The sequence below is a fragment of the Pongo pygmaeus genome, chromosome 9, assembly GCF_028885625.2.
Source record: "Pongo pygmaeus isolate AG05252 chromosome 9, NHGRI_mPonPyg2-v2.0_pri, whole genome shotgun sequence".
Lineage (NCBI taxonomy): Eukaryota > Metazoa > Chordata > Mammalia > Primates > Hominidae > Pongo > Pongo pygmaeus.
In genome coordinates this window covers 48809040-49962472 of record NC_072382.2, presented here as the reverse complement: position 1 = coordinate 49962472, position 1153433 = coordinate 48809040, and positions in this window count along the sequence as shown.

Below are 1153433 nucleotides of genomic sequence, written 5' to 3'. Positions count from 1 at the left end.
GAGTGAAGAGGAATAGAAAGGAGTGGAGAGTAATGGAGTGGAGTGGAGTGGAATAGAGTGGAGTGGAGTGGAGTGGAATGGAGTGGAGTGGAGTGGAATGGAGTGGAGTGGAATGGAATGGAGTGGAGTGGAATGGAATGGAGCAGAGTGGAAAGCAGTGGAGCTGACTGGAATGGAATGGAGTGCAGTGGGATGGAGTAGAGTGGAGTGGAATGGAATGGAGAGGAGTGGAATGCTATGGAATGGGATGGAGTGGAGTGCAATGGAATGAAGAGGAGTTTAATGGAATGGAATGGAGTAGAGTTGAAAGGAATGGTATGGAGTGGAATGGAATGGAGTGGAGTGGAGTTGATTGGAGTGCAGTGGAGTGGAGTGGAATGGAATAGAGTGGAACGGAATGGAGCGGAAAGGACTGGAATGGAATGGAGTGGAGTGGAGTGCAGTGGAATGAAGCAGAGTGGAACAGAATGGAGTGGATTGTAAAGTAATGGATTGGAGTGGAGTGGAATGGAATGGATTGGTGTGGAATGGATTGGAATGGAGATGATTGGAATGGAAGGGAGTGGAGGGGAATGGAATAGAGTGGTTGGGAAAGCAATGTAACGGAGTGGAGTGGAATGGATTGGAATGGAGTGGAGTGTATTGGATTGGAGAGGAGTGGAATGGAATGGAGTGGCACGGCGTGGAGTGGATTGGAATGTAGTGAAATGGAGTGGAGTGGAGTGAAGTGAAATGGACTTTAATGTGAGTGGAATGGAGTGGAAGAGAATGAAGTGGAATGGAATGCAATGGAGTGGAGTGGAATGTATTGGAGTGGGGTAGAATGGAATGGAATGGAGTGGAGTGGAATGGAGTGGAGTGGAGTGGAATGGAATGGAGTGGAATAGAATGGAGTGGAATGGAGTGGAATGGAGTGAAGTGGAATGAAATGGAATAGAGTGGACTACAGTGGAATGGTATGGAGTGGATTGGAATGGAATGGAGTGAAATTGACAAGAATGGAATGGAGTGGAGTGGAGCGGAGTGGAGTGGAATGGAGTGGAGGGGAATGGAGTGGAATAAAGTGGTATGGAATGGAATGGATTGGAGTGTAATTGAGTGGAATGGAATGGAATGGATAGGAATGGCATGGAGTGGAGTGGATGGGAGTGGAGTGCAGTGGAGTGGAGTGGAGATGAGTGGAGTGGAGTGGAGTGGAATGGAATGGAATGGAATGGAGTACAGTGCAATGCAATGGAATGAAACGGTATGAAATGGAGTGGAATAATGAAATGTGAGCTGACATTGTGCCATTGCACTCCAGGCTTGTTGACAGAGTGGGATACTCTTGTAGGAAAGGAATCGAATGGAATGCAGTGCAATGGAATGGAATGGAATGGAATGGAGTGCAGTGAAGTGAAGTGGAGTGTAGTAGAATGGAGAGGATTGGAAAGGAACGAGATGGAGTGGAATGAAGTGGAATATAGTGCGGTTTAGTTGAGTGCAGTGGAATGGAGAAGAATGGAATGTGATGGAATGTAATGTAGAGGAGTGAAGCGAAGTGGAGTGGACAGGAGTGGAAAGGAGTGGAATAGATTCAGATCTAATGGAATGTACTGTAGTGGACTGCAGTGGAGTGTAACGGAACGGAATGGAATGGAACAGAACGGAACAGAAAGGAACGGAAAGGAGAAATGTGTGCTGAGATTGTGCCACTGCACTACAACCTGTGTGACACAGGGAGATCCTCTTGAAAGAAAGGAGTGTAATGGAATGGAGTGGAATGGAATGGAATGTAGAAGAGAGGAGTGGAATGGAGTGGAATGGAATGGAATGGAATGGAATGGAATGCAATGGAATGCAAGGGAATAGAATGCAATGCAATGGAAAGTTTGCATGTAATGTGAGCTGAGATTGTGTCACTGAACTCCAGCTTGGGTGACAGTGATATCCTGTCGAAAGAAAGGAATGGAATGCAATGGAGTGAAATGGAATGGAATGTTATACAATGGAGTGGAGGGGAGTGACATAAAATGGAGTGGGAAGGAATGGAGTGTAGGGGAACGGAGTGGAGTGGAATGCAATGGAATGGAGGGGAGTGAAGTGGAGTGGAGTGGAATGGAGTGGAGAGGAGTGGAATGGCGTGTAATGTAATGGAATGGAGTTGAGTGCAGTGGAATGCAATGGAGTGGAGTACAACTGAAAGTGAGAAGTGGAGTGAAGTGGAGTGGAATGGAATGGAGAGCAATGGGATGGAATGGAATCAGTGGAGTGAAGTGGAGTGGAATGCAATGGAGTGGAGTGGAGTGCAGTAGAGTGGAGTGGAGTGGATTGGAATGGAGTCTAATGGAATGGAGTGGAATGGAATGGAGTGGAATGGAGTTGAGGGGAATGGGGTGGAGTGGAGTGTAATGGAATGGCATGGAGTGGATTGGAGTGGAATGGAATGACTAGGAGTGGAATGGAAGAGACTGGAATGGAATGGAGAGGAGTGGTATGGAATTGAAAGGAATGGAGTGGAATGGATTGGAGTGGATTGGAATGGAATGGAGTTAAGTGGAGTGCAGTGTAATCGAGGTGAGCGGAAGGGAGTGGAGTGGAGGGGATTGGACTGGAGTGGAAAGGAGGCGAGTGAAATGGAGTGGAGTGGAGTGGATTTTAGTGAAATGGAATGGAATGGAATGCAATAGAGTGGAATGGAGTGGAGTGGAATAGAGTGGAGTCGAGAGGAATGGAATGGAATGAAGTGGAATGGAGTAGAATGGAATAGAGTGGAGTGGAATGGAATGGATTGGAATGGAATGGAATGGAGTAGAGTGGAGTGCAGTGGAATGGAATGGAGTTTAGTGGAATGGATACGAATGGAGTGGAATGGGATGGAATGGAGAATAATGGATTGGAGAGGAGTGGAACAGAATGGAATGGAGTGGAATGTAATGGAGTGGAGTGGAATAGCGTGGAGCGGAGTAAAGTGGAGTGGAATGGAGTGGAATGGAGTGGAATGGAATGCAGTAGAATGGAGTGGAGTGGAATGGCGTGGAGTGGAGTCGAAAGGAATAGAATGGAGAGGAAAGGAGTGGAGTGGAATGAAGTGGAGTGGGATGAAATAGAATGGAATGAAATGGAGAGGAGTGGAATGGAATGGAATGAAATGGAGTGGAATGATGTGGAGTGGAAAGGAATGGAATGGAATGGAATGGGGTGAAGTGGATTGGAGTGGAGTGGATTCGAGTGGAGTGGAATGGAGTGTAGTGGTATGGAGTGGAATGGAGTGGAGTTGAATGGAATGGAATGGAGTGGAAACGTGTGGAGTGGAATGGATTGGAATGTAATGGAGTCGAGTGGAGTGGAGTGGAATAAAGTAGAGTGGAACGGAATGGAATGGTGTGGAGTGGAATGGAATGGAGAGGAGTGGAATGGAATGTAAGGGAAGGGAGTGGAGTGGAATGGAATGGAGAGGAGTGGAATGAGATGGAGTGAAATGGAACGTAGTGGAATGGAATGTGGTGGGCTGGAATGGAGTGGAGTAGAGTGGAGTTGAGTGGAATGGAATGAAGTGGAATGGAATGGAGTGGAATGGAGTGGAGTGGAGTGGAATGGAATGGGTTCGAATGGAGTGGAGTGGAATACACTGGCGTGGAGTGGAATGGAAAGGAATGGAATGGGGTAGGATGGAGTGGAATGTAATAGACTGCATGGGAATGGAAAGGAATGCAATGGAATGGGGTGGAGTAGAGTGGTGTGGAGAGGAGGGGAGTGGAATGGAGTGCAGTGGAGAGGAGTGGAGTGGATTGGAATGGAATGGGTTTGAATAGAATGGAGTGGAATGCAGTGGAGTGGAGTGGAGTGAAATGAAATGGAATGCAGTGAAATGCAGAACAATGGAAGGGAGTGGAGTGTAATGGAATGGAGTCGAATGGAATGGAACAGAGTGGAGTGGAATGGAAAGTTCTGGAGTGAAATGGAATGGATTTGTGTTTAAAGGAGTGGAGAGGAGTGGAATGGAATGCAGTACAGTGGAGTGGAGTGGAATGGAGTGGAAGAGAATGGAGTGTAGTGGAATGTATTGGAGTTGATTGGAAGGATTTGGAATGCAGTGGAACGGAACGGAGTGAAGTGGAACCTAACGGAGTGGAATGGAATGGTTTGGAATGGAGTGTAGTGGAATGGAATGGAGTGGAATGGAATGGAGTGGAGTGGAAAAGAGTGGAGTGGAATGGAATGCAATGCAGTGGAGTGGAATGGTATGGAATGGAGTAGAATGGGGTGTAATGGAGTGGAGTGGAGTGAAGTGGAATGAAATGGATCAGAATCGAATGGATTGGACTGGAATGGAGTGGAGTGGAGTGAAACGGAGTGAAGTGGAGTGGAGAGGAGTGGAACGGAGTGGAGTGGAAAGGGGTGGAGTGGAATGGAGTGGAGTGGAGTGGAACGGAGTGGAGTGGAGAGGAACGGAGTGGGGTGGCTAGGAACGTAATTAAGTGGAGTGGAACGTAATGGAGAGGAGTGGAATGGAATGGAAAGGAGTGGAATGGAATGAAATGGAATGCAATGGAAGGTAATGGAAAGGAATGGAACGCAATGGAATGGAATGCAATGGAATGGAATGGAATGGAATAAAGTATTGTGAGCTGAAATTGTGCAACTGCGCTCCAGGCTGGGTGTCAGAGTGAGATACTCTCGAAACTACGGAATGGAATGGAATGCAGTGGAATGAAATGGAATGGAATGGAATGGAGTGGACTGGAGTGAAGTAGAGTGAAGTGGAATGGAGTGGAATGCCGAGGAAAGAAATGGGATGGAATGGAATGGAATGAAGTAGAGTGGATTTAGGTGGAGTGGACTGCAGTGAAATGGTGAGGAATGGAATAGGATGGAGTGAAGTGGAGTGGTGTGGAGTGGAGAGGAGTGTTATGGAGAAGAATGGAATTGGATGTAATGGAATGTAGTGGAGTGGAGTGGAATGGAACGGAACGGAACGAGACAGAAAGCCATGGAATGGGACGGAATGGAGAAATGTGTGCTGAGATTGTGCCACTGAGCTACAGGTTGTATGACATGGGGTGTTCCTGTCGAAAGAAACAAGTGGAATGGAATGGATTGGAAAGTAGTGGAGTGGAATTGAGTGGAATGGAATGGAATGGAATGGAAGGGAATGGAGTGGATTGGAGGAGAGCGGATCAGAAAGGAATGGAACGTTATGTAACGGGATGGAATGTGAGATGAGATTTTGCCACTCTGCTACACACTTGGTGACAGAGTGAGATACTCTCGAAAAAAAGGAATGGAATGGAATGCAGTGGAAAGGAATGGAATATAATGGAGTGGAGTGTAGTGGAGGGGAGTGAAATGGAGTGGAATGGAGAGGAATGGAATGGGATGGAATGTAATCGAATGAAGTGGAGTGGAGTGGGTTGGAGTGGAGTGGAATAGAATCGGATGTAATGGAGTGGAGTGGAGTGGAGTGGAGTGGAGTGGAACGGAGTGGATTGGAATGGAATGGAATACAATGGATTGGAATGCAATGGAATGCAATGGAATGGATAGAATGCAATGAAACGTTGTCATGTAATGTGAGCTGAAATTGGGCCACTGTACTCCAGCCCAGGTCTCACAGTGATAGCCTGTTGAAATAAAGGAATGGAATGCAATGGAATGAAATGGAATGGAATGGAATGCAATGGAGTGGAGTGGAGTGGAATGGAGTGGAATGGATTGCGATGGAGTGGAATGGAATGCAGTATAGTGGAGTGGAGTGGAGTGAAATAGAATGGAATGGAATGGGATGGAATGGTTGCAATAGAATGGTGAAAAGAAATGTGGGCTGAGTTTGTACCACTGCAGTACGGACTTTGTGACAGAGTGAGATCCTGTGAAAAGAAAGGAATGGAAAGGAATCGAGTGGAATGGAATGGAATGGAGTGGAGTGGTGTTGAGTGGAGTGATATTGAATGGAGTGGAGAAGGGTGGAAAGGAGTGGAGAGGAGTGGATTGGAGTGGAGTGGAATGGACTGGAGTGGAGTGGAATGGAATGGAGTGGAATGGATTGGAAAGGAATGGAATGGAGAGTAGTGCAGTGGAATGGAATGGAGTGGAGTGGAATGGAATGGAGTGAAGTGGAAAGGAATGGAATGGAGAAGAGTGTAATGAAATAGAATGGAATGGAGTGGATTGGAATGGAGTGGAGTGGATTGGAATGCAGTGGAGCAGAATTGAAAAGAGTGAATAGTGGTGGAGTGGATTGGGCAGGAGTGGAATGGAGTGGAGTGGATTGGATTGGAATGGAATGGAGTAAAATGGAGTGCAATCGAATAGAGTGGAGTGGAATGGAATGGAGTGGAATGGACGGGAATGGAATGGAATGGAGTGGAGTGGAGTGGAATGGAATGGAGTGAAGTGGAAAGGAATGGAATGAAGTAAAGTGGAATGGAATGCAATGCAGTGGAGCTGTATGGAATGGAGTGGAGTGGAGTGTAAAGGAGTGGAGTGGAGTGCAACATAATGGAATTGAATGAAACGGAATCAAGAAATGTGTGCTGAGATTGTGTCACTGCTCTTCATCCTGTGTGACAGAGGGAGATCCTGTCGAAAGAAAGGAGTGGAATGGAAGGGTTTGGAATGGAATATCATGGAATGGATTCGATTGGAATGGAATGGAATTGAGTGGATTGGATTGGAGTGCAATGGAATGGAATGGAATGGAATGGTGAAATGAAAAGTGAGCTGAGATTGTGCCAATGCACACCAGGATGGGTGACAGAGTGAGATCCTGTCAAAAGAAAGGAATGCAATGGAAGGGAGTGGAATGGAATGACAGGGATTGGAGTGGAGTGGAGTGGAGTGCAAAGGAGTGGAGTTGAATGGAATGGAGGGGAGTGGAATGGAATGGACTGCAGTGGAGTGGAACAGAGAGGATTGGAATGGATTTGAGTGTAGTGGAGTGCAATGGAATGGAGTGGAGTGGAATGGAATGGAGTGCAGTGTAATTGAATGGAATGGGATGGAATGGAAAGGACTGGAGTGGACTGGAATGGAGTGGAGTTGAGGGAGTGGAATTGATTGGAGTGGAGTGGAGTGGAATGGAATAGAATGGAAGGGAATGGTGTGGATTGGAGTGGAGTGGAATGGAGTGGAAAGGAGTGGAAAGGAATTTAGTGGAATGGAATGGAATGGAGTGGAGAGGAATGGAATGGAGTGCAGTGGAATGGAGTGCAGTGGAATGGAGTGGATTGGAGTGGAATTGAGTAGAGTGGAATGGAACGGAGTGGAGTAGAATGGAATGGAGTGGAATGGAATGGAGTAGTGTGGAGTGGAATGCAATGGAGTGGAATGGAATGGAATGAAGTGGAATGGAATGGAGTGGAGTGGAATGGAATGGAGTGAATTGCAGTAGAGTGGAATGGAATGGAGTGGAGTGTGGTGGAGTGGAATTCAGTGGAACGGAGTGGAATCGAATGGACGGGAGTGGAATGGAATGGAGTGGAGAGGAGGGGAATGGAATGGAGTTTGGTGGAATGGAATGGAATGGAGTGGAAAGGAGTGGAGTGGAATGGAATGGAGCAGTATGGAACGGATTGGAGTGGAGTGAAATGGAATTTAGTGGTGTGGTGTGGAGTGGAGTGGAGTGGAGTGGAACAGAATGGAATGGAATGGAATGAAGAAATGTGGGCTGAGATTGTGACACTTCTCTTGAGCCTGTGTGACAGAGGGAGATTCTGTCGAAAGAAAGGTGTTGAATGGAAGGGATTGGAATGGAATAGCATGCAATGGATTGGAGAGGAGTGGAGTGGAATTGAGTGGAATGGAGTGGAGTGAAGTGGAATGGAATGGAATGCAATGGAATGGAATGGAATGTTGAAATGAAACCTGAGCTGAGATTGTGCCACTGCACACCAGGAGGGGTATCAGAGTGTGATCCTGTCAGAAAATGGAATGGAATGGAATGGAATGGAGTCGAACAGAGTGAAATGGAGTGGAGTGGAGTAGAGTGGAGTGCAAAGGAGTGGAGTTGAAAAGAATAGACTGGAGTGCAATGGAATGGACTGGAGTGGAGTGGAAAGGAAAGGATGGAATGGAGTCTAGTGGAGTGGATTACAATGGAATTGAGTGGAGTGTAATGGAATGCAGTGGATTGGAATGGAATAGAGTGGAGTGGAATGCAATGGAATGGGATGAATGGAAAGGAGTGGCGTGTACAGGAATGGAGTGGAGTAGAGGGAGTGGAATTGATTGTAGTGGAGTGGAGTGGATTGTAGTGGAGTGGAATGGAATGGAATGGAATGAAGTAGACTGGAGTGGATTGGAGAGGAGTTAAATGGTGGGCAATGGAATGGAGTGTAACGGAATGGAATGTTGTGGAGTGGAATGGAAAGGATTGGAGTGGAGTGAAGTGGAGTGGAATGGAATGGAGTGGAGTGGAATGGAATGGGTGTTGTGGAATTGAATGGAGTGGAGTGGAATGGAGTGGGTGGGGTCGAGTAGAATTTAGTGGAGTGGAATAGAGTGGAATGAAGTGGAATGGAGTGCAGTGGAATGGAATGGAGTGGAATGGAATCGAGTGTAGTGGAATGGAATGGAGTGGAATGGAATGCAATCGTCTGGAGTGGAATGGAATGGAGTGGAAATGAATGGAATGGAGTGGAGTGGAGTGGAATGGAATGGAGTGGAGTGGAATGGAGTGGAGTGGAGTGGAATGGAGTGGAGTGGAGTGGAATGGAATGGAGTGGAGGGGAATGGAATGGAGTGGAGTGGAATGAATTGGAGTGGAGCTGAATGGAGTGGAGTGGAGCGGAATGGAGTGGAGTGGAGTGGAATGGAGTGGAGAGTAGCGGAATGGAGTGGAGTGGAATGGAGTGGAGTGGAGTGGATTGGAATTCAATTGCGTGGAATGGAATGGAATGGAGTGGAGTGGAATGGAAAGATATGGAGTGGAATGGAATGGAGTGGAGTGGAATGGAGTGGAGCGGAGTGGAATTCAGAGGAATGGAATGGATTGGAATTATATAGAGTGGAGTGGAGTGGAGTTAAATGAAGTGGAATTGAGGGGAATGGAGTGGAATAATGAAATGTGAGCTGAGATTGTGCCACTGTACTCCAGGCTGGGTGAAAGAGTGAGACACTCTCAAAAGAAAAGAATGGAATGGAATGCAGTAGAATGGAATGGAATGGAATGGAGTGGACTGCAGTGGAGTGGAGTGGAGTGAAGGGGAATGGAGTGGAAAGGAGAGGAATGGAATGGAATGCAATGGAAGGGAATGAAGTGGAGTAGAGTGGGGTGGGGTGGAGTGCAGTGGAATGGAGCGGAATGGAATGGTATGGAGTTGTATTGAGTGCAGTGGAGTTCAGTGGAGTCTAGAGGAATGGAATGGAGTGGAGTGGAATCAGATGTAATGGAATGCATTTTAGTGGACTTGTATGGAGCACAACGGAATGGAACGGAATCGAACGGAATGGAACAGAACGGAAAGGAATGGAATGGAATGGCGAAATATGTGTGCAGATTGTGGCACTGCACTATAAGCTGTGTGACAGAAGGAGATCCTGTCGAAAGAAAAGAGAGGATTGGAATGGAATGCATTGGTGTGGAGTGAAGTGAAATTCAGTGGAATGGAATGGAATGGAACGGAATGGAAAGGAGTGGAATGGAATGGAATGGAAAGGAATGGAATGGAGAGGATTGGAGGGGAGTGGACTGAAGCAGAATGGAATGGAACGGAATGGAATGTGAGCTAAGATTGTGCCACTGTGCTCCAGGCTGTGTGACAGAGTAAGATACTCTCCAAGGAAAGGAATGGAATGGAATGTAGTGGAATGGAATGGAATAGAATGGAGTGGACTGGTGTTGAGTGGACTGAAGTGAAGTAGAGTAGAGTGGAGTGGAGAGGAATGGAATGGGATGGATTGGAATGGAATGAAGTGAAGTTGAGTGGGGTGCAGTGGAGTGCCGTGTAATGGAGTGTAATGGAATGGGTTGGAGTTGAATGGAGAGGAGTGGAGTGCGGTGGAGTCTGGAGGAGTGGAATGGAGTGGAGTGGAATCGGATGTAATGAAATATAGTGCAGTGGAGGGGAGTGGAGTGGAACGGAATGGGTTTCAACGGAATGGAACCGAATGAAATATAATGGAATAGAACGGAGTGGAATGGAATGGAATGAAATGTAATTTGTTGGAATGAAATGCAATGGCTGGCAATAGAATACAATGCAATGCAATGGAAAGTTGACATCCAATGTTAGCTGAGATTGTGCCACTAAACTCCAGCCTGGGTGACACAATGATATCCTGTTGAAAGAAAGGAATGGAATGCAATGGAGTGAAATGGAACGGAATGGAATGGATTGCAGTGGAGTGGAGTGGAGTTGAGTAGAGTGGAGTGGAGTGGAGTGGGATGGAGTGGAATGGAGTCGAATGGAATGCAATGGGGTGGAATGGAATGGAGTGAAGTGGAGTGAAGTGGAGTGAAATAGAATGGAATGGAATGGTACGGAATGGAATGCAATGGAATGGTGAAAAGAATTGTGAGCTGAGATTGTGACACTGCACTCCAGCCATTGTTAACAGAGTGAGATGCTGTGCAAAAAAGGAATGGAAAGGAATGGATTGGAATGGAATGGAACGAAGTGGAGTGGAGTAGAGTGGAATGAAGTGAGTGGAGTGGAATTGAGGGGAGTGGAACGGAGTGGAGTGGAAAGGACTGGAGTGGAATGGAAAGGAATGGAGTGGATTGGAATGCAATGGAGTGGAGTGGAATGGAATGGAGTGGAATGGAATGGAATGGGGTGGAGTGGAATGCAATGGCGTGGAATGGAATGGAGTGAAGTGGAACGCAGTGGAGTTGAGTGAAATGCAGTGGAGGGAGTGGAATGGAATGGAATGGAGTGGAATGGAATAAAGTGGAGTGGGATGGAGTGTAGTGGAGTGTATGGAGTGGAAAGGAGTTGAGTGGAATGGAATGCAGTGCGGTGGAAAGGAGAGGAGTGGAATGGAATGGAGTGGAGTGGAATCGAACGGATTGGAAAGGAATGGAATGGAGTGGAATGGAATGGAATGGAGTGGAATGGACTGTAGTGGAGTAGAATGGAATGGGTTGGAGTGGAATGGAATGGAGTGGAGAGGTATGGACGGGAGTGGAGTGGATTGGAATGGGTTGGAGTGGAATGGAATGGAGTGGAGTGTAATGGAGGGGAGTGGAGTTAAATGGAATGGAGTGCAATGGAATGGAGTGGAGATCTATGGAGTGGAGTGGAGTGGAATGGAATGGATTGGAGTGGAATGTAATGGAGTGGAATGGATTGGAATGGAATGGAGTGGAGTGGGATGGAGTGTAGTGCAATAGACTGGAATAGAATGGAATGGAATGTAGTGGATTGGAATGGAATGGAGTGAACTTCAATGAAATGGAGTGGAGAGGAAAGGAATGGAATGGAGTGGTGTGGAATGGAATGTAACGGAAGAGAGCAGAATTGAATGGAGTGGAGTGGAGTGGAAGGAAATGGAGTGGAGTGGGATGAAAGGGAATGGAGTGCAGTCGAGTGGAATGGAGAGGAAGGGAATGGAATAGAGTGGAGTGGAATGGAATGCACTAGAGTGGAGTGGAATGGTATGCACTAGAGTGGAGTGGAATGAAATGGAGTGGAATGGAGTGGAGTGGAGAGGAGTGGAGTGGAGTAGAGAGAAGTGGAGTGGAATCGAGTGGAGTGGAATGGAATGGAGTGTAGTGGAGTGGAGTGGAGAGTAGTGAAATGGAATGGTATGGCGTGGAATGGATAGGAGTGGACTGGAAGGGAATGGAGTGGAGTGGAAAGGAATGGATTGGGCTGGAAAGGAAAGGAATGGGTTGGAGAGGGGTGGAGTGGAGTGCAGTGGAGTGGAAAGGAATGGAATGGAGTGGTGTGGAACAGAATGGTATGGAATGGAGCAGAATGGAATGGAGTGGATTTTAGTGGAATGGAGTGGAGTGGAATGGAACGGAATATAGTGGAATGGAGTTCATTGGAATGGAGTGGAGTGGAATGGATTTGAGTGGAGTGGAATGGAATGTAGTCAAATGAAGTGGAATGGAATGGAGTGGAGAGGAATGGATTGGAGTGAAATGGACTGCAGTAGAATGGAATGGAGTGGAGTGGAAGGGAATGGAGTAGAGTGGAAAGGAATGGAATGGAGAGGTGTGGAATGGATTGGAATGGAATGGAGTGGAACGGAATGCAGTGGAGTGGAGTGAACTGGAATGAATTGAAGCAGAAAGAAATGAAGTGGAGTGGAGTGGAAAAGAGTGGAGTGGAATGGAATAGAGTGGAGTGGAATTGAGTGGAATGGATTGGAGTGGAGTGGAGTGGAGTGAAATGGAATTGAATGGAATGGAATGAAGAAATGTGTGCTTAGATTTTTCCACTGCGCTGTAGCTTGTGTGACAGATGGAGATCCTATTGAAAGAAAGGAGTGGAATAGAAGTGATTGGAAAAGCATGGCAAAAAATGGATAGGAGTGGAGTGGAGAGGCGTGCAACGGAATAAAATGGAATGGAATGGAATGGAATGGAAAGGAATGGAATAGAATGGAATGGTGAAAAGAAATGTGACCTGAGATTCTGCCACTTCACACAATCCTGGGTGAAAGAGGGAGATCCTGTAGAAAGTACGGAATGGAATGGAATGTATTGGAATGGATTGAAATGGAGTGGAGTGGAGTGGAGTGGAGTGGAAAAGAGTGGAGTGGAATAGAATGGAGTGGAGTGGAACGGAATGGACAGGAGTGGAGTGCAATGGAATGGAGTGGAATGGAGTGGAGTGGAATGAAATTGACTGGAGTGGAAAAGAATGAAGTGGAGTGGAATGAAATGTAATGGAGTGGAGGGTAGTGGGGTGGAGTGGAATGGAGTGGAGTGGAGGGGAATGGAGTGGAGTGGAGTAGTGTGGAATTGATTGGCGTGGAGTGGAAAAGAGTGGAGTGAAGTGGAACGGAATGAGATGGAATGGAAAGGAGTGGAGTGGACTGGAATGGAGTGGAGAAGACTGAAATGGTTTGGAATGGAGTTCAATGGAATGGAGTGGAGTGGAAAGGAATGGAATGGAGTCTAGTGGAATGGAATGAAGTGCAGTGGAATGGAGTGGAGTTGAGTGGGGTGGAGTGGAATGGAATGGAGTGCAATGGAATGGAGTGGAATGAAGTGGAGTGGAGTGGATTGGAGTGGAGTGCAGTGGAATGGAATGTAACAGAGTGGAATGGAATGGAACTGGGTGGAATAGAGTGGAATGGAATGAAGTGGAATGGAATGCAGTACAGTGGAATGGAATGGAGTGAAATGGATAGGAATAGAATGGAATGAATTGGGGTGGATTGGAGTGGAGTGAATTGGAGTGAACTGGAATGGAGTCGAATGGAATGGGATGGAGTGGAATGGAATGGAGTGGAGTGGAGTGGAGTGCAATAGAATGGAATACAATGGTATGGAATGGAATGCAATGGAATGGTGAAAAGAAATGAGAGCTGAGACGGTTTCATTGCATTCCAGCATTTGTGACAGAGTGAGATCCTGTGGAAAGAAAGTAGTGAACTGCAATAGAGAGGAATGCAATGAAATGGAGTAGAATCGAATGAAATGGAGTGGAATGGAGTGGAGTTGAGTGCAATGGAATGGAATGAAGTGGAGAGGAGTGGAGAGGAGTGGAGTGGAGTAAAATTGAGTGGAGTGGAGTGGAAAAGATTGGAGTGAAATGGAATGGAATCAGATGGAATAGAAAGGAGTGGAGTGGACTGGAACGGAATGGAGTGCAGTGAAATGGATTGGAATGGAGTTCAGTGGAATGGAGTGTTGTGGAAAGGAATGGAATGGAATCTAGTGGAATGGAATGGAGTGGAGTGGAATGGAGTGAAGTTGAGTGGGGTTGAGAGGAATGGAACGCAGTGCAATGGAATGGAGTGGAGTGGATTGGAGTAGAGTTCAGTAGAATGGAATGGAACAGAGTGGAATAGAGTGGAATGCAATGGAACGGAGTGGAATAGTGTGGAATGGAATGGAGTGGAATGGAATGCAATAGAGTGGAATGGAATGGAGTGGAATGGATAGGAATGGAATGGAATGAATTGGAGTGGATAGGATTGGAGTGAATTGGAATAAAGTAAAATGGAGTCGAATGGAATGGGATGGAGTGGAATGGAATGGAGTGGAGTGTAGTGGAGTGAAATAGAATGGAATGGAATGGGATTGAATGGAATGCAATGGAATGGTGAAAAGAAATGTGAGCTGAGACTGTATCACTGCACTCAAGCATTTGTGACACAGTGGGATCCTGTGGAAAGAAAGTAATGAACTGGAATGGAGTGGAATGCAATGGAATGGAGTAGAATCAAATGGAGTGGAGTGGAATGGAGTGGAGTTGAGTGCAATGGAATGGAGTGGAGTTGAATGGAGTGGAGTGGAATGGATTGGAGTGGAGTCGAATGGAGAGGATTGGAGTGGAATGGAATGGAGTGGAGTGGAACGGAATGGAGTGGAGTTGAATGGAGTGGACTTGAGTGGAATGGGAAGGAGTGGAGTGGATTGGAGTGGAGTGGCGTGGAATGGAGTGGAATGGAGTGGAGGGGAAAGGAATGGAGTGGAATGGAATGGAGTGGAGTAGAATGGATTGGAGTGGAGTGGAATGGAATGGAGATGAGTATAATGGGATGGAATGGAATGGAATAGAGTGGAATGGAATGGAGAGGAATGGAATGGCATGGAATGGAATGGAATGGAGTGGAATGGAATGGAGTGGAGTGGAGTACAGTGGAGTGGAGGTGAGGGGAATGTAGTGGAAAGGAATCGAATGTAATGGAATATAGTGCAGTGGAGTAGAGTGGAGTGGAATGGAGTGGAATGGAACAGAAGAGAAAGGAACAGAATGGAATGGAATGGAACGGAGAAATGTGTGTTGTTATTGTGCTACTGCGCTACAGCCCTGTGACAGAGGGAGATACTGGGGAAAGAAACGAGTGGAATGGAATGCAAAGGAATGGAATGGAATGGATTGGTGTGGAGAGGAGTGGGATTGAGTGGGATGGAATGGAATGAAATGGAATAGAATGGAATTGAATAGAGTGGAGTGGAAAGGAATGGTGTAGAGTGGAATGGAATGGAATGGAATGTAGTGGAATGGAATGGAGTGGAGTGGAAATGAGTGGAGTGGAGTGGAATGGAGTAGAGTGGAGTGGAATGGAGTAGAGTGGATTGGAGTGGAATGGAATGGAGCAGATTGGAATGGAAAGGAGTGAAATTTAGTGGATTGGAATGAAATGGTGAGGAGTGGAATGGAATGGAATGGAATGGAGTGGAATGCAATTGAGCGGAGTGGAGTGGATTGGAATGGAGTGGAGTGGAGTGGAATGGAGTGGATTGAAAAGGAGTGGAGTGGAGTTGAGTGGAGTGGAATAGAATGGAGTGGAATGGAATGGAGAGGAATGAAGTTGAGTGGAATGGAGTCGAGTGGAGTGGAGTGGAATGGAATGGAATGGAGTGGAGTGGAAGGGGTGGAGTAGAATGGAAAGGAGTGGAATGGATTGGTAAGGAATGGAATGGAGTGGAGTGGAGTTGAATGGAATGGAGTGGAGTGGAATGGAATTGAGTGGAGTGGAATGGAATGGAGTTTAGTGGAATGTAATGCAATGGAGTGGAGTGAAATGCAGTGGAGTGGAATGGAATGGAGTGAAGTGGAGAGGAGTGGATTGGGCTGAAGTGGAATGGAGTGAAGTGGGCTGGAATGGAGTGGAATGGAATGGAAAGGAGTGGAATGGAGTGGAATGTAATGGAGTGGAATAGACTGCAATGGAATGGAATGGAATGGAGTGGAGGGAATGGAATGGAATGCAGTGGAAAGGAATGGAATGGAGTGGATTGTAATGGAATGGAATGGGGCTTTATGGAAAGGAGTGGAGTGGAGTGGAATGGAATGCAGTGTATTGGAATGGAATGGAGTGGAATGGACTGGAATGGAATGGAATGGAGAGGAGTGGAGTGCAATGGAATGCAGTGGAGTTGAAAGGAACGGAATGGAGTGGAGTGGAGTGGAATGGAACGGAGTGGAGTGGAAGGGAATGGAGGGGAGTGGAGTGGAGTGGAATGGAATGGAATGCAGTGGAGTTGAAAGGAATTGAATGGAGTGGAGTGGAGTGGAATTGAACGGAGTGGAGTGGAATGGATAGGAGTGGAGTGGAATGGAATGGAGTGAAGTGGAGTGGAGTGGAATGGAATGGAAAGGAATAAAGTGAAGTGGAGTGTAATGGAGTCGAGTGGAATGGAATGGTGTGGAGTTGGGTTGAGTGTAGTGGATTAGAATGGAATGGAATGGAATGGAATGGAATGGAATGAAGAAATGTGTGCTGAGATTTTGACACTGCTTTTTCAGCCTTTGTGACAGAGGAAGATCCTGTTGAAAGAAAGGAGTCGAATGGAAGGGATTAAAATGGAATGGCATGGAATGGATGAGTGTGGAGTGGATTGGAATTGAGTGGATTGGAGTGGTTTGCAGTGGAATGGAATCGAATAGAATGGAATGGAATGAAATGGTGAAATGAAATGTAAGCTGAGATTGTGCCACTGCACACCAGGATTGGTTACAGAATGAGATCCTGTCCAAAGAGAGGAATGGAACGCAATGGAGTGGAATGGAATGAATTGGAGAGGAGTAGAGTGGAGTGCAAAGGAGTGGAGTTGCATTGTTTGGACTGCAGTGGAATGAAATGGACTGGAGTGGAGTGGAATGGAAAGGTGTAGAATGGAGTGGAGTGAAGTGGAGTTGAATGGAATGGAGGGGAGTGGAGTGGAATGGAGTGGAGTGGAATGGAATGGAATGGAATGGAGTGGAGTGGAATGGAATTGAGTGGAGTAGAGTGGAATGGAGTGGAGTGGAGTGGAGTGGAATGGAAAGGAGTGCAGTAGAATGGAATGGAGTGGAAAGTAATGGAGTGGAGAGGAATGGAATGGAATGGAGTGGAATGGAATTCAATGGATTGGAACGGAATGGAATGGAGTGGAATTTAATGGAGTGGAGTGAAATAGAATGGAATGGAATGGGATGGAATGGATTGCAATGGAATGGTGAAAAGAAATGTGGGATGAGATTGTGCTACTGCACTGCTGCCTTTGTGCCAGAATGAGATCCTGTGCAAAGAAAGGAATGGAATGGAATGGGGTGGAATGGAATGGAAAGGATTGAAGTGGAGTGGAGAGGAGTGGAGCGGAGTGGGAAGGAAGGGAGTAGAATAGAATGGAATGGAGCCGACTGGATTAGAATGGAATGGAGTAGAGTGAAATGGAAAAGACTGGAATGGATTGGAATGGAATGGAATTGAGTGGAGTGGAGTGGAATGGAATTGAGCAGAGTGGAAAGGAATGGAGTGTAGTGGAATGGAATGGAGTGGAGTGGAGTGAAATGCAGGGGAGTGGAATGGAATGGAGTGAAGTGGAGTGGAGTGGATTGGACTGAAGTGGAATGGAGCGGAGTGGGCTGGAGTGGAGTGGAATGGAATGGAATGGAGTGGAATGGAGTGGAATGGAATGGAGTGGACTGGAATGGAATGGAGTGGAATGGACTGGAATGGAATGGAATGGAGTGGAGTGGAGGGAATGGAATGGAGTGCAATGGAAAGGAATGGAATGAAGTGGAGTGGAATGGAATGGAATGGAACTTTATGGAAAGGAGTGGAGTGGAGTGGAATGGAATGGAGCATAATGAAATGGAATGGAGTGCAGTAGAGTGGAGTAGAATGAAATAGAGTGGAATTGAGTGGAGTGAAGTGGAATTGAGTGGAGTGGAGTGGAGAGGAGTGAAGTGGAATGGAATGGAATGGAATGGAATGCAATGGAATGAAGAAATGTTTGCTGATATTGTGCCACTGCTCTACAGCCTGTGTGACAGAGGGAGATGATGTAGAAAGAATGGAGTGGAATGGAAGGGATTTGGAATGGAATGGCATGGAATGGAGTTGGGTGGAATGGAATTCAGTGGATTGGAGTGGAGTGCAGTGCAATGGAATGGAATGGAATGGTATGGTGAAATGGAATGTGAACTGAGATTGTGCCAATGCACACCAGTATGGGTGACAGAGTGAGACCATGTCTAAAGAAAGGAATGGGATGGAATGGAGTGGAATGGATTGAAATGGAGTGGACTGGAGTGGAGTGGTGTGCAAAGAAGTGGAGTTGAATGGAATGGAGTGGAGTGGAATGGAATGGAATGGAGTGGAGTAGAATGGAGTCGAGTGTAGTGGAATGGAATGGAATGAAGAGGAGTGGATTGGAATGCAGTGGCGTGGAATGGAATGGAGTTACTCAGAGTGGAGTGGATTGGACAGGAGTGGTATGTAGTGGAGTAGAGAGGAGTGGAGTGCAATGGAATGGAATGGAGTGGAATGAAATGGAGTGGAGTGGAATGGAAAGGAATGCAATGGAATAGAGTGGAATGGAATTGAGTGGATTGGAGTGGAGTGGAGTGGAATGGAGTGGAGTGGAGTGCCATGGAGTGGAGTGGAGTGGAGTGGAGAGGAAAGGAACAGAGTGGAATGGAATGGATTAGAATGTAGTAGAATGGAGTGGAGAGGAATGGAATGAAATGGAATGGAGTGGAATGGAATGTAGTGGAGTGGAATGGAGTGGAGTGGACTGCAATGGAATGGAATGGAGTGGATTGGACTGGAATGTAGTGGAGTGGAATGGAATGGAGTTAAGTGGAGTGGAGTGCATTGGACTGGAGCGGTATGTAGTGGAGTGGATTGGACTGGATTGGGTGGAGTGCAATGCAATGGAATGGAGTGTAATGGAGTGTTGAGGAATGGAGTGGAGTTGAGTGGAATGGAATTGAGTGGAGTGAAGTGGTATGGAATGGAGTGGAATAGAGTGGAGTGGAGTAGAGTGGAGTGCAAATGAGTGGCGTGGAATGGAATGGAGTGGAATGGACTGGAATGGAGTGGAGTGGAATGGAATGGAGTGCAGAGGAATTGAGTGGAATGGAGAGGAATTGAATGGATTGGTGAGGAATGAAATGGAGTGGAGTGGAATGGAGTGGAGTGGAGTGGAATGGAATGGAGTAGAGAGGTGTGGAATGGAGTGGAGTGGAGAAGAGTGCAGTGGATTGCAATGGAATGGAGTGTACTCAAATGGAATGGAGTGGAGAGGAATGTAATGGAGTGGAGTTGAATGGAGTGTAGTGGATTGGAAATGAGTGGAATTGAATGGAGTGGAATGGAATGGAATATAATGGAGTGGAATGGAGTGGAGTGGAGTGGAATGGAGTGGAGTGGAGAGGAGTGGAATGGAGTGGAGTGGAGTGGAATGGAGTGGAATGGGGTGTAGGTGAGTGGAATGGAAAGAAGTGGAGTGGAATGGAATGGAATGGAGTGGAATGCAATGGAGTGGAGTGGAGTGGAGATGAGTGGAGTGGAGATGAGTGGAGTGGAAATAAGTGGAATGGATTCGAATGGAGTGGAATGGAATAGAGTGGAGTGGAATGGAATGGAGTGGAGTGGAGTAGAGGGGAATGGAGTGAAGTGGAGTGGATTGGAATGCAGTGGAGTGGAATGGAATGGAATGGAGGGAAGAGGAATTGAATGGAATGGAATGGAATAGAATGGAATGGAATGGAATTGACTGGATTGAAGTACAGTGGAGTGGATTGGAGTGGAGTGGGGTTTAATGGAGTGGAAAGGAGCGGAGTGGAAAGGAATGGAATAGAGTGAAGTGAAGTGTAATGGGATGGAATCGAACGGTATGGTTTGTAGTGGGGTGGAGTGGAAAGTGATAGAGTGGAGTGGAATGGAATGGAGTGGAATGGAGTGCAATGGAGTTCAGTGGAATGGACTGGAGTGGACTGGAATGGAGTGGAGTGAAGTGGAAGGAAATGGAATGGAGTCTAATTGAAAGAAGAAATGTGTGCTGAGATTGTGCTACCACGCTTACACCTGTATGACAGAATGAGATCCTGTAGAAAGAAAAGAGTGGAATGGAAGAGATTGGAATGGAATGGAATGGAACAGATTGGAGAGGAGTGGAGTGGAATTGAATGGAGTGGAGAGGAGTGCAGTGGAATGAAATGGAATGGAATGGAATGGTGAAATGAAATGTGAGCTGAGATTGTGCCACTGCACACCAGGATGGGTGACAGAGAGAGATCCTGTCAAAAGAAAGGAATGCAATGGAATGGAGTGGCATGGAATGGAATGGAGTGACATGGAATGAAATGGAGTGGAGTAAGGTGGAGTGGAAAGGAGTGGAATGGAATTGAATTTAGAGGAGTGAGAAGGAACGGACTGGAATGTAGTGGAATGGAATGGAGTGGAATGGAGTGTAGTGTAGTGGAATGAAATGGAGTGCAGTGGAATGCAATGCAGTGGAGTGGAATTTAATGGAATGCGATGCAATGGAAAAGGGTGGAGTGGACTGGAATGGAGTGGAGTAGAGGGAGTGAAATTGAATGAAGTGGAGTGGAGTGGAATGGAATGGAATGGAATGGGACCGAGTGGAGTGGAGTGGACTGGAATGGAATGGAAAAGAGTGGAATGGAAAGAAATGGAGTGGAGTGGAATGGAATGTAGAGGAGTGGCATGGAGTGGAGTTGAGTGTAACGGATTTGAGTAGTGAGGAATGGAGTGGAGTGGAAAGGAATGTAGTGGAGTGGAGTGGAATGGAGTGGAGTGGAGTGGAGTGGAATGGAGTGGAGTGGAGTGGAATGAAGTGGAAAGGATCTGAATGGAGTGGAATAATGAAATGCGAGCTTTAATTGTGCCACTGCACTCCAGGCTGGGTGACAGTGAGACACTCTAGAAAGAAAGGTTTGGAATGGAATGCAGTGGAATGCAATGAAACGGAGTGGACTGGAGTGTAGTGGAGTGAAGTGCAGTGGAGTGGAATGGAGAGGAATGGAATGCTATGGAATTGGATGGCCTGAAATGGAATGAAGTGGAGTAGAGTGGGGCAGAGTGGCATGCAGTGGAATGGAGCAGAATGGAATGGGATAGAGTGGAATTGAGTGGAGTGGAGTGCAGTGGAGTGGAGAGGAGTTGAATGTAGATAAACGGAATCGGATGTTATGGAATGAAGTGAGTGGAGTGGAGTGGAGTGGAACACAGAGGAACGGAATGGAATGAAAAAGAATTGAACGGAATGGACCAGAACGAAATGGAGAAATCTGCTTTGGGATTTTGCCACTGAGCTACAGCCTGTGTGACAGAAGGAGATCCTGTCGAAAGAAACGAGTGGAATGGAATGGAATGGATTGTACTGGAACGAAGTGGTATTCAGTGGAATGAAATGGAATGGAAAAGAATGGAATGGAGCGGATGGAGCAGAGTGGAGTGGAGTGGAATGGAACGGAATGGAATGTGAGATGAGATTGTGATACTGCACTCCAGGCTGGGTGACAGAGTGAGATACTCTCGAAAGAAAGGAATGGAATGGAATGCAGTGAAATGGAATGGATTGGAGTGGAGTGGAGTGGATTGGAATGGAATGGAGTGGAGTGGAATGGATTGGAGTGGAGTGGAGTGGAGTGGATTGGAATGGAATGGAGTGGAGTGGAATGGAGTGGAATGGAATGGAATGGAGTGGTATCGAATGGAAAGGAGTGGAATGAAATGGAGTGGATTGGAATGGAATGCATCGGAATGGAATGGAATGAAGTGGAATGGAGTGGAATGGAATAGCATGGAGTGGAATGGAGTGGAATGGAATTTAGTGGAATGGAGTGGAGTGGAGTGGAATGGATTAGACTGGATTGGAATGGATTGGATTGGATTGGAATGGAAAGGAGTGGAGTGGAATTGAGTGGAGTGAAATGGAATGGAGTGGAGTGGAATGGAGTGGAGAGTAGTGGAATGGAATGGAGTGGAGTGGATTGGAGTGGAGTGAAATGGAATGGAGTGAAGTGGAATGGAATGGAATGGAGTGGAGTGGAATGGAATGGAGTGGATTGGAGTGGAGTGCAATGGAATGGATTGGAATGGAGAGGACTGGAGTGTCATGGAGTGGAGTGGAGTGGACTTGAGTGGAGTTGAGTGGAGTGGAACGAAATGGAATGGAATGGAAGGAAGAAATTTGTGCTGAGATTGTGCCACTGTGCTTCAGCCTGTGTGACAGAGGGAGATCTTGTCAAAGAAAGGAGTGTAATGGGAGAGACTGGAAAGGTATGGGATGGAATGGATTGGAGTGGAGTAGAGTGGAATTCAGTGGAGTGGAGAGGAGTGCAGTGGAATGGAATGAAATGGAATGGTGAAATGAAATGTGAGCTGAGATTGTGTAACTCCACACCAGCATGGGTGACAGAGTGAGATCCTGTCAAAAGAAAGTAATGGAACGGAATGGAGTGGAATGGAATGAAATGCAGTGGAGTGTAGTGGAGATGACTGGAGGGGAGTGGAATGGAGTGGATTGGAATGGAAAGGAATGGAGTGGCATGGAATGGAAAGGAGTGGAGTGGAATGGAATGGAGTGGGGTGGTATGCAGAGAAGTGGAAACGACTGGAGTGGAGTGGAATGAAATGGAGTGGAGTGGAATTGAATGGAGTGGAGTGGAATGGTATGGAAAGGAGTGGAAAGGAGTGGGGTGGATTGGAGTGGAGTGGTGTGGAGTGGAAAGCAGTGGAGCGGAATAGAACGCAGTGGAGTGGCATTGAGTGGAGTGGAATGGAAAGGAGTGGAGTGGAATGGAGTGGAGAAGAATAAAGGGAAGTTGAGTGGAATGGGACGGGGTCAAGAGGAATGGTGTGGAATGGAGTGGAATTGAGTGGAGTGGAGTAGAGTGGACTGGAAAGGAGTGGAGTGAAATGGAATGGAATGGAGTGGAGTGGAACGGATTGGAGCGGAATGGAATGCAGTAGAATGGAATGGAGTGGATTGGAATGGAATGGAGTGGAGTGTAATGAAGTGGAGAGGAGTGGAATGGAAGTGGAGTGGAGTGGAATGGAATATGATGGAATGGAATGGAATGGAGTGGAGTGGAATGGAGTGGAATCGAGTGGACTGGAATAGAATGGAGTGGAATGGAATAGAATGGAGTGGAATGGAGTTGAGTGGAGTGCAGTGGAATGGAGCTGTATGGAATGGAGTGGAGTAGAATGGAATGGATTGTAGTGGAATGGAGTGGAGTGGAACAGAGTGGATTGGAGTGGAATGGAGTGGAGTGGAATGGAATGGAGTGGAGTGGAATGGAATGGAGTGGAGGGGCCTGGAATGGAGTTGAGTGTAATGTAATGGAGTGGAGTGGAATGCTATGGAATGGAGGGGAATGAAGTGGAGTGGAGTGGAATGGAATGGAGTTGAATAAAATGTAGTGAAATTTATTGGAATGGAATGGAGTGGAGTGGAATGGAATGGAGTGCAGTGGAATGGAGTGGAGTGCAGTGGAATTGAGTGGCATCGAATGGACTGGATTGGAATGGAGTGGAGAGGAATGGAATGGAATAGAATGGAGTGGAATGGAGTGTAGTGGAATGGAAAGGAATGGAATAGAATGGAACAGAGTTGAGTGCGGTGGAGACGAGTAGATTGGAGTGGAATGGATTGGAGTGGAATGGAATGGAGTTAAGTGGAATGGAGTGGACTGGAGTGGAGAGGATTGGTATGAATTGGAGTGTGGTGGCGTGGGGTGGAGTGGAATGGAATGAAGAAGAGTGGAATGGAATTGAGTAGATTGGAGTGGAATGGAGTGGAGTTGAATGGAGTGGAGTGGAGTGGAATGGAATAGAATGGAGTGGAATAGAGCGGAGTGGAATGGAATGGACAGGAGTGGAATGGAGTGGAGTGGAGTTGAATTGACTGGAATGGAACGAAGTGGAGTCGGATGGAGTGGAGTGGAGTGGAATGGAAGAGAATGGAGTGGAATGGAGTGGAGTGGAGTGGAATGGAGTGGAGTGGAGTGGAATGGAGTGGAGTGGAGTGGAATGGAATGGATTGGTGTGGAATGGAATGAAATGGAGTGGAATACAATGGAGTGCAGAAAAGTTGAGTGGAGTGGAACGGAATATAATGAAATGGAGTGGAATGGAGTGGAATGTTATGGAGTAGAGTGGAATGAATTGTAGTGGAGCAGAATAGAGTGGAGTGGAGGAGAATGGAGTAGTGTGAAGTGTAGTGGAACGGAGTGTAGAGGAATGGAATTGAATGGAGTGGAAAGGAGTGGAGTGGAATGAAATGGAATGGAATGGAGCAGAGTGGAGTGGAGTGGAGTGGAGTGGAGCCGCATGGAATGGAGTGCAGTGGAGTTTAATGGAATGGAGTGGAGTGTAATGGAATGGATTGGACTGGAATGGAGTGAAATGGAATGGAGTGAAGTGGAGTGGAATTGAGTGTAATGGAATGGAGTTGAGTGGAGTGGAGTGGAGTGGAGTGAAATGAAATGAAATGGAGTGGAGTGGAATGGAGTGTATTGGAAAGGGTCGGAGTTTAATGGAATGGAGTGGAGTGGAGTAGAGTGGAGTGGGAAGGAATGCACTGGAATGTAGTGGAATAGTAGAGTGAATAAGAGTGGAGTGGAGAATATTGGTGCAAAAATTTGCAAAACACCTAGCAAACTGAATTAAACAATACATAAATAGGTAATTCATAATGACCAAGTGGGATTTATCCCAAGGATGCAAGGATAGTTCAACATGCAAATCAATGAATGTGATAGATCACATAAAGAGAATGAAGGGGCCAGGAACAGTGGTTCACACCTGTAATCTCAGCAATTTGGGAAGCCGAGGTGGATGGATCACCTGAGGTCAGGAGTTTGAAACCAGTCTAGCCAACTTGGCGAAGCTACATCTGTACTAAAAATACAAAAATTAGCCAGGCATGGTGGTGAGCAGCTGTAATCCCAGCTACTCAGGAGGCTGAAGAAGGAGAATCACTTGAACCCGGGAGGCAGAGGTTGCATTGAGCTGAGATCATGCCATTACACTCCAGCCTGGGTGACAGAGGGAGACTACATCTCAAAAAAACAAAACAAAACAAAACAAAAAAACAAGGACAAAATCCATATAATCATTACAATTATGCTAAAAAGTTTTGATAAAATTTAATATTCTTTAATAATAAAAAGCCCTTTGAAAACTGGGTATAGAATGAACATACCTCAACATAATAAAGTCATATATGACAGACCCACAGCTAGTATCACACTAAGTGGGGAAAAACTAAAAGCCTTTTCTCTAAAATCTGGAAGATGACAAGAATGACCACTTTTACCACTGTTATTCAACATAATGCTGAAAGTCCTATCTGGAGCAATCAGACAGGAGAAAGCAATAAAACGCATCCCAACTGGAAAAGAAGTCAAATTACCTTTTTTTTTTTTTTTTGCCAATGTTATAATGTTATATTGGAAAAGGCATAAATACTCCTCTGATAGGATTTGAATGTGTATTCCCTCCCAAATCTCATATTTAAATGTAATTCTCAATGTTGGAGATGGGCCTGTTGAAAGGTGATTTAACCATTGGGGTGGATTACTTTAAATGGCTTAGCACCATCCCATTTGGTGCTATCCTCATGATAGTGAGTGAGTTCCCATAAAATCTGGTTATTTAAAACTGTGCAAAAACTCGCCCCTCTGTTTTTGGCTTCTGCTTTTTGCCCTATGATGTGCAAGATTCTGCTTCAACTTCTGCCATGACTGTAAACTTCCAGAGACCTCCCCAGAAGCATATTCCAGTACTATGTTTTCTCTACAGCCTGTAGAATCATAAGCCACTTAAACCTACTTTGTAAAAAACAAATTATCCAGTCCTACTGTCATAGTGTTGCAAAAGCATATTCCAGTACTATGTTTTCTCAACAGCCTGTAGAATCATAAGCCACTTAAACCTACTTTGTAAAAAATTAATTATCCAGTCCCACTCTCATAGTGTTGCAAAAATAGCTTAATACAAAAATTGGCACCAAGGAATGGAAAATAGTTATAAGAATACCCCACAATGTGGAATCAGCTTTGTAATTGGGTAAACAGGCAGAAGTTGGAAGAATTTGTGGGATTCAGAAGACAGAAAAATGAGGGAAAGTTGAGATTTTCTTAGAGACTGGTTGAATGTCTGTGACCAAAATGCTGATAGTGATCTGGACAGTGAAGGCCGGGCTGAGAAGCTGTCAGATGAAAACTAGAAACTTATTGGGAGTGAAACAAAGGTCATGCATGTCGTCTTAGCAAAGTGGTTGGCTGAATTTCTGTCATGCACTAGGGATATAAAAAAGTTTGAATTTGAAATTGATGATTTAGGGTTTCTGTTGGAAAAATGTCTAAGCAGCAAAGCATTTGTGATGTGACCTGGCTGCCTCTAACAACCTATGCTCACATGTTCTAGCAAATAAAAAATAAAATAAAATAAGTAGTAACTATACTTACAAAAGAAGCATAGTGTAAAAGCTTGAAAACTTTGCAGCCTAGTCATGTGGCTGAAATATAAAAAGCTTTTATAAGAGAGGAACTCAAGCAGCATATGGGTCAACCACTTGTTAGAGATATTTGTATAACCTAAAAAAAAGCAAGTGTTGATAGCCAAGACAATGGGAAAGAGGAACTGAAGGCATTTTAGAAATCTGAAAGGCAGCAACCCATCACAGGCCCTGAGGCATAAAAGAAGAGAATAGTTTCTGGGATCAGGTCTAGGACCTGCTGCCTTGGGTAGCTTTGGAACAAGGCTCACTGCATCCTTGCCACTGCTTCAGCTCCAGGTGTAGCTCATATTGACCCAGTTACAACTCCAGTCACTGCTTCAGAGGGTGCAAGCCATAATCTTGGTAGCTTCCATGTGGTGTTAGGACTGTGGGTTTACCAAATGCGAGTAGTTGAGACTTTGGAGCCTCCACCTTTATTTCAAAGGATGTATGAAAAAGAGAGGGTGTGCAGGCAGAAGCATGTTGCAGGTGTGGAGCCCTGATGGAGATCCTCTACTAAAACAATGGAGAAAAGAAATATGGGGTGAGAGTCCCCAGGAAGGCTCCCCACTGGGTCATGGCCTAGTAGATACGTGAGGAGAGGATCATTGTCCTCCAGACCTCAGACCCCAGAATGGTAGATCTAGCTACAGCCTGCTCCTTGCACCTTGAAAAGCCAGAGGCACAGTATGCCAGCCCATGAGAGAAGCTGTGGGGGCTGAACCATGCAAAGTCACAAGGTAGAACCTTCCCAAGGCATTAGCATGCCCTGGAAATGGGACACAGAGTCAAAAATAATTATTTGGGAGCCTTACAATTCAATAACTGCCCTTCTGGGTTTCAGACTATCATAGATCCTGTGACCGCTTTCTTTTGGCTGATTTCTTCCTTTTAGAATAGGAGTATTTACCCAATGCCTCAGCCTCATTTGTATCTTGGAAGAACCTAATTTGTTTCTTTATGTTACAGGCTTATAGGAGGAAGAAATTAGCTTTGTCTTAGATGAGACTTTTGCCTTTTGAGTTAAGGCTGAAATTAGTTAAGACTTTGGGGATTATTGGGAAGTCATGATTGTATTTTGAAATATGAGAAGGATTTGAGATTTGGAACGGCCAGGGGCAAAATGATACAGTTTGGATGTGTATTCCCACCAAAATCTTATATTGAAATATAATCCTCAATGTTGGAAGTGGGCCTAGAGGGGAGGTGATTGAATCATGAGGGCAAGATTTCCAGGGAGAGTTTGGCATCATTTCCTTTGGTGCCATTCCCACAATAGTAAGTTTTTATCAGAGCTGGTTATCTATAAGTGTGTGTAACACTTCCCCCCTGCCCTCGCACTTACCATGTGATGTGAAAGCACTGGATTTATTTTTCACCTTGTCAGTTGTCAGAGGCTTCCCCAGAAGCAGAAGCCAGTGCTATGCTTTCTGTACAGCCTGTAGAAACATGAACCAATGAAACCTATTTTCTTTATAAATTAACCTGTCACTGATTACTTTTTATAGCAATATGAGAATGGCCTAATACATCCACCAAAATATATTAGAGGTAATAACTTGAGTAAATTTGCAGAATACGAAATCAACACATACAAATCAGTAAGGTTTCTATACGCCAACAGTCAACAAACTGAAAAAGAATTCAAAAATGTAATACTATTTGCAGTAGCCACAAATAAAAAAATATGTGGGAATTTACCAAAGAAATAAAAGTTCTCAACAATTAAAACTGTAAAACACTGATAAAAGAAATGAAAAAGGACTCAAAAATTGGAAAGATATTTTTATGTTCACAGATTGGAAGAATCAGCATTTTTAAAAAAATGTCCGTATGATCCATAGCAATCTATACACTTCATGCCATCTCTATCAAAATAACAGGCCAGGGGCAGTGGCTCATGCCTGTAATCCCAGCACTTTGGGAGGCTGAAGTTGGTGGATCATGAGGTCAGGAGTTCAAGACCAGCCTGGCCAACTTGGTGAAACCCCACCTCTACTAATAATACAAAAAATTAGCCAGGTATGGTGGTGGGTGCCTGTAATCCCAGCTATTCAGGAGGCTGAGGCAAAGAATTGCTTGGACCCAGGAGGTGGAGGTGGCATTGTGCCCAGATCACATCACTGCACTCCAGTCTAGGTGACAGAGCAAGATGCCACCAAAAAAAAAAAAAAAAAAGAAAAAAAAAAAAAAGAAAAAGAAGAAGACATTCCTCACAGATATAGAAAAAAAATTCTGAAATTTATATGGAAACATCAGAAAACACCATAATAGTCAAAGCTATGCTGAGTATATAAAACAAAACTGGAGGAATTCCATTACCTGGTTTTAAATTATACTACTAAGTTGTAGTAATTAAAACAACATGACACTAGCATAAAAATAGACATAAAGACAGATGGAACGAAATAGAGACCTGAGAAACAAACTCATACAGCTAAATTAATTTTCAACAAAAGTGCCAAGAACATACAATAAAAAATAAGACAGTTTTTGTAATAAATATGGCTGGTAAAACTGGCATTCTGTGTGAGGGACAAACATTCAGACGCTCATAGCAGTGTTCTGGAATCCTATGTGAGGGACAAACATTCAGACCACAGCAGGAGTGTTCTGGAATCCCCTGTGAGGAACAAACATTCAGACCCTCGTAGCAGTGTTCTGGAATCTTATGTGATAAACGTTTGGAACCCAGCAGCAGTGTTCTGGAACCTATGCGAGGGACAAACATTCAGACCCTCATAGCAGTGTTCTGAAATCCTATGGGAGGGGCAGCTAAATTAATTTTCAACAAAAGTGCCAAGAACATACAATAAAAAATGAGACAGCTTTTGTAATAAATAGGGCTGGGAAAACTGGCAAGCCATAGGCAGAAGAATAAAACTAGAACCCTATTTCTTGCCACTTACAAAAATCAAATTAAAATGAATTAAAGACTTAAACCTAACGCCTCAAACCATCAAACTTTTACAAGAAAACATTGGGGAAACTCTTTAGGGCATTGGTTTGGGCAAAAACTCCTTAAATAATGCCCCAGAAGCACAGACAACTAAAACAAACATGGACAAATCGGATTACAGAAAGTCAGAAAGCCTTTTTAAAGTGAAAGAAACAAGAAACAAAGTGAAGAGAAAATCCACAGAATGGGAGAAAATATTTGTAAATTATCCATCTGAAAAGCAATTAATAGCTACATGATATGGTTAGGATTTGTGTCCCCACCCAAATCTCATATTGAATTGTAATCCCCAGATGTTGAGGGAGAGATTGGTAGAAGGTGATTGGATCATGGGGGTGGCTTTCCCCATGCTGTTCTTCTGATAGTGAGTGATTTCTCATGAAATCTGATGGTTTTATAAGGGACTTTTCCCCCTTTGCTTCACATACATGCTCTCTCTCCTGCTGTCATGTAAGAGGTGCCTGCTTCCCCATCTGCCATTATTGGAAGTTTCCTGAGTCCTCCCCGGCCATGTGGAACTGTGAGTCAATTAAACCCATTTCCTTTATAAATTACCCAGTCTTGCCAGGTGCCATGGCTCATGCCTGTAATCTCACCACTTTGGGAGGCTGAGGAGGGTGGATCACGAGGTCAGGAGTTCAAGACCAGCCTGGCCAAGATGGTGAAACCCTGTCTCCAATAAAAATACAAACATTAGCCAGGCATGGTGGCAGGTGCCAGTAATCCCAGCTATTCAGGAGCTGAGTCAGAGAATTGCTTGAATCAGAAGGTGCAGGTTGCAGTGAGCCGAGATTGCACCACTGCATTTCAGTCGGGGCAACAGATCAAGACTACATCTCAGTAAATAAATAGATAACACAGTCTCAGGTATTTTTTTATAGCAGTGCAGGAACAGACTAATACACTACAATATATTGAGTTCAAAAAAGTCCATAGAAAAAATTAATAACCCAAATAAAGAGTGGACAAAAAATTTAAATAGACATTTATGAAAAGAAGACATACAAATGTGAAACAGACAAATGAAAAGGTGCTCCAGATTACTGATCATCATGGAAATGCAAATCAAACCCAAAATGAGATATCATTTCACCCCAGTTAAGGTGGCTTTTATCCAGAAGTCAGTAAAAAACAAATGCTGGTGAGTATGTCGAGTGAAGGGAACCCTTGTACACTGCCGTTGGGAGCACATTTAAGGACAGTTTGGATATTCCCGATATAACTAAAAATAGAGCTTCTATATGGTCCAGCAATCCCACTGCTCATTATATGCCTACAAGAAAAAAAATTAGTGAATCAAAGACCTATTGGCACTCTCATGTTTGCTACAGCAAGGTTTATAATAGCCAAGATTTGGAAGGAACCTAAATGTCCATCAACAGATGACTGGATAGAGAAAATGTGGTACATATACACAATGGAGTACTATTCAGCTGTAAGAAAGAATGAGAGCCTTCCATTTGCAATAACAAAAATGGAACTGAAAGTCTTTATGGTAAGTGAAATGTCAGGCACAGAAAGACAAATGTCACATGTTCTCACTATTTGTGGGTGCTAAAATTCAAAACAATTGGTGTCATAGAGGTAGAGAGTACAAGGACGGTTACCAGAGGCTGGGAAGGGCAGGGAGGGAACAAGGGGATAGTGGGGATGCTAAATGGGTAAAAAAAAATTGTTAGAAAGAATGAATAAGACAGCATTTGATAGCACAACACGGTGATTTTAGTAAAAAATAATTTAATTCCACATTTAAAAAAACTAAAAGAGTATAATTGGATTGTTTATAACACAAGCTATAAATGCTTGAGGGGACAGATACCCCATTTTTTATTATGTATTACTCATTGCATGACTGCATCAAAGTGTGTCATGTACCCCCATGAATATATACACCAACTATGTACCCACAAAAATAAATTAAAAATTGAAATTGAAATTAAAATTAAAACAAAAGGGAGGAGAGTATAATGAGGCATGTGTGACCCATGGCTTGGACTAGCTTTTCAGGTTAACTTTGGAAAGTCCTTATCCAAGAAGAGAGGTCCATTTAATCAACAGGGGATTAGAAATTTATTTTTAGTTTATAAATGGAAAAAAGAAGGATTTTAAATCTTGAGCCACTATTCTCAGTCAATCAATCATTGCAGGGAACTCTGTTCTTTACTCTGGAGATAAACACTAGTTTTCTTTTCCATGGAATAACATCGCATTTCAAAATGTGGGGAAACATCTTGCAACTAAGAGGTGTGGCCTTATTAAATTTGATTTGGTTTCCATTGTAATTAATTTAATCACATGTGTTCTAGAGTTTGTCCTCAGTCTTCCCCTAGTATAGGCCCATGATCTGTTGAATTTGCTCAGCTCCCTGCTCAACAGCAGGAAATCAGAATTATTTAAAAACCTCAATGTGGCTGGGAATGGTGGCTCTCGCCTGTAATCCCAGCTATTTGGGAGGCCAAGGTGGGCAGATCGCTTGTTGTCAGGGGTTTGAGACCAGCCTGGCCAACAGAGGGAAACCCCATCTCTACTAAAGATACAAATATTAACTGGGTGTAGTGATTCATGCCTGTAATCCCAGCTACTTGGGAGGCTGAGGCAGAAGAATTGCTTGAACCAGGGAGGCACAGGTTTCAGTGAGCCAAGATAGTGCAGTGCATTGCAGCCTGGGCAACAGAGCAAGACTCTGTCTCAAAATAATTAATAATAATAATAATAATAATAAATAAGTAACAATAAAAATCTCATTTTGTTTCAAACAAAATTTATTTTGAATATCAACTGTATCAACTTGCATATTAACTATAATCATTTTGTTTATTTGATATCCAATCTTGAGAAATCTTTGAGGAGTAATTTCACTCTTTTCTGCCATTTTGGTAAACATACCAAATGCCATTAAACAAAATGCACAAAATTCCTGAGAAATACATTTTCTCCTTGAGGAGTAGACTTGCTGTGTTAGAGGAACTCATGGTTACCTAGCTTCTAGTTTAATAAACATGACTAGAATATTCTATCTTAATATGAGTAGCTAGGTACTCACAGGGCATCTAGAAGATTAATGTTCATGGTCTGAAAATAGTCACATTTTTTAACTGGCCACAAATTACAATTGCAGAATATTTGTGATCATACAAGACATCTTCCACCAAGTCTGAAAAATATATAAATGTCCTAGGAGTGCAGCATTTTTTGTAAGGATATTATTAATGAGCTAGCTTAGGTCAATGGGTTAATGGTTATTGTTAAAACGAATAGCCACGACTTTAGTGACTACATCTGCACCTTCCAAGTTTAATTATAACGCTTTATCTTTATAGTTACTTCTAAGTAGAGACACTAACAAAAGACAATGCATTCCTGCTCTTGTTTTCTGAGGATGTCCAACTCTGTAATGGAGTAATTTCTAATAAACATGCTTCTTTCACTGTGCTCTCTAACTCACCTCAAATTTTTTCCTGCAGAAGATCTAGGAATCCTACTTTGTGGTCTGTATCAGGACCCTCATTTCCAGCAACATCTTTCAGCAACACCATGAACGGACAACAAGACAAGACCCCCACTCCAAGGAAAACAATCCACACGGAATCAATCAGCTGACACCTGGCAAGTGGGCTGTCTTTTAGAGTCGTGAAGCCATTCTGGTGGGCAAGAATGATTATCCACTATTATCATACTCAGATTAGAGGCCAAGCCCACAGGGTTAGAGGCCCTGGGGAATATTGAGAAGAATGGATTTGGCTAAACAAGATGTTTGCCACTTTCTCTTTTTGGACTGTCCACCTTGTACTTTTGGTCCCTCAACTGAGTGCTCCACATCTTGTCACCTTTCTGCTCATCACCTCTGTTTTGCAGTAGGCTGGAGGCTGCCCCAGGACAGAGGTCCCAAACAGTTTAGCTTTTACTTTCCTCAGCGATCCTCTGACTCTGAACTGACTGCTTGTTTAATTTGCCACTTGTCCAAGTAACACTGAAAAAAAGAATTGTCTTGGAACCTAGAATTTTTTTACCTTAATTTTCAGAAAAGATCAGCAGTAACCTCGCCATCATGACTGAAGTTGAAATGTGGTATTTAAGAGCTCTACATGATAAGATCAGATATGCCCGTTTAGTGACAGCCTCTTTTATGACAACCCTTTGCAAACAATTACCCTCAAGATGGAGAACATGAGACATTTTCTTAACACTTTTCTCTCATTTCTTAACCATAACACCATCTTTGATGAGCTGGTATAGGGCAGCTGGACCCTGTTTTCTTAACCCAGCAGGTCACTTTTTCCTGAGAGAGTTTTGTCAGATTTGTTGTAGCAGTGTGAAAATGGACTAATACCATCAGAGTGAAAAGGTAACCTACAAAATGGGAGAAAATTTTCGCAACCTAGTCATCTGACAAATGGCTAATATCCAGAATCTACAATGAACTCAAACAAGTTTACAAGAAAAAAAAAAACAACCCCATCAAAAACTGGGCAAAGGATATGAACAGACCCTTCATAAAAGAAGACATTTATGCAGCCAAAAGACACATGAAAAAATTCTCATCATCACTGGCCATCAGAGAAATGCAAATCAAAACCACAATGAGATACCATCTCACACCAGTTAGAATGGAGATCATTAAAAAGTCAGGAGACAACAGGTGCTGGAGAGGATGTGGAGAAATAGGAACACTTTTACACTGTTGGTGGGACTGTAAACTAGTTCAACCATGGTGGAAGTCAGTGTGGAGATTCCTCAGGGATCTAGAACTAGAAATACCATTTGACCCAGCCATCCCATTACTGGGTATATACCCAAAGGATTATAAATCATGCTGCTTTAAAGACAGATGCACTTGTGTGTTTATTGTGGCACTATTCACAATAGCAAAGACTTGGAACCAAACCAAATGTCCAACAATGATAGACTGGATTAAGAAAATGTGGCACATATACACCATGGAATACTATGCAGCCATAAAAAATGATGAGTTCATGTTCTTTGTAGAGACATGGATGAAATTGGAAATCATCATTCTCAGTAAACTATCGCAAGGACAAAAAACCAAACACTGCATGTTCTCACTCATAGCTGGGAATTGAACAATGAGAACACATGGACACAGGAAGGGGAACATCACACTCTGGGGACTGTTGTGGGGTGGGTCTGGGGGGAGGGATAGCATTAGGAGATATACCTAATGCTAAATGACGAGTTAATGGGTGCAGCACACCAGCATGGCACATGTATACGTATGTAACTAACCTGTACATTGTGCACATGTACCCTAAAACTTAAAGTATATATATATATATAAAAGAAAATGGACTAATATATTACAATATACAAGTTACAGCCTTCCTATTTCTCTTGTTTGATCTGACTCCTATTTTGCAGCTTCATTTGTTTTATAGAAGAGAAACTAAGAGGGAGGAAGTACATTATATACAGGCTTCTCTGATGCTTGGTCAGGATAAAAATTAAAATGGGCTTCTATATGTTTGATGGAGGAAAAGACAAAACAGGGATGGCACATAATTGATTACCCTTTTAATACAAGTTACTCTTAATATTAGGCTTTTCTTAGCTGGGGCTGAACTCCCCCTGCCAATCAAGTAGGAGGCACAGCAGTGCCTGACTAGGACCCAAAAGAACTAGAATCTAGAAAAAACTAATGAATTAGGAAGAAAGTAGGATATATAGAGAAAAAATTATGATTGACTCCGTGAAGGAATAAAAAGTGTGATACAGCTTTTTAATTTTATAAATTCTGGAAAATTACTCAGGGAAAAGATGAAAACCTAGCCTTATTACAAGGGTGGATAATTTAGACCTTGAGGAAATACACTAACACTGACCCTGACTCCAAAAAGGGACAGTCATTTCTAGGAGTTTAATTTATAGCACTGTCTCCTTCTTATATCTGCAGGAAGCTGCCAAAAGCAACCTTAGGCTTCCAGACTCCCATGGATCAGATTTTAGACTTGGATTTTGCAGTTTTCCATCACAGGAATTGAGCAGAGAAAACATAAAATAAAGCAAATCTTCCAAGAGGCCCAGCTTCTAGCTGCAGCCTTGTGCTCTCTACCACTTCAGAGGCAGCCCCTTAACCCCTGGCCCTCACAGAGGAAGTGAGAAGGTGAAAATCGCAGTATGTGCCTCTGGGCCACTGCGCCTTGGGTATAAATCTGTGTGCCTTCTGTAGGAAGGTAAGCCTCTGCCAAAGGAAATGCACTGTGCTTCCAAGGGAGCCATCATCAGAGCCCAGCAGACTCAAAAGTGGCGGGGCCTGATATTTCCTACCTCCACTCCCATTGGACTACTAGCTATCGAGAGATGAAGGAGCCTCAGGTGACTCTTGAAGTAGCAGGTAGGGGTATTAACTTCGTATTAGGTGTGGGAGCAGATTACTCTGTCCTGATTTAATACAATGTTCTCCTGTCTTCTCATGATGGACAAGCCCCAAAACACTCCTTTTTGTATCTTCTAAATTGTCCTCCAGAGTCTCTAGGTTTCTCGCCTGCCTTTTTAGTACTGTCTGATTGCCTGAACTCTTACTGGGGAGAGGTTTATTGACTGAGGAGACCAAGTCATGGTCACCTTCACAGATCATAAAGCATAGAAACTGTTACTTTTGTTCCTGACCCATCAGGGGAAAAAAGAAGTTAAGAATGAGCTGTCACATTTACCACCTGAGGTGTTGTCTTAAGTAAATCTTGAGGTTTGGGCCACACAGGCTCTGGGAAATGCACTAAACACCTCCCCCATTGAAATCCAACTTCAGCCTAGTACTCCTCGACCTCAGAAGAGACAATATATTTTAAGGCAAGAAGCATGATGGGAAATTCAACCCCTTATTGCCAAATTCTTGCCATATGAGTTATTAAGCCCATGAGAGTCTCCTTACAATACTCGCATGTTACCAGATAAAAAGCCTAATGGCAAGTACAGATTTGTCAGAACCCTTAGAGCATTAAGAAATGCCGTTGTCCCCATACACTTCATTGTCCCCAATACTTACCAAGTTCCAGAAGATGCAAGCTGGTTTACATTCTTAAATCTGAAAGATGCACTTTTCAGGATCGCAATGCATCCAGATTCATAATATGTTTGCCTTTGAGTGGACTGATCCAGATATGCATTCAGCCTCAAAACTAACCTGGACAGTAATCTCTGAAGGGTTCTGAGATAGCCCCCACTTATTTGAAAATGCTCTAGCTAAGGACTTAAAAATCTACAATTGGAAAGGGACACAATTATTCAGTATGTAGGTGACTTGCTCATTGCTAGCCCAACTAAAGAAGACTCATAATAATAATGTTAATTTGGTAAATTTCCTGGGAACTTGCAGATATAGGGCATCACCACACAGAGCTCAGATTTTGATTGAAAGACTTAAATATTTGGAATCTGTCTTAACCTCTGGAACTGATCAAAATCCCTAGAAGATAAAAAAGTTATTTTAGTCACCCAAGAGTCCCTGTCCAAAAAATGACTGTGGGCTTTTTTAGGAGACTGCTGAGTACTGCTGCTTATGGGTGCCCAGATTTGGGCATGTAGCCAAGCCTTTATATGATACACTAAAGGGAAAGATTTAGAGCTCCTAGAATGTAATGAGAACTACAAGCAAACCTTCAATACTCTCAAGGAGAAATTGGGCTCTGCTGCAGCCATGGGAGTCCCCAAGTTGGATGAACCATGTGTTCTTTATGTGACCAAAAAGCAAGGCATAGGCCTTCGGTAATCTTGTCCCAAAACTGGGGGACATTCCAAGGACAGTAGCCTAATTTTCTAAGAAGATAGACCAGGTGGACTCAGGGTGGTCTTGATGTCTTAGAGCTATTGCTGCTACCACTTTTCTAGCAGGCAAAGCTAATAAAGTAACATTAGAACAGCACCTACAGGTTTTTGACTCCACACCAAGGGAAGGTGGTCCTAGAAGCTAAAGGGCAGCAGTGGATAATAAGAGAACGTTTACGAAAGTATCAGGCCTTATTGCTAGACATTCCAGACATAACCCTTAAAGCCTGCCAAACCATAAACCCAGCTACTTATCTGCCAGAGTCCACAGGTGCTTCTAGCCTTTCTGGCATACAGGTTGTATTAGTCTGTTGTCATGCTGCTAATAAAGACATATCTGAGGCTGAGTAATTTATAAAGAAAAGAGGTTTAATTGACTTACAGTTCCACATGGTCAGGGAAGCCTCACACTCATGGCAGAAGGCAAATGAGGAGCAATGTCACATCTCTTACATGGCAGCAAACAAAAGGGCTTGTGTAGGGAAACTCCCCTTTATAAAACCAAGAGCTGTAATCCCAGCATTTTGGGAGGCCAATGCAGGGGATGATCTGAAGTGAGGAGATCGAGGCTAGCCTGGCAAACATGGTGAAACCCCGTCTATACTAAAAGTACAAAAATTAGACAAGTATGGTGGTAGTCGCCTTTAATCCCAGCTACTCGGGAGGCTGAGGCAGGAGAATCGCTTGAACCCAGGAGTCAGAGGTTGCAGTGAGCCAAGGTCATGATAATGCACTCCAGCTGAGCAACAGAGCAAGACTATGTCTAAAAAATAAATAAATAAACCATCAGATCTCATGAGGCTTATTCACTGTCACGAGAACAGCATGGGAAAGACCCATCCCCCGATGCGATTACCTCCCACTAGGTCCCTCCCATGATATATAGGAATTATGGGAGCTACAAATCAAGATAAGATTTGACTGGAGACACAGCCAAAGCATGTCACAGGTTATGAAACAAACTTATTCTAGCAGGCCAGACTTAAGAAGGATGAGCCCCTAGACCATCCCAAGGAAGATTGGTTAACAGATGTAAGTTGTTTTATGCATCAGGAAAACGGGAGGGGTAGATATGCTATTAGTAGTAGGCACAAGCCTTGCTGGCCTCGACCTCAGCTCAAAAAGCTGAGTTAATTGAACTTACTCAGCCCCTGCAGTTGGGAAAGGATTTAAAAGTTATCATTTACACTGATTCCAAGTATGACTTTTTAGTGCTTCATGCTTATGGTGCAATTTGGAATGGGTAGGGACTCCTGACCCCCAAGGGCTTTTCCATACAACATCATTCAAATTTTGAGCTTGTTAGAATGCTGCTTTTCTTCCAAAAAGTGACTATAATTAATTGCAGAGGACATCAAAAGAGAGACTGACCATGTAAAAGGAAATGCCCTTGTAGATGCCACAGCCAAGGCCCCTGCACTGAAAGGGCCACTGAAGCTTATGGGCGTGCTAGACAGCATACATAGAACTGGGCCAGAACACTCTGAAGAAGAACAAAAATGGGCCAGGGTTTGCACTTCAGTCCAGGGCCCCTCTGGCTGGCTGAATGGTGGTAATAAATTGCTAATGCCAAGTACCAATCATAGGAATATAATTCAGCACTTTCATGATTATTTTCACCCTCGAAGGGATTCTTGGTTTCTGTTAATGTCTCATTTGTTTATAGGTGTAAATCTTTTCAAGACACCAAAACAGGTGACTCAGCCCTGTGATCTCTGTGCCTGACATGACCCAAATGGCCAGCAATTTTCTCCTTCTCCAGGGAAACCTGTGCAAAATTGAGGAACCTATTCAGGTAAGAACTGGCAACTCTAATTTACTCAGATACCTTTCTGCAGGAGATTCAAATATTTGCTAATGCTTACTGATAACTTCACTGGTTAGATCGAGGCATTCCCCACCCCATCTGAAAAATGTTTTCCAGAAGAAATAACTCCTCAGTTTGGGTAATCTAAAAGCCTGCAAAGTGGCAATGGCCTGTCTTTCACAGCAGGTGTATCCCAACACCTATCCTCAGCTTTAAGAATCCAATATTACCTTCACTCTGTGTGCAGAATGCAGTCCTCTGAAAAGGTGAGAGGGCTAATGCTACTCTAAAGAAGACTCCAGCTAAATCAGGCGCCTGACTATCTCTAACACCCATAGCTTACTGCGGGTTTGGACTGCTCCAAAGTAAAACTTATAATTAAATCCTGTTGAGTTAACATTCGGAAGACCTTTCCTAAGCATAGATCTCCTAATAGATGAAAAGACTCATCAATTACAACAATATGTCATCAATCTACGACAGGTGCAAAGGCACTCTGTGAATATGGAAACAAGAGTCTTCTCCTCCCACATGGGAGGAAAATTCAGTTTCAGCTCAGCTAGGGATTTAGTCTTACTAAAGATGTGGGAGGAAGTTCTCCAGCTGACCTGCATTCCCCAACGTGGAAAGGACCACAGCAGGACACCTGAGCTCTCCAACAGACGTTCATAGCCAAGGGATTCACAGGGGGGTACACCTGTGTGGAAGTAAAGCTGTTGCTTATTCTGGGAGCCAAATCCGAGGCTGAGGGAGGTGGGAGCGGGGCTATTTCAGCGTTGATGGAGGGCGGGCTGGGTAGCTGTGCGTCTGCTCCACCTTCTCGTGTTTCTCCTGCCGCTCTAATCCCGCCTTGGCCATGAGGGAAATCATGCTCACGCAGGCCGGGCAGTACGGGAACCAGATCGGCGCCAAGGTTGTATTTGACTCCATAAAAATTAAAATTTTGTATGAGAGAAAACTGCCTCAAAGTCAAAAGTCAACAGACTGGGAAAATAGATCTGCAACGTACATGACAGACAAAAAGCTAATTTGGGATATGTATATATATACATATAAATATATATACATATAAATATATAGATAGATAGATGTAAATATCCGTTTTTAACACTATTTAAAAAAGTATCGTCCTTTCCCCATTGAACAGTGTTGACACCCTTGTTAAAATTCATGACTATATATTTTTTCTTTATTTCTATTGCATTCGTCCTTGTGTCCGTCTCTATGCTTGTACAGCATTGTTTTGCTTACTGAAGTTTGAAACCAGGAGGTGTTAGTCCTCTAACTTTGTTAGTTTCTAAGATTGATTTGGCCGCTTGGGGTTTTTCGAGATTTCATCTGAATTTTAGAATAGGTTTTTCTATTTTTACAAATATTGGAATTTTTGTAGTGATTTTATTGAATCTGTAGAAGACTATAGATAACAATGGCACCTTGACAAGATTTTGTCTTCCAGTCCATAAACACATGATGTCTTTTCATTTATTTGTGTCATCTTTAATACTTTCATGCCATGTTTATAGTTTTTGTTGTACAGGTTTTTCATTTCCTTGGTTAAATGGGTTTCTAAGTATTTTATTCTTTTGATGCTATCATACAGGATACTGTTGTCTTGATTTCTTCTTCAGATAGTTTATTGTTATTGTAGAAATATAACTGATTTTTGTGTATTATTTTGTATCATGCAGCTTTGCTGAATTTTATTTATTGCATCTGAAAGTTTATTTCACAGAAACTAAAAGATTTTTAATATATAAAGTTATGTCATCTGCAAACAGATAATTTTACTTTCTAAAAAAATTGGAATATCTTTATTTATTTTACTCACCTTACTGTTTTAACTAACCAGAACCTTCAGTACTATATTAAATAGAAGTAGTAAAAGCAGGCATCCTTGTTTTTGCTCTTAGGGTAAAAGCTTTCAGTCTTTCACCATGTTAGCTGTGTTTTTTTTGTTTTGTTTCGTTTTTTGTATAGCATTATGTTAAGGTGTTTTCTTTCTTTTTATAGTTTATATTTTATCATGAATGTGGGTTAAATTTTGACAAATGATATTTCTTCTTTGATTAAGATGATGACATGAGGGTTTTTTCCTTCTTTATGTTAATGTGATATTATGCTGATTTTCATGTGTTGAAACATACTTTTATTTCAGGAGTCAATTATACCCATTCATAGTGTATAATCCTTTTAATGTACTGCTAAGTTTGAGTTGCTGGTATTTCGTTGAGGATTTTTGCATCAGCATTTATAAGGGATGTTTGTTTGTAGTTTTCTTATGGTGCCTTTGTCTGGCTTGGTGTCAGGGTAATACTGGACTCATAGAATAAGTTAGAAAAAATTATCTCCTCTTCAAAGTTCTGAAAAAGTGGTGTTAATTCTGCTTTAAACATTGGGTAGAATTCAACAGTGAAGCCCTCTGCTCCAGGCTTTTCTTTGTTGCTGGGTTTTTGATTACTGATGCAATCTTCCTGCTGAATCTCCTTGCTGAATACGTTTAGGTTTATTCAACTTTTCTGATTCAGTCTTAGTAGGTTTTTTGTTTCTAGGAATTTGTTCATTTTATTTAGACTATTCAATTTTTTAATGTATAGTTCCTTGTGGTACTCTCCTACATCCCTTTTTTACTCCAAAAATTTGTTAGTAATGTACCCATTTTATTTTTGAGTTTAGTAATTTGAATATTGCCTTTTTTTCTTAGTCAATCTAGATAAAATTTTGTCAATTTTGATCTTTTTCAGAGAACAAACTAGGTTTTGTTGAGTTTTGATATTGTTTTTCTATTCTCTATTTCACTTATTTCCACTGTTATCTTTATCATTTTTTAAATTTTGCTAGCTTTTAGTTGTCCCTCTTTAATAGTCCCTCTTTTTCCCTCTGTTTTTAGTTCCTTAAGAGTAAAGTTGTTGATTCGGTATCTTATTTTTTATAATCACTTATAGCTACAAATTTTTCCCTTATGGTACTGTTTTTGATGTATTTCTTAACTTTTGGGATTTCATGTTTTTAATTGTCTCTAGATATTTTCTATTTTCTCTTGTGATTTCTTCTTTTATCCATCCTTGAGTGTTTCATACCTATATTTTTAGACATAAAATGTGTAACCTACAAAATTTTCTTGATTTGTTAGTTTTATTTGTTGTAAGTTTTTATTTCAGAATTAAGTGTGTGTATCAACATTTGTTATGTTCTCATAAACTTTGTAATACCTGGAGATTCCTGGTCCACATATGTAAGTCTCTACATGAATATTATTTTGAAGAATTTAACCTTCTGTTTTAATATTTCAAAGGTCTAAATGAAATTGAGATTTTGGTTTCTGAGATGAAATCATGGTAGGTGACTGAGAAATGCTTAAAAATTAGCCAGAACTTAAAATTAAGTTGAAGTTTACCTTCAACATTCAACCTGAATAAGTCACCCTGTATTGCTGGAATAAAGAATTTGTCTTTAATGGTATAAAAGGAAACTTCAAAGAATGTTTTTCTTTCCCCAGTTGACATATAAATTAAAAGATGTAAAAAATTTTTATGGCCTCATGCATTTTTTGCTTTAGAATTCCAACTTTTTCTGGTTAAAATTTTTCCAAACATATTCCTGTGTATTTGAAAGACAATTTTTTAGTTGAAATGCTTAAGCAGTTAAATAAGGCCATGAAAGTTTCTTGAACTTGTGAGAATCCATGAGAAAATCTGACATTATGTTCTATTCTCTTGGAAGGTAGAAATATCGTTTGACTTCTGTTTTGCTGACAAGAAATGTCCTGAGCAAGACTACCTGGGACAATGATCTCACACATGGAAAACGTTGGAACTCATCTGCTTCCAATCTGCTTTTTTCCAAAAATTAGGGAAGTTCAGTTTTCCCTTCGATACTCTCTGTTACTACAAATCCCAATGCCAGGGCTGTCCTGCTACTACAAGTGACAATGACAAATATAGGCCTGAAGAAAGATGAACTGATGGCATTCCCAGCTTATTACCTCTCCTTGGGGGCCTTATCTCACGTACATGGATTCAACTCATAGACTCAGCTGGGTGAGGATCTATTATTCAGCTACATTAGAAGTGACTGCTTAAGACTCAGGTTTGTGGTGAAATGAGGCAGAATTTTCTCAATGAAGAGTAAGAATAATTTTCTCTTCAGAATTACCATCTTACTATCACCAAATCATAGCTAAAATGGGGAAATTATTCAAGAAGAAATAGAAATGTAACCTTATGAGGACATAAATTTAGAGATTTCTTGAGAGCACTTCATAATTTTATGGTGTTCTCTTTGAGCTGAGATTATTGTTGACTTTTCATTATAATGTATTAGCTGTTCTAGACTTTATGTATTTATGTAAAGTTTTCTTTGTTGTACTTTATGTTCTGTGATACATGGGCAGACCATGCAGTTTTGTTACATAGTTATACAAGTGCCATGGTGGTTTGCTGCTCCTATCAACCCGTCATCTACATAGGTATTTCTCTTAACGCTATTCCTCCTCTAGCCTCCCACCCCACGACAGGCCCCAGTGTGTGATGTTCCCCTCCCTGTGTCCATGTGTCCTCATTTTTCAACTCCCATTTATGAGTGGGAAAATACAGTGTTTGGTTTTCTTTTCTTTTTTCTTTTTCTTTCTCTCTCTCTCTTTTTTGAGACAATGTTTCAAGCTTGTTGCCCAGGTTGGAGTGTAATGGCATGATCTCGGCTCAACCCAGCCTCTGCATCCTGGGTTCAAGCGATTCTCCTGCCTCAGCCTCCCAAGTAGCTATGATTACAGTTATGTGCCAACATGCCTGGCTAATTGTTTGTATTTTTAGTAGAGACGGGGTTTCTCCATGTTGGTCAGGCTGATCTCAAACTCACTTCCTCAGCCTCCCAAAGTTCGGAGACTACAGGCATGAGTCACTCCTCCTGGCCTGGTTTTCTTTTCTTGTGTTAGTTTGCTGAGAATGATGGTTTCCAGCTTCATCCATGTCCCTGGAAAAGACATAAATGCATAGTATTCCATGGTGTATATGTGCCACATTTTCTTTATCCAGTTTATCATTAATGGGCATTTGGGTTGGTTCCAAGTCTTTGCTATTGTGAATAGCGCTGAAATAAACATGCAGTGCTGAAATAAACATAAAGTGCATGTGTCTTTATAGTATAATAATTTATAATGCTTTGGGTATATACCCTATAATGGGATTGCTGGGTCAAATGGTATTTATGGTTCTACATCTTTGAGGAATTTTCACACTGTCTTCCACAATGACTGAACTAATTTACACTCCTACCAACAGTGTAAAAGCATTCCTATTTCTCCACAGCCTCATTAGCATCTGCTGTTTCCTGACTTTAACAATCGCCATTATAACTGGCGTGAGATGGTATCTCATTGTGGTTTTGATTTGCATTCATCTAATGACCAGTGATGATGAGCTTTTTTTCATGTTTGTTGGCCGCATAAATGTCTTCTTTTGAGAAGTGTCTGCTGGTTTCCTTTGGCCACTTTTTGATGGGGCTTTTTTTTCCTTGTAAATTTGTTTAAGTTCTTTGTAGATTCTGGATATTAGCCCTTTGTCAGACAGATAGATTGCAAAAATATTCTCCCAATCTGTAGGTCGTCTGTTCACTCTGATGACAGTTTATTTTGCTGTGCAAAAGCTCTTTAGTTTAATTAGATCTCATTTGTCAATTTGGGTTTTGTTGCCATTGCTTTTGGTGTTTTAGTCACAAAGTCTTTGCCCATGCCTATGTCCTGAATGGTATTGCCTAGGTTTTCTTCAATGGTTTTTATGGTTTTAGGTCTTATGTTTAAGTCTTTATTCCATCTTGAGTTATTTTTTGTGTAAGGTATAAGGAAGAAGTCCAGTTTCAGTTTCTGCATATGGCTAGTCAGTTTTCCCAACATGATTTATTAAATAAGGAATCATTTCCCCATTGCTTGTGTTTGTCAGATTTTCAAAGATCAGATAGTTGTATGTGTATGGTCTTGTTTCAGAGTTCTCTATTCTGTTTCATTGGTTGTTTTTGTACCAGTAACATGCTGTTTTGGTTACTGTAGCATTATAGTGTAGTTTGAAGTTGGGTAGTGTAATGCTTCCAGCTTTGTTCTTTTTGCTTAGAATTGCTTTGGCTATTTGGGGTCTTCTTTGGTTCATGAGAATTTAAAAATACTTTCTTCTAATTCTGTGAAGAATTTCATTGGTAGTTTAATGGGAATAGCATTGAATTCTTTTATAAATTACTTTGGGCAGTATGGATATTTTCAGGAATGAATTCTTCCCTATCTATGATCATGGAATGATTCTCCATTTGTTTGTGTCCTATCTGACTTCTCTGAGCAGTGGTTTGTAGTCCTCCTTGAAGAGGTTCTTCACTTCTCTTGTTAGCTGTATTCCTATGTGTTTTATTCTTTTTGTAGCAATTGTGAATGAATTTCATTCACGATTTGGCTCTCTACTTGCCTGTTGTTTGTTTGTAGGAACACTAGCAATTTTTGCACACTGATTTTGTATCCTGAGATTCTGTTGATGTGGTTTATCAGCTTAAGAAGCTCTTGGGCTGAGATGATCGGGTTTTCTAGATATAGGATCATGCCATCTGCAAACAAAGATAATTTGACTTCATCTCTTCCTATTTAAATACCTTTATTTCTTTCTCCTGCCTGATTGCCCTGGCCAGAAATTCCAGTACTACGTTGAATAGGAGTGGTGAGAGAGGCCATCCTTTTCTTGTGTCAGTTTTCAAGGGGAACGTTTCCAGCTTTTGCTCACTCAGTATGATATTGGCTGTGGGTCTGTCATATATGGCTCTTATTATTTTGAGTAGTGATCTTTCAATACCTAGCTTATTGAGAGTTTTTAACATGAAGGGATGTTGAATTTTACTGAAGGCCTTTCCTGCATCTATTGAGATAACCGTGTTGTTTTTGTGTTTAGTTCTGTTTATGGGATGAATTACATTTATAGATTTGCCTGTGTTGAACCGACTTTGTATCCCAGGGATGAAGCCGTCTTGATCATGGTGGGTCAAGGTACCCTTATCAGTCTTAAGTTCAGTCTGTTTACATAATCTCATATTTCTTGAAGGTTTTGTTGTTCTTTCTTTTTTATTCTTCTTTCTCTATTCTTCTCTTCCTGTCTTATATCAGACAGATAGTTTTGAAGCTCTGAGATTCTTTCCTCCACTTGGCCTATTCTGTGAGTGATAGTTGTGGTTGTGTTGTGAAGTTCTCATGTTGTGTTTTTCAGCTCCATCATGTCAGTTATGTTCCTCTCTAAACTGAATATTCTGGTTATCAGCTACTGTGTTCTTTTATGATTTTTAGTTACATGCATTAAGTTAGAACGTGCTCCCTCAGCTCAGAGAAATTTGTTATTACCCACTTCCTAAAGCCTACTTTTGTCAATTCAGCCATCTCAGCCTCGGGTCAGTTCTGTGCCCTTGCTTGGTAGGTGTTGTTGTCATTTAGAGGAGAAGAGGCATTCTGCCTTTTTGAGTTTTCAGCGTTTTTGTGTTGATGCTTTCTCATCTTTGTGGGCTTATCTACCTTTGATCTTTGACGTTGCTGACTTTGTACAGAGTTTTTCATGGGGTCGTTTTGTTGATGTTGTTGTTGTTGTTTTCTGTTTGTTTTTAACAGTCAGACCTCTCTTCCCTAGGGCTAGGGCTCCTGTGGTTTTTGGGGGTCCACTGTGTACCCTAGTCACATCAGTCTCTCCTGCACCTGGTGGTATCACCAGTGAAGGCTGTAAAACAGCAAAGATGGCAACCTGTTCCTTCCTCTGGGAGCACCAGTCCAAGGGATTACTGACTTCATGCCAGCTGGAACCCTCCTGTAGGAGGTGTCTGGAGACCCCGGTTGGGAGGTCTCACCGAGTCAGGAGGAACAGGATCAGGGACTGCTTAAAGAAGCAGTCTGGCTGACCTTTGGCAGAGGAGGTGTGTTGTTCTGACCCCCAGGACTCTCCAGAGCCAGCAGGCTGAAAAAGTTCAGTTGGCTGAACTGGAGAGACAGCAGCTACCCCTCTCCCTGTGGACTTCATCCCAGGGAAAAATTAGAGTTCTGTCCATAGAACTCTGGCTGGAGTTGCTAAAATTCTATGGGGAGGCCCTGTCCAGTGAGGAGGGATGGATTTTGGTCTCACTTAAAGAAGCAGCCTGGCCACGATCAGTCACAACAGCTGTACTATGTTATAGGGGACTCTTCCTGTTCCCTGGTGCCAGCAGGCTAGAGTGGTCAACTCAAACCAAAGATAGAGCAGCTGCCTCTCTCCCTGCAAACTCGGTCCTCCTCTGGCTTTCTCCAGCCTGCTGCGACTGGCCAGCTGGAATTCCAAGCCAATGGGTATTGTGAGGTGCTGTGGGAGTGGGGCCTCAGAATGATGTCACCTGGCTCCCTGGATTCAGCCCCCTTCCTAAGGGAATGCAGAGATGTATCTCCCGCTTTGCTGGAATTCTCGGGGCAGAGTATGCAAAATTCCTGGGTTTCCATGCATGCCCCAGTAAGCCGGCAAGCACTCTGCTGAGACTCCACACAGCTCTTTGCTTCAGACCCAAGGCCGTGGTGGCTGAGCTCATGAAGGGACTTCCTGATTTGCAGGTTACAAAGATCCATTGCAGAAGCATGGTTTCCCGGGCAGAGTCACACAATTACTCATAGCCTCCCTTGCCTGCGAGTGAGGGCTCAGCTAGCTCCGTGCCACACCTGGGTGGATCATTGACTCACTTGCTTTTCCTGACTCTCTGTGGGTCGAGCTGTCTGCCTAGTCAGTCCTAATGCAAGAATCTGAATACCTCAATTGAAGGTGCTGAATTCACTCACAGTTTTCATTGCTCTCTGTGAAAGCCACGGGCCACAGCTGCTTCTAATCGGCCAGCTTGGCCCCATCTAAAGTATGATTTTGCAATACATGGGATGTTTTAAGTACGTAACAATAATGATATTTATTACAAATGTATTTTGTCTCAATGTGATACACAAATTGCTAATAAATCAATTCTTTTTTGGTTACTACAAAGCTATCTGGAAATGTAACGTCTGCCATTTATAAAATTTTTGTAGAGTTAATAGAACTTTACTTGAAGGAAGGCTGGCAATATGCATCAAGACTTCAAGCACTGGCAGTGAATTTGTGGAGTTTGAAGTGTTACTCCCATCTTGTTACTGGGATTATAAATTAGTACAAACTATATCAATTGTGATTAAACAATATATACCAAAATTATAAATGGAAATACCCTCTGATTCAGCAAATTCGTTTCCAGAAACTTACCCTACAGACATACTCATGATGCCTGGAATTATGTATGAATGGGAGAAAGTATTATACCATCTTTTTAATTAACAAAAGTCTAGAAATCACCTTAATGTTTATCAATCACATTAATGATTATCACCTTACTGTTTATTGAAATTATGGTTATTCATATGATAGAATACTATGTAGCTATTTGAAAAAATAAATTTTAAAAGGATGCTCAAAAATGATGTCCAAGATATGTTACAAAGTAATAATTCTGGGTGCAGAGGCAATTGTCTGATATGCCTCCATTCCTATAAAATCAGAATGTATATAAATTCATAGAGTATCTCTATTAACTTGTAACTGTTACAAAATTCAAAGTTAATGCAAGCAAGGCCTTTCTTTTTTAATGCTAAGACTCCAAGGAACTGCACAACATTTGAGAATTTCCAACACATGTCAATCTACCTTTGATCCTACAGATTTTAGGAAATGAAGCTCTTGAAAAATCAAGCATTAATATTCCTAGCTACAGTTGTTTGGGACATCATAATTAGAATGATCCATTCTTTGAAAGTCTGTAAAGTTTGCTCATACAATCATCTGGGCCTTGTCCTTCCTTTGTGAAAGATTTTATTTTACTAGAGGTTTTATGTTCTTCATGTTATAGTACTTCTTAGGTTTTCTATTTCTTCTTGATTTTTGAGTCAATTTTGGTACCACTTACTACCCCACAGGGTGCTTGGGCTCAGAACACATCAGTCAAAGAAAGAGAGAAGAAAGGAAGGCAGGAAGGAGGAAGGAAAAAAGGAAGGAAAGAAGGGGGCAAAGAAGGAAAGAGAGAAGGAAGGATGGAGGGAGAGAAAGATGGAGAGAGAGAGAAAGAAAGAGAGAGGGAAATGAGAGAGAAAGAAGGAAGGAGGGAGAGAAACAGGGAAACGTAAAGAAGGAAAGAAACAAGGAAGCAGGGAGGGAGAGAAAGAAGAAGGCAGAGGAAGGAAGAAAGGAAGGAATGAGGGACGGAAGGAAGGGAGAGAGAGAGGGAGGGAGGGAAAGAAAGAGAGAAAGGTGAAAGGTGGAGATGGGAAGAGAAGAGGAGCCAGCCACAGGCTACAGGCTGTTTGTTCACTCTTTTAGTTGACCCAGGCAGTTCTGCTTTTTAAATATTCCACCTTCTGCCATGAGTTACACTGTTCAATATTCATTCCTCAGAGCACTCAAAGGTCTATGTGTGCCCTGCCATGATGGAGCATGGCTTCAGCTCCCAAACACAACTCTCAGCCAAAATATTCATGACTGGTCCCTCCCATATACTCATCAATCCCCCATGTACGGTCTGCATTTGTCCCCCAGAGCTCAATTGTTGGAAACTTAATCCTCTATGTGACAGTGTTGAGATGTGGGGCCTAATAAGAGTGATTGGTTTATGAGATTCTGTCCCCATGCATGGATTAATGTCACTATCTCAGGAATAGGTTAGTTATCCTGGAGGTAGGTTACTTACCTTGGGAGTGGGCTTGTATAAAAAGCAAGTTCAGTCCCTTTTGCTCTCTTTCTTTTTCCAAGTCTTGCTCAGCTGCCTTCAGCCATGAGATAACACAGCAAGAAGGCCCTCACCAGATGCAGAGCCCTCATCCTTGGGTTTCCTAGCCTCCAGAACTCTAAGAAATAAATTCCTTTTCTTTATAGATTCTCTAGTCTATGGTATTCTGTTATAGCAGCACAAAATCGGTTAAGATGTCCCATTACAGGGAGAGTGCTGTATCCACAGGGTTGAGATCATTGACTTAGGAATTGGAGTCTTATACAACATTCCTATGGGAGTTGGCCTCCATATTCCCTAACTTCCAGGAATCTCAAATGGTTATCTCAGAACAAAATATAGCCCAGATATTTTGCATTTGGCAATATTGCCCACTTTTCCACAACTTTATCATGGCAGCTTTGATGTGATCACTTCTATGATCCCTGAAAGGATATGAGTCCAAGATACTGCAAGGTTACAATCCAAGGATAGAAGAGCCCAGAAAAGGGTCCCATCACCTAGGTGATCAGTGCAGAGATATGTCACAAAGCCCCCGTAGGCAGAGCCTAGACAAGAGTTACATCACCTGGGTGACAGGCAAACAACAATGGCAACTTATTTTCATCCCCACTTCAGTCTTTGAGGTTAGACAGACCTGGATTCAAATCCAAGCTCCACCCCTCGCTGTGTGACCTTGCTCATGCTCCTAACCTCTCTGAGACTTGACTCTTCATTTGTGAAATGAGGATGAAGCCCCTTCTCTCAGGGGCTGTGGCAAGGATGAAATGAGTCATGCATTCATCAGGACAGGTGATGCAGTGTGACAAAAAAGCCACGAAACCTCAGTGGCTTCAACAGCAAAGTTGACTTCTTTTCTTTTTTTTTTTTTTCAGGGGGTGGGGTGCGGTGGATGGAATCTCGCTGTGTCGACCATGCTGGAGTTCAGTGGTGCAATCTCAGCTCACTTCAACCTCCACCTCCTGAGTTCAAGAGATTCTCCTGCCTCAGCCTCCTGAGTAGCTGGGGCTACAGGCGCCTGCCACCACACCTGGCTATTTTTTTTGTATTTTTAGTAGAGACTGGATTTCACCATCTTAGTCAAGATGGTCTTGATTACCTGACCTTATGATCTGCCCACCTCAGCCTCTCAAGGTGCTGGGATTACAGGTGTGAGCCACCGCACCCGGCCTTGACTTCTCAATTAATTTCACATCCATCATGGGTCAACAAGGGGGCTCTGGTGGTCGTAGTCATTCAGAAACTCAAACAGATAGACCTTATCCCAGAAGATGCTCCCACAGTTCCAGAAACAGTGCAAAGAAAACACAATCAGCCATGAACCACTTCTTAAATCCCATGCCCGGAAGGGATACTCATTTCGTCTGTCACAGCTGTTGCCCAAAATGTCTCAGATGGCCGGGTACACTGGCTCACATCTGTAATCTCAGCCTTTTGGGAGGCATAGGCGGGCAGATATCCTGATGTCAGGAGTTGAAGACCAGTCTGACCAACATGGAGAAACCCTATCTCTACCAATAATACGAAAGTTTGCCGGTCATTGTGGTGGGTGCCTGTTAGCCCCAGCTACTCTGGAAGCTGAGGCAGAAGAATCACTTGGACCTGGGAGGCAGAGATTTCAATGAGCTGAGACCAGGCCACTGCACCCCAGCCTGAGTGACAGAGTGAGACTTCATCTCAAAAAAAAAAAAAAAAAGTCTCAGGCTGTGTCTGAACTAGGAAGGTAGAAAGAATAGTCATTTCAGTTGCCCCAAACCATCGAAACAAAGATGCAGATCGTTGATGTAAAATTACAGTTAGTTCCTACCCACTCCTTTTCAGCTTCTCTTCGTTGCTATGAGCGAGCGTCTCCAGTGTCAGTTTTCAGTCTGTTGCCTCCCAGCTCCTAGTGCACGTTTCAATAAGTGCACTGTGATAAACTGGGAAACACCGTTCAATATACCCTCTGGAAATGAACATTCTGCGGGCATCTAGGTAGAGGATGGAGAGACTGCAGGGGTCAGGAGCTCTCTGGCTGGGCCTTGATCATGTTCAAGCCCCAACCACAGACCTAGGCATGGTCCCTCAGCCACCTTGTAGCCTTGGCTTGCAATATCTTGGCATGGAAACCAAAACGCAGCAGGGACCATGTGATCAGAAAGTTCCTGAAATTTTCCCAGACCCCCTCTAGTACCCCTTGTGCAATCTGCACATAGTGACCTGTATTCTAGAGGATGCACACAGAACTGCCATTTCTTCTGTCAGACCCTGCGGGACTCACGCATTCTGGAGGCTTCCTTCCCTACAAAGGTAGCCAGACTCCCGCCATGCATCCCTGCACCAGCGATTCACGGCCAGCTCCCTCAACTGCACTCCAGTGGCTCGTGGCCAACTCCCTCACCTGCCACAACGCCTCATGGCCTGCTCCCTCCCCTGCACAACAGCGGTTCATGGCCAGCTCCCTCCCCTGCATTCCAGCAGCTCACGGCTGGCTCCCTCACCTGCACCAGTGGCTGACAGCAGGCTCCCTCACCTGCACTCCAGTGGGTGGCCTAGTGCTTGTGCAAAAGCTGCTGACGAGCTCCAGCCTGCCCAAATCCACAAACGTCTCATATGTGGTGGCTGAACCATATTTTATGACGTCCGAACACCTTTCAAATCTGTACTTCCTTGGGTACCTCCCTCTGCACTAGGACACAAGGCAGAGTTGCTTTATGTCTTACAGTGACTCTTTTATCATAGTTGCAATCCTTTATACTACACTTCCCCTTTAGACACACTATGTGGTTTCTATCTCTTGATGGAACCCAGGCTGCTACACAACTTAACCCATGCATTTGCACTTCATTGGTTCTTCAACATTGGCCCAAGATCATGCTCCACCACCCCTCTCTGCCCCCTGGCTTTCTTTCCTTAAGTGAAATCCCTAAACGCCCTCTTTGTGCTCAAAGCTTACCTGCTCTTCCTTCCCTATATTCTTGTCCAGACACAAAAATCTGATGCTCTGGCAAATGCAGAAATGGGGAGAAGGCAGGGGAATCATTTATCCTCCTTTAGGTAAGCACTGAGGGTTATGTCATTCCATTGTGTGAGGAATAAATAAATGAGGCATAGAGAGCTGCCATGATTTGCCTAGACCAATGAAGTTGTCATGGCTGAAGTGGAACAAAGGTTTAGGTGTCCCGAATATCAGTCCAGCTCCTATGCCTTCAGAACATGCCATGGAGGGAGGCACCAAGGGACCCCACTTATGCTGAGCACTCAGGGGTACCCAGGTGCTGAGAGTGGGGACGTGACAGGCTGAGTTGTCTCAGTCCAGTCCTCCTACACCAAATAAGGATGGAAACCCTCACATAATAGAGAGGGAACAAAGCCAGGAACTATTAAGAGGCTGATGCCTGGAAGGCCTGGGAAGAATGACAGGGAGATTGGAGCAGAACAGAGGCCCTAAATGGGGACAAGGGGAAGGAAGTGGCCTCAGTGGCCAAATGGCACCTGCCCACTGCACAGAGGCTGGAGACTTGAGTTCCATCTAGTCCTTATCAACTACAATCATTCTGCCCTATGGCTCAACTAGTCCTGGAGAAAATGTGTTTTCTGCAGTCTGGGGAGGTGAGAATAAAACAATTCAGCCTTAAGAAGTTGAAAGCCCAGGAAATCATAGCACGTGGAGATGGGATTCATATGTAAACTTCCTGCCCTTGACTTCTGGTTTGGCCACGTGACTCACTTTGGCCAGTGGATGTGGTAAAGTGGTAGTCCGCCCATTCTCAGCCTGGGTGGTGAGCTAAGAGCCCTTCACATTTCCCTTTGTTCTTTGCACTCCTGCCATTGCCATGAGAAGAAGGCACCCTGGCAGGCCCCAAACCCAGGAGGATCAGAGACACTTGGAGCAGATCCAGCTCAGCCACCACAGTTCGAGCTGAAACCTCCCAAGAAACCCATGCCCATGAGTGAGAAATGGTGACCTATGGTCGTAGGCCTCTGAGTTGTGGGGTTATTTCTTACAAAACGAGAGTTAACTAATAGAGATTTCTACCTCATATCCCTATGAATCAAAGAACAAAGGAAATAAAACAAAACGTGAAAAGCAGATTTCCAATTTTTAGAAGAAAACAGAGGACAGATTTTATGACACTAAGCAGAGAAAAGCTTTTTTTAATATGACACAAAACACAGACACCATAAAAGAAATTACTGATAAATTCAATCGTATTAAATGTAGAAGCTTTGATGTGACAAAAGAGGCAATGAATAAAGTTAAAAGACAAAGACAGTGCATGATATGGTTTGGCTGTGTGTCCCCACCCAAATCTCATCTTGAATTGTCCTCCCATCATTCTCCTGTGTCGTGTGAGGGACCTGGTGGGAGATAATTGGAATCATGGGGGCGGCTCCCCCATACTGTTCTCCTGGTAGTGAATAAGTCTCATGAGAACTGACAGTTTTATCAGGGGGTTCCACTTTTGCATCGTCTTCATTTTTCTCTGGCCACCGCCATGTGAGAAGTGCCTTTCACCTCCCACCATGATTCTGAGGCCTCTTCAGTCATGTGGAACTGTAAGTCCAATTAAACCTCTTTTTCTTCCCAGTCTGGGGTATCTCTTTATTGGCAGTGTGAAAATGGACTAATATAGTGCACCAAAAGGGAAAACATATTTGTAAGGTATTTGGCCGAAAAAGCGTTGATATCCAGATCATTAAAATCAAAATTGGCCAGACGTGGTGAGTCATGCCTGTAATCCCAGCACTTTGGGAAGCTGAGGTGGGTGGATCACCTGAGGTCGGGAGTTCGAGACCAGTCTGACCAACGTGGAGAAACCCTGTCTCTACTAAAAATACAAAATTAGCCAGGCGTGGTGGCACTTACCTGTAATCCCAGCTACTCAGTAGGCTGAGGCAGGAGAATCGCTTGAACCCAGGAGGCAGAAGTCGTGGTGAGTTGCAATCATGCCATTGCACTCCCACCTAGGCATCAAGTGCAAAACACCATCTAAAAAAAAAACAAAAAAAGCACTTACAAGTCAGCAAGGAGAAGCCAAAGACCCAACAGACATATGGGACAGGAGCAATTCACAGAGGAGGAGACCCGAAAGGCTGGGAAAATCAAGGCAGGCATTCAGCTGCACAGCAAAATCCACAAACAATATCAGAAAGTGCGATAACAAATATTGACGAAGATGAGTGAAGATGGATGTGCACACTGCTGGCGAGGGGCATAGTGAGGTATCCAGCCCCAATGTCATCTGGCTGTGCTTCCTAGGAAGGAAGGGCTGACAACAGACCTGTCCCAAGACTCCAAGCCTCACCAGGTTGTGTGCAGGCCTTGGACCAGAACATCAGCATCACCTTGAGGTGGGGGTTGCAGGGGGGGGTTGCTCGTCCTCTCCTCACCAGAAATGCAGAATTCTAGATTCATCTGGAAGACATAGTTGGAGGGAAAAGCAACTTTCAGGAGAGTATGTACGGACTGATATTTGTATAAAATTGTAAAAACAGACCAAAGAGCACTATCTATTCTTCATGGACAGGCACACTAGGTATTAATCATGGATGTAAAGACACACATTGACTTCAGAATAGTGGGGAAGGAGGCGGTAACTGGCCTAGAAAAGGGACATATAACTCGAGAGTCAGCATAAACAAGGCTGAATCCGTAGTTTTCTTCCCTTAAACTCTGGAGCAAATGCATCCAAAATCTGCCACGTTTGAATTTTAACTGGGAGGTACATGAAAGTTTGATGTCATTATCCTCTACATAGTCCTGTGTATTTGTAATATTGAGCCATATTTTTTAAACAATTGACACAGCATGAAAGGAAGCTTGCCTACATGGTAACAATGGTTATCTTTAGGTAGCAGAATTCAAGACTGCTTATTTTTCTTTTTTTCCTACTTGTATATTATCTCTATTTCCCTGTGTGAGGATTTAAGACTGTTGTGATGAAAAGGCTAGTATCCTAACTCCATGCATCATAAGCACACACCGTGCCCTGGCTGGCAGGACGGGGAGGAGGGAGCATGTCTGTTCACCTGGCCAGCCCTGGGAAACTCTGCAGAGAAAGACACAGACACTTTCTCTCTGCAGCCAAAGAGTTAAGAAGGCTTGATGTGAAATGAATTATTCCAGGGGAGCTAAATCCCAGCCTTATCTAATTCTGTATCCTGAGGCTGATTAATTTCAACTCTAAAATAAAATAAACATCATCTTTAAATAGGGATTAAATACTCAGCTGGGTCCTTATTTGAACAAACTGACATATATTTTATGGTATGGATTCATGGGGCCTGTGGTGGGGCGAGGGGTATCTGTGGGGATGCTCTCTGAGCTAAGTTGAGAAAATCGCCAGTGCTCCTGGATTCCGGAGTGCATTCACCTTTAGCTTCTTGTCTGGATGCCTGCAGAAAACCAAAGAGCCACCCTGTGGCAGGATCTTCACACAGGAAGTGGGCTTGTGCCCTGTGTCCCTGAGGGAGAAGGGATTAGTGGAGGGAGTAGGTGAAGATTTTAGAGGAAGCCCCTGATGTTCTTAGAAAACAGTAGGAAAGAGATTCCCTTGCCTTGGCATTGTTCCCAAATAGGAGACAAGAGCATCAACTAAAAACAGAGACTCCCAGCTCCCTCCATGGTCCCTGAGTTCAGAAGGGAACCCATGGAGGTGGGGCAACTAAAAAATTGAGTGTGCTATCTGACATGTGCCTGGAGGGACCCACGAACCTGAATCAGGCATGAGAGTGGGCAGCTGGTGGATTCTGCCAGGCTGGCAGCACAAAGCCAGGCCGAAGTCCCAAGAACAAGCCATGTCTGCAGAGGCCTCTACTGCATCCCTGCCTCATGGGCACAATGTCACAGGACAGAATTACATCATGTGGGAGACCATGGGCAGTGTAGGTGTCATAATGGAGCTGGACCCAGAAGGTCCCAGACCCAGGTACATCTATGTCTTTTCTATAGTCAATGTTTTTGTGCCCCTAAAATCCGTGGTTGAAACCTAACCCCTGATAGGTTAGGTTTGAATTAGGAGGCAAAGACTTTAGGAAGTGATTTAATCATGAAAGCAAAGACCCCATGAATGGGATAAGTGGCCTTGTAAAAGGGAACCAAGGGAGCTTGTTCTCTCCTTCCACCATGTGAGGACACAGCTAGGAGGTGCCCTCCATAAGGAACAGGCCCTCAACAGACACCCAATCTGCCACTACCTTGACCTTCCACTTGCCAGCATCCAGACCTATGAGACATACATTTCTGCTGCTTATAAGCCCCCTAGGCTAAGGTATTTTGTTATGGTAGCCCAAATGGAATAAGAGAGCCTCTGACCATCTTGAGCAACTCACTTATCTGCTGAACTCTCCACAGATTTAACTGTGATGAAATCCCTTCAATAGATGTATATTGAATACTTACTTTGTATAAGGACACACTGTGTTATTAGATAGGGTGTAAAACAATTCACAGTTCCCCAGGGGTAGGTACTGACATAACTGAAGAGCAAGCCCAAGTTGCTGTGGCCAATGGGGGAAGGGGTGGGTGTCAGAGAAGAAGAGAACATGCTAGAGTCCCTGTCTGCAGCAATATTGGAACGTCTAATGGATGGTTCCCAAAGTGGTGACTTCTCATCTTCTTACAAAAACTCATAGTTGTCCCTGTGTAAAGTCTTCCAGAAATGCAGAACAGCTGAGAATATGCAGATCAGAAAAGAGAAGAGGACAGAGAGAGCACATTCTTCACATCAGCAACCACGGACTTCTTGCAGGAAGGAAAGCATTTCTCCTGGATCCCTGGGTAGCAGATAAACGTACAGAAATACATTTGTTGGGTATTTGGTTCATGGACATTGAACATTTGCAGACTGGAAGGCTGAGAATCTTCTCCAACTAGATGGTGTGGGGCGTGGAAGTACAGGAAGGGATCAAAGTAGGAGGAAAACAGAGCAATGAGAAGGGAGCTCTCAGCATGACCAATACAGAGACCTGTGTCTCTCCTACCAACATTACGAGCTAATGTATAATGATTGCAGGTCTGCAAAAGGCATGGTTTCCATATCACATGTGGCAAGTTCTGTTGACTACCCTGTGTGACAGGTATTGTTGTCAGAGGTAGAGAGTTGCTAAATAACCACACGCAACTGGTGGAATGCCGGAGAGTTTGTTTTAATTGGTCATCTTCCTGTTTGCTTTCTATTTGTCCCATATGTAGTTTGTTGTCCTTTTCCTCTTTCTCTGACTTCTTTTGAATTTGTTGAGTATTTTTATTTCATTTAATCTTCTTTGTTGGCCTTTTACATATAACTATTTTTGCTTGGTTTGGTTTTGAGTTTTAATCATTACTCTATGGTTTATGGTATATCATATGGTTTGGATCTGTGTCCCTACCCAAATCTCTTGTGGAAATCTAATCCCCAATGCCAAACGTGGGGACTGCAGGGATGTGATTGCATCATGGAGCCAGTTTCTCATGGTTTAACACCATCCCCGCTTGGTATCACATAGCAAGTGAGTTCTCACAAGATCTGGTTTTTTAATAGTGTGTGGCAACTCCTCCTCTCTCTCTTCCTCCTGCTCCAGTCACATAAGATGCGCCCGCTTCCCCTTTGCCTTCTGTCATGATTGTAAGCTCCCTGAGGCCTCCCCAGAAGCCAAGCAGATGACAGAATCACGTTTCCTGTACAGCCTGCAGAACTGTGAGCCAATTAAACCTCTTTTCATCATAAATTCCCCAGTCTCAGACATTTTTTTTTTTTTTTGAGACATAGTCTCACTCTGTCGCCCAGGCTGCAGTGCAGTGGTGCGATCTTGGCTCACTGCAACCTCTGCCTCCCTGGTTCAAGTGATTCTGCTGCCTCAGCCTCCAAAGTGGCTTAGCTGGAACTACAGGCATATGCCACCAAGCCCACCTAATATTTTTTGTATTTTTAGTAGAGACAGGGTTTCACCATGTTGGCCAGGATGGTCTCAATCTCTTGAACTCATAATACACCTGCCTCAGCCTCCCAAAGTGCTGGGATTACAGGTGTAAACCACCATGCCCAGCCCCAGTCTCAGACATTTCTTTTTTTTTTAGTTTATTTATCATTTTTTAAAATTATTATTATACTTTAAGTTTTAGGTTACATGTGCACAATGTGCAAGTTTGTTACATATGAATACATGTGTCATGTTGGTCTGCTGCACCCATTAACTCGTCATTTAGCATTAGGTATGTTTCCTAATGCCATTACTCCCCCCTTCCCCCAACCCACAACAGTACCCGGTGTGTGATGTCCCCCTTCCTGTGTCCATGTGTTCTCATTGTTCAATTCCTACCTATGAGTGAGAACGTGGAGTTTCGTTTTTTATCCTTGTGATAGTTTGCTCAGAATGATGGTTTCCAGCTTTATCCATGTCTCTACAAAAGACATGAACTCAACATTTTTTATGGCTGCATAGTATTCCATGGTGTATATGTGCCACATTTTCTTAATCCAGTCTATCATTGTTGGACATTTGTGTTGACTCCAAGTCTTTGCTATTGGGAATAGCGTGGCAATAAACATAAGTGTGCATGTGTCTTTATAGCAGCATGATTTATAATCCTTTGAGTATACACCCAGTAATGGGATGGCTGGGTCAAATGGTATTTCTAGAAGAATTGCCACCCTGACTTCCACAATGGTTGAGCTAGTTTACAGTCCCACCAACAGTGTAAAAGTGTTCCTATTTCTCCGCATCCTCTCCAGCGCCTGTTGTTTCCTGACTTTTTAATGATCTCCATTCTAACTGGTGTGAGATGGTATCTCATTGTGGTTTTGATTTGCATTTCTCTGATGGCCAGTGATGATATTGTGGTTTTGATTCACATTTCTCTGATGGCCAGTGATGATGAGCATTTTTCCATGTGTTTTTTTGCTGCATAAATGTCTTATTTTCAGAAGTGTCAGACATTTCTTTATAACAGTTCAAGAACAGACTAATACAGTATATGTTTTAAACTTAGCATTGGCTGCCATCTACATTATACCACTTCACATAGTGGATAAGAACCTTAAAACAGTGCCCATTCATTTCCCTCCTTTTGGGTTTTGTGTTATTGTTTTCATGCATTTTACTTCTATTTGTGCTGTAAACTCACATTAATTTGTTATCATTTTTTGCCTTAGACAGTCAATTATCTTTTAAAAAAGCTTTTTATTTTTTATTTTATTTATTTATTTTTTGAACAGACAACCTACAAAACAGGAGAAAATTTTTGCAACCTACTCATCTGACAAAGGGCTAATATCCAGAATCTACAATGAACCCCAACAAATTTACAAGAAAAAAACAAACAACCCCATCAAAAAGTGGGCGAAGGACATGAACAGACACTTCTCAAAAGAAGACATTTATGCAGCCAAAAAACACATGAAAAAATGCTCACCATCACTGGCCATCAGAGAAATGCAAATCAAAACCACAATGAGATACCATCTCACACCAGTTAGAATGGCAATGATTAAAAAGTCAGGAAACAACAGGTGCTGGAGAGGATGTGGAGAAATAGGAACACTTTTACACTGTTGGTGGGACTGTAAACTAGTTCAACCCTTGTGGAAGTCAGTGTGGCGATTCCTCAAGGACCTAGAACTAGAAATTCCATTTGACCCAGCAATCCCATTACTGGGTATATACCCAAAGGACTATAAATCATTCTCCTATAAAGACACATGCACACGTATGTTTATTGCGGCATTATTCACAATAGCAAAGACTAGGAACCAACCCAAATGTCCAACAATGATAGTCTGGATTAAGAAAATGTGGCACATATACACCATGGAATACTATGCAGCCATAAAAAAGGATGAGTTCATGTCCTTTGTAGGGACATGGATGAAATTGGAAATCATCATTCTCAGTAAACTATCGCAAGAACAAAAAACCAAACACCGCATATTCTCACTCATAGGTGGGAATTGAACAATGAGAACACATGGTCACTGGAAGGGGAACATCACACTTCGGGGACTGTTGTGGGGTGGGGGGAGGGGGGAGGGATAGCATTGGGAGATATACCTAATGCTAGATGACGAGTTGGTGGGTGCAGCGCACCAGCATGGCACATGTATACATATGTAACTTACCTGCACGTTGCGCACATGTACCATAGAGCCTAAAGTATAATAATAATAAGAAGAAGAATAATAATAAAAAGAAAAAAATGCTTTTTAATGTTGTATTTTTGCTCAAACATTTGCCATCTCAGGTGCTCTACATTCTTTGGTGTACATCTAGACTTCTATCTGGTTTCACTTTCCCTCTGCCTGAAGGATTTCCTTTAATATTCCTTGCAGTGAGGACTTGCTGGTAATGTATTCTTCAAGCTTTTCAATGTCTGAAAGTCTTTACTGCACTATCATCTTTGAAAGATATTTTTGCTGGGTGTAGAATTCTATACTGACAATCGTTTTATCCTTAAGTATTTTATAGAAGTCACTCTACAATCCTTTGGTTTGCATTGTTTCTGTTTTTTTTTTATTTTTTTTTTTTGAGACAGGGTCTCACTCTGTCACCCAGGCTGCAGTGCAGTGGCATGATTTCAGCTTACTGAAACTTTTACTTCCTGGTTTCAAGCAATCCTCTCGCCCCAGCCTCCCAAGTAGCTGGGACTACAGGCATGCGCCACCACAGCCAGCTAATTTTTGCATTTTATGTAGAGGCCAGGTTTTGCCATATTGCCCAGGCTGGTCTAGAACTCCTGGGCTCAAGTGATCATCCTGCCTTGGCCTCCCAAATTGCTGGGATAACAGGCATGCACCAACACATCTGGCATTGCGTTGTTTCTAACCAGAATCTGCCATCTTTTTTTTTTTTTTTTTTTCTTTTGAGACAGAATCTCGCTCTGTTGCCCAGGCTGGAGTGCAATGGCACCATCTCAGCTCACTGCAACCTCTGCCTCACAGGGTCAAGCGATTCTCGCTGCCTCAGCCTCCTGAGTAGCTGAGGTTACAGATGAATGTCACCATGCCCTGCTAATTTTTGTGTGTTTAATAGAGACGGGGTTTTCCCATGTTGCCCAGGCTGGTCTTGAACTCCTGGGCTAAAGTGATCATCCTGCCTCAGCCTCCCAAAGTGCTGGGATTACAGGTGTGAGCCACCACGCTCAGTCCATTTTCATCCTTGTTCCTCTCTGTATAATGTCCTTTTCCCTTTGGTAACTTTTCAGATTTTCTCTTTGTCACTGGTTTGGGGCAATTTGATTATGATGTGCTTCAGTGTGTCATCCTCATGTCTCTTGTGCTAAGGGCTCATTGGTTCTTACATCTCTGGGATTACAGTTTTTCTCAAATTTAAAATTTTTCAGCCACAGTTTTTTCAAATATTTTTTCTCCTACTCCGCCCCACCTTCTTCAGGAACTGCAATTACAAATATATTAGTCCTGTTGGTGCTGATTTTCTGTTCAATTTTTTCCATTATTTTCTCCATGTTCCATTTTTGATAGTTTCTACTGCTACATCTTCCAGTTGACTAATCCTTTTTTGTATAACATCTATTCTATTTTAAATGCCATTTAGTATATTTTTCATCTCAGACATTGTATTTTTCATCTCTAGAAGTTCAAGCTGGGTCTTCCATGTCTCTACTTCCATGTTGTAGCTTCCCTTTACTTTCTTATTGTGGAATGTTATCATTACAATAACTGTTTTAATATCGTTGCCTACTAATTCCATCTTATTTGCAATTTCTGCATCTATTGATCATGTTTTCTTCTCATTATTGAGACATTTCCTTTTTCTACACATGCCTGGTAATTTTCAGCTGGATGGCAGACAACATGAAATATATCTTATTGTGTGTTGGATATTGTTGGGTTCCTATAAATATTATTGAGCTATGTTCTAAGATGCAGTTAAATTATCTGGAAAGATTTTGGTTCTTTGAGGGTTTTCTTTTAGGTCTTGTTATTTAGGACCTTAGCAGCCTCGGCCTAGATCTAATCTTTCACACTGCTGAGGCAATTCTTTTCTGAGTGTTCCATCCAATCGTCCGGGAAGTATAAGATTTGTCCACTGTTGCTGGTGGGAACACCAAATATGCCTGGTTGCGTGGGAGGTTCAAGCATTGTTCTTTCTGTTTCCTTCAGGTATTTTTTCCCCCAGACTTGTAGTTTACACACATACATGTGCTGATCAGTATCTAACTGAAGACTCTGGAGCGTTTTCATTTTGTGACTTTGTCCTTTTCATGCCCTGAATACTCTGCCCTGCAGAGTTTATCTGAGCTTCTTTGGTCTCCCTGGACTCCGAGGTTATCTCCTCAACTCAGGACCATCACCAGGCTCAGCCTGGGTTCTCCCTTCCTGAGCTGTGGCCAAGAAATGGACTCCACTCCCTGATTCCCTTCTGTTCACCGCACCTGGGCAGTCCAGAGTCACAAGAAACTCTAGGCCATGTGGCAGAATGCCCACTATCCCCACTTCACCACACTGTACTCTCTCCATCCAGTGCTAGCTGCTGCCATGCTGTCTCACAGTCCAGAATGCTAGCCAGAGACCAGGCTTTCTGCAGTGCCTTGGCTGGGGCCCACAGATAAGGATGGCCAAGCAGTGCTCCCAGAAACCATCAGATACCATCAATCGGTTTTACATCCGCCAGGCACTGAGAATCTCTGGACACCAGAAGTGTCCTCTGTTGCCAGAGCTGAACTCTCAGGTGAAGACTCCAGAAGGTCCTGAAATGTGGGCAGGCTCCCATCATTGTCTATCTGTGGCCACAAGGATAAAGACTCTTTCCAGGGCTGGTGAGATGTCCAGCACAAGTGGGACTCTGGAAAGCCCCTTTTCAACTTTAGGCCTTAGCTGGGCTCTCAATTTACCTCATGCCAGGCAGTGCACATTATGGGGGACACCACTGGGTGCTGGGAGGAGAATGGCAGTTGGCATGTGAGCTAGGATTGAGAGCCCACTGCTGTCTTCCCCCACCTGGCAGTGGGCCTGTTACCATCTCTGGCTTCTGTCCCCTTATCAGCCTCCTCTGCTACAATTGCATTTCTGGCAGGCAGTGGATCAGGGAAGCACTGGCAGTTGAGGACCATGTGGAGAACCTCTACTGGCCAAGCATTCCCAACCTGACATCAGAACAGGAGTACAGCAGTGCTGAGGTGAACCTGACAGGGAACTTTGAGACCATGAAGGCAGCCAACACTTCCAACTTACCACAACCTGCCTCTCCCATAGATTTATTGTAGACCATCTCAACCATCTCCATGTCAACAAGAAATGGTCCTCACTCTAAGCCATCACCCTTGGATTTAGATCATGGGGCTGTCATCTCTTTAGTATGGAAATGAAAAGCTTCAATTTCCACAAAAATGTAAGGTTTTGGGCTACAGCCTTATTAAAACAAAGAAATATGAGCATAGTGGTCTACAGATGGAATATCTGCGGCTCTACACAAACTGCTACTTCAAAGTATGATCACTGTCTTTTTGTCTGTTTCTTTAGCGTGGTAGGAAAATATCAGAAATTTCCTTGGTCATAGGGAATATAAACCATAGTTTGAACAAAAGCAGCAATAAAGCTACAAACTATTTTTTGGTGAATTTGCTTAAGTATAAGATAGCTGATTGGGGCTTTATCATGTAAGGCTAGTTTGCTTAGTTTTCATTAAGTTTGTTAAACTTGAATTGTGAATAAATATATGGCTGATTCATATTGTAATTAAACTGCACATTGACATAAACTATACATTAAAAGTTGCTGCACATTGTCATCCAAAATAATACTTAGTTAAAACCAAAAATACTATGAACCAATGTCAATGAACCTACCCTAAAATAAAAATACAATTAACATGGAATTGCAAAACTAGAATGGGAGAAATATTTACCCATAAAATCTTGTTTGGAACATTGGTATAACACTAGAAAATATTTTTTCTAAATAACTACAATGTTCAACTGTGACTGTGCATCTGTGAAGACCAGGCATTTTGAATCATTGCCCTGTAGTGTGTGGCAGTACAATTTTACAGAAATACACTACAATAATTAATGAAATTCTCTAATGGGAAGATTTTAATGAATAAGTAGTTACACTATAAATATTTATAATATTGGTGCTATTATTTCACAAAATAAAAAAGCTGTATTACAGCCTTTAAAAGCAAATAATAGCCTTACATTTCTAAATAAAGAAAAAATATAAATTTTATGAAATATTGTTAAAAGTAATTGATAAAATAAAAATTGGGGCACAAATTACATTATAGTTTGGATAGAGGTTGAAAAAAGTGAATGAAAGTTTTAAGGAGCCCTTTTTGCCTGCACTAAACTTAATCTTATAGAGAACATTATAATATATATAGGGTTCCTACTGGCTATCTAATTTACTTTTCACACAATGTATAAGTCCTAGCCTATTGGTCTTAATATTTGAACCTAAAATAACACAAAAACATACAAGAGAACAAAATTAGGAAGAAATGTATGGAGACAGTGACATTATCAAGGTGGTGGAATAGGAGGTCCCTACTTTTGTATTCTCCTGCAGCAATAAAAACTAGTCAGCCATCCATCAACCAAAGTAACTTTATGAGAGATCCAGGCACAGTGGCTCATGACAGTAATCTCCTCCATTCAGGAGTCTGAGGTGGGAGGACTGCCAGACCAGGAGTTCAAGAACAGCCTGGGCAATATAGTGAGCTTTGGGATAAAGGGCATTATGAAACCTTGCTAAAACCCAAGATCGCAAAGTGTCATTTTGAGAAGGCAGGCCCTTTGGTTAATAAGGTGTCATATTATCCAAAGCAATCTGTAAGTTAACTCAAATCCTTATCAAAATCCCTGTCCCACTTTTTATAGTAATAGAAAATGTAAGCCTACAATGTAGGCTGAATGGCCAAGCCAATCATGAGGAATAAGAAAAAAGCTGGGGACGTCATACTCGTGACTCACACAAAACAGTTCAAAAATCACTGTTTGTAGATAAACTGGGGAAACCGTTCTAAGTACTCAGTGGGAGCCACACTCACCCACACATCTGCAATTAGGCCCAGCATATAGCAGAACCTGCCCTAGTGCCTGCTCCACAGAACAAAGCCCTGAAGACAATCCAGCCTGCCCAAAAACATGACAGAACTCACAACTACACGTTCTCCTGGCAACAAACCCACTAAAAGTAAAACTCACTTCAGATTCGGCAGCCACCTTGTGACGCAGCTACAAGACTTTTTACTGCAAACCCAGTACAGATCTCATCAGCCTTGAGACCCAACAGATGAAGATCTTTACCTACTAAAAGCAGTTTATAAAAATGAAAAGAGGTGGCTGGGCACTGTGGCCGAAACCTGTAATCCCAGCATTTTGGGAGGCCGAGGTCAGGCGTTCAAGACCAGCCTGGACAAGATGGCGAAACACTGTCCCTACTAAAAATACAAAAATTAGCCAGGCATGGTGGTTGGCGCCTGTAATCCCAGCTACTCGGGATGCTGAGGCAGAGAATTGCTTGAACCCAGGAGGTGAAGATTGCAGTGAGCCAAGATCGTGCCACAGCACTCCAGCCTGGGTGACAAAGCGAGACTCCATCTGAAAAACAAAATAACAACAACAAAAAAATGAAAAGAGGTGTTTGCTAATTCAAATGCACAAACACCAATGCAAGTCTATATTATGACCATTCTAACGGTTCTATTTTAACATAGAACTGGAAGTCCAACATAGACTAATTAAGTCCTACGTCAAAAAATTAAGCCAGAAAAGCTAAAAGATCCAAATTGAAAAGAAGAAATAACGTCACTGTTTGTAGATGACATAATATTATATATAAAAAACATAAATAATACATTTAAATAGTGCATTTAGCGCATCTGTATATAAATAGTGCATCTAATAAATGCACTCACTAAAGAAGCAGAGTATACAATTAACATACAGATATCAGTTTTGTTTCTATATGCTAGCAACAAACCAATAAAAAAGAAAAAAAATCTCATTTACAATAGCAACAAAATAATAGATTTCTCAGCAGTAAATTTAACCAGTGTGGTGAAAGATCTTTACAATAAAAAATAAAATATATTGATGAAAAAATTAAAAAAACACAAATAAATGTAAATATATTGCATGTTTATGGATTAGAAGAATATTGTCTAAGAGCCATATTATCCAAAGCAATCTGTAGATTAATTCAACTTCCTATCAAAATTCCTGTGCCACTTTTTACAGTAATAGAAAATAAATTCTGCAATGTATATAAAACTATAAGAAATATTGAAAGGCCAAAGCAATCATGAGGAATAAAACGAAAACTGGGGACATTATACTTTATTATTTAAAACTACATTTCAAGACTACAGTAAACATAATAGAATGGCATGTTTATAGGAACCCACACAAAAACCAATGGAACAGAATACAGAGCCCAGAAGTAAAACTATGCATCTAAAGTTAATCTTTGACAAGGGCCCTATGAATAAGCAATACAAAAAGTGTAGCCTTTTCAATACTTAGTGCTGGGAAAACTGGATACTCACAAGCACAATGATAAAACTTGATCATATTTCTTACGCCAGACACAAAAATTGACTTAAATTTAATACATAAATCCTTAAAAGAAAATCTTTAAAAAAGCATATGAAAAGCCTCCATGATACCGGCCTTGGCAATTTTTTTAAATATGATATCAAAAGTATAGCAATAAAACCAGACATAAAGCTGCAGTGTATTAAACAATTGTGAAAAGCAAAAAATAAGAAAACATTTAAGATGGGATAAAATATTTGCAAACCATATATGATAAGAGGATAGTATTCAAAATACAGCAGAAACTCATACAAATCAGAAACTAAACAATAATATTTATAATACCCAACTAAAAAATAGGCAAAAGACTAAACATTATTTTTTAATATTATTATACTTTAACTTTTAGGGTACATGTGCACAACGTGCAAGTTTGTTACATATGTATACATGTGCCATGTTGTTGTGCTGCACCCATTAACTCGTCATTTAGCATTAGGAATATCTCCTAATGCCATCCCTCCCCCCTCCCACCACCCCACAACAGTCCCCAGTGTGTGATGTTCCCCTTCCTCTGTCCATGTGTTCTCATTGTTCAATTCCCACCTATGAGTGAGAACATGCGGTGTTTGGTTTTTTGTCCTTGAGATAGTTTGCTGAGAATGATGGTTTCCAGATTCATCCATGTCCCTACAAAGGACATGAACTCATCGTTTTTCATGTCTGCCTAGTACTCCATGGTGTATATGTGCCACATTTTCTTAACCCACTGTATCATTGTTGGACATTCTGTTGGTTCCAAGTCTTTGCTATTGTGAATAGTGCTGCAATAAACATACGTGTGCATGTGTCTTTATAGCAGCATGATTTACAATCCTTTGAGTATATACCCAGTAATGGGATTGCTGGGTCAAAAGGTATTTCTAGTTCTAGATCCCTGAGGAAACGCCACACTGCCTTCCACAATGGTTGAACTAGTTTACAGTCTCACCAGCAGTGTGAAAGTGTTCCTATTTCTCCACATCCTCTCCAGCACCTGTTGTTTCCTAACTTTTTAATGATCGCCATTCTAACTGACGTGAGATGGTATCTCATTGTGGTTTTAATTTGCATTTCTCTGATGGCCAGTGATGATGACCATTTTTTCATCTGTTTTTTGGATGCATACACATCTTCTTTTGAGAAGTGTCTGTTCATATCCTTCGCCCAATTTTTGATGGGTTGTTTGTTTTTTTCTTGTAAATTTGTTTGAGTTCGTTGTAGATTCTGGATATTAGCCCTTTGTCAGATGAGTAGATTGCAAAAATTTTCTCCCATTCTGTAGGTTGCCTGTTCACTCTGATGGTGGTTTCTTTTGCTCTACAGAAGCTCTTTGGTTTAATTAGATCCTGTTTGCCAATTTTGGCCTCTGTTGTCATTCATTTTGGTGTTTTAGACATGAGGTCCTTGCCCATGCCTATGTCCTGAATGGTATTGCCTAGGTTTTCCCCTAGTGTTATTATGGTTTTAAGTCTAACATGTAAGTCTTTAATCCATCTTGAATTAATTTTTGTATAAGGTGTAAGGAAGGGATCAAGTTTCAGCTTTCTATATATGTCTAGCTAGTTTTCCCAGCACCATTTGTTAAATAGGGAATCCTTTCCCCATTGCTTGTTTTTCTCAGGTTTGTCAAAGATCAGATAGTTGTAGATATGCGGCATTATGAGGGCTCTATTCTGTTCCATTGGTCTATATCTCTGTTTTGGTACCAGTACCATGCTGTTTTGGTGACTGTAGACTTGTAGTATGGTTTGAAGTCAGGCAGTGTAATGCCTCCAGCTTTGTTCTTTTGGCTTAGGATTGACTTGGTGATGCGGGCTCTTTTTTGGTTCCATATGGCCTTTAAAGTAGTTTTTTCTAATACTGTGAAGAAAGTCACTATTAGCTTGATGGGGATGGCATTGAATCTATAAATTACCTTGGGCAGTATGGCAATTTTCACAATATTTATTCTTCCTACCCATGAGCATGGAATGTTCTTCCATTCTTTGTATCCTATTTTATTTCATTGAGCAGTGGTTTGTAGTTCCCCTTGAAGAGGTCCTTCCTATCCCTTGTAAGTTGGATTCCTAGGTATTTTATTCTCTTTGAATCAATTGTGAATGGGAGTTCACTCATGATTTGGCTCTCTGTTTGTCTGTTATTGGTGTATAAGAATGCTTGTGATTTTTGCACATCGATTTTGTATCCTGAGACTTTGCTGAAGTTGCTTATCAGCTTAAGGAGATTTTGGGCTGAGATGATGGGTTTTTCTGGATATACAATCATGTCATCTGAAAACAGGGACTGTGTGACTTCCTCTTTTCCTAATTGAATGCCTTTTATTCCCTTCTTCTGCCTGATTGCCCTGGCCAGAACTTCCAACTCTATGTTGAATAGGAGTGGTGAGAGAGGGCATCCCTGTCTTGCGCCAGTTTTCAAAGGGAATGCTTCCAGTTTTTGTCCATTCAGTATGATATTGGCTGTGGGTTTGTCATAGACAGCTCTTGTTATTTTGAGAAAAGTCCCATCAATACCTAATTTATTGAGAGTTCCTAGCATGAAATGTTGAATTTTTTCAAAGGTCTTTTCTGCATCTATTGAGATAATCAAGTGGTTTTTGTCTTTCGTTCTGTTTATATGCTAGATTTCGTTTATTGATTTTCGTATGTTGAACCAGCCTTGTATCCCCAAGGATGAAGCCAACTTGATCATGGTAGATAAGGTTTTTGACATGTTGCTGGATTTGGTTTGCCAGTATTTTATTGAGGATTTTTGCATCAATGTTCATCAAGGGTATTGGTCTAAAATTCTCTTTTTTGGTTGTGTCTCTGCCCGGCTTTGGTAACAGGATGATGCTGGCCTCATAAAATGAGTTAGGGAGGATTCCCTCTTTTTTATTGATTGGAATCATTTCTGAAGGAATGGTAAAAGCTCCTCCTTTTACCTCTGGTAGAATTCGGCTCTGAATCCATCTGGTCCTGGACTTTTTTTGGTTGGTAAGCTATTAATTATTGCCTCAATTTCAGAGCCTGTTATTGGTGTATTCAGAGATTCCACTTCTTCATGGTTTAGTCTTGGGAGGGTGTATGTGTCCAGGAATTTATCCATTTCCTCTAGATTTTCTAGTTTATTTATGTGGAGGTGTTTATAGTATTCTCTGATGCTAGTTTGTATTTCTGTGGGATCCGTGGTGATATCCCCTTTGTCTTTTTTTTTTTTTGCGTCTATTTGATTCTTCTCTCTTTTCTTCTTTATTAGTCTTGCTAGTGGTATATCAATTTTGTTGATCTTTTCAAAAAAACAGCTCCTGGATTCATTAATTTTTTGAAGGGTTTTTTGTGTCTCTATTTCCGTCAGTTCTGCTCTGATTTTAGTTACTTCTTGCCTTCCACCAGCTTTTGAATGTGTTTACTCTTGCTTCTCTAGTTCTTTCAATTGTGATGTTAGGGTGTCAATTTTAGATCTTTCCTGCTTTCTCTTGTGGGCATTTAGTGCTATAAATTTCCCTCTACACACTGCTTTGAAGGTGTCCCAGAGATTCTGGTATGTTGTGTCTTGGTTCTCATTGGTTTCCAAGAACATCTTTATTTCTGCCTTCATTTAGTTAAGTACCCAGTAGTCATTCAGGAGCAGGTTATTCAGTTTTCATGTAGTTGAGCTGTTTTGAGTGAGTTTCTTAATCCTGAGTTCTAGATTGATTGCACTGTGGTCTGAGAGACAGTTTGTTATGATTTCTGTTCTTTTACATTTGCTGAGGAGTGCTTTACTTCCAACTATGTGGTCAATTTTGGAATAGGTGTGGTGTGGTGCTGAAAATAATGTATATTCTGTTGATTTGGGGTGGAGAGTTCTGTAGTTGCCTATTAGGTCCGCTTGGTGCAGAGCTGATTTCAATTCCTAGGTATCCTTGTTGACTTTCTGTCTCGTTGATCTGTCTAATGTTGACAATGGGTGTTAAAATCTCCCATTATTATTGTGTGGGTGTGTAAGTCCCTTTGTAGGTCACTAAGGACTTGCTTTATGAATCTGGGTGCTCCTGTATTGGGTGCATATATATTTAGGATAGTTAGCTCTTCTTTTTGAATTGATCTCTTTACCATTATGTAATGGCCTTCTTTGTCTCTTTTGATCTTTGTTGGTTTAAAGTCTGTTTTATCAGAGACTGGGATTGCAATCCCTGCCTTTTTTGTTTTCCATTTGTTTGGTAGATCTTCCTCCATCCCTTTATTTTGAGCCTATGTGTGTCTCTGCACGTGAGATGGGTTTCCTGAATACAGCACACTGATGGGTCTTCACTCTTTTCCAATTTGCCAGTCTGTTCCTTTTAATTCAAGAATTTAGCCCATTTACATTTAAGGTTAGTATTGTTAAGTGTGAACTTGATCCTATCATTATGATATTAGCTGGTTATTTTGCTCGTTAGTTGATGCAGTTTCTTCCTAGCCTGGATGGTCTTTACAATTTGGCATATTTTTGCAGTGACTGTTACCGGTTGTTCCTTTCCATGTTTAGTGCTTCCTTCAGGAGCTCTTTTACGGCATTTCTGGTGCTGACAAAATCTCTCAGCATTTGCTTGTCTGTAAAGGATTTTATTTCTCCTTCACTTCTGAAGCTTAGTTTGGCTGGATATGACATTCTGGGTCCAAATTCTTTTCTTTAAGAATGTTGACCATTGGCCTCCACTCTCTTCTTTCTTGTAGAGTTTCTGCTACCAGATCTGCTGTTAGTCTGATATGCTTCCCTTTGTGGGTAATCCGACCTTTCTGGCTGCCCTTAACATTTTTTCCTTCATTTCAACTTTGGTGAATCTGATAATGTTGTGTCTTAAAGTTCACTTCTCGAGGAGTATCTTTGTGGTGTTCTCTGTATTTCCTGAATTTGAATGTTGGCCTGCCTTGCTTGATTTGGGAATTTTTCCTGTATAATATCCTGCTGATTGTTTTGCAACTTGTTTCAATTCTCCCCGTCACCTTCAGGTCCACCAACTAGACGTAGATTTGGTCTTTACACATAGTCCCATATTTCTTGGAGGCTTTGTTCGTTTCTTTTTATTCTTTTTTCTCTACACTTCTCTTCACGCTTCATTCCATTCATTTCAACTTCTATCGCTGATACCATTTCTTCCAGTTGATCGCGTTGGTTACGGAGGCTTGTTTATTCATCACGTAGTTCTGGTGTCATGGTTTTCAGCTCCATCAGGTCCTTTAAGGACTTCTCTGCATTGGTTATTCTAGTTATCCATTTGTCTAATTTTTTTTCAAAGTTTTTATCTTCTTTGCCATTGGTTTAAACTTCCTCCTTTAGCTTGGAGTAGTTTGATCTTCTGAAGTCTTCCTCTCTCAACTCATCAAAGTCATTCTCTATCCAGCTACGTTCCATTGCTGGTGAAGAGCTGCGTTCCTTTGAAGGAGGAGAGGTGCTATGATTTTTAGAGTTTCCAGTTTTTCTGGTCTTTTTTTCCTCATCTTTGTGGTTTTATCTACCTTTGGTCTTTGATGATGGTGATGTACAGATGGGCTTTTGGTGTGGATGTCCTTTCTGTTTGTTAGTTTTCCTTCTTACAGTCAGGACCCTCAGTTGCAGGTCTGTTGGAGTTAACTGGAGGTCTACCCCAGACGCTGTTTGCCTTGGTATTGGCAGTGGTAGTTGCAGAAAAACGGATATTGTTGAACCAAAAATGCTGTTGCCTGATCTTTCCCCTGGAAGTTTTGTCTCAGAGGAGTACCTGGCCGTGTGAGGTGTCAGTCCAACCCTACTGGGGGGTACCTCCCAATTAGGCTACTCAGGGGTCTCGGACCCACTTGAAGAGGCAATCTTCCCATTCTCAGATCTTAAGCTGCGTGCTAGAAGAATGACTACTCTCTTCAAAGCTGTGGGACAGGGACATTAATATCTGCAGAGGTTATTGCTGTCTTTTGTTTGTCTGTGCCCTGCCTCCAGAGGGGGAGCCTACAGAGACAGGCAGACCTCCTTGAGCTGTGGTGGGCTCCACCCAGTTCGAGATTCCCAGCCACTTTGTTTACCTACTCAAGCTTGAGCAATGGCAGGCACACCTCCCACAGCCTCACTGCCACCTTGCAGTTTGATCTCAGACTGCTGTGCTAGCAATGAGCGAGGTTCTGTGGGCATAGGAACCTCTGAGCCAGGTGCAGGATATAATCTCCTGGTGTGATATTTGTGAAGCCCATTGGAAAAGTGCAGTATTAGGGTGGGAATGACCCAATTTTCCAGGTGCCATCTGTCTCCCCTTTCTTTGACTAGGAAAGGGAATTCCCTGACCCCTTGCAGTTCCCAGGTGACACGATGCCTCACCCTGCTTTGGTTTATGTGTGGCGCACTGTACCCACTGTCCAGTACCCACTGACCAGCACTCCCCAGTGAGATGAGCCTTGTACCTTAGTTGGAAATGCAGAAATCACCCATCTTCTGCGTCACTCAAGCTGGGATCTGTAGACTGGAGCTGTTCCTATTTAGCCATCTTGGCTCCACCGACCAAGACTAAATATTTTTTACAAACATATTCAAATGTCCAACAGGTGTGTAGAAATATGCTAAACATTACCATTCATGAGAAAATTGCAAATCAAAAGATATCACTTTACAGCAGTAGGAATGGCAAATATCAAAAAAAAGAAATACGACAAGTGTTAACAAGGATGTGACAAAATATTTCTGTACAGTCTTAATGAGTTGTAAACTGGAAGAGTCATTATGAAAATTAGTATGCAGGTTATTTTAAAAAATTGAACTATCATACAATCCCGAAATTCCACTTCTGTCTATAAACAAAATAAAATCAGCATCTCAAAAATAATCTGCACCCCTGTATTCAATGAAGCGTTATTCACAACTGTCAAGGGTAGTTTTTTTTTAAAAAAATGACTTATCTGTAGATGATGAATGGATAAGGAAAATGTGGTATAAATAGACAACCACATATTATTCACCCTTAAAAAAGAATGAAATTCTGCTATTTCAACAACATGAATGGACCTGAGTACATTATGCTACACAAAATAGGTTGGGCACAGAAAAACAAACAGTGTATGTTCTCACTTAAATTGAGAATTTAAAAAGCCTGAACTCACAGAAGCTGAGAGTACAATGGTAAAGAACAGGCCTGGAGGTAGAAAAAATGATAAGGTGTTCAAAGAGTACAAACTTTCAGTTATAAGATAAATAAGTTTTGGTGGTCTAATGTATAGCTTTAAAATGTAGTTAATAACAGTGTTTTTTATGCTTAGAATTTGCTACAACAGTAGGAGACCTCAAATGCTCTCACTGCAAAATCATAACCATGTGAGGTGACATAACTTTTCATCAACTTAATTGTATTAAACATTTTACAATATATATACCTATCAAATTATTATAATTTAGTCAAAACATAATTATGCAATTTTTATTGGTCAAAAAATTAATGTTATGTGCACATGCATATATTCACATAAGTGTGTATATACACATATATAAAACATATACATATATATCAATTACATAAGTTGTTATGTATATACTTGTGTGTGTTTATATATATATATATACACACATACATATCAATGACAAAATCTTAGTAAGCTTCAAACTAAACAAGAGAAAATTATAAAATGATAACTATTTAAAAATCAGGAAACAAATGGGTATTTAATACATGCTCAGCAATATTCTAAGTTACTCAATGGCAAAGTACATGTTTTAAATGTAGAAAGTAGATACATTAAACCATATTACAGTTTAGGAATTATGGCACAGAGTGTTTACAGTTTTAGCCTCAATACATACCAAAAACTTAAAATTTTGAAGTAAAATAACATTAGGTTTTATTATATGGGGCAGATGCTTAGTGTTCTGATAAAATTATTGAGTATGAATTTCCGTAGAATCACATTTGAAACCTTCACAGGATATGAAATTATAAAGCAGAAAACATATGACACCTGGATGTGGTGTCTTTGCAATTTTTAAACCAAATCCCAATATCTCCACTACTCTTACACATTTTAGACAAGATTCAAAATGGAAATTAGAATATGTTTAACATAGAGTTCCTTAAAAATCACAGATGGTCCCATGTCCTCAAAAGCAATAAAAGAGCAAGCAGTCAGGTCCTCCAGTCACTTGCAAGCCATGCAAAGGGTTTGATTTTCTTTGTAACTTAGATGAATGATCATTGAAGTGAAAGTCCACTCCTAGAAAATTGAAGAGCATGGGGCAGAAGATGTTTGTCTCTAATGAAAGTAAGAGAAAGAAATCAGGGCTTCTCAGAAAAGATTTCCATTGGAGCATAACTTCGCAAACCACACTTTAAGATCTGGCTTTCTCCTTGACCTTTGGACATCTCATCCGTGTCATCTGCCTTATTCACTCCCACCTCTTTGGATGTTTGGCTACTATCTCCTGTCTCCTCACACTCTGGGGCTTTTTCTTTTTCTCAATGTAGGTGATCAGGTTTAGCTTAGAGAACAGCGAAGGACTCTGTATTAGAAAAAGTAATATGACTTATGCTGTGATTTTCCAATTACTACTTAGTCCTGTGCTCAGTGGAAAAAAACAGAACATTATAAAAGAGTCTAAAAATGTAATACCAAATACAATTTCCTCACAGAAAAATTATGATATTTAAAAACTTTTCTAAATTTGTGGGTCCTTAGCTCCACGACCCAGTGCTGCTGAATCAAAACTTGTTGGTGGTTGTCTGGCCATGGGGACCCACACCTCTGATCCCAGCACTTTGAGAAGCCAAGGCAGGCATATCACTTAAGCCTAGGAGTTTGAGGCCAGCCTGGGCAACATGGCGAGACCTAGTCTATGGGTTGAGGGTGGTGAGGAGGGGGAAAGGTGATGGTAATGCGAGGTGGTAATGCGATTATAAGGTGTGGGCAATCATATTTTGTGCCTCTAAATTTGTGCAGTTACCACTAATCTAAAATTAAGGATACATATCAGCTGAAGAAAGAAAAATATTTATGTCGGGATGAAACCTCCTCGTGGGGATCCGCAGCTGCAATACCGCCAGGGGGCAGCATCCCACCTCTTCCGCCTGGCTACAGCCCCACCAGGAGCCCGGCTCCAGCCGGGGCGCTGTGGCAGGTACTAGACCCTGAAGGCACAGGCTAGGGTTTACTGCCCTCTGGGTTGTCTTCCCACTCCCCGGACCCCAGGCAATTCAATTCATCGATCAAGCGCCACTGCAACCATCCAAGCTGGGGCAGCAGGTCCCACAGTCGCTAGCCAAGACCTCCGCTCCAGAACACGTGGGCTGCTTTCCCCGAGGGAAGGACATTGTCTTTAACAGCCACGAAGAAATCCGTCCCTGTGCACCCTATTTCCCATTGCCACCGACTTTGTGTAAACTCTAGTCCTCAGGACACGAGAGAGACCCAGGCCTGACCACATGGACATGCTCAGTGCCACTGCTTCCACCAGATGGACGGGTGCACTCTACAAATCTCAGGGACCACCACACCAAGGAGACAGAAGGACCCTACGAAATGCATCCCCAAAGCAACCAACAAATCCAAGGAAAAAAAAAAAAAACACGTCTCAGGGCTCCGTTGGTTTTCCCGCTTGGGCAGTCCTGACCCCCTGTTCTAGCTTGGCCCAAGCACCCTCCACCTCACCCCGGCCTGCTCAAAGGTGCCCTGTCTGCCTGAGCAGAGCCTCCCTCTCCAAGGCTCTGTCTCTCTTGCTCTACAACTCCCTCACCATCTCCCTTTCTCTATTTCCCCCTCCACCTCTCACTCTTCTGTCACCTTCTGTCTCTCTCCTCCTCCAACTTTCTCTCTCTCCCCACATTCCTATCTCTCCATCCCAGTCTCCCTAGCTCTCTTTCAAGCTGTGTCTGTGTCTTTGTCTGTATGTCCTTGTGTGTGTGTCCGAGTGTGTGCATGTGTGCCTGTGCACGTGCACCTGTGTGTATCTGTGTGTGTGTCGCGGTGGGTTTGCTCGTGCTGTTGATGTGGTGTGTCTGGGTATACGTCAGCCCCTCTTTCCCGGGATCAGACTGCTGGGGCTCTAGTGCCACCTGGCGCAAAGCAGGGCCTTCTAGTCCCGTTGGCCACAGGCGGGTCCTCTTCGGGACAAGCGATGATGGTGTGGGCATTGTGAGAAAAACGGCTGAGCAGACTGTTCAACCCTGGGCAGCCCTGGCGGCTCTGGGTGTGTGGGGCAAGAGCGAGCCTTGCAGGAGGGGCAGCGAGGTATCCAAAACAATTTTTCCGCGGTAAGGCAGAGGACCAGAGGGGATCCCAGGACTGTGGGCCTTGAGCCCTAACGCCTCCAAATACACCCTCTCCTGAGCCGGACCCATGTGTTGTAATCTTGGGACCTCGTGAGCCAGTGGAAGGCCTGGAGTGTCAGTGAAAGGGAGGCCGCCTGGTGGGCCTGGAGCCAGGACAGGGGACTGTGGCATCACAGCCTGACGACGGATTCCTGTTTCCTGCAACATGGGGAGTCTCCAAAATGGCCTGTTTGGAAACTGGAAAGGAGAGCAAAGACACGATGCCACTTTTCCACGCTTCGCTGGAGGTTTCTGTGTGCCCGCAGAGCTCGGGAAACAAACAGTCAACATGGTCATGCTTTCGGGGGCCAGAGGCCAGTGAGCAACAGACCACTTTGCAGAGGGCAAAGGAACGTGGAATCCGGAATCATGGTTCACTCGGCTTGAGTGTGACTCCTGTGTGGATAGGAGTATCTGCCTCGCACTCTGTTGCAGGCTTAGCGTGGGGATATGTCATCTGTGAACCATGTGGATGAAAAACATACAACCATTCGAGTCTCAGCTCTGCTCTTTCAGGAATTCACTCATTCCTTGGGAGGCAGAATTCGTCTGAATCGCTCCCAGTTAATGTAACCCAGGCTGGTAATCCTGAGGGCCGGTGAGGGCACTGTCGGCCTACGCGGCCTTTGGCCGAGCACTCAGCCTGCACTGGGCACCCAACATTTTCCCGGAGTTCGAGGTCCTGCTGGTCCTGGAGGCAGAAGACAGCTTTTCTCTTTGCCTTCCTTTCTCTGTTTCTTGCTTCTTTTCTCCCTCTGTCCATCCTTCCCTTTATTCTTCCTTCTCTCCCTCTCTCCCTCCCTCCCTCTGTTCTTCTCTCCTTCCCTCTCTCCCTCCATCCATACCTCCCTTTCTCCCTCCTTCCCTCCCTCCCTTTTTCTCTTTTACTTTCCTTCCCTCCCTCCATCCCTTCCAAGGTCCCTCCGTTCATCCGCCCTTTCCTCCCTCTGTCACTCCCACTCACTTTGTCTCCATTCCTTTCCCCATCTCTGGCTGGCTTCCCTCCCGCCTAGAAAGGGCAGAACCACAGGTTGTGAGAGATCTCGGGGTCTACATTTAGTTGCCAGGCACTCCACGTGATGCCGGGGAAGATGGCAGGGCACGGGTGGGTGAGTGATGGTGGAGCAGGGAAGCTGTGGAGTTGAGCCGCGGAAAGGAGAGCAGGCCTGGCCGCTGCCCCGGCCGGTGTTTCCCAGGGTGGAGATCTCCGCCTACACAACAGAAGAACGCGGGGGCGGGGGGAGTATACGGTGTGGGGGGGCTGGGGAAGGGAGGAGAGCCCTGCCTGGGCTGGTGCCAAACCCTAGCTGGCTGCCTGTGGACCCATGCATGCACAGTAGACGGCCCATCTCTGAGTACCTGTGCTGGCTCTGAAACATCTGAGATGCTCAGGAAAGAATGACAGCCCTCCTTTCTGTGGAGTCTCTCGCTGGACCTGGACTCATTTATCCTAGACAAGTCAGCTGGAAGGTAAGACACAGGTCTCCATACCAAGCCAGAGATTCACCGCAAAAGAAGGGCCAGCCCCCTGCCCCCATCCTGTCCCAACCCCGCGTCCTAAAGCTCCTCCAGCTGAGCCCAGTGTTCTTCCTGGCTGACGAGTGGTTACAGAAAAGTGGGCTCTTCCACGTCCTTCAACTCCCCCAGCGGCTCTGTTGCTAGGAAAGGATGTGCCTTTTGCTGAAATTCTGGGGTCGACAGGACCTCATATAACAGGGTGGATGTGAGTGCAGATGAATGCTTCAGCTCCTGTAGTGGTTGGGAGGGTGCCTGGATGGCTTACATCTGCTTCTGACATGCAGAGGCCTCCATGGGCGTCAGCTGCGGAGGTAGATGTGCCTCGGCTTCGCGTCCCCAAGCGCCCTGGCGACCTGGAGACCCTGGCCCCAGCCCCAATATGGACTCACTTGGGACGTGTGCGGTACAAGCACACCTTGCTCCTGTGACTCAGCCTGAGTAGCTCAAGTTGTCCCACTGAGCAGGCACCCAGAAGGCCGCCTTGCTGTGGGTCCTGGTACCCCTGCCATCTGTTTGACTCAACGTGAGCAGCCCAAGCTGTCCCATTGAGCACACACCCAGAAAGCCACAGTAGTGCGGATCCTGGTCCCCCTGCCATCAGTTTGGGTGCGGAGGTCACCCAGGTGTCTGAGGGTGGGACAGCGCCACTTCTGAAGAAGGCAGGGCAGCAAACCCAAAATCTCCGTGTGCCACGGCAGGTTGGGAGATTCCTTCTGCATGCGAAGCCTCACTGGGCTGCAGCAGAGGGGCGAGCCTTGCTGTCTGGCTCAAGAAAGCCCCCTGTTCCCCACGCCGTGGTGGGGGTGAATTGACAAAGGAGGGAGGGTGGCACCTTGGTGGGCCATGTTGCACAGGCTGCCTGCATGCACGGGTTCCCAGCCACCCTGGCCTGGATGCCTGAACTTTCGATTCTGACACGAAAACTGAATCCTGGACTCTAAAAGGCAGGTCTCTCTGGCCAGTTCGGGTAAGGGTTCTGCTCAAAGCATGCTGGCAGGGCATCTTTTTGTTCAGGTTACAAACGAGTCTCCTTTGCTGTCCTCGTCCTCAGGCTTCCGGAGGGAAGGGGCTGTCAGAAGGTGTCGGGAGAGCCATCGTGAGGGCACCTGGCCAGAATGTCATGGACAGACATGGGCAGAGAGTGGCTGGCGGCTCCCACGTGCCTCTGTTGTTCTTTGTGCTGCACACAGGCCAGTCAGGAGTCCAACCCCGCCAATGGCCCTTATAAAGACCCACCAGCTTCACCCCTTCACGAATATGCATGAGCACCTAAGGGCCCTGGGTAACCCGCCCTCTGAAGCCAGAAACCACAGACCAGGGCCTTGTGTGGTAGGTGAAGCTGGGGCCAGATCAGCTGGGAAAGGGGGTCTTCCGGGGCTGGCTCTCTGAGTTCTCCAGAATTCTACAGAAACTGGAAGTTTCTCTCTTGGCTCACACACGATTTCAGGGAGAAACCACCTTGGAAGGGTGGCGTGTAGAACTGAACCTCCATGATAGTCTTGAGTTTTCCATGCCCACTCCATGAAGGCAGCAATGCCTGTGGGTGTCGCTGTTGCCGTGATAGTCTCACACAGGCAGGTGTGTGGATCTCATTCATTTTCGTTTTTTTAAATTTTCATTTTTTATTTCTACCTCTTAAAGTCAACAATAAAGTCACAAGTGCAAAATGAATGCATTTAAACATATAAAAATACATTTCAGTTACAAGAAGTATGCAATGATCATGAAAATCTACTGTACACTTTGCCAAAGTCAAAGAATGAAATACAATACGGAAAAGCCTATCTTCAAATATATTCTTAACAAAAACTCTCTCCTACATAGTAAAAGCATCATCTAAACAGCAGTTCCAACCGAGAAAAAAAAAAAAAAAAAAAGCAGGGTAGATGGGACAGACAACTTTCCCCAGGTTTTCCAGATAAAAACGTGTGGTCATCAGGAATTCAAGGTAACTTCAAAAGCCACATTTAATTCAGAATAAAGTGAACATTTCTGACAGATGACAACAGTATGATACTGATTTTTTTCTTTCCTAGATACAAATGATATGGGACATTTCTTAACAGTTTACTAATCATCTAAGAATAACTGTAGAAATAACCCCAATTCCACCATCCTAGCCACTGGTATAAAACAAATAACCTTCTATTGATACTGTCTTTCACATAACTAAAGTATCCTCAATTACTTGGAACAATTTCATGTTTACACATGATCACAAACACTTGTTTTCAGATGTTGTGGAATTACTGGGGCTGAGATTTTTGAAACTGTATCTGAATCTTAGCAGAGAGATAATAATCCTTTCACTATACATTGATTGGGCTTCCTTAACCTGATCTGAGCAACTACTGTAATAATAATCCTGGTGGTAATCCATGATACTCCCAAATTTTTCCCTTTAAGAAATATATAATCCATGTAACTCTAGCAAATATATTACATTGCACACTTTGTTAATAAGGAATGGCTGTTTTCAGGCCTTATTAGGAAAACAAACAAACAAACAATGGCAGTTACTACCTGTTTTTTATCACTGATAAGCTACAATAAAGCTCAAATTTGGACAGTTTAATTGTGTGATATTAAGTAAAAAATGAAAACCATTATAGTTTTACCAAAAGAAACATAAAAATTATGGGAAGAAGTCAAATGAGAATGGCATGAGTCCCAAAGATTACATTATGATTCTGAACAGGACTTTCCAAAAAAAAAAAAAAAAGCTATCTACATACAATTTATGTGAATATTTCTTGTACTAGAAAGATCCAAAGCAAATGTAGGCTTAGCCCTACCTTGTCAAGGATGAATATTCAGGGAAACTAGAAGTTCCATCTGCTAAAGTGCATCTGCTGACCAGGTCTACCATGGCCCTTCTACTTACAGACATCTAAGAAAGTGGCCTCACTCATGCTCATTCACTCGTTCTGTGGCCTATCAAGAGTCACACATAACGATGATTTTGCTTTTCTAAAAGAAACAAATACTTTATACAGTGAACTATAGAAAAAACATTTCTAAATATAATTTTAAAATTCTAGAGAGTGGGGGCAGCCAACATGGAGGAATAGGTACAGCTGAGGTCTACAGCTCCCAGTGTGAGTGACACAGAAGATGGGTGATTTCTGAATTTCCATCTGAGGTACCAGTTTCATCTCACTAGGGAGTGCCAGACAGTGGGCACAGGACAGTGGGTACAGTGCACCGTGTGTGAGCCGAAGCAGGGCTAGGCATTGCCTCATATGGGAAGTGCAAGGGGTCAGGGAGTTCCCTTTCCTAGTCAAAGGAAGGAGTGACAGACAGCACCTGGAAAATAGGTTCACTCCCACCCTAATACTGCACTTTTCTGACAGGCTTAAAAAACGGCACACCAGGAGATTATATCCCGCACCTGGCTCAGAGGGTCCTACACCCATGGAGTCTCGATGATTTCTAGCACAGCAGTCTGAGATCAAACTGCAAGGCAGCAGTGAGGCTGGGGGAGGGGTGCCGCCATTGCCCAGGATCGCTTACATAAACAAAGCAGCCGGGAAACTCGAACTGGGTTGAGACAACCACAGCTCAAGGAGGTCTGCCTGCCTCTGTAGGCTCCACCTCTGGGGGCAGGGCACAGACAAACAAAAAGACAGCAGTAACCTCTGCAGACTTAAATATCCCTGTCTGACAGCTTTGAAAAGAGCAATGGTTCTCCCAGCATGCAGATGGAGATCTGAGAACGGGCAGACGGCCTCCTTAAGTGGGTCTCTGATCCCTGACCTCCAAGCAGCCTAAGGGGGAGGCACCCCACAGTAGGGGCAGACTGACACCTCACACGGCCGGGTACTCCTCTGAGACAAAACTTCCAGAGGAACGATCAGACAGCAGCTTTCGCGGTTCATGAAAATCCGCTGTTCTGCAGCCACTGTTGTTGTTATAAAGACAAACAGGGTCTGGAGTGGACCTCTAGCAAACTCCAACAGACCTGCAGCTGAGGGTCCCGTCTGATAGAAGGAAAACTAACAAACAGAAAGGACATCCACACCAAAAACCCATCTGTACATCACCATCATCAAAGACCAAAAGTAGATAAAACCAAAAAGATGGGGAAAAAACAGAGCAGAAAAGCTGAAAATTCTAAAAAGCAGAGTGCCTCTCCTCCTCCAGAGGAACACAGTTCCTCACCAGCAATGGAAAAAAGCTGGACGGAGAATGATTTTGATGAGTTGAGAGAAGAAGTCTTCATATGATCAAACTACTCCGAGCTACAGGACGAAATTCAAACCAAAGGCAAATAAGTTAAAAAACTATGAAAAAAAATTAGACGAATGTATAACTAGAATAAACAATACAGAGAAGTTCTTAAAGGAGCTGATGGAGCTGAAATCCAGGCTCAAGAACTAGGTGAAGAATGCAGAAGTCCCAGGAGCCGATGCAATCAACTGGAAGAAAGGGTATCAGTGATGGAAGATGAAATGAATGAAATGAAGCGAGAATGGAAGTTTAGAGAAAAAATAATAAAAAGAAACAAACAAACACTCCAAGAAATATGGGACTATGTGGAAAGACCAAATCTACGTCTGATTGGTGTACCTGAAAGTGACGAGGAGAATGGAACCAAGTTGGAAAACACTCTGCAGGATATTATCCAAGAGAACTTCCCCAATCTATCAAGGCAGGCCAACATTCAGATTCAGGAAATACAGATAATGCTGCAAAGATACTCCTCGAGAAGAGCAACTCCAACACACATAATTTTCAGTTTCACCAAAGTTGAAATGAAGGAAAAAATGTTAAGGGCAGCCAGAGAGAAAGGTCGGGTTATGCACAAAGGGAATTCCATCAGACTAACAGTAGATCTGTCAGCATAAACTCCACAAGCCAGAAGAGAGTGGGGGCCAATATTCCTCATTCTTAAAGAAAAGAATTTTCAACCCAGAATGTCATATCCAGCCAAACTAAGCTTCGTAAGTGAAGGAGAAATAAAATACTTTACAGAGAAGAAATGCTGAGGGATTTTTGTCACCACCAGACCTGCCCTAAAAGAGCTCCTGAACGAAGCACTAAACATGGAAAGGAACAACCAGTACCAGCAACTGCAATATCATGCCAAATTTTAAAGACCATCGAGGCTAGGAAGACACTGCATCAACTAACGAGCAAAATAACCAGCTAACATCATAATGACAGGAACAAATTCACACATAACAGTATAACTTTCAATGTAAATGGACTAAATGCTCCAATTAAAAGACAGAGACTGGCAAATTGGATAAAGAGTGATGACACATCAGGGTGTTGTATTCAGGAAACCTATGTCACGTGCAGAGACACACATAAGCTCAAAATAAAAGGATGGAGGAAGATCTACCAAGCAGATGGAAAACAAGAAAAGGCAGGGGTTGCAATCCTACTCTCTGATAAAACAGACTTTAAAACAACAAAGATCAAAAGAGACAAAGAAGGTCGTTACATAATGGTAAAGGGATCAATTCAAAAAGGAGAGCTAACTATCCTAAATATATATGCACCCAATACAGGAGCACTCAGATTCATAAAGCAAGTCCTGATTTACTTACAAAGAGACTTAGATTCCCACACAATAATAATGGGAGACTTTAACACTCCACTGTCAACATTAGACAGATCAACGAGACAGAAAGTCAACAAGGATACCTAGGAATTGAAATCAGCTCTGCACCAAGCGGACCTAATAGACATCTACAGAACTCTCCACCCCAAATCAGCAGAATATACATTATTTTCAGCACCACACCACACATATTCTAAAATTGACCACATAGTTGGAAGTAAAGCTCTCCTCAGCAAATGTAAAAAAGAGAAATCATAACAAACTGTCTCTCAGACCACAGTGCAATTAAACTAGAACTCAGGATTAAGAAACTCACTCAAAACCACTCAACTACGTGGAAACTGAACAACCTGCTCCTGAATGACTACTGGGTACATAACGAAATGAAGGCAGAAATGAAGATGTTCTTTGAAACCAATGACAACAAAGACACAACATACCAGAATCTCTGGGACACATTCAAAGCAGTGTGTAGAGGGAAATTTATAGCACTAAATGCCCACAGGAGAAAGCAGAAAAGATCCAAAATTGACACCCTAACATCAAGAATAAAAGAACTAGAAAAGCAAGAGCAAACACATTCAAAAGCTAGCAGAAGGCAAGAAATAAGTAAAATCAGAGCAGAACTGAAGGAAATAGAGAAACAAAAATCCTTCAAAAAATCAATGAATCCAGGAGCTGGTTTTTTGAAAACATCAATAAAATTGATAGACCGCTAGCAAGACTAATAAAGAAGAAAATAGAGAAGAATCAAAAAGACGCAATAAAAAATGGTAAAGGGGTTATCATCTCCGATCCCACAGAAATACAAACTACCATCAGAGAACACTACAAACACCTCTATGCAAATACACTAGAAAATCTATTAGAAATGGATAAATTCCTCGACACATACACCCTCCCAAGACTAAACCAGGAAGAAGTTGAATCTCTGAATAGACCAATAATAGGCTCTGAAATTGAGGAAAAATCAATAGCTTACCAACCAGAAAGAGTTCAGGACCAGATGGATTCACAGCCGAATTCTACCAGAGGTACAAGGAGGAACTGGTACCATTCCTTCTGAAACTATTCCAATCAATAGAAAAAGAGGGAATCCTACCAAACTCATTTTATGAGGCCTGCATCATCGTGATACCAAAGCTGGGCAGAGACACAATCAAAAAAGAGAATTTTAGACCAATATCCTTGATGAACATTTATGCAAAAGTCCTCAATATAATACTGGCAAATCAAATATAGCAGCACATCAAAAAGCTTATCCACCATGATCAAGTGGGCTTCATCCCTGGAATGCAAGCCTGGTTCAATATACACAAATGAATAAATGTAATCCAGCTTATAAACACAACGAAAGACAAAAACCACATGATTATCTCAATAGATGCAGAAAAGGCCTTTGACAAAATTCAACAACCCTCCATGATAAAAATTCTCAATAAATTAGGTATTGTTGGGGCATATCTCAAAATAATAAGAGCTATCAATGACAAACCCACAGCCAATATCCTACTGAATGGACAAAAACTGGAAGCATTCCCTTTGAAAACTAACAGAAGACTGGGATGCCCTCTCTCACCACTCCTATTCAACATAGTGTTGGAAGTTCTGGCCAGGGCAATGAGGCAGGAGAAGGAAATAAAGGGTATTCAATTAGGAAAAGAGGAAGTCAAACTGTCCCTGTTTGCAGATGACACGATTGTATATCTAGAAATCCCCACTTTCTCAGTCCAAAATCTCCTTAAGCTGATAAGCAAATTCAGCAAATTCTCAGGATACAAAATCAATGTACAAAAATCACAAGCATTCTTATACACCAATAAAAGACAAACAGAGAGCCAAATCACGAGTGAACTCCCATTCACAATTGCTTCAAAGAGAATAAAATACCTAGGAATCCAACTTACAAGGGATGTGATGGACCTCTTCAAGGAGAACTATAAACCACAGCTCAATGAAATAAAAGAGGACACAAACAAATGGAGGAACATTCCAAGCTCATGGTTAGGAAGAATAAATGTGGTGAAAATTGCCATACTGCCCAAGGTAATTTATAGATTCAATGCCATCCCCATCAAGCTAAAAATGACTTTATTCACGGAATTGGAAAATCTAGTTTACAGTTCATATGGAACCAAAAAAGAGCCCACATCGCCAAGTCAATCCTAAGCCAAAAGAGCAAAGCTGGAGGCATCACGCTACCTGACTTCAAACTATACTACAAGGCTACAGTAACCAAAACAGCATGGTACTGGTACCAAAACAGAGATGCAGATCAATGGAACAGAACAGAGACCTCAGAAATAACACCGCATATCTACAACTATCTGATCTTTGACAAACCTGAGGAAAACAAGCAATGGGGAAAGGATTCCCTATTTAATAAATGGTTCTGGGAAAACTGGCTAACCACATGTAGAAAGCTGAATCTGGATCCCTTCATTACACCTTATACAAAAAATAATTCAAGATGGATTAAAGACTTAAACTTTAGACCTAAAACCATAAAAACCCTAGAAGAAAACCTAGGCATTACCATTCAGGACACAGGCATGAGCAAGGACTTCATGTCTAAAACACCAAAAGCAATGGCAACAAAAGCCAAAATTGACAAATGGGATCTAATTAAACTCAAGAGCTTCTTCACAGAAAAAGAAACTACCATCAGAGTGAGCAAGCAACCTACAAAATGGGAGAAAATGTTCGCAACCTACTCATCTGACAAAGAGCTAATATCCAGAATCTACAATGAACTCAAACAAATTTACAAGAAAAAAACAAACAATCCCATCAAAAAGTGGGTGAAAGACATGAACAGATACTTCTCAAAAGAAGACATTCATGCAACCAAAAAGCACATGAAAAAATGCTCACCATCACTGGCCATCAGAGAAATGCAAATCAAAAACACAATGAGATACCATCTCACACCAGTTAAAATGGCGATCATTAAAAAGTCAGGAAACAACAGGTGCTGGAGAGGATGTGGAGAAATAGGACCACTTTCACACTGTTGGTGGGACTGTAAACTAGTTCAACCATTGTGGAAGACAGTGTGGCGATTCCTCAGGGATCTAGAACTAGAAATACTATTTGAGCCAGCCATCCCATTACTGGGTATATACCCAAAGGACTATAAATCATGCTGCTATAAAGACACATGCACACATATGTTTATTGCGGCACTATTCACAATAGCAAAGACTAGGAACCAACCCAAATGTCCAACAATCATATACTGGATTAAGCAAATGTGGCACATATACACCATGGAATACAATGCAGTCATAAAAAATGGTGAGTTCATGTCCTTTTTAGGGACATGGATGAAATTGGAAATCATCATTCTCAGTAAGCTATTGCAAGGACAAAAATCCAAACACCACATGTTCTCACTCATAAGTGGGAACTGAACAATGAGAACACACGGACACAGGAAGGTGAACATCACACTCTGGGGACTGTCGTAGGGTGGGCGGAGGGTGGAGGAATAACTTTAGAAGATTTACCTACTTGTAAATGACGAGTTAATGAGTACAGCACACCAGCATGACAAATGTATACATATGTAACTAACCTGCACATTGTGCACATGTACGCTAAAACTTAGAGTATAATAATAATAAAAAAAATTCTAGAGAGTTAAGATAACCTCATTTTTAAAAATACTGAAATTGTAAAGGGTCCATATAAAAAGCTGCATTAAGTACATACTTCCTATTATAATAATTCACTTGCTTTGTTCTTAAAATCTGTGTGAGAGAAGTCAATATTTTACTCATGTCTTTTGGAAAGAGATTCAAAAGCAAAAGTAGCAGTGCTGTAAAATTTCATGAAGTTTTTGGGACTTTTAAAATCTAAATTATTCAATATTTTGTATTTTTATTACACTCATATATTGCCCAGAATATATATACAGCAACACAGCAACAGTGATTGCAACAAAAGTAAGGTAAATAGGTCTACAATCATTTGATTTCCTTATTAGATAAATGAAGTATTCATAGAGGAAATGCAAATTCAGATCAGGTTACATAAGCTTAACTATTATTTAACCCTTATATAAAATTAAATCTAACACTCACCACTACAAATCTGTAAGGAATCACTGTCAGGAATCTATAGGACTTGGCTTGTGTTTACATTTGACCCACACTTAGAAATTTCATAAATGATGAGATGCAGGCCAAAGGGATTCCTCAAAGGGCTCCACCCAAAAGGAAAAGAAATAGTTAAACAGAGAATTACCACTTATGTATTTGTGGGTAATCAGCTTATTCTTCAGCCTCTAGACAGTGAGGAGGATGAAAAAATGGAAGAAGATAGCAAAGAAGAGGAAGAAAAAGATCACAGTGAAGCGATGAAGCTAGAGGAGCCACCTCAAAATTTTCTGAGTGAAAAAAATCATGAAACTGCCCCTCCCTGAATCTTTAAAAGCTTACTTGACATATTTTAGAGACAAATAACTTAGATCAAGAAGAAAGAATGCCTACTGATAATTCCTTTAGTCCTGAAAATGTAGCATTTGTGAGGAGTTAAAAGAATTATTTCTTTCATCAGAGCAAATTATAGTGGAAAAAATATCACTTGTTACTCTCAGTAACTTAAATTATGTATTGAGTGAATAAAAGAATCCCTTTTATAAAATCTATTTTTCTTTAAATCTTGGAAAACTGTTGTTTTAGCTCAAAGTGATTTCAAAGTGTAATGCAACAGTAGTCAAGACTTGTGTACCACAAATTCTTTTCTGTTTCCTTACGAATCTCGTTCATTTTCATGTAGAAAACGAGAGCGAAACTACAGAGAAAAGAAACGCCCGGTGCATCACGGCCTGACGATGGTTTCCTGTTTCGTAAGAAATGGGGAGTCTCCACTATGACCTGTTTCCAAAGAGGAAACTGGAAAGGAGAGCGAAAACACCATGCTGCTTTTCCACTATTCTCTGGAGGTTTCTGTGTCCCCACAGAGCTCGGGAAACAAACAGTCAAAATGGTCACGCTTTCGGGGGCTAGAGACACATGAGCAACAGGTCCCCTTGCAGAAGACAAAGGAACGTGGAACCCGAAACCATGCTTCAGTCGGCCTGAGTGTGACTCCTGTGTGGGCGGGACTATCCACCTCACGCTCCGTTGCAGGCTCAACGTGGGGCTATCTCATCTGTGAACCATGTGGATGAAAAATGGACAATCACCCGAGTCTCGGCTCATTGCTCTCTGGGTAATTCGCTTATTCCTTTGGAGACGAAATTCGTCTGAATCGCTCCCAGATGAAGTAACCCAGGCTGGCGATCCAGAGGGCCGGTGAGAGCCCCGCAGGCCGACGCGGCTGTGGGCCCAGCACTTAGCCTGCCCTGGGCACCCAACATTTTCCCGGAGTGCAAGATCCTGCTGGTCCTGGAGGAAGAAGACCGCTTTTCTCTCTGCCTTCCCCTCTTTGTTTCTTGCTCCCACCCTCCCTCCCTCTTTCCCTCCGTCCCTCCCTCAGTTCCTCCCTTCCTCCCTCCCTCCCTCCTTCCCTCTCTCCCTCCTATCCTTCCAAACCTTCCAAGGTCCCTGGGTCCATCCGTTCTTTTCTCCCTCCATAGCTCCCTCCCTCTCTGTCTCCGTTCCTCTCCCCATCTCTGCCTGAGTTCCCTCCCGCGTATAAAGGGCAGCACCCGGTTTGCGCGGGGTCTCGGGTCTGCATTTAGCTATCAGGTACTCCACGGTGATGCCAAGGAAGCTGGCTGGGCAAGGGTAGGCGAGTGACGGTGGGGCGGGGAGACAGAGGTGGCGAGACGCGGAAAGAAGAGTAGGCTTGGCACCTGCCCAGGCCAGTGTTTCCCGGGATGGAGGTCTCCGCCCGCCCCACTGAAGAACGCGGCGGGGGCACAAGAGGGAAGGGATGAGAGCTCCGCCTGAGCTGGTTAGAAAACGTAGGCTGCTGCCTGCTCACCCGCGCATGAGCAGTAGACACTCCACCTCCCGGTACCTGGACGGGCCCTGGGATCCCCGGGATGCTCAGGAAAGAATGACAGCCCTCCTCTGAGTGGAGTCTCTCATGGGACCTGGAACTCAGAGATCCTAGGCAGGTCAGCTGGAAGGGAAGACACGCCTCTCCATACCGAGTCAGAGGTTCACCGCGAAAGAGAGGCGGCCGCCCTGCCCCCACCCCGCCCCCACCCCGCGTCCTAAAGCTTCTCCAGCAGAGCCCGGTGTTCTTCCTGGCTGAGGAGTGGTTCCAGCAGAACGGGCTCTTCCACTTCCTTCAGCTTCCCCAGTGGCGCCGGGCCTAGGAAAGGTTGTGCCTTTTGCTGAAACTCTGGGGTTGACAGGAGCTCATCTAACAGGCTGCAGGTGAGTGTAGAGGAGCGCCCCGGCTCCCGGAGCGGTTGAGAGGTGCCTGGATGGCTTGCATCTGTGCTTGATGCGGAGGAGTCCAGGGTCGCTAGCTTCGGAGGTGGAGGTGCCCCGTCTTTGGTTTCCCACCCCGCCCTGGCGACCTGGGGCTCCAGACCCACCGCGGACTCCGGTTGGACGTGGGTGGTGCAAACACACCTTGCCCCTGTGACTCAGCTTGAGGGGGCCCAAGCTGTCCCACTGAGCACGCGCCCAGCAGGCTGCCGTGCTGTGGATCCTCGTCCTCCTTGCATTTGTTGGGGTGTGGAGGCCACCGAGGTGTCTGAGGGTGAGAAAGTCCTACTTCCAGAGGAGCCAGGGCAGCGAACACAAAAATTCCCACGTGCAATGGCAGGTTGAGAGATTCCTTCTGCCTGCACAGCCTGGCTGGGCTGGAGTGGGGGGACGGCCCTTGCTCCCTGGCTCACGAAAGCCCCCTGTGAGAGAGCCCCAGGCATGCAGGGCGTGTGTGGTGCAGAAAGCCCCGTTCCCCACGCAGAGATGTGGGTGAACTCGATTGAGGAGGGAGGAGGATGACACCCACTGGGGGTGTTAATTAGTAACCACAGTGGCCTCAAAGAGCTCAAATGGAAGGAAGAATTGCACGTCTCTCACTTTAAGTAAAGAGCTAGAAATGATTAAGCTTACTGAAGATGTAAAATTTTCATTGCTAGAGAGACGTCAACACTTGGCTTCAAAACTTCAAAGGATGGGCTGACTGTCTTTGAGGACCACTGCAGTTGGTGGCTTTAAGTTACAGCCAATGCTCGTTGACCACTCTGAAAATCTCAGGGCTCTTAAGAATTATTCAAAATCTATTCTTTCTGTGCTCTAGAAATGGAATATCACAGTCTGAGTGACAACACAACTGTTAACAGTATGGTTTACTGAATATTTTAATCCCACTATTGAGACCTATGGCTCAGAAAAAAAAAAAAAAAAAAAAAAACGAGTCCTTTAAAGGGATTGCTGCTTGGCCTTGTGCAGTGGCTAACACCTATAATCCCTGCATTTTGGGAGGCTGAGGTGGTTGGATCGCCTGAGGTCAGAAGGTGGAGACCAGCCTGGCGAAAATTATGAAACCCCATGTCTAATAAAAATACAAAAAAATTAGCTGGGCATGGTGGTGGTACTTGTAATTTCAGCTACTTGGGAGGCTGACACAGAAGAATGGCTTGGACCCTGGAGGCGGAAGTTGCAGTGAGCCAAGACCACGCCAATGCCCTCCATCCTGGGCAACAAGAGGGAAACTATATAAAGGAGAAAAAAAAGGAAAGAAAAGAAAAAAGGAAAAAAGATTGCTGCTTATTAATAATTCTCCTAGCTACCCAGAAGCTTAGATGGAGATGTACTTGGAAATTAATGTTATGTTCATGGCTGCTAATACAATATCTATCCTTCAGCCTGTGGATCAAAGAGTGGTTTTGACTTTCAAGTGTTTTTATTAAATAATAAATGCGTTTTGTAAAGGTATAGCTGTCATAGATAGTAATTTCTTTGATGAGTCTGGATAAACTGAATTGAAAACCTTTTGGAAAGGTTTCACCATTAATCCCTTCATGATATTTCAAACTCCTCCCGTGAATCACAAATGTCCTTAATAGCAAATGCCATTAAGGACATTTGTGTTTGATGGGAGGAAGTTGAAATATCAACATTAAAAGGAGTTTGGAAGAAGTTGATTCCAGCCCTCATGGATGACTTTGAGGGCTCAGGATGTCAGTGGAAGAAGTCCCTACAGATGTGGTAGAAATTGCACGACAATCAGAATTAGAATTAGGGCCTTAAGATGAGATTAAATTGCTGTAAACTCGTAATGAAACTTGAACAAGTGGCGAGTTGCTTGTTATGGATGAGCAAAGAAAATATTTTCTTGAGATGGAATCTACTCCAGGTGGAGATGCTATGAACATTGTTGAAATAACAACAAAGGATTTAGAATATTCCATAAACCTAGTGGATAAAGCAGCAGCAGGGTTTGAGAGGGTTTACTCCAATTTTGAAGGAAGTTCTACTGTGGATAAAATGTTATCAAACAGCATCACGTGCTATAGGGAAATCTTTTGTGAAAGGAACAAACTTCATTGTTTTAAGAAATTGACACAGGTACCCAAACTTCAGCAGCCCCCATACTGATCAGTCAGCAGCCATCAACATAGAGGCAAGACCCTCACTGTAGAGAAAAGAAAGAGAGATCAGACTGTTACTGTGTCTATATAGAAAGAAAAGACATAAGAGACTCCATTTTGAAAAAGACTTGTACTTTAAACAATTGCTTTGGTGAAATGTTGTTAATTTGTAGCTTTGCCCCAGCCACTTTGCCCCAGCCACTCAGACCCAACCTGGAGCTCACAAAAACATGCGTTGTATGAAATCAAGGTTTAAGGGATCTAGGGCTGTGCAGGACGTGCCTTGTTAACAAAATGTTTACAAGCAGTATACTTGGTAAAAGTCATCGCCATTCTCTAATCTTAATAAACAAGGGGCAAAATGCACTGCAGAAAGCCGCAGGGACCTCTGCCCTTGAAAGCGGGATATTGTCCAAGGTTTCTTCCCTTGTGAAATTCTGAAATATGACCTCATGGGATGAGAAAGACGTGACTGTCCCCCAGCCCAACACCCGTTAAGGGTCTGTGCTGAGGTGGATTAGTAAAAGCGGAAAGCCTCTTGCAGTTGAGATAGAGGAAGGCCACTGTCTCCTGGTTGCCCCTGGGAACTGAATGTCTCAGTATAAAACCCGATTTTCCCTTTGTTCAATTCTGAGATAGGAGAAAATCCGCCCTATGATGGGAGGGCAGACATGTTTGCAGTAATGCTGCTTTGTTATTCTTTACTCCACTGAGATGTTTGGGTGGAGAGAAACATAAATCTGGCTTACGTGCCCGTCCAGTCATAGTACCTTCCCTTGAACTTAATTGACATAGATTATTTTGCTCACATGTTTTTTGCTGACCTTCTCCTTATTATCACCCTGCTCTCCTACTACATTCCTTTTTGCTGAAATAATGAAAATAATAAGCAATAAAAACTTCTCCTTATTATCACCCTGCTCTCCTACTACATTCCTTTTTGCTCAAATAATGGAAATAATAAGCAATAAAAACTGAGGGAACTCAGAGGCCGGTGCCTGTGCAGGTCCTTTGTATGCTGAGTGCTGGTCCCCTGGGCCTACTAGTGCTTCTCTATACTTTGTCTCTGTGTCTTAATTATTTTCTCAGTCTCTCGTCCCACTTGACTAGAAATACCCACAAGTGTGGAGGAGCAGGCTGCCCCTTCACTCACCAGCAAAAAGATTATGACTTGGTAAGGTTCAGATATTCATTAGTATTTTTCAGCAATGAGGTATTTTAAGTTAAGGTATGTACATGGATTTTTAGACATAATGTGATCACTAATTAATTAATTAATAATTATTAAGTACTCATTAGACTACAACACAGTTTAAGCACAACTTTTATAAGTACTGGGAAACAAAATGTTTATGTGACTAATTTGATTGTAACATTTGCCTTATTGTGGTTGTCTGGAACCAAACCTACACTATCTCTGAGTATTCTTGAAAGTTTTTGGTTGTTCTTTGTTTTGAGAAGGGGTTTCTCTCTGTCACCCAGGCCAGAGTGCAGTGGTATGATCATAGCTCACTGCAGCCTCAAACTGCTGGGTGAAGTGATTGTTCTACCACAGCCTCCTGAGTAGCTGGGACTACAGGCATGCAGCACTATGCTTGGATATATATATATATTTTTTGAGATGGAGTCTCGCTCTTTAGCCCAGGCCAGAGTGTAGTGGCTCTATCTTGGCTCACTGCAAGTTGTGCTTCCGGGGTTCATACCATCCTCCTGCCTCAGCCTCCCGAGTAGCTGGGACTACAGGCGCCCACACCAGGCCCAGCTAATTTTCTGTATTTTTAGTAGAGATGGGGTTTCACCGTGTTAGCCAGGATGGTCTCGATCTCCTGACCTCGTGATCCACCCGCCTCAGCCTCCCAAAGTGCTGGGATGACAGGAATGAGCCACCGCGCCCGGCCTGTCTTTTCTTTCTAGTGGCACAAGCCCCATGGAGTGTGGTGCGTCTGATCTACGATGCTTTTGAACAGTGTAGAAAGTGTTGCTGTCTGTATTTAATTTTTTCCTACATGTATGGCCACGATCGGTCACAAGATCAATAAGCCCTTCTCCGTATTCTACTTCCCTTTCTAGCAATGGAGAACTTTGATTGGATTTTTCCTGCCTACAGGCAGGAATGAGTCTGCTGTTTTCTTTTTTAAACCCGAGGGGACTGAGCCTGAGGGCTTGGAGCGCGGCCACCCTCCCCCAACCCCCAACTGGTGATTGTGGTGGTGGTTGTGGTGGTTTTGTGTTCCAGCTCCTGTTCTGTTGTTGTTGTTTCTGCTGCTGCTGCTGGTGCTGTCGTCGTTGTTTTGGTATTTTACAGACTTAGGGGGTGTACCTGCTTGTTTGTTAGATCAGCATACTACTGCCTCCGGATGTAGAAGTGGACCTCCAGTGTATGCGATACCCACGTGGCAAACGTTGTCTCTGACGGGCGATTTATTCATCCCTCATCCCCCTGTTGTTCTCCTCCTCCCTTTTGGAGTGTCTTTTATTTCCATCTTGATGACCTTGTGCGTACCCACTGTTTACCTCCCACTTTTAAGCAGAAGGCAGTTCACTGGGTACATACTTGCTTCCAGCTCTATCCATGTTGTGGGAAAAGACGTGAAATCACTCTTTTTTGTGCCTACACCATTAGAGAATTTTAACTTTCTTGGTGATTGTTTTTCTTTTTTCTTTTCTTTTCTTCCCTCCTCCTCCCCCTTTTTTTTCATTTTTTTCAGCTGGGCTCTCCTACTTGTGTTGCTCAGTTGATCAGGTTGGTCTCCTGGCCTTGACACTTCTCCCGTCACATCCACCGCCGGGTTGTTGAAATGAGCATCTCTTGTAAAATGGAAAAAAAAAAAAAAAAAAGAGGAAGACAAAAAGTATGGGGTGAACGTTTCTCTTGCTGCCTCCCAGGGTGTACCTTGGAACCGATAGGAGGGAGGGGGCTTGCCTGGGTGGGTTTTCTGTGCTAAATCCTCCCGGGGGCCTCTTTCCCTCTCCCCCTTGTCCCTGCTTCTCCCCCAGCCAAGGCTCCCACCGCCGCTGTGGGATTTTCCGTGGGAGAGGTATGGGAGAGGACTGATGCACCTTCCAGATCTATATCCTGCCAGACGTCTCTGGCTCAGCGTCCCCCACCGGCTGCCTGCCACCTTCCAGCGAGCTCTGAGGCTGATGCCCCGCCCCCCTTCATGTTCCACCACCCTCCCCTGGCTGGCCGTTGCCTGGTGACCCCAAGGGAACTGCGATGACGCTTTCTTTTTTCTTTTTTTAAAATTTTATTATTATTATACTTTAAGTTTTAGGGTACATGTGCACAACGTACAGGTTTTTTACATATGTATACGTGTGCCATGTTGTTGTGCTGCACCCATTAACTCGTCGTTTAGAATTAGGTATATCTCCTAATGCTGTCCTTCCCCCCTTCCCCCACCTCACAACAGTCCCTGGTGTGTGATGTTCCCCTTCCTGTGTCCATGTGTTCTCATTGTTCAATTCCCACCTATGAGTGAGAACATGCGGTGTTTGGTTTTGTGTCCTTGCGATAGTTTGCTGAGAATGATGGTTCCAGTTTCATCCATGTCCCTACAAATGACTTTAACTCATCATTTTTTATGACTGCATAGTATTCCATGGTGTCGAATCCTCCAGTGAAGACTTCCACCAGATGCCCTGGGTGGGCCGGATGGGATGAGACTGGACCACCCCGGACCATGCTGTTCTTGGGGGTATGTTGACATACAGGGTGGACTGGCAGCCCCAGCATTGTAAAAGGTGTCCAGGTATGGAAATGTCACATAGGATGTCCTCCGTCCCGTCAGCCTGCCTTCAGCTTGTCAGGCATGAAGACAACTTCCCATCAGAACCTCTTTTCTTTCCTTTCTCCACCACACACATGAGACGCATGAGAGGGAGAAACAGCTCAATAGATACTGCTGACCTTCATTTGTGGAATCTTCAGTCATCTACATACAGACAGGTGAATAGACAGGTACCCAAATCAAACACCATTTCCGCGTCCTCATGGTGGGATTGGTCTCTCTCTCTCTCTCACACACACACACACAATTTCCACATCTAGCTCACAAACTACACTAATTTACTGTTTTCACAGTACGCAGTGTGAGTAAAACCCACCCCACCCTCCACCCGGCGGTTGACAAAACTCCTTCTCTACAATTTATAAAAAGGATCATCTGGGCTGGGCACAGTGGCTCACGCCTGTCATTCCAGCACTTTGGGAGGCCAAGGTGGGTTGATCACTTGAGGCCAGGAATTCAAGACCAGGCTGGCCAACATAGTGAAACCCCATCTCTATGAAAAATAGAACAATTACCAGTTCTGGTGGCATAGGCTTGTAATCACAACTACTCAGGAGACTGAGGCAGGCGAGTTGCTTGAGTTAGGGAGGCCAAGGTTGCAGTGAGCTGAGATCCTGCCATGGCAATTATTGAGAATGAGCGAGACTCTGTCTCAATAATAATTATAATATTATTATAAGATTAGTTTTGCGTGGTAATACCTGCATGTAGTCACAGCTACTTGGGAGGCTGAGATAAGGAGAAGAACACTTGAGGCCCCACAGGTCGAGGCTTCAGTCAGCTGTATCCTGAGCAGTCACCAGTCAAGGAGATATGCCCCTCCCCGTTTTTTTTCTTTTCTTTTCTTTTTCTTCTCTTTTCTTCTCTCTTCTTCTCCCTCCCTCCCTCCCTCTCTCCCTCTCTTTCTTTCTTTCTTTCTTTCTTCCTTCCTTCCTTCCTTCCTTTCCTGCCTGACTGCCCTCCTGCCTTTCTTCTTTCCTCCCTTCCTCCCTTTCTTCTTTCCTCCTGCCTCAGCCTCCCAAAGTGCCAGGATTACTGGCATGAGGCACCATGCCTGCTTGGCCTAAAGAGACACCCTTTGAAAGTAAGACACAGACAGCGCCTTCCAGTGATCTGATTGATTGATTGACTGATTTAGAGGCAGCGTCTCACTCTGTCACCCTGGCAGTGGTGCCATCATAACTCACTCACTGCAGCATGGACACTCCTGGACTCAAGCGATCCTTCCACCTCAGCCTCCAGAGTAGAGTACCTGGGACCACAGGCATGCGCCACTGTGCCCAGATAATTTTTATTTACTTATTTATTTTATTTCCCGAGACACAGTTTCTCTCTGGTTGCCCAGACTGGAGTGCAATGGCTTGATCTTGGCCCACCACAACATCTGCCTCCTGGGTTCAAGCGATTCCCCTGCGTCAGCCTCCCCAGCAGGTGGGACTGCAGGCATGCGCCACCACGTCTGGCTGATTTTGTATTTTTAGTGCAGACGGGGCTTCTCCATGTTGGTCAGGCTGGTCTTGAACTCCCGACCTCAGGTGATCCGCCCTCCCCGGCCTCCCGAAGTGCTGGGATGGCAGGCATGAGACACCGAGCCTGGCCTTCATTTTTCAATGTTTTTCCACAGATAGGTTCTCATCATTTTGTTGCAACCCTCCTGACCCAGTGCCTCAAAGTGCTGGCGTGACAGGCGTGAGCCACTGCGCCAGGACTCCGGGGAATGATTCACGACCATGACCACTGTACTGATTCTTTCTTTCTTTTTCTTTCTTTTTTCTTTCTTTCTTTCTTTCTTTCTTTCTTTCTTTCTTTCTTTCTTTCTTTCTTTCTTTCTTTGTTTCTTTCTTTCTTTCTTTTTTTTCTTTCTTTCTTTCTTTCATTGATGATTTTTTTATTATTGGTTGATTGATTGATTGATTTTGAGACGGAGTCTCACTCTGGGCGAGGTGAGGCAAGGCGAGGTGCAATGCTTTGGAAGCCGCAGCACCGCCTTCTAAAGCCCCATTCAAATGCACAAAGCCCGATTCACTTCCTGGACTTGGATCTGATGCCTTCCATTGCCTGGGGTTTCTCTCCATTCAGAAGCTTTTACAGGCACAACCCCACCCAGAGGCTGGCTACGGCTGAGGATTACGGGATGTGGTGGGGCTGGAAACTCTTTCCCCCATTGTTGCAAGCTCAGCCAAGATATCTCCTGACCCCCATCGCTTGCTCACCCTTTGAGATCCCCTCCCTCCACCACATTGGAGGCTGACCTCTTACTTTAATTTCTGTCTTTCTTCATTTCCTACGTTTGAGGAGTGTGTGCAGGAATTAGGGTGTGTAGGGGGAGGGGGTGTGGGGTGGGGACAGAGGGGAACGTCCTAAGGGTCGATTTAGTGTCATGCCTCTTTCACCGCCACCACCGAAGATGAAAGCAACAATCAGTTAAATACCGCGTGTTCTCATCCATAAGTGGGAACTTATAGATGAAAGTTCTGCTTGGGCAGAACGAGGGACACGAGAGACGCGGGAGCCTACTTGAGGGAGGAGGGGTGGAAAGAGAGACAGCTTCAGGAGAAACCAAAACAAAATGAAACATGAAAACTGTCGAGTACTGCGCTCAGTGTCTGGCTCATGAAATCATCTGCACACTGAAACTCACATCAGAAGCTTACCTACGAAACAATCTTGCACGTGTATGCTTGAACAAGAAATGAAAGTTAGAGGAGAAAGAGAGAGAGAGGGAGAGAAGGAAAGAGAGAGAGAGAGAAGTGAAACGAAACACCACCTCCTTGACCTGAGTCGGGGGTTTCCAGCCTTTTGGGGGAACATTCAGCGACAATGTAGTATTTGGGCCTGTTCTTTTTTTCTTCGTTTCTTTTTTTTGGACTGAGTCTCTCTCACTCTGTCACCCAGGCTGCGGTGCAGTGGCGCTCTCTTGGCTCACTGAAACCTCTGCTTTCCGGGTTCCAGTGATTCTTCTTCGGTAGCTGGGATTACAGACGCCCACCATGACATACAGCTAATTTTTCTATTTTTAGTGGAGATGGTGTTTCTCCATGTTGGCCGCATTGGTATTGAACTCCTGACCTGAAGTGATTTGCCCTCCTGGGCCTCCCAAAGTGCTGGGACGACAGTTCTGAGCCTCAGGGATTTCAGCCTTTAAAAGTGCCGGCCCTGCCACCTTTCGCTGCGGCCCTTACACTCAGAATGACGTGTCCTCTCTGCCATGGGTTGACTCTTTGAGTCCCCTATGCCATTGCACTCTAGCCTGGGCAGCAAGAGCGAAACTCCGTCCCCCCACCTTCCCGTGCAAAAAATAAATAAGTAAATAAATAAATAAATAAAATATCTACACATGACCTATAAGTGCGTGTTCCCATGAGTGATTTCTAATAAATGGCACTGTACACTGAAAGTAGTGGCTCACGTCTGTCATCCCAGCACTTTGGGAGGCCGAGTTGGGTGGGTCACGAGGTCAGGAGTTGAAGACCAGCCTAGCCAACATGGTGAAACCCCCTCTGTACTGAAAATACGAAACTGAGTCGGGCGCGGTGGGGCAGGCACCCGTAATCCCAGCTACTCGAGAGGTTGAGGCAGGATAATCACTTGAACCTGGCAGGCGGAGGTTGCAGTGACCCGGGATGGCGCCACTGCCCTACAGCCTGGACGACAGAGTGAGATTTGGTCTCTAAATAAATAAATAGAAAGAAAGAAAGAAAAGAAAAGAAAGAAAAGAAAAGAGAAGAGAAGAAAACAAAAAAAGAAAAGAAAAGAAAAGAAAACCAGAAAAGAAAGAGAAAATGAAAGAAAAGGCACTATATCACTACTCGGCCAGGACCTTCTCTGTTTCTGTGTTTCTCTCTGTCTCTCTCTGTCTGTCTTTGTCTTTCTCTATCTGTCTCTTTCTCTGTCTCTTTCTTTCTCTCTATCTCTGTCTATCTCTCTCTGCCTGTCTCACTGTGTCTGTCTTCTGTCCAACTCTCTTTCTCTGCCTGTCTATCTCTCTCTGTCTCCCTCCCTGTCTGTTTCTCTCTCTCTCTCTGTCTCTCTCTTTCTGTCTGTTTCTCTCTGTCTCTGTCTGTCTCTGTTTCTCTCTGTCTCTCTCTGTCTGTCTCTGTTTTTCTCTGTCTATCTCTCTCTTTCTTTTTCTGAGTCTCTCTGTCTGTCTCTCTCTTTCTTTTTCTGAGTCTCTCTGTCTGTCTCTCTCACTCTCTCTCTCTCTGTGCCTATCTTGTCTTACTGTCTTTCTCTACCCGTCTGTCTCTCTTTCTGTCTGTCCCTCTTCCTCCCTTTCTGTCTCTCTCCCTCTCTCTCTCACTCTCTGTCTGTCAGTCTCTCTTTCTGTCTGTTTCTGTCTCTCTGTCTCATCTCTGTCAGTCTCTCTTTCTGTCTGTCTCTGTCTGTCTCTCTCTGCCTGTCTCTCTCACTGTGTCTGTCTTCTGTCTTGCTCTCTTTCTCTGCCTGTCTGTCTCTCTCTCTGCCTGCCTTTCTGTTCTCTCTCGCTCTTTCTCTCTTTCTGTCTGTTTCTCTCTGTCTGTCTCTGCCTGTCTCTTTCTCTGTCTGTCTGTCTCTCTCTCTTTTTTTTTCACATGGAGTCTCACTGTGTCGCCAACGCTAGAGTGCAGTGGCACCATCTCGGCTCACTGCACACTCCACCTCCCAAGTTCACGCCATTCTCCTGCCTCAGCCTCCCGAGTAATTGGGACTATAGGCACCTGCCACCAAGCCCGACTAATTTTTTGTATTTTTAGTAAAGACGGGATTTCACCGAGTTAGCCAGTATGGTCTCGATCTCCTGACCTCGTGATCCACCCTCCTCAGCCTCCCAAAGTGCTGGGATGACAGGAATGAGCCACCACACACGGCCTGTCTCTCTCTTTCTTTCTTTCGTCTCTCTCTCTCTCTCTGTGCCTATCTTCTGTCTTACTCTCTTCTCTGCCTGTCGGTCTCTCTCTCTCTGTCTGTCTCTCTCCCTCCCTGTCTGTTTCTCTCTGTCTCTCTCACTCTCGCTCTCTCTGTCTCTCTCTCTTGCTGTTTCTCTCTATCCATCTCTGTCTGTCTCTTTCTCTGTCTGTCTCTCTCTTTCTTTCTCTCTGTCTCTGTCTCTCTCTCCCTCTGCCTGTCTCTCTCACTGTGTCTCTCTTCTGTCTTACTCTCTTTCTCTGCCTGCCTGTCCCTCTCTCCCCCCTCTTTCTGTTTCTCTCTATATATCTCTCATTCTCTCCCTCTCTCTCTGTCTGTTTCTCTCTGTCTCTGTCTTTCTCTCTCTGTCTCTGTCTCTCTTCCTCCCTGTCTGTCTGTTTCTGTCTCTTTCTCTATCTCTGTCTCTCTCTTTCTGTTTCTCTCTGTCCATCTCTGTCTTTCTCTGTCTGTCTCTTTCTCTGTCTGTCCCTCTCTTTCTCTCTGTCTCTTTCTCTCTCTCTGCCTGTCTCTCTCACTGTGTCTGTCTTCTGTCTTACTCTCTTTCTCTGCCTGTCTGTCTGTCTCTCTCTCCCTCCCTTTCTGTCTCTCTCTGTCTCTCTCTTTCTCTTTCTCTCTGTCTGTCTCTGTGTGTCTGTCTGTTTCTCTCTTTCTCTGTCTCTCTCTCTGTTTCCTCTCCGTCTGTTTCTGTCTGTCTCTCTCTCTGTCTCTCTCCCTCCCTGTCTGTTTCTCTCTGTCTCTGTCTCTGTCTCTTTCTCTTTCTGTCTGTTTCTCTCTGTCTCTCTCTGTCCATCTCTGTCTTTCTATGTCTGTCTCTTTCTCTGTCAGTCTGTCAGACCCCTCATGAAGGAGAGGGCCCTGCCCCTTCCATGAAAGTGAGAAGGGCCTGCTTAGAGAGGCTGAGAGGAATCCAGACAGACGGGCCTTGCTATGCTTCACCACTCGGTGTACGACTTTGGGAGGTCGAGGCCGGGTCCCCACTTGGATGGAAGGGGCATTTTCAGTCTTTTCTCTCCATCACGTGTGGCGTCCCTACTTCTCGTATTTCTGTGATAAGCTCCTCGACTCAAAAATACCTGGTTAAGGCCGGGCGTGGTGGCTCACGTCTGTCATCCCAGAACTTCCGGAGGCCGAGTCGGGGGATCACTTGAGGTTGGGAGTTCCAGACCAGCCTTGCCACCACGGTAAAACCCCGTCTCTACAAGAAATACTAAACTGAGTCGGGCATGGTGGGGTATGCCCCTGTAATGCCAACTACTCGGGAGGCTGAGGTGGGAGAATCACTTGAACCTGGGAGGCGGAGACTGCAGTGAGCCGAGATCATGCCACTGCACTACAGCCCGGGCTGTAGAGTGAGTAGGACTCTGTCTCTAAACAAATAAACAAATAAATAAATAAATAAATAAATAAATAAATAAATAAATGCATTCTTTTCCATGCATCGGTTGTCTTCGGGCGTCATCTAGCGGCCACTGTTATTGAAAGTCTAGGTGATATGGAGGGAGGTCTTGCTTACTTCACTAAGCCTGGGCAACGGGTTTCTCTCTCTCCCTTCTGGAGGTCCCTCCCTCTCTCCCTGGTTGCCTAGGGAACCTCCGCCCTGGCGGGGGCCCTATTGTTCTTTTATCAGCGCTTTAGTTTTCTTTGTGTGTTGGTTTCTTTCATGCACATAGACTCTTCTACTTGGGTTTTAGGAGGGGTCACTTTAATTTTCAAGTTGCCCCCCGGCTCCCCCCACTACCCACGTCCCTTTACCTTCATTTAGTGAGTCAGTTAGGCGGGTTCCCCCCAAACCCCCCCACCCCCCGCCTCCCAACACCCTGCTTGGAAACCTTCCTGAGCCTCGCTGGTGTGCCTCCCTCTTCTCTCCCCTTACCCCACCCGTTACCGGCAATCTCATTCTTGCCAGGCTGACATTTGCAACGGTGGTCATCAGGCCTCACTCAGTGGCCACCGTTTTTGAAGATGGGGGTGGCACGGTCCCACTTTCCTGGAGGGAGCTCAGACCGATAGCATATCCCTTGACCCGTGTGGGCAAGCGGGCGGGCCTGCTGTTGTGGGGTTTTTCCCCCCACCTCCCTCCTCAGGCCTCCCTCCCTAGGAAAGCTTCACCCTGGCTGGGTCTCCATCACCTTTTAACATGATGTTTTAGTTTCTCCGCCCTCCAGCCAGTATAGTTTCACAATGGGAATGGCGTCACAGCTCTAGTCTGGGCATTCTTAGTATTTGCCCATAATAGAAACGTTTTCTGAAAACTAATACTTTGCTCACTTAAGATTTCCAGGGATGGTGCCTTGGCCCGTGTTTGTTGTTTTGTTTTGTTTTGTTCTTGTTTTTCCTTTTTCGTATGTATTTCTTTTCAGGTGAAGTAGAAATCCCTAATTTTCAGGAAGACGTATCTTTTCCCCAAGACATGTTAGCTGCTGTTTTCTCCTGTTGTTAACTAGCGCTTTTGTGAATCTCTCAACGTGTAGTGAGAGCCGGTTGATGTTGACTTCAGAACATCTTATTTTCTAGAAATCCATAAGCGAATGCTGCTGCTGCTCCTGCTGCTGCTGCTGCTGCTCTTGTTGCTGTTGTTGTTGTTTTCAAAGCACACTCCGGCCACCCTTTACGGAATCAAAAGCGTTATAAAATATGTGTAATTATTTCCTGACCACGTCATTCCTCCTCCTCTCTCTGTCTCTCTGTCTCTCTTTCTCTGTCTCTCTCTCTCTCTGCCTGTCTGTCTATTTTTCTCTCTCTCTCTTTGCCTGTCTCTCTCACTGTGTCTGTCTTCTGTCTTACTCCCTTTCTTTGCCTTTCTGTCTCTCTCTCTCTGCCTGTCTGTCTCTCTCTCTCCCTGTCTGTCTGTTTCTCTCTGTCCGTCTCTGTTTTTATCTCTGTCTGTCTCTTTCTTTCTCTCTGTCTCTCTGTCTCTGTGTGTCTCTCTCTCTGCCTGTCTCTCTCATGGTGTCTGTCTTCTTTCTTTCTTTCTTTCTCTGCCTGCCTCTCTCTCTCTCTCTTTCTCTCTCTCTGTCTCTCTCTGTCCATCTCGCCTTTCTCTGTCTGTCTCTTTGTCTGTCTGTCTGTATCTCTTTCTTTCTTTGTCTCACTGTCTCTGTCTCTCTCTCTGTCTCTCTCACTTTGTCTGTCTTCTGTCTTATTCTCTTTCTCTGCCTGTCTGTCAGTATCTCTCTCTCTCTCTCCCTGTCTGTCTCTCTCTCTCCCTGTCTGTCTGTTTTTTTTTCTCTCTTTGCCTGTCTGTCTCTCTGTCTCTGTCTCTCTGTCTCTCTCTCTCTGTGTCTGTCTTCTGTCTTACTGTCTTTCTCTTCCTGTCTGTCTGTCTCTCTCTCCTTGTCTGTTTCTCTCTGTCTCTGTCTCTGTCTGTCTCTCTCTGTCTGTTTTTGTCTCTCCCTCTGTCTGTCTCTTTCTCTCTCTGTCTCTTTCCCTCTGTCTCTCTCTTTCTTTCTCTCTGTCTCTCCAACTGTCTCTGTCTCTGTGTGTGTGTGTGTCTGCTTTCTGTCTTACTCTCTTTCTCTGCCTGTCTGGCTGCCTCTCGGTCTGTCTCTCTCTCTGTCTATCTCTATCTCTTTCTGTCTCTGTCTGTCTTTCAGTTTCTTTCTGTCTCTTTCCATCTGTGTCTTTCTCTGTGTCTTTATCTCTCTGTCTCTCTCTGTCTTTCTCTTTTTGTGTATCTTTGTGTCTCTCTGTCTGTCTCTCCGTCTCTGTCTCTGTGTCTGTCTCTCTCTCTTGCTCGCTCACTCTCTGGCTCTCTCTATCTCCCGCCCTCTCTTTCTTGGCAAAATAAGTTCAAGTACATCTAATTTAATCCATTACCACAGCCTGAATTCTTAACTTTAGACATCCCAAATTTGATCTCCCTACAAAATGCTGTACAGAACTGGAGAGTTGATTTCTGGACTTTGATACCTCATAGATACTACATATTAATAAAGATCCAACCCTAAAATCTGAGGTTGCATCTAGCTCAACTGTCTAAAAAAATCATACCTCTGTTCACCTAGGATGCTGGGAGGGTTTTCTCAATGTGCATCTGCTCATGTCCTTCACGACCTATGACCAAGCCCTGTCCGTTCTGTCTGAAATATGTATCTACAAACACTTCTCTCCATTTCCACAACTACCCATGGCCCATTGTGGAACCACTGGCTCTTTGAAAAAAAATCCCAGAAGTTGCTTTGGCTTTTTGGCTAGGAGGTCTAAACCTGCTGAGAACTTTCCTGCCCAGGATTCTGTGGGAACAAAAGTGCTTCTGCTGGGAGCTGGGATCCTCGGGACCATGCTTGCTAGCACTGGATGAGTCTCTGGAAGGAAGCACGGGACTCCACAAAGCTGACCTGTCCCACTGAGGTCAAATGGATACCTCTGCATTGGCCCGAGGCCTCCAACTTACATCACTGTCACCAACAGTTACCTTCAGCATCCTTGTGAGCCTGCCCAAGGCCCCAACTGCGGGGAGACTCTTGGCAGCCCGGCTTTCCTCGGCTAAAGTCCAAAGGGATGGTGACTTCCACCCACAAGATCCCCACTGAACTGCAGAGATGTGGAGCATAGGTCAGAAAGGGAACCAGGAGGGGAGATGTCCTGACAGGCAATGAGATCCCTAGGCTCTGGCCACCCCACCCACGTCCCACGTACTGGGCACCCATGGGACACCACCACTTTTTCCCCTCCTCTGTCCACAGCCGCCCCAACCCCACCCCACAACCCAGGCACACACGCTGGAGGTTACAAAACCACACGGCCTGAATAGAGCCTGATGGAGTGAGAGCTCATTTCACGAAGCAGGGGCGTGGGTTGGGGGGGTGGGTTGGGGGTTGGGGGTCTGTAGAGAGCCTGATTCTCCCTCGTGTGTGGCTATAGGATACAAATGAATATCGCTTCTTGGGCGGAGCAGCTTCTTTAGGCCGTCACGTTTGTGGGACTGTCTCTCAAACCCTTCCTTAAGGCCACAAAATAGATTCCATCCCACCCATCAACGTTTCCCTGGGTGCTGGATGTATCCTGTCAAGAGACCTGAGCCTGATACGTTGAGTTAAACAACTTTATCGGCTTTCTGTGTTTGTTTGCTTCTGAGCGGGAGTCTTGCTCTGTCCCTCCATGGCTGGAGTACAGTGGTGTGATCACAGCTCACTGCAACCTCTGTCTCCTGGGTTAGAGTGATTCTCCTGCCTCAGCACCACCACACCTGGCTCTTTTTTTATTTTTAGTAGACACGGGATTTGACCCTGTTTCATTGGTTTTCACTGGAGATTCTAGATTTGAGTCACACCTCATTGTGTGCCATATAATGACTTATTTTTTTTTAAAGCACAATATATCTGCTTTATTTGAGTGGCTTTGTATATCGTTATAATTGTGTTATAGATGAAGAAAAGGTATTAAATGATAGTTAAAGTGAAAAGAAAAGAAAGGCTATCTATTTTGTAGATAGAATAAAGTTGCTCAGTATTTAGAGTTACCTAAATATGTCAGCATTTAAACTCTTCCTACTAAAAGCATGCCAGTCTGAATAATCCTCCTTTAAACACAATTTTTGATATGATTAAGGTTTTTAAGAATATGACTCCTGCAGAATAGCTGGACAGACAATACACATTTAAAAAAGAACAGCACAAGAATCCACCAGACTTGGGAAAGAATCAAAAACAACACAAGCCTTATGAAGAACTGAGTTCTTAAAATATTATGGAGAACATAGCTATTGGAAGAGATGGCAATATTGGCAAGTTGATTGTTACATTGGTCAGCAATAGCTAGCACTATTTTTTTGGCAATCTTTCAGGCACTGCAACTACTACTGCAAAATGATATATAATCCATTAAACAACATAATCACAAATCAAAAGATATTTTAGTAATATAATGCTTCAGATTTAGAAGCAAATCAAGTGTTAAAACCCAACTGCTATAATAACTAACCCCAAAGTTAACCGTATCTGACAAAAAAGCTTCCGCAGAATTACTACTTCAGAATTATACTTTCTCTTGATATTTATTTTATTTTATTTTATTTTTATTTTATTTTTTTCTTGAGACAGCGTCTCACTTTGTCACCCAGGCTGGAGTGCAATAGCATAATCTTGGCTCACTGCAACCTCCGCTTCCCGGGTTCAAGTGATTATCCTTCCTCAGCCTCCTGAGTAGCTGGGACTACAGGCACCTGCCACCATGCCCAGCTAATTTTTGTACTTTTAATATAGGCGGTGTTTCACCATAAGGTCTCGATCTCTTGACGTTGTGATCTGCCCGACTTGGCCTCCCAAATTTCTGGGATGACAGGCATGAGCCACCATGCCTGGCCTTCTCTTGATATTTAAACTTTTAAGTCAGTCCAGAGAAGTACAATAAATGTCAACAGTAAGTATGGTGTTGAGGCAGAAGTAGGACCAAACTTTTTCATATGTTATTCGGTTGATAACAATATGACCTGGGTAGTAATTTCCTATGTGTCTACTTATACACAAATACAAAAAAGTAAAACAGAGATACTGCTAAATAAAGGATACATTAAGTTCTTAATAGTGACTCAATAAACTGGAACATTGTCAAAAAGCAACTAGTGAACTTTTTCAGTGTTTTTTTCTATTATCCAATAAGTGAATTATGCTATTCCTTTCCAATTTCCCAAGCACTTTTTGTCCCAATCAGCAATTTTGTGTTCGAAGAAAAAGTAACAAATCAAGTAACAAAACTAAACAAGCAAACAAACAAAACACAACTACAGTATCTGCAAAAGTTTTGTAGAAGACTGAAACTGTTGAGTAGAAGCATCACGTATTATATTATCATTAGTTAACTGAAGAGTTTGTTAAAGACATACATTTCATAAAAAAAGTTAGTTTGAAGTTATTGACCAGTATGTACCATTCCTAAGTATTAGTAACAAAATTCATGACAATAAAAAGCTATCTAACAAGAAAAATCAGTGACTACCAGCACCATCAACAAGACTTTGTCTTTACAATTCATTACCACTTACCATGCATTGTAATGTCTAGGATTGACTCTAATAGCATTTCGAAAACAAGCTAACACTTTGTCCATTTCTTTAGTTAAGACAAACTCTCGCCCTAATAAAGTATAGGCATAAGCATAATTTGGATCCACTTGGATAGCTCTCTGGAAGAATTTAATTGCAATATCGTGTTCCTGTTGCAGACTGAAACAGTTCCCTGCAGCACACCAGGCCTCTGGCTAATTTTTATCCATGTCTGTTAAGTCTTTTGACAGAAATGAAAGAGCGACATCTTTTTGAAGATGCCAAAGTGTTGTAGAGTGGATTTCCATGCCTTTGACTCTATAATTCTCAATCCTTCTAACCTCTGAGAATATTCTTTCAGCTTGCATGTACTCTGAAATTTCAAAATAGGACCTTCCAATTTGGCATAGTACCCAACCAGTATTGTAGTGGTGAGAAGGTAGATGGCTCAAAATATTTATAGCTTCTTTGCAGTGGTATGAACATAAAGATAAATAACCTTTCCCCCTTTCATGAAGAAGGCTCATCAAGCCTTCTGCTGCTGCTTTTTGTAGATTAAAAGCCTGAATCTGGGTGTGATTGTGGATATTTCCTCTTCTGAATTGATGGAAGAGTCCAATTTTGTAATTTTCAGGTTGTCATTTATATTAGATTGAGTTATTCCTCCTTTATTAGTTTTACTTTTTGTTTTTCTGTTTAGGATTTTAGGTGGAAACTTCATTTTTAATTTATTCCTATTATCCTTGGTTGTGGAACTGTCACTAGTAAAGAGTCATGAACTTCTTCGATGCAGTGCATTTGGGGGAGATGTCATAGTGGGGCTCATTACCTGAGGTGTTGTAGTTATTTATGGACCAGAACTTTCTGTTAGTGAAAGAATTGGAGTTACCTCTCGGCTATTTCCACTCTGCGAGAAGACAGACTTTGCTCCAGTTTGGCCAATTCTGGCAACAGACTTTTTTGAAGGGGCTCTGGTGGATGGCACATCAATCACAGAAGGTGTATTAGTGTAGTTTTGTAAATAAGATCCATCTCCAGGACTTGGGGTTTCTAATGGCAAAATCCCAAAACGTGGGGTAAATGGACTAAGAGCTGCTGGTCCTGTTAATAAACTTCGACCAGTTTTTTGTTTATTTTGAACCTGTTTATATAATATGGAAGTTCCTGTTCCCAGTGGGACAGTTTCAGGTGAAATTACAGCTGAATCAATAAAAGACACTGGGGAATCTGTATTCAAGGATACTTTGAATTGGAAGATTCCAAATTGACTCTGTTTAACTCAGTTGTGTCCTGGGGTGTTTCCATAAGAATGGTCTCAGGTTGTCTGTGACATAAACTGTGATTAGGTACTTGTGCTGTGCAAGAGTTGGGCAGACAGTTGCTAAAGTTCTGTAAAGATGTGAATTTAAATGTTTGGTCAGGATCTGGCTTTTCACCTATTTCACATAATGATTCAAAGGGATACCAGAGGAAAGGATTTAAACTAAGCCTCTTTTGGTAATATTCTTATCCTTTAGCAAGCCGATCTGTCTTGCAATATACACGTCCCAACAATGGAAGGGGAAAGCAAACTGAATCACCAAACTCAGTAACAATATCATCATGGCTTTTCTGCTTAATAAACACTCTACCAGATAAGATTTGTTCCCAGTCTGCAAGCTTACTGAGATCAACACAACATTTTGCAAGCAGGTATTTGCATTGTGGTGTAGGACTACTGTGTCTTTTCAAGAGTCTATATGCTTTATAGGCCTTTCCTGGGAGGTAAGAACAGGTCGCCATTAAAAACAAGGCTTCTTCTGAGTGTACTTCTGCATAAAGGCGTTCTGTGAGGAAAACCCCATCTTGGTAAGCATAGTGGTTTAGTGCTTGCCATATAGCAGCCTGGACGGGTTCCTGCAGCACTGTCATCCTCGAGGCAAAGGCCCAATTTCTGCAGTGCCTTAGGAAACCCCCACCCCACCCATCCCCCTCCCCCCGTAGCGGCTCTGGCCCGGCCAGCCTCGGCTCATTTAAATTCACCAGTTACCGGGGGATGGGGGTGGCCGAGCCAGAATGACTTCTTTATCCTGCTGCCTCTGGAAAGCCTGACCCCTTGTGATCCATTGCAAAGCGAAAGTCACCTTATATTTGGGAAACAGATCCACTCCCATGTTCAGTGGAGGGATGTGGCATGTAGGACGAAGGACTCTCTTCCTTCTGATTTGGTCTGCACAGCGGAGCCTAGGGCTGGTGTCCTCTCTGTGAGGACCGCTGACTCCCTCTACCTTGGGTTCCATTGGCCCCACCCTGGGACATAGGCCTTGGCAGATTCTGGACCTTCCTGGACATTAAGTTGCTGTCAGAAACCCCATCTCGTGTTCTGATGCCCCGAATAACTGTGGCTCATGCCTCTCTGGAAACATTGGAAATCTTTCCTCTTCACATGGTCACCTAAAACCCTAGGAGCTCGGGACACACGTCTGCCATCCACCTCACTGCTTTCGGGAGAGAATGCTGAGAGTCTCTTGCCAACTCTCTCTTGAGTTGAGTTCTTCATGGGTGTGTGGTTAAGACGTAGTGAGATCAGATGTATTAACTCAGGCCGGGTGCTGGTAGCTCACGCCTGTAACCCCAACACTTTGGGAGGCCGAGGCTGTAGGATCCCTTGAGGAATCGCCTAACCCTGGGGAGGTTGAGGCTGCAGTGTGTGAGCCATAATGTTGTAATTTGGATCCAGCAGTTTTCTAAACAGTCATTTTGTAGAATCTGCAAAGAGATATTTCTGAGCCCATTGAGGCCTATGGTTAAAAGGGAAATATTTTCAAATAAAAAGAAAACAGAAGCTTTCTGAGAAACTTCTTTTTGATGTGTGTATTCATCTCACAGTGTTGAAACTTTTTTTTATTGAGCAGTTTGGAAACAGTCTTTTTGTAAAATCTGCAAAGGGATATTTCTTAGCCATTTGAGACCTAAGGTGAAAAAGAGATATCTTCACATAAAAACTAGACAGAAGCATTCTGAGAAAGTTCTTTCTGATGTGTGCATTCCTCTCACAGATTTGAAGCTTTCTTTTCTTTGAGCAGTTTGGAAACAGTCTTTTTTTAAAATATGCAAATGGATATTTGTGAGCCCTTCACATCCTATTATGAAACAGGAAATACCTTGACATAAAAAATAGACAGAATATTTCTGAGAAAATGCTTTGCAATGTGTGCTTTCATCTCACAGAGTTGAACTTTTCTTTTGATTGAGCAGTTTCAAAACAGTCTTTTTGTAGAATCCACAAATGGATATTTGCAGCTCTTTTAGGCCTATGGTGAAAACGGAAATATTTTCCCAAAACACAAAAAGAAGCTTTCTGAGAATCTTCTTTGTGATGCCTGGATTCATATCACAGAGCAGAACCTTTCTTTTGATTGAGCAGATTGGAAACAGTATTTTTGTACAATCTGCAAATGGATATTTCTGAGCCGTTTGATGCCTGTAGTGAAAAAGAATTATCTTCACGTAAAAACTAGACAGAATCATTCCGAGAAACTTCTTCCTTATGTGTGCATTCATCTCACAGAGTTGAACCTTTCTTTTCATGGAGCAGTTTGGAAACAGTCTTTTTGTAGTATCTGCAGAGGGATATTTGTGAATGTTTTAAGGACTATGGTGAAAAAGGAAATATCTTCACATAAAAACTAGACAGAAGCATTCTGAGAAACTTCTTTTTTATGTGTGCATTCACCTCACAGGGTTGAAACTTTCATTTCATTGAGAAGTTCAGAAACACTCTTTTTGTAGAATCTGAAAGGGATATTTTTGAGTCCATTGAGGCCTGTGTTGAAATAGGAAATATCGGTACATAAAAACTAGACAGAAGCTTTGTGAGAAACTACTTTGTGATGTGTGCTTTCATCTAACAGAGTTGAACCTTTGTTTTGATAGAGCAGCTTGGAAACAGTATTTTTGTGGAATCTGCAAATGGATGTTTGGAGTGCTTTGAGGCCTATGGTGAAAAAAGGAAATATCTTCACATTAAAACTAGACAGAAGCATTCTGAGAAACTTATTTGTGATGCATGCATTCATCTCACGTTGTTGAGCCTATCTTTTGATTTAGCAGATTGGAAACAGTCCTTTTGTTGTATCTGCAGAGGGATATTTATGAACGGTTTGAGGCCTACGGTGAAAAAGGAAATACCTTCACATACAAAGTAGACAGAAGCATTCTGGGAAACTTCTCTGTGATGTGTGCATTCAACTCACAGAGGTGAACCTTTCTTTAGATTGAGCAGTTTGGAAACAGTTCTTTTTTAGAATCTGCAAAGGGATATTTCTGAGCCCATTGAGGCCTAGGATGAAAAAGAAATATCTTCACATAAAACTGGATAGATGCATTCTGCAAAACTTCTTTGTGATGTGTCCATTCATCTCACAGATTGAACCTTTCTTTGGATTGGGCAGTTTGGAAACAGTCTTTTTGAAGAATCTGCAAAAAAATATTTGTGAGCTCTTTATGGCCTACGGTGAAATAGGTAATATCTTCACATAAAAACTAGACAGAAGCTTTCCGAGAAACTACTTTGTGATGTGTGCTTTCATCTCACAGAGTTGAACCTTTCTTTTGAATGAGCAGTTTGGAAACACTCTTTTTGTAGAGTCTGTAAATGGATATTTGGAGCACTTTGAGGCCCATGGTGAAAAAGGAAATATCTTCACATAAAAACCAGACAGGAGCATTCTGAGAAACTTCTTTGTGATGGGTGTATTCAACTCAGAGAGTTGAACATTTCTTTGGATGCAGCAGTTTGGAAACAGTCTTTTTGTAGTATCTGCAGAGGGATACTCATGAGCAGTTTATGACCTATGGTTGAAAAGGTTGTATCTTCACAAAAAAAACTCGACAGATCCGTTATGAGAAACTTCTATGAGATGTATGCATTCAACTCACAGAGTTGAACATTTCTTTGGATTAAGCAGTTTTCTAAACAGTCCTTTTATAGAATCTGCAAAGGGATATTTCTGAGCCCATTGAAGCCTATGGTGAAAAAGGATATATCTTCACATGAATGCTAAACAGAAGCTTTCTGAGAAACTTCTTTCTGATGTGTGCATTCATCTCACAGTGTTGAAACTTTCTTTTGATTGAGCAGTTTGGAAACAGTCTTTTTGTACAAGCTGCAAAGTGATATTTCTGAGCCATTTGAGGCCTGTGGTGAAAGAGAAATATCTTCACATAAAAACTAGACAAAAACATTCTGAGAAATTTCTTTGTGATGTGTGCATTCATCACACATATTTGAACCTCTCTTTTGATTGAGTAGTTTGGAAACAGTCCTTTTTTAGAATATGCAAAAGGATATTTGTGAGCCTTTTCAGGCCTATGGTGAAATAGGGAAAATCTTCAAATAAAAACTGGACAGAAGCTTTCTGAGAAACTTATTTGTCATGTGTGCCTTCATCTCACAGAGTTGAACTTTTCTTTTGATTGAGCAGGTTGGAAACAGTCTTTTTGTAGAATCTGCAAATGGATATTTGCAACGTTTTATGCCTATGATGAACAGGAAATATTTTCACATAAAAACTAGACAGAAGCATTCTGAGAAACTTCTTTGTGATGTGTGCATTCATGTCACAGGGTTGAAACTTTCCTTGGATTCAGCAGTTTGGAAAGAGTCCTTTTGAAGAATCTTCAAAGGGATATTTGTGAGCCCATTGAGGCCTATGGTGAAATAGGAAATATCTTCACATAAAAACTAGACAAAAGCTTTCTGAAAATCTTCTTTGTACTGTGTGCTTTCATCTCAAAGAGTTGAACCTCTCTTTTGATTGAGCAGTTTGGAAACACTCTTTTTGTAGAATCTGCAAAGGGATATTTGGAGTGCTTTGAGGCCTATGGTGAAAAAGGAAATATCTGCACATAAAAACTAGACAGAAACTTCTGAGAAACTTCTTTGTGATGCGTGCTTTCATCTCAGATTTGGACCTTCCTTTTCATTGAGCAGTTTGGCAACAAGTCATTTTGTAGAATCTGCAAAGGGATATTTGTGAGCAGTATGAGGCCTATGGTGAGAAAGTAAATATCTTCACATAATACCTAAACAGAAGTATTTTGAGAAAACTCTTTGTGATGTTTGCATTCATCTCACTGAGTTGAAACTTTCTGTTCATTGAGCAGTGTGGAAACATACTTTTTGTGCAATCTGCAAAGGAATATCTGTTTGCAGTTTGAGACCTATGGTGAAAAAGTAATATCTTCACATAAAAACAAGACAGAAGCATTCTGAGAAACTAATTTTTTATGTGTGCATTCATCTCACAGAATTGAACCTTTCCTTTGATGAAGCAGTTCAGAAAGAGTTTTTTGTAGAATCTGAAAAGGGATAGTTGTGATCCCTTTGAGGACTAAGGTGAAATAGGAAATATCTTCACATAAAAACTAGACAGAAACTTTCTGAGAAACTTCTTTGTGACGTGGGCTTTCATCTCAAAGATTTGAACCTTTATTTTGATTGAGCAGTTTGGAAAGACTCTTTTTCTAGTATCTGCAGAGGGCTATTAATGAGCAGACTGAGGCCTATAGTGAAAAAGGAAATGGCTTCTCAAAAAAACTAGACAGAAACATTATGAGAGACTTCTATGTAATGTGTGCATTCATCTCACCAAGTTAAATATTTCTTTTGATAGAGCTGTTTGGAAACACTCTTTTTTTGTAGCTTCTGCAAAGGTATACTTCTGAGCCCTTTGAGGCCTATTTTGAAATATGAAATATCTTCACATATAAACTAGACAGAAGGTTTCTAAGAAACTTCTTTGTGATGTGTGCTTTCACCTCACAGAGTTGAACCTTTCTTTTGATTGAGCAGCTTGGAAACACTCTTTTTGTAGAATCTGAAGTGGATATTTGGAGTGCTTTGAGGCCCATGGTGAAAAAGGAAATGTCTTCACAAAAAACTAAATGGAAGTTTTCTGAGAAACTTCTTTGGGATGTGTGCATTCATCCCACACATTTGAACCATTCTTTTGATTGCTATGGTGAAAAAGGAAACTTCTTCACACAAAACTATACAAAAGCATTCTGAGAAAATTCTTTGTGATGTGTGCTTTCATCTCACAGAGTTTAACCTTTCTTTTCATTGTGCAGTTTGGAAACAGTCTTTTTGTAGAATCTGCAAAGGGATGTTTGTGAGCAGTTTGAGGCCTATGGTGAAAAAGGAAATACCTTCACATAAAAACCAGACAGAAGCTTTTTGAGAAACTTTTTGTGATGTTTGCATTCATCTCCCAGAGTTGAATCTTCCTTTTCATTGAGCTGTTTAGAAACAGTCTTTTTGCACAATTTGTAAAGGGATATTTCTGAGTGGTTTGAGGCCTATGGTGAAAAAGAAATATCTTCCCATAAAAATCAGACAGAAGCATTCCGGGAAACTTCTCTGTGATGTGTGCATTCATCCCACAGATTTGAAACTTTCATTTCATTCAGTAGTTTGGAAAGAGTCTTTTCATAGAATCTGCAAAGGGATATTTCTGAGCCCTTTGAGACCTATGGTGAAATAGGAAATATCTTCACATAAAAACTAGACAGAAGATTTCTGAGAAACTTCTTTGTGATGCTTGCAAACCTTCTTTTTGATTGAGCAGTTTGGAAACAGTCCTTTTGTAGAATCTGCAAAGGGATATTTCTGAGCCCTTTGAGTCCTATAGTGAAATAGAAAATATCTTCACATTATAACTAGACAGAAGCATTCTGAGAAACTTCTTTGTGATGTGCGCTTTCATTTCACAGAGTTGAACGTTTCCTTTGATTGAGCAGTTTGGAAACACTCTTTTTGTAGAATTGGTAAATGGATATTTGGAGCGCTTTGAGGCATAAGGTGAAAAAGGAAGTATCTGTACCTAAAAACTAGACAGAAACTTTCTGAGAAACTTCTTTGTGATGTGTGCTTTCATCTCACAGATTTGAACATTTCTTTTCATTGAGCACTTTGGGAACAAGTCATTGTATAGAATCTGCAAATGTATATTTGTGAGCGGTTTGATGCCTATGCTGAAAAACTAAATATTCACGTAAAAACCTGACAGAAGCTTTTAGAGATAACTTTTTGTGATGTTTGCATTCATATCAAAGAGTTGAACGTTTCTGTTCTTTGAAGAGTTTGGAAACATTCTTCTTGTGCAATCTCCAAAGGAATATTTCTGAGTGGTTTCAGGCCTGTGGTGAAAAAGAAATATATTCACATAAAAACTAGACAGAAGCATTCTGAGAAACTTCTTTTTTATCTGTGCATTCACCTCACAGAGTTGATCCTTTCTTCTCATTGAGCAGTTTGGAAACAGTCTTCTTGTAGTATCTGCAAAGGGATATTTGTGATCCCCTTTAGGCCTATGGAGAAATAGGAAATATCTTCACATAAATACTAGATAGAATCTTTCTGAGAAACTTCTTTGTGATGTGTGCATTCATCCTACACAGTTGAACCTTTCTTTTGATTGATCACTTTGGAAACAGTCTTTTTGAAGAGTCTACAAATGGATATTTGGAGAGCTTTGAGGCCTAAGGTCAAAAAGGAAATATATTCACATAAAAACTAGACAGAATCATTTTGAGAAACTTCTTTGTGATGTGAGCTTTCATTTCAGAGAGTTGAATCTTTCTTTTGATTTAGCAGTTTGGAACATGTATTTTCTTAGAATCTGCAAATGGATATTTGTGAGCCCCATATGGCCTATGTTGAAATAAGAAATATCTTCACATAAAAACTAGATAGAAGCTTTCTGAGAAACTTCTTTGTGATGTGCACTTTCCTCTCACAGAGTTGAACCATTCTTTTTATGGGGTGGTTTGGAAACAGTCTTTTTGTAGAATCTGCAAATGGATATTTGGAGCGTTTTGAGGCCTATAGAGGAAAAGGAAATATCTTCACATAAAAACTAGACAGTAGCTTTTTGAGAAAACTATTTGTGACATTTCCATTCATCTCTAATAGTTGGCCATTTCTTTTCATTGAGCAGTTTGGAAACAGTCTTTTTGTACAAACTGCAAAGGGATATTTCAGAGTGGTTTGAGGCCAATGGTGAGAAATAAATATCTTCACATGAAAACTAGACAGAAGCATTTTGAGAAACTTCTTTGTGATGTGTGCATTCATCTCACAAATTTGAACGTTTCTTTTGATTTAGCAATTTGGAGAAAGTCTCTTGGAAGTATAAGCGGAGTTATATTTGTGAGCAGTTTAAGGCCTATTGTGCAAAAGGAAATACCTTCATATAAAAAGTAAACAGAAGCTTTTTGAGAAACTTCTTTGTGATGTGTGCTTTCGTCTCACAAAGTTTCACCTTTCTTTTGATTGAGAAGTATGGAAACATTCTTTTTGTAGAATCTGCAAATGGATATTTGGAACAATTTGAGTCCTATGGTGAAAAAGGGAATATGTTCACATAAAACTAGACAGAAGAATTCTGAGAAACTTCTTTGTGATGAGTCCATTCATCTCACAGAGTTGAAACTTTCTTTGATGGACCAGTTTGGAAATAGTCTTTTTGTAGTATCTGCAGAGGGATATTTTTGAGTGGTTAAAGACTATGGTGAAAAAGGAAACATCTTCACATAATAACTAGACAAAAGTATTCTGAGAAACTTCTTTGTGATGTGTGCATTCATCTCACAGAGTTGAACCTTTCTTTTGATTGAGCACTTTGGAAATAGTCTTTTTGTAGAACCTTCAAAGGAATATTTCTGAGCCTTTTATGGCCTCAGGTGAAATGGAAATATCTTCACATACAAACTAGAGAAAAGCTGTCTGAGTAACTTCTTTGTTATGTGTGCTGTCATCTCAGAGAGTTAAAAATTAGTTTTGATTGATCAGTTTGGAAACAGTCTTTTTGTAGGATCTGCAAATTGATATTTGGATCACGTTGAGGCCTATGTTGAGAAAGGAAATATCTTCACATAAAAACACGACAGAAGATTTCTGAGAAACTTCTTTGTTATATGTGCATTCATCTCACAGGGTTGAACCTTTCTTTTGATTGAGCAGTTTGGAAGCAGTCTTCTTGTAGAATCTACAAAGGGATATTTCTGAACGGTTTTATGCCTATGGTGAAAAAGAAATATCTTCACATAAAAGCTAGACAGAAGCATTATGAGAAATTAATTTATTATTTGTGCATTCATCTCACAGAGTTGAAACTTTTTTTTCATGGAGCAATTCAAAAACTGTCTTTTTTGTAGAGTCTGCAAAGGGATATTTGTGAGCCCTTTGAGGCTTATATTGAAATAGAAAATATCTTCACAAAACAAGTAGATAGAAGCATTATGGGAAACTTCTTTGTGATGTGTGCTTTCATCTCTCAGATTTGAATCTATCTTTTCATTGAACAGTTTGGAAACTCTCTTTTTGTAGATTCTGCAAAAGGATATTTGGAGGGATTTGAGGCCTATGGTGAAAAAGGAAATATTTTCACTTAAATACTAAACAGAAGCTTTCTGAAAAACTTCTTTGTGATGTGCGTATTCATGTCACAGAGCTGAACCTTTCTTTTCATTGAGCAGTTTGGAAACCATCTTTTCGTACAATCTGCAAAGGGATATTTCTGAGTGGTTTGAGGTCTATGGTGAAAAAAGAAATATCTTAGCATAAAAACTACACAGAGGCATTCTGAGAAACTTCTTTTTCATGTGTGCATTCATCTCCCAGAGTTGAACATTTCTTTTCATTGAGAAGTTCAGAAACAGTCTTTCTGTAGAATCTGCGAAAGGATATATGTGAACCCATTGACGGCCATGGTGAAATAGGAAATATCTTCACAGAAAACTAGACAGAAGCATTCTGAGAAACTTCTTTGTGATGTTTGCATTCATCTCACAGAGTTGAAACTTTCTTTTGATTGATCCGTTTGGAAACAGTCTTTTTGAAGAATCTGCAAATGGATATTTGGAGTGCTTTGTGGCTTGTGGTGAAAAACTAAATATCTTCACATAAAATCTAGTGAAAAACTTTCTGAAGAACGTCTTTGTGATGTGTGCTTTTATCCCACAGAGTTGAACTTTCTTTTCATTGAGCAGTTTGGAAGCAGTCTTTTTGTATTATATGCAGAGGGATATTTGGGAGTGGTTTAAGGCCTATGGTGAAAAAGTAAATATCTTCACATAAAAACTAGACAGAAGCATTCTGAGAAAGTTCTTTGTGATGTGTACATTCATCACACAGAGTTGAAAATTTCTTTTGATTGAGAAGTTTGGAAACAGTCTTTATGTCCAATCTGCAAAGGGATAATTCTTAGATGTTTGAGGCCTATGGTGAAAAAGAAATATCTTCACATAAAAACTAGACAGAAGCTTTCTGAGAAACTGCTTTGTGATGCATCCATTAATCTCATACAGTTGAAATTTTCTTTTGGTGGAGCAGTTTGGAAAGAGTCTTTTTGTAGATTCTGTAAAGGGATATTTGTTATCCCTTTATGGCCTAAGGTGAAATAGGAAATATTTTCCCATGAAAACTAGACAGAAGCTTTCTGAGAAACTTATTTGTGATGTGTGATTTCGCCTCACAGAGTTGAAACTTTCCTTTGTTAGAGCAGTTTGGAAAGAGGCCTTTTGTAGGATCTGCAAAGAGATATTTTTGAGCCCACTGAAGCGTATGGTGAAAAAGGAAATATCTTCATATTAAAAATAGAAAGAAAGCATCTGAGAAACTTGTTTGTGATGTGCACTTTCATTTCACATGTTGAACGTTTCCTTTGATTGAGCAGTTTGGAAAGAGTCTCTTTGGACAATCTGCAAAGGCATATTTCTAAGCCCATTGAGGCCTTTGTTGAAATATGAAATATCTTCACATAAAAACTAGACAGAAGCTTTCTGAGAAACTTCTTTTTGATGAGTGCTTTCATCTTGCAGAGTTGAACCTTTCTTTTGATTGAGCAGTTTGGAAACAGTCTTTTTGTAGTATCTGCAGAGGGATATTTGTGAGCAGTTTAAGGCCCATGATAAAAGGAAATATCTTCACATAAAAATTAGACAGAAGCATTCTGAGAAACTGCTTTGTGATGTTTGCATTCATCTCACAGAGTTTAAACTTTCTTTTGATTGAGCAGTTTGGAAACACTCTTTTTGCAGAATCTGCAAATGGATATTTGGAGTCCTTTGAGGTCTATGGTGAAAAAGGAAATATCTTCACATAAAAACTAAACAGAAGCGTTCTGAGACACGTCTTTGTGATGTGTGCATTCATCTCAGTGTTGAACCTTTGTTTTGACTGAGCAGTTTGGAAACTGTCTTTTTGTACAATCTGCAACGGGATATTTCTGAGTGGTTTGAGGACTACGGTGAAAAAGAAATGTCTTCACATAATAACTAAACAGATGAACTTTGAGAAACTTCTTTGTGATGTGTCCATTCCTTGCAGAGAGTTGAACCTTTCTTTTCATTGATCAGTTTGGAAACTGTCTTACTGTAGAATCTGCAAAGGGATATTTGTCAGCCCTTTGAGGCCTAAGTTGAAATAGGAAATATCTTCACATAAAAACTAGACAGAACATTCTGAGAAACTTTCTTATGATGTGTGCTTTCTTCTAACAGAGTAGAAGCTTTCTTTTCATTGGACAGATTGGAAACCGTCTTTTTGTAGTATCTGCAGTGGGATATATCTGAGCGTTTTGAGGCTTATGGAGATAAAGAAATATCTTCACATAAAAAATAGACAGAAGCATTCTGAGAAACTTATTTCTGACGTGTGTATTAATCTCACAGAGTAGAACCTTATGAATGCACAATTCAGAAACAGTCTTTTTGTACTATCTGCAGAGGGATATTTGTGTGTGGTTTGCAGAATATGGTGAAAAAGTAAATATCTTCACAGAAAACTAGACAGAAGCATTCTGAGAAACTTCCTTATGACGTGTGCTTTCTTCTCACAGAGTAGAAGCTTTCTTTTGATTGATCAGTTTGGAAGCAGTCTTTTTGTAGAATGTGCAAAGGGATATTATTGAGCCCTTTGAGGCATATGGTGTAATAGGAAGTATCCTCATATGAAAACCAGACAGAAACTTTTTGAGAAACTTCTTTGTGATTTTTTCCATTCATCTGATAGAGTTGAACCTTACTATTCATAGAGCAGTTTGGAAATGGTATTTTTGTGGAATCTGAAAAGGGATAGTTTTGATCCCTTTGAGGACTATGGTGAAATAGGGAATAACTTCACATAAAAACTATACAGAAATATTCCTAGAAAGTTTTTTGTGATGTGTGCATTTATCCCAAAGAGCTTAACCTTTCTTTTGATTGAGCAATTGGAAACAGTATTTTTTTGGAATCTGCAAAGGGATATTTGTGAGCCCTTTGAGGCCTACGGTGGAATAGGAAATATCTTCACATAAAAACTAGACATAAGTTTTATGTGAAACAACTTTGTGATGTGTGCTTTCATCACACAGAGTTGAACTTTTCTTTTGATTGAGCAGTTGGGAGACAGTCTGTTTGTAGAATCTGCCAAGGGATTTTTTTTTCTTATTTTTTATTTATTTTTATATGTATTTTTATTTTATTATTATTATAATTAATGTTTTAGGGTACATGTGCACAATGTGCAGGTTAGCTACATATGTATACATTTGCCATGCTGAGGTGTTGCACCCATTAACTTTTCATTTAGCATTAGGTATATCTCCTAATGCTATCCCTCATCCCTCCCCACATCCCACAACAGTCCCCAGAGTGTGATGTTCCCTTTCCTGTGTCCAAGTGTTCTCATTGTTCAATTCCCACCTATGAGTGAGAATATGTGGTGTTTGGTTTTTTGTTCTTGCGATATTATACTGAGAAAGATGATTTCCAATTTCATCCATGTCCCTACAAAGACATGAACTCATCATTTTTTATGGCTGCATAGCTTCAAGGAGAATAAAATACCTAGGAATCTAACTTACAAGGGACGTGAAGGACCTCTTCAAGGAGAAATACAAACCACTGCTCAATGAAATAAAAAAGGATACAAAGAAATGTAAGAACATTCCTTGCTTATGGGTAGGAAGAATCAATATCATGAAAATGGCCATACTGCCCAAGGTAATTTATAGATTCAATGCTATCCCCATCAAGCTACCAATGACTTTCTACACAGAATTTTAAAGGGATATTTGAGAGCGCTTTGAGGCCTATGGTGAAACAGGAAATATCTTCATATAAAACCTAGACAGAGGCTTTCTGAGAAACTCCTTTGTGATGTGTTCTTTCATTTCAGAGAGTTGAACCATTCTTTGGATTGAGCAGTTTGGAAACAGTCTTTTCGTATAATCTGCAAATGGATATTTCATGGGATTTGAGGCCTATGGTGAAAAAGGAAATATCTTCACATGAAAACTAGACAGACGCTTTCTGAGAAACTTTTTTGTGATGTTTGCATTCACCTCACAGAGTTGAAACTTTCTTTTCATTGAGTAGTTAGGAAATAGTGTTTTTGTTAAATATGCAAAGGGATATTTCTGAGCGGTTTGAGCACTAAGGTGAAAAAGAAATATCTTCACATGAAACCTAGATAGAAGCATTCTGAGAAACGTGTTTGTGATGTGTTCATTTATCTCACAGTGTTGAAACTTTCTTTAGACAGAGGAGCTTGGAAAAAGTCTTTTTATAAAATCTGAAAAGGGGTATATGCGAGCACTTTGAGGCCTACAGTAAAATAGGAAATATCTTCACATAAAAACTAGACAGAAGCATTCTCATAAACTTCTTTGTGATGTGTGTGCTCATCTCATGGAGTTAAAACTTTCTTTTGACTGAGCAGTTTGGAAACAGTCTTTTTTTAGAATATGCATAGGGATATTTGTGAACCCATTGAGGCTTATGGTGAAATAGGAAATATCTTCACATAAAAACTAGATAGAAGCTTTGTGAGAAACTTCTTTGGGATGTGTGGTTTCCTCTCACAGAGTTGAACCTTTCTTTTGATTGAGCAGTTGGGAAACAGTTTTTTGTAGAATCCGGAAAAGGATATTTGTGAGCCCTTTGAGGTTTATGGTGAAACAGGACATATCTTCACATAAAAACTAGACAGAATCTTTCTGAGAAACTTCTTTGTGATGTGTGCATTCATCTCACACAGTTGAACTTTCCTTTGATTTAGCAGCTTAGAAGCAGTATTTTTGTAGAATCTGCAAGTGGATATTTGCAGTGCTTTGAGGCCTATGGTGAAAAAGAAATATCTTCCCATAAAAATTAGACAAAAGATTTCTAAGAAAATTCTTTGTGATGTGTGCATTCATATCACGGAGTTGAACCTTTGTTTTGATTTTGAGAAGTTTGGAAACAGTCTATTCATAGAATATGCAAATGGATATTTGTAGCACTTTGAGGCAAGTGGAGAAAAAATTCCTCTCACAGAGTTTAACCTTTCTTTTGATTGAGCAGTTTTGAAACAGTCTATTTGTAGAATCTGCAAGGGCAATTCTGAGCACTTTGAGGCCTTTTCTGACAAAGGAAATATCTACACATAAAATTTGACAAAAGCTTTCTAAGAAATTTTTGTGATTTGTGCTTTCATATCACAGAATTGAGACTTTCTTTTGATTGAGCAGTTTGGAAACAATCTTTTTGTGGAATCTGCAAATGGATATTTGGAAGGATTTGAGGCCTATGGAGAAAAAGGAAATATCGTCACATAAAAACAAGACCGAAACATTCTGAGAAACTTCTAGGGATGTGTGCTTTCGTCTCACACAGTTGAAGGTTTCTTTTCATTGAGCAGTTTGCAAACAGTCTTTTTGTAGAATCTGCAAAGGGATATTTGTGAGCAGTTTGAGGCCTATGGTGAAAAAGGTAATATCTTCACATAAAAACTAGACCAAGGCATTCTGAGAAACTTCTTTGAAATGTTTTCATTCACGTCACAGAATTGAAGTTTCTTTCTATTGAGCAGTTTGGAAACAGTCTCTTTGTGCGATCTGCAAAGGGATATTTCTGAGTGGTTTGAAGCCTATGCTGAAAAAGAAATATCTTCACATAAAAACCAGACTGAAGCATTCTGAGAGTCTCCTTTGTGATGTGTGCATTAATCTTACAGATTTAAACATTTCTTTTGATTGAGGAGTTTGGAAAAAGTATTTTTGTATAATCTGCAAAGGGATGTTTGTGAGCCCTTTGAGGCCTATGGTGAAAAAGGAACTATCTTCACATAAAAACTAGACACATATTTCTGAGAAACTTCTTTGTGATGTGCACTTTCATCTCACAGAGTTGAAACTTTCTTTTGATTGAGCAGTTTGGAAAAAGTCTTTTAGTAGAATGTGCAATTGAATATTTGGAGCGCTTTGAGGCCTATGTTGAACAAGGAAATATCTTCACATAAAAACTAGACAGAATCTTTCTGAGAACCTTGTTTATGATGTGTGCATTCATCACACAGAGCTGAATGTTTCTTTTGATTGAGCAGTTTGTAAACAGTCTTTTTAAAGATTCTGCCAAAGGATATTTGTGAGCCCTTTCAGGCTTATGGTGAAAAAGGAAATATCCACTAATAAAATCTGGACAGAATCTTTCTGTGACACTTCTTTGTGATGTGCACATTCAACTCACAGAGTTTAACCATTATTTTCACTGAGCAGTTTGGAAACAGTCTTTTTGTAGAATCTTCAAAGGGATATTTTTAAATGATTTATGGCTTAAAGTGAAAAAGGGAATATCAACAAATAAAATCTAGACAGAAGCTTACTGAGACACTTTTTTGTGATGTGAGCATTCATCTCACAGAGTTGAAACTTTCTTTTGATTGAGCAGTTTGTAAATTGTCTTTCTGTAGAATCTGCAAAGGGATAATTTTAAGCAGTTTATGGCTTATAGTGAAAAAGGAAATATCCACAAATAAAATCTAGACAGAAGATTTCTGAGACACTTTTTTTGATGTGAGCATTCATATCACAGTGTTGAAACTTTCTTTTGATTGAGCAGTTTGTAAAGTGTCTTTTGGAAAATCTGCAAAGGGATATTTCTGAGCGGTTTGAGGCCAAAAGTGAGAAAGTAAATATATTCAGGTAAAAACTAGACAGAATCTTTCTGAGAAACTTCTTTGTGATGTCAGCATGTATCTCACAGTTTGGAACTGATCTTTTGATTGAGCAGTTAGGAAACAGTCTTTTTGTAAAATCTGCAAAGGGACATTTGTGAAAGCTTTGAGGCTAATGGTGAAAAAGCAAATACATTCACATAAAAACAAGACAGAAGCTTTCTGAGAAACCTCTATTTGATGTGTGCATTCATCTCAAGAGTTGAACCTTTCTTTTAATTGAGCTGTTTGGAAAGAGTCTTTTGTAGATCTATAAATGGATATTTGTGAGCGGTTTGAGCCCTATGGTGAGAAGTGAAATGTCTACAAATACATACTAGAAAGAATCTTCCTGAGAAACTTCTTTGTGATGTCTGCATTCATCTCACGGAGTTGAACCTTTCTTTTGATTGAGCAGTTTGGAAACAGTCTTTTTGTAGAATCTTCAAAATGATATTTGTGAACGATTTGAGGCTTATGTTGAAAAAGGAAATATCTTCACATAAAAAATAGACAGAAACTTTCTGAGAAGCTTTTTTGTGATGTGTGCATTCATCTCACAGATTTCAACCTTGCTGTTGATTGAGCAGTTTGGAAACTGTCTTTTTGTAGATTCTGTAAAGGGATATTTGTGAGCAGTTTGAGGCTTATGGTGAAAAAGGAAATATCTACAAATAAAATCTACACAGAAGCTTTCTGAGAAACCTCTTTGCCATGTGTGCATTCATTTCACAGAGTTGAACTTTTCTTTTGATTGAACAGTTTGGAAACCATCATTTTGGAGCATCTCCAAAGGGATATTTGTGAGTGTTTTAAGGCATATGGTGAGAAAGTAAATATATTCACATAAAAACTAGACAGAATATTTCTGAGAAACTTCTTTGTTGTGTGTGCCTTCGTGTCACAGAGTTGAACCATTCTCTTGATTGAGCAGTTTGGAAACAGTCTTTTTGTAGAATCTACAAAGGGATATTTGTGAGTGATAGGAAGCTTATGGTGACAAAGGAAATATCTTCACATAAAAACCAGACAGAAGATTTCTGAGAAACCTCTTTGTGATGTATGCATTCATCTCTCAGAGTTGAATCTTTCTATTCATTGAGCAGTTTGGAAACACACTTTTTGTAGAATCTGAAAACTGATATTTCTGAAGGCTTTGAAGCTTATGGTGAAAAAGCAAATATCATCCCATAACAACTAGACAGAAGCTTTCTGAGAAACTTCTTTGTGATGTGTGCATTTACCTCAAAGATATAAACCTGCCTTTTGATTGAGAATTTTGGAAACCGTCTTCTTGTAGAATCTGCAAAGAGACATTTGAGAGAGCTTTGAGGACTATGGTGAAAAAGGAAATATCTTCACTTAAAAACTAGATAGAAGATTTCTGAGAAACTTTTTTGTGATGTGTTCATTCTTCTCACCGAGTTGAACCTTCTTTTGATAGAACAGTTTGGAAACAATCTTTTTGTAGAATCTGCAAGTGGATATTTGGAGCGCTTTGGGGCCTATGGTGGAAAAGGAAATATCTTCATATAAAAACTAGAGAGAAGCTGTCTGAGAAACTTCTTTGTGATGTGTGCATTCAATTCACAGAGTTGAACCTTTCTTTTGATTGAGCAATTTAGAAACAGTCTATTTGTAGAATCTGCAAAGTGATATTTGTGAACACTTTGATACGGTGAAAAATGAAATATCTTCAAATAAAAAATAGACAGAAGTTTCTGATAAACTTCTTGGTGATATATGCCTTCATCAAACAGAGTTTTACCTTTCTTTTGATTGAGCAGTTTGTAAACAGTCTTTTTGAAATATCTGCAAAAGTATATTTGTGGGCAGTTTGAGGCCCATGGTGAGAAAAGAAATAAATTCACAGAAAAGTTGACAGAAGCTTTCTGACGAACTTCTTTGAGATGTGTACATTTGTCTCACAGAGTTGAACCCTTCTTTTGATTGAGAAGTTTTGAATCAATCTTTTTGTAGGATCTGCAAAGGGATATTTGCAATCCATTTTTGGCCTACAGTGAAAAAGGAAATGTCTTCACATAAAAACTAGACAAAAGTATTCTAAGAAACTTCTTTGTAATGTGTGCATTCATCTCACAGAGTGGAACCTTTCTTCTGATTGAGCAGTTTGGAAGCAGGCTTTTTGAATAATCTGCAGAGGTATATATGTAAGAGGTTTGACATCTATGGTGAAAAATGAAATATCTTCACATAAAAATTAGACAGGATCTTTCTGAGAATCTTCTTTGTGATGTGTGTGTTCATCACACAGAGTTGAAACTTTCTTTTGATTGAGCAGTTTGTAAACAGTCTTTTTGTAGATTCTGCCAAAGGATTTTTGTGAGCCCTTTCAGGCTTATTGTGAAAAAGGAAATATCCACTAATAAAATCTGGACAGAATCTTTCTGTGAAACTTCTTTGTGATGTGTGCATTCATCTCATGGGTTTGAACCTTTCTTTTGATTGAGCATTTTGGAAACAGTCTTTTCATAGAATCTGCAAAGAGATATTTCTGGGCGCTTTGACGCATATGGTGAAAAAGGAAATATATGCACATGAAAACTAAACAGAATCTTTCTGAGAAACTTCTTTGGTGTGTATGCATTCATCTCACAGATTTGAAGGTTCCTTTTGATTCAGAATTTTGGGAGCAGTCTTTTTATAGAATCTGCATAGGGATATTTGTGAAAATGTTGGGGCATATGGTGAAAAAGGTAATGTATTCACAAAAAAACTATAGAGAAGCATTCTGAGAAACTTCTTTGTGATGTGTGCATTCATCTCACAGAGTTGAAACTGTCTTTTGATTGAGCTGTTTGGAAACGTCTCTTTGGAGAATCTGCAAAAATATATTTGTGAGCAGTTTGAGGCATAAGGTGAAAAAGGAAATATCCACAAATAAAAGATAGAAAGAAGCTTTCTCTGAAACGTCTTTGTGCTGTGTGCATTCATCCCACAGGGTTGAACCTTTGTTTTGATTGAGCAGTTTGAGAGCTTTTTGTATAATCTGCAAAGTGGTATTTGTGAACAATTTGAGGTTTATGTTGAAAAAAGAAACATCTTCACAAAAAAACTAGACAGAAATTTTCTGAGAAATTTCTTTGTGATGTGTGCATTCATCTCACAGAGTTGAAGCTTCCTTTTGATTGATCCATTTGGAAGCATTCTTTTTGTAGAATCTGCATAGTGATATTTGTGAAACCTTTGAGGCCTATGGTGAAAAAGGAAATATCTTCATACATAAACTAGACAGAAGCATGCTGAGAAACTTCGTTGTGTTGTGTGCTTTCGTCTCACCGAGTTGAACCTTTCCTTTCATTGAGCAGTTTGAAAACAGTCTTTATGTAGAATCTGCATAGGGACATTTGTGAGCAATTTGAGGCCTATGGTGAAAAAGGAAATATCTTCACATAAAAACTAGACAGAAGCATTCTGAGAAACTTCTTTGGGATGTGTGCATTCAGCTCACAGTGTTGAACCCCTCTTTAGATTGAGCAGGTTGGAAACAGTTTCTATAGAATCTGCAAAGGGATATCTGTGAGCCCTTTGAGGCCTATGGTGAAAAAGGAAATAGCCACAAATAATAGCTAGACAGAAGCTCTCTGAGAAACTTCTTTGTGATGTGTGCATTCATCTCACAGAGTTAAATCTTCCTTTTGATTGAGTAGTTTGGAAACAGTCTTTTGTAGAATCTGCATAGGGATATTTGTGAGCCCATTGAGGCCTATGTTGAAAAAGGAATTATCTTCACATGAAAACTAGACAGAAGCTTTTTCAGAAACTTCTTTGTGATATGTGTGTTCATCTCACAGAGTTGAACCTCTCTTTTGATTGAGTAGTTTGGAAAAAGTCTTTTTTAGAAACTACAAGGAATATTTTTGAGCAATTTGAAAGCTATGGTGAAAAAGGAATTATCTACAAATAAAATCTAAACAGAAGCTTTCTGAGAAACTTCTTTGTGATATGTGCATTCATCTCACATAGTTGACCTTTTGTTTTGATTGAGAAGTTTTTAAATAGTCTTTTTGTACAATCTGCAAAGAGATATCTGTGAATGATTTCAGGCTTATGGTGGAAAAGGAAATATCCTCACCTAAACCTATAAAAAAGTTTCTGAGAAACTTCTTTAGGATGTGTGCATTCATCTCACAGAGTTGAACATTTATTTTGATTCACCAGTTCAAAAACAGTATTTTTGTAGAATCTGTAAGGAGACATTTTTGAGCCCTTTGAGGCCTATCGTGTAAAAGGAAATATCTTTACATAAAAACTACGCAGAAGCTTTCAAAGAAACTTCTCTGAGATGTGTGCATTCATATCACAGAGTTGAACCTTTGTTTTGATTGAGCAGTTTGGGAAGAGTCTTTTTGTATAATCTGTAAAGGGATATTTGAAGGTGTTTTGAGGCATATGGTGAAAAAGGAAATACCTGCACATAAAAAGTAGACAGAAGCTATCTGAGAAACTTCCTTGTGATGTATGCATTCATCTCACAGAGTTGAAACTTTCTTTTGACTTATCAGGTTGGAAACAGTCTTTTTTTAGAATGTGCAGAGGGATATTTATGAGTGGTTTGAGGTCTGCAGTGAAAAAGGAAATACTTCCACATAAAACCAAGAGAGAAGCATTCTGAGAAACTTCTTCATGATGTGCGCATTGCTCTCAGAGTTGAACCTTTCTTTTCATTGGGCAGTTTGGAAACTGTCTTTTTGTAGAATCTGCAAAGTGATATGTTTCAGTGGTTTGAGTCCTATGGTGAAAACGGAAATATCGAAAAATGAAACGTAGACAGCAGCTTTCCAAAAAACTTCTTTGTGATGTGTGCATTCCTCTCACAGGGTTGAAACTTTCTTTTGATTGAGCAGTTTGGAAACAGTCTTTTCATAGAACCTGCAAAGTGATATTTGTGAAGGCTTTGAGGCTTATGGTGAAAAAGGAAATATCTTCACATAAAAACTAGACTCATGTTTTCTGGGAAACTTCTTTGTGATGGGTGTATGCATCTCAAAGAGTTGAATCTTTCTTTTGATTGAGCAGTTTGGAAACAGTCTTTTTGGAGAATCTGCAAAGGGATGTTTTTGAGTGGTTTGAGGCATGTGGTGAAAAAGGAAATATCTTCATATAAAAACTAGACAGAAGTATTCTGAGAAACCACTTTGTGATGTGTGCATTCATCTCACAGAGTTGAATTTTCTTTCACTGAGTAGTTTGGAAGCAGTCTTTTTGTAGAATACACAAAGATATTTGTGAGCTTTTTGAGGCCTGTTGTGAAAAAGGAAATATCCACAAATAAAATCTAGACAGAAGCCTTCTGAGAAAATTCTTTGTGGTGTGTGCATTCATCACACAGAGTTGAACCTTTCTTTTGATTGAGCAGTTTGGAAACAGTCCTTTTGTAGAATCTACAAAGGGTTTTTTTTATGAGCAGTTTGAGGCCTATGGTGAAAAAAGAAGTATCGACAAACAAGAACTAGATAGAAACTTTCTGAGAAACTTCTCTGTGATGTGTGCATTCATCTCACAGAGTAGAAAGCTTTCTTTGATTGAGCAGTTTGGAAACAATCTTTTTGTAGAATCTGCAAAGGGACGTATGTAGGTGATTTCAGGTCTATGGTGAAAATGGAAATATCCTCACATAAAAACTAGACAGAAACTTTCTGAGAAAATTCTTTGTGATGTGCTCATTCATTTCACAGATTTGAAGTGTTCTTTCATTGACCAGTTTGGATAGAGTCTTTTTGTAGAACATGCTTTGTGATATTTGTGAGCTCTTTGAAGCCTATGGTGAAAAAGGAAATATCTTCACACAAAAACTAGACAGAAGCTTTCTGAGATACTTCGTTGTAATGTGTGCATTCATTCCGAAGAGTTGAAATTGTCTTTGGATTGAGCAGTTTTGAAACAGTCCTTTTGTAGAATGTACAAAGGGATATTTGGGATCCCTTTTTGGCCTATGGTGAAAAAGGAAATGTCTACACATAAAAAATAGACAGAAGCATTCCATGAAACTTCTTTTTGATGTGTGTTTTCTTCTCACAGCTTTGAACCTTTCTTTAGATAGTGCAGGTTGGAAAATGTTTTTGTAGAATCTGCAAAGTGATAATTTGAATGCTTTGAGACTTATGGTGAAAAAGGAAATACCTTCAAATAAAAACTGGACAGAAGCTTCCTGAGAAACTTCTTTGTGATGTGTGCATTCATCTCAAAGAGTTGAAGCTTTTTTTTTGGTTGAGCAGTTTGGGAACAGTCTTTTTGTAAATTCTGTAAAGGGAAACTTGTGAGCACTTTGAGGCCTATATTGAGAAAGGAAATATCATCAAATAAAAACTAGACAGAAGCTTTCTGAGAAACTTCTTTGTGATGTGTGCATTCACCTCACAGAGTTGAACCTTTCTTTTGATTGAATAGTTTGGAAACAGTCTTTTTGTAGAATCTGCAAACGGTTATTTATGAGTGGTTTGAGGCCTATGGTGAAAAAGGGAGTATCAACAAATAAAAAGTAGACAGAAACTTTCTGAGAAACTTCTCTGTGATGTGTGCATTCATCTTGCAGTGTGGAAACTTTCTTTGAGCCATTTGGAAACAGTCTTTTTGTAGAATCTGCAAAGGGATATATATAGGCAGTTTGAGGTCTATGGTGAAAAGGGAAACATCTTCACATAAAAACTAACTGCTCAATGGGAGGAAACTTTTACTTCTGTGTGATGAATGCACATGTCAGAAAGGAGTTACTCAGAAAATTTCTTTATACTATTTATGTGAAGATATTCCTTTTTCACCATATGCCTCAACGTGCTCCCAGATATCCCTTTGCAAATTCTATGAAAAGAATGTTTCCAAACTGCTCAATAAACAGAGTGGTTCAACACCATGAGACGAATGTGCACATCACAAAGAAGTTTCTCAGAAAACCTTCTTCTCGTTTTTATGTGAAGATATTCCCTTTTTGAACATAGTCCTCAATGCGCTCCCAAATATACCTTTGCAGAATCTAAAAAAAGACTTTCCAAACTGCTCAATCAAAAGAAAGTTTCAACTCTGTTAGATGAATGCACACATCAGAAAGTAGTTTCTCAGCAAGCTTCTCACTAGTTTTTATGTGAAGATAGTCCCTTTTTCAATGTGGGCCTCAAAGCACTCAAAAATATCCCTTTGTAGACTCTAGAATAACAGATTTTACAAACTGCTCAATGAAAATAAATGTTTACCTCTGTGAGATGAATACACATATCTTAAAGCAGCTTCTCAGAATGCTTCTTTCTAGTTTTTATGTGAAGATAATTCTTTTTTCACCATAGGCCTCAATGCGCTCCTAAATATCCCTTTGCAGTTTGTACAAAAAGACTGTTTTCAAACTGCTCAATCTGAAGAATGTTTCAACTCTGTGAGATGAATGCACACATCATGAAGAAGTTTCTCTGAAACTTTCTTTATAGTTTTTCTGTGAAGATATTTCCTTTTTCACCATAGGCCTCACCTCAAAGCCCTCACAAATGTCCCTTTGCAGATTCTGCAAAAAGACTGTTTCCAAACTGCTGAATAAAAAGAATTACTGAACACTGTGAGATGAATGCACACATCTCAAAGAAGTTTCTCAGAAACCTTCAGTCTAGTTTTTATGTGAATATATTTCCTTTTTCACCATAGGCCTCAAAACGCTCAAAATATCCATTTGCAGATTCTACAAAAAGACTGTTTCCAAACTGCTCAACCAAAGCAAAGGTTTAACTCTGTGTGATGAATGCACACAACACAAGGAAGTTTCTCAGAATGCTTCTGTCTAGATTTTAAGTGAAGATACTTGCTTTTTCACCATTGGCCTCAAAGTACTCACAAATATCCCTTTACAGATTCTACAAAAATTCTTTTACCAAATTGCTCAATCAAAAGAAAGGTTCAACACTGCGAGATGTATGCACACCACAAAGAGGTTTCTCAGAAAGCTTCTCTCTATGGCCTCAAAAGGTTCTCTCTATAGGCCTCAAAAGGTTCACAAATATCCCTTTGCAGATTCTACAAAAAGACTCTTCACACACTGCTCAATCAAAAGAATGTTTCAAGTCTGTGAGATGAATGCTCACATCACCAGAATGTTTCTCAGAAAGCTTCTGTGTAGTTTTTATGTGAAGATATTTCCTTTTTCACCATATGCTTCAAAGGGCTCATAAATATCCCTTTGGAGATTTTACAAGAAAAGAGTTTCAAATCTTCTCAATGAAAAGAAACAGAAACAACTGGGAGATGAGTGCACATATCACAAAGCAGTTTCTCAGAAACATTCTATCTAGTTTTCATGTGAAGGTATTTCCTTTTTCACCACTGGATGCAAAGTGCTCAAAATTGTTCCTTTGCAGATTCTACAAAAAGTCTGTTTCCACACTGCTCATCAAAAGAAAGTTTCAACTCTGTGAGATGAATGCACATGTCAAAAATAAGTTTCTCAGAAAGCTTCTATTAAGTTTTTATGTGAATATTTCCTTTTTAACCATAGGCCTCAATGCCCTCACAAATATCTCTTTGCAGATTCTGCAAAAAGACTGTTTCCAAACTGCTAAATAAAAATAATTATTGAAATTTCTGAGACGAATGCACACACCTCAAAAATTTCTCAGAAACCTTCAGTCTAGTTTTTATGTGAATATATTTCCTTTTTCACCTTAGGCCTCAAAGTGCTCCAAATAGCCTTTTGCAGGTTCTACAAAAAGACTGTTTCCAAACGGCTCAAAGAAAAGAAAGTTTCAAATCTATGAGATGAATGCACACATCACTAAGAAGTTTTGCAGGAGGCTTCTGTCTAATTTTTATATGAAGACATTTCCTTTTTCGCCATAGGCCTCCATCTGCTCACAAATATCCCTTAGCAGATTTTACAAGAACAGAATTTCCAGACTGATCAAAGAAAACAAATGTTTTCCTCTGTGAGTTGAATGCACACATCACAAAACTCTTTCTCAGAAACCTTCTTTATACTTTTAATGTGATGATATTTCTTTTTTCTCCCTAGGACTCAAAGCGCTCAAAAATATCCCTTTGCAGATTCTACAAAAAGATTGTTTCCAAACTGCTCAATCAAAAAAATAGTTCAACTCCATGAGATGAATGCATACATCACAAAGAATTTTATCAGAAACCTTCTTTATAGTTTTTATGTGAAGGTATTTCCTTTTTCACCATAAGCCTCAAAGTGCTCAGCAATATCCCTTTGCAGATTCTGCAAAAAGACGTCTTCCCAACTGCTCAACCAAATAAATGTTTGAACTCTGTGAGATGGATGCACACATCACAAAGAGGTTTCTCAGAAATCTTCTGTCCATTGTTTATGTGAAGATATTTCCTTTTTCACCATAGCACTCAAAGTCCTGAAAAATATACCTCTCAGATTCTACAAAAAGGCAGTTTCCAGACTCCTCAATCAAAATAAAGGTTGAACTCTGTGAAATGATTGCACACATCACAAAGAAGCCACTAAGAACGCTTCCGTCTGGTTTTTCTGTGAAGATATTTTCTTTTTCACCATAGGCCTCAAAGCACTCACAAATATCCCTTTGCAGATTCTACAAGAACAGAGTTTCCAGACTAATCAGAGAAAATAAATATTTACCTCTGTGAGATCAATGCACACATCACAAAGCTGTTTCTAAGAAACCTTCTTTATACCTTTTATATGAATACATTTCCTTTTTTACCATTGACCTCAAAATGCTCATAAATATCCCTTTGCAGATTCCACAAACAGATAGTTTCCATACTGCTCAATCAAAAGTAAGTTTCATCTTTTTGAGATGAATTCCCACATCACAAAGACGTTTCTCAGAAAGCCTCTCTCTAATTTTTATGTGAAGATATTTCTTTTTTCACCATAGGCCTCAAAGGACTCATAAATATCCCTTTGCCGACTCTACAATAACAGTTTCCAGACTGACCAGAGAAAAGAAAAGTTTACCTCTGTGAGATGAATGCTTACATCACAAAGCTGTTCCTGAGAAACCTTGTTTATACTTTTTATGTGAATATATTTCCTTTTTCACCATAGTCCTCAAAGCACTCATAAATATCCCTTTGCAGATTCTACAAAAAGACTGTTTTCAAAGTCTTCAATCAAAAGAATGGTTGAGCTCTATGAAATGAAAGCACACATCACAAAGAAGTTTCTTGGGAAGCTTCTGTCTAGTTTTTATGTGAAGATATTTGATATTTCATCATAAGCCTCAAAGCTCTCAAAAATATGCCTTTACAGATTCTACAAAAATACTGTATCCAAATTGCTCAATCCAATGAAAGGTTCAAATCTGTGAGATGAATGTGCACATCACAAGGAGGTTTTTCAGAAAGCCTCTCTGTAATTTTTATGGGAAGATATTTCTTTTTTCACCATAGGCCTCAAAGGACTCATATATATCCCTTTGCCGACTCTACAAGAACAGTTTCCAGACTGACCAGAGAAAAGAAAATTTTACCTCTGTGAGATGAATGCTTACATCACTAAGCTGTTTCTGAGAATCCTTGTTTATACTTTTTTTGTGAATATATTTCCTTTTTCACCGTAGGCCTCAATGCACTCATAAATATCCCTTTGCGGATTCTACAAAAAGACTTTTTCCAAACTGTTCAATCAAAAGAATGGTTGAGCTCTATGAGATGAATGCACACATCACAAAGAAGTTTCTTGGGAAGCTTCTGTCTAGTTTTTATGTGAAGATATTTCCTATTTCATCATAAGCCTCAAAGCTCTCAAAAATATGCCTTTACAGATTCTGCAAAAATACTGTATCCAAATTGCTCAATCGAATGAAAGGTTCAAATCTGTGAGATGAATGCACACGTCACAAGGAGGTTTCTCAGAAAACTTCTCTCTAGTTTTCATGTGAAAATATTTCCTTTTTCACCATAGGCATCAAAACATCACAAATATCCCTTTGCAGATTCTACCAAAATACTGTTTACAAACTGCTCAATCAAAAGGTTGTTTCAATTCTGTGAGATGAATTCTCGCATCTCCAAGATGTTTCACAGAAAGCTTCTGTCCAGTTTTTACATGAAGATAATTCCTTTTTCACCATAGGCCTCAAAGCGCTGACAAATATCCCTTTGCAGATTTTACAAGAACAGAATTTCCAATCTGCTCAATGAAGAGAAATGGTTAACTCTGTGGGATGAAATCACGCATCACAAAGCAGTTTCTCTGAAATATTCTGTCTAGTATTTATGTAAAGATAATTCCTTTTTCAACATAGGACACAAAGTGCTAACTAATAACCATTTGGAAATTCTACAAAATACTGTTTCCAAACTTCTCATCAAAAGAAAGGTTCACCTCTCTGGGATGAATACATATATCAAAAAGATGTTTCTCAGAAAGCTTCTATCTTGTTTTTATGTGAATGTGTTTCCTTTTTCACCACAGGCCTCAAAGTCCACAAAAGTATCCCTTTGCAGATCCTAAAAAAAGACTGTTTCCAAACTGCTGAGTCAAAGGAATTGTTCAACTCTGTGAGATGAATGCACACATCACAAAGAGGTTGTTCACAAACCTTCTTTATAGTTTTTATGTGAAGACATTTCCTTTTAACCATAGACCTCAAAGCGCTCACAAATATACCTTTGCAGATTCTACAAACAGATGGTTTCCCAACTGCTCAATCAAAAGAATTGTTGAAATCTGTGAGATGAATGCATACATCACAAGGCAGTTTCTCAGAATTCTTTAGTCTAGTTTTTATGTGGACATATTTTCTCTTTCACCATAGGCCTCAAAGTGCTCAGAAATATCCCTTTACAGATTCCGCAAAGAGATGTTTCCAAACTGTTCAATCAAAAGAAAGTTTCAATTCTGTGAGATGAATGCACACATCACTAAGAAGTTTCTCAGTAGGCTTCTGTCTAGTTTTTATGTGAAGACAATTCCTTTTTCACCATAAGGCTCTATGCACTCACAAATATCCCTTAGCAGATTCTAAAAAAACAGAGTTTCCCAACTGATCAAAGAAAAGAATCATTTACCTCTGTGAGATGAATGAAGACATCACCAAACAGTTTCTCAGAAACCTTCTTTATAGTTTTCTTTGAAGATGCTTCTTTTTCTGCATAGGCCTCAAAGTGCTCAAAAATATCCATTTGCAGATTCTGTAAAAATACCATTTCCAAACTGCTCAATCAAAAGAGAGGTTCAACTCTGTGAGATGAATGCACATATCTCAAAGAAGTATCTGAGAAACTTTCTTTTTACTTTGTATGTGAAGATATTTCCTTTGTCAACATAGGCCTCAAATTGCTCAAAAATACCCCTTTTCAGATTGTACAAGAACAGATTTTCCAGACTGAACAGAGAAAATAAACCCTTACCTCTGTGAGATGAATGCACACATCACAAGGCTGTTTTTAGGAAACCTGCTTTACAGTTCTTATGTGAAGATATGTCCTTTTCCACCATAGGCCTCACAGCACTCCAAATATCCACTTGCAGATTCTACAAAAAGAGTGTTTCAAAAATGTTCAATCAAAGGAAAGGTTCAACTCTGTGAGATGAATGCAAACAACAGAAAGAAGTTTCTCAGAATCCTTCTTTCTAATTTCTATGTTAAGGTATTTCCTTTTCCACCATAGGCATCAAAGTGCTCTAAATATCCATATGCAGATACTACAAAAAGTCTGTTTCCAAACTGCTCAATCAAAAGTGTGGTTTAACTCTGTGAGATGAATACACACATCACTAAGGAGTTTCTCAGAATACTTCGGTCTAGTTTTTATATGAAGATATTTCCTTTTTCAAAAAAGGCCTCTAATAACAACAAATATCCACTTACAGATTCAACAAAAAGAGTATTTCAAAACTGGCCAATAAAAAGAAAGTTTGAACTCGGTGAGATGAATGCACACATCCAAAGCAGTTTCTCAGAATGCTTCTGTCGAGTTTTTATGTGAAGATATTTCCTTTTCCACTGGAATCTGCAAAGCGCTCGAAATATCCAATTTCACACACCACAAAAAGAGTGTTTCAAAACTGCTAAATCAAAAGAAATGTTCAAATCTGTAAGAGAAATGCACACATCACAAAGAAATTTCTCAGAATGCTTTTCTCCAATTTTTACGTGAAGATATTTCCTTTTCCACCACAGGCCTTAAAGCACTCCAAATATCGATTTGCAGATACTACAAAATGACTATTTCCAAACTGCTCTAACAAAACAGTTGTTCAACTCTGTGTGTTGAATGAGCACATCAGAAAGAAGTTTCTCAGAATGCTTCTGTCTAGTTTTTATGTGAAGATATTTCCTTTTCCATCGTAGGCCACCAATCGCTCCAAATATCCACTTGCAGATTCTACAAAAAGAATGTTTCCAAACTGCTTTATCAAAAGAAAGGTTCAACTCTGTGAGATGAATGCAAACATCACAAAGAAGTTTCTCAGAATGCTTCTGTCTAACTTTTATGTTAAGGTACCTCCTTTTCGACCGTAGGCCTCAAAGCACTCCAAATGTCCACCTGCAGATTCTACAAAAAGAGTGTTTCAAAACTACTCAATCAAAAGAATGCTTCAAGTCTGTGAGAAAAATGTATCCATCACAATGAAGTTTCTCAGAATGCTTCTGTCTAGTTTTTACGTGAAGATATTTCCTTTTGAATGCAGGCCTTAAAGCGCTACAAAATCCAATTGCAGATTCTACAAAAAGAGTGTTTCAAAATTGCTGAATCAAAAGAAACGTTCACCTTGGCGAGATGAATGCACCCATGAAAAAGAAGGTTCTCAGAATATTTCTGTCTAATTTTTATGTGAAGATATTTCCTTTTCCAGAAGAGGCTGCAAAGCTCTCCAAATATCCACTTGAAGATTCTACAGAAAGAGTGTTTTTAAACTGTTCAATGAAAAGAAAGTTCCAACTCTGTGGGATGAATGCACACATCACTCAGAAGTTTCTCAGAATGCTTCAGTCTAGCTTTTGTGTGAAGATATTTCCTTTTCCACCATTGGCCACAAAGCGCTCCAAATATCCACATGCAGATACTACAAAAAGATTGTTTCCAAACTGCTCAATGAAAAGAGTCTTTCAACTCCCACAGATGAATGCACACATCACTAAGAAGTTTCTCAGAATGCTTCTGTCTAGTTTTTATGTGAAGATACTTCCTTTTCAAATATAGTCTTCTAAGCGTTCCAAACATACTTTTGTAGATACTACAAAAAGAAAGTTTCCAACTGCTCAATCAAAAGATAGGTTCAACTCTGTGAGTTGAATGCACACACCTCAAAGAGGTTTCTCAGAATGCTTCTCTCTAGTTTTTATGTAAAGATATTTCCTTTTCCACCAGAGACCGCAAAGCACTCCAAATATCCATTTGCCAATTCTGCAAAAAACTGTTTCCAAACTGCTCAATCAAAAGTAAGTTTCAGCTCTGTAAGAAGAAGGCACACATTGCAAAGAAATTTCTCAGAAAGTTTCTGTCTATTTTTTATGTGAAATTATGTTCGGTTTCCCTAGAGTCCACAAAGGGCTCCAAAATATCCCTTTGCAGATTCTGGAAAACGACTTATTTGAAACTTTTCAAAATAAAGAAAGGCTCAGCTCTGTGAGATGAATGCACACATCACAAAGAAGTTTATCTGAATGCTTCTGTCTAGTTTTTACGTGAAGATATTTCCTTTTCAACTATAAGCTGCAAAGCACTCCAACTATCCACTTGCAGATTCTATAAAAAGAGTGTTTCGAAACTTCTCAATCAAAAGAAAGTTTCAACTCTGTGAGATAAACACACAACACAAGGAGGTTTCTCAGAAAGTTTCTGGCTAGTTTTTATGTGAAGATATTTCCTATTGTCCCAGAGGCCTCAATAGGTTCACAAAAGTCCCTTTGCAGATTGTACAAAACGACTGTTTCCAAACTGCTCCATCAAAAGAAAGGTTTACCTCTGTGATATGAATGCACACATCACAAAGAAGTTTCTCAGAATGCTTCTAGTTTTAATGTGATGATATTTCCCTTTCCACTGTAGTCTGCAAAGCCCTCCAAATATCCACTTGCAAATTCTACAAAAGGAACGTTTCCAAACTGCTCAATCAAAAGAAAGATTCAATTCTGTGAGATGAACACACAAGTCACAGGAAGTTACTCAGAATGCTTCTGTCTAGTTTTTACGTGAAGTTATTTCTTTTCCACTATAGGCTACAAAGCGCTCCAAATATACACGTGCAGATTCTATTAAAAGAGGGTTTCCAAACTGCTCAATCAAAAAAAAAAGGTTGAACTCGGTGAGATTAATGCAAAAATCACAGAGAAGTTTCTCAGAATGCTTCTGTCTAGGTTTTAGGTGAAGATATATCCTTTCCTCTATAGGTCCCAAATACTACAAATATCCACTTGTAGATACTACAAGAAGAGTGTTTCAAAACTACTCAATCAAAAGAAAGGTTCAGCACTGTGAAGTGAATGCACACATAAAAAAGAAGTTCCTCAGAATGCTTCTGTCAAGTTTTTATGTGAATATATTTCCTTTTTCAACGTATGCCTCAAAGCATTCCAAATATCCATTTGCAGATAGTACAGAAAGTTTCCAAACTGCTCAATCAAAAGAAAGGTTCAAATCTGTGAGATGAATGCACACATCAGAAGGTCGTTTCTCAGAATGTTTCTGTCTAGTTCTTATCTGAAGATATTTCCTATTTCCCCAGAGGCTTCAGTGGTCTGACAAATATGCCTCTACAGAGTCTACAAAACGACTGTTTCCAAACTGCTCAATCAATACAAAGGTTCAAGTCTGTTAAATGAATGCACACTTCAAAAATAAGTTTCTCAGAATGCTTCTGTCTATTTTTTATGTGAAGATATTTCTTTTTCACCATAGGTCTCAAAGCGCTCCAAATATCCACTTGCAGATTCTACGAAAAGACTGATTCCAAAGTGCCCAATCAAAAGAAAGTTTCAACACTGTGAGATTAAAGCACACATCAGAAATAATTTTCTCAGAAATTTTCTGTTTAGTTTTCATGTGAAGATATTTCCTATTACCCCATAGGCCTCAAAGGGCTCACAAATACCCCTTTGCAGATTCTACAAAACGACTGGTTCCAAACAGTTCAATCAAAGAAAGTTCAACTCTGTGAGATGAATGCACACATCACAAAGAAGTTTCTTAGAATGCTTCTCTCTAGTTTCTATGTGAAGATATCACCTTTTTGACTATAGATCACAAAGCACTCCAAATATCCACTTGCAGATTCTACAAAAAGAGTTTTTCAAAGCTGCTCAATCCAAAGAAAGGTTCAACTCTGTGAGATGAATGCACACATCACAAAGAAGTTTCTCAGAATCCTTCTTTCTAGTTTTTATGTGAAGATATTTCCTTTTCCACCGTAAGAAGCAAAGGGCTCCAAATACCCACTTACAGATTCTACAAAAACAGTATATCCAAACTTCTCAATTGACAGTAAGGTTCAACTCTGAGATATGAATGCACACATCACAAAGTAGTTTCTCAGAATGCTTCTGTCTAGTTTTTATGTAAAGATATATTCCTTTCCACCACAGGTGGCAAAGCACTCAAAATATCCACTTGCAGAATCTACAAAAAGAGTGTTTCAAAACTGCTCTGTCAAAAGAAAGCTTCAACTCTGTTAGTAGAATGCAGACATCAAAAAGAAGTTTCTCAGAATGCTTCTGTGTAGTTTTTATGGGAAAATATTTCCTTTTCCTCCATAGGCCTCAAAGCACTCTAAAAATCCCCTTGCAGATTTTACAAAAAGAGTGTTGCAAAGGTGTTCAATAAAAAGAAAGGTTCAACTCTTTGAGATGACTGCACACATCACAAAGAAGTTTCTCAGAATGCTTCTTTCTAGTTTTTATGTGAATATATTTCTTTTCCACCATAAGCCGCAAAGCACTCCAAATATCCACTTGCACATTCTACAAAAAGAGTGTTACAAAACTGATCAATCAAAAGATAAATTCAACTCTGTGAGATGAATGCACACATCACAAAGAAGTTTGTCAGAATTCTTCTCTTTTTTATGTGAAGATATTACCTTTTTCAACATAGGTCTCAAAGTATTCTATCCAATTGCAATTTCTACAAAAACAGTGTTTCACAACTGCTCAATCAAAAGAAAGGTTCAACACTGTGAGGTGAATGCACACATCACAAAGAAGTTTCTTAGAGTGCTTCTGTGTACTTCGTATGTGAAGATATGTCTTTTCCACCATAGGCCTCAAAGCGCTCCAAGTATTCACTTGCAGATTGTACAAAAAGAGTGTTTCAACAATGGCCAATTAAAAGAAAGATTCAACTCTGTGATATGAATGCAAACATCACAAAGAAGTTTCTCAGAATGCTCCTGCTTAGTTTTTATGTGAAGATATTTCCTTTTCCACCATAGGCCCCATGGCTCACCAAACATCCCCTTGCAGATCCTACAAAAGGACTGTTTCAAAACTGCTCAATCAAAAGAAGGGTTCAGCTCTGTGACATGAATGCACACATCAAAAAGAAGTTTCTCAGAATGCTTCTGTCAAGTTTTTATATGAAGATACTTCCTTTTCCACCATAGGTCTCAAAGCGCTCCAAATATCCATCTGCAGATTCTACAAGAAGAGTGCTTCAAAACTGCTTAATCAAAAGATAGTTTCAACCCTGTGAGTTAAATACACACATCACAAATAAGTTTCTCAGAATGCTTCTTTCTGGTATTTATGTGAAGATATGTTGTTTTCCACTATACGCCTCAATCTCCTCCAAATACCCGTTGGCAGATACCACAAAAAGAGTGTTTCAAAACTCCTCAATCAAAAGAAATGTTCAACTCTGTGAATTGAATGCACACATCAAAAGGGAGTTTTTCAGAATGCTTCTGTTTAGTTTTTCTGAAGATATTTCCTTTTCCACCATAGGCCCCAAAGATCTGCAAACACAAACAGGCAGATTCTGCAAAAGTGTGTTTCAAAACTGCTCAATCAAAAGAAAGTTTTAACTCTGTGAGTTGAATACACTCATCACAAATAAGTTTCTCAGAATGCTTCTGTCTAGTTTTTATGTGAAGATAATTGCTTTTCCTCCATGGGCCAGAAACGCTCCAAATATCCAATTGCAGATTCTACAAAAAGAGTGTTTTAAAACTGCTCAATCAAAAGAAAGGTTCAACACTGTGAGATCAATGCACACATCACAAAGAAGTTTCTCAGAATGCTTCTGTCTTGTTTTTATGTGAAGATATTTCCTTTTCCACTGCAGGACTCAAAGCGATCCATATATGCACTTTCAGATTCTACAAAAAGAGTGTTTCAAAACTGTTCAATCAAAAGAAAGTTACAACTCTGTGAGAAGAATGTACACATCACAAAGAACTTTGTCAGAATGCTTTTGTCTAGTTTTTACGTGAAGATATTTCCTTTTGCAACATAGGCCTCAAAGTGCTCCAATCACCACTTGCAGATTCTACAAAAAGAGTGCTTCAAAACTGCTTAATTAATAGAAAGGTTCAACTGTGTGAGATGAATGCACACATCACAAATTAGATTCTCTGAATGCTCCTGTCAAGTATTTATGTGAAGATATTTCCTTTTCCAGTAAATGTTGCATATCATGCAAAATATCCACTTGCAGATTCAACAAAAACTGTGTTTTAAAACTGCTCAATCAAAATAAAGGTTCAACCTTGTGGGTTGAATGCACACATCCCAAAGAACTTTCTTAGAAAGCTTCAGTCTAGTTTTCACGTGAAGACATTTGCTTTTCCACCATAGACCTCAAAGCACTCCAAATATCCACTTGCAGATTGTAGAAAAAGAGTGTTTCAACACTGCTCAATTAAAAAAAAGATTCAACACTGAGAGATGAATGCAAATATCACAAAGAAGTTTCTCAGAATTCTCATGTTTAGTTTTTATGGGAAGATATTTCCTTTTTCACCATAGGCCCTAAGGCACTCCAAACATCCACTTGTGGATTGTACAAAAGGACTGTTTCAAAACTGCTCAAGCAAAAGAAGGGTTCAGCTCTGTGACATGAATGCACACATCAAAAAGAAGTTTCTCAGAATGCTTCTGTCAAGTTTTTATATGAAGATACTTCCTTTTCCACCATAGGTCTCAAAGCGCTCCAAATATCCATCTGCAGATTCTACAAGAAGAGTGCTTCAAAACTGCTTAATCAAAAGATAGTTTTAACCTTGTGAGTTAAATACACACATCACAAATAAGTTTCTCAGAATGCTTCTTTCTGGTATTTATGTGAAGATATGTTGTTTTCCACTATACGCCTCAATCTCCTCCAAATACCCGTTGGCAGATACCACAAAAAGAGTGTTTCAAAACTCCTCAATCAAAAGAAATGTTCAACTCTGTGAATTGAATGCACACATCAAAAGGGAGTTTTTCAGAATGCTTCTGTTTAGTTTTTCTGAAGATATTTCCTTTTCCACCATAGGCCCCAAAGATCTGCAAACACAAACAGGCAGATTCTGCAAAAGTGTGTTTCAAAACTGCTCAATCAAAAGAAAGTTTTAACTCTGTGAGTTGAATACACTCATCACAAATAAGTTTCTCAGAATGCTTCTGTCTAGTTTTTATGTGAAGATAATTGCTTTTCCTCCATGGGCCAGAAACGCTCCAAATATCCAATTGCAGATTCTACAAAAAGAGTGTTTTAAAACTGCTCAATCAAAAGAAAGGTTCAACACTGTGAGATCAATGCACACATCACAAAGAAGTTTCTCAGAATGCTTCTGTCTTGTTTTTATGTGAAGATATTTCCTTTTCCACTGCAGGACCCAAAGCGATCCATATATGCACTTTCAGATTCTACAAAAAGAGTGTTTCAAAACTGCTCAATCAAAAGAAAGTTACAACTCTGTGAGAAGAATGTACACATCACAAAGAACTTTGTCAGAATGCTTTTGTCTAGTTTTTACGTGAAGATATTTCCTTTTGCAACATAGGCCTCAAAGTGCTCCAATCACCACTTGCAGATTCTACAAAAAGAGTGCTTCAAAACTGCTTAATTAATAGAAAGGTTCAACTGTGTGAGATGAATGCACACATCACAAATTAGATTCTCTGAATGCTCCTGTCAAGTATTTATGTGAAGATATTTCCTTTTCCAGTAAATGTTGCATATCATGCAAAATATCCACTTGCAGATTCAACAAAAACTGTGTTTTAAAACTGCTCAATCAAAATAAAGGTTCAACCTTGTGGGTTGAATGCACACATCCCAAAGAACTTTCTCAGAAAGCTTCAGTCTAGTTTTCACGTGAAGACATTTGCTTTTCCACCATAGACCTCAAAGCACTCCAAATATCCACTTGCAGATTGTAGAAAAAGAGTGTTTCAACACTGCTCAATTAAAAAAAAGATTCAACACTGAGAGATGAATGCAAATATCACAAAGAAGTTTCTCAGAATTCTCATGTTTAGTTTTTATGGGAAGATATTTCCTTTTTCACCATAGGCCCTAAGGCACTCCAAACATCCACTTGTGGATTGTACAAAAGGACTGTTTCAAAACTGCTCAAGCAAAAGAAGGTTTCAACTCTGTGAGATGAATGCACACATCACAAAAAAGTTTCTCAGAATGCTTCTGTCAAGTTTTTACGTGAAAATATTTCCTTTTCCACCATAGGCCTCAATCTACTCCAAATATCCATTTGCAGATACTACAAAAAGACTGTTTCAAAACTGCTCAATCAAAAGAAAGTTTCAACTCTGTGAGTTGAATGTGAACAGCACAAAGAAGTTTCTCAGATTACTACTGTGTAGTTTTTATTTGAAGATGTTTCCTTTTCCTCCATAGGCCCCAATGCGCTCCAAACATCCACCTGCAGATTCTACAAAAAGAGTGTTTCAAAACTGCTCTATCAGAAGAAAGGTTCAACTCTGTGAGATGAATGCAAACATCACAAAGAAGTTTCTCAGAATGCTTCTGTCTAATTTTTATGTGAAGATATTTCCTTTTCCACCAAAGAGCTCAAAGTGCTCCAAATATCCACTTGCAGACTCTAAAAAAACAGTGTTTCAAAACTGCTCAATAAATAGAAATGGTCAACTCTTTGGGATGAATGCATACAAGAAAAAGAAGTTTCCCAGACTGCTTCTGTCTGATCTTTATATGAAGATATTTCCTTTTTCAGCATTGACCTCAGAGATCTTCAAATATCCACTTGCAGATTCTTCAAATAGATAGTTTAAAAACTGCTCAATCAAAAGAAAGGTTCGACTCTGTGAGATTAAGGCAAATATCACATAGATGTTTGTCCGAATGCTTTTGTCTAGTTTTCATGTGAAGATATTTCCGTTTCCAACATACGTCTGAAAGCTCTCCAAATATCCACTTGCAGATTGTACAAAAAGAATGTTTCAAAAATGCTGAACAAAAAGAAATTTTCAAGTCGGTGAGATGAATGCACACATCAAAAAGAAGTTTCTCAGAATGCTTCTGTCCAGTTTTTAGGTGAAGATATTTCTTTTTCCACCTTAGGCCACAAAGTGCTCCTCATATCCACTTGCAGAGTCTACAAAAAATGTGTTTCAAAACTGCTCAAACAAAATAAAGTTTCAAATCTGTGAGTTGAAACCAGACATCACAAAGTGGTTTCTCAGAATGTTTCTGTCTTGTTTTTATGAGAAGATTTTTCCTTTTCCACAATAGTCCGTAAAGTGCTCCAAATATCCACTTGCAGATTCTACAAAAGGAGTGATTCAAAACTGCTCAATCAAAAGAAAGATTCAACTCTGAGAGATGAATGCACACATGGCAAAGTAGTTTCTCAGAATGATTCTGTCTAGTTTATTGGGAAGATAATTCCTTTTCCACCATAGGCCCCAAGGGGCTAAAAATATCCAATTGCAGATTCTACAAAAAATGTGTTTCAAAACTGCTCAATCAAAAGAAAGGTTGAACTCTGTGAGATGAATGCACACATCACAAAGAAGCTACTCAGAATGCTTCTGTCTAGCTTTTATGTGACGGTATTTCCTTTTCCACCAGAGGCCTGAAATCACTCAAAATATCTGCTTACAGGTACTACAAAAAGAGTGTTTCAAAACTGCTCAAACAAAAGAAAGGTTCAACTCTCTGAGATGAATGCACACATCGCAAAGAAATTTGTCAGAATGCTTCTCTCTAATTTTTATGTGAAATTATTTTCTTCTCCACCATAGGCCTCAATGCGCTCCAAATATCCACTTGCAGATTCAACAAAAAGAGTGTTTGAAAACTTCTCAATCAAAAGAGAGGTTGAAATCTGTGAGATGAATGCATACATCACAAAGAAGTTTCACAGTGTGCTTCTGTCTACCTTTTATTTGAAGAAATTTCCTTTTCCAACATAGGCCACAAAACGCTCCAAATATACAGTTGCAGACTCTAAAGAAAGAGTGGTTCAAGCTCCTCAATCTAAAGAAAGGTTCAACTCTGTGAGTTGAATGCACTCATCAGAAAGATATTTCTTATAATGCTTCTGTGTCATTTTTAAGTGAAGATATTTCCTTTTCTACCATAGGCCTCAAAGCACTCTAAATATCCACTTGCAGATTCTACAAAAAGAGGTTTCAAAACTGCTCAATCAAAAGAAAAGTTCAACACTGTAAGATGAATGCACACATCACAAAGGAGTATCTCAGAATGCTTCTGTGTAGTTTTTATGTGAATACATTTCCTTTTCCACCATAGGACTCAAAGAACTCTAAGTCGCCAATTGCAGATTCTACAAATAGAGTGTTTAAAAGCTGCTCAATCAAAAGAAAGTTTGAACTGTGTGAGATGAAAGTGCACATCATGGAGAAGTTTCTCAGATTCTTCTGTGAAGTTTTTATGTGAAGATATTTCTTTTCCACCATAGTCCTCAAAGCGCTCCAAATATCCATTTAAAGATTCCACAAAAAGAGTGTTTCAAAACTGTTCAATGAAAAGAGAGGTTCAATTCTGTGAGATGAAGGCACACATCACAAAGAGGTTTTTCAGAATGCTTCTGCCTAGTTTTTATGTGAAGATAGTTCCTTTTCCACAATAGTCTACAAAGCGCTCCAAATACACATTTGCAGATTCTGCAAAGAGTTTTTCAAAACCGCTCAATCAAAAGAAAGGTTCACCTCTGTGAGATGAATGCACACATCACAAAGAAGTTTCTCAGAAAGCTTCTGTGTAGTTTTTATGTGAAGATATTTCATTTTCCAACATTGGCCCCAAAGCGTTCCAAATATCCCCAGCAGATTCTATAAAGAGTGTTTCAAAACTGCTCAGTCAAAAGAAATCTTCAACTCTGTGAGATGAACACACACATCACAGAGCAGATTCTCAGAATGTTTCTAATTTTTATGTGAAGATATTTCCTTTTCCACCATAGGTCTCAATGCCCTCAAAGTATCCACTTGCAAATTCTACAAAAAGAGTATTTCAAAACTGCTCAATCAAAAGAAAGGCTCAACTCCATGAGATGAATGAACATATCACAAAGAAGTTTCTCAGAATGCTTCTGTCTAGCTTTTATTTGAAGATATTCCCTTTTCCACCAAAGACCTCAGAGTACTCCAATTATCAACTTGCAGATTCCACAAAAAGAGTGTTTCAAAACTGCTCAATCAAAAGAATGGTTTAAATCTGTGAGATGAATGCACACATCACAAAGAAGTTTCTCAGAATGCTTCTGTCTAATTATCATGTGAAGATGTTTCCCTTTCCACTAGAGGCCACAAAGAACTCGAAATATCCACTTGCAGGTTCTACAAAAAGAGTGTTTCAAATCTGCTCAATCAAAATAAAGGTTCAGCCCAGTGAGATGAATGCACACATCACAAAGTTGTGTCTCAGAATGCTTCTGTCTGGTGTTTATGTGAAGATATTTCTTTTGCACCTTAGGCCCCTATCTACTTGCAGATTCTACAAAAAGAGTGTTTCAAAACTGCTGTATCTAAAGCAGTGTTCAACGTTGTGAGATGAATGCACACATCACAAAGAAATTTCTCAGAATGCCTCTGTCTTGTTTTTAAGTGAAGATGTTTCCTTTTCCATCGTAGGCCTCAAATCGATCCAAATATCCACTTGCAGACTCTCCAAAAAGAGTGTTTGAAAACCGCTCTATCAAAAGAAAGTTTCAACTCTGTGAGATGAAGGCACACATCACAATGAAGTTTCTCAGAATGCTTCTGTTTAGCTTTTAAATGAAGATATTTCCTTTTCCACCAAAGACCTCAAAGCACTTGAAATATCCACTTGCAGATTCTACAAAGGAGTGTTTCAAAACTATTGAATCAAAAGAAAATTTCAACTCTGTGAGATGAATGCACACATTATAAAGAGGTTTCTCAGAATGCTTCTGTCTAGTTTTTATGTTAAAATATTTCCTTTTTCACCATAGGCTGCAAATCTCTCCAAATATCCACTTGCAGTTTCTACAAAAAGAGTGTTTCTAAACTGCTCAATCAAAAGAAAGGTTCAACTCTGTGAGTTGAATGCACATATCATGAAGAAGTTTCTCAGAACAATTTTGTCTAGTTTCTGTGTGAAGTTATTTCCTTTTCCACCATACGCCACAAATCGCTAAAAATATCAAGTTGCAGATTCTACAAAAAGAGTGTTTCAAAACTGCTCAATCAAAAGTAAGGTTCAACTCTGTGAGATGAATGCAAACATCACAAAGAAGTCTCTCAGAATGCTTCTGTCTAGTTTTTATGTAAAGATATTTCCTTTTTCACCATGGGCTGCAAAGCGCCCCAAATACCCACATGCAGAATCCATAAAAAGAGGGTTTCAAAACTGCTCAATATATAGAAAGGTTCTATCTACTCTGTGAGATGAATGCACACATCACTAAGATGTTTCTCAGAATACTTCTATCTAGTTTTTATGTGAAGATATTACCTCTTCCACCTTAGGCCTCAAAACGCTCCAAATATCCACTTGCAGATTCTACAAAAATAGTGTTACAAAACTGCTCAATCAAAAGTAAGGTTCCACTCTGTGCGATGAATGCACACATCACAAACAAGGTTCTGTGAATGCTTCTGTCTAGTTTTTATGTTAAGATATTTATTTTCCACCTTAGCACTCAAAGCACTGCAAATATGCTCTTTCAGACTCTACAAAAGGAGTGTTTCAAAACTGCTCAATCAAAAGAAAGGTTCAACTCTGTGAGATGAATGTGCCCATCACAAAGAAGTTTCTCAGAAAGCTTCTTTGTAGTATTTATGTGAAGATATTTTGTTTTCCACTAGAGGCCACAAAGTGCTCCAAATATCCACTTGCAGATTATACAAAAAGAGTGTTTCAAAACTGCTCAACCTAAAGAAAGCTTCAACTCTATGAATTGAATGCACACTTCACAAAGAAGTTTCTCCGAATGCTTCTGTCTAGTTTTTATGTGAAGATATTTCCTTTTCCACCATAGGCCTCAAAGCGCTCCAAGTATCCAGTTTCAGAAACTACCAAAAGATTGTCTCCATACTGCTCAATCAAAATAATGGTTCAACTGTGTCAGCTGAATACACACATCACAAGGAAATTTCTCAGAATGCTTCTGTCTTGTTTTTATGTGAGGATATTTCCTTTTCCACCATAGACCTCAAAGCCCTCCAAGTATCCACCTGCAGATTCTATAAAAAGAGTGTTTCAATACTGCTTAAACAAAAGAAAAGTTCAACTGTGTGAGATGAATGTATACATTAAAACCAACTTCTCAGAAAGCCTCTGTCAAGTTTTTATATGAAGGTATTTCCCTTTCCACTGTAGGCCTCAAATCGTCCCAAATATCCACTTGCAGATTCTACAGAAAGTGTGCTTCAAAACTGCTCAATAAAAAGAAAGTTTCAACTCTGTGAGTTGAATGCACACATCAGAAAGAAGTTTCTCAGATTACTTCTGTGTAGTTTTTATGTGAAGATGTTTCCTTTTCCACCATAGGCCCCAATGCGCTCCAAACATCCACGTGCAGATTTTACAAAAAGAGTGTTTCAAAACTGCTCAATCAAAAAAAAAGGTTCAACTCTGTGAGATGAATGCAAACATCACAAAGAAATTTCTCAGAATGATTCTGTCTAATTTTTATGTGAAGATATTTCCTTTTCCACCAAAGGGCTCAAAGAGCACCAAATATCCACTTGCAGTATCTGTGAAAAAGGATTTCAAAACTGCTCAATCAAAAGAAAGTTTCATCTCTGCGAATTGAATGCACGCATCACAAAGAAGTTTCTCAGAATTCTTCTGTCTAGTTTTTATGTGAAGATATTTCATTTTCCTCTATAGGCCTCAAAGCACCGCAAATAACCATTTGCATATACTACAAAAATACTGTTTCCAAACTGCTAAATCAAAAGAAAGGTTCAACCCTGTGAGTGAATGCACACATCACGAAGAAGTTTCTCAGATTTCTTCTGTCTAGTTTTTATGTGAAGATATTTCTTTTTCCACCATAGGTTTCAAAGCTCTCCAAGTATCCAATTGTGGATTCTACAAAAAGAGTGTTTCAAAAGTCCTCAAACCAAAGAAATTTTGAATTCTTTCACAGGAATGCAGACATCACATGGTATTTTCTCAGAATGCTTCTGTCTAGTGTTTATGTGATGTTATTTCCTTTTCCACCATGGGCCTCAAACTGCTCCAAATAACCTCTTGCGGATTCGACCAAAAGAGTGTTTCAAAACTGCTCTGTCAAAAGAAAGGTTTACCTCTGTGAGATGAATGCTCACATCACAGAGAAGTTTCTCAGAATGCCTCTATCTAGTTTTTATTTGAAGATATTTCCTTTCCCACCATAGGCCTCAAAGCTCTCCAAATATCCATTTGCAGATACTACAAAAGACTGTTTCCAAATTGTGCAATCAAAGGAAACGTTCAACTCTGTGAGTTGAATGCACACATCACAACGAAGTTTCTCAGAATGCTTCTGTCTAGTTTTTATGTGAAGATATTTCCTTTTCCACTATAGGCTTCAAAGCGCTCCAAATATACAATTGCAGATACTAACAAAAGACGGTTTCCAAACTGCTCAATCAAAAGAAATGTTCAACTCTGTGAGATGAATGCACACGTCACAAAGAAGTTTTTCAGAATGCTTGTGTCTAGTTTTTAAGTGAAGATATTTCCTTTTCCATCCTAGGCCTCAATGCGCTCCAAATATCCGTTGGCAGAATCCACAAAAAGAGTGCTTCAAAACTGCTGAATCAAAAGAAAGTCTCAACTCCGTGAGATGAATGCACATATCACAAAGAAGTTGCACTGAATACTTCTGTGTAGTTTTTATGTGAAGATATTTCCTTTTCCACTATAGGTCGCAAAGCTGTCCAAATATCCACTTGCAGATTCTACAAAATCAGTGTCTAAACTGCTCAATAAAAGGAAAGTTTCAAATCTGTGAGATGAATGCACACATCACAAAGAAGCTTCTCTGAATCCTTCTGTCTAGTTTTTATGTGAAGATATTTCCTTTTAAACTGTAGGCCTCAAAGCACTCCAAATATCCATTTGCAGATACTACAAAAAGACTGTTTTCAAACTGCTCAATAAAAGGAAAGGTTCAACTCTGTGAGTTGAATGCTTACATCAGAAAGAAGTTTCTCTGAATGCTTCTGTGTAGTTTTAATGTGAAGATGTTTCCTTTTCCACTATAGGCTGCAAAGTACTCCAAATAGCAACTTGCAGATTCTAGAAGAGTATATCAAAACTGCTCAATCAAATGAAAGGTTCAACTCTGTGCGTTGAATGCGCACATCATGAAGAAGTTTCTCAGAATGCTTGTGTCTAGTTTTTATGCGAAGATATTTCCTTTTCCACCATAGGCCTCATAGTGCTCCAAATATCCAATTGCAGATTCTGCAAAAGGAGTTGTTCAAAACTGCTCAATCAAAAGAAAGTTTCAGCTGTGTGAGATGAATGCAAACATCACAAGGAAGTTTCTCAGAAGGCTTCTGTCTAGTTTTTATGTGAAGATATTTCCTTCTCCACCATAGGCCTCAAAGTGCTCCAAATATCAAGTTGCAGATTCTACAAAAAGAGTGTTTCAAAACTGCTCAATCAAAAGAAAAGTTCAACACAGTGATTTGAATGCACACATCAAAAAGTAGTTTCTATAGTTTTAGGTCTAATGTTTAAGTCTTTAATCCATCTTGAATTAATTTTTGTATAAGGTGTAAGGAAGGGATCCATTTTCAGCTTTCTACATATGGCTAGCCAGTTTTCCCAGCACCATTTATTAGGTAGGCAATCCTTTCAGCTTTGCTTGTTTTTCTCAGATTTGTCAATGATCAGATATTTGTAGATATGCAGTGTTATTTCTGAGGACTCTGTTCTGTTCCATTGATCTATATCTCTGTTTTAGTACCAGTACCATGCTGTTTTGGTTACTGTAGCCTTGTAGTATGAAGTCAGGTAGCATGATGCCTCCAGTTTTGTTCTTTTGGCTTAGGATTGACTTGGCGATTCAGGATCTTTTTTGATTCCATGTGAACTTTAAAGTAGATTTCTCCAATTCTGTAGAGAAAGTCATTGGTAGCTTGATGGGGATGGCATTGAATTTATAAATTTCCTTGGGCAATATGGCCATTTTCACGATATTGATTCTTCCTACCAATGAGCATGGAATGATATTCCATTTGTTTGTTTCCTCTTTTATTTCATTAAGCAGTGGTTTGTAGTTCTCCTTGAAGAACTACTCTCCTTCACGTCCCTTTTAAGTTGGATTCCTATGTATTTTATTCTGTTTTAAGCAATTGTGAATGGGAATTCACTCATGATTTGGCCCTCTGTTGGTCTGTTATTTGTGTATAAGAATGCTTGTGATTTTTGTACATTGATTTTGTATCCTGAGACTTTGCTGAATTTGCTTGTCAGCTTAAGGAGATTTTGGGCTGTGAGAATGGGGTTTTCTAGATATACAATCACGTCATCTGCAAACAGGGTAATTTGACTTCCTCTTTTCCTAATTGAATACCCTTTATTTCCTTCTCCTGCCTAATTGCCCTGGCCAGAACTTCCAACACTATGTTGAATAGGAGTGGTGAGAGAGGGCATCCATGTCTTGTGCCAGTATTCAAAGAGAATGCTTCCAGTTTTTGCCCATTCAGTATGATATTGGCTGTGGGTTTGTCATAGATAGCTCTTATTATTTTGAGATACGTCCCATCAATACCTAATTTATTGAAAGTTTTTACCATGAAGGGTTGTTAAATTTTGTCAAAGGCCTTTTCTGCATTTATTGAGATAATCATGTGGTTTTTGTCTTTGGTTCTGTTTATATGCTGAAGTACATTTATTGATTTGTGTATATTGAACCAGGCTTGCATCCCAGGGATGAAGCCCACTTGATCATGGTGGATAAGCTTTTTGATGTGTTGCTGGATTCTGTTTGCCAGTATTTTATTGAGGATTTCTGCATCAATGTTCATCAAGGATATTGGTCTAAAATTCTCTTTTTTTGTTCTGTCTCTGCCAAGCTTTGGTATTAGGATGATGCTGGCCTCATAAAATGAGTTAGGGAGGATTTCTTCTTTTTCTATTGAATGGAATAGGTTCAGAAGGAATGGTACCAGTTCCTCCTTGTACCTCTGGTAGAATTCGGCTGTGAATCCAAACCATAAAAACCCTAGATGATAACTTGGCATTACCATTCAGGATATAGGCATGGGCAGGGACTTCATGTCTAAAACACCAAAAGCAATGGCAACAAATGTCAAAATTGACAAATGGGATCTAACTAAACTAAATAGCTTCTACAGAGCAAAAGAAACTACCATCACAGTGAACTGGCAACCTCCAAAATGGGAGATAATTTTCACAACATGCTCATCTGAGAAAGGGCTAATATCCAGAATCAACAATGAACTAAAACAAATTTACAAGATAAAAAGAAACAACCACATCAAAAAGTGGTCAAAGGACATGAACAGACATTTCTCAAAAGAAGACATTTACGCAGTCAAAAAACGTGAAAAAATGCTCACCATCACTGGCCATCAGAGAAATGCAAATCAAAAACACAATGAGATAACATCTCACACCAGTTAGAATGGCATTCATTAAAAGGTCAGGAAACAACAGGTGCTGGAGAGGATGTGGAGAAATAGGAACACTTTTACACTGTTGGTGGGACTGTAAATGAATTCAACAATTGTGGAAGTCATTGTGACTATTCCTCAGGGATCTAGAACTAGAAATACCATTTGACCCAGCCATCCCATTACTGGGTATATATGCAAACGAATATAAATCATGCTGCTATAAAGACACATGCACACATATATGTTTATTGTGGAACTATTCACAATAGCAAAGACTTGTGACCAACTGAAATGTCCAACAGTAATAGACTGGATTAAGAAAATGTGGCATATATACACCATGGAATACTATGTAGCCATAAAAAATGACGAGTTCATGCCCTTTGCAGGGACATGGATGAAATTGGAAATCATAATTCTCAGTAAACTATTGAAAGGACAAAAAACCAAACACCGCATGTTCTCACTTATAAGTGGAAATTGAACAAGGAGAATACAAGGACACAGGAAGGGGAACATCACACTCTGGGGACCGCCTTGCAGTGGAAGGAGGGTGGAGGGGTAGCATTAGGAGATATACCTAATGCTGAATGAGGACTTAATGCGGGCAGCACACCAGCATGGCACATGTATACATAAGTAACTAATCTGGACATTGTGCACGTCTACCATAAATATTAAAGTACAATAAAAAAAGAAGTTTCTCAGAATGCATCTGTCTACTTTTTATGTGAAGACATTTCCTATTCCACCCAAGGCCTCAAAGCACTCCAAATATCCACATGCAGATCATAGAAAAAGAGTGTTTAAAAACTGCTCAATCAAAATAAAAGTTCAAATCTATGAGATGAATGCAAACATCACAAAGAAGTTTCTCAGGATGCTTCTGTCTAGTTTTTATGAGAAGATATCCCCTTTTCCACTATAGGCCTCAAAGCGCTCCAAATATCCATTTGCAGATACTACAAAAAGATTGTTTCCAAACTGCTGAATGAAAAGAAATGCTCAACTCTGTGAGTTGAGTGCACATATACAAAGCAGTTTCTCAGAATGCTTCTGTCTAGTTTTTATGTGAAGATATTTCCTAGCCCAACAAAGATCTCATAGCATTCAAAATATCCACTTGAAGATTCTACAAAAAGAGTGTTTCAAAACTGCTCATTCAAAAGAAAGGTTCAACTCTGGAAGATGTATGCACACATCACAAAGAAGTTTCTCCAAATGGTTCTGTCTAGTTTTTATGTGAAGATACTTCCTTTTCCACCATAGGCCACAAAGTGCTCTGAATATCCACTTGCAGTTTCCACAAAAAAAAGTGTTTCCATACTGCTCAATCAAAAGAAAATTTAAACTCCACAAGATTAAGGCACACATCACAAAGAAGTTTTTCAGAAAGCTTCTGTGTAGTTTTTATGTGAAGATATTTCCTTTTCCACAATAGGCCTCAAAGCACTTCAATTGTCCACTTGCGGATTCTACAAAAAAGTTTTTCAAAACTACTCAATCAAAAGAACGGTTCAACTCTGTGGGATGAATGAATACATCACAAAGAAGTTTCTCTGAATGCTTCTGTGTAATTTTTATGTGAAGATATTTCCCTTTCCACCATAGGCCTCAAAGCGCTCAAAATATCCACTTGGAAGTTCTACAAAAAGAGTGTTTCAAAACTGTTTAATCAAATGAAAGTTACAACTCTGTGAGATGAATGCACACAACACAAGAAGTTTCTCAGAATGATTTTGTGTAGTTTTTATTTGAAGACAAATCCTTTTCCACAGTATACCTCCAAGCGCTCCAAATATCCACTTGGGGATTCTACAAAAAGAGCGTTTAAAAACTGCTCCACAAAAAGAAAGTTTCAACTCTGTGAGATGAATGCACACATCAAAAAGAAGTTTCTCAGAAAGCTTCTGTGTAGTTTTTATGTGAAGATATTTCCTTTTCCACCGTAGGCTGCAAATGGCTCAAATATCCACTTGTAGATTTTGCAAAAAAAAGAGTTTCAAAACTACACTATCAAAAGTTAGTTTCAACCTGTGAGTTGAATGCTCACATTACAAAGAAGATTCTCAGAATTCTTGCGTGTAGTTTTTTGTGAAGATATATCCTTTTTCCACAATAGGCCTCAATGTGCTCCAAATATTGACTCACAGATTCTACAAAAAGAGTGTTTCAAAGCTGCTCAATCAAAAGAAAAGTTCCACTCTGTGAGATGAATACACACATCACAAAGGAATTTCTTATAATGCTTCTGTGTAGTTTTCATGTGAAGATATTTCCTCTTCCACAATGGGCCTCAAAGAGCTCCAAATATCCACTTCTGGATTCTGCAAAATAATGTTTCAAAACTGCTCAATCAAATGAAAGGCTGAACTCCGTGAGATGAATGCCCACATCACAAAGATGTTTTTCAGAATGTTTCTGTAGAGTTTTCATTGGAAGATATTTCCTTTTCCACCATAGGCTGCAAAGGGTTCCAAATATCCACTTGCAGATTGTACAAAAAGAGAGTTTCAAAACTGCTCTGTCAAAAGATAAATGCAACTCTGTGAGTTGAATGCACACATCTCAAAACTGTTTCTCAGTATGCTTCTTTGTAGTTATTCTGTGAAGATATTTCCTTATCCACCATAAGCCTCAAAGCGCACCAAATATCCACTTGCAGATTCTACAGAAAGAGTGTTTCAAAACTGCTCAATCAAAAGAAAAGTTCAACTCTGTGAGATGAATGCACACATCACAAAGATGTCTCTCAGAATGCTTCTGTGTAATTTTATGTGAATATATTTCCTTTTCCACAACAGTTATTTAATCATTCCAAATATTCACTTGCAGATTCTACAAAAAGAGTGTTTATAAACTGCCCAATCAAAAGAAAAATTCAACTCTTGAAGATAAATGCACATATAAAGAGGAGTTTCTCAGAATGCTTCTGTGTTGCTTTTATGTAAAGAAATTTCCTTTTCCACCATAGGCCTCTAAGTGCTCCAAATATCCACTTGCAGATTCTACAAAAAGAGTGTTTCAAAACTGCTTAATCAAAAGAAAAGTTCAACTCTGTGAAATGAATGCACACATCACAAAGAAGTTACTCAGAATGTTTCTTTGTAGTTTTTATGTGAACATATTTATTGTTCCACAATATTACTCAAAGCGCTTCAAATATCCACTTGCAGATACTAAAAAAAGAGTGTTTCAAAACTGCTCCATGAAAAGAAAAGATCAACTCTGTGAGAAGAATACACACATCATAAAGAAGTTTCTCAGAATGCTTCTGTGTAGTTTTTATGTGAAGATATTTCTGTTTCCACCATAGGCCTCAAAGTGCTCCAAATATCTACTTGCAGATTATACAAAAACAGTGTTTCAAAACTGATCAATCAAAAGAAAACTTCAACTCTGTGGATGAATGCACACCTCACATGGAAGTTTCTCAGAATGCTTCTGTGTAGTTTTTATGTGAAGATATTTCCTTTTCCACAGTAGGCCTCAAAGCCCTTCAAATATCCACTTGCAGATTCTATAAAAAGGATGTTTCAAAACTGCTCAATCAAAATAAAGTTTCAACTCTGTGAGATGAATGCACATATCACAAAGAATTTTCTCAGAATGGCTCTCTGTAGTTTTTATTTGAAGATATTTCCTTTTCCACAATAGAACTCAAAGAACTCCAAATATCCTATTGCGGATCCTACATAAAGAGGGTCTCCAAATTCCTCAATCAAAGGAAACGTTCAACTCTGTGAGATGAATGCTGATATCATGAAGAAGTTTCTCAGAATGCTTCTGTGTAGTTTTTATGTGAAGATATTACCTTTTCCCGTTAGCCCTCAAACTGCTCCAAATATCCTCTTGCAGATTCTACAAAGAGAGTGTTTCAAAACTTCTCAGTCAAAGGAAATGTTCAACCCTGTTAGATGAAGGCACATATCACACAGAAGTTTCTCAGAATGCTTCTGTGTAATTTTTATCTGAATATATTTCCTTTTCCCTATAGGCCTCAAATCCCTCCAAATATCCACTTGCACACTCTACATAGAGTGTTTCCAAAATGGTCAATCAAAAGGAAGGTTTAACTCTGTGAGATGAATGCACACATCACAAAGAAGTTTCTCAGCATGCTTCTGTGTAGTTTTTATGGAAAATAATTCCCTTCCAAAATAAGCTGCAAGGGCTCTAGTTATCCTCTTGCAGATTCTACAAAAAGAGAGATTCAAAGCTGTTCAATCAAAAGAAAGTTTCAGTTCTGTGTGATGAAGGCACACATCACAACAAGTTTCTCAGAATGCTTCTGTGTAGTTTTTATGAGTAGATAATTCCTTTTCTACAATAGGTTTCAAAGCACTCCAAATATCCACTTGCAAACCCTACAAAAAGATTGTTTCAAAACTGCTCAATCAAAAGAAAGTTTTAACTCTGTGAGGCGAATGCACACATCACAAAGAAGTTTCTGAGAATGCTTCCACGTAGCTTTTATGGGAAGATATTTCCTTTTCCACTGTAGGCCTCAAATTGCTTAAAATATCCCCTTCCAGATTGTATAAAAGGAGTGCTTCAAAACTGCTCAATCAAAAGAAAATTTCAACCCTCTGAGATGAATGTACACATCACAAAGGAGTTTCTCAGAATGCTTCTGTGTGGTTTTTATGTGAAGATATTTCAATTTCCGAAATAGTCCGCATAGGGCTCCAAATATCCTCTTGCAGATTCTACAAAAAGAGAGATTCAAAACTGCTTAATCAAAAGATAGGTTCAACAATGTGAGTTGATTGCACACATCACAAAGAAGTTTCTCAGAATCATTCTGTGTAGTTTCCGTGTGAAGATATTTCCTTTTAGACAATAGGCATCAAAGTGCTCTAAGTATCCAGTTGCACATTCTACAAAAAGAGTGTTTCCAAACTGCTGAATCAAAAGAAAGGCTCAACTCTGTGAGATGAATGCACACATCACAAAGAAGTTTCTCAGAATGCTTCTGTGTAGTATTTATTTAGAGATATTTCCTTTTCCACAATAGGCCTCAAAGAGCTCCAAATATCTACTTGCAGATTCTGTAAAATAGTGTTTCCAAACTGCTTAATCGAAAGAAAGGTTCAACTCAGTGAGATGAATGCACACACAACAAAGAAGTTTCTCAGAATGCTTCTGTGCAGTTTTTATAGGAAGATATTTCCTTTTCGGTAATAGGCCTCAAAGGGCTGCAAATATCCACTGGCAGATTCTACAAAAAGAGAGTTTGAAAACTGCTCATCAAAAGAAAATTAGAACTCTGTGAGATGAAGGCATAGATCACAAAGGTGTTTCTCAGAATGCTTCTGTGTAGTTTTTATATGAAGATATTTCCTTTTTCACCATAGGTCACAAAGGTCTCCAAATATCCTCTTGCAGATTATACAAAAAACAGAGTTTCAAAACTGTTCATTCAAAATATAGGTTCAACTCCATCAATTGAATGTGCCCATCACAAAGAAGTTTCTCAGAATGCTTCTGTGTAGCTTTTGTGTGAAGATATTTCCTTTTCCAACATAGGCCTCAAAGCGCTCCAAATATCCACGTGCATATTCTCCAAAAAGAGTGTTTCCAAACTGCTCAATCAAAAGAAAGTTTCAATTCTGTGAGATTAGTGCACACATTGAAAAGAAGTTTCTCAGAATGCTTCTGTACAGTTTTTATGTGAAAATATTTCCTTTTCCACAACAGGCACCAAAGCGCTCCAAAAATTCACTTGCAGATTCTGCAAGAAGGGTGTTTCAAAACTGCTCAAACACAAGAAAGATTGAACTCTGTGAGATGAATCCACACATCATAAAGTAGTTTTTATGTAGTTTCTGTGTAGTTTTTATGTGACGATATTTCCTTTTCCACCTTAGGCTGCAGAGCGCTCCAAATATCCAATTACAGATTCTACAAAAAGAGAGTTTCAAATCTGCTCTACGAAAAGATAGGTTCAACCCTGTGAGTTGAATTTACACATCACAAAGAAGTTTCTCAGTATGCTTCTGTGTAGTTTTTTGGTGAACTTATTTCTTTTTCCACAATAGGCTAGAAAGGGCTCCAAATATTCCCTTGCAATTCTTCAAAAAGAGAGTTTCAAAACTGCTCTATCAAAAGATAGGTTCAACTCTGAGAGTTGAATGCACTCATCAAAAAGAAGTTTCTGAGAATGCTTCTGTGTAGTTTTTATGTGAAGATATTTCTTTTTCCAACATGGGCCTGATAGTACTCCAAATGTCCACTTGCAGATTCTACAAAAAGAGTGTTTCAAAACTGCTCAATCAAAAGAAATGTTCAACTCTGTGAGATGAATGGACACATCAAAAAGAAGTTTCTCAGAATGCTTCTGTGTAGTTTTTATGTGAAGATATTTCCTTTTCCATAATAGGCCTCCAAGCCCACCAAATATACAGGTGAAAGTTTTCCAAAAATATTGTTTCAAAACAGCTCAGTTTAAAAAGTTCAACACTGTGAGATTAATGCACACATCATGAAGAAGTTTCTGAGAGTGCTTCTGTATCGCTTTTAAGTAAAGATATTACCTTTTCAACCATAATCCTCAAAGTGCTTCAAATATCCACTTGCAGATACTATAAAAATAGTGTTTCCAAACTGCTTATTCAAAAGAAGGTTTAACTCTGTGATATGAATGCACACGCCACAAAGAAGTTTCTCAGAATGCTTCTGTGTATTTTCTTTGTGAAAATATTTCCTTTTCCAAAATAGGCTGCAAAGGGCTCCAAATATCCACCTGCAGATTCTACAAAAAGAGAGATTCAAAACAGCTGAATCAAAAGGTAGGTTCATCTCCGTGATATGAATGCATACATCACAAAATTGTTTCTAAGCATGCTTCTGTGTAGTGTTTATGTGAATATATTTCTTTTTTCATCATAGGCCACAAAGCGTTCCAAATATGCACTTGTAGATTCTACAACAAGAGTGTTTCAAAGGTGCTCAATCAAAAGAAAGGTTCAACTGTGTGAGATGAATGCACAGATCACAAAGAAGTTTCTCAGAATGCTTCTGTGTAGTTTTTATATGAAGATATTTCCTTTTCCACAATAGGTCTAAAAGCACTCCAAATATGCACATGCACATTCTACAAAAAGAATGTTTCAAAACTGCTGAGTCAAAAGAAAGGTTCAACTCTGTGAGATGAATGCACACATCACAAAGAAGTTTCTCAGAATGCTTCTGTGTAGTTTTTATGTAAAGATATATCCCTTTCCAAAATAGGCTGCAAAGGACACCAAATATCTGCTTGCAGATTCTACAAAAAGAGTGATTCAAAACTGCTCAATTGAAAGATAGTTTCAACTCTTTGAGTTGAATGCAAACATCACAAAGAAGTTTCTGAGAATGCTACTGTGTAGTTTTTATGTGAAGACATTTCCGTTTCTACTATAGGACTCAAAGCACTTCATATATCCACTTGTAGATACTACAGAAAGAGTGTTTCCAAACTGCTCAATCAAAAGAAAGGTTCAACTCTGAAAGATGAATGCACACATCACAAAGAAGTTTCTCAGAATGCTTCTGTGTAGTTTTTATGTAAAGATATTTCCTTTTCCACAATAGGCCACAAAGGGCTCCAAATATCCACATGCAGATTCTACAAAAAGACGGTTTCAAAACTGCTCAATCAGAAGAAAGTTTCAAAAAGAAGTTTCTCAGAATATTTCTGTGATGTTTTCATTTAAAGATATTTCCTTTTCCACCATAGGCTGCAAAGGGCTTCAAATATCCACATACAGACCCTGCAAAAAGAGAGATTCAAAACTGCTCTATCAAAAGATAGGTTCAACTCCTTGAGTTGAATGCAAATATACCAAAGAAGTTTCTCAGAATGCTTCTGTGTAGTTTTTATATGAGGATATTTGCTTTTCCACAGTAGTCCTCAAAGGGCTCAAAATATCCACATGTAGATTCTGCAAAAAGAGAGATTCAAAACAGCTCAATCAAAAGATAGGATCAACTCTGTGAGATGAATGCACACATCACAAAGAAGTTTCTCAGAATGTTTCTGTGTAGTTCTTCTTTGAAGGTATTTCCTTTTCCACCATAGGTCAAAAGGGGCTCCAAATATCCATATGCACATTCTGCAAAAAGAGAGATTCAAAACTGCTCAATCAAAAGATATGTTCGGCTCTGTGAGTTGAATGCACACATCACAAAGAAGTTTCTCAGAATACTTCTGTGTAGTTTTTATGTGAATGTATTTGATTTTCCACATTAGGCATCATAGCACTCCAAATATCCACTTTCAGATTATACAAAGAGAGAGATTCAAAACTGCTCAATGAGAAGATAAGTTCAACTCTGAGAGTTGAATGCACACTTCACAAAAAGTTTCCCAGAATGCTTCAGTGTAGTTTTTACGTGAAGATATTTCCTTTTCCACAATAGGCCTCAAATCTCTCCAAACATCCACTTGCAGATTCTGAAAAAAGAGAGATTCAATACTGTTCAACTGCTCAATCAAAAGATAGGTTCAACTCTGTGAGTTCAGTGCACACATCCCAAAGTATTTTCTCAGAATGTTTCTGTGTAGATTTCATGAGAACATAATTGATTTTCCCCAATAGGCTTCACAGCACTCCAAATATCCACTTGCAAAGTCTACAAAAACAGAGATTCTAAACAGCAAAATCAAAAGATAGGTTCAACTGTGTGACTTGAATGTATACATCACGAAGATGTTGCTGAGAATGCTTCTGGGTAGTTTTTATGTGAAGATATGTCCTTTTACACCATAGGGTGCAAAGGGCTCCAAATATCCACTTGCAGATTGCATAAAAAGAGTGTTTCAAAACTGCTCAATGAAAAGACAAGTTCAACTCTGTGAGTTGAATGTAGACATCAAAGGAGATTCTCATAATGATTCTGTATAGTTTTTATGTGAACACATTTAATTTTCCACAGTAGGCCTCACAGCACTCCAAATATCCACTTGCAGATTCTAAAAAAGAGAGATTCTAAACTGCTCAATCAAAAGATAGGTTCAACCCTTTGAGTTGAATGCACACATCATAAAGAAGTTTCTCAGAATGCTTCTGTGTAGTCGTTAGGTGAACATATTTGATTTTCCACAGTAGACCTCACAGCGCTCCAAATATCCCCTTGCAGATACTACAAAAAGAGAGATTAAAAACTGCTCCATCAAAAGATAGGTTCAACACGGTGAGTTGAATGCACACATCACGAAGAAGTTTCTGAGAATGCTTCTGTGTAGTTTTTATTTGAAGATATTTCCTTTTCCAACATAGGCCGCAAAGGGCTCCAAATATCCACTTGCAGATTCTCCAAAAACAGAGATTCAAAACTGCTCATTCAAAAGATAGGTTCAACTCTTTTAGTTGAAAGCATACATCACAAAGAAGTTTCCCTTAATGCTTCTGTGTAGTTTTTATTTGAAGATATTTCCTTTTCCACCATAGGGCGTAAAGGGCTCCAAATATCCACTTGCAGATTCTACAAAAAGAGAAATCCAAAACTGCTCAACGAGAAGACAATTTCAATTCCGTGAGTTGAATGCACACGTCACAAAGAAGTTTCTCAGAATCTTTCTGTGTAGTTTTTGTGTGAAGATATTTCCTTTTCCACAACAGGCCTCAAAGCTCTCCAAGCATCCACTTGAAGATTCTGAAAATGAGAGATTCAAAACTGCTCAATCAAAAGATAGGTTCAACTCTGTGAGTTGAATGCATACATCACAAAAAAATTTCTCTGAATGCTTCTGTGTAGTTTTTATTTGAAGATATTTCCTTTTGCACAATAGGGTGTAAGGGTTCCAAATATCCACTTGCAGACCCTACAAAAAGGGAGATTCTAAACTGCTCAAACAAAAGATAGGTTCAACTCTGTGAGTTGAATGCGCACATCACAGAGAAGTTTCTCAGAATGCATCTGAGTAGTTTTTATATGAAACTATTTTTTTTAAATAGGCCTCAAAGGGCCCCAATTATCCACTTACAGATTCTACAAAAAGAGTGTTTCGAAACTAGTCAATCAAAAGAAAGATTCAACTCTGTTGGATGAATGCACAGATCACAAAGAAGTTTCTCAGAATCCTTCAGTGTAGTTTTTATGATGATATTTCCTTTTCCACAATAGGCCTCAAAGTGTTCCAAATATAAATTTGCAGATTCTAAAAAAACAGAGTTTCAAAACTGCTCCATCAAAAGTAACGTTCAACTCTGTGAGGTGAATGAACACATCACAAAGAAGTTTCTTAGAATGCTTTTGTGTATTTTTAATCTGAAGGTATTTGCTCTTCCACGGTAGGCCTCAAAGTGTTGCAAATATTCACTTGCAGATTCTACAAAAAGAGATATTCAAAACTGCCCAATCATAAGATAGGTTCAACCCTGTGAGATGAATACACATCACAAAGAAGTTTCTCAGAATGCTTCTGAGTAGTTTTTATTTGAAGATATCTCCTTTTCCACAATAGGCCTCAAAGGGCTCCAATTATCCACTTTCAGATTCTACAAAAAGAGTGTTTCAAAACTGCTCAATCATAAAATAGGTTCAAACCTGTGAGATGAATGCACACATCACAAATAAGTTTCTCAGAATGCTTCTGTGTAGTTTTTATGTGATGATATTTCCTTTTCATCAATAGGCCACAAAGGGCTCCAAATATGCACATGCAGATTCTACCAAAAGACTGTTTCAAAATTGCTCAATCAAAAGAAAGTTTCAACACTGTGAGATGAATCAACACATCAAAAAGAAGTTCTCAGAATGTTTCTGGGTTGTTTTTGTTTGAAGATATTTCCTTTTCCACCACAGGCTGCAAAGGGCTCCAAATATCCACATGCAGATTCTGCAAAAAGAGAGATTCAAAACTGCACAATCAAAAGATCGGTTCAACACTATGAGTTGAATACACACATCATGAAGAAGTTTCTTGGAATGTTTTGTGTAGTTTTTATGTGAAGATATTTGCTTTTCCACAGTAGGCCTCAAAGGGTTCAAAATATCCACCTGTATATTCTGCAAAAAGAGAGATTCAAAACAGCTCAATCAAAAGATAGGTTCAACTCTGTAAGATGAATGCACACATTGCAAAGAAGTTTCTCAAAATGTTTCTGTGTAGTTCTTATTTGAAGATATTTCCTTTTCCACCATAGGCCAAAAGGGGCTCCAAATATCCATTTGCACATTCTGCAAAAAGAGAGATTCAAAACTGCTCAATCAAAAGATAGGTTCAGCTCTGAGTTGAATGCACACATCACAATGAAGTTTCTCATAACTCCCCTGTGTAATTTTTATATGAACATATTTGATTTTCCACATTAGGCCTGACAATGCTCCCAACATCCACCTGCAGATCTACAAAAAGAGAGATTCAAAACTGCTCAATCAAAAGATGGATTCAACTCTGTGAGTTGAATGCACACATCACAGAGATGTTTTTCAGAAAGGTTCTGTGTAGTTTTTATTTGAAGATATTTCCTTTTCCACCACAGGGCAAAAAGCACTCCAAATATCCACTTGCAGATTCTAGAAAAAGACTGTTTCAAAACTGCTCAATCATAAGATAGGTTCAACCCTGTAAGATGAATGCATGCATCGTAAAGGAGTTTCTGAGAATGGTTCTGTGTAGTTTTTATCTGAAGATATTTGCTTTTCCACGGTAGGCCTCACAGCGCTCCAAATATCCAATTGTAAATTCTTTAAAAAGAGTGTTTCGAAACTGCTCAATGTTAAGATAAGTTCAACCCTGTGAGATGACTACACACATCACAAAGAAGTTTCTCAGAATGTTTCTGTGTAGTTTTTATTTGAAGATATTTCCTTTTCCACCATAGGCTGCAAGGTGTTCCAAATATCCACATACAGATTCTGCAAAAAGAGAGATTCAATACTACCCAATCAAAGGATAGGTTCAACCCTGTGACATGAATGCACACATCACAAAGAAGTTTCTGAGACTTATTCTGTGTAGTTTTTAGGTGAAGATATTTGCTTTTCCACAGTAGGCCACAAAGGGCTCCAAATATCCACCTGCAGATTCTGCAAAAAGAGAGATTCAAAACTGCTCAATCAAAAGACAGATTCAATCCTGTGAGTTGAATGCACACATCACAAGGAAGTTTCTGAGAATGCTTCTATGTAGTTTTTATTTGAAGATATTTCCTTTTCCACCATAGGGTGCAAAGTGCTCCAAATATCCACTTGCAGATTCTACAAAAGAGATATTCAAAACTGCTCAATGAGAAGATAAGTTCAACTCTGTGAGTTGAATTCACACTTCACAAAGAAATTTCTACAAATGTTTCTGTCTAATTTTTAGGTGAAGTTATTTCCCTTTCCAAAATAGGCCTCAAAGGGCTCCAAATATCCTCTTGCAGATTCTACAAAAAGAGTATTTCCAAGTTGCTCAATGAAAAGAAAGTTTCAAACCTGTGAGATGAATGCACGCATCACAAAGAAGTTTCTCAGAATTTTTTCTGTAGTTTTAATTGGAAGATATTTCATTTTCCACTATAGGCTGCAGAGGGTGCCAAATATTCACTTGCAGATTCTGCAAAAAGAGAGATTCAAAATTGCTCAATCAAAAGATAGGTTCAGCTCTGTGAGTTCAATGCACAGCTCACAAATAAGTTTCTCAGAATGCTTCTGTGTAGTTTTTATTTGAAGATATTCCATTTTCCACAATAGGCCTCCTAGATCTCTGAACATCCACTTGTAATTTCTACAAAAAGAGAGACTCAGAACTGCTCAATCAAAAGATTGGTTCATCTCTGTGTGTTCAATGCACACATCACAAAGAAGTTTGTCAGAATGCTTCTGTGTAGTTTTTATGTGAACATATTTGATTTTCCAGTTAGCTTCACAGTGCTCCAAATATCCACTTGTAGATTCTACAAAAAGAGAGACTCAAAACTGCTCAATCAAAAGATAGATTCAACACTCTTTGTTGAATGCACACATAATGAAGAAGTTTTTGAGAATCCTTCTGTTAATTTTGTTACTTGAAGATATTTCTTTTTCCACCATGGGCAAAAAGCACACAAAATACCACTTGCAGGTTCTATAAAAAGTGTGAACTGAAGATGGCCGAATAGGAAAAGCTCCAGTCTACAGCTCCCAGCATGAGCTATGCAAAACACAGGTGATTTCTGCATTTCCAACTGAGGTACCAGGTTCATCTCACTAGAGAGTTCCAGACAGTGGGTGCAGGTTAGTGGATGCACGCACCGTGCATGAACTGAAGAAGGGCGAGGCATTGCCACATTCGGGAAGCACAAGGGGTCAGGGAGTTCCCTTTCCTACTCAAAGAAAGGGGTGACAGACGCACCTGGAAAATCGGGTCACTCCTACCTGACTACTGTGCTTTTCTGAAGGGCTTAAAAAACTGCACACCAGGAGATTGTATCCCGCACCTGGCTCAGAGGGTCCTATGCCCGTGGAGTCTCACTGATTGCTAGCACAGCAGTCTGAGATCAAACTGCAAGGCGTCAGCGAGGCTGGGGGAGGGGCGCCCGCCATTGCCCAGGCTTGCTTAGGTAAACAAAGCAGCTGAGAAGCTCTAACTGGGTGGAGCCCACCACAGCTCAAGGAGGCCTGCCTGCCTCTGTAGGCTCCACCTCTGGGGGCAGGGCACAGACAAACAAAAAGACAGCAGTAACCTCTGCAGACTTACATGTCCCTGTCTGACTGCTTTGAAGAGAGCAGTTGTTCTCCCAGCACGCAGCTGGACATCTGAGAATGGGAAGACTGCCTCCTCAAGTGGGTTCCTGACCCCTGACCCCCCAGCAGCCTAAGTGGGAGGCACACCCCAGTAGGGGCAGACTGACACCTCACACGGCCGGCCGGGTACTCCAACAGACCTGCAGCTGAGGGTCCTGTCAGTTAGTAGGAAAACTAACAAACAGAAAGGACATCCACACCAAAAACCCATCTGTACATCACCATCATCAAAGACCAAAAGATGATAAAACCACAAAGATGCGGAAAAGCAGAGCAGAAAAACTGGAAACTCTAAAAAGCAGAGCACCTCTCCTCCTCCAAAGGAACGCAGTTCCTCACCAGCAATGGATCAAAGCTGGATGAAGAATGACCTTGACGAGCTGAGAGAAGTCTTCAGACTATCAAATTACTCTGAGCTATGGGAGGATATTCAAACCAAAGGCAAAGAAGTTGAAAACTGAAAAAAATTTAGGAGAATGCATAACTAGAATAAACAATACAGAGAAGTGCTTAAAGGAGCTGATGGAGCTGAAAACCAAGGCTCGAGAACTACGTGAAGAATGCAGTAGCCTCAGGAACTGATGTGATCAAATGGAAGAAAGGATATCAGTGATGGAAGATGAAATGAATGAAATGAAGTGAGAAGGGAAGTTTAGAGAAAAAAGAATAAAAAGAAACGAGCAAAGCCTCCAAGGAATGTGGCACTATGTGAAAAGAACTAATGTATGTCTGATTGGTGTACCTGAAAGTGATGGGGAGAATGGAATCAAGTTGGAAAACACTCTGCAGGATATTATCCAGGAGAACTTCCCCAATCTAGCAAGGCAGGCCAACATTCAGATTCAGGAAATACAGAGAAGGCCACAAAGATAATCCTCAAGAAGAGCAACTTCAATACACATAACTGACAGATTCACCGAAGTTGAAATGAAGGAAAAAATGTTAAGGGCAGCCAGAGAGAAAGGTCGGGTTACTCACAAACGGAAGCCCATCAGACTAACAGTGGATCTCTCAGCAGAAACTCTACAAGCCAGAAGAGAGTGGGGGCCAATATTCAACATTCTTAAAGAAAAGAATTTTCAACCCAGAATATAATATCAAGCCAAACTAAGCTTCATAAGTGAAGGAGAAATAAAATACTTTACAGACAAGCAAATGCTGAGAGATTTTGTCACCACCAGGCCTGTCCTAAAAGAGCTCCTGAAGGAAGCACTAAATATGGAAAGGCACAACTGGCACCAGCCACTGCAAAATCATGCCAAAATGTAAAGACCATCGAGACTAGGAAGAGACTGCATCAACTATCATGCAAAATAACCAGCTAACATCATAATGACAAGAACAAATTCATACATAACAATCTTAACTTTAAATGTAAATGGACTAAATACTCCAATTAAAAGACACAGACTGGCAAATTGGATAAAGAGTCAAGACTCATCAGTGTGCTGTATTCAGGAAACCCATCTCACGTGCAGAGACACACATAGCCACAACATAAAAGGATGCAGGAAGATCTACCAAGCAAATGGAAAACAAAAAAAGGCATGGGTTACAATCCTAGTCTCTGATAAAGCAGACTTTAAACCAACAAAGATTAAAAGAGACAAAGAAGGCCATTACATAATGGTAAAGTGATCAATTCAACAAGAAGAGCTAACTATCCTAAATATATATGCACCCAATACAGGAGCACCCAGAATCATAAAGCAAGTCCTGAGTGACCTACAAAGAGACTTAGACTCCCACACATTAATAAAGGGAGACTTTAACACTCCACTGTCAAAATTAGACTGGTCAACGAGACAGAAAGTCAATAAGTACACCCAGGAATTGAACTCAGCTCTGTACCAAGCGGACCTAATAGACATCTACAGAACTCTCCACCCCAAATCAACAGAATATACATTATTTTCAGCACCACACCACACCAATTTCAAAATTGACAACATAGTTGGAAGTAAAGCTCTCCTCAGTAAATGTAAAAGAACAGAAATTATAACAAACTATCTCTCAGATCACAGTGCAATCAAGCTAGAACTCAGGATTAAGAATCTCACTCAAAACTGCTCAACTACATGGAAACTGAACAATCTGCTCCTGAATGACTACTGGATACATAACGAAATGAAGGCAGAAATAAAGATGTTCTTTGAAAACAACGAGAACAAAGACACAACATACCAGAATCTCTGGGATACATACAAAGCAGTGTATAGAGGGAAATTTATAGCACTAAATGCCCACAACAGAAAGCAGGAAAGATCCAAAATTGACACCCTAACATCATAATTAAAAGAACTAGAAAAGCAAGAGCAAACACATTCAAAAACTAGCAGAAGGCAAGAAATAACTAAAATCTGAGCAGAACTGAAGGTAATAGAGACACAAAAAACCCTTCAAAAAATTAATGAATCCAGGAGCTGGTTTCTTGAAAGGATCAACAAAATTGAAAGACCACTAGAAAGATTAATAAAGAAAAAAAGAGAGAAGAATCAAACAGATGCAATAAAAAATGATAAAAGGGATATCACCACTGATTCCTCAGAAATACAAACTACCATCAGAGAATACTACAAACACCTCTATGCAAATAAACTAGAAAATCTAGAAGAAATGGATAAATTCCATGACACATACACTCTCCCAAGACTAAACCAGGAAGAAGTTGAATCTCTAAATAGACCAATAACAGGAGCTGAAATTGTGGCAATAATCAATAGCTTACCAACCAAAAAAAGTCCAGGACCAGACGGATTCACAGCCGATTTCTACCAGAGGTACAAGGAAGAGCTGGTACTATTCCTTCTGAAACTATTCCAATCAATAGTAAAAGAAGGAATCCACCCTAACTCATTGTATGAGGCCAGCATCATCCAATATCAAAGAAGGATATCAAAGCCGGGCAGAGACACAACCATAAAAGAGAATTTTAGACCAATATCCTGGATGAACATTGACGCAAAAATACTCAGTAAAATAGTGGCAAACCGAATCCAGCAGCACATCAAAAAGCTATCCACCATGATTAAGTGGACTTCATCACTGGGATGCAGGGCTGGTTCAATATACACAAATCAATAAATGTAACCCAGAATATAAACAGAACCAAAGACAAAAACCACATGATTATCTCAATAGATGCAGAAAATGCCTTTGACAAAATTCAGCAATGCTTCATGCTAAAAACTCTCAATAAATTAGGTATTGTTGGGGCATATCTCAAAATAATAAGAGATATCTATGAAAAACCCACAACCAATATCATACTGAATGGGCAAAAACTGGAAGCATTCTCTTTGAAAACTGGCACAAGACAGGGATGCCCTCTCTCACCACTACTATTCAACATAGTGTTGGAAGTTCTGGCCAGGGCAATTAGGCAGGAGAAGGAAATAAAGGGTATTCAATTAGGAAAAGAGGAAGTCAAATTGTCCCTGTTTGCAGACGACATGATTGTATATCTAGAAAACCCCATTGTCTCAGCCCAAAATATCCTTAAGCTGATAAGCAACTTCAGTAAAGTCTCAGGATACAAAATCAATGTACAAAAATCACAAGCATTCTTACACACCAACAACGGACAAACAGAGAGGCAAATCATGAGTGAACTCCCATTCACAACTGCTTCAAAGGGAATAAAATACCTAGGAATCCATCTTACAAGGGACGTGAAGGACCTCTTCAAGGAGAACTACAAACCACTACTCAAGGAAATAAAAGAGGATACAAACAAATGGAAGAACATTCCATGCTCATGGGTGGGAAGAATCAATACCGTGAAAATGTCCATACTGCCCAAGGTAATTTACAGATTCAATGCCATCCCCATCAAGCTACCAATGACTTTCTTCACAGAATTGGAAAAAACTACTTCAAAGTTCATATGGAACCAAAAAAGAGCCACATCGCCAAGTCAATCCTAAGCCAAAAGAACAAAGCTGGAGGCATCACACTACCTGACTTCAAACTATACTACAAGTCTACAGTTACCAAAAGAGCATGGTACTGGTACAAAAACAGAGATATAGATCATTGGAACAGAACAGAGCCCTCAGAAATAACACCACATATCTACAACTATCTGATTTTTCAAACCTGAAAAAAACAAGCAATGGGGAAAGATTCCCTATTTAATAAATGGTGCTGGGAAACTGGCTAGCCATATGTAGAAAGCTGAAACTGGATCCCTTCCTTACACTTTATACAAAAATCAATTCAAGATGGATTAAAGACTTAAATGTTAAACCTAAAACCATAAAAACCCTAGAAGAAAACCTAGGCATTACCAATCAGGACATAGGCATGGGCAAGGGCTTCATATCTAAAACACCAAAAGCAATGGCAACAAAAGCCAAAATTGACAAATTTGATCTAATTAAACTAAAGAGCTTCTGCACAGCAAAAGAAACTACCATCAGAGTGAACAGGCAACCTACAAAATGGGAGAAAATTTTCGCAACCTACTCATCTGACAAAGGGCTAATATCCAGAATCTACAATGAACTCAAACAAATTTACAAGAAAAAAACAAACAACCCCATCAAAAAGTGGGCGAAGGACATGAACAGACACTTCTCAAAAGAAGACATTTATGCAGCCAAAAAACACATGAAAAAATGCTCACCATCACTGGCCATCAGAGAAATGCAAATCAAAATCACAATGAGATACCATCTCACACCAGTTAGAATGGCAATCCTTAAAAAGTCAGGAAACAACAGGTGCTGGAGAGGATGTGGAGAAATAGGAACACTTTTACACTGTTGGTGGGACTCTAAACTAGTTCAACCATTGTGGAAGTCAGTGTGGCAATTCCTCAGGGTTCGAGAACTAGAAATTCCATTTGACCCAGCCATCCCATTACTTGGTATATACCCAAAGGACTATATATCATGCTACTATAAAGACACATGCACACGTAAGCAACCCTAATCTCCAACAATGATAGACTGGATTAAGAAAATGTGGCACATATACACCATGGAATCCTATACAGCCATATAAAATGATGAGTTCATGTCCTTTGTAGGATCATGGATGAAATTGGAAATCATCATTCTCAGTAAACTATCGCAAGAACCAAAAACCAAACACTGCATATTCTCACGCATAGGTGGGAATTGAACAATGAGAACACACGGATACAGCAAGGGGATCATCACACTCTGGGGACTGTTGTGGGGTGGGGGGAGGGTAGAGGGACAGCATTGGGAGATATACCTAATGCTAGGTGAGGAGTTAATGGGTGCAGCGCACCAGCATGGCACATGTATACATATTTAACTAACCTGCACATTGTGCACATGTACACTAAAACCTAAAGTATAATAATAATAAATAAATTAATTAAAAAAAGTGTGAACTGCTGAATCATAAGATAGCTTCAAACTCGTGAGATGAATGCACGCATCACAAAGAACTTTCTCACAATGTTTCTGTGTAGTTTTTTTTTTTGAAGATATTTCCTTTTCCACCGTAGGCCACAATGGACTCCCAATATCCACTTGCAGATTCTGCAAAAAGAGAGACTCAAAACTGCTCAATCAAAAGATAGGTTCAACACTGTGAGTTGAATTCACACATCCCAAAGAAGTTTCTCAGAATTCTTCTGTGTAATTTTTATGCGAAGGTATTTGGTTTTCCACAGTTGGCCTCAAAGGGCTCCAAATATCCACCTGCAGATTCTACAAAAAGAGAGATTCAAAACTGCTCAATCACAAGATATTTTCAACCCTTTGAGTTGAATGCATACATCACAAAGAAGTTTCTCTGAATGCTTCTATGTTGCTTTTATTGGAAGATATAATTTTTCTATCCACTTGCAGATTCCAAAAAAAGGGAGATTCGAATCAGCTCAATGAGAAGATAAGTTCAACACTGTGTTTTGAATTCACACCTCACAAAGAAGTTTCTCAGAATACTTCTGTTTAGTATTTAAGTGAAGATATTTCCTTTTCCACAATAGGCCTCGAAGCTCTCCAAACATCCACTTGCTGATTCTGCAAAAAGAGATTGAAAACTGTTCAATGAAACGGTAGGTTCAATTTAGTGAGTTTAATGCAAACATCACAAAGGAGTTTTTCAGAATGCTTCTGTGTACTTTTTCTGTGAACTTATTTGATTTTCCTCAGAAGGCCTCACAGCACTCCAAATATCCGCTTGTAGATTCTACAAAAAGAGAGATTCAAAACAACTTAATCAAAAATTAGGTTCAACTCTGTGAGTTGAATGCACACATCACAAAAACTTTCTCAGAAGTCTTCTAAGTAGTTTTTATGTGAAGATATTGCCTTTTCCACAATAGGCCTCAAAGGGCTGCAATTATCTACTTGCAGATTCTACAAAAAGGATGTTTCCATACTGCTCAATCCAAAGAAACTTTCAACTCTGTGAGATGAATGTATACATCACAGAGTAGTTTCTCAGAATGCTTCTATCTGGTTTTTATGGGAAGATATTTCCTTTTCCACAAGAGGCCTCAGAAAGCTGCAAACATCCACTTGCAGTTTCTACAAAAAGAGAGTTTGAAAACTGCTCAATCAGAAGATAGGTTCAGCTCTGTGAGATGAATGCACACATCACAAAGAAGTTTCTCAAAATGATTCTGTGTAGTTTTTATCTGAAGATATTTGCTTTTCCACAGTAGACCTCAAAGTGCTCCAAATATCCACTTGCAGATTATACAAAAAGATTGTTTCAAAACTGCTCAATCAGAAGATAGGTTCAACCCTGTGAGATGATGGCACACATCCCAAAGAAGTTTCTCAAAATGTTTCTGTGTAGTTTTTATTTGAAAATATTTCCCTTTCAACCACAGGCCGCAATGGGCTCCAAATATCCACTTGCAGATTCTGCAAAAAGAGAGATTCAAAACTACTCAATCAAAAGATAAGTTGAACCCTATGAGGTGAATGCACACATGCCAAAGAAATTTCTCAGAATTCTTCTGTGTAGTTTTTATGTGAAGATATTTGGTTTTCCACAGTAGGCCTCAAAGGGCTCCAAATATCCACCTGCAGATTCTGCAAAAAGAGTTTCTAAACTGCTCAATCAAAAGAAAGGTTCAACTCTGTGAGTTGAATGCACACATCAGAAAGAAGTTTCTCAGAATGCTTCTGTCTACTTTTTATGTGAAGATATTTCCTTTTCCACAATAGGTCAAAAATGGCTCTAATTATCCACTTGCAGATTCTACAAAAAGAGTGTATCAAAACTGCTCAATCAAAAGAAAAGTTCAACTCTGAGATGAATGCACACATCACAAAGGAGTTTCTCAGAATGCTTCTGTGTAGTTTTTATCTGAAGATACTGGCTTTTCCATGGTAGGCCTCAAAGTGCTCCAAATATCCCCTTGCAGATACTACAAAAAGAGTGTTTGAAAACTGATCAATCATAAGATATGTTCAATCCTGTGAGATGAATGCACATATCAGGAAGTAGTTTCTCAGAATGTTTCTGTGTAGTTTTTATTTGAAGATATTTGCTTTTCCACCATTGGGTGCAAAGGGCTCCAAATATCCACTTGCAGATTCTGCAAAAAGAGAGATTCAAAACTGCTCCATGAAAGAAAGTTTCAAATCTGGGAGTTGAATGCACACATCTCAAAATAGTTTCTCAGAATGCTTCTGTGTAGTATTCATGTGAAGATGTTTGCTTTTCCACCATTGGCCTCAAAGTGCTCCAAATATCCAACTGCAAATTCTGCAAAAAGAGAGATTCAAAACTCATCAATCAAAAGATAAGTTCACTTCTGTGAGATGAATGCGTACATCACAAAGAAGTTTCTCTGAATACTTCTGTGTCGATTTTATCTGAAGATATTACCTTTTCCACCATAGGGCGCAAAGGGCTCCAAATATCCACTTGTAGATTCTACAAAAAGAGAGATTCGAAACTGCTCAATGAGAAGATAAGTTCAACTCTGTGAGCTGAATGGACACATCACAAAGAGCTTTCTCAGAATGCTTCTGTATGGTTTTTATGTGAAGATATAGCTTTTTCCACAATAGGCCTCATAGCTCTCCAATCATCCACTTGCAGATTCTGCAAAAAGAGAGATTCAAAACTGCTCAATCAAAAGAAAGTTTCAACTCTGTGAGTTGAATGCACACATCACAAACAGGTTTCTCAGAATGCTTCTGTGTAGTTTTTATGAGAGCATATTTGATTTTCTACAGTAGGCCTCACAACGCTCCAAATATCCACTTGCAGATTCTACAAAAAGAGAGATTCAAAACTGCTCAATCAAAACATAGGTTCAACTCTGTGAGTTGAATCTACACATCACAAAGAAGTTTCTCAGAATGCTTCTGAGTAGTTTTTATACGAAGATATTTCCTTTTCTGCAATAGGCTTCAAAGGTCTCCAATTATCCACTTGCAGATTCTACAAAAAGACTGTTTCAAAACTGCTAAATCAAAAGAAAGGTTCAACTCTGTGAAACGAAAGCACACATCACAAGGAAGTTTCTCCGTATGCTTCTATGTAGCTTTTATTTGAAGATATTTCCTTTTCCACCACAGGGTGCAAAGGGCTCCAAATATCCACTTGCATATTCCACAAAAAGAGAGACTCAGAACTGCTCAATGAGAAGATAAGTTTAACTCTGTGAGTTGAATGGACACCTCACAAAGGAGTTTCTCAGAATGCTTCCATGTAGTTTTTTTGTGAAGGTATTTCCTTTTACACAATAGGCCTCAAAGATCCCCAAACATCCACTTGCAGATTCTGCAAAAGGAGAGATTCAAAACTGCTCAATCAAACATAGGTTCAACACTTTGAGATGAATGAACACATCAGAAAAGGTTTCTCAGAATGCTTCTGTGTAGTTTTTCTGTGAACATGTTTGATTTTCCAAAGCAGGCCTCACAACGCTCCAAATATCCACCTGTAGATTCTACAAATAGAGCGATTTGAAACTGCTCAATGTGAAGATAAGTTCAACTCTGTGAGTTGAATGCACACCTCACAAAGAAGTTTCTTAGAATGCTTCTTTTTAGTTTGTATGTGAAGATATTTCCTTTTCAACAATTGGCCTCAAAGCTCTCCATACATCCACTTGCAGATTCTGCAAAAAGAGAGATTCAAAACTGCTCAATCAAAAGATAGGTTCGACTCTGTGAGTTGAATGCACACATCACAAAGAAGTTTCTCAGAATGCTTCTGTGTAATTTTTATGTGAACATATTTGATTTTCCCTAGAAGCCCTCACAGCACTCCAAATATCCACTTGCAGACTCCACAAAAAGAATGTTTCAAAACTGCTCAATCATAAGATAGGTTCAACCTTGTGAGATGAATACACATCACAAAGAAGTTTCTCAGAATGCTTCTGAGTAGTTTTTATTTGAAGAAATTTCCTGTTCCACCATAGGCCGCAAAGGGCTCCAAATATCCACATGCAGATCCTGCAAAAAGAGAGATTCAAAACTGCTCAATCAAAAGATAAGTTCAACTCTGTGAGTTGAGTGCTCACATCCCAAAGAAGTTTCTAAGAATGCTTCTGTGTAGTTTTTATGTGAAGATATTTCCATTTCCACAATAGGCCTCAAAACTCTCCAAACATCCATTGTAGATTTTGCAAAAAGAGAGACTCAAAACAGATCATTCAAAAGAGAGGTTCAAATATGTGAATTGAACGCACACAACACAGAGAAGTTTCTCAGAATGCTTCTGTGTAGTTTTTAGCTGAACATATTTGCCTTTCCATGGTAGGCCTGAAAGCGATCCAAATATCCACTTGCAGATTCCACAAAAAGAGTGTTTCAAAACTGCTCAATCATGAAATAGGTTCAACCTTGTGAGATGAATGCACACATCACAAATAAGTTTCTCTGACTGCTTCTGTGTAGTTTTTATGTGAAGATATTTCCTTTCCCACAATAGGCCTCAAAGGGCTCCAAATATCCACTTGCAGATTCTAAAAAAAGAGTGATTCAAAACTGCTCAATCAAAAGATATGTTGAACTCTGTCAGTGGAATGCGTACATCACAAATAAGTTTCTCAGAACGCTTCTGAGTAGTTTTTATGGTAAGATATTTCCTTTTCCACAATAGGACTCAAAGGGCTCCAATTAGCCACTTGCAAATACTAGAAAAAGAGTGTTTAAAAACGGCTCAATAAAAAGAAAGTTTCAACTCTCTGAGATGAATGCGCACATCAATGAGAAGTTTCTCAGAATGCTTCTGTGTAGTTTTTATCTGAAGATATTTGCTTTTCCACAGTAAACCTCAAAGCGCTCTGAATATCAACTTGCAGATTTTACAAAAAGAGTGTTTCAAAACTGCTCAATCGTAAGATAGGTTCAACACTGTGAAATGAATGCACACATCACAAAGAAGTTTCTGAGACTATTTCTGTGTAGTTTTTGTTTGAAGATATTTCCTTTTCCACCATAGGCTGCAAAGGGCTCCAAATATCCACTAACAGATTCTGCAAAAAGCGAGATTAAAAACTGCTCAATCAAAGCATAGATTCAACTCTGTGATTTGAATGCAGGCATCCTAAAGAAGATTCTCAGAATGTTTCCGGTTAGTTTTAATTTGAAATATTTGCTTTTCCACAGTAAAGCTCAAAGGGCTCAAATTATCCACTTGCAGATACTACAAAAAGAGTGTTTCAAAACTGCTCAATCAAAATAAATTCTCAGCTCTGTGAGAAGAGTGCACACATCACAAAGAAGTTTCTCAGAATTCTTCTGTGTAGTTTTTATGTGAAGATATTTTCTTTTCCATAATAGGCCTCAAAGCTCTGCAAACATCCACTTGCAGATTCTTCAGATTCTTCAAAAAGAGAGATTCAAAACTGCTCAATCAAAAGATGGCTCAATCCTGTAAGTTGAATGCAGACATCACAAAGAAGTTTATCAGAATGCTTCTGTGAAGTTTCTATGTGAACATATTTGATTTTCCACCGTAGGCCTCACAGAGGTCCAAATATCCACTTGCAGTTTCTACAATAAGAGAGATTCAAAACTGGTCAATCAAAAGATAGGTTCAACTCTGTGAGTTGATTTCACACATCAAGAAAAACTTTCTGAAAATGCTTCTGTGTACTTTTTATTTGAAGATATTTCCTTTCCCACCATAGGGCACAAAGGAATCCAAATACACTCTTGCAGATTCTACAAAAAGTGAGATTCAAAACTGTTCAATCAAAAGATAGGTTCAACTCTGTGAGTTGAATGCACACATCACGAAAAAGTTTCTGGGTTTATTTGGAGATATTTCCTTTTCCACCATAGGGCACAAAGGGCTCCAATTATCCACTTTTAGATTCTACAAAAAGAGTGTTTCAAAACAGCTGAATCAAAAGGAATGTTCAACTCTGTGAGATGAATTCACACATCACAAATAAGTTTCTCTGACTGCTTCTGTGTAGTTTTTATGTGAAGATATTTCCTTTTCCACAATAGACCTCAAAGGGCTCCAAATATCCCCTTGCAGATTCTACAAAAATAGTGTTTCAAAACTCCTCAATCAAAAGAAAAGTTCAACATTGTGAGATGAATGCACACATCACAAAGAAGTTTCTCAGAATGCTTCTGTGTAGTTTTTATCTGAAGATATTTGCTTTTCCAAGGTAGGCTTGAAAGCGCACCAAATATCCACTCGCAGATTCTGTAAAAGGAGTGTTTCAAAACTCCTCAATCATAAGATAGGTTGAACCCTATCAGATGAATGCACACATCACAAAGAAGGTTCTCTGAATGTTTCTGTGTAGTTTTTAATTGAAGATATTTTCTTTTCCACCATGGGACCCAATGGACTCCAAATATCCTCTTCTAGATTCTGCAAATAGAGAGATTCAAAACTGCTCAATCAAAAGATAGGTTCAACTCTGTGAGTTGAATGCACACGTCCCAAAGTAGTTTCTCAGAATGCTTCTGTGTAGTTTTTATGTGAAGAGATTTGCTTTTCCACTGTAGGCCTCAAAAGGCTCCAAATATCCACCTGCATATTCTGCAAAAGGAGAGATTCAAAACTGCTCTATCAAAAGATAGGTTCAACTCTGAGAGTTGATTGCATACATCACAAAGAAGTTTCTCTAAATAGTACTATGTAGTTTTTATTTGAAGATATTTCCTTTTCCACTATGGGGCACCAAGGTCTCCAAAAATCCACTTGCCGATTCTACAAAAAGAGAGATTCAAAACTGCTCAATGAAAAGATGGGTTCAGCCCTGTTAGTTGAATGCCAACATAACAAAGAAGTTTCTCTGAATTCTTCTGTGTAGTTTTTATTTGAACATATTTCCTTTTCCACCTTAGGTCACAATGGGCTCCAAATATCCACATGCAGATTCTACAAAAAGAGAGATGCAAAACTGCTCAATTAGAAGATAAGTTCAACCTTGTGAGTTGAATGCACACCTCACGAGGAAGTTTCTCGGAATGCTTCTGTGTACTTTTTATGTGAAGATATTTCCTTTTCCACCACAATCCTCAAAGCTCTCGAAACATCCACTTGCAGATTCTGCAAAAAGAGACATTCAAAACTGCTCCATCAAAAGATAGGTTCAACTCTGTGAGTTGAATGCACACATGACACAGAAGTTTCTCAGAGTGCTACTGTGTAATTTTTATCTGAAGATATTTGCTTTTCCACGGTTGGCCTCAAAGCCCTCCAAATATCCATTTGCAGATTCCACAAAAAGAGTGTTTCAAAGCTGCTCAATCATCAGATAGGTTCAACCCTGTGAGATGAATGCACACATCACAAAGAACTTTCTTAGAATGTCTCTGTGTAGTTTTTATATGAAGATATTTCCTTTTCCACCATAGGGCGCATAGGGCTCCAAATATCCACTTGCAGATTCTGCAAAAAGGGAGATTCAAAACTGCTCAATCAAAAGAAAGTTTCAACTCTGTGAGTTGAATGCATACATCCCAAAGAAGTTTCTCAGAAGGCTTCAGTATAGTTTTTATGTGAAGATATTTTCTTTTCCACAGTAGACCTCAAAGGGTGCCAAACATCCACCTACAGATTCTGCAAATAGAGAGGTTCACAACTGCTCAAACAAAAGATAGGTTCAACACTGTGAGTTGAATGCATACCTCACAAATAAGTTTCTCTGAATGCTTCTGTGTAGTTTTTATTTGAAGATATTTCCTTTTCCAGCATAGGGCTCAAAGTGCTCAATATATCCACTTGCAGATTTTACAAGATAGATTCAAAACTGCTCAATGAGAAGATAAGTTCAACTCTGTGAGTTGAATGCACACCTCACAAAGAAGTTTCTCAGAATTATTCAGTGTAGTTTTCATGTGAAGATATTTCCTTTTCCACAACAGGCCTCGGAGCTCTCCAAACATCCACTTGCAGATTCTGCAAAAAGAGAAATTCAAAGCTGCTCAATCAAAACGTAGTTTCAGCTCTTTGAGTTGAATGCACACATCACAAAGAAGTTTCTCAGAATGCTTGTGTGTAGTTTTTATGTGAGCATATTTGTTTTTCCAAAGTAGACGTCACAGCACTCAAAATATCCACTTGCAGATTCTACAAAAAGAGAGATTCAAAACTGCTCAATCAAAAGATAGGTTCAACTATGTGTGTTGAATGCACCCATCCCACAGAAGTTTCCCAGAATCCTTCTGTGTAGTTTTTTTGTGAAGATATTTTTTCCACAGTACACCTCAAAGGACTCCAATTATCCATTTGCAGATTCTACAAAAAGAGTGAATCAAAACTGCTCTAACAAAAGAAAGGTTCAACTATGTGAGATGACTGCACACATCACAAAGAAGTTTCTCAGAATGCTTCTGTGTAGTTTTTATGTGAATATATTTACTTTTCCACAATAGGCCTCAAAGGGCACAAAATATCCACTTGCAGATTCTGCATAAAAAGAGATTCAAAACTACTCTATCAAAAGACAGTTTCAACTCTGTGAGTTGAATGCACACATCCCAAAGAATTTCTCAAAATGTTTCTGTGTAGTTCTTATATGAAGATATTTGATTTTCCACACTAGGCCTTAAAGGGCTCCAAATAGCCACCTGCAGATTCTGCAAAAAGAGAGATTCAAAACTGCTCAATGAGAAGATAAGTTCAACAGTGTGAGTTGAATGCACACCTCACAAAAAAGTTTCTCAGAATGTTTCTGTGTAGTTTTTATGTGAAGATATTTCCTTTTCCACAATAGTCCTCAAAGCCCTCCAAACATCCACCTGCAGATTGTGCAAAAAGAGAGTTTCAAAACTGCTCAATCAAAAGATAGGTTCAGTTCTGTAAGTTGAATGCATACATCACAAAGAAGTTTCTCTGCATGCTTCTGTGTAACGTTTATTTAAAGATATTTCCTTTTCCACCATAGGGTCCAAAGGGCTCCAAATATCCACGTGCAGATTCTACAGAAAGAGAGATTCTAAAATGCTCAATCAAAAGATAGGTTCAACTCTGTGAGTTAAATGCACACATCACAAAGAAGTTTCTTAGAATGCTTCTGAGTAGTTTTTATCTGAAGATATTTCCTTTTCCACAATAGGCCTCATAGGGCTCAAATTATCCACTTGCAGATTCTAGGAAAAGATTGTTTCAAAACTGCTCAATCAAAACAAAGTTTCAACTCAGTGAGATGAATGTACACATCACAAAGAGGTTTTTCAGAATGCTTCTGTGTAGTTTTTATCTGACGATATTTGGTTTTCCACGGTACACCTCAAAGGGCTCCAAATATTCACTTGCAGATTCTACAAAAAGAGTGTTTCAAAACTTCTCAATGATAAGATCAGTTCAACCCTGTGAGATGAGTGCACTCCTCAAAAAGATTCTCAGAATGTTTCTGTGCAGTTTTTATTTGAAGATATATCCATTTCCACCATAGGCCACAAAGGGCTCCTAATATCCTCTTGCAGATTCTGCAAAAGAGAGATTCAAAACTGCTCAATCAAAAGAAAGGTTCAACTCTGTGAGTTGATTGCACACATCTCAAAGACGTTTTTCTGAATGCTTCTGTGTAGTTTTTATGAGAAGATATTTGCTTTTCCACAATAGGCCTCAAATGTCTCCAAATATCCACCTGCAGATTCTGCAAAAAGAGTGATTCAAAATGCCTAAATCAAAAGACAGGTTCAGCTCTATGAGTTCAATGCATACATCACAAGGAACTTTCTCTGAATGATTTTCTGTACTTTTTATTTGAAGATATTTCCTTTTCCACCATACGGCAAAAATGGCTCCAAATATCCACTTGCAGATTCTCCAAAAAGAGAGATTCAAAACTTATCAATGGGAAGACAAGATCAACTGTGTGATTTGAATGTACACCTTGTAAAGAAGTTTCTCAGAATGTTTCTGTGTAGCTTTTATGTGAATATATTTCCTTTTCCACAAAGCCTCAAAGCTCTCCAAACATCCACTTGCAGATTCTCCAAAAAGAGAGATTCAATACTTCTCAATCAAAAGACTGGTTCAACTCTCTGAGTTGAATGCACACATCATAAAGAAGTTTGTCAGAATGCTTCTGTGTGGTTTTATTGGAAAGTATTTTATTTTCCACAGTAGGAGTCACAGCGCTCCAAATATCCACTTGCAGATTCTATGAACAGAGAAATCCAAACGGCTCAATAGAAAGGTAGGTACAACTCATTGAGTTGAATGCACACATCACGAAAAGTTTCTTAGAATGCTTCTGAGTAATTTTCATTTGAAGCTATTTCCTTTTCCACAATAGGTCAAAAAGGGCTCCAAATATCCACTTGTACATCCTTCAAAAAGAGAGATTCAAAACTGCTCAATGAGAAGATAAGTTCAACTCTGTGAATTGAATGCACACATTTCAAAGAAGTTTCTGAGAATGCTTCTGTGTAGTTTTTATTTGAAGTTATTTCCTTTTCCATCACAGGGCACAAAGTGCTCTAAATATCCACTTGCAGATTCTACAAAAAGAGAGACTCTAAACTGCTCCATCAAAAGATAGATTCAACTCTGTGAGTTGAATGCAAACATCACAAAGAAGTTTCTCAAAATGCGTCTGAGTAGTTTTTATGTGAAGATATTTCCTATTCCACAGCAGGGCTCAAAGTGATTCAATTATCCACTTGCAGATTCTACGAAAAGAGTGTGTCAAAACTGCTTAATCAAAAGAAAGTTTCAATTCTGTGAGATGAATGCACACATCACAAAGAAGTTTCTCATAATGCTTCTGTGCAGTTTTCATGTGAAGAGATTTCCTTTTCCACCATAGGCAACAAAGGACTGCAAATATTCACTTGCAGCTTCTACAAAAAGAGTGTTCCAAAACTGCTCAATCAAAAGAAAGTTTCAACTCTGTGAGATGAATGCACGCATCCCAAGAAGTTTCTCAGAATTCTTCTGTGTAGTTTTTGTCTGAAGATATTTTTTTTCCATGGTGGGCCTCATAGCGCTCTAAATATCCACTTGCAGACTGTACAAAAAGACTGTTTCAAAACTGCTCAAGCATAAGTTAGCTTCAACCCTGTGAGATGAATGCACATATCACAATGAAGTTTCTCCGAAAGTTTCTGTGTAGTTTTATTTGAAGATATTTCCTTTTCCACCATAGGCCACAAAGGGCTAAAAATATCCACTTGCAGATTCTGGAAGAGACAGATTAAAAACTGCTCAATCTAAAGATGGGTTCAACTCTGGGAGTTGAATGCACACATCACAAAGAAGTTTCTCAGAATCATTCTGTGTAGTTTTTATATGAAGATATTTGCTTTTCCACTATAAGCCTCAAAGGGCTCCAAATATCCACCTGCAGATTCTGCAAAAAGAGAGATTCAAAACTACTCAATCAAAAGACAGGTTCAACACTGTGAGCTGAATGCACACATCACAAAGTAGTTTCTCTGATTGTTTCTATATAGTTTTTATTTGAAGATATTTCCTTTTCCACCATATTAGGCAAAGGGCTCCAAATATCCACTTGCAGATTCTACAAAATGAGAGATTCAAAACTTCTCAATGAGAAGATAAGTTCAACTCTATGAGTTGGACGCACAGCTCACGAAGAAGTTTACAGAATGCTTCTGTGTAGTATTTATGTGAAGATATTTCCTTTTCCACAGTAAGATTCAGAGCTCTCCAAACAACCACTTGCAGATTCTGCAAAAAGGGAGATTCAAAACTGCTCAATAAAAAGATAGGCTCAATTCTTTGAGTTGAATGCACACATCCCAAAGAAGTTTCTCAAAATACTTCTGTGTTGTTTTTATGTGAAGATATTTCCTTTTCTATCATAGAGGTCAAAGAGCAGCAAATATCCACTTGCAATTTCTACAAAAAGAGTGTTTCAAAACTGCTCCATTAAAAGAAAGTTACAACTCTGTGAGTTGAATGCGCACATCACAAAGCAGTTACTGAGAATTCTTCTGACCAGATTTTATGTGAAGATATTTCCCTTTCCACGAAGGCCTCAAAGGGCTTCAAAAGTCCACTTGCATATTCTACAAAAGGAGTGTTTCAAAACTGCTCAATGAAAAGTTATGTTCAACTCTGTGAGTTGAAAGCACATATCACAAAGAATTTTCTGAGAATGCTTCTGTTTAGTTTTATGTGAAGATAATCCCATATCCAATGAAGGACTCAAAGCAGTCCAAATATCCACTTGCAGATCCTACAAAAAGAGTGTTTCACAACTTCTCTATGAATAGGTATGTTCAACTTTGTGAGTTGAATGCAAACATAACAGATAAGTTTCTGAGAATGCTTCTGTCTAGTTTTTATAAGAAGATATTACCTTTTCCACCATAGCCCTCAAAGCACTACAAATGTACATTTGCAGATTCTACAAAAAGAGTGTTTAAAAAGTGCTCTATCAAAAGAAATGTTCAACTCTCTGAGTTGAATGCACACATCACAAAGTAGTTTCTAACAATGCTTCTGTCTAGTTTTTATTCCAAGATATTTCCGTTTCCAATGAGGGTTTCAAAGGGCTTCAAATTTCCGCTTGCAGATTCCACAAAAACAGAATTTCAAAACTGCTCTATGAAAAGTTATGTTCAACTCTGTGAGTTGAATGCACACAACAGAAATAAGTTTCTGAGAATGCTTCTGTCTAGATTTTATGTGAAGATATTTCCTTTTCAACCGAAGTCCTGAAAGTGCTCGAAATGTCAACTTGGAGATTCTACAAAAAGTTTATTTCAAAACTGCTCTATCAAAAGGAAGTTTCAAATCTGTGAGTTCACTGCAATCAAAACAAAGAAGTTTCTGAGAATGCTTCTGTCTAGTTTATATGTGAAGATATTCCCGTTTCCAACAAAGGCTTCAAAGCAACCCATGTAATCAATTGCAGATTTTACAAAAAGAGTGTTTCAAAACTGCTCTATCAAAAGGAAGGTTCAAGTATGTGAGTTGAATGCACACATCACAAAGAAGTTTCTGAGAATTCTTCTGTATAGTTTTTATATGAAGATATATCCTTTTCCATGGAAGACCTCAAAGACCTACAAATGTCCACTTGCAGATTCTACAAAAAGAGGGTTTCAAAACTGCTCTATCAAAGGGAAGGTTCAACTCTGCGAGTTGAATCTGCATATCACAAAGAAATTTCAGAGAATGCTTCTCTGTAGTTTTTACATGAAGATATTCCCCTTTCCAACGAAGGCCTCAAAACGGTGCAAATATCCACTTGCACATCCTACAAAAAGAGTGTTTCAAAACTGCTCTATCAAAAGGAAAGTTGAACTCCGTTAGTTGAATTTACGCATCACAAAGAAGTTTCTGAGAATGATTCTGTCTAGTTTTTATGTGAGGATATTCCCAATGATGGCTTCAAAGCAGTCCAATTATTCACTTGCAGATTTTACAAAAAGAGTTTTTCAAAAGGCTCTATCAAACAGAAGGTTCAACTCTGTAATTTGAATGCACACATCACAAAGAAGTTTCTGAAAATGCTTCTGTCTAATTTTTATTTGAAGATATTCCCATTTACAATGAAGGGTCTCAAAGTGGTCCAAATATCCACTTGCAGGTTCTAAAAAGCGTGTTTTAAAACTGCTCTATCAAAAGGAAAGTTCAACTCTGTCAGTTGAATGCACACATCGCAAAGAAGTTTCTGAGAATGCTTCTGTCTAGTTTTTATTCGAAGATATTCCCATTTCCAATGAAGGCCTCAAAAGGGTCCAAATATCCACTTGCAGTTTCTTCTAAAAGGGTGTTTCACGACTGCTCTATGAAGAGGTATGTTCAACGCTGTGAGTTGCGTGCAAACATCAAAATGAAGTTTCTGAGAATGCTTCTCCCTAGTTTTTATTTCAAGATATTTCCTTATGCACCAAAGCCCTCAAAGGGCTACAAATGTCCACTTGCAGAATCTACAAAGGAGTGTTTCAAAACTGCTCTATCAAAAGGAAGGTTCAACTTTGTGAGTTGAATGCACACATCCCAAAGAAGTTTCTGAGAATGCTTCTGTCTAGTTTTTAGATGAAGATATTCCGATTTCCAACGAAGACCACAAATCCGGTCCAAATATCCACTTGCAGGTTCTTCAAAAAGCGTATTTCACAACTGCTCTATGAAAACGTATGTTCAACTTTGTGAGTTGAATTCACACATGACAAAGGAGTTTCTGAGAATGTTTCTGTTTAGATTTTATGTGAAGATATTCCCGTTTCCAACGAGGGCCTCAAATCCGTCCAAATATACCCTTGTAGTTCCTTCAAGAAGAGTGTTTCACAAATGCTCTATGAAAAGGAATTTCAACTCTGTCAGTTTAATGCACACATTACAAAGAAGTTTCTGAGAATGCTGCTATCTAGTTTTCATTTGATAATATTTCCTTTCCCACCATAGCCCTCAAAGTGCTATAAATGTCCACATGCAGATTCTGAAAAAAAAGTGTTTCAAAACTGCTCTATCAAAAGAAAGGTTCAACTCTGTGAGTTGAATGTACACATCACAAAGTAGTTTCTGAGAATGCTTCTCTCTAGTTTTTACTTGAAGATATTCCCGTTTTCAATGAAGTCTTCAAAGTGCTCCAAATATTCACTTGCAGATTCTACAAAGAGAGTGTTTCAAAGCTGCTCTATCAAAAGGAAAGTTCAACCCTCTGAGTTGAATGCACACATCACAAAGAAGTTTCTGAGAACACTTCCGTCTAGTTTTTATTTGAAGACATTTCCTTTTCAATCATAGGTCTCAAAGTGATCCAAATATCCACTTGCAGATTCTACAAAAAGAGTGTTGCAACAATGCTCTATCAAAGAGAAAGGCTCAAATCTGTGAGTTGAATGCACACATCACAAAAAATTTTCTGAGAATGGGTCTGTCTAGTTTTTATGTGAAAATATTCCAGTTTCCAACGAAGGACTCAAAGCGGCCTAACTTTCCAATTCCATATCCTACAAACAGGGTGGTGAAAAACTGCTCTATGAAAAGTTACGTTCAAATCTGGGAGTTGAATGCACACATCACAAAGAAATTACTGAGAATCCTTCTGTCTAATTTTTATGTTAAGATGTTCCCGTTTCCAATGAGGGCCTCAAATCGGTCCAAATATCCACTTGCAAGTTCTTCTAAAAGATTGTTTCACAACTGTTCTATGAAAAGGAATGTTCGACTCTGTGAGCTGAATGCACACATCACAAAGAAGTTTCTGAGAAAGCTTCTGTCTCTTTTTTATTTGAAGATATTTCCTTTTCCACCATAGCCCTCAAAGTGCTACAAATGTACACATGCATATTCTACAAAAAGAGTGTTTCAAAACTGCACTATCAAACTAAATGTTCAACTCTGTGAGTTCAATGCACACATCACAAAGTAGTTTCTGAGAATACTTCTGTCTAGTTTTTATTTGAAGATATTCCCGTTTTCTACAAAGGCATATAAGCGCTCCAAATATACCATTGCAGATCCTACAAAAATAGTGTTTCAAAACTGCTCTATGAAAAGTTATGTTCCACTCTGTGAGTAGAATGCACACATCACAGAGAAGTTTCTGAGAATGCTTCTGTCTAGTTTTTATGTGAAGATATACACGTTTCCAATGAAGGCCTAAAAATGGTGCAAACATCACTTTGCAGATTCTACAAAAAGAGTGTTTCATAACTGCTCTATCAAAAGGAAGTTTCAACTCTGTGAGATGAACGCACACATCACAATGTAGTTTCTGAGAATGCTTCTGTCAAGTTTTTATGTGACAATATTCCCGTTTCCAAAAAAGTCTTCAAAGCACTCCAAATATCCACTTGCACACTGTACAAATGGGGTTTTCAAAACTGCTCTATCAAAAGGAAGGTTGAACTCTGTGAGTTGAATGCACACAACAAAAAGAAGTTTCTAACAATGCTTCTGTCTATTTTTTATGAGAGGAAACTCCTGCTTCAAACGAAGGCCTCAAAGCGGTTCAAATATGCACTTGCAGATTCAACAAAAAGAGTGCTTCAAAACAACTCTAGGAAAAGGTGTGCTCAACTCCTTGAGTTGAATGCACACATCACAGACATTTTTCGGAGAATGTTTCTGTCTAGTTTTATGTGAAGATATTTCTGTTTCCAACCTAGGCCCCAAATTGGTCCAAATATCCACTTCTACGTTCTTCAAAAAGAGTGTTTCACAACTGCTCTAAGAAAAGGTATGTTCAATTCTGTGAGTTGAATGCAAACATCACAAAGAAGTTTCTGAGAATGCTTCTGTCTAGGTTTTATGTGAAGGTATTTCCTTTTCTACCATAGGTCTCAAAGTGATCCAAATATCCACTTGCAGATTCCACAAAAGGAGTTTTCAAAACTGCTCTATCAAAAGGAAGGCTCAATTCTGTGAGTTGAATGCACACATCACAAAGTACTTTTTGAGAATGCTTCTGTCTAGTTCTTATTTGAAGATATTCCCGTTTCCAATGAAGGCTTCAAAGCACTCCAAATATCCACTTGCAGATTCTACAAAAAGAGTATTTCAAAACTGCTCTATCAAAAGGAAGGTTCAACCTGGTGAGTTGAATGCCCACATCACAAAGAAGTTTCTGAGAATGCTTCTGTCTAGTTTTTTTGTTAGGATATTTCCTTTCCTACCATAGTCCTCAAAGTACTGCAAATATCCACCTGCATATACTACAAAAAGAGTGTTTCAAAACTAGTCTATCAAATGGAAAGTTTAACTCTCTGAGTTGAATGCGCACATCACAAAGAAGTTTCTGAGAATGCTTCTGTCTAGTTTTTATTTGAAGATATTCCCGTTTCCAATGAAGGATTCAAAGTGCTCCAAATATCCACTTGCCGATTCTTCAAAAGGACGGTTTCAAAACTGCTCTATCAAAAGGAAGCTTCAACTGTGTGAGTTGAATGTACACATCACTAAGTAGTTTTTGAGAATGCTTCTGTCTAGTTTTTATGGGAAGATATTCCTGTTTCCAATGAGGGCCTCAATACGGTCCAAATATCCCCTTTCAGATACTGCAAATAGAGTTTTTCAAATCTCCTCTATAAAAAGTTATGTTCAACTCTGTGAGTTGAATACACACATCACAAACTTGTTTCTGAGAATGCTTCTGTCTAGTTTTTATTTGAAGATATTCCCGTTTCCAACGAAGTCTTCAAAACACTCCAAATATACACTTGCAGATACTACAGAAGGAGTGTTTCAAACCTGCTCCATCAAAAGAAAGTTTAAACTCTGTGAGTTGAATACACACATCACAAAGAAGTTTCAGATAATGCTTCTCTCTAGATTTTATTTGAAGTTATTTACTTTTCCACCATAGCCCTCAAAGCGTTAAAATGTCTATAAGCAGATTCTACAAAAAGAGTGTTTCAAAACTTCCCTGTCAAAAGAAATATTCAACACTGTGAGTTGAATGCACACAACACAAAACAGTTTCTGAGAATGCTTCTGTCGAGTTTTTATTTGAAGAAATTCCCGTTTCCAATGAAGGCTTCAAAGCGCTCAAAATATCCATTTGCAGATTGTACAAAAAAAGTGTTTCAAAACTGCTCTACCAAAAGGAAGGTTCAACTCTGTGAGTTGAATGCACACATCACAAAGGAGTTTCTGAGACTTCTTCTGAGTAGTTTTTATGTGAAGAGATTTCCTTTACCACTGAGGGCCTCAAAGCCCTCCAAATGTCCACTGGCAGATTCTAAAAAAAAAGTGTTTCAAAGCTGCTCTATCAAAAGGAAGGTTCAACTCTGTGAGTTGAATGTCCACATAACAAATAAGTTTCTGAGAATCCTTCTATCTACTTTTTATATGAAGATGTTTCCTTTTCCACCAATGGTCACAAACCACTCCAAATGTCCACTTGCAGATTCTGCAAAAAAAGTGTTTCAAACGTGCTGTGTCAAAAGAAATGTTCAACTCTATAAGTTGAAGGCATACATCACAAAACTGCTTCTGAGACTGCTTCTGTCTAGTTTGTATGTGAAGGTATTCCCTTTTCTACCATAGGCCCCAAAGCAGTCCAAATATCCTTTTGCAGATTCTACAAAAAGAGTTTTCAAAACTGCTCTATCAAAAGAAAGGCTCAACTTCATGAATTGAATGCTTACATCTCGAAGGAGTTTTGGAGAATGCTTCTGTCTAGTTTTTATTTGAAGATATTCCCGTTTCCAATGAAGGATTCAAAGTGCTCCAAATATCCACTTGGAGATTCTACAATAAGAGTCTTTCAAAGCTGCTCTATCAAAAGGAAGGCTCATCACTGTGAGTTTGAATGCACACATCACAAAAAAGTTCCTGACAGTGCTTCTGTCTAGTATTTATGTGAAGATATTTCCTTTTCTACCAAAGGTCTCAAAGGGTTCAAAATGTCCTCTTGCAGATTCTACCAAAAATGTGTTACAAAATTGCTCTATCAAAACAAAGGTTCAACTCTGTGAGTTGAATACACACATCACAAAGATGTTTCTAAGAATGCTTCTCTCTAGTTTTTATGTGAAGGTATTCCCGTTTAAATAGAAAGCCTCAAAATGGTCAAAATATCCCCTTGCAGATTCGACAAAAAGAGTGTTTCAAAACTGCTCTATCAAAAGGAAGCTTCAACCCTGTGAGTTGAATGCACTCATCACAAAGAAGTTTCTGAGAATGCTTCTGTCAAGTTTTTATCTGCAGATATTCCCTTTTCCAACGAAGGCCTCAAAGTCGTCTAAATATCCACTTGTAGATTCTACAAAAAGAGTGTATCAAAACTGCTCTATGAAAAGTTATGTACAACAATGTGAATTGAATTCACACATCACAAAGAAGTTTCTGAGAATGGTTCAGTCTAGTTTTTATGTGAAGACATTCCCATTTCCAATGAAGGCCTCAAATCGGTCCTAATATCCACTTGCAGGTCCTTCAGAAAGAGGGTTTCACAACTGCTCTATGAAAAGGTGTGTTCAACTCTGTGAGTAGAATGTGCACATAACAAAGAAATTTCTGAGAATACTTCTGTGTAGTTTTTATTTGAAGATAATTCCTTTTCCACCACAGCTCTCAAAGCGCTACAAGCAACCATTTGAAGATGCCGCAAAAAGAGTGTTTCAAAACTGATCTATCAAAAGAAAGGTTCAACTCTGTGAGTTGAATGTACACATCACAAAACAGTTTCTGGGAATGCTTCGGTCTCTTCTTTATTTGAAGTAATTCCTGTTTCCAACGAAGGCTTCAAATCTCTCCAAATAGCCAATTGCAGATTCTACAAAAAGTGTGTTTCAAAACTGCTCTATAAAAAGGAAGGTTCAACACTGTGAGTTAAATGTACACATCACAAAGAAGTTCCTGAGAATGCATCTCTCTAGATTTTATGTGAAGATATTTCCTTTTCTAATGTAGACCTCAAAGCACTCCAAATATCCACTGGCAGATTCTACAAAAAGTGGGATTCAAAACTGCTCTATCAAAATAAACGCTCAATTTGGTGAGTTGAAAGCACACATTACAAGGTAGTTTCTGAGAATGCTTCTGTCTAGTTTTTATTTAAAGATATTACCGTTTCCAACGAAGGCTTCAAACCACTCCAAATAACCACTTGCAGATTCTATAAAAAGAGTGTTTCAAAACTGCTCTATAAAAAGGAAGTTTATACCATGTCAGTTGAATGCACACATCACAAAGAAGTTTCTGAGAAAGCTTCTGTGTAGTTTTTATATGAAAATGTTTCCTTTTCTACCTTAGGCCTCAAAGCACTACAAATGTCCACTTGCAAATTCTACAAAAAGAGAGTTTCAAAACTGCTACATGAAAGTGAACGTTCAACCCCATGAGTTGAATGCACGCATCATAAATAAATTTCTGAGAATGCTACTCTGTAGTTTTTATGTAAAGATATTTCCTTTTCCACCTAAGGCATCAATGCACTCAAAATGTCCACTTGAAGATTCTACAAAAGGAGTGATTCAAAACTGTTCTATGAAACGTTAAGTTCAACTCAGTGAGTTGAATGCACACATCACAAAGAAGTTTCTGAGAATGCTTCTGTCTAGTTTTTATGTGAGTATATTTCCTTTTCTATCATAGGACTCAAAGTGCTCTAAGAATCCACTTGCAGATTCTACCAAAATTGTGTTTCAACACTGCTTTATCAAAAGTAAGATTCAACTCTGTGAGTCGAGTGAACACATCAGAAAGAAGTTTCTGAGAACCCTTCTGTCCAGTTTTTATGTGAAGATATTTCTTTTTCCAGGAAAGGCCTCAAAGCCTGCCAAATATCCACTTGCAGATTTTACAAAAAGAGTGTTTCAAAACTACCCTATCTAAAGGAAAGTTCAACTCTGTAAGTTGAATGCACACATCACAAATAAGTTTCTGAGAACACTTCTGTCTAGTTTTTATGTGAAGATATTTCCTTTTCTAGCATAGGCCACAAAGCTCTCCAAATATCCACTTTCAGATTCTACAAACAGAGTGTTTCAAAACTGCTCTATCAAAAGGAAGGTTCAACTCTGTGAGTTGAATGCACACATCACAAACCAGTTTCTGAAAATGCTTCTGTCTAGTTTTTCTGTGAGGATATTTCCTTTTCCAGCATAGGACTCAAAGCCCTCCAAATATCCACTTGCAGATTCTACAATAACAGTGTTTCAGAACAGCTCTATCTATAGGAAGGTTCAACTCTGTCAGTTGAATGCCCACAACACAAAGAAGTTTCTGTGACTGCTTCAGTCTAGTTTTTATGTGAAGATATTTCCTTTTCCACTGAAGGCCTCAAAGTGATCAAATGTACACTTGCAGATTCTACAAAAAATGGTTTCAAAACTTCTCTATGAAAAGTTATGTTCAACTCTGTGAGCTGAATGCACATATCACAAAGAAGTTTCTGAGAATACTACCGTTTAATTTCCTTTGAAGATATTTCATTTTCCACCGCAGCCCACGAAGTGCTACAAATGTCCATTTGCAGATTTGACAAAAAGAGTGTATCAAAACTGATCTATGAAAGGTAACGTTCAGCTATGTAAGTTGAATGAACACATCAAAAAGCAGTTTTTGAGAATAGTTGTCTTGTTTTTAGTGGAAGATATTCTCGTTTCCAATGAAGGTTTCAAAGTGCTGAAAATGTCCAATTGCAGATTCTACAAAAAGAAAGTTTCAAAGCTGTTCTATCAAAAGGAAGATTCAACTCTGTGAGTTCAATGCACACATCACAAAGAAGTTTCTGAGAATGCTATTGTCTAGTTTTTATGTGGAAATATTTCCTTTTCCACCAAATGTTCTAAGCGCTGCAAACATCCACTAGTAGATTCTACACAAAAAGTGTTTCAAAACTGCTCTATAAAATGGAAGGTTCAATTCTGTGAGTTGAATGCACACATCACAAAGAGGTTTCTGAGAATGCTTCTGTCTAGTTCTTATGTGAAGATATTCCCCTTTCCAACAAATGCCTCAAAACGGTCCAAATATCCCCTTGCAGATTCTACAAAAAGAGTGTTTCAATCTGCTCTATCAAAAGTAAGGTTGAACTGTGTGAATTGAATGCACACACCACAAAGAAGTTTCTGAGAATGTGTCTCTCTAGTTTTTATGTGCAGATATTCCAGTCTCCAATGAAGGCCTCAAAGTAGTGCAAATATCCACTTGCAGATTCTACAAAAAGAGTGTTTCAAAACTGCTTTATGAAAACCTATGTTCAACTCTGTGAGTTGAATGCACACATCACAAAGAAGTTTCTGAGAATGCTTTTGGGGAATTTTTAGGTGAAGATATTTCCGTTTCCAATGAAAACCTCAAATCGGTCCAAATATCCACTTGCAGGTCCTTCAAAAACAGTGTTTCACAAATGTTCTATGAAAAGTTATATTCAACCCTGTGAGTTGAATGCACACATCTCAACGAACTTTCTGAGAATGTTTCTGTCTAGTTTTTATGTGAAGTTATTTCCTTTACTAACATAGGCCTCAAAGCACTCCAAATATCCACTTGTTGATTCTACAAAAACATTGTTTCAAAACTGCTCTATCAAAAGAATAGCTCAACTCTGTAAGTTGAATGTACAAACCACAAAGGGCTTTCTGAGAATGCTTCTGTCTAGTTTTTATTTGAAGATATTCACAATACCAAAGAAGGCTTCAAACCGCTCCAATTGTCCACTTGCAGATTGTACAAAAAGAGTGTTTCAAAACTGCTGTATCAAAAGGAATGTTCAACTCTGTGAGTTGAATGCACACATCAAAGGTAGTTTCAAAGAATGCTTCTGTCTAATTTTTATATGAAGATATTTCTTTTTCCACTGAAGTCCTCAAAGCACTCCAAATGTCCACTGGCAGGTTCTACAAAAAATTGTTTCAAAACTGCTCTATGAAAAGGAAGGTTCAAATCTGTGAGTTGAATGAGGTCATCAGAAAGAAGTTTCTGAGAATATTTCTGTCCAGTTTTTATGTGCAGATATTCCCGTTTTCAACGAAGGGCTCAAATCGGTTCAAATATCCCCTTGCAGATTCTACAAAAAGAGTGTTTAAAAACTGCTTTATCAAATGGAAGTTTCAACTCTGTGAGTTGAATGCACATATCACAAAGAAGTTTCTCAGAATGCTTCTGTCTAGTTTTTATGTGAAGATATACCCGTTTTCAACGAAGTCCTCAGATTGGCCCAAATATCCACTTGCAGGTTCTTCAAAAAGCATGTTTCACAACTGCTCTACGAAAGGTATTCTCAATTCTGTGAGTTGAATGCACACATCACAAAGGAGTTTGTGAGAATGTTTCTGCTTAGATTTTTATGAAGATATTCCCCTTTCCAACGAAGGAATGCAACCGGTCCAAATATCACTTTGCAGATTCTACAAAAACAGTGTCTCAAAACTGCTTTATCAAAAGGAAGGTTCAACTCTGTGAGTTGAATGCACACATCACAAAGACATTTCTGAGAATGCTTCTGTCTAGTATTTGTGTGAAGATATTCCCGTTTCCAATGAGGGACTCAAATTGGCCCAAATATCCACTTTCAGGTTCTTCAAAAAGCGTGTTTCACAACTGCTCCACGAAAAGGTATTCTCAACTCTGTGAGTTGAATGCACACATCACAAAGGAGTTTGTGACAATGTTTCTGCTTAGATTTTTGTGAAGATATTCCCCTTTCCAATGAAGGAATGCAATCGGTCCAAATATCACTTTGCAGATTCTACAAAAACAGTGTCTCAAAACTGCTCTATCAAAAGGCAGGTTCAACTCTGTGAGTTGAATGCACACATCACAAAGACATTTCTGAGAATGCTTCTGTCTAGTTTTTATGTGAAGATATTCCCATTTCCAATGAAGGCCTCAAATTGGTCCAAGTATACAGTTGCAGGTTCTTCAAAAACAGTGTTTCACAACTGCTCTATGAAGAGGAATGTTCAACTCTGTGAGTTCAATGCAAAAATCACAAAGAAGTTTCTTAGAATATTTCTGTCTACTTTTAATTTGAAGATATTTCCTATCCCAACATAGCCCTGAAAGTACTACAATTATCCACATGCAGATTCTGTAAAAAGAGTTTTTCGAAACTGCTCTATCAAAAGAAAGGTTCAACTCTGTGAGTTGAATGCACACATCACAAAGTAGTTTATGAGAATGCTTCTGTCTATTTTTTATTTGAAGATATTCTGGATTCCAACGAAGGAACCATAGTGTTCAAAATATCCACTTGCAGATTCTACAAAAAGGGGGTTTCAAAACTGCTCTATCAAAAGGAAGGTAAAAGTCTGTGAGTAGAATGCACATTTCACAAAGCAGTTTCTGAGAATGCTTCCCTCAATTTTTTATGTGAAGAAATCCTCGTTACCAAAAAAGGCCTCAAATCGGTCCACATATCCCCTTGCGGACTCTACAAAAAGAGTGTTTCAAAACTGCTCTATGAAAAGGTATGTTGAACTCTGTGAGCAGAATGCGCACATCACAAATAAGTTTCTGAGAATGCTTCTGTCTAGTTTTTATGTGAAGATATTTCCTTTTCCACAGAAGGCCTCAAAGCGCTCCAAATGTCCACTTGCAGATTCTACAAACGAAGTGTTTTGAAACTGCTCAATCAAAAGGAATGTTAAAATCTGTGAGTTGAATGTGCACATCCCAAAGAAGTTTCTGAGAATGCTTCTGTCTAGTTTTTATGTGAATGTATATGCTTTTTGAATGAAGGTCTCAAAATGGTGCAAACATCATCCTGCAGTTTATACAAAAAGAGTGTTTCATAACTGCTCTTTCAAAAGGAAAGTTTAACTCTGTGAGAAGAATGCACACATCACAATGCAGTTTTTGAGAATGCTTCTGTCTAGTTTATATTTGAAGATATTCCCGTTTCCAAGGAAGGATTCAAAGTGCTCCAAATATCCACTTGCAGATTCTACAAAAAAGAGATTTTCAAGCCTGCTCTATCAAAAGGAAGTTTCAGCTCAGTAAATTGAATGCACACATCACAAAGAAGTTTCTGAGAATGCTTCTGTCTAGTGTTTATGTGAAGATATTTCCTGTTCCACTGAACGCCTCAAAGTGCTCCAAATGTCCACTTGCAGATTCTACAAAAAGAGTGTTTCCAAGCTACTCTATTAAAAATTATGTTGAACTCTGTGAGTTAAATGCACACATCACAAAGAAGTTTCTGATAATGCTTCGGTCTACTTTTTATGTGGATATTTCTTATTCCACCGAATTCCTAAAAGTGCTCCAATTGTCCACTTGCAGATTCCACAAAAAGAGTGTTTCAAAACTGCTCTATGAAAAGTTATGTTCAAACCTACGAGTTGAATGCACACATCACAAAGCAGTTTCTGAGAATGCTTCTGTCTAGTTTTTATGTGAAGATCTACTCGTTTCCAAGGAAGGCCTCAAATAGGTCTAAATATCCCCTTGCAGAATCTACGAAAAGAGTTTTTCAAAACTGCTGTATCTAAAGGAAAGTTCAACACTGTGAGTTGAATGCACACAACACAAAGAAGTTTCTGAGAACGCTTCTGTCTTGTTTTTATTTGAAGATATTTACTTTTCCACCATAATCCTTGAAACTCTCCTAATATCCACTTGTAAATTCCACAAAAAGATTGCTTAAAACTGTCCTATCAAAAAGAAGGCTGTACACTGTGAGTTGAATGCACACATCACAAAGTAGTTTCTGAAAATGAATCTGTCTAGTTTTTATTTGAAAATACTCACGATTCCAAAGAATGCTTCAAAGCACTCCAAATATCCACTTGCAGATTCTACAAAAAGAGTGATTTAAAAGTGTTCTATCAGAAGGAAGGTTCAACTCTGTGAGTAGAATGCACACATCAAGAAGAAGTTCCTGAGAATGCTGTTGTGTAGTTTTTAAGTGAAGTTATTTCCTTTTCTACCACAGGCCTCAAAGCGCTCCAAATATCCACTTGCAGATTATACAAAAAGAGTGTTTCAAAACTGTTCTATCAAAAGGAAGGTTCAACTCTGTGAGTTGAATGCACACATCAAAAAGAAGTTTCTGAGAATGCTTCCATCTAGTTTTTATGAGAAGATATTTCCTTTTCTTCCATAGGCCTCAAAGAACTCCAAATATCCACTTGCAGATTCTAGAAAAGGAGTGTTCCAAAACTGCTCTTGAAACATTATGTTCAATTCTGTGAGTGGAATGCACACATCTCAAAGATGTTTATGAGAATGCTTCTGTCTAGTTTTTATGTGAAAATATACCGGTTTCCAAAGAAGGCCTCAATTCGGTCCAAATATCCACTTGCAGGCTCTTAGAAAGCATGTTTCACAACTGCTCTAAGAAAAGATTTGTTCACCTCTGTGAGTTCAATGCAAACATCACAAAGAAGTTTCTGAGAATGCTTTGTCTAGTTTTTATGTGAAGATATTTCCTTTTCTACCATACGCCTCAAAGGACTGCAAATATCCACTTGCCGATTCTACAAAAAGAGTGTTTCAAAACTGCTCTATCAAAAGGAAGGCTCAACTCCGTGAGTTGAATGCACACACCAAAAATTAGTTTCTGAAAATTCTTCTATCTAGATTTTATTTCAAGATATACCCGTTTCCAATGAAAGCTTCAAAGCGCTCCACATATCCACTTGCAGATTGTACAAAAAGAGTGTTTCAAAACTGCTCGATGAATCGTTATGTTCAACTCTGTGAGTTGAATGCACACATCACAGAGAAGTTTCTTAGGATACTTCTGTCTAGTTTTCATATGAAGATATTTCCTTTTGAACTGAAGGCCTCAAAGCGCTCCAAATGTCCTCTTGCAGATTCTGCAAAAAAAGTTTTTCAAAACTGTTCTATGAAAAGGAAGATTCAACTCGGTGAGTTGAATGCTCACGTAACAAAATAGTTTCTGAGAATACTTCTGTGTACTTTTATGTGAAGATACTCCTGTTTCTGATTAAGGCCTCAAAACGGTCCAAATATCCCATTGCAGATTCTAGGAAAAGAGTGTTTCAAAAGTGTTCTATCAAGAAGAAGGTTCAACTCTGTGAGTTGAAAACACACATCACAAAGAAGTCTCTGAGAATGCTTCTGTCTAATTTTTATGTGAAGATATTCCCGTTTCCAACAAAGGCCCCAAAGCGGACCAAATTTCCACTTGCAGATTCTACAAAAAGAGTGTTTCAAAACTGCTCTATGAAAAGGAAGGTTCACCTCTGTGAGTTGAATGCACACATCACAAAATCGTTTCTCAGAAGGCTTCTGTCTAGTTTTTATGTGAAGCTATTCCGGATTCCAATGAAGGCCTCAAATCGATCTATCCCCTTGCAGAATCTACAAAAACAGTGTCTCAAAACTCCTCTATCAAAAGGAAGGATCAACTCTGTCAGTTGAATGCATACATCACAAAAAATTTCTGAGAATTCTTCTTTCTTGTTTTTATGTGCAGGTACTCCCGTTGCCAAAGAAGGCCACAAAGCGATCCAAGTATTCACTTGCAGATTCCACAAAAAGACAGTTTCAAAACTGCTCTATGAAAAGATATGTACAATTCTATGAGTTGAACGCACACATCACAAAGAAGTTTCTGAGTATGCTTCTGTGTAGTTTTTATTTGATGATATTTCCCTTTCCACCATAGCCCAAAATCGCTAAAAGTGTCCATTTGCAGATTCTAAAAAAGAGTGTTTCAAAAATGCTCTTTAAAAAGATAGTTCAACTCCTTGAGCTGAATGCACACATCACAAAGAAGTTTCTGAGAATGCTTCTGTCTACTTTTTATGTGAAGAAATCCCCGTTTCAAACGAAGGCCTCAAATCGTTCCAAAATTCCACTTGCAGAAGCTAGAAAAAGAGTGTTTCAAAACAGCTCTATGAAAAGTTATGTTCAACTCTGTGAGTTGAATTCAAACATCACAAAGAAGTTTATGAGAATGCATCTGTCTAGTTATTATGTGAAGACATTTCCTTTTGTACCATAGGCCACAATGTGCTCCAAATATCCAACCGTAGATACTTCAAAACGAGTGTTTCAAAACTATTATATCAAAAGGAAGGCTCAACTCTGTGAGATGAATGCACACATCACAAAGTAGTTTCTGAGAATGCTTCTGTCTAGTTTTCATTTGAAGATATTCCCGTTCCCAATGAAGGCTTCAAAGCGCTCCAAATATCCACTTGCAGATTCTACAAAAAGACTGTTTTAAAACTGCTGTATCAAAAGGAAAGTTCAACCCTGTTAGTTGAAAGCACTCATCACAAAGGAGTTTCTGAGATTGTTTCTGTCTAGTTTTTAAGTGAAGATATTTCCTTTTCTACCATAGGCCTCAAAACGGTCCAATTGTCCCCTTACAGATTGTAGAAAAAGAGTGCTTCATAACTGCTCTATCAAAGGGAAGGTTTGACTCTGTGAGTTGAATGCACACATCTTCAAGAATTTTCTGAGAATGCTTCTGTCTAGTTTTTATGTGAAGAAATTCCCGTTTCGAATGAAAGCCTCAAATCGTTGAAATATACCCTTGCAGATTCTACAAAAAGAGTGTTTCAAAACTGCTCTATCAAAAGGAATGTTGAACTCTGTGAGATGAATGCACAGATCACAAAGTAGTTTCTGAGAATGCTTCTGTCTATTTTTTATGTGCAGATATTCCTGTTTCCAATGAAGGCCTAAAAGCGTTCCAATTATCCACTTGCAGATTCTAAAAACAGACGGTTTCAAAACTGTTCTATGAAAAGTTATGTTCAACTCTCTGAGTTGAATACACATGTCACAAAGAAGTTTCTGAGAATGATTCTCTCTAGTTTTTATGTGAAGATATTTCCCTTTCCACCAAAGGCCTGAAATCGCTCCAAATGTCCACTTGTACATTCCAAAAAAAAAAAAGGTTTCATGGCTACTCTAGCAAAAGGAAGGTTCAACTGTTTAAGTTGAATGCACACATCAAAAAATAGTTGCTGACAATGCTTCTGTCTAGTTTTTATGTGGAGATATTCCTGTTTCCAACGAAGGCCTCAAATTGGTCCAAATATCCCCTTGCAGATTCTACAAAAAGAGTGTTTCAAAACTGCTCTATGAAAAGGTATGTTCAATTCTGTGAGTTGAATGCACACATCACAAAGAAGTTTCTGGGAATGCTTCTGTCTAATGTTTATGGGAAAATATTCCCATTTCCAATGAATGAATCAAACCGTCCAAATATCCACTTGCAGATTCTACAGAAAGAGTGTTTCAAAACTGTCCTATGAAAACTTATGTTCTACTCTGTGAGTTGAATGCACACATCACAAAGAAAGTTTCTGAGAATGTTTCTTTCTAGTTTTTATGTGAAGATTTTCCCGATTACAACGAAGGCCTCAAATTGGTAAAATTATCCACTTGCAGGATTTCAAAAAGAGTGTTTCACAACTGCTCTATGAAAAAACATGTTCAACTCTGTGAGGTGAATGCAAATATCACGAAGAAGTTTCTGTGAATGCTTCCGTCTAGTTTTTATTTGAAGATATTTCAATTTCCACCATAGCCCTAAAGCGATACAAATGTCCATTTGCAGATTCTACAAAAAGAGTGTTTCAAAGCTGCTCTATCAAAGGAAATGTTCATCTCTGTGAGTTGAATGCACACATCACAAAGTAGTTTCTGAGAATGCTTCCGATTTTATTTGAACACATTCCCGTTTCCAATGAAGGCTTCAAAGCTCTCCAAGTATCCAATTGCAGATACTACAAAAATAGTGTTTCAAAACTGCTCTATCAAAAGGAAGATTCAACTCTGGGAGCTGAATGCACACAACACAAAGAGGTTTCTGATAATGCTTCTGTCTAGTTTTTATGTGAAGAGATTTCCTTTTCCAATGAAGTCCTCTAAGCACTCCAATTGCCTACTTCCAGATTCTACAAAAAATGTGTTTCAAAACTGCTCTATGAAAAGGATGGTTCAACTCTGTGAGTTGAATGTACAGATAACAGAGAAGTTTCTGAGATTGCTTCTGTCTAGTTTTATGTGAAGATGTTGCCTTTTCCACCAAAGACCTCAAAGCACTCCAAATGTCCACTTGCAAATTCCATAAAAAAAGGTTTCAAACTGCTCTATCAAAAGGAAGTTTCAGCTCTGTGAGCTGAATGCACACATCACAAAGAAGTTTCTGACAGTGCTCAGGTCTTGTTTTTATCTGAAGATATTCCCATTTGCAACGAAAGCCTCCAATCGGTCCAAATATCCCCTTTCAGATTCTACAAAAAGACTGTTTCAAAACTGCTCTATGAAAAGTTATGTTCCACTCTGTGAGTCGAATGCACACATCACAAAGTAGTTTCTGAGAACGCTTCTGTCTAGATTTTATGTGAAGATATTCCCGTTTCCAATGAAGGCTTCACACTGTCCAAATATGCTCTCGCAGATTCTACAAAAAGAGTGTTTCAAAACTGCTCTATGAATAGTTATGTTCAATTCCATGAGTTGAATGCATACATTACAAAGTAGTTTCTGAGAATCCTTCTGTCTAGTGTATATGTTAAGATGTTCCCGTTTTCAATGAAGGCCTCAAATCATTCCAAATATCCACTTGCAGGTCCTTCAAAAAGAGTGTTCAACAACTGCACTAAGAAAATGTATGTTCAACTCCGTGAGTTGAATGCAAACATTCCAAAGTTGTTTCTGAGAATTTTTCTGTGTAGTTTTTGGTTGAAGATATTTCCTTTTCCACGATAGCCCTCAAGGTGCTACAAATGTCCTCTTTCAGATTCTACAAAAAAGAGAGTTTCTAAACTGCTCTATCAAAAGAAAGGTTCAACTCTGTGAGTTGAATGGCCATATCACAAAGTTGTTTCTGAGAGTGCTTCGGTCTAGTATTTATTTGAAGATATTCCCGTTTCAAACGAAGGCTTCAAAGCCCTCTAAATATTCGCTTGCAGATTCTACAAAAAATTGCTTCAAAACTACTCTATCAAAAGGAAGATTCAACTCGGTGAGTTGAATTCACACTTCACAAAGAAGTTTCCGAGAATGCTTCTGTCTAGTTTTCATGTGAAGATATTTCCTTTTCCACTGGAGGACTCAAAGTGATCCAAATGTCCACTTTCAGATACCACAAAAAAACTGTATCTAAACGGCTCTATCAAAAGGAAGGTTCAACTCTGTAAGTTGAACGCACACAAAAGAAAGAACTTTCTGAGAATGCTCAGTCTAGTTTTTATGTGAAGATATTTCCTTTTCCACTGAAGGCCTCAAAGCGCTCCAATTGTCCACATTCACATTCCACAAAAAAAGGTTTCAAAACTGCTCTATCAAAATGAAGGTTTAACTCTTTGAGTTGAATGCACACATCACAAAGAAGTTTCTGACAATGCTTTTTTCTAGTTTTTATGTGACGATATTCAAGTTTCCAACGAAGGCCTCAAATCCATCCAAATATCCCCTTACAGATTCTACAAAAAGACTGTTTCAAAACTGCTCTATGAAAAGTTATGTTCAAATCTGTGAGTTGAATGCACCTATTACAAAGAAGTTTCTGAGAATGCTTTGGTGTAGTTTTTATGGGAAGATAATTCCGTTTCTAATGAAGCCCTGAAATGGTCCAAATATCCAATTGTGGATTATACAAAAAGAGTGTTTCAAAACTGCTCCATGAAAACTTATGTTCTGCTCCATGAATTGAAAGCATACATCACAAAGAAATTACTGATAACGCTTCTGTCCAGTTTTTATGTGAAGATATTCCTGTTTTTAAGAAGGCCCCAAATCTGTCCAAATATCCACTTGCAGGTTCTTCAAAAAGAGTGTTTCCCTACTGATCTATCAAAAGGAATGTTCAACTCTGTGAGTTGAATGCAAACATCTCAAAGAAGTTTCTGATAATGCTTCTGTCTGGTTTTTATTGGAAGATATTTCCTTTTCCACCACAGCCCTCAAAGTCCTACAAATTGTCCTCTTTCAGATCCTACAAAAAGAGTGTTTCAAAACTGCTCTATGAAAAGAAAGATACAACTCTGTGAGTTAAATGCATACGTCACCAAAAGGTTTCTAAGAATTCTTCAGTCAAGTATTTATGTGAAGATATTTCCCTTTCCACCGAAGGCCTCAAATCTCTCAAACTGTCCAATTGCAGATTCTACACAAAATGTTTCAAAACTGCTCTATCAAAAGGAAGTTTCAAATCTGTCAGTTGAAGTCACACATGAAAAAGAAGTCTCTGAGAATGCTTCTGTCTAGTTTTTATGTGAAGATATTCCCGTTTCCAACGAAGGCGTCAGAGAGGTCTAAATATCCACTTGCAGATTCCACAGAAAGAGTGTTTCAAAACTGCTCTATGAAAAGTTACGTTGACCTCTGTGAGGGGAATGCACACATCTGAAAGAAGTTTTTGAGAATGCTTCTGTCTAGTTTTTCTGTGAAGATATTCGTGTTTCCAATGAAGGCCTCAAATCTGTCCAAATAACCACTTGCAGGTTCTTAAAAAAGAGTGTTTCACTACTGTTCTATAAAAAGATATGTTCAACTCTGTGCGTTGCATGAAAACATCACAAAGAAATTTCTGAGAATGATTCTGTCTAGTTTTTATGTGAAGATATTTCTTTTTACACCAGAGCACTCAAAAAGCTCCAAATTGTCCGCTTGCAGATTCTACAAAAAGAGCGTTTCAAAACTACTCTATCATAAGAAGGGTTCAACTCTGTGAGCTGAATATACATATCACAAATTGGTTTCTGAGAATGCTTCTGTCTTGTTTTTATTTGAAGATATTCCCGTTTCCAATGAAGGATTCAAAGAGCTCCAAATATCCACTTGCAGATTCTGCAAAAAGAGTGTTTCAAAACTGCTCTATCAAAAGGAAGACTCAAATCATTGAGTTGAATGCACACATCACAGAGATGTTTCTGATAATGTTTCTGTCTAGTTTGTATGTGAAGATATTTCCTTTTCCGCCAAAGGCCTTAAAGCGCTCCAAATGTCCTCTTGCAGAATCTACAGAGAGTGGGTTTCAAAACTGATATAGCAAAAGGAAGGTTCAACTCTGTGAGTTGAGTGCACATAACACAAAGAAATTTCTAAGAATGCTTCTGTCCAGCTTTTATGTGAAGATATTCCAGTTTCCAAAGAAGGCCTCAAATATGCTCAAATATCCCCTTGCAGATCCTACAAAAACATTGTTTCAAAACTGCTCTATCAAAAGAAAAGTTCAACTCAGTGAATAGAATGAACACATCACAAAGACGTTTATGAGAATGCTTCTGTCTAGTTTTTATGTGAAGATATTCCGTTTCCAACAAAGGCCTGAAATCATTTCAAATTTCCACTTGCAGGTATCTAAAAAAGAGTGTTTCACAACTCCTCTATTAAAAGGTATGTTCAACTCTGTCAGTTGAATGCAAACATCACAAGGATATTTCTGAGAATGCTTCTGTCTAGTTTTTATTTGAAGATATTTCATTTTCCAACATAGCCCTCAAAGTACTACAAATGTCCATTGCAGATCCTAGAAAAACAGTGTTTTATATCTGCTCTATCAAAAGGAAAGTTCAACTCTGTGAGTTGAATGTGCACATAACAAAGAAGTTTCTGGGAATGCTTCAGTCTTGTTTTTATTTTAAGATATTTCCTTTTCTAATGAAGGAATCAAAGTGTTCCAAATATCCACTTGCAGATTTTACAAAAAGAGTGTTTCAAAACTGCTGATCAACAGGAAATTTCATATCAGTGAATTGAATGCACACATCACAAACCAGTTTCTGAAAATTCTTCTGTCTAGTTTTTATGTGAAGACATTTCCTTTTCCTTAGAAGGCCTCAAAGTGCTCCCAATGTCCACTTGCATATTCTACAAAAAGTGTATTTCAAAACTGCTTTATCAAAAGGAAGGTTCAACTCGGTGAGTTGATTGCACACATCACAAAGAAGTTTCTGAGAAGGCTTCTGTCTAGTTTTAAGTGAAGATATTCCCGTTTCCAACGAATGCCTCAAATCAGTCCGAATATCCCCTTGCAGATTCTACAAAAAGAGTGTTTCAAAACTAATCTATCAAAAAGAAACTTCAATTCTGTGAAGAAAGTCATTGGTAACCAGATGGGGATGGCATTGAATCTGTAAATTACCTTGGGGAGGATGGCCATTTTCATGATATTGATTCTTCCTACCCATGAGCATGGAATGTTCTTCCATTTGTTTGTATCCTCATTTATTTCCTTGAGCAGTGTTTTGTAGTTCTCCTTGAAGAGGTCCTTCACATCCCTTGTAAGTTGGATTCCTAGGTATTTTATTCTCTTTGAAGCAATTGTGAATGGGAGTTCACTCATGATTTGGCTCTCTGTTTGTCTGTTATTGATGTATAAGAATGCTTGTGATTTTTGTACATTGATTTTGTATCCTGAGACATTGCTGAAGTTGCTTATCAACTTAAGGAGATTTTGGGCTGAGACAATGGGGTTTTCTAGATATACAATCATGTCACCTGGAAACAGGGACAATTTGAATTCCTCTTTTCCTAATTGAATACCCTTGATTTCCTTCTCTTGCCTAATTGCCCTGGCCAGAACTTCCAACACTATGTTGAATAGGAGTCGTGATAGAGGGCATCCATGTCTTGTGCCAGTATTCAATGGGAATGCTTCCAGTTTTTGCCCATTCAGTATGATATTGGCTGTGGGTTTGTCATAAAAACCTCTTATTATTTTGAGATACGTCCCATCAATACCTAATTTATTGAGAGTTTTTAGCATGAAGGGTTGTTGAATTTTGTCAAAGGCCTTTTCTGCATCTATTGAGATAATCATGTGGTTTTTGACTTTGGTTCTGTTTATATGCTGGATTACATTTATTGATTTGTGTATATTGAACCAGCCTTGCATCCCAGAGATGAAGCCCACTTGATCATCGTCGATAAGCTTTTTGATGTGCTGCTGGATTCTGTTTGCCAGTATTTTATGGAGGATTTTTGCATCAATGTTCATCAAGGATATTGGTCTAAAATTCTCTTTTTTTGTTGTGTCTCTGCCAGGCTTTGGTATCAGGATGATGCTGACCTCATAAAATGAGTTAGGGAGGATTCCCTCTTTTTCTATTGATTGGAATAGTTTCAGAAGGAATGGTACCAGCTCCTCCTTGTACCTCTGGTAGAATTCGGCTGTGAACCCATCTGGTCCTGGACTTTTTTTGGTTGGTAAGCTATTGATTATTGCCACAATTTCAGCTCCTGTTATTGGTCTATTCAGAGATTCAACTTCATCCTGGTTTAGTCTTGGGAGGGTGTATGTGTTGAGGAATTTATCCATTTCTTCTAGATTTTCTAGTTTATTTGCATAGAGGTGTTTGTAATATTCTCTGATGGTAGTTTGTATTTCTGTGGGATCAGTGGTGATATCCCCTTTATCATTTTTTATTGCATCTATTTGATTCTTCTCTCTTTTTTTCTTTATTAATCTTGCTAGTGGTCTATCAATTTTGTTGATCTTTTCAAAAAACCAGCTCCTGGATTCCCTTATTTTTTGAAGGGTTGTTTGTGTGTCTATTTCCGTCAGTTCTGCTCTGATTTTAGTTATTTCTTGCCTCCTGCTAGCTTTTGAATGTGTTTGCTCTTGCTTTTCTAGTTCTTTTAATTGTGATGTTAGGGTGTCAATTTTCATCACCAAGTCAATCCTAAGCCAAAAGAACAAAGCTGGAGGCATCACACTACCTGACTTCAAACTATACTACAAGGCTAGAGTAACCAAAACGGCATGGTACTGGTACCAAAACAGAGATATAGATCAATGGAACAGAACAGAGCCCTCAGAAATAATGCCACATATCTACAACTATCTGATCTTTGACAAACCTGACAAAAACAAGAAATGGGGAAAGGATTCCCTATTTAATAAATGGTGCTGGGAAAACTGGCTAGCCATACGTAGAAAGCTGAAACTGGATCCCTTCCTTACACCTTATACAAAAATCAATTCAAGATGGATTAAAGACTTAAATGTTAGACCTAAAACCATAAAAACCCTAGAAGAAAACCTAGGCAATACCATTCAGGACATAGGCATGGGCAAGGACTTCATGTCTAAAACACCAAAAGCAATGGCAACAAAAGCCAAAATTGACAAATGGGATCTAATTAAACTAAAGAGCTTCTGCACAGCAAAGGAAACAACCATCAGAGTGAACAGGCAACCTACAAAATGGGAGAAAATTTTCGCAACCTACTCATCTGACAAAGGGCTAATATCCAGAATCTACAATGAACACAAACAAATTTACAAGAAAAAAAGAAACAACCCCATCAAAAAGTGGGCGAAGGACATGAACAGACAGTTCTCAAAAGAAGACATTTATGCAGCCAAAAAACACATGAAAAAATGCTCGCCATCACTGGCCATCAGAGAAATGCAAATCAAAACCACAATGAGATACCATCTCACACCAGTTAGAATGGCAATCATTAAAAAGTCAGGAAACAACAGGTGCTGGAGACGATGTGGAGAAATAGGAACACTTTTACACTGTTGGTGGGACTGTAAACTAGTTCAAACCTTGTGGAAGTCAGTGTGGCAATTCCTCAGGGATCTAGAACTTATAATTCCATTTGACCCAGCCATCCCATTACTGGGTATATACCCAAAGGACTATAAATCATGCTGCTAAAAGGACACATGCACACGTATGTTTATTGCGGCATTATTCACAATAGCAAAGACTTGGAACAAACCCATATGTCCAACAATGATAGACTGGATTAACAAAATGTGGCACATATACACCATGGAATAGTATGCAGCCAAAAAAAATGATGAGTTCACGTCCTTTGTAGGGACATGGATGAAACTGGAAATCATCATTCTCAGTAAACTATCACAAGAACAAAAAAACCAACACCACATATTCTCACTCATAGTTGGGAATTGAACAATGAGAACACATGGACACAGGAAGGGGAACATCACTCTTCGGGGACTGTTGTGGGGTGGGAGGAGGGTGGAGGGATAGCATTGGGTGATACACCTAATGCTAGAGGACGAGTTGGTGGGTGCAGCGCACCAGCATGGCACATGTATACATATGTAACTTACCTGCACATTGCGCACATGTACCATAGAGCCTAAAGTATAATAATAATAAGAAGAAGAAGAAGAAGAAGAAGAAGAAGAAAAAAAAAGAAGCTTCAACTCTGTGAGTTTAATGCACAGATCATAAAGATGTTTCTGACAATGCTTCTGTCTAGTTTTTATTTGATGATATTTACTTTTGGAGCACTGGCCTCAAAGCACTCCAAATATTCACCTGCAGATTCAATAAAAAGAGTGTTTCAAAACTGCTCTATCAAAAAAAGTTCAAATTTGTTAGTTGAATGCACTCATCAAAAATAAGTTTCTTAGAATGCCTCTCTCTAGTTTTTAGGTGAAGATATTTACTGTTAGAGCATTGGCCTCAAAGCGCTCCAAATATTCACTTGCAGATTCTACAAAAATAGTGTTTCAAAACTGCTCTATCAAAAGGAAGGTTCAACTCTGTGAATTCAATGCAGACGTCACAAAGAAATTTCTAAGAATGCTTCTGTCTAGTTTTTAAGTGAAGATATTTCCTTTTCCAGCATAGGCCTCAAAGTGCTCCAAATATCCACTTGCAGATTCTAGAAAAAGAGTGTTTCACAACTGCTCTAGCAAAAGGAATGTTCAGCATTGTGAATTGAATGGACTCATCACAAAGAAGTTTCTGAGAATGCTTCTCTATTGTTTTTATGTGAGGATATTCCTTTTTCCAGGTTAGGCCTCAAAGTGCTCTAAGTATTCACACACAAATACTACAAAAAGAGTGTTTCAAAGCTGCTGTATCAAAAGGACGATTTAACTCTATATGTTGAACGCACACGTCACAAATAAATTTTTGAGAAGGTTTCTATCTTGTTTTTATGTGAAGATATTTCCTTTTCCCACATAGTCTTCAAAGCACTCCATATATACATGTGCAGATCCTCTAAAAACAGTGTTTCAAAACTTCTCTATCAAAAGAAAAGTTCATCTCTGGGAGTTGAATGCACCCATCACAAAGAAGTCTGAGAAAACGCTTCTCTCTAGTTTTTAAGTGAAGATATTTCCTTTTCCAGCATAGGCCTCAAAGCGCTGCAAACAATCAATTGAAAATTCTACCAAAAAGGTGTTTCAAAACTGCTCTATAAAACAGAAGGTACAAGTCTGTGAGTTGAAAATACACGCCAAAAATTAGTTTCTGAGAAGGCTTCCATCTAGTTTCTATATGAAGATATTTCCTTTTCCACCAGACGCACAATCGCTCCAAATATCCACTTGCAGATTCTACAAAAAGAGTGTTTCAAAACTGCTCTATAAAAAGGAAGGTTCAACTCTATAACTTGAATGTAGACATCAGAAAGAAGTTTCTGAGAATGCTTCTGTCTAGTTTTTATATGAAGATGTTTCCTTTTCCAGCATGGGCCTCCAAGCGCTCCCAATATTGACTTGGAGAATCTGCAAAAAGATTGTTTCAAAACTGCTCTAGCAAAAGGAAGATTCAACTCTGCATGTTGAATGCACACAGAACAAAGAAGTTTGTGAGAATGCTGCTGTCTAGTTTTTATGTGAATATAATTCCTTTTCCAGCATTGGCCCCAAAACACTCCAAATATCCACTTGCAGATTCTACAAAAAGAGTGTTTCAAAACTGCTCTATAAAAACAAAGGTTTAACTTTGTTAGTTGAATGCACACATCAAAAAGAAGTTTCTTAGAATGCTTCGGTCTAGTTTTTAGGTGAAGATATTCCCTTTTCCAGCATAGGCCTCAAAGCGCTCCAAATATTCACTTGCAGATTCTACAAAAAGAGTATTTCTAAATTGCTCTATCAAAAGGAAGGTTCAACTCTGTGAATTGAATGGAGTCATCACAAAGAAATTTCTCAGAATTCTTCTGTATAGTTTTTAAGTGAAGATATTTCCTTTTCCAGCGTAGGCCACGAAGTGCTCCAAATATCCACCTGCAGATTCTAGAAAAAGAGTGTTTCAAAACTACTCTATCAAAAGGAATGTTCAGCACTGTGAATTGAATGCACACATCACAAAAAAGTTTCTGAGAATGCTTCTGTCTTGTTTGTATGTGAGAATATTCCCTTTTCCAGCTTAGGCCTCAAAGAGCTCCAAATATCCACTTGCAGATTCTGCAAAAAGAGTTTCAAAACTGCTGTATCAATAGGGTGGTTCAGCTCTGTGAGCTGAACGCGTACATCACAAAGAAGTTTCTGAAAATGCAGCTCTCTAGTTTTTATGTGAAGATATTTCCTTTTCCAGCTTAGGCCTCAAAGTGCTCTAAGTATTCACATACAACTTCTTAAAAAAGAGTGTTTCAAAGCTGCTGTATCAAAAGGACGGTTTAACTCTATAAGTTGAATGCACATGTCACCAAGAAATTTTTGAGAATGCTTCTGTCTTGTTTTTATGTGAAGATATTTCCTTTTCCAGCATAGTCCTCAAAGCGCTCCATATATACACTTCCAGATCCTCTAAAATCAGTGTTGCAAAACTGCTCTATCAAAAGAAAAGTTCAATTCTGGGAGTTGAATGCACACAACACAAAGAAGTTTGTGAAAATATTTCCCTCTTGTTTTTATATGAAGATATTTCCTTTTCCAGCATAGACCTCAAAGCGCTGTAAATAACCAATTGAAAATTCTACAAAAAAGGTGTTTCAAAACTGCTTTACAAAACAGAAGGTGCAAGTCTGTGAGTTGAAAGCACACACCACAAATTAGTTTCTGAGACGTCTTCCATCTAGTTTCTATATGAAGATATTTCCTTTTCCACCAGAGGCCACAATTGCTCCAAATATCCACTTACAGATTCTACAAAAAGAGTGTTTGAAAACTGCTCTATCAAAAGGAAGGTTCAACTCTATGAATTGACTGCACATATCACAAAGAAGTTTCTGAGAATACTTCTGTCTAGTTTTTTATGTGAAGATGTTTCCTTTTACAGCATAGGCCTTAAAGGGCTTCAAATATTCATTTGCCGATTCTACAAAAAGAGGGTTTCAAAACTGTTCTATCAAAAGGAAGGTTCAACTATGTGAGTTGAATGCACACATAAAAAACAAGTTATTGACAATGCTTCTCTCTACTTTTTATGGGAAGTTATTTCCTTTTCCAGCATAGGTCTCAAAGCGCTCCACATATATATGTGCAAATTCTGCAAAATGAGTGTTTCAAAACTGCTCTATCAAAAGGAAGGTTCAACTCGGTGAGTTGAATGTGCGCATCACAAAGAAGTTTCTGAGAATGCTTCTGTCTATTTTTTATGTGAAGATATTTCCTTTTCCATCATAGGCATCAAAGCGCTCCAAGTATCCACTTCCACAATCTACAAAGAGAGAGTTTCAAAACTGTTCTATCAAAAGGAAGGTTCAACACTATCAGTTGAATGCACTCATCACAGAGAAGCTGCTGAGAATGCTTCTGTCTTATTTATAAGTGAAGATATTTCCTTTTCCATCATAGTCCTGAAATCGCTCCAAATATCCACTTGCAGATTCTACAAAAATAGTGTTTCAAAACTGTTCTATCAACAGGAAGGTTCAACTGTGTGAGTTGAATGCACTCACCACTAAGAAGTCTCTGAGAATTCTTCTGTCTAGTTTTTATGGGAAGATATTTCCTTTTCCAGCACAGCGCTCAAACGCCCCAAATATCAAATTGCAGATACTACAAAAAGAGTGTTTCAAACCTGAACTATCAAAAGGAATGTTCAAGACTGCGAGTTGAATTCATAAAGCACAGGGAAGTTTCTGACAATGCTTCTGTCTAATTATTATGGGAAAATATCTCCTTTTCCAGCATAGACCTCAAGCGCTCCAAATATCCACCTGCCGATACTACAGAATGGGTGTTTCAAAACTGCTCTATCAAAAGGAAGGTTCCACACGGTGAGTTGAATGCATACATCACAAAGAAGTTTCTGAGAATGCTTCTGTCTACTTTTTATGTGAAGATATTTCCTTTTCCAGCATAGGCCTCAAATTGTTCCAAACATCCACTTGCAGATTCTACAAAAAGAGTGTTTCAAAATTGCTCAATCAAAAGATGGTTCAAGTGTTTGAGTTGAATGCACTCATCACAAAGATGTTTCTGAAATTGCTTCTGTCTAGTTTTTCTGTGAAGATATTTCCTTTTCCAGCATAGCGCTCAAGGCACCCCAAATATCAACTTGCAGACACTACAAAAAGAGTTTTTCAAACCTGAGCTATCAAAAGGAATGTTCAAGTCTGTGAGTTGAATTCATAAAGCACAGGGAAGTTTCTGATAATGCTTCAGTCTAATTTTTATGTGAAGATATTTCCTTTTCCAGCATAGGCCTCAAGCGCTCCAAATATCCACTTGCAGATTCTACAGAAAGGGTGTTTCAAAACTTCTCTATCAAAAGGAAGGTTCAACTCTGATAGTTGAATGCATACATCACAATGAAGTTTCTGAGAATGCTTCTGTCTACTTTTTATGTGAAGATATTTCCTTTTCCAGCATAGGCCTCAAGCGCTCCAAATATCCACTTGCAGATTCTACAGAAAGGGTGTTTCAAAACTTCTCTATCAAAAGGAAGGTTCAACTCTGATAGTTGAATGCATACATCACAATGAAGTTTCTGAGAATTCTTCTGTCTACTTTTTATGTGGATATATTTCCTTTTCCAACATAGGCCTCATATTGCTCCAAACATCCACTTGCAGATTCCACAAAAAAGTGTTTCAAAATTGCTCTATCAAAAGAAGGTTCAAGTCTTTGAGTTGAATGCACTCATCACAAAGAATTTTCTGAGATTGTTTCTGTCTACTTTTTATGTGAAGATATTTCCTTTTCCAGCATAGGCCTCAAAGCCCTCAAAACATCCACTTGAAGATTCTATAAAAAGAATGTTTCACAACTGTTCTATCAAAAGGAAGGTTCAATTCTGTGAGTTGAATGCATTCATCACAAAGAAGTTTGTGAGAGTGCTTCTGTCTAGTTTTTATGTGAAGATATTTCCTTTTCCAGTGTAGGCCTCATAGCGCTCCAAATATCCACTTGCAGATTCTACAAAAGGAGTGTTCCAAAACTGCTCTATCAAAAGGAAGTTTCAAGTCTGTGAGTTGAAGACACTCATCACGGATATTCCCTTTTCCACTGTAGGCCTCAAAGTGCTCCAAATATCCACTTGCAGATTCTATAAAAAGAGTGTTTCAAAAGTGTTCTGTCAAATGGAAGTTTCAACTCTGTGATTTGAATGCACTCATCACCAAGAAGTTTCTGAGAATGCTTCTGTCTAGTTTCTACGTGATGATATTTCCTTTTTCAGCATAGACCACAAAGCGGTCCAAATATCCACTTGCAGATTCTACAATAACAGTATTTCAAAACTGCTCTATCAAAAGGAAGGTTCAAGTCTGTGAGTTGAATGCATAAATCACAGGGAAGTTTCTGTGAATGCTTCTTTAATATTTTTATGTGAAGATTTTCCCTTTTCCAGCATAGTCCTCAAATATCTCCAAATATCCACTGGTAGATTCTACAAAAAGTGTGTTTCCAAACTGCTCTATCAAAACGAATGTTCAACTCAGTGAGTTGAACGCACACATTACAAAGAAGTTTCTGAGAATGCTTCTGTCTGGTTTTTATGTGAGGATATTCCATTTTACAGCGTGGGTCTAAAAGGACTCCAAATATCCCCTTGCAGATTCTACAAAGAGAGTTTTTCAAAACTCTTCTATCAAAGGGAAGGTTCATCTCTGTGAGTTCAATGCACTCATCACAAAGTACTGTCTGAGAATGCTTTTGTCTATTTTTTATGTGAAGATATTTCCCTTTCCAGCATAGGCCTCAAAGCGCCCCGAATATCCAATTGCAGATTCCACAAAAGGAGTGTTTCAAAACAAGTCTATCAAAAGGAAAGTTCAAGTCCGTCAGTTGAATGCACTCATCATGAAGAAGTTTCTGAGAATGCTTCAGCTTAATTTTTATGTGAAGATATTATCTTTTCCAGCATAGGCCTCAAATCGCTCCAAATATCCAATTGCAGATACTACAAAACGAGTGTTTGAAAACTGCTCTATCAAAAGGAAGGTTCAAGTCTGTGAGTTGAATGCACTCATCTCAAAGAAATTTCTGAGAATGCTTCTGCTTATCTGTTATGTGAAGATGTTTCCTTTTCCTGCATAGACCTCTAAGCGCTCCAAATATCCACTTGCAGATTGTACAAAAAGAGTGTTTCAAAACTGTTTTATAAAAGGGAAAGTTCAACTCTGTGAGTTGAATGCTCTCATCACAGAGAAATTTCTGAGAATGCTTCTGTCTAGTTTTTATATGAAGATATTTCCTTTTCCATCATAGGTCTCAAAACTCTCCAAATATCCATTTGCAGATTCTACAAAAAGAGTGTTGAAAACTGTTCTATCAAAAGTAATGTTCAACTCTGTGAGATGAATGCACTCATCATAAAGAAGTTTCTGAGAATGCTTCTATCTAGTTTTTATGTGAAGATATCCCCTTTTTCAGCATAGGCCTCAAATCTCTCCAAATATCCACTTGCAGATTCTACAAAAAGGGTGTTTCAAAACTGCACTATCAAAAGGAAAGTTCTACTCTGTTTTTTGAATGCACACATCACAAAGAGGTTTTGGATAATGTTTCTGTCTAGTTTTTACGTGAAGATATTTCCTTTTGCTGCTTAGGCCTCAAAGCATACAAAATATCCACCTGCAGATTCTATAAAAAGAGTGTTTCAAAACTGCTCTTTCAAAAGGAAAGTTAAAGTCTGTAAGTTAAATGCACTCATCACAAAGAAGTTTCTGAGAATGCTTCTCTCTATTTTTTATGGGAAGATATTTCCTTTTCCAGTGTTGGCCCCTAACACCCCAAATATCCACTTGCACATTCTAGAAAAAGAGGGTTTCAAAACTGCTCTACCAAAAGGAAGGTTCAATTCGGTGAGTTGAATGTGCACATCAGAAAAAGTTTCTGAGAATGCTTCTGTCTAGTTTTTATGTGAAGATAATTCGTTTTCCAGCATAGGCCTCAAAGCGCTCCAAATAAACACTTGCAGAATCTCCAAAAAGAGTGTTTCAAAACTGTTCTGCAAAAGGAAGGTTCAACTCTGTGAGTAGAATGCACTCATCACAAAGAAGTTTCTGAGAATGCTTCAGTCTAGTTTTTATGGGAAGAAATTTCCTTTTCCAACATAGGCATCAAAGTGCTCAAATATCCACTTGCAGATTCTACAAAAAGAGTGTTTCAAAAGTGTTCTATCAAAGGAAGGTCCAACTCTGTGAGTAGAATGCACTCATCACAAAGAAGTTTCTGAAAAGGCTTCAGTCTAGTTTTTATGGGAAGATATTTCCTTTTCCAACATAGGAATCAAAGCGCTTCAAATAAACACTTGCAGATTCTTCAAAAAGAGTGTTTCTAAACTGTTCTATCAAAAAGAAAGTTCAACTCTGTGAGTACAATACAATGGAATGGAATGGATTAGAATCTCCAATCCACTCAACACACTTTTTGTAGAATCTGCAAGTGTTTATTTAGAGCTCTTTGAGGCCTATGTTGGAAAAGGAGTGTTTCAAAACTGCGCTATCAAAAGGAAGGTTCCTCTCTGTGACTTGAATGCATAAAGCACAGGGAAGTTTCTGAGAATGCTTCCGTCTAGCTTTTATGTGAATATATTTCCTTTTCCAGTGTTGGCCTCTTAACACTCCATATATCCACTTGCAGATCCTACTGAAAGAGTGTTTCAAAACAGCTATAATAAAAGAAAGCTTCAACTCTGTCAGTTGAATGTGCACATCACAAGGAAGTTTCTGAGAATGCCTCTGCCTAGTTTTCAGGTGAAGATATTTCATTTCCCAGAAAAGGCGTCAAAACACTCAAAATATCCACTTGCAGATTCTACAAAAAGAATGTTTTCAAAACAGCTATTTCAAGAGGAAACTTAAAGTCTGTGAGTTGAACGCACTCATCACAAATAAGTTTCTGAGAATGCTTCTGTCTAATTTTTATGGGAAGATATTTCGTTTTCCAGCATAGGCCTCAAATCCCTTGAAACATCCACTAGCAAATACTAGAAAGAGTGTTTCAAAACTGCGCTTTCAAAAGGAAGGTTCCTCTCTGTGACTTGAATGCATAAAGCACAGGGAAGTTTCTGAGAATGCTTCTATCCAGTTTTTATGTGAAGATATTTCCTTTTCCAGCATAGGCCTCAAGCATTCCAAATATCGACTTGCAGATTCTACGAAAAGAGACTTTCAAAACTGTTCTATCAAAAGGAATGTTCAACTATGGGGGTTGAATGCAGAAAGCACAGGGAAGTTTCTGAGAATGCTTCTGTCTAGTTTTTATGTGAAGACATTTCCTTTTCCAACATAGGCCTCAAAGCGCTCCAAATAAACAGCTGCAGATACTACAAAAGGAGTGTTTCAAAACTGTTCTATCAAAAGGAACGTTCAAGTCTGTGAGTTGAATGCACTCATCATGAATAAGTTTCTGAGAATGCTTCTGCCTAGTTTTTATGTGATAATATTTAGTTTTCCAGCATTTGCATAAAAGCCCTCCAAATATCCACTTACAGATGCTACTAAAAGAGTGTTTCAAAACTGCTCTATCAAAAGGAAAGTTCAAGTGTGTGAGATGAATGCACTCATCACACAGAAGTTTCTAAGAATGCTTCTGTCTTGTTTTTATGGGAAGATATTTCCTTTTCCATCATAGGCCTCAAAGCGCTCCAAATAAACACTTGTAGATCCTACAAAAGGGGTGTTTCAAAACTGCTCTATCAAAAGGAAGGTTCTACTCCGTGAGTAGAATGCACTCATGACACAGGAGTTGCTAAGAATGCTTCTTTCTAGGTTTTCTGTGAAGATATTTCCTTTTGCAGCATAGGCCTCAAATCGCTCCAATTATCCACTTGCAGATTTTACAAAAAGGCTGTTTCCAAACTGCTCTATCAAAAGGCAGGTTCAACTCTGTGAGTTGAACGCACACATCACAAAGAAGTTTCTGAGAATGCTTCTGTGTAGTTTTCAGGGGAAGATATTTCATTTCCCAGCAAAGGCCTCCAAACACTCAAAATATCCACTTGCAGATTCTACAAAAAGAGTGTTTCAAAACTGCTCTTTCAAAATGAAGGTTCAAGTCTGTGAGTTGATTGCACTCATCACAAAGAAGTTTCTGAGAATCCTTCTGTCTAGTTTTTATGGGAAGATATTTCGTTTTCCAGCATAGGCCTCAAATCGCTCCAAACATCCACTAGCAAATTCTACAAAAAGAGTGTTTCAAAACTGTGCTTTCAAAAGGAAGGTTCCTCTCTGTGACTTGAATGCATAAAGCAAAGGGAAGTTTCTGAGAATGCTTCCGCCTAGTTTTTATGTGAAGATATTTCCTTTTCCAGTTTTGGCCTCTTAACACTCCAAATATCCACTTGAAGATTCTACTAAAAGAGTGTTTCAAAACAGCTACATCAAAAGGAAGCTTCAACTCTGTGAGTTGAATGAGCACATCACAAAGAAGTTTCTGAGAATGCTTCTATCTAGTTTTTAGGTGAAGACATTTCCTTTTCCAGCATAGGTCTCAAAGCTTTCCAAATGTCGACTTGCAGATTCTAGGAAAAGAGATTTTCAAAACTGTTCTGTCAAAAGGAACGTTCAGCTATGTGAGTTGAATGCAGAAACACAGGGAAGTTTCCGAGAATGCTTCTGTCTAGTTTTTATGTGAAGATATTTCCTTTTCCAACATAGGCCTCAAAGCCCTCCAAATAAACACCTGCAGATCCTACAAAAGAAGTCTCTCAAAACTGTTCTATCAAATGGAACGTTCAACTGTGTGAGTTGAATGCACTCATCATGAAGAAGTTTCCGAGAATGCTTCTGCCTAGATTTTATGTGATGATATTTCGTTTTCCAGCATTGGCATATAAGCCCTCCAAATATCCACTTACAGATGCTTCTAAAAGAGTGTTTCAAAACTGCTCTATCAAAAGGAAAGTTCAAGTGTGTGAGTTGAATGCACTCATCACACAGAAGTTTCTGAGAATACTTCTGTCTCGTTTTTATGTGAAGATATTTCCTTTTCCATCATAGGCCTCAAAGCGCTCCAAATAAACACTTGCAGATTCTACAAAAGGAGTGTTTCAAAACTGTTCTATCAAAAGGAAGGTTCAAGTCCGTGAGTTGAATGCACCCATCACACATAAGTTCCTGAGACTGTCTAGGGTTTCTGTGAAGATATTTCCTTTTGCAGCATAGGCCTCAGATCACTCCAAATATCCACTTGCAGATTTTACAAAAAGGCTGTTTCCAAACTGCTATATCAAAAGGCAGATTCAACTCTGTGAGTTGAATACACACATCACAAAGAAGTTTCTGAGAATGCTTCTGTGTAGTTTTCTGGTGAAGATATTTCATTTCCCAGCAAAGGCCTCAAAACCCTCAAAATATCTACTTGCATATTCTACAAAAAGAGTGTTTCAAAACTGCTCTTTCAAAATGAATGTTCAAGTCTGTGAGTTGAATGCACTCATCACAAAGAAGTTTCTGATAACGCTTCTGTCCAGTTTTTATGGGAAGATATTTCGTTTTCCAGCATAGGCCTCAAATCGCTCCAAACATCCACTAGCAAATTCTACAAAAAGAAGGTTTCAAAACTGCGCTTTCAAAAGGAAGGTTCCTCTCTATGACTTGAATGCATAAAGCACAGGGAAGTTTCTGAGAATGCTTCCATCTAGTTTTTATGTGAAGATATTTCCTTTTCCAGTGTTGGCCTCTTAACACTCCAAATATCCACTTGCAGATTCTACTGAAAGAGTGTTTCAAAACAGCTATATCAAAAGGAAGCTTCAACTCTGTGAGTTGAATGCGCACATCTCAAAGAAGTTTCTGAGAATGCTTCTATCTAATTTTAATGTGAAGATGTTTCCTTTTCCACCATAGGCTTCAAAGCGCTCCAAATATCCATTTGCAGACTCCACAAAAAGTGAGTTTCAAAACTGTCCTATGAAAAGGAAGGTTCAACTCTGTGACTATAATGCACACACCACAAAGAAGTTTCTCAGAACGGTTCTATCTAGTTTTTATCTGAATGCATTTCCTTTTCCACTAGATGCCACAATCACACCAAATATCCACTTGCAGTTTCCACAACGAGAGTGTTGCAGAACTGCTCTATGAAAAGGAAGGTTCAATTCTGTGAGTTCAATCCCCAAATGACAAAGAAGTTTCTGAGAATGTTTCTGTCTGGAAAATATCTTCACAAAAAAACTTCTTTGGGATAAGTGCATTCCACATTCCATTCCATTCCATTCCAGTCCACATTGCATTCAATTCCACATACCATTTCACATTCCATTCCACATTCCATTCCACGTTCCAGTCCACGTTCCATTCCACGTTCCATTCCATTCCATTCCGCAATCCATTCCATTCCATTCCCCATTCCTTTCCACTTTCCATTCCATTATATTCCATTCCATATTCCATTCCATTCCATTCCACATTCCATTCCACATTCCATTCCATTCCATTCCACATTCCATTCCACATTCCAATCCATTCCATTCCATTCAATGGCACGTTGCATTCCACATTCCCTTCCATTTCACATTCCATTCCGTTCCATTCCATTCCACATTAAATTCCACAATCCATTTCTTTCAATTTGACATTCCTTTCCATTTCATTTAACATTCCATTCCGCATTCCTTTCCATTCCATTCCACATTCCATTCCACATCCCATTCCATTCCACATTCCATTCCATTGCATTCCACGTTCCATTCTACTTCATTCCACGTTCCATTCCACGTTCCATTCCACGTTCCATTCCGCGTTCTATTCCACATGCCATTCCATTCCATTCCACGTTCCATTACACATTCCATTCCATTCCATTCCAAATTTAATTCTATTCCCTTCCATTCCATTCTACATTCCATTCCACATTCCGTCCATTCCATTCCATTCCACATTCCATTCTATTCCATTCCATTCCACATTCCATTCCATTCCATTTCACATACCATAACATTTCATTCCATTCCACATTCTATTCCATTCCACATTCAATTCCATTCCATTGCATATTCCATTCCAATCCATTCCATTCCATTCCATTCCATACTGCACTCCATTCCATTGCATTCCACATTCTATTCCATTCCACGTTCCATTCCATTACTTTCCACATTCTATTCCATTCCATTCTATTCCACTCGACATTCCACTCCATTCCATGCTACATTCCATTCCATTTCATTCCATTCCACATTCTATTCCACTTCATATTCTATTCCATTCCATTCCACATTCCATTCCATTCCATTACACATTGCTCTCTACATTCCATTCCACATTCATTTCTACATTCCATTTCACTTTCCATTCCACATTCCATTCCACATTCCATAACATTCCATTCCACATTGCAGTCCACATTCCATTAGACAATCCAGTCCATATTCCATTTCTTTCCATTCCATTCCATTCCATATTATATTCCATTCCACATTCCCTTCCATTCCATTACACATTCCTTTCCATTCCACATTACATTGCATTCTATTCCACATTCCATTCCATTCCTTTCTACATTCCATTCCATTTATTTCCACTTTTCATAGCATGCCATTCCATTCCATTCCACATTCCATTTCATATCCCATTGCACTGCATTCCATATTGCATTCCACATTCCATTCCATTCCATTCCATTCCACATTCCATTCCATTCCATTCCATACTGCATTATATTCCATTCCAATCCACATTCCATTCCACATTCCAATCCATTCCAATCCATTCCATGTTCCATTCCATTCCATTCCTCATTCTATTCCACATTCCACTCTTTTCCATTCCACATTGCATTCCACGTTCCATTCCATTCCATTCCATTGCACATTCCATTCCACATTCCCTTCCATTACATTTCACATTCCATTCCATTCTATTCCATACCATTCCACATTCCATTCCACAATGCATTTCTTTCCATTTGACATTCCTTTCCATTACATTCCACAATCCATTCCACATTCCATTCCATTCCATTCCACATTCCAATCCACATTCCATTCCATTGCATTCCACATTCCATTCTAATCCATTCCACTTTCCATTCCATGTTCTCTTCCATGTTCCATTCCACGTTCTATTCCACATGCCATTGCATTCCATTCCAAGTTCCATTACACATTCCATTCCATTCCACATTCCATTCCTTTCCATTCCACACTGCAGTGCACATTCCATTATACATTCCAGTCCACATTCCCTTCCATTCCATTCCACATTTAATTCCATTCCATTCGATTCCATTCCATATTCCGTTCCACATTCCCTTCCATTCCATTCCATTCTACATTTCATTCCATTCCATCCCACATTCCATTCAATTCCATCTCACATACCATATCGTTTCATTCCATTCCACATTCTATTCCATTCCACCTTGATTCGATTCCATTCCACATTCCATTCTAATCCATTCCATTCCACTTTCCATTCCATTCCATTTCATTCCACAACCTATTCCATCCCTCATTCCATTCCATTCCATTCCACATTCCATTCCATTCCATTCCCCTCAACATTCCATTCCATTCCATTCTACATTTCTTTCCATTTCATTCCATTCCACATTCCATTCCTTTCCATTCCATTGCACATTCCATTCCACATCCCTTTCCATTCCATTTCACATTTCATTCCATTCTATTGCATTCCATTCCACATTCCATTCCGCAATGCATTTCTTTCCATTTGACATTCCTTTCCATTCCATTCCACAATCCATTCCGCATTCCATTCCATTCCGTTCCGTTCCACATTCCATTCCACATTCCATTGCATTCCATTCCGCGTTCCATTACATTGCATTCCACGTTCCATTCTAATCCATTTCACGTTCCATTCCATGTTCCATTCCACGTTCCATTCCACATTCTATTCCACATGCCATTCCATTGCATTCCAAATTCCTTTACACATTCCATTCCATTCCACATTCCATTCCTTTCCATTCCACACTGCAGTGCACATTCCATTATACATTCCAGTCCACATTCCTTTTCATTCCATTACACATTTAATTCCATTCCATTCCACTCCATTCCACATTCCATTCCACATTCCTTTCCATTCCGTTCCATTCCAAATTTCATTCGATTCCATTCCATTCCACACTAAATTCCACATTCCCTTACATTCCATTCCATTCCACATTTCATTCCATTCTATTCCAAATTCCATTCAATTCCATTTCACAAACCATATCATTTCATTTCATTCCACATTCTATTCCATTCCACATTCCATTCGATTCCATTCCACATTCCATTCAAGTCCATTCCATTCCATTCCATTCCACTTTCAATTCCATTCCATTGCATTCCACAATCTATTCCATTCCTCATTCCATTCCATACCATTCCACATTCCATTCCATTCCATTCCATTCCACTCGACATTCCATTCCATACCATTCTTCATTTCCTTCCATTTCATTCCATTCCACATTCTATTCCATTCCACATTTCATTCCACATTCCATTCCATTCCTTTCCATTCCATTCCATTCCATTCCATTGCATTCCATTCCATTCCATTCCATTCCATTCATTTCATTCCATTCCATTCATTTCATTCCATTCCATTCCATTCCATTCCATTCCATTCCTTTTCATTCCATTCCATTCCATTCCATTTCATTCCATTCCACACACCATTCTCATTCCATTCCATTCCATTCCACTCCACATTCCATTCCAATGCATTCTATACCATTCCCTTCCACATTCCATTCCTTTCCATTCAATTCCACATTCCTTTCCATTCCATTCCACATTCAATTCCATTCATTTCCACATTCCTTTCCATTCCATTCCACATTCAATTCCATTCCATTCATTTCCACATTTCATTGCATTCCATTCCATTCCATTCCATATAGCATTCCATTGCCAGTTTCTTTCAACATTCCATTCCACGTTCCATTTCACATTCTATTTAATTTCATTTCACATTCTAGTCCTTTCAACTCCACATTCCATTCCACATTCCATTCCATTCCTTTCCACATTCCATTCCATTCCATTCTGCATTCCATTCCACACTTGATTCCATTACATTCCACACTCCATTCCACATTCGATTCAATTCCATTCCATTACATATTCCATTCCACATTCCATTCCACATTCGATACCACATTCAATTCCATTCCATTCCACATTCCATTCCACATGCCATTCCTTTCCATTCCGCATGCCATTCCTTTCCATTCCACATTCCATTCCACATTACATTCCATTCCCTTCTATTCCACATTCCATTCCACATTCCATTCCGTCAATTCCACATTCCATTCCACATTCCATTCCATTCCTTTCCATTCCACATTATATTCCACAAACTATTGCACTTTGCATTCCGTTCAATCCCATTCCACATTCCATTCCATTCCATTTTACATTCGATTCCATCTATTCCACATTCCATTTCACATTCCATTCCGCATTCCATTCCATTTCATTCCACATTCCATTCCACATTCCATTCCATTCCATTCCTCATTCCATTCCACATTCCATTCCATTCCATTCCAAATTACAATCCATTCCATTCAACATTCCATTCAATTTCATTCCACGTTCCTTTCCATTTGATTCCACATTCCATTCCATAGCATTCCACATTCCAATACACATTCCTTTCCACATTCCATTCCATATTCCATTCCATTCCATTACACATACATTTCCATTCCATTTTATTCCACATTCTAATCCATTCCGCATTCCATTCCATTCCATTCCACATTCCAATGCATTCCATCACATTCCATTGCACATTCTATTACATTCCTATCCACATTCCATTGCATTCCATTCCACAATCTACTCCATTCCACATTCCATTACACATTCCATTCCACATTCCATTAGACTTTCCATTCCACGTTCCAGTCACATTCCTTTCCACGTTGTATTCCACTTTCCATTCCACATTTCATTCCACGTTCCATTCCACGATCGATTCCACGTTCCATTCCATTCCACTCCACCTTCCTATCCTTTCCATTACACATTCCATTATACATTCCATTCCATTCCATTCAACATTCCATTCCACATTGCATTTGATTCCAATCCACATTCCATTCCATTCCATTGAACATTCCATTCCACATTCCATTCCATTCCATTGAACATTCCAGTCCACATTCCATTCCATTCCACAATCCATTCCATTCCATTTCACGTTCCATTCGATTCCATTCCACATTCCATTCCACATTTCATTCCATTCCATTCCACATTCCATTCCACATGCTATTCCATTCCACATTCCATTCCCCATTCCATTCCACATTCTGTTCCATTCCATTCCACATTCTATTCCATTCAATTCCATTCCCCTTTCCATTCCACATTCCATTCCATTACACATTCCATTCCACATTCTATTCCACATTCCTTTCCATTCCATTCAATTCCACATTCCATTCGGCATTCCATAGCTTTCCACATTCCATTCCGCATTCCATTCTCTTCCACATTCCATTCCACATTCCATTCCATTCCATTCCACATTCCATTCCAATGCATGCCACGTTCCATTCTATTCCATTCCAAGTTCCATTCCGCGTTCCATTCCACATTCTATTCCACATGCCATTCCATTCCATTCCACGTTCCATTAACCATTCCTTTCCAACCCATTCCACATTGCAGTCCACATTCCACTCCACATTCCAGTTCACATTCCATTCCATTCCATTCCACATGCCATTGCATTCCATTCCACATTGCATTCCATTACATTCCATTCCACATTCCTTTCCATTCCATTCTAGATTCCATTCCATTTCACTCCATTCCACATTATTATCGGTTCCACAATCCATTTCATTCCACATTCCATTCCACATTCCATTCCACTTTCCATTACATTCCATTCCACATTCCACTCCATTCTACATTCCATTTCATTCCATTAAACATTCCCCTCCTAATTCCACTCCATTCCATTCCACATTCCATTCCATTCCATTCCACATTCCTTTGCACATTCCATTCCATTCCATTGAACGTTCCATTCCACGATCCATTCAGCATTCCATTGCAAGTTGCATTCAAAGATCTGTTCCACATTCCATTCCATGCCATTCCATGTTCCATTCTGCGTTCCATTCCTTTCCACTCCACGTTCCATTCCACATTCCATTCCACTTTCCATTCCACATTCCATTCCACGTTCCTTTCCACGTTACATTCCAAGTTCTTTTCCATGTTCCATTCCATTCTATTCCACATTCCATTCCATTCCTTTCCACATTCCATTCCACATTCCAATCCATTTCTTTCCATTTCACATTCGATTCCACATTCCATTCCATTCCCTTCCATTGCACATACCATTCCACTTTCCCTTCCATTCCATTTCACATTCCGTTCCATTCTATTCTATTCTATTCCATTCCACATTCCATTCCACAATGCATTTCTTTCCATTTGACATTCCTTTCCATTCCATTCCACAATCCATTCAGCATTCCATTCCATTCCATTCCACATTTCATTCCATTCCATTCCACATTCCATTTCACATTTCATTCCATTCCATTCCTCATTCCATTCCATTGCATTCAACGTTCCATTCTAACCCATTCCACGTTCCATTCCATGTCCCATTCCATGTTCCATTCCAAGTTCTATTCCAAATGCCATTCCATTCCATTCCAAGTTCTATTACACATTCCATTCCATTCCAGATTCCATTCCTTTCCATTCAACACTGCAGTACACATTCCATTATACATTCCAGTCCACATTCCCTTGCATTCCATTCCACATTTAATTCCATTCCATTCCATTACATTCCATATTCCCTTCCATTCCATTCCATTCCACATTTCATTCAATCCCATTTCACAAACCATAGCGTTTCATTCCATTCCACATTCTATTCCATTCCACATTCAATTCTATTCCATTCCACATTCCATTTCAATCCATTTCATTCCAATCAAATCTACTTTCCATTCCATTTCATTGCATTCCACAATCTATTCCATTCCTCATTCCATTCCATTCCATTCCACATTGCATTCCATTCCATTTCACTCAACATTCCATTCCATTCCATTCTAATATTTCTTTCCATTTAATTCCATTCCACATTCTATTCCATTCCACATTCCATTCCATTCCATTCCACATTTCATTCCATTCAAGTGCATTCAATTCCACATTCCATTCCATTCCATTCCATTCCATTTCATCCTACATTACATTCCAATCTATTCCACATTCCATTGCATTCCATTCCACATTCCATTCCATTCCATTCCACATTCCATTCCATTCTATTCCATATTCCATTCCATTCCATTCCATTCCATTCCGCATTCCATTCCATTCTATTCCACATTTCATTCCATTCCATTACATTCCATTCCACATTCCATTCCATTCCATTCCATTCTACATTACATTCCAATCTATTCCACATTCCATTGCATTCCATTCCACATTCCATTCCATTCCATTCCACATTCCATTCCATTCTATTCCATATTCCATTCCATTCCATTCCATTCCGCATTCCATTCCATTCCATTCCACATTTCATTCCATTCCATTTCATTCCATTCCACATTCCATTCCATTCCATTCCATTCTACATTACATTCCAATCTATTCCACATTCCATTGCATTCGATTCCACATTCCATTCCATTCCATTCCACATTCTATTCCATTCTATTCCATATTCCATTCCATTCCATTCCACATTCCATTCCATTCCATTCCACTTTCCATATCATTCCATTTCCATTCCATTCCATTCCATTGCACATTTCATTCAATTTCATTCCACTTTCCATTCCATTCCAATCCACATTCCAATCCATTGCATTCCACATTCCATTCCATTGCATTCCACTTACCTTTCCATTCCATTTAACATTCCATTCCTTTCCATTCCTCATTCCATTACACATTCCATTCCACATTCCATTCCTCATTCCATTACACATTCCATTCCACTTTCCATTCCATTCCATTCCACATTCCATTGCACATTCCATTCCACATTCCATACGATACCACATTCCATTCCACATTACATTCCATTCTATTCCACAATCCATTTCACATTCCACAATTCATTCTATTCCATTCCGCATTCAATTCCACATTCCATTCCATTTCATTCCACATTCCATTCCACATTCTATTCCATTCCTTTCCATTACACATTCGATTCCACATTCCATTCCTTTTCTTTCCAAATTCCATTAGACATTCCATTCCATTCGGCTCCACATTCCACTCCATTCAATTCAACATTCCATTCCATTCCATTCAATACCAAATTCCATTCCATTCCATTCCACATTCCATTCCATTTCTCTCCACATTCCATTCCACATTCCATTCCACTTTCCATTCCACTTTCCATCCCACTTTCCATTCCACGTTGAATTCCACGTTCCATTCTACGTTCCATTCCTTTCCACTCCATTTTCCATTCCACATTCCTTTCCAAATTCCATTCCACATCCCATTCCAAATTCCATTCCATTCCATTCAACTTTCCATTCCATATTCTTTCCATTCCATTCCACATTCCATTACATTCCGTTCCACATTCCATTCCACATTCCATTCCACATTCCATTCCACATATTATTACATTTCATTCCACATTACTTTCCTTTCCTTTCCATATTCCATTTCATTCCATTCCACATTCCACTCCACATTCCATTCCATTCCACTCCACATTCCATTCCATTCCATTTCACATTCCATTCCATTCCATTCTATTCCGTTACATTCCACTCCACATTCCATTCAATTCCATTCCCTTTCATATTCCATTTCATTCCATTACATTCCACATTCAATTCGATTACATTCCACATTCCATTCTATTGCATTCAATTCCATATTCAATTTCATTCCATTCCGCATTCCATTCCTTTGCATTTCATTCCATTCCATTAAACTCCACCTTCCATTCCATGTTCCACTCCATGTTCCATTCCACATTTCATTCCACGTTCCATTCCACTTTACGCTCCACTTTCCATTCCTTTCCATTCCATTCCATTACACCTTCCCTTCCATTTCTTTCCACGTTCCATTCCATTCCATTCCACATTTCATTCCATTCCACATTCCATTCCACATGCCATTCCATTCCATTCTATTCCTTTCCGTTCCATTCTACATTCCATTCCATTCCATTCCAACATCACTTCCATTCCATTGCATTCCATTACACATTCCATTCCTCATTCCATTCCACGTTCCCTTCCACGTTCCATTCCACCTTCCCTACCATTCCATTCCATTCCATTCCATTCCATTCCACATTCCATTCCACACTCCATTCCATTCCATTCCATTCTCTTCCACATTGCATTCTACATTCCATTCCATTCCAGTCCACCTTCCTTTCTATACCATTCTGCATTCCATTCAATTCCATTCTATTCCATTCCACAGTCCCGTCCACATTCCATTCCACATTCCATTCCATTTTCAATTCCACATTCCTTTCCACATTCCTTTCCATTCCAATCCATTCCATTCCATTCCATTCCAATCCATTCCACATTCCATTCCATTACATTCAACTTTCAATTCCATTCCATTCCATAACTTTCCATTTCATTCCATTCCATTCCACATTCCATTGCACATTCCATTCTATTCAATTTCACTTTCCATTCCTATCCATTCCATTCCGTTCCACATTCCTTTCCATTCTATTCCGCCTTCCATTCCATTCCATTCCATTCCATTCCACATTCCATTCAAAATTCCATTCCATATTCCATTTCATTCCATTCCACATTCCATTCCATTCGTTTCCACATTGCATTCCACATTCCATTCCATTCCATTCCACATTCCATTCCACATTCCATTCCATTCCATTCGATACCACTTTGCATTCCACATTCCATTTCATTCCATAGCACATTCCATTCCACATTCCATTCCATTCCTTTCCATTTTACATTGCATTCCACATTCCATTCCACATTCCATTCCTTTACTTTCCAAATCCCATGCCACATTCCGTTACATTTGCTTACACATTCTACTCCATTCCATTCCACATTCCAATAGACTTCATTCAATTCAAAATTCCATTCCATTCCATTCCACATTCCATTCCATTTCTCTCTACATTCCGTTCCACATTCCATTCCACATTCCATTCCACCTTCCATCACACTTTCCATTCCACATTCAATTCCATGGTCCATTCTATATTCCATTGGATTCCATTCCACTTTCAATTCCACATTCTATTCCGCATTCCATTCCACATCCCATTCCAAATTCCATTCCCTTCCATTCAACATTCCATTCCACATTCCTCTCCATTCCATTCCACATTCCATTCCATTACAGTCAACATTCCATTCTTTTTCATTCCACATGCCATTCCACATTTCATTCCACATTCCTTTCTACAAACCATTCCATTCCATGCCACATTCCATTCCATTTCATTCCGTATTCCATTTCACACCATTCTGCATTCCACTCCACATTCCATTCCATTCCATTCCACATTCCATTCCATTCTATCCATTCCATTCCACATTCCATACAATTCCATTACGTTGCACATTCCATTTCAATCCATTCCATTCCACATTCACTTCCATTCCATTCCACATTCCAAACCATTGCATTCCATTCCACATTCCTTTCCATACCCTTCCACATTCCATACCATTCCGTTTGACATTCCATACCATTCCATTCCACATTCCATTCCATTCCATTCCAAATTCCATTCCATTCCATTCCATGTTCGTTTCCACGTTCCACTCCACGTTCCATTCCACATTCCATTCCATGTTCCATTCCACTTTCTTTTCCACCTTCCATTCCATTCCATTCCATTCCACATTCCATTCCATTCCATTCCACATTCCATTCCATTCCATTCCACATTCCATTCCATTCCTTTCCACATTCCATTCCATTCCATTCAACATTCCATTCCAATCCATTCCACCTTACCTTCCATTCCACTGCATTCCATTCCACATTCCATTTTGCATTCCATTCCATGTTCACTTTCACGTTCCATTCCACGTTGCATTCCATTGCATTCCATTCCATTCCGTTCCATTCCACATTCCATTCCATTCCATTCCATTCCACCTTCCTTTCTATTCCATTCCACATTTCATTCCATTCCATTCTATTCCATTGCACATTCCATTCCACGTTGCATTCCTCATTGCATTCCAATTTCCACTCCACATTCGATTCCACATTCCATTTCCTTCCATTCCATTCCATTCCATTCCATATTCCATTCCACATTCCATTCCATTTTTCATTCCACATTCCATTCCACATTTCTTTCCATTCCATTACACATTCCAATCCACATTCCATTCCATTTTTCATTCCACATTCCATTCTACATTCCATTCCATTCCATTCCATTTCATTCCTTTCCATATTCCCTTCCACATTCCATTCCATTCATTTTCACATTCCATTCCATTTCATTCCATTCGATTCCACATTCCAATTCACATTGCATTCCACATTCCATTTCACATTCCATTCCATTCAATTCCTTTCCATTTCATGCCACATTCCATTCCACATTCCATTCAACATTCCATTTCACATTCCATTCCATTCCATTCCAATTTTCCATTCCACTTTCCATTCCATTCCATTACTCATTCTGTTCCATTCCACTTCACATTCCATTCCATTCCACATTCCATTCCATTCCATTCGTTTCCACAATCCATTCCATTCCATTCCATTTCACATTGCATTCCATTCCATTCCTCAACCCATTCCAAATTCCATTCTATATTCCATTCCATTCCATTCCACATTCCATTCGGCGTTCCGTTCAATTCCACATTCCATTCCACATTCTATTCCATACCATTCCACATTCCATTCCTTTGCATTCCACGTTGCATTCTAATCCATTCCACGTTCCATTCCACGTTCCATTCCACATTCTATTCAAGGTTCTATTTCACATGCCATTCCATTCCTTTCCATGTTCCATTACACATTCAATTCCAATCCACTACACATTGCATTCCACATTCCATTCCACATTCCAGTGTACATTCCATTCCATTCCACATGCCATTCCATTCCATTCCATTTTCCATTCCATTCCATTTCACATACCATTCCATTTCATTACATTCCACTTTCTATTCCATTCCACATTCCATTCCATTCTATACCACATTCCAATCCAATCCATTCGAATCCATTCCATTTCACATTCCTTTCCATTCCATTTCATTCCAATTTCTGTTCCATTCCACATTCCGTTCCATTCTATTCACATTACATTCCTTTCCATTCCATTCCATTACTCATTCCATTCCATTCCATTCTTCATCGCATTCCATTTAACTCCATTCCTCATTCTATTCCATTCCACAACCCATTTGATTGCACATTCCATTCCACATTCCATTCCACATTCCATTACATTCCATTCAACATTCCATTCCCTTCCATTCCACATTCCATTTCATTCCATTCCACAAATATTCCATTCCATTCCATTCCACATTCCATTTCATTGGATTAAACATTCCACTCCACATTCCATTCCATTCCATTCCACATTCCATTGCACATTCTATTCCCTTCCATTCCACGATCCATTACACATTCCGTTGCACATTCCATTCCACGTTCAGTTCCGTGTACCATTCCACGTTCAATTCCATTCCATTCTACATTCTATTCCACATTACATAACATCCGGTACCACATTCCATACTATTCCATTCAATTCCACTCCACAATCCATTCCATTCCATTCCACATTCCATTACACTTACCATTCCATTCCATTTCACTTTCCATTCCATTCCATTCCACATTCCATTCCCCATTCCATTACATTCCATTTCACATTGCTTTCCACATTCCATTTCATTCCATTCGACATTGCTTTCCACATTTCATTCCATTCAATTCCACATTCCATTCCATTGAATTTCACATTCCATTCCATTTCACTTTCCATTCCGCATTGGATTCCACTCCATTCCACGTTCCATTCCACTTTCAATTCCACATTCCATTCAGCTTTCCATTCCTTTTCATTCCTCCTTCCATTCCACGTTCCATTAGACGTTCCATTCAATGTTCCATTCCATGATCCATTCCATTACATTCCACGTTCCATTCCATATTCCATTCCATTCCTTTCCACATTCCATTCCATTCCATTCCACATTCCATTCCACAATCCATTGCATTCCATTCCACATTCCATTTCATATTTCATTCCACATTCCATTCCATTCCATTCCGCATGCCCCTTCACATTCCATTCCATATTCCATTCCATGTTCCATTCCAGGTTCCATTCTACGTTCCATTCCACTCCATTCCACCTTCCATTCCATTCCATTCTACGTTTCATTTAATTCCATTCCACAATACATTCCACACTCCATTTCACATTCCAGTCCACATTCCATTTTACATTCCATTCAATTCCATTCCATTTCACCTTCCATTCCATTCCATTCCACATTCCATTCCATTCCATTCCACATTCCATTCCATTCCATTCCATTCCACATTCCATTCCATTCCATTCCATTCCACATTCTCTTCCACATTCTATTCCACATTTCATTCCATTCCATTCTATTCCACATTCCATTCATTCCGTTCCACTTTGCTTTATATTCCATCCCACATTCCATTGGACATTCCATTCCACATTCCATTCCATATTCCATTCCGCATTCCATTCCACATTCCATACCATTCCATTACACTTTCCATTCCATTACATTCCACATACCATTGTACATTCGAATCCACTCCATTCCATTCCAGATTCCATTCCGCATTCCATTCCATTGCATTCCACATTCCATTCCACATTCCATTCCATATTCAATTCCACATACCATTGTATGATCCATTCCACATTCCATTCTACATACCATTCCAAGTTCCAATACACGTTCCATTCCTCGTTCCATAACATTCCATCCCACTTTCCATTCCATTGCATTCCACGTTCCATTCCACATTGCACTTCACATTCCATTCCAACTTCCATTCCTTTCCATTCCACATTCATTTCATGATTCCATTCCATTCCTTTCCACTTCCCATTCCTTTCAATTCCAGATTCCATTCCATTCGATTACATTCTATTCCACATTCCATTCCATTCCATTCTGCATTCAATTCCATTCCACATTCCATTAAGTTCCATTCCACATTCCATTCCATTCCATCACAGATTCCATTACATTCCATTCCATACCTCATTCCATACCATTCCATTCAATTCCACATTCTATTCCATTCCATTCCACATTCCACTCCATTCCAATGCATTCCATTCCATTCCACATTCCATTCCACATTCCATTCCCTTCCACATTCCATTCCACATTCCATTCCCTTCCATTACACATTCCATTACATTACATTCTATATTCAATTCCACGTTCCATTCCACATTCCATTCCACGTTCCATTCGAATCCATTCCACATTCCACACAATTCCATTCCATTTCATTCCGGAATCCATTCCATTCCATTCCACATTCTATCCCACATACGTTTCCCTTCCATTCTATATTCCATTCCATTCATTTCCACATTCCATTCCTTTCCAATCCACATTGTATTCCACATATCATTCCGTGTTCCATTCCACATTCCATTCCACTTTCCATTCCACATTCCTTTCCATTTCATTCCACGTTACATTCCACGATCCATTCCACGTTCCTATCCATTCCATTCCACGTTCCATTCCACTTTCCATTCCACATAGCATTACACGTTCCATTCCATTCCATTCCACGTTCTGTTCCACATTCCAATACATTCCATTCCATGTTCCGTTCCACATTCCATTTCACATTACCTTCCACTCTTCGTTCCTCATTCCATTACACGTTCCATTCCACGTTCTATTCTACATTTCATTGCCAATTCCATTCAACATTCCATTCCACATTCCATTCCACGTTCCATTCCACGTTCCATTCCACGTTCCATTCCATTCTATTCCCCCTTCCATTCCAATTTCCATTCCACATTTCACTCCATGTTCCGTTGCATTCCACTCCCCATTCCATTCCACATTCTATTCCATTTCATTCCACTTTCCATTCCACGTTGCGTTCCATTCCATTCCACATTCCAAACCATTCCATTCCATTCCATTCCACAATCCCTTCCATTCCTTTAAACATTCCATTCCACATTGCATTACATTCCATTCCACATTCCATTCCATTCAATTCCACCTTCCATTCCACAATACATTCCACATTCCATTCCTCGTTCCATTCCATGTTCTATTCCTTTGCATTCCACATTCCATTCCACATTCCATTCCATGTTCCATTCCACATCTCTTTCGACGTTCCATGCTTTTCCATTCCACATTCCATTCCATTACATTCCATTCCACATTCCATTCCATTCCATTCCATTCCACATTCCATTCCATTCCACATTACATTCCATTTTCCATTCCATTTCATTCCATGTTCAATTCCACCTTACATTACACATTCCATTCCACATTCCAATCCAAGTTCCATTCCATTCATTCCAAGTTCCATTCCACTTTCCATTACATTCCATTCCACATTCCATTCCAAATTCCATTCCTTTACATTCCACATTACATTGAACATTCCATTCCGCAATCCCTTCCACATTCCATTCCGTTTCACATTCCATTCCACATTCCATTCCTTTCCATTCCACATTACATTCCACAATCCATTTCTCACTCCCTTCCACATTCCATTCCACTCCATTGCACATTCCATTCCACATTCCATTCCACGTTACATTCCACTCCATTCCACTTTCCATTCCACCTTCCATTCCACGTTCCATTCCATGTTCCATTCCATGTTCCATTCCATGTTCCATTCCGTTCCATTACACATTTCATTGCATTCCATTCCATTCCAGTGCACAATCCATTCCATGCCATTCCACATTGCATTGTATTCCATTCCACGTTACATTCCACGTACCATTCCACATTCCAGTACATTCCTATCCATGTTCCATTCTAATCCATTCCACGTTCCATTTCGTTCCATTCCACGTTCCATTTTATTCCATTTCAAATTCCATTCCGCATTCCATTTCACATTCCATTTCATTCAATTCCATTGCTTTCCACATTACATTCCATTCCATTCCACAATCCATTCCATTCCATTCCACTTTCCGTTCCATTTCACATTCCATTCCACATTACATTCCATTAAATTCTATTCCACATTCCATTCCAATTCATTCCACATTTCATTCCACATTTCATTCCGCATACCATTCCATTTCATTCCATATTCCTTTCCCCATTCCATTCCACATTCGATTCGATTCCCTTCTGCCTTCCATTCCATCGCACATTCCATTCCTTTCCATTCCACATTCCATTCCACATTCCAATCCGAGTTAAATTCCATTCATTCCAAGTTCCATTCCACTTTCCATTCCATTCCATTCCACATTCCATTCCACATTCCAAAACTTTCCATTCCACATTCCATTCCACCTTCCATTCCATTCCATTCTGTTGCACATTCCATTCCATTCCATTGTATTCCACATTCCATTCCATAACGTTACACATTCCATTCCATTCCATTCCCCATTCCATTCCATGTTCCAATCGTGGATCCATTGCAATCCATTCCAGATTCCATTCCATTCCGTTCCACATTCCATTCCATATTCCATTCCAATCCATTCGACATTCCTTTCCATTCCATTCCACATTCCATTCCACATTCCATTCCAATACACATTCCATTCCACATTCCATTCCATTCCATTCCACATTCCATTTCAATTTCCATTCCACTCCTTTCCTCGTTACATTTCATTCCATTCCATATTCCACATTCCATTCCATTTTCCATTCCACTCCTTTCCTCGTTACATTTCATTCCATTCCATATTCCACATTCCATTCCATTTTCCATTCCACTTTGCATTCCATTCAATTCCGCATTCCATTCCACATTCCATTCCATTCCATTTCACGTTCCATTCCACATTCCATCCACATTCCATTCCACATTTGATTCATCATTCCATTCCTCATTCCATTCCATATTCCATTTCTTTCCATTCCTCATTCCATTCCACATTGCATTCCATTCCACATTCCATTCCATTCCATTCAAGGTTCCATTGAACATTCCATTCCATTCCTTTCCATTCCATATTCCATTCCACGTTCCATTCCATTCCACATTCCATTCCATTCCATTCCACATTCTATTCCATTCCACTCCATATTCCATTCCATTCCACATTCCATTCCATTCCATACCAAATTCCATTCCATTCTTTTCCATTCAGTTGCCAATTCCATCCCATATTCCATTGCATTCAAATGCACACTCCATTCCACATTCCATTCCATTCCATTCCACATTCCATTCCATTCCACATTCCATTCCACACCATTCAACTTCCCATTCCATTTATTTCCACATTCCATTCCGTTGCATTACATTCCATTCCAAATTCCATTCCATACCATTCCACGTTCCATTCCATTTCATACCATTCCACATTCAATTCCATTCAATTCCACATTCCATTCAATTCCATTCCACATTACATTCCATTCCATTCCTTTTCATTCCACTTTCTGTAACATACCATTCCATTCTACATTGCATTCCTTTCCATTCCACATTCCATTCCATTCCATTACACATTCCACTACACATTCCATTCCACAATCCATTCCATTCCATTCCACATTCCTTTCCACCTTCCATTCCACTTTCCATTCCATGTTCGATTCTATTTCATTCTATGATCCATTCCACATTCCATTCCATTCTATTCTGCTTTCCATTCCACATTCCTTTCCACATACCATTCCACATTCAATTCCATTCCATTCCACATTCCATTCCACATTCCATTCCACATTCCAATCCATTCCATTCCACATTCCATTCCACATTCCCTTCTACATTCCACTCCACATTCCTTTCTTCATTCCTTTCCATTACATTGCATTCCATTCCACATTGCCTTCCATTCCATTCCATTCCACATTCCATTCCTTTCCATTCCACATTCCATTCCACATTCCATTCCATTGCATTCCTGTCCATTCCACACTAAATTCCACATTCCACATTCCATTTCACTTTCCATTCCATGTTCCATTCCATTCCATTCCACATTACATTCCATTCCATTCCACTCCACATTGCAAACCATTCCTTTCCATTCCATTCTGCATTCCATTACCTTCCATTCCATATTCTATTACAGATTCCATTCCATTCCACTCCACATTCAATTCCATATTCCATTCCATTCCATTCCACATTCCATTCCACTCCATTCCATTCCGCATTGCATTCCATTGCAGTCCACTTTCTATACCTCATTCCATTCCATTCCATTCCACATTCAATTCCACATTCCATTCTGTTCCATTCCACATTCCATTCCACTCCATTGAACTTTCCATTCATTTCTTTCCACATTCCATTCCACATTCCATTCCACTTTGCATTCCACATTCCATTCCACTTTCAATTCCACTTTCCATTCCGTTCCATTCCACCTTAAATTCCACGTTCCATTCAAGATTCCCTTCCACATTCCATTCCATGCTCCATTCCATTCCATTCCATATTCCTTACCATTTCATTGAATCCTTTTCGCATTCCATTCCATTTCATTCCACATTCTACTCCACATTCCATTCCATTTCCTTCCAAATTCCATGCCACATTCCATTCCATTCCATTCCACATTCCATTTCACATTCCATTCCACATTCCATCCCATTACATTCCACATTCCTTTTCACCTTCCATTCCACATTCCATTCAGTTCTATTCAACATTGCATTCCACAATCCATTCCACATTCCATTCCACATTCCATTCCACATTCAATTCTGCATTCCATTCCATTACATTCCATTCCATTTCACTTTGCATTCCATTCCATTCCACTCCACATTCCATTCCACATTCCATTCCACATTCCATGCCATTCCATTCCACGTTCCATTCCACATTCCTTTCCACATTCAATTCCACGTTCTTTTCCATTCCATTCCACGTTCCTTTATATTCCATTCCACGTTCCATCGCACTCTCCATTCCATTCCATTCCACTTACCATTCCACATTCCATTGCACATTCCATTCCACGTTCAATTGCACATTTCATTCCACGTTCCATCCCACATTCCATTCCACGTTTCATTCCATTCCATTCCACGTTCTATTCCGCATTCCAGTGCATTCCATTCCACAATCATTTCCACATTCCTTTACACATTGCATTCAGTTCCATAACACGTTCATTTCCACAGTCCATTCCACGTTCTATTCCACATTACAGTCCACATTCCATTCCATTCCATTCCACATTCCATTCCACATTCCATTCCATTCCATTCCACCTTCTATTCCACATTACATTCCACATTCCATCCCACTTTCCCATCCCCATTCCATTCCATTCCACATTCCATTCAATGTTCCATTCCATTCAATTCCACATTCTATTCCACATTGTATTCCACATTCCATTCCATCACATTCCACATTCCATTCCACATTCCATTCCATTCCATTCAACTTTACAATGCACATTCCATTTAAACATTCCCTTCCACAATCCGTTCCATACATTTTCACATTCCATTCCACATTCCAATCCATTCCATTGCACATTCCATTCCAAATGCGATTACATTCCTTTCCACATTCCATTCCACATTCCATTCCACTTTCCATTTCACCTTCTATTCCATGATCCATTCCACGTTCCTTTCTAACTTCCATTCCATTCCATTCCACGTTCCATTCCAACTTCCACTCCACATTCCATTCCGTTCAATACCATTCCTGTCCACATTGCATTCCATTCCATTCCCCATTTCATTCCATTCGTTTCCACATTCCATTCCGTTCCATTCAACATTCCATTCCACATTCCATTCCACTTTCTATTCCACATTCCTTTCCACATTCAAATCCACGTTCCATTCCATTGCAGTCTACTTTCAATTCCATGATCCATTCCACATTCCATTCCCTGTTATATTCCAATACATTCCATATTCCATTCCAATTCCATTCCATTCCATTCCACACTGCATTCCACAATCCTTTCCAAATTCCATTCCATTCCATTCCACATTCCATTCCACATTCCATTCCACGTTCCACCCCACTTTGCATTCCACATTCCATTCCACATTGCATTCCACATTACATTCCGTTCCATTCCACATTCCATTCCATTCCACTGCACATTTCATTCCACATTCCCTTCCATTCCATTCCACATTCAATTCCAATTTCCATTTCCATCAATTCCACGCTGCATTCCACGTTTCATTACACAATCCCTTCCACATTCCATTCCACATTCCATTCCACATTCCAATCCATTCCATTGCACATTACACTCCACATTCCCTCCATTCCATTCCACATACCATTCTCATTCCATTGCATTCCATTCTACATTCCATTCCATTCCATTCCACATTCCATTCCACATTCCATTAATCTTTCCATTCCATGACCCATTCCGCGTTCCATTACACATTCCATTCCATTCTATTCCACGATCCATTCCTTTCCATTCCACATTCCATTTCATTCCATTCCACATTCCATTCCATATGCCATTTCACATTCCGTTTCACTTTCTATTTCCCTTTCCATTCCATTCCATTCCTTTCCATTACACATTCCATTCCATTCCATTGCACATTCCATTCCTTTCGATTCCACTATCCTTTCCACATTTCATTCCACATTCCATTCCATTCCATTCTATTGCTCATTCCTTTCCATTCCATTAAACAATCCATTCCACATTCCATTCCACATCCCATTTCACTTTCCATTCCATTCCATTCCACATTCTGATCCATTCCATTGCACATTCCATTTTATTCAATTACACATTCCATTCCATTCCAATCTATTCCATTCCATTCCATTCCACATTCCATTCCATTGCATTCCGCATTGCATTCCATTCAATTTCATTCCATTCCAAATTCCACTTCATTCCATTTCATTCCACATTCCATTCCATTCCATTCCACATTCCATTCCATTCCATTCCACACTAAATTCCATTGCATTCCACATTCCATTCCATGTTCCATTCCACGTTAAGTTCCATGTTCCATTCCACATCCCATTCCATCTTCCATTCTTTTCCATTCCACATTAAATACCATTCCAATCCACATTCCATTCCACTCAGTTCCACATTCCATTCCAGCTTACATTCCATTCCATTCAACTTTCCATTCCATGTTCCATTCAACATTCCATTCCACATTCCATTCCACATTGCATTTCACCTTCCATTCCATATTCCTTTCCACTTTCCATTCCATTCCATTCCACTTTCATTTCCACATTCCCTTCCACATTCCATTCCATTCCATTCCACATTACATCCACAATCCATTCCATTCCATTCCACAATCCATTCCATTCCATTCCACACTAGATTCCATTACATTCCACTTTCCATTCCACATTCCACATTACATTCCTTTCCATTCCACATTCCATTCCATTCCATTCCACAATCCTTTCCACTTTCCATTCCACGTTCCATTACACGATCCAGTCCATTCCATTCCATATTCCATACCATTCCATTCCCTTCCATTCTGGATTCCATTCCATTCCATTCCACATTCTATTCCACATCCCATTCCATTCCATTCCACATCCCATTCCATTCCATTCCACATTCCATTCGTTTCCATTCCACATTTCATTCCACATTCCACTCCACGTTCCATTCCACATTCCATTCCACGTTCCATTCAATATTCCATTCCACATTCCATTCCACATTCCCTTCCACATTCCATTCCATTCCGTTCCACATTCCACATTCAATTCCACAATACATTGCACTTTCCACTCCACATTCCATTCCATTCCATTCCATTGCTTTCCACATTACTTTCCACATTCCATTCCACATTCTATTCTACGTTCTATTCCACATTCCTTTACATGTTCCATTCCACGTTTCATTCCACGTTCCCTTTCATTCCATTCCACGTTTAATTCAACGTCCCATTCCATTCCATTCAACTTTCCATTCCATATTCCATTACAAATCCGATTTCACGTTCCATTCCATGTTCCATTCCATGTTCCATTCCACGTTGCATTCCACGTTCCATTCCTCGTTCCATTCCACATTCCATTCCATTCCGTTCCTCTTTACATTCCACATACCATTCCACATTCCACTGCACATTCCATTCGGTTCCATTCCACATTCCATTGCACATTCCATTCCACATTCTAAAAAATTCCATTCCTCATTCAATTCCACATTCCATTCCACATTCCATTCCACATTCCATTTCATTCAATTCCACTTTCCATTCCACATTCCATTCCACATTCCATTCCTTTCCTTTCCACATTCCAATCCACATTCCATTCTCATTCCATTGCATTTCATTCCACATTCCATTCCACATTCCATTTCATTCCAATTCACATGCCATTCGACCTTATATTCCAAGTTACACTCCATTATAATCCACATTCCATTCCACAGTCCATTGCATTCCATTCCACATTCCATTCCTTTCCATTCCATTCCACGATCCATTCCACATTCCATTAAATTTTATTACATATTCCATTCCACATTCCATTCCATACCATTTCACATTCCAGTCCATACCATTCCACATTCGATTCCATTCCAATCCACATTTCATTCCACGTTTCATTCCATTGCATTCCACATTCCATTCCACATTCCATTCCATATTCAATTCCACATACCATTGTATGATCCATTCCACATTCCATTCTACATACCATTCCAAGTTCCAATACACGTTCCATTCCTCGTTCCATAACATTCCATCCCACTTTCCATTCCATTGCATTCCACGTTCCATTCCACATTGCACTTCACATTCCATTCCAACTTCCATTCCTTTCCATTCCACATTCATTTCATGATTCCATTCCATTCCTTTCCACTTCCCATTCCTTTCAATTCCAGATTCCATTCCATTCGATTACATTCTATTCCACATTCCATTCCATTCCATTCTGCATTCAATTCCATTCCACATTCCATTAAGTTCCATTCCACATTCCATTCCATTCCATCACAGATTCCATTACATTCCATTCCATACCTCATTCCATACCATTCCATTCAATTCCACATTCTATTCCATTCCATTCCACATTCCACTCCATTCCAATGCATTCCATTCCATTCCACATTCCATTCCACATTCCATTCCCTTCCACATTCCATTCCACATTCCATTCCCTTCCATTACACATTCCATTACATTACATTCTATATTCAATTCCACGTTCCATTCCACATTCCATTCCACGTTCCATTCGAATCCATTCCACATTCCACACAATTCCATTCCATTTCATTCCGGAATCCATTCCATTCCATTCCACATTCTATCCCACATACGTTTCCCTTCCATTCTATATTCCATTCCATTCATTTCCACATTCCATTCCTTTCCAATCCACATTGTATTCCACATATCATTCCGTGTTCCATTCCACATTCCATTCCACTTTCCATTCCACATTCCTTTCCATTTCATTCCACGTTACATTCCACGATCCATTCCACGTTCCTATCCATTCCATTCCACGTTCCATTCCACTTTCCATTCCACATAGCATTACACGTTCCATTCCATTCCATTCCACGTTCTGTTCCACATTCCAATACATTCCATTCCATGTTCCGTTCCACATTCCATTTCACATTACCTTCCACTCTTCGTTCCTCATTCCATTACACGTTCCATTCCACGTTCTATTCTACATTTCATTGCCAATTCCATTCAACATTCCATTCCACATTCCATTCCACGTTCCATTCCACGTTCCATTCCACGTTCCATTCCATTCTATTCCCCCTTCCATTCCAATTTCCATTCCACATTTCACTCCATGTTCCGTTGCATTCCACTCCCCATTCCATTCCACATTCTATTCCATTTCATTCCACTTTCCATTCCACGTTGCGTTCCATTCCATTCCACATTCCAAACCATTCCATTCCATTCCATTCCACAATCCCTTCCATTCCTTTAAACATTCCATTCCACATTGCATTACATTCCATTCCACATTCCATTCCATTCAATTCCACCTTCCATTCCACAATACATTCCACATTCCATTCCTCGTTCCATTCCATGTTCTATTCCTTTGCATTCCACATTCCATTCCACATTCCATTCCATGTTCCATTCCACATCTCTTTCGACGTTCCATGCTTTTCCATTCCACATTCCATTCCATTACATTCCATTCCACATTCCATTCCATTCCATTCCATTCCACATTCCATTCCATTCCACATTACATTCCATTTTCCATTCCATTTCATTCCATGTTCAATTCCACCTTACATTACACATTCCATTCCACATTCCAATCCAAGTTCCATTCCATTCATTCCAAGTTCCATTCCACTTTCCATTACATTCCATTCCACATTCCATTCCAAATTCCATTCCTTTACATTCCACATTACATTGAACATTCCATTCCGCAATCCCTTCCACATTCCATTCCGTTTCACATTCCATTCCACATTCCATTCCTTTCCATTCCACATTACATTCCACAATCCATTTCTCACTCCCTTCCACATTCCATTCCACTCCATTGCACATTCCATTCCACATTCCATTCCACGTTACATTCCACTCCATTCCACTTTCCATTCCACCTTCCATTCCACGTTCCATTCCATGTTCCATTCCATGTTCCATTCCATGTTCCATTCCGTTCCATTACACATTTCATTGCATTCCATTCCATTCCAGTGCACAATCCATTCCATGCCATTCCACATTGCATTGTATTCCATTCCACGTTACATTCCACGTACCATTCCACATTCCAGTACATTCCTATCCATGTTCCATTCTAATCCATTCCACGTTCCATTTCGTTCCATTCCACGTTCCATTTTATTCCATTTCAAATTCCATTCCGCATTCCATTTCACATTCCATTTCATTCAATTCCATTGCTTTCCACATTACATTCCATTCCATTCCACAATCCATTCCATTCCATTCCACTTTCCGTTCCATTTCACATTCCATTCCACATTACATTCCATTAAATTCTATTCCACATTCCATTCCAATTCATTCCACATTTCATTCCACATTTCATTCCGCATACCATTCCATTTCATTCCATATTCCTTTCCCCATTCCATTCCACATTCGATTCGATTCCCTTCTGCCTTCCATTCCATCGCACATTCCATTCCTTTCCATTCCACATTCCATTCCACATTCCAATCCGAGTTAAATTCCATTCATTCCAAGTTCCATTCCACTTTCCATTCCATTCCATTCCACATTCCATTCCACATTCCAAAACTTTCCATTCCACATTCCATTCCACCTTCCATTCCATTCCATTCTGTTGCACATTCCATTCCATTCCATTGTATTCCACATTCCATTCCATAACGTTACACATTCCATTCCATTCCATTCCCCATTCCATTCCATGTTCCAATCGTGGATCCATTGCAATCCATTCCAGATTCCATTCCATTCCGTTCCACATTCCATTCCATATTCCATTCCAATCCATTCGACATTCCTTTCCATTCCATTCCACATTCCATTCCACATTCCATTCCAATACACATTCCATTCCACATTCCATTCCATTCCATTCCACATTCCATTTCAATTTCCATTCCACTCCTTTCCTCGTTACATTTCATTCCATTCCATATTCCACATTCCATTCCATTTTCCATTCCACTCCTTTCCTCGTTACATTTCATTCCATTCCATATTCCACATTCCATTCCATTTTCCATTCCACTTTGCATTCCATTCAATTCCGCATTCCATTCCACATTCCATTCCATTCCATTTCACGTTCCATTCCACATTCCATCCACATTCCATTCCACATTTGATTCATCATTCCATTCCTCATTCCATTCCATATTCCATTTCTTTCCATTCCTCATTCCATTCCACATTGCATTCCATTCCACATTCCATTCCATTCCATTCAAGGTTCCATTGAACATTCCATTCCATTCCTTTCCATTCCATATTCCATTCCACGTTCCATTCCATTCCACATTCCATTCCATTCCATTCCACATTCTATTCCATTCCACTCCATATTCCATTCCATTCCACATTCCATTCCATTCCATACCAAATTCCATTCCATTCTTTTCCATTCAGTTGCCAATTCCATCCCATATTCCATTGCATTCAAATGCACACTCCATTCCACATTCCATTCCATTCCATTCCACATTCCATTCCATTCCACATTCCATTCCACACCATTCAACTTCCCATTCCATTTATTTCCACATTCCATTCCGTTGCATTACATTCCATTCCAAATTCCATTCCATACCATTCCACGTTCCATTCCATTTCATACCATTCCACATTCAATTCCATTCAATTCCACATTCCATTCAATTCCATTCCACATTACATTCCATTCCATTCCTTTTCATTCCACTTTCTGTAACATACCATTCCATTCTACATTGCATTCCTTTCCATTCCACATTCCATTCCATTCCATTACACATTCCACTACACATTCCATTCCACAATCCATTCCATTCCATTCCACATTCCTTTCCACCTTCCATTCCACTTTCCATTCCATGTTCGATTCTATTTCATTCTATGATCCATTCCACATTCCATTCCATTCTATTCTGCTTTCCATTCCACATTCCTTTCCACATACCATTCCACATTCAATTCCATTCCATTCCACATTCCATTCCACATTCCATTCCACATTCCAATCCATTCCATTCCACATTCCATTCCACATTCCCTTCTACATTCCACTCCACATTCCTTTCTTCATTCCTTTCCATTACATTGCATTCCATTCCACATTGCCTTCCATTCCATTCCATTCCACATTCCATTCCTTTCCATTCCACATTCCATTCCACATTCCATTCCATTGCATTCCTGTCCATTCCACACTAAATTCCACATTCCACATTCCATTTCACTTTCCATTCCATGTTCCATTCCATTCCATTCCACATTACATTCCATTCCATTCCACTCCACATTGCAAACCATTCCTTTCCATTCCATTCTGCATTCCATTACCTTCCATTCCATATTCTATTACAGATTCCATTCCATTCCACTCCACATTCAATTCCATATTCCATTCCATTCCATTCCACATTCCATTCCACTCCATTCCATTCCGCATTGCATTCCATTGCAGTCCACTTTCTATACCTCATTCCATTCCATTCCATTCCACATTCAATTCCACATTCCATTCTGTTCCATTCCACATTCCATTCCACTCCATTGAACTTTCCATTCATTTCTTTCCACATTCCATTCCACATTCCATTCCACTTTGCATTCCACATTCCATTCCACTTTCAATTCCACTTTCCATTCCGTTCCATTCCACCTTAAATTCCACGTTCCATTCAAGATTCCCTTCCACATTCCATTCCATGCTCCATTCCATTCCATTCCATATTCCTTACCATTTCATTGAATCCTTTTCGCATTCCATTCCATTTCATTCCACATTCTACTCCACATTCCATTCCATTTCCTTCCAAATTCCATGCCACATTCCATTCCATTCCATTCCACATTCCATTTCACATTCCATTCCACATTCCATCCCATTACATTCCACATTCCTTTTCACCTTCCATTCCACATTCCATTCAGTTCTATTCAACATTGCATTCCACAATCCATTCCACATTCCATTCCACATTCCATTCCACATTCAATTCTGCATTCCATTCCATTACATTCCATTCCATTTCACTTTGCATTCCATTCCATTCCACTCCACATTCCATTCCACATTCCATTCCACATTCCATGCCATTCCATTCCACGTTCCATTCCACATTCCTTTCCACATTCAATTCCACGTTCTTTTCCATTCCATTCCACGTTCCTTTATATTCCATTCCACGTTCCATCGCACTCTCCATTCCATTCCATTCCACTTACCATTCCACATTCCATTGCACATTCCATTCCACGTTCAATTGCACATTTCATTCCACGTTCCATCCCACATTCCATTCCACGTTTCATTCCATTCCATTCCACGTTCTATTCCGCATTCCAGTGCATTCCATTCCACAATCATTTCCACATTCCTTTACACATTGCATTCAGTTCCATAACACGTTCATTTCCACAGTCCATTCCACGTTCTATTCCACATTACAGTCCACATTCCATTCCATTCCATTCCACATTCCATTCCACATTCCATTCCATTCCATTCCACCTTCTATTCCACATTACATTCCACATTCCATCCCACTTTCCCATCCCCATTCCATTCCATTCCACATTCCATTCAATGTTCCATTCCATTCAATTCCACATTCTATTCCACATTGTATTCCACATTCCATTCCATCACATTCCACATTCCATTCCACATTCCATTCCATTCCATTCAACTTTACAATGCACATTCCATTTAAACATTCCCTTCCACAATCCGTTCCATACATTTTCACATTCCATTCCACATTCCAATCCATTCCATTGCACATTCCATTCCAAATGCGATTACATTCCTTTCCACATTCCATTCCACATTCCATTCCACTTTCCATTTCACCTTCTATTCCATGATCCATTCCACGTTCCTTTCTAACTTCCATTCCATTCCATTCCACGTTCCATTCCAACTTCCACTCCACATTCCATTCCGTTCAATACCATTCCTGTCCACATTGCATTCCATTCCATTCCCCATTTCATTCCATTCGTTTCCACATTCCATTCCGTTCCATTCAACATTCCATTCCACATTCCATTCCACTTTCTATTCCACATTCCTTTCCACATTCAAATCCACGTTCCATTCCATTGCAGTCTACTTTCAATTCCATGATCCATTCCACATTCCATTCCCTGTTATATTCCAATACATTCCATATTCCATTCCAATTCCATTCCATTCCATTCCACACTGCATTCCACAATCCTTTCCAAATTCCATTCCATTCCATTCCACATTCCATTCCACATTCCATTCCACGTTCCACCCCACTTTGCATTCCACATTCCATTCCACATTGCATTCCACATTACATTCCGTTCCATTCCACATTCCATTCCATTCCACTGCACATTTCATTCCACATTCCCTTCCATTCCATTCCACATTCAATTCCAATTTCCATTTCCATCAATTCCACGCTGCATTCCACGTTTCATTACACAATCCCTTCCACATTCCATTCCACATTCCATTCCACATTCCAATCCATTCCATTGCACATTACACTCCACATTCCCTCCATTCCATTCCACATACCATTCTCATTCCATTGCATTCCATTCTACATTCCATTCCATTCCATTCCACATTCCATTCCACATTCCATTAATCTTTCCATTCCATGACCCATTCCGCGTTCCATTACACATTCCATTCCATTCTATTCCACGATCCATTCCTTTCCATTCCACATTCCATTTCATTCCATTCCACATTCCATTCCATATGCCATTTCACATTCCGTTTCACTTTCTATTTCCCTTTCCATTCCATTCCATTCCTTTCCATTACACATTCCATTCCATTCCATTGCACATTCCATTCCTTTCGATTCCACTATCCTTTCCACATTTCATTCCACATTCCATTCCATTCCATTCTATTGCTCATTCCTTTCCATTCCATTAAACAATCCATTCCACATTCCATTCCACATCCCATTTCACTTTCCATTCCATTCCATTCCACATTCTGATCCATTCCATTGCACATTCCATTTTATTCAATTACACATTCCATTCCATTCCAATCTATTCCATTCCATTCCATTCCACATTCCATTCCATTGCATTCCGCATTGCATTCCATTCAATTTCATTCCATTCCAAATTCCACTTCATTCCATTTCATTCCACATTCCATTCCATTCCATTCCACATTCCATTCCATTCCATTCCACACTAAATTCCATTGCATTCCACATTCCATTCCATGTTCCATTCCACGTTAAGTTCCATGTTCCATTCCACATCCCATTCCATCTTCCATTCTTTTCCATTCCACATTAAATACCATTCCAATCCACATTCCATTCCACTCAGTTCCACATTCCATTCCAGCTTACATTCCATTCCATTCAACTTTCCATTCCATGTTCCATTCAACATTCCATTCCACATTCCATTCCACATTGCATTTCACCTTCCATTCCATATTCCTTTCCACTTTCCATTCCATTCCATTCCACTTTCATTTCCACATTCCCTTCCACATTCCATTCCATTCCATTCCACATTACATCCACAATCCATTCCATTCCATTCCACAATCCATTCCATTCCATTCCACACTAGATTCCATTACATTCCACTTTCCATTCCACATTCCACATTACATTCCTTTCCATTCCACATTCCATTCCATTCCATTCCACAATCCTTTCCACTTTCCATTCCACGTTCCATTACACGATCCAGTCCATTCCATTCCATATTCCATACCATTCCATTCCCTTCCATTCTGGATTCCATTCCATTCCATTCCACATTCTATTCCACATCCCATTCCATTCCATTCCACATCCCATTCCATTCCATTCCACATTCCATTCGTTTCCATTCCACATTTCATTCCACATTCCACTCCACGTTCCATTCCACATTCCATTCCACGTTCCATTCAATATTCCATTCCACATTCCATTCCACATTCCCTTCCACATTCCATTCCATTCCGTTCCACATTCCACATTCAATTCCACAATACATTGCACTTTCCACTCCACATTCCATTCCATTCCATTCCATTGCTTTCCACATTACTTTCCACATTCCATTCCACATTCTATTCTACGTTCTATTCCACATTCCTTTACATGTTCCATTCCACGTTTCATTCCACGTTCCCTTTCATTCCATTCCACGTTTAATTCAACGTCCCATTCCATTCCATTCAACTTTCCATTCCATATTCCATTACAAATCCGATTTCACGTTCCATTCCATGTTCCATTCCATGTTCCATTCCACGTTGCATTCCACGTTCCATTCCTCGTTCCATTCCACATTCCATTCCATTCCGTTCCTCTTTACATTCCACATACCATTCCACATTCCACTGCACATTCCATTCGGTTCCATTCCACATTCCATTGCACATTCCATTCCACATTCTAAAAAATTCCATTCCTCATTCAATTCCACATTCCATTCCACATTCCATTCCACATTCCATTTCATTCAATTCCACTTTCCATTCCACATTCCATTCCACATTCCATTCCTTTCCTTTCCACATTCCAATCCACATTCCATTCTCATTCCATTGCATTTCATTCCACATTCCATTCCACATTCCATTTCATTCCAATTCACATGCCATTCGACCTTATATTCCAAGTTACACTCCATTATAATCCACATTCCATTCCACAGTCCATTGCATTCCATTCCACATTCCATTCCTTTCCATTCCATTCCACGATCCATTCCACATTCCATTAAATTTTATTACATATTCCATTCCACATTCCATTCCATACCATTTCACATTCCAGTCCATACCATTCCACATTCGATTCCATTCCAATCCACATTTCATTCCACGTTTCATTCCATTGCATTCCACAATACATTCCACATTCCATTCCACGTTCCCATCCACATTATATTCCATACCATTCCACAATACATTCCACATTCCATTCCACGTTCCCATCCACATTATATTCCATACCATTCCACATTCCATTCCACATTCCATTCCATTCCATTCCACTTTCCATTCCATTCCACATTCCATTCCATTCCATTTAACTTTCAATTCCACGTTCCATTCCACATTCCATTACATTCCATTCCACGTTCCATTCCACACTCAATTCCACATTCCATTCCAAATACAATTCCATTCCATTCCACATTCCATTCCACATTACATGCAGCGTTCAATTCCACATTCCTTTCCACGTTCCATTCCATTCCACTTCACGTTCCATTCCACAGTCCATTCCATTCCTTTCCACATTCTTTTCCACATCCCATTCTATGTTCCATTCCATTCCAATCCACGATACATTCCACGTTCCCTTCCATGTTCTATCCCATTTCATTCCACGTTCCATTACACCTTCCATTTCATTCAATTTCATTTGCATTCTACATTCCATTCAACATTCCATTCCGTTCCATCACACATTCCATTCCACACTCCATTCCACATTCCAATCCACATTCCATTCCATTCCATTACACATTCCATTCAACATCCCATTCCACATTCCATTCCACATTCCATTCCGTTCCATTTCACGTTACATTTCACATTCCATTCCACATTCCATTCCATTCCATTCCACATTCCTTTCCACACTCCATTCCACATTTCATTCCACATTGCATTCCGTTCCATTCCACATTCTATTCCACTTTCCATTCCACATTGCATTAAACATTCCATTCCATTCCATTTCACATTCCATTCCCCTTTCCAATCCATTTCTTTCCATTGCATTCCACATTCCATTCCACTTTCCACTTTACATTCCATTCCACATTCCATTTCACATTCCATTGCTTTGCATTCCACATTCCATTCCATTCCATTCCATTCCACATTCGGTTCCACATTCCATTCCTTTGCTTTCCAAATTCCATTCCACATTCCATTCCACGTTCCATTCCACATTCCATAACACGTTCCATTCCATGTTCCATTGCATTGCATTCCACATTCCATTCCACATTGCATTTCATTACTGTCCACATTCCATTCCACATTGCATTCCATTACATGGAGACATTCCATTCCATTCAATTCCACATTCCATTTTATTTCACACTCCATTCCACATTCCATTCCACTCCAGATTGCATTCCACATTCCATTCCATTACATTCCACATTCCATTCCACATTCCATTCCATTCCAATACAAGTTCCTTTTCACGTTCAATTATACATTCCATTCCACCTACCATTCCTCAATTCATTCCATTCCATTCCACTTTCCATTTCACATTCCATTCCATCGCATTCCACATTCCATTACAGATTCCATTCCACATTCCATTCCACATTCCATTCCATTCCATTCCACGTTCCATTCCACGTTCCATTCCACAATCTATTCCATGTTCCATTCCACATTCCATTCTATTCCATTGCACGTTCCATTCCACATCCCATTGAACATTCCATTCCATGTTCCATTGCACATTCCTTTCCACGTTCATTTCCTTGTACCATTCCACGTTCCATTCCATTCCCTTCCACGTTCCATTCCAAATTCCATTACTTTCCATTCCACATTGCATTCCACATTCCATTCCACATTGCATTCCTCACTCCATTCCATTCCATTCCATAATCCATTCCACATACCTTTCCATTCCTTTACACATTCCATTCCACATTCCTTTCCATTCCATTTCAGATTCCATTCCATTCCATTCCACATTCCATTCCACATTCCATTCAACATTACATTCCATTCCATTTCACGTTACATTTCACATTCCATTCGACATTCCATTCTATTCCATTCCACATTCCATTACACATTCCATTCCACATTCCATTCCATTCCAATCCACATTCCATTCGACATTCCATTCCAAATTCCAATCCATTCCATTCCACATTCTACTGCACATTTCATTGCATTCATTCCACATTCCATTCCATTCCATTCCACATTCCATTGCACATTTCATTCCATTCCATTCCAAACTCCATTACACATTCCTTTCCACATTCCATTCCGTTGCATTCCACACTCTGTTCCACTTTCCATTCCACATTGCATTCCACATTCCATTCCATTCCATTTCACATTCCATTCCACATTCCATTCCATTCCATTCCATTCCACTTTCCATTCCACATTCCAATTAACATTCCATTCCACATTCCATTTCACATTCCATTACATTGCATTCCACATTCCATTCCATTCCATTCCACATTCCGTTCCACATTCCATTCCTTTGCTTTCCACATTCCATTCCATATTCCATTCCATGTTCCATTCCACTTTCCATTCCACGTTTCTTTCCACGTTCCATTGCATTGCATTCCACATTCCATTCCACATTGCATTTCATTCCAGTCCACATTCCATTCCACATTCCATTTCATTAAATTTAGACATTCCATTTCATTACATTTAGACATTCCATTCCATTCAATTCCACATTCCATTCAATTTCACACTCCATTCCAAATTCCATTCCACTCCTGATTCCATTCCACACTCCATTCCATTACATTCCACATTCCATTCCACTTTCATTCCATTCCATTACATTTTCCATTCAACTTTCCATTCCATTCCTTTCCACACTTCATTCAATATTCCATTCCATTCCATTCCTTTACATATTATATTCCATTCCTTTCTGCATTCCATTCCATTTCATTCCACATTATGTTCTATTCCATTCCCTATTTCATTTCATTCCATTCCATTCAATTTCACATTCCATTCCACATTCTATTCCAATCCATTCCACAATATTTTCAACATTTCACTCAATTTTTTTCCATATTCCGTTCCATTCCATTCCAATCCATTCCATTCCATTCCATTCCACTCCACATTCCATTGCACATTTCATTCCATTCCATTCCAAACTCCATTACACATTCCTTTCCACATTCCATTCCGTTGCATTCCACATTCTTTTCCACTTTCCATTCCACATGGCATTCCACAATCCATTCTGTTCCATTTCACATTCTATTCCACATTCAATTCCATTCCATTCCATTCCATTCCATTCCACTTTCCATTCCACATTCCAATTAATATTCCATTCCACATTCCATTTCACATTCCATTACATTGCATTCCACATTCCATTCCGTTCCATTCCACATTCCGTTCCACATTCCATTCCGTTACTTTCCACATTCCACTCCACATTCCATTCCACGGTCCATTCCACTTTCCATTCCACGTTTCTTTCCACGTTCCATTGCATTGCATTCCACATTCCATTCCACATTGCATTTCATTCCAGTCCACATTCCATTCCACATTCCTTTTCATTACATTTAGACATTCCTTTCCATTCAATTCCACATTCCATTCAATTTCACACTCCATTCCACATTCCATTCAACTCCAGATTCCATTCCACATTCCATTCCACATTCCATTCCAGTTTCCATTCCACTTTCCATTCCATTCCATTACACGTTCCATTCCACATTCCATTCCATTACATTCCACATTTCTTAGCACATTCCATTCCATTCCATTCTGCATTCCATTCCACATTCCTTTCCAATTTTCATTCCATGTTCCATTCCACGTTCCATTCCAAGTTCCATTTTATTCTATTCCACGTTCCATTCCATTCCATTCTACGTTCCACTTCATTCCGTTCCACATTCCATTCAACATTCCATTTCACATTCCATTCCACATTCTATTTCACTTTCCATTCTATTCCATTCCATTCAATTCCATTTCACATTCCATTCCATTCCATTCAACATTCCCTTCCAATCCATTCTATTCCACATTCCATTCCATTCCATTACACAATCCATTCCACATTCCATTCCACGTTCCATTCCATTCTTTTCCACATTCCAATCCATTTCCTTCCACATTCCATTCCAAGTTCCATTCCATTCCATTCCGCATTCCATTCCGTTGCATTACACGTTCCATTCAACGTTCCATTCCACATTCCATTCCACATTCCAATACACGTTTCATTCCATTCTTGCCAAATTCCCTTTCACTTTCCATTCTATTCCATTCCACGTTCCGTTCCACATTCCATTGCCCATTCCATTCCACATTCCATTCGTTGTTCCAATCCATATTCAATTCCACCTTGCATTCCAAAGTCCAATCCATTCCATTCCATTTCACGTTCCATTCCGCATTAAATTCCATTCCATTCCAATTTCCTTTCCAGACTCACTTCCACATTAAATTCCAGTGCATTATACATTCCATTCCACATTCCATTCCACGTTCCATTCCACATTCCATTCCACTTTCCATTCCACTTTACTTTCCACATTCCATTCCACATTCTATTCCACATTACTTTCGTTCCATTACACAGTCCATTACACATTCCATTCCTCGTTCCATTCCACATTCCATTTGACTTTCCCTTCCACTCCATTCCACGTTCCATTCCACATTCCATTCCATTCCGTTCCACTTTCCCTCCACATTCCATTCCACATTCCATTCCACATCACTTCGTTTCATTACACATTCCATTCCACATTCCATTCCACAGTCCCTTCCACATTCCATTCCATTCCATTCCACATTCCACTCCACATTTCAATCCATTCCATTCCACATTCCATTCCACATTCCATTCAACATTCTATTCCATTCCATTCCACTTTCCATTGCTCCTTCCATTCCATTGTATTCCACATTCCATTCCGCCTTCTAGTCCACGTACCATTCCACAATCCATTACATATTCCATTCCATTCCATTCGACATTCCATACCATTCCATTCCGTTTCACAATCCATTCCATTCCATTCCACAAACCATTCCACATGCCACTCCACATTCCATTCCGTTTCTTTCCACATTCCATACCACCTCCCATTCCATTCAAATCCACGTTCCATTAAACGTTCCATTAGACGTTCCATTCCATGTTCCATTTCTGTCCATTCCAAGTTCCATTCCATATTCCATTCCATTCCACGTTCCATTCCATTCCACTCCACTTTCCATTCCATTCCATTCCATATTCCTTTCCATTCCATTCCACGTTCCATTCCACGTTCCATTTCATTCCATTCCACGTACCATTCCATTACATTCCGTGTTCCATTCCATTCCATTCCACATTGCATTCCACATTCCATTTCACATTCCATTCCCCCTTCCATTCCATTCCATTCCATTGCATTCCATTCCACATTCCATTCCATTCCATTCCACTTCCCATTCCTTTCAATCCCACATTCATTTCCATAAAAATACATTCCATTCCATATTCCATTCCATACCATTCCGCACTCCATTCCATTCCATTCCATTGCACATTCCATTCCATTCCATTACACGTTCCATTCCATTCCATTCCATTCCACATTCCATTCATTTCCATTCCACATTCCATTACATTCTATTCCTTTCCATTCAACATTCCATTACATTATATTCCACATTCCACTCCATTCCATTCACCATTCCTTTCCATTCACATTTCATTCCATTCCACATTCCATACCACCTCCCATTCCATTCAAATCCATGTTACGTTCCACGTTCCATTAGACGTTCCATTCCATGTTCCATTTCTTTCCATTCCAAGTTCCATTCCATATTCCATTCCATTCCATTCCAAGTTCCATTCCATTCCACTCCACTTTCCATTCCATTCCATTCCATTTTCCATTCCATTCCATTCCACATTCCATTCCACGTTCCATTTCATTCCATTCCACGTACCATTCCATTCCATTCCATGTTCCACTCCATTCCATTCCACATTGCATTCCACATTCCATTTCACATTCCATTCCACCTTCCATTCCATTCCATTGCATTGCATTCCATTCCACATTCCATTCCATTCCATTCCACTTCCCATTCCATTCCATTCCACATTCATTTCCATAACAATACATTCCATTCCATATTCCATTCCATACCATTCCGCACTCCATTCCATTCCATTCCATTGCACATTCAATTACATTCAATTCCACTTTCCATTCCATTCCATTGCATTCCACATTCCATTCATTTCCATTCCACATTCCATTCATTTCCATTCCACATTCCTTTCCGTTGTATTCCACATTCCATTCATTTCCTTTCCATTCCACATTCCATTCCTCTCCATTCCACATTCCATTCCATTCCATTCCAAATTGCATTCAAAATTCCATTTCACGTTCCATTCCACGTTCGGTTCCATTTCATTCCAAATTCCATAGAATTCCATTCCATTCCTTTCCGGATTCCGTTCCTTTCCACTCCACATTCTATTGCATATTACATTCCATTCCATTCCTCATTACATTCCATTCCATTCCACATTCTATTCCCTTCCATTCCACATTAGATTCCTCTCCATTCCACATTACATTCCAAATTCCATTCCACGTTCCATTCCACATTCCATTCCACGTTCCATTCCACGTTCCATTCCACGTTCCATTCCACGTTCCGTTCCATTCCATTCCACGTTCTATTCCACGTTCCTTTCCACATTCCATTCGACGTTCCATTCGATGCTATTCCATATTCCTTTCCCCATTCCATTCCACACTCCATTCCACATTCAATTCCACGTTCCATTCCACGTTCCATTCAAAGTTCCATTCCTCGTTCCATTCCACGTTCCATTCCATTCCATTCCCCATTTCATTCCACATTCCATTCCATTCCACTTTCCACTCCACGTTCCATTCGACATTCCATTCCCAATTCCATTCCCCATTCAATTCCATTCCATATTCCATTCCACTTTCCATTCCATTCCATTCCACATTTCTTACCACATTCCATTCCATTCCATTCTACATTCCATTCCATTTCACATTCCAATCCACTTTCCATTCCATTCCACATTCCATTCCATTTCATTCAACATTCCATTCCACATTCCATTCAATTCCATTCCATCTTCCATTCCACGTTCCATTCCACATTCCATTGCACATACCATTCCTCATTGTATTGCATTCCAATCCACATTGCATTCCACATTCCATTCCATTCCATTCCACATTCCATTCCACATTCCATTCAATTGCATTCCACATTCCATTCCACATTCCATTCCATTCCACATTCCATTCCATTCCTTTCGAAATCGCCTTGCACTTTCCATTCCGTTCCATTCCACGCTCCATTCCACAATCCATTCCATTCCATTCCATGTTCCATTCCACGTTCCATTCCACATTCCTTTCTACATTACATTCCATTCTATTCCACCTTCCATTACACGTTCCATTCCATTACATTCGACGTTCAATTCCAGTTTCCATTCCACATTCGATTCCATTCCTTTGCATTCCATTCCACATTCCATTCCACATTGCATTCCATTCCGTTCCACATACCATTCCACATTGAATTCCACATTCTCTTCCACATTCCATTTCATTCCATTCCACATTACATTCCACATACCATTCCATTCCATTCTACATTACATTCCACATCCCATTCCACATTCCCTTCCACATTGCATTCCATTTCATTCCACATTCAATTCCACATTCCAATCCATTCCATTCCACATATCATTCCACATTCGATTACATTCTTTTCCACATTCCATTCCACTCCACATTCCATTCCACATTCTATTCCATTCCATTCCACGTTTCATTCCGTCTTACATTCCACGTTCCATTCCACATTCCATTCCATTACAGTCCACATTACATTACACATTCCAATCCATTTCACATTCCATTTCACATTCCATTCCACATTCCATTCCACTCCACATTCCATTCCATTCCATTCCAAATTGCATTGCATATTCCAGTCCATTCCATTCCCCTTTCCATTCCATTCCATTCCAAATTGCATTATGCATTCCATTCCACGTTCCATTCCACGATCCATTCCACGTTCCATTCCACGTTCCATTCCATTCGATTCCTCATTCCATACCATTCGATTCCATTCCATATTGGATTCCATTCTATTCCATTCCATTCCACATTCTATTAGTCATACCATTCCATTCCATTTCACATTCCATTCCACATTCCATTGCATTCGATTCCACATTCCATTCCATTCGATTCCCCATTCCATTCCAGTCCATTCCACCTTCCATTCCTGTCCATTCCACATTCCATTGCACATTCAATTCCACGTTCCATTCCACATTCCTTTCCACATTCCATTTCAAGTTCCATTCCATTACATTCCACGTTCCATTCCACGTTCCATTCCATTCCATTCCACGCTCCATTCCACATTCCATTCCACGTTCCATTCCACATTCTATTCCAAGTCCCATTCCACGTTCCATTCCATTTCATTGCACGATCCATTCCACATTGCATTCCATTCCATTCCACTTTCCATTCCACAATGCATTCCATTCCATTCCACTTTCCATTCCACAATGCATTCCACATTGCATTCCACATTCCATTCTGTTCCATTCCACATTTCATTCCACATTCTCTTCCACTATCCATTACATTCCTTTCCACATTCCATTCCATTCCATTCCATATTCCATTCCACATTGCATTCCATTCCAGTCAACATTCCATTTCACGTTCCATTCCATGACATTCCTCATTCCATTCCATTCTATTGCACATTTCAGTGCACATTCCTTTCCACATTCCACTCCATTCCATTCCACATTCTATTCCATTCTATTCCACATTCGATTCCACTCTCCATTCTATTCCATTCCACATTGAATTCCATTCCTTTTCACATTCCATTGCACGTTCCATACCACGTTCCATTCCAGTATTCAATGCGCTTTCCATTCCATTCCATTCCACATTCCATTCCACATTCCATTCTACATTCCTTTCCATATTCCATTCCATTACGTTCCACTTTCCATTCCTCATTCCATTTTATTGCATTCCACATTCCATTCCATTCCACTCCACATTCCTTTCCATATTCCATTCCATTCCATTCCACATTCCGTTCCAAATTACATTCCACATTGCATTCCATTCCCTTCCACATTCCCTTCCAGGTTCCATTCCATTCCACTCCACGTTCCATTCCACATTCCATTCTACATTCCATTCCACATTCCATTCCTTTCTATTCCATATTCCATCCCAAATTCCATTCCACATGCCGTTGCACATTCCGTTCCATTGCATTCCTTATTCCATTCCACATTCCATTCCATTCCATTCCACATTCCATTACACGTTCCATTTCACGTTCCATTCAACATTCCATTTGACCTTCCATTCCATTCCATTCCTGATTCCATTCCATACTCCACTCCATTATATTCCACTTTCCTTTCCACATTCCATTCCACATTCCATTCCAAATTACATTCCGTTCCATTCCACATTCCGTTGCACATTCAACGGAATTACATTCAACGGAATTACATTCCGTTCCATTCCACATTCTATTACACATTCCAGTCCACATTCCATTCCATTCAATTCCACATTCCATTCCATTCCATTGGACATTCTATTCCACATTCCATTCCACATTCTCTTCCACATTCCATTCCATTCCACATTTCATTCAAAATCCCATTCTATATAATTCAACATTCCATTCCATTGCATTCCACATTCCATTCCATTCCAATCCAAATTTCATTCCGTTCCATTGCAATTTCCATTCCATTCCACATTCCATTCCATTCCATTTCACATTCCATTTCATTCCATTCCACATTCCATTCCACCTTCCATTCCATTAAATTCTATTCCACATTCCATTTCACTCCATTCCACATTCCATTCCACAGTCAATTCCACATTTCATTCCATTGCATTCCACATTCCATTCCACATTCCATTCCATTAGATTCCACATTTGATTCTATTCTATTCTAAGGACCATTCCATTCCATTTTCCATTTCATTCCTTTACACATCCCATTCCATTCCATTCCATATTCCAAAACATTCCATTCCACATTCCATTCCACCTTCCATTCCATTCCATTCTATTCCACATTCCATTCCATTCCATTCTATTACACATTCCTTTCCATTCCATTACACATTCAATTCCATTCCGTTCCACATTCCATTCCACTTTCCATTCCACGTTGCACTCCATGATCCATTGCATTCCTTTCCACATTCCATTCCATTCTAATCCACATTCTATTCCATATTCCATTCCATTCCATTCGACATTGCTTTCCATTCCATTCCACATTCCATACCACATTCCAATCCACATTCCATTCTGCATTCCATTCCATTCCACATTCAATTCCTTTCCATTCCTTATTCCATTCCACTTTCCATTCCATTCCATTCCTCGATCCATTCCATTACATTCCACTTTCCCCGTTCCATTCCATGTTCCATTCCACATTCCATTCCATTTATTTCAACGTTCCATTCCACATTCCATTCCATTTTATTTCACGTTCCATTCCACATTCCATTACACATTCCATTCATCTTTCCATTCCTCCTTCCATTCCATATTCCATTTCGTTCCATTCCACATTCCATTCCACATTCCATTCCATTCCACATTTCATTCCACATTCCATTGCACATTCCATTCCATTCCACATTCCACTCCATTCCATTCCATTCCATATTCCATTCCACCTCCATTCTATTCCAAATTCCATTCCATTCTATTCCACCTTCCATTCCATTCCATTCCGCATTCAATTCCATTTCAATCCATTTTCCATTCCATTCCACAATCTATTCCATTCCATTCCACATTCCATTCCATTCCATTCGATTCAGTTGCACATTCCATTCCACATTCCATTCCCTTCCATTCCACCTTCCATTCCACGTTCCATTCGACATTCCATTCCACATTCCATTCCGTTCCATTTCACGTTACATTTCACATTCCATTCCACATTCCATTCCATTCCATTCCACATTCCTTTCCACACTCCATTCCACATTTCATTCCACATTGCATTCCGTTCCAGTCCACATTCTATTCCTCTTTCCATTCCACATTGCAATAAACATTCCATTCCATTCCATTTCACATTCCATTCCCCTTTCCTATCCATTTCTTTCCATTGCATTCCACATTCCATTCCACTTTCCACTTTACATTCCATTCCACATTCCATTTCACATTCCATTACATTGCATTCCACATTCCATTCCTTCCATTCCACATTTGGTTCCACATTCCATTCCTTTGCTTTCCACATTCCGTTCCACATTCCATTCCACGTTCCATTCCACATTCCATAACACGTTCCATTCCACGTTCCATTGCATTGCATTCCACATTCCATTCCACATTGCATTTCATTACTCTCCACATTCCATTCCACATTGCATTCCATTACATGGAGACATTACATTCCATTCAATTCCACATTCCATTTTATTTCACACTCCATTCCACATTCCATTCCACTCCAGATTCCATTCCACATTCCATTCCATTACATTCCACATTCCATTCCACATTCCATTCCATTCCAATACAAGTTCCTTTCCACGTTCAATTATACATTCCATTCCACCTACCATTCCACAATTCATTCCATTCCATTCCACTTTCCATTTCACATTCCATTCCATCGCATTCCACATTCCATTCCAGATTCCGTTCCACATTCCATTCCACATTCCATTCTATTCCGTTCCACGTTCCATTCCACGTTCCATTCCACAATCTATTCCATGTTCCATTCCACATTCCATTCTATTCCATTGCACGTTCCATTCCACATCCCATTGAACATTCCATTCCATGTTCCATTGCACATTCCTTTCCACGTTCATTTACTCGTACCATTCCACGTTCCATTCCATTCCCTTCCACGTTCCATTCCACATTCCATTACTTTCCATTCCACATTGCATTCCACATTCCATTCCACATTGCATTCCTCACTCCATTCCATTCCATTCCATAATCCATTCCACATACCTTTCCATACCTTTACACATTCCATTCCACATTCCTTTCCATTCCATTTCAGATTCCATTCCATTCCATTACACATTCCATTCCACATTCCATTCAACATTCCATTCCATTCCATTTCACGTTACATTTCACATTCCATTCGACATTCCATTCTATTCCATTCCACATTCCATTACACATTCCATTCCACATTCCATTCCATTCCAATCCACATTCCATTCGACATTCCTTTCCACATTCCAATCCATTCCATTCCACATTCTACTGCACATTTCATTGCATTCCATTCCACATTCCATTCCATTCCATTCCACATTCCATTGCACATTTCATTCCATTCCATTCCAAACTCCATTACACATTCCTTTCCACATTCCATTCCGTTGCATTCCACATTCTGTTCCACTTTCCATTCCACATTGCATTCCACATTCCATTCCATTCCATTTCACATTCCATTCCACTTTCAATTCCATTCCATTCCATTCCATTCCACTTTCCATTCCACATTCCAATTAACATTCCATTCCACATTCCATTTCACATTCCATTACATTGCATTCCACATTCCATTCCATTCCATTCCACATTCCGTTCCACATTCCATTCCTTTGCTTTCCACATTCCATTCCATATTCCATTCCACGTTCCATTCCACTTTCCATTCCCCGTTTCTTTCCACGTTCCATTGCATTGCATTCCACATTCCATTCCACATTGCCTTTCATTCCAGTCCACATTCCACTCCTCATTCCATTTCATTACATTTAGACATTCCATTCCATTCAATTCCACATTCCATTCAATTTCACACTCCATTCCAAATTCCATTCCACTCCAGATTCCATTCCACACTCCATTCCTTTACATTCCACATTCCATTCCACTTTCATTCCATTCCATTACATTTTCCATTCAACTTTCCATTCCATTCCATTCCACACTTCATTCAATATTCCATTCCATTCCATTCCATATTATATTCCATTCCTTTCCACATTCCATTCCATTCCATTCCACATTCCTTTGCCCATTCCATTCCATTCCCCATTGCATTCCACATTCCGTTCCATTCCATTCCATATTGCATTCCATTCCAGAATCCATTCTATTCCATTCAACATTCTGTTCCTTTCCATTCCACATACCATTCAATTCCATTTCTTTCAATTGCACATTCCATTCCATTCAATGGCATAATAATTCCACATTCCATACACTTCCATTCCACATTCCATTCCATGACAATCCATTGCATACCGCTTTCCATTCCATTCCACTCCATTGCACATTCCTTTCCTTTCCATTCTATTCCACATTCCATTCGTTTCCATTCCATTCCACATTACATCCACAATCTATTCCATTCCATTCCAGTTTCCGTACCACATTATATTCCATTCCATTCCCCATTGCATTCCACATTCCACATTCCATTCCTTTCCATTCCACATTCCATTCCACTTTCCATTCCACTTCCATTCCACGATTCAGTCCATTCCATTCCACCTTCCATACCATTCCATTCCATTGCATTCTGGATTCCATTCCATTCCATTGCACATTCTATTCCCCATTCCATTCAATTCCATTGCACATTCCATTGCATTCCATTCCACATTCCATTCGATTCCAATCCAATTTCATTTCACATTCCATTCCACGTTCAATTTCACATTCCATTCCACATTCCATTCCACATTCCATTCCACGTTCCATTCCACATTCCATTCCTCATTCTATTCCACATTCCCTTCCACATTCCATTCCATTCCATTCCACTTTCGAGAACACATTCCATTCCATTCCATTCCACATTCCATTACATTCCATTCCAGATTCCATTCCACATTCCATTCCCTTTTCCATTCCATTCCATTCCACGTTCAGTTCCACTTTCCTTTGGAAGTTCCATTCTACTTTCTATTCCCAGTACCATTTCATTCCATTCCACATTTCTTTCTACATTCAGTTCCATTGCATTCCATTGCATTCCATTCCATTGCATTTCATTCCATTCCAATACAATTAACCTTCCATTCCACGTTCCATTCCATGTTCCATTCCATTCCATTCCACTTTCCATTCCATTCCATTCCACGTTCGTTTTCATTCCGTTCCTCGTTCCCTTCCACATTTCATTTCCCATTCCATTCCACCTTCTATTCCATTCCATTCCTATCCATTCCACATTCCATTCCCTTGCAATCCACTCCCCATTCCATTCAATTCCACATTGCATAATATTCCTTTACATTCCTTTCCTCTACTTTAAATTCCATATTCCATTCCATACTATTCTGCATTCCATTCCATTACATTACATTCCATATTCCATTCCATTCCATTCAATTCCACGTTCCATTCCATTCCATTCCACATTCCATTCCATTACATTACATTCCCCATTCCATTCCATTACATTTCACATTCCATTCCACATTCCATTCTATTTCATATTCCATTCCATTCCATTGTATTCCACATTCCACTCTACTCCATTCCATTCCTCTTCAAATTCAATTCTGCATTCCATTCAATTCTATTAAACATTCCATTCCATTTGATTCAACATTCCATTCCATTCTATTCCACATTCCATTACATTCCATTGCACATTCCATTCCACTCCGTTGCACATTCCATTCCATTCCATTCCACATTCCATTGCATTAAATTCCACACTCCTTTCCATTCCATTACATTACATTTCACATTCATTCCATATTCTATTTCACTTTCCATTCCATTCCATTCCATTCCATTACACATTCCATTCCATTCCATTGCACATTCCATTCCATTCCATTCCACGGTCCTTTCCACATTCCATTACACATCCCATTCCACGTTCCATTCCATTCCATTCCACATTCCGATCCATTCCATTCCACATTCCATTAAATTCAATTCCACATTCCTTTCCATTCCATTGCACATTCCACTTCATCCCATTCCATTCCACATTGCATTCCATTCCATTCTAAATTCCATTCAATTCCATTCCACATTCCATTCCACGTCCCATTCCATTCCATTCAATGTTCCTTTCCACTCCATTCAACGTTCCATTCCACGTTCCATTCCACATTCCTTTCCACACTGCATTCCAAGTTCCGTTCCATTCCATTCCACATTCCATTCTAAGTTCCATACCATTCCATTCTACGTTCCATTCCACGTTCCATTCCTTTCCATTCCACATTCCAATCCATTCCATTCCACATTAAATTCTATTGCATTCCACATTCCATTTCACTTTCCTTTCCACGTTGCATTCTATGTTCCATTCCACGTCCGATTCCATGTTCCATTCCTTTATATTCCATATTCCATTCCATTCCATTCCACATTCCTTTCCATTCCATTCCACATTCCTTTCCATTCCATTCCACATTCCATTCTACTTTCCATTCTATTTCATTCCACGTTCAATTCCACCTTCCATTCCACATTCCATTCCACATTGCATTCCTAGTTCCCTTCCATTGCTTTCCACATTCCACTCCATTCCATTCCACGTTCCATTCAACTTTCCATTCCAAATTCCATTCCAAATTCCAATCCAAGATCCATTCCATTCTTTCCAAGTTCCTTTCCACTTTCCATTCTATTCCGTTCCACGTTGCAGTCCACATTCCATTGCCCATTCCTTTCCACATTACTATCCTCATTCCATTACATTTTCAATTTCACATTCCATTCTTCATTCCACTCTATTCCATTCCACTTTCCAATCTACATTCCATTCGATTCCACTTTCCAATCCACATTCCATTCCATTCCATTCCACTTTCCTTTCCAGATTCCATTCCATAATGCATTCCATTACATTCCACATTGAATTCCACATTCCATTTTCATTCCATTGCTTTCCATTCCACATTCCTTTCCACATTCAGTTGCATTCCAATTCACATTCCATTCCACATTCCATTGCGTTCTATTCCACATTCCATTCCATTCCATTCCACATTCCATGCCACATTCCATTCCACAATTCCATTCCGCAGTCCATTCCACATTCCATTCCACATTCCATTCTCATTGCATTGCATTTCGTTGCATATTCCATTCCACATTCCATTGCATTCCAATTCACATGCCATTCGGCATTGTATTCTAAGTTACATTCCATTATAATCCGCATTCCATTCCACATTCCATTCCATTCCAATCAACATTCCATTCCACATTTCTTTCCATTCCATTCCACATTCCATTCCACATTTCATTCCATTCCATTCCACATTCCATTCCATTCCATTCCATTCCATTCCACGTTCCATTCCACTTTCCATTAAATTCTATTACACATTTCATTTCACATTCCAGTCCATACCATTCCACATTCCGTTACATTACAATCCACCTTTCATTCCACATTTCATTCCATTCCATTGCTCATTACATTCCACATTCCATTCCACATTCACTTCCACATTCCATTCCATTCCATTCCACATTACATTCCACATTCCATTCCATTCTATTCCACATTCCATTCCACATTCAATTCCATTCCATTCCATTTCACCTTCCATTCCACATTCCATTTCATTCAATTCCAAGTTCCATTCCACGTTCCTTTCCACCTTCCATTACATTCCATTCCACGTTCCATTCCACACTCAATTCCACATTCCATTCCACATTCCATTCCGTTCAATTCCACATTCCATTCCACATTCCATGCAGCATTCAATTCCACATTCCATTCCATATTCCATTAAATGTTATATTTCACGTTCCATTCCATTCCGTTTCACGTTCCATTCCGCATTTCTTTCCACCTTTCATTCCATGTTCCATTCCATTCCAAACCACGATCCATTACACGTTCCCTTCCATGTTCCATCCCATTGCATTCCACGTTCCATTCCACATTCCATTCCATTCCATTTCACTTTGCATTCTACATTCCATTCAACATTCCATTCGGTTCCATTCCACCTTCCATTCCACACTCCATTCCACATTACATCCCGTTCCATTCCATCTTCCATTCCACTCTGGATTGCCCATTCCATTGCACATTAATTCCTCATTGCTTTCCTTTCCATTCCACATTCCTTTCCAGATTTCATTCTATTGCATTACACTTTTCATTCCACATTCCATTACATTGCATTCCACATTCCATTCCACTTTCCATTCCATTCCGCATTCCATTCCATTCTGTTGCTAATTGCATTGCACACTCCATTCCATTCCATTCCACACTCCATTCCACATTTGATTCCACTACATTCCATGTTCCATTCCACGTTCCATTCCACATTTCATTCCACATTCTATTCCACATTCCATCCCACATTACATTCCATTCCATTCCACTTTCCATTCCACATTCCATTCTACAATGCATTCCGCATTCCATTCCACATTCCATTCCGTTCCATTCAATGCTCCACTCCACATTCCATTCCACATTCCAGTGCATTGCATTCCACATTCCTTTGAGCATTCCATTCCATGTTCCATTGCATTCCATTCCACATTCCATTCCACAGTGCATTCCATTCCAGTCTACATACCATTCCTCATTCCATTCCATTTAAACATTCCATTCCTTTCCATTCCACTTGCCATTCCGCATTCCTTTCCACATTCCATTCTGCATTCCATTCCATTCCGTTCCACATTCCATTCCATTCCATTCCACTTTCAATTCCTCATTCCATGCCACATTCCAAGTCTCATTCCATTCCATTGCATTCCACATTCCATTCCTCATACCATTAAATGGTATTCCGCATTCCATTCCACATTCAATTCCACATTCCATTCCACATTCCATTCCCTTCCGTTCCACGTTGCATTCCAAGTTCCATTCCACGTTCCATTCCACGTTCCACTCCACGTTCCATTCCATTCCATTTCACGTTACTTTCAAAGCTCCATTCCTTTCCATTCCACATTCCATTCCATTCCATTCCACTTTCCATTCCATATTCCATTTCACATTCCATTCCATTCCGTTCCACGTTGCATTCCACATTCCATTTCACATTCCATTCCATTCCATTCAATTCCATTCATCCTTCCATTCCACTCCATTCCATTCCACATTCTTTTCCATTCCATTATACATTCCATTCCACTTTCCATTCCACGTTCTATTCAACATTCCTTTCAACGTTCCATTCCATTCCATTCCATGTTCCATTCCCCTCCATTCCAACATCCATTTCATTCCTTTCCACGTTCCCTTCCACTTTCCATTTCACATTCCACTCCAACTTCAATTCCATTCAATTCCATTCCATTCCATATTCCATTCCATCGTATTTCACTTCCCATTCCATTCAGTTCCGCATTCCATTCCATTCCTTTACATTACATTCCACATTCCATTCGATTACATTCCATTCCATTCCATTCCAATATGTTCCATTCCTCATTCCATTACATACCATTCTGGATTCCATTCCATTCCACATTCCTTTCCAGTTCATTCCACATTCCATTCCATTCCATTCCACATTCCATAAAATTCCATTCTATTATACATTCCATTCATTTCCATTCCACATTTCATTCCATTTCATTCAACATTCTCTTCCCTTCCATTCCATTCCATTCTATTCCACATTCCATTACATATTCCTTTCCCTTCCATTCCACATTCCATTGCATTCCATTCCACATTCCATTTTACGTTCCATTCCACGTTCCATTCCATGTTCCATTCCATTCCATTCCACAATCCATACCTTTCCATTCCAGATTCCATTCCGTTCCAATCCACATTCTGTTCCACATTCCATTCCTTTCCATTCCACATTTCGTTCCACATCCCATTCCATGTTCCATTCCACATTCCATTCCAAGTTCCATTCCACATTCCATTCCACATTCCGTTCCACGTTCCATTCCATTCCATTCCACGTTCCATTCCATTCCATTCCACGTTCCATTCCACCTTCCATTCCATTCCATCACTCGTTCCATTCCACATTACATTCCACCTTGCATTCCACGCTCCACTCCACATTCCATTCCACGTTCCTTTCCACGTTCCTTTGCAAGTTCCATTTTACTTTCCATTCCATTTCATTCTTCGTGCCATTTGACATTCCATTCCATTTTCCATTCCACATTCCATTCCAGATTCCATTCCACATTCCATTCCGTTCCATTCCACTTTCCATTTGACATTCCATTCCATTCCATTCCATTTTCCATTCCACATTCCATTCGACATTCCATTCCGTTCCATTCTACATTCCATTCCACATTCCATTCCACATTCCATTCTACTTTCCATTATATTTCTTTCCACATTCGATTTCGTTCCATTCCACATTGTGTTCCACATTCCATTCCATTAAATTCCACATTCCATTCCACATTGCATTCCATTCCATTCCACATCGCATTTCACATTCCATTCCATTCCATTCCACATTCCATTCCATTCCATTCTGTTACACATTCCATTCCACATTTCTTTCCACATCCCATTCCATTCCATTCCACATCCATTCCACATTCCATTCCGTTCCATTCCACATTCCATTCCACGTTCCATTCCACGTTCCATTCCACTTTATATTCCATTCCGTTCCACGCTCCATTCCCTTAAATTACTCGTTCCATTCCACATTCCATTCCATTACATTCCACTTTCCTTTTCACATTCCATTCCTCATTCCATTCCACATTGCATTCTGTTCCATTCCACATTGCATTCCACTTTCCATTCCACATTCTATTCCCTTCCATTACATTACTTTCCAGGTAACATTCCGCTTTCCATTCCATTCCATTCCTCGTTGCATTCCACTTTCAATTGCCCATTCCATTCCACGTTCCATTCCACATTCCATTCCACGTTCTGTTCCTTTTCATTATACTTTCCATTCTACGTTCCATTCCATTCAATTCCACTTTCCATTCCACATTCCATTCCATTCCATTCCACTTTCTTTTGTGCATTCCATTCCACATTCTATTCAAGATTGCATTCTGTTTCATTCCACATTCCATTCCACATTCCATTTCATTCCATTCCATTCCACATTCCATTCCACACAATTCCAATTTCCATTAGATTCCATTCCATTCCATTCCATTCCACATTCCGTTTCATTCCATTCCATTCCATTTCACATTTCTTTCCATTGCATTCTGCATTCCATTCCATTCCATTCCCTTCAATTCCATATTCCACTCCATTCCATTCCATTTCACATCCCGTTCCATTCCATTCCACTTTCCATTCCATTCCATTTCACATTCCATTCCACGTTCCATTCCACGTTGCATACCACGTTCCATTCCATGTTCCATTCCTAGTTCCATTCCTTTCCATTCCACATTCCATTCCATTCCATTCCACATTCCGTTCCATTCTACTCCACTTTCCATTCTACGTTCCATTCCATTCCATTCCACTTTCCATTCTAAATTCCATTCCACATTCCATTCCATTCCATTCCACATCCATTCCACTTTCCGTTCCGTTCCATTGCACATTCCGTTCCACATTCCATTCCACATTACATTACATTCCATTCCACATTCCTTTCCACATTCCATTGAATGTTCCATTCCACATTGCATTCCATTCCATTCCACATTCCATTCTGCATAGCATTCTATTCCAGTCCACATTCCATTCCACATTCCATTCCATTCTATTTAAACCTTCCATTCCATTCCACATTCCATTCCAGATTCTATTTCATTCCACATTCCATTCCACGTTCCATTCCACATTCCATTCCCTTCCATTACATTACTTTCCAGGTAACATTCCGCTTTCCATTCCATTCCCTTCCACGTTCCATTCCACTTTCAATTGCCCATTCCATTCCACGTTCCATTCCACATTCCATTCCACGTTCTGTTCCTTTCCATTACAGTTTCCTTTCTACGTTCCATTCCATTCAATTCCACGTTCCATTCCACATTCCATTCCATTCCATTCCACTTTCCTTTGTGCATTCCATTCCACATTCTATTCCAGATTGCATTCTGTTTCATTCCACGTTCCAATCCACATTCCATTTCATTCCATTCCACATTCCATGCCATACAATTCCAATTTACATCAGATTCCATTCCATTCCATTCCACATTCCATTTCATTCCATTCCATTCCATTTCACATTTCTTTCCATTGCATTCTGCATTCCATTCCATTCCATTCCCTTCAATTCCATATTCCACTCCATTCCATTCCATTTCACATCCCAGTCCATTCCATTCCACTTTCCATTCCATTCCATTTCACATTCCATTCCACGTTTCATTCCACGTTCTATTGCATGTTCCATTCCTAGTTCCATTCCTTTCTATTCCACATTCCATTCCATTCCATTCCACATTCCATTCCATTCTACTCCACTTTCCCTTCTATGTTGCATTCCATTCCATTCCACTTTCCATTCCACGTTCCATTCCACGTTCCATTCCACATTCCATTCCATTCCATTCCATTCCACATCCATTCCACTTTGCGTTTCGTTCTGTTGCACGTTTTGTTCCACATTCCATTCCACATTCCATTACATTCCATTCCACATTCCATTCCACATTCCATTCCACATTCCATTGAACGTTCCATTCCACATTCCATTCCATTGCATTCCACATTCCATTCCGCATAGCATTCTATTCCTTTCCACATCCCATTCCACATTCCATTCCATTATATTTAATCCTTCCATTCCATTCCACATTCCATTCCAGATTCCATTTCATTCCAAATTCCAATCGATTCCATTCCACATTCCAATCCATTCCATTCCACCTTTCATTCCACATTCCATTCCATTCCATTCCATCTTCCATTCCACCTTTCATTCCACATTCCATTCCATTCCATTCCATCTTCCATTCCATGTTCCTTTCCAGATTCCATTCCATATTTCATTCCTCATTGCATTTCATTCAATTCCATATTCCATTCCAAATTCCATTCCATTGCATTCTGCATTTCATTCCACGTTCCATTCTATTGCTTTCCACATTCCATTCCATTCTATTCCACATTCCATTGCACATTCCATTCCATTGCATTCCAAATTCCATTCCACATTCCATTCCATTCCATTCCAGTCTTTTCCATATTCCATTCCATTCCATTCCACATTCCATTCCACGTTGCATTCCACAGTCCCTTCCACATTCCATTCCATTCCTTTCCACATTCCATTCCTGATTCCATTCCACTTTCCCTTCCACATTCCATTCATTTCCATTCAATATTGCATTCCACATTCCATTCCATTCCATTCTACATTACATTTCACCTTCCATTCAACATTCCCTTCCACATTCCATTCCATTTCTTTGCACATTCCATTCCCCATTGCAATCCATTCCATTCCACTTTCCATTCCACATTTGATTACATACTTTTACAAATTCCTTTCCATTCAATTCCACATTCCATTCCATGTTCTATTCCATTCTGTTCCATGTTTCACTCCACCTTCCATTCCACCTTCCATTCCACACTCCATTCCACACCATTCCACATTCCATTCCACATTCCATTCCTTTCCATTCCTTTCCATTCAATTCAGTTGCATTCCGTTCCATTCCACAATCCATTCCCTATTCCATTCCCATCCATTCCACATTCCATTCAATTCCACTCCACATTCCATTCCAGGTTCCATTCCACGTTTCATTCGATTCCATTCCACACTCTATGCCATTCCATTCTATTTGATTTCGGATTCCATTCCTTTCCATTTCACATTCTCTTCCACATTACATTCCTTTCGATTCTACATTATATTTAACATTCCCTCGCACGTACCTTTAAACATTCCATTCCACATTCCATTCCACTTTCTTTTCCATTGCATTCCACTTTCCATTAAACGTTCCATTCCACATGCCGTTCCACATTCCATTCCACGTTCCACTCCATTCCATTCCACATTCCATTCCACTTTCCATTCCATTCCATCCCAAATTCATTCCAAGTTCTATTCCATTTCATTGCACAATCCATTCAACGTTCCATTCCATTCCACGTACCATTCCACTTTCCATTTCACGTTCCATTCCACATTCCATTCCGCATTCCATTCTGCATTCGATTCCATTCCATTCCACTTTCCATTGCACTTTCCATTCCACGTTCCATTCCACACTCCATTCCACATGCCATTACATTCCATTCTACGTTCCTTTCCACATTCCATTCCATTCCATTCCACATTCCATTCCATTCCACTTTTCAGTATACATTCCATTCCACATTCCAATACACAATCCATTAGATTCCATTCCACATTCCATTCCATTCCATTCCGTATTCAATTCCACATTCCATTCCATTCCATTTCATTCCTCATCGCATTCCTTTCCATTACACGTTCATTTCCATTCCATTCCATTTTCCATTCCATTTTGTTCCATTCCAAATTCTATTCCATTCCATCTTGCATTCCATTCCATTGTACATTCCATTCCATTCCATTCCACATTCCATTCCATTCCATTCCGCATTCCATACCACATTCCATTACACATTCCCTTCCATTGCATTCCACATTACATTCCACGTTCCACTCCTTTGCATTCCACATTCCAATCTACATTCCATTCTATTGTATTCCACATTCCTTTCCATTCCATTCCACTTTCCATTCCATTGCATTGAATTCGACATTTCATTTCATTCCATTCCGCATTCCATTCCTTCCATTCCATTTCATTCCACATTCCATTCCATTCCATTCCAGATTGCATTTCATTCCATTCCACATTCTATTCCATTCCTTTCCAAATTGCATTCCATTCCATTCCACATCCCATTTCATTCCATTCCGTTCCATTCCACACTCCATAATATTCCATTCGTTTCCACTTTCTATTACTTTCCGTTTGGCATTCCTTTCCATTGCATTCCACATTCCATTCCACATCCCTTTCCGTTCCATTCCACATTCCATTCCACGTTCCATTCCACTATCCTTTCCAATTTTTATTCTGTGTTTCATTCCACATTCCATTCCACATTGCATTCCATTCCTTTCCACAGTCCATACCATTCCATTGTATTCCATTCCACATTCCACTCCATTACATTCCACATTCTATTCCATATTCCATTCCAATCCATTCCACATTCCATTCCAAATTCCATTCCATTCCATTCCACATTCCATTCCACACTCCATTCCATTCCATTCCACATTCCATTCCACATTCCATTCCATTCCAATCCACATTTCATTCCGTACCATCCCATCTTCCATTCCATTCCATTTTCCATTATATTCCATTCCACATTCCATTCCATTTGATTCCACATTCCATTCCATTCCATTCCACATTCTATTCCACGTTCCAATCCATTTCGTTACACATTCCATTCCATTCCATTCCACATTCCATTCCAAGTTCTATTCCATTTCATTACACATTCCATTCCATTCCATTCCATTCCACATTCCATTCCATTCCATTCCACATTCCATTCCATTCAATTGCTTACTTCATTCCATTCGATTGCATTCCACCTTCCATTCCAGTCAATTCCAATTCCATTCCATTCCATTCCACATTCCATTCCATTCCATTCCACATTCCATTCAACATTCTATTCCACGTTACATTCCATTTCATACCACATTCATTCCATTCCATTCCACATGCCATTCCATTCGATTCCACATGCCATTCCTTTCGATTCCACATGCCATTCCATTCGATTCTACATTCCTTACCACATTCCATTAAACATAACTTTCCAAATTCCATTCCATTCCTTTCAACGGTCCATTCCACATTCCATTCCATTCCATTCCACTTTCATTTCCACATTACATTCCACAATACCTTCCTTTCCATTCCACCTTCCATTCCACATTCCAAACCACATTCCATTACATTCTATTCCACATTCCATGCCACAGTCCATTCCAGGCCATTCCACACTCCATTCCACATTCCATTCCGTTCCATTCCACATTCCATTCCACATTCCATTCTGTTCCATTCCTCATTCCATTGCATTCCATTCCATTCCATTCCATTCCACTTAGATTTCCACATTCCATTCCACATTCCATTTCACATTCCATTCCGTTCCTTTCCACATTCCCTTCCACATTCCATTCCATTCCATTCCCCATTCCATTTCACATTCCATTCCATTCCATTCCACATTCCATTCCACATTATATTCCATTCAATTCCACATTCCATTAAATTCCATTCCACATTCCATTCCGCATTCCATTCCACATTCCATTCCATTCGATTCTATTCCACATTCCTTTCCATTCCATTCCACATTCCATTCCATTCCACTTTCCTTTCCACATACCATTTTACATTCCATTGCATTCCATTCCCCATTGCAATCCACGTTCTATACCATTCAATTCCAGATTCCATTCCATTCTATTCCTTATTTCATTTCATTCCCGTGCATTCCACATTCCATTCAATTCCTTTTCCTTTCCATTCCATTCCATTCCATTCTATTCCACATTCCATTCCATTCGATTGCACATTCCTTTCCTTACCATTCCACGTTCCATTACACATTCCGGTCCACATTCAATTCCACGTTCCATTCCATATCATTCCACATTCCTTTCCACTCCATTCCACATGCCATTTCATTCCATTCCACATTCCATTGCACATACAATTCCACATTCCATTCCGCATTCCATTCCTCATTCTATTCCACACCATTCCACATTGCATTCCATATTCCATTCCATTCCATTCCACATTCCATTCCTCATTCCATTCCATTCCATTCCAATTCCATTCCACATACCATTCCACCTTTACTTTCCATTCCATTCAACATTCCATTCCACATTCCACTCCTTTCCAGTCCATTCCATATTCCATTGCATTCCATTCCACATTCCATTCCGCATTCCTTTCCATTTCATTCTATTCCACGTTCCAATCCATTCCATTCCACTTTCCGTTCCATACGATTCCACATTCCATTCCACATTCCATTCGACATTCCATTCTGTTCTATGCCACTTTCCATTCCATACTCCTTTCCTCGTTCCCTTCCACAATCCTTTTCTTTCCATTCCTCATACTTTTCCACATTCCATTCCACATTCCATTTCACATTCCATTCCGTACCATTCCCTATTCCTTTCCACATTCCATTCCACATTCCATTCCATTCCATTCCACATTTCATTCCACATTCCACTGCATTCCATTCCACATTCCATTCCAAATTCCCTTCCCCATTCCATTCCACATTCCATTCCATTTCCTTCCTCATTCTGTCCCACATTCCATTCCACATAACATTCATTTCCATTCCACATTCAATTCCATTCCATTGCACTTTCCATTACAGGTTCCATTCCATTTCGTTCCACGTTCCATTCCACGATCCATTCCACATTCCATTCCGCGTTCCACTCCACAATCCATTTCACATTCCATTCCATTCCATTTCACTTTCCATTCAATTACTTTACAGATTCCATTCCACATTTCTTTCCACTATCCATTCCATTTCTTCCAACTTTCCACTGCACTTTCCATTCCATTCCCTTGAACGTGGCATTCCACTTTCCATTCCTCGTTCCATTCCACATTCCATTCCATGTTCCATTCCATATTCCATTCATTCCGTTTCACTTTCCATTCCATTCCATTCCATTGCATTCCACAATCCATTCCATTCCATTCCACATTGCATTCCACATTCCATTCTACATTTCATTCCGTTCCATTCCACATTCCATTCCACATTCCATTCCGTTCCATTCCACATTCGATTGCATTCCATTCCACATTCCTTTCTACTTTCCATTCCCTTTCATTCCACTTTCCGTTCCTTTCCATTCCATGTTCCCTACCATATTCCATTGTATTCTATTCCACATTCCTTTCCACTTTCCATTCCCTTCCATTACACTTTCCATTGCATTCCATTCCATATTCCCTTCCACATTCCATTCCACATTCGATTCCACATTGCATTCCATTCCTTTCCATATTCCATTCCACTTTCCATTTCACATTCCATTCCACATTCCATTCCATTCTATTCCACTTTCCATTCCATTCCATTCCACATTTCATTCCACGTTCCATTAAAGGTTACATTCCATGTTCCATTCCTTTATATTACACGTTCCATTCCATTACATTACACGTTCCATTCCACTTTCCTTTCCATTCTATTGCACTTTCTGTTGCACTTTCCATTCCACATTCCATCCCACATTACCTTCCTTTCGATTAAACATTCCATTCCACATTCCATTCCACACTCCTTTCCATTCCATTCCACATTCCTTTTCATTCCGCTCCACTTTCCTTTCCACATTCCATTCCATTCCACAACAAATTCCATTGCAGATTTCATTCCATATTCCATTCCATTCCATTCCACATTCATTTCCACATTCCATTCCACGTTCCATTCCACATTCCTTTCCACATTCCATTCCACATTCTCTTCCATTCCATTCCACTTTGAATTCAAATTTCCATTCCACATTCCATTCCATGTTGCATTCCTCGTTCCATTCTATTCCATTCCAAGTTCCATTCCATTCCTTTCAACCTTTCTTTTCACTCCATTGCATATTCCAGTACGCATTCGATTCCACATTCCATTTCACATCCCTATCCACATTCAACTTCACTTTCCATCCCTTTCCATTTTCCATTCCATTCCAATCCACATTCCTTTCCATTCCACTCCAAGTTCCATTGCATTCCATTCCACATTCCATTCCACATTGCATTCCACATTCTGTTCCATTCCACATTCCATTCCACATTCCATTCCATTCCATTCTATTCCACATTCCATTCCGTTCTATTCCGCATTCCATTCCATTCGATTCCACATTCCATTCCACATTCCATTCCACATTCCTTTCCACGATCCTTTCCATTCCACATTCCATTCAATTAAATTCCACATTTCATTGCGTTGTATTGCATTCCCCATTCCACTCCATTCCATTCCAAATTCCATTGCATTCCATTCCATTCTATTCCACATTCCATTCCATTTCATTCCACATTCCATTCCATTCCATTCCACATTCCATTCCATTCCATTCCACATTCCATTCGACATTCTATTCCACATTACATTCCATATTCTATTCCACATTTCATTCCATTTCATTCCACATTCTATTACATTCCATTTGACTTGCCATTCTATGTTCAATTCCATTCCGTATTCCATTCCATTCCATTCAACATTCCTTTCCATTCAATTCCTCATTTCTTACATTCTATCGCTTTCCACATTCCATTCCTTTCCATTCCCATTCCATTGAATTCCATTCCATTCTATTCCACATTCCAATCGATTCCATTCCACATTCGATTCCATTCCATTCCACATTCCATTCCATATTCTTTTCCATGTTTCGTTCCATTCCATTCCACATTCCATTCCATATTCTTTTCCATGTTTCGTTCCATTTCATTCCACATTCCATTCCATTTTATTCCATTCAGCATCCCATTCCATTCAATTCCACTTTCCATTTCACATTCCATTCCAATGCATTCTACATTCCATTCCACATTCCATTCCATTCAATTCCACATTCCTTTCCTTTCCATTCTACGTTGCATTCCACATTCCATTCCACTCAATTCTACATTCCATTCCGCATTCCTTTCCGCATTCCATTCCACAATCGATTCCATTCCATTCCAGATTCCATTCCAGATTCCATTGCATTGCTGTCCACATTCCATTCCAAATTTCATTCCACATTCCATTCCTTTCCATTCCACATTCCATTCCACATTCCTTTGCATTTCATTCCACATCCGATTCCTTGTTCCATTCCATTCCATTCCACATTTCATTCCATTCCAAACCACATTCCATTCCACATTCCATTCGACGTTCCGTTCCACATTCCATTCCTTTCCACATTCCATTCCACTTTCCTTTCCATTCAATTCCACGTTCCATGCCACGTTCCATTCCACGTTCCATTCCACTTTCCATTCCATATTCCATTCCGCATTCCAATCCGGTCCATTCCACTTCCGATTCCACATTTCATTCCACATACCATTCCGTTCCATTCCACATTCCATTCGAAATTCCATTCCACATTCCATTCCGTTCCATTCCACATCCATTGCATTCCATTCCACTTTCCTTTCCACTTTCCATTCCATTCCATTCCACATTCCTTTCCATTGAATTCCACATTCCTTACCACATTCTATTCCACAAGCCATTCCACATTCCATTCCACTCCATTCCACATTTCATTCCATTCCACTCCTCTTTCGATTCCACATTCTATTGTACATTTTCTCCACATTCCATTCCATTCCACATTTCATTCCACATTCCATTCCACATTCCATTCCTCCCCATTCAACATAGCATTCCCTTTTATTTCACATTCCATTACACGTTCAATGCCACGTTCAATTCCATGTTCCGTTACACATTCCATTCCACGTTCCATTCAACATTCAATTCCACACTTCATTCCATTCCATTCCACATTCCATTGCATTACATTAAACATTTCATTTCGTGTTCCTTTCCCTTCCATTCCACGTTCCATTCCACATTCCTTTTCACATTCCATTCCACATTGCATTCCATTCCATTCCACATTCCATTCCATTACCTTCCACATTCCATTCCACTTTCCATTAAATTTTACATTCCATATTCCATTGCATGTTGCATTCCATTGCATTCCACGTTCCATTCCACAATACTTTCCATTCCATTCTACTTTCCATTGCACTTTCCATTACACATTTCATTCCACATTTCTTTCCTTTCCATTCCCCTTTCCATTCCATATTCCATTCCACATTCCATTCCGTTCTACTCCACATTCAATTCCACATTCCTTTCCACATTCCATTCCATTCCATTCCACGTTCCATTCAACATTCCATTCCACATTTCATTCCATTCCATTCCACATTCCATTGCATTCCATTAAACATTTCATTTCACATTTCATTCCATCCCATTCCACATTCCATTCCACATTCCCTTTCATATTCCATTCCACTTTCCATTCCATTCTATTCCACATTCCATTCCTTTATATTCCACTTTCCATTGCACATTCCATTAAACGTTACATTCCACGTTCCATTCCACTTTCCAATCCACGTTGCATTCCACATTCCATTCCATGGTCCATTCCACTTTCCATTCCACATTCCATTCTACTTTCCATTCCACGTTTCATTCCACTTTCCATTCCATTACATTCCACTTTCCATTCCACACTCCTTTCTATTCCATTCCACTTTCCATTGCACTTTCCATTCCACATTCCTTTCCACATTACTTTCCTTTCCATTCCACATTCCATTCCACATTCCATTCCGTTCTATTCCACATTCCATTCCACATTCCTTTCCACATTCCATTCCACATTCCATTCCACATTCCATTCCACTCCATTCCACGTTCCATTCCACATTCCCTTCCTCATACCATTCCACATTCCTTTGTATTACATTCCATTCCACTTTCCATTCCACATTCCATTCCACATTCCATTCCACGTTCCTTTACGTTCCATTCCATGCCCCATTCCCATTTCCATTCCATTCCATCCCACGTTCTGTTCCACAGTCCATTGCACCTTCCATTCCACGTTCCATTCCACATTTAATTCCACTTTCCATTCCATGTTCCATTCCACTTTAAATTCCTTTCCATTACACGTTGCATTCCACATTCCATTCCATTCCACGATCCATTCCACATTCCATTGCACATTCTATTTCACATTCCATTCTGTTATATAACACGTTCCATTCCACATTCCATTCCACTTTCCATTCCATGTTCCATTCCACTTTAATGTCCTTTCCATTACACGTTCCATTCCTCATTCCATTCCATTCCATTCTACGATCCATTCCTCATTCCATTCCACATTCCATTCCATATTCCATTCCTTTCCATAACACGTTCCATTCCACATTCCAATCCATATTCCATTCAGTTCTAACCCAAATGCCACTCTACTTACTATTCCACATTCCATTCCACATTCCATTCCACTTTCCATTCCACATTCCATTCTGTTCTATTCCACATTCCATTCCACATTCCTTTCCACTTTCCATTCCACATTCCATTCCACATTCCATTCCATTCCATTCCACGTTCCATTCCACATTCCATTCCACATTCCATTTCACATTCCATTGTATTATATTCCATTTCACGTTCCATTCCACATTACAATCGACATTCCGTTCCACGTTCCTTTACATTCCATTCCGTGCTCCATTCCACTTTCCATTCCTTTCCATCCCACGTTCCGTTCCACAATCCATTGCACCTTCCATTCCGCGTTCCATTCCACATGTAATTCCACTTTCCATTCCATGTTCCATTCCGCTTTAAATTCCTTTCCATTACACGTTCCATTCCACATTCCATTCCATTCCATTCCAAAATCCATTCCACATTCCATTACACATTCTATTCCACATTCCATTCCGTCCCATAACACGTTCCATTCCACATTCCTTTCCACATTCCATTCCACTTTGCATTCCATGTTCCATTCCACTTTAAATTCCTTTCCATTACATGTTCCATTCCACATTTCATTCCATTCCATTCCATGATCCATTCCTTGTTCCATTCCACATTCCGTTCCATTTTCCATTCCTTTCCATAACACGTTCCATTCCACAATCCATTCCATATTCCATTCAGGTCTAACCCTCATGCCACTCCACTTTCCATTCCACATTCCATTCCACATTCCATTCCGTTCTTTTCCACATTCCATTCCACATTCCTTTCCACATTCCATTCCACATTCCATTCCACATTCCATTCCACTCCATTCCACGTTCCATTCCACATTCCATTCCTCATACCATTCCACGTTCCTTTGTATTACATTCCATTCCACGTTCCATTCCACATTCCATTCCACGTTCCTTTACGTTCCATTCCATGCCCCTTTCCCATTTCCATTCCATTCCAACCCACGTTCTGTTCCACAGTCCATTGCACCTTCCATTCCACGTTCCATTCCACATTTAATTCCACTTTGCATTCCGTGTTCCATTCCACTTTAAATTCCTTTCCATTACACCTTCCATTCCACATTCCATTCCATTCCATTCCACGTTCCATTCCACATTCCATTGCACAACCTATTCCACATTCCATTCTGTTCCATAACACGTTCCATTCCACATTCCATTCCGCATTCCATTCCACTTTCCATTCCATGTTCCATTCCACTTTAAATTCCTTTCCATTACACGTTCCATTCCACATTCCTTTCCATTCCAATCCACGATCCATTCCTCATTCCATTCCACATTCCATTCCATATTCCATTCCTTTCCATAGCACGTTCCATTCCACATTCCAATCCATATTCCATTCAGTTCTAACCCAAATGCCACTCCACTTACTATTCCACATTCCATTCCACTTTCCATTCCACATTCCATTCTGTTCTATTCCACATTCCATTCCAGATTCCATTCCACATTCCGTTCCATTCCATTCCACGTTCCATTCCACATTCCATTCCACATTCCATTTCACATTCCTTTGTATTACATTCCATTTCACGTTCCATTCCACATTAGTATCGACATTCCATTCCACGTTCCTTTACATTCCATTCCATGCTCCATTCCACTTTCCATTCCTTTCCATCCCTTTCCTTCCCACGTTCCTTTCCACAATCCATTGCACCTTCCATTCCGCGTTCCATTCCACATTTAATTCCACTTTCCATTCCATGTTCCATTCCACTTTATACTCCTTTCCATTACACGTTCCATTCCACATTCCATTCCATTCCATTTCAAAATCCATTCCACATTCCATTCCCTTCCATTCCAAAATCCATTCCACATTCCATTACACATTATTTTTTTTCTTTTTTTTTTCTTTTATTATTATTATTATTATTATCATTATTATACTTTAGGTTTTATGGTACATGTGCACAATGTGCAGGTAAGTTACATATGTATACATGTGCCATGCTGGTGCGCTGCACCCACCAACTTGTCATCTAGCATTAGGTATATCTCCCAATGCTATCCCTACCCCCTGCCCCCACCCCACAACAGTCCCCGAAGTGTGATGTTCCCCTTCCTGTGTCCATGTGTTCTCATTGTTCAATTCCCACCTATGAGTGAGAATATGCGGTGTTTGGTTTTTTGTTCTTGCGATAGTTTACTAAGAATGATGATTTCCAGTTTCATCCATGTCCCTACAAAGGACGTGAACTCATCATTTTTTATGGCTGCATAGTATTCCATGGTGTATATGTGCCACATTTTCTTCATCCAGTCTATCATTGTTGGACATTTGGTTTGGTTCCAAGTCTTTGCTATTGTGAATAATGCAGCAATAAACATACGTGTGCATGTGTCTTTATAGCAGCATGATTTATAGTCCTTTGGGTATATACCCAGTAATGGGATGGCTGGGTCGAATGGAATTTCTAGTTCTAGATCCCTGAGGAATTGCCACACTGACTTCCACAAGGGTTGAACTAGTTTACAGTCCCACCAACAGTGTAAAAGTGTTCCTATTTCTCCACATCCTCTCCAGCACCTGTTGTTTCCTGACTTTTTAATCATTGCCATTCTAACTGGTGTGAGATGGTATCTCATTGTGGTTTTGATTTGCATTTCTCTGATGGCCAGTGATGGTGAGCATTTTTTCATGTGTTTTTTGGCTGCATAAATGTCTTCTTTTGAGAAGTGTCTGTTCATGTCCTTCGCCCACTTTTTGATGGGGTTGTTTGTTTTTTTCTTGTAAATTTGTTTGAGTTCATTGTAGATTCTGGATATTAGCCCTTTGTCAGATGAGTAGGTTGCGAAAATTTTCTCCCATTTTGTAGGTTGCCTGTTCACTCTGATGGTAGTTTCCTTTGCTGTGCAGAAGCTCTTGAGTTTAATTAGATCCCATTTGTCAATTTTGGCTTTTGTTGCCATTGCTTTTGGTGTTTTAGACATGAAGTCCTTGCCCATGCCTATGTCCTGAATGGTAATGCCTAGGTTTTCTTCTAGGGTTTTTATGGTTTTAGGTCTAACATTTAAGTCTTTAATCCATCTTGAATTGATTTTTGTATAAGGTGTAAGGAAGGGATCCAGTTTCAGCTTTCTACATATGGCTAGCCAGTTTTCCCAGCACCATTTATTAAATAGGGAATCCTTTCCCCATTTCTTGTTTTTGTCAGGTTTGTCAAAGATCAGATAGTTGTAGATATGTGGCATTATTTCTGAATGCTCTGTTCTGTTCCATTGATCTATATCTCTGTTTTGGTACCAGTACCATGCTGTTTTGGTTACTGTAGCCTTGTAGTATAGTTTGAAGTCAGGTAGTGTGATGCCTCCAGCTTTGTTCTTTTGGCTTAGGATTGACTTGGCGATGCGGGCTCTTTTTTGGTTCCATATGAACTTTAAAGTAGTTTTTTCCAATTCTGTGAAGAAAGTCATTGGTAGCTTGATGGGGATGGCATTGAATCTGTAAATTACCTTGGGCAGTATGGCCATTTTCATGATATTGATTCTTCCTACCCATGAGCATGGAATGTTCTTCCATTTGTTTGTATCCTCTTTTATTTCCTTGAGCAGTGGTTTGTAGTTCTCCTTGAAGAGGTCTTTCACATCCCTTGTAAGTTGGATTCCTAGGTATTTTATTCTCTTTGAAGCAATTGTGAATGGGAGTTCACTCATGATTTGGCTCTCTGTTTGTCTGTTATTGATGTATAAGAATGCTTGTGATTTTTGCACATTGATTTTGTATCCTGAGACTTTGCTGAAGTTGCTTATCAGCTTAAGGAGATTTTGGGCTGAGACAATTGGGTTTTCTAGATATAGTATCATGTCATCTGCAAACAAGGACAATTTGACTTCCTCTTTTCCTAATTGAATACCCTTGATTTCCTTCTCCTGCCTAATTGCCCTGGCCAGAACTTCCAACACTATGTTGAATAGAAGTGGCGAGAGAGGGCATCCCTGTCTTGTGCCAGTTTTCAAAGGGAATGCTTCCAGTTTTTGCCCATTCAGTACGATATTGGCTGTGGGTTTGTCATAAATAGCTCTTATTATTTTGAGATACGTCCCATCAATTCCTAATTTATTGAGAGTTTTTAGCATGAAGGGTTGTTGAATTTTGTCAAAGGCCTTTTCTGCATCTATTGAGATAATCATGTGGTTTTTGTCTTTGGTTCTGTTTATATGCTGGATTACATTTCCATTCCGTCCCATAACACGTTCCATTCCACATTCAATTCCACATTCCATTCCACTTTCCATTCCATGTTCCATTCCACTTTAAATTCCTTTCCATTACACGTTCCATTCCACATTTCATTCCATTCCATTCCTTGATCCATTCCTCATTCCATTCCACATTGCATTCCATATTCCATTCCTTTCCATAACACGTTCCATTCCACATTCCATTCCATATTCCATTCAGTTTTAACCCACATGCCACTCCACTTTCCATTCCACTTTCCATTCCACATTCCATTCCACATTCCATTCCACATTCCATTCCAAATTCCATTCCGTTCTATTCCACATTCCATTCCACATTCCTGTCCACATTCCATTCCACATTCCATTCCCTTCCATTCCACGTTCCTTTCCACATTCCATTCCACATTCCTTTGTATTACATTCAATTCCACGTTCAATTCCACATTACATTCCACATTCCATTCCACGTTCCTTTACATTCCATTCCATGCTCCATTCCACTTTCTATTCCATTCCATCACATGTTCCATTCCACAATCCATTGCACCTTCCATTCCACGTACCATTCCACATTTAATTCCACTTTCCATTCCATGTTCCATTCCACTTTAAATTCCTTTCCATTACATGTTCCATTCCACATTCAATTCCATACCATTCCACGATCCATTCCACATTCCATTCCACATTCTATTCCACATTCCATTCCGTTCTATAGCACGTTCCATTCCACATTCCATTCCACATTCCATTCCACTTTCCATTCCATGTTCCATTCCACTTTAAATTCCTTTCCATTACACGTTCCATTCCACATTCCATTCCATTACATTCCATGATCCATTCCACATTCTATTCCACATTCCATTCCACATTCCATTCCTTTCCATAACATGTTCCGTTCCACAATCCATTCCACATTCCATTCAGTTCTAACCCACATGCCACTCCACTTTCCATTCCACATTCCATTTCACATTCTGTTCCACATTCCAGTCAGCATTTCATTCCATTCTATCCCACATGCCACTGCACTTTCCATTCCACATTCCATTCCACAGTCTGTTCCACATTCCAGTCCATATTCTGTTCCATTCCATTCCACATTCCATTCCACATTCCATTCCATTCCATTCCACATTGAATTCCCCTTTGCATTCTACATTCAATTCCACATTGCATTGCACATTCCCTTGCACATTCCTTTCCAATCCATTACACATTCCATTCAAATTTCCATTCCATTCAATTCCACATTCTTTTCCACATTGCATTCCACAATCCATTTCATTCCATTCCACATTCCATTAGACATTACATTCCATTCCATTCCACATTCCATTCCTCATTCCATTCCATTCCACTCCACATTCCATTCCATTCCATTCCACATTCAATTCCACGTTCCATTCCACATTCCACTCCATTCCATTCCACAATACATTTCACATTCCATTCCTCATTCCCTTCCACATTCCATTGCATTCCATTCCACATTCCATTCCATTCCATTCCACATTCCCTTCCACATTACATTGCATTCCATTCCACAATCCATTCCACATTCCATTCCATTCCTTTCAACATTCCATTCCTCATTCCCTTCCACATCCCCTTCCACATTCCATTCCATTCCACATTCCATTACACATTACACATTGCATTCCATTCCTTTCCACATTCCATTCCATATTCCATTGCACATTCTATTGCACATTCCATTCCATTCCATTCCACATTCTATTCCACATTCCATTCCATTCCATTTCACATTCTATTCCACATTCCATTCCATTCCATTCGACCTTATATTCCACATTCCATTCCTCATTCCCTTCCACATTCCATTCCATTCCTTTGCACATTGCATTCCACATTCACTTCCACATTGCATTCCATTCCATTCAACATTCCATTCCACAATCCATTACATTTCATTTCACATTGCATTCCACATTCCATTCCTCATTCCCTACCACATTCCATTACACTCCATTCCACATTCCATTCCGCAACCTAATCTATTCCATTCCCATTGCATTCCACATTCGATTAGATTCATTTCCACATTCCATTCCATTCCACATTGCATTACACATTCCAATACACATTTCCTTCTACGTTCCATTACATTCCATTTCACATTGCACTCCTCATTTCATTCCATTCCATTCTACATTTCATTCCGCATTCCATTCTTCATTCCGTTCCAAATTCCTTTCCATTACATTCCACATTCCATTCCACGTTCCATTCCATTCTATTCCACATTGCTTTCCACATTCCATTCCTCCTTCCCTTCCACATTCCGTTGCATTCCATTCCACATTCCGTTCCACATTCCAGTCCATTACATTCCACATTCCATTGCACGTTCCATTCCATTCTATTCCACATTGCTTTCCACATTCCATTCCTCCTTCCCTTCCACATTCCGTTGCATTCCATTCCACATTCCGTTCCACATTCCAGTCCATTCCATTCCACATTCCATTCCATATTTGGTTACTGTCCTTTCCACATTCCATTCCCTTCCATTCCACATTCCATTCCATTCCATTCCACATTCCATTCCATTCCACAATCCATTCCACATTCCATTCCACATTACATTCCAATCTATTCCATTCCAGTACAGTCCGCATTCCATTCCATGCCATTTCACATTCCATTCTATTCCATTCCACGTTACATTCCACGTACCATTCCACATTCCATTACATTCCTATTCACGTTCCATTCATTTCCATTCCACATTCCATATCATTCCGTTCCACATTCCATTCCATTGCAGTCTACTTTCCATTCCGCATACCGTTGAAATCTAATCAACAAACCATTCCAAATCCCATTCCATTCCATTCTGCATTGCATTATATTCCATTCCACATTCCATTTCTTTCCATTCCACATTGTATTACACATTCCCTTCCACATTCCATTCAATTGCATTGCACATTCCATTCCACATTCCATTCCATTACATTCCCCGTTCCATTCCAACTTCCATTCCACATTCCATTCCACATTCCAACCCATTCCATTCCAGGTTAAATTCCACTTTCGATTCCACATTCCATTCCACATTCCATTCCACGTTCAATTCCATTCCATTCCAAGTTCCATTCCACATTCCATTTCACATTCCATTCCGCGTTCCATTCCATATTCCATACCACTTTCCATTCCACATTAAATTCCATGTTCCATTCCATTCTGTTCCGCGTTCCAATGCACATTCCATTCCATTCCATTCTATTCCATTGCATTCCATTCCACATTCCATTTCATTCCATTCCATTCCATTCCATTCCATTCCACTTTGCATTCTATTCAATTCCACTTTCCATACCATTCCATTGCACATTGCATTCCATTCCATTCCATTCAACATTCCAAACCATTTAATTACATTCCGCATTCCATTCCTATCCACTAAGTATTCCATTCCTTTCCATTCCACGTTCCATTCCATCCCATTTCACTTTCCATTCTATTCCATTCCACATTCCATTCCATTCCGCATTCCATTCCACATCCCATTCCACGTTCCATTGCAGGTTAAATTCCACATTCCATTCTGTGATCCTTTCCACGTTCCATTCCATTCCATTCCACATTCCATTCCATGCCATTCCAACTTCCATTATAGTTTCCCCTCCACATTCAATTCCACGTTCCATTCCTTTCCATTCCACCTTTCTTCCACATTCCACTCCGTTCCATTCCATTTGACATTCCATTCGATTCCATTTCACAATCCATTCCACATTCCATTCCATACCATTCCACATTCAATTCCACATTACATTCAATTCCATTCCACTTACCATTCCATTCCTTTTAACATTCCGTTCCATGCCATTCCATTCCATTCCATTCCATTCCATTCCACATTCCATTCCACATTCCATTCCACATTACATTCCAATCTACTCCATTCCAGTGCAGTCCGCATTCAATTCCATGCCATTTCACATTCCATTCTATTCCATTCAACGTTACATTCCACGTACCATTCCACATTCCATTACTTTCCTATTCACGTTCCATTCAATTCCATTCTACGTTCCATTTCATTCCATTCCACGTTCCATTTCATTCCATTTCAAATTCCACTCCGCATTCCATTTCACATTCCATTCCATTGCATTCCATTGCATTCCACATTCCATTCCATTCCATTCCATATTCCATTCCATTCCATTCCACATTCCATTCATACTTCCATTCCATTAAATTCTTTTCCACATTCCATTGCAGTCCATTTCACATTCCTTTCCACATTCCATTCCATTGCATTCCACATTACACTCCACATTCCATTCCAATCCATTCCACATTTGTTTCCATTCCATTCTACGTTCCATTCCATTCCACATTTCTTTCCATTCCATTCCACATTCCATTCCATTGCATTCCTCATTCCAAAACATTCCATTCCACATTCCATTCCTCCTTCCATTCCATTCAATTCTATTCCACATTCCATTCCATTTCATTCTATTTCACATTCCATTCCATTCCATTACACAATCCATTCCATTCCACTCGACATTCCTTTCAATACCTTTCCACATTCCATTCCACAATCCATTCCACATTCCATTCCACATTCCATTCCATTCCACATTCCATTCTATTCCATTTCACTTCCCATTTCATTCAATTCCACATTCCATTCCATTACAATACATTCCATTCCACATTCCATTCCATACCATTCCGCATTCCATTCCATTCCATTCCCTTCCACATTCCATTCCGTTGCCTTCCATTCCACATTCCATTCTTTTCCATTCCACATTCCATTTCATTATATTCCACCTTCCATTTCATTCCTTTCCATTCCACTTTCCATTCCCCTCCATTCCACATTCCATTCCATTCCATTCCAAATTCCATTCAACATTCCATTCCGTGTTCCGTTCCATGTTCCGTTCCAATCCATTCCAAATTCCATACCATTCAAATGCATTCCATTCCGCATTCCGTTCCTTTCCACTCCACATTCTATTGCACATTCCATTCCATTCCATTACACATTGCATTCCATTCCATTCCATTCCATTCCACATTCCATTCCCTTCCATTCTACATTAGATACCTGTCCATTCCACATTCCATTCCACGTTCCATTCCGCATTCCGTTCCATTCCATTCCACGTTTCTTTCCACATTCCATTCTACATTCCATTCCACGTTCCATTCCTTTCCATTCCACATTCCATTCTACGTTCCAGTCAATTCTATTCCACGTTCCATTCTATGTTCCATTCGATTCTATTCCACATTCCATTCCCCATTCCATTCCATGCTCTATTCCACACTCAATTCCACCTGCCATTCCACGTTCCATTCAAAGTTCCATTCCTCATTCCATTCCACGTTCCATTCCATTCCACTCCACCTTTCATTCCACATTCCATTCCTTTCCATTCCACTTTCCACTCCACATTCCATTCCACAATCCTTTCCACAATCCAGTACTTTCCATTACGCTTTCCATTCCACAGTCCATTTCACATTCCATTCCCCATTCCATTCCATTCCATTCCATATTCTATTCCACTTTCCATTCCATTCCTTTTGGCATTTCTTACCACATTCCATTCCATTCTATTCTACATTACATTCCACATTCCATTCCACTTTTCATTCCATGTTCCATTCCACATTCCATTCCATTCTATTCCACATTCCATTCCATTCCATTCTACGTTCCATTTCATTCTGTTCCACATTCCATTCAACATTCCATCTCACATTCCATTCCACATTCCATTCCACATTCTATTTCCCTTTCCATTCTATTCCATTCCATTCAATTCCATTTCACATTCCATTACATTCCATTCAACATTCCCTTCCATTCCATTCTTTTCCACATTCCATTCCATTCCATGACACAATCCATTCCACATTCCATTGCATATTCCATTCCATTCCTTTCCACATTCCAATCCATTTCATTCCGCATTCCTTTACAAGTTCCATTCCATTCCAATCCACATTCCATTCCATTGCATTACACGTTCCATTCAACATTCTATTCCACATTCCATTCCACTTTCCAATCAACGTTTCATTCCATGCTTGCCAAATTCCATTCCGCTTTCCATTACATTCCATTCCACTTTCCATTGCACTTTCTATTCCATTCCATTCCACTTTCCACTCCACATTCCATTCCACAATCCATACCTTAATCCAGTACTTTCCATCACACTTTCCATTCCACATTCCATTCCACATTCCATTCCACATTCCATTCCATATTCCATTCCACGTTCCATTCCATTCCACTCCACATCTCTTACTACCTTCCATTCCATTTCATTCTACATTCCATTCTGCATTCCATTCTAGTTTTCATTCCATGTTCCGTTCCACGTTCCATTCCACGTTTCATTCCATTCTATTCCACGTTTCATTCCATTCCATTCTACGTTCCATTTCATTCCGTTCCACATTGCATTCAACATTCCTTTTCACATTCCGTTCCACATTCTATTTCACTTTCCATTCTATTCCATTCCATTCAATTCCATTTCACATTCCATTCCATTCCATTCAACATTCCCTTCCGTTCCATCATATTCCACATTCCATTCCATTCCATTACACAATCCATTCCACATTCCATTCCACTTTCCATTCCATTCCATTCTACATTCCATTCGACATTCCTTTCTGCAATCCAAGCCACATTCAATTCCATTCCATTCCACATTCCATTCTATTCCATTCGACAGTCCATTCCACATTCCATTCCAGGTTATGTTCCATTCCATTCCACATCCCATTCCTCATTTCATTCCAAATTGCATTCCACTTTCCATTCCATTCTATGCCATGTTCCTTTCGATTCCATTCCACGTTCCATTCCACTTTCCATTCCACATTCCATTCCATGTTGCGTTCCATTCCATTCCACGTTCCACTCCACATTCCATTCCATTCCATTCCACGTTCAATTCCATCTTCCATACCATTCCACCCCACGTTCCATTCCACATTCCTTTCCACCTTCCATTACACGCTCCATTCCACATTACATTCCACGTTCCATTCCACGTTCCATTGTAAGTTGCATTCCAAGTTCCATTCCAAGTTGCATTCCACCTTCCATTCCATTTCTTTCCACATTCCATTCGACATTCCATTCCATTCCATTACACTTTCCATTCCACATTCCATTCCATTCCATTCCACGTTCCATTCGACATTCCATTCCATTTCATTACAATTTCAATTCCACATTCCATTCCACATTCCATTCCATATTCCATTCCGTTCCATTCCACATTCCATTGCACATTCCATTCCACATTCCATTCTACATTCCATTACATGCCTTTCAACATTCAATTCCCTTCCATTCCACATTCCGTTCCACATTCCATTCCATTCCTTTCCACATTCCATCCCACAATCCATTCCATTCCATTCCACATCCCATTCCACATTCCATTCCATTTCTTTCCACATTCCATTCCATTCCATTACACATTTCATTAAACATTTCATTCCACATCCCATTCCATACCATTCCACATCTATTCCACATTCCATTCCGTTTCATTCCACGTTCCATTACATATTCCATTCCACATTCCATTGCAGATTAACCTTCATGTACCATTCCTTTCCATTCCATGTTCCATTTTACTTTCCATTCCTTTACATTCCACGTTACATTCCACATTCCATTGCCCTTTCAATTCCACTTTCCATTGCACATTCCATTCCACGTTCTATTACACGTTACATTCCATTCCTTTCCACGTTCGATTCCACGTTACGTTCCATTACATTCCATGTTCCATTGCACATTCCATTGCACATTCCATTCCATATTCCTTTCCGTTCCATTGCACTTTCCATTCCACATTCCATTCCTCATTACATTTCTCGTTCCATTCCACGTTCCATTCCACGTTCCATTGCAGGTTCCATTCCATTCAGTTCCACGTTCCATTCCATATTCCATTCCTTTCCATTCCACTTTCCTTTGTACATTCCATTCCACATTAAATTCCACATTGCATTCTGCTCCATTCCACATTCCATTCCACATTCCATTCCACATTCCATTCCATTCCATTCCACATTCAAATACATTCAATTCCAATTTCCTTTAGATTCCATTCCATTACATTCTACATTAAATTCCATTCCATTCAATTCAATTCCACATTTCATTCCATTGGATTACGCATTCCATTCCATTCCATTCCATTCCATTCCACATTCCACTCAATTCCATTCCATTCCACGTTCCATTCCATTCCATTCCATTCCATTTCACATTCCTTTCCACGTTCCATTCCATGTTGCTTTCCACGTTCTATTCTATGTTTCATTCCTCGTTCCATTCCTTACCATTCCACTTTCCATTCCATTCCATTCCACGTTGCATTCCATTCCAGTCCACATTCCATTCTACGTTCCATTCAATTCCATTTCAATTTCCATTCCACGTTCCAGTCCACACTCCATTCCATTCCACATTAATTTCTACTTTCCATTCCGTTCCATTCCGCTTTCCATTCAACATTCCATTCCCTGTTCCTTTCCACATTCCATTCCATATTCCATTCAACATTCCATTATTTTCCATTCCACGTTCCATTCCACATTCCATTACATTCCATTCCACATTCTATTCCATGTTCCATTGAACATTCCATTCAACTTTCCATTCCATTCCATTACACAATATATTCCATATAGCATTCCATTCCAGTCCACATTCCATTGCACATTCCATTCAATTCTATTTAAACATTCCATTCCATATTCCATTACACATTCTATTCTATTCCACATTCCATTCCATTCCATTGCACCTTCCATTCCACATTCCATTCCATTCTGTTCCATCTTCCATTCCACGCTCCATTTCACATTCTATTCCTCATTGCATTCCATTCCATTCCACATTCCATTCAACATTCCATTCAACATTCCATTAAATTCCATTCCACTTTCCATTACGCCTTCCACATTCCTTTCAGCGTTCTATTCCATTCCATTCCACATTTCATGCCATTCCATTCCTCATTCCTTTCCACATTCCCTTCCTTTCCATTCCAAATTTCATTCCACGTTCCATTCCATATTCCATTCCTCATTCCATTCCACATTCCACATTCCATTTCACATTCCCTTCCACTTTCCTTTCCACATTCCATTCCACATTCCATTCCATTCCATTCCTCATTCCATTCCATTCCATTCCACCTTCCATTCCACATTCAAATCCACCCCTCCCTCCATTCCACATTCCATTCCACATTCCATTACATTACATTCCACATTCCATTCCACATTCCACCCCATTCCATTCCACATTCCATTCCACATTACATTACATTTCATTCTACATTCCATTCCACATTCCGCTCCATTCCATTCCACTTTCCATTAAATTCCACACACATCCCATTCCATTCCATTCCCCATCATATTCCAAATTCCATTCCATTGCATTCCACATTCCATGCCACATTCCATTCCACTTTCCATTCCACATAGCATTCAATTGCATTCCACATTCCAGTCCGCATTTCATTCAATTCCATTCCACATTTCATTAGATTCTGTTCAATTGCATTCCAAATTCCACATTCCACTCCATTCCATTCCACTTTCCATTAAATTCCATTCACATCCAATTCTATTCCCCTCCACATTATATTCCAAATTCCATTCCATTTCATTCCATTCCACATTCCATTCCACTTTCCATTCCACATTCCATTCCACATTCCATTCAATTTCATTCCACATTCCATTCTGCATTCCATTCAATTCCATTCCACATTTCATTAGATTCTGTTCAATTGCATTCCAAATTCGAAACCATTCCATTCCATTGAATTTCATTCCACATTCCAAACCATTCCATTCCACATTCCATTCCTTTCCATTTCACATTCTCTTCCATTCCATTCCACATTCCGTTCCATTTTGATTATACATTCCATTCCATTCCTTTACACATTCCATTCCACATTCCATTTCATGCAATCCACATTCCATTCCATTCCACATTCCATTCCATTCCGTTCCACATTCCTTTCCATTCCAGTACATTGCATTCCATATTCCATTCCACATTCCATTCCATTCCGTTCCACATTCCTTTCCATTCCAGTACATTGCATTCCATATTCCATTCCATTCCATTCCATTCCAGATTCCATTCCACATTCCATCCCTTTAAATTGCAGGCTCCATTCCATGTTCCATTCCATTCCATTCCACATTCCATTCCACATTCCTTTCCATTCCATTCCACATTGCAATCCATTCCACATTTCATTCCTCATTCCATCCCATTGTTTTCCAATTTCCATGCCACATTGCATCCCTATCCATTCCATATTACATTCCACATTCCATTACATTCAATTTCACATTCCATTCCATGCCATTCCATTCCATTCCATTCCACATTGCATTCCATTGCATTCCATTCCGCTTTCCATTGCACTTTGCATTCCATTCCATTCCACATCCCATTGCATTCCATTCCATTCCATTACTTTCCACATTCCATTCCATTGCATTCCATTCCATTCCATTCGACATTCCATTCCAATCCATTCCATTCCACACTCCATTCCATTCCATTCCATTCCACATTCCATTCCTTTCCATTCCACATGCCATTCCATTCCACTTTACATTTCACATTTCATTGCATTCCACATTCCCTTCCACAATGCATCCCATTCCATTCCATATTCCATTCCACATTCCATTCCATTCCATTCCATTCCTTTCCACATTACATTCCTCATTCTCATCCATTCCATTCCACTTTTCATTCCACTTTCCATTACATATTCCATTCAATTCCATTCCATATTCCATTGCATTCCATTCAATTTCATTGCACATTACTTTCCTTTCCATTCCATATCGTATTGCATCCCATTCCACATTCCATTCAGTTCCACTCCACACTCCATTGCAATCCATTCCACTTTCCTTTCAATTCCATTCCACATTCCATTCCACATTTCAGCCCATTCCATTCCACATTCCATTCCACTTTTCATTCCATTCCATTCCACATTCCATTCCACATTCCATCCCATTCCATTCCACATTCTATTCCACATTCCAATATATTCCATTCCACCTTCCATTCCACATTCAATTCCGTTCTTCTCCACATTCCGTTCCACATTCAATTCCACATTCCATTCCATTTCATTCGACTTTCAATTCCATATTTCATTCCATTCCATTCCACATTCCATACCATTTCATTCCATTCCAAATTCCATTCCATTCCATTCCATTCCACATTCCATCACATTCCATTCCACATTCCATTCCACATTCCATTCCATTCTGTTCCACATTGCATTGCATTCTATTCCATTTCATTCCATTCCACTTTCCATTCCAATCAATTCTATTCCATTCCACATTCGATTCCGTTGAGTTCCACATTCCATTCCATTCCATATTCCATTTCAATTTCCTTTCCATTCTATTGAACATTTAATTCAACTATCCGTCCCATTCTCTTCCATATTCCTATCCACAATCCATTCCATTCCGCATTCCTTTCGATGCCATTCCATTCCGTTCAATTCCACATTCCATTGTTTTCCATTGAATTCCACTTTCCGTTCCATTCCATTCCACATTCCAATCCATTGCATTCCATTCCACCTTCCATTCCATTCCATTGCAATCCAGTGCACATTCCATTCCACATTCCATTTCATTCCATTCCACATTACATTCCATTCCATTGAATTGCACATTCCATTCCATTCCACATTCCATTCCACATTCCAATCCAGTCATTTCCACATTCCATTCCACATTCCGTTCCATTCCATTCTTTCAACATTGCATTCCTCTCGATTCCACATTCCATTCCATTCCATTACACATTCCATTCCGCTCGATTCCGGATTCCCTTCCATTCCTTTACACATTCCATTCCGTTCCATTACACATTCCATTCCATTCCACATTCCATTCCACAATCTATTCCACATTCCATTCCATTACACATTCCATTGCATTCCATTCCATTCCATTCCATTCAGCATTCCATTCCATTCCATTCCATTTCATTCAGCATTCCATTCCATTCCATTAAATATTCAATTCCATCCCATTAAATTCCACATTCCATTCCATTTCATTCCACATTCCAAGACATTCCATTCCATTCTACATTCCATTCAATTCCATTCCACATTATACTACACTCCATTCCATTCGACATTTCATTCCATTCCTTTGCAACCGAGTACACATTCTTTTCCCCATTGCATTCCATTCCATTCAATTTCACACTCCATTCCACATTCCATTCCATTCCATTCCACATTCCATTCCACGTTCCGATCCATTCCTTTCCACATTCCATTCCACATACCATTCCATTTCTTTCTTTCCACATTGCATTCCTCTCGATTCCACATTCCATCCCATTCCATTACACATTCCATTCCACTCGATTCCACATTCCCTTCCATTCCTTCACACATTCCATTCCGTTCCATTACATATGCCATTCCATTCCACATTCCATTCCACAATCTATTACACATTCTATTCCGTTCCGTTTCACATGCCATTCCATTTCACATTCCATTCCATTTCACATTCCATTGCATTCCATTCCATTCCCTTCCCTTCCGTTCAGCATTCCATTCCATTCCATTAAATATTCAATTCCATTCCATTAAATTCCATATTCCATTCTATTTCATTTAACATTCCAACACATTCCATTCCATTCTACATTCCATTCAATTCCATTCCACATTATATTCCATTCCATTCCATTCCACATTTCATTCCATCCCATTGCATTCCACTTTCCAATCCACATTCCTTTCCATTCCAATCCACATTCCATTCTACATTCCGTTCCATTCCATTCTTTCCACATTGCATTCCTCTCGATTCCACATTCCTTTCCATTCCATTATGCATTCCATTCCATTCCATTACACATTCCATTCCATTCCACATTCCATTCCACAATATATTCCGCATTCCATTGCATTGCATTTCACATTCCATTCCATTCCATATTCCATTGCATTCCATTAAGTATTCAATTCCATTGCATTCAATTCCACATTCCATTCCATTCCATTCCACTTTCCATTCCATTCCATTCCGCATTCCAACACTTTCCATTCAATTCTACCTTTCATTCCATTCCATTCCACATTCCATTCCATTCTATTCCAAATTCCATTCCATTCCATTCCACATTCCGTTCCATATTCCATTCCACATTGCATTCCGCATTCCTGTCCTTCCCATTCCACATTCCATTCCATTCCATTCCACTTTCCATACCATTCCATTCCACGTTCCATTGCATTCCATTCCACTTTCCATTCCGCATTCCATTCCGCATTCCATTCAACTTTCCATTCCACATTCCATTCCACATTCCATTCCCTTCCATTCCACATTGCATTCAATTCCTTTACTCATTCCATTCCACATTCAATTCCATTCCACATTCCTTTAAACATTCCATTCCACATTCCATTCCACTTTTTATTCCACCTTCCCTTCCAATCCATTCCATGATCCATTCCACTTTCCATTCCACCTTGCCTTCCACATTCTATTCAACTTTCCATTCCATTCCATTACAATCCATTCCATACTCGATTGCATTCGATTCCATTCCATAATCCATTCGATTCCACATTCCATTCCATTCCATTCCATTTCTTATTCCATTGCATTCCATTCCTTTAAATTCCACTTTCTATTCCACATTCCATTACATTCCAAATTCCATTCCATTCCACATTCCATTCCATTCCATTTCACATTCCGTTCCACAATCCATTCCTTTCAATTCCACATTCCTTTCCATCCCATTCCGTTCCACATTTCATTCCGTTGCATTCCACATTCCCTTTAATTCTATTCCACGTTATATTCCATTTTCCATTCCAAGTATCCTTCCACTCCATTCCACGTTCCATTGCATTCCATTCCACTTTTCATTTCATTCCATTCCACATTTCATTCCAAATTCCATTTCACATTGCATTCCACGTTCCATTCCATCTTCTATTCCTTTCCATTCCATTCCAGATTCCATTCCATATTCCATTCCTCTTTCCATTCCACATTCCATTCCACGTTCCTTTCCACGTTGCATTACATGTTCCATTCCATGTTCCATTACACGTTCCATTCCACGTTTCATTCCACATTCCATTCCACGTTCCATTCGGCATTCTATTCCAAATTCCATTCCACATTCCATTCCATTCCGTTCTACATTCCATTTCTCATTCCATTCCATTCCATATTCCATTCCACATTCCATTCCATTCGATTCCACATTCCATTCCGCATTGCACTCCACATTCCATTCCATTCCATGCCATTCCAATTTCCATTCCACTTTCCTTTCAACATTCAGTTCCACATGCCATTCCTTTCCATTCCACATTACCTTCCGCGCTCCATTCCATTCCGTTCCACTTTTGATTCCACATTCCATTCCACATTCCATTCCATTTCTCATTCCATTCCAAATTCCATTGCATTACTGTCCACATTCCATTCCACTCTCCATTCCATTCCATTCAACATTCCACTCCATTCCATTTCACATTCCATTCCACATTCCATTCGATTCCATTGCACATTCCATTAATCTTTCCATTACATTCAATTCCACATTCAATTCCACATTCCATTCCATTCCATTCCACTTTCCATTCCATGACAAATTCCAAATTCCATTCCACGTTCCATTCCGTTCCATTCCACGTTCCATTCAGCATTCCATTACACCTTCCATTCCACCTTCCATTCCACCTTCCGTTCCAAGTCCCATTTCATTCCATTGCATGTTCCATTGCATTCCATTCCACGTTCCATTTCATTCAATTCCACATTGCTTTCTACATTCCATTTCACATTCCATTCCACATTCCACTTCACATTCCATTCCATTCCATTCCATTACTTTCCACATTCCATTCCATTCCAATACATATTCCCTTCCATTACATTCCACATTCCATTCCCCGAATCATTCCCCATTCCATTCCACTTTCCATTCCACTTTCCATTTCACGTTCCATTCCATTCCATTCCACATTCTACTCCACATTCAATTCCATTCCATTCCACATTCCATGCAAACCAATTCCATTCCATTCCACATTCGATTACATTCTATTCCACTTCCCATTCCACATGCTAATCCATTCCATTCCACATTGCTTTCCACATTCCATTCCACATTCCATTGCATTCCACTTTCCTTTACACATTCCATTCCATTCCATCCCACATTGCATTCCACATTCCATTCCATTCCATTCTACTTTCCATTCCACATTCCATTGCATTCCATTCCACTTTCCAGTTCACATTCCATTGCATTCCATTCCACATTCCATTCCATTCCTTTCCACGTTCCATTCTACGTTCCATTCCACGTTTCATTCCACGTTCCATTCCACATTCCATTCCATTCACTTCCACGTTCCATTCCATATCATTTCACCTTCCATTTCATTCAATTCCAAATTCTACTCCACATTCCATTTCACATTCCATTCCACATTCCATTTCACATGCCATTTCATTTCATTCTATTCCATTCCACGTTCCATTCAATTTCATTCCACATTTCATTCCACATACCGTACAATTCCATTCCACATTCCATTCCATTACATTCCACATTCCCTTCCATTTCATTCCAAATTCCATTCCATTCCATACCATTCCATTCCACATTCCATTCCATTCCATTCCTTTCTATTCCACTTTGCATTCCATTACATTTCACATTCCATTCCATTCCATTCCACATTCCATCCCACATACAATTCCATTCCATACAACATTCCATACCACATTGCACTCCACGTTCCATTCCACTTTCCATTCCACGTTTCATTCCATTCCATTCTACGTTCCATTCCCTTCCATTCCATTCCACATTGCATTCATTTGCATTCCCCATTCCATTTCATTATATTCCACATTCCATTCCATTCCATTATATTCCACCTTCCATTCCATTCCATTCCATTCCACATTCCGTACAATTCCATTCCATTCCGTTCCACATTTGGTTCCATTCCATTCCACATTCCATTCCACATTAAAGTTGACATTCCTTTCCACATTCCATTCCACATTTCATTCCACATTCCATTCCACTTTCCATTCCCTAACACTTCACATTCCATTCCACATTGAAGTAGACAATCCATTCCACATTCCATTCCACATTGCATTTCACATTCCATTCCACATTCCATTGCATTCCATTCCACGTTCCATCCCACATTCCATTCCATGTTCCATTCCACCTTCCATTACATTCAATTCCACATTCCATTCCACTTTCCATTCCATTCCATTCGACATTCCATTCCACATTCCATTCAATTCTATTCCACATTTCATTCCATTCCATTCAATTGCATTCCACATTCCATTCCATTCCATTCCACATTCCGTTCCTTTTCTTTCCACGTTCCATTCCGTTCCATTCCACATTCCATTCCATTTCATTCCACATTCCATTCCACATTGTATTCCATGCCATTGCACATTCCGTTACATTCCACATTCCATGACATTGCATTCCACATTCCATTCCGTTACATTACATTCCGTTCTATATTCCATTCCATTCCATTCCTTTCCAGATTCCATTCCACATTCCATCCCATTCCATTCCACATTCCGTTCCACTTTCCATTCCATTACATTCCACATTCCACTCCACGATCCATTCTGTTCCATATTCTATTCCATTTCATTCCATTCCTTTCCACATTCCATTCCATTCCATTCCAGTACATTCTGTTCCATTCAACGTTCCATTCCATTCCATTAATCATTGCATTCCATTCCATTCCATTCCACATTCCATTCCATTGCATTCCACATTCCATTGCATTCCATTCCACATTGCATTCCATTCCACATTGCATTCCATTCCATTCCATTCCACATTTCATTCCATTCCATTCCATTCCACATTCCATTCCACATTCCATTCCATTCTATTCCACATTCCATTCCGTTCAATTCCAAATTCCATTCCATGGCATTCCACATTCCATTCTATTCCATTCCAGATTGCACTCCATTCTATTCCATTCCACATTTCATTCCATTCCATTCCATTCCACATTCCATTGCATTCCATTCAACGTTGCATTCTCTTCCATAGCAAATTTAGTTCCATTCCATTCCATTGCATTCCAGATTCAATTCCATTCAATTCAACATTCCATTCCATTCCATTCCATTCCATTCCACATTTTATGCCATTCCATTCCATTCCATTCTACATTCCATTGCTTTCCATTCCACATTCAATTCCATTCCATTCCACATTGTAGAGCATTCCATTTTATTCCACATTGCATTCCATTCCACTCCATTCCACATTCCTTTCAATACCCTTCCACATTCCATTACATTCCCTTCCACTTTGCATTCCATTCCATTACATTCCACATTCCATTCCACTTTCCATTTCACGTTCCATTCCACTTTCCATTTCACGTTCCATTCCACGTTCCATTACACGTTCCTTTCCATTCCCTTCCACGTTCCATTCCACATTCCTTTCCATTCCCTTCCACGTTCCATTCCACTTTCCATTCCACATTCCATTCCACATTCCTTTCCGCAGTCCATTTCCTTCTCCATTCCATTCTATTACACATTCCAGTGCATTCCATTCCACATTCCATTCCATTCTATTCCACATTCCATTCCACCTTTCATTCCATTCCATTCTATTCCACATTCCATTCCATTCCATTCCTTTGCACATTCCATTCCACATTCCATTCCACTTTCCATTCCATGTTCTATTCCATTTCTTTCCACATTCCATTCCTTTCCTTTCCACATTCCATTCCATTCAATTTCACATTCCATTATATTACGTTGCATTCCACATTCCATTACATTACGTTCGGAATTCCATTCCATTCCATGCCTAATTCCTTTCCATTCCATTCCGAATTCCATTCCTTTCCATCCCATTCTATTCCACATTCCATTCCATTCCATTCTATTCCACATTCCATTCCATTCCTTTCCATTCCATATTCCATTCTGTTCCATTCCACATTCCATTCCGTTCCATTCCACATTCCTTTCCACATTCCATTCAACATTAAGTTCCGTTCCATTACATTCTAATCCACATTCCATGCAATTCCATTCCACATTCCATTCCACATTGCATTCCATTCCAATTCACATTCCATTTCACATTCCATTCCACATTACTTTCCACATAGCATTTCACATTCCATTCCACATTGCTTTCCTTTCCCTTACATATTCCATTGCACTTTCCATTACATTCCTTTCTACATTCCATTCCATTCCATTCGACTTTGCATTCCACTTTCCATTCCACATTCCATTCGGCGTCCCTATCAGCTTTCCATTCCATTCCATTCCATTCCACATTCCATTCCGTTCCATTTCACTTTCCATTGCACATTCCATTATATTCCATTAAATTCCAATTTCTATTCCATTACTTTCCACATTCCAATCTTTTCCACATTCCATTCCATGTTCCATTCCACATTGCATTCCATTCCATTTAAAGTTCCATTCCACATTCCATTCCATATTCCATTCCACTTTCTATTCCTTTCCATTCTACATTCCGTTCCACACTCCACTGCACATTCCATTGCACATTCCATTCCGTTCCACTCCACATTCCATTCCACATTCCATTCCACGTTTCATTCCACATTCCAGTTCATTCCATTCCACATTCCATGCCATATTCCATGCCATTTCATACCACTTTTGATTCCATTCCATTTCACATCCCATTGCATTCCACATTCCATGCCTTATTCCATGCCATTTCATACCACTTTTGATTCCGTTCCATTTCACATTCCATTCCATTCCATTCCACATTCCATCCCACTTTCCATTCTACATTCTACTGCAAGTTCCTTTCAATATCATTCCACGTTTCATTCCACATTCCATGGAATTTCATTCCACTTTCCATTCCATTCTATTCCACATTTCATTCCATTCTATTGCATTCCACTTTCCCTACGTTTCCATGCCATTCCACATTCCATTCATTTCCATTACACATTGCAATACATTGCATTCCACATTCCATTCCATTCCATTCCCTTCCATTCCACATTCCATTACATTCCATCATACATTTCATTCCATGTTTCATTCTACGTTCCATTCCATGTTCCATTCCACATTCAATGCCACGTTCCATTCCATGTTCCATTGAATTCCATTTCACAATCCATTCCACATTCCAATCCGCATTACATTAAATTACACATTCCATACCATTAAATTCCATTCCATTCCACATTCCATTCCATTCCATTCCACATTCCATTCCACATTCCATTCCGCATTTCATTCCACATTCCATTCCGCATTTCATTCCATTCCATTCCGCATTCCATTCCATTCCATTCCGCATCCCATAACTTTCCATTCCACAATCCACTCCACATTCCATTCCACATTATATTCCACTCCATTCTATTCCACTTTCCATTCCATATTCCATTCCACTCCATTCTATTCCACTTTCCATTCCATTCCATTCCACATTCCATTCAATTCCATTCATTACCATTCCACATTCCATATCATTCCATTCCACATTCCATTCCATTGCAGTCCACTTTCCATTCCGCATCCCGTTGAAATCCAATCAACATACCATTCCAAATCCCATTCCATTCCATTCTACATTCCATTATATTCCATTTCACATTACATTTCATTCCATTCCACATTGTATTACACATTCCCTTCCACATTCCATTCCATTGCATTGCACATTCCATTCCACATTCCATTCCATTACATTCCCCGTTCCATTCCACCTTCCATTCCACATTCCATTCCACATTCCAACTCATTCCATTCCAGGTTAAATTCCACTTTCCATTCCACATTCCATTCCACATTCCATTCCAAGTTCAATTCCATTCCATTCCACGTTCCATTCAACATTCCACTCCATTCCACATTCCATTCCAGATTCCATTTCGTCATCCATTTCATTCTCCATTCCATTCCATTCCATTCCATTACACATTCCATTGCATTCCATTTCACATTGCATTTCATTCTATTCCACATTCCATTCCAAATTTCATTCCATTCCATTCTATTCCACATTCCATTCCATTCCATACCTTTGCACATTCAATTCCACATTCCATTCCACTTTCGATTCCACGTTCTATTCCATTTCTTTCCACATTCCGTTCCATTCCTTTCCACATTCCATTCCATTCAACTTCACATTCCATTCCATTACATTGCATTCCACTTTCCATTACATTACGTTCGGAATTCCGTTCCATTTCATTCCTAATTGCTTTCCATTCCATTCCGAATTCCATTCCTTTCCATTCCATTCTATTCCACGTTACATTCCATTCCATTCTATTCCACATTCCATTCCATTCCACATTCCATTCTGTTCCATTCCACATTCCATTCCATTCCATTCCACATTCCTTTCCACATTCCATTCTACATTAAGTTCCATTCCATTACATTCTAATCCACATTGCATGCAATTCCATTCCACATTGCATTCCATTCCAATTCACATTCGATTTCACATTCCATTCCACATTACTTTCCACATAGCATTTCACATTCCATTCCACATTTCATTCCTTTCCCTTCCAAATTCCGTTGCCCATTCCATTACATTCCTTTCTACATTCCCTTCCATTCCATTCGACTTTGCATTCCACTTTCCATTCCACATTCCATTCGGCGTTCCAATCAACTTTCCATTCCATTCCATTCTACATTCCATTCCGTTCCATTTCACTTTCCATTGCACATTCCATTATATTCCATTAAATTCCAATTTCCATTCCATTACTTTCCACATTCCAATCCTTTCCACATTCCATTCCATGTTCCATTCCACATTGCATTCCATTCCATTTAAAGTTCCATTCCACATTCCATTCCATATTCCATTCCACTTTCTATTCCTTTCCATTCCACATTCCGTTCCACACTCCACTCCACATTCCGTTCCACACTCCACTCCACATTCCATTCCACATTCCATTCCATTCCACTCCACATTCCATTCCACGTTTCATTCCACATTCCAGTTCATTCCATTCCACATTCCATTTCACATTCCATGCCCTATTCCATGCCATTTCATATCACTTTTGATTCCATTCCATTTCACATTCCATTCCATTCCATTACACATTCCATCCCACTTTCCATTCTACATTCTATTGCAAGTTCCTTTCAATATCATTCCACGTTTCATTCCACATTCCATTGAATTTCATTCCACTTTCCATTCCATTCTATTCCACATTCCATTACATTCCATTTCACATTTCATTCCATTCTATTGCATTCCACCTTCCCTACGTTTTCATTCCATTCCACATTCCATTCCTTTCCATTACACATTCCAATACATTGCATTCCACATTCCATTCCATTCCATTCCTTTCCATTCCACATTTCATTACATTCCATCATACATTTCATTCCATGTTTCATTCTACGTTCCATTCCATGTTCCATTCCACGTTCAATTCCACGTTCCATTCCACGTTCCATTGAATTCCATTCCACATTCCATTCCACATTCCATTCTGCATTACATTAAATTAAACATTCCATACCATTAAATTCCATTCCATTCCACATTCCATTCCATTCCATTCCACATTCCATTCCACATTCCGTTGCATTTCATTCCACATTCCATTCCGCATTTCATTCCATTCCATTCTGCATTCCATTCCAATTCATTCCGCATCGCATAACTTTCCATTCCACTTTCCCCTCCACATTCCATTCTATGTTACATTCCACTCCATTCTATTCCACTTTCCATTCCACATTCCATTCCACTCCATTCTATTCAACTTTCCATTCCACATTCCATTCCATTCCATTCATTTCCTTTCCACATTCCATATCATTCCGTTCCACATTCCATTTCATTGCAGTCCACTTTCGATTCCGCATCCCGTTGAAATCTAATCAACATACCTTTCCAAATCCCATTCCATTCCATTGTACATTCCATTATATTCCATTCCACATTCCATTTCATTCCATTCCACATTGTATTACACATTCCCTTCCACATTCCATTCAATTGCATTGCACATTCCATTCCACCTTCCATTCCATTACATTCCCCGTTCCATTCCACCTTCCATTCCACATTCCATTCCACATTCAAACCCATTCCATTCCAGGTTAAATTCCACTTTCCATTCCACATTCCATACCACGTTCAATTCCATTCCATTCCACGTTCCATTCCACATTCCATTTCACATTCCATTCCGCGTTCCATTCCATATTCCATACCACTTTCCATTCCACATTAAATTCCATGTTCCATTCCATTCTGTTTGACGTTCCAATGCATATTCCATTCCATTGCATTCTATTCCATTGCATTCCATTCCACCTTCCATTTCATTCCATTCCATTCCATTCCATTCGACTTTGCATTCTATTCAATTCCACTTTTCATACCATTCCATTGCACATTGCATTCCATTCCATTCCATTCCACATTCCAAACCATTTAATTGCATTCCGCGTTCCATTCCTGTCCACTAAGTATTCCATTCCTTTCCATTCCACGTTGCATTCCATCCCATTTCACTTTCCATTCTATTCCATTCCACATTCCATTCCATTCCTCATTCCATTCCACATCCCATTCCACGTTCCATTGCATGTTAAATTCCACATTCCATTCCGCGATCCTTTCCACGTTCCATTCCATTCCATTCCACATTCCATACCATTATATTCCACATTCCATTACATTCCTTTCCACATTCAATCCCACCTTCCATTGCATTCCATTCCACATACTATTCCACATTCCATTCCATTCCATTCCACATTCTATTCCACATTGCTGTCCACATTCCATTCCATTCCATTCCACATTCCATTCCACGTTGCATTCCATTCCATTCCAGATTCTATTCCACATTCCATTCCACATTCCATTCCATTCCATTCCGCATTCCATTCCCTTGTTTTCCACATTCCATTCCATTCCTTTCCACATTCAATTTCACATTCCATTCCATTCCATTCCTCATTCCGTTCCACATTCAATGGCATTCCATTCCACTTTCCATTCCACATTCCATTCCATCCTATTCCACATTCCAGCCCACATTCCATTTCACATTCCCTTCCTCATTCCATTCCATCCCATTCCATATTAGAATTCATATTCCATTCCATTCCATTCCACATTCTATTCGACATTCCATTCCACATTCCATTCTATTCTATTCCCATTCCATTCCATTGCATACCACATTCCATTGCATTCCATTCCACATTTCATTCCACATTCCATTCCACATTGCATTCCACATTCCCTTCCACATTCCTTTCCATTCCATTGCACATTCAACTCCAGATTCCATTCCATTGCATTCCACATTCTATTCCACATTCCATTCCACTTTCTCTTCTGTATTCCATTGCATTTCCTTCCACATTCCATTCCACATTCCATTCCATTCAATTCCCCTTTACTTTGTACCTTCCATTCCTAATTCCCTTCCACATTCCATTCCATTCCCTTCCACATTCCATTAAACATTCCAATCCATTTTGTTCCCCATTCCATTCCACATTTGATTAAATTCCTTTCCACGTTCAATTCCCTTTCATTCCATATTCCATTTCACATTCCATTCCACGTTCCTTTGCATTCCATTCCCTCTTCCATTCCACCTTCCATTCCACCTTCCTTTCCACGTTCTATTCCACTTTCCATTCCATTCCATTCCACGTTCCATTCCACCTTCCATTCCACATTCCATTCCGCAGTATATTCCACATTCCATTCCACGAACCACTCGAGATTCCTTTCCTTTCCATTCCACCTTCCATTCCGTTGAATTCCTTTCGACATTCCAACCCATTCCACATTCCAACCCCAATGCCATTCCATTCCATTCCATTCCACATTCCTTTCAATTCCATTCCACGTTCCATTCCATTCCATTCCACGTTCCATTCCACATGACATTCCACATTCCTTTCCATTCCATTCCTCGTTCCATTCCATTCCTTTCCAGTTTCCATTCTACATTCCATTCCACATTCCATTCCACGTTCTTGTCCACATTCCATTCCACAATCCATTCCACATTCTATTCCATTCCATTCCGCATTTCAAACCACATTGCATTCCATTCCATATTACATTCTATTCCACGTTCCCTTCCATTCCATTCTACATTCCATTCCTTTCCTTTCGACATTCCATTCCACATTCCATTCAATTGCATTCCATTCCATTCGAACTTCAAGTCCACATTCCATTCCATTCCAACTTCCAGTCCACATTCCATTCCATTCCATTCCACATTCCATTCCATTCCATTTCATTTCATTCCAAATTCCATTCCATTCCATTCCACATTCCATTCCATTCCATTCCACATTCCATTCCTTTGCATTCCACATTCCATTCCATTCCATTCCATTGCATTCTATATTCCATTGCATTCCATTCGAAATTCCATTCCATTCCATTCCATTGTATTCCACATTCCATTCCACAATCCATTCCATTCCATTCCACATTCCATTCAACATTCCATTCCACCTCCCATACCCATAACATTCCATTCCATATTCCATTCCATTACATTCCTTTCCATCTTCCATTCCATTCCACTTTCAATTCTTCTTTACAGTCCATTCGATTCCACTTTACATTCTACATTCCATTCCATTCCATTCCACATTCCATTCCATTCCACATTCCACTGCACTTTTCATTCCATTTCATTCCACAGTCCATTGCACGGTCCATTCCATTCCATTCCACGTTCCATTTCCCATTCCATTCCATTACATTCCACATTCCATTCTGCGTTCCATTCCATTCCATTCCACATTCCATTCCACATTCCATCCCATCCCATTCCACGTTCCATTCCACGTTCCATTCCAGATTCCATTCCACTTTCCATTCCACATTCCATTCCAGGCTCCATTCCACATTCCATTCCATTTCATTTCACATTCCATTGAATTCCATTCCACATTCCATTCCATTCCATTCCAGTTTGAACGCCACATTCTATTAAATTGCATTCCACATTCCATTATATTCCATTCCACATTGCATTCCTTTCCATTTCACATTCCATTCCACATTCCATTCCATAGCGTTCCACATTCCATTGCACGTTCCATTCCATTTCATTCCACATTCCATTACATTCCTTTCCTCTTTCCATTCCATTTCACATTCCATTCCATTACACTTTCCATTCAATGGGCTGCAATGTGGAATGGAAAGGAAGGGAAAGTGGAATGGAATTTGGAATGTAATGGAATGGAATGAGGAATGGAATGTGGAATTGAATGGAATGGAAAGTGGAATGGAATGTTAAATGGAATGGAAAGGATTGTGAAATGAAATGTGGAATGGAATGGAATCGAATGTGGAATGGAATGGAATGGAATGGAACTGAACATGGAATTGAAGGGAATGGAATGTGGAATGGAATGGAATGGAACGTGTACTGGAATGGATTGGAAAGGAATGGAATGTGAAATGGTAGGCATTTGAATGTGGAATGAAATTTGGAATGGCATGGAATGGAAAGTGGAAAGGAATAGAATATGGAAAGGAATGCGGGGTAATGTGGAATGCAATGGAATGGAATGGAATATGGAATGAAACGGAAGGGATTGTGGAATGGAAAGGAATGGAATGTGGAATGAAATGGAAGGGATTGTTGAATGGAATGGGATGGAATGTGGAATGGAATGGAATGGAATGGAATGTGGAATGGAATGGAATGGAATGGAATGTGGACTAGAATGCAATGGAATGGAGTGGAATGCGGAATGGAATGGCATGGAATGGAATGTGGACTAGAATGCAAAGGAATGAAGTGGAATGTGGAATGGAATGGCATGTACAGTGGAATGGAATGTGGAATGCAATGAAATGGAATGGAATGGAATGTGGAATGGAATCGGCAATTGAATTTAATGGAAAGTGGAATTAAATGAGAAATTGAATGGAATAGGATGTGGAAAGCAATGTGAAATGGAAAGAAATGGAATGTGGAAAGGAATGATATGTGAAATTGAATGAGGAATGGAATGGAATAGAATGAAATGGAACGTGGAATGTAATGGAATGGAATGTGGAATGGAATGGAATGTAATGCAGAAAGGAAATTGGAATGGAATGGAATGGAATGTGGGATGGAAAGTGGAATGGATTGGAAAGGAATGGAATGGAATGGAATGGAATGAATAACGGAATGGAATGGAATGGAATCGAACGTGGAATGGAATGGAATCGAATTTGGAAAGGAACTTGCAATGGAATTAGGAATGGAAACTGGAATTGAACGTGGAATGGAATGTGGAATGTGGAATGGAATGTAATGGAATATGGAAAGGAATGGAATAGAATGGAAGGGAATGTGGAATGGATTTGAATGGAATGTGGAATGGAATATGGAATGGAGTGGAATGGAATGTGGAATGGAATGGAATGGAAAGGATTGGGGACTGGAATGCAGTGAAATGGAATGGAATATGGAATGGAAAGGAATGGAAAGTGGAATGGAATGTCGAATGTAATTGAACGGAATGGAATGTGGAATGGAATGTGGAATTGAATGGAATGGAGAGTGGAATGTAATGTTAAATGGAATGGAATGGAATGTGGAACGGAATGTGGAATGGAATGGAATCGAATGTGGAATGGAATGGAATGAAACGGAATATGGAAAGAAATGGAATTTGGAATGAAATGGAATGTAGAAAGGAATGGAACTGAACATGGAATAGAGGGAATGAAATGTGGAATGGAATGGAATGGAATGTGGAATGGCTTGGAATGGAATGTGGAATGGAAAGGATAGTGGAATGGAATGAAATGGAATGTGGAACGGAAGGGAATGGAAGGTGGAATTGAACCTGGAAAGGAACGGAATTGAACGTGGAATGCAACGGGCAGTGGAATGAAATGGCATGGAATGTGGAAAGCAATGGAATGGAATGTGGGAAGGAATGAGGGACGGAATGGAATGGAATGTGGAATGGAATGGAATGGAATGGAATGGAATGGATTGTGGAATGGAATGGAATTAAATGGAATGGAATGTGGAAAGGAATGGAATGGATTGTGGAATGGAATGGAACGCGTAATGGGATGTTGAATGGAATAGAATGTGGAATGGAATGTGGAATGGAATGGAATAGAATGTGGAATGGAATGTGTAATTGAAGGAAATGGAATGTGGAAGGGAATGGAATGGAATGTGCATTGAAATGGAAACGAATGTGGAATGGAATGGAATGGAATGGAATGCGGACTGGAATGGATTGGAATGGAATGGAATGTGAAAAGGAATGTATTGGAAAGTGGAATGATATGTGGAATGGCATGGAATGGAATGTGGAATGGAATGGAATGCAATGTTGAATTGAATGGAATGGAATGTGGAATGTAATGGAATGGTTTGAGAAATGGAATGGAATGGAAAGTGGAATGGAATGGAATGGAATGGAACGTGGAAAGGAATGGAATGGAAACTGGAATGGAATGTGGAATGGAATGTGGAATCGAATGTGGAAATGAATGGAATGGAAACTGGAATGAAATGCAGAATGCAGTGGAATGGAACGTGGAATGCAAAGTGGAATGGAAAGGAATGGAATGTGGAATGCAGTGGATTGAAATGTGGAATGGGACGTGGGATGGAATGGACTGGAACGTTTAATGGAATGGAATGGAAAGTGGAATGGAATGGAATGGAACTTTGAATGGAATGCAATGGAGTATAATGTGGAATTGAATGCAACATGTAATGAACTGGAATGTGGAATGGAATGGAATGGAATGTGGAATGGTTTGGAATGGAATGTGGAATGGAATGGCATGCAATGGAATGAGTAATGGAAAGAAAATTCGAATGAAATGTAAAGGAATGTGGAACGGAATGGAAAGGAAGGTAGAATCGAACGTGGAATGGAATGGAACTTAGAAGGCAAAGTGGAATGGAATGTGGAATTAAATGAAATGGAATGGAATGTGGAATGGAATGTGGAATGGAATGTGGAATGGAATAGAATAGAAAGTGGAATGGAATGTGGAATGGAAATGAATGGAATGTGGTATGGAATGTGGAATGGAAGGGAACGGAATGTGGAATGGAATGGAATGGAATGGTATGTGGATGCGAATGGAATGGAACGTGGAATGGAATGTAATGCAAAGGAACCTGTAATGGGATGTAGAATGGAAGTGAATGTGGAATGGAATGGGAAATGGAATGGAATGGAATATGGAATGCAATGTGGAATTGAAGGGAATGGAATGTGGAATGGAATGAAATGGAATGTGGAATGGAATGGAATGTGGAATGGAAACGAATGGAATGTTGAATGGAATGTGGAGTAGAATGGAATGGAACGTGGAATGGAATAGAATGGATTGCCAAATGGAATGTCATGGAATGTCTAATGGAATGTGGAAAGGAATCGAATGGAAAGGGGAAATAAATGTGGAACGGAAAGCAATGGAATGTGGATTCGAATGCAATGGAAACTGGAATGCAATGTAATGGAATGTTGAATGGAATGGAATGGAAACTGCAATGCAACGGAAAAGAATGTGGAATGGAATGGAATGGAATGGAACGTGGACTGGAATTGATTGGAATGGAAGGGAATGTGGAATGGTATGCAATGGAATGTGGAATGAAATGTGGAATGGCATGGAATGGAATGTGGAAAGTAATGGAATATGAAATGGAATGTGGGGGAATGTGGAATGCAATGGAATGTAATGTGTAATTAAATGGAAGGGATTGTGGAATGGAATGGAATGGAATGTGGAAAGGAACTTGCAATGGAATTAGAAATGGATCCTGGAATGGAACGTGCAATGGAATGTGTAATGTGGAATGCAATGGAATGGAATGTGGAATTGAATGGAATAGAATGAGGAATGGAATGGAAGAGAATATGGAATGGATTGGAATAGAATGGGAAATAGAATGAAATAGAATGAGGAATCGAATGAGGAATGGAATGGAATGTGGAATCGAATGTGGAATGGAATGGAATGGAATGTGGAATGAAATGGAATGGAATGTGGAATGGAATGGAATGCAATGTGGAATGCAATGTGCAATAGAATGTGGAATGGAATGGAGTGGAACGTGGAATGAAATGTGGATGTCAATGGAATGGAATGGAATGGAAAGGGATATGGAACTGAATGGAATGGAATGTGGAGTGGAATGGAATGGAATGGAACTTGGAATGGAATGTGGAATGGAGTGGAATGGATTGGAATGGAAGGTGGAAGGGAATGGAATGTGGAAGGGAATTTTATCGAATGTAGAATGGAGTGTGCAATGTAATGGAATGTGGAATTCAATGGAATGTAATGTGGAATGGAAATTGGAATGGAATGGAATGGAATGTGGAATGGAATGTGGAATGGAATTAAATGGAATGGAAGGTGTAATGGAATGTGTAATGGAATGGAATGGAATGGAATGTGGAATGGAATGGAATGGAATGTGGAAAGGAACTTGCAATGGAATTAGGAAAGGAACCTGGAATTGACCGTGGAATGGAATGTGTAATGTGGAATGAAATGAAATGGAATGGAATGTGCGTTGCAATGTGGAATGGAATGTTTAATGGAATGTGGAATAGAATGGAATGTAAAGGGAAATGGAATGTGGAATGGAATGGAATGCAATGTGCAATGGAGAGTGCAACGGAATGTTTAATGGAATTTTGAAAGGAATGTGGAATTGAATGTGGAATAGAATGGGAAAAGGAATGGAATGGAATGGAAGGTGGAATGAAAGGGAATGGAATGTGGAATGGAATGGAATGGAATGTGGAATAGAATGAAATGGAATGTGGAATGAAATGGAATGGAATGTGGAATGGAATGGAATGGAATGGAATGTAGAATGGAATGCAGAATGGAACGTAATGCAATGCAGAAAGGAATTTGGAATGTAAGGCAATGTGGAATGGATTGGAGTGGAATGGAAAGTAGAATGGAATGAAAAGGAATGTGGAATGGAATGGAATATGGGATGGAATGGAATGGAACGTAATGCAGCCTGCAATAGAATAGAATGGAATGTGGAATGGAATGTGGAATGAAATGGAAGGGAATTTGGAATGAAATGTATAAAGGAATGGGATGAAATGTGTAATGGAATGGAACTGAATGTGGAATGGAATGTGGAATGGAATGGAATAGACAGAGGAATGGAATGGAATAGAATGTGGAATGGAATGGAATGGAATGTGGAATGGAAAGCGGAATGGACCGTGGAATGTAACGAGAAACAGAAAATGGAATGGAACATGGAATTGAATGGATTGCAAAGGAGTATGGAACGGAATGTAATGTAATGGAATGGCCCATGGAATTTAATGGCAGGGAATGTGGAATTGACTATAATGGAATATGGAATGAAATGGAATGGAATGTGAAATGGAATGTAATGGAATTGAATGGAAAGTGGAATATAATGAAATGGAATAAGGAATGGAATGGGATGGACTGTAGACTGGAATGGAATGGAATGTGGAATGGAATGGAATGGAATGGAAAGTGGAATGGAATGCAATCAAATGGAATGGAAAGTGGAATGCAATGAAATGGAATGAAGAACGCAATGGAATGGACTGTAGACTGGAATGGAACGTGGAATGGAACATGGAATGGAATGTACATGGGAATGTAATGGAATGTGGAAAGGAATAGATTGGAAACTGCAATGGAATGTGGAATGGAATGGAATGGAACGTGGAATCGAACGTGGAATGGAACGTGGAATTGAACGTGGAATGGAAAGTAAAATGGAATGGAATGGAGTGGAATGTGGAATTTAATGGAATGGAATGGTATGTAGAATGGAATGGACTGGAATGGAAAGTGGAATTGAATGGAATGGAATGTGGAATGGAATGGAATCAAATGTATAATTTAAAGGAATGCAATGTTGAATGGAATGGAATGTGGAAAGGAATGGAATGGAATTGAAATTGGAATGGAATGCAATGTGTAATACAAAGGAATGGAATGTAGAATGGAAAGGAAAGGAATGTGCAGTGGAAAGGAATGGAATATGGAATGGAATGGAATATGGAATGGAACGGAATGGAATGTGTAATGGAATTGAATGAAATGTGGAATGGAATCGAATGGAATGCGGAGAGGAATGGAATGGAATGGAATGGAATGTGGAATGGGATGTAAAGGAATGGAATGGAATGTGAAAATGAATGGATTGGAATATACAGTGTAATGTGGAATGGAATGGAATGTGGAATGGCATGGAATGGAGTGGAATGGAATGTGGAATGGAATGGAATGGAAATTGATATGCAATGGAAAGCAATGTGGAATGCAACGGAATAGAATGATGAATGGAATGGAATGGAAAGTGGAATGGAAAGGAGTGGAATTGAATGGAATGTGAAATTGAATGGAATGAAATGTGGAATGGAATGTGGAAGGGAATGGAATGGAATGAAATGTGGAATGGAATGTGGAAGGGAATGGAATGGAATGTGAAATGAAATGGAAAGGAATGTGCAATGGAATATGGAATGGAATGGGCTGGAATGGAAAGTCAAATGGAATGTTGAATGGAAGGGAATGGAATGGAATGTGGAATGCAATGTGGAATGGAATGGAGTGCGATGTGGAATGGAATGTGGAATGGAATTTGGAATGGAATTTGGAATGTAATGGAATGGAACGTGGAAAGGTACATGGAGTGGTACGTGGAATGTAAGGTGGAATGGAAAGTGGAATGGAATGGAATGGAATGTCTAAGGGAATGTTACAGAATGGAATGTGGAATGGAAAGGAATGGAATGTGGAAAGGAATGGAATGGAATGGAATTGAAGTTGAAAGGGAATGGAATATGGAATGGAATGGAATGGAATGCAATGGAATTTGGAATGGAATGCAATGGAATGTAGAATACAATGGAATGGAATATGTAATTGAATTGAATGGAAAGTGGAATGGAATGGAAAGGAATTTAATGTAGAATGGAATGGAATGGAATGGAATGTGGCATGAAATATGAATTGGGATGGAATGGAATTTGAAATGGAATGGAACGGAATTTGGAATGGAATGGAATGGAATGAGTACTGGAATGGAATGGAATGTGGAAAGGAATGGAAAGGACTGTGGAATGGAATTTAATAGAAGTGGGAATGGAATGTGGAATTTAATAGAATGGAACGTGGAATGCAATGGAGTGGAATGGAATGTGGAATGGAATGGAATGGAATTTACTTTGGAATGTAATGGAAAGGGGAATGGAATGGAATGAAATGGATGTGGAATGGAATGGAAGGGTATGTGCAGTGGAATGGAATGCAACGTAGAATAGAACGTATAATGCAAGTTGGAATGGAAAGTGGAAAGGAACGTGGAACGGAATGTGAAATGAAAGGTGGAATGGAATGTGAAATGTGATGTAATGGAATGTGGAAGGGAATGGAATGGAAAGTGGAATTCAATGTGGAAAGGAATGGAATGTGGAATGGAATGTGGAATGGAATTCAATGGAAATTGGAATGGATTGGAATCAACGTGGAATGGAATGTGGAATGGAATGGAATGGAATGTGGAATGAAATGGAATGGAAAGTTGAATGCAATATGGAATGGAATGGAAAGTAATGTGGAATGGAATGTGGAATAGAATGCAATGGAAAGTGGAATGGAATGGAATGGAATGTGGAATTGGATGGAAGGGAATGGAATGTGGAATGGAAATTGGAATGGAATGGAATGGAATGTGGAATGGAATGGAATGCAATGGAATGTGGAATGGAATGTGGAATGGAATGGCATGGAATGTGGATTGGAATGGAATGTGGAATACAACGTGGAATGGAATGGAATGGAATTGAATGAGGAATGGAATGAAATGGAATGTGGAATGGAATGGAATGGAGAGGAATCTGCAATGGAATGGATGAAATTTGGAATGGAATGTGGAATGGAATGTGTAATGGAATGGAGTGGAATGTGGAATGGAAAGGGGAATGGAATGGAATGGAATGAGAAATGGAAAGGAGTGGAATGTGGAATGGAATGGAATGCAGGGAATATGGAATGGAATGGAATGGATTTTGGAAAGGAACAGAATGGAATGGAATGTGGAATGGAATGGAAAGGAATGGATTGGAATATTTTATGGAATGGAATGGAATGTGTAATGGAATGAAATGGAATGGGGAATGGAATGGAATGGAACGGAATGCGGAGTAAATTGGAGTGGAAACCAATGGAATGTGGAATGCAATGGAAGGGAATGTGGAATGTAACGTGGAAGTGAATGGAATGGAATTTGGAATGGAATGGAATGGAATTTGGAATGGAATGGAATGGAATAGAATGTGGAGTCAAACTCAATGGAAACAATGCAGAATGGAATGGAATGGAATGGAATGTGGAATGAAATGGAATGGAAAGTTGAATGAAATATGGAACGGAATGGAAAGTAATGTGGAATGGAATGTGGAATAGAATGCAATGGAAAGTGGAATGGAATGGAATGGAATTTGGAATGGGATGGAATGGAATGGAATGTGGAATGGAAATTGGAATGAAATGGAATGGAATGTGGAATGGAATGGAATGCAATGGAATGTGGAATGGAATGTGGAATGGAATGGCATGGAATGTGGATTGGAATGGAATGAGGAATACAATGTGGAATGGAATGGAATGGAATTGAATGAGGAATGGAAAGAAATGGAATGTGGAATGGAATGGAATGGAGTGGAAATTATTATGGAATGGATGGAATTTGGAATGGAACGTGGAATGGAATGTGTAATGGAATGGAGAGGAATGTGGAATGGAAAGTGGAATGGAATGGAATGGAATGTGAAAAGGAATGGAGTGCAATGTGCAATGGAATGGAATGCAGTGGAATGTGGAATGGATTTTGGAAAGGAACAGAATGGAATGATATGTGGAATGGAATGGAAAGGAATGGATAGGAATATTTTATGGAATGGAATGGAATGTGTAATGGAATGAAATGGAATGGGGAATGGAATGGAACGGAATGTGGAGTAAATTGGAGTGGATACCATTGGAATGTCGAATGGAATGGAAGGGAATATGGAATGTAACGTGGAAGTGAATGGAATGGAATGTGGAATGGAATGGAATGGAATTTGGAATGGAATGGAATGGAATGGAATGTGGAATCAAACTCAATGTAAACAATGCAGAATGGAATGGAATGGAATGGAATGGAATAAGGAATGGAATGTGGAACGGAATGGAATGGAATGTGAAATGGATTGGAATGGAATGTGAAATGGAATGGAATGGAATGTGGAATGGAATGGAATGGAATTGAATGTGGAATGGAATGGAATGGAATGGAATTGAATGGAATTTGGCAATGCAATGTGGAATGGAATGGAATGGAATGTGAAATGGAATGGATTGGAACGTGGAATGGAATGGAATGGAATGTGGAATGGAATGGAATGGAATATGGTATGGAATGGAATGAAGTGCAAGATGGAATCCAATGGAGTGCAAAGTGGAGTGGAATGTGGAGTGGAATGGAATGGAATGGAATGGATTGTGGAATAGAAAGGAATGGAATGGAATAAGATTTGGAATGGAATGGAATGGAATGTGTCATGGAATGGAACGGAATGTGGAATGGAATGGAATGTGGAATGCAATGGAATGCGGAATGCAATGAGGAATGGAAAGGAATGGAATGTGGAATGGAAAGTGGAATGGAATGGACTGGAATGTGGAATAGAATGCAATGGAATGGAATGGAATCGAATGTGTAATGGAATGTGTAATGGAATGTGCAATGGAATGGATTGGAACGTGGAATGGAACGTGGAAAGATACGTGGAATAGAACGTGGAATGGAACGTGGAATGCAAGGGAATGGAATATGGAATGCAATGTTATGGAATGGAATGTGGAATGGAATGGAATGGAATGGAATTTGAAATGGAATGGAATGAAATGTGGAATGGAATGAAATGTGGAATGGAATGGAATTTAATGTGCAATGGAGTGGATTGGAATTTGGAATGGAAAGTGCAATGGAATGGAAAGGAATGGAAAGGAGTGTAGAATGCAATGTGGAATGGAATGGAATGGAGTCTGCAATGGAATGGAATGGAATGTGGAAGGCAATGGAATGGAATGCGGATCAGAATGAAATGTAGAGGAATGTGGAAAGGAATGGAATGGAATGTGGAATGGATTGTTTAATGGAATGTGGAATTCAATGGAGAGGAATATGGAATTTAATGTGGAAGGGAAGGGAGTGGATTGTGGAATGGAATGGTATGGAAGGTGGAATGGAATGTAACGGAATGTGGAATGGATTATGGAATGTTATGCAAAGGAATGTGGCAGGAAATGTGGAATGGAATGGAATGGAAAGTGGAATGCAATATGAAATGGAATGGAATGTAATGGAATGTGGAGTGGAAGGTAAAGTAATGTGGAATTGAATGTGGAACGGAATGTAATGGAATGGACTATGGAACGGAATGTGGAATGGAGTTGAATGGAATGTTTAATGGAAAGAGCAATGGAATGGAAGGGAATGTGGAATGGAATGGAACGTAATATGGAATGGAAAGGAGTGGAATGGAATGGAATGTGGAATGGAATGGAATTGAATGTGGAATGGAATGTGGAATGGATTGGAATGGAATGTGAAATGGAATGGAATGGAATGTGGAATGGAATGGAATGTAATGAAATGTGGAGAGGAAGGGAATGAAATGGAACTGAATAGAAGGTGGAATGGAATGGAATGAAATGTGGAATGGAATGTGGAATGGAATGTGGAATGGAATGGAATGGAATGTGGAATGGAATGTGATATGTAAAGGAATGGAATGTGGAATGGAATGGAATGGAATGTGGAATGAAATGTGAAATGGAATGGAATGGAATGGAATGGAATGTGGAATGGAATGGAAAGGACTGGAATGTGGATTGGAGTGGAGTGGAATATGGAAGGGAATCGAATGGAAAGTGGCATGGAATCGAATGGAATGTGGAATGCTAAGGAATGGAATGTGGAATGGGATGTGGATTGGAATGTGGAATGGAATGTACTGGAATAGAATGTGAAATTGATGGAATGGAATGGAAAGGAATGTGGAATGGAATTTGAAAGGGAATGGAATGGAATGTGTAACGGAATGCAATGGAATGTGGAATTCAATGGAAAGGAAAGGAATGTGGAATTGAATGGAATGGAATGGAATGTGGAATGGAATGTGAGATGGAATGGAATGAAATTTGAAACGGAATGGAATGGAATGTGGAATGGAATTGAATTTTTAATGGAATGGAATGGAATGTGGAAAGGAATGGATAGGAATGTGGAATGGAATGGAATGCGGAATGGAATTTAGAATGGAATGGAATGGAATGGAACGTGCAATGGAATGGAATGGAATGTGGAATGGAATGGAATGGATTTTGGATGGAATGTAATGGAATGTGGAATGGAATGGAATGGAGTGGATGTGGAATTAAATGGAATGGAATGTGGAACGGAAAGTGGAATGAAATTGAATGGTATGTGGAATGGAATGTGGAATGGAATGGAATGGAATGTGGAAAGGAATTGGATGGAATGCAGAATGGAAAGCAATGGAATCTGAAATGGAATGCAATGGACTGTGAAATGGAATGTGAAATGGAATGGAATGGAATGGATGTGGAATGGAATGGAATGGAACGTGGAAGGGAATGTGGAATGGAATGGAATGGAATGTGGATTGGAATGTGGATAGGAATATGGAATGGAAGGGAATGGAAAGCGGAATGGGAGGGAAGGAATGGGATGCAATCTGGAATGGAAAGGAATGGAATGTGGAATGGAATGTAAAATGGAATGGAAAAGACTGTGGAATGGAATGGGATGGAATATGGAATGGAATGTGGAATGGAATGGAACGGAATGTAGAATGGAATGTAGAATGGAATTTAATGGAACATGGAATGGAATGCATTAAAATGTGGAATGGAACGTGGAATGGAATGGAATGGAACATGCTATGGAATGGAATGGAATGTGAAACGGAATGTGGAATGGAATGGAATTGAACATGGAATGGAATGGAATGCAACGTGAAATGGAATGGAAAGGAACTTGGATTGGAATGGCACGGAACATGGAATGGAATGGAATGGAATTTGGAATGTAATGGAATTGATAGTGGAATGCAATGGAACGGAATGTGGAATGGAATGGAAAGGAATGGAATGTGGAATGGAATGTAGAATGGAATGGAAAAGACTGTGGAATGGAATGGGATGGAATATGGAATGGAATGTGGAATGGAATGGAACGGAATGTAGAATGGAATGTAGAATGGAATTTAATGGAACATGGAATGGAATGCAATAAAATGTGGAATGGAACGTGGAATGGAATGGAATGGAACATGCTATGGAATGGAATGGAATGTGAAACGGAATGTGGAATGGAATGGAATTGAACATGGAATGGAATGGAATGCAACGTGAAATGGAATGGAAAGGAACTTGGATTGGAATGGCACGGAACATGGAATGGAATGGAATGGAATTTGGAATGTAATGGAATTGATAGTGGAATGCAATGGAACGGAATGTGGAATGGAATGGAAAGGAATGGAATGTGGAATGGAATGTAGAATGGAATTTAATGGAACGTGGAATGGAAAGCAAAGAAATATGGAATGGAACATTGAATGGAATGTAATGGAACATGGTATGGAATGGAATGGAATGTGAAAAGGAACGTGGAATGGAATGGAATGGAACACGGAATGGAATGCAACGTGAAATGGAATGGAAAGGAACTTGGATTGGAGTGGCACGGAACATGGAATGGAATGGAATGGAATTAGGAATGTAATGGAATTGATAGTGGAATGCAATGGAACGGAATGTGGAATGGAATGGAAAGGAATGGAATGTGGAATGGAATGTAGAATGGAATTTAATGGAACGTGGAATGGAATGCAATGAAAAGTGGAATGGAACTTTGAAAGGAATGGAATGGAACAAGATATGGAATGCAATGGAATGTGAAACGGAACGTGGAATGGAATGGAATGGAACATGGAATGGAATGGAATGCAACGTGAAATGGAATGGAAAGGAACTTGAGTTGGAATGGCACGGAAAGTGGAATGGAATGGAATGGAATTTGGAATGTAATGGAATTGAATGTGGAATGCAATGGAATGGAATGTGGAAAGGAATGGAATGGAATTGAATGTGGAATGGAATGGAGTGGAACGTGGAAAGGAAAGTCGAATGGAATGGAATGGAATGTGGATGGAATGGAATGGAATGTGGGATGGAATGTGGAATGGAATGAAATGGAATGTGAAATGGAATGGAATGGAGTGTGGAATGGAATGTGTAATGGCATGGAATGGAATTTTGAACGGAATGTGGAATGCAATGGATTGGAATGCTGAATGGAGTGTTTTGGAATGTGAAATGGAATGTGGAATGGATTGGAATGGAAAGTGGAATGGAATGTTGAATGGGATGGAATAGAATATGAAATGGAATCTGTGACAGAATGGAATGGCAAGTGGAATAGAATGGAATGGAACGTGGAATGTGGAATGGAATGTAATGGAATGGAAAGTGGAATAGAATGGAATGGAATGTGGGATGGAATGTGGAACGGAGTGGAATGGAATGTGGAATGCAATGTGGACTGGAGTGAAATGGAATGTGGAATGGAATGTGGAATGGAATGGAATGGAATGTGGAATGGAATGGAATGGAATGTGGAATGCAATGTAGAATGGAAATGAATGGAATCTGGAATGGAATACAATGGATCGTGGAGTGGAACATTTAATGGAATGTGGAATGGAATGTGGAATGCAACGTGAAATGGAATATGAAATGGAATGTTTAATGGAACGTGGAATGGAATGGAATGGAAAGTGGAACGGAACGTGGAATGGAATGGTATGGAACGTGAAATGAAACGTGGTATGGAAAGTGGGAGGAAACGTGGTATGGAAAGTTTAATGGAACAGAATGGAATGCGAAATGGAATGTTTAATGGAATGTGGAATGGAAAGTTTAATGAAATGTGGAATACAATCGAATGGAATGTGGAATGGAATGTGGAACGGAAAGCTGAATGGAATGTGGAATGCAATCGAACGGAATGTGTAATGGAATGTGGAATGGAATGGTAAGGAATGGAATGGATTGTGGAATGCAATCTGGAATTGTATGTGCAATGGAAAGAGGAATGGAACGTGCAATGGAAAGGAATGGAATGTGGAATGGAACGTGGAAAGTTATGGAATGCTTTGTGGAATGGAATGTGGAAGGGAATGGAAGGTGGAATGGAATGTGGAATGGATTGGAATGGAATGGAATTTGGAATGGAATGCGGAATGGAATGTGGAATGGAATGTGGAAAGGAACGTGGAATGCAATGTGCAATGGAAGGTGGAATGGAACGTGGAATTGAATGGAATTGAGAGTGGAATGGAAGGTGGAATAGAATGTGGATTGGAATGTGGAATGGAATGTAATGGAATGGAATGTGGAATGCAATGTTGAATGAAATGGAAAGGAAAGAGGAAAGGAATGTGGAATGAAATGTGAAAAAGAATGTCAAATGGAATGGAATGTGGAATGAATGGAATGGAACATGGAAAGGAACGTGGAATGGAGCGTGGAATGCAACATGGATTGGAATGGAATGGAATTTTGAATTAAATCGAATGGAATGTGGAATGGAATCTAATGGAAAATGGAATGTAGCGTGGAATGGAATGAAACGGAACGTGAAATTGACCCACTAATAGAATGTAGAATGGAACGTGGAATGGAATGGAATAGAACGCCTAATGGAAAGTAGAATAGAACGTGGAATGGAATACAATGAAACGTGGAATGGAACGTGGAATGGAATGTGGAATGGAAGGGAATGGAATGTGGTATGGAATGTGTAAAGGAATGGAATGGAATGGAATGTGGAATGCAATGTGGTATGGGATGTGGAATGGAATGGATTGGATATGCAATGGAATGTGGAATGGAATGGAAAGGAATTTGAAAGGGGATGTGGAATGCAATCTGGAATGAAATGTTTAATGGAATGTAGAATGAAATTTAATGGTATGTGGAATCGAATGTGTAATGGAATGAAATGGAAAGTGGAAATGAATGTGGAATGGAATGGAATGGAATGTGGAATGGAATGTGGAATGGAATGCAATGTGGAATGGAATGCAAAGGAATGTGCAATGGAATGTGGAATGGAATGGAATGGAAAGTGGAATTGAATGGAATGGAATGTGGAATGGAATGGAATGGAATGCAGTGTGGAATGGAATGTGGAATGGAATGCAATGGAATGTGGAATGGAACGTGGAAAGGAATGGAATGGAATGTGGAAAGGAATGGAATGGAATGTGGAAAGCAATGTGGAATGGAATTGAATGCAATGTGGAAAGGAATGTAATGGAATGTGGAAAGGAATGTGGATTGGATTGGTATGGAATTTGGAAAGGAATGGAATGGAATGTGGAATGGAATGCAATGGAATGTGGAAAGGAATGTGGAATGGAATGGAATGGAATGTGGAATGGAATGTGGAATAGAATGTGGATTGGAAGGTGGAATGGAATGGAATGGAATAGAATGGAATGGAATGTGGAATAAAATGGAATGCAGAATGGAAAGGAATGTGCAATGGAATGCAGAATGGAATGGAATGGAATGTGGAAAGGAATGTGGAATGGAATGTGGAAATGAACGTGAAATGGAATGGAATGTAATTTGGAAAGGAAAGTGGAATGGAATGGAATGGAATGTGGAATGGAACGTGGAATGGAATGGAATGTGGAATGGAAGGTGCAATGCAACGTGGAATGGAATGCAATGGATTGGAATGTGCAATGGAAAGGAATGTGGAATGGAATGGAAAGGGAAGCGGAATGGAATGGAATGTGGAATGGAATGGAATGTGAAATGGAATGCAGTGGAAAGATATATGGAATTGAATGTGGAATGGAAAGTGTAACGGAATTTAATGGATTGTGGAATGGAATGTGGTATGCAATGGTATGGAAGGTGGAATGGAATGTGGAATGGAATGTAATGTAATGTGGAATGTAATGGCATGTGGAACGGAATGAGGAATGGAATGGAATGGAATGTGGAATGGAACGTGGAATTCTATGGAATGGAAAGTGGAACGGAATATGGAATGAAACGTGCAATAGAACATGGAATGAATTGTGGAATAGGAAGTGGAATGCAATGTGCAATGGAATGTGGAATGGAAAGTGGAACGGAATGGAATGGTATGTGGAATGGAACGTGGAATGGATTGTGGAGTGGAATGTGGAATGGAATGTGCAGTGGAATGTGGAATGGAAAGTGGAATGGAATGGAATGGAACGTGGAATGGAAAGTGGTACGGAATGGAATGGAATTGAACGTGGAATGCAACGTTTAAAGGAATGTGGAATGGAATGTGAAATGCAAAGTGGAATGGAATGGAATGGAATGTGGAATGCAGTATGGAATGGAATGTGGAATGGAATGGAATGGAATTTGGAACGGACTGTTATGGAATGTGGAATGGAATGGAATGGAATGGGAAGTGGAATGGAATATGGTATGGAATGTGGAATAGAATGTGTAATCGAATGGAATGGAGTGGAATGGAAGGTGAAAAGGAAAGTGGAATGGAATGTGAAATGGAATGTGGAATGGAATGTGGAACGGAAAGAAATGGTACGTGGAATGGAATGGAATGGAAGGTGGAAAGGTATGGAATGGAATGAGGAATGGAATGTGGAATGGAATGGAATGGAATGTGGAATGGAATGGAATGTGGAATGGAATGGAATGTGGAATGGAATGGAATGGCCTGTGGTACGGAAAGTGGAATGGAATGGAATGCATTGTGGAAGGAATGTGGAATGGAATGGAAAGGAATGTGGAAGGGAATGAAGAATGGAATGTAGAATGGAATGGAATGTGGAAAGGAATGTGGAATGGAATGAAATGGAATGTTGAATGGAATGTGGAAAGGAATGGAATGGAATGTGGAATGGAATGTGGAATATAATGGAAAGGAATGGAATGTGGAGTGGAATGGAATGGAATGGAATGTGAAAGGGAATGTTGAATGTAATATGGAATGAAATGTGGAATGGAATCTGGAATGAAATGGAATGGAATGTGGATTCGAATGTGGAATGGAATGAAATGAAAAGTGGAAAGGAATGTGGAATGGAATGGAATGCAATATTGAATGGAATGAGGAATGGAATGTGGAATGGAATGTGGAATGTATTGTGGAATGGAACGTCGAATGGAATGGAAAGGAATGTGGAATGGAACGTGGAATGGAATGGAATGGAAGATGGAATGGAACGTGGAATGAAACGTGGAATGGAATGTGGAATGGAAAGTGGAATGGAATGTGCAGTGGAATGTGGAATGGAACGTGGAATGGAATGGAAAGTGGAATGGAACGTCGAATGGAATGGTATGGAACATTGAATGGAACGTGGAATGGAATGAGGAGTAGAAGGTGGAAAAGAACCTTGGGAGAAATGGAATGGAATTTGGAATGGAATCGTATGGAATGGAATGGATTGTTTAATGGAATGTCTAATTGAATGTGGAAAGGAAAGTGGAATGGAATGTGCAATGGAATGGAATGGAATGTGTAATCCTAGGGATTGGACTCTGGAATGGAATGTAGAATGGAATGTGGAATGGAATGGAAGTTGGAATGGCATGTGGAATGGATTGGAATGGAATGGAATGTGGAATGGAGTGTGGAATAGAATGCGAAATTAAATGTGGAATGGAATGTGGAATGAAATGTGGAATGGAAAGTGGAATGTTTGGAATGTGGAATGGGGAATGGAAAGTGGAAAGGAATGGAATGGGAAGTCGAATGGAAGGTGGAATGGAATGGAAAGGAACGTGGAATGGAATGTGGAATAGAATGTGGAACCGAACCTGTAAGAGAATGGAAAGGAACGTGGAATGGAATGTGGAATGGAATGTGGAATAGAATGGAATGGAATGTGGAACGGAAGGTGGAATGGAAAATAGAATGGAATGTAATGGAACGTGGAATGGAATGTGAAATGGAATGTGGAATGGAATGGAAAGGAATGGAATGGAATGTGGAAGGCAATGTGGAACGGAATGGAATGCAATGTGGAAAGCAATGGAATGGAATGTGGAAAGCAATGGAATGGAATGTGGAAAGGAATGTGGAATGGAATGGTATGGAATGTGGAAAGGAATGGAATGGAAGGCGGAAAGGAATGTGGAAAGGAATGGAATGGAATGGAATGTGGAATGGAATGTGGAATAGAATGTGGATTGGAATGTGGAATGGAATGGAATTTGATGGAATGGAAAGTTTAATGGAATGTGGAATGAAATTGAATGGAATGAGGAAGGGAATGTGGAATGAAATGTGGAATGGAATGTGGAATGTAGTGGAATGTTATGGAATGTGGAATGAAATGGAATGGAATGTGGAATGGAATGGAATTGGATGTGAAATGGAATGTAGAATGGAAAGGATTGGAAAGTGGAATGGAATGTGGAATGGAATGGCATGGAACGTGTAATGGAATGGAAAGGAATGGTGAATGGAATGTGGATTGATAAGGAATGAAATGTGGCATGGAATGTTAAATGGAATGGTATGCAATGTGGAATGGAAAGTGGAATGGAACGTGGAACGGAATGGAATGGAACGTGTAATAGAATGAGCAATGGAATGTGAAATGTAACGTGGCATAGAATGGAATGGAAAGTGGAATGGAACGTGGAATGGAATGGAATGGAAAATGAAATGGAATGTGGAATGGAATGTGGAATGGAACGGGGAATGCAACGTGGAATGGAATGGAATGGAATGTGGAAAGGAATTGAATGGAATGTGGAAAGGAATTTGTAATGGAATGGAAAGCAATGTGGAATGGAATGAGGAATGGAATGGAATGGAATGAGGAATCAAATCAGGAATGGATTGTGGAATGGAACGTGGAGTGCAATGTAATGGAACATGGAATGGAATGTGGAATTGAATGTGGAATGGAAGGGAATAGAATGGGATGTATAGTGGAATGGAACGTGGAATGGAATGGAATGGAACGCAGAATGGAATGTGGAACGGAATGTGGAATGGAATGGAATGGAACATGTAATGGAATGGAATGGAGTGCCGAATGGAAGGTGGAATGGAATGCCGAATGGAAGGTGGATTGGAGTGGAATGAAATGTGGAATGGAATGTTAAAAAGAAAGGTATGGAATGTGGAATGGAAAGTGGAATGGAATGTGGAATGGAAAGTGTTGGAACGTGGAATGGAACATGGAATGGAACGTGGAATGGAAATTGGAATGGAATAGAATGAAATATGGAATATAATGGAATATAACGTGGAATGGAACGTGGAATGGAATGGAATGAAACGAGGAATGCAAAGTGGAATGGAACGTCCAATGTAAAGTGGAAAGGAACGTGGAATGAAATGAAATGGAATGTGGAATGGAATGTGGAATGGAATGGAATGGAATATGGAATGCAATGGAATGGAATGTGGAATGGAATGGAATGGAATGTGAATGGAATATCTAATGGAATCTGGAATGGAATGAAATGGAATTGTATGGAATGTGGAATGGAATGGAATGGTTCGTGGAATGCAACATGGAATGGAAAGTGGAATGGATTGTGGAATGGAATCGAATGGAATGTTGAATGTGGAATGGAATGTGGAATGGAATGGAATGGAATGTGGTATGGAATGTGGAATGGAATTGAATGGATTGTGGAAGGGATGTGGATTGGAATGGAATGGAATGTGGAAGAAATGTGCAATTGAATGAAATAGAGAGAGGACTGGAATGTGGAGTGGAATGTGGTATGGAATTGAATGGAATGTGGAATGGAATGTTGAATTGAATGGAAAGGAATGGAATGTGGAATGGAATGGAATGGAATGGAATCTGCAATGGAATGAAATGGAATGGAATGGAAGGGAATGTGGAATGGAATGGAATGGAATGTGGAAATTTATGGAATAGAATGGAATGTGGTATGGAATGGATTGGAATGGAATGGAATGTGGAATGGAAGAAATGGAATGTGGAATTCAATGTGCAATTGAATGGAATGGAATGTGGAATGGAATGTGCAGTTGAATGGAATGGAATGGAATGGAACATGGAATGGAATGGAATGGAATGTGGAAAGGAATGGAATGAATTGTGGAATGGAATGGAATGTGGAGTGGAATGGAATGGAATGTGGAATGGAATGGCATGGAAAGTGGAATGGACTGGAATGGAAATTGGAATGTAATGGAATGCGCAATGGAATGGAATGTGCAATGGAATGTGGAATGGAATGGAAAAGAAAGTGGAATGGAATGTGGAATGGAACGTGAAATGGAATGGAATGGAATGTGGAATGGAACATGGAATGGAATGGAATGGAATGTGCAATGGAATGTGGAATGGAATGTGGAATGTGGAATGGAATGGAATAGATTGTGGAATGGAATGGATTGTGGAATGGAATGGAATGGTATGTTGAATGGAATGTGCAATGGAATGTGGAATGGAATGTGGAACGGAATGGGTTGGAATGTGGAATGGAATGTTGAATGGAATGTGGAATGGAATGGAATGGAATGTCGAATGGAAAGGAATGGAATGTGGAATGGAATGTGGAATGAAATGGAATGGAGAGTGGAATGGAATGCAATGGATCGTGGATTGGAACATTTAATGGAATGTGGAATGGAATGCGGATTGGAATGGAATAGGAAGTATAAAGGAATGGAATGGAATGTGTAGTAGAATCGAATGGAATTGAATATGGAATACAATGGAATGGAATGGAAGTTGGAATGGAATGTGGTATGGAATGAACTGGAAAGTGGAATGGAATGGAATGGAATGCGGAATGGTTTGGAATGGAATGTGGGACGGACTGAAAAGTGGAATGGAATGGAATGGAGTGTGGACTGGATTGGAATGGAATGTGGAGTCGATTTGAATAGAATTTGGAATGGAATGGAACATGGAATGGAACGTGGAATGCAACGTGGAATGGAATGGAATGGAAAGTTGAATGGAATGGAATGGAATGTGGAATGGAATGGAATGGAATGTGGAATGGAATGTGAAATGGAATGTGGCATGGAACGTGGAATGGCATGGGTAATGGAATATGGAATGGAATGTGTAATGTAATGCAAAGGAAAGTGGAAGGGAGTGAGGAATGGAATGGAATGGAACGTGGAATGGAATGTGGAATGGATTGGGGAATTGAACATGGAATGGAAAGTGGAACACAATGGAATGGAATGTGGAATGCAATGGAAAGGAAAGTGGAATGGAATGTGGAATGGATTGTGGAATGGAATGGAATGGAATTTGGAATTGAATGGAATGGAATGTGGAATGGAAGGTGGAAAGGTATTTGGAATGTAACGTGGAATGTAAAGTAATGGAATATGGAATGGAATAGAGTGGAATGAGGAATTTAGTGGAATGAAATGTGGAATGGAATGTGGAATGGAATGGAATGGAATGTGGAATAGAATGTGGAATGGAATGGAAAGGAATCCAGAATGGAATGGAATGGAATGGAATGGAATGCTAATTGGAAAGTGGATTGGAACATGGAATAGAATGTGATGTGGAATGGAAAAGAATTTGGAAAGGAAGGTAACGGATTGTGGAATGGAATGGAATGAATGTGGAATGGAATGGAAAAGAATGTGTAATGAAAGTCATATGATGTGGAATGGAATGCAGAATGGAATGGCACGGAATGGAATGGAATGTGGATGGTTATGGAATGAAAAGTCGAATGGAACGTTGAATGGAATGGAATGTAACGTGGAATGGAACGTGGAATGGAACATGGAATGGAAAGTGGAATGGAATGGAGTGGAACATAGAAAGGAACGTGGAATGTAATATGGAATGGAAAGTGGAATGTAAAGTGGAAAGTTATGTGGAATGGAAAGGAATGGAATGTGCAATGGAATGGAATGCAATGTGGAATGGAATGGAACGGAATGTGGAATGGAATGGAATGCGGAATGGAATGGAATGGAATGGAATGTGGAATGGAATGGAATGGAATGCGAATATAATGTGGAATGGAATGGAAAATAAAACAGAATGGAATTGAATATGCAATGCAATTGAATGGAATGCGAATATATTGTGGAATGGAATGGAAAGGAATCCAGAATGGAATGCAATGGAATATAATGGAATGGAACGTGGAAGGGAATGTGGAATTGATTGGAATGGAATGTGGAATGGAGTTGAATGTAATGTGAGATGTAAAGGAATGGAATGGAAGGTGGAATGGAAGTTGAAATTGAATGTGGAATGGAACGTGAAATGGAATGAAAAGGAAAGTGAAATGGAATGGAATGGAATGAGCAATGGAATGGACTGGAACGTGGAATGGAACGTGGAATGGAAAGTGGAATGGAACGTGTAATGGAATGGAATGGAATGTTGAAATGAATGGAATGGAATGTGGAATGGAATGGAATGGAATATGGAATGTAACTTGGAATGCAATGGAACGTGGAATGGAAGGCGAAATGGAAATTCTAATGGAATGTAGAACGGAACGTGGAATGGAATGGAATGGAACGTCTAATGGAAAGTAGAAGGGAACGTGTAATGGAATGGAATGGAATGTGGAAAGGAATGGAATGGTGCATGGAATGGAATGTGGAATGGAATGTGGAATGTAATGGAATGTAACCTGGAATGGAATGGAATGGAATGTGGTATGGAATGTGGAATGGAATGGAATGGAATGTGGAATCCAATGTGCTATGGGATGTGGAATGGAAGGTGAAAGGCAAAGTGGAATGCAATGTGGAATGGAATATGGAATGGAATGTGGAATGAAATGGAATGGAAAGTGGAATAGAAGGTGGAATGGATTGGAAAGGAGTTTCTAATGGAAGGTGGAATGGATTGGAAAGGAATTTGGAATGGAAGGTGGAAAGGAATGGAATGGAAAGCGGAATGTTATCTGGAATGGAATGGAATGGAATGTGGAATGTTATGTGGAATGGAATGGAATGGAATGAGGAATGGAATGTGGAATGGAATGGAATGTGGAATGGAATGAAGAATGGAAAGGAATGGAATGGAATGTGGAATGAAATGTGTAATGGAATGTGGAATGGAATGTGGAATGCAACCTGGAATGAGAGTGGAATGGAATGTGGAATCTAACGTGGAATTGAATGGAATGGAACATGGAATGGAATGTGGAGTGTAACGTGGAATGGAATTTGGAATGGAACGTGGAAAGTAATGTGCAATGCAATGTGGAATGGAAAGTGGAATGGAATGTGGAGTGGAATGTGCAATGGAACGTGGAACAGAATGGAATAGAATGTGAAACGGAACTTCAATGTAATGGAATATGGAATGGAACGTAGAATGGAACATGGAATGGAACGTGGAATGGAATGTGGAATGGAAATTGGAATGGAATGTACAACGGAATGTGGAATGGAACGTGGAATGGAATGGAATGGAAAGTTGAATGGAACGTGGAATGGAATGGAATGAAACGTGGAATGGAACGTGGAACGGAATCTGGAATGTAACGTGGAATGGAAAGTGGAATGGAATTGAATGGAATGTGGAAAGGAATGAAATGGAATGTGTAATGGAATGGAAAGGAATGTGGAATGGAACGTGGAACGGAATGGAATGGAACGTGGAATGGAATGTGGAATGGAATGTGGAATGGAAAGTGGAATGGAATGTGGAATGGAATGGAATGGATTGTGGAATGGAATGTTTAATGGAATGTGCAATGAATTGTGGAGTGGAACGTGGAATGGAACGTGGCATGGATTGGAATTGAACGTGGAATTGAACGTGTAATGTAAGGTCGAATGGAGCGTTCAATTTAATGGAATGGAACGTGGAATGGAATGTGGAATAGAATGTGGAATGGTATGTAATGGATTGTGGAATGGAATGGATTGGAATGTGGAATGGAATGTGGAATGGAATGGAATTGAATGCGGAATGGAATGTGGAATGGAATGGAATGGAATGTGGAACGGAATGGAATGTAATGTGGAATGGAATGAAATGGAACGTGGAATGGAATGGAATGGAACGTGCAATGGAATGGAATGGAACATGGAATGGAACGTGGAATGGAACATGGAATGGAACGTGGAATGGAATGTGGAATGGAATGTGCAGTGCAATGGAATGGAATATGGTATGAAATGTAGAATTGAATGGAATGCAATGTGAAATGGAATGTGGAATGGAATGCAATGAAATGAGAATGGAATGTGGAATGGAATGGAATGGAATGTGGAATGGAAAGTTGAATGGAACAGAATGGAATGTGGAATGAAATGTGGAATGTAATGTGGAATGGAAAGAGGAATGGAATGGAATGGAATATGGAATTGAATATGGAATGATATGAAACAGAACGTGGGATGGAACTTGGAATGGAATGCGGAATGGAATGTGGAATGGAACGTGCAACAGAATGGAATGGAACGTGGAATGGAATGGAATGGAAAGTGGAATGGGGAGTGGATTGGAATGCAATGGAACATGGAATGGAATCTGGAATGGAATGTGGAATGGAACGTTGAAAGGAACATGGAATGGAATGGAATGGAATGTGGAATGGAATGTGGAATGGAATGGAATGGAACGTGGAATGGAATGTGGCATTGAATGTGGAAAGGAGGAATATGCAATGTTTAATAGAATGTGGAATGGAATTTGCAAAGAAAGTGGAATGCAATGGGATTCATTGTGGAATGGAACGTGGAATTGAAAGGAATGGAACGTGGAATGGAACATGAAACGGAACGTGAAATGGAACGAGAAATGGAATGTGGAATTGATTGTGGAATGGAATGTGGAATGGAACGGAATGGAATGTGCAATGGAATGTGGGATGGAATGTGGAATGCAATGTGGAATGGAACGTGGAACGTAATGGAATGGAATGTGGAATGGAATGTAGAATGGAAGGTGGAATGGAATGGGCAATGGAATGGGGAATGTAATGTGGAATGAAATGGAATGGAAAGTGGAATGGAACGTGGAAAGGAATGGAATGGAACGTGGAATGGAATTTGGAATGGAATGCGGACTGCAACCTGGAATACAACGTGGAATGGAAAGGAATGGAATGTGGAATGTAATGGAATGGGATGTGGAGTGAAATGTGGAATGGAAAGTGTAATGAATGGAATGGAATGTGGAATGGGAGGTGGACTGGAAAGGAATGCAAAGTGGAATGGAATGTGGAATGTAATGGAATGGAATGTGGAATGGAACGGAATGGAATGTGGAAGGAATGTAATGGGATGTAGAATGGAATATGGAATGGAATGTGGAATGGAACGTGGAATGGAACGGAACGGAATGTGGAATGGAATGTGGAATGTTATGTGGAATGGAAAGCAGAAGGCAATGGAATAGAATGTCGAATGGAAAGTGTAATGGAACGGAATGGAATGTGGAATGGAATGTGGATTTGAAAGTGGAATGGAATGGAATGGAATGTCGAATGGAACTTGGAATGGAAAATGGAACGGAACGTGAAATGGAATGTAGAATGGAGCATGGAATGGAATGAGAAATGGAATGCGGAATGGAATGTGGAATGGAATGGAATGTGGAATGGAATGGAAAGTGGAATGGAATGGATCGTGGAATGAAATGGAATGGAATGTGGATGGGAATGGAATGGGATGTGGAATGCAAGTTAATGGAATGGAATGGATTGTGAAATGGAAGGTGGAATGGAATTTCAAATGGAATAAAATGGAAGGTGGAATGGAGTGAAATGGAACGTGGCATGGAATGGAATGCAACGTGGATTTTAATGGTATGGAACATGGAATGGAACATGGAACGTAACGTGGAATGGAATGGAATGGAATGTGGAATGGATTGTAATGGAATATGGAATGGAATCTGGAATGGAATGGATTTGAAAGTGGAATAGAATGGAATGGAATGTGGAATGGAATGGAATGGAATGTGGAATGGAAGGGAATGGAATCTGGAATGGAATGTGGAATGGAATGGTATTTTATGGAACGTGGAATAGAATGGAGTGGAATGGAATGTAATGTGGAATGGAAGGTAATGGAATGGAATGCGGAATGGTATGGAATAGGATGTGGAATGTAATGTAACGGAATGGAATGGAATGTGGAAGGGAATGTAATGGATTGGAATGGAATGTGGAATGGAAAGTAATAGAATGGAATGGAATGTGGAATTCAATGGAATGGGAAGTGGAATGGAGTGGAATGTAATGTGGAATGGTATGGAATGGAATGATATGGAAGGTGGAATGGCACGTGAAATGGAATGTGGAATGGAACGTGGAACGGAATGAAATGGATCGAGTAATGGAGAGGGATTGAACGTGGAATGGAACGTATAATGGAATGGAATGGAATGTGGAATGGAATGGAATGGAGTGAGGAATGGAATGGAAGGGAATGTGGAATGGAGTGGGATTGAACGGGGAAAGGAACGTATAATGGAATGGAATGGAATGGAACGGAATATGGAATGGAATGTGGAATGGAACATGTAATGGAATGGAAAGGAACGTGGGATGGAATGTGTAAAGGAATGTGGAATGTAATTTAATGGAATGTGGAATGGAATGGAATGGAATGTGGAATGGAATTGAATGAAATGTGGAATATAATGGACTGGAATGGAAGGTAGAATGGAATGTGGAATGGAATGGAATGTGTAATGGAATGTAATGGAAAGTGGAATGGAATGGATTGTGGAATGGAATGGAATGGAATGTGGATTGGAATGGAATGGGATGTGGAATGCAATGGAATGGAATGGAATGCAATGTGAAATGGAATGTGGAATGGAATGTGAAATGGAAAAAAATGGAAGGTGGAATGGAAAGAAACGGTACGTGGCATGGAATGGAATGCAACGTGGAATAGAATGGAATGGAACGTGGAATGGAACGTGGAACGAAACGTGGAACGTTATGGAATGGAATGTAGAATGGAATGTAATGGAATGTGGAATGGAATCTGGAATGGAATGGATTGGAAAGTGGATTGTAATGTGGAATGGAATGGAATGGAATGTGGAATGGAATGTGGAATGGAATGGAATGGAATTTGTAAAGAAATGTGGAATGGAACGTGGAATTGAACGGAATGGAACGTGGAATGGAATGGAAAGGAACATGGAATGGAACGTGGAATGGACTGGATTGGAACGTGGAGTGGAACGTGGAATGGAATGTGGAATGGAACGTGGAATGGAACATGGAATGGAAAGTGGAATGGAAAGGAATGGAATGTGGAATGGAAACTGGAATGCAATTTAATGGAATGTGGAATGGAATGTGGAATGCAATGGAATGGAATGAGAAATGGAATGTGGAATGGAATGTGGAATGGTATGTAATGGATTGTGGAATGGAATGGAATGTGGAATGAAATGTGGAATGGAATGGAATGGAAAGTGGAATCGATTGTGGAATGGAATGTGGAATGGAATGGAATGTGGAATTCAATGTGGAATGAAATGGAATGTTTAAATGGAATGGAATGGAATGTGGAATTTAATGGATTAGGAAGTGGAATGCAATGCAATGGAACTTGGAATGGAATGGAATGGAAAGGAATGGAAGGTGGAATGGAAGGTGGAATGGAATGTGAAATGGAATGGAAAGGAATGGAAGGCTGAATGGAAGGTGGAATGGAATGTGAAATGGAATGTGGAATGGAACGTGGAGTGGAACGCCTAATGGAAAGTGGAAAGGAACGTGCATTGGAATGGGGTGCAACATGGGATGGAATGTGGAATGGAATGGAGTGGAATGTGGAATGCAATGTGGAATGGAATGTGGCATGGAACGGAATGGAAAGGAATGTGGAATGGAATGTAATGGAATTGAATGGAATGTGGAATGGAATGGAATGTGGAATGGAATAGAATGTCGATGGGAATGAAATGGAATGGAAAGTGGAATGGAGTGGAATGGAATGTGGAATGGAATGGAATGGAATGTGGAGTCGAATGCAATGCAATTGAATGTGGAATGGAATGCAGAATGCAATGGAATGGATTGTGGAATGGAATGTGGAATGGAATGGAATGGAAAGTGGAATGCAATGAGGAATGGAAAGGAATGGAATGTGAAATGGAATGGAATGGAATGTGGAATGGAATGGAATGGAATGAGGAAAGTTATGTGAAATTGAATGGAATGGCAATTGGAATGGAATGGAATGGAATGAGGTATGGAATGTGGAATGGAATGGAATGCTATGTGGAATGGAATGGAATGGGAAGTGGAATGAAATTTAATGGAAAGTGGAATAGAATGTGGAATGGAATGTGGAATGGAACGTGGAATGGAATGGAGTTGAATGGAAAGTGGAATGGATTGGAATGTAATGTGTTTTGGAATGTAATGGAATTTGGAATAGAATGGATTGGAATGGGATGAAATGTGGAATGCAAAGAAATGGATTGAAATGAGGAATTGAATTCAATGCAATATGGAATGGAATGGAATTGAATGTGGAATAGAATGGAATATAATGTGAACTGGAATATGGAATGGACTGGAATGGGATGTGGAATGAAATGGAATGGAAGTTGGAATAGAATGTGGAATGGAATGTGGAATGGAATGTGGAATGGAATGGAATGGAAAGTGGAATTGTATGGAATGGAATGTGGAATGGAATGGAATGTAAAGGAATGGAATGTGGAATGGAATGAAATGGAATGTGGATTGCAATGGAATGGAAAGAAAAATAGAACTGAATGGAATGAAATGTGCAATGGAAAGGAATAGAATGTGGAATGCAATGGAATGGAACGTGGAATGGAATGTGGAATGCAATGTACAGTGGTATGTGGAATGGAATGTGGAATTGAATACAATGGAATGTTGAATGGAGTGGAATGTAATGTGGAAAGGAATGTGGAATGGAATGGACTGGAACTTGGAATGGAATGGAATGGAATGGAATGGAATGTGGAATGGAATGGAATGGAACGTGGAATAGAATGTGGAATGGAAAGTGGAATGGAATGTGTAATGGAATGGAATGGAATGTGGAATAGAATGGAATGGAATGGAATGGAATGTGGAATGGATTGGAATGGAATGTGGAATAGAATGGAATGGAGTGGAATGTGGAATGGAATGTCTAATGGAATGCGGAATGGAATTGATTGTAAAGTGGAAAGGAATGGAATGGAAAGTGAAATGGAATGGAATTTGGAATGTAATGTAATGTGAAATTGAATGGAAATTGGAATGGAATGGAATGGAATGTTGATTGGAAAGGAATGGAATATGAAATGGAATGGAATGGAATGGAAAGGAATGGAATGGAAAGTGAAATGGAATTTGGAATTGAATGTGGAATGGAATAAAATGGAATCTCGAATGGAATGGAATGGAAAGTGGAATGGAATGTGGAATGAAATGGAATGTCGATTGGAATGTGTAATGGAAAGTGGAATGGAATGTCCAATGGAATGTGGAATGAAATTTGGAATAGAAAGTGGAATGGAAACTAATGGAATGTGAAATGGAATGGAAGGTGTGATGGAATGGAATCGAATGTGGCATGCAATGATGAATAGAATGTGGAATGGAATGGAATGGAATGCGGAATGAAACGTGGAATGGAATGGAATGGAACGTGGAATGGAACGTGGAATGTAACTTGTAATTGAACGTGGAATGGAATGTGGAATGGAAAGTGGAATGAAATTTGCAATGGAACGTGGAATGCAACGTGGAATGGAAAGGAATGGACGTGGAAAGGCAAGTCGAATTGAATGGAATGGAACGAGGAATGGAACGTGGAATAGAATGTGAAATGGAATGTGGAATGGAAAGTAGAATGGAATGGAATGGAACGTGGAATGGAACATTGAATGGAAAGGAATGCAACGTGGAATGTAATGTGGAATGGAATGTTTAATTGAAACTGGAATGGAACGTGCAATGGAAACCAAAGGGACGTGGAATAGAATGGAATAGAACGTGGAATGCAACTTGGAACGGAATGTGGAATGGGACGTGGAATGGCTTGTAAAGCAAACTGGTATCGAATGTGGAAAGGAATGTCGAATGGAATGGAATGGAATGTGGAATGGAATGTAATTTTGAATGGAAAGGAATGTGCAATGGAATGGAATGGATTGAGGAATGGAATGTGTAATGGAAACCAAAGCAATGTGGAATGGAATGCAGAATGGAAAGGAATGGAATGTGGATTGAATGTGGAATGGAATGTGGACTGGAATGTGGAGAGGAATGCAATGGAGTGTGGATTGGAATGTGGAATGGAGTGGAATGGAATGTGGAATGAATTGTGGTAAGGATTGTGGAATGGAATATGGAAAGGAATAGAATGGAAGGTGGAATGCAATGTAGAATGGAAAGGCATGGAATGAGGAACGGAATGGAATGGAATGTGGAATGGAATGTGTAATGGAAAGTAATGGCTTGTAGAGTGGAATGAAATGGAATGTGGATTGAAATGGAGTAGAAGGTGGAATAGAATGAGGAATGAAATGGGGAATGTAATGTGGAGTGGAATGGAAAGGAATGTTGAATGGAATGGAATGGAATGTGGAATAGAATGGAATGAAATTGAGTGCAATGGGAATGGAAAGGAATGGAATGTGGAATGCAATGGAATGTAAAGAAATGAGGAATTGATAGGAAAGGAATGTGGAATGGAAAGGAATGGAACGGAGAATGGAATGTCGAATGGAATTTAATAGAATGCGGAATGAAAGGGAATGGAATGTGAAATGGATTGTGGAATGGAATGTGGAATGGAATGTAATGGAATGTGGAATGGAATGTAATGGAATGTTTAATAGAATGGAATGGAATGGAATGGAATGTGGAATGGAATGGAGTGGAATGTGGAATACAATGCAATGGAATGAAATGTGGAATTGAATGGAATGGAATGTGGAATGGAATGGAATGGAATGTGGAATGCAATGGAACTTGGAATGGAATGTGGAATGGAATGTGGAATGGAATAGAATGGAATGTGGAATGGAGTGGAAAGGAATCTGGAATAGAATGGAACAGAATGGAATGTGGAATGGAATGTGGAATGGAATGGATTGTGGAATGCAATTTGGAATGGAATGTGTAATGGAATGGAATGGAACGGAATGTGGATTGGAATGGAACGGAAAGTTGAATGGAATGGAAAGTGAAGTGGAATGTGGACAGGAATGTGAAAAGTAATGTGGAATGGAAAGTGGACTGGAATGTGGAATGGAGTGTAATGAAACAGGGAAAGGAATGGAATGGAACGTGGATTGAAATGGAATGCAACGTGGAATGGAATAGAATGGAACGCGGAATGGAACGTGGAAAGTAACGTGGAATGGAAGTGGAATTTAATGTGGAATGGAATGGAATGTGGAATGGAATTTGGAATGGAATGTGGAATGGAACGTGGAATTGAAGTGGAAATTAATGTGGAATGGAATGGAAAAGAATGTGGAATGGAATGTGCAATGGAACATTTTATGGAATGGAATGGAATGTGGAATGCAATGCGGAATGGAAAGACATGGAATATGGAATGGAATGCAAGGCAATATGGAATGGAATGTGGAATGGAATGGAATGGAATGTGGAATGGAATGGAATGGAATGTGGACTGGAATGTGGAATGGAATTTGGAATGGAATGTGAAATGCAAAGGAATGGAATGTGGAATGGAATGTGGAATGGAATGTGGAAGGAAACATGGAATGGAACGGAATGGAATGTGGAATGGAAGTGAATGGAAAGTGGAAAGTAATGTAGAAAGTAATGCAATGGAATGTAGAATGGAATGGAATGCAATGTCGAATGGAATGTGGAAAGGAAGGGAAAGGAATGTTGAATGGAATGTGGAATATAAAGTGGAATAGAATGGAATGGAATGTGGAATGGAATAGAGTGCATTGTGTAATAGAACGTGAAATGGAATGTGGAATGGAATGTGGAATGGAATAGAATGGAATGTGGAACGGAATGGAATGGAATGTAGAATGGAATGTGGAATGGAATGTGCAAGGTAACATGGAATGGAATGGAATGGATTATGGAATGGAATGGAATGGAATGGTATGGAATGTGGAATGAAATGAAATGGAATTTGGAATGGAATGTGTAATGCAAAGTGGAATGGAGCGTGGAATGGAATGTAGAATGGAAAGTGGGAAAGAATGTAATGGAATGTGGAATGGAATGGAATGGAATGTGGAATGGAATGGAATGGAATGTTGAATGGAAAGTGGAATGGAATGCATTGGAATGCGGAATGCAAAGAGGAATGGAATGGAACGGAATGTGGAAAGGAATGTAATGGAGTGTGGAAGGCAATGTGGGATGGAATGGAATGGAATGTGGAATGGAAACTGGGATGCAATGGAATGTGGAATGGAATGTGCAATGCAATGTGGAATGGAATGGATTGGAAGTTGGAATAGATTGTGGAATGGAATGTACTGGAATGTGGAACGGAAAGGAATTGAATTCTATGGAATGTGGAATGGAAAGGAATTGAATGTGGAATGGAAAGTGGAATGGAATGGAATGGAACGTGAAATAAAACGTGGAATGGAACGTGAGAAGGAATGCGGAATGGATCGTGGAATGGAATGGGATGGAATGTGGATTGGAAGGGAATGGAGCGAGGAATGGAATGTGTAATGGAATGGAATGGAATGGAATGGAATGTGGACTGGAATGTAATGGAATGTGGAATGGAAAGAATGGAACGTGGAACGGAATGCTATGAAATGTGGAATGGAATGGAATTTAAAGGAATGTTGAATGGAATGGAGTGGAATGTGGAATGGAAAGGAATGGAATGAGGTGTGGAAGGGAATGGAATTTCGAATGGCATTTAATGCAGTGGAATGTGGAATGGAAAGGGACGGAACGGAATGGAATGTGGAATGGAATGGAAAGCCATGTGGAACGGGACGAAATGGAATTGTATGTGGAATGGAATGGATTGGAACGCGGAATGGAATATGGAAAGGAAACTGGAATGGAATGTGGAATTTAATGTATTGGAATGGGGAATAGAATGGAATGGAATGGAATGTGGAATGAAATGTGGAATGGAACGTAAAATGGAATGCAGAATGGAATGTGAATGGAATGAAATGGAACGTGGAATGGAATGGAATGGAACGTGGAATGGAATGGAATGGAACGTGGAATGGAATGAAATGGGACATGGAATGCAAGGTGTAATGCAACGTAGAATGGAATGCGCAACGGAATGCAGAATGGAATGTGGAATGGAATGGAATGGAACGTGGAATGGATCGTGCAATGAAATGGAATGGGACGTGTAATGGATTGTAGAATGGAATGTGGAAGGAAACGTTGAAAGGAACGTGGAATGGAATGGAATGGAATGTGGAATTGAATGTGGAATGGAATGGAATGGAATGCGGAATGGAATATGTAAAGGAATCGAATGGAATATGGAATGGAATGTGGATTGGAATGGATTGGAATGTGGAATGGAATGCAATGGATTGTGGAATGGAATGTGGACTGGAATGCAATGGAATGAGGAATGGAATGGAATGTGGAATGGAATGTGGAATTGAAAGTAGAATAGAATAGAATGGAATCTGGAATGGAATGTGGAATGGAACAGAATGCTACGTGGAATAGAATGTGGAATGGAAAGTGGAATGGAAATTGGAATGGAATGGAATGGAATGTGGAATGCAATGTTTAATGGAATGGTATAGAATGTGAAATGGAATGGAATGTGGAAAGGAATGTTGAATGGAATGTTGAATGAAATGGAATGGAATGTGGAATGAAATGTGGAATGGAATGTGGAATGGAACGCAATGTAATGTGGAATGGAATATGGAATGGAGTGTGAAATAGAAAGTGCAATAGAAGGGAACGGAATGTGGAATGCAACGCGGAATGGAACATGGAATGGAACGTGGAATAGAAGGAGGAATGGAGTGGAATGGAAGGTGGAATTAAATGGAATGGAATGTTAAATGGAATTTGGAATGGATTGGAATGTGGAATGGAATGTGAAACGGGATGTTGAATCGAATGAGGAATGGAATGGAATGTGGAATGGAATGTAGAATGGAATGGAATGCAATGGAATGGAATGTGGAATGGAATGGAATGGAATGGAATGTGGAATGGAATGGATTGGAATGTAGAAAGGATGTGGAATGAAACGCAATGGAATGTGGAATGGAACGGAATGGAATGTGGAATTGAATGTGGAATGGAGCGTGGAATGGAATGGAATGGACTGTGGAACGGTATGGAATGGAATGGTATGGAATGTCGAATGGAAAGGAATGGAATATGGAATAGATCATGGAATGCTATGTGGAATGGAACGTGGAATGGAACGTGAAATGGAATGGAATGGAACATGGAATTGAATGTGGGATGGATTGGAATGGATAGTGGAATGGAAAGGAATGGAATGTGGAATGGAATGTGCAAGGTAACATGGAATGGAATGGAATGGATTATGGAATGGAATGGAATGGAATGGTATGGAATGTGGAATGAAATGAAATGGAATTTGGAATGGAATGTGTAATGCAAAGTGGAATGGAGCGTGGAATGGAATGTAGAATGGAAAGTGGGAAAGAATGTAATGGAATGTGGAATGGAATGGAATGGAATGTGGAATGGAATGGAATGGAATGTTGAATGGAAAGTGGAATGGAATGCATTGGAATGCGGAATGCAAAGAGGAATGGAATGGAACGGAATGTGGAAAGGAATGTAATGGAGTGTGGAAGGCAATGTGGGATGGAATGGAATGGAATGTGGAATGGAAACTGGGATGCAATGGAATGTGGAATGGAATGTGCAATGCAATGTGGAATGGAATGGATTGGAAGTTGGAATAGATTGTGGAATGGAATGTACTGGAATGTGGAACGGAAAGGAATTGAATTCTATGGAATGTGGAATGGAAAGGAATTGAATGTGGAATGGAAAGTGGAATGGAATGGAATGGAACGTGAAATAAAACGTGGAATGGAACGTGAGAAGGAATGCGGAATGGATCGTGGAATGGAATGGGATGGAATGTGGATTGGAAGGGAATGGAGCGAGGAATGGAATGTGTAATGGAATGGAATGGAATGGAATGGAATGTGGACTGGAATGTAATGGAATGTGGAATGGAAAGAATGGAACGTGGAACGGAATGCTATGAAATGTGGAATGGAATGGAATTTAAAGGAATGTTGAATGGAATGGAGTGGAATGTGGAATGGAAAGGAATGGAATGAGGTGTGGAAGGGAATGGAATTTCGAATGGCATTTAATGCAGTGGAATGTGGAATGGAAAGGGACGGAACGGAATGGAATGTGGAATGGAATGGAAAGCCATGTGGAACGGGACGAAATGGAATTGTATGTGGAATGGAATGGATTGGAACGCGGAATGGAATATGGAAAGGAAACTGGAATGGAATGTGGAATTTAATGTATTGGAATGGGGAATAGAATGGAATGGAATGGAATGTGGAATGAAATGTGGAATGGAACGTAAAATGGAATGCAGAATGGAATGTGAATGGAATGAAATGGAACGTGGAATGGAATGGAATGGAACGTGGAATGGAATGGAATGGAACGTGGAATGGAATGAAATGGGACATGGAATGCAAGGTGTAATGCAACGTAGAATGGAATGCGCAACGGAATGCAGAATGGAACGTGGAATGGAATGGAATGGAACGTGGAATTGAATGGGATTGAATGTGGAATGAAATGGATTGGAATGTGGAATGGAATGGAATGGAACGTGGAAAGGAATGTGGAATGGATTGTATAATGGAATGGAATGGAAAGTCTAATAGAATGGAATGGAATGGAATGTGGAAAGGAATGGAATGGAATGTGGATTGGAATGGAACGGAATGTGTAATGGAATGGATTGTAATTTAATGGAAAGTGAAATAGAACGTGGAACGGAATGTGAAATGGAATGTGGAATGGAATGTGGAAAGGAATGAAATGGAACGTGGAATGGAATGGAATGGAACGGTGAATAGAATGGAATGGAATGTGGAATGGAACGTGGAATGTAACATGGAATGAAAAGTGGAAAGGAATGTAGAATGGACTGTAGAATAGAAAGGAATGGGATGTGGTATGAAATTTGGAATGAAATGGAATGGAATGTCGAATGGAATATGGAATGGAATGGAAAGGAATGTGGAATGGAATGTGTAATGGAATATGGAATGGAATGGAATGGAATATGGAATGGAATGTGGAATGGAGAGTGGAAAGGAAAGTGTAATGGAAAGGACTGGATTGTGGAACGGATTGTGGAATGGAATGTGGAATGGAAAGTGGAATAGAATGGAATGGAATGTGGAATGCAACGTGGAATGGAATGGAATGGAACGTGGAATGTAACATGGAATGGAACTTTGAATGGAACATGGATTGGAAAGTGGAATTGAATGTGGAATGGAGCATGGAATGGATTGGGGAATGGAAAGTGGAGAAGGATCAAATGGAAAGTAGAATGGAACGTGGAATGGAATGGGATGGAACTTGGAAAGGAATGTGGAGTGGAATGTGTAAAGAAACGTGGAATGGAATGTGGAATGGAATGGAACGGAATGTGGAATGGATCGTGGAATGGAATGTGCAATGGAACGTGGAATTGAATGTGGAATGTAATGTCGAAAGGTCAGGAATCTACTGTGGAGTGGAAGGGAATGCAATGTGTAGTGGAATGTAATGGAATGTGGAATGGAATGGAATGGAATGTGCAATGGAATGTGGAGTTAAACGGATCGGAATCCGGCATGGAAAGGAATGGAATGCTATGGAATGTGAAATGGAATGGAATGGAACGTGGAATAGAAATTGAAATGGAACTTTGAATGGAATTAGGAATGAAATGGAATGGAATGTGGAATGGAGGGGAATGGAATGTGGAATAGAATGTAATGGAATGGAAGGTGGAATACAATGGAATGAAATGTGGTATGGAAATGCATGGAATGTGCAATGAAATGCAAGGGTATTGAATATGTAATGGAATGCAGAATGGAATTGAATTTTATGGAATGTGGAATGGAATGGAATGAATCTAACGGAAGGAGGATTGGAATGGAAAGGAATATGGAATGGAATGGAATGCAATGTAACGCAGAATGGCATGGAACGGAAAGTGGAATGGAATATCATGGAAAGGAATGGAATGTGGAATGGAAGGTAATGGAATAGAATGGAATGTGGACTGGAATGTAATGAAATGGAGTGGAATGTGGAATTGAATGGAATGGAAAGTGGAATGGAATGGAATTGAATGAGGAATGGAACGGAATGGAAAGGAAGGTGCAATGGAATGTGAAACAGAATGCGGAATGGAACATGGAACGGAATGAAATGGATCGTGGAATGGAGTGGCATGGAACGTGGAATGGAATGGAAAGGAACGTTGAATGGAAGGTGGAATGGAACGTGGAATGGAATGTCTAATGGAACGTCGAATGGAACTCGGAATGGAATAGAATGGAACGTGGGATGGCATGCGGAATTGAATGTGGAATATAATGGAATGCAATGTGTAATGGAATGGAATGTGATGTGGAATAGTTTGGAATGGAATGTAAGGTGAAATGGAATGTGGAATGGAATGTGTAATGGAATGGAATGGAATGAGTAATGGAATGAAATGGAATGTGGAATGGAATGGAATGGAATGTGAAATGGAATGGAATGGAATTTGGAATGGAATGGATCGTGCAATGGAATGGAATGGCATTTGGAATGCAATGGAATGGAGTGGAATGGAATGTGAAATGGAATGTAGAATTGAATGTAAAATGGAATAAAACGGAACGTGGAATGGAATGAAATGGAAAGTGGAATGGAAAGGAATGGAACGTGGATTGGAATGGAAAGGAACGTGGAAAGGAACGTGGAATGCAATGTGGAAAGGAATGAAATGGAATGTGTAATGCAATGTAATGGAATGTGGAATGGAATGTGGAATGGAATGTAATGGAATGTGGAATGCAATGTGGAATGGAATCAATTGGAATGTGGAATGGAATGGAATGGAATGGAATGTGGAAGGGAATGTGGAAGGGAATGTGGAATGGAATGGAATGGAATTTGCAATGGAATGTGGAAGGTAATGGAATGGATCGTGGAATGTATCGTGAAATGGAATGCAATGGAACGTGGAGTGGTATGTGGAATGCATTGTGGAATGGAAAATGGAATGGACCGTGGAATGTAATGGAATGGAATGTGGAATGGAAAGAGAATGGAATGGAAAAGAATGTCGAATGGAATGGAAAGGAATATGGAATGGAATGTGGAATGGAATGCAATGGATCATCCAGTGGAACGTTGAATCGAAGGTGGAATGGAATGTGGAATGGAATGAAATTGAATCTTGAATGGAATGGAAATTAGAATGGAATGGAATTGAATGAGGAATGGAATGGAAAGGAATGTGGAATGGAATGTGGAATGAAATGGAATGGAATGCGGAATGTAATGTGGAATGAAGTGGAATGGAATGTGGAATAGAATTTAATGGAATGGAAGGTGGAATGAAATGTGGGATGCAATGGAATGGATTGTGGAATGGAATGGAATGGAATGTGAAATGGAAAGGAATGCAACGTGGAATGGAACGTGGAATGGAATGCAGAAAGGAATAGAATGGGGAATGCAATGGAATGGAATGTAATGTGGAATGGAATGGAATAGAATGGATTGGAATGGAATGTGGAATGGAATGGAAAGGAATGTGGAATGGAAAGGAATGTGGAATGGAATAGAATGTGGAATGGAACGAAATGTTATGGTATGTGAAATGGAATGGAATGGAATGTGGAATGGAATGGAATGGAATGTGCAATGGAATGGAATGGAAGAAATGTGGAATGGAATGAGGAATGGATTGGAATGGAAAGGAATGGAATGGAATTAAATGTGGAATGGAATGGAAAGGAATGTGGAATGGAACCTGGAATGGAATGGAATGGAATGTGGAATAGAACGTGGAATGGAACATGGAAGGGAACGTGGAATGGAAAGTGGAATGGATTGGAATGGAACGTGGAAAGGAATGTGGAATGGATTGTGTAATGGAATGGAATGATGAATGGAATGTGGAATGGAATGGAATGGAATGTGGAATGGAATGTGGAATGAAATGGAAAAGAATGTCAAATGGAAGGAAATGGATTGTGTAATTTAATGTGGAATGGAATGGAATGTGAAATGGAATGGAAGGGAATGCGGAATGGAATGTGCAATGGAATGGAATTTAATGTGGAATGGAATGGGGAATGGAATGGAATGAAATGTGTAATGGAATGTGGAATGGAATGGAATGGAATGTGGAATGGAATGGAATGGAACGTGGAATGGAACGTGGAAAGAAATGTGGAATGGAACGTGGTATGGAACGTGGAATGGAATGGAATGTGGAATGGAACGTGGAAAGGAATGTGGAATGGAACATGGAATGGAACGTGGAATGTAATGTGGAATGGAATGTGGAATGGGGAATGGAATGGAATGTGGACTGGAATGGATTGGAATGGAATATGGAATGGAATGGAATAGAATGGAATGGAATGAATTGGAATGGAATGGAATGTGGAATACACTCATCCCAAAGAATTATTTTTGTGAAGATATTTTCCAGAGAGAAGCATTCTCAGAAACTTCTTTGTCATTTGGAGATTGAACTCCCAGAGTTGAACCTTTCTTTTCATGCAGCAGTTCTGCAACACTCTTGTTATAGAAACTGCAAGTGGATATTTGGTGCGATTGCGTCTTCTAGTGGAAAAGTAAATATATTCAGATAAATGTAGATGGAACCGTTCTGAGAAACTTCTTTGTGATGTGTGCATTCTACTCACAGAGTTGAACTTTCCTTTTGATAGAACAGTTTTGAAACACTCTTTTTGCGGAGTTTGCTAGTGGATATTTGGAGCGCTTTGAAGCCTATGCTGAAAAAAGTAACATCTTCACATAAAAACTAGACAGAAGCATTCTCAGAAACTTCTTTGTGATGTGCGCATTCAACTCACAGAGTTGTAGCTTCCTTTTGATACAGGTGTTTTGAAAAACTCTTTCAGTAGAATCTGCAAGTGGATATTTGGAGTGTTAAGAGGACAACACTAGAAAAGGAAATATCTTCACATAAAAACTAGATGGAAGCATTCTCAGAAACTCCCTGTGCTTTATGCATTCATGTCACAGAGAGGTACCTTCCTTTTGAAAGCGCAGTTTTGAAATCCTCTTTTTGTAGAATTTGCTAGTGGATGTTTGGAGCGATTAGAGGCCTACGCTGGAAATCGAAATATCTTCCCATAAAAACTAGACAGAAGCATACTCAGAACCTTCTTTGTGGTGAGTGCAATCAACTCACAGACTTGAACCTTCATTTTGAAAGAGCAGTTTTAAAACACTCTTTTTGTAGAATCTGCAAGTGGATATTTTGAGCGTTTTGAGGCCTTTGCTGGGAAATGAAATATCTTCACCTGAAAACTACACAGAATCATTCTCAGAAACTTCTTTGTGTTGCGTGCATTCAACTCACAGAGTTGAACCTGCCTTTTGATAGAGCAGTTTGGAAACAGCCTTTTTGTAAAATCTGGAAGTGGATAAATGGATCGATTTGTGGCCTATGCTGCAAAAGGAAACATCTTCACAGAAACCCTAGAAAGAAGCATTCTCAGGAACTTCTGTGTGTTGTCTGCATTCAACTCACGGACTTGAACCTTCCTTTTGATAGAGCAGTTTTGAAACACTCCATTTGTAGAATCTGCAAGTGTTTATTTGGAGCGCATTGAGGCCTACGATGGAAAAGGAAATATCTTCACAAAAAAACGAGACAGAAGCATTCTCAGAAACTTCTGTGTGATGAGTGCATTCAACTCACACACTTGAACTTTCCTTTTGAGAGAGCAGTTTTGAAACACTCTTTTAGTAGCATATGTAAGTGGATGTTTGGAGCGTTTTTATGCCAATGATGGAAAACGAAATATCGTCACATAAAAACTAGGCAGAAGTATTCTCAGAAACTTCTTCATACTGAGTGCATTCAACTCACAGAGTTGAACGTTCCTTTTGATAGAACGGTTTTGAAACAATCCTTTTGTAGGATCTGCAACTGTTTAGTTGGAGCGCTTTGATGTCTATGTTGGAAAAGGAAATATTTTCACATAAAAACTAGACAGAAGCATTCTCAGAAACTTCCCTGTGCTTTCTACATTCAATGAACATAGCTGAACCTTCCTTTTGATAGAACAGTTTTGAAAATCTCTTTTCGTAGAATCTGCAAGTCGACATTTGGAACGCTTCGAGGCCTATGCTGGAAAAGGAAATATCTTCACATAAAAACTAGATAGAAGCATTCGCAGAAACTTCTTTGTGATGTGCACATTCAACTCACAGAGTTGAAGATTCTTTTTGATATAGCTGTTTTGAAACACCCTTTTAGTAGAATCTTCAAGTGGATATTTGGAGTGTTAAGAGGCCAACACTGGAAAAGGAAATATCGTCACATAAAAACTAGATGGAAGCATTCTGAGAAACTTCCCTGTGCTTTATGCATTCAAGACACAGAGAGGAACCTTCCTTATGAAAGCGCAGTTGTGAAACACTCTTTTTGTAGAATTTGCTAGTGGATGTTTGGAGCGATTTGAGGCCTATGCTGGAAAACGAAATATCTTCCCATAAAAACAAGACAGTAACATTCTCAGAAACTTCTCTGTGCTGTGTGCATTCAACTCACAGATTTGAACCTGCCTTTTGATAGAGTAGTTTGGAGACAGCCTTTTTGTAAATCTGCAAGCGGATATTTGGAGCGATTTGAGACCTATGCTGCACAAAGAAATATCTCCACATAAACCCTAGAGAGAAGCATCCTCAGAAACTCATTTGTCATTTGGGGATCGAACTCACAGAGTTGAACCTTCCTTTTCATAGAGCGGTTTTGCAACACTCTTGTTGTGGAAACTGCAAGTGGATATTTGGTGCGATTGCTGCATCTAGTGGAAAAGCAAATACATTCAGATGAAAACTAGATAGAACCGTTCTCAGAAACTTCTTTGTGATGTGTGCATTCTACTCAGAGGGTTGAAGTTTCCTTTTGATATAGCCGTTTTGAGACACACTTTCAGTAGAATATGCAAGTGGATATTTGGAGTGCTAACAGGCCAACACTGGAAAAAGAAATATCTTCACATAAAAAGTAGACGGAAGCATTCTCAGAAACTTCCCTGTGCTTTATGCATTCAAGTCACAGACAGGAACCTTCATTTTGAAAGCGCAGTTTTGAAACACTCTTTTTGTAGAATTTGCTAGTGGATGTTTGGAGCTATTTGAGGCCTATGCTGGAAAACGAAATAGCTTCCCATAAAAACTAGAAAGAAGCATTCTCAGAACCTTCTTTGTGATGAGTGCATTCAACTCACAGACTTGAGCCTTCATTTTGAAAGAGCAGTTTTGAAACACTCTTTTTGTAGAATCTGCAAGTGGATATTTTGAGCGTTTTGAGGGCTATGCTGGGAAATGAAATATCTTCACCTGAAAACTACACAGAAACATTCTCAGAAACTTCTTTGTGATGTGTGCATTCAATGCACAGAGTTGAACCTGCCTTTTGATAGAGCAGTTTGGAAACAGCCTTTTTGTAAAATCTGCAAGTGGATATTGGGAGCGATTTGAGAACTACGCTGCAAAAAGCAATGTCTCCAAATAAAACCTAGACAGAAGCATTCTCAGAAACTTCTTTCTCATTTGGGGATTGAACTCACAGAGTTGACCCTTTCTTTTCATAGACCAGCTCAGCAATACTCTTGTTGTGGAAACTGCAAGTGGATATTTGGTGCGATTGCGGCATCTAGTGGAAAAGGAAACACATTCAGATGAAAACTAGATAGAAACATTCTCGGAAACTTCTTTGTGATGTGTGCATTCTACTCACAGGGTTGAACCTTCCTTTTGATAGATCAGTTTTGAAACACTCTTTTCGTGGATTCTGCAAGTGGACATTTGGAGGGCTTTGAAGCCTATGCTGGAAAGGGAAATATCTTCACATAAAAACTAGATAGAAGCATTCTCAGAACCTTCTCTGTGATGTACCGATTGAACTCACAGAGTTGAAGCTTCCTTGTGATATAGCTGTTTTGAAACACTCTTTTAGTAGAATCTTCAAGTGGATATTTGGAGTGGTAAGAGGCCAACACTGGAAAAGGAAATATCTTCACATAAAAACTAGGCAGAAGCATTCTCAGAAACTTCTTCGTGATGAGTGCATTCAACTCACAGAGTTGAACGTTCATTTCGATAGAACAGTTTGAAACACTCCTTTTGTAGGATCTGCAACTGTTTATTTGGAGCACTTTGAGGCCTATGTTGGAAAAGGAAATATCTTCACATAAAATTAGACAGAAGCATTCTCAGAGACTTCCCTGTGGTTTCTGCATTTAACTCACACAGTTGAACCTTCCTCTTGATAGAACAGTTTTGAAAAACTCTTTTCGTAGAATCTGCAAGTCGACATTTGGAACGCTTTGTGGCCTATGCTGGAAAAGGAAATATCTTCACATAAAAACTAGATAGAAGCATTCTCAGAAACTACTTTGTGATTTGCGCATTCTACTCAGAGAGTTAAACCTTCCTTTTGATAGATCAGTTTTGAAACACTCTTTTCGTGGATTCTGCAAGTGGACATTTGGAGGGCTTTGAAGCCTATGCTGGAAAGGGAAATATCTTCACATAACAACTAGACGGAAGCATTCTCAGAAACTTCTCTGTGATGTACCGATTGAACTCACAGAGTTGAAGCTTCCTTGTGATATAGCTGTTTTGAAACACTCTTTTAGTAGAATTTTCAAGTGGCTATTTGGAGTGCTAAGAGGCCAACACTGGAAAAGGAAATATCTTCACATAAAAACTAGAAGGAAGCATTCTCAGAAACTTCCCTGTGCTTTATGCATTCAAGTCACAGAGCGGATCCTTCCCTTTGAAAGCGCAGTTTTGAAACACTCTTTTTGTAGAATTTGCTAGAGGATGTTTGGAGTCATTTGAGGCCTATGCTGGAAAACGAAATAGCTTCCCATAAAAACTAGACAGAAGCATTCTCAGAAACTTCTTTCTGCTGTGTGCATTCAACTCACAGACTTGAACCTTCATTTTGAAAAAGCAGTTTTGAAACACTCTTTTTGTAGAATCTGCAAGTGGATATTTCGAGTGTTTTGAGACCTTTGCTGGGAAATGAAATATCTTCACGTGAAAATTACACAGAAGCATTCTCAGAAACTTCTTTCTGATGTGTGCATTCAACTCACAGAGTTGAACCTGCCTTTTGATAGAGCAGTTTGGAAACAGCCTTTTTGTAAAATCTGCAAGTGGATATTGGAGCGATTTGAGGCCTATTCTGCAAAAGGAAATATCTTCACAGAAACCCTGGACAGAAGCATTCTCAAGAACTTCTGTTTGATGAGTGCTTTCAACTCACGGACTTGAACCTTCCTTTTCATAGAACAGTTTTGAAACACTCCTTTTGTAGAATCTGCAAGTGTTTATATGGAGCGCTTTGAGGCCTATGATGGAAAAGGAAATATCTTCACATTAAAACGTGACAGAAGCATTCTCAGAAACTTCTGGGTGATGACTGCATTCAACTCACACACTTGAACTTTCCTTTTGATAGAGCAGTTTTGAAACACTCTTTTAGTAGCATCTGTAAATGGATATTTGAAGGGCTTTTATGCCAGTGCTGGAAAACAAAATATCATCACAAAAACTAGGCAGAAGCATTCTCAGAAACTTCTTCCTGATGAGTGCATTCAACTCACAGACTTGAACGTTCCTTTTGATAGAACAGTTTTGAAGCACTCCTTTTGCAGGATTTGCAACTGTTTATTTGGAGCGCTTTGAGGCCTATGTTGGAAAAGGAAATATCTTCACATAAAAACTAGACAGAAGCATTCTCAGAAACTTCTTTGTGATGAGTGCATTCAACTCACAGACTTTAACATTCCTTTTGAAAGAGCAGTTTTGAAAACACTCTTTTTGTAGAATCTGCAAGTGGATATTTTGAGCGTTTTGAGGCCTTTGCTGGGAAATGAAATATCGTCACCTGAAAAGTAGATAGAAGCATTCTCAGAAACTTCTTTGTGATGTGCGCATTCAACTCACAGAGTTGTAGCTTTCTTTTGATAAAGCTGTTTTGAAACACACTTTCAGTAGAATCTGCAAGTGGACATTTGGAGTGTTAAGAGACCAACACTGGAAAAGGAAATATCTTCACATGAAAACTAGACGGAAGCATTCTCAGAAACTCCCTGTGCTTTATGCATTCATGTCACAGAGAGGTACCTTCCTTTTGGAAGCGCAGTTTTGAAATCCTCTTTTTGTAGAATTTGCTAGTGGATGTTTGGAGCGATTTGAGGCCTATGCTGGAAATCGAAATATCTTCCCATAAAAACTAGACAGAAGCATTCTCATAAACTTCTTTGTGATGAGTGTAATCAACTCACAGACTTGAACCTTCATTTTGAAAGAGCTGTTTTGAAACACTCTTTTTGTAGTATCTGCAAGTGGATATTTGGAACATTTTGAGGCCTTTGCTGGGAAATGAAATATCTTCACCTGAAAACTACACAGAAGCATTCTCAGAGACTTCTTTGTGATGTGTGCATTCAACTCACAGAGTTGAACCTGACTTTTGATAGAGCAGTTTTGAAACAGCCTTTTTGTAAATCTGCAAGTGGATATTTGGAGCGATTTCAGGCCTATGCTGCAAAAAGAAATATCTTCACAGAAACCCTAGACAGAAGCATTCTCAAGAACTTCTGTTTGATGAGTGCTTTCAACTCATGGACTTGAACCTTCCTTTTGATAGAATAGCTTTGAAACACTCCTTTTGTAGAATCTGCAAGTGTTTATTTGGAGCGCTTTGAGGCCTAGGATGGAAAAGCAAATATCTTCACATTAAAAACTGGACAGAAGCATTCTCAGAAACTTCTGTGTGATGAGTGCATTCAACTCACACACTTGAAATTTCCTTTTGATAGAGCAGTTTTGAAAGACTCTTTTAGTAACACCTGTAAGTGGATATTTGGAGGGCATTTATGCCAATGCTGGAAAACGAAATATCATCACAGAAAAACTAGGCAGAAGCATTCTCAGAAACTTCTTCATGATGAGTGCATTCAACTCACAGAGTTGAACCTTCCTTTTGATAGAAGAGTTTTGAAACACTCCTTTTGTAGGATCTGCAACTGTTTCTTTGGAGCGCTTTGAGGCCTATGTTGGAAAAGGAAATATCTTCGCATAAAAACTAGAGAGAAGCATTCTCAGAAACTTCCCTGTGCGTTCTGCATTCAGCTCACATAGCTGAACCTTCCTTTTGATAGAACAGTTTTGAAAAACCCTTTTCGTAGAATCTGCAAGTTGACATTTGGAACTCTTTGAGTCCTCAGCTGGAAAAGGAAATATCTTCACATAAAAGCTGGATAGAAGCATTCTCAGAAACTTCTTTGTGATGAGTGCATTCAACTCACAGACTTTAACATTCGTTTTGAAAGAGCAGTTTTGAAAACTCTCCTTTTGTAGAATCTGCAAGTGGATATTTTGAGAGTTCTGAGGCCTTTGCTGGGAAATGAAATATCTTCACATGAAAACTAGACAGAAGCATTCTCAGAAACTTCTTTGTGATGTGCGCATTCAACTCACAGAGTTGTAGCTTCCTTTTGATACAGCTGTTTTGAAAAACTCTTTCAGTAGGATCTGCAAGTGGATATTTGGAGTGTTAAGAGGACAACAGTGGAAAAGGAAATATCTTCACATAAAAACTAGATGGAAGCATTCTCAGAAACTCCCTGTGCTTTATGCATTCATGTCACAGAGAGGTACCTTCCTTTTGAAAGCGCAGTTTTGAAATCCTCTTTTTGTAGGATTTGCTAGTGGATGTTTGGAGCGATTAGAGGCCTGTGCTGGAAATCGAAATATCTTCCCATAAAAACTAGACAGAAGCATACTCAGAACCTTCTTTGTGGTGAGTGCAATCAACTCACAGACTTGAACCTTCATTTTGAAAGAGCAGTTTTAAAACACTCTTTTTGTAGAATCTGCAAGTGGATATTTTGAGCGTTTTGAGGCCTTTGCTGGGAAATGAAATACCTTCACCTGAAAACTACACAGAAGCATTCTCAGAAACTTCTTTGTGTTGCGTGCATTCAACTCACAGAGTTGAACCTGCATTTTGATAGAGCAGTTTGGAAACAGCCTTTTTGTAAAATCTGGAAGTGGATAAATGGATCGATTTGTGGCCTATGCTGCAAAAGGAAATATCTTCACAGAAACCCTAGAAAGAAGCATTCTCAGGAACTTCTGTGTGATGTCTGCATTCAACTCACGGACTTGAACCTTCCTTTTGATAGAGCAGTTTTGAAACACTCCATTTGTAGAATCTGCAAGTGTTTATTTGGAGCGCTATGAGGCCTATGATGGAAAAGGAAATATCTTCACATAAAAACGAGACAGAAGCATTCTCAGAAACTTCTGTGTGATGAGTGCATTCAACTCACACACTTGAACTTTCCTTTTGATAGAGCAGTTTTGAAACACTCTTTTAGTAGCATCTGTAAGTGGATGTTTGGAGGGTTTTTATGCCAATGATGGAAAACGAAATATCGTCACATAAAAACTAGGCAGAAGCATTCTCAGAAACTTCTTCATACTGAGTGCATTCAACTCACAGAGTTGAACGTTCCTTTTGATAGAACGGTTTTGAAACACTCCTTTTGTAGGATCTGCAACTGTTTAGTTGGAGCGCTTTGATGTCTATGTTGGAAAAGGAAATATTTTCACATAAAAACTAGACAGAAGCATTCTCAGAAACTTCCCTGTGCTTTCTACATTCAATGAACATAGCTGAACCTTCCTTTTGATAGAACAGTTTTGAAAATCTCTTTTCGTAGAATCTGCAAGTCGACATTTGGAACGCTTCGAGGCCTATGCTGGAAAAGGAAATATCTTCACATAAAAACTAGATAGAAGCATTCGCAGAAACTTCTTTGTGATGTGCACATTCAACTCACAGAGTTGAAGATTCTTTTTGATATAGCTGTTTTGAAACACCCTTTTAGTAGAATCTTCAAGTGGATATTTGGAGTGTTAAGAGGCCAACACTGGAAAAGGAAATATCGTCACATAAAAACTAGATGGAAGCATTCTGAGAAACTTCCCTGTGCTTTATGCATTCAAGACACAGAGAGGAACCTTCCTTATGAAAGCGCAGTTGTGAAACGCTCTTTTTGTAGAATTTGCTAGTGGATGTTTGGAGCGATTTGAGGCCTATGCTGGAAAACGAAATATCTTCCCATAAAAACAAGACAGAAACATTCTCAGAAACTTCTCTGTGCTGTGTGCATTCAACTCACAGAGTTGAACCTGCCTTTTGATAGAGTAGTTTGGAGACAGCCTTTTTGTAAAATCTGCAAGCAGATATTTGGAGCGATTTGAGACCTATGCTGCACAAAGAAATATCTCCACATAAATCCTAGAGAGAAGCATCCTCAGAAACTCATTTGTCATTTGGGGATCGAACTCACAGAGTTGAACCTTCCTTTTCATAGAGCAGTTCTGCAACACTCTTGTTGTGGAAACTGCAAGTGAATATTTGGTGCGATTGCTGTATCTAGTGGAAAAGCAAATACATTCAGATGAAAACTAGATAGAACCGTTCTCAGAAACTTCTTTGTGATGTGTGCATTCTACTCAGAGAGTTGAAGTTTCCTTTTGATATAGTTGTTTTGAGACACTCTTTCAGTAGAATATGCAAGTGGATATTTGGAGTGCTAACAGGCCAACACTGGAAAAAGAAATATCTTCACATAAAAAGTAGACGGAAGCATTCTCAGAAACTTCCCTGTGCTTTATGCATTCAAGTCACAGACAGGAACCTTCATTTTGAAAGTGCAGTTTTGAAACACTCTTTTTGTAGAATTTGCTAGTGGATGTTTGGAGCGATTTGAGGCCTATGCTGGAAAACGAAATAGCTTCCCATAAAAACTAGACAGAAGAATTCTCAGAACCTTCTTAGTGATGAGTGCATTCAACTCACAGACTTGAGCCTTCATTTTGAAAGAGCAGTTTTGAAACACTCTTTTTGTAGAATCTGCAAGTGGATATTTTGAGCGTTTTGAGGGCTATGCTGGGAAATGAAATATCTTCACCTGAAAACTACACAGAAACATTCTCAGAAACTTCTTTGTGATGTGTGCATTCAATGCACAGAGTTGAACCTGCCTTTTGATAGAGCAGTTTGGAAACAGCCTTTTTGTAAAATCTGCAAGTGGATATTGGGAGCGATTTGAGAACTATGCTGCAAAAAGCAATGTCTCCAAATAAAACCTAGACAGAAGCATTCTCAGAAACTTCTTTCTCATTTGGGGATTGAACTCACAGAGTTGACCCTTTCTTTTCATAGACCAGCTCTGCAATACTCTTGTTGTGGAAACTGCGAGTGGATATTTGGGGCGATTGCGGCATCTAGTGGAAAAGGAAACACATTCAGATGAAAACTAGATAGAAACATTCTCAGAAACTTCTTTGTGATGTGTGCATTCTACTCACAGAGTTGAACCTTCCTTTTGATAGATCAGTTTTGAAACACTCTTTTCGTGGATTCTGCAAGTGGACATTTGGAGGGCTTTGAAGCCTATGCTGGAAAGGGAAATATCTTCACATAAAACTAGATAGAAGCATTCTCAGAACCTTCTCTGTGATGTACCGATTGAACTCACAGAGTTGAAGCTTCCTTGTGATACAGCTGTTTTGAAACACTCTTTTAGTAGAATCTTCAAGTGGATATTTGGAGTGCTAAGAGGCCAACACTGGAAAAGGAAATATCTTCACATAAAAACTAGGCAGAAGCATTCTCAGAAACTTCTTCGTGATGAGTGCATTCACCTCACAGAGTTGAACGTTCCTTTCGATAGAATAGTTTGAAACACTCCTTTTGTAGGATCTGCAACTGTTTATTTGGAGCACTTTGAGGCCTATGTTGGAAAAGGAAATATCTTCACATAAAATTAGACAGAAGCATTCTCAGAGACTTCCCTGTGGTTTCTGCATTCAACTCACACAGTTGAACCTTCCTCTTGATAGAACAGTTTTGAAAAACTCTTTTCGTAGAATCTGCAAGTCGACATTTGGAACGCTTTGAGGCATATGCTGGAAGAGGAAATATCTTCACATAAAAACTAGATAGAAGCATTCTCAGAAACTTCTTTGTGATGTGTGCATTCTACTCAGAGAGTTGAACCTTCCTTTTGATAGATCAGTTTTGATACACTCTTTTCGTGGATTCTGCAAGTGGACATTTGGAGGGCTTTGAAGCCTATGCTGGAAAGGGAAATATCTTCACATAAAAACTAGAAGGAAGCATTCTCAGAAACTTCCCTGTGCTTTATGCATTCAAGTCACAGACAGGAACCTTCATTTTGAAAGCGCAGTTTTGAAACACTCGTTTTGTAGAATTTGCTAGTGGATGTTTGGAGCGATTTGAGGCCTATGCTGGAAAACGAATTAGCTTCCCATAAAAACTAGACAGAAGCATTCTCAGAAACTTCTTTCTGCTGTGTGCATTCAACTCACAGACTTGAACCTTCATTTTGAAAAAGCAGTTTTGAAACACTCTTTTTGTAGAATCTGCAAGTGGATATTTGGAGTGTTTTGAGACCTTTGCTGGGAAATGAAATATCTTCACGTGAAAATTACACAGAAGCATTCTTAGAAACTTCTTTGTGATGTGTGCATTCAACTCACAGAGTTGAACCTGCCTTTTGATAGAGCAGTTTGGAAACAGCCTTTTTGTAAAATCTGCAAGTGGATATTGGAGCGATTTGAGGCCTATTCTGCCAAAGGAAATATCTTCACAGAAACCCGCGACAAAAGCATTCTCAGGAACATCTGTGTGATGAGTGCATTCAACTCACGGACTTGAACCTTCCTTTTGATAGAACAGTTTTGAAACACTCCTTTTGTAGAATCTGCAAGTGTTTATATGGAGCGCTTTGAGGCCTATGATGGAAAAGGAAATATCTTCACATTAAAACGTGACAGAAGCATTCTCAGAAACTTCTGGGTGATGACTGCATTCAACTCACACACTTGAACGTTCCTTTTGATAGAGCAGTTTTGAAACACTCTTTTAATAGCATCTGTAAATGGATATTTGAAGGGCTTTTATGCCAGTGCTGGAAAACAAAATATCATCACAAAAACTAGGCAGAAGCATTCTCAGAAACTTCTTCCTGATGAGTGCATTCAACTCACAGACTTGAACGTTCCTTTTGATAGAATAGTTTTGAAACACTCCTTTTGCAGGATTTGCAACTGTTTATTTGGAGCGCTTTGAGGCCTATGTTGGAAAAGGATATATCTTCACATAAAAACTAGACAGAAGCATTCTCAGAAACTTCTTTGTGATGAGTGCATTCAACTCACAGACTTTAACATTCCTTTTGAAAGAGCAGTTTTGAAAACACTCTTTTTGTAGAATCTGCAAGTGGATATTTTGAGCGTTTTGAGGCCTTTGCTGGGAAATGAAGTATCGTCACCTGAAAAGTAGATAGAAGCATTCTCAGAAACTTCTTTGTGATGTGCGCATTCAACTCACAGAGTTGTAGCTTCCTTTTGATAAAGCTGTTTTGAAACACACTTTCAGTAGAATCTGCAAGTGGACATTTGGAGTGTTAAGAGGCCAACACTGGAAAAGGAAATATCTTCACATGAAAACTAGACGGAAGCATTCTCAGAAACTCCCTGTGCTTTATGCATTCATGTCACAGAGAGGTACCTTGCTTTTGGAAGCGCAGTTTTGAAATCCTCTTTTTGTAAAATTTGCTAGTGGATGTTTGGAGCGATTTGAGGCCTATGCTGGAAATCGAAATATCTTCCCATAAAAACTAGACAGAAGCATTCTCATAAACTTCTTTGTGATGAGTGTAATCAACTCACAGACTTGAACCTTCATTTTGAAAGAGCAATTTTGAAACACTCTTTTTGTAGAATCTGCAAGTGGATATTTGGAACATTTTGAGGCCTTTGCTGGGAAATGAAATATCTTCACCTGAAAACTACACAGAAGCATTCTCAGAGACTTCTTTGTGATGTGTGCATTCAACTCACAGAGTTGAACCTGACTTTTGATAGAGCAGTTTTGAAACAGCCTTTTTGTAAATCTGCAAGTGGATATTTGGAGCGATTTCAGGCCTATGCTGCAAAAAGAAATATCTTCACAGAAACCCTAGACAGAAGCATTCTCAAGAACTTCTGTTTGATGAGTGCTTTCAACTCATGGACTTGAACCTTCCTTTTGATAGAATAGCTTTGAAACACTCCTTTTGTAGAATCTGCAAGTGTTTATTTGGAGCGCTTTGAGGCCTAGGATGGAAAAGCAAATATCTTCACATTAAAAACTGGACAGAAGCATTCTCAGAAACTTCTGTGTGATGAGTGCATTCAACTCACACACTTGAACTTTCCTTTTGATAGAGCAGTTTTGAAAGACTCTTTTAGTAACACCTGTAAGTGGATATTTGGAGGGCATTTATGCCAATGCTGGAAAACGAAATATCATCACAGAAAAACTAGGCAGAAGCATTCTCAGAAACTTCTTCATGATGAGTGCATTCAACTCACAGAGTTGAACCTTCCTTTTGATAGAAGAGTTTGGAAACACTCCTTTTGTAGGATCTGCAACTGTTTCTTTGGAGCGCTTTGAGGCCTATGTTGGAAAAGGAAATATCTTCGCATAAAAACTAGAGAGAAGCATTCTCAGAAACTTCCCTGTGCGTTCTGCATTCAGCTCACATAGCTGAACCTTCCTTTTGATAGAACAGTTTTGAAAAACCCTTTTCATAGAATCTGCAAGTTGACATTTGGAACGCTTTGAGTCCTCAGCTGGAAAAGGAAATATCTTCACATAAAAGCTGGATAGAAGCATTCTCAGAAACTTCTTTGTGATGAGTGCATTCAACTCACAGACTTTAACATTCGTTTTGAAAGAGCAGTTTTGAAAACTCTCCTTTTGTAGAATCTGCAAGTGGATATTTTGAGAGTTCTGAGGCCTTTGCTGGGAAATGAAATATCTTCACATGAAAACTAGACAGAAGCATTCTCAGAAACTTCTTTGTGATGTGCGCATTCAACTCACAGAGTTGTAGCTTCCTTTTGATACAGCTGTTTTGAAAAACTCTTTCAGTAGGATCTGCAAGTGGATATTTGGAGTGTTAAGAGGACAACAGTGGAAAAGGAAATATCTTCACATAAAAACTAGATGGAAGCATTCTCAGAAACTCCCTGTGCTTTATGCATTCATGTCACAGAGAGGTACCTTCCTTTTGAAAGCGCAGTTTTGAAATCCTCTTTTTGTAGGATTTGCTAGTGGATGTTTGGAGCGATTAGAGGCCTGTGCTGGAAATCGAAATATCTTCCCATAAAAACTAGACAGAAGCATACTCAGAACCTTCTTTGTGGTGAGTGCAATCAACTCACAGACTTGAACCTTCATTTTGAAAGAGCAGTTTTAAAACACTCTTTTTGTAGAATCTGCAAGTGGATATTTTGAGCGTTTTGAGGCCTTTGCTGGGAAATGAAATACCTTCACCTGAAAACTACACAGAAGCATTCTCAGAAACTTCTTTGTGTTGCGTGCATTCAACTCACAGAGTTGAACCTGCATTTTGATAGAGCAGTTTGGAAACAGCCTTTTTGTAAAATCTGGAAGTGGATAAATGGATCGATTTGTGGCCTATGCTGCAAAAGGAAATATCTTCACAGAAACCCTAGAAAGAAGCATTCTCAGGAACTTCTGTGTGATGTCTGCATTCAACTCACGGACTTGAACCTTCCTTTTGATAGAGCAGTTTTGAAACACTCCATTTGTAGAATCTGCAAGTGTTTATTTGGAGCGCTTTGAGGCCTATGATGGAAAAGGAAATATCTTCACATAAAAACGAGACAGAAGCATTCTCAGAAACTTCTGTGTGATGAGTGCATTCAACTCACACACTTGAACTTTCCTTTTGATAGAGCAGTTTTGAAACACTCTTTTAGTAGCATCTGTAAGTGGATGTTTGGAGGGTTTTTATGCCAATGATGGAAAACGAAATATCGTCACATAAAAACTAGGCAGAAGCATTCTCAGAAACTTCTTCATACTGAGTGCATTCAACTCACAGAGTTGAACGTTCCTTTTGATAGAACGGTTTTGAAACACTCCTTTTGTAGGATCTGCAACTGTTTAGTTGGAGCGCTTTGATGTCTATGTTGGAAAAGGAAATATTTTCACATAAAAACTAGACAGAAGCATTCTCAGAAACTTCCCTGTGCTTTCTACATTCAATGAACATAGCTGAACCTTCCTTTTGATAGAACAGTTTTGAAAATCTCTTTTCGTAGAATCTGCAAGTCGACATTTGGAACGCTTCGAGGCCTATGCTGGAAAAGGAAATATCTTCACATAAAAACTAGATAGAAGCATTCGCAGAAACTTCTTTGTGATGTGCACATTCAACTCACAGAGTTGAAGATTCTTTTTGATATAGCTGTTTTGAAATACCCTTTTAGTAGAATCTTCAAGTGGATATTTGGAGTGTTAAGAGGCCAACACTGGAAAAGGAAATATCGTCACATAAAAACTAGATGGAAGCATTCTGAGAAACTTCCCTGTGCTTTATGCATTCAAGACACAGAGAGGAACCTTCCTTATGAAAGCGCAGTTGTGAAACGCTCTTTTTGTAGAATTTGCTAGTGGATGTTTGGAGCGATTTGAGGCCTATGCTGGAAAACGAAATATCTTCCCATAAAAACAAGACAGAAACATTCTCAGAAACTTCTCTGTGCTGTGTGCATTCAACTCACAGAGTTGAACCTGCCTTTTGATAGAGTAGTTTGGAGACAGCCTTTTTGTAAAATCTGCAAGCGGATATTTGGAGCGATTTGAGACCTATGCTGCACAAAGAAATATCTCCACATAAACCCTAGAGAGAAGCATCCTCAGAAACTCATTTGTCATTTGGGGATCGAACTCACAGAGTTGAACCTTCCTTTTCATAGAGCAGTTCTGCAACACTCTTGTTGTGGAAACTGCAAGTGGATATTTGGTGCGATTGCTGTACCTAGTGGAAAAGCAAATACATTCAGATGAAAACTAGATAGAACCGTTCTCAGAAACTTCTTTGTGATGTGTGCATTCTACTCAGAGAGTTGAAGTTTCCTTTTGATATAGTTGTTTTGAGACACTCTTTCAGTAGAATATGCAAGTGGATATTTGGAGTGCTAACAGGCCAACACTGGAAAAAGAAATATCTTCACATAAAAAGTAGACGGAAGCATTCTCAGAAACTTCCCTGTGCTTTATGCATTCAAGTCACAGACAGGAACCTTCATTTTGAAAGCGCAGTTTTGAAACACTCTTTTTGTAGAATTTGCTAGTGGATGTTTGGAGCGATTTGAGGCCTATGCTGGAAAACGAAATAGCTTCCCATAAAAACTAGACAGAAGCATTCTCAGAACCTTCTTAGTGATGAGTGCATTCAACTCACAGACTTGAGCCTTCATTTTGAAAGAGCAGTTTTGAAACACTCTTTTTGTAGAATCTGCAAGTGGATATTTTGAGCGTTTTGAGGGCTATGCTGGGAAATGAAATATCTTCACCTGAAAACTACACAGAAACATTCTCAGAAACTTCTTTGTGATGTGTGCATTCAATGCACAGAGTTGAACCTGCCTTTTGATAGAGCAGTTTGGAAACAGCCTTTTTGTAAAATCTGCAAGTGGATATTGGGAGCGATTTGAGAACTATGCTGCAAAAAGCAATGTCTCCAAATAAAACCTAGACAGAAGCATTCTCAGAAACTTCTTTCTCATTTGGGGATTGAACTCACAGAGTTGACCCTTTCTTTTCATAGACCAGCTCTGCAATACTCTTGTTGTGGAAACTGCGAGTGGATATTTGGTGCGATTGCGGCATCTAGTGGAAAAGGAAACACATTCAGATGAAAACTAGATAGAAACATTCTCAGAAACTTCTTTGTGATGTGTGCATTCTACTCACAGAGTTGAACCTTCCTTTTGATAGATCAGTTTTGAAACACTCTTTTCGTGGATTCTGCAAGTGGACATTTGGAGGGCTTTGAAGCCTATGCTGGAAAGGGAAATATCTTCACATAAAAACTAGATAGAAGCATTCTCAGAACCTTCTCTGTGATGTACCGATTGAACTCACAGAGTTGAAGCTTCCTTGTGATATAGCTGTTTTGAAACACTCTTTTAGTAGAATCTTCAAGTGGATATTTGGAGTGCTAAGAGGCCCACACTGGAAAAGGAAATATCTTCACATAAAAACTAGGCAGAAGCATTCTCAGAAACTTCTTTGTGATGAGTGCATTCAACTCACAGACTTTAACATTCCTTTTGAAAGAGCAGTTTTGAAAACACTCTTTTTGTAGAATCTGCAAGTGGATATTTTGAGCGTTTTGAGGCCTTTGCTGGGAAATGAAATATCTTCACCTGAAAAGTAGATAGAAGCATTCTCAGAAACTTCTTTGTGATGTGCGCATTCAACTCACAGAGTTGTAGCTTCCTTTTGATGAAGCTGTTTTGAAACACACTTTCAGTAGAATCTGCAAGTGGACATTTGGAGTGTTAAGAGGCCAACACTGGAAAAGGAAATATCTTCACATGAAAACTAGACGGAAGCATTCTCAGAAACTCCCTGTGCTTTATGCATTCATGTCACAGAGAGGTACCTTCCTTTTGGAAGCGCAGTTTTGAAATCCTCTTTTTGTAAAATTTGCTAGTGGATGTTTGGAGCGATTTGAGGCCTATGCTGGAAATCGAAATATCTTCCCATAAAAACTAGACAGAAGCATTCTCATAAACTTCTTTGTGATGAGTGTAATCAACTCACAGACTTGAACCTTCATTTTGAAAGAGCAATTTTGAAACACTCTTTTTGTAGAATCTGCAAGTGGATATTTCGAACATTTTGAGGCCTTTGCTGGGAAATGAAATATCTTCACCTGAAAACAACACAGAAGCATTCTCAGAGACTTCTTTGTGATGTGTGCATTCAACTCACAGAGTTGAACCTGACTTTTGATAGAGCAGTTTTGAAACAGCCTTTTTGTAAATCTGCAAGTGGATATTTGGAGCGATTTCAGGCCTATGCTGCAAAAAGAAATATCTTCACAGAAACCCTAGACAGAAGCATTCTCAAGAACTTCTGTTTGATGAGTGCTTTCAACTCATGGACTTGAACCTTCCTTTTGATAGAATAGCTTTGAAACACTCCTTTTGTAGAATCTGCAAGTGTTTATTTGGAGCGCTTTGAGGCCTAGGATGGAAAAGCAAATATCTTCACATTAAAAACTGGACAGAAGCATTCTCAGAAACTTCTGTGTGATGAGTGCATTCAACTCACACACTTGAACTTTCCTTTTGATAGAGCAGTTTTGAAAGACTCTTTTAGTAACTCCTGTAAGTGGATATTTGGAGGGCATTTATGCCAATGCTGGAAAACGAAATATCATCACAGAAAAACTAGGCAGAAGCATTCTCAGAAACTTCTTCATGATGAGTGCATTCAACTCACAGAGTTGAACCTTCCTTTTGATAGAAGAGTTTTGAAACACTCCTTTTGTAGGATCTGCAACTGTTTTTTGGAGCGCTTTGAGGCCTATGTTGGAAAAGGAAATATCTTCGCATAAAAACTAGAGAGAAGCATTCTCAGAAACTTCCCTGTGCGTTCTGCATTCAGCTCACATAGCTGAACCTTCCTTTTGATAGAACAGTTTTGAAAAACCCTTTTCATAGAATCTGCAAGTTGACATTTGGAACGCTTTGAGTCCTCAGCTGGAAAAGGAAATATCTTCACATAAAAGCTGGATAGAAGCATTCTCAGAAACTTCTTTGTGATGAGTGCATTCAACTCACAGACTTTAACATTCGTTTTGAAAGAGCAGTTTTGAAAACTCTCCTTTTGTAGAATCTGCAAGTGGATATTTTGAGAGTTCTGAGGCCTTTGCTGGGAAATGAAATATCTTCACATGAAAACTAGACAGAAGCATTCTCAGAAACTTCTTTGTGATGTGCGCATTCAACTCACAGAGTTGTAGCTTCCTTTTGATACAGCTGTTTTGAAAAACTCTTTCAGTAGGATCTGCAAGTGGATATTTGGAGTGTTAAGAGGACAACAGTGGAAAAGGAAATATCTTCACATAAAAACTAGATGGAAGCATTCTCAGAAACTCCCTGTGCTTTATGCATTCATGTCACAGAGAGGTACCTTCCTTTTGAAAGCGCAGTTTTGAAATCCTCTTTTTGTAGAATTTGCTAGTGGATGTTTGGAGCGATTAGAGGCCTGTGCTGGAAATCGAAATATCTTCCCATAAAAACTAGACAGAAGCATACTCAGAACCTTCTTTGTGGTGAGTGCAATCAACTCACAGACTTGAACCTTCATTTTGAAAGAGCAGTTTTAAAACACTCTTTTTGTAGAATCTGCAAGTGGATATTTTGAGCGTTTTGAGGCCTTTGCTGGGAAATGAAATACCTTCACCTGAAAACTACACAGAAGCATTCTCAGAAACTTCTTTGTGTTGCGTGCATTCAACTCACAGAGTTGAACCTGCATTTTGATAGAGCAGTTTGGAAACAGCCTTTTTGTAAAATCTGGAAGTGGATAAATGGATCGATTTGTGGCCTATGCTGCAAAAGGAAATATCTTCACAGAAACCCTAGAAAGAAGCATTCTCAGGAACTTCTGTGTGATGTCTGCATTCAACTCACGGACTTGAACCTTCCTTTTGATAGAGCAGTTTTGAAACACTCCATTTGTAGAATCTGCAAGTGTTTATTTGGAGCGCTTTGAGGCCTATGATGGAAAAGGAAATATCTTCACATAAAAACGAGACAGAAGCATTCTCAGAAACTTCTGTGTGATGAGTGCATTCAACTCACACACTTGAACTTTCCTTTTGATAGAGCAGTTTTGAAACGCTCTTTTAGTAGCATCTGTAAGTGGATGTTTGGAGGGTTTTTATGCCAATGATGGAAAACGAAATATCGTCACATAAAAACTAGGCAGAAGCATTCTCAGAAACTTCTTCATACTGAGTGCATTCAACTCACAGAGTTGAACGTTCCTTTTGATAGAACGGTTTTGAAACACTCCTTTTGTAGGATCTGCAACTGTTTAGTTGGAGCGCTTTGATGTCTATGTTGGAAAAGGAAATATTTTCACATAAAAACTAGACAGAAGCATTCTCAGAAACTTCCCTGTGCTTTCTACATTCAATGAACATAGCTGAACCTTCCTTTTGATAGAACAGTTTTGAAAATCTCTTTTCGTAGAATCTGCAAGTCGACATTTGGAACGCTTCGAGGCCTATGCTGGAAAAGGAAATATCTTCACATAAAAACTAGATAGAAGCATTCGCAGAAACTTCTTTGTGATGTGCACATTCAACTCACAGAGTTGAAGATTCTTTTTGATATAGCTGTTTTGAAACACCCTTTTAGTAGAATCTTCAAGTGGATATTTGGAGTGTTAAGAGGCCAACACTGGAAAAGGAAATATCGTCACATAAAAACTAGATGGAAGCATTCTGAGAAACTTCCCTGTGCTTTATGCATTCAAGACACAGAGAGGAACCTTCCTTATGAAAGCGCAGTTGTGAAACACTCTTTTTGTAGAATTTGCTAGTGGATGTTTGGAGCGATTTGAGGCCTATGCTGGAAAACGAAATATCTTCCCATAAAAACAAGACAGAAATATTCTCAGAAACTTCTCTGTGCTGTGTGCATTCAACTCACAGAGTTGAACCTGCCTTTTGATAGAGTAGTTTGGAGACAGCCTTTTTGTAATATCTGCAAGCGGATATTTGGAGCGATTTGAGACCTATGCTGCACAAAGAAATATCTCCACATAAACCCTAGAGAGAAGCATCCTCAGAAACTCATTTGTCATTTGGGGATCGAACTCACAGAGTTGAACCTTCCTTTTCATAGAGCAGTTCTGCAACACTCTTGTTGAGGAAACTGCAAGTGGATATTTGGTGCGATTGCTGTATCTAGTGGAAAAGCAAATACATTCAGATGAAAACTAGATAGAACCGTTCTCAGAAACTTCTTTGTGATGTGTGCATTCTACTCAGGGAGTTGAAGTTTCCTTTTGATATAGTTGTTTTGAGACACTCTTTCAGTAGAATATGCAAGTGGATATTTGGAGTGCTAACAGGCCAACACTGGAAAAAGAAATATCTTCACATAAAAAGTAGACGGAAGCATTCTCAGAAACTTCCCTGTGCTTTATGCATTCAAGTCACAGAGCGGATCCTTCCCTTTGAAAGCACAGTTTTGAAACACTCTTCTTGTAGAATTTGCTAGAGGATGTTTGGAGCGATTTGAGGCCTATGCTGGAAAACGAAATAGCTTCCCATAAAAACTAGACAGAAGCATTCTCAGAAACTTCTTTGTGCTGTGTGCATTCAACTCACAGACTTGAGCTTTCATTTTGAAAGAGCAGTTTTGAAACACTCTTTTTGTAGAATCTGCAAGTGGATATTTTGAGCGTTTTGAGGGCTATGCTGGGAAATGAAATATCTTCACCTGAAAACTACACAGAAACATTCTCAGAAACTTCTTTGTGATGTGTGCATTCAATGCACAGAGTTGAACCTGCCTTTTGATAGAGCAGTTTGGAAACAGCCTTTTTGTAAAATCTGCAAGTGGATATTGGGAGCGATTTGAGAACTATGTTGCAAAAAGCAATGTCTCCAAATAAAACCTAGACAGAAGCATTCTCAGAAACTTCTTTCTCATTTGGGGATTGAACTCACAGAGTTGACCCTTTCTTTTAATAGACCAGCTCTGCAATACTCTTGTTGTGGAAACTGCAAGTGGATATTTGGTGCGATTGCGGCATCTAGTGGAAAAGGAAACACATTCAGATGAAAACTAGATAGAAACATTCTCAGAAACTTCTTTGTGATGTGTGCATTCTACTCACGGGGTTGAACCTTCCTTTTGATAGATCAGTTTTGAAACACTCTTTTCGTGGATTCTGCAAGTGGACATTTGGAGGGCTTTGAAGCCTATGCTGGAAAGGGAAATATCTTCACATTAAAACTAGATAGAAGCATTCTCAGAAACTTCTCTGTGATGTACCGATTGAACTCACAGAGTTGAAGCTTCCTTTTGATATAGCTGTTTTGAAACACTCTTTTAGTAGAATCTTCAAGTGGCTATGTGGAATGCTAAGAGGCCAACACTGGAAAAGGAAATATCTTCACATAAAAACAAGAAGGAAGCATTCTCAGAAACTTCCCTGTGCTCTATGCATTCAAGTCACAGAGCGGATCCTTCCCTTTGAAAGCACAGTTTTGAAACACTCTTCTTGTAGAATTTGCTAGAGGACGTTTGGAGCGATTTGAGGCCTATGCTGGAAAACGAAATAGCTTCCCATAAAAACTAGACAGAAGCATTCTCAGAAACTTCTTTCTGCTGTGTGCATTCAACTCACAGACTTGAGCCTTCATTTTGAAAGAGCAGTTTTGAAACACTCTTTTTGTAGAATCTGCAAGTGGATATTTTGAGCGTTTTGAGGCCTATGCTGGGAAATGAAATATCTTCACCTGAAAACTACACAGAAACATTATCAGAAACTTCTTTGTGATGTGTGCATTCAATGCACAGAGTTGAACCTGCCTTTTGATAGAGCAGTTTGGAAACAGCCTTTTTGTAAAATCTGCAAGTGGATATTGGGAGCGATTTGAGAACTATGCTGCAAAAAGCAATGTCTCCAAATAAAACCTAGACAGAAGCATTCTCAGAAACTTCTTTCTCATTTGGGGATTGAACTCACAGAGTTGACCCTTTCTTTTCATAGACCAGCTCTGCAATACTCTTGTTGTGGAAACTGCAAGTGGATATTTGGTGCGATTGCGGCATCTAGTGGAAAAGGAAACACATTGAGATGAAAACTAGATAGAAACATTCTCAGAAACTTCTTTGTGATGTGTGCATTCTACTCAGAGAGTTGAACCTTCCTTTTGATAGATCAGTTTTGAAACACTCTTTTCGTGGATTCTGCAAGTGGACATTTGGAGGGCTTTGAAGCCTATGCTGGAAAGGGAAATATCTTCACATAAAAACTAGATAGAAGCATTCTCAGAACCTTCTCTGTGATGTACCGATTGAACTCACAGAGTTCAAGCTTCCTTGTGATATAGCTGTTTTGAAACACTCTTTTAGTAGAATCTTCAAGTGGATATTTGGAGTGCTAAGAGGCCAACACTGGAAAAGGAAATATCTTCACATAAAAACTAGGCAGAAGCATTCTCAGAAACTTCTTCGTGATGAGTGCATTCAACTCACAGAGTTGAACGTTCCTTTCGATAGAACAGTTTGAAACACTCCTTTTGTAGGATCTGCAACTGTTTATTTGGAGCACTTTGAGGCCTATGTTGGAAAAGGAAATATCTTCACATAAAATTAGACAGAAGCATTCTCAGAGACTTCCCTGTGGTTTCTGCATTCAACTCACACAGTTGAACCTTCCTCTTGATAGAACAGTTTTGAAAAACTCTTTTCGTAGAATCTGCAAGTCGACATTTGGAACGCTTTGAGGCCTATGCTGGAAAAGGAAATATCTTCACATAAAAACTAGATAGAAGCATTCTCAGAAACTTCTTTGTGATGTGTGCATTCTACTCAGAGGGTTGAACCTTCCTTTTGATAGATCAGTTTTGAAACACTCTTTTCGTGGATTCTGCAAGTGGACATTTGGAGGGCTTTGAAGCCTATGCTGGAAAGGGAAATATCTTCACATAACAACTAGACAGAAGCATTCTCAGAAACTTCTCTGTGATGTACCGATTGAACTCACAGAGTTGAAGCTTCCTTGTGATATAGCTGTTTTGAAACACTCTTTTAGTAGAATCTTCAAGTGGCTATTTGGAGTGCTAAGAGGCCAACACTGGAAAAGGAAATATCTTCACATAAAAACTAGAAGGAAGCATTCTCAGAAACTTCCCTGTGCTTTATGCATTCAAGTCACAGAGCGGATCCTTCCCTTTGAAAGCGCAGTTTTGAAACACTGTTTTTGTAGAATTTGCTAGAGGATGTTTGGAGTGATTTGAGGCCTATGCTGGAAAACGAAATAGCTTCCCATAAAAACTAGACAGAAGCATTCTCAGAAACTTCTTTCTGCTGTGTGCATTCAACTCACAGACTTGAACCTTCATTTTGAAAAAGCAGTTTTGAAACACTCTTTTTGTAGAATCTGCAAGTGGATATTTGGAGTGTTTTGAGACCTTTGCTGGGAAATGAAATATCTTCACGTGAAAATTACACAGAAGCATTCTCAGAAACTTCTTTGTGATGTGTGCATTCAACTCACAGAGTTGAACCTGCCTTTTGATAGAGCAGTTTGGAAACAGCCTTTTTGTAAAATCTGTAAGTGGATATTGGAGCGATTTGAGGCCTATTCTGCCAAAGGAAATATCTTCACAGAAACCCGCGACAAAAGCATTCTCAGGAACATCTGTGTGATGAGTGCATTCAACTCACGGACTTGAACCTTCCTTTTGATAGAACAGTTTTGAAACACTCCTTTTGTAGAATCTGCAAGTGTTTATATGGAGCGCTTTGAGGCCTATGATGGAAAAGGAAATATCTTCACATTAAAACGTGACAGAAGCATTCTCAGAAACTTCTGGGTGATGACTGCATTCAACTCACACACTTGAACGTTCCTTTTGATAGAGCAGTTTTGAAACACTCTTTTAGTAGCATCTGTAAATGGATATTTGAAGGGCTTTTATGCCAGTGCTGGAAAACAAAATATCATCACAAAAACTAGGCAGAAGCATTCTCAGAAACTTCTTCCTGATGAGTGCATTCAACTCACAGACTTGAACGTTCCTTTTGATAGAACAGTTTTGAAACACTCCTTTTGCAGGATTTGCAACTGTTTATTTGGAGCGCTTTGAGGCCTATGTTGGAAAAGGATATATCTTCACATAAAAACTAGACAGAAGCATTCTCAGAAACTTCTTTGTGATGAGTGCATTCAACTCACAGACTTTAACATTCCTTTTGAAAGAGCAGTTTTGAAAACACTCTTTTTGTAGAATCTGCAAGTGGATATTTTGAGCGTTTTGAGGCCTTTGCTGGGAAATGAAGTATCGTCACCTGAAAAGTAGATAGAAGCATTCTCAGAAACTTCTTTGTGATGTGCGCATTCAACTCACAGAGTTGTAGCTTCCTTTTGATAAAGCTGTTTTGAAACACACTTTCAGTAGAATCTGCAAGTGGACATTTGGAGTGTTAAGAGGCCAACACTGGAAAAGGAAATATCTTCACATGAAAACTAGACGGAAGCATTCTCAGAAACTCCCTGTGCTTTGTGCATTCATGTCACGGAGAGGTACCTTCCTTTTGAAAGCGCAGTTTTGAAATCCTCTTTTTGTAGAATTTGCTAGTGGATGTTTGGAGCGATTTGAGGCCTATGCTGGAAATCGAAATATCTTCCCATAAAAACTAGACAGAAGCATTCTCATAAACTTCTTTGTGATGAGTGTAATCAACTCACAGACTTGAACCTTCATTTTGAAAGAGCAATTTTGAAACACTCTTTTTGTAGAATCTGCAAGTGGATATTTGGAACATTTTGAGGCCTTTGCTGGGAAATGAAATATCTTCACCTGAAAACTACACAGAAGCATTCTCAGAGACTTCTTTGTGATGTGTGCATTCAACTCACAGAGTTGAACCTGACTTTTGATAGAGCAGTTTTGAAACAGCCTTTTTGTAAATCTGCAAGTGGATATTTGGAGCGATTTCAGGCCTATGCTGCAAAAAGAAATATCTTCACAGAAACCCTAGACAGAAGCATTCTCAAGAACTTCTGTTTGATGAGTGCTTTCAACTCATGGACTTGAACCTTCCTTTTGATAGAATAGCTTTGAAACACTCCTTTTGTAGAATCTGCAAGTGTTTATTTGGAGCGCTTTGAGGCCTAGGATGGAAAAGCAAATATCTTCACATTAAAAACTGGACAGAAGCATTCTCAGAAACTTCTGTGTGATGAGTGCATTCAACTCACACACTTGAACTTTCCTTTTGATAGAGCAGTTTTGAAAGACTCTTTTAGTAACACCTGTAAGTGGATATTTGGAGGGCATTTATGCCAATGCTGGAAAACGAAATATCATCACAGAAAAACTAGGCAGAAGCATTCTCAGAAACTTCTTCATGATGAGTGCATTCAACTCACAGAGTTGAACCTTCCTTTTGATAGAAGAGTTTGGAAACACTCCTTTTGTAGGATCTGCAACTGTTTCTTTGGAGCGCTTTGAGGCCTATGTTGGAAAAGGAAATATCTTCGCATAAAAACTAGAGAGAAGCATTCTCAGAAACTTCCCTGTGCGTTCTGCATTCAGCTCACATAGCTGAACCTTCCTTTTGATAGAACAGTTTTGAAAAACCCTTTTCATAGAATCTGCAAGTTGACATTTGGAACGCTTTGAGTCCTCAGCTGGAAAAGGAAATATCTTCACATAAAAGCTGGATAGAAGCATTCTCAGAAACTTCTTTGTGATGAGTGCATTCAACTCACAGACTTTAACATTCGTTTTGAAAGAGCAGTTTTGAAAACTCTCCTTTTGTAGAATCTGCAAGTGGATATTTTGAGAGTTCTGAGGCCTTTGCTGGGAAATGAAATATCTTCACATGAAAACTAGACAGAAGCATTCTCAGAAACTTCTTTGTGATGTGCGCATTCAACTCACAGAGTTGTAGCTTCCTTTTGATACAGCTGTTTTGAAAAACTCTTTCAGTAGGATCTGCAAGTGGATATTTGGAGTGTTAAGAGGACAACAGTGGAAAAGGAAATATCTTCACATAAAAACTAGATGGAAGCATTCTCAGAAACTCCCTGTGCTTTATGCATTCATGTCACAGAGAGGTACCTTCCTTTTGAAAGCGCAGTTTTGAAATCCTCTTTTTGTAGGATTTGCTAGTGGATGTTTGGAGCGATTAGAGGCCTATGCTGGAAATCGAAATATCTTCCCATAAAAACTAGACAGAAGCATACTCAGAACCTTCTTTGTGGTGAGTGCAATCAACTCACAGACTTGAACCTTCATTTTGAAAGAGCAGTTTTAAAACACTCTTTTTGTAGAATCTGCAAGTGGATATTTTGAGCGTTTTGAGGCCTTTGCTGGGAAATGAAATACCTTCACCTGAAAACTACACAGAAGCATTCTCAGAAACTTCTTTGTGTTGCGTGCATTCAACTCACAGAGTTGAACCTGCATTTTGATAGAGCAGTTTGGAAACAGCCTTTTTGTAAAATCTGGAAGTGGATAAATGGATCGATTTGTGGCCTATGCTGCAAAAGGAAATATCTTCACAGAAACCCTAGAAAGAAGCATTCTCAGGAACTTCTGTGTGATGTCTGCATTCAACTCACGGACTTGAACCTTCCTTTTGATAGAGCAGTTTTGAAACACTCCATTTGTAGAATCTGCAAGTGTTTATTTGGAGCGCTTTGAGGCCTATGATGGAAAAGGAAATATCTTCACATAAAAACGAGACAGAAGCATTCTCAGAAACTTCTGTGTGATGAGTGCATTCAACTCACACACTTGAACTTTCCTTTTGATAGAGCAGTTTTGAAACACTCTTTTAGTAGCATCTGTAAGTGGATGTTTGGAGGGTTTTTATGCCAATGATGGAAAACGAAATATCGTCACATAAAAACTAGGCAGAAGCATTCTCAGAAACTTCTTCATACTGAGTGCATTCAACTCACAGAGTTGAACGTTCCTTTTGATAGAACGGTTTTGAAACACTCCTTTTGTAGGATCTGCAACTGTTTAGTTGGAGCGCTTTGATGTCTATGTTGGAAAAGGAAATATTTTCACATAAAAACTAGACAGAAGCATTCTCAGAAACTTCCCTGTGCTTTCTACATTCAATGAACATAGCTGAACCTTCCTTTTGATAGAACAGTTTTGAAAATCTCTTTTCGTAGAATCTGCAAGTCGACATTTGGAACGCTTCGAGGCCTATGCTGGAAAAGGAAATATCTTCACATAAAAACTAGATAGAAGCATTCGCAGAAACTTCTTTGTGATGTGCACATTCAACTCACAGAGTTGAAGATTCTTTTTGATATAGCTGTTTTGAAACACCCTTTTAGTAGAATCTTCAAGTGGATATTTGGAGTGTTAAGAGGCCAACACTGGAAAAGGAAATATCGTCACATAAAAACTAGATGGAAGCATTCTGAGAAACTTCCCTGTGCTTTATGCATTCAAGACACAGAGAGGAACCTTCCTTATGAAAGCGCAGTTGTGAAACACTCTTTGTGTAGAATTTGCTAGTGGATGTTTGGAGCGATTTGAGGCCTATGCTGGAAAACGAAATATCTTCCCATAAAAACAAGACAGAAACATTCTCAGAAACTTCTCTGTGCTGTGTGCATTCAACTCACAGAGTTGAACCTGCCTTTTGATAGAGTAGTTTGGAGACAGCCTTTTTGTAAAATCTGCAAGCGGATATTTGGAGCGATTTGAGACCTATGCTGCACAAAGAAATATCTCCACATAAACCCTAGAGAGAAGCATCCTCAGAAACTCATTTGTCATTTGGGGATCGAACTCACAGAGTTGAACCTTCCTTTTCATAGAGCAGTTCTGCAACACTCTTGTTGTGGAAACTGCAAGTGGATATTTGGTGCGATTGCTGTATCTAGTGGAAAAGCAAATACATTCAGATGAAAACTAGATAGAACCGTTCTCAGAAACTTCTTTGTGATGTGTGCATTCTACTCAGAGAGTTGAAGTTTCCTTTTGATATAGTTGTTTTGAGACACTCTTTCAGTAGAATATGCAAGTGGATATTTGGAGTGCTAACAGGCCAACACTGGAAAAAGAAATATCTTCACATAAAAAGTAGACGGAAGCATTCTCAGAAACTTCCCTGTGCTTTATGCATTCAAGTCACAGAGCGGATCCCTCCCTTTGAAAGCGCAGTTTTGAAACACTCTTTTTGTAGAATTTGCTAGAGGATGTTTGGAGTGATTTGAGGCCTATGCTGGAAAACGAAATAGCTTCCCATAAAAACTAGACAGAAGCATTCTCAGAAACTTCTTTCTGCTGTGTGCATTCAACTCACAGACTTGAACCTTCATTTTGAAAAAGCAGTTTTGAAACACTCTTTTTGTAGAATCTGCAAGTGGATATTTTGAGCGTTTTGAGACCTTTGCTGGGAAATGAAATATCTTCACGTGAAAATTACACAGAAGCATTCTCAGAAACTTCTTTTTGATGTGTGCATTCAACTCACAGAGTTGAACCTGCCTTTTGATAGAGCAGTTTGGAAACAGCCTTTTTGTAAAATCTGCAAGTGGATATTGGGAGCGATTTGAGAACTATGCTGCAAAAAGCAATGTCTCCAAATAAAACCTAGACAGAAGCATTCTCAGAAACTTCTTTCTCATTTGGGGATTGAACTCACAGAGTTGACCCTTTCTTTTCATAGACCAGCTCTGCAATACTCTTGTTGTGGAAACTGCAAGTGGATATTTGGTGCGATTGCGGCATCTAGTGGAAAAGGAAACACATTCAGATGAAAACTAGATAGAAACATTCTCAGAAACTTCTTTGTGATGTGTGCATTCTACTCACAGAGTTGAACCTTCCTTTTGATAGATCAGTTTTGAAACACTCTTTTCGTGGATTCTGCAAGTGGACATTTGGAGGGCTTTGAAGCCTACGCTGGAAAGGGAAATATCTTCACATAAAAACTAGATAGAAGCATTCTCAGAACCTTCTCTGTGATGTACCGATTGAACTCACAGAGTTGAAGCTTCCTTGTGATATAGCTGTTTTGAAACACTCTTTTAGTAGAATCTTCAAGTGGATATTTGGAGTGCTAAGAGGCCAACACTGGAAAAGGAAATATCTTCACATAAAAACTAGGCAGAAGCATTCTCAGAAACTTCTTCGTGATGAGTGCATTCAACTCACAGAGTTGAACGTTCCTTTCCATAGAACAGTTTGAAACACTCCTTTTGTAGGATCTGCAACTGTTTATTTGGAGCACTTTGAGGCCTATGTTGGAAAAGGAAATATCTTCACATAAAATTAGACAGAAGCATTCTCAGAGACTTCCCTGTGGTTTCTGCATTCAACTCACACAGTTGAACCTTCCTCTTGATAGAACAGTTTTGAAAAACTCTTTTCGTAGAATCTGCAAGTCGACATTTGGAACGCTTTGAGGCCTATGCTGGAAAAGGAAATATCTTCACATAAAAACTAGATAGAAGCATTCTCAGAAACTTCTTTGTGATGTGTGCATTCTACTCAGAGAGTTGAACCTTCCTTTTGATAGATCAGTTTTGAAACACTCTTTTCGTGGATTCTGCAAGTGGACATTTGGAGGGCTTTGAAGCCTATGCTGGAAAGGGAAATATCTTCACATAACAACTAGACAGAAGCATTCTCAGAAACTACTCTGTGATGTACCGATTGAACTCACAGAGTTGAAGCTTCCTTGTGATATAGCTGTTTTGAAACACTCTTTTAGTAGAATCTTCAAGTGGCTATTTGGAGTGCTAAGAGGCCAACACTGGAAAAGGAAATATCTTCACATAAAAACTAGAAGGAAGCATTCTCAGAAACTTCCCTGTGCTTTATGCATTCAAGTCACAGAGCGGATCCTTCCCTTTGAAAGCGCAGTTTTGAAACACTCTTTTTGTAGAATTTGCTAGAGGATGTTTGGAGTGATTTGAGGCCTATGCTGGAAAACGAAATAGCTTCCCATAAAAACTAGACAGAAGCATTCTCAGAAACTTCTTTCTGCTGTGTGCATTCAACTCACAGACTTGAACCTTCATTTTGAAAAAGCAGTTTTGAAACACTCTTTTTGTAGAATCTGCAAGTGGATATTTGGAGTGTTTTGAGACCTTTGCTGGGAAATGAAATATCTTCACGTGAAAATTACACAGAAGCATTCTCAGAAACTTCTTTGTGATGTGTGCATTCAACTCACAGAGTTGAACCTGCCTTTTGATAGAGCAGTTTGGAAACAGCCTTTTTGTAAAATCTGTAAGTGGATATTGGAGCGATTTGAGGCCTATTCTGCCAAAGGAAATATCTTCACAGAAACCCGCGACAAAAGCATTCTCAGGAACATCTGTGTGATGAGTGCATTCAACTCACGGACTTGAACCTTCCTTTTGATAGAACAGTTTTGAAACACTCCTTTTGTAGAATCTGCAAGTGTTTATATGGAGCGCTTTGAGGCCTATGATGGAAAAGGAAATATCTTCACATTAAAACGTGACAGAAGCATTCTCAGAAACTTCTGGGTGATGACTGCATTCAACTCACACACTTGAACGTTCCTTTTGATAGAGCAGTTTTGAAACACTCTTTTAGTAGCATCTGTAAATGGATATTTGAAGGGCTTTTATGCCAGTGCTGGAAAACAAAATATCATCACAAAAACTAGGCAGAAGCATTCTCAGAAACTTCTTCCTGATGAGTGCATTCAACTCACAGACTTGAACGTTCCTTTTGATAGAACAGTTTTGAAACACTCCTTTTGCAGGATTTGCAACTGTTTATTTGGAGCGCTTTGAGGCCTATGTTGGAAAAGGATATATCTTCACATAAAAACTAGACAGAAGCATTCTCAGAAACTTCTTTGTGATGAGTGCATTCAACTCACAGACTTTAACATTCCTTTTGAAAGAGCAGTTTTGAAAACACTCTTTTTGTAGAATCTGCAAGTGGATATTTTGAGCGTTTTGAGGCCTTTGCTGGGAAATGAAGTATCGTCACCTGAAAAGTAGATAGAAGCATTCTCAGAAACTTCTTTGTGATGTGCGCATTCAACTCACAGAGTTGTAGCTTCCTTTTGATAAAGCTGTTTTGAAACACACTTTCAGTAGAATCTGCAAGTGGACATTTGGAGTGTTAAGAGGCCAACACTGGAAAAGGAAATATCTTCACATGAAAACTAGACGGAAGCATTCTCAGAAACTCCCTGTGCTTTGTGCATTCATGTCACGGAGAGGTACCTTCCTTTTGAAAGCGCAGTTTTGAAATCCTCTTTTTGTAGAATTTGCTAGTGGATGTTTGGAGCGATTTGAGGCCTATGCTGGAAATCGAAATATCTTCCCATAAAAACTAGACAGAAGCATTCTCATAAACTTCTTTGTGATGAGTGTAATCAACTCACAGACTTGAACCTTCATTTTGAAAGAGCAATTTTGAAACACTCTTTTTGTAGAATCTGCAAGTGGATATTTGGAACATTTTGAGGCCTTTGCTGGGAAATGAAATATCTTCACCTGAAAACTACACAGAAGCATTCTCAGAGACTTCTTTGTGATGTGTGCATTCAACTCACAGAGTTGAACCTGACTTTTGATAGAGCAGTTTTGAAACAGCCTTTTTGTAAATCTGCAAGTGGATATTTGGAGCGATTTCAGGCCTATGCTGCAAAAAGAAATATCTTCACAGAAACCCTAGACAGAAGCATTCTCAAGAACTTCTGTTTGATGAGTGCTTTCAACTCATGGACTTGAACCTTCCTTTTGATAGAATAGCTTTGAAACACTCCTTTTGTAGAATCTGCAAGTGTTTATTTGGAGCGCTTTGAGGCCTAGGATGGAAAAGCAAATATCTTCACATTAAAAACTGGACAGAAGCATTCTCAGAAACTTCTGTGTGATGAGTGCATTCAACTCACACACTTGAACTTTCCTTTTGATAGAGCAGTTTTGAAAGACTCTTTTAGTAACACCTGTAAGTGGATATTTGGAGGGCATTTATGCCAATGCTGGAAAACGAAATATCATCACAGAAAAACTAGGCAGAAGCATTCTCAGAAACTTCTTCATGATGAGTGCATTCAACTCACAGAGTTGAACCTTCCTTTTGATAGAAGAGTTTTGAAACACTCCTTTTGTAGGATCTGCAACTGTTTCTTTGGAGCGCTTTGAGGCCTATGTTGGAAAAGGAAATATCTTCGCATAAAAACTAGAGAGAAGCATTCTCAGAAACTTCCCTGTGCGTTCTGCATTCAGCTCACATAGCTGAACCTTCCTTTTGATAGAACAGTTTTGAAAAACCCTTTTCATAGAATCTGCAAGTTGACATTTGGAACGCTTTGAGTCCTCAGCTGGAAAAGGAAATATCTTCACATAAAAGCTGGATAGAAGCATTCTCAGAAACTTCTTTGTGATGAGTGCATTCAACTCACAGACTTTAACATTCGTTTTGAAAGAGCAGTTTTGAAAACTCTCCTTTTGTAGAATCTGCAAGTGGATATTTTGAGAGTTCTGAGGCCTTTGCTGGGAAATGAAATATCTTCACATGAAAACTAGACAGAAGCATTCTCAGAAACTTCTTTGTGATGTGCGCATTCAACTCACAGAGTTGTAGCTTCCTTTTGATACAGCTGTTTTGAAAAACTCTTTCAGTAGGATCTGCAAGTGGATATTTGGAGTGTTAAGAGGACAACAGTGGAAAAGGAAATATCTTCACATAAAAACTAGATGGAAGCATTCTCAGAAACTCCCTGTGCTTTATGCATTCATGTCACAGAGAGGTACCTTCCTTTTGAAAGCGCAGTTTTGAAATCCTCTTTTTGTAGGATTTGCTAGTGGATGTTTGGAGCGATTAGAGGCCTATGCTGGAAATCGAAATATCTTCCCATAAAAACTAGACAGAAGCATACTCAGAACCTTCTTTGTGGTGAGTGCAATCAACTCACAGACTTGAACCTTCATTTTGAAAGAGCAGTTTTAAAACACTCTTTTTGTAGAATCTGCAAGTGGATATTTTGAGCGTTTTGAGGCCTTTGCTGGGAAATGAAATACCTTCACCTGAAAACTACACAGAAGCATTCTCAGAAACTTCTTTGTGTTGCGTGCATTCAACTCACAGAGTTGAACCTGCATTTTGATAGAGCAGTTTGGAAACAGCCTTTTTGTAAAATCTGGAAGTGGATAAATGGATCGATTTGTGGCCTATGCTGCAAAAGGAAATATCTTCACAGAAACCCTAGAAAGAAGCATTCTCAGGAACTTCTGTGTGATGTCTGCATTCAACTCACGGACTTGAACCTTCCTTTTGATAGAGCAGTTTTGAAACACTCCATTTGTAGAATCTGCAAGTGTTTATTTGGAGCGCTTTGAGGCCTATGATGGAAAAGGAAATATCTTCACATAAAAACGAGACAGAAGCATTCTCAGAAACTTCTGTGTGATGAGTGCATTCAACTCACACACTTGAACTTTCCTTTTGATAGAGCAGTTTTGAAACACTCTTTTAGTAGCATCTGTAAGTGGATGTTTGGAGGGTTTTTATGCCAATGATGGAAAACGAAATATCGTCACATAAAAACTAGGCAGAAGCATTCTCAGAAACTTCTTCATACTGAGTGCATTCAACTCACAGAGTTGAACGTTCCTTTTGATAGAACGGTTTTGAAACACTCCTTTTGTAGGATCTGCAACTGTTTAGTTGGAGCGCTTTGATGTCTATGTTGGAAAAGGAAATATTTTCACATAAAAACTAGACAGAAGCATTCTCAGAAACTTCCCTGTGCTTTCTACATTCAATGAACATAGCTGAACCTTCCTTTTGATAGAACAGTTTTGAAAATCTCTTTTCGTAGAATCTGCAAGTCGACATTTGGAACGCTTCGAGGCCTATGCTGGAAAAGGAAATATCTTCACATAAAAACTAGATAGAAGCATTCGCAGAAACTTCTTTGTGATGTGCACATTCAACTCAGAGAGTTGAAGATTCTTTTTGATATAGCTGTTTTGAAACACCCTTTTAGTAGAATCTTCAAGTGGATATTTGGAGTGCTAACAGGCCAACACTGGAAAAAGAAATATCTTCACATAAAAAGTAGACGGAAGCATTCTCAGAAACTTCCCTGTGCTTTATGCATTCAAGTCACAGAGCGGATCCTTCCCTTTGAAAGCGCAGTTTTGAAACACTCTTTTTGTAGAATTTGCTAGAGGATGTTTGGAGTGATTTGAGGCCTATGCTGGAAAACGAAATAGCTTCCCATAAAAACTAGACAGAAGCATTCTCAGAAACTTCTTTCTGCTGTGTGCATTCAACTCACAGACTTGAACCTTCATTTTGAAAAAGCAGTTTTGAAACACTCTTTTTGTAGAATCTGCAAGTGGATATTTTGAGCGTTTTGAGACCTTTGCTGGGAAATGAAATATCTTCACGTGAAAATTACACAGAAGCATTCTCAGAAACTTCTTTGTGATGTGTGCATTCAACTCACAGAGTTGAACCTGCCTTTTGATAGAGCAGTTTGGAAACAGCCTTTTTGTAAAATCTGCAAGTGGATATTGGGAGCGATTTGAGAACTATGCTGCAAAAAGCAATGTCTCCAAATAAAACCTAGACAGAAGCATTCTCAGAAACTTCTTTCTCATTTGGGGATTGAACTCACAGAGTTGACCCTTTCTTTTCATAGACTAGCTCTGCAATACTCTTGTTGTGGAAACTGCAAGTGGATATTTGGTGCGATTGCGGCATCTAGTGGAAAAGGAAACACATTCAGATGAAAACTAGATAGAAACATTCTCAGAAACTTCTTTGTGATGTGTGCATTCTACTCACAGAGTTGAACCTTCCTTTTGATAGATCAGTTTTGAAACACTCTTTTCGTGGATTCTGCAAGTGGACATTTGGAGGACTTTGAAGCCTACGCTGGAAAGGGAAATATCTTCACATAAAAACTAGATAGAAGCATTCTCAGAACCTTCTCTGTGATGTACCGATTGAACTCACAGAGTTGAAGCTTCCTTGTGATATAGCTGTTTTGAAACACTCTTTTAGTAGAATCTTCAAGTGGATATTTGGAGTGCTAAGAGGCCAACACTGGAAAAGGAAATATCTTCACATAAAAACTAGGCAGAAGCATTCTCAGAAACTTCTTCGTGATGAGTGCATTCAACTCACAGAGTTGAACGTTCCTTTCGATAGAACAGTTTGAAACACTCCTTTTGTAGGATCTGCAACTGTTTATTTGGAGCACTTTGAGGCCTATGTTGGAAAAGGAAATATCTTCACATAAAATTAGACAGAAGCATTCTCAGAGACTTCCCTGTGGTTTCTGCATTCAACTCACACAGTTGAACCTTCCTCTTGATAGAACAGTTTTGAAAAACTCTTTTCGTAGAATCTGCAAGTCGACATTTGGAACGCTTTGAGGCCTATGCTGGAAAAGGAAATATCTTCACATAAAAACTAGATAGAAGCATTCTCAGAAACTTCTTTGTGATGTGTGCATTCTACTCAGAGAGTTGAACCTTCCTTTTGATAGATCAGTTTTGAAACACTCTTTTCGTGGATTCTGCAAGTGGACATTTGGAGGGCTTTGAAGCCTATGCTGGAAAGGGAAATATCTTCACATAACAACTAGACAGAAGCATTCTCAGAAACTTCTCTGTGATGTACCGATTGAACTCACAGAGTTGAAGCTTCCTTGTGATATAGCTGTTTTGAAACACTCTTTTAGTAGAATCTTCAAGTGGCTATTTGGAGTGCTAAGAGGCCAACACTGGAAAAGGAAATATCTTCACATAAAAACTAGAAGGAAGCATTCTCAGAAACTTCCCTGTGCTTTATGCATTCAAGTCACAGAGCGGATCCTTCCCTTTGAAAGCGCAGTTTTGAAACACTCTTTTTGTAGAATTTGCTAGAGGATGTTTGGAGTGATTTGAGGCCTATGCTGGAAAACGAAATAGCTTCCCATAAAAACTAGACAGAAGCATTCTCAGAAACTTCTTTCTGCTGTGTGCATTCAACTCACAGACTTGAACCTTCATTTTGAAAAAGCAGTTTTGAAACACTCTTTTTGTAGAATCTGCAAGTGGATATTTGGAGTGTTTTGAGACCTTTGCTGGGAAATGAAATATCTTCACGTGAAAATTGCACAGAAGCATTCTCAGAAACTTCTTTGTGATGTGTGCATTCAACTCACAGAGTTGAACCTGCCTTTTGATAGAGCAGTTTGGAAACAGCCTTTTTGTAAAATCTGCAAGTGGATATTGGAGCGATTTGAGGCCTATTCTGCCAAAGGAAATATCTTCACAGAAACCCGCGACAAAAGCATTCTCAGGAACATCTGTGTGATGAGTGCATTCAACTCACGGACTTGAACCTTCCTTTTGATAGAACAGTTTTGAAACACTCCTTTTGTAGAATCTGCAAGTGTTTATATGGAGCGCTTTGAGGCCTATGATGGAAAAGGAAATATCTTCACATTAAAACGTGACAGAAGCATTCTCAGAAACTTCTGGGTGATGACTGCATTCAACTCACACACTTGAACGTTCCTTTTGATAGAGCAGTTTTGAAACACTCTTTTAATAGCATCTGTAAATGGATATTTGAAGGGCTTTTATGCCAGTGCTGGAAAACAAAATATCATCACAAAAACTAGGCAGAAGCATTCTCAGAAACTTCTTCCTGATGAGTGCATTCAACTCACAGACTTGAACGTTCCTTTTGATAGAACAGTTTTGAAACACTCCTTTTGCAGGATTTGCAACTGTTTATTTGGAGCGCTTTGAGGCCTATGTTGGAAAAGGATATATCTTCACATAAAAACTAGACAGAAGCATTCTCAGAAACTTCTTTGTGATGAGTGCATTCAACTCACAGACTTTAACATTCCTTTTGAAAGAGCAGTTTTGAAAACACTCTTTTTGTAGAATCTGCAAGTGGATATTTTGAGCGTTTTGAGGCCTTTGCTGGGAAATGAAGTATCGTCACCTGAAAAGTAGATAGAAGCATTCTCAGAAACTTCTTTGTGATGTGCGCATTCAACTCACAGAGTTGTAGCTTCCTTTTGATAAAGCTGTTTTGAAACACACTTTCAGTAGAATCTGCAAGTGGACATTTGGAGTGTTAAGAGGCCAACACTGGAAAAGGAAATATCTTCACATGAAAACTAGACGGAAGCATTCTCAGAAACTCCCTGTGCTTTATGCATTCATGTCACGGAGAGGTACCTTCCTTTTGAAAGCGCAGTTTTGAAATCCTCTTTTTGTAGAATTTGCTAGTGGATGTTTGGAGCGATTTGAGGCCTATGCTGGAAATCGAAATATCTTCCCATAAAAACTAGACAGAAGCATTCTCATAAACTTCTTTGTGATGAGTGTAATCAACTCACAGACTTGAACCTTCATTTTGAAAGAGCAATTTTGAAACACTCTTTTTGTAGAATCTGCAAGTGGATATTTGGAACATTTTGAGGCCTTTGCTGGGAAATGAAATATCTTCACCTGAAAACTACACAGAAGCATTCTCAGAGACTTCTTTGTGATGTGTGCATTCAACTCACAGAGTTGAACCTGACTTTTGATAGAGCAGTTTTGAAACAGCCTTTTTGTAAATCTGCAAGTGGATATTTGGAGCGATTTCAGGCCTATGCTGCAAAAAGAAATATCTTCACAGAAACCCTAGACAGAAGCATTCTCAAGAACTTCTGTTTGATGAGTGCTTTCAACTCATGGACTTGAACCTTCCTTTTGATAGAATAGCTTTGAAACACTCCTTTTGTAGAATCTGCAAGTGTTTATTTGGAGCGCTTTGAGGCCTAGGATGGAAAAGCAAATATCTTCACATTAAAAACTGGACAGAAGCATTCTCAGAAACTTCTGTGTGATGAGTGCATTCAACTCACACACTTGAACTTTCCTTTTGATAGAGCAGTTTTGAAAGACTCTTTTAGTAACACCTGTAAGTGGATATTTGGAGGGCATTTATGCCAATGCTGGAAAACGAAATATCATCACAGAAAAACTAGGCAGAAGCATTCTCAGAAACTTCTTCATGATGAGTGCATTCAACTCACAGAGTTGAACCTTCCTTTTGATAGAAGAGTTTTGAAACACTCCTTTTGTAGGATCTGCAACTGTTTCTTTGGAGCGCTTTGAGGCCTATGTTGGAAAAGGAAATATCTTCGCATAAAAACTAGAGAGAAGCATTTTCAGAAACTTCCCTGTGCGTTCTGCATTCAGCTCACATAGCTGAACCTTCCTTTTGATAGAACAGTTTTGAAAAACCCTTTTCATAGAATCTGCCAGTTGGCATTTGGAACGCTTTGAGTCCTCAGCTGGAAAAGGAAATATCTTCACATAAAAGCTGGATAGAAGCATTCTCAGAAACTTCTTTGTGATGAGTGCATTCAACTCACAGACTTTAACATTCGTTTTGAAAGAGCAGTTTTGAAAACTCTCCTTTTGTAGAATCTGCAAGTGGATATTTTGAGAGTTCTGAGGCCTTTGCTGGGAAATGAAATATCTTCACATGAAAACTAGACAGAAGCATTCTCAGAAACTTCTTTGTGATGTGCGCATTCAACTCACAGAGTTGTAGCTTCCTTTTGATACAGCTGTTTTGAAAAACTCTTTCAGTAGGATCTGCAAGTGGATATTTGGAGTGTTAAGAGGACAACAGTGGAAAAGGAAATATCTTCACATAAAAACTAGATGGAAGCATTCTCAGAAACTCCCTGTGCTTTATGCATTCATGTCACAGAGAGGTACCTTCCTTTTGAAAGCGCAGTTTTGAAATCCTCTTTTTGTAGGATTTGCTAGTGGATGTTTGGAGCGATTAGAGGCCTATGCTGGAAATCGAAATATCTTCCCATAAAAACTAGACAGAAGCATACTCAGAACCTTCTTTGTGGTGAGTGCAATCAACTCACAGACTTGAACCTTCATTTTGAAAGAGCAGTTTTAAAACACTCTTTTTGTAGAATCTGCAAGTGGATATTTTGAGCGTTTTGAGGCCTTTGCTGGGAAATGAAATACCTTCACCTGAAAACTACACAGAAGCATTCTCAGAAACTTCTTTGTGTTGCGTGCATTCAACTCACAGAGTTGAACCTGCATTTTGATAGAGCAGTTTGGAAACAGCCTTTTTGTAAAATCTGGAAGTGGATAAATGGATCGATTTGTGGCCTATGCTGCAAAAGGAAATATCTTCACAGAAACCCTAGAAAGAAGCATTCTCAGGAACTTCTGTGTGATGTCTGCATTCAACTCACGGACTTGAACCTTCCTTTTGATAGAGCAGTTTTGAAACACTCCATTTGTAGAATCTGCAAGTGTTTATTTGGAGCGCTTTGAGGCCTATGATGGAAAAGGAAATATCTTCACATAAAAACGAGACAGAAGCATTCTCAGAAACTTCTGTGTGATGAGTGCATTCAACTCACACACTTGAACTTTCCTTTTGATAGAGCAGTTTTGAAACACTCTTTTAGTAGCATCTGTAAGTGGATGTTTGGAGGGTTTTTATGCCAATGATGGAAAACGAAATATCGTCACATAAAAACTAGGCAGAAGCATTCTCAGAAACTTCTTCATACTGAGTGCATTCAACTCACAGAGTTGAACGTTCCTTTTGATAGAACGGTTTTGAAACACTCCTTTTGTAGGATCTGCAACTGTTTAGTTGGAGCGCTTTGATGTCTATGTTGGAAAAGGAAATATTTTCACATAAAAACTAGACAGAAGCATTCTCAGAAACTTCCCTGTGCTTTCTACATTCAATGAACATAGCTGAACCTTCCTTTTGATAGAACAGTTTTGAAAATCTCTTTTCGTAGAATCTGCAAGTCGACATTTGGAACGCTTCGAGGCCTATGCTGGAAAAGGAAATATCTTCACATAAAAACTAGATAGAAGCATTCGCAGAAACTTCTTTGTGATGTGCACATTCAACTCACAGAGTTGAAGATTCTTTTTGATATAGCTGTTTTGAAACACCCTTTTAGTAGAATCTTCAAGTGGATATTTGGAGTGTTAAGAGGCCAACACTGGAAAAGGAAATATCGTCACATAAAAACTAGATGGAAGCATTCTGAGAAACTTCCCTGTGCTTTATGCATTCAAGACACAGAGAGGAACCTTCCTTATGAAAGCGCAGTTGTGAAACACTCTTTGTGTAGAATTTGCTAGTGGATGTTTGGAGCGATTTGAGGCCTATGCTGGAAAACGAAATATCTTCCCATAAAAACAAGACAGAAACATTCTCAGAAACTTCTCTGTGCTGTGTGCATTCAACTCACAGAGTTGAACCTGCCTTTTGATAGAGTAGTTTGGAGACAGCCTTTTTGTAAAATCTGCAAGCGGATATTTGGAGCGATTTGAGACCTATGCTGCACAAAGAAATATCTCCACATAAACCCTAGAGAGAAGCATCCTCAGAAACTCATTTGTCATTTGGGGATCGAACTCACAGAGTTGAACCTTCCTTTTCATAGAGCAGTTCTGCAACACTCTTGTTGTGGAAACTGCAAGTGGATATTTGGTGCGATTGCTGTATCTAGTGGAAAAGCAAATACATTCAGATGAAAACTAGATAGAACCGTTCTCAGAAACTTCTTTGTGATGTGTGCATTCTACTCAGAGAGTTGAAGTTTCCTTTTGATATAGTTGTTTTGAGACACTCTTTCAGTAGAATATGCAAGTGGATATTTGGAGTGCTAACAGGCCAACACTGGAAAAAGAAATATCTTCACATAAAAAGTAGACGGAAGCATTCTCAGAAACTTCCCTGTGCTTTATGCATTCAAGTCACAGAGCGGATCCCTCCCTTTGAAAGCGCAGTTTTGAAACACTCTTTTTGTAGAATTTGCTAGAGGATGTTTGGAGTGATTTGAGGCCTATGCTGGAAAACGAAATAGCTTCCCATAAAAACTAGACAGAAGCATTCTCAGAAACTTCTTTCTGCTGTGTGCATTCAACTCACAGACTTGAACCTTCATTTTGAAAAAGCAGTTTTGAAACACTCTTTTTGTAGAATCTGCAAGTGGATATTTTGAGCGTTTTGAGACCTTTGCTGGGAAATGAAATATCTTCACGTGAAAATTACACAGAAGCATTCTCAGAAACTTCTTTGTGATGTGTGCATTCAACTCACAGAGTTGAACCTGCCTTTTGATAGAGCAGTTTGGAAACAGCCTTTTTGTAAAATCTGCAAGTGGATATTGGGAGCGATTTGAGAACTATGCTGCAAAAAGCAATGTCTCCAAATAAAACCTAGACAGAAGCATTCTCAGAAACTTCTTTCTCATTTGGGGATTGAACTCACAGAGTTGACCCTTTCTTTTCATAGACCAGCTCTGCAATACTCTTGTTGTGGAAACTGCAAGTGGATATTTGGTGCGATTGCGGCATCTAGTGGAAAAGGAAACACATTGAGATGAAAACTAGATAGAAACATTCTCAGAAACTTCTTTGTGATGTGTGCATTCTACTCAGAGAGTTGAACCTTCCTTTTGATAGATCAGTTTTGAAACACTCTTTTCGTGGATTCTGCAAGTGGACATTTGGAGGGCTTTGAAGCCTACGCTGGAAAGGGAAATATCTTCACATAAAAACTAGATAGAAGCATTCTCAGAACCTTCTCTGTGATGTACCGATTGAACTCACAGAGTTGAAGCTTCCTTGTGATATAGCTGTTTTGAAACACTCTTTTAGTAGAATCTTCAAGTGGATATTTGGAGTGCTAAGAGGCCAACACTGGAAAAGGAAATATCTTCACATAAAAACTAGGCAGAAGCATTCTCAGAAACTTCTTCGTGATGAGTGCATTCAACTCACAGAGTTGAACGTTCCTTTCGATAGAACAGTTTGAAACACTCCTTTTGTAGGATCTGCAACTGTTTATTTGGAGCACTTTGAGGCCTATGTTGGAAAAGGAAATATCTTCACATAAAATTAGACAGAAGCATTCTCAGAGACTTCCCTGTGGTTTCTGCATTCAACTCACACAGTTGAACCTTCCTCTTGATAGAACAGTTTTGAAAAACTCTTTTCGTAGAATCTGCAAGTCGACATTTGGAACGCTTTGAGGCCTATGCTGGAAAAGGAAATATCTTCACATAAAAACTAGATAGAAGCATTCTCAGAAACTTCTTTGTGATGTGTGCATTCTACTCAGAGAGTTGAACCTTCCTTTTGATAGATCAGTTTTGAAACACTCTTTTCGTGGATTCTGCAAGTGGACATTTGGAGGGCTTTGAAGCCTATGCTGGAAAGGGAAATATCTTCACATAACAACTAGACAGAAGCATTCTCAGAAACTTCTCTGTGATGTACCGATTGAACTCACAGAGTTGAAGCTTCCTTGTGATATAGCTGTTTTGAAACACTCTTTTAGTAGAATCTTCAAGTGGCTATTTGGAGTGCTAAGAGGCCAACACTGGAAAAGGAAATATCTTCACATAAAAACTAGAAGGAAGCATTCTCAGAAACTTCCCTGTGCTTTATGCATTCAAGTCACAGAGCGGATCCTTCCCTTTGAAAGCGCAGTTTTGAAACACTCTTTTTGTAGAATTTGCTAGAGGATGTTTGGAGTGATTTGAGGCCTATGCTGGAAAACGAAATAGCTTCCCATAAAAACTAGACAGAAGCATTCTCAGAAACTTCTTTCTGCTGTGTGCATTCAACTCACAGACTTGAACCTTCATTTTGAAAAAGCAGTTTTGAAACACTCTTTTTGTAGAATCTGCAAGTGGATATTTCGAGTGTTTTGAGACCTTTGCTGGGAAATGAAATATCTTCACGTGAAAATTACACAGAAGCATTCTCAGAAACTTCTTTGTGATGTGTGCATTCAACTCACAGAGTTGAACCTGCCTTTTGATAGAGCAGTTTGGAAACAGCCTTTTTGTAAAATCTGCAAGTGGATATTGGAGCGATTTGAGGCCTATTCTGCAAAAGGAAATATCTTCACAGAAACCCGCGACAAAAGCATTCTCAGGAACATCTGTGTGATGAGTGCATTCAACTCACGGACTTGAACCTTCCTTTTGATAGAACAGTTTTGAAACACTCCTTTTGTAGAATCTGCAAGTGTTTATATGGAGCGCTTTGAGGCCTATGATGGAAAAGGAAATATCTTCACATTAAAACGTGACAGAAGCATTCTCAGAAACTTCTGGGTGATGACTGCATTCAACTCACACACTTGAACGTTCCTTTTGATAGAGCAGTTTTGAAACACTCTTTTAATAGCATCTGTAAATGGATATTTGAAGGGCTTTTATGCCAGTGCTGGAAAACAAAATATCATCACAAAAACTAGGCAGAAGCATTCTCAGAAACTTCTTCCTGATGAGTGCATTCAACTCACAGACTTGAACGTTCCTTTTGATAGAACAGTTTTGAAACACTCCTTTTGCAGGATTTGCAACTGTTTATTTGGAGCGCTTTGAGGCCTATGTTGGAAAAGGAAATATCTTCACATAAAAACTAGACAGAAGCATTCTCAGAAACTTCTTTGTGATGAGTGCATTCAACTCACAGACTTTAACATTCCTTTTGAAAGAGCAGTTTTGAAAACACTCTTTTTGTAGAATCTGCAAGTGGATATTTTGAGGGTTTTGAGGCCTTTGCTGGGAAATGAAGTATCGTCACCTGAAAAGTAGATAGAAGCATTCTCAGAAACTTCTTTGTGATGTGCGCATTCAACTCACAGAGTTGTAGCTTCCTTTTGATAAAGCTGTTTTGAAACACACTTTCAGTAGAATCTGCAAGTGGACATTTGGAGTGTTAAGAGGCCAACACTGGAAAAGGAAATATCTTCACATGAAAACTAGACGGAAGCATTCTCAGAAACTCCCTGTGCTTTATGCATTCATGTCACGGAGAGGTACCTTCCTTTTGAAAGCGCAGTTTTGAAATCCTCTTTTTGTAGAATTTGCTAGTGGATGTTTGGAGCGATTTGAGGCCTATGCTGGAAATCGAAATATCTTCCCATAAAAACTAGACAGAAGCATTCTCATAAACTTCTTTGTGATGAGTGTAATCAACTCACAGACTTGAACCTTCATTTTGAAAGAGCAATTTTGAAACACTCTTTTTGTAGAATCTGCAAGTGGATATTTGGAACATTTTGAGGCCTTTGCTGGGAAATGAAATATCTTCACCTGAAAACTACACAGAAGCATTCTCAGAGACTTCTTTGTGATGTGTGCATTCAACTCACAGAGTTGAACCTGACTTTTGATAGAGCAGTTTTGAAACAGCCTTTTTGTAAATCTGCAAGTGGATATTTGGAGCGATTTCAGGCCTATGCTGCAAAAAGAAATATCTTCACAGAAACCCTAGACAGAAGCATTCTCAAGAACTTCTGTTTGATGAGTGCTTTCAACTCATGGACTTGAACCTTCCTTTTGATAGAATAGCTTTGAAACACTCCTTTTGTAGAATCTGCAAGTGTTTATTTGGAGCGCTTTGAGGCCTAGGATGGAAAAGCAAATATCTTCACATTAAAAACTGGACAGAAGCATTCTCAGAAACTTCTGTGTGATGAGTGCATTCAACTCACACACTTGAACTTTCCTTTTGATAGAGCAGTTTTGAAAGACTCTTTTAGTAACACCTGTAAGTGGATATTTGGAGGGCATTTATGCCAATGCTGGAAAACGAAATATCATCACAGAAAAACTAGGCAGAAGCATTCTCAGAAACTTCTTCATGATGAGTGCATTCAACTCACAGAGTTGAACCTTCCTTTTGATAGAAGAGTTTGGAAACACTCCTTTTGTAGGATCTGCAACTGTTTATTTGGAGCGCTTTGAGGCCTATGTTGGAAAAGGAAATATCTTCGCATAAAAACTAGAGAGAAGCATTCTCAGAAACTTCCCTGTGCGTTCTGCATTCAGCTCACATAGCTGAACCTTCCTTTTGATAGAACAGTTTTGAAAAACCCTTTTCATAGAATCTGCAAGTTGGCATTTGGAACGCTTTGAGTCCTCAGCTGGAAAAGGAAATATCTTCACATAAAAGCTGGATAGAAGCATTCTCAGAAACTTCTTTGTGATGAGTGCATTCAACTCACAGACTTTAACATTCGTTTTGAAAGAGCAGTTTTGAAAACTCTCCTTTTGTAGAATCTGCAAGTGGATATTTTGAGAGTTCTGAGGCCTTTGCTGGGAAATGAAATATCTTCACATGAAAACTAGACAGAAGCATTCTCAGAAACTTCTTTGCGATGTGCGCATTCAACTCACAGAGTTGTAGCTTCCTTTTGATACAGCTGTTTTGAAAAACTCTTTCAGTAGGATCTGCAAGTGGATATTTGGAGTGTTAAGAGGACAACAGTGGAAAAGGAAATATCTTCACATAAAAACTAGATGGAAGCATTCTCAGAAACTCCCTGTGCTTTATGCATTCATGTCACAGAGAGGTACCTTCCTTTTGAAAGCGCAGTTTTGAAATCCTCTTTTTGTAGGATTTGCTAGTGGATGTTTGGAGCGATTAGAGGCCTATGCTGGAAATCGAAATATCTTCCCATAAAAACTAGACAGAAGCATACTCAGAACCTTCTTTGTGGTGAGTGCAATCAACTCACAGACTTGAACCTTCATTTTGAAAGAGCAGTTTTAAAACACTCTTTTTGTAGAATCTGCAAGTGGATATTTTGAGCGTTTTGAGGCCTTTGCTGGGAAATGAAATACCTTCACCTGAAAACTACACAGAAGCATTCTCAGAAACTTCTTTGTGTTGCGTGCATTCAACTCACAGAGTTGAACCTGCATTTTGATAGAGCAGTTTGGAAACAGCCTTTTTGTAAAATCTGGAAGTGGATAAATGGATCGATTTGTGGCCTATGCTGCAAAAGGAAATATCTTCACAGAAACCCTAGAAAGAAGCATTCTCAGGAACTTCTGTGTGATGTCTGCATTCAACTCACGGACTTGAACCTTCCTTTTGATAGAGCAGTTTTGAAACACTCCATTTGTAGAATCTGCAAGTGTTTATTTGGAGCGCTTTGAGGCCTATGATGGAAAAGGAAATATCTTCACATAAAAACGAGACAGAAGCATTCTCAGAAACTTCTGTGTGATGAGTGCATTCAACTCACACACTTGAACTTTCCTTTTGATAGAGCAGTTTTGAAACACTCTTTTAGTAGCATCTGTAAGTGGATGTTTGGAGGGTTTTTATGCCAATGATGGAAAACGAAATATCGTCACATAAAAACTAGGCAGAAGCATTCTCAGAAACTTCTTCATACTGAGTGCATTCAACTCACAGAGTTGAACGTTCCTTTTGATAGAACGGTTTTGAAACACTCCTTTTGTAGGATCTGCAACTGTTTAGTTGGAGCGCTTTGATGTCTATGTTGGAAAAGGAAATATTTTCACATAAAAACTAGACAGAAGCATTCTCAGAAACTTCCCTGTGCTTTCTACATTCAATGAACATAGCTGAACCTTCCTTTTGATAGAACAGTTTTGAAAATCTCTTTTCGTAGAATCTGCAAGTCGACATTTGGAACGCTTCGAGGCCTATGCTGGAAAAGGAAATATCTTCACATAAAAACTAGATAGAAGCATTCGCAGAAACTTCTTTGTGATGTGCACATTCAACTCACAGAGTTGAAGATTCTTTTTGATATAGCTGTTTTGAAACACCCTTTTAGTAGAATCTTCAAGTGGATATTTGGAGTGTTAAGAGGCCAACACTGGAAAAGGAAATATCGTCACATAAAAACTAGATGGAAGCATTCTGAGAAACTTCCCTGTGCTTTATGCATTCAAGACACAGAGAGGAACCTTCCTTATGAAAGCGCAGTTGTGAAACACTCTTTGTGTAGAATTTGCTAGTGGATGTTTGGAGCGATTTGAGGCCTATGCTGGAAAACGAAATATCTTCCCATAAAAACAAGACAGAAACATTCTCAGAAACTTCTCTGTGCTGTGTGCATTCAACTCACAGAGTTGAACCTGCCTTTTGATAGAGTAGTTTGGAGACAGCCTTTTTGTAAAATCTGCAAGCGGATATTTGGAGCGATTTGAGACCTATGCTGCACAAAGAAATATCTCCACATAAACCCTAGAGAGAAGCATCCTCAGAAACTCATTTGTCATTTGGGGATCGAACTCACAGAGTTGAACCTTCCTTTTCATAGAGCAGTTCTGCAACACTCTTGTTGTGGAAACTGCAAGTGGATATTTGGTGCGATTGCTGTATCTAGTGGAAAAGCAAATACATTCAGATGAAAACTAGATAGAACCGTTCTCAGAAACTTCTTTGTGATGTGTGCATTCTACTCAGAGAGTTGAAGTTTCCTTTTGATATAGTTGTTTTGAGACACTCTTTCAGTAGAATATGCAAGTGGATATTTGGAGTGCTAACAGGCCAACACTGGAAAAAGAAATATCTTCACATAAAAAGTAGACGGAAGCATTCTCAGAAACTTCCCTGTGCTTTATGCATTCAAGTCACAGAGCGGATCCTTCCCTTTGAAAGCGCAGTTTTGAAACACTCTTTTTGTAGAATTTGCTAGAGGATGTTTGGAGTGATTTGAGGCCTATGCTGGAAAACGAAATAGCTTCCCATAAAAACTAGACAGAAGCATTCTCAGAAACTTCTTTCTGCTGTGTGCATTCAACTCACAGACTTGAACCTTCATTTTGAAAAAGCAGTTTTGAAACACTCTTTTTGTAGAATCTGCAAGTGGATATTTTGAGCGTTTTGAGACCTTTGCTGGGAAATGAAATATCTTCACGTGAAAATTACACAGAAGCATTCTCAGAAACTTCTTTGTGATGTGTGCATTCAACTCACAGAGTTGAACCTGCCTTTTGATAGAGCAGTTTGGAAACAGCCTTTTTGTAAAATCTGCAAGTGGATATTGGGAGCGATTTGAGAACTATGCTGCAAAAAGCAATGTCTCCAAATAAAACCTAGACAGAAGCATTCTCAGAAACTTCTTTCTCATTTGGGGATTGAACTCACAGAGTTGACCCTTTCTTTTCATAGACCAGCTCTGCAATACTCTTGTTGTGGAAACTGCAAGTGGATATTTGGTGCGATTGCGGCATCTAGTGGAAAAGGAAACACATTCAGATGAAAACTAGATAGAAACATTCTCAGAAACTTCTTTGTGATGTGTGCATTCTACTCACAGAGTTGAACCTTCCTTTTGATAGATCAGTTTTGAAACACTCTTTTCGTGGATTCTGCAAGTGGACATTTGGAGGACTTTGAAGCCTACGCTGGAAAGGGAAATATCTTCACATAAAAACTAGATAGAAGCATTCTCAGAACCTTCTCTGTGATGTACCGATTGAACTCACAGAGTTGAAGCTTCCTTGTGATATAGCTGTTTTGAAACACTCTTTTAGTAGAATCTTCAAGTGGATATTTGGAGTGCTAAGAGGCCAACACTGGAAAAGGAAATATCTTCACATAAAAACTAGGCAGAAGCATTCTCAGAAACTTCTTCGTGATGAGTGCATTCAACTCACAGAGTTGAACGTTCCTTTCGATAGAACAGTTTGAAACACTCCTTTTGTAGGATCTGCAACTGTTTATTTGGAGCACTTTGAGGCCTATGTTGGAAAAGGAAATATCTTCACATAAAATTAGACAGAAGCATTCTCAGAGACTTCCCTGTGGTTTCTGCATTCAACTCACACAGTTGAACCTTCCTCTTGATAGAACAGTTTTGAAAAACTCTTTTCGTAGAATCTGCAAGTCGACATTTGGAACGCTTTGAGGCCTATGCTGGAAAAGGAAATATCTTCACATAAAAACTAGATAGAAGCATTCTCAGAAACTTCTTTGTGATGTGTGCATTCTACTCAGAGAGTTGAACCTTCCTTTTGATAGATCAGTTTTGAAACACTCTTTTCGTGGATTCTGCAAGTGGACATTTGGAGGGCTTTGAAGCCTATGCTGGAAAGGGAAATATCTTCACATAACAACTAGACAGAAGCATTCTCAGAAACTTCTCTGTGATGTACCGATTGAACTCACAGAGTTGAAGCTTCCTTGTGATATAGCTGTTTTGAAACACTCTTTTAGTAGAATCTTCAAGTGGCTATTTGGAGTGCTAAGAGGCCAACACTGGAAAAGGAAATATCTTCACATAAAAACTAGAAGGAAGCATTCTCAGAAACTTCCCTGTGCTTTATGCATTCAAGTCACAGAGCGGATCCTTCCCTTTGAAAGCGCAGTTTTGAAACACTCTTTTTGTAGAATTTGCTAGAGGATGTTTGGAGTGATTTGAGGCCTATGCTGGAAAACGAAATAGCTTCCCATAAAAACTAGACAGAAGCATTCTCAGAAACTTCTTTCTGCTGTGTGCATTCAACTCACAGACTTGAACCTTCATTTTGAAAAAGCAGTTTTGAAACACTCTTTTTGTAGAATCTGCAAGTGGATATTTGGAGTGTTTTGAGACCTTTGCTGGGAAATGAAATATCTTCACGTGAAAATTGCACAGAAGCATTCTCAGAAACTTCTTTGTGATGTGTGCATTCAACTCACAGAGTTGAACCTGCCTTTTGATAGAGCAGTTTGGAAACAGCCTTTTTGTAAAATCTGCAAGTGGATATTGGAGCGATTTGAGGCCTATTCTGCCAAAGGAAATATCTTCACAGAAACCCGCGACAAAAGCATTCTCAGGAACATCTGTGTGATGAGTGCATTCAACTCACGGACTTGAACCTTCCTTTTGATAGAACAGTTTTGAAACACTCCTTTTGTAGAATCTGCAAGTGTTTATATGGAGCGCTTTGAGGCCTATGATGGAAAAGGAAATATCTTCACATTAAAACGTGACAGAAGCATTCTCAGAAACTTCTGGGTGATGACTGCATTCAACTCACACACTTGAACGTTCCTTTTGATAGAGCAGTTTTGCAACACTCTTTTAGTAGCATCTGTAAATGGATATTTGAAGGGCTTTTATGCCAGTGCTGGAAAACAAAATATCATCACAAAAACTAGGCAGAAGCATTCTCAGAAACTTCTTCCTGATGAGTGCATTCAACTCACAGACTTGAACGTTCCTTTTGATAGAACAGTTTTGAAACACTCCTTTTGCAGGATTTGCAACTGTTTATTTGGAGCGCTTTGAGGCCTATGTTGGAAAAGGATATATCTTCCCATAAAAACTAGACAGAAGCATTCTCAGAAACTTCTTTGTGATGAGTGCATTCAACTCACAGACTTTAACATTCCTTTTGAAAGAGCAGTTTTGAAAACACTCTTTTTGTAGAATCTGCAAGTGGATATTTTGAGCGTTTTGAGGCCTTTGCTGGGAAATGAAGTATCGTCACCTGAAAAGTAGATAGAAGCATTCTCAGAAACTTCTTTGTGATGTGCGCATTCAACTCACAGAGTTGTAGCTTCCTTTTGATAAAGCTGTTTTGAAACACACTTTCAGTAGAATCTGCAAGTGGACATTTGGAGTGTTAAGAGGCCAACACTGGAAAAGGAAATATCTTCACATGAAAACTAGACGGAAGCATTCTCAGAAACTCCCTGTGCTTTATGCATTCATGTCACGGAGAGGTACCTTCCTTTTGAAAGCGCAGTTTTGAAATCCTCTTTTTGTAGAATTTGCTAGTGGATGTTTGGAGCGATTTGAGGCCTATGCTGGAAATCGAAATATCTTCCCATAAAAACTAGACAGAAGCATTCTCATAAACTTCTTTGTGATGAGTGTAATCAACTCACAGACTTGAACCTTCATTTTGAAAGAGCAATTTTGAAACACTCTTTTTGTAGAATCTGCAAGTGGATATTTGGAACATTTTGAGGCCTTTGCTGGGAAATGAAATATCTTCACCTGAAAACTACACAGAAGCATTCTCAGAGACTTCTTTGTGATGTGTGCATTCAACTCACAGAGTTGAACCTGACTTTTGATAGAGCAGTTTTGAAACAGCCTTTTTGTAAATCTGCAAGTGGATATTTGGAGCGATTTCAGGCCTATGCTGCAAAAAGAAATATCTTCACAGAAACCCTAGACAGAAGCATTCTCAAGAACTTCTGTTTGATGAGTGCTTTCAACTCATGGACTTGAACCTTCCTTTTGATAGAATAGCTTTGAAACACTCCTTTTGTAGAATCTGCAAGTGTTTATTTGGAGCGCTTTGAGGCCTAGGATGGAAAAGCAAATATCTTCACATTAAAAACTGGACAGAAGCATTCTCAGAAACTTCTGTGTGATGAGTGCATTCAACTCACACACTTGAACTTTCCTTTTGATAGAGCAGTTTTGAAAGACTCTTTTAGTAACACCTGTAAGTGGATATTTGGAGGGCATTTATGCCAATGCTGGAAAACGAAATATCATCACAGAAAAACTAGGCAGAAGCATTCTCAGAAACTTCTTCATGATGAGTGCATTCAACTCACAGAGTTGAACCTTCCTTTTGATAGAAGAGTTTTGAAACACTCCTTTTGTAGGATCTGCAACTGTTTCTTTGGAGCGCTTTGAGGCCTATGTTGGAAAAGGAAATATCTTCGCATAAAAACTAGAGAGAAGCATTTTCAGAAACTTCCCTGTGCGTTCTGCATTCAGCTCACATAGCTGAACCTTCCTTTTGATAGAACAGTTTTGAAAAACCCTTTTCATAGAATCTGCCAGTTGGCATTTGGAACGCTTTGAGTCCTCAGCTGGAAAAGGAAATATCTTCACATAAAAGCTGGATAGAAGCATTCTCAGAAACTTCTTTGTGATGAGTGCATTCAACTCACAGACTTTAACATTCGTTTTGAAAGAGCAGTTTTGAAAACTCTCCTTTTGTAGAATCTGCAAGTGGATATTTTGAGAGTTCTGAGGCCTTTGCTGGGAAATGAAATATCTTCACATGAAAACTAGACAGAAGCATTCTCAGAAACTTCTTTGTGATGTGCGCATTCAACTCACAGAGCTGTAGCTTCCTTTTGATACAGCTGTTTTGAAAAACTCTTTCAGTAGGATCTGCAAGTGGATATTTGGAGTGTTAAGAGGACAACAGTGGAAAAGGAAATATCTTCACATAAAAACTAGATGGAAGCATTCTCAGAAACTCCCTGTGCTTTATGCATTCATGTCACAGAGAGGTACCTTCCTTTTGAAAGCGCAGTTTTGAAATCCTCTTTTTGTAGGATTTGCTAGTGGATGTTTGGAGCGATTAGAGGCCTATGCTGGAAATCGAAATATCTTCCCATAAAAACTAGACAGAAGCATACTCAGAACCTTCTTTGTGGTGAGTGCAATCAACTCACAGACTTGAACCTTCATTTTGAAAGAGCAGTTTTAAAACACTCTTTTTGTAGAATCTGCAAGTGGATATTTTGAGCGTTTTGAGGCCTTTGCTGGGAAATGAAATACCTTCACCTGAAAACTACACAGAAGCATTCTCAGAAACTTCTTTGTGTTGCGTGCATTCAACTCACAGAGTTGAACCTGCATTTTGATAGAGCAGTTTGGAAACAGCCTTTTTGTAAAATCTGGAAGTGGATAAATGGATCGATTTGTGGCCTATGCTGCAAAAGGAAATATCTTCACAGAAACCCTAGAAAGAAGCATTCTCAGGAACTTCTGTGTGATGTCTGCATTCAACTCACGGACTTGAACCTTCCTTTTGATAGAGCAGTTTTGAAACACTCCATTTGTAGAATCTGCAAGTGTTTATTTGGAGCGCTTTGAGGCCTATGATGGAAAAGGAAATATCTTCACATAAAAACGAGACAGAAGCATTCTCAGAAACTTCTGTGTGATGAGTGCATTCAACTCACACACTTGAACTTTCCTTTTGATAGAGCAGTTTTGAAACACTCTTTTAGTAGCATCTGTAAGTGGATGTTTGGAGGGTTTTTATGCCAATGATGGAAAACGAAATATCGTCACATAAAAACTAGGCAGAAGCATTCTCAGAAACTTCTTCATACTGAGTGCATTCAACTCACAGAGTTGAACGTTCCTTTTGATAGAACGGTTTTGAAACACTCCTTTTGTAGGATCTGCAACTGTTTAGTTGGAGCGCTTTGATGTCTATGTTGGAAAAGGAAATATTTTCACATAAAAACTAGACAGAAGCATTCTCAGAAACTTCCCTGTGCTTTCTACATTCAATGAACATAGCTGAACCTTCCTTTTGATAGAACAGTTTTGAAAATCTCTTTTCGTAGAATCTGCAAGTCGACATTTGGAACGCTTCGAGGCCTATGCTGGAAAAGGAAATATCTTCACATAAAAACTAGATAGAAGCATTCGCAGAAACTTCTTTGTGATGTGCACATTCAACTCACAGAGTTGAAGATTCTTTTTGATATAGCTGTTTTGAAACACCCTTTTAGTAGAATCTTCAAGTGGATATTTGGAGTGTTAAGAGGCCAACACTGGAAAAGGAAATATCGTCACATAAAAACTAGATGGAAGCATTCTGAGAAACTTCCCTGTGCTTTATGCATTCAAGACACAGAGAGGAACCTTCCTTATGAAAGCGCAGTTGTGAAACACTCTTTGTGTAGAATTTGCTAGTGGATGTTTGGAGCGATTTGAGGCCTATGCTGGAAAGCGAAATATCTTCCCATAAAAACAAGACAGAAACATTCTCAGAAACTTCTCTGTGCTGTGTGCATTCAACTCACAGAGTTGAACCTGCCTTTTGATAGAGTAGTTTGGAGACAGCCTTTTTGTAAAATCTGCAAGCGGATATTTGGAGCGATTTGAGACCTATGCTGCACAAAGAAATATCTCCACATAAACCCTAGAGAGAAGCATCCTCAGAAACTCATTTGTCATTTGGGGATCGAACTCACAGAGTTGAACCTTCCTTTTCATAGAGCAGTTCTGCAACACTCTTGTTGTGGAAACTGCAAGTGGATATTTGGTGCGATTGCTGTATCTAGTGGAAAAGCAAATACATTCAGATGAAAACTAGATAGAACCGTTCTCAGAAACTTCTTTGTGATGTGTGCATTCTACTCAGAGAGTTGAAGTTTCCTTTTGATATAGTTGTTTTGAGACACTCTTTCAGTAGAATATGCAAGTGGATATTTGGAGTGCTAACAGGCCAACACTGGAAAAAGAAATATCTTCACATAAAAAGTAGACGGAAGCATTCTCAGAAACTTCCCTGTGCTTTATGCATTCAAGTCACAGAGCGGATCCCTCCCTTTGAAAGCGCAGTTTTGAAACACTCTTTTTGTAGAATTTGCTAGAGGATGTTTGGAGTGATTTGAGGCCTATGCTGGAAAACGAAATAGCTTCCCATAAAAACTAGACAGAAGCATTCTCAGAAACTTCTTTCTGCTGTGTGCATTCAACTCACAGACTTGAACCTTCATTTTGAAAAAGCAGTTTTGAAACACTCTTTTTGTAGAATCTGCAAGTGGATATTTTGAGCGTTTTGAGACCTTTGCTGGGAAATGAAATATCTTCACGTGAAAATTACACAGAAGCATTCTCAGAAACTTCTTTGTGATGTGTGCATTCAACTCACAGAGTTGAACCTGCCTTTTGATAGAGCAGTTTGGAAACAGCCTTTTTGTAAAATCTGCAAGTGGATATTGGGAGCGATTTGAGAACTATGCTGCAAAAAGCAATGTCTCCAAATAAAACCTAGACAGAAGCATTCTCAGAAACTTCTTTCTCATTTGGGGATTGAACTCACAGAGTTGACCCTTTCTTTTCATAGACCAGCTCTGCAATACTCTTGTTGTGGAAACTGCAAGTGGATATTTGGTGCGATTGCGGCATCTAGTGGAAAAGGAAACACATTGAGATGAAAACTAGATAGAAACATTCTCAGAAACTTCTTTGTGATGTGTGCATTCTACTCAGAGAGTTGAACCTTCCTTTTGATAGATCAGTTTTGAAACACTCTTTTCGTGGATTCTGCAAGTGGACATTTGGAGGGCTTTGAAGCCTACGCTGGAAAGGGAAATATCTTCACATAAAAACTAGATAGAAGCATTCTCAGAACCTTCTCTGTGATGTACCGATTGAACTCACAGAGTTGAAGCTTCCTTGTGATATAGCTGTTTTGAAACACTCTTTTAGTAGAATCTTCAAGTGGATATTTGGAGTGCTAAGAGGCCAACACTGGAAAAGGAAATATCTTCACATAAAAACTAGGCAGAAGCATTCTCAGAAACTTCTTCGTGATGAGTGCATTCAACTCACAGAGTTGAACGTTCCTTTCGATAGAACAGTTTGAAACACTCCTTTTGTAGGATCTGCAACTGTTTATTTGGAGCACTTTGAGGCCTATGTTGGAAAAGGAAATATCTTCACATAAAATTAGACAGAAGCATTCTCAGAGACTTCCCTGTGGTTTCTGCATTCAACTCACACAGTTGAACCTTCCTCTTGATAGAACAGTTTTGAAAAACTCTTTTCGTAGAATCTGCAAGTCGACATTTGGAACGCTTTGAGGCCTATGCTGGAAAAGGAAATATCTTCACATAAAAACTAGATAGAAGCATTCTCAGAAACTTCTTTGTGATGTGTGCATTCTACTCAGAGAGTTGAACCTTCCTTTTGATAGATCAGTTTTGAAACACTCTTTTCGTGGATTCTGCAAGTGGACATTTGGAGGGCTTTGAAGCCTATGCTGGAAAGGGAAATATCTTCACATAACAACTAGACAGAAGCATTCTCAGAAACTTCTCTGTGATGTACCGATTGAACTCACAGAGTTGAAGCTTCCTTGTGATATAGCTGTTTTGAAACACTCTTTTAGTAGAATCTTCAAGTGGCTATTTGGAGTGCTAAGAGGCCAACACTGGAAAAGGAAATATCTTCACATAAAAACTAGAAGGAAGCATTCTCAGAAACTTCCCTGTGCTTTATGCATTCAAGTCACAGAGCGGATCCTTCCCTTTGAAAGCGCAGTTTTGAAACACTCTTTTTGTAGAATTTGCTAGAGGATGTTTGGAGTGATTTGAGGCCTATGCTGGAAAACGAAATAGCTTCCCATAAAAACTAGACAGAAGCATTCTCAGAAACTTCTTTCTGCTGTGTGCATTCAACTCACAGACTTGAACCTTCATTTTGAAAAAGCAGTTTTGAAACACTCTTTTTGTAGAATCTGCAAGTGGATATTTCGAGTGTTTTGAGACCTTTGCTGGGAAATGAAATATCTTCACGTGAAAATTACACAGAAGCATTCTCAGAAACTTCTTTGTGATGTGTGCATTCAACTCACAGAGTTGAACCTGCCTTTTGATAGAGCAGTTTGGAAACAGCCTTTTTGTAAAATCTGCAAGTGGATATTGGAGCGATTTGAGGCCTATTCTGCAAAAGGAAATATCTTCACAGAAACCCGCGACAAAAGCATTCTCAGGAACATCTGTGTGATGAGTGCATTCAACTCACGGACTTGAACCTTCCTTTTGATAGAACAGTTTTGAAACACTCCTTTTGTAGAATCTGCAAGTGTTTATATGGAGCGCTTTGAGGCCTATGATGGAAAAGGAAATATCTTCACATTAAAACGTGACAGAAGCATTCTCAGAAACTTCTGGGTGATGACTGCATTCAACTCACACACTTGAACGTTCCTTTTGATAGAGCAGTTTTGAAACACTCTTTTAATAGCATCTGTAAATGGATATTTGAAGGGCTTTTATGCCAGTGCTGGAAAACAAAATATCATCACAAAAACTAGGCAGAAGCATTCTCAGAAACTTCTTCCTGATGAGTGCATTCAACTCACAGACTTGAACGTTCCTTTTGATAGAACAGTTTTGAAACACTCCTTTTGCAGGATTTGCAACTGTTTATTTGGAGCGCTTTGAGGCCTATGTTGGAAAAGGAAATATCTTCACATAAAAACTAGACAGAAGCATTCTCAGAAACTTCTTTGTGATGAGTGCATTCAACTCACAGACTTTAACATTCCTTTTGAAAGAGCAGTTTTGAAAACACTCTTTTTGTAGAATCTGCAAGTGGATATTTTGAGGGTTTTGAGGCCTTTGCTGGGAAATGAAGTATCGTCACCTGAAAAGTAGATAGAAGCATTCTCAGAAACTTCTTTGTGATGTGCGCATTCAACTCACAGAGTTGTAGCTTCCTTTTGATAAAGCTGTTTTGAAACACACTTTCAGTAGAATCTGCAAGTGGACATTTGGAGTGTTAAGAGGCCAACACTGGAAAAGGAAATATCTTCACATGAAAACTAGACGGAAGCATTCTCAGAAACTCCCTGTGCTTTATGCATTCATGTCACGGAGAGGTACCTTCCTTTTGAAAGCGCAGTTTTGAAATCCTCTTTTTGTAGAATTTGCTAGTGGATGTTTGGAGCGATTTGAGGCCTATGCTGGAAATCGAAATATCTTCCCATAAAAACTAGACAGAAGCATTCTCATAAACTTCTTTGTGATGAGTGTAATCAACTCACAGACTTGAACCTTCATTTTGAAAGAGCAATTTTGAAACACTCTTTTTGTAGAATCTGCAAGTGGATATTTGGAACATTTTGAGGCCTTTGCTGGGAAATGAAATATCTTCACCTGAAAACTACACAGAAGCATTCTCAGAGACTTCTTTGTGATGTGTGCATTCAACCCACAGAGTTGAACCTGACTTTTGATAGAGCAGTTTTGAAACAGCCTTTTTGTAAATCTGCAAGTGGATATTTGGAGCGATTTCAGGCCTATGCTGCAAAAAGAAATATCTTCACAGAAACCCTAGACAGAAGCATTCTCAAGAACTTCTGTTTGATGAGTGCTTTCAACTCATGGACTTGAACCTTCCTTTTGATAGAATAGCTTTGAAACACTCCTTTTGTAGAATCTGCAAGTGTTTATTTGGAGCGCTTTGAGGCCTAGGATGGAAAAGCAAATATCTTCACATTAAAAACTGGACAGAAGCATTCTCAGAAACTTCTGTGTGATGAGTGCATTCAACTCACACACTTGAACTTTCCTTTTGATAGAGCAGTTTTGAAAGACTCTTTTAGTAACACCTGTAAGTGGATATTTGGAGGGCATTTATGCCAATGCTGGAAAACGAAATATCATCACAGAAAAACTAGGCAGAAGCATTCTCAGAAACTTCTTCATGATGAGTGCATTCAACTCACAGAGTTGAACCTTCCTTTTGATAGAAGAGTTTGGAAACACTCCTTTTGTAGGATCTGCAACTGTTTATTTGGAGCGCTTTGAGGCCTATGTTGGAAAAGGAAATATCTTCGCATAAAAACTAGAGAGAAGCATTCTCAGAAACTTCCCTGTGCGTTCTGCATTCAGCTCACATAGCTGAACCTTCCTTTTGATAGAACAGTTTTGAAAAACCCTTTTCATAGAATCTGCAAGTTGGCATTTGGAACGCTTTGAGTCCTCAGCTGGAAAAGGAAATATCTTCACATAAAAGCTGGATAGAAGCATTCTCAGAAACTTCTTTGTGATGAGTGCATTCAACTCACAGACTTTAACATTCGTTTTGAAAGAGCAGTTTTGAAAACTCTCCTTTTGTAGAATCTGCAAGTGGATATTTTGAGAGTTCTGAGGCCTTTGCTGGGAAATGAAATATCTTCACATGAAAACTAGACAGAAGCATTCTCAGAAACTTCTTTGCGATGTGCGCATTCAACTCACAGAGTTGTAGCTTCCTTTTGATACAGCTGTTTTGAAAAACTCTTTCAGTAGGATCTGCAAGTGGATATTTGGAGTGTTAAGAGGACAACAGTGGAAAAGGAAATATCTTCACATAAAAACTAGATGGAAGCATTCTCAGAAACTCCCTGTGCTTTATGCATTCATGTCACAGAGAGGTACCTTCCTTTTGAAAGCGCAGTTTTGAAATCCTCTTTTTGTAGGATTTGCTAGTGGATGTTTGGAGCGATTAGAGGCCTATGCTGGAAATCGAAATATCTTCCCATAAAAACTAGACAGAAGCATACTCAGAACCTTCTTTGTGGTGAGTGCAATCAACTCACAGACTTGAACCTTCATTTTGAAAGAGCAGTTTTAAAACACTCTTTTTGTAGAATCTGCAAGTGGATATTTTGAGCGTTTTGAGGCCTTTGCTGGGAAATGAAATACCTTCACCTGAAAACTACACAGAAGCATTCTCAGAAACTTCTTTGTGTTGCGTGCATTCAACTCACAGAGTTGAACCTGCATTTTGATAGAGCAGTTTGGAAACAGCCTTTTTGTAAAATCTGGAAGTGGATAAATGGATCGATTTGTGGCCTATGCTGCAAAAGGAAATATCTTCACAGAAACCCTAGAAAGAAGCATTCTCAGGAACTTCTGTGTGATGTCTGCATTCAACTCACGGACTTGAACCTTCCTTTTGATAGAGCAGTTTTGAAACACTCCATTTGTAGAATCTGCAAGTGTTTATTTGGAGCGCTTTGAGGCCTATGATGGAAAAGGAAATATCTTCACATAAAAACGAGACAGAAGCATTCTCAGAAACTTCTGTGTGATGAGTGCATTCAACTCACACACTTGAACTTTCCTTTTGATAGAGCAGTTTTGAAACACTCTTTTAGTAGCATCTGTAAGTGGATGTTTGGAGGGTTTTTATGCCAATGATGGAAAACGAAATATCGTCACATAAAAACTAGGCAGAAGCATTCTCAGAAACTTCTTCATACTGAGTGCATTCAACTCACAGAGTTGAACGTTCCTTTTGATAGAACGGTTTTGAAACACTCCTTTTGTAGGATCTGCAACTGTTTAGTTGGAGCGCTTTGATGTCTATGTTGGAAAAGGAAATATTTTCACATAAAAACTAGACAGAAGCATTCTCAGAAACTTCCCTGTGCTTTCTACATTCAATGAACATAGCTGAACCTTCCTTTTGATAGAACAGTTTTGAAAATCTCTTTTCGTAGAATCTGCAAGTCGACATTTGGAACGCTTCGAGGCCTATGCTGGAAAAGGAAATATCTTCACATAAAAACTAGATAGAAGCATTCGCAGAAACTTCTTTGTGATGTGCACATTCAACTCACAGAGTTGAAGATTCTTTTTGATATAGCTGTTTTGAAACACCCTTTTAGTAGAATCTTCAAGTGGATATTTGGAGTGTTAAGAGGCCAACACTGGAAAAGGAAATATCGTCACATAAAAACTAGATGGAAGCATTCTGAGAAACTTCCCTGTGCTTTATGCATTCAAGACACAGAGAGGAACCTTCCTTATGAAAGCGCAGTTGTGAAACACTCTTTGTGTAGAATTTGCTAGTGGATGTTTGGAGCGATTTGAGGCCTATGCTGGAAAACGAAATATCTTCCCATAAAAACAAGACAGAAACATTCTCAGAAACTTCTCTGTGCTGTGTGCATTCAACTCACAGAGTTGAACCTGCCTTTTGATAGAGTAGTTTGGAGACAGCCTTTTTGTAAAATCTGCAAGCGGATATTTGGAGCGATTTGAGACCTATGCTGCACAAAGAAATATCTCCACATAAACCCTAGAGAGAAGCATCCTCAGAAACTCATTTGTCATTTGGGGATCGAACTCACAGAGTTGAACCTTCCTTTTCATAGAGCAGTTCTGCAACACTCTTGTTGTGGAAACTGCAAGTGGATATTTGGTGCGATTGCTGTATCTAGTGGAAAAGCAAATACATTCAGATGAAAACTAGATAGAACCGTTCTCAGAAACTTCTTTGTGATGTGTGCATTCTACTCAGAGAGTTGAAGTTTCCTTTTGATATAGTTGTTTTGAGACACTCTTTCAGTAGAATATGCAAGTGGATATTTGGAGTGCTAACAGGCCAACACTGGAAAAAGAAATATCTTCACATAAAAAGTAGACGGAAGCATTCTCAGAAACTTCCCTGTGCTTTATGCATTCAAGTCACAGAGCGGATCCTTCCCTTTGAAAGCGCAGTTTTGAAACACTCTTTTTGTAGAATTTGCTAGAGGATGTTTGGAGTGATTTGAGGCCTATGCTGGAAAACGAAATAGCTTCCCATAAAAACTAGACAGAAGCATTCTCAGAAACTTCTTTCTGCTGTGTGCATTCAACTCACAGACTTGAACCTTCATTTTGAAAAAGCAGTTTTGAAACACTCTTTTTGTAGAATCTGCAAGTGGATATTTTGAGCGTTTTGAGACCTTTGCTGGGAAATGAAATATCTTCACGTGAAAATTACACAGAAGCATTCTCAGAAACTTCTTTGTGATGTGTGCATTCAACTCACAGAGTTGAACCTGCCTTTTGATAGAGCAGTTTGGAAACAGCCTTTTTGTAAAATCTGCAAGTGGATATTGGGAGCGATTTGAGAACTATGCTGCAAAAAGCAATGTCTCCAAATAAAACCTAGACAGAAGCATTCTCAGAAACTTCTTTCTCATTTGGGGATTGAACTCACAGAGTTGACCCTTTCTTTTCATAGACCAGCTCTGCAATACTCTTGTTGTGGAAACTGCAAGTGGATATTTGGTGCGATTGCGGCATCTAGTGGAAAAGGAAACACATTCAGATGAAAACTAGATAGAAACATTCTCAGAAACTTCTTTGTGATGTGTGCATTCTACTCACAGAGTTGAACCTTCCTTTTGATAGATCAGTTTTGAAACACTCTTTTCGTGGATTCTGCAAGTGGACATTTGGAGGGCTTTGAAGCCTACGCTGGAAAGGGAAATATCTTCACATAAAAACTAGATAGAAGCATTCTCAGAACCTTCTCTGTGATGTACCGATTGAACTCACAGAGTTGAAGCTTCCTTGTGATATAGCTGTTTTGAAACACTCTTTTAGTAGAATCTTCAAGTGGATATTTGGAGTGCTAAGAGGCCAACACTGGAAAAGGAAATATCTTCACATAAAAACTAGGCAGAAGCATTCTCAGAAACTTCTTCGTGATGAGTGCATTCAACTCACAGAGTTGAACGTTCCTTTCGATAGAACAGTTTGAAACACTCCTTTTGTAGGATCTGCAACTGTTTATTTGGAGCACTTTGAGGCCTATGTTGGAAAAGGAAATATCTTCACATAAAATTAGACAGAAGCATTCTCAGAGACTTCCCTGTGGTTTCTGCATTCAACTCACACAGTTGAACCTTCCTCTTGATAGAACAGTTTTGAAAAACTCTTTTCGTAGAATCTGCAAGTCGACATTTGGAACGCTTTGAGGCCTATGCTGGAAAAGGAAATATCTTCACATAAAAACTAGATAGAAGCATTCTCAGAAACTTCTTTGTGATGTGTGCATTCTACTCAGAGAGTTGAACCTTCCTTTTGATAGATCAGTTTTGAAACACTCTTTTCGTGGATTCTGCAAGTGGACATTTGGAGGGCTTTGAAGCCTATGCTGGAAAGGGAAATATCTTCACATAACAACTAGACAGAAGCATTCTCAGAAACTTCTCTGTGATGTACCGATTGAACTCACAGAGTTGAAGCTTCCTTGTGATATAGCTGTTTTGAAACACTCTTTTAGTAGAATCTTCAAGTGGCTATTTGGAGTGCTAAGAGGCCAACACTGGAAAAGGAAATATCTTCACATAAAAACTAGAAGGAAGCATTCTCAGAAACTTCCCTGTGCTTTATGCATTCAAGTCACAGAGCGGATCCTTCCCTTTGAAAGCGCAGTTTTGAAACACTCTTTTTGTAGAATTTGCTAGAGGATGTTTGGAGTGATTTGAGGCCTATGCTGGAAAACGAAATAGCTTCCCATAAAAACTAGACAGAAGCATTCTCAGAAACTTCTTTCTGCTGTGTGCATTCAACTCACAGACTTGAACCTTCATTTTGAAAAAGCAGTTTTGAAACACTCTTTTTGTAGAATCTGCAAGTGGATATTTGGAGTGTTTTGAGACCTTTGCTGGGAAATGAAATATCTTCACGTGAAAATTACACAGAAGCATTCTCAGAAACTTCTTTGTGATGTGTGCATTCAACTCACAGAGTTGAACCTGCCTTTTGATAGAGCAGTTTGGAAACAGCCTTTTTGTAAAATCTGCAAGTGGATATTGGAGCGATTTGAGGCCTATTCTGCCAAAGGAAATATCTTCACAGAAACCCGCGACAAAAGCATTCTCAGGAACATCTGTGTGATGAGTGCATTCAACTCACGGACTTGAACCTTCCTTTTGATAGAACAGTTTTGAAACACTCCTTTTGTAGAATCTGCAAGTGTTTATATGGAGCGCTTTGAGGCCTATGATGGAAAAGGAAATATCTTCACATTAAAACGTGACAGAAGCATTCTCAGAAACTTCTGGGTGATGACTGCATTCAACTCACACACTTGAACGTTCCTTTTGATAGAGCAGTTTTGCAACACTCTTTTAGTAGCATCTGTAAATGGATATTTGAAGGGCTTTTATGCCAGTGCTGGAAAACAAAATATCATCACAAAAACTAGGCAGAAGCATTCTCAGAAACTTCTTCCTGATGAGTGCATTCAACTCACAGACTTGAACGTTCCTTTTGATAGAACAGTTTTGAAACACTCCTTTTGCAGGATTTGCAACTGTTTATTTGGAGCGCTTTGAGGCCTATGTTGGAAAAGGATATATCTTCCCATAAAAACTAGACAGAAGCATTCTCAGAAACTTCTTTGTGATGAGTGCATTCAACTCACAGACTTTAACATTCCTTTTGAAAGAGCAGTTTTGAAAACACTCTTTTTGTAGAATCTGCAAGTGGATATTTTGAGCGTTTTGAGGCCTTTGCTGGGAAATGAAGTATCGTCACCTGAAAAGTAGATAGAAGCATTCTCAGAAACTTCTTTGTGATGTGCGCATTCAACTCACAGAGTTGTAGCTTCCTTTTGATAAAGCTGTTTTGAAACACACTTTCAGTAGAATCTGCAAGTGGACATTTGGAGTGTTAAGAGGCCAACACTGGAAAAGGAAATATCTTCACATGAAAACTAGACGGAAGCATTCTCAGAAACTCCCTGTGCTTTATGCATTCATGTCACGGAGAGGTACCTTCCTTTTGAAAGCGCAGTTTTGAAATCCTCTTTTTGTAGAATTTGCTAGTGGATGTTTGGAGCGATTTGAGGCCTATGCTGGAAATCGAAATATCTTCCCATAAAAACTAGACAGAAGCATTCTCATAAACTTCTTTGTGATGAGTGTAATCAACTCACAGACTTGAACCTTCATTTTGAAAGAGCAATTTTGAAACACTCTTTTTGTAGAATCTGCAAGTGGATATTTGGAACATTTTGAGGCCTTTGCTGGGAAATGAAATATCTTCACCTGAAAACTACACAGAAGCATTCTCAGAGACTTCTTTGTGATGTGTGCATTCAACTCACAGAGTTGAACCTGACTTTTGATAGAGCAGTTTTGAAACAGCCTTTTTGTAAATCTGCAAGTGGATATTTGGAGCGATTTCAGGCCTATGCTGCAAAAAGAAATATCTTCACAGAAACCCTAGACAGAAGCATTCTCAAGAACTTCTGTTTGATGAGTGCTTTCAACTCATGGACTTGAACCTTCCTTTTGATAGAATAGCTTTGAAACACTCCTTTTGTAGAATCTGCAAGTGTTTATTTGGAGCGCTTTGAGGCCTAGGATGGAAAAGCAAATATCTTCACATTAAAAACTGGACAGAAGCATTCTCAGAAACTTCTGTGTGATGAGTGCATTCAACTCACACACTTGAACTTTCCTTTTGATAGAGCAGTTTTGAAAGACTCTTTTAGTAACACCTGTAAGTGGATATTTGGAGGGCATTTATGCCAATGCTGGAAAACGAAATATCATCACAGAAAAACTAGGCAGAAGCATTCTCAGAAACTTCTTCATGATGAGTGCATTCAACTCACAGAGTTGAACCTTCCTTTTGATAGAAGAGTTTTGAAACACTCCTTTTGTAGGATCTGCAACTGTTTCTTTGGAGCGCTTTGAGGCCTATGTTGGAAAAGGAAATATCTTCGCATAAAAACTAGAGAGAAGCATTTTCAGAAACTTCCCTGTGCGTTCTGCATTCAGCTCACATAGCTGAACCTTCCTTTTGATAGAACAGTTTTGAAAAACCCTTTTCATAGAATCTGCCAGTTGGCATTTGGAACGCTTTGAGTCCTCAGCTGGAAAAGGAAATATCTTCACATAAAAGCTGGATAGAAGCATTCTCAGAAACTTCTTTGTGATGAGTGCATTCAACTCACAGACTTTAACATTCGTTTTGAAAGAGCAGTTTTGAAAACTCTCCTTTTGTAGAATCTGCAAGTGGATATTTTGAGAGTTCTGAGGCCTTTGCTGGGAAATGAAATATCTTCACATGAAAACTAGACAGAAGCATTCTCAGAAACTTCTTTGTGATGTGCGCATTCAACTCACAGAGTTGTAGCTTCCTTTTGATACAGCTGTTTTGAAAAACTCTTTCAGTAGGATCTGCAAGTGGATATTTGGAGTGTTAAGAGGACAACAGTGGAAAAGGAAATATCTTCACATAAAAACTAGATGGAAGCATTCTCAGAAACTCCCTGTGCTTTATGCATTCATGTCACAGAGAGGTACCTTCCTTTTGAAAGCGCAGTTTTGAAATCCTCTTTTTGTAGGATTTGCTAGTGGATGTTTGGAGCGATTAGAGGCCTATGCTGGAAATCGAAATATCTTCCCATAAAAACTAGACAGAAGCATACTCAGAACCTTCTTTGTGGTGAGTGCAATCAACTCACAGACTTGAACCTTCATTTTGAAAGAGCAGTTTTAAAACACTCTTTTTGTAGAATCTGCAAGTGGATATTTTGAGCGTTTTGAGGCCTTTGCTGGGAAATGAAATACCTTCACCTGAAAACTACACAGAAGCATTCTCAGAAACTTCTTTGTGTTGCGTGCATTCAACTCACAGAGTTGAACCTGCATTTTGATAGAGCAGTTTGGAAACAGCCTTTTTGTAAAATCTGGAAGTGGATAAATGGATCGATTTGTGGCCTATGCTGCAAAAGGAAATATCTTCACAGAAACCCTAGAAAGAAGCATTCTCAGGAACTTCTGTGTGATGTCTGCATTCAACTCACGGACTTGAACCTTCCTTTTGATAGAGCAGTTTTGAAACACTCCATTTGTAGAATCTGCAAGTGTTTATTTGGAGCGCTTTGAGGCCTATGATGGAAAAGGAAATATCTTCACATAAAAACGAGACAGAAGCATTCTCAGAAACTTCTGTGTGATGAGTGCATTCAACTCACACACTTGAACTTTCCTTTTGATAGAGCAGTTTTGAAACACTCTTTTAGTAGCATCTGTAAGTGGATGTTTGGAGGGTTTTTATGCCAATGATGGAAAACGAAATATCGTCACATAAAAACTAGGCAGAAGCATTCTCAGAAACTTCTTCATACTGAGTGCATTCAACTCACAGAGTTGAACGTTCCTTTTGATAGAACGGTTTTGAAACACTCCTTTTGTAGGATCTGCAACTGTTTAGTTGGAGCGCTTTGATGTCTATGTTGGAAAAGGAAATATTTTCACATAAAAACTAGACAGAAGCATTCTCAGAAACTTCCCTGTGCTTTCTACATTCAATGAACATAGCTGAACCTTCCTTTTGATAGAACAGTTTTGAAAATCTCTTTTCGTAGAATCTGCAAGTCGACATTTGGAACGCTTCGAGGCCTATGCTGGAAAAGGAAATATCTTCACATAAAAACTAGATAGAAGCATTCGCAGAAACTTCTTTGTGATGTGCACATTCAACTCACAGAGTTGAAGATTCTTTTTGATATAGCTGTTTTGAAACACCCTTTTAGTAGAATCTTCAAGTGGATATTTGGAGTGTTAAGAGGCCAACACTGGAAAAGGAAATATCGTCACATAAAAACTAGATGGAAGCATTCTGAGAAACTTCCCTGTGCTTTATGCATTCAAGACACAGAGAGGAACCTTCCTTATGAAAGCGCAGTTGTGAAACACTCTTTGTGTAGAATTTGCTAGTGGATGTTTGGAGCGATTTGAGGCCTATGCTGGAAAACGAAATATCTTCCCATAAAAACAAGACAGAAACATTCTCAGAAACTTCTCTGTGCTGTGTGCATTCAACTCACAGAGTTGAACCTGCCTTTTGATAGAGTAGTTTGGAGACAGCCTTTTTGTAAAATCTGCAAGCGGATATTTGGAGCGATTTGAGACCTATGCTGCACAAAGAAATATCTCCACATAAACCCTAGAGAGAAGCATCCTCAGAAACTCATTTGTCATTTGGGGATCGAACTCACAGAGTTGAACCTTCCTTTTCATAGAGCAGTTCTGCAACACTCTTGTTGTGGAAACTGCAAGTGGATATTTGGTGCGATTGCTGTATCTAGTGGAAAAGCAAATACATTCAGATGAAAACTAGATAGAACCGTTCTCAGAAACTTCTTTGTGATGTGTGCATTCTACTCAGAGAGTTGAAGTTTCCTTTTGATATAGTTGTTTTGAGACACTCTTTCAGTAGAATATGCAAGTGGATATTTGGAGTGCTAACAGGCCAACACTGGAAAAAGAAATATCTTCACATAAAAAGTAGACGGAAGCATTCTCAGAAACTTCCCTGTGCTTTATGCATTCAAGTCACAGAGCGGATCCCTCCCTTTGAAAGCGCAGTTTTGAAACACTCTTTTTGTAGAATTTGCTAGAGGATGTTTGGAGTGATTTGAGGCCTATGCTGGAAAACGAAATAGCTTCCCATAAAAACTAGACAGAAGCATTCTCAGAAACTTCTTTCTGCTGTGTGCATTCAACTCACAGACTTGAACCTTCATTTTGAAAAAGCAGTTTTGAAACACTCTTTTTGTAGAATCTGCAAGTGGATATTTTGAGCGTTTTGAGACCTTTGCTGGGAAATGAAATATCTTCACGTGAAAATTACACAGAAGCATTCTCAGAAACTTCTTTGTGATGTGTGCATTCAACTCACAGAGTTGAACCTGCCTTTTGATAGAGCAGTTTGGAAACAGCCTTTTTGTAAAATCTGCAAGTGGATATTGGGAGCGATTTGAGAACTATGCTGCAAAAAGCAATGTCTCCAAATAAAACCTAGACAGAAGCATTCTCAGAAACTTCTTTCTCATTTGGGGATTGAACTCACAGAGTTGACCCTTTCTTTTCATAGACCAGCTCTGCAATACTCTTGTTGTGGAAACTGCAAGTGGATATTTGGTGCGATTGCGGCATCTAGTGGAAAAGGAAACACATTGAGATGAAAACTAGATAGAAACATTCTCAGAAACTTCTTTGTGATGTGTGCATTCTACTCAGAGAGTTGAACCTTCCTTTTGATAGATCAGTTTTGAAACACTCTTTTCGTGGATTCTGCAAGTGGACATTTGGAGGGCTTTGAAGCCTACGCTGGAAAGGGAAATATCTTCACATAAAAACTAGATAGAAGCATTCTCAGAACCTTCTCTGTGATGTACCGATTGAACTCACAGAGTTGAAGCTTCCTTGTGATATAGCTGTTTTGAAACACTCTTTTAGTAGAATCTTCAAGTGGATATTTGGAGTGCTAAGAGGCCAACACTGGAAAAGGAAATATCTTCACATAAAAACTAGGCAGAAGCATTCTCAGAAACTTCTTCGTGATGAGTGCATTCAACTCACAGAGTTGAACGTTCCTTTCGATAGAACAGTTTGAAACACTCCTTTTGTAGGATCTGCAACTGTTTATTTGGAGCACTTTGAGGCCTATGTTGGAAAAGGAAATATCTTCACATAAAATTAGACAGAAGCATTCTCAGAGACTTCCCTGTGGTTTCTGCATTCAACTCACACAGTTGAACCTTCCTCTTGATAGAACAGTTTTGAAAAACTCTTTTCGTAGAATCTGCAAGTCGACATTTGGAACGCTTTGAGGCCTATGCTGGAAAAGGAAATATCTTCACATAAAAACTAGATAGAAGCATTCTCAGAAACTTCTTTGTGATGTGTGCATTCTACTCAGAGAGTTGAACCTTCCTTTTGATAGATCAGTTTTGAAACACTCTTTTCGTGGATTCTGCAAGTGGACATTTGGAGGGCTTTGAAGCCTATGCTGGAAAGGGAAATATCTTCACATAACAACTAGACAGAAGCATTCTCAGAAACTTCTCTGTGATGTACCGATTGAACTCACAGAGTTGAAGCTTCCTTGTGATATAGCTGTTTTGAAACACTCTTTTAGTAGAATCTTCAAGTGGCTATTTGGAGTGCTAAGAGGCCAACACTGGAAAAGGAAATATCTTCACATAAAAACTAGAAGGAAGCATTCTCAGAAACTTCCCTGTGCTTTATGCATTCAAGTCACAGAGCGGATCCTTCCCTTTGAAAGCGCAGTTTTGAAACACTCTTTTTGTAGAATTTGCTAGAGGATGTTTGGAGTGATTTGAGGCCTATGCTGGAAAACGAAATAGCTTCCCATAAAAACTAGACAGAAGCATTCTCAGAAACTTCTTTCTGCTGTGTGCATTCAACTCACAGACTTGAACCTTCATTTTGAAAAAGCAGTTTTGAAACACTCTTTTTGTAGAATCTGCAAGTGGATATTTGGAGTGTTTTGAGACCTTTGCTGGGAAATGAAATATCTTCACGTGAAAATTACACAGAAGCATTCTCAGAAACTTCTTTGTGATGTGTGCATTCAACTCACAGAGTTGAACCTGCCTTTTGATAGAGCAGTTTGGAAACAGCCTTTTTGTAAAATCTGCAAGTGGATATTGGAGCGATTTGAGGCCTATTCTGCAAAAGGAAATATCTTCACAGAAACCCGCGACAAAAGCATTCTCAGGAACATCTGTGTGATGAGTGCATTCAACTCACGGACTTGAACCTTCCTTTTGATAGAACAGTTTTGAAACACTCCTTTTGTAGAATCTGCAAGTGTTTATATGGAGCGCTTTGAGGCCTATGATGGAAAAGGAAATATCTTCACATTAAAACGTGACAGAAGCATTCTCAGAAACTTCTGGGTGATGACTGCATTCAACTCACACACTTGAACGTTCCTTTTGATAGAGCAGTTTTGCAACACTCTTTTAGTAGCATCTGTAAATGGATATTTGAAGGGCTTTTATGCCAGTGCTGGAAAACAAAATATCATCACAAAAACTAGGCAGAAGCATTCTCAGAAACTTCTTTCTGATGAGTGCATTCAACTCACAGACTTGAACGTTCCTTTTGATAGAACAGTTTTGAAACACTCCTTTTGCAGGATTTGCAACTGTTTATTTGGAGCGCTTTGAGGCCTATGTTGGAAAAGGATATATCTTCACATAAAAACTAGACAGAAGCATTCTCAGAAACTTCTTTGTGATGAGTGCATTCAACTCACAGACTTTAACATTCCTTTTGAAAGAGCAGTTTTGAAAACACTCTTTTTGTAGAATCTGCAAGTGGATATTTTGAGCGTTTTGAGGCCTTTGCTGGGAAATGAAGTATCGTCACCTGAAAAGTAGATAGAAGCATTCTCAGAAACTTCTTTGTGATGTGCGCATTCAACTCACAGAGTTGTAGCTTCCTTTTGATAAAGCTGTTTTGAAACACACTTTCAGTAGAATCTGCAAGTGGACATTTGGAGTGTTAAGAGGCCAACACTGGAAAAGGAAATATCTTCACATGAAAACTAGACGGAAGCATTCTCAGAAACTCCCTGTGCTTTATGCATTCATGTCACGGAGAGGTACCTTCCTTTTGAAAGCGCAGTTTTGAAATCCTCTTTTTGTAGAATTTGCTAGTGGATGTTTGGAGCGATTTGAGGCCTATGCTGGAAATCGAAATATCTTCCCATAAAAACTAGACAGAAGCATTCTCATAAACTTCTTTGTGATGAGTGTAATCAACTCACAGACTTGAACCTTCATTTTGAAAGAGCAATTTTGAAACACTCTTTTTGTAGAATCTGCAAGTGGATATTTGGAACATTTTGAGGCCTTTGCTGGGAAATGAAATATCTTCACCTGAAAACTACACAGAAGCATTCTCAGAGACTTCTTCGTGATGTGTGCATTCAACTCACAGAGTTGAACCTGACTTTTGATAGAGCAGTTTTGAAACAGCCTTTTTGTAAATCTGCAAGTGGATATTTGGAGCGATTTCAGGCCTATGCTGCAAAAAGAAATATCTTCACAGAAACCCTAGACAGAAGCATTCTCAAGAACTTCTGTTTGATGAGTGCTTTCAACTCATGGACTTGAACCTTCCTTTTGATAGAATAGCTTTGAAACACTCCTTTTGTAGAATCTGCAAGTGTTTATTTGGAGCGCTTTGAGGCCTAGGATGGAAAAGCAAATATCTTCACATTAAAAACTGGACAGAAGCATTCTCAGAAACTTCTGTGTGATGAGTGCATTCAACTCACACACTTGAACTTTCCTTTTGATAGAGCAGTTTTGAAAGACTCTTTTAGTAACACCTGTAAGTGGATATTTGGAGGGCATTTATGCCAATGCTGGAAAACGAAATATCATCACAGAAAAACTAGGCAGAAGCATTCTCAGAAACTTCTTCATGATGAGTGCATTCAACTCACAGAGTTGAACCTTCCTTTTGATAGAAGAGTTTTGAAACACTCCTTTTGTAGGATCTGCAACTGTTTCTTTGGAGCGCTTTGAGGCCTATGTTGGAAAAGGAAATATCTTCGCATAAAAACTAGAGAGAAGCATTTTCAGAAACTTCCCTGTGCGTTCTGCATTCAGCTCACATAGCTGAACCTTCCTTTTGATAGAACAGTTTTGAAAAACCCTTTTCATAGAATCTGCCAGTTGGCATTTGGAACGCTTTGAGTCCTCAGCTGGAAAAGGAAATATCTTCACATAAAAGCTGGATAGAAGCATTCTCAGAAACTTCTTTGTGATGAGTGCATTCAACTCACAGACTTTAACATTCGTTTTGAAAGAGCAGTTTTGAAAACTCTCCTTTTGTAGAATCTGCAAGTGGATATTTTGAGAGTTCTGAGGCCTTTGCTGGGAAATGAAATATCTTCACATGAAAACTAGACAGAAGCATTCTCAGAAACTTCTTTGTGATGTGCGCATTCAACTCACAGAGTTGTAGCTTCCTTTTGATACAGCTGTTTTGAAAAACTCTTTCAGTAGGATCTGCAAGTGGATATTTGGAGTGTTAAGAGGACAACAGTGGAAAAGGAAATATCTTCACATAAAAACTAGATGGAAGCATTCTCAGAAACTCCCTGTGCTTTATGCATTCATGTCACAGAGAGGTACCTTCCTTTTGAAAGCGCAGTTTTGAAATCCTCTTTTTGTAGGATTTGCTAGTGGATGTTTGGAGCGATTAGAGGCCTATGCTGGAAATCGAAATATCTTCCCATAAAAACTAGACAGAAGCATACTCAGAACCTTCTTTGTGGTGAGTGCAATCAACTCACAGACTTGAACCTTCATTTTGAAAGAGCAGTTTTAAAACACTCTTTTTGTAGAATCTGCAAGTGGATATTTTGAGCGTTTTGAGGCCTTTGCTGGGAAATGAAATACCTTCACCTGAAAACTACACAGAAGCATTCTCAGAAACTTCTTTGTGTTGCGTGCATTCAACTCACAGAGTTGAACCTGCATTTTGATAGAGCAGTTTGGAAACAGCCTTTTTGTAAAATCTGGAAGTGGATAAATGGATCGATTTGTGGCCTATGCTGCAAAAGGAAATATCTTCACAGAAACCCTAGAAAGAAGCATTCTCAGGAACTTCTGTGTGATGTCTGCATTCAACTCACGGACTTGAACCTTCCTTTTGATAGAGCAGTTTTGAAACACTCCATTTGTAGAATCTGCAAGTGTTTATTTGGAGCGCTTTGAGGCCTATGATGGAAAAGGAAATATCTTCACATAAAAACGAGACAGAAGCATTCTCAGAAACTTCTGTGTGATGAGTGCATTCAACTCACACACTTGAACTTTCCTTTTGATAGAGCAGTTTTGAAACACTCTTTTAGTAGCATCTGTAAGTGGATGTTTGGAGGGTTTTTATGCCAATGATGGAAAACGAAATATCGTCACATAAAAACTAGGCAGAAGCATTCTCAGAAACTTCTTCATACTGAGTGCATTCAACTCACAGAGTTGAACGTTCCTTTTGATAGAACGGTTTTGAAACACTCCTTTTGTAGGATCTGCAACTGTTTAGTTGGAGCGCTTTGATGTCTATGTTGGAAAAGGAAATATTTTCACATAAAAACTAGACAGAAGCATTCTCAGAAACTTCCCTGTGCTTTCTACATTCAATGAACATAGCTGAACCTTCCTTTTGATAGAACAGTTTTGAAAATCTCTTTTCGTAGAATCTGCAAGTCGACATTTGGAACGCTTCGAGGCCTATGCTGGAAAAGGAAATATCTTCACATAAAAACTAGATAGAAGCATTCGCAGAAACTTCTTTGTGATGTGCACATTCAACTCACAGAGTTGAAGATTCTTTTTGATATAGCTGTTTTGAAACACCCTTTTAGTAGAATCTTCAAGTGGATATTTGGAGTGTTAAGAGGCCAACACTGGAAAAGGAAATATCGTCACATAAAAACTAGATGGAAGCATTCTGAGAAACTTCCCTGTGCTTTATGCATTCAAGACACAGAGAGGAACCTTCCTTATGAAAGCGCAGTTGTGAAACACTCTTTGTGTAGAATTTGCTAGTGGATGTTTGGAGCGATTTGAGGCCTATGCTGGAAAACGAAATATCTTCCCATAAAAACAAGACAGAAACATTCTCAGAAACTTCTCTGTGCTGTGTGCATTCAACTCACAGAGTTGAACCTGCCTTTTGATAGAGTAGTTTGGAGACAGCCTTTTTGTAAAATCTGCAAGCGGATATTTGGAGCGATTTGAGACCTATGCTGCACAAAGAAATATCTCCACATAAACCCTAGAGAGAAGCATCCTCAGAAACTCATTTGTCATTTGGGGATCGAACTCACAGAGTTGAACCTTCCTTTTCATAGAGCAGTTCTGCAACACTCTTGTTGTGGAAACTGCAAGTGGATATTTGGTGCGATTGCTGTATCTAGTGGAAAAGCAAATACATTCAGATGAAAACTAGATAGAACCGTTCTCAGAAACTTCTTTGTGATGTGTGCATTCTACTCAGAGAGTTGAAGTTTCCTTTTGATATAGTTGTTTTGAGACACTCTTTCAGTAGAATATGCAAGTGGATATTTGGAGTGCTAACAGGCCAACACTGGAAAAAGAAATATCTTCACATAAAAAGTAGACGGAAGCATTCTCAGAAACTTCCCTGTGCTTTATGCATTCAAGTCACAGAGCGGATCCCTCCCTTTGAAAGCGCAGTTTTGAAACACTCTTTTTGTAGAATTTGCTAGAGGATGTTTGGAGTGATTTGAGGCCTATGCTGGAAAACGAAATAGCTTCCCATAAAAACTAGACAGAAGCATTCTCAGAAACTTCTTTCTGCTGTGTGCATTCAACTCACAGACTTGAACCTTCATTTTGAAAAAGCAGTTTTGAAACACTCTTTTTGTAGAATCTGCAAGTGGATATTTTGAGCGTTTTGAGACCTTTGCTGGGAAATGAAATATCTTCACGTGAAAATTACACAGAAGCATTCTCAGAAACTTCTTTGTGATGTGTGCATTCAACTCACAGAGTTGAACCTGCCTTTTGATAGAGCAGTTTGGAAACAGCCTTTTTGTAAAATCTGCAAGTGGATATTGGGAGCGATTTGAGAACTATGCTGCAAAAAGCAATGTCTCCAAATAAAACCTAGACAGAAGCATTCTCAGAAACTTCTTTCTCATTTGGGGATTGAACTCACAGAGTTGACCCTTTCTTTTCATAGACCAGCTCTGCAATACTCTTGTTGTGGAAACTGCAAGTGGATATTTGGTGCGATTGCGGCATCTAGTGGAAAAGGAAACACATTGAGATGAAAACTAGATAGAAACATTCTCAGAAACTTCTTTGTGATGTGTGCATTCTACTCAGAGAGTTGAACCTTCCTTTTGATAGATCAGTTTTGAAACACTCTTTTCGTGGATTCTGCAAGTGGACATTTGGAGGGCTTTGAAGCCTACGCTGGAAAGGGAAATATCTTCACATAAAAACTAGATAGAAGCATTCTCAGAACCTTCTCTGTGATGTACCGATTGAACTCACAGAGTTGAAGCTTCCTTGTGATATAGCTGTTTTGAAACACTCTTTTAGTAGAATCTTCAAGTGGATATTTGGAGTGCTAAGAGGCCAACACTGGAAAAGGAAATATCTTCACATAAAAACTAGGCAGAAGCATTCTCAGAAACTTCTTCGTGATGAGTGCATTCAACTCACAGAGTTGAACGTTCCTTTCGATAGAACAGTTTGAAACACTCCTTTTGTAGGATCTGCAACTGTTTATTTGGAGCACTTTGAGGCCTATGTTGGAAAAGGAAATATCTTCACATAAAATTAGACAGAAGCATTCTCAGAGACTTCCCTGTGGTTTCTGCATTCAACTCACACAGTTGAACCTTCCTCTTGATAGAACAGTTTTGAAAAACTCTTTTCGTAGAATCTGCAAGTCGACATTTGGAACGCTTTGAGGCCTATGCTGGAAAAGGAAATATCTTCACATAAAAACTAGATAGAAGCATTCTCAGAAACTTCTTTGTGATGTGTGCATTCTACTCAGAGAGTTGAACCTTCCTTTTGATAGATCAGTTTTGAAACACTCTTTTCGTGGATTCTGCAAGTGGACATTTGGAGGGCTTTGAAGCCTATGCTGGAAAGGGAAATATCTTCACATAACAACTAGACAGAAGCATTCTCAGAAACTTCTCTGTGATGTACCGATTGAACTCACAGAGTTGAAGCTTCCTTGTGATATAGCTGTTTTGAAACACTCTTTTAGTAGAATCTTCAAGTGGCTATTTGGAGTGCTAAGAGGCCAACACTGGAAAAGGAAATATCTTCACATAAAAACTAGAAGGAAGCATTCTCAGAAACTTCCCTGTGCTTTATGCATTCAAGTCACAGAGCGGATCCTTCCCTTTGAAAGCGCAGTTTTGAAACACTCTTTTTGTAGAATTTGCTAGAGGATGTTTGGAGTGATTTGAGGCCTATGCTGGAAAACGAAATAGCTTCCCATAAAAACTAGACAGAAGCATTCTCAGAAACTTCTTTCTGCTGTGTGCATTCAACTCACAGACTTGAACCTTCATTTTGAAAAAGCAGTTTTGAAACACTCTTTTTGTAGAATCTGCAAGTGGATATTTGGAGTGTTTTGAGACCTTTGCTGGGAAATGAAATATCTTCACGTGAAAATTACACAGAAGCATTCTCAGAAACTTCTTTGTGATGTGTGCATTCAACTCACAGAGTTGAACCTGCCTTTTGATAGAGCAGTTTGGAAACAGCCTTTTTGTAAAATCTGCAAGTGGATATTGGAGCGATTTGAGGCCTATTCTGCAAAAGGAAATATCTTCACAGAAACCCGCGACAAAAGCATTCTCAGGAACATCTGTGTGATGAGTGCATTCAACTCACGGACTTGAACCTTCCTTTTGATAGAACAGTTTTGAAACACTCCTTTTGTAGAATCTGCAAGTGTTTATATGGAGCGCTTTGAGGCCTATGATGGAAAAGGAAATATCTTCACATTAAAACGTGACAGAAGCATTCTCAGAAACTTCTGGGTGATGACTGCATTCAACTCACACACTTGAACGTTCCTTTTGATAGAGCAGTTTTGCAACACTCTTTTAGTAGCATCTGTAAATGGATATTTGAAGGGCTTTTATGCCAGTGCTGGAAAACAAAATATCATCACAAAAACTAGGCAGAAGCATTCTCAGAAACTTCTTCCTGATGAGTGCATTCAACTCACAGACTTGAACGTTCCTTTTGATAGAACAGTTTTGAAACACTCCTTTTGCAGGATTTGCAACTGTTTATTTGGAGCGCTTTGAGGCCTATGTTGGAAAAGGATATATCTTCCCATAAAAACTAGACAGAAGCATTCTCAGAAACTTCTTTGTGATGAGTGCATTCAACTCACAGACTTTAACATTCCTTTTGAAAGAGCAGTTTTGAAAACACTCTTTTTGTAGAATCTGCAAGTGGATATTTTGAGCGTTTTGAGGCCTTTGCTGGGAAATGAAGTATCGTCACCTGAAAAGTAGATAGAAGCATTCTCAGAAACTTCTTTGTGATGTGCGCATTCAACTCACAGAGTTGTAGCTTCCTTTTGATAAAGCTGTTTTGAAACACACTTTCAGTAGAATCTGCAAGTGGACATTTGGAGTGTTAAGAGGCCAACACTGGAAAAGGAAATATCTTCACATGAAAACTAGACGGAAGCATTCTCAGAAACTCCCTGTGCTTTATGCATTCATGTCACGGAGAGGTACCTTCCTTTTGAAAGCGCAGTTTTGAAATCCTCTTTTTGTAGAATTTGCTAGTGGATGTTTGGAGCGATTTGAGGCCTATGCTGGAAATCGAAATATCTTCCCATAAAAACTAGACAGAAGCATTCTCATAAACTTCTTTGTGATGAGTGTAATCAACTCACAGACTTGAACCTTCATTTTGAAAGAGCAATTTTGAAACACTCTTTTTGTAGAATCTGCAAGTGGATATTTGGAACATTTTGAGGCCTTTGCTGGGAAATGAAATATCTTCACCTGAAAACTACACAGAAGCATTCTCAGAGACTTCTTTGTGATGTGTGCATTCAACTCACAGAGTTGAACCTGACTTTTGATAGAGCAGTTTTGAAACAGCCTTTTTGTAAATCTGCAAGTGGATATTTGGAGCGATTTCAGGCCTATGCTGCAAAAAGAAATATCTTCACAGAAACCCTAGACAGAAGCATTCTCAAGAACTTCTGTTTGATGAGTGCTTTCAACTCATGGACTTGAACCTTCCTTTTGATAGAATAGCTTTGAAACACTCCTTTTGTAGAATCTGCAAGTGTTTATTTGGAGCGCTTTGAGGCCTAGGATGGAAAAGCAAATATCTTCACATTAAAAACTGGACAGAAGCATTCTCAGAAACTTCTGTGTGATGAGTGCATTCAACTCACACACTTGAACTTTCCTTTTGATAGAGCAGTTTTGAAAGACTCTTTTAGTAACACCTGTAAGTGGATATTTGGAGGGCATTTATGCCAATGCTGGAAAACGAAATATCATCACAGAAAAACTAGGCAGAAGCATTCTCAGAAACTTCTTCATGATGAGTGCATTCAACTCACAGAGTTGAACCTTCCTTTTGATAGAAGAGTTTTGAAACACTCCTTTTGTAGGATCTGCAACTGTTTCTTTGGAGCGCTTTGAGGCCTATGTTGGAAAAGGAAATATCTTCGCATAAAAACTAGAGAGAAGCATTTTCAGAAACTTCCCTGTGCGTTCTGCATTCAGCTCACATAGCTGAACCTTCCTTTTGATAGAACAGTTTTGAAAAACCCTTTTCATAGAATCTGCCAGTTGGCATTTGGAACGCTTTGAGTCCTCAGCTGGAAAAGGAAATATCTTCACATAAAAGCTGGATAGAAGCATTCTCAGAAACTTCTTTGTGATGAGTGCATTCAACTCACAGACTTTAACATTCGTTTTGAAAGAGCAGTTTTGAAAACTCTCCTTTTGTAGAATCTGCAAGTGGATATTTTGAGAGTTCTGAGGCCTTTGCTGGGAAATGAAATATCTTCACATGAAAACTAGACAGAAGCATTCTCAGAAACTTCTTTGTGATGTGCGCATTCAACTCACAGAGTTGTAGCTTCCTTTTGATACAGCTGTTTTGAAAAACTCTTTCAGTAGGATCTGCAAGTGGATATTTGGAGTGTTAAGAGGACAACAGTGGAAAAGGAAATATCTTCACATAAAAACTAGATGGAAGCATTCTCAGAAACTCCCTGTGCTTTATGCATTCATGTCACAGAGAGGTACCTTCCTTTTGAAAGCGCAGTTTTGAAATCCTCTTTTTGTAGGATTTGCTAGTGGATGTTTGGAGCGATTAGAGGCCTATGCTGGAAATCGAAATATCTTCCCATAAAAACTAGACAGAAGCATACTCAGAACCTTCTTTGTGGTGAGTGCAATCAACTCACAGACTTGAACCTTCATTTTGAAAGAGCAGTTTTAAAACACTCTTTTTGTAGAATCTGCAAGTGGATATTTTGAGCGTTTTGAGGCCTTTGCTGGGAAATGAAATACCTTCACCTGAAAACTACACAGAAGCATTCTCAGAAACTTCTTTGTGTTGCGTGCATTCAACTCACAGAGTTGAACCTGCATTTTGATAGAGCAGTTTGGAAACAGCCTTTTTGTAAAATCTGGAAGTGGATAAATGGATCGATTTGTGGCCTATGCTGCAAAAGGAAATATCTTCACAGAAACCCTAGAAAGAAGCATTCTCAGGAACTTCTGTGTGATGTCTGCATTCAACTCACGGACTTGAACCTTCCTTTTGATAGAGCAGTTTTGAAACACTCCATTTGTAGAATCTGCAAGTGTTTATTTGGAGCGCTTTGAGGCCTATGATGGAAAAGGAAATATCTTCACATAAAAACGAGACAGAAGCATTCTCAGAAACTTCTGTGTGATGAGTGCATTCAACTCACACACTTGAACTTTCCTTTTGATAGAGCAGTTTTGAAACACTCTTTTAGTAGCATCTGTAAGTGGATGTTTGGAGGGTTTTTATGCCAATGATGGAAAACGAAATATCGTCACATAAAAACTAGGCAGAAGCATTCTCAGAAACTTCTTCATACTGAGTGCATTCAACTCACAGAGTTGAACGTTCCTTTTGATAGAACGGTTTTGAAACACTCCTTTTGTAGGATCTGCAACTGTTTAGTTGGAGCGCTTTGATGTCTATGTTGGAAAAGGAAATATTTTCACATAAAAACTAGACAGAAGCATTCTCAGAAACTTCCCTGTGCTTTCTACATTCAATGAACATAGCTGAACCTTCCTTTTGATAGAACAGTTTTGAAAATCTCTTTTCGTAGAATCTGCAAGTCGACATTTGGAACGCTTCGAGGCCTATGCTGGAAAAGGAAATATCTTCACATAAAAACTAGATAGAAGCATTCGCAGAAACTTCTTTGTGATGTGCACATTCAACTCACAGAGTTGAAGATTCTTTTTGATATAGCTGTTTTGAAACACCCTTTTAGTAGAATCTTCAAGTGGATATTTGGAGTGTTAAGAGGCCAACACTGGAAAAGGAAATATCGTCACATAAAAACTAGATGGAAGCATTCTGAGAAACTTCCCTGTGCTTTATGCATTCAAGACACAGAGAGGAACCTTCCTTATGAAAGCGCAGTTGTGAAACACTCTTTGTGTAGAATTTGCTAGTGGATGTTTGGAGCGATTTGAGGCCTATGCTGGAAAACGAAATATCTTCCCATAAAAACAAGACAGAAACATTCTCAGAAACTTCTCTGTGCTGTGTGCATTCAACTCACAGAGTTGAACCTGCCTTTTGATAGAGTAGTTTGGAGACAGCCTTTTTGTAAAATCTGCAAGCGGATATTTGGAGCGATTTGAGACCTATGCTGCACAAAGAAATATCTCCACATAAACCCTAGAGAGAAGCATCCTCAGAAACTCATTTGTCATTTGGGGATCGAACTCACAGAGTTGAACCTTCCTTTTCATAGAGCAGTTCTGCAACACTCTTGTTGTGGAAACTGCAAGTGGATATTTGGTGCGATTGCTGTATCTAGTGGAAAAGCAAATACATTCAGATGAAAACTAGATAGAACCGTTCTCAGAAACTTCTTTGTGATGTGTGCATTCTACTCAGAGAGTTGAAGTTTCCTTTTGATATAGTTGTTTTGAGACACTCTTTCAGTAGAATATGCAAGTGGATATTTGGAGTGCTAACAGGCCAACACTGGAAAAAGAAATATCTTCACATAAAAAGTAGACGGAAGCATTCTCAGAAACTTCCCTGTGCTTTATGCATTCAAGTCACAGAGCGGATCCCTCCCTTTGAAAGCGCAGTTTTGAAACACTCTTTTTGTAGAATTTGCTAGAGGATGTTTGGAGTGATTTGAGGCCTATGCTGGAAAACGAAATAGCTTCCCATAAAAACTAGACAGAAGCATTCTCAGAAACTTCTTTCTGCTGTGTGCATTCAACTCACAGACTTGAACCTTCATTTTGAAAAAGCAGTTTTGAAACACTCTTTTTGTAGAATCTGCAAGTGGATATTTTGAGCGTTTTGAGACCTTTGCTGGGAAATGAAATATCTTCACGTGAAAATTACACAGAAGCATTCTCAGAAACTTCTTTGTGATGTGTGCATTCAACTCACAGAGTTGAACCTGCCTTTTGATAGAGCAGTTTGGAAACAGCCTTTTTGTAAAATCTGCAAGTGGATATTGGGAGCGATTTGAGAACTATGCTGCAAAAAGCAATGTCTCCAAATAAAACCTAGACAGAAGCATTCTCAGAAACTTCTTTCTCATTTGGGGATTGAACTCACAGAGTTGACCCTTTCTTTTCATAGACCAGCTCTGCAATACTCTTGTTGTGGAAACTGCAAGTGGATATTTGGTGCGATTGCGGCATCTAGTGGAAAAGGAAACACATTGAGATGAAAACTAGATAGAAACATTCTCAGAAACTTCTTTGTGATGTGTGCATTCTACTCAGAGAGTTGAACCTTCCTTTTGATAGATCAGTTTTGAAACACTCTTTTCGTGGATTCTGCAAGTGGACATTTGGAGGGCTTTGAAGCCTACGCTGGAAAGGGAAATATCTTCACATAAAAACTAGATAGAAGCATTCTCAGAACCTTCTCTGTGATGTACCGATTGAACTCACAGAGTTGAAGCTTCCTTGTGATATAGCTGTTTTGAAACACTCTTTTAGTAGAATCTTCAAGTGGATATTTGGAGTGCTAAGAGGCCAACACTGGAAAAGGAAATATCTTCACATAAAAACTAGGCAGAAGCATTCTCAGAAACTTCTTCGTGATGAGTGCATTCAACTCACAGAGTTGAACGTTCCTTTCGATAGAACAGTTTGAAACACTCCTTTTGTAGGATCTGCAACTGTTTATTTGGAGCACTTTGAGGCCTATGTTGGAAAAGGAAATATCTTCACATAAAATTAGACAGAAGCATTCTCAGAGACTTCCCTGTGGTTTCTGCATTCAACTCACACAGTTGAACCTTCCTCTTGATAGAACAGTTTTGAAAAACTCTTTTCGTAGAATCTGCAAGTCGACATTTGGAACGCTTTGAGGCCTATGCTGGAAAAGGAAATATCTTCACATAAAAACTAGATAGAAGCATTCTCAGAAACTTCTTTGTGATGTGTGCATTCTACTCAGAGAGTTGAACCTTCCTTTTGATAGATCAGTTTTGAAACACTCTTTTCGTGGATTCTGCAAGTGGACATTTGGAGGGCTTTGAAGCCTATGCTGGAAAGGGAAATATCTTCACATAACAACTAGACAGAAGCATTCTCAGAAACTTCTCTGTGATGTACCGATTGAACTCACAGAGTTGAAGCTTCCTTGTGATATAGCTGTTTTGAAACACTCTTTTAGTAGAATCTTCAAGTGGCTATTTGGAGTGCTAAGAGGCCAACACTGGAAAAGGAAATATCTTCACATAAAAACTAGAAGGAAGCATTCTCAGAAACTTCCCTGTGCTTTATGCATTCAAGTCACAGAGCGGATCCTTCCCTTTGAAAGCGCAGTTTTGAAACACTCTTTTTGTAGAATTTGCTAGAGGATGTTTGGAGTGATTTGAGGCCTATGCTGGAAAACGAAATAGCTTCCCATAAAAACTAGACAGAAGCATTCTCAGAAACTTCTTTCTGCTGTGTGCATTCAACTCACAGACTTGAACCTTCATTTTGAAAAAGCAGTTTTGAAACACTCTTTTTGTAGAATCTGCAAGTGGATATTTGGAGTGTTTTGAGACCTTTGCTGGGAAATGAAATATCTTCACGTGAAAATTACACAGAAGCATTCTCAGAAACTTCTTTGTGATGTGTGCATTCAACTCACAGAGTTGAACCTGCCTTTTGATAGAGCAGTTTGGAAACAGCCTTTTTGTAAAATCTGCAAGTGGATATTGGAGCGATTTGAGGCCTATTCTGCCAAAGGAAATATCTTCACAGAAACCCGCGACAAAAGCATTCTCAGGAACATCTGTGTGATGAGTGCATTCAACTCACGGACTTGAACCTTCCTTTTGATAGAACAGTTTTGAAACACTCCTTTTGTAGAATCTGCAAGTGTTTATATGGAGCGCTTTGAGGCCTATGATGGAAAAGGAAATATCTTCACATTAAAACGTGACAGAAGCATTCTCAGAAACTTCTGGGTGATGACTGCATTCAACTCACACACTTGAACGTTCCTTTTGATAGAGCAGTTTTGCAACACTCTTTTAGTAGCATCTGTAAATGGATATTTGAAGGGCTTTTATGCCAGTGCTGGAAAACAAAATATCATCACAAAAACTAGGCAGAAGCATTCTCAGAAACTTCTTCCTGATGAGTGCATTCAACTCACAGACTTGAACGTTCCTTTTGATAGAACAGTTTTGAAACACTCCTTTTGCAGGATTTGCAACTGTTTATTTGGAGCGCTTTGAGGCCTATGTTGGAAAAGGATATATCTTCCCATAAAAACTAGACAGAAGCATTCTCAGAAACTTCTTTGTGATGAGTGCATTCAACTCACAGACTTTAACATTCCTTTTGAAAGAGCAGTTTTGAAAACACTCTTTTTGTAGAATCTGCAAGTGGATATTTTGAGCGTTTTGAGGCCTTTGCTGGGAAATGAAGTATCGTCACCTGAAAAGTAGATAGAAGCATTCTCAGAAACTTCTTTGTGATGTGCGCATTCAACTCACAGAGTTGTAGCTTCCTTTTGATAAAGCTGTTTTGAAACACACTTTCAGTAGAATCTGCAAGTGGACATTTGGAGTGTTAAGAGGCCAACACTGGAAAAGGAAATATCTTCACATGAAAACTAGACGGAAGCATTCTCAGAAACTCCCTGTGCTTTATGCATTCATGTCACGGAGAGGTACCTTCCTTTTGAAAGCGCAGTTTTGAAATCCTCTTTTTGTAGAATTTGCTAGTGGATGTTTGGAGCGATTTGAGGCCTATGCTGGAAATCGAAATATCTTCCCATAAAAACTAGACAGAAGCATTCTCATAAACTTCTTTGTGATGAGTGTAATCAACTCACAGACTTGAACCTTCATTTTGAAAGAGCAATTTTGAAACACTCTTTTTGTAGAATCTGCAAGTGGATATTTGGAACATTTTGAGGCCTTTGCTGGGAAATGAAATATCTTCACCTGAAAACTACACAGAAGCATTCTCAGAGACTTCTTTGTGATGTGTGCATTCAACTCACAGAGTTGAACCTGACTTTTGATAGAGCAGTTTTGAAACAGCCTTTTTGTAAATCTGCAAGTGGATATTTGGAGCGATTTCAGGCCTATGCTGCAAAAAGAAATATCTTCACAGAAACCCTAGACAGAAGCATTCTCAAGAACTTCTGTTTGATGAGTGCTTTCAACTCATGGACTTGAACCTTCCTTTTGATAGAATAGCTTTGAAACACTCCTTTTGTAGAATCTGCAAGTGTTTATTTGGAGCGCTTTGAGGCCTAGGATGGAAAAGCAAATATCTTCACATTAAAAACTGGACAGAAGCATTCTCAGAAACTTCTGTGTGATGAGTGCATTCAACTCACACACTTGAACTTTCCTTTTGATAGAGCAGTTTTGAAAGACTCTTTTAGTAACACCTGTAAGTGGATATTTGGAGGGCATTTATGCCAATGCTGGAAAACGAAATATCATCACAGAAAAACTAGGCAGAAGCATTCTCAGAAACTTCTTCATGATGAGTGCATTCAACTCACAGAGTTGAACCTTCCTTTTGATAGAAGAGTTTGGAAACACTCCTTTTGTAGGATCTGCAACTGTTTCTTTGGAGCGCTTTGAGGCCTATGTTGGAAAAGGAAATATCTTCGCATAAAAACTAGAGAGAAGCATTCTCAGAAACTTCCCTGTGCGTTCTGCATTCAGCTCACATAGCTGAACCTTCCTTTTGATAGAACAGTTTTGAAAAACCCTTTTCATAGAATCTGCCAGTTGGCATTTGGAACGCTTTGAGTCCTCAGCTGGAAAAGGAAATATCTTCACATAAAAGCTGGATAGAAGCATTCTCAGAAACTTCTTTGTGATGAGTGCATTCAACTCACAGACTTTAACATTCGTTTTGAAAGAGCAGTTTTGAAAACTCTCCTTTTGTAGAATCTGCAAGTGGATATTTTGAGAGTTCTGAGGCCTTTGCTGGGAAATGAAATATCTTCACATGAAAACTAGACAGAAGCATTCTCAGAAACTTCTTTGCGATGTGCGCATTCAACTCACAGAGTTGTAGCTTCCTTTTGATACAGCTGTTTTGAAAAACTCTTTCAGTAGGATCTGCAAGTGGATATTTGGAGTGTTAAGAGGACAACAGTGGAAAAGGAAATATCTTCACATAAAAACTAGATGGAAGCATTCTCAGAAACTCCCTGTGCTTTATGCATTCATGTCACAGAGAGGTACCTTCCTTTTGAAAGCGCAGTTTTGAAATCCTCTTTTTGTAGGATTTGCTAGTGGATGTTTGGAGCGATTAGAGGCCTATGCTGGAAATCGAAATATCTTCCCATAAAAACTAGACAGAAGCATACTCAGAACCTTCTTTGTGGTGAGTGCAATCAACTCACAGACTTGAACCTTCATTTTGAAAGAGCAGTTTTAAAACACTCTTTTTGTAGAATCTGCAAGTGGATATTTTGAGCGTTTTGAGGCCTTTGCTGGGAAATGAAATACCTTCACCTGAAAACTACACAGAAGCATTCTCAGAAACTTCTTTGTGTTGCGTGCATTCAACTCACAGAGTTGAACCTGCATTTTGATAGAGCAGTTTGGAAACAGCCTTTTTGTAAAATCTGGAAGTGGATAAATGGATCGATTTGTGGCCTATGCTGCAAAAGGAAATATCTTCACAGAAACCCTAGAAAGAAGCATTCTCAGGAACTTCTGTGTGATGTCTGCATTCAACTCACGGACTTGAACCTTCCTTTTGATAGAGCAGTTTTGAAACACTCCATTTGTAGAATCTGCAAGTGTTTATTTGGAGCGCTTTGAGGCCTATGATGGAAAAGGAAATATCTTCACATAAAAACGAGACAGAAGCATTCTCAGAAACTTCTGTGTGATGAGTGCATTCAACTCACACACTTGAACTTTCCTTTTGATAGAGCAGTTTTGAAACACTCTTTTAGTAGCATCTGTAAGTGGATGTTTGGAGGGTTTTTATGCCAATGATGGAAAACGAAATATCGTCACATAAAAACTAGGCAGAAGCATTCTCAGAAACTTCTTCATACTGAGTGCATTCAACTCACAGAGTTGAACGTTCCTTTTGATAGAACGGTTTTGAAACACTCCTTTTGTAGGATCTGCAACTGTTTAGTTGGAGCGCTTTGATGTCTATGTTGGAAAAGGAAATATTTTCACATAAAAACTAGACAGAAGCATTCTCAGAAACTTCCCTGTGCTTTCTACATTCAATGAACATAGCTGAACCTTCCTTTTGATAGAACAGTTTTGAAAATCTCTTTTCGTAGAATCTGCAAGTCGACATTTGGAACGCTTCGAGGCCTATGCTGGAAAAGGAAATATCTTCACATAAAAACTAGATAGAAGCATTCGCAGAAACTTCTTTGTGATGTGCACATTCAACTCACAGAGTTGAAGATTCTTTTTGATATAGCTGTTTTGAAACACCCTTTTAGTAGAATCTTCAAGTGGATATTTGGAGTGTTAAGAGGCCAACACTGGAAAAGGAAATATCGTCACATAAAAACTAGATGGAAGCATTCTGAGAAACTTCCCTGTGCTTTATGCATTCAAGACACAGAGAGGAACCTTCCTTATGAAAGCGCAGTTGTGAAACACTCTTTGTGTAGAATTTGCTAGTGGATGTTTGGAGCGATTTGAGGCCTATGCTGGAAAACGAAATATCTTCCCATAAAAACAAGACAGAAACATTCTCAGAAACTTCTCTGTGCTGTGTGCATTCAACTCACAGAGTTGAACCTGCCTTTTGATAGAGTAGTTTGGAGACAGCCTTTTTGTAAAATCTGCAAGCGGATATTTGGAGCGATTTGAGACCTATGCTGCACAAAGAAATATCTCCACATAAACCCTAGAGAGAAGCATCCTCAGAAACTCATTTGTCATTTGGGGATCGAACTCACAGAGTTGAACCTTCCTTTTCATAGAGCAGTTCTGCAACACTCTTGTTGTGGAAACTGCAAGTGGATATTTGGTGCGATTGCTGTATCTAGTGGAAAAGCAAATACATTCAGATGAAAACTAGATAGAACCGTTCTCAGAAACTTCTTTGTGATGTGTGCATTCTACTCAGAGAGTTGAAGTTTCCTTTTGATATAGTTGTTTTGAGACACTCTTTCAGTAGAATATGCAAGTGGATATTTGGAGTGCTAACAGGCCAACACTGGAAAAAGAAATATCTTCACATAAAAAGTAGACGGAAGCATTCTCAGAAACTTCCCTGTGCTTTATGCATTCAAGTCACAGAGCGGATCCCTCCCTTTGAAAGCGCAGTTTTGAAACACTCTTTTTGTAGAATTTGCTAGAGGATGTTTGGAGTGATTTGAGGCCTATGCTGGAAAACGAAATAGCTTCCCATAAAAACTAGACAGAAGCATTCTCAGAAACTTCTTTCTGCTGTGTGCATTCAACTCACAGACTTGAACCTTCATTTTGAAAAAGCAGTTTTGAAACACTCTTTTTGTAGAATCTGCAAGTGGATATTTTGAGCGTTTTGAGACCTTTGCTGGGAAATGAAATATCTTCACGTGAAAATTACACAGAAGCATTCTCAGAAACTTCTTTGTGATGTGTGCATTCAACTCACAGAGTTGAACCTGCCTTTTGATAGAGCAGTTTGGAAACAGCCTTTTTGTAAAATCTGCAAGTGGATATTGGGAGCGATTTGAGAACTATGCTGCAAAAAGCAATGTCTCCAAATAAAACCTAGACAGAAGCATTCTCAGAAACTTCTTTCTCATTTGGGGATTGAACTCACAGAGTTGACCCTTTCTTTTCATAGACCAGCTCTGCAATACTCTTGTTGTGGAAACTGCAAGTGGATATTTGGTGCGATTGCGGCATCTAGTGGAAAAGGAAACACATTGAGATGAAAACTAGATAGAAACATTCTCAGAAACTTCTTTGTGATGTGTGCATTCTACTCACAGAGTTGAACCTTCCTTTTGATAGATCAGTTTTGAAACACTCTTTTCGTGGATTCTGCAAGTGGACATTTGGAGGGCTTTGAAGCCTACGCTGGAAAGGGAAATATCTTCACATAAAAACTAGATAGAAGCATTCTCAGAACCTTCTCTGTGATGTACCGATTGAACTCACAGAGTTGAAGCTTCCTTGTGATATAGCTGTTTTGAAACACTCTTTTAGTAGAATCTTCAAGTGGATATTTGGAGTGCTAAGAGGCCAACACTGGAAAAGGAAATATCTTCACATAAAAACTAGGCAGAAGCATTCTCAGAAACTTCTTCGTGATGAGTGCATTCAACTCACAGAGTTGAACGTTCCTTTCGATAGAACAGTTTGAAACACTCCTTTTGTAGGATCTGCAACTGTTTATTTGGAGCACTTTGAGGCCTATGTTGGAAAAGGAAATATCTTCACATAAAATTAGACAGAAGCATTCTCAGAGACTTCCCTGTGGTTTCTGCATTCAACTCACACAGTTGAACCTTCCTCTTGATAGAACAGTTTTGAAAAACTCTTTTCGTAGAATCTGCAAGTCGACATTTGGAACGCTTTGAGGCCTATGCTGGAAAAGGAAATATCTTCACATAAAAACTAGATAGAAGCATTCTCAGAAACTTCTTTGTGATGTGTGCATTCTACTCAGAGAGTTGAACCTTCCTTTTGATAGATCAGTTTTGAAACACTCTTTTCGTGGATTCTGCAAGTGGACATTTGGAGGGCTTTGAAGCCTATGCTGGAAAGGGAAATATCTTCACATAACAACTAGACAGAAGCATTCTCAGAAACTTCTCTGTGATGTACCGATTGAACTCACAGAGTTGAAGCTTCCTTGTGATATAGCTGTTTTGAAACACTCTTTTAGTAGAATCTTCAAGTGGCTATTTGGAGTGCTAAGAGGCCAACACTGGAAAAGGAAATATCTTCACATAAAAACTAGAAGGAAGCATTCTCAGAAACTTCCCTGTGCTTTATGCATTCAAGTCACAGAGCGGATCCTTCCCTTTGAAAGCGCAGTTTTGAAACACTCTTTTTGTAGAATTTGCTAGAGGATGTTTGGAGTGATTTGAGGCCTATGCTGGAAAACGAAATAGCTTCCCATAAAAACTAGACAGAAGCATTCTCAGAAACTTCTTTCTGCTGTGTGCATTCAACTCACAGACTTGAACCTTCATTTTGAAAAAGCAGTTTTGAAACACTCTTTTTGTAGAATCTGCAAGTGGATATTTGGAGTGTTTTGAGACCTTTGCTGGGAAATGAAATATCTTCACGTGAAAATTACACAGAAGCATTCTCAGAAACTTCTTTGTGATGTGTGCATTCAACTCACAGAGTTGAACCTGCCTTTTGATAGAGCAGTTTGGAAACAGCCTTTTTGTAAAATCTGCAAGTGGATATTGGAGCGATTTGAGGCCTATTCTGCCAAAGGAAATATCTTCACAGAAACCCGCGACAAAAGCATTCTCAGGAACATCTGTGTGATGAGTGCATTCAACTCACGGACTTGAACCTTCCTTTTGATAGAACAGTTTTGAAACACTCCTTTTGTAGAATCTGCAAGTGTTTATATGGAGCGCTTTGAGGCCTATGATGGAAAAGGAAATATCTTCACATTAAAACGTGACAGAAGCATTCTCAGAAACTTCTGGGTGATGACTGCATTCAACTCACACACTTGAACGTTCCTTTTGATAGAGCAGTTTTGCAACACTCTTTTAGTAGCATCTGTAAATGGATATTTGAAGGGCTTTTATGCCAGTGCTGGAAAACAAAATATCATCACAAAAACTAGGCAGAAGCATTCTCAGAAACTTCTTCCTGATGAGTGCATTCAACTCACAGACTTGAACGTTCCTTTTGATAGAACAGTTTTGAAACACTCCTTTTGCAGGATTTGCAACTGTTTATTTGGAGCGCTTTGAGGCCTATGTTGGAAAAGGATATATCTTCACATAAAAACTAGACAGAAGCATTCTCAGAAACTTCTTTGTGATGAGTGCATTCAACTCACAGACTTTAACATTCCTTTTAAAAGAGCAGTTTTGAAAACACTCTTTTTGTAGAATCTGCAAGTGGATATTTTGAGCGTTTTGAGGCCTTTGCTGGGAAATGAAGTATCGTCACCTGAAAAGTAGATAGAAGCATTCTCAGAAACTTCTTTGTGATGTGCGCATTCAACTCACAGAGTTGTAGCTTCCTTTTGATAAAGCTGTTTTGAAACACACTTTCAGTAGAATCTGCAAGTGGACATTTGGAGTGTTAAGAGGCCAACACTGGAAAAGGAAATATCTTCACATGAAAACTAGACGGAAGCATTCTCAGAAACTCCCTGTGCTTTATGCATTCATGTCACGGAGAGGTACCTTCCTTTTGAAAGCGCAGTTTTGAAATCCTCTTTTTGTAGAATTTGCTAGTGGATGTTTGGAGCGATTTGAGGCCTATGCTGGAAATCGAAATATCTTCCCATAAAAACTAGACAGAAGCATTCTCATAAACTTCTTTGTGATGAGTGTAATCAACTCACAGACTTGAACCTTCATTTTGAAAGAGCAATTTTGAAACACTCTTTTTGTAGAATCTGCAAGTGGATATTTGGAACATTTTGAGGCCTTTGCTGGGAAATGAAATATCTTCACCTGAAAACTACACAGAAGCATTCTCAGAGACTTCTTTGTGATGTGTGCATTCAACTCACAGAGTTGAACCTGACTTTTGATAGAGCAGTTTTGAAACAGCCTTTTTGTAAATCTGCAAGTGGATATTTGGAGCGATTTCAGGCCTATGCTGCAAAAAGAAATATCTTCACAGAAACCCTAGACAGAAGCATTCTCAAGAACTTCTGTTTGATGAGTGCTTTCAACTCATGGACTTGAACCTTCCTTTTGATAGAATAGCTTTGAAACACTCCTTTTGTAGAATCTGCAAGTGTTTATTTGGAGCGCTTTGAGGCCTAGGATGGAAAAGCAAATATCTTCACATTAAAAACTGGACAGAAGCATTCTCAGAAACTTCTGTGTGATGAGTGCATTCAACTCACACACTTGAACTTTCCTTTTGATAGAGCAGTTTTGAAAGACTCTTTTAGTAACACCTGTAAGTGGATATTTGGAGGGCATTTATGCCAATGCTGGAAAACGAAATATCATCACAGAAAAACTAGGCAGAAGCATTCTCAGAAACTTCTTCATGATGAGTGCATTCAACTCACAGAGTTGAACCTTCCTTTTGATAGAAGAGTTTGGAAACACTCCTTTTGTAGGATCTGCAACTGTTTCTTTGGAGCGCTTTGAGGCCTATGTTGGAAAAGGAAATACCTTCGCATAAAAACTAGAGAGAAGCATTCTCAGAAACTTCCCTGTGCGTTCTGCATTCAGCTCACATAGCTGAACCTTCCTTTTGATAGAACAGTTTTGAAAAACCCTTTTCATAGAATCTGCAAGTTGACATTTGGAACGCTTTGAGTCCTCAGCTGGAAAAGGAAATATCTTCACATAAAAGCTGGATAGAAGCATTCTCAGAAACTTCTTTGTGATGAGTGCATTCAACTCACAGACTTTAACATTCGTTTTGAAAGAGCAGTTTTGAAAACTCTCCTTTTGTAGAATCTGCAAGTGGATATTTTGAGAGTTCTGAGGCCTTTGCTGGGAAATGAAATATCTTCACATGAAAACTAGACAGAAGCATTCTCAGAAACTTCTTTGTGATGTGCGCATTCAACTCACAGAGTTGTAGCTTCCTTTTGATACAGCTGTTTTGAAAAACTCTTTCAGTAGGATCTGCAAGTGGATATTTGGAGTGTTAAGAGGACAACAGTGGAAAAGGAAATATCTTCACATAAAAACTAGATGGAAGCATTCTCAGAAACTCCCTGTGCTTTATGCATTCATGTCACAGAGAGGTACCTTCCTTTTGAAAGCGCAGTTTTGAAATCCTCTTTTTGTAGGATTTGCTAGTGGATGTTTGGAGCGATTAGAGGCCTATGCTGGAAATCGAAATATCTTCCCATAAAAACTAGACAGAAGCATACTCAGAACCTTCTTTGTGGTGAGTGCAATCAACTCACAGACTTGAACCTTCATTTTGAAAGAGCAGTTTTAAAACACTCTTTTTGTAGAATCTGCAAGTGGATATTTTGAGCGTTTTGAGGCCTTTGCTGGGAAATGAAATACCTTCACCTGAAAACTACACAGAAGCATTCTCAGAAACTTCTTTGTGTTGCGTGCATTCAACTCACAGAGTTGAACCTGCATTTTGATAGAGCAGTTTGGAAACAGCCTTTTTGTAAAATCTGGAAGTGGATAAATGGATCGATTTGTGGCCTATGCTGCAAAAGGAAATATCTTCACAGAAACCCTAGAAAGAAGCATTCTCAGGAACTTCTGTGTGATGTCTGCATTCAACTCACGGACTTGAACCTTCCTTTTGATAGAGCAGTTTTGAAACACTCCATTTGTAGAATCTGCAAGTGTTTATTTGGAGCGCTTTGAGGCCTATGATGGAAAAGGAAATATCTTCACATAAAAACGAGACAGAAGCATTCTCAGAAACTTCTGTGTGATGAGTGCATTCAACTCACACACTTGAACTTTCCTTTTGATAGAGCAGTTTTGAAACACTCTTTTAGTAGCATCTGTAAGTGGATGTTTGGAGGGTTTTTATGCCAATGATGGAAAACGAAATATCGTCACATAAAAACTAGGCAGAAGCATTCTCAGAAACTTCTTCATACTGAGTGCATTCAACTCACAGAGTTGAACGTTCCTTTTGATAGAACGGTTTTGAAACACTCCTTTTGTAGGATCTGCAACTGTTTAGTTGGAGCGCTTTGATGTCTATGTTGGAAAAGGAAATATTTTCACATAAAAACTAGACAGAAGCATTCTCAGAAACTTCCCTGTGCTTTCTACATTCAATGAACATAGCTGAACCTTCCTTTTGATAGAACAGTTTTGAAAATCTCTTTTCGTAGAATCTGCAAGTCGACATTTGGAACGCTTCGAGGCCTATGCTGGAAAAGGAAATATCTTCACATAAAAACTAGATAGAAGCATTCGCAGAAACTTCTTTGTGATGTGCACATTCAACTCACAGAGTTGAAGATTCTTTTTGATATAGCTGTTTTGAAACACCCTTTTAGTAGAATCTTCAAGTGGATATTTGGAGTGTTAAGAGGCCAACACTGGAAAAGGAAATATCGTCACATAAAAACTAGATGGAAGCATTCTGAGAAACTTCCCTGTGCTTTATGCATTCAAGACACAGAGAGGAACCTTCCTTATGAAAGCGCAGTTGTGAAACACTCTTTTTGTAGAATTTGCTAGTGGATGTTTGGAGCGATTTGAGGCCTATGCTGGAAAACGAAATATCTTCCCATAAAAACAAGACAGAAACATTCTCAGAAACTTCTCTGTGCTGTGTGCATTCAACTCACAGAGTTGAACCTGCCTTTTGATAGAGTAGTTTGGAGACAGCCTTTTTGTAAAATCTGCAAGCGGATATTTGGAGCGATTTGAGACCTATGCTGCACAAAGAAATATCTCCACATAAACCCTAGAGAGAAGCATCCTCAGAAACTCATTTGTCATTTGGGGATCGAACTCACAGAGTTGAACCTTCCTTTTCATAGAGCAGTTCTGCAACACTCTTGTTGTGGAAACTGCAAGTGGATATTTGGTGCGATTGCTGTATCTAGTGGAAAAGCAAATACATTCAGATGAAAACTAGATAGAACCGTTCTCAGAAACTTCTTTGTGATGTGTGCATTCTACTCAGAGAGTTGAAGTTTCCTTTTGATATAGTTGTTTTGAGACACTCTTTCAGTAGAATATGCAAGTGGATATTTGGAGTGCTAACAGGCCAACACTGGAAAAAGAAATATCTTCACATAAAAAGTAGACGGAAGCATTCTCAGAAACTTCCCTGTGCTTTATGCATTCAAGTCACAGAGCGGATCCTTCCCTTTGAAAGCGCAGTTTTGAAACACTCTTTTTGTAGAATTTGCTAGAGGATGTTTGGAGTGATTTGAGGCCTATGCTGGAAAACGAAATAGCTTCCCATAAAAACTAGACAGAAGCATTCTCAGAAACTTCTTTCTGCTGTGTGCATTCAACTCACAGACTTGAACCTTCATTTTGAAAAAGCAGTTTTGAAACACTCTTTTTGTAGAATCTGCAAGTGGATATTTTGAGCGTTTTGAGACCTTTGCTGGGAAATGAAATATCTTCACGTGAAAATTACACAGAAGCATTCTCAGAAACTTCTTTGTGATGTGTGCATTCAACTCACAGAGTTGAACCTGCCTTTTGATAGAGCAGTTTGGAAACAGCCTTTTTGTAAAATCTGCAAGTGGATATTGGGAGCGATTTGAGAACTATGCTGCAAAAAGCAATGTCTCCAAATAAAACCTAGACAGAAGCATTCTCAGAAACTTCTTTCTCATTTGGGGATTGAACTCACAGAGTTGACCCTTTCTTTTCATAGACCAGCTCTGCAATACTCTTGTTGTGGAAACTGCAAGTGGATATTTGGTGCGATTGCGGCATCTAGTGGAAAAGGAAACACATTCAGATGAAAACTAGATAGAAACATTCTCAGAAACTTCTTTGTGATGTGTGCATTCTACTCACAGAGTTGAACCTTCCTTTTGATAGATCAGTTTTGAAACACTCTTTTCGTGGATTCTGCAAGTGGACATTTGGAGGACTTTGAAGCCTACGCTGGAAAGGGAAATATCCTCACATAAAAACTAGATAGAAGCATTCTCAGAACCTTCTCTGTGATGTACCGATTGAACTCACAGAGTTGAAGCTTCCTTGTGATATAGCTGTTTTGAAACACTCTTTTAGTAGAATCTTCAAGTGGATATTTGGAGTGCTAAGAGGCCAACACTGGAAAAGGAAATATCTTCACATAAAAACTAGGCAGAAGCATTCTCAGAAACTTCTTCGTGATGAGTGCATTCAACTCACAGAGTTGAACGTTCCTTTCCATAGAACAGTTTGAAACACTCCTTTTGTAGGATCTGCAACTGTTTATTTGGAGCACTTTGAGGCCTATGTTGGAAAAGGAAATATCTTCACATAAAATTAGACAGAAGCATTCTCAGAGACTTCCCTGTGGTTTCTGCATTCAACTCACACAGTTGAACCTTCCTCTTGATAGAACAGTTTTGAAAAACTCTTTTCGTAGAATCTGCAAGTCGACATTTGGAACGCTTTGAGGCCTATGCTGGAAAAGGAAATATCTTCACATAAAAACTAGATAGAAGCATTCTCAGAAACTTCTTTGTGATGTGTGCATTCTACTCAGAGAGTTGAACCTTCCTTTTGATAGATCAGTTTTGAAACACTCTTTTCGTGGATTCTGCAAGTGGACATTTGGAGGGCTTTGAAGCCTATGCTGGAAAGGGAAATATCTTCACATAACAACTAGACAGAAGCATTCTCAGAAACTTCTCTGTGATGTACCGATTGAACTCACAGAGTTGAAGCTTCCTTGTGATATAGCTGTTTTGAAACACTCTTTTAGTAGAATCTTCAAGTGGCTATTTGGAGTGCTAAGAGGCCAACACTGGAAAAGGAAATATCTTCACATAAAAACTAGAAGGAAGCATTCTCAGAAACTTCCCTGTGCTTTATGCATTCAAGTCACAGAGCGGATCCTTCCCTTTGAAAGCGCAGTTTTGAAACACTCTTTTTGTAGAATTTGCTAGAGGATGTTTGGAGTGATTTGAGGCCTATGCTGGAAAACGAAATAGCTTCCCATAAAAACTAGACAGAAGCATTCTCAGAAACTTCTTTCTGCTGTGTGCATTCAACTCACAGACTTGAACCTTCATTTTGAAAAAGCAGTTTTGAAACACTCTTTTTGTAGAATCGGCAAGTGGATATTTGGAGTGTTTTGAGACCTTTGCTGGGAAATGAAATATCTTCACGTGAAAATTACACAGAAGCATTCTCAGAAACTTCTTTGTGATGTGTGCATTCAACTCACAGAGTTGAACCTGCCTTTTGATAGAGCAGTTTGGAAACAGCCTTTTTGTAAAATCTGCAAGTGGATATTGGAGCGATTTGAGGCCTATTCTGCCAAAGGAAATATCTTCACAGAAACCCGCGACAAAAGCATTCTCAGGAACATCTGTGTGATGAGTGCATTCAACTCACGGACTTGAACCTTCCTTTTGATAGAACAGTTTTGAAACACTCCTTTTGTAGAATCTGCAAGTGTTTATATGGAGCGCTTTGAGGCCTATGATGGAAAAGGAAATATCTTCACATTAAAACGTGACAGAAGCATTCTCAGAAACTTCTGGGTGATGACTGCATTCAACTCACACACTTGAACGTTCCTTTTGATAGAGCAGTTTTGAAACACTCTTTTAGTAGCATCTGTAAATGGATATTTGAAGGGCTTTTATGCCAGTGCTGGAAAACAATATATCATCACAAAAACTAGGCAGAAGCATTCTCAGAAACTTCTTCCTGATGAGTGCATTCAACTCACAGACTTGAACGTTCCTTTTGATAGAACAGTTTTGAAACACTCCTTTTGCAGGATTTGCAACTGTTTATTTGGAGCGCTTTGAGGCCTATGTTGGAAAAGGATATATCTTCCCATAAAAACTAGACAGAAGCATTCTCAGAAACTTCTTTGTGATGAGTGCATTCAACTCACAGACTTTAACATTCCTTTTGAAAGAGCAGTTTTGAAAACACTCTTTTTGTAGAATCTGCAAGTGGATATTTTGAGCGTTTTGAGGCCTTTGCTGGGAAATGAAGTATCGTCACCTGAAAAGTAGATAGAAGCATTCTCAGAAACTTCTTTGTGATGTGCGCATTCAACTCACAGAGTTGTAGCTTCCTTTTGATAAAGCTGTTTTGAAACACACTTTCAGTAGAATCTGCAAGTGGACATTTGGAGTGTTAAGAGGCCAACACTGGAAAAGGAAATATCTTCACATGAAAACTAGACGGAAGCATTCTCAGAAACTCCCTGTGCTTTATGCATTCATGTCACGGAGAGGTACCTTCCTTTTGAAAGCGCAGTTTTGAAATCCTCTTTTTGTAGAATTTGCTAGTGGATGTTTGGAGCGATTTGAGGCCTATGCTGGAAATCGAAATATCTTCCCATAAAAACTAGACAGAAGCATTCTCATAAACTTCTTTGTGATGAGTGTAATCAACTCACAGACTTGAACCTTCATTTTGAAAGAGCAATTTTGAAACACTCTTTTTGTAGAATCTGCAAGTGGATATTTGGAACATTTTGAGGCCTTTGCTGGGAAATGAAATATCTTCACCTGAAAACTACACAGAAGCATTCTCAGAGACTTCTTTGTGATGTGTGCATTCAACTCACAGAGTTGAACCTGACTTTTGATAGAGCAGTTTTGAAACAGCCTTTTTGTAAATCTGCAAGTGGATATTTGGAGCGATTTCAGGCCTATGCTGCAAAAAGAAATATCTTCACAGAAACCCTAGACAGAAGCATTCTCAAGAACTTCTGTTTGATGAGTGCTTTCAACTCATGGACTTGAACCTTCCTTTTGATAGAATAGCTTTGAAACACTCCTTTTGTAGAATCTGCAAGTGTTTATTTGGAGCGCTTTGAGGCCTAGGATGGAAAAGCAAATATCTTCACATTAAAAACTGGACAGAAGCATTCTCAGAAACTTCTGTGTGATGAGTGCATTCAACTCACACACTTGAACTTTCCTTTTGATAGAGCAGTTTTGAAAGACTCTTTTAGTAACACCTGTAAGTGGATATTTGGAGGGCATTTATGCCAATGCTGGAAAACGAAATATCATCACAGAAAAACTAGGCAGAAGCATTCTCAGAAACTTCTTCATGATGAGTGCATTCAACTCACAGAGTTGAACCTTCCTTTTGATAGAAGAGTTTGGAAACACTCCTTTTGTAGGATCTGCAACTGTTTATTTGGAGCGCTTTGAGGCCTATGTTGGAAAAGGAAATACCTTCGCATAAAAACTAGAGAGAAGCATTCTCAGAAACTTCCCTGTGCGTTCTGCATTCAGCTCACATAGGTGAACCTTCCTTTTGATAGAACAGTTTTGAAAAACCCTTTTCATAGAATCTGCAAGTTGACATTTGGAACGCTTTGAGTCCTCAGCTGGAAAAGGAAATATCTTCACATAAAAGCTGGATAGAAGCATTCTCAGAAACTTCTTTGTGATGAGTGCATTCAACTCACAGACTTTAACATTCGTTTTGAAAGAGCAGTTTTGAAAACTCTCCTTTTGTAGAATCTGCAAGTGGATATTTTGAGAGTTCTGAGGCCTTTGCTGGGAAATGAAATATCTTCACATGAAAACTAGACAGAAGCATTCTCAGAAACTTCTTTGTGATGTGCGCATTCAACTCACAGAGTTGTAGCTTCCTTTTGATACAGCTGTTTTGAAAAACTCTTTCAGTAGGATCTGCAAGTGGATATTTGGAGTGTTAAGAGGACAACAGTGGAAAAGGAAATATCTTCACATAAAAACTAGATGGAAGCATTCTCAGAAACTCCCTGTGCTTTATGCATTCATGTCACAGAGAGGTACCTTCCTTTTGAAAGCGCAGTTTTGAAATCCTCTTTTTGTAGGATTTGCTAGTGGATGTTTGGAGCGATTAGAGGCCTATGCTGGAAATCGAAATATCTTCCCATAAAAACTAGACAGAAGCATACTCAGAACCTTCTTTGTGGTGAGTGCAATCAACTCACAGACTTGAACCTTCATTTTGAAAGAGCAGTTTTAAAACACTCTTTTTGTAGAATCTGCAAGTGGATATTTTGAGCGTTTTGAGGCCTTTGCTGGGAAATGAAATACCTTCACCTGAAAACTACACAGAAGCATTCTCAGAAACTTCTTTGTGTTGCGTGCATTCAACTCACAGAGTTGAACCTGCATTTTGATAGAGCAGTTTGGAAACAGCCTTTTTGTAAAATCTGGAAGTGGATAAATGGATCGATTTGTGGCCTATGCTGCAAAAGGAAATATCTTCACAGAAACCCTAGAAAGAAGCATTCTCAGGAACTTCTGTGTGATGTCTGCATTCAACTCACGGACTTGAACCTTCCTTTTGATAGAGCAGTTTTGAAACACTCCATTTGTAGAATCTGCAAGTGTTTATTTGGAGCGCTTTGAGGCCTATGATGGAAAAGGAAATATCTTCACATAAAAACGAGACAGAAGCATTCTCAGAAACTTCTGTGTGATGAGTGCATTCAACTCACACACTTGAACTTTCCTTTTGATAGAGCAGTTTTGAAACACTCTTTTAGTAGCATCTGTAAGTGGATGTTTGGAGGGTTTTTATGCCAATGATGGAAAACGAAATATCGTCACATAAAAACTAGGCAGAAGCATTCTCAGAAACTTCTTCATACTGAGTGCATTCAACTCACAGAGTTGAACGTTCCTTTTGATAGAACGGTTTTGAAACACTCCTTTTGTAGGATCTGCAACTGTTTAGTTGGAGCGCTTTGATGTCTATGTTGGAAAAGGAAATATTTTCACATAAAAACTAGACAGAAGCATTCTCAGAAACTTCCCTGTGCTTTCTACATTCAATGAACATAGCTGAACCTTCCTTTTGATAGAACAGTTTTGAAAATCTCTTTTCGTAGAATCTGCAAGTCGACATTTGGAACGCTTCGAGGCCTATGCTGGAAAAGGAAATATCTTCACATAGAAACTAGATAGAAGCATTCGCAGAAACTTCTTTGTGATGTGCACATTCAACTCACAGAGTTGAAGATTCTTTTTGATATAGCTGTTTTGAAACACCCTTTTAGTAGAATCTTCAAGTGGATATTTGGAGTGTTAAGAGGCCAACACTGGAAAAGGAAATATCGTCACATAAAAACTAGATGGAAGCATTCTGAGAAACTTCCCTGTGCTTTATGCATTCAAGACACAGAGAGGAACCTTCCTTATGAAAGCGCAGTTGTGAAACACTCTTTGTGTAGTATTTGCTAGTGGATGTTTGGAGCGATTTGAGGCCTATGCTGGAAAACGAAATATCTTCCCATAAAAACAAGACAGAAACATTCTCAGAAACTTCTCTGTGCTGTGTGCATTCAACTCACAGAGTTGAACCTGCCTTTTGATAGAGTAGTTTGGAGACAGCCTTTTTGTAAAATCTGCAAGCGGATATTTGGAGCGATTTGAGACCTATGCTGCACAAAGAAATATCTCCACATAAACCCTAGAGAGAAGCATCCTCAGAAACTCATTTGTCATTTGGGGGTCGAACTCACAGAGTTGAACCTTCCTTTTCATAGAGCAGTTCTGCAACACTCTTGTTGTGGAAACTGCAAGTGGATATTTGGTGCGATTGCTGTATCTAGTGGAAAAGCAAATACATTCAGATGAAAACTAGATAGAACCGTTCTCAGAAACTTCTTTGTGATGTGTGCATTCTACTCAGAGAGTTGAAGTTTCCTTTTGATATAGTTGTTTTGAGACACTCTTTCAGTAGAATATGCAAGTGGATATTTGGAGTGCTAACAGGCCAACACTGGAAAAAGAAATATCTTCACATAAAAAGTAGACGGAAGCATTCTCAGAAACTTCCCTGTGCTTTATGCATTCAAGTCACAGACAGGAACCTTCATTTTGAAAGCGCAGTTTTGAAACACTCTTTTTGTAGAATTTGCTAGTGGATGTTTGGAGCGATTTGAGGCCTATGCTGGAAAACGAAATATCTTCCCATAAAAACTAGACAGAAGCATTCTCAGAACCTACTTAGTGATGAGTGCATTCAACTCACAGACTTGAGCCTTCATTTTGAAAGAGCAGTTTTGAAACACTCTTTGTAGAATCTGCAAGTGGATATTTTGAGCGTTTTGAGGGCTATGCTGGGAAATGAAATATCTTCACCTGAAAACTACACAGAAACATTCTCAGAAACTTCTTTGTGATGTGTGCATTCTACTCACAGAGTTGAACCTTCCTTTTGATAGATCAGTTTTGAAACACTCTTTTCGTGGATTCTGCAAGTGGACATTTGGAGGGCTTTGAAGCCTATGCTGGAAAGGGAAATATCTTCACATAAAAACTAGATAGAAGCATTCTCAGAACCTTCTCTGTGATGTACCGATTGAACTCACAGAGTTGAAGCTTCCTTGTGATATAGCTGTTTTGAAACACTCTTTTAGTAGAATCTTCAATTGGATATTTGGAGTGCTAAGAGGCCAACACTGGAAAAGGAAATATCTTCACATAAAAACTAGGCAGAAGCATTCTCAGAAACTTCTTCGTGATGAGTGCATTCAACTCACAGAGTTGAACGTTCCTTTCGATAGAACAGTTTGAAACACTCCTTTTGTAGGATCTGCAACTGTTTATTTGGAGCACTTTGAGGCCTATGTTGGAAAAGGAAATATCTTCACATAAAATTAGACAGAAGCATTCTCAGAGACTTCCCTGTGGTTTCTGCATTCAACTCACACAGTTGAACCTTCCTCTTGATAGAACAGTTTTGAAAAACTCTTTTCGTAGAATCTGCAAGTCGACATTTGGAACGCTTTGAGGCCTATGCTGGAAAAGGAAATATCTTCACATAAAAACTAGATAGAAGCATTCTCAGAAACTTCTTTGTGATGTGTGCATTCTACTCAGAGAGTTGAACCTTCCTTTTGATAGATCAGTTTTGAAACACTCTTTTCGTGGATTCTGCAAGTGGACATTTGGAGGGCTTTGAAGCCTATGCTGGAAAGGGAAATATCTTCACATAACAACTAGACAGAAGCATTCTCAGAAACTTCTCTGTGATGTACCGATTGAACTCACAGAGTTGAAGCTTCCTTGTGATATAGCTGTTTTGAAACACTCTTTTAGTAGAATCTTCAAGTGGCTATTTGGAGTGCTAAGAGGCCAACACTGGAAAAGGAAATATCTTCACATAAAAACTAGAAGGAAGCATTCTCAGAAACTTCCCTGTGCTTTATGCATTCAAGTCACAGAGCGGATCCTTCCCTTTGAAAGCGCAGTTTTGAAACACTCTTTTTGTAGAATTTGCTAGAGGATGTTTGGAGTGATTTGAGGCCTATGCTGGAAAACGAAATAGCTTCCCATAAAAACTAGACAGAAGCATTCTCAGAAACTTCTTTCTGCTGTGTGCATTCAACTCACAGACTTGAACCTTCATTTTGAAAAAGCAGTTTTGAAACACTCTTTTTGTAGAATCGGCAAGTGGATATTTGGAGTGTTTTGAGACCTTTGCTGGGAAATGAAATATCTTCACGTGAAAATTACACAGAAGCATTCTCAGAAACTTCTTTGTGATGTGTGCATTCAACTCACAGAGTTGAACCTGCCTTTTGATAGAGCAGTTTGGAAACAGCCTTTTTGTAAAATCTGCAAGTGGATATTGGAGCGATTTGAGGCCTATTCTGCCAAAGGAAATATCTTCACAGAAACCCGCGACAAAAGCATTCTCAGGAACATCTGTGTGATGAGTGCATTCAACTCACGGACTTGAACCTTCCTTTTGATAGAACAGTTTTGAAACACTCCTTTTGTAGAATCTGCAAGTGTTTATATGGAGCGCTTTGAGGCCTATGATGGAAAAGGAAATATCTTCACATTAAAACGTGACAGAAGCATTCTCAGAAACTTCTGGGTGATGACTGCATTCAACACACACACTTGAACGTTCCTTTTGATAGAGCAGTTTTGAAACACTCTTTTAATAGCATCTGTAAATGGATATTTGAAGGGCTTTTATGCCAGTGCTGGAAAACAAAATATCATCACAAAAACTAGGCAGAAGCATTCTCAGAAACTTCTTCCTGATGAGTGCATTCAACTCACAGACTTGAACGTTCCTTTTGATAGAACAGTTTTGAAACACTCCTTTTGCAGGATTTGCAACTGTTTATTTGGAGCGCTTTGAGGCCTATGTTGGAAAAGGATATATCTTCACATAAAAACTAGACAGAAGCATTCTCAGAAACTTCTTTGTGATGAGTGCATTCAACTCACAGACTTTAACATTCCTTTTGAAAGAGCAGTTTTGAAAACACTCTTTTTGTAGAATCTGCAAGTGGATATTTTGAGGGTTTTGAGGCCTTTGCTGGGAAATGAAGTATCGTCACCTGAAAAGTAGATAGAAGCATTCTCAGAAACTTCTTTGTGATGTTCGCATTCAACTCACAGAGTTGTAGCTTCCTTTTGATAAAGCTGTTTTGAAACACACTTTCAGTAGAATCTGCAAGTGGACATTTGGAGTGTTAAGAGGCCAACACTGGAAAAGGAAATATCTTCACATGAAAACTAGACGGAAGCATTCTCAGAAACTCCCTGTGCTTTATGCATTCATGTCACGGAGAGGTACCTTCCTTTTGAAAGCGCAGTTTTGAAATCCTCTTTTTGTAGAATTTGCTAGTGGATGTTTGGAGCGATTTGAGGCCTATGCTGGAAATCGAAATATCTTCCCATAAAAACTAGACAGAAGCATTCTCATAAACTTCTTTGTGATGAGTGTAATCAACTCACAGACTTGAACCTTCATTTTGAAAGAGCAATTTTGAAACACTCTTTTTGTAGAATCTGCAAGTGGATATTTGGAACATTTTGAGGCCTTTGCTGGGAAATGAAATATCTTCACCTGAAAACTACACAGAAGCATTCTCAGAGACTTCTTTGTGATGTGTGCATTCAACTCACAGAGTTGAACCTGACTTTTGATAGAGCAGTTTTGAAACAGCCTTTTTGTAAATCTGCAAGTGGATATTTGGAGCGATTTCAGGCCTATGCTGCAAAAAGAAATATCTTCACAGAAACCCTAGACAGAAGCATTCTCAAGAACTTCTGTTTGATGAGTGCTTTCAACTCATGGACTTGAACCTTCCTTTTGATAGAATAGCTTTGAAACACTCCTTTTGTAGAATCTGCAAGTGTTTATTTGGAGCGCTTTGAGGCCTAGGATGGAAAAGCAAATATCTTCACATTAAAAACTGGACAGAAGCATTCTCAGAAACTTCTGTGTGATGAGTGCATTCAACTCACACACTTGAACTTTCCTTTTGATAGAGCAGTTTTGAAAGACTCTTTTAGTAACACCTGTAAGTGGATATTTGGAGGGCATTTATGCCAATGCTGGAAAACGAAATATCATCACAGAAAAACTAGGCAGAAGCATTCTCAGAAACTTCTTCATGATGAGTGCATTCAACTCACAGAGTTGAACCTTCCTTTTGATAGAAGAGTTTGGAAACACTCCTTTTGTAGGATCTGCAACTGTTTCTTTGGAGCGCTTTGAGGCCTATGTTGGAAAAGGAAATATCTTCGCATAAAAACTAGAGAGAAGCATTCTCAGAAACTTCCCTGTGCGTTCTGCATTCAGCTCACATAGCTGAACCTTCCTTTTGATAGAACAGTTTTGAAAAACCCTTTTCATAGAATCTGCCAGTTGGCATTTGGAACGCTTTGAGTCCTCAGCTGGAAAAGGAAATATCTTCACATAAAAGCTGGATAGAAGCATTCTCAGAAACTTCTTTGTGATGAGTGCATTCAACTCACAGACTTTAACATTCGTTTTGAAAGAGCAGTTTTGAAAACTCTCCTTTTGTAGAATCTGCAAGTGGATATTTTGAGAGTTCTGAGGCCTTTGCTGGGAAATGAAATATCTTCACATGAAAACTAGACAGAAGCATTCTCAGAAACTTCTTTGTGATGTGCGCATTCAACTCACAGAGTTGTAGCTTCCTTTTGATACAGCTGTTTTGAAAAACTCTTTCAGTAGGATCTGCAAGTGGATATTTGGAGTGTTAAGAGGACAACAGTGGAAAAGGAAATATCTTCACATAAAAACTAGATGGAAGCATTCTCAGAAACTCCCTGTGCTTTATGCATTCATGTCACAGAGAGGTACCTTCCTTTTGAAAGCGCAGTTTTGAAATCCTCTTTTTGTAGGATTTGCTAGTGGATGTTTGGAGCGATTAGAGGCCTATGCTGGAAATCGAAATATCTTCCCATAAAAACTAGACAGAAGCATACTCAGAACCTTCTTTGTGGTGAGTGCAATCAACTCACAGACTTGAACCTTCATTTTGAAAGAGCAGTTTTAAAACACTCTTTTTGTAGAATCTGCAAGTGGATATTTTGAGCGTTTTGAGGCCTTTGCTGGGAAATGAAATACCTTCACCTGAAAACTACACAGAAGCATTCTCAGAAACTTCTTTGTGTTGCGTGCATTCAACTCACAGAGTTGAACCTGCATTTTGATAGAGCAGTTTGGAAACAGCCTTTTTGTAAAATCTGGAAGTGGATAAATGGATCGATTTGTGGCCTATGCTGCAAAAGGAAATATCTTCACAGAAACCCTAGAAAGAAGCATTCTCAGGAACTTCTGTGTGATGTCTGCATTCAACTCACGGACTTGAACCTTCCTTTTGATAGAGCAGTTTTGAAACACTCCATTTGTAGAATCTGCAAGTGTTTATTTGGAGCGCTTTGAGGCCTATGATGGAAAAGGAAATATCTTCACATAAAAACGAGACAGAAGCATTCTCAGAAACTTCTGTGTGATGAGTGCATTCAACTCACACACTTGAACTTTCCTTTTGATAGAGCAGTTTTGAAACACTCTTTTAGTAGCATCTGTAAGTGGATGTTTGGAGGGTTTTTATGCCAATGATGGAAAACGAAATATCGTCACATAAAAACTAGGCAGAAGCATTCTCAGAAACTTCTTCATACTGAGTGCATTCAACTCACAGAGTTGAACGTTCCTTTTGATAGAACGGTTTTGAAACACTCCTTTTGTAGGATCTGCAACTGTTTAGTTGGAGCGCTTTGATGTCTATGTTGGAAAAGGAAATATTTTCACATAAAAACTAGACAGAAGCATTCTCAGAAACTTCCCTGTGCTTTCTACATTCAATGAACATAGCTGAACCTTCCTTTTGATAAAACAGTTTTGAAAATCTCTTTTCGTAGAATCTGCAAGTCGACATTTGGAACGCTTCGAGGCCTATGCTGGAAAAGGAAATATCTTCACATAAAAACTAGATAGAAGCATTCGCAGAAACTTCTTTGTGATGTGCACATTCAACTCACAGAGTTGAAGATTCTTTTTGATATAGCTGTTTTGAAACACCCTTTTAGTAGAATCTTCAAGTGGATATTTGGAGTGTTAAGAGGCCAACACTGGAAAAGGAAATATCGTCACATAAAAACTAGATGGAAGCATTCTGAGAAACTTCCCTGTGCTTTATGCATTCAAGACACAGAGAGGAACCTTCCTTATGAAAGCGCAGTTGTGAAACACTCTTTTTGTAGAATTTGCTAGTGGATGTTTGGAGCGATTTGAGGCCTATGCTGGAAAACGAAATATCTTCCCATAAAAACAAGACAGAAACATTCTCAGAAACTTCTCTGTGCTGTGTGCATTCAACTCACAGAGTTGAACCTGCCTTTTGATAGAGTAGTTTGGAGACAGCCTTTTGTAAAATCTGCAAGCGGATATTTGGAGCGATTTGAGACCTATGCTGCACAAAGAAATATCTCCACATAAACCCTAGAGAGAAGCATCCTCAGAAACTCATTTGTCATTTGGGGATCGAACTCACAGAGTTGAACCTTCCTTTTCATAGAGCAGTTCTGCAACACTCTTGTTGTGGAAACTGCAAGTGGATATTTGGTGCGATTGCTGTATCTAGTGGAAAATCAAATACATTCAGATGAAAACTAGATAGAACCATTCTCAGAAACTTCTTTGTGATGTGTGCATTCTACTCAGAGAGTTGAAGTTTCCTTTTGATATAGTTGTTTTGAGACACTCTTTCAGTAGAATATGCAAGTGGATATTTGGAGTGCTAACAGGCCAACACTGGAAAAAGAAATATCTTCACATAAAAAGTAGACGGAAGCATTCTCAGAAACTTCCCTGTGCTTTATGCATTCAAGTCACAGACAGGAATCTTCATTTTGAAAGCGCAGTTTTGAAACACTCTTTTTGTAGAATTTGCTAGTGGATGTTTGGAGGGATTTGAGGCCTATGCTGGAAAACGAAATAGCTTCCCATAAAAACTAGACAGAAGCATTCTCAGAACCTTCTTAGTGATGAGTGCATTCAACTCACAAACTTGAGCCTTCATTTTGAAAGAGCAGTTGTGAAACACTCTTTTTGTAGAATCTGCAAGTGGATATTTTGAGCGTTTTGAGGGCTATGCTGGGAAATGAAATATCTTCACCTGAAAACTACACAGAAACATTCTCGGAAACTTCTTTGTGATGTGTGCATTCAATGCAAAGAGTTGAACCTGCCTTTTGATAGAGCAGTTTGGAAACAGCCTTTTTGTAAAACCTGAAAGTGGATATTGGGAGCGATTTGAGAACTATGCTGCAAAAAGCAATGTCTCCAAATAAAACCTAGACAGAAGCATTCTCAGAAACTTCTTTCTCATTTGGGGATTGAACTCACAGAGTTGACCCTTTCTTTTCATAGACCAGCTCTGCAATACTCTTGTTGTGGAAACTGCAAGTGGATATTTGGTGCGATTGCGGCATCTAGTGAAAAAGGAAACACATTCAGATGAAAACTAGATAGAAACATTCTCAGAAACTTCTCTGTGATGTGTGCATTCTACTCACAGAGTTGAACCTTCCTTTTGATAGATCAGTTTTGAAACACTCTTTTCGTGGATTCTGCAAGTGGACATTTGGAGGGCTTTGAAGCCTATGCTGGAAAGGGAAATATCTTCACATAACAACTAGACAGAAGCATTCTCAGAAACTTCTCTGTGATGTACCGATTGAACTCACAGAGTTGAAGCTTCCTTGTGATATAGCTGTTTTGAAACACTCTTTCAGTAGAATCTTCAAGTGGCTATTTGGAGTGCTAAGAGGCCAACACTGGAAAAGGAAATATCTTCACATAAAAACTAGAAGGAAGCATTCTCAGAAACTTCCCTGTGCTTTATGCATTCAAGTCACAGAGTGGATCCCTCCCTTTGAAAGCGCAGTTTTGAAAAACTCTTTTTGTAGAATTTGCTAGAGGATGTTTGGAGTGATTTGAGGCCTATGCTGGAAAACGAAATAGCTTCCCATAAAAACTAGACAGAAGCATTCTCAGAAACTTCTTTCTGCTGTGTGCATTCAACTCACAGACTTGAACCTTCATTTTGAAAAAGCAGTTTTGAAACACTCTTTTTGTAGAATCTGCAAGTGGATATTTGGAGTGTTTTGAGACCTTTGCTGGGAAATGAAATATCTTCACGTGAAAATTACACAGAAGCATTCTCAGAAACTTCTTTGTGATGTGTGCATTCAACTCACAGAGTTGAACCGGCCTTTTGATAGAGCAGTTTGGAAACAGCATTTTTGTAAAATCTGCAAGTGGATATTGGAGCGATTTGAGGCCTATTCTGCAAAAGGAAATATCTTCACAGAAACCCTGGACAGAAGCATTCTCAAGAACTTCTGTTTGATGAGTGCTTTCAACTCATGGACTTGAACCTTCCTTTTGATAGAATAGCTTTGAAACACTCCTTTTGTAGAATCTGCATGTGTTTATTTGGAGCGCTTTGAGGCCTAGGATGGAAAAGCAAATATCTTCACATTAAAAACTGGACAGAAGCATTCTCAGAAACTTCTGTGTGATGAGTGCATTCAACTCACACACTTGAACTTTCCTTTTGATAGAGCAGTTTTGAAAGACTCTTTTAGTAACACCTGTAAGTGGATATTTGGAGGGCATTTATGCCAATGCTGGAAAACGAAATATCATCACAGAAAAACTAGGCAGAAGCATTCTCAGAAACTTCTTCATGATGAGTGCATTCAACTCACAGAGTTCAACCTTCCTTTTGATAGAAGAGTTTTGAAACACTGCTTTTGTAGGATCTGCAACTGTTTCTTTGGAGCGCTTTGAGGCCTATGTTGGAAAAGGAAATATCTTCGCATAAAAACTAGAGAGAAGCATTCTCAGAAACTTCCCTGTGCGTTCTGCATTCAGCTCACATAGCTGAACCTTCCTTTTGATAGAACAGTTTTGAAAAACCCTTTTCATAGAATCTGCAAGTTGACATTTGGAACGCTTTGAGTCCTAAGCTGGAAAAGGATATATCTTCACATAAAAGCTGGATAGAAGCATTCTCAGAAACTTCTTTGTGACGTGTGCATTCAACTCACAGAGTTGAAGCTTCCCTTTGATATAACTGTTTTGAAACACTCTTTTAGTAGGATCTTCAAGTGGATATTTGGAGTGATATGAGGCCAACGCTGGAAAAGGAAATATCTTCACATAAAAACTAGATGGAAGCATTCTCAGAAACTTCCCTGCGCTTTTTGCATTCAAGTCTCAGAGAGGAAACTTCCTTTTGAAAGCCCAGATTTGAAACACCTTTTGTACAATTTGCTAGGGGATGCTTGGAGCGATTTGAGGCCTATGCTGGAAAACGAAATATCTTCCCATAAAAATTAGACAGAAGCATTCTCAGAAACTTCTTTGTGCTGTGTGCATTCAACTTACAGAGTTGAAACTGCCTTTTGAGAGAGAAGCTTGGAAACAGCCTTTATGTAAAATCTGCAAGTGGATAATTTGAGCGATTTGAGACCTATGCTGCAAAAAGAAATGTCTCCAACTAAACCCTAGACAGAAGCATTCTGAGAAACTTCTTTGTCATTTGTGGATTGAACTCACAGAGTTGAACTTTCCTTTTCATAGAGCAGTTCTGCAATACTCTTGTTGTGGGAACGGCAAGTGGATATTTTGTGCGAATGCTTCATCTAGTGAAAACGGAAATACATTCAGATGAAAACTAGATAGAACCATTCTCAGAAACTTCTTTGTGATGTGTGCATTCTACTCATGGAGTTGTACCTTCCTTTTGACAGAAGAGTTTTGAAACCCTCTTTTTGTGGAGTCTGCAAGAGGATATTTGGAGGGCTTTGTAGCCTATGCTGGAAAGGGAAACATCTTCACATAAAAACTAGATAGAAGCATTCTCAGAAACTTCTTTGTGATGTGCGCATTCAACTCACAGGGTTGAAGCTTCCTTTTGATATAGCTGTTTTGAAACACTCTTTCAGTAGTATCTGCAACTGGATATTGGGAGTGCTAAGAGGCCAACACTGGAAAAGGAAATATCTTCACATAAAAACGAGACAAAAACATTCTCAGAAACTTCTGTGTGATGAGTGCATTCAACTCCCACACTTGAACTTTCCTTTTGATGAAGCAGTTTTGAAACACTCTTTTAGTAGCATCTGTAAGTCGATATTTGGAGGGCTTTTATGCCAATGATGGAAAACGAAATATCATCACAGAAAAACTAGGCAGAAGCATTCTCAGAAACTTCTTCGTGATGAGTGCATTCTACTCACAGAGTTGAACGTTCCTTTTGATAGAACAGTTTTGAAGCACTCCTTTTGTAGGGTCTGAAACTGTTTATTAGGAGTGCTTTGAGGCCTATGTTGGAAAAGGAAATATCTTCACATAAAAACTAGACAGAAGCATTCTCAGAGACTTCCCTGTGCTTTCTGCATTCAACCCACATAGTTGAACTTCTTTTTGATAGAACAGTTTTGAAAATCTCTTTTCGTAGAATCTGCAAGTCAACATTTGGAACGCTTCGAGGCCTATGCTGGAAAAGGAAATATCTTCCCATAAAAACTAGATAGAAGCATTCTCAGAAACTCCTTTGTGATGTGCGGATTCAACTCACAGAGCTGAAGCTTCCTTTTGAGATAGCTGTTTGGAAACACTCTTTTAGTAGAATCTTCAAGTGGATATTTGGAGTGTTAAGGGGCCAACATTGGAAAAGGAAATATCTTCACATAAAAACTAGACGGAAGCATTCTCAGAAACTTCCCTGTGCGTTATGCATTCAAGTCACAGAGAGGAACCTTCCTTTTGAAAATGCAGTTTTGAAACACTCTTTTTGTAGAATTTGCTAGGGGATGTTTTGAGAGATTTGAGGCCTATGCTGGAAAACGAAATAACTTCCCATAAAATCTAGACAGAGGCATTCTCAGAAAATCCTTTGTGCTGTGTGCATTTAACTCAGAGGGTTGAACCTGCGTTTTGATAGAGTAGTTTGGAGACAGCCATTTTGTAAAATCTGCAAATGGATATTTGGAGCGATTTGAGACCTATGCTGCAAAAAGAATTATCTCCACATAAACCCTAGACAGAAGCATTCTCAGAATCTAGTTTGTCATTTGGGGATTGAACTCACAGAGTTGAACCTTCCTTTCCATAGAGCTGTTCTGCAACACTCTTGTTGCGGAGACTGCATGTGGATATTTGGTGCCATTGTGGCATCTAGTGGAAAAGGAAATACATTCAGATGAAAACTAGATAGAATCGTTCTGAGAAACTTCTTTGTGATGTGTGCATTCTACTCACAGAGTTGAACCTTCCTTTTGATAGAACGGTTTTGAAACACTCTTTTTGTGGAGTCTGCAAGTGGATATTTGGAGCGCTTTGAAGCCTATGAAGGAAAAGGAAACATCTTCACCTAAGAACTAGACAGAAGCATTTTCAGAAACTTCTTTGTGATGTGCGCATTCAACTCACAGAGTTGAAGCTTTCTTTTGATATAGCTGTTTTGAAACACTGTTTCTGTAGAATCTGCACGTGGATACTTGGAGTGCTAGGAGGCCAACACTGGAAAAGGAAATATCTTCACATAAAAACTAGACAGAAGCATTCACAGAAACTTCCCTGTGCTTTCTGCATTCAACCCACATAGTTGAACCTTCCTTTTGATAGAACAGTTTTGAAAATCTCTTTTCGTAGAATCTGCAAGTTGACATTTGGAACGCTTTGAGGCCTATCCTGGAAAAGGAAATATCTTCACATAAAAACTAGACAGAAGCATTCTCAGAAACTTCTTTGTGATGTGCGCATTCAACTCACCGAGTTGATATAACTGTTTTGAAACACTCTTTTAGTAGAATCTTCAAGTGGATATTTGGAGTGTTAAGAGGCCAACACTAGAAAAGGAAATATCTTCACATAAAAACTAGAGGGAAGCATTCTCAGAAAGTTCCCTGTGCGTTATGCATTCAAGTCACAGGGAGGAATCTTCCTTTTGAAAGCGCTATTTTGAAACACTCTTTTTGTAGAATTTGCTAGGGGATGTTTGGAGAGATTTGAGGCCTATGCTGGAAAACGAAATCTCTTCCCCTAAAAACTAGACAGAAGCATTCTCAGAAACTTCTTTGTGCTGTGTGCATTCAACTCACAGAGTTGAACCTGCCTTTTGATAGAGTAGTTTGGAGACAGCCTTTTTGTAAAATCTGCAAGTGGATATTTGGAGCGATTTGAGAACTATGCTGCAAAAAGAAATATCTCCACATAAACCCTAGACAGCAGCATTCTCAGAAACTTCTTTGTCATTTGCGGATTGAACTCACAGAGTTGAAACTTCCTTTTCATAGAGCAGTTCTGCAACACTCTTATTGTGGAAACTGCAAGTGGATATTTTATGCGATTGCGGCATCTAGTGGAAAAGGAAATACATTCAGATGAAAACTAGATAGAACCGTTCTCAGAAAGTTCTTTGTGCTGTGTGCATTCGGCTCACAGACTAACTATTCTTTTGAAAGACTAGTTTTGAAAACACTCTTTTTGTAGAATCGGCAAGTGGATATTTTGAGCGTTTTGAGGCCTTTTTTGGGAAATGAAATATCTTCACCTGAAAACTACACAGACGCATTCTCAGAAATTTCTTTGTGATATGCGCATCCTACTCACAGTGTTGAACCTTCCTCTTGATAGATCAGTTTTGAAACACTCTTTTTGTGGAGTCTGCAAGTGGATATTTGGAGCGATTTGTAGCCTCTGCTGGAAAAGGAAACATCTCCACATAAAAACTAGATAGAAGCATTCTCAGAAACTTCTTTGTGATGTGCGCATTCAACTCAGAGAGTTCAAGCTTCCTTTTGATATAGCAGTTTTGAAACACTCTTTCAGTAGAATATGCAAGTGGATATTTGGAGGGCTAAGAGGCCAACAATGGAAAAGGAAATATCTTCACATAAAAACTAGATGGAAGCTTTCTCAGAAACTTCCCTGTGCTTTATGCATTCAAGCCACAGAGAGGAACCTTCCTTTTGAAAGCGCAATTTTGAAACACTCTTTTTGTAGAATTTGCTAGTGTGTGTTTGGAGCGATTTGAGGCCTATGCTGGAAAACGAAATATCTTCCCATAAAAACTAGAGAGAAGCATTCTCAGAAACTTCCTTGGATGAGCGCATTCAACTCACACACATGAACCTTCATTTTGAAAGAGCAGTTTTGAAACACTCTTTTTGTAGAATCTGCAAGTGGATATTTTGAGCGTTTTGAGGTCTTTGCTGGGAAATGAAATATCTTCACCTGAAAACTGCACAGAAGCATTCTCAGAAACTTCTTTGTGATGTGTGCATTCAACTCACAGAGTTGAGCCTGTCTTTTGATAGAGCAGTTTGGAAACAGCGTTTTGTAAAATCTGCAAGTGGATATTTGGAGCGACTTGAGGCCTATTCTGCAAAAGGAAATATCTTCACAGAAACCCTAGATAGAAGCATTCTCAGGAACTACTGTGTGATGAGTGCATTCAACTTACGGACATGAACCTTCCTTTTGATAGAACAGTTTTGAAACACTCCTTTTGTAGGATTTGCAAGTGTTTATTTGGAGCGCTTTGAGTCCTATGATGGAAAAGGAAATATCTTCCCCTAAAAACGAGATAGAAGCATTCTCAGAACCTTCTCTGTGATGAGCGCATTCAACTCACACACTTGAACTTTCCTTTTGATAGAGCAGTTTTGCAACACTCTTTTAGTAGCATCTGTAAGTCGATATTCGGAGGGCTTTTATGCCAAGGCTGGAAAACAAAATATCATCACATAAAAACTAGGCAGAAGCATTCTCAGAAACTTCTTCGTGATGAGTGCATTCAACTCACAGAGTTGAACGTTCCTTTCGATAGAACAGTTTGAAACACTCCTTTTGTAGGATCTGCAACTGTTTATTTGGAGCGCTTTGTGGCCTATGTTGGAAAAGGAAATATCTTCACATACAATTAGACAGAAGCATTCTCAGAGACTTCCCTGTGGTTTCTGCATTCAACTCACAGAGTTGAACCTTCCTTTTGATAGAACAGTTTTGAAAAACTCTTTTCGTAGAATCTGCAAGTCGACATTTGGAACGCTTTGAGGCCTATGGTGGAAAAGGAAATATCTTCACATAAAAACTAGATAGAAGCATTCTCAGAAACTTCTTTGTGATGTGTGCATTCTACTCACAGGGTTGAACCTTCCTTTTGATAGATCAGTTTTGAAACACTCTTTTCGTGGATTCTGCAAGTGGACATTTGGAGGGCTTTGAAGCCTATGCTGGAAAGGGAAATATCTTCACATTAAAACTAGATAGAAGTATTCTCAGAAACTTCTCTGTGATGTACCGATTGAACTCACAGAGTTGAAGCTTCCTTTTGATATAGCTGTTTTGAAACACTCTTTTAGTAGAATCTTCAAGTGGCTATTTGGAGTGCTAAGAGGCCAACACTGGAAAAGGAAATATCTTCACATAAAAACAAGAAGGAAGCATTCTCAGAAACTTCCCTGTGCTTTATGCATTCAAGTCACAGAGCGGATCCTTCCCTTTGAAAGCACAGTTTTGAAACACTCTTTTTGTAGAATTTGCTAGAGGATGTTTGGAGTGACTTGAGGCCTATGCTGGAAAACGAAATAGCTTCCCATAGAAACTAGACAGAAGCATTCTCAGAAACTTCTTTGTGCTGAGTGCATTCAACTCACAGACTTGAACCTTCATTTTGAAAGAGCAGTTTGAAACACTCTTTTTGTAGAATCTGCAAGTGGACATTTTGAGCGTTTTGAGGGCTATGCTGGGAAATGAAATATCTTCATCTGAAAACTACACAGAAACATTCTCAGAAACTTCTTTGTGATGTGTGCATTCAATGCACAGAGTTGAACCTGCCTTTTGATAGAGCAGTTTGGAAACAGCCTTTTTGTAAAATCTGCAAGTGGATATTGGGAGCGATTTGAGAACTATGCTGCAAAAAGCAATGTCTCCAAATAAAACCTAGACAGAAGCATTCTCAGAAACTTCTTTCTCATTTGGGGATTGAACTCACAGAGTTGACACTTTCTTTTCATAGACCAGCTCTGCAATACTCTTGTTGTGGAAACTGCAAGTGGATATTTGGTGCGATTGCGGCATCTAGTGGAAAAGGAAACACATTCAGATGAAAACTAGATAGAAACATTCTCAGAAACTTCTTTGTGATGTGTGCATTCTACTCACAGAGTTGAACCTTCCTTTTGATAGATCAGTTTTGAAACACTCTTTTCGTGGATTCTGCAAGTGGACATTTGGAGGGCTTTGAAGCCTATGCTGGAAAGGGAAATATCTTCACATAAAAACTAGATAGAAGCATTCTCAGAACCTTCTCTGTGATGTACCGATTGAACTCACAGAGTTGAAGCTTCCTTGTGATATAGCTGTTTTGAAACACTCTGTTAGTAGAATCTTCAAGTGGATATTTGGAGTGCTAAGAGGCCAACACTGGAAAAGGAAATATCTTCACATAAAAACTAGGCAGAAGCATTCTCAGAAACTTCTTCGTGATGAGTGCATTCAACTCACAGAGTTGAACGTTCCTTTCGATAGAACAGTTTGAAACACTCCTTTTGTAGGATCTGCAACTGTTTATTTGGAGCACTTTGAGGCCTATGCTGGAAAAGGAAATATCTTCACATAAAAACTAGATAGAAGCATTCTCAGAAACTTCTTTGTGATGTGTGCATTCTACTCAGAGAGTTGAACCTTCCTTTTGATAGATCAGTTTTGAAACACTCTTTTCGTGGATTCTGCAAGTGGACATTTGGAGGGCTTTGAAGCCTATGCTGGAAAGGGAAATATCTTCACATAACAACTAGACAGAAGCATTCTCAGAAACTTCTCTGTGATGTACCGATTGAACTCACAGAGTTGAAGCTTCCTTGTGATATAGCTGTTTTGAAACACTCTTTTAGTAGAATCTTCAAGTGGCTATTTGGAGTGCTAAGAGGCCAACACTGGAAAAGGAAATATCTTCACATAAAAACTAGAAGGAAGCATTCTCAGAAACTTCCCTGTGCTTTATGCATTCAAGTCACAGAGCGGATCCTTCCCTTTGAAAGCGCAGTTTTGAAAGACTCTTTTTGTAGAATTTGCTAGAGGATGTTTGGAGTGATTTGAGGCCTATGCTGGAAAACGAAATAGCTTCCCATAAAAACTAGACAGAAGCATTCTCAGAAACTTCTTTCTGCTGTGTGCATTCAACTCACAGACTTGAACCTTCATTTTGAAAAAGCAGTTTTGAAACACTCTTTTTGTAGAATCTGCAAGTGGATATTTGGAGTGTTTTGAGACCTTTGCTGGGAAATGAAATATCTTCACGTGAAAATTACACAGAAGCATTCTCAGAAACTTCTTTGTGATGTGTGCATTCAACTCACAGAATTGAACCTGCCTTTTGATAGAGCAGTTTGGAAACAGCCTTTTTGTAAAATCTGCAAGTGGATATTGGAGCGATTTGAGGCCTATTCTGCAAAAGGAAATATCTTCACAGAAACCCTGGACAGAAGCATTCTCAAGAACTTCTGTTTGATGAGTGCTTTCAACTCATGGACTTGAACCTTCCTTTTGATAGAATAGCTTTGAAACACTCCTTTTGTAGAATCTGCAAGTGTTTATTTGGAGCGCTTTGAGGCCTAGGATGGAAAAGCAAATATCTTCACATTAAAAACTGGACAGAAGCATTCTCAGAAACTTCTGTGTGATGAGTGCATTCAACTCACACACTTGAACTTTCCTTTTGATAGAGCAGTTTTGAAAGACTCTTTTAGTAACACCTGTAAGTGGATATTTGGAGGGCATTTATGCCAATGCTGGAAAACGAAATATCATCACAGAAAAACTAGGCAGAAGCATTCTCAGAAACTTCTTCATGATGAGTGCATTCAACTCACAGAGTTCAACCTTCCTTTTGATAGAAGAGTTTGGAAACACTCCTTTTGTAGGATCTGCAACTGTTTCTTTGGAGCGCTTTGAGGCCTATGTTGGAAAAGGAAATATCTTCGCATAAAAACTAGAGAGAAGCATTCTCAGAAACTTCCCTGTGCGTTCTGCATTCAGCTCACATAGCTGAACCTTCCTTTTGATAGAACAGTTTTGAAAAACCCTTTTCATAGAATCTGCATGTTGACATTTGGAACGCTTTGAGTCCTAAGCTGGAAAAGGATATATCTTCACATAAAAGCTGGATAGAAGCATTCTCAGAAACTTCTTTGTGACGTGCGCATTCAACTTACAGAGTTGAAACTGCCTTTTGAGAGAGAAGCTTGGAAACAGCCTTTATGTAAAATCTGCAAGTGGATATTTGGAGCGATTTGAGACCTATGCTGCAAAAAGAAATGTCTCCAACTAAACCCTAGACAGAAGCATTCTGAGAAACTTCTTTGTCATTTGTGGATTGAACTCACAGAGTTGAACTTTCCTTTTCATAGAGCAGTTCTGCAATACTCTTGTTGTGGGAACGGCAAGTGGATATTTGGTGCGATTGCTTCATCTACTGAAAAAGGAAATACATTCAGATGAAAACCAGATAGAACCATTCTCAGAAACTTCTTTGTGATGTGTGCATTCTACTCATGGAGTTGAACCTTCCTTTTGACAGAAGAGTTTTGAAACCCTCTTTTTGTGGAGTCTGCAAGAGGATATTTGGAGGGCTTTGTAGCCTATGCTGGAAAGGGAAACATCTTCACATAAAAACTAGATAGAAGCATTCTCAGAAACTTCTTTGTGATGTGCGCATTCAACTCACAGGGTTGAAGCTTCCTTTTGATATAGCTGTTTTGAAACACTCTTTCAGTAGTATCTGCAACTGGATATTGGGAGTGCTAAGAGGCCAACACTGGAAAAGGAAATATCTTCACATAAAAACGAGACAAAAACATTCTCAGAAACTTCTGTGTGATGAGTGCATTCAACTCCCACACTTGAACTTTCCTTTTGATGAAGCAGTTTTGAAACACTCTTTTAGTAGCATCTGTAAGTCGATATTTGGAGGGCTTTTATGCCAATGCTGGAAAACGAAATATCATCACAGAAAAACTAGGCAGAAGCATTCTCAGAAACTTCTTCGTGATGAGTGCATTCTACTCACAGAGTTGAACGTTCCTTTTGATAGAACAGTTTTGAAGCACTCCTTTTGTAGGGTCTGAAACTGTTTATTAGGAGTGCTTTGAGGCCTATGTTGGAAAAGGAAATATCTTCACATAAAAACTAGACAGAAGCATTCTCAGAGACTTCCCTGTGCTTTCTGCATTCAACCCACATAGTTGAACTTCTTTTTGATAGAACAGTTTTGAAAATCTCTTTTCGTAGAATCTGCAAGTCAACATTTGGAACGCTTCGAGGCCTATGCTGGAAAAGGAAATATCTTCCCATAAAAACTAGATAGAAGCATTCTCAGAAACTCCTTTGTGATGTGCGGATTCAACTCACAGAGCTGAAGCTTCCTTTTGAGATAGCTGTTTGGAAACACTCTTTTAGTAGAATCTTCAAGTGGATATTTGGAGTGTTAAGGGGCCAACATTGGAAAAGGAAATATCTTCACATAAAAACTAGACGGAAGCATTCTCAGAAACTTCCCTGTGCGTTATGCATTCAAGTCACAGAGAGGAACCTTCCTTTTGAAAATGCAGTTTTGAAACACTCTTTTTGTAGAATTTGCTAGGGGATGTTTTGAGAGATTTGAGGCCTATGCTGGAAAACGAAATAACTTCCCATAAAACCTAGACAGAGGCATTCTCAGAAAATCCTTTGTGCTGTGTGCATTCAACTCAGAGGGTTGAACCTGCCTTTTGATAGAGTAGTTTGGAGACAGCCATTTTGTAAAATCTGCAAATGGATATTTGGAGCGATTTGAGACCTATGCTGCAAAAAGAATTATCTCCACATAAACCCTAGACAGAAGCATTCTCAGAATCTAGTTTTCATTTGGGGATTGAACTCACAGAGTTGAACCTTCCTTTCCATAGAGCAGTTCTGCAACACTCTTGTTGCGGAGACTGCATGTGGATATTTGGTGCCATTGTGGCATCTAGTGGAAAAGGAAATACATTCAGATGAAAACTAGATAGAATCGTTCTGAGAAACTTCTTTGTGATGTGTGCATTCTACTCACAGAGTTGAACCTTCCTTTTGATAGAACGGTTTTGAAACACTCTTTTTGTGGAGTCTGCAAGTGGATATTTGGAGCGCTTTGAAGCCTATGAAGGAAAAGGAAACATCTTCACCTAAGAACTAGACAGAAGCATTTTCAGAAACTTCTTTGTGATGTGCGCATTCAACTCACAGAGTTGAAGCTTTCTTTTGATATAGCTGTTTTGAAACACTGTTTCTGTAGAATCTGCACGTGGATACTTGGAGTGCTAGGAGGCCAACACTGGAAAAGGAAATATCTTCACATAAAAACTAGACAGAAGCATTCACAGAAACTTCCCTGTGCTTTCTGCATTCAACCCACATAGTTGAACCTTCCTTTTGATAGAACAGTTTTGAAAATCTCTTTTCGTAGAATCTGCAAGTTGACATTTGGAACGCTTTGAGGCCTATCCTGGAAAAGGAAATATCTTCACATAAAAACTAGACAGAAGCATTCTCAGAAACTTCTTTGTGATGTGCGCATTCAACTCACCGAGTTGATATAACTGTTTTGAAACACTCTTTTAGTAGAATCTTCAAGTGGATATTTGGAGTGTTAAGAGGCCAACACTAGAAAAGGAAATATCTTCACATAAAAACTAGAGGGAAGCATTCTCAGAAAGTTCCCTGTGCGTTATGCATTCAAGTCACAGGGAGGAATCTTCCTTTTGAAAGCGCTATTTTGAAACACTCTTTTTGTAGAATTTGCTAGGGGATGTTTGGAGAGATTTGAGGCCTATGCTGGAAAACGAAATCTCTTCCCCTAAAAACTAGACAGAAGCATTCTCAGAAACTTCTTTGTGCTGTGTGCATTCAACTCACAGAGTTGAACCTGCCTTTTGATAGAGTAGTTTGGAGACAGCCTTTTTGTAAAATCTGCAAGTGGATATTTGGAGCGATTTGAGAACTATGCTGCAAAAAGAAATATCTCCACATAAACCCTAGACAGCAGCATTCTCAGAAACTTCTTTGTCATTTGCGGATTGAACTCACAGAGTTGAAACTTCCTTTTCATAGAGCAGTTCTGCAACACTCTTATTGTGGAAACTGCAAGTGGATATTTTATGCGATTGCGGCATCTAGTGGAAAAGGAAATACATTCAGATGAAAACTAGATAGAACCGTTCTCAGAAAGTTCTTTGTGCTGTGTGCATTCGGCTCACAGACTAACTATTCTTTTGAAAGACTAGTTTTGAAAACACTCTTTTTGTAGAATCGGCAAGTGGATATTTTGAGCGTTTTGAGGCCTTTTTTGGGAAATGAAATATCTTCACCTGAAAACTACACAGACGCATTCTCAGAAATTTCTTTGTGATATGCGCATCCTACTCACAGTGTTGAACCTTCCTCTTGATAGATCAGTTTTGAAACACTCTTTTTGTGGAGTCTGCAAGTGGATATTTGGAGCGATTTGTAGCCTCTGCTGGAAAAGGAAACATCTCCACATAAAAACTAGATAGAAGCATTCTCAGAAACTTCTTTGTGATGTGCGCATTCAACTCAGAGAGTTCAAGCTTCCTTTTGATATAGCAGTTTTGAAACACTCTTTCAGTAGAATATGCAAGTGGATATTTGGAGGGCTAAGAGGCCAACAATGGAAAAGGAAATATCTTCACATAAAAACTAGATGGAAGCTTTCTCAGAAACTTCCCTGTGCTTTATGCATTCAAGTCACAGAGAGGAACCTTCCTTTTGAAAGCGCAATTTTGAAACGCTCTTTTTGTAGAATTTGCTAGTGTGTGTTTGGAGCGATTTGAGGCCTATGCTGGAAAACGAAATATCTTCCCATAAAAACTAGAGAGAAGCATTCTCAGAAACTTCCTTGGATGAGCGCATTCAACTCACACACATGAACCTTCATTTTGAAAGAGCAGTTTTGAAACACTCTTTTTGTAGAATCTGCAAGTGGATATTTTGAGCGTTTTGAGGTCTTTGCTGGGAAATGAAATATCTTCACCTGAAAACTGCACAGAAGCATTCTCAGAAACTTCTTTGTGATGTGTGCATTCAACTCACAGAGTTGAGCCTGTCTTTTGATAGAGCAGTTTGGAAACAGCGTTTTGTAAAATCTGCAAGTGGATATTGGGAGCGATTTGAGAACTATGCTGCAAAAAGCAATGTCTCCAAATAAAACCTAGACAGAAGCATTCTCAGAAACTTCTTTCTCATTTGGGGATTGAACTCACAGAGTTGACCCTTTCTTTTCATAGACCAGCTCTGCAATACTCTTGTTGTGGAAACTGCAAGTGGATATTTGGTGCGATTGCGGCATCTAGTGGAAAAGGAAACACATTCAGATGAAAACTAGATAGAAACATTCTCAGAAACTTCTTTGTGATGTGTGCATTCTACTCACAGAGTTGAACCTTCCTTTTGATAGATCAGTTTTGAAACACTCTTTTCGTGGATTCTGCAAGTGGACATTTGGAGGGCTTTGAAGCCTATGCTGGAAAGGGAAATATCTTCACATAAAAACTAGATAGAAGCATTCTCAGAACCTTCTCTGTGATGTACCGATTGAACTCACAGAGTTGAAGCTTCCTTGTGATATAGCTGTTTTGAAACACTCTTTTAGTAGAATCTTCAAGTGGATATTTGGAGTGCTAAGAGGCCAACACTGGAAAAGGAAATATCTTCACATAAAAACTAGGCAGAAGCATTCTCAGAAACTTCTTCGTGATGAGTGCATTCAACTCACAGAGTTGAACGTTCCTTTCGATAGAACAGTTTGAAACACTCCTTTTGTAGGATCTGCAACTGTTTATTTGGAGCACTTTGAGGCCTATGTTGGAAAAGGAAATATCTTCACATAAAATTAGACAGAAGCATTCTCAGAGACTTCCCTGTGGTTTCTGCATTCAACTCACACAGTTGAACCTTCCTCTTGATAGAACAGTTTTGAAAAACTCTTTTCGTAGAATCTGCAAGTCGACATTTGGAACGCTTTGAGGCCTATGCTGGAAAAGGAAATATCTTCACATAAAAACTAGATAGAAGCATTCTCAGAAACTTCTTTGTGATGTGTGCATTCCACTCAGAGAGTTGAACCTTCCTTTTGATAGATCAGTTTTGAAACACTCTTTTCGTGGATTCTGCAAGTGGACATTTGGAGGGCTTTGAAGCCTATGCTGGAAAGGGAAATATCTTCACATAACAACTAGACAGAAGCATTCTCAGAAACTTCTCTGTGATGTACCGATTGAACTCACAGAGTTGAAGCTTCCTTGTGATATAGCTGTTTTGAAACACTCTTTTAGTAGAATCTTCAAGTGGCTATTTGGAGTGCTAAGAGGCCAACACTGGAAAAGGAAATATCTTCACATAAAAACTAGAAGGAAGCATTCTCAGAAACTTCCCTGTGCTTTATGCATTCAAGTCACAGAGCGGATCCTTCCCTTTGAAAGCGCAGTTTTGAAACACTCTTTTTGTAGAATTTGCTAGAGGATGTTTGGAGTGATTTGAGGCCTATGCTGGAAAACGAAATAGCTTCCCATAAAAACTAGACAGAAGCATTCTCAGAAACTTCTTTCTGCTGTGTGCATTCAACTCACAGACTTGAACCTTCATTTTGAAAAAGCAGTTTTGAAACACTCTTTTTGTAGAATCTGCAAGTGGATATTTGGAGTGTTTTGAGACCTTTGCTGGGAAATGAAATATCTTCACGTGAAAATTACACAGAAGCATTCTCAGAAACTTCTTTGTGATGTGTGCATTCAACTCACAGAGTTGAACCTGCCTTTTGATAGAGCAGTTTGGAAACAGCCTTTTTGTAAAATCTGCAAGTGGATATTGGAGCGATTTGAGGCCTATTCTGCCAAAGGAAATATCTTCACAGAAACCCGCGACAAAAGCATTCTCAGGAACATCTGTGTGATGAGTGCATTCAACTCACGGACTTGAACCTTCCTTTTGATAGAACAGTTTTGAAACACTCCTTTTGTAGAATCTGCAAGTGTTTATATGGAGCGCTTTGAGGCCTATGATGGAAAAGGAAATATCTTCACATTAAAACGTGACAGAAGCATTCTCAGAAACTTCTGGGTGACGACTGCATTCAACTCACACACTTGAACGTTCCTTTTGATAGAGCAGTTTTGAAACACTCTTTTAATAGCATCTGTAAATGGATATTTGAAGGGCTTTTATGCCAGTGCTGGAAAACAAAATATCATCACAAAAACTAGGCAGAAGCATTCTCAGAAACTTCTTCCTGATGAGTGCATTCAACTCACAGACTTGAACGTTCCTTTTGATAGAACAGTTTTGAAACACTCCTTTTGCAGGATTTGCAACTGTTTATTTGGAGCGCTTTGAGGCCTATGTTGGAAAAGGATATATCTTCACATAAAAACTAGACAGAAGCATTCTCAGAAACTTCTTTGTGATGAGTGCATTCAACTCACAGACTTTAACATTCCTTTTGAAAGAGCAGTTTTGAAAACACTCTTTTTGTAGAATCTGCAAGTGGATATTTTGAGCGTTTTGAGGCCTTTGCTGGGAAATGAAGTATCGTCACCTGAAAAGTAGATAGAAGCATTCTCAGAAACTTCTTTGTGATGTGCGCATTCAACTCACAGAGTTGTAGCTTCCTTTTGATAAAGCTGTTTTGAAACACACTTTCAGTAGAATCTGCAAGTGGACATTTGGAGTGTTAAGAGGCCAACACTGGAAAAGGAAATATCTTCACATGAAAACTAGACGGAAGCATTCTCAGAAACTCCCTGTGCTTTATGCATTCATGTCACGGAGAGGTACCTTCCTTTTGAAAGCGCAGTTTTGAAATCCTCTTTTTGTAGAATTTGCTAGTGGATGTTTGGAGCGATTTGAGGCCTATGCTGGAAATCGAAATATCTTCCCATAAAAACTAGACAGAAGCATTCTCATAAACTTCTTTGTGATGAGTGTAATCAACTCACAGACTTGAACCTTCATTTTGAAAGAGCAATTTTGAAACACTCTTTTTGTAGAATCTGCAAGTGGATATTTGGAACATTTTGAGGCCTTTGCTGGGAAATGAAATATCTTCACCTGAAAACTACACAGAAGCATTCTCAGAGACTTCTTTGTGATGTGTGCATTCAACTCACAGAGTTGAACCTGACTTTTGATAGAGCAGTTTTGAAACAGCCTTTTTGTAAATCTGCAAGTGGATATTTGGAGCGATTTCAGGCCTATGCTGCAAAAAGAAATATCTTCACAGAAACCCTAGACAGAAGCATTCTCAAGAACTTCTGTTTGATGAGTGCTTTCAACTCATGGACTTGAACCTTCCTTTTGATAGAATAGCTTTGAAACACTCCTTTTGTAGAATCTGCAAGTGTTTATTTGGAGCGCTTTGAGGCCTAGGATGGAAAAGCAAATATCTTCACATTAAAAACTGGACAGAAGCATTCTCAGAAACTTCTGTGTGATGAGTGCATTCAACTCACACACTTGAACTTTCCTTTTGATAGAGCAGTTTTGAAAGACTCTTTTAGTAACACCTGTAAGTGGATATTTGGAGGGCATTTATGCCAATGCTGGAAAACGAAATATCATCACAGAAAAACTAGGCAGAAGCATTCTCAGAAACTTCTTCATGATGAGTGCATTCAACTCACAGAGTTGAACCTTCCTTTTGATAGAAGAGTTTTGAAACACTCCTTTTGTAGGATCTGCAACTGTTTATTTGGAGCGCTTTGAGGCCTATGTTGGAAAAGGAAATATCTTCGCATAAAAACTAGAGAGAAGCATTCTCAGAAACTTCCCTGTGCGTTCTGCATTCAGCTCACATAGCTGAACCTTTCTTTTGATAGAACAGTTTTGAAAAACCCTTTTCATAGAATCTGCAAGTTGACATTTGGAACGCTTTGAGTCCTCAGCTGGAAAAGGAAATATCTTCACATAAAAGCTGGATAGAAGCATTCTCAGAAACTTCTTTGTGATGAGTGCATTCAACTCACAGACTTTAACATTCGTTTTGAAAGAGCAGTTTTGAAAACTCTCCTTTTGTAGAATCTGCAAGTGGATATTTTGAGAGTTCTGAGGCCTTTGCTGGGAAATGAAATATCTTCACATGAAAACTAGACAGAAGCATTCTCAGAAACTTCTTTGTGATGTGCGCATTCAACTCACAGAGTTGTAGCTTCCTTTTGATACAGCTGTTTTGAAAAACTCTTTCAGTAGGATCTGCAAGTGGATATTTGGAGTGTTAAGAGGACAACAGTGGAAAAGGAAATATCTTCACATAAAAACTAAATGGAAGCATTCTCAGAAACTCCCTGTGCTTTATGCATTCATGTCACAGAGAGGTACCTTCCTTTTGAAAGCGCAGTTTTGAAATCCTCTTTTTGTAGAATTTGCTAGTGGATGTTTGGAGCGATTAGAGGCCTGTGCTGGAAATCGAAATATCTTCCCATAAAAACTAGACAGAAGCATACTCAGAACCTTCTTTGTGGTGAGTGCAATCAACTCACAGACTTGAACCTTCATTTTGAAAGAGCAGTTTTAAAACACTCTTTTTGTAGAATCTGCAAGTGGATATTTTGAGCGTTTTGAGGCCTTTGCTGGGAAATGAAATACCTTCACCTGAAAACTACACAGAAGCATTCTCAGAAACTTCTTTGTGTTGCGTGCATTCAACTCACAGAGTTGAACCTGCATTTTGATAGAGCAGTTTGGAAACAGCCTTTTTGTAAAATCTGGAAGTGGATAAATGGATCGATTTGTGGCCTATGCTGCAAAAGGAAATATCTTCACAGAAACCCTAGAAAGAAGCATTCTCAGGAACTTCTGTGTGATGTCTGCATTCAACTCACGGACTTGAACCTTCCTTTTGATAGAGCAGTTTTGAAACACTCCATTTGTAGAATCTGCAATTGTTTATTTGGAGCGCTTTGAGGCCTATGATGGAAAAGGAAATATCTTCACATAAAAACGAGACAGAAGCATTCTCAGAAACTTCTGTGTGATGAGTGCATTCAACTCACACACTTGAACTTTCCTTTTGATAGAGCAGTTTTGAAACACTCTTTTAGTAGCATCTGTAAGTGGATGTTTGGAGGGTTTTTATGCCAATGATGGAAAACGAAATATCGTCACATAAAAACTAGGCAGAAGCATTCTCAGAAACTTCTTCATACTGAGTGCATTCAACTCACAGAGTTGAACGTTCCTTTTGATAGAACGGTTTTGAAACACTCCTTTTGTAGGATCTGCAACTGTTTAGTTGGAGCGCTTTGATGTCTATGTTGGAAAAGGAAATATTTTCACATAAAAACTAGACAGAAGCATTCTCAGAAACTTCCCTGTGCTTTCTACATTCAATGAACATAGCTGAACCTTCCTTTTGATAGAACAGTTTTGAAAATCTCTTTTCGTGGAATCTGCAAGTCGACATTTGGAACGCTTCGAGGCCTATGCTGGAAAAGGAAATATCTTCACATAAAAACTAGATAGAAGCATTCGCAGAAACTTCTTTGTGATGTGCACATTCAACTCACAGAGTTGAAGATTCTTTTTGATATAGCTGTTTTGAAACACCCTTTTAGTAGAATCTTCAAGTGGATATTTGGAGTGTTAAGAGGCCAACACTGGAAAAGGAAATATCGTCACATAAAAACTAGATGGAAGCATTCTGAGAAACTTCCCTGTGCTTTATGCATTCAAGACACAGAGAGGAACCTTCCTTATGAAAGCGCAGTTGTGAAACACTCTTTTTGTAGAATTTGCTAGTGGATGTTTGGAGCGATTTGAGGCCTATGCTGGATAACGAAATATCTTCCCATAAAAACAAGACAGAAACATTCTCAGAAACTTCTCTGTGCTGTGTGCATTCAACTCACAGAGTTGAACCTGCCTTTTGATAGAGTAGTTTGGAGACAGCCTTTTTGTAAAATCTGCAAGCGGATATTTGGAGCGATTTGAGACCTATGCTGCACAAAGAAATATCTCCACATAAACCCTAGAGAGAAGCATCCTCAGAAACTCATTTGTCATTTGGGGATCGAACTCACAGAGTTGAACCTTCCTTTTCATAGAGCAGTTCTGCAACACTCTTGTTGTGGAAACTGCAAGTGGATATTTGGTGCGATTGCTGTATCTAGTGGAAAAGCAAATACATTCAGATGAAAACTAGATAGAACCGTTCTCAGAAAATTCTTTGTGATGTGTGCATTCTACTCAGAGAGTTGAAGTTTCCTTTTGATATAGTTGTTTTGAGACACTCTTTCAGTAGAATATGCAAGTGGATATTTGGAGTGCTAACAGGCCAACACTGGAAAAAGAAATATCTTCACATAAAAAGTAGACGGAAGCATTCTCAGAAACTTCCCTGTGCTTTATGCATTCAAGTCACAGACAGGAACCTTCATTTTGAAAGCGCAGTTTTGAAACACTCTTTTTGTAGAATTTGCTAGTGGATGTTTGGAGCGATTTGAGGCCTATGCTGGAAAACGAAATAGCTTCCCATAAAAACTAGACAGAAGCATTCTCAGAACCTTCTTAGTGATGAGTGCATTCAACTCACAAACTTGAGCCTTCATTTTGAAAGAGCAGTTTTGAAACACTCTTTTTGTAGAATCTGCAAGTGGATATTTTGAGCGTTTTGAGGGCTATGCTGGGAAATGAAATATCTTCACCTGAAAACTACACAGAAACATTCTCAGAAACTTCTTTGTGATGTGTACATTCAATGCAAAGAGTTGAACCTGCCTTTTGATAGAGTAGTTTGGAAACAGCCTTTTTGTAAAACCTGCAAGTGGATATTGGGAGCGATTTGAGAACTATGCTGCAAAAAGCAATGTCTCCAAATAAAACCTAGACAGAAGCATTCTGAGAAACTTCTTTCTCATTTGGGGATTGAACTCACAGAGTTGACCCTTTCTTTTCATAGACCAGCTCTGCAATACTCTTGTTGTGGAAACTGCAAGTGGATATTTGGTGCGATTGCGGCATCTAGTGAAAAAGGAAACACATTCAGATGAAAACTAGATAGAAACATTCTCAGAAACTTCTTTGTGATGTGTGCATTCTACTCACAGAGTTGAACCTTCCTTTTGATAGATCAGTTTTGAAACACTCTTTTCGTGGATTCTGCAAGTGGACATTTGGAGGGCTTTGAAGCCTATGCTGGAAAGGGAAATATCTTCACATAACAACTAGACAGAAGCATTCTCAGAAACTTCTCTGTGATGTACCGATTGAACTCACAGAGTTGAAGCTTCCTTGTGATATAGCTGTTTTGAAACACTCTTTTAGTAGAATCTTCAAGTGGCTATTTGGAGTGCTAAGAGGCCAACACTGGAAAAGGAAATATCTTCACATAAAAACTAGGCAGAAGCATTCTCAGAAACTTCTTCGTGATGAGTGCATTCAACTCACAGAGTTGAACGTTCCTTTCGATAGAACAGTTTGAAACACTCCTTTTGTAGGATCTGCAACTGTTTATTTGGAGCACTTTGAGGCCTATGTTGGAAAAGGAAATATCTTCACATAAAATTAGACAGAAGCATTCTCAGAGACTTCCCTGTGGTTTCTGCATTCAACTCACACAGTTGAACCTTCCTCTTGATAGAACAGTTTTGAAAAACTCTTTTCGTAGAATCTGCAAGTCGACATTTGGAACGCTTTGAGGCCTATGCTGGAAAAGGAAATATCTTCACATAAAAACTAGATAGAAGCATTCTCAGAAACTTCTTTGTGATGTGTGCATTCTACTCAGAGAGTTGAACCTTCCTTTTGATAGATCAGTTTTGAAACACTCTTTTCGTGGATTCTGCAAGTGGACATTTGGAGGGCTTTGAAGCCTATGCTGGAAAGGGAAATATCTTCACATAACAACTAGACAGAAGCATTCTCAGAAACTTCTCTGTGATGTACCGATTGAACTCACAGAGTTGAAGCTTCCTTGTGATATAGCTGTTTTGAAACACTCTTTTAGTAGAATCTTCAAGTGGCTATTTGGAGTGCTAAGAGGCCAACACTGGAAAAGGAAATATCTTCACATAAAAACTAGAAGGAAGCATTCTCAGAAACTTCCCTGTGCTTTATGCATTCAAGTCACAGAGTGGATCCCTCCCTTTGAAAGCGCAGTTTTGAAAAACTCTTTTTGTAGAATTTGCTAGAGGATGTTTGGAGTGATTTGAGGCCTATGCTGGAAAACGAAATAGCTTCCCATAAAAACTAGACAGAAGCATTCTCAGAAACTTCTTTCTGCTGTGTGCATTCAACTCACAGACTTGAACCTTCATTTTGAAAAAGCAGTTTTGAAACACTCTTTTTGTAGAATCTGCAAGTGGATATTTGGAGTGTTTTGAGACCTTTGCTGGGAAATGAAATATCTTCACGTGAAAATTACACAGAAGCATTCTCAGAAACTTCTTTGTGATGTGTGCATTCAACTCACAGAGTTGAACCGGCCTTTTGATAGAGCAGTTTGGAAACAGCATTTTTGTAAAATCTGCAAGTGGATATTGGAGCGATTTGAGGCCTATTCTGCAAAAGGAAATATCTTCACAGAAACCCTGGACAGAAGCATTCTCAAGAACTTCTGTTTGATGAGTGCTTTCAACTCATGGACTTGAACCTTCCTTTTGATAGAATAGCTTTGAAACACTCCTTTTGTAGAATCTGCATGTGTTTATTTGGAGCGCTTTGAGGCCTAGGATGGAAAAGCAAATATCTTCACATTAAAAACTGGACAGAAGCATTCTCAGAAACTTCTGTGTGATGAGTGCATTCAACTCACACACTTGAACTTTCCTTTTGATAGAGCAGTTTTGAAAGACTCTTTTATTAACACCTGTAAGTGGATATTTGGAGGGCATTTATGCCAATGCTGGAAAACGAAATATCATCACGGAAAAACTAGGCAGAAGCATTCTCAGAAACTTCTTCATGATAAGTGCATTCAACTCACAGAGTTCAACCTTCCTTTTGATAGAAGAGTTTTGAAACACTCCTTTTGTAGGATCTGCAACTGTTTCTTTGGAGCGCTTTGAGGCCTATGTTGGAAAAGGAAATATCTTCGCATAAAAACTAGAGAGAAGCATTCTCAGAAACTTCCCTGTGCGTTCTGCATTCAGCTCACATAGCTGAACCTTCCTTTTGATAGAACAGTTTTGAAAAACCCTTTTCATAGAATCTGCAAGTTGACATTTGGAACGCTTTGAGTCCTAAGCTGGAAAAGGATATATCTTCACATAAAAGCTGGATAGAAGCATTCTCAGAAACTTCTTTGTGACGTGTGCATTCAACTCACAGAGTTGAAGCTTCCCTTTGATATAACTGTTTTGAAACACTCTTTTAGTAGGATCTTCAAGTGGATATTTGGAGTGATATGAGGCCAACGCTGGAAAAGGAAATATCTTCACATAAAAACTAGATGGAAGCATTCTCAGAAACTTCCCTGCGCTTTTTGCATTCAAGTCTCAGAGAGGAAACTTCCTTTTGAAAGCCCAGATTTGAAACACCTTTTGTACAATTTGCTAGGGGATGCTTGGAGCGATTTGAGGCCTATGCTGGAAAACGAAATATCTTCCCATAAAAATTAGACAGAAGCATTCTCAGAAACTTCTTTGTGCTGTGTGCATTCAACTTACAGAGTTGAAACTGCCTTTTGAGAGAGAAGCTTGGAAACAGCCTTTATGTAAAATCTGCAAGTGGATATTTGGAGCGATTTGAGACCTATGCTGCAAAAAGAAATGTCTCCAACTAAACCCTAGACAGAAGCATTCTGAGAAACTTCTTTGTCATTTGTGGATTGAACTCACAGAGTTGAACTTTCCTTTTCATAGAGCAGTTCTGCAATACTCTTGTTGTGGGAACGGCAAGTGGATATTTTGTGCGAATGCTTCATCTAGTGAAAACGGAAATACATTCAGATGAAAACTAGATAGAACCATTCTCAGAAACTTCTTTGTGATGTGTGCATTCTACTCATGGAGTTGTACCTTCCTTTTGACAGAAGAGTTTTGAAACCCTCTTTTTGTGGAGTCTGCAAGAGGATATTTGGAGGGCTTTGTAGCCTATGCTGGAAAGGGAAACATCTTCACATAAAAACTAGATAGAAGCATTCTCAGAAACTTCTTTGTGATGTGCGCATTCAACTCACAGGGTTGAAGCTTCCTTTTGATATAGCTGTTTTGAAACACTCTTTCAGTAGTATCTGCAACTGGATATTGGGAGTGCTAAGAGGCCAACACTGGAAAAGGAAATATCTTCACATAAAAACGAGACAAAAACATTCTCAGAAACTTCTGTGTGATGAGTGCATTCAACTCCCACACTTGAACTTTCCTTTTGATGAAGCAGTTTTGAAACACTCTTTTAGTAGCATCTGTAAGTCGATATTTGGAGGGCTTTTATGCCAATGATGGAAAACGAAATATCATCACAGAAAAACTAGGCAGAAGCATTCTCAGAAACTTCTTCGTGATGAGTGCATTCTACTCACAGAGTTGAACGTTCCTTTTGATAGAACAGTTTTGAAGCACTCCTTTTGTAGGGTCTGAAACTGTTTATTAGGAGTGCTTTGAGGCCTATGTTGGAAAAGGAAATATCTTCACATAAAAACTAGACAGAAGCATTCTCAGAGACTTCCCTGTGCTTTCTGCATTCAACCCACATAGTTGAACTTCTTTTTGATAGAACAGTTTTGAAAATCTCTTTTCGTAGAATCTGCAAGTCAACATTTGGAACGCTTCGAGGCCTATGCTGGAAAAGGAAATATCTTCCCATAAAAACTAGATAGAAGCATTCTCAGAAACTCCTTTGTGATGTGCGGATTCAACTCACAGAGCTGAAGCTTCCTTTTGAGATAGCTGTTTGGAAACACTCTTTTAGTAGAATCTTCAAGTGGATATTTGGAGTGTTAAGGGGCCAACATTGGAAAAGGAAATATCTTCACATAAAAACTAGACGGAAGCATTCTCAGAAACTTCCCTGTGCGTTATGCATTCAAGTCACAGAGAGGAACCTTCCTTTTGAAAATGCAGTTTTGAAACACTCTTTTTGTAGAATTTGCTAGGGGATGTTTTGAGAGATTTGAGGCCTATGCTGGAAAACGAAATAACTTCCCATAAAATCTAGACAGAGGCATTCTCAGAAAATCATTTGTGCTGTGTGCATTTAACTCAGAGGGTTGAACCTGCCTTTTGATAGAGTAGTTTGGAGACAGCCATTTTGTAAAATCTGCAAATGGATATTTGGAGCGATTTGAGACCTATGCTGCAAAAAGAATTATCTCCACATAAACCCTAGACAGAAGCATTCTCAGAATCTAGTTTGTCATTTGGGGATTGAACTCACAGAGTTGAACCTTCCTTTCCATAGAGCAGTTCTGCAACACTCTTGTTGCGGAGACTGCATGTGGATATTTGGTGCCATTGTGGCATCTAGTGGAAAAGGAAATACATTCAGATGAAAACTAGATAGAATCGTTCTGAGAAACTTCTTTGTGATGTGTGCATTCTACTCACAGAGTTGAACCTTCCTTTTGATAGAACGGTTTTGAAACACTCTTTTTGTGGAGTCTGCAAGTGGATATTTGGAGCGCTTTGAAGCCTATGAAGGAAAAGGAAACATCTTCACCTAAGAACTAGACAGAAGCATTTTCAGAAACTTCTTTGTGATGTGCGCATTCAACTCACAGAGTTGAAGCTTTCTTTTGATATAGCTGTTTTGAAACACTGTTTCTGTAGAATCTGCACGTGGATACTTGGAGTGCTAGGAGGCCAACACTGGAAAAGGAAATATCTTCACATAAAAACTAGACAGAAGCATTCACAGAAACTTCCCTGTGCTTTCTGCATTCAACCCACATAGTTGAACCTTCCTTTTGATAGAACAGTTTTGAAAATCTCTTTTCGTAGAATCTGCAAGTTGACATTTGGAACGCTTTGAGGCCTATCCTGGAAAAGGAAATATCTTCACATAAAAACTAGACAGAAGCATTCTCAGAAACTTCTTTGTGATGTGCGCATTCAACTCACAGAGTTGATATAACTGTTTTGAAACACTCTTTTAGTAGAATCTTCAAGTGGATATTTGGAGTGTTAAGAGGCCAACACTAGAAAAGGAAATATCTTCACATAAAAACTAGAGGGAAGCATTCTCAGAAAGTTCCCTGTGCGTTATGCATTCAAGTCACAGGGAGGAATCTTCCTTTTGAAAGCGCTATTTTGAAACACTCTTTTTGTAGAATTTGCTAGGGGATGTTTGGAGAGATTTGAGGCCTATGCTGGAAAACGAAATCTCTTCCCCTAAAAACTAGACAGAAGCATTCTCAGAAACTTCTTTGTGCTGTGTGCATTCAACTCACAGAGTTGAACCTGCCTTTTGATAGAGTAGTTTGGAGACAGCCTTTTTGTAAAATCTGCAAGTGGATATTTGGAGCGATTTGAGAACTATGCTGCAAAAAGAAATATCTCCACATAAACCCTAGACAGCAGCATTCTCAGAAACTTCTTTGTCATTTGCGGATTGAACTCACAGAGTTGAAACTTCCTTTTCATAGAGCAGTTCTGCAACACTCTTATTGTGGAAACTGCAAGTGGATATTTTATGCGATTGCGGCATCTAGTGGAAAAGGAAATACATTCAGATGAAAACTAGATAGAACCGTTCTCAGAAAGTTCTTTGTGCTGTGTGCATTCGGCTCACAGACTAACTATTCTTTTGAAAGACTAGTTTTGAAAACACTCTTTTTGTAGAATCGGCAAGTGGATATTTTGAGCGTTTTGAGGCCTTTTTTGGGAAATGAAATATCTTCACCTGAAAACTACACAGACGCATTCTCAGAAATTTCTTTGTGATATGCGCATCCTACTCACAGTGTTGAACCTTCCTCTTGATAGATCAGTTTTGAAACACTCTTTTTGTGGAGTCTGCAAGTGGATATTTGGAGCGATTTGTAGCCTCTGCTGGAAAAGGAAACATCTCCACATAAAAACTAGATAGAAGCATTCTCAGAAACTTCTTTGTGATGTGCGCATTCAACTCAGAGAGTTCAAGCTTCCTTTTGATATAGCAGTTTTGAAACACTCTTTCAGTAGAATATGCAAGTGGATATTTGGAGGGCTAAGAGGCCAACAATGGAAAAGGAAATATCTTCACATAAAAACTAGATGGAAGCTTTCTCAGAAACTTCCCTGTGCTTTATGCATTCAAGTCACAGAGAGGAACCTTCCTTTTGAAAGCGCAATTTTGAAACGCTCTTTTTGTAGAATTTGCTAGTGTGTGTTTGGAGCGATTTGAGGCCTATGCTGGAAAACGAAATATCTTCCCATAAAAACTAGAGAGAAGCATTCTCAGAAACTTCCTTGGATGAGCGCATTCAACTCACACACATGAACCTTCATTTTGAAAGAGCAGTTTTGAAACACTCTTTTTGTAGAATCTGCAAGTGGATATTTTGAGCGTTTTGAGGTCTTTGCTGGGAAATGAAATATCTTCACCTGAAAACTGCACAGAAGCATTCTCAGAAACTTCTTTGTGATGTGTGCATTCAACTCACAGAGTTGAGCCTGTCTTTTGATAGAGCAGTTTGGAAACAGCGTTTTGTAAAATCTGCAAGTGGATATTTGGAGCGACTTGAGGCCTATTCTGCAAAAGGAAATATCTTCACAGAAACCCTAGATAGAAGCATTCTCAGGAACTACTGTGTGATGAGTGCATTCAACTTACGGACATGAACCTTCCTTTTGATAGAACAGTTTTGAAACACTCCTTTTGTAGGATTTGCAAGTGTTTATTTGGAGCGCTTTGAGTCCTATGATGGAAAAGGAAATATCTTCCCCTAAAAACGAGATAGAAGCATTCTCAGAACCTTCTCTGTGATGAGTGCATTCAACTCACACACTTGAACTTTCCTTTTGATAGAGCAGTTTTGCAACACTCTTTTAGTAGCATCTGTAAGTCGATATTTGGAGGGCTTTTATGCCAAGGCTGGAAAACAAAATATCATCACATAAAAACTAGGCAGAAGCATTCTCAGAAACTTCTTCGTGATGAGTGCATTCAACTCACAGAGTTGAACGTTCCTTTCGATAGAACAGTTTGAAACACTCCTTTTGTAGGATCTGCAACTGTTTATTTGGAGCGCTTTGTGGCCTATGTTGGAAAAGGAAATATCTTCACATACAATTAGACAGAAGCATTCTCAGAGACTTCCCTGTGGTTTCTGCATTCAACTCACAGAGTTGAACCTTCCTTTTGATAGAACAGTTTTGAAAAACTCTTTTCGTAGAATCTGCAAGTCGACATTTGGAACGCTTTGAGGCCTATGGTGGAAAAGGAAATATCTTCACATAAAAACTAGATAGAAGCATTCTCAGAAACTTCTTTGTGATGTGTGCATTCTACTCACAGGGTTGAACCTTCCTTTTGATAGATCAGTTTTGAAACACTCTTTTCGTGGATTCTGCAAGTGGACATTTGGAGGGCTTTGAAGCCTATGCTGGAAAGGGAAATATCTTCACATTAAAACTAGATAGAAGTATTCTCAGAAACTTCTCTGTGATGTACCGATTGAACTCACAGAGTTGAAGCTTCCTTTTGATATAGCTGTTTTGAAACACTCTTTTAGTAGAATCTTCAAGTGGCTATTTGGAGTGCTAAGAGGCCAACACTGGAAAAGGAAATATCTTCACATAAAAACAAGAAGGAAGCATTCTCAGAAACTTCCCTGTGCTTTATGCATTCAAGTCACAGAGCGGATCCTTCCCTTTGAAAGCACAGTTTTGAAACACTCTTTTTGTAGAATTTGCTAGTGGATGTTTGGAGTGATTTGAGGCCTATGCTGGAAAACGAAATAGCTTCCCATAGAAACTAGACAGAAGCATTCTCAGAAACTTCTTTGTGCTGAGTGCATTCAACTCACAGACTTGAACCTTCATTTTCAAAGAGCAGTTTGAAACACTCTTTTTGTAGAATCTGCAAGTGGACATTTTGAGCGTTTTGAGGGCTATGCTGGGAAATGAAATATCTTCATCTGAAAACTACACAGAAACATTCTCAGAAACTTCTTTGTGATGTGTGCATTCAATGCACAGAGTTGAACCTGCCTTTTGATAGAGCAGTTTGGAAACAGCCTTTTTGTAAAATCTGCAAGTGGATATTGGGAGCGATTTGAGAACTATGCTGCAAAAAGCAATGTCTCCAAATAAAACCTAGACAGAAGCATTCTCAGAAACTTCTTTCTCATTTGGGGATTGAACTCACAGAGTTGACACTTTCTTTTCATAGACCAGCTCTGCAATACTCTTGTTGTGGAAACTGCAAGTGGATATTTGGTGCGATTGCGGCATCTAGTGGAAAAGGAAACACATTCAGATGAAAACTAGATAGAAACATTCTCAGAAACTTCTTTGTGATGTGTGCATTCTACTCACAGAGTTGAACCTTCCTTTTGATAGATCAGTTTTGAAACACTCTTTTCGTGGATTCTGCAAGTGGACATTTGGAGGGCTTTGAAGCCTATGCTGGAAAGGGAAATATCTTCACATAAAAACTAGATAGAAGCATTCTCAGAACCTTCTCTGTGATGTACCGATTGAACTCACAGAGTTGAAGCTTCCTTGTGATATAGCTGTTTTGAAACACTCTGTTAGTAGAATCTTCAAGTGGATATTTGGAGTGCTAAGAGGCCAACACTGGAAAAGCAAATATCTTCACATAAAAACTAGGCAGAAGCATTCTCAGAAACTTCTTCGTGATGAGTGCATTCAACTCACAGAGTTGAACGTTCCTTTCGATAGAACAGTTTGAAACACTCCTTTTGTAGGATCTGCAACTGTTTATTTGGAGCACTTTGAGGCCTATGCTGGAAAAGGAAATATCTTCACATAAAAACTAGATAGAAGCATTCTCAGAAACTTCTTTGTGATGTGTGCATTCTACTCAGAGAGTTGAACCTTCCTTTTGATAGATCAGTTTTGAAACACTCTTTTCGTGGATTCTGCAAGTGGACATTTGGAGGACTTTGAAGCCTATGCTGGAAAGGGAAATATCTTCACATAACAACTAGACAGAAGCATTCTCAGAAACTTCTCTGTGATGTACCGATTGAACTCACAGAGTTGAAGCTTCCTTGTGATATAGCTGTTTTGAAACACTCTTTTAGTAGAATCTTCAAGTGGCTATTTGGAGTGCTAAGAGGCCAACACTGGAAAAGGAAATATCTTCACATAAAAACTAGAAGGAAGCATTCTCAGAAACTTCCCTGTGCTTTATGCATTCAAGTCACAGAGCGGATCCTTCCCTTTGAAAGCGCAGTTTTGAAACACTCTTTTTGTAGAATTTGCTAGAGGATGTTTGGAGTGATTTGAGGCCTATGCTGGAAAACGAAATAGCTTCCCATAAAAACTAGACAGAAGCATTCTCAGAAACTTCTTTCTGCTGTGTGCATTCAACTCACAGACTTGAACCTTCATTTTGAAAAAGCAGTTTTGAAACACTCTTTTTGTAGAATCTGCAAGTGGATATTTGGAGTGTTTTGAGACCTTTGCTGGGAAATGAAATATCTTCACGTGAAAATTACACAGAAGCATTCTCAGAAACTTCTTTGTGATGTGTGCATTCAACTCACAGAGTTGAACCTGCCTTTTGATAGAGCAGTTTGGAAACAGCCTTTTTGTAAAATCTGCAAGTGGATATTGGAGCGATTTGAGGCCTATTCTGCAAAAGGAAATATCTTCACAGAAACCCTGGACAGAAGCATTCTCAAGAACTTCTGTTTGATGAGTGCTTTCAACTCATGGACTTGAACCTTCCTTTTGATAGAATAGCTTTGAAACACTCCTTTTGTAGAATCTGCAAGTGTTTATTTGGAGCGCTTTGAGGCCTAGGATGGAAAAGCAAATATCTTCACATTAAAAACTGGACAGAAGCATTCTCAGAAACTTCTGTGTGATGAGTGCATTCAACTCACACACTTGAACTTTCCTTTTGATAGAGCAGTTTTGAAAGACTCTTTTAGTAACACCTGTAAGTGGATATTTGGAGGGCATTTATGCCAATGCTGGAAAACGAAATATCATCACAGAAAAACTAGGCAGAAGCATTCTCAGAAACTTCTTCATGATGAGTGCATTCAACTCACAGAGTTGAACCTTCCTTTTGATAGAAGAGTTTGGAAACACTCCTTTTGTAGGATCTGCAACTGTTTCTTTGGAGCGCTTTGAGGCCTATGTTGGAAAAGGAAATATCTTCGCATAAAAACTAGAGAGAATCATTCTCAGAAACTTCCCTGTGAGTTCTACATTCAGCTCACATAGCTGAACCTTCCTTTTGATAGAACAGTTTTGAAAAACCCTTTTCATAGAATCTGCAAGTTGACATTTGGAACGCTTTGAGTCCTAAGCTGGAAAAGGATATATCTTCACATAAAAGCTGGATAGAAGCATTCTCAGAAACTTCTTTGTGACGTGCGCATTCAACTCACAGAGTTGAAGCTTCCCTTTGATATAACTGTTTTGAAACACTCTTTTAGTAGGATCTTCAAGTGGATATTTGGAGTGATATGAGGCCAACGCTGGAAAAGGAAATATCTTCACATAAAAACTAGATGGAAGCATTCTCAGAAACTTCCCTGCGCTTTTTGCATTCAAGTCTCAGAGAGGAAACTTCCTTTTGAAAGCCCAGATTTGAAACACTTTTTGTACAATTTGCTAGGGGATGCTTGGAGCGATTTGAGGCCTATGCTGGAAAACGAAATATCTTCCCATAAAAATTAGACAGAAGCATTCTCAGAAACTTCTTTGTGCTGTGTGCATTCAACTTACAGAGTTGAAACTGCCTTTTGAGAGAGAAGCTTGGAAACAGCCTTTATGTAAAATCTGCAAGTGGATATTTGGAGCGATTTGAGACCTATGCTGCAAAAAGAAATGTCTCCAACTAAACCCTAGACAGAAGCATTCTGAGAAACTTCTTTGTCATTTCCGGATAGAACTCACAGAGTTGAACTTTCCTTTTCATAGAGCAGTTCTGCAATACTCTTGTTGTGGGAACGGCAAGTGGATATTTGGTGCGATTGCTTCATCTACTGAAAAAGGAAATACATTCAGATGAAAACCAGATAGAACCATTCTCAGAAACTTCTTTGTGATGTGTGCATTCTACTCATGGAGTTGAACCTTCCTTTTGACAGAAGAGTTTTGAAACCCTCTTTTTGTGGAGTCTGCAAGAGGATATTTGGAGGGCTTTGTAGCCTATGCTGGAAAGGGAAACATCTTCACATAAAAACTAGATAGAAGCATTCTCAGAAACTTCTTTGTGATGTGCGCATTCAACTCACAGGGTTGAAGCTTCCTTTTGATATAGCTGTTTTGAAACACTCTTTCAGTAGTATCTGCAACTGGATATTGGGAGTGCTAAGAGGCCAACACTGGAAAAGGAAATATCTTCACATAAAAACGAGACAAAAACATTCTCAGAAACTTCTGTGTGATGAGTGCATTCAACTCCCACACTTGAACGTTCCTTTTGATGAAGCAGTTTTGAAACACTCTTTTAGTAGCATCTGTAAGTCGATATTTGGAGGGCTTTTATGCCAATGCTGGAAAACGAAATATCATCACAGAAAAACTAGGCAGAAGCATTCTCAGAAACTTCTTCGTGATGAGTGCATTCTACTCACAGAGTTGAACGTTCCTTTTGATAGAACAGTTTTGAAGCACTCCTTTTGTAGGGTCTGAAACTGTTTATTAGGAGTGCTTTGAGGCCTATGTTGGAAAAGGAAATATCTTCACATAAAAACTAGACAGAAGCATTCTCAGAGTCTTCCCTGTGCTTTCTGCATTCAACCCACATAGTTGAACTTCTTTTTGATAGAACAGTTTTGAAAATCTCTTTTCGTAGAATCTGCAAGTCAACATTTGGAACGCTTCGAGGCCTATGCTGGAAAAGGAAATATCTTCCCATAAAAACTAGATAGAAGCATTCTCAGAAACTCCTTTGTGATGTGCGGATTCAACTCACAGAGCTGAAGCTTCCTTTTGAGATAGCTGTTTGGAAACACTCTTTTAGTAGAATCTTCAAGTGGATATTTGGAGTGTTAAGGGGCCAACATTGGAAAAGGAAATATCTTCACATAAAAACTAGACGGAAGCATTCTCAGAAACTTCCCTGTGCGTTATGCATTCAAGTCACAGAGAGGAACCTTCCTTTTGAAAATGCAGTTTTGAAACACTCTTTTTGTAGAATTTGCTAGGGGATGTTTTGAGAGATTTGAGGCCTATGCTGGAAAACGAAATAACTTCCCATAAAACCTAGACAGAGGCATTCTCAGAAAATCCTTTGTGCTGTGTGCATTCAACTCAGAGGGTTGAACCTGCCTTTTGATAGAGTAGTTTGGAGACAGCCATTTTGTAAAATCTGCAAATGGATATTTGGAGCGATTTGAGACCTATGCTGCAAAAAGAATTATCTCCACATAAACCCTAGACAGAAGCATTCTCAGAATCTAGTTTGTCATTTGGGGATTGAACTCACAGAGTTGAACCTTCCTTTCCATAGAGCAGTTCTGCAACACTCTTGTTGCGGAGACTGCATGTGGATATTTGGTGCCATTGTGGCATCTAGTGGAAAAGGAAATACATTCAGATGAAAACTAGATAGAATCGTTCTGAGAAACTTCTTTGTGATGTGTGCATTCTACTCACAGAGTTGAACCTTCCTTTTGATAGAACGGTTTTGAAACACTCTTTTTGTGGAGTCTGCAAGTGGATATTTGGAGCGCTTTGAAGCCTATGAAGGAAAAGGAAACATCTTCACCTAAGAACTAGACAGAAGCATTTTCAGAAACTTCTTTGTGATGTGCGCATTCAACTCACAGAGTTGAAGCTTTCTTTTGATATAGCTGTTTTGAAACACTGTTTCTGTAGAATCTGCACGTGGATACTTGGAGTGCTAGGAGGCCAACACTGGAAAAGGAAATATCTTCACATAAAAACTAGACAGAAGCATTCACAGAAACTTCCCTGTGCTTTCTGCATTCAACCCACATAGTTGAACCTTCCTTTTGATAGAACAGTTTTGAAAATCTCTTTTCGTAGAATCTGCAAGTTGACATTTGGAACGCTTTGAGGCCTATCCTGGAAAAGGAAATATCTTCACATAAAAACTAGATAGAAGCATTCTCAGAAACTTCTTTGTGATGTGCGCATTCAACTCACAGAGTTGATATAACTGTTTTGAAACACTCTTTTAGTAGAATCTTCAAGTGGATATTTGGAGTGTTAAGAGGCCAACACTAGAAAAGGAAATATCTTCACATAAAAACTAGAGGGAAGCATTCTCAGAGAGTTCCCTGTGCGTTATGCATTCAAGTCACAGGGAGGAATCTTCCTTTTGAAAGCGCTATTTTGAAACACTCTTTTTGTAGAATTTGCTAGGGGATGTTTGGAGAGATTTGAGGCCTATGCTGGAAAACGAAATCTCTTCCCCTAAAAACTAGACAGAAGCATTCTCAGAAACTTCTTTGTGCTGTGTGCATTCAACTCACAGAGTTGAACCTGCCTTTTGATAGAGTAGTTTGGAGACAGCCTTTTTGTAAAATCTGCAAGTGGATATTTGGAGCGATTTGAGACTTATGCTGCAAAAAGAAATATCTCCACATAAACCCTAGACAGCAGCATTCTCAGAAACTTCTTTGTCATTTGCGGATTGAACTCACAGAGTTGAAACTTCCTTTTCATAGAGCAGTTCTGCAACACTCTTATTGTGGAAACTGCAAGTGGATATTTTATGCGATTGCGGCATCTAGTGGAAAAGGAAATACATTCAGATGAAAACTAGATAGAACCGTTCTCAGAAAGTTCTTTGTGCTGTGTGCATTCGGCTCACAGACTAACTATTCTTTTGAAAGACTAGTTTTGAAAACACTCTTTTTGTAGAATCGGCAAGTGGATATTTTGAGCGTTTTGAGGCCTTTTTTGGGAAATGAAATATCTTCACCTGAAAACTACACAGACGCATTCTCAGAAATTTCTTTGTGATATGCGCATCCTACTCACAGTGTTGAACCTTCCTCTTGATAGATCAGTTTTGAAACACTCTTTTTGTGGAGTCTGCAAGTGGATATTTGGAGCGATTTGGAGCCTCTGCTGGAAAAGGAAACATCTCCACATAAAAACTAGATAGAAGCATTCTCAGAAACTTCTTTGTGATGTGCGCATTCAACTCAGAGAGTTCAAGCTTCCTTTTGATATAGCAGTTTTGAAACACTCTTTCAGTAGAATATGCAAGTGGATATTTGGAGGGCTAAGAGGCCAACAATGGAAAAGGAAATATCTTCACATAAAAACTAGATGGAAGCTTTCTCAGAAACTTCCCTGTGCTTTATGCATTCAAGTCACAGAGAGGAACCTTCCTTTTGAAAGCGCAATTTTGAAACACTCTTTTTGTAGAATTTGCTAGTGTGTGTTTGGAGCGATTTGAGGCCTATGCTGGAAAACGAAATATCTTCCCATAAAAACTAGAGAGAAGCATTCTCAGAAACTTCCTTGGATGAGCGCATTCAACTCACACACATGAACCTTCATTTTGAAAGAGCAGTTTTGAAACACTCTTTTTGTAGAATCTGCAAGTGGATATTTTGAGCGTTTTGAGGTCTTTGCTGGGAAATGAAATATCTTCACCTGAAAACTGCACAGAAGCATTCTCAGAAACTTCTTTGTGATGTGTGCATTCAACTCACAGAGTTGAGCCTGTCTTTTGATAGAGCAGTTTGGAAACAGCGTTTTGTAAAATCTGCAAGTGGATATTTGGAGCGACTTGAGGCCTATTCTGCAAAAGGAAATATCTTCACAGAAACCCTAGATAGAAGCATTCTCAGGAACTACTGTGTGATGAGTGCATTCAACTTACGGACTTGAACCTTCCTTTTGATAGAACAGTTTTGAAACACTCCTTTTGTAGGATTTGCAAGTGTTTATTTGGAGCGCTTTGAGTCCTATGATGGAAAAGGAAATATCTTCCCCTAAAAACGAGATAGAAGCATTCTCAGAACCTTCTCTGTGATGAGTGCATTCAACTCACACACTTGAACTTTCCTTTTGATAGAGCAGTTTTGCAACACTCTTTTAGTAACACCTGTAAGTGGATATTTGGAGGGCATTTATGCCAATGCTGGAAAACGAAATATCATCACAGAAAAACTAGGCAGAAGCATTCTCAGAAACTTCTTCATGATGAGTGCATTCAACTCACAGAGTTCAACCTTCCTTTTGATAGAAGAGTTTTGAAACACTCCTTTTGTAGGATCTGCAACTGTTTGTTTGGAGCGCTTTGGGGCCTATGTTGGAAAAGGAAATATCTTCGCATAAAAACTAGAGAGAAGCATTCTCAGAAACTTCCCTGTGCGTTCTGCATTCAGCTCACATAGCTGAACCTTCCTTTTGATAGAACAGTTTTGAAAAACCCTTTTCATAGAATCTGCAAGTTGACATTTGGAACGCTTTGAGTCCTAAGCTGGAAAAGGATATATCTTCACATAAAAGCTGGATAGAAGCATTCTCAGAAACTTCTTTGTGACGTGTGCATTCAACTCACAGAGTTGAAGCTTCCCTTTGATATAACTGTTTTGAAACACTCTTTTAGTAGGATCTTCAAGTGGATATTTGGAGTGATATGAGGCCAACGCTGGAAAAGGAAATATCTTCACATAAAAACTAGATGGAAGCATTCTCAGAAACTTCCCTGCGCTTTTTGCATTCAAGTCTCAGAGAGGAAACTTCCTTTTGAAAGCCCAGATTTGAAGCACCTTTTGTACAATTTGCTAGGGGATGCTTGGAGCGATTTGAGGCCTATGCTGGAAAACGAAATATCTTCCCATAAAAATTAGACAGAAGCATTCTCAGAAACTTCTTTGTGCTGTGTGCATTCAACTTACAGAGTTGAAACTGCCTTTTGAGAGAGAAGCTTGGAAACAGCCTTTATGTAAAATCTGCAAGTGGATATTTGGAGCGATTTGAGACTTATGCTGCAAAAAGAAATGTCTCCAACTAAACCCTAGACAGAAGCATTCTGAGAAACTTCTTTGTCATTTGCGGATTGAACTCACAGAGTTGAACTTTCCTTTTCATAGAGCAGTTCTGCAATACTCTTGTTGTGGGAACGGCAAGTGGATATTTGGTGCGATTGCTTCATCTAGTGAAAACGGAAATACATTCAGATGAAAACCAGATAGAACCATTCTCAGAAACTTCTTTGTGATGTGTGCATTCTACTCATGGAGTTGTACCTTCCTTTTGACAGAACAGTTTTGAAACCCTCTTTTTGTGGAGTCTGCAAGAGGATATTTGGAGGGCTTTGTAGCCTATGCTGGAAAGGGAAACATCTTCACATAAAAACTAGATAGAAGCATTCTCAGAAACTTCTTTGTGATGTGCGCATTCAACTCACAGGGTTGAAGCTTCCTTTTGATATAGCTGTTTTGAAACACTCTTTCAGTAGGATCTGCAACTGGATATTGGGAGTGCTAAGAGGCCAACACTGGAAAAGGAAATATCTTCACATAAAAACGAGACAAAAACATTCTCAGAAACTTCTGTGTGATGAGTGCATTCAACTCCCACACTTGAACTTTCCTTTTGATGAAGCAGTTTTGAAACACTCTTTTAGTAGCATCTGTAAGTCGATATTTGGAGGGCTTTTATGCCAATGCTGGAAAACGAAATATCATCACAGAAAAACTAGGCAGAAGCATTCTCAGAAACTTCTTCGTGATGAGTGCATTCTACTCACAGAGTTGAACGTTCCTTTTGATAGAACAGTTTTGAAGCACTCCTTTTGTAGGGTCTGAAACTGTTTATTAGGAGTGCTTTGAGGCCTATGTTGGAAAAGGAAATATCTTCACATAAAAACTAGACAGAAGCATTCTCAGAGACTTCCCTGTGCTTTCTGCATTCAACCCACATAGTTGAACTTCTTTTTGATAGAACAGTTTTGAAAATCTCTTTTCGTAGAATCTGCAAGTCAACATTTGGAACGCTTCGAGGCCTATGCTGGAAAAGGAAATATCTTCCCATAAAAACTAGATAGAAGCATTCTCAGAAACTCCTTTGTGATGTGCGGATTCAACTCACAGAGCTGAAGCTTCCTTTTGAGATAGCTGTTTGGAAACACTCTTTTAGTAGAATCTTCAAGTGGATATTTGGAGTGTTAAGGGGCCAACATTGGAAAAGGAAATATCTTCACATAAAAACTAGACGGAAGCATTCTCAGAAACTTCCCTGTGCGTTATGCATTCAAGTCACAGAGAGGAACCTTCCTTTTGAAAATGCAGTTTTGAAACACTCTTTTTGTAGAATTTGCTAGGGGATGTTTTGAGAGATTTGAGGCCTATGCTGGAAAACGAAATAACTTCCCATAAAACCTAGACAGAGGCATTCTCAGAAAATCCTTTGTGCTGTGTGCATTCAACTCAGAGGGTTGAACCTGCCTTTTGATAGAGTAGTTTGGAGACAGCCATTTTGTAAAATCTGCAAATGGATATTTGGAGCGATTTGAGACCTATGCTGCAAAAAGAATTATCTCCACATAAACCCTAGACAGAAGCATTCTCAGAATCTAGTTTGTCATTTGGGGATTGAACTCACAGAGTTGAACCTTCCTTTCCATAGAGCAGTTCTGCAACACTCTTGTTGCGGAGACTGCATGTGGATATTTGGTGCCATTGTGGCATCTAGTGGAAAAGGAAATACATTCAGATGAAAACTAGATAGAATCGTTCTGAGAAACTTCTTTGTGATGTGTGCATTCTACTCACAGAGTTGAACCTTCCTTTTGATAGAACGGTTTTGAAACACTCTTTTTGTGGAGTCTGCAAGTGGATATTTGGAGCGCTTTGAAGCCTATGAAGGAAAAGGAAACATCTTCACCTAAGAACTAGACAGAAGCATTTTCAGAAACTTCTTTGTGATGTGCGCATTCAACTCACAGAGTTGAAGCTTTCTTTTGATATAGCTGTTTTGAAACACTGTTTCTGTAGAATCTGCAAGTGGATACTTGGAGTGCTAGGAGGCCAACACTGGAAAAGGAAATATCTTCACATAAAAACTAGACAGAAGCATTCACAGAAACTTCCCTGTGCTTTCTGCATTCAACCCACATAGTTGAACCTTCCTTTTGATAGAACAGTTTTGAAAATCTCTTTTCGTAGAATCTGCAAGTTGACATTTGGAACGCTTTGAGGCCTATCCTGGAAAAGGAAATATCTTCACATAAAAACTAGATAGAAGCATTCTCAGAAACTTCTTTGTGATGTGCGCATTCAACTCACAGAGTTGATATAACTGTTTTGAAACACTCTTTTAGTAGAATCTTCAAGTGGATATTTGGAGTGTTAAGAGGCCAACACTAGAAAAGGAAATATCTTCACATAAAAACTAGAGGGAAGCATTCTCAGAAAGTTCCCTGTGCGTTATGCATTCAAGTCACAGGGAGGAATCTTCCTTTTGAAAGCGCTATTTTGAAACACTCTTTTTGTAGAATTTGCTAGGGGATGTTTGGAGAGATTTGAGGCCTATGCTGGAAAACGAAATCTCTTCCCCTAAAAACTAGACAGAAGCATTCTCAGAAACTTCTTTGTGCTGTGTGCATTCAACTCACAGAGTTGAACCTGCCTTTTGATAGAGTAGTTTGGAGACAGCCTTTTTGTAAAATCTGCAAGTGGATATTTGGAGCGATTTGAGAACTATGCTGCAAAAAGAAATATCTCCACATAAACCCTAGACAGCAGCATTCTCAGAAACTTCTTTGTCATTTGCGGATTGAACTCACAGAGTTGAAACTTCCTTTTCATAGAGCAGTTCTGCAACACTCTTATTGTGGAAACTGCAAGTGGATATTTTATGCGATTGCGGCATCTAGTGGAAAAGGAAATACATTCAGATGAAAACTAGATAGAACCGTTCTCAGAAAGTTCTTTGTGCTGTGTGCATTCGGCTCACAGACTAACTATTCTTTTGAAAGACTAGTTTTGAAAACACTCTTTTTGTAGAATCGGCAAGTGGATATTTTGAGCGTTTTGAGGCCTTTTTTGGGAAATGAAATATCTTCACCTGAAAACTACACAGACGCATTCTCAGAAATTTCTTTGTGATATGCGCATCCTACTCACAGTGTTGAACCTTCCTCTTGATAGATCAGTTTTGAAACACTCTTTTTGTGGAGTCTGCAAGTGGATATTTGGAGCGATTTGGAGCCTCTGCTGGAAAAGGAAACATCTCCACATAAAAACTAGATAGAAGCATTCTCAGAAACTTCTTTGTGATGTGCGCATTCAACTCAGAGAGTTCAAGCTTCCTTTTGATATAGCAGTTTTGAAACACTCTTTCAGTAGAATATGCAAGTGGATATTTGGAGGGCTAAGAGGCCAACAATGGAAAAGGAAATATCTTCACATAAAAACTAGATGGAAGCTTTCTCAGAAACTTCCCTGTGCTTTATGCATTCAAGTCACAGAGAGGAACCTTCCTTTTGAAAGCGCAATTTTGAAACACTCTTTTTGTAGAATTTGCTAGTGTGTGTTTGGAGCGATTTGAGGCCTATGCTGGAAAACGAAATATCTTCCCATAAAAACTAGAGAGAAGCATTCTCAGAAACTTCCTTGGATGAGCGCATTCAACTCACACACATGAACCTTCATTTTGAAAGAGCAGTTTTGAAACACTCTTTTTGTAGAATCTGCAAGTGGATATTTTGAGCGTTTTGAGGTCTTTGCTGGGAAATGAAATATCTTCACCTGAAAACTGCACAGAAGCATTCTCAGAAACTTCTTTGTGATGTGTGCATTCAACTCACAGAGTTGAGCCTGTCTTTTGATAGAGCAGTTTGGAAACAGCGTTTTGTAAAATCTGCAAGTGGATATTTGGAGCGACTTGAGGCCTATTCTGCAAAAGGAAATATCTTCACAGAAACCCTAGATAGAAGCATTCTCAGGAACTACTGCGTGATGAGTGGATTCAACTTACGGACTTGAACCTTCCTTTTGATAGAACAGTTTTGAAACACTCCTTTTGTAGGATTTGCAAGTGTTTATTTGGAGCGCTTTGAGTCCTATGATGGAAAAGGAAATATCTTCCCCTAAAAACGAGATAGAAGCATTCTCAGAACCTTCTCTGTGATGAGTGCATTCAACTCACACACTTGAACTTTCCTTTTGATAGAGCAGTTTTGCAACACTCTTTTAGTAGCATCTGTAAGTCGATATTTGGAGGGCTTTTATGCCAAGGCTGGAAAACAAAATATCATCACATAAAAACTAGGCAGAAGCATTCTCAGAAACTTCTTCGTGATGAGTGCATTCAACTCACAGAGTTGAACGTTCCTTTCGATAGAACAGTTTGAAACTCTCCTTTTGTAGGATCTGCAACTGTTTATTTGGAGCGCTTTGTGGCCTATGTTGGAAAAGGAAATATCTTCACATACAATTAGACAGAAGCATTCTCAGAGACTTCCCTGTGGTTTCTGCATTCAACTCACAGAGTTGAACCTTCCTCTTGATAGAACAGTTTTGAAAAACTCTTTTCGTAGAATCTGCAAGTCGACATTTGGAACGCTTTGAGGCCTATGGTGGAAAAGGAAATATCTTCACATAAAAACTAGATAGAAGCATTCTCAGAAACTTCTTTGTGATGTGTGCATTCTACTCACAGGGTTGAACCTTCCTTTTGATAGATCAGTTTTGAAACACTCTTTTCGTGGATTCTGCAAGTGGACATTTGGAGGGCTTTGAAGCCTATGCTGGAAAGGGAAATATCTTCACATTAAAACTAGATAGAAGTATTCTCAGAAACTTCTCTGTGATGTACCGATTGAACTCACAGAGTTGAAGCTTCCTTTTGATATAGCTGATTTGAAACACTCTTTTAGTAGATTCTTCAAGTGGCTATTTGGAGTGCTAAGAGGCCAACACTGGAAAAGGAAATATCTTCACATAAAAACAAGAAGGAAGCATTCTCAGAAACTTCCCTGTGCTTTATGCATTCAAGTCACAGAGCGGATCCTTCCCTTTGAAAGCACAGTTTTGAAACACTCTTTTTGTAGAATTTGCTAGAGGATGTTTGGAGTGATTTGAGGCCTATGCTGGAAAACGAAATAGCTTCCCATGGAAACTAGACAGAAGCATTCTCAGAAACTTCTTTGTGCTGAGTGCATTCAACTCACAGACTTGAACCTTCATTTTGAAAGAGCAGTTTGAAACACTCTTTTTGTAGAATCTGCAAGTGGACATTTTGAGCGTTTTGAGGGCTATGCTGGGAAATGAAATATCTTCATCTGAAAACTACACAGAAACATTCTCAGAAACTTCTTTGTGATGTGTGCATTCAATGCACAGAGTTGAACCTGCCTTTTGATAGAGCAGTTTGGAAACAGCCTTTTTGTAAAATCTGCAAGTGGATATTGGGAGCGATTTGAGAACTATGCTGCAAAAAGCAATGTCTCCAAATAAAACCTAGACAGAAGCATTCTCAGAAACTTCTTTCTCATTTGGGGATTGAACTCACAGAGTTGACCCTTTCTTTTCATAGACCAGCTCTGCAATACTCTTGTTGTGGAAACTGCAAGTGGATATTTGGTGCGATTGCGGCATCTAGTGGAAACGGAAACACATTCAGATGAAAACTAGATAGAAACATTCTCAGAAACTTCTTTGTGATGTGTGCATTCTACTCACAGAGTTGAACCTTCCTTTTGATAGATCAGTTTTGAAACACTCTTTTCGTGGATTCTGCAAGTGGACATTTGGAGGGCTTTGAAGCCTATGCTGGAAAGGGAAATATCTTCACATAAAAACTAGATAGAAGCATTCTCAGAACCTTCTCTGTGATGTACCGATTGAACTCACAGAGTTGAAGCTTCCTTGTGATATAGCTGTTTTGAAACACTCTTTTAGTAGAATCTTCAAGTGGATATTTGGAGTGCTAAGAGGCCAACACTGGAAAAGGAAATATCTTCACATAAAAACTAGGCAGAAGCATTCTCAGAAACTTCTTCGTGATGAGTGCATTCAACTCACAGAGTTGAACGTTCCTTTCGATAGAACAGTTTGAAACACTCCTTTTGTAGGATCTGCAACTGTTTATTTGGAGCACTTTGAGGCCTATGCTGGAAAAGGAAATATCTTCACATAAAAACTAGATAGAAGCATTCTCAGAAACTTCTTTGTGATGTGTGCATTCTACTCAGAGAGTTGAACCTTCCTTTTGATAGATCAGTTTTGAAACACTCTTTTCGTGGATTCTGCAAGTGGACATTTGGAGGGCTTTGAAGCCTATGCTGGAAAGGGAAATATCTTCACATAACAACTAGACAGAAGCATTCTCAGAAACTTCTCTGTGATGTACCGATTGAACTCACAGAGTTGAAGCTTCCTTGTGATATAGCTGTTTTGAAACACTCTTTTAGTAGAATCTTCAAGTGGCTATTTGGAGTGCTAAGAGGCCAACACTGGAAAAGGAAATATCTTCACATAAAAACTAGAAGGAAGCATTCTCAGAAACTTCCCTGTGCTTTATGCATTCAAGTCACAGAGCGGATCCTTCCCTTTGAAAGCGCAGTTTTGAAACACTCTTTTTGTAGAATTTGCTAGAGGATGTTTGGAGTGATTTGAGGCCTATGCTGGAAAACGAAATAGCTTCCCATAAAAACTAGACAGAAGCATTCTCAGAAACTTCTTTCTGCTGTGTGCATTCAACTCACAGACTTGAACCTTCATTTTGAAAAAGCAGTTTTGAAACACTCTTTTTGTAGAATCTGCAAGTGGATATTTGGAGTGTTTTGAGACCTTTGCTGGGAAATGAAATATCTTCACGTGAAAATTACACAGAAGCATTCTCAGAAACTTCTTTGTGATGTGTGCATTCAACTCACAGAGTTGAACCTGCCTTTTGATAGAGCAGTTTGGAAACAGCATTTTTGTAAAATCTGCAAGTGGATATTGGAGCGATTTGAGGCCTATTCTGCAAAAGGAAATATCTTCACAGAAACCCTGGACAGAAGCATTCTCAAGAACTTCTGTTTGATGAGTGCTTTCAACTCATGGACTTGAACCTTCCTTTTGATAGAATAGCTTTGAAACACTCCTTTTGTAGAATCTGCAAGTGTTTATTTGGAGCGCTTTGAGGCCTAGGATGGAAAAGCAAATATCTTCACATTAAAAACTGGACAGAAGCATTCTCAGAAACTTCTGTGTGATGAGTGCATTCAACTCACACACTTGAACTTTCCTTTTGATAGAGCAGTTTTGAAAGACTCTTTTAGTAACACCTGTAAGTGGATATTTGGAGGGCATTTCTGCCAATGCTGGAAAACGAAATATCATCACAGAAAAACTAGGCAGAAGCATTCTCAGAAACTTCTTCATGATGAGTGCATTCAACTCACAGAGTTGAACCTTCCTTTTGATAGAAGAGTTTGGAAACACTCCTTTTTTAGGATCTGCAACTGTTTATTTGGAGCGCTTTGAGGCCTATGTTGGAAAAGGAAATATCTTCGCATAAAAACTAGAGAGAAGCATTCTCAGAAACTTCCCTGTGCGTTTTGCATTCAGCTCACATAGCTGAACATTCCTTTTGATAGAACAGTTTTGAAAAACCCTTTTCATAGAATCTGCAAGTTGACATTTGGAACGCTTTGAGTCCTAAGCTGGAAAAGGATATATCTTCACATAAAAGCTGGATAGAAGCATTCTCAGAAACTTCTTTGTGACGTGCGCATTCAACTCACAGAGTTGAAGCTTCCCTTTGATATAACTGTTTTGAAACACTCTTTTAGTAGGATCTTCAAGTGGATATTTGGAGTGATATGAGGCCAACGCTGGAAAAGGAAATATCTTCACATAAAAACTAGATGGAAGCATTCTCAGAAACTTCCCTGCGCTTTTTGCATTCAAGTCTCAGAGAGGAAACTTCCTTTTGAAAGCCCAGATTTGAAACACTTTTTGTACAATTTGCTAGGGGATGCTTGGAGCGATTTGAGGCCTATGCTGGAAAACGAAATATCTTCCCATAAAAATTAGACAGAAGCATTCTCAGAAACTTCTTTGTGCTGTGTGCATTCAACTTACAGAGTTGAAACTGCCTTTTGAGAGAGAAGCTTGGAAACAGCCTTTATGTAAAATCTGCAAGTGGATATTTGGAGCGATTTGAGACCTATGCTGCAAAAAGAAATGTCTCCAACTAAACCCTAGACAGAAGCATTCTGAGAAACTTCTTTGTCATTTGCGGATAGAACTCACAGAGTTGAACTTTCCTTTTCATAGAGCAGTTCTGCAATACTCTTGTTGTGGGAACGGCAAGTGGATATTTGGTGCGATTGCTTCATCTACTGAAAAAGGAAATACATTCAGATGAAAACCAGATAGAACCATTCTCAGAAACTTCTTTGTGATGTGTGCATTCTACTCATGGAGTTGAACCTTCCTTTTGACAGAACAGTTTTGAAACCCTCTTTTTGTGGAGTCTGCAAGAGGATATTTGGAGGGCTTTGTAGCCTATGCTGGAAAGGGAAACATCTTCACATAAAAACTAGATAGAAGCATTCTCAGAAACTTCTTTGTGATGTGCGCATTCAACTCACAGGGATGAAGCTTCCTTTTGATATAGCTGTTTTGAAACACTCTTTCAGTAGGATCTGCAACTGGATATTGGGAGTGCTAAGAGGCCAACACTGGAAAAGGAAATATCTTCACATAAAAACGAGACAAAAACATTCTCAGAAACTTCTGTGTGATGAGTGCATTCAACTCCCACACTTGAACTTTCCTTTTGATGAAGCAGTTTTGAAACACTCTTTTAGTAGCATCTGTAAGTCGATATTTGGAGGGCTTTTATGCCAATGCTGGAAAACGAAATATCATCACAGAAAAACTAGGCAGAAGCATTCTCAGAAACTTCTTCGTGATGAGTGCATTCTACTCACAGAGTTGAACGTTCCTTTTGATAGAACAGTTTTGAAGCACTCCTTTTGTAGGGTCTGAAACTGTTTATTAGGAGTGCTTTGAGGCCTATGTTGGAAAAGGAAATATCTTCACATAAAAACTAGACAGAAGCATTCTCAGAGACTTCCCTGTGCTTTCTGCATTCAACCCACATAGTTGAACTTCTTTTTGATAGAACAGTTTTGAAAATCTCTTTTCGTAGAATCTGCAAGTCAACATTTGGAACGCTTCGAGGCCTATGCTGGAAAAGGAAATATCTTCCCATAAAAACTAGATAGAAGCATTCTCAGAAACTCCTTTGTGATGTGCGGATTCAACTCACAGAGCTGAAGCTTCCTTTTGAGATAGCTGTTTGGAAACACTCTTTTAGTAGAATCTTCAAGTGGATATTTGGAGTGTTAAGGGGCCAACATTGGAAAAGGAAATATCTTCACATAAAAACTAGACGGAAGCATTCTCAGAAACTTCCCTGTGCGTTATGCATTCAAGTCACAGAGAGGAACCTTCCTTTTGAAAATGCAGTTTTGAAACACTCTTTTTGTAGAATTTGCTAGGGGATGTTTTGAGAGATTTGAGGCCTATGCTGGAAAACGAAATAACTTCCCATAAAACCTAGACAGAGGCATTCTCAGAAAATCCTTTGTGCTGTGTGCATTCAACTCAGAGGGTTGAACCTGCCTTTTGATAGAGTAGTTTGGAGACAGCCATTTTGTAAAATCTGCAAATGGATATTTGGAGCGATTTGAGACCTATGCTGCAAAAAGAATTATCTCCACATAAACCCTAGACAGAAGCATTCTCAGAATCTAGTTTGTCATTTGGGGATTGAACTCACAGAGTTGAACCTTCCTTTCCATAGAGCAGTTCTGCAACACTCTTGTTGCGGAGACTGCATGTGGATATTTGGTGCCATTGTGGCATCTAGTGGAAAAGGAAATACATTCAGATGAAAACTAGATAGAATCGTTCTGAGAAACTTCTTTGTGATGTGTGCATTCTACTCACAGAGTTGAACCTTCCTTTTGATAGAACGGTTTTGAAACACTCTTTTTGTGGAGTCTGCAAGTGGATATTTGGAGCGCTTTGAAGCCTATGAAGGAAAAGGAAACATCTTCACCTAAGAACTAGACAGAAGCATTTTCAGAAACTTCTTTGTGATGTGCGCATTCAACTCACAGAGTTGAAGCTTTCTTTTGATATAGCTGTTTTGAAACACTGTTTCTGTAGAATCTGCAAGTGGATACTTGGAGTGCTAGGAGGCCAACACTGGAAAAGGAAATATCTTCACATAAAAACTAGACAGAAGCATTCACAGAAACTTCCCTGTGCTTTCTGCATTCAACCCACATAGTTGAACCTTCCTTTTGATAGAACAGTTTTGAAAATCTCTTTTCGTAGAATCTGCAAGTTGACATTTGGAACGCTTTGAGGCCTATCCTGGAAAAGGAAATATCTTCACATAAAAACTAGATAGAAGCATTCTCAGAAACTTCTTTGTGATGTGCGCATTCAACTCACAGAGTTGATATAACTGTTTTGAAACACTCTTTTAGTAGAATCTTCAAGTGGATATTTGGAGTGTTAAGAGGCCAACACTAGAAAAGGAAATATCTTCACATAAAAACTAGAGGGAAGCATTCTCAGAAAGTTCCCTGTGCGTTATGCATTCAAGTCACAGGGAGGAATCTTCCTTTTGAAAGCGCTATTTTGAAACACTCTTTTTGTAGAATTTGCTAGGGGATGTTTGGAGAGATTTGAGGCCTATGCTGGAAAACGAAATCTCTTCCCCTAAAAACTAGACAGAAGCATTCTCAGAAACTTCTTTGTGCTGTGTGCATTCAACTCACAGAGTTGAACCTGCCTTTTGATAGAGTAGTTTGGAGACAGCCTTTTTGTAAAATCTGCAAGTGGATATTTGGAGCGATTTGAGAACTATGCTGCAAAAAGAAATATCTCCACATAAACCCTAGACAGCAGCATTCTCAGAAACTTCTTTGTCATTTGCGGATTGAACTCACAGAGTTGAAACTTCCTTTTCATAGAGCAGTTCTGCAACACTCTTATTGTGGAAACTGCAAGTGGATATTTTATGCGATTGCGGCATCTAGTGGAAAAGGAAATACATTCAGATGAAAACTAGATAGAACCGTTCTCAGAAAGTTCTTTGTGCTGTGTGCATTCGGCTCACAGACTAACTATTCTTTTGAAAGACTAGTTTTGAAAACACTCTTTTTGTAGAATCGGCAAGTGGATATTTTGAGCGTTTTGAGGCCTTTTTTGGGAAATGAAATATCTTCACCTGAAAACTACACAGACGCATTCTCAGAAATTTCTTTGTGATATGCGCATCCTACTCACAGTGTTGAACCTTCCTCTTGATAGATCAGTTTTGAAACACTCTTTTTGTGGAGTCTGCAAGTGGATATTTGGAGCGATTTGTAGCCTCTGCTGGAAAAGGAAACATCTCCACATAAAAACTAGATAGAAGCATTCTCAGAAACTTCTTTGTGATGTGCGCATTCAACTCAGAGAGTTCAAGCTTCCTTTTGATATAGCAGTTTTGAAACACTCTTTCAGTAGAATATGCAAGTGGATATTTGGAGGGCTAAGAGGCCAACAATGGAAAAGGAAATATCTTCACATAAAAACTAGATGGAAGCTTTCTCAGAAACTTCCCTGTGCTTTATGCATTCAAGTCACAGAGAGGAACCTTCCTTTTGAAAGCGCAATTTTGAAACACTCTTTTTGTAGAATTTGCTAGTGTGTGTTTGGAGCGATTTGAGGCCTATGCTGGAAAACGAAATATCTTCCCATAAAAACTAGAGAGAAGCATTCTCAGAAACTTCCTTGGATGAGCGCATTCAACTCACACACATGAACCTTCATTTTGAAAGAGCAGTTTTGAAACACTCTTTTTGTGGAGTCTGCAAGTGGATATTTGGAGCGCTTTGAAGCCTATGAAGGAAAAGGAAACATCTTCACCTAAGAACTAGACAGAAGCATTTTCAGAAACTTCTTTGTGATGTGCGCATTCAACTCACAGAGTTGAAGCTTTCTTTTGATATAGCTGTTTTGAAACACTGTTTCTGTAGAATCTGCAAGTGGATACTTGGAGTGCTAGGAGGCCAACACTGGAAAAGGAAATATCTTCACATAAAAACTAGACAGAAGCATTCACAGAAACTTCCCTGTGCTTTCTGCATTCAACCCACATAGTTGAACCTTCCTTTTGATAGAACAGTTTTGAAAATCTCTTTTCGTAGAATCTGCAAGTTGACATTTGGAACGCTTTGAGGCCTATCCTGGAAAAGGAAATATCTTCACATAAAAACTAGATAGAAGCATTCTCAGAAACTTCTTTGTGATGTGCGCATTCAACTCACAGAGTTGATATAACTGTTTTGAAACACTCTTTTAGTAGAATCTTCAAGTGGATATTTGGAGTGTTAAGAGGCCAACACTAGAAAAGGAAATATCTTCACATAAAAACTAGAGGGAAGCATTCTCAGAAAGTTCCCTGTGCGTTATGCATTCAAGTCACAGGGAGGAATCTTCCTTTTGAAAGCGCTATTTTGAAACACTCTTTTTGTAGAATTTGCTAGGGGATGTTTGGAGAGATTTGAGGCCTATGCTGGAAAACGAAATCTCTTCCCCTAAAAACTAGACAGAAGCATTCTCAGAAACTTCTTTGTGCTGTGTGCATTCAACTCACAGAGTTGAACCTGCCTTTTGATAGAGTAGTTTGGAGACAGCCTTTTTGTAAAATCTGCAAGTGGATATTTGGAGCGATTTGAGAACTATGCTGCAAAAAGAAATATCTCCACATAAACCCTAGACAGCAGCATTCTCAGAAACTTCTTTGTCATTTGCGGATTGAACTCACAGAGTTGAAACTTCCTTTTCATAGAGCAGTTCTGCAACACTCTTATTGTGGAAACTGCAAGTGGATATTTTATGCGATTGCGGCATCTAGTGGAAAAGGAAATACATTCAGATGAAAACTAGATAGAACCGTTCTCAGAAAGTTCTTTGTGCTGTGTGCATTCGGCTCACAGACTAACTATTCTTTTGAAAGACTAGTTTTGAAAACACTCTTTTTGTAGAATCGGCAAGTGGATATTTTGAGCGTTTTGAGGCCTTTTTTGGGAAATGAAATATCTTCACCTGAAAACTACACAGACGCATTCTCAGAAATTTCTTTGTGATATGCGCATCCTACTCACAGTGTTGAACCTTCCTCTTGATAGATCAGTTTTGAAACACTCTTTTTGTGGAGTCTGCAAGTGGATATTTGGAGCGATTTGTAGCCTCTGCTGGAAAAGGAAACATCTCCACATAAAAACTAGATAGAAGCATTCTCAGAAACTTCTTTGTGATGTGCGCATTCAACTCAGAGAGTTCAAGCTTCCTTTTGATATAGCAGTTTTGAAACACTCTTTCAGTAGAATATGCAAGTGGATATTTGGAGGGCTAAGAGGCCAACAATGGAAAAGGAAATATCTTCACATAAAAACTAGATGGAAGCTTTCTCAGAAACTTCCCTGTGCTTTATGCATTCAAGTCACAGAGAGGAACCTTCCTTTTGAAAGCGCAATTTTGAAACACTCTTTTTGTAGAATTTGCTAGTGTGTGTTTGGAGCGATTTGAGGCCTATGCTGGAAAACGAAATATCTTCCCATAAAAACTAGAGAGAAGCATTCTCAGAAACTTCCTTGGATGAGCGCATTCAACTCACACACATGAACCTTCATTTTGAAAGAGCAGTTTTGAAACACTCTTTTTGTAGAATCTGCAAGTGGATATTTTGAGCGTTTTGAGGTCTTTGCTGGGAAATGAAATATCTTCACCTGAAAACTGCACAGAAGCATTCTCAGAAACTTCTTTGTGATGTGTGCATTCAACTCACAGAGTTGAGCCTGTCTTTTGATAGAGCAGTTTGGAAACAGCGTTTTGTAAAATCTGCAAGTGGATATTTGGAGCGACTTGAGGCCTATTCTGCAAAAGGAAATATCTTCACAGAAACCCTAGATAGAAGCATGCTCAGGAACTACTGTGTGATGAGTGCATTCAACTTACGGACTTGAACCTTCCTTTTGATAGAACAGTTTTGAAACACTCCTTTTGTAGGATTTGCAAGTGTTTATTTGGAGCGCTTTGAGTCCTATGATGGAAAAGGAAATATCTTCCCCTAAAAACGAGATAGAAGCATTCTCAGAACCTTCTCTGTGATGAGTGCATTCAACTCACACACTTGAACTTTCCTTTTGATAGAGCAGTTTTGCAACACTCTTTTAGTAACACCTGTAAGTGGATATTTGGAGGGCATTTATGCCAATGCTGGAAAACGAAATATCATCACAGAAAAACTAGGCAGAAGCATTCTCAGAAACTTCTTCGTGATGAGTGCATTCAACTCACAGAGTTCAACCTTCCTTTTGATAGAAGAGTTTTGAAACACTCCTTTTGTAGGATCTGCAACTGTTTCTTTGGAGCGCTTTGGGGCCTATGTTGGAAAAGGAAATATCTTCGCATAAAAACTAGAGAGAAGCATTCTCAGAAACTTCCCTGTGCGTTCTGCATTCAGCTCACATAGCTGAACCTTCCTTTTGATAGAACAGTTTTGAAAAACCCTTTTCATAGAATCTGCAAGTTGACATTTGGAACGCTTTGAGTCCTAAGCTGGAAAAGGATATATCTTCACATAAAAGCTGGATAGAAGCATTCTCAGAAACTTCTTTGTGACGTGTGCATTCAACTCACAGAGTTGAAGCTTCCCTTTGATATAACTGTTTTGAAACACTCTTTTAGTAGGATCTTCAAGTGGATATTTGGAGTGATATGAGGCCAACGCTGGAAAAGGAAATATCTTCACATAAAAACTAGATGGAAGCATTCTCAGAAACTTCCCTGCGCTTTTTGCATTCAAGTCTCAGAGAGGAAACTTCCTTTTAAAAGCCCAGATTTGAAGCACCTTTTGTACAATTTGCTAGGGGATGCTTGGAGCGATTTGAGGCCTATGCTGGAAAACGAAATATCTTCCCATAAAAATTAGACAGAAGCATTCTCAGAAACTTCTTTGTGCTGTGTGCATTCAACTTACAGAGTTGAAACTGCCTTTTGAGAGAGAAGCTTGGAAACAGCCTTTATGTAAAATCTGCAAGTGGATATTTGGAGCGATTTGAGACCTATGCTGCAAAAAGAAATGTCTCCAACTAAACCCTAGACAGAAGCATTCTGAGAAACTTCTTTGTCATTTGCGGATTGAACTCACAGAGTTGAACTTTCCTTTTCATAGAGCAGTTCTGCAATACTCTTGTTGTGGGAACGGCAAGTGGATATTTGGTGCGATTGCTTCATCTAGTGAAAACGGAAATACATTCAGATGAAAACCAGATAGAACCATTCTCAGAAACTTCTTTGTGATGTGTGCATTCTACTCATGGAGTTGTACCTTCCTTTTGACAGAACAGTTTTGAAACCCTCTTTTTGTGGAGTCTGCAAGAGGATATTTGGAGGGCTTTGTAGCCTATGCTGGAAAGGGAAACATCTTCACATAAAAACTAGATAGAAGCATTCTCAGAAACTTCTTTGTGATGTGCGCATTCAACTCACAGGGTTGAAGCTTCCTTTTGATATAGCTGTTTTGAAACACTCTTTCAGTAGGATCTGCAACTGGATATTGGGAGTGCTAAGAGGCCAACACTGGAAAAGGAAATATCTTCACATAAAAACGAGACAAAAACATTCTCAGAAACTTCTGTGTGATGAGTGCATTCAACTCCCACACTTGAACTTTCCTTTTGATGAAGCAGTTTTGAAACACTCTTTTAGTAGCATCTGTAAGTCGATATTTGGAGGGCTTTTATGCCAATGCTGGAAAACGAAATATCATCACAGAAAAACTAGGCAGAAGCATTCTCAGAAACTTCTTCGTGATGAGTGCATTCTACTCACAGAGTTGAACGTTCCTTTTGATAGAACAGTTTTGAAGCACTCCTTTTGTAGGGTCTGAAACTGTTTATTAGGAGTGCTTTGAGGCCTATGTTGGAAAAGGAAATATCTTCACATAAAAACTAGACAGAAGCATTCTCAGAGACTTCCCTGTGCTTTCTGCATTCAACCCACATAGTTGAACTTCTTTTTGATAGAACAGTTTTGAAAATCTCTTTTCGTAGAATCTGCAAGTCAACATTTGGAACGCTTCGAGGCCTATGCTGGAAAAGGAAATATCTTCCCATAAAAACTAGATAGAAGCATTCTCAGAAACTCCTTTGTGATGTGCGGATTCAACTCACAGAGCTGAAGCTTCCTTTTGAGATAGCTGTTTGGAAACACTCTTTTAGTAGAATCTTCAAGTGGATATTTGGAGTGTTAAGGGGCCAACATTGGAAAAGGAAATATCTTCACATAAAAACTAGACGGAAGCATTCTCAGAAACTTCCCTGTGCGTTATGCATTCAAGTCACAGAGAGGAACCTTCCTTTTGAAAATGCAGTTTTGAAACACTCTTTTTGTAGAATTTGCTAGGGGATGTTTTGAGAGATTTGAGGCCTATGCTGGAAAACGAAATAACTTCCCATAAAACCTAGACAGAGGCATTCTCAGAAAATCCTTTGTGCTGTGTGCATTCAACTCAGAGGGTTGAACCTGCCTTTTGATAGAGTAGTTTGGAGACAGCCATTTTGTAAAATCTGCAAATGGATATTTGGAGCGATTTGAGACCTATGCTGCAAAAAGAATTATCTCCACATAAACCCTAGACAGAAGCATTCTCAGAATCTAGTTTGTCATTTGGGGATTGAACTCACAGAGTTGAACCTTCCTTTCCATAGAGCAGTTCTGCAACACTCTTGTTGCGGAGACTGCATGTGGATATTTGGTGCCATTGTGGCATCTAGTGGAAAAGGAAATACATTCAGATGAAAACTAGATAGAATCGTTCTGAGAAACTTCTTTGTGATGTGTGCATTCTACTCACAGAGTTGAACCTTCCTTTTGATAGAACGGTTTTGAAACACTCTTTTTGTGGAGTCTGCAAGTGGATATTTGGAGCGCTTTGAAGCCTATGAAGGAAAAGGAAACATCTTCACCTAAGAACTAGACAGAAGCATTTTCAGAAACTTCTTTGTGATGTGCGCATTCAACTCACAGAGTTGAAGCTTTCTTTTGATATAGCTGTTTTGAAACACTGTTTCTGTAGAATCTGCACGTGGATACTTGGAGTGCTAGGAGGCCAACACTGGAAAAGGAAATATCTTCACATAAAAACTAGACAGAAGCATTCACAGAAACTTCCCTGTGCTTTCTGCATTCAACCCACATAGTTGAACCTTCCTTTTGATAGAACAGTTTTGAAAATCTCTTTTCGTAGAATCTGCAAGTTGACATTTGGAACGCTTTGAGGCCTATCCTGGAAAAGGAAATATCTTCACATAAAAACTAGATAGAAGCATTCTCAGAAACTTCTTTGTGATGTGCGCATTCAACTCACAGAGTTGATATAACTGTTTTGAAACACTCTTTTAGTAGAATCTTCAAGTGGATATTTGGAGTGTTAAGAGGCCAACACTAGAAAAGGAAATATCTTCACATAAAAACTAGAGGGAAGCATTCTCAGAAAGTTCCCTGTGCGTTATGCATTCAAGTCACAGGGAGGAATCTTCCTTTTGAAAGCGCTATTTTGAAACACTCTTTTTGTAGAATTTGCTAGGGGATGTTTGGAGAGATTTGAGGCCTATGCTGGAAAACGAAATCTCTTCCCCTAAAAACTAGACAGAAGCATTCTCAGAAACTTCTTTGTGCTGTGTGCATTCAACTCACAGAGTTGAACCTGCCTTTTGATAGAGTAGTTTGGAGACAGCCTTTTTGTAAAATCTGCAAGTGGATATTTGGAGCGATTTGAGAACTATGCTGCAAAAAGAAATATCTCCACATAAACCCTAGACAGCAGCATTCTCAGAAACTTCTTTGTCATTTGCGGATTGAACTCACAGAGTTGAAACTTCCTTTTCATAGAGCAGTTCTGCAACACTCTTATTGTGGAAACTGCAAGTGGATATTTTATGCGATTGCGGCATCTAGTGGAAAAGGAAATACATTCAGATGAAAACTAGATAGAACCGTTCTCAGAAAGTTCTTTGTGCTGTGTGCATTCGGCTCACAGACTAACTATTCTTTTGAAAGACTAGTTTTGAAAACACTCTTTTTGTAGAATCGGCAAGTGGATATTTTGAGCGTTTTGAGGCCTTTTTTGGGAAATGAAATATCTTCACCTGAAAACTACACAGACGCATTCTCAGAAATTTCTTTGTGATATGCGCATCCTACTCACAGTGTTGAACCTTCCTCTTGATAGATCAGTTTTGAAACACTCTTTTTGTGGAGTCTGCAAGTGGATATTTGGAGCGATTTGTAGCCTCTGCTGGAAAAGGAAACATCTCCACATAAAAACTAGATAGAAGCATTCTCAGAAACTTCTTTGTGATGTGCGCATTCAACTCAGAGAGTTCAAGCTTCCTTTTGATATAGCAGTTTTGAAACACTCTTTCAGTAGAATATGCAAGTGGATATTTGGAGGGCTAAGAGGCCAACAATGGAAAAGGAAATATCTTCACATAAAAACTAGATGGAAGCTTTCTCAGAAACTTCCCTGTGCTTTATGCATTCAAGTCACAGAGAGGAACCTTCCTTTTGAAAGCGCAATTTTGAAACACTCTTTTTGTAGAATTTGCTAGTGTGTGTTTGGAGCGATTTGAGGCCTATGCTGGAAAACGAAATATCTTCCCATAAAAACTAGAGAGAAGCATTCTCAGAAACTTCCTTGGATGAGCGCATTCAACTCACACACATGAACCTTCATTTTGAAAGAGCAGTTTTGAAACACTCTTTTTGTAGAATCTGCAAGTGGATATTTTGAGCGTTTTGAGGTCTTTGCTGGGAAATGAAATATCTTCACCTGAAAACTGCACAGAAGCATTCTCAGAAACTTCTTTGTGATGTGTGCATTCAACTCACAGAGTTGAGCCTGTCTTTTGATAGAGCAGTTTGGAAACAGCGTTTTGTAAAATCTGCAAGTGGATATTTGGAGCGACTTGAGGCCTATTCTGCAAAAGGAAATATCTTCACAGAAACCCTAGATAGAAGCATGCTCAGGAACTACTGTGTGATGAGTGCATTCAACTTACGGACATGAACCTTCCTTTTGATAGAACAGTTTTGAAACACTCCTTTTGTAGGATTTGCAAGTGTTTATTTGGAGCGCTTTGAGTCCTATGATGGAAAAGGAAATATCTTCCCCTAAAAACGAGATAGAAGCATTCTCAGAACCTTCTCTGTGATGAGTGCATTCAACTCACACACTTGAACTTTCCTTTTGATAGAGCAGTTTTGCAACACTCTTTTAGTAACACCTGTAAGTGGATATTTGGAGGGCATTTATGCCAATGCTGGAAAACGAAATATCATCACAGAAAAACTAGGCAGAAGCATTCTCAGAAACTTCTTCGTGATGAGTGCATTCAACTCACAGAGTTCAACCTTCCTTTTGATAGAAGAGTTTTGAAACACTCCTTTTGTAGGATCTGCAACTGTTTGTTTGGAGCGCTTTGGGGCCTATGTTGGAAAAGGAAATATCTTCGCATAAAAACTAGAGAGAAGCATTCTCAGAAACTTCCCTGTGCGTTCTGCATTCAGCTCACATAGCTGAACCTTCCTTTTGATAGAACAGTTTTGAAAAACCCTTTTCATAGAATCTGCAAGTTGACATTTGGAACGCTTTGAGTCCTAAGCTGGAAAAGGATATATCTTCACATAAAAGCTGGATAGAAGCATTCTCAGAAACTTCTTTGTGACGTGTGCATTCAACTCACAGAGTTGAAGCTTCCCTTTGATATAACTGTTTTGAAACACTCTTTTAGTAGGATCTTCAAGTGGATATTTGGAGTGATATGAGGCCAACGCTGGAAAAGGAAATATCTTCACATAAAAACTAGATGGAAGCATTCTCAGAAACTTCCCTGCGCTTTTTGCATTCAAGTCTCAGAGAGGAAACTTCCTTTTAAAAGCCCAGATTTGAAGCACCTTTTGTACAATTTGCTAGGGGATGCTTGGAGCGATTTGAGGCCTATGCTGGAAAACGACATATCTTCCCATAAAAATTAGACAGAAGCATTCTCAGAAACTTCTTTGTGCTGTGTGCATTCAACTTACAGAGTTGAAACTGCCTTTTGAGAGAGAAGCTTGGAAACAGCCTTTATGTAAAATCTGCAAGTGGATATTTGGAGCGATTTGAGACCTATGCTGCAAAAAGAAATGTCTCCAACTAAACCCTAGACAGAAGCATTCTGAGAAACTTCTTTGTCATTTGTGGATTGAACTCACAGAGTTGAACTTTCCTTTTCATAGAGCAGTTCTGCAATACTCTTGTTGTGGGAACGGCAAGTGGATATTTGGTGCGATTGCTTCATCTAGTGAAAACGGAAATACATTCAGATGAAAACCAGATAGAACCATTCTCAGAAACTTCTTTGTGATGTGTGCATTCTACTCATGGAGTTGTACCTTCCTTTTGACAGAACAGTTTTGAAACCCTCTTTTTGTGGAGTCTGCAAGAGGATATTTGGAGGGCTTTGTAGCCTATGCTGGAAAGGGAAACATCTTCACATAAAAACTAGATAGAAGCATTCTCAGAAACTTCTTTGTGATGTGCGCATTCAACTCACAGGGTTGAAGCTTCCTTTTGATATAGCTGTTTTGAAACACTCTTTCAGTAGGATCTGCAACTGGATATTGGGAGTGCTAAGAGGCCAACACTGGAAAAGGAAATATCTTCACATAAAAACGAGACAAAAACATTCTCAGAAACTTCTGTGTGATGAGTGCATTCAACTCCCACACTTGAACTTTCCTTTTGATGAAGCAGTTTTGAAACACTCTTTTAGTAGCATCTGTAAGTCGATATTTGGAGGGCTTTTATGCCAATGCTGGAAAACGAAATATCATCACAGAAAAACTAGGCAGAAGCATTCTCAGAAACTTCTTCGTGATGAGTGCATTCTACTCACAGAGTTGAACGTTCCTTTTGATAGAACAGTTTTGAAGCACTCCTTTTGTAGGGTCTGAAACTGTTTATTAGGAGTGCTTTGAGGCCTATGTTGGAAAAGGAAATATCTTCACATAAAAACTAGACAGAAGCATTCTCAGAGACTTCCCTGTGCTTTCTGCATTCAACCCACATAGTTGAACTTCTTTTTGATAGAACAGTTTTGAAAATCTCTTTTCGTAGAATCTGCAAGTCAACATTTGGAACGCTTCGAGGCCTATGCTGGAAAAGGAAATATCTTCCCATAAAAACTAGATAGAAGCATTCTCAGAAACTCCTTTGTGATGTGCGGATTCAACTCACAGAGCTGAAGCTTCCTTTTGAGATAGCTGTTTGGAAACACTCTTTTAGTAGAATCTTCAAGTGGATATTTGGAGTGTTAAGGGGCCAACATTGGAAAAGGAAATATCTTCACATAAAAACTAGACGGAAGCATTCTCAGAAACTTCCCTGTGCGTTATGCATTCAAGTCACAGAGAGGAACCTTCCTTTTGAAAATGCAGTTTTGAAACACTCTTTTTGTAGAATTTGCTAGGGGATGTTTTGAGAGATTTGAGGCCTATGCTGGAAAACGAAATAACTTCCCATAAAACCTAGACAGAGGCATTCTCAGAAAATCCTTTGTGCTGTGTGCATTCAACTCAGAGGGTTGAACCTGCCTTTTGATAGAGTAGTTTGGAGACAGCCATTTTGTAAAATCTGCAAATGGATATTTGGAGCGATTTGAGACCTATGCTGCAAAAAGAATTATCTCCACATAAACCCTAGACAGAAGCATTCTCAGAATCTAGTTTGTCATTTGGGGATTGAACTCACAGAGTTGAACCTTCCTTTCCATAGAGCAGTTCTGCAACACTCTTGTTGCGGAGACTGCATGTGGATATTTGGTGCCATTGTGGCATCTAGTGGAAAAGGAAATACATTCAGATGAAAACTAGATAGAATCGTTCTGAGAAACTTCTTTGTGATGTGTGCATTCTACTCACAGAGTTGAACCTTCCTTTTGATAGAACGGTTTTGAAACACTCTTTTTGTGGAGTCTGCAAGTGGATATTTGGAGCGCTTTGAAGCCTATGAAGGAAAAGGAAACATCTTCACCTAAGAACTAGACAGAAGCATTTTCAGAAACTTCTTTGTGATGTGCGCATTCAACTCACAGAGTTGAAGCTTTCTTTTGATATAGCTGTTTTGAAACACTGTTTCTGTAGAATCTGCAAGTGGATACTTGGAGTGCTAGGAGGCCAACACTGGAAAAGGAAATATCTTCACATAAAAACTAGACAGAAGCATTCACAGAAACTTCCCTGTGCTTTCTGCATTCAACCCACATAGTTGAACCTTCCTTTTGATAGAACAGTTTTGAAAATCTCTTTTCGTAGAATCTGCAAGTTGACATTTGGAACGCTTTGAGGCCTATCCTGGAAAAGGAAATATCTTCACATAAAAACTAGATAGAAGCATTCTCAGAAACTTCTTTGTGATGTGCGCATTCAACTCACAGAGTTGATATAACTGTTTTGAAACACTCTTTTAGTAGAATCTTCAAGTGGATATTTGGAGTGTTAAGAGGCCAACACTAGAAAAGGAAATATCTTCACATAAAAACTAGAGGGAAGCATTCTCAGAAAGTTCCCTGTGCGTTATGCATTCAAGTCACAGGGAGGAATCTTCCTTTTGAAAGCGCTATTTTGAAACACTCTTTTTGTAGAATTTGCTAGGGGATGTTTGGAGAGATTTGAGGCCTATGCTGGAAAACGAAATCTCTTCCCCTAAAAACTAGACAGAAGCATTCTCAGAAACTTCTTTGTGCTGTGTGCATTCAACTCACAGAGTTGAACCTGCCTTTTGATAGAGTAGTTTGGAGACAGCCTTTTTGTAAAATCTGCAAGTGGATATTTGGAGCGATTTGAGAACTATGCTGCAAAAAGAAATATCTCCACATAAACCCTAGACAGCAGCATTCTCAGAAACTTCTTTGTCATTTGCGGATTGAACTCACAGAGTTGAAACTTCCTTTTCATAGAGCAGTTCTGCAACACTCTTATTGTGGAAACTGCAAGTGGATATTTTATGCGATTGCGGCATCTAGTGGAAAAGGAAATACATTCAGATGAAAACTAGATAGAACCGTTCTCAGAAAGTTCTTTGTGCTGTGTGCATTCGGCTCACAGACTAACTATTCTTTTGAAAGACTAGTTTTGAAAACACTCTTTTTGTAGAATCGGCAAGTGGATATTTTGAGCGTTTTGAGGCCTTTTTTGGGAAATGAAATATCTTCACCTGAAAACTACACAGACGCATTCTCAGAAATTTCTTTGTGATATGCGCATCCTACTCACAGTGTTGAACCTTCCTCTTGATAGATCAGTTTTGAAACACTCTTTTTGTGGAGTCTGCAAGTGGATATTTGGAGCGATTTGTAGCCTCTGCTGGAAAAGGAAACATCTCCACATAAAAACTAGATAGAAGCATTCTCAGAAACTTCTTTGTGATGTGCGCATTCAACTCAGAGAGTTCAAGCTTCCTTTTGATATAGCAGTTTTGAAACACTCTTTCAGTAGAATATGCAAGTGGATATTTGGAGGGCTAAGAGGCCAACAATGGAAAAGGAAATATCTTCACATAAAAACTAGATGGAAGCTTTCTCAGAAACTTCCCTGTGCTTTATGCATTCAAGTCACAGAGAGGAACCTTCCTTTTGAAAGCGCAATTTTGAAACACTCTTTTTGTAGAATTTGCTAGTGTGTGTTTGGAGCGATTTGAGGCCTATGCTGGAAAACGAAATATCTTCCCATAAAAACTAGAGAGAAGCATTCTCAGAAACTTCCTTGGATGAGCGCATTCAACTCACACACATGAACCTTCATTTTGAAAGAGCAGTTTTGAAACACTCTTTTTGTAGAATCTGCAAGTGGATATTTTGAGCGTTTTGAGGTCTTTGCTGGGAAATGAAATATCTTCACCTGAAAACTGCACAGAAGCATTCTCAGAAACTTCTTTGTGATGTGTGCATTCAACTCACAGAGTTGAGCCTGTCTTTTGATAGAGCAGTTTGGAAACAGCGTTTTGTAAAATCTGCAAGTGGATATTTGGAGCGACTTGAGGCCTATTCTGCAAAAGGAAATATCTTCACAGAAACCCTAGATAGAAGCATGCTCAGGAACTACTGTGTGATGAGTGCATTCAACTTACGGACATGAACCTTCCTTTTGATAGAACAGTTTTGAAACACTCCTTTTGTAGGATTTGCAAGTGTTTATTTGGAGCGCTTTGAGTCCTATGATGGAAAAGGAAATATCTTCCCCTAAAAACGAGATAGAAGCATTCTCAGAACCTTCTCTGTGATGAGTGCATTCAACTCACACACTTGAACTTTCCTTTTGATAGAGCAGTTTTGCAACACTCTTTTAGTAACACCTGTAAGTGGATATTTGGAGGGCATTTATGCCAATGCTGGAAAACGAAATATCATCACAGAAAAACTAGGCAGAAGCATTCTCAGAAACTTCTTCGTGATGAGTGCATTCAACTCACAGAGTTCAACCTTCCTTTTGATAGAAGAGTTTTGAAACACTCCTTTTGTAGGATCTGCAACTGTTTGTTTGGAGCGCTTTGGGGCCTATGTTGGAAAAGGAAATATCTTCGCATAAAAACTAGAGAGAAGCATTCTCAGAAACTTCCCTGTGCGTTCTGCATTCAGCTCACATAGCTGAACCTTCCTTTTGATAGAACAGTTTTGAAAAACCCTTTTCATAGAATCTGCAAGTTGACATTTGGAACGCTTTGAGTCCTAAGCTGGAAAAGGATATATCTTCACATAAAAGCTGGATAGAAGCATTCTCAGAAACTTCTTTGTGACGTGTGCATTCAACTCACAGAGTTGAAGCTTCCCTTTGATATAACTGTTTTGAAACACTCTTTTAGTAGGATCTTCAAGTGGATATTTGGAGTGATATGAGGCCAACGCTGGAAAAGGAAATATCTTCACATAAAAACTAGATGGAAGCATTCTCAGAAACTTCCCTGCGCTTTTTGCATTCAAGTCTCAGAGAGGAAACTTCCTTTTAAAAGCCCAGATTTGAAGCACCTTTTGTACAATTTGCTAGGGGATGCTTGGAGCGATTTGAGGCCTATGCTGGAAAACGACATATCTTCCCATAAAAATTAGACAGAAGCATTCTCAGAAACTTCTTTGTGCTGTGTGCATTCAACTTACAGAGTTGAAACTGCCTTTTGAGAGAGAAGCTTGGAAACAGCCTTTATGTAAAATCTGCAAGTGGATATTTGGAGCGATTTGAGACCTATGCTGCAAAAAGAAATGTCTCCAACTAAACCCTAGACAGAAGCATTCTGAGAAACTTCTTTGTCATTTGTGGATTGAACTCACAGAGTTGAACTTTCCTTTTCATAGAGCAGTTCTGCAATACTCTTGTTGTGGGAACGGCAAGTGGATATTTGGTGCGATTGCTTCATCTAGTGAAAACGGAAATACATTCAGATGAAAACCAGATAGAACCATTCTCAGAAACTTCTTTGTGATGTGTGCATTCTACTCATGGAGTTGTACCTTCCTTTTGACAGAACAGTTTTGAAACCCTCTTTTTGTGGAGTCTGCAAGAGGATATTTGGAGGGCTTTGTAGCCTATGCTGGAAAGGGAAACATCTTCACATAAAAACTAGATAGAAGCATTCTCAGAAACTTCTTTGTGATGTACGCATTCAACTCACAGGGTTGAAGCTTCCTTTTGATATAGCTGTTTTGAAACACTCTTTCAGTAGGATCTGCAACTGGATATTGGGAGTGCTAAGAGGCCAACACTGGAAAAGGAAATATCTTCACATAAAAACGAGACAAAAACATTCTCAGAAACTTCTGTGTGATGAGTGCATTCAACTCCCACACTTGAACTTTCCTTTTGATGAAGCAGTTTTGAAACACTCTTTTAGTAGCATCTGTAAGTCGATATTTGGAGGGCTTTTATGCCAATGCTGGAAAACGAAATATCATCACAGAAAAACTAGGCAGAAGCATTCTCAGAAACTTCTTCGTGATGAGTGCATTCTACTCACAGAGTTGAACGTTCCTTTTGATAGAACAGTTTTGAAGCACTCCTTTTGTAGGGTCTGAAACTGTTTATTAGGAGTGCTTTGAGGCCTATGTTGGAAAAGGAAATATCTTCACATAAAAACTAGACAGAAGCATTCTCAGAGACTTCCCTGTGCTTTCTGCATTCAACCCACATAGTTGAACTTCTTTTTGATAGAACAGTTTTGAAAATCTCTTTTCGTAGAATCTGCAAGTCAACATTTGGAACGCTTCGAGGCCTATGCTGGAAAAGGAAATATCTTCCCATAAAAACTAGATAGAAGCATTCTCAGAAACTCCTTTGTGATGTGCGGATTCAACTCACAGAGCTGAAGCTTCCTTTTGAGATAGCTGTTTGGAAACACTCTTTTAGTAGAATCTTCAAGTGGATATTTGGAGTGTTAAGGGGCCAACATTGGAAAAGGAAATATCTTCACATAAAAACTAGACGGAAGCATTCTCAGAAACTTCCCTGTGCGTTATGCATTCAAGTCACAGAGAGGAACCTTCCTTTTGAAAATGCAGTTTTGAAACACTCTTTTTGTAGAATTTGCTAGGGGATGTTTTGAGAGATTTGAGGCCTATGCTGGAAAACGAAATAACTTCCCATAAAATCTAGACAGAGGCATTCTCAGAAAATCCTTTGTGCTGTGTGCATTCAACTCAGAGGGTTGAACCTGCCTTTTGATAGAGTAGTTTGGAGACAGCCATTTTGTAAAATCTGCAAATGGATATTTGGAGCGATTTGAGACCTATGCTGCAAAAAGAATTATCTCCACATAAACCCTAGACAGAAGCATTCTCAGAATCTAGTTTGTCATTTGGGGATTGAACTCACAGAGTTGAACCTTCCTTTCCATAGAGCAGTTCTGCAACACTCTTGTTGCGGAGACTGCATGTGGATATTTGGTGCCATTGTGGCATCTAGTGGAAAAGGAAATACATTCAGATGAAAACTAGATAGAATCGTTCTGAGAAACTTCTTTGTGATGTGTGCATTCTACTCACAGAGTTGAACCTTCCTTTTGATAGAACGGTTTTGAAACACTCTTTTTGTGGAGTCTGCAAGTGGATATTTGGAGCGCTTTGAAGCCTATGAAGGAAAAGGAAACATCTTCACCTAAGAACTAGACAGAAGCATTTTCAGAAACTTCTTTGTGATGTGCGCATTCAACTCACAGAGTTGAAGCTTTCTTTTGATATAGCTGTTTTGAAACACTGTTTCTGTAGAATCTGCAAGTGGATACTTGGAGTGCTAGGAGGCCAACACTGGAAAAGGAAATATCTTCACATAAAAACTAGACAGAAGCATTCACAGAAACTTCCCTGTGCTTTCTGCATTCAACCCACATAGTTGAACCTTCCTTTTGATAGAACAGTTTTGAAAATCTCTTTTCGTAGAATCTGCAAGTTGACATTTGGAACGCTTTGAGGCCTATCCTGGAAAAGGAAATATCTTCACATAAAAACTAGATAGAAGCATTCTCAGAAACTTCTTTGTGATGTGCGCATTCAACTCACAGAGTTGATATAACTGTTTTGAAACACTCTTTTAGTAGAATCTTCAAGTGGATATTTGGAGTGTTAAGAGGCCAACACTAGAAAAGGAAATATCTTCACATAAAAACTAGAGGGAAGCATTCTCAGAAAGTTCCCTGTGCGTTATGCATTCAAGTCACAGGGAGGAATCTTCCTTTTGAAAGCGCTATTTTGAAACACTCTTTTTGTAGAATTTGCTAGGGGATGTTTGGAGAGATTTGAGGCCTATGCTGGAAAACGAAATCTCTTCCCCTAAAAACTAGACAGAAGCATTCTCAGAAACTTCTTTGTGCTGTGTGCATTCAACTCACAGAGTTGAACCTGCCTTTTGATAGAGTAGTTTGGAGACAGCCTTTTTGTAAAATCTGCAAGTGGATATTTGGAGCGATTTGAGAACTATGCTGCAAAAAGAAATATCTCCACATAAACCCTAGACAGCAGCATTCTCAGAAACTTCTTTGTCATTTGCGGATTGAACTCACAGAGTTGAAACTTCCTTTTCATAGAGCAGTTCTGCAACACTCTTATTGTGGAAACTGCAAGTGGATATTTTATGCGATTGCGGCATCTAGTGGAAAAGGAAATACATTCAGATGAAAACTAGATAGAACCGTTCTCAGAAAGTTCTTTGTGCTGTGTGCATTCGGCTCACAGACTAACTATTCTTTTGAAAGACTAGTTTTGAAAACACTCTTTTTGTAGAATCGGCAAGTGGATATTTTGAGCGTTTTGAGGCCTTTTTTGGGAAATGAAATATCTTCACCTGAAAACTACACAGACGCATTCTCAGAAATTTCTTTGTGATATGCGCATCCTACTCACAGTGTTGAACCTTCCTCTTGATAGATCAGTTTTGAAACACTCTTTTTGTGGAGTCTGCAAGTGGATATTTGGAGCGATTTGTAGCCTCTGCTGGAAAAGGAAACATCTCCACATAAAAACTAGATAGAAGCATTCTCAGAAACTTCTTTGTGATGTGCGCATTCAACTCAGAGAGTTCAAGCTTCCTTTTGATATAGCAGTTTTGAAACACTCTTTCAGTAGAATATGCAAGTGGATATTTGGAGGGCTAAGAGGCCAACAATGGAAAAGGAAATATCTTCACATAAAAACTAGATGGAAGCTTTCTCAGAAACTTCCCTGTGCTTTATGCATTCAAGTCACAGAGAGGAACCTTCCTTTTGAAAGCGCAATTTTGAAACACTCTTTTTGTAGAATTTGCTAGTGTGTGTTTGGAGCGATTTGAGGCCTATGCTGGAAAACGAAATATCTTCCCATAAAAACTAGAGAGAAGCATTCTCAGAAACTTCCTTGGATGAGCGCATTCAACTCACACACATGAACCTTCATTTTGAAAGAGCAGTTTTGAAACACTCTTTTTGTAGAATCTGCAAGTGGATATTTTGAGCGTTTTGAGGTCTTTGCTGGGAAATGAAATATCTTCACCTGAAAACTGCACAGAAGCATTCTCAGAAACTTCTTTGTGATGTGTGCATTCAACTCACAGAGTTGAGCCTGTCTTTTGATAGAGCAGTTTGGAAACAGCGTTTTGTAAAATCTGCAAGTGGATATTTGGAGCGACTTGAGGCCTATTCTGCAAAAGGAAATATCTTCACAGAAACCCTAGATAGAAGCATGCTCAGGAACTACTGTGTGATGAGTGCATTCAACTTACGGACATGAACCTTCCTTTTGATAGAACAGTTTTGAAACACTCCTTTTGTAGGATTTGCAAGTGTTTATTTGGAGCGCTTTGAGTCCTATGATGGAAAAGGAAATATCTTCCCCTAAAAACGAGATAGAAGCATTCTCAGAACCTTCTCTGTGATGAGTGCATTCAACTCACACACTTGAACTTTCCTTTTGATAGAGCAGTTTTGCAACACTCTTTTAGTAACACCTGTAAGTGGATATTTGGAGGGCATTTATGCCAATGCTGGAAAACGAAATATCATCACAGAAAAACTAGGCAGAAGCATTCTCAGAAACTTCTTCGTGATGAGTGCATTCAACTCACAGAGTTCAACCTTCCTTTTGATAGAAGAGTTTTGAAACACTCCTTTTGTAGGATCTGCAACTGTTTGTTTGGAGCGCTTTGGGGCCTATGTTGGAAAAGGAAATATCTTCGCATAAAAACTAGAGAGAAGCATTCTCAGAAACTTCCCTGTGCGTTCTGCATTCAGCTCACATAGCTGAACCTTCCTTTTGATAGAACAGTTTTGAAAAACCCTTTTCATAGAATCTGCAAGTTGACATTTGGAACGCTTTGAGTCCTAAGCTGGAAAAGGATATATCTTCACATAAAAGCTGGATAGAAGCATTCTCAGAAACTTCTTTGTGACGTGTGCATTCAACTCACAGAGTTGAAGCTTCCCTTTGATATAACTGTTTTGAAACACTCTTTTAGTAGGATCTTCAAGTGGATATTTGGAGTGATATGAGGCCAACGCTGGAAAAGGAAATATCTTCACATAAAAACTAGATGGAAGCATTCTCAGAAACTTCCCTGCGCTTTTTGCATTCAAGTCTCAGAGAGGAAACTTCCTTTTAAAAGCCCAGATTTGAAGCACCTTTTGTACAATTTGCTAGGGGATGCTTGGAGCGATTTGAGGCCTATGCTGGAAAACGACATATCTTCCCATAAAAATTAGACAGAAGCATTCTCAGAAACTTCTTTGTGCTGTGTGCATTCAACTTACAGAGTTGAAACTGCCTTTTGAGAGAGAAGCTTGGAAACAGCCTTTATGTAAAATCTGCAAGTGGATATTTGGAGCGATTTGAGACCTATGCTGCAAAAAGAAATGTCTCCAACTAAACCCTAGACAGAAGCATTCTGAGAAACTTCTTTGTCATTTGTGGATTGAACTCACAGAGTTGAACTTTCCTTTTCATAGAGCAGTTCTGCAATACTCTTGTTGTGGGAACGGCAAGTGGATATTTGGTGCGATTGCTTCATCTAGTGAAAACGGAAATACATTCAGATGAAAACCAGATAGAACCATTCTCAGAAACTTCTTTGTGATGTGTGCATTCTACTCATGGAGTTGTACCTTCCTTTTGACAGAACAGTTTTGAAACCCTCTTTTTGTGGAGTCTGCAAGAGGATATTTGGAGGGCTTTGTAGCCTATGCTGGAAAGGGAAACATCTTCACATAAAAACTAGATAGAAGCATTCTCAGAAACTTCTTTGTGATGTGCGCATTCAACTCACAGGGTTGAAGCTTCCTTTTGATATAGCTGTTTTGAAACACTCTTTCAGTAGGATCTGCAACTGGATATTGGGAGTGCTAAGAGGCCAACACTGGAAAAGGAAATATCTTCACATAAAAACGAGACAAAAACATTCTCAGAAACTTCTGTGTGATGAGTGCATTCAACTCCCACACTTGAACTTTCCTTTTGATGAAGCAGTTTTGAAACACTCTTTTAGTAGCATCTGTAAGTCGATATTTGGAGGGCTTTTATGCCAATGCTGGAAAACGAAATATCATCACAGAAAAACTAGGCAGAAGCATTCTCAGAAACTTCTTCGTGATGAGTGCATTCTACTCACAGAGTTGAACGTTCCTTTTGATAGAACAGTTTTGAAGCACTCCTTTTGTAGGGTCTGAAACTGTTTATTAGGAGTGCTTTGAGGCCTATGTTGGAAAAGGAAATATCTTCACATAAAAACTAGACAGAAGCATTCTCAGAGACTTCCCTGTGCTTTCTGCATTCAACCCACATAGTTGAACTTCTTTTTGATAGAACAGTTTTGAAAATCTCTTTTCGTAGAATCTGCAAGTCAACATTTGGAACGCTTCGAGGCCTATGCTGGAAAAGGAAATATCTTCCCATAAAAACTAGATAGAAGCATTCTCAGAAACTCCTTTGTGATGTGCGGATTCAACTCACAGAGCTGAAGCTTCCTTTTGAGATAGCTGTTTGGAAACACTCTTTTAGTAGAATCTTCAAGTGGATATTTGGAGTGTTAAGGGGCCAACATTGGAAAAGGAAATATCTTCACATAAAAACTAGACGGAAGCATTCTCAGAAACTTCCCTGTGCGTTATGCATTCAAGTCACAGAGAGGAACCTTCCTTTTGAAAATGCAGTTTTGAAACACTCTTTTTGTAGAATTTGCTAGGGGATGTTTTGAGAGATTTGAGGCCTATGCTGGAAAACGAAATAACTTCCCATAAAACCTAGACAGAGGCATTCTCAGAAAATCCTTTGTGCTGTGTGCATTCAACTCAGAGGGTTGAACCTGCCTTTTGATAGAGTAGTTTGGAGACAGCCATTTTGTAAAATCTGCAAATGGATATTTGGAGCGATTTGAGACCTATGCTGCAAAAAGAATTATCTCCACATAAACCCTAGACAGAAGCATTCTCAGAATCTAGTTTGTCATTTGGGGATTGAACTCACAGAGTTGAACCTTCCTTTCCATAGAGCAGTTCTGCAACACTCTTGTTGCGGAGACTGCATGTGGATATTTGGTGCCATTGTGGCATCTAGTGGAAAAGGAAATACATTCAGATGAAAACTAGATAGAATCGTTCTGAGAAACTTCTTTGTGATGTGTGCATTCTACTCACAGAGTTGAACCTTCCTTTTGATAGAACGGTTTTGAAACACTCTTTTTGTGGAGTCTGCAAGTGGATATTTGGAGCGCTTTGAAGCCTATGAAGGAAAAGGAAACATCTTCACCTAAGAACTAGACAGAAGCATTTTCAGAAACTTCTTTGTGATGTGCGCATTCAACTCACAGAGTTGAAGCTTTCTTTTGATATAGCTGTTTTGAAACACTGTTTCTGTAGAATCTGCAAGTGGATACTTGGAGTGCTAGGAGGCCAACACTGGAAAAGGAAATATCTTCACATAAAAACTAGACAGAAGCATTCACAGAAACTTCCCTGTGCTTTCTGCATTCAACCCACATAGTTGAACCTTCCTTTTGATAGAACAGTTTTGAAAATCTCTTTTCGTAGAATCTGCAAGTTGACATTTGGAACGCTTTGAGGCCTATCCTGGAAAAGGAAATATCTTCACATAAAAACTAGATAGAAGCATTCTCAGAAACTTCTTTGTGATGTGCGCATTCAACTCACAGAGTTGATATAACTGTTTTGAAACACTCTTTTAGTAGAATCTTCAAGTGGATATTTGGAGTGTTAAGAGGCCAACACTAGAAAAGGAAATATCTTCACATAAAAACTAGAGGGAAGCATTCTCAGAAAGTTCCCTGTGCGTTATGCATTCAAGTCACAGGGAGGAATCTTCCTTTTGAAAGCGCTATTTTGAAACACTCTTTTTGTAGAATTTGCTAGGGGATGTTTGGAGAGATTTGAGGCCTATGCTGGAAAACGAAATCTCTTCCCCTAAAAACTAGACAGAAGCATTCTCAGAAACTTCTTTGTGCTGTGTGCATTCAACTCACAGAGTTGAACCTGCCTTTTGATAGAGTAGTTTGGAGACAGCCTTTTTGTAAAATCTGCAAGTGGATATTTGGAGCGATTTGAGAACTATGCTGCAAAAAGAAATATCTCCACATAAACCCTAGACAGCAGCATTCTCAGAAACTTCTTTGTCATTTGCGGATTGAACTCACAGAGTTGAAACTTCCTTTTCATAGAGCAGTTCTGCAACACTCTTATTGTGGAAACTGCAAGTGGATATTTTATGCGATTGCGGCATCTAGTGGAAAAGGAAATACATTCAGATGAAAACTAGATAGAACCGTTCTCAGAAAGTTCTTTGTGCTGTGTGCATTCGGCTCACAGACTAACTATTCTTTTGAAAGACTAGTTTTGAAAACACTCTTTTTGTAGAATCGGCAAGTGGATATTTTGAGCGTTTTGAGGCCTTTTTTGGGAAATGAAATATCTTCACCTGAAAACTACACAGACGCATTCTCAGAAATTTCTTTGTGATATGCGCATCCTACTCACAGTGTTGAACCTTCCTCTTGATAGATCAGTTTTGAAACACTCTTTTTGAGGAGTCTGCAAGTGGATATTTGGAGCGATTTGTAGCCTCTGCTGGAAAAGGAAACATCTCCACATAAAAACTAGATAGAAGCATTCTCAGAAACTTCTTTGTGATGTGCGCATTCAACTCAGAGAGTTCAAGCTTCCTTTTGATATAGCAGTTTTGAAACACTCTTTCAGTAGAATATGCAAGTGGATATTTGGAGGGCTAAGAGGCCAACAATGGAAAAGGAAATATCTTCACATAAAAACTAGATGGAAGCTTTCTCAGAAACTTCCCTGTGCTTTATGCATTCAAGTCACAGAGAGGAACCTTCCTTTTGAAAGCGCAATTTTGAAACACTCTTTTTGTAGAATTTGCTAGTGTGTGTTTGGAGCGATTTGAGGCCTATGCTGGAAAACGAAATATCTTCCCATAAAAACTAGAGAGAAGCATTCTCAGAAACTTCCTTGGATGAGCGCATTCAACTCACACACATGAACCTTCATTTTGAAAGAGCAGTTTTGAAACACTCTTTTTGTAGAATCTGCAAGTGGATATTTTGAGCGTTTTGAGGTCTTTGCTGGGAAATGAAATATCTTCACCTGAAAACTGCACAGAAGCATTCTCAGAAACTTCTTTGTGATGTGTGCATTCAACTCACAGAGTTGAGCCTGTCTTTTGATAGAGCAGTTTGGAAACAGCGTTTTGTAAAATCTGCAAGTGGATATTTGGAGCGACTTGAGGCCTATTCTGCAAAAGGAAATATCTTCACAGAAACCCTAGATAGAAGCATGCTCAGGAACTACTGTGTGATGAGTGCATTCAACTTACGGACATGAACCTTCCTTTTGATAGAACAGTTTTGAAACACTCCTTTTGTAGGATTTGCAAGTGTTTATTTGGAGCGCTTTGAGTCCTATGATGGAAAAGGAAATATCTTCCCCTAAAAACGAGATAGAAGCATTCTCAGAACCTTCTCTGTGATGAGTGCATTCAACTCACACACTTGAACTTTCCTTTTGATAGAGCAGTTTTGCAACACTCTTTTAGTAACACCTGTAAGTGGATATTTGGAGGGCATTTATGCCAATGCTGGAAAACGAAATATCATCACAGAAAAACTAGGCAGAAGCATTCTCAGAAACTTCTTCGTGATGAGTGCATTCAACTCACAGAGTTCAACCTTCCTTTTGATAGAAGAGTTTTGAAACACTCCTTTTGTAGGATCTGCAACTGTTTGTTTGGAGCGCTTTGGGGCCTATGTTGGAAAAGGAAATATCTTCGCATAAAAACTAGAGAGAAGCATTCTCAGAAACTTCCCTGTGCGTTCTGCATTCAGCTCACATAGCTGAACCTTCCTTTTGATAGAACAGTTTTGAAAAACCCTTTTCATAGAATCTGCAAGTTGACATTTGGAACGCTTTGAGTCCTAAGCTGGAAAAGGATATATCTTCACATAAAAGCTGGATAGAAGCATTCTCAGAAACTTCTTTGTGACGTGTGCATTCAACTCACAGAGTTGAAGCTTCCCTTTGATATAACTGTTTTGAAACACTCTTTTAGTAGGATCTTCAAGTGGATATTTGGAGTGATATGAGGCCAACGCTGGAAAAGGAAATATCTTCACATAAAAACTAGATGGAAGCATTCTCAGAAACTTCCCTGCGCTTTTTGCATTCAAGTCTCAGAGAGGAAACTTCCTTTTAAAAGCCCAGATTTGAAGCACCTTTTGTACAATTTGCTAGGGGATGCTTGGAGCGATTTGAGGCCTATGCTGGAAAACGACATATCTTCCCATAAAAATTAGACAGAAGCATTCTCAGAAACTTCTTTGTGCTGTGTGCATTCAACTTACAGAGTTGAAACTGCCTTTTGAGAGAGAAGCTTGGAAACAGCCTTTATGTAAAATCTGCAAGTGGATATTTGGAGCGATTTGAGACCTATGCTGCAAAAAGAAATGTCTCCAACTAAACCCTAGACAGAAGCATTCTGAGAAACTTCTTTGTCATTTGTGGATTGAACTCACAGAGTTGAACTTTCCTTTTCATAGAGCAGTTCTGCAATACTCTTGTTGTGGGAACGGCAAGTGGATATTTGGTGCGATTGCTTCATCTAGTGAAAACGGAAATACATTCAGATGAAAACCAGATAGAACCATTCTCAGAAACTTCTTTGTGATGTGTGCATTCTACTCATGGAGTTGTACCTTCCTTTTGACAGAACAGTTTTGAAACCCTCTTTTTGTGGAGTCTGCAAGAGGATATTTGGAGGGCTTTGTAGCCTATGCTGGAAAGGGAAACATCTTCACATAAAAACTAGATAGAAGCATTCTCAGAAACTTCTTTGTGATGTGCGCATTCAACTCACAGGGTTGAAGCTTCCTTTTGATATAGCTGTTTTGAAACACTCTTTCAGTAGGATCTGCAACTGGATATTGGGAGTGCTAAGAGGCCAACACTGGAAAAGGAAATATCTTCACATAAAAACGAGACAAAAACATTCTCAGAAACTTCTGTGTGATGAGTGCATTCAACTCCCACACTTGAACTTTCCTTTTGATGAAGCAGTTTTGAAACACTCTTTTAGTAGCATCTGTAAGTCGATATTTGGAGGGCTTTTATGCCAATGCTGGAAAACGAAATATCATCACAGAAAAACTAGGCAGAAGCATTCTCAGAAACTTCTTCGTGATGAGTGCATTCTACTCACAGAGTTGAACGTTCCTTTTGATAGAACAGTTTTGAAGCACTCCTTTTGTAGGGTCTGAAACTGTTTATTAGGAGTGCTTTGAGGCCTATGTTGGAAAAGGAAATATCTTCACATAAAAACTAGACAGAAGCATTCTCAGAGACTTCCCTGTGCTTTCTGCATTCAACCCACATAGTTGAACTTCTTTTTGATAGAACAGTTTTGAAAATCTCTTTTCGTAGAATCTGCAAGTCAACATTTGGAACGCTTCGAGGCCTATGCTGGAAAAGGAAATATCTTCCCATAAAAACTAGATAGAAGCATTCTCAGAAACTCCTTTGTGATGTGCGGATTCAACTCACAGAGCTGAAGCTTCCTTTTGAGATAGCTGTTTGGAAACACTCTTTTAGTAGAATCTTCAAGTGGATATTTGGAGTGTTAAGGGGCCAACATTGGAAAAGGAAATATCTTCACATAAAAACTAGACGGAAGCATTCTCAGAAACTTCCCTGTGCGTTATGCATTCAAGTCACAGAGAGGAACCTTCCTTTTGAAAATGCAGTTTTGAAACACTCTTTTTGTAGAATTTGCTAGGGGATGTTTTGAGAGATTTGAGGCCTATGCTGGAAAACGAAATAACTTCCCATAAAACCTAGACAGAGGCATTCTCAGAAAATCCTTTGTGCTGTGTGCATTCAACTCAGAGGGTTGAACCTGCCTTTTGATAGAGTAGTTTGGAGACAGCCATTTTGTAAAATCTGCAAATGGATATTTGGAGCGATTTGAGACCTATGCTGCAAAAAGAATTATCTCCACATAAACCCTAGACAGAAGCATTCTCAGAATCTAGTTTGTCATTTGGGGATTGAACTCACAGAGTTGAACCTTCCTTTCCATAGAGCAGTTCTGCAACACTCTTGTTGCGGAGACTGCATGTGGATATTTGGTGCCATTGTGGCATCTAGTGGAAAAGGAAATACATTCAGATGAAAACTAGATAGAATCGTTCTGAGAAACTTCTTTGTGATGTGTGCATTCTACTCACAGAGTTGAACCTTCCTTTTGATAGAACGGTTTTGAAACACTCTTTTTGTGGAGTCTGCAAGTGGATATTTGGAGCGCTTTGAAGCCTATGAAGGAAAAGGAAACATCTTCACCTAAGAACTAGACAGAAGCATTTTCAGAAACTTCTTTGTGATGTGCGCATTCAACTCACAGAGTTGAAGCTTTCTTTTGATATAGCTGTTTTGAAACACTGTTTCTGTAGAATCTGCAAGTGGATACTTGGAGTGCTAGGAGGCCAACACTGGAAAAGGAAATATCTTCACATAAAAACTAGACAGAAGCATTCACAGAAACTTCCCTGTGCTTTCTGCATTCAACCCACATAGTTGAACCTTCCTTTTGATAGAACAGTTTTGAAAATCTCTTTTCGTAGAATCTGCAAGTTGACATTTGGAACGCTTTGAGGCCTATCCTGGAAAAGGAAATATCTTCACATAAAAACTAGATAGAAGCATTCTCAGAAACTTCTTTGTGATGTGCGCATTCAACTCACAGAGTTGATATAACTGTTTTGAAACACTCTTTTAGTAGAATCTTCAAGTGGATATTTGGAGTGTTAAGAGGCCAACACTAGAAAAGGAAATATCTTCACATAAAAACTAGAGGGAAGCATTCTCAGAAAGTTCCCTGTGCGTTATGCATTCAAGTCACAGGGAGGAATCTTCCTTTTGAAAGCGCTATTTTGAAACACTCTTTTTGTAGAATTTGCTAGGGGATGTTTGGAGAGATTTGAGGCCTATGCTGGAAAACGAAATCTCTTCCCCTAAAAACTAGACAGAAGCATTCTCAGAAACTTCTTTGTGCTGTGTGCATTCAACTCACAGAGTTGAACCTGCCTTTTGATAGAGTAGTTTGGAGACAGCCTTTTTGTAAAATCTGCAAGTGGATATTTGGAGCGATTTGAGAACTATGCTGCAAAAAGAAATATCTCCACATAAACCCTAGACAGCAGCATTCTCAGAAACTTCTTTGTCATTTGCGGATTGAACTCACAGAGTTGAAACTTCCTTTTCATAGAGCAGTTCTGCAACACTCTTATTGTGGAAACTGCAAGTGGATATTTTATGCGATTGCGGCATCTAGTGGAAAAGGAAATACATTCAGATGAAAACTAGATAGAACCGTTCTCAGAAAGTTCTTTGTGCTGTGTGCATTCGGCTCACAGACTAACTATTCTTTTGAAAGACTAGTTTTGAAAACACTCTTTTTGTAGAATCGGCAAGTGGATATTTTGAGCGTTTTGAGGCCTTTTTTGGGAAATGAAATATCTTCACCTGAAAACTACACAGACGCATTCTCAGAAATTTCTTTGTGATATGCGCATCCTACTCACAGTGTTGAACCTTCCTCTTGATAGATCAGTTTTGAAACACTCTTTTTGTGGAGTCTGCAAGTGGATATTTGGAGCGATTTGTAGCCTCTGCTGGAAAAGGAAACATCTCCACATAAAAACTAGATAGAAGCATTCTCAGAAACTTCTTTGTGATGTGCGCATTCAACTCAGAGAGTTCAAGCTTCCTTTTGATATAGCAGTTTTGAAACACTCTTTCAGTAGAATATGCAAGTGGATATTTGGAGGGCTAAGAGGCCAACAATGGAAAAGGAAATATCTTCACATAAAAACTAGATGGAAGCTTTCTCAGAAACTTCCCTGTGCTTTATGCATTCAAGTCACAGAGAGGAACCTTCCTTTTGAAAGCGCAATTTTGAAACACTCTTTTTGTAGAATTTGCTAGTGTGTGTTTGGAGCGATTTGAGGCCTATGCTGGAAAACGAAATATCTTCCCATAAAAACTAGAGAGAAGCATTCTCAGAAACTTCCTTGGATGAGCGCATTCAACTCACACACATGAACCTTCATTTTGAAAGAGCAGTTTTGAAACACTCTTTTTGTAGAATCTGCAAGTGGATATTTTGAGCGTTTTGAGGTCTTTGCTGGGAAATGAAATATCTTCACCTGAAAACTGCACAGAAGCATTCTCAGAAACTTCTTTGTGATGTGTGCATTCAACTCACAGAGTTGAGCCTGTCTTTTGATAGAGCAGTTTGGAAACAGCGTTTTGTAAAATCTGCAAGTGGATATTTGGAGCGACTTGAGGCCTATTCTGCAAAAGGAAATATCTTCACAGAAACCCTAGATAGAAGCATTCTCAGGAACTACTGTGTGATGAGTGCATTCAACTTACGGACTTGAACCTTCCTTTTGATAGAACAGTTTTGAAACACTCCTTTTGTAGGATTTGCAAGTGTTTATTTGGAGCGCTTTGAGTCCTATGATGGAAAAGGAAATATCTTCCCCTAAAAACGAGATAGAAGCATTCTCAGAACCTTCTCTGTGATGAGTGCATTCAACTCACACACTTGAACTTTCCTTTTGATAGAGCAGTTTTGCAACACTCTTTTAGTAACACCTGTAAGTGGATATTTGGAGGGCATTTATGCCAATGCTGGAAAACGAAATATCATCACAGAAAAACTAGGCAGAAGCATTCTCAGGAACTTCTTCATGATGAGTGCATTCAACTCACAGAGTTCAACCTTCCTTTTGATAGAAGAGTTTTGAAACACTCCTTTTGTAGGATCTGCAACTGTTTGTTTGGAGCGCTTTGGGGCCTATGTTGGAAAAGGAAATATCTTCGCATAAAAACTAGAGAGAAGCATTCTCAGAAACTTCCCTGTGCGTTCTGCATTCAGCTCACATAGCTGAACCTTCCTTTTGATAGAACAGTTTTGAAAAACCCTTTTCATAGAATCTGCAAGTTGACATTTGGAACGCTTTGAGTCCTAAGCTGGAAAAGGATATATCTTCACATAAAAGCTGGATAGAAGCATTCTCAGAAACTTCTTTGTGACGTGTGCATTCAACTCACAGAGTTGAAACTTCCCTTTGATATAACTGTTTTGAAACACTCTTTTAGTAGGATCTTCAAGTGGATATTTGGAGTGATATGAGGCCAAGGCTGGAAAAGGAAATATCTTCACATAAAAACTAGATGGAAGCATTCTCAGAAACTTCCCTGCGCTTTTTGCATCCAAGTCTCAGAGAGGAAACTTCCTTTTGAAAGCCCAGATTTGAAACACCTTTTGTACAATTTGCTAGGGGATGCTTGGAGCGATTTGAGGCCTATGCTGGAAAACGAAATATCTTCCCATAAAAATTAGACAAAAGCATTCTCAGAAACTTCTTTGTGCTGTGTGCATTCAACTTACAGAGTTGAAACTGCCTTTTGAGAGAGAAGCTTGGAAACAGCCTTTATGTAAAATCTGCAAGTGGATATTTGGAGCGATTTGAGACCTATGCTGCAAAAAGAAATGTCTCCAACTAAACCCTAGACAGAAGCATTCTGAGAAACTTCTTTGTCATTTGTGGATTGAACTCACAGAGTTGAACTTTCCTTTTCATAGAGCAGTTCTGCAATACTCTTGTTGTGGGAACGGCAAGTGGATATTTGGTGCGATTGCTTCATCTAGTGAAAACGGAAATACATTCAGATGAAAACCAGATAGAACCATTCTCAGAAACTTCTTTGTGATGTGTGCATTCTACTCATGGAGTTGTACCTTCCTTTTGACAGAACAGTTTTGAAACCCTCTTTTTGTGGAGTCTGCAAGAGGATATTTGGAGGGCTTTGTAGCCTATGCTGGAAAGGGAAACATCTTCACATAAAAACTAGATAGAAGCATTCTCAGAAACTTCTTTGTGATGTGCGCATTCAACTCACAGGGTTGAAGCTTCCTTTTGATATAGCTGTTTTGAAACACTCTTTCAGTAGGATCTGCAACTGGATATTGGGAGTGCTAAGAGGCCAACACTGGAAAAGGAAATATCTTCACATAAAAACGAGACAAAAACATTCTCAGAAACTTCTGTGTGATGAGTGCATTCAACTCCCACACTTGAACTTTCCTTTTGATGAAGCAGTTTTGAAACACTCTTTTAGTAGCATCTGTAAGTCGATATTTGGAGGGCTTTTATGCCAATGCTGGAAAACGAAATATCATCACAGAAAAACTAGGCAGAAGCATTCTCAGAAACTTCTTCGTGATGAGTGCATTCTACTCACAGAGTTGAACGTTCCTTTTGATAGAACAGTTTTGAAGCACTCCTTTTGTAGGGTCTGAAACTGTTTATTAGGAGTGCTTTGAGGCCTATGTTGGAAAAGGAAATATCTTCACATAAAAACTAGACAGAAGCATTCTCAGAGACTTCCCTGTGCTTTCTGCATTCAACCCACATAGTTGAACTTCTTTTTGATAGAACAGTTTTGAAAATCTCTTTCGGTAGAATCTGCAAGTCAACATTTGGAACGCTTCGAGGCCTATGCTGGAAAAGGAAATATCTTCCCATAAAAACTAGATAGAAGCATTCTCAGAAACTCCTTTGTGATGTGCGGATTCAACTCACAGAGCTGAAGCTTCCTTTTGAGATAGCTGTTTGGAAACACTCTTTTAGTAGAATCTTCAAGTGGATATTTGGAGTGTTAAGGGGCCAACATTGGAAAAGGAAATATCTTCACATAAAAACTAGACGGAAGCATTCTCAGAAACTTCCCTGTGCGTTATGCATTCAAGTCACAGAGAGGAACCTTCCTTTTGAAAATGCAGTTTTGAAACACTCTTTTTGTAGAATTTGCTAGGGGATGTTTTGAGAGATTTGAGGCCTATGCTGGAAAACGAAATAACTTCCCATAAAACCTAGACAGAGGCATTCTCAGAAAATCCTTTGTGCTGTGTGCATTCAACTCAGAGGGTTGAACCTGCCTTTTGATAGAGTAGTTTGGAGACAGCCATTTTGTAAAATCTGCAAATGGATATTTGGAGCGATTTGAGACCTATGCTGCAAAAAGAATTATCTCCACATAAACCCTAGACAGAAGCATTCTCAGAATCTAGTTTGTCATTTGGGGATTGAACTCACAGAGTTGAACCTTCCTTTCCATAGAGCAGTTCTGCAACACTCTTGTTGCGGAGACTGCATGTGGATATTTGGTGCCATTGTGGCATCTAGTGGAAAAGGAAATACATTCAGATGAAAACTAGATAGAATCGTTCTGAGAAACTTCTTTGTGATGTGTGCATTCTACTCACAGAGTTGAACCTTCCTTTTGATAGAACGGTTTTGAAACACTCTTTTTGTGGAGTCTGCAAGTGGATATTTGGAGCGCTTTGAAGCCTATGAAGGAAAAGGAAACATCTTCACCTAAGAACTAGACAGAAGCATTTTCAGAAACTTCTTTGTGATGTGCGCATTCAACTCACAGAGTTGAAGCTTTCTTTTGATATAGCTGTTTTGAAACACTGTTTCTGTAGAATCTGCAAGTGGATACTTGGAGTGCTAGGAGGCCAACACTGGAAAAGGAAATATCTTCACATAAAAACTAGACAGAAGCATTCACAGAAACTTCCCTGTGCTTTCTGCATTCAACCCACATAGTTGAACCTTCCTTTTGATAGAACAGTTTTGAAAATCTCTTTTCGTAGAATCTGCAAGTTGACATTTGGAACGCTTTGAGGCCTATCCTGGAAAAGGAAATATCTTCACATAAAAACTAGATAGAAGCATTCTCAGAAACTTCTTTGTGATGTGCGCATTCAACTCACAGAGTTGATATAACTGTTTTGAAACACTCTTTTAGTAGAATCTTCAAGTGGATATTTGGAGTGTTAAGAGGCCAACACTAGAAAAGGAAATATCTTCACATAAAAACTAGAGGGAAGCATTCTCAGAAAGTTCCCTGTGCGTTATGCATTCAAGTCACAGGGAGGAATCTTCCTTTTGAAAGCGCTATTTTGAAACACTCTTTTTGTAGAATTTGCTAGGGGATGTTTGGAGAGATTTGAGGCCTATGCTGGAAAACGAAATCTCTTCCCCTAAAAACTAGACAGAAGCATTCTCAGAAACTTCTTTGTGCTGTGTGCATTCAACTCACAGAGTTGAACCTGCCTTTTGATAGAGTAGTTTGGAGACAGCCTTTTTGTAAAATCTGCAAGTGGATATTTGGAGCGATTTGAGAACTATGCTGCAAAAAGAAATATCTCCACATAAACCCTAGACAGCAGCATTCTCAGAAACTTCTTTGTCATTTGCGGATTGAACTCACAGAGTTGAAACTTCCTTTTCATAGAGCAGTTCTGCAACACTCTTATTGTGGAAACTGCAAGTGGATATTTTATGCGATTGCGGCATCTAGTGGAAAAGGAAATACATTCAGATGAAAACTAGATAGAACCGTTCTCAGAAAGTTCTTTGTGCTGTGTGCATTCGGCTCACAGACTAACTATTCTTTTGAAAGACTAGTTTTGAAAACACTCTTTTTGTAGAATCGGCAAGTGGATATTTTGAGCGTTTTGAGGCCTTTTTTGGGAAATGAAATATCTTCACCTGAAAACTACACAGACGCATTCTCAGAAATTTCTTTGTGATATGCGCATCCTACTCACAGTGTTGAACCTTCCTCTTGATAGATCAGTTTTGAAACACTCTTTTTGTGGAGTCTGCAAGTGGATATTTGGAGCGATTTGTAGCCTCTGCTGGAAAAGGAAACATCTCCACATTAAAACTAGATAGAAGCATTCTCAGAAACTTCTTTGTGATGTGCGCATTCAACTCAGAGAGTTCAAGCTTCCTTTTGATATAGCAGTTTTGAAACACTCTTTCAGTAGAATATGCAAGTGGATATTTGGAGGGCTAAGAGGCCAACAATGGAAAAGGAAATATCTTCACATAAAAACTAGATGGAAGCTTTCTCAGAAACTTCCCTGTGCTTTATGCATTCAAGTCACAGAGAGGAACCTTCCTTTTGAAAGCGCAATTTTGAAACACTCTTTTTGTAGAATTTGCTAGTGTGTGTTTGGAGCGATTTGAGGCCTATGCTGGAAAACGAAATATCTTCCCATAAAAACTAGAGAGAAGCATTCTCAGAAACTTCCTTGGATGAGCGCATTCAACTCACACACATGAACCTTCATTTTGAAAGAGCAGTTTTGAAACACTCTTTTTGTAGAATCTGCAAGTGGATATTTTGAGCGTTTTGAGGTCTTTGCTGGGAAATGAAATATCTTCACCTGAAAACTGCACAGAAGCATTCTCAGAAACTTCTTTGTGATGTGTGCATTCAACTCACAGAGTTGAGCCTGTCTTTTGATAGAGCAGTTTGGAAACAGCGTTTTGTAAAATCTGCAAGTGGATATTTGGAGCGACTTGAGGCCTATTCTGCAAAAGGAAATATCTTCACAGAAACCCTAGATAGAAGCATTCTCAGGAACTACTGTGTGATGAGTGCATTCAACTTACGGACTTGAACCTTCCTTTTGATAGAACAGTTTTGAAACACTCCTTTTGTAGGATTTGCAAGTGTTTATTTGGAGCGCTTTGAGTCCTATGATGGAAAAGGAAATATCTTCCCCTAAAAACGAGATAGAAGCATTCTCAGAACCTTCTCTGTGATGAGTGCATTCAACTCACACACTTGAACTTTCCTTTTGATAGAGCAGTTTTGCAACACTCTTTTAGTAACACCTGTAAGTGGATATTTGGAGGGCATTTATGCCAATGCTGGAAAACGAAATATCATCACAGAAAAACTAGGCAGAAGCATTCTCAGAAACTTCTTCATGATGAGTGCATTCAACTCACAGAGTTCAACCTTCCTTTTGATAGAAGAGTTTTGAAACACTCCTTTTGTAGGATCTGCAACTGTTTGTTTGGAGCGCTTTGGGGCCTATGTTGGAAAAGGAAATATCTTCGCATAAAAACTAGAGAGAAGCATTCTCAGAAACTTCCCTGTGCGTTCTGCATTCAGCTCACATAGCTGAACCTTCCTTTTGATAGAACAGTTTTGAAAAACCCTTTTCATAGAATCTGCAAGTTGACATTTGGAACGCTTTGCGTCCTAAGCTGGAAAAGGATATATCTTCACATAAAAGCTGGATAGAAGCATTCTCAGAAACTTCTTTGTGACGTGTGCATTCAACTCACAGAGTTGAAGCTTCCCTTTGATATAACTGTTTTGAAACACTCTTTTAGTAGGATCTTCAAGTGGATATTTGGAGTGATATGAGGCCAACGCTGGAAAAGGAAATATCTTCACATAAAAACTAGATGGAAGCATTCTCAGAAACTTCCCTGCGCTTTTTGCATCCAAGTCTCAGAGAGGAAACTTCCTTTTGAAAGCCCAGATTTGAAACACCTTTTGTACAATTTGCTAGGGGATGCTTGGAGCGATTTGAGGCCTATGCTGGAAAACGAAATATCTTCCCATAAAAATTAGACAAAAGCATTCTCAGAAACTTCTTTGTGCTGTGTGCATTCAACTTACAGAGTTGAAACTGCCTTTTGAGAGAGAAGCTTGGAAACAGCCTTTATGTAAAATCTGCAAGTGGATATTTGGAGCGATTTGAGACCTATGCTGCAAAAAGAAATGTCTCCAACTAAACCCTAGACAGAAGCATTCTGAGAAACTTCTTTGTCATTTGTGGATTGAACTCACAGAGTTGAACTTTCCTTTTCATAGAGCAGTTCTGCAATACTCTTGTTGTGGGAACGGCAAGTGGATATTTGGTGCGATTGCTTCATCTAGTGAAAACGGAAATACATTCAGATGAAAACCAGATAGAACCATTCTCAGAAACTTCTTTGTGATGTGTGCATTCTACTCATGGAGTTGTACCTTCCTTTTGACAGAACAGTTTTGAAACCCTCTTTTTGTGGAGTCTGCAAGAGGATATTTGGAGGGCTTTGTAGCCTATGCTGGAAAGGGAAACATCTTCACATAAAAACTAGATAGAAGCATTCTCAGAAACTTCTTTGTGATGTGCGCATTCAACTCACAGGGTTGAAGCTTCCTTTTGATATAGCTGTTTTGAAACACTCTTTCAGTAGGATCTGCAACTGGATATTGGGAGTGCTAAGAGGCCAACACTGGAAAAGGAAATATCTTCACATAAAAACGAGACAAAAACATTCTCAGAAACTTCTGTGTGATGAGTGCATTCAACTCCCACACTTGAACTTTCCTTTTGATGAAGCAGTTTTGAAACACTCTTTTAGTAGCATCTGTAAGTCGATATTTGGAGGGCTTTTATGCCAATGCTGGAAAACGAAATATCATCACAGAAAAACTAGGCAGAAGCATTCTCAGAAACTTCTTCGTGATGAGTGCATTCTACTCACAGAGTTGAACGTTCCTTTTGATAGAACAGTTTTGAAGCACTCCTTTTGTAGGGTCTGAAACTGTTTATTAGGAGTGCTTTGAGGCCTATGTTGGAAAAGGAAATATCTTCACATAAAAACTAGACAGAAGCATTCTCAGAGACTTCCCTGTGCTTTCTGCATTCAACCCACATAGTTGAACTTCTTTTTGATAGAACAGTTTTGAAAATCTCTTTCGGTAGAATCTGCAAGTCAACATTTGGAACGCTTCGAGGCCTATGCTGGAAAAGGAAATATCTTCCCATAAAAACTAGATAGAAGCATTCTCAGAAACTCCTTTGTGATGTGCGGATTCAACTCACAGAGCTGAAGCTTCCTTTTGAGATAGCTGTTTGGAAACACTCTTTTAGTAGAATCTTCAAGTGGATATTTGGAGTGTTAAGGGGCCAACATTGGAAAAGGAAATATCTTCACATAAAAACTAGACGGAAGCATTCTCAGAAACTTCCCTGTGCGTTATGCATTCAAGTCACAGAGAGGAACCTTCCTTTTGAAAATGCAGTTTTGAAACACTCTTTTTGTAGAATTTGCTAGGGGATGTTTTGAGAGATTTGAGGCCTATGCTGGAAAACGAAATAACTTCCCATAAAACCTAGACAGAGGCATTCTCAGAAAATCCTTTGTGCTGTGTGCATTCAACTCAGAGGGTTGAACCTGCCTTTTGATAGAGTAGTTTGGAGACAGCCATTTTGTAAAATCTGCAAATGGATATTTGGAGCGATTTGAGACCTATGCTGCAAAAAGAATTATCTCCACATAAACCCTAGACAGAAGCATTCTCAGAATCTAGTTTGTCATTTGGGGATTGAACTCACAGAGTTGAACCTTCCTTTCCATAGAGCAGTTCTGCAACACTCTTGTTGCGGAGACTGCATGTGGATATTTGGTGCCATTGTGGCATCTAGTGGAAAAGGAAATACATTCAGATGAAAACTAGATAGAATCGTTCTGAGAAACTTCTTTGTGATGTGTGCATTCTACTCACAGAGTTGAACCTTCCTTTTGATAGAACGGTTTTGAAACACTCTTTTTGTGGAGTCTGCAAGTGGATATTTGGAGCGCTTTGAAGCCTATGAAGGAAAAGGAAACATCTTCACCTAAGAACTAGACAGAAGCATTTTCAGAAACTTCTTTGTGATGTGCGCATTCAACTCACAGAGTTGAAGCTTTCTTTTGATATAGCTGTTTTGAAACACTGTTTCTGTAGAATCTGCAAGTGGATACTTGGAGTGCTAGGAGGCCAACACTGGAAAAGGAAATATCTTCACATAAAAACTAGACAGAAGCATTCACAGAAACTTCCCTGTGCTTTCTGCATTCAACCCACATAGTTGAACCTTCCTTTTGATAGAACAGTTTTGAAAATCTCTTTTCGTAGAATCTGCAAGTTGACATTTGGAACGCTTTGAGGCCTATCCTGGAAAAGGAAATATCTTCACATAAAAACTAGATAGAAGCATTCTCAGAAACTTCTTTGTGATGTGCGCATTCAACTCACAGAGTTGATATAACTGTTTTGAAACACTCTTTTAGTAGAATCTTCAAGTGGATATTTGGAGTGTTAAGAGGCCAACACTAGAAAAGGAAATATCTTCACATAAAAACTAGAGGGAAGCATTCTCAGAAAGTTCCCTGTGCGTTATGCATTCAAGTCACAGGGAGGAATCTTCCTTTTGAAAGCGCTATTTTGAAACACTCTTTTTGTAGAATTTGCTAGGGGATGTTTGGAGAGATTTGAGGCCTATGCTGGAAAACGAAATCTCTTCCCCTAAAAACTAGACAGAAGCATTCTCAGAAACTTCTTTGTGCTGTGTGCATTCAACTCACAGAGTTGAACCTGCCTTTTGATAGAGTAGTTTGGAGACAGCCTTTTTGTAAAATCTGCAAGTGGATATTTGGAGCGATTTGAGAACTATGCTGCAAAAAGAAATATCTCCACATAAACCCTAGACAGCAGCATTCTCAGAAACTTCTTTGTCATTTGCGGATTGAACTCACAGAGTTGAAACTTCCTTTTCATAGAGCAGTTCTGCAACACTCTTATTGTGGAAACTGCAAGTGGATATTTTATGCGATTGCGGCATCTAGTGGAAAAGGAAATACATTCAGATGAAAACTAGATAGAACCGTTCTCAGAAAGTTCTTTGTGCTGTGTGCATTCGGCTCACAGACTAACTATTCTTTTGAAAGACTAGTTTTGAAAACACTCTTTTTGTAGAATCGGCAAGTGGATATTTTGAGCGTTTTGAGGCCTTTTTTGGGAAATGAAATATCTTCACCTGAAAACTACACAGACGCATTCTCAGAAATTTCTTTGTGATATGCGCATCCTACTCACAGTGTTGAACCTTCCTCTTGATAGATCAGTTTTGAAACACTCTTTTTGTGGAGTCTGCAAGTGGATATTTGGAGCGATTTGTAGCCTCTGCTGGAAAAGGAAACATCTCCACATAAAAACTAGATAGAAGCATTCTCAGAAACTTCTTTGTGATGTGCGCATTCAACTCAGAGAGTTCAAGCTTCCTTTTGATATAGCAGTTTTGAAACACTCTTTCAGTAGAATATGCAAGTGGATATTTGGAGGGCTAAGAGGCCAACAATGGAAAAGGAAATATCTTCACATAAAAACTAGATGGAAGCTTTCTCAGAAACTTCCCTGTGCTTTATGCATTCAAGTCACAGAGAGGAACCTTCCTTTTGAAAGCGCAATTTTGAAACACTCTTTTTGTAGAATTTGCTAGTGTGTGTTTGGAGCGATTTGAGGCCTATGCTGGAAAACGAAATATCTTCCCATAAAAACTAGAGAGAAGCATTCTCAGAAACTTCCTTGGATGAGCGCATTCAACTCACACACATGAACCTTCATTTTGAAAGAGCAGTTTTGAAACACTCTTTTTGTAGAATCTGCAAGTGGATATTTTGAGCGTTTTGAGGTCTTTGCTGGGAAATGAAATATCTTCACCTGAAAACTGCACAGAAGCATTCTCAGAAACTTCTTTGTGATGTGTGCATTCAACTCACAGAGTTGAGCCTGTCTTTTGATAGAGCAGTTTGGAAACAGCGTTTTGTAAAATCTGCAAGTGGATATTTGGAGCGACTTGAGGCCTATTCTGCAAAAGGAAATATCTTCACAGAAACCCTAGATAGAAGCATTCTCAGGAACTACTGTGTGATGAGTGCATTCAACTTACGGACTTGAACCTTCCTTTTGATAGAACAGTTTTGAAACACTCCTTTTGTAGGATTTGCAAGTGTTTATTTGGAGCGCTTTGAGTCCTATGATGGAAAAGGAAATATCTTCCCCTAAAAACGAGATAGAAGCATTCTCAGAACCTTCTCTGTGATGAGTGCATTCAACTCACACACTTGAACTTTCCTTTTGATAGAGCAGTTTTGCAACACTCTTTTAGTAACACCTGTAAGTGGATATTTGGAGGGCATTTATGCCAATGCTGGAAAACGAAATATCATCACAGAAAAACTAGGCAGAAGCATTCTCAGGAACTTCTTCATGATGAGTGCATTCAACTCACAGAGTTCAACCTTCCTTTTGATAGAAGAGTTTTGAAACACTCCTTTTGTAGGATCTGCAACTGTTTGTTTGGAGCGCTTTGGGGCCTATGTTGGAAAAGGAAATATCTTCGCATAAAAACTAGAGAGAAGCATTCTCAGAAACTTCCCTGTGCGTTCTGCATTCAGCTCACATAGCTGAACCTTCCTTTTGATAGAACAGTTTTGAAAAACCCTTTTCATAGAATCTGCAAGTTGACATTTGGAACGCTTTGAGTCCTAAGCTGGAAAAGGATATATCTTCACATAAAAGCTGGATAGAAGCATTCTCAGAAACTTCTTTGTGACGTGTGCATTCAACTCACAGAGTTGAAGCTTCCCTTTGATATAACTGTTTTGAAACACTCTTTTAGTAGGATCTTCAAGTGGATATTTGGAGTGATATGAGGCCAAGGCTGGAAAAGGAAATATCTTCACATAAAAACTAGATGGAAGCATTCTCAGAAACTTCCCTGCGCTTTTTGCATCCAAGTCTCAGAGAGGAAACTTCCTTTTGAAAGCCCAGATTTGAAACACCTTTTGTACAATTTGCTAGGGGATGCTTGGAGCGATTTGAGGCCTATGCTGGAAAACGAAATATCTTCCCATAAAAATTAGACAAAAGCATTCTCAGAAACTTCTTTGTGCTGTGTGCATTCAACTTACAGAGTTGAAACTGCCTTTTGAGAGAGAAGCTTGGAAACAGCCTTTATGTAAAATCTGCAAGTGGATATTTGGAGCGATTTGAGACCTATGCTGCAAAAAGAAATGTCTCCAACTAAACCCTAGACAGAAGCATTCTGAGAAACTTCTTTGTCATTTGTGGATTGAACTCACAGAGTTGAACTTTCCTTTTCATAGAGCAGTTCTGCAATACTCTTGTTGTGGGAACGGCAAGTGGATATTTGGTGCGATTGCTTCATCTAGTGAAAACGGAAATACATTCAGATGAAAACCAGATAGAACCATTCTCAGAAACTTCTTTGTGATGTGTGCATTCTACTCATGGAGTTGTACCTTCCTTTTGACAGAACAGTTTTGAAACCCTCTTTTTGTGGAGTCTGCAAGAGGATATTTGGAGGGCTTTGTAGCCTATGCTGGAAAGGGAAACATCTTCACATAAAAACTAGATAGAAGCATTCTCAGAAACTTCTTTGTGATGTGCGCATTCAACTCACAGGGTTGAAGCTTCCTTTTGATATAGCTGTTTTGAAACACTCTTTCAGTAGGATCTGCAACTGGATATTGGGAGTGCTAAGAGGCCAACACTGGAAAAGGAAATATCTTCACATAAAAACGAGACAAAAACATTCTCAGAAACTTCTGTGTGATGAGTGCATTCAACTCCCACACTTGAACTTTCCTTTTGATGAAGCAGTTTTGAAACACTCTTTTAGTAGCATCTGTAAGTCGATATTTGGAGGGCTTTTATGCCAATGCTGGAAAACGAAATATCATCACAGAAAAACTAGGCAGAAGCATTCTCAGAAACTTCTTCGTGATGAGTGCATTCTACTCACAGAGTTGAACGTTCCTTTTGATAGAACAGTTTTGAAGCACTCCTTTTGTAGGGTCTGAAACTGTTTATTAGGAGTGCTTTGAGGCCTATGTTGGAAAAGGAAATATCTTCACATAAAAACTAGACAGAAGCATTCTCAGAGACTTCCCTGTGCTTTCTGCATTCAACCCACATAGTTGAACTTCTTTTTGATAGAACAGTTTTGAAAATCTCTTTTCGTAGAATCTGCAAGTCAACATTTGGAACGCTTCGAGGCCTATGCTGGAAAAGGAAATATCTTCCCATAAAAACTAGATAGAAGCATTCTCAGAAACTCCTTTGTGATGTGCGGATTCAACTCACAGAGCTGAAGCTTCCTTTTGAGATAGCTGTTTGGAAACACTCTTTTAGTAGAATCTTCAAGTGGATATTTGGAGTGTTAAGGGGCCAACATTGGAAAAGGAAATATCTTCACATAAAAACTAGACGGAAGCATTCTCAGAAACTTCCCTGTGCGTTATGCATTCAAGTCACAGAGAGGAACCTTCCTTTTGAAAATGCAGTTTTGAAACACTCTTTTTGTAGAATTTGCTAGGGGATGTTTTGAGAGATTTGAGGCCTATGCTGGAAAACGAAATAACTTCCCATAAAACCTAGACAGAGGCATTCTCAGAAAATCCTTTGTGCTGTGTGCATTCAACTCAGAGGGTTGAACCTGCCTTTTGATAGAGTAGTTTGGAGACAGCCATTTTGTAAAATCTGCAAATGGATATTTGGAGCGATTTGAGACCTATGCTGCAAAAAGAATTATCTCCACATAAACCCTAGACAGAAGCATTCTCAGAATCTAGTTTGTCATTTGGGGATTGAACTCACAGAGTTGAACCTTCCTTTCCATAGAGCAGTTCTGCAACACTCTTGTTGCGGAGACTGCATGTGGATATTTGGTGCCATTGTGGCATCTAGTGGAAAAGGAAATACATTCAGATGAAAACTAGATAGAATCGTTCTGAGAAACTTCTTTGTGATGTGTGCATTCTACTCACAGAGTTGAACCTTCCTTTTGATAGAACGGTTTTGAAACACTCTTTTTGTGGAGTCTGCAAGTGGATATTTGGAGCGCTTTGAAGCCTATGAAGGAAAAGGAAACATCTTCACCTAAGAACTAGACAGAAGCATTTTCAGAAACTTCTTTGTGATGTGCGCATTCAACTCACAGAGTTGAAGCTTTCTTTTGATATAGCTGTTTTGAAACACTGTTTCTGTAGAATCTGCACGTGGATACTTGGAGTGCTAGGAGGCCAACACTGGAAAAGGAAATATCTTCACATAAAAACTAGACAGAAGCATTCACAGAAACTTCCCTGTGCTTTCTGCATTCAACCCACATAGTTGAACCTTCCTTTTGATAGAACAGTTTTGAAAATCTCTTTTCGTAGAATCTGCAAGTTGACATTTGGAACGCTTTGAGGCCTATCCTGGAAAAGGAAATATCTTCACATAAAAACTAGACAGAAGCATTCTCAGAAACTTCTTTGTGATGTGCGCATTCAACTCACCGAGTTGATATAACTGTTTTGAAACACTCTTTTAGTAGAATCTTCAAGTGGATATTTGGAGTGTTAAGAGGCCAACACTAGAAAAGGAAATATCTTCACATAAAAACTAGAGGGAAGCATTCTCAGAAAGTTCCCTGTGCGTTATGCATTCAAGTCACAGGGAGGAATCTTCCTTTTGAAAGCGCTATTTTGAAACACTCTTTTTGTAGAATTTGCTAGGGGATGTTTGGAGAGATTTGAGGCCTATGCTGGAAAACGAAATCTCTTCCCCTAAAAACTAGACAGAAGCATTCTCAGAAACTTCTTTGTGCTGTGTGCATTCAACTCACAGAGTTGAACCTGCCTTTTGATAGAGTAGTTTGGAGACAGCCTTTTTGTAAAATCTGCAAGTGGATATTTGGAGCGATTTGAGAACTATGCTGCAAAAAGAAATATCTCCACATAAACCCTAGACAGCAGCATTCTCAGAAACTTCTTTGTCATTTGCGGATTGAACTCACAGAGTTGAAACTTCCTTTTCATAGAGCAGTTCTGCAACACTCTTATTGTGGAAACTGCAAGTGGATATTTTATGCGATTGCGGCATCTAGTGGAAAAGGAAATACATTCAGATGAAAACTAGATAGAACCGTTCTCAGAAAGTTCTTTGTGCTGTGTGCATTCGGCTCACAGACTAACTATTCTTTTGAAAGACTAGTTTTGAAAACACTCTTTTTGTAGAATCGGCAAGTGGATATTTTGAGCGTTTTGAGGCCTTTTTTGGGAAATGAAATATCTTCACCTGAAAACTACACAGACGCATTCTCAGAAATTTCTTTGTGATATGCGCATCCTACTCACAGTGTTGAACCTTCCTCTTGATAGATCAGTTTTGAAACACTCTTTTTGTGGAGTCTGCAAGTGGATATTTGGAGCGATTTGTAGCCTCTGCTGGAAAAGGAAACATCTCCACATAAAAACTAGATAGAAGCATTCTCAGAAACTTCTTTGTGATGTGCGCATTCAACTCAGAGAGTTCAAGCTTCCTTTTGATATAGCAGTTTTGAAACACTCTTTCAGTAGAATATGCAAGTGGATATTTGGAGGGCTAAGAGGCCAACAATGGAAAAGGAAATATCTTCACATAAAAACTAGATGGAAGCTTTCTCAGAAACTTCCCTGTGCTTTATGCATTCAAGTCACAGAGAGGAACCTTCCTTTTGAAAGCGCAATTTTGAAACACTCTTTTTGTAGAATTTGCTAGTGTGTGTTTGGAGCGATTTGAGGCCTATGCTGGAAAACGAAATATCTTCCCATAAAAACTAGAGAGAAGCATTCTCAGAAACTTCCTTGGATGAGCGCATTCAACTCACACACATGAACCTTCATTTTGAAAGAGCAGTTTTGAAACACTCTTTTTGTAGAATCTGCAAGTGGATATTTTGAGCGTTTTGAGGTCTTTGCTGGGAAATGAAATATCTTCACCTGAAAACTGCACAGAAGCATTCTCAGAAACTTCTTTGTGATGTGTGCATTCAACTCACAGAGTTGAGCCTGTCTTTTGATAGAGCAGTTTGGAAACAGCGTTTTGTAAAATCTGCAAGTGGATATTTGGAGCGACTTGAGGCCTATTCTGCAAAAGGAAATATCTTCACAGAAACCCTAGATAGAAGCATTCTCAGGAACTACTGTGTGATGAGTGCATTCAACTTACGGACTTGAACCTTCCTTTTGATAGAACAGTTTTGAAACACTCCTTTTGTAGGATTTGCAAGTGTTTATTTGGAGCGCTTTGAGTCCTATGATGGAAAAGGAAATATCTTCCCCTAAAAACGAGATAGAAGCATTCTCAGAACCTTCTCTGTGATGAGTGCATTCAACTCACACACTTGAACTTTCCTTTTGATAGAGCAGTTTTGCAACACTCTTTTAGTAACACCTGTAAGTGGATATTTGGAGGGCATTTATGCCAATGCTGGAAAACGAAATATCATCACAGAAAAACTAGGCAGAAGCATTCTCAGAAACTTCTTCATGATGAGTGCATTCAACTCACAGAGTTCAACCTTCCTTTTGATAGAAGAGTTTTGAAACACTCCTTTTGTAGGATCTGCAACTGTTTGTTTGGAGCGCTTTGGGGCCTATGTTGGAAAAGGAAATATCTTCGCATAAAAACTAGAGAGAAGCATTCTCAGAAACTTCCCTGTGCGTTCTGCATTCAGCTCACATAGCTGAACCTTCCTTTTGATAGAACAGTTTTGAAAAACCCTTTTCATAGAATCTGCAAGTTGACATTTGGAACGCTTTGCGTCCTAAGCTGGAAAAGGATATATCTTCACATAAAAGCTGGATAGAAGCATTCTCAGAAACTTCTTTGTGACGTGTGCATTCAACTCACAGAGTTGAAGCTTCCCTTTGATATAACTGTTTTGAAACACTCTTTTAGTAGGATCTTCAAGTGGATATTTGGAGTGATATGAGGCCAACGCTGGAAAAGGAAATATCTTCACATAAAAACTAGATGGAAGCATTCTCAGAAACTTCCCTGCGCTTTTTGCATCCAAGTCTCAGAGAGGAAACTTCCTTTTGAAAGCCCAGATTTGAAACACCTTTTGTACAATTTGCTAGGGGATGCTTGGAGCGATTTGAGGCCTATGCTGGAAAACGAAATATCTTCCCATAAAAATTAGACAAAAGCATTCTCAGAAACTTCTTTGTGCTGTGTGCATTCAACTTACAGAGTTGAAACTGCCTTTTGAGAGAGAAGCTTGGAAACAGCCTTTATGTAAAATCTGCAAGTGGATATTTGGAGCGATTTGAGACCTATGCTGCAAAAAGAAATGTCTCCAACTAAACCCTAGACAGAAGCATTCTGAGAAACTTCTTTGTCATTTGTGGATTGAACTCACAGAGTTGAACTTTCCTTTTCATAGAGCAGTTCTGCAATACTCTTGTTGTGGGAACGGCAAGTGGATATTTGGTGCGATTGCTTCATCTAGTGAAAACGGAAATACATTCAGATGAAAACCAGATAGAACCATTCTCAGAAACTTCTTTGTGATGTGTGCATTCTACTCATGGAGTTGTACCTTCCTTTTGACAGAACAGTTTTGAAACCCTCTTTTTGTGGAGTCTGCAAGAGGATATTTGGAGGGCTTTGTAGCCTATGCTGGAAAGGGAAACATCTTCACATAAAAACTAGATAGAAGCATTCTCAGAAACTTCTTTGTGATGTGCGCATTCAACTCACAGGGTTGAAGCTTCCTTTTGATATAGCTGTTTTGAAACACTCTTTCAGTAGGATCTGCAACTGGATATTGGGAGTGCTAAGAGGCCAACACTGGAAAAGGAAATATCTTCACATAAAAACGAGACAAAAACATTCTCAGAAACTTCTGTGTGATGAGTGCATTCAACTCCCACACTTGAACTTTCCTTTTGATGAAGCAGTTTTGAAACACTCTTTTAGTAGCATCTGTAAGTCGATATTTGGAGGGCTTTTATGCCAATGCTGGAAAACGAAATATCATCACAGAAAAACTAGGCAGAAGCATTCTCAGAAACTTCTTCGTGATGAGTGCATTCTACTCACAGAGTTGAACGTTCCTTTTGATAGAACAGTTTTGAAGCACTCCTTTTGTAGGGTCTGAAACTGTTTATTAGGAGTGCTTTGAGGCCTATGTTGGAAAAGGAAATATCTTCACATAAAAACTAGACAGAAGCATTCTCAGAGACTTCCCTGTGCTTTCTGCATTCAACCCACATAGTTGAACTTCTTTTTGATAGAACAGTTTTGAAAATCTCTTTTCGTAGAATCTGCAAGTCAACATTTGGAACGCTTCGAGGCCTATGCTGGAAAAGGAAATATCTTCCCATAAAAACTAGATAGAAGCATTCTCAGAAACTCCTTTGTGATGTGCGGATTCAACTCACAGAGCTGAAGCTTCCTTTTGAGATAGCTGTTTGGAAACACTCTTTTAGTAGAATCTTCAAGTGGATATTTGGAGTGTTAAGGGGCCAACATTGGAAAAGGAAATATCTTCACATAAAAACTAGACGGAAGCATTCTCAGAAACTTCCCTGTGCGTTATGCATTCAAGTCACAGAGAGGAACCTTCCTTTTGAAAATGCAGTTTTGAAACACTCTTTTTGTAGAATTTGCTAGGGGATGTTTTGAGAGATTTGAGGCCTATGCTGGAAAACGAAATAACTTCCCATAAAACCTAGACAGAGGCATTCTCAGAAAATCCTTTGTGCTGTGTGCATTCAACTCAGAGGGTTGAACCTGCCTTTTGATAGAGTAGTTTGGAGACAGCCATTTTGTAAAATCTGCAAATGGATATTTGGAGCGATTTGAGACCTATGCTGCAAAAAGAATTATCTCCACATAAACCCTAGACAGAAGCATTCTCAGAATCTAGTTTGTCATTTGGGGATTGAACTCACAGAGTTGAACCTTCCTTTCCATAGAGCAGTTCTGCAACACTCTTGTTGCGGAGACTGCATGTGGATATTTGGTGCCATTGTGGCATCTAGTGGAAAAGGAAATACATTCAGATGAAAACTAGATAGAATCGTTCTGAGAAACTTCTTTGTGATGTGTGCATTCTACTCACAGAGTTGAACCTTCCTTTTGATAGAACGGTTTTGAAACACTCTTTTTGTGGAGTCTGCAAGTGGATATTTGGAGCGCTTTGAAGCCTATGAAGGAAAAGGAAACATCTTCACCTAAGAACTAGACAGAAGCATTTTCAGAAACTTCTTTGTGATGTGCGCATTCAACTCACAGAGTTGAAGCTTTCTTTTGATATAGCTGTTTTGAAACACTGTTTCTGTAGAATCTGCACGTGGATACTTGGAGTGCTAGGAGGCCAACACTGGAAAAGGAAATATCTTCACATAAAAACTAGACAGAAGCATTCACAGAAACTTCCCTGTGCTTTCTGCATTCAACCCACATAGTTGAACCTTCCTTTTGATAGAACAGTTTTGAAAATCTCTTTTCGTAGAATCTGCAAGTTGACATTTGGAACGCTTTGAGGCCTATCCTGGAAAAGGAAATATCTTCACATAAAAACTAGACAGAAGCATTCTCAGAAACTTCTTTGTGATGTGCGCATTCAACTCACCGAGTTGATATAACTGTTTTGAAACACTCTTTTAGTAGAATCTTCAAGTGGATATTTGGAGTGTTAAGAGGCCAACACTAGAAAAGGAAATATCTTCACATAAAAACTAGAGGGAAGCATTCTCAGAAAGTTCCCTGTGCGTTATGCATTCAAGTCACAGGGAGGAATCTTCCTTTTGAAAGCGCTATTTTGAAACACTCTTTTTGTAGAATTTGCTAGGGGATGTTTGGAGAGATTTGAGGCCTATGCTGGAAAACGAAATCTCTTCCCCTAAAAACTAGACAGAAGCATTCTCAGAAACTTCTTTGTGCTGTGTGCATTCAACTCACAGAGTTGAACCTGCCTTTTGATAGAGTAGTTTGGAGACAGCCTTTTTGTAAAATCTGCAAGTGGATATTTGGAGCGATTTGAGAACTATGCTGCAAAAAGAAATATCTCCACATAAACCCTAGACAGCAGCATTCTCAGAAACTTCTTTGTCATTTGCGGATTGAACTCACAGAGTTGAAACTTCCTTTTCATAGAGCAGTTCTGCAACACTCTTATTGTGGAAACTGCAAGTGGATATTTTATGCGATTGCGGCATCTAGTGGAAAAGGAAATACATTCAGATGAAAACTAGATAGAACCGTTCTCAGAAAGTTCTTTGTGCTGTGTGCATTCGGCTCACAGACTAACTATTCTTTTGAAAGACTAGTTTTGAAAACACTCTTTTTGTAGAATCGGCAAGTGGATATTTTGAGCGTTTTGAGGCCTTTTTTGGGAAATGAAATATCTTCACCTGAAAACTACACAGACGCATTCTCAGAAATTTCTTTGTGATATGCGCATCCTACTCACAGTGTTGAACCTTCCTCTTGACAGATCAGTTTTGAAACACTCTTTTTGTGGAGTCTGCAAGTGGATATTTGGAGCGATTTGTAGCCTCTGCTGGAAAAGGAAACATCTCCACATAAAAACTAGATAGAAGCATTCTCAGAAACTTCTTTGTGATGTGCGCATTCAACTCAGAGAGTTCAAGCTTCCTTTTGATATAGCAGTTTTGAAACACTCTTTCAGTAGAATATGCAAGTGGATATTTGGAGGGCTAAGAGGCCAACAATGGAAAAGGAAATATCTTCACATAAAAACTAGATGGAAGCTTTCTCAGAAACTTCCCTGTGCTTTATGCATTCAAGTCACAGAGAGGAACCTTCCTTTTGAAAGCGCAATTTTGAAACACTCTTTTTGTAGAATTTGCTAGTGTGTGTTTGGAGCGATTTGAGGCCTATGCTGGAAAACGAAATATCTTCCCATAAAAACTAGAGAGAAGCATTCTCAGAAACTTCCTTGGATGAGCGCATTCAACTCACACACATGAACCTTCATTTTGAAAGAGCAGTTTTGAAACACTCTTTTTGTAGAATCTGCAAGTGGATATTTTGAGCGTTTTGAGGTCTTTGCTGGGAAATGAAATATCTTCACCTGAAAACTGCACAGAAGCATTCTCAGAAACTTCTTTGTGATGTGTGCATTCAACTCACAGAGTTGAGCCTGTCTTTTGATAGAGCAGTTTGGAAACAGCGTTTTGTAAAATCTGCAAGTGGATATTTGGAGCGACTTGAGGCCTATTCTGCAAAAGGAAATATCTTCACAGAAACCCTAGATAGAAGCATTCTCAGGAACTACTGTGTGATGAGTGCATTCAACTTACGGACTTGAACCTTCCTTTTGATAGAACAGTTTTGAAACACTCCTTTTGTAGGATTTGCAAGTGTTTATTTGGAGCGCTTTGAGTCCTATGATGGAAAAGGAAATATCTTCCCCTAAAAACGAGATAGAAGCATTCTCAGAACCTTCTCTGTGATGAGTGCATTCAACTCACACACTTGAACTTTCCTTTTGATAGAGCAGTTTTGCAACACTCTTTTAGTAACACCTGTAAGTGGATATTTGGAGGGCATTTATGCCAATGCTGGAAAACGAAATATCATCACAGAAAAACTAGGCAGAAGCATTCTCAGAAACTTCTTCATGATGAGTGCATTCAACTCACAGAGTTCAACCTTCCTTTTGATAGAAGAGTTTTGAAACACTCCTTTTGTAGGATCTGCAACTGTTTGTTTGGAGCGCTTTGGGGCCTATGTTGGAAAAGGAAATATCTTCGCATAAAAACTAGAGAGAAGCATTCTCAGAAACTTCCCTGTGCGTTCTGCATTCAGCTCACATAGCTGAACCTTCCTTTTGATAGAACAGTTTTGAAAAACCCTTTTCATAGAATCTGCAAGTTGACATTTGGAACGCTTTGCGTCCTAAGCTGGAAAAGGATATATCTTCACATAAAAGCTGGATAGAAGCATTCTCAGAAACTTCTTTGTGACGTGTGCATTCAACTCACAGAGTTGAAGCTTCCCTTTGATATAACTGTTTTGAAACACTCTTTTAGTAGGATCTTCAAGTGGATATTTGGAGTGATATGAGGCCAACGCTGGAAAAGGAAATATCTTCACATAAAAACTAGATGGAAGCATTCTCAGAAACTTCCCTGCGCTTTTTGCATCCAAGTCTCAGAGAGGAAACTTCCTTTTGAAAGCCCAGATTTGAAACACCTTTTGTACAATTTGCTAGGGGATGCTTGGAGCGATTTGAGGCCTATGCTGGAAAACGAAATATCTTCCCATAAAAATTAGACAAAAGCATTCTCAGAAACTTCTTTGTGCTGTGTGCATTCAACTTACAGAGTTGAAACTGCCTTTTGAGAGAGAAGCTTGGAAACAGCCTTTATGTAAAATCTGCAAGTGGATATTTGGAGCGATTTGAGACCTATGCTGCAAAAAGAAATGTCTCCAACTAAACCCTAGACAGAAGCATTCTGAGAAACTTCTTTGTCATTTGTGGATTGAACTCACAGAGTTGAACTTTCCTTTTCATAGAGCAGTTCTGCAATACTCTTGTTGTGGGAACGGCAAGTGGATATTTGGTGCGATTGCTTCATCTAGTGAAAACGGAAATACATTCAGATGAAAACCAGATAGAACCATTCTCAGAAACTTCTTTGTGATGTGTGCATTCTACTCATGGAGTTGTACCTTCCTTTTGACAGAACAGTTTTGAAACCCTCTTTTTGTGGAGTCTGCAAGAGGATATTTGGAGGGCTTTGTAGCCTATGCTGGAAAGGGAAACATCTTCACATAAAAACTAGATAGAAGCATTCTCAGAAACTTCTTTGTGATGTGCGCATTCAACTCACAGGGTTGAAGCTTCCTTTTGATATAGCTGTTTTGAAACACTCTTTCAGTAGGATCTGCAACTGGATATTGGGAGTGCTAAGAGGCCAACACTGGAAAAGGAAATATCTTCACATAAAAACGAGACAAAAACATTCTCAGAAACTTCTGTGTGATGAGTGCATTCAACTCCCACACTTGAACTTTCCTTTTGATGAAGCAGTTTTGAAACACTCTTTTAGTAGCATCTGTAAGTCGATATTTGGAGGGCTTTTATGCCAATGCTGGAAAACGAAATATCATCACAGAAAAACTAGGCAGAAGCATTCTCAGAAACTTCTTCGTGATGAGTGCATTCTACTCACAGAGTTGAACGTTCCTTTTGATAGAACAGTTTTGAAGCACTCCTTTTGTAGGGTCTGAAACTGTTTATTAGGAGTGCTTTGAGGCCTATGTTGGAAAAGGAAATATCTTCACATAAAAACTAGACAGAAGCATTCTCAGAGACTTCCCTGTGCTTTCTGCATTCAACCCACATAGTTGAACTTCTTTTTGATAGAACAGTTTTGAAAATCTCTTTTCGTAGAATCTGCAAGTCAACATTTGGAACGCTTCGAGGCCTATGCTGGAAAAGGAAATATCTTCCCATAAAAACTAGATAGAAGCATTCTCAGAAACTCCTTTGTGATGTGCGGATTCAACTCACAGAGCTGAAGCTTCCTTTTGAGATAGCTGTTTGGAAACACTCTTTTAGTAGAATCTTCAAGTGGATATTTGGAGTGTTAAGGGGCCAACATTGGAAAAGGAAATATCTTCACATAAAAACTAGACGGAAGCATTCTCAGAAACTTCCCTGTGCGTTATGCATTCAAGTCACAGAGAGGAACCTTCCTTTTGAAAATGCAGTTTTGAAACACTCTTTTTGTAGAATTTGCTAGGGGATGTTTTGAGAGATTTGAGGCCTATGCTGGAAAACGAAATAACTTCCCATAAAACCTAGACAGAGGCATTCTCAGAAAATCCTTTGTGCTGTGTGCATTCAACTCAGAGGGTTGAACCTGCCTTTTGATAGAGTAGTTTGGAGACAGCCATTTTGTAAAATCTGCAAATGGATATTTGGAGCGATTTGAGACCTATGCTGCAAAAAGAATTATCTCCACATAAACCCTAGACAGAAGCATTCTCAGAATCTAGTTTGTCATTTGGGGATTGAACTCACAGAGTTGAACCTTCCTTTCCATAGAGCAGTTCTGCAACACTCTTGTTGCGGAGACTGCATGTGGATATTTGGTGCCATTGTGGCATCTAGTGGAAAAGGAAATACATTCAGATGAAAACTAGATAGAATCGTTCTGAGAAACTTCTTTGTGATGTGTGCATTCTACTCACAGAGTTGAACCTTCCTTTTGATAGAACGGTTTTGAAACACTCTTTTTGTGGAGTCTGCAAGTGGATATTTGGAGCGCTTTGAAGCCTATGAAGGAAAAGGAAACATCTTCACCTAAGAACTAGACAGAAGCATTTTCAGAAACTTCTTTGTGATGTGCGCATTCAACTCACAGAGTTGAAGCTTTCTTTTGATATAGCTGTTTTGAAACACTGTTTCTGTAGAATCTGCACGTGGATACTTGGAGTGCTAGGAGGCCAACACTGGAAAAGGAAATATCTTCACATAAAAACTAGACAGAAGCATTCACAGAAACTTCCCTGTGCTTTCTGCATTCAACCCACATAGTTGAACCTTCCTTTTGATAGAACAGTTTTGAAAATCTCTTTTCGTAGAATCTGCAAGTTGACATTTGGAACGCTTTGAGGCCTATCCTGGAAAAGGAAATATCTTCACATAAAAACTAGACAGAAGCATTCTCAGAAACTTCTTTGTGATGTGCGCATTCAACTCACCGAGTTGATATAACTGTTTTGAAACACTCTTTTAGTAGAATCTTCAAGTGGATATTTGGAGTGTTAAGAGGCCAACACTAGAAAAGGAAATATCTTCACATAAAAACTAGAGGGAAGCATTCTCAGAAAGTTCCCTGTGCGTTATGCATTCAAGTCACAGGGAGGAATCTTCCTTTTGAAAGCGCTATTTTGAAACACTCTTTTTGTAGAATTTGCTAGGGGATGTTTGGAGAGATTTGAGGCCTATGCTGGAAAACGAAATCTCTTCCCCTAAAAACTAGACAGAAGCATTCTCAGAAACTTCTTTGTGCTGTGTGCATTCAACTCACAGAGTTGAACCTGCCTTTTGATAGAGTAGTTTGGAGACAGCCTTTTTGTAAAATCTGCAAGTGGATATTTGGAGCGATTTGAGAACTATGCTGCAAAAAGAAATATCTCCACATAAACCCTAGACAGCAGCATTCTCAGAAACTTCTTTGTCATTTGCGGATTGAACTCACAGAGTTGAAACTTCCTTTTCATAGAGCAGTTCTGCAACACTCTTATTGTGGAAACTGCAAGTGGATATTTTATGCGATTGCGGCATCTAGTGGAAAAGGAAATACATTCAGATGAAAACTAGATAGAACCGTTCTCAGAAAGTTCTTTGTGCTGTGTGCATTCGGCTCACAGACTAACTATTCTTTTGAAAGACTAGTTTTGAAAACACTCTTTTTGTAGAATCGGCAAGTGGATATTTTGAGCGTTTTGAGGCCTTTTTTGGGAAATGAAATATCTTCACCTGAAAACTACACAGACGCATTCTCAGAAATTTCTTTGTGATATGCGCATCCTACTCACAGTGTTGAACCTTCCTCTTGACAGATCAGTTTTGAAACACTCTTTTTGTGGAGTCTGCAAGTGGATATTTGGAGCGATTTGTAGCCTCTGCTGGAAAAGGAAACATCTCCACATAAAAACTAGATAGAAGCATTCTCAGAAACTTCTTTGTGATGTGCGCATTCAACTCAGAGAGTTCAAGCTTCCTTTTGATATAGCAGTTTTGAAACACTCTTTCAGTAGAATATGCAAGTGGATATTTGGAGGGCTAAGAGGCCAACAATGGAAAAGGAAATATCTTCACATAAAAACTAGATGGAAGCTTTCTCAGAAACTTCCCTGTGCTTTATGCATTCAAGTCACAGAGAGGAACCTTCCTTTTGAAAGCGCAATTTTGAAACACTCTTTTTGTAGAATTTGCTAGTGTGTGTTTGGAGCGATTTGAGGCCTATGCTGGAAAACGAAATATCTTCCCATAAAAACTAGAGAGAAGCATTCTCAGAAACTTCCTTGGATGAGCGCATTCAACTCACACACATGAACCTTCATTTTGAAAGAGCAGTTTTGAAACACTCTTTTTGTAGAATCTGCAAGTGGATATTTTGAGCGTTTTGAGGTCTTTGCTGGGAAATGAAATATCTTCACCTGAAAACTGCACAGAAGCATTCTCAGAAACTTCTTTGTGATGTGTGCATTCAACTCACAGAGTTGAGCCTGTCTTTTGATAGAGCAGTTTGGAAACAGCGTTTTGTAAAATCTGCAAGTGGATATTTGGAGCGACTTGAGGCCTATTCTGCAAAAGGAAATATCTTCACAGAAACCCTAGATAGAAGCATTCTCAGGAACTACTGTGTGATGAGTGCATTCAACTTACGGACTTGAACCTTCCTTTTGATAGAACAGTTTTGAAACACTCCTTTTGTAGGATTTGCAAGTGTTTATTTGGAGCGCTTTGAGTCCTATGATGGAAAAGGAAATATCTTCCCCTAAAAACGAGATAGAAGCATTCTCAGAACCTTCTCTGTGATGAGTGCATTCAACTCACACACTTGAACTTTCCTTTTGATAGAGCAGTTTTGCAACACTCTTTTAGTAACACCTGTAAGTGGATATTTGGAGGGCATTTATGCCAATGCTGGAAAACGAAATATCATCACAGAAAAACTAGGCAGAAGCATTCTCAGAAACTTCTTCATGATGAGTGCATTCAACTCACAGAGTTCAACCTTCCTTTTGATAGAAGAGTTTTGAAACACTCCTTTTGTAGGATCTGCAACTGTTTGTTTGGAGCGCTTTGGGGCCTATGTTGGAAAAGGAAATATCTTCGCATAAAAACTAGAGAGAAGCATTCTCAGAAACTTCCCTGTGCGTTCTGCATTCAGCTCACATAGCTGAACCTTCCTTTTGATAGAACAGTTTTGAAAAACCCTTTTCATAGAATCTGCAAGTTGACATTTGGAACGCTTTGCGTCCTAAGCTGGAAAAGGATATATCTTCACATAAAAGCTGGATAGAAGCATTCTCAGAAACTTCTTTGTGACGTGTGCATTCAACTCACAGAGTTGAAGCTTCCCTTTGATATAACTGTTTTGAAACACTCTTTTAGTAGGATCTTCAAGTGGATATTTGGAGTGATATGAGGCCAACGCTGGAAAAGGAAATATCTTCACATAAAAACTAGATGGAAGCATTCTCAGAAACTTCCCTGCGCTTTTTGCATCCAAGTCTCAGAGAGGAAACTTCCTTTTGAAAGCCCAGATTTGAAACACCTTTTGTACAATTTGCTAGGGGATGCTTGGAGCGATTTGAGGCCTATGCTGGAAAACGAAATATCTTCCCATAAAAATTAGACAAAAGCATTCTCAGAAACTTCTTTGTGCTGTGTGCATTCAACTTACAGAGTTGAAACTGCCTTTTGAGAGAGAAGCTTGGAAACAGCCTTTATGTAAAATCTGCAAGTGGATATTTGGAGCGATTTGAGACCTATGCTGCAAAAAGAAATGTCTCCAACTAAACCCTAGACAGAAGCATTCTGAGAAACTTCTTTGTCATTTGTGGATTGAACTCACAGAGTTGAACTTTCCTTTTCATAGAGCAGTTCTGCAATACTCTTGTTGTGGGAACGGCAAGTGGATATTTGGTGCGATTGCTTCATCTAGTGAAAACGGAAATACATTCAGATGAAAACCAGATAGAACCATTCTCAGAAACTTCTTTGTGATGTGTGCATTCTACTCATGGAGTTGTACCTTCCTTTTGACAGAACAGTTTTGAAACCCTCTTTTTGTGGAGTCTGCAAGAGGATATTTGGAGGGCTTTGTAGCCTATGCTGGAAAGGGAAACATCTTCACATAAAAACTAGATAGAAGCATTCTCAGAAACTTCTTTGTGATGTGCGCATTCAACTCACAGGGTTGAAGCTTCCTTTTGATATAGCTGTTTTGAAACACTCTTTCAGTAGGATCTGCAACTGGATATTGGGAGTGCTAAGAGGCCAACACTGGAAAAGGAAATATCTTCACATAAAAACGAGACAAAAACATTCTCAGAAACTTCTGTGTGATGAGTGCATTCAACTCCCACACTTGAACTTTCCTTTTGATGAAGCAGTTTTGAAACACTCTTTTAGTAGCATCTGTAAGTCGATATTTGGAGGGCTTTTATGCCAATGCTGGAAAACGAAATATCATCACAGAAAAACTAGGCAGAAGCATTCTCAGAAACTTCTTCGTGATGAGTGCATTCTACTCACAGAGTTGAACGTTCCTTTTGATAGAACAGTTTTGAAGCACTCCTTTTGTAGGGTCTGAAACTGTTTATTAGGAGTGCTTTGAGGCCTATGTTGGAAAAGGAAATATCTTCACATAAAAACTAGACAGAAGCATTCTCAGAGACTTCCCTGTGCTTTCTGCATTCAACCCACATAGTTGAACTTCTTTTTGATAGAACAGTTTTGAAAATCTCTTTTCGTAGAATCTGCAAGTCAACATTTGGAACGCTTCGAGGCCTATGCTGGAAAAGGAAATATCTTCCCATAAAAACTAGATAGAAGCATTCTCAGAAACTCCTTTGTGATGTGCGGATTCAACTCACAGAGCTGAAGCTTCCTTTTGAGATAGCTGTTTGGAAACACTCTTTTAGTAGAATCTTCAAGTGGATATTTGGAGTGTTAAGGGGCCAACATTGGAAAAGGAAATATCTTCACATAAAAACTAGACGGAAGCATTCTCAGAAACTTCCCTGTGCGTTATGCATTCAAGTCACAGAGAGGAACCTTCCTTTTGAAAATGCAGTTTTGAAACACTCTTTTTGTAGAATTTGCTAGGGGATGTTTTGAGAGATTTGAGGCCTATGCTGGAAAACGAAATAACTTCCCATAAAACCTAGACAGAGGCATTCTCAGAAAATCCTTTGTGCTGTGTGCATTCAACTCAGAGGGTTGAACCTGCCTTTTGATAGAGTAGTTTGGAGACAGCCATTTTGTAAAATCTGCAAATGGATATTTGGAGCGATTTGAGACCTATGCTGCAAAAAGAATTATCTCCACATAAACCCTAGACAGAAGCATTCTCAGAATCTAGTTTGTCATTTGGGGATTGAACTCACAGAGTTGAACCTTCCTTTCCATAGAGCAGTTCTGCAACACTCTTGTTGCGGAGACTGCATGTGGATATTTGGTGCCATTGTGGCATCTAGTGGAAAAGGAAATACATTCAGATGAAAACTAGATAGAATCGTTCTGAGAAACTTCTTTGTGATGTGTGCATTCTACTCACAGAGTTGAACCTTCCTTTTGATAGAACGGTTTTGAAACACTCTTTTTGTGGAGTCTGCAAGTGGATATTTGGAGCGCTTTGAAGCCTATGAAGGAAAAGGAAACATCTTCACCTAAGAACTAGACAGAAGCATTTTCAGAAACTTCTTTGTGATGTGCGCATTCAACTCACAGAGTTGAAGCTTTCTTTTGATATAGCTGTTTTGAAACACTGTTTCTGTAGAATCTGCAAGTGGATACTTGGAGTGCTAGGAGGCCAACACTGGAAAAGGAAATATCTTCACATAAAAACTAGACAGAAGCATTCACAGAAACTTCCCTGTGCTTTCTGCATTCAACCCACATAGTTGAACCTTCCTTTTGATAGAACAGTTTTGAAAATCTCTTTTCGTAGAATCTGCAAGTTGACATTTGGAACGCTTTGAGGCCTATCCTGGAAAAGGAAATATCTTCACATAAAAACTAGATAGAAGCATTCTCAGAAACTTCTTTGTGATGTGCGCATTCAACTCACAGAGTTGATATAACTGTTTTGAAACACTCTTTTAGTAGAATCTTCAAGTGGATATTTGGAGTGTTAAGAGGCCAACACTAGAAAAGGAAATATCTTCACATAAAAACTAGAGGGAAGCATTCTCAGAAAGTTCCCTGTGCGTTATGCATTCAAGTCACAGGGAGGAATCTTCCTTTTGAAAGCGCTATTTTGAAACACTCTTTTTGTAGAATTTGCTAGGGGATGTTTGGAGAGATTTGAGGCCTATGCTGGAAAACGAAATCTCTTCCCCTAAAAACTAGACAGAAGCATTCTCAGAAACTTCTTTGTGCTGTGTGCATTCAACTCACAGAGTTGAACCTGCCTTTTGATAGAGTAGTTTGGAGACAGCCTTTTTGTAAAATCTGCAAGTGGATATTTGGAGCGATTTGAGAACTATGCTGCAAAAAGAAATATCTCCACATAAACCCTAGACAGCAGCATTCTCAGAAACTTCTTTGTCATTTGCGGATTGAACTCACAGAGTTGAAACTTCCTTTTCATAGAGCAGTTCTGCAACACTCTTATTGTGGAAACTGCAAGTGGATATTTTATGCGATTGCGGCATCTAGTGGAAAAGGAAATACATTCAGATGAAAACTAGATAGAACCGTTCTCAGAAAGTTCTTTGTGCTGTGTGCATTCGGCTCACAGACTAACTATTCTTTTGAAAGACTAGTTTTGAAAACACTCTTTTTGTAGAATCGGCAAGTGGATATTTTGAGCGTTTTGAGGCCTTTTTTGGGAAATGAAATATCTTCACCTGAAAACTACACAGACGCATTCTCAGAAATTTCTTTGTGATATGCGCATCCTACTCACAGTGTTGAACCTTCCTCTTGATAGATCAGTTTTGAAACACTCTTTTTGTGGAGTCTGCAAGTGGATATTTGGAGCGATTTGTAGCCTCTGCTGGAAAAGGAAACATCTCCACATAAAAACTAGATAGAAGCATTCTCAGAAACTTCTTTGTGATGTGCGCATTCAACTCAGAGAGTTCAAGCTTCCTTTTGATATAGCAGTTTTGAAACACTCTTTCAGTAGAATATGCAAGTGGATATTTGGAGGGCTAAGAGGCCAACAATGGAAAAGGAAATATCTTCACATAAAAACTAGATGGAAGCTTTCTCAGAAACTTCCCTGTGCTTTATGCATTCAAGTCACAGAGAGGAACCTTCCTTTTGAAAGCGCAATTTTGAAACACTCTTTTTGTAGAATTTGCTAGTGTGTGTTTGGAGCGATTTGAGGCCTATGCTGGAAAACGAAATATCTTCCCATAAAAACTAGAGAGAAGCATTCTCAGAAACTTCCTTGGATGAGCGCATTCAACTCACACACATGAACCTTCATTTTGAAAGAGCAGTTTTGAAACACTCTTTTTGTAGAATCTGCAAGTGGATATTTTGAGCGTTTTGAGGTCTTTGCTGGGAAATGAAATATCTTCACCTGAAAACTGCACAGAAGCATTCTCAGAAACTTCTTTGTGATGTGTGCATTCAACTCACAGAGTTGAGCCTGTCTTTTGATAGAGCAGTTTGGAAACAGCGTTTTGTAAAATCTGCAAGTGGATATTTGGAGCGACTTGAGGCCTATTCTGCAAAAGGAAATATCTTCACAGAAACCCTAGATAGAAGCATGCTCAGGAACTACTGTGTGATGAGTGCATTCAACTTACGGACTTGAACCTTCCTTTTGATAGAACAGTTTTGAAACACTCCTTTTGTAGGATTTGCAAGTGTTTATTTGGAGCGCTTTGAGTCCTATGATGGAAAAGGAAATATCTTCCCCTAAAAACGAGATAGAAGCATTCTCAGAACCTTCTCTGTGATGAGTGCATTCAACTCACACACTTGAACTTTCCTTTTGATAGAGCAGTTTTGCAACACTCTTTTAGTAACACCTGTAAGTGGATATTTGGAGGGCATTTATGCCAATGCTGGAAAACGAAATATCATCACAGAAAAACTAGGCAGAAGCATTCTCAGAAACTTCTTCATGATGAGTGCATTCAACTCACAGAGTTCAACCTTCCTTTTGATAGAAGAGTTTTGAAACACTCCTTTTGTAGGATCTGCAACTGTTTGTTTGGAGCGCTTTGGGGCCTATGTTGGAAAAGGAAATATCTTCGCATAAAAACTAGAGAGAAGCATTCTCAGAAACTTCCCTGTGCGTTCTGCATTCAGCTCACATAGCTGAACCTTCCTTTTGATAGAACAGTTTTGAAAAACCCTTTTCATAGAATCTGCAAGTTGACATTTGGAACGCTTTGAGTCCTAAGCTGGAAAAGGATATATCTTCACATAAAAGCTGGATAGAAGCATTCTCAGAAACTTCTTTGTGACGTGTGCATTCAACTCACAGAGTTGAAGCTTCCCTTTGATATAACTGTTTTGAAACACTCTTTTAGTAGGATCTTCAAGTGGATATTTGGAGTGATATGAGGCCAACGCTGGAAAAGGAAATATCTTCACATAAAAACTAGATGGAAGCATTCTCAGAAACTTCCCTGCGCTTTTTGCATCCAAGTCTCAGAGAGGAAACTTCCTTTTGAAAGCCCAGATTTGAAACACCTTTTGTACAATTTGCTAGGGGATGCTTGGAGCGATTTGAGGCCTATGCTGGAAAACGAAATATCTTCCCATAAAAATTAGACAAAAGCATTCTCAGAAACTTCTTTGTGCTGTGTGCATTCAACTTACAGAGTTGAAACTGCCTTTTGAGAGAGAAGCTTGGAAACAGCCTTTATGTAAAATCTGCAAGTGGATATTTGGAGCGATTTGAGACCTATGCTGCAAAAAGAAATGTCTCCAACTAAACCCTAGACAGAAGCATTCTGAGAAACTTCTTTGTCATTTGTGGATTGAACTCACAGAGTTGAACTTTCCTTTTCATAGAGCAGTTCTGCAATACTCTTGTTGTGGGAACGGCAAGTGGATATTTGGTGCGATTGCTTCATCTAGTGAAAACGGAAATACATTCAGATGAAAACCAGATAGAACCATTCTCAGAAACTTCTTTGTGATGTGTGCATTCTACTCATGGAGTTGTACCTTCCTTTTGACAGAACAGTTTTGAAACCCTCTTTTTGTGGAGTCTGCAAGAGGATATTTGGAGGGCTTTGTAGCCTATGCTGGAAAGGGAAACATCTTCACATAAAAACTAGATAGAAGCATTCTCAGAAACTTCTTTGTGATGTGCGCATTCAACTCACAGGGTTGAAGCTTCCTTTTGATATAGCTGTTTTGAAACACTCTTTCAGTAGGATCTGCAACTGGATATTGGGAGTGCTAAGAGGCCAACACTGGAAAAGGAAATATCTTCACATAAAAACGAGACAAAAACATTCTCAGAAACTTCTGTGTGATGAGTGCATTCAACTCCCACACTTGAACTTTCCTTTTGATGAAGCAGTTTTGAAACACTCTTTTAGTAGCATCTGTAAGTCGATATTTGGAGGGCTTTTATGCCAATGCTGGAAAACGAAATATCATCACAGAAAAACTAGGCAGAAGCATTCTCAGAAACTTCTTCGTGATGAGTGCATTCTACTCACAGAGTTGAACGTTCCTTTTGATAGAACAGTTTTGAAGCACTCCTTTTGTAGGGTCTGAAACTGTTTATTAGGAGTGCTTTGAGGCCTATGTTGGAAAAGGAAATATCTTCACATAAAAACTAGACAGAAGCATTCTCAGAGACTTCCCTGTGCTTTCTGCATTCAACCCACATAGTTGAACTTCTTTTTGATAGAACAGTTTTGAAAATCTCTTTTCGTAGAATCTGCAAGTCAACATTTGGAACGCTTCGAGGCCTATGCTGGAAAAGGAAATATCTTCCCATAAAAACTAGATAGAAGCATTCTCAGAAACTCCTTTGTGATGTGCGGATTCAACTCACAGAGCTGAAGCTTCCTTTTGAGATAGCTGTTTGGAAACACTCTTTTAGTAGAATCTTCAAGTGGATATTTGGAGTGTTAAGGGGCCAACATTGGAAAAGGAAATATCTTCACATAAAAACTAGACGGAAGCATTCTCAGAAACTTCCCTGTGCGTTATGCATTCAAGTCACAGAGAGGAACCTTCCTTTTGAAAATGCAGTTTTGAAACACTCTTTTTGTAGAATTTGCTAGGGGATGTTTTGAGAGATTTGAGGCCTATGCTGGAAAACGAAATAACTTCCCATAAAACCTAGACAGAGGCATTCTCAGAAAATCCTTTGTGCTGTGTGCATTCAACTCAGAGGGTTGAACCTGCCTTTTGATAGAGTAGTTTGGAGACAGCCATTTTGTAAAATCTGCAAATGGATATTTGGAGCGATTTGAGACCTATGCTGCAAAAAGAATTATCTCCACATAAACCCTAGACAGAAGCATTCTCAGAATCTAGTTTGTCATTTGGGGATTGAACTCACAGAGTTGAACCTTCCTTTCCATAGAGCAGTTCTGCAACACTCTTGTTGCGGAGACTGCATGTGGATATTTGGTGCCATTGTGGCATCTAGTGGAAAAGGAAATACATTCAGATGAAAACTAGATAGAATCGTTCTGAGAAACTTCTTTGTGATGTGTGCATTCTACTCACAGAGTTGAACCTTCCTTTTGATAGAACGGTTTTGAAACACTCTTTTTGTGGAGTCTGCAAGTGGATATTTGGAGCGCTTTGAAGCCTATGAAGGAAAAGGAAACATCTTCACCTAAGAACTAGACAGAAGCATTTTCAGAAACTTCTTTGTGATGTGCGCATTCAACTCACAGAGTTGAAGCTTTCTTTTGATATAGCTGTTTTGAAACACTGTTTCTGTAGAATCTGCACGTGGATACTTGGAGTGCTAGGAGGCCAACACTGGAAAAGGAAATATCTTCACATAAAAACTAGACAGAAGCATTCACAGAAACTTCCCTGTGCTTTCTGCATTCAACCCACATAGTTGAACCTTCCTTTTGATAGAACAGTTTTGAAAATCTCTTTTCGTAGAATCTGCAAGTTGACATTTGGAACGCTTTGAGGCCTATCCTGGAAAAGGAAATATCTTCACATAAAAACTAGACAGAAGCATTCTCAGAAACTTCTTTGTGATGTGCGCATTCAACTCACCGAGTTGATATAACTGTTTTGAAACACTCTTTTAGTAGAATCTTCAAGTGGATATTTGGAGTGTTAAGAGGCCAACACTAGAAAAGGAAATATCTTCACATAAAAACTAGAGGGAAGCATTCTCAGAAAGTTCCCTGTGCGTTATGCATTCAAGTCACAGGGAGGAATCTTCCTTTTGAAAGCGCTATTTTGAAACACTCTTTTTGTAGAATTTGCTAGGGGATGTTTGGAGAGATTTGAGGCCTATGCTGGAAAACGAAATCTCTTCCCCTAAAAACTAGACAGAAGCATTCTCAGAAACTTCTTTGTGCTGTGTGCATTCAACTCACAGAGTTGAACCTGCCTTTTGATAGAGTAGTTTGGAGACAGCCTTTTTGTAAAATCTGCAAGTGGATATTTGGAGCGATTTGAGAACTATGCTGCAAAAAGAAATATCTCCACATAAACCCTAGACAGCAGCATTCTCAGAAACTTCTTTGTCATTTGCGGATTGAACTCACAGAGTTGAAACTTCCTTTTCATAGAGCAGTTCTGCAACACTCTTATTGTGGAAACTGCAAGTGGATATTTTATGCGATTGCGGCATCTAGTGGAAAAGGAAATACATTCAGATGAAAACTAGATAGAACCGTTCTCAGAAAGTTCTTTGTGCTGTGTGCATTCGGCTCACAGACTAACTATTCTTTTGAAAGACTAGTTTTGAAAACACTCTTTTTGTAGAATCGGCAAGTGGATATTTTGAGCGTTTTGAGGCCTTTTTTGGGAAATGAAATATCTTCACCTGAAAACTACACAGACGCATTCTCAGAAATTTCTTTGTGATATGCGCATCCTACTCACAGTGTTGAACCTTCCTCTTGATAGATCAGTTTTGAAACACTCTTTTTGTGGAGTCTGCAAGTGGATATTTGGAGCGATTTGTAGCCTCTGCTGGAAAAGGAAACATCTCCACATAAAAACTAGATAGAAGCATTCTCAGAAACTTCTTTGTGATGTGCGCATTCAACTCAGAGAGTTCAAGCTTCCTTTTGATATAGCAGTTTTGAAACACTCTTTCAGTAGAATATGCAAGTGGATATTTGGAGGGCTAAGAGGCCAACAATGGAAAAGGAAATATCTTCACATAAAAACTAGATGGAAGCTTTCTCAGAAACTTCCCTGTGCTTTATGCATTCAAGTCACAGAGAGGAACCTTCCTTTTGAAAGCGCAATTTTGAAACACTCTTTTTGTAGAATTTGCTAGTGTGTGTTTGGAGCGATTTGAGGCCTATGCTGGAAAACGAAATATCTTCCCATAAAAACTAGAGAGAAGCATTCTCAGAAACTTCCTTGGATGAGCGCATTCAACTCACACACATGAACCTTCATTTTGAAAGAGCAGTTTTGAAACACTCTTTTTGTAGAATCTGCAAGTGGATATTTTGAGCGTTTTGAGGTCTTTGCTGGGAAATGAAATATCTTCACCTGAAAACTGCACAGAAGCATTCTCAGAAACTTCTTTGTGATGTGTGCATTCAACTCACAGAGTTGAGCCTGTCTTTTGATAGAGCAGTTTGGAAACAGCGTTTTGTAAAATCTGCAAGTGGATATTTGGAGCGACTTGAGGCCTATTCTGCAAAAGGAAATATCTTCACAGAAACCCTAGATAGAAGCATTCTCAGGAACTACTGTGTGATGAGTGCATTCAACTTACGGACTTGAACCTTCCTTTTGATAGAACAGTTTTGAAACACTCCTTTTGTAGGATTTGCAAGTGTTTATTTGGAGCGCTTTGAGTCCTATGATGGAAAAGGAAATATCTTCCCCTAAAAACGAGATAGAAGCATTCTCAGAACCTTCTCTGTGATGAGTGCATTCAACTCACACACTTGAACTTTCCTTTTGATAGAGCAGTTTTGCAACACTCTTTTAGTAACACCTGTAAGTGGATATTTGGAGGGCATTTATGCCAATGCTGGAAAACGAAATATCATCACAGAAAAACTAGGCAGAAGCATTCTCAGAAACTTCTTCATGATGAGTGCATTCAACTCACAGAGTTCAACCTTCCTTTTGATAGAAGAGTTTTGAAACACTCCTTTTGTAGGATCTGCAACTGTTTGTTTGGAGCGCTTTGGGGCCTATGTTGGAAAAGGAAATATCTTCGCATAAAAACTAGAGAGAAGCATTCTCAGAAACTTCCCTGTGCGTTCTGCATTCAGCTCACATAGCTGAACATTCCTTTTGATAGAACAGTTTTGAAAAACCCTTTTCATAGAATCTGCAAGTTGACATTTGGAACGCTTTGCGTCCTAAGCTGGAAAAGGATATATCTTCACATAAAAGCTGGATAGAAGCATTCTCAGAAACTTCTTTGTGACGTGTGCATTCAACTCACAGAGTTGAAGCTTCCCTTTGATATAACTGTTTTGAAACACTCTTTTAGTAGGATCTTCAAGTGGATATTTGGAGTGATATGAGGCCAACGCTGGAAAAGGAAATATCTTCACATAAAAACTAGATGGAAGCATTCTCAGAAACTTCCCTGCGCTTTTTGCATCCAAGTCTCAGAGAGGAAACTTCCTTTTGAAAGCCCAGATTTGAAACACCTTTTGTACAATTTGCTAGGGGATGCTTGGAGCGATTTGAGGCCTATGCTGGAAAACGAAATATCTTCCCATAAAAATTAGACAAAAGCATTCTCAGAAACTTCTTTGTGCTGTGTGCATTCAACTTACAGAGTTGAAACTGCCTTTTGAGAGAGAAGCTTGGAAACAGCCTTTATGTAAAATCTGCAAGTGGATATTTGGAGCGATTTGAGACCTATGCTGCAAAAAGAAATGTCTCCAACTAAACCCTAGACAGAAGCATTCTGAGAAACTTCTTTGTCATTTGTGGATTGAACTCACAGAGTTGAACTTTCCTTTTCATAGAGCAGTTCTGCAATACTCTTGTTGTGGGAACGGCAAGTGGATATTTGGTGCGATTGCTTCATCTAGTGAAAACGGAAATACATTCAGATGAAAACCAGATAGAACCATTCTCAGAAACTTCTTTGTGATGTGTGCATTCTACTCATGGAGTTGTACCTTCCTTTTGACAGAACAGTTTTGAAACCCTCTTTTTGTGGAGTCTGCAAGAGGATATTTGGAGGGCTTTGTAGCCTATGCTGGAAAGGGAAACATCTTCACATAAAAACTAGATAGAAGCATTCTCAGAAACTTCTTTGTGATGTGCGCATTCAACTCACAGGGTTGAAGCTTCCTTTTGATATAGCTGTTTTGAAACACTCTTTCAGTAGGATCTGCAACTGGATATTGGGAGTGCTAAGAGGCCAACACTGGAAAAGGAAATATCTTCACATAAAAACGAGACAAAAACATTCTCAGAAACTTCTGTGTGATGAGTGCATTCAACTCCCACACTTGAACTTTCCTTTTGATGAAGCAGTTTTGAAACACTCTTTTAGTAGCATCTGTAAGTCGATATTTGGAGGGCTTTTATGCCAATGCTGGAAAACGAAATATCATCACAGAAAAACTAGGCAGAAGCATTCTCAGAAACTTCTTCGTGATGAGTGCATTCTACTCACAGAGTTGAACGTTCCTTTTGATAGAACAGTTTTGAAGCACTCCTTTTGTAGGGTCTGAAACTGTTTATTAGGAGTGCTTTGAGGCCTATGTTGGAAAAGGAAATATCTTCACATAAAAACTAGACAGAAGCATTCTCAGAGACTTCCCTGTGCTTTCTGCATTCAACCCACATAGTTGAACTTCTTTTTGATAGAACAGTTTTGAAAATCTCTTTTCGTAGAATCTGCAAGTCAACATTTGGAACGCTTCGAGGCCTATGCTGGAAAAGGAAATATCTTCCCATAAAAACTAGATAGAAGCATTCTCAGAAACTCCTTTGTGATGTGCGGATTCAACTCACAGAGCTGAAGCTTCCTTTTGAGATAGCTGTTTGGAAACACTCTTTTAGTAGAATCTTCAAGTGGATATTTGGAGTGTTAAGGGGCCAACATTGGAAAAGGAAATATCTTCACATAAAAACTAGACGGAAGCATTCTCAGAAACTTCCCTGTGCGTTATGCATTCAAGTCACAGAGAGGAACCTTCCTTTTGAAAATGCAGTTTTGAAACACTCTTTTTGTAGAATTTGCTAGGGGATGTTTTGAGAGATTTGAGGCCTATGCTGGAAAACGAAATAACTTCCCATAAAACCTAGACAGAGGCATTCTCAGAAAATCCTTTGTGCTGTGTGCATTCAACTCAGAGGGTTGAACCTGCCTTTTGATAGAGTAGTTTGGAGACAGCCATTTTGTAAAATCTGCAAATGGATATTTGGAGCGATTTGAGACCTATGCTGCAAAAAGAATTATCTCCACATAAACCCTAGACAGAAGCATTCTCAGAATCTAGTTTGTCATTTGGGGATTGAACTCACAGAGTTGAACCTTCCTTTCCATAGAGCAGTTCTGCAACACTCTTGTTGCGGAGACTGCATGTGGATATTTGGTGCCATTGTGGCATCTAGTGGAAAAGGAAATACATTCAGATGAAAACTAGATAGAATCGTTCTGAGAAACTTCTTTGTGATGTGTGCATTCTACTCACAGAGTTGAACCTTCCTTTTGATAGAACGGTTTTGAAACACTCTTTTTGTGGAGTCTGCAAGTGGATATTTGGAGCGCTTTGAAGCCTATGAAGGAAAAGGAAACATCTTCACCTAAGAACTAGACAGAAGCATTTTCAGAAACTTCTTTGTGATGTGCGCATTCAACTCACAGAGTTGAAGCTTTCTTTTGATATAGCTGTTTTGAAACACTGTTTCTGTAGAATCTGCAAGTGGATACTTGGAGTGCTAGGAGGCCAACACTGGAAAAGGAAATATCTTCACATAAAAACTAGACAGAAGCATTCACAGAAACTTCCCTGTGCTTTCTGCATTCAACCCACATAGTTGAACCTTCCTTTTGATAGAACAGTTTTGAAAATCTCTTTTCGTAGAATCTGCAAGTTGACATTTGGAACGCTTTGAGGCCTATCCTGGAAAAGGAAATATCTTCACATAAAAACTAGATAGAAGCATTCTCAGAAACTTCTTTGTGATGTGCGCATTCAACTCACAGAGTTGATATAACTGTTTTGAAACACTCTTTTAGTAGAATCTTCAAGTGGATATTTGGAGTGTTAAGAGGCCAACACTAGAAAAGGAAATATCTTCACATAAAAACTAGAGGGAAGCATTCTCAGAAAGTTCCCTGTGCGTTATGCATTCAAGTCACAGGGAGGAATCTTCCTTTTGAAAGCGCTATTTTGAAACACTCTTTTTGTAGAATTTGCTAGGGGATGTTTGGAGAGATTTGAGGCCTATGCTGGAAAACGAAATCTCTTCCCCTAAAAACTAGACAGAAGCATTCTCAGAAACTTCTTTGTGCTGTGTGCATTCAACTCACAGAGTTGAACCTGCCTTTTGATAGAGTAGTTTGGAGACAGCCTTTTTGTAAAATCTGCAAGTGGATATTTGGAGCGATTTGAGAACTATGCTGCAAAAAGAAATATCTCCACATAAACCCTAGACAGCAGCATTCTCAGAAACTTCTTTGTCATTTGCGGATTGAACTCACAGAGTTGAAACTTCCTTTTCATAGAGCAGTTCTGCAACACTCTTATTGTGGAAACTGCAAGTGGATATTTTATGCGATTGCGGCATCTAGTGGAAAAGGAAATACATTCAGATGAAAACTAGATAGAACCGTTCTCAGAAAGTTCTTTGTGCTGTGTGCATTCGGCTCACAGACTAACTATTCTTTTGAAAGACTAGTTTTGAAAACACTCTTTTTGTAGAATCGGCAAGTGGATATTTTGAGCGTTTTGAGGCCTTTTTTGGGAAATGAAATATCTTCACCTGAAAACTACACAGACGCATTCTCAGAAATTTCTTTGTGATATGCGCATCCTACTCACAGTGTTGAACCTTCCTCTTGATAGATCAGTTTTGAAACACTCTTTTTGTGGAGTCTGCAAGTGGATATTTGGAGCGATTTGTAGCCTCTGCTGGAAAAGGAAACATCTCCACATAAAAACTAGATAGAAGCATTCTCAGAAACTTCTTTGTGATGTGCGCATTCAACTCAGAGAGTTCAAGCTTCCTTTTGATATAGCAGTTTTGAAACACTCTTTCAGTAGAATATGCAAGTGGATATTTGGAGGGCTAAGAGGCCAACAATGGAAAAGGAAATATCTTCACATAAAAACTAGATGGAAGCTTTCTCAGAAACTTCCCTGTGCTTTATGCATTCAAGTCACAGAGAGGAACCTTCCTTTTGAAAGCGCAATTTTGAAACACTCTTTTTGTAGAATTTGCTAGTGTGTGTTTGGAGCGATTTGAGGCCTATGCTGGAAAACGAAATATCTTCCCATAAAAACTAGAGAGAAGCATTCTCAGAAACTTCCTTGGATGAGCGCATTCAACTCACACACATGAACCTTCATTTTGAAAGAGCAGTTTTGAAACACTCTTTTTGTAGAATCTGCAAGTGGATATTTTGAGCGTTTTGAGGTCTTTGCTGGGAAATGAAATATCTTCACCTGAAAACTGCACAGAAGCATTCTCAGAAACTTCTTTGTGATGTGTGCATTCAACTCACAGAGTTGAGCCTGTCTTTTGATAGAGCAGTTTGGAAACAGCGTTTTGTAAAATCTGCAAGTGGATATTTGGAGCGACTTGAGGCCTATTCTGCAAAAGGAAATATCTTCACAGAAACCCTAGATAGAAGCATGCTCAGGAACTACTGTGTGATGAGTGCATTCAACTTACGGACTTGAACCTTCCTTTTGATAGAACAGTTTTGAAACACTCCTTTTGTAGGATTTGCAAGTGTTTATTTGGAGCGCTTTGAGTCCTATGATGGAAAAGGAAATATCTTCCCCTAAAAACGAGATAGAAGCATTCTCAGAACCTTCTCTGTGATGAGTGCATTCAACTCACACACTTGAACTTTCCTTTTGATAGAGCAGTTTTGCAACACTCTTTTAGTAACACCTGTAAGTGGATATTTGGAGGGCATTTATGCCAATGCTGGAAAACGAAATATCATCACAGAAAAACTAGGCAGAAGCATTCTCAGAAACTTCTTCATGATGAGTGCATTCAACTCACAGAGTTCAACCTTCCTTTTGATAGAAGAGTTTTGAAACACTCCTTTTGTAGGATCTGCAACTGTTTGTTTGGAGCGCTTTGGGGCCTATGTTGGAAAAGGAAATATCTTCGCATAAAAACTAGAGAGAAGCATTCTCAGAAACTTCCCTGTGCGTTCTGCATTCAGCTCACATAGCTGAACCTTCCTTTTGATAGAACAGTTTTGAAAAACCCTTTTCATAGAATCTGCAAGTTGACATTTGGAACGCTTTGAGTCCTAAGCTGGAAAAGGATATATCTTCACATAAAAGCTGGATAGAAGCATTCTCAGAAACTTCTTTGTGACGTGTGCATTCAACTCACAGAGTTGAAGCTTCCCTTTGATATAACTGTTTTGAAACACTCTTTTAGTAGGATCTTCAAGTGGATATTTGGAGTGATATGAGGCCAACGCTGGAAAAGGAAATATCTTCACATAAAAACTAGATGGAAGCATTCTCAGAAACTTCCCTGCGCTTTTTGCATCCAAGTCTCAGAGAGGAAACTTCCTTTTGAAAGCCCAGATTTGAAACACCTTTTGTACAATTTGCTAGGGGATGCTTGGAGCGATTTGAGGCCTATGCTGGAAAACGAAATATCTTCCCATAAAAATTAGACAAAAGCATTCTCAGAAACTTCTTTGTGCTGTGTGCATTCAACTTACAGAGTTGAAACTGCCTTTTGAGAGAGAAGCTTGGAAACAGCCTTTATGTAAAATCTGCAAGTGGATATTTGGAGCGATTTGAGACCTATGCTGCAAAAAGAAATGTCTCCAACTAAACCCTAGACAGAAGAATTCTGAGAAACTTCTTTGTCATTTGTGGATTGAACTCACAGAGTTGAACTTTCCTTTTCATAGAGCAGTTCTGCAATACTCTTGTTGTGGGAACGGCAAGTGGATATTTGGTGCGATTGCTTCATCTAGTGAAAACGGAAATACATTCAGATGAAAACCAGATAGAACCATTCTCAGAAACTTCTTTGTGATGTGTGCATTCTACTCATGGAGTTGTACCTTCCTTTTGACAGAACAGTTTTGAAACCCTCTTTTTGTGGAGTCTGCAAGAGGATATTTGGAGGGCTTTGTAGCCTATGCTGGAAAGGGAAACATCTTCACATAAAAACTAGATAGAAGCATTCTCAGAAACTTCTTTGTGATGTGCGCATTCAACTCACAGGGTTGAAGCTTCCTTTTGATATAGCTGTTTTGAAACACTCTTTCAGTAGGATCTGCAACTGGATATTGGGAGTGCTAAGAGGCCAACACTGGAAAAGGAAATATCTTCACATAAAAACGAGACAAAAACATTCTCAGAAACTTCTGTGTGATGAGTGCATTCAACTCCCACACTTGAACTTTCCTTTTGATGAAGCAGTTTTGAAACACTCTTTTAGTAGCATCTGTAAGTCGATATTTGGAGGGCTTTTATGCCAATGCTGGAAAACGAAATATCATCACAGAAAAACTAGGCAGAAGCATTCTCAGAAACTTCTTCGTGATGAGTGCATTCTACTCACAGAGTTGAACGTTCCTTTTGATAGAACAGTTTTGAAGCACTCCTTTTGTAGGGTCTGAAACTGTTTATTAGGAGTGCTTTGAGGCCTATGTTGGAAAAGGAAATATCTTCACATAAAAACTAGACAGAAGCATTCTCAGAGACTTCCCTGTGCTTTCTGCATTCAACCCACATAGTTGAACTTCTTTTTGATAGAACAGTTTTGAAAATCTCTTTTCGTAGAATCTGCAAGTCAACATTTGGAACGCTTCGAGGCCTATGCTGGAAAAGGAAATATCTTCCCATAAAAACTAGATAGAAGCATTCTCAGAAACTCCTTTGTGATGTGCGGATTCAACTCACAGAGCTGAAGCTTCCTTTTGAGATAGCTGTTTTGAAACACTCTTTTAGTAGAATCTTCAAGTGGATATTTGGAGTGTTAAGGGGCCAACATTGGAAAAGGAAATATCTTCACATAAAAACTAGACGGAAGCATTCTCAGAAACTTCCCTGTGCGTTATGCATTCAAGTCACAGAGAGGAACCTTCCTTTTGAAAATGCAGTTTTGAAACACTCTTTTTGTAGAATTTGCTAGGGGATGTTTTGAGAGATTTGAGGCCTATGCTGGAAAACGAAATAACTTCCCATAAAACCTAGACAGAGGCATTCTCAGAAAATCCTTTGTGCTGTGTGCATTCAACTCAGAGGGTTGAACCTGCCTTTTGATAGAGTAGTTTGGAGACAGCCATTTTGTAAAATCTGCAAATGGATATTTGGAGCGATTTGAGACCTATGCTGCAAAAAGAATTATCTCCACATAAACCCTAGACAGAAGCATTCTCAGAATCTAGTTTGTCATTTGGGGATTGAACTCACAGAGTTGAACCTTCCTTTCCATAGAGCAGTTCTGCAACACTCTTGTTGCGGAGACTGCATGTGGATATTTGGTGCCATTGTGGCATCTAGTGGAAAAGGAAATACATTCAGATGAAAACTAGATAGAATCGTTCTGAGAAACTTCTTTGTGATGTGTGCATTCTACTCACAGAGTTGAACCTTCCTTTTGATAGAACGGTTTTGAAACACTCTTTTTGTGGAGTCTGCAAGTGGATATTTGGAGCGCTTTGAAGCCTATGAAGGAAAAGGAAACATCTTCACCTAAGAACTAGACAGAAGCATTTTCAGAAACTTCTTTGTGATGTGCGCATTCAACTCACAGAGTTGAAGCTTTCTTTTGATATAGCTGTTTTGAAACACTGTTTCTGTAGAATCTGCACGTGGATACTTGGAGTGCTAGGAGGCCAACACTGGAAAAGGAAATATCTTCACATAAAAACTAGACAGAAGCATTCACAGAAACTTCCCTGTGCTTTCTGCATTCAACCCACATAGTTGAACCTTCCTTTTGATAGAACAGTTTTGAAAATCTCTTTTCGTAGAATCTGCAAGTTGACATTTGGAACGCTTTGAGGCCTATCCTGGAAAAGGAAATATCTTCACATAAAAACTAGACAGAAGCATTCTCAGAAACTTCTTTGTGATGTGCGCATTCAACTCACCGAGTTGATATAACTGTTTTGAAACACTCTTTTAGTAGAATCTTCAAGTGGATATTTGGAGTGTTAAGAGGCCAACACTAGAAAAGGAAATATCTTCACATAAAAACTAGAGGGAAGCATTCTCAGAAAGTTCCCTGTGCGTTATGCATTCAAGTCACAGGGAGGAATCTTCCTTTTGAAAGCGCTATTTTGAAACACTCTTTTTGTAGAATTTGCTAGGGGATGTTTGGAGAGATTTGAGGCCTATGCTGGAAAACGAAATCTCTTCCCCTAAAAACTAGACAGAAGCATTCTCAGAAACTTCTTTGTGCTGTGTGCATTCAACTCACAGAGTTGAACCTGCCTTTTGATAGAGTAGTTTGGAGACAGCCTTTTTGTAAAATCTGCAAGTGGATATTTGGAGCGATTTGAGAACTATGCTGCAAAAAGAAATATCTCCACATAAACCCTAGACAGCAGCATTCTCAGAAACTTCTTTGTCATTTGCGGATTGAACTCACAGAGTTGAAACTTCCTTTTCATAGAGCAGTTCTGCAACACTCTTATTGTGGAAACTGCAAGTGGATATTTTATGCGATTGCGGCATCTAGTGGAAAAGGAAATACATTCAGATGAAAACTAGATAGAACCGTTCTCAGAAAGTTCTTTGTGCTGTGTGCATTCGGCTCACAGACTAACTATTCTTTTGAAAGACTAGTTTTGAAAACACTCTTTTTGTAGAATCGGCAAGTGGATATTTTGAGCGTTTTGAGGCCTTTTTTGGGAAATGAAATATCTTCACCTGAAAACTACACAGACGCATTCTCAGAAATTTCTTTGTGATATGCGCATCCTACTCACAGTGTTGAACCTTCCTCTTGATAGATCAGTTTTGAAACACTCTTTTTGTGGAGTCTGCAAGTGGATATTTGGAGCGATTTGTAGCCTCTGCTGGAAAAGGAAACATCTCCACATAAAAACTAGATAGAAGCATTCTCAGAAACTTCTTTGTGATGTGCGCATTCAACTCAGAGAGTTCAAGCTTCCTTTTGATATAGCAGTTTTGAAACACTCTTTCAGTAGAATATGCAAGTGGATATTTGGAGGGCTAAGAGGCCAACAATGGAAAAGGAAATATCTTCACATAAAAACTAGATGGAAGCTTTCTCAGAAACTTCCCTGTGCTTTATGCATTCAAGTCACAGAGAGGAACCTTCCTTTTGAAAGCGCAATTTTGAAACACTCTTTTTGTAGAATTTGCTAGTGTGTGTTTGGAGCGATTTGAGGCCTATGCTGGAAAACGAAATATCTTCCCATAAAAACTAGAGAGAAGCATTCTCAGAAACTTCCTTGGATGAGCGCATTCAACTCACACACATGAACCTTCATTTTGAAAGAGCAGTTTTGAAACACTCTTTTTGTAGAATCTGCAAGTGGATATTTTGAGCGTTTTGAGGTCTTTGCTGGGAAATGAAATATCTTCACCTGAAAACTGCACAGAAGCATTCTCAGAAACTTCTTTGTGATGTGTGCATTCAACTCACAGAGTTGAGCCTGTCTTTTGATAGAGCAGTTTGGAAACAGCGTTTTGTAAAATCTGCAAGTGGATATTTGGAGCGACTTGAGGCCTATTCTGCAAAAGGAAATATCTTCACAGAAACCCTAGATAGAAGCATGCTCAGGAACTACTGTGTGATGAGTGCATTCAACTTACGGACTTGAACCTTCCTTTTGATAGAACAGTTTTGAAACACTCCTTTTGTAGGATTTGCAAGTGTTTATTTGGAGCGCTTTGAGTCCTATGATGGAAAAGGAAATATCTTCCCCTAAAAACGAGATAGAAGCATTCTCAGAACCTTCTCTGTGATGAGTGCATTCAACTCACACACTTGAACTTTCCTTTTGATAGAGCAGTTTTGCAACACTCTTTTAGTAACACCTGTAAGTGGATATTTGGAGGGCATTTATGCCAATGCTGGAAAACGAAATATCATCACAGAAAAACTAGGCAGAAGCATTCTCAGAAACTTCTTCATGATGAGTGCATTCAACTCACAGAGTTCAACCTTCCTTTTGATAGAAGAGTTTTGAAACACTCCTTTTGTAGGATCTGCAACTGTTTGTTTGGAGCGCTTTGGGGCCTATGTTGGAAAAGGAAATATCTTCGCATAAAAACTAGAGAGAAGCATTCTCAGAAACTTCCCTGTGCGTTCTGCATTCAGCTCACATAGCTGAACCTTCCTTTTGATAGAACAGTTTTGAAAAACCCTTTTCATAGAATCTGCAAGTTGACATTTGGAACGCTTTGAGTCCTAAGCTGGAAAAGGATATATCTTCACATAAAAGCTGGATAGAAGCATTCTCAGAAACTTCTTTGTGACGTGTGCATTCAACTCACAGAGTTGAAGCTTCCCTTTGATATAACTGTTTTGAAACACTCTTTTAGTAGGATCTTCAAGTGGATATTTGGAGTGATATGAGGCCAACGCTGGAAAAGGAAATATCTTCACATAAAAACTAGATGGAAGCATTCTCAGAAACTTCCCTGCGCTTTTTGCATCCAAGTCTCAGAGAGGAAACTTCCTTTTGAAAGCCCAGATTTGAAACACCTTTTGTACAATTTGCTAGGGGATGCTTGGAGCGATTTGAGGCCTATGCTGGAAAACGAAATATCTTCCCATAAAAATTAGACAAAAGCATTCTCAGAAACTTCTTTGTGCTGTGTGCATTCAACTTACAGAGTTGAAACTGCCTTTTGAGAGAGAAGCTTGGAAACAGCCTTTATGTAAAATCTGCAAGTGGATATTTGGAGCGATTTGAGACCTATGCTGCAAAAAGAAATGTCTCCAACTAAACCCTAGACAGAAGCATTCTGAGAAACTTCTTTGTCATTTGTGGATTGAACTCACAGAGTTGAACTTTCCTTTTCATAGAGCAGTTCTGCAATACTCTTGTTGTGGGAACGGCAAGTGGATATTTGGTGCGATTGCTTCATCTAGTGAAAACGGAAATACATTCAGATGAAAACCAGATAGAACCATTCTCAGAAACTTCTTTGTGATGTGTGCATTCTACTCATGGAGTTGTACCTTCCTTTTGACAGAACAGTTTTGAAACCCTCTTTTTGTGGAGTCTGCAAGAGGATATTTGGAGGGCTTTGTAGCCTATGCTGGAAAGGGAAACATCTTCACATAAAAACTAGATAGAAGCATTCTCAGAAACTTCTTTGTGATGTGCGCATTCAACTCACAGGGTTGAAGCTTCCTTTTGATATAGCTGTTTTGAAACACTCTTTCAGTAGGATCTGCAACTGGATATTGGGAGTGCTAAGAGGCCAACACTGGAAAAGGAAATATCTTCACATAAAAACGAGACAAAAACATTCTCAGAAACTTCTGTGTGATGAGTGCATTCAACTCCCACACTTGAACTTTCCTTTTGATGAAGCAGTTTTGAAACACTCTTTTAGTAGCATCTGTAAGTCGATATTTGGAGGGCTTTTATGCCAATGCTGGAAAAAGAAATATCATCACAGAAAAACTAGGCAGAAGCATTCTCAGAAACTTCTTCGTGATGAGTGCATTCTACTCACAGAGTTGAACGTTCCTTTTGATAGAACAGTTTTGAAGCACTCCTTTTGTAGGGTCTGAAACTGTTTATTAGGAGTGCTTTGAGGCCTATGTTGGAAAAGGAAATATCTTCACATAAAAACTAGACAGAAGCATTCTCAGAGACTTCCCTGTGCTTTCTGCATTCAACCCACATAGTTGAACTTCTTTTTGATAGAACAGTTTTGAAAATCTCTTTTCGTAGAATCTGCAAGTCAACATTTGGAACGCTTCGAGGCCTATGCTGGAAAAGGAAATATCTTCCCATAAAAACTAGATAGAAGCATTCTCAGAAACTCCTTTGTGATGTGCGGATTCAACTCACAGAGCTGAAGCTTCCTTTTGAGATAGCTGTTTGGAAACACTCTTTTAGTAGAATCTTCAAGTGGATATTTGGAGTGTTAAGGGGCCAACATTGGAAAAGGAAATATCTTCACATAAAAACTAGACGGAAGCATTCTCAGAAACTTCCCTGTGCGTTATGCATTCAAGTCACAGAGAGGAACCTTCCTTTTGAAAATGCAGTTTTGAAACACTCTTTTTGTAGAATTTGCTAGGGGATGTTTTGAGAGATTTGAGGCCTATGCTGGAAAACGAAATAACTTCCCATAAAACCTAGACAGAGGCATTCTCAGAAAATCCTTTGTGCTGTGTGCATTCAACTCAGAGGGTTGAACCTGCCTTTTGATAGAGTAGTTTGGAGACAGCCATTTTGTAAAATCTGCAAATGGATATTTGGAGCGATTTGAGACCTATGCTGCAAAAAGAATTATCTCCACATAAACCCTAGACAGAAGCATTCTCAGAATCTAGTTTGTCATTTGGGGATTGAACTCACAGAGTTGAACCTTCCTTTCCATAGAGCAGTTCTGCAACACTCTTGTTGCGGAGACTGCATGTGGATATTTGGTGCCATTGTGGCATCTAGTGGAAAAGGAAATACATTCAGATGAAAACTAGATAGAATCGTTCTGAGAAACTTCTTTGTGATGTGTGCATTCTACTCACAGAGTTGAACCTTCCTTTTGATAGAACGGTTTTGAAACACTCTTTTTGTGGAGTCTGCAAGTGGATATTTGGAGCGCTTTGAAGCCTATGAAGGAAAAGGAAACATCTTCACCTAAGAACTAGACAGAAGCATTTTCAGAAACTTCTTTGTGATGTGCGCATTCAACTCACAGAGTTGAAGCTTTCTTTTGATATAGCTGTTTTGAAACACTGTTTCTGTAGAATCTGCAAGTGGATACTTGGAGTGCTAGGAGGCCAACACTGGAAAAGGAAATATCTTCACATAAAAACTAGACAGAAGCATTCACAGAAACTTCCCTGTGCTTTCTGCATTCAACCCACATAGTTGAACCTTCCTTTTGATAGAACAGTTTTGAAAATCTCTTTTCGTAGAATCTGCAAGTTGACATTTGGAACGCTTTGAGGCCTATCCTGGAAAAGGAAATATCTTCACATAAAAACTAGATAGAAGCATTCTCAGAAACTTCTTTGTGATGTGCGCATTCAACTCACAGAGTTGATATAACTGTTTTGAAACACTCTTTTAGTAGAATCTTCAAGTGGATATTTGGAGTGTTAAGAGGCCAACACTAGAAAAGGAAATATCTTCACATAAAAACTAGAGGGAAGCATTCTCAGAAAGTTCCCTGTGCGTTATGCATTCAAGTCACAGGGAGGAATCTTCCTTTTGAAAGCGCTATTTTGAAACACTCTTTTTGTAGAATTTGCTAGGGGATGTTTGGAGAGATTTGAGGCCTATGCTGGAAAACGAAATCTCTTCCCCTAAAAACTAGACAGAAGCATTCTCAGAAACTTCTTTGTGCTGTGTGCATTCAACTCACAGAGTTGAACCTGCCTTTTGATAGAGTAGTTTGGAGACAGCCTTTTTGTAAAATCTGCAAGTGGATATTTGGAGCGATTTGAGAACTATGCTGCAAAAAGAAATATCTCCACATAAACCCTAGACAGCAGCATTCTCAGAAACTTCTTTGTCATTTGCGGATTGAACTCACAGAGTTGAAACTTCCTTTTCATAGAGCAGTTCTGCAACACTCTTATTGTGGAAACTGCAAGTGGATATTTTATGCGATTGCGGCATCTAGTGGAAAAGGAAATACATTCAGATGAAAACTAGATAGAACCGTTCTCAGAAAGTTCTTTGTGCTGTGTGCATTCGGCTCACAGACTAACTATTCTTTTGAAAGACTAGTTTTGAAAACACTCTTTTTGTAGAATCGGCAAGTGGATATTTTGAGCGTTTTGAGGCCTTTTTTGGGAAATGAAATATCTTCACCTGAAAACTACACAGACGCATTCTCAGAAATTTCTTTGTGATATGCGCATCCTACTCACAGTGTTGAACCTTCCTCTTGATAGATCAGTTTTGAAACACTCTTTTTGTGGAGTCTGCAAGTGGATATTTGGAGCGATTTGTAGCCTCTGCTGGAAAAGGAAACATCTCCACATAAAAACTAGATAGAAGCATTCTCAGAAACTTCTTTGTGATGTGCGCATTCAACTCAGAGAGTTCAAGCTTCCTTTTGATATAGCAGTTTTGAAACACTCTTTCAGTAGAATATGCAAGTGGATATTTGGAGGGCTAAGAGGCCAACAATGGAAAAGGAAATATCTTCACATAAAAACTAGATGGAAGCTTTCTCAGAAACTTCCCTGTGCTTTATGCATTCAAGTCACAGAGAGGAACCTTCCTTTTGAAAGCGCAATTTTGAAACACTCTTTTTGTAGAATTTGCTAGTGTGTGTTTGGAGCGATTTGAGGCCTATGCTGGAAAACGAAATATCTTCCCATAAAAACTAGAGAGAAGCATTCTCAGAAACTTCCTTGGATGAGCGCATTCAACTCACACACATGAACCTTCATTTTGAAAGAGCAGTTTTGAAACACTCTTTTTGTAGAATCTGCAAGTGGATATTTTGAGCGTTTTGAGGTCTTTGCTGGGAAATGAAATATCTTCACCTGAAAACTGCACAGAAGCATTCTCAGAAACTTCTTTGTGATGTGTGCATTCAACTCACAGAGTTGAGCCTGTCTTTTGATAGAGCAGTTTGGAAACAGCGTTTTGTAAAATCTGCAAGTGGATATTTGGAGCGACTTGAGGCCTATTCTGCAAAAGGAAATATCTTCACAGAAACCCTAGATAGAAGCATGCTCAGGAACTACTGTGTGATGAGTGCATTCAACTTACGGACTTGAACCTTCCTTTTGATAGAACAGTTTTGAAACACTCCTTTTGTAGGATTTGCAAGTGTTTATTTGGAGCGCTTTGAGTCCTATGATGGAAAAGGAAATATCTTCCCCTAAAAACGAGATAGAAGCATTCTCAGAACCTTCTCTGTGATGAGTGCATTCAACTCACACACTTGAACTTTCCTTTTGATAGAGCAGTTTTGCAACACTCTTTTAGTAACACCTGTAAGTGGATATTTGGAGGGCATTTATGCCAATGCTGGAAAACGAAATATCATCACAGAAAAACTAGGCAGAAGCATTCTCAGAAACTTCTTCATGATGAGTGCATTCAACTCACAGAGTTCAACCTTCCTTTTGATAGAAGAGTTTTGAAACACTCCTTTTGTAGGATCTGCAACTGTTTGTTTGGAGCGCTTTGGGGCCTATGTTGGAAAAGGAAATATCTTCGCATAAAAACTAGAGAGAAGCATTCTCAGAAACTTCCCTGTGCGTTCTGCATTCAGCTCACATAGCTGAACCTTCCTTTTGATAGAACAGTTTTGAAAAACCCTTTTCATAGAATCTGCAAGTTGACATTTGGAACGCTTTGAGTCCTAAGCTGGAAAAGGATATATCTTCACATAAAAGCTGGATAGAAGCATTCTCAGAAACTTCTTTGTGACGTGTGCATTCAACTCACAGAGTTGAAGCTTCCCTTTGATATAACTGTTTTGAAACACTCTTTTAGTAGGATCTTCAAGTGGATATTTGGAGTGATATGAGGCCAACGCTGGAAAAGGAAATATCTTCACATAAAAACTAGATGGAAGCATTCTCAGAAACTTCCCTGCGCTTTTTGCATCCAAGTCTCAGAGAGGAAACTTCCTTTTGAAAGCCCAGATTTGAAACACCTTTTGTACAATTTGCTAGGGGATGCTTGGAGCGATTTGAGGCCTATGCTGGAAAACGAAATATCTTCCCATAAAAATTAGACAAAAGCATTCTCAGAAACTTCTTTGTGCTGTGTGCATTCAACTTACAGAGTTGAAACTGCCTTTTGAGAGAGAAGCTTGGAAACAGCCTTTATGTAAAATCTGCAAGTGGATATTTGGAGCGATTTGAGACCTATGCTGCAAAAAGAAATGTCTCCAACTAAACCCTAGACAGAAGCATTCTGAGAAACTTCTTTGTCATTTGTGGATTGAACTCACAGAGTTGAACTTTCCTTTTCATAGAGCAGTTCTGCAATACTCTTGTTGTGGGAACGGCAAGTGGATATTTGGTGCGATTGCTTCATCTAGTGAAAACGGAAATACATTCAGATGAAAACCAGATAGAACCATTCTCAGAAACTTCTTTGTGATGTGTGCATTCTACTCATGGAGTTGTACCTTCCTTTTGACAGAACAGTTTTGAAACCCTCTTTTTGTGGAGTCTGCAAGAGGATATTTGGAGGGCTTTGTAGCCTATGCTGGAAAGGGAAACATCTTCACATAAAAACTAGATAGAAGCATTCTCAGAAACTTCTTTGTGATGTGCGCATTCAACTCACAGGGTTGAAGCTTCCTTTTGATATAGCTGTTTGGAAACACTCTTTCAGTAGGATCTGCAACTGGATATTGGGAGTGCTAAGAGGCCAACACTGGAAAAGGAAATATCTTCACATAAAAACGAGACAAAAACATTCTCAGAAACTTCTGTGTGATGAGTGCATTCAACTCCCACACTTGAACTTTCCTTTTGATGAAGCAGTTTTGAAACACTCTTTTAGTAGCATCTGTAAGTCGATATTTGGAGGGCTTTTATGCCAATGCTGGAAAACGAAATATCATCACAGAAAAACTAGGCAGAAGCATTCTCAGAAACTTCTTCGTGATGAGTGCATTCTACTCACAGAGTTCAACGTTCCTTTTGATAGAACAGTTTTGAAGCACTCCTTTTGTAGGGTCTGAAACTGTTTATTAGGAGTGCTTTGAGGCCTATGTTGGAAAAGGAAATATCTTCACATAAAAACTAGACAGAAGCATTCTCAGAGACTTCCCTGTGCTTTCTGCATTCAACCCACATAGTTGAACTTCTTTTTGATAGAACAGTTTTGAAAATCTCTTTCGGTAGAATCTGCAAGTCAACATTTGGAACGCTTCAAGGCCTATGCTGGAAAAGGAAATATCTTCCCATAAAAACTAGATAGAAGCATTCTCAGAAACTCCTTTGTGATGTGCGGATTCAACTCACAGAGCTGAAGCTTCCTTTTGAGATAGCTGTTTTGAAACACTCTTTTAGTAGAATCTTCAAGTGGATATTTGGAGTGTTAAGGGGCCAACATTGGAAAAGGAAATATCTTCACATAAAAACTAGACGGAAGCATTCTCAGAAACTTCCCTGTGCGTTATGCATTCAAGTCACAGAGAGGAACCTTCCTTTTGAAAATGCAGTTTTGAAACACTCTTTTTGTAGAATTTGCTAGGGGATGTTTTGAGAGATTTGAGGCCTATGCTGGAAAACGAAATAACTTCCCATAAAATCTAGACAGAGGCATTCTCAGAAAATCCTTTGTGCTGTGTGCATTTAACTCAGAGGTTTGAACCTGCCTTTTGATAGAGTAGTTTGGAGACAGCCATTTTGTAAAATCTGCAAATGGATATTTGGAGCGATTTGAGACCTATGCTGCAAAAAGAATTATCTCCACATAAACCCTAGACAGAAGCATTCTCAGAATCTAGTTTGTCATTTGGGGATTGAACTCACAGAGTTGAACCTTCCTTTCCATAGAGCAGTTCTGCAACACTCTTGTTGCGGAGACTGCATGTGGATATTTGGTGCCATTGTGGCATCTAGTGGAAAAGGAAATACATTCAGATGAAAACTAGATAGAATCGTTCTGAGAAACTTCTTTGTGATGTGTGCATTCTACTCACAGAGTTGAACCTTCCTTTTGATAGAACGGTTTTGAAACACTCTTTTTGTGGAGTCTGCAAGTGGATATTTGGAGCGCTTTGAAGCCTATGAAGGAAAAGGAAACATCTTCACCTAAGAACTAGACAGAAGCATTTTCAGAAACTTCTTTGTGATGTGCGCATTCAACTCACAGAGTTGAAGCTTTCTTTTGATATAGCTGTTTTGAAACACTGTTTCTGTAGAATCTGCAAGTGGATACTTGGAGTGCTAGGAGGCCAACACTGGAAAAGGAAATATCTTCACATAAAAACTAGACAGAAGCATTCACAGAAACTTCCCTGTGCTTTCTGCATTCAACCCACATAGTTGAACCTTCCTTTTGATAGAACAGTTTTGAAAATCTCTTTTCGTAGAATCTGCAAGTTGACATTTGGAACGCTTTGAGGCCTATCCTGGAAAAGGAAATATCTTCACATAAAAACTAGATAGAAGCATTCTCAGAAACTTCTTTGTGATGTGCGCATTCAACTCACAGAGTTGATATAACTGTTTTGAAACACTCTTTTAGTAGAATCTTCAAGTGGATATTTGGAGTGTTAAGAGGCCAACACTAGAAAAGGAAATATCTTCACATAAAAACTAGAGGGAAGCATTCTCAGAAAGTTCCCTGTGCGTTATGCATTCAAGTCACAGGGAGGAATCTTCCTTTTGAAAGCGCTATTTTGAAACACTCTTTTTGTAGAATTTGCTAGGGGATGTTTGGAGAGATTTGAGGCCTATGCTGGAAAACGAAATCTCTTCCCCTAAAAACTAGACAGAAGCATTCTCAGAAACTTCTTTGTGCTGTGTGCATTCAACTCACAGAGTTGAACCTGCCTTTTGATAGAGTAGTTTGGAGACAGCCTTTTTGTAAAATCTGCAAGTGGATATTTGGAGCGATTTGAGAACTATGCTGCAAAAAGAAATATCTCCACATAAACCCTAGACAGCAGCATTCTCAGAAACTTCTTTGTCATTTGCGGATTGAACTCACAGAGTTGAAACTTCCTTTTCATAGAGCAGTTCTGCAACACTCTTATTGTGGAAACTGCAAGTGGATATTTTATGCGATTGCGGCATCTAGTGGAAAAGGAAATACATTCAGATGAAAACTAGATAGAACCGTTCTCAGAAAGTTCTTTGTGCTGTGTGCATTCGGCTCACAGACTAACTATTCTTTTGAAAGACTAGTTTTGAAAACACTCTTTTTGTAGAATCGGCAAGTGGATATTTTGAGCGTTTTGAGGCCTTTTTTGGGAAATGAAATATCTTCACCTGAAAACTACACAGACGCATTCTCAGAAATTTCTTTGTGATATGCGCATCCTACTCACAGTGTTGAACCTTCCTCTTGATAGATCAGTTTTGAAACACTCTTTTTGTGGAGTCTGCAAGTGGATATTTGGAGCGATTTGTAGCCTCTGCCGGAAAAGGAAACATCTCCACATAAAAACTAGATAGAAGCATTCTCAGAAACTTCTTTGTGATGTGCGCATTCAACTCAGAGAGTTCAAGCTTCCTTTTGATATAGCAGTTTTGAAACACTCTTTCAGTAGAATATGCAAGTGGATATTTGGAGGGCTAAGAGGCCAACAATGGAAAAGGAAATATCTTCACATAAAAACTAGATGGAAGCTTTCTCAGAAACTTCCCTGTGCTTTATGCATTCAAGTCACAGAGAGGAACCTTCCTTTTGAAAGCGCAATTTTGAAACACTCTTTTTGTAGAATTTGCTAGTGTGTGTTTGGAGCGATTTGAGGCCTATGCTGGAAAACGAAATATCTTCCCATAAAAACTAGAGAGAAGCATTCTCAGAAACTTCCTTGGATGAGCGCATTCAACTCACACACATGAACCTTCATTTTGAAAGAGCAGTTTTGAAACACTCTTTTTGTAGAATCTGCAAGTGGATATTTTGAGCGTTTTGAGGTCTTTGCTGGGAAATGAAATATCTTCACCTGAAAACTGCACAGAAGCATTCTCAGAAACTTCTTTGTGATGTGTGCATTCAACTCACAGAGTTGAGCCTGTCTTTTGATAGAGCAGTTTGGAAACAGCGTTTTGTAAAATCTGCAAGTGGATATTTGGAGCGACTTGAGGCCTATTCTGCAAAAGGAAATATCTTCACAGAAACCCTAGATAGAAGCATTCTCAGGAACTACTGTGTGATGAGTGCATTCAACTTACGGACTTGAACCTTCCTTGTGATAGAACAGTTTTGAAACACTCCTTTTGTAGGATTTGCAAGTGTTTATTTGGAGCGCTTTGAGGCCTAGGATGGAAAAGGAAATATCTTCCCCTAAAAACGAGATAGAAGCATTCTCAGAACCTTCTCTGTGATGAGTGCATTCAACTCACACACTTGAACTTTCCTTTTGATAGAGCAGTTTTGCAACACTCTTTTAGTAGCATCTGTAAGTCGATATTTGGAGGGCTTTTATGCCAAGGCTGGAAAACAAAATATCATCACATAAAAACTAGGCAGAAGCATTCTCAGAAACTTCTTCGTGATGAGTGCATTCAACTCACAGAGTTGAACGTTCCTTTCGATAGAACAGTTTGAAACACTCCTTTTGTAGGATCTGCAACTGTTTATTTGGAGCGCTTTGTGGCCTATGTTGGAAAAGGAAATATCTTCACATACAATTAGACAGAAGCATTCTCAGAGACTTCCCTGTGGTTTCTGCATTCAACTCACAGAGTTGAACCTTCCTTTTGATAGAACAGTTTTGAAAAACTCTTTTCGTAGAATCTGCAAGTCGACATTTGGAACGCTTTGAGGCCTATGGTGGAAAAGGAAATATCTTCACATAAAAACTAGATAGAAGCATTCTCAGAAATTTCTTTGTGATGTGTGCATTCTACTCACAGGGTTGAACCTTCCTTTTGATAGATCAGTTTTGAAACACTCTTTTCGTGGATTCTGCAAGTGGACATTTGGAGGGCTTTGAAGCCTATGCTGGAAAGGGAAATATCTTCACATTAAAACTAGACAGAAGCATTCTCAGAAACTTCTCTGTGATGTACCGATTGAACTCACAGAGTTGAAGCTTCCTTTTGATATAGCTGTTTTGAAACACTCTTTTAGTAGAATCTTCAAGTGGCTATTTGGAGTGCTAAGAGGCCAACACTGGAAAAGGAAATATCTTCACATATAAACAAGAAGGAAGCATTCTCAGAAACTTCCCTGTGCTTTATGCATTCAAGTCACAGAGCGGATCCTTCCCTTTGAAAGCACAGTTTTGAAACACTCTTTTTGTAGAATTTGCTAGAGGATGTTTGGAGTGATTTGAGGCCTATGCTGGAAAACGAAATAGCTTCCCATAGAAACTAGACAGAAGCATTCTCAGAAACTTCTTTGTGCTGAGTGCATTCAACTCACAGACTTGAACCTTCATTTTGAAAGAGCAGTTTTGAAACACTCTTTTTGTAGAATCTGCAAGTAGACATTTTGAGCGTTTTGAGGGCTATGCTGGGAAATGAAATATCTTCATCTGAAAACTACACAGAAACATTCTCAGAAACTTCTTTGTGATGTGTGCATTCAATGCACAGAGTTGAACCTGCCTTTTGATAGAGCAGTTTGGAAACAGCCTTTTTGTAAAATCTGCAAGTGAATATTGGGAGCGATTTGAGAACTATGCTGCAAAAAGCAATGTCTCCAAATAAAACCTAGACAGAATCATTCTCAGAAACTTCTTTCTCATTTGGGGATTGAACTCACAGAGTTGACCCTTTCTTTTCATAGACCAGCTCTGCAATACTCTTGTTGTGGAAACTGCAAGTGGATATTTGGTGCGATTGCGGCATCTAGTGGAAAAGGAAACACATTCAGATGAAAACTAGATAGAAACATTCCCAGAAACTTCTTTGTGATGTGTGCATTCTACTCACAGAGTTGAACCTTCCTTTTGATAGATCAGTTTTGAAACACTCTTTTCGTGGATTCTGCAAGTGGACATTTGGAGGGCTTTGAAGCCTATGCTGGAAAGGGAAATATCTTCACATAAAAACTAGATAGAAGCATTCTCAGAACCTTCTCTGTGATGTACCGATTGAACTCACAGAGTTGAAGCTTCCTTGTGATATAGCTGTTTTGAAACACTCTTTTAGTAGAATCTTCAAGTGGATATTTGGAGTGCTAAGAGGCCAACACTGGAAAAGGAAATATCTTCACATAAAAACTAGGCAGAAGCATTCTCAGAAACTTCTTCGTGATGAGTGCATTCAACTCACAGAGTTGAACGTTCCTTTCGATAAAACAGTTTGAAACACTCCTTTTGTAGGATCCGCAACTGTTTATTTGGAGCACTTTGAGGCCTATGCTGGAAAAGGAAATATCTTGACATAAAAACTAGATAGAAGCATTCTCAGAAACTTCTTTGTGATGTGTGCATTCTACTCAGAGAGTTGAACCTTCCTTTTGATAGATCAGTTTTGAAACACTCTTTTCGTGGATTCTGCAAGTGGACATTTGGAGGGCTTTGAAGCCTATGCTGGAAAGGGAAATATCTTCACATAACAACTAGACAGAAGCATTCTCAGAAACTTCCCTGTGCTTTATGCATTCAAGTCACAGAGTGGATCCCTCCCTTTGAAAGCGCAGTTTTGAAAAACTCTTTTTGTAGAATTTGCTAGAGGATGTTTGGAGTGATTTGAGGCCTATGCTGGAAAACGAAATAGCTTCCGATAAAAACTAGACAGAAGCATTCTCAGAAACTTCTTTCTGCTGTGTGCATTCAACTCACAGACTTGAACCTTCATTTTGAAAAAGCAGTTTTGAAACACTCTTTTTGTAGAATCTGCAAGTGGATATTTTGAGCGTTTTGAGACCTTTGCTGGGAAATGAAATATCTTCACGTGAAAATTACACAGAAGCATTCTCAGAAACTTCTTTGTGATGTGTGCATTCAACTCACAGTGTTGAACCTGCCTTTTGATAGAGCAGTTTGGAAACAGCCTTTTTGTAAAATCTGCAAGTGGATATTGGGAGCGATTTGAGAACTATGCTGCAAAAAGCAATGTCTCCAAATAAAACCTAGACAGAAGCATTCTCAGAAACTTCTTTCTCATTTGGGGATTGAACTCACAGAGTTGACCCTTTCTTTTCATAGACCAGCTCTGCAATACTCTTGTTGTGGAAACTGCAAGTGGATATTTGGTGCGATTGCGGCATCTAGTGGAAAAGGAAACACATTCAGATGAAAACTAGATAGAAACATTCTCAGAAACTTCTTTGTGATGTGTGCATTCTACTCACAGAGTTGAACCTTCCTTTTGATAGATCAGTTTTGAAACACTCTTTTCGTGGATTCTGCAAGTGGACATTTGGAGGGCTTTGAAGCCTATGCTGGAAAGGGAAATATCTTCACATAAAAACTAGATAGAAGCATTCTCAGAACCTTCTCTGTGATGTACCGATTGAACTCACAGAGTTGAAGCTTTCTTGTGATATAGCTGTTTTGAAACACTCTCTTAGTAGAATCTTCAAGTGGATATTTGGAGTGCTAAGAGGCCAACACTGGAAAAGGAAATATCTTCACATAAAAACTAGACAGAAGCATTCTCTGAAACTTCTTCGTGATGAGTGCATTCAACTCACAGAGTTGAACGTTCCTTTCGATAGAACAGTTTGAAACACTCCTTTTGTAGGATCTGCAACTGTTTATTTGGAGCACTTTGAGGCCTATGTTGGAAAAGGAAATATCTTCACATAAAATTAGACAGAAACATTCTCAGAGACTTCCCTGTGGTTTCTGCATTCAACTCACACAGTTGAACCTTCCTCTTGATAGAACAGTTTTGAAAAACTCTTTTCGTAGAATCTGCAAGTCGACATTTGGAACGCTTTGAGGCCTATGCTGGAAAAGGAAATATCTTCACATAAAAACTAGATAGAAGCATTCTCAGAAACTTCTTTGTGATGTGTGCATTCTACTCAGAGAGTTGAACCTTCCTTTTGATAGATCAGTTTTGAAACACTCTTTTCGTGGATTCTGCAAGTGGACATTTGGAGGGCTTTGAAGCCTATGCTGGAAAGGGAAATATCTTCACATAACAACTAGACAGAAGCATTCTCAGAAACTTCTCTGTGATGTACCGATTGAACTCACAGAGTTGAAGCTTCCTTGTGATATAGCTGTTTTGAAACACTCTTTTAGTAGAATCTTCAAGTGGCTATTTGGAGTGCTAAGAAGGCCAACACTGGAAAAGGAAATATCTTCACATAAAAACTAGAAGGAAGCATTCTCAGAAACTTCCCTGTGCTTTATGCATTCAAGTCACAGAGCGGATCCTTCCCTTTGAAAGCGCAGTTTTGAAACACTCTTTTTGTAGAATTTGCTAGAGGATGTTTGGAGTGATTTGAGGCCTATGCTGGAAAAAGAAATAGCTTCCCATAAAAACTAGACAGAAGCATTCTCAGAAACTTCTTTGTGCTGTGTGCATTCAACTCACAGACTTGAACCTTCATTTTGAAAAAGCAGTTTTGAAACACTCTTTTTGTAGAATCTGCAAGTGGATATTTGGAGTGTTTTGAGACCTTTGCTGGGAAATGAAATATCTTCACGTGAAAATTACACAGAAGCATTCTCAGAAACTTCTTTGTGATGTGTGCATTCAACTCACAGAGTTGAACCTGCCTTTTGATAGAGCAGTTTGGAAACAGCCTTTTTGTAAAATCTGCAAGTGGATATTGGAGCGATTTGAGGCCTATTCTGCCAAAGGAAATATCTTCACAGAAACCCGTGACAAAAGCATTCTCAGGAACATCTGTGTGATGAGTGCATTCAACTCACGGACTTGAACCTTCCTTTTGATAGAACAGTTTTGAAACACTCCTTTTGTAGAATCTGCAAGTGTTTATATGGAGCGCTTTGAGGCCTATGATGGAAAAGGAAATATCTTCACATTAAAACGTGACAGAAGCATTCTCAGAAACTTCTGGGTGATGAGTGCATTCAACTCACACACTTGAACGTTCCTTTTGATAGAGCAGTTTTGAAACACTCTTTTAGTAGCATCTGTAAATGGATATTTGAAGGGCTTTTATGCCAGTGCTGGAAAACAAAATATCATCACAAAAACTAGGCAGAAGCATTCTCAGAAACTTCTTCCTGATGAGTGCATTCAACTCACAGACTTGAACGTTCCTTTTGATAGAACAGTTTTGAAACACTCCTTTTGCAGGATTTGCAACTGTTTATTTGTAGCGCTTTGAGGCCTATGTTGGAAAAGGAAATATCTTCACATAAAAACTAGACAGAAGCATTCTCAGAAACTTCTTTGTGATGAGTGCATTCAACTCACAGACTTTAACATTCCTTTTGAAAGAGCAGTTTTGAAAACACTCTTTTTGTAGAATCTGCAAGTGGATATTTTGAGGGTTTTGAGGCCTTTGCTGGGAAATGAAGTATCGTCACCTGAAAAGTAGATAGAAGCATTCTCAGAAACTTCTTTGTGATGTGCGCATTCAACTCACAGAGTTGTAGCTTCCTTTTGATAAAGCTGTTTTGAAACACACTTTCAGTAGAATCTGCAAGTGGACATTTGGAGTGTTAAGAGGCCAACACTGGAAAAGGAAATATCTTCACATGAAAACTAGACGGAAGCATTCTCAGAAACTCCCTGTGCTTTATGCATTCATGTCACGGAGAGGTACCTTCCTTTTGAAAGCGCAGTTTTGAAATCCTCTTTTTGTAGAATTTGCTAGTGGATGTTTGGAGCGATTTGAGGCCTATGCTGGAAATCGAAATATCTTCCCATAAAAACTAGACAGAAGCATTCTCATAAACTTCTTTGTGATGAGTGTAATCAACTCACAGACTTGAACCTTCATTTTGAAAGAGCAATTTTGAAACACTCTTTTTGTAGAATCTGCAAGTGGATATTTGGAACATTTTGAGGCCTTTGCTGGGAAATGAAATATCTTCACCTGAAAACTACACAGAAGCATTCTCAGAGACTTCTTTGTGATGTGTGCATTCAACTCACAGAGTTGAACCTGACTTTTGATAGAGCAGTTTTGAAACAGCCTTTTTGTAAATCTGCAAGTGGATATTTGGAGCGATTTCAGGCCTACGCTACAAAAAGAAATATCTTCACAGAAACCCTAGACAGAAGCATTCTCAAGAACTTCTGTTTGATGAGTGCTTTCAACTCATGGACTTGAACCTTCCTTTTGATAGAATAGCTTTGAAACACTCCTTTTGTAGAATCTGCAAGTGTTTATTTGGAGCGCTTTGAGGCCTAGGATGGAAAAGCAAATATCTTCACATTAAAAACTGGACAGAAGCATTCTCAGAAACTTCTGTGTGATGAGTGCATTCAACTCACACACTTGAACTTTCCTTTTGATAGAGCAGTTTTGAAAGACTCTTTTAGTAACACCTGTAAGTGGATATTTGGAGGGCATTTATGCCAATGCTGGAAAACGAAATATCATCACAGAAAAACTAGGCAGAAGCATTCTCAGAAACTTCTTCATGATGAGTGCATTCAACTCACAGAGTTGAACCTTCCTTTTGATAGAAGAGTTTTGAAACACTCCTTTTGTAGGATCTGCAACTGTTTCTTTGGAGCGCTTTGAGGCCTATGTTGGAAAAGGAAATATCTTCGCATAAAAACTAGAGAGAAGCATTCTCAGAAACTTCCCTGTGCGTTCTGCATTCAGCTCACATAGCTGAACCTTCCTTTTGATAGAACAGTTTTGAAAAACCCTTTTCATAGAATCTGCAAGTTGACATTTGGAACGATTTGAGTCCTCAGCTGGAAAAGGAAATATCTTCACATAAAAGCTGGATAGAAGCATTCTCAGAAACTTCTTTGTGATGAGTGCATTCAACTCACAGACTTTAACATTCGTTTTGAAAGAGCAGTTTTGAAAACTCTCCTTTTGTAGAATCTGCAAGTGGATATTTTGAGAGTTCTGAGGCCTTTGCTGGGAAATGAAATATCTTCACATGAAAACTAGACAGAAGCATTCTCAGAAACTTCTTTGTGATGTGCGCATTCAACTCACAGAGTTGTAGCTTCCTTTTGATACAGATGTTTGGAAAAACTCTTTCAGTAGGATCTGCAAGTGGACATTTGGAGTGTTAAGAGGACAACAGTGGAAAAGGAAATATCTTCGCATAAAAACTAGAGAGAAGCATTCTCAGAAACTTCCCTGTGCGTTCTGCATTCAGCTCACATAGCTGAACCTTCCTTTTGATAGAACAGTTTTGAAAAACCCTTTTCATAGAATCTGCAAGTTGACATTTGGAACGCTTTGAGTCCTAAGCTGGAAAAGGATATATCTTCACATAAAAGCTGGATAGAAGCATTCTCAGAAACTTCTTTGTGACGTGTGCATTCAACTCACAGAGTTGAAGCTTCCCTTTGATATAACTGTTTTGAAACACTCTTTTAGTAGGATCTTCAAGTGGATATTTGGAGTGATATGAGGCCAACGCTGGAAAAGGAAATATCTTCACATAAAAACTAGATGGAAGCATTCTCAGAAACTTCCCTGCGCTTTTTGCATTCAAGTCTCAGAGAGGAAACTTCCTTTTAAAAGCCCAGATTTGAAGCACCTTTTGTACAATTTGCTAGGGGATGCTTGGAGCGATTTGAGGCCTATGCTGGAAAACGACATATCTTCCCATAAAAATTAGACAGAAGCATTCTCAGAAACTTCTTTGTGCTGTGTGCATTCAACTTACAGAGTTGAAACTGCCTTTTGAGAGAGAAGCTTGGAAACAGCCTTTATGTAAAATCTGCAAGTGGATATTTGGAGCGATTTGAGACCTATGCTGCAAAAAGAAATGTCTCCAACTAAACCCTAGACAGAAGCATTCTGAGAAACTTCTTTGTCATTTGCGGATTGAACTCACAGAGTTGAACTTTCCTTTTCATAGAGCAGTTCTGCAATACTCTTGTTGTGGGAACGGCAAGTGGATATTTGGTGCGATTGCTTCATCTAGTGAAAACGGAAATACATTCAGATGAAAACTAGATAGAACCATTCTCAGAAACTTCTTTGTGATGTGTGCATTCTACTCATGGAGTTGTACCTTCCTTTTGACAGAACAGTTTTGAAACCCTCTTTTTGTGGAGTCTGCAAGAGGATATTTGGAGGGCTTTGTAGCCTATGCTGGAAAGGGAAACATCTTCACATAAAAACTAGATAGAAGCATTCTCAGAAACTTCTTTGTGATGTGCGCATTCAACTCACAGGGTTGAAGCTTCCTTTTGATATAGCTGTTTTGAAACACTCTTTCAGTAGGATCTGCAACTGGATATTGGGAGTGCTAAGAGGCCAACACTGGAAAAGGAAATATCTTCACATAAAAACGAGACAAAAACATTCTCAGAAACTTCTGTGTGATGAGTGCATTCAACTCCCACACTTGAACTTTCCTTTTGATGAAGCAGTTTTGAAACACTCTTTTAGTAGCATCTGTAAGTCGATATTTGGAGGGCTTTTATGCCAATGCTGGAAAACGAAATATCATCACAGAAAAACTAGGCAGAAGCATTCTCAGAAACTTCTTCGTGATGAGTGCATTCTACTCACAGAGTTGAACGTTCCTTTTGATAGAACAGTTTTGAAGCACTCCTTTTGTAGGGTCTGAAACTGTTTATTAGGAGTGCTTTGAGGCCTATGTTGGAAAAGGAAATATCTTCACATAAAAACTAGACAGAAGCATTCTCAGAGACTTCCCTGTGCTTTCTGCATTCAACCCACATAGTTGAACTTCTTTTTGATAGAACAGTTTTGAAAATCTCTTTTCGTAGAATCTGCAAGTCAACATTTGGAACGCTTCGAGGCCTATGCTGGAAAAGGAAATATCTTCCCATAAAAACTAGATAGAAGCATTCTCAGAAACTCCTTTGTGATGTGCGGATTCAACTCACAGAGCTGAAGCTTCCTTTTGAGATAGCTGTTTGGAAACACTCTTTTAGTAGAATCTTCAAGTGGATATTTGGAGTGTTAAGGGGCCAACATTGGAAAAGGAAATATCTTCACATAAAAACTAGACGGAAGCATTCTCAGAAACTTCCCTGTGCGTTATGCATTCAAGTCACAGAGAGGAACCTTCCTTTTGAAAATGCAGTTTTGAAACACTCTTTTTGTAGAATTTGCTAGGGGATGTTTTGAGAGATTTGAGGCCTATGCTGGAAAACGAAATAACTTCCCATAAAACCTAGACAGAGGCATTCTCAGAAAATCCTTTGTGCTGTGTGCATTCAACTCAGAGGGTTGAACCTGCCTTTTGATAGAGTAGTTTGGAGACAGCCATTTTGTAAAATCTGCAAATGGATATTTGGAGCGATTTGAGACCTATGCTGCAAAAAGAATTATCTCCACATAAACCCTAGACAGAAGCATTCTCAGAATCTAGTTTGTCATTTGGGGATTGAACTCACAGAGTTGAACCTTCCTTTCCATAGAGCAGTTCTGCAACACTCTTGTTGCGGAGACTGCATGTGGATATTTGGTGCCATTGTGGCATCTAGTGGAAAAGGAAATACATTCAGATGAAAACTAGATAGAATCGTTCTGAGAAACTTCTTTGTGATGTGTGCATTCTACTCACAGAGTTGAACCTTCCTTTTGATAGAACGGTTTTGAAACACTCTTTTTGTGGAGTCTGCAAGTGGATATTTGGAGCGCTTTGAAGCCTATGAAGGAAAAGGAAACATCTTCACCTAAGAACTAGACAGAAGCATTTTCAGAAACTTCTTTGTGATGTGCGCATTCAACTCACAGAGTTGAAGCTTTCTTTTGATATAGCTGTTTTGAAACACTGTTTCTGTAGAATCTGCAAGTGGATACTTGGAGTGCTAGGAGGCCAACACTGGAAAAGGAAATATCTTCACATAAAAACTAGACAGAAGCATTCACAGAAACTTCCCTGTGCTTTCTGCATTCAACCCACATAGTTGAACCTTCCTTTTGATAGAACAGTTTTGAAAATCTCTTTTCGTAGAATCTGCAAGTTGACATTTGGAACGCTTTGAGGCCTATCCTGGAAAAGGAAATATCTTCACATAAAAACTAGATAGAAGCATTCTCAGAAACTTCTTTGTGATGTGCGCATTCAACTCACAGAGTTGATATAACTGTTTTGAAACACTCTTTTAGTAGAATCTTCAAGTGGATATTTGGAGTGTTAAGAGGCCAACACTAGAAAAGGAAATATCTTCACATAAAAACTAGAGGGAAGCATTCTCAGAAAGTTCCCTGTGCGTTATGCATTCAAGTCACAGGGAGGAATCTTCCTTTTGAAAGCGCTATTTTGAAACACTCTTTTTGTAGAATTTGCTAGGGGATGTTTGGAGAGATTTGAGGCCTATGCTGGAAAACGAAATCTCTTCCCCTAAAAACTAGACAGAAGCATTCTCAGAAACTTCTTTGTGCTGTGTGCATTCAACTCACAGAGTTGAACCTGCCTTTTGATAGAGTAGTTTGGAGACAGCCTTTTTGTAAAATCTGCAAGTGGATATTTGGAGCGATTTGAGAACTATGCTGCAAAAAGAAATATCTCCACATAAACCCTAGACAGCAGCATTCTCAGAAACTTCTTTGTCATTTGCGGATTGAACTCACAGAGTTGAAACTTCCTTTTCATAGAGCAGTTCTGCAACACTCTTATTGTGGAAACTGCAAGTGGATATTTTATGCGATTGCGGCATCTAGTGGAAAAGGAAATACATTCAGATGAAAACTAGATAGAACCGTTCTCAGAAAGTTCTTTGTGCTGTGTGCATTCGGCTCACAGACTAACTATTCTTTTGAAAGACTAGTTTTGAAAACACTCTTTTTGTAGAATCGGCAAGTGGATATTTTGAGCGTTTTGAGGCCTTTTTTGGGAAATGAAATATCTTCACCTGAAAACTACACAGACGCATTCTCAGAAATTTCTTTGTGATATGCGCATCCTACTCACAGTGTTGAACCTTCCTCTTGATAGATCAGTTTTGAAACACTCTTTTTGTGGAGTCTGCAAGTGGATATTTGGAGCGATTTGTAGCCTCTGCTGGAAAAGGAAACATCTCCACATAAAAACTAGATAGAAGCATTCTCAGAAACTTCTTTGTGATGTGCGCATTCAACTCAGAGAGTTCAAGCTTCCTTTTGATATAGCAGTTTTGAAACACTCTTTCAGTAGAATATGCAAGTGGATATTTGGAGGGCTAAGAGGCCAACAATGGAAAAGGAAATATCTTCACATAAAAACTAGATGGAAGCTTTCTCAGAAACTTCCCTGTGCTTTATGCATTCAAGTCACAGAGAGGAACCTTCCTTTTGAAAGCGCAATTTTGAAACACTCTTTTTGTAGAATTTGCTAGTGTGTGTTTGGAGCGATTTGAGGCCTATGCTGGAAAACGAAATATCTTCCCATAAAAACTAGAGAGAAGCATTCTCAGAAACTTCCTTGGATGAGCGCATTCAACTCACACACATGAATCTTCATTTTGAAAGAGCAGTTTTGAAACACTCTTTTTGTAGAATCTGCAAGTGGATATTTTGAGCGTTTTGAGGTCTTTGCTGGGAAATGAAATATCTTCACCTGAAAACTGCACAGAAGCATTCTCAGAAACTTCTTTGTGATGTGTGCATTCAACTCACAGAGTTGAGCCTGTCTTTTGATAGAGCAGTTTGGAAACAGCGTTTTGTAAAATCTGCAAGTGGATATTTGGAGCGACTTGAGGCCTATTCTGCAAAAGGAAATATCTTCACAGAAACCCTAGATAGAAGCATTCTCAGGAACTACTGTGTGATGAGTGCATTCAACTTACGGACTTGAACCTTCCTTTTGATAGAACAGTTTTGAAACACTCCTTTTGTAGGATTTGCAAGTGTTTATTTGGAGCGCTTTGAGTCCTATGATGGAAAAGGAAATATCTTCCCCTAAAAACGAGATAGAAGCATTCTCAGAACCTTCTCTGTGATGAGTGCATTCAACTCACACACTTGAACTTTCCTTTTGATAGAGCAGTTTTGCAACACTCTTTTAGTAGCATCTGTAAGTCGATATTTGGAGGGCTTTTATGCCAAGGCTGGAAAACAAAATATCATCACATAAAAACTAGGCAGAAGCATTCTCAGAAACTTCTTCGTGATGAGTGCATTCAACTCACAGAGTTGAACGTTCCTTTCGATAGAACAGTTTGAAACACTCCTTTTGTAGGATCTGCAACTGTTTATTTGGAGCGCTTTGTGGCCTATGTTGGAAAAGGAAATATCTTCACATACAATTAGACAGAAGCATTCTCAGAGACTTCCCTGTGGTTTCTGCATTCAACTCACAGAGTTGAACCTTCCTTTTGATAGAACAGTTTTGAAAAACTCTTTTCGTAGAATCTGCAAGTCGACATTTGGAACGCTTTGAGGCCTATGGTGGAAAAGGAAATATCTTCACATAAAAACTAGATAGAAGCATTCTCAGAAATTTCTTTGTGATGTGTGCATTCTACTCACAGGGTTGAACCTTCCTTTTGATAGATCAGTTTTGAAACACTCTTTTCGTGGATTCTGCAAGTGGACATTTGGAGGGCTTTGAAGCCTATGCTGGAAAGGGAAATATCTTCACATTAAAACTAGACAGAAGCATTCTCAGAAACTTCTCTGTGATGTACCGATTGAACTCACAGAGTTGAAGCTTCCTTTTGATATAGCTGTTTTGAAACACTCTTTTAGTAGAATCTTCAAGTGGCTATTTGGAGTGCTAAGAGGCCAACACTGGAAAAGGAAATATCTTCACATATAAACAAGAAGGAAGCATTCTCAGAAACTTCCCTGTGCTTTATGCATTCAAGTCACAGAGCGGATCCTTCCCTTTGAAAGCACAGTTTTGAAACACTCTTTTTGTAGAATTTGCTAGAGGATGTTTGGAGTGATTTGAGGCCTATGCTGGAAAACGAAATAGCTTCCCATAGAAACTAGACAGAAGCATTCTCAGAAACTTCTTTGTGCTGAGTGCATTCAACTCACAGACTTGAACCTTCATTTTGAAAGAGCAGTTTTGAAACACTCTTTTTGTAGAATCTGCAAGTAGACATTTTGAGCGTTTTGAGGGCTATGCTGGGAAATGAAATATCTTCATCTGAAAACTACACAGAAACATTCTCAGAAACTTCTTTGTGATGTGTGCATTCAATGCACAGAGTTGAACCTGCCTTTTGATAGAGCAGTTTGGAAACAGCCTTTTTGTAAAATCTGCAAGTGAATATTGGGAGCGATTTGAGAACTATGCTGCAAAAAGCAATGTCTCCAAATAAAACCTAGACAGAATCATTCTCAGAAACTTCTTTCTCATTTGGGGATTGAACTCACAGAGTTGACCCTTTCTTTTCATAGACCAGCTCTGCAATACTCTTGTTGTGGAAACTGCAAGTGGATATTTGGTGCGATTGCGGCATCTAGTGGAAAAGGAAACACATTCAGATGAAAACTAGATAGAAACATTCCCAGAAACTTCTTTGTGATGTGTGCATTCTACTCACAGAGTTGAACCTTCCTTTTGATAGATCAGTTTTGAAACACTCTTTTCGTGGATTCTGCAAGTGGACATTTGGAGGGCTTTGAAGCCTATGCTGGAAAGGGAAATATCTTCACATAAAAACTAGATAGAAGCATTCTCAGAACCTTCTCTGTGATGTACCGATTGAACTCACAGAGTTGAAGCTTCCTTGTGATATAGCTGTTTTGAAACACTCTTTTAGTAGAATCTTCAAGTGGATATTTGGAGTGCTAAGAGGCCAACACTGGAAAAGGAAATATCTTCACATAAAAACTAGGCAGAAGCATTCTCAGAAACTTCTTCGTGATGAGTGCATTCAACTCACAGAGTTGAACGTTCCTTTCGATAAAACAGTTTGAAACACTCCTTTTGTAGGATCCGCAACTGTTTATTTGGAGCACTTTGAGGCCTATGCTGGAAAAGGAAATATCTTCACATAAAAACTAGATAGAAGCATTCTCAGAAACTTCTTTGTGATGTGTGCATTCTACTCAGAGAGTTGAACCTTCCTTTTGATAGATCAGTTTTGAAACACTCTTTTCGTGGATTCTGCAAGTGGACATTTGGAGGGCTTTGAAGCCTATGCTGGAAAGGGAAATATCTTCACATAACAACTAGACAGAAGCATTCTCAGAAACTTCCCTGTGCTTTATGCATTCAAGTCACAGAGTGGATCCCTCCCTTTGAAAGCGCAGTTTTGAAAAACTCTTTTTGTAGAATTTGCTAGAGGATGTTTGGAGTGATTTGAGGCCTATGCTGGAAAACGAAATAGCTTCCCATAAAAACTAGACAGAAGCATTCTCAGAAACTTCTTTCTGCTGTGTGCATTCAACTCACAGACTTGAACCTTCATTTTGAAAAAGCAGTTTTGAAACACTCTTTTTGTAGAATCTGCAAGTGGATATTTTGAGCGTTTTGAGACCTTTGCTGGGAAATGAAATATCTTCACGTGAAAATTACACAGAAGCATTCTCAGAAACTTCTTTGTGATGTGTGCATTCAACTCACAGAGTTGAACCTGCCTTTTGATAGAGCAGTTTGGAAACAGCCTTTTTGTAAAATCTGCAAGTGGATATTGGGAGCGATTTGAGAACTATGCTGCAAAAAGCAATGTCTCCAAATAAAACCTAGACAGAAGCATTCTCAGAAACTTCTTTCTCATTTGGGGATTGAACTCACAGAGTTGACCCTTTCTTTTCATAGACCAGCTCTGCAATACTCTTGTTGTGGAAACTGCAAGTGGATATTTGGTGCGATTGCGGCATCTAGTGGAAAAGGAAACACATTCAGATGAAAACTAGATAGAAACATTCTCAGAAACTTCTTTGTGATGTGTGCATTCTACTCACAGAGTTGAACCTTCCTTTTGATAGATCAGTTTTGAAACACTCTTTTCGTGGATTCTGCAAGTGGACATTTGGAGGGCTTTGAAGCCTATGCTGGAAAGGGAAATATCTTCACATAAAAACTAGATAGAAGCATTCTCAGAACCTTCTCTGTGATGTACCGATTGAACTCACAGAGTTGAAGCTTTCTTGTGATATAGCTGTTTTGAAACACTCTCTTAGTAGAATCTTCAAGTGGATATTTGGAGTGCTAAGAGGCCAACACTGGAAAAGGAAATATCTTCACATAAAAACTAGACAGAAGCATTCTCTGAAACTTCTTCGTGATGAGTGCATTCAACTCACAGAGTTGAACGTTCCTTTCGATAGAACAGTTTGAAACACTCCTTTTGTAGGATCTGCAACTGTTTATTTGGAGCACTTTGAGGCCTATGTTGGAAAAGGAAATATCTTCACATAAAATTAGACAGAAACATTCTCAGAGACTTCCCTGTGGTTTCTGCATTCAACTCACACAGTTGAACCTTCCTCTTGATAGAACAGTTTTGAAAAACTCTTTTCGTAGAATCTGCAAGTCGACATTTGGAACGCTTTGAGGCCTATGCTGGAAAAGGAAATATCTTCACATAAAAACTAGATAGAAGCATTCTCAGAAACTTCTTTGTGATGTGTGCATTCTACTCAGAGAGTTGAACCTTCCTTTTGATAGATCAGTTTTGAAACACTCTTTTCGTGGATTCTGCAAGTGGACATTTGGAGGGCTTTGAAGCCTATGCTGGAAAGGGAAATATCTTCACATAACAACTAGACAGAAGCATTCTCAGAAACTTCTCTGTGATGTACCGATTGAACTCACAGAGTTGAAGCTTCCTTGTGATATAGCTGTTTTGAAACACTCTTTTAGTAGAATCTTCAAGTGGCTATTTGGAGTGCTAAGAAGGCCAACACTGGAAAAGGAAATATCTTCACATAAAAACTAGAAGGAAGCATTCTCAGAAACTTCCCTGTGCTTTATGCATTCAAGTCACAGAGCGGATCCTTCCCTTTGAAAGCGCAGTTTTGAAACACTCTTTTTGTAGAATTTGCTAGAGGATGTTTGGAGTGATTTGAGGCCTATGCTGGAAAAAGAAATAGCTTCCCATAAAAACTAGACAGAAGCATTCTCAGAAACTTCTTTGTGCTGTGTGCATTCAACTCACAGACTTGAACCTTCATTTTGAAAAAGCAGTTTTGAAACACTCTTTTTGTAGAATCTGCAAGTGGATATTTGGAGTGTTTTGAGACCTTTGCTGGGAAATGAAATATCTTCACGTGAAAATTACACAGAAGCATTCTCAGAAACTTCTTTGTGATGTGTGCATTCAACTCACAGAGTTGAACCTGCCTTTTGATAGAGCAGTTTGGAAACAGCCTTTTTGTAAAATCTGCAAGTGGATATTGGAGCGATTTGAGGCCTATTCTGCCAAAGGAAATATCTTCACAGAAACCCGTGACAAAAGCATTCTCAGGAACATCTGTGTGATGAGTGCATTCAACTCACGGACTTGAACCTTCCTTTTGATAGAACAGTTTTGAAACACTCCTTTTGTAGAATCTGCAAGTGTTTATATGGAGCGCTTTGAGGCCTATGATGGAAAAGGAAATATCTTCACATTAAAACGTGACAGAAGCATTCTCAGAAACTTCTGGGTGATGAGTGCATTCAACTCACACACTTGAACGTTCCTTTTGATAGAGCAGTTTTGAAACACTCTTTTAGTAGCATCTGTAAATGGATATTTGAAGGGCTTTTATGCCAGTGCTGGAAAACAAAATATCATCACAAAAACTAGGCAGAAGCATTCTCAGAAACTTCTTCCTGATGAGTGCATTCAACTCACAGACTTGAACGTTCCTTTTGATAGAACAGTTTTGAAACACTCCTTTTGCAGGATTTGCAACTGTTTATTTGTAGCGCTTTGAGGCCTATGTTGGAAAAGGAAATATCTTCACATAAAAACTAGACAGAAGCATTCTCAGAAACTTCTTTGTGATGAGTGCATTCAACTCACAGACTTTAACATTCCTTTTGAAAGAGCAGTTTTGAAAACACTCTTTTTGTAGAATCTGCAAGTGGATATTTTGAGGGTTTTGAGGCCTTTGCTGGGAAATGAAGTATCGTCACCTGAAAAGTAGATAGAAGCATTCTCAGAAACTTCTTTGTGATGTGCGCATTCAACTCACAGAGTTGTAGCTTCCTTTTGATAAAGCTGTTTTGAAACACACTTTCAGTAGAATCTGCAAGTGGACATTTGGAGTGTTAAGAGGCCAACACTGGAAAAGGAAATATCTTCACATGAAAACTAGACGGAAGCATTCTCAGAAACTCCCTGTGCTTTATGCATTCATGTCACGGAGAGGTACCTTCCTTTTGAAAGCGCAGTTTTGAAATCCTCTTTTTGTAGAATTTGCTAGTGGATGTTTGGAGCGATTTGAGGCCTATGCTGGAAATCGAAATATCTTCCCATAAAAACTAGACAGAAGCATTCTCATAAACTTCTTTGTGATGAGTGTAATCAACTCACAGACTTGAACCTTCATTTTGAAAGAGCAATTTTGAAACACTCTTTTTGTAGAATCTGCAAGTGGATATTTGGAACATTTTGAGGCCTTTGCTGGGAAATGAAATATCTTCACCTGAAAACTACACAGAAGCATTCTCAGAGACTTCTTTGTGATGTGTGCATTCAACTCACAGAGTTGAACCTGACTTTTGATAGAGCAGTTTTGAAACAGCCTTTTTGTAAATCTGCAAGTGGATATTTGGAGCGATTTCAGGCCTATGCTACAAAAAGAAATATCTTCACAGAAACCCTAGACAGAAGCATTCTCAAGAACTTCTGTTTGATGAGTGCTTTCAACTCATGGACTTGAACCTTCCTTTTGATAGAATAGCTTTGAAACACTCCTTTTGTAGAATCTGCAAGTGTTTATTTGGAGCGCTTTGAGGCCTAGGATGGAAAAGCAAATATCTTCACATTAAAAACTGGACAGAAGCATTCTCAGAAACTTCTGTGTGATGAGTGCATTCAACTCACACACTTGAACTTTCCTTTTGATAGAGCAGTTTTGAAAGACTCTTTTAGTAACACCTGTAAGTGGATATTTGGAGGGCATTTATGCCAATGCTGGAAAACGAAATATCATCACAGAAAAACTAGGCAGAAGCATTCTCAGAAACTTCTTCATGATGAGTGCATTCAACTCACAGAGTTGAACCTTCCTTTTGATAGAAGAGTTTTGAAACACTCCTTTTGTAGGATCTGCAACTGTTTCTTTGGAGCGCTTTGAGGCCTATGTTGGAAAAGGAAATATCTTCGCATAAAAACTAGAGAGAAGCATTCTCAGAAACTTCCCTGTGCGTTCTGCATTCAGCTCACATAGCTGAACCTTCCTTTTGATAGAACAGTTTTGAAAAACCCTTTTCATAGAATCTGCAAGTTGACATTTGGAACGATTTGAGTCCTCAGCTGGAAAAGGAAATATCTTCACATAAAAGCTGGATAGAAGCATTCTCAGAAACTTCTTTGTGATGAGTGCATTCAACTCACAGACTTAAACATTCGTTTTGAAAGAGCAGTTTTGAAAACTCTCCTTTTGTAGAATCTGCAAGTGGATATTTTGAGAGTTCTGAGGCCTTTGCTGGGAAATGAAATATCTTCACATGAAAACTAGACAGAAGCATTCTCAGAAACTTCTTTGTGATGTGCGCATTCAACTCACAGAGTTGTAGCTTCCTTTTGATACAGATGTTTGGAAAAACTCTTTCAGTAGGATCTGCAAGTGGACATTTGGAGTGTTAAGAGGACAACAGTGGAAAAGGAAATATCTTCGCATAAAAACTAGAGAGAAGCATTCTCAGAAACTTCCCTGTGCGTTCTGCATTCAGCTCACATAGCTGAACCTTCCTTTTGATAGATCAGTTTTGAAAAACCCTTTTCATAGAATCTGCAAGTTGACATTTGTAACGCTTTGAGTCCTAAGCTGGAAAAGGATATATCTTCACATAAAAGCTGGATAGAAGCATTCTCAGAAACTTCTTTGTGACGTGTGCATTCAACTCACAGAGTTGAAGCTTCCCTTTGATATAACTGTTTTGAAACACTCTTTTAGTAGGATCTTCAAGTGGATATTTGGAGTGATATGAGGCCAACGCTGGAAAAGGAAATATCTTCACATAAAAACTAGATGGAAGCATTCTCAGAAACTTCCCTGCGCTTTTTGCATTCAAGTCTCAGAGAGGAAACTTCCTTTTAAAAGCCCAGATTTGAAGCACCTTTTGTACAATTTGCTAGGGGATGCTTGGAGCGATTTGAGGCCTATGCTGGAAAACGACATATCTTCCCATAAAAATTAGACAGAAGCATTCTCAGAAACTTCTTTGTGCTGTGTGCATTCAACTTACAGAGTTGAAACTGCCTTTTGAGAGAGAAGCTTGGAAACAGCCTTTATGTAAAATCTGCAAGTGGATATTTGGAGCGATTTGAGACCTATGCTGCAAAAAGAAATGTCTCCAACTAAACCCTAGACAGAAGCATTCTGAGAAACTTCTTTGTCATTTGCGGATTGAACTCACAGAGTTGAACTTTCCTTTTCATAGAGCAGTTCTGCAATACTCTTGTTGTGGGAACGGCAAGTGGATATTTGGTGCGATTGCTTCATCTAGTGAAAACGGAAATACATTCAGATGAAAACTAGATAGAACCATTCTCAGAAACTTCTTTGTGATGTGTGCATTCTACTCATGGAGTTGTACCTTCCTTTTGACAGAACAGTTTTGAAACCCTCTTTTTGTGGAGTCTGCAAGAGGATATTTGGAGGGCTTTGTAGCCTATGCTGGAAAGGGAAACATCTTCACATAAAAACTAGATAGAAGCATTCTCAGAAACTTCTTTGTGATGTGCGCATTCAACTCACAGGGTTGAAGCTTCCTTTTGATATAGCTGTTTTGAAACACTCTTTCAGTAGGATCTGCAACTGGATATTGGGAGTGCTAAGAGGCCAACACTGGAAAAGGAAATATCTTCACATAAAAACGAGACAAAAACATTCTCAGAAACTTCTGTGTGATGAGTGCATTCAACTCCCACACTTGAACTTTCCTTTTGATGAAGCAGTTTTGAAACACTCTTTTAGTAGCATCTGTAAGTCGATATTTGGAGGGCTTTTATGCCAATGATGGAAAACGAAATATCATCACAGAAAAACTAGGCAGAAGCATTCTCAGAAACTTCTTCGTGATGAGTGCATTCTACTCACAGAGTTGAACGTTCCTTTTGATAGAACAGTTTTGAAGCACTCCTTTTGTAGGTTCTGAAACTGTTTATTAGGAGTGCTTTGAGGCCTATGTTGGAAAAGGAAATATCTTCACATAAAAACTAGACAGAAGCATTCTCAGAGACTTCCCTGTGCTTTCTGCATTCAACCCACATAGTTGAACTTCTTTTTGATAGAACAGTTTTGAAAATCTCTTTTCGTAGAATCTGCAAGTCAACATTTGGAACGCTTCAAGGCCTATGCTGGAAAAGGAAATATCTTCCCATAAAAACTAGATAGAAGCATTCTCAGAAACTCCTTTGTGATGTGCGGATTCAACTCACAGAGCTGAAGCTTCCTTTTGAGATAGCTGTTTGGAAACACTCTTTTAGTAGAATCTTCAAGTGGATATTTGGAGTGTTAAGGGGCCAACATTGGAAAAGGAAATATCTTCACATAAAAACTAGACGGAAGCATTCTCAGAAACTTCCCTGTGCGTTATGCATTCAAGTCACAGAGAGGAACCTTCCTTTTGAAAATGCAGTTTTGAAACACTCTTTTTGTAGAATTTGCTAGGGGATGTTTTGAGAGATTTGAGGCCTATGCTGGAAAACGAAATAACTTCCCATAAAATCTAGACAGAGGCATTCTCAGAAAATCCTTTGTGCTGTGTGCATTTAACTCAGAGGGTTGAACCTGCCTTTTGATAGAGTAGTTTGGAGACAGCCATTTTGTAAAATCTGCAAATGGATATTTGGAGCGATTTGAGACCTATGCTGCAAAAAGAATTATCTCCACATAAACCCTAGACAGAAGCATTCTCAGAATCTAGTTTGTCATTTGGGGATTGAACTCACAGAGTTGAACCTTCCTTTCCATAGAGCAGTTCTGCAACACTCTTGTTGCGGAGACTGCATGTGGATATTTGGTGCCATTGTGGCATCTAGTGGAAAAGGAAATACATTCAGATGAAAACTAGATAGAATCGTTCTGAGAAACTTCTTTGTGATGTGTGCATTCTACTCACAGAGTTGAACCTTCCTTTTGATAGAACGGTTTTGAAACACTCTTTTTGTGGAGTCTGCAAGTGGATATTTGGAGCGCTTTGAAGCCTATGAAGGAAAAGGAAACATCTTCACCTAAGAACTAGACAGAAGCATTTTCAGAAACTTCTTTGTGATGTGCGCATTCAACTCACAGAGTTGAAGCTTTCTTTTGATATAGCTGTTTTGAAACACTGTTTCTGTAGAATCTGCAAGTGGATACTTGGAGTGCTAGGAGGCCAACACTGGAAAAGGAAATATCTTCACATAAAAACTAGACAGAAGCATTCACAGAAACTTCCCTGTGCTTTCTGCATTCAACCCACATAGTTGAACCTTCCTTTTGATAGAACAGTTTTGAAAATCTCTTTTCGTAGAATCTGCAAGTTGACATTTGGAACGCTTTGAGGCCTATCCTGGAAAAGGAAATATCTTCACATAAAAACTAGATAGAAGCATTCTCAGAAACTTCTTTGTGATGTGCGCATTCAACTCACAGAGTTGATATAACTGTTTTGAAACACTCTTTTAGTAGAATCTTCAAGTGGATATTTGGAGTGTTAAGAGGCCAACACTAGAAAAGGAAATATCTTCACATAAAAACTAGAGGGAAGCATTCTCAGAAAGTTCCCTGTGCGTTATGCATTCAAGTCACAGGGAGGAATCTTCCTTTTGAAAGCGCTATTTTGAAACACTCTTTTTGTAGAATTTGCTAGGGGATGTTTGGAGAGATTTGAGGCCTATGCTGGAAAACGAAATCTCTTCCCCTAAAAACTAGACAGAAGCATTCTCAGAAACTTCTTTGTGCTGTGTGCATTCAACTCACAGAGTTGAACCTGCCTTTTGATAGAGTAGTTTGGAGACAGCCTTTTTGTAAAATCTGCAAGTGGATATTTGGAGCGATTTGAGAACTATGCTGCAAAAAGAAATATCTCCACATAAACCCTAGACAGCAGCATTCTCAGAAACTTCTTTGTCATTTGCGGATTGAACTCACAGAGTTGAAACTTCCTTTTCATAGAGCAGTTCTGCAACACTCTTATTGTGGAAACTGCAAGTGGATATTTTATGCGATTGCGGCATCTAGTGGAAAAGGAAATACATTCAGATGAAAACTAGATAGAACCGTTCTTTGAAAGTTCTTTGTGCTGTGTGCATTCGGCTCACAGACTAACTATTCTTTTGAAAGACTAGTTTTGAAAACACTCTTTTTGTAGAATCGGCAAGTGGATATTTTGAGCGTTTTGAGGCCTTTTTTGGGAAATGAAATATCTTCACCTGAAAACTACACAGACGCATTCTCAGAAATTTCTTTGTGATATGCGCATCCTACTCACAGTGTTGAACCTTCCTCTTGATAGATCAGTTTTGAAACACTCTTTTTGTGGAGTCTGCAAGTGGATATTTGGAGCGATTTGTAGCCTCTGCTGGAAAAGGAAACATCTCCACATAAAAACTAGATAGAAGCATTCTCAGAAACTTCTTTGTGATGTGCGCATTCAACTCAGAGAGTTCAAGCTTCCTTTTGATATAGCAGTTTTGAAACACTCTTTCAGTAGAATATGCAAGTGGATATTTGGAGGGCTAAGAGGCCAACAATGGAAAAGGAAATATCTTCACATAAAAACTAGATGGAAGCTTTCTCAGAAACTTCCCTGTGCTTTATGCATTCAAGTCACAGAGAGGAACCTTCCTTTTGAAAGCGCAATTTTGAAACACTCTTTTTGTAGAATTTGCTAGTGTGTGTTTGGAGCGATTTGAGGCCTATGCTGGAAAACGAAATATCTTCCCATAAAAACTAGAGAGAAGCATTCTCAGAAACTTCCTTGGATGAGCGCATTCAACTCACACACATGAACCTTCATTTTGAAAGAGCAGTTTTGAAACACTCTTTTTGTAGAATCTGCAAGTGGATATTTTGAGCGTTTTGAGGTCTTTGCTGGGAAATGAAATATCTTCACCTGAAAACTGCACAGAAGCATTCTCAGAAACTTCTTTGTGATGTGTGCATTCAACTCACAGAGTTGAGCCTGTCTTTTGATAGAGCAGTTTGGAAACAGCGTTTTGTAAAATCTGCAAGTGGATATTTGGAGCGACTTGAGGCCTATTCTGCAAAAGGAAATATCTTCACAGAAACCCTAGATAGAAGCATTCTCAGGAACTACTGTGTGATGAGTGCATTCAACTTACGGACTTGAACCTTCCTTGTGATAGAACAGTTTTGAAACACTCCTTTTGTAGGATTTGCAAGTGTTTATTTGGAGCGCTTTGAGTCCTATGATGGAAAAGGAAATATCTTCCCCTAAAAACGAGATAGAAGCATTCTCAGAACCTTCTCTGTGATGAGTGCATTCAACTCACACACTTGAACTTTCCTTTTGATAGAGCAGTTTTGCAACACTCTTTTAGTAACACCTGTAAGTGGATATTTGGAGGGCATTTATGCCAATGCTGGAAAACGAAATATCATCACAGAAAAACTAGGCAGAAGCATTCTCAGAAACTTCTTCATGATGAGTGCATTCAACTCACAGAGTTCAACCTTCCTTTTGATAGAAGAGTTTTGAAACACTCCTTTTGTAGGATCTGCAACTGTTTGTTTGGAGCGCTTTGGGGCCTATGTTGGAAAAGGAAATATCTTCGCATAAAAACTAGAGAGAAGCATTCTCAGAAACTTCCCTGTGCGTTCTGCATTCAGCTCACATAGCTGAACCTTCCTTTTGATAGAACAGTTTTGAAAAACCCTTTTCATAGAATCTGCAAGTTGACATTTGGAACGCTTTGAGTCCTAAGCTGGAAAAGGATATATCTTCACATAAAAGCTGGATAGAAGTATTCTCAGAAACTTCTTTGTGACGTGTGCATTCAACTCACAGAGTTGAAGCTTCCCTTTGATATAACTGTTTTGAAACACTCTTTTAGTAGGATCTTCAAGTGGATATTTGGAGTGATATGAGGCCAACGCTGGAAAAGGAAATATCTTCACATAAAAACTAGATGGAAGCATTCTCAGAAACTTCCCTGCGCTTTTTGCATTCAAGTCTCAGAGAGGAAACTTCCTTTTAAAAGCCCAGATTTGAAGCACCTTTTGTACAATTTGCTAGGGGATGCTTGGAGCGATTTGAGGCCTATGCTGGAAAACGACATATCTTCCCATAAAAATTAGACAGAAGCATTCTCAGAAACTTCTTTGTGCTGTGTGCATTCAACTTACAGAGTTGAAACTGCCTTTTGAGAGAGAAGCTTGGAAACAGCCTTTATGTAAAATCTGCAAGTGGATATTTGGAGCGATTTGAGACCTATGCTGCAAAAAGAAATGTCTCCAACTAAACCCTAGACAGAAGCATTCTGAGAAACTTCTTTGTCATTTGCGGATTGAACTCACAGAGTTGAACTTTCCTTTTCATAGAGCAGTTCTGCAATACTCTTGTTGTGGGAACGGCAAGTGGATATTTGGTGCGATTGCTTCATCTAGTGAAAACGGAAATACATTCAGATGAAAACTAGATAGAACCATTCTCAGAAACTTCTTTGTGATGTGTGCATTCTACTCATGGAGTTGTACCTTCCTTTTGACAGAACAGTTTTGAAACCCTCTTTTTGTGGAGTCTGCAAGAGGATATTTGGAGGGCTTTGTAGCCTATGCTGGAAAGGGAAACATCTTCACATAAAAACTAGATAGAAGCATTCTCAGAAACTTCTTTGTGATGTGCGCATTCAACTCACAGGGTTGAAGCTTCCTTTTGATATAGCTGTTTTGAAACACTCTTTCAGTAGGATCTGCAACTGGATATTGGGAGTGCTAAGAGGCCAACACTGGAAAAGGAAATATCTTCACATAAAAACGAGACAAAAACATTCTCAGAAACTTCTGTGTGATGAGTGCATTCAACTCCCACACTTGAACTTTCCTTTTGATGAAGCAGTTTTGAAACACTCTTTTAGTAGCATCTGTAAGTCGATATTTGGAGGGCTTTTATGCCAATGCTGGAAAACGAAATATCATCACAGAAAAACTAGGCAGAAGCATTCTCAGAAACTTCTTCGTGATGAGTGCATTCTACTCACAGAGTTCAACGTTCCTTTTGATAGAACAGTTTTGAAGCACTCCTTTTGTAGGTTCTGAAACTGTTTATTAGGAGTGCTTTGAGGCCTATGTTGGAAAAGGAAATATCTTCACATAAAAACTAGACAGAAGCATTCTCAGAGACTTCCCTGTGCTTTCTGCATTCAACCCACATAGTTGAACTTCTTTTTGATAGAACAGTTTTGAAAATCTCTTTTCGTAGAATCTGCAAGTCAACATTTGGAACGCTTCAAGGCCTATGCTGGAAAAGGAAATATCTTCCCATAAAAACTAGATAGAAGCATTCTCAGAAACTCCTTTGTGATGTGCGGATTCAACTCACAGAGCTGAAGCTTCCTTTTGAGATAGCTGTTTGGAAACACTCTTTTAGTAGAATCTTCAAGTGGATATTTGGAGTGTTAAGGGGCCAACATTGGAAAAGGAAATATCTTCACATAAAAACTAGACGGAAGCATTCTCAGAAACTTCCCTGTGCGTTATGCATTCAAGTCACAGAGAGGAACCTTCCTTTTGAAAATGCAGTTTTGAAACACTCTTTTTGTAGAATTTGCTAGGGGATGTTTTGAGAGATTTGAGGCCTATGCTGGAAAACGAAATAACTTCCCATAAAATCTAGACAGAGGCATTCTCAGAAAATCCTTTGTGCTGTGTGCATTTAACTCAGAGGGTTGAACCTGCCTTTTGATAGAGTAGTTTGGAGACAGCCATTTTGTAAAATCTGCAAATGGATATTTGGAGCGATTTGAGACCTATGCTGCAAAAAGAATTATCTCCACATAAACCCTAGACAGAAGCATTCTCAGAATCTAGTTTGTCATTTGGGGATTGAACTCACAGAGTTGAACCTTCCTTTCCATAGAGCAGTTCTGCAACACTCTTGTTGCGGAGACTGCATGTGGATATTTGGTGCCATTGTGGCATCTAGTGGAAAAGGAAATACATTCAGATGAAAACTAGATAGAATCGTTCTGAGAAACTTCTTTGTGATGTGTGCATTCTACTCACAGAGTTGAACCTTCCTTTTGATAGAACGGTTTTGAAACACTCTTTTTGTGGAGTCTGCAAGTGGATATTTGGAGCGCTTTGAAGCCTATGAAGGAAAAGGAAACATCTTCACCTAAGAACTAGACAGAAGCATTTTCAGAAACTTCTTTGTGATGTGCGCATTCAACTCACAGAGTTGAAGCTTTCTTTTGATATAGCTGTTTTGAAACACTGTTTCTGTAGAATCTGCAAGTGGATACTTGGAGTGCTAGGAGGCCAACACTGGAAAAGGAAATATCTTCACATAAAAACTAGACAGAAGCATTCACAGAAACTTCCCTGTGCTTTCTGCATTCAACCCACATAGTTGAACCTTCCTTTTGATAGAACAGTTTTGAAAATCTCTTTTCGTAGAATCTGCAAGTTGACATTTGGAACGCTTTGAGGCCTATCCTGGAAAAGGAAATATCTTCACATAAAAACTAGATAGAAGCATTCTCAGAAACTTCTTTGTGATGTGCGCATTCAACTCACAGAGTTGATATAACTGTTTTGAAACACTCTTTTAGTAGAATCTTCAAGTGGATATTTGGAGTGTTAAGAGGCCAACACTAGAAAAGGAAATATCTTCACATAAAAACTAGAGGGAAGCATTCTCAGAAAGCTCCCTGTGCGTTATGCATTCAAGTCACAGGGAGGAATCTTCCTTTTGAAAGCGCTATTTTGAAACACTCTTTTTGTAGAATTTGCTAGGGGATGTTTGGAGAGATTTGAGGCCTATGCTGGAAAACGAAATCTCTTCCCCTAAAAACTAGACAGAAGCATTCTCAGAAACTTCTTTGTGCTGTGTGCATTCAACTCACAGAGTTGAACCTGCCTTTTGATAGAGTAGTTTGGAGACAGCCTTTTTGTAAAATCTGCAAGTGGATATTTGGAGCGATTTGAGAACTATGCTGCAAAAAGAAATATCTCCACATAAACCCTAGACAGCAGCATTCTCAGAAACTTCTTTGTCATTTGCGGATTGAACTCACAGAGTTGAAACTTCCTTTTCATAGAGCAGTTCTGCAACACTCTTATTGTGGAAACTGCAAGTGGATATTTTATGCGATTGCGGCATCTAGTGGAAAAGGAAATACATTCAGATGAAAACTAGATAGAACCGTTCTCAGAAAGTTCTTTGTGCTGTGTGCATTCGGCTCACAGACTAACTATTCTTTTGAAAGACTAGTTTTGAAAACACTCTTTTTGTAGAATCGGCAAGTGGATATTTTGAGCGTTTTGAGGCCTTTTTTGGGAAATGAAATATCTTCACCTGAAAACTACACAGACGCATTCTCAGAAATTTCTTTGTGATATGCGCATCCTACTCACAGTGTTGAACCTTCCTCTTGATAGATCAGTTTTGAAACACTCTTTTTGTGGAGTCTGCAAGTGGATATTTGGAGCGATTTGGAGCCTCTGCTGGAAAAGGAAACATCTCCACATAAAAACTAGATAGAAGCATTCTCAGAAACTTCTTTGTGATGTGCGCATTCAACTCAGAGAGTTCAAGCTTCCTTTTGATATAGCAGTTTTGAAACACTCTTTCAGTAGAATATGCAAGTGGATATTTGGAGGGCTAAGAGGCCAACAATGGAAAAGGAAATATCTTCACATAAAAACTAGATGGAAGCTTTCTCAGAAACTTCCCTGTGCTTTATGCATTCAAGTCACAGAGAGGAACCTTCCTTTTGAAAGCGCAATTTTGAAACACTCTTTTTGTAGAATTTGCTAGTGTGTGTTTGGAGCGATTTGAGGCCTATGCTGGAAAACGAAATATCTTCCCATAAAAACTAGAGAGAAGCATTCTCAGAAACTTCCTTGGATGAGCGCATTCAACTCACACACATGAACCTTCATTTTGAAAGAGCAGTTTTGAAACACTCTTTTTGTAGAATCTGCAAGTGGATATTTTGAGCGTTTTGAGGTCTTTGCTGGGAAATGAAATATCTTCACCTGAAAACTGCACAGAAGCATTCTCAGAAACTTCTTTGTGATGTGTGCATTCAACTCACAGAGTTGAGCCTGTCTTTTGATAGAGCAGTTTGGAAACAGCGTTTTGTAAAATCTGCAAGTGGATATTTGGAGCGACTTGAGGCCTATTCTGCAAAAGGAAATATCTTCACAGAAACCCTAGATAGAAGCATTCTCAGGAACTACTGTGTGATGAGTGCATTCAACTTACGGACTTGAACCTTCCTTTTGATAGAACAGTTTTGAAACACTCCTTTTGTAGGATTTGCAAGTGTTTATTTGGAGCGCTTTGAGTCCTATGATGGAAAAGGAAATATCTTCCCCTAAAAACGAGATAGAAGCATTCTCAGAACCTTCTCTGTGATGAGTGCATTCAACTCACACACTTGAACTTTCCTTTTGATAGAGCAGTTTTGCAACACTCTTTTAGTAGCATCTGTAAGTCGATATTTGGAGGGCTTTTATGCCAAGGCTGGAAAACAAAATATCATCACATAAAAACTAGGCAGAAGCATTCTCAGAAACTTCTTCGTGATGAGTGCATTCAACTCACAGAGTTGAACGTTCCTTTCGATAGAACAGTTTGAAACACTCCTTTTGTAGGATCTGCAACTGTTTATTTGGAGCGCTTTGTGGCCTATGTTGGAAAAGGAAATATCTTCACATACAATTAGACAGAAGCATTCTCAGAGACTTCCCTGTGGTTTCTGCATTCAACTCACAGAGTTGAACCTTCCTTTTGATAGAACAGTTTTGAAAAACTCTTTTCGTAGAATCTGCAAGTCGACATTTGGAACGCTTTGAGGCCTATGGTGGAAAAGGAAATATCTTCACATAAAAACTAGATAGAAGCATTCTCAGAAATTTCTTTGTGATGTGTGCATTCTACTCACAGGGTTGAACCTTCCTTTTGATAGATCAGTTTTGAAACACTCTTTTCGTGGATTCTGCAAGTGGACATTTGGAGGGCTTTGAAGCCTATGCTGGAAAGGGAAATATCTTCACATTAAAACTAGACAGAAGCATTCTCAGAAACTTCTCTGTGATGTACCGATTGAACTCACAGAGTTGAAGCTTCCTTTTGATATAGCTGTTTTGAAACACTCTTTTAGTAGAATCTTCAAGTGGCTATTTGGAGTGCTAAGAGGCCAACACTGGAAAAGGAAATATCTTCACATATAAACAAGAAGGAAGCATTCTCAGAAACTTCCCTGTGCTTTATGCATTCAAGTCACAGAGCGGATCCTTCCCTTTGAAAGCACAGTTTTGAAACACTCTTTTTGTAGAATTTGCTAGAGGATGTTTGGAGTGATTTGAGGCCTATGCTGGAAAACGAAATAGCTTCCCATAGAAACTAGACAGAAGCATTCTCAGAAACTTCTTTGTGCTGAGTGCATTCAACTCACAGACTTGAACCTTCATTTTGAAAGAGCAGTTTTGAAACACTCTTTTTGTAGAATCTGCAAGTAGACATTTTGAGCGTTTTGAGGGCTATGCTGGGAAATGAAATATCTTCATCTGAAAACTACACAGAAACATTCTCAGAAACTTCTTTGTGATGTGTGCATTCAATGCACAGAGTTGAACCTGCCTTTTGATAGAGCAGTTTGGAAACAGCCTTTTTGTAAAATCTGCAAGTGAATATTGGGAGCGATTTGAGAACTATGCTGCAAAAAGCAATGTCTCCAAATAAAACCTAGACAGAATCATTCTCAGAAACTTCTTTCTCATTTGGGGATTGAACTCACAGAGTTGACCCTTTCTTTTCATAGACCAGCTCTGCAATACTCTTGTTGTGGAAACTGCAAGTGGATATTTGGTGCGATTGCGGCATCTAGTGGAAAAGGAAACACATTCAGATGAAAACTAGATAGAAACATTCCCAGAAACTTCTTTGTGATGTGTGCATTCTACTCAGAGAGTTGAACCTTCCTTTTGATAGATCAGTTTTGAAACACTCTTTTCGTGGATTCTGCAAGTGGACATTTGGAGGGCTTTGAAGCCTATGCTGTAAAGGGAAATATCTTCACATAAAAACTAGATAGAAGCATTCTCAGAACCTTCTCTGTGATGTACCGATTGAACTCACAGAGTTGAAGCTTCCTTGTGATATAGCTGTTTTGAAACACTCTTTTAGTAGAATCTTCAAGTGGATATTTGGAGTGCTAAGAGGCCAACACTGGAAAAGGAAATATCTTCACATAAAAACTAGGCAGAAGCATTCTCAGAAACTTCTTCGTGATGAGTGCATTCAACTCACAGAGTTGAACGTTCCTTTCGATAAAACAGTTTGAAACACTCCTTTTGTAGGATCCGCAACTGTTTATTTGGAGCACTTTGAGGCCTATGCTGGAAAAGGAAATATCTTCACATAAAAACTAGATAGAAGCATTCTCAGAAACTTCTTTGTGATGTGTGCATTCTACTCAGAGAGTTGAACCTTCCTTTTGATAGATCAGTTTTGAAACACTCTTTTCGTGGATTCTGCAAGTGGACATTTGGAGGGCTTTGAAGCCTATGCTGGAAAGGGAAATATCTTCACATAACAACTAGACAGAAGCATTCTCAGAAACTTCCCTGTGCTTTATGCATTCAAGTCACAGAGTGGATCCCTCCCTTTGAAAGCGCAGTTTTGAAAAACTCTTTTTGTAGAATTTGCTAGAGGATGTTTGGAGTGATTTGAGGCCTATGCTGGAAAACGAAATAGCTTCCCATAAAAACTAGACAGAAGCATTCTCAGAAACTTCTTTCTGCTGTGTGCATTCAACTCACAGACTTGAACCTTCATTTTGAAAAAGCAGTTTTGAAACACTCTTTTTGTAGAATCTGCAAGTGGATATTTTGAGCGTTTTGAGACCTTTGCTGGGAAATGAAATATCTTCACGTGAAAATTACACAGAAGCATTCTCAGAAACTTCTTTGTGATGTGTGCATTCAACTCACAGAGTTGAACCTGCCTTTTGATAGAGCAGTTTGGAAACAGCCTTTTTGTAAAATCTGCAAGTGGATATTGGGAGCGATTTGAGAACTATGCTGCAAAAAGCAATGTCTCCAAATAAAACCTAGACAGAAGCATTCTCAGAAACTTCTTTCTCATTTGGGGATTGAACTCACAGAGTTGACCCTTTCTTTTCATAGACCAGCTCTGCAATACTCTTGTGGAAACTGCAAGTGGATATTTGGTGCGATTGCGGCATCTAGTGGAAAAGGAAACACATTCAGATGAAAACTAGATAGAAACATTCTCAGAAACTTCTTTGTGATGTGTGCATTCTACTCACAGAGTTGAACCTTCCTTTTGATAGATCAGTTTTGAAACACTCTTTTCGTGGATTCTGCAAGTGGACATTTGGAGGGCTTTGAAGCCTATGCTGGAAAGGGAAATATCTTCACATAAAAACTAGATAGAAGCATTCTCAGAACCTTCTCTGTGATGTACCGATTGAACTCACAGAGTTGAAGCTTTCTTGTGATATAGCTGTTTTGAAACACTCTCTTAGTAGAATCTTCAAGTGGATATTTGGAGTGCTAAGAGGCCAACACTGGAAAAGGAAATATCTTCACATAAAAACTAGACAGAAGCATTCTCTGAAACTTCTTCGTGATGAGTGCATTCAACTCACAGAGTTGAACGTTCCTTTCGATAGAACAGTTTGAAACACTCCTTTTGTAGGATCTGCAACTGTTTATTTGGAGCACTTTGAGGCCTATGTTGGAAAAGGAAATATCTTCACATAAAATTAGACAGAAACATTCTCAGAGACTTCCCTGTGGTTTCTGCATTCAACTCACACAGTTGAACCTTCCTCTTGATAGAACAGTTTTGAAAAACTCTTTTCGTAGAATCTGCAAGTCGACATTTGGAACGCTTTGAGGCCTATGCTGGAAAAGGAAATATCTTCACATAAAAACTAGATAGAAGCATTCTCAGAAACTTCTTTGTGATGTGTGCATTCTACTCAGAGAGTTGAACCTTCCTTTTGATAGATCAGTTTTGAAACACTCTTTTCGTGGATTCTGCAAGTGGACATTTGGAGGGCTTTGAAGCCTATGCTGGAAAGGGAAATATCTTCACATAACAACTAGACAGAAGCATTCTCAGAAACTTCTCTGTGATGTACCGATTGAACTCACAGAGTTGAAGCTTCCTTGTGATATAGCTGTTTTGAAACACTCTTTTAGTAGAATCTTCAAGTGGCTATTTGGAGTGCTAAGAAGGCCAACACTGGAAAAGGAAATATCTTCACATAAAAACTAGAAGGAAGCATTCTCAGAAACTTCCCTGTGCTTTATGCATTCAAGTCACAGAGCGGATCCTTCCCTTTGAAAGCGCAGTTTTGAAACACTCTTTTTGTAGAATTTGCTAGAGGATGTTTGGAGTGATTTGAGGCCTATGCTGGAAAAAGAAATAGCTTCCCATAAAAACTAGACAGAAGCATTCTCAGAAACTTCTTTGTGCTGTGTGCATTCAACTCACAGACTTGAACCTTCATTTTGAAAAAGCAGTTTTGAAACACTCTTTTTGTAGAATCTGCAAGTGGATATTTGGAGTGTTTTGAGACCTTTGCTGGGAAATGAAATATCTTCACGTGAAAATTACACAGAAGCATTCTCAGAAACTTCTTTGTGATGTGTGCATTCAACTCACAGAGTTGAACCTGCCTTTTGATAGAGCAGTTTGGAAACAGCCTTTTTGTAAAATCTGCAAGTGGATATTGGAGCGATTTGAGGCCTATTCTGCCAAAGGAAATATCTTCACAGAAACCCGTGACAAAAGCATTCTCAGGAACATCTGTGTGATGAGTGCATTCAACTCACGGACTTGAACCTTCCTTTTGATAGAACAGTTTTGAAACACTCCTTTTGTAGAATCTGCAAGTGTTTATATGGAGCGCTTTGAGGCCTATGATGGAAAAGGAAATATCTTCACATTAAAACGTGACAGAAGCATTCTCAGAAACTTCTGGGTGATGAGTGCATTCAACTCACACACTTGAACGTTCCTTTTGATAGAGCAGTTTTGAAACACTCTTTTAGTAGCATCTGTAAATGGATATTTGAAGGGCTTTTATGCCAGTGCTGGAAAACAAAATATCATCACAAAAACTAGGCAGAAGCATTCTCAGAAACTTCTTCCTGATGAGTGCATTCAACTCACAGACTTGAACGTTCCTTTTGATAGAACAGTTTTGAAACACTCCTTTTGCAGGATTTGCAACTGTTTATTTGTAGCGCTTTGAGGCCTATGTTGGAAAAGGAAATATCTTCACATAAAAACTAGACAGAAGCATTCTCAGAAACTTCTTTGTGATGAGTGCATTCAACTCACAGACTTTAACATTCCTTTTGAAAGAGCAGTTTTGAAAACACTCTTTTTGTAGAATCTGCAAGTGGATATTTTGAGGGTTTTGAGGCCTTTGCTGGGAAATGAAGTATCGTCACCTGAAAAGTAGATAGAAGCATTCTCAGAAACTTCTTTGTGATGTGCGCATTCAACTCACAGAGTTGTAGCTTCCTTTTGATAAAGCTGTTTTGAAACACACTTTCAGTAGAATCTGCAAGTGGACATTTGGAGTGTTAAGAGGCCAACACTGGAAAAGGAAATATCTTCACATGAAAACTAGACGGAAGCATTCTCAGAAACTCCCTGTGCTTTATGCATTCATGTCACGGAGAGGTACCTTCCTTTTGAAAGCGCAGTTTTGAAATCCTCTTTTTGTAGAATTTGCTAGTGGATGTTTGGAGCGATTTGAGGCCTATGCTGGAAATCGAAATATCTTCCCATAAAAACTAGACAGAAGCATTCTCATAAACTTCTTTGTGATGAGTGTAATCAACTCACAGACTTGAACCTTCATTTTGAAAGAGCAATTTTGAAACACTCTTTTTGTAGAATCTGCAAGTGGATATTTGGAACATTTTGAGGCCTTTGCTGGGAAATGAAATATCTTCACCTGAAAACTACACAGAAGCATTCTCAGAGACTTCTTTGTGATGTGTGCATTCAACTCACAGAGTTGAACCTGACTTTTGATAGAGCAGTTTTGAAACAGCCTTTTTGTAAATCTGCAAGTGGATATTTGGAGCGATTTCAGGCCTATGCTACAAAAAGAAATATCTTCACAGAAACCCTAGACAGAAGCATTCTCAAGAACTTCTGTTTGATGAGTGCTTTCAACTCATGGACTTGAACCTTCCTTTTGATAGAATAGCTTTGAAACACTCCTTTTGTAGAATCTGCAAGTGTTTATTTGGAGCGCTTTGAGGCCTAGGATGGAAAAGCAAATATCTTCACATTAAAAACTGGACAGAAGCATTCTCAGAAACTTCTGTGTGATGAGTGCATTCAACTCACACACTTGAACTTTCCTTTTGATAGAGCAGTTTTGAAAGACTCTTTTAGTAACACCTGTAAGTGGATATTTGGAGGGCATTTATGCCAATGCTGGAAAACGAAATATCATCACAGAAAAACTAGGCAGAAGCATTCTCAGAAACTTCTTCATGATGAGTGCATTCAACTCACAGAGTTGAACCTTCCTTTTGATAGAAGAGTTTTGAAACACTCCTTTTGTAGGATCTGCAACTGTTTCTTTGGAGCGCTTTGAGGCCTATGTTGGAAAAGGAAATATCTTCGCATAAAAACTAGAGAGAAGCATTCTCAGAAACTTCCCTGTGCGTTCTGCATTCAGCTCACATAGCTGAACCTTCCTTTTGATAGAACAGTTTTGAAAAACCCTTTTCATAGAATCTGCAAGTTGACATTTGGAACGATTTGAGTCCTCAGCTGGAAAAGGAAATATCTTCACATAAAAGCTGGATAGAAGCATTCTCAGAAACTTCTTTGTGATGAGTGCATTCAACTCACAGACTTAAACATTCGTTTTGAAAGAGCAGTTTTGAAAACTCTCCTTTTGTAGAATCTGCAAGTGGATATTTTGAGAGTTCTGAGGCCTTTGCTGGGAAATGAAATATCTTCACATGAAAACTAGACAGAAGCATTCTCAGAAACTTCTTTGTGATGTGCGCATTCAACTCACAGAGTTGTAGCTTCCTTTTGATACAGCTGTTTTGAAAAACTCTTTCAGTAGGATCTGCAAGTGGACATTTGGAGTGTTAAGAGGACAACAGTGGAAAAGGAAATATCTTCGCATAAAAACTAGAGAGAAGCATTCTCAGAAACTTCCCTGTGCGTTCTGCATTCAGCTCACATAGCTGAACCTTCCTTTTGATAGATCAGTTTTGAAAAACCCTTTTCATAGAATCTGCAAGTTGACATTTGTAACGCTTTGAGTCCTAAGCTGGAAAAGGATATATCTTCACATAAAAGCTGGATAGAAGCATTCTCAGAAACTTCTTTGTGACGTGTGCATTCAACTCACAGAGTTGAAGCTTCCCTTTGATATAACTGTTTTGAAACACTCTTTTAGTAGGATCTTCAAGTGGATATTTGGAGTGATATGAGGCCAACGCTGGAAAAGGAAATATCTTCACATAAAAACTAGATGGAAGCATTCTCAGAAACTTCCCTGCGCTTTTTGCATTCAAGTCTCAGAGAGGAAACTTCCTTTTAAAAGCCCAGATTTGAAGCACCTTTTGTACAATTTGCTAGGGGATGCTTGGAGCGATTTGAGGCCTATGCTGGAAAACGACATATCTTCCCATAAAAATTAGACAGAAGCATTCTCAGAAACTTCTTTGTGCTGTGTGCATTCAACTTACAGAGTTGAAACTGCCTTTTGAGAGAGAAGCTTGGAAACAGCCTTTATGTAAAATCTGCAAGTGGATATTTGGAGCGATTTGAGACCTATGCTGCAAAAAGAAATGTCTCCAACTAAACCCTAGACAGAAGCATTCTGAGAAACTTCTTTGTCATTTGCGGATTGAACTCACAGAGTTGAACTTTCCTTTTCATAGAGCAGTTCTGCAATACTCTTGTTGTGGGAACGGCAAGTGGATATTTGGTGCGATTGCTTCATCTAGTGAAAACGGAAATACATTCAGATGAAAACTAGATAGAACCATTCTCAGAAACTTCTTTGTGATGTGTGCATTCTACTCATGGAGTTGTACCTTCCTTTTGACAGAACAGTTTTGAAACCCTCTTTTTGTGGAGTCTGCAAGAGGATATTTGGAGGGCTTTGTAGCCTATGCTGGAAAGGGAAACATCTTCACATAAAAACTAGATAGAAGCATTCTCAGAAACTTCTTTGTGATGTGCGCATTCAACTCACAGGGTTGAAGCTTCCTTTTGATATAGCTGTTTTGAAACACTCTTTCAGTAGGATCTGCAACTGGATATTGGGAGTGCTAAGAGGCCAACACTGGAAAAGGAAATATCTTCACATAAAAACGAGACAAAAACATTCTCAGAAACTTCTGTGTGATGAGTGCATTCAACTCCCACACTTGAACTTTCCTTTTGATGAAGCAGTTTTGAAACACTCTTTTAGTAGCATCTGTAAGTCGATATTTGGAGGGCTTTTATGCCAATGATGGAAAACGAAATATCATCACAGAAAAACTAGGCAGAAGCATTCTCAGAAACTTCTTCGTGATGAGTGCATTCTACTCACAGAGTTCAACGTTCCTTTTGATAGAACAGTTTTGAAGCACTCCTTTTGTAGGTTCTGAAACTGTTTATTAGGAGTGCTTTGAGGCCTATGTTGGAAAAGGAAATATCTTCACATAAAAACTAGACAGAAGCATTCTCAGAGACTTCCCTGTGCTTTCTGCATTCAACCCACATAGTTGAACTTCTTTTTGATAGAACAGTTTTGAAAATCTCTTTTCGTAGAATCTGCAAGTCAACATTTGGAACGCTTCAAGGCCTATGCTGGAAAAGGAAATATCTTCCCATAAAAACTAGATAGAAGCATTCTCAGAAACTCCTTTGTGATGTGCGGATTCAACTCACAGAGCTGAAGCTTCCTTTTGAGATAGCTGTTTGGAAACACTCTTTTAGTAGAATCTTCAAGTGGATATTTGGAGTGTTAAGGGGCCAACATTGGAAAAGGAAATATCTTCACATAAAAACTAGACGGAAGCATTCTCAGAAACTTCCCTGTGCGTTATGCATTCAAGTCACAGAGAGGAACCTTCCTTTTGAAAATGCAGTTTTGAAACACTCTTTTTGTAGAATTTGCTAGGGGATGTTTTGAGAGATTTGAGGCCTATGCTGGAAAACGAAATAACTTCCCATAAAATCTAGACAGAGGCATTCTCAGAAAATCCTTTGTGCTGTGTGCATTTAACTCAGAGGGTTGAACCTGCCTTTTGATAGAGTAGTTTGGAGACAGCCATTTTGTAAAATCTGCAAATGGATATTTGGAGCGATTTGAGACCTATGCTGCAAAAAGAATTATCTCCACATAAACCCTAGACAGAAGCATTCTCAGAATCTAGTTTGTCATTTGGGGATTGAACTCACAGAGTTGAACCTTCCTTTCCATAGAGCAGTTCTGCAACACTCTTGTTGCGGAGACTGCATGTGGATATTTGGTGCCATTGTGGCATCTAGTGGAAAAGGAAATACATTCAGATGAAAACTAGATAGAATCGTTCTGAGAAACTTCTTTGTGATGTGTGCATTCTACTCACAGAGTTGAACCTTCCTTTTGATAGAACGGTTTTGAAACACTCTTTTTGTGGAGTCTGCAAGTGGATATTTGGAGCGCTTTGAAGCCTATGAAGGAAAAGGAAACATCTTCACCTAAGAACTAGACAGAAGCATTTTCAGAAACTTCTTTGTGATGTGCGCATTCAACTCACAGAGTTGAAGCTTTCTTTTGATATAGCTGTTTTGAAACACTGTTTCTGTAGAATCTGCAAGTGGATACTTGGAGTGCTAGGAGGCCAACACTGGAAAAGGAAATATCTTCACATAAAAACTAGACAGAAGCATTCACAGAAACTTCCCTGTGCTTTCTGCATTCAACCCACATAGTTGAACCTTCCTTTTGATAGAACAGTTTTGAAAATCTCTTTTCGTAGAATCTGCAAGTTGACATTTGGAACGCTTTGAGGCCTATCCTGGAAAAGGAAATATCTTCACATAAAAACTAGATAGAAGCATTCTCAGAAACTTCTTTGTGATGTGCGCATTCAACTCACAGAGTTGATATAACTGTTTTGAAACACTCTTTTAGTAGAATCTTCAAGTGGATATTTGGAGTGTTAAGAGGCCAACACTAGAAAAGGAAATATCTTCACATAAAAACTAGAGGGAAGCATTCTCAGAAAGTTCCCTGTGCGTTATGCATTCAAGTCACAGGGAGGAATCTTCCTTTTGAAAGCGCTATTTTGAAACACTCTTTTTGTAGAATTTGCTAGGGGATGTTTGGAGAGATTTGAGGCCTATGCTGGAAAACGAAATCTCTTCCCCTAAAAACTAGACAGAAGCATTCTCAGAAACTTCTTTGTGCTGTGTGCATTCAACTCACAGAGTTGAACCTGCCTTTTGATAGAGTAGTTTGGAGACAGCCTTTTTGTAAAATCTGCAAGTGGATATTTGGAGCGATTTGAGAACTATGCTGCAAAAAGAAATATCTCCACATAAACCCTAGACAGCAGCATTCTCAGAAACTTCTTTGTCATTTGCGGATTGAACTCACAGAGTTGAAACTTCCTTTTCATAGAGCAGTTCTGCAACACTCTTATTGTGGAAACTGCAAGTGGATATTTTATGCGATTGCGGCATCTAGTGGAAAAGGAAATACATTCAGATGAAAACTAGATAGAACCGTTCTCAGAAAGTTCTTTGTGCTGTGTGCATTCGGCTCACAGACTAACTATTCTTTTGAAAGACTAGTTTTGAAAACACTCTTTTTGTAGAATCGGCAAGTGGATATTTTGAGCGTTTTGAGGCCTTTTTTGGGAAATGAAATATCTTCACCTGAAAACTACACAGACGCATTCTCAGAAATTTCTTTGTGATATGCGCATCCTACTCACAGTGTTGAACCTTCCTCTTGATAGATCAGTTTTGAAACACTCTTTTTGTGGAGTCTGCAAGTGGATATTTGGAGCGATTTGTAGCCTCTGCTGGAAAAGGAAACATCTCCACATAAAAACTAGATAGAAGCATTCTCAGAAACTTCTTTGTGATGTGCGCATTCAACTCAGAGAGTTCAAGCTTCCTTTTGATATAGCAGTTTTGAAACACTCTTTCAGTAGAATATGCAAGTGGATATTTGGAGGGCTAAGAGGCCAACAATGGAAAAGGAAATATCTTCACATAAAAACTAGATGGAAGCTTTCTCAGAAACTTCCCTGTGCTTTATGCATTCAAGTCACAGAGAGGAACCTTCCTTTTGAAAGCGCAATTTTGAAACACTCTTTTTGTAGAATTTGCTAGTGTGTGTTTGGAGCGATTTGAGGCCTATGCTGGAAAACGAAATATCTTCCCATAAAAACTAGAGAGAAGCATTCTCAGAAACTTCCTTGGATGAGCGCATTCAACTCACACACATGAACCTTCATTTTGAAAGAGCAGTTTTGAAACACTCTTTTTGTAGAATCTGCAAGTGGATATTTTGAGCGTTTTGAGGTCTTTGCTGGGAAATGAAATATCTTCACCTGAAAACTGCACAGAAGCATTCTCAGAAACTTCTTTGTGATGTGTGCATTCAACTCACAGAGTTGAGCCTGTCTTTTGATAGAGCAGTTTGGAAACAGCGTTTTGTAAAATCTGCAAGTGGATATTTGGAGCGACTTGAGGCCTATTCTGCAAAAGGAAATATCTTCACAGAAACCCTAGATAGAAGCATTCTCAGGAACTACTGTGTGATGAGTGCATTCAACTTACGGACTTGAACCTTCCTTGTGATAGAACAGTTTTGAAACACTCCTTTTGTAGGATTTGCAAGTGTTTATTTGGAGCGCTTTGAGTCCTATGATGGAAAAGGAAATATCTTCCCCTAAAAACGAGATAGAAGCATTCTCAGAACCTTCTCTGTGATGAGTGCATTCAACTCACACACTTGAACTTTCCTTTTGATAGAGCAGTTTTGCAACACTCTTTTAGTAACACCTGTAAGTGGATATTTGGAGGGCATTTATGCCAATGCTGGAAAACGAAATATCATCACAGAAAAACTAGGCAGAAGCATTCTCAGAAACTTCTTCATGATGAGTGCATTCAACTCACAGAGTTCAACCTTCCTTTTGATAGAAGAGTTTTGAAACACTCCTTTTGTAGGATCTGCAACTGTTTGTTTGGAGCGCTTTGGGGCCTATGTTGGAAAAGGAAATATCTTCGCATAAAAACTAGAGAGAAGCATTCTCAGAAACTTCCCTGTGCGTTCTGCATTCAGCTCACATAGCTGAACCTTCCTTTTGATAGAACAGTTTTGAAAAACCCTTTTCATAGAATCTGCAAGTTGACATTTGGAACGCTTTGAGTCCTAAGCTGGAAAAGGATATATCTTCACATAAAAGCTGGATAGAAGTATTCTCAGAAACTTCTTTGTGACGTGTGCATTCAACTCACAGAGTTGAAGCTTCCCTTTGATATAACTGTTTTGAAACACTCTTTTAGTAGGATCTTCAAGTGGATATTTGGAGTGATATGAGGCCAACGCTGGAAAAGGAAATATCTTCACATAAAAACTAGATGGAAGCATTCTCAGAAACTTCCCTGCGCTTTTTGCATTCAAGTCTCAGAGAGGAAACTTCCTTTTAAAAGCCCAGATTTGAAGCACCTTTTGTACAATTTGCTAGGGGATGCTTGGAGCGATTTGAGGCCTATGCTGGAAAACGACATATCTTCCCATAAAAATTAGACAGAAGCATTCTCAGAAACTTCTTTGTGCTGTGTGCATTCAACTTACAGAGTTGAAACTGCCTTTTGAGAGAGAAGCTTGGAAACAGCCTTTATGTAAAATCTGCAAGTGGATATTTGGAGCGATTTGAGACCTATGCTGCAAAAAGAAATGTCTCCAACTAAACCCTAGACAGAAGCATTCTGAGAAACTTCTTTGTCATTTGCGGATTGAACTCACAGAGTTGAACTTTCCTTTTCATAGAGCAGTTCTGCAATACTCTTGTTGTGGGAACGGCAAGTGGATATTTGGTGCGATTGCTTCATCTAGTGAAAACGGAAATACATTCAGATGAAAACTAGATAGAACCATTCTCAGAAACTTCTTTGTGATGTGTGCATTCTACTCATGGAGTTGTACCTTCCTTTTGACAGAACAGTTTTGAAACCCTCTTTTTGTGGAGTCTGCAAGAGGATATTTGGAGGGCTTTGTAGCCTATGCTGGAAAGGGAAACATCTTCACATAAAAACTAGATAGAAGCATTCTCAGAAACTTCTTTGTGATGTGCGCATTCAACTCACAGGGTTGAAGCTTCCTTTTGATATAGCTGTTTTGAAACACTCTTTCAGTAGGATCTGCAACTGGATATTGGGAGTGCTAAGAGGCCAACACTGGAAAAGGAAATATCTTCACATAAAAACGAGACAAAAACATTCTCAGAAACTTCTGTGTGATGAGTGCATTCAACTCCCACACTTGAACTTTCCTTTTGATGAAGCAGTTTTGAAACACTCTTTTAGTAGCATCTGTAAGTCGATATTTGGAGGGCTTTTATGCCAATGATGGAAAACGAAATATCATCACAGAAAAACTAGGCAGAAGCATTCTCAGAAACTTCTTCGTGATGAGTGCATTCTACTCACAGAGTTGAACGTTCCTTTTGATAGAACAGTTTTGAAGCACTCCTTTTGTAGGTTCTGAAACTGTTTATTAGGAGTGCTTTGAGGCCTATGTTGGAAAAGGAAATATCTTCACATAAAAACTAGACAGAAGCATTCTCAGAGACTTCCCTGTGCTTTCTGCATTCAACCCACATAGTTGAACTTCTTTTTGATAGAACAGTTTTGAAAATCTCTTTTCGTAGAATCTGCAAGTCAACATTTGGAACGCTTCAAGGCCTATGCTGGAAAAGGAAATATCTTCCCATAAAAACTAGATAGAAGCATTCTCAGAAACTCCTTTGTGATGTGCGGATTCAACTCACAGAGCTGAAGCTTCCTTTTGAGATAGCTGTTTGGAAACACTCTTTTAGTAGAATCTTCAAGTGGATATTTGGAGTGTTAAGGGGCCAACATTGGAAAAGGAAATATCTTCACATAAAAACTAGACGGAAGCATTCTCAGAAACTTCCCTGTGCGTTATGCATTCAAGTCACAGAGAGGAACCTTCCTTTTGAAAATGCAGTTTTGAAACACTCTTTTTGTAGAATTTGCTAGGGGATGTTTTGAGAGATTTGAGGCCTATGCTGGAAAACGAAATAACTTCCCATAAAATCTAGACAGAGGCATTCTCAGAAAATCCTTTGTGCTGTGTGCATTTAACTCAGAGGGTTGAACCTGCCTTTTGATAGAGTAGTTTGGAGACAGCCATTTTGTAAAATCTGCAAATGGATATTTGGAGCGATTTGAGACCTATGCTGCAAAAAGAATTATCTCCACATAAACCCTAGACAGAAGCATTCTCAGAATCTAGTTTGTCATTTGGGGATTGAACTCACAGAGTTGAACCTTCCTTTCCATAGAGCAGTTCTGCAACACTCTTGTTGCGGAGACTGCATGTGGATATTTGGTGCCATTGTGGCATCTAGTGGAAAAGGAAATACATTCAGATGAAAACTAGATAGAATCGTTCTGAGAAACTTCTTTGTGATGTGTGCATTCTACTCACAGAGTTGAACCTTCCTTTTGATAGAACGGTTTTGAAACACTCTTTTTGTGGAGTCTGCAAGTGGATATTTGGAGCGCTTTGAAGCCTATGAAGGAAAAGGAAACATCTTCACCTAAGAACTAGACAGAAGCATTTTCAGAAACTTCTTTGTGATGTGCGCATTCAACTCACAGAGTTGAAGCTTTCTTTTGATATAGCTGTTTTGAAACACTGTTTCTGTAGAATCTGCAAGTGGATACTTGGAGTGCTAGGAGGCCAACACTGGAAAAGGAAATATCTTCACATAAAAACTAGACAGAAGCATTCACAGAAACTTCCCTGTGCTTTCTGCATTCAACCCACATAGTTGAACCTTCCTTTTGATAGAACAGTTTTGAAAATCTCTTTTCGTAGAATCTGCAAGTTGACATTTGGAACGCTTTGAGGCCTATCCTGGAAAAGGAAATATCTTCACATAAAAACTAGATAGAAGCATTCTCAGAAACTTCTTTGTGATGTGCGCATTCAACTCACAGAGTTGATATAACTGTTTTGAAACACTCTTTTAGTAGAATCTTCAAGTGGATATTTGGAGTGTTAAGAGGCCAACACTAGAAAAGGAAATATCTTCACATAAAAACTAGAGGGAAGCATTCTCAGAAAGTTCCCTGTGCGTTATGCATTCAAGTCACAGGGAGGAATCTTCCTTTTGAAAGCGCTATTTTGAAACACTCTTTTTGTAGAATTTGCTAGGGGATGTTTGGAGAGATTTGAGGCCTATGCTGGAAAACGAAATCTCTTCCCCTAAAAACTAGACAGAAGCATTCTCAGAAACTTCTTTGTGCTGTGTGCATTCAACTCACAGAGTTGAACCTGCCTTTTGATAGAGTAGTTTGGAGACAGCCTTTTTGTAAAATCTGCAAGTGGATATTTGGAGCGATTTGAGAACTATGCTGCAAAAAGAAATATCTCCACATAAACCCTAGACAGCAGCATTCTCAGAAACTTCTTTGTCATTTGCGGATTGAACTCACAGAGTTGAAACTTCCTTTTCATAGAGCAGTTCTGCAACACTCTTATTGTGGAAACTGCAAGTGGATATTTTATGCGATTGCGGCATCTAGTGGAAAAGGAAATACATTCAGATGAAAACTAGATAGAACCGTTCTCAGAAAGTTCTTTGTGCTGTGTGCATTCGGCTCACAGACTAACTATTCTTTTGAAAGACTAGTTTTGAAAACACTCTTTTTGTAGAATCGGCAAGTGGATATTTTGAGCGTTTTGAGGCCTTTTTTGGGAAATGAAATATCTTCACCTGAAAACTACACAGACGCATTCTCAGAAATTTCTTTGTGATATGCGCATCCTACTCACAGTGTTGAACCTTCCTCTTGATAGATCAGTTTTGAAACACTCTTTTTGTGGAGTCTGCAAGTGGATATTTGGAGCGATTTGGAGCCTCTGCTGGAAAAGGAAACATCTCCACATAAAAACTAGATAGAAGCATTCTCAGAAACTTCTTTGTGATGTGCGCATTCAACTCAGAGAGTTCAAGCTTCCTTTTGATATAGCAGTTTTGAAACACTCTTTCAGTAGAATATGCAAGTGGATATTTGGAGGGCTAAGAGGCCAACAATGGAAAAGGAAATATCTTCACATAAAAACTAGATGGAAGCTTTCTCAGAAACTTCCCTGTGCTTTATGCATTCAAGTCACAGAGAGGAACCTTCCTTTTGAAAGCGCAATTTTGAAACACTCTTTTTGTAGAATTTGCTAGTGTGTGTTTGGAGCGATTTGAGGCCTATGCTGGAAAACGAAATATCTTCCCATAAAAACTAGAGAGAAGCATTCTCAGAAACTTCCTTGGATGAGCGCATTCAACTCACACACATGAACCTTCATTTTGAAAGAGCAGTTTTGAAACACTCTTTTTGTAGAATCTGCAAGTGGATATTTTGAGCGTTTTGAGGTCTTTGCTGGGAAATGAAATATCTTCACCTGAAAACTGCACAGAAGCATTCTCAGAAACTTCTTTGTGATGTGTGCATTCAACTCACAGAGTTGAGCCTGTCTTTTGATAGAGCAGTTTGGAAACAGCGTTTTGTAAAATCTGCAAGTGGATATTTGGAGCGACTTGAGGCCTATTCTGCAAAAGGAAATATCTTCACAGAAACCCTAGATAGAAGCATTCTCAGGAACTACTGTGTGATGAGTGCATTCAACTTACGGACTTGAACCTTCCTTTTGATAGAACAGTTTTGAAACACTCCTTTTGTAGGATTTGCAAGTGTTTATTTGGAGCGCTTTGAGTCCTATGATGGAAAAGGAAATATCTTCCCCTAAAAACGAGATAGAAGCATTCTCAGAACCTTCTCTGTGATGAGTGCATTCAACTCACACACTTGAACTTTCCTTTTGATAGAGCAGTTTTGCAACACTCTTTTAGTAACACCTGTAAGTGGATATTTGGAGGGCATTTATGCCAATGCTGGAAAACGAAATATCATCACAGAAAAACTAGGCAGAAGCATTCTCAGAAACTTCTTCATGATGAGTGCATTCAACTCACAGAGTTCAACCTTCCTTTTGATAGAAGAGTTTTGAAACACTCCTTTTGTAGGATCTGCAACTGTTTGTTTGGAGCGCTTTGGGGCCTATGTTGGAAAAGGAAATATCTTCGCATAAAAACTAGAGAGAAGCATTCTCAGAAACTTCCCTGTGCGTTCTGCATTCAGCTCACATAGCTGAACCTTCCTTTTGATAGAACAGTTTTGAAAAACCCTTTTCATAGAATCTGCAAGTTGACATTTGGAACGCTTTGAGTCCTAAGCTGGAAAAGGATATATCTTCACATAAAAGCTGGATAGAAGCATTCTCAGAAACTTCTTTGTGACGTGTGCATTCAACTCACAGAGTTGAAGCTTCCCTTTGATATAACTGTTTTGAAACACTCTTTTAGTAGGATCTTCAAGTGGATATTTGGAGTGATATGAGGCCAACGCTGGAAAAGGAAATATCTTCACATAAAAACTAGATGGAAGCATTCTCAGAAACTTCCCTGCGCTTTTTGCATCCAAGTCTCAGAGAGGAAACTTCCTTTTGAAAGCCCAGATTTGAAACACCTTTTGTACAATTTGCTAGGGGATGCTTGGAGCGATTTGAGGCCTATGCTGGAAAACGAAATATCTTCCCATAAAAATTAGACAAAAGCATTCTCAGAAACTTCTTTGTGCTGTGTGCATTCAACTTACAGAGTTGAAACTGCCTTTTGAGAGAGAAGCTTGGAAACAGCCTTTATGTAAAATCTGCAAGTGGATATTTGGAGCGATTTGAGACCTATGCTGCAAAAAGAAATGTCTCCAACTAAACCCTAGACAGAAGCATTCTGAGAAACTTCTTTGTCATTTGTGGATTGAACTCACAGAGTTGAACTTTCCTTTTCATAGAGCAGTTCTGCAATACTCTTGTTGTGGGAACGGCAAGTGGATATTTGGTGCGATTGCTTCATCTAGTGAAAACGGAAATACATTCAGATGAAAACCAGATAGAACCATTCTCAGAAACTTCTTTGTGATGTGTGCATTCTACTCATGGAGTTGTACCTTCCTTTTGACAGAACAGTTTTGAAACCCTCTTTTTGTGGAGTCTGCAAGAGGATATTTGGAGGGCTTTGTAGCCTATGCTGGAAAGGGAAACATCTTCACATAAAAACTAGATAGAAGCATTCTCAGAAACTTCTTTGTGATGTGCGCATTCAACTCACAGGGTTGAAGCTTCCTTTTGATATAGCTGTTTTGAAACACTCTTTCAGTAGGATCTGCAACTGGATATTGGGAGTGCTAAGAGGCCAACACTGGAAAAGGAAATATCTTCACATAAAAACGAGACAAAAACATTCTCAGAAACTTCTGTGTGATGAGTGCATTCAACTCCCACACTTGAACTTTCCTTTTGATGAAGCAGTTTTGAAACACTCTTTTAGTAGCATCTGTAAGTCGATATTTGGAGGGCTTTTATGCCAATGCTGGAAAACGAAATATCATCACAGAAAAACTAGGCAGAAGCATTCTCAGAAACTTCTTCGTGATGAGTGCATTCTACTCACAGAGTTGAACGTTCCTTTTGATAGAACAGTTTTGAAGCACTCCTTTTGTAGGGTCTGAAACTGTTTATTAGGAGTGCTTTGAGGCCTATGTTGGAAAAGGAAATATCTTCACATAAAAACTAGACAGAAGCATTCTCAGAGACTTCCCTGTGCTTTCTGCATTCAACCCACATAGTTGAACTTCTTTTTGATAGAACAGTTTTGAAAATCTCTTTCGGTAGAATCTGCAAGTCAACATTTGGAACGCTTCGAGGCCTATGCTGGAAAAGGAAATATCTTCCCATAAAAACTAGATAGAAGCATTCTCAGAAACTCCTTTGTGATGTGCGGATTCAACTCACAGAGCTGAAGCTTCCTTTTGAGATAGCTGTTTGGAAACACTCTTTTAGTAGAATCTTCAAGTGGATATTTGGAGTGTTAAGGGGCCAACATTGGAAAAGGAAATATCTTCACATAAAAACTAGACGGAAGCATTCTCAGAAACTTCCCTGTGCGTTATGCATTCAAGTCACAGAGAGGAACCTTCCTTTTGAAAATGCAGTTTTGAAACACTCTTTTTGTAGAATTTGCTAGGGGATGTTTTGAGAGATTTGAGGCCTATGCTGGAAAACGAAATAACTTCCCATAAAATCTAGACAGAGGCATTCTCAGAAAATCCTTTGTGCTGTGTGCATTTAACTCAGAGGTTTGAACCTGCCTTTTGATAGAGTAGTTTGGAGACAGCCATTTTGTAAAATCTGCAAATGGATATTTGGAGCGATTTGAGACCTATGCTGCAAAAAGAATTATCTCCACATAAACCCTAGACAGAAGCATTCTCAGAATCTAGTTTGTCATTTGGGGATTGAACTCACAGAGTTGAACCTTCCTTTCCATAGAGCAGTTCTGCAACACTCTTGTTGCGGAGACTGCATGTGGATATTTGGTGCCATTGTGGCATCTAGTGGAAAAGGAAATACATTCAGATGAAAACTAGATAGAATCGTTCTGAGAAACTTCTTTGTGATGTGTGCATTCTACTCACAGAGTTGAACCTTCCTTTTGATAGAACGGTTTTGAAACACTCTTTTTGTGGAGTCTGCAAGTGGATATTTGGAGCGCTTTGAAGCCTATGAAGGAAAAGGAAACATCTTCACCTAAGAACTAGACAGAAGCATTTTCAGAAACTTCTTTGTGATGTGCGCATTCAACTCACAGAGTTGAAGCTTTCTTTTGATATAGCTGTTTTGAAACACTGTTTCTGTAGAATCTGCAAGTGGATACTTGGAGTGCTAGGAGGCCAACACTGGAAAAGGAAATATCTTCACATAAAAACTAGACAGAAGCATTCACAGAAACTTCCCTGTGCTTTCTGCATTCAACCCACATAGTTGAACCTTCCTTTTGATAGAACAGTTTTGAAAATCTCTTTTCGTAGAATCTGCAAGTTGACATTTGGAACGCTTTGAGGCCTATCCTGGAAAAGGAAATATCTTCACATAAAAACTAGATAGAAGCATTCTCAGAAACTTCTTTGTGATGTGCGCATTCAACTCACAGAGTTGATATAACTGTTTTGAAACACTCTTTTAGTAGAATCTTCAAGTGGATATTTGGAGTGTTAAGAGGCCAACACTAGAAAAGGAAATATCTTCACATAAAAACTAGAGGGAAGCATTCTCAGAAAGTTCCCTGTGCGTTATGCATTCAAGTCACAGGGAGGAATCTTCCTTTTGAAAGCGCTATTTTGAAACACTCTTTTTGTAGAATTTGCTAGGGGATGTTTGGAGAGATTTGAGGCCTATGCTGGAAAACGAAATCTCTTCCCCTAAAAACTAGGCAGAAGCATTCTCAGAAACTTCTTTGTGCTGTGTGCATTCAACTCACAGAGTTGAACCTGCCTTTTGATAGAGTAGTTTGGAGACAGCCTTTTTGTAAAATCTGCAAGTGGATATTTGGAGCGATTTGAGAACTATGCTGCAAAAAGAAATATCTCCACATAAACCCTAGACAGCAGCATTCTCAGAAACTTCTTTGTCATTTGCGGATTGAACTCACAGAGTTGAAACTTCCTTTTCATAGAGCAGTTCTGCAACACTCTTATTGTGGAAACTGCAAGTGGATATTTTATGCGATTGCGGCATCTAGTGGAAAAGGAAATACATTCAGATGAAAACTAGATAGAACCGTTCTCAGAAAGTTCTTTGTGCTGTGTGCATTCGGCTCACAGACTAACTATTCTTTTGAAAGACTAGTTTTGAAAACACTCTTTTTGTAGAATCGGCAAGTGGATATTTTGAGCGTTTTGAGGCCTTTTTTGGGAAATGAAATATCTTCACCTGAAAACTACACAGACGTATTCTCAGAAATTTCTTTGTGATATGCGCATCCTACTCACAGTGTTGAACCTTCCTCTTGATAGATCAGTTTTGAAACACTCTTTTTGTGGAGTCTGCAAGTGGATATTTGGAGCGATTTGTAGCCTCTGCTGGAAAAGGAAACATCTCCACATAAAAACTAGATAGAAGCATTCTCAGAAACTTCTTTGTGATGTGCGCATTCAACTCAGAGAGTTCAAGCTTCCTTTTGATATAGCAGTTTTGAAACACTCTTTCAGTAGAATATGCAAGTGGATATTTGGAGGGCTAAGAGGCCAACAATGGAAAAGGAAATATCTTCACATAAAAACTAGATGGAAGCTTTCTCAGAAACTTCCCTGTGCTTTATGCATTCAAGTCACAGAGAGGAACCTTCCTTTTGAAAGCGCAATTTTGAAACACTCTTTTTGTAGAATTTGCTAGTGTGTGTTTGGAGCGATTTGAGGCCTATGCTGGAAAACGAAATATCTTCCCATAAAAACTAGAGAGAAGCATTCTCAGAAACTTCCTTGGATGAGCGCATTCAACTCACACACATGAACCTTCATTTTGAAAGAGCAGTTTTGAAACACTCTTTTTGTAGAATCTGCAAGTGGATATTTTGAGCGTTTTGAGGTCTTTGCTGGGAAATGAAATATCTTCACCTGAAAACTGCACAGAAGCATTCTCAGAAACTTCTTTGTGATGTGTGCATTCAACTCACAGAGTTGAGCCTGTCTTTTGATAGAGCAGTTTGGAAACAGCGTTTTGTAAAATCTGCAAGTGGATATTTGGAGCGACTTGAGGCCTATTCTGCAAAAGGAAATATCTTCACAGAAACCCTAGATAGAAGCATTCTCAGGAACTACTGTGTGATGAGTGCATTCAACTTACGGACTTGAACCTTCCTTGTGATAGAACAGTTTTGAAACACTCCTTTTGTAGGATTTGCAAGTGTTTATTTGGAGCGCTTTGAGTCCTATGATGGAAAAGGAAATATCTTCCCCTAAAAACGAGATAGAAGCATTCTCAGAACCTTCTCTGTGATGAGTGCATTCAACTCACACACTTGAACTTTCCTTTTGATAGAGCAGTTTTGCAACACTCTTTTAGTAACACCTGTAAGTGGATATTTGGAGGGCATTTATGCCAATGCTGGAAAACGAAATATCATCACAGAAAAACTAGGCAGAAGCATTCTCAGAAACTTCTTCATGATGAGTGCATTCAACTCACAGAGTTCAACCTTCCTTTTGATAGAAGAGTTTTGAAACACTCCTTTTGTAGGATCTGCAACTGTTTGTTTGGAGCGCTTTGGGGCCTATGTTGGAAAAGGAAATATCTTCGCATAAAAACTAGAGAGAAGCATTCTCAGAAACTTCCCTGTGCGTTCTGCATTCAGCTCACATAGCTGAACCTTCCTTTTGATAGAACAGTTTTGAAAAACCCTTTTCATAGAATCTGCAAGTTGACATTTGGAACGCTTTGAGTCCTAAGCTGGAAAAGGATATATCTTCACATAAAAGCTGGATAGAAGCATTCTCAGAAACTTCTTTGTGACGTGTGCATTCAACTCACAGAGTTGAAGCTTCCCTTTGATATAACTGTTTTGAAACACTCTTTTAGTAGGATCTTCAAGTGGATATTTGGAGTGATATGAGGCCAACGCTGGAAAAGGAAATATCTTCACATAAAAACTAGATGGAAGCATTCTCAGAAACTTCCCTGCGCTTTTTGCATCCAAGTCTCAGAGAGGAAACTTCCTTTTGAAAGCCCAGATTTGAAACACCTTTTGTACAATTTGCTAGGGGATGCTTGGAGCGATTTGAGGCCTATGCTGGAAAACGAAATATCTTCCCATAAAAATTAGACAAAAGCATTCTCAGAAACTTCTTTGTGCTGTGTGCATTCAACTTACAGAGTTGAAACTGCCTTTTGAGAGAGAAGCTTGGAAACAGCCTTTATGTAAAATCTGCAAGTGGATATTTGGAGCGATTTGAGACCTATGCTGCAAAAAGAAATGTCTCCAACTAAACCCTAGACAGAAGCATTCTGAGAAACTTCTTTGTCATTTGTGGATTGAACTCACAGAGTTGAACTTTCCTTTTCATAGAGCAGTTCTGCAATACTCTTGTTGTGGGAACGGCAAGTGGATATTTGGTGCGATTGCTTCATCTAGTGAAAACGGAAATACATTCAGATGAAAACCAGATAGAACCATTCTCAGAAACTTCTTTGTGATGTGTGCATTCTACTCATGGAGTTGTACCTTCCTTTTGACAGAACAGTTTTGAAACCCTCTTTTTGTGGAGTCTGCAAGAGGATATTTGGAGGGCTTTGTAGCCTATGCTGGAAAGGGAAACATCTTCACATAAAAACTAGATAGAAGCATTCTCAGAAACTTCTTTGTGATGTGCGCATTCAACTCACAGGGTTGAAGCTTCCTTTTGATATAGCTGTTTTGAAACACTCTTTCAGTAGGATCTGCAACTGGATATTGGGAGTGCTAAGAGGCCAACACTGGAAAAGGAAATATCTTCACATAAAAACGAGACAAAAACATTCTCAGAAACTTCTGTGTGATGAGTGCATTCAACTCCCACACTTGAACTTTCCTTTTGATGAAGCAGTTTTGAAACACTCTTTTAGTAGCATCTGTAAGTCGATATTTGGAGGGCTTTTATGCCAATGCTGGAAAACGAAATATCATCACAGAAAAACTAGGCAGAAGCATTCTCAGAAACTTCTTCGTGATGAGTGCATTCTACTCACAGAGTTGAACGTTCCTTTTGATAGAACAGTTTTGAAGCACTCCTTTTGTAGGGTCTGAAACTGTTTATTAGGAGTGCTTTGAGGCCTATGTTGGAAAAGGAAATATCTTCACATAAAAACTAGACAGAAGCATTCTCAGAGACTTCCCTGTGCTTTCTGCATTCAACCCACATAGTTGAACTTCTTTTTGATAGAACAGTTTTGAAAATCTCTTTCGGTAGAATCTGCAAGTCAACATTTGGAACGCTTCGAGGCCTATGCTGGAAAAGGAAATATCTTCCCATAAAAACTAGATAGAAGCATTCTCAGAAACTCCTTTGTGATGTGCGGATTCAACTCACAGAGCTGAAGCTTCCTTTTGAGATAGCTGTTTGGAAACACTCTTTTAGTAGAATCTTCAAGTGGATATTTGGAGTGTTAAGGGGCCAACATTGGAAAAGGAAATATCTTCACATAAAAACTAGACGGAAGCATTCTCAGAAACTTCCCTGTGCGTTATGCATTCAAGTCACAGAGAGGAACCTTCCTTTTGAAAATGCAGTTTTGAAACACTCTTTTTGTAGAATTTGCTAGGGGATGTTTTGAGAGATTTGAGGCCTATGCTGGAAAACGAAATAACTTCCCATAAAATCTAGACAGAGGCATTCTCAGAAAATCCTTTGTGCTGTGTGCATTTAACTCAGAGGTTTGAACCTGCCTTTTGATAGAGTAGTTTGGAGACAGCCATTTTGTAAAATCTGCAAATGGATATTTGGAGCGATTTGAGACCTATGCTGCAAAAAGAATTATCTCCACATAAACCCTAGACAGAAGCATTCTCAGAATCTAGTTTGTCATTTGGGGATTGAACTCACAGAGTTGAACCTTCCTTTCCATAGAGCAGTTCTGCAACACTCTTGTTGCGGAGACTGCATGTGGATATTTGGTGCCATTGTGGCATCTAGTGGAAAAGGAAATACATTCAGATGAAAACTAGATAGAATCGTTCTGAGAAACTTCTTTGTGATGTGTGCATTCTACTCACAGAGTTGAACCTTCCTTTTGATAGAACGGTTTTGAAACACTCTTTTTGTGGAGTCTGCAAGTGGATATTTGGAGCGCTTTGAAGCCTATGAAGGAAAAGGAAACATCTTCACCTAAGAACTAGACAGAAGCATTTTCAGAAACTTCTTTGTGATGTGCGCATTCAACTCACAGAGTTGAAGCTTTCTTTTGATATAGCTGTTTTGAAACACTGTTTCTGTAGAATCTGCAAGTGGATACTTGGAGTGCTAGGAGGCCAACACTGGAAAAGGAAATATCTTCACATAAAAACTAGACAGAAGCATTCACAGAAACTTCCCTGTGCTTTCTGCATTCAACAGACATAGTTGAACCTTCCTTTTGATAGAACAGTTTTGAAAATCTCTTTTCGTAGAATCTGCAAGTTGACATTTGGAACGCTTTGAGGCCTATCCTGGAAAAGGAAATATCTTCACATAAAAACTAGATAGAAGCATTCTCAGAAACTTCTTTGTGATGTGCGCATTCAACTCACAGAGTTGATATAACTGTTTTGAAACACTCTTTTAGTAGAATCTTCAAGTGGATATTTGGAGTGTTAAGAGGCCAACACTAGAAAAGGAAATATCTTCACATAAAAACTAGAGGGAAGCATTCTCAGAAAGTTCCCTGTGCGTTATGCATTCAAGTCACAGGGAGGAATCTTCCTTTTGAAAGCGCTATTTTGAAACACTCTTTTTGTAGAATTTGCTAGGGGATGTTTGGAGAGATTTGAGGCCTATGCTGGAAAACGAAATCTCTTCCCCTAAAAACTAGGCAGAAGCATTCTCAGAAACTTCTTTGTGCTGTGTGCATTCAACTCACAGAGTTGAACCTGCCTTTTGATAGAGTAGTTTGGAGACAGCCTTTTTGTAAAATCTGCAAGTGGATATTTGGAGCGATTTGAGAACTATGCTGCAAAAAGAAATATCTCCACATAAACCCTAGACAGCAGCATTCTCAGAAACTTCTTTGTCATTTGCGGATTGAACTCACAGAGTTGAAACTTCCTTTTCATAGAGCAGTTCTGCAACACTCTTATTGTGGAAACTGCAAGTGGATATTTTATGCGATTGCGGCATCTAGTGGAAAAGGAAATACATTCAGATGAAAACTAGATAGAACCGTTCTCAGAAAGTTCTTTGTGCTGTGTGCATTCGGCTCACAGACTAACTATTCTTTTGAAAGACTAGTTTTGAAAACACTCTTTTTGTAGAATCGGCAAGTGGATATTTTGAGCGTTTTGAGGCCTTTTTTGGGAAATGAAATATCTTCACCTGAAAACTACACAGACGTATTCTCAGAAATTTCTTTGTGATATGCGCATCCTACTCACAGTGTTGAACCTTCCTCTTGATAGATCAGTTTTGAAACACTCTTTTTGTGGAGTCTGCAAGTGGATATTTGGAGCGATTTGTAGCCTCTGCTGGAAAAGGAAACATCTCCACATAAAAACTAGATAGAAGCATTCTCAGAAACTTCTTTGTGATGTGCGCATTCAACTCAGAGAGTTCAAGCTTCCTTTTGATATAGCAGTTTTGAAACACTCTTTCAGTAGAATATGCAAGTGGATATTTGGAGGGCTAAGAGGCCAACAATGGAAAAGGAAATATCTTCACATAAAAACTAGATGGAAGCTTTCTCAGAAACTTCCCTGTGCTTTATGCATTCAAGTCACAGAGAGGAACCTTCCTTTTGAAAGCGCAATTTTGAAACACTCTTTTTGTAGAATTTGCTAGTGTGTGTTTGGAGCGATTTGAGGCCTATGCTGGAAAACGAAATATCTTCCCATAAAAACTAGAGAGAAGCATTCTCAGAAACTTCCTTGGATGAGCGCATTCAACTCACACACATGAACCTTCATTTTGAAAGAGCAGTTTTGAAACACTCTTTTTGTAGAATCTGCAAGTGGATATTTTGAGCGTTTTGAGGTCTTTGCTGGGAAATGAAATATCTTCACCTGAAAACTGCACAGAAGCATTCTCAGAAACTTCTTTGTGATGTGTGCATTCAACTCACAGAGTTGAGCCTGTCTTTTGATAGAGCAGTTTGGAAACAGCGTTTTGTAAAATCTGCAAGTGGATATTTGGAGCGACTTGAGGCCTATTCTGCAAAAGGAAATATCTTCACAGAAACCCTAGATAGAAGCATTCTCAGGAACTACTGTGTGATGAGTGCATTCAACTTACGGACTTGAACCTTCCTTGTGATAGAACAGTTTTGAAACACTCCTTTTGTAGGATTTGCAAGTGTTTATTTGGAGCGCTTTGAGGCCTAGGATGGAAAAGGAAATATCTTCCCCTAAAAACGAGATAGAAGCATTCTCAGAACCTTCTCTGTGATGAGTGCATTCAACTCACACACTTGAACTTTCCTTTTGATAGAGCAGTTTTGCAACACTCTTTTAGTAGCATCTGTAAGTCGATATTTGGAGGGCTTTTATGCCAAGGCTGGAAAACAAAATATCATCACATAAAAACTAGGCAGAAGCATTCTCAGAAACTTCTTCGTGATGAGTGCATTCAACTCACAGAGTTGAACGTTCCTTTCGATAGAACAGTTTGAAACACTCCTTTTGTAGGATCTGCAACTGTTTATTTGGAGCGCTTTGTGGCCTATGTTGGAAAAGGAAATATCTTCACATACAATTAGACAGAAGCATTCTCAGAGACTTCCCTGTGGTTTCTGCATTCAACTCACAGAGTTGAACCTTCCTTTTGATAGAACAGTTTTGAAAAACTCTTTTCGTAGAATCTGCAAGTCGACATTTGGAACGCTTTGAGGCCTATGGTGGAAAAGGAAATATCTTCACATAAAAACTAGATAGAAGCATTCTCAGAAATTTCTTTGTGATGTGTGCATTCTACTCACAGGGTTGAACCTTCCTTTTGATAGATCAGTTTTGAAACACTCTTTTCGTGGATTCTGCAAGTGGACATTTGGAGGGCTTTGAAGCCTATGCTGGAAAGGGAAATATCTTCACATTAAAACTAGACAGAAGCATTCTCAGAAACTTCTCTGTGATGTACCGATTGAACTCACAGAGTTGAAGCTTCCTTTTGATATAGCTGTTTTGAAACACTCTTTTAGTAGAATCTTCAAGTGGCTATTTGGAGTGCTAAGAGGCCAACACTGGAAAAGGAAATATCTTCACATATAAACAAGAAGGAAGCATTCTCAGAAACTTCCCTGTGCTTTATGCATTCAAGTCACAGAGCGGATCCTTCCCTTTGAAAGCACAGTTTTGAAACACTCTTTTTGTAGAATTTGCTAGAGGATGTTTGGAGTGATTTGAGGCCTATGCTGGAAAACGAAATAGCTTCCCATAGAAACTAGACAGAAGCATTCTCAGAAACTTCTTTGTGCTGAGTGCATTCAACTCACAGACTTGAACCTTCATTTTGAAAGAGCAGTTTTGAAACACTCTTTTTGTAGAATCTGCAAGTGGACATTTTGAGCGTTTTGAGGGCTATGCTGGGAAATGAAATATCTTCATCTGAAAACTACACAGAAACATTCTCAGAAACTTCTTTGTGATGTGTGCATTCAATGCACAGAGTTGAACCTGCCTTTTGATAGAGCAGTTTGGAAACAGCCTTTTTGTAAAATCTGCAAGTGAATATTGGGAGCGATTTGAGAACTATGCTGCAAAAAGCAATGTCTCCAAATAAAACCTAGACAGAATCATTCTCAGAAACTTCTTTCTCATTTGGGGATTGAACTCACAGAGTTGACCCTTTCTTTAAATAGACCAGCTCTGCAATACTCTTGTTGTGGAAACTGCAAGTGGATATTTGGTGCGATTGCGGCATCTAGTGGAAAAGGAAACACATTCAGATGAAAACTAGATAGAAACATTCCCAGAAACTTCTTTGTGATGTGTGCATTCTACTCACAGAGTTGAACCTTCCTTTTGATAGATCAGTTTTGAAACACTCTTTTCGTGGATTCTGCAAGTGGACATTTGGAGGGCTTTGAAGCCTATGCTGGAAAGGGAAATATCTTCACATAAAAACTAGATAGAAGCATTCTCAGAACCTTCTCTGTGATGTACCGATTGAACTCACAGAGTTGAAGCTTCCTTGTGATATAGCTGTTTTGAAACACTCTTTTAGTAGAATCTTCAAGTGGATATTTGGAGTGCTAAGAGGCCAACACTGGAAAAGGAAATATCTTCACATAAAAACTAGGCAGAAGCATTCTCAGAAACTTCTTCGTGATGAGTGCATTCAACTCACAGAGTTGAACGTTCCTTTCGATAAAACAGTTTGAAACACTCCTTTTGTAGGATCCGCAACTGTTTATTTGGAGCACTTTGAGGCCTATGCTGGAAAAGGAAATATCTTCACATAAAAACTAGATAGAAGCATTCTCAGAAACTTCTTTGTGATGTGTGCATTCTACTCAGAGAGTTGAACCTTCCTTTTGATAGATCAGTTTTGAAACACTCTTTTCGTGGATTCTGCAAGTGGACCTTTGGAGGGCTTTGAAGCCTATGCTGGAAAGGGAAATATCTTCACATAACAACTAGACAGAAGCATTCTCAGAAACTTCCCTGTGCTTTATGCATTCAAGTCACAGAGTGGATCCCTCCCTTTGAAAGCGCAGTTTTGAAAAACTCTTTTTGTAGAATTTGCTAGAGGATGTTTGGAGTGATTTGAGGCCTATGCTGGAAAACGAAATAGCTTCCCATAAAAACTAGACAGAAGCATTCTCAGAAACTTCTTTCTGCTGTGTGCATTCAACTCACAGACTTGAACCTTCATTTTGAAAAAGCAGTTTTGAAACACTCTTTTTGTAGAATCTGCAAGTGGATATTTTGAGCGTTTTGAGACCTTTGCTGGGAAATGAAATATCTTCACGTGAAAATTACACAGAAGCATTCTCAGAAACTTCTTTGTGATGTGTGCATTCAACTCACAGAGTTGAACCTGCCTTTTGATAGAGCAGTTTGGAAACAGCCTTTTTGTAAAATCTGCAAGTGGATATTGGGAGCGATTTGAGAACTATGCTGCAAAAAGCAATGTCTCCAAATAAAACCTAGACAGAAGCATTCTCAGAAACTTCTTTCTCATTTGGGGATTGAACTCACAGAGTTGACCCTTTCTTTTCATAGACCAGCTCTGCAATACTCTTGTTGTGGAAACTGCAAGTGGATATATGGTGCGATTGCGGCATCTAGTGGAAAAGGAAACACATTCAGATGAAAACTAGATAGAAACATTCTCAGAAACTTCTTTGTGATGTGTGCATTCTACTCACAGAGTTGAACCTTCCTTTTGATAGATCAGTTTTGAAACACTCTTTTCGTGGATTCTGCAAGTGGACATTTGGAGGGCTTTGAAGCCTATGCTGGAAAGGGAAATATCTTCACATAAAAACTAGATAGAAGCATTCTCAGAACCTTCTCTGTGATGTACCGATTGAACTCACAGAGTTGAAGCTTCCTTGTGATATAGCTGTTTTGAAACACTCTCTTAGTAGAATCTTCAAGTGGATATTTGGAGTGCTAAGAGGCCAACACTGGAAAAGGAAATATCTTCACATAAAAACTAGACAGAAGCATTCTCAGAAACTTCTTCGTGATGAGTGCATTCAACTCACAGAGTTGAACGTTCCTTTCGATAGAACAGTTTGAAACACTCCTTTTGTAGGATCTGCAACTGTTTATTTGGAGCACTTTGAGGCCTATGTTGGAAAAGGAAATATCTTCACATAAAATTAGACAGAAGCATTCTCAGAGACTTCCCTGTGGTTTCTGCATTCAACTCACACAGTTGAACCTTCCTCTTGATGGAACAGTTTTGAAAAACTCTTTTCGTAGAATCTGCAAGTCGACATTTGGAACGCTTTGAGGCCTATGCTGGAAAAGGAAATATCTTCACATAAAAACTAGATAGAAGCATTCTCAGAAACTTCTTTGTGATGTGTGCATTCTACTCAGAGAGTTGAACCTTCCTTTTGATAGATCAGTTTTGAAACACTCTTTTCGTGGATTCTGCAAGTGCACATTTGGAGGGCTTTGAAGCCTATGCTGGAAAGGGAAATATCTTCACATAACAACTAGACAGAAGCATTCTCAGAAACTTCTCTGTGATGTACCGATTGAACTCACAGAGTTGAAGCTTCCTTGTGATATAGCTGTTTTGAAACACTCTTTTAGTAGAATCTTCAAGTGGCTATTTGGAGTGCTAAGAAGGCCAACACTGGAAAAGGAAATATCTTCACATAAAAACTAGAAGGAAGCATTCTCAGAAACTTCCCTGTGCTTTATGCATTCAAGTCACAGAGCGGATCCTTCCCTTTGAAAGCGCAGTTTTGAAACACTCTTTTTGTAGAATTTGCTAGAGGATGTTTGGAGTGATTTGAGGCCTATGCTGGAAAACGAAATAGCTTCCCATAAAAACTAGACAGAAGCATTCTCAGAAACTTCTTTGTGCTGTGTGCATTCAACTCACAGACTTGAACCTTCATTTTGAAAAAGCAGTTTTGAAACACTCTTTTTGTAGAATCTGCAAGTGGATATTTGGAGTGTTTTGAGACCTTTGCTGGGAAATGAAATATCTTCACGTGAAAATTACACAGAAGCATTCTCAGAAACTTCTTTGTGATGTGTGCATTCAACTCACAGAGTTGAACCTGCCTTTTGATAGAGCAGTTTGGAAACAGCCTTTTTGTAAAATCTGCAAGTGGATATTGGAGCGATTTGAGGCCTATTCTGCCAAAGGAAATATCTTCACAGAAACCCGTGACAAAAGCATTCTCAGGAACATCTGTGTGATGAGTGCATTCAACTCACGGACTTGAACCTTCCTTTTGATAGAACAGTTTTGAAACACTCCTTTTGTAGAATCTGCAAGTGTTTATATGGAGCGCTTTGAGGCCTATGATGGAAAAGGAAATATCTTCACATTAAAACGTGACAGAAGCATTCTCAGAAACTTCTGGGTGATGAGTGCATTCAACTCACACACTTGAACGTTCCTTTTGATAGAGCAGTTTTGAAACACTCTTTTAGTAGCATCTGTAAATGGATATTTGAAGGGCTTTTATGCCAGTGCTGGAAAACAAAATATCATCACAAAAACTAGGCAGAAGCATTCTCAGAAACTTCTTCCTGATGAGTGCATTCAACTCACAGACTTGAACGTTCCTTTTGATAGAACAGTTTTGAAACACTCCTTTTGCAGGATTTGCAAATGTTTATTTGTAGCGCTTTGAGGCCTATGTTGGAAAAGGAAATATCTTCACATAAAAACTAGACAGAAGCATTCTCAGAAACTTCTTTGTGATGAGTGCATTCAACTCACAGACTTTAACATTCCTTTTGAAAGAGCAGTTTTGAAAACACTCTTTTTGTAGAATCTGCAAGTGGATATTTTGAGGGTTTTGAGGCCTTTGCTGGGAAATGAAGTATCGTCACCTGAAAAGTAGATAGAAGCATTCTCAGAAACTTCTTTGTGATGTGCGCATTCAACTCACAGAGTTTTAGCTTCCTTTTGATAAAGCTGTTTTGAAACACACTTTCAGTAGAATCTGCAAGTGGACATTTGGAGTGTTAAGAGGCCAACACTGGAAAAGGAAATATCTTCACATGAAAACTAGACGGAAGCATTCTCAGAAACTCCCTGTGCTTTATGCATTCATGTCACGGAGAGGTACCTTCCTTTTGAAAGCGCAGTTTTGAAATCCTCTTTTTGTAGAATTTGCTAGTGGATGTTTGGAGCGATTTGAGGCCTATGCTGGAAATCGAAATATCTTCCCATAAAAACTAGACAGAAGCATTCTCATAAACTTCTTTGTGATGAGTGTAATCAACTCACAGACTTGAACCTTCATTTTGAAAGAGCAATTTTGAAACACTCTTTTTGTAGAATCTGCAAGTGGATATTTGGAACATTTTGAGGCCTTTGCTGGGAAATGAAATATCTTCACCTGAAAACTACACAGAAGCATTCTCAGAGACTTCTTTGTGATGTGTGCATTCAACTCACAGAGTTGAACCTGACTTTTGATAGAGCAGTTTTGAAACAGCCTTTTTGTAAATCTGCAAGTGGATATTTGGAGCGATTTCAGGCCTATGCTGCAAAAAGAAATATCTTCACAGAAACCCTAGACAGAAGCATTCTCAAGAACTTCTGTTTGATGAGTGCTTTCAACTCATGGACTTGAACCTTCCTTTTGATAGAATAGCTTTGAAACACTCCTTTTGTAGAATCTGCAAGTGTTTATTTGGAGCGCTTTGAGGCCTAGGATGGAAAAGCAAATATCTTCACATTAAAAACTGGACAGAAGCATTCTCAGAAACTTCTGTGTGATGAGTGCATTCAACTCACACACTTGAACTTTCCTTTCGATAGAGCAGTTTTGAAAGACTCTTTTAGTAACACCTGTAAGTGGATATTTGGAGGGCATTTATGCCAATGCTGGAAAACGAAATATCATCACAGAAAAACTAGGCAGAAGCATTCTCAGAAACTTCTTCATGATGAGTGCATTCAACTCACAGAGTTGAACCTTCCTTTTGATAGAAGAGTTTTGAAACACTCCTTTTGTAGGATCTGCAACTGTTTCTTTGGAGCGCTTTGAGGCCTATGTTGGAAAAGGAAATATCTTCGCATAAAAACTAGAGAGAAGCATTCTCAGAAACTTCCCTGTGCGTTCTGCATTCAGCTCACATAGCTGAACCTTCCTTTTGATAGAACAGTTTTGAAAAACCCTTTTCATAGAATCTGCAAGTTGACATTTGGAACGCTTTGAGTCCTCAGCTGGAAAAGGAAATATCTTCACATAAAAGCTGGATAGAAGCATTCTCAGAAACTTCTTTGTGATGAGTGCATTCAACTCACAGACTTTAACATTCGTTTTGAAAGAGCAGTTTTGAAAACTCTCCTTTTGTAGAATCTGCAAGTGGATATTTTGAGAGTTCTGAGGCCTTTGCTGGGAAATGAAATATCTTCACATGAAAACTAGACAGAAGCATTCTCAGAAACTTCTTTGTGATGTGCGCATTCAACTCACAGAGTTGTAGCTTCCTTTTGATACAGCTGCTTTGAAAAACTCTTTCAGTAGGATCTGCAAGTGGATATTTGGAGTGTTAAGAGGACAACAGTGGAAAAGGAAATATCTTCACATAAAAACTAGACGGAAGCATTCTCAGAAACTCCCTGTGCTTTATGCATTCATGTCACAGAGAGGTACCTTCCTTTTGAAAGCGCAGTTTTGAAATCCTCTTTTTGTAGGATTTGCTAGTGGATGTTTGGAGCGATTAGAGGCCTATGCTGGAAATCGAAATATCTTCCCATAAAAACTAGACAGAAGCATACTCAGAACCTTCTTTGTGGTGAGTGCAATCAACTCACAGACTTGAACCTTCATTTTGAAAGAGCAGTTTTAAAACACTCTTTTTGTAGAATCTGCAAGTGGATATTTTGAGCGTTTTGAGGCCTTTGCTGGGAAATGAAATACCTTCACCTGAAAACTACACAGAAGCATTCTCAGAAACTTCTTTGTGTTGCGTGCATTCAACTCACAGAGTTGAACCTGCATTTTGATAGAGCAGTTTGGAAACAGCCTTTTTGTAAAATCTGGAATTGGATAAATGGATCGATTTGTGGCCTATGCTGCAAAAGGAAATATCTTCACAGAAACCCTAGAAAGAAGCATTCTCAGGAACTTCTGTGTGATGTCTGCATTCAACTCACGGACTTGAACCTTCCTTTTGATAGAGCAGTTTTGAAACACTCCATTTGTAGAATCTGCAAGTGTTTATTTGGAGCGCTTTGAGGCCTATGATGGAAAAGGAAATATCTTCACATAAAAACGAGACAGAAGCATTCTCAGAATCTTCTGTGTGATGAGTGCATTCAACTCACACACTTGAACTTTCCTTTTGATAGAGCAGTTTTGAAACACTCTTTTAGTAGCATCTGTAAGTGGATGTTTGGAGGGTTTTTATGCCAATGATGGAAAACGAAATATCGTCACATAAAAACTAGGCAGAAGCATTCTCAGAAACTTCTTCATACTGAGTGCATTCAACTCACAGAGTTGAACGTTCCTTTTGATAGAACGGTTTTGAAACACTCCTTTTGTAGGATCTGCAACTGTTTAGTTGGAGCGCTTTGATGTCTACGTTGGAAAAGGAAATATTTTCACATAAAAACTAGACAGAAGCATTCTCAGAAACTTCCCTGTGCTTTCTACATTCAATGAACATAGCTGAACCTTCCTTTTGATAGAACAGTTTTGAAAATCTCTTTTCGTAGAATCTGCAAGTCGACATTTGGAACGCTTCGAGGCCTATGCTGGAAAAGGAAATATCTTCACATAAAAACTAGATAGAAGCATTCGCAGAAACTTCTTTGTGATGTGCACATTCAACTCACAGAGTTGAAGATTCTTTTTGATATAGCTCTTTTGAAACACCCTTTTAGTAGAATCTTCAAGTGGATATTTGGAGTGTTAAGAGGCCAACACTGGAAAAGGAAATATCGTCACATAAAAACTAGATGGAAGCATTCTGAGAAACTTCCCTGTGCTTTATGCATTCAAGACACAGAGAGGAACCTTCCTTATGAAAGCGCAGTTGTGAAACACTCTTTTTGTAGAATTTGCTAGTGGATGTTTGGAGCGATTTGAGGCCTATGCTGGAAAACGAAATATCTTCCCATAAAAACAAGACAGAAACATTCTCAGAAACTTCTCTGTGCTGTGTGCATTCAACTCACAGAGTTGAACCTGCCTTTTGATAGAGTAGTTTGGAGACAGCCTTTTTGTAAAATCTGCAAGCGGATATTTGGAGCGATTTGAGACCTATGCTGCACAAAGAAATATCTCCACATAAACCCTAGAGAGAAGCATCCTCAGAAACTCATTTGTCATTTGGGGATCGAACTCACAGAGTTGAACCTTCCTTTTCATAGAGCAGTTCTGCAACACTCTTGTTGTGGAAACTGCAAGTGGATATTTGGTGCGATTGCTGTATCTAGTGGAAAAGCAAATACATTCAGATGAAAACTAGATAGAACCGTTCTCAGAAAATTCTTTGTGATGTGTGCATTCTACTCAGAGAGTTGAAGTTTCCTTTTGATATAGTTGTTTTGAGACACTCTTTCAGTAGAATATGCAAGTGGATATTTGGAGTGCTAACAGGCCAACACTGGAAAAAGAAATATCTTCACATAAAAAGTAGACGGAAGCATTCTCAGAAACTTCCCTGTGCTTTATGCATTCAAGTCACAGACAGGAACCTTCATTTTGAAAGCGCAGTTTTGAAACACTCTTTTTGTAGAATTTGCTAGTGGATGTTTGGAGCGATTTGAGGCCTATGCTGGAAAACGAAATAGCTTCCCATAAAAACTAGACAGAAGCATTCTCAGAACCTTCTTAGTGATGAGTGCATTCAACTCACAGACTTGAGCCTTCATTTTGAAAGAGCAGTTTTGAAACACTCTTTTTGTAGAATCTGCAAGTGGATATTCTGAGCGTTTTGAGACCTTTGCTGGGAAATGAAATATGTTCACGTGAAAATTACACAGAAGCATTCTCAGAAACTTCTTTGTGATGTGTGCATTCAACTCACAGAGTTGAACCTGCCTTTTGATAGAGCAGTTTGGAAACAGCCTTTTTGTAAAATCTGCAAGTGGATATTGGGAGCGATTTGAGAACTATGCTGCAAAAAGCAATGTCTCCAAATAAAACCTAGACAGAAGCATTCTCAGAAACTTCTTTCTCATTTGGGGATTGAACTCACAGAGTTGACCCTTTCTTTTCATAGACTAGCTCTGCAATACTCTTGTTGTGGAAACTGCAAGTGGATATTTGGTGCGATTGCGGCATCTAGTGGAAAAGGAAACACATTCAGATGAAAACTAGATAGAAACATTCTCAGAAACTTCTTTGTGATGTGTGCATTCTACTCACAGAGTTGAACCTTCCTTTTGATAGATCAGTTTTGAAACACTCTTTTCGTGGATTCTGCAAGTGGACATTTGGAGGGCTTTGAAGCCTATGCTGGAAAGGGAAATATCTTCACATAAAAACTAGATAGAAGCATTCTCAGAACCTTCTCTGTGATGTACCGATTGAACTCACAGAGTTGAAGCTTCCTTGTGATATAGCTGTTTTGAAACACTCTTTTAGTAGAATCTTCAAGTGGATATTTGGAGTGCTAAGAGGCCAACACTGGAAAAGGAAATATCTTCACATAAAAACTAGACAGAAGCATTCTCAGAAACTTCTTCGTGATGAGTGCATTCAACTCACAGAGTTGAACGTTCCTTTCGATAGAACAGTTTGAAACACTCCTTTTGTAGGATCTGCAACTGTTTATTTGGAGCACTTTGAGGCCTATGTTGGAAAAGGAAATATCTTCACATAAAATTAGACAGAAGCATTCTCAGAGACTTCCCTGTGGTTTCTGCATTCAACTCACACAGTTGAACCTTCCTCTTGATAGAACAGTTTTGAAAAACTCTTTTCGTAGAATCTGCAAGTCGACATTTGGAACGCTTTGAGGCCTATGCTGGAAAAGGAAATATCTTCACATAAAAACTAGATAGAAGCATTCTCAGAAACTTCTTTGTGATGTGTGCATTCTACTCAGAGAGTTGAACCTTCCTTTTGATAGATCAGTTTTGAAACACTCTTTTCGTGGATTCTGCAAGTGCACATTTGGAGGGCTTTGAAGCCTATGCTGGAAAGGGAAATATCTTCACATAACAACTAGACAGAAGCATTCTCAGAAACTTCTCTGTGATGTACCGATTGAACTCACAGAGTTGAAGCTTCCTTGTGATATAGCTGTTTTGAAACACTCTTTTAGTAGAATCTTCAAGTGGCTATTTGGAGTGCTAAGAAGGCCAACACTGGAAAAGGAAATATCTTCACATAAAAACTAGAAGGAAGCATTCTCAGAAACTTCCCTGTGCTTTATGCATTCAAGTCACAGAGCGGATCCTTCCCTTTGAAAGCGCAGTTTTGAAACACTCTTTTTGTAGAATTTGCTAGAGGATGTTTGGAGTGATTTGAGGCCTATGCTGGAAAACGAAATAGCTTCCCATAAAAACTAGACAGAAGCATTCTCAGAAACTTCTTTGTGCTGTGTGCATTCAACTCACAGACTTGAACCTTCATTTTGAAAAAGCAGTTTTGAAACACTCTTTTTGTAGAATCTGCAAGTGGATATTTGGAGTGTTTTGAGACCTTTGCTGGGAAATGAAATATCTTCACGTGAAAATTACACAGAAGCATTCTCAGAAACTTCTTTGTGATGTGTGCATTCAACTCACAGAGTTGAACCTGCCTTTTGATAGAGCAGTTTGGAAACAGCCTTTTTGTAAAATCTGCAAGTGGATATTGGAGCGATTTGAGGCCTATTCTGCCAAAGGAAATATCTTCACAGAAACCCGCGACAAAAGCATTCTCAGGAACATCTGTGTGATGAGTGCATTCAACTCACGGACTTGAACCTTCCTTTTGATAGAACAGTTTTGAAACACTCCTTTTGTAGAATCTGCAAGTGTTTATATGGAGCGCTTTGAGGCCTATGATGGAAAAGGAAATATCTTCACATTAAAACGTGACAGAAGCATTCTCAGAAACTTCTGGGTGATGACTGCATTCAACTCACACACTTGAACGTTCCTTTTGATAGAGCAGTTTTGAAACACTCTTTTAGTAGCATCTGTAAATGGATATTTGAAGGGCTTTTATGCCAGTGCTGGAAAACAAAATATCATCACAAAAACTAGGCAGAAGCATTCTCAGAAACTTCTTCCTGATGAGTGCATTCAACTCACAGACTTGAACGTTCCTTTTGATAGAACAGTTTTGAAACACTCCTTTTGCAGGATTTGCAACTGTTTATTTGTAGCGCTTTGAGGCCTATGTTGGAAAAGGAAATATCTTCACATAAAAACTAGACAGAAGCATTCTCAGAAACTTCTTTGTGATGAGTGCATTCAACTCACAGACTTTAACATTCCTTTTGAAAGAGCAGTTTTGAAAACACTCTTTTTGTAGAATCTGCAAGTGGATATTTTGAGCGTTTTGAGGCCTTTGCTGGGAAATGAAGTATCGTCACCTGAAAAGTAGATAGAAGCATTCTCAGAAACTTCTTTGTGATGTGCGCATTCAACTCACAGAGTTGTAGCTTCCTTTTGATAAAGCTGTTTTGAAACACACTTTCAGTAGAATCTGCAAGTGGACATTTGGAGTGTTAAGAGGCCAACACTGGAAAAGGAAATATCTTCACATGAAAACTAGACGGAAGCATTCTCAGAAACTCCCTGTGCTTTATGCATTCATGTCACGGAGAGGTACCTTCCTTTTGAAAGCGCAGTTTTGAAATCCTCTTTTTGTAGAATTTGCTAGTGGATGTTTGGAGCGATTTGAGGCCTATGCTGGAAATCGAAATATCTTCCCATAAAAACTAGACAGAAGCATTCTCATAAACTTCTTTGTGATGAGTGTAATCAACTCACAGACTTGAACCTTCATTTTGAAAGAGCAATTTTGAAACACTCTTTTTGTAGAATCTGCAAGTGGATATTTGGAACATTTTGAGGCCTTTGCTGGGAAATGAAATATCTTCACCTGAAAACTACACAGAAGCATTCTCAGAGACTTCTTTGTGATGTGTGCATTCAACTCACAGAGTTGAACCTGACTTTTGATAGAGCAGTTTTGAAACAGCCTTTTTGTAAATCTGCAAGTGGATATTTGGAGCGATTTCAGGCCTATGCTGCAAAAAGAAATATCTTCACAGAAACCCTAGACAGAAGCATTCTCAAGAACTTCTGTTTGATGAGTGCTTTCAACTCATGGACTTGAACCTTCCTTTTGATAGAATAGCTTTGAAACACTCCTTTTGTAGAATCTGCAAGTGTTTATTTGGAGCGCTTTGAGGCCTAGGATGGAAAAGCAAATATCTTCACATTAAAAACTGGACAGAAGCATTCTCAGAAACTTCTGTGTGATGAGTGCATTCAACTCACACACTTGAACTTTCCTTTTGATAGAGCAGTTTTGAAAGACTCTTTTAGTAACACCTGTAAGTGGATATTTGGAGGGCATTTATGCCAATGCTGGAAAACGAAATATCATCACAGAAAAACTAGGCAGAAGCATTCTCAGAAACTTCTTCATGATGAGTGCATTCAACTCACAGAGTTGAACCTTCCTTTTGATAGAAGAGTTTTGAAACACTCCTTTTGTAGGATCTGCAACTGTTTCTTTGGAGCGCTTTGAGGCCTATGTTGGAAAAGGAAATATCTTCGCATAAAAACTAGAGAGAAGCATTCTCAGAAACTTCCCTGTGCGTTCTGCATTCAGCTCACATAGCTGAACCTTCCTTTTGATAGAACAGTTTTGAAAAACCCTTTTCATAGAATCTGCAAGTTGACATTTGGAACGCTTTGAGTCCTCAGCTGGAAAAGGAAATATCTTCACATAAAAGCTGGATAGAAGCATTCTCAGAAACTTCTTTGTGATGAGTGCATTCAACTCACAGACTTTAACATTCGTTTTGAAAGAGCAGTTTTGAAAACTCTCCTTTTGTAGAATCTGCAAGTGGATATTTTGAGAGTTCTGAGGCCTTTGCTGGGAAATGAAATATCTTCACATGAAAACTAGACAGAAGCATTCTCAGAAACTTCTTTGTGATGTGCGCATTCAACTCACAGAGTTGTAGCTTCCTTTTGATACAGCTGTTTTGAAAAACTCTTTCAGTAGGATCTGCAAGTGGATATTTGGAGTGTTAAGAGGACAACAGTGGAAAAGGAAATATCTTCACATAAAAACTAGACGGAAGCATTCTCAGAAACTCCCTGTGCTTTATGCATTCATGTCACAGAGAGGTACCTTCCTTTTGAAAGCGCAGTTTTGAAATCCTCTTTTTGTAGGATTTGCTAGTGGATGTTTGGAGCGATTAGAGGCCTATGCTGGAAATCGAAATATCTTCCCATAAAAACTAGACAGAAGCATACTCAGAACCTTCTTTGTGGTGAGTGCAATCAACTCACAGACTTGAACCTTCATTTTGAAAGAGCAGTTTTAAAACACTCTTTTTGTAGAATCTGCAAGTGGATATTTTGAGCGTTTTGAGGCCTTTGCTGGGAAATGAAATACCTTCACCTGAAAACTACACAGAAGCATTCTCAGAAACTTCTTTGTGTTGCGTGCATTCAACTCACAGAGTTGAACCTGCATTTTGATAGAGCAGTTTGGAAACAGCCTTTTTGTAAAATCTGGAAGTGGATAAATGGATCGATTTGTGGCCTATGCTGCAAAAGGAAATATCTTCACAGAAACCCTAGAAAGAAGCATTCTCAGGAACTTCTGTGTGATGTCTGCATTCAACTCACGGACTTGAACCTTCCTTTTGATAGAGCAGTTTTGAAACACTCCATTTGTAGAATCTGCAAGTGTTTATTTGGAGCGCTTTGAGGCCTATGATGGAAAAGGAAATATCTTCACATAAAAACGAGACAGAAGCATTCTCAGAATCTTCTGTGTGATGAGTGCATTCAACTCACACACTTGAACTTTCCTTTTGATAGAGCAGTTTTGAAACACTCTTTTAGTAGCATCTGTAAGTGGATGTTTGGAGGGTTTTTATGCCAATGATGGAAAACGAAATATCGTCACATAAAAACTAGGCAGAAGCATTCTCAGAAACTTCTTCATACTGAGTGCATTCAACTCACAGAGTTGAACGTTCCTTTTGATAGAACGGTTTTGAAACACTCCTTTTGTAGGATCTGCAACTGTTTAGTTGGAGCGCTTTGATGTCTACGTTGGAAAATGAAATATTTTCACATAAAAACTAGACAGAAGCATTCTCAGAAACTTCCCTGTGCTTTCTACATTCAATGAACATAGCTGAACCTTCCTTTTGATAGAACAGTTTTGAAAATCTCTTTTCGTAGAATCTGCAAGTCGACATTTGGAACGCTTCGAGGCCTATGCTGGAAAAGGAAATATCTTCACATAAAAACTAGATAGAAGCATTCGCAGAAACTTCTTTGTGATGTGCACATTCAACTCACAGAGTTGAAGATTCTTTTTGATATAGCTGTTTTGAAACACCCTTTTAGTAGAATCTTCAAGTGGATATTTGGAGTGTTAAGAGGCCAACACTGGAAAAGGAAATATCGTCACATAAAAACTAGATGGAAGCATTCTGAGAAACTTCCCTGTGCTTTATGCATTCAAGACACAGAGAGGAACCTTCCTTATGAAAGCGCAGTTGTGAAACACTCTTTTTGTAGAATTTGCTAGTGGATGTTTGGAGCGATTTGAGGCCTATGCTGGAAAACGAAATATCTTCCCATAAAAACAAGACAGAAACATTCTCAGAAACTTCTCTGTGCTGTGTGCATTCAACTCACAGAGTTGAACCTGCCTTTTGATAGAGTAGTTTGGAGACAGCCTTTTTGTAAAATCTGCAAGCGGATATTTGGAGCGATTTGAGACCTATGCTGCACAAAGAAATATCTCCACATAAACCCTAGAGAGAAGCATCCTCAGAAACTCATTTGTCATTTGGGGATCGAACTCACAGAGTTGAACCTTCCTTTTCATAGAGCAGTTCTGCAACATTCTTGTTGTGGAAACTGCAAGTGGATATTTGGTGCGATTGCTGTATCTAGTGGAAAAGCAAATACATTCAGATGAAAACTAGATAGAACCGTTCTCAGAAACTTCTTTGTGATGTGTGCATTCTACTCAGAGAGTTGAAGTTTCCTTTTGATATAGTTGTTTTGAGACACTCTTTCAGTAGAATCTGCAAGTGGATATTTGGAGTGCTAAGAGGCCAACACTGGAAAAGGAAATATCTTCACATAAAAACTAGGCAGAAGCATTCTCAGAAACTTCTTCATGATGAGTGCATTCAACTCACAGAGTTGAACGTTCCTTTCGATAGAACAGTTTGAAACACTCCTTTTGTAGGATCTGCAACTGTTTATTTGGAGCACTTTGAGGCCTATGTTGGAAAAGGAAATATCTTCACATAAAATTAGACAGAAGCATTCTCAGAGACTTCCCTGTGGTTTCTGCATTCAACTCACACAGTTGAACCTTCCTCTTGATAGAACAGTTTTGAAAAACTCTTTTCGTAGAATCTGCAAGTCGACATTTGGAACGCTTTGAGGCCTATGCTGGAAAAGGAAATATCTTCACATAAAAACTAGATAGAAGCATTCTCAGAAACTTCTTTGTGATGTGTGCATTCTACTCAGAGAGTTGAACCTTCCTTTTGATAGATCAGTTTTGAAACACTCTTTTCGTGGATTCTGCAAGTGGACATTTGGAGGGCTTTGAAGCCTATGCTGGAAAGGGAAATATCTTCACATAACAACTAGACAGAAGCATTCTCAGAAACTTCTCTGTGATGTACCGATTGAACTCACAGAGTTGAAGCTTCCTTGTGATATAGCTGTTTTGAAACACTCTTTTAGTAGAATCTTCAAGTGGCTATTTGGAGTGCTAAGAGGCCAACACTGGAAAAGGAAATATCTTCACATAAAAACTAGAAGGAAGCATTCTCAGAAACTTCCCTGTGCTTTATGCATTCAAGTCACAGAGCGGATCCCTCCCTTTGAAAGCGCAGTTTTGAAAAACTCTTTTTGTAGAATTTGCTAGAGGATGTTTGGAGTGATTTGAGGCCTATGCTGGAAAACGAAATAGCTTCCCATAAAAACTAGACAGAAGCATTCTCAGAAACTTCTTTCTGCTGTGTGCATTCAACTCACAGTCTTGAACCTTCATTTTGAAAAAGCAGTTTTGAAACACTCTTTTTGTAGAATCTGCAAGTGGATATTCTGAGCGTTTTGAGACCTTTGCTGGGAAATGAAATATGTTCACGTGAAAATTACACAGAAGCATTCTCAGAAACTTCTTTGTGATGTGTGCATTCAACTCACAGAGTTGAACCTGCCTTTTGATAGAGCAGTTTGGAAACAGCCTTTTTGTAAAATCTGCAAGTGGATATTGGGAGCGATTTGAGAACTATGCTGCAAAAAGCAATGTCTCCAAATAAAACCTAGACAGAAGCATTCTCAGAAACTTCTTTCTCATTTGGGGATTGAACTCACAGAGTTGACCCTTTCTTTTCATAGACTAGCTCTGCAATACTCTTGTTGTGGAAACTGCAAGTGGATATTTGGTGCGATTGCGGCATCTAGTGGAAAAGGAAACACATTCAGATGAAAACTAGATAGAAACATTCTCAGAAACTTCTTTGTGATGTGTGCATTCTACTCACAGAGTTGAACCTTCCTTTTGATAGATCAGTTTTGAAACACTCTTTTCGTGGATTCTGCAAGTGGACATTTGGAGGGCTTTGAAGCCTATGCTGGAAAGGGAAATATCTTCACATAAAAACTAGATAGAAGCATTCTCAGAACCTTCTCTGTGATGTACCGATTGAACTCACAGAGTTGAAGCTTCCTTGTGATATAGCTGTTTTGAAACACTCTTTTAGTAGAATCTTCAAGTGGATATTTGGAGTGCTAAGAGGCCAACACTGGAAAAGGAAATATCTTCACATAAAAACTAGACAGAAGCATTCTCAGAAACTTCTTCGTGATGAGTGCATTCAACTCACAGAGTTGAACGTTCCTTTCGATAGAACAGTTTGAAACACTCCTTTTGTAGGATCTGCAACTGTTTATTTGGAGCACTTTGAGGCCTATGTTGGAAAAGGAAATATCTTCACATAAAATTAGACAGAAGCATTCTCAGAGACTTCCCTGTGGTTTCTGCATTCAACTCACACAGTTGAACCTTCCTCTTGATAGAACAGTTTTGAAAAACTCTTTTCGTAGAATCTGCAAGTCGACATTTGGAACGCTTTGAGGCCTATGCTGGAAAAGGAAATATCTTCACATAAAAACTAGATAGAAGCATTCTCAGAAACTTCTTTGTGATGTGTGCATTCTACTCAGAGAGTTGAACCTTCCTTTTGATAGATCAGTTTTGAAACACTCTTTTCGTGGATTCTGCAAGTGCACATTTGGAGGGCTTTGAAGCCTATGCTGGAAAGGGAAATATCTTCACATAACAACTAGACAGAAGCATTCTCAGAAACTTCTCTGTGATGTACCGATTGAACTCACAGAGTTGAAGCTTCCTTGTGATATAGCTGTTTTGAAACACTCTTTTAGTAGAATCTTCAAGTGGCTATTTGGAGTGCTAAGAAGGCCAACACTGGAAAAGGAAATATCTTCACATAAAAACTAGAAGGAAGCATTCTCAGAAACTTCCCTGTGCTTTATGCATTCAAGTCACAGAGCGGATCCTTCCCTTTGAAAGCGCAGTTTTGAAACACTCTTTTTGTAGAATTTGCTAGAGGATGTTTGGAGTGATTTGAGGCCTATGCTGGAAAACGAAATAGCTTCCCATAAAAACTAGACAGAAGCATTCTCAGAAACTTCTTTGTGCTGTGTGCATTCAACTCACAGACTTGAACCTTCATTTTGAAAAAGCAGTTTTGAAACACTCTTTTTGTAGAATCTGCAAGTGGATATTTGGAGTGTTTTGAGACCTTTGCTGGGAAATGAAATATCTTCACGTGAAAATTACACAGAAGCATTCTCAGAAACTTCTTTGTGATGTGTGCATTCAACTCACAGAGTTGAACCTGCCTTTTGATAGAGCAGTTTGGAAACAGCCTTTTTGTAAAATCTGCAAGTGGATATTGGAGCGATTTGAGGCCTATTCTGCCAAAGGAAATATCTTCACAGAAACCCGCGACAAAAGCATTCTCAGGAACATCTGTGTGATGAGTGCATTCAACTCACGGACTTGAACCTTCCTTTTGATAGAACAGTTTTGAAACACTCCTTTTGTAGAATCTGCAAGTGTTTATATGGAGCGCTTTGAGGCCTATGATGGAAAAGGAAATATCTTCACATTAAAACGTGACAGAAGCATTCTCAGAAACTTCTGGGTGATGACTGCATTCAACTCACACACTTGAACGTTCCTTTTGATAGAGCAGTTTTGAAACACTCTTTTAGTAGCATCTGTAAATGGATATTTGAAGGGCTTTTATGCCAGTGCTGGAAAACAAAATATCATCACAAAAACTAGGCAGAAGCATTCTCAGAAACTTCTTCCTGATGAGTGCATTCAACTCACAGACTTGAACGTTCCTTTTGATAGAACAGTTTTGAAACACTCCTTTTGCAGGATTTGCAACTGTTTATTTGTAGCGCTTTGAGGCCTATGTTGGAAAAGGAAATATCTTCACATAAAAACTAGACAGAAGCATTCTCAGAAACTTCTTTGTGATGAGTGCATTCAACTCACAGACTTTAACATTCCTTTTGAAAGAGCAGTTTTGAAAACACTCTTTTTGTAGAATCTGCAAGTGGATATTTTGAGGGTTTTGAGGCCTTTGCTGGGAAATGAAGTATCGTCACCTGAAAAGTAGATAGAAGCATTCTCAGAAACTTCTTTGTGATGTGCGCATTCAACTCACAGAGTTGTAGCTTCCTTTTGATAAAGCTGTTTTGAAACACACTTTCAGTAGAATCTGCAAGTGGACATTTGGAGTGTTAAGAGGCCAACACTGGAAAAGGAAATATCTTCACATGAAAACTAGACGGAAGCATTCTCAGAAACTCCCTGTGCTTTATGCATTCATGTCACGGAGAGGTACCTTCCTTTTGAAAGCGCAGTTTTGAAATCCTCTTTTTGTAGAATTTGCTAGTGGATGTTTGGAGCGATTTGAGGCCTATGCTGGAAATCGAAATATCTTCCCATAAAAACTAGACAGAAGCATTCTCATAAACTTCTTTGTGATGAGTGTAATCAACTCACAGACTTGAACCTTCATTTTGAAAGAGCAATTTTGAAACACTCTTTTTGTAGAATCTGCAAGTGGATATTTGGAACATTTTGAGGCCTTTGCTGGGAAATGAAATATCTTCACCTGAAAACTACACAGAAGCATTCTCAGAGACTTCTTTGTGATGTGTGCATTCAACTCACAGAGTTGAACCTGACTTTTGATAGAGCAGTTTTGAAACAGCCTTTTTGTAAATCTGCAAGTGGATATTTGGAGCGATTTCAGGCCTATGCTGCAAAAAGAAATATCTTCACAGAAACCCTAGACAGAAGCATTCTCAAGAACTTCTGTTTGATGAGTGCTTTCAACTCATGGACTTGAACCTTCCTTTTGATAGAATAGCTTTGAAACACTCCTTTTGTAGAATCTGCAAGTGTTTATTTGGAGCGCTTTGAGGCCTAGGATGGAAAAGCAAATATCTTCACATTAAAAACTGGACAGAAGCATTCTCAGAAACTTCTGTGTGATGAGTGCATTCAACTCACACACTTGAACTTTCCTTTTGATAGAGCAGTTTTGAAAGACTCTTTTAGTAACACCTGTAAGTGGATATTTGGAGGGCATTTATGCCAATGCTGGAAAACGAAATATCATCACAGAAAAACTAGGCAGAAGCATTCTCAGAAACTTCTTCATGATGAGTGCATTCAACTCACAGAGTTGAACCTTCCTTTTGATAGAAGAGTTTTGAAACACTCCTTTTGTAGGATCTGCAACTGTTTCTTTGGAGCGCTTTGAGGCCTATGTTGGAAAAGGAAATATCTTCGCATAAAAACTAGAGAGAAGCATTCTCAGAAACTTCCCTGTGCGTTCTGCATTCAGCTCACATAGCTGAACCTTCCTTTTGATAGAACAGTTTTGAAAAACCCTTTTCATAGAATCTGCAAGTTGACATTTGGAACGCTTTGAGTCCTCAGCTGGAAAAGGAAATATCTTCACATAAAAGCTGGATAGAAGCATTCTCAGAAACTTCTTTGTGATGAGTGCATTCAACTCACAGACTTTAACATTCGTTTTGAAAGAGCAGTTTTGAAAACTCTCCTTTTGTAGAATCTGCAAGTGGATATTTTGAGAGTTCTGAGGCCTTTGCTGGGAAATGAAATATCTTCACATGAAAACTAGACAGAAGCATTCTCAGAAACTTCTTTGTGATGTGCGCATTCAACTCACAGAGTTGTAGCTTCCTTTTGATACAGCTGTTTTGAAAAACTCTTTCAGTAGGATCTGCAAGTGGATATTTGGAGTGTTAAGAGGACAACAGTGGAAAAGGAAATATCTTCACATAAAAACTAGACGGAAGCATTCTCAGAAACTCCCTGTGCTTTATGCATTCATGTCACAGAGAGGTACCTTCCTTTTGAAAGCGCAGTTTTGAAATCCTCTTTTTGTAGGATTTGCTAGTGGATGTTTGGAGCGATTAGAGGCCTATGCTGGAAATCGAAATATCTTCCCATAAAAACTAGACAGAAGCATACTCAGAACCTTCTTTGTGGTGAGTGCAATCAACTCACAGACTTGAACCTTCATTTTGAAAGAGCAGTTTTAAAACACTCTTTTTGTAGAATCTGCAAGTGGATATTTTGAGCGTTTTGAGGCCTTTGCTGGGAAATGAAATACCTTCACCTGAAAACTACACAGAAGCATTCTCAGAAACTTCTTTGTGTTGCGTGCATTCAACTCACAGAGTTGAACCTGCATTTTGATAGAGCAGTTTGGAAACAGCCTTTTTGTAAAATCTGGAAGTGGATAAATGGATCGATTTGTGGCCTATGCTGCAAAAGGAAATATCTTCACAGAAACCCTAGAAAGAAGCATTCTCAGGAACTTCTGTGTGATGTCTGCATTCAACTCACGGACTTGAACCTTCCTTTTGATAGAGCAGTTTTGAAACACTCCATTTGTAGAATCTGCAAGTGTTTATTTGGAGCGCTTTGAGGCCTATGATGGAAAAGGAAATATCTTCACATAAAAACGAGACAGAAGCATTCTCAGAATCTTCTGTGTGATGAGTGCATTCAACTCACACACTTGAACTTTCCTTTTGATAGAGCAGTTTTGAAACACTCTTTTAGTAGCATCTGTAAGTGGATGTTTGGAGGGTTTTTATGCCAATGATGGAAAACGAAATATCGTCACATAAAAACTAGGCAGAAGCATTCTCAGAAACTTCTTCATACTGAGTGCATTCAACTCACAGAGTTGAACGTTCCTTTTGATAGAACGGTTTTGAAACACTCCTTTTGTAGGATCTGCAACTGTTTAGTTGGAGCGCTTTGATGTCTACGTTGGAAAAGGAAATATTTTCACATAAAAACTAGACAGAAGCATTCTCAGAAACTTCCCTGTGCTTTCTACATTCAATGAACATAGCTGAACCTTCCTTTTGATAGAACAGTTTTGAAAATCTCTTTTCGTAGAATCTGCAAGTCGACATTTGGAACGCTTCGAGGCCTATGCTGGAAAAGGAAATATCTTCACATAAAAACTAGATAGAAGCATTCGCAGAAACTTCTTTGTGATGTGCACATTCAACTCACAGAGTTGAAGATTCTTTTTGATATAGCTGTTTTGAAACACCCTTTTAGTAGAATCTTCAAGTGGATATTTGGAGTGTTAAGAGGCCAACACTGGAAAAGGAAATATCGTCACATAAAAACTAGATGGAAGCATTCTGAGAAACTTCCCTGTGCTTTATGCATTCAAGACACAGAGAGGAACCTTCCTTATGAAAGCGCAGTTGTGAAACACTCTTTTTGTAGAATTTGCTAGTGGATGTTTGGAGCGATTTGAGGCCTATGCTGGAAAACGAAATATCTTCCCATAAAAACAAGACAGAAACATTCTCAGAAACTTCTCTGTGCTGTGTGCATTCAACTCACAGAGTTGAACCTGCCTTTTGATAGAGTAGTTTGGAGACAGCCTTTTTGTAAAATCTGCAAGCGGATATTTGGAGCGATTTGAGACCTATGCTGCACAAAGAAATATCTCCACATAAACCCTAGAGAGAAGCATCCTCAGAAACTCATTTGTCATTTGGGGATCGAACTCACAGAGTTGAACCTTCCTTTTCATAGAGCAGTTCTGCAACACTCTTGTTGTGGAAACTGCAAGTGGATATTTGGTGCGATTGCTGTATCTAGTGGAAAAGCAAATACATTCAGATGAAAACTAGATAGAACCGTTCTCAGAAACTTCTTTGTGATGTGTGCATTCTACTCAGAGAGTTGAAGTTTCCTTTTGATATAGTTGTTTTGAGACACTCTTTCAGTAGAATATGCAAGTGGATATTTGGAGTGCTAACAGGCCAACACTGGAAAAAGAAATATCTTCACATAAAAAGTAGACGGAAGCATTCTCAGAAACTTCCCTGTGCTTTATGCATTCAAGTCACAGACAGGAACCTTCATTTTGAAAGCGCAGTTTTGAAACACTCTTTTTGTAGAATTTGCTAGTGGATGTTTGGAGCGATTTCAGGCCTATGCTGGAAAACGAAATAGCTTCCCATAAAAACTAGACAGAAGCATTCTCAGAACCTTCTTAGTGATGAGTGCATTCAACTCACAGACTTGAGCCTTCATTTTGAAAGAGCAGTTTTGAAACACTCTTTTTGTAGAATCTGCAAGTGGATATTTTGAGCGTTTTGAGGGCTATGCTGGGAAATGAAATATCTTCACCTGAAAACTACACAGAAACATTCTCAGAAACTTGTTTGTGATGTGTGCATTCAATGCACAGAGTTGAACCTGCCTTTTGATAGAGCAGTTTGGAAACAGCCTTTTTGTAAAATCTGCAAGTGGATATTGGGAGCGATTTGAGAACTATGCTGCAAAAAGCAATGTCTCCAAATAAAATCTAGACAGAAGCATTCTCAGAAACTTCTTTCTCATTTGGGGATTGAACTCACAGAGTTGACCCTTTCTTTTCATAGACCAGCTCTGCAATACTCTTGTTGTGGAAACTGCAAGTGGATATTTGGTGCGATTGCGGCATCTAGTGGAAAAGGAAACACATTCAGATGAAAACTAGATAGAAACATTCTCAGAAACTTCTTTGTGATGTGTGCATTCTACTCACAGAGTTGAACCTTCCTTTTGATAGATCAGTTTTGAAACACTCTTTTCGTGGATTCTGCAAGTGGACATTTGGAGGGCTTTGAAGCCTATGCTGGAAAGGGAAATATCTTCACATAAAAACTAGATAGAAGCATTCTCAGAACCTTCTCTGTGATGTACCGATTGAACTCACAGAGTTGAAGCTTCCTTGTGATATAGCTGTTTTGAAACACTCTTTTAGTAGAATCTGCAAGTGGATATTTGGAGTGCTAAGAGGCCAACACTGGAAAAGGAAATATCTTCACATAAAAACTAGGCAGAAGCATTCTCAGAAACTTCTTCATGATGAGTGCATTCAACTCACAGAGTTGAACGTTCCTTTCGATAGAACAGTTTGAAACACTCCTTTTGTAGGATCTGCAACTGTTTATTTGGAGCACTTTGAGGCCTATGTTGGAAAAGGAAATATCTTCACATAAAATTAGACAGAAGCATTCTCAGAGACTTCCCTGTGGTTTCTGCATTCAACTCACACAGTTGAACCTTCCTCTTGATAGAACAGTTTTGAAAAACTCTTTTCGTAGAATCTGCAAGTCGACATTTGGAACGCTTTGAGGCCTATGCTGGAAAAGGAAATATCTTCACATAAAAACTAGATAGAAGCATTCTCAGAAACTTCTTTGTGATGTGTGCATTCTACTCAGAGAGTTGAACCTTCCTTTTGATAGATCAGTTTTGAAACACTCTTTTCGTGGATTCTGCAAGTGGACATTTGGAGGGCTTTGAAGCCTATGCTGGAAAGGGAAATATCTTCACATAACAACTAGACAGAAGCATTCTCAGAAACTTCTCTGTGATGTACCGATTGAACTCACAGAGTTGAAGCTTCCTTGTGATATAGCTGTTTTGAAACACTCTTTTAGTAGAATCTTCAAGTGGCTATTTGGAGTGCTAAGAGGCCAACACTGGAAAAGGAAATATCTTCACATAAAAACTAGAAGGAAGCATTCTCAGAAACTTCCCTGTGCTTTATGCATTCAAGTCACAGAGCGGATCCCTCCCTTTGAAAGCGCAGTTTTGAAAAACTCTTTTTGTAGAATTTGCTAGAGGATGTTTGGAGTGATTTGAGGCCTATGCTGGAAAACGAAATAGCTTCCCATAAAAACTAGACAGAAGCATTCTCAGAAACTTCTTTCTGCTGTGTGCATTCAACTCACAGTCTTGAACCTTCATTTTGAAAAAGCAGTTTTGAAACACTCTTTTTGTAGAATCTGCAAGTGGATATTCTGAGCGTTTTGAGACCTTTGCTGGGAAATGAAATATGTTCACGTGAAAATTACACAAAAGCATTCTCAGAAACTTCTTTGTGATGTGTGCATTCAACTCACAGAGTTGAACCTGCCTTTTGATAGAGCAGTTTGGAAACAGCCTTTTTGTAAAATCTGCAAGTGAATATTGGGGGCGATTTGAGAACTATGCTGCAAAAAGCAATGTCTCCAAATAAAACCTAGACAGAAGCATTCTCAGAAACTTCTTTCTCATTTGGGGATTGAACTCACAGAGTTGACCCTTTCTTTTCATAGACCAGCTCTGCAATACTCTTGTTGTGGAAACTGCAAGTGGATATTTGGTGCGATTGCGGCATCTAGTGGAAAAGGAAACACATTCAGATGAAAACTAGATAGAAACATTCTCAGAAACTTCTTTGTGATGTGTGCATTCTACTCACAGAGTTGAACCTTCCTTTTGATAGATCAGTTTTGAAACACTCTTTTCGTGGATTCTGCAAGTGGACATTTGGAGGGCTTTGAAGCCTATGCTGGAAAGGGAAATATCTTCACATAAAAACTAGATAGAAGCATTCTCAGAACCTTCTCTGTGATGTACCGATTGAACTCACAGAGTTGAAGCTTCCTTGTGATATAGCTGTTTTGAAACACTCTTTTAGTAGAATCTTCAAGTGGCTATTTGGAGTGCTAAGAGGCCAACACTGGAAAAGGAAATATCTTCACATAAAAACTAGGCAGAAGCATTCTCAGAAACTTCTTCGTGATGAGTGCATTCAACTCACAGAGTTGAACGTTCCTTTCGATAGAACAGTTTGAAACACTCCTTTTGTAGGATCTGCAACTGTTTATTTGGAGCACTTTGAGGCCTATGTTGGAAAAGGAAATATCTTCACATAAAATTAGACAGAAGCATTCTCAGAGACTTCCCTGTGGTTTCTGCATTCAACTCACACAGTTGAACCTTCCTCTTGATAGAACAGTTTTGAAAAACTCTTTTCGTAGAATCTGCAAGTCGACATTTGGAACGCTTTGAGGCCTATGCTGGAAAAGGAAATATCTTCACATAAAAACTAGATAGAAGCATTCTCAGAAACTTCTTTGTGATGTGTGCATTCTACTCAGAGAGTTGAACCTTCCTTTTGATAGATCAGTTTTGAAACACTCTTTTCGTGGATTCTGCAAGTGGACATTTGGAGGGCTTTGAAGCCTATGCTGGAAAGGGAAATATCTTCACATAACAACTAGACAGAAGCATTCTCAGAAACTTCTCTGTGATGTACCGATTGAACTCACAGAGTTGAAGCTTCCTTGTGATATAGCTGTTTTGAAACACTCTTTTAGTAGAATCTTCAAGTGGCTATTTGGAGTGCTAAGAGGCCAACACTGGAAAAGGAAATATCTTCACATAAAAACTAGAAGGAAGCATTCTCAGAAACTTCCCTGTGCTTTATGCATTCAAGTCACAGAGCGGATCCTTCCCTTTGAAAGCGCAGTTTTGAAACACTCTTTTTGTAGAATTTGCTAGAGGATGTTTGGAGTGATTTGAGGCCTATGCTGGAAAACGAAATAGCTTCCCATAAAAACTAGACAGAAGCATTCTCAGAAACTTCTTTCTGCTGTGTGCATTCAACTCACAGACTTGAACCTTCATTTTGAAAAAGCAGTTTTGAAACACTCTTTTTGTAGAATCTGCAAGTGGATATTTGGAGTGTTTTGAGACGTTTGCTGGGAAATGAAATATCTTCACGTGAAAATTACACAGAAGCATTCTCAGAAACTTCTTTGTGATGTGTGCATTCAACTCACAGAGTTGAACCTGCCTTTTGATAGAGCAGTTTGGAAACAGCCTTTTTGTAAAATCTGCAAGTGGATATTGGGAGCGATTTGAGAACTATGCTGCAAAAAGCAATGTCTCCAAATAAAACCTAGACAGAAGCATTCTCAGAAACTTCTTTCTCATTTGGGGATTGAACTCACAGAGTTGACCCTTTCTTTTCATAGACCAGCTCTGCAATACTCTTGTTGTGGAAACTGCAAGTGGATATTTGGTGCGATTGCGGCATCTAGTGGAAAAGGAAACACATTCAGATGAAAACTAGATAGAAACATTCTCAGAAACTTCTTTGTGATGTGTGCATTCTACTCACAGAGTTGAACCTTCCTTTTGATAGATCAGTTTTGAAACACTCTTTTCGTGGATTCTGCAAGTGGACATTTGGAGGGCTTTGAAGCCTATGCTGGAAAGGGAAATATCTTCACATAAAAACTAGATAGAAGCATTCTCAGAACCTTCTCTGTGATGTACCGATTGAACTCACAGAGTTGAAGCTTCCTTGTGATATAGCTGTTTTGAAACACTCTTTTAGTAGAATCTTCAAGTGGATATTTGGAGTGCTAAGAGGCCAACACTGGAAAAGGAAATATCTTCACATAAAAACTAGGCAGAAGCATTCTCAGAAACTTCTTCGTGATGAGTGCATTCAACTCACAGAGTTGAACGTTCCTTTCGATAGAACAGTTTGAAACACTCCTTTTGTAGGATCTGCAACTGTTTATTTGGAGCACTTTGAGGCCTATGTTGGAAAAGGAAATATCTTCACATAAAATTAGACAGAAGCATTCTCAGAGACTTCCCTGTGGTTTCTGCATTCAACTCACACAGTTGAACCTTCCTCTTGATAGAACAGTTTTGAAAAACTCTTTTCGTAGAATCTGCAAGTCGACATTTGGAACGCTTTGAGGCCTATGCTGGAAAAGGAAATATCTTCACATAAAAACTAGATAGAAGCATTCTCAGAAACTTCTTTGTGATGTGTGCATTCTACTCAGAGAGTTGAACCTTCCTTTTGATAGATCAGTTTTGAAACACTCTTTTCGTGGATTCTGCAAGTGGACATTTGGAGGGCTTTGAAGCCTATGCTGGAAAGGGAAATATCTTCACATAACAACTAGACAGAAGCATTCTCAGAAACTTCTCTGTGATGTACCGATTGAACTCACAGAGTTGAAGCTTCCTTGTGATATAGCTGTTTTGAAACACTCTTTTAGTAGAATCTTCAAGTGGCTATTTGGAGTGCTAAGAGGCCAACACTGGAAAAGGAAATATCTTCACATAAAAACTAGAAGGAAGCATTCTCAGAAACTTCCCTGTGCTTTATGCATTCAAGTCACAGAGCGGATCCTTCCCTTTGAAAGCGCAGTTTTGAAACACTCTTTTTGTAGAATTTGCTAGAGGATATTTGGAGTGATTTGAGGCCTATGCTGGAAAACGAAATAGCTTCCCATAAAAACTAGACAGAAGCATTCTCAGAAACTTCTTTCTGCTGTGCGCATTCAACTCACAGACTTGAACCTTCATTTTGAAAAAGCAGTTTTGAAACACTCTTTTTGTAGAATCTGCAAGTGGATATTTGGAGTGTTTTGAGACCTTTGCTGGGAAATGAAATATCTTCACGTGAAAATTACACAGAAGCATTCTCAGAAACTTCTTTGTGATGTGTGCATTCAACTCACAGAGTTGAACCTGCCTTTTGATAGAGAAGTTTGGAAACAGCCTTTTTGTAAAATCTGCAAGTGGATATTGGAGCGATTTGAGGCCTATTCTGCCAAAGGAAATATCTTCACAGAAACCCGCGACAAAAGCATTCTCAGGAACATCTGTGTGATGAGTGCATTCAACTCACGGACTTGAACCTTCCTTTTGATAGAACAGTTTTGAAACACTCCTTTTGTAGAATCTGCAAGTGTTTATATGGAGCGCTTTGAGGCCTATGATGGAAAAGGAAATATCTTCACATTAAAACGTGACAGAAGCATTCTCAGAAACTTCTGGGTGATGACTGCATTCAACTCACACCCTTGAACGTTCCTTTTGATAGAGCAGTTTTGAAACACTCTTTTAGTAGCATCTGTAAATGGATATTTGAAGGGCTTTTATGCCAGTGCTGGAAAACAAAATATCATCACAAAAACTAGGCAGAAGCATTCTCAGAAACTTCTTCCTGATGAGTGCATTCAACTCACAGACTTGAACGTTCCTTTTGATAGAACAGTTTTGAAACACTCCTTTTGCAGGATTTGCAACTGTTTATTTGTAGCGCTTTGAGGCCTATGTTGGAAAAGGAAATATCTTCACATAAAAACTAGACAGAAGCATTCTCAGAAACTTCTTTGTGATGAGTGCATTCAACTCACAGACTTTAACATTCCTTTTGAAAGAGCAGTTTTGAAAACACTCTTTTTGTAGAATCTGCAAGTGGATATTTTGAGCGTTTTGAGGCCTTTGCTGGGAAATGAAGTATCGTCACCTGAAAAGTAGATAGAAGCATTCTCAGAAACTTCTTTGTGATGTGCGCATTCAACTCACAGAGTTGTAGCTTCCTTTTGATAAAGCTGTTTTGAAACACACTTTCAGTAGAATCTGCAAGTGGACATTTGGAGTGTTAAGAGGCCAACACTGGAAAAGGAAATATCTTCACATGAAAACTAGACGGAAGCATTCTCAGAAACTCCCTGTGCTTTATGCATTCATGTCACGGAGAGGTACCTTCCTTTTGAAAGCGCAGTTTTGAAATCCTCTTTTTGTAGAATTTGCTAGTGGATGTTTGGAGCGATTTGAGGCCTATGCTGGAAATCGAAATATCTTCCCATAAAAACTAGACAGAAGCATTCTCATAAACTTCTTTGTGATGAGTGTAATCAACTCACAGACTTGAACCTTCATTTTGAAAGAGCAATTTTGAAACACTCTTTTTGTAGAATCTGCAAGTGGATATTTGGAACATTTTGAGGCCTTTGCTGGGAAATGAAATATCTTCACCTGAAAACTACACAGAAGCATTCTCAGAGACTTCTTTGTGATGTGTGCATTCAACTCACAGAGTTGAACCTGACTTTTGATAGAGCAGTTTTGAAACAGCCTTTTTGTAAATCTGCAAGTGGATATTTGGAGCGATTTCAGGCCTATGCTGCAAAAGGAAATATCTTCACAGAAACCCTAGACAGAAGCATTCTCAAGAACTTCTGTTTGATGAGTGCTTTCAACTCATGGACTTGAACCTTCCTTTTGATAGAATAGCTTTGAAACACTCCTTTTGTAGAATCTGCAAGTGTTTATTTGGAGCGCTTTGAGGCCTAGGATGGAAAAGCAAATATCTTCACATTAAAAACTGGACAGAAGCATTCTCAGAAACTTCTGTGTGATGAGTGCATTCAACTCCCACACTTGAACTTTCCTTTTGATAGAGCAGTTTTGAAAGACTCTTTTAGTAACACCTGTAAGTGGATATTTGGAGGGCATTTATGCCAATGCTGGAAAACGAAATATCATCACAGAAAAACTAGGCAGAAGCATTCTCAGAAACTTCTTCATGATGAGTGCATTCAACTCACAGAGTTGAACCTTCCTTTTGATAGAAGAGTTTTGAAACACTCCTTTTGTAGGATCTGCAACTGTTTATTTGGAGCGCTTTGAGGCCTATGTTGGAAAAGGAAATATCTTCGCATAAAAACTAGAGAGAAGCATTCTCAGAAACTTCCCTGTGCGTTCTGCATTCAGCTCACATAGCTGAACCTTCCTTTTGATAGAACAGTTTTGAAAAACCCTTTTCATAGAATCTGCAAGTTGACATTTGGAACGCTTTGAGTCCTCAGCTGGAAAAGGAAATATCTTCACATAAAAGCTGGATAGAAGCATTCTCAGAAACTTCTTTGTGATGAGTGCATTCAACTCACAGACTTTAACATTCGTTTTGAAAGAGCAGTTTTGAAAACTCTCCTTTTGTAGAATCTGCAAGTGGATATTTTGAGAGTTCTGAGGCCTTTGCTGGGAAATGAAATATCTTCACATGAAAACTAGACAGAAGCATTCTCAGAAACTTCTTTGTGATGTGCGCATTCAACTCACAGAGTTGTAGCTTCCTTTTGATACAGCTGTTTTGAAAAACTCTTTCAGTAGGATCTGCAAGTGGATATTTGGAGTGTTAAGAGGACAACAGTGGAAAAGGAAATATCTTCACATAAAAACTAGATGGAAGCATTCTCAGAAACTCCCTGTGCTTTATGCATTCATGTCACAGAGAGGTACCTTCCTTTTGAAAGCGCAGTTTTGAAATCCTCTTTTTGTAGGATTTGCTAGTGGATGTTTGGAGCGATTAGAGGCCTATGCTGGAAATCGAAATATCTTCCCATAAAAACTAGACAGAAGCATACTCAGAACCTTCTTTGTGGTGAGTGCAATCAACTCACAGACTTGAACCTTCATTTTGAAAGAGCAGTTTTAAAACACTCTTTTTGTAGAATCTGCAAGTGGATATTTTGAGCGTTTTGAGGCCTTTGCTGGGAAATGAAATACCTTCACCTGAAAACTACACAGAAGCATTCTCAGAAACTTCTTTGTGTTGCGTGCATTCAACTCACAGAGTTGAACCTGCATTTTGATAGAGCAGTTTGGAAACAGCCTTTTTGTAAAATCTGGAAGTGGATAAATGGATCGATTTGTGGCCTATGCTGCAAAAGGAAATATCTTCACAGAAACCCTAGAAAGAAGCATTCTCAGGAACTTCTGTGTGATGTCTGCATTCAACTCACGGACTTGAACCTTCCTTTTGATAGAGCAGTTTTGAAACACTCCATTTGTAGAATCTGCAAGTGTTTATTTGGAGCGCTTTGAGGCCTATGATGGAAAAGGAAATATCTTCACATAAAAACGAGACAGAAGCATTCTCAGAAACTTCTGTGTGATGAGTGCATTCAACTCACACACTTGAACTTTCCTTTTGATAGAGCAGTTTTGAAACACTCTTTTAGTAGCATCTGTAAGTGGATGTTTGGAGGGTTTTTATGCCAATGATGGAAAACGAAATATCGTCACATAAAAACTAGGCAGAAGTATTCTCAGAAACTTCTTCATACTGAGTGCATTCAACTCACAGAGTTGAACGTTCCTTTTGATAGAACGGTTTTGAAACACTCCTTTTGTAGGATCTGCAACTGTTTAGTTGGAGCGCTTTGATGTCTATGTTGGAAAAGGAAATATTTTCACATAAAAACTAGACAGAAGCATTCTCAGAAACTTCCCTGTGCTTTCTACATTCAATGAACATAGCTGAACCTTCCTTTTGATAGAACAGTTTTGAAAATCTCTTTTCGTAGAATCTGCAAGTCGACATTTGGAACGCTTCGAGGCCTATGCTGGAAAAGGAAATATCTTCACATAAAAACTAGATAGAAGCATTCGCAGAAACTTCTTTGTGATGTGCACATTCAACTCACAGAGTTGAAGATTCTTTTTGATATAGCTGTTTTGAAACACCCTTTTAGTAGAATCTTCAAGTGGATATTTGGAGTGTTAAGAGGCCAACACTGGAAAAGGAAATATCGTCACATAAAAACTAGATGGAAGCATTCTGAGAAACTTCCCTGTGCTTTATGCATTCAAGACACAGAGAGGAACCTTCCTTATGAAAGCGCAGTTGTGAAACACTCTTTTTGTAGAATTTGCTAGTGGATGTTTGGAGCGATTTGAGGCCTATGCTGGAAAACGAAATATCTTCCCATAAAAACAAGACAGAAACATTCTCAGAAACTTCTCTGTGCTGTGTGCATTCAACTCACAGAGTTGAACCTGCCTTTTGATAGAGTAGTTTGGAGACAGCCTTTTTGTAAAATCTGCAAGCGGATATTTGGAGCGATTTGAGACCTATGCTGCACATAGAAATATCTCCACATAAACCCTAGAGAGAAGCATCCTCAGAAACTCATTTGTCATTTGGGGATCGAACTCACAGAGTTGAACCTTCCTTTTCATAGAGCAGTTCTGCAACACTCTTGTTGTGGAAACTGCAAGTGGATATTTGGTGCGATTGCTGTATCTAGTGGAAAAGCAAATACATTCAGATGAAAACTAGATAGAACCGTTCTCAGAAACTTCTTTGTGATGTGTGCATTCTACTCAGAGAGTTGAAGTTTCCTTTTGATATAGTTGTTTTGAGACACTCTTTCAGTAGAATATGCAAGTGGATATTTGGAGTGCTAACAGGCCAACACTGGAAAAAGAAATATCTTCACATAAAAAGTAGACGGAAGCATTCTCAGAAACTTCCCTGTGCTTTATGCATTCAAGTCACAGACAGGAACCTTCATTTTGAAAGCGCAGTTTTGAAACACTCTTTTTGTAGAATTTGCTAGTGGATGATTGGAGCGATTTGAGGCCTATGCTGGAAAACGAAATATCTTCCCATAAAAACTAGACAGAAGCATTCTCAGAACCTACTTAGTGATGAGTGCATTCAACTCACAGACTTGAGCCTTCATTTTGGAAGAGCAGTTTTGAAACACTCTTTTTGTAGAATCTGCAAGTGGATATTTTGAGCGTTTTGAGGGCTATGCTGGGAAATGAAATATCTTCACCTGAAAACTACACAGAAACATTCTCAGAAACTTCTTTGTGATGTGTGCATTCAATGCACAGAGTTGAACCTGCCTTTTGATAGAGCAGTTTGGAAACAGCCTTTTTGTAAAATCTGCAAGTGGATATTGGGAGCGATTTGAGAACTATGCTGCAAAAAGCAATGTCTCCAAATAAAACCTAGACAGAAGCATTCTCAGAAACTTCTTTCTCATTTGGGGATTGAACTCACAGAGTTGACCCTTTCTTTTCATAGACTAGCTCTGCAATACTCTTGTTGTGGAAACTGCAAGTGGATATTTGGTGCGATTCCGGCATCTAGTGGAAAAGGAAACACATTCAGATGAAAACTAGATAGAAACATTCTCAGAAACTTCTTTGTGATGTGTGCATTCTACTCACAGAGTTGAACCTTCCTTTTGATAGATCAGTTTTGAAACACTCTTTTCGTGGATTCTGCAAGTGGACATTTGGAGGGCTTTGAAGCCTATGCTGGAAAGGGAAATATCTTCACATAAAAACTAGATAGAAGCATTCTCAGAACCTTCTCTGTGATGTACCGATTGAACTCACAGAGTTGAAGCTTCCTTGTGATATAGCTGTTTTGAAACACTCTTTTAGTAGAATCTTCAAGTGGATATTTGGAGTGCTAAGAGGCCAACACTGGAAAAGGAAATATCTTCACATAAAAACTAGGCAGAAGCATTCTCAGAAACTTCTTCGTGATGAGTGCATTCAACTCACAGAGTTGAACGTTCCTTTCGATAGAACAGTTTGAAACACTCCTTTTGTAGGATCCGCAACTGTTTATTTGGAGCACTTTGAGGCCTATGTTGGAAAAGGAAATATCTTCACATAAAATTAGACAGAAGCATTCTCAGAGACTTCCCTGTGGTTTCTGCATTCAACTCACACAGTTGAACCTTCCTCTTGATAGAACAGTTTTGAAAAACTCTTTTCGTAGAATCTGCAAGTCGACATTTGGAACGCTTTGAGGCCTATGCTGGAAAAGGAAATATCTTCACATAAAAACTAGATAGAAGCATTCTCAGAAACTTCTTTGTGATGTGTGCATTCTACTCAGAGAGTTGAACCTTCCTTTTGATAGATCAGTTTTGAAACACTCTTTTCGTGGATTCTGCAAGTGGACATTTGGAGGGCTTTGAAGCCTATGCTGGAAAGGGAAATATCTTCACATAACAACTAGACAGAAGCATTCTCAGAAACTTCTCTGTGATGTACCGATTGAACTCACAGAGTTGAAGCTTCCTTGTGATATAGCTGTTTTGAAACACTCTTTTAGTAGAATCTTCAAGTGGCTATTTGGAGTGCTAAGAGGCCAACACTGGAAAAGGAAATATCTTCACATAAAAACTAGAAGGAAGCATTCTCAGAAACTTCCCTGTGCTTTATGCATTCAAGTCACAGAGCGGATCCTTCCCTTTGAAAGCGCAGTTTTGAAAGACTCTTTTTGTAGAATTTGCTAGAGGATGTTTGGAGTGATTTGAGGCCTATGCTGGAAAACGAAATAGCTTCCCATAAAAACTAGACAGAAGCATTCTCAGAAACTTCTTTCTGCTGTGTGCATTCAACTCACAGACTTGAACCTTCATTTTGAAAAAGCAGTTTTGAAACACTCTTTTTGTAGAATCTGCAAGTGGATATTTGGAGTGTTTTGAGACCTTTGCTGGGAAATGAAATATCTTCACGTGAAAATTACACAGAAGCATTCTCAGAAACTTCTTTGTGATGTGTGCATTCAACTCACAGAGTTGAACCTGCCTTTTGATAGAGCAGTTTGGAAACAGCATTTTTGTAAAATCTGCAAGTGGATATTGGAGCGATTTGAGGCCTATTCTGCAAAAGGAAATATCTTCACAGAAACCCTGGACAGAAGCATTCTCAAGAACTTCTGTTTGATGAGTGCTTTCAACTCATGGACTTGAACCTTCCTTTTGATAGAATAGCTTTGAAACACTCCTTTTGTAGAATCTGCAAGTGTTTATTTGGAGCGCTTTGAGGCCTAGGATGGAAAAGCAAATATCTTCACATTAAAAACTGGACAGAAGCATTCTCAGAAACTTCTGTGTGATGAGTGCATTCAACTCACACACTTGAACTTTCCTTTTGATAGAGCAGTTTTGAAAGACTCTTTTAGTAACACCTGTAAGTGGATATTTGGAGGGCATTTATGCCAATGCTGGAAAACGAAATATCATCACAGAAAAACTAGGCAGAAGCATTCTCAGAAACTTCTTCATGATGAGTGCATTCAACTCACAGAGTTCAACCTTCCTTTTGATAGAAGAGTTTTGAAACACTCCTTTTGTAGGATCTGCAACTGTTTATTTGGAGCGCTTTGAGGCCTATGTTGGAAAAGGAAATATCTTCGCATAAAAACTAGAGAGAAGCATTCTCAGAAACTTCCCTGTGCGTTCTGCATTCAGCTCACATAGCTGAACCTTTCTTTTGATAGAACAGTTTTGAAAAACCCTTTTCATAGAATCTGCAAGTTGACATTTGGAACGCTTTGAGTCCTCAGCTGGAAAAGGAAATATCTTCACATAAAAGCTGGATAGAAGCATTCTCAGAAACTTCTTTGTGATGAGTGCATTCAACTCACAGACTTTAACATTCGTTTTGAAAGAGCAGTTTTGAAAACTCTCCTTTTGTAGAATCTGCAAGTGGATATTTGGAGTGTTTTGAGACCTTTGCTGGGAAATGAAATATCTTCACGTGAAAATTACACAGAAGCATTCTCAGAAACTTCTTTGTGACGTGCGCATTCAACTCACAGAGTTGAAGCTTCCCTTTGATATAACTGTTTTGAAACACTCTTTTAGTAGGATCTTCAAGTGGATATTTGGAGTGATATGGGGCCAACGCTGGAAAAGGAAATATCTTCACATAAAAACTAGATGGAAGCATTCTCAGAAACTTTCCTGCGCTTTCTGCATTCAAGTCTCAGAGAGGAAACTTCCTTTTGAAAGCCCAGATTTGAAACACTTTTTGTACAATTTGCTAGGGGATGCTTGGAGCGATTTGAGGCCTATGCTGGAAAACGACATATCTTCCCATAAAAATTAGACAGAAGCATTCTCAGAAACTTCTTTGTGCTGTGTGCATTCAACTTACAGAGTTGAAACTGCCTTTTGAGAGAGAAGCTTGGAAACAGCCTTTATGTAAAATCTGCAAGTGGATATTTGGAGCGATTTGAGACCTATGCTGCAAAAAGAAATGTCTCCAACTAAACCCTAGACAGAAGCATTCTGAGAAACTTCTTTGTCATTTGCGGATTGAACTCACAGAGTTGAACTTTCCTTTTCATAGAGCAGTTCTGCAATACTCTTGTTGTGGGAACGGCAAGTGGATATTTGGTGCGATTGCTTCATCTACTGAAAAAGGAAATACATTCAGATGAAAACCAGATAGAACCATTCTCAGAAACTTCTTTGTGATGTGTGCATTCTACTCATGGAGTTGAACCTTCCTTTTGACAGAACAGTTTTGAAACCCTCTTTTTGTGGAGTCTGTCAGAGGATATTTGGAGGGCTTTGTAGCCTATGCTGGAAAGGGAAACATCTTCACATAAAAACTAGATAGAAGCATTCTCAGAAACTTCTTTGTGATGTGCGCATTCAACTCACAGGGATGAAGCTTCCTTTTGATATAGCTGTTTTGAAACACTCTTTCAGTAGGATCTGCAACTGGATATTGGGAGTGCTAAGAGGCCAACACTGGAAAAGGAAATATCTTCACATAAAAACGAGACAAAAACATTCTCAGAAACTTCTGTGTGATGAGTGCATTCATCTCCCACACTTGAACTTTCCTTTTGATGAAGCAGTTTTGAAACACTCTTTTAGTAGCATCTGTAAGTCGATATTTGGAGGGCTTTTATGCCAATGCTGGAAAACGAAATATCATCACAGAAAAACTAGGCAGAAGCATTCTCAGAAACTTCTTCGTGATGAGTGCATTCTACTCACAGAGTTGAACGTTCCTTTTGATAGAACAGTTTTGAAGCACTCCTTTTGTAGGGTCTGAAACTGTTTATTAGGAGTGCTTTGAGGCCTATGTTGGAAAAGGAAATATCTTCACATAAAAACTAGACAGAAGCATTCTCAGAGACTTCCCTGTGCTTTCTGCATTCAACCCACATAGTTGAACTTCTTTTTGATAGAACAGTTTTGAAAATCTCTTTTCGTAGAATCTGCAAGTCAACATTTGGAACGCTTCGAGGCCTATGCTGGAAAAGGAAATATCTTCCCATAAAAACTAGATAGAAGCATTCTCAGAAACTCCTTTGTGATGTGCGGATTCAACTCACAGAGCTGAAGCTTCCTTTTGAGATAGCTGTTTTGAAACACTCTTTTAGTAGAATCTTCAAGTGGATATTTGGAGTGTTAAGGGGCCAACATTGGAAAAGGAAATATCTTCACATAAAAACTAGACGGAAGCATTCTCAGAAACTTCCCTGTGCGTTATGCATTCAAGTCACAGAGAGGAACCTTCCTTTTGAAAATGCAGTTTTGAAACACTCTTTTTGTAGAATTTGCTAGGGGATGTTTTGAGAGATTTGAGGCCTATGCTGGAAAACGAAATAACTTCCCATAAAACCTAGACAGAGGCATTCTCAGAAAATCCTTTGTGCTGTGTGCATTCAACTCAGAGGGTTGAACCTGCCTTTTGATAGAGTAGTTTGGAGACAGCCATTTTGTAAAATCTGCAAATGGATATTTGGAGCGATTTGAGACCTATGCTGCAAAAAGAATTATCTCCACATAAACCCTAGACAGAAGCATTCTCAGAATCTAGTTTGTCATTTGGGGATTGAACTCACAGAGTTGAACCTTCCTTTCCATAGAGCAGTTCTGCAACACTCTTGTTGCGGAGACTGCATGTGGATATTTGGTGCCATTGTGGCATCTAGTGGAAAAGGAAATACATTCAGATGAAAACTAGATAGAATCGTTCTGAGAAACTTCTTTGTGATGTGTGCATTCTACTCACAGAGTTGAACCTTCCTTTTGATAGAACGGTTTTGAAACACTCTTTTTGTGGAGTCTGCAAGTGGATATTTGGAGCGCTTTGAAGCCTATGAAGGAAAAGGAAACATCTTCACCTAAGAACTAGACAGAAGCATTTTCAGAAACTTCTTTGTGATGTGCGCATTCAACTCACAGAGTTGAAGCTTTCTTTTGATATAGCTGTTTTGAAACACTGTTTCTGTAGAATCTGCAAGTGGATACTTGGAGTGCTAGGAGGCCAACACTGGAAAAGGAAATATCTTCACATAAAAACTAGACAGAAGCATTCACAGAAACTTCCCTGTGCTTTCTGCATTCAACCCACATAGTTGAACCTTCCTTTTGATAGAACAGTTTTGAAAATCTCTTTTCGTAGAATCTGCAAGTTGACATTTGGAACGCTTTGAGGCCTATCCTGGAAAAGGAAATATCTTCACATAAAAACTAGATAGAAGCATTCTCAGAAACTTCTTTGTGATGTGCGCATTCAACTCACAGAGTTGATATAACTGTTTTGAAACACTCTTTTAGTAGAATCTTCAAGTGGATATTTGGAGTGTTAAGAGGCCAACACTAGAAAAGGAAATATCTTCACATAAAAACTAGAGGGAAGCATTCTCAGAAAGTTCCCTGTGCGTTATGCATTCAAGTCACAGGGAGGAATCTTCCTTTTGAAAGCGCTATTTTGAAACACTCTTTTTGTAGAATTTGCTAGGGGATGTTTGGAGAGATTTGAGGCCTATGCTGGAAAACGAAATCTCTTCCCCTAAAAACTAGACAGAAGCATTCTCAGAAACTTCTTTGTGCTGTGTGCATTCAACTCACAGAGTTGAACCTGCCTTTTGATAGAGTAGTTTGGAGACAGCCTTTTTGTAAAATCTGCAAGTGGATATTTGGAGCGATTTGAGAACTATGCTGCAAAAAGAAATATCTCCACATAAACCCTAGACAGCAGCATTCTCAGAAACTTCTTTGTCATTTGCGGATTGAACTCACAGAGTTGAAACTTCCTTTTCATAGAGCAGTTCTGCAACACTCTTATTGTGGAAACTGCAAGTGGATATTTTATGCGATTGCGGCATCTAGTGGAAAAGGAAATACATTCAGATGAAAACTAGATAGAACCGTTCTCAGAAAGTTCTTTGTGCTGTGTGCATTCGGCTCACAGACTAACTATTCTTTTGAAAGACTAGTTTTGAAAACACTCTTTTTGTAGAATCGGCAAGTGGATATTTTGAGCGTTTTGAGGCCTTTTTTGGGAAATGAAATATCTTCACCTGAAAACTACACAGACGCATTCTCAGAAATTTCTTTGTGATATGCGCATCCTACTCACAGTGTTGAACCTTCCTCTTGATAGATCAGTTTTGAAACACTCTTTTTGTGGAGTCTGCAAGTGGATATTTGGAGCGATTTGTAGCCTCTGCTGGAAAAGGAAACATCTCCACATAAAAACTAGATAGAAGCATTCTCAGAAACTTCTTTGTGATGTGCGCATTCAACTCAGAGAGTTCAAGCTTCCTTTTGATATAGCAGTTTTGAAACACTCTTTCAGTAGAATATGCAAGTGGATATTTGGAGGGCTAAGAGGCCAACAATGGAAAAGGAAATATCTTCACATAAAAACTAGATGGAAGCTTTCTCAGAAACTTCCCTGTGCTTTATGCATTCAAGTCACAGAGAGGAACCTTCCTTTTGAAAGCGCAATTTTGAAACACTCTTTTTGTAGAATTTGCTAGTGTGTGTTTGGAGCGATTTGAGGCCTATGCTGGAAAACGAAATATCTTCCCATAAAAACTAGAGAGAAGCATTCTCAGAAACTTCCTTGGATGAGCGCATTCAACTCACACACATGAACCTTCATTTTGAAAGAGCAGTTTTGAAACACTCTTTTTGTAGAATCTGCAAGTGGATATTTTGAGCGTTTTGAGGTCTTTGCTGGGAAATGAAATATCTTCACCTGAAAACTGCACAGAAGCATTCTCAGAAACTTCTTTGTGATGTGTGCATTCAACTCACAGAGTTGAGCCTGTCTTTTGATAGAGCAGTTTGGAAACAGCGTTTTGTAAAATCTGCAAGTGGATATTTGGAGCGACTTGAGGCCTATTCTGCAAAAGGAAATATCTTCACAGAAACCCTAGATAGAAGCATGCTCAGGAACTACTGTGTGATGAGTGCATTCAACTTACGGACTTGAACCTTCCTTTTGATAGAACAGTTTTGAAACACTCCTTTTGTAGGATTTGCAAGTGTTTATTTGGAGCGCTTTGAGTCCTATGATGGAAAAGGAAATATCTTCCCCTAAAAACGAGATAGAAGCATTCTCAGAACCTTCTCTGTGATGAGTGCATTCAACTCACACACTTGAACTTTCCTTTTGATAGAGCAGTTTTGCAACACTCTTTTAGTAACACCTGTAAGTGGATATTTGGAGGGCATTTATGCCAATGCTGGAAAACGAAATATCATCACAGAAAAACTAGGCAGAAGCATTCTCAGAAACTTCTTCATGATGAGTGCATTCAACTCACAGAGTTCAACCTTCCTTTTGATAGAAGAGTTTTGAAACACTCCTTTTGTAGGATCTGCAACTGTTTGTTTGGAGCGCTTTGGGGCCTATGTTGGAAAAGGAAATATCTTCGCATAAAAACTAGAGAGAAGCATTCTCAGAAACTTCCCTGTGCGTTCTGCATTCAGCTCACATAGCTGAACCTTCCTTTTGATAGAACAGTTTTGAAAAACCCTTTTCATAGAATCTGCAAGTTGACATTTGGAACGCTTTGAGTCCTAAGCTGGAAAAGGATATATCTTCACATAAAAGCTGGATAGAAGCATTCTCAGAAACTTCTTTGTGACGTGTGCATTCAACTCACAGAGTTGAAGCTTCCCTTTGATATAACTGTTTTGAAACACTCTTTTAGTAGGATCTTCAAGTGGATATTTGGAGTGATATGAGGCCAACGCTGGAAAAGGAAATATCTTCACATAAAAACTAGATGGAAGCATTCTCAGAAACTTCCCTGCGCTTTTTGCATCCAAGTCTCAGAGAGGAAACTTCCTTTTGAAAATGCAGTTTTGAAACACTCTTTTTGTAGAATTTGCTAGGGGATGTTTTGAGAGATTTGAGGCCTATGCTGGAAAACGAAATAACTTCCCATAAAACCTAGACAGAGGCATTCTCAGAAAATCCTTTGTGCTGTGTGCATTCAACTCAGAGGGTTGAACCTGCCTTTTGATAGAGTAGTTTGGAGACAGCCATTTTGTAAAATCTGCAAATGGATATTTGGAGCGATTTGAGACCTATGCTGCAAAAAGAATTATCTCCACATAAACCCTAGACAGAAGCATTCTCAGAATCTAGTTTGTCATTTGGGGATTGAACTCACAGAGTTGAACCTTCCTTTCCATAGAGCAGTTCTGCAACACTCTTGTTGCGGAGACTGCATGTGGATATTTGGTGCCATTGTGGCATCTAGTGGAAAAGGAAATACATTCAGATGAAAACTAGATAGAATCGTTCTGAGAAACTTCTTTGTGATGTGTGCATTCTACTCACAGAGTTGAACCTTCCTTTTGATAGAACGGTTTTGAAACACTCTTTTTGTGGAGTCTGCAAGTGGATATTTGGAGCGCTTTGAAGCCTATGAAGGAAAAGGAAACATCTTCACCTAAGAACTAGACAGAAGCATTTTCAGAAACTTCTTTGTGATGTGCGCATTCAACTCACAGAGTTGAAGCTTTCTTTTGATATAGCTGTTTTGAAACACTGTTTCTGTAGAATCTGCAAGTGGATACTTGGAGTGCTAGGAGGCCAACACTGGAAAAGGAAATATCTTCACATAAAAACTAGACAGAAGCATTCACAGAAACTTCCCTGTGCTTTCTGCATTCAACCCACATAGTTGAACCTTCCTTTTGATAGAACAGTTTTGAAAATCTCTTTTCGTAGAATCTGCAAGTTGACATTTGGAACGCTTTGAGGCCTATCCTGGAAAAGGAAATATCTTCACATAAAAACTAGATAGAAGCATTCTCAGAAACTTCTTTGTGATGTGCGCATTCAACTCACAGAGTTGATATAACTGTTTTGAAACACTCTTTTAGTAGAATCTTCAAGTGGATATTTGGAGTGTTAAGAGGCCAACACTAGAAAAGGAAATATCTTCACATAAAAACTAGAGGGAAGCATTCTCAGAAAGTTCCCTGTGCGTTATGCATTCAAGTCACAGGGAGGAATCTTCCTTTTGAAAGCGCTATTTTGAAACACTCTTTTTGTAGAATTTGCTAGGGGATGTTTGGAGAGATTTGAGGCCTATGCTGGAAAACGAAATCTCTTCCCCTAAAAACTAGACAGAAGCATTCTCAGAAACTTCTTTGTGCTGTGTGCATTCAACTCACAGAGTTGAACCTGCCTTTTGATAGAGTAGTTTGGAGACAGCCTTTTTGTAAAATCTGCAAGTGGATATTTGGAGCGATTTGAGAACTATGCTGCAAAAAGAAATATCTCCACATAAACCCTAGACAGCAGCATTCTCAGAAACTTCTTTGTCATTTGCGGATTGAACTCACAGAGTTGAAACTTCCTTTTCATAGAGCAGTTCTGCAACACTCTTATTGTGGAAACTGCAAGTGGATATTTTATGCGATTGCGGCATCTAGTGGAAAAGGAAATACATTCAGATGAAAACTAGATAGAACCGTTCTCAGAAAGTTCTTTGTGCTGTGTGCATTCGGCTCACAGACTAACTATTCTTTTGAAAGACTAGTTTTGAAAACACTCTTTTTGTAGAATCGGCAAGTGGATATTTTGAGCGTTTTGAGGCCTTTTTTGGGAAATGAAATATCTTCACCTGAAAACTACACAGACGCATTCTCAGAAATTTCTTTGTGATATGCGCATCCTACTCACAGTGTTGAACCTTCCTCTTGATAGATCAGTTTTGAAACACTCTTTTTGTGGAGTCTGCAAGTGGATATTTGGAGCGATTTGTAGCCTCTGCTGGAAAAGGAAACATCTCCACATAAAAACTAGATAGAAGCATTCTCAGAAACTTCTTTGTGATGTGCGCATTCAACTCAGAGAGTTCAAGCTTCCTTTTGATATAGCAGTTTTGAAACACTCTTTCAGTAGAATATGCAAGTGGATATTTGGAGGGCTAAGAGGCCAACAATGGAAAAGGAAATATCTTCACATAAAAACTAGATGGAAGCTTTCTCAGAAACTTCCCTGTGCTTTATGCATTCAAGTCACAGAGAGGAACCTTCCTTTTGAAAGCGCAATTTTGAAACACTCTTTTTGTAGAATTTGCTAGTGTGTGTTTGGAGCGATTTGAGGCCTATGCTGGAAAACGAAATATCTTCCCATAAAAACTAGAGAGAAGCATTCTCAGAAACTTCCTTGGATGAGCGCATTCAACTCACACACATGAACCTTCATTTTGAAAGAGCAGTTTTGAAACACTCTTTTTGTAGAATCTGCAAGTGGATATTTTGAGCGTTTTGAGGTCTTTGCTGGGAAATGAAATATCTTCACCTGAAAACTGCACAGAAGCATTCTCAGAAACTTCTTTGTGATGTGTGCATTCAACTCACAGAGTTGAGCCTGTCTTTTGATAGAGCAGTTTGGAAACAGCGTTTTGTAAAATCTGCAAGTGGATATTTGGAGCGACTTGAGGCCTATTCTGCAAAAGGAAATATCTTCACAGAAACCCTAGATAGAAGCATGCTCAGGAACTACTGTGTGATGAGTGCATTCAACTTACGGACTTGAACCTTCCTTTTGATAGAACAGTTTTGAAACACTCCTTTTGTAGGATTTGCAAGTGTTTATTTGGAGCGCTTTGAGTCCTATGATGGAAAAGGAAATATCTTCCCCTAAAAACGAGATAGAAGCATTCTCAGAACCTTCTCTGTGATGAGTGCATTCAACTCACACACTTGAACTTTCCTTTTGATAGAGCAGTTTTGCAACACTCTTTTAGTAACACCTGTAAGTGGATATTTGGAGGGCATTTATGCCAATGCTGGAAAACGAAATATCATCACAGAAAAACTAGGCAGAAGCATTCTCAGAAACTTCTTCATGATGAGTGCATTCAACTCACAGAGTTCAACCTTCCTTTTGATAGAAGAGTTTTGAAACACTCCTTTTGTAGGATCTGCAACTGTTTGTTTGGAGCGCTTTGGGGCCTATGTTGGAAAAGGAAATATCTTCGCATAAAAACTAGAGAGAAGCATTCTCAGAAACTTCCCTGTGCGTTCTGCATTCAGCTCACATAGCTGAACCTTCCTTTTGATAGAACAGTTTTGAAAAACCCTTTTCATAGAATCTGCAAGTTGACATTTGGAACGCTTTGAGTCCTAAGCTGGAAAAGGATATATCTTCACATAAAAGCTGGATAGAAGCATTCTCAGAAACTTCTTTGTGACGTGTGCATTCAACTCACAGAGTTGAAGCTTCCCTTTGATATAACTGTTTTGAAACACTCTTTTAGTAGGATCTTCAAGTGGATATTTGGAGTGATATGAGGCCAACGCTGGAAAAGGAAATATCTTCACATAAAAACTAGATGGAAGCATTCTCAGAAACTTCCCTGCGCTTTTTGCATCCAAGTCTCAGAGAGGAAACTTCCTTTTGAAAGCCCAGATTTGAAACACCTTTTGTACAATTTGCTAGGGGATGCTTGGAGCGATTTGAGGCCTATGCTGGAAAACGAAATATCTTCCCATAAAAATTAGACAAAAGCATTCTCAGAAACTTCTTTGTGCTGTGTGCATTCAACTTACAGAGTTGAAACTGCCTTTTGAGAGAGAAGCTTGGAAACAGCCTTTATGTAAAATCTGCAAGTGGATATTTGGAGCGATTTGAGACCTATGCTGCAAAAAGAAATGTCTCCAACTAAACCCTAGACAGAAGCATTCTGAGAAACTTCTTTGTCATTTGTGGATTGAACTCACAGAGTTGAACTTTCCTTTTCATAGAGCAGTTCTGCAATACTCTTGTTGTGGGAACGGCAAGTGGATATTTGGTGCGATTGCTTCATCTAGTGAAAACGGAAATACATTCAGATGAAAACCAGATAGAACCATTCTCAGAAACTTCTTTGGGATGTGTGCATTCTACTCATGGAGTTGTACCTTCCTTTTGACAGAACAGTTTTGAAACCCTCTTTTTGTGGAGTCTGCAAGAGGATATTTGGAGGGCTTTGTAGCCTATGCTGGAAAGGGAAACATCTTCACATAAAAACTAGATAGAAGCATTCTCAGAAACTTCTTTGTGATGTGCGCATTCAACTCACAGGGTTGAAGCTTCCTTTTGATATAGCTGTTTTGAAACACTCTTTCAGTAGGATCTGCAACTGGATATTGGGAGTGCTAAGAGGCCAACACTGGAAAAGGAAATATCTTCACATAAAAACGAGACAAAAACATTCTCAGAAACTTCTGTGTGATGAGTGCATTCAACTCCCACACTTGAACTTTCCTTTTGATGAAGCAGTTTTGAAACACTCTTTTAGTAGCATCTGTAAGTCGATATTTGGAGGGCTTTTATGCCAATGCTGGAAAACGAAATATCATCACAGAAAAACTAGGCAGAAGCATTCTCAGAAACTTCTTCGTGATGAGTGCATTCTACTCACAGAGTTGAACGTTCCTTTTGATAGAACAGTTTTGAAGCACTCCTTTTGTAGGGTCTGAAACTGTTTATTAGGAGTGCTTTGAGGCCCATGTTGGAAAAGGAAATATCTTCACATAAAAACTAGACAGAAGCATTCTCAGAGACTTCCCTGTGCTTTCTGCATTCAACCCACATAGTTGAACTTCTTTTTGATAGAACAGTTTTGAAAATCTCTTTCGGTAGAATCTGCAAGTCAACATTTGGAACGCTTCGAGGCCTATGCTGGAAAAGGAAATATCTTCCCATAAAAACTAGATAGAAGCATTCTCAGAAACTCCTTTGTGATGTGCGGATTCAACTCACAGAGCTGAAGCTTCCTTTTGAGATAGCTGTTTTGAAACACTCTTTTAGTAGAATCTTCAAGTGGATATTTGGAGTGTTAAGGGGCCAACATTGGAAAAGGAAATATCTTCACATAAAAACTAGACGGAAGCATTCTCAGAAACTTCCCTGTGCGTTATGCATTCAAGTCACAGAGAGGAACCTTCCTTTTGAAAATGCAGTTTTGAAACACTCTTTTTGTAGAATTTGCTAGGGGATGTTTTGAGAGATTTGAGGCCTATGCTGGAAAACGAAATAACTTCCCATAAAACCTAGACAGAGGCATTCTCAGAAAATCCTTTGTGCTGTGTGCATTCAACTCAGAGGGTTGAACCTGCCTTTTGATAGAGTAGTTTGGAGACAGCCATTTTGTAAAATCTGCAAATGGATATTTGGAGCGATTTGAGACCTATGCTGCAAAAAGAATTATCTCCACATAAACCCTAGACAGAAGCATTCTCAGAATCTAGTTTGTCATTTGGGGATTGAACTCACAGAGTTGAACCTTCCTTTCCATAGAGCAGTTCTGCAACACTCTTGTTGCGGAGACTGCATGTGGATATTTGGTGCCATTGTGGCATCTAGTGGAAAAGGAAATACATTCAGATGAAAACTAGATAGAATCGTTCTGAGAAACTTCTTTGTGATGTGTGCATTCTACTCACAGAGTTGAACCTTCCTTTTGATAGAACGGTTTTGAAACACTCTTTTTGTGGAGTCTGCAAGTGGATATTTGGAGCGCTTTGAAGCCTATGAAGGAAAAGGAAACATCTTCACCTAAGAACTAGACAGAAGCATTTTCAGAAACTTCTTTGTGATGTGCGCATTCAACTCACAGAGTTGAAGCTTTCTTTTGATATAGCTGTTTTGAAACACTGTTTCTGTAGAATCTGCAAGTGGATACTTGGAGTGCTAGGAGGCCAACACTGGAAAAGGAAATATCTTCACATAAAAACTAGACAGAAGCATTCACAGAAACTTCCCTGTGCTTTCTGCATTCAACCCACATAGTTGAACCTTCCTTTTGATAGAACAGTTTTGAAAATCTCTTTTCGTAGAATCTGCAAGTTGACATTTGGAACGCTTTGAGGCCTATCCTGGAAAAGGAAATATCTTCACATAAAAACTAGATAGAAGCATTCTCAGAAACTTCTTTGTGATGTGCGCATTCAACTCACAGAGTTGATATAACTGTTTTGAAACACTCTTTTAGTAGAATCTTCAAGTGGATATTTGGAGTGTTAAGAGGCCAACACTAGAAAAGGAAATATCTTCACATAAAAACTAGAGGGAAGCATTCTCAGAAAGTTCCCTGTGCGTTATGCATTCAAGTCACAGGGAGGAATCTTCCTTTTGAAAGCGCTATTTTGAAACACTCTTTTTGTAGAATTTGCTAGGGGATGTTTGGAGAGATTTGAGGCCTATGCTGGAAAACGAAATCTCTTCCCCTAAAAACTAGACAGAAGCATTCTCAGAAACTTCTTTGTGCTGTGTGCATTCAACTCACAGAGTTGAACCTGCCTTTTGATAGAGTAGTTTGGAGACAGCCTTTTTGTAAAATCTGCAAGTGGATATTTGGAGCGATTTGAGAACTATGCTGCAAAAAGAAATATCTCCACATAAACCCTAGACAGCAGCATTCTCAGAAACTTCTTTGTCATTTGCGGATTGAACTCACAGAGTTGAAACTTCCTTTTCATAGAGCAGTTCTGCAACACTCTTATTGTGGAAACTGCAAGTGGATATTTTATGCGATTGCGGCATCTAGTGGAAAAGGAAATACATTCAGATGAAAACTAGATAGAACCGTTCTCAGAAAGTTCTTTGTGCTGTGTGCATTCGGCTCACAGACTAACTATTCTTTTGAAAGACTAGTTTTGAAAACACTCTTTTTGTAGAATCGGCAAGTGGATATTTTGAGCGTTTTGAGGCCTTTTTTGGGAAATGAAATATCTTCACCTGAAAACTACACAGACGCATTCTCAGAAATTTCTTTGTGATATGCGCATCCTACTCACAGTGTTGAACCTTCCTCTTGATAGATCAGTTTTGAAACACTCTTTTTGTGGAGTCTGCAAGTGGATATTTGGAGCGATTTGTAGCCTCTGCTGGAAAAGGAAACATCTCCACATAAAAACTAGATAGAAGCATTCTCAGAAACTTCTTTGTGATGTGCGCATTCAACTCAGAGAGTTCAAGCTTCCTTTTGATATAGCAGTTTTGAAACACTCTTTCAGTAGAATATGCAAGTGGATATTTGGAGGGCTAAGAGGCCAACAATGGAAAAGGAAATATCTTCACATAAAAACTAGATGGAAGCTTTCTCAGAAACTTCCCTGTGCTTTATGCATTCAAGTCACAGAGAGGAACCTTCCTTTTGAAAGCGCAATTTTGAAACACTCTTTTTGTAGAATTTGCTAGTGTGTGTTTGGAGCGATTTGAGGCCTATGCTGGAAAACGAAATATCTTCCCATAAAAACTAGAGAGAAGCATTCTCAGAAACTTCCTTGGATGAGCGCATTCAACTCACACACATGAACCTTCATTTTGAAAGAGCAGTTTTGAAACACTCTTTTTGTAGAATCTGCAAGTGGATATTTTGAGCGTTTTGAGGTCTTTGCTGGGAAATGAAATATCTTCACCTGAAAACTGCACAGAAGCATTCTCAGAAACTTCTTTGTGATGTGTGCATTCAACTCACAGAGTTGAGCCTGTCTTTTGATAGAGCAGTTTGGAAACAGCGTTTTGTAAAATCTGCAAGTGGATATTTGGAGCGACTTGAGGCCTATTCTGCAAAAGGAAATATCTTCACAGAAACCCTAGATAGAAGCATTCTCAGGAACTACTGTGTGATGAGTGCATTCAACTTACGGACTTGAACCTTCCTTTTGATAGAACAGTTTTGAAACACTCCTTTTGTAGGATTTGCAAGTGTTTATTTGGAGCGCTTTGAGTCCTATGATGGAAAAGGAAATATCTTCCCCTAAAAACGAGATAGAAGCATTCTCAGAACCTTCTCTGTGATGAGTGCATTCAACTCACACACTTGAACTTTCCTTTTGATAGAGCAGTTTTGCAACACTCTTTTAGTAACACCTGTAAGTGGATATTTGGAGGGCATTTATGCCAATGCTGGAAAACGAAATATCATCACAGAAAAACTAGGCAGAAGCATTCTCAGAAACTTCTTCATGATGAGTGCATTCAACTCACAGAGTTCAACCTTCCTTTTGATAGAAGAGTTTTGAAACACTCCTTTTGTAGGATCTGCAACTGTTTGTTTGGAGCGCTTTGGGGCCTATGTTGGAAAAGGAAATATCTTCGCATAAAAACTAGAGAGAAGCATTCTCAGAAACTTCCCTGTGCGTTCTGCATTCAGCTCACATAGCTGAACCTTCCTTTTGATAGAACAGTTTTGAAAAACCCTTTTCATAGAATCTGCAAGTTGACATTTGGAACGCTTTGAGTCCTAAGCTGGAAAAGGATATATCTTCACATAAAAGCTGGATAGAAGCATTCTCAGAAACTTCTTTGTGACGTGTGCATTCAACTCACAGAGTTGAAGCTTCCCTTTGATATAACTGTTTTGAAACACTCTTTTAGTAGGATCTTCAAGTGGATATTTGGAGTGATATGAGGCCAACGCTGGAAAAGGAAATATCTTCACATAAAAACTAGATGGAAGCATTCTCAGAAACTTCCCTGCGCTTTTTGCATCCAAGTCTCAGAGAGGAAACTTCCTTTTGAAAGCCCAGATTTGAAACACCTTTTGTACAATTTGCTAGGGGATGCTTGGAGCGATTTGAGGCCTATGCTGGAAAACGAAATATCTTCCCATAAAAATTAGACAAAAGCATTCTCAGAAACTTCTTTGTGCTGTGTGCATTCAACTTACAGAGTTGAAACTGCCTTTTGAGAGAGAAGCTTGGAAACAGCCTTTATGTAAAATCTGCAAGTGGATATTTGGAGCGATTTGAGACCTATGCTGCAAAAAGAAATGTCTCCAACTAAACCCTAGACAGAAGCATTCTGAGAAACTTCTTTGTCATTTGTGGATTGAACTCACAGAGTTGAACTTTCCTTTTCATAGAGCAGTTCTGCAATACTCTTGTTGTGGGAACGGCAAGTGGATATTTGGTGCGATTGCTTCATCTAGTGAAAACGGAAATACATTCAGATGAAAACCAGATAGAACCATTCTCAGAAACTTCTTTGTGATGTGTGCATTCTACTCATGGAGTTGTACCTTCCTTTTGACAGAACAGTTTTGAAACCCTCTTTTTGTGGAGTCTGCAAGAGGATATTTGGAGGGCTTTGTAGCCTATGCTGGAAAGGGAAACATCTTCACATAAAAACTAGATAGAAGCATTCTCAGAAACTTCTTTGTGATGTGCGCATTCAACTCACAGGGTTGAAGCTTCCTTTTGATATAGCTGTTTTGAAACACTCTTTCAGTAGGATCTGCAACTGGATATTGGGAGTGCTAAGAGGCCAACACTGGAAAAGGAAATATCTTCACATAAAAACGAGACAAAAACATTCTCAGAAACTTCTGTGTGATGAGTGCATTCAACTCCCACACTTGAACTTTCCTTTTGATGAAGCAGTTTTGAAACACTCTTTTAGTAGCATCTGTAAGTCGATATTTGGAGGGCTTTTATGCCAATGCTGGAAAACGAAATATCATCACAGAAAAACTAGGCAGAAGCATTCTCAGAAACTTCTTCGTGATGAGTGCATTCTACTCACAGAGTTGAACGTTCCTTTTGATAGAACAGTTTTGAAGCACTCCTTTTGTAGGGTCTGAAACTGTTTATTAGGAGTGCTTTGAGGCCTATGTTGGAAAAGGAAATATCTTCACATAAAAACTAGACAGAAGCATTCTCAGAGACTTCCCTGTGCTTTCTGCATTCAACCCACATAGTTGAACTTCTTTTTGATAGAACAGTTTTGAAAATCTCTTTCGGTAGAATCTGCAAGTCAACATTTGGAACGCTTCGAGGCCTATGCTGGAAAAGGAAATATCTTCCCATAAAAACTAGATAGAAGCATTCTCAGAAACTCCTTTGTGATGTGCGGATTCAACTCACAGAGCTGAAGCTTCCTTTTGAGATAGCTGTTTTGAAACACTCTTTTAGTAGAATCTTCAAGTGGATATTTGGAGTGTTAAGGGGCCAACATTGGAAAAGGAAATATCTTCACATAAAAACTAGACGGAAGCATTCTCAGAAACTTCCCTGTGCGTTATGCATTCAAGTCACAGAGAGGAACCTTCCTTTTGAAAATGCAGTTTTGAAACACTCTTTTTGTAGAATTTGCTAGGGGATGTTTTGAGAGATTTGAGGCCTATGCTGGAAAACGAAATAACTTCCCATAAAACCTAGACAGAGGCATTCTCAGAAAATCCTTTGTGCTGTGTGCATTCAACTCAGAGGGTTGAACCTGCCTTTTGATAGAGTAGTTTGGAGACAGCCATTTTGTAAAATCTGCAAATGGATATTTGGAGCGATTTGAGACCTATGCTGCAAAAAGAATTATCTCCACATAAACCCTAGACAGAAGCATTCTCAGAATCTAGTTTGTCATTTGGGGATTGAACTCACAGAGTTGAACCTTCCTTTCCATAGAGCAGTTCTGCAACACTCTTGTTGCGGAGACTGCATGTGGATATTTGGTGCCATTGTGGCATCTAGTGGAAAAGGAAATACATTCAGATGAAAACTAGATAGAATCGTTCTGAGAAACTTCTTTGTGATGTGTGCATTCTACTCACAGAGTTGAACCTTCCTTTTGATAGAACGGTTTTGAAACACTCTTTTTGTGGAGTCTGCAAGTGGATATTTGGAGCGCTTTGAAGCCTATGAAGGAAAAGGAAACATCTTCACCTAAGAACTAGACAGAAGCATTTTCAGAAACTTCTTTGTGATGTGCGCATTCAACTCACAGAGTTGAAGCTTTCTTTTGATATAGCTGTTTTGAAACACTGTTTCTGTAGAATCTGCAAGTGGATACTTGGAGTGCTAGGAGGCCAACACTGGAAAAGGAAATATCTTCACATAAAAACTAGACAGAAGCATTCACAGAAACTTCCCTGTGCTTTCTGCATTCAACCCACATAGTTGAACCTTCCTTTTGATAGAACAGTTTTGAAAATCTCTTTTCGTAGAATCTGCAAGTTGACATTTGGAACGCTTTGAGGCCTATCCTGGAAAAGGAAATATCTTCACATAAAAACTAGATAGAAGCATTCTCAGAAACTTCTTTGTGATGTGCGCATTCAACTCACAGAGTTGATATAACTGTTTTGAAACACTCTTTTAGTAGAATCTTCAAGTGGATATTTGGAGTGTTAAGAGGCCAACACTAGAAAAGGAAATATCTTCACATAAAAACTAGAGGGAAGCATTCTCAGAAAGTTCCCTGTGCGTTATGCATTCAAGTCACAGGGAGGAATCTTCCTTTTGAAAGCGCTATTTTGAAACACTCTTTTTGTAGAATTTGCTAGGGGATGTTTGGAGAGATTTGAGGCCTATGCTGGAAAACGAAATCTCTTCCCCTAAAAACTAGACAGAAGCATTCTCAGAAACTTCTTTGTGCTGTGTGCATTCAACTCACAGAGTTGAACCTGCCTTTTGATAGAGTAGTTTGGAGACAGCCTTTTTGTAAAATCTGCAAGTGGATATTTGGAGCGATTTGAGAACTATGCTGCAAAAAGAAATATCTCCACATAAACCCTAGACAGCAGCATTCTCAGAAACTTCTTTGTCATTTGCGGATTGAACTCACAGAGTTGAAACTTCCTTTTCATAGAGCAGTTCTGCAACACTCTTATTGTGGAAACTGCAAGTGGATATTTTATGCGATTGCGGCATCTAGTGGAAAAGGAAATACATTCAGATGAAAACTAGATAGAACCGTTCTCAGAAAGTTCTTTGTGCTGTGTGCATTCGGCTCACAGACTAACTATTCTTTTGAAAGACTAGTTTTGAAAACACTCTTTTTGTAGAATCGGCAAGTGGATATTTTGAGCGTTTTGAGGCCTTTTTTGGGAAATGAAATATCTTCACCTGAAAACTACACAGACGCATTCTCAGAAATTTCTTTGTGATATGCGCATCCTACTCACAGTGTTGAACCTTCCTCTTGATAGATCAGTTTTGAAACACTCTTTTTGTGGAGTCTGCAAGTGGATATTTGGAGCGATTTGTAGCCTCTGCTGGAAAAGGAAACATCTCCACATAAAAACTAGATAGAAGCATTCTCAGAAACTTCTTTGTGATGTGCGCATTCAACTCAGAGAGTTCAAGCTTCCTTTTGATATAGCAGTTTTGAAACACTCTTTCAGTAGAATATGCAAGTGGATATTTGGAGGGCTAAGAGGCCAACAATGGAAAAGGAAATATCTTCACATAAAAACTAGATGGAAGCTTTCTCAGAAACTTCCCTGTGCTTTATGCATTCAAGTCACAGAGAGGAACCTTCCTTTTGAAAGCGCAATTTTGAAACACTCTTTTTGTAGAATTTGCTAGTGTGTGTTTGGAGCGATTTGAGGCCTATGCTGGAAAACGAAATATCTTCCCATAAAAACTAGAGAGAAGCATTCTCAGAAACTTCCTTGGATGAGCGCATTCAACTCACACACATGAACCTTCATTTTGAAAGAGCAGTTTTGAAACACTCTTTTTGTAGAATCTGCAAGTGGATATTTTGAGCGTTTTGAGGTCTTTGCTGGGAAATGAAATATCTTCACCTGAAAACTGCACAGAAGCATTCTCAGAAACTTCTTTGTGATGTGTGCATTCAACTCACAGAGTTGAGCCTGTCTTTTGATAGAGCAGTTTGGAAACAGCGTTTTGTAAAATCTGCAAGTGGATATTTGGAGCGACTTGAGGCCTATTCTGCAAAAGGAAATATCTTCACAGAAACCCTAGATAGAAGCATTCTCAGGAACTACTGTGTGATGAGTGCATTCAACTTACGGACTTGAACCTTCCTTTTGATAGAACAGTTTTGAAACACTCCTTTTGTAGGATTTGCAAGTGTTTATTTGGAGCGCTTTGAGTCCTATGATGGAAAAGGAAATATCTTCCCCTAAAAACGAGATAGAAGCATTCTCAGAACCTTCTCTGTGATGAGTGCATTCAACTCACACACTTGAACTTTCCTTTTGATAGAGCAGTTTTGCAACACTCTTTTAGTAACACCTGTAAGTGGATATTTGGAGGGCATTTATGCCAATGCTGGAAAACGAAATATCATCACAGAAAAACTAGGCAGAAGCATTCTCAGAAACTTCTTCATGATGAGTGCATTCAACTCACAGAGTTCAACCTTCCTTTTGATAGAAGAGTTTTGAAACACTCCTTTTGTAGGATCTGCAACTGTTTGTTTGGAGCGCTTTGGGGCCTATGTTGGAAAAGGAAATATCTTCGCATAAAAACTAGAGAGAAGCATTCTCAGAAACTTCCCTGTGCGTTCTGCATTCAGCTCACATAGCTGAACCTTCCTTTTGATAGAACAGTTTTGAAAAACCCTTTTCATAGAATCTGCAAGTTGACATTTGGAACGCTTTGAGTCCTAAGCTGGAAAAGGATATATCTTCACATAAAAGCTGGATAGAAGCATTCTCAGAAACTTCTTTGTGACGTGTGCATTCAACTCACAGAGTTGAAGCTTCCCTTTGATATAACTGTTTTGAAACACTCTTTTAGTAGGATCTTCAAGTGGATATTTGGAGTGATATGAGGCCAACGCTGGAAAAGGAAATATCTTCACATAAAAACTAGATGGAAGCATTCTCAGAAACTTCCCTGCGCTTTTTGCATCCAAGTCTCAGAGAGGAAACTTCCTTTTGAAAGCCCAGATTTGAAACACCTTTTGTACAATTTGCTAGGGGATGCTTGGAGCGATTTGAGGCCTATGCTGGAAAACGAAATATCTTCCCATAAAAATTAGACAAAAGCATTCTCAGAAACTTCTTTGTGCTGTGTGCATTCAACTTACAGAGTTGAAACTGCCTTTTGAGAGAGAAGCTTGGAAACAGCCTTTATGTAAAATCTGCAAGTGGATATTTGGAGCGATTTGAGACCTATGCTGCAAAAAGAAATGTCTCCAACTAAACCCTAGACAGAAGCATTCTGAGAAACTTCTTTGTCATTTGTGGATTGAACTCACAGAGTTGAACTTTCCTTTTCATAGAGCAGTTCTGCAATACTCTTGTTGTGGGAACGGCAAGTGGATATTTGGTGCGATTGCTTCATCTAGTGAAAACGGAAATACATTCAGATGAAAACCAGATAGAACCATTCTCAGAAACTTCTTTGTGATGTGTGCATTCTACTCATGGAGTTGTACCTTCCTTTTGACAGAACAGTTTTGAAACCCTCTTTTTGTGGAGTCTGCAAGAGGATATTTGGAGGGCTTTGTAGCCTATGCTGGAAAGGGAAACATCTTCACATAAAAACTAGATAGAAGCATTCTCAGAAACTTCTTTGTGATGTGCGCATTCAACTCACAGGGTTGAAGCTTCCTTTTGATATAGCTGTTTTGAAACACTCTTTCAGTAGGATCTGCAACTGGATATTGGGAGTGCTAAGAGGCCAACACTGGAAAAGGAAATATCTTCACATAAAAACGAGACAAAAACATTCTCAGAAACTTCTGTGTGATGAGTGCATTCAACTCCCACACTTGAACTTTCCTTTTGATGAAGCAGTTTTGAAACACTCTTTTAGTAGCATCTGTAAGTCGATATTTGGAGGGCTTTTATGCCAATGCTGGAAAACGAAATATCATCACAGAAAAACTAGGCAGAAGCATTCTCAGAAACTTCTTCGTGATGAGTGCATTCTACTCACAGAGTTGAACGTTCCTTTTGATAGAACAGTTTTGAAGCACTCCTTTTGTAGGGTCTGAAACTGTTTATTAGGAGTGCTTTGAGGCCTATGTTGGAAAAGGAAATATCTTCACATAAAAACTAGACAGAAGCATTCTCAGAGACTTCCCTGTGCTTTCTGCATTCAACCCACATAGTTGAACTTCTTTTTGATAGAACAGTTTTGAAAATCTCTTTCGGTAGAATCTGCAAGTCAACATTTGGAACGCTTCGAGGCCTATGCTGGAAAAGGAAATATCTTCCCATAAAAACTAGATAGAAGCATTCTCAGAAACTCCTTTGTGATGTGCGGATTCAACTCACAGAGCTGAAGCTTCCTTTTGAGATAGCTGTTTTGAAACACTCTTTTAGTAGAATCTTCAAGTGGATATTTGGAGTGTTAAGGGGCCAACATTGGAAAAGGAAATATCTTCACATAAAAACTAGACGGAAGCATTCTCAGAAACTTCCCTGTGCGTTATGCATTCAAGTCACAGAGAGGAACCTTCCTTTTGAAAATGCAGTTTTGAAACACTCTTTTTGTAGAATTTGCTAGGGGATGTTTTGAGAGATTTGAGGCCTATGCTGGAAAACGAAATAACTTCCCATAAAACCTAGACAGAGGCATTCTCAGAAAATCCTTTGTGCTGTGTGCATTCAACTCAGAGGGTTGAACCTGCCTTTTGATAGAGTAGTTTGGAGACAGCCATTTTGTAAAATCTGCAAATGGATATTTGGAGCGATTTGAGACCTATGCTGCAAAAAGAATTATCTCCACATAAACCCTAGACAGAAGCATTCTCAGAATCTAGTTTGTCATTTGGGGATTGAACTCACAGAGTTGAACCTTCCTTTCCATAGAGCAGTTCTGCAACACTCTTGTTGCGGAGACTGCATGTGGATATTTGGTGCCATTGTGGCATCTAGTGGAAAAGGAAATACATTCAGATGAAAACTAGATAGAATCGTTCTGAGAAACTTCTTTGTGATGTGTGCATTCTACTCACAGAGTTGAACCTTCCTTTTGATAGAACGGTTTTGAAACACTCTTTTTGTGGAGTCTGCAAGTGGATATTTGGAGCGCTTTGAAGCCTATGAAGGAAAAGGAAACATCTTCACCTAAGAACTAGACAGAAGCATTTTCAGAAACTTCTTTGTGATGTGCACATTCAACTCACAGAGTTGAAGCTTTCTTTTGATATAGCTGTTTTGAAACACTGTTTCTGTAGAATCTGCAAGTGGATACTTGGAGTGCTAGGAGGCCAACACTGGAAAAGGAAATATCTTCACATAAAAACTAGACAGAAGCATTCACAGAAACTTCCCTGTGCTTTCTGCATTCAACCCACATAGTTGAACCTTCCTTTTGATAGAACAGTTTTGAAAATCTCTTTTCGTAGAATCTGCAAGTTGACATTTGGAACGCTTTGAGGCCTATCCTGGAAAAGGAAATATCTTCACATAAAAACTAGATAGAAGCATTCTCAGAAACTTCTTTGTGATGTGCGCATTCAACTCACAGAGTTGATATAACTGTTTTGAAACACTCTTTTAGTAGAATCTTCAAGTGGATATTTGGAGTGTTAAGAGGCCAACACTAGAAAAGGAAATATCTTCACATAAAAACTAGAGGGAAGCATTCTCAGAAAGTTCCCTGTGCGTTATGCATTCAAGTCACAGGGAGGAATCTTCCTTTTGAAAGCGCTATTTTGAAACACTCTTTTTGTAGAATTTGCTAGGGGATGTTTGGAGAGATTTGAGGCCTATGCTGGAAAACGAAATCTCTTCCCCTAAAAACTAGACAGAAGCATTCTCAGAAACTTCTTTGTGCTGTGTGCATTCAACTCACAGAGTTGAACCTGCCTTTTGATAGAGTAGTTTGGAGACAGCCTTTTTGTAAAATCTGCAAGTGGATATTTGGAGCGATTTGAGAACTATGCTGCAAAAAGAAATATCTCCACATAAACCCTAGACAGCAGCATTCTCAGAAACTTCTTTGTCATTTGCGGATTGAACTCACAGAGTTGAAACTTCCTTTTCATAGAGCAGTTCTGCAACACTCTTATTGTGGAAACTGCAAGTGGATATTTTATGCGATTGCGGCATCTAGTGGAAAAGGAAATACATTCAGATGAAAACTAGATAGAACCGTTCTCAGAAAGTTCTTTGTGCTGTGTGCATTCGGCTCACAGACTAACTATTCTTTTGAAAGACTAGTTTTGAAAACACTCTTTTTGTAGAATCGGCAAGTGGATATTTTGAGCGTTTTGAGGCCTTTTTTGGGAAATGAAATATCTTCACCTGAAAACTACACAGACGCATTCTCAGAAATTTCTTTGTGATATGCGCATCCTACTCACAGTGTTGAACCTTCCTCTTGATAGATCAGTTTTGAAACACTCTTTTTGTGGAGTCTGCAAGTGGATATTTGGAGCGATTTGTAGCCTCTGCTGGAAAAGGAAACATCTCCACATAAAAACTAGATAGAAGCATTCTCAGAAACTTCTTTGTGATGTGCGCATTCAACTCAGAGAGTTCAAGCTTCCTTTTGATATAGCAGTTTTGAAACACTCTTTCAGTAGAATATGCAAGTGGATATTTGGAGGGCTAAGAGGCCAACAATGGAAAAGGAAATATCTTCACATAAAAACTAGATGGAAGCTTTCTCAGAAACTTCCCTGTGCTTTATGCATTCAAGTCACAGAGAGGAACCTTCCTTTTGAAAGCGCAATTTTGAAACACTCTTTTTGTAGAATTTGCTAGTGTGTGTTTGGAGCGATTTGAGGCCTATGCTGGAAAACGAAATATCTTCCCATAAAAACTAGAGAGAAGCATTCTCAGAAACTTCCTTGGATGAGCGCATTCAACTCACACACATGAACCTTCATTTTGAAAGAGCAGTTTTGAAACACTCTTTTTGTAGAATCTGCAAGTGGATATTTTGAGCGTTTTGAGGTCTTTGCTGGGAAATGAAATATCTTCACCTGAAAACTGCACAGAAGCATTCTCAGAAACTTCTTTGTGATGTGTGCATTCAACTCACAGAGTTGAGCCTGTCTTTTGATAGAGCAGTTTGGAAACAGCGTTTTGTAAAATCTGCAAGTGGATATTTGGAGCGACTTGAGGCCTATTCTGCAAAAGGAAATATCTTCACAGAAACCCTAGATAGAAGCATTCTCAGGAACTACTGTGTGATGAGTGCATTCAACTTACGGACTTGAACCTTCCTTTTGATAGAACAGTTTTGAAACACTCCTTTTGTAGGATTTGCAAGTGTTTATTTGGAGCGCTTTGAGTCCTATGATGGAAAAGGAAATATCTTCCCCTAAAAACGAGATAGAAGCATTCTCAGAACCTTCTCTGTGATGAGTGCATTCAACTCACACACTTGAACTTTCCTTTTGATAGAGCAGTTTTGCAACACTCTTTTAGTAACACCTGTAAGTGGATATTTGGAGGGCATTTATGCCAATGCTGGAAAACGAAATATCATCACAGAAAAACTAGGCAGAAGCATTCTCAGAAACTTCTTCATGATGAGTGCATTCAACTCACAGAGTTCAACCTTCCTTTTGATAGAAGAGTTTTGAAACACTCCTTTTGTAGGATCTGCAACTGTTTGTTTGGAGCGCTTTGGGGCCTATGTTGGAAAAGGAAATATCTTCGCATAAAAACTAGAGAGAAGCATTCTCAGAAACTTCCCTGTGCGTTCTGCATTCAGCTCACATAGCTGAACCTTCCTTTTGATAGAACAGTTTTGAAAAACCCTTTTCATAGAATCTGCAAGTTGACATTTGGAACGCTTTGAGTCCTAAGCTGGAAAAGGATATATCTTCACATAAAAGCTGGATAGAAGCATTCTCAGAAACTTCTTTGTGACGTGTGCATTCAACTCACAGAGTTGAAGCTTCCCTTTGATATAACTGTTTTGAAACACTCTTTTAGTAGGATCTTCAAGTGGATATTTGGAGTGATATGAGGCCAACGCTGGAAAAGGAAATATCTTCACATAAAAACTAGATGGAAGCATTCTCAGAAACTTCCCTGCGCTTTTTGCATCCAAGTCTCAGAGAGGAAACTTCCTTTTGAAAGCCCAGATTTGAAACACCTTTTGTACAATTTGCTAGGGGATGCTTGGAGCGATTTGAGGCCTATGCTGGAAAACGAAATATCTTCCCATAAAAATTAGACAAAAGCATTCTCAGAAACTTCTTTGTGCTGTGTGCATTCAACTTACAGAGTTGAAACTGCCTTTTGAGAGAGAAGCTTGGAAACAGCCTTTATGTAAAATCTGCAAGTGGATATTTGGAGCGATTTGAGACCTATGCTGCAAAAAGAAATGTCTCCAACTAAACCCTAGACAGAAGCATTCTGAGAAACTTCTTTGTCATTTGTGGATTGAACTCACAGAGTTGAACTTTCCTTTTCATAGAGCAGTTCTGCAATACTCTTGTTGTGGGAACGGCAAGTGGATATTTGGTGCGATTGCTTCATCTAGTGAAAACGGAAATACATTCAGATGAAAACCAGATAGAACCATTCTCAGAAACTTCTTTGTGATGTGTGCATTCTACTCATGGAGTTGTACCTTCCTTTTGACAGAACAGTTTTGAAACCCTCTTTTTGTGGAGTCTGCAAGAGGATATTTGGAGGGCTTTGTAGCCTATGCTGGAAAGGGAAACATCTTCACATAAAAACTAGATAGAAGCATTCTCAGAAACTTCTTTGTGATGTGCGCATTCAACTCACAGGGTTGAAGCTTCCTTTTGATATAGCTGTTTTGAAACACTCTTTCAGTAGGATCTGCAACTGGATATTGGGAGTGCTAAGAGGCCAACACTGGAAAAGGAAATATCTTCACATAAAAACGAGACAAAAACATTCTCAGAAACTTCTGTGTGATGAGTGCATTCAACTCCCACACTTGAACTTTCCTTTTGATGAAGCAGTTTTGAAACACTCTTTTAGTAGCATCTGTAAGTCGATATTTGGAGGGCTTTTATGCCAATGCTGGAAAACGAAATATCATCACAGAAAAACTAGGCAGAAGCATTCTCAGAAACTTCTTCGTGATGAGTGCATTCTACTCACAGAGTTGAACGTTCCTTTTGATAGAACAGTTTTGAAGCACTCCTTTTGTAGGGTCTGAAACTGTTTATTAGGAGTGCTTTGAGGCCTATGTTGGAAAAGGAAATATCTTCACATAAAAACTAGACAGAAGCATTCTCAGAGACTTCCCTGTGCTTTCTGCATTCAACCCACATAGTTGAACTTCTTTTTGATAGAACAGTTTTGAAAATCTCTTTCGGTAGAATCTGCAAGTCAACATTTGGAACGCTTCGAGGCCTATGCTGGAAAAGGAAATATCTTCCCATAAAAACTAGATAGAAGCATTCTCAGAAACTCCTTTGTGATGTGCGGATTCAACTCACAGAGCTGAAGCTTCCTTTTGAGATAGCTGTTTTGAAACACTCTTTTAGTAGAATCTTCAAGTGGATATTTGGAGTGTTAAGGGGCCAACATTGGAAAAGGAAATATCTTCACATAAAAACTAGACGGAAGCATTCTCAGAAACTTCCCTGTGCGTTATGCATTCAAGTCACAGAGAGGAACCTTCCTTTTGAAAATGCAGTTTTGAAACACTCTTTTTGTAGAATTTGCTAGGGGATGTTTTGAGAGATTTGAGGCCTATGCTGGAAAACGAAATAACTTCCCATAAAACCTAGACAGAGGCATTCTCAGAAAATCCTTTGTGCTGTGTGCATTCAACTCAGAGGGTTGAACCTGCCTTTTGATAGAGTAGTTTGGAGACAGCCATTTTGTAAAATCTGCAAATGGATATTTGGAGCGATTTGAGACCTATGCTGCAAAAAGAATTATCTCCACATAAACCCTAGACAGAAGCATTCTCAGAATCTAGTTTGTCATTTGGGGATTGAACTCACAGAGTTGAACCTTCCTTTCCATAGAGCAGTTCTGCAACACTCTTGTTGCGGAGACTGCATGTGGATATTTGGTGCCATTGTGGCATCTAGTGGAAAAGGAAATACATTCAGATGAAAACTAGATAGAATCGTTCTGAGAAACTTCTTTGTGATGTGTGCATTCTACTCACAGAGTTGAACCTTCCTTTTGATAGAACGGTTTTGAAACACTCTTTTTGTGGAGTCTGCAAGTGGATATTTGGAGCGCTTTGAAGCCTATGAAGGAAAAGGAAACATCTTCACCTAAGAACTAGACAGAAGCATTTTCAGAAACTTCTTTGTGATGTGCGCATTCAACTCACAGAGTTGAAGCTTTCTTTTGATATAGCTGTTTTGAAACACTGTTTCTGTAGAATCTGCAAGTGGATACTTGGAGTGCTAGGAGGCCAACACTGGAAAAGGAAATATCTTCACATAAAAACTAGACAGAAGCATTCACAGAAACTTCCCTGTGCTTTCTGCATTCAACCCACATAGTTGAACCTTCCTTTTGATAGAACAGTTTTGAAAATCTCTTTTCGTAGAATCTGCAAGTTGACATTTGGAACGCTTTGAGGCCTATCCTGGAAAAGGAAATATCTTCACATAAAAACTAGATAGAAGCATTCTCAGAAACTTCTTTGTGATGTGCGCATTCAACTCACAGAGTTGATATAACTGTTTTGAAACACTCTTTTAGTAGAATCTTCAAGTGGATATTTGGAGTGTTAAGAGGCCAACACTAGAAAAGGAAATATCTTCACATAAAAACTAGAGGGAAGCATTCTCAGAAAGTTCCCTGTGCGTTATGCATTCAAGTCACAGGGAGGAATCTTCCTTTTGAAAGCGCTATTTTGAAACACTCTTTTTGTAGAATTTGCTAGGGGATGTTTGGAGAGATTTGAGGCCTATGCTGGAAAACGAAATCTCTTCCCCTAAAAACTAGACAGAAGCATTCTCAGAAACTTCTTTGTGCTGTGTGCATTCAACTCACAGAGTTGAACCTGCCTTTTGATAGAGTAGTTTGGAGACAGCCTTTTTGTAAAATCTGCAAGTGGATATTTGGAGCGATTTGAGAACTATGCTGCAAAAAGAAATATCTCCACATAAACCCTAGACAGCAGCATTCTCAGAAACTTCTTTGTCATTTGCGGATTGAACTCACAGAGTTGAAACTTCCTTTTCATAGAGCAGTTCTGCAACACTCTTATTGTGGAAACTGCAAGTGGATATTTTATGCGATTGCGGCATCTAGTGGAAAAGGAAATACATTCAGATGAAAACTAGATAGAACCGTTCTCAGAAAGTTCTTTGTGCTGTGTGCATTCGGCTCACAGACTAACTATTCTTTTGAAAGACTAGTTTTGAAAACACTCTTTTTGTAGAATCGGCAAGTGGATATTTTGAGCGTTTTGAGGCCTTTTTTGGGAAATGAAATATCTTCACCTGAAAACTACACAGACGCATTCTCAGAAATTTCTTTGTGATATGCGCATCCTACTCACAGTGTTGAACCTTCCTCTTGATAGATCAGTTTTGAAACACTCTTTTTGTGGAGTCTGCAAGTGGATATTTGGAGCGATTTGTAGCCTCTGCTGGAAAAGGAAACATCTCCACATAAAAACTAGATAGAAGCATTCTCAGAAACTTCTTTGTGATGTGCGCATTCAACTCAGAGAGTTCAAGCTTCCTTTTGATATAGCAGTTTTGAAACACTCTTTCAGTAGAATATGCAAGTGGATATTTGGAGGGCTAAGAGGCCAACAATGGAAAAGGAAATATCTTCACATAAAAACTAGATGGAAGCTTTCTCAGAAACTTCCCTGTGCTTTATGCATTCAAGTCACAGAGAGGAACCTTCCTTTTGAAAGCGCAATTTTGAAACACTCTTTTTGTAGAATTTGCTAGTGTGTGTTTGGAGCGATTTGAGGCCTATGCTGGAAAACGAAATATCTTCCCATAAAAACTAGAGAGAAGCATTCTCAGAAACTTCCTTGGATGAGCGCATTCAACTCACACACATGAACCTTCATTTTGAAAGAGCAGTTTTGAAACACTCTTTTTGTAGAATCTGCAAGTGGATATTTTGAGCGTTTTGAGGTCTTTGCTGGGAAATGAAATATCTTCACCTGAAAACTGCACAGAAGCATTCTCAGAAACTTCTTTGTGATGTGTGCATTCAACTCACAGAGTTGAGCCTGTCTTTTGATAGAGCAGTTTGGAAACAGCGTTTTGTAAAATCTGCAAGTGGATATTTGGAGCGACTTGAGGCCTATTCTGCAAAAGGAAATATCTTCACAGAAACCCTAGATAGAAGCATTCTCAGGAACTACTGTGTGATGAGTGCATTCAACTTACGGACTTGAACCTTCCTTTTGATAGAACAGTTTTGAAACACTCCTTTTGTAGGATTTGCAAGTGTTTATTTGGAGCGCTTTGAGTCCTATGATGGAAAAGGAAATATCTTCCCCTAAAAACGAGATAGAAGCATTCTCAGAACCTTCTCTGTGATGAGTGCATTCAACTCACACACTTGAACTTTCCTTTTGATAGAGCAGTTTTGCAACACTCTTTTAGTAACACCTGTAAGTGGATATTTGGAGGGCATTTATGCCAATGCTGGAAAACGAAATATCATCACAGAAAAACTAGGCAGAAGCATTCTCAGAAACTTCTTCATGATGAGTGCATTCAACTCACAGAGTTCAACCTTCCTTTTGATAGAAGAGTTTTGAAACACTCCTTTTGTAGGATCTGCAACTGTTTGTTTGGAGCGCTTTGGGGCCTATGTTGGAAAAGGAAATATCTTCGCATAAAAACTAGAGAGAAGCATTCTCAGAAACTTCCCTGTGCGTTCTGCATTCAGCTCACATAGCTGAACCTTCCTTTTGATAGAACAGTTTTGAAAAACCCTTTTCATAGAATCTGCAAGTTGACATTTGGAACGCTTTGAGTCCTAAGCTGGAAAAGGATATATCTTCACATAAAAGCTGGATAGAAGCATTCTCAGAAACTTCTTTGTGACGTGTGCATTCAACTCACAGAGTTGAAGCTTCCCTTTGATATAACTGTTTTGAAACACTCTTTTAGTAGGATCTTCAAGTGGATATTTGGAGTGATATGAGGCCAACGCTGGAAAAGGAAATATCTTCACATAAAAACTAGATGGAAGCATTCTCAGAAACTTCCCTGCGCTTTTTGCATCCAAGTCTCAGAGAGGAAACTTCCTTTTGAAAGCCCAGATTTGAAACACCTTTTGTACAATTTGCTAGGGGATGCTTGGAGCGATTTGAGGCCTATGCTGGAAAACGAAATATCTTCCCATAAAAATTAGACAAAAGCATTCTCAGAAACTTCTTTGTGCTGTGTGCATTCAACTTACAGAGTTGAAACTGCCTTTTGAGAGAGAAGCTTGGAAACAGCCTTTATGTAAAATCTGCAAGTGGATATTTGGAGCGATTTGAGACCTATGCTGCAAAAAGAAATGTCTCCAACTAAACCCTAGACAGAAGCATTCTGAGAAACTTCTTTGTCATTTGTGGATTGAACTCACAGAGTTGAACTTTCCTTTTCATAGAGCAGTTCTGCAATACTCTTGTTGTGGGAACGGCAAGTGGATATTTGGTGCGATTGCTTCATCTAGTGAAAACGGAAATACATTCAGATGAAAACCAGATAGAACCATTCTCAGAAACTTCTTTGTGATGTGTGCATTCTACTCATGGAGTTGTACCTTCCTTTTGACAGAACAGTTTTGAAACCCTCTTTTTGTGGAGTCTGCAAGAGGATATTTGGAGGGCTTTGTAGCCTATGCTGGAAAGGGAAACATCTTCACATAAAAACTAGATAGAAGCATTCTCAGAAACTTCTTTGTGATGTGCGCATTCAACTCACAGGGTTGAAGCTTCCTTTTGATATAGCTGTTTTGAAACACTCTTTCAGTAGGATCTGCAACTGGATATTGGGAGTGCTAAGAGGCCAACACTGGAAAAGGAAATATCTTCACATAAAAACGAGACAAAAACATTCTCAGAAACTTCTGTGTGATGAGTGCATTCAACTCCCACACTTGAACTTTCCTTTTGATGAAGCAGTTTTGAAACACTCTTTTAGTAGCATCTGTAAGTCGATATTTGGAGGGCTTTTATGCCAATGCTGGAAAACGAAATATCATCACAGAAAAACTAGGCAGAAGCATTCTCAGAAACTTCTTCGTGATGAGTGCATTCTACTCACAGAGTTGAACGTTCCTTTTGATAGAACAGTTTTGAAGCACTCCTTTTGTAGGGTCTGAAACTGTTTATTAGGAGTGCTTTGAGGCCTATGTTGGAAAAGGAAATATCTTCACATAAAAACTAGACAGAAGCATTCTCAGAGACTTCCCTGTGCTTTCTGCATTCAACCCACATAGTTGAACTTCTTTTTGATAGAACAGTTTTGAAAATCTCTTTCGGTAGAATCTGCAAGTCAACATTTGGAACGCTTCGAGGCCTATGCTGGAAAAGGAAATATCTTCCCATAAAAACTAGATAGAAGCATTCTCAGAAACTCCTTTGTGATGTGCGGATTCAACTCACAGAGCTGAAGCTTCCTTTTGAGATAGCTGTTTTGAAACACTCTTTTAGTAGAATCTTCAAGTGGATATTTGGAGTGTTAAGGGGCCAACATTGGAAAAGGAAATATCTTCACATAAAAACTAGACGGAAGCATTCTCAGAAACTTCCCTGTGCGTTATGCATTCAAGTCACAGAGAGGAACCTTCCTTTTGAAAATGCAGTTTTGAAACACTCTTTTTGTAGAATTTGCTAGGGGATGTTTTGAGAGATTTGAGGCCTATGCTGGAAAACGAAATAACTTCCCATAAAACCTAGACAGAGGCATTCTCAGAAAATCCTTTGTGCTGTGTGCATTCAACTCAGAGGGTTGAACCTGCCTTTTGATAGAGTAGTTTGGAGACAGCCATTTTGTAAAATCTGCAAATGGATATTTGGAGCGATTTGAGACCTATGCTGCAAAAAGAATTATCTCCACATAAACCCTAGACAGAAGCATTCTCAGAATCTAGTTTGTCATTTGGGGATTGAACTCACAGAGTTGAACCTTCCTTTCCATAGAGCAGTTCTGCAACACTCTTGTTGCGGAGACTGCATGTGGATATTTGGTGCCATTGTGGCATCTAGTGGAAAAGGAAATACATTCAGATGAAAACTAGATAGAATCGTTCTGAGAAACTTCTTTGTGATGTGTGCATTCTACTCACAGAGTTGAACCTTCCTTTTGATAGAACGGTTTTGAAACACTCTTTTTGTGGAGTCTGCAAGTGGATATTTGGAGCGCTTTGAAGCCTATGAAGGAAAAGGAAACATCTTCACCTAAGAACTAGACAGAAGCATTTTCAGAAACTTCTTTGTGATGTGCGCATTCAACTCACAGAGTTGAAGCTTTCTTTTGATATAGCTGTTTTGAAACACTGTTTCTGTAGAATCTGCAAGTGGATACTTGGAGTGCTAGGAGGCCAACACTGGAAAAGGAAATATCTTCACATAAAAACTAGACAGAAGCATTCACAGAAACTTCCCTGTGCTTTCTGCATTCAACCCACATAGTTGAACCTTCCTTTTGATAGAACAGTTTTGAAAATCTCTTTTCGTAGAATCTGCAAGTTGACATTTGGAACGCTTTGAGGCCTATCCTGGAAAAGGAAATATCTTCACATAAAAACTAGATAGAAGCATTCTCAGAAACTTCTTTGTGATGTGCGCATTCAACTCACAGAGTTGATATAACTGTTTTGAAACACTCTTTTAGTAGAATCTTCAAGTGGATATTTGGAGTGTTAAGAGGCCAACACTAGAAAAGGAAATATCTTCACATAAAAACTAGAGGGAAGCATTCTCAGAAAGTTCCCTGTGCGTTATGCATTCAAGTCACAGGGAGGAATCTTCCTTTTGAAAGCGCTATTTTGAAACACTCTTTTTGTAGAATTTGCTAGGGGATGTTTGGAGAGATTTGAGGCCTATGCTGGAAAACGAAATCTCTTCCCCTAAAAACTAGACAGAAGCATTCTCAGAAACTTCTTTGTGCTGTGTGCATTCAACTCACAGAGTTGAACCTGCCTTTTGATAGAGTAGTTTGGAGACAGCCTTTTTGTAAAATCTGCAAGTGGATATTTGGAGCGATTTGAGAACTATGCTGCAAAAAGAAATATCTCCACATAAACCCTAGACAGCAGCATTCTCAGAAACTTCTTTGTCATTTGCGGATTGAACTCACAGAGTTGAAACTTCCTTTTCATAGAGCAGTTCTGCAACACTCTTATTGTGGAAACTGCAAGTGGATATTTTATGCGATTGCGGCATCTAGTGGAAAAGGAAATACATTCAGATGAAAACTAGATAGAACCGTTCTCAGAAAGTTCTTTGTGCTGTGTGCATTCGGCTCACAGACTAACTATTCTTTTGAAAGACTAGTTTTGAAAACACTCTTTTTGTAGAATCGGCAAGTGGATATTTTGAGCGTTTTGAGGCCTTTTTTGGGAAATGAAATATCTTCACCTGAAAACTACACAGACGCATTCTCAGAAATTTCTTTGTGATATGCGCATCCTACTCACAGTGTTGAACCTTCCTCTTGATAGATCAGTTTTGAAACACTCTTTTTGTGGAGTCTGCAAGTGGATATTTGGAGCGATTTGTAGCCTCTGCTGGAAAAGGAAACATCTCCACATAAAAACTAGATAGAAGCATTCTCAGAAACTTCTTTGTGATGTGCGCATTCAACTCAGAGAGTTCAAGCTTCCTTTTGATATAGCAGTTTTGAAACACTCTTTCAGTAGAATATGCAAGTGGATATTTGGAGGGCTAAGAGGCCAACAATGGAAAAGGAAATATCTTCACATAAAAACTAGATGGAAGCTTTCTCAGAAACTTCCCTGTGCTTTATGCATTCAAGTCACAGAGAGGAACCTTCCTTTTGAAAGCGCAATTTTGAAACACTCTTTTTGTAGAATTTGCTAGTGTGTGTTTGGAGCGATTTGAGGCCTATGCTGGAAAACGAAATATCTTCCCATAAAAACTAGAGAGAAGCATTCTCAGAAACTTCCTTGGATGAGCGCATTCAACTCACACACATGAACCTTCATTTTGAAAGAGCAGTTTTGAAACACTCTTTTTGTAGAATCTGCAAGTGGATATTTTGAGCGTTTTGAGGTCTTTGCTGGGAAATGAAATATCTTCACCTGAAAACTGCACAGAAGCATTCTCAGAAACTTCTTTGTGATGTGTGCATTCAACTCACAGAGTTGAGCCTGTCTTTTGATAGAGCAGTTTGGAAACAGCGTTTTGTAAAATCTGCAAGTGGATATTTGGAGCGACTTGAGGCCTATTCTGCAAAAGGAAATATCTTCACAGAAACCCTAGATAGAAGCATTCTCAGGAACTACTGTGTGATGAGTGCATTCAACTTACGGACTTGAACCTTCCTTTTGATAGAACAGTTTTGAAACACTCCTTTTGTAGGATTTGCAAGTGTTTATTTGGAGCGCTTTGAGTCCTATGATGGAAAAGGAAATATCTTCCCCTAAAAACGAGATAGAAGCATTCTCAGAACCTTCTCTGTGATGAGTGCATTCAACTCACACACTTGAACTTTCCTTTTGATAGAGCAGTTTTGCAACACTCTTTTAGTAACACCTGTAAGTGGATATTTGGAGGGCATTTATGCCAATGCTGGAAAACGAAATATCATCACAGAAAAACTAGGCAGAAGCATTCTCAGAAACTTCTTCATGATGAGTGCATTCAACTCACAGAGTTCAACCTTCCTTTTGATAGAAGAGTTTTGAAACACTCCTTTTGTAGGATCTGCAACTGTTTGTTTGGAGCGCTTTGGGGCCTATGTTGGAAAAGGAAATATCTTCGCATAAAAACTAGAGAGAAGCATTCTCAGAAACTTCCCTGTGCGTTCTGCATTCAGCTCACATAGCTGAACCTTCCTTTTGATAGAACAGTTTTGAAAAACCCTTTTCATAGAATCTGCAAGTTGACATTTGGAACGCTTTGAGTCCTAAGCTGGAAAAGGATATATCTTCACATAAAAGCTGGATAGAAGCATTCTCAGAAACTTCTTTGTGACGTGTGCATTCAACTCACAGAGTTGAAGCTTCCCTTTGATATAACTGTTTTGAAACACTCTTTTAGTAGGATCTTCAAGTGGATATTTGGAGTGATATGAGGCCAACGCTGGAAAAGGAAATATCTTCACATAAAAACTAGATGGAAGCATTCTCAGAAACTTCCCTGCGCTTTTTGCATCCAAGTCTCAGAGAGGAAACTTCCTTTTGAAAGCCCAGATTTGAAACACCTTTTGTACAATTTGCTAGGGGATGCTTGGAGCGATTTGAGGCCTATGCTGGAAAACGAAATATCTTCCCATAAAAATTAGACAAAAGCATTCTCAGAAACTTCTTTGTGCTGTGTGCATTCAACTTACAGAGTTGAAACTGCCTTTTGAGAGAGAAGCTTGGAAACAGCCTTTATGTAAAATCTGCAAGTGGATATTTGGAGCGATTTGAGACCTATGCTGCAAAAAGAAATGTCTCCAACTAAACCCTAGACAGAAGCATTCTGAGAAACTTCTTTGTCATTTGTGGATTGAACTCACAGAGTTGAACTTTCCTTTTCATAGAGCAGTTCTGCAATACTCTTGTTGTGGGAACGGCAAGTGGATATTTGGTGCGATTGCTTCATCTAGTGAAAACGGAAATACATTCAGATGAAAACCAGATAGAACCATTCTCAGAAACTTCTTTGTGATGTGTGCATTCTACTCATGGAGTTGTACCTTCCTTTTGACAGAACAGTTTTGAAACCCTCTTTTTGTGGAGTCTGCAAGAGGATATTTGGAGGGCTTTGTAGCCTATGCTGGAAAGGGAAACATCTTCACATAAAAACTAGATAGAAGCATTCTCAGAAACTTCTTTGTGATGTGCGCATTCAACTCACAGGGTTGAAGCTTCCTTTTGATATAGCTGTTTTGAAACACTCTTTCAGTAGGATCTGCAACTGGATATTGGGAGTGCTAAGAGGCCAACACTGGAAAAGGAAATATCTTCACATAAAAACGAGACAAAAACATTCTCAGAAACTTCTGTGTGATGAGTGCATTCAACTCCCACACTTGAACTTTCCTTTTGATGAAGCAGTTTTGAAACACTCTTTTAGTAGCATCTGTAAGTCGATATTTGGAGGGCTTTTATGCCAATGCTGGAAAACGAAATATCATCACAGAAAAACTAGGCAGAAGCATTCTCAGAAACTTCTTCGTGATGAGTGCATTCTACTCACAGAGTTGAACGTTCCTTTTGATAGAACAGTTTTGAAGCACTCCTTTTGTAGGGTCTGAAACTGTTTATTAGGAGTGCTTTGAGGCCTATGTTGGAAAAGGAAATATCTTCACATAAAAACTAGACAGAAGCATTCTCAGAGACTTCCCTGTGCTTTCTGCATTCAACCCACATAGTTGAACTTCTTTTTGATAGAACAGTTTTGAAAATCTCTTTCGGTAGAATCTGCAAGTCAACATTTGGAACGCTTCGAGGCCTATGCTGGAAAAGGAAATATCTTCCCATAAAAACTAGATAGAAGCATTCTCAGAAACTCCTTTGTGATGTGCGGATTCAACTCACAGAGCTGAAGCTTCCTTTTGAGATAGCTGTTTTGAAACACTCTTTTAGTAGAATCTTCAAGTGGATATTTGGAGTGTTAAGGGGCCAACATTGGAAAAGGAAATATCTTCACATAAAAACTAGACGGAAGCATTCTCAGAAACTTCCCTGTGCGTTATGCATTCAAGTCACAGAGAGGAACCTTCCTTTTGAAAATGCAGTTTTGAAACACTCTTTTTGTAGAATTTGCTAGGGGATGTTTTGAGAGATTTGAGGCCTATGCTGGAAAACGAAATAACTTCCCATAAAATCTAGACAGAGGCATTCTCAGAAAATCCTTTGTGCTGTGTGCATTTAACTCAGAGGTTTGAACCTGCCTTTTGATAGAGTAGTTTGGAGACAGCCATTTTGTAAAATCTGCAAATGGATATTTGGAGCGATTTGAGACCTATGCTGCAAAAAGAATTATCTCCACATAAACCCTAGACAGAAGCATTCTCAGAATCTAGTTTGTCATTTGGGGATTGAACTCACAGAGTTGAACCTTCCTTTCCATAGAGCAGTTCTGCAACACTCTTGTTGCGGAGACTGCATGTGGATATTTGGTGCCATTGTGGCATCTAGTGGAAAAGGAAATACATTCAGATGAAAACTAGATAGAATCGTTCTGAGAAACTTCTTTGTGATGTGTGCATTCTACTCACAGAGTTGAACCTTCCTTTTGATAGAACGGTTTTGAAACACTCTTTTTGTGGAGTCTGCAAGTGGATATTTGGAGCGCTTTGAAGCCTATGAAGGAAAAGGAAACATCTTCACCTAAGAACTAGACAGAAGCATTTTCAGAAACTTCTTTGTGATGTGCGCATTCAACTCACAGAGTTGAAGCTTTCTTTTGATATAGCTGTTTTGAAACACTGTTTCTGTAGAATCTGCAAGTGGATACTTGGAGTGCTAGGAGGCCAACACTGGAAAAGGAAATATCTTCACATAAAAACTAGACAGAAGCATTCACAGAAACTTCCCTGTGCTTTCTGCATTCAACCCACATAGTTGAACCTTCCTTTTGATAGAACAGTTTTGAAAATCTCTTTTCGTAGAATCTGCAAGTTGACATTTGGAACGCTTTGAGGCCTATCCTGGAAAAGGAAATATCTTCACATAAAAACTAGATAGAAGCATTCTCAGAAACTTCTTTGTGATGTGCGCATTCAACTCACAGAGTTGATATAACTGTTTTGAAACACTCTTTTAGTAGAATCTTCAAGTGGATATTTGGAGTGTTAAGAGGCCAACACTAGAAAAGGAAATATCTTCACATAAAAACTAGAGGGAAGCATTCTCAGAAAGTTCCCTGTGCGTTATGCATTCAAGTCACAGGGAGGAATCTTCCTTTTGAAAGCGCTATTTTGAAACACTCTTTTTGTAGAATTTGCTAGGGGATGTTTGGAGAGATTTGAGGCCTATGCTGGAAAACGAAATCTCTTCCCCTAAAAACTAGACAGAAGCATTCTTAGAAACTTCTTTGTGCTGTGTGCATTCAACTCACAGAGTTGAACCTGCCTTTTGATAGAGTAGTTTGGAGACAGCCTTTTTGTAAAATCTGCAAGTGGATATTTGGAGCGATTTGAGAACTATGCTGCAAAAAGAAATATCTCCACATAAACCCTAGACAGCAGCATTCTCAGAAACTTCTTTGTCATTTGCGGATTGAACTCACAGAGTTGAAACTTCCTTTTCATAGAGCAGTTCTGCAACACTCTTATTGTGGAAACTGCAAGTGGATATTTTATGCGATTGCGGCATCTAGTGGAAAAGGAAATACATTCAGATGAAAACTAGATAGAACCGTTCTCAGAAAGTTCTTTGTGCTGTGTGCATTCGGCTCACAGACTAACTATTCTTTTGAAAGACTAGTTTTGAAAACACTCTTTTTGTAGAATCGGCAAGTGGATATTTTGAGCGTTTTGAGGCCTTTTTTGGGAAATGAAATATCTTCACCTGAAAACTACACAGACGCATTCTCAGAAATTTCTTTGTGATATGCGCATCCTACTCACAGTGTTGAACCTTCCTCTTGATAGATCAGTTTTGAAACACTCTTTTTGTGGAGTCTGCAAGTGGATATTTGGAGCGATTTGTAGCCTCTGCTGGAAAAGGAAACATCTCCACATAAAAACTAGATAGAAGCATTCTCAGAAACTTCTTTGTGATGTGCGCATTCAACTCAGAGAGTTCAAGCTTCCTTTTGATATAGCAGTTTTGAAACACTCTTTCAGTAGAATATGCAAGTGGATATTTGGAGGGCTAAGAGGCCAACAATGGAAAAGGAAATATCTTCACATAAAAACTAGATGGAAGCTTTCTCAGAAACTTCCCTGTGCTTTATGCATTCAAGTCACAGAGAGGAACCTTCCTTTTGAAAGCGCAATTTTGAAACACTCTTTTTGTAGAATTTGCTAGTGTGTGTTTGGAGCGATTTGAGGCCTATGCTGGAAAACGAAATATCTTCCCATAAAAACTAGAGAGAAGCATTCTCAGAAACTTCCTTGGATGAGCGCATTCAACTCACACACATGAACCTTCATTTTGAAAGAGCAGTTTTGAAACACTCTTTTTGTAGAATCTGCAAGTGGATATTTTGAGCGTTTTGAGGTCTTTGCTGGGAAATGAAATATCTTCACCTGAAAACTGCACAGAAGCATTCTCAGAAACTTCTTTGTGATGTGTGCATTCAACTCACAGAGTTGAGCCTGTCTTTTGATAGAGCAGTTTGGAAACAGCGTTTTGTAAAATCTGCAAGTGGATATTTGGAGCGACTTGAGGCCTATTCTGCAAAAGGAAATATCTTCACAGAAACCCTAGATAGAAGCATTCTCAGGAACTACTGTGTGATGAGTGCATTCAACTTACGGACTTGAACCTTCCTTGTGATAGAACAGTTTTGAAACACTCCTTTTGTAGGATTTGCAATTGTTTATTTGGAGCGCTTTGAGTCCTATGATGGAAAAGGAAATATCTTCCCCTAAAAACGAGATAGAAGCATTCTCAGAACCTTCTCTGTGATGAGTGCATTCAACTCACACACTTGAACTTTCCTTTTGATAGAGCAGTTTTGCAACACTCTTTTAGTAGCATCTGTAAGTCGATATTTGGAGGGCTTTTATGCCAAGGCTGGAAAACAAAATATCATCACATAAAAACTAGGCAGAAGCATTCTCAGAAACTTCTTCGTGATGAGTGCATTCAACTCACAGAGTTGAACGTTCCTTTCGATAGAACAGTTTGAAACACTCCTTTTGTAGGATCTGCAACTGTTTATTTGGAGCGCTTTGTGGCCTATGTTGGAAAAGGAAGTATCTTCACATACAATTAGACAGAAGCATTCTCAGAGACTTCCCTGTGGTTTCTGCATTCAACTCACAGAGTTGAACCTTCCTTTTGATAGAACAGTTTTGAAAAACTCTTTTCGTAGAATCTGCAAGTCGACATTTGGAACGCTTTGAGGCCTATGGTGGAAAAGGAAATATCTTCACATAAAAACTAGATAGAAGCATTCTCAGAAATTTCTTTGTGATGTGTGCATTCTACTCACAGGGTTGAACCTTCCTTTTGATAGATCAGTTTTGAAACACTCTTTTCGTGGATTCTGCAAGTGGACATTTGGAGGGCTTTGAAGCCTATGCTGGAAAGGGAAATATCTTCACATTAAAACTAGACAGAAGCATTCTCAGAAACTTCTCTGTGATGTACCGATTGAACTCACAGAGTTGAAGCTTCCTTTTGATATAGCTGTTTTGAAACACTCTTTTAGTAGAATCTTCAAGTGGCTATTTGGAGTGCTAAGAGGCCAACACTGGAAAAGGAAATATCTTCACATATAAACAAGAAGGAAGCATTCTCAGAAACTTCCCTGTGCTTTATGCATTCAAGTCACAGAGCGGATCCTTCCCTTTGAAAGCACAGTTTTGAAACACTCTTTTTGTAGAATTTGCTAGAGGATGTTTGGAGTGATTTGAGGCCTATGCTGGAAAACGAAATAGCTTCCCATAGAAACTAGACAGAAGCATTCTCAGAAACTTCTTTGTGCTGAGTGCATTCAACTCACAGACTTGAACCTTCATTTTGAAAGAGCAGTTTTGAAACACTCTTTTTGTAGAATCTGCAAGTGGACATTTTGAGCGTTTTGAGGGCTATGCTGGGAAATGAAATATCTTCATCTGAAAACTACACAGAAACATTCTCAGAAACTTCTTTGTGATGTGTGCATTCAATGCACAGAGTTGAACCTGCCTTTTGATAGAGCAGTTTGGAAACAGCCTTTTTGTAAAATCTGCAAGTGAATATTGGGAGCGATTTGAGAACTATGCTGCAAAAAGCAATGTCTCCAAATAAAACCTAGACAGAATCATTCTCAGAAACTTCTTTCTCATTTGGGGATTGAACTCACAGAGTTGACCCTTTCTTTTCATAGACCAGCTCTGCAATACTCTTCTTGTGGAAACTGCAAGTGGATATTTGGTGCGATTGCGGCATCTAGTGGAAAAGGAAACACATTCAGATGAAAACTAGATAGAAACATTCCCAGAAACTTCTTTGTGATGTGTGCATTCTACTCACAGAGTTGAACCTTCCTTTTGATAGATCAGTTTTGAAACACTCTTTTCGTGGATTCTGCAAGTGGACATTTGGAGGGCTTTGAAGCCTATGCTGGAAAGGGAAATATCTTCACATAAAAACTAGATAGAAGCATTCTCAGAACCTTCTCTGTGATGTACCGATTGAAATCACAGAGTTGAAGCTTCCTTGTGATATAGCTGTTTTGAAACACTCTTTTAGTAGAATCTTCAAGTGGATATTTGGAGTGCTAAGAGGCCAACACTGGAAAAGGAAATATCTTCACATAAAAACTAGGCAGAAGCATTCTCAGAAACTTCTTCGTGATGAGTGCATTCAACTCACAGAGTTGAACGTTCCTTTCGATAGAACAGTTTGAAACACTCCTTTTGTAGGATCCGCAACTGTTTATTTGGAGCACTTTGAGGCCTATGCTGGAAAAGGAAATATCTTCACATAAAAACTAGATAGAAGCATTCTCAGAAACTTCTTTGTGATGTGTGCATTCTACTCAGAGAGTTGAACCTTCCTTTTGATAGATCAGTTTTGAAACACTCTTTTCGTGGATTCTGCAAGTGGACATTTGGAGGGCTTTGAAGCCTATGCTGGAAAGGGAAATATCTTCACATAACAACTAGACAGAAGCATTCTCAGAAACTTCTCTGTGATGTACCGATTGAACTCACAGAGTTGAAGCTTCCTTGTGATATAGCTGTTTTGAAACACTCTTTTAGTAGAATCTTCAAGTGGCTATTTGGAGTGCTAAGAGGCCAACACTGGAAAAGGAAATATCTTCACATAAAAACTAGAAGGAAGCATTCTCAGAAACTTCCCTGTGCTTTATGCATTCAAGTCACAGAGTGGATCCCTCCCTTTGAAAGCGCAGTTTTGAAAAACTCTTTTTGTAGAATTTGCTAGAGGATGTTTGGAGTGATTTGAGGCCTATGCTGGAAAACGAAATAGCTTCCCATAAAAACTAGACAGAAGCATTCTCAGAAACTTCTTTCTGCTGTGTGCATTCAACTCACAGACTTGAACGTTCATTTTGAAAAAGCAGTTTTGAAACACTCTTTTTGTAGAATCTGCAAGTGGATATTTTGAGCGTTTTGAGACCTTTGCTGGGAAATGAAATATCTTCACGTGAAAATTACACAGAAGCATTCTCAGAAACTTCTTTGTGATGTGTGCATTCAACTCACAGAGTTGAACCTGCCTTTTGATAGAGCAGTTTGGAAACAGCCTTTTTGTAAAATCTGCAAGTGGATATTGGGAGCGATTTGAGAACTATGCTGCAAAAAGCAATGTCTCCAAATAAAACCTAGACAGAAGCATTCTCAGAAACTTCTTTCTCATTTGGGGATTGAACTCACAGAGTTGACCCTTTCTTTTCATAGACCAGCTCTGCAATACTCTTGTTGTGGAAACTGCAAGTGGATATTTGGTGCGATTGCGGCATCTAGTGGAAAAGGAAACACATTCAGATGAAAACTAGATAGAAACATTCTCAGAAACTTCTTTGTGATGTGTGCATTCTACTCACAGAGTTGAACCTTCCTTTTGATAGATCAGTTTTGAAACACTCTTTTCGTGGATTCTGCAAGTGGACATTTGGAGGGCTTTGAAGCCTATGCTGGAAAGGGAAATATCTTCACATAAAAACTAGATAGAAGCATTCTCAGAACCTTCTCTGTGATGTACCGATTGAACTCACAGAGTTGAAGCTTCCTTGTGATATAGCTGTTTTGAAACACTCTTTTAGTAGAATCTTCAAGTGGCTATTTGGAGTGCTAAGAGGCCAACACTGGAAAAGGAAATATCTTCACATAAAAACTAGGCAGAAGCATTCTCAGAAACTTCTTCGTGATGAGTGCATTCAACTCACAGAGTTGAACGTTCCTTTCGATAGAACAGTTTGAAACACTCCTTTTGTAGGATCTGCAACTGTTTATTTGGAGCACTTTGAGGCCTATGTTGGAAAAGGAAATATCTTCACATAAAATTAGACAGAAGCATTCTCACAGACTTCCCTGTGGTTTCTGCATTCAACTCACACAGTTGAACCTTCCTCTTGATAGAACAGTTTTGAAAAACTCTTTTCGTAGAATCTGCAAGTCGACATTTGGAACGCTTTGAGGCCTATGCTGGAAAAGGAAATATCTTCACATAAAAACTAGATAGAAGCATTCTCAGAAACTTCTTTGTGATGTGTGCATTCTACTCAGAGAGTTGAACCTTCCTTTTGATAGATCAGTTTTGAAACACTCTTTTCGTGGATTCTGCAAGTGGACATTTGGAGGGCTTTGAAGCCTATGCTGGAAAGGGAAATATCTTCACATAACAACTAGACAGAAGCATTCTCAGAAACTTCTCTGTGATGTACCGATTGAACTCACAGAGTTGAAGCTTCCTTGTGATATAGCTGTTTTGAAACACTCTTTTAGTAGAATCTTCAAGTGGCTATTTGGAGTGCTAAGAGGCCAACACTGGAAAAGGAAATATCTTCACATAAAAACTAGAAGGAAGCATTCTCAGAAACTTCCCTGTGCTTTATGCATTCAAGTCACAGAGCGGATCCTTCCCTTTGAAAGCGCAGTTTTGAAACACTCTTTTTGTAGAATTTGCTAGAGGATGTTTGGAGTGATTTGAGGCCTATGCTGGAAAACGAAATAGCTTCCCATAAAAACTAGACAGAAGCATTCTCAGAAACTTCTTTCTGCTGTGTGCATTCAACTCACAGACTTGAACCTTCATTTTGAAAAAGCAGTTTTGAAACACTCTTTTTGTAGAATCTGCAAGTGGATATTTGGAGTGTTTTGAGACCTTTGCTGGGAAATGAAATATCTTCACGTGAAAATTACACAGAAGCATTCTCAGAAACTTCTTTGTGATGTGTGCATTCAACTCACAGAGTTGAACCTGCCTTTTGATAGAGCAGTTTGGAAACAGCCTTTTTGTAAAATCTGCAAGTGGATATTGGAGCGATTTGAGGCCTATTCTGCCAAAGGAAATATCTTCACAGAAACCCGCGACAAAAGCATTCTCAGGAACATCTGTGTGATGAGTGCATTCAACTCACGGACTTGAACCTTCCTTTTGATAGAACAGTTTTGAAACACTCCTTTTGTAGAATCTGCAAGTGTTTATATGGAGCGCTTTGAGGCCTATGATGGAAAAGGAAATATCTTCACATTAAAACGTGACAGAAGCATTCTCAGAAACTTCTGGGTGATGACTGCATTCAACTCACACCCTTGAACGTTCCTTTTGATAGAGCAGTTTTGAAACACTCTTTTAGTAGCATCTGTAAATGGATATTTGAAGGGCTTTTATGCCAGTGCTGGAAAACAAAATATCATCACAAAAACTAGGCAGAAGCATTCTCAGAAACTTCTTCCTGATGAGTGCATTCAACTCACAGACTTGAACGTTCCTTTTGATAGAACAGTTTTGAAACACTCCTTTTGCAGGATTTGCAACTGTTTATTTGTAGCGCTTTGAGGCCTATGTTGGAAAAGGAAATATCTTCACATAAAAACTAGACAGAAGCATTCTCAGAAACTTCTTTGTGATGAGTGCATTCAACTCACAGACTTTAACATTCCTTTTGAAAGAGCAGTTTTGAAAACACTCTTTTTGTAGAATCTGCAAGTGGATATTTTGAGCGTTTTGAGGCCTTTGCTGGGAAATGAAGTATCGTCACCTGAAAAGTAGATAGAAGCATTCTCAGAAACTTCTTTGTGATGTGCGCATTCAACTCACAGAGTTGTAGCTTCCTTTTGATAAAGCTGTTTTGAAACACACTTTCAGTAGAATCTGCAAGTGGACATTTGGAGTGTTAAGAGGCCAACACTGGAAAAGGAAATATCTTCACATGAAAACTAGACGGAAGCATTCTCAGAAACTCCCTGTGCTTTATGCATTCATGTCACGGAGAGGTACCTTCCTTTTGAAAGCGCAGTTTTGAAATCCTCTTTTTGTAGAATTTGCTAGTGGATGTTTGGAGCGATTTGAGGCCTATGCTGGAAATCGAAATATCTTCCCATAAAAACTAGACAGAAGCATTCTCATAAACTTCTTTGTGATGAGTGTAATCAACTCACAGACTTGAACCTTCATTTTGAAAGAGCAATTTTGAAACACTCTTTTTGTAGAATCTGCAAGTGGATATTTGGAACATTTTGAGGCCTTTGCTGGGAAATGAAATATCTTCACCTGAAAACTACACAGAAGCATTCTCAGAGACTTCTTTGTGATGTGTGCATTCAACTCACAGAGTTGAACCTGACTTTTGATAGAGCAGTTTTGAAACAGCCTTTTTGTAAATCTGCAAGTGGATATTTGGAGCGATTTCAGGCCTATGCTGCAAAAAGAAATATCTTCACAGAAACCCTAGACAGAAGCATTCTCAAGAACTTCTGTTTGATGAGTGCTTTCAACTCATGGACTTGAACCTTCCTTTTGATAGAATAGCTTTGAAACACTCCTTTTGTAGAATCTGCAAGTGTTTATTTGGAGCGCTTTGAGGCCTAGGATGGAAAAGCAAATATCTTCACATTAAAAACTGGACAGAAGCATTCTCAGAAACTTCTGTGTGATGAGTGCATTCAACTCCCACACTTGAACTTTCCTTTTGATAGAGCAGTTTTGAAAGACTCTTTTAGTAACACCTGTAAGTGGATATTTGGAGGGCATTTATGCCAATGCTGGAAAACGAAATATCATCACAGAAAAACTAGGCAGAAGCATTCTCAGAAACTTCTTCATGATGAGTGCATTCAACTCACAGAGTTGAACCTTCCTTTTGATAGAAGAGTTTTGAAACACTCCTTTTGTAGGATCTGCAACTGTTTATTTGGAGCGCTTTGAGGCCTATGTTGGAAAAGGAAATATCTTCGCATAAAAACTAGAGAGAAGCATTCTCAGAAACTTCCCTGTGCGTTCTGCATTCAGCTCACATAGCTGAACCTTCCTTTTGATAGAACAGTTTTGAAAAACCCTTTTCATAGAATCTGCAAGTTGACATTTGGAACGCTTTGAGTCCTCAGCTGGAAAAGGAAATATCTTCACATAAAAGCTGGATAGAAGCATTCTCAGAAACTTCTTTGTGATGAGTGCATTCAACTCACAGACTTTAACATTCGTTTTGAAAGAGCAGTTTTGAAAACTCTCCTTTTGTAGAATCTGCAAGTGGATATTTTGAGAGTTCTGAGGCCTTTGCTGGGAAATGAAATATCTTCACATGAAAACTAGACAGAAGCATTCTCAGAAACTTCTTTGTGATGTGCGCATTCAACTCACAGAGTTGTAGCTTCCTTTTGATACAGCTGTTTTGAAAAACTCTTTCAGTAGGATCTGCAAGTGGATATTTGGAGTGTTAAGAGGACAACAGTGGAAAAGGAAATATCTTCACATAAAAACTAGATGGAAGCATTCTCAGAAACTCCCTGTGCTTTATGCATTCATGTCACAGAGAGGTACCTTCCTTTTGAAAGCGCAGTTTTGAAATCCTCTTTTTGTAGGATTTGCTAGTGGATGTTTGGAGCGATTAGAGGCCTATGCTGGAAATCGAAATATCTTCCCATAAAAACTAGACAGAAGCATACTCAGAACCTTCTTTGTGGTGAGTGCAATCAACTCACAGACTTGAACCTTCATTTTGAAAGAGCAGTTTTAAAACACTCTTTTTGTAGAATCTGCAAGTGGATATTTTGAGCGTTTTGAGGCCTTTGCTGGGAAATGAAATACCTTCACCTGAAAACTACACAGAAGCATTCTCAGAAACTTCTTTGTGTTGCGTGCATTCAACTCACAGAGTTGAACCTGCATTTTGATAGAGCAGTTTGGAAACAGCCTTTTTGTAAAATCTGGAAGTGGATAAATGGATCGATTTGTGGCCTATGCTGCAAAAGGAAATATCTTCACAGAAACCCTAGAAAGAAGCATTCTCAGGAACTTCTGTGTGATGTCTGCATTCAACTCACGGACTTGAACCTTCCTTTTGATAGAGCAGTTTTGAAACACTCCATTTGTAGAATCTGCAAGTGTTTATTTGGAGCGCTTTGAGGCCTATGATAGAAAAGGAAATATCTTCACATAAAAACGAGACAGAAGCATTCTCAGAAACTTCTGTGTGATGAGTGCATTCAACTCACACACTTGAACTTTCCTTTTGATAGACCAGTTTTGAAACACTCTTTTAGTAGCATCTGTAAGTGGATGTTTGGAGGGTTTTTATGCCAATGATGGAAAACGAAATATCGTCACATAAAAACTAGGCAGAAGTATTCTCAGAAACTTCTTCATACTGAGTGCATTCAACTCACAGAGTTGAACGTTCCTTTTGATAGAACGGTTTTGAAACACTCCTTTTGTAGGATCTGCAACTGTTTAGTTGGAGCGCTTTGATGTCTATGTTGGAAAAGGAAATATTTTCACATAAAAACTAGACAGAAGCATTCTCAGAAACTTCCCTGTGCTTTCTACATTCAATGAACATAGCTGAACCTTCCTTTTGATAGAACAGTTTTGAAAATCTCTTTTCGTAGAATCTGCAAGTCGACATTTGGAACGCTTCGAGGCCTATGCTGGAAAAGGAAATATCTTCACATAAAAACTAGATAGAAGCATTCGCAGAAACTTCTTTGTGATGTGCACATTCAACTCACAGAGTTGAAGATTCTTTTTGATATAGCTGTTTTGAAACACCCTTTTAGTAGAATCTTCAAGTGGATATTTGGAGTGTTAAGAGGCCAACACTGGAAAAGGAAATATCGTCACATAAAAACTAGATGGAAGCATTCTGAGAAACTTCCCTGTGCTTTATGCATTCAAGACACAGAGAGGAACCTTCCTTATGAAAGCGCAGTTGTGAAACACTCTTTTTGTAGAATTTGCTAGTGGATGTTTGGAGCGATTTGAGGCCTATGCTGGAAAACGAAATATCTTCCCATAAAAACAAGACAGAAACATTCTCAGAAACTTCTCTGTGCTGTGTGCATTCAACTCACAGAGTTGAACCTGCCTTTTGATAGAGTAGTTTGGAGACAGCCTTTTTGTAAAATCTGCAAGCGGATATTTGGAGCGATTTGAGACCTATGCTGCACAAAGAAATATCTCCACATAAACCCTAGAGAGAAGCATCCTCAGAAACTCATTTGTCATTTGGGGATCGAACTCACAGAGTTGAACCTTCCTTTTCATAGAGCAGTTCTGCAACACTCTTGTTGTGGAAACTGCAAGTGGATATTTGGTGCGATTGCTGTATCTAGTGGAAAAGCAAATACATTCAGATGAAAACTAGATAGAACCGTTCTCAGAAACTTCTTTGTGATGTGTGCATTCTACTCAGAGAGTTGAAGTTTCCTTTTGATATAGTTGTTTTGAGACACTCTTTCAGTAGAATATGCAAGTGGATATTTGGAGTGCTAACAGGCCAACACTGGAAAAAGAAATATCTTCACATAAAAAGTAGACGGAAGCATTCTCAGAAACTTCCCTGTGCTTTATGCATTCAAGTCACAGACAGGAACCTTCATTTTGAAAGCGCAGTTTTGAAACACTCTTTTTGTAGAATTTGCAAGTGGATGATTGGAGCGATTTGAGGCCTATGCTGGAAAACGAAATATCTTCCCATAAAAACTAGACAGAAGCATTCTCAGAACCTACTTAGTGATGAGTGCATTCAACTCACAGACTTGAGCCTTCATTTTGGAAGAGCAGTTTTGAAACACTCTTTTTGTAGAATCTGCAAGTGGATATTTTGAGCGTTTTGAGGGCTATGCTGGGAAATGAAATATCTTCACCTGAAAACTACACAGAAACATTCTCAGAAACTTCTTTGTGATGTGTGCATTCAATGCACAGAGTTGAACCTGCCTTTTGATAGAGCAGTTTGGAAACAGCCTTTTTGTAAAATCTGCAAGTGGATATTGGGAGCGATTTGAGAACTATGCTGCAAAAAGCAATGTCTCCAAATAAAACCTAGACAGAAGCATTCTCAGAAACTTCTTTCTCATTTGGGGATTGAACTCACAGAGTTGACCCTTTCTTTTCATAGACTAGCTCTGCAATACTCTTGTTGTGGAAACTGCAAGTGGATATTTGGTGCGATTGCGGCATCTAGTGGAAAAGGAAACACATTCAGATGAAAACTAGATAGAAACATTCTCAGAAACTTCTTTGTGATGTGTGCATTCTACTCACAGAGTTGAACCTTCCTTTTGATAGATCAGTTTTGAAACACTCTTTTCGTGGATTCTGCAAGTGGACATTTGGAGGGCTTTGAAGCCTATGCTGGAAAGGGAAATATCTTCACATAAAAACTAGATAGAAGCATTCTCAGAACCTTCTCTGTGATGTACCGATTGAACTCACAGAGTTGAAGCTTCCTTGTGATATAGCTGTTTTGAAACACTCTTTTAGTAGAATCTTCAAGTGGATATTTGGAGTGCTAAGAGGCCAACACTGGAAAAGGAAATATCTTCACATAAAAACTAGGCAGAAGCATTCTCAGAAACTTCTTCGTGATGAGTGCATTCAACTCACAGAGTTGAACGTTCCTTTCGATAGAACAGTTTGAAACACTCCTTTTGTAGGATCTGCAACTGTTTATTTGGAGCACTTTGAGGCCTATGTTGGAAAAGGAAATATCTTCACATAAAATTAGACAGAAGCATTCTCACAGACTTCCCTGTGGTTTCTGCATTCAACTCACACAGTTGAACCTTCCTCTTGATAGAACAGTTTTGAAAAACTCTTTTCGTAGAATCTGCAAGTCGACATTTGGAACGCTTTGAGGCCTATGTTGGAAAAGGAAATATCTTCACATAAAAACTAGATAGAAGCATTCTCAGAAACTTCTTTGTGATGTGTGCATTCTACTCAGAGAGTCGAACCTTCCTTTTGATAGATCAGTTTTGAAACACTCTTTTCGTGGATTCTGCAAGTGGACATTTGGAGGGCTTTGAAGCCTATGCTGGAAAGGGAAATATCTTCACATAACAACTAGACAGAAGCATTCTCAGAAACTTCTCTGTGATGTACCGATTGAACTCACAGAGTTGAAGCTTCCTTGTGATATAGCTGTTTTGAAACACTCTTTTAGTAGAATCTTCAAGTGGCTATTTGGAGTGCTAAGAGGCCAACACTGGAAAAGGAAATATCTTCACATAAAAACTAGAAGGAAGCATTCTCAGAAACTTCCCTGTGCTTTATGCATTCAAGTCACAGAGCGGATCCTTCCCTTTGAAAGCGCAGTTTTGAAAGACTCTTTTTGTAGAATTTGCTAGAGGATGTTTGGAGTGATTTGAGGCCTATGCTGGAAAACGAAATAGCTTCCCATAAAAACTAGACAGAAGCATTCTCAGAAACTTCTTTCTGCTGTGTGCATTCAACTCACAGACTTGAACCTTCATTTTGAAAAAGCAGTTTTGAAACACTCTTTTTGTAGAATCTGCAAGTGGATATTTGGAGTGTTTTGAGACCTTTGCTGGGAAATGAAATATCTTCACGTGAAAATTACACAGAAGCATTCTCAGAAACTTCTTTGTGATGTGTGCATTCAACTCACAGAGTTGAACCTGCCTTTTGATAGAGCAGTTTGGAAACAGCATTTTTGTAAAATCTGCAAGTGGATATTGGAGCGATTTGAGGCCTATTCTGCAAAAGGAAATATCTTCACAGAAACCCTGGACAGAAGCATTCTCAAGAACTTCTGTTTGATGAGTGCTTTCAACTCATGGACTTGAACCTTCCTTTTGATAGAATAGCTTTGAAACACTCCTTTTGTAGAATCTGCAAGTGTTTATTTGGAGCGCTTTGAGGCCTAGGATGGAAAAGCAAATATCTTCACATTAAAAACTGGACAGAAGCATTCTCAGAAACTTCTGTGTGATGAGTGCATTCAACTCACACACTTGAACTTTCCTTTTGATAGAGCAGTTTTGAAAGACTCTTTTAGTAACACCTGTAAGTGGATATTTGGAGGGCATTTATGCCAATGCTGGAAAACGAAATATCATCACAGAAAAACTAGGCAGAAGCATTCTCAGAAACTTCTTCATGATGAGTGCATTCAACTCACAGAGTTCAACCTTCCTTTTGATAGAAGAGTTTTGAAACACTCCTTTTGTAGGATCTGCAACTGTTTATTTGGAGCGCTTTGAGGCCTATGTTGGAAAAGGAAATATCTTCGCATAAAAACTAGAGAGAAGCATTCTCAGAAACTTCCCTGTGCGTTCTGCATTCAGCTCACATAGCTGAACATTCCTTTTGATAGAACAGTTTTGAAAAACCCTTTTCATAGAATCTGCAAGTTGACATTTGGAACGCTTTGAGTCCTAAGCTGGAAAAGGATATATCTTCACATAAAAGCTGGATAGAAGCATTCTCAGAAACTTCTTTGTGACGTGCGCATTCAACTCACAGAGTTGAAGCTTCCCTTTGATATAACTGTTTTGAAACACTCTTTTAGTAGGATCTTCAAGTGGATATTTGGAGTGATATGGGGCCAACGCTGGAAAAGGAAATATCTTCACATAAAAACTAGATGGAAGCATTCTCAGAAACTTTCCTGCGCTTTTTGCATTCAAGTCTCAGAGAGGAAACTTCCTTTTGAAAGCCCAGATTTGAAACACTTTTTGTACAATTTGCTAGGGGATGCTTGGAGCGATTTGAGGCCTATGCTGGAAAACGACATATCTTCCCATAAAAATTAGACAGAAGCATTCTCAGAAACTTCTTTGTGCTGTGTGCATTCAACTTACAGAGTTGAAACTGCCTTTTGAGAGAGAAGCTTGGAAACAGCCTTTATGTAAAATCTGCAAGTGGATATTTGGAGCGATTTGAGACCTATGCTGCAAAAAGAAATGTCTCCAACTAAACCCTAGACAGAAGCATTCTGAGAAACTTCTTTGTCATTTGCGGATTGAACTCACAGAGTTGAACTTTCCTTTTCATAGAGCAGTTCTGCAATACTCTTGTTGTGGGAACGGCAAGTGGATATTTGGTGCGATAGCTTCATCTACTGAAAAAGGAAATACATTCAGATGAAAACCAGATAGAACCATTCTCAGAAACTTCTTTGTGATGTGTGCATTCTACTCATGGAGTTGAACCTTCCTTTTGACAGAACAGTTTTGAAACCCTCTTTTTGTGGAGTCTGTAAGAGGATATTTGGAGGGCTTTGTAGCCTATGCTGGAAAGGGAAACATCTTCACATAAAAACTAGATAGAAGCATTCTCAGAAACTTCTTTGTGATGTGCGCATTCAACTCACAGGGATGAAGCTTCCTTTTGATATAGCTGTTTTGAAACACTCTTTCAGTAGGATCTGCAACTGGATATTGGGAGTGCTAAGAGGCCAACACTGGAAAAGGAAATATCTTCACATAAAAACGAGACAAAAACATTCTCAGAAACTTCTGTGTGATGAGTGCATTCAACTCCCACACTTGAACTTTCCTTTTGATGAAGCAGTTTTGAAACACTCTTTTAGTAGCATCTGTAAGTCGATATTTGGAGGGCTTTTATGCCAATGCTGGAAAACGAAATATCATCACAGAAAAACTAGGCAGAAGCATTCTCAGAAACTTCTTCGTGATGAGTGCATTCTACTCACAGAGTTGAACGTTCCTTTTGATAGAACAGTTTTGAAGCACTCCTTTTGTAGGGTCTGAAACTGTTTATTAGGAGTGCTTTGAGGCCTATGTTGGAAAAGGAAATATCTTCACATAAAAACTAGACAGAAGCATTCTCAGAGACTTCCCTGTGCTTTCTGCATTCAACCCACATAGTTGAACTTCTTTTTGATAGAACAGTTTTGAAAATCTCTTTTCGTAGAATCTGCAAGTCAACATTTGGAACGCTTCGAGGCCTATGCTGGAAAAGGAAATATCTTCCCATAAAAACTAGATAGAAGCATTCTCAGAAACTCCTTTGTGATGTGCGGATTCAACTCACAGAGCTGAAGCTTCCTTTTGAGATAGCTGTTTTGAAACACTCTTTTAGTAGAATCTTCAAGTGGATATTTGGAGTGTTAAGGGGCCAACATTGGAAAAGGAAATATCTTCACATAAAAACTAGACGGAAGCATTCTCAGAAACTTCCCTGTGCGTTATGCATTCAAGTCACAGAGAGGAACCTTCCTTTTGAAAATGCAGTTTTGAAACACTCTTTTTGTAGAATTTGCTAGGGGATGTTTTGAGAGATTTGAGGCCTATGCTGGAAAACGAAATAACTTCCCATAAAACCTAGACAGAGGCATTCTCAGAAAATCCTTTGTGCTGTGTGCATTCAACTCAGAGGGTTGAACCTGCCTTTTGATAGAGTAGTTTGGAGACAGCCATTTTGTAAAATCTGCAAATGGATATTTGGAGCGATTTGAGACCTATGCTGCAAAAAGAATTATCTCCACATAAACCCTAGACAGAAGCATTCTCAGAATCTAGTTTGTCATTTGGGGATTGAACTCACAGAGTTGAACCTTCCTTTCCATAGAGCAGTTCTGCAACACTCTTGTTGCGGAGACTGCATGTGGATATTTGGTGCCATTGTGGCATCTAGTGGAAAAGGAAATACATTCAGATGAAAACTAGATAGAATCGTTCTGAGAAACTTCTTTGTGATGTGTGCATTCTACTCACAGAGTTGAACCTTCCTTTTGATAGAACGGTTTTGAAACACTCTTTTTGTGGAGTCTGCAAGTGGATATTTGGAGCGCTTTGAAGCCTATGAAGGAAAAGGAAACATCTTCACCTAAGAACTAGACAGAAGCATTTTCAGAAACTTCTTTGTGATGTGCGCATTCAACTCACAGAGTTGAAGCTTTCTTTTGATATAGCTGTTTTGAAACACTGTTTCTGTAGAATCTGCAAGTGGATACTTGGAGTGCTAGGAGGCCAACACTGGAAAAGGAAATATCTTCACATAAAAACTAGACAGAAGCATTCACAGAAACTTCCCTGTGCTTTCTGCATTCAACCCACATAGTTGAACCTTCCTTTTGATAGAACAGTTTTGAAAATCTCTTTTCGTAGAATCTGCAAGTTGACATTTGGAACGCTTTGAGGCCTATCCTGGAAAAGGAAATATCTTCACATAAAAACTAGATAGAAGCATTCTCAGAAACTTCTTTGTGATGTGCGCATTCAACTCACAGAGTTGATATAACTGTTTTGAAACACTCTTTTAGTAGAATCTTCAAGTGGATATTTGGAGTGTTAAGAGGCCAACACTAGAAAAGGAAATATCTTCACATAAAAACTAGAGGGAAGCATTCTCAGAAAGTTCCCTGTGCGTTATGCATTCAAGTCACAGGGAAGAATCTTCCTTTTGAAAGCGCTATTTTGAAACACTCTTTTTGTAGAATTTGCTAGGGGATGTTTGGAGAGATTTGAGGCCTATGCTGGAAAACGAAATCTCTTCCCCTAAAAACTAGACAGAAGCATTCTCAGAAACTTCTTTGTGCTGTGTGCATTCAACTCACAGAGTTGAACCTGCCTTTTGATAGAGTAGTTTGGAGACAGCCTTTTTGTAAAATCTGCAAGTGGATATTTGGAGCGATTTGAGAACTATGCTGCAAAAAGAAATATCTCCACATAAACCCTAGACAGCAGCATTCTCAGAAACTTCTTTGTCATTTGCGGATTGAACTCACAGAGTTGAAACTTCCTTTTCATAGAGCAGTTCTGCAACACTCTTATTGTGGAAACTGCAAGTGGATATTTTATGCGATTGCGGCATCTAGTGGAAAAGGAAATACATTCAGATGAAAACTAGATAGAACCGTTCTCAGAAAGTTCTTTGTGCTGTGTGCATTCGGCTCACAGACTAACTATTCTTTTGAAAGACTAGTTTTGAAAACACTCTTTTTGTAGAATCGGCAAGTGGATATTTTGAGCGTTTTGAGGCCTTTTTTGGGAAATGAAATATCTTCACCTGAAAACTACACAGACGCATTCTCAGAAATTTCTTTGTGATATGCGCATCCTACTCACAGTGTTGAACCTTCCTCTTGATAGATCAGTTTTGAAACACTCTTTTTGTGGAGTCTGCAAGTGGATATTTGGAGCGATTTGTAGCCTCTGCTGGAAAAGGAAACATCTCCACATAAAAACTAGATAGAAGCATTCTCAGAAACTTCTTTGTGATGTGCGCATTCAACTCAGAGAGTTCAAGCTTCCTTTTGATATAGCAGTTTTGAAACACTCTTTCAGTAGAATATGCAAGTGGATATTTGGAGGGCTAAGAGGCCAACAATGGAAAAGGAAATATCTTCACATAAAAACTAGATGGAAGCTTTCTCAGAAACTTCCCTGTGCTTTATGCATTCAAGTCACAGAGAGGAACCTTCCTTTTGAAAGCGCAATTTTGAAACACTCTTTTTGTAGAATTTGCTAGTGTGTGTTTGGAGCGATTTGAGGCCTATGCTGGAAAACGAAATATCTTCCCATAAAAACTAGAGAGAAGCATTCTCAGAAACTTCCTTGGATGAGCGCATTCAACTCACACACATGAACCTTCATTTTGAAAGAGCAGTTTTGAAACACTCTTTTTGTAGAATCTGCAAGTGGATATTTTGAGCGTTTTGAGGTCTTTGCTGGGAAATGAAATATCTTCACCTGAAAACTGCACAGAAGCATTCTCAGAAACTTCTTTGTGATGTGTGCATTCAACTCACAGAGTTGAGCCTGTCTTTTGATAGAGCAGTTTGGAAACAGCGTTTTGTAAAATCTGCAAGTGGATATTTGGAGCGACTTGAGGCCTATTCTGCAAAAGGAAATATCTTCACAGAAACCCTAGATAGAAGCATGCTCAGGAACTACTGTGTGATGAGTGCATTCAACTTACGGACTTGAACCTTCCTTTTGATAGAACAGTTTTGAAACACTCCTTTTGTAGGATTTGCAAGTGTTTATTTGGAGCGCTTTGAGTCCTATGATGGAAAAGGAAATATCTTCCCCTAAAAACGAGATAGAAGCATTCTCAGAACCTTCTCTGTGATGAGTGCATTCAACTCACACACTTGAACTTTCCTTTTGATAGAGCAGTTTTGCAACACTCTTTTAGTAACACCTGTAAGTGGATATTTGGAGGGCATTTATGCCAATGCTGGAAAACGAAATATCATCACAGAAAAACTAGGCAGAAGCATTCTCAGAAACTTCTTCATGATGAGTGCATTCAACTCACAGAGTTCAACCTTCCTTTTGATAGAAGAGTTTTGAAACACTCCTTTTGTAGGATCTGCAACTGTTTGTTTGGAGCGCTTTGGGGCCTATGTTGGAAAAGGAAATATCTTCGCATAAAAACTAGAGAGAAGCATTCTCAGAAACTTCCCTGTGCGTTCTGCATTCAGCTCACATAGCTGAACCTTCCTTTTGATAGAACAGTTTTGAAAAACCCTTTTCATAGAATCTGCAAGTTGACATTTGGAACGCTTTGAGTCCTAAGCTGGAAAAGGATATATCTTCACATAAAAGCTGGATAGAAGCATTCTCAGAAACTTCTTTGTGACGTGTGCATTCAACTCACAGAGTTGAAGCTTCCCTTTGATATAACTGTTTTGAAACACTCTTTTAGTAGGATCTTCAAGTGGATATTTGGAGTGATATGAGGCCAACGCTGGAAAAGGAAATATCTTCACATAAAAACTAGATGGAAGCATTCTCAGAAACTTCCCTGCGCTTTTTGCATCCAAGTCTCAGAGAGGAAACTTCCTTTTGAAAGCCCAGATTTGAAACACCTTTTGTACAATTTGCTAGGGGATGCTTGGAGCGATTTGAGGCCTATGCTGGAAAACGAAATATCTTCCCATAAAAATTAGACAAAAGCATTCTCAGAAACTTCTTTGTGCTGTGTGCATTCAACTTACAGAGTTGAAACTGCCTTTTGAGAGAGAAGCTTGGAAACAGCCTTTATGTAAAATCTGCAAGTGGATATTTGGAGCGATTTGAGACCTATGCTGCAAAAAGAAATGTCTCCAACTAAACCCTAGACAGAAGCATTCTGAGAAACTTCTTTGTCATTTGTGGATTGAACTCACAGAGTTGAACTTTCCTTTTCATAGAGCAGTTCTGCAATACTCTTGTTGTGGGAACGGCAAGTGGATATTTGGTGCGATTGCTTCATCTAGTGAAAACGGAAATACATTCAGATGAAAACCAGATAGAACCATTCTCAGAAACTTCTTTGTGATGTGTGCATTCTACTCATGGAGTTGTACCTTCCTTTTGACAGAACAGTTTTGAAACCCTCTTTTTGTGGAGTCTGCAAGAGGATATTTGGAGGGCTTTGTAGCCTATGCTGGAAAGGGAAACATCTTCACATAAAAACTAGATAGAAGCATTCTCAGAAACTTCTTTGTGATGTGCGCATTCAACTCACAGGGTTGAAGCTTCCTTTTGATATAGCTGTTTTGAAACACTCTTTCAGTAGGATCTGCAACTGGATATTGGGAGTGCTAAGAGGCCAACACTGGAAAAGGAAATATCTTCACATAAAAACGAGACAAAAACATTCTCAGAAACTTCTGTGTGATGAGTGCATTCAACTCCCACACTTGAACTTTCCTTTTGATGAAGCAGTTTTGAAACACTCTTTTAGTAGCATCTGTAAGTCGATATTTGGAGGGCTTTTATGCCAATGCTGGAAAACGAAATATCATCACAGAAAAACTAGGCAGAAGCATTCTCAGAAACTTCTTCGTGATGAGTGCATTCTACTCACAGAGTTGAACGTTCCTTTTGATAGAACAGTTTTGAAGCACTCCTTTTGTAGGGTCTGAAACTGTTTATTAGGAGTGCTTTGAGGCCTATGTTGGAAAAGGAAATATCTTCACATAAAAACTAGACAGAAGCATTCTCAGAGACTTCCCTGTGCTTTCTGCATTCAACCCACATAGTTGAACTTCTTTTTGATAGAACAGTTTTGAAAATCTCTTTCGGTAGAATCTGCAAGTCAACATTTGGAACGCTTCGAGGCCTATGCTGGAAAAGGAAATATCTTCCCATAAAAACTAGATAGAAGCATTCTCAGAAACTCCTTTGTGATGTGCGGATTCAACTCACAGAGCTGAAGCTTCCTTTTGAGATAGCTGTTTTGAAACACTCTTTTAGTAGAATCTTCAAGTGGATATTTGGAGTGTTAAGGGGCCAACATTGGAAAAGGAAATATCTTCACATAAAAACTAGACGGAAGCATTCTCAGAAACTTCCCTGTGCGTTATGCATTCAAGTCACAGAGAGGAACCTTCCTTTTGAAAATGCAGTTTTGAAACACTCTTTTTGTAGAATTTGCTAGGGGATGTTTTGAGAGATTTGAGGCCTATGCTGGAAAACGAAATAACTTCCCATAAAACCTAGACAGAGGCATTCTCAGAAAATCCTTTGTGCTGTGTGCATTCAACTCAGAGGGTTGAACCTGCCTTTTGATAGAGTAGTTTGGAGACAGCCATTTTGTAAAATCTGCAAATGGATATTTGGAGCGATTTGAGACCTATGCTGCAAAAAGAATTATCTCCACATAAACCCTAGACAGAAGCATTCTCAGAATCTAGTTTGTCATTTGGGGATTGAACTCACAGAGTTGAACCTTCCTTTCCATAGAGCAGTTCTGCAACACTCTTGTTGCGGAGACTGCATGTGGATATTTGGTGCCATTGTGGCATCTAGTGGAAAAGGAAATACATTCAGATGAAAACTAGATAGAATCGTTCTGAGAAACTTCTTTGTGATGTGTGCATTCTACTCACAGAGTTGAACCTTCCTTTTGATAGAACGGTTTTGAAACACTCTTTTTGTGGAGTCTGCAAGTGGATATTTGGAGCGCTTTGAAGCCTATGAAGGAAAAGGAAACATCTTCACCTAAGAACTAGACAGAAGCATTTTCAGAAACTTCTTTGTGATGTGCGCATTCAACTCACAGAGTTGAAGCTTTCTTTTGATATAGCTGTTTTGAAACACTGTTTCTGTAGAATCTGCAAGTGGATACTTGGAGTGCTAGGAGGCCAACACTGGAAAAGGAAATATCTTCACATAAAAACTAGACAGAAGCATTCACAGAAACTTCCCTGTGCTTTCTGCATTCAACCCACATAGTTGAACCTTCCTTTTGATAGAACAGTTTTGAAAATCTCTTTTCGTAGAATCTGCAAGTTGACATTTGGAACGCTTTGAGGCCTATCCTGGAAAAGGAAATATCTTCACATAAAAACTAGATAGAAGCATTCTCAGAAACTTCTTTGTGATGTGCGCATTCAACTCACAGAGTTGATATAACTGTTTTGAAACACTCTTTTAGTAGAATCTTCAAGTGGATATTTGGAGTGTTAAGAGGCCAACACTAGAAAAGGAAATATCTTCACATAAAAACTAGAGGGAAGCATTCTCAGAAAGTTCCCTGTGCGTTATGCATTCAAGTCACAGGGAGGAATCTTCCTTTTGAAAGCGCTATTTTGAAACACTCTTTTTGTAGAATTTGCTAGGGGATGTTTGGAGAGATTTGAGGCCTATGCTGGAAAACGAAATCTCTTCCCCTAAAAACTAGACAGAAGCATTCTCAGAAACTTCTTTGTGCTGTGTGCATTCAACTCACAGAGTTGAACCTGCCTTTTGATAGAGTAGTTTGGAGACAGCCTTTTTGTAAAATCTGCAAGTGGATATTTGGAGCGATTTGAGAACTATGCTGCAAAAAGAAATATCTCCACATAAACCCTAGACAGCAGCATTCTCAGAAACTTCTTTGTCATTTGCGGATTGAACTCACAGAGTTGAAACTTCCTTTTCATAGAGCAGTTCTGCAACACTCTTATTGTGGAAACTGCAAGTGGATATTTTATGCGATTGCGGCATCTAGTGGAAAAGGAAATACATTCAGATGAAAACTAGATAGAACCGTTCTCAGAAAGTTCTTTGTGCTGTGTGCATTCGGCTCACAGACTAACTATTCTTTTGAAAGACTAGTTTTGAAAACACTCTTTTTGTAGAATCGGCAAGTGGATATTTTGAGCGTTTTGAGGCCTTTTTTGGGAAATGAAATATCTTCACCTGAAAACTACACAGACGCATTCTCAGAAATTTCTTTGTGATATGCGCATCCTACTCACAGTGTTGAACCTTCCTCTTGATAGATCAGTTTTGAAACACTCTTTTTGTGGAGTCTGCAAGTGGATATTTGGAGCGATTTGTAGCCTCTGCTGGAAAAGGAAACATCTCCACATAAAAACTAGATAGAAGCATTCTCAGAAACTTCTTTGTGATGTGCGCATTCAACTCAGAGAGTTCAAGCTTCCTTTTGATATAGCAGTTTTGAAACACTCTTTCAGTAGAATATGCAAGTGGATATTTGGAGGGCTAAGAGGCCAACAATGGAAAAGGAAATATCTTCACATAAAAACTAGATGGAAGCTTTCTCAGAAACTTCCCTGTGCTTTATGCATTCAAGTCACAGAGAGGAACCTTCCTTTTGAAAGCGCAATTTTGAAACACTCTTTTTGTAGAATTTGCTAGTGTGTGTTTGGAGCGATTTGAGGCCTATGCTGGAAAACGAAATATCTTCCCATAAAAACTAGAGAGAAGCATTCTCAGAAACTTCCTTGGATGAGCGCATTCAACTCACACACATGAACCTTCATTTTGAAAGAGCAGTTTTGAAACACTCTTTTTGTAGAATCTGCAAGTGGATATTTTGAGCGTTTTGAGGTCTTTGCTGGGAAATGAAATATCTTCACCTGAAAACTGCACAGAAGCATTCTCAGAAACTTCTTTGTGATGTGTGCATTCAACTCACAGAGTTGAGCCTGTCTTTTGATAGAGCAGTTTGGAAACAGCGTTTTGTAAAATCTGCAAGTGGATATTTGGAGCGACTTGAGGCCTATTCTGCAAAAGGAAATATCTTCACAGAAACCCTAGATAGAAGCATTCTCAGGAACTACTGTGTGATGAGTGCATTCAACTTACGGACTTGAACCTTCCTTGTGATAGAACAGTTTTGAAACACTCCTTTTGTAGGATTTGCAATTGTTTATTTGGAGCGCTTTGAGTCCTATGATGGAAAAGGAAATATCTTCCCCTAAAAATGAGATAGAAGCATTCTCAGAACCTTCTCTGTGATGAGTGCATTCAACTCACACACTTGAACTTTCCTTTTGATAGAGCAGTTTTGCAACACTCTTTTAGTAGCATCTGTAAGTCGATATTTGGAGGGCTTTTATGCCAAGGCTGGAAAACAAAATATCATCACATAAAAACTAGGCAGAAGCATTCTCAGAAACTTCTTCGTGATGAGTGCATTCAACTCACAGAGTTGAACGTTCCTTTCGATAGAACAGTTTGAAACACTCCTTTTGTAGGATCTGCAACTGTTTATTTGGAGCGCTTTGTGGCCTATGTTGGAAAAGGAAATATCTTCACATACAATTAGACAGAAGCATTCTCAGAGACTTCCCTGTGGTTTCTGCATTCAACTCACAGAGTTGAACCTTCCTTTTGATAGAACAGTTTTGAAAAACTCTTTTCGTAGAATCTGCAAGTCGACATTTGGAACGCTTTGAGGCCTATGCTGGAAAAGGAAATATCTTCACATAAAAACTAGATAGAAGCATTCTCAGAAATTTCTTTGTGATGTGTGCATTCTACTCACAGGGTTGAACCTTCCTTTTGATAGATCAGTTTTGAAACAATCTTTTCGTGGATTCTGCAGGTGGACATTTGGAGGGCTTTGAAGCCTATGCTGGAAAGGGAAATATCTTCACATTAAAACTAGACAGAAGCATTCTCAGAAACTTCTCTGTGATGTACCGATTGAACTCACAGAGTTGAAGCTTCCTTTTGATATAGCTGTTTTGAAACACTCTTTTAGTAGAATCTTCAAGTGGCTATTTGGAGTGCTAAGAGGCCAACACTGGAAAAGGAAATATCTTCACATATAAACAAGAAGGAAGCATTCTCAGAAACTTCCCTGTGCTTTATGCATTCAAGTCACAGAGCGGATCCTTCCCTTTGAAAGCACAGTTTTGAAACACTCTTTTTGTAGAATTTGCTAGAGGATGTTTGGAGTGATTTGAGGCCTATGCTGGAAAACGAAATAGCTTCCCATAGAAACTAGACAGAAGCATTCTCAGAAACTTCTTTGTGCTGAGTGCATTCAACTCACAGACTTGAATCTTCATTTTGAAAGAGCAGTTTTGAAACACTCTTTTTGTAGAATCTGCAAGTGGACATTTTGAGCGTTTTGAGGGCTATGCTGAGAAATGAAATATCTTCATCTGAAAACTACACAGAAACATTCTCAGAAACTTCTTTGTGATGTGTGCATTCAATGCACAGAGTTGAACCTGCCTTTTGATAGAGCAGTTTGGAAACAGCCTTTTTGTAAAATCTGCAAGTGAATATTGGGAGCGATTTGAGAACTATGCTGCAAAAAGCAATGTCTCCAAATAAAACCTAGACAGAATCATTCTCAGAAACTTCTTTCTCATTTGGGGATTGAACTCACAGAGTTGACCCTTTCTTTTCATAGACCAGCTCTGCAATACTCTTCTTGTGGAAACTGCAAGTGGATATTTGGTGCGATTGCGGCATCTAGTGGAAAAGGAAACACATTCAGATGAAAACTAGATAGAAACATTCCCAGAAACTTCTTTGTGATGTGTGCATTCTACTCACAGAGTTGAACCTTCCTTTTGATAGATCAGTTTTGAAACACTCTTTTCGTGGATTCTGCAAGTGGACATTTGGAGGGCTTTGAAGCCTATGCTGGAAAGGGAAATATCTTCACATAAAAACTAGATAGAAGCATTCTCAGAACCTTCTCTGTGATGTACCGATTGAACTCACAGAGTTGAAGCTTCCTTGTGATATAGCTGTTTTGAAACACTCTTTTAGTAGAATCTTCAAGTGGATATTTGGAGTGCTAAGAGGCCAACACTGGAAAAGGAAATATCTTCACATAAAAACTAGGCAGAAGCATTCTCAGAAACTTCTTCGTGATGAGTGCATTCAACTCACAGAGTTGAACGTTCCTTTCGATAGAACAGTTTGAAACACTCCTTTTGTAGGATCCGCAACTGTTTATTTGGAGCACTTTGAGGCCTATGCTGGAAAAGGAAATATCTTCACATAAAAACTAGATAGAAGCATTCTCAGAAACTTCTTTGTGATGTGTGCATTCTACTCAGAGAGTTGAACCTTCCTTTTGATAGATCAGTTTTGAAACACTCTTTTCGTGGATTCTGCAAGTGGACATTTGGAGGGCTTTGAAGCCTATGCTGGAAAGGGAAATATCTTCACATAACAACTAGACAGAAGCATTCTCAGAAACTTCTCTGTGATGTACCGATTGAACTCACAGAGTTGAAGCTTCCTTGTGATATAGCTGTTTTGAAACACTCTTTTAGTAGAATCTTCAAGTGGCTATTTGGAGTGCTAAGAGGCCAACACTGGAAAAGGAAATATCTTCACATAAAAAATAGAAGGAAGCATTCTCAGAAACTTCCCTGTGCTTTATGCATTCAAGTCACAGAGTGGATCCCTCCCTTTGAAAGCGCAGTTTTGAAAAACTCTTTTTGTAGAATTTGCTAGAGGATGTTTGGAGTGATTTGAGGCCTATGCTGGAAAACGAAATAGCTTCCCATAAAAACTAGACAGAAGCATTCTCAGAAACTTCTTTCTGCTGTGTGCATTCAACTCACAGACTTGAACCTTCATTTTGAAAAAGCAGTTTTGAAACACTCTTTTTGTAGAATCTGCAAGTGGATATTTTGAGCGTTTTGAGACCATTGCTGGGAAATGAAATATCTTCACGTGAAAATTACACAGAAGCATTCTCAGAAACTTCTTTGTGATGTGTGCATTCAACTCACAGAGTTGAACCTGCCTTTTGATAGAGCAGTTTGGAAACAGCCTTTTTGTAAAATCTGCAAGTGGATATTGGGATCGATTTGAGAACTATGCTGCAAAAAGCAATGTCTCCAAATAAAACCTAGACAGAAGCATTCTCAGAAACTTCTTTCTCATTTGGGGATTGAACTCACAGAGTTGACCCTTTCTTTTCATAGACCAGCTCTGCAATACTCTTGTTGTGGAAACTGCAAGTGGATATTTGGTGCGATTGCGGCATCTAGTGGAAAAGGAAACACATTCAGATGAAAACTAGATAGAAACATTCTCAGAAACTTCTTTGTGATGTGTGCATTCTACTCACAGAGTTGAACCTTCCTTTTGATAGATCAGTTTTGAAACACTCTTTTCGTGGATTCTGCAAGTGGACATTTGGAGGGCTTTGAAGCCTATGCTGGAAAGGGAAATATCTTCACATAAAAACTAGATAGAAGCATTCTCAGAACCTTCTCTGTGATGTACCGATTGAACTCACAGAGTTGAAGCTTCCTTGTGATATAGCTGTTTTGAAACACTCTCTTAGTAGAATCTTCAACTGGATATTTGGAGTGCTAAGAGGCCAACACTGGAAAAGGAAATATCTTCACATAAAAACTAGACAGAAGCATTCTCAGAAACTTCTTCGTGATGAGTGCATTCAACTCACAGAGTTGAACGTTCCTTTCGATAGAACAGTTTGAAACACTCGTTTTGTAGGATCTGCAACTGTTTATTTGGAGCACTTTGAGGCCTATGTTGGAAAAGGAAATATCTTCACATAAAATTAGACAGAAGCATTCTCAGAGACTTCCCTGTGGTTTCTGCATTCAACTCACACAGTTGAACCTTCCTCTTGATAGAACAGTTTTGAAAAACTCTTTTCGTAGAATCTGCAAGTCGACATTTGGAACGCTTTGAGGCCTATGCTGGAAAAGGAAATATCTTCACATAAAAACTAGATAGAAGCATTCTCAGAAACTTCTTTGTGATGTGTGCATTCTACTCAGAGAATTGAACCTTCCTTTTGATAGATCAGTTTTGAAACACTCTTTTCGTGGATTCTGCAAGTGGACATTTGGAGGGCTTTGAAGCCTATGCTGGAAAGGGAAATATCTTCACATAACAACTAGACAGAAGCATTCTCAGAAACTTCTCTGTGATGTACCGATTGAACTCACAGAGTTGAAGCTTCCTTGTGATATAGCTGTTTTGAAACACTCTTTTAGTAGAATCTTCAAGTGGCTATTTGGAGTGCTAAGAAGGCCAACACTGGAAAAGGAAATATCTTCACATAAAAACTAGAAGGAAGCATTCTCAGAAACTTCCCTGTGCTTTATGCATTCAAGTCACAGAGCGGATCCTTCCCTTTGAAAGCGCAGTTTTGAAACACTCTTTTTGTAGAATTTGCTAGAGGATGTTTGGAGTGATTTGAGGCCTATGCTGGAAAACGAAATAGCTTCCCATAAAAACTAGACAGAAGCATTCTCAGAAACTTCTTTGTGCTGTGTGCATTCAACTCACAGACTTGAACCTTCATTTTGAAAAAGCAGTTTTGAAACACTCTTTTTGTAGAATCTGCAAGTGGATATTTGGAGTGTTTTGAGACCTTTGCTGGGAAATGAAATATCTTCACATGAAAATTACACAGAAGCATTCTCAGAAACTTCTTTGTGATGTGTGCATTCAACTCACAGAGTTGAACCTGCCTTTTGATAGAGCAGTTTGGAAACAGCCTTTTTGTAAAATCTGCAAGTGGATATTGGAGCGATTTGAGGCCTATTCTGCCAAAGGAAATATCTTCACAGAAACCCGCGACAAAAGCATTCTCAGGAACATCTGTGTGATGAGTGCATTCAACTCACGGACTTGAACCTTCCTTTTGATAGAACAGTTTTGAAACACTCCTTTTGTAGAATCTGCAAGTGTTTATATGGAGCGCTTTGAGGCCTATGATGGAAAAGGAAATATCTTCACATTAAAACGTGACAGAAGCATTCTCAGAAACTTCTGGGTGATGACTGCATTCAACTCACACCCTTGAACGTTCCTTTTGATAGAGCAGTTTTGAAACACTCTTTTAGTAGCATCTGTAAATGGATATTTGAAGGGCTTTTATGCCAGTGCTGGAAAACAAAATATCATCACAAAAACTAGGCAGAAGCATTCTCAGAAACTTCTTCCTGATGAGTGCATTCAACTCACAGACTTGAACGTTCCTTTTGATAGAACAGTTTTGAAACATTCCTTTTGCAGGATTTGCAACTGTTTATTTGTAGCGCTTTGAGGCCTATGTTGGAAAAGGAAATATCTTCACATAAAAACTAGACAGAAGCATTCTCAGAAACTTCTTTGTGATGAGTGCATTCAACTCACAGACTTTAACATTCCTTTTGAAAGAGCAGTTTTGAAAACACTCTTTTTGTAGAATCTGCAAGTGGATATTTTGAGCGTTTTGAGGCCTTTGCTGGGAAATGAAGTATCGTCACCTGAAAAGTAGATAGAAGCATTCTCAGAAACTTCTTTGTGATGTGCGCATTCAACTCACAGAGTTGTAGCTTCCTTTTGATAAAGCTGTTTTGAAACACACTTTCAGTAGAATCTGCAAGTGGACATTTGGAGTGTTAAGAGGCCAACACTGGAAAAGGAAATATCTTCACATGAAAACTAGACGGAAGCATTCTCAGAAACTCCCTGTGCTTTATGCATTCATGTCACGGAGAGGTACCTTCCTTTTGAAAGCGCAGTTTTGAAATCCTCTTTTTGTAGAATTTGCTAGTGGATGTTTGGAGCGATTTGAGGCCTATGCTGGAAATCGAAATATCTTCCCATAAAAACTAGACAGAAGCATTCTCATAAACTTCTTTGTGATGAGTGTAATCAACTCACAGACTTGAACCTTCATTTTGAAAGAGCAATTTTGAAACACTCTTTTTGTAGAATCTGCAAGTGGATATTTGGAACATTTTGAGGCCTTTGCTGGGAAATGAAATATCTTCACCTGAAAACTACACAGAAGCATTCTCAGAGACTTCTTTGTGATGTGTGCATTCAACTCACAGAGTTGAACCTGACTTTTGATAGAGCAGTTTTGAAACAGCCTTTTTGTAAATCTGCAAGTGGATATTTGGAGCGATTTCAGGCCTATGCTGCAAAAAGAAATATCTTCACAGAAACCCTAGACAGAAGCATTCTCAAGAACTTCTGTTTGATGAGTGCTTTCAACTCATGGACTTGAACCTTCCTTTTGATAGAATAGCTTTGAAACACTCCTTTTGTAGAATCTGCAAGTGTTTATTTGGAGCGCTTTGAGGCCTAGGATGGAAAAGCAAATATCTTCACATTAAAAACTGGACAGAAGCATTCTCAGAAACTTCTGTGTGATGAGTGCATTCAACTCCCACACTTGAACTTTCCTTTTGATAGAGCAGTTTTGAAAGACTCTTTTAGTAACACCTGTAAGTGGATATTTGGAGGGCATTTATGCCAATGCTGGAAAACGAAATATCATCACAGAAAAACTAGGCAGAAGCATTCTCAGAAACTTCTTCATGATGAGTGCATTCAACTCACAGAGTTGAACCTTCCTTTTGATAGAAGAGTTTTGAAACACTCCTTTTGTAGGATCTGCAACTGTTTATTTGGAGCGCTTTGAGGCCTATGTTGGAAAAGGAAATATCTTCGCATAAAAACTAGAGAGAAGCATTCTCAGAAACTTCCCTGTGCGTTCTGCATTCAGCTCACATAGCTGAACCTTCCTTTTGATAGAACAGTTTTGAAAAACCCTTTTCATAGAATCTGCAAGTTGACATTTGGAACGCTTTGAGTCCTCAGCTGGAAAAGGAAATATCTTCACATAAAAGCTGGATAGAAGCATTCTCAGAAACTTCTTTGTGATGAGTGCATTCAACTCACAGACTTTAACATTCGTTTTGAAAGAGCAGTTTTGAAAACTCTCCTTTTGTAGAATCTGCAAGTGGATATTTTGAGAGTTCTGAGGCCTTTGCTGGGAAATGAAATATCTTCACATGAAAACTAGACAGAAGCATTCTCAGAAACTTCTTTGTGATGTGCGCATTCAACTCACAGAGTTGTAGCTTCCTTTTGATACAGCTGTTTTGAAAAACTCTTTCAGTAGGATCTGCAAGTGGATATTTGGAGTGTTAAGAGGACAACAGTGGAAAAGGAAATATCTTCACATAAAAACTAGATGGAAGCATTCTCAGAAACTCCCTGTGCTTTATGCATTCATGTCACAGAGAGGTACCTTCCTTTTGAAAGCGCAGTTTTGAAATCCTCTTTTTGTAGGATTTGCTAGTGGATGTTTGGAGCGATTAGAGGCCTATGCTGGAAATCGAAATATCTTCCCATAAAAACTAGACAGAAGCATACTCAGAACCTTCTTTGTGGTGAGTGCAATCAACTCACAGACTTGAACCTTCATTTTGAAAGAGCAGTTTTAAAACACTCTTTTTGTAGAATCTGCAAGTGGATATTTTGAGCGTTTTGAGGCCTTTGCTGGGAAATGAAATACCTTCACCTGAAAACTACACAGAAGCATTCTCAGAAACTTCTTTGTGTTGCGTGCATTCAACTCACAGAGTTGAACCTGCATTTTGATAGAGCAGTTTGGAAACAGCCTTTTTGTAAAATCTGGAAGTGGATAAATGGATCGATTTGTGGCCTATGCTGCAAAAGGAAATATCTTCACAGAAACCCTAGAAAGAAGCATTCTCAGGAACTTCTGTGTGATGTCTGCATTCAACTCACGGACTTGAACCTTCCTTTTGATAGAGCAGTTTTGAAACACTCCATTTGTAGAATCTGCAAGTGTTTATTTGGAGCGCTTTGAGGCCTATGATAGAAAAGGAAATATCTTCACATAAAAACGAGACAGAAGCATTCTCAGAAACTTCTGTGTGATGAGTGCATTCAACTCACACACTTGAACTTTCCTTTTGATAGACCAGTTTTGAAACACTCTTTTAGTAGCATCTGTAAGTGGATGTTTGGAGGGTTTTTATGCCAATGATGGAAAACGAAATATCGTCACATAAAAACTAGGCAGAAGTATTCTCAGAAACTTCTTCATACTGAGTGCATTCAACTCACAGAGTTGAACGTTCCTTTTGATAGAACGGTTTTGAAACACTCCTTTTGTAGGATCTGCAACTGTTTAGTTGGAGCGCTTTGATGTCTATGTTGGAAAAGGAAATATTTTCACATAAAAACTAGACAGAAGCATTCTCAGAAACTTCCCTGTGCTTTCTACATTCAATGAACATAGCTGAACCTTCCTTTTGATAGAACAGTTTTGAAAATCTCTTTTCGTAGAATCTGCAAGTCGACATTTGGAACGCTTCGAGGCCTATGCTGGAAAAGGAAATATCTTCACATAAAAACTAGATAGAAGCATTCGCAGAAACTTCTTTGTGATGTGCACATTCAACTCACAGAGTTGAAGATTCTTTTTGATATAGCTGTTTTGAAACACCCTTTTAGTAGAATCTTCAAGTGGATATTTGGAGTGTTAAGAGGCCAACACTGGAAAAGGAAATATCGTCACATAAAAACTAGATGGAAGCATTCTGAGAAACTTCCCTGTGCTTTATGCATTCAAGACACAGAGAGGAACCTTCCTTATGAAAGCGCAGTTGTGAAACACTCTTTTTGTAGAATTTGCTAGTGGATGTTTGGAGCGATTTGAGGCCTATGCTGGAAAACGAAATATCTTCCCATAAAAACAAGACAGAAACATTCTCAGAAACTTCTCTGTGCTGTGTGCATTCAACTCACAGAGTTGAACCTGCCTTTTGATAGAGTAGTTTGGAGACAGCCTTTTTGTAAAATCTGCAAGCGGATATTTGGAGCGATTTGAGACCTATGCTGCACAAAGAAATATCTCCACATAAACCCTAGAGAGAAGCATCCTCAGAAACTCATTTGTCATTTGGGGATCGAACTCACAGAGTTGAACCTTCCTTTTCATAGAGCAGTTCTGCAACACTCTTGTTGTGGAAACTGCAAGTGGATATTTGGTGCGATTGCTGTATCTAGTGGAAAAGCAAATACATTCAGATGAAAACTAGATAGAACCGTTCTCAGAAACTTCTTTGTGATGTGTGCATTCTACTCAGAGAGTTGAAGTTTCCTTTTGATATAGTTGTTTTGAGACACTCTTTCAGTAGAATATGCAAGTGGATATTTGGAGTGCTAACAGGCCAACACTGGAAAAAGAAATATCTTCACATAAAAAGTAGACGGAAGCATTCTCAGAAACTTCCCTGTGCTTTATGCATTCAAGTCACAGACAGGAACCTTCATTTTGAAAGCGCAGTTTTGAAACACTCTTTTTGTAGAATTTGCAAGTGGATGATTGGAGCGATTTGAGGCCTATGCTGGAAAACGAAATATCTTCCCATAAAAACTAGACAGAAGCATTCTCAGAACCTACTTAGTGATGAGTGCATTCAACTCACAGACTTGAGCCTTCATTTTGGAAGAGCAGTTTTGAAACACTCTTTTTGTAGAATCTGCAAGTGGATATTTTGAGCGTTTTGAGGGCTATGCTGGGAAATGAAATATCTTCACCTGAAAACTACACAGAAACATTCTCAGAAACTTCTTTGTGATGTGTGCATTCAATGCACAGAGTTGAACCTGCCTTTTGATAGAGCAGTTTGGAAACAGCCTTTTTGTAAAATCTGCAAGTGGATATTGGGAGCGATTTGAGAACTATGCTGCAAAAAGCAATGTCTCCAAATAAAACCTAGACAGAAGCATTCTCAGAAACTTCTTTCTCATTTGGGGATTGAACTCACAGAGTTGACCCTTTCTTTTCATAGACTAGCTCTGCAATACTCTTGTTGTGGAAACTGCAAGTGGATATTTGGTGCGATTGCGGCATCTAGTGGAAAAGGAAACACATTCAGATGAAAACTAGATAGAAACATTCTCAGAAACTTCTTTGTGATGTGTGCATTCTACTCACAGAGTTGAACCTTCCTTTTGATAGATCAGTTTTGAAACACTCTTTTCGTGGATTCTGCAAGTGGACATTTGGAGGGCTTTGAAGCCTATGCTGGAAAGGGAAATATCTTCACATAAAAACTAGATAGAAGCATTCTCAGAACCTTCTCTGTGATGTACCGATTGAACTCACAGAGTTGAAGCTTCCTTGTGATATAGCTGTTTTGAAACACTCTTTTAGTAGAATCTTCAAGTGGATATTTGGAGTGCTAAGAGGCCAACACTGGAAAAGGAAATATCTTCACATAAAAACTAGGCAGAAGCATTCTCAGAAACTTCTTCGTGATGAGTGCATTCAACTCACAGAGTTGAACGTTCCTTTCGATAGAACAGTTTGAAACACTCCTTTTGTAGGATCTGCAACTGTTTATTTGGAGCACTTTGAGGCCTATGTTGGAAAAGGAAATATCTTCACATAAAATTAGACAGAAGCATTCTCAGAGACTTCCCTGTGGTTTCTGCATTCAACTCACACAGTTGAACCTTCCTCTTGATAGAACAGTTTTGAAAAACTCTTTTCGTAGAATCTGCAAGTCGACATTTGGAACGCTTTGAGGCCTATGTTGGAAAAGGAAATATCTTCACATAAAAACTAGATAGAAGCATTCTCAGAAACTTCTTTGTGATGTGTGCATTCTACTCAGAGAGTCGAACCTTCCTTTTGATAGATCAGTTTTGAAACACTCTTTTCGTGGATTCTGCAAGTGGACATTTGGAGGGCTTTGAAGCCTATGCTGGAAAGGGAAATATCTTCACATAACAACTAGACAGAAGCATTCTCAGAAACTTCTCTGTGATGTACCGATTGAACTCACAGAGTTGAAGCTTCCTTGTGATATAGCTGTTTTGAAACACTCTTTTAGTAGAATCTTCAAGTGGCTATTTGGAGTGCTAAGAGGCCAACACTGGAAAAGGAAATATCTTCACATAAAAACTAGAAGGAAGCATTCTCAGAAACTTCCCTGTGCTTTATGCATTCAAGTCACAGAGCGGATCCTTCCCTTTGAAAGCGCAGTTTTGAAAGACTCTTTTTGTAGAATTTGCTAGAGGATGTTTGGAGTGATTTGAGGCCTATGCTGGAAAACGAAATAGCTTCCCATAAAAACTAGACAGAAGCATTCTCAGAAACTTCTTTCTGCTGTGTGCATTCAACTCACAGACTTGAACCTTCATTTTGAAAAAGCAGTTTTGAAACACTCTTTTTGTAGAATCTGCAAGTGGATATTTGGAGTGTTTTGAGACCTTTGCTGGGAAATGAAATATCTTCACGTGAAAATTACACAGAAGCATTCTCAGAAACTTCTTTGTGATGTGTGCATTCAACTCACAGAGTTGAACCTGCCTTTTGATAGAGCAGTTTGGAAACAGCATTTTTGTAAAATCTGCAAGTGGATATTGGAGCGATTTGAGGCCTATTCTGCAAAAGGAAATATCTTCACAGAAACCCTGGACAGAAGCATTCTCAAGAACTTCTGTTTGATGAGTGCTTTCAACTCATGGACTTGAACCTTCCTTTTGATAGAATAGCTTTGAAACACTCCTTTTGTAGAATCTGCAAGTGTTTATTTGGAGCGCTTTGAGGCCTAGGATGGAAAAGCAAATATCTTCACATTAAAAACTGGACAGAAGCATTCTCAGAAACTTCTGTGTGATGAGTGCATTCAACTCACACACTTGAACTTTCCTTTTGATAGAGCAGTTTTGAAAGACTCTTTTAGTAACACCTGTAAGTGGATATTTGGAGGGCATTTATGCCAATGCTGGAAAACGAAATATCATCACAGAAAAACTAGGCAGAAGCATTCTCAGAAACTTCTTCATGATGAGTGCATTCAACTCACAGAGTTCAACCTTCCTTTTGATAGAAGAGTTTTGAAACACTCCTTTTGTAGGATCTGCAACTGTTTATTTGGAGCGCTTTGAGGCCTATGTTGGAAAAGGAAATATCTTCGCATAAAAACTAGAGAGAAGCATTCTCAGAAACTTCCCTGTGCGTTCTGCATTCAGCTCACATAGCTGAACATTCCTTTTGATAGAACAGTTTTGAAAAACCCTTTTCATAGAATCTGCAAGTTGACATTTGGAACGCTTTGAGTCCTAAGCTGGAAAAGGATATATCTTCACATAAAAGCTGGATAGAAGCATTCTCAGAAACTTCTTTGTGACGTGCGCATTCAACTCACAGAGTTGAAGCTTCCCTTTGATATAACTGTTTTGAAACACTCTTTTAGTAGGATCTTCAAGTGGATATTTGGAGTGATATGGGGCCAACGCTGGAAAAGGAAATATCTTCACATAAAAACTAGATGGAAGCATTCTCAGAAACTTTCCTGCGCTTTTTGCATTCAAGTCTCAGAGAGGAAACTTCCTTTTGAAAGCCCAGATTTGAAACACTTTTTGTACAATTTGCTAGGGGATGCTTGGAGCGATTTGAGGCCTATGCTGGAAAACGACATATCTTCCCATAAAAATTAGACAGAAGCATTCTCAGAAACTTCTTTGTGCTGTGTGCATTCAACTTACAGAGTTGAAACTGCCTTTTGAGAGAGAAGCTTGGAAACAGCCTTTATGTAAAATCTGCAAGTGGATATTTGGAGCGATTTGAGACCTATGCTGCAAAAAGAAATGTCTCCAACTAAACCCTAGACAGAAGCATTCTGAGAAACTTCTTTGTCATTTGCGGATTGAACTCACAGAGTTGAACTTTCCTTTTCATAGAGCAGTTCTGCAATACTCTTGTTGTGGGAACGGCAAGTGGATATTTGGTGCGATAGCTTCATCTACTGAAAAAGGAAATACATTCAGATGAAAACCAGATAGAACCATTCTCAGAAACTTCTTTGTGATGTGTGCATTCTACTCATGGAGTTGAACCTTCCTTTTGACAGAACAGTTTTGAAACCCTCTTTTTGTGGAGTCTGTAAGAGGATATTTGGAGGGCTTTGTAGCCTATGCTGGAAAGGGAAACATCTTCACATAAAAACTAGATAGAAGCATTCTCAGAAACTTCTTTGTGATGTGCGCATTCAACTCACAGGGATGAAGCTTCCTTTTGATATAGCTGTTTTGAAACACTCTTTCAGTAGGATCTGCAACTGGATATTGGGAGTGCTAAGAGGCCAACACTGGAAAAGGAAATATCTTCACATAAAAACGAGACAAAAACATTCTCAGAAACTTCTGTGTGATGAGTGCATTCAACTCCCACACTTGAACTTTCCTTTTGATGAAGCAGTTTTGAAACACTCTTTTAGTAGCATCTGTAAGTCGATATTTGGAGGGCTTTTATGCCAATGCTGGAAAACGAAATATCATCACAGAAAAACTAGGCAGAAGCATTCTCAGAAACTTCTTCGTGATGAGTGCATTCTACTCACAGAGTTGAACGTTCCTTTTGATAGAACAGTTTTGAAGCACTCCTTTTGTAGGGTCTGAAACTGTTTATTAGGAGTGCTTTGAGGCCTATGTTGGAAAAGGAAATATCTTCACATAAAAACTAGACAGAAGCATTCTCAGAGACTTCCCTGTGCTTTCTGCATTCAACCCACATAGTTGAACTTCTTTTTGATAGAACAGTTTTGAAAATCTCTTTTCGTAGAATCTGCAAGTCAACATTTGGAACGCTTCGAGGCCTATGCTGGAAAAGGAAATATCTTCCCATAAAAACTAGATAGAAGCATTCTCAGAAACTCCTTTGTGATGTGCGGATTCAACTCACAGAGCTGAAGCTTCCTTTTGAGATAGCTGTTTTGAAACACTCTTTTAGTAGAATCTTCAAGTGGATATTTGGAGTGTTAAGGGGCCAACATTGGAAAAGGAAATATCTTCACATAAAAACTAGACGGAAGCATTCTCAGAAACTTCCCTGTGCGTTATGCATTCAAGTCACAGAGAGGAACCTTCCTTTTGAAAATGCAGTTTTGAAACACTCTTTTTGTAGAATTTGCTAGGGGATGTTTTGAGAGATTTGAGGCCTATGCTGGAAAACGAAATAACTTCCCATAAAACCTAGACAGAGGCATTCTCAGAAAATCCTTTGTGCTGTGTGCATTCAACTCAGAGGGTTGAACCTGCCTTTTGATAGAGTAGTTTGGAGACAGCCATTTTGTAAAATCTGCAAATGGATATTTGGAGCGATTTGAGACCTATGCTGCAAAAAGAATTATCTCCACATAAACCCTAGACAGAAGCATTCTCAGAATCTAGTTTGTCATTTGGGGATTGAACTCACAGAGTTGAACCTTCCTTTCCATAGAGCAGTTCTGCAACACTCTTGTTGCGGAGACTGCATGTGGATATTTGGTGCCATTGTGGCATCTAGTGGAAAAGGAAATACATTCAGATGAAAACTAGATAGAATCGTTCTGAGAAACTTCTTTGTGATGTGTGCATTCTACTCACAGAGTTGAACCTTCCTTTTGATAGAACGGTTTTGAAACACTCTTTTTGTGGAGTCTGCAAGTGGATATTTGGAGCGCTTTGAAGCCTATGAAGGAAAAGGAAACATCTTCACCTAAGAACTAGACAGAAGCATTTTCAGAAACTTCTTTGTGATGTGCGCATTCAACTCACAGAGTTGAAGCTTTCTTTTGATATAGCTGTTTTGAAACACTGTTTCTGTAGAATCTGCAAGTGGATACTTGGAGTGCTAGGAGGCCAACACTGGAAAAGGAAATATCTTCACATAAAAACTAGACAGAAGCATTCACAGAAACTTCCCTGTGCTTTCTGCATTCAACCCACATAGTTGAACCTTCCTTTTGATAGAACAGTTTTGAAAATCTCTTTTCGTAGAATCTGCAAGTTGACATTTGGAACGCTTTGAGGCCTATCCTGGAAAAGGAAATATCTTCACATAAAAACTAGATAGAAGCATTCTCAGAAACTTCTTTGTGATGTGCGCATTCAACTCACAGAGTTGATATAACTGTTTTGAAACACTCTTTTAGTAGAATCTTCAAGTGGATATTTGGAGTGTTAAGAGGCCAACACTAGAAAAGGAAATATCTTCACATAAAAACTAGAGGGAAGCATTCTCAGAAAGTTCCCTGTGCGTTATGCATTCAAGTCACAGGGAAGAATCTTCCTTTTGAAAGCGCTATTTTGAAACACTCTTTTTGTAGAATTTGCTAGGGGATGTTTGGAGAGATTTGAGGCCTATGCTGGAAAACGAAATCTCTTCCCCTAAAAACTAGACAGAAGCATTCTCAGAAACTTCTTTGTGCTGTGTGCATTCAACTCACAGAGTTGAACCTGCCTTTTGATAGAGTAGTTTGGAGACAGCCTTTTTGTAAAATCTGCAAGTGGATATTTGGAGCGATTTGAGAACTATGCTGCAAAAAGAAATATCTCCACATAAACCCTAGACAGCAGCATTCTCAGAAACTTCTTTGTCATTTGCGGATTGAACTCACAGAGTTGAAACTTCCTTTTCATAGAGCAGTTCTGCAACACTCTTATTGTGGAAACTGCAAGTGGATATTTTATGCGATTGCGGCATCTAGTGGAAAAGGAAATACATTCAGATGAAAACTAGATAGAACCGTTCTCAGAAAGTTCTTTGTGCTGTGTGCATTCGGCTCACAGACTAACTATTCTTTTGAAAGACTAGTTTTGAAAACACTCTTTTTGTAGAATCGGCAAGTGGATATTTTGAGCGTTTTGAGGCCTTTTTTGGGAAATGAAATATCTTCACCTGAAAACTACACAGACGCATTCTCAGAAATTTCTTTGTGATATGCGCATCCTACTCACAGTGTTGAACCTTCCTCTTGATAGATCAGTTTTGAAACACTCTTTTTGTGGAGTCTGCAAGTGGATATTTGGAGCGATTTGTAGCCTCTGCTGGAAAAGGAAACATCTCCACATAAAAACTAGATAGAAGCATTCTCAGAAACTTCTTTGTGATGTGCACATTCAACTCAGAGAGTTCAAGCTTCCTTTTGATATAGCAGTTTTGAAACACTCTTTCAGTAGAATATGCAAGTGGATATTTGGAGGGCTAAGAGGCCAACAATGGAAAAGGAAATATCTTCACATAAAAACTAGATGGAAGCTTTCTCAGAAACTTCCCTGTGCTTTATGCATTCAAGTCACAGAGAGGAACCTTCCTTTTGAAAGCGCAATTTTGAAACACTCTTTTTGTAGAATTTGCTAGTGTGTGTTTGGAGCGATTTGAGGCCTATGCTGGAAAACGAAATATCTTCCCATAAAAACTAGAGAGAAGCATTCTCAGAAACTTCCTTGGATGAGCGCATTCAACTCACACACATGAACCTTCATTTTGAAAGAGCAGTTTTGAAACACTCTTTTTGTAGAATCTGCAAGTGGATATTTTGAGCGTTTTGAGGTCTTTGCTGGGAAATGAAATATCTTCACCTGAAAACTGCACAGAAGCATTCTCAGAAACTTCTTTGTGATGTGTGCATTCAACTCACAGAGTTGAGCCTGTCTTTTGATAGAGCAGTTTGGAAACAGCGTTTTGTAAAATCTGCAAGTGGATATTTGGAGCGACTTGAGGCCTATTCTGCAAAAGGAAATATCTTCACAGAAACCCTAGATAGAAGCATGCTCAGGAACTACTGTGTGATGAGTGCATTCAACTTACGGACTTGAACCTTCCTTTTGATAGAACAGTTTTGAAACACTCCTTTTGTAGGATTTGCAAGTGTTTATTTGGAGCGCTTTGAGTCCTATGATGGAAAAGGAAATATCTTCCCCTAAAAACGAGATAGAAGCATTCTCAGAACCTTCTCTGTGATGAGTGCATTCAACTCACACACTTGAACTTTCCTTTTGATAGAGCAGTTTTGCAACACTCTTTTAGTAACACCTGTAAGTGGATATTTGGAGGGCATTTATGCCAATGCTGGAAAACGAAATATCATCACAGAAAAACTAGGCAGAAGCATTCTCAGAAACTTCTTCATGATGAGTGCATTCAACTCACAGAGTTCAACCTTCCTTTTGATAGAAGAGTTTTGAAACACTCCTTTTGTAGGATCTGCAACTGTTTGTTTGGAGCGCTTTGGGGCCTATGTTGGAAAAGGAAATATCTTCGCATAAAAACTAGAGAGAAGCATTCTCAGAAACTTCCCTGTGCGTTCTGCATTCAGCTCACATAGCTGAACCTTCCTTTTGATAGAACAGTTTTGAAAAACCCTTTTCATAGAATCTGCAAGTTGACATTTGGAACGCTTTGAGTCCTAAGCTGGAAAAGGATATATCTTCACATAAAAGCTGGATAGAAGCATTCTCAGAAACTTCTTTGTGACGTGTGCATTCAACTCACAGAGTTGAAGCTTCCCTTTGATATAACTGTTTTGAAACACTCTTTTAGTAGGATCTTCAAGTGGATATTTGGAGTGATATGAGGCCAACGCTGGAAAAGGAAATATCTTCACATAAAAACTAGATGGAAGCATTCTCAGAAACTTCCCTGTGCTTTTTGCATCCAAGTCTCAGAGAGGAAACTTCCTTTTGAAAGCCCAGATTTGAAACACCTTTTGTACAATTTGCTAGGGGATGCTTGGAGCGATTTGAGGCCTATGCTGGAAAACGAAATATCTTCCCATAAAAATTAGACAAAAGCATTCTCAGAAACTTCTTTGTGCTGTGTGCATTCAACTTACAGAGTTGAAACTGCCTTTTGAGAGAGAAGCTTGGAAACAGCCTTTATGTAAAATCTGCAAGTGGATATTTGGAGCGATTTGAGACCTATGCTGCAAAAAGAAATGTCTCCAACTAAACCCTAGACAGATGCATTCTGAGAAACTTCTTTGTCATTTGTGGATTGAACTCACAGAGTTGAACTTTCCTTTTCATAGAGCAGTTCTGCAATACTCTTGTTGTGGGAACGGCAAGTGGATATTTGGTGCGATTGCTTCATCTAGTGAAAACGGAAATACATTCAGATGAAAACCAGATAGAACCATTCTCAGAAACTTCTTTGTGATGTGTGCATTCTACTCATGGAGTTGTACCTTCCTTTTGACAGAACAGTTTTGAAACCCTCTTTTTGTGGAGTCTGCAAGAGGATATTTGGAGGGCTTTGTAGCCTATGCTGGAAAGGGAAACATCTTCACATAAAAACTAGATAGAAGCATTCTCAGAAACTTCTTTGTGATGTGCGCATTCAACTCACAGGGTTGAAGCTTCCTTTTGATATAGCTGTTTTGAAACACTCTTTCAGTAGGATCTGCAACTGGATATTGGGAGTGCTAAGAGGCCAACACTGGAAAAGGAAATATCTTCACATAAAAACGAGACAAAAACATTCTCAGAAACTTCTGTGTGATGAGTGCATTCAACTCCCACACTTGAACTTTCCTTTTGATGAAGCAGTTTTGAAACACTCTTTTAGTAGCATCTGTAAGTCGATATTTGGAGGGCTTTTATGCCAATGCTGGAAAACGAAATATCATCACAGAAAAACTAGGCAGAAGCATTCTCAGAAACTTCTTCGTGATGAGTGCATTCTACTCACAGAGTTGAACGTTCCTTTTGATAGAACAGTTTTGAAGCACTCCTTTTGTAGGGTCTGAAACTGTTTATTAGGAGTGCTTTGAGGCCTATGTTGGAAAAGGAAATATCTTCACATAAAAACTAGACAGAAGCATTCTCAGAGACTTCCCTGTGCTTTCTGCATTCAACCCACATAGTTGAACTTCTTTTTGATAGAACAGTTTTGAAAATCTCTTTCGGTAGAATCTGCAAGTCAACATTTGGAACGCTTCGAGGCCTATGCTGGAAAAGGAAATATCTTCCCATAAAAACTAGATAGAAGCATTCTCAGAAACTCCTTTGTGATGTGCGGATTCAACTCACAGAGCTGAAGCTTCCTTTTGAGATAGCTGTTTTGAAACACTCTTTTAGTAGAATCTTCAAGTGGATATTTGGAGTGTTAAGGGGCCAACATTGGAAAAGGAAATATCTTCACATAAAAACTAGACGGAAGCATTCTCAGAAACTTCCCTGTGCGTTATGCATTCAAGTCACAGAGAGGAACCTTCCTTTTGAAAATGCAGTTTTGAAACACTCTTTTGTAGAATTTGCTAGGGGATGTTTTGAGAGATTTGAGGCCTATGCTGGAAAACGAAATAACTTCCCATAAAACCTAGACAGAGGCATTCTCAGAAAATCCTTTGTGCTGTGTGCATTCAACTCAGAGGGTTGAACCTGCCTTTTGATAGAGTAGTTTGGAGACAGCCATTTTGTAAAATCTGCAAATGGATATTTGGAGCGATTTGAGACCTATGCTGCAAAAAGAATTATCTCCACATAAACCCTAGACAGAAGCATTCTCAGAATCTAGTTTGTCATTTGGGGATTGAACTCACAGAGTTGAACCTTCCTTTCCATAGAGCAGTTCTGCAACACTCTTGTTGCGGAGACTGCATGTGGATATTTGGTGCCATTGTGGCATCTAGTGGAAAAGGAAATACATTCAGATGAAAACTAGATAGAATCGTTCTGAGAAACTTCTTTGTGATGTGTGCATTCTACTCACAGAGTTGAACCTTCCTTTTGATAGAACGGTTTTGAAACACTCTTTTTGTGGAGTCTGCAAGTGGATATTTGGAGCGCTTTGAAGCCTATGAAGGAAAAGGAAACATCTTCACCTAAGAACTAGACAGAAGCATTTTCAGAAACTTCTTTGTGATGTGCGCATTCAACTCACAGAGTTGAAGCTTTCTTTTGATATAGCTGTTTTGAAACACTGTTTCTGTAGAATCTGCAAGTGGATACTTGGAGTGCTAGGAGGCCAACACTGGAAAAGGAAATATCTTCACATAAAAACTAGACAGAAGCATTCACAGAAACTTCCCTGTGCTTTCTGCATTCAACCCACATAGTTGAACCTTCCTTTTGATAGAACAGTTTTGAAAATCTCTTTTCGTAGAATCTGCAAGTTGACATTTGGAACGCTTTGAGGCCTATCCTGGAAAAGGAAATATCTTCACATAAAAACTAGATAGAAGCATTCTCAGAAACTTCTTTGTGATGTGCGCATTCAACTCACAGAGTTGATATAACTGTTTTGAAACACTCTTTTAGTAGAATCTTCAAGTGGATATTTGGAGTGTTAAGAGGCCAACACTAGAAAAGGAAATATCTTCACATAAAAACTAGAGGGAAGCATTCTCAGAAACTTCCCTGTGCGTTATGCATTCAAGTCACAGGGAGGAATCTTCCTTTTGAAAGCGCTATTTTGAAACACTCTTTTTGTAGAATTTGCTAGGGGATGTTTGGAGAGATTTGAGGCCTATGCTGGAAAACGAAATCTCTTCCCCTAAAAACTAGACAGAAGCATTCTCAGAAACTTCTTTGTGCTGTGTGCATTCAACTCACAGAGTTGAACCTGCCTTTTGATAGAGTAGTTTGGAGACAGCCTTTTTGTAAAATCTGCAAGTGGATATTTGGAGCGATTTGAGAACTATGCTGCAAAAAGAAATATCTCCACATAAACCCTAGACAGCAGCATTCTCAGAAACTTCTTTGTCATTTGCGGATTGAACTCACAGAGTTGAAACTTCCTTTTCATAGAGCAGTTCTGCAACACTCTTATTGTGGAAACTGCAAGTGGATATTTTATGCGATTGCGGCATCTAGTGGAAAAGGAAATACATTCAGATGAAAACTAGATAGAACCGTTCTCAGAAAGTTCTTTGTGCTGTGTGCATTCGGCTCACAGACTAACTATTCTTTTGAAAGACTAGTTTTGAAAACACTCTTTTTGTAGAATCGGCAAGTGGATATTTTGAGCGTTTTGAGGCCTTTTTTGGGAAATGAAATATCTTCACCTGAAAACTACACAGACGCATTCTCAGAAATTTCTTTGTGATATGCGCATCCTACTCACAGTGTTGAACCTTCCTCTTGATAGATCAGTTTTGAAACACTCTTTTTGTGGAGTCTGCAAGTGGATATTTGGAGCGATTTGTAGCCTCTGCTGGAAAAGGAAACATCTCCACATAAAAACTAGATAGAAGCATTCTCAGAAACTTCTTTGTGATGTGCGCATTCAACTCAGAGAGTTCAAGCTTCCTTTTGATATAGCAGTTTTGAAACACTCTTTCAGTAGAATATGCAAGTGGATATTTGGAGGGCTAAGAGGCCAACAATGGAAAAGGAAATATCTTCACATAAAAACTAGATGGAAGCTTTCTCAGAAACTTCCCTGTGCTTTATGCATTCAAGTCACAGAGAGGAACCTTCCTTTTGAAAGCGCAATTTTGAAACACTCTTTTTGTAGAATTTGCTAGTGTGTGTTTGGAGCGATTTGAGGCCTATGCTGGAAAACGAAATATCTTCCCATAAAAACTAGAGAGAAGCATTCTCAGAAACTTCCTTGGATGAGCGCATTCAACTCACACACATGAACCTTCATTTTGAAAGAGCAGTTTTGAAACACTCTTTTTGTAGAATCTGCAAGTGGATATTTTGAGCGTTTTGAGGTCTTTGCTGGGAAATGAAATATCTTCACCTGAAAACTGCACAGAAGCATTCTCAGAAACTTCTTTGTGATGTGTGCATTCAACTCACAGAGTTGAGCCTGTCTTTTGATAGAGCAGTTTGGAAACAGCGTTTTGTAAAATCTGCAAGTGGATATTTGGAGCGACTTGAGGCCTATTCTGCAAAAGGAAATATCTTCACAGAAACCCTAGATAGAAGCATTCTCAGGAACTACTGTGTGATGAGTGCATTCAACTTACGGACTTGAACCTTCCTTTTGATAGAACAGTTTTGAAACACTCCTTTTGTAGGATTTGCAAGTGTTTATTTGGAGCGCTTTGAGTCCTATGATGGAAAAGGAAATATCTTCCCCTAAAAACGAGATAGAAGCATTCTCAGAACCTTCTCTGTGATGAGTGCATTCAACTCACACACTTGAACTTTCCTTTTGATAGAGCAGTTTTGCAACACTCTTTTAGTAACACCTGTAAGTGGATATTTGGAGGGCATTTATGCCAATGCTGGAAAACGAAATATCATCACAGAAAAACTAGGCAGAAGCATTCTCAGAAACTTCTTCATGATGAGTGCATTCAACTCACAGAGTTCAACCTTCCTTTTGATAGAAGAGTTTTGAAACACTCCTTTTGTAGGATCTGCAACTGTTTGTTTGGAGCGCTTTGGGGCCTATGTTGGAAAAGGAAATATCTTCGCATAAAAACTAGAGAGAAGCATTCTCAGAAACTTCCCTGTGCGTTCTGCATTCAGCTCACATAGCTGAACCTTCCTTTTGATAGAACAGTTTTGAAAAACCCTTTTCATAGAATCTGCAAGTTGACATTTGGAACGCTTTGAGTCCTAAGCTGGAAAAGGATATATCTTCACATAAAAGCTGGATAGAAGCATTCTCAGAAACTTCTTTGTGACGTGTGCATTCAACTCACAGAGTTGAAGCTTCCCTTTGATATAACTGTTTTGAAACACTCTTTTAGTAGGATCTTCAAGTGGATATTTGGAGTGATATGAGGCCAACGCTGGAAAAGGAAATATCTTCACATAAAAACTAGATGGAAGCATTCTCAGAAACTTCCCTGCGCTTTTTGCATCCAAGTCTCAGAGAGGAAACTTCCTTTTGAAAGCCCAGATTTGAAACACCTTTTGTACAATTTGCTAGGGGATGCTTGGAGCGATTTGAGGCCTATGCTGGAAAACGAAATATCTTCCCATAAAAATTAGACAAAAGCATTCTCAGAAACTTCTTTGTGCTGTGTGCATTCAACTTACAGAGTTGAAACTGCCTTTTGAGAGAGAAGCTTGGAAACAGCCTTTATGTAAAATCTGCAAGTGGATATTTGGAGCGATTTGAGACCTATGCTGCAAAAAGAAATGTCTCCAACTAAACCCTAGACAGAAGCATTCTGAGAAACTTCTTTGTCATTTGTGGATTGAACTCACAGAGTTGAACTTTCCTTTTCATAGAGCAGTTCTGCAATACTCTTGTTGTGGGAACGGCAAGTGGATATTTGGTGCGATTGCTTCATCTAGTGAAAACGGAAATACATTCAGATGAAAACCAGATAGAACCATTCTCAGAAACTTCTTTGTGATGTGTGCATTCTACTCATGGAGTTGTACCTTCCTTTTGACAGAACAGTTTTGAAACCCTCTTTTTGTGGAGTCTGCAAGAGGATATTTGGAGGGCTTTGTAGCCTATGCTGGAAAGGGAAACATCTTCACATAAAAACTAGATAGAAGCATTCTCAGAAACTTCTTTGTGATGTGCGCATTCAACTCACAGGGTTGAAGCTTCCTTTTGATATAGCTGTTTTGAAACACTCTTTCAGTAGGATCTGCAAGTGGATATTGGGAGTGCTAAGAGGCCAACACTGGAAAAGGAAATATCTTCACATAAAAACGAGACAAAAACATTCTCAGAAACTTCTGTGTGATGAGTGCATTCAACTCCCACACTTGAACTTTCCTTTTGATGAAGCAGTTTTGAAACACTCTTTTAGTAGCATCTGTAAGTCGATATTTGGAGGGCTTTTATGCCAATGCTGGAAAACGAAATATCATCACAGAAAAACTAGGCAGAAGCATTCTCAGAAACTTCTTCGTGATGAGTGCATTCTACTCACAGAGTTGAACGTTCCTTTTGATAGAACAGTTTTGAAGCACTCCTTTTGTAGGGTCTGAAACTGTTTATTAGGAGTGCTTTGAGGCCTATGTTGGAAAAGGAAATATCTTCACATAAAAACTAGACAGAAGCATTCTCAGAGACTTCCCTGTGCTTTCTGCATTCAACCCACATAGTTGAACTTCTTTTTGATAGAACAGTTTTGAAAATCTCTTTTCGTAGAATCTGCAAGTCAACATTTGGAACGCTTCGAGGCCTATGCTGGAAAAGGAAATATCTTCCCATAAAAACTAGATAGAAGCATTCTCAGAAACTCCTTTGTGATGTGCGGATTCAACTCACAGAGCTGAAGCTTCCTTTTGAGATAGCTGTTTTGAAACACTCTTTTAGTAGAATCTTCAAGTGGATATTTGGAGTGTTAAGGGGCCAACATTGGAAAAGGAAATATCTTCACATAAAAACTAGACGGAAGCATTCTCAGAAACTTCCCTGTGCGTTATGCATTCAAGTCACAGAGAGGAACCTTCCTTTTGAAAATGCAGTTTTGAAACACTCTTTTTGTAGAATTTGCTAGGGGATGTTTTGAGAGATTTGAGGCCTATGCTGGAAAACGAAATAACTTCCCATAAAACCTAGACAGAGGCATTCTCAGAAAATCCTTTGTGCTGTGTGCATTCAACTCAGAGGGTTGAACCTGCCTTTTGATAGAGTAGTTTGGAGACAGCCATTTTGTAAAATCTGCAAATGGATATTTGGAGCGATTTGAGACCTATGCTGCAAAAAGAATTATCTCCACATAAACCCTAGACAGAAGCATTCTCAGAATCTAGTTTGTCATTTGGGGATTGAACTCACAGAGTTGAACCTTCCTTTCCATAGAGCAGTTCTGCAACACTCTTGTTGCGGAGACTGCATGTGGATATTTGGTGCCATTGTGGCATCTAGTGGAAAAGGAAATACATTCAGATGAAAACTAGATAGAATCGTTCTGAGAAACTTCTTTGTGATGTGTGCATTCTACTCACAGAGTTGAACCTTCCTTTTGATAGAACGGTTTTGAAACACTCTTTTTGTGGAGTCTGCAAGTGGATATTTGGAGCGCTTTGAAGCCTATGAAGGAAAAGGAAACATCTTCACCTAAGAACTAGACAGAAGCATTTTCAGAAACTTCTTTGTGATGTGCGCATTCAACTCACAGAGTTGAAGCTTTCTTTTGATATAGCTGTTTTGAAACACTGTTTCTGTAGAATCTGCAAGTGGATACTTGGAGTGCTAGGAGGCCAACACTGGAAAAGGAAATATCTTCACATAAAAACTAGACAGAAGCATTCACAGAAACTTCCCTGTGCTTTCTGCATTCAACCCACATAGTTGAACCTTCCTTTTGATAGAACAGTTTTGAAAATCTCTTTTCGTAGAATCTGCAAGTTGACATTTGGAACGCTTTGAGGCCTATCCTGGAAAAGGAAATATCTTCACATAAAAACTAGATAGAAGCATTCTCAGAAACTTCTTTGTGATGTGCGCATTCAACTCACAGAGTTGATATAACTGTTTTGAAACACTCTTTTAGTAGAATCTTCAAGTGGATATTTGGAGTGTTAAGAGGCCAACACTAGAAAAGGAAATATCTTCACATAAAAACTAGAGGGAAGCATTCTCAGAAACTTCCCTGTGCGTTATGCATTCAAGTCACAGGGAAGAATCTTCCTTTTGAAAGCGCTATTTTGAAACACTCTTTTTGTAGAATTTGCTAGGGGATGTTTGGAGAGATTTGAGGCCTATGCTGGAAAACGAAATCTCTTCCCCTAAAAACTAGACAGAAGCATTCTCAGAAACTTCTTTGTGCTGTGTGCATTCAACTCACAGAGTTGAACCTGCCTTTTGATAGAGTAGTTTGGAGACAGCCTTTTTGTAAAATCTGCAAGTGGATATTTGGAGCGATTTGAGAACTATGCTGCAAAAAGAAATATCTCCACATAAACCCTAGACAGCAGCATTCTCAGAAACTTCTTTGTCATTTGCGGATTGAACTCACAGAGTTGAAACTTCCTTTTCATAGAGCAGTTCTGCAACACTCTTATTGTGGAAACTGCAAGTGGATATTTTATGCGATTGCGGCATCTAGTGGAAAAGGAAATACATTCAGATGAAAACTAGATAGAACCGTTCTCAGAAAGTTCTTTGTGCTGTGTGCATTCGGCTCACAGACTAACTATTCTTTTGAAAGACTAGTTTTGAAAACACTCTTTTTGTAGAATCGGCAAGTGGATATTTTGAGCGTTTTGAGGCCTTTTTTGGGAAATGAAATATCTTCACCTGAAAACTACACAGACGCATTCTCAGAAATTTCTTTGTGATATGCGCATCCTACTCACAGTGTTGAACCTTCCTCTTGATAGATCAGTTTTGAAACACTCTTTTTGTGGAGTCTGCAAGTGGATATTTGGAGCGATTTGTAGCCTCTGCTGGAAAAGGAAACATCTCCACATAAAAACTAGATAGAAGCATTCTCAGAAACTTCTTTGTGATGTGCGCATTCAACTCAGAGAGTTCAAGCTTCCTTTTGATATAGCAGTTTTGAAACACTCTTTCAGTAGAATATGCAAGTGGATATTTGGAGGGCTAAGAGGCCAACAATGGAAAAGGAAATATCTTCACATAAAAACTAGATGGAAGCTTTCTCAGAAACTTCCCTGTGCTTTATGCATTCAAGTCACAGAGAGGAACCTTCCTTTTGAAAGCGCAATTTTGAAACACTCTTTTTGTAGAATTTGCTAGTGTGTGTTTGGAGCGATTTGAGGCCTATGCTGGAAAACGAAATATCTTCCCATAAAAACTAGAGAGAAGCATTCTCAGAAACTTCCTTGGATGAGCGCATTCAACTCACACACATGAACCTTCATTTTGAAAGAGCAGTTTTGAAACACTCTTTTTGTAGAATCTGCAAGTGGATATTTTGAGCGTTTTGAGGTCTTTGCTGGGAAATGAAATATCTTCACCTGAAAACTGCACAGAAGCATTCTCAGAAACTTCTTTGTGATGTGTGCATTCAACTCACAGAGTTGAGCCTGTCTTTTGATAGAGCAGTTTGGAAACAGCGTTTTGTAAAATCTGCAAGTGGATATTTGGAGCGACTTGAGGCCTATTCTGCAAAAGGAAATATCTTCACAGAAACCCTAGATAGAAGCATGCTCAGGAACTACTGTGTGATGAGTGCATTCAACTTACGGACTTGAACCTTCCTTTTGATAGAACAGTTTTGAAACACTCCTTTTGTAGGATTTGCAAGTGTTTATTTGGAGCGCTTTGAGTCCTATGATGGAAAAGGAAATATCTTCCCCTAAAAACGAGATAGAAGCATTCTCAGAACCTTCTCTGTGATGAGTGCATTCAACTCACACACTTGAACTTTCCTTTTGATAGAGCAGTTTTGCAACACTCTTTTAGTAACACCTGTAAGTGGATATTTGGAGGGCATTTATGCCAATGCTGGAAAACGAAATATCATCACAGAAAAACTAGGCAGAAGCATTCTCAGAAACTTCTTCATGATGAGTGCATTCAACTCACAGAGTTCAACCTTCCTTTTGATAGAAGAGTTTTGAAACACTCCTTTTGTAGGATCTGCAACTGTTTGTTTGGAGCGCTTTGGGGCCTATGTTGGAAAAGGAAATATCTTCGCATAAAAACTAGAGAGAAGCATTCTCAGAAACTTCCCTGTGCGTTCTGCATTCAGCTCACATAGCTGAACCTTCCTTTTGATAGAACAGTTTTGAAAAACCCTTTTCATAGAATCTGCAAGTTGACATTTGGAACGCTTTGAGTCCTAAGCTGGAAAAGGATATATCTTCACATAAAAGCTGGATAGAAGCATTCTCAGAAACTTCTTTGTGACGTGTGCATTCAACTCACAGAGTTGAAGCTTCCCTTTGATATAACTGTTTTGAAACACTCTTTTAGTAGGATCTTCAAGTGGATATTTGGAGTGATATGAGGCCAACGCTGGAAAAGGAAATATCTTCACATAAAAACTAGATGGAAGCATTCTCAGAAACTTCCCTGCGCTTTTTGCATCCAAGTCTCAGAGAGGAAACTTCCTTTTGAAAGCCCAGATTTGAAACACCTTTTGTACAATTTGCTAGGGGATGCTTGGAGCGATTTGAGGCCTATGCTGGAAAACGAAATATCTTCCCATAAAAATTAGACAAAAGCATTCTCAGAAACTTCTTTGTGCTGTGTGCATTCAACTTACAGAGTTGAAACTGCCTTTTGAGAGAGAAGCTTGGAAACAGCCTTTATGTAAAATCTGCAAGTGGATATTTGGAGCGATTTGAGACCTATGCTGCAAAAAGAAATGTCTCCAACTAAACCCTAGACAGAAGCATTCTGAGAAACTTCTTTGTCATTTGTGGATTGAACTCACAGAGTTGAACTTTCCTTTTCATAGAGCAGTTCTGCAATACTCTTGTTGTGGGAACGGCAAGTGGATATTTGGTGCGATTGCTTCATCTAGTGAAAACGGAAATACATTCAGATGAAAACCAGATAGAACCATTCTCAGAAACTTCTTTGTGATGTGTGCATTCTACTCATGGAGTTGTACCTTCCTTTTGACAGAACAGTTTTGAAACCCTCTTTTTGTGGAGTCTGCAAGAGGATATTTGGAGGGCTTTGTAGCCTATGCTGGAAAGGGAAACATCTTCACATAAAAACTAGATAGAAGCATTCTCAGAAACTTCTTTGTGATGTGCGCATTCAACTCACAGGGTTGAAGCTTCCTTTTGATATAGCTGTTTTGAAACACTCTTTCAGTAGGATCTGCAACTGGATATTGGGAGTGCTAAGAGGCCAACACTGGAAAAGGAAATATCTTCACATAAAAACGAGACAAAAACATTCTCAGAAACTTCTGTGTGATGAGTGCATTCAACTCCCACACTTGAACTTTCCTTTTGATGAAGCAGTTTTGAAACACTCTTTTAGTAGCATCTGTAAGTCGATATTTGGAGGGCTTTTATGCCAATGCTGGAAAACGAAATATCATCACAGAAAAACTAGGCAGAAGCATTCTCAGAAACTTCTTCGTGATGAGTGCATTCTACTCACAGAGTTGAACGTTCCTTTTGATAGAACAGTTTTGAAGCACTCCTTTTGTAGGGTCTGAAACTGTTTATTAGGAGTGCTTTGAGGCCTATGTTGGAAAAGGAAATATCTTCACATAAAAACTAGACAGAAGCATTCTCAGAGACTTCCCTGTGCTTTCTGCATTCAACCCACATAGTTGAACTTCTTTTTGATAGAACAGTTTTGAAAATCTCTTTCGGTAGAATCTGCAAGTCAACATTTGGAACGCTTCGAGGCCTATGCTGGAAAAGGAAATATCTTCCCATAAAAACTAGATAGAAGCATTCTCAGAAACTCCTTTGTGATGTGCGGATTCAACTCACAGAGCTGAAGCTTCCTTTTGAGATAGCTGTTTTGAAACACTCTTTTAGTAGAATCTTCAAGTGGATATTTGGAGTGTTAAGGGGCCAACATTGGAAAAGGAAATATCTTCACATAAAAACTAGACGGAAGCATTCTCAGAAACTTCCCTGTGCGTTATGCATTCAAGTCACAGAGAGGAACCTTCCTTTTGAAAATGCAGTTTTGAAACACTCTTTTTGTAGAATTTGCTAGGGGATGTTTTGAGAGATTTGAGGCCTATGCTGGAAAACGAAATAACTTCCCATAAAACCTAGACAGAGGCATTCTCAGAAAATCCTTTGTGCTGTGTGCATTCAACTCAGAGGGTTGAACCTGCCTTTTGATAGAGTAGTTTGGAGACAGCCATTTTGTAAAATCTGCAAATGGATATTTGGAGCGATTTGAGACCTATGCTGCAAAAAGAATTATCTCCACATAAACCCTAGACAGAAGCATTCTCAGAATCTAGTTTGTCATTTGGGGATTGAACTCACAGAGTTGAACCTTCCTTTCCATAGAGCAGTTCTGCAACACTCTTGTTGCGGAGACTGCATGTGGATATTTGGTGCCATTGTGGCATCTAGTGGAAAAGGAAATACATTCAGATGAAAACTAGATAGAATCGTTCTGAGAAACTTCTTTGTGATGTGTGCATTCTACTCACAGAGTTGAACCTTCCTTTTGATAGAACGGTTTTGAAACACTCTTTTTGTGGAGTCTGCAAGTGGATATTTGGAGCGCTTTGAAGCCTATGAAGGAAAAGGAAACATCTTCACCTAAGAACTAGACAGAAGCATTTTCAGAAACTTCTTTGTGATGTGCGCATTCAACTCACAGAGTTGAAGCTTTCTTTTGATATAGCTGTTTTGAAACACTGTTTCTGTAGAATCTGCAAGTGGATACTTGGAGTGCTAGGAGGCCAACACTGGAAAAGGAAATATCTTCACATAAAAACTAGACAGAAGCATTCACAGAAACTTCCCTGTGCTTTCTGCATTCAACCCACATAGTTGAACCTTCCTTTTGATAGAACAGTTTTGAAAATCTCTTTTCGTAGAATCTGCAAGTTGACATTTGGAACGCTTTGAGGCCTATCCTGGAAAAGGAAATATCTTCACATAAAAACTAGATAGAAGCATTCTCAGAAACTTCTTTGTGATGTGCGCATTCAACTCACAGAGTTGATATAACTGTTTTGAAACACTCTTTTAGTAGAATCTTCAAGTGGATATTTGGAGTGTTAAGAGGCCAACACTAGAAAAGGAAATATCTTCACATAAAAACTAGAGGGAAGCATTCTCAGAAAGTTCCCTGTGCGTTATGCATTCAAGTCACAGGGAGGAATCTTCCTTTTGAAAGCGCTATTTTGAAACACTCTTTTTGTAGAATTTGCTAGGGGATGTTTGGAGAGATTTGAGGCCTATGCTGGAAAACGAAATCTCTTCCCCTAAAAACTAGACAGAAGCATTCTCAGAAACTTCTTTGTGCTGTGTGCATTCAACTCACAGAGTTGAACCTGCCTTTTGATAGAGTAGTTTGGAGACAGCCTTTTTGTAAAATCTGCAAGTGGATATTTGGAGCGATTTGAGAACTATGCTGCAAAAAGAAATATCTCCACATAAACCCTAGACAGCAGCATTCTCAGAAACTTCTTTGTCATTTGCGGATTGAACTCACAGAGTTGAAACTTCCTTTTCATAGAGCAGTTCTGCAACACTCTTATTGTGGAAACTGCAAGTGGATATTTTATGCGATTGCGGCATCTAGTGGAAAAGGAAATACATTCAGATGAAAACTAGATAGAACCGTTCTCAGAAAGTTCTTTGTGCTGTGTGCATTCGGCTCACAGACTAACTATTCTTTTGAAAGACTAGTTTTGAAAACACTCTTTTTGTAGAATCGGCAAGTGGATATTTTGAGCGTTTTGAGGCCTTTTTTGGGAAATGAAATATCTTCACCTGAAAACTACACAGACGCATTCTCAGAAATTTCTTTGTGATATGCGCATCCTACTCACAGTGTTGAACCTTCCTCTTGATAGATCAGTTTTGAAACACTCTTTTTGTGGAGTCTGCAAGTGGATATTTGGAGCGATTTGTAGCCTCTGCTGGAAAAGGAAACATCTCCACATAAAAACTAGATAGAAGCATTCTCAGAAACTTCTTTGTGATGTGCGCATTCAACTCAGAGAGTTCAAGCTTCCTTTTGATATAGCAGTTTTGAAACACTCTTTCAGTAGAATATGCAAGTGGATATTTGGAGGGCTAAGAGGCCAACAATGGAAAAGGAAATATCTTCACATAAAAACTAGATGGAAGCTTTCTCAGAAACTTCCCTGTGCTTTATGCATTCAAGTCACAGAGAGGAACCTTCCTTTTGAAAGCGCAATTTTGAAACACTCTTTTTGTAGAATTTGCTAGTGTGTGTTTGGAGCGATTTGAGGCCTATGCTGGAAAACGAAATATCTTCCCATAAAAACTAGAGAGAAGCATTCTCAGAAACTTCCTTGGATGAGCGCATTCAACTCACACACATGAACCTTCATTTTGAAAGAGCAGTTTTGAAACACTCTTTTTGTAGAATCTGCAAGTGGATATTTTGAGCGTTTTGAGGTCTTTGCTGGGAAATGAAATATCTTCACCTGAAAACTGCACAGAAGCATTCTCAGAAACTTCTTTGTGATGTGTGCATTCAACTCACAGAGTTGAGCCTGTCTTTTGATAGAGCAGTTTGGAAACAGCGTTTTGTAAAATCTGCAAGTGGATATTTGGAGCGACTTGAGGCCTATTCTGCAAAAGGAAATATCTTCACAGAAACCCTAGATAGAAGCATTCTCAGGAACTACTGTGTGATGAGTGCATTCAACTTACGGACTTGAACCTTCCTTGTGATAGAACAGTTTTGAAACACTCCTTTTGTAGGATTTGCAATTGTTTATTTGGAGCGCTTTGAGTCCTATGATGGAAAAGGAAATATCTTCCCCTAAAAATGAGATAGAAGCATTCTCAGAACCTTCTCTGTGATGAGTGCATTCAACTCACACACTTGAACTTTCCTTTTGATAGAGCAGTTTTGCAACACTCTTTTAGTAGCATCTGTAAGTCGATATTTGGAGGGCTTTTATGCCAAGGCTGGAAAACAAAATATCATCACATAAAAACTAGGCAGAAGCATTCTCAGAAACTTCTTCGTGATGAGTGCATTCAACTCACAGAGTTGAACGTTCCTTTCGATAGAACAGTTTGAAACACTCCTTTTGTAGGATCTGCAACTGTTTATTTGGAGCGCTTTGTGGCCTATGTTGGAAAAGGAAATATCTTCACATACAATTAGACAGAAGCATTCTCAGAGACTTCCCTGTGGTTTCTGCATTCAACTCACAGAGTTGAACCTTCCTTTTGATAGAACAGTTTTGAAAAACTCTTTTCGTAGAATCTGCAAGTCGACATTTGGAACGCTTTGAGGCCTATGCTGGAAAAGGAAATATCTTCACATAAAAACTAGATAGAAGCATTCTCAGAAATTTCTTTGTGATGTGTGCATTCTACTCACAGGGTTGAACCTTCCTTTTGATAGATCAGTTTTGAAACAATCTTTTCGTGGATTCTGCAGGTGGACATTTGGAGGGCTTTGAAGCCTATGCTGGAAAGGGAAATATCTTCACATTAAAACTAGACAGAAGCATTCTCAGAAACTTCTCTGTGATGTACCGATTGAACTCACAGAGTTGAAGCTTCCTTTTGATATAGCTGTTTTGAAACACTCTTTTAGTAGAATCTTCAAGTGGCTATTTGGAGTGCTAAGAGGCCAACACTGGAAAAGGAAATATCTTCACATATAAACAAGAAGGAAGCATTCTCAGAAACTTCCCTGTGCTTTATGCATTCAAGTCACAGAGCGGATCCTTCCCTTTGAAAGCACAGTTTTGAAACACTCTTTTTGTAGAATTTGCTAGAGGATGTTTGGAGTGATTTGAGGCCTATGCTGGAAAACGAAATAGCTTCCCATAGAAACTAGACAGAAGCATTCTCAGAAACTTCTTTGTGCTGAGTGCATTCAACTCACAGACTTGAATCTTCATTTTGAAAGAGCAGTTTTGAAACACTCTTTTTGTAGAATCTGCAAGTGGACATTTTGAGCGTTTTGAGGGCTATGCTGAGAAATGAAATATCTTCATCTGAAAACTACACAGAAACATTCTCAGAAACTTCTTTGTGATGTGTGCATTCAATGCACAGAGTTGAACCTGCCTTTTGATAGAGCAGTTTGGAAACAGCCTTTTTGTAAAATCTGCAAGTGAATATTGGGAGCGATTTGAGAACTATGCTGCAAAAAGCAATGTCTCCAAATAAAACCTAGACAGAATCATTCTCAGAAACTTCTTTCTCATTTGGGGATTGAACTCACAGAGTTGACCCTTTCTTTTCATAGACCAGCTCTGCAATACTCTTCTTGTGGAAACTGCAAGTGGATATTTGGTGCGATTGCGGCATCTAGTGGAAAAGGAAACACATTCAGATGAAAACTAGATAGAAACATTCCCAGAAACTTCTTTGTGATGTGTGCATTCTACTCACAGAGTTGAACCTTCCTTTTGATAGATCAGTTTTGAAACACTCTTTTCGTGGATTCTGCAAGTGGACATTTGGAGGGCTTTGAAGCCTATGCTGGAAAGGGAAATATCTTCACATAAAAACTAGATAGAAGCATTCTCAGAACCTTCTCTGTGATGTACCGATTGAACTCACAGAGTTGAAGCTTCCTTGTGATATAGCTGTTTTGAAACACTCTTTTAGTAGAATCTTCAAGTGGATATTTGGAGTGCTAAGAGGCCAACACTGGAAAAGGAAATATCTTCACATAAAAACTAGGCAGAAGCATTCTCAGAAACTTCTTCGTGATGAGTGCATTCAACTCACAGAGTTGAACGTTCCTTTCGATAGAACAGTTTGAAACACTCCTTTTGTAGGATCCGCAACTGTTTATTTGGAGCACTTTGAGGCCTATGCTGGAAAAGGAAATATCTTCACATAAAAACTAGATAGAAGCATTCTCAGAAACTTCTTTGTGATGTGTGCATTCTACTCAGAGAGTTGAACCTTCCTTTTGATAGATCAGTTTTGAAACACTCTTTTCGTGGATTCTGCAAGTGGACATTTGGAGGGCTTTGAAGCCTATGCTGGAAAGGGAAATATCTTCACATAACAACTAGACAGAAGCATTCTCAGAAACTTCTCTGTGATGTACCGATTGAACTCACAGAGTTGAAGCTTCCTTGTGATATAGCTGTTTTGAAACACTCTTTTAGTAGAATCTTCAAGTGGCTATTTGGAGTGCTAAGAGGCCAACACTGGAAAAGGAAATATCTTCACATAAAAAATAGAAGGAAGCATTCTCAGAAACTTCCCTGTGCTTTATGCATTCAAGTCACAGAGTGGATCCCTCCCTTTGAAAGCGCAGTTTTGAAAAACTCTTTTTGTAGAATTTGCTAGAGGATGTTTGGAGTGATTTGAGGCCTATGCTGGAAAACGAAATAGCTTCCCATAAAAACTAGACAGAAGCATTCTCAGAAACTTCTTTCTGCTGTGTGCATTCAACTCACAGACTTGAACCTTCATTTTGAAAAAGCAGTTTTGAAACACTCTTTTTGTAGAATCTGCAAGTGGATATTTTGAGCGTTTTGAGACCATTGCTGGGAAATGAAATATCTTCACGTGAAAATTACACAGAAGCATTCTCAGAAACTTCTTTGTGATGTGTGCATTCAACTCACAGAGTTGAACCTGCCTTTTGATAGAGCAGTTTGGAAACAGCCTTTTTGTAAAATCTGCAAGTGGATATTGGGATCGATTTGAGAACTATGCTGCAAAAAGCAATGTCTCCAAATAAAACCTAGACAGAAGCATTCTCAGAAACTTCTTTCTCATTTGGGGATTGAACTCACAGAGTTGACCCTTTCTTTTCATAGACCAGCTCTGCAATACTCTTGTTGTGGAAACTGCAAGTGGATATTTGGTGCGATTGCGGCATCTAGTGGAAAAGGAAACACATTCAGATGAAAACTAGATAGAAACATTCTCAGAAACTTCTTTGTGATGTGTGCATTCTACTCACAGAGTTGAACCTTCCTTTTGATAGATCAGTTTTGAAACACTCTTTTCGTGGATTCTGCAAGTGGACATTTGGAGGGCTTTGAAGCCTATGCTGCAAAGGGAAATATCTTCACATAAAAACTAGATAGAAGCATTCTCAGAACCTTCTCTGTGATGTACCGATTGAACTCACAGAGTTGAAGCTTCCTTGTGATATAGCTGTTTTGAAACACTCTCTTAGTAGAATCTTCAACTGGATATTTGGAGTGCTAAGAGGCCAACACTGGAAAAGGAAATATCTTCACATAAAAACTAGACAGAAGCATTCTCAGAAACTTCTTCGTGATGAGTGCATTCAACTCACAGAGTTGAACGTTCCTTTCGATAGAACAGTTTGAAACACTCGTTTTGTAGGATCTGCAACTGTTTATTTGGAGCACTTTGAGGCCTATGTTGGAAAAGGAAATATCTTCACATAAAATTAGACAGAAGCATTCTCAGAGACTTCCCTGTGGTTTCTGCATTCAACTCACACAGTTGAACCTTCCTCTTGATAGAACAGTTTTGAAAAACTCTTTTCGTAGAATCTGCAAGTCGACATTTGGAACGCTTTGAGGCCTATGCTGGAAAAGGAAATATCTTCACATAAAAACTAGATAGAAGCATTCTCAGAAACTTCTTTGTGATGTGTGCATTCTACTCAGAGAATTGAACCTTCCTTTTGATAGATCAGTTTTGAAACACTCTTTTCGTGGATTCTGCAAGTGGACATTTGGAGGGCTTTGAAGCCTATGCTGGAAAGGGAAATATCTTCACATAACAACTAGACAGAAGCATTCTCAGAAACTTCTCTGTGATGTACCGATTGAACTCACAGAGTTGAAGCTTCCTTGTGATATAGCTGTTTTGAAACACTCTTTTAGTAGAATCTTCAAGTGGCTATTTGGAGTGCTAAGAAGGCCAACACTGGAAAAGGAAATATCTTCACATAAAAACTAGAAGGAAGCATTCTCAGAAACTTCCCTGTGCTTTATGCATTCAAGTCACAGAGCGGATCCTTCCCTTTGAAAGCGCAGTTTTGAAACACTCTTTTTGTAGAATTTGCTAGAGGATGTTTGGAGTGATTTGAGGCCTATGCTGGAAAACGAAATAGCTTCCCATAAAAACTAGACAGAAGCATTCTCAGAAACTTCTTTGTGCTGTGTGCATTCAACTCACAGACTTGAACCTTCATTTTGAAAAAGCAGTTTTGAAACACTCTTTTTGTAGAATCTGCAAGTGGATATTTGGAGTGTTTTGAGACCTTTGCTGGGAAATGAAATATCTTCACATGAAAATTACACAGAAGCATTCTCAGAAACTTCTTTGTGATGTGTGCATTCAACTCACAGAGTTGAACCTGCCTTTTGATAGAGCAGTTTGGAAACAGCCTTTTTGTAAAATCTGCAAGTGGATATTGGAGCGATTTGAGGCCTATTCTGCCAAAGGAAATATCTTCACAGAAACCCGCGACAAAAGCATTCTCAGGAACATCTGTGTGATGAGTGCATTCAACTCACGGACTTGAACCTTCCTTTTGATAGAACAGTTTTGAAACACTCCTTTTGTAGAATCTGCAAGTGTTTATATGGAGCGCTTTGAGGCCTATGATGGAAAAGGAAATATCTTCACATTAAAACGTGACAGAAGCATTCTCAGAAACTTCTGGGTGATGACTGCATTCAACTCACACCCTTGAACGTTCCTTTTGATAGAGCAGTTTTGAAACACTCTTTTAGTAGCATCTGTAAATGGATATTTGAAGGGCTTTTATGCCAGTGCTGGAAAACAAAATATCATCACAAAAACTAGGCAGAAGCATTCTCAGAAACTTCTTCCTGATGAGTGCATTCAACTCACAGACTTGAACGTTCCTTTTGATAGAACAGTTTTGAAACATTCCTTTTGCAGGATTTGCAACTGTTTATTTGTAGCGCTTTGAGGCCTATGTTGGAAAAGGAAATATCTTCACATAAAAACTAGACAGAAGCATTCTCAGAAACTTCTTTGTGATGAGTGCATTCAACTCACAGACTTTAACATTCCTTTTGAAAGAGCAGTTTTGAAAACACTCTTTTTGTAGAATCTGCAAGTGGATATTTTGAGCGTTTTGAGGCCTTTGCTGGGAAATGAAGTATCGTCACCTGAAAAGTAGATAGAAGCATTCTCAGAAACTTCTTTGTGATGTGCGCATTCAACTCACAGAGTTGTAGCTTCCTTTTGATAAAGCTGTTTTGAAACACACTTTCAGTAGAATCTGCAAGTGGACATTTGGAGTGTTAAGAGGCCAACACTGGAAAAGGAAATATCTTCACATGAAAACTAGACGGAAGCATTCTCAGAAACTCCCTGTGCTTTATGCATTCATGTCACGGAGAGGTACCTTCCTTTTGAAAGCGCAGTTTTGAAATCCTCTTTTTGTAGAATTTGCTAGTGGATGTTTGGAGCGATTTGAGGCCTATGCTGGAAATCGAAATATCTTCCCATAAAAACTAGACAGAAGCATTCTCATAAACTTCTTTGTGATGAGTGTAATCAACTCACAGACTTGAACCTTCATTTTGAAAGAGCAATTTTGAAACACTCTTTTTGTAGAATCTGCAAGTGGATATTTGGAACATTTTGAGGCCTTTGCTGGGAAATGAAATATCTTCACCTGAAAACTACACAGAAGCATTCTCAGAGACTTCTTTGTGATGTGTGCATTCAACTCACAGAGTTGAACCTGACTTTTGATAGAGCAGTTTTGAAACAGCCTTTTTGTAAATCTGCAAGTGGATATTTGGAGCGATTTCAGGCCTATGCTGCAAAAAGAAATATCTTCACAGAAACCCTAGACAGAAGCTTTCTCAAGAACTTCTGTTTGATGAGTGCTTTCAACTCATGGACTTGAACCTTCCTTTTGATAGAATAGCTTTGAAACACTCCTTTTGTAGAATCTGCAAGTGTTTATTTGGAGCGCTTTGAGGCCTAGGATGGAAAAGCAAATATCTTCACATTAAAAACTGGACAGAAGCATTCTCAGAAACTTCTGTGTGATGAGTGCATTCAACTCCCACACTTGAACTTTCCTTTTGATAGAGCAGTTTTGAAAGACTCTTTTAGTAACACCTGTAAGTGGATATTTGGAGGGCATTTATGCCAATGCTGGAAAACGAAATATCATCACAGAAAAACTAGGCAGAAGCATTCTCAGAAACTTCTTCATGATGAGTGCATTCAACTCACAGAGTTGAACCTTCCTTTTGATAGAAGAGTTTTGAAACACTCCTTTTGTAGGATCTGCAACTGTTTATTTGGAGCGCTTTGAGGCCTATGTTGGAAAAGGAAATATCTTCGCATAAAAACTAGAGAGAAGCATTCTCAGAAACTTCCCTGTGCGTTCTGCATTCAGCTCACATAGCTGAACCTTCCTTTTGATAGAACAGTTTTGAAAAACCCTTTTCATAGAATCTGCAAGTTGACATTTGGAACGCTTTGAGTCCTCAGCTGGAAAAGGAAATATCTTCACATAAAAGCTGGATAGAAGCATTCTCAGAAACTTCTTTGTGATGAGTGCATTCAACTCACAGACTTTAACATTCGTTTTGAAAGAGCAGTTTTGAAAACTCTCCTTTTGTAGAATCTGCAAGTGGATATTTTGAGAGTTCTGAGGCCTTTGCTGGGAAATGAAATATCTTCACATGAAAACTAGACAGAAGCATTCTCAGAAACTTCTTTGTGATGTGCGCATTCAACTCACAGAGTTGTAGCTTCCTTTTGATACAGCTGTTTTGAAAAACTCTTTCAGTAGGATCTGCAAGTGGATATTTGGAGTGTTAAGAGGACAACAGTGGAAAAGGAAATATCTTCACATAAAAACTAGATGGAAGCATTCTCAGAAACTCCCTGTGCTTTATGCATTCATGTCACAGAGAGGTACCTTCCTTTTGAAAGCGCAGTTTTGAAATCCTCTTTTTGTAGGATTTGCTAGTGGATGTTTGGAGCGATTAGAGGCCTATGCTGGAAATCGAAATATCTTCCCATAAAAACTAGACAGAAGCATACTCAGAACCTTCTTTGTGGTGAGTGCAATCAACTCACAGACTTGAACCTTCATTTTGAAAGAGCAGTTTTAAAACACTCTTTTTGTAGAATCTGCAAGTGGATATTTTGAGCGTTTTGAGGCCTTTGCTGGGAAATGAAATACCTTCACCTGAAAACTACACAGAAGCATTCTCAGAAACTTCTTTGTGTTGCGTGCATTCAACTCACAGAGTTGAACCTGCATTTTGATAGAGCAGTTTGGAAACAGCCTTTTTGTAAAATCTGGAAGTGGATAAATGGATCGATTTGTGGCCTATGCTGCAAAAGGAAATATCTTCACAGAAACCCTAGAAAGAAGCATTCTCAGGAACTTCTGTGTGATGTCTGCATTCAACTCACGGACTTGAACCTTCCTTTTGATAGAGCAGTTTTGAAACACTCCATTTGTAGAATCTGCAAGTGTTTATTTGGAGCGCTTTGAGGCCTATGATGGAAAAGGAAATATCTTCACATAAAAACGAGACAGAAGCATTCTCAGAAACTTCTGTGTGATGAGTGCATTCAACTCACACACTTGAACTTTCCTTTTGATAGACCAGTTTTGAAACACTCTTTTAGTAGCATCTGTAAGTGGATGTTTGGAGGGTTTTTATGCCAATGATGGAAAACGAAATATCGTCACATAAAAACTAGGCAGAAGTATTCTCAGAAACTTCTTCATACTGAGTGCATTCAACTCACAGAGTTGAACGTTCCTTTTGATAGAACGGTTTTGAAACACTCCTTTTGTAGGATCTGCAACTGTTTAATTGGAGCGCTTTGATGTCTATGTTGGAAAAGGAAATATTTTCACATAAAAACTAGACAGAAGCATTCTCAGAAACTTCCCTGTGCTTTCTACATTCAATGAACATAGCTGAACCTTCCTTTTGATAGAACAGTTTTGAAAATCTCTTTTCGTAGAATCTGCAAGTCGACATTTGGAACGCTTCGAGGCCTATGCTGGAAAAGGAAATATCTTCACATAAAAACTAGATAGAAGCATTCGCAGAAACTTCTTTGTGATGTGCACATTCAACTCACAGAGTTGAAGATTCTTTTTGATATAGCTGTTTTGAAACACCCTTTTAGTAGAATCTTCAAGTGGATATTTGGAGTGTTAAGAGGCCAACACTGGAAAAGGAAATATCGTCACATAAAAACTAGATGGAAGCATTCTGAGAAACTTCCCTGTGCTTTATGCATTCAAGACACAGAGAGGAACCTTCCTTATGAAAGCGCAGGTGTGAAACACTCTTTTTGTAGAATTTGCTAGTGGATGTTTGGAGCGATTTGAGGCCTATGCTGGAAAACGAAATATCTTCCCATAAAAACAAGACAGAAACATTCTCAGAAACTTCTCTGTGCTGTGTGCATTCAACTCACAGAGTTGAACCTGCCTTTTGATAGAGTAGTTTGGAGACAGCCTTTTTGTAAAATCTGCAAGCGGATATTTGGAGCGATTTGAGACCTATGCTGCACAAAGAAATATCTCCACATAAACCCTAGAGAGAAGCATCCTCAGAAACTCATTTGTCATTTGGGGATCGAACTCACAGAGTTGAACCTTCCTTTTCATAGAGCAGTTCTGCAACACTCTTGTTGTGGAAACTGCAAGTGGATATTTGGTGCGATTGCTGTATCTAGTGGAAAAGCAAATACATTCAGATGAAAACTAGATAGAACCGTTCTCAGAAACTTCTTTGTGATGTGTGCATTCTACTCAGAGAGTTGAAGTTTCCTTTTGATATAGTTGTTTTGAGACACTCTTTCAGTAGAATATGCAAGTGGATATTTGGAGTGCTAACAGGCCAACACTGGAAAAAGAAATATCTTCACATAAAAAGTAGACGGAAGCATTCTCAGAAACTTCCCTGTGCTTTATGCATTCAAGTCACAGACAGGAACCTTCATTTTGAAAGCGCAGTTTTGAAACACTCTTTTTGTAGAATTTGCTAGTGGATGTTTTGAGCGATTTGAGGCCTATGCTGGAAAACGAAATAGCTTCCCATAAAAACTAGACAGAAGCATTCTCAGAACCTTCTTAGTGATGAGTGCATTCAACTCACAGACTTGAGCCTTCATTTTGAAAGAGCAGTTTTGAAACACTCTTTTTGTAGAATCTGCAAGTGGATATTTGGAGTGTTTTGAGACCTTTGCTGGGAAATGAAATATCTTCACGTGAAAATTACACAGAAGCATTCTCAGAAACTTCTTTGTGATGTGTGCATTCAACTCACAGAGTTGAACCTGCCTTTTGATAGAGCAGTTTGGAAACAGCCTTTTTGTAAAATCTGCAAGTGGATATTGGAGCGATTTGAGGCCTATTCTGCCAAAGGAAATATCTTCACAGAAACCCGCGACAAAAGCATTCTCAGGAACATCTGTGTGATGAGTGCATTGAACTCACGGACTTGAACCTTCCTTTTGATAGAACAGTTTTGAAACACTCCTTTTGTAGAATCTGCAAGTGTTTATATGGAGCGCTTTGAGGCCTATGATGGAAAAGGAAATATCTTCACATTAAAACGTGACAGAAGCATTCTCAGAAACTTCTGGGTGATGACTGCATTCAACTCACACACTTGAACGTTCCTTTTGATAGAGCAGTTTTGAAACACTCTTTTAGTAGCATCTGTAAATGGATATTTGAAGGGCTTTTATGCCAGTGCTGGAAAACAAAATATCATCACAAAAACTAGGCAGAAGCATTCTCAGAAACTTCTTCCTGATGAGTGCATTCAACTCACAGACTTGAACGTTCCTTTTGATAGAACAGTTTTGAAACACTCCTTTTGCAGGATTTGCAACTGTTTATTTGTAGCGCTTTGAGGCCTATGTTGGAAAAGGAAATATCTTCACATAAAAACTAGACAGAAGCATTCTCAGAAACTTCTTTGTGATGAGTGCATTCAACTCACAGACTTTAACATTCCTTTTGAAAGAGCAGTTTTGAAAACACTCTTTGTGTAGAATCTGCAAGTGGATATTTTGAGCGTTTTGAGGCCTTTGCTGGGAAATGAAATATCGTCACCTGAAAAGTAGATAGAAGCATTCTCAGAAACTTCTTTGTGATGTGCGCATTCAACTCACAGAGTTGTAGCTTCCTTTTGATAAAGCTGTTTTGAAACACACTTTCAGTAGAATCTGCAAGTGGACATTTGGAGTGTTAAGAGGCCAACACTGGAAAAGGAAATATCTTCACATGAAAACTAGACGGAAGCATTCTCAGAAACTCCCTGTGCTTTAAGCATTCATGTCACGGAGAGGTACCTTCCTTTTGAAAGCGCAGTTTTGAAATCCTCTTTTTGTAGAATTTGCTAGTGGATGTTTGGAGCGATTTGAGGCCTATGCTGGAAATCAAAATATCTTCCCATAAAAACTAGACAGAAGCATTCTCATAAACTTCTTTGTGATGAGTGTAATCAACTCACAGACTTGAACCTTCATTTTGAAAGAGCAATTTTGAAACACTCTTTTTGTAGAATCTGCAAGTGGATATTTGGAACATTTTGAGGCCTTTGCTGGGAAATGAAATATCTTCACCTGAAAACTACACAGAAGCATTCTCAGAGACTTCTTTGTGATGTGTGCATTCAACTCACAGAGTTGAACCTGACTTTTGATAGAGCAGTTTTGAAACAGCCTTTTTGTAAATCTGCAAGTGGATATTTGGAGCGATTTCAGGCCTATGCTGCAAAAAGAAATATCTTCACAGAAACCCTAGACAGAAGCATTCTCAAGAACTTCTGTTTGATGAGTGCTTTCAACTCATGGACTTGAACCTTCCTTTTGATAGAATAGCTTTGAAACACTCCTTTTGTAGAATCTGCAAGTGTTTATTTGGAGCGCTTTGAGGCCTAGGATGGAAAAGCAAATATCTTCACATTAAAAACTGGACAGAAGCATTCTCAGAAACTTCTGTGTGATGAGTGCATTCAACTCACACACTTGAACTTTCCTTTTGATAGAGCAGTTTTGAAAGACTCTTTTAGTAACACCTGTAAGTGGATATTTGGAGGGCATTTATGCCAATGCTGGAAAACGAAATATCATCACAGAAAAACTAGGCAGAAGCATTCTCAGAAACTTCTTCATGATGAGTGCATTCAACTCACAGAGTTGAACCTTCCTTTTGATAGAAGAGTTTTGAAACACTCCTTTTGTAGGATCTGCAACTGTTTATTTGGAGCGCTTTGAGGCCTATGTTGGAAAAGGAAATGTCTTCGCATAAAAACTAGAGAGAAGCATTCTCAGAAACTTCCCTGTGCGTTCTGCATTCAGCTCACATAGCTGAACCTTCCTTTTGATAGAACAGTTTTGAAAAACCCTTTTCATAGAATCTGCAAGTTGACATTTGGAACGCTTTGAGTCCTCAGCTGGAAAAGGAAATATCTTCACATAAAAGCTGGATAGAAGCATTCTCAGAAACTTCTTTGTGATGAGTGCTTTCAACTCACAGACTTTAACATTCGTTTTGAAAGAGCAGTTTTGAAAACTCTCCTTTTGTAGAATCTGCAAGTGGATATTTTGAGAGTTCTGAGGCCTTTGCTGGGAAATGAAATATCTTCACATGAAAACTAGACAGAAGCATTCTCAGAAACTTCTTTGTGATGTGCGCATTCAACTCACAGAGTTGTAGCTTCCTTTTGATACAGCTGTTTTGAAAAACTCTTTCAGTAGGATCTGCAAGTGGATATTTGGAGTGTTAAGAGGACAACAGTGGCAAAGGAAACATCTTCACATAAAAACTAGATGGAAGCATTCTCAGAAACTCCCTGTGCTTTATGCATTCATGTCACAGAGAGGTACCTTCCTTTTGAAAGCGCAGTTTTGAAATCCTCTTTTTGTAGAATTTGCTAGTGGATGTTTGGAGCGATTAGAGGCCTATGCTGGAAATCGAAATATCTTCCCATAAAAACTAGACAGAAGCATACTCAGAACCTTCTTTGTGGTGAGTGCAATCAACTCACAGACTTGAACCTTCATTTTGAAAGAGCAGTTTTAAAACACTCTTTTTGTAGAATCTGCAAGTGGATATTTTGAGCGTTTTGAGGCCTTTGCTGGGAAATGAAATACCTTCACCTGAAAACTACACAGAAGCATTCTCAGAAACTTCTTTGTGTTGCGTGCATTCAACTCACAGAGTTGAACCTGCATTTTGATAGAGCAGTTTGGAAACAGCCTTTTTGTAAAATCTGGAAGTGGATAAATGGATCGATTTGTGGCCTATGCTGCAAAAGGAAATATCTTCACAGAAACCCTAGAAAGAAGCATTCTCAGGAACTTCTGTGTGATGTCTGCATTCAACTCACGGACTTGAACCTTCCTTTTGATAGAGCAGTTTTGAAACACTCCATTTGTAGAATCTGCAAGTGTTTATTTGGAGCGCTTTGAGGCCTATGATGGAAAAGGAAATATCTTCACATAAAAACGAGACAGAAGCATTCTCAGAAACTTCTGTGTGATGAGTGCATTCAACTCACACACTTGAACTTTCCTTTTGATAGACCAGTTTTGAAACACTCTTTTAGTAGCATCTGTAAGTGGATGTTTGGAGGGTTTTTATGCCAATGATGGAAAACGAAATATCGTCACATAAAAACTAGGCAGAAGTATTCTCAGAAACTTCTTCATACTGAGTGCATTCAACTCACAGAGTTGAACGTTCCTTTTGATAGAACGGTTTTGAAACACTCCTTTTGTAGGATCTGCAACTGTTTAGTTGGAGCGCTTTGATGTCTACGTTGGAAAAGGAAATATTTTCACATAAAAACTAGACAGAAGCATTCTCAGAAACTTCCCTGTGCTTTCTACATTCAATGAACATAGCTGAACCTTCCTTTTGATAGAACAGTTTTGAAAATCTCTTTTCGTAGAATCTGCAAGTCGACATTTGGAACGCTTCGAGGCCTATGCTGGAAAAGGAAATATCTTCACATAAAAACTAGATAGAAGCATTCGCAGAAACTTCTTTGTGATGTGCACATTCAACTCACAGAGTTGAAGATTCTTTTTGATATAGCTGTTTTGAAACACCCTTTTAGTAGAATCTTCAAGTGGATATTTGGAGTGTTAAGAGGCCAACACTGGAAAAGGAAATATCGTCACATAAAAACTAGATGGAAGCATTCTGAGAAACTTCCCTGTGCTTTATGCATTCAAGACACAGAGAGGAACCTTCCTTATGAAAGCGCAGTTGTGAAACACTCTTTTTGTAGAATTTGCTAGTGGATGTTTGGAGCGATTTGAGGCCTATGCTGGAAAACGAAATATCTTCCCATAAAAACAAGACAGAAACATTCTCAGAAACTTCTCTGTGCTGTGTGCATTCAACTCACAGAGTTGAACCTGCCTTTTGATAGAGTAGTTTGGAGACAGCCTTTTTGTAAAATCTGCAAGCGGATATTTGGAGCGATTTGAGACCTATGCTGCACAAAGAAATATCTCCACATAAACCCTAGAGAGAAGCATCCTCAGAAACTCATTTGTCATTTGGGGATCGAACTCACAGAGTTGAACCTTCCTTTTCATAGAGCAGTTCTGCAACACTCTTGTTGTGGAAACTGCAAGTGGATATTTGGTGCGATTGCTGTATCTAGTGGAAAAGCAAATACATTCAGATGAAAACTAGATAGAACCGTTCTCAGAAACTTCTTTGTGATGTGTGCATTCTACTCAGAGAGTTGAAGTTTCCTTTTGATATAGTTGTTTTGAGACACTCTTTCAGTAGAATATGCAAGTGGATATTTGGAGTGCTAACAGGCCAACACTGGAAAAAGAAATATCTTCACATAAAAAGTAGACGGAAGCATTCTCAGAAACTTCCCTGTGCTTTATGCATTCAAGTCACAGACAGGAACCTTCATTTTGAAAGCGCAGTTTTGAAACACTCTTTTTGTAGAATTTGCTAGTGGATGTTTGGAGCGATTTGAGGCCTATGCTGGAAAACGAAATATCTTCCCATAAAAACTAGACAGAAGCATTCTCAGAACCTACTTAGTGATGAGTGCATTCAACTCACAGACTTGAGCCTTCATTTTGAAAGAGCAGTTTTGAAACACTCTTTTTGTAGAATCTGCAAGTGGATATTTTGAGCGTTTTGAGGGCTATGCTGGGAAATGAAATATCTTCACCTGAAAACTACACAGAAACATTCTCAGAAACTTCTTTGTGATGTGTGCATTCAATGCACAGAGTTGAACCTGCCTTTTGATAGAGCAGTTTGGAAACAGCCTTTTTGTAAAATCTGCAAGTGGATATTGGGAGCGATTTGAGAACTATGCTGCAAAAAGCAATGTCTCCAAATAAAACCTAGACAGAAGCATTCTCAGAAACTTCTTTCTCATTTGGGGATTGAACTCACAGAGTTGACCCTTTCTTTTCATAGACCAGCTCTGCAATACTCTTGTTGTGGAAACTGCAAGTGGATATTTGGTGCGATTGCGGCATCTAGTGGAAAAGGAAACACATTCAGATGAAAACTAGATAGAAACATTCTCAGAAACTTCTTTGTGATGTGTGCATTCTACTCACAGAGTTGAACCTTCCTTTTGATAGATCAGTTTTGAAACACTCTTTTCGTGGATTCTGCAAGTGGACATTTGGAGGGCTTTGAAGCCTATGCTGGAAAGGGAAATATCTTCACATAAAAACTAGATAGAAGCATTCTCAGAACCTTCTCTGTGATGTACCGATTGAACTCACAGAGTTGAAGCTTCCTTGTGATATAGCTGTTTTGAAACACTCTTTTAGTAGAATCTTCAAGTGGATATTTGGAGTGCTAAGAGGCCAACACTGGAAAAGGAAATATCTTCACATAAAAACTAGACAGAAGCATTCTCAGAAACTTCTTCGTGATGAGTGCATTCAACTCACAGAGTTGAACGTTCCTTTCGATAGAACAGTTTGAAACACTCCTTTTGTAGGATCTGCAACTGTTTATTTGGAGCACTTTGAGGCCTATGTTGGAAAAGGAAATATCTTCACATAAAATTAGACAGAAGCATTCTCAGAGACTTCCCTGTGGTTTCTGCATTCAACTCACACAGTTGAACCTTCCTCTTGATAGAACAGTTTTGAAAAACTCTTTTCGTAGAATCTGCAAGTCGACATTTGGAACGCTTTGAGGCCTATGCTGGAAAAGGAAATATCTTCACATAAAAACTAGATAGAAGCATTCTCAGAAACTTCTTTGTGATGTGTGCATTCTACTCAGAGAGTCGAACCTTCCTTTTGATAGATCAGTTTTGAAACACTCTTTTCGTGGATTCTGCAAGTGGACATTTGGAGGGCTTTGAAGCCTATGCTGGAAAGGGAAATATCTTCACATAACAACTAGACAGAAGCATTCTCAGAAACTTCACTGTGATGTACCGATTGAACTCACAGAGTTGAAGCTTCCTTGTGATATAGCTGTTTTGAAACACTCTTTTAGTAGAATCTTCAAGTGGCTATTTGGAGTGCTAAGAGGCCAACACTGGAAAAGGAAATATCTTCACATAAAAACTAGAAGGAAGCATTCTCAGAAACTTCCCTGTGCTTTATGCATTCAAGTCACAGAGCGGATCCTTCCCTTTGAAAGCGCAGTTTTGAAACACTCTTTTTGTAGAATTTGCTAAAGGATGTTTGGAGTGATTTGAGGCCTATGCTGGAAAACGAAATAGCTTCCCATAAAAACTAGACAGAAGCATTCTCAGAAACTTCTTTCTGCTGTGTGCATTCAACTCACAGACTTGAACCTTCATTTTGAAAAAGCAGTTTTGAAACACTCTTTTTGTAGAATCTGCAAGTGGATATTTGGAGTGTTTTGAGACCTTTGCTGGGAAATGAAATATCTTCACGTGAAAATTACACAGAAGCATTCTCAGAAACTTCTTTGTGATGTGTGCATTCAACTCACAGAGTTGAACCTGCCTTTTGATAGAGCAGTTTGGAAACAGCCTTTTTGTAAAATCTGCAAGTGGATATTGGAGCGATTTGAGGCCTATTCTGCCAAAGGAAATATCTTCACAGAAACCCGCGACAAAAGCATTCTCAGGAACATCTGTGTGATGAGTGCATTCAACTCACGGACTTGAACCTTCCTTTTGATAGAACAGTTTTGAAACACTCCTTTTGTAGAATCTGCAAGTGTTTATATGGAGCGCTTTGAGGCCTATGATGGAAAAGGAAATATCTTCACATTAAAACGTGACAGAAGCATTCTCAGAAACTTCTGGGTGATGACTGCATTCAACTCACACACTTGAACGTTCCTTTTGATAGAGCAGTTTTGAAACACTCTTTTAGTAGCATCTGTAAATGGATATTTGAAGGGCTTTTATGCCAGTGCTGGAAAACAAAGTATCATCACAAAAACTAGGCAGAAGCATTCTCAGAAACTTCTTCCTGATGAGTGCATTCAACTCACAGACTTGAACGTTCCTTTTGATAGAACAGTTTTGAAACACTCCTTTTGCAGTATTTGCAACTGTTTATTTGTAGCGCTTTGAGGCCTATGTTGGAAAAGGAAATATCTTCACATAAAAACTAGACAGAAGCATTCTCAGAAACTTCTTTGTGATGAGTGCATTCAACTCACAGACTTTAACATTCCTTTTGAAAGAGCAGTTTTGAAAACACTCTTTGTGTAGAATCTGCAAGTGGATATTTTGAGCGTTTTGAGGCCTTTGCTGGGAAATGAAATATCGTCACCTGAAAAGTAGATAGAAGCATTCTCAGAAACTTCTTTGTGATGTGCGCATTCAACTCACAGAGTTGTAGCTTCCTTTTGATAAAGCTGTTTTGAAACACACTTTCAGTAGAATCTGCAAGTGGACATTTGGAGTGTTAAGAGGCCAACACTGGAAAAGGAAATATCTTCACATGAAAACTAGACGGAAGCATTCTCAGAAACTCCCTGTGCTTTATGCATTCATGTCACGGAGAGGTACCTTCCTTTTGAAAGCGCAGTTTTGAAATCCTCTTTTTGTAGAATTTGCTAGTGGATGTTTGGAGCGATTTGAGGCCTATGCTGGAAATCGAAATATCTTCCCATAAAAACTAGACAGAAGCATTCTCATAAACTTCTTTGTGATGAGTGTAATCAACTCACAGACTTGAACCTTCATTTTGAAAGAGCAATTTTGAAACACTCTTTTTGTAGAATCTGCAAGTGGATATTTGGAACATTTTGAGGCCTTTGCTGGGAAATGAAATATCTTCACGTGAAAATTACACAGAAGCATTCTCAGAAACTTCTTTGTGATGTGTGCATTCAACTCACAGAGTTGAACCTGCCTTTTGATAGAGCAGTTTGGAAACAGCCTTTTTGTAAAATCTGCAAGTGGATATTGGGAGCGATTTGAGAACTATGCTGCAAAAAGCAATGTCTCCAAATAAAACCTAGACAGAAGCATTCTCAGAAACTTCTTTCTCATTTGGGGATTGAACTCACAGAGTTGACCCTTTCTTTTCATAGACCAGCTCTGCAATACTCTTGTTGTGGAAACTGCAAGTGGATATTTGGTGCGATTGCGGCATCTAGTGGAAAAGGAAACACATTCAGATGAAAACTAGATAGAAACATTCTCAGAAACTTCTTTGTGATGTGTGCATTCTACTCAGAGAGTTGAACCTTCCTTTTGATAGATCAGTTTTGAAACACTCTTTTCGTGGATTCTGCAAGTGGATATTTGGAGGGCTTTGAAGCCTATGCTGGAAAGGGAAATATCTTCACATAAAAACTAGATAGAAGCATTCTCAGAACCTTCTCTGTGATGTACCGATTGAACTCACAGAGTTGAAGCTTCCTTGTGATATAGCTGTTTTGAAACACTCTTTTAGTAGAATCTTCAAGTGGCTATTTGGAGTGCTAAGAGGCCAACACTGGAAAAGGAAATATCTTCACATAAAAACTAGGCAGAAGCATTCTCAGAAACTTCTTCGTGATGAGTGCATTCAACTCACAGAGTTGAACGTTCCTTTCGATAGAACAGTTTGAAACACTCCTTTTGTAGGATCTGCAACTGTTTATTTGGAGCACTTTGAGGCCTATGTTGGAAAAGGAAATATCTTCACATAAAATTAGACAGAAGCATTCTCACAAACTTCCCTGTGGTTTCTGCATTCAACTCACACAGTTGAACCTTCCTCTTGATAGAACAGTTTTGAAAAACTCTTTTCGTAGAATCTGCAAGTCGACATTTGGAACGCTTTGAGGCCTATGCTGGAAAAGGAAATATCTTCACATAAAAACTAGATAGAAGCATTCTCAGAAACTTCTTTGTGATGTGTGCATTCTACTCAGAGAGTTAAACCTTCCTTTTGATAGATCAGTTTTGAAACACTCTTTTCGTGGATTCTGCAAGTGGACATTTGGAGGGCTTTGAAGCCTATGCTGGAAAGGGAAATATCTTCACATAACAACTAGACAGAGGCATTCTCAGAAACTTCTCTGTGATGTACCGATTGAACTCACAGAGTTGAAGCTTCCTTGTGATATAGCTGTTTTGAAACACTCTTTTAGTAGAATCTTCAAGTGGCTATTTGGAGTGCTAAGAGGCCAACACTGGAAAAGGAAATATCTTCACATAAAAACTAGGCAGAAGCATTCTCAGAAACTTCCCTGTGCTTTATGCATTCAAGTCACAGAGCGGATCCTTCCCTTTGAAAGCGCAGTTTTGAAACACTCTTTTTGTAGAATTTGCTAAAGGATGTTTGGACTGATTTGAGGCCTATGCTGGAAAACGAAATAGCTTCCCAGAAAAACTAGACAGAAGCATTCTCAGAAACTTCTTTCTGCTGTGCGCATTCAACTCACAGACTTGAACCTTCATTTTGAAAAAGCAGTTTTGAAACACTCTTTTTGTAGAATCTGCAAGTGGATATTTGGAGTGTTTTGAGACCTTTGCTGGGAAATGAAATATCTTCACGTGAAAATTACACAGAAGCATTCTCAGAAACTTCTTTGTGATGTGTGCATTCAACTCACAGAGTTGAACCTGCCTTTTGATAGAGCAGTTTGGAAACAGCCTTTTTGTAAAATCTGCAAGTGGATATTGGAGCGATTTGAGGCCTATTCTGCCAAATGAAATATCTTCACAGAAACCCGCGACAAAAGCATTCTCAGGAACATCTGTGTGATGAGTGCATTCAACTCACGGACTTGAACCTTCCTTTTGATAGAACAGTTTTGAAACACTCCTTTTGTAGAATCTGCAAGTGTTTATATGGAGCGCTTTGAGGCCTATGATGGAAAAGGAAATATCTTCACATTAAAACGTGACAGAAGCATTCTCAGAAACTTCTGGGTGATGACTGCATTCAACTCACACCCTTGAACGTTCCTTTTGATAGAGCAGTTTTGAAACACTCTTTTAGTAGCATCTGTAAATGGATATTTGAAGGGCTTTTATGCCAGTGCTGGAAAACAAAATATCATCACAAAAACTAGGCAGAAGCATTCTCAGAAACTTCTTCCTGATGAGTGCATTCAACTCACAGACTTTAACATTCCTTTTGAAAGAGCAGTTTTGAAAACACTCTTTTTGTAGAATCTGCAAGTGGATATTTTGAGCGTTTTGAGGCCTTTGCTGGGAAATGAAGTATCGTCACCTGAAAAGTAGATAGAAGCATTCTCAGAAACTTCTTTGTGATGTGCGCATTCAACTCACAGAGTTGTAGCTTCCTTTTGATAAAGCTGTTTTGAAACACACTTTCAGTAGAATCTGCAAGTGGACATTTGGAGTGTTAAGAGGCCAACACTGGAAAAGGAAATATCTTCACATGAAAACTAGACGGAAGCATTCTCAGAAACTCCCTGTGCTTTATGCATTCATGTCACGGAGAGGTACCTTCCTTTTGAAAGCGCAGTTTTGAAATCCTCTTTTTGTAGAATTTGCTAGTGGATGTTTGGAGCGATTTGAGGCCTATGCTGGAAATCGAAATATCTTCCCATAAAAACTAGACAGAAGCATTCTCATAAACTTCTTTGTGATGAGTGTAATCAACTCACAGACTTGAACCTTCATTTTGAAAGAGCAATTTTGAAACACTCTTTTTGTAGAATCTGCAAGTGGATATTTGGAACATTTTGAGGCCTTTGCTGGGAAATGAAATATCTTCACCTGAAAACTACACAGAAGCATTCTCAGAGACTTCTTTGTGATGTGTGCATTCAACTCACAGAGTTGAACCTGACTTTTGATAGAGCAGTTTTGAAACAGCCTTTTTGTAAATCTGCAAGTGGATATTTGGAGCGATTTCAGGCCTATGCTGCAAAAAGAAATATCTTCACAGAAACCCTAGACAGAAGCATTCTCAAGAACTTCTGTTTGATGAGTGCTTTCAACTCATGGACTTGAACCTTCCTTTTGATAGAATAGCTTTGAAACACTCCTTTTGTAGAATCTGCAAGTGTTTATTTGGAGCGCTTTGAGGCCTAGGATGGAAAAGCAAATATCTTCACATTAAAAACTGGACAGAAGCATTCTCAGAAACTTCTGTGTGATGAGTGCATTCAACTCCCACACTTGAACTTTCCTTTTGATAGAGCAGTTTTGAAAGACTCTTTTAGTAACACCTGTAAGTGGATATTTGGAGGGCATTTATGCCAATGCTGGAAAACGAAATATCATCACAGAAAAACTAGGCAGAAGCATTCTCAGAAACTTCTTCATGATGAGTGCATTCAACTCACAGAGTTGAACCTTCCTTTTGATAGAAGAGTTTTGAAACACTCCTTTTGTAGGATCTGCAACTGTTTATTTGGAGCGCTTTGAGGCCTATGTTGGAAAAGGAAATATCTTCGCATAAAAACTAGAGAGAAGCATTCTCAGAAACTTCCCTGTGCGTTCTGCATTCAGCTCACATAGCTGAACCTTCCTTTTGATAGAACAGTTTTGAAAAACCCTTTTCATAGAATCTGCAAGTTGACATTTGGAACGCTTTGAGTCCTCAGCTGGAAAAGGAAATATCTTCACATAAAAGCTGGATAGAAGCATTCTCAGAAACTTCTTTGTGATGAGTGCATTCAACTCACAGACTTTAACATTCGTTTTGAAAGAGCAGTTTTGAAAACTCTCCTTTTGTAGAATCTGCAAGTGGATATTTTGAGAGTTCTGAGGCCTTTGCTGGGAAATGAAATATCTTCACATGAAAACTAGACAGAAGCATTCTCAGAAACTTCTTTGTGATGTGCGCATTCAACTCACAGAGTTGTAGCTTCCTTTTGATACAGCTGTTTTGAAAAACTCTTTCAGTAGGATCTGCAAGTGGATATTTGGAGTGTTAAGAGGACAACAGTGGAAAAGGAAATATCTTCACATAAAAACTAGATGGAAGCATTCTCAGAAACTCCCTGTGCTTTATGCATTCATGTCACAGAGAGGTACCTTCCTTTTGAAAGCGCAGTTTTGAAATCCTCTTTTTGTAGGATTTGCTAGTGGATGTTTGGAGCGATTAGAGGCCTATGCTGGAAATCGAAATATCTTCCCATAAAAACTAGACAGAAGCATACTCAGAACCTTCTTTGTGGTGAGTGCAATCAACTCACAGACTTGAACCTTCATTTTGAAAGAGCAGTTTTAAAACACTCTTTTTGTAGAATCTGCAAGTGGATATTTTGAGCGTTTTGAGGCCTTTGCTGGGAAATGAAATACCTTCACCTGAAAACTACACAGAAGCATTCTCAGAAACTTCTTTGTGTTGCGTGCATTCAACTCACAGAGTTGAACCTGCATTTTGATAGAGCAGTTTGGAAACAGCCTTTTTGTAAAATCTGGAAGTGGATAAATGGATCGATTTGTGGCCTATGCTGCAAAAGGAAATATCTTCACAGAAACCCTAGAAAGAAGCATTCTCAGGAACTTCTGTGTGATGTCTGCATTCAACTCACGGACTTGAACCTTCCTTTTGATAGAGCAGTTTTGAAACACTCCATTTGTAGAATCTGCAAGTGTTTATTTGGAGCGCTTTGAGGCCTATGATGGAAAAGGAAATATCTTCACATAAAAACGAGACAGAAGCATTCTCAGAAACTTCTGTGTGATGAGTGCATTCAACTCACACACTTGAACTTTCCTTTTGATAGACCAGTTTTGAAACACTCTTTTAGTAGCATCTGTAAGTGGATGTTTGGAGGGTTTTTATGCCAATGATGGAAAACGAAATATCGTCACATAAAAACTAGGCAGAAGTATTCTCAGAAACTTCTTCATACTGAGTGCATTCAACTCACAGAGTTGAACGTTCCTTTTGATAGAACGGTTTTGACACACTCCTTTTGTAGGATCTGCAACTGTTTAGTTGGAGCGCTTTGATGTCTATGTTGGAAAAGGAAATATTTTCACATAAAAACTAGACAGAAGCATTCTCAGAAACTTCCCTGTGCTTTCTACATTCAATGAACATAGCTGAACCTTCCTTTTGATAGAACAGTTTTGAAAATCTCTTTTCGTAGAATCTGCAAGTCGACATTTGGAACGCTTCGAGGCCTATGCTGGAAAAGGAAATATCTTCACATAAAAACTAGATAGAAGCATTCGCAGAAACTTCTTTGTGATGTGCACATTCAACTCACAGAGTTGAAGATTCTTTTTGATATAGCTGTTTTGAAACACCCTTTTAGTAGAATCTTCAAGTGGATATTTGGAGTGTTAAGAGGCCAACACTGGAAAAGGAAATATCGCCACATAAAAACTAGATGGAAGCATTCTGAGAAACTTCCCTGTGCTTTATGCATTCAAGACACAGAGAGGAACCTTCCTTATGAAAGCGCAGTTGTGAAACACTCTTTTTGTAGAATTTGCTAGTGGATGTTTGGAGCGATTTGAGGCCTATGCTGGAAAACGAAATATCTTCCCATAAAAACAAGACAGAAACATTCTCAGAAACTTCTCTGTGCTGTGTGCATTCAACTCACAGAGTTGAACCTGCCTTTTGATAGAGTAGTTTGGAGACAGCCTTTTTGTAAAATCTGCAAGCGGATATTTGGAGCGATTTGAGACCTATGCTGCACAAAGAAATATCTCCACATAAACCCTAGAGAGAAGCATCCTCAGAAACTCATTTGTCATTTGGGGATCGAACTCACAGAGTTGAACCTTCCTTTTCATAGAGCAGTTCTGCAACACTCTTGTTGTGGAAACTGCAAGTGGATATTTGGTGCGATTGCTGTATCTAGTGGAAAAGCAAATACATTCAGATGAAAACTAGATAGAACCGTTCTCAGAAACTTCTTTGTGATGTGTGCATTCTACTCAGAGAGTTGAAGTTTCCTTTTGATATAGTTGTTTTGAGACACTCTTTCAGTAGAATATGCAAGTGGATATTTGGAGTGCTAACAGGCCAACACTGGAAAAAGAAATATCTTCACATAAAAAGTAGACGGAAGCATTCTCAGAAACTTCCCTGTGCTTTATGCATTCAAGTCACAGACAGGAACCTTCATTTTGAAAGCGCAGTTTTGAAACACTCTTTTTGTAGAATTTGCTAGTGGATGTTTGGAGCGATTTGAGGCCTATGCTGGAAAACGAAATATCTTTCCATAAAAACTAGACAGAAGCATTCTCAGAACCTACTTAGTGATGAGTGCATTCAACTCACAGACTTGAGCCTTCATTTTGAAAGAGCAGTTTTGAAACACTCTTTTTGTAGAATCTGCAAGTGGATATTTTGAGCGTTTTGAGGGCTATGCTGGGAAATGAAATATCTTCACCTGAAAACTACACAGAAACATTCTCAGAAACTTCTTTGTGATGTGTGCATTCAATGCACAGAGTTGAACCTGCCTTTTGATAGAGCAGTTTGGAAACAGCCTTTTTGTAAAATCTGCAAGTGGATATTGGGAGCGATTTGAGAACTATGCTGCAAAAAGCAATGTCTCCAAATAAAACCTAGACAGAAGCATTCTCAGAAACTTCTTTCTCATTTGGGGATTGAACTCACAGAGTTGACCCTTTCTTTTCATAGACCAGCTCTGCAATACTCTTGTTGTGGAAACTGCAAGTGGATATTTGGTGCGATTGCGGCATCTAGTGGAAAAGGAAACACATTCAGATGAAAACTAGATAGAAACATTCTCAGAAACTTCTTTGTGATGTGTGCATTCTACTCACAGAGTTGAACCTTCCTTTTGATAGATCAGTTTTGAAACACTCTTTTCGTGGATTCTGCAAGTGGACATTTGGAGGGCTTTGAAGCCTATGCTGGAAAGGGAAATATCTTCACATAAAAACTAGATAGAAGCATTCTCAGAACCTTCTCTGTGATGTACCGATTGAACTCACAGAGTTGAAGCTTCCTTGTGATATAGCTGTTTTGAAACACTCTTTTAGTAGAATCTTCAAGTGGATATTTGGAGTGCTAAGAGGCCAACACTGGAAAAGGAAATATCTTCACATAAAAACTAGACAGAAGCATTCTCAGAAACTTCTTCGTGATGAGTGCATTCAACTCACAGAGTTGAACGTTCCTTTCGATAGAACAGTTTGAAACACTCCTTTTGTAGGATCTGCAACTGTTTATTTGGAGCACTTTGAGGCCTATGTTGGAAAAGGAAATATCTTCACATAAAATTAGACAGAAGCATTCTCAGAGACTTCCCTGTGGTTTCTGCATTCAACTCACACAGTTGAACCTTCCTCTTGATAGAACAGTTTTGAAAAACTCTTTTCGTAGAATCTGCAAGTCGACATTTGGAACGCTTTGAGGCCTATGCTGGAAAAGGAAATATCTTCACATAAAAACTAGATAGAAGCATTCTCAGAAACTTCTTTGTGATGTGTGCATTCTACTCAGAGAGTCGAACCTTCCTTTTGATAGATCAGTTTTGAAACACTCTTTTCGTGGATTCTGCAAGTGGACATTTGGAGGGCTTTGAAGCCTATGCTGGAAAGGGAAATATCTTCACATAACAACTAGACAGAAGCATTCTCAGAAACTTCTCTGTGATGTACCGATTGAACTCACAGAGTTGAAGCTTCCTTGTGATATAGCTGTTTTGAAACACTCTTTTAGTAGAATCTTCAAGTGGCTATTTGGAGTGCTAAGAGGCCAACACTGGAAAAGGAAATATCTTCACATAAAAACTAGAAGGAAGCATTCTCAGAAACTTCCCTGTGCTTTATGCATTCAAGTCACAGAGCGGATCCTTCCCTTTGAAAGCGCAGTTTTGAAACACTCTTTTTGTAGAATTTGCTAAAGGATGTTTGGAGTGATTTGAGGCCTATGCTGGAAAACGAAATAGCTTCCCATAAAAACTAGACAGAAGCATTCTCAGAAACTTCTTTCTGCTGTGTGCATTCAACTCACAGACTTGAACCTTCATTTTGAAAAAGCAGTTTTGAAACACTCTTTTTGTAGAATCTGCAAGTGGATATTTGGAGTGTTTTGAGACCTTTGCTGGGAAATGAAATATCTTCACGTGAAAATTACACAGAAGCATTCTCAGAAACTTCTTTGTGATGTGTGCATTCAACTCACAGAGTTGAACCTGCCTTTTGATAGAGCAGTTTGGAAACAGCCTTTTTGTAAAATCTGCAAGTGGATATTGGAGCGATTTGAGGCCTATTCTGCCAAAGGAAATATCTTCACAGAAACCCGCGACAAAAGCATTCTCAGGAACATCTGTGTGATGAGTGCATTCAACTCACGGACTTGAACCTTCCTTTTGATAGAACAGTTTTGAAACACTCCTTTTGTAGAATCTGCAAGTGTTTATATGGAGCGCTTTGAGGCCTATGATGGAAAAGGAAATATCTTCACATTAAAACGTGACAGAAGCATTCTCAGAAACTTCTGGGTGATGACTGCATTCAACTCACACACTTGAACGTTCCTTTTGATAGAGCAGTTTTGAAACACTCTTTTAGTAGCATCTGTAAATGGATATTTGAAGGGCTTTTATGCCAGTGCTGGAAAACAAAATATCATCACAAAAACTAGGCAGAAGCATTCTCAGAAACTTCTTCCTGATGAGTGCATTCAACTCACAGACTTGAACGTTCCTTTTGATAGAACAGTTTTGAAACACTCCTTTTGCAGGATTTGCAACTGTTTATTTGTAGCGCTTTGAGGCCTATGTTGGAAAAGGAAATATCTTCACATAAAAACTAGACAGAAGCATTCTCAGAAACTTCTTTGTGATGAGTGCATTCAACTCACAGACTTTAACATTCCTTTTGAAAGAGCAGTTTTGAAAACACTCTTTGTGTAGAATCTGCAAGTGGATATTTTGAGCGTTTTGAGGCCTTTGCTGGGAAATGAAATATCGTCACCTGAAAAGTAGATAGAAGCATTCTCAGAAACTTCTTTGTGATGTGCGCATTCAACTCACAGAGTTGTAGCTTCCTTTTGATAAAGCTGTTTTGAAACACACTTTCAGTAGAATCTGCAAGTGGACATTTGGAGTGTTAAGAGGCCAACACTGGAAAAGGAAATATCTTCACATGAAAACTAGACGGAAGCATTCTCAGAAACTCCCTGTGCTTTATGCATTCATGTCACGGAGAGGTACCTTCCTTTTGAAAGCGCAGTTTTGAAATCCTCTTTTTGTAGAATTTGCTAGTGGATGTTTGGAGCGATTTGAGGCCTATGCTAGAAATCGAAATATCTTCCCATAAAAACTAGACAGAAGCATTCTCATAAACTTCTTTGTGATGAGTGTAATCAACTCACAGACTTGAACCTTCATTTTGAAAGAGCAATTTTGAAACACTCTTTTTGTAGAATCTGCAAGTGGATATTTGGAACATTTTGAGGCCTTTGCTGGGAAATGAAATATCTTCACCTGAAAACTACACAGAAGCATTCTCAGAGACTTCTTTGTGATGTGTGCATTCAACTCACAGAGTTGAACCTGACTTTTGATAGAGCAGTTTTGAAACAGCCTTTTTGTAAATCTGCAAGTGGATATTTGGAGCGATTTCAGGCCTATGCTGCAAAAAGAAATATCTTCACAGAAACCCTAGACAGAAGCATTCTCAAGAACTTCTGTTTGATGAGTGCTTTCAACTCATGGACTTGAACCTTCCTTTTGATAGAATAGCTTTGAAACACTCCTTTTGTAGAATCTGCAAGTGTTTATTTGGAGCGCTTTGAGGCCTAGGATGGAAAAGCAAATATCTTCACATTAAAAACTGGACAGAAGCATTCTCAGAAACTTCTGTGTGATGAGTGCATTCAACTCACACACTTGAACTTTCCTTTTGATAGAGCAGTTTTGAAAGACTCTTTTAGTAACACCTGTAAGAGGATATTTGGAGGGCATTTATGCCAATGCTGGAAAACGAAATATCATCACAGAAAAACTAGGCAGAAGCATTCTCAGAAACTTCTTCATGATGAGTGCATTCAACTCACAGAGTTGAACCTTCCTTTTGATAGAAGAGTTTTGAAACACTCCTTTTGTAGGATCTGCAACTGTTTATTTGGAGCGCTTTCAGGCCTAGGTTGGAAAAGGAAATATCTTCGCATAAAAACTAGAGAGAAGCATTCTCAGAAACTTCCCTGTGCGTTCTGCATTCAGCTCACATAGCTGAACCTTCCTTTTGATAGAACAGTTTTGAAAAACCCTTTTCATAGAATCTGCAAGTTGACATTTGGAACGCTTTGAGTCCTCAGCTGGAAAAGGAAATATCTTCACATAAAAGCTGGATAGAAGCATTCTCAGAAACTTCTTTGTGATGAGTGCATTCAACTCACAGACTTTAACATTCGTTTTGAAAGAGGAGTTTTGAAAACTCTCCTTTTGTGGAATCTGCAATTGGATATTTTGAGAGTTCTGAGGCCTTTGCTGGGAAATGAAATATCTTCACATGAAAACTAGACAGAAGCATTCTCAGAAACTTCTTTGTGATGTGCGCATTCAACTCACAGAGTTGTAGCTTCCTTTTGATACAGCTGTTTTGAAAAACTCTTTCAGTAGGATCTGCAAGTGGATATTTGGAGTGTTAAGAGGACAACAGTGGAAAAGGAAATATCTTCACATAAAAACTAGATGGAAGCATTCTCAGAAACTCCCTGTGCTTTATGCATTCATGTCACAGAGAGGTACCTTCCTTTTGAAAGCGCAGTTTTGAAATCCTCTTTTTGTAGGATTTGCTAGTGGATGTTTGGAGCGATTAGAGGCCTATGCTGGAAATCGAAATATCTTCCCATAAAAACTAGACAGAAGCATACTCAGAACCTTCTTTGTGGTGAGTGCAATCAACTCACAGACTTGAACCTTCATTTTGAAAGAGCAGTTTTAAAACACTCTTTTTGTAGAATCTGCAAGTGGATATTTTGAGCGTTTTGAGGCCTTTGCTGGGAAATGAAATACCTTCACCTGAAAACTACACAGAAGCATTCTCAGAAACTTCTTTGTGTTGCGTGCATTCAACTCACAGAGTTGAACCTGCATTTTGATAGAGCAGTTTGGAAACAGCCTTTTTGTAAAATCTGGAAGTGGATAAATGGATCGATTTGTGGCCTATGCTGCAAAAGGAAATATCTTCACAGAAACCCTAGAAAGAAGCATTCTCAGGAACTTCTGTGTGATGTCTGCATTCAACTCACGGACTTGAACCTTCCTTTTGATAGAGCAGTTTTGAAACACTCCATTTGTAGAATCTGCAAGTGTTTATTTGGAGCGCTTTGAGGCCTATGATGGAAAAGGAAATATCTTCACATAAAAACGAGACAGAAGCATTCTCAGAATCTTCTGTGTGATGAGTGCATTCAACTCACACACTTGAACTTTCCTTTTGATAGAGCAGTTTTGAAACACTCTTTTAGTAGCATCTGTAAGTGGATGTTTGGAGGGTTTTTATGCCAATGATGGAAAACGAAATATCGTCACATAAAAACTGGGCAGAAGCATTCTCAGAAACTTCTTCATACTGAGTGCATTCAACTCACAGAGTTGAACGTTCCTTTTGATAGAACGGTTTTGAAACACTCCTTTTGTAGGATCTGCAACTGTTTAGTTGGAGCGCTTTGATGTCTACGTTGGAAAAGGAAATATTTTCACATAAAAACTAGACAGAAGCATTCTCAGAAACTTCCCTGTGCTTTCTACATTCAATGAACATAGCTGAACCTTCCTTTTGATAGAACAGTTTTGAAAATCTCTTTTCGTAGAATCTGCAAGTCGACATTTGGAACGCTTCGAGGCCTATGCTGGAAAAGGAAATATCTTCACATAAAAACTAGATAGAAGCATTCGCAGAAACTTCTTTGTGATGTGCACATTCAACTCACAGAGTTGAAGATTCTTTTTGATATAGCTGTTTTGAAACACCCTTTTAGTAGAATCTTCAAGTGGATATTTGGAGTGTTAAGAGGCCAACACTGGAAAAGGAAATCTCGTCACATAAAAACTAGATGGAAGCATTCTGAGAAACTTCCCTGTGCTTTATGCATTCAAGACACAGAGAGGAACCTTCCTTATGAAAGCGCAGTTGTGAAACACTCTTTTTGTAGAATTTGCTAGTGGATGTTTGGAGCGATTTGAGGCCTATGCTGGAAAACGAAATATCTTCCCATAAAAACAAGACAGAAACATTCTCAGAAACTTCTCTGTGCTGTGTGCATTCAACTCACAGAGTTGAACCTGCCTTTTGATAGAGTAGTTTGGAGACAGCCTTTTTGTAAAATCTGCAAGCGGATATTTGGAGCGATTTGAGACCTATGCTGCACAAAGAAATATCTCCACATAAACCCTAGAGAGAAGCATCCTCAGAAACTCATTTGTCATTTGGGGATCGAACTCACAGAGTTGAACCTTCCTTTTCATAGAGCAGTTCTGCAACACTCTTGTTGTGGAAACTGCAAGTGGATATTTGGTGCGATTGCTGTATCTAGTGGAAAAGCAAATACATTCAGATGAAAACTAGATAGAACCGTTCTCAGAAACTTCTTTGTGATGTGTGCATTCTACTCAGAGAGTTGAAGTTTCCTTTTGATATAGTTGTTTTGAGACACTCTTTCAGTAGAATATGCAAGTGGATATTTGGAGTGCTAACAGGCCAACACTGGAAAAAGAAATATCTTCACATAAAAAGTAGACGGAAGCATTCTCAGAAACTTCCCTGTGCTTTATGCATTCAAGTCACAGACAGGAACCTTCATTTTGAAAGCGCAGTTTTGAAACACTCTTTTTGTAGAATTTGCTAGTGGATGTTTGGAGCGATTTGAGGCCTATGATGGAAAACGAAATAGCTTCCCATAAAAACTAGACAGAAGCATTCTCAGAACCTTCTTAGTGATGAGTGCATTCAACTCACAGACTTGAGCCTTCATTTTGAAAGAGCAGTTTTGAAACACTCTTTTTGTAGAATCTGCAAGTGGATATTTTGAGCGTTTTGAGGGCTATGCTGGGAAATGAAATATCTTCACCTGAAAACTACACAGAAACATTCTCAGAAACTTCTTTGTGATGTGTGCATTCAATGCACAGAGTTGAACCTGCCTTTTGATAGAGCAGTTTGGAAACAGCCTTTTTGTAAAATCTGCAAGTGGATATTGGGAGCGATTTGAGAACTATGCTGCAAAAAGCAATGTCTCCAAATAAAACCTAGACAGAAGCATTCTCAGAAACTTCTTTCTCATTTGGGGATTGAACTCACAGAGTTGACCCTTTCTTTTCATAGACCAGCTCTGCAATACTCTTGTTGTGGAAACTGCAAGTGGATATTTGGTGCGATTGCGGCATCTAGTGGAAAAGGAAACACATTCAGATGAAAACTAGATAGAAACATTCTCAGAAACTTCTTTGTGTTGTGTGCATTCTACTCAGAGAGTTGAACCTTCCTTTTGATAGATCAGTTTTGAAACACTCTTTTCGTGGATTCTGCAAGTGGACATTTGGAGGGCTTTGAAGCCTGTGCTGGAAAGGGAAATATCTTCACATAACAACTAGACAGAAGCATTCTCAGAAACTTCTCTGTGATGTACCGATTGAACTCACAGAGTTGAAGCTTCCTTGTGATATAGCTGTTTTGAAACACTCTTTTAGTAGAATCTTCAAGTGGCTATTTGGAGTGCTAAGAGGCCAACACTGGAAAAGGAAATATCTTCACATAAAAACTAGAAGGAAGCATTCTCAGAAACTTCCCTGTGCTTTATGCATTCAAGTCACAGAGCGGATCCCTCCCTTTGAAAGCGCAGTTTTGAAAAACTCTTTTTGTAGAATTTGCTAGAGGATGTTTGGAGTGATTTGAGGCCTATGCTGGAAAACGAAATAGCTTCCCATAAAAACTAGACAAAAGCATTCTCAGAAACTTCTTTCTGCTGTGTGCATTCAACTCACAGTCTTGAACCTTCATTTTGAAAAAGCAGTTTTGAAACACTCTTTTTGTAGAATCTGCAAGTGGATATTTTGAGCGTTTTGAGACCTTTGCTGGGAAATGAAATATGTTCACGTGAAAATTACACAGAAGCATTCTCAGAAACTTCTTTGTGATGTGTGCATTCAACTCACAGAGTTGAACCTGCCTTTTGATAGAACAGTTTGGAAACAGCCTTTTTGTAAAATCTGCAAGTGGATATTGGGAGCGATTTGAGAACTATGCTGCAAAAAGCAATGTCTCCAAATAAAACCTAGACAGAAGCATTCTCAGAAACTTCTTTCTCATTTGGGGATTGAACTCACAGAGTTGACCCTTTCTTTTCATAGACTAGCTCTGCAATACTCTTGTTGTGGAAACTGCAAGTGGATATTTGGTGCGATTGCGGCATCTAGTGGAAAAGGAAACACATTCAGATGAAAACTAGATAGAAACATTCTCAGAAACTTCTTTGTGATGTGTGCATTCTACTCACAGAGTTGAACCTTCCTTTTGATAGATCAGTTTTGAAACACTCTTTTCGTGGATTCTGCAAGTGGACATTTGGAGGGCTTTGAAGCCTATGCTGGAAAGGGAAATATCTTCACATAAAAACTAGATAGAAGCATTCTCAGAACCTTCTCTGTGATGTACCGATTGAACTCACAGAGTTGAAGCTTCCTTGTGATATAGCTGTTTTGAAACACTCTTTTAGTAGAATCTTCAAGTGGCTATTTGGAGTGCTAAGAGGCCAACACTGGAAAAGGAAATATCTTCACATAAAAACTAGGCAGAAGCATTCTCAGAAACTTCTTCGTGATGAGTGCATTCAACTCACAGAGTTGAACGTTCCTTTCGATAGAACAGTTTGAAACACTCCTTTTGTAGGATCTGCAACTGTTTATTTGGAGCACTTTGAGGCCTATGTTGGAAAAGGAAATATCTTCACATAAAATTAGACAGAAGCATTCTCAGAGACTTCCCTGTGGTTTCTGCATTCAACTCACACAGTTGAACCTTCCTCTTGATAGAACAGTTTTGAAAAACTCTTTTCGTAGAATCTGCAAGTCGACATTTGGAACGCTTTGAGGCCTATGCTGGAAAAGGAAATATCTTCACATAAAAACTAGATAGAAGCATTCTCAGAAACTTCTTTGTGATGTGTGCATTCTACTCAGAGAGTTGAACCTTCCTTTTGATAGATCAGTTTTGAAACACTCTTTTCGTGGATTCTGCAAGTGGACATTTGGAGGGCTTTGAAGCCTATGCTGGAAAGGGAAATATCTTCACATAACAACTAGACAGAAGCATTCTCAGAAACTTCTCTGTGATGTACCGATTGAACTCACAGAGTTGAAGCTTCCTTGTGATATAGCTGTTTTGAAACACTCTTTTAGTAGAATCTTCAAGTGGCTATTTGGAGTGCTAAGAGGCCAACACTGGAAAAGGAAATATCTTCACATAAAAACTAGAAGGAAGCATTCTCAGAAACTTCCCTGTGCTTTATGCATTCAAGTCACAGAGCGGATCCTTCCCTTTGAAAGCGCAGTTTTGAAACACTCTTTTTGTAGAATTTGCTAGAGGATGTTTGGAGTGATTTGAGGCCTATGCTGGAAAACGAAATAGCTTCCCATAAAAACTAGACAGAAGCATTCTCAGAAACTTCTTTCTGCTGTGTGCATTCAACTCACAGACTTGAACCTTCATTTTGAAAAAGCAGTTTTGAAACACTCTTTTTGTAGAATCTGCAAGTGGATATTTGGAGTGTTTTGAGACCTTTGCTGGGAAATGAAATATCTTCACGTGAAAATTACACAGAAGCATTCTCAGAAACTTCTTTGTGATGTGTGCATTCAACTCACAGAGTTGAACCTGCCTTTTGATAGAGCAGTTTGGAAACAGCCTTTTTGTAAAATCTGCAAGTGGATATTTGGAGCGATTTGAGAACTATGCTGCAAAAAGCAATGTCTCCAAATAAAACCTAGACAGAAGCATTCTCAGAAACTTCTTTCTCATTTGGGGATTGAACTCACAGAGTTGACCCTTTCTTTTCATAGACCAGCTCTGCAATACTCTTGTTGTGGAAACTGCAAGTGGATATTTGGTGCGATTGCGGCATCTAGTGGAAAAGGAAACACATTCAGATGAAAACTAGATAGAAACATTCTCAGAAACTTCTTTGTGATGTGTGCATTCTACTCACAGAGTTGAACCTTCCTTTTGATAGATCAGTTTTGAAACACTCTTTTCGTGGATTCTGCAAGTGGACATTTGGAGGGCTTTGAAGCCTATGCTGGAAAGGGAAATATCTTCACATAAAAACTAGATAGAAGCATTCTCAGAACCTTCTCTGTGATGTACCGATTGAACTCACAGAGTTGAAGCTTCCTTGTGATATAGCTGTTTTGAAACACTCTTTTAGTAGAATCTTCAAGTGGATATTTGGAGTGCTAAGAGGCCAACACTGGAAAAGGAAATATCTTCACATAAAAACTAGGCAGAAGCATTCTCAGAAACTTCTTCGTGATGAGTGCATTCAACTCACAGAGTTGAACGTTCCTTTCGATAGAACAGTTTGAAACACTCCTTTTGTAGGATCTGCAACTGTTTATTTGGAGCACTTTGAGGCCTATGTTGGAAAAGGAAATATCTTCACATAAAATTAGACAGAAGCATTCTCAGAGACTTCCCTGTGGTTTCTGCATTCAACTCACACAGTTGAACCTTCCTCTTGATAGAACAGTTTTGAAAAACTCTTTTCGTAGAATCTGCAAGTCGACATTTGGAACGCTTTGAGGCCTATGCTGGAAAAGGAAATATCGTCACATAAAAACTAGATAGAAGCATTCTCAGAAACTTCTTTGTGATGTGTGCATTCTACTCAGAGAGTTGAACCTTCCTTTTGATAGATCAGTTTTGAAACACTCTTTTCGTGGATTCTGCAAGTGGACATTTGGAGGGCTTTGAAGCCTATGCTGGAAAGGGAAATATCTTCACATAACAACTAGACAGAAGCATTCTCAGAAACTTCTCTGTGATGTACCGATTGAACTCACAGAGTTGAAGCTTCCTTGTGATATAGCTGTTTTGAAACACTCTTTTAGTAGAATCTTCAAGTGGATATTTGGAGTGTTAAGAGGCCAACACTGGAAAAGGAAATATCGTCACATAAAAACTAGATGGAAGCATTCTGAGAAACTTCCCTGTGCTTTATGCATTCAAGACACAGAGAGGAACCTTCCTTATGAAAGCGCAGTTGTGAAACACTCTTTTTGTAGAATTTGCTAGTGGATGTTTGGAGCGATTTGAGGCCTATGCTGGAAAACGAAATATCTTCCCATAAAAACAAGACAGAAACATTCTCAGAAACTTCTCTGTGCTGTGTGCATTCAACTCACAGAGTTGAACCTGCCTTTTGATAGAGTAGTTTGGAGACAGCCTTTTTGTAAAATCTGCAAGCGGATATTTGGAGCGATTTGAGACCTATGCTGCACAAAGAAATATCTCCACATAAACCCTAGAGAGAAGCATCCTCAGAAACTCATTTGTCATTTGGGGATCGAACTCACAGAGTTGAACCTTCCTTTTCATAGAGCAGTTCTGCAACACTCTTGTTGTGGAAACTGCAAGTGGATATTTGGTGCGATTGCTGTATCTAGTGGAAAAGCAAATACATTCAGATGAAAACTAGATAGAACCGTTCTCAGAAACTTCTTTGTGATGTGTGCATTCTACTCAGAGAGTTGAAGTTTCCTTTTGATATAGTTGTTTTGAGACACTCTTTCAGTAGAATATGCAAGTGGATATTTGGAGTGCTAACAGGCCAACACTGGAAAAAGAAATATCTTCACATAAAAAGTAGACGGAAGCATTCTCAGAAACTTCCCTGTGCTTTATGCATTCAAGTCACAGACAGGAACCTTCATTTTGAAAGCGCAGTTTTGAAACACTCTTTTTGTAGAATTTGCTAGTGGATGTTTGGAGCGATTTGAGGCCTATGCTGGAAAACGAAATAGCTTCCCATAAAAACTAGACAGAAGCATTCTCAGAACCTTCTTAGTGATGAGTGCATTCAACTCACAGACTTGAGCCTTCATTTTGAAAGAGCAGTTTTGAAACACTCTTTTTGTAGAATCTGCAAGTGGATATTTTGAGCGTTTTGAGGGCTATGCTGGGAAATGAAATATCTTCACCTGAAAACTACACAGAAACATTCTCAGAAACTTCTTTGTGATGTGTGCATTCAATGCACAGAGTTGAACCTGCCTTTTGATAGAGCAGTTTGGAAACAGCCTTTTTGTAAAATCTGCAAGTGGATATTGGGAGCGATTTGAGAACTATGCTGCAAAAAGCAATGTCTCCAAATAAAACCTAGACAGAAGCATTCTCAGAAACTTCTTTCTCATTTGGGGATTGAACTCACAGAGTTGACCCTTTCTTTTCATAGACCAGCTCTGCAATACTCTTGTTGTGGAAACTGCAAGTGGATATTTGGTGCGATTGCGGCATCTAGTGGCAAAGGAAACACATTCAGATGAAAACTAGATAGAAACATTCTCAGAAACTTCTTTGTGATGTGTGCATTCTACTCACAGAGTTGAACCTTCCTTTTGATAGATCAGTTTTGAAACACTCTTTTCGTGGATTCTGCAAGTGGACATTTGGAGGGCTTTGAAGCCTATGCTGGAAAGGGAAATATCTTCACATAAAAACTAGATAGAAGCATTCTCAGAACCTTCTCTGTGATGTACCGATTGAACTCACAGAGTTGAAGCTTCCTTGTGATATAGCTGTTTTGAAACACTCTTTTAGTAGAATCTTCAAGTGGATATTTGGAGTGCTAAGAGGCCAACACTGGAAAAGGAAATATCTTCACATAAAAACTAGACAGAAGCATTCTCAGAAACTTCTTCGTGATGAGTGCATTCAACTCACAGAGTTGAACGTTCCTTTCGATAGAACAGTTTGAAACACTCCTTTTGTAGGATCTGCAACTGTTTATTTGGAGCACTTTGAGGCCTATGTTGGAAAAGGAAATATCTTCACATAAAATTAGACAGAAGCATTCTCAGAGACTTCCCTGTGGTTTCTGCATTCAATTCACACAGTTGAACCTTCCTCTTGATAGAACAGTTTTGAAAAACTCTTTTCGTAGAATCTGCAAGTCGACATTTGGAACGCTTTGAGGCCTATGCTGGAAAAGGAAATATCTTCACATAAAAACTAGATAGAAGCATTCTCAGAAACTTCTTTGTGATGTGTGCATTCTACTCAGAGAGTCGAACCTTCCTTTTGATAGATCAGTTTTGAAACACTCTTTTCGTGGATTCTGCAAGTGGACATTTGGAGGGCTTTGAAGCCTATGCTGGAAAGGGAAATATCTTCACATAACAACTAGACAGAAGCATTCTCAGAAACTTCTCTGTGATGTACCGATTGAACTCACAGAGTTGAAGCTTCCTTGTGATATAGCTGTTTTGAAACACTCTTTTAGTAGAATCTTCAAGTGGCTATTTGGAGTGCTAAGAGGCCAACACTGGAAAAGGAAATATCTTCACATAAAAACTAGAAGGAAGCATTCTCAGAAACTTCCCTGTGCTTTATGCATTCAAGTCACAGAGCGGATCCTTCCCTTTGAAAGCGCAGTTTTGAAACACTCTTTTTGTAGAATTTGCTAAAGGATGTTTGGAGTGATTTGAGGCCTATGCTGGAAAACGAAATAGCTTCCCATAAAAACTAGACAGAAGCATTCTCAGAAACTTCTTTCTGCTGTGTGCATTCAACTCACAGACTTGAACCTTCATTTTGAAAAAGCAGTTTTGAAACACTCTTTTTGTAGAATCTGCAAGTGGATATTTGGAGTGTTTTGAGACCTTTGCTGGGAAATGAAATATCTTCACGTGAAAATTACACAGAAGCATTCTCAGAAACTTCTTTGTGATGTGTGCATTCAACTCACAGAGTTGAACCTGCCTTTTGATAGAGCAGTTTGGAAACAGCCTTTTTGTAAAATCTGCAAGTGGATATTGGAGCGATTTGAGGCCTATTCTGCAAAAGGAAATATCTTCACAGAAACCCGCGACAAAAGCATTCTCAGGAACATCTGTGTGATGAGTGCATTCAACTCACGGACTTGAACCTTCCTTTTGATAGAACAGTTTTGAAACACTCCTTTTGTAGAATCTGCAAGTGTTTATATGGAGCGCTTTGAGGCCTATGATGGAAAAGGAAATATCTTCACATTAAAACGTGACAGAAGCATTCTCAGAAACTTCTGGGTGATGAGTGCATTCAACTCACACACTTGAACGTTCCTTTTGATAGAGCAGTTTTGAAACACTCTTTTAGTAGCATCTGTAAATGGATATTTGAAGGGCTTTTATGCCAGTGCTGGAAAACAAAATATCATCACAAAAACTAGGCAGAAGCATTCTCAGAAACTTCTTCCTGATGAGTGCATTCAACTCACAGACTTGAACGTTCCTTTTGATAGAACAGTTTTGAAACACTCCTTTTGCAGGATTTGCAACTGTTTATTTGTAGCGCTTTGAGGCCTATGTTGGAAAAGGAAATATCTTCACATAAAAACTAGACAGAAGCATTCTCAGAAACTTCTTTGTGATGAGTGCATTCAACTCACAGACTTTAACATTCCTTTTGAAAGAGCAGTTTTGAAAACACTCTTTGTGTAGAATCTGCAAGTGGATATTTTGAGCGTTTTGAGGCCTTTGCTGGGAAATGAAATATCGTCACCTGAAAAGTAGATAGAAGCATTCTCAGAAACTTCTTTGTGATGTGCGCATTCAACTCACAGAGTTGTAGCTTCCTTTTGATAAAGCTGTTTTGAAACACACTTTCAGTAGAATCTGCAAGTGGACATTTGGAGTGTTAAGAGGCCAACACTGGAAAAGGAAATATCTTCACATGAAAACTAGACGGAAGCATTCTCAGAAACTCCCTGTGCTTTATGCATTCATGTCACGGAGAGGTACCTTCCTTTTGAAAGCGCAGTTTTGAAATCCTCTTTTTGTAGAATTTGCTAGTGGATGTTTGGAGCGATTTGAGGCCTATGCTGGAAATCGAAATATCTTCCCATAAAAACTAGACAGAAGCATTCTCATAAACTTCTTTGTGATGAGTGTAATCAACTCACAGACTTGAACCTTCATTTTGAAAGAGCAATTTTGAAACACTCTTTTTGTAGAATCTGCAAGTGGATATTTGGAACATTTTGAGGCCTTTGCTGGGAAATGAAATATCTTCACCTGAAAACTACACAGAAGCATTCTCAGAGACTTCTTTGTGATGTGTGCATTCAACTCACAGAGTTGAACCTGACTTTTGATAGAGCAGTTTTGAAACAGCCTTTTTGTAAATCTGCAAGTGGATATTTGGAGCGATTTCAGGCCTATGCTGCAAAAAGAAATATCTTCACAGAAACCCTAGACAGAAGCATTCTCAAGAACTTCTGTTAGATGAGTGCTTTCAACTCATGGACTTGAACCTTCCTTTTGATAGAATAGCTTTGAAACACTCCTTTTGTAGAATCTGCAAGTGTTTATTTGGAGCGCTTTGAGGCCTAGGATGGAAAAGCAAATATCTTCACATTAAAAACTGGACAGAAGCATTCTCAGAAACTTCTGTGTGATGAGTGCATTCAACTCACACACTTGAACTTTCCTTTTGATAGAGCAGTTTTGAAAGACTCTTTTAGTAACACCTGTAAGTGGATATTTGGAGGGCATTTATGCCAATGCTGGAAAACGAAATATCATCACAGAAAAACTAGGCAGAAGCATTCTCAGAAACTTCTTCATGATGAGTGCATTCAACTCACAGAGTTGAACCTTCCTTTTGATAGAAGAGTTTTGAAACACTCCTTTTGTAGGATCTGCAACTGTTTATTTGGAGCGCTTTGAGGCCTATGTTGGAAAAGGAAATATCTTCGCATAAAAACTAGAGAGAAGCATTCTCAGAAACTTCCCTGTGCGTTCTGCATTCAGCTCACATAGCTGAACCTTCCTTTTGATAGAACAGTTTTGAAAAACCCTTTTCATAGAATCTGCAAGTTGACATTTGGAACGCTTTGAGTCCTCAGCTGGAAAAGGAAATATCTTCACATAAAAGCTGGATAGAAGCATTCTCAGAAACTTCTTTGTGATGAGTGCTTTCAACTCACAGACTTTAACATTCGTTTTGAAAGAGCAGTTTTGAAAACTCTCCTTTTGTAGAATCTGCAAGTGGATATTTTGAGAGTTCTGAGGCCTTTGCTGGGAAATGAAATATCTTCACATGAAAACTAGACAGAAGCATTCTCAGAAACTTCTTTGTGATGTGCGCATTCAACTCACAGAGTTGTAGCTTCCTTTTGATACAGCTGTTTTGAAAAACTCTTTCAGTAGGATCTGCAAGTGGATATTTGGAGTGTTAAGAGGACAACAGTGGAAAAGGAAATATCTTCACATAAAAACTAGATGGAAGCATTCTCAGAAACTCCCTGTGCTTTATGCATTCATGTCACAGAGAGGTACCTTCCTTTTGAAAGCGGAGTTTTGAAATCCTCTTTTTGTAGAATTTGCTAGTGGATGTTTGGAGCGATTAGAGGCCTGTGCTGGAAATCGAAATATCTTCCCATAAAAACTAGACAGAAGCATACTCAGAACCTTCTTTGTGGTGAGTGCAATCAACTCACAGACTTGAACCTTCATTTTGAAAGAGCAGTTTTAAAACACTCTTTTTGTAGAATCTGCAAGTGGATATTTTGAGCGTTTTGAGGCCTTTGCTGGGAAATGAAATACCTTCACCTGAAAACTACACAGAAGCATTCTCAGAAACTTCTTTGTGTTGCGTGCATTCAACTCACAGAGTTGAACCTGCATTTTGATAGAGCAGTTTGGAAACAGCCTTTTTGTAAAATCTGGAAGTGGATAAATGGATCGATTTGTGGCCTATGCTGCAAAAGGAAATATCTTCACAGAAACCCTAGAAAGAAGCATTCTCAGGAACTTCTGTGTGATGTCTGCATTCAACTCACGGACTTGAACCTTCCTTTTGATAGAGCAGTTTTGAAACACTCCATTTGTAGAATCTGCAAGTGTTTATTTGGAGCGCTTTGAGGCCTATGATGGAAAAGGAAATATCTTCACATAAAAACGAGACAGAAGCATTCTCAGAAACTTCTGTGTGATGAGTGCATTCAACTCACACACTTGAACTTTCCTTTTGATAGACCAGTTTTGAAACACTCTTTTAGTAGCATCTGTAAGTGGATGTTTGGAGGGTTTTTATGCCAATGATGGAAAACGAAATATCGTCACATAAAAACTAGGCAGAAGTATTCTCAGAAACTTCTTCATACTGAGTGCATTCAACTCACAGAGTTGAACGTTCCTTTTGATAGAACGGTTTTGAAACACTCCTTTTGTAGGATCTGCAACTGTTTAGTTGGAGCGCTTTGATGTCTATGTTGGAAAAGGAAATATTTTCACATAAAAACTAGACAGAAGCATTCTCAGAAACTTCCCTGTGCTTTCTACATTCAATGAACATAGCTGAACCTTCCTTTTGATAGAACAGTTTTGAAAATCTCTTTTCGTAGAATCTGCAAGTCGACATTTGGAACGCTTCGAGGCCTATGCTGGAAAAGGAAATATCTTCACATAAAAACTAGATAGAAGCATTCGCAGAAACTTCTTTGTGATGTGCACATTCAACTCACAGAGTTGAAGATTCTTTTTGATATAGCTGTTTTGAAACACCCTTTTAGTAGAATCTTCAAGTGGATATTTGGAGTGTTAAGAGGCCAACACTGGAAAAGGAAATATCGCCACATAAAAACTAGATGGAAGCATTCTGAGAAACTTCCCTGTGCTTTATGCATTCAAGACACAGAGAGGAACCTTCCTTATGAAAGCGCAGTTGTGAAACACTCTTTTTGTAGAATTTGCTAGTGGATGTTTGGAGCGATTTGAGGCCTATGCTGGAAAACGAAATATCTTCCCATAAAAACAAGACAGAAACATTCTCAGAAACTTCTCTGTGCTGTGTGCATTCAACTCACAGAGTTGAACCTGCCTTTTGATAGAGTAGTTTGGAGACAGCCTTTTTGTAAAATCTGCAAGCGGATATTTGGAGCGATTTGAGACCTATGCTGCACAAAGAAATATCTCCACATAAACCCTAGAGAGAAGCATCCTCAGAAACTCATTTGTCATTTGGGGATCGAACTCACAGAGTTGAACCTTCCTTTTCATAGAGCAGTTCTGCAACACTCTTGTTGTGGAAACTGCAAGTGGATATTTGGTGCGATTGCTGTATCTAGTGGAAAAGCAAATACATTCAGATGAAAACTAGATAGAACCGTTCTCAGAAACTTCTTTGTGATGTGTGCATTCTACTCAGAGAGTTGAAGTTTCCTTTTGATATAGTTGTTTTGAGACACTCTTTCAGTAGAATATGCAAGTGGATATTTGGAGTGCTAACAGGCCAACACTGGAAAAAGAAATATCTTCACATAAAAAGTAGACGGAAGCATTCTCAGAAACTTCCCTGTGCTTTATGCATTCAAGTCACAGACAGGAACCTTCATTTTGAAAGCGCAGTTTTGAAACACTCTTTTTGTAGAATTTGCTAGTGGATGTTTGGAGCGATTTGAGGCCTATGCTGGAAAACGAAATATCTTCCCATAAAAACTAGACAGAAGCATTCTCAGAACCTACTTAGTGATGAGTGCATTCAACTCACAGACTTGAGCCTTCATTTTGAAAGAGCAGTTTTGAAACACTCTTTTTGTAGAATCTGCAAGTGGATATTTTGAGCGTTTTGAGGGCTATGCTGGGAAATGAAATATCTTCACCTGAAAACTACACAGAAACATTCTCAGAAACTTCTTTGTGATGTGTGCATTCAATGCACAGAGTTGAACCTGCCTTTTGATAGAGCAGTTTGGAAACAGCCTTTTTGTAAAATCTGCAAGTGGATATTGGGAGCGATTTGAGAACTATGCTGCAAAAAGCAATGTCTCCAAATAAAACCTAGACAGAAGCATTCTCAGAAACTTCTTTCTCATTTGGGGATTGAACTCACAGAGTTGACCCTTTCTTTTCATAGACCAGCTCTGCAATACTCTTGTTGTGGAAACTGCAAGTGGATATTTGGTGCGATTGCGGCATCTAGTGGAAAAGGAAACACATTCAGATGAAAACTAGATAGAAACATTCTCAGAAACTTCTTTGTGATGTGTGCATTCTACTCACAGAGTTAAACCTTCCTTTTGATAGATCAGTTTTGAAACACTCTTTTCGTGGATTCTGCAAGTGGACATTTGGAGGGCTTTGAAGCCTATGCTGGAAAGGGAAATATCTTCACATAAAAACTAGATAGAAGCATTCTCAGAACCCTCTCTGTGATGTACCGATTGAACTCACAGAGTTGAAGCTTCCTTGTGATATAGCTGTTTTGAAACACTCTTTTAGTAGAATCTTCAAGTGGCTATTTGGAGTGCTAAGAGGCCAACACTGGAAAAGGAAATATCTTCACATAAAAACTAGGCAGAAGCATTCTCAGAAACTTCTTCGTGATGAGTGCATTCAACTCACAGAGTTGAACGTTCCTTTCGATAGTACAGTTTGAAACACTCCTTTTGTAGGATCTGCAACTGTTTATTTGGAGCACTTTGAGGCCTATGTTGGAAAAGGAAATATCTTCACATAAAATTAGACAGAAGCATTCTCAGAGACTTCCCTGTGGTTTCTGCATTCAACTCACACAGTTGAACCTTCCTCTTGATAGAACAGTTTTGAAAAACTCTTTTCGTAGAATCTGCAAGTCGACATTTGGAACGCTTTGAGGCCTATGCTGGAAAAGGAAATATCTTCACATAAAAACTAGATAGAAGCATTCTCAGAAACTTCTTTGTGATGTGTGCATTCTACTCAGAGAGTCGAACCTTCCTTTTGATAGATCAGTTTTGAAACACTCTTTTCGTGGATTCTGCAAGTGGACATTTGGAGGGCTTTGAAGCCTATGCTGGAAAGGGAAATATCTTCACATAACAACTAGACAGAAGCATTCTCAGAAACTTCTCTGTGATGTACCGATTGAACTCACAGAGTTGAAGCTTCCTTGTGATATAGCTGTTTTGAAACACTCTTTTAGTAGAATCTTCAAGTGGCTATTTGGAGTGCTAAGAGGCCAACACTGGAAAAGGAAATGTCTTCACATAAAAACTAGAAGGAAGCATTCTCAGAAACTTCCCTGTGCTTTATGCATTCAAGTCACAGAGCAGACCCTTCCCTTTGAAAGCGCAGTTTTGAAACACTCTTTTTGTAGAATTTGCTAAAGGATGTTTGGAGTGATTTGAGGCCTATGCTGGAAAACGAAATAGCTTCCCATAAAAACTAGACAGAAGCATTCTCAGAAACTTCTTTCTGCTGTGTGCATTCAACTCACAGACTTGAACCTTCATTTTGAAAAAGCAGTTTTGAAACACTCTTTTTGTAGAATCTGCAAGTGGATATTTGGAGTGTTTTGAGACCTTTGCTGGGAAATGAAATATCTTCACGTGAAAATTACACAGAAGCATTCTCAGAAACTTCTTTGTGATGTGTGCATTCAACTCACAGAGTTGAACCTGCCTTTTGATAGAGCAGTTTGGAAACAGCCTTTTTGTAAAATCTGCAAGTGCATATTGGAGCGATTTGAGGCCTATTCTGCAAAACGAAATATCTTCACAGAAACCCGCGACAAAAGCATTCTCAGGAACATCTGTGTGATGAGTGCATTCAACTCACGGACTTGAACCTTCCTTTTGATAGAACAGTTTTGAAACACTCCTTTTGTAGAATCTGCAAGTGTTTATATGGAGTGCTTTGAGGCCTATGATGGAAAAGGAAATATCTTCACATTAAAACGTGACAGAAGCATTCTCAGAAACTTCTGGGTGATGACTGCATTCAACTCACACACTTGAACGTTCCTTTTGATAGAGCAGTTTTGAAACACTCTTTTAGTAGCATCTGTAAATGGATATTTGAAGGGCTTTTATGCCAGTGCTGGAAAACAAAATATCATCACAAAAACTAGGCAGAAGCATTCTCAGAAACTTCTTCCTGATGAGTGCATTCAACTCACAGACTTGAACGTTCCTTTTGATAGAACAGTTTTGAAACACTCCTTTTGCAGGATTTGCAACTGTTTATTTGTAGCGCTTTGAGGCCTATGTTGGAAAAGGAAATATCTTCACATAAAAACTAGACAGAAGCATTCTCAGAAACTTCTTTGTGATGAGTGCATTCAACTCACAGACTTTAACATTCCTTTTGAAAGAGCAGTTTTGAAAACACTCTTTTTGTAGAATCTGCAAGTGGATATTTTGAGGGTTTTGAGGCCTTTGCTGGGAAATGAAATATCGTCACCTGAAAAGTAGATAGAAGCATTCTCAGAAACTTCTTTGTGATGTGCGCATTCAACTCACAGAGTTGTAGCTTCCTTTTGATAAAGCTGTTTTGAAACACACTTTCAGTAGAATCTGCAAGTGGACATTTGGAGTGTTAAGAGGCCAACACTGGAAAAGGAAATATCTTCACATGAAAACTAGACGGAAGCATTCTCAGAAACTCCCTGTGCTTTATGCATTCATGTCACGGAGAGGTACCTTCCTTTTGAAAGCGCAGTTTTGAAATCCTCTTTTTGTAGAATTTGCTAGTGGATGTTTGGAGCGATTTGAGGCCTATGCTGGAAATCGAAATATCTTCCCATAAAAACTAGACGGAAGCATTCTCAGAAACTTCTTTGTGATGAGTGTAATCAACTCACAGACTTGAACCTTCATTTTGAAAGAGCAATTTTGAAACACTCTTTTTGTAGAATCTGCAAGTGGATATTTGGAACATTTTGAGGCCTTTGCTGGGAAATGAAATATCTTCACCTGAAAACTACACAGAAGCATTCTCAGAGACTTCTTTGTGATGTGTGCATTCAACTCACAGAGTTGAACCTGACTTTTGATAGAGCAGTTTTGAAACAGCCTTTTTGTAAATCTGCAAGTGGATATTTGGAGCGATTTCAGGCCTATGCTGCAAAAAGAAATATCTTCACAGAAACCCTAGACAGAAGCATTCTCAAGAACTTCTGTTAGATGAGTGCTTTCAACTCATGGACTTGAACTTTCCTTTTGATAGAATAGCTTTGAAACACTCCTTTTGTAGAATCTGCAAGTGTTTATTTGGAGCGCTTTGAGGCCTAGGATGGAAAAGCAAATATCTTCACATTAAAAACTGGACAGAAGCATTCTCAGAAACTTCTGTGTGATGAGTGCATTCAACTCACACACTTGAACTTTCCTTTTGATAGAGCAGTTTTGAAAGACTCTTTTAGTAACACCTGTAAGTGGATATTTGGAGGGCATTTATGCCAATGCTGGAAAACGAAATATCATCACAGAAAAACTAGGCAGAAGCATTCTCAGAAACTTCTTCATGATGAGTGCATTCAACTCACAGAGTTGAACCTTCCTTTTGATAGAAGAGTTTTGAAACACTCCTTTTGTAGGATCTGCAACTGTTTATTTGGAGCGCTTTGAGGCCTATGTTGGAAAAGGAAATATCTTCGCATAAAAACTAGAGAGAAGCATTCTCAGAAACTTCCCTGTGCGTTCTGCATTCAGCTCACATAGCTGAACCTTCCTTTTGATAGAACAGTTTTGAAAAACCCTTTTCATAGAATCTGCAAGTTGACATTTGGAACGCTTTGAGTCCTCAGCTGGAAAAGGAAATATCTTCACATAAAAGCTGGATAGAAGCATTCTCAGAAACTTCTTTGTGATGAGTGCATTCAACTCACAGACTTTAACATTCGTTTTGAAAGAGCAGTTTTGAAAATTCTCCTTTTGTAGAATCTGCAAGTGGATATTTTGAGAGTTCTGAGGCCTTTGCTGGGAAATGAAATATCTTCACATGAAAACTAGACAGAAGCATTCTCAGAAACTTCTTTGTGATGTGCGCATTCAACTCACAGAGTTGTAGCTTCCTTTTGATACAGCTGTTTTGAAAAACTCTTTCAGTAGGATCTGCAAGTGGATATTTGGAGTGTTAAGAGGACAACAGTGGAAAAGGAAATATCTTCACATAAAAACTAGATGGAAGCATTCTCAGAAACTCCCTGTGCTTTATGCATTCATGTCACAGAGAGGTACCTTCCTTTTGAAAGCGCAGTTTTGAAATCCTCTTTTTGTAGGATTTGCTAGTGGATGTTTGGAGCGATTAGAGGCCTATGCTGGAAATCGAAATATCTTCCCATAAAAACTAGACAGAAGCATACTCAGAACCTTCTTTGTGGTGAGTGCAATCAACTCACAGACTTGAACCTTCATTTTGAAAGAGCAGTTTTAAAACACTCTTTTTGTAGAATCTGCAAGTGGATATTTTGAGCGTTTTGAGGCCTTTGCTGGGAAATGAAATACCTTCACCTGAAAACTACACAGAAGCATTCTCAGAAACTTCTTTGTGTTGCGTGCATTCAACTCACAGAGTTGAACCTGCATTTTGATAGAGCAGTTTGGAAACAGCCTTTTTGTAAAATCTGGAAGTGGATAAATGGATCGATTTGTGGCCTATGCTGCAAAAGGAAATATCTTCACAGAAACCCTAGAAAGAAGCATTCTCAGGAACTTCTGTGTGATGTCTGCATTCAACTCACGGACTTGAACCTTCCTTTTGATAGAGCAGTTTTGAAACACTCCATTTGTAGAATCTGCAAGTGTTTATTTGGAGCGCTTTGAGGCCTATGATGGAAAAGGAAATATCTTCACATAAAAACGAGACAGAAGCATTCTCAGAAACTTCTGTGTGATGAGTGCATTCAACTCACACACTTGAACTTTCCTTTTGATAGAGCAGTTTTGAAACACTCTTTTAGTAGCATCTGTAAGTGGATGTTTGGAGGGTTTTTATGCCAATGATGGAAAACGAAATATCGTCACATAAAAACTAGGCAGAAGCATTCTCAGAAACTTCTTCATACTGAGTGCATTCAACTCACAGAGTTGAACGTTCCTTTTGATAGAACGGTTTTGAAACACTCCTTTTGTAGGATCTGCAACTGTTTAGTTGGAGCGCTTTGATGTCTATGTTGGAAAAGGAAATATTTTCACATAAAAACTAGACAGAAGCATTCTCAGAAACTTCCCTGTGCTTTCTACATTCAATGAACATAGCTGAACCTTCCTTTTGATAGAACAGTTTTGAAAATCTCTTTTCGTAGAATCTGCAAGTCGACATTTGGAACGCTTCGAGGCCTATGCTGGAAAAGGAAATATCTTCACATAAAAACTAGATAGAAGCATTCGCAGAAACTTCTTTGTGATGTGCACATTCAACTCACAGAGTTGAAGATTCTTTTTGATATAGCTGTTTTGAAACACCCTTTTAGTAGAATCTTCAAGTGGATATTTGGAGTGTTAAGAGGCCAACACTGGAAAAGGAAATATCGTCACATAAAAACTAGATGGAAGCATTCTGAGAAACTTCCCTGTGCTTTATGCATTCAAGACACAGAGAGGAACCTTCCTTATGAAAGCGCAGTTGTGAAACACTCTTTTTGTAGAATTTGCTAGTGGATGTTTGGAGCGATTTGAGGCCTATGCTGGAAAACGAAATATCTTCCCATAAAAACAAGACAGAAACATTCTCAGAAACTTCTCTGTGCTGTGTGCATTCAACTCACAGAGTTGAACCTGCCTTTTGATAGAGTAGTTTGGAGACAGCCTTTTTGTAAAATCTGCAAGCGGATATTTGGAGCGATTTGAGACCTATGCTGCACAAAGAAATATCTCCACATAAACCCTAGAGAGAAGCATCCTCAGAAACTCATTTGTCATTTGGGGATCGAACTCACAGAGTTGAACCTTCCTTTTCATAGAGCAGTTCTGCAACACTCTTGTTGTGGAAACTGCAAGTGGATATTTGGTGCGATTGCTGTATCTAGTGGAAAAGCAAATACATTCAGATGAAAACTAGATAGAACCGTTCTCAGAAACTTCTTTGTGATGTGTGCATTCTACTCAGAGAGTTGAAGTTTCCTTTTGATATAGTTGTTTTGAGACACTCTTTCAGTAGAATATGCAAGTGGATATTTGGAGTGCTAACAGGCCAACACTGGAAAAAGAAATATCTTCACATAAAAAGTAGACGGAAGCATTCTCAGAAACTTCCCTGTGCTTTATGCATTCAAGTCACAGACAGGAACCTTCATTTTGAAAGCGCAGTTTTGAAACACTCTTTTTGTAGAATTTGCTAGTGGATGTTTGGAGCGATTTGAGGCCTATGCTGGAAAACGAAATAGCTTCCCATAAAAACTAGACAGAAGCATTCTCAGAACCTACTTAGTGATGAGTGCATTCAACTCACAGACTTGAGCCTTCATTTTGAAAGAGCAGTTTTGAAACACTCTTTTTGTAGAATCTGCAAGTGGATATTTTGAGCGTTTTGAGGGCTATGCTGGGAAATGAAATATCTTCACCTGAAAACTACACAGAAACATTCTCAGAAACTTCTTTGTGATGTGTGCATTCAATGCACAGAGTTGAACCTGCCTTTTGATAGAGCAGTTTGGAAACAGCCTTTTTGTAAAATCTGCAAGTGGATATTGGGAGCGATTTGAGAACTATGCTGCAAAAAGCAATGTCTCCAAATAAAACCTAGACAGAAGCATTCTCAGAAACTTCTTTCTCATTTGGGGATTGAACTCACAGAGTTGACCCTTTCTTTTCATAGACCAGCTCTGCAATACTCTTGTTGTGGAAACTGCAAGTGGATATTTGGTGCGATTGCGGCATCTAGTGGAAAAGGAAACACATTCAGATGAAAACTAGATAGAAACATTCTCAGAAACTTCTTTGTGATGTGTGCATTCTACTCACAGAGTTGAACCTTCCTTTTGATAGATCAGTTTTGAAACACTCTTTTCGTGGATTCTGCAAGTGGACATTTGGAGGGCTTTGAAGCCTATGCTGGAAAGGGAAATATCTTCACATAAAAACTAGATAGAAGCATTCTCAGAACCTTCTCTGTGATGTACCGATTGAACTCACAGAGTTGAAGCTTCCTTGTGATATAGCTGTTTTGAAACACTCTTTTAGTAGAATCTTCAAGTGGATATTTGGAGTGCTAAGAGGCCAACACTGGAAAAGGAAATATCTTCACATAAAAACTAGAAGGAAGCATTCTCAGAAACTTCCCTGTGCTTTATGCATTCAAGTCACAGAGCGGATCCCTCCCTTTGAAAGCGCAGTTTTGAAAAACTCTTTTTGTAGAATTTGCTAGAGGATGTTTGGAGTGATTTGAGGCCTATGCTGGAAAACGAAATAGCTTCCCATAAAAACTAGACAGAAGCATTCTCAGAAACTTCTTTCTGCTGTGTGCATTCAACTCACAGACTTGAACCTTCATTTTGAAAAAGCAGTTTTGAAACACTCTTTTTGTAGAATCTGCAAGTGGATATTTTGAGCGTTTTGAGACCTTTGCTGGGAAATGAAATATCTTCACGTGAAAATTACACAGAAGCATTCTCAGAAACTTCTTTGTGATGTGTGCATTCAACTCACAGAGTTGAACCTGCCTTTTGATAGAGCAGTTTGGAAACAGCCTTTTTGTAAAATCTGCAAGTGGATATTGGGAGCGATTTGAGAACTATGCTGCAAAAAGCAATGTCTCCAAATAAAACCTAGACAGATGCATTCTCAGAAACTTCTTTCTCATTTGGGGATTGAACTCACAGAGTTGACCCTTTCTTTTCATAGACTAGCTCTGCAATACTCTTGTTGTGGAAACTGCAAGTGGATATTTGGTGCGATTGCGGCATCTAGTGGAAACGGAAACACATTCAGATGAAAACTAGATAGAAACATTCTCAGAAACTTCTTTGTGATGTGTGCATTCTACTCACAGAGTTGAACCTTCCTTTTGATAGATCAGTTTTGAAACACTCTTTTCGTGGATTCTGCAAGTGGACATTTGGAGGGCTTTGAAGCCTATGCTGGAAAGGGAAATATCTTCACATAAAAACTAGATAGAAGCATTCTCAGAACCTTCTCTGTGATGTACCGATTGAACTCACAGAGTTGAAGCTTCCTTGTGATATAGCTGTTTTGAAACACTCTTTTAGTAGAATCTTCAAGTGGATATTTGGAGTGCTAAGAGGCCAACACTGGAAAAGGAAATATCTTCACATAAAAACTAGGCAGAAGCATTCTCAGAAACTTCTTCGTGATGAGTGCATTCAACTCACAGAGTTGAACGTTCCTTTCGATAGTACAGTTTGAAACACTCCTTTTGTAGGATCTGCAACTGTTTATTTGGAGCACTTTGAGGCCTATGTTGGAAAAGGAAATATCTTCACATAAAATTAGACAGAAGCATTCTCAGAGACTTCCCTGTGGTTTCTGCATTCAACTCACACAGTTGAACCTTCCTCTTGATAGAACAGTTTTGAAAAACTCTTTTCGTAGAATCTGCAAGTCGACATTTGGAACGCTTTGAGGCCTATGCTGGAAAAGGAAATATCTTCACATAAAAACTAGATAGAAGCATTCTCAGAAACTTCTTTGTGATGTGTGCATTCTACTCAGAGAGTTGAACCTTCCTTTTGATAGATCAGTTTTGAAACACTCTTTTCGTGGATTCTGCAAGTGGACATTTGGAGGGCTTTGAAGCCTATGCTGGAAAGGGAAATATCTTCACATAACAACTAGACAGAAGCATTCTCAGAAACTTCTCTGTGATGTACCGATTGAACTCACAGAGTTGAAGCTTCCTTGTGATATAGCTGTTTTGAAACACTCTTTTAGTAGAATCTTCAAGTGGCTATTTGGAGTGCTAAGAGGCCAACACTGGAAAAGGAAATATCTTCACATAAAAACTAGAAGGAAGCATTCTCAGAAACTTCCCTGTGCTTTATGCATTCAAGTCACAGAGCGGATCCCTCCCTTTGAAAGCGCAGTTTTGAAAAACTCTTTTTGTAGAATTTGCTAGAGGATGTTTGGAGTGATTTGAGGCCTATGCTGGAAAACGAAATAGCTTCCCATAAAAACTAGACAGAAGCATTCTCAGAAACTTCTTTCTGCTGTGTGCATTCAACTCACAGACTTGAACCTTCATTTTGAAAAAGCAGTTTTGAAACACTCTTTTTGTAGAATCTGCAAGTGGATATTTTGAGCGTTTTGAGACCTTTGCTGGGAAATGAAATATCTTCACGTGAAAATTACACAGAAGCATTCTCAGAAACTTCTTTGTGATGTGTGCATTCAACTCACAGAGTTGAACCTGCCTTTTGATAGAGCAGTTTGGAAACAGCCTTTTTGTAAAATCTGCAAGTGGATATTGGGAGCGATTTGAGAACTATGCTGCAAAAAGCAATGTCTCCAAATAAAACCTAGACAGATGCATTCTCAGAAACTTCTTTCTCATTTGGGGATTGAACTCACAGAGTTGACCCTTTCTTTTCATAGACTAGCTCTGCAATACTCTTGTTGTGGAAACTGCAAGTGGATATTTGGTGCGATTGCGGCATCTAGTGGAAACGGAAACACATTCAGATGAAAACTAGATAGAAACATTCTCAGAAACTTCTTTGTGATGTGTGCATTCTACTCACAGAGTTGAACCTTCCTTTTGATAGATCAGTTTTGAAACACTCTTTTCGTGGATTCTGCAAGTGGACATTTGGAGGGCTTTGAAGCCTATGCTGGAAAGGGAAATATCTTCACATAAAAACTAGATAGAAGCATTCTCAGAACCTTCTCTGTGATGTACCGATTGAACTCACAGAGTTGAAGCTTCCTTGTGATATAGCTGTTTTGAAACACTCTTTTAGTAGAATCTTCAAGTGGATATTTGGAGTGCTAAGAGGCCAACACTGGAAAAGGAAATATCTTCACATAAAAACTAGGCAGAAGCATTCTCAGAAACTTCTTCGTGATGAGTGCATTCAACTCACAGAGTTGAACGTTCCTTTCGATAGAACAGTTTGAAACACTCCTTTTGTAGGATCTGCAACTGTTTATTTGGAGCACTTTGAGGCCTATGTTGGAAAAGGAAATATCTTCACATAAAATTAGACAGAAGCATTCTCAGAGACTTCCCTGTGGTTTCTGCATTCAACTCACACAGTTGAACCTTCCTCTTGATAGAACAGTTTTGAAAAACTCTTTTCGTAGAATCTGCAAGTCGACATTTGGAACGCTTTGAGGCCTATGCTGGAAAAGGAAATATCTTCACATAAAAACTAGATAGAAGCATTCTCAGAAACTTCTTTGTGATGTGTGCATTCTACTCAGAGTGTTGAACCTTCCTTCTGATAGATCAGTTTTGAAACACTCTTTTCGTGGATTCTGCAAGTGGACATTTGGAGGGCTTTGAAGCCTATGCTGGAAAGGGAAATATCTTCACATAACAACTAGACAGAAGCATTCTCAGAAACTTCTCTGTGATGTACCGATTGAACTCACAGAGTTGAAGCTTCCTTGTGATATAGCGGTTTTGAAACAATCTTTTAGTAGAATCTTCAAGTGGCTATTTGGAGTGCTAAGAGGCCAACACTGGAAAAGGAAATATCTTCACATAAAAACTAGAAGGAAGCATTCTCAGAAACTTCCCTGTGCTTTATGCATTCAAGTCACAGAGCGGATCCTTCCCTTTGAAAGCGCAGTTTTGAAACACTCTTTTTGTAGAATTTGCTAGAGGATGTTTGGAGTGATTTGAGGCCTATGCTGGAAAACGAAATAGCTTCCCATAAAAACTAGACAGAAGCATTCTCAGAAACTTCTTTCTGCTGTGTGCATTCAACTCACAGACTTGAACCTTCATTTTGAAAAAGCAGTTTTGAAACACTCTTTTTGTAGAATCTGCAAGTGGATATTTGGAGTGTTTTGAGACCTTTGCTGGGAAATGAAATATCTTCACGTGAAAATTACACAGAAGCATTCTCAGAAACTTCTTTGTGATGTGTGCATTCAACTCACAGAGTTGAACCTGCCTTTTGATAGAGCAGTTTGGAAACAGCCTTTTTGTAAAATCTGCAAGTGGATATTGGAGCGATTTGAGGCCTATTCTGCCAAAGGAAATATCTTCACAGAAACCCGCGACAAAAGCATTCTCAGGAACATCTGTGTGATGAGTGCATTCAATTCACGGACTTGAACCTTCCTTTTGATAGAACAGTTTTGAAACACTCCTTTTGTAGAATCTGCAAGTGTTTATATGGAGCGCTTTGAGGCCTATGATGGAAAAGGAAATATCTTCACATTAAAACGTGACAGAAGCATTCTCAGAAACTTCTGGGTGATGACTGCATTCAACTCACACACTTGAACTTTCCTTTTGATATAGCAGTTTTGAATCACTCTTTTAGTAGCATCTGTAAATGGATATTTGAAGGGCTTTTATGCCAGTGCTGGAAAAAAATATATCATCACAAAAACTAGGCAGAAGCATTCTCAGAAACTTCTTCCTGATGAGTGCATTCAACTCACAGACTTGAACTTTCCTTTTGATAGAACAGTTTTGAAACACTCCTTTTGCAGGATTTGCAACTGTTTATTTGTAGCGCTTTGAGGCCTATGTTGGAAAAGGAAATATCTTCACATAAAAACTAGATAGAAGCATTCTCAGAAACTTCTTTGTGATGTGTGCATTCTACTCAGAGAGTTGAACCTTCCTTTTGATAGATCAGTTTTGAAGCACTCTTTCCGTGGATTCTGCAGGTGGACATTTGGAGGGCTTTGAAGCCTATGCTGGAAAGGGAAATACCTTCACATAACAACTAGACAGAAGCATTCTCAGAAACTTCTCTGTGATGTACCGATTGAACTCACAGAGTTGAAGCTTCCTTGTGATATAGCTGTTTTGAAACACTCTTTTAGTAGAATCTTCAAGTGGCTATTTGGAGTGCTAAGAGGCCAACACTGGAAAAGGAAATATCTTCACATAAAAACTAGAAGGAAGCATTCTCAGAAACTTCCCTGTGCTTTATGCATTCAAGTCACAGAGCGGATCCCTCCCTTTGAAAGCGCAGTTTTGAAAAACTCTTTTTGTAGAATTTGCTAGAGGATGTTTGGAGTGATTTGAGGCCTATGCTGGAAAACGAAATAGCTTCCCATAAAAACTAGACAGAAGCATTCTCAGAAACTTCTTTCTGCTGCGTGCATTCAACTCACAGACTTGAACCTTCATTTTGAAAAAGCAGTTTTGAAACACTCTTTTTGAAGAATCTGCAAGTGGATATTTTGAGCGTTTTGAGACCTTTGCTGGGAAATGAAATATCTTCACGTGAAAATTACACAAAAGCATTCTCAGAAACTTCTTTGTGATGTGTGCATTCAACTCACAGAGTTGAACCTGCCTTTTGATAGAGCAGTTTGGAAACAGCCTTTTTGTAAAATCTGCAAGTGGATATTGGGAGCGATTTGAGAACTATGCTGCAAAAAGCAATGTCTCCAAATAAAACCTAGACAGAAGCATTCTCAGAAACTTCTTTCTCATTTGGGGATTGAACTCACAGAGTTGACCCTTTCTTTTCATAGACTAGCTCTGCAATACTCTTGTTGTGGAAACTGCAAGTGGATATTTGGTGCGATTGCGGCATCTAGTGGAAACGGAAACACATTCAGATGACAACTAGATAGAAACATTCTCAGAAACTTCTTTGTGATGTGTGCATTCTACTCACAGAGTTGAACCTTCCTTTTGATAGATCAGTTTTGAAACACTCTTTTCGTGGATTCTGCAAGTGGACATTTGGAGGGCTTTGAAGCCTATGCTGGAAAGGGAAATATCTTCACATAAAAACTAGATAGAAGCATTCTCAGAACCTTCTCTGTGATGTACCGATTGAACTCACAGAGTTGAAGCTTCCTTGTGATATAGCTGTTTTGAAACACTCTTTTAGTAGAATCTTCAAGTGGATATTTGGAGTGCTAAGAGGCCAACACTGGAAAAGGAAATATCTTCACATAAAAACTAGGCAGAAGCATTCTCAGAAACTTCTTCGTGATGAGTGCATTCAACTCACAGAGTTGAACGTTCCTTTCGATAGAACAGTTTGAAACACTCCTTTTGTAGGATCTGCAACTGTTTATTTGGAGCACTTTGAGGCCTATGTTGGAAAAGGAAATATCTTCACATAAAATTAGACAGAAGCATTCTCAGAGACTTCCCTGTGGTTTCTGCATTCAACTCACACAGTTGAACCTTCCTCTTGATAGAACAGTTTTGAAAAACTCTTTTCGTAGAATCTGCAAGTCGACATTTGGAACGCTTTGAGGCCTATGCTGGAAAAGGAAATATCTTCACATAAAAACTAGATAGAAGCATTCTCAGAAACTTCTTTGTGATGTGTGCATTCTACTCAGAGGGTTGAACCTTCCTTTTGATAGATCAGTTTTGAAACACTCTTTTCGTGGATTCTGCAAGTGGACATTTGGAGGGCTTTGAAGCCTATGCTGGAAAGGGAAATATCTTCACATAACAACTAGACAGAAGCATTCTCAGAAACTTCTCTGTGATGTACCGATTGAACTCACAGAGTTGAAGCTTCCTTGTGATATAGCTGTTTTGAAACACTCTTTTAGTAGAATCTTCAAGTGGCTATTTGGAGTGCTAAGAGGCCAACACTGGAAAAGGAAATATCTTCACATAAAAACTAGAAGGAAGCATTCTCAGAAACTTCCCTGTGCTTTATGCATTCAAGTCACAGAGCGGATCCTTCCCTTTGAAAGCGCAGTTTTGAAACACTCTTTTTGTAGAATTTGCTAGAGGATGTTTGGAGTGATTTGAGGCCTATGCTGGAAAACGAAATAGCTTCCCATAAAAACTAGACAGAAGCATTCTCAGAAACTTCTTTCTGCTGTGTGCATTCAACTCACAGACTTGAACCTTCATTTTGAAAAAGCAGTTTTGAAACACTCTTTTTGTAGAATCTGCAAGTGGATATTTGGAGTGTTTTGAGACCTTTGCTGGGAAATGAAATATCTTCACGTGAAAATTACACAGAAGCATTCTCAGAAACTTCTTTGTGATGTGTGCATTCAACTCACAGAGTTGAACCTGCCTTTTGATAGAGCAGTTTGGAAACAGCCTTTTTGTAAAATCTGCAAGTGGATATTGGAGCGATTTGAGGCCTATTCTGCCAAAGGAAATATCTTCACAGAAACCCGCGACAAAAGCATTCTCAGGAACATCTGTGTGATGAGTGCATTCAACTCACGGACTTGAACCTTCCTTTTGATAGAACAGTTTTGAAACACTCCTTTTGTAGAATCTGCAAGTGTTTATATGGAGTGCTTTGAGGCCTATGATGGAAAAGGAAATATCTTCACATTAAAACGTGACAGAAGCATTCTCAGAAACTTCTGGGTGATGACTGCATTCAACTCACACACTTGAACGTTCCTTTTGATAGAGCAGTTTTGAAACACTCTTTTAGTAGCATCTGTAAATGTATATTTGAAGGGCTTTTATGCCAGTGCTGGAAAACAAAATATCATCACAAAAACTAGGCAGAAGCATTCTCAGAAACTTCTTCCTGATGAGTGCATTCAACTCACAGACTTGAACGTTCCTTTTGATAGAACAGTTTTGAAACACTCCTTTTGCAGGATTTGCAACTGTTTATTTGTAGCGCTTTGAGGCCTATGTTGGAAAAGGAAATATCTTCACATAAAAACTAGACAGAAGCATTCTCAGAAACTTCTTTGTGATGAGTGCATTCAACTCACAGACTTGAACATTCCTTTTGAAAGAGCAGTTTTGAAAACACACTTTTTGTAGAATCTGCAAGTGGATATTTTGAGGGTTTTGAGGCCTTTGCTGGGAAATGAAATATCGTCACCTGAAAAGTAGATAGAAGCATTCTCAGAAACTTCTTTGTGATGTGCGCATTCAACTCACAGAGTTGTAGCTTCCTTTTGATAAAGCTGTTTTGAAACACACTTTCAGTAGAATCTGCAAGTGGACATTTGGAGTGTTAAGAGGCCAACACTGGAAAAGGAAATATCTTCACATGAAAACTAGACGGAAGCATTCTCAGAAACTCCCTGTGCTTTATGCATTCATGTCACGGAGAGGTACCTTCCTTTTGAAAGCGCAGTTTTGAAATCCTCTTTTTGTAGAATTTGCTAGTGGATGTTTGGAGCGATTTGAGGCCTATGCTGGAAATCGAAATATCTTCCCATAAAAACTAGACGGAAGCATTCTCAGAAACTTCTTTGTGATGAGTGTAATCAACTCACAGACTTGAACCTTCATTTTGAAAGAGCAATTTTGAAACACTCTTTTTGTAGAATCTGCAAGTGGATATTTGGAACATTTTGAGGCCTTTGCTGGGAAATGAAATATCTTCACCTGAAAACTACACAGAAGCATTCTCAGAGACTTCTTTGTGATGTGTGCATTCAACTCACAGAGTTGAACCTGACTTTTGATAGAGCAGTTTTGAAACAGCCTTTTTGTAAATCTGCAAGTGGATATTTGGAGCGATTTCAGGCCTATGCTGCAAAAAGAAATATCTTCACAGAAACCCTAGACAGAAGCATTCTCAAGAACTTCTGTTAGATGAGTGCTTTCAACTCATGGACTTGAACCTTCCTTTTGATAGAATATTTTTGAAACACTCCTTTTGTAGAATCTGCAAGTGTTTATTTGGAGCGCTTTGAGGCCTAGGATGGAAAAGCAAATATCTTCACATTAAAAACTGGACAGAAGCATTCTCAGAAACTTCTGTGTGATGAGTGCATTCAACTCACACACTTGAACTTTCCTTTTGATAGAGCAGTTTTGAAAGACTCTTTTAGTAACACCTGTAAGTGGATATTTTGAGGGCATTTATGCCAATGCTGGAAAACGAAATATCATCACAGAAAAACTAGGCAGAAGCATTCTCAGAAACTTCTTCATGATGAGTGCATTCAACTCACAGAGTTGAACCTTCCTTTTGATAGAAGAGTTTTGAAACACTCCTTTTGTAGGATCTGCAACTGTTTATTTGGAGCGCTTTGAGGCCTATGTTGGAAAAGGAAATATCTTCGCATAAAAACTAGAGAGAAGCATTCTCAGAAACTTCCCTGTGCGTTCTGCATTCAGCTCACATAGCTGAACCTTCCTTTTGATAGAACAGTTTTGAAAAACCCTTTTCATAGAATCTGCAAGTTGACATTTGGAACGCTTTGAGTCCTCAGCTGGAAAAGGAAATATCTTCACATAAAAGCTGGATAGAAGCATTCTCAGAAACTTCTTTGTGATGAGTGCATTCAACTCACAGACTTTAACATTCGTTTTGAAAGAGCAGTTTTGAAAATTCTCCTTTTGTAGAATCTGCAAGTGGATATTTTGAGAGTTCTGAGGCCTTTGCTGGGAAATGAAATATCTTCACATGAAAACTAGACAGAAGCATTCTCAGAAACTTCTTTGTGATGTGCGCATTCAACTCACAGAGTTGTAGCTTCCTTTTGATACAGCTGTTTTGAAAAACTCTTTCAGTAGGATCTGCAAGTGGATATTTGGAGTGTTAAGAGGACAACAGTGGAAAAGGAAATATCTTCACATAAAAACTAGATGGAAGCATTCTCAGAAACTCCCTGTGCTTTATGCATTCATGTCACAGAGAGGTACCTTCCTTTTGAAAGCGCAGTTTTGAAATCCTCTTTTTGTAGGATTTGCTAGTGGATGTTTGGAGCGATTAGAGGCCTATGCTGGAAATCGAAATATCTTCCCATAAAAACTAGACAGAAGCATACTCAGAACCTTCTTTGTGGTGAGTGCAATCAACTCACAGACTTGAACCTTCATTTTGAAAGAGCAGTTTTAAAACACTCTTTTTGTAGAATCTGCAAGTGGATATTTTGAGCGTTTTGAGGCCTTTGCTGGGAAATGAAATACCTTCACCTGAAAACTACACAGAAGCATTCTCAGAAACTTCTTTGTGTTGCGTGCATTCAACTCACAGAGTTGAACCTGCATTTTGATAGAGCAGTTTGGAAACAGCCTTTTTGTAAAATCTGGAAGTGGATACATGGATCGATTTGTGGCCTATGCTGCAAAAGGAAATATCTTCACAGAAACCCTAGAAAGAAGCATTCTCAGGAACTTCTGTGTGATGTCTGCATTCAACTCACGGACTTGAACCTTCCTTTTGATAGAGCAGTTTTGAAACACTCCATTTGTAGAATCTGCAAGTGTTTATTTGGAGCGCTTTGAGGCCTATGATGGAAAAGGAAATATCTTCACATAAAAACGAGACAGAAGCATTCTCAGAAACTTCTGTGTGATGAGTGCATTCAACTCACACACTTGAACTTTCCTTTTGATAGAGCAGTTTTGAAACACTCTTTTAGTAGCATCTGTAAGTGGATGTTTGGAGGGTTTTTATGCCAATGATGGAAAACGAAATATCGTCACATAAAAACTAGGCAGAAGCATTCTCAGAAACTTCTTCATACTGAGTGCATTCAACTCACAGAGTTGAACGTTCCTTTTGATAGAACGGTTTTGAAACACTCCTTTTGTAGGATCTGCAACTGTTTAGTTGGAGCGCTTTGATGTCTATGTTGGAAAAGGAAATATTTTCACATAAAAACTAGACAGAAGCATTCTCAGAAACTTCCCTGTGCTTTCTACATTCAATGAACATAGCTGAACCTTCCTTTTGATAGAACAGTTTTGAAAATCTCTTTTCGTAGAATCTGCAAGTCGACATTTGGAACGCTTCGAGGCCTATGCTGGAAAAGGAAATATCTTCACATAAAAACTAGATAGAAGCATTCGCAGAAACTTCTTTGTGATGTGCACATTCAACTCACAGAGTTGAAGATTCTTTTTGATATAGCTGTTTTGAAACACCCTTTTAGTAGAATCTTCAAGTGGATATTTGGAGTGTTAAGAGGCCAACACTGGAAAAGGAAATATCGTCACATAAAAACTAGATGGAAGCATTCTGAGAAACTTCCCTGTGCTTTATGCATTCAAGACACAGAGAGGAACCTTCCTTATGAAAGCGCAGTTGTGAAACACTCTTTTTGTAGAATTTGCTAGTGGATGTTTGGAGCGATTTGAGGCCTATGCTGGAAAACGAAATATCTTCCCATAAAAACAAGACAGAAACATTCTCAGAAACTTCTCTGTGCTGTGTGCATTCAACTCACAGAGTTGAACCTGCCTTTTGATAGAGTAGTTTGGAGACAGCCTTTTTGTAAAATCTGCAAGCGGATATTTGGAGCGATTTGAGACCTATGCTGCACAAAGAAATATCTCCACATAAACCCTAGAGAGAAGCATCCTCAGAAACTCATTTGTCATTTGGGGATCGAACTCACAGAGTTGAACCTTCCTTTTCATAGAGCAGTTCTGCAACACTCTTGTTGTGGAAACTGCAAGTGGATATTTGGTGCGATTGCTGTATCTAGTGGAAAAGCAAATACATTCAGATGAAAACTAGATAGAACCGTTCTCAGAAACTTCTTTGTGATGTGTGCATTCTACTCAGAGAGTTGAAGTTTCCTTTTGATATAGTTGTTTTGAGACACTCTTTCAGTAGAATATGCAAGTGGATATTTGGAGTGCTAACAGGCCAACACTGGAAAAAGAAATATCTTCACATAAAAAGTAGACGGAAGCATTCTCAGAAACTTCCCTGTGCTTTATGCATTCAAGTCACAGACAGGAACCTTCATTTTGAAAGCGCAGTATTGAAACACTCTTTTTGTAGAATTTGCTAGTGGATGTTTGGAGCGATTTGAGGCCTATGCTGGAAAACGAAATAGCTTCCCATAAAAACTAGACAGAAGCATTCTCAGAACCTACTTAGTGATGAGTGCATTCAACTCACAGACTTGAGCCTTCATTTTGAAAGAGCAGTTTTGAAACACTCTTTTTGTAGAATCTGCAAGTGGATATTTTGAGCGTTTTGAGGGCTATGCTGGGAAATGAAATATCTTCACCTGAAAACTACACAGAAACATTCTCAGAAACTTCTTTGTGATGTGTGCATTCAATGCACAGAGTTGAACCTGCCTTTTGATAGAGCAGTTTGGAAACAGCCTTTTTGTAAAATCTGCAAGTGGATATTGGGAGCGATTTGAGAACTATGCTGCAAAAAGCAATGTCTCCAAATAAAACCTAGACAGAAGCATTCTCAGAAACTTCTTTCTCATTTGGGGATTGAACTCACAGAGTTGACCCTTTTTTTTCATAGACCAGCTCTGCAATACTCTTGTTGTGGAAACTGCAAGTGGATATTTGGTGCGATTGCGGCATCTAGTGGAAAAGGAAACACATTCAGATGAAAACTAGATAGAAACATTCTCAGAAACTTCTTTGTGATGTGTGCATTCTACTCACAGAGTTGAACCTTCCTTTTGATAGATCAGTTTTGAAACACTCTTTTCGTGGATTCTGCAAGTGGACATTTGGAGGGCTTTGAAGCCTATGCTGGAAAGGGAAATATCTTCACATAAAAACTAGATAGAAGCATTCTCAGAACCTTCTCTGTGATGTACCGATTGAACTCACAGAGTTGAAGCTTCCTTGTGATATAGCTGTTTTGAAACACTCTTTTAGTAGAATCTTCAAGTGGATATTTGGAGTGCTAAGAGGCCAACACTGGAAAAGGAAATATCTTCACATAAAAACTAGACAGAAGCATTCTCAGAAACTTCTTCGTGATGAGTGCATTCAACTCACAGAGTTGAACGTTCCTTTCGATAGAACAGTTTGAAACACTCCTTTTGTAGGATCTGCAACTGTTTATTTGGAGCACTTTGAGGCCTATGTTGGAAAAGGAAATATCTTCACATAAAATTAGACAGAAGCATTCTCAGAGACTTCCCTGTGGTTTCTGCATTCAACTCACACAGTTGAACCTTCCTCTTGATAGAACAGTTTTGAAAAACTCTTTTCGTAGAATCTGCAAGTCGACATTTGGAACGCTTTGAGGCCTATGCTGGAAAAGGAAATATCTTCACATAAAAACTAGATAGAAGCATTCTCAGAAACTTCTTTGTGATGTGTGCATTCTACTCAGAGAGTCGAACCTTCCTTTTGATAGATCAGTTTTGAAACACTCTTTTCGTGGATTCTGCAAGTGGACATTTGGAGGGCTTTGAAGCCTATGCTGGAAAGGGAAATATCTTCACATAACAACTAGACAGAAGCATTCTCAGAAACTTCTCTGTGATGTACCGATTGAACTCACAGAGTTGAAGCTTCCTTGTGATATAGCTGTTTTGAAACACTCTTTTAGTAGAATCTTCAAGTGGCTATTTGGAGTGCTAAGAGGCCAACACTGGAAAAGGAAATATCTTCACATAAAAACTAGAAGGAAGCATTCTCAGAAACTTCCCTGTGCTTTATGCATTCAAGTCACAGAGCGGATCCCTCCCTTTGAAAGCGCAGTTTTGAAAAACTCTTTTTGTAGAATTTGCTAGAGGATGTTTGGAGTGATTTGGGGCCTATGCTGGAAAACGAAATAGCTTCCCATAAAAACTAGACAGAAGCATTCTCAGAAACTTCTTTCTGCTGTGTGCATTCAACTCACAGACTTGAACCTTCATTTTGAAAAAGCAGTTTTGAAACACTCTTTTTGTAGAATCTGCAAGTGGATATTTTGAGCGTTTTGAGACCTTTGCTGGGAAATGAAATATCTTCACGTGAAAATTACACAGAAGCATTCTCAGAAACTTCTTTGTGATGTGTGCATTCAACTCACAGAGTTGAACCTGCCTTTTGATAGAGCAGTTTGGAAACAGCCTTTTTGTAAAATCTGCAAGTGGATATTGGGAGCGATTTGAGAACTATGCTGCAAAAAGCAATGTCTCCAAATAAAACCTAGACAGATGCATTCTCAGAAACTTCTTTCTCATTTGGGGATTGAACTCACAGAGTTGACCCTTTCTTTTCATAGACTAGCTCTGCAATACTCTTGTTGTGGAAACTGCAAGTGGATATTTGGTGCGATTGCGGCATCTAGTGGAAACGGAAACACATTCAGATGAAAACTAGATAGAAACATTCTCAGAAACTTCTTTGTGATGTGTGCATTCTACTCACAGAGTTGAACCTTCCTTTTGATAGATCAGTTTTGAAACACTCTTTTCGTGGATTCTGCAAGTGGACATTTGGAGGGCTTTGAAGCCTATGCTGGAAAGGGAAATATCTTCACATAAAAACTAGATAGAAGCATTCTCAGAACCTTCTCTGTGATGTACCGATTGAACTCACAGAGTTGAAGCTTCCTTGTGATATAGCTGTTTTGAAACACTCTTTTAGTAGAATCTTCAAATGGATATTTGGAGTGCTAAGAGGCCAACACTGGAAAAGGAAATATCTTCACATAAAAACTAGGCAGAAGCATTCTCAGAAACTTCTTCGTGATGAGTGCATTCAACTCACAGAGTTGAACGTTCCTTTCGATAGAACAGTTTGAAACACTCCTTTTGTAGGATCTGCAACTGTTTATTTGGAGCACTTTGAGGCCTATGTTGGAAAAGGAAATATCTTCACATAAAATTAGACAGAAGCATTCTCAGAGACTTCCCTGTGGTTTCTGCATTCAACTCACACAGTTGAACCTTCCTCTTGATAGAACAGTTTTGAAAAACTCTTTTCGTAGAATCTGCAAGTCGACATTTGGAACGCTTTGAGGCCTATGCTGGAAAAGGAAATATCTTCACATAAAAACTAGATAGAAGCATTCTCAGAAACTTCTTTGTGATGTGTGCATTCTACTCAGAGGGTTGAACCTTCCTTCTGATAGATCAGTTTTGAAACACTCTTTTCGTGGATTCTGCAAGTGGACATTTGGAGGGCTTTGAAGCCTATGCTGGAAAGGGAAATATCTTCACATAACAACTAGACAGAAGCATTCTCAGAAACTTCTCTGTGATGTACCGATTGAACTCACAGAGTTGAAGCTTCCTTGTGATATAGCTGTTTTGAAACACTCTTTTAGTAGAATCTTCAAGTGGATATTTGGAGTGCTAAGAGGCCAACACTGGAAAAGGAAATATCTTCACATAAAAACTAGAAGGAAGCATTCTCAGAAACTTCCCTGTGCTTTATGCATTCAAGTCACAGAGCGGATCCTTCCCTTTGAAAGCGCAGTTTTGAAACACTCTTTTTGTAGAATTTGCTAGAGGATGTTTGGAGTGATTTGAGGCCTATGCTGGAAAACGAAATAGCTTCCCATAAAAACTAGACAGAAGCATTCTCAGAAACTTCTTTCTGCTGTGTGCATTCAACTCACAGACTTGAACCTTCATTTTGAAAAAGCAGTTTTGAAACACTCTTTTTGTAGAATCTGCAAGTGGATATTTGGAGTGTTTTGAGACCTTTGCTGGGAAATGAAATATCTTCACGTGAAAATTACACAGAAGCATTCTCAGAAACTTCTTTGTGATGTGTGCATTCAACTCACAGAGTTGAACCTGCCTTTTGATAGAGCAGTTTGGAAACAGCCTTTTTGTAAAATCTGCAAGTGGATATTGGAGCGATTTGAGGCCTATTCTGCCAAAGGAAATATCTTCACAGAAACCCGCGACAAAAGCATTCTCAGGAACATCTGTGTGATGAGTGCATTCAACTCACGGACTTGAACCTTCCTTTTGATAGAACAGTTTTGAAACACTCCTTTTGTAGAATCTGCAAGTGTTTATATGGAGCGCTTTGAGGCCTATGATGGAAAAGGAAATATCTTCACATTAAAACGTGACAGAAGCATTCTCAGAAACTTCTGGGTGATGACTGCATTCAACTCACACACTTGAACTTTCCTTTTGATAGAGCAGTTTTGAAACACTCTTTTAGTAGCATCTGTAAATGGATATTTGAAGGGCTTTTATGCCAGTGCTGGAAAACAAAATATCATCACAAAAACTAGGCAGAAGCATTCTCAGAAACTTCTTCCTGATGAGTGCATTCAACTCACAGACTTGAACGTTCCTTTTGATAGAACAGTTTTGAAACACTCCTTTTGCAGGATTTGCAACTGTTTATTTGTAGCGCTTTGAGGCCTATGTTGGAAAAGGAAATATCTTCACATAAAAACTAGACAGAAGCATTCTCAGAAACTTCTTTGTGATGAGTGCATTCAACTCACAGACTTTAACATTCCTTTTGAAAGAGCAGTTTTGAAAACACTCTTTTTGTAGAATCTGCAAGTGGATATTTTGAGGGTTTTGAGGCGTTTGCTGGGAAATGAAATATCGTCACCTGAAAAGTAGATAGAAGCATTCTCAGAAACTTCTTTGTGATGTGCGCATTCAACTCACAGAGTTGTAGCTTCCTTTTGATAAAGCTGTTTTGAAACACACTTTCAGTAGAATCTGCAAGTGGACATTTGGAGTGTTAAGAGGCCAACACTGGAAAAGGAAATATCTTCACATGAAAACTAGACGGAAGCATTCTCAGAAACTCCCTGTGCTTTATGCATTCATGTCACGGAGAGGTACCTTCCTTTTGAAAGCGCACTTTTGAAATCCTCTTTTTGTAGAATTTGCTAGTGGATGTTTGGAGCGATTTGAGGCCTATGCTGGAAATCGAAATATCTTCCCATAAAAACTAGACAGAAGCATTCTCATAAACTTCTTTGTGATGAGTGTAATCAACTCACAGACTTGAAAGAGCAATTTTGAAACACTCTTTTTGTAGAATCTGCAAGTGGATATTTGGAACATTTTGAGGCCTTTGCTGGGAAATGAAATATCTTCACCTGAAAACTACACAGAAGCATTCTCAGAGACTTCTTTGTGATGTGTGCATTCAACTCACAGAGTTGAACCTGACTTTTGATAGAGCAGTTTTGAAACAGCCTTTTTGTAAATCTGCAAGTGGATATTTGGAGCGATTTCAGGCCTATGCTGCAAAAAGAAATATCTTCACAGAAACCCTAGACAGAAGCATTCTCAAGAACTTCTGTTAGATGAGTGCTTTCAACTCATGGACTTGAACCTTCCTTTTGATAGAATAGCTTTGAAACACTCCTTTTGTAGAATCTGCAAGTGTTTATTTGGAGCGCTTTGAGGCCTAGGATGGAAAAGCAAATATCTTCACATTAAAAACTGGACAGAAGCACTCTCAGAAACTTCTGTGTGATGAGTGCATTCAACTCACACACTTGAACTTTCCTTTTGATAGAGCAGTTTTGAAAGACTCTTTTAGTAACACCTGTAAGTGGATATTTGGAGGGCATTTATGCCAATGCTGGAAAACGAAATATCATCACAGAAAAACTAGGCAGAAGCATTCTCAGAAACTTCTTCATGATGAGTGCATTCAACTCACAGAGTTCAACCTTCCTTTTGATAGAAGAGTTTTGAAACACTCCTTTTGTAGGATCTGCAACTGTTTCTTTGGAGCGCTTTGAGGCCTATGTTGGAAAAGGAAATATCTTCGCATAAAAACTAGAGAGAAGCATTCTCAGAAACTTCCCTGTGCGTTCTGCATTCAGCTCACATAGCTGAACCTTCCTTTTGATAGAACAGTTTTGAAAAACCCTTTTCATAGAATCTGCAAGTTGACATTTGGAACGCTTTGAGTCCTCAGCTGGAAAAGGAAATATCTTCACATAAAAGCTGGATAGAAGCATTCTCAGAAACTTCTTTGTGATGAGTGCATTCAACTCACAGACTTTAACATTCGTTTTGAAAGAGCAGTTTTGAAAACTCTCCTTTTGTAGAATCTGCAAGTGGATATTTTGAGAGTTTTGAGGCCTTTGCTGGGAAATGAAATATCTTCACAGGAAAACTAGACAGAAGCATTCTCAGAAACTTCTTTGTGATGTGCGCATTCAACTCACAGAGTTGTAGCTTCCTTTTGATACAGCTGTTTTGAAAAACTCTTTCAGTAGGATCTGCAAGTGGATATTTGGAGTGTTAAGAGGACAACAGTGGAAAAGGAAATATCTTCACATAAAAACTAGATGGAAGCATTCTCAGAAACTCCCTGTGCTTTATGCATTCATGTCACAGAGAGGTACCTTCCTTTTGAAAGCGCAGTTTTGAAATCCTCTTTTTGTAGAATTTGCTAGTGGATGTTTGGAGCGATTAGAGGCCTATGCTGGAAATCGAAATATCTTCCCATAAAAACTAGACAGAAGCATACTCAGAACCTTCTTTGTGGTGAGTGCAATCAACTCACAGACTTGAACCTTCATTTTGAAAGAGCAGTTTTAAAACACTCTTTTTGTAGAATCTGCAAGTGGATATTTTGAGCGTTTTGAGGCCTTTGCTGGGAAATGAAATACCTTCACCTGAAAACTACACAGAAGCATTCTCAGAAACTTCTTTGTGTTGCGTGCATTCAACTCACAGAGTTGAACCTGCATTTTGATAGAGCAGTTTGGAAACAGCCTTTTTGTAAAATCTGGAAGTGGATAAATGGATCGATTTGTGGCCTATGCTGCAAAAGGAAATATCTTCACAGAAACCCTAGAAAGAAGCATTCTCAGGAACTTCTGTGTGATGTCTGCATTCAACTCACGGACTTGAACCTTCCTTTTGATAGAGCAGTTTTGAAACACTCCATTTGTAGAATCTGCAAGTGTTTATTTGGAGCGCTTTGAGGCCTATGATGGAAAAGGAAATATCTTCACATAAAAACGAGACAGAAGCATTCTCAGAAACTTCTGTGTGATGAGTGCATTCAACTCACACACTTGAACTTTCCTTTTGATAGAGCAGTTTTGAAACACTCTTTTAGTAGCATCTGTAAGTGGATGTTTGGAGGGTTTTTATGCCAATGATGGAAAACGAAATATCGTCACATAAAAACTAGGCAGAAGCATTCTCAGAAACTTCTTCATACTGAGTGCATTCAACTCACAGAGTTGAACGTTCCTTTTGATAGAACGGTTTTGAAACACTCCTTTTGTAGGATCTGCAACTGTTTAGTTGGAGCGCTTTGATGTCTATGTTGGAAAAGGAAATATTTTCACATAAAAACTAGACAGAAGCATTCTCAGAAACTTCCCTGTGCTTTCTACATTCAATGAACATAGTTGAACCTTCCTTTTGATAGAACAGTTTTGAAAATCTCTTTTCGTAGAATCTGCAAGTCGACATTTGGAACGCTTCGAGGCCTATGCTGGAAAAGGAAATATCTTCACATAAAAACTAGATAGAAGCATTCGCAGAAACTTCTTTGTGATGTGCACATTCAACTCACAGAGTTGAAGATTCTTTTTGATATAGCTGTTTTGAAACACCCTTTTAGTAGAATCTTCAAGTGGATATTTGGAGTGTTAAGAGGCCAACACTGGAAAAGGAAATATCGTCACATAAAAACTAGATGGAAGCATTCTGAGAAACTTCCCTGTGCTTTATGCATTCAAGACACAGAGAGGAACCTTCCTTATGAAAGCGCAGTTGTGAAACACTCTTTTTGTAGAATTTGCTAGTGGATGTTTGGAGCGATTTGAGGCCTATGCTGGAAAACGAAATATCTTCCCATAAAAACAAGACAGAAACATTCTCAGAAACTTCTCTGTGCTGTGTGCATTCAACTCACAGAGTTGAACCTGCCTTTTGATAGAGTAGTTTGGAGACAGCCTTTTTGTAAAATCTGCAAGCGGATATTTGGAGCGATTTGAGACCTATGCTGCACAAAGAAATATCTCCACATAAACCCTAGAGAGAAGCATCCTCAGAAACTCATTTGTCATTTGGGGATCGAACTCACAGAGTTGAACCTTCCTTTTCATAGAGCAGTTCTGCAACACTCTTGTTGTGGAAACTGCAAGTGGATATTTGGTGCGATTGCTGTATCTAGTGGAAAAGCAAATACATTCAGATGAAAACTAGATAGAACCGTTCTCAGAAACTTCTTTGTGATGTGTGCATTCTACTCAGAGAGTTGAAGTTTCCTTTTGATATAGTTGTTTTGAGACACTCTTTCAGTAGAATATGCAAGTGGATATTTGGAGTGCTAACAGGCCAACACTGGAAAAAGAAATATCTTCACATAAAAAGTAGACGGAAGCATTCTCAGAAACTTCCCTGTGCTTTATGCATTCAAGTCACAGACAGGAACCTTCATTTTGAAAGCGCAGTTTTGAAACACTCTTTTTGTAGAATTTGCTAGTGGATGTTTGGAGCGATTTGAGGCCTATGCTGGAAAACGAAATAGCTTCCCATAAAAACTAGACAGAAGCATTCTCAGAACCTACTTAGTGATGAGTGCATTCAACTCACAGACTTGAGCCTTCATTTTGAAAGAGCAGTTTTGAAACACTCTTTTTGTAGAATCTGCAAGTGGATATTTTGAGCGTTTTGAGGGCTATGCTGGGAAATGAAATATCTTCACCTGAAAACTACACAGAAACATTCTCAGAAACTTCTTTGTGATGTGTGCATTCAATGCACAGAGTTGAACCTGCCTTTTGATAGAGCAGTTTGGAAACAGCCTTTTTGTAAAATCTGCAAGTGGATATTGGGAGCGATTTGAGAACTATGCTGCAAAAAGCAATGTCTCCAAATAAAACCTAGACAGAAGCATTCTCAGAAACTTCTTTCTCATTTGGGGATTGAACTCACAGAGTTGACCCTTTCTTTTCATAGACCAGCTCTGCAATACTCTTGTTGTGGAAACTGCAAGTGGATATTTGGTGCGATTGCGGCATCTAGTGGAAAAGGAAACACATTCAGATGAAAACTAGATAGAAACATTCTCAGAAACTTCTTTGTGATGTGTGCATTCTACTCACAGAGTTGAACCTTCCTTTTGATAGATCAGTTTTGAAACACTCTTTTCGTGGATTCTGCAAGTGGACATTTGGAGGGCTTTGAAGCCTATGCTGGAAAGGGAAATATCTTCACATAAAAACTAGATAGAAGCATTCTCAGAACCTTCTCTGTGATGTACCGATTGAACTCACAGAGTTGAAGCTTCCTTGTGATATAGCTGTTTTGAAACACTCTTTTAGTAGAATCTTCAAGTGGATATTTGGAGTGCTAAGAGGCCAACACTGGAAAAGGAAATATCTTCACATAAAAACTAGGCAGAAGCATTCTCAGAAACTTCTTCGTGATGAGTGCATTCAACTCACAGAGTTGAACGTTCCTTTCGATAGAACAGTTTGAAACACTCCTTTTGTAGGATCTGCAACTGTTTATTTGGAGCACTTTGAGGCCTATGTTGGAAAAGGAAATATCTTCACATAAAATTAGACAGAAGCATTCTCAGAGACTTCCCTGTGGTTTCTGCATTCAACTCACACAGTTGAACCTTCCTCTTGATAGAACAGTTTTGAAAAACTCTTTTCGTAGAATCTGCAAGTCGACATTTGGAACGCTTTGAGGCCTATGCTGGAAAAGGAAATATCTTCACATAAAAACTAGATAGAAGCATTCTCAGAAACTTCTTTGTGATGTGTGCATTCTACTCAGAGAGTCGAACTTTCCTTTTGATAGATCAGTTTTGAAACACTCTTTTCGTGGATTCTGCAAGTGGACATTTGCAGGGCTTTGAAGCCTATGCTGGAAAGGGAAATATCTTCACATAACAACTAGACAGAAGCATTCTCAGAAACTTCTCTGTGATGTACCGATTGAACTCACAGAGTTGAAGCTTCCTTGTGATATAGCTGTTTTGAAACACTCTTTTAGTAGAATCTTCAAGTGGCTATTTGGAGTGCTAAGAGGCCAACACTGGAAAAGGAAATATCTTCACATAAAAACTAGAAGGAAGCATTCTCAGAAACTTCCCTGTGCTTTATGCATTCAAGTCACAGAGCGGATCCTTCCCTTTGAAAGCGCAGTTTTGAAACACTCTTTTTGTAGAATTTGCTAAAGGATGTTTGGAGTGATTTGAGGCCTATGCTGGAAAACGAAATAGCTTCCCATAAAAACTAGACAGAAGCATTCTCAGAAACTTCTTTCTGCTGTGTGCATTCAACTCACAGACTTGAACCTTCATTTTGAAAAAGCAGTTTTGAAACACTCTTTTTGTAGAATCTGCAAGTGGATATTTGGAGTGTTTTGAGACCTTTGCTGGGAAATGAAATATCTTCACGTGAAAATTACACAGAAGCATTCTCAGAAACTTCTTTGTGATGTGTGCATTCAACTCACAGAGTTGAACCTGCCTTTTGATAGAGCAGTTTGGAAACAGCCTTTTTGTAAAATCTGCAAGTGGATATTGGAGCGATTTGAGGCCTATTCTGCCAAAGGAAATATCTTCACAGAAACCCGCGACAAAAGCATTCTCAGGAACATCTGTGTGATGAGTGCATTCAACTCACGGACTTGAACCTTCCTTTTGATAGAACAGTTTTGAAACACTCCTTTTGTAGAATCTGCAAGTGTTTATATGGAGTGCTTTGAGGCCTATGATGGAAAAGGAAATATCTTCACATTAAAACGTGACAGAAGCATTCTCAGAAACTTCTGGGTGATGACTGCATTCAACTCACACACTTGAACGTTCCTTTTGATAGAGCAGTTTTGAAACACTCTTTTAGTAGCATCTGTAAATGGATATTTGAAGGGCTTTTATGCCAGTGCCGCAAAACAAAATATCATCACAAAAACTAGGCAGAAGCATTCTCAGAAACTTCTTCCTGATGAGTGCATTCAACTCACAGACTTGAACGTTCCTTTTGATAGAACAGTTTTGAAACACTCCTTTTGCAGGATTTGCAACTGTTTATTTGTAGCGCTTTGAGGCCTATGTTGGAAAAGGAAATATCTTCACATAAAAACTAGACAGAAGCATTCTCAGAAACTTCTTTGTGATGAGTGCATTCAACTCACAGACTTTAACATTCCTTTTGAAAGAGCAGTTTTGAAAACACTCTTTTTGTAGAATCTGCAAGTGGATATTTTGAGCGTTTTGAGGCCTTTGCTGGGAAATGAAATATCGTCACCTGAAAAGTAGATAGAAGCATTCTCAGAAACTTCTTTGTGATGTGCGCATTCAACTCACAGAGTTGTAGCTTCCTTTTGATAAAGCTGTTTTGAAACACACTTTCAGTAGAATCTGCAAGTGGACATTTGGAGTGTTAAGAGGCCAACACTGGAAAAGGAAATATCTTCACATGAAAACTAGACGGAAGCATTCTCAGAAACTCCCTGTGCTTTATGCATTCATGTCACGGAGAGGTACCTTCCTTTTGAAAGCGCAGTTTTGAAATCCTCTTTTTGTAGAATTTGCTAGTGGATGTTTGGAGCGATTTGAGGCCTATGCTGGAAATCGAAATATCTTCCCATAAAAACTAGACAGAAGCATTCTCATAAACTTCTTTGTGATGAGTGTAATCAACTCACAGACTTGAACCTTCATTTTGAAAGAGCAATTTTGAAACACTCTTTTTGTAGAATCTGCAAGTGGATATTTGGAACATTTTGAGGCCTTTGCTGGGAAATGAAATATCTTCACCTGAAAACTACACAGAAGCATTCTCAGAGACTTCTTTGTGATGTGTGCATTCAACTCACAGAGTTGAACCTGACTTTTGATAGAGCAGTTTTGAAACAGCCTTTTTGTAAATCTGCAAGTGGATATTTGGAGTGATTTCAGGCCTATGCTGCAAAAAGAAATATCTTCACAGAAACCCTAGACAGAAGCATTCTCAAGAACTTCTGTTAGATGAGTGCTTTCAACTCATGGACTTGAACCTTCCTTTTGATAGAATAGCTTTGAAACACTCCTTTTGTAGAATCTGCAAGTGTTTATTTGGAGCGCTTTGAGGCCTAGGATGGAAAAGCAAATATCTTCACATTAAAAACTGGACAGAAGCATTCTCAGAAACTTCTGTGTGATGAGTGCATTCAACTCACACACTTGAACTTTCCTTTTGATAGAGCAGTTTTGAAAGACTCTTTTAGTAACACCTGTAAGTGGATATTTGGAGGGCATTTATGCCAATGCTGGAAAACGAAATATCATCACAGAAAAACTAGGCAGAAGCATTCTCAGAAACTTCTTCATGATGAGTGCATTCAACTCACAGAGTTGAACCTTCCTTTTGATAGAAGAGTTTTGAAACACTCCTTTTGTAGGATCTGCAACTGTTTATTTGGAGCGCTTTGAGGCCTATGTTGGAAAAGGAAATATCTTCGCATAAAAACTAGAGAGAAGCATTCTCAGAAACTTCCCTGTGCGTTCTGCATTCAGCTCACATAGCTGAACCTTCCTTTTGATAGAACAGTTTTGAAAAACCCTTTTCATAGAATCTGCCAGTTGGCATTTGGAACGCTTTGAGTCCTCAGCTGGAAAAGGAAATATCTTCACATAAAAGCTGGATAGAAGCATTCTCAGAAACTTCTTTGTGATGAGTGCATTCAACTCACAGACTTTAACATTCGTTTTGAAAGAGCAGTTTTGAAAACTCTCCTTTTGTAGAATCTGCAAGTGGATATTTTGAGAGTTCTGAGGCCTTTGCTGGGAAATGAAATATCTTCACATGAAAACTAGACAGAAGCATTCTCAGAAACTTCTTTGTGATGTGCGCATTCAACTCACAGAGTTGTAGCTTCCTTTTGATACAGCTGTTTTGAAAAACTCTTTCAGTAGGATCTGCAAGTGGATATTTGGAGTGTTAAGAGGACAACAGTGGAAAAGGAAATATCTTCACATAAAAACTAGATGGAAGCATTCTCAGAAACTCCCTGTGCTTTATGCATTCATGTCACAGAGAGGTACCTTCCTTTTGAAAGCGCAGTTTTGAAATCCTCTTTTTGTAGGATTTGCTAGTGGATGTTTGGAGCGATTAGAGGCCTATGCTGGAAATCGAAATATCTTCCCATAAAAACTAGACAGAAGCATACTCAGAACCTTCTTTGTGGTGAGTGCAATCAACTCACAGACTTGAACCTTCATTTTGAAAGAGCAGTTTTAAAACACTCTTTTTGTAGAATCTGCAAGTGGATATTTTGAGCGTTTTGAGGCCTTTGCTGGGAAATGAAATACCTTCACCTGAAAACTACACAGAAGCATTCTCAGAAACTTCTTTGTGTTGCGTGCATTCAACTCACAGAGTTGAACCTGCATTTTGATAGAGCAGTTTGGAAACAGCCTTTTTGTAAAATCTGGAAGTGGATAAATGGATCGATTTGTGGCCTATGCTGCAAAAGGAAATATCTTCACAGAAACCCTAGAAAGAAGCATTCTCAGGAACTTCTGTGTGATGTCTGCATTCAACTCACGGACTTGAACCTTCCTTTTGATAGAGCAGTTTTGAAACACTCCATTTGTAGAATCTGCAAGTGTTTATTTGGAGCGCTTTGAGGCCTATGATGGAAAAGGAAATATCTTCACATAAAAACGAGACAGAAGCATTCTCAGAAACTTCTGTGTGATGAGTGCATTCAACTCACACACTTGAACTTTCCTTTTGATAGAGCAGTTTTGAAACACTCTTTTAGTAGCATCTGTAAGTGGATGTTTGGAGGGTTTTTATGCCAATGATGGAAAACGAAATATCGTCACATAAAAACTAGGCAGAAGCATTCTCAGAAACTTCTTCATACTGAGTGCATTCAACTCACAGAGTTGAACGTTCCTTTTGATAGAACGGTTTTGAAACACTCCTTTTGTAGGATCTGCAACTGTTTAGTTGGAGCGCTTTGATGTCTATGTTGGAAAAGGAAATATTTTCACATAAAAACTAGACAGAAGCATTCTCAGAAACTTCCCTGTGCTTTCTACATTCAATGAACATAGCTGAACCTTCCTTTTGATAGAACAGTTTTGAAAATCTCTTTTCGTAGAATCTGCAAGTCGACATTTGGAACGCTTCGAGGCCTATGCTGGAAAAGGAAATATCTTCACATAAAAACTAGATAGAAGCATTCGCAGAAACTTCTTTGTGATGTGCACATTCAACTCACAGAGTTGAAGATTCTTTTTGATATAGCTGTTTTGAAACACCCTTTTAGTAGAATCTTCAAGTGGATATTTGGAGTGTTAAGAGGCCAACACTGGAAAAGGAAATATCGTCACATAAAAACTAGATGGAAGCATTCTGAGAAACTTCCCTGTGCTTTATGCATTCAAGACACAGAGAGGAACCTTCCTTATGAAAGCGCAGTTGTGAAACACTCTTTTTGTAGAATTTGCTAGTGGATGTTTGGAGCGATTTGAGGCCTATGCTGGAAAACGAAATATCTTCCCATAAAAACAAGACAGAAACATTCTCAGAAACTTCTCTGTGCTGTGTGCATTCAACTCACAGAGTTGAACCTGCCTTTTGATAGAGTAGTTTGGAGACAGCCTTTTTGTAAAATCTGCAAGCGGATATTTGGAGCGATTTGAGACCTATGCTGCACAAAGAAATATCTCCACATAAACCCTAGAGAGAAGCATCCTCAGAAACTCATTTGTCATTTGGGGATCGAACTCACAGAGTTGAACCTTCCTTTTCATAGAGCAGTTCTGCAACACTCTTGTTGTGGAAACTGCAAGTGGATATTTGGTGCGATTGCTGTATCTAGTGGAAAAGCAAATACATTCAGATGAAAACTAGATAGAACCGTTCTCAGAAACTTCTTTGTGATGTGTGCATTCTACTCAGAGAGTTGAAGTTTCCTTTTGATATAGTTGTTTTGAGACACTCTTTCAGTAGAATATGCAAGTGGATATTTGGAGTGCTAACAGGCCAACACTGGAAAAAGAAATATCTTCACATAAAAAGTAGACGGAAGCATTCTCAGAAACTTCCCTGTGCTTTATGCATTCAAGTCACAGACAGGAACCTTCATTTTGAAAGCGCAGTTTTGAAACACTCTTTTTGTAGAATTTGCTAGTGGATGTTTGGAGCGATTTGAGGCCTATGCTGGAAAACGAAATAGCTTCCCATAAAAACTAGACAGAAGCATTCTCAGAACCTACTTAGTGATGAGTGCATTCAACTCACAGACTTGAGCCTTCATTTTGAAAGAGCAGTTTTGAAACACTCTTTTTGTAGAATCTGCAAGTGGATATTTTGAGCGTTTTGAGGGCTATGCTGGGAAATGAAATATCTTCACCTGAAAACTACACAGAAACATTCTCAGAAACTTCTTTGTGATGTGTGCATTCAATGCACAGAGTTGAACCTGCCTTTTGATAGAGCAGTTTGGAAACAGCCTTTTTGTAAAATCTGCAAGTGGATATTGGGAGCGATTTGAGAACTATGCTGCAAAAAGCAATGTCTCCAAATAAAACCTAGACAGAAGCATTCTCAGAAACTTCTTTCTCATTTGGGGATTGAACTCACAGAGTTGACCCTTTCTTTTCATAGACCAGCTCTGCAATACTCTTGTTGTGGAAACTGCAAGTGGATATTTGGTGCGATTGCGGCATCTAGTGGAAAAGGAAACACATTCAGATGAAAACTAGATAGAAACATTCTCAGAAACTTCTTTGTGATGTGTGCATTCTACTCACAGAGTTGAACCTTCCTTTTGATAGATCAGTTTTGAAACACTCTTTTCGTGGATTCTGCAAGTGGACATTTGGAGGGCTTTGAAGCCTATGCTGGAAAGGGAAATATCTTCACATAAAAACTAGATAGAAGCATTCTCAGAACCTTCTCTGTGATGTACCGATTGAACTCACAGAGTTGAAGCTTCCTTGTGATATAGCTGTTTTGAAACACTCTTTTAGTAGAATCTTCAAGTGGATATTTGGAGTGCTAAGAGGCCAACACTGGAAAAGGAAATATCTTCACATAAAAACTAGGCAGAAGCATTCTCAGAAACTTCTTCGTGATGAGTGCATTCAACTCACAGAGTTGAACGTTCCTTTCGATAGAACAGTTTGAAACACTCCTTTTGTAGGATCTGCAACTGTTTATTTGGAGCACTTTGAGGCCTATGTTGGAAAAGGAAATATCTTCACATAAAATTAGACAGAAGCATTCTCAGAGACTTCCCTGTGGTTTCTGCATTCAACTCACACAGTTGAACCTTCCTCTTGATAGAACAGTTTTGAAAAACTCTTTTCGTAGAATCTGCAAGTCGACATTTGGAACGCTTTGAGGCCTATGCTGGAAAAGGAAATATCTTCACATAAAAACTAGATAGAAGCATTCTCAGAAACTTCTTTGTGATGTGTGCATTCTACTCAGAGGGTTGAACCTTCCTTCTGATAGATCAGTTTTGAAACACTCTTTTCGTGGATTCTGCAAGTGGACATTTGGAGGGCTTTGAAGCCTATGCTGGAAAGGGAAATATCTTCACATAACAACTAGACAGAAGCATTCTCAGAAACTTCTCTGTGATGTACCGATTGAACTCACAGAGTTGAAGCTTCCTTGTGATATAGCTGTTTTGAAACACTCTTTTAGTAGAATCTTCAAGTGGATATTTGGAGTGCTAAGAGGCCAACACTGGAAAAGGAAATATCTTCACATAAAAACTAGAAGGAAGCATTCTCAGAAACTTCCCTGTGCTTTATGCATTCAAGTCACAGAGCGGATCCTTCCCTTTGAAAGCGCAGTTTTGAAACACTCTTTTTGTAGAATTTGCTAGAGGATGTTTGGAGTGATTTGAGGCCTATGCTGGAAAACGAAATAGCTTCCCATAAAAACTAGACAGAAGCATTCTCAGAAACTTCTTTCTGCTGTGTGCATTCAACTCACAGACTTGAACCTTCATTTTGAAAAAGCAGTTTTGAAACACTCTTTTTGTAGAATCTGCAAGTGGATATTTGGAGTGTTTTGAGACCTTTGCTGGGAAATGAAATATCTTCACGTGAAAATTACACAGAAGCATTCTCAGAAACTTCTTTGTGATGTGTGCATTCAACTCACAGAGTTGAACCTGCCTTTTGATAGAGCAGTTTGGAAACAGCCTTTTTGTAAAATCTGCAAGTGGATATTGGAGCGATTTGAGGCCTATTCTGCCAAAGGAAATATCTTCACAGAAACCCGCGACAAAAGCATTCTCAGGAACATCTGTGTGATGAGTGCATTCAACTCACGGACTTGAACCTTCCTTTTGATAGAACAGTTTTGAAACACTCCTTTTGTAGAATCTGCAAGTGTTTATATGGAGCGCTTTGAGGCCTATGATGGAAAAGGAAATATCTTCACATTAAAACGTGACAGAAGCATTCTCAGAAACTTCTGGGTGATGACTGCATTCAACTCACACACTTGAACTTTCCTTTTGATAGAGCAGTTTTGAAACACTCTTTTAGTAGCATCTGTAAATGGATATTTGAAGGGCTTTTATGCCAGTGCTGGAAAACAAAATATCATCACAAAAACTAGGCAGAAGCATTCTCAGAAACTTCTTCCTGATGAGTGCATTCAACTCACAGACTTGAACGTTCCTTTTGATAGAACAGTTTTGAAACACTCCTTTTGCAGGATTTGCAACTGTTTATTTGTAGCGCTTTGAGGCCTATGTTGGAAAAGGAAATATCTTCACATAAAAACTAGACAGAAGCATTCTCAGAAACTTCTTTGTGATGAGTGCATTCAACTCACAGACTTTAACATTCCTTTTGAAAGAGCAGTTTTGAAAACACTCTTTTTGTAGAATCTGCAAGTGGATATTTTGAGGGTTTTGAGGCGTTTGCTGGGAAATGAAATATCGTCACCTGAAAAGTAGATAGAAGCATTCTCAGAAACTTCTTTGTGATGTGCGCATTCAACTCACAGAGTTGTAGCTTCCTTTTGATAAAGCTGTTTTGAAACACACTTTCAGTAGAATCTGCAAGTGGACATTTGGAGTGTTAAGAGGCCAACACTGGAAAAGGAAATATCTTCACATGAAAACTAGACGGAAGCATTCTCAGAAACTCCCTGTGCTTTATGCATTCATGTCACGGAGAGGTACCTTCCTTTTGAAAGCGCACTTTTGAAATCCTCTTTTTGTAGAATTTGCTAGTGGATGTTTGGAGCGATTTGAGGCCTATGCTGGAAATCGAAATATCTTCCCATAAAAACTAGACAGAAGCATTCTCATAAACTTCTTTGTGATGAGTGTAATCAACTCACAGACTTGAAAGAGCAATTTTGAAACACTCTTTTTGTAGAATCTGCAAGTGGATATTTGGAACATTTTGAGGCCTTTGCTGGGAAATGAAATATCTTCACCTGAAAACTACACAGAAGCATTCTCAGAGACTTCTTTGTGATGTGTGCATTCAACTCACAGAGTTGAACCTGACTTTTGATAGAGCAGTTTTGAAACAGCCTTTTTGTAAATCTGCAAGTGGATATTTGGAGCGATTTCAGGCCTATGCTGCAAAAAGAAATATCTTCACAGAAACCCTAGACAGAAGCATTCTCAAGAACTTCTGTTAGATGAGTGCTTTCAACTCATGGACTTGAACCTTCCTTTTGATAGAATAGCTTTGAAACACTCCTTTTGTAGAATCTGCAAGTGTTTATTTGGAGCGCTTTGAGGCCTAGGATGGAAAAGCAAATATCTTCACATTAAAAACTGGACAGAAGCACTCTCAGAAACTTCTGTGTGATGAGTGCATTCAACTCACACACTTGAACTTTCCTTTTGATAGAGCAGTTTTGAAAGACTCTTTTAGTAACACCTGTAAGTGGATATTTGGAGGGCATTTATGCCAATGCTGGAAAACGAAATATCATCACAGAAAAACTAGGCAGAAGCATTCTCAGAAACTTCTTCATGATGAGTGCATTCAACTCACAGAGTTCAACCTTCCTTTTGATAGAAGAGTTTTGAAACACTCCTTTTGTAGGATCTGCAACTGTTTCTTTGGAGCGCTTTGAGGCCTATGTTGGAAAAGGAAATATCTTCGCATAAAAACTAGAGAGAAGCATTCTCAGAAACTTCCCTGTGCGTTCTGCATTCAGCTCACATAGCTGAACCTTCCTTTTGATAGAACAGTTTTGAAAAACCCTTTTCATAGAATCTGCAAGTTGACATTTGGAACGCTTTGAGTCCTCAGCTGGAAAAGGAAATATCTTCACATAAAAGCTGGATAGAAGCATTCTCAGAAACTTCTTTGTGATGAGTGCATTCAACTCACAGACTTTAACATTCGTTTTGAAAGAGCAGTTTTGAAAACTCTCCTTTTGTAGAATCTGCAAGTGGATATTTTGAGAGTTTTGAGGCCTTTGCTGGGAAATGAAATATCTTCACAGGAAAACTAGACAGAAGCATTCTCAGAAACTTCTTTGTGATGTGCGCATTCAACTCACAGAGTTGTAGCTTCCTTTTGATACAGCTGTTTTGAAAAACTCTTTCAGTAGGATCTGCAAGTGGATATTTGGAGTGTTAAGAGGACAACAGTGGAAAAGGAAATATCTTCACATAAAAACTAGATGGAAGCATTCTCAGAAACTCCCTGTGCTTTATGCATTCATGTCACAGAGAGGTACCTTCCTTTTGAAAGCGCAGTTTTGAAATCCTCTTTTTGTAGAATTTGCTAGTGGATGTTTGGAGCGATTAGAGGCCTATGCTGGAAATCGAAATATCTTCCCATAAAAACTAGACAGAAGCATACTCAGAACCTTCTTTGTGGTGAGTGCAATCAACTCACAGACTTGAACCTTCATTTTGAAAGAGCAGTTTTAAAACACTCTTTTTGTAGAATCTGCAAGTGGATATTTTGAGCGTTTTGAGGCCTTTGCTGGGAAATGAAATACCTTCACCTGAAAACTACACAGAAGCATTCTCAGAAACTTCTTTGTGTTGCGTGCATTCAACTCACAGAGTTGAACCTGCATTTTGATAGAGCAGTTTGGAAACAGCCTTTTTGTAAAATCTGGAAGTGGATAAATGGATCGATTTGTGGCCTATGCTGCAAAAGGAAATATCTTCACAGAAACCCTAGAAAGAAGCATTCTCAGGAACTTCTGTGTGATGTCTGCATTCAACTCACGGACTTGAACCTTCCTTTTGATAGAGCAGTTTTGAAACACTCCATTTGTAGAATCTGCAAGTGTTTATTTGGAGCGCTTTGAGGCCTATGATGGAAAAGGAAATATCTTCACATAAAAACGAGACAGAAGCATTCTCAGAAACTTCTGTGTGATGAGTGCATTCAACTCACACACTTGAACTTTCCTTTTGATAGAGCAGTTTTGAAACACTCTTTTAGTAGCATCTGTAAGTGGATGTTTGGAGGGTTTTTATGCCAATGATGGAAAACGAAATATCGTCACATAAAAACTAGGCAGAAGCATTCTCAGAAACTTCTTCATACTGAGTGCATTCAACTCACAGAGTTGAACGTTCCTTTTGATAGAACGGTTTTGAAACACTCCTTTTGTAGGATCTGCAACTGTTTAGTTGGAGCGCTTTGATGTCTATGTTGGAAAAGGAAATATTTTCACATAAAAACTAGACAGAAGCATTCTCAGAAACTTCCCTGTGCTTTCTACATTCAATGAACATAGTTGAACCTTCCTTTTGATAGAACAGTTTTGAAAATCTCTTTTCGTAGAATCTGCAAGTCGACATTTGGAACGCTTCGAGGCCTATGCTGGAAAAGGAAATATCTTCACATAAAAACTAGATAGAAGCATTCGCAGAAACTTCTTTGTGATGTGCACATTCAACTCACAGAGTTGAAGATTCTTTTTGATATAGCTGTTTTGAAACACCCTTTTAGTAGAATCTTCAAGTGGATATTTGGAGTGTTAAGAGGCCAACACTGGAAAAGGAAATATCGTCACATAAAAACTAGATGGAAGCATTCTGAGAAACTTCCCTGTGCTTTATGCATTCAAGACACAGAGAGGAACCTTCCTTATGAAAGCGCAGTTGTGAAACACTCTTTTTGTAGAATTTGCTAGTGGATGTTTGGAGCGATTTGAGGCCTATGCTGGAAAACGAAATATCTTCCCATAAAAACAAGACAGAAACATTCTCAGAAACTTCTCTGTGCTGTGTGCATTCAACTCACAGAGTTGAACCTGCCTTTTGATAGAGTAGTTTGGAGACAGCCTTTTTGTAAAATCTGCAAGCGGATATTTGGAGCGATTTGAGACCTATGCTGCACAAAGAAATATCTCCACATAAACCCTAGAGAGAAGCATCCTCAGAAACTCATTTGTCATTTGGGGATCGAACTCACAGAGTTGAACCTTCCTTTTCATAGAGCAGTTCTGCAACACTCTTGTTGTGGAAACTGCAAGTGGATATTTGGTGCGATTGCTGTATCTAGTGGAAAAGCAAATACATTCAGATGAAAACTAGATAGAACCGTTCTCAGAAACTTCTTTGTGATGTGTGCATTCTACTCAGAGAGTTGAAGTTTCCTTTTGATATAGTTGTTTTGAGACACTCTTTCAGTAGAATATGCAAGTGGATATTTGGAGTGCTAACAGGCCAACACTGGAAAAAGAAATATCTTCACATAAAAAGTAGACGGAAGCATTCTCAGAAACTTCCCTGTGCTTTATGCATTCAAGTCACAGACAGGAACCTTCATTTTGAAAGCGCAGTTTTGAAACACTCTTTTTGTAGAATTTGCTAGTGGATGTTTGGAGCGATTTGAGGCCTATGCTGGAAAACGAAATAGCTTCCCATAAAAACTAGACAGAAGCATTCTCAGAACCTACTTAGTGATGAGTGCATTCAACTCACAGACTTGAGCCTTCATTTTGAAAGAGCAGTTTTGAAACACTCTTTTTGTAGAATCTGCAAGTGGATATTTTGAGCGTTTTGAGGGCTATGCTGGGAAATGAAATATCTTCACCTGAAAACTACACAGAAACATTCTCAGAAACTTCTTTGTGATGTGTGCATTCAATGCACAGAGTTGAACCTGCCTTTTGATAGAGCAGTTTGGAAACAGCCTTTTTGTAAAATCTGCAAGTGGATATTGGGAGCGATTTGAGAACTATGCTGCAAAAAGCAATGTCTCCAAATAAAACCTAGACAGAAGCATTCTCAGAAACTTCTTTCTCATTTGGGGATTGAACTCACAGAGTTGACCCTTTCTTTTCATAGACCAGCTCTGCAATACTCTTGTTGTGGAAACTGCAAGTGGATATTTGGTGCGATTGCGGCATCTAGTGGAAAAGGAAACACATTCAGATGAAAACTAGATAGAAACATTCTCAGAAACTTCTTTGTGATGTGTGCATTCTACTCACAGAGTTGAACCTTCCTTTTGATAGATCAGTTTTGAAACACTCTTTTCGTGGATTCTGCAAGTGGACATTTGGAGGGCTTTGAAGCCTATGCTGGAAAGGGAAATATCTTCACATAAAAACTAGATAGAAGCATTCTCAGAACCTTCTCTGTGATGTACCGATTGAACTCACAGAGTTGAAGCTTCCTTGTGATATAGCTGTTTTGAAACACTCTTTTAGTAGAATCTTCAAGTGGATATTTGGAGTGCTAAGAGGCCAACACTGGAAAAGGAAATATCTTCACATAAAAACTAGGCAGAAGCATTCTCAGAAACTTCTTCGTGATGAGTGCATTCAACTCACAGAGTTGAACGTTCCTTTCGATAGAACAGTTTGAAACACTCCTTTTGTAGGATCTGCAACTGTTTATTTGGAGCACTTTGAGGCCTATGTTGGAAAAGGAAATATCTTCACATAAAATTAGACAGAAGCATTCTCAGAGACTTCCCTGTGGTTTCTGCATTCAACTCACACAGTTGAACCTTCCTCTTGATAGAACAGTTTTGAAAAACTCTTTTCGTAGAATCTGCAAGTCGACATTTGGAACGCTTTGAGGCCTATGCTGGAAAAGGAAATATCTTCACATAAAAACTAGATAGAAGCATTCTCAGAAACTTCTTTGTGATGTGTGCATTCTACTCAGAGAGTCGAACTTTCCTTTTGATAGATCAGTTTTGAAACACTCTTTTCGTGGATTCTGCAAGTGGACATTTGGAGGGCTTTGAAGCCTATGCTGGAAAGGGAAATATCTTCACATAACAACTAGACAGAAGCATTCTCAGAAACTTCTCTGTGATGTACCGATTGAACTCACAGAGTTGAAGCTTCCTTGTGATATAGCTGTTTTGAAACACTCTTTTAGTAGAATCTTCAAGTGGCTATTTGGAGTGCTAAGAGGCCAACACTGGAAAAGGAAATATCTTCACATAAAAACTAGAAGGAAGCATTCTCAGAAACTTCCCTGTGCTTTATGCATTCAAGTCACAGAGCGGATCCTTCCCTTTGAAAGCGCAGTTTTGAAACACTCTTTTTGTAGAATTTGCTAAAGGATGTTTGGAGTGATTTGAGGCCTATGCTGGAAAACGAAATAGCTTCCCATAAAAACTAGACAGAAGCATTCTCAGAAACTTCTTTCTGCTGTGTGCATTCAACTCACAGACTTGAACCTTCATTTTGAAAAAGCAGTTTTGAAACACTCTTTTTGTAGAATCTGCAAGTGGATATTTGGAGTGTTTTGAGACCTTTGCTGGGAAATGAAATATCTTCACGTGAAAATTACACAGAAGCATTCTCAGAAACTTCTTTGTGATGTGTGCATTCAACTCACAGAGTTGAACCTGCCTTTTGATAGAGCAGTTTGGAAACAGCCTTTTTGTAAAATCTGCAAGTGGATATTGGAGCGATTTGAGGCCTATTCTGCCAAAGGAAATATCTTCACAGAAACCCGCGACAAAAGCATTCTCAGGAACATCTGTGTGATGAGTGCATTCAACTCACGGACTTGAACCTTCCTTTTGATAGAACAGTTTTGAAACACTCCTTTTGTAGAATCTGCAAGTGTTTATATGGAGTGCTTTGAGGCCTATGATGGAAAAGGAAATATCTTCACATTAAAACGTGACAGAAGCATTCTCAGAAACTTCTGGGTGATGACTGCATTCAACTCACACACTTGAACGTTCCTTTTGATAGAGCAGTTTTGAAACACTCTTTTAGTAGCATCTGTAAATGGATATTTGAAGGGCTTTTATGCCAGTGCCGCAAAACAAAATATCATCACAAAAACTAGGCAGAAGCATTCTCAGAAACTTCTTCCTGATGAGTGCATTCAACTCACAGACTTGAACGTTCCTTTTGATAGAACAGTTTTGAAACACTCCTTTTGCAGGATTTGCAACTGTTTATTTGTAGCGCTTTGAGGCCTATGTTGGAAAAGGAAATATCTTCACATAAAAACTAGACAGAAGCATTCTCAGAAACTTCTTTGTGATGAGTGCATTCAACTCACAGACTTTAACATTCCTTTTGAAAGAGCAGTTTTGAAAACACTCTTTTTGTAGAATCTGCAAGTGGATATTTTGAGCGTTTTGAGGCCTTTGCTGGGAAATGAAATATCGTCACCTGAAAAGTAGATAGAAGCATTCTCAGAAACTTCTTTGTGATGTGCGCATTCAACTCACAGAGTTGTAGCTTCCTTTTGATAAAGCTGTTTTGAAACACACTTTCAGTAGAATCTGCAAGTGGACATTTGGAGTGTTAAGAGGCCAACACTGGAAAAGGAAATATCTTCACATGAAAACTAGACGGAAGCATTCTCAGAAACTCCCTGTGCTTTATGCATTCATGTCACGGAGAGGTACCTTCCTTTTGAAAGCGCAGTTTTGAAATCCTCTTTTTGTAGAATTTGCTAGTGGATGTTTGGAGCGATTTGAGGCCTATGCTGGAAATCGAAATATCTTCCCATAAAAACTAGACAGAAGCATTCTCATAAACTTCTTTGTGATGAGTGTAATCAACTCACAGACTTGAACCTTCATTTTGAAAGAGCAATTTTGAAACACTCTTTTTGTAGAATCTGCAAGTGGATATTTGGAACATTTTGAGGCCTTTGCTGGGAAATGAAATATCTTCACCTGAAAACTACACAGAAGCATTCTCAGAGACTTCTTTGTGATGTGTGCATTCAACTCACAGAGTTGAACCTGACTTTTGATAGAGCAGTTTTGAAACAGCCTTTTTGTAAATCTGCAAGTGGATATTTGGAGCGATTTCAGGCCTATGCTGCAAAAAGAAATATCTTCACAGAAACCCTAGACAGAAGCATTCTCAAGAACTTCTGTTAGATGAGTGCTTTCAACTCATGGACTTGAACCTTCCTTTTGATAGAATAGCTTTGAAACACTCCTTTTGTAGAATCTGCAAGTGTTTATTTGGAGCGCTTTGAGGCCTAGGATGGAAAAGCAAATATCTTCACATTAAAAACTGGACAGAAGCATTCTCAGAAACTTCTGTGTGATGAGTGCATTCAACTCACACACTTGAACTTTCCTTTTGATAGAGCAGTTTTGAAAGACTCTTTTAGTAACACCTGTAAGTGGATATTTGGAGGGCATTTATGCCAATGCTGGAAAACGAAATATCATCACAGAAAAACTAGGCAGAAGCATTCTCAGAAACTTCTTCATGATGAGTGCATTCAACTCACAGAGTTGAACCTTCCTTTTGATAGAAGAGTTTTGAAACACTCCTTTTGTAGGATCTGCAACTGTTTATTTGGAGCGCTTTGAGGCCTATGTTGGAAAAGGAAATATCTTCGCATAAAAACTAGAGAGAAGCATTCTCAGAAACTTCCCTGTGCGTTCTGCATTCAGCTCACATAGCTGAACCTTCCTTTTGATAGAACAGTTTTGAAAAACCCTTTTCATAGAATCTGCCAGTTGGCATTTGGAACGCTTTGAGTCCTCAGCTGGAAAAGGAAATATCTTCACATAAAAGCTGGATAGAAGCATTCTCAGAAACTTCTTTGTGATGAGTGCATTCAACTCACAGACTTTAACATTCGTTTTGAAAGAGCAGTTTTGAAAACTCTCCTTTTGTAGAATCTGCAAGTGGATATTTTGAGAGTTCTGAGGCCTTTGCTGGGAAATGAAATATCTTCACATGAAAACTAGACAGAAGCATTCTCAGAAACTTCTTTGTGATGTGCGCATTCAACTCACAGAGTTGTAGCTTCCTTTTGATACAGCTGTTTTGAAAAACTCTTTCAGTAGGATCTGCAAGTGGATATTTGGAGTGTTAAGAGGACAACAGTGGAAAAGGAAATATCTTCACATAAAAACTAGATGGAAGCATTCTCAGAAACTCCCTGTGCTTTATGCATTCATGTCACAGAGAGGTACCTTCCTTTTGAAAGCGCAGTTTTGAAATCCTCTTTTTGTAGGATTTGCTAGTGGATGTTTGGAGCGATTAGAGGCCTATGCTGGAAATCGAAATATCTTCCCATAAAAACTAGACAGAAGCATACTCAGAACCTTCTTTGTGGTGAGTGCAATCAACTCACAGACTTGAACCTTCATTTTGAAAGAGCAGTTTTAAAACACTCTTTTTGTAGAATCTGCAAGTGGATATTTTGAGCGTTTTGAGGCCTTTGCTGGGAAATGAAATACCTTCACCTGAAAACTACACAGAAGCATTCTCAGAAACTTCTTTGTGTTGCGTGCATTCAACTCACAGAGTTGAACCTGCATTTTGATAGAGCAGTTTGGAAACAGCCTTTTTGTAAAATCTGGAAGTGGATACATGGATCGATTTGTGGCCTATGCTGCAAAAGGAAATATCTTCACAGAAACCCTAGAAAGAAGCATTCTCAGGAACTTCTGTGTGATGTCTGCATTCAACTCACGGACTTGAACCTTCCTTTTGATAGAGCAGTTTTGAAACACTCCATTTGTAGAATCTGCAAGTGTTTATTTGGAGCGCTTTGAGGCCTATGATGGAAAAGGAAATATCTTCACATAAAAACGAGACAGAAGCATTCTCAGAAACTTCTGTGTGATGAGTGCATTCAACTCACACACTTGAACTTTCCTTTTGATAGAGCAGTTTTGAAACACTCTTTTAGTAGCATCTGTAAGTGGATGTTTGGAGGGTTTTTATGCCAATGATGGAAAACGAAATATCGTCACATAAAAACTAGGCAGAAGCATTCTCAGAAACTTCTTCATACTGAGTGCATTCAACTCACAGAGTTGAACGTTCCTTTTGATAGAACGGTTTTGAAACACTCCTTTTGTAGGATCTGCAACTGTTTAGTTGGAGCGCTTTGATGTCTATGTTGGAAAAGGAAATATTTTCACATAAAAACTAGACAGAAGCATTCTCAGAAACTTCCCTGTGCTTTCTACATTCAATGAACATAGCTGAACCTTCCTTTTGATAGAACAGTTTTGAAAATCTCTTTTCGTAGAATCTGCAAGTCGACATTTGGAACGCTTCGAGGCCTATGCTGGAAAAGGAAATATCTTCACATAAAAACTAGATAGAAGCATTCGCAGAAACTTCTTTGTGATGTGCACATTCAACTCACAGAGTTGAAGATTCTTTTTGATATAGCTGTTTTGAAACACCCTTTTAGTAGAATCTTCAAGTGGATATTTGGAGTGTTAAGAGGCCAACACTGGAAAAGGAAATATCGTCACATAAAAACTAGATGGAAGCATTCTGAGAAACTTCCCTGTGCTTTATGCATTCAAGACACAGAGAGGAACCTTCCTTATGAAAGCGCAGTTGTGAAACACTCTTTTTGTAGAATTTGCTAGTGGATGTTTGGAGCGATTTGAGGCCTATGCTGGAAAACGAAATATCTTCCCATAAAAACAAGACAGAAACATTCTCAGAAACTTCTCTGTGCTGTGTGCATTCAACTCACAGAGTTGAACCTGCCTTTTGATAGAGTAGTTTGGAGACAGCCTTTTTGTAAAATCTGCAAGCGGATATTTGGAGCGATTTGAGACCTATGCTGCACAAAGAAATATCTCCACATAAACCCTAGAGAGAAGCATCCTCAGAAACTCATTTGTCATTTGGGGATCGAACTCACAGAGTTGAACCTTCCTTTTCATAGAGCAGTTCTGCAACACTCTTGTTGTGGAAACTGCAAGTGGATATTTGGTGCGATTGCTGTATCTAGTGGAAAAGCAAATACATTCAGATGAAAACTAGATAGAACCGTTCTCAGAAACTTCTTTGTGATGTGTGCATTCTACTCAGAGAGTTGAAGTTTCCTTTTGATATAGTTGTTTTGAGACACTCTTTCAGTAGAATATGCAAGTGGATATTTGGAGTGCTAACAGGCCAACACTGGAAAAAGAAATATCTTCACATAAAAAGTAGACGGAAGCATTCTCAGAAACTTCCCTGTGCTTTATGCATTCAAGTCACAGACAGGAACCTTCATTTTGAAAGCGCAGTTTTGAAACACTCTTTTTGTAGAATTTGCTAGTGGATGTTTGGAGCGATTTGAGGCCTATGCTGGAAAACGAAATAGCTTCCCATAAAAACTAGACAGAAGCATTCTCAGAACCTACTTAGTGATGAGTGCATTCAACTCACAGACTTGAGCCTTCATTTTGAAAGAGCAGTTTTGAAACACTCTTTTTGTAGAATCTGCAAGTGGATATTTTGAGCGTTTTGAGGGCTATGCTGGGAAATGAAATATCTTCACCTGAAAACTACACAGAAACATTCTCAGAAACTTCTTTGTGATGTGTGCATTCAATGCACAGAGTTGAACCTGCCTTTTGATAGAGCAGTTTGGAAACAGCCTTTTTGTAAAATCTGCAAGTGGATATTGGGAGCGATTTGAGAACTATGCTGCAAAAAGCAATGTCTCCAAATAAAACCTAGACAGAAGCATTCTCAGAAACTTCTTTCTCATTTGGGGATTGAACTCACAGAGTTGACCCTTTCTTTTCATAGACCAGCTCTGCAATACTCTTGTTGTGGAAACTGCAAGTGGATATTTGGTGCGATTGCGGCATCTAGTGGAAAAGGAAACACATTCAGATGAAAACTAGATAGAAACATTCTCAGAAACTTCTTTGTGATGTGTGCATTCTACTCACAGAGTTGAACCTTCCTTTTGATAGATCAGTTTTGAAACACTCTTTTCGTGGATTCTGCAAGTGGACATTTGGAGGGCTTTGAAGCCTATGCTGGAAAGGGAAATATCTTCACATAAAAACTAGATAGAAGCATTCTCAGAACCTTCTCTGTGATGTACCGATTGAACTCACAGAGTTGAAGCTTCCTTGTGATATAGCTGTTTTGAAACACTCTTTTAGTAGAATCTTCAAGTGGATATTTGGAGTGCTAAGAGGCCAACACTGGAAAAGGAAATATCTTCACATAAAAACTAGGCAGAAGCATTCTCAGAAACTTCTTCGTGATGAGTGCATTCAACTCACAGAGTTGAACGTTCCTTTCGATAGAACAGTTTGAAACACTCCTTTTGTAGGATCTGCAACTGTTTATTTGGAGCACTTTGAGGCCTATGTTGGAAAAGGAAATATCTTCACATAAAATTAGACAGAAGCATTCTCAGAGACTTCCCTGTGGTTTCTGCATTCAACTCACACAGTTGAACCTTCCTCTTGATAGAACAGTTTTGAAAAACTCTTTTCGTAGAATCTGCAAGTCGACATTTGGAACGCTTTGAGGCCTATGCTGGAAAAGGAAATATCTTCACATAAAAACTAGATAGAAGCATTCTCAGAAACTTCTTTGTGATGTGTGCATTCTACTCAGAGAGTCGAACTTTCCTTTTGATAGATCAGTTTTGAAACACTCTTTTCGTGGATTCTGCAAGTGGACATTTGGAGGGCTTTGAAGCCTATGCTGGAAAGGGAAATATCTTCACATAACAACTAGACAGAAGCATTCTCAGAAACTTCTCTGTGATGTACCGATTGAACTCACAGAGTTGAAGCTTCCTTGTGATATAGCTGTTTTGAAACACTCTTTTAGTAGAATCTTCAAGTGGCTATTTGGAGTGCTAAGAGGCCAACACTGGAAAAGGAAATATCTTCACATAAAAACTAGAAGGAAGCATTCTCAGAAACTTCCCTGTGCTTTATGCATTCAAGTCACAGAGCGGATCCTTCCCTTTGAAAGCGCAGTTTTGAAACACTCTTTTTGTAGAATTTGCTAAAGGATGTTTGGAGTGATTTGAGGCCTATGCTGGAAAACGAAATAGCTTCCCATAAAAACTAGACAGAAGCATTCTCAGAAACTTCTTTCTGCTGTGTGCATTCAACTCACAGACTTGAACCTTCATTTTGAAAAAGCAGTTTTGAAACACTCTTTTTGTAGAATCTGCAAGTGGATATTTGGAGTGTTTTGAGACCTTTGCTGGGAAATGAAATATCTTCACGTGAAAATTACACAGAAGCATTCTCAGAAACTTCTTTGTGATGTGTGCATTCAACTCACAGAGTTGAACCTGCCTTTTGATAGAGCAGTTTGGAAACAGCCTTTTTGTAAAATCTGCAAGTGGATATTGGAGCGATTTGAGGCCTATTCTGCCAAAGGAAATATCTTCACAGAAACCCGCGACAAAAGCATTCTCAGGAACATCTGTGTGATGAGTGCATTCAACTCACGGACTTGAACCTTCCTTTTGATAGAACAGTTTTGAAACACTCCTTTTGTAGAATCTGCAAGTGTTTATATGGAGTGCTTTGAGGCCTATGATGGAAAAGGAAATATCTTCACATTAAAACGTGACAGAAGCATTCTCAGAAACTTCTGGGTGATGACTGCATTCAACTCACACACTTGAACGTTCCTTTTGATAGAGCAGTTTTGAAACACTCTTTTAGTAGCATCTGTAAATGGATATTTGAAGGGCTTTTATGCCAGTGCCGCAAAACAAAATATCATCACAAAAACTAGGCAGAAGCATTCTCAGAAACTTCTTCCTGATGAGTGCATTCAACTCACAGACTTGAACGTTCCTTTTGATAGAACAGTTTTGAAACACTCCTTTTGCAGGATTTGCAACTGTTTATTTGTAGCGCTTTGAGGCCTATGTTGGAAAAGGAAATATCTTCACATAAAAACTAGACAGAAGCATTCTCAGAAACTTCTTTGTGATGAGTGCATTCAACTCACAGACTTTAACATTCCTTTTGAAAGAGCAGTTTTGAAAACACTCTTTTTGTAGAATCTGCAAGTGGATATTTTGAGCGTTTTGAGGCCTTTGCTGGGAAATGAAATATCGTCACCTGAAAAGTAGATAGAAGCATTCTCAGAAACTTCTTTGTGATGTGCGCATTCAACTCACAGAGTTGTAGCTTCCTTTTGATAAAGCTGTTTTGAAACACACTTTCAGTAGAATCTGCAAGTGGACATTTGGAGTGTTAAGAGGCCAACACTGGAAAAGGAAATATCTTCACATGAAAACTAGACGGAAGCATTCTCAGAAACTCCCTGTGCTTTATGCATTCATGTCACGGAGAGGTACCTTCCTTTTGAAAGCGCAGTTTTGAAATCCTCTTTTTGTAGAATTTGCTAGTGGATGTTTGGAGCGATTTGAGGCCTATGCTGGAAATCGAAATATCTTCCCATAAAAACTAGACAGAAGCATTCTCATAAACTTCTTTGTGATGAGTGTAATCAACTCACAGACTTGAACCTTCATTTTGAAAGAGCAATTTTGAAACACTCTTTTTGTAGAATCTGCAAGTGGATATTTGGAACATTTTGAGGCCTTTGCTGGGAAATGAAATATCTTCACCTGAAAACTACACAGAAGCATTCTCAGAGACTTCTTTGTGATGTGTGCATTCAACTCACAGAGTTGAACCTGACTTTTGATAGAGCAGTTTTGAAACAGCCTTTTTGTAAATCTGCAAGTGGATATTTGGAGCGATTTCAGGCCTATGCTGCAAAAAGAAATATCTTCACAGAAACCCTAGACAGAAGCATTCTCAAGAACTTCTGTTAGATGAGTGCTTTCAACTCATGGACTTGAACCTTCCTTTTGATAGAATAGCTTTGAAACACTCCTTTTGTAGAATCTGCAAGTGTTTATTTGGAGCGCTTTGAGGCCTAGGATGGAAAAGCAAATATCTTCACATTAAAAACTGGACAGAAGCATTCTCAGAAACTTCTGTGTGATGAGTGCATTCAACTCACACACTTGAACTTTCCTTTTGATAGAGCAGTTTTGAAAGACTCTTTTAGTAACACCTGTAAGTGGATATTTGGAGGGCATTTATGCCAATGCTGGAAAACGAAATATCATCACAGAAAAACTAGGCAGAAGCATTCTCAGAAACTTCTTCATGATGAGTGCATTCAACTCACAGAGTTGAACCTTCCTTTTGATAGAAGAGTTTTGAAACACTCCTTTTGTAGGATCTGCAACTGTTTATTTGGAGCGCTTTGAGGCCTATGTTGGAAAAGGAAATATCTTCGCATAAAAACTAGAGAGAAGCATTCTCAGAAACTTCCCTGTGCGTTCTGCATTCAGCTCACATAGCTGAACCTTCCTTTTGATAGAACAGTTTTGAAAAACCCTTTTCATAGAATCTGCCAGTTGGCATTTGGAACGCTTTGAGTCCTCAGCTGGAAAAGGAAATATCTTCACATAAAAGCTGGATAGAAGCATTCTCAGAAACTTCTTTGTGATGAGTGCATTCAACTCACAGACTTTAACATTCGTTTTGAAAGAGCAGTTTTGAAAACTCTCCTTTTGTAGAATCTGCAAGTGGATATTTTGAGAGTTCTGAGGCCTTTGCTGGGAAATGAAATATCTTCACATGAAAACTAGACAGAAGCATTCTCAGAAACTTCTTTGTGATGTGCGCATTCAACTCACAGAGTTGTAGCTTCCTTTTGATACAGCTGTTTTGAAAAACTCTTTCAGTAGGATCTGCAAGTGGATATTTGGAGTGTTAAGAGGACAACAGTGGAAAAGGAAATATCTTCACATAAAAACTAGATGGAAGCATTCTCAGAAACTCCCTGTGCTTTATGCATTCATGTCACAGAGAGGTACCTTCCTTTTGAAAGCGCAGTTTTGAAATCCTCTTTTTGTAGGATTTGCTAGTGGATGTTTGGAGCGATTAGAGGCCTATGCTGGAAATCGAAATATCTTCCCATAAAAACTAGACAGAAGCATACTCAGAACCTTCTTTGTGGTGAGTGCAATCAACTCACAGACTTGAACCTTCATTTTGAAAGAGCAGTTTTAAAACACTCTTTTTGTAGAATCTGCAAGTGGATATTTTGAGCGTTTTGAGGCCTTTGCTGGGAAATGAAATACCTTCACCTGAAAACTACACAGAAGCATTCTCAGAAACTTCTTTGTGTTGCGTGCATTCAACTCACAGAGTTGAACCTGCATTTTGATAGAGCAGTTTGGAAACAGCCTTTTTGTAAAATCTGGAAGTGGATACATGGATCGATTTGTGGCCTATGCTGCAAAAGGAAATATCTTCACAGAAACCCTAGAAAGAAGCATTCTCAGGAACTTCTGTGTGATGTCTGCATTCAACTCACGGACTTGAACCTTCCTTTTGATAGAGCAGTTTTGAAACACTCCATTTGTAGAATCTGCAAGTGTTTATTTGGAGCGCTTTGAGGCCTATGATGGAAAAGGAAATATCTTCACATAAAAACGAGACAGAAGCATTCTCAGAAACTTCTGTGTGATGAGTGCATTCAACTCACACACTTGAACTTTCCTTTTGATAGAGCAGTTTTGAAACACTCTTTTAGTAGCATCTGTAAGTGGATGTTTGGAGGGTTTTTATGCCAATGATGGAAAACGAAATATCGTCACATAAAAACTAGGCAGAAGCATTCTCAGAAACTTCTTCATACTGAGTGCATTCAACTCACAGAGTTGAACGTTCCTTTTGATAGAACGGTTTTGAAACACTCCTTTTGTAGGATCTGCAACTGTTTAGTTGGAGCGCTTTGATGTCTATGTTGGAAAAGGAAATATTTTCACATAAAAACTAGACAGAAGCATTCTCAGAAACTTCCCTGTGCTTTCTACATTCAATGAACATAGCTGAACCTTCCTTTTGATAGAACAGTTTTGAAAATCTCTTTTCGTAGAATCTGCAAGTCGACATTTGGAACGCTTCGAGGCCTATGCTGGAAAAGGAAATATCTTCACATAAAAACTAGATAGAAGCATTCGCAGAAACTTCTTTGTGATGTGCACATTCAACTCACAGAGTTGAAGATTCTTTTTGATATAGCTGTTTTGAAACACCCTTTTAGTAGAATCTTCAAGTGGATATTTGGAGTGTTAAGAGGCCAACACTGGAAAAGGAAATATCGTCACATAAAAACTAGATGGAAGCATTCTGAGAAACTTCCCTGTGCTTTATGCATTCAAGACACAGAGAGGAACCTTCCTTATGAAAGCGCAGTTGTGAAACACTCTTTTTGTAGAATTTGCTAGTGGATGTTTGGAGCGATTTGAGGCCTATGCTGGAAAACGAAATATCTTCCCATAAAAACAAGACAGAAACATTCTCAGAAACTTCTCTGTGCTGTGTGCATTCAACTCACAGAGTTGAACCTGCCTTTTGATAGAGTAGTTTGGAGACAGCCTTTTTGTAAAATCTGCAAGCGGATATTTGGAGCGATTTGAGACCTATGCTGCACAAAGAAATATCTCCACATAAACCCTAGAGAGAAGCATCCTCAGAAACTCATTTGTCATTTGGGGATCGAACTCACAGAGTTGAACCTTCCTTTTCATAGAGCAGTTCTGCAACACTCTTGTTGTGGAAACTGCAAGTGGATATTTGGTGCGATTGCTGTATCTAGTGGAAAAGCAAATACATTCAGATGAAAACTAGATAGAACCGTTCTCAGAAACTTCTTTGTGATGTGTGCATTCTACTCAGAGAGTTGAAGTTTCCTTTTGATATAGTTGTTTTGAGACACTCTTTCAGTAGAATATGCAAGTGGATATTTGGAGTGCTAACAGGCCAACACTGGAAAAAGAAATATCTTCACATAAAAAGTAGACGGAAGCATTCTCAGAAACTTCCCTGTGCTTTATGCATTCAAGTCACAGACAGGAACCTTCATTTTGAAAGCGCAGTTTTGAAACACTCTTTTTGTAGAATTTGCTAGTGGATGTTTGGAGCGATTTGAGGCCTATGCTGGAAAACGAAATAGCTTCCCATAAAAACTAGACAGAAGCATTCTCAGAACCTACTTAGTGATGAGTGCATTCAACTCACAGACTTGAGCCTTCATTTTGAAAGAGCAGTTTTGAAACACTCTTTTTGTAGAATCTGCAAGTGGATATTTTGAGCGTTTTGAGGGCTATGCTGGGAAATGAAATATCTTCACCTGAAAACTACACAGAAACATTCTCAGAAACTTCTTTGTGATGTGTGCATTCAATGCACAGAGTTGAACCTGCCTTTTGATAGAGCAGTTTGGAAACAGCCTTTTTGTAAAATCTGCAAGTGGATATTGGGAGCGATTTGAGAACTATGCTGCAAAAAGCAATGTCTCCAAATAAAACCTAGACAGAAGCATTCTCAGAAACTTCTTTCTCATTTGGGGATTGAACTCACAGAGTTGACCCTTTCTTTTCATAGACCAGCTCTGCAATACTCTTGTTGTGGAAACTGCAAGTGGATATTTGGTGCGATTGCGGCATCTAGTGGAAAAGGAAACACATTCAGATGAAAACTAGATAGAAACATTCTCAGAAACTTCTTTGTGATGTGTGCATTCTACTCACAGAGTTGAACCTTCCTTTTGATAGATCAGTTTTGAAACACTCTTTTCGTGGATTCTGCAAGTGGACATTTGGAGGGCTTTGAAGCCTATGCTGGAAAGGGAAATATCTTCACATAAAAACTAGATAGAAGCATTCTCAGAACCTTCTCTGTGATGTACCGATTGAACTCACAGAGTTGAAGCTTCCTTGTGATATAGCTGTTTTGAAACACTCTTTTAGTAGAATCTTCAAGTGGATATTTGGAGTGCTAAGAGGCCAACACTGGAAAAGGAAATATCTTCACATAAAAACTAGGCAGAAGCATTCTCAGAAACTTCTTCGTGATGAGTGCATTCAACTCACAGAGTTGAACGTTCCTTTCGATAGAACAGTTTGAAACACTCCTTTTGTAGGATCTGCAACTGTTTATTTGGAGCACTTTGAGGCCTATGTTGGAAAAGGAAATATCTTCACATAAAATTAGACAGAAGCATTCTCAGAGACTTCCCTGTGGTTTCTGCATTCAACTCACACAGTTGAACCTTCCTCTTGATAGAACAGTTTTGAAAAACTCTTTTCGTAGAATCTGCAAGTCGACATTTGGAACGCTTTGAGGCCTATGCTGGAAAAGGAAATATCTTCACATAAAAACTAGATAGAAGCATTCTCAGAAACTTCTTTGTGATGTGTGCATTCTACTCAGAGAGTCGAACTTTCCTTTTGATAGATCAGTTTTGAAACACTCTTTTCGTGGATTCTGCAAGTGGACATTTGGAGGGCTTTGAAGCCTATGCTGGAAAGGGAAATATCTTCACATAACAACTAGACAGAAGCATTCTCAGAAACTTCTCTGTGATGTACCGATTGAACTCACAGAGTTGAAGCTTCCTTGTGATATAGCTGTTTTGAAACACTCTTTTAGTAGAATCTTCAAGTGGCTATTTGGAGTGCTAAGAGGCCAACACTGGAAAAGGAAATATCTTCACATAAAAACTAGAAGGAAGCATTCTCAGAAACTTCCCTGTGCTTTATGCATTCAAGTCACAGAGCGGATCCTTCCCTTTGAAAGCGCAGTTTTGAAACACTCTTTTTGTAGAATTTGCTAAAGGATGTTTGGAGTGATTTGAGGCCTATGCTGGAAAACGAAATAGCTTCCCATAAAAACTAGACAGAAGCATTCTCAGAAACTTCTTTCTGCTGTGTGCATTCAACTCACAGACTTGAACCTTCATTTTGAAAAAGCAGTTTTGAAACACTCTTTTTGTAGAATCTGCAAGTGGATATTTGGAGTGTTTTGAGACCTTTGCTGGGAAATGAAATATCTTCACGTGAAAATTACACAGAAGCATTCTCAGAAACTTCTTTGTGATGTGTGCATTCAACTCACAGAGTTGAACCTGCCTTTTGATAGAGCAGTTTGGAAACAGCCTTTTTGTAAAATCTGCAAGTGGATATTGGAGCGATTTGAGGCCTATTCTGCCAAAGGAAATATCTTCACAGAAACCCGCGACAAAAGCATTCTCAGGAACATCTGTGTGATGAGTGCATTCAACTCACGGACTTGAACCTTCCTTTTGATAGAACAGTTTTGAAACACTCCTTTTGTAGAATCTGCAAGTGTTTATATGGAGTGCTTTGAGGCCTATGATGGAAAAGGAAATATCTTCACATTAAAACGTGACAGAAGCATTCTCAGAAACTTCTGGGTGATGACTGCATTCAACTCACACACTTGAACGTTCCTTTTGATAGAGCAGTTTTGAAACACTCTTTTAGTAGCATCTGTAAATGGATATTTGAAGGGCTTTTATGCCAGTGCCGCAAAACAAAATATCATCACAAAAACTAGGCAGAAGCATTCTCAGAAACTTCTTCCTGATGAGTGCATTCAACTCACAGACTTGAACGTTCCTTTTGATAGAACAGTTTTGAAACACTCCTTTTGCAGGATTTGCAACTGTTTATTTGTAGCGCTTTGAGGCCTATGTTGGAAAAGGAAATATCTTCACATAAAAACTAGACAGAAGCATTCTCAGAAACTTCTTTGTGATGAGTGCATTCAACTCACAGACTTTAACATTCCTTTTGAAAGAGCAGTTTTGAAAACACTCTTTTTGTAGAATCTGCAAGTGGATATTTTGAGCGTTTTGAGGCCTTTGCTGGGAAATGAAATATCGTCACCTGAAAAGTAGATAGAAGCATTCTCAGAAACTTCTTTGTGATGTGCGCATTCAACTCACAGAGTTGTAGCTTCCTTTTGATAAAGCTGTTTTGAAACACACTTTCAGTAGAATCTGCAAGTGGACATTTGGAGTGTTAAGAGGCCAACACTGGAAAAGGAAATATCTTCACATGAAAACTAGACGGAAGCATTCTCAGAAACTCCCTGTGCTTTATGCATTCATGTCACGGAGAGGTACCTTCCTTTTGAAAGCGCAGTTTTGAAATCCTCTTTTTGTAGAATTTGCTAGTGGATGTTTGGAGCGATTTGAGGCCTATGCTGGAAATCGAAATATCTTCCCATAAAAACTAGACAGAAGCATTCTCATAAACTTCTTTGTGATGAGTGTAATCAACTCACAGACTTGAACCTTCATTTTGAAAGAGCAATTTTGAAACACTCTTTTTGTAGAATCTGCAAGTGGATATTTGGAACATTTTGAGGCCTTTGCTGGGAAATGAAATATCTTCACCTGAAAACTACACAGAAGCATTCTCAGAGACTTCTTTGTGATGTGTGCATTCAACTCACAGAGTTGAACCTGACTTTTGATAGAGCAGTTTTGAAACAGCCTTTTTGTAAATCTGCAAGTGGATATTTGGAGCGATTTCAGGCCTATGCTGCAAAAAGAAATATCTTCACAGAAACCCTAGACAGAAGCATTCTCAAGAACTTCTGTTAGATGAGTGCTTTCAACTCATGGACTTGAACCTTCCTTTTGATAGAATAGCTTTGAAACACTCCTTTTGTAGAATCTGCAAGTGTTTATTTGGAGCGCTTTGAGGCCTAGGATGGAAAAGCAAATATCTTCACATTAAAAACTGGACAGAAGCATTCTCAGAAACTTCTGTGTGATGAGTGCATTCAACTCACACACTTGAACTTTCCTTTTGATAGAGCAGTTTTGAAAGACTCTTTTAGTAACACCTGTAAGTGGATATTTGGAGGGCATTTATGCCAATGCTGGAAAACGAAATATCATCACAGAAAAACTAGGCAGAAGCATTCTCAGAAACTTCTTCATGATGAGTGCATTCAACTCACAGAGTTGAACCTTCCTTTTGATAGAAGAGTTTTGAAACACTCCTTTTGTAGGATCTGCAACTGTTTATTTGGAGCGCTTTGAGGCCTATGTTGGAAAAGGAAATATCTTCGCATAAAAACTAGAGAGAAGCATTCTCAGAAACTTCCCTGTGCGTTCTGCATTCAGCTCACATAGCTGAACCTTCCTTTTGATAGAACAGTTTTGAAAAACCCTTTTCATAGAATCTGCCAGTTGGCATTTGGAACGCTTTGAGTCCTCAGCTGGAAAAGGAAATATCTTCACATAAAAGCTGGATAGAAGCATTCTCAGAAACTTCTTTGTGATGAGTGCATTCAACTCACAGACTTTAACATTCGTTTTGAAAGAGCAGTTTTGAAAACTCTCCTTTTGTAGAATCTGCAAGTGGATATTTTGAGAGTTCTGAGGCCTTTGCTGGGAAATGAAATATCTTCACATGAAAACTAGACAGAAGCATTCTCAGAAACTTCTTTGTGATGTGCGCATTCAACTCACAGAGTTGTAGCTTCCTTTTGATACAGCTGTTTTGAAAAACTCTTTCAGTAGGATCTGCAAGTGGATATTTGGAGTGTTAAGAGGACAACAGTGGAAAAGGAAATATCTTCACATAAAAACTAGATGGAAGCATTCTCAGAAACTCCCTGTGCTTTATGCATTCATGTCACAGAGAGGTACCTTCCTTTTGAAAGCGCAGTTTTGAAATCCTCTTTTTGTAGGATTTGCTAGTGGATGTTTGGAGCGATTAGAGGCCTATGCTGGAAATCGAAATATCTTCCCATAAAAACTAGACAGAAGCATACTCAGAACCTTCTTTGTGGTGAGTGCAATCAACTCACAGACTTGAACCTTCATTTTGAAAGAGCAGTTTTAAAACACTCTTTTTGTAGAATCTGCAAGTGGATATTTTGAGCGTTTTGAGGCCTTTGCTGGGAAATGAAATACCTTCACCTGAAAACTACACAGAAGCATTCTCAGAAACTTCTTTGTGTTGCGTGCATTCAACTCACAGAGTTGAACCTGCATTTTGATAGAGCAGTTTGGAAACAGCCTTTTTGTAAAATCTGGAAGTGGATAAATGGATCGATTTGTGGCCTATGCTGCAAAAGGAAATATCTTCACAGAAACCCTAGAAAGAAGCATTCTCAGGAACTTCTGTGTGATGTCTGCATTCAACTCACGGACTTGAACCTTCCTTTTGATAGAGCAGTTTTGAAACACTCCATTTGTAGAATCTGCAAGTGTTTATTTGGAGCGCTTTGAGGCCTATGATGGAAAAGGAAATATCTTCACATAAAAACGAGACAGAAGCATTCTCAGAAACTTCTGTGTGATGAGTGCATTCAACTCACACACTTGAACTTTCCTTTTGATAGAGCAGTTTTGAAACACTCTTTTAGTAGCATCTGTAAGTGGATGTTTGGAGGGTTTTTATGCCAATGATGGAAAACGAAATATCGTCACATAAAAACTAGGCAGAAGCATTCTCAGAAACTTCTTCATACTGAGTGCATTCAACTCACAGAGTTGAACGTTCCTTTTGATAGAACGGTTTTGAAACACTCCTTTTGTAGGATCTGCAACTGTTTAGTTGGAGCGCTTTGATGTCTATGTTGGAAAAGGAAATATTTTCACATAAAAACTAGACAGAAGCATTCTCAGAAACTTCCCTGTGCTTTCTACATTCAATGAACATAGCTGAACCTTCCTTTTGATAGAACAGTTTTGAAAATCTCTTTTCGTAGAATCTGCAAGTCGACATTTGGAACGCTTCGAGGCCTATGCTGGAAAAGGAAATATCTTCACATAAAAACTAGATAGAAGCATTCGCAGAAACTTCTTTGTGATGTGCACATTCAACTCACAGAGTTGAAGATTCTTTTTGATATAGCTGTTTTGAAACACCCTTTTAGTAGAATCTTCAAGTGGATATTTGGAGTGTTAAGAGGCCAACACTGGAAAAGGAAATATCGTCACATAAAAACTAGATGGAAGCATTCTGAGAAACTTCCCTGTGCTTTATGCATTCAAGACACAGAGAGGAACCTTCCTTATGAAAGCGCAGTTGTGAAACACTCTTTTTGTAGAATTTGCTAGTGGATGTTTGGAGCGATTTGAGGCCTATGCTGGAAAACGAAATATCTTCCCATAAAAACAAGACAGAAACATTCTCAGAAACTTCTCTGTGCTGTGTGCATTCAACTCACAGAGTTGAACCTGCCTTTTGATAGAGTAGTTTGGAGACAGCCTTTTTGTAAAATCTGCAAGCGGATATTTGGAGCGATTTGAGACCTATGCTGCACAAAGAAATATCTCCACATAAACCCTAGAGAGAAGCATCCTCAGAAACTCATTTGTCATTTGGGGATCGAACTCACAGAGTTGAACCTTCCTTTTCATAGAGCAGTTCTGCAACACTCTTGTTGTGGAAACTGCAAGTGGATATTTGGTGCGATTGCTGTATCTAGTGGAAAAGCAAATACATTCAGATGAAAACTAGATAGAACCGTTCTCAGAAACTTCTTTGTGATGTGTGCATTCTACTCAGAGAGTTGAAGTTTCCTTTTGATATAGTTGTTTTGAGACACTCTTTCAGTAGAATATGCAAGTGGATATTTGGAGTGCTAACAGGCCAACACTGGAAAAAGAAATATCTTCACATAAAAAGTAGACGGAAGCATTCTCAGAAACTTCCCTGTGCTTTATGCATTCAAGTCACAGACAGGAACCTTCATTTTGAAAGCGCAGTTTTGAAACACTCTTTTTGTAGAATTTGCTAGTGGATGTTTGGAGCGATTTGAGGCCTATGCTGGAAAACGAAATAGCTTCCCATAAAAACTAGACAGAAGCATTCTCAGAACCTACTTAGTGATGAGTGCATTCAACTCACAGACTTGAGCCTTCATTTTGAAAGAGCAGTTTTGAAACACTCTTTTTGTAGAATCTGCAAGTGGATATTTTGAGCGTTTTGAGGGCTATGCTGGGAAATGAAATATCTTCACCTGAAAACTACACAGAAACATTCTCAGAAACTTCTTTGTGATGTGTGCATTCAATGCACAGAGTTGAACCTGCCTTTTGATAGAGCAGTTTGGAAACAGCCTTTTTGTAAAATCTGCAAGTGGATATTGGGAGCGATTTGAGAACTATGCTGCAAAAAGCAATGTCTCCAAATAAAACCTAGACAGAAGCATTCTCAGAAACTTCTTTCTCATTTGGGGATTGAACTCACAGAGTTGACCCTTTCTTTTCATAGACCAGCTCTGCAATACTCTTGTTGTGGAAACTGCAAGTGGATATTTGGTGCGATTGCGGCATCTAGTGGAAAAGGAAACACATTCAGATGAAAACTAGATAGAAACATTCTCAGAAACTTCTTTGTGATGTGTGCATTCTACTCACAGAGTTGAACCTTCCTTTTGATAGATCAGTTTTGAAACACTCTTTTCGTGGATTCTGCAAGTGGACATTTGGAGGGCTTTGAAGCCTATGCTGGAAAGGGAAATATCTTCACATAAAAACTAGATAGAAGCATTCTCAGAACCTTCTCTGTGATGTACCGATTGAACTCACAGAGTTGAAGCTTCCTTGTGATATAGCTGTTTTGAAACACTCTTTTAGTAGAATCTTCAAGTGGATATTTGGAGTGCTAAGAGGCCAACACTGGAAAAGGAAATATCTTCACATAAAAACTAGGCAGAAGCATTCTCAGAAACTTCTTCGTGATGAGTGCATTCAACTCACAGAGTTGAACGTTCCTTTCGATAGAACAGTTTGAAACACTCCTTTTGTAGGATCTGCAACTGTTTATTTGGAGCACTTTGAGGCCTATGTTGGAAAAGGAAATATCTTCACATAAAATTAGACAGAAGCATTCTCAGAGACTTCCCTGTGGTTTCTGCATTCAACTCACACAGTTGAACCTTCCTCTTGATAGAACAGTTTTGAAAAACTCTTTTCGTAGAATCTGCAAGTCGACATTTGGAACGCTTTGAGGCCTATGCTGGAAAAGGAAATATCTTCACATAAAAACTAGATAGAAGCATTCTCAGAAACTTCTTTGTGATGTGTGCATTCTACTCAGAGAGTCGAACTTTCCTTTTGATAGATCAGTTTTGAAACACTCTTTTCGTGGATTCTGCAAGTGGACATTTGGAGGGCTTTGAAGCCTATGCTGGAAAGGGAAATATCTTCACATAACAACTAGACAGAAGCATTCTCAGAAACTTCTCTGTGATGTACCGATTGAACTCACAGAGTTGAAGCTTCCTTGTGATATAGCTGTTTTGAAACACTCTTTTAGTAGAATCTTCAAGTGGCTATTTGGAGTGCTAAGAGGCCAACACTGGAAAAGGAAATATCTTCACATAAAAACTAGAAGGAAGCATTCTCAGAAACTTCCCTGTGCTTTATGCATTCAAGTCACAGAGCGGATCCTTCCCTTTGAAAGCGCAGTTTTGAAACACTCTTTTTGTAGAATTTGCTAAAGGATGTTTGGAGTGATTTGAGGCCTATGCTGGAAAACGAAATAGCTTCCCATAAAAACTAGACAGAAGCATTCTCAGAAACTTCTTTCTGCTGTGTGCATTCAACTCACAGACTTGAACCTTCATTTTGAAAAAGCAGTTTTGAAACACTCTTTTTGTAGAATCTGCAAGTGGATATTTGGAGTGTTTTGAGACCTTTGCTGGGAAATGAAATATCTTCACGTGAAAATTACACAGAAGCATTCTCAGAAACTTCTTTGTGATGTGTGCATTCAACTCACAGAGTTGAACCTGCCTTTTGATAGAGCAGTTTGGAAACAGCCTTTTTGTAAAATCTGCAAGTGGATATTGGAGCGATTTGAGGCCTATTCTGCCAAAGGAAATATCTTCACAGAAACCCGCGACAAAAGCATTCTCAGGAACATCTGTGTGATGAGTGCATTCAACTCACGGACTTGAACCTTCCTTTTGATAGAACAGTTTTGAAACACTCCTTTTGTAGAATCTGCAAGTGTTTATATGGAGTGCTTTGAGGCCTATGATGGAAAAGGAAATATCTTCACATTAAAACGTGACAGAAGCATTCTCAGAAACTTCTGGGTGATGACTGCATTCAACTCACACACTTGAACGTTCCTTTTGATAGAGCAGTTTTGAAACACTCTTTTAGTAGCATCTGTAAATGGATATTTGAAGGGCTTTTATGCCAGTGCCGCAAAACAAAATATCATCACAAAAACTAGGCAGAAGCATTCTCAGAAACTTCTTCCTGATGAGTGCATTCAACTCACAGACTTGAACGTTCCTTTTGATAGAACAGTTTTGAAACACTCCTTTTGCAGGATTTGCAACTGTTTATTTGTAGCGCTTTGAGGCCTATGTTGGAAAAGGAAATATCTTCACATAAAAACTAGACAGAAGCATTCTCAGAAACTTCTTTGTGATGAGTGCATTCAACTCACAGACTTTAACATTCCTTTTGAAAGAGCAGTTTTGAAAACACTCTTTTTGTAGAATCTGCAAGTGGATATTTTGAGCGTTTTGAGGCCTTTGCTGGGAAATGAAATATCGTCACCTGAAAAGTAGATAGAAGCATTCTCAGAAACTTCTTTGTGATGTGCGCATTCAACTCACAGAGTTGTAGCTTCCTTTTGATAAAGCTGTTTTGAAACACACTTTCAGTAGAATCTGCAAGTGGACATTTGGAGTGTTAAGAGGCCAACACTGGAAAAGGAAATATCTTCACATGAAAACTAGACGGAAGCATTCTCAGAAACTCCCTGTGCTTTATGCATTCATGTCACGGAGAGGTACCTTCCTTTTGAAAGCGCAGTTTTGAAATCCTCTTTTTGTAGAATTTGCTAGTGGATGTTTGGAGCGATTTGAGGCCTATGCTGGAAATCGAAATATCTTCCCATAAAAACTAGACAGAAGCATTCTCATAAACTTCTTTGTGATGAGTGTAATCAACTCACAGACTTGAACCTTCATTTTGAAAGAGCAATTTTGAAACACTCTTTTTGTAGAATCTGCAAGTGGATATTTGGAACATTTTGAGGCCTTTGCTGGGAAATGAAATATCTTCACCTGAAAACTACACAGAAGCATTCTCAGAGACTTCTTTGTGATGTGTGCATTCAACTCACAGAGTTGAACCTGACTTTTGATAGAGCAGTTTTGAAACAGCCTTTTTGTAAATCTGCAAGTGGATATTTGGAGCGATTTCAGGCCTATGCTGCAAAAAGAAATATCTTCACAGAAACCCTAGACAGAAGCATTCTCAAGAACTTCTGTTAGATGAGTGCTTTCAACTCATGGACTTGAACCTTCCTTTTGATAGAATAGCTTTGAAACACTCCTTTTGTAGAATCTGCAAGTGTTTATTTGGAGCGCTTTGAGGCCTAGGATGGAAAAGCAAATATCTTCACATTAAAAACTGGACAGAAGCATTCTCAGAAACTTCTGTGTGATGAGTGCATTCAACTCACACACTTGAACTTTCCTTTTGATAGAGCAGTTTTGAAAGACTCTTTTAGTAACACCTGTAAGTGGATATTTGGAGGGCATTTATGCCAATGCTGGAAAACGAAATATCATCACAGAAAAACTAGGCAGAAGCATTCTCAGAAACTTCTTCATGATGAGTGCATTCAACTCACAGAGTTGAACCTTCCTTTTGATAGAAGAGTTTTGAAACACTCCTTTTGTAGGATCTGCAACTGTTTATTTGGAGCGCTTTGAGGCCTATGTTGGAAAAGGAAATATCTTCGCATAAAAACTAGAGAGAAGCATTCTCAGAAACTTCCCTGTGCGTTCTGCATTCAGCTCACATAGCTGAACCTTCCTTTTGATAGAACAGTTTTGAAAAACCCTTTTCATAGAATCTGCCAGTTGGCATTTGGAACGCTTTGAGTCCTCAGCTGGAAAAGGAAATATCTTCACATAAAAGCTGGATAGAAGCATTCTCAGAAACTTCTTTGTGATGAGTGCATTCAACTCACAGACTTTAACATTCGTTTTGAAAGAGCAGTTTTGAAAACTCTCCTTTTGTAGAATCTGCAAGTGGATATTTTGAGAGTTCTGAGGCCTTTGCTGGGAAATGAAATATCTTCACATGAAAACTAGACAGAAGCATTCTCAGAAACTTCTTTGTGATGTGCGCATTCAACTCACAGAGTTGTAGCTTCCTTTTGATACAGCTGTTTTGAAAAACTCTTTCAGTAGGATCTGCAAGTGGATATTTGGAGTGTTAAGAGGACAACAGTGGAAAAGGAAATATCTTCACATAAAAACTAGATGGAAGCATTCTCAGAAACTCCCTGTGCTTTATGCATTCATGTCACAGAGAGGTACCTTCCTTTTGAAAGCGCAGTTTTGAAATCCTCTTTTTGTAGGATTTGCTAGTGGATGTTTGGAGCGATTAGAGGCCTATGCTGGAAATCGAAATATCTTCCCATAAAAACTAGACAGAAGCATACTCAGAACCTTCTTTGTGGTGAGTGCAATCAACTCACAGACTTGAACCTTCATTTTGAAAGAGCAGTTTTAAAACACTCTTTTTGTAGAATCTGCAAGTGGATATTTTGAGCGTTTTGAGGCCTTTGCTGGGAAATGAAATACCTTCACCTGAAAACTACACAGAAGCATTCTCAGAAACTTCTTTGTGTTGCGTGCATTCAACTCACAGAGTTGAACCTGCATTTTGATAGAGCAGTTTGGAAACAGCCTTTTTGTAAAATCTGGAAGTGGATACATGGATCGATTTGTGGCCTATGCTGCAAAAGGAAATATCTTCACAGAAACCCTAGAAAGAAGCATTCTCAGGAACTTCTGTGTGATGTCTGCATTCAACTCACGGACTTGAACCTTCCTTTTGATAGAGCAGTTTTGAAACACTCCATTTGTAGAATCTGCAAGTGTTTATTTGGAGCGCTTTGAGGCCTATGATGGAAAAGGAAATATCTTCACATAAAAACGAGACAGAAGCATTCTCAGAAACTTCTGTGTGATGAGTGCATTCAACTCACACACTTGAACTTTCCTTTTGATAGAGCAGTTTTGAAACACTCTTTTAGTAGCATCTGTAAGTGGATGTTTGGAGGGTTTTTATGCCAATGATGGAAAACGAAATATCGTCACATAAAAACTAGGCAGAAGCATTCTCAGAAACTTCTTCATACTGAGTGCATTCAACTCACAGAGTTGAACGTTCCTTTTGATAGAACGGTTTTGAAACACTCCTTTTGTAGGATCTGCAACTGTTTAGTTGGAGCGCTTTGATGTCTATGTTGGAAAAGGAAATATTTTCACATAAAAACTAGACAGAAGCATTCTCAGAAACTTCCCTGTGCTTTCTACATTCAATGAACATAGCTGAACCTTCCTTTTGATAGAACAGTTTTGAAAATCTCTTTTCGTAGAATCTGCAAGTCGACATTTGGAACGCTTCGAGGCCTATGCTGGAAAAGGAAATATCTTCACATAAAAACTAGATAGAAGCATTCGCAGAAACTTCTTTGTGATGTGCACATTCAACTCACAGAGTTGAAGATTCTTTTTGATATAGCTGTTTTGAAACACCCTTTTAGTAGAATCTTCAAGTGGATATTTGGAGTGTTAAGAGGCCAACACTGGAAAAGGAAATATCGTCACATAAAAACTAGATGGAAGCATTCTGAGAAACTTCCCTGTGCTTTATGCATTCAAGACACAGAGAGGAACCTTCCTTATGAAAGCGCAGTTGTGAAACACTCTTTTTGTAGAATTTGCTAGTGGATGTTTGGAGCGATTTGAGGCCTATGCTGGAAAACGAAATATCTTCCCATAAAAACAAGACAGAAACATTCTCAGAAACTTCTCTGTGCTGTGTGCATTCAACTCACAGAGTTGAACCTGCCTTTTGATAGAGTAGTTTGGAGACAGCCTTTTTGTAAAATCTGCAAGCGGATATTTGGAGCGATTTGAGACCTATGCTGCACAAAGAAATATCTCCACATAAACCCTAGAGAGAAGCATCCTCAGAAACTCATTTGTCATTTGGGGATCGAACTCACAGAGTTGAACCTTCCTTTTCATAGAGCAGTTCTGCAACACTCTTGTTGTGGAAACTGCAAGTGGATATTTGGTGCGATTGCTGTATCTAGTGGAAAAGCAAATACATTCAGATGAAAACTAGATAGAACCGTTCTCAGAAACTTCTTTGTGATGTGTGCATTCTACTCAGAGAGTTGAAGTTTCCTTTTGATATAGTTGTTTTGAGACACTCTTTCAGTAGAATATGCAAGTGGATATTTGGAGTGCTAACAGGCCAACACTGGAAAAAGAAATATCTTCACATAAAAAGTAGACGGAAGCATTCTCAGAAACTTCCCTGTGCTTTATGCATTCAAGTCACAGACAGGAACCTTCATTTTGAAAGCGCAGTTTTGAAACACTCTTTTTGTAGAATTTGCTAGTGGATGTTTGGAGCGATTTGAGGCCTATGCTGGAAAACGAAATAGCTTCCCATAAAAACTAGACAGAAGCATTCTCAGAACCTACTTAGTGATGAGTGCATTCAACTCACAGACTTGAGCCTTCATTTTGAAAGAGCAGTTTTGAAACACTCTTTTTGTAGAATCTGCAAGTGGATATTTTGAGCGTTTTGAGGGCTATGCTGGGAAATGAAATATCTTCACCTGAAAACTACACAGAAACATTCTCAGAAACTTCTTTGTGATGTGTGCATTCAATGCACAGAGTTGAACCTGCCTTTTGATAGAGCAGTTTGGAAACAGCCTTTTTGTAAAATCTGCAAGTGGATATTGGGAGCGATTTGAGAACTATGCTGCAAAAAGCAATGTCTCCAAATAAAACCTAGACAGAAGCATTCTCAGAAACTTCTTTCTCATTTGGGGATTGAACTCACAGAGTTGACCCTTTCTTTTCATAGACCAGCTCTGCAATACTCTTGTTGTGGAAACTGCAAGTGGATATTTGGTGCGATTGCGGCATCTAGTGGAAAAGGAAACACATTCAGATGAAAACTAGATAGAAACATTCTCAGAAACTTCTTTGTGATGTGTGCATTCTACTCACAGAGTTGAACCTTCCTTTTGATAGATCAGTTTTGAAACACTCTTTTCGTGGATTCTGCAAGTGGACATTTGGAGGGCTTTGAAGCCTATGCTGGAAAGGGAAATATCTTCACATAAAAACTAGATAGAAGCATTCTCAGAACCTTCTCTGTGATGTACCGATTGAACTCACAGAGTTGAAGCTTCCTTGTGATATAGCTGTTTTGAAACACTCTTTTAGTAGAATCTTCAAGTGGATATTTGGAGTGCTAAGAGGCCAACACTGGAAAAGGAAATATCTTCACATAAAAACTAGGCAGAAGCATTCTCAGAAACTTCTTCGCGATGAGTGCATTCAACTCACAGAGTTGAACGTTCCTTTCGATAGAACAGTTTGAAACACTCCTTTTGTAGGATCTGCAACTGTTTATTTGGAGCACTTTGAGGCCTATGTTGGAAAAGGAAATATCTTCACATAAAATTAGACAGAAGCATTCTCAGAGACTTCCCTGTGGTTTCTGCATTCAACTCACACAGTTGAACCTTCCTCTTGATAGAACAGTTTTGAAAAACTCTTTTCGTAGAATCTGCAAGTCGACATTTGGAACGCTTTGAGGCCTATGCTGGAAAAGGAAATATCTTCACATAAAAACTAGATAGAAGCATTCTCAGAAACTTCTTTGTGATGTGTGCATTCTACTCAGAGAGTTGAACCTTCCTTTTGATAGATCAGTTTTGAAACACTCTTTTCGTGGATTCTGCAAGTGGACATTTGGAGGGCTTTGAAGCCTATGCTGGAAAGGGAAATATCTTCACATAACAACTAGACAGAAGCATTCTCAGAAACTTCTCTGTGATGTACCGATTGAACTCACAGAGTGGAAGCTTCCTTGTGATATAGCTGTTTTGAAACACTCTTTTAGTAGAATCTTCAAGTGGCTATTTGGAGTGCTAAGAGGCCAACACTGGAAAAGGAAATATCTTCACATAAAAACTAGAAGGAAGCATTCTCAGAAACTTCCCTGTGCTTTATGCATTCAAGTCACAGAGCGGATCCCTCCCTTTGAAAGCGCAGTTTTGAAAAACTCTTTTTGTAGAATTTGCTAGAGGATGTTTGGAGTGATTTGAGGCCTATGCTGGAAAACGAAATAGCTTCCCATAAAAACTAGACAGAAGCATTCTCAGAAACTTCTTTCTGCTGTGTGCATTCAACTCACAGACTTGAACCTTCATTTTGAAAAAGCAGTTTTGAAACACTCTTTTTGTAGAATCTGCAAGTGGATATTTTGAGCGTTTTGAGACCTTTGCTGGGAAATGAAATATCTTCACGTGAAAATTACACAGAAGCATTCTCAGAAACTTCTTTGTGATGTGTGCATTCAACTCACAGAGTTGAACCTGCCTTTTGATAGAGCAGTTTGGAAACAGCCTTTTTGTAAAATCTGCAAGTGGATATTGGGAGCGATTTGAGAACTATGCTGCAAAAAGCAATGTCTCCAAATAAAACCTAGACAGAAGCATTCTCAGAAACTTCTTTCTCATTTGGGGATTGAACTCACAGAGTTGACCCTTTCTTTTCATAGACCAGCTCTGCAATACTCTTGTTGTGGAAACTGCAAGTGGATATTTGGTGCGATTGCGGCATCTAGTGGAAAAGGAAACACATTCAGATGAAAACTAGATAGAAACATTCTCAGAAACTTCTTTGTGATGTGTGCATTCTACTCACAGAGTTGAACCTTCCTTTTGATAGATCAGTTTTGAAACACTCTTTTCGTGGATTCTGCAAGTGGACATTTGGAGGGCTTTGAAACCTACGCTGGAAAGGGAAATATCTTCACATAAAAACTAGATAGAAGCATTCTCAGAACCTTCTCTGTGATGTACCGATTGAACTCACAGAGTTGAAGCTTCCTTGTGATATAGCTGTTTTGAAACACTCTTTTAGTAGAATCTTCAAGTGGATATTTGGAGTGCTAAGAGGCCAACCCTGGAAAAGGAAATATCTTCACATAAAAACTAGGCAGAAGCATTCTCAGAAACTTCTTCGTGATGAGTGCATTCAACTCACAGAGTTGAACGTTCCTTTCGATAGAACAGTTTGAAACACTCCTTTTGTAGGATCTGCAACTGTTTATTTGGAGCACTTTGAGGCCTATGTTGGAAAAGGAAATATCTTCACATAAAATTAGACAGAAGCATTCTCAGAGACTTCCCTGTGGTTTCTGCATTCAACTCACACAGTTGAACCTTCCTCTTGATAGAACAGTTTTGAAAAACTCTTTTCGTAGAATCTGCAAGTCGACATTTGGAACGCTTTGAGGCCTATGCTGGAAAAGGAAATATCTTCACATAAAAACTAGATAGAAGCATTCTCAGAAACTTCTCTGTGCTGTGTGCATTCAACTCACAGAGTTGAACCTGCCTTTTGATAGAGTAGTTTGGAGACAGCCTTTTTGTAAAATCTGCAAGCGGATATTTGGAGCGATTTGAGACCTATGCTGCACAAAGAAATATCTCCACATAAACCCTAGAGAGAAGCATCCTCAGAAACTCATTTGTCATTTGGGGATCGAACTCACAGAGTTGAACCTTCCTTTTCATAGAGCAGTTCTGCAACACTCTTGTTGTGGAAACTGCAAGTGGATATTTGGTGCGATTGCTGTATCTAGTGGAAAAGCAAATACATTCAGATGAAAACTAGATAGAACCGTTCTTAGAAACTTCTTTGTGATGTGTGCATTCTACTCAGAGAGTTGAAGTTTCCTTTTGATATAGTTGTTTTGAGACACTCTTTCAGTAGAATATGCAAGTGGATATTTGGAGTGCTAACAGGCCAACACTGGAAAAAGAAATATCTTCACATAAAAAGTAGACGGAAGCATTCTCAGAAACTTCCCTGTGCTTTATGCATTCAAGTCACAGAGAGGATCCTTCCCTTTGAAAGCGCAGTTTTGAAAAACTCTTTTTGTAGAATTTGCTAGAGGATGTTTGGAGTGATTTGAGGCCTATGCTGGAAAACGAAATAGCTTCCCATAAAAACTAGACAGAAGCATTCTCAGAAACTTCTTTCTGCTGTGTGCATTCAACTCACAGACTTGAACCTTCATTTTGAAAAAGCAGTTTTGAAACACTCTTTTTGTAGAATCTGCAAGTGGATATTTGGAGTGTTTTGAGACCTTTGCTGGGAAATGAAATATCTTCACGTGAAAATTACACAGAAGCATTCTCAGAAACTTCTTTGTGATGTGTGCATTCAACTCACAGAGTTGAACCTGCCTTTTGATAGAGCAGTTTGGAAACAGCCTTTTTGTAAAATCTGCAAGTGGATATTGGAGCGATTTGAGGCCTATTCTGCCAAAGGAAATATCTTCACAGAAACCCGCGACAAAAGCATTCTCAGGAACATCTGTGTGATGAGTGCATTCAACTCACGGACTTGAACCTTCGTTTTGATAGAACAGTTTTGAAACACTCCTTTTGTAGAATCTGCAAGTGTTTATATGGAGCGCTTTGAGGCCTATGATGGAAAAGGAAATATCTTCACATTAAAACGTGACAGAAGCATTCTCAGAAACTTCTGGGTGATGACTGCATTCAACTCACACACTTGAACTTTCCTTTTGATAGAGCAGTTTTGAAACACTCTTTTAGTAGCATCTGTAAATGGATATTTGAAGGGCTTTTATGCCAGTGCTGGAAAACAAAATATCATCACAAAAACTAGGCAGAAGCATTCTCAGAAACTTCTTCCTGATGAGTGCATTCAACTCACAGACTTGAACGTTCCTTTTGATAGAACAGTTTTGAAACACTCCTTTTGCAGGATTTGCAACTGTTTATTTGTAGCGCTTTGAGGCCTATGTTGGAAAAGGAAATATCTTCACATAAAAACTAGACAGAAGCATTCTCAGAAACTTCTTTGTGATGAGTGCATTCAACTCACAGACTTTAACATTCCTTTTGAAAGAGCAGTTTTGAAAACACTCTTTTTGTAGAATCTGCAAGTGGATATTTTGAGCGTTTTGAGGCCTTTGCTGGGAAATGAAATATCGTCACCTGAAAAGTAGATAGAAGCATTCTCAGAAACTTCTTTGTGATGTGCGCATTCAACCCACAGAGTTGTAGCTTCCTTTTGATAAAGCTGTTTTGAAACACACTTTCAGTAGAATCTGCAAGTGGACATTTGGAGTGTTAAGAGGCCAACACTGGAAAAGGAAATATCTTCACATGAAAACTAGACGGAAGCATTCTCAGAAACTCCCTGTGCTTTATGCATTCATGTCACGGAGAGGTACCTTCCTTTTGAAAGCGCAGTTTTGAAATCCTCTTTTTGTAGAATTTGCTAGTGGATGTTTGGAGCGATTTGAGGCCTATGCTGGAAATCGAAATATCTTCCCATAAAAACTAGACAGAAGCATTCTCATAAACTTCTTTGTGATGAGTGTAATCAACTCACAGACTTGAACCTTCATTTTGAAAGAGCAATTTTGAAACACTCTTTTTGTAGAATCTGCAAGTGGATATTTGGAACATTTTGAGGCCTTTGCTGGGAAATGAAATATCTTCACCTGAAAACTACACAGAAGCATTCTCAGAGACTTCTTTGTGATGTGTGCATTCAACTCACAGAGTTGAACCTGACTTTTGATAGAGCAGTTTTGAAACAGCCTTTTTGTAAATCTGCAAGTGGATATTTGGAGCGATTTCAGGCCTATGCTGCAAAAAGAAATATCTTCACAGAAACCCTAGACAGAAGCATTCTCAAGAACTTCTGTTTGATGAGTGCTTTCAACTCATGGACTTGAACCTTCCTTTTGATAGAATAGCTTTGAAACACTCCTTTTGTAGAATCTGCAATGTTTATTTGGAGCGCTTTGAGGCCTAGGATGGAAAAGCAAATATCTTCACATTAAAAACTGGACAGAAGCATTCTCAGAAACTTCTGTGTGATGAGTGCATTCAACTCACACACTTGAACTTTCCTTTTGATAGAGCAGTTTTGAAAGACTCTTTTAGTAACACCTGTAAGTGGATATTTGGAGGGCATTTATGCCAATGCTGGAAAACGAAATATCATCACAGAAAAACTAGGCAGAAGCATTCTCAGAAACTTCTTCATGATGAGTGCATTCAACTCACAGAGTTGAACCTTCCTTTTGATAGAAGAGTTTTGAAACACTCCTTTTGTAGGATCTGCAACTGTTTATTTGGAGCGCTTTGAGGCCTATGTTGGAAAAGGAAATATCTTCGCATAAAAACTAGAGAGAAGCATTCTCAGAAACTTCCCTGTGCGTTCTGCATTCAGCTCACATAGCTGAACCTTCCTTTTGATAGAACAGTTTTGAAAAACCCTTTTCATAGAATCTGCAAGTTGACATTTGGAACGCTTTGAGTCCTCAGCTGGAAAAGGAAATATCTTCACATAAAAGCTGGATAGAAGCATTCTCAGAAACTTCTTTGTGATGAGTGCATTCAACTCACAGACTTTAACATTCGTTTTGAAAGAGCAGTTTTGAAAACTCTCCTTTTGTAGAATCTGCAAGTGGATATTTTGAGAGTTCTGAGGCCTTTGCTGGGAAATGAAATATCTTCACATGAAAACTAGACAGAAGCATTCTCAGAAACTTCTTTGTGATGTGCGCATTCAACTCACAGAGTTGTAGCTTCCTTTTGATACAGCTGTTTTGAAAAACTCTTTCAGTAGGATCTGCAAGTGGATATTTGGAGTGTTAAGAGGACAACAGTGGAAAAGGAAATATCTTCACATAAAAACTAGATGGAAGCATTCTCAGAAACTCCCTGTGCTTTATGCATTCATGTCACAGAGAGGTACCTTCCTTTTGAAAGCGCAGTTTTGAAATCCTCTTTTTGTAGGATTTGCTAGTGGATGTTTGGAGCGATTAGAGGCCTATGCTGGAAATCGAAATATCTTCCCATAAAAACTAGACAGAAGCATACTCAGAACCTTCTTTGTGGTGAGTGCAATCAACTCACAGACTTGAACCTTCATTTTGAAAGAGCAGTTTTAAAACACTCTTTTTGTAGAATCTGCAAGTGGATATTTTGAGCGTTTTGAGGCCTTTGCTGGGAAATGAAATACCTTCACCTGAAAACTACACAGAAGCATTCTCAGAAACTTCTTTGTGTTGCGTGCATTCAACTCACAGAGTTGAACCTGCATTTTGATAGAGCAGTTTGGAAACAGCCTTTTTGTAAAATCTGGAAGTGGATAAATGGATCGATTTGTGGCCTATGCTGCAAAAGGAAATATCTTCACAGAAACCCTAGAAAGAAGCATTCTCAGGAACTTCTGTGTGATGTCTGCATTCAACTCACGGACTTGAACCTTCCTTTTGATAGAGCAGTTTTGAAACACTCCATTTGTAGAATCTGCAAGTGTTTATTTGGAGCGCTTTGAGGCCTATGATGGAAAAGGAAATATCTTCACATAAAAACGAGACAGAAGCATTCTCAGAAACTTCTGTGTGATGAGTGCATTCAACTCACACACTTGAACTTTCCTTTTGATAGAGCAGTTTTGAAACACTCTTTTAGTAGCATCTGTAAGTGGATGTTTGGAGGGTTTTTATGCCAATGATGGAAAACGAAATATCGTCACATAAAAACTAGGCAGAAGCATTCTCAGAAACTTCTTCATACTGAGTGCATTCAACTCACAGAGTTGAACGTTCCTTTTGATAGAACGGTTTTGAAACACTCCTTTTGTAGGATCTGCAACTGTTTAGTTGGAGCGCTTTGATGTCTATGTTGGAAAAGGAAATATTTTCACATAAAAACTAGACAGAAGCATTCTCAGAAACTTCCCTGTGCTTTCTACATTCAATGAACATAGCTGAACCTTCCTTTTGATAGAACAGTTTTGAAAATCTCTTTTCGTAGAATCTGCAAGTCGACATTTGGAACGCTTCGAGGCCTATGCTGGAAAAGGAAATATCTTCACATAAAAACTAGATAGAAGCATTCGCAGAAACTTCTTTGTGATGTGCACATTCAACTCACAGAGTTGAAGATTCTTTTTGATATAGCTGTTTTGAAACACCCTTTTAGTAGAATCTTCAAGTGGATATTTGGAGTGTTAAGAGGCCAACACTGGAAAAGGAAATATCGTCACATAAAAACTAGATGGAAGCATTCTGAGAAACTTCCCTGTGCTTTATGCATTCAAGACACAGAGAGGAACCTTCCTTATGAAAGCGCAGTTGTGAAACACTCTTTTTGTAGAATTTGCTAGTGGATGTTTGGAGCGATTTGAGGCCTATGCTGGAAAACGAAATATCTTCCCATAAAAACAAGACAGAAACATTCTCAGAAACTTCTCTGTGCTGTGTGCATTCAACTCACAGAGTTGAACCTGCCTTTTGATAGAGTAGTTTGGAGACAGCCTTTTTGTAAAATCTGCAAGCGGATATTTGGAGCGATTTGAGACCTATGCTGCACAAAGAAATATCTCCACATAAACCCTAGAGAGAAGCATCCTCAGAAACTCATTTGTCATTTGGGGATCGAACTCACAGAGTTGAACCTTCCTTTTCATAGAGCAGTTCTGCAACACTCTTGTTGTGGAAACTGCAAGTGGATATTTGGTGCGATTGCTGTATCTAGTGGAAAAGCAAATACATTCAGATGAAAACTAGATAGAACCGTTCTCAGAAACTTCTTTGTGATGTGTGCATTCTACTCAGAGAGTTGAAGTTTCCTTTTGATATAGTTGTTTTGAGACACTCTTTCAGTAGAATATGCAAGTGGATATTTGGAGTGCTAACAGGCCAACACTGGAAAAAGAAATATCTTCACATAAAAAGTAGACGGAAGCATTCTCAGAAACTTCCCTGTGCTTTATGCATTCAAGTCACAGAGAGGATCCTTCCCTTTGAAAGCGCAGTTTTGAAACACTCTTTTTGTAGAATTTGCTAGAGGATGTTTGGAGTGATTTGAGGCCTATGCTGGAAAACGAAATAGCTTCCCATAAAAACTAGACAGAAGCATTCTCAGAAACTTCTTTCTGCTGTGTGCATTCAACTCACAGACTTGAACCTTCATTTTGAAAAAGCAGTTTTGAAACACTCTTTTTGTAGAATCTGCAAGTGGATATTTTGAGCGTTTTGAGGGCTATGCTGGGAAATGAAATATGTTCACCTGAAAACTACACAGAAACATTCTCAGAAACTTCTTTGTGATGTGTGCATTCAATGCACAGAGTTGAACCTGCCTTTTGATAGAGCAGTTTGGAAACAGCCTTTTTGTAAAACCTGCAAGTGGATATTGGGAGCGATTTGAGAACTATGCTGCAAAAAGCAATGTCTCCAAATAAAACCTAGACAGAAGCATTCTCAGAAACTTCTTTCTCATTTGGGGATTGAACTCACAGAGTTGACCCTTTCTTTTCATAGACCAGCTCTGCAATACTCTTGTTGTGGAAACTGCAAGTGGATATTTGGTGATATTGCGGCATCTAGTATAAAAGGAAACACATTCAGATGAAAACTAGATAGAAACATTCTCAGAAACTTCTTTGTGATGTGTGCATTCTACTCACAGAGTTGAACCTTCCTTTTGATAGATCAGTTTTGAAACACTCTTTTCGTGGATTCTGCAAGTGGACATTTGGAGGGCTTTGAAGCCTATGCTGGAAAGGGAAATATCTTCACATAAAAACTAGATAGAAGCATTCTCAGAACCTTCTCTGTGATGTACCGATTGAACTCACAGAGTTGAAGCTTCCTTGTGATATAGCTGTTTTGAAACACTCTTTTAGTAGAATCTTCAAGTGGATATTTGGAGTGCTAAGAGGCCAACACTGGAAAAGGAAATATCTTCACATAAAAACTAGGCAGAAGCATTCTCAGAAACTTCTTCGTGATGAGTGCATTCAACTCACAGAGTTGAACGTTCCTTTCGATAGAACAGTTTGAAACACTCCTTTTGTAGGATCTGCAACTGTTTATTTGGAGCACTTTGAGGCCTATGTTGGAAAAGGAAATATCTTCACATAAAATTAGACAGAAGCATTCTCAGAGACTTCCCTGTGGTTTCTGCATTCAACTCACACAGTTGAACCTTCCTCTTGATAGAACAGTTTTGAAAAACTCTTTTCGTAGAATCTGCAAGTCGACATTTGGAACGCTTTGAGGCCTATGCTGGAAAAGGAAATATCTTCACATAAAAACTAGATAGAAGCATTCTCAGAAACTTCTCTGTGCTGTGTGCATTCAACTCACAGAGTTGAACCTGCCTTTTGATAGAGTAGTTTGGAGACAGCCTTTTTGTAAAATCTGCAAGCGGATATTTGGAGCGATTTGAGACCTATGCTGCACAAAGAAATATCTCCACATAAACCCTAGAGAGAAGCATCCTCAGAAACTCATTTGTCATTTGGGGATCGAACTCACAGAGTTGAACCTTCCTTTTCATAGAGCAGTTCTGCAACACTCTTGTTGTGGAAACTGCAAGTGGATATTTGGTGCGATTGCTGTATCTAGTGGAAAAGCAAATACATTCAGATGAAAACTAGATAGAACCGTTCTTAGAAACTTCTTTGTGATGTGTGCATTCTACTCAGAGAGTTGAAGTTTCCTTTTGATATAGTTGTTTTGAGACACTCTTTCAGTAGAATATGCAAGTGGATATTTGGAGTGCTAACAGGCCAACACTGGAAAAAGAAATATCTTCACATAAAAAGTAGACGGAAGCATTCTCAGAAACTTCCCTGTGCTTTATGCATTCAAGTCACAGAGAGGATCCTTCCCTTTGAAAGCGCAGTTTTGAAAAACTCTTTTTGTAGAATTTGCTAGAGGATGTTTGGAGTGATTTGAGGCCTATGCTGGAAAACGAAATAGCTTCCCATAAAAACTAGACAGAAGCATTCTCAGAAACTTCTTTCTGCTGTGTGCATTCAACTCACAGACTTGAACCTTCATTTTGAAAAAGCAGTTTTGAAACACTCTTTTTGTAGAATCTGCAAGTGGATATTTGGAGTGTTTTGAGACCTTTGCTGGGAAATGAAATATCTTCACGTGAAAATTACACAGAAGCATTCTCAGAAACTTCTTTGTGATGTGTGCATTCAACTCACAGAGTTGAACCTGCCTTTTGATAGAGCAGTTTGGAAACAGCCTTTTTGTAAAATCTGCAAGTGGATATTGGAGCGATTTGAGGCCTATTCTGCCAAAGGAAATATCTTCACAGAAACCCGCGACAAAAGCATTCTCAGGAACATCTGTGTGATGAGTGCATTCAACTCACGGACTTGAACCTTCGTTTTGATAGAACAGTTTTGAAACACTCCTTTTGTAGAATCTGCAAGTGTTTATATGGAGCGCTTTGAGGCCTATGATGGAAAAGGAAATATCTTCACATTAAAACGTGACAGAAGCATTCTCAGAAACTTCTGGGTGATGACTGCATTCAACTCACACACTTGAACTTTCCTTTTGATAGAGCAGTTTTGAAACACTCTTTTAGTAGCATCTGTAAATGGATATTTGAAGGGCTTTTATGCCAGTGCTGGAAAACAAAATATCATCACAAAAACTAGGCAGAAGCATTCTCAGAAACTTCTTCCTGATGAGTGCATTCAACTCACAGACTTGAACGTTCCTTTTGATAGAACAGTTTTGAAACACTCCTTTTGCAGGATTTGCAACTGTTTATTTGTAGCGCTTTGAGGCCTATGTTGGAAAAGGAAATATCTTCACATAAAAACTAGACAGAAGCATTCTCAGAAACTTCTTTGTGATGAGTGCATTCAACTCACAGACTTTAACATTCCTTTTGAAAGAGCAGTTTTGAAAACACTCTTTTTGTAGAATCTGCAAGTGGATATTTTGAGCGTTTTGAGGCCTTTGCTGGGAAATGAAATATCGTCACCTGAAAAGTAGATAGAAGCATTCTCAGAAACTTCTTTGTGATGTGCGCATTCAACCCACAGAGTTGTAGCTTCCTTTTGATAAAGCTGTTTTGAAACACACTTTCAGTAGAATCTGCAAGTGGACATTTGGAGTGTTAAGAGGCCAACACTGGAAAAGGAAATATCTTCACATGAAAACTAGACGGAAGCATTCTCAGAAACTCCCTGTGCTTTATGCATTCATGTCACGGAGAGGTACCTTCCTTTTGAAAGCGCAGTTTTGAAATCCTCTTTTTGTAGAATTTGCTAGTGGATGTTTGGAGCGATTTGAGGCCTATGCTGGAAATCGAAATATCTTCCCATAAAAACTAGACAGAAGCATTCTCATAAACTTCTTTGTGATGAGTGTAATCAACTCACAGACTTGAACCTTCATTTTGAAAGAGCAATTTTGAAACACTCTTTTTGTAGAATCTGCAAGTGGATATTTGGAACATTTTGAGGCCTTTGCTGGGAAATGAAATATCTTCACCTGAAAACTACACAGAAGCATTCTCAGAGACTTCTTTGTGATGTGTGCATTCAACTCACAGAGTTGAACCTGACTTTTGATAGAGCAGTTTTGAAACAGCCTTTTTGTAAATCTGCAAGTGGATATTTGGAGCGATTTCAGGCCTATGCTGCAAAAAGAAATATCTTCACAGAAACCCTAGACAGAAGCATTCTCAAGAACTTCTGTTTGATGAGTGCTTTCAACTCATGGACTTGAACCTTCCTTTTGATAGAATAGCTTTGAAACACTCCTTTTGTAGAATCTGCAATGTTTATTTGGAGCGCTTTGAGGCCTAGGATGGAAAAGCAAATATCTTCACATTAAAAACTGGACAGAAGCATTCTCAGAAACTTCTGTGTGATGAGTGCATTCAACTCACACACTTGAACTTTCCTTTTGATAGAGCAGTTTTGAAAGACTCTTTTAGTAACACCTGTAAGTGGATATTTGGAGGGCATTTATGCCAATGCTGGAAAACGAAATATCATCACAGAAAAACTAGGCAGAAGCATTCTCAGAAACTTCTTCATGATGAGTGCATTCAACTCACAGAGTTGAACCTTCCTTTTGATAGAAGAGTTTTGAAACACTCCTTTTGTAGGATCTGCAACTGTTTATTTGGAGCGCTTTGAGGCCTATGTTGGAAAAGGAAATATCTTCGCATAAAAACTAGAGAGAAGCATTCTCAGAAACTTCCCTGTGCGTTCTGCATTCAGCTCACATAGCTGAACCTTCCTTTTGATAGAACAGTTTTGAAAAACCCTTTTCATAGAATCTGCAAGTTGACATTTGGAACGCTTTGAGTCCTCAGCTGGAAAAGGAAATATCTTCACATAAAAGCTGGATAGAAGCATTCTCAGAAACTTCTTTGTGATGAGTGCATTCAACTCACAGACTTTAACATTCGTTTTGAAAGAGCAGTTTTGAAAACTCTCCTTTTGTAGAATCTGCAAGTGGATATTTTGAGAGTTCTGAGGCCTTTGCTGGGAAATGAAATATCTTCACATGAAAACTAGACAGAAGCATTCTCAGAAACTTCTTTGTGATGTGCGCATTCAACTCACAGAGTTGTAGCTTCCTTTTGATACAGCTGTTTTGAAAAACTCTTTCAGTAGGATCTGCAAGTGGATATTTGGAGTGTTAAGAGGACAACAGTGGAAAAGGAAATATCTTCACATAAAAACTAGATGGAAGCATTCTCAGAAACTCCCTGTGCTTTATGCATTCATGTCACAGAGAGGTACCTTCCTTTTGAAAGCGCAGTTTTGAAATCCTCTTTTTGTAGGATTTGCTAGTGGATGTTTGGAGCGATTAGAGGCCTATGCTGGAAATCGAAATATCTTCCCATAAAAACTAGACAGAAGCATACTCAGAACCTTCTTTGTGGTGAGTGCAATCAACTCACAGACTTGAACCTTCATTTTGAAAGAGCAGTTTTAAAACACTCTTTTTGTAGAATCTGCAAGTGGATATTTTGAGCGTTTTGAGGCCTTTGCTGGGAAATGAAATACCTTCACCTGAAAACTACACAGAAGCATTCTCAGAAACTTCTTTGTGTTGCGTGCATTCAACTCACAGAGTTGAACCTGCATTTTGATAGAGCAGTTTGGAAACAGCCTTTTTGTAAAATCTGGAAGTGGATAAATGGATCGATTTGTGGCCTATGCTGCAAAAGGAAATATCTTCACAGAAACCCTAGAAAGAAGCATTCTCAGGAACTTCTGTGTGATGTCTGCATTCAACTCACGGACTTGAACCTTCCTTTTGATAGAGCAGTTTTGAAACACTCCATTTGTAGAATCTGCAAGTGTTTATTTGGAGCGCTTTGAGGCCTATGATGGAAAAGGAAATATCTTCACATAAAAACGAGACAGAAGCATTCTCAGAAACTTCTGTGTGATGAGTGCATTCAACTCACACACTTGAACTTTCCTTTTGATAGAGCAGTTTTGAAACACTCTTTTAGTAGCATCTGTAAGTGGATGTTTGGAGGGTTTTTATGCCAATGATGGAAAACGAAATATCGTCACATAAAAACTAGGCAGAAGCATTCTCAGAAACTTCTTCATACTGAGTGCATTCAACTCACAGAGTTGAACGTTCCTTTTGATAGAACGGTTTTGAAACACTCCTTTTGTAGGATCTGCAACTGTTTAGTTGGAGCGCTTTGATGTCTATGTTGGAAAAGGAAATATTTTCACATAAAAACTAGACAGAAGCATTCTCAGAAACTTCCCTGTGCTTTCTACATTCAATGAACATAGCTGAACCTTCCTTTTGATAGAACAGTTTTGAAAATCTCTTTTCGTAGAATCTGCAAGTCGACATTTGGAACGCTTCGAGGCCTATGCTGGAAAAGGAAATATCTTCACATAAAAACTAGATAGAAGCATTCGCAGAAACTTCTTTGTGATGTGCACATTCAACTCACAGAGTTGAAGATTCTTTTTGATATAGCTGTTTTGAAACACCCTTTTAGTAGAATCTTCAAGTGGATATTTGGAGTGTTAAGAGGCCAACACTGGAAAAGGAAATATCGTCACATAAAAACTAGATGGAAGCATTCTGAGAAACTTCCCTGTGCTTTATGCATTCAAGACACAGAGAGGAACCTTCCTTATGAAAGCGCAGTTGTGAAACACTCTTTTTGTAGAATTTGCTAGTGGATGTTTGGAGCGATTTGAGGCCTATGCTGGAAAACGAAATATCTTCCCATAAAAACAAGACAGAAACATTCTCAGAAACTTCTCTGTGCTGTGTGCATTCAACTCACAGAGTTGAACCTGCCTTTTGATAGAGTAGTTTGGAGACAGCCTTTTTGTAAAATCTGCAAGCGGATATTTGGAGCGATTTGAGACCTATGCTGCACAAAGAAATATCTCCACATAAACCCTAGAGAGAAGCATCCTCAGAAACTCATTTGTCATTTGGGGATCGAACTCACAGAGTTGAACCTTCCTTTTCATAGAGCAGTTCTGCAACACTCTTGTTGTGGAAACTGCAAGTGGATATTTGGTGCGATTGCTGTATCTAGTGGAAAAGCAAATACATTCAGATGAAAACTAGATAGAACCGTTCTCAGAAACTTCTTTGTGATGTGTGCATTCTACTCAGAGAGTTGAAGTTTCCTTTTGATATAGTTGTTTTGAGACACTCTTTCAGTAGAATATGCAAGTGGATATTTGGAGTGCTAACAGGCCAACACTGGAAAAAGAAATATCTTCACATAAAAAGTAGACGGAAGCATTCTCAGAAACTTCCCTGTGCTTTATGCATTCAAGTCACAGAGAGGATCCTTCCCTTTGAAAGCGCAGTTTTGAAACACTCTTTTTGTAGAATTTGCTAGAGGATGTTTGGAGTGATTTGAGGCCTATGCTGGAAAACGAAATAGCTTCCCATAAAAACTAGACAGAAGCATTCTCAGAAACTTCTTTCTGCTGTGTGCATTCAACTCACAGACTTGAACCTTCATTTTGAAAAAGCAGTTTTGAAACACTCTTTTTGTAGAATCTGCAAGTGGATATTTTGAGCGTTTTGAGGGCTATGCTGGGAAATGAAATATGTTCACCTGAAAACTACACAGAAACATTCTCAGAAACTTCTTTGTGATGTGTGCATTCAATGCACAGAGTTGAACCTGCCTTTTGATAGAGCAGTTTGGAAACAGCCTTTTTGTAAAACCTGCAAGTGGATATTGGGAGCGATTTGAGAACTATGCTGCAAAAAGCAATGTCTCCAAATAAAACCTAGACAGAAGCATTCTCAGAAACTTCTTTCTCATTTGGGGATTGAACTCACAGAGTTGACCCTTTCTTTTCATAGACCAGCTCTGCAATACTCTTGTTGTGGAAACTGCAAGTGGATATTTGGTGCGATTGCGGCATCTAGTGGAAACGGAAACACATTCAGATGAAAACTAGATAGAAACATTCTCAGAAACTTCTTTGTGATGTGTGCATTCTACTCACAGAGTTGAACCTTCCTTTTGATAGATCAGTTTTGAAACACTCTTTTCGTGGATTCTGCAAGTGGACATTTGGAGGGCTTTGAAGCCTATGCTGGAAAGGGAAATATCTTCACATAAAAACTAGATAGAAGCATTCTCAGAACCTTCTCTGTGATGTACCGATTGAACTCACAGAGTTGAAGCTTCCTTGTGATATAGCTGTTTTGAAACACTCTTTTAGTAGAATCTTCAAGTGGATATTTGGAGTGCTAAGAGGCCAACACTGGAAAAGGAAATATCTTCACATAAAAACTAGGCAGAAGCATTCTCAGAAACTTCTTCGTGATGAGTGCATTCAACTCACAGAGTTGAACGTTCCTTTCGATAGAACAGTTTGAAACACTCCTTTTGTAGGATCCGCAACTGTTTATTTGGAGCACTTTGAGGCCTATGCTGGAAAAGGAAATATCTTCACATAAAAACTAGATAGAAGCATTCTCAGAAACTTCTTTGTGATGTGTGCATTCTACTCAGAGAGTTGAACCTTCCTTTTGATAGATCAGTTTTGAAACACTCTTTTCGTGGATTCTGCAAGTGGACATTTGGAGGGCTTTGAAGCCTATGCTGGAAAGGGAAATATCTTCACATAACAACTAGACAGAAGCATTCTCAGAAACTTCTCTGTGATGTACCGATTGAACTCACAGAGTTGAAGCTTCCTTGTGATATAGCTGTTTTGAAACACTCTTTTAGTAGAATCTTCAAGTGGCTATTTGGAGTGCTAAGAGGCCAACACTGGAAAAGGAAATATCTTCACATAAAAACTAGAAGGAAGCATTCTCAGAAACTTCCCTGTGCTTTATGCATTCAAGTCACAGAGCGGATCCCTCCCTTTGAAAGCGCAGTTTTGAAAAACTCTTTTTGTAGAATTTGCTAGAGGATGTTTGGAGTGATTTGAGGCCTATGCTGGAAAACGAAATAGCTTCCCATAAAAACTAGACAGAAGCATTCTCAGAAACTTCTTTCTGCTGTGTGCATTCAACTCACAGACTTGAACCTTCATTTTGAAAAAGCAGTTTTGAAACACTCTTTTTGTAGAATCTGCAAGTGGATATTTGGAGTGTTTTGAGACCTTTGCTGGGAAATGAAATATCTTCACGTGAAAATTACACAGAAGCATTCTCAGAAACTTCTTTGTGATGTGTGCATTCAACTCACAGAGTTGAACCTGCCTTTTGATAGAGCAGTTTGGAAACAGCCTTTTTGTAAAATCTGCAAGTGGATATTGGAGCGATTTGAGGCCTATTCTGCCAAAGGAAATATCTTCACAGAAACCCGCGACAAAAGCATTCTCAGGAACATCTGTGTGATGAGTGCATTCAACTCACGGACTTGAACCTTCGTTTTGATAGAACAGTTTTGAAACACTCCTTTTGTAGAATCTGCAAGTGTTTATATGGAGCGCTTTGAGGCCTATGATGGAAAAGGAAATATCTTCACATTAAAACGTGACAGAAGCATTCTCAGAAACTTCTGGGTGATGACTGCATTCAACTCACACACTTGAACTTTCCTTTTGATAGAACAGTTTTGAAACACTCCTTTTGCAGGATTTGCAACCGTTTATTTGGAGCGCTTTGAGGCCTATGTTGGAAAAGGAAATATCTTCACATAAAAACTAGACAGAAGCATTCTCAGAAACTTGTTTGTGATGAGTGCATTCAACTCACAGACTTTAACATTCCTTTTGAAAGAGCAGTTTTGAAAACACTCTTTTAGTAGAATCTGCAAGTGGATATTTTGAGCGTTTTGAGGCCTTTGCTGGGAAATGAAATATCTTCACCTGAAAAGTAGATAGAAGCATTCTCAGAAACTTCTTTGTGATGTGCGCATTCAACTCACAGAGTTGTAGCTTCCTTTTGATACAGCTGTTTTGAAACACACTTTCAGTAGAATCTGCAAGTGGACATTTGGAGTGTTAAGAGGCCAACACTGGAAAAGGAAATATCTTCACATGAAAACTAGACGGAAGCATTCTCAGAAACTCCCTGTGCTTTATGCATTCATGTCACAGAGAGGTACCTTCCTTTTGAAAGCACAGTTTTGAAATCCTCTTTTTGTAGAATTTGCTAGTGGATGTTTGGAGCGATTTGAGGCCTATGCTGGAAATCGAAATATCTTCCCATAAAAACTAGACAGAAGCATTCTCATAAACTTCTTTGTGATGAGTGTAATCAACTCACAGACTTGAACCTTCATTTTGAAAGAGCAATTTTGAAACACTCTTTTTGTAGAATCTGCGAGTGGATATTTGGAACATTTTGTGGGCTTTGCTGGGAAATGAAATATCTTCACCTGAAAACTACACAGAAGCATTTTCAGAGACTTCTTTGTGATGTGTGCATTCAACTCACAGAGTTGAACCTGACTTTTGATAGAGCAGTTTTGAAACAGCCTTTTTGTAAATCTGCAAGTGGATATTTGGAGCGATTTCAGGCCTATGCTGCAAAAGGAAATGTCTTCACAGAAACCCTAGACAGAAGCATTCTCAAGAACTTCTGTTTGATGAGTGCTTTCAACTCATGGACTTGAACCTTCCTTTTGATAGAATAGCTTTGAAACACTCCTTTTGTAGAATCTGCAAGTGTTTATTTGGAGCGCTTTGAGGCCTAGGATGGAAAAGCAAATATCTGCACATTAAAAACTGGACAGAAGCATTCTCAGAAACTTCTGTGTGATGAGTGCATTCAACTCACACACTTGAACTTTCCTTTTGATAGAGCAGTTTTGAAAGACTCTTTTAGTAACACCTGTAAGTGGATATTTGGAGGGCATTTATGCCAATGCTGGAAAACGAAATATCATCACAGAAAAACTAGGCAGAAGCATTCTCAGAAACTTCTTCATGATGAGTGCATTCAACTCACAGAGTTGAACCTTCCTTTTGATAGAAGAGTTTTGAAACACTCCTTTTGTAGGATCTGCAACTGTTTCTTTGGAGCGCTTTGAGGCCTATGTTGGAAAAGGAAATATCTTCGCATAAAAACTAGAGAGAAGCATTCTCAGAAACTTCCCTGTGCTTTCTGCATTCAGCTCACATAGCTGAACCTTCCTTTTGATAGAACAGTTTTGAAAAACTCTTTTCATAGAATCTGCAAGTTGACATTTGGAACGCTTTGAGTCCTAAGCTGGAAAAGGAAATATCTTCACATAAAAGCTGGATAGAAGCATTCTCAGAAACTTCTTTGTGACGTGCGCATTCAACTCACAGAGTTGAAGCTTCCCTTTGATATAACTGTTTTGAAACACTCTTTTAGTAGGATCTTCAAGTGGATATTTAGAGTGATATGAGGCCAACGCTGGAAAAGGAAATATCTTCACATAAAAACTAGATGGAAGCATTCTCAGAAACTTCCCTGCGCTTTTTGCATTCAAGTCACAGAGAGGAAACTTCCTTTTGAAAGCACAGATTTGAAACACTTTTTGTACAGTTTGCTAGGGGATGTATGGAGCGATTTGAGGCCTATGCTGGAAAACGAAATATCTTCCCATAAAAATTAGACAGAAGCATTCTCAGAAACTTCTTTGTGCTGTGTGCATTCAACTTACAGAGCTGAAACTGCGTTTTGAGAGAGAAGCTTGGAAACAGCCTTTATGTAAAATCTGCAAGTGGATATTTGGAGCGATTTGAGACCTATGCTGCAAAAAGAAATATCTCCAACTAAACCCTAGACAGAAGCATTCTGAGAAACTTCTTTGTCATTTGCGGATTGAACTCACAGAGTTGAACTTTCCTTTTCATAGAGCAGTTCTGCAATACTCTTGTTGTGGGAACTGCAAGTGGATATTTGGTGCGATTGCTTCATCTAGTGAAAAAGGAAATACATTTAGATGAAAACTAGATAGAACCATTCTCAGAAACTTCTTTGTGATGTGTGCATTCTACTCATGGAGTTGAACCTTCCTTTTGATAGAACAGTTTTGAAACCCTCTTTTGGTGGAGTCTGAAAGAGGATATTTGGAGGGCTTTGTGGCCTATGCTGGAAAGGGAAACATCTTCACATAAAAACTGGATAGAAGCATTCTCAGAAACTTCTTTCTGATGTGCGCATTCAACTCACAGAGTTGAAGCTTCCTTTTGATATAACTGTGTTGAAACACTCTTTCAGTAGGATCTGCAAGTGGATATTGGGAGTGCTAAGAGGCCAACACTGGAAAAGGAAATATCTTCACATAAAAACGAGTCGAAAACATTCTCAGAAACTTCTGTGTGATGAGTGCATTCAACTCCCACACTTGAACTTTCCTTTTGATAGAACAGTTTTGAAACACTCCTTTTGCAGGATTTGCAACCGTTTATTTGGAGCGCTTTGAGGCCTATGTTGGAAAAGGAAATATCTTCACATAAAAACTAGACAGAAGCATTCTCAGAAACTTCTTTGTGATGAGTGCATTCAACTCACAGACTTTAACATTCCTTTTGAAAGAGCAGTTTTGAAAACACTCTTTTAGTAGAATCTGCAAGTGGATATTTTGAGCGTTTTGAGGCCTTTGCTGGGAAATGAAATATCTTCACCTGAAAAGTAGATAGAAGCATTCTCAGAAACTTCTTTGTGATGTGCGCATTCAACTCACAGAGTTGTAGCTTCCTTTTGATACAGCTGTTTTGAAACACACTTTCAGTAGAATCTGCAAGTGGACATTTGGAGTGTTAGGAGGCCAACACTGGAAAAGGAAATATCTTCACATGAAAACTAGACGGAAGCATTCTCAGAAACTCCCTGTGCTTTATGCATTCATGTCACAGAGAGGTACCTTCCTTTTGAAAGCACAGTTTTGAAATCCTCTTTTTGTAGAATTTGCTAGTGGATGTTTGGAGCGATTTGAGGCCTATGCTGGAAATCGAAATATCTTCCCATAAAAACTAGACAGAAGCATTCTCATAAACTTCTTTGTGATGAGTGTAATCAACTCACAGACTTGAACCTTCATTTTGAAAGAGCAATTTTGAAACACTCTTTTTGTAGAATCTGCAAGTGGATATTTGGAACATTTTGTGGGCTTTGCTGGGAAATGAAATATCTTCACCTGAAAACTACACAGAAGCATTTTCAGAGACTTCTTTGTGATGTGTGCATTCAACTCACAGAGTTGAACCTGACTTTTGATAGAGCAGTTTTGAAACAGCCTTTTTGTAAATCTGCAAGTGGATATTTGGAGCGATTTCAGGCCTATGCTGCAAAAGGAAATGTCTTCACAGAAACCCTAGACAGAAGCATTCTCAAGAACTTCTGTTTGATGAGTGCTTTCAACTCATGGACTTGAACCTTCCTTTTGATAGAATAGCTTTGAAACACTCCTTTTGTAGAATCTGCAAGTGTTTATTTGGAGCGCTTTGAGGCCTATGTTGGAAAAGGAAATATCTTCACATAAAATTAGACAGAAGCATTCTCAGAGACTTCCCTGTGGTTTCTGCATTCAACTCACACAGTTGAACCTTCCTCTTGATAGAACAGTTTTGAAAAACGCTTTTCGTAGAATCTGCAAGTCGACATTTGGAACGCTTTGAGGCCTATGCTGGAAAAGGAAATATCTTCACATAAAAACTAGATAGAAGCATTCTCAGAAACTTCTTTGTGATGTGTGCATTCTACTCAGAGGGTTGAACCTTCCTTTTGATAGATCAGTTTTGAAACACTCTTTTCGTGGATTCTGCAAGTGGACATTTGGAGGGCTTTGAAGCCTATGCTGGAAAGGGAAATATCTTCACATAACAACTAGACAGAAGCATTCTCAGAAACTTCTCTGTGATGTACCGATTGAACTCACAGAGTTGAAGCTTCCTTGTGATATAGCTGTTTTGAAACACTCTTTTAGTAGAATCTTCAAGTGGCTATTTGGAGTGCTAAGAGGCCAACACTGGAAAAGGAAATATCTTCACATAAAAACTAGAAGGAAGCATTCTCAGAAACTTCCCTGTGCTTTATGCATTCAAGTCACAGAGCGGATCCCTCCCTTTGAAAGCGCAGTTTTGAAAAACTCTTTTTGTAGAATTTGCTAGAGGATGTTTGGAGTGATTTGAGGCCTATGCTGGAAAACGAAATAGCTTCCCATAAAAACTAGACAGAAGCATTCTCAGAACCTTCTTTGTGCTGTGTGCATTCAACTCACAGACTTGAACCTTCATTTTGAAAAAGCAGTTTTGAAACACTCTTTTTGTAGAATCTGCAAGTGGATATTTTGAGCGTTTTGAGACCTTTGCTGGGAAATGAAATATCTTCACGTGAAAATTACACAGAAGCATTCTCAGAAACTTCTTTGTGATGTGTGCATTCAACTCACAGAGTTGAACCTGCCTTTTGATAGAGCAGTTTGGAAACAGCCTTTTTGTAAAATCTGCAAGTGGATATTGGGAGCGATTTGAGAACTATGCTGCAAAAAGCAATGTCTCCAAATAAAACCTAGACAGAAGCATTCTCAGAAACTTCTTTCTCATTTGGGGATTGAACTCACGGAGTTGACCCTTTCTATTCATAGACTAGCTCTGCAATACTCTTGTTGTGGAAACTGCAAGTGGATATTTGGTGCGATTGCGGCATCTAGTGGAAAAGGAAACACATTCAGATGAAAACCAGATAGAAACATTCTCAGAAACTTCTTTGTGATGTGTGCATTCTACTCACAGAGTTGAACCTTCCTTTTGATAGATCAGTTTTGAAACACTCTTTTCGTGGATTCTGCAAGTGGACATTTGGAGGGCTTTGAAGCCTATGCTGGAAAGGGAAATATCTTCACATAAAAACTAGATAGAAGCATTCTCAGAACCTTCTCTGTGATGTACCGATTGAACTCACAGAGTTGAAGCTTCCTTGTGATATAGCTGTTTTGAAACACTCTTTTAGTAGAATCTTCAAGTGGCTATTTGGAGTGCTAAGAGGCCAACACTGGAAAAGGAAATATCTTCACATAAAAACTAGGCAGAAGCATTCTCAGAAACTTCTTCGTGATGAGTGCATTCAACTCACAGAGTTGAACGTTCCTTTCGATAGAACAGTTTGAAACACTCCTTTTGTAGGATCCGCAACTGTTTATTTGGAGCACTTTGAGGCCTATGCTGGAAAAGGAAATATCTTCACATAAAAACTAGATAGAAGCATTCTCAGAAACTTCTTTGTGATGTGTGCATTCTACTCAGAGAGTTGAACCTTCCTTTTGATAGATCAGTTTTGAAACACTCTTTTCGTGGATTCTGCAAGTGGACATTTGGAGGGCTTTGAAGCCTATGCTGGAAAGGGAAATATCTTCACATAACAACTAGACAGAAGCATTCTCAGAAACTTCTCTGTGATGTACCGATTGAACTCACAGAGTTGAAGCTTCCTTGTGATATAGCTGTTTTGAAACACTCTTTTAGTAGAATCTTCAAGTGGCTATTTGGAGTGCTAAGAGGCCAACACTGGAAAAGGAAATATCTTCACATAAAAACTAGAAGGAAGCATTCTCAGAAACTTCCCTGTGCTTTATGCATTCAAGTCACAGAGCGGATCCCTCCCTTTGAAAGCGCAGTTTTGAAAAACTCTTTTTGTAGAATTTGCTAGAGGATGTTTGGAGTGATTTGAGGCCTATGCTGGAAAACGAAATAGCTTCCCATAAAAACTAGACAGAAGCATTCTCAGAAACTTCTTTGTGCTGTGTGCATTCAACTCACAGACTTGAACCTTCATTTTGAAAAAGCAGTTTTGAAACACTCTTTTTGTAGAATCTGCAAGTGGATATTTGGAGTGTTTTGAGACCTTTGCTGGGAAATGAAATATCTTCACGTGAAAATTACACAGAAGCATTCTCAGAAACTTCTTTGTGATGTGTGCATTCAACTCACAGAGTTGAACCTGCCTTTTGATAGAGCAGTTTGGAAACAGCCTTTTTGTAAAATCTGCAAGTGGATATTGGAGCGATTTGAGGCCTATTCTGCCAAAGGAAATATCTTCACAGAAACCCGCGACAAAAGCATTCTCAGGAACATCTGTGTGATGAGTGCATTCAACTCACGGACTTGAACCTTCGTTTTGATAGAACAGTTTTGAAACACTCCTTTTGTAGAATCTGCAAGTGTTTATATGGAGCGCTTTGAGGCCTATGATGGAAAAGGAAATATCTTCACATTAAAACGTGACAGAAGCATTCTCAGAAACTTCTGGGTGATGACTGCATTCAACTCACACACTTGAACTTTCCTTTTGATAGAACAGTTTTGAAACACTCCTTTTGCAGGATTTGCAACCGTTTATTTGGAGCGCTTTGAGGCCTATGTTGGAAAAGGAAATATCTTCACATAAAAACTAGACAGAAGCATTCTCAGAAACTTGTTTGTGATGAGTGCATTCAACTCACAGACTTTAACATTCCTTTTGAAAGAGCAGTTTTGAAAACACTCTTTTAGTAGAATCTGCAAGTGGATATTTTGAGCGTTTTGAGGCCTTTGCTGGGAAATGAAATATCTTCACCTGAAAAGTAGATAGAAGCATTCTCAGAAACTTCTTTGTGATGTGCGCATTCAACTCACAGAGTTGTAGCTTCCTTTTGATACAGCTGTTTTGAAACACACTTTCAGTAGAATCTGCAAGTGGACATTTGGAGTGTTAAGAGGCCAACACTGGAAAAGGAAATATCTTCACATGAAAACTAGACGGAAGCATTCTCAGAAACTCCCTGTGCTTTATGCATTCATGTCACAGAGAGGTACCTTCCTTTTGAAAGCACAGTTTTGAAATCCTCTTTTTGTAGAATTTGCTAGTGGATGTTTGGAGCGATTTGAGGCCTATGCTGGAAATCGAAATATCTTCCCATAAAAACTAGACAGAAGCATTCTCATAAACTTCTTTGTGATGAGTGTAATCAACTCACAGACTTGAACCTTCATTTTGAAAGAGCAATTTTGAAACACTCTTTTTGTAGAATCTGCGAGTGGATATTTGGAACATTTTGTGGGCTTTGCTGGGAAATGAAATATCTTCACCTGAAAACTACACAGAAGCATTTTCAGAGACTTCTTTGTGATGTGTGCATTCAACTCACAGAGTTGAACCTGACTTTTGATAGAGCAGTTTTGAAACAGCCTTTTTGTAAATCTGCAAGTGGATATTTGGAGCGATTTCAGGCCTATGCTGCAAAAGGAAATGTCTTCACAGAAACCCTAGACAGAAGCATTCTCAAGAACTTCTGTTTGATGAGTGCTTTCAACTCATGGACTTGAACCTTCCTTTTGATAGAATAGCTTTGAAACACTCCTTTTGTAGAATCTGCAAGTGTTTATTTGGAGCGCTTTGAGGCCTAGGATGGAAAAGCAAATATCTGCACATTAAAAACTGGACAGAAGCATTCTCAGAAACTTCTGTGTGATGAGTGCATTCAACTCACACACTTGAACTTTCCTTTTGATAGAGCAGTTTTGAAAGACTCTTTTAGTAACACCTGTAAGTGGATATTTGGAGGGCATTTATGCCAATGCTGGAAAACGAAATATCATCACAGAAAAACTAGGCAGAAGCATTCTCAGAAACTTCTTCATGATGAGTGCATTCAACTCACAGAGTTGAACCTTCCTTTTGATAGAAGAGTTTTGAAACACTCCTTTTGTAGGATCTGCAACTGTTTCTTTGGAGCGCTTTGAGGCCTATGTTGGAAAAGGAAATATCTTCGCATAAAAACTAGAGAGAAGCATTCTCAGAAACTTCCCTGTGCTTTCTGCATTCAGCTCACATAGCTGAACCTTCCTTTTGATAGAACAGTTTTGAAAAACTCTTTTCATAGAATCTGCAAGTTGACATTTGGAACGCTTTGAGTCCTAAGCTGGAAAAGGAAATATCTTCACATAAAAGCTGGATAGAAGCATTCTCAGAAACTTCTTTGTGACGTGCGCATTCAACTCACAGAGTTGAAGCTTCCCTTTGATATAACTGTTTTGAAACACTCTTTTAGTAGGATCTTCAAGTGGATATTTAGAGTGATATGAGGCCAACGCTGGAAAAGGAAATATCTTCACATAAAAACTAGATGGAAGCATTCTCAGAAACTTCCCTGCGCTTTTTGCATTCAAGTCACAGAGAGGAAACTTCCTTTTGAAAGCACAGATTTGAAACACTTTTTGTACAGTTTGCTAGGGGATGTATGGAGCGATTTGAGGCCTATGCTGGAAAACGAAATATCTTCCCATAAAAATTAGACAGAAGCATTCTCAGAAACTTCTTTGTGCTGTGTGCATTCAACTTACAGAGCTGAAACTGCGTTTTGAGAGAGAAGCTTGGAAACAGCCTTTATGTAAAATCTGCAAGTGGATATTTGGAGCGATTTGAGACCTATGCTGCAAAAAGAAATATCTCCAACTAAACCCTAGACAGAAGCATTCTGAGAAACTTCTTTGTCATTTGCGGATTGAACTCACAGAGTTGAACTTTCCTTTTCATAGAGCAGTTCTGCAATACTCTTGTTGTGGGAACTGCAAGTGGATATTTGGTGCGATTGCTTCATCTAGTGAAAAAGGAAATACATTTAGATGAAAACTAGATAGAACCATTCTCAGAAACTTCTTTGTGATGTGTGCATTCTACTCATGGAGTTGAACCTTCCTTTTGATAGAACAGTTTTGAAACCCTCTTTTGGTGGAGTCTGAAAGAGGATATTTGGAGGGCTTTGTGGCCTATGCTGGAAAGGGAAACATCTTCACATAAAAACTGGATAGAAGCATTCTCAGAAACTTCTTTCTGATGTGCGCATTCAACTCACAGAGTTGAAGCTTCCTTTTGATATAACTGTGTTGAAACACTCTTTCAGTAGGATCTGCAAGTGGATATTGGGAGTGCTAAGAGGCCAACACTGGAAAAGGAAATATCTTCACATAAAAACGAGTCGAAAACATTCTCAGAAACTTCTGTGTGATGAGTGCATTCAACTCCCACACTTGAACTTTCCTTTTGATAGAACAGTTTTGAAACACTCCTTTTGCAGGATTTGCAACCGTTTATTTGGAGCGCTTTGAGGCCTATGTTGGAAAAGGAAATATCTTCACATAAAAACTAGACAGAAGCATTCTCAGAAACTTCTTTGTGATGAGTGCATTCAACTCACAGACTTTAACATTCCTTTTGAAAGAGCAGTTTTGAAAACACTCTTTTAGTAGAATCTGCAAGTGGATATTTTGAGCGTTTTGAGGCCTTTGCTGGGAAATGAAATATCTTCACCTGAAAAGTAGATAGAAGCATTCTCAGAAACTTCTTCGTGATGTGCGCATTCAACTCACAGAGTTGTAGCTTCCTTTTGATACAGCTGTTTTGAAACACACTTTCAGTAGAATCTGCAAGTGGACATTTGGAGTGTTAGGAGGCCAACACTGGAAAAGGAAATATCTTCACATGAAAACTAGACGGAAGCATTCTAAGAAACTCCCTGTGCTTTATGCATTCATGTCACAGAGAGGTACCTTCCTTTTGAAAGCACAGTTTTGAAATCCTCTTTTTGTAGAATTTGCTAGTGGATGTTTGGAGCGATTTGAGGCCTATGCTGGAAATCGAAATATCTTCCCATAAAAACTAGACAGAAGCATTCTCATAAACTTCTTTGTGATGAGTGTAATCAACTCACAGACTTGAACCTTCATTTTGAAAGAGCAATTTTGAAACACTCTTTTTGTAGAATCTGCAAGTGGATATTTGGAACATTTTGTGGGCTTTGCTGGGAAATGAAATATCTTCACCTGAAAACTACACAGAAGCATTTTCAGAGACTTCTTTGTGATGTGTGCATTCAACTCACAGAGTTGAACCTGACTTTTGATAGAGCAGTTTTGAAACAGCCTTTTTGTAAATCTGCAAGTGGATATTTGGAGCGATTTCAGGCCTATGCTGCAAAAGGAAATGTCTTCACAGAAACCCTAGACAGAAGCATTCTCAAGAACTTCTGTTTGATGAGTGCTTTCAACTCATGGACTTGAACCTTCCTTTTGATAGAATAGCTTTGAAACACTCCTTTTGTAGAATCTGCAAGTGTTTATTTGGAGCGCTTTGAGGCCTATGTTGGAAAAGGAAATATCTTCACATAAAATTAGACAGAAGCATTCTCAGAGACTTCCCTGTGGTTTCTGCATTCAACTCACACAGTTGAACCTTCCTCTTGATAGAACAGTTTTGAAAAACGCTTTTCGTAGAATCTGCAAGTCGACATTTGGAACGCTTTGAGGCCTATGCTGGAAAAGGAAATATCTTCACATAAAAACTAGATAGAAGCATTCTCAGAAACTTCTTTGTGATGTGTGCATTCTACTCAGAGGGTTGAACCTTCCTTTTGATAGATCAGTTTTGAAACACTCTTTTCGTGGATTCTGCAAGTGGACATTTGGAGGGCTTTGAAGCCTATGCTGGAAAGGGAAATATCTTCACATAACAACTAGACAGAAGCATTCTCAGAAACTTCTCTGTGATGTACCGATTGAACTCACAGAGTTGAAGCTTCCTTGTGATATAGCTGTTTTGAAACACTCTTTTAGTAGAATCTTCAAGTGGCTATTTGGAGTGCTAAGAGGCCAACACTGGAAAAGGAAATATCTTCACATAAAAACTAGAAGGAAGCATTCTCAGAAACTTCCCTGTGCTTTATGCATTCAAGTCACAGAGCGGATCCCTCCCTTTGAAAGCGCAGTTTTGAAAAACTCTTTTTGTAGAATTTGCTAGAGGATGTTTGGAGTGATTTGAGGCCTATGCTGGAAAACGAAATAGCTTCCCATAAAAACTAGACAGAAGCATTCTCAGAAACTTCTTTCTGCTGTGTGCATTCAACTCACAGACTTGAACCTTCATTTTGAAAAAGCAGTTTTGAAACACTCTTTTTGTAGAATCTGCAAGTGGATATTTTGAGCGTTTTGAGACCTTTGCTGGGAAATGAAATATCTTCACGTGAAAATTACACAGAAGCATTCTCAGAAACTTCTTTGTGATGTGTGCATTCAACTCACAGAGTTGAACCTGCCTTTTGATAGAGCAGTTTGGAAACAGCCTTTTTGTAAAATCTGCAAGTGGATATTGGGAGCGATTTGAGAACTATGCTGCAAAAAGCAATGTCTCCAAATAAAACCTAGACAGAAGCATTCTCAGAAACTTCTTTCTCATTTGGGGATTGAACTCACGGAGTTGACCCTTTCTATTCATAGACTAGCTCTGCAATACTCTTGTTGTGGAAACTGCAAGTGGATATTTGGTGCGATTGCGGCATCTAGTGGAAAAGGAAACACATTCAGATGAAAACCAGATAGAAACATTCTCAGAAACTTCTTTGTGATGTGTGCATTCTACTCACAGAGTTGAACCTTCCTTTTGATAGATCAGTTTTGAAACACTCTTTTCGTGGATTCTGCAAGTGGACATTTGGAGGGCTTTGAAGCCTATGCTGGAAAGGGAAATATCTTCACATAAAAACTAGATAGAAGCATTCTCAGAACCTTCTCTGTGATGTACCGATTGAACTCACAGAGTTGAAGCTTCCTTGTGATATAGCTGTTTTGAAACACTCTTTTAGTAGAATCTTCAAGTGGATATTTGGAGTGCTAAGAGGCCAACACTGGAAAAGGAAATATCTTCACATAAAAACTAGGCAGAAGCATTCTCAGAAACTTCTTCGTGATGAGTGCATTCAACTCACAGAGTTGAACGTTCCTTTCGATAGAACAGTTTGAAACACTCCTTTTGTAGGATCCGCAACTGTTTATTTGGAGCACTTTGAGGCCTATGCTGGAAAAGGAAATATCTTCACATAAAAACTAGATAGAAGCATTCTCAGAAACTTCTTTGTGATGTGTGCATTCTACTCAGAGAGTTGAACCTTCCTTTTGATAGATCAGTTTTGAAACACTCTTTTCGTGGATTCTGCAAGTGGACATTTGGAGGGCTTTGAAGCCTATGCTGGAAAGGGAAATATCTTCACATAACAACTAGACAGAAGCATTCTCAGAAACTTCTCTGTGATGTACCGATTGAACTCACAGAGTTGAAGCTTCCTTGTGATATAGCTGTTTTGAAACACTCTTTTAGTAGAATCTTCAAGTGGCTATTTGGAGTGCTAAGAGGCCAACACTGGAAAAGGAAATATCTTCACATAAAAACTAGAAGGAAGCATTCTCAGAAACTTCCCTGTGCTTTATGCATTCAAGTCACAGAGCGGATCCCTCCCTTTGAAAGCGCAGTTTTGAAAAACTCTTTTTGTAGAATTTGCTAGAGGATGTTTGGAGTGATTCGAGGCCTATGCTGGAAAACGAAATAGCTTCCCATAAAAACTAGACAGAAGCATTCTCAGAAACTTCTTTCTGCTGTGTGCATTCAACTCACAGACTTGAACCTTCATTTTGAAAAAGCAGTTTTGAAACACTCTTTTTGTAGAATCTGCAAGTGGATATTTGGAGTGTTTTGAGACCTTTGCTGGGAAATGAAATATCTTCACGTGAAAATTACACAGAAGCATTCTCAGAAACTTCTTTGTGATGTGTGCATTCAACTCACAGAGTTGAACCTGCCTTTTGATAGAGCAGTTTGGAAACAGCCTTTTTGTAAAATCTGCAAGTGGATATTGGAGCGATTTGAGGCCTATTCTGCCAAAGGAAATATCTTCACAGAAACCCGCGACAAAAGCATTCTCAGGAACATCTGTGTGATGAGTGCATTCAACTCACGGACTTGAACCTTCCTTTTGATAGAACAGTTTTGAAACACTCCTTTTGTAGAATCTGCAAGTGTTTATATGGAGCGCTTTGAGGCCTATGATGGAAAAGGAAATATCTTCACATTAAAACGTGACAGAAGCATTCTCAGAAACTTCTGGGTGATGACTGCATTCAACTCACACACTTGAACTTTCCTTTTGATAGAGCAGTTTTGAAACACTCTTTTAGTAGCATCTGTAAATGGATATTTGAAGGGCTTTTATGCCAGTGCTGTAAAACAAAATATCATCACAAAAACTAGGCAGAAGCATTCTCAGAAACTTCTTCCTGATGAGTGCATTCAACTCACAGACTTGAACGTTCCTTTTGATAGAACAGTTTTGAAACACTCCTTTTGCAGGATTTGCAACTGTTTATTTGGAGCGCTTTGAGGCCTATGTTGGAAAAGGAAATATCCTCACATAAAAACTAGACAGAAGCATTCTCAGAAACTTCTTTGTGATGAGTGCATTCAACTCACAGACTTTAACATTCCTTTTGAAAGAGCAGTTTTGAAAACACTCTTTGTGTAGAATCTGCAAGTGGATATTTTGAGCGTTTTGAGGCCTTTGCTGGGAAATGAAATATCGTCACCTGAAAAGTAGATAGAAGCATTCTCAGAAACTTCTTTGTGATGTGCGCATTCAACTCACAGAGTTGTAGCTTCCTTTTGATAAAGCTGTTTTGAAACACACTTTCAGTAGAATCTGCAAGTGGACATTTGGAGTGTTAAGAGGCCAACACTGGAAAAGGAAATATCTTCACATGAAAACTAGACGGAAGCATTCTCAGAAACTCCCTGTGCTTTATGCATTCATGTCACAGAGAGGTACCTTCCTTTTGAAAGCGCAGTTTTGAAATCCTCTTTTTGTAGAATTTGCTAGTGGATGTTTGGAGCGATTTGAGGCCTATGCTGGAAATCGAAATATCTTCCCATAAAAACTAGACAGAAGCATTCTCATAAACTTCTTTGTGATGAGTGTAATCAACTCACAGACTTGAACCTTCATTTTGAAAGAGCAATTTTGAAACACTCTTTTTGTAGAATCTGCAAGTGGATATTTGGAACATTTTGAGGCCTTTGCTGGGAAATGAAATATCTTCACCTGAAAACTACACAGAAGCATTCTCAGAGACTTCTTTGTGATGTGTGCATTCAACTCACAGAGTTCAACCTGACTTTTGATAGAGCAGTTTTGAAACAGCCTTTTTGTAAATCTGCAAGTGGATATTTGGAGCGATTTCAGGCCTATGCTGCAAAAAGAAATATCTTCACAGAAACCCTAGACAGAAGCATTCTCAAGAACTTCTGTTTGATGAGTGCTTTCAACTCATGGACTTGAACCTTCCTTTTGATAGAATAGCTTTGAAACACTCCTTTTGTAGAATCTGCAAGTGTTTATTTGGAGCGCTTTGAGGCCTAGGATGGAAAAGCAAATATCTTCACATTAAAAACTGGACAGAAGCATTCTCAGAAACTTCTGTGTGATGAGTGCATTCAACTCACACACTTGAACTTTCCTTTTGATAGAGCAGTTTTGAAAGACTCTTTTAGTAACACCTGTAAGTGGATATTTGGAGGGCATTTATGCCAATGCTGGAAAACGAAATATCATCACAGAAAAACTAGGCAGAAGCATTCTCAGAAACTTCTTCATGATGAGTGCATTCAACTCACAGAGTTGAACCTTCCTTTTGATAGAAGAGTTTTGAAACACTCCTTTTGTAGGATCTGCAACTGTTTATTTGGAGCGCTTTGAGGCCTATGTTGGAAAAGGAAATATCTTCGCATAAAAACTAGAGAGAAGCATTCTCAGAAACTTCCCTGTGCGTTCTGCATTCAGCTCACATAGCTGAACCTTCCTTTTGATAGAACAGTTTTGAAAAACCCTTTTCATAGAATCTGCAAGTTGACATTTGGAACGCTTTGAGTCCTCAGCTGGAAAAGGAAATATCTTCACATAAAAGCTGGATAGAAGCATTCTCAGAAACTTCTTTGTGATGAGTGCATTCAACTCACAGACTTTAACATTCGTTTTGAAAGAGCAGTTTTGAAAACTCTCCTTTTGTAGAATCTGCAAGTGGATATTTTGAGAGTTCTGAGGCCTTTGCTGGGAAATGAAATATCTTCACATGAAAACTAGACAGAAGCATTCTCAGAAACTTCTTTGTGATGTGCGCATTCAACTCACAGAGTTGTAGCTTCCTTTTGATACAGCTGTTTTGAAAAACTCTTTCAGTAGGATCTGCAAGTGGATATTTGGAGTGTTAAGAGGACAACAGTGGAAAAGGAAATATCTTCACATAAAAACTAGACGGAAGCATTCTCAGAAACTCCCTGTGCTTTATGCATTCATGTCACAGAGAGGTACCTTCCTTTTGAAAGCGCAGTTTTGAAATCCTCTTTTTGTAGGATTTGCTAGTGGATGTTTGGAGCGATTAGAGGCCTATGCTGGAAATCGAAATATCTTCCCATAAAAACTAGACAGAAGCATACTCAGAACCTTCTTTGTGGTGAGTGCAATCAACTCACAGACTTGAACCTTCATTTTGAAAGAGCAGTTTTAAAACACTCTTTTTGTAGAATCTGCAAGTGGATATTTTGAGCGTTTTGAGGCCTTTGCTGGGAAATGAAATACCTTCACCTGAAAACTACACAGAAGCATTCTCAGAAACTTCTTTGTGTTGCGTGCATTCAACTCACAGAGTTGAACCTGCATTTTGATAGAGCAGTTTGGAAACAGCCTTTTTGTAAAATCTGGAAGTGGATAAATGGATCGATTTGTGGCCTATGCTGCAAAAGGAAATATCTTCACAGAAACCCTAGAAAGAAGCATTCTCAGGAACTTCTGTGTGATGTCTGCATTCAACTCACGGACTTGAACCTTCCTTTTGATAGAGCAGTTTTGAAACACTCCATTTGTAGAATCTGCAAGTGTTTATTTGGAGCGCTTTGAGGCCTATGATGGAAAAGGAAATATCTTCACATAAAAACGAGACAGAAGCATTCTCAGAAACTTCTGTGTGATGAGTGCATTCAACTCACACACTTGAACTTTCCTTTTGATAGAGCAGTTTTGAAACACTCTTTTAGTAGCATCTGTAAGTGGATGTTTGGAGGGTTTTTATGCCAATGATGGAAAACGAAATATCGTCACATAAAAACTAGGCAGAAGCATTCTCAGAAACTTCTTCATACTGAGTGCATTCAACTCACAGAGTTGAACGTTCCTTTTGATAGAACGGTTTTGAAACACTCCTTTTGTAGGATCTGCAACTGTTTAGTTGGAGCGCTTTGATGTCTATGTTGGAAAAGGAAATATTTTCACATAAAAACTAGACAGAAGCATTCTCAGAAACTTCCCTGTGCTTTCTACATTCAATGAACATAGCTGAACCTTCCTTTTGATAGAACAGTTTTGAAAATCTCTTTTCGTAGAATCTGCAAGTCGACATTTGGAACGCTTCGAGGCCTATGCTGGAAAAGGAAATATCTTCACATAAAAACTAGATAGAAGCATTCGCAGAAACTTCTTTGTGATGTGCACATTCAACTCACAGAGTTGAAGATTCTTTTTGATATAGCTGTTTTGAAACACCCTTTTAGTAGAATCTTCAAGTGGATATTTGGAGTGTTAAGAGGCCAACACTGGAAAAGGAAATATCGTCACATAAAAACTAGATGGAAGCATTCTGAGAAACTTCCCTGTGCTTTATGCATTCAAGACACAGAGAGGAACCTTCCTTATGAAAGCGCAGTTGTGAAACACTCTTTTTGTAGAATTTGCTAGTGGATGTTTGGAGCGATTTGAGGCCTATGCTGGAAAACGAAATATCTTCCCATAAAAACAAGACAGAAACATTCTCAGAAACTTCTCTGTGCTGTGTGCATTCAACTCACAGAGTTGAACCTGCCTTTTGATAGAGTAGTTTGGAGACAGCCTTTTTGTAAAATCTGCAAGCGGATATTTGGAGCGATTTGAGACCTATGCTGCACAAAGAAATATCTCCACATAAACCCTAGAGAGAAGCATCCTCAGAAACTCATTTGTCATTTGGGGGTCGAACTCACAGAGTTGAACCTTCCTTTTCATAGAGCAGTTCTGCAACACTCTTGTTGTGGAAACTGCAAGTGGATATTTGGTGCGATTGCTGTATCTAGTGGAAAAGCAAATACATTCAGATGAAAACTAGATAGAACCGTTCTCAGAAACTTCTTTGTGATGTGTGCATTCTACTCAGAGAGTTGAAGTTTCCTTTTGATATAGTTGTTTTGAGACACTCTTTCAGTAGAATATGCAAGTGGATATTTGGAGTGCTAACAGGCCAACACTGGAAAAAGAAATATCTTCACATAAAAAGTAGACGGAAGCATTCTCAGAAACTTCCCTGTGCTTTATGCATTCAAGTCACAGACAGGAACCTTCATTTTGAAAGCGCAGTTTTGAAACACTCTTTTTGTAGAATTTGCTAGTGGATGTTTGGAGCGATTTGAGGCCTATGCTGGAAAACGAAATAACTTCCCATAAAAACTAGACAGAAGCATTCTCAGAACCTACTTAGTGATGAGTGCATTCAACTCACAGACTTGAGCCTTCATTTTGAAAGAGCAGTTTTGAAACACTCTTTTTGTAGAATCTGCAAGTGGATATTTTGAGCGTTTTGAGGGCTATGCTGGGAAATGAAATATCTTCACCTGAAAACTACACAGAAACATTCTCAGAAACTTCTTTGTGATGTGTGCATTCAATGCACAGAGTTGAACCTGCCTTTTGATAGAGCAGTTTGGAAACAGCCTTTTTGTAAAATCTGCAAGTGGATATTGGGAGCGATTTGAGAACTATGCTGCAAAAAGCAATGTCTCCAAATAAAACCTAGACAGAAGCATTCTCAGAAACTTCTTTCTCATTTGGGGATTGAACTCACAGAGTTGACCCTTTCTTTTCATAGACCAGCTCTGCAATACTCTTGTTGTGGAAACTGCAAGTGGATATTTGGTGCGATTGCGGCATCTAGTGGAAAAGGAAACACATTCAGATGAAAACTAGATAGAAACATTCTCAGAAACTTCTTTGTGATGTGTGCATTCTACTCACAGAGTTGAACCTTCCTTTTGATAGATCAGTTTTGAAACACTCTTTTCGTGGATTCTGCAAGTGGACATTTGGAGGGCTTTGAAGCCTATGCTGGAAAGGGAAATATCTTCACATAAAAACTAGATAGAAGCATTCTCAGAACCTTCTCTGTGATGTACCGATTGAACTCACAGAGTTGAAGCTTCCTTGTGATATAGCTGTTTTGAAACACTCTTTTAGTAGAATCTTCAAGTGGCTATTTGGAGTGCTAAGAGGCCAACACTGGAAAAGGAAATATCTTCACATAAAAACTAGGCAGAAGCATTCTCAGAAACTTCTTCGTGATGAGTGCATTCACCTCACAGAGTTGAACGTTCCTTTCGATAGAACAGTTTGAAACACTCCTTTTGTAGGATCTGCAACTGTTTATTTGGAGCACTTTGAGGCCTATGCTGGAAAAGGAAATATCTTCACATAAAAACTAGATAGAAGCATTCTCAGAAACTTCTTTGTGATGTGTGCATTCTACTCAGAGAGTTGAACCTTCCTTTTGATAGATCAGTTTTGAAACACTCTTTTCGTGGATTCTGCAAGTGGACATTTGGAGGGCTTTGAAGCCTATGCTGGAAAGGGAAATATCTTCACATAACAACTAGACAGAAGCATTCTCAGAAACTTCTCTGTGATGTACCGATTGAACTCACAGAGTTGAAGCTTCCTTGTGATATAGCTGTTTTGAAACACTCTTTTAGTAGAATCTTCAAGTGGCTATTTGGAGTGCTAAGAGGCCAACACTGGAAAAGGAAATATCTTCACATAAAAACTAGAAGGAAGCATTCTCAGAAACTTCCCTGTGCTTTATGCATTCAAGTCACAGAGCGGATCCTTCCCTTTGAAAGCGCAGTTTTGAAAGACTCTTTTTGTAGAATTTGCTAGAGGATGTTTGGAGTGATTTGAGGCCTAAGCTGGAAAACGAAATAGCTTCCCATAAAAACTAGACAGAAGCATTCTCAGAAACTTCTTTGTGCTGTGTGCATTCAACTCACAGACTTGAACCTTCATTTTGAAAAAGCAGTTTTGAAACACTCTTTTTGTAGAATCTGCAAGTGGATATTTGGAGTGTTTTGAGACCTTTGCTGGGAAATGAAATATCTTCACGTGAAAATTACACAGAAGCATTCTCAGAAACTTCTTTGTGATGTGTGCATTCAACTCACAGAGTTGAACCTGCCTTTTGATAGAGCAGTTTGGAAACAGCATTTTTGTAAAATCTGCAAGTGGATATTGGAGCGATTTGAGGCCTATTCTGCAAAAGGAAATATCTTCACAGAAACCCGCGACAGAAGCATTCTCAAGAACTTCTGTTTGATGAGTGCTTTCAACTCATGGACTTGAACCTTCCTTTTGATAGAATAGCTTTGAAACACTCCTTTTGTAGAATCTGCAAGTGTTTATTTGGAGCGCTTTGAGGCCTAGGATGGAAAAGCAAATATCTGCACATTAAAAACTGGACAGAAGCATTCTCAGAAACTTCTGTGTGATGAGTGCATTCAACTCACACACTTGAACTTTCCTTTTGATAGAGCAGTTTTGAAAGACTCTTTTAGTAACACCTGTAAGTGGATATTTGGAGGGCATTTATGCCAATGCTGGAAAACGAAATATCATCACAGAAAAACTAGGCAGAAGCATTCTCAGAAACTTCTTCATGATGAGTGCATTCAACTCACAGAGTTGAACCTTCCTTTTGATAGAAGAGTTTTGAAACACTCCTTTTGTAGGATCTGCAACTGTTTCTTTGGAGCGCTTTGAGGCCTATGTTGGAAAAGGAAATATCTTCGCATAAAAACTAGAGAGAAGCATTCTCAGAAACTTCCCTGTGCGTTCTGCATTCAGCTCACATAGCTGAACATTCCTTTTGATAGAACAGTTTTGAAAAACCCTTTTCATAGAATCTGCAAGTTGACATTTGGAACGCTTTGAGTCCTAAGCTGGAAAAGGATATATCTTCACATAAAAGCTGGATAGAAGCATTCTCAGAAACTTCTTTGTGACGTGCGCATTCAACTCTCAGAGTTGAAGCTTCCCTTTGATATAACTGTTTTGAAACACTCTTTTAGTAGGATCTTCAAGTGGATATTTGGAGTGATATGAGGCCAACACTGGAAAAGGAAATATCTTCACATAAAAACTAAATGGAAGCATTCTCAGAAACTTCCCTGCGCTTTTTGCATTCAAGTCTCAGAGAGGAAACTTCCTTTTGAAAGCCCAGATTTGAAACACTTTTTGTACAATTTGCTAGGGGATGCTTGGAGCGATTTGAGGCCTATGCTGGAAAACGAAATATCTTCCCATAAAAATTAGACAGAAGCATTCTCAGAAACTTCTTTGTGCTGTGTGCATTCAACTTACAGAGTTGAAACTGCCTTTTGAGAGAGAAGCTTGGAAACAGCCTTTATGTAAAATCTGCAAGTGGATATTTGGAGCGATTTGAGACCTATGCTGCAAAAAGAAATGTCTCCAACTAAACCCTAGACAGAAGCATTCTGAGAAACTTCTTTGTCATTTGCGGATAGAACTCACAGAGTTGAACTTTCCTTTTCATAGAGCAGTTCTGCAATACTCTTGTTGTGGGAACGGCAAGTGGATATTTGGTGCGATTGCTTCATCTACTGAAAAAGGAAATACATTCAGATGAAAACCAGATAGAACCATTCTCAGAAACTTCTTTGTGATGTGTGCATTCTACTCATGGAGTTGAACCTTCCTTTTGACAGAAGAGTTTTGAAACCCTCTTTTTGTGGAGTCTGCATGAGGATATTTGGAGGGCTTTGTAGCCTATGCTGGAAAGGGAAACATCTTCACATAAAAACTAGATAGAAGCATTCTCAGAAACTTCTTTGTGATGTGCGCATTCAACTCACAGGGATGAAGCTTCCTTTTGATATAGCTGTTTTGAAACACTCTTTCAGTAGGATCTGCAACTGGATATTGGGAGTGCTAAGAGGCCAACACTGGAAAAGGAAATATCTTCACATAAAAACGAGACAAAAACATTCTCAGAAACTTCTGTGTGATGAGTGCATTCAACTCCCACACTTGAACTTTCCTTTTGATGAAGCAGTTTTGAAACACTCTTTTAGTAGCATCTGTAAGTCGATATTTGGAGGGCTTTTATGCCAATGCTGGAAAACGAAATATCATCACAGAAAAACTAGGCAGAAGCATTCTCAGAAACTTCTTCGTGATGAGTGCATTCTACTCACAGAGTTGAACGTTCCTTTTGATAGAACAGTTTTGAAGCACTCCTTTTGTAGGGTCTGAAACTGTTTATTAGGAGTGCTTTGAGGCCTATGTTGGAAAAGGAAATATCTTCACATAAAAACTAGACAGAAGCATTCTCAGAGACTTCCCTGTGCTTTCTGCATTCAACCCACATAGTTGAACTTCTTTTTGATAGAACAGTTTTGAAAATCTCTTTTCGTAGAATCTGCAAGTCAACATTTGGAACGCTTCGAGGCCTATGCTGGAAAAGGAAATATCTTCCCATAAAAACTAGATAGAAGCATTCTCAGAAACTCCTTTGTGATGTGCGGATTCAACTCACAGAGCTGAAGCTTCCTTTTGAGATAGCTGTTTGGAAACACTCTTTTAGTAGAATCTTCAAGTGGATATTTGGAGTGTTAAGGGGCCAACATTGGAAAAGGAAATATCTTCACATAAAAACTAGACGGAAGCATTCTCAGAAACTTCCCTGTGCGTTATGCATTCAAGTCACAGAGAGGAACCCTCCTTTTGAAAATGCAGTTTTGAAACACTCTTTTTGTAGAATTTGCTAGGGGATGTTTTGAGAGATTTGAGGCCTATGCTGGAAAACGAAATAACTTCCCATAAAACCTAGACAGAGGCATTCTCAGAAAATCCTTTGTGCTGTGTGCATTCAACTCAGAGGGTTGAACCTGCCTTTTGATAGAGTAGTTTGGAGACAGCCATTTTGTAAAATCTGCAAATGGATATTTGGAGCGATTTGAGACCTATGCTGCAAAAAGAATTATCTCCACATAAACCCTAGACATAAGCATTCTCAGAATCTAGTTTGTCATTTGGGGATTGAACTCACAGAGTTGAACCTTCCTTTCCATAGAGCAGTTCTGCAACACTCTTGTTGCGGAGACTGCATGTGGATATTTGGTGCCATTGTGGCATCTAGTGGAAAAGGAAATACATTCAGATGAAAACTAGATAGAATCGTTCTGAGAAACTTCTTTGTGATGTGTGCATTCTACTCACAGAGTTGAACCTTCCTTTTGATAGAACGGTTTTGAAACACTCTTTTTGTGGAGTCTGCAAGTGGATATTTGGAGCGCTTTGAAGCCTATGAAGGAAAAGGAAACATCTTCACCTAAGAACTAGACAGAAGCATTTTCAGAAACTTCTTTGTGATGTGCGCATTCAACTCACAGAGTTGAAGCTTTCTTTTGATATAGCTGTTTTGAAACACTGTTTCTGTAGAATCTGCAAGTGGATACTTGGAGTGCTAGGAGGCCAACACTGGAAAAGGAAATATCTTCACATAAAAACTAGACAGAAGCATTCACAGAAACTTCCCTGTGCTTTCTGCATTCAACCCACATAGTTGAACCTTCCTTTTGATAGAACAGTTTTGAAAATCTCTTTTCGTAGAATCTGCAAGTTGACATTTGGAACGCTTTGAGGCCTATCCTGGAAAAGGAAATATCTTCACATAAAAACTAGATAGAAGCATTCTCAGAAACTTCTTTGTGATGTGCGCATTCAACTCACAGAGTTGATATAACTGTTTTGAAACACTCTTTTAGTAGAATCTTCAAGTGGATATTTGGAGTGTTAAGAGGCCAACACTAGAAAAGGAAATATCTTCACATAAAAACTAGAGGGAAGCATTCTCAGAAAGTTCCCTGTGCGTTATGCATTCAAGTCACAGGGAGGAATCTTCCTTTTGAAAGCGCTATTTTGAAACACTCTTTTTGTAGAATTTGCTAGGGGATGTTTGGAGAGATTTGAGGCCTATGCTGGAAAACGAAATCTCTTCCCCTAAAAACTAGACAGAAGCATTCTCAGAAACTTCTTTGTGCTGTGTGCATTCAACTCACAGAGTTGAACCTGCCTTTTGATAGAGTAGTTTGGAGACAGCCTTTTTGTAAAATCTGCAAGTGGATATTTGGAGCGATTTGAGAACTATGCTGCAAAAAGAAATATCTCCACATAAACCCTAGACAGCAGCATTCTCAGAAACTTCTTTGTCATTTGCGGATTGAACTCACAGAGTTGAAACTTCCTTTTCATAGAGCAGTTCTGCAACACTCTTATTGTGGAAACTGCAAGTGGATATTTTATGCGATTGCGGCATCTAGTGGAAAAGGAAATACATTCAGATGAAAACTAGATAGAACCGTTCTCAGAAAGTTCTTTGTGCTGTGTGCATTCGGCTCACAGACTAACTATTCTTTTGAAAGACTAGTTTTGAAAACACTCTTTTTGTAGAATCGGCAAGTGGATATTTTGAGCGTTTTGAGGCCTTTTTTGGGAAATGAAATATCTTCACCTGAAAACTACACAGACGCATTCTCAGAAATTTCTTTGTGATATGCGCATCCTACTCACAGTGTTGAACCTTCCTCTTGATAGATCAGTTTTGAAACACTCTTTTTGTGGAGTCTGCAAGTGGATATTTGGAGCGATTTGTAGCCTCTGCTGGAAAAGGAAACATCTCCACATAAAAACTAGATAGAAGCATTCTCAGAAACTTCTTTGTGATGTGTGCATTCAACTCAGAGAGTTCAAGCTTCCTTTTGATATAGCAGTTTTGAAACACTCTTTCAGTAGAATATGCAAGTGGATATTTGGAGGGCTAAGAGGCCAACAATGGAAAAGGAAATATCTTCACATAAAAACTAGATGGAAGCTTTCTCAGAAACTTCCCTGTGCTTTATGCATTCAAGTCACAGAGAGGAACCTTCCTTTTGAAAGCGCAATTTTGAAACACTCTTTTGGTAGAATTTGCTAGTGTGTGTTTGGAGCGATTTGAGGCCTATGCTGGAAAACGAAATATCTTCCCATAAAAACTAGAGAGAAGCATTCTCAGAAACTTCCTTGGATGAGCGCATTCAACTCACACACATGAACCTTCATTTTGAAAGAGCAGTTTTGAAACACTCTTTTTGCAGAATCTGCAAGTGGATATTTTGAGCGTTTTGAGGTCTTTGCTGGGAAATGAAATATCTTCACCTGAAAACTGCACAGAAGCATTCTCAGAAACTTCTTTGTGATGTGTGCATTCAACTCACAGAGTTGAGCCTGTCTTTGATAGAGCAGTTTGGAAACAGCGTTTTGTAAAATCTGCAAGTGGATATTTGGAGCGACTTGAGGCCTATTCTGCAAAAGGAAATATCTTCACAGAAACCCTAGATAGAAGCATTCTCAGGAACTACTGTGTGATGAGTGCATTCAACTTACGGACTTGAACCTTCCTTGTGATAGAACAGTTTTGAAACACTCCTTTTGTAGGATTTGCAAGTGTTTATTTGGAGCGCTTTGAGTCCTATGATGGAAAAGGAAATATCTTCCCCTAAAAACGAGATAGAAGCATTCTCAGAACCTTCTCTGTGATGAGTGCATTCAACTCACACACTTGAACTTTCCTTTTGATAGAGCAGTTTTGCAACACTCTTTTAGTAGCATCTGTAAGTCGATATTTGGAGGGCTTTTATGCCAAGGCTGGAAAACAAAATATCATCACATAAAAACTAGGCAGAAGCATTCTCAGAAACTTCTTCGTGATGAGTGCATTCAACTCACAGAGTTGAACGTTCCTTTCGATAGAACAGTTTGAAACACTCCTTTTGTAGGATCTGCAACTGTTTATTTGGAGCGCTTTGTGGCCTATGTTGGAAAAGGAAATATCTTCACATACAATTAGACAGAAGCATTCTCAGAGACTTCCCTGTGGTTTCTGCATTCAACTCACAGAGTTGAACCTTCCTTTTGATAGAACAGTTTTGAAAAACTCTTTTCGTAGAATCTGCAAGTCGACATTTGGAACGCTTTGAGGCCTATGGTGGAAAAGGAAATATCTTCACATAAAAACTAGATAGAAGCATTCTCAGAAACTTCTTTGTGATGTGTGCATTCTACTCACAGGGTTGAACCTTCCTTTTGATAGATCAGTTTTGAAACACTCTTTTCGTGGATTCTGCAAGTGGACATTTGGAGGGCTTTGAAGCCTATGCTGGAAAGGGAAATATCTTCACATTAAAACTAGAAAGAAGCATTCTCAGAAACTTCTCTGTGATGTACCGATAGAACTCACAGAGTTGAAGCTTCCTTTTGATATAGCTGTTTTGAAACACTCTTTTAGTAGAATCTTCAAGTGGCTATTTGGAGTGCTAAGAGGCCAACACTGGAAAAGGAAATATCTTCACATATAAACAAGAAGGAAGCATTCTCAGAAACTTCCCTGTGCTTTATGCATTCAAGTCACAGAGCGGATCCTTCCCTTTGAAAGCACAGTTTTGAAACACTCTATTTGTAGAATTTGCTAGAGGATGTTTGGAGTGATTTGAGGCCTATGCTGGAAAACGAAATAGCTTCCCATAGAAACTAGACAGAAGCATTCTCAGAAACTTCTTTGTGCTGAGTGCATTCAACTCACAGACTTGAACCTTCATTTTGAAAGAGCAGTTTTGAAACACTCTTTTTGTAGAATCTGCAAGTGGACATTTTGAGCGTTTTGAGGGCTATGCTGGGAAATGAAATATCTTCATCTGAAAACTACACAGAAACATTCTCAGAAACTTCTTTGTGATGTGTGCATTCAATGCACAGAGTTGAACCTGCCTTTTGATAGAGCAGTTTGGAAACAGCCTTTTTGTAAAATCTGCAAGTGAATATTGGGAGCGATTTGAGAACTATGCTGCAAAAAGCAATGTCTCCAAATAAAACCTAGACAGAATCATTCTCAGAAACTTCTTTCTCATTTGGGGATTGAACTCACAGAGTTGACCCTTTCTTTTCATAGACCAGCTCTGCAATACTCTTGTTGTGGAAACTGCAAGTGGATATTTGGTGCGATTGCGGCATCTAGTGGAAAAGGAAACACATTCAGATGAAAACTAGATAGAAACATTCCCAGAAACTTCTTTGTGATGTGTGCATTCTACTCACAGAGTTGAACCTTCCTTTTGATAGATCAGTTTTGAAACACTCTTTTCGTGGATTCTGCAAGTGGACATTTGGAGGGCTTTGAAGCCTATGCTGGAAAGGGAAATATCTTCACATAAAAACTAGATAGAAGCATTCTCAGAACCTTCTCTGTGATGTACCGATTGAACTCACAGAGTTGAAGCTTCCTTGTGATATAGCTGTTTTGAAACACTCTTTTAGTAGAATCTTCAAGTGGCTATTTGGAGTGCTAAGAGGCCAACACTGGAAAAGGAAATATCTTCACATAAAAACTAGGCAGAAGCATTCTCAGAAACTTCTTCGTGATGAGTGCATTCAACTCACAGAGTTGAACGTTCCTTTCGATAGAACAGTTTGAAACACTCCTTTTGTAGGATCCGCAACTGTTTATTTGGAGCACTTTGAGGCCTATGCTGGAAAAGGAAATATCTTCACATAAAAACTAGATAGAAGCATTCTCAGAAACTTCTTTGTGATGTGTGCATTCTACTCAGAGAATTGAACCTTCCTTTTGATAGATCAGTTTTGAAACACTCTTTTCGTGGATTCTGCAAGTGGACATTTGGAGGGATTTGAAGCCTATGCTGGAAAGGGAAATATCTTCACATAACAACTAGACAGAAGCATTCTCAGAAACTTCTCTGTGATGTACCGATTGAACTCACAGAGTTGAAGCTTCCTTGTGATATAGCTGTTTTGAAACACTCTTTTAGTAGAATCTTCAAGTGGCTATTTGGAGTGCTAAGAGGCCAACACTGGAAAAGGAAATATCTTCACATAAAAACTAGAAGGAAGCATTCTCAGAAACTTCCCTGTGCTTTATGCATTCAAGTCACAGAGTGGATCCCTCCCTTTGAAAGCGCAGTTTTGAAAAACTCTTTTTGTAGAATTTGCTAAAGGATGTTTGGAGTGATTTGAGGCCTATGCTGGAAAACGAAATAGCTTCCCATAAAAACTAGACAGAAGCATTCTCAGAAACTTCTTTCTGCTGTGTGCATTCAACTCACAGACTTGAACCTTCATTTTGAAAAAGCAGTTTTGAAACACTCTTTTTGTAGAATCTGCAAGTGGATATTTTGAGCGTTTTGAGACCTTTGCTGGGAAATGAAATATCTTCACGTGAAAATTACACAGAAGCATTCTCAGAAACTTCTTTGTGATGTGTGCATTCAACTCACAGAGTTGAACCTGCCTTTTGATAGAGCAGTTTGGAAACAGCCTTTTTGTAAAATCTGCAAGTGGATATTGGGAGCGATTTGAGAACTATGCTGCAAAAAGCAATGTCTCCAAATAAAACCTAGACAGAAGCATTCTCAGAAACTTCTTTCTCATTTGGGGATTGAACTCACAGAGTTGACCCTTTCTTTTCATAGACCAGCTCTGCAATACTCTTGTTGTGGAAACTGCAAGTGGATATTTGGTGCGATTGCGGCATCTAGTGGAAAAGGAAACACATTCAGATGAAAACTAGATAGAAACATTCTCAGAAACTTCTTTGTGATGTGTGCATTCTACTCACAGAGTTGAACCTTCCTTTTGATAGATCAGTTTTGAAACACTCTTTTCGTGGATTCTGCAAGTGGACATTTGGAGGGCTTTGAAGCCTATGCTGGAAAGGGAAATATCTTCACATAAAAACTAGATAGAAGCATTCTCAGAACCTTCTCTGTGATGTACCGATTGAACTCACAGAGTTGAAGCTTCCTTGTGATATAGCTGTTTTGAAACACTCTCTTAGTAGAAACTTCAAGTGGATATTTGGAGTGCTAAGAGGCCAACACTGGAAAAGGAAATATCTTCACATAAAAACTAGGCAGAAGCATTCTCAGAAACTTCTTCGTGATGAGTGCATTCAACTCACAGAGTTGAACGTTCCTTTCGATAGAACAGTTTGAAACACTCCTTTTGTAGGATCTGCAACTGTTTATTTGGAGCACTTTGAGGCCTATGTTGGAAAAGGAAATATCTTCACATAAAATTAGACAGAAGCATTCTCAGAGACTTCCCTGTGGTTTCTGCATTCAACTCACACAGTTGAACCTTCCTCTTGATAGAACAGTTTTGAAAAACTCTTTTCGTAGAATCTGCAAGTCGACATTTGGAACGCTTTGAGGCCTATCCTGGAAAAGGAAATATCTTCACATAAAAACTAGATAGAAGCATTCTCAGAAACTTCTTTGTGATGTGTGCATTCTACTCAGAGAGTTGAACCTTCCTTTTGATAGATCAGTTTTGAAACACTCTTTTCGTGGATTCTGCAAGTGGACATTTGGAGGGCTTTGAAGCCTATGCTGGAAAGGGAAATATCTTCACATAACAACTAGACAGAAGCATTCTCAGAAACTTCTCTGTGATGTACCGATTGAACTCACAGAGTTGAAGCTTCCTTGTGATATAGCTGTTTTGAAACACTCTTTTAGTAGAGTCTTCAAGTGGCTATTTGGAGTGCTAAGAAGGCCAACACTGGAAAAGGAAATATCTTCACATAAAAACTAGAAGGAAGCATTCTCAGAAACTTCCCTGTGCTTTATGCATTCAAGTCACAGAGCGGATCCTTCCCTTTGAAAGCGCAGTTTTGAAACACTCTTTTTGTAGAATTTGCTAGAGGATGTTTGGAGTGATTTGAGGCCTATGCTGGAAAACGAAATAGCTTCCCATAAAAACTAGACAGAAGCATTCTCAGAAACTTCTTTGTGCTGTGTGCATTCAACTCACAGACTTGAACCTTCATTTTGAAAAAGCAGTTTTGAAACACTCTTTTTGTAGAATCTGCAAGTGGATATTTGGAGTGTTTTGAGACCTTTGCTGGGAAATGAAATATCTTCACGTGAAAATTACACAGAAGCATTCTCAGAAACTTCTTTGTGATGTGTGCATTCAACTCACAGAGTTGAACCTGCCTTTTGATAGAGCAGTTTGGAAACAGCCTTTTTGTAAAATCTGCAAGTGGATATTGGAGCGATTTGAGGCCTATTCTGCCAAGGGAAATATCTTCACAGAAACCCGCGACAAAAGCATTCTCAGGAACATCTGTGTGATGAGTGCATTCAACTCACGGACTTGAACCTTCCTTTTGATAGAACAGTTTTGAGACACTCCTTTTGTAGAATCTGCAAGTGTTTATATGGAGCGCTTTGAGGCCTATGATGGAAAAGGAAATATCTTCACATTAAAACGTGACAGAAGCATTCTCAGAAACTTCTGGGTGATGACTGCATTCAACTCACACACTTGAACGTTCCTTTTGATAGAGCAGTTTTGAAACACTCTTTTAGTAGCATCTGTAAATGGATATTTGAAGGGCTTTTATGCCAGTGCTGGAAAACAAAATATCATCACAAAAACTAGGCAGAAGCATTCTCAGAAACTCCTTCCTGATGAGTGCATTCAACTCACAGACTTGAACGTTCCTTTTGATAGAACAGTTTTGAAACACTCCTTTTGCAGGATTTGCAACTGTTTATTTGTAGCGCTTTGAGGCCTATGTTGGAAAAGGAAATATCTTCACATAAAAACTAGACAGAAGCATTCTCAGAAACTTCTTTTTGATGAGTGCATTCAACTCACAGACTTTAACATTCCTTTTGAAAGAGCAGTTTTGAAAACACTCTTTTTGTAGAATCTGCAAGTGGATATTTTGAGGGTTTTGAGGCCTTTGCTGGGAAATGAAGTATCGTCACCTGAAAAGTAGATAGAAGCATTCTCAGAAACTTCTTTGTGATGTGCGCATTCAACTCACAGAGTTGTAGCTTCCTTTTGATAAAGCTGTTTTGAAACACACTTTCAGTAGAATCTGCAAGTGGACATTTGGAGTGTTAAGAGGCCAACACTGGAAAAGGAAATATCTTCACATGAAAACTAGACGGAAGCATTCTCAGAAACTCCCTGTGCTTTATGCATTCATGTCACGGAGAGGTACCTTCCTTTTGAAAGCGCAGTTTTGAAATCCTCTTTTTGTAGAATTTGCTAGTGGATGTTTGGAGCGATTTGAGGCCTATGCTGGAAATCGAAATATCTTCCCATAAAAACTAGACAGAAGCATTCTCATAAACTTCTTTGTGATGAGTGTAATCAACTCACAGACTTGAACCTTCATTTTGAAAGAGCAATTTTGAAACACTCTTTTTGTAGAATCTGCAAGTGGATATTTGGAACATTTTGAGGCCTTTGCTGGGAAATGAAATATCTTCACCTGAAAACTACACAGAAGCATTCTCAGAGACTTCTTTGTGATGTGTGCATTCAACTCACAGAGTTGAACCTGACTTTTGATAGAGCAGTTTTGAAACAGCCTTTTTGTAAATCTGCAAGTGGATATTTGGAGCGATTTCAGGCCTATGCTGCAAAAAGAAATATCTTCACAGAAACCCTAGACAGAAGCATTCTCAAGAACTTCTGTTTGATGAGTGCTTTCAACTCATGGACTTGAACCTTCCTTTTGATAGAATAGCTTTGAAACACTCCTTTTGTAGAATCTGCAAGTGTTTATTTGGAGCGCTTTGAGGCCTAGGATGGAAAAGCAAATATCTTCACATTAAAAACTGGACAGAAGCATTCTCAGAAACTTCTGTGTGATGAGTGCATTCAACTCCCACACTTGAACTTTCCTTTTGATAGAGCAGTTTTGAAAGACTCTTTTAGTAACACCTGTAAGTGGATATTTGGAGGGCATTTATGCCAATGCTGGAAAACGAAATATCATCACAGAAAAACTAGGCAGAAGCATTCTCAGAAACTTCTTCATGATGAGTGCATTCAACTCACAGAGTTGAACCTTCCTTTTGATAGAAGAGTTTTGAAACACTCCTTTTGTAGGATCTGCAACTGTTTCTTTGGAGCGCTTTGAGGCCTATGTTGGAAAAGGAAATATCTTCGCATAAAAACTAGAGAGAAGCATTCTCAGAAACTTCCCTGTGCGTTCTGCATTCAGCTCACATAGCTGAACCTTCCTTTTGATAGAACAGTTTTGAAAAACCCTTTTCATAGAATCTGCAAGTTGACATTTGGAACGCTTTGAGTCCTCAGCTGGAAAAGGAAATATCTTCACATAAAAGCTGGATAGAAGCATTCTCAGAAACTTCTTTGTGATGAGTGCATTCAACTCACAGACTTTAACATTCGTTTTGAAAGAGCAGTTTTGAAAACTCTCCTTTTGTAGAATCTGCAAGTGAATATTTTGAGAGTTCTGAGGCCTTTGCTGGGAAATGAAATATCTTCACATGAAAACTAGACAGAAGCATTCTCAGAAACTTCTTTGTGATGTGCGCATTCAACTCACAGAGTTGTAGCTTCCTTTTGATACAGCTGTTTTGAAAAACTCTTTCAGTAGGATCTGCAAGTGGATATTTGGAGTGTTAAGAGGACAACAGTGGAAAAGGAAATATCTTCACATAAAAACTAGACGGAAGCATTCTCAGAAACTCCCTGTGCTTTATGCATTCATGTCACAGAGAGGTACCTTCCTTTTGAAAGCGCAGTTTTGAAATCCTCTTTTTGTAGGATTTGCTAGTGGATGTTTGGAGCGATTAGAGGCCTATGCTGGAAATCGAAATATCTTCCCATAAAAACTAGACAGAAGCATACTCAGAACCTTCTTTGTGGTGAGTGCAATCAACTCACAGACTTGAACCTTCATTTTGAAAGAGCAGTTTTAAAACACTCTTTTTGTAGAATCTGCAAGTGGATATTTTGAGCGTTTTGAGGCCTTTGCTGGGAAATGAAATACCTTCACCTGAAAACTACACAGAAGCATTCTCAGAAACTTCTTTGTGTTGCGTGCATTCAACTCACAGAGTTGAACCTGCATTTTGATAGAGCAGTTTGGAAACAGCCTTTTTGTAAAATCTGGAAGTGGATAAATGGATCGATTTGTGGCCTATGCTGCAAAAGGAAATATCTTCACAGAAACCCTAGAAAGAAGCATTCTCAGGAACTTCTGTGTGATGTCTGCATTCAACTCACGGACTTGAACCTTCCTTTTGATAGAGCAGTTTTGAAACACTCCATTTGTAGAATCTGCAAGTGTTTATTTGGAGCGCTTTGAGGCCTATGATGGAAAAGGAAATATCTTCACATAAAAACGAGACAGAAGCATTCTCAGAAACTTCTGTGTGATGAGTGCATTCAACTCACACACTTGAACTTTCCTTTTGATAGAGCAGTTTTGAAACACTCTTTTAGTAGCATCTGTAAGTGGATGTTTGGAGGGTTTTTATGCCAATGATGGAAAACGAAATATCGTCACATAAAAACTAGGCAGAAGCATTCTCAGAAACTTCTTCATACTGAGTGCATTCAACTCACAGAGTTGAACGTTCCTTTTGATAGAACGGTTTTGAAACACTCCTTTTGTAGGATCTGCAACTGTTTAGTTGGAGCGCTTTGATGTCTATGTTGGAAAAGGAAATATTTTCACATAAAAACTAGACAGAAGCATTCTCAGAAACTTCCCTGTGCTTTCTACATTCAATGAACATAGCTGAACCTTCCTTTTGATAGAACAGTTTTGAAAATCTCTTTTCGTAGAATCTGCAAGTCGACATTTGGAACGCTTCGAGGCCTATGCTGGAAAAGGAAATATCTTCACATAAAAACTAGATAGAAGCATTCGCAGAAACTTCTTTGTGATGTGCACATTCAACTCACAGAGTTGAAGATTCTTTTTGATATAGCTGTTTTGAAACACCCTTTTAGTAGAATCTTCAAGTGGATATTTGGAGTGTTAAGAGGCCAACACTGGAAAAGGAAATATCGTCACATAAAAACTAGATGGAAGCATTCTGAGAAACTTCCCTGTGCTTTATGCATTCAAGACACAGAGAGGAACCTTCCTTATGAAAGCGCAGTTGTGAAACACTCTTTTTGTAGAATTTGCTAGTGGATGTTTGGAGCGATTTGAGGCCTATGCTGGAAAACGAAATATCTTCCCATAAAAACAAGACAGAAACATTCTCAGAAACTTCTCTGTGCTGTGTGCATTCAACTCACAGAGTTGAACCTGCCTTTTGATAGAGTAGTTTGGAGACAGCCTTTTTGTAAAATCTGCAAGCGGATATTTGGAGCGATTTGAGACCTATGCTGCACAAAGAAATATCTCCACATAAACCCTAGAGAGAAGCATCCTCAGAAACTCATTTGTCATTTGGGGGTCGAACTCACAGAGTTGAACCTTCCTTTTCATAGAGCAGCTCTGCAACACTCTTGTTGTGGAAACTGCAAGTGGATATTTGGTGCGATTGCTGTATCTAGTGGAAAAGCAAATACATTCAGATGAAAACTAGATAGAACCGTTCTCAGAAACTTCTTTGTGATGTGTGCATTCTACTCAGAGAGTTGAAGTTTCCTTTTGATATAGTTGTTTTGAGACACTCTTTCAGTAGAATATGCAAGTGGATATTTGGAGTGCTAACAGGCCAACACTGGAAAAAGAAATATCTTCACATAAAAAGTAGACGGAAGCATTCTCAGAAACTTCCCTGTGCTTTATGCATTCAAGTCACAGACAGGAACCTTCATTTTGAAAGCGCAGTTTTGAAACACTCTTTTTGTAGAATTTGCTAGTGGATGTTTGGAGCGATTTGAGGCCTATGCTGGAAAACGAAATAGCTTCCCATAAAAACTAGACAGAAGCATTCTCAGAACCTTCTTAGTGATGAGTGCATTCAACTCACAGACTTGAGCCTTCATTTTGAAAGAGCAGTTTTGAAACACTCTTTTTGTAGAATCTGCAAGTGGATATTTTGAGCGTTTTGAGGGCTATGCTGGGAAATGAAATATCTTCACCTGAAAACTACACAGAAACATTCTCAGAAACTTCTTTGTGATGTGTGCATTCAATGCACAGAGTTGAACCTGCCTTTTGATAGAGCAGTTTGGAAACAGCCTTTTTGTAAAATCTGCAAGTGGATATTGGGAGCGATTTGAGAACTATGCTGCAAAAAGCAATGTCTCCAAATAAAACCTAGACAGAAGCATTCTCAGAAACTTCTTTCTCATTTGGGGATTGAACTCACAGAGTTGACCCTTTCTTTTCATAGACCAGCTCTGCAATACTCTTGTTGTGGAAACTGCAAGTGGATATTTGGTGCTATTGCGGCATCTAGTGGAAAAGGAAACACATTCAGATGAAAACTAGATAGAAACATTCTCAGAAACTTCTTTGTGATGTGTGCATTCTACTCACAGAGTTGAACCTTCCTTTTGATAGATCAGTTTTGAAACACTCTTTTCGTGGATTCTGCAAGTGGACATTTGGAGGGCTTTGAAGCCTATGCTGGAAAGGGAAATATCTTCACATAAAAACTAGATAGAAGCATTCTCAGAACCTTCTCTGTGATGTACCGATTGAACTCACAGAGTTGAAGCTTCCTTGTGATATAGCTGTTTTGAAACACTCTTTTAGTAGAATCTTCAAGTGGATATTTGGAGTGCTAACAGGCCAACACTGGAAAAGGAAATATCTTCACATAAAAACTAGGCAGAAGCATTCTCAGAAACTTCTTCGTGATGAGTGCATTCAACTCACAGAGTTGAACGTTCCTTTCGATAGAACAGTTTGAAACACTCCTTTTGTAGGATCTGCAACTGTTTATTTGGAGCACTTTGAGGCCTATGTTGGAAAAGGAAATATCTTCACATAAAATTAGACAGAAGCATTCTCAGAGACTTCCCTGTGGTTTCTGCATTCAACTCACACAGTTGAACCTTCCTCTTGATAGAACAGTTTCGAAAATCTCTTTTCGTAGAATCTGCAAGTCGACATTTGGAACGCTTTGAGGCCTATGCTGGAAAAGGAAATATCTTCACATAAAAACTAGATAGAAGCATTCTCAGAAACTTCTTTGTGATGTGTGCATTCTACTCAGAGAGTTGAACCTTCCTTTTGATAGATCAGTTTTGAAACACTCTTTTCGTGGATTCTGCAAATGGACATTTGGAGGGCTTTGAAGCCTATGCTGCAAAGGGAAATATCTTCACATAACAACTAGACAGAAGCATTCTCAGAAACTTCTCTGTGATGTACCGATTGAACTCACAGAGTTGAAGCTTCCTTGTGATATAGCTGTTTTGAAACACTCTTTTAGTAGAATCTTCAAGTGGCTATTTGGAGTGCTAAGAGGCCAACACTGGAAAAGGAAATATCTTCACATAAAAACTAGAAGGAAGCATTCTCAGAAACTTCCCTGTGCTTTATGCATTCAAGTCACAGAGTGGATCCCTCCCTTTGAAAGCGCAGTTTTGAAAAACTCTTTTTGTAGAATTTGCTAAAGGATGTTTGGAGTGATTTGAGGCCTATGCTGGAAAACGAAATAGCTTCCCATAAAAACTAGACAGAAGCATTCTCAGAAACTTCTTTCTGCTGTGTGCATTCAACTCACAGACTTGAACCTTCATTTTGAAAAAGCAGTTTTGAAACACTCTTTTTGTAGAATCTGCAAGTGGATATTTTGAGCGTTTTGAGACCTTTGCTGGGAAATGAAATATCTTCACGTGAAAATTACACAGAAGCATTCTCAGAAACTTCTTTGTGATGTGTGCATTCAACTCACAGAGTTGAACCTGCCTTTTGATAGAGCAGTTTGGAAACAGCCTTTTTGTAAAATCTGCAAGTGGATATTGGGAGCGATTTGAGAACTATGTTGCAAAAAGCAATGTCTCCAAATAAAACCTAGACAGAAGCATTCTCAGAAACTTCTTTCTCATTTGGGGATTGAACTCACACAGTTGACCCTTTCTTTTCATAGACCAGCTCTGCAATACTCTTGTTGTGGAAACTGCAAGTGGATATTTGGTTCGATTGCGGCATCTAGTGGAAAAGGAAACACATTCAGATGAAAACTAGATAGAAACATTCTCAGAAACTTCTTTGTGATGTGTGCATTCTACTCACAGAGTTGAACCTTCCTTTTGATAGATCAGTTTTGAAACACTCTTTTCGTGGATTCTGCAAGTGGACATTTGGAGGGCTTTGAAGCCTATGCTGGAAAGGGAAATATCTTCACATAAAAACTAGATAGAAGCATTCTCAGAACCTTCTCTGTGATGTACCCGATTGAACTCACAGAGTTGAAGCTTCCTTGTGATATAGCTGTTTTGAAACACTCTCTTAGTAGAATCTTCAAGTGGATATTTGGAGTGCTAAGAGGCCAACACTGGAAAAGGAAATATCTTCACATAAAAACTAGGCAGAAGCATTCTCAGAAACTTCTTCGTGATGAGTGCATTCAACTCACAGAGTTGAACGTTCCTTTCGATAGAACAGTTTGAAACACTCCTTTTGTAGGATCTGCAACTGTTTATTTGGAGCACTTTGAGGCCTATGTTGGAAAAGGAAATATCTTCACATAAAATTAGACAGAAGCATTCTCAGAGACTTCCCTGTGGTTTCTGCATTCAACTCACACAGTTGAACCTTCCTCTTGATAGAACAGTTTTGAAAAACTCTTTTCGTAGAATCTGCAAGTCGACATTTGGAACGCTTTGAGGCCTATGCTGGAAAAGGAAATATCTTCACATAAAAGCTAGATAGAAGCATTCTCAGAAACTTCTTTGTGATGTGTGCATTCTACTCAGAGAGTTGAACCTTCCTTTTGATAGATCAGTTTTGAAACACTCTTTTCGTGGATTCTGCAAGTGGACATTTGGAGGGCTTTGAAGCCTATGCTGGAAAGGGAAATATCTTCACATAACAACTAGACAGAAGCATTCTCAGAAACTTCTCTGTGATGTACCGATTGAACTCACAGAGTTGAAGCTTCCTTGTGATATAGCTGTTTTGAAACACTCTTTTAGTAGAATCTTCAAGTGGCTATTTGGAGTGCTAAGAGGCCAACACTGGAAAAGGAAATATCTTCACATAAAAACTAGAAGGAAGCATTCTCAGAAACTTCCCTGTGCTTTATGCATTCAAGTCACAGAGCGGATCCTTCCCTTTGAAAGCGCAGTTTTGAAACACTCTTTTTGTAGAATTTGCTAAAGGATGTTTGGACTGATTTGAGGCCTATGCTGGAAAACGAAATAGCTTCCCATAAAAACTAGACAGAAGCATTCTCAGAAACTTCTTTCTGCTGTGTGCATTCAACTCACAGACTTGAACCTTCATTTTGAAAAAGCAGTTTTGAAACACTCTTTTTGTAGAATCTGCAAGTGGATATTTGGAGTGTTTTGAGACCTTTGCTGGGAAATGAAATATCTTCACGTGAAAATTACACAGAAACATTCTCAGAAACTTCTTTGTGATGTGTGCATTCAACTCACAGAGTTGAACCTGCCTTTTGATAGAGCAGTTTGGAAACAGCCTTTTTGTAAAATCTGCAAGTGGATATTGGAGCGATTTGAGGCCTATTCTGCCAAAGGAAATATCTTCACAGAAACCCGCGACAAAAGCATTCTCAGGAACATCTGTGTGATGAGTGCATTCAACTCACGGACTTGAACCTTCCTTTTGATAGAACAGTTTTGAAACACTCCTTTTGTAGAATCTGCAAGTGTTTATATGGAGCGCTTTGAGGCCTATGATGGAAAAGGAAATATCTTCACATTAAAACGTGACAGAAGCATTCTCAGAAACTTCTGGGTGATGACTGCATTCAACTCACACACTTGAACGTTCCTTTTGATAGAGCAGTTTTGAAACACTCTTTTAGTAGCATCTGTAAATGGATATTTGAAGGGCTTTTATGCCAGTGCTGGAAAACAAAATATCATCACAAAAACTAGGCAGAAGCATTCTCAGAAACTTCTTCCTGATGAGTGCATTCAACTCACAGACTTGAACGTTCCTTTTGATAGAACAGTTTTGAAACACTCCTTTTGCAGGATTTGCAACTGTTTATTTGTAGCGCTTTGAGGCCTATGTTGGAAAAGGAAATATCTTCACATAAAAACTAGAGAGAAGGATTCTCAGAAACTTCTTTGTGATGAGTTCATTCAACTCACAGAGTTGAACCTACCAATTGATAGAGAAGTTTGGAAACACTCTTTTTGTAGAATCTGCAAGTGGATATTTGGAGCCGTTTCAGGCCTATGTTGGAAAAGGAAATATCTTCACATAAAAACTGAACAGAAGCATTCTCAGAAACTTCTTTGTGTTGAGTGCATTCAACTCACAGACTTGAACTTAGCTGTAGAAAGAGCAGTTTTGAAACACTCTTTTGGTAACATCTGCAAGTGGTTATTTGGAGCACTTCGAGGCCTATGCTGGAAAAGGAAATATCTTCACCTAAAAACTAGACAGAAGCATTCTCAGAAACTTCTGTGTGATGAGTGCATTCAACTCACAGACTTGAACGTTTCTTTTGATAGAACAGTTTGGAAACATTACGTTTGTAGAATCTGCAAGTGTTTATTCGGAGCACCTTGAGGCCTATGTTGGAACAGGAAATATCTTCACATAAAAACTAGAGAGAAGGATTCTCAGAAAATTCTTTGTGATGAGTTCATTCAACTCACAGAGTTGAACCTACCAATTGATAGAGAAGTTTGGAAACACTCTTTTTGTAGAATCTGCAAGTGGATATTTGGAGCCGTTTGAGGCCTATGCTGGAAAAGGAAATATCTTCACATAAAAACTGAACAGAAGCATTCTCAGAAACTTCTTTGTGTTGAGTGCATTCAACTCACAGACTTCAACTTACCTGTAGAAAGAGCAGTTTTGAAACACTCTTTTGGTAAAATCTGCAAGTGGTTATTTGGAGCACTTCGAGGCCTGTGCTGGGATATGGAATATCTTCACCTAAAAACTACAGAGAAGCATTCTCAGAAAGTTCTTCATGACGCATTCATTCAACTCACAGAGTTGAACCCTCCTTTTGATAGAACAGTTTTGAAACACTCTTTTTGTAGAATCTGCAAGAGGATATTTGGAGCGTTTTGAGGCCTATGCTGGAAAAGGAAATATCTTCACCTAAAAACTAGACAGAAGCATTCTCAGAAACTTCTGTGTGATGAGTGCATTCAACTCACAGACTTGAACGTTTCTTTTGATAGAACAGTTTTGAAACATTACGTTTGTAGAATCTGCAAGTGTTTATTCGGAGCACCTTGAGGCCTGTGTTGGAAAAGGAAATATCTGCACATTAAAACTAGAGAGAAGGATTCTCAGAAACTTCTTTGTGATGAGTTCATTCAACTCACAGAGTGGAACCTACCAATTGATAGAGAAGTTTGGAAACACTCTTTTTGCAGAATCTGCAAGTGGATATTTGGAGCCGTTTGAGGCCTATGCTGGAAAAGGAAATATCTTCACATAAAAACAGAACAGAAGCATTCTCAGAAACTTCTTTGTGTTGAGTGCATTCAACTCACAGACTTGAACTTACCTGTAGAAAGAGAAGTTTTGAAACAATCTTTTGGTAAAATCTGCAAGTGGTTATTTGGAGCACTTCGAAGCCTGGGCTGGGATATGGAATATCTTCACCTAAAAACTACAGAGAAGCATTCTCAGAAAGTTCTTCACGATGCATTCATTCAACTCACAGAGTTGAACCTTCCTTTTGATAGAACAGTTTTGAAACACTCTTTTTGTAGAATCTGCAAGAGGATATTTGGAGCGTTTTGAGGCCTATGCTAGAAAAGGAAATATCTTCACCTAAAAACTAGACAGAAGCATTCTCAGAAACTTCTGTGTGATGAGTGCATTCAAATCACAGACTTGAACGTTTCTTTTGATAGAACAGTTTTGAAACATTACGTCTGTAGAATCTGCAAGTGTTTATTCGGAGCACCTTGAGGCCTATGTTGGAAAAGGAAATATCTTCACGTAAAAACTAGAGAGAAGGATTCTCAGAAACTTCTTTGTGATGAGTTCATTCAACTCACAGAGTTGAACCTACCAATTGATAGAGAAGTTTGGAAACACTCTTTTTGTAGAATCTGCAAGTGGATATCTGGAGCCGTTTGAGGCCTATGCTGGAAAAGGAAATATCTTCACATAAAAACTGAACAGAAGCATTCTCAGAAACTTCTTTGTGTTGAGTGCATTCAACTCACAGACTTGAACTTACGTTTAATAAGAGCAGTTTTGAAACAATCTTTTGGTAAAATCTGCAAGTGGTTATTTGGAGCACTTCGAGGCCTGTGCTGGGATATGGAATATCTTCACCTAAAAACTACAGAGGAGCATTCTCAGAAAGTTCTTCACGATGCATTCATTCAACTCACAGAGTTGAACCTTCCTTTTGATAGAACAGTTTTGAAACACTCTTTTTGTAGAATCTGCAAGAGGATATTTGGAGCGTTTTGAGGCCTATGATGGAAAAGGAAATATCTTCACCTAAAAACTAGACAGAAGCATCCTCAGAAACTCCTGTGTGATGAGTGCATTCAACTCACAGACTTGAACGTTTCTTTTGATAGAACAGTTTTGAAACATTTCGTTTGTAGAATCTGCAAGTGTTTATTCGGAGCACCTTGAGGCCTATGTTGGAAAAGGAAATATCTTCACATAAAAACTAGAGAGAAGGATTCTCAGAAACTTCTTTGTGATGAGTTCATTCAACTCACAGAGTTGAACCTACCAATTGATAGAGAAGTTTGGAAACACTCTTTTTGTAGAATCTGCAAGTGGATATTTGGAGCCGTTTGAGGCCTATGCTGGAAAAGGAAATAACTTCACATAAAAACTGGACAGAAGCATTCTCAGAAACTTCTTTGGTTGAGTGCATTCAACTCACAGACTTGAACTTACCTGTAGTAAGAGCAGTTTTGAAACACTCTTTTGGTAAAATCTGCAAGTGGTTATTTGGAGCACTTCGAGGCCTGTGCTGGGATATGGAATATCTTCACCTAAAAACTACAGAGAAGCATTCTCAGAAAGTTCTTCACGATGCATTCATTCAACTCACAGAGTTGAACCTTCCTTTTGATAGAACAGTTTTGAAACACTCTTTTTGTAGAATCTGCAAGAGGATATTTGGAGCGTTTTGAGGCCTATGCTGGAAAAGGAAATATCTTCACCTAAAAACTAGACAGAAGCATTCTCAGAAACTTCTGTATGATGAGTGCATTCAACTCACAGACTTGAACGTTTCTTTTGATAGAACAGTTTGGAAACATTACGTTTGTAGAATCTGCAAGTGTTTATTCGGAGCACCTTGAGGCCTATGTTGGAAAAGGAAATATCTTCACATAAAAACTAGAGAGAAGGATTCTCAGAAACTTCTTTGTGATGAGTTCATTCTACTCCCAGAGTTGAACCTACCAATTGATAGAGAAATTTGGAAACACTCTTTTTGTAGAATCTGCAAGTGGATATTTGGAGCCGTTTGAGGCCTATGCTGGAAAAGGAAATATCTTCACATAAAAACTGAACAGAAGCATTCTCAGAAACTTCTTTGTGTTGAGTGCATTCAACTCACAGACTTGAACTTACCTGTAGAAAGAGCAGTTTTGAAACACTCTTTTGGTAAAATCTGCAAGTGGTTATTTGGAGCACTTCGAGGCCTGTGCTGGGATATGGAATATCTTCACCTAAAAACTACAGAGAAGCATTCTCAGAAAGTTCTTCACGATGCATTCATTCAACTCACAGAGTTGAACCTTCCTTTTGATAGAACAGTTTTGAAACACTCTTTTTGTAGAATCTGCAAGAGGATATTTGGAGCGTTTTGAGGCCTATGCAGGAAAAGGAAATATCTTCACCTAAAAACTAGACAGAAGCGTTCTCAGAAACTTCTGTGTGATGAGAGCATTCAACTCACAGACTCGAACGTTTCTTTTGATAGAACAGTTTGGAAACATTACGTTTGTAGAATCTGCAAGTGTTTATTCGGAGCACCTTGAGGCCTATGTTGGAAAAGGAAATATCTTCACATAAAAACTAGAGAGAAGGATTCTCAGAAACTTCTTTGTGATGAGTTCATTCAACTCACGGAGTTGAACCTACCAATTGATAGAGAAGTTTGGAAACACTCTTTTTGTAGAATCTGCAAGTGGATATTTGGAGCCGTTTGAGGCCTATGCTGGAAAAGGAAATATCTTCACATAAAAACTGAACAGAAGCATTCTCAGAAACTTCTTTGTGTTGAGTGCATTCAACTCACAGACTTGAACTTACCTGTAGAAAGAGCAGTTTTGAAACACTCTTTTGGTAAAATCTGCAAGTGGTTATTTGGAGCACTTCGAGGCCTGTGCTGGGATATGGAATATCTTCACCTAAAAACTACAGAGAAGCATTCTCAGAAAGTTCTTCACGATGCATTCATTCAACTCACAGAGTTGAACCTTCCTTTTGATAGAACAGTTTTGAAACACTCTTTTTGTAGAATCTACAAGAGGATATTTGGAGCGTTTTGAGGCCTATGCTGGAAAAGGAAATATCTTCACCTAAAAACTAGACAGAAGCATCCTCAGAAACTCCTGTGTGATGAGTGCATTCAACTCACAGACTTGAACGTTTCTTTTGATAGACCAGTTTTGAAACATTGCGTTTGTAGAATCTGCAAGTGTTTATTCGGAGCACCTTGAGGCCTATGTTGGAAAAGGAAATATCTTCACATAAAAACTAGAGAGAAGGATTCTCAGAAACTTCTTTGTGATGAGTTCATTCAACTCACAGAGTTGAACCTACCAATTGATAGAGAAGTTTGGAAACACTCTTTTTGTAGAATCTGCAAGTGGATATTTGGAGCCGTTTGAGGCCTATGCTGGAAAAGGAAATATCTTCACCTAAAAACTAGACAGAAGAATTCTCAGAAACTTCTGTGTGATGAGTGCATTCAACTCACAGACTTGAACGTTTCTTTTGATAGAACAGTTTGGAAACATTACGTTTGTAGAATCTGCAAGTGTTTATTCAGAGCTCCTTGAGGCCTATGTTGGAAAAGGAAATATCTTCACATAAAAACTAGAGAGAAGGATTCTCAGAAACTTCTTTGTGATGAGTTCATTCAACTCACAGAGTTGAACCTACCAATTGATAGAGAAGTTTGGAAACACTCTTTTTGTAGAATCTGCAAGTGGATATCTGGAGCCGTTTGAGGCCTATGCTGGAAAAGGAAATATCTTCACATAAAAACTGAACAGAAGCATTCTCAGAAACTTCTTTGTGTTGAGTGCATTCAACTCACAGACTTGAACTTACCTGTAGAAAGAGCAGTTTTGAAACACTCTTTTGGTAAAATCTGCAAGTGGTTATTTGGAGCACTTCGAGGCCTGTGCTGGGATATGGAATATCTTCACCTAAAAACTACAGAGAAGCATTCTCAGAAAGTTCTTCACGATGCATTCATTCAACTCACAGAGTTGAACCTTCCTTTTGATAGAACAGTTTTGAAACACTCTTTTTGTAGAATCTACAAGAGGATATTTGGAGCGTTTTGAGGCCTATGCTGGAAAAGGAAATATCTTCACCTAAAAACTAGACAGAAGCATCCTCAGAAACTCCTGTGTGATGAGTGCATTCAACTCACAGACTTGAACGTTTCTTTTGATAGAACAGTTTTGAAACATTGCGTTTGTAGAATCTGCAAGTGTTTATTCGGAGCACCTTGAGGCCTATGTTGGAAAAGGAAATATCTTCACATAAAAACTAGAGAGAAGGATTCTCAGAAACTTCTTTGTGATGAGTTCATTCAACTCACAGAGTTGAACCTACCAATTGATAGAGAAGTTTGGAAACACTCTTTTTGTAGAATCTGCAAGTGGATATTTGGAGCCGTTTGAGGCCTATGCTGGAAAAGGAAATAACTTCACATAAAAACTGAACAGAAGCATTCTCAGAAACTTCTTTGGGTTGAGTGCATTCAACTCACAGACTTGAACTTACCTGTAGAAAGAGCAGTTGTGAAACACTCTTTTGGTAAAATCTGCAAGTGGTTATTTGGAGCACTTCGAGGCCTGTGCTGGGATATGGAATATCTTCACCTAAAAACTACAGAGAAGCATTCTCAGAAAGTTCTTCACGATGCATTCATTCAACTCACAGAGTTGAACCTTCCTTTTGATAGAAGAGTTTTCAAACACTATTTTTGTAGAATCTGCAAGAGGATATTTGGAGCGTTTTGAGGCCTATGCTGGAAAAGGAAATATCTTCACCTAAAAACTAGACAGAAGCATTCTCAGAAACTTCTGTGTGATGAGTGCATTCAACTCACAGACTTGAACGTTTCTTTTGATAGAACAGTTTGGAAACATTACGTTTGTAGAATCTGCAAGTGTTTATTCGGAGCACCTTGAGGCCTATGTTGGAAAAGGAAATATCTTCACATAAAAACTAGAGAGAAGGATTCTCAGAAACTTCTTTGTGATGAGTTCATTCAACTCACAGAGTTGAACCTACCAATTGATAGAGAAGTTTGGAAACACTCTTTTTGTAGAATCTGCAAGTGGATATTTGGAGCCGTTTGAGGCCTATGCTGGAAAAGGAAATAACTTCACATAAAAACTGAACAGAAGCATTCTCAGAAACTTCTTTGTGTTGAGTGCATTCAACTCACAGACTTGAACTTACGTGTAATAAGAGCAGTTTTGAAACACTCTTTTGGTAAAATCTGCAAGTGGTTATTTGGAGCACTTCGAGGCCTGTGCTGGGATATGGAATATCTTCACCTAAAAACTACAGAGAAGCATTCTCAGAAAGTTCTTCACGATGCATTCATTTAACTCACAGAGTTGAACCTTCCTTTTGATAGAACAGTTTTGAAACACTCTTTTTGTAGAATCTACAAGAGGATATTTGGAGCGTTTTGAGGCCTATGCTGGAAAAAGAAATATCTTCACCTAAAAACTAGACAGAAGCATCCTCAGAAACTCCTGTGTGATGAGTGCATTCAACTCACAGACTTGAACGATTCTTTTGATAGAACAGTTTTGAAACATTGCGTTTGTAGAATCTGCAAGTGTTTATTCGGAGCACCTTGAGGCCTATGTTGGAAAAGGAAATATCTTCACATAAAAACTAGAGAGAAGGATTCTCAGAAACTTCTTTGTGATGAGTTCATTCAACTCACAGAGTTGAACCTACCAATTGATAGAGAAGTTTGGAAGCACTCTTTTTGTAGAATCTGCAAGTGGATATTTGGAGCCGTTTGAGGCCTATGCTGGAAAAGGAAATAACTTCACATAAAAACTGAACAGAAGCATTCTCAGAAACTTCTTTGGGTTGAGTGCATTCAACTCACGGACTTCAACTTACCTGTAGAAAGAGCAGTTTTGAAACACTCTTTTGGTAAAATCTGCAAGTGGTTATTTGGAGCACTTTGAGGCCTGTGCTGGGGTATGGAATATCTTCACCTAAAAACTACAGAGAAGCATTCTCAGAAAGTTCTTCATGATGCATTCATTCAGCTCACAGAGTTGAACCTTCCTTTTGATAGAACAGTTTTGAAACACTCTTTTTGTAGAATCTACAAGAGGATATTTGGAGCGTTTTGAGGCCTATGCTGGAAAAGGAAATATCTTCACCTAAAAACTAGACAGAAGCATCCTCAGAAACTTCTGTGTGATGAGTGCATTCAACTCACAGACTTGAACGTTTCTTTTGATAGAACAGTTTGGAAACATTACGTTTCTAGAATCTGCAAGTGTTTATTCGGAGCACCTTGAGGCCTATGTTGGAAAAGGAAATATCTTCACATAAAAACTAGAGAGAAGGATTCTCAGAAACTTCTTTGTGATGAGTTCATTCAACTCACAGAGTTGAACCTACCAATTGATAGAGAAGTTTGGAAACACTCTTTTTGTAGAATCTGCAAGTGGATATTTGGAGCCGTTTGAGGCCTATGCTGGAAAAGGAAATATCTTCACATAAAAACTGAACAGAAACATTCTCAGAAACTTCTTTGTGTTGAGTGCATTCAACTCACAGACTTGAACTTACCTGTAGAAAGGGCAGTTTTGAAACACTCTTTTGGTAAAATCTGCAAGTGGTTATTTGGAGCACTTCGAGGCCTGTGCTGGGATATGGAATATCTTCACCTAAAAACTACAGAGAAGCATTCTCAGAAAGTTCTTCACGATGCATTCATTCAACTCACAGAGTTGAACCTTCCTTTTGATAGAACAGTTTTGAAACACTCTTTTTCTAGAATCTGCAAGAGGATATTTGGAGCGTTTTGAGGCCTATGCTGGAAAAGGAAATATCTTCACCTAAAAACTAGACAGAAGCATTCTCAGAAACTCCTGTGTGATGAGTGCATTCAACTCACAGACTTGAACGTTTGTTTTGATAGAACAGTTTTGAAACATTGCGTTTGTAGAATCTGCAAGTGTTTATTCGGAGCACCTTGAGGCCTATGTTGGAAAAGGAAATATCTTCACATAAAAACTAGAGAGAAGGATTCTCAGAAACTTCTTTGTGATGAGTTCATTCAACTCACAGAGTTGAACCTACCAATTGATAGAGAAATTTGGAAACACTCTTTTTGTAGAATCTGCAAGTGGATATTTGGAGCCGTTTGAGGCATATGCTGGAAAAGGAAATAACTTCACATAAAAACTGAACAGAAGCATTCTCAGAAACTTCTTTGTGTTGAGTGCATTCAACTCACAGACTTGAACTTACGTGTAATAAGAGCAGTTTTGAAACACTCTTTTGGTAAAATCTGCAAGTGGTTATTTGGAGCACTTCGAGGCCTGTGCTGGGATATGGAATATCTTCACCTAAAAACTACAGAGAAGCATTCTCAGAAAGTTCTTCAAGATGCATTCATTCAACTCACAGAGTTGAACCTTCCTTTTGATAGAACAGTTTTGAAACACTCTTTTTGTAGAATCTGCAAGAGGATATTTGGAGCGTTTTGAGGCCTATGCTGGAAAAGAAAATATCTTCACCTAAAAACTAGACAGAAGCATTCTCAGAAACTCCTGTGTGATGAGTGCATTCAACTCACAGACTCGAACGTTTCTTTTGATAGAACAGTTTTGAAACATTGCGTTTGTAGAATCTGCAAGTGTTTATTCGGAGCACCTTGAGGCCTATGTTGGAAAAGGAAATATCTTCACATAAAAACTAGAGAGAAGGATTCTCAGAAACTTCTTTGTGATGAGTTCATTCAACTCACAGAGTTGAACCTACCAATTGATAGAGAAGTTTGGAAACACTCTTTTTGTAGAATCTGCAAGTGGATATCTGGAGCCGTTTGAGGCCTATGCTGGAAAAGGAATATCTTCACATAAAAACTGAACAGAAGCATTCTCAGAAACTTCTTTGTGTTGAGTGCATTCAACTCACAGACTTGAACTTACGTGTAATAAGAGCAGTTTTGAAACACTCTTTTGGTAAAATCTGCAAGTGGTTATTTGGAGCACTTCGAGGCCTGTGCTGGGATATGGAATATCTTCACCTAAAAACTACAGAGAAGCATTCTCAGAAAGTTCTTCACGATGCATTCATTCAACTCACAGAGTTGAACCTTCCTTTTGATAGAACAGTTTTGAAACACTCTTTTTGTAGAATCTACAAGAGGATATTTGGAGCGTTTTGAGGCCTATGCTGGAAAAGGAAATATCTTCACCTAAAAACTAGACAGAAGCATCCTCAGAAACTCCTGTGTGATGAGTGCATTCAACTCACAGACTTGAACGTTTCTTTTGATAGACCAGTTTTGAAACATTGCGTTTGTAGAATCTGCAAGTGTTTATTCGGAGCACCTTGAGGCCTATGTTGGAAAAGGAAATATCTTCACATAAAAACTAGAGAGAAGGATTCTCAGAAACTTCTTTGTGATGAGTTCATTCAACTCACAGAGTTGAACCTACCAATTGATAGAGAAGTTTGGAAACACTCTTTTTGTAGAATCTGCAAGTGGATATTTGGAGCCGTTTGAGGCCTATGCTGGAAAAGGAAATATCTTCACCTAAAAACTAGACAGAAGAATTCTCAGAAACTTCTGTGTGATGAGTGCATTCAACTCACAGACTTGAACGTTTCTTTTGATAGAACAGTTTGGAAACATTACGTTTGTAGAATCTGCAAGTGTTTATTCAGAGCTCCTTGAGGCCTATGTTGGAAAAGGAAATATCTTCACATAAAAACTAGAGAGAAGGATTCTCAGAAACTTCTTTGTGATGAGTTCATTCAACTCACAGAGTTGAACCTACCAATTGATAGAGAAGTTTGGAAACACTCTTTTTGTAGAATCTGCAAGTGGATATCTGGAGCCGTTTGAGGCCTATGCTGGAAAAGGAAATATCTTCACATAAAAACTGAACAGAAGCATTCTCAGAAACTTCTTTGTGTTGAGTGCATTCAACTCACAGACTTGAACTTACCTGTAGAAAGAGCAGTTTTGAAACACTCTTTTGGTAAAATCTGCAAGTGGTTATTTGGAGCACTTCGAGGCCTGTGCTGGGATATGGAATATCTTCACCTAAAAACTACAGAGAAGCATTCTCAGAAAGTTCTTCACGATGCATTCATTCAACTCACAGAGTTGAACCTTCCTTTTGATAGAACAGTTTTGAAACACTCTTTTTGTAGAATCTACAAGAGGATATTTGGAGCGTTTTGAGGCCTATGCTGGAAAAGGAAATATCTTCACCTAAAAACTAGACAGAAGCATCCTCAGAAACTCCTGTGTGATGAGTGCATTCAACTCACAGACTTGAACGTTTCTTTTGATAGAACAGTTTTGAAACATTGCGTTTGTAGAATCTGCAAGTGTTTATTCGGAGCACCTTGAGGCCTATGTTGGAAAAGGAAATATCTTCACATAAAAACTAGAGAGAAGGATTCTCAGAAACTTCTTTGTGATGAGTTCATTCAACTCACAGAGTTGAACCTACCAATTGATAGAGAAGTTTGGAAACACTCTTTTTGTAGAATCTGCAAGTGGATATTTGGAGCCGTTTGAGGCCTATGCTGGAAAAGGAAATAACTTCACATAAAAACTGAACAGAAGCATTCTCAGAAACTTCTTTGGGTTGAGTGCATTCAACTCACAGACTTGAACTTACCTGTAGAAAGAGCAGTTTTGAAACACTCTTTTGGTAAAATCTGCAAGTGGTTATTTGGAGCACTTCGAGGCCTGTGCTGGGATATGGAATATCTTCACCTAAAAACTACAGAGAAGCATTCTCAGAAAGTTCTTCACGATGCATTCATTCAACTCACAGAGTTGAACCTTCCTTTTGATAGAAGAGTTTTCAAACACTATTTTTGTAGAATCTGCAAGAGGATATTTGGAGCGTTTTGAGGCCTATGCTGGAAAAGGAAATATCTTCACCTAAAAACTAGACAGAAGCATTCTCAGAAACTTCTGTGTGATGAGTGCATTCAACTCACAGACTTGAACGTTTCTTTTGATAGAACAGTTTGGAAACATTACGTTTGTAGAATCTGCAAGTGTTTATTCGGAGCACCTTGAGGCCTATGTTGGAAAAGGAAATATCTTCACATAAAAACTAGAGAGAAGGATTCTCAGAAACTTCTTTGTGATGAGTTCATTCAACTCACAGAGTTGAACCTACCAATTGATAGAGAAGTTTGGAAACACTCTTTTTGTAGAATCTGCAAGTGGATATTTGGAGCCGTTTGAGGCCTATGCTGGAAAAGGAAATAACTTCACATAAAAACTGAACAGAAGCATTCTCAGAAACTTCTTTGTGTTGAGTGCATTCAACTCACAGACTTGAACTTACGTGTAATAAGAGCAGTTTTGAAACACTCTTTTGGTAAAATCTGCAAGTGGTTATTTGGAGCACTTCGAGGCCTGTGCTGGGATATGGAATATCTTCACCTAAAAACTACAGAGAAGCATTCTCAGAAAGTTCTTCACGATGCATTCATTTAACTCACAGAGTTGAACCTTCCTTTTGATAGAACAGTTTTGAAACACTCTTTTTGTAGAATCTACAAGAGGATATTTGGAGCGTTTTGAGGCCTATGCTGGAAAAAGAAATATCTTCACCTAAAAACTAGACAGAAGCATCCTCAGAAACTCCTGTGTGATGAGTGCATTCAACTCACAGACTTGAACGATTCTTTTGATAGAACAGTTTTGAAACATTGCGTTTGTAGAATCTGCAAGTGTTTATTCGGAGCACCTTGAGGCCTATGTTGGAAAAGGAAATATCTTCACATAAAAACTAGAGAGAAGGATTCTCAGAAACTTCTTTGTGATGAGTTCATTCAACTCACAGAGTTGAACCTACCAATTGATAGAGAAGTTTGGAAGCACTCTTTTTGTAGAATCTGCAAGTGGATATTTGGAGCCGTTTGAGGCCTATGCTGGAAAAGGAAATAACTTCACATAAAAACTGAACAGAAGCATTCTCAGAAACTTCTTTGGGTTGAGTGCATTCAACTCACGGACTTCAACTTACCTGTAGAAAGAGCAGTTTTGAAACACTCTTTTGGTAAAATCTGCAAGTGGTTATTTGGAGCACTTCGAGGCCTGTGCTGGGATATGGAATATCTTCACCTAAAAACTACAGAGAAGCATTCTCAGAAAGTTCTTCACGATGCATTCATTCAACTCACAGAGTTGAACCTTCCTTTTGATAGAAGAGTTTTCAAACACTATTTTTGTAGAATCTGCAAGAGGATATTTGGAGCGTTTTGAGGCCTATGCTGGAAAAGGAAATATCTTCACCTAAAAACTAGACAGAAGCATTCTCAGAAACTTCTGTGTGATGAGTGCATTCAACTCACAGACTTGAACGTTTCTTTTGATAGAACAGTTTGGAAACATTACGTTTGTAGAATCTGCAAGTGTTTATTCGGAGCACCTTGAGGCCTATGTTGGAAAAGGAAATATCTTCACATAAAAACTAGAGAGAAGGATTCTCAGAAACTTCTTTGTGATGAGTTCATTCAACTCACAGAGTTGAACCTACCAATTGATAGAGAAGTTTGGAAACACTCTTTTTGTAGAATCTGCAAGTGGATATTTGGAGCCGTTTGAGGCCTATGCTGGAAAAGGAAATATCTTCACATAAAAACTGAACAGAAGCATTCTCAGAAACTTCTTTGTGTTGAGTGCATTCAACTCACAGACTTCAACTTACCTGTAGAAAGAGCAGTTTTGAAACACTCTTTTGGTAAAATCTGCAAGTGGTTATTTGGAGCACTTCGAGGCCTGTGCTGGGATATGGAATATCTTCACCTAAAAACTACAGAGAAGCATTCTCAGAAAGTTCTTCACGATGCATTCATTCAACTCACAGAGTTGAACCTTCCTTTTGATAGAACAGTTTTGAAACACTCTTTTTGTAGAATCTGCAAGAGGATATTTGGAGCGTTTTGAGGCCTATGCTGGAAAAGGAAATATCTTCACCTAAAAACTAGACAGAAGCATTCTCAGAAACTTCTGTGTGATGAGTTCATTCAACTCACAGACTTGAACGTTTCTTTTGATAGAACTGTTTGGAAACATTACGTTTGTAGAATCTGCAAGTGTTTATTCGGAGCACCTTGAGGCCTATGTTGGAAAAGGAAATGTCTTCACATAAAAACTAGAGAGAAGGATTCTCAGAAACTTCTTTGTGATGAGTTCATTCAACTCACGGAGTTGAACCTACCAATTGATAGAGAAGTTTGGAAACACTCTTTTTGTAGAATCTGCAAGTGGATATTTGGAGCCGTTTGAGGCCTATGCTGGAAAAGGAAATATCTTCACATAAAAACTGAACAGAAGCATTCTCAGAAACTTCTTTGTGTTGAGTGCATTCAACTCACAGACTTCAACTTACCTGTAGAAAGAGCAGTTTTGAAACACTCTTTTGGTAAAATCTGCAAGTGGTTATTTGGAGCACTTTGAGGCCTGTGCTGGGGTATGGAATATCTTCACCTAAAAACTACAGAGAAGCATTCTCAGAAAGTTCTTCATGATGCATTCATTCAGCTCACAGAGTTGAACCTTCCTTTTGATAGAACAGTTTTGAAACACTCTTTTTGTAGAATCTACAAGAGGATATTTGGAGCGTTTTGAGGCCTATGCTGGAAAAGGAAATATCTTCACCTAAAAACTAGACAGAAGCATCCTCAGAAACTTCTGTGTGATGAGTGCATTCAACTCACAGACTTGAACGTTTCTTTTGATAGAACAGTTTGGAAACATTACGTTTCTAGAATCTGCAAGTGTTTATTCGGAGCACCTTGAGGCCTATGTTGGAAAAGGAAATATCTTCACATAAAAACTAGAGAGAAGGATTCTCAGAAACTTCTTTGTGATGAGTTCATTCAACTCACAGAGTTGAACCTACCAATTGATAGAGAAGTTTGGAAACACTCTTTTTGTAGAATCTGCAAGTGGATATTTGGAGCCGTTTGAGGCCTATGCTGGAAAAGGAAATATCTTCACATAAAAACTGAACAGAAACATTCTCAGAAACTTCTTTGTGTTGAGTGCATTCAACTCACAGACTTGAACTTACCTGTAGAAAGGGCAGTTTTGAAACACTCTTTTGGTAAAATCTGCAAGTGGTTATTTGGAGCACTTCGAGGCCTGTGCTGGGATATGGAATATCTTCACCTAAAAACTACAGAGAAGCATTCTCAGAAAGTTCTTCACGATGCATTCATTCAACTCACAGAGTTGAACCTTCCTTTTGATAGAACAGTTTTGAAACACTCTTTTTCTAGAATCTGCAAGAGGATATTTGGAGCGTTTTGAGGCCTATGCTGGAAAAGGAAATATCTTCACCTAAAAACTAGACAGAAGCATTCTCAGAAACTCCTGTGTGATGAGTGCATTCAACTCACAGACTTGAACGTTTGTTTTGATAGAACAGTTTTGAAACATTGCGTTTGTAGAATCTGCAAGTGTTTATTCGGAGCACCTTGAGGCCTATGTTGGAAAAGGAAATATCTTCACATAAAAACTAGAGAGAAGGATTCTCAGAAACTTCTTTGTGATGAGTTCATTCAACTCACAGAGTTGAACCTACCAATTGATAGAGAAATTTGGAAACACTCTTTTTGTAGAATCTGCAAGTGGATATTTGGAGCCGTTTGAGGCATATGCTGGAAAAGGAAATAACTTCACATAAAAACTGAACAGAAGCATTCTCAGAAACTTCTTTGTGTTGAGTGCATTCAACTCACAGACTTGAACTTACGTGTAATAAGAGCAGTTTTGAAACACTCTTTTGGTAAAATCTGCAAGTGGTTATTTGGAGCACTTCGAGGCCTGTGCTGGGATATGGAATATCTTCACCTAAAAACTACAGAGAAGCATTCTCAGAAAGTTCTTCAAGATGCATTCATTCAACTCACAGAGTTGAACCTTCCTTTTGATAGAACAGTTTTGAAACACTCTTTTTGTAGAATCTGCAAGAGGATATTTGGAGCGTTTTGAGGCCTATGCTGGAAAAGAAAATATCTTCCCCTAAAAACTAGACAGAAGCATTCTCAGAAACTCCTGTGTGATGAGTGCATTCAACTCACAGACTCGAACGTTTCTTTTGATAGAACAGTTTTGAAACATTGCGTTTGTAGAATCTGCAAGTGTTTATTCGGAGCACCTTGAGGCCTATGTTGGAAAAGGAAATATCTTCACATAAAAACTAGAGAGAAGGATTCTCAGAAACTTCTTTGTGATGAGTTCATTCAACTCACAGAGTTGAACCTACCAATTGATAGAGAAGTTTGGAAACACTCTTTTTGTAGAATCTGCAAGTGGATATCTGGAGCCGTTTGAGGCCTATGCTGGAAAAGGAATATCTTCACATAAAAACTGAACAGAAGCATTCTCAGAAACTTCTTTGTGTTGAGTGCATTCAACTCACAGACTTGAACTTACCTGTAGAAAGAGCAGTTTTGAAACACTCTTTTGGTAAAATCTGCAAGTGGTTATTTGGAGCACTTCGAGGCCTGTGCTGGGATATGGAATATCTTCACCTAAAAACTACAGAGAAGCATTCTCAGAAAGTTCTTCACGATGCATTCATTCAACTCACAGAGTTGAACCTTCCTTTTGATAGAACAGTTTTGAAACACTCTTTTTGTAGAATCTGCAAGAGGATATTTGGAGCGTTTTGAGGCCTATGATGGAAAAGGAAATATCTTCACCTAAAAACTAGACAGAAGCATCCTCAGAAAGTCCTGTGTGATGAGTGCATTCAACTCACAGACTTGAACGTTTCTTTTGATAGAACAGTTTTGAAACATTGCGTTTGTAGAATCTGCAAGTGTTTATTCGGAGCACCTTGAGGCCTATGTTGGAAAAGGAAATATCTTCACATAAAAACTAGAGAGAAGGATTCTCAGAAACTTCTTTGTGATGAGTTCATTCAACTCACAGAGTTGAACCTACCAATTGATAGAGAAGTTTGGAAACACTCTTTTTGTAGAATCTGCAAGTGGATATTTGGAGCCGTTTGAGGCCTATGCTGGAAAAGGAAATAACTTCACATAAAAACTGAACAGAAGCATTCTCAGAAACTTCTTTGTGTTGAGTGCATTGAACTCACAGACTTCAACATACCTGTAGAAAGAGCAGTTTTGAAACACTCTTTTGGTAAAATCTGCAAGTGGTTATTTGGAGCACTTCGAGGCCTGTGCTGGGATATGGAATATCTTCACCTAAAAACTACAGAGAAGCATTCTCAGAAAGTTCTTCACGATGCATTCATTCAACTCACAGAGTTGAACCTTCCTTTTGATAGAACAGTTTTGAAACACTCTTTTTGTAGAATCTGCAAGAGGATATTTGGAGCGTTTTGAGGCCTATGCTGGAAAAGGTAATATCTTCACCTAAAAACTAGACAGAAGCATTCTCAGAAACTTCTGTGTGATGAGTTCATTCAACTCACAGACTTGAACGTTTCTTTTGATAGAACAGTTTGGAAACATTACGTTTGTAGAATCTGCAAGTGTTTATTCGGAGCACCTTGAGGCCTATGTTGGAAAAGGAAATATCTGCACATTAAAACTAGAGAAAAGGATTCTCAGAAACTTCTTTGTGATGAGTTCATTCAACTCACGGAGTTGAACCTACCAATTGATAGAGAAGATGGAAACACTGTTTTTGTAGAATCTGCAAGTGGATATTTGGAGCCGTTTGAGGCCTATGCTGGAAAAGGAAATATCTTCACATAAAAACTGAACAGAAGCATTCTCAGAAACTTCTTTGTGTTGAGTGCATTCAACTCACAGACTTGAACTTACCTGTAGAAAGAGCAGTTTTGAAACACTCTTTTGGTAAAATCTGCAAGTGGTTATTTGGAGCACTTTGATGCCTGTGCTGGGATATGGAATATCTTCACCTAAAAACTACAGAGAAGCATTCTCAGAAAGTTCTTCACGATGCATTCATTCAACTCACAGAGTTGAACCTTCCTTTTGATAGAACAGTTTTGAAACACTCTTTTTGTAGAATCTACAAGAGGATATTTGGAGCGTTTTGAGGCCTATGCTGGAAAAGGAAATATCTTCACCTAAAAACTAGACAGAAGCATCCTCAGAAACTTCTGTGTGATGAGTGCATTCAACTCACAGACTTGAACGTTTCTTTTGATAGAACAGTTTGGAAACATTACGTTTGTAGAATCTGCAAGTGTTTATTCGGAGCACCTTGAGGCCTATGTTGGAAAAGGAAATATCTTCACATAAAAACTAGAGAGAAGGATTCTCAGAAACTTCTTTGTGATGAGTTCATTCAACTCACAGAGTTGAACCTACCAATTGATAGAGAAGTTTGGAAACACTCTTTTTGTAGAATCTGCAAGTGGATATTTGGAGCCGTTTGAGGCCTATGCTGGAAAAGGAAATATCTTCACATAAAAACTGAACAGAAGCATTCTCAGAAACTTCTTTGTGTTGAGTGCATTCAACTCACAGACTTGAACTTACCTGTAGAAAGAGCAGTTTTGAAACACTCTTTTGGTAAAATCTGCAAGTGGTTATTTGGAGCACTTCGAGGCCTGTGCTGGGATATGGAATATCTTCACCTAAAAACTACAGAGAAGCATTCTCAGAAAGTTCTTCACGATGCATTCATTCAACTCACAGAGTTGAACCTTCCTTTTGATAGAACAGTTTTGAAACACTCTTTTTGTAGAATCTACAAGAGGATATTTGGAGCGTTTTGAGGCCTATGCTGGAAAAGGAAATATCTTCACCTAAAAACTAGACAGAAGCATCCTCAGAAACTCCTGTTTGATGAGTGCATTCAACTCACAGACTTGAACGTTTCTTTTGATAGAACAGTTTTGAAACATTGCGTTTGTAGAATCTGCAAGTGTTTATTCGGAGCACCTTGAGGCCTATGTTGGAAAAGGAAATATCTTCACATAAAAACTAGAGAGAAGGATTCTCAGAAACTTCTTTGTGATGAGTTCATTCAACTCACAGAGTTGAACCTACCAATTGAAAGAGAAATTTGGAAACACTCTTTTTGTAGAATCTGCAAGTGGATATTTGGAGCCGTTTGAGGCATATGCTGGAAAAGGAAATAACTTCACATAAAAACTGAACAGAAGCATTCTCAGAAACTTCTTTGTGTTGAGTGCATTCAACTCACAGACTTGAACTTACGTGTAATAAGAGCAGTTTTGAAACACTCTTTTGGTAAAATCTGCAAGTGGTTATTTGGAGCACTTCGAGGCCTGTGCTGGGATATGGAATATCTTCACCTAAAAACTACAGAGAAGCATTCTCAGAAAGTTCTTCACGATGCATTCATTCAACTCACAGAGTTGAACCTTCCTTTTGATAGAACAGTTTTGAAACACTCTTTTTGTAGAATCTGCAAGAGGATATTTGGAGCGTTTTGAGGCCTATGCTGGAAAAGGAAATATCTTCATCTAAAAACTAGACAGAAGCATCCTCAGAAACTTCTGTGTGATGAGTGCATTCAACTCACAGACTTGAACGTTTCTTTTGATAGAACAGTTTGGAAACATTACGTTTCTAGAATCTGCAAGTGTTTATTCGGAGCACCTTGAGGCCTATGTTGGAAAAGGAAATATCTTCACATAAAAACTAGAGAGAAGGATTCTCAGAAACTTCTTTGTGATGAGTTCATTCAACTCACAGAGTTGAACCTACCAATTGATAGAGAAGTTTGGAAACACTCTTTTTGTAGAATCTGCAAGTGGATATTTGGAGCCGTTTGAGGCCTATGCTGGAAAAGGAAATATCTTCACATAAAAACTGAACAGAAACATTCTCAGAAACTTCTTTGTGTTGAGTGCATTCAACTCACAGACTTGAACTTACCTGTAGAAAGGGCAGTTTTGAAACACTCTTTTGGTAAAATCTGCAAGTGGTTATTTGGAGCACTTCGAGGCCTGTGCTGGGATATGGAATATCTTCACCTAAAAACTACAGAGAAGCATTCTCAGAAAGTTCTTCACGATGCATTCATTCAACTCACAGAGTTGAACCTTCCTTTTGATAGAAGAGTTTGGAAACACTCTTTTTGTAGAATCTGCAAGAGGATATTTGGAGCGTTTTGAGGCCTATGCTGGAAAAGGAAATATCTTCACCTAAAAACTAGACAGAAGCATTCTCAGAAACTTCTGTATGATGAGTGCATTCAACTCACAGACTTGAACGTTTCTTTTGATAGAACAGTTTGGAAACATTACGTTTGTAGAATCTGCAAGTGTTTATTCGGAGCACCTTGAGGCCTATGTTGTAATAGGAAATATCTTCACATAAAAACTAGAGAGAAGGATTCTCAGAAACTTCTTTGTGATGAGTTCATTCAACTCACAGAGTTGAACCTACCAATTGATAGAGAAGTTTGGAAACACTCTTTTTGTAGAATCTGCAAGTGGATATTTGGAGCCGTTTGAGGCCTATGCTGGAAAAGGAAATATCTTCACATAAAAACTGAACAGAAGCATTCTCAGAAACTTCTTTGTGTTGAGTGCATTCAACTCACAGACTTGAACTTACCTGTAGAAAGAGCAGTTTTGAAACACTCTTTTGGTAAAATCTGCAAGTGGTTATTTGGAGCACTTCGAGGCCTGTGCTGGGATATGGAATATCTTCACCTAAAAACTACAGAGAAGCATTCTCAGAAAGTTCTTCACGATGCATTCATTCAACTCACAGAGTTGAACCTTCCTTTTGATAGAACAGTTTTGAAACACTCTTTTTGTAGAATCTGCAAGAGGATATTTGGAGCGTTTTGAGGCCTATGCTGGAAAAGGAAATATCTTCACCTAAAAACTAGACAGAAGCATTCTCAGAAACTTCTGTGTGATGAGTGCATTCAACTCACAGACTCGAACGTTTCTTTTGATAGAACAGTTTGGAATCATTACGTTTGTAGAATCTGCAAGTGTTTATTCGGAGCACCTTGAGGCCTATGTTGGAAAAGGAAATATCTTCACATAAAAACTAGAGAGAAGGATTCTCAGAAACTTCTTTGTGATGAGTTCATTCAACTCACGGAGCTGAACCTACCAATTGATAGAGAAGTTTGGAAACACTCTTTTTGTAGAATCTGCAAGTGGATATTTGGAGCCGTTTGAGGCCTATGCTGGAAAAGGAAATATCTTCACATAAAAACTGAACAGAAGCATTCTCAGAAACTTCTTTGTGTTGAGTGCATTCAACTCACAGACTTGAACTTACCTGTAGAAAGAGCAGTTTTGAAACACTCTTTTGGTAAAATCTGCAAGTGGTTATTTGGAGCACTTCGAGGCCTGTGCTGGGATATGGAATATCTTCACCTAAAAACTACAGAGAAGCATTCTCAGAAAGTTCTTCACGATGCATTCATTCAACTCACAGAGTTGAACCTTCCTTTTGATAGAACAGTTTTGAAACACTCTTTTTGTAGAATCTACAAGAGGATATTTGGAGCGTTTTGAGGCCTATGCTGGAAAAGGAAATATCTTCACCTAAAAACTAGACAGAAGCATCCTCAGAAACTCCTGTGTGATGAGTGCATTCAACTCACAGACTTGAACGTTTCTTTTGATAGAACAGTTTTGAAACATTGCGTTTGTAGAATCTGCAAGTGTTTATTCGGAGCACCTTGAGGCCTATGTTGGAAAAGGAAATATCTTCACATAAAAACTAGAGAGAAGGATTCTCAGAAACTTCTTTGTGATGAGTTCATTCAACTCACAGAGTTGAACCTACCAATTGATAGAGAAGTTTGGAAACACTCTTTTTGTAGAATCTGCAAGTGGATATTTGGAGCCGTTTGAGGCCTATGCTGGAAAAGGAAATAACTTCACATAAAAACTGAACAGAAGCATTCTCAGAAACTTCTTTGGGTTGAGTGCATTCAACTCACAGACTTGAACTTACCTGTAGAAAGAGCAGTTTTGAAACACTCTTTTGGTAAAATCTGCAAGTGGTTATTTGGAGCACTTCGAGGCCTGTGCTGGGATATGGAATATCTTCACCTAAAAACTACAGAGAAGCATTCTCAGAAAGTTCTTCACGATGCATTCATTCAACTCACAGAGTTGAACCTTCCTTTTGATAGAAGAGTTTTCAAACACTATTTTTGTAGAATCTGCAAGAGGATATTTGGAGCGTTTTGAGGCCTATGCTGGAAAAGGAAATATCTTCACCTAAAAACTAGACAGAAGCATTCTCAGAAACTTCTGTGTGATGAGTGCATTCAACTCACAGACTTGAACGTTTCTTTTGATAGAACAGTTTGGAAACATTACGTTTGTAGAATCTGCAAGTGTTTATTCGGAGCACCTTGAGGCCTATGTTGGAAAAGGAAATATCTTCACATAAAAACTAGAGAGAAGGATTCTCAGAAACTTCTTTGTGATGAGTTCATTCAACTCACAGAGTTGAACCTACCAATTGATAGAGAAGTTTGGAAACACTCTTTTTGTAGAATCTGCAAGTGGATATTTGGAGCCGTTTGAGGCCTATGCTGGAAAAGGAAATAACTTCACATAAAAACTGAACAGAAGCATTCTCAGAAACTTCTTTGTGTTGAGTGCATTCAACTCACAGACTTGAACTTACGTGTAATAAGAGCAGTTTTGAAACACTCTTTTGGTAAAATCTGCAAGTGGTTATTTGGAGCACTTCGAGGCCTGTGCTGGGATATGGAATATCTTCACCTAAAAACTACAGAGAAGCATTCTCAGAAAGTTCTTCACGATGCATTCATTCAACTCACAGAGTTGAACCTTCCTTTTGATAGAAGAGTTTTCAAACACTATTTTTGTAGAATCTGCAAGAGGATATTTGGAGCGTTTTGAGGCCTATGCTGGAAAAGGAAATATCTTCACCTAAAAACTAGACAGAAGCATTCTCAGAAACTTCTGTGTGATGAGTGCATTCAACTCACAGACTTGAACGTTTCTTTTGATAGAACAGTTTGGAAACATTACGTTTGTAGAATCTGCAAGTGTTTATTCGGAGCACCTTGAGGCCTATGTTGGAAAAGGAAATATCTTCACATAAAAACTAGAGAGAAGGATTCTCAGAAACTTCTTTGTGATGAGTTCATTCAACTCACAGAGTTGAACCTACCAATTGATAGAGAAGTTTGGAAACACTCTTTTTGTAGAATCTGCAAGTGGATATTTGGAGCCGTTTGAGGCCTATGCTGGAAAAGGAAATATCTTCACATAAAAACTGAACAGAAGCATTCTCAGAAACTTCTTTGTGTTGAGTGCATTCAACTCACAGACTTCAACTTACCTGTAGAAAGAGCAGTTTTGAAACACTCTTTTGGTAAAATCTGCAAGTGGTTATTTGGAGCACTTCGAGGCCTGTGCTGGGATATGGAATATCTTCACCTAAAAACTACAGAGAAGCATTCTCAGAAAGTTCTTCACGATGCATTCATTCAACTCACAGAGTTGAACCTTCCTTTTGATAGAACAGTTTTGAAACACTCTTTTTGTAGAATCTGCAAGAGGATATTTGGAGCGTTTTGAGGCCTATGCTGGAAAAGGAAATATCTTCACCTAAAAACTAGACAGAAGCATTCTCAGAAACTTCTGTGTGATGAGTTCATTCAACTCACAGACTTGAACGTTTCTTTTGATAGAACTGTTTGGAAACATTACGTTTGTAGAATCTGCAAGTGTTTATTCGGAGCACCTTGAGGCCTATGTTGGAAAAGGAAATGTCTTCACATAAAAACTAGAGAGAAGGATTCTCAGAAACTTCTTTGTGATGAGTTCATTCAACTCACGGAGTTGAACCTACCAATTGATAGAGAAGTTTGGAAACACTCTTTTTGTAGAATCTGCAAGTGGATATTTGGAGCCGTTTGAGGCCTATGCTGGAAAAGGAAATATCTTCACATAAAAACTGAACAGAAGCATTCTCAGAAACTTCTTTGTGTTGAGTGCATTCAACTCACAGACTTCAACTTACCTGTAGAAAGAGCAGTTTTGAAACACTCTTTTGGTAAAATCTGCAAGTGGTTATTTGGAGCACTTTGAGGCCTGTGCTGGGGTATGGAATATCTTCACCTAAAAACTACAGAGAAGCATTCTCAGAAAGTTCTTCATGATGCATTCATTCAGCTCACAGAGTTGAACCTTCCTTTTGATAGAACAGTTTTGAAACACTCTTTTTGTAGAATCTACAAGAGGATATTTGGAGCGTTTTGAGGCCTATGCTGGAAAAGGAAATATCTTCACCTAAAAACTAGACAGAAGCATCCTCAGAAACTTCTGTGTGATGAGTGCATTCAACTCACAGACTTGAACGTTTCTTTTGATAGAACAGTTTGGAAACATTACGTTTCTAGAATCTGCAAGTGTTTATTCGGAGCACCTTGAGGCCTATGTTGGAAAAGGAAATATCTTCACATAAAAACTAGAGAGAAGGATTCTCAGAAACTTCTTTGTGATGAGTTCATTCAACTCACAGAGTTGAACCTACCAATTGATAGAGAAGTTTGGAAACACTCTTTTTGTAGAATCTGCAAGTGGATATTTGGAGCCGTTTGAGGCCTATGCTGGAAAAGGAAATATCTTCACATAAAAACTGAACAGAAACATTCTCAGAAACTTCTTTGTGTTGAGTGCATTCAACTCACAGACTTGAACTTACCTGTAGAAAGGGCAGTTTTGAAACACTCTTTTGGTAAAATCTGCAAGTGGTTATTTGGAGCACTTCGAGGCCTGTGCTGGGATATGGAATATCTTCACCTAAAAACTACAGAGAAGCATTCTCAGAAAGTTCTTCACGATGCATTCATTCAACTCACAGAGTTGAACCTTCCTTTTGATAGAACAGTTTTGAAACACTCTTTTTCTAGAATCTGCAAGAGGATATTTGGAGCGTTTTGAGGCCTATGCTGGAAAAGGAAATATCTTCACCTAAAAACTAGACAGAAGCATTCTCAGAAACTCCTGTGTGATGAGTGCATTCAACTCACAGACTTGAACGTTTGTTTTGATAGAACAGTTTTGAAACATTGCGTTTGTAGAATCTGCAAGTGTTTATTCGGAGCACCTTGAGGCCTATGTTGGAAAAGGAAATATCTTCACATAAAAACTAGAGAGAAGGATTCTCAGAAACTTCTTTGTGATGAGTTCATTCAACTCACAGAGTTGAACCTACCAATTGATAGAGAAATTTGGAAACACTCTTTTTGTAGAATCTGCAAGTGGATATTTGGAGCCGTTTGAGGCATATGCTGGAAAAGGAAATAACTTCACATAAAAACTGAACAGAAGCATTCTCAGAAACTTCTTTGTGTTGAGTGCATTCAACTCACAGACTTGAACTTACGTGTAATAAGAGCAGTTTTGAAACACTCTTTTGGTAAAATCTGCAAGTGGTTATTTGGAGCACTTCGAGGCCTGTGCTGGGATATGGAATATCTTCACCTAAAAACTACAGAGAAGCATTCTCAGAAAGTTCTTCAAGATGCATTCATTCAACTCACAGAGTTGAACCTTCCTTTTGATAGAACAGTTTTGAAACACTCTTTTTGTAGAATCTGCAAGAGGATATTTGGAGCGTTTTGAGGCCTATGCTGGAAAAGAAAATATCTTCCCCTAAAAACTAGACAGAAGCATTCTCAGAAACTCCTGTGTGATGAGTGCATTCAACTCACAGACTCGAACGTTTCTTTTGATAGAACAGTTTTGAAACATTGCGTTTGTAGAATCTGCAAGTGTTTATTCGGAGCACCTTGAGGCCTATGTTGGAAAAGGAAATATCTTCACATAAAAACTAGAGAGAAGGATTCTCAGAAACTTCTTTGTGATGAGTTCATTCAACTCACAGAGTTGAACCTACCAATTGATAGAGAAGTTTGGAAACACTCTTTTTGTAGAATCTGCAAGTGGATATCTGGAGCCGTTTGAGGCCTATGCTGGAAAAGGAATATCTTCACATAAAAACTGAACAGAAGCATTCTCAGAAACTTCTTTGTGTTGAGTGCATTCAACTCACAGACTTGAACTTACCTGTAGAAAGAGCAGTTTTGAAACACTCTTTTGGTAAAATCTGCAAGTGGTTATTTGGAGCACTTCGAGGCCTGTGCTGGGATATGGAATATCTTCACCTAAAAACTACAGAGAAGCATTCTCAGAAAGTTCTTCACGATGCATTCATTCAACTCACAGAGTTGAACCTTCCTTTTGATAGAACAGTTTTGAAACACTCTTTTTGTAGAATCTGCAAGAGGATATTTGGAGCGTTTTGAGGCCTATGATGGAAAAGGAAATATCTTCACCTAAAAACTAGACAGAAGCATCCTCAGAAAGTCCTGTGTGATGAGTGCATTCAACTCACAGACTTGAACGTTTCTTTTGATAGAACAGTTTTGAAACATTGCGTTTGTAGAATCTGCAAGTGTTTATTCGGAGCACCTTGAGGCCTATGTTGGAAAAGGAAATATCTTCACATAAAAACTAGAGAGAAGGATTCTCAGAAACTTCTTTGTGATGAGTTCATTCAACTCACAGAGTTGAACCTACCAATTGATAGAGAAGTTTGGAAACACTCTTTTTGTAGAATCTGCAAGTGGATATTTGGAGCCGTTTGAGGCCTATGCTGGAAAAGGAAATAACTTCACATAAAAACTGAACAGAAGCATTCTCAGAAACTTCTTTGTGTTGAGTGCATTGAACTCACAGACTTCAACATACCTGTAGAAAGAGCAGTTTTGAAACACTCTTTTGGTAAAATCTGCAAGTGGTTATTTGGAGCACTTCGAGGCCTGTGCTGGGATATGGAATATCTTCACCTAAAAACTACAGAGAAGCATTCTCAGAAAGTTCTTCACGATGCATTCATTCAACTCACAGAGTTGAACCTTCCTTTTGATAGAACAGTTTTGAAACACTCTTTTTGTAGAATCTGCAAGAGGATATTTGGAGCGTTTTGAGGCCTATGCTGGAAAAGGTAATATCTTCACCTAAAAACTAGACAGAAGCATTCTCAGAAACTTCTGTGTGATGAGTTCATTCAACTCACAGACTTGAACGTTTCTTTTGATAGAACAGTTTGGAAACATTACGTTTGTAGAATCTGCAAGTGTTTATTCGGAGCACCTTGAGGCCTATGTTGGAAAAGGAAATATCTGCACATTAAAACTAGAGAAAAGGATTCTCAGAAACTTCTTTGTGATGAGTTCATTCAACTCACGGAGTTGAACCTACCAATTGATAGAGAAGATGGAAACACTGTTTTTGTAGAATCTGCAAGTGGATATTTGGAGCCGTTTGAGGCCTATGCTGGAAAAGGAAATATCTTCACATAAAAACTGAACAGAAGCATTCTCAGAAACTTCTTTGTGTTGAGTGCATTCAACTCACAGACTTGAACTTACCTGTAGAAAGAGCAGTTTTGAAACACTCTTTTGGTAAAATCTGCAAGTGGTTATTTGGAGCACTTTGATGCCTGTGCTGGGATATGGAATATCTTCACCTAAAAACTACAGAGAAGCATTCTCAGAAAGTTCTTCACGATGCATTCATTCAACTCACAGAGTTGAACCTTCCTTTTGATAGAACAGTTTTGAAACACTCTTTTTGTAGAATCTACAAGAGGATATTTGGAGCGTTTTGAGGCCTATGCTGGAAAAGGAAATATCTTCACCTAAAAACTAGACAGAAGCATCCTCAGAAACTTCTGTGTGATGAGTGCATTCAACTCACAGACTTGAACGTTTCTTTTGATAGAACAGTTTGGAAACATTACGTTTGTAGAATCTGCAAGTGTTTATTCGGAGCACCTTGAGGCCTATGTTGGAAAAGGAAATATCTTCACATAAAAACTAGAGAGAAGGATTCTCAGAAACTTCTTTGTGATGAGTTCATTCAACTCACAGAGTTGAACCTACCAATTGATAGAGAAGTTTGGAAACACTCTTTTTGTAGAATCTGCAAGTGGATATTTGGAGCCGTTTGAGGCCTATGCTGGAAAAGGAAATATCTTCACATAAAAACTGAACAGAAGCATTCTCAGAAACTTCTTTGTGTTGAGTGCATTCAACTCACAGACTTGAACTTACCTGTAGAAAGAGCAGTTTTGAAACACTCTTTTGGTAAAATCTGCAAGTGGTTATTTGGAGCACTTCGAGGCCTGTGCTGGGATATGGAATATCTTCACCTAAAAACTACAGAGAAGCATTCTCAGAAAGTTCTTCACGATGCATTCATTCAACTCACAGAGTTGAACCTTCCTTTTGATAGAACAGTTTTGAAACACTCTTTTTGTAGAATCTACAAGAGGATATTTGGAGCGTTTTGAGGCCTATGCTGGAAAAGGAAATATCTTCACCTAAAAACTAGACAGAAGCATCCTCAGAAACTCCTGTTTGATGAGTGCATTCAACTCACAGACTTGAACGTTTCTTTTGATAGAACAGTTTTGAAACATTGCGTTTGTAGAATCTGCAAGTGTTTATTCGGAGCACCTTGAGGCCTATGTTGGAAAAGGAAATATCTTCACATAAAAACTAGAGAGAAGGATTCTCAGAAACTTCTTTGTGATGAGTTCATTCAACTCACAGAGTTGAACCTACCAATTGAAAGAGAAATTTGGAAACACTCTTTTTGTAGAATCTGCAAGTGGATATTTGGAGCCGTTTGAGGCATATGCTGGAAAAGGAAATAACTTCACATAAAAACTGAACAGAAGCATTCTCAGAAACTTCTTTGTGTTGAGTGCATTCAACTCACAGACTTGAACTTACGTGTAATAAGAGCAGTTTTGAAACACTCTTTTGGTAAAATCTGCAAGTGGTTATTTGGAGCACTTCGAGGCCTGTGCTGGGATATGGAATATCTTCACCTAAAAACTACAGAGAAGCATTCTCAGAAAGTTCTTCACGATGCATTCATTCAACTCACAGAGTTGAACCTTCCTTTTGATAGAACAGTTTTGAAACACTCTTTTTGTAGAATCTGCAAGAGGATATTTGGAGCGTTTTGAGGCCTATGCTGGAAAAGGAAATATCTTCATCTAAAAACTAGACAGAAGCATCCTCAGAAACTTCTGTGTGATGAGTGCATTCAACTCACAGACTTGAACGTTTCTTTTGATAGAACAGTTTGGAAACATTACGTTTCTAGAATCTGCAAGTGTTTATTCGGAGCACCTTGAGGCCTATGTTGGAAAAGGAAATATCTTCACATAAAAACTAGAGAGAAGGATTCTCAGAAACTTCTTTGTGATGAGTTCATTCAACTCACAGAGTTGAACCTACCAATTGATAGAGAAGTTTGGAAACACTCTTTTTGTAGAATCTGCAAGTGGATATTTGGAGCCGTTTGAGGCCTATGCTGGAAAAGGAAATATCTTCACATAAAAACTGAACAGAAACATTCTCAGAAACTTCTTTGTGTTGAGTGCATTCAACTCACAGACTTGAACTTACCTGTAGAAAGGGCAGTTTTGAAACACTCTTTTGGTAAAATCTGCAAGTGGTTATTTGGAGCACTTCGAGGCCTGTGCTGGGATATGGAATATCTTCACCTAAAAACTACAGAGAAGCATTCTCAGAAAGTTCTTCACGATGCATTCATTCAACTCACAGAGTTGAACCTTCCTTTTGATAGAAGAGTTTGGAAACACTCTTTTTGTAGAATCTGCAAGAGGATATTTGGAGCGTTTTGAGGCCTATGCTGGAAAAGGAAATATCTTCACCTAAAAACTAGACAGAAGCATTCTCAGAAACTTCTGTATGATGAGTGCATTCAACTCACAGACTTGAACGTTTCTTTTGATAGAACAGTTTGGAAACATTACGTTTGTAGAATCTGCAAGTGTTTATTCGGAGCACCTTGAGGCCTATGTTGTAATAGGAAATATCTTCACATAAAAACTAGAGAGAAGGATTCTCAGAAACTTCTTTGTGATGAGTTCATTCAACTCACAGAGTTGAACCTACCAATTGATAGAGAAGTTTGGAAACACTCTTTTTGTAGAATCTGCAAGTGGATATTTGGAGCCGTTTGAGGCCTATGCTGGAAAAGGAAATATCTTCACATAAAAACTGAACAGAAGCATTCTCAGAAACTTCTTTGTGTTGAGTGCATTCAACTCACAGACTTGAACTTACCTGTAGAAAGAGCAGTTTTGAAACACTCTTTTGGTAAAATCTGCAAGTGGTTATTTGGAGCACTTCGAGGCCTGTGCTGGGATATGGAATATCTTCACCTAAAAACTACAGAGAAGCATTCTCAGAAAGTTCTTCACGATGCATTCATTCAACTCACAGAGTTGAACCTTCCTTTTGATAGAACAGTTTTGAAACACTCTTTTTGTAGAATCTGCAAGAGGATATTTGGAGCGTTTTGAGGCCTATGCTGGAAAAGGAAATATCTTCACCTAAAAACTAGACAGAAGCATTCTCAGAAACTTCTGTGTGATGAGTGCATTCAACTCACAGACTCGAACGTTTCTTTTGATAGAACAGTTTGGAATCATTACGTTTGTAGAATCTGCAAGTGTTTATTCGGAGCACCTTGAGGCCTATGTTGGAAAAGGAAATATCTTCACATAAAAACTAGAGAGAAGGATTCTCAGAAACTTCTTTGTGATGAGTTCATTCAACTCACGGAGCTGAACCTACCAATTGATAGAGAAGTTTGGAAACACTCTTTTTGTAGAATCTGCAAGTGGATATTTGGAGCCGTTTGAGGCCTATGCTGGAAAAGGAAATATCTTCACATAAAAACTGAACAGAAGCATTCTCAGAAACTTCTTTGTGTTGAGTGCATTCAACTCACAGACTTGAACTTACCTGTAGAAAGAGCAGTTTTGAAACACTCTTTTGGTAAAATCTGCAAGTGGTTATTTGGAGCACTTCGAGGCCTGTGCTGGGATATGGAATATCTTCACCTAAAAACTACAGAGAAGCATTCTCAGAAAGTTCTTCACGATGCATTCATTCAACTCACAGAGTTGAACCTTCCTTTTGATAGAACAGTTTTGAAACACTCTTTTTGTAGAATCTACAAGAGGATATTTGGAGCGTTTTGAGGCCTATGCTGGAAAAGGAAATATCTTCACCTAAAAACTAGACAGAAGCATCCTCAGAAACTCCTGTTTGATGAGTGCATTCAACTCACAGACTTGAACGTTTCTTTTGATAGAACAGTTTTGAAACATTGCGTTTGTAGAATCTGCAAGTGTTTATTCGGAGCACCTTGAGGCCTATGTTGGAAAAGGAAATATCTTCACATAAAAACTAGAGAGAAGGATTCTCAGAAACTTCTTTGTGATGAGTTCATTCAACTCACAGAGTTGAACCTACCAATTGAAAGAGAAATTTGGAAACACTCTTTTTGTAGAATCTGCAAGTGGATATTTGGAGCCGTTTGAGGCATATGCTGGAAAAGGAAATAACTTCACATAAAAACTGAACAGAAGCATTCTCAGAAACTTCTTTGTGTTGAGTGCATTCAACTCACAGACTTGAACTTACGTGTAATAAGAGCAGTTTTGAAACACTCTTTTGGTAAAATCTGCAAGTGGTTATTTGGAGCACTTCGAGGCCTGTGCTGGGATATGGAATATCTTCACCTAAAAACTACAGAGAAGCATTCTCAGAAAGTTCTTCACGATGCATTCATTCAACTCACAGAGTTGAACCTTCCTTTTGATAGAACAGTTTTGAAACACTCTTTTTGTAGAATCTGCAAGAGGATATTTGGAGCGTTTTGAGGCCTATGCTGGAAAAGGAAATATCTTCATCTAAAAACTAGACAGAAGCATCCTCAGAAACTTCTGTGTGATGAGTGCATTCAACTCACAGACTTGAACGTTTCTTTTGATAGAACAGTTTGGAAACATTACGTTTCTAGAATCTGCAAGTGTTTATTCGGAGCACCTTGAGGCCTATGTTGGAAAAGGAAATATCTTCACATAAAAACTAGAGAGAAGGATTCTCAGAAACTTCTTTGTGATGAGTTCATTCAACTCACAGAGTTGAACCTACCAATTGATAGAGAAGTTTGGAAACACTCTTTTTGTAGAATCTGCAAGTGGATATTTGGAGCCGTTTGAGGCCTATGCTGGAAAAGGAAATATCTTCACATAAAAACTGAACAGAAACATTCTCAGAAACTTCTTTGTGTTGAGTGCATTCAACTCACAGACTTGAACTTACCTGTAGAAAGGGCAGTTTTGAAACACTCTTTTGGTAAAATCTGCAAGTGGTTATTTGGAGCACTTCGAGGCCTGTGCTGGGATATGGAATATCTTCACCTAAAAACTACAGAGAAGCATTCTCAGAAAGTTCTTCCCGATGCATTCATTCAACTCACAGAGTTGAACCTTCCTTTTGATAGAACAGTTTGGAAACACTCTTTTTGTAGAATCTGCAAGAGGATATTTGGAGCGTTTTGAGGCCTATGCTGGAAAAGGAAATATCTTCACCTAAAAACTAGACAGAAGCATTCTCAGAAACTTCTGTATGATGAGTGCATTCAACTCACAGACTTGAACGTTTCTTTTGATAGAACAGTTTGGAAACATTACGTTTGTAGAATCTGCAAGTGTTTATTCGGAGCACCTTGAGGCCTATGTTGTAATAGGAAATATCTTCACATAAAAACTAGAGAGAAGGATTCTCAGAAACTTCTTTGTGATGAGTTCATTCTACTCACAGAGTTGAACCTACCAATTGATAGAGAAGTTTGGAAACACTCTTTTTGTAGAATCTGCAAGTGGATATTTGGAGCCGTTTGAGGCCTATGCTGGAAAAGGAAATATCTTCACATAAAAACTGAACAGAAGCATTCTCAGAAACTTCTTTGTGTTGAGTGCATTCAACTCACAGACTTGAACTTACCTGTAGAAAGAGCAGTTTTGAAACACTCTTTTGGTAAAATCTGCAAGTGGTTATTTGGAGCACTTCGAGGCCTGTGCTGGGATATGGAATATCTTCACCTAAAAACTACAGAGAAGCATTCTCAGAAAGTTCTTCACGATGCATTCATTCAACTCACAGAGTTGAACCTTCCTTTTGATAGAACAGTTTTGAAACACTCTTTTTGTAGAATCTACAAGAGGATATTTGGAGCGTTTTGAGGCCTATGCTGGAAAAGGAAATATCTTCACCTAAAAACTAGACAGAAGCATCCTCAGAAACTCCTGTTTGATGAGTGCATTCAACTCACAGACTTGAACGTTTGTTTTGATAGAACAGTTTTGAAACATTGCGTTTGTAGAATCTGCAAGTGTTTATTCGGAGCACCTTGAGGCCTATGTTGGAAAAGGAAATATCTTCACATAAAAACTAGAGAGAAGGATTCTCAGAAACTTCTTTGTGATGAGTTCATTCAACTCACAGAGTTGAACCTACCAATTGAAAGAGAAATTTGGAAACACTCTTTTTGTAGAATCTGCAAGTGGATATTTGGAGCCGTTTGAGGCATATGCTGGAAAAGGAAATAACTTCACATAAAAACTGAACAGAAGCATTCTCAGAAACTTCTTTGTGTTGAGTGCATTCAACTCACAGACTTGAACTTACGTGTAATAAGAGCAGTTTTGAAACACTCTTTTGGTAAAATCTGCAAGTGGTTATTTGGAGCACTTCGAGGCCTGTGCTGGGATATGGAATATCTTCACCTAAAAACTACAGAGAAGCATTCTCAGAAAGTTCTTCACGATGCATTCATTCAACTCACAGAGTTGAACCTTCCTTTTGATAGAAGAGTTTTGAAACACTCTTTTTGTAGAATCTGCAAGAGGATATTTGGAGCGTTTTGAGGCCTATGCTGGAAAAGGAAATATCTTCACCTAAAAACTAGACAGAAGCATCCTCAGAAACTTCTGTGTGATGAGTGCATTCAACTCACAGACTTGAACGTTTCTTTTGATAGAACAGTTTGGAAACATTACGTTTGTAGAATCTGCAAGTGTTTATTCGGAGCACCTTGAGGCCTATGTTGGAAAAGGAAATATCTTCACATAAAAACTAGAGAGAAGGATTCTCAGAAACTTCTTTGTGATGAGTTCATTCAACTCACAGAGTTGAACCTACCAATTGATAGAGAAGTTTGGAAACACTCTTTTTGTAGAATCTGCAAGTGGATATTTGGAGCCGTTTGAGGCCTATGCTGGAAAAGGAACTATCTTCACATAAAAACTGAACAGAAACATTCTCAGAAACTTCTTTGTGTTGAGTGCATTCAACTCACAGACTTGAACTTACCTGTAGAAAGGGCAGTTTTGAAACACTCTTTTGGTAAAATCTGCAAGTGGTTATTTGGAGCACTTCGAGGCCTGTGCTGGGATATGGAATATCTTCACCTAAAAACTACAGAGAAGCATTCTCAGAAAGTTCTTCACGATGCATTCATTCAACTCACAGAGTTGAACCTTCCTTTTGATAGAACAGTTTTGAAACACTCTTTTTGTAGAATCTGCAAGAGGATATTTGGAGCGTTTTGAGGCCTATGCTGGAAAAGGAAATATCTTCACCTAAAAACTAGACAGAAGCATCCTCAGAAACTCCTGTGTGATGAGTGCATTCAACTCACAGACTTGAACGTTTCTTTTGATAGAACAGTTTTGAAACATTGCGTTTGTAGAATCTGCAAGTGTTTATTCGGAGCACCTTGAGGCCTATGTTGGAAAAGGAAATATCTTCACATAAAAACTAGAGAGAAGGATTCTCAGAAACTTCTTTGTGATGAGTTCATTCAACTCACAGAGTTGAACCTACCAATTGATAGAGAAATTTGGAAACACTCTTTTTGTAGAATCTGCAAGTGGATATTTGGAGCCGTTTGAGGCCTATGCTGGAAAAGGAAATAACTTCACATAAAAACTGAACAGAAGCATTCTCAGAAACTTCTTTGTGTTGAGTGCATTCAACTCACAGACTTGAACTTACGTGTAATAAGAGCAGTTTTGAAACACTCTTTTGGTAAAATCTGCAAGTGGTTATTTGGAGCACTTCGAGGCCTGTGCTGGGATATGGAATATCTTCACCTAAAAACTACAGAGAAGCATTGTCAGAAAGTTCTTCACGATGCATTCATTCAACTCACAGAGTTGAACCTTCCTTTTGATAGAACAGTTTTGAAACACTCTTTTTGTAGAATCTGCAAGAGGATATTTGGAGCGTTTTGAGGCCTATGCTGGAAAAGGAAATATCTTCACCTAAAAACTAGACAGAAGCATTCTCAGAAACTCCTGTGTGATGAGTGCATTCAACTCACAGACTCGAACGTTTCTTTTGATAGAACAGTTTTGAAACATTGCGTTTGTAGAATCTGCAAGTGTTTATTCGGAGCACCTTGAGGCCTATGTTGGAAAAGGAAATATCTTCACATAAAAACTAGAGAGAAGGATTCTCAGAAACTTCTTTGTGATGAGTTCATTCAACTCACAGAGTTGAACCTACCAATTGATAGAGAAGTTTGGAAACACTGTTTTTGTAGAATCTGCAAGTGGATATTTGGAGCCGTTTGAGGCCTATGCTGGAAAAGGAAATATCTTCACATAAAAACTTAACAGAAGCATTCTCAGAAACTTCTTTGTGTTGAGTGCATTCAACTCACAGACTTGAACTTACCTGTAGAAAGAGCAGTTTTGAAACACTCTTTTGGTAAAATCTGCAAGTGGTTATTTGGAGCACTTTGATGCCTGTGCTGGGATATGGAATATCTTCACCTAAAAACTACAGAGAAGCATTCTCAGAAAGTTCTTCACGATGCATTCATTCAACTCACAGAGTTGAACCTTCCTTTTGATAGAACAGTTTTGAAACACTCTTTTTGTAGAATCTACAAGAGGATATTTGGAGCGTTTTGAGGCCTATGCTGGAAAAGGAAATATCTTCACCTAAAAACTAGACAGAAGCATCCTCAGAAACTTCTGTGTGATGAGTGCATTCAACTCACAGACTTGAACGTTTCTTTTGATAGAACAGTTTGGAAACATTACGTTTGTAGAATCTGCAAGTGTTTATTCGGAGCACCTTGAGGCCTATGTTGGAAAAGGAAATATCTTCACATAAAAATTAGAGAGAAGGATTCTCAGAAACTTCTTTGTGATGACTTCATTCAAGTCACAGAGTTGAACCTACCAATTGATAGAGAAGTTTGGAAACACTCTTTTTGTAGAATCTGCAAGTGGATATTTGGAGCCGTTTGAGGCCTATGCTGGAAAAGGAAATATCTTCACATAAAAACTGAACAGAAGCATTCTCAGAAACTTCTTTGTGTTGAGTGCATTCATCTCACAGACTTGAACTTACCTGTAGAAAGGGCAGTTTTGAAACACTCTTTTGGTAAAATCTGCAAGTGGTTATTTGGAGCACTTCGAGGCCTGTGCTGGGATATGGAATATCTTCACCTAAAAACTACAGAGAAGCATTCTCAGAAAGTTCTTCCCGATGCATTCATTCAACTCACAGAGTTGAACCTTCCTTTTGATAGAACAGTTTTGAAACACTCTTTTTGTAGAATCTGCAAGAGGATATTTGGAGCGTTTTGAGGCCTATGCTGGAAAAGGAAATATCTTCACCTAAAAACTAGACAGAAGCATCCTCAGAAACTCCTGTGTGATGAGTGCATTCAACTCACAGACTTGAACGTTTGTTTTGATAGAACAGTTTTGAAACATTGCGTTTGTAGAATCTGCAAGTGTTTATTCGGAGCACCTTGAGGCCTATGTTGGAAAAGGAAATATCTTCACATAAAAACTAGAGAGAAGGATTCTCAGAAACTTCTTTGTTATGAGTTCATTCAACTCACAGAGTTGAACCTACCAATTCAAAGAGAAATTTGGAAACACTCTTTTTGTAGAATCTGCAAGTGGATATTTGGAGCCGTTTGAGGCCTATGCTGGAAAAGGAAATATCTTCACATAAAAACTGAACAGAAGCATTCTCAGAAACTTCTTTGTGTTGAGTGCATTCAACTCACAGACTTCAACTTACCTGTAGTAAGAGCTGTTTTGAAACACTCTTTTGGTAAAATCTGCAAGTGGTTATTTGGAGCACTTCGAGGCCTGTGCTGGGATATGGAATATCTTCACCTAAAAACTACAGAGAAGCATTCTCAGAAAGTTCTTCACGATGCATTCATTCAACTCACAGAGTTGAACCTTCCTTTTGATAGAACAGTTTTGAAACACTCTTTTTGTAGAATCTACAAGAGGATATTTGGAGCGTTTTGAGGCCTATGCTGGAAAAGGAAATATCTTCACCTAAAAACTAGACAGAAGCATCCTCAGAAACTCCTGTTTGATGAGTGCATTCAACTCACAGACTTGAACGTTTGTTTTGATAGAACAGTTTTGAAACATTGCGTTTGTAGAATCTGCAAGTGTTTATTCGGAGCACCTTGAGGCCTATGTTGGAAAAGGAAATATCTTCACATAAAAACTAGAGAGAAGGATTCTCAGAAACTTCTTTGTGATGAGTTCATTCAACTCACAGAGTTGAACCTACCAATTGAAAGAGAAATTTGGAAACACTCTTTTTGTAGAATCTGCAAGTGGATATTTGGAGCCGTTTGAGGCATATGCTGGAAAAGGAAATAACTTCACATAAAAACTGAACAGAAGCATTCTCAGAAACTTCTTTGTGTTGAGTGCATTCAACTCACAGACTTGAACTTACGTGTAATAAGAGCAGTTTTGAAACACTCTTTTGGTAAAATCTGCAAGTGGTTATTTGGAGCACTTCGAGGCCTGTGCTGGGATATGGAATATCTTCACCTAAAAACTACAGAGAAGCATTCTCAGAAAGTTCTTCACGATGCATTCATTCAACTCACAGAGTTGAACCTTCCTTTTGATAGAAGAGTTTTGAAACACTCTTTTTGTAGAATCTGCAAGAGGATATTTGGAGCGTTTTGAGGCCTATGCTGGAAAAGGAAATATCTTCACCTAAAAACTAGACAGAAGCATCCTCAGAAACTTCTGTGTGATGAGTGCATTCAACTCACAGACTTGAACGTTTCTTTTGATAGAACAGTTTGGAAACATTACGTTTGTAGAATCTGCAAGTGTTTATTCGGAGCACCTTGAGGCCTATGTTGGAAAAGGAAATATCTTCACATAAAAACTAGAGAGAAGGATTCTCAGAAACTTCTTTGTGATGAGTTCATTCAACTCACAGAGTTGAACCTACCAATTGATAGAGAAGTTTGGAAACACTCTTTTTGTAGAATCTGCAAGTGGATATTTGGAGCCGTTTGAGGCCTATGCTGGAAAAGGAACTATCTTCACATAAAAACTGAACAGAAACATTCTCAGAAACTTCTTTGTGTTGAGTGCATTCATCTCACAGACTTGAACTTACCTGTAGAAAGGGCAGTTTTGAAACACTCTTTTGGTAAAATCTGCAAGTGGTTATTTGGAGCACTTCGAGGCCTGTGCTGGGATATGGAATATCTTCACCTAAAAACTACAGAGAAGCATTCTCAGAAAGTTCTTCACGATGCATTCATTCAACTCACAGAATTGAACCTTCCTTTTGATAGAACAGTTTTGAAACACTCTTTTTGTAGAATCTGCAAGAGGATATTTGGAGCGTTTTGAGGCCTATGCTGGAAAAGGAAATATCTTCACCTAAAAACTAGACAGAAGCATCCTCAGAAACTTCTGTGTGATGAGTGCATTCAACTCACAGACTTGAACGTTTGTTTTGATAGAACAGTTTTGAAACATTGCGTTTGTAGAATCTGCAAGTGTTTATTCGGAGCACCTTGAGGCCTATGTTGGAAAAGGAAATATCTTCACATAAAAACTAGAGAGAAGGATTCTCAGAAACTTCTTTGTGATGAGTTCATTCAACTCACAGAGTTGAACCTACCAATTCAAAGAGAAATTTGGAAACACTCTTTTTGTAGAATCTGCAAGTGGATATTTGGAGCCGTTTGAGGCCTATGCTGGAAAAGGAAATATCTTCACATAAAAACTGAACAGAAGCATTCTCAGAAACTTCTTTGTGTTGAGTGCATTCAACTCACTGACTTCAACTTACCTGTAGTAAGAGCTGTTTTGAAACACTCTTTTGGTAAAATCTGCAAGTGGTTATTTGGAGCACTTCGAGGCCTGTGCTGGGATATGGAATATCTTCACCTAAAAACTACAGAGAAGCATTCTCAGAAAGTTCTTCACGATGCATTCATTCAACTCACAGAGTTGAACCTTCCTTTTGATAGAACAGTTTTGAAACACTCTTTTTGTAGAATCTGCAAGAGGATATTTGGAGCGTTTTGAGGCCTATGCTGGAAAAGGAAATATCTTCACCTAAAAACTAGACAGAAGCATTCTCAGAAACTCCTGTGTGATGAGTGCATTCAACTCACAGACTCGAACGTTTCTTTTGATAGAACAGTTTTGAAACACTCTTTTTGTAGAATCTGCAAGAGGATATTTGGAGCGTTTTGAGGCCTATGCTGGAAAAGGAAATATCTTCACCTAAAAACTAGACAGAAGCATTCTCAGAAACTCCTGTGTGATGAGTGCATTCAACTCACAGACTCGAACGTTTCTTTTGATAGAACAGTTTTGAAACATTGCGTTTGTAGAATCTGCAAGTGTTTATTCGGAGCACCTTGAGGCCTATGTTGGAAAAGGAAATATCTTCACATAAAAACTAGAGAGAAGGATTCTCAGAAACTTCTTTGTGATGAGTTCATTCAACTCACAGAGTTGAACCTACCAATTGATAGAGAAGTTTGGAAACACTGTTTTTGTAGAATCTGCAAGTGGATATTTGGAGCCGTTTGAGGCCTATGCTGGAAAAGGAAATATCTTCACATAAAAACTTAACAGAAGCATTCTCAGAAACTTCTTTGTGTTGAGTGCATTCAACTCACAGACTTGAACTTACCTGTAGAAAGAGCAGTTTTGAAACACTCTTTTGGTAAAATCTGCAAGTGGTTATTTGGAGCACTTTGATGCCTGTGCTGGGATATGGAATATCTTCACCTAAAAACTACAGAGAAGCATTCTCAGAAAGTTCTTCACGATGCATTCATTCAACTCACAGAGTTGAACCTTCCTTTTGATAGAACAGTTTTGAAACACTCTTTTTGTAGAATCTACAAGAGGATATTTGGAGCGTTTTGAGGCCTATGCTGGAAAAGGAAATATCTTCACCTAAAAACTAGACAGAAGCATCCTCAGAAACTTCTGTGTGATGAGTGCATTCAACTCACAGACTTGAACGTTTCTTTTGATAGAACAGTTTGGAAACATTACGTTTGTAGAATCTGCAAGTGTTTATTCGGAGCACCTTGAGGCCTATGTTGGAAAAGGAAATATCTTCACATAAAAACTAGAGAGAAGGATTCTCAGAAACTTCTTTGTGATGACTTCATTCAAGTCACAGAGTTGAACCTACCAATTGATAGAGAAGTTTGGAAACACTCTTTTTGTAGAATCTGCAAGTGGATATTTGGAGCCGTTTGAGGCCTATGCTGGAAAAGGAAATATCTTCACATAAAAACTGAACAGAAGCATTCTCAGAAACTTCTTTGTGTTGAGTGCATTCATCTCACAGACTTGAACTTACCTGTAGAAAGGGCAGTTTTGAAACACTCTTTTGGTAAAATCTGCAAGTGGTTATTTGGAGCACTTCGAGGCCTGTGCTGGGATATGGAATATCTTCACCTAAAAACTACAGAGAAGCATTCTCAGAAAGTTCTTCACGATGCATTCATTCAACTCACAGAGTTGAACCTTCCTTTTGATAGAACAGTTTTGAAACACTCTTTTTGTAGAATCTGCAAGAGGATATTTGGAGCGTTTTGAGGCCTATGCTGGAAAAGGAAATATTTTCACCTAAAAACTAGACAGAAGCATCCTCAGAAACTCCTGTGTGATGAGTGCATTCAACTCACAGACTTGAACGTTTGTTTTGATAGAACAGTTTTGAAACATTGCGTTTGTAGAATCTGCAAGTGTTTATTCGGAGCACCTTGAGGCCTATGTTGGAAAAGGAAATATCTTCACATAAAAACTAGAGAGAAGGATTCTCAGAAACTTCTTTGTTATGAGTTCATTCAACTCACAGAGTTGAACCTACCAATTCAAAGAGAAATTTGGAAACACTCTTTTTGTAGAATCTGCAAGTGGATATTTGGAGCCGTTTGAGGCCTATGCTGGAAAAGGAAATATCTTCACATAAAAACTGAACAGAAGCATTCTCAGAAACTTCTTTGTGTTGAGTGCATTCAACTCACAGACTTCAACTTACCTGTAGTAAGAGCTGTTTTGAAACACTCTTTTGGTAAAATCTGCAAGTGGTTATTTGGAGCACTTCGAGGCCTGTGCTGGGATATGGAATATCTTCACCTAAAAACTACAGAGAAGCATTCTCAGAAAGTTCTTCACGATGCATTCATTCAACTCACAGAGTTGAACCTTCCTTTTGATAGAACAGTTTTGAAACACTCTTTTTGTAGAATCTACAAGAGGATATTTGGAGCGTTTTGAGGCCTATGCTGGAAAAGGAAATATCTTCACCTAAAAACTAGACAGAAGCATCCTCAGAAACTCCTGTTTGATGAGTGCATTCAACTCACAGACTTGAACGTTTCTTTTGATAGAACAGTTTTGAAACATTGCGTTTGTAGAATCTGCAAGTGTTTATTCGGAGCACCTTGAGGCCTATGTTGGAAAAGGAAATATCTTCACATAAAAACTAGAGAGAAGGATTCTCAGAAACTTCTTTGTGATGAGTTCATTCAACTCACAGAGTTGAACCTACCAATTGAAAGAGAAATTTGGAAACACTCTTTTTGTAGAATCTGCAAGTGGATATTTGGAGCCGTTTGAGGCATATGCTGGAAAAGGAAATATCTTCACATAAAAACTGAACAGAAGCATTCTCAGAAACTTCTTTGTGTTGAGTGCATTCAACTCACAGACTTCAACTTACCTGTAGTAAGAGCTGTTTTGAAACACTCTTTTGGTAAAATCTGCAAGTGGTTATTTGGAGCACTTCGAGGCCTGTGCTGGGATATGGAATATCTTCACCTAAAAACTACAGAGAAGCATTCTCAGAAAGTTCTTCACGATGCATTCATTCAACTCACAGAGTTGAACCTTCCTTTTGATAGAACAGTTTTGAAACACTCTTTTTGTAGAATCTGCAAGAGGATATTTGGAGCGTTTTGAGGCCTATGCTGGAAAAGGAAATATCTTCACCTAAAAACTAGACAGAAGCATTCTCAGAAACTCCTGTGTGATGAGTGCATTCAACTCACAGACTCGAACGTTTCTTTTGATAGAACAGTTTTGAAACATTGCGTTTGTAGAATCTGCAAGTGTTTATTCGGAGCACCTTGAGGCCTATGTTGGAAAAGGAAATATCTTCACATAAAAACTAGAGAGAAGGATTCTCAGAAACTTCTTTGTGATGAGTTCATTCAACTCACAGAGTTGAACCTACCAATTGATAGAGAAGTTTGGAAACACTGTTTTTGTAGAATCTGCAAGTGGATATTTGGAGCCGTTTGAGGCCTATGCTGGAAAAGGAAATATCTTCACATAAAAACTGAACAGAAGCATTCTCAGAAACTTCTTTGTGTTGAGTGCATTCATCTCACAGACTTGAACTTACCTGTAGAAAGGGCAGTTTTGAAACACTCTTTTGGTAAAATCTGCAAGTGGTTATTTGGAGCACTTCGAGGCCTGTGCTGGGATATGGAATATCTTCACCTAAAAACTACAGAGAAGCATTCTCAGAAAGTTCTTCACGATGCATTCATTCAACTCACAGAGTTGAACCTTCCTTTTGATAGAACAGTTTTGAAACACTCTTTTTGTAGAATCTGCAAGAGGATATTTGGAGCGTTTTGAGGCCTATGCTGGAAAAGGAAATATCTTCACCTAAAAACTAGACAGAAGCATCCTCAGAAACTCCTGTGTGATGAGTGCATTCAACTCACAGACTTGAACGTTTGTTTTGATAGAACAGTTTTGAAACATTGCGTTTGTAGAATCTGCAAGTGTTTATTCGGAGCACCTTGAGGCCTATGTTGGAAAAGGAAATATCTTCACATAAAAACTAGAGAGAAGGATTCTCAGAAACTTCTTTGTTATGAGTTCATTCAACTCACAGAGTTGAACCTACCAATTCAAAGAGAAATTTGGAAACACTCTTTTTGTAGAATCTGCAAGTGGATATTTGGAGCCGTTTGAGGCCTATGCTGGAAAAGGAAATATCTTCACATAAAAACTGAACAGAAGCATTCTCAGAAACTTCTTTGTGTTGAGTGCATTCAACTCACAGACTTCAACTTACCTGTAGTAAGAGCTGTTTTGAAACACTCTTTTGGTAAAATCTGCAAGTGGTTATTTGGAGCACTTCGAGGCCTGTGCTGGGATATGGAATATCTTCACCTAAAAACTACAGAGAAGCATTCTCAGAAAGTTCTTCACGATGCATTCATTCAACTCACAGAGTTGAACCTTCCTTTTGATAGAACAGTTTTGAAACACTCTTTTTGTAGAATCTACAAGAGGATATTTGGAGCGTTTTGAGGCCTATGCTGGAAAAGGAAATATCTTCACCTAAAAACTAGACAGAAGCATCCTCAGAAACTCCTGTTTGATGAGTGCATTCAACTCACAGACTTGAACGTTTCTTTTGATAGAACAGTTTTGAAACATTGCGTTTGTAGAATCTGCAAGTGTTTATTCGGAGCACCTTGAGGCCTATGTTGGAAAAGGAAATATCTTCACATAAAAACTAGAGAGAAGGATTCTCAGAAACTTCTTTGTGATGAGTTCATTCAACTCACAGAGTTGAACCTACCAATTGAAAGAGAAATTTGGAAACACTCTTTTTGTAGAATCTGCAAGTGGATATTTGGAGCCGTTTGAGGCATATGCTGGAAAAGGAAATAACTTCACATAAAAACTGAACAGAAGCATTCTCAGAAACTTCTTTGTGTTGAGTGCATTCAACTCACAGACTTGAACTTACGTGTAATAAGAGCAGTTTTGAAACACTCTTTTGGTAAAATCTGCAAGTGGTTATTTGGAGCACTTCGAGGCCTGTGCTGGGATATGGAATATCTTCACCTAAAAACTACAGAGAAGCATTCTCAGAAAGTTCTTCACGATGCATTCATTCAACTCACAGAGTTGAACCTTCCTTTTGATAGAAGAGTTTTGAAACACTCTTTTTGTAGAATCTGCAAGAGGATATTTGGAGCGTTTTGAGGCCTATGCTGGAAAAGGAAATATCTTCACCTAAAAACTAGACAGAAGCATCCTCAGAAACTTCTGTGTGATGAGTGCATTCAACTCACAGACTTGAACGTTTCTTTTGATAGAACAGTTTGGAAACATTACGTTTGTAGAATCTGCAAGTGTTTATTCGGAGCACCTTGAGGCCTATGTTGGAAAAGGAAATATCTTCACATAAAAACTAGAGAGAAGGATTCTCAGAAACTTCTTTGTGATGAGTTCATTCAACTCACAGAGTTGAACCTACCAATTGATAGAGAAGTTTGGAAACACTCTTTTTGTAGAATCTGCAAGTGGATATTTGGAGCCGTTTGAGGCCTATGCTGGAAAAGGAACTATCTTCACATAAAAACTGAACAGAAACATTCTCAGAAACTTCTTTGTGTTGAGTGCATTCATCTCACAGACTTGAACTTACCTGTAGAATGGGCAGTTTTGAAACACTCTTTTGGTAAAATCTGCAAGTGGTTATTTGGAGCACTTCGAGGCCTGTGCTGGGATATGGAATATCTTCACCTAAAAACTACAGAGAAGCATTCTCAGAAAGTTCTTCACGATGCATTCATTCAACTCACAGAATTGAACCTTCCTTTTGATAGAACAGTTTTGAAACACTCTTTTTGTAGAATCTGCAAGAGGATATTTGGAGCGTTTTGAGGCCTATGCTGGAAAAGGAAATATCTTCACCTAAAAACTAGACAGAAGCATCCTCAGAAACTCCTGTGTGATGAGTGCATTCAACTCACAGACTTGAACGTTTGTTTTGATAGAACAGTTTTGAAACATTGCGTTTGTAGAATCTGCAAGTGTTTATTCGGAGCACCTTGAGGCCTATGTTGGAAAAGGAAATATCTTCACATAAAAACTAGAGAGAAGGATTCTCAGAAACTTCTTTGTGATGAGTTCATTCAACTCACAGAGTTGAACCTACCAATTGAAAGAGAAATTTGGAAACACTCTTTTTGTAGAATCTGCAAGTGGATATTTGGAGCCGTTTGAGGCCTATGCTGGAAAAGGAAATATCTTCACATAAAAACTGAACAGAAGCATTCTCAGAAACTTCTTTGTGTTGAGTGCATTCAACTCACAGACTTCAACTTACCTGTAGTAAGAGCTGTTTTGAAACACTCTTTTGGTAAAATCTGCAAGTGGTTATTTGGAGCACTTCGAGGCCTGTGCTGGGATATGGAATATCTTCACCTAAAAACTACAGAGAAGCATTCTCAGAAAGTTCTTCACGATGCATTCATTCAACTCACAGAGTTGAACCTTCCTTTTGATAGAACAGTTTGGAAACACTCTTTTTGTAGAATCTGCAAGAGGATATTTGGAGCGTTTTGAGGCCTATGCTGGAAAAGGAAATATCTTCACCTAAAAACTAGACAGAAGCATTCTCAGAAACTTCTGTATGATGAGTGCATTCAACTCACAGACTTGAACGTTTCTTTTGATAGAACAGTTTGGAAACATTACGTTTGTAGAATCTGCAAGTGTTTATTCGGAGCACCTTGAGGCCTATGTTGTAATAGGAAATATCTTCACATAAAAACTAGAGAGAAGGATTCTCAGAAACTTCTTTGTGATGAGTTCATTCTACTCACAGAGTTGAACCTACCAATTGATAGAGAAGTTTGGAAACACTCTTTTTGTAGAATCTGCAAGTGGATATTTGGAGCCGTTTGAGGCCTATGCTGGAAAAGGAAATATCTTCACATAAAAACTGAACAGAAGCATTCTCAGAAACTTCTTTGTGTTGAGTGCATTCAACTCACAGACTTGAACTTACCTGTAGAAAGAGCAGTTTTGAAACACTATTTTGGTAAAATCTGCAAGTGGTTATTTGGAGCACTTCGAGGCCTGTGCTGGGATATGGAATATCTTCACCTAAAAACTACAGAGAAGCATTCTCAGAAAGTTCTTCACAATGCATTCATTCAACTCACAGAGTTGAACCTTCCTTTTGATAGAACAGTTTGGAAACACTCTTTTTGTAGAATCTGCAAGAGGATATTTGGAGCGTTTTGAGGCCTATGCTGGAAAAGGAAATATCTTCACCTAAAAACTAGACAGAAGCATTCTCAGAAACTTCTGTGTGATGAGTGCATTCAACTCACAGACTCGAACGTTTCTTTTGATAGAACAGTTTGGAATCATTACGTTTGTAGAATCTGCAAGTGTTTATTCGGAGCACCTTGAGGCCTATGTTGGAAAAGGAAATATCTTCACATAAAAACTAGAGAGAAGGATTCTCAGAAACTTCTTTGTGATGAGTTCATTCAACTCACGGAGCTGAACCTACCAATTGATAGAGAAGTTTGGAAACACTCTTTTTGTAGAATCTGCAAGTGGATATTTGGAGCCGTTTGAGGCCTATGCTGGAAAAGGAAATATCTTCACATAAAAACTGAACAGAAGCATTCTCAGAAACTTCTTTGTGTTGAGTGCATTCAACTCACAGACTTGAACTTACCTGTAGAAAGAGCAGTTTTGAAACACTCTTTTGGTAAAATCTGCAAGTGGTTATTTGGAGCACTTCGAGGCCTGTGCTGGGATATGGAATATCTTCACCTAAAAACTACAGAGAAGCATTCTCAGAAAGTTCTTCACGATGCATTCATTCAACTCACAGAGTTGAACCTTCCTTTTGATAGAACAGTTTTGAAACACTCTTTTTGTAGAATCTACAAGAGGATATTTGGAGCGTTTTGAGGCCTATGCTGGAAAAGGAAATATCTTCACCTAAAAACTAGACAGAAGCATCCTCAGAAACTCCTGTTTGATGAGTGCATTCAACTCACAGACTTGAACGTTTGTTTTGATAGAACAGTTTTGAAACATTGCGTTTGTAGAATCTGCAAGTGTTTATTCGGAGCACCTTGAGGCCTATGTTGGAAAAGGAAATATCTTCACATAAAAACTAGAGAGAAGGATTCTCAGAAACTTCTTTGTGATGAGTTCATTCAACTCACAGAGTTGAACCTACCAATTGAAAGAGAAATTTGGAAACACTCTTTTTGTAGAATCTGCAAGTGGATATTTGGAGCCGTTTGAGGCATATGCTGGAAAAGGAAATAACTTCACATAAAAACTGAACAGAAGCATTCTCAGAAACTTCTTTGTGTTGAGTGCATTCAACTCACAGACTTGAACTTACGTGTAATAAGAGCAGTTTTGAAACACTCTTTTGGTAAAATCTGCAAGTGGTTATTTGGAGCACTTCGAGGCCTGTGCTGGGATATGGAATATCTTCACCTAAAAACTACAGAGAAGCATTCTCAGAAAGTTCTTCACGATGCATTCATTCAACTCACAGAGTTGAACCTTCCTTTTGATAGAACAGTTTTGAAACACTCTTTTTGTAGAATCTGCAAGAGGATATTTGGAGCGTTTTGAGGCCTATGCTGGAAAAGGAAATATCTTCACCTAAAAACTAGACAGAAGCATCCTCAGAAACTTCTGTGTGATGAGTGCATTCAACTCACAGACTTGAACGTTTCTTTTGATAGAACAGTTTGGAAACATTACGTTTCTAGAATCTGCAAGTGTTTATTCGGAGCACCTTGAGGCCTATGTTGGAAAAGGAAATATCTTCACATAAAAACTAGAGAGAAGGATTCTCAGAAACTTCTTTGTGATGAGTTCATTCAACTCACAGAGTTGAACCTACCAATTGATAGAGAAGTTTGGAAACACTCTTTTTGTAGAATCTGCAAGTGGATATTTGGAGCCGTTTGAGGCCTATGCTGGAAAAGGAACTATCTTCACATAAAAACTGAACAGAAACATTCTCAGAAACTTCTTTGTGTTGAGTGCATTCAACTCACAGACTTGAACTTACCTGTAGAAAGGGCAGTTTTGAAACACTCTTTTGGTAAAATCTGCAAGTGGTTATTTGGAGCACTTCGAGGCCTGTGCTGGGATATGGAATATCTTCACCTAAAAACTACAGAGAAGCATTCTCAGAAAGTTCTTCACGATGCATTCATTCAACTCACAGAGTTGAACCTTCCTTTTGATAGAACAGTTTTGAAACACTCTTTTTCTAGAATCTGCAAGAGGATATTTGGAGCGTTTTGAGGCCTATGCTGGAAAAGGAAATATCTTCACCTAAAAACTAGACAGAAGCATTCTCAGAAACTCCTGTGTGATGAGTGCATTCAACTCACAGACTTCAACGTTTGTTTTGATAGAACAGTTTTGAAACATTGCGTTTGTAGAATCTGCAAGTGTTTATTCGGAGCACCTTGAGGCCTATGTTGGAAAAGGAAATATCTTCACATAAAAACTAGAGAGAAGGATTCTCAGAAACTTCTTTGTGATGAGTTCATTCAACTCACGGAGCTGAACCTACCAATTGATAGAGAAGTTTGGAAACACTCTTTTTGTAGAATCTGCAAGTGGATATTTGGAGCCGTTTGAGGCCTATGCTGGAAAAGGAAATATCTTCACATAAAAACTGAACAGAAGCATTCTCAGAAACTTCTTTGTGTTGAGTGCATTCAACTCACAGACTTGAACTTACCTGTAGAAAGAGCAGTTTTGAAACACTCTTTTGGTAAAATCTGCAAGTGGTTATTTGGAGCACTTCGAGGCCTGTGCTGGGATATGGAATATCTTCACCTAAAAACTACAGAGAAGCATTCTCAGAAAGTTCTTCACGATGCATTCATTCAACTCACAGAGTTGAACCTTCCTTTTGATAGAACAGTTTTGAAACACTCTTTTTGTAGAATCTGCAAGAGGATATTTGGAGCGTTTTGAGGCCTATGCTGGAAAAGGAAATATCTTCACCTAAAAACTAGACAGAAGCATTCTCAGAAACTCCTGTGTGATGAGTGCATTCAACTCACAGACTCGAACGTTTCTTTTGATAGAACAGTTTTGAAACATTGCGTTTGTAGAATCTGCAAGTGTTTATTCGGAGCACCTTGAGGCCTATGTTGGAAAAGGAAATATCTTCACATAAAAACTAGAGAGAAGGATTCTCAGAAACTTCTTTGTGATGAGTTCATTCAACTCACAGAGTTGAACCTACCAATTGATAGAGAAGTTTGGAAACACTGTTTTTGTAGAATCTGCAAGTGGATATTTGGAGCCGTTTGAGGCCTATGCTGGAAAAGGAAATATCTTCACATAAAAACTTAACAGAAGCATTCTCAGAAACTTCTTTGTGTTGAGTGCATTCAACTCACAGACTTGAACTTACCTGTAGAAAGAGCAGTTTTGAAACACTCTTTTGGTAAAATCTGCAAGTGGTTATTTGGAGCACTTTGATGCCTGTGCTGGGATATGGAATATCTTCACCTAAAAACTACAGAGAAGCATTCTCAGAAAGTTCTTCACGATGCATTCATTCAACTCACAGAGTTGAACCTTCCTTTTGATAGAACAGTTTTGAAACACTCTTTTTGTAGAATCTACAAGAGGATATTTGGAGCGTTTTGAGGCCTATGCTGGAAAAGGAAATATCTTCACCTAAAAACTAGACAGAAGCATCCTCAGAAACTTCTGTGTGATGAGTGCATTCAACTCACAGACTTGAACGTTTCTTTTGATAGAACAGTTTGGAAACATTACGTTTGTAGAATCTGCAAGTGTTTATTCGGAGCACCTTGAGGCCTATGTTGGAAAAGGAAATATCTTCACATAAAAACTAGAGAGAAGGATTCTCAGAAACTTCTTTGTGATGACTTCATTCAAGTCACAGAGTTGAACCTACCAATTGATAGAGAAGTTTGGAAACACTCTTTTTGTAGAATCTGCAAGTGGATATTTGGAGCCGTTTGAGGCCTATGCTGGAAAAGGAAGTATCTTCACATAAAAACTGAACAGAAGCATTCTCAGAAACTTCTTTGTGTTGAGTGCATTCATCTCACAGACTTGAACTTACCTGTAGAAAGGGCAGTTTTGAAACACTCTTTTGGTAAAATCTGCAAGTGGTTATTTGGAGCACTTCGAGGCCTGTGCTGGGATATGGAATATCTTCACCTAAAAACTACAGAGAAGCATTCTCAGAAAGTTCTTCCCGATGCATTCATTCAACTCACAGAGTTGAACCTTCCTTTTGATAGAACAGTTTTGAAACACTCTTTTTGTAGAATCTGCAAGAGGATATTTGGAGCGTTTTGAGGCCTATGCTGGAAAAGGAAATATCTTCACCTAAAAACTAGACAGAAGCATCCTCAGAAACTCCTGTGTGATGAGTGCATTCAACTCACAGACTTGAACGTTTGTTTTGATAGAACAGTTTTGAAACATTGCGTTTGTAGAATCTGCAAGTGTTTATTCGGAGCACCTTGAGGCCTATGTTGGAAAAGGAAATATCTTCACATAAAAACTAGAGAGAAGGATTCTCAGAAACTTCTTTGTTATGAGTTCATTCAACTCACAGAGTTGAACCTACCAATTCAAAGAGAAATTTGGAAACACTCTTTTTGTAGAATCTGCAAGTGGATATTTGGAGCCGTTTGAGGCCTATGCTGGAAAAGGAAATATCTTCACATAAAATCTGAACAGAAGCATTCTCAGAAACTTCTTTGTGTTGAGTGCATTCAACTCACAGACTTCAACTTACCTGTAGTAAGAGCTGTTTTGAAACACTCTTTTGGTAAAATCTGCAAGTGGTTATTTGGAGCACTTCGAGGCCTGTGCTGGGATATGGAATATCTTCACCTAAAAACTACAGAGAAGCATTCTCAGAAAGTTCTTCACGATGCATTCATTCAACTCACAGAGTTGAACCTTCCTTTTGATAGAACAGTTTTGAAACACTCTTTTTGTAGAATCTACAAGAGGATATTTGGAGCGTTTTGAGGCCTATGCTGGAAAAGGAAATATCTTCACCTAAAAACTAGACAGAAGCATCCTCAGAAACTCCTGTTTGATGAGTGCATTCAACTCACAGACTTGAACGTTTGTTTTGATAGAACAGTTTTGAAACATTGCGTTTGTAGAATCTGCAAGTGTTTATTCGGAGCACCTTGAGGCCTATGTTGGAAAAGGAAATATCTTCACATAAAAACTAGAGAGAAGGATTCTCAGAAACTTCTTTGTGATGAGTTCATTCAACTCACAGAGTTGAACCTACCAATTGAAAGAGAAATTTGGAAACACTCTTTTTGTAGAATCTGCAAGTGGATATTTGGAGCCGTTTGAGGCATATGCTGGAAAAGGAAATTACTTCACATAAAAACTGAACAGAAGCATTCTCAGAAACTTCTTTGTGTTGAGTGCATTCAACTCACAGACTTGAACTTACGTGTAATAAGAGCAGTTTTGAAACACTCTTTTGGTAAAATCTGCAAGTGGTTATTTGGAGCACTTCGAGGCCTGTGCTGGGATATGGAATATCTTCACCTAAAAACTACAGAGAAGCATTCTCAGAAAGTTCTTCACGATGCATTCATTCAACTCACAGAGTTGAACCTTCCTTTTGATAGAAGAGTTTTGAAACACTCTTTTTGTAGAATCTGCAAGAGGATATTTGGAGCGTTTTGAGGCCTATGCTGGAAAAGGAAATATCTTCACCTAAAAACTAGACAGAAGCATCCTCAGAAACTTCTGTGTGATGAGTGCATTCAACTCACAGACTTGAACGTTTCTTTTGATAGAACAGTTTGGAAACATTACGTTTGTAGAATCTGCAAGTGTTTATTCGGAGCACCTTGAGGCCTATGTTGGAAAAGGAAATATCTTCACATAAAAACTAGAGAGAAGGATTCTCAGAAACTTCTTTGTGATGAGTTCATTCAACTCACAGAGTTGAACCTACCAATTGATAGAGAAGTTTGGAAACACTCTTTTTGTAGAATCTGCAAGTGGATATTTGGAGCCGTTTGAGGCCTATGCTGGAAAAGGAACTATCTTCACATAAAAACTGAACAGAAACATTCTCAGAAACTTCTTTGTGTTGAGTGCATTCATCTCACAGACTTGAACTTACCTGTAGAAAGGGCAGTTTTGAAACACTCTTTTGGTAAAATCTGCAAGTGGTTATTTGGAGCACTTCGAGGCCTGTGCTGGGATATGGAATATCTTCACCTAAAAACTACAGAGAAGCATTCTCAGAAAGTTCTTCACGATGCATTCATTCAACTCACAGAATTGAACCTTCCTTTTGATAGAACAGTTTTGAAACACTCTTTTTGTAGAATCTGCAAGAGGATATTTGGAGCGTTTTGAGGCCTATGCTGGAAAAGGAAATATCTTCACCTAAAAACTAGACAGAAGCATCCTCAGAAACTTCTGTGTGATGAGTGCATTCAACTCACAGACTTGAACGTTTGTTTTGATAGAACAGTTTTGAAACATTGCGTTTGTAGAATCTGCAAGTGTTTATTCGGAGCACCTTGAGGCCTATGTTGGAAAAGGAAATATCTTCACATAAAAACTAGAGAGAAGGATTCTCAGAAACTTCTTTGTGATGAGTTCATTCAACTCACAGAGTTGAACCTACCAATTCAAAGAGAAATTTGGAAACACTCTTTTTGTAGAATCTGCAAGTGGATATTTGGAGCCGTTTGAGGCCTATGCTGGAAAAGGAAATATCTTCACATAAAAACTGAACAGAAGCATTCTCAGAAACTTCTTTGTGTTGAGTGCATTCAACTCACTGACTTCAACTTACCTGTAGTAAGAGCTGTTTTGAAACACTCTTTTGGTAAAATCTGCAAGTGGTTATTTGGAGCACTTCGAGGCCTGTGCTGGGATATGGAATATCTTCACCTAAAAACTACAGAGAAGCATTCTCAGAAAGTTCTTCACGATGCATTCATTCAACTCACAGAGTTGAACCTTCCTTTTGATAGAACAGTTTTGAAACACTCTTTTTGTAGAATCTGCAAGAGGATATTTGGAGCGTTTTGAGGCCTATGCTGGAAAAGGAAATATCTTCACCTAAAAACTAGACAGAAGCATTCTCAGAAACTCCTGTGTGATGAGTGCATTCAACTCACAGACTCGAACGTTTCTTTTGATAGAACAGTTTTGAAACATTGCGTTTGTAGAATCTGCAAGTGTTTATTCGGAGCACCTTGAGGCCTATGTTGGAAAAGGAAATATCTTCACATAAAAACTAGAGAGAAGGATTCTCAGAAACTTCTTTGTGATGAGTTCATTCAACTCACAGAGTTGAACCTACCAATTGATAGAGAAGTTTGGAAACACTGTTTTTGTAGAATCTGCAAGTGGATATTTGGAGCCGTTTGAGGCCTATGCTGGAAAAGGAAATATCTTCACATAAAAACTTAACAGAAGCATTCTCAGAAACTTCTTTGTGTTGAGTGCATTCAACTCACAGACTTGAACTTACCTGTAGAAAGAGCAGTTTTGAAACACTCTTTTGGTAAAATCTGCAAGTGGTTATTTGGAGCACTTTGATGCCTGTGCTGGGATATGGAATATCTTCACCTAAAAACTACAGAGAAGCATTCTCAGAAAGTTCTTCACGATGCATTCATTCAACTCACAGAGTTGAACCTTCCTTTTGATAGAACAGTTTTGAAACACTCTTTTTGTAGAATCTACAAGAGGATATTTGGAGCGTTTTGAGGCCTATGCTGGAAAAGGAAATATCTTCACCTAAAAACTAGACAGAAGCATCCTCAGAAACTTCTGTGTGATGAGTGCATTCAACTCACAGACTTGAACGTTTCTTTTGATAGAACAGTTTGGAAACATTACGTTTGTAGAATCTGCAAGTGTTTATTCGGAGCACCTTGAGGCCTATGTTGGAAAAGGAAATATCTTCACATAAAAACTAGAGAGAAGGATTCTCAGAAACTTCTTTGTGATGACTTCATTCAAGTCACAGAGTTGAACCTACCAATTGATAGAGAAGTTTGGAAACACTCTTTTTGTAGAATCTGCAAGTGGATATTTGGAGCCGTTTGAGGCCTATGCTGGAAAAGGAAATATCTTCACATAAAAACTGAACAGAAGCATTCTCAGAAACTTCTTTGTGTTGAGTGCATTCATCTCACAGACTTGAACTTACCTGTAGAAAGGGCAGTTTTGAAACACTCTTTTGGTAAAATCTGCAAGTGGTTATTTGGAGCACTTCGAGGCCTGTGCTGGGATATGGAATATCTTCACCTAAAAACTACAGAGAAGCATTCTCAGAAAGTTCTTCACGATGCATTCATTCAACTCACAGAATTGAACCTTCCTTTTGATAGAACAGTTTTGAAACACTCTTTTTGTAGAATCTGCAAGAGGATATTTGGAGCGTTTTGAGGCCTATGCTGGAAAAGGAAATATCTTCACCTAAAAACTAGACAGAAGCATCCTCAGAAACTCCTGTGTGATGAGTGCATTCAACTCACAGACTTGAACGTTTGTTTTGATAGAACAGTTTTGAAACATTGCGTTTGTAGAATCTGCAAGTGTTTATTCGGAGCACCTTGAGGCCTATGTTGGAAAAGGAAATATCTTCACATAAAAACTAGAGAGAAGGATTCTCAGAAACTTCTTTGTGATGAGTTCATTCAACTCACAGAGTTGAACCTACCAATTCAAAGAGAAATTTGGAAACACTCTTTTTGTAGAATCTGCAAGTGGATATTTGGAGCCGTTTGAGGCCTATGCTGGAAAAGGAAATATCTTCACATAAAAACTGAACAGAAGCATTCTCAGAAACTTCTTTGTGTTGAGTGCATTCAACTCACAGACTTCAACTTACCTGTAGTAAGAGCTGTTTTGAAACACTCTTTTGGTAAAATCTGCAAGTGGTTATTTGGAGCACTTCGAGGCCTGTGCTGGGATATGGAATATCTTCACCTAAAAACTACAGAGAAGCATTCTCAGAAAGTTCTTCACGATGCATTCATTCAACTCACAGAGTTGAACCTTCCTTTTGATAGAACAGTTTTGAAACACTCTTTTTGTAGAATCTGCAAGAGGATATTTGGAGCGTTTTGAGGCCTATGCTGGAAAAGGAAATATCTTCACCTAAAAACTAGACAGAAGCATTCTCAGAAACTCCTGTGTGATGAGTGCATTCAACTCACAGACTCGAACGTTTCTTTTGATAGAACAGTTTTGAAACATTGCGTTTGTAGAATCTGCAAGTGTTTATTCGGAGCACCTTGAGGCCTATGTTGGAAAAGGAAATATCTTCACATAAAAACTAGAGAGAAGGATTCTCAGAAACTTCTTTGTGATGAGTTCATTCAACTCACAGAGTTGAACCTACCAATTGATAGAGAAGTTTGGAAACACTGTTTTTGTAGAATCTGCAAGTGGATATTTGGAGCCGTTTGAGGCCTATGCTGGAAAAGGAAATATCTTCACATAAAAACTTAACAGAAGCATTCTCAGAAACTTCTTTGTGTTGAGTGCATTCAACTCACCGACTTGAACTTACCTGTAGAAAGAGCAGTTTTGAAACACTCTTTTGGTAAAATCTGCAAGTGGTTATTTGGAGCACTTTGATGCCTGTGCTGGGATATGGAATATCTTCACCTAAAAACTACAGAGAAGCATTCTCAGAAAGTTCTTCACGATGCATTCATTCAACTCACAGAGTTGAACCTTCCTTTTGATAGAACAGTTTTGAAACACTCTTTTTGTAGAATCTACAAGAGGATATTTGGAGCGTTTTGAGGCCTATGCTGGAAAAGGAAATATCTTCACCTAAAAACTAGACAGAAGCATCCTCAGAAACTTCTGTGTGATGAGTGCATTCAACTCACAGACTTGAACGTTTCTTTTGATAGAACAGTTTGGAAACATTACGTTTGTAGAATCTGCAAGTGTTTATTCGGAGCACCTTGAGGCCTATGTTGGAAAAGGAAATATCTTCACATAAAAACTAGAGAGAAGGATTCTCAGAAACTTCTTTGTGATGACTTCATTCAAGTCACAGAGTTGAACCTACCAATTGATAGAGAAGTTTGGAAACACTCTTTTTGTAGAATCTGCAAGTGGATATTTGGAGCCGTTTGAGGCCTATGCTGGAAAAGGAAATATCTTCACATAAAAACTGAACAGAAGCATTCTCAGAAACTTCTTTGTGTTGAGTGCATTCATCTCACAGACTTGAACTTACCTGTAGAAAGGGCAGTTTTGAAACACTCTTTTGGTAAAATCTGCAAGTGGTTATTTGGAGCACTTCGAGGCCTGTGCTGGGATATGGAATATCTTCACCTAAAAACTACAGAGAAGCATTCTCAGAAAGTTCTTCACGATGCATTCATTCAACTCACAGAGTTGAACCTTCCTTTTGATAGAACAGTTTTGAAACACTCTTTTTGTAGAATCTGCAAGAGGATATTTGGAGCGTTTTGAGGCCTATGCTGGAAAAGGAAATATTTTCACCTAAAAACTAGACAGAAGCATCCTCAGAAACTCCTGTGTGATGAGTGCATTCAACTCACAGACTTGAACGTTTGTTTTGATAGAACAGTTTTGAAACATTGCGTTTGTAGAATCTGCAAGTGTTTATTCGGAGCACCTTGAGGCCTATGTTGGAAAAGGAAATATCTTCACATAAAAACTAGAGAGAAGGATTCTCAGAAACTTCTTTGTTATGAGTTCATTCAACTCACAGAGTTGAACCTACCAATTCAAAGAGAAATTTGGAAACACTCTTTTTGTAGAATCTGCAAGTGGATATTTGGAGCCGTTTGAGGCCTATGCTGGAAAAGGAAATATCTTCACATAAAAACTGAACAGAAGCATTCTCAGAAACTTCTTTGTGTTGAGTGCATTCAACTCACAGACTTCAACTTACCTGTAGTAAGAGCTGTTTTGAAACACTCTTTTGGTAAAATCTGCAAGTGGTTATTTGGAGCACTTCGAGGCCTGTGCTGGGATATGGAATATCTTCACCTAAAAACTACAGAGAAGCATTCTCAGAAAGTTCTTCACGATGCATTCATTCAACTCACAGAGTTGAACCTTCCTTTTGATAGAACAGTTTTGAAACACTCTTTTTGTAGAATCTACAAGAGGATATTTGGAGCGTTTTGAGGCCTATGCTGGAAAAGGAAATATCTTCACCTAAAAACTAGACAGAAGCATCCTCAGAAACTCCTGTTTGATGAGTGCATTCAACTCACAGACTTGAACGTTTCTTTTGATAGAACAGTTTTGAAACATTGCGTTTGTAGAATCTGCAAGTGTTTATTCGGAGCACCTTGAGGCCTATGTTGGAAAAGGAAATATCTTCACATAAAAACTAGAGAGAAGGATTCTCAGAAACTTCTTTGTGATGAGTTCATTCAACTCACAGAGTTGAACCTACCAATTGAAAGAGAAATTTGGAAACACTCTTTTTGTAGAATCTGCAAGTGGATATTTGGAGCCGTTTGAGGCATATGCTGGAAAAGGAAATATCTTCACATAAAAACTGAACAGAAGCATTCTCAGAAACTTCTTTGTGTTGAGTGCATTCAACTCACAGACTTCAACTTACCTGTAGTAAGAGCTGTTTTGAAACACTCTTTTGGTAAAATCTGCAAGTGGTTATTTGGAGCACTTCGAGGCCTGTGCTGGGATATGGAATATCTTCACCTAAAAACTACAGAGAAGCATTCTCAGAAAGTTCTTCACGATGCATTCATTCAACTCACAGAGTTGAACCTTCCTTTTGATAGAACAGTTTTGAAACACTCTTTTTGTAGAATCTGCAAGAGGATATTTGGAGCGTTTTGAGGCCTATGCTGGAAAAGGAAATATCTTCACCTAAAAACTAGACAGAAGCATTCTCAGAAACTCCTGTGTGATGAGTGCATTCAACTCACAGACTCGAACGTTTCTTTTGATAGAACAGTTTTGAAACATTGCGTTTGTAGAATCTGCAAGTGTTTATTCGGAGCACCTTGAGGCCTATGTTGGAAAAGGAAATATCTTCACATAAAAACTAGAGAGAAGGATTCTCAGAAACTTCTTTGTGATGAGTTCATTCAACTCACAGAGTTGAACCTACCAATTGATAGAGAAGTTTGGAAACACTGTTTTTGTAGAATCTGCAAGTGGATATTTGGAGCCGTTTGAGGCCTATGCTGGAAAAGGAAATATCTTCACATAAAAACTTAACAGAAGCATTCTCAGAAACTTCTTTGTGTTGAGTGCATTCAACTCACAGACTTGAACTTACCTGTAGAAAGAGCAGTTTTGAAACACTCTTTTGGTAAAATCTGCAAGTGGTTATTTGGAGCACTTTGATGCCTGTGCTGGGATATGGAATATCTTCACCTAAAAACTACAGAGAAGCATTCTCAGAAAGTTCTTCACGATGCATTCATTCAACTCACAGAGTTGAACCTTCCTTTTGATAGAAGAGTTTTGAAACACTCTTTTTGTAGAATCTACAAGAGGATATTTGGAGCGTTTTGAGGCCTATGCTGGAAAAGGAAATATCTTCACCTAAAAACTAGACAGAAGCATCCTCAGAAACTTCTGTGTGATGAGTGCATTCAACTCACAGACTTGAACGTTTCTTTTGATAGAACAGTTTGGAAACATTACGTTTGTAGAATCTGCAAGTGTTTATTCGGAGCACCTTGAGGCCTATGTTGGAAAAGGAAATATCTTCACATAAAAACTAGAGAGAAGGATTCTCAGAAACTTCTTTGTGATGAGTTCATTCAACTCACAGAGTTGAACCTACCAATTGATAGAGAAGTTTGGAAACACTCTTTTTGTAGAATCTGCAAGTGGATATTTGGAGCCGTTTGAGGCCTATGCTGGAAAAGGAACTATCTTCACATAAAAACTGAACAGAAACATTCTCAGAAACTTCTTTGTGTTGAGTGCATTCATCTCACAGACTTGAACTTACCTGTAGAATGGGCAGTTTTGAAACACTCTTTTGGTAAAATCTGCAAGTGGTTATTTGGAGCACTTCGAGGCCTGTGCTGGGATATGGAATATCTTCACCTAAAAACTACAGAGAAGCATTCTCAGAAAGTTCTTCACGATGCATTCATTCAACTCACAGAATTGAACCTTCCTTTTGATAGAACAGTTTTGAAACACTCTTTTTGTAGAATCTGCAAGAGGATATTTGGAGCGTTTTGAGGCCTATGCTGGAAAAGGAAATATCTTCACCTAAAAACTAGACAGAAGCATCCTCAGAAACTCCTGTGTGATGAGTGCATTCAACTCACAGACTTGAACGTTTGTTTTGATAGAACAGTTTTGAAACATTGCGTTTGTAGAATCTGCAAGTGTTTATTCGGAGCACCTTGAGGCCTATGTTGGAAAAGGAAATATCTTCACATAAAAACTAGAGAGAAGGATTCTCAGAAACTTCTTTGTGATGAGTTCATTCAACTCACAGAGTTGAACCTACCAATTCAAAGAGAAATTTGGAAACACTCTTTTTGTAGAATCTGCAAGTGGATATTTGGAGCCGTTTGAGGCCTATGCTGGAAAAGGAAATATCTTCACATAAAAACTGAACAGAAGCATTCTCAGAAACTTCTTTGTGTTGAGTGCATTCAACTCACAGACTTCAACTTACCTGTAGTAAGAGCTGTTTTGAAACACTCTTTTGGTAAAATCTGCAAGTGGTTATTTGGAGCACTTCGAGGCCTGTGCTGGGATATGGAATATCTTCACCTAAAAACTACAGAGAAGCATTCTCAGAAAGTTCTTCACGATGCATTCATTCAACTCACAGAGTTGAACCTTCCTTTTGATAGAACAGTTTGGAAACACTCTTTTTGTAGAATCTGCAAGAGGATATTTGGAGCGTTTTGAGGCCTATGCTGGAAAAGGAAATATCTTCACCTAAAAACTAGACAGAAGCATTCTCAGAAACTTCTGTATGATGAGTGCATTCAACTCACAGACTTGAACGTTTCTTTTGATAGAACAGTTTGGAAACATTACGTTTGTAGAATCTGCAAGTGTTTATTCGGAGCACCTTGAGGCCTATGTTGTAATAGGAAATATCTTCACATAAAAACTAGAGAGAAGGATTCTCAGAAACTTCTTTGTGATGAGTTCATTCTACTCACAGAGTTGAACCTACCAATTGATAGAGAAGTTTGGAAACACTCTTTTTGTAGAATCTGCAAGTGGATATTTGGAGCCGTTTGAGGCCTATGCTGGAAAAGGAAATATCTTCACATAAAAACTGAACAGAAGCATTCTCAGAAACTTCTTTGTGTTGAGTGCATTCAACTCACAGACTTGAACTTACCTGTAGAAAGAGCAGTTTTGAAACACTATTTTGGTAAAATCTGCAAGTGGTTATTTGGAGCACTTCGAGGCCTGTGCTGGGATATGGAATATCTTCACCTAAAAACTACAGAGAAGCATTCTCAGAAAGTTCTTCACAATGCATTCATTCAACTCACAGAGTTGAACCTTCCTTTTGATAGAACAGTTTTGAAACACTCTTTTTGTAGAATCTGCAAGAGGATATTTGGAGCGTTTTGAGGCCTATGCTGGAAAAGGAAATATCTTCACCTAAAAACTAGACAGAAGCATTCTCAGAAACTTCTGTGTGATGAGTGCATTCAACTCACAGACTCGAACGTTTCTTTTGATAGAACAGTTTGGAATCATTACGTTTGTAGAATCTGCAAGTGTTTATTCGGAGCACCTTGAGGCCTATGTTGGAAAAGGAAATATCTTCACATAAAAACTAGAGAGAAGGATTCTCAGAAACTTCTTTGTGATGAGTTCATTCAACTCACGGAGCTGAACCTACCAATTGATAGAGAAGTTTGGAAACACTCTTTTTGTAGAATCTGCAAGTGGATATTTGGAGCCGTTTGAGGCCTATGCTGGAAAAGGAAATATCTTCACATAAAAACTGAACAGAAGCATTCTCAGAAACTTCTTTGTGTTGAGTGCATTCAACTCACAGACTTGAACTTACCTGTAGAAAGAGCAGTTTTGAAACACTCTTTTGGTAAAATCTGCAAGTGGTTATTTGGAGCACTTCGAGGCCTGTGCTGGGATATGGAATATCTTCACCTAAAAACTACAGAGAAGCATTCTCAGAAAGTTCTTCACGATGCATTCATTCAACTCACAGAGTTGAACCTTCCTTTTGATAGAACAGTTTTGAAACACTCTTTTTGTAGAATCTACAAGAGGATATTTGGAGCGTTTTGAGGCCTATGCTGGAAAAGGAAATATCTTCACCTAAAAACTAGACAGAAGCATCCTCAGAAACTCCTGTTTGATGAGTGCATTCAACTCACAGACTTGAACGTTTGTTTTGATAGAACAGTTTTGAAACATTGCGTTTGTAGAATCTGCAAGTGTTTATTCGGAGCACCTTGAGGCCTATGTTGGAAAAGGAAATATCTTCACATAAAAACTAGAGAGAAGGATTCTCAGAAACTTCTTTGTGATGAGTTCATTCAACTCACAGAGTTGAACCTACCAATTGAAAGAGAAATTTGGAAACACTCTTTTTGTAGAATCTGCAAGTGGATATTTGGAGCCGTTTGAGGCATATGCTGGAAAAGGAAATAACTTCACATAAAAACTGAACAGAAGCATTCTCAGAAACTTCTTTGTGTTGAGTGCATTCAACTCACAGACTTGAACTTACGTGTAATAAGAGCAGTTTTGAAACACTCTTTTGGTAAAATCTGCAAGTGGTTATTTGGAGCACTTCGAGGCCTGTGCTGGGATATGGAATATCTTCACCTAAAAACTACAGAGAAGCATTCTCAGAAAGTTCTTCACGATGCATTCATTCAACTCACAGAGTTGAACCTTCCTTTTGATAGAACAGTTTTGAAACACTCTTTTTGTAGAATCTGCAAGAGGATATTTGGAGCGTTTTGAGGCCTATGCTGGAAAAGGAAATATCTTCATCTAAAAACTAGACAGAAGCATCCTCAGAAACTTCTGTGTGATGAGTGCATTCAACTCACAGACTTGAACGTTTCTTTTGATAGAACAGTTTGGAAACATTACGTTTCTAGAATCTGCAAGTGTTTATTCGGAGCACCTTGAGGCCTATGTTGGAAAAGGAAATATCTTCACATAAAAACTAGAGAGAAGGATTCTCAGAAACTTCTTTGTGATGAGTTCATTCAACTCACAGAGTTGAACCTACCAATTGATAGAGAAGTTTCGAAACACTCTTTTTGTAGAATCTGCAAGTGGATATTTGGAGCCGTTTGAGGCCTATGCTGGAAAAGGAAATATCTTCACATAAAAACTGAACAGAAACATTCTCAGAAACTTCTTTGTGTTGAGTGCATTCAACTCACAGACTTGAACTTACCTGTAGAAAGGGCAGCTTTGAAACACTCTTTTGGTAAAATCTGCAAGTGGTTATTTGGAGCACTTCGAGGCCTGTGCTGGGATATGGAATATCTTCACCTAAAAACTACAGAGAAGCATTCTCAGAAAGTTCTTCACGATGCATTCATTCAACTCACAGAGTTGAACCTTCCTTTTGATAGAACAGTTTTGAAACACTCTTTTTCTAGAATCTGCAAGAGGATATTTGGAGCGTTTTGAGGCCTATGCTGGAAAAGGAAATATCTTCACCTAAAAACTAGACAGAAGCATTCTCAGAAACTCCTGTGTGATGAGTGCATTCAACTCACAGACTTCAACGTTTGTTTTGATAGAACAGTTTTGAAACATTGCGTTTGTAGAATCTGCAAGTGTTTATTCGGAGCACCTTGAGGCCTATGTTGGAAAAGGAAATATCTTCACATAAAAACTAGAGAGAAGGATTCTCAGAAACTTCTTTGTGATGAGTTCATTCAACTCACGGAGCTGAACCTACCAATTGATAGAGAAGTTTGGAAACACTCTTTTTGTAGAATCTGCAAGTGGATATTTGGAGCCGTTTGAGGCCTATGCTGGAAAAGGAAATATCTTCACATAAAAACTGAACAGAAGCATTCTCAGAAACTTCTTTGTGTTGAGTGCATTCAACTCACAGACTTGAACTTACCTGTAGAAAGAGCAGTTTTGAAACACTCTTTTGGTAAAATCTGCAAGTGGTTATTTGGAGCACTTCGAGGCCTGTGCTGGGATATGGAATATCTTCACCTAAAAACTACAGAGAAGCATTCTCAGAAAGTTCTTCACGATGCATTCATTCAACTCACAGAGTTGAACCTTCCTTTTGATAGAACAGTTTTGAAACACTCTTTTTGTAGAATCTACAAGAGGATATTTGGAGCGTTTTGAGGCCTATGCTGGAAAAGGAAATAACTTCACCTAAAAACTAGACAGAAGCATCCTCAGAAACTCCTGTTTGATGAGTGCATTCAACTCACAGACTTGAACGTTTGTTTTGATAGAACAGTTTTGAAACATTGCGTTTGTAGAATCTGCAAGTGTTTATTCGGAGCACCTTGAGGCCTATGTTGGAAAAGGAAATATCTTCACATAAAAACTAGAGAGAAGGATTCTCAGAAACTTCTTTGTGATGAGTTCATTCAACTCACAGAGTTGAACCTACCAATTGAAAGAGAAATTTGGAAACACTCTTTTTGTAGAATCTGCAAGTGGATATTTGGAGCCGTTTGAGGCATATGCTGGAAAAGGAAATAACTTCACATAAAAACTGAACAGAAGCATTCTCAGAAACTTCTTTGTGTTGAGTGCATTCAACTCACAGACTTGAACTTACGTGTAATAAGAGCAGTTTTGAAACACTCTTTTGGTAAAATCTGCAAGTGGTTATTTGGAGCACTTCGAGGCCTGTGCTGGGATATGGAATATCTTCGCCTAAAAACTACAGAGAAGCATTCTCAGAAAGTTCTTCACGATGCATTCATTCAACTCACAGAGTTGAACCTTCCTTTTGATAGAACAGTTTTGAAACACTCTTTTTGTAGAATCTGCAAGAGGATATTTGGAGCGTTTTGAGGCCTATGCTGGAAAAGGAAATATCTTCACCTAAAAACTAGACAGAAGCATTCTCAGAAACTCCTGTGTGATGAGTGCATTCAACTCACAGACTCGAACGTTTCTTTTGATAGAACAGTTTTGAAACATTGCGTTTGTAGAATCTGCAAGTGTTTATTCGGAGCACCTTGAGGCCTATGTTGGAAAAGGAAATATCTTCACATAAAAACTAGAGAGAAGGATTCTCAGAAACTTCTTTGTGATGAGTTCATTCAACTCACAGAGTTGAACCTACCAATTGATAGAGAAGTTTGGAAACACTCTTTTTGTAGAATCTGCAAGTGGATATTTGGAGCCGTTTGAGGCCTATGCTGGAAAAGGAAATATCTTCACATAAAAACTGAACAGAAGCATTCTCAGAAATTTCTTTGTGTTGAGTGCATTCAAGTCACAGACTTGAACTTACCTGTAGAAAGGGCAGTTTGAAACACTCTTTTGGTAAAATCTGCAAGTGGTTATTTGGAGCACTTCGAGGCCTGTGCTGGGATATGGAATATCTTCACCTAAAAACTACAGAGAAGCATTCTCAGAAAGTTCTTCACGATGCATTCATTCAACTCACAGAGTTGAACCTTCCTTTTGATAGAACAGTTTTGAAACACTCTTTTTGTAGAATCTACAAGAGGATATTTGGAGCGTTTTGAGGCCTATGCTGGAAAAGGAAATATCTTCACCTAAAAACTAGACAGAAGCATCCTCAGAAACTCCTGTTTGATGAGTGCATTCAACTCACAGACTTGAACGTTTGTTTTGATAGAACAGTTTTGAAACATTGCGTTTGTAGAATCTGCAAGTGTTTATTCGGAGCACCTTGAGGCCTATGTTGGAAAAGGAAATATCTTCACATAAAAACTAGAGAGAAGGATTCTCAGAAACTTCTTTGTGATGAGTTCATTCAACTCACAGAGTTGAACCTACCAATTGATAGAGAAGTTTGGAAACACTCTTTTTGTAGAATCTGCAAGTGGATATTTGGAGCCGTTTGAGGCCTATGCTGGAAAAGGAAATATCTTCACATAAAAACTGAACAGAAACATTCTCAGAAACTTCTTTGTGTTGAGTGCATTCAACTCACAGACTTGAACTTACCTGTAGAAAGGGCAGTTTTGAAACACTCTTTTGGTAAAATCTGCAAGTGGTTATTTGGAGCACTTCGAGGCCTGTGCTGGGATATGGAATATCTTCACCTAAAAACTACAGAGAAGCATTCTCAGAAAGTTCTTCACGATGCATTCATTCAACTCACAGAGTTGAACCTTCCTTTTGATAGAACAGTTTTGAAACACTCTTTTTCTAGAATCTGCAAGAGGATATTTGGAGCGTTTTGAGGCCTATGCTGGAAAAGGAAATATCTTCACCTAAAAACTAGACAGAAGCATTCTCAGAAACTCCTGTGTGATGAGTGCATTCAACTCACAGACTTGAACGTTTGTTTTGATAGAACAGTTTTGAAACATTGCGTTTGTAGAATCTGCAAGTGTTTATTCGGTGCACCTTGAGGCCTATGTTGGAAAAGGAAATATCTTCACATAAAAACTAGAGAGAAGGATTCTCAGAAACTTCTTTGTGATGAGTTCATTCAACTCACAGAGTTGAACCTACCAATTGATAGAGAAATTTGGAAACACTCTTTTTGTAGAATCTGCAAGTGGATATTTGGAGCCGTTTGAGGCATATGCTGGAAAAGGAAATAACTTCACATAAAAACTGAACAGAAGCATTCTCAGAAACTTCTTTGTGTTGAGTGCATTCAACTCACAGACTTGAACTTACGTGTAATAAGAGCAGTTTTGAAACACTCTTTTGGTAAAATCTGCAAGTGGTTATTTGGAGCACTTCGAGGCCTGTGCTGGGATATGGAATATCTTCACCTAAAAACTACAGAGAAGCATTCTCAGAAAGTTCTTCAAGATGCATTCATTCAACTCACAGAGTTGAACCTTCCTTTTGATAGAACAGTTTTGAAACACTCTTTTTGTAGAATCTGCAAGAGGATATTTGGAGCGTTTTGAGGCCTATGCTGGAAAAGAAAATATCTTCACCTAAAAACTAGACAGAAGCATTCTCAGAAACTCCTGTGTGATGAGTGCATTCAACTCACAGACTCGAACGTTTCTTTTGATAGAACAGTTTTGAAACATTGCGTTTGTAGAATCTGCAAGTGTTTATTCGGAGCACCTTGAGGCCTATGTTGGAAAAGGAAATATCTTCACATAAAAACTAGAGAGAAGGATTCTCAGAAACTTCTTTGTGATGAGTTCATTCAACTCACAGAGTTGAACCTACCAATTGATAGAGAAGTTTGGAATCACTCTTTTTGTAGAATCTGCAAGTGGATATCTGGAGCCGTTTGAGGCCTATGCTGGAAAAGGAATATCTTCACATAAAAACTGAACAGAAGCATTCTCAGAAACTTCTTTGTGTTGAGTGCATTCAACTCACAGACTTGAACTTACCTGTAGAAAGAGCAGTTTTGAAACACTCTTTTGGTAAAATCTGCAAGTGGTTATTTGGAGCACTTCGAGGCCTGTGCTGGGATATGGAATATCTTCACCTAAAAACTACAGAGAAGCATTCTCAGAAAGTTCTTCACGATGCATTCATTCAACTCACAGAGTTGAACCTTCCTTTTGATAGAACAGTTTTGAAACACTCTTTTTGTAGAATCTGCAAGAGGATATTTGGAGCGTTTTGAGGCCTATGCTGGAAAAGGAAATATCTTCACCTAAAAACTAGACAGAAGCATCCTCAGAAACTCCTGTGTGATGAGTGCATTCAACTCACAGACTTGAACGTTTCTTTTGATAGAACAGTTTTGAAACACTCTTTTTCTAGAATCTGCAAGAGGATATTTGGAGCGTTTTGAGGCCTATGCTGGAAAAGGAAATATCTTCACCTAAAAACTAGACAGAAGCATTCTCAGAAACTCCTGTGTGATGAGTGCATTCAACTCACAGACTTCAACGTTTGTTTTGATAGAACAGTTTTGAAACATTGCGTTTGTAGAATCTGCAAGTGTTTATTCGGAGCACCTTGAGGCCTATGTTGGAAAAGGAAATATCTTCACATAAAAACTAGAGAGAAGGATTCTCAGAAACTTCTTTGTGATGAGTTCATTCAACTCACGGAGCTGAACCTACCAATTGATAGAGAAGTTTGGAAACACTCTTTTTGTAGAATCTGCAAGTGGATATTTGGAGCCGTTTGAGGCCTATGCTGGAAAAGGAAATATCTTCACATAAAAACTGAACAGAAGCATTCTCAGAAACTTCTTTGTGTTGAGTGCATTCAACTCACAGACTTGAACTTACCTGTAGAAAGAGCAGTTTTGAAACACTCTTTTGGTAAAATCTGCAAGTGGTTATTTGGAGCACTTCGAGGCCTGTGCTGGGATATGGAATATCTTCACCTAAAAACTACAGAGAAGCATTCTCAGAAAGTTCTTCACGATGCATTCATTCAACTCACAGAGTTGAACCTTCCTTTTGATAGAACAGTTTTGAAACACTCTTTTTGTAGAATCTACAAGAGGATATTTGGAGCGTTTTGAGGCCTATGCTGGAAAAGGAAATAACTTCACCTAAAAACTAGACAGAAGCATCCTCAGAAACTCCTGTTTGATGAGTGCATTCAACTCACAGACTTGAACGTTTGTTTTGATAGAACAGTTTTGAAACATTGCGTTTGTAGAATCTGCAAGTGTTTATTCGGAGCACCTTGAGGCCTATGTTGGAAAAGGAAATATCTTCACATAAAAACTAGAGAGAAGGATTCTCAGAAACTTCTTTGTGATGAGTTCATTCAACTCACAGAGTTGAACCTACCAATTGAAAGAGAAATTTGGAAACACTCTTTTTGTAGAATCTGCAAGTGGATATTTGGAGCCGTTTGAGGCATATGCTGGAAAAGGAAATAACTTCACATAAAAACTGAACAGAAGCATTCTCAGAAACTTCTTTGTGTTGAGTGCATTCAACTCACAGACTTGAACTTACGTGTAATAAGAGCAGTTTTGAAACACTCTTTTGGTAAAATCTGCAAGTGGTTATTTGGAGCACTTCGAGGCCTGTGCTGGGATATGGAATATCTTCGCCTAAAAACTACAGAGAAGCATTCTCAGAAAGTTCTTCACGATGCATTCATTCAACTCACAGAGTTGAACCTTCCTTTTGATAGAACAGTTTTGAAACACTCTTTTTGTAGAATCTGCAAGAGGATATTTGGAGCGTTTTGAGGCCTATGCTGGAAAAGGAAATATCTTCACCTAAAAACTAGACAGAAGCATTCTCAGAAACTCCTGTGTGATGAGTGCATTCAACTCACAGACTCGAACGTTTCTTTTGATAGAACAGTTTTGAAACATTGCGTTTGTAGAATCTGCAAGTGTTTATTCGGAGCACCTTGAGGCCTATGTTGGAAAAGGAAATATCTTCACATAAAAACTAGAGAGAAGGATTCTCAGAAACTTCTTTGTGATGAGTTCATTCAACTCACAGAGTTGAACCTACCAATTGATAGAGAAGTTTGGAAACACTCTTTTTGTAGAATCTGCAAGTGGATATTTGGAGCCGTTTGAGGCCTATGCTGGAAAAGGAAATATCTTCACATAAAAACTGAACAGAAGCATTCTCAGAAATTTCTTTGTGTTGAGTGCATTCAAGTCACAGACTTGAACTTACCTGTAGAAAGGGCAGTTTGAAACACTCTTTTGGTAAAATCTGCAAGTGGTTATTTGGAGCACTTCGAGGCCTGTGCTGGGATATGGAATATCTTCACCTAAAAACTACAGAGAAGCATTCTCAGAAAGTTCTTCACGATGCATTCATTCAACTCACAGAGTTGAACCTTCCTTTTGATAGAACAGTTTTGAAACACTCTTTTTGTAGAATCTACAAGAGGATATTTGGAGCGTTTTGAGGCCTATGCTGGAAAAGGAAATATCTTCACCTAAAAACTAGACAGAAGCATCCTCAGAAACTCCTGTTTGATGAGTGCATTCAACTCACAGACTTGAACGTTTGTTTTGATAGAACAGTTTTGAAACATTGCGTTTGTAGAATCTGCAAGTGTTTATTCGGAGCACCTTGAGGCCTATGTTGGAAAAGGAAATATCTTCACATAAAAACTAGAGAGAAGGATTCTCAGAAACTTCTTTGTGATGAGTTCATTCAACTCACAGAGTTGAACCTACCAATTGATAGAGAAGTTTGGAAACACTCTTTTTGTAGAATCTGCAAGTGGATATTTGGAGCCGTTTGAGGCCTATGCTGGAAAAGGAAATATCTTCACATAAAAACTGAACAGAAACATTCTCAGAAACTTCTTTGTGTTGAGTGCATTCAACTCACAGACTTGAACTTACCTGTAGAAAGGGCAGTTTTGAAACACTCTTTTGGTAAAATCTGCAAGTGGTTATTTGGAGCACTTCGAGGCCTGTGCTGGGATATGGAATATCTTCACCTAAAAACTACAGAGAAGCATTCTCAGAAAGTTCTTCACGATGCATTCATTCAACTCACAGAGTTGAACCTTCCTTTTGATAGAACAGTTTTGAAACACTCTTTTTCTAGAATCTGCAAGAGGATATTTGGAGCGTTTTGAGGCCTATGCTGGAAAAGGAAATATCTTCACCTAAAAACTAGACAGAAGCATTCTCAGAAACTCCTGTGTGATGAGTGCATTCAACTCACAGACTTGAACGTTTGTTTTGATAGAACAGTTTTGAAACATTGCGTTTGTAGAATCTGCAAGTGTTTATTCGGTGCACCTTGAGGCCTATGTTGGAAAAGGAAATATCTTCACATAAAAACTAGAGAGAAGGATTCTCAGAAACTTCTTTGTGATGAGTTCATTCAACTCACAGAGTTGAACCTACCAATTGATAGAGAAATTTGGAAACACTCTTTTTGTAGAATCTGCAAGTGGATATTTGGAGCCGTTTGAGGCATATGCTGGAAAAGGAAATAACTTCACATAAAAACTGAACAGAAGCATTCTCAGAAACTTCTTTGTGTTGAGTGCATTCAACTCACAGACTTGAACTTACGTGTAATAAGAGCAGTTTTGAAACACTCTTTTGGTAAAATCTGCAAGTGGTTATTTGGAGCACTTCGAGGCCTGTGCTGGGATATGGAATATCTTCACCTAAAAACTACAGAGAAGCATTCTCAGAAAGTTCTTCAAGATGCATTCATTCAACTCACAGAGTTGAACCTTCCTTTTGATAGAACAGTTTTGAAACACTCTTTTTGTAGAATCTGCAAGAGGATATTTGGAGCGTTTTGAGGCCTATGCTGGAAAAGAAAATATCTTCACCTAAAAACTAGACAGAAGCATTCTCAGAAACTCCTGTGTGATGAGTGCATTCAACTCACAGACTCGAACGTTTCTTTTGATAGAACAGTTTTGAAACATTGCGTTTGTAGAATCTGCAAGTGTTTATTCGGAGCACCTTGAGGCCTATGTTGGAAAAGGAAATATCTTCACATAAAAACTAGAGAGAAGGATTCTCAGAAACTTCTTTGTGATGAGTTCATTCAACTCACAGAGTTGAACCTACCAATTGATAGAGAAGTTTGGAAACACTCTTTTTGTAGAATCTGCAAGTGGATATCTGGAGCCGTTTGAGGCCTATGCTGGAAAAGGAATATCTTCACATAAAAACTGAACAGAAGCATTCTCAGAAACTTCTTTGTGTTGAGTGCATTCAACTCACAGACTTGAACTTACCTGTAGAAAGAGCAGTTTTGAAACACTCTTTTGGTAAAATCTGCAAGTGGTTATTTGGAGCACTTCGAGGCCTGTGCTGGGATATGGAATATCTTCACCTAAAAACTACAGAGAAGCATTCTCAGAAAGTTCTTCACGATGCATTCATTCAACTCACAGAGTTGAACCTTCCTTTTGATAGAACAGTTTTGAAACACTCTTTTTGTAGAATCTGCAAGAGGATATTTGGAGCGTTTTGAGGCCTATGCTGGAAAAGGAAATATCTTCACCTAAAAACTAGACAGAAGCATCCTCAGAAACTCCTGTGTGATGAGTGCATTCAACTCACAGACTTGAACGTTTCTTTTGATAGAACAGTTTTGAAACATTGCGTTTGTAGAATCTGCAAGTGTTTATTCGGAGCACCTTGAGGCCTATGTTGGAAAAGGAAATATCTTCACATAAAAACTAGAGAGAAGGATTCTCAGAAACTTCTTTGTGATGAGTTCATTCAACTCACAGACTTGAACCTACCAATTGATAGAGAAGTTTGGAAACACTCTTTTTGTAGAATCTGCAAGTGGACATTTGGAGCCGTTTGAGGCCTATGCTGGAAAAGGAAATATCTTCACATAAAAACTGAACAGAAGCATTCTCAGAAACTTCTTTGTGTTGAGTGCATTCAACTCACAGACTTCAACTTACCTGTAGAAAGAGCAGTTTTGAAACACTCTTTTGGTAAAATCTGCAAGTGGTTATTTGGAGCACTTCGAGGCCTGTGCTGGGATATGGAATATCTTCACCTAAAAACTACAGAGAAGCATTGTCAGAAAGTTCTTCACGATGCATTCATTCAACTCACAGAGTTGAACCTTCCTTTTGATAGAACAGTTTTGAAACACTCTTTTTGTAGAATCTGCAAGAGGATATTTGGAGCGTTTTGAGGCCTATGATGGAAAAGGAAATATCTTCACCTAAAAACTAGACAGAAGCATCCTCAGAAAGTCCTGTGTGATGAGTGCATTCAACTCACAGACTTGAACGTTTCTTTTGATAGAACAGTTTTGAAACATTGCGTTTGTAGAATCTGCAAGTGTTTATTCGGAGCACCTTGAGGCCTATGTTGGAAAAGGAAATATCTTCACATAAAAACTAGAGAGAAGGATTCTCAGAAACTTCTTTGTGATGAGTTCATTCAACTCACAGAGTTGAACCTACCAATTGATAGAGAAGTTTGGAAACACTCTTTTTGTAGAATCTGCAAGTGGATATTTGGAGCCGTTTGAGGCCTATGCTGGAAAAGGAAATAACTTCACATAAAAACTGAACAGAAGCATTCTCAGAAACTTCTTTGTGTTGAGTGCATTGAACTCACAGACTTCAACATACCTGTAGAAAGAGCAGTTTTGAAACACTCTTTTGGTAAAATCTGCAAGTGGTTATTTGGAGCACTTCGAGGCCTGTGCTGGGATATGGAATATCTTCACCTAAAAACTACAGAGAAGCATTCTCAGAAAGTTCTTCACGATGCATTCATTCAACTCACAGAGTTGAACCTTCCTTTTGATAGAACAGTTTTGAAACACTCTTTTTGTAGAATCTGCAAGAGGATATTTGGAGCGTTTTGAGGCCTATGCTGGAAAAGGTAATATCTTCACCTAAAAACTAGACAGAAGCATTCTCAGAAACTTCTGTGTGATGAGTTCATTCAACTCACAGACTTGAACGTTTCTTTTGATAGAACAGTTTGGAAACATTACGTTTGTAGAATCTGCAAGTGTTTATTCGGAGCACCTTGAGGCCTATGTTGGAAAAGGAAATATCTGCACATTAAAACTAGAGAAAAGGATTCTCAGAAACTTCTTTGTGATGAGTTCTTTCAACTCACGGAGTTGAACCTACCAATTGATAGAGAAGATGGAAACACTGTTTTTGTAGAATCTGCAAGTGGATATTTGGAGCCGTTTGAGGCCTATGCTGGAAAAGGAAATATCTTCACATAAAAACTGAACAGAAGCATTCTCAGAAACTTCTTTGTGTTGAGTGCATTCAACTCACAGACTTGAACTTACCTGTAGAAAGAGCAGTTTTGAAACACTCTTTTGGTAAAATCTGCAAGTGGTTATTTGGAGCACTTTGATGCCTGTGCTGGGATATGGAATATCTTCACCTAAAAACTACAGAGAAGCATTCTCAGAAAGTTCTTCACGATGCATTCATTCAACTCACAGAGTTGAACCTTCCTTTTGATAGAACAGTTTTGAAACACTCTTTTTGTAGAATCTACAAGAGGATATTTGGAGCGTTTTGAGGCCTATGCTGGAAAAGGAAATATCTTCACCTAAAAACTAGACAGAAGCATCCTCAGAAACTTCTGTGTGATGAGTGCATTCAACTCACAGACTTGAACGTTTCTTTTGATAGAACAGTTTGGAAACATTACGTTTGTAGAATCTGCAAGTGTTTATTCGGAGCACCTTGAGGCCTATGTTGGAAAAGGAAATATCTTCACATAAAAACTAGAGAGAAGGATTCTCAGAAACTTCTTTGTGATGAGTTCATTCAACTCACAGAGTTGAACCTACCAATTGATAGAGAAGTTTGGAAACACTCTTTTTGTAGAATCTGCAAGTGGATATTTGGAGCCGTTTGAGGCCTATGCTGGAAAAGGAAATATCTTCACATAAAAACTGAACAGAAGCATTCTCAGAAACTTCTTTGTGTTGAGTGCATTCAACTCACAGACTTGAACTTACCTGTAGAAAGAGCAGTTTTGAAACACTCTTTTGGTAAAATCTGCAAGTGGTTATTTGGAGCACTTCGAGGCCTGTGCTGGGATATGGAATATCTTCACCTAAAAACTACAGAGAAGCATTCTCAGAAAGTTCTTCACGATGCATTCATTCAACTCACAGAGTTGAACCTTCCTTTTGATAGAACAGTTTTGAAACACTCTTTTTGTAGAATCTACAAGAGGATATTTGGAGCGTTTTGAGGCCTATGCTGGAAAAGGAAATATCTTCACCTAAAAACTAGACAGAAGCATCCTCAGAAACTCCTGTTTGATGAGTGCATTCAACTCACAGACTTGAACGTTTCTTTTGATAGAACAGTTTTGAAACATTGCGTTTGTAGAATCTGCAAGTGTTTATTCGGAGCACCTTGAGGCCTATGTTGGAAAAGGAAATATCTTCACATAAAAACTAGAGAGAAGGATTCTCAGAAACTTCTTTGTGATGAGTTCATTCAACTCACAGAGTTGAACCTACCAATTGAAAGAGAAATTTGGAAACACTCTTTTTGTAGAATCTGCAAGTGGATATTTGGAGCCGTTTGAGGCATATGCTGGAAAAGGAAATAACTTCACATAAAAACTGAACAGAAGCATTCTCAGAAACTTCTTTGTGTTGAGTGCATTCAACTCACAGACTTGAACTTACGTGTAATAAGAGCAGTTTTGAAACACTCTTTTGGTAAAATCTGCAAGTGGTTATTTGGAGCACTTCGAGGCCTGTGCTGGGATATGGAATATCTTCACCTAAAAACTACAGAGAAGCATTCTCAGAAAGTTCTTCACGATGCATTCATTCAACTCACAGAGTTGAACCTTCCTTTTGATAGAACAGTTTTGAAACACTCTTTTTGTAGAATCTGCAAGAGGATATTTGGAGCGTTTTGAGGCCTATGCTGGAAAAGGAAATATCTTCATCTAAAAACTAGACAGAAGCATCCTCAGAAACTTCTGTGTGATGAGTGCATTCAACTCACAGACTTGAACGTTTCTTTTGATAGAACAGTTTGGAAACATTACGTTTCTAGAATCTGCAAGTGTTTATTCGGAGCACCTTGAGGCCTATGTTGGAAAAGGAAATATCTTCACATAAAAACTAGAGAGAAGGATTCTCAGAAACTTCTTTGTGATGAGTTCATTCAACTCACAGAGTTGAACCTACCAATTGATAGAGAAGTTTGGAAACACTCTTTTTGTAGAATCTGCAAGTGGATATTTGGAGCCGTTTGAGGCCTATGCTGGAAAAGGAAATATCTTCACATAAAAACTGAAGAGAAACATTCTCAGAAACTTCTTTGTGTTGAGTGCATTCAACTCACAGACTTGAACTTACCTGTAGAAAGGGCAGTTTTGAAACACTCTTTTGGTAAAATCTGCAAGTGGTTATTTGGAGCACTTCGAGGCCTGTGCTGGGATATGGAATATCTTCAACTAAAAACTACAGAGAAGCATTCTCAGAAAGTTCTTCACGATGCATTCATTCAACTCACAGAGTTGAACCTTCCTTTTGATAGAAGAGTTTGGAAACACTCTTTTTGTAGAATCTGCAAGAGGATATTTGGAGCGTTTTGAGGCCTATGCTGGAAAAGGAAATATCTTCACCTAAAAACTAGACAGAAGCATTCTCAGAAACTTCTGTATGATGAGTGCATTCAACTCACAGACTTGAACGTTTCTTTTGATAGAACAGTTTGGAAACATTACGTTTGTAGAATCTGCAAGTGTTTATTCGGAGCACCTTGAGGCCTATGTTGTAATAGGAAATATCTTCACATAAAAACTAGAGAGAAGGATTCTCAGAAACTTCTTTGTGATGAGTTCATTCAACTCACAGAGTTGAACCTACCAATTGATAGAGAAGTTTGGAAACACTCTTTTTGTAGAATCTGCAAGTGGATATTTGGAGCCGTTTGAGGCCTATGCTGGAAAAGGAAATATCTTCACATAAAAACTGAACAGAAGCATTCTCAGAAACTTCTTTGTGTTGAGTGCATTCAACTCACAGACTTGAACTTACCTGTAGAAAGAGCAGTTTTGAAACACTCTTTTGGTAAAATCTGCAAGTGGTTATTTGGAGCACTTCGAGGCCTGTGCTGGGATATGGAATATCTTCACCTAAAAACTACAGAGAAGCATTCTCAGAAAGTTCTTCACGATGCATTCATTCAACTCACAGAGTTGAACCTTCCTTTTGATAGAACAGTTTTGAAACACTCTTTTTGTAGAATCTGCAAGAGGATATTTGGAGCGTTTTGAGGCCTATGCTGGAAAAGGAAATATCTTCACCTAAAAACTAGACAGAAGCATTCTCAGAAACTTCTGTGTGATGAGTGCATTCAACTCACAGACTCGAACGTTTCTTTTGATAGAACAGTTTGGAATCATTACGTTTGTAGAATCTGCAAGTGTTTATTCGGAGCACCTTGAGGCCTATGTTGGAAAAGGAAATATCTTCACATAAAAACTAGAGAGAAGGATTCTCAGAAACTTCTTTGTGATGAGTTCATTCAACTCACGGAGCTGAACCTACCAATTGATAGAGAAGTTTGGAAACACTCTTTTTGTAGAATCTGCAAGTGGATATTTGGAGCCGTTTGAGGCCTATGCTGGAAAAGGAAATATCTTCACATAAAAACTGAACAGAAGCATTCTCAGAAACTTCTTTGTGTTGAGTGCATTCAACTCACAGACTTGAACTTACCTGTAGAAAGAGCAGTTTTGAAACACTCTTTTGGTAAAATCTGCAAGTGGTTATTTGGAGCACTTCGAGGCCTGTGCTGGGATATGGAATATCTTCACCTAAAAACTACAGAGAAGCATTCTCAGAAAGTTCTTCACGATGCATTCATTCAACTCACAGAGTTGAACCTTCCTTTTGATAGAACAGTTTTGAAACACTCTTTTTGTAGAATCTACAAGAGGATATTTGGAGCGTTTTGAGGCCTATGCTGGAAAAGGAAATATCTTCACCTAAAAACTAGACAGAAGCATCCTCAGAAACTCCTGTTTGATGAGTGCATTCAACTCACAGACTTGAACGTTTCTTTTGATAGAACAGTTTTGAAACATTGCGTTTGTAGAATCTGCAAGTGTTTATTCGGAGCACCTTGAGGCCTATGTTGGAAAAGGAAATATCTTCACATAAAAACTAGAGAGAAGGATTCTCAGAAACTTCTTTGTGATGAGTTCATTCAACTCACAGAGTTGAACCTACCAATTGAAAGAGAAATTTGGAAACACTCTTTTTGTAGAATCTGCAAGTGGATATTTGGAGCCGTTTGAGGCATATGCTGGAAAAGGAAATAACTTCACATAAAAACTGAACAGAAGCATTCTCAGAAACTTCTTTGTGTTGAGTGCATTCAACTCACAGACTTGAACTTACGTGTAATAAGAGCAGTTTTGAAACACTCTTTTGGTAAAATCTGCAAGTGGTTATTTGGAGCACTTCGAGGCCTGTGCTGGGATATGGAATATCTTCACCTAAAAACTACAGAGAAGCATTCTCAGAAAGTTCTTCACGATGCATTCATTCAACTCACAGAGTTGAACCTTCCTTTTGATAGAACAGTTTTGAAACACTCTTTTTGTAGAATCTGCAAGAGGATATTTGGAGCGTTTTGAGGCCTATGCTGGAAAAGGAAATATCTTCATCTAAAAACTAGACAGAAGCATCCTCAGAAACTTCTGTGTGATGAGTGCATTCAACTCACAGACTTGAACGTTTCTTTTGATAGAACAGTTTGGAAACATTACGTTTCTAGAATCTGCAAGTGTTTATTCGGAGCACCTTGAGGCCTATGTTGGAAAAGGAAATATCTTCACATAAAAACTAGAGAGAAGGATTCTCAGAAACTTCTTTGTGATGAGTTCATTCAACTCACAGAGTTGAACCTACCAATTGATAGAGAAGTTTGGAAACACTCTTTTTGTAGAATCTGCAAGTGGATATTTGGAGCCGTTTGAGGCCTATGCTGGAAAAGGAAATATCTTCACATAAAAACTGAACAGAAACATTCTCAGAAACTTCTTTGTGTTGAGTGCATTCAACTCACAGACTTGAACTTACCTGTAGAAAGGGCAGTTTTGAAACACTCTTTTGGTAAAATCTGCAAGTGGTTATTTGGAGCACTTCGAGGCCTGTGCTGGGATATGGAATATCTTCACCTAAAAACTACAGAGAAGCATTCTCAGAAAGTTCTTCCCGATGCATTCATTCAACTCACAGAGTTGAACCTTCCTTTTGATAGAACAGTTTGGAAACACTCTTTTTGTAGAATCTGCAAGAGGATATTTGGAGCGTTTTGAGGCCTATGCTGGAAAAGGAAATATCTTCACCTAAAAACTAGACAGAAGCATTCTCAGAAACTTCTGTATGATGAGTGCATTCAACTCACAGACTTGAACGTTTCTTTTGATAGAACAGTTTGGAAACATTACGTTTGTAGAATCTGCAAGTGTTTATTCGGAGCACCTTGAGGCCTATGTTGTAATAGGAAATATCTTCACATAAAAACTAGAGAGAAGGATTCTCAGAAACTTCTTTGTGATGAGTTCATTCTACTCACAGAGTTGAACCTACCAATTGATAGAGAAGTTTGGAAACACTCTTTTTGTAGAATCTGCAAGTGGATATTTGGAGCCGTTTGAGGCCTATGCTGGAAAAGGAAATATCTTCACATAAAAACTGAACAGAAGCATTCTCAGAAACTTCTTTGTGTTGAGTGCATTCAACTCACAGACTTGAACTTACCTGTAGAAAGAGCAGTTTTGAAACACTCTTTTGGTAAAATCTGCAAGTGGTTATTTGGAGCACTTCGAGGCCTGTGCTGGGATATGGAATATCTTCACCTAAAAACTACAGAGAAGCATTCTCAGAAAGTTCTTCACGATGCATTCATTCAACTCACAGAGTTGAACCTTCCTTTTGATAGAACAGTTTTGAAACACTCTTTTTGTAGAATCTACAAGAGGATATTTGGAGCGTTTTGAGGCCTATGCTGGAAAAGGAAATATCTTCACCTAAAAACTAGACAGAAGCATCCTCAGAAACTCCTGTTTGATGAGTGCATTCAACTCACAGACTTGAACGTTTGTTTTGATAGAACAGTTTTGAAACATTGCGTTTGTAGAATCTGCAAGTGTTTATTCGGAGCACCTTGAGGCCTATGTTGGAAAAGGAAATATCTTCACATAAAAACTAGAGAGAAGGATTCTCAGAAACTTCTTTGTGATGAGTTCATTCAACTCACAGAGTTGAACCTACCAATTGAAAGAGAAATTTGGAAACACTCTTTTTGTAGAATCTGCAAGTGGATATTTGGAGCCGTTTGAGGCATATGCTGGAAAAGGAAATAACTTCACATAAAAACTGAACAGAAGCATTCTCAGAAACTTCTTTGTGTTGAGTGCATTCAACTCACAGACTTGAACTTACGTGTAATAAGAGCAGTTTTGAAACACTCTTTTGGTAAAATCTGCAAGTGGTTATTTGGAGCACTTTGAGGCCTGTGCTGGGATATGGAATATCTTCACCTAAAAACTACAGAGAAGCATTCTCAGAAAGTTCTTCACGATGCATTCATTCAACTCACAGAGTTGAACCTTCCTTTTGATAGAAGAGTTTTGAAACACTCTTTTTGTAGAATCTGCAAGAGGATATTTGGAGCGTTTTGAGGCCTATGCTGGAAAAGGAAATATCTTCACCTAAAAACTAGACAGAAGCATCCTCAGAAACTTCTGTGTGATGAGTGCATTCAACTCACAGACTTGAACGTTTCTTTTGATAGAACAGTTTGGAAACATTACGTTTGTAGAATCTGCAAGTGTTTATTCGGAGCACCTTGAGGCCTATGTTGGAAAAGGAAATATCTTCACATAAAAACTAGAGAGAAGGATTCTCAGAAACTTCTTTGTGATGAGTTCATTCAACTCACAGAGTTGAACCTACCAATTGATAGAGAAGTTTGGAAACACTCTTTTTGTAGAATCTGCAAGTGGATATTTGGAGCCGTTTGAGGCCTATGCTGGAAAAGGAACTATCTTCACATAAAAACTGAACAGAAACATTCTCAGAAACTTCTTTGTGTTGAGTGCATTCAACTCACAGACTTGAACTTACCTGTAGAAAGGGCAGTTTTGAAACACTCTTTTGGTAAAATCTGCAAGTGGTTATTTGGAGCACTTCGAGGCCTGTGCTGGGATATGGAATATCTTCACCTAAAAACTACAGAGAAGCATTCTCAGAAAGTTCTTCACGATGCATTCATTCAACTCACAGAGTTGAACCTTCCTTTTGATAGAACAGTTTTGAAACACTCTTTTTGTAGAATCTGCAAGAGGATATTTGGAGCGTTTTGAGGCCTATGCTGGAAAAGGAAATATCTTCACCTAAAAACTGGACAGAAGCATCCTCAGAAACTCCTGTGTGATGAGTGCATTCAACTCACAGACTTGAACGTTTGTTTTGATAGAACAGTTTTGAAACATTGCGTTTGTAGAATCTGCAAGTGTTTATTCGGAGCACCTTGAGGCCTATGTTGGAAAAGGAAATATCTTCACATAAAAACTAGAGAGAAGGATTCTCAGAAACTTCTTTGTGATGAGTTCATTCAACTCACAGAGTTGAACCTACCAATTGATAGAGAAATTTGGAAACACTCTTTTTGTAGAATCTGCAAGTGGATATTTGGAGCCGTTTGAGGCCTATGCTGGAAAAGGAAATAACTTCACATAAAAACTGAACAGAAGCATTCTCAGAAACTTCTTTGTGTTGAGTGCATTCAACTCACAGACTTGAACTTACGTGTAATAAGAGCAGTTTTGAAACACTCTTTTGGTAAAATCTGCAAGTGGTTATTTGGAGCACTTCGAGGCCTGTGCTGGGATATGGAATATCTTCACCTAAAAACTACAGAGAAGCATTCTCAGAAAGTTCTTCACGATGCATTCATTCAACTCACAGAGTTGAACCTTCCTTTTGATAGAACAGTTTTGAAACACTCTTTTTGTAGAATCTGCAAGAGGATATTTGGAGCGTTTTGAGGCCTATGCTGGAAAAGGAAATATCTTCACCTAAAAACTAGACAGAAGCATTCTCAGAAACTCCTGTGTGATGAGTGCATTCAACTCACAGACTCGAACGTTTCTTTTGATAGAACAGTTTTGAAACATTGCGTTTGTAGAATCTGCAAGTGTTTATTCGGAGCACCTTGAGGCCTATGTTGGAAAAGGAAATATCTTCACATAAAAACTAGAGAGAAGGATTCTCAGAAACTTCTTTGTGATGAGTTCATTCAACTCACAGAGTTGAACCTACCAATTGATAGAGAAGTTTGGAAACACTGTTTTTGTAGAATCTGCAAGTGGATATTTGGAGCCGTTTGAGGCCTATGCTGGAAAAGGAAATATCTTCACATAAAAACTTAACAGAAGCATTCTCAGAAACTTCTTTGTGTTGAGTGCATTCAACTCACAGACTTGAACTTACCTGTAGAAAGAGCAGTTTTGAAACACTCTTTTGGTAAAATCTGCAAGTGGTTATTTGGAGCACTTTGATGCCTGTGCTGGGATATGGAATATCTTCACCTAAAAACTACAGAGAAGCATTCTCAGAAAGTTCTTCACGATGCATTCATTCAACTCACAGAGTTGAACCTTCCTTTTGATAGAACAGTTTTGAAACACTCTTTTTGTAGAATCTACAAGAGGATATTTGGAGCGTTTTGAGGCCTATGCTGGAAAAGGAAATATCTTCACCTAAAAACTAGACAGAAGCATCCTCAGAAACTTCTGTGTGATGAGTGCATTCAACTCACAGACTTGAACGTTTCTTTTGATAGAACAGTTTGGAAACATTACGTTTGTAGAATCTGCAAGTGTTTATTCGGAGCACCTTGAGGCCTATGTTGGAAAAGGAAATATCTTCACATAAAAACTAGAGAGAAGGATTCTCAGAAACTTCTTTGTGATGACTTCATTCAAGTCACAGAGTTGAACCTACCAATTGATAGAGAAGTTTGGAAACACTCTTTTTGTAGAATCTGCAAGTGGATATTTGGAGCCGTTTGAGGCCTATGCTGGAAAAGGAAATATCTTCACATAAAAACTGAACAGAAGCATTCTCAGAAACTTCTTTGTGTTGAGTGCATTCATCTCACAGACTTGAACTTACCTGTAGAAAGGGCAGTTTTGAAACACTCTTTTGGTAAAATCTGCAAGTGGTTATTTGGAGCACTTCGAGGCCTGTGCTGGGATATGGAATATCTTCACCTAAAAACTACAGAGAAGCATTCTCAGAAAGTTCTTCCCGATGCATTCATTCAACTCACAGAGTTGAACCTTCCTTTTGATAGAACAGTTTTGAAACACTCTTTTTGTAGAATCTGCAAGAGGATATTTGGAGCGTTTTGAGGCCTATGCTGGAAAAGGAAATATCTTCACCTAAAAACTAGACAGAAGCATCCTCAGAAACTCCTGTGTGATGAGTGCATTCAACTCACAGACTTGAACGTTTGTTTTGATAGAACAGTTTTGAAACATTGCGTTTGTAGAATCTGCAAGTGTTTATTCGGAGCACCTTGAGGCCTATGTTGGAAAAGGAAATATCTTCACATAAAAACTAGAGAGAAGGATTCTCAGAAACTTCTTTGTTATGAGTTCATTCAACTCACAGAGTTGAACCTACCAATTCAAAGAGAAATTTGGAAACACTCTTTTTGTAGAATCTGCAAGTGGATATTTGGAGCCGTTTGAGGCCTATGCTGGAAAAGGAAATATCTTCACATAAAAACTGAACAGAAGCATTCTCAGAAACTTCTTTGTGTTGAGTGCATTCAACTCACAGACTTCAACTTACCTGTAGTAAGAGCTGTTTTGAAACACTCTTTTGGTAAAATCTGCAAGTGGTTATTTGGAGCACTTCGAGGCCTGTGCTGGGATATGGAATATCTTCACCTAAAAACTACAGAGAAGCATTCTCAGAAAGTTCTTCACGATGCATTCATTCAACTCACAGAGTTGAACCTTCCTTTTGATAGAACAGTTTTGAAACACTCTTTTTGTAGAATCTACAAGAGGATATTTGGAGCGTTTTGAGGCCTATGCTGGAAAAGGAAATATCTTCACCTAAAAACTAGACAGAAGCATCCTCAGAAACTCCTGTTTGATGAGTGCATTCAACTCACAGACTTGAACGTTTGTTTTGATAGAACAGTTTTGAAACATTGCGTTTGTAGAATCTGCAAGTGTTTATTCGGAGCACCTTGAGGCCTATGTTGGAAAAGGAAATATCTTCACATAAAAACTAGAGAGAAGGATTCTCAGAAACTTCTTTGTGATGAGTTCATTCAACTCACAGAGTTGAACCTACCAATTGAAAGAGAAATTTGGAAACACTCTTTTTGTAGAATCTGCAAGTGGATATTTGGAGCCGTTTGAGGCATATGCTGGAAAAGGAAATAACTTCACATAAAAACTGAACAGAAGCATTCTCAGAAACTTCTTTGTGTTGAGTGCATTCAACTCACAGACTTGAACTTACGTGTAATAAGAGCAGTTTTGAAACACTCTTTTGGTAAAATCTGCAAGTGGTTATTTGGAGCACTTCGAGGCCTGTGCTGGGATATGGAATATCTTCACCTAAAAACTACAGAGAAGCATTCTCAGAAAGTTCTTCACGATGCATTCATTCAACTCACAGAGTTGAACCTTCCTTTTGATAGAAGAGTTTTGAAACACTCTTTTTGTAGAATCTGCAAGAGGATATTTGGAGCGTTTTGAGGCCTATGCTGGAAAAGGAAATATCTTCACCTAAAAACTAGACAGAAGCATCCTCAGAAACTTCTGTGTGATGAGTGCATTCAACTCACAGACTTGAACGTTTCTTTTGATAGAACAGTTTGGAAACATTACGTTTGTAGAATCTGCAAGTGTTTATTCGGAGCACCTTGAGGCCTATGTTGGAAAAGGAAATATCTTCACATAAAAACTAGAGAGAAGGATTCTCAGAAACTTCTTTGTGATGAGTTCATTCAACTCACAGAGTTGAACCTACCAATTGATAGAGAAGTTTGGAAACACTCTTTTTGTAGAATCTGCAAGTGGATATTTGGAGCCGTTTGAGGCCTATGCTGGAAAAGGAACTATCTTCACATAAAAACTGAACAGAAACATTCTCAGAAACTTCTTTGTGTTGAGTGCATTCATCTCACAGACTTGAACTTACCTGTAGAAAGGGCAGTTTTGAAACACTCTTTTGGTAAAATCTGCAAGTGGTTATTTGGAGCACTTCGAGGCCTGTGCTGGGATATGGAATATCTTCACCTAAAAACTACAGAGAAGCATTCTCAGAAAGTTCTTCACGATGCATTCATTCAACTCACAGAATTGAACCTTCCTTTTGATAGAACAGTTTTGAAACACTCTTTTTGTAGAATCTGCAAGAGGATATTTGGAGCGTTTTGAGGCCTATGCTGGAAAAGGAAATATCTTCACCTAAAAACTAGACAGAAGCATCCTCAGAAACTCCTGTGTGATGAGTGCATTCAACTCACAGACTTGAACGTTTGTTTTGATAGAACAGTTTTGAAACATTGCGTTTGTAGAATCTGCAAGTGTTTATTCGGAGCACCTTGAGGCCTATGTTGGAAAAGGAAATATCTTCACATAAAAACTAGAGAGAAGGATTCTCAGAAACTTCTTTGTGATGAGTTCATTCAACTCACAGAGTTGAACCTACCAATTCAAAGAGAAATTTGGAAACACTCTTTTTGTAGAATCTGCAAGTGGATATTTGGAGCCGTTTGAGGCCTATGCTGGAAAAGGAAATATCTTCACATAAAAACTGAACAGAAGCATTCTCAGAAACTTCTTTGTGTTGAGTGCATTCAACTCACTGACTTCAACTTACCTGTAGTAAGAGCTGTTTTGAAACACTCTTTTGGTAAAATCTGCAAGTGGTTATTTGGAGCACTTCGAGGCCTGTGCTGGGATATGGAATATCTTCACCTAAAAACTACAGAGAAGCATTCTCAGAAAGTTCTTCACGATGCATTCATTCAACTCACAGAGTTGAACCTTCCTTTTGATAGAACAGTTTTGAAACACTCTTTTTGTAGAATCTGCAAGAGGATATTTGGAGCGTTTTGAGGCCTATGCTGGAAAAGGAAATATCTTCACCTAAAAACTAGACAGAAGCATTCTCAGAAACTCCTGTGTGATGAGTGCATTCAACTCACAGACTCGAACGTTTCTTTTGATAGAACAGTTTTGAAACATTGCGTTTGTAGAATCTGCAAGTGTTTATTCGGAGCACCTTGAGGCCTATGTTGGAAAAGGAAATATCTTCACATAAAAACTAGAGAGAAGGATTCTCAGAAACTTCTTTGTGATGAGTTCATTCAACTCACAGAGTTGAACCTACCAATTGATAGAGAAGTTTGGAAACACTGTTTTTGTAGAATCTGCAAGTGGATATTTGGAGCCGTTTGAGGCCTATGCTGGAAAAGGAAATATCTTCACATAAAAACTTAACAGAAGCATTCTCAGAAACTTCTTTGTGTTGAGTGCATTCAACTCACAGACTTGAACTTACCTGTAGAAAGAGCAGTTTTGAAACACTCTTTTGGTAAAATCTGCAAGTGGTTATTTGGAGCACTTTGATGCCTGTGCTGGGATATGGAATATCTTCACCTAAAAACTACAGAGAAGCATTCTCAGAAAGTTCTTCACGATGCATTCATTCAACTCACAGAGTTGAACCTTCCTTTTGATAGAACAGTTTTGAAACACTCTTTTTGTAGAATCTACAAGAGGATATTTGGAGCGTTTTGAGGCCTATGCTGGAAAAGGAAATATCTTCACCTAAAAACTAGACAGAAGCATCCTCAGAAACTTCTGTGTGATGAGTGCATTCAACTCACAGACTTGAACGTTTCTTTTGATAGAACAGTTTGGAAACATTACGTTTGTAGAATCTGCAAGTGTTTATTCGGAGCACCTTGAGGCCTATGTTGGAAAAGGAAATATCTTCACATAAAAACTAGAGAGAAGGATTCTCAGAAACTTCTTTGTGATGACTTCATTCAAGTCACAGAGTTGAACCTACCAATTGATAGAGAAGTTTGGAAACACTCTTTTTGTAGAATCTGCAAGTGGATATTTGGAGCCGTTTGAGGCCTATGCTGGAAAAGGAAATATCTTCACATAAAAACTGAACAGAAGCATTCTCAGAAACTTCTTTGTGTTGAGTGCATTCATCTCACAGACTTGAACTTACCTGTAGAAAGGGCAGTTTTGAAACACTCTTTTGGTAAAATCTGCAAGTGGTTATTTGGAGCACTTCGAGGCCTGTGCTGGGATATGGAATATCTTCACCTAAAAACTACAGAGAAGCATTCTCAGAAAGTTCTTCCCGATGCATTCATTCAACTCACAGAGTTGAACCTTCCTTTTGATAGAACAGTTTTGAAACACTCTTTTTGTAGAATCTGCAAGAGGATATTTGGAGCGTTTTGAGGCCTATGCTGGAAAAGGAAATATCTTCACCTAAAAACTAGACAGAAGCATCCTCAGAAACTCCTGTGTGATGAGTGCATTCAACTCACAGACTTGAACGTTTGTTTTGATAGAACAGTTTTGAAACATTGCGTTTGTAGAATCTGCAAGTGTTTATTCGGAGCACCTTGAGGCCTATGTTGGAAAAGGAAATATCTTCACATAAAAACTAGAGAGAAGGATTCTCAGAAACTTCTTTGTGATGAGTTCATTCAACTCACAGAGTTGAACCTACCAATTCAAGGAGAAATTTGGAAACACTCTTTTTGTAGAATCTGCAAGTGGATATTTGGAGCCGTTTGAGGCCTATGCTGGAAAAGGAAATATCTTCACATAAAAACTGAACAGAAGCATTCTCAGAAACTTCTTTGTGTTGAGTGCATTCAACTCACAGACTTCAACTTACCTGTAGTAAGAGCTGTTTTGAAACACTCTTTTGGTAAAATCTGCAAGTGGTTATTTGGAGCACTTCGAGGCCTGTGCTGGGATATGGAATATCTTCACCTAAAAACTACAGAGAAGCATTCTCAGAAAGTTCTTCACGATGCATTCATTCAACTCACAGAGTTGAACCTTCCTTTTGATAGAACAGTTTTGAAACACTCTTTTTGTAGAATCTACAAGAGGATATTTGGAGCGTTTTGAGGCCTATGCTGGAAAAGGAAATATCTTCACCTAAAAACTAGACAGAAGCATCCTCAGAAACTCCTGTTTGATGAGTGCATTCAACTCACAGACTTGAACGTTTGTTTTAATAGAACAGTTTTGAAACATTGCGTTTGTAGAATCTGCAAGTGTTTATTCGGAGCACCTTGAGGCCTATGTTGGAAAAGGAAATATCTTCACATAAAAACTAGAGAGAAGGATTCTCAGAAACTTCTTTGTGATGAGTTCATTCAACTCACAGAGTTGAACCTACCAATTGAAAGAGAAATTTGGAAACACTCTTTTTGTAGAATCTGCAAGTGGATATTTGGAGCCGTTTGAGGCATATGCTGGAAAAGGAAATAACTTCACATAAAAACTGAACAGAAGCATTCTCAGAAACTTCTTTGTGTTGAGTGCATTCAACTCACAGACTTGAACTTACGTGTAATAAGAGCAGTTTTGAAACACTCTTTTGGTAAAATCTGCAAGTGGTTATTTGGAGCACTTCGAGGCCTGTGCTGGGATATGGAATATCTTCACCTAAAAACTACAGAGAAGCATTCTCAGAAAGTTCTTCACGATGCATTCATTCAACTCACAGAGTTGAACCTTCCTTTTGATAGAAGAGTTTTGAAACACTCTTTTTGTAGAATCTGCAAGAGGATATTTGGAGCGTTTTGAGGCCTATGCTGGAAAAGGAAATATCTTCACCTAAAAACTAGACAGAAGCATCCTCAGAAACTTCTGTGTGATGAGTGCATTCAACTCACAGACTTGAACGTTTCTTTTGATAGAACAGTTTGGAAACATTACGTTTGTAGAATCTGCAAGTGTTTATTCGGAGCACCTTGAGGCCTATGTTGGAAAAGGAAATATCTTCACATAAAAACTAGAGAGAAGGATTCTCAGAAACTTCTTTGTGATGAGTTCATTCAACTCACAGAGTTGAACCTACCAATTGATAGAGAAGTTTGGAAACACTCTTTTTGTAGAATCTGCAAGTGGATATTTGGAGCCGTTTGAGGCCTATGCTGGAAAAGGAACTATCTTCACATAAAAACTGAACAGAAACATTCTCAGAAACTTCTTTGTGTTGAGTGCATTCATCTCACAGACTTGAACTTACCTGTAGAAAGGGCAGTTTTGAAACACTCTTTTGGTAAAATCTGCAAGTGGTTATTTGGAGCACTTCGAGGCCTGTGCTGGGATATGGAATATCTTCACCTAAAAACTACAGAGAAGCATTCTCAGAAAGTTCTTCACGATGCATTCATTCAACTCACAGAATTGAACCTTCCTTTTGATAGAACAGTTTTGAAACACTCTTTTTGTAGAATCTGCAAGAGGATATTTGGAGCGTTTTGAGGCCTATGCTGGAAAAGGAAATATCTTCACCTAAAAACTAGACAGAAGCATCCTCAGAAACTCCTGTGTGATGAGTGCATTCAACTCACAGACTTGAACGTTTGTTTTGATAGAACAGTTTTGAAACATTGCGTTTGTAGAATCTGCAAGTGTTTATTCGGAGCACCTTGAGGCCTATGTTGGAAAAGGAAATATCTTCACATAAAAACTAGAGAGAAGGATTCTCAGAAACTTCTTTGTGATGAGTTCATTCAACTCACAGAGTTGAACCTACCAATTCAAAGAGAAATTTGGAAACACTCTTTTTGTAGAATCTGCAAGTGGATATTTGGAGCCGTTTGAGGCCTATGCTGGAAAAGGAAATATCTTCACATAAAAACTGAACAGAAGCATTCTCAGAAACTTCTTTGTGTTGAGTGCATTCAACTCACAGACTTCAACTTACCTGTAGTAAGAGCTGTTTTGAAACACTCTTTTGGTAAAATCTGCAAGTGGTTATTTGGAGCACTTCGAGGCCTGTGCTGGGATATGGAATATCTTCACCTAAAAACTACAGAGAAGCATTCTCAGAAAGTTCTTCACGATGCATTCATTCAACTCACAGAGTTGAACCTTCCTTTTGATAGAACAGTTTTGAAACACTCTTTTTGTAGAATCTGCAAGAGGATATTTGGAGCGTTTTGAGGCCTATGCTGGAAAAGGAAATATCTTCACCTAAAAACTAGACAGAAGCATTCTCAGAAACTCCTGTGTGATGAGTGCATTCAACTCACAGACTCGAACGTTTCTTTTGATAGAACAGTTTTGAAACATTGCGTTTGTAGAATCTGCAAGTGTTTATTCGGAGCACCTTGAGGCCTATGTTGGAAAAGGAAATATCTTCACATAAAAACTAGAGAGAAGGATTCTCAGAAACTTCTTTGTGATGAGTTCATTCAACTCACAGAGTTGAACCTACCAATTGATAGAGAAGTTTGGAAACACTGTTTTTGTAGAATCTGCAAGTGGATATTTGGAGCCGTTTGAGGCCTATGCTGGAAAAGGAAATATCTTCACATAAAAACTTAACAGAAGCATTCTCAGAAACTTCTTTGTGTTGAGTGCATTCAACTCACAGACTTGAACTTACCTGTAGAAAGAGCAGTTTTGAAACACTCTTTTGGTAAAATCTGCAAGTGGTTATTTGGAGCACTTTGATGCCTGTGCTGGGATATGGAATATCTTCACCTAAAAACTACAGAGAAGCATTCTCAGAAAGTTCTTCACGATGCATTCATTCAACTCACAGAGTTGAACCTTCCTTTTGATAGAACAGTTTTGAAACACTCTTTTTGTAGAATCTACAAGAGGATATTTGGAGCGTTTTGAGGCCTATGCTGGAAAAGGAAATATCTTCACCTAAAAACTAGACAGAAGCATCCTCAGAAACTTCTGTGTGATGAGTGCATTCAACTCACAGACTTGAACGTTTCTTTTGATAGAACAGTTTGGAAACATTACGTTTGTAGAATCTGCAAGTGTTTATTCGGAGCACCTTGAGGCCTATGTTGGAAAAGGAAATATCTTCACATAAAAACTAGAGAGAAGGATTCTCAGAAACTTCTTTGTGATGACTTCATTCAAGTCACAGAGTTGAACCTACCAATTGATAGAGAAGTTTGGAAACACTCTTTTTGTAGAATCTGCAAGTGGATATTTGGAGCCGTTTGAGGCCTATGCTGGAAAAGGAAATATCTTCACATAAAAACTGAACAGAAGCATTCTCAGAAACTTCTTTGTGTTGAGTGCATTCATTTCACAGACTTGAACTTACCTGTAGAAAGGGCAGTTTTGAAACACTCTTTTGGTAAAATCTGCAAGTGGTTATTTGGAGCACTTCGAGGCCTGTGCTGGGATATGGAATATCTTCACCTAAAAACTACAGAGAAGCATTCTCAGAAAGTTCTTCACGATGCATTCATTCAACTCACAGAGTTGAACCTTCCTTTTGATAGAACAGTTTTGAAACACTCTTTTTGTAGAATCTGCAAGAGGATATTTGGAGCGTTTTGAGGCCTATGCTGGAAAAGGAAATATCTTCACCTAAAAACTAGACAGAAGCATCCTCAGAAACTCCTGTGTGATGAGTGCATTCAACTCACAGACTTGAACGTTTGTTTTGATAGAACAGTTTTGAAACATTGCGTTTGTAGAATCTGCAAGTGTTTATTCGGAGCACCTTGAGGCCTATGTTGGAAAAGGAAATATCTTCACATAAAAACTAGAGAGAAGGATTCTCAGAAACTTCTTTGTGATGAGTTCATTCAACTCACAGAGTTGAACCTACCAATTCAAGGAGAAATTTGGAAACACTCTTTTTGTAGAATCTGCAAGTGGATATTTGGAGCCGTTTGAGGCCTATGCTGGAAAAGGAAATATCTTCACATAAAAACTGAACAGAAGCATTCTCAGAAACTTCTTTGTGTTGAGTGCATTCAACTCACAGACTTCAACTTACCTGTAGTAAGAGCTGTTTTGAAACACTCTTTTGGTAAAATCTGCAAGTGGTTATTTGGAGCACTTCGAGGCCTGTGCTGGGATATGGAATATCTTCACCTAAAAACTACAGAGAAGCATTCTCAGAAAGTTCTTCACGATGCATTCATTCAACTCACAGAGTTGAACCTTCCTTTTGATAGAACAGTTTTGAAACACTCTTTTTGTAGAATCTACAAGAGGATATTTGGAGCGTTTTGAGGCCTATGCTGGAAAAGGAAATATCTTCACCTAAAAACTAGACAGAAGCATCCTCAGAAACTCCTGTTTGATGAGTGCATTCAACTCACAGACTTGAACGTTTGTTTTGATAGAACAGTTTTGAAACATTGCGTTTGTAGAATCTGCAAGTGTTTATTCGGAGCACCTTGAGGCCTATGTTGGAAAAGGAAATATCTTCACATAAAAACTAGAGAGAAGGATTCTCAGAAACTTCTTTGTGATGAGTTCATTCAACTCACAGAGTTGAACCTACCAATTGAAAGAGAAATTTGGAAACACTCTTTTTGTAGAATCTGCAAGTGGATATTTGGAGCCGTTTGAGGCATATGCTGGAAAAGGAAATAACTTCACATAAAAACTGAACAGAAGCATTCTCAGAAACTTCTTTGTGTTGAGTGCATTCAACTCACAGACTTGAACTTACGTGTAATAAGAGCAGTTTTGAAACACTCTTTTGGTAAAATCTGCAAGTGGTTATTTGGAGCACTTCGAGGCCTGTGCTGGGATATGGAATATCTTCACCTAAAAACTACAGAGAAGCATTCTCAGAAAGTTCTTCACGATGCATTCATTCAACTCACAGAGTTGAACCTTCCTTTTGATAGAACAGTTTTGAAACACTCTTTTTGTAGAATCTGCAAGAGGATATTTGGAGCGTTTTGAGGCCTATGCTGGAAAAGGAAATATCTTCATCTAAAAACTAGACAGAAGCATCCTCAGAAACTTCTGTGTGATGAGTGCATTCAACTCACAGACTTGAACGTTTCTTTTGATAGAACAGTTTGGAAACATTACGTTTCTAGAATCTGCAAGTGTTTATTCGGAGCACCTTGAGGCCTATGTTGGAAAAGGAAATATCTTCACATAAAAACTAGAGAGAAGGATTCTCAGAAACTTCTTTGTGATGAGTTCATTCAACTCACAGAGTTGAACCTACCAATTGATAGAGAAGTTTCGAAACACTCTTTTTGTAGAATCTGCAAGTGGATATTTGGAGCCGTTTGAGGCCTATGCTGGAAAAGGAAATATCTTCACATAAAAACTGAACAGAAACATTCTCAGAAACTTCTTTGTGTTGAGTGCATTCAACTCACAGACTTGAACTTACCTGTAGAAAGGGCAGTTTTGAAACACTCTTTTGGTAAAATCTGCAAGTGGTTATTTGGAGCACTTCGAGGCCTGTGCTGGGATATGGAATATCTTCACCTAAAAACTACAGAGAAGCATTCTCAGAAAGTTCTTCACGATGCATTCATTCAACTCACAGAGTTGAACCTTCCTTTTGATAGAACAGTTTTGAAACACTCTTTTTCTAGAATCTGCAAGAGGATATTTGGAGCGTTTTGAGGCCTATGCTGGAAAAGGAAATATCTTCACCTAAAAACTAGACAGAAGCATTCTCAGAAACTCCTGTGTGATGAGTGCATTCAACTCACAGACTTCAACGTTTGTTTTGATAGAACAGTTTTGAAACATTGCGTTTGTAGAATCTGCAAGTGTTTATTCGGAGCACCTTGAGGCCTATGTTGGAAAAGGAAATATCTTCACATAAAAACTAGAGAGAAGGATTCTCAGAAACTTCTTTGTGATGAGTTCATTCAACTCACGGAGCTGAACCTACCAATTGATAGAGAAGTTTGGAAACACTCTTTTTGTAGAATCTGCAAGTGGATATTTGGAGCCGTTTGAGGCCTATGCTGGAAAAGGAAATATCTTCACATAAAAACTGAACAGAAGCATTCTCAGAAACTTCTTTGTGTTGAGTGCATTCAACTCACAGACTTGAACTTACCTGTAGAAAGAGCAGTTTTGAAACACTCTTTTGGTAAAATCTGCAAGTGGTTATTTGGAGCACTTCGAGGCCTGTGCTGGGATATGGAATATCTTCACCTAAAAACTACAGAGAAGCATTCTCAGAAAGTTCTTCACGATGCATTCATTCAACTCACAGAGTTGAACCTTCCTTTTGATAGAACAGTTTTGAAACACTCTTTTTGTAGAATCTACAAGAGGATATTTGGAGCGTTTTGAGGCCTATGCTGGAAAAGGAAATAACTTCACCTAAAAACTAGACAGAAGCATCCTCAGAAACTCCTGTTTGATGAGTGCATTCAACTCACAGACTTGAACGTTTGTTTTGATAGAACAGTTTTGAAACATTGCGTTTGTAGAATCTGCAAGTGTTTATTCGGAGCACCTTGAGGCCTATGTTGGAAAAGGAAATATCTTCACATAAAAACTAGAGAGAAGGATTCTCAGAAACTTCTTTGTGATGAGTTCATTCAACTCACAGAGTTGAACCTACCAATTGAAAGAGAAATTTGGAAACACTCTTTTTGTAGAATCTGCAAGTGGATATTTGGAGCCGTTTGAGGCATATGCTGGAAAAGGAAATAACTTCACATAAAAACTGAACAGAAGCATTCTCAGAAACTTCTTTGTGTTGAGTGCATTCAACTCACAGACTTGAACTTACGTGTAATAAGAGCAGTTTTGAAACACTCTTTTGGTAAAATCTGCAAGTGGTTATTTGGAGCACTTCGAGGCCTGTGCTGGGATATGGAATATCTTCACCTAAAAACTACAGAGAAGCATTCTCAGAAAGTTCTTCACGATGCATTCATTCAACTCACAGAGTTGAACCTTCCTTTTGATAGAACAGTTTTGAAACACTCTTTTTGTAGAATCTGCAAGAGGATATTTGGAGCGTTTTGAGGCCTATGCTGGAAAAGGAAATATCTTCACCTAAAAACTAGACAGAAGCATCCTCAGAAACTTCTGTGTGATGAGTGCATTCAACTCACAGACTTGAACGTTTCTTTTGATAGAACAGTTTGGAAACATTACGTTTCTAGAATCTGCAAGTGTTTATTCGGAGCACCTTGAGGCCTATGTTGGAAAAGGAAATATCTTCACATAAAAACTAGAGAGAAGGATTCTCAGAAACTTCTTTGTGATGAGTTCATTCAACTCACAGAGTTGAATTTACCAATTGATAGAGAAGTTTGGAAACACTCTTTTTGTAGAATCTGCAAGTGGATATTTAGAGCCGTTTGAGGCCTATGCTGGAAAAGGAAATAACTTCACATAAAAACTGAACAGAAGCATTCTCAGAAACTTCTTTGTGTTGAGTGCATTCAACTCACAGACTTGAACTTACGTGTAATAAGAGCAGTTTTGAAACACTCTTTTGGTAAAATCTGCAAGTGGTTATTTGGAGCACTTCGAGGCCTGTGCTGGGATATGGAATATCTTCACCTAAAAACTACAGAGAAGCATTCTCAGAAAGTTCTTCACGATGCATTCATTCAACTCACAGAGTTGAACCTTCCTATTGATAGAACAGTTTTGAAACACTCTTTTTGTAGAATCTGCAAGAGGATATTTGGAGCGTTTTGAGGCCTATGCTGGAAAAGGAAATATCTTCACCTAAAAACTAGACAGAAGCATTCTCAGAAACTCCTGTGTGATGAGTGCATTCAACTCACAGACTCGAACGTTTCTTTTGATAGAACAGTTTTGAAACATTGCGTTTGTAGAATCTGCAAGTGTTTATTCGGAGCACCTTGAGGCCTATGTTGGAAAAGGAAATATCTTCACATAAAAACTAGAGAGAAGGATTCTCAGAAACTTCTTTGTGATGAGTTCATTCAACTCACAGAGTTGAACCTACCAATTGATAGAGAAGTTTGGAAACACTGTTTTTGTAGAATCTGCAAGTGGATATTTGGAGCCGTTTGAGGCCTATGCTGGAAAAGGAAATATCTTCACATAAAAACTGAACAGAAGCATTCTCAGAAACTTCTTTGTGTTGAGTGCATTCAACTCACAGACTTGAACTTACCTGTAGAAAGAGCAGTTTTGAAACACTCTTTTGGTAAAATCTGCAAGTGGTTATTTGGAGCACTTTGATGCCTGTGCTGGGATATGGAATATCTTCACCTAAAAACTACAGAGAAGCATTCTCAGAAAGTTCTTCATGATGCATTCATTCAACTCACAGAGTTGAACCTTCCTTTTGATAGAACAGTTTTGAAACACTCTTTTTGTAGAATCTACAAGAGGATATTTGGAGCGTTTTGAGGCCTATGCTGGAAAAGGAAATATCTTCACCTAAAAACTAGACAGAAGCATCCTCAGAAACTTCTGTGTGATGAGTGCATTCAACTCACAGACTTGAACGTTTCTTTTGATAGAACAGTTTGGAAACATTACGTTTGTAGAATCTGCAAGTGTTTATTCGGAGCACCTTGAGGCCTATGTTGGAAAAGGAAATATCTTCACATAAAAACTAGAGAGAAGGATTCTCAGAAACTTCTTTGTGATGACTTCATTCAACTCACAGAGTTGAACCTACCAATTGATAGAGAAGTTTGGAAACACTCTTTTTGTAGAATCTGCAAGTGGATATTTGGAGCCGTTTGAGGCCTATGCTGGAAAAGGAAATATCTTCACATAAAAACTGAACAGAAACATTCTCAGAAACTTCTTTGTGTTGAGTGCATTCATCTCACAGACTTGAACTTACCTGTAGAAAGGGCAGTTTTGAAACACTATTTTGGTAAAATCTGCAAGTGGTTATTTGGAGCACTTCGAGGCCTGTGCTGGGATATGGAATATCTTCACCTAAAAACTACAGAGAAGCATTCTCAGAAAGTTCTTCACGATGCATTCATTCAACTCACAGAGTTGAACCTTCCTTTTGATAGAACAGTTTTGAAACACTCTTTTTGTAGAATCTGCAAGAGGATATTTGGAGCGTTTTGAGGCCTATGCTGGAAAAGGAAATATCTTCACCTAAAAACTAGACAGAAGCATCCTCAGAAACTCCTGTGTGATGAGTGCATTCAACACACAGACTTGAACGTTTGTTTTGATAGAACAGTTTTGAAACATTGCGTTTGTAGAATCTGCAAGTGTTTATTCGGAGCACCTTGAGGCCTATGTTGGAAAAGGAAATATCTTCACATAAAAACTAGAGAGAAGGATTCTCAGAAACTTCTTTGTTATGAGTTCATTCAACTCACAGAGTTGAACCTACCAATTCAAAGAGAAATTTGGAAACACTCTTTTTGTAGAATCTGCAAGTGGATATTTGGAGCCGTTTGAGGCCTATGCTGGAAAAGGAAATATCTTCACATAAAAACTGAACAGAAGCATTCTCAGAAACTTCTTTGTGTTGAGTGCATTCAACTCACAGACTTCAACTTACCTGTAGTAAGAGCTGTTTTGAAACACTCTTTTGGTAAAATCTGCAAGTGGTTATTTGGAGCACTTCGAGGCCTGTGCTGGGATATGGAATATCTTCACCTAAAAACTACAGAGAAGCATTCTCAGAAAGTTCTTCACGATGCATTCATTCAACTCACAGAGTTGAACCTTCCTTTTGATAGAACAGTTTTGAAACACTCTTTTTGTAGAATCTGCAAGAGGATATTTGGAGCGTTTTGAGGCCTATGCTGGAAAAGGAAATATCTTCACCTAAAAACTAGACAGAAGCATCCTCAGAAACTCCTGTGTGATGAGTGCATTCAACTCACAGACTTGAACGTTTCTTTTGATAGAACAGTTTTGAAACATTGCGTTTGTAGAATCTGCAAGTGTTTATTCGGAGCACCTTGAGGCCTATGTTGGAAAAGGAAATATCTTCACATAAAAACTAGAGAGAAGGATTCTCAGAAACTTCTTTGTGATGAGTTCATTCAACTCACAGAGTTGAACCTACCAATTGATAGAGAAGTTTGGAAACACTCTTTTTGTAGAATCTGCAAGTGGATATTTGGAGCCGTTTAAGGCCTACGCTGGAAAAGGAAATATCTTCACATAAAAACTGAACAGAAGCATTCTCAGAAACTTCTTTGTGTTGAGTGCATTCAACTCACAGACTTGAACTTACCTGTAGAAAGAGCAGTTTTGAAACACTCTTTTGGTAAAATCTGCAAGTGGATATTTGGAGCACTTCGAGGCCTGTGCTGGGATATGGAATATCTTCACCTAAAAACTACAGAGAAGCATTCTCAGAAAGTTCTTCACGATGCATTCATTCAACTCACAGAGTTGAACCTTCCTTTTGATAGAACAGTTTTGAAACACTCTTTTTGTAGAATCTGCAAGAGGATATTTGGAGCGTTTTGAGGCCTATGCTGGAAAAGGAAATATCTTCACCTAAAAACTAGACAGAAGCATCCTCAGAAACTCCTGTGTGATGAGTGCATTCAACTCACAGACTTGAACGTTTGTTTTGATAGAACAGTTTTGAAACATTGCGTTTGTAGAATCTGCAAGTGTTTATTCGGAGCACCTTGAGGCCTATGTTGGAAAAGGAAATATCTTCACATAAAAACTAGAGAGAAGGATTCTCAGAAACTTCTTTGTTATGAGTTCATTCAACTCACAGAGTTGAACCTACCAATTCAAAGAGAAATTTGGAAACACTCTTTTTGTAGAATCTGCAAGTGGATATTTGGAGCCGTTTGAGGCCTATGCTGGAAAAGGAAATATCTTCACATAAAAACTGAACAGAAGCATTCTCAGAAACTTCTTTGTGTTGAGTGCATTCAACTCACAGACTTCAACTTACCTGTAGTAAGAGCTGTTTTGAAACACTCTTTTGGTAAAATCTGCAAGTGGTTATTTGGAGCACTTCGAGGCCTGTGCTGGGATATGGAATATCTTCATCTAAAAACTACAGAGAAGCATTCTCAGAAAGTTCTTCACGATGCATTCATTCAACTCACAGAGTTGAACCTTCCTTTTGATAGAACAGTTTTGAAACACTCTTTTTGTAGAATCTACAAGAGGATATTTGGAGCGTTTTGAGGCCTATGCTGGAAAAGGAAATATCTTCACCTAAAAACTAGACAGAAGCATCCTCAGAAACTCCTGTTTGATGAGTGCATTCAACTCACAGACTTGAACGTTTCTTTTGATAGAACAGTTTTGAAACATTGCGTTTGTAGAATCTGCAAGTGTTTATTCGGAGCACCTTGAGGCCTATGTTGGAAAAGGAAATATCTTCACATAAAAACTAGAGAGAAGGATTCTCAGAAACTTCTTTGTGATGAGTTCATTCAACTCACAGAGTTGAACCTACCAATTGATAGAGAAGTTTGGAAACACTCTTTTTGTAGAATCTGCAAGTGGATATTTGGAGCCGTTTAAGGCCTACGCTGGAAAAGGAAATATCTTCACATAAAAACTGAACAGAAGCATTCTCAGAAACTTCTTTGTGTTGAGTGCATTCAACTCACAGACTTGAACTTACCTGTAGAAAGAGCAGTTTTGAAACACTCTTTTGGTAAAATCTGCAAGTGGTTATTTGGAGCACTTCGAGGCCTGTGCTGGGATATGGAATATCTTCACCTAAAAACTACAGAGAAGCATTCTCAGAAAGTTCTTCACGATGCATTCATTCAACTCACAGAGTTGAACCTTCCTTTTGATAGAACAGTTTTGAAACACTCTTTTTGTAGAATCTGCAAGAGGATATTTGGAGCGTTTTGAGGCCTATGCTGGAAAAGGAAATATCTTCACCTAAAAACTAGACAGAAGCATCCTCAGAAACTCCTGTGTGATGAGTGCATTCAACTCACAGACTTGAACGTTTGTTTTGATAGAACAGTTTTGAAACATTGCGTTTGTAGAATCTGCAAGTGTTTATTCGGAGCACCTTGAGGCCTATGTTGGAAAAGGAAATATCTTCACATAAAAACTAGAGAGAAGGATTCTCAGAAACTTCTTTGTTATGAGTTCATTCAACTCACAGAGTTGAACCTACCAATTCAAAGAGAAATTTGGAAACACTCTTTTTGTAGAATCTGCAAGTGGATATTTGGAGCCGTTTGAGGCCTATGCTGGAAAAGGAAATATCTTCACATAAAAACTGAACAGAAGCATTCTCAGAAACTTCTTTGTGTTGAGTGCATTCAACTCACAGACTTCAACTTACCTGTAGTAAGAGCTGTTTTGAAACACTCTTTTGGTAAAATCTGCAAGTGGTTATTTGGAGCACTTCGAGGCCTGTGCTGGGATATGGAATATCTTCATCTAAAAACTACAGAGAAGCATTCTCAGAAAGTTCTTCACGATGCATTCATTCAACTCACAGAGTTGAACCTTCCTTTTGATAGAACAGTTTTGAAACACTCTTTTTGTAGAATCTACAAGAGGATATTTGGAGCGTTTTGAGGCCTATGCTGGAAAAGGAAATATCTTCACCTAAAAACTAGACAGAAGCATCCTCAGAAACTCCTGTTTGATGAGTGCATTCAACTCACAGACTTGAACGTTTCTTTTGATAGAACAGTTTTGAAACATTGCGTTTGTAGAATCTGCAAGTGTTTATTCGGAGCACCTTGAGGCCTATGTTGGAAAAGGAAATATCTTCACATAAAAACTAGAGAGAAGGATTCTCAGAAACTTCTTTGTGATGAGTTCATTCAACTCACAGAGTTGAACCTACCAATTGAAAGAGAAATTTGGAAACACTCTTTTTGTAGAATCTGCAAGTGGATATTTGGAGCCGTTTGAGGCATATGCTGGAAAAGGAAATAACTTCACATAAAAACTGAACAGAAGCATTCTCAGAAACTTCTTTGTGTTGAGTGCATTCAACTCACAGACTTGAACTTACCTGTAGAAACAGCAGTTTTGAAACACTCTTTTGGTAAAATCTGCAAGTGGTTATTTGGAGCACTTCGAGGCCTGTGCTGGGATATGGAATATCTTCACCTAAAAACTACAGAGAAGCATTCTCAGAAAGTTCTTCACGATGCATTCATTCAACTCACAGAGTTGAACCTTCCTTTTGATAGAACAGTTTTGAAACACTCTTTTTGTAGAATCTGCAAGAGGATATTTGGAGCGTTTTGAGGCCTATGCTGGAAAAGGAAATATCTTCACCTAAAAACTAGACAGAAGCATTCTCAGAAACTCCTGTGTGATGAGTGCATTCAACTCACAGACTCGAACGTTTCTTTTGATAGAACAGTTTTGAAACATTGCGTTTGTAGAATCTGCAAGTGTTTATTCGGAGCACCTTGAGGCCTATGTTGGAAAAGGAAATATCTTCACATAAAAACTAGAGAGAAGGATTCTCAGAAACTTCTTTGTGATGAGTTCATTCAACTCACAGAGTTGAACCTACCAATTGATAGAGAAGTTTGGAAACACTCTTTTTGTAGAATCTGCAAGTGGATATTTGGAGCCGTTTGAGGCCTATGCTGGAAAAGGAAATATCTTCACATAAAAACTGAACAGAAGCATTCTCAGAAATTTCTTTGTGTTGAGTGCATTCAACTCACAGACTTGAACTTACCTGTAGAAAGAGCAGTTTTGAAACACTCTTTTGGTAAAATCTGCAAGTGGTTATTTGGAGCACTTCGAGGCCTGTGCTGGGATATGGAATATCTTCACCTAAAAACTACAGAGAAGCATTCTCAGAAAGTTCTTCACGATGCATTCATTCAACTCACAGGGTTGAACCTTCCTTTTGATAGAACAGTTTTGAAACACTCTTTTTGTAGAATCTACAAGAGGATATTTTGAGCGTTTTGAGGCCTATGCTGGAAAAGGAAATATCTTCACCTAAAAACTAGACAGAAGCATCCTCAGAAACTCCTGTGTGATGAGTGCATTCAACTCACAGACTTGAACGTTTCTTTTGATAGAACAGTTTTGAAACATTGCGTTTGTAGAATCTGCAAGTGTTTATTCGGAGCACCTTGAGGCCTATGTTGGAAAAGGAAATATCTTCACATAAAAACTAGAGAGAAGGATTCTCAGAAACTTCTTTGTGATGAGTTCATTCAACTCACAGAGTTGAACCTACCAATTGATAGAGAAGTTTGGAAACACTCTTTTTGTAGAATCTGCAAGTGGATATCTGGAGCCGTTTGAGGCCTATGCTGGAAAAGGAAATATCTTCACATAAAAACTGAACAGAAGCATTCTCAGAAACTTCTTTGTGTTGAGTGCATTCAACTCACAGACTTGAACTTACCTGTAGAAACAGCAGTTTTGAAACACTCTTTTGGTAAAATCTGCAAGTGGTTATTTGGAGCACTTCGAGGCCTGTGCTGGGATATGGAATATCTTCACCTAAAAACTACAGAGAAGCATTCTCAGAAAGTTCTTCACGATGCATTCATTCAACTCACAGAGTTGAACCTTCCTTTTGATAGAACAGTTTTGAAACACTCTTTTTGTAGAATCTGCAAGAGGATATTTGGAGCGTTTTGAGGCCTATGCTGGAAAAGGAAATATCTTCACCTAAAAACTAGACAGAAGCATCCTCAGAAACTCCTGTGTGATGAGTGCATTCAACTCACAGACTTGAACGTTTCTTTTGATAGAACAGTTTTGAAACATTGCGTTTGTAGAATCTGCAAGTGTTTATTCGGAGCACCTTGAGGCCTATGTTGGAAAAGGAAATATCTTCACATAAAAACTAGAGAGAAGGATTCTCAGAAACTTCTTTGTGATGAGTTCATTCAACTCACAGAGTTGAACCTACCAATTGATAGAGAAGTTTGGAAACACTCTTTTTGTAGAATCTGCAAGTGGATATTTGGAGCCGTTTAAGGCCTATGCTGGAAAAGGAAATATCTTCACATAAAAACTGAACAGAAGCATTCTCAGAAACTTCTTTGTGTTGAGTGCATTCAACTCACAGACTTGAACTTACCTGTAGAAAGAGCAGTTTTGAAACACTCTTTTGGTAAAATCTGCAAGTGGTTATTTGGAGCACTTCGAGGCCTGTGCTGGGATATGGAATATCTTCACCTAAAAACTACAGAGAAGCATTCTCAGAAAGTTCTTCACGATGCATTCATTCAACTCACAGAGTTGAACCTTCCTTTTGATAGAACAGTTTTGAAACACTCTTTTTGTAGAATCTGCAAGAGGATATTTGGAGCGTTTTGAGGCCTATGCTGGAAAAGGAAATATCTTCACCTAAAAACTAGACAGAAGCATCCTCAGAAACTCCTGTGTGATGAGTGCATTCAACTCACAGACTTGAACGTTTCTTTTGATAGAACAGTTTTGAAACATTGCGTTTATAGAATCTGCAACTGTTTATTCGGAGCACTTTGAGGCCTATGTTGGAAAAGGAAATATCTTCACATAAAAACTAGAGAGAAGGATTCTCAGAAATTTCTTTGTGATGAGTTCATTCAACTCACAGAGTTGAACCTACCAATTGATAGAGAAATTTGGAAACACTCTTTTTGTAGAATCTGCAAGTGGATATTTGGAGCCGTTTGAGGCCTATGCTGGAAAAGGAAATAACTTCACATAAAAACTGAACAGAAGCATTCTCAGAAACTTCTTTGTGTTGAGTGCATTCAACTCACAGACTTGAACTTACGTGTAATAAGAACAGTTTTGAAACACTCTTTTGGTAAAATCTGCAAGTGGTTATTTGGAGCACTTCGAGGCCTGTGCTGGGATATGGAATATCTTCACCTAAAAACTACAGAGAAGCATTCTCAGAAAGTTCTTCATGATGCATTCATTCAACTCACAGAGTTGAACCTTCCTTTTGATAGAACAGTTTTGAAACACTCTTTTTGTAGAATCTACAAGAGGATATGTGGAGCGTTTTGAGGCCTATGATGGAAACGGAAATATCTTCACCTAAAAACTAGACAGAAGCATCCTCAGAAACTCCTGTGTGATGAGTGCATTCAACTCACAGACTTGAACGTTTCTTTTGATAGAACAGTTTTGAAACATTGCGTTTGTAGAATCTGCAAGTGTTTATTCGGAGCACCTTGAGGCCTATGTTGGAAAAGGAAATATCTTCACATAAAAACTAGAGAGAAGGATTCTCAGAAACTTCTTTGTGATGAGTTCATTCAACTCACAGAGTTGAACCTACCAATTGATAGAGAAGTTTGGAAACACTCTTTTTGTAGAATCTGCAAGTGGATATTTGGAGCCGTTTGAGGCCTATGCTGGAAAAGGAAATAACTTCACATAAAAACTGAACAGAAGCATTCTCAGAAACTTCTTTGTGTTGAGTGCATTCAACTCACAGACTTGAACTTACCTGTAGTAAGAGCAGTTTTGAAACACTCTTTTGGTAAAATCTGCAAGTGGTTATTTGGAGCACTTCGAGGCCTGTGCTGGGATATGGAATATCTTCACCTAAAAACTACAGAGAAGCATTCTCAGAAAGTTCTTCACGATGCATTCATTCAACTCACAGAGTTGAACCTTCCTTTTGATAGAACAGTTTTGAAACACTCTTTTTGTAGAATCTGCAAGAGGATATTTGGAGCGTTTTGAGGCCTATGCTGGAAAAGGAAATATCTTCACCTAAAAACTAGACAGAAGCATTCTCAGAAACTTCTGTATGATGAGTGCATTCAACTCACAGACTTGAACGTTTCTTTTGATAGAACAGTTTTGAAACATTACGTTTGTAGAATCTGCAAGTGTTTATTCGGAGCACCTTGAGGCCTATGTTGGAAAAGGAAATATCTTCACATAAAAACTAGAGAGAAGGATTCTCAGAAACTTCTTTGTGATGAGTTCATTCTACTCACAGAGTTGAACCTACCAATTGATAGAGAAGTTTGGAAACACTCTTTTTGTAGAATCTGCAAGTGGATATTTGGAGCCGTTTGAGGCCTATGCTGGAAAAGGAAATATCTTCACATAAAAACTGAACAGAAGCATTCTCAGAAACTTCTTTGTGTTGAGTGCATTCAACTCACAGACTTGAACTTACCTGTAGAAAGAGCAGTTTTGAAACACTCTTTTGGTAAAATCTGCAAGTGGTTATTTGGAGCACTTCGAGGCCTGTGCTGGGATATGGAATATCTTCACCTAAAAACTACAGAGAAGCATTCTCAGAAAGTTCTTCACGATGCATTCATTCAACTCACAGAGTTGAACCTTCCTTTTGATAGAACAGTTTTGAAACACTCTTTTTGTAGAATCTGCAAGAGGATATTTGGAGCGTTTTGAGGCCTATGATGGAAAAGGAAATGTCTTCACCTAAAAACTAGACAGAAGCATTCTCAGAAACTTCTGTGTGATGAGTGCATTCAACTCACAGACTCGAACGTTTCTTTTGATAGAACAGTTTGGAAACATTACGTTTGTAGAATCTGCAAGTGTTTATTCGGAGCACCTTGAGGCCTATGTTGGAAAAGGAAATATCTTCACATAAAAACTAGAGAGAAGGATTCTCAGAAACTTCTTTGTGATGAGTTCATTCAACTCACGGAGTTGAACCTACCAATTGATAGAGAAGTTTGGAAACACTCTTTTTGTAGAATCTGCAAGTGGATATTTGGAGCCGTTTGAGGCCTATGCTGGAAAAGGAAATATCTTCACATAAAAACTGAACAGAAGCATTCTCAGAAACTTCTTTGTGTTGAGTGCATTCAACTCACAGATTTCAACTTACCTGTAGAAAGAGCAGTTTTGAAACACTCTTTTGGTAAAATCTGCAAGTGGTTATTTGGAGCACTTCGAGGCCTGTGATGGGATATGGAATATCTTCACCTAAAAACTACAGAGAAGCATTCTCAGAAAGTTCTTCACGATGCATTCATTCAACTCACAGAGTTGAACCTTCCTTTTGATAGAACAGTTTTGAAACACTCTTTTTGTAGAATCTGCAAGAGGATATTTGGAGCGTTTTGAGGCCTATGCTGGAAAAGGAAATATCTTCACCTAAAAACTAGACAGAAGCATTCTCAGAAACTTCTGTATGATGAGTGCATTCAACTCACAGACTTGAACGTTTCTTTTGATAGAACAGTTTTGAAACATTACGTTTGTAGAATCTGCAAGTGTTTATTCGGAGCACCTGGAGGCCTATGTTGGAAAAGGAAATATCTTCACATAAAAACTAGAGAGAAGGATTCTCAGAAACTTCTTTGTGATGAGTTCATTCTACTCACAGAGTTGAACCTACCAATTGATAGAGAAGTTTGGAAACACTCTTTTTGTAGAATCTGCAAGTGGATATTTGGAGCCGTTTGAGGCCTATGCTGGAAAAGGAAATATCTTCACATAAAAACTGAACAGAAGCATTCTCAGAAACTTCTTTGTGTTGAGTGCATTCAACTCACAGACTTGAACTTACCTGTAGAAAGAGCAGTTTTGAAACACTCTTTTGGTAAAATCTGCAAGTGGTTATTTGGAGCACTTCGAGGCCTGTGCTGGGATATGGAATATCTTCACCTAAAAACTACAGAGAAGCATTCTCAGAAAGTTCTTCACGATGCATTCATTCAACTCACAGAGTTGAACCTTCCTTTTGATAGAACAGTTTTGAAACACTCTTTTTGTAGAATCTGCAAGAGGATATTTGGAGCGTTTTGAGGCCTATGATGGAAAAGGAAATATCTTCACCTAAAAACTAGACAGAAGCATTCTCAGAAACTTCTGTGTGATGAGTGCATTCAACTCACAGACTCGAACGTTTCTTTTGATAGAACAGTTTGGAAACATTACGTTTGTAGAATCTGCAAGTGTTTATTCGGAGCACCTTGAGGCCTATGTTGGAAAAGGAAATATCTTCACATAAAAACTAGAGAGAAGGATTCTCAGAAACTTCTTTGTGATGAGTTCATTCAACTCACGGAGTTGAACCTACCAATTGATAGAGAAGTTTGGAAACACTCTTTTTGTAGAATCTGCAAGTGGATATTTGGAGCCGTTTGAGGCCTATGCTGGAAAAGGAAATATCTTCACATAAAAACTGAACAGAAGCATTCTCAGAAACTTCTTTGTGTTGAGTGCATTCAACTCACAGACTTGAACTTACCTGTAGAAAGAGCAGTTTTGAAACACTCTTTTGGTAAAATCTGCAAGTGGTTATTTGGAGCACTTCGAGGCCTGTGCTGGGATATGGAATATGTTCACCTAAAAACTACAGAGAAGCATTCTCAGAAAGTTCTTCACGATGCATTCATTCAACTCACAGAGTTGAACCTTCCTTTTGATAGAACAGTTTTGAAACACTCTTTTTGTAGAATCTGCAAGAGGATATTTGGAGCGTTTTGAGGCCTATGCTGGAAAAGGAAATATCTTCCCCTAAAAACTAGACAGAAGCATCCTCAGAAACTCCTGTGTGATGAGTGCATTCAACTCACAGACTTGAACGTTTCTTTTGATAGAACAGTTTTGAAACATTGCGTTTGTAGAATCTGCAAGTGTTTATTCGGAGCACCTTGAGGCCTATGTTGGAAAAGGAAATATCTTCAGATAAAAACTAGAGAGAAGGATTCTCAGAAACTTCTTTGTGATGAGTTCATTCAACTCACAGAGTTGAACCTACCAATTGATAGAGAAGTTTGGAAACACTCTTTTTGTAGAATCTGCAAGTGGATATTTAGAGCCGTTTGAGGCCTATGCTGGAAAAGGAAATATCTTCACATAAAAACTGAACAGAAGCATTCTCAGAAACTTCTTTGTGTTGAGTGCATTCAACTCACAGATTTCAACTTACCTGTAGAAAGAGCAGTTTTGAAACACTCTTTTGGTAAAATCTGCAAGTGGTTATTTGGAGCACTTCGAGGCCTGTGCTGGGATATGGAATATCTTCGCCTAAAAACTACAGAGAAGCATTCTCAGAAAGTTCTTCACGATGCATTCATTCAACTCACAGAGTTGAACCTTCCTTTTGATAGAACAGTTTTGAAACACTCTTTTTGTAGAATCTGCAAGAGGATATTTGGAGCGTTTTGAGGCCTATGCTGGAAAAGGAAATATCTTCACCTAAAAACTAGACAGAAGCATCCTCAGAAACTCCTGTGTGATGAGTGCATTCAACTCAAAGACTTGAACGTTTCTTTTGATAGAACAGTTTTGAAACATTGCGTTTATAGAATCTGCAACTGTTTATTCGGAGCACCTTGAGGCCTATGTTGGAAAAGGAAATATCTTCACATAAAAACTAGAGAGAAGGATTCTCAGAAACTTCTTTGTGATGAGTTCATTCAACTCACAGAGTTGAACCTACCAATTGATAGAGAAATTTGGAAACACTCTTTTTGTAGAATCTGCAAGTGGATATTTGGAGCCGTTTGAGGCCTATGCTGGAAAAGGAAATAACTTCACATAAAAACTGAACAGAAGCATTATCAGAAACTTCTTTGTGTTGTGTGCATTCAACTCACAGACTTGAACTTACGTGTAATAAGAGCAGTTTTGAAACACTCTTTTGGTAAAATCTGCAAGTGGTTATTTGGAGCACTTCGAGGCCTGTGCTGGGATATGGAATATCTTCACCTAAAAACTACAGAGAAGCATTCTCAGAAAGTTCTTCACGATGCATTCATTCAACTCACAGAGTTGAACCTTCCTTTTGATAGAACAGTTTTGAAACACTCTTTTTGTAGAATCTGCAAGAGGATATTTGGAGCGTTTTGAGGCCTATGCTGGAAAAGGAAATATCTTCACCTAAAAACTAGACAGAAGCATTCTCAGAAACTTCTGTGTGATGAGTGCATTCAACTCACAGACTCGAACGTTTCTTTTGATAGAACAGTTTGGAAACATTACGTTTGTAGAATCTGCAAGTGTTTATTCGGAGCACATTGAGGCCTATGTTGGAAAAGGAAATATCTTCACATAAAAACTAGAGAGAAGGATTCTCAGAAACTTCTTTGTGATGAGTTCATTCAACTCACGGAGTTGAACCTACCAATTGATAGAGAAGTTTGGAAACACTCTTTTTGTAGAATCTGCAAGTGGATATTTGCAGCCGTTTGAGGCCTATGCTGGAAAAGGAAATATCTTCACATAAAAACTGAACAGAAGCATTCTCAGAAACTTCTTTGTGTTGAGTGCATTCAACTCACAGACTTGAACTTACCTGTAGAAAGGGCAGTTTTGAAACACTCTTTTGGTAAAATCTGCAAGTGGTTATTTGGAGCACTTCGAGGCCTGTGCTGGGATATGGAATATCTTCACCTAAAAACTACAGAGAAGCATTCTCAAAAAGTTCTTCACGATGCATTCATTCAACTCACAGAGTTGAACCTTCCTTTTGATAGAACAGTTTTGAAACACTCTTTTTGTAGAATCTACAAGAGGATATTTGGAGCGTTTTGAGGCCTATGCTGGAAAAGGAAATATCTTCACCTAAAAACTAGACAGAAGCATCCTCAGAAACTACTGTGTGATGAGTGCATTCAACTCACAGACTTGAACGTTTCTTTTGATAGAACAGTTTTGAAACATTGCGTTTGTAGAATCTGCAAGTGTTTATTTGGAGCACCTTGAGGCCTATGTTGGAAAAGGAAATATCTTCACATAAAAACTAGAGAGAAGGATTCTCAGAAACTTCTTTGTGATGAGTTCATTCAACTCACAGTGTTGAACCTACCAATTGATAGAGAAGTTTGGAAACACTCTTTTTGTAGAATCTGCAAGTGGATATTTGGAGCCGTTTGAGGCCTACGCTGGAAAAGGAAATAACTTCACATAAAAACTGAACAGAAGCATTCTCAGAAACTTCTTGGTGTTGAGTGCATTCAAATCACAGACTTCAACTTACCTGTAGAAAGAGCAGTTTTGAAACACTCTTTTGGTAAAATCTGCAAGTGGTTATTTGGAGCACTTTGTGGCCTGTGCTGGGATATGGAATATCTTCACCTAAAAACTACAGAGAAGCATTCTCAGAAAGTTCTTCACGATGCATTCATTCAACTCACAGAGTTGAACCTTCCTTTTGATAGAACAGTTTTGAAACACTCTTTTTGTAGAATCTGCAAGAGGATATTTGGAGCGTTTTGAGGCCTATGCTGGAAAAGGAAATATCTTCACCTAAAAACTAGACAGAAGCATTCTCAGAAACTTCTGTGTGATGAGTGCATTCAACTCACGGACTTGAAAGTTTCTTTTGATAGAACAGTTTGGAAACATTACGTTTGTAGAATCTGCAAGTGTTTATTCGGAGCACCTTGAGGCCTATGTTGGAAAAGGAAATATCTTCACATCAAAACTAGAGAGAAGGATTCTCAGAAACTTCTTTGTGATGAGTTCATTCAACTCACAGAGTTGAACCTACCAATTGATAGAGAAGTTTGGAAACACTCTTTTTGTAGAATCTGCAAGTGGATATTTGGAGCCGTTTGAGGCCTATGCTGGAAAAGGAAATATCTTCACATAAAAACTGAACAGAAGCATTCTCAGAAACTTCTTTGTGTTGAGTGCATTCATCTCACAGACTTGAACTTACCTGTAGAAAGGGCAGTTTTGAAACACTCTTTTGGTAAAATCTGCAAGTGGTTATTTGGAGCACTTCGAGGCCTGTGCTGGGATATGGAATATCTTCACCTAAAAACTACAGAGAAGCATTCTCAGAAAGTTCTTCCCGATGCATTCATTCAACTCACAGAGTTGAACCTTCCTTTTGATAGAACAGTTTTGAAACACTCTTTTTGTAGAATCTGCAAGAGGATATTTGGAGCGTTTTGAGGCCTATGCTGGAAAAGGAAATATCTTCACCTAAAAACTAGACAGAAGCATCCTCAGAAACTCCTGTGTGATGAGTGCATTCAACTCACAGACTTGAACGTTTGTTTTGATAGAACAGTTTTGAAACATTGCGTTTGTAGAATCTGCAAGTGTTTATTCGGAGCACCTTGAGGCCTATGTTGGAAAAGGAAATATCTTCACATAAAAACTAGAGAGAAGGATTCTCAGAAACTTCTTTGTTATGAGTTCATTCAACTCACAGAGTTGAACCTACCAATTCAAAGAGAAATTTGGAAACACTCTTTTTGTAGAATCTGCAAGTGGATATTTGGAGCCGTTTGAGGCCTATGCTGGAAAAGGAAATATCTTCACATAAAAACTGAACAGAAGCATTCTCAGAAACTTCTTTGTGTTGAGTGCATTCAACTCACAGACTTCAACTTACCTGTAGTAAGAGCTGTTTTGAAACACTCTTTTGGTAAAATCTGCAAGTGGTTATTTGGAGCACTTCGAGGCCTGTGCTGGGATATGGAATATCTTCACCTAAAAACTACAGAGAAGCATTCTCAGAAAGTTCTTCACGATGCATTCATTCAACTCACAGAGTTGAACCTTCCTTTTGATAGAACAGTTTTGAAACACTCTTTTTGTAGAATCTACAAGAGGATATTTGGAGCGTTTTGAGGCCTATGCTGGAAAAGGAAATATCTTCACCTAAAAACTAGACAGAAGCATCCTCAGAAACTCCTGTTTGATGAGTGCATTCAACTCACAGACTTGAACGTTTGTTTTGATAGAACAGTTTTGAAACATTGCGTTTGTAGAATCTGCAAGTGTTTATTCGGAGCACCTTGAGGCCTATGTTGGAAAAGGAAATATCTTCACATAAAAACTAGAGAGAAGGATTCTCAGAAACTTCTTTGTGATGAGTTCATTCAACTCACAGAGTTGAACCTACCAATTGAAAGAGAAATTTGGAAACACTCTTTTTGTAGAATCTGCAAGTGGATATTTGGAGCCGTTTGAGGCATATGCTGGAAAAGGAAATAACTTCACATAAAAACTGAACAGAAGCATTCTCAGAAACTTCTTTGTGTTGAGTGCATTCAACTCACAGACTTGAACTTACGTGTAATAAGAGCAGTTTTGAAACACTCTTTTGGTAAAATCTGCAAGTGGTTATTTGGAGCACTTCGAGGCCTGTGCTGGGATATGGAATATCTTCACCTAAAAACTACAGAGAAGCATTCTCAGAAAGTTCTTCACGATGCATTCATTCAACTCACAGAGTTGAACCTTCCTTTTGATAGAAGAGTTTTGAAACACTCTTTTTGTAGAATCTGCAAGAGGATATTTGGAGCGTTTTGAGGCCTATGCTGGAAAAGGAAATATCTTCACCTAAAAACTAGACAGAAGCATCCTCAGAAACTTCTGTGTGATGAGTGCATTCAACTCACAGACTTGAACGTTTCTTTTGATAGAACAGTTTGGAAACATTACGTTTGTAGAATCTGCAAGTGTTTATTCGGAGCACCTTGAGGCCTATGTTGGAAAAGGAAATATCTTCACATAAAAACTAGAGAGAAGGATTCTCAGAAACTTCTTTGTGATGAGTTCATTCAACTCACAGAGTTGAACCTACCAATTGATAGAGAAGTTTGGAAACACTCTTTTTGTAGAATCTGCAAGTGGATATTTGGAGCCGTTTGAGGCCTATGCTGGAAAAGGAACTATCTTCACATAAAAACTGAACAGAAACATTCTCAGAAACTTCTTTGTGTTGAGTGCATTCATCTCACAGACTTGAACTTACCTGTAGAAAGGGCAGTTTTGAAACACTCTTTTGGTAAAATCTGCAAGTGGTTATTTGGAGCACTTCGAGGCCTGTGCTGGGATATGGAATATCTTCACCTAAAAACTACAGAGAAGCATTCTCAGAAAGTTCTTCACGATGCATTCATTCAACTCACAGAATTGAACCTTCCTTTTGATAGAACAGTTTTGAAACACTCTTTTTGTAGAATCTGCAAGAGGATATTTGGAGCGTTTTGAGGCCTATGCTGGAAAAGGAAATATCTTCACCTAAAAACTAGACAGAAGCATCCTCAGAAACTCCTGTGTGATGAGTGCATTCAACTCACAGACTTGAACGTTTGTTTTGATAGAACAGTTTTGAAACATTGCGTTTGTAGAATCTGCAAGTGTTTATTCGGAGCACCTTGAGGCCTATGTTGGAAAAGGAAATATCTTCACATAAAAACTAGAGAGAAGGATTCTCAGAAACTTCTTTGTGATGAGTTCATTCAACTCACAGAGTTGAACCTACCAATTCAAAGAGAAATTTGGAAACACTCTTTTTGTAGAATCTGCAAGTGGATATTTGGAGCCGTTTGAGGCCTATGCTGGAAAAGGAAATATCTTCACATAAAAACTGAACAGAAGCATTCTCAGAAACTTCTTTGTGTTGAGTGCATTCAACTCACAGACTTCAACTTACCTGTAGTAAGAGCTGTTTTGAAACACTCTTTTGGTAAAATCTGCAAGTGGTTATTTGGAGCACTTCGAGGCCTGTGCTGGGATATGGAATATCTTCACCTAAAAACTACAGAGAAGCATTCTCAGAAAGTTCTTCACGATGCATTCATTCAACTCACAGAGTTGAACCTTCCTTTTGATAGAACAGTTTTGAAACACTCTTTTTGTAGAATCTGCAAGAGGATATTTGGAGCGTTTTGAGGCCTATGCTGGAAAAGGAAATATCTTCACCTAAAAACTAGACAGAAGCATTCTCAGAAACTCCTGTGTGATGAGTGCATTCAACTCACAGACTCGAACGTTTCTTTTGATAGAACAGTTTTGAAACATTGCGTTTGTAGAATCTGCAAGTGTTTATTCGGAGCACCTTGAGGCCTATGTTGGAAAAGGAAATATCTTCACATAAAAACTAGAGAGAAGGATTCTCAGAAACTTCTTTGTGATGAGTTCATTCAACTCACAGAGTTGAACCTACCAATTGATAGAGAAGTTTGGAAACACTGTTTTTGTAGAATCTGCAAGTGGATATTTGGAGCCGTTTGAGGCCTATGCTGGAAAAGGAAATATCTTCACATAAAAACTTAACAGAAGCATTCTCAGAAACTTCTTTGTGTTGAGTGCATTCAACTCACCGACTTGAACTTACCTGTAGAAAGAGCAGTTTTGAAACACTCTTTTGGTAAAATCTGCAAGTGGTTATTTGGAGCACTTTGATGCCTGTGCTGGGATATGGAATATCTTCACCTAAAAACTACAGAGAAGCATTCTCAGAAAGTTCTTCACGATGCATTCATTCAACTCACAGAGTTGAACCTTCCTTTTGATAGAACAGTTTTGAAACACTCTTTTTGTAGTATCTACAAGAGGATATTTGGAGCGTTTTGAGGCCTATGCTGGAAAAGGAAATATCTTCACCTAAAAACTAGACAGAAGCATCCTCAGAAACTTCTGTGTGATGAGTGCATTCAACTCACAGACTTGAACGTTTCTTTTGATAGAACAGTTTGGAAACATTACGTTTGTAGAATCTGCAAGTGTTTATTCGGAGCACCTTGAGGCCTATGTTGGAAAAGGAAATATCTTCACATAAAAACTAGAGAGAAGGATTCTCAGAAACTTCTTTGTGATGACTTCATTCAAGTCACAGAGTTGAACCTACCAATTGATAGAGAAGTTTGGAAACACTCTTTTTGTAGAATCTGCAAGTGGATATTTGGAGCCGTTTGAGGCCTATGCTGGAAAAGGAAATATCTTCACATAAAAACTGAACAGAAGCATTCTCAGAAACTTCTTTGTGTTGAGTGCATTCATCTCACAGACTTGAACTTACCTGTAGAAAGGGCAGTTTTGAAACACTCTTTTGGTAAAATCTGCAAGTGGTTATTTGGAGCACTTCGAGGCCTGTGCTGGGATATGGAATATCTTCACCTAAAAACTACAGAGAAGCATTCTCAGAAAGTTCTTCACGATGCATTCATTCAACTCACAGAGTTGAACCTTCCTTTTGATAGAACAGTTTTGAAACACTCTTTTTGTAGAATCTGCAAGAGGATATTTGGAGCGTTTTGAGGCCTATGCTGGAAAAGGAAATATTTTCACCTAAAAACTAGACAGAAGCATCCTCAGAAACTCCTGTGTGATGAGTGCATTCAACTCACAGACTTGAACGTTTGTTTTGATAGAACAGTTTTGAAACATTGCGTTTGTAGAATCTGCAAGTGTTTATTCGGAGCACCTTGAGGCCTATGTTGGAAAAGGAAATATCTTCACATAAAAACTAGAGAGAAGGATTCTCAGAAACTTCTTTGTTATGAGTTCATTCAACTCACAGAGTTGAACCTACCAATTCAAAGAGAAATTTGGAAACACTCTTTTTGTAGAATCTGCAAGTGGATATTTGGAGCCGTTTGAGGCCTATGCTGGAAAAGGAAATATCTTCACATAAAAACTGAACAGAAGCATTCTCAGAAACTTCTTTGTGTTGAGTGCATTCAACTCACAGACTTCAACTTACCTGTAGTAAGAGCTGTTTTGAAACACTCTTTTGGTAAAATCTGCAAGTGGTTATTTGGAGCACTTCGAGGCCTGTGCTGGGATATGGAATATCTTCACCTAAAAACTACAGAGAAGCATTCTCAGAAAGTTCTTCACGATGCATTCATTCAACTCACAGAGTTGAACCTTCCTTTTGATAGAACAGTTTTGAAACACTCTTTTTGTAGAATCTACAAGAGGATATTTGGAGCGTTTTGAGGCCTATGCTGGAAAAGGAAATATCTTCACCTAAAAACTAGACAGAAGCATCCTCAGAAACTCCTGTTTGATGAGTGCATTCAACTCACAGACTTGAACGTTTCTTTTGATAGAACAGTTTTGAAACATTGCGTTTGTAGAATCTGCAAGTGTTTATTCGGAGCACCTTGAGGCCTATGTTGGAAAAGGAAATATCTTCACATAAAAACTAGAGAGAAGGATTCTCAGAAACTTCTTTGTGATGAGTTCATTCAACTCACAGAGTTGAACCTACCAATTGAAAGAGAAATTTGGAAACACTCTTTTTGTAGAATCTGCAAGTGGATATTTGGAGCCGTTTGAGGCATATGCTGGAAAAGGAAATATCTTCACATAAAAACTGAACAGAAGCATTCTCAGAAACTTCTTTGTGTTGAGTGCATTCAACTCACAGACTTCAACTTACCTGTAGTAAGAGCTGTTTTGAAACACTCTTTTGGTAAAATCTGCAAGTGGTTATTTGGAGCACTTCGAGGCCTGTGCTGGGATATGGAATATCTTCACCTAAAAACTACAGAGAAGCATTCTCAGAAAGTTCTTCACGATGCATTCATTCAACTCACAGAGTTGAACCTTCCTTTTGATAGAACAGTTTTGAAACACTCTTTTTGTAGAATCTGCAAGAGGATATTTGGAGCGTTTTGAGGCCTATGCTGGAAAAGGAAATATCTTCACCTAAAAACTAGACAGAAGCATTCTCAGAAACTCCTGTGTGATGAGTGCATTCAACTCACAGACTCGAACGTTTCTTTTGATAGAACAGTTTTGAAACATTGCGTTTGTAGAATCTGCAAGTGTTTATTCGGAGCACCTTGAGGCCTATGTTGGAAAAGGAAATATCTTCACATAAAAACTAGAGAGAAGGATTCTCAGAAACTTCTTTGTGATGAGTTCATTCAACTCACAGAGTTGAACCTACCAATTGATAGAGAAGTTTGGAAACACTGTTTTTGTAGAATCTGCAAGTGGATATTTGGAGCCGTTTGAGGCCTATGCTGGAAAAGGAAATATCTTCACATAAAAACTTAACAGAAGCATTCTCAGAAACTTCTTTGTGTTGAGTGCATTCAACTCACAGACTTGAACTTACCTGTAGAAAGAGCAGTTTTGAAACACTCTTTTGGTAAAATCTGCAAGTGGTTATTTGGAGCACTTTGATGCCTGTGCTGGGATATGGAATATCTTCACCTAAAAACTACAGAGAAGCATTCTCAGAAAGTTCTTCACGATGCATTCATTCAACTCACAGAGTTGAACCTTCCTTTTGATAGAACAGTTTTGAAACACTCTTTTTGTAGAATCTACAAGAGGATATTTGGAGCGTTTTGAGGCCTATGCTGGAAAAGGAAATATCTTCACCTAAAAACTAGACAGAAGCATCCTCAGAAACTTCTGTGTGATGAGTGCATTCAACTCACAGACTTGAACGTTTCTTTTGATAGAACAGTTTGGAAACATTACGTTTGTAGAATCTGCAAGTGTTTATTCGGAGCACCTTGAGGCCTATGTTGGAAAAGGAAATATCTTCACATAAAAACTAGAGAGAAGGATTCTCAGAAACTTCTTTGTGATGACTTCATTCAAGTCACAGAGTTGAACCTACCAATTGATAGAGAAGTTTGGAAACACTCTTTTTGTAGAATCTGCAAGTGGATATTTGGAGCCGTTTGAGGCCTATGCTGGAAAAGGAAATATCTTCACATAAAAACTGAACAGAAGCATTCTCAGAAACTTCTTTGTGTTGAGTGCATTCATCTCACAGACTTGAACTTACCTGTAGAAAGGGCAGTTTTGAAACACTCTTTTGGTAAAATCTGCAAGTGGTTATTTGGAGCACTTCGAGGCCTGTGCTGGGATATGGAATATCTTCACCTAAAAACTACAGAGAAGCATTCTCAGAAAGTTCTTCACGATGCATTCATTCAACTCACAGAGTTGAACCTTCCTTTTGATAGAACAGTTTTGAAACACTCTTTTTGTAGAATCTGCAAGAGGATATTTGGAGCGTTTTGAGGCCTATGCTGGAAAAGGAAATATCTTCACCTAAAAACTAGACAGAAGCATCCTCAGAAACTCCTGTGTGATGAGTGCATTCAACTCACAGACTTGAACGTTTGTTTTGATAGAACAGTTTTGAAACATTGCGTTTGTAGAATCTGCAAGTGTTTATTCGGAGCACCTTGAGGCCTATGTTGGAAAAGGAAATATCTTCACATAAAAACTAGAGAGAAGGATTCTCAGAAACTTCTTTGTTATGAGTTCATTCAACTCACAGAGTTGAACCTACCAATTCAAAGAGAAATTTGGAAACACTCCTTTTGTAGAATCTGCAAGTGGATATTTGGAGCCGTTTGAGGCCTATGCTGGAAAAGGAAATATCTTCACATAAAAACTGAACAGAAGCATTCTCAGAAACTTCTTTGTGTTGAGTGCATTCAACTCACAGACTTCAACTTACCTGTAGTAAGAGCTGTTTTGAAACACTCTTTTGGTAAAATCTGCAAGTGGTTATTTGGAGCACTTCGAGGCCTGTGCTGGGATATGGAATATCTTCACCTAAAAACTACAGAGAAGCATTCTCAGAAAGTTCTTCACGATGCATTCATTCAACTCACAGAGTTGAACCTTCCTTTTGATAGAACAGTTTTGAAACACTCTTTTTGTAGAATCTACAAGAGGATATTTGGAGCGTTTTGAGGCCTATGCTGGAAAAGGAAATATCTTCACCTAAAAACTAGACAGAAGCATCCTCAGAAACTCCTGTTTGATGAGTGCATTCAACTCACAGACTTGAACGTTTCTTTTGATAGAACAGTTTTGAAACATTGCGTTTGTAGAATCTGCAAGTGTTTATTCGGAGCACCTTGAGGCCTATGTTGGAAAAGGAAATATCTTCACATAAAAACTAGAGAGAAGGATTCTCAGAAACTTCTTTGTGATGAGTTCATTCAACTCACAGAGTTGAACCTACCAATTGAAAGAGAAATTTGGAAACACTCTTTTTGTAGAATCTGCAAGTGGATATTTGGAGCCGTGTGAGGCATATGCTGGAAAAGGAAATAACTTCACATAAAAACTGAACAGAAGCATTCTCAGAAACTTCTTTGTGTTGAGTGCATTCAACTCACAGACTTGAACTTACGTGTAATAAGAGCAGTTTTGAAACACTCTTTTGGTAAAATCTGCAAGTGGTTATTTGGAGCACTTCGAGGCCTGTGCTGGGATATGGAATATCTTCACCTAAAAACTACAGAGAAGCATTCTCAGAAAGTTCTTCACGATGCATTCATTCAACTCACAGAGTTGAACCTTCCTTTTGATAGAAGAGTTTTGAAACACTCTTTTTGTAGAATCTGCAAGAGGATATTTGGAGCGTTTTGAGGCCTATGCTGGAAAAGGAAATATCTTCACCTAAAAACTAGACAGAAGCATCCTCAGAAACTTCTGTGTGATGAGTGCATTCAACTCACAGACTTGAACGTTTCTTTTGATAGAACAGTTTGGAAACATTACGTTTGTAGAATCTGCAAGTGTTTATTCGGAGCACCTTGAGGCCTATGTTGGAAAAGGAAATATCTTCACATAAAAACTAGAGAGAAGGATTCTCAGAAACTTCTTTGTGATGAGTTCATTCAACTCACAGAGTTGAACCTACCAATTGATAGAGAAGTTTGGAAACACTCTTTTTGTAGAATCTGCAAGTGGATATTTGGAGCCGTTTGAGGCCTATGCTGGAAAAGGAACTATCTTCACATAAAAACTGAACAGAAACATTCTCAGAAACTTCTTTGTGTTGAGTGCATTCATCTCACAGACTTGAACTTACCTGTAGAATGGGCAGTTTTGAAACACTCTTTTGGTAAAATCTGCAAGTGGTTATTTGGAGCACTTCGAGGCCTGTGCTGGGATATGGAATATCTTCACCTAAAAACTACAGAGAAGCATTCTCAGAAAGTTCTTCACGATGCATTCATTCAACTCACAGAATTGAACCTTCCTTTTGATAGAACAGTTTTGAAACACTCTTTTTGTAGAATCTGCAAGAGGATATTTGGAGCGTTTTGAGGCCTATGCTGGAAAAGGAAATATCTTCACCTAAAAACTAGACAGAAGCATCCTCAGAAACTCCTGTGTGATGAGTGCATTCAACTCACAGACTTGAACGTTTGTTTTGATAGAACAGTTTTGAAACATTGCGTTTGTAGAATCTGCAAGTGTTTATTCGGAGCACCTTGAGGCCTATGTTGGAAAAGGAAATATCTTCACATAAAAACTAGAGAGAAGGATTCTCAGAAACTTCTTTGTGATGAGTTCATTCAACTCACAGAGTTGAACCTACCAATTCAAAGAGAAATTTGGAAACACTCTTTTTGTAGAATCTGCAAGTGGATATTTGGAGCCGTTTGAGGCCTATGCTGGAAAAGGAAATATCTTCACATAAAAACTGAACAGAAGCATTCTCAGAAACTTCTTTGTGTTGAGTGCATTCAACTCACAGACTTCAACTTACCTGTAGTAAGAGCTGTTTTGAAACACTCTTTTGGTAAAATCTGCAAGTGGTTATTTGGAGCACTTCGAGGCCTGTGCTGGGATATGGAATATCTTCACCTAAAAACTACAGAGAAGCATTCTCAGAAAGTTCTTCACGATGCATTCATTCAACTCACAGAGTTGAACCTTCCTTTTGATAGAACAGTTTGGAAACACTCTTTTTGTAGAATCTGCAAGAGGATATTTGGAGCGTTTTGAGGCCTATGCTGGAAAAGGAAATATCTTCACCTAAAAACTAGACAGAAGCATTCTCAGAAACTTCTGTATGATGAGTGCATTCAACTCACAGACTTGAACGTTTCTTTTGATAGAACAGTTTGGAAACATTACGTTTGTAGAATCTGCAAGTGTTTATTCGGAGCACCTTGAGGCCTATGTTGTAATAGGAAATATCTTCACATAAAAACTAGAGAGAAGGATTCTCAGAAACTTCTTTGTGATGAGTTCATTCTACTCACAGAGTTGAACCTACCAATTGATAGAGAAGTTTGGAAACACTCTTTTTGTAGAATCTGCAAGTGGATATTTGGAGCCGTTTGAGGCCTATGCTGGAAAAGGAAATATCTTCACATAAAAACTGAACAGAAGCATTCTCAGAAACTTCTTTGTGTTGAGTGCATTCAACTCACAGACTTGAACTTACCTGTAGAAAGAGCAGTTTTGAAACACTATTTTGGTAAAATCTGCAAGTGGTTATTTGGAGCACTTCGAGGCCTGTGCTGGGATATGGAATATCTTCACCTAAAAACTACAGAGAAGCATTCTCAGAAAGTTCTTCACAATGCATTCATTCAACTCACAGAGTTGAACCTTCCTTTTGATAGAACAGTTTTGAAACACTCTTTTTGTAGAATCTGCAAGAGGATATTTGGAGCGTTTTGAGGCCTATGCTGGAAAAGGAAATATCTTCACCTAAAAACTAGACAGAAGCATTCTCAGAAACTTCTGTGTGATGAGTGCATTCAACTCACAGACTCGAACGTTTCTTTTGATAGAACAGTTTGGAATCATTACGTTTGTAGAATCTGCAAGTGTTTATTCGGAGCACCTTGAGGCCTATGTTGGAAAAGGAAATATCTTCACATAAAAACTAGAGAGAAGGATTCTCAGAAACTTCTTTGTGATGAGTTCATTCAACTCACGGAGCTGAACCTACCAATTGATAGAGAAGTTTGGAAACACTCTTTTTGTAGAATCTGCAAGTGGATATTTGGAGCCGTTTGAGGCCTATGCTGGAAAAGGAAATATCTTCACATAAAAACTGAACAGAAGCATTCTCAGAAACTTCTTTGTGTTGAGTGCATTCAACTCACAGACTTGAACTTACCTGTAGAAAGAGCAGTTTTGAAACACTCTTTTGGTAAAATCTGCAAGTGGTTATTTGGAGCACTTCGAGGCCTGTGCTGGGATATGGAATATCTTCACCTAAAAACTACAGAGAAGCATTCTCAGAAAGTTCTTCACGATGCATTCATTCAACTCACAGAGTTGAACCTTCCTTTTGATAGAACAGTTTTGAAACACTCTTTTTGTAGAATCTACAAGAGGATATTTGGAGCGTTTTGAGGCCTATGCTGGAAAAGGAAATATCTTCACCTAAAAACTAGACAGAAGCATCCTCAGAAACTCCTGTTTGATGAGTGCATTCAACTCACAGACTTGAACGTTTGTTTTGATAGAACAGTTTTGAAACATTGCGTTTGTAGAATCTGCAAGTGTTTATTCGGAGCACCTTGAGGCCTATGTTGGAAAAGGAAATATCTTCACATAAAAACTAGAGAGAAGGATTCTCAGAAACTTCTTTGTGATGAGTTCATTCAACTCACAGAGTTGAACCTACCAATTGAAAGAGAAATTTGGAAACACTCTTTTTGTAGAATCTGCAAGTGGATATTTGGAGCCGTTTGAGGCATATGCTGGAAAAGGAAATAACTTCACATAAAAACTGAACAGAAGCATTCTCAGAAACTTCTTTGTGTTGAGTGCATTCAACTCACAGACTTGAACTTACGTGTAATAAGAGCAGTTTTGAAACACTCTTTTGGTAAAATCTGCAAGTGGTTATTTGGAGCACTTCGAGGCCTGTGCTGGGATATGGAATATCTTCACCTAAAAACTACAGAGAAGCATTCTCAGAAAGTTCTTCACGATGCATTCATTCAACTCACAGAGTTGAACCTTCCTTTTGATAGAACAGTTTTGAAACACTCTTTTTGTAGAATCTGCAAGAGGATATTTGGAGCGTTTTGAGGCCTATGCTGGAAAAGGAAATATCTTCATCTAAAAACTAGACAGAAGCATCCTCAGAAACTTCTGTGTGATGAGTGCATTCAACTCACAGACTTGAACGTTTCTTTTGATAGAACAGTTTGGAAACATTACGTTTCTAGAATCTGCAAGTGTTTATTCGGAGCACCTTGAGGCCTATGTTGGAAAAGGAAATATCTTCACATAAAAACTAGAGAGAAGGATTCTCAGAAACTTCTTTGTGATGAGTTCATTCAACTCACAGAGTTGAACCTACCAATTGATAGAGAAGTTTCGAAACACTCTTTTTGTAGAATCTGCAAGTGGATATTTGGAGCCGTTTGAGGCCTATGCTGGAAAAGGAAATATCTTCACATAAAAACTGAACAGAAACATTCTCAGAAACTTCTTTGTGTTGAGTGCATTCAACTCACAGACTTGAACTTACCTGTAGAAAGGGCAGTTTTGAAACACTCTTTTGGTAAAATCTGCAAGTGGTTATTTGGAGCACTTCGAGGCCTGTGCTGGGATATGGAATATCTTCACCTAAAAACTACAGAGAAGCATTCTCAGAAAGTTCTTCACGATGCATTCATTCAACTCACAGAGTTGAACCTTCCTTTTGATAGAACAGTTTTGAAACACTCTTTTTCTAGAATCTGCAAGAGGATATTTGGAGCGTTTTGAGGCCTATGCTGGAAAAGGAAATATCTTCACCTAAAAACTAGACAGAAGCATTCTCAGAAACTCCTGTGTGATGAGTGCATTCAACTCACAGACTTCAACGTTTGTTTTGATAGAACAGTTTTGAAACATTGCGTTTGTAGAATCTGCAAGTGTTTATTCGGAGCACCTTGAGGCCTATGTTGGAAAAGGAAATATCTTCACATAAAAACTAGAGAGAAGGATTCTCAGAAACTTCTTTGTGATGAGTTCATTCAACTCACGGAGCTGAACCTACCAATTGATAGAGAAGTTTGGAAACACTCTTTTTGTAGAATCTGCAAGTGGATATTTGGAGCCGTTTGAGGCCTATGCTGGAAAAGGAAATATCTTCACATAAAAACTGAACAGAAGCATTCTCAGAAACTTCTTTGTGTTGAGTGCATTCAACTCACAGACTTGAACTTACCTGTAGAAAGAGCAGTTTTGAAACACTCTTTTGGTAAAATCTGCAAGTGGTTATTTGGAGCACTTCGAGGCCTGTGCTGGGATATGGAATATCTTCACCTAAAAACTACAGAGAAGCATTCTCAGAAAGTTCTTCACGATGCATTCATTCAACTCACAGAGTTGAACCTTCCTTTTGATAGAACAGTTTTGAAACACTCTTTTTGTAGAATCTACAAGAGGATATTTGGAGCGTTTTGAGGCCTATGCTGGAAAAGGAAATAACTTCACCTAAAAACTAGACAGAAGCATCCTCAGAAACTCCTGTTTGATGAGTGCATTCAACTCACAGACTTGAACGTTTGTTTTGATAGAACAGTTTTGAAACATTGCGTTTGTAGAATCTGCAAGTGTTTATTCGGAGCACCTTGAGGCCTATGTTGGAAAAGGAAATATCTTCACATAAAAACTAGAGAGAAGGATTCTCAGAAACTTCTTTGTGATGAGTTCATTCAACTCACAGAGTTGAACCTACCAATTGAAAGAGAAATTTGGAAACACTCTTTTTGTAGAATCTGCAAGTGGATATTTGGAGCCGTTTGAGGCATATGCTGGAAAAGGAAATAACTTCACATAAAAACTGAACAGAAGCATTCTCAGAAACTTCTTTGTGTTGAGTGCATTCAACTCACAGACTTGAACTTACGTGTAATAAGAGCAGTTTTGAAACACTCTTTTGGTAAAATCTGCAAGTGGTTATTTGGAGCACTTCGAGGCCTGTGCTGGGATATGGAATATCTTCGCCTAAAAACTACAGAGAAGCATTCTCAGAAAGTTCTTCACGATGCATTCATTCAACTCACAGAGTTGAACCTTCCTTTTGATAGAACAGTTTTGAAACACTCTTTTTGTAGAATCTGCAAGAGGATATTTGGAGCGTTTTGAGGCCTATGCTGGAAAAGGAAATATCTTCACCTAAAAACTAGACAGAAGCATTCTCAGAAACTCCTGTGTGATGAGTGCATTCAACTCACAGACTCGAACGTTTCTTTTGATAGAACAGTTTTGAAACATTGCGTTTGTAGAATCTGCAAGTGTTTATTCGGAGCACCTTGAGGCCTATGTTGGAAAAGGAAATATCTTCACATAAAAACTAGAGAGAAGGATTCTCAGAAACTTCTTTGTGATGAGTTCATTCAACTCACAGAGTTGAACCTACCAATTGATAGAGAAGTTTGGAAACACTCTTTTTGTAGAATCTGCAAGTGGATATTTGGAGCCGTTTGAGGCCTATGCTGGAAAAGGAAATATCTTCACATAAAAACTGAACAGAAGCATTCTCAGAAATTTCTTTGTGTTGAGTGCATTCAAGTCACAGACTTGAACTTACCTGTAGAAAGGGCAGTTTGAAACACTCTTTTGGTAAAATCTGCAAGTGGTTATTTGGAGCACTTCGAGGCCTGTGCTGGGATATGGAATATCTTCACCTAAAAACTACAGAGAAGCATTCTCAGAAAGTTCTTCACGATGCATTCATTCAACTCACAGAGTTGAACCTTCCTTTTGATAGAACAGTTTTGAAACACTCTTTTTGTAGAATCTACAAGAGGATATTTGGAGCGTTTTGAGGCCTATGCTGGAAAAGGAAATATCTTCACCTAAAAACTAGACAGAAGCATCCTCAGAAACTCCTGTTTGATGAGTGCATTCAACTCACAGACTTGAACGTTTGTTTTGATAGAACAGTTTTGAAACATTGCGTTTGTAGAATCTGCAAGTGTTTATTCGGAGCACCTTGAGGCCTATGTTGGAAAAGGAAATATCTTCACATAAAAACTAGAGAGAAGGATTCTCAGAAACTTCTTTGTGATGAGTTCATTCAACTCACAGAGTTGAACCTACCAATTGATAGAGAAGTTTGGAAACACTCTTTTTGTAGAATCTGCAAGTGGATATTTGGAGCCGTTTGAGGCCTATGCTGGAAAAGGAAATATCTTCACATAAAAACTGAACAGAAACATTCTCAGAAACTTCTTTGTGTTGAGTGCATTCAACTCACAGACTTGAACTTACCTGTAGAAAGGGCAGTTTTGAAACACTCTTTTGGTAAAATCTGCAAGTGGTTATTTGGAGCACTTCGAGGCCTGTGCTGGGATATGGAATATCTTCACCTAAAAACTACAGAGAAGCATTCTCAGAAAGTTCCTCACGATGCATTCATTCAACTCACAGAGTTGAACCTTCCTTTTGATAGAACAGTTTTGAAACACTCTTTTTCTAGAATCTGCAAGAGGATATTTGGAGCGTTTTGAGGCCTATGCTGGAAAAGGAAATATCTTCACCTAAAAACTAGACAGAAGCATTCTCAGAAACTCCTGTGTGATGAGTGCATTCAACTCACAGACTTGAACGTTTGTTTTGATAGAACAGTTTTGAAACATTGCGTTTGTAGAATCTGCAAGTGTTTATTCGGTGCACCTTGAGGCCTATGTTGGAAAAGGAAATATCTTCACATAAAAACTAGAGAGAAGGATTCTCAGAAACTTCTTTGTGATGAGTTCATTCAACTCACAGAGTTGAACCTACCAATTGATAGAGAAATTTGGAAACACTCTTTTTGTAGAATCTGCAAGTGGATATTTGGAGCCGTTTGAGGCATATGCTGGAAAAGGAAATAACTTCACATAAAAACTGAACAGAAGCATTCTCAGAAACTTCTTTGTGTTGAGTGCATTCAACTCACAGACTTGAACTTACGTGTAATAAGAGCAGTTTTGAAACACTCTTTTGGTAAAATCTGCAAGTGGTTATTTGGAGCACTTCGAGGCCTGTGCTGGGATATGGAATATCTTCACCTAAAAACTACAGAGAAGCATTCTCAGAAAGTTCTTCAAGATGCATTCATTCAACTCACAGAGTTGAACCTTCCTTTTGATAGAACAGTTTTGAAACACTCTTTTTGTAGAATCTGCAAGAGGATATTTGGAGCGTTTTGAGGCCTATGCTGGAAAAGAAAATATCTTCACCTAAAAACTAGACAGAAGCATTCTCAGAAACTCCTGTGTGATGAGTGCATTCAACTCACAGACTCGAACGTTTCTTTTGATAGAACAGTTTTGAAACATTGCGTTTGTAGAATCTGCAAGTGTTTATTCGGAGCACCTTGAGGCCTATGTTGGAAAAGGAAATATCTTCACATAAAAACTAGAGAGAAGGATTCTCAGAAACTTCTTTGTGATGAGTTCATTCAACTCACAGAGTTGAACCTACCAATTGATAGAGAAGTTTGGAAACACTCTTTTTGTAGAATCTGCAAGTGGATATCTGGAGCCGTTTGAGGCCTATGCTGGAAAAGGAATATCTTCACATAAAAACTGAACAGAAGCATTCTCAGAAACTTCTTTGTGTTGAGTGCATTCAACTCACAGACTTGAACTTACCTGTAGAAAGAGCAGTTTTGAAACACTCTTTTGGTAAAATCTGCAAGTGGTTATTTGGAGCACTTCGAGGCCTGTGCTGGGATATGGAATATCTTCACCTAAAAACTACAGAGAAGCATTCTCAGAAAGTTCTTCACGATGCATTCATTCAACTCACAGAGTTGAACCTTCCTTTTGATAGAACAGTTTTGAAACACTCTTTTTGTAGAATCTGCAAGAGGATATTTGGAGCGTTTTGAGGCCTATGCTGGAAAAGGAAATATCTTCACCTAAAAACTAGACAGAAGCATCCTCAGAAACTCCTGTGTGATGAGTGCATTCAACTCACAGACTTGAACGTTTCTTTTGATAGAACAGTTTTGAAACATTGCGTTTGTAGAATCTGCAAGTGTTTATTCGGAGCACCTTGAGGCCTATGTTGGAAAAGGAAATATCTTCACATAAAAACTAGAGAGAAGGATTCTCAGAAACTTCTTTGTGATGAGTTCATTCAACTCACAGACTTGAACCTACCAATTGATAGAGAAGTTTGGAAACACTCTTTTTGTAGAATCTGCAAGTGGACATTTGGAGCCGTTTGAGGCCTATGCTGGAAAAGGAAATATCTTCACATAAAAACTGAACAGAAGCATTCTCAGAAACTTCTTTGTGTTGAGTGCATTCAACTCACAGACTTCAACTTACCTGTAGAAAGAGCAGTTTTGAAACACTCTTTTGGTAAAATCTGCAAGTGGTTATTTGGAGCACTTCGAGGCCTGTGCTGGGATATGGAATATCTTCACCTAAAAACTACAGAGAAGCATTGTCAGAAAGTTCTTCACGATGCATTCATTCAACTCACAGAGTTGAACCTTCCTTTTGATAGAACAGTTTTGAAACACTCTTTTTGTAGAATCTGCAAGAGGATATTTGGAGCGTTTTGAGGCCTATGATGGAAAAGGAAATATCTTCACCTAAAAACTAGACAGAAGCATCCTCAGAAAGTCCTGTGTGATGAGTGCATTCAACTCACAGACTTGAACGTTTCTTTTGATAGAACAGTTTTGAAACATTGCGTTTGTAGAATCTGCAAGTGTTTATTCGGAGCACCTTGAGGCCTATGTTGGAAAAGGAAATATCTTCACATAAAAACTAGAGAGAAGGATTCTCAGAAACTTCTTTGTGATGAGTTCATTCAACTCACAGAGTTGAACCTACCAATTGATAGAGAAGTTTGGAAACACTCTTTTTGTAGAATCTGCAAGTGGATATTTGGAGCCGTTTGAGGCCTATGCTGGAAAAGGAAATAACTTCACATAAAAACTGAACAGAAGCATTCTCAGAAACTTCTTTGTGTTGAGTGCATTGAACTCACAGACTTCAACATACCTGTAGAAAGAGCAGTTTTGAAACACTCTTTTGGTAAAATCTGCAAGTGGTTATTTGGAGCACTTCGAGGCCTGTGCTGGGATATGGAATATCTTCACCTAAAAACTACAGAGAAGCATTCTCAGAAAGTTCTTCACGATGCATTCATTCAACTCACAGAGTTGAACCTTCCTTTTGATAGAACAGTTTTGAAACACTCTTTTTGTAGAATCTGCAAGAGGATATTTGGAGCGTTTTGAGGCCTATGCTGGAAAAGGTAATATCTTCACCTAAAAACTAGACAGAAGCATTCTCAGAAACTTCTGTGTGATGAGTTCATTCAACTCACAGACTTGAACGTTTCTTTTGATAGAACAGTTTGGAAACATTACGTTTGTAGAATCTGCAAGTGTTTATTCGGAGCACCTTGAGGCCTATGTTGGAAAAGGAAATATCTGCACATTAAAACTAGAGAAAAGGATTCTCAGAAACTTCTTTGTGATGAGTTCATTCAACTCACGGAGTTGAACCTACCAATTGATAGAGAAGATGGAAACACTGTTTTTGTAGAATCTGCAAGTGGATATTTGGAGCCGTTTGAGGCCTATGCTGGAAAAGGAAATATCTTCACATAAAAACTGAACAGAAGCATCTCAGAAACTTCTTTGTGTTGAGTGCATTCAACTCACAGACTTGAACTTACCTGTAGAAAGAGCAGTTTTGAAACACTCTTTTGGTAAAATCTGCAAGTGGTTATTTGGAGCACTTTGATGCCTGTGCTGGGATATGGAATATCTTCACCTAAAAACTACAGAGAAGCATTCTCAGAAAGTTCTTCACGATGCATTCATTCAACTCACAGAGTTGAACCTTCCTTTTGATAGAACAGTTTTGAAACACTCTTTTTGTGGAATCTACAAGAGGATATTTGGAGCGTTTTGAGGCCTATGCTGGAAAAGGAAATATCTTCACCTAAAAACTAGACAGAAGCATCCTCAGAAACTTCTGTGTGATGAGTGCATTCAACTCACAGACTTGAACGTTTCTTTTGATAGAACAGTTTGGAAACATTACGTTTGTAGAATCTGCAAGTGTTTATTCGGAGCACCTTGAGGCCTATGTTGGAAAAGGAAATATCTTCACATAAAAACTAGAGAGAAGGATTCTCAGAAACTTCTTTGTGATGAGTTCATTCAACTCACAGAGTTGAACCTACCAATTGATAGAGAAGTTTGGAAACACTCTTTTTGTAGAATCTGCAAGTGGATATTTGGAGCCGTTTGAGGCCTATGCTGGAAAAGGAAATATCTTCACATAAAAACTGAACAGAAGCATTCTCAGAAACTTCTTTGTGTTGAGTGCATTCAACTCACAGACTTGAACTTACCTGTAGAAAGAGCAGTTTTGAAACACTCTTTTGGTAAAATCTGCAAGTGGTTATTTGGAGCACTTCGAGGCCTGTGCTGGGATATGGAATATCTTCACCTAAAAACTACAGAGAAGCATTCTCAGAAAGTTCTTCACGATGCATTCATTCAACTCACAGAGTTGAACCTTCCTTTTGATAGAACAGTTTTGAAACACTCTTTTTGTAGAATCTACAAGAGGATATTTGGAGCGTTTTGAGGCCTATGCTGGAAAAGGAAATATCTTCACCTAAAAACTAGACAGAAGCATCCTCAGAAACTCCTGTTTGATGAGTGCATTCAACTCACAGACTTGAACGTTTCTTTTGATAGAACAGTTTTGAAACATTGCGTTTGTAGAATCTGCAAGTGTTTATTCGGAGCACCTTGAGGCCTATGTTGGAAAAGGAAATATCTTCACATAAAAACTAGAGAGAAGGATTCTCAGAAACTTCTTTGTGATGAGTTCATTCAACTCACAGAGTTGAACCTACCAATTGAAAGAGAAATTTGGAAACACTCTTTTTGTAGAATCTGCAAGTGGATATTTGGAGCCGTTTGAGGCATATGCTGGAAAAGGAAATAACTTCACATAAAAACTGAACAGAAGCATTCTCAGAAACTTCTTTGTGTTGAGTGCATTCAACTCACAGACTTGAACTTACGTGTAATAAGAGCAGTTTTGAAACACTCTTTTGGTAAAATCTGCAAGTGGTTATTTGGAGCACTTCGAGGCCTGTGCTGGGATATGGAATATCTTCACCTAAAAACTACAGAGAAGCATTCTCAGAAAGTTCTTCACGATGCATTCATTCAACTCACAGAGTTGAACCTTCCTTTTGATAGAACAGTTTTGAAACACTCTTTTTGTAGAATCTGCAAGAGGATATTTGGAGCGTTTTGAGGCCTATGCTGGAAAAGGAAATATCTTCATCTAAAAACTAGACAGAAGCATCCTCAGAAACTTCTGTGTGATGAGTGCATTCAACTCACAGACTTGAACGTTTCTTTTGATAGAACAGTTTGGAAACATTACGTTTCTAGAATCTGCAAGTGTTTATTCGGAGCACCTTGAGGCCTATGTTGGAAAAGGAAATATCTTCACATAAAAACTAGAGAGAAGGATTCTCAGAAACTTCTTTGTGATGAGTTCATTCAACTCACAGAGTTGAACCTACCAATTGATAGAGAAGTTTGGAAACACTCTTTTTGTAGAATCTGCAAGTGGATATTTGGAGCCGTTTGAGGCCTATGCTGGAAAAGGAAATATCTTCACATAAAAACTGAAGAGAAACATTCTCAGAAACTTCTTTGTGTTGAGTGCATTCAACTCACAGACTTGAACTTACCTGTAGAAAGGGCAGTTTTGAAACACTCTTTTGGTAAAATCTGCAAGTGGTTATTTGGAGCACTTCGAGGCCTGTGCTGGGATATGGAATATCTTCAACTAAAAACTACAGAGAAGCATTCTCAGAAAGTTCTTCACGATGCATTCATTCAACTCACAGAGTTGAACCTTCCTTTTGATAGAACAGTTTGGAAACACTCTTTTTGTAGAATCTGCAAGAGGATATTTGGAGCGTTTTGAGGCCTATGCTGGAAAAGGAAATATCTTCACCTAAAAACTAGACAGAAGCATCCTCAGAAACTTCTGTGTGATGAGTGCATTCAACTCACAGACTTGAACGTTTCTTTTGATAGAACAGTTTGGAAACATTACGTTTGTAGAATCTGCAAGTGTTTATTCGGAGCACCTTGAGGCCTATGTTGGAAAAGGAAATATCTTCACATAAAAACTAGACAGAAGCATCCTCAGAAACTTCTGTGTGATGAGTGCATTCAACTCACAGACTTGAACGTTTCTTTTGATAGAACAGTTTGGAAACATTACGTTTGTAGAATCTGCAAGTGTTTATTCGGAGCACCTTGAGGCCTATGTTGGAAAAGGAAATATCTTCACATAAAAACTAGAGAGAAGGATTCTCAGAAACTTCTTTGTGATGAGTTCATTCAACTCACAGAGTTGAACCTACCAATTGATAGAGAAGTTTGGAAACACTCTTTTTGTAGAATCTGCAAGTGGATATTTGGAGCCGTTTGAGGCCTATGCTGGAAAAGGAAATATCTTCACATAAAAACTGAACAGAAGCATTCTCAGAAACTTCTTTGTGTTGAGTGCATTCAACTCACAGACTTGAACTTACCTGTAGAAAGAGCAGTTTTGAAACACTCTTTTGGTAAAATCTGCAAGTGGTTATTTGGAGCACTTCGAGGCCTGTGCTGGGATATGGAATATCTTCACCTAAAAACTACAGAGAAGCATTCTCAGAAAGTTCTTCACGATGCATTCATTCAACTCACAGAGTTGAACCTTCCTTTTGATAGAACAGTTTTGAAACACTCTTTTTGTAGAATCTACAAGAGGATATTTGGAGCGTTTTGAGGCCTATGCTGGAAAAGGAAATATCTTCACCTAAAAACTAGACAGAAGCATCCTCAGAAACTCCTGTTTGATGAGTGCATTCAACTCACAGACTTGAACGTTTCTTTTGATAGAACAGTTTTGAAACATTGCGTTTGTAGAATCTGCAAGTGTTTATTCGGAGCACCTTGAGGCCTATGTTGGAAAAGGAAATATCTTCACATAAAAACTAGAGAGAAGGATTCTCAGAAACTTCTTTGTGATGAGTTCATTCAACTCACAGAGTTGAACCTACCAATTGAAAGAGAAATTTGGAAACACTCTTTTTGTAGAATCTGCAAGTGGATATTTGGAGCCGTTTGAGGCATATGCTGGAAAAGGAAATAACTTCACATAAAAACTGAACAGAAGCATTCTCAGAAACTTCTTTGTGTTGAGTGCATTCAACTCACAGACTTGAACTTACGTGTAATAAGAGCAGTTTTGAAACACTCTTTTGGTAAAATCTGCAAGTGGTTATTTGGAGCACTTCGAGGCCTGTGCTGGGATATGGAATATCTTCACCTAAAAACTACAGAGAAGCATTCTCAGAAAGTTCTTCACGATGCATTCATTCAACTCACAGAGTTGAACCTTCCTTTTGATAGAACAGTTTTGAAACACTCTTTTTGTAGAATCTGCAAGAGGATATTTGGAGCGTTTTGAGGCCTATGCTGGAAAAGGAAATATCTTCATCTAAAAACTAGACAGAAGCATCCTCAGAAACTTCTGTGTGATGAGTGCATTCAACTCACAGACTTGAACGTTTCTTTTGATAGAACAGTTTGGAAACATTACGTTTCTAGAATCTGCAAGTGTTTATTCGGAGCACCTTGAGGCCTATGTTGGAAAAGGAAATATCTTCACATAAAAACTAGAGAGAAGGATTCTCAGAAACTTCTTTGTGATGAGTTCATTCAACTCACAGAGTTGAACCTACCAATTGATAGAGAAGTTTGGAAACACTCTTTTTGTAGAATCTGCAAGTGGATATTTGGAGCCGTTTGAGGCCTATGCTGGAAAAGGAAATATCTTCACATAAAAACTGAAGAGAAACATTCTCAGAAACTTCTTTGTGTTGAGTGCATTCAACTCACAGACTTGAACTTACCTGTAGAAAGGGCAGTTTTGAAACACTCTTTTGGTAAAATCTGCAAGTGGTTATTTGGAGCACTTCGAGGCCTGTGCTGGGATATGGAATATCTTCAACTAAAAACTACAGAGAAGCATTCTCAGAAAGTTCTTCACGATGCATTCATTCAACTCACAGAGTTGAACCTTCCTTTTGATAGAAGAGTTCGGAAACACTCTTTTTGTAGAATCTGCAAGAGGATATTTGGAGCGTTTTGAGGCCTATGCTGGAAAAGGAAATATCTTCACCTAAAAACTAGACAGAAGCATTCTCAGAAATTTCTGTATGATGAGTGCATTCAACTCACAGACTTGAACGTTTCTTTTGATAGAACAGTTTGGAAACATTACGTTTGTAGAATCTGCAAGTGTTTATTCGGAGCACCTTGAGGCCTATGTTGTAATAGGAAATATCTTCACATAAAAACTAGAGAGAAGGATTCTCAGAAACTTCTTTGTGATGAGTTCATTCAACTCACAGAGTTGAACCTACCAATTGATAGAGAAGTTTGGAAACACTCTTTTTGTAGAATCTGCAAGTGGATATTTGGAGCCGTTTGAGGCCTATGCTGGAAAAGGAAATATCTTCACATAAAAACTGAACAGAAGCATTCTCAGAAACTTCTTTGTGTTGAGTGCATTCAACTCACAGACTTGAACTTACCTGTAGAAAGAGCAGTTTTGAAACACTCTTTTGGTAAAATCTGCAAGTGGTTATTTGGAGCACTTCGAGGCCTGTGCTGGGATATGGAATATCTTCACCTAAAAACTACAGAGAAGCATTCTCAGAAAGTTCTTCACGATGCATTCATTCAACTCACAGAGTTGAACCTTCCTTTTGATAGAACAGTTTTGAAACACTCTTTTTGTAGAATCTGCAAGAGGATATTTGGAGCGTTTTGAGGCCTATGCTGGAAAAGGAAATATCTTCACCTAAAAACTAGACAGAAGCATTCTCAGAAACTTCTGTGTGATGAGTGCATTCAACTCACAGACTCGAACGTTTCTTTTGATAGAACAGTTTGGAATCATTACGTTTGTAGAATCTGCAAGTGTTTATTCGGAGCACCTTGAGGCCTATGTTGGAAAAGGAAATATCTTCACATAAAAACTAGAGAGAAGGATTCTCAGAAACATCTTTGTGATGAGTTCATTCAACTCACGGAGCTGAACCTACCAATTGATAGAGAAGTTTGGAAACACTCTTTTTGTAGAATCTGCAAGTGGATATTTGGAGCCGTTTGAGGCCTATGCTGGAAAAGGAAATATCTTCACATAAAAACTGAACAGAAGCATTCTCAGAAACTTCTTTGTTTTGAGTGCATTCAACTCACAGACTTGAACTTACCTGTAGAAAGAGCAGTTTTGAAACACTCTTTTGGTAAAATCTGCAAGTGGTTATTTGGAGCACTTCGAGGCCTGTGCTGGGATATGGAATATCTTCACCTAAAAACTACAGAGAAGCATTCTCAGAAAGTTCTTCACGATGCATTCATTCAACTCACAGAGTTGAACCTTCCTTTTGATAGAACAGTTTTGAAACACTCTTTTTGTAGAATCTACAAGAGGATATTTGGAGCGTTTTGAGGCCTATGCTGGAAAAGGAAATATCTTCACCTAAAAACTAGACAGAAGCATCCTCAGAAACTCCTGTTTGATGAGTGCATTCAACTCACAGACTTGAACGTTTCTTTTGATAGAACAGTTTTGAAACATTGCGTTTGTAGAATCTGCAAGTGTTTATTCGGAGCACCTTGAGGCCTATGTTGGAAAAGGAAATATCTTCACATAAAAACTAGAGAGAAGGATTCTCAGAAACTTCTTTGTGATGAGTTCATTCAACTCACAGAGTTGAACCTACCAATTGAAAGAGAAATTTGGAAACACTCTTTTTGTAGAATCTGCAAGTGGATATTTGGAGCCGTTTGAGGCATATGCTGGAAAAGGAAATAACTTCACATAAAAACTGAACAGAAGCATTCTCAGAAACTTCTTTGTGTTGAGTGCATTCAACTCACAGACTTGAACTTACGTGTAATAAGAGCAGTTTTGAAACACTCTTTTGGTAAAATCTGCAAGTGGTTATTTGGAGCACTTCGAGGCCTGTGCTGGGATATGGAATATCTTCACCTAAAAACTACAGAGAAGCATTCTCAGAAAGTTCTTCACGATGCATTCATTCAACTCACAGAGTTGAACCTTCCTTTTGATAGAACAGTTTTGAAACACTCTTTTTGTAGAATCTGCAAGAGGATATTTGGAGCGTTTTGAGGCCTATGCTGGAAAAGGAAATATCTTCATCTAAAAACTAGACAGAAGCATCCTCAGAAACTTCTGTGTGATGAGTGCATTCAACTCACAGACTTGAACGTTTCTTTTGATAGAACAGTTTGGAAACATTACGTTTCTAGAATCTGCAAGTGTTTATTCGGAGCACCTTGAGGCCTATGTTGGAAAAGGAAATATCTTCACATAAAAACTAGAGAGAAGGATTCTCAGAAACTTCTTTGTGATGAGTTCATTCAACTCACAGAGTTGAACCTACCAATTGATAGAGAAGTTTGGAAACACTCTTTTTGTAGAATCTGCAAGTGGATATTTGGAGCCGTTTGAGGCCTATGCTGGAAAAGGAAATATCTTCACATAAAAACTGAACAGAAACATTCTCAGAAACTTCTTTGTGTTGAGTGCATTCAACTCACAGACTTGAACTTACCTGTAGAAAGGGCAGTTTTGAAACACTCTTTTGGTAAAATCTGCAAGTGGTTATTTGGAGCACTTCGAGGCCTGTGCTGGGATATGGAATATCTTCACCTAAAAACTACAGAGAAGCATTCTCAGAAAGTTCTTCCCGATGCATTCATTCAACTCACAGAGTTGAACCTTCCTTTTGATAGAACAGTTTGGAAACACTCTTTTTGTAGAATCTGCAAGAGGATATTTGGAGCGTTTTGAGGCCTATGCTGGAAAAGGAAATATCTTCACCTAAAAACTAGACAGAAGCATTCTCAGAAACTTCTGTATGATGAGTGCATTCAACTCACAGACTTGAACGTTTCTTTTGATAGAACAGTTTGGAAACATTACGTTTGTAGAATCTGCAAGTGTTTATTCGGAGCACCTTGAGGCCTATGTTGTAATAGGAAATATCTTCACATAAAAACTAGAGAGAAGGATTCTCAGAAACTTCTTTGTGATGAGTTCATTCTACTCACAGAGTTGAACCTACCAATTGATAGAGAAGTTTGGAAACACTCTTTTTGTAGAATCTGCAAGTGGATATTTGGAGCCGTTTGAGGCCTATGCTGGAAAAGGAAATATCTTCACATAAAAACTGAACAGAAGCATTCTCAGAAACTTCTTTGTGTTGAGTGCATTCAACTCACAGACTTGAACTTACCTGTAGAAAGAGCAGTTTTGAAACACTCTTTTGGTAAAATCTGCAAGTGGTTATTTGGAGCACTTCGAGGCCTGTGCTGGGATATGGAATATCTTCACCTAAAAACTACAGAGAAGCATTCTCAGAAAGTTCTTCACGATGCATTCATTCAACTCACAGAGTTGAACCTTCCTTTTGATAGAACAGTTTTGAAACACTCTTTTTGTAGAATCTACAAGAGGATATTTGGAGCGTTTTGAGGCCTATGCTGGAAAAGGAAATATCTTCACCTAAAAACTAGACAGAAGCATCCTCAGAAACTCCTGTTTGATGAGTGCATTCAACTCACAGACTTGAACGTTTGTTTTGATAGAACAGTTTTGAAACATTGCGTTTGTAGAATCTGCAAGTGTTTATTCGGAGCACCTTGAGGCCTATGTTGGAAAAGGAAATATCTTCACATAAAAACTAGAGAGAAGGATTCTCAGAAACTTCTTTGTGATGAGTTCATTCAACTCACAGAGTTGAACCTACCAATTGAAAGAGAAATTTGGAAACACTCTTTTTGTAGAATCTGCAAGTGGATATTTGGAGCCGTTTGAGGCATATGCTGGAAAAGGAAATAACTTCACATAAAAACTGAACAGAAGCATTCTCAGAAACTTCTTTGTGTTGAGTGCATTCAACTCACAGACTTGAACTTACGTGTAATAAGAGCAGTTTTGAAACACTCTTTTGGTAAAATCTGCAAGTGGTTATTTGGAGCACTTTGAGGCCTGTGCTGGGATATGGAATATCTTCACCTAAAAACTACAGAGAAGCATTCTCAGAAAGTTCTTCACGATGCATTCATTCAACTCACAGAGTTGAACCTTCCTTTTGATAGAAGAGTTTTGAAACACTCTTTTTGTAGAATCTGCAAGAGGATATTTGGAGCGTTTTGAGGCCTATGCTGGAAAAGGAAATATCTTCACCTAAAAACTAGACAGAAGCATCCTCAGAAACTTCTGTGTGATGAGTGCATTCAACTCACAGACTTGAACGTTTCTTTTGATAGAACAGTTTGGAAACATTACGTTTGTAGAATCTGCAAGTGTTTATTCGGAGCACCTTGAGGCCTATGTTGGAAAAGGAAATATCTTCACATAAAAACTAGAGAGAAGGATTCTCAGAAACTTCTTTGTGATGAGTTCATTCAACTCACAGAGTTGAACCTACCAATTGATAGAGAAGTTTGGAAACACTCTTTTTGTAGAATCTGCAAGTGGATATTTGGAGCCGTTTGAGGCCTATGCTGGAAAAGGAACTATCTTCACATAAAAACTGAACAGAAACATTCTCAGAAACTTCTTTGTGTTGAGTGCATTCAACTCACAGACTTGAACTTACCTGTAGAAAGGGCAGTTTTGAAACACTCTTTTGGTAAAATCTGCAAGTGGTTATTTGGAGCACTTCGAGGCCTGTGCTGGGATATGGAATATCTTCACCTAAAAACTACAGAGAAGCATTCTCAGAAAGTTCTTCACGATGCATTCATTCAACTCACAGAGTTGAACCTTCCTTTTGATAGAACAGTTTTGAAACACTCTTTTTGTAGAATCTGCAAGAGGATATTTCGGAGCGTTTTGAGGCCTATGCTGGAAAAGGAAATATCTTCACCTAAAAACTAGACAGAAGCATCCTCAGAAACTCCTGTGTGATGAGTGCATTCAACTCACAGACTTGAACGTTTGTTTTGATAGAACAGTTTTGAAACATTGCGTTTGTAGAATCTGCAAGTGTTTATTCGGAGCACCTTGAGGCCTATGTTGGAAAAGGAAATATCTTCACATAAAAACTAGAGAGAAGGATTCTCAGAAACTTCTTTGTGATGAGTTCATTCAACTCACAGAGTTGAACCTACCAATTGATAGAGAAATTTGGAAACACTCTTTTTGTAGAATCTGCAAGTGGATATTTGGAGCCGTTTGAGGCCTATGCTGGAAAAGGAAATAACTTCACATAAAAACTGAACAGAAGCATTCTCAGAAACTTCTTTGTGTTGAGTGCATTCAACTCACAGACTTGAACTTACGTGTAATAAGAGCAGTTTTGAAACACTCTTTTGGTAAAATCTGCAAGTGGTTATTTGGAGCACTTCGAGGCCTGTGCTGGGATATGGAATATCTTCACCTAAAAACTACAGAGAAGCATTCTCAGAAAGTTCTTCACGATGCATTCATTCAACTCACAGAGTTGAACCTTCCTTTTGATAGAACAGTTTTGAAACACTCTTTTTGTAGAATCTGCAAGAGGATATTTGGAGCGTTTTGAGGCCTATGCTGGAAAAGGAAATATCTTCACCTAAAAACTAGACAGAAGCATTCTCAGAAACTCCTGTGTGATGAGTGCATTCAACTCACAGACTCGAACGTTTCTTTTGATAGAACAGTTTTGAAACATTGCGTTTGTAGAATCTGCAAGTGTTTATTCGGAGCACCTTGAGGCCTATGTTGGAAAAGGAAATATCTTCACATAAAAACTAGAGAGAAGGATTCTCAGAAACTTCTTTGTGATGAGTTCATTCAACTCACAGAGTTGAACCTACCAATTGATAGAGAAGTTTGGAAACACTGTTTTTGTAGAATCTGCAAGTGGATATTTGGAGCCGTTTGAGGCCTATGCTGGAAAAGGAAATATCTTCACATAAAAACTTAACAGAAGCATTCTCAGAAACTTCTTTGTGTTGAGTGCATTCAACTCACAGACTTGAACTTACCTGTAGAAAGAGCAGTTTTGAAACACTCTTTTGGTAAAATCTGCAAGTGGTTATTTGGAGCACTTTGATGCCTGTGCTGGGATATGGAATATCTTCACCTAAAAACTACAGAGAAGCATTCTCAGAAAGTTCTTCACGATGCATTCATTCAACTCACAGAGTTGAACCTTCCTTTTGATAGAACAGTTTTGAAACACTCTTTTTGTAGAATCTACAAGAGGATATTTGGAGCGTTTTGAGGCCTATGCTGGAAAAGGAAATATCTTCACCTAAAAACTAGACAGAAGCATCCTCAGAAACTTCTGTGTGATGAGTGCATTCAACTCACAGACTTGAACGTTTCTTTTGATAGAACAGTTTGGAAACATTACGTTTGTAGAATCTGCAAGTGTTTATTCGGAGCACCTTGAGGCCTATGTTGGAAAAGGAAATATCTTCACATAAAAACTAGAGAGAAGGATTCTCAGAAACTTCTTTGTGATGACTTCATTCAAGTCACAGAGTTGAACCTACCAATTGATAGAGAAGTTTGGAAACACTCTTTTTGTAGAATCTGCAAGTGGATATTTGGAGCCGTTTGAGGCCTATGCTGGAAAAGGAAATATCTTCACATAAAAACTGAACAGAAGCATTCTCAGAAACTTCTTTGTGTTGAGTGCATTCATCTCACAGACTTGAACTTACCTGTAGAAAGGGCAGTTTTGAAACACTCTTTTGGTAAAATCTGCAAGTGGTTATTTGGAGCACTTCGAGGCCTGTGCTGGGATATGGAATATCTTCACCTAAAAACTACAGAGAAGCATTCTCAGAAAGTTCTTCACGATGCATTCATTCAACTCACAGAGTTGAACCTTCCTTTTGATAGAACAGTTTTGAAACACTCTTTTTGTAGAATCTGCAAGAGGATATTTGGAGCGTTTTGAGGCCTATGCTGGAAAAGGAAATATCTTCACCTAAAAACTAGACAGAAGCATCCTCAGAAACTCCTGTGTGATGAGTGCATTCAACTCACAGACTTGAACGTTTGTTTTGATAGAACAGTTTTGAAACATTGCGTTTGTAGAATCTGCAAGTGTTTATTCGGAGCACCTTGAGGCCTATGTTGGAAAAGGAAATATCTTCACATAAAAACTAGAGAGAAGGATTCTCAGAAACTTCTTTGTTATGAGTTCATTCAACTCACAGAGTTGAACCTACCAATTCAAAGAGAAATTTGGAAACACTCTTTTTGTAGAATCTGCAAGTGGATATTTGGAGCCGTTTGAGGCCTATGCTGGAAAAGGAAATATCTTCACATAAAAACTGAACAGAAGCATTCTCAGAAACTTCTTTGTGTTGAGTGCATTCAACTCACAGACTTCAACTTACCTGTAGTAAGAGCTGTTTTGAAACACTCTTTTGGTAAAATCTGCAAGTGGTTATTTGGAGCACTTCGAGGCCTGTGCTGGGATATGGAATATCTTCACCTAAAAACTACAGAGAAGCATTCTCAGAAAGTTCTTCACGATGCATTCATTCAACTCACAGAGTTGAACCTTCCTTTTGATAGAACAGTTTTGAAACACTCTTTTTGTAGAATCTACAAGAGGATATTTGGAGCGTTTTGAGGCCTATGCTGGAAAAGGAAATATCTTCACCTAAAAACTAGACAGAAGCATCCTCAGAAACTCCTGTTTGATGAGTGCATTCAACTCACAGACTTGAACGTTTGTTTTGATAGAACAGTTTTGAAACATTGCGTTTGTAGAATCTGCAAGTGTTTATTCGGAGCACCTTGAGGCCTATGTTGGAAAAGGAAATATCTTCACATAAAAACTAGAGAGAAGGATTCTCAGAAACTTCTTTGTGATGAGTTCATTCAACTCACAGAGTTGAACCTACCAATTGAAAGAGAAATTTGGAAACACTCTTTTTGTAGAATCTGCAAGTGGATATTTGGAGCCGTTTGAGGCATATGCTGGAAAAGGAAATAACTTCACATAAAAACTGAACAGAAGCATTCTCAGAAACTTCTTTGTGTTGAGTGCATTCAACTCACAGACTTGAACTTACGTGTAATAAGAGCAGTTTTGAAACACTCTTTTGGTAAAATCTGCAAGTGGTTATTTGGAGCACTTCGAGGCCTGTGCTGGGATATGGAATATCTTCACCTAAAAACTACAGAGAAGCATTCTCAGAAAGTTCTTCACGATGCATTCATTCAACTCACAGAGTTGAACCTTCCTTTTGATAGAAGAGTTTTGAAACACTCTTTTTGTAGAATCTGCAAGAGGATATTTGGAGCGTTTTGAGGCCTATGCTGGAAAAGGAAATATCTTCACCTAAAAACTAGACAGAAGCATCCTCAGAAACTTCTGTGTGATGAGTGCATTCAACTCACAGACTTGAACGTTTCTTTTGATAGAACAGTTTGGAAACATTACGTTTGTAGAATCTGCAAGTGTTTATTCGGAGCACCTTGAGGCCTATGTTGGAAAAGGAAATATCTTCACATAAAAACTAGAGAGAAGGATTCTCAGAAACTTCTTTGTGATGAGTTCATTCAACTCACAGAGTTGAACCTACCAATTGATAGAGAAGTTTGGAAACACTCTTTTTGTAGAATCTGCAAGTGGATATTTGGAGCCGTTTGAGGCCTATGCTGGAAAAGGAACTATCTTCACATAAAAACTGAACAGAAACATTCTCAGAAACTTCTTTGTGTTGAGTGCATTCATCTCACAGACTTGAACTTACCTGTAGAAAGGGCAGTTTTGAAACACTCTTTTGGTAAAATCTGCAAGTGGTTATTTGGAGCACTTCGAGGCCTGTGCTGGGATATGGAATATCTTCACCTAAAAACTACAGAGAAGCATTCTCAGAAAGTTCTTCACGATGCATTCATTCAACTCACAGAATTGAACCTTCCTTTTGATAGAACAGTTTTGAAACACTCTTTTTGTAGAATCTGCAAGAGGATATTTGGAGCGTTTTGAGGCCTATGCTGGAAAAGGAAATATCTTCACCTAAAAACTAGACAGAAGCATCCTCAGAAACTCCTGTGTGATGAGTGCATTCAACTCACAGACTTGAACGTTTGTTTTGATAGAACAGTTTTGAAACATTGCATTTGTAGAATCTGCAAGTGTTTATTCGGAGCACCTTGAGGCCTATGTTGGAAAAGGAAATATCTTCACATAAAAACTAGAGAGAAGGATTCTCAGAAACTTCTTTGTGATGAGTTCATTCAACTCACAGAGTTGAACCTACCAATTCAAAGAGAAATTTGGAAACACTCTTTTTGTAGAATCTGCAAGTGGATATTTGGAGCCGTTTGAGGCCTATGCTGGAAAAGGAAATATCTTCACATAAAAACTGAACAGAAGCATTCTCAGAAACTTCTTTGTGTTGAGTGCATTCAACTCACTGACTTCAACTTACCTGTAGTAAGAGCTGTTTTGAAACACTCTTTTGGTAAAATCTGCAAGTGGTTATTTGGAGCACTTCGAGGCCTGTGCTGGGATATGGAATATCTTCACCTAAAAACTACAGAGAAGCATTCTCAGAAAGTTCTTCACGATGCATTCATTCAACTCACAGAGTTGAACCTTCCTTTTGATAGAACAGTTTTGAAACACTCTTTTTGTAGAATCTGCAAGAGGATATTTGGAGCGTTTTGAGGCCTATGCTGGAAAAGGAAATATCTTCACCTAAAAACTAGACAGAAGCATTCTCAGAAACTCCTGTGTGATGAGTGCATTCAACTCACAGACTCGAACGTTTCTTTTGATAGAACAGTTTTGAAACATTGCGTTTGTAGAATCTGCAAGTGTTTATTCGGAGCACCTTGAGGCCTATGTTGGAAAAGGAAATATCTTCACATAAAAACTAGAGAGAAGGATTCTCAGAAACTTCTTTGTGATGAGTTCATTCAACTCACAGAGTTGAACCTACCAATTGATAGAGAAGTTTGGAAACACTGTTTTTGTAGAATCTGCAAGTGGATATTTGGAGCCGTTTGAGGCCTATGCTGGAAAAGGAAATATCTTCACATAAAAACTTAACAGAAGCATTCTCAGAAACTTCTTTGTGTTGAGTGCATTCAACTCACAGACTTGAACTTACCTGTAGAAAGAGCAGTTTTGAAACACTCTTTTGGTAAAATCTGCAAGTGGTTATTTGGAGCACTTTGATGCCTGTGCTGGGATATGGAATATCTTCACCTAAAAACTACAGAGAAGCATTCTCAGAAAGTTCTTCACGATGCATTCATTCAACTCACAGAGTTGAACCTTCCTTTTGATAGAACAGTTTTGAAACACTCTTTTTGTAGAATCTACAAGAGGATATTTGGAGCGTTTTGAGGCCTATGCTGGAAAAGGAAATATCTTCACCTAAAAACTAGACAGAAGCATCCTCAGAAACTTCTGTGTGATGAGTGCATTCAACTCACAGACTTGAACGTTTCTTTTGATAGAACAGTTTGGAAACATTACGTTTGTAGAATCTGCAAGTGTTTATTCGGAGCACCTTGAGGCCTATGTTGGAAAAGGAAATATCTTCACATAAAAACTAGAGAGAAGGATTCTCAGAAACTTCTTTGTGATGACTTCATTCAAGTCACAGAGTTGAACCTACCAATTGATAGAGAAGTTTGGAAACACTCTTTTTGTAGAATCTGCAAGTGGATATTTGGAGCCGTTTGAGGCCTATGCTGGAAAAGGAAATATCTTCACATAAAAACTGAACAGAAGCATTCTCAGAAACTTCTTTGTGTTGAGTGCATTCATCTCACAGACTTGAACTTACCTGTAGAAAGGGCAGTTTTGAAACACTCTTTTGGTAAAATCTGCAAGTGGTTATTTGGAGCACTTCGAGGCCTGTGCTGGGATATGGAATATCTTCACCTAAAAACTACAGAGAAGCATTCTCAGAAAGTTCTTCCCGATGCATTCATTCAACTCACAGAGTTGAACCTTCCTTTTGATAGAACAGTTTTGAAACACTCTTTTTGTAGAATCTGCAAGAGGATATTTGGAGCGTTTTGAGGCCTATGCTGGAAAAGGAAATATCTTCACCTAAAAACTAGACAGAAGCATCCTCAGAAACTCCTGTGTGATGAGTGCATTCAACTCACAGACTTGAACGTTTGTTTTGATAGAACAGTTTTGAAACATTGCGTTTGTAGAATCTGCAAGTGTTTATTCGGAGCACCTTGAGGCCTATGTTGGAAAAGGAAATATCTTCACATAAAAACTAGAGAGAAGGATTCTCAGAAACTTCTTTGTTATGAGTTCATTCAACTCACAGAGTTGAACCTACCAATTCAAGGAGAAATTTGGAAACACTCTTTTTGTAGAATCTGCAAGTGGATATTTGGAGCCGTTTGAGGCCTATGCTGGAAAAGGAAATATCTTCACATAAAAACTGAACAGAAGCATTCTCAGAAACTTCTTTGTGTTGAGTGCATTCAACTCACAGACTTCAACTTACCTGTAGTAAGAGCTGTTTTGAAACACTCTTTTGGTAAAATCTGCAAGTGGTTATTTGGAGCACTTCGAGGCCTGTGCTGGGATATGGAATATCTTCACCTAAAAACTACAGAGAAGCATTCTCAGAAAGTTCTTCACGATGCATTCATTCAACTCACAGAGTTGAACCTTCCTTTTGATAGAACAGTTTTGAAACACTCTTTTTGTAGAATCTACAAGAGGATATTTGGAGCGTTTTGAGGCCTATGCTGGAAAAGGAAATATCTTCACCTAAAAACTAGACAGAAGCATCCTCAGAAACTCCTGTTTGATGAGTGCATTCAACTCACAGACTTGAACGTTTGTTTTGATAGAACAGTTTTGAAACATTGCGTTTGTAGAATCTGCAAGTGTTTATTCGGAGCACCTTGAGGCCTATGTTGGAAAAGGAAATATCTTCACATAAAAACTAGAGAGAAGGATTCTCAGAAACTTCTTTGTGATGAGTTCATTCAACTCACAGAGTTGAACCTACCAATTGAAAGAGAAATTTGGAAACACTCTTTTTGTAGAATCTGCAAGTGGATATTTGGAGCCGTTTGAGGCATATGCTGGAAAAGGAAATAACTTCACATAAAAACTGAACAGAAGCATTCTCAGAAACTTCTTTGTGTTGAGTGCATTCAACTCACAGACTTGAACTTACGTGTAATAAGAGCAGTTTTGAAACACTCTTTTGGTAAAATCTGCAAGTGGTTATTTGGAGCACTTCGAGGCCTGTGCTGGGATATGGAATATCTTCACCTAAAAACTACAGAGAAGCATTCTCAGAAAGTTCTTCACGATGCATTCATTCAACTCACAGAGTTGAACCTTCCTTTTGATAGAAGAGTTTTGAAACACTCTTTTTGTAGAATCTGCAAGAGGATATTTGGAGCGTTTTGAGGCCTATGCTGGAAAAGGAAATATCTTCACCTAAAAACTAGACAGAAGCATCCTCAGAAACTTCTGTGTGATGAGTGCATTCAACTCACAGACTTGAACGTTTCTTTTGATAGAACAGTTTGGAAACATTACGTTTGTAGAATCTGCAAGTGTTTATTCGGAGCACCTTGAGGCCTATGTTGGAAAAGGAAATATCTTCACATAAAAACTAGAGAGAAGGATTCTCAGAAACTTCTTTGTGATGAGTTCATTCAACTCACAGAGTTGAACCTACCAATTGATAGAGAAGTTTGGAAACACTCTTTTTGTAGAATCTGCAAGTGGATATTTGGAGCCGTTTGAGGCCTATGCTGGAAAAGGAACTATCTTCACATAAAAACTGAACAGAAACATTCTCAGAAACTTCTTTGTGTTGAGTGCATTCATCTCACAGACTTGAACTTACCTGTAGAAAGGGCAGTTTTGAAACACCCTTTTGGTAAAATCTGCAAGTGGTTATTTGGAGCACTTCGAGGCCTGTGCTGGGATATGGAATATCTTCACCTAAAAACTACAGAGAAGCATTCTCAGAAAGTTCTTCACGATGCATTCATTCAACTCACAGAATTGAACCTTCCTTTTGATAGAACAGTTTTGAAACACTCTTTTTGTAGAATCTGCAAGAGGATATTTGGAGCGTTTTGAGGCCTATGCTGGAAAAGGAAATATCTTCACCTAAAAACTAGACAGAAGCATCCTCAGAAACTCCTGTGTGATGAGTGCATTCAACTCACAGACTTGAACGTTTGTTTTGATAGAACAGTTTTGAAACATTGCGTTTGTAGAATCTGCAAGTGTTTATTCGGAGCACCTTGAGGCCTATGTTGGAAAAGGAAATATCTTCACATAAAAACTAGAGAGAAGGATTCTCAGAAACTTCTTTGTGATGAGTTCATTCAACTCACAGAGTTGAACCTACCAATTCAAAGAGAAATTTGGAAACACTCTTTTTGTAGAATCTGCAAGTGGATATTTGGAGCCGTTTGAGGCCTATGCTGGAAAAGGAAATATCTTCACATAAAAACTGAACAGAAGCATTCTCAGAAACTTCTTTGTGTTGAGTGCATTCAACTCACAGACTTCAACTTACCTGTAGTAAGAGCTGTTTTGAAACACTCTTTTGGTAAAATCTGCAAGTGGTTATTTGGAGCACTTCGAGGCCTGTGCTGGGATATGGAATATCTTCACCTAAAAACTACAGAGAAGCATTCTCAGAAAGTTCTTCACGATGCATTCATTCAACTCACAGAGTTGAACCTTCCTTTTGATAGAACAGTTTTGAAACACTCTTTTTGTAGAATCTGCAAGAGGATATTTGGAGCGTTTTGAGGCCTATGCTGGAAAAGGAAATATCTTCACCTAAAAACTAGACAGAAGCATTCTCAGAAACTCCTGTGTGATGAGTGCATTCAACTCACAGACTCGAACGTTTCTTTTGATAGAACAGTTTTGAAACATTGCGTTTGTAGAATCTGCAAGTGTTTATTCGGAGCACCTTGAGGCCTATGTTGGAAAAGGAAATATCTTCACATAAAAACTAGAGAGAAGGATTCTCAGAAACTTCTTTGTGATGAGTTCATTCAACTCACAGAGTTGAACCTACCAATTGATAGAGAGGTTTGGAAACACTGTTTTTGTAGAATCTGCAAGTGGATATTTGGAGCCGTTTGAGGCCTATGCTGGAAAAGGAAATATCTTCACATAAAAACTTAACAGAAGCATTCTCAGAAACTTCTTTGTGTTGAGTGCATTCAACTCACAGACTTGAACTTACCTGTAGAAAGAGCAGTTTTGAAACACTCTTTTGGTAAAATCTGCAAGTGGTTATTTGGAGCACTTTGATGCCTGTGCTGGGATATGGAATATCTTCACCTAAAAACTACAGAGAAGCATTCTCAGAAAGTTCTTCACGATGCATTCATTCAACTCACAGAGTTGAACCTTCCTTTTGATAGAACAGTTTTGAAACACTCTTTTTGTAGAATCTACAAGAGGATATTTGGAGCGTTTTGAGGCCTATGCTGGAAAAGGAAATATCTTCACCTAAAAACTAGACAGAAGCATCCTCAGAAACTTCTGTGTGATGAGTGCATTCAACTCACAGACTTGAACGTTTCTTTTGATAGAACAGTTTGGAAACATTACGTTTGTAGAATCTGCAAGTGTTTATTCGGAGCACCTTGAGGCCTATGTTGGAAAAGGAAATATCTTCACATAAAAACTAGAGAGAAGGATTCTCAGAAACTTCTTTGTGATGACTTCATTCAAGTCACAGAGTTGAACCTACCAATTGATAGAGAAGTTTGGAAACACTCTTTTTGTAGAATCTGCAAGTGGATATTTGGAGCCGTTTGAGGCCTATGCTGGAAAAGGAAATATCTTCACATAAAAACTGAACAGAAGCATTCTCAGAAACTTCTTTGTGTTGAGTGCATTCATCTCACAGACTTGAACTTACCTGTAGAAAGGGCAGTTTTGAAACACTCTTTTGGTAAAATCTGCAAGTGGTTATTTGGAGCACTTCGAGGCCTGTGCTGGGATATGGAATATCTTCACCTAAAAACTACAGAGAAGCATTCTCAGAAAGTTCTTCACGATGCATTCATTCAACTCACAGAGTTGAACCTTCCTTTTGATAGAACAGTTTTGAAACACTCTTTTTGTAGAATCTGCAAGAGGATATTTGGAGCGTTTTGAGGCCTATGCTGGAAAAGGAAATATCTTCACCTAAAAACTAGACAGAAGCATCCTCAGAAACTCCTGTGTGATGAGTGCATTCAACTCACAGACTTGAACGTTTGTTTTGATAGAACAGTTTTGAAACATTGCGTTTGTAGAATCTGCAAGTGTTTATTCGGAGCACCTTGAGGCCTATGTTGGAAAAGGAAATATCTTCACATAAAAACTAGAGAGAAGGATTCTCAGAAACTTCTTTGTTATGAGTTCATTCAACTCACAGAGTTGAACCTACCAATTCAAAGAGAAATTTGGAAACACTCTTTTTGTAGAATCTGCAAGTGGATATTTGGAGCCGTTTGAGGCCTATGCTGGAAAAGGAAATATCTTCACATAAAAACTGAACAGAAGCATTCTCAGAAACTTCTTTGTGTTGAGTGCATTCAACTCACAGACTTCAACTTACCTGTAGTAAGAGCTGTTTTGAAACACTCTTTTGGTAAAATCTGCAAGTGGTTATTTGGAGCACTTCGAGGCCTGTGCTGGGATATGGAATATCTTCACCTAAAAACTACAGAGAAGCATTCTCAGAAAGTTCTTCACGATGCATTCATTCAACTCACAGAGTTGAACCTTCCTTTTGATAGAACAGTTTTGAAACACTCTTTTTGTAGAATCTACAAGAGGATATTTGGAGCGTTTTGAGGCCTATGCTGGAAAAGGAAATATCTTCACCTAAAAACTAGACAGAAGCATCCTCAGAAACTCCTGTTTGATGAGTGCATTCAACTCACAGACTTGAACGTTTGTTTTGATAGAACAGTTTTGAAACATTGCGTTTGTAGAATCTGCAAGTGTTTATTCGGAGCACCTTGAGGCCTATGTTGGAAAAGGAAATATCTTCACATAAAAACTAGAGAGAAGGATTCTCAGAAACTTCTTTGTGATGAGTTCATTCAACTCACAGAGTTGAACCTACCAATTGAAAGAGAAATTTGGAAACACTCTTTTTGTAGAATCTGCAAGTGGATATTTGGAGCCGTTTGAGGCATATGCTGGAAAAGGAAATAACTTCACATAAAAACTGAACAGAAGCATTCTCAGAAACTTCTTTGTGTTGAGTGCATTCAACTCACAGACTTGAACTTACGTGTAATAAGAGCAGTTTTGAAACACTCTTTTGGTAAAATCTGCAAGTGGTTATTTGGAGCACTTCGAGGCCTGTGCTGGGATATGGAATATCTTCACCTAAAAACTACAGAGAAGCATTCTCAGAAAGTTCTTCACGATGCATTCATTCAACTCACAGAGTTGAACCTTCCTTTTGATAGAACAGTTTTGAAACACTCTTTTTGTAGAATCTGCAAGAGGATATTTGGAGCGTTTTGAGGCCTATGCTGGAAAAGGAAATATCTTCATCTAAAAACTAGACAGAAGCATCCTCAGAAACTTCTGTGTGATGAGTGCATTCAACTCACAGACTTGAACGTTTCTTTTGATAGAACAGTTTGGAAACATTACGTTTCTAGAATCTGCAAGTGTTTATTCGGAGCACCTTGAGGCCTATGTTGGAAAAGGAAATATCTTCACATAAAAACTAGAGAGAAGGATTCTCAGAAACTTCTTTGTGATGAGTTCATTCAACTCACAGAGTTGAACCTACCAATTGATAGAGAAGTTTCGAAACACTCTTTTTGTAGAATCTGCAAGTGGATATTTGGAGCCGTTTGAGGCCTATGCTGGAAAAGGAAATATCTTCACATAAAAACTGAACAGAAACATTCTCAGAAACTTCTTTGTGTTGAGTGCATTCAACTCACAGACTTGAACTTACCTGTAGAAAGGGCAGTTTTGAAACACTCTTTTGGTAAAATCTGCAAGTGGTTATTTGGAGCACTTCGAGGCCTGTGCTGGGATATGGAATATCTTCACCTAAAAACTACAGAGAAGCATTCTCAGAAAGTTCTTCACGATGCATTCATTCAACTCACAGAGTTGAACCTTCCTTTTGATAGAACAGTTTTGAAACACTCTTTTTCTAGAATCTGCAAGAGGATATTTGGAGCGTTTTGAGGCCTATGCTGGAAAAGGAAATATCTTCACCTAAAAACTAGACAGAAGCATTCTCAGAAACTCCTGTGTGATGAGTGCATTCAACTCACAGACTTCAACGTTTGTTTTGATAGAACAGTTTTGAAACATTGCGTTTGTAGAATCTGCAAGTGTTTATTCGGAGCACCTTGAGGCCTATGTTGGAAAAGGAAATATCTTCACATAAAAACTAGAGAGAAGGATTCTCAGAAACTTCTTTGTGATGAGTTCATTCAACTCACGGAGCTGAACCTACCAATTGATAGAGAAGTTTGGAAACACTCTTTTTGTAGAATCTGCAAGTGGATATTTGGAGCCGTTTGAGGCCTATGCTGGAAAAGGAAATATCTTCACATAAAAACTGAACAGAAGCATTCTCAGAAACTTCTTTGTGTTGAGTGCATTCAACTCACAGACTTGAACTTACCTGTAGAAAGAGCAGTTTTGAAACACTCTTTTGGTAAAATCTGCAAGTGGTTATTTGGAGCACTTCGAGGCCTGTGCTGGGATATGGAATATCTTCACCTAAAAACTACAGAGAAGCATTCTCAGAAAGTTCTTCACGATGCATTCATTCAACTCACAGAGTTGAACCTTCCTTTTGATAGAACAGTTTTGAAACACTCTTTTTGTAGAATCTACAAGAGGATATTTGGAGCGTTTTGAGGCCTATGCTGGAAAAGGAAATAACTTCACCTAAAAACTAGACAGAAGCATCCTCAGAAACTCCTGTTTGATGAGTGCATTCAACTCACAGACTTGAACGTTTGTTTTGATAGAACAGTTTTGAAACATTGCGTTTGTAGAATCTGCAAGTGTTTATTCGGAGCACCTTGAGGCCTATGTTGGAAAAGGAAATATCTTCACATAAAAACTAGAGAGAAGGATTCTCAGAAACTTCTTTGTGATGAGTTCATTCAACTCACAGAGTTGAACCTACCAATTGAAAGAGAAATTTGGAAACACTCTTTTTGTAGAATCTGCAAGTGGATATTTGGAGCCGTTTGAGGCATATGCTGGAAAAGGAAATAACTTCACATAAAAACTGAACAGAAGCATTCTCAGAAACTTCTTTGTGTTGAGTGCATTCAACTCACAGACTTGAACTTACGTGTAATAAGAGCAGTTTTGAAACACTCTTTTGGTAAAATCTGCAAGTGGTTATTTGGAGCACTTCGAGGCCTGTGCTGGGATATGGAATATCTTCGCCTAAAAACTACAGAGAAGCATTCTCAGAAAGTTCTTCACGATGCATTCATTCAACTCACAGAGTTGAACCTTCCTTTTGATAGAACAGTTTTGAAACACTCTTTTTGTAGAATCTGCAAGAGGATATTTGGAGCGTTTTGAGGCCTATGCTGGAAAAGGAAATATCTTCACCTAAAAACTAGACAGAAGCATTCTCAGAAACTACTGTGTGATGAGTGCATTCAACTCACAGACTCGAACGTTTCTTTTGATAGAACAGTTTTGAAACATTGCGTTTGTAGAATCTGCAAGTGTTTATTCGGAGCACCTTGAGGCCTATGTTGGAAAAGGAAATATCTTCACATAAAAACTAGAGAGAAGGATTCTCAGAAACTTCTTTGTGATGAGTTCATTCAACTCACAGAGTTGAACCTACCAATTGATAGAGAAGTTTGGAAACACTCTTTTTGTAGAATCTGCAAGTGGATATTTGGAGCCGTTTGAGGCCTATGCTGGAAAAGGAAATATCTTCACATAAAAACTGAACAGAAGCATTCTCAGAAATTTCTTTGTGTTGAGTGCATTCAACTCACAGACTTGAACTTACCTGTAGAAAGGGCAGTTTGAAACACTCTTTTGGTAAAATCTGCAAGTGGTTATTTGGAGCACTTCGAGGCCTGTGCTGGGATATGGAATATCTTCACCTAAAAACTACAGAGAAGCATTCTCAGAAAGTTCTTCACGATGCATTCATTCAACTCACAGAGTTGAACCTTCCTTTTGATAGAACAGTTTTGAAACACTCTTTTTGTAGAATCTACAAGAGGATATTTGGAGCGTTTTGAGGCCTATGCTGGAAAAGGAAATATCTTCACCTAAAAACTAGACAGAAGCATCCTCAGAAACTCCTGTTTGATGAGTGCATTCAACTCACAGACTTGAACGTTTGTTTTGATAGAACAGTTTTGAAACATTGCGTTTGTAGAATCTGCAAGTGTTTATTCGGAGCACCTTGAGGCCTATGTTGGAAAAGGAAATATCTTCACATAAAAACTAGAGAGAAGGATTCTCAGAAACTTCTTTGTGATGAGTTCATTCAACTCACAGAGTTGAACCTACCAATTGAAAGAGAAATTTGGAAACACTCTTTTTGTAGAATCTGCAAGTGGATATTTGGAGCCGTTTGAGGCATATGCTGGAAAAGGAAATAACTTCACATAAAAACTGAACAGAAGCATTCTCAGAAACTTCTTTGTGTTGAGTGCATTCAACTCACAGACTTGAACTTACGTGTAATAAGAGCAGTTTTGAAACACTCTTTTGGTAAAATCTGCAAGTGGTTATTTGGAGCACTTCGAGGCCTGTGCTGGGATATGGAATATCTTCACCTAAAAACTACAGAGAAGCATTCTCAGAAAGTTCTTCACGATGCATTCATTCAACTCACAGAGTTGAACCTTCCTTTTGATAGAACAGTTTTGAAACACTCTTTTTGTAGAATCTGCAAGAGGATATTTGGAGCGTTTTGAGGCCTATGCTGGAAAAGGAAATATCTTCACCTAAAAACTAGACAGAAGCATCCTCAGAAACTTCTGTGTGATGAGTGCATTCAACTCACAGACTTGAACGTTTCTTTTGATAGAACAGTTTGGAAACATTACGTTTCTAGAATCTGCAAGTGTTTATTCGGAGCACCTTGAGGCCTATGTTGGAAAAGGAAATATCTTCACATAAAAACTAGAGAGAAGGATTCTCAGAAACTTCTTTGTGATGAGTTCATTCAACTCACAGAGTTGAACCTACCAATTGATAGAGAAGTTTGGAAACACTCTTTTTGTAGAATCTGCAAGTGGATATTTAGAGCCGTTTGAGGCCTATGCTGGAAAAGGAAATAACTTCACATAAAAACTGAACAGAAGCATTCTCAGAAACTTCTTTGTGTTGAGTGCATTCAACTCACAGACTTGAACTTACGTGTAATAAGAGCAGTTTTGAAACACTCTTTTGGTAAAATCTGCAAGTGGTTATTTGGAGCACTTCGAGGCCTGTGCTGGGATATGGAATATCTTCACCTAAAAACTACAGAGAAGCATTCTCAGAAAGTTCTTCACGATGCATTCATTCAACTCACAGAGTTGAACCTTCCTATTGATAGAACAGTTTTGAAACACTCTTTTTGTAGAATCTGCAAGAGGATATTTGGAGCGTTTTGAGGCCTATGCTGGAAAAGGAAATATCTTCACCTAAAAACTAGACAGAAGCATTCTCAGAAACTCCTGTGTGATGAGTGCATTCAACTCACAGACTCGAACGTTTCTTTTGATAGAACAGTTTTGAAACATTGCGTTTGTAGAATCTGCAAGTGTTTATTCGGAGCACCTTGAGGCCTATGTTGGAAAAGGAAATATCTTCACATAAAAACTAGAGAGAAGGATTCTCAGAAACTTCTTTGTGATGAGTTCATTCAACTCACAGAGTTGAACCTACCAATTGATAGAGAAGTTTGGAAACACTGTTTTTGTAGAATCTGCAAGTGGATATTTGGAGCCGTTTGAGGCCTATGCTGGAAAAGGAAATATCTTCACATAAAAACTGAACAGAAGCATTCTCAGAAACTTCTTTGTGTTGAGTGCATTCAACTCACAGACTTGAACTTACCTGTAGAAAGAGCAGTTTTGAAACACTCTTTTGGTAAAATCTGCAAGTGGTTATTTGGAGCACTTTGATGCCTGTGCTGGGATATGGAATATCTTCACCTAAAAACTACAGAGAAGCATTCTCAGAAAGTTCTTCATGATGCATTCATTCAACTCACAGAGTTGAACCTTCCTTTTGATAGAACAGTTTTGAAACACTCTTTTTGTAGAATCTACAAGAGGATATTTGGAGCGTTTTGAGGCCTATGCTGGAAAAGGAAATATCTTCACCTAAAAACTAGACAGAAGCATCCTCAGAAACTTCTGTGTGATGAGTGCATTCAACTCACAGACTTGAACGTTTCTTTTGATAGAACAGTTTGGAAACATTACGTTTGTAGAATCTGCAAGTGTTTATTCGGAGCACCTTGAGGCCTATGTTGGAAAAGGAAATATCTTCACATAAAAACTAGAGAGAAGGATTCTCAGAAACTTCTTTGTGATGACTTCATTCAACTCACAGAGTTGAACCTACCAATTGATAGAGAAGTTTGGAAACACTCTTTTTGTAGAATCTGCAAGTGGATATTTGGAGCCGTTTGAGGCCTATGCTGGAAAAGGAAATATCTTCACATAAAAACTGAACAGAAACATTCTCAGAAACTTCTTTGTGTTGAGTGCATTCATCTCACAGACTTGAACTTACCTGTAGAAAGGGCAGTTTTGAAACACTATTTTGGTAAAATCTGCAAGTGGTTATTTGGAGCACTTCGAGGCCTGTGCTGGGATATGGAATATCTTCACCTAAAAACTACAGAGAAGCATTCTCAGAAAGTTCTTCACGATGCATTCATTCAACTCACAGAGTTGAACCTTCCTTTTGATAGAACAGTTTTGAAACACTCTTTTTGTAGAATCTGCAAGAGGATATTTGGAGCGTTTTGAGGCCTATGCTGGAAAAGGAAATATCTTCACCTAAAAACTAGACAGAAGCATCCTCAGAAACTCCTGTGTGATGAGTGCATTCAACACACAGACTTGAACGTTTGTTTTGATAGAACAGTTTTGAAACATTGCGTTTGTAGAATCTGCAAGTGTTTATTCGGAGCACCTTGAGGCCTATGTTGGAAAAGGAAATATCTTCACATAAAAACTAGAGAGAAGGATTCTCAGAAACTTCTTTGTTATGAGTTCATTCAACTCACAGAGTTGAACCTACCAATTCAAAGAGAAATTTGGAAACACTCTTTTTGTAGAATCTGCAAGTGGATATTTGGAGCCGTTTGAGGCCTATGCTGGAAAAGGAAATATCTTCACATAAAAACTGAACAGAAGCATTCTCAGAAACTTCTTTGTGTTGAGTGCATTCAACTCACAGACTTCAACTTACCTGTAGTAAGAGCTGTTTTGAAACACTCTTTTGGTAAAATCTGCAAGTGGTTATTTGGAGCACTTCGAGGCCTGTGCTGGGATATGGAATATCTTCACCTAAAAACTACAGAGAAGCATTCTCAGAAAGTTCTTCACGATGCATTCATTCAACTCACAGAGTTGAACCTTCCTTTTGATAGAACAGTTTTGAAACACTCTTTTTGTAGAATCTGCAAGAGGATATTTGGAGCGTTTTGAGGCCTATGCTGGAAAAGGAAATATCTTCACCTAAAAACTAGACAGAAGCATCCTCAGAAACTCCTGTGTGATGAGTGCATTCAACTCACAGACTTGAACGTTTCTTTTGATAGAACAGTTTTGAAACATTGCGTTTGTAGAATCTGCAAGTGTTTATTCGGAGCACCTTGAGGCCTATGTTGGAAAAGGAAATATCTTCACATAAAAACTAGAGAGAAGGATTCTCAGAAACTTCTTTGTGATGAGTTCATTCAACTCACAGAGTTGAACCTACCAATTGATAGAGAAGTTTGGAAACACTCTTTTTGTAGAATCTGCAAGTGGATATTTGGAGCCGTTTAAGGCCTACGCTGGAAAAGGAAATATCTTCACATAAAAACTGAACAGAAGCATTCTCAGAAACTTCTTTGTGTTGAGTGCATTCAACTCACAGACTTGAACTTACCTGTAGAAAGAGCAGTTTTGAAACACTCTTTTGGTAAAATCTGCAAGTGGTTATTTGGAGCACTTCGAGGCCTGTGCTGGGATATGGAATATCTTCACCTAAAAACTACAGAGAAGCATTCTCAGAAAGTTCTTCACGATGCATTCATTCAACTCACAGAGTTGAACCTTCCTTTTGATAGAACAGTTTTGAAACACTCTTTTTGTAGAATCTGCAAGAGGATATTTGGAGCGTTTTGAGGCCTATGCTGGAAAAGGAAATATCTTCACCTAAAAACTAGACAGAAGCATCCTCAGAAACTCCTGTGTGATGAGTGCATTCAACTCACAGACTTGAACGTTTGTTTTGATAGAACAGTTTTGAAACATTGCGTTTGTAGAATCTGCAAGTGTTTATTCGGAGCACCTTGAGGCCTATGTTGGAAAAGGAAATATCTTCACATAAAAACTAGAGAGAAGGATTCTCAGAAACTTCTTTGTTATGAGTTCATTCAACTCACAGAGTTGAACCTACCAATTCAAAGAGAAATTTGGAAACACTCTTTTTGTAGAATCTGCAAGTGGATATTTGGAGCCGTTTGAGGCCTATGCTGGAAAAGGAAATATCTTCACATAAAAACTGAACAGAAGCATTCTCAGAAACTTCTTTGTGTTGAGTGCATTCAACTCACAGACTTCAACTTACCTGTAGTAAGAGCTGTTTTGAAACACTCTTTTGGTAAAATCTGCAAGTGGTTATTTGGAGCACTTCGAGGCCTGTGCTGGGATATGGAATATCTTCATCTAAAAACTACAGAGAAGCATTCTCAGAAAGTTCTTCACGATGCATTCATTCAACTCACAGAGTTGAACCTTCCTTTTGATAGAACAGTTTTGAAACACTCTTTTTGTAGAATCTACAAGAGGATATTTGGAGCGTTTTGAGGCCTATGCTGGAAAAGGAAATATCTTCACCTAAAAACTAGACAGAAGCATCCTCAGAAACTCCTGTTTGATGAGTGCATTCAACTCACAGACTTGAACGTTTCTTTTGATAGAACAGTTTTGAAACATTGCGTTTGTAGAATCTGCAAGTGTTTATTCGGAGCACCTTGAGGCCTATGTTGGAAAAGGAAATATCTTCACATAAAAACTAGAGAGAAGGATTCTCAGAAACTTCTTTGTGATGAGTTCATTCAACTCACAGAGTTGAACCTACCAATTGATAGAGAAGTTTGGAAACACTCTTTTTGTAGAATCTGCAAGTGGATATTTGGAGCCGTTTAAGGCCTACGCTGGAAAAGGAAATATCTTCACATAAAAACTGAACAGAAGCATTCTCAGAAACTTCTTTGTGTTGAGTGCATTCAACTCACAGACTTGAACTTACCTGTAGAAAGAGCAGTTTTGAAACACTCTTTTGGTAAATCTGCAAGTGGTTATTTGGAGCACTTCGAGGCCTGTGCTGGGATATGGAATATCTTCACCTAAAAACTACAGAGAAGCATTCTCAGAAAGTTCTTCACGATGCATTCATTCAACTCACAGAGTTGAACCTTCCTTTTGATAGAACAGTTTTGAAACACTCTTTTTGTAGAATCTGCAAGAGGATATTTGGAGCGTTTTGAGGCCTATGCTGGAAAAGGAAATATCTTCACCTAAAAACTAGACAGAAGCATCCTCAGAAACTCCTGTGTGATGAGTGCATTCAACTCACAGACTTGAACGTTTGTTTTGATAGAACAGTTTTGAAACATTGCGTTTGTAGAATCTGCAAGTGTTTATTCGGAGCACCTTGAGGCCTATGTTGGAAAAGGAAATATCTTCACATAAAAACTAGAGAGAAGGATTCTCAGAAACTTCTTTGTTATGAGTTCATTCAACTCACAGAGTTGAACCTACCAATTCAAAGAGAAATTTGGAAACACTCTTTTTGTAGAATCTGCAAGTGGATATTTGGAGCCGTTTGAGGCCTATGCTGGAAAAGGAAATATCTTCACATAAAAACTGAACAGAAGCATTCTCAGAAACTTCTTTGTGTTGAGTGCATTCAACTCACAGACTTCAACTTACCTGTAGTAAGAGCTGTTTTGAAACACTCTTTTGGTAAAATCTGCAAGTGGTTATTTGGAGCACTTCGAGGCCTGTGCTGGGATATGGAATATCTTCATCTAAAAACTACAGAGAAGCATTCTCAGAAAGTTCTTCACGATGCATTCATTCAACTCACAGAGTTGAACCTTCCTTTTGATAGAACAGTTTTGAAACACTCTTTTTGTAGAATCTGCAAGAGGATATTTGGAGCGTTTTGAGGCCTATGCTGGAAAAGGAAATATCTTCACCTAAAAACTAGACAGAAGCATCCTCAGAAACTCCTGTGTGATGAGTGCATTCAACACACAGACTTGAACGTTTGTTTTGATAGAACAGTTTTGAAACATTGCGTTTGTAGAATCTGCAAGTGTTTATTCGGAGCACCTTGAGGCCTATGTTGGAAAAGGAAATATCTTCACATAAAAACTAGAGAGAAGGATTCTCAGAAACTTCTTTGTTATGAGTTCATTCAACTCACAGAGTTGAACCTACCAATTCAAAGAGAAATTTGGAAACACTCTTTTTGTAGAATCTGCAAGTGGATATTTGGAGCCGTTTGAGGCCTATGCTGGAAAAGGAAATATCTTCACATAAAAACTGAACAGAAGCATTCTCAGAAACTTCTTTGTGTTGAGTGCATTCAACTCACAGACTTCAACTTACCTGTAGTAAGAGCTGTTTTGAAACACTCTTTTGGTAAAATCTGCAAGTGGTTATTTGGAGCACTTCGAGGCCTGTGCTGGGATATGGAATATCTTCACCTAAAAACTACAGAGAAGCATTCTCAGAAAGTTCTTCACGATGCATTCATTCAACTCACAGAGTTGAACCTTCCTTTTGATAGAACAGTTTTGAAACACTCTTTTTGTAGAATCTGCAAGAGGATATTTGGAGCGTTTTGAGGCCTATGCTGGAAAAGGAAATATCTTCACCTAAAAACTAGACAGAAGCATCCTCAGAAACTCCTGTGTGATGAGTGCATTCAACTCACAGACTTGAACGTTTCTTTTGATAGAACAGTTTTGAAACATTGCGTTTGTAGAATCTGCAAGTGTTTATTCGGAGCACCTTGAGGCCTATGTTGGAAAAGGAAATATCTTCACATAAAAACTAGAGAGAAGGATTCTCAGAAACTTCTTTGTGATGAGTTCATTCAACTCACAGAGTTGAACCTACCAATTGATAGAGAAGTTTGGAAACACTCTTTTTGTAGAATCTGCAAGTGGATATTTGGAGCCGTTTAAGGCCTACGCTGGAAAAGGAAATATCTTCACATAAAAACTGAACAGAAGCATTCTCAGAAACTTCTTTGTGTTGAGTGCATTCAACTCACAGACTTGAACTTACCTGTAGAAAGAGCAGTTTTGAAACACTCTTTTGGTAAAATCTGCAAGTGGTTATTTGGAGCACTTCGAGGCCTGTGCTGGGATATGGAATATCTTCACCTAAAAACTACAGAGAAGCATTCTCAGAAAGTTCTTCACGATGCATTCATTCAACTCACAGAGTTGAACCTTCCTTTTGATAGAACAGTTTTGAAACACTCTTTTTGTAGAATCTGCAAGAGGATATTTGGAGCGTTTTGAGGCCTATGCTGGAAAAGGAAATATCTTCACCTAAAAACTAGACAGAAGCATCCTCAGAAACTCCTGTGTGATGAGTGCATTCAACTCACAGACTTGAACGTTTGTTTTGATAGAACAGTTTTGAAACATTGCGTTTGTAGAATCTGCAAGTGTTTATTCGGAGCACCTTGAGGCCTATGTTGGAAAAGGAAATATCTTCACATAAAAACTAGAGAGAAGGATTCTCAGAAACTTCTTTGTTATGAGTTCATTCAACTCACAGAGTTGAACCTACCAATTCAAAGAGAAATTTGGAAACACTCTTTTTGTAGAATCTGCAAGTGGATATTTGGAGCCGTTTGAGGCCTATGCTGGAAAAGGAAATATCTTCACATAAAAACTGAACAGAAGCATTCTCAGAAACTTCTTTGTGTTGAGTGCATTCAACTCACAGACTTCAACTTACCTGTAGTAAGAGCTGTTTTGAAACACTCTTTTGGTAAAATCTGCAAGTGGTTATTTGGAGCACTTCGAGGCCTGTGCTGGGATATGGAATATCTTCATCTAAAAACTACAGAGAAGCATTCTCAGAAAGTTCTTCACGATGCATTCATTCAACTCACAGAGTTGAACCTTCCTTTTGATAGAACAGTTTTGAAACACTCTTTTTGTAGAATCTACAAGAGGATATTTGGAGCGTTTTGAGGCCTATGCTGGAAAAGGAAATATCTTCACCTAAAAACTAGACAGAAGCATCCTCAGAAACTCCTGTTTGATGAGTGCATTCAACTCACAGACTTGAACGTTTCTTTTGATAGAACAGTTTTGAAACATTGCGTTTGTAGAATCTGCAAGTGTTTATTCGGAGCACCTTGAGGCCTATGTTGGAAAAGGAAATATCTTCACATAAAAACTAGAGAGAAGGATTCTCAGAAACTTCTTTGTGATGAGTTCATTCAACTCACAGAGTTGAACCTACCAATTGATAGAGAAGTTTGGAAACACTCTTTTTGTAGAATCTGCAAGTGGATATTTGGAGCCGTTTAAGGCCTACGCTGGAAAAGGAAATATCTTCACATAAAAACTGAACAGAAGCATTCTCAGAAACTTCTTTGTGTTGAGTGCATTCAACTCACAGACTTGAACTTACCTGTAGAAAGAGCAGTTTTGAAACACTCTTTTGGTAAAATCTGCAAGTGGTTATTTGGAGCACTTCGAGGCCTGTGCTGGGATATGGAATATCTTCACCTAAAAACTACAGAGAAGCATTCTCAGAAAGTTCTTCACGATGCATTCATTCAACTCACAGAGTTGAACCTTCCTTTTGATAGAACAGTTTTGAAACACTCTTTTTGTAGAATCTGCAAGAGGATATTTGGAGCGTTTTGAGGCCTATGCTGGAAAAGGAAATATCTTCACCTAAAAACTAGACAGAAGCATCCTCAGAAACTCCTGTGTGATGAGTGCATTCAACTCACAGACTTGAACGTTTGTTTTGATAGAACAGTTTTGAAACATTGCGTTTGTAGAATCTGCAAGTGTTTATTCGGAGCACCTTGAGGCCTATGTTGGAAAAGGAAATATCTTCACATAAAAACTAGAGAGAAGGATTCTCAGAAACTTCTTTGTTATGAGTTCATTCAACTCACAGAGTTGAACCTACCAATTCAAAGAGAAATTTGGAAACACTCTTTTTGTAGAATCTGCAAGTGGATATTTGGAGCCGTTTGAGGCCTATGCTGGAAAAGGAAATATCTTCACATAAAAACTGAACAGAAGCATTCTCAGAAACTTCTTTGTGTTGAGTGCATTCAACTCACAGACTTCAACTTACCTGTAGTAAGAGCTGTTTTGAAACACTCTTTTGGTAAAATCTGCAAGTGGTTATTTGGAGCACTTCGAGGCCTCTGCTGGGATATGGAATATCTTCATCTAAAAACTACAGAGAAGCATTCTCAGAAAGTTCTTCACGATGCATTCATTCAACTCACAGAGTTGAACCTTCCTTTTGATAGAACAGTTTTGAAACACTCTTTTTGTAGAATCTACAAGAGGATATTTGGAGCGTTTTGAGGCCTATGCTGGAAAAGGAAATATCTTCACCTAAAAACTAGACAGAAGCATCCTCAGAAACTCCTGTTTGATGAGTGCATTCAACTCACAGACTTGAACGTTTCTTTTGATAGAACAGTTTTGAAACATTGCGTTTGTAGAATCTGCAAGTGTTTATTCGGAGCACCTTGAGGCCTATGTTGGAAAAGGAAATATCTTCACATAAAAACTAGAGAGAAGGATTCTCAGAAACTTCTTTGTGATGAGTTCATTCAACTCACAGAGTTGAACCTACCAATTGAAAGAGAAATTTGGAAACACTCTTTTTGTAGAATCTGCAAGTGGATATTTGGAGCCGTTTGAGGCATATGCTGGAAAAGGAAATAACTTCACATAAAAACTGAACAGAAGCATTCTCAGAAACTTCTTTGTGTTGAGTGCATTCAACTCACAGACTTGAACTTACCTGTAGAAACAGCAGTTTTGAAACACTCTTTTGGTAAAATCTGCAAGTGGTTATTTGGAGCACTTCGAGGCCTGTGCTGGGATATGGAATATCTTCACCTAAAAACTACAGAGAAGCATTCTCAGAAAGTTCTTCACGATGCATTCATTCAACTCACAGAGTTGAACCTTCCTTTTGATAGAACAGTTTTGAAACACTCTTTTTGTAGAATCTGCAAGAGGATATTTGGAGCGTTTTGAGGCCTATGCTGGAAAAGGAAATATCTTCACCTAAAAACTAGACAGAAGCATTCTCAGAAACTCCTGTGTGATGAGTGCATTCAACTCACAGACTCGAACGTTTCTTTTGATAGAACAGTTTTGAAACATTGCGTTTGTAGAATCTGCAAGTGTTTATTCGGAGCACCTTGAGGCCTATGTTGGAAAAGGAAATATCTTCACATAAAAACTAGAGAGAAGGATTCTCAGAAACTTCTTTGTGATGAGTTCATTCAACTCACAGAGTTGAACCTACCAATTGATAGAGAAGTTTGGAAACACTCTTTTTGTAGAATCTGCAAGTGGATATTTGGAGCCGTTTGAGGCCTATGCTGGAAAAGGAAATATCTTCACATAAAAACTGAACAGAAGCATTCTCAGAAATTTTTTGTGTTGAGTGCATTCAACTCACAGACTTGAACTTACCTGTAGAAAGAGCAGTTTTGAAACACTCTTTTGGTAAAATCTGCAAGTGGTTATTTGGAGCACTTCGAGGCCTGTGCTGGGATATGGAATATCTTCACCTAAAAACTACAGAGAAGCATTCTCAGAAAGTTCTTCACGATGCATTCATTCAACTCACAGGGTTGAACCTTCCTTTTGATAGAACAGTTTTGAAACACTCTTTTTGTAGAATCTACAAGAGGATATTTTGAGCGTTTTGAGGCCTATGCTGGAAAAGGAAATATCTTCACCTAAAAACTAGACAGAAGCATCCTCAGAAACTCCTGTGTGATGAGTGCATTCAACTCACAGACTTGAACGTTTCTTTTGATAGAACAGTTTTGAAACATTGCGTTTGTAGAATCTGCAAGTGTTTATTCGGAGCACCTTGAGGCCTATGTTGGAAAAGGAAATATCTTCACATAAAAACTAGAGAGAAGGATTCTCAGAAACTTCTTTGTGATGAGTTCATTCAACTCACAGAGTTGAACCTACCAATTGATAGAGAAGTTTGGAAACACTCTTTTTGTAGAATCTGCAAGTGGATATCTGGAGCCGTTTGAGGCCTATGCTGGAAAAGGAAATATCTTCACATAAAAACTGAACAGAAGCATTCTCAGAAACTTCTTTGTGTTGAGTGCATTCAACTCACAGACTTGAACTTACCTGTAGAAACAGCAGTTTTGAAACACTCTTTTGGTAAAATCTGCAAGTGGTTATTTGGAGCACTTCGAGGCCTGTGCTGGGATATGGAATATCTTCACCTAAAAACTACAGAGAAGCATTCTCAGAAAGTTCTTCACGATGCATTCATTCAACTCACAGAGTTGAACCTTCCTTTTGATAGAACAGTTTTGAAACACTCTTTTTGTAGAATCTGCAAGAGGATATTTGGAGCGTTTTGAGGCCTATGCTGGAAAAGGAAATATCTTCACCTAAAAACTAGACAGAAGCATCCTCAGAAACTCCTGTGTGATGAGTGCATTCAACTCACAGACTTGAACGTTTCTTTTGATAGAACAGTTTTGAAACATTGCGTTTGTAGAATCTGCAAGTGTTTATTCGGAGCACCTTGAGGCCTATGTTGGAAAAGGAAATATCTTCACATAAAAACTAGAGAGAAGGATTCTCAGAAACTTCTTTGTGATGAGTTCATTCAACTCACAGAGTTGAACCTACCAATTGATAGAGAAGTTTGGAAACACTCTTTTTGTAGAATCTGCAAGTGGATATTTGGAGCCGTTTAAGGCCTATGCTGGAAAAGGAAATATCTTCACATAAAAACTGAACAGAAGCATTCTCAGAAACTTCTTTGTGTTGAGTGCATTCATCTCACAGACTTGAACTTACCTGTAGAAAGAGCAGTTTTGAAACACTCTTTTGGTAAAATCTGCAAGTGGTTATTTGGAGCACTTCGAGGCCTGTGCTGGGATATGGAATATCTTCACCTAAAAACTACAGAGAAGCATTCTCAGAAAGTTCTTCACGATGCATTCATTCAACTCACAGAGTTGAACCTTCCTTTTGATAGAACAGTTTTGAAACACTCTTTTTGTAGAATCTGCAAGAGGATATTTGGAGCGTTTTGAGGCCTATGCTGGAAAAGGAAATATCTTCACCTAAAAACTAGACAGAAGCATCCTCAGAAACTCCTGTGTGATGAGTGCATTCAACTCACAGACTTGAACGTTTCTTTTGATAGAACAGTTTTGAAACATTGCGTTTATAGAATCTGCAACTGTTTATTCGGAGCACTTTGAGGCCTATGTTGGAAAAGGAAATATCTTCACATAAAAACTAGAGAGAAGGATTCTCAGAAATTTCTTTGTGATGAGTTCATTCAACTCACAGAGTTGAACCTACCAATTGATAGAGAAATTTGGAAACACTCTTTTTGTAGAATCTGCAAGTGGATATTTGGAGCCGTTTGAGGCCTATGCTGGAAAAGGAAATAACTTCACATAAAAACTGAACAGAAGCATTCTCAGAAACTTCTTTGTGTTGAGTGCATTCAACTCACAGACTTGAACTTACGTGTAATAAGAGCAGTTTTGAAACACTCTTTTGGTAAAATCTGCAAGTGGTTATTTGGAGCACTTCGAGGCCTGTGCTGGGATATGGAATATCTTCACCTAAAAACTACAGAGAAGCATTCTCAGAAAGTTCTTCATGATGCATTCATTCAACTCACAGAGTTGAACCTTCCTTTTGATAGAACAGTTTTGAAACACTCTTTTTGTAGAATCTACAAGAGGATATTTGGAGCGTTTTGAGGCCTATGATGGAAACGGAAATATCTTCACCTAAAAACTAGACAGAAGCATCCTCAGAAACTCCTGTGTGATGAGTGCATTCAACTCACAGACTTGAACGTTTCTTTTGATAGAACAGTTTTGAAACATTGCGTTTGTAGAATCTGCAAGTGTTTATTCGGAGCACCTTGAGGCCTATGTTGGAAAAGGAAATATCTTCACATAAAAACTAGAGAGAAGGATTCTCAGAAACTTCTTTGTGATGAGTTCATTCAACTCACAGAGTTGAACCTACCAATTGATAGAGAAGTTTGGAAACACTCTTTTTGTAGAATCTGCAAGTGGATATTTGGAGCCGTTTGAGGCCTATGCTGGAAAAGGAAATAACTTCACATAAAAACTGAACAGAAGCATTCTCAGAAACTTCTTTGTGTTGAGTGCATTCAACTCACAGACTTGAACTTACCTGTAGTAAGAGCAGTTTTGAAACACTCTTTTGGTAAAATCTGCAAGTGGTTATTTGGAGCACTTCGAGGCCTGTGCTGGGATATGGAATATCTTCACCTAAAAACTACAGAGAAGCATTCTCAGAAAGTTCTTCACGATGCATTCATTCAACTCACAGAGTTGAACCTTCCTTTTGATAGAACAGTTTTGAAACACTCTTTTTGTAGAATCTGCAAGAGGATATTTGGAGCGTTTTGAGGCCTATGCTGGAAAAGGAAATATCTTCACCTAAAAACTAGACAGAAGCATTCTCAGAAACTTCTGTATGATGAGTGCATTCAACTCACAGACTTGAACGTTTCTTTTGATAGAACAGTTTTGAAACATTACGTTTGTAGAATCTGCAAGTGTTTATTCGGAGCACCTTGAGGCCTATGTTGGAAAAGGAAATATCTTCACATAAAAACTAGAGAGAAGGATTCTCAGAAACTTCTTTGTGATGAGTTCATTCTACTCACAGAGTTGAACCTACCAATTGATAGAGAAGTTTGGAAACACTCTTTTTGTAGAATCTGCAAGTGGATATTTGGAGCCGTTTGAGGCCTATGCTGGAAAAGGAAATATCTTCACATAAAAACTGAACAGAAGCATTCTCAGAAACTTCTTTGTGTTGAGTGCATTCAACTCACAGACTTGAACTTACCTGTAGAAAGAGCAGTTTTGAAACACTCTTTTGGTAAAATCTGCAAGTGGTTATTTGGAGCACTTCGAGGCCTGTGCTGGGATATGGAATATCTTCACCTAAAAACTACAGAGAAGCATTCTCAGAAAGTTCTTCACGATGCATTCATTCAACTCACAGAGTTGAACCTTCCTTTTGATAGAACAGTTTTGAAACACTCTTTTTGTAGAATCTGCAAGAGGATATTTGGAGCGTTTTGAGGCCTATGATGGAAAAGGAAATGTCTTCACCTAAAAACTAGACAGAAGCATTCTCAGAAACTTCTGTGTGATGAGTGCATTCAACTCACAGACTCGAACGTTTCTTTTGATAGAACAGTTTGGAAACATTACGTTTGTAGAATCTGCAAGTGTTTATTCGGAGCACCTTGAGGCCTATGTTGGAAAAGGAAATATCTTCACATAAAAACTAGAGAGAAGGATTCTCAGAAACTTCTTTGTGATGAGTTCATTCAACTCACGGAGTTGAACCTACCAATTGATAGAGAAGTTTGGAAACACTCTTTTTGTAGAATCTGCAAGTGGATATTTGGAGCCGTTTGAGGCCTATGCTGGAAAAGGAAATATCTTCACATAAAAACTGAACAGAAGCATTCTCAGAAACTTCTTTGTGTTGAGTGCATTCAACTCACAGATTTCAACTTACCTGTAGAAAGAGCAGTTTTGAAACACTCTTTTGGTAAAATCTGCAAGTGGTTATTTGGAGCACTTCGAGGCCTGTGCTGGGATATGGAATATCTTCACCTAAAAACTACAGAGAAGCATTCTCAGAAAGTTCTTCACGATGCATTCATTCAACTCACAGAGTTGAACCTTCCTTTTGATAGAACAGTTTTGAAACACTCTTTTTGTAGAATCTGCAAGAGGATATTTGGAGCGTTTTGAGGCCTATGCTGGAAAAGGAAATATCTTCACCTAAAAACTAGACAGAAGCATTCTCAGAAACTTCTGTATGATGAGTGCATTCAACTCACAGACTTGAACGTTTCTTTTGATAGAACAGTTTTGAAACATTACGTTTGTAGAATCTGCAAGTGTTTATTCGGAGCACCTTGAGGCCTATGTTGGAAAAGGAAATATCTTCACATAAAAACTAGAGAGAAGGATTCTCAGAAACTTCTTTGTGATGAGTTCATTCTACTCACAGAGTTGAACCTACCAATTGATAGAGAAGTTTGGAAACACTCTTTTTGTAGAATCTGCAAGTGGATATTTGGAGCCGTTTGAGGCCTATGCTGGAAAAGGAAATATCTTCACATAAAAACTGAACAGAAGCATTCTCAGAAACTTCTTTGTGTTGAGTGCATTCAACTCACAGACTTGAACTTACCTGTAGAAAGAGCAGTTTTGAAACACTCTTTTGGTAAAATCTGCAAGTGGTTATTTGGAGCACTTCGAGGCCTGTGCTGGGATATGGAATATCTTCACCTAAAAACTACAGAGAAGCATTCTCAGAAAGTTCTTCACGATGCATTCATTCAACTCACAGAGTTGAACCTTCCTTTTGATAGAACAGTTTTGAAACACTCTTTTTGTAGAATCTGCAAGAGGATATTTGGAGCGTTTTGAGGCCTATGATGGAAAAGGAAATATCTTCACCTAAAAACTAGACAGAAGCATTCTCAGAAACTTCTGTGTGATGAGTGCATTCAACTCACAGACTCGAACGTTTCTTTTGATAGAACAGTTTGGAAACATTACGTTTGTAGAATCTGCAAGTGTTTATTCGGAGCACCTTGAGGCCTATGTTGGAAAAGGAAATATCTTCACATAAAAACTAGAGAGAAGGATTCTCAGAAACTTCTTTGTGATGAGTTCATTCAACTCACGGAGTTGAACCTACCAATTGATAGAGAAGTTTGGAAACACTCTTTTTGTAGAATCTGCAAGTGGATATTTGGAGCCGTTTGAGGCCTATGCTGGAAAAGGAAATATCTTCACATAAAAACTGAACAGAAGCATTCTCAGAAACTTCTTTGTGTTGAGTGCATTCAACTCACAGACTTGAACTTACCTGTAGAAAGAGCAGTTTTGAAACACTCTTTTGGTAAAATCTGCAAGTGGTTATTTGGAGCACTTCGAGGCCTGTGCTGGGATATGGAATATGTTCACCTAAAAACTACAGAGAAGCATTCTCAGAAAGTTCTTCACGATGCATTCATTCAACTCACAGAGTTGAACCTTCCTTTTGATAGAACAGTTTTGAAACACTCTTTTTGTAGAATCTGCAAGAGGATATTTGGAGCGTTTTGAGGCCTATGCTGGAAAAGGAAATATCTTCCCCTAAAAACTAGACAGAAGCATCCTCAGAAACTCCTGTGTGATGAGTGCATTCAACTCACAGACTTGAACGTTTCTTTTGATAGAACAGTTTTGAAACATTGCGTTTATAGAATCTGCAAGTGTTTATTCGGAGCACCTTGAGGCCTATGTTGGAAAAGGAAATATCTTCAGATAAAAACTAGAGAGAAGGATTCTCAGAAACTTCTTTGTGATGAGTTCATTCAACTCACAGAGTTGAACCTACCAATTGATAGAGAAGTTTGGAAACACTCTTTTTGTAGAATCTGCAAGTGGATATTTAGAGCCGTTTGAGGCCTATGCTGGAAAAGGAAATATCTTCACATAAAAACTGAACAGAAGCATTCTCAGAAACTTCTTTGTGTTGAGTGCATTCAACTCACAGATTTCAACTTACCTGTAGAAAGAGCAGTTTTGAAACACTCTTTTGGTAAAATCTGCAAGTGGTTATTTGGAGCACTTCGAGGCCTGTGCTGGGATATGGAATATCTTCGCCTAAAAACTACAGAGAAGCATTCTCAGAAAGTTCTTCACGATGCATTCATTCAACTCACAGAGTTGAACCTTCCTTTTGATAGAACAGTTTTGAAACACTCTTTTTGTAGAATCTGCAAGAGGATATTTGGAGCGTTTTGAGGCCTATGCTGGAAAAGGAAATATCTTCACCTAAAAACTGGACAGAAGCATCCTCAGAAACTCCTTTGTGATGAGTGCATTCAACTCAAAGACTTGAACGTTTCTTTTGATAGAACAGTTTTGAAACATTGCGTTTATAGAATCTGCAACTGTTTATTCGGAGCACCTTGAGGCCTATGTTGGAAAAGGAAATATCTTCACATAAAAACTAGAGAGAAGGATTCTCAGAAACTTCTTTGTGATGAGTTCATTCAACTCACAGAGTTGAACCTACCAATTGATAGAGAAATTTGGAAACACTCTTTTTGTAGAATCTGCAAGTGGATATTTGGAGCCGTTTGAGGCCTATGCTGGAAAAGGAAATAACTTCACATAAAAACTGAACAGAAGCATTATCAGAAACTTCTTTGTGTTGTGTGCATTCAACTCACAGACTTGAACTTACGTGTAATAAGAGCAGTTTTGAAACACTCTTTTGGTAAAATCTGCAAGTGGTTATTTGGAGCACTTCGAGGCCTGTGCTGGGATATGGAATATCTTCACCTAAAAACTACAGAGAAGCATTCTCAGAAAGTTCTTCACGATGCATTCATTCAACTCACAGAGTTGAACCTTCCTTTTGATAGAACAGTTTTGAAACACTCTTTTTGTAGAATCTGCAAGAGGATATTTGGAGCGTTTTGAGGCCTATGCTGGAAAAGGAAATATCTTCACCTAAAAACTAGACAGAAGCATTCTCAGAAACTTCTGTGTGATGAGTGCATTCAACTCACAGACTCGAACGTTTCTTTTGATAGAACAGTTTGGAAACATTACGTTTGTAGAATCTGCAAGTGTTTATTCGGAGCACATTGAGGCCTATGTTGGAAAAGGAAATATCTTCACATAAAAACTAGAGAGAAGGATTCTCAGAAACTTCTTTGTGATGAGTTCATTCAACTCACGGAGTTGAACCTACCAATTGATAGAGAAGTTTGGAAACACTCTTTTTGTAGAATCTGCAAGTGGATATTTGCAGCCGTTTGAGGCCTATGCTGGAAAAGGAAATATCTTCACATAAAAACTGAACAGAAGCATTCTCAGAAACTTCTTTGTGTTGAGTGCATTCAACTCACAGACTTGAACTTACCTGTAGAAAGGGCAGTTTTGAAACACTCTTTTGGTAAAATCTGCAAGTGGTTATTTGGAGCACTTCGAGGCCTGTGCTGGGATATGGAATATCTTCACCTAAAAACTACAGAGAAGCATTCTCAAAAAGTTCTTCACGATGCATTCATTCAACTCACAGAGTTGAACCTTCCTTTTGATAGAACAGTTTTGAAACACTCTTTTTGTAGAATCTACAAGAGGATATTTGGAGCGTTTTGAGGCCTATGCTGGAAAAGGAAATATCTTCACCTAAAAACTAGACAGAAGCATCCTCAGAAACTACTGTGTGATGAGTGCATTCAACTCACAGACTTGAACGTTTCTTTTGATAGAACAGTTTTGAAACATTGCGTTTGTAGAATCTGCAAGTGTTTATTTGGAGCACCTTGAGGCCTATGTTGGAAAAGGAAATATCTTCACATAAAAACTAGAGAGAAGGATTCTCAGAAACTTCTTTGTGATGAGTTCATTCAACTCACAGTGTTGAACCTACCAATTGATAGAGAAGTTTGGAAACACTCTTTTTGTAGAATCTGCAAGTGGATATTTGGAGCCGTTTGAGGCCTACGCTGGAAAAGGAAATAACTTCACATAAAAACTGAACAGAAGCATTCTCAGAAACTTCTTGGTGTTGAGTGCATTCAAATCACAGACTTCAACTTACCTGTAGAAAGAGCAGTTTTGAAACACTCTTTTGGTAAAATCTGCAAGTGGTTATTTGGAGCACTTTGAGGCCTGTGCTGGGATATGGAATATCTTCACCTAAAAACTACAGAGAAGCATTCTCAGAAAGTTCTTCACGATGCATTCATTCAACTCACAGAGTTGAACCTTCCTTTTGATAGAACAGTTTTGAAACACTCTTTTTGTAGAATCTGCAAGAGGATATTTGGAGCGTTTTGAGGCCTATGCTGGAAAAGGAAATATCTTCACCTAAAAACTAGACAGAAGCATTCTCAGAAACTTCTGTGTGATGAGTGCATTCAACTCACGGACTTGAAAGTTTCTTTTGATAGAACAGTTTGGAAACATTACGTTTGTAGAATCTGCAAGTGTTTATTCGGAGCACCTTGAGGCCTATGTTGGAAAAGGAAATATCTTCACATCAAAACTAGAGAGAAGGATTCTCAGAAACTTCTTTGTGATGAGTTCATTCAACTCACAGAGTTGAACCTACCAATTGATAGAGAAGTTTGGAAACACTCTTTTTGTAGAATCTGCAAGTGGATATTTGGAGCCGTTTGAGGTCTATGCTGGAAAAGGAAATAACTTCACATAAAAACTGAACAGAAGCATTCTCAGAAACTTCTTTGTGTTGAGTGCATTCAACTCACAGACTTGAACTTACGTGTAATAAGAGCAGTTTTGAAACACTCTTTTGGTAAAATCTGCAAGTGGTTATTTGGAGCACTTCGAGGCCTGTGCTGGGATATGGAATATCTTCACCTAAAAACTACAGAGAAGCATTCTCAGAAAGTTCTTCACGATGCACTCATTCAACTCACAGAGTTGAACCTTCCTTTTGATAGAACAGTTTTGAAACACTCTTTTTGTAGAATCTGCAAGAGGATATTTGGAGCGTTTTGAGGCCTAGGCTGGAAAAGGAAATATCTTCACCTAAAAACTAGACAGAAGCATTCTCAGAAACTCCTGTGTGATGAGTGCATTCAACTCACAGACTCGAACGTTTCTTTTGATAGAACAGTTTTGAAACATTGCGTTTGTAGAATCTGCAAGTGTTTATTCGGAGCACTTTGAGGCCTATGTTGGAAAAGGAAATATCTTCACATAAAAACTAGAGAGAAGGATTCTCAGAAACTTCTTTGTGATGAGTTCATTCAATTCACAGAGTTGAACCTACCAATTGATAGAGAAGTTTGGAAACACTCTTTTTGTAGAATCTGCAAGTGGATATCTGGAGCCGTTTGAGGCCTATGCTGGAAAAGGAAATATCTTCACATAAAAACTGAACAGAAACATTCTCAGAAACTTCTTTGTGTTGAGTGCATTCAACTCACAGACTTGAACTTACCTGTAGAAAGAGCAGTTTTGAAACACTCTTTTGGTAAAACTGCAAGTGGTTATTTGGAGCACTTCGAGGCCTGTGCTGGGATATGGAATATCTTCACCTAAAAACTACAGAGAAGCATTCTCAGAAAGTTCTTCACGATGCATTCATTCAACTCACAGAGTTGAACCTTCCTTTTGATAGAACATTTTTGAAACACTCTTTTTGTAGAATCTGCAAGAGGATATTTGGAGCGTTTTGAGGCCTATGCTGGAAAAGGAAATATCTTCACCTAAAAACTAGACAGAAGCATCCTCAGAAACTCCTGTGTGATGAGTGCATTCAACTCACAGACTTGAACGTTTCTTTTGATAGAACAGTTTTGAAACATTGCATTTGTAGAATCTGCAAGTGTTTATTCGGAGCACCTTGAGGCCTATGTTGGAAAAGGAAATATCTTCACTTAAAAACTAGAGAGAAGGATTCTCAGAAACTTCTTTGTGATGAGTTCATTCAACTCACAGAGTTGAACCTACCAATTGATAGAGAAGTTTGGAAACACTCTTTTTGTAGAATCTGCAAGTGGATATTTGGAGCCGTTTGAGGCCTATGCTGGAAAAGGAAATATCTTCACATAAAAACTGAACAGAAGCATTCTCAGAAACTTCTTTGTGTTGAGTGCATTCAACTCACAGACTTCAACTTACCTGTAGAAAGAGCAGTTTTGAAACACTCTTTTGGTAAAATCTGCAAGTGGTTATTTGGAGCACTTCGAGGCCTGTGCTGGGATATGGAATATCTTCACCTAGAAACTACAGAGAAGCATTCTCAGAAAGTTCTTCACGATGCATTCATTCAACTCACAGAGTTGAACCTTCCTTTTGATAGAACAGTTTTGAAACACTCTTTTTGTAGAATCTGCAAGAGGATATTTGGAGCGTTTTGAGGCCTATGCTGGAAAAGGAAATATCTTCACCTAAAAACTAGACAGAAGCATCCTCAGAAACTCCTGTGTGATGAGTGCATTCAACACACAGACTTGAACGTTTCTTTTGATAGAACAGTTTTGAAACATTGCGTTTGTAGAATCTGCAAGTGTTTATTCGGAGCACCTTGAGGCCTATGTTGGAAAAGGAAATATCTTCACATAAAAACTAGAGAGAAGGATTCTCAGAAACTTCTTTGTGATGAGTTCATTCAACTCACAGAGTTGAACCTACCAATTGATAGAGAAGTTTGGAAACACTCTTTTTGTAGAATCTGCAAGTGGATATTTGGAGCCTTTTGAGGCCTATGCTGGAAAAGGAAATAACTTCACATAAAAACTGAACAGAAGCATTCTCAGAAACTTCTTTGTGTTGAGTGCATTCAACTCACAGACTTGAACTTACCTGTAGTAAGAGCAGTTTTGAAACACTCTTTTGGTAAAATCTGCAAGTGGTTATTTGGAGCACTTCGAGGCCTGTGCTGGGATATGAAATATCTTCACCTAAAAACTACAGAGAAGCATTCTCAGAAAGTTCTTCACGATGCATTCATTCAACTCACAGAGTTGAACGTTCCTTTTGATAGAACAGTTTTGAAACACTCTTTTTGTAGAATCTGCAAGAGGATATTTGGAGCGTTTTGAGGCCTATGCTGGAAAAGGAAATATCTTCACCTAAAAACTAGACAGAAGCATTCTCAGAAACTTCTGTATGATGAGTGCATTCAACTCACAGACTTGAACGTTTCTTTTGATAGAACAGTTTTGAAACATTACGTTTGTAGAATCTGCAAGTGTTTATTCGGAGCACCTTGAGGCCTATGTTGGAAAAGGAAATATCTTCACATAAAAACTAGAGAGAAGGATTCTCAGAAACTTCTTTGTGATGAGTTCATTCTACTCACAGGGTTGAACCTACCAATTGATAGAGAAGTTTGGAAACACTCTTTTTGTAGAATCTGCAAGTGGATATTTGGAGCCGTTTGAGGCCTATGCTGGAAAAGGAAATATCTTCACATAAAAACTGAACAGAAGCATTCTCAGAAACTTCTTTGTGTTGAGTGCATTCAACTCACAGACTTGAACTTACCTGTAGAAAGGGCAGTTTTGAAACACTCTTTTGGTAAAATCTGCAAGTGGTTATTTGGAGCACTTCGAGGCCTGTGCTGGGATATGGAATATCTTCACCTAAAAACTACAGAGAAGCATTCTCAGAAAGTTCTTCACGATGCATTCATTCAACTCACAGAGTTGAACCTTCCTTTTGATAGAACAGTTTTGAAACACTCTTTTTGTAGAATCTGCAAGAGGATATTTGGAGCGTTTTGAGGCCTATGCTGGAAAAGGAAATATCTTCACCTAAAAACTAGACAGAAGCATCCTCAGAAACTCCTGTGTGATGAGTGCATTCAACTCACAGACTTGAACGTTTGTTTTGATAGAACAGTTTTGAAACATTGCGTTTGTAGAATCTGCAAGTGTTTATTCGGAGCACCTTGAGGCCTATGTTGGAAAAGGAAATATCTTCACATAAAAACTAGAGAGAAGGATTCTCAGAAACTTCTTTGTGATGAGTTCATTCAACTCACAGAGTTGAACCTACCAATTGATAGAGAAATTTGGAAACACTCTTTTTGTAGAATCTGCAAGTGGATATTTGGAGCCGTTTGTGGCCTATGCTGGAAAAGGAAATAACTTCACATAAAAACTGAACAGAAGCATTCTCAGAAACTTCTTTGTGTTGAGTGCATTCAACTCACAGACTTGAACTTACCTGTAGTACGAGCAGTTTTGAAACACTCTTTTGGTAAAATCTGCAAGTGGTTATTTGGAGCACTTCGAGGCCTGTGCTGGGATATGGAATATCTTCACCTAAAAACTACAGAGAAGCATTCTCAGAAAGTTCTTCATGATGCATTCATTCAACTCACAGAGTTGAACCTTCCTTTTGATAGAACAGTTTTGAAACACTCTTTTTGTAGAATCTGCAAGAGGATATTTGGAGCGTTATGAGGCCGATGCTGGAAAAGGAAATATCTTCACCTAAAAACTAGACAGAAGCATCCTCAGAAACTCCTGTGTGATGAGTGCATTCAACTCACAGACTTGAACGTTTCTTTTGATAGAACAGTTTTGAAACATTGCGTTTGTAGAATCTGCAAGTGTTTATTCGGAGCACCTTGAGGCCTATGTTGGAAAAGGAATTATCTTCACATAAAAACTAGAGAGAAGGATTCTCAGAAACTTCTTTGTGATGAGTTCATTCAACTCACAGAGTTGAACCTACCAATTGATAGAGAAGTTTGGAAACACTCTTTTTGTAGAATCTGCAAGTGGATATTTGGAGCCGTTTGAGGCCTATGCTGGAAAAGGAAATATCTTCACACAAAAACTGAACAGAAGCATTCTCAGAAACTTCTTTGTGTTGAGTGCATTCAACTCACAGACTTCAACTTACCTGTAGAAAGAGCAGTTTTGAAACACTCTTTTGGTAAAATCTGCAAGTGGTTATTTGGAGCACTTCGAGGCCTGTGCTGGGATATGGAATATCTTCACCTAAAAACTACAGAGAAGCATTCTCAGAAAGTTCTTCACGATGCATTCATTCAACTCACAGAGTTGAACCTTCCTTTTGATAGAACAGTTTTGAAACACTCTTTTTGTAGAATCTACAAGAGGATATTTGGAGCGTTTTGAGGCCTATGCTGGAAAAGGAAATATCTACACCTAAAAACTAGACAGAAGCATCCTCAGAAACTCCTGTGTGATGAGTGCATTCAACTCACAGACTTGAACGTTTCTTTTGATAGAACAGTTTTGAAACATTGCGTTTGTAGAATCTGCAAGTGTTTATTCGGAGCACCTTGAGGCCTATGTTGGAAAACGAAATATCTTCACATAAAAACTAGAGAGAAGGATTCTCAGAAACTTCTTTGTGATGAGTTCATTCAACTCACAGAGTTGAACCTACCAATTGATAGAGAAGTTTGGAAACACTCCTTTTGTAGAATCTGCAAGTGGATATTTGGAGCCGTTTGAGGCCTATGCTGGAAAAGGAAATATCTTCACATAAAAACTGAACAGAAGCATTCTCAGAAACTTCTTTGTGTTGAGTGCATTCAACTCACAGACTTGAACTTACCTGTAGAAAGAGCAGTTTTGAAACACTCTTTTGGTAAAATCTGCAAGTGGTTATTTGGAGCACTTCGAGGCCTGTGCTGGGATATGGAATATCTTCACCTAAAAACTACAGAGAAGCATTCTCAGAAAGTTCTTCACGATGCATTCATTCAACTCACAGAGTTGAACCTTCCTTTTGATAGAACAGTTTTAAACACTCTTTTTGTAGAATCTGCAAGAGGATATTTGGAGCGTTTTGAGGCCTATGCTTGAAAAGGAAATATCTTCACCTAAAAACTAGACAGAAGCATTCTCAGAAACTTCTGTGTGATGAGTGCATTCAACTCACAGACTTGAAAGTTTCTTTTGATAGAACAGTTTGGAAACATTACGTTTGTAGAATCTGCAAGTGTTTATTCGGAGCACCTTGAGGCCTATGTTGGAAAAGGAAATATCTTCACATAAAAACTAGAGAGAAGGATTCTCAGAAACTTCTTTGTGATGAGTTCATTCAACTCACAGAGTTGAACCTACCAATTGATAGAGAAGTTTGGAAACACTCTTTTTGTAGAATCTGCAAGTGGATATTTGGAGCCGTTTGAGGCCTATGCTGGAAAAGGAAATAACTTCACATAAAAAATGAACAGAAGCATTCTCAGAAACTTCTTTGTGTTGAGTGCATTCAACTCACAGACTTGAACTTACCTGTAGTAAGAGCAGTTTTGAAACACTCTTTTGGTAAAATCTGCAAGTGGTTATTTGGAGCACTTCGAGGCCTGTGCTGGGATATGGAATATCTTCACCTAAAAACTACAGAGAAGCATTCTCAGAAAGTTCTTCACGATGCATTCATTCAACTCACAGAGTTGAACCTTCCTTTTGATAGAACAGTTTGGAAACACTCTTTTTGTAGAATCTGCAAGAGGATATTTGGAGCGTTTTGAGGCCTATGCTGGAAAAGGAAATATCTTCACCTAAAAACTAGACAGAAGCATCCTCAGAAACTCCTGTGTGATCAGTGCATTCAACTCACAGACTTGAACGTTTCTTTTGATAGAACAGTTTTGAAACATTGCGTTTGTAGAATCTGCAAGTGTTTATTCGGAGCACCTTGAGGCCTATGTTGGAAAAGGAAATATCTTCACATAAAAACTAGAGAGAAGGATTCTCAGAAACTTCTTTGTGATGAGTTCATTCAACTCACAGAGTTGAACCTACCAATTGATAGAGAAGTTTGGAAACACTCTTTTTGTAGAATCTGCAAGTGGATATCTGGAGCCGTTTGAGGCCTATGCTGGAAAAGGAAATATCTTCACATAAAAACTGAACAGAAGCATTCTCAGAAACTTCTTTGTGTTGAGTGCATTCAACTCACAGACTTGAACTTACCTGTAGAAAGAGCAGTTTTGAAACACTCTTTTGGTAAAATCTGCAAGTGGTTATTTGGAGCACTTCGAGGCCTGTGCTGGGATATGGAATATCTTCACCTAAAAACTACAGAGAAGCATTCTCAGAAAGTTCTTCACGATGCATTCATTCAACTCACAGAGTTGAACCTTCCTTTTGATAGAACAGTTTTGAAACACTCTTTTTGTAGAATCTGCAAGAGGATATTTGGAGCGTTTTGAGGCCTATGCTTTAAAAGGAAAATATCTTCACCTAAAAACTAGACAGAAGCATTCTCAGAAACTTCTGTGTGATGAGTGCATTCAACTCACAGACTTGAACGTTTGTTTTGATAGAACAGTGTGGAATCATTACGTTTGTAGAATCTGCAAGTGTTTATTCGGAGCACCTTGGGGCCTATGTTGGAAAAGGAAATATCTTCACATAAAAACTAGAGAGAAGGATTCTCAGAAACTTCTTTGTGATGAGTTCATTCAACTCACAGAGTTGAACCTACCAATTGATAGAGAAGTTTGGAAACACTCTTTTTGTAGAATCTGCAAGTGGATATTTGGAGCCGTTTGAGGCCTATGCTGGAAAAGGAAATATCTTCACATAAAAACTGAACAGAAGCATTCTCAGAAACTTCTTTGTGTTGAGTGCATTCAACTCACAGACTTGAACTTACCTGTAGAAAGAGCAGTTTTGAAACACTCTTTTGGTAAAATCTGCAAGTGGTTATTTGGAGCACTTCGAGGCCTGTGCTGGGATATGGAATATCTTCACCTAAAAACTACAGAGAAGAATTCTCAGAAAGTTCTTCACGATGCATTCATTCAACTCACAGAGTTGAACCTTCCTTTTGATAGAACAGTTTTGAAACACTCTTTTTGTAGAATCTGCAAGAGGATATTTGGAGCGTTTTGAGGCCTATGCTGGAAAAGGAAATATCTTCACCTAAAAACTAGACAGAAGCATTCTCAGAAACTTCTGTGTGATGAGTGCATTAAACTCACAGACTTGAACGTTTCTTTTGATAGAACAGTTTTGAAACATTACGTTTGTAGAATCTGCAAGTGTTTATTCGGAGCACCTTGAGGCCTATCTTGGAAAAGGAAATATCTTCACTTAAAAACTAGAGAGAAGGATTCTCAGAAACTTCTTTGTGATGAGTTCATTCAACTCACAGAGTTGAACCTACCAATTGATAGAGAAGTTTGGAAACACTCTTTTTGTAGAATCTGCAAGTGGATATTTGGAGCCGTTTGAGGCCTATGCTGGAAAAGGAAATATCTTCACATAAAAACTGAACAGAAGCATTCTCAGAAACTTCTTTGTGTTGAGTGCATTCAACTCACAGACTTGAACTTACCTGTAGAAAGAGCAGTTTTGAAACACTCTTTTGGTAAAATCTGCAAGTGGTTATTTGGAGCACTTCGAGGCCTGTGCTGGGATATGGAATATCTTCACCTAAAAACTACAGAGAAGCATTCTCAGAAAGTTCTTCACGACGCATTCATTCAACTCACAGAGTTGAACCTTCCTTTTCATAGAACAGTTTTGAAACACTCTTTTTGTAGAATCTGCAAGAGAATATTTGGAGAGTTTTGAGGCCTACGCTGGAAAAGGAAATATCTTCACCTAAAAACTAGACAGAAGCATTCTCAGAAACTTCTGTGTGATGAGTGCATTCAACTCACAGACTTGAACGTTTCTTTTGATAGAACAGTTTTGAAACACTACGTTTGTAGAATCTGCAAGTGTTTATTCGCAGCACCTTGAGGCCTATGTTGGAAAAGGAAATATCTTCACATAAAAACTAGAGAGAAGGATTCTCAGAAACTTCTTTGTGATGAGTTCATTCTACTCACAGAGTTGAACCTACCAATTGATAGAGAAGTTTGGAAACACTCTTTTTGTAGAATCTGCAAGTGGATATTTGGAGCCGTTTGAGGCCTATGCTGGAAAAGGAAATATCTTCACATAAAAACTGAACAGAAGCATTCTCAGAAACTTCTTTGTGTTGAGTGCATTCAACTCACAGACTTGAACTTACCTGTAGAAAGAGCAGTTTTGAAACACTCTTTTGGTAAAATCTGCAAGTGGTTATTTGGAGCACTTCGAGGCCTGTGCTGGGATATGGAATATCTTCACCTAAAAACTACAGAGAAGCATTTTCAGAAAGTTCTTCACGATGCATTCATTCAACTCACAGAGTTGAACCTTCCTTTTGATAGAACAGTTTTGAAACACTCTTTTTGTAGAATCTGCAAGAGGATATTTGGAGCGTTTTGAGGCCTATGCTGGAAAAGGAAAATATCTTCACCTAAAAACTAGACAGAAGCATTCTCAGAAACTTCTGTGTGATGAGTGCATTCAACTCACAGACTTGAACGTTTCTTTTGATAGAACAGTTTTGAAACATTACGTTTGTAGAATCTGCAAGTGTTTATTCGGAGCACCTTGAGGCCTATGTTGGAAAAGGAAATATCTTCACATAAAAACTAGAGAGAAGGATTCTCAGAAACTTCTTTGTGACGAGTTCATTCAACTCACAAAGTGGAACCTACCAATTGATAGAGAAGTTTGGAAACACTCTTTTTGTAGAATCTGCAAGTGGATACTTGGAGCCGTTTGAGGCCTATGCTGGAAAAGGAAATATCTTCACATAAAAACTGAACAGAAGCATTCTCAGAAACTTCTTTGTGTTGAGTGCATTCAACTCACAGACTTGAACTTACCTGTAGAAAGAGCAGTTTTGAAACACTCTTTTGGTAAAATCTGCAAGTGGTTATTTGGAGCACTTCGAGGCCTGTGCTGGGATATGGAATATCTTCACCTAAAAACTACAGAGAAGCATTCTCAGAAAGTTCTTCACGACGCATTCATTCAACTCACAGAGTTGAACCTTCCTTTTGATAGAACAGTTTTGAAACACTCTTTTTGTAGAATCTGCAAGAGGATATTTGGAGCGTTTTGAGGCCTATGCTGGAAAAGGAAAATATCTTCACCTAAAAACTAGACAGAAGCATTCTCAGAAACTTCTGTGTGATGAGTGCATTCAACTCACAGACTTGAACGTTTCTTTTGATAGAACAGTTTTGAAATATTACGTTTGTAGAATCTGCAAGTGTTTATTCGGAGCACCTTGAGGCCTATGTTGGAAAAGGAAATATCTTCACATAAAAACTAGAGAGAAGGATTCTCAGAAACTTCTTTGTGATGAGTTCATTCTACTCACAGAGTTGAACCTACCAATTGATAGAGAAGTTTGGAAACACTCTTTTTGTAGAATCTGCAAGTGGATATTTGGAGCCGTTTGAGGCCTATGCTAGAAAAGGAAATATCTTCACATAAAAACTGAACAGAAGCATTCTCAGAAACTTCTTTGTGTTGAGTGCATTCAACTCACAGACTTGAACTTACCTGTAGAAAGAGCAGTTTTGAAACACTCTTTTGGTAAAATCTGCAAGTGGTTATTTGGAGCACTTCGAGGCCTGTGCTGGGATATGGAATATCTTCACCTAAAAACTACAGAGAAGCATTTTCAGAAAGTTCTTCACGATGCATTCATTCAACTCACAGAGTTGAACCTTCCTTTTGAGAGAACAGTTTTGAAACACTCTTTTTGTAGAATCTGCAAGAGGATATTTGGAGCGTTTTGAGGCCTATGCTGGAAAAGGAAAATATCTTCACCTAAAAACTAGACAGAAGCATTCTCAGAAACTTCTGTGTGATGAGTGCATTCAACTCACAGACTTGAACGTTTCTTTTGATAGAACAGTTTCGAAACATTACGTTTGTAGAATCTGCAAGTGTTTATTCGGAGCACCTTGAGGCCTATGTTGGAAAAGGAAATATCTTCACATTAAAACTAGAGAGAAGGATTCTCAGAAACTTCTTTGTGATGAGTTCATTCAACTCACGGAGTTGAACCTACCAATTGATAGAGAAGTTTGGAAACACTCTTTTTGTAGAATATGCAAGTGGATATTTGGAGCCGTTTGAGGCCTATGCTGGAAAAGGAAATATCTTCACATAAAAACTGAACAGAAGCATTCTCAGAAACTTCTTTGTGTTGAGTGCATTCAACTCACAGACTTGAACTTACCTGTAGTAAGAGCAGTTTTGAAACACTCTTTTGGTAAAATCTGCAAGTGGTTATTTGGAGCACTTCGAAGCCTGTGCTGGGATATGGAATATCTTCACCTAAAAACTACAGAGAAGCATTCTCAGAAAGTTATTCACGACGCATTCATTCAACTCACAGAGTTGAACCTTCCTTTTGATAGAATAGTTTTGAAACACTCTTTTTGTAGAATCTGCAAGAGGATATTTGGAGCGTTTTGAGGCCTACGCTGGAAAAGGAAATATCTTCACCTAAAAACTAGACAGAAGCATTCTCAGAAACTTCTGTGTGATGAGTGCATTCAACTCACAGACTTGAACGTTTCTTTTGATAGAACAGTTTTGAAACATTACGTTTGTAGAATCTGCAAGTGTTTATTCGGAGCACCTTGAGGCCTATGTTGGAAAAGGAAATATCTTCACATAAAAACTAGAGAGAAGGATTCTCAGAAACTTCTTTGTGACGAGTTCATTCAACTCACAGAGTGCAACCTACCAATTGATAGAGAAGTTTGGAAACACTCTTTTTGTAGAATCTGCAAGTGGATATTTGGAGCCGTTTGAGGCCTATGCTGGAAAAGGAAATATCTTCACATAAAAACTGAACAGAAGCATTCTCAGAAACTTCTTTGTGTTGAGTGCATTCAACTCACAGACTTGAACTTACCTGTAGAAAGAGCAGTTTTGAAACACTCTTTTGGTAAAATCTGCAAGTGGTTATTTGGAGCACTTCGAGGCCTGTGCTGGGATATGGAATATCTTCACCTAAAAACTACAGAGAAGCATTCTCAGAAAGTTCTTCACGACGCATTCATTCAACTCACAGAGTTGAACCTTCCTTTTGATAGAACAGTTTTGAAACACTCTTTTTGTAGAATCTGCAAGAGGATATTTGGAGCGTTTTGAGGCCTATGCTGGAAAAGGAAAATATCTTCACCTAAAAACTAGACAGAAGCATTCTCAGAAACTTCTGTGTGATGAGTGCATTCAACTCACAGACTTGAACGTTTCTTTTGATAGAACAGTTTTGAAACATTACGTTTGTAGAATCTGCAAGTGTTTATTCGGAGCACCTTGAGGCCTATGTTGGAAAAGGAAATATCTTCACATAGAAACTAGAGAGAAGGATTCTCAGAAACTTCTTTGTGATGAGTTCATTCAACTCACAGAGTTGAACCTACCAATTGATAGAGAAGTTTGGAAACACTCTTTTTGTAGAATCTGCAAGTGGATATTTGGAGCCGTTTGAGGCCTATGCTGGAAAAGGAAATATCTTCACATAAAAACTGAACAGAAGCATTCTCAGAAACTTCTTTGTGTTGAGTGCATTCAACTCACAGACTTGAACTTACCTGTAGAAAGAGCAGTTTTGAAACACTCTTTTGGTAAAATCTGCAAGTGGTTATTTGGAGCACTTCGAGGCCTGTGCTGGGATATGGAATATCTTCACCTAAAAACTACAGAGAAGCATTTTCAGAAAGTTCTTCATGATGCATTCATTCAACTCACAGAGTTGAACCTTCCTTTTGATAGAACAGTTTTGAAACACTCTTTTTGTAGAATCTGCAAGAGGATATTTGGAGCGTTTTGAGGCCTATGCTGGAAAAGGAAAATAACTTCACCTAAAAACGAGACAGAAGCATTCTCAGAAACTTCTGTGTGATGAGTGCATTCAACTCACAGACTTGAACGTTTCTTTTGATAGAACAGTTTGGAAACATTACGTTTGTAGAATCTGCAAGTGTTTATTCGGAGCACCTTGAGGCCTATGTTGGAAAAGGAAATATCTTCACATTAAAACTAGAGAGAAGGATTCTCAGAAACTTCTTTGTGATGAGTTCATTCAACTCACAGAGTTGAACCTACCAATTGATAGAGAAGTTTGGAAACACTCTTTTTGTAGAATCTGCAAGTGGATATTTGGAGCCGTTTGAGGCCTATGCTGGAAAAGGAAATATCTTCACATAAAAACTGAACAGAAGCATTCTCAGAAACTTCTTTGTGTTGAGTGCATTCAACTCACAGACTTGAACTTACCTGTAGTAAGAGCAGTTTTGAAACACTCTTTTGGTAAAATCTGCAAGTGGTTATTAGAGCACTTCGAGGCCTGTGCTGGGATATGGAATATCTTCACCTAAAAACTACAGAGAAGCATTCTCAGAAAGTTCTTCACGACGCATTCATTCAACTCACAGAGTTGAACCTTCCTTTTGATAGAACAGTTTTGAAACACTCTTTTTGTAGAATGTGCAAGAGGATATTTGGAGCGTTTTGAGGCCTACACTGGAAAAGGAAATATCTTCACCTAAAATCTAGACAGAAGCATTCTCAGAAACTTCTGTGTGATGAGTGCATTCAACTCACAGACTTGAACGTTTCTTTTGATAGAACAGTTTGGAAACATTACGTTTGTAGAATCTGCAAGTGTTTATTCGGAGCACCTTGAGGCCTATGTTGGAAAAGGAAATATCTTCACATAAAAACTAGAGAGAAGGATTCTCAGAAACTTCTTTGTGATGAGTTCATTCAACTCACAGAGTTGATCCTACCATTTGATAGAGAAGTTTGGAAACACCCCTTTTGTAGAATCTGCAAGTGGATATTTGGAGCCGTTTGAGGCCTATGCTGGAAAGGGAAATATCTTCACATAAAAACTGAACAGAAGCATTCTCAGAAACTTCTTTGTGTTGAGTGCATTCAACTCACAGACTTGAACTTACCTGTAGAAAGAGCAGTTTTGAAACACTCTTTTGGTAAAATCTGCAAGTGGTTATTTGGAGCACTTCGAGGCCTGTGCTAGGATATGGAATATCTTCACCTAAAAACTACAGAGAAGCATTCTCAGAAAGTTCTTCACGATGCATTCATTCAACTCACAGAGTTGAACCTTCCTTTTGATAGAACAGTTTTGAAACACTCTTTTTGTAGAATCTGCAAGAGGATATTTGGAGCGTTTTGAGGCCTATGCTGGAAAAGGAAATATCTTCACCTAAAAACTAGACAGAAGCATTCTCAGAAACTGCTGTGTGATGAGTGCATTCAACTCACAGACTTGAACGTTTCTTTTGATAGAACAGTTTTGAAACATTGCGTTTGTAGAATCTGCAAGTGTTTATTCGGAGCACCTTGAGGCCTATGTTGGAAAAGGAAATATCTTCACATAAAAACTGAACAGAAGCATTCTCAGAAACTTCTTTGTGTTGAGTGCATTCAACTCACAGACTTGAACTTACCTGTAGAAAGAGCAGTTTTGAAACACTCTTTTGGTAAAATCTGCAAGTGGTTATTTGGAGCACTTCGAGGCCTGTGCTGGGATATGGAATATCTTCACCTAAAAACTACAGAGAAGCATTTTCAGAAAGTTCTTCACGATGCATTCATTCAACTCACAGAGTTGAACCTTCCTTTTGATAGAACAGTTTTGAAACACTCCTTTTGTAGGATCTGCAAGAGGATATTTGGAGCGTTTTGAGGCCTATGCTGGAAAAGGAAAATATCTTCACCTAAAAACTAGACAGAAGCATTCTCAGAAACTTCTGTGTGATGAGTGCATTCAACTCACAGACTTGAACGTTTCTTTTGATAGAACAGTTTTGAAACATTACGTTTGTAGAATCTGCAAGTGTTTATTCGGAGCACCTTGAGGCCTATGTTGGAAAAGCAAATATCTTCACATAAAAACTAGAGAGAAGGATTCTCAGAAACTTCTTTGTGATGAGTTCATTCAACTCACAGAGCTGAACCTACCAATTGATAGAGAAGTTTGGAAACACTCTTTTTGTAGAATCTGCAAGTGGATATTTGGAGCCGTTTGAGGCCTATGCTGGAAAAGGAAATATCTTCACATAAAAACTGAACAGAAGCATTCTCAGAAACTTCTTTGTGTTGAGTGCATTCAACTCACAGACTTGAACTTACCTGTAGAAAGAGCAGTTTTGAAACACTCTTTTGGTAAAATCTGCAAGTGGTTACTTGGAGCACTTCGAGGCCTGTGCTGGGATATGGAATATCTTCACCTAAAAACTACAGAGAAGCATTCTCAGAATGTTCTTCACGATGCATTCATTCAACTCACAGAGTTGAACCTTCCTTTTGATAGAACAGTTTTGAAACACTCTTTTTGTAGAATCTGCAAGAGGATATTTGGAGCGTTTTGAGGCCTATGCTGGAAAAGGAAAATATCTTCACCTAAAAACTAGACAGAAGCATTCTCAGAAACTTCTGTGTGATGAGTGCATTCAACTCACAGACTTGAACGTTTCTTTTGATACAACAGTTTTGAAACATTACGTTTGTAGAATCTGCAAGTGTTTATTCGGAGCACCTTGAGGCCTATGTTGGAAAAGGAAATATCTTCACATTAAAACTAGAGAGAAGGATTCTCAGAAACTTCTTTGTGATGAGTTCATTCAACTCACAGAGTTGAACCTACCAATTGATAGAGAAGTTTGGAAACACTCTTTTTGTAGAATCTGCAAGTGGATATTTGGAGCCGTTTGAGGCCTATGCTGGAAAAGGAAATATCTTCACATAAAAACTGAACAGAAGCATTCTCAGAAACTTCTTTGTGTTGAGTGCATTCAACTCACAGACTTGAACTTACCTGTAGTAAGAGCGGTTTTGAAACACTCTTTTGGTAAGATCTGCAAGTGGTTATGTGGAGCACTTCGAGGCCTGTGCTGGGATATGGAATATCTTCACCTAAAAACTACAGAGAAGCATTCTCAGAAAGTTCTTCACGACGCATTCATTCAACTCACAGAGTTGAACCTTCCTTTTGATAGAAGAGTTTTGAAACACTCTTTTTGTAGAATTTGCAAGAGGATATTTGGAGCGTTTTGAGGCCTACACTGGAAAAGGAAATATCTTCACCTAAAATCTAGACAGAAGCATTCTCAGAAACTTCTGTGTGATGAGTGCATTCAACTCACAGACTTGAACGTTTCTTTTGATAGAACAGTTTGGAAACATTACGTTCGTAGAATCTGCAAGTGTTTATTCGGAGCACCTTGAGACCTATGTTGGAAAAGGAAATATCTTCACATAAAAACTAGAGAGAAGGATTCTCAGAAACTTCTTTGTGATGAGTTCATTCAACTCACAGAGTTGATCCTACCATTTGATAGAGAAGTTTGGAAACACCCCTTTTGTAGAATCTGCAAGTGGATATTTGGAGCCGTTTGAGGCCTATGCTGGAAAGGGAAATATCTTCACATAAAAACTGAACAGAAGCATTCTCAGAAACTTCTTTGTGTTGAGTGCATTCAACTCACAGACTTGAACTTACCTGTAGAAAGAGCAGTTTTGAAACACTCTTTTGGTAAAATCTGCAAGTGGTTATTTGGAGCACTTCGAGGCCTGTGCTGGGATATGGAATATCTTCACCTAAAAACTACAGAGAAGCATTCTCAGAAAGTTCTTCACGATGCATTCATTCAACTCACAGAGTTGAACCTTCCTTTTGATAGAACAGTTTTGAAACACTCTTTTTGTAGAATCTGCAAGAGGATATTTGGAGCGTTTTGAGGCCTATGCTGGAAAAGGAAATATCTTCACCTAAAAACTAGACAGAAGCATTCTCAGAAACTTCTGTGTGATGAGTGCATTCAACTCACAGACTTGAACGTTTCTTTTGATAGAACAGTTTTGAAACATTGCGTTTGTAGAATCTGCAAGTGTTTATTCGGAGCACCTTGAGGCCTATGTTGGAAAAGGAAATATCTTCACATAAAAACTGAACAGAAGCATTCTCAGAAACTTCTTTGTGTTGAGTGCATTCAACTCACAGACTTGAACTTACCTGTAGAAAGAGCAGTTTTGAAACACTCTTTTGGTAAAATCTGCAAGTGGTTATTTGGAGCACTTCGAGGCCTGTGCTGGGATATGGAATATCTTCACCTAAAAACTACAGAGAAGCATTTTCAGAAAGTTCTTCACGATGCATTCATTCAACTCACAGTGTTGAACCTTCCTTTTGATAGAACAGTTTTGAAACACTCTTTTTGTAGAATCTGCAAGAGGATATTTGGAGCGTTTTGAGGCCTATGCTGGAAAAGGAAAATATCTTCACCTAAAAACTAGACAGAAGCATTCTCAGAAACTTCTGTGTGATGAGTGCATTCAACTCACAGACTTGAACGTTTCTTTTGATAGAACAGTTTTGAAATATTACGTTTGTAGAATCTGCAAGTGTTTATTCGGAGCACCTTGAGGCCTATGTTGGAAAAGGAAATATCTTCACATAGAAACTAGAGAGAAGGATTCTCAGAAACTTCTTTGTGATGAGTTCATTCAACTCACAGAGTTGAACCTACCAATTGATAGAGAAGTTTGGAAACACTCTTTTTGTAGAATCTGCAAGTGGATATTTGGAGCCGTTTGAGGCCTATGCTGGAAAAGGAAATATCTTCACATAAAAACTGAACAGAAGCATTCTCAGAAACTTCTTTGTGTTGAGTGCATTCAACTCACAGACTTGAACTTACCTGTAGAAAGAGCAGTTTTGAAACACTCTTTTGGTAAAATCTGCAAGTGGTTATTTGGAGCACTTCGAGGCCTGTGCTGGGATATGGAATATCTTCACCTAAAAACTACAGAGAAGCATTTTCAGAAAGTTCTTCATGATGCATTCATTCAACTCACAGAGTTGAACCTTCCTTTTGATAGAACAGTTTTGAAACACTCTTTTTGTAGAATCTGCAAGAGGATATTTGGAGCGTTTTGAGGCCTATGCTGGAAAAGGAAAATATCTTCACCTAAAAACGAGACAGAAGCATTCTCAGAAACTTCTGTGTGATGAGTGCATTCAACTCACAGACTTGAACGTTTCTTTTGATAGAACAGTTTGGAAACATTACGTTTGTAGAATCTGCAAGTGTTTATTCGGAGCACCTTGAGGCCTATGTTGGAAAAGGAAATATCTTCACATTAAAACTAGAGAGAAGGATTCTCAGAAACTTCTTTGTGATGAGTTCATTCAACTCACAGAGTTGAACCTACCAATTGATAGAGAAGTTTGGAAACACTCTTTTTGTAGAATCTGCAAGTGGATATTTGGAGCCGTTTGAGGCCTATGCTGGAAAAGGAAATATCTTCACATAAAAACTGAACAGAAGCATTCTCAGAAACTTCTTTGTGTTGAGTGCATTCAACTCACAGACTTGAACTTACCTGTAGTAAGAGCAGTTTTGAAACACTCTTTTGGTAAAATCTGCAAGTGGTTATTAGAGCACTTCGAGGCCTGTGCTGGGATATGGAATATCTTCACCTAAAAACTACAGAGAAGCATTCTCAGAAAGTTCTTCACGACGCATTCATTCAACTCACAGAGTTGAACCTTCCTTTTGATAGAACAGTTTTGAAACACTCTTTTTGTAGAATTTGCAAGAGGATATTTGGAGCGTTTTGAGGCCTACACTGGAAAAGGAAATATCTTCACCTAAAATCTAGACAGAAGCATTCTCAGAAACTTCTGTGTGATGAGTGCATTCAACTCACAGACTTGAACGTTTCTTTTGATAGAACAGTTTGGAAACATTACGTTTGTAGAATCTGCAAGTGTTTATTCGGAGCACCTTGAGGCCTATGTTGGAAAAGGAAATATCTTCACATAAAAACTAGAGAGAAGGATTCTCAGAAACTTCTTTGTGATGAGTTCATTCAACTCACAGAGTTGATCCTACCATTTGATAGAGAAGTTTGGAAACACCCCTTTTGTAGAATCTGCAAGTGGATATTTGGAGCCGTTTGAGGCCTATGCTGGAAAGGGAAATATCTTCACATAAAAACTGAACAGAAGCATTCTCAGAAACTTCTTTGTGTTGAGTGCATTCAACTCACAGACTTGAACTTACCTGTAGAAAGAGCAGTTTTGAAACACTCTTTTGGTAAAATCTGCAAGTGGTTATTTGGAGCACTTCGAGGCCTGTGCTAGGATATGGAATATCTTCACCTAAAAACTACAGAGAAGCATTCTCAGAAAGTTCTTCACGATGCATTCATTCAACTCACAGAGTTGAACCTTCCTTTTGATAGAACAGTTTTGAAACACTCTTTTTGTAGAATCTGCAAGAGGATATTTGGAGCGTTTTGAGGCCTATGCTGGAAAAGGAAATATCTTCACCTAAAAACTAGACAGAAGCATTCTCAGAAACTGCTGTGTGATGAGTGCATTCAACTCACAGACTTGAACGTTTCTTTTGATAGAACAGTTTTGAAACATTGCGTTTGTAGAATCTGCAAGTGTTTATTCGGAGCACCTTGAGGCCTATGTTGGAAAAGGAAATATCTTCACATAAAAACTGAACAGAAGCATTCTCAGAAACTTCTTTGTGTTGAGTGCATTCAACTCACAGACTTGAACTTACCTGTAGAAAGAGCAGTTTTGAAACACTCTTTTGGTAAAATCTGCAAGTGGTTATTTGGAGCACTTCGAGGCCTGTGCTGGGATATGGAATATCTTCACCTAAAAACTACAGAGAAGCATTTTCAGAAAGTTCTTCACGATGCATTCATTCAACTCACAGAGTTGAACCTTCCTTTTGATAGAACAGTTTTGAAACACTCCTTTTGTAGGATCTGCAAGAGGATATTTGGAGCGTTTTGAGGCCTATGCTGGAAAAGGAAAATATCTTCACCTAAAAACTAGACAGAAGCATTCTCAGAAACTTCTGTGTGATGAGTGCATTCAACTCACAGACTTGAACGTTTCTTTTGATAGAACAGTTTTGAAACATTACGTTTGTAGAATCTGCAAGTGTTTATTCGGAGCACCTTGAGGCCTATGTTGGAAAAGCAAATATCTTCACATAAAAACTAGAGAGAAGGATTCTCAGAAACTTCTTTGTGATGAGTTCATTCAACTCACAGAGCTGAACCTACCAATTGATAGAGAAGTTTGGAAACACTCTTTTTGTAGAATCTGCAAGTGGATATTTGGAGCCGTTTGAGGCCTATGCTGGAAAAGGAAATATCTTCACATAAAAACTGAACAGAAGCATTCTCAGAAACTTCTTTGTGTTGAGTGCATTCAACTCACAGACTTGAACTTACCTGTAGAAAGAGCAGTTTTGAAACACTCTTTTGGTAAAATCTGCAAGTGGTTACTTGGAGCACTTCGAGGCCTGTGCTGGGATATGGAATATCTTCACCTAAAAACTACAGAGAAGCATTCTCAGAAAGTTCTTCACGATGCATTCATTCAACTCACAGAGTTGAACCTTCCTTTTGATAGAACAGTTTTGAAACACTCTTTTTGTAGAATCTGCAAGAGGATATTTGGAGCGTTTTGAGGCCTATGCTGGAAAAGGAAAATATCTTCACCTAAAAACTAGACAGAAGCATTCTCAGAAACTTCTGTGTGATGAGTGCATTCAACTCACAGACTTGAACGTTTCTTTTGATACAACAGTTTTGAAACATTACGTTTGTAGAATCTGCAAGTGTTTATTCGGAGCACCTTGAGGCCTATGTTGGAAAAGGAAATATCTTCACATTAAAACTAGAGAGAAGGATTCTCAGAAACTTCTTTGTGATGAGTTCATTCAACTCACAGAGTTGAACCTACCAATTGATAGAGAAGTTTGGAAACACTCTTTTTGTAGAATCTGCAAGTGGATATTTGGAGCCGTTTGAGGCCTATGCTGGAAAAGGAAATATCTTCACATAAAAACTGAACAGAAGCATTCTCAGAAACTTCTTTGTGTTGAGTGCATTCAACTCACAGACTTGAACTTACCTGTAGTAAGAGCGGTTTTGAAACACTCTTTTGGTAAAATCTGCAAGTGGTTATGTGGAGCACTTCGAGGCCTGTGCTGGGATATGGAATATCTTCACCTAAAAACTACAGAGAAGCATTCTCAGAAAGTTCTTCACGACGCATTCATTCAACTTACAGAGTTGAACCTTCCTTTTGATAGAAGAGTTTTGAAACACTCTTTTTGTAGAATTTGCAAGAGGATATTTGGAGCGTTTTGAGGCCTACACTGGAAAAGGAAATATCTTCACCTAAAATCTAGACAGAAGCATTCTCAGAAACTTCTGTGTGATGAGTGCATTCAACTCACAGACTTGAACGTTTCTTTTGATAGAACAGTTTGGAAACATTACGTTCGTAGAATCTGCAAGTGTTTATTCGGAGCACCTTGAGACCTATGTTGGAAAAGGAAATATCTTCACATAAAAACTAGAGAGAAGGATTCTCAGAAACTTCTTTGTGATGAGTTCATTCAACTCACAGAGTTGATCCTACCATTTGATAGAGAAGTTTGGAAACACCCCTTTTGTAGAATCTGCAAGTGGATATTTGGAGCCGTTTGAGGCCTATGCTGGAAAGGGAAATATCTTCACATAAAAACTGAACAGAAGCATTCTCAGAAACTTCTTTGTGTTGTGTGCATTCAACCCACAGACTTGAACTTACCTGTAGAAAGAGCAGTTTTGAAACACTCTTTTGGTAAAATCTGCAAGTGGTTATTTGGAGCACTTCGAGGCCTGTGCTGGGATATGGAATATCTTCACCTAAAAACTACAGAGAAGCATTCTCAGAAAGTTCTTCACGATGCATTCATTCAACTCACAGAGTTGAACCTTCCTTTTGATAGAACAGTTTTGAAACACTCTTTTTGTAGAATCTGCAAGAGGATATTTGGAGCGTTTTGAGGCCTATGCTGGAAAAGGAAATATCTTCACCTAAAAACTAGACAGAAGCATTCTCAGAAACTTCTGTGTGATGAGTGCATTCAACTCACAGACTTGAACGTTTCTTTTGATAGAACAGTTTTGAAACATTGCGTTTGTAGAATCTGCAAGTGTTTATTCGGAGCACCTTGAGGCCTATGTTGGAAAAGGAAATATCTTCACATAAAAACTGAACAGAAGCATTCTCAGAAACTTCTTTGTGTTGAGTGCATTCAACTCACAGACTTGAACTTACCTGTAGAAAGAGCAGTTTTGAAACACTCTTTTGGTAAAATCTGCAAGTGGTTATTTGGAGCACTTCGAGGCCTGTGCTGGGATATGGAATATCTTCACCTAAAAACTACAGAGAAGCATTTTCAGAAAGTTCTTCACGATGCATTCATTCAACTCACAGTGTTGAACCTTCCTTTTGATAGAACAGTTTTGAAACACTCTTTTTGTAGAATCTGCAAGAGGATATTTGGAGCGTTTTGAGGCCTATGCTGGAAAAGGAAAATATCTTCACCTAAAAACTACACAAAAGCATTCTCAGAAACTTCTGTGTGATGAGTGCATTCAACTCACAGACTTGAACGTTTCTTTTGATAGAACAGTTTTGAAACATTACGTTTGTAGAATCTGCAAGTGTTTATTCGGAGCACCTTGAGGCCTATGTTGGAAAAGCAAATATCTTCACATAAAAACTAGAGAGAAGGATTCTCAGAAACTTCTTTGTGATGAGTTCATTCAACTCACAGAGCTGAACCTACCAATTGATAGAGAAGTTTGGAAACACTCTTTTTGTAGAATCTGCAAGTGGATATTTGGAGCCGTTTGAGGCCTATGCTGGAAAAGGAAATATCTTCACATAAAAACTGAACAGAAGCATTCTCAGAAACTTCTTTGTGTTGAGTGCATTCAACTCACAGACTTGAACTTACCTGTAGAAAGAGCAGTTTTGAAACACTCTTTTGGTAAAATCTGCAAGTGGTTACTTGGAGCACTTCGAGGCCTGTGCTGGGATATGGAATATCTTCACCTAAAAACTACAGAGAAGCATTCTCAGAAAGTTCTTCATGATGCATTCATTCAACTCACAGAGTTGAACCTTCCTTTTGATAGAACAGTTTTGAAACACTCTTTTTGTAGAATCTGCAAGAGGATATTTGGAGCGTTTTGAGGCCTATGCTGGAAAAGGAAAATATCTTCACCTAAAAACTAGACAGAAGCATTCTCAGAAACTTCTGTGTGATGAGTGCATTCAACTCACAGACTTGAACGTTTCTTTTGATAGAACAGTTTTGAAACATTACGTTTGTAGAATCTGCAAGTGTTTATTCGGAGCACCTTGAGGCCTATGTTGGAAAAGGAAATATCTTCACATTAAAACTAGAGAGAAGGATTCTCAGAAACTTCTTTGTGATGAGTTCATTCAACTCACAGAGTTGAACCTACCAATTGATAGAGAAGTTTGGAAACACTCTTTTTGTAGAATCTGCAAGTGGATATTTGGAGCCGTTTGAGGCCTATGCTGGAAAAGGAAATATCTTCACATAAAAACTGAACAGAAGCATTCTCAGAAACTTCTTTGTGTTGAGTGCATTCAACTCACAGACTTGAACTTACCTGTAGTAAGAGCAGTTTTGAAACACTCTTTTGGTAAAATCTGCAAGTGGTTATTTGGAGCACTTCGAGGCCTGTGCTGGGATATGGAATATCTTCACCTAAAAACTACAGAGAAGCATTCTCAGAAAGTTATTCACGACGCATTCATTCAACTCACAGAGTTGAACCTTCCTTTTGATAGAATAGTTTTGAAACACTCTTTTTGTAGAATCTGCAAGAGGATATTTGGAGCGTTTTGAGGCCTACGCTGGAAAAGGAAATATCTTCACCTAAAAACTAGACAGAAGCATTCTCAGAAACTTCTGTGTGATGAGTGCATTCAACTCACAGACTTGAACGTTTCTTTTGATAGAACAGTTTTGAAACATTACGTTTGTAGAATCTGCAAGTGTTTATTCGGAGCACCTTGAGGCCTATGTTGGAAAAGGAAATATCTTCACATAAAAACTAGAGAGAAGGATTCTCAGAAACTTCTTTGTGACGAGTTCATTCAACTGACAGAGTGGAACCTACCAATTGATAGAGAAGTTTGGAAACACTCTTTTTGTAGAATCTGCAAGTGGATATTTGGAGCCGTTTGAGGCCTATGCTGGAAAAGGAAATATCTTCACATAAAAACTGAACAGAAGCATTCTCAGAAACTTCTTTGTGTTGAGTGCATTCAACTCACAGACTTGAACTTACCTGTAGAAAGAGCAGTTTTGAAACACTCTTTTGGTAAAATCTGCAAGTGGTTATTTGGAGCACTTCGAGGCCTGTGCTGGGATATGGAATATCTTCACCTAAAAACTACAGAGAAGCATTCTCAGAAAGTTCTTCACGATGAATTCATTCAACTCACAGAGTTGAACCTTCCTTTTGATAGAACAGTTTTGAAACACTCTTTTTGTAGAATCTGCAAGAGGATATTTGGAGCGTTTTGAGGCCTATGCTGGAAAAGGAAAATATCTTCACCTAAAAACTAGACAGAAGCATTCTCAGAAACTTCTGTGTGATGAGTGCATTCAACTCACAGACTTGAACGTTTCTTTTGATAGAACAGTATTGAAACATTACGTTTGTAGAATCTGCAAGTGTTTATTCGGAGCACCTTGAGGCCTATGTTGGAAAAGGAAATATCTTCACATAAAAACTAGAGAGAAGGATTCTCAGAAACTTCTTTGTGATGAGTTCATTCAACTCACAGAGTTGATCCTACCATTTGATAGAGAAGTTTGGAAACACTCTTTTTGTAGAATCTGCAAGTGGATATTTGGAGCCGTTTGAGGCCTATGCTGGAAAGGGAAATATCTTCACATAAAAACTGAACAGAAGCATTCTCAGAAACTTCTTTGTGTTGAGTGCATTCAACTCACAGACTTGAACTTACCTGTAGAAAGAGCAGTTTTGAAACACTCTTTTGGTAAAATCTGCAAGTGGTTATTTGGAGCACTTCGAGGCCTGTGCTGGGATATGGAATATCTTCACCTAAAAACTACAGAGAAGCATTCTCAGAAAGTTCTTCACGATGCATTCATTCAACTCACAGAGTTGAACCTTCCTTTTGATAGAACAGTTTTGAAACACTCTTTTTGTAGAATCTGCAAGAGGATATTTGGAGCGTTTTGAGGCCTATGCTGGAAAAGGAAATATCTTCACCTAAAAACTAGACAGAAGCATTCTCAGAAACTTCTGTGTGATGAGTGCATTCAACTCACAGACTTGAACGTTTCTTTTGATAGAACAGTTTTGAAACATTGCGTTTGTAGAATCTGCAAGTGTTTATTCGGAGCACCTTGAGGCCTATGTTGGAAAAGGAAATATCTTCACATAAAAACTGAACAGAAGCATTCTCAGAAACTTCTTTGGTTGAGTGCATTCAACTCACAGACTTGAACTTACCTGTAGAAAGAGCAGTTTTGAAACACTCTTTTGGTAAAATCTGCAAGTGGTTATTTGGAGCACTTCGAGGCCTGTGCTGGGATATGGAATATCTTCACCTAAAAACTACAGAGAAGCATTTTCAGAAAGTTCTTCACGATGCATTCATTCAACTCACAGAGTTGAACCTTCCTTTTGATAGAACAGTTTTGAAACACTCTTTTTGTAGAATCTGCAAGAGGATATTTGGAGCGTTTTGAGGCCTATGCTGGAAAAGGAAAATATCTTCACCTAAAAACTAGACAGAAGCATTCTCAGAAACTTCTGTGTGATGAGTGCATTCAACTCACAGACTTGAACGTTTCTTTTGATAGAACAGTTTTGAAACATTACGTTTGTAGAATCTGCAAGTGTTTATTCGGAGCACCTTGAGGCCTATGTTGGAAAAGGAAATATCTTCACATTAAAACTAGAGAGAAGGATTCTCAGAAACTTCTTTGTGATGAGTTCATTCAACTCACAGAGTTGAACCTACCAATTGATAGAGAAGTTTGGAAACACTCTTTTTGTAGAATCTGCAAGTGGATATTTGGAGCCGTTTGAGGCCTATGCTGGAAAAGGAAATATCTTCACATAAAAACTGAACAGAAGCATTCTCAGAAACTTCTTTGTGTTGAGTGCATTCAACTCACAGACTTGAACTTACCTGTAGTAAGAGCAGTTTTGAAACACTCTTTTGGTAAAATCTGCAAGTGGTTATTTGGAGCACTTCGAGGCCTGTGCTGGGATATGGAATATCTTCACCTAAAAACTACAGAGAAGCATTCTCAGAAAGTTATTCACGACGCATTCATTCAACTCACAGAGTTGAACCTTCCTTTTGATAGAATAGTTTTGAAACACTCTTTTTGTAGAATCTGCAAGAGGATATTTGGAGCGTTTTGAGGCCTACGCTGGAAAAGGAAATATCTTCACCTAAAAACTAGACAGAAGCATTCTCAGAAACTTCTGTGTGATGAGTGCATTCAACTCACAGACTTGAACGTTTCTTTTGATAGAACAGTTTTGAAACATTACGTTTGTAGAATCTGCAAGTGTTTATTCGGAGCACCTTGAGGCCTATGTTGGAAAAGGAAATATCTTCACATAAAAACTAGAGAGAAGGATTCTCAGAAACTTCTTTGTGACGAGTTCATTCAACTCACAGAGTGGAACCTACCAATTGATAGAGAAGTTTGGAAACACTCTTTTTGTAGAATCTGCAAGTGGATATTTGGAGCCGTTTGAGGCCTATGCTGGAAAAGGAAATATCTTCACATAAAAACTGAACAGAAGCATTCTCAGAAACTTCTTTGTGTTGAGTGCATTGAACTCACAGACTTGAACTTACCTTTAGAAAGAGCAGTTTTGAAACACTCTTTTGGTAAAATCTGCAAGTGGTTATTTGGAGCACTTCGAGGCCTGTGCTGGGATATGGAATATCTTCACCTAAAAACTACAGAGAAGCATTCTCAGAAAGTTCTTCACGATGCATTCATTCAACTCACAGAGTTGAACCTTCCTTTTGATAGAACAGTTTTGAAACACTCTTTTTGTAGAATCTGCAAGAGGATATTTGGAGCGTTTTGAGGCCTATGCTGGAAAAGGAAAATATCTTCACCTAAAAACTAGACAGAAGCATTCTCAGAAACTTCTGTGTGATGAGTGCATTCAACTCACAGACTTGAACGTTTCTTTTGATAGAACAGTTTTGAAACATTACGTTTGTAGAATCTGCAAGTGTTTATTCGGAGCACCTTGAGGCCTATGTTGGAAAAGGAAATATCTTCACATAAAAACTAGAGAGAAGGATTCTCAGAAACTTCTTTGTGATGAGTTCATTCAACTCACAGAGTTGATCCTACCATTTGATAGAGAAGTTTGGAAACACCCCGTTTGTAGAATCTGCAAGTGGATATTTGGAGCCGTTTGAGGCCTATGCTGGAAAGGGAAATATCTTCACATAAAAACTGAACAGAAGCATTCTCAGAAACTTCTTTGTGTTGAGTGCATTCAACTCACAGACTTGAACTTACCTGTAGAAAGAGCAGTTTTGAAACACTCTTTTGGTAAAATCTGCAAGTGGTTATTTGGAGCACTTCGAGGCCTGTGCTGGGATATGGAATATCTTCACCTAAAAACTACAGAGAAGCATTCTCAGAAAGTTCTTCACGATGCATTCATTCAACTCACAGAGTTGAACCTTCCTTTTGATAGAACAGTTTTGAAACACTCTTTTTGTAGAATCTGCAAGAGGATATTTGGAGCGTTTTGAGGCCTATGCTGGAAAAGGAAATATCTTCACCTAAAAACTAGACAGAAGCATTCTCAGAAACTTCTGTGTGATGAGTGCATTCAACTCACAGACTTGAACGTTTCTTTTGATAGAACAGTTTTGAAACATTGCGTTTGTAGAATCTGCAAGTGTTTATTCGGAGCACCTTGAGGCCTATGTTGGAAAAGGAAATATCTTCACATAAAAACTGAACAGAAGCATTCTCAGAAACCTCTTTGGTTGAGTGCATTCAACTCACAGACTTGAACTTACCTGTAGAAAGAGCAGTTTTGAAACACTCTTTTGGTAAAATCTGCAAGTGGTTATTTGGAGCACTTCGAGGCCTGTGCTGGGATATGGAATATCTTCACCTAAAAACTACAGAGAAGCATTTTCAGAAAGTTCTTCACGATGCATTCATTCAACTCACAGAGTTGAACCTTCCTTTTGATAGAACAGTTTTGAAACACTCTTTTTGTAGAATCTGCAAGAGGATATTTGGAGCGTTTTGAGGCCTATGCTGGAAAAGGAAAATATCTTCACCTAAAAACTAGACAGAAGCATTCTCAGAAACTTCTGTGTGATGAGTGCATTCAACTCACAGACTTGAACGTTTCTTTTGATAGAACAGTTTTGAAACATTACGTTTGTAGAATCTGCAAGTGTTTATTCGGAGCTCCTTGAGGCCTATGTTGGAAAAGCAAATATCTTCACATAAAAACTAGAGAGAAGGATTCTCAGAAACTTCTTTGTGATGAGTTCATTCAACTCACAGAGCTGAACCTACCAATTGATAGAGAAGTTTGGAAACACTCTTTTTGTAGAATCTGCAAGTGGATATTTGGAGCCGTTTGAGGCCTATGCTGGAAAAGGAAATATCTTCACATAAAAACTGAACAGAAGCATTCTCAGAAACTTCTTTGTTTTGAGTGCATTCAACTCACAGACTTGAACTTACCTGTAGAAAGAGCAGTTTTGAAACACTCTTTTGGTAAAATCTGCAAGTGGTTACTTGGAGCACTTCGAGGCCTGTGCTGGGATATGGAATATCTTCACCTAAAAACTACAGAGAAGCATTCTCAGAAAGTTCTTCACGATGCATTCATTCAACTCACAGAGTTGAACCTTCCTTTTGAGAGAACAGTTTTGAAACACTCTTTTTGTAGAATCTGCAAGAGGATATTTGGAGCGTTTTGAGGCCTATGCTGGAAAAGGAAAATATCTTCACCTAAAAACTAGACAGAAGCATTCTCAGAAACTTCTGTGTGATGAGTGCATTCAACTCACAGACTTGAACGTTTCTTTTGATAGAACAGTTTTGAAACATTACGTTTGTAGAATCTGCAAGTGTTTATTCGGAGCACCTTGAGGCCTATGTTGGAAAAGGAAATATCTTCACATTAAAACTAGAGAGAAGGATTCTCAGAAACTTCTTTGTGATGAGTTCATTCAACTCACAGAGTTGAACCTACCAATTGATAGAGAAGTTTGGAAACACTCTTTTTGTAGAATCTGCAAGTGGATATTTGGAGCCGTTTGAGGCCTATGCTGGAAAAGGAAATATCTTCACATAAAAACTGAACAGAAGCATTCTCAGAAACTTCTTTGTGTTGAGTGCATTCAACTCACAGACTTGAACTTACCTGTAGTAAGAGCAGTTTTGAAACACTCTTTTGGTAAAATCTGCAAGTGGTTATTTGGAGCACTTCGAGGCCTGTGCTGGGTTATGGAATATCTTCACCTAAAAACTACAGAGAAGCATTCTCAGAAAGTTCTTCACGACGCATTCATTCAACTCACAGAGTTTAACCTTCCTTTTGATAGAATAGTTTTGAAACACTCTTTTTGTAGAATCTGCAAGAGGATATTTGGAGCGTTTTGAGGCCTACGCTGGAAAAGGAAATATCTTCACCTAAAAACTAGACAGAAGCATTCTCAGAAACTTCTGTGTGATGAGTGCATTCAACTCACAGACTTGAACGTTTCTTTTGATAGAACAGTTTTGAAACATTACGTTTGTAGAATCTGCAAGTGTTTATTCGGAGCACCTTGAGGCCTATGTTGGAAAAGGAAATATCTTCACATAAAAACTAGAGAGAAGGATTCTCAGAAACTTCTTTGTGACGAGTTCATTCAACTCACAGAGTGGAACCTACCAATTGATAGAGAAGTTTGGAAACACTCTTTTTGTAGAATCTGCAAGTGGATATTTGGAGCCGTTTGAGGCCTATGCTGGAAAAGGAAATATCTTCACATAAAAACTGAACAGAAGCATTCTCAGAAACTTCTTTGTGTTGAGTGCATTCAACTCACAGACTTGAACTTACCTGTAGAAAGAGCAGTTTTGAAACACTCTTTTGGTAAAATCTGCAAGTGGTTATTTGGAGCACTTCGAGGCCTGTGCTGGGATATGGAATATCTTCACCTAAAAACTACAGAGAAGCATTCTCAGAAAGTTCTTCACGACGCATTCATTCAACTCACAGAGTTGAACCTTCCTTTTGATAGAACAGTTTTGAAACACTCTTTTTGTAGAATCTGCAAGAGGATATTTGGAGCGTTTTGAGGCCTATGCTGGAAAAGGAAAATATCTTCACCTAAAAACTAGACAGAAGCATTCTCAGAAACTTCTGTGTGATGAGTGCATTCAACTCACAGACTTGAACGTTTCTTTTGATAGAACAGTTTTGAAACATTACGTTTGTAGAATCTGCAAGTGTTTATTCGGAGCACCTTGAGGCCTATGTTGGAAAAGGAAATATCTTCACATAAAAACTAGAGAGAAGGATTCTCAGAAACTTCTTTGTGATGAGTTCATTCAACTCACAGAGTTGAACCTACCAATTGATAGAGAAGTTTGGAAACACTCTTTTTGTAGAATCTGCAAGTGGATATTTGGAGCCGTTTGAGGCCTATGCTGGAAAAGGAAATATCTTCACATAAAAACTGAACAGAAGCATTCTCAGAAACTTCTTTGTGTTGAGTGCATTCAACTCACAGACTTGAACTTACCTGTAGAAAGAGCAGTTTTGAAACACTCTTTTGGTAATATCTGCAAGTGGTTATTTGGAGCACTTCGAGGCCTGTGCTGGGATATGGAATATCTTCACCTAAAAACTACAGAGAAGCATTTTCAGAAAGTTCTTCACGATGCATTCATTCAACTCACAGAGTTGAACCTTCTTTTTGATAGAACAGTTTTGAAACACTCTTTTTGTAGAATCTGCAAGAGGATATTTGGAGCGTTTTGAGGCCTATGCTGGAAAAGGAAAATATCTTCACCTAAAAACGAGACAGAAGCATTCTCAGAAACTTCTGTGTGATGAGTGCATTCAACTCACAGACTTGAACGTTTCTTTTGATAGAACAGTTTGGAAACATTACGTTTGTAGAATCTGCAAGTGTTTATTCGGAGCACCTTGAGGCCTATGTTGGAAAAGGAAATATCTTCACATTAAAATTAGAGAGAAGGATTCTCAGAAACTTCTTTGTGATGAGTTCATTCAACTCACAGAGTTGAACCTACCAATTGATAGAGAAGTTTGGAAACACTCTTTTTGTAGAATCTGCAAGTGGATATTTGGAGCCGTTTGAGGCCTATGCTGGAAAAGGAAATATCTTCACATAAAAACTGAACAGAAGCATTCTCAGAAACTTCTTTGTGTTGAGTGCATTCAACTCACAGACTTGAACTTACCTGTAGTAAGAGCAGTTTTGAAACACTCTTTTGGTAAAATCTGCAAGTGGTTATTAGAGCACTTCGAGGCCTGTGCTGGGATATGGAATATCTTCACCTAAAAACTACAGAGAAGCATTCTCAGAAAGTTCTTCACGACGCATTCATTCAACTCACAGAGTAGAACCTTCCTTTTGATAGAACAGTTTTGAAACACTCTTTTTGTAGAATCTGCAAGAGGATATTTGGAGCGTTTTGAGGCCTACACTGGAAAAGGAAATATCTTCACCTAAAATCTAGACAGAAGCATTCTCAGAAACTTCTGTGTGATGAGTGCATTCAACTCACAGACTTGAACGTTTCTTTTGATAGAACAGTTTGGAAACATTACGTTTGTAGAATCTGCAAGTGTTTATTCGGAGCACCTTGAGGCCTATGTTGGAAAAGGAAATATCTTCACATAAAAACTAGAGAGAAGGATTCTCAGAAACTTCTTTGTGATGAGTTCATTCAACTCACAGAGTTGATCCTACCATTTGATAGAGAAGTTTGGAAACACCCCTTTTGTAGAATCTGCAAGTGGATATTTGGAGCCGTTTGAGGCCTATGCTGGAAAGGGAAATATCTTCACATAAAAACTGAACAGAAGCATTCTCAGAAACTTCTTTGTGTTGAGTGCATTCAACTCACAGACTTGAACTTACCTGTAGAAAGAGCAGTTTTGAAACACTCTTTTGGTAAAATCTGCAAGTGGTTATTTGGAGCACTTCGAGGCCTGTGCTGGGATATGGAATATCTTCACCTAAAAACTACAGAGAAGCATTCTCAGAAAGTTCTTCACGATGCATTCATTCAACTCACAGAGTTGAACCTTCCTTTTGATAGAACAGTTTTGAAACACTCTTTTTGTAGAATCTGCAAGAGGATATTTGGAGCGTTTTGAGGCCTATGCTGGAAAAGGAAATATCTTCACCTAAAAACTAGACAGAAGCATTCTCAGAAACTTCTGTGTGATGAGTGCATTCAACTCACAGACTTGAACGTTTCTTTTGATAGAACAGTTTTGAAACATTGCGTTTGTAGAATCTGCAAGTGTTTATTCGGAGCACCTTGAGGCCTATGTTGGAAAAGGAAATATCTTCACATAAAAACTGAACAGAAGCATTCACAGAAACTTCTTTGTGTTGAGTGCATTCAACTCACAGACTTGAACTTACCTGTAGAAAGAGCAGTTTTGAAACACTCTTTTGGTAAAATCTGCAAGTGGTTATTTGGAGCACTTCGAGGCCTGTGCTGGGATATGGAATATCTTCACCTAAAAACTACAGAGAAGCATTCTCAGAAAGTTCTTCACGACGCATTCATTCAACTCACAGAGTTGAACCTTCCTTTTGATAGAACAGTTTTGAAACACTCTTTTTGTAGAATTTGCAAGAGGATATTTGGAGCGTTTTGAGGCCTACACTGGAAAAGGAAATATCTTCACCTAAAATCTAGACAGAAGCATTCTCAGAAACTTCTGTGTGATGAGTGCATTCAACTCACAGACTTGAACGTTTCTTTTGATAGAACAGTTTGGAAACATTACGTTTGTAGAATCTGCAAGTGTTTATTCGGAGCACCTTGAGGCCTATGTTGGAAAAGGAAATATCTTCACATAAAAACTAGAGAGAAGGATTCTCAGAAACTTCTTTGTGATGAGTTCATTCAACTCACAGAGTTGATCCTACCATTTGATAGAGAAGTTTGGAAACACCCCTTTTTTAGAATCTGCAATTGGATATTTGGAGCCATTTGAGGCCTATGCTGGAAAGGGAAATATCTTCACATAAAAACTGAACAGAAGCATTCTCAGAAACTTCTTTGTGTTGAGTGCATTCAACTCACAGACTTGAACTTACCTGTTGAAAGAGCAGTTTTGAAACACTCTTTTGGTAAAATCTGCAAGTGGTTATTTGGAGCACTTCGAGGCCTGTGCTGGGATATGGAATATCTTCACCTAAAAACTACAGAGAAGCATTCTCAGAAAGTTCTTCATGATGCATTCATTCAACTCACAGAGCTGAACCTTCCTTTTGATAGAACAGTTTTGAAACACTCTTTTTGTAGAATCTGCAAGAGGATATTTGGAGCGTTTTGAGGCCTATGCTGGAAAAGGAAATATCTTCACCTAAAAACTAGACAGAAGCATTCTCAGAAACTTCTGTGTGATGAGTGCATTCAACTCACAGACTTGAACGTTTCTTTTGATAGAACAGTTTTGAAACATTGCGTTTGTAGAATCTGCAAGTGTTTATTCGGAGCACCTTGAGGCCTATGTTGGAAAAGGAAATATCTTCACATAAAAACTAGAGAGAAGGATTCTCAGAAACTTCTTTGTGACGAGTTCATTCAACTCACAGAGTTGAACCTACCAATTGATAGAGAAGTTTGGAAACACTCTTTTTGTAGAATCTGCAAGTGGATATTTGGAGCCGTTTGAGGCCTATGCTGGAAAAGGAAATATCTTCACACAAAAACTGAACAGAAGCATTCTCAGAAACTTCTTTGTGTTGAGTGCATTCAACTCACAGACTTCAACTTACCTGTAGAAAGAGCAGTTTTGAAACACTCTTTTGGTAAAATCTGCAAGTGGTTATTTGGAGCACTTCGAGGCCTGTGCTGGGATATGGAATATCTTCACCTAAAAACTACAGAGAAGCATTTTCAGAAAGTTCTTCACGATGCATTCATTCAACTCACAGAGTTGAACCTTCCTTTTGATAGAACAGTTTTGAAACACTCCTTTTGTAGGATCTGCAAGAGGATATTTGGAGCGTTTTGAGGCCTATGCTGGAAAAGGAAAATATCTTCACCTAAAAACTAGACAGAAGCATTCTCAGAAACTTCTGTGTGATGAGTGCATTCAACTCACAGACTTGAACGTTTCTTTTGATAGAACAGTTTTGAAACATTACGTTTGTAGAATCTGCAAGTGTTTATTCGGAGCACCTTGAGGCCTATGTTGGAAAAGCAAATATCTTCACATAAAAACTAGAGAGAAGGATTCTCAGAAACTTCTTTGTGATGAGTTCATTCAACTCACAGAGCTGAACCTACCAATTGATAGAGAAGTTTGGAAACACTCTTTTTGTAGAATCTGCAAGTGGATATTTGGAGCCGTTTGAGGCCTATGCTGGAAAAGGAAATATCTTCACATAAAAACTGAACAGAAGCATTCTCAGAAACTTCTTTGTGTTGAGTGCATTCAACTCACAGACTTGAACTTACCTGTAGAAAGAGCAGTTTTGAAACACTCTTTTGGTAAAATCTGCAAGTGGTTACTTGGAGCACTTCGAGGCCTGTGCTGGGATATGGAATATCTTCACCTAAAAACTACAGAGAAGCATTCTCAGAAAGTTCTTCACGATGCATTCATTCAACTCACAGAGTTGAACCTTCCTTTTGATAGAACAGTTTTGAAACACTCTTTTTGTAGAATCTGCAAGAGGATATTTGGAGCGTTTTGAGGCCTATGCTGGAAAAGGAAAATATCTTCACCTAAAAACTAGACAGAAGCATTCTCAGAAACTTCTGTGTGATGAGTGCATTCAACTCACAGACTTGAACGTTTCTTTTGATACAACAGTTTTGAAACATTACGTTTGTAGAATCTGCAAGTGTTTATTCGGAGCACCTTGAGGCCTATGTTGGAAAAGGAAATATCTTCACATTAAAACTAGAGAGAAGGATTCTCAGAAACTTCTTTGTGATGAGTTCATTCAACTCACAGAGTTGAACCTACCAATTGATAGAGAAGTTTGGAAACACTCTTTTTGTAGAATCTGCAAGTGGATATTTGGAGCCGTTTGAGGCCTATGCTGGAAAAGGAAATATCTTCACATAAAAACTGAACAGAAGCATTCTCAGAAACTTCTTTGTGTTGAGTGCATTCAACTCACAGACTTGAACTTACCTGTAGTAAGAGCAGTTTTGAAACACTCTTTTGGTAAAATCTGCAAGTGGTTATTTGGAGCACTTCGAGGCCTGTGCTGGGATATGGAATATCTTCACCTAAAAACTACAGAGAAGCATTCTCAGAAAGTTATTCACGACGCATTCATTCAACTCACAGAGTTGAACCTTCCTTTTGATAGAATAGTTTTGAAACACTCTTTTTGTAGAATCTGCAAGAGGATATTTGGAGCGTTTTGAGGCCTATGCTGGAAAAGGAAATATCTTCACCTAAAAACTAGACAGAAGCATTCTCAGAAACTTCTGTGTGATGAGTGCATTCAACTCACAGACTTGAACGTTTCTTTTGATAGAACAGTTTTGAAACATTGCGTTTGTAGAATCTGCAAGTGTTTATTCGGAGCACCTTGAGGCCTATGTTGGAAAAGGAAATATCTTCACATAAAAACTAGAGAGAAGGATTCTCAGAAACTTCTTTGTGACGAGTTCATTCAACTCACAGAGTTGAACCTACCAATTGATAGAGAAGTTTGGAAACACTCTTTTTGTAGAATCTGCAAGTGGATATTTGGAGCCGTTTGAGGCCTATGCTGGAAAAGGAAATATCTTCACACAAAAACTGAACAGAAGCATTCTCAGAAACTTCTTTGTGTTGAGTGCATTCAACTCACAGACTTCAACTTACCTGTAGAAAGAGCAGTTTTGAAACACTCTTTTGGTAAAATCTGCAAGTGGTTATTTGGAGCACTTCGAGGCCTGTGCTGGGATATGGAATATCTTCACCTAAAAACTACAGAGAAGCATTTTCAGAAAGTTCTTCACGATGCATTCATTCAACTCACAGAGTTGAACCTTCCTTTTGATAGAACAGTTTTGAAACACTCCTTTTGTAGGATCTGCAAGAGGATATTTGGAGCGTTTTGAGGCCTATGCTGGAAAAGGAAAATATCTTCACCTAAAAACTAGACAGAAGCATTCTCAGAAACTTCTGTGTGATGAGTGCATTCAACTCACAGACTTGAACGTTTCTTTTGATAGAACAGTTTTGAAACATTACGTTTGTAGAATCTGCAAGTGTTTATTCGGAGCACCTTGAGGCCTATGTTGGAAAAGCAAATATCTTCACATAAAAACTAGAGAGAAGGATTCTCAGAAACTTCTTTGTGATGAGTTCATTCAACTCACAGAGCTGAACCTACCAATTGATAGAGAAGTTTGGAAACACTCTTTTTGTAGAATCTGCAAGTGGATATTTGGAGCCGTTTGAGGCCTATGCTGGAAAAGGAAATATCTTCACATAAAAACTGAACAGAAGCATTCTCAGAAACTTCTTTGTGTTGAGTGCATTCAACTCACAGACTTGAACTTACCTGTAGAAAGAGCAGTTTTGAAACACTCTTTTGGTAAAATCTGCAAGTGGTTACTTGGAGCACTTCGAGGCCTGTGCTGGGATATGGAATATCTTCACCTAAAAACTACAGAGAAGCATTCTCAGAAAGTTCTTCACGATGCATTCATTCAACTCACAGAGTTGAACCTTCCTTTTGATAGAACAGTTTTGAAACACTCTTTTTGTAGAATCTGCAAGAGGATATTTGGAGCGTTTTGAGGCCTATGCTGGAAAAGGAAAATATCTTCACCTAAAAACTAGACAGAAGCATTCTCAGAAACTTCTGTGTGATGAGTGCATTCAACTCACAGACTTGAACGTTTCTTTTGATACAACAGTTTTGAAACATTACGTTTGTAGAATCTGCAAGTGTTTATTCGGAGCACCTTGAGGCCTATGTTGGAAAAGGAAATATCTTCACATTAAAACTAGAGAGAAGGATTCTCAGAAACTTCTTTGTGATGAGTTCATTCAACTCACAGAGTTGAACCTACCAATTGATAGAGAAGTTTGGAAACACTCTTTTTGTAGAATCTGCAAGTGGATATTTGGAGCCGTTTGAGGCCTATGCTGGAAAAGGAAATATCTTCACATAAAAACTGAACAGAAGCATTCTCAGAAACTTCTTTGTGTTGAGTGCATTCAACTCACAGACTTGAACTTACCTGTAGTAAGAGCGGTTTTGAAACACTCTTTTGGTAAAATCTGCAAGTGGTTATGTGGAGCACTTCGAGGCCTGTGCTGGGATATGGAATATCTTCACCTAAAAACTACAGAGAAGCATTCTCAGAAAGTTCTTCACGACGCATTCATTCAACTTACAGAGTTGAACCTTCCTTTTGATAGAAGAGTTTTGAAACACTCTTTTTGTAGAATTTGCAAGAGGATATTTGGAGCGTTTTGAGGCCTACACTGGAAAAGGAAATATCTTCACCTAAAATCTAGACAGAAGCATTCTCAGAAACTTCTGTGTGATGAGTGCATTCAACTCACAGACTTGAACGTTTCTTTTGATAGAACAGTTTGGAAACATTACGTTCGTAGAATCTGCAAGTGTTTATTCGGAGCACCTTGAGACCTATGTTGGAAAAGGAAATATCTTCACATAAAAACTAGAGAGAAGGATTCTCAGAAACTTCTTTGTGATGAGTTCATTCAACTCACAGAGTTGATCCTACCATTTGATAGAGAAGTTTGGAAACACCCCTTTTGTAGAATCTGCAAGTGGATATTTGGAGCCGTTTGAGGCCTATGCTGGAAAGGGAAATATCTTCACATAAAAACTGAACAGAAGCATTCTCAGAAACTTCTTTGTGTTGAGTGCATTCAACCCACAGACTTGAACTTACCTGTAGAAAGAGCAGTTTTGAAACACTCTTTTGGTAAAATCTGCAAGTGGTTATTTGGAGCACTTCGAGGCCTGTGCTGGGATATGGAATATCTTCACCTAAAAACTACAGAGAAGCATTCTCAGAAAGTTCTTCACGATGCATTCATTCAACTCACAGAGTTGAACCTTCCTTTTGATAGAACAGTTTTGAAACACTCTTTTTGTAGAATCTGCAAGAGGATATTTGGAGCGTTTTGAGGCCTATGCTGGAAAAGGAAATATCTTCACCTAAAAACTAGACAGAAGCATTCTCAGAAACTTCTGTGTGATGAGTGCATTCAACTCACAGACTTGAACGTTTCTTTTGATAGAACAGTTTTGAAACATTGCGTTTGTAGAATCTGCAAGTGTTTATTCGGAGCACCTTGAGGCCTATGTTGGAAAAGGAAATATCTTCACATAAAAACTGAACAGAAGCATTCTCAGAAACTTCTTTGTGTTGAGTGCATTCAACTCACAGACTTGAACTTACCTGTAGAAAGAGCAGTTTTGAAACACTCTTTTGGTAAAATCTGCAAGTGGTTATTTGGAGCACTTCGAGGCCTGTGCTGGGATATGGAATATCTTCACCTAAAAACTACAGAGAAGCATTTTCAGAAAGTTCTTCACGATGCATTCATTCAACTCACAGTGTTGAACCTTCCTTTTGATAGAACAGTTTTGAAACACTCTTTTTGTAGAATCTGCAAGAGGATATTTGGAGCGTTTTGAGGCCTATGCTGGAAAAGGAAAATATCTTCACCTAAAAACTAGACAAAAGCATTCTCAGAAACTTCTGTGTGATGAGTGCATTCAACTCACAGACTTGAACGTTTCTTTTGATAGAACAGTTTTGAAACATTACGTTTGTAGAATCTGCAAGTGTTTATTCGGAGCACCTTGAGGCCTATGTTGGAAAAGCAAATATCTTCACATAAAAACTAGAGAGAAGGATTCTCAGAAACTTCTTTGTGATGAGTTCATTCAACTCACAGAGCTGAACCTACCAATTGATAGAGAAGTTTGGAAACACTCTTTTTGTAGAATCTGCAAGTGGATATTTGGAGCCGTTTGAGGCCTATGCTGGAAAAGGAAATATCTTCACATAAAAACTGAACAGAAGCATTCTCAGAAACTTCTTTGTGTTGAGTGCATTCAACTCACAGACTTGAACTTACCTGTAGAAAGAGCAGTTTTGAAACACTCTTTTGGTAAAATCTGCAAGTGGTTACTTGGAGCACTTCGAGGCCTGTGCTGGGATATGGAATATCTTCACCTAAAAACTACAGAGAAGCATTCTCAGAAAGTTCTTCATGATGCATTCATTCAACTCACAGAGTTGAACCTTCCTTTTGATAGAACAGTTTTGAAACACTCTTTTTGTAGAATCTGCAAGAGGATATTTGGAGCGTTTTGAGGCCTATGCTGGAAAAGGAAAATATCTTCACCTAAAAACTAGACAGAAGCATTCTCAGAAACTTCTGTGTGATGAGTGCATTCAACTCACAGACTTGAACGTTTCTTTTGATAGAACAGTTTTGAAACATTACGTTTGTAGAATCTGCAAGTGTTTATTCGGAGCACCTTGAGGCCTATGTTGGAAAAGGAAATATCTTCACATTAAAACTAGAGAGAAGGATTCTCAGAAACTTCTTTGTGATGAGTTCATTCAACTCACAGAGTTGAACCTACCAATTGATAGAGAAGTTTGGAAACACTCTTTTTGTAGAATCTGCAAGTGGATATTTGGAGCCGTTTGAGGCCTATGCTGGAAAAGGAAATATCTTCACATAAAAACTGAACAGAAGCATTCTCAGAAACTTCTTTGTGTTGAGTGCATTCAACTCACAGACTTGAACTTACCTGTAGTAAGAGCAGTTTTGAAACACTCTTTTGGTAAAATCTGCAAGTGGTTATTTGGAGCACTTCGAGGCCTGTGCTGGGATATGGAATATCTTCACCTAAAAACTACAGAGAAGCATTCTCAGAAAGTTATTCACGACGCATTCATTCAACTCACAGAGTTGAACCTTCCTTTTGATAGAATAGTTTTGAAACACTCTTTTTGTAGAATCTGCAAGAGGATATTTGGAGCGTTTTGAGGCCTACGCTGGAAAAGGAAATATCTTCACCTAAAAACTAGACAGAAGCATTCTCAGAAACTTCTGTGTGATGAGTGCATTCAACTCACAGACTTGAACGTTTCTTTTGATAGAACAGTTTTGAAACATTACGTTTGTAGAATCTGCAAGTGTTTATTCGGAGCACCTTGAGGCCTATGTTGGAAAAGGAAATATCTTCACATAAAAACTAGAGAGAAGGATTCTCAGAAACTTCTTTGTGACGAGTTCATTCAACTGACAGAGTGGAACCTACCAATTGATAGAGAAGTTTGGAAACACTCTTTTTGTAGAATCTGCAAGTGGATATTTGGAGCCGTTTGAGGCCTATGCTGGAAAAGGAAATATC